This window comes from Poecilia reticulata, chromosome 4, assembly GCF_904066995.2.
Source record: "Poecilia reticulata chromosome 4, P_reticulata-male-v2, whole genome shotgun sequence".
In the NCBI taxonomy this organism is placed as follows: domain Eukaryota; kingdom Metazoa; phylum Chordata; class Actinopteri; order Cyprinodontiformes; family Poeciliidae; genus Poecilia; species Poecilia reticulata.
This window is the reverse complement of record NC_088833.1, coordinates 32,254,650-33,408,082: the sequence shown is the minus strand read 5'-3', so window position 1 is coordinate 33,408,082 and position 1,153,433 is coordinate 32,254,650. Positions and strand designations below refer to the sequence as shown.

At 39.7% G+C, this 1,153,433-nt stretch overlaps 20 protein-coding genes and 11 long non-coding RNA genes across 70 annotated transcripts in view; 14 read left to right on the top strand and 17 right to left on the bottom strand.

Annotated features, from left to right (window-relative positions):
• pde6d (phosphodiesterase 6D, cGMP-specific, rod, delta) overlaps positions 1 to 56,616 on the bottom strand; it is a 58,785-nt gene extending 2,169 nt beyond the window's left edge. Inside the window, exons 1-5 of one of the 4 annotated variants that reach the window (XM_008408162.3) lie at positions 56,297 to 56,602; positions 28,506 to 28,594; positions 27,249 to 27,374; positions 12,944 to 13,049; positions 9,804 to 11,315 (exon numbers count right to left, since the gene is read on the bottom strand). In XM_008408162.3, coding sequence (XP_008406384.1) covers positions 11,234 to 11,315; positions 12,944 to 13,049; positions 27,249 to 27,374; positions 28,506 to 28,594; positions 56,297 to 56,346 — 453 coding nt within the window. In that variant the 5' untranslated portion in view covers positions 56,347 to 56,602 and the 3' untranslated portion in view covers positions 9,804 to 11,233. Of the gene's footprint in view, positions 1 to 406; positions 1,599 to 9,803; positions 11,316 to 12,943; positions 13,050 to 20,972; positions 21,014 to 27,248; positions 27,375 to 28,505; positions 28,595 to 29,871; positions 30,368 to 56,296 lie in introns of those variants that run through there. The other 3 variants (XM_008408163.3, XR_014087405.1, XM_081606693.1) reach the window with 3 other exon arrangements.
• Positions 56,617 to 57,831: 1,215 nt separating this feature from the next.
• rpl36 (ribosomal protein L36) lies at positions 57,832 to 60,928 on the bottom strand. The gene is made up of 4 exons (XM_008408160.2): positions 60,776 to 60,928; positions 60,007 to 60,101; positions 59,755 to 59,889; positions 57,832 to 57,951 (listed from the first exon to the last, which is right to left on the bottom strand). Exons 2-4 carry the CDS (start codon positions 60,097 to 60,099, stop codon positions 57,862 to 57,864), a joined length of 318 nt encoding a protein of 105 aa, XP_008406382.1. The 5' UTR covers positions 60,100 to 60,101; positions 60,776 to 60,928; the 3' UTR covers positions 57,832 to 57,861.
• A 5,228-nt stretch (positions 60,929 to 66,156) lies between these two features.
• lmnb2 (lamin B2) lies at positions 66,157 to 78,955 on the top strand. Its single transcript, XM_008408161.3, has 13 exons — positions 66,157 to 66,564; positions 67,347 to 67,483; positions 68,708 to 68,864; positions 70,202 to 70,327; positions 71,442 to 71,540; positions 72,320 to 72,391; positions 72,465 to 72,590; positions 72,996 to 73,216; positions 74,498 to 74,735; positions 74,809 to 74,916; positions 75,782 to 75,901; positions 76,007 to 76,087; positions 76,505 to 78,955. Exons 1-13 carry the CDS (start codon positions 66,346 to 66,348, stop codon positions 76,538 to 76,540), a joined length of 1,740 nt encoding a protein of 579 aa, XP_008406383.1. The 5' UTR covers positions 66,157 to 66,345; the 3' UTR covers positions 76,541 to 78,955.
• A 2,788-nt stretch (positions 78,956 to 81,743) lies between these two features.
• On the top strand, positions 81,744 to 90,792 carry commd2 (COMM domain containing 2). Its single transcript, XM_008408159.3, has 6 exons — positions 81,744 to 81,902; positions 83,150 to 83,227; positions 84,707 to 84,789; positions 89,038 to 89,112; positions 89,209 to 89,307; positions 90,567 to 90,792. The coding sequence occupies exons 1-6, from the start codon at positions 81,836 to 81,838 to the stop codon at positions 90,774 to 90,776; spliced, it is 612 nt and encodes a 203-aa protein (XP_008406381.1). The 5' UTR covers positions 81,744 to 81,835; the 3' UTR covers positions 90,777 to 90,792.
• A 1,689-nt stretch (positions 90,793 to 92,481) lies between these two features.
• On the bottom strand, positions 92,482 to 95,977 carry ndufa11 (NADH:ubiquinone oxidoreductase subunit A11). The gene is made up of 4 exons (XM_008408158.3): positions 95,805 to 95,977; positions 95,020 to 95,112; positions 93,990 to 94,112; positions 92,482 to 92,659 (listed from the first exon to the last, which is right to left on the bottom strand). Exons 1-4 carry the CDS (start codon positions 95,881 to 95,883, stop codon positions 92,547 to 92,549), a joined length of 408 nt encoding a protein of 135 aa, XP_008406380.2. The 5' UTR covers positions 95,884 to 95,977; the 3' UTR covers positions 92,482 to 92,546.
• A 6,912-nt stretch (positions 95,978 to 102,889) lies between these two features.
• Positions 102,890 to 107,323, bottom strand: LOC145551532 (uncharacterized). Its single transcript, XR_014087403.1, has 3 exons — positions 107,127 to 107,323; positions 106,963 to 107,010; positions 102,890 to 104,389 (listed from the first exon to the last, which is right to left on the bottom strand). It is a non-coding gene; the product is annotated as an uncharacterized LOC145551532 (long non-coding RNA).
• Positions 107,324 to 108,624: 1,301 nt separating this feature from the next.
• mrpl55 (mitochondrial ribosomal protein L55) lies at positions 108,625 to 113,407 on the bottom strand. Its single transcript, XM_008408157.3, has 3 exons — positions 113,211 to 113,407; positions 112,859 to 113,078; positions 108,625 to 109,252 (listed from the first exon to the last, which is right to left on the bottom strand). The coding sequence occupies exons 1-3, from the start codon at positions 113,261 to 113,263 to the stop codon at positions 109,103 to 109,105; spliced, it is 423 nt and encodes a 140-aa protein (XP_008406379.1). The 5' UTR covers positions 113,264 to 113,407; the 3' UTR covers positions 108,625 to 109,102.
• Positions 113,408 to 125,274: 11,867 nt separating this feature from the next.
• On the top strand, positions 125,275 to 140,323 carry ctns (cystinosin, lysosomal cystine transporter). Its single transcript, XM_008408155.2, has 11 exons — positions 125,275 to 125,385; positions 128,777 to 128,864; positions 130,485 to 130,563; positions 132,582 to 132,672; positions 133,125 to 133,228; positions 133,646 to 133,783; positions 134,660 to 134,759; positions 135,169 to 135,288; positions 135,404 to 135,574; positions 135,679 to 135,796; positions 138,260 to 140,323. Exons 2-11 carry the CDS (start codon positions 128,795 to 128,797, stop codon positions 138,406 to 138,408), a joined length of 1,140 nt encoding a protein of 379 aa, XP_008406377.1. The 5' UTR covers positions 125,275 to 125,385; positions 128,777 to 128,794; the 3' UTR covers positions 138,409 to 140,323.
• Positions 140,324 to 142,780: 2,457 nt separating this feature from the next.
• On the bottom strand, positions 142,781 to 192,776 carry trappc8 (trafficking protein particle complex subunit 8). Its single transcript, XM_008408154.3, has 29 exons — positions 192,453 to 192,776; positions 191,151 to 191,357; positions 189,656 to 189,745; positions 189,186 to 189,360; positions 185,126 to 185,279; positions 184,344 to 184,437; positions 181,210 to 181,475; positions 180,846 to 180,961; positions 180,604 to 180,754; positions 176,324 to 176,424; positions 176,028 to 176,133; positions 175,794 to 175,925; positions 175,267 to 175,491; positions 169,138 to 169,243; positions 168,373 to 168,567; positions 163,131 to 163,300; positions 162,948 to 163,013; positions 159,818 to 159,923; positions 159,522 to 159,679; positions 158,425 to 158,858; positions 157,776 to 157,932; positions 157,590 to 157,686; positions 155,758 to 155,826; positions 155,627 to 155,682; positions 154,056 to 154,250; positions 153,716 to 153,817; positions 153,400 to 153,539; positions 147,475 to 147,564; positions 142,781 to 144,052 (listed from the first exon to the last, which is right to left on the bottom strand). The coding sequence occupies exons 1-29, from the start codon at positions 192,607 to 192,609 to the stop codon at positions 143,803 to 143,805; spliced, it is 4,365 nt and encodes a 1,454-aa protein (XP_008406376.2). The 5' UTR covers positions 192,610 to 192,776; the 3' UTR covers positions 142,781 to 143,802.
• Positions 192,157 to 193,472, top strand: LOC145551531 (uncharacterized). Its single transcript, XR_014087402.1, has 3 exons — positions 192,157 to 192,334; positions 193,107 to 193,193; positions 193,323 to 193,472. It is a non-coding gene; the product is annotated as an uncharacterized LOC145551531 (long non-coding RNA).
• A 539-nt stretch (positions 193,473 to 194,011) lies between these two features.
• Positions 194,012 to 282,883, top strand: slc5a9 (solute carrier family 5 member 9). Of its 4 annotated transcripts, XM_008408151.3 has the most exons (14): positions 194,021 to 195,920; positions 197,478 to 197,596; positions 233,606 to 233,677; positions 234,639 to 234,743; positions 236,979 to 237,143; positions 237,240 to 237,345; positions 250,185 to 250,265; positions 250,462 to 250,667; positions 264,778 to 264,913; positions 265,185 to 265,292; positions 277,008 to 277,158; positions 277,613 to 277,781; positions 280,016 to 280,231; positions 281,813 to 282,883. In XM_008408151.3, the coding sequence occupies exons 1-14, from the start codon at positions 195,899 to 195,901 to the stop codon at positions 282,119 to 282,121; spliced, it is 1,965 nt and encodes a 654-aa protein (XP_008406373.1). In that variant the 5' UTR covers positions 194,021 to 195,898; the 3' UTR covers positions 282,122 to 282,883. The 4 variants fall into 4 exon arrangements, with proteins under 4 accessions (XP_017159818.1, XP_017159817.1, XP_008406374.1 ...); XM_017304329.2 differs by lacking the exons at positions 280,016 to 280,231; positions 281,813 to 282,883 and adding an exon at positions 279,882 to 280,009 and having other exon boundaries at positions 194,012 to 195,920; XM_017304328.2 differs by lacking the exon at positions 280,016 to 280,231 and having other exon boundaries at positions 194,015 to 195,920.
• A 189-nt stretch (positions 282,884 to 283,072) lies between these two features.
• LOC103464198 (desmoglein-2.1-like) lies at positions 283,073 to 301,362 on the bottom strand. Its single transcript, XM_008408149.3, has 14 exons — positions 301,143 to 301,362; positions 299,469 to 299,594; positions 297,965 to 298,120; positions 297,049 to 297,187; positions 296,185 to 296,354; positions 295,664 to 295,798; positions 294,147 to 294,332; positions 293,335 to 293,999; positions 292,423 to 292,565; positions 288,110 to 288,331; positions 287,138 to 287,377; positions 285,980 to 286,113; positions 285,345 to 285,668; positions 283,073 to 285,241 (listed from the first exon to the last, which is right to left on the bottom strand). The coding sequence occupies exons 1-14, from the start codon at positions 301,197 to 301,199 to the stop codon at positions 284,000 to 284,002; spliced, it is 3,939 nt and encodes a 1,312-aa protein (XP_008406371.2). The 5' UTR covers positions 301,200 to 301,362; the 3' UTR covers positions 283,073 to 283,999.
• A 17,877-nt stretch (positions 301,363 to 319,239) lies between these two features.
• LOC103464197 (desmoglein-2.1-like) lies at positions 319,240 to 351,137 on the bottom strand. 2 transcript variants are annotated; one of them, XM_008408147.3, is made up of 14 exons: positions 350,950 to 351,137; positions 347,990 to 348,106; positions 341,502 to 341,657; positions 340,232 to 340,376; positions 339,885 to 340,039; positions 339,062 to 339,196; positions 338,466 to 338,648; positions 337,135 to 337,598; positions 336,900 to 337,042; positions 333,369 to 333,590; positions 329,689 to 329,931; positions 328,633 to 328,757; positions 328,182 to 328,454; positions 319,240 to 321,269 (listed from the first exon to the last, which is right to left on the bottom strand). In XM_008408147.3, exons 1-14 carry the CDS (start codon positions 350,992 to 350,994, stop codon positions 320,208 to 320,210), a joined length of 3,468 nt encoding a protein of 1,155 aa, XP_008406369.2. In that variant the 5' UTR covers positions 350,995 to 351,137; the 3' UTR covers positions 319,240 to 320,207. The 2 variants fall into 2 exon arrangements, with proteins under 2 accessions (XP_008406369.2, XP_081462812.1); XM_081606686.1 differs by lacking the exon at positions 319,240 to 321,269 and adding an exon at positions 321,339 to 325,505 and having other exon boundaries at positions 350,950 to 351,128.
• Positions 351,138 to 369,678: 18,541 nt separating this feature from the next.
• Positions 369,679 to 373,238, top strand: LOC145551530 (uncharacterized). The gene is made up of 2 exons (XR_014087400.1): positions 369,679 to 371,705; positions 371,779 to 373,238. It is a non-coding gene; the product is annotated as an uncharacterized LOC145551530 (long non-coding RNA).
• A 4,322-nt stretch (positions 373,239 to 377,560) lies between these two features.
• Positions 377,561 to 469,909, top strand: arhgap39 (Rho GTPase activating protein 39). 3 transcript variants are annotated; one of them, XM_081606688.1, is made up of 11 exons: positions 377,561 to 377,707; positions 400,219 to 400,635; positions 445,654 to 446,926; positions 448,236 to 448,400; positions 452,905 to 453,090; positions 457,223 to 457,436; positions 458,617 to 458,690; positions 458,912 to 459,111; positions 460,937 to 461,028; positions 461,917 to 462,086; positions 465,694 to 469,909. In XM_081606688.1, the coding sequence occupies exons 2-11, from the start codon at positions 400,262 to 400,264 to the stop codon at positions 465,886 to 465,888; spliced, it is 2,943 nt and encodes a 980-aa protein (XP_081462814.1). In that variant the 5' UTR covers positions 377,561 to 377,707; positions 400,219 to 400,261; the 3' UTR covers positions 465,889 to 469,909. The 3 variants fall into 3 exon arrangements, with proteins under 3 accessions (XP_081462814.1, XP_081462813.1, XP_081462815.1); XM_081606687.1 differs by lacking the exon at positions 377,561 to 377,707 and adding an exon at positions 378,039 to 378,196; XM_081606689.1 differs by lacking the exons at positions 377,561 to 377,707; positions 400,219 to 400,635 and adding an exon at positions 427,603 to 427,791.
• On the bottom strand, positions 469,869 to 479,285 carry lrrc41 (leucine rich repeat containing 41). 3 transcript variants are annotated; one of them, XM_008408145.3, is made up of 10 exons: positions 479,145 to 479,285; positions 478,688 to 478,774; positions 475,441 to 475,499; positions 474,568 to 475,348; positions 473,087 to 473,323; positions 472,710 to 472,874; positions 471,666 to 471,764; positions 471,410 to 471,535; positions 471,100 to 471,172; positions 469,869 to 470,467 (listed from the first exon to the last, which is right to left on the bottom strand). In XM_008408145.3, the coding sequence occupies exons 1-10, from the start codon at positions 479,251 to 479,253 to the stop codon at positions 470,248 to 470,250; spliced, it is 1,956 nt and encodes a 651-aa protein (XP_008406367.2). In that variant the 5' UTR covers positions 479,254 to 479,285; the 3' UTR covers positions 469,869 to 470,247. The 3 variants fall into 3 exon arrangements, with proteins under 3 accessions (XP_008406367.2, XP_081462816.1, XP_081462817.1); XM_081606690.1 differs by having other exon boundaries at positions 478,688 to 478,821; positions 479,145 to 479,283; XM_081606691.1 differs by lacking the exons at positions 475,441 to 475,499; positions 478,688 to 478,774; positions 479,145 to 479,285 and having other exon boundaries at positions 474,942 to 475,091.
• A 5,125-nt stretch (positions 479,286 to 484,410) lies between these two features.
• rad54l (RAD54 like) lies at positions 484,411 to 506,604 on the bottom strand. Of its 2 annotated transcripts, XM_008408143.3 has the most exons (18): positions 506,384 to 506,603; positions 506,225 to 506,308; positions 505,294 to 505,401; positions 505,164 to 505,224; positions 504,941 to 505,076; positions 504,709 to 504,778; positions 502,213 to 502,501; positions 501,751 to 501,875; positions 501,518 to 501,668; positions 501,320 to 501,446; positions 501,173 to 501,247; positions 498,878 to 499,008; positions 498,500 to 498,610; positions 495,194 to 495,317; positions 495,041 to 495,119; positions 494,783 to 494,962; positions 494,443 to 494,606; positions 484,411 to 485,036 (listed from the first exon to the last, which is right to left on the bottom strand). In XM_008408143.3, exons 1-18 carry the CDS (start codon positions 506,384 to 506,386, stop codon positions 484,835 to 484,837), a joined length of 2,220 nt encoding a protein of 739 aa, XP_008406365.1. In that variant the 5' UTR covers positions 506,387 to 506,603; the 3' UTR covers positions 484,411 to 484,834. The 2 variants fall into 2 exon arrangements, with proteins under 2 accessions (XP_008406365.1, XP_008406366.1); XM_008408144.3 differs by lacking the exon at positions 484,411 to 485,036 and having other exon boundaries at positions 494,495 to 494,606; positions 494,754 to 494,962; positions 506,384 to 506,604.
• Positions 506,605 to 521,600: 14,996 nt separating this feature from the next.
• On the top strand, positions 521,601 to 522,274 carry LOC108166222 (uncharacterized). The gene is made up of 3 exons (XR_014087134.1): positions 521,601 to 521,832; positions 521,908 to 522,113; positions 522,186 to 522,274. It is a non-coding gene; the product is annotated as an uncharacterized LOC108166222 (long non-coding RNA).
• A 5,481-nt stretch (positions 522,275 to 527,755) lies between these two features.
• On the bottom strand, positions 527,756 to 553,138 carry kdm4aa (lysine (K)-specific demethylase 4A, genome duplicate a). Its single transcript, XM_008408139.3, has 22 exons — positions 552,986 to 553,138; positions 551,608 to 551,770; positions 548,804 to 548,979; positions 548,591 to 548,705; positions 548,298 to 548,491; positions 547,560 to 547,609; positions 544,640 to 544,743; positions 544,003 to 544,140; positions 542,057 to 542,283; positions 539,322 to 539,473; positions 538,206 to 538,558; positions 537,724 to 537,823; positions 536,921 to 537,105; positions 535,954 to 536,158; positions 535,739 to 535,815; positions 534,687 to 534,742; positions 533,007 to 533,115; positions 532,125 to 532,313; positions 531,825 to 531,995; positions 531,465 to 531,584; positions 530,698 to 530,790; positions 527,756 to 530,594 (listed from the first exon to the last, which is right to left on the bottom strand). The coding sequence occupies exons 2-22, from the start codon at positions 551,743 to 551,745 to the stop codon at positions 530,454 to 530,456; spliced, it is 3,093 nt and encodes a 1,030-aa protein (XP_008406361.2). The 5' UTR covers positions 551,746 to 551,770; positions 552,986 to 553,138; the 3' UTR covers positions 527,756 to 530,453.
• A 14,258-nt stretch (positions 553,139 to 567,396) lies between these two features.
• LOC103464192 (epidermal growth factor receptor substrate 15-like 1) lies at positions 567,397 to 769,762 on the top strand. 13 transcript variants are annotated; one of them, XM_008408132.3, is made up of 26 exons: positions 567,397 to 567,510; positions 569,694 to 569,735; positions 570,172 to 570,261; positions 571,787 to 571,834; positions 572,067 to 572,162; positions 580,418 to 580,486; positions 590,675 to 590,800; positions 593,187 to 593,246; positions 593,899 to 594,141; positions 609,691 to 609,848; positions 619,749 to 619,905; positions 644,227 to 644,289; positions 655,894 to 655,979; positions 672,200 to 672,272; positions 672,433 to 672,594; positions 685,199 to 685,396; positions 688,089 to 688,268; positions 707,054 to 707,159; positions 707,371 to 707,421; positions 708,438 to 708,574; positions 708,697 to 708,760; positions 719,401 to 719,546; positions 734,233 to 734,326; positions 735,264 to 735,425; positions 752,952 to 752,968; positions 761,921 to 769,762. In XM_008408132.3, exons 1-26 carry the CDS (start codon positions 567,409 to 567,411, stop codon positions 762,065 to 762,067), a joined length of 2,877 nt encoding a protein of 958 aa, XP_008406354.2. In that variant the 5' UTR covers positions 567,397 to 567,408; the 3' UTR covers positions 762,068 to 769,762. The 13 variants fall into 13 exon arrangements, 11 of the variants coding, with proteins under 11 accessions (XP_008406354.2, XP_008406355.2, XP_008406352.2 ...); XM_008408133.3 differs by having other exon boundaries at positions 735,264 to 735,472; XM_008408130.3 differs by lacking the exon at positions 752,952 to 752,968 and having other exon boundaries at positions 735,264 to 735,472.
• On the top strand, positions 649,197 to 650,988 carry LOC145551528 (uncharacterized). Its single transcript, XR_014087397.1, has 3 exons — positions 649,197 to 649,804; positions 650,300 to 650,413; positions 650,508 to 650,988. It is a non-coding gene; the product is annotated as an uncharacterized LOC145551528 (long non-coding RNA).
• On the bottom strand, positions 746,338 to 776,166 carry LOC145551529 (uncharacterized). Its single transcript, XR_014087398.1, has 2 exons — positions 775,940 to 776,166; positions 746,338 to 747,067 (listed from the first exon to the last, which is right to left on the bottom strand). It is a non-coding gene; the product is annotated as an uncharacterized LOC145551529 (long non-coding RNA).
• On the top strand, positions 776,163 to 779,820 carry ddx10 (DEAD (Asp-Glu-Ala-Asp) box polypeptide 10). Its single transcript, XM_008408128.3, has 2 exons — positions 776,163 to 777,587; positions 778,438 to 779,820. Exons 1-2 carry the CDS (start codon positions 776,238 to 776,240, stop codon positions 779,539 to 779,541), a joined length of 2,454 nt encoding a protein of 817 aa, XP_008406350.2. The 5' UTR covers positions 776,163 to 776,237; the 3' UTR covers positions 779,542 to 779,820.
• Positions 779,821 to 781,013: 1,193 nt separating this feature from the next.
• Positions 781,014 to 946,613, top strand: szt2 (SZT2 subunit of KICSTOR complex). Of its 11 annotated transcripts, none has more exons than XM_081606674.1 (74): positions 781,014 to 781,360; positions 786,546 to 786,671; positions 790,303 to 790,476; positions 791,571 to 791,741; positions 792,075 to 792,197; positions 797,787 to 797,946; positions 800,822 to 800,928; positions 803,781 to 803,991; positions 807,226 to 807,396; positions 807,481 to 807,712; positions 808,653 to 808,782; positions 815,269 to 815,414; positions 818,578 to 818,730; positions 818,881 to 818,995; positions 825,598 to 825,803; positions 825,925 to 826,116; positions 826,510 to 826,588; positions 826,689 to 826,777; positions 826,926 to 827,094; positions 827,246 to 827,363; positions 827,856 to 827,969; positions 828,169 to 828,372; positions 828,545 to 828,624; positions 831,736 to 831,874; positions 831,989 to 832,312; positions 832,443 to 832,650; positions 834,773 to 834,900; positions 838,527 to 838,773; positions 840,173 to 840,326; positions 844,868 to 844,960; positions 846,189 to 846,267; positions 847,055 to 847,342; positions 848,721 to 848,856; positions 849,200 to 849,316; positions 849,457 to 849,526; positions 849,712 to 849,897; positions 850,762 to 850,971; positions 853,035 to 853,278; positions 854,835 to 854,909; positions 857,557 to 857,695; positions 858,622 to 858,754; positions 858,978 to 859,098; positions 859,272 to 859,424; positions 867,352 to 867,454; positions 868,254 to 868,368; positions 873,173 to 873,260; positions 874,797 to 874,915; positions 875,049 to 875,213; positions 876,795 to 876,879; positions 884,164 to 884,343; positions 894,010 to 894,201; positions 894,525 to 894,724; positions 894,889 to 895,055; positions 896,787 to 896,884; positions 897,027 to 897,159; positions 899,237 to 899,364; positions 900,579 to 900,626; positions 901,243 to 901,364; positions 901,706 to 901,891; positions 914,180 to 914,435; positions 914,526 to 914,605; positions 915,223 to 915,345; positions 921,152 to 921,354; positions 921,518 to 921,614; positions 922,192 to 922,272; positions 922,536 to 922,610; positions 933,119 to 933,184; positions 938,217 to 938,430; positions 939,290 to 939,467; positions 939,572 to 939,694; positions 942,418 to 942,934; positions 944,053 to 944,163; positions 945,622 to 945,690; positions 945,789 to 946,613. In XM_081606674.1, the coding sequence occupies exons 1-74, from the start codon at positions 781,337 to 781,339 to the stop codon at positions 945,930 to 945,932; spliced, it is 11,004 nt and encodes a 3,667-aa protein (XP_081462800.1). In that variant the 5' UTR covers positions 781,014 to 781,336; the 3' UTR covers positions 945,933 to 946,613. The 11 variants fall into 11 exon arrangements, with proteins under 11 accessions (XP_081462800.1, XP_081462803.1, XP_081462796.1 ...); XM_081606677.1 differs by having other exon boundaries at positions 825,880 to 826,116; positions 831,989 to 832,189; XM_081606670.1 differs by having other exon boundaries at positions 825,880 to 826,116; positions 840,176 to 840,326.
• Positions 849,554 to 851,624, bottom strand: LOC145551527 (uncharacterized). Its single transcript, XR_014087396.1, has 2 exons — positions 851,420 to 851,624; positions 849,554 to 849,879 (listed from the first exon to the last, which is right to left on the bottom strand). It is a non-coding gene; the product is annotated as an uncharacterized LOC145551527 (long non-coding RNA).
• Positions 943,033 to 967,200, bottom strand: hyi (hydroxypyruvate isomerase). Of its 2 annotated transcripts, none has more exons than XM_081606685.1 (8): positions 966,824 to 967,200; positions 961,346 to 961,457; positions 957,799 to 957,913; positions 956,685 to 956,763; positions 956,163 to 956,212; positions 956,003 to 956,072; positions 950,795 to 950,929; positions 943,033 to 944,780 (listed from the first exon to the last, which is right to left on the bottom strand). In XM_081606685.1, the coding sequence occupies exons 1-8, from the start codon at positions 967,020 to 967,022 to the stop codon at positions 944,731 to 944,733; spliced, it is 810 nt and encodes a 269-aa protein (XP_081462811.1). In that variant the 5' UTR covers positions 967,023 to 967,200; the 3' UTR covers positions 943,033 to 944,730. The 2 variants fall into 2 exon arrangements, with proteins under 2 accessions (XP_081462811.1, XP_081462810.1); XM_081606684.1 differs by lacking the exon at positions 943,033 to 944,780 and adding an exon at positions 950,572 to 950,724.
• Positions 967,201 to 976,131: 8,931 nt separating this feature from the next.
• Positions 976,132 to 1,139,787, top strand: ptprfa (protein tyrosine phosphatase receptor type Fa). Its single transcript, XM_081606667.1, has 34 exons — positions 976,132 to 976,586; positions 987,819 to 987,979; positions 990,053 to 990,198; positions 991,301 to 991,442; positions 998,743 to 998,931; positions 1,009,444 to 1,009,461; positions 1,022,065 to 1,022,175; positions 1,031,248 to 1,031,259; positions 1,032,967 to 1,033,236; positions 1,046,150 to 1,046,731; positions 1,051,048 to 1,051,184; positions 1,052,439 to 1,052,583; positions 1,059,451 to 1,059,644; positions 1,067,076 to 1,067,193; positions 1,071,613 to 1,072,194; positions 1,072,789 to 1,072,886; positions 1,074,186 to 1,074,439; positions 1,075,411 to 1,075,492; positions 1,076,723 to 1,076,926; positions 1,077,135 to 1,077,298; positions 1,078,500 to 1,078,511; positions 1,089,475 to 1,089,584; positions 1,098,135 to 1,098,232; positions 1,101,120 to 1,101,243; positions 1,101,409 to 1,101,584; positions 1,102,476 to 1,102,589; positions 1,103,538 to 1,103,692; positions 1,112,175 to 1,112,460; positions 1,114,551 to 1,114,738; positions 1,127,278 to 1,127,404; positions 1,127,642 to 1,127,767; positions 1,128,445 to 1,128,599; positions 1,130,914 to 1,131,049; positions 1,133,213 to 1,139,787. Exons 2-34 carry the CDS (start codon positions 987,892 to 987,894, stop codon positions 1,133,291 to 1,133,293), a joined length of 5,424 nt encoding a protein of 1,807 aa, XP_081462793.1. The 5' UTR covers positions 976,132 to 976,586; positions 987,819 to 987,891; the 3' UTR covers positions 1,133,294 to 1,139,787.
• LOC145551523 (uncharacterized) lies at positions 1,049,288 to 1,058,401 on the bottom strand. Its single transcript, XR_014087393.1, has 3 exons — positions 1,057,207 to 1,058,401; positions 1,056,126 to 1,057,133; positions 1,049,288 to 1,050,188 (listed from the first exon to the last, which is right to left on the bottom strand). It is a non-coding gene; the product is annotated as an uncharacterized LOC145551523 (long non-coding RNA).
• Positions 1,061,326 to 1,064,256, bottom strand: LOC145551522 (uncharacterized). Of its 3 annotated transcripts, none has more exons than XR_014087388.1 (4): positions 1,063,005 to 1,064,256; positions 1,062,793 to 1,062,880; positions 1,062,632 to 1,062,684; positions 1,061,326 to 1,062,273 (listed from the first exon to the last, which is right to left on the bottom strand). It is a non-coding gene; the product is annotated as an uncharacterized LOC145551522 (long non-coding RNA). The 3 variants fall into 3 exon arrangements; XR_014087389.1 differs by having other exon boundaries at positions 1,062,793 to 1,063,259; positions 1,063,442 to 1,064,256; XR_014087387.1 differs by having other exon boundaries at positions 1,062,793 to 1,064,256.
• Positions 1,103,699 to 1,109,468, bottom strand: LOC108166252 (uncharacterized). Of its 3 annotated transcripts, none has more exons than XR_014087391.1 (4): positions 1,108,015 to 1,109,468; positions 1,107,803 to 1,107,890; positions 1,107,642 to 1,107,694; positions 1,103,699 to 1,107,279 (listed from the first exon to the last, which is right to left on the bottom strand). It is a non-coding gene; the product is annotated as an uncharacterized LOC108166252 (long non-coding RNA). The 3 variants fall into 3 exon arrangements; XR_014087392.1 differs by having other exon boundaries at positions 1,107,642 to 1,107,890; positions 1,108,015 to 1,108,269; positions 1,108,452 to 1,109,468; XR_014087390.1 differs by having other exon boundaries at positions 1,107,642 to 1,107,890.
• A 366-nt stretch (positions 1,139,788 to 1,140,153) lies between the features above and the next one.
• LOC145551524 (uncharacterized) lies at positions 1,140,154 to 1,143,662 on the top strand. Its single transcript, XR_014087394.1, has 2 exons — positions 1,140,154 to 1,142,955; positions 1,143,072 to 1,143,662. It is a non-coding gene; the product is annotated as an uncharacterized LOC145551524 (long non-coding RNA).
• Positions 1,143,663 to 1,153,433: the final 9,771 nt, after the last annotated feature.

Below are 1,153,433 nucleotides of genomic sequence, written 5' to 3'. Positions count from 1 at the left end.
CCCATCAGATACCGTTCCCCTTGCAGCACCAGGCTCCGTCCACCTGTCACGTGAATGTTTGCGCTAGGACTTCGCCGTCCTACACGGACTTTTGTGCACCATTTTTTACCTGTTAGAGTCTAAAATTTACAGGGTTTTTCTGTGCGCGCAATGACTCTCAGTCACTCGCCACTTTTACATCACTAGAAAGAGGAATAAAAGAAATTAATAAATAGATAAAAAAGTAAAGATAAAACCAGGGGTGAAAGTAGTTTTAAATTCTTGGGGGTACTATGACAAAAAAATAAATAAATAAAATAAAAAAAAAATATATATATATATATATATATATATATATATATATCACAGCAAAGGTAAAGAAAGGTAAAACAATCCGAACAGGTGATCAACTCAAAACCACTCGTACCCTTTTGCTTTCTCTCTCTCTCTGTCACACCCGTTGCCATGGCAACCTCCGGCGCTCCACAAACTGACCTGAGATTATGTTAGAAATATAACATTCAATCCGTTACGATATTAGGTTTGTCACATGACATCATTGTTAGTTTTAATGTATTCAATTCAGAATATTCAGCATTACTTTGTTAACTCATTCGAATAGTTGACCCATTTGTGAATTTTGATTTAACCTCTTTTATATTTAGCTGAAGCCCAAAACTGAAACATTTCTCAATAGATTATATTAACTCACAATTTGTAGATTAGATTATTTCCATGCATCTCCCCGTTTCTGTATTGAAACACTTAGTGTTTCGGTACAGAAACTCCTAAGAAACCCACTCAAATCATTTAGCCCAAATTTTCTTTCATTGCTAAGTATAACAGTTGGATTTAATTTAAACATGGTGTTTACACCTCAGTGAAAGAATTGAATATTTGATTGACAATATGTGCAGCAAACCCATAATTTGGTTCAGTAATTTTACGTAGAATAAAGTGTCGTAGGATTTAAAATGGAGTCCAAATAAACCTAAATCATTACTTAAATAGGAGTCCTTATATTTATAGCCACTGTAATTTGACCCAACTAGACTATCCTCTCTTGTATTTTAAATGTGGTTGGTTATGCTTTTGTAAATCAGGAAATTAACTATTTTTACCGTACTTTTATCCTTTTTCAATTGTTGTCATGCTGGAGGAGAAAAACACATTAGCCAAATGTTGGACAATCAGAGTTATAATCATTCAGGCAAACAAAATATTTCTGTAACCTGCAGAGAGTTCTAACACCCTCCTGCATCGGGCCTTCACTTGTACCGTTAAACTTATCCTGGTGATCAGATAGCAGAGGTCAGAATGCCAAGGCAGTAGACCATGAATGTGCTGTAACTAAACTAAGGTGAGAAAAAGTGGCATCACACAATTCGAAAATTCAAGAAAAACCATTAAAAACTAACAAGTTTTGTTGGCAGCCATTTTTTCTGCACAGCGGGACTGAATGCTGCCCTGAACAGCTTCTGATGGGGCAAATGGAACATCACATGTAAAGTCAGGCTGAGACTCAGAGGCGGTCCTGCTTGTCTGTTGCCATGGTTGGTCCTGGGTTCTTCGCCTCTGGTCATGTGGCCTGGGCTCCAGGACCTGGGGTTCCACTCAGTCTACAGGTTGGAGACAAAATTCAGAAAATTTTTTAACATTTTGTCTGAATTGTTCTCCATGTCCCCTTTGGGGCTCCGTAGAATTTAAAGTACTTTTAACCAAAATGTTCTCAATGATAACAATTACATCCAACTGTAACTTTATACAATTAAAATTAGAGGTGATGCAGGAAACTCGATCTGAAAATAAACATGGCATAGATATTGATTGAAGTTATTAAATTTTAAATGACCAATTGTTAATTTAGTAAGAGCTTCTATATAACTCTGTATTTCAGTCATGCAGGAAGGAACAGTATAAGAGCTCAGTGAATAACTTACAACGTACCAATGTCAAATGACTAAATTCATAATTAACCGTATCTTTAAACCGACTAGGAATTAGAGTTTATTTCTTCTTCACCCCCTGTTGATACAATTTAAAAATTTGAAAGCGATTTTGCATTTACTTTTCTCCAAAACTAAAATTTTACAGGGTGTGTTGCAAGTTTTCCAAATCATCCATCTAGAATTGAAAGACTATCAGACGTTTTAAATGTAAAGTTTTATCAGAAATGTTTTATCTTTATTAGGTTTTATCAGAAATGTTTTATGTTTATCATTTATCATTTCCCTCTTTTGTTTTCGTATGTATATAGAAAATAAACATTTCTGACAACATTTTTAATATCAGAAATATTTTTCAGAGACTCTTTTTCTGTACATTTTCTTTAAATGTCCAACTGAAACTGTACTGCAAAGGCCAAAGGTTTTATTATTTTAAGGAGTTCAGATCAGAATTTGGATTGCTTTCCTAAAAGGCCATGTCAATGTTTATTTTGAACTGACAAAAGAAAAATTGATCACATTTTTCTTTTGTGGCAGAGGAGCAAAAAATGTAGACAAAGATTATGCAGTACTGTAAGATGTCATTACGTTTCAAATCAAATGTTCTGTTGGACTTGAATTTATGTATCAATTCAATCAAAATTTAAAGCACACAAGTGTTGTGAGCCAGTTGTTGTCCAATCAGTTTGTTTTTACATAATCAATTACTATATCAATTTTAAGTTTATCATGTCCAATTTGTGCCTTTCTACCAAGACACACATGTGTCTTGGTAGAAAGCAGCAATTAGTTCAGTTAGTAAGTTAGTTAGTTATTAGAAAATAAAAACAACAATAATATTAATAAAAATGAAAATAAAATAAAACATGTCAAACTCAATGAAAACAGTCTCGTAATAAATGCTCTCTGGTTTTAAACCAAAGCTGAAATGTGATTACTCCTTTTAGAACATATTATTTCCCATTTTGACGTAAGGTAACCGAATTATCTAGATTTAGAATCATTAATTGTCTTTGAGACAAGAATATTTTGTAATCAATGTAATTGAATCTGGAGCTGTTTCATAATCACCCTTTGAATCAAACACATACTCATATTTATTTACCAATTCTGTTCCCTCTTTAGACATTTTAAGGTGACCAAGTTTCAAATGAAAAGAAATCCTGTTTTTGATAAGAGATATTGATTAGTCCATGATAAAGTTAAAGTCAGCTATGAACCTCAATTTTTCAAATTTCATTAAGTTTAAATTTAAACCCGTCTACAGCTTAGCCGAATTTCAAAATCTTCAACACATCAGATGTCACTGTATTTTGTTTATAATTTTTCCTGTTATGTAATTTCATTCATCCTTCAAACAGTTAATTTTATTACATGTGAAAATAGTGAATTGGGCCGGATTAGTTTAGTTTCAATCAGTTTTCCCTTAGTGTCATTTATTCCTTCCAGCCAGTATTTCCCCGAGGGTTGTCTGTTTAACAGGTCGCCTCCTTTCTTCTGCACCAGTTATTCTATCCCTTTTTTTCCCTTCTTTCTCCCTTATTTTGATATTCATCATGCTTTGCCAAATAAGTTATTAATGCTTCTATTTGCTCACTGAGCGTAATCCATGTCCTGGTGTCCCACTTTGGATCGTATTTTTCCTTTTCAAGTTCACCCGCCATCTGTTTAGGCTCAAAATTTAGACTCAGAAATCACCTCTTCTCTATTTTTTTTTTTTTATTTTTTTTTGCAGTTTTGCTCACACGGCGGCGAAGAAATCAAACACAGCAGAAAATCAAACCCAGCAGACAAAATCAAAAACCTCCCACAGATTATAATTTCCCAATGTTGGCCATGGTTTTAAAACACATTGCAATAAACAGAAAAGAGTACATTTAAACGCATAATGTCTGCTTCAGCGGCAGAAGCTTACACACACACACAGCTGACAGATACATAGAAATGGATCCACGATTTTCAGCTCCTATTTTTGTCCTCTTTTAACTCTTATTATTTCACTTATTACTCTACAGGGGATCAGATCGAGATCAACCTTATCTCATTCTTCATCTCTTGTTTTTTTTTTCCTGTGGTGGACCCTCTCAACACTTTTGTGTTTCTTGAGTAAGTCTCAGATTGGCTAACGTGTTCTTTTCCGAGGGCAGTACTCCCCGAGGATAAAACCGACAAAATAGCCTTAACCTTCCCCGCGTCTGGCAGAAGGGGGGGACAGCCAGCTCCCACTGCAAGCCAATCAACCTTTTATTTTGACTCTTAACAACTTAACGTTTATATTTTAACTCTTAACTTTACTCCTGTGAACCACTTGAAAACATTTAGACAGACCAGTCAGAAGCAGTACGAACAACAACTTAGACAACTCAGTGACAAGCAGATAAACCTGGTAAACAGTACAGACAACGGCTGATAACTGAAATTTATACAGACCTGAGAAACAGTACAATGGTGTATATTAAGGAATAAGTGTCCTTAACTTTCATGTGGGCCCCACACCAGAGTACTGTTCCCGAAAGTCTGCACCTGAACGGCCAGTCCAATCTCCGCTCATGTCAACACAAAACCATCCTCTGCTACCAACTGTTGGGAATGGAAATCCCGATCGATGAATCATAATTTGTATCGACACATGGAGCATAAAATCAGCCAAGAAAAGCATTAAGACTTTACTTATTTTATTCACTTTCAGCGCCGAAAGGAGATGCTTTTACCATCACATTCGAGAAGAGTTTCTAAAAAAGTCTGTGCAGCGTCTGAGGAGAAGGAGGGCAGCTGATTATATGGACTGAAGACACTCCCTGAAATCACACCATGTCTCTGTGGCCTGGGAAAACGTTTTTTTCATGAGAAATGGATCTTGGTGTCCAACAGAATCAAACATGTAACTCTTTACTATGGGCCCTTTGTCTAACAGCATGTGACTCTTTCTCGAATATGGAGGAATAAATGGTCGGACATCATAACTCATATACCCCACAAACACTTTGTCTGGCAGACTTTCCTCTTCAAATTTTAACATGATAGAAAAACTATCACTTCTCTCTCCATTTTTATTTCTTTTCAATCGCTTGGCTTCAACTACTTTTCCTCCTGAAACATTTGATTTGATCTCATCAACTGGCACATCAGGTGGAATACCCGAAATAACTTGGCGTACATACTTCTTGTCATCCAAAATTCTCCCTCTCACATTCTCACCAAGGACTCTTTTTATATTCAGTGCCCTTTTTGTTTAACATCATTACAAATAATCAATAAAGATCCGTCTCTTAATACCTTAACAAATTTCACCATTCCAACCAGTGAATTGATTTTTTTAGTAAGTTTTACTGGATTCCACTTACCAAGTGACACACCCTCTTTGACAAACTTCTATTCTAAATTCCGTCACTGTAACCGTTTCTCCTTCAGCCTCGGAAACAGATGATTCTATTTGTTGTCTTGATTTTTTCCGTTTATGCTTAGATTTTTGAGCATGCCATATTTTTTCATTTTCCACGCCATCACCACCCTCTTCCATTTCTGCAAAATCACTTCCTAACACATCATTTCCCTCTAACATCCTTCTAACCATTCACAGCCTGGTCGTGCCTCACTGCCCGACCTCCCCTGATTAACAGGCTTCTGCAGCACTTGATGGTCATGCAATAATTTGAATCAGCTGTTCTGGAATAGAGGCACTTCTAAAACATGCAGAGCAGGGGGGCAGTGAGGACCAGGGTTGAGAAACACTGCCTTACTTGGTCCAAAACCAGACTGGTGCCAGCTCTCGAGGAACCTCAACAGGAGCATTTTCTTCACTCCTGCCAGCAGAAAATGACATCATGGAGGTTACTGAAACTAGAAGGCAGCTCCTGTCCTGGATCTAGCCCAGGGGTGGGTAACTCCAGGCCTCGCGGGCCGGTCTCCTGCAACTTTTAGATGTGTCTCAACTTCAACACACCTGAGTCAAATAATGAGGTCGTTACCAAGACTCTGTCTGGAGAACTTGACTGCATTTAGGAGGTGATTCAGCTGTTGGATTCAAATGTGTTCAGCCATTGAGGACCAGGATTGCCCACCCCTGAAGCCTGTCACTGAGTTCCTCATATGGACTTTGGAACTGCAGTGGAATACAATACATAGCTGGTTCTGGTCTTTACTCCAGATGCATAATGGTAAAGTATAGTGATGGGTCCAGCAACACCGACGCATCAAGCCCATAGACCAGAGGTCCCCAAACTTTTTCCTGTGAGGGCCACATAACTTTTCCCTTCTCTGGTGGGGTCCGGAGTCAGTTTGTAACAGAAAAGTGTGACGATTGCTGGACTGCCTAAATGTAAAAATATATTGTTTTCCAGAAAGCACAATCAAATAACATTCTCTGGGTTTTTCACAGAACAAGTCAGGAAATAAATAATAACACTATTAATGAAATAAATAATAACCAAATAACCCTCTCTGGGTTCTTCACAGAAAAAAAATCCAGGAAGAATTATAGTCCGCATTTTCCGAACTATGAGCCGCACTGGACTATAAACCACAACCCCAAATTTTTTATTTTTTTTATTTTTTTAACCAATAAACATACACATAAAAGCCGCAGATATCTCTGCCGCTCCAGGTTTTCCACAACGATGCAGCAGCTGCAGAGGGGGGCGGACACCCAAAATTTGAGTAATAACAGGTCAATTGAATATCACATTTATTAGGTTGAAAAAGAAAAAGTTGCCAAAATTAGATTTAAAAGAACTGATTACGGTAGTTTCCGAACGGTAACGGTAACAGTAAAAGTGCTGATCCTTCGTGTTGCTACTAGCATGTGCTAAATCAGTGGTCCACCTTTTTATTACCGCGGACCGGTCAAGACTTGGAAATTTTGTTGCGGCCCGGGAGGGAGAGGGGGAAGCGGAGGGGGAATGAACAGTCAGATAAGGCTTCTATGTTGGTGTTCCCACTAAATGCTGAATATGCCCCATTTGGGTCGTCTTGGCCCTTTTATCGTAGCCTGTGGAGTTTTCCCTGACTGGGAACGAGAATACAACCTGCTGAATGTGACTGGTAGCCAATCAGAAAGCGCGGTGACGTAAGAACAGAGGGGAATCCTAAACAGCTGACATATGAGCGACGGAGAGTCCGGTGGATATCGGAGATGATATGTGGAAATGTTTATCTGAAGGTCATTATTATGTTTATTCAGTTAAAAATGTTAACTATAAAAAAACATTCACCTCCAAATCATAGTGCAGCAAAGCGGCTGCTCGTCGTCTTTTATCCACCGCCTTTTCTTTGTGTTACTTCTTTTATCTCTAAAATGACTCCACAAACTATCACTATTGCTTCTACATCGTCATCCGTGTTTGGTTGTTCTAAATTCCCGCTATGTTGGGGGGTTTACTTGATTATCCTCTGGAATCGGGATGTTCGTGACTAGAATCGGTTCGTGTTGCTCCTGCCTTGGACACACAAACCGATCGAACCTGTTGGACTTTTATCAGCTCTGTGGTCACAGAGGTTTGGAGAATCGGGCGATAATTCTTAAATCTTTCCGTCTACACCAGACTTGGGCAGCTCTCTGACTCTGGTCGCTATGGTAACGTTTATCCCTTCAAAATAACAGAAGCACCACAAAAATGAACATTTTACTTTCGTGAAAATTTTAACTCACTTTAATGACTAACGGAGCCCTGAGCTTGTTTCTCTGCAACGAGACGGTCCCATCGGGGACTGATGAGAGACAATGACACCCGAAGTGTTGCTTATATCCACAGCCTGCTTGGTCTCTATGTGGTGAAACAGCTTGAAACTTCATTGCCTCATTAGCAGCCGGTCGCCGCATGTCACGCAGAGCGGCTTGTAATGTGGGACTCACCTACCGGTCCGGGATAAATCCATTCTCCTGTCTCTTCTCTGGGCCTTTTCCGCTTTGCAAAGAAACTTTTCAAAGACATCTGATTTGTTTCTTACTCATTTTGCTGCTTGTGGGCTCAGTGTTGGCGCGCAAGTAACCAGACATCCAATGATTCACTTGCTAAAGAGCCCCCTGGTGGTTGAAGAAAAATCCACATATAAACGGCTTATAGTCCGGAAAATACGGTAAATGAAAAAAAAAATCTGAATGCTCTCTGGTATTGTTCAGGGGGCCGGACCAAATGTGGAGGCGGGCCGGATCCGGGCCGCGGGCCGTAGTTTGGGGACCCCTGCCATAGACCAACACCCGTGTCGGTGCGCGGTATTGGTTTCAGCAAGTCATGTGACCAATACAGGAACTGTTTCGAAATGACACTGGATGCCAAACTGTGTTTATAAGGAAGCGAATCTGTCAAAAGCATTTGCCAAATAAATTCTTGATCTTTTACATTGTCATCTATGGAGCAGCTTCAAAGGAAATGTTTCCTAAGTGGGACCATTTTGATCCTATATTGGAAAATAAATTTGTTTTCATTTTTGTCATTTCATCTGGTTCTTGTCAGTTTCTACTTAATCTATCTGAACCCAAATTCAGCTGAAACTGACTTTTAGTTTACTTTTATAGTATGTTCTGCAGGTTAAGTGTCGCATATGTTTGACTAAACTGTCTTATTTAAATAAATCCACCTTTTCGATGCTGAGGCATTATGAGGCCAGGCATGAGAATGAAGTCTCAGATTCACCTAGATAAACTCGGATATGCAGCCATTCTACAAATTACTCAGTTGCTTTTTATAAATTATTTCATATACAGTGAACCCTCGCTGTAACGCGGTTCACTTTTCACGGTTTCGCTGCTTCGCAGATTTTTTTGTGCAGTTTTTTTCCCCACAGTGTTCTTAGTCCTAATTGACCATATGATTGTTAAAAACAGTCTCCGCGCTACCTGAGTGCCAATAACGTTACGGTGTTTAATACAGATTGGTCATTCAGGAGATGGAAACTGAAACTATCAATGTCTGCTGGAAAAAAAAAAAAACTGGCCAGAGGCAGAACAAAACCCGACCGGAGGCTCGTTTGATGAGATCCGTTGGTCTTCCGTAGATACAGCTGTGAATCTGGCGGGGCAGGTTGGAGGAGAAGCTTTAATGACATGACTCCGGATCACATTAATGCCCGATAGATGCACACGCACATCCGCTGACCTGAAAACAGGTTTTGATCTTTGGTTTCAATGTAGAGTATTTAATTATGCTGTGTAATAACTGTAAAAAAATAAAGGTAACTACTTCACGGATTTCGCCTCACGGGTTATTTTCGTAACGCAACCCCTAAGAAAAACAAGGGTTCTCTGTAAATGTAATGTTTACTTAATTTTTTTCTATACCAGAAGTTTTGTCAAAAAAGCTTAACAGGCTTAATTTCAAAAAGTTTTAAAAACTTTTTTAAAAATAAAAATATGTGGGAAAACAGTCCATGCATTCTCATTCCAAACACATTAACTTAAATTTTTACTTTATGGTACATGTTCACATTCTTTATTGACTCTATATCAAATATATTTTAATTGTAACTGAAGATATGACATAATACAACATATAAAATTCAATAAAATACAAAGACTTAAATCTTATTGTATAGACTTGGTCATCAAATCACTATAAATTTTGGTAAGTAAAAACATTGCAAGTAGAATTGGAAGGTGGATCGGACCCAAAATTAGAATTCAGCTATGCCAGAACTTTTTTGAGTCAATGTTCTTTTTTCAGGCCATTACTGCTCCTCTGTCTCAGGACAGCAAACTGGCTGATCTGAGAAACAGCCAGTTTGCAACTTCTCATTAGAAACCTGAGACATAAGAATTCGGTTTGACTGTCTGAAGGGAGGAACTGGTCAGATTATCAGTTTCCTTTTTATAGGTTTAATAGGCTCTACTGGCCTTTATTTGAGAGAGGTCAGACAGTAAAGTGGGTAATGAGAAAGAGGGGAGACAATTTAAAACATTTAATTCAGAGAACAACACAGTAAGGAACAAACACACAAATTATGTTATTACAACATTGTATGACTTTAATTGATAAATCCTGTCATATTAAAACACATGGCTATTTTATACAGCTCTTCCAAAAGCTAAGAAAAACAAAAACACAGTGAATTGATTCAATATCCAAATCTAGCCAGAATGTAGAGAGTCGGGCTGCAGACAGGACATTAACAGCTGGTACCATCTGATGAAAGAAGACATAGCTAGATACAAAAACAAGCCGATGAATTATCTACATCTGACAAATTAAGAAGTTTAACCTCTGAATCAAGCTGATCTTTGACATTAAAGCAAAGGGGCAAAATAACTGCAAAAAAACTACTGGTTTGCTGGTGGACGTCACAAACTACCTTCCAAGAACATCTCAACAGTATGTAAGGTTAACTCGAGACAGTCCAGATAATTCAGTGCTTTGTATGTTTGACTGTGTTACAAGCTGATTCTCTGAAACCTACAACTATTGTAGTGTATAAGTGCTATCAGAAGTGTGCCTCCCCTCCAGAAGCAGCCCAGAGACGGGCGTCCTCTTCAGAACAAACCCTGACCCGGGACCAGTCCCCTGCATGTTCTCCAGACAGTTTCGATGCTCAGATCAGGACTGCTGTCTCTCCATCTGTCAGTCTCCATTGGCGCCTCAGAGATTTGGTGTACACACAGGGGAGAAGGTGGGTAGTGACACAGATTCCCCCTTCAGTAGTGGACAAACAGGTGCTAAGTAAGCAGTGACTGATTTATCACAAGAGTGAGTTTGGTGAACAAAGCCCAGCAGGTACAGAGCCACTAGTTCTAATCAATACAACATGGAAACATAAGAGCTGTTGCCCTCTTCTGGAGGTAATGGAGGACAGCTTTAAGAAAAATGAGAATGTGTGTCTTATACCGAGTTGTGTAGTACATTGTGTATGTGTGTGTGTTTAGAATGTAATCCAAGAACTGAACTCATCTTGGCCTTGCCTTCATAGTTTAGGCTAATTTTAATGGAATGGATGTCAGCTTTGAACTAGAACTAGAAAATATTTGGAACATTTTCTATGACTTTCTCTTCAACATAAAGGCAGATGTCTGCCACTGTGTTCCTGAGTAAATGCTCATTTTTATTCATAGCTTGACCTGAATTAGTGGTCCTGCAGATCAAGCAAAGGATTAGAATCAGGGATTTCTTTTTCTTCCTAATTTCTCTTCTCCAAAAAGAAAATGGAACACAACACAAAGTTCACTTAAGTGATGGCGGCAGCACAGAGGGCTCAGCCTAAACATGCTGATCCATGACTGTATAACAGGTGATGGCCGCAGACTGTAGCTAACTTCCATGGTTTATTTCTAGATCTTGGCAGGACATCAGCAGGTTGGAAGGTCAGAGTTCAAGGCTCAGATGTCAGATGTAGAAAAGCCGAACCCTGGAAGTACTCACATGAAGATCATTGTCGTAGAATTTTGTCTCTATGATCACATTACCACTGAAACACAAGACATCAAAGTGTAAATGAGATCTGTCTGCTCAAAGAAAATCAAAGCTTTATTTGCACAGCAGCGAGCTGACTAATAACTTGGTTCTCCTGGTTTCAGATCCAACCACTGTTGGTACAGATCTCCATGCAGGTGTGGCAGTGCGCCAGGTTTCATGGACCTCCTTGTTATTAAAAATCTCTTCTAACCCATTTTAATTAAACAATTCAAAAATCTTTAGCATGAAGGCAATGTTTTGAGTCCTGGTGCTGTCTCCGTCTCAGACATGATGGACTCAAGACCACACCTGCAACATCCTTGGCTTTTAATGTAGCTTGCCAGGCGTGAATGTTGCTCACGCCTGGCAACATTCACGCCTGAATGTTGCCAGGCGTGAGAGTCCTGGCAACATTCAAATGCAACTGATAACCTGACCCCCATGTACTGAGGATAAAAAAGTGAGAGGGAGGAGAGAATATGAGAAAAAACATTTTTCCTTCTGTGTAGAACAATGAAAGAAAGAACCGCAGGTGGAGTTAAGTCCTCCACCTGTTGCCTCCACTAGCTCTGCCTGCAGCTAATGCTAAGTCGGCTAACGTTTAGCTGGATGTCTACATTCTGCAGAGTTTTCCGTTTTGTCTCTTTAACTTGTTACCAGCTCTGCAGATTTATTGGCCAGGTAGTTTACATAAATGTTTGGCTTCATCTATATGTTGTGGCAAAGCAGGTTTGTGAAAAAATTTGGCCCCAGTTAGTCTGGAGTCCTGTTATAGATCTTAATCTGCCTCTCTTCTTACTCTGATAGAGGGTAAATCTGGACTTGTCAGATCACATGACCTTTTGACATTGGTCTAGAGTCCAATCTTAAGGTTTCCATGAAGAATGAAGATTTTTTTCTCCAGATAGCCTCACCTATTAGTGGTTTTCTTATGGCTGTTCATCACAATCTCTTGAGTTCCCTTCACATTGTACATGTAGAAATGCTCTTACTTTAACTATCAAACATTGAACTTTATTCTACTGTTGTTCTTTGATTTGATGCCATCAAGCATTTAAAAGTCATCACCGGTTGCGGTTCCGGTTTCAAGATATTTTTCAGACCACATTTCTTCTTCATAAACGATGTTTCCTCACTATCCTTCCTGTCTTTAATCGTACGTTGGACGGTTCTGAACCCAAGTTTATTTGTTTCTGCATCTCCTTAAATGTTTCCTCTGCTTGATGCCAGTGATTCCTTCTTAAACAGACAAACATCCTTTCCATAACCACAGGATGAATCCTTCTACATGGTTGTTTAAGAAATGAGAAGCTAATGTTCGATTAAATAACTTACTGCAGTTGGAAGACAGTTTTCTGTGCAGTAATTATCCAATAGTAGGCTCTTAACTATTTGCTCAATTGAATTCAAGTGGTGACTTTTTTTGGCCAGGTAGGGTATCTTAGTGTAAATTGGAGAGAGATGAAAAGAGAAACAGATTTAAATAAAAAGGAAAGATGTAATTCTGTCTCCAAAGCAAAAAACAAATACCATAATCATTTACATAGTAGTAAAATTCAAAAGGCATAAACACAACATGATGTTATTCAAAATGAGTGATGTCTGAACTGAAACAGAAAGGAGAGAAGGCAGCTGTCTTACGTTAAGACATTGGCTGGCATCATCTGGGACTCAGGAGCTGCTTCTATCAGAGACTGCCATGTGTTGGTGGAGTTTGGGATGACGAAACCAAATTCAAAGAACCATTCTGCACACAGAGAGAAAATCCCACAGAGCTCCATCATCCCTTCATTAACAGTAACAATCCCACAGATTACAGCAGTCATTAACAGTGTTAATGCTCCATAAAGCCTGTTCTTGCATCTACTGGAAACCAGCAACATAACATGTTGTGATGTGGATACCATGGCGGCCCCAGGGCCCTCCTGGAACATCACTCCCAGCAGCGAGTCCCTGTGGACCAGCTTCCAACACGCAGACACGGCCAGCTAATTTCAGTTCACTCAGCCTCCTCCAGCCTTCCTTTAGTCACCTCATGCTTCTGGAGTTCTTTCCCCTGGATTACACCAGGCTGCTTCATTTACTATTACATGTGGTAGCAGTTGCATACATTTGCTTATATTTTGCAGTTAACATTTCTGGGTATAAATGGCAGCTATAATGCAAAAGCCCACTGAACAGAAATTACTAACTGGGTGTTTGTACTTTCTAAAACTGAGTCTCCCTGGAAAGCCGTCAGGATTTGGTGGAGCAGCACTAGCCAAAACCATCTGTGATCCAGTATGAAACGGTATCACAGCACTTTTGAATTATAATAATCAGAATACCTGGATTTTTTTCGTTGTTTTAAAAGGTTTACGTCAACCTGCTTTTCCCCATCGATACGCTTCCCGACTGCCCCACACCATATGGGATAAAAAAAAAGAAAAAAGAAAAAAAAAACTCTGAAACAGGAGAACCTGGACGTAAAACGAAGCAACAAACTAGATGTGAATCAGTATCAGAGAATCTGGCCATGAACAGTGAAAAATCAATACAAGTATCAAATCTGGTGAAACACATGACGATTAAGCGGTGCAGCAGGTGAATGACATGATAAGCAGGGGTGAAAGTAGGCGGGTACGGTATTGCGTACCCCTAAAAGATTTAGCGGGTGTACGCAGTACCTGCAAGAGAGGGGAGCGGCTGTCTGTTGTAAAAAAAAAATCAATGGGTGCATGTGCAGCCACTAATCAGCCGAGACTGATTAGTTTTTCAAGAACAATTTAAAACACAACTTAATCAGTTAATAAATAGCTTTTTATCCCCATTTCATAATATTTCTGAACTGTTTGTGCTTTACTAGAGCAGGGGTGCAATACGTCAATCTCAGCCTCTGACTCCTTCTCAAAACATTCGTAACTAAGAACAAAAAAAAAATCAACAAGGTGTTCATATTAATGACCCAACAAAAATAATAATCTCAGTAATTATTGTTTCTACAAGGTGTTGCGCAAATCTGTGCGTTTCGGTTCCAGTACCAAAATAACGAGCGGAGCAGGAGTTTAAAATTAACTAATCAACCACCGCTGTGTTCAGGGGAGTACTTATTAATCATTGCAAACTAAATATCAAGCCTGAAAACCTAATAGCGTAACGGACTGAATGTTATGGCTTGCGCAGGCGGTTGCCAGGGCAACGGGTGTGCTTAAATGAAAAAAAGAGACGGAGAATAAAAAGGTGCAAGTGGTTTTGAGTTGATCACCTGTTCGGGTTGTTTTACCTTTGTTTACCTTTGTTGTGGCTCATCACAGCCGCCACAGTTTCTGAATGACAAACTTGGATTAATTATCTCATTCTTTGAGTATACGTCATTCACAATAAACACGGTAAATATGTTTAAGAATTTAACAAACAAATGGCTTCTACCGCGATAACTATGTGAAATTAAATTAATTGTCTAATATAAAAAAAAAAATTGTTTGAGCATTTCGCTGGAGATAGGTAGCAGCACCCTTCCCGACCCCACTAGGGACAAGGGTGTATAGAAAATGGATGGGAGGAGAGTCTGAGAGGCTTTTCCTGTATCAAACTACTTTTTTGCCTCTTATTTAGTGGAAATATTGATGTTGATGAGATTTTCTCCAAAATGATAACCTTTTTCAATCTTTATAGCTCCACTGTTAAAAATGAGGCTCTAACATTCACAAATGACATTGAAATAAAATCAAGTCCAACATCTGGTTTGAGGTGATTCCTCTGGAACCTGTTGGAGGAAAAATATCCCAACTTCAGAAGATGTGCATTAACCTAACAGAGCTCTGTGGTTCCTCCTATCAGTATGAGAATCAGGGTGAGGAGGCGCCATGTTAGGAAGAGAAGTGGAAGCTGCAGGATCTTCAGAACAAACAGGTCATGATGCTGGGCTACTGATTATCCCTCTGTCTCAACACAGGATCACTAGAACCAGTTTGAAGCTAAAATGAATGGTTATATGCCAGACATGGAAAACCGGGATGCACTCGATGCCATGATGTCCAGGATTTAGGTTTCATGGCATCTCAAAGTGTCAACATTGCAGTCAGTGGACAGGGAAATACAGCTCCATTCTGTAACAATGCAAGAGCTACCCATCTTTTATCGCTTCGCAAAAAATTTCATCAGCACAGAAACTCTAAAGCACACAAAGAAGCAATTGTGTGTGTATACAGTGGGGCAAAAAAGTATTTAGTCAGCCACCAATTGTGCAAGTTCTCCCTCTTAAAAAGATGATAGAGGCCTGTAATTTTCATCATAGATGTACCTCAACTATGAGACAAAAGGAGAAAAAAAATCCAAAAAATCCCATTTTCTGGTTTTTAAAGAATTTATTTGCAAAATATGGTGGAAAATAAGTATTTGGTCAATAACAAAAGTTCATCTCAATACTTTGCTATATACCCTTTGTTGGCAATGACGGAGATCAAACGTTTTCTGTAAGTCTTCACAAGGTTCTCACACACTGTTGGTGGTATTTTGGCCCATTCCTCCATGCAGATCTTCTCTAGAGCTGTGATGTTCTGGGGCTGTCGCTGGACAACACAGACTTTCAACTCCCTCCACAGATTTTCTATGGGGTTGACATCTGGAGACTGGCTAGGCCACTCCAGGACCTTGAAATGCTTATTACGAAGCCACTCCTTCGTTACCCGGGTGGTGTGTTTGGGATCATCGTCCTGCTGAAAGACCCAGCCACGTTTCACCTTCAATGCCCTTGTTGATGGAAGGAGGTTTTCACTCAAAATGTGACGATACATGGCCCCATTCATTCTTTCCTTTACACGGATCAGTCGTCCTGGTCCCTTGGCAGAAAAACAGCCCTAAAGCATGATGTTTCCACCCCCATGCTTCACCGTAGGCATGGTGTTCTTTGGATGCAACTCAGCATTCATTCTCCTCCAAACACGACGAGTAGAGTTTTGACCAAAAAGTTCTACTTTGGTTTCATATGACCATATGATATTCTCCCAGTCATCTTCTGGATCATCCAAATGCTCTCTAGCAAACTTGAGACGGGCCTTGACATGTACTGTCTTAAGCAGGGGGAACGTCTGGCACTGCAGGTTTTGAGTCCCTGGCGGCGTAGTGTGTTACTGATGGTAGCCTTTGTTACTTTGGTCCCAGCTCTCTGCAGGTCATTCACTAGGTTCCCCCGTGTGGTTCTGGATTTTTGCTCACCGTTCTTGTGATCATTTTGACCCCACGGGGTGTGATCTTGCGTGGAGCCCCAGATCGAGGAAGATTATCAGTGGTCTTGTAAGTGATCCATTTTCTAATAATTGATCCCACAGTTGATTTCTTTACACCAAGCTGTTTACCTATTGCAGATTCAGTATTCCCAGCTAGGTGCAGGTTTATAATTTTGTTTCGGGTGTCCTTTGACAGCTCTCTAGTTTTGACCATGGTGGAGTTTAGAGTGTGACTGTTTGAGGTTGTGGACAGGTGTGTTTTATACTGATAACGAGTTCAAATAGGTGCCATTAATACAGGTAACAAGTGGAAGACAGAGGAGCCTCTTACAGAAGAAGTTACACGGCTGTGAGAGCCTGAAATCTTGCTTGTTTGTAGCTGACCAAATACTTATTTTCCACCATATATTGCCAATAAATTCTTTAAAAATCAGAAAATGTGATTTTCTGGATTTTTTTCTCCTTTTGTCTCATAGTTGAGGTATATATCTATGATGAAAATTACAGGCCTCTATCATCTTTTTAAGTGAGAGAACTTGCACAATTGGTGGCTGACTAAATACTTTTTTGCCCCACTGTATATATATATATATATATATATATATATATATATATATATATATATATTGGCTAAAAGCAACCTATAAAACATTTTCTATTTTTTCCTCCCAGAATCAAACTTCATAGCTATTTCACAACCATCAAGAACTTTAAGGTGACTCATTAATTGAATGTCCACAACATCTTTTAGATTTTCTTAATGCTAATTATTTTATTAGTAAGGCAATTTTGCAAGGATCAGTACAGCTTAATTGAGTAGCAGAAATAATCAAATAAGTAAAATCAATAATCTAGCCCATCTTTCCCTAATGCTGACACTGAGAACTAAAAGAGGGAAACTTTGAGAGAGACGGACAGAGTTTGGCATTTTGAACCCCAGAACTGGCCTGATGATGAAGAAGGTGTTGCAGCGGCAGGAGGTTCCCAGTACAGGAAGAGTACTGACTTAGAGCGGCAGGTCTCGGGCCTCAGGGTGACTTCCTCATGCGTGTAGCGGTCCTCAGCTTCCTGTCTTGCAGCTCTGTAGCTCCGTTCTCCTCGTCTCACGATCTTCCTGGTCCCACGGAAGGAACACACCAGTTCTTCCTCTTTGCCTTTGTTCTTTGCCTTTGTCTTTATCTTCATCTTTGCCTTGGTCTTTGTCTTTGGGGGTCTAAACCCAGCTGATGTGAGAAGTGCGATTTGAAACCACATGTTGCGGGGCTAATGGGTTGGTCCCCATGTGCAGAACAGTCTCCGGCTCTGTGGCCCCGGCTCTTCTTCAGCTGCAGAGTTCTTTGTCCATCTCCATCTTGGCTCCAAGCTGCCTGAAGGATCCAACCAAAGGTTCCTCTTTTGCACCCACCTTATAAAGGGTTTATCCACCTTTTGGTGCGTTTGCATTGGCTAGCTTTGTTGCTGTGCCTGTTTCATTGGCTGACTACTTGGACAGAGGATCTCATATCCATCACCTTGGAGACCTCATGACCTGATGTCTGTTCTAATGTCCCCAAGTTGCTCAACAGTCCTCCTACCCCTGTTTCCTGCCCAACCTTTTCTTAGGCAAGTTGAAGTTTAGCAATAAGGCCTTGGTCACCTCCGCTCTCCTATCAGTTCTTCCGATCCCCTGACCTTTCACCTACCATCTACCTCCAACACAACATCAGTGACCTTTAATTACAGTTACAACATTTTACACCTTTTCGAGTTCAATGTCAAAATCACATTTATAACCTTTCAGTTTCTCTGATTTATCATTCATTTATAATGTTATAATAACCACAACTTATTAGTTACTCTTATTATAATCATAATGTGAGTTATTACAGACACTTCTGATAAGAAACCAAGAATAATCCATTATTCTAATTATCTGATACCATGTTACAGTTACTTGTTTCACCTTTAAGTACTTCCACAAGTGTAAGAGTAAGTGTAAATATTCCTATAATCAAACCAACATCAACCACTGGTTAAACCAATATTAATTATTGGCATAATGACAAGTCATTATTATTAATGTAAGTATTTTACTCTAGGTTTTATCCAATTACACAAAATGTTTTGATTTTATTCTTTAAAAACCTTTAATGCTTTAAAATAAGGAATGGTCTGAACTATTTTTATACTGATGCAAGATAGAAACTTCCTCTTTATTAAGGAAACCAGCTCTTCCTGTTTCATGACTCTCTTTCTGCCTGACTATGATCTTTTATGATTAAATAGAAAAATGTAGAATTAAAGCAAAGTTTGCAGGACACAATAACAACACACACAACCAGATTAATTTTATTACCGTCTGACTCTACAGTTGGGTCTTGATGTCACCTGTGTAATTAATTTTAAGGTAATTTTATTTATTGTTACTATTAAACTCAAATCTCCAGCATGGAGAAGTGGGATGAGCTCGACTTTTCCCGACAACACAATCTCATAATTGGGGAAGATGTGAACTGTGTGCTATCATCCCTTGATCGTAGTACAGTGGGAAGGATCTCTCTCTCTCTCTAAATTTGCCCAGTCAATTAATTCATTTCTTAACACTTACGGAGTGGTTGACGTGTGGCGTTTTCGAAATCCGACCCTAAAATGGTATTCGTTCTTCTCCCCTGTTCTTAAGAGCTATTCGCGGATTGACTATTTTCTCCTCGATAAACGGATTTTACTTTTAGTGAGAGAATATGATTATGGAGCGATAGTCATTTCTGACCAGTCCGCTCGTATTATGAGCGGACTATGGAACGTTCGTAAGGAACGTTACGACCAATTGCGTAACGTTCTTGTTACGCAATTGGTCTATTGTCCTTGGTGTTTTATCTGAAAAAGACTTCGTCGATATGCTTGCTTCCGAAATAACATTTTTTATTGATGTTAATCAGACTCCTGGGATGCCACTCAGCGCTGTTTGGGAGTCATTAAAGGCTTTCCTGAGAGGCCAAATAATTTCTTACTGTGCAAATAAAAAGAAGAAAGGCATCGAACGGCTAAAATTGCTAACACCAGAGTAACATCATTGCTAAGATCAGATTCTACAATTAGACAGGGAATGCTGCCACACTTTTACACAAGATTCACTTAAGAAACGTATATTACTCCAAACAGAGTTTAACATCTTATGTACCCAACAGGCCGAATATTTAATATCCAAATCTAGGTATGGCTACTTTGAGCATGGTGAGAGGGCTGGACGCCTTCTTGCACAGCAGCTACAACAGCGCTCAGCTAAACAGAATATCCCAGCAATAAATGATGAGCATGGTGTAGACTGTTGTGAGAATGCAGGAATTAGTCAATGTTTCAGCAAATGTTACCAATCTCTGTATAAGTATGAAGCATCACTTAACCCAACTGAATTGGATGACTTTTTAAAAGATACTGTATTAAAGTACCTTCACTAAGTTCTGACCTATCTAACGAGTTGGAAAGAGATTTTTCTTCAGCTGAGATAAACTCTGCAATTAAAAACATGCAAAATGGAAAATCTCCAGGACCAGATGGTTTCCCGGCAGAATTCTTTAAGAAATTTTCGGATTTACTTTCTCCACTGTTATCAGTTTTTGAGGAATCCCTGGCCACACAATTATTGCCGCTGTCTATACATCAGGCGGTAATTTGGTTGCTTTTAAAGAAGGATAAAGACCCCTGGAACTGCAGTTCATATCGCCCAATATCACTTTTAAACACTGATGTAAAAATTCTTACCAAGATGTTGGCAAAACGAGTCGAACAGATTATCCCCACAATTGTCTCACCTGACCAGACTGGTCTTATTAAAAATCGTCAATCCTTCTTTAATATCAGGTGGCTGTTTAATGTGTTGTATACTTCTGCTCCGCCCGGTCACAATTGTAATGAGATTTTAATCTCGCTGGACGCTGAGAAACCGTTTGACCGGGTGGAGTGGAACTATCTCTTTAAGACCTTGGAGATGTTTAATTTTGGTCCTAAATTTGTTTCATGGGTGAAGCTGATATATACCTTGCCAATGGCAGCAGTACGTACTAACAGTAATCTATCCAGTTATTTTTAATTGAAACGTGGTACGAGGCAGGGGTGCCCACTCTCGCCACTCTTATTCGCAATTGCGATTGGACCACTCGCAGTGGCTTTGCGGAACAGCCCAGAAATTAAAGGCATCAATCGGTTTGATGCCTTTAAACAAAGTTTCCTTATACGCTGATGATACACTTCTTTATATTTCAGATCCCTTGCCTAGTATTCCCGAGTTACTTATTTTACTTCAAAAGTTTGAAAACATAACCTTCAAAAAAGTGAATTGATGCCTGTGACCCCAATTGAAGAGCAGCATATGGGTCCAGTTCCTTTCAAAATTAGCTCTGCCAAATTTAAATACCTTGGTATTTGGATTACTCACAGTCACAAAGATCTCTATACAGCAAACTATCTGCCTCTCCTGGTGAACCTTAGGAAGGACATCGCTACATGGGCATCCCTGCCTCTATCCCTGTGAGAAAGAGTCAACGTGATCAAAATGGCAATACTGACCAAATTACTTTATCTATTTCAGAGCGTGCCAGTGTTCCTCAACAGGACTTTCTTTACAAATTTAAATAGTGAGTTGTCGTCATTTATTTGGAATAAAAAGCACCCACAAATAGGCAGTAAGATGCTACAGCTACCCCATGGTCTTGGTGGCTTGTCACTCCCCAACTTCTTATATTACTACTTTGAGGCTAACATTAGAACCTTACTGTACTGGTTGAGAGAGGACAATCCTGTTCCTACTTGGGTGACTTCAGAGAGGAATTCAGTTACGGCTAATAATAATAATCAATTTAATTTATAACGCACTTTTCATTAATAAAAATCTCAAAGTGCTGCACGGTGCAGCTAAAAACAAATAAAATCAGCAATCAAAAACAATTAAAAAAAAAGACAGTCATTTAAGAGTGGAGTAGGCTTGTCTAAAAAGAAAGGTTTTAAAATCGGACAATAATTGCGGGGCTCTCAAATAGTCCGGAAGAGAGTTCCATAGACGAGGAGCAGCCACAGCAAATGCTCGATCACCCATAGTCCTTAGTCTTGATCGAGGAAGGTGTAGAAGATTACAGGCTCGTGATCGTAAGGATCTATTAGTTGAATGTGAAATAAGGAGGTCATTCAAGTAATCCAGTGAGGTTGCATATAGACTAGCGGTTCTCAACATGGGCGGTACCGCCCCCCATGGGGCGTTCAGAAGACGGCAGGGGGCGCTGGCGGACATTTTTACCAAAGGAGGGCGCTGGGATGCCTTTGGGGGGGCGTTTGGTCGAAGGTAAAGTTTACACCTTAAATGCACAACAATACCAGTTTAGACTTTGAGCAACTTGGTAAAACTGTATTGTGTAACATTAAACCATGCTTGGCTGGAACTGTATCGATGGCAGCTCTTCTATTCAGTGTTTGCTAGCTTTTGTTAGCTTCTTGGCTCAGCTCCGTTCTCCTGCTACTGGTAGCTAAAATCACGATACCCTCACTGTATATCCCTCTGAAAAATGAACCCATTTAAATAAAGAAATCAAGAAATCCCTCCATGGGTGATACCACAATAGAGGACGTTCATTTTATAGCATTAACACCGGAGCTGTTAATGCTGTCCGGTATGAAACGGGGGTGATAGAACAACACAGCACTTTTAAATTTCAATAATCAGAATGCAGAAATTGTTTCAGTTGTTTTAAAAGGTTTATGTCAGTCTGCCTTCTCCCCATCGATACGCTTCCTGACCGCCCTGCACCATACGCGGTAAAAAAACAAACAAAAAAAAAACGACGCACACATTGCGCAAAACTCTGAAACAGGCAGTTCCATAAAACGGAACGACGAACTTGATGTGAATTATGGCATAAAAACAGAGAATCCGACGCTGAACAGTGAAAAAATCAACACATGATGTGAAACACATGACGATTAGGAGGCGCAGCAGGTGATGAGTGAAGATTACTGATGGTCAATAAATGATCAAATAAATGTAGCAACAGGAAAGAAACTAAAGTGGACATAGCAATAAACCAAGAGAGGATAATACTAATCAAATGAAACTAAATGGAAATGAATGAAGAACAAAATGCAAGAATAAACCAAGAAACTAAAGTAAATACAGAGGAATAAACTAGTATGGCAAGACCTTTCGAGTTATTAATTAATACAGAAACTGTATGGCAAGAATAAACAGACACTATTTCCAGATAAAAGGTAAAATAATATTGTTGAAATGTCATGGGTTTGTTGAGACCATATCTAATACTGAGAATAAATATATCTTACAGACCATAATAGTAAAGAACTGATCACTTATTTATGTTTTTAATTAGATTTGATATATTTCTTCAATATTATTTTTCATGTCAGTGTTAATGTCATGAGGCTTTTGACTCCATGACACTTTCAATTTGACTCATTAGGATTTGAATAAGAACCAGATTTGTTCTTTGGATTTCTGTCCAGTAAAACTATTAATCTATAATCAATAGACAGGTCTATATAAAGATATAATCCATGTTTCTGTACCATATTTGTATGACATTAAAGGATCTGAAACTTTTGTTTTTTCCACTGAAAGCTGGAAGAAACAGCTGTCAGTGTTTCCAGCTTTACACAGTAAATGCCATGTGGGTGAAGTTTTATGGATGATACTCTGATGTCCCATTCTCCTGAAGGCAGCACAGAGCTGCACCACCAGAAACCGACAGAAACACTGAATAGAAGAAGAGTTATGATTAATGTAGTTACAGTTCTGTCCATGTTTTAATGTTGCAGAGCTCAGTCGTTTGCAAATAGTTAAAAGTTTAAACTGGCATGTTGTACATCTTTTATCTAGTCATTTTGTGGAATATTTAACAACTAGAAAATGGCACAAAATAATATTTTTTCCACTCTGATTGGCTGCTGTTAGACCTACCAATTTTAACTTGAATGTTCATTGCATTTTTCGTAGATGCCTGTATTATTTTTATATTATATGCATTATTTTTGATGATTAATACAGAAACAAGCATAAACCCCTTTTAAAACAGCGGGGGAAAAAAGAGGTGCGGGTTGGAGCCCGCACCTCAGAAAAAAGAGGTGCGGGCTCCAACCCGCACCTCTTTTTTCTCCCTAGCGCTTGAACCCAGGTTGGGATTCAAATCCCAATTGTTGTTTATGTTCCATAAGCAACTCTAAACAGGTGGGTTTTAAGTCGAGATTTAAAGGCACGCTGTGTTTAATCTATTTTACAGTTTTCTGGAAGTTTGTTCCAAATTTGTGGTGCATAGAAGCTGAATGCTACTTCTCCGCTTTTGGTTCTGGTTCTGGGGATGCAGAGCAGACCAGAACCAGAAGACCTGAGGGGTCTAGACGGTTGGTACAGCAACAACAGATCTTTAATGTATTGTGGTGCTAAACCGTTCAGTGATTTATAAACTAACAACAGTATTTTAAAGTCTATTCTCTGAGCTACAGGCAGCCAGTGTAGGGACTTTAAAACTGGTGTTATGTGCTCTAAGTTACTGGTTTTAATGAGAACGTGAGCAGCAGCTTCTGGATCAGCTGCAGCTGTTTGATTGGTTCATTAGTCAGACCTGTGAAGACGCTGTTGCAATAATCAATGCGATTAAAGATAAACGCATGGACGAGTTTCTCTAGATCGCGCTGAGATATAAGTTCTCTAATCCTGGAAATGGGTTTCAGGCCTGATCGCTGGTTTTCAGTTGTAATAACTGAAGCTGTGCATTGACTCTAGTTTGTTCCTCTTTAGGTCCAAAGATAATAACTTCATTTTTGTTTTTGTTCAGGTGGAGAAAGTTTTGGCACATCCACACATTGATCTGTTCTAAGCATCTATTCAGTGATTGGATGGGTTCAGAGTCACCTGGTGACATCGTGATGTAGAGCTGTGTATCATCTGCATAGTTATGGTAGCTGATCTTATTTCCTGTTATAATCTGAGCCAGTTTGAGCATATAACTATTGAATAAGAGGGCTCCTAGGATTTAACCTTGGGGTACCCCAAATGTGACCTTTGACCTCTCGGATGAGAAGTTTCCGAATGAAACAAAGAAATTCCTGTTCTTTATGTAAGATTCAAACCAGTTGAGCACTGGACCGGAGAGTCCAACCCAACTCTCCAGTCTATTGAGTAAAATGTCATGGTCAACTGTGTAAAAAGCTGCACTGAGGTCCAACAGAACCAGCACTGTGGTTCTCCCATAGTCTGTAAGAAAGCTTCCTCACATGTTTTAGTGCTGAGTGATAGTTACGTAGTCTTTCTTTATAGATTTCATAATAAACGTAAAGTTGAGTTTTACGCCATTTCCGTTTGGCCCTACGGCAGAATTGTCTTGCAGATTGAACTGTTTGTGCATTTCTCCATGGAGATTTCTTTCTACCAGACCCAACCTTCACTTTAATGGGGACAATGTAATCAATGATATCAGAAATGTTAGACTGAAAAACATTTACCAACTTATCGTCGTCATTACAGCTTAAGGGCAAGGAAGAAGAGTAGATTTGATTAAATGTTTCTGCCGTGTTTTCTGTGAGAGAACGTTTTGTAATAGTAGCTTTTAATCCAAGTGGGTTAACGGATAAAGAACTTTCAAAGATAACAGCAAAGTGATCCGACAGGGCGACATCAGTTACAGAGAAACTAAAGTAAGTACAGAGGAATAAACTGGTATGGCAAGACCTTTCGAGCAATAATTAATACAGTGGACTGTATGGCAAGAATAAACAGATACTGTTTTCAGACAAAAGATAATATTGTTGAAGTGCCATGAGTTTGTTGAGACCACATCTAGTACTAAGAAGAAATATATTTACAGACGATAACAGTAAGGACCTTATTGTTATCATTATTTATGTTTTTGATTAGAGTTGATATATTTATTTTTTCAATATTATTTTTCATGTCAGTGTTAATGTCATGAGCCTGTTAAATGACTCCATGACACTTTCAATTTGACTCTTTAGGATTTGATTAAGAACCAGATTTGTTCTTTGTAATTTCTGTCCAGTAAAACTATTAATCTATAAATCAATGGACAGGTCTATATAAAGATATAATCCATGTTTCTGTACCATATTTGTATGACATTAAAGGATCTGAAACTTTTGTTTTTTCCACTGAAAGCTGGAAGAAACAGCTGTCAGTGTTTCCAGCTTTACACAGTAAATGTCATGTTGGTGAAATTTTATGAATGATACTCTGATGTCCCATTTTCCTGAAGGCAGCACAGAGCTGGACCACCAGAAACTCAGAAATACTGAAGAGAAGAAGAGTTACGATTGAAATAATTGCAGCTCTATCCATGTTTTAATGTTGCAGAGCTCAGTCTTTGTGCAAATAGTTCAAAGTTTAAACTGGCATGTTGTTCATCTTTTATCTGGTCATTTTGTGGAATATTTAACAACTAACATCAGAAAATGGCACAGAACAAGAATATTTTTTCCACTCTGATTGGCTGCTGTTAGGCCTACCAATTTTAAATTGAATGTTCATTGCATTTTTAGTAGACCTCTGTAAAAAATAATTTCTATTCACATTGCTTTTTTGTTTTCTGGGAAATTATTTTTAATGATAAATAAAAAATATCATTAATAGATATTATCATTAATGATTAATGATATTAATATCATTAATCATTATCATTAATATCATCAATATCTATTAATGATATTTTATTAATATCATTAACCCTTGTAGGCCAAGGTCTAAATGGCCATTCCAGGGCGCAGTCTTTCTCTTCTTGGTGCGTCAGAGCTCGTTACGAAGCCGTGCAGCGATCGCTAGCAAAACTACTACTAACACTACACACACCACAAACTCTAAATAACATACTTACTGAATAAAAAACCTATCGAAACACTCTTAGTAAAATCCACAGCATCAATTCTCCCTAGTCTCTTGCCGTATCCAAATCCCCCCCCCCCTTGTTTGTCCCCACGTGTCTCCGTTCTACCTAGCAACAGACCGTCAACACATTTTCATTGGTTGTGTCGAAATGTGGTTCAGTTAGACCCCCACACAGTAAGGCGGAAATGATCGATCATATTCCTGGCTTTATTTTCAAGTAAATAACCACAAAACCAATATAAAAACACCACTTTTATAAAGTTTGAAGTCCGTACTGTCCACCAGAGGTGAAATGAACACTCGGTGTGCCGTCTGTGTTATTACGAAGCCTTATAAATGCGTCACGTGCTTGCCCGCTCCACAGCGGGCTTCGTCCCGGTAGGATTAATAAAATATTAATGATATTAATCATGTTGATGTTTATCAAACATCAACATTGATGTTGATGTTTGATAAACATCAATAAATTGATAAACAACAATTGATAAACAACATGTTTATCAAAACAAGATAAACATGGGGCTGGCCCAAAAAAGGTTGAGAAACACTGCTTAAACACTTTGAGCTCAAAAACAAGGATTCTGACCCCAGCAATCGTAATATTTTTACATTTCACAAGAAACATTTTATTCCCATTATTTCAAGATTATCACAAATAAACATTTAAAACATTAAACTAATATTAATTACATAAAATAAGCTAAAAGGGCAGAGCTCCACAGAATGAGTAATTTTCCAATTTAATTTAGGCTTTAATTCCACATACTGCCATTGTCTGTGTTGAAACATGAATATGTAACTTATTAGGGTCTGTATGAAATAAGTGGGGCATACTGCTGTCTCCGGCAGCACCATCACTGCTTACCTTCTAGACACTGTCCTTTGAAGAAAACCTTTTGCTCCAACCGAAACTTCTCCAGCTGCTCAGTGGAAGAGAAGTTCAGCTCTCTGGAAACAGCTTTACATTTCAGGATCTTCTTTGGGACGCGAGCTAAAAAATTTTAATAATTTGTTAAAAATAAAATAACCACTATAATCTAAAGACATTTAAGAAGCAATCCTAAGACTGACTATCTGGTCAAGATGGAGGGACAAGCACAATGGTAACCTGAAACCAGAAGCAGTTTGTTTACGTACCACGTGGAAGAAAGTTAGTGGGGCTGGTTTTGAATTAATTCAGAATTCATCATGAATAATTTCTGTAAACAAGTTATTAAAAATTACATAAAAATGATATGTGCATTACCAACAGGTCTGCACAACAAATCACAAGGACCAGGTTCAACAGACTGTTGTTAAAAATGAAAATTTGTTTTCAATCAACCTACCTGGTAAAATTAAAGGATAAATAAAATAAAAGGTCTAAAGATCTGAGTTCTGCTACACATTTTAGAGCTTCAGAGACATTTAAGAAAACAAAAACTAACCCACAGGGACCAGACCATAGGAGGACAAGGTGTCATGATTTGCTGCTGTGTGTGCCTACACTCAGAACAAAGCATTACAGTTCAAAAAAATAGATTGAACTAAATCAGAAAAATTAAGAAGAAATTTTGGGTTATAATGGAGGTGTATTCAAAATTTAAATTGATGTCTTCCTGAGACATTTAAACTTGACTTCTGTTTGGTGTATCAGGTATACCTAACTACTCATGAGCTCCTGAAGACCTGTTAAAAATGACCTTCCAGTTTATTTTAGCTCTCAAGGATTGGAATAGAACACAATTACTCTGAAGTTTTCGGAAGCTGATTTGACTGATTTTTAGTATTACATTAGTTCCATCCCCCATACCACAGCCCACTCGAAATAATTAGTTGCGGACTAATTATTTCGTCTGCAACTAATTATTCCAGGGTAACCCCTGAATAGAGTTAGCTCCTGTTCAGGGTAGCCCCACCTCTTGCCTGTTGACAGGCATCAGCGACCTCACTAGAGATATGCGTGTAAGATGACCGACTGACCGATCAAATTTTAAGACACAAAATAACTTTGTCTTTAGAGGGTCCCATGTGTTTTTGAATGTCGTCCCAAACTCATTGACTGAGGCCACCTGATAATCATATTTCTGAGCCTAGCAATCAAACTTGTGCATTTAATAAAATAAGTACTGAGTGAACATACCTTCATGTTCTACCCCTGGTACAGATAGATCCTCTGTTCCTTGCCACAGCACCTTCCCCGTCTCTGCATCGCGGAGATTCATCCAGTTTCTATTGAGAAAACGTTAAGCAACAAAAGCCTAAAACAACAAGCATCCAAAACTCTTAGAAACCAACTCTGCTTTCACAGTGAATTCTCTGGCTTGGAGTTCAAATGACAGATTGGCAAAGGATTCCACATTCCAAACATCCACCACTGGCCTATTCCAAGTAACTCAGCTAATCAACCAGGCTCAGTCACAGGGTTAAGTAATAATGAGTCCATGATGAGAGGATGTTCCTACCAACTACCAACTACTAGTTCTTACCAAAATAAAAGTTTTTTCTTCTCCATGTCTTGATTGGTAGATTTCAGAATCTCTCATTAATGAGCTCTGCCCTCTCATTTGTTTATCACATAGCATCTCCAGCCTGCCCTTTACCAGCTTTTACAGGCTTATTTCTCTCCTTATTGTTTTTGTTTCCATATTTTAATTCTGGCAAATACTCAAAATGTTCTCCAACTGTTCCTGCTTCAGCAAAGACAGTCTGGAATGTTGAGAGGAAACATGCTACCTCACTGATAGAAATCCTGTTTCATTTTTCACCAAGGTCTTTGTACTGATTATGGGAGAGGCTGACCACTGCTCAAAGCTTCCCAAAGGTTCTGAACGAGGCTCAGGTCTGAACTCTGTGTGGAAATGCTTCTTCATCCTCCACAAACCACTAGTGAATACAGTGAATATTCTATATACTAAATGTTCTGTCGCATGTTTCATCTATTGATATTGATCGTGTGTCTATTGTGATATATACCGTTACTGATTTATCGTCCAGCCTACTTCATTTGCTCTGAAAGATGGTAAATCTGGACTCGGATTCCATGACCTTCTTTTGTTGCTTCTGTTGCTCATAAAATATAGTAGTTTGCTTATCTGTAATATCAGTCCTGTACACTGATATTGAGGCTACGTTGGTTCTGTCGGGTGAGAGAGACCTGAACATGAGGTAGTATGTTGCTGCAACAACTTCTACCTACAAAGCAAAGTGCTCTGTTTAGGCTCACATTTCTGTCTCAAGGTTTCATCATTTATTTGCTAAATTGATTTTCTTCAGCTACTTCTTACATTTATAAGAATTTATTCTTTTTACTTGTATAAACCAATCAATTACTTGCGCTTGTACAATTTAAATAATTTCTCACATTCACTTGTCTACAATTCTGTATTTTAAAATCTGATTTGAATCATGTTTCATTAGTTAGGGTTAAGACTATGCTGGGGTTGCCATGGTAATGTACATTTCTGTGTGTGCTGATGTGTACTATATGCAGTGTTGGTTTTACTAACCAAGCCAAACATCCACCAAAACACCTAAGGGGAGCTGAAAGGACAAGAAGGAACTGAGAGCAGCAGCCATGTTCTTTATCATCCTGGAGTTGACACCAGGCCCCTGTAATGATTACACAGATATATGGAAAATGAATGAATTCATGTTTTGTTATCAACCAAAGTTGGAAGAAGGGGAATAAAACTAATTGTACAACATATCTCTTATTATTGGTTAAGTTGTGTGAGATCAAATATTATGAAGCTTTTCTTTCCATCATTTTAGCCGCTTTCGCACTGCACGGAATGGTACAGAACGGAACGGAATGGTTCCAGCCCCGTGAGTTCTCATTACACTGAGGGCGCCATCGAAGCGGAACCGGACGTTATTTTTTTTGTAACTAAACAATGGTTTCAATGTAGCGGCCGGTGTCCGCGTTTCCCCATCAGATACGGTTCCCCCTGCGTCTTCTTGCCGCTCCGCCCACGCGGCAAAATATGGCCATCAGATAGGGTTCCCCCACTGTATAACAAGGGGAACGGTATCTGATGGGTAATATTGAGCATGAAAATGCATTCCCTATATATATATATATATATATATATATATACAAATAATTATAATTATAATATGTGACATATATGTATTTATCATTACTATTATTTTTTATTATTATTGTTATTAGTATTATCACTATTTGTTTCCCGCAAAACGTGAAGAAAGTGACAACTTTGCCGAAACATGTTGTTTGAGCTTTCACGGTGTCCGTAGTTCCCTACGCGTAACGCGGATTGACGTAACACCGGCTGTACTCGTTCATCAGCGAGTAAGCGGAATGTAAGAGCCATATGAATAAAATGAATGATTATTGAGGTGACGGGAGCGCATGCCTTTGACACTTGGGTGGTGGGTGTGTCGAGGTGGGCGTGGCTGTCACTGAAGGTATGAATGGGAGCCATACTGCCGTATTATGTTTGAGAAAGTGGGTGCACCGGGTGGTCATAATTTCTGTTGACCGTGTTTAATGCCGTTTATTGTTGGCACTATTGGATGGTTTGGCCTGGTCAGTCAGTGCAAGATCTGAAGTAAGACAATCAAAGTGAAATAAATAGTTGATTGCAACAACAAAGAAGCGGCTTGGACTTATTTGAAGCACGCGTCGGACAGTTTAGAATTCCCCGAGTTATCCCAGTGCGGCCCTCAAACATCTTTAGCTTTGCCGCACAATTATCGTCAACAGAAAATGACAATCGAATGAGCGGCTCATTGGATAGGCAAGTCTGGATTCGCTTATGCTTGGAACAGTTTGGAAGCGGCTATGGCGCATCGAGCGCATCGCAGCGTCATCAGTTAATTGAATGAGATTCCTTCACTGCAGCTCAATCAAGTCCGCTGGAACTGAGGTATGGAAACACAAACACGCACACTGACTCGCTTTGTCTGAAGAGGAATTGTTAAGGACAAACAACGGAAAATGGAGTCAGCTGGATCTAAATCAAGCTCGGTTGTAAGCGGTAAAGAAGAAAAAAGACGATCAAAATTAACTGTTAAAGCATTACAAAATAAAATTGAGAAGCTTCAAAAGGATCTCAAAGCAAAAGTTCATAAAATTAAAGGAGAGATAAACATTATTAAAGAGCTTATGAAAAATGAAGGGAATCTCAAGAGTGTTCAGTCTCATTGTGACGATTTAAAATTATCGCTTGAAAATGCAAATCAGCTGTATGAGTCTTTTATTCCTCTGTTTCCTACTGAAGAACAAGAAAGACAAAACACTTGGTTTTCAAGCTTGTGTAAATTCTGAATTTATACAAGAAGTTGAAAAATGGCTTTTAGATGCAGAGCAACTGAACAATGAAGCTCAAATAGGTGAAGAAGCTGATTTAAATCAGGCTCAAATGTCCAGAGCTGAACCCTGTGTGAATAAAGAGCTTAATGCACCTTTTGTTTCTCAGCATTCAGAGTGTGAAGAAAATGCTGATGTTCAGGATGATGTCAAGCCAAGTGATAGTGTTTCTAATGTTGACAGCAGAAGGTCTAGAGGATGTCGTTCATCAAGAACTAAGTCCTCTCTGTCTCCTACATCTTCAGCTCGTGTTAAAGCAGAAGCAGACATGGCTGCATTAAAGGCACGACACAAGTTGAAACAAAAACATGCTTTAGAGGAGCAGGAGGAACAACTAAGAAAAAAGAAAGAAGAACTGGATTTGGAGATTGAAATTGCAGCTTCAATGGCTAAAGTTAAAGTGTTGCAGGGCTCTGTCTGTTCTCAAGTAAGCAGTGCTGCTCAGATTAGGTCTGATGGCATGAATTCATATTTTGAGCGTGAAAATAAAAGATCTCAAATATTGAATGTTGATGCAGAGACATTTGTACCTACAGCAGCTGAAACTGAATGTCATGATAAAGCTCCAACCTTTCAGTCCTATTCTTATTTGGGAGCACGACCTAAAGAAACAAAAGTTAAACAAAATCCAGACACATTGACTGACCAGGTGAAGACAAAAACAACACAAGTTGAAGTTCCAACAGACCAAATGTTTCATCAGCCACAGCCACAATCATCACATCAGAAACATTCATTGTCAGTTGAATGTGTTGGAAAGACAGAATGAAATTACAAGCTTGCTTGTAAATCAACAATCTTTATTCTTTCTGCCAAAACGGGACATACCAATATTCGATGGTGATCCACTCCAGTTTAAAACATTCATGACAGCGTTTGAACACAGCATTGAAACAAAAGCTCACAGTGCCAAAGACTGTCTATACTTTCTGGAGCAGTTCACTAGAGGTCAGCCTCGTGACCTAGTGAGAAGCTGTGTTCATATGCCTAATGATTCTGGATATGCTAAAACTAAATCTTTGCTTCAAGAACATTTTGGTTGTTCATTGAAGATCATTGCTGCATACATGAATAAAGTTTTATCATGGCCTGCTTTGCAAGCAGAAGATGTAAAGGCTTTACAAGCATTCAGCCTTCTGCTCAGGGAATGCTGTAATGTGATGGAAAACAATGGATGTATGCATGAGTTGGATGTTCCTACCAATATGCAAACAATTATCAAAAAAATGCCTTTTAAACTGCGAGACAGGTGGAGAAATGATGTGTGTGATTTACAGGAGAAGTTCAAAAGAAGAGCCACCTTCAGTGACATTGTTCGGTTTGTAGAAAGGCAAGTGAAGATTGCCAGTGATCCACTTTTTGGTGATATCCAAGATTCTACATCTAGACCAAAGAAGGATGTTGGAATTTATAAATCACAACAGCGATTAAAGATAAATGGAAGTAGTTTTGCTACTGTTGTTGGAGACATGCAGAAGAAAACCGACTCTGAAGTAAAGAAAGGAAGAGAGACGACTGTCATAAAGAGTTGTTTATTTTGTGGAGCTGGACATTCCTTGGACACATGCCCTCTATTGGAAAGGAGGTCACATGGGGAGAAGTTGACATTTCTGAAAGAAAATGGGGTGTGCTTTGGCTGTTTATGCACTGGGCACATCAGCAAAGACTGTAAAAGGCGACATCACTGTAAAGTGTGTGGCTTAAGACATCCCACTATGCTTCATGTATTCTCCAAAGAAAAGGAAATTGCTCCAGTCCATAAGAAGGAAGTGGAGACAACAAGTGGAAGTGCCTTCATCTCTGCTCAGTCCAGTGGTCTAACTGGGGCCGGTGAGCATAGCTGTACTCTCTCTATTTTTACCAGTCAGAGTGAAGTCTACAAAGAGCCAGAAGACAATAATAACATATGCTTTTTTAGACCCTGGAAGCTCTGCATCTTTCTGTACTGAAGAATTGATGAACAGATTAAATGTTACTGGGAGACATACAAGCATCCTTCTGCGAACAATGGGTCAAGAGAAGGTGGTTGGAAGCAACATTGTGTCAGATCTGGAGATTGCTGGGCTAAATGAAGACATCTTTTGTGAATTACCTGACGTATTCACACAGAGAAGCATGCCTGTTCATTATAGCAACATTCCACACCAAGAAGACCTCGAAAGATGGCCACATCTGAAAAATTTGAAGATTATCGAAATCAATTCAGGAGTTGATTTGCTCATTGGGACCAATGTGCCTAGAGCGCTGGAGCCATGGGATGTTATCCGAAGTCAAAATGGAGGCCCCTACGCAGTCAAGACGATCCTTGGATGGACAGTGAATGTCCATTCACTGTCCATCCAAGGATCGTCTTGATCCTTGGATCCTTAGAGGAGACTATGAAGTCGACACAAGAGAGCTACAACCAACTGTTACTGTAAACAGGATTTCTGTGTCAAAACTTGAGGACTTGTGGCAACAACAAATGAAGGTTGATTTTCCTGAATGTTCTCAAGATGAACAACCTGGATGGTCCAGAGAAGATAATCAGTTCATGGAGCTGGTTACAGAATCAGTTAAGTTGAAAGATGGACATTACACCATCGCTTTACCTCTGAGACACAAAGATCTGAAAATGCCCAACAATAAGAAAGTGGCTGAACAGCGTGTGTTGAATCTCAGAAGGAAGTTTACCAAAAACCATCAATTCCATTCTGACTATACTAACTTCATGAATGACATAATTTCCAAGGGCTACGCAGAGAGAGTCTCAGTTGAAAATCTTGAACGGTGTGATGGGAGGGTTTGGTATATACCACACCATGGAGTATATCATCCTCATAAGAAGAAGATAAGAGTCGTGTTTGACTGTGGTGCAACATTTGGAGGAAAATCTTTAAACACTCAACTCTTACAAGGTCCAAACCTCACCAGTTTATTGGTTGGTGTCATCACTAGATTCAGAAAAGAACATGTTGTCATCACAGCGGACATTGTGGCCATGCTTTATCAGGTCCGAGTACCACCATCTGACTCTGATCTGTTGAGATTTCTCTGGTGGCCAAATGGAGAGTTCATACTCTCCATTCCAGCATCTGGTGGAATACCGAATGGTTGCACACCTTTTTGGAGCTACATCATCTCCAAACTGTGCATGTTTTGCACTGAGAAGGTGTGCAGAGGACAATCAACAACTGTTTACACCAAATGTCATAAATGCTGTGCTTCACAACTTTTATGTGGATGACTGTTTGGTTTCTGTAAGCACAGAAGAGGAAGCTAAGTCATTATACCAAGGACTCCGTGCTTTGTGTAAGAAAGGCGGATTTCAACTTCTCAAATGGATAAGTAACCGACGCAGTGTTCTTACTGCAATACCACAGCATGAAAAGTCAATTGAGGTGAAGAACCTGGATATGGATAATGATGATCTACCAATGGAACGTGTGTTGGGTGTACAGTGGTGTGTACAATCAGACCTGCTGAAATTCAAGATCATCCTCAAAGACAGACCTCTGACAAGACGAGGAGTCTTGTCCATCGTAAGTTCCATCTACGATCCTCTTGGATTTCTGGCTCCAGTTGTTTTGGTCGCAAAAGGGATTCTGCAAGATCTAAGCAGAAGACACGTTGGCTGGGATGATCCCTTGCCACATGATGCTTCCCAGAAGTGGAAAAACTGGCTGGAAGAACTTCATCAGCTTGAACGGTTTGGAGTTAGCAGATGTCTGAAACCACAGGACTTTGGACAAGCCACAAGTTTGCAGCTTCATCATTTTAGTGATGCAAGCGAGAATGGATATGGAACTGTGAGCTACCTGTTGCAGTGTAATGCTGATGGACAAGTGCATTGTGCATTTATAATGGGTAAAGCCCGTGTAGCTCCACTGAAATCCACCACCATCCCTCGCATGGAGTTGACTGCTGCAGTGGTTGTCAGCCGTATGGATAAGCTGTTGAGGAAGGAGTTAAGGATGGAACTGCAAGACTCAGTATTTTGGACTGATAGTACTTCAGTTTTGAAGTACCTCAAGAATGAAAGATTGAGGTTTAAGACCTTTGTGACAAATAGAGTTGGAGAGATACTCAGTTTGTCAAATCCCTCACAGTGGAGGTACATTGCTACCAGTATTAATCCAGCAGATTTGGCATCCAGAGGAACAAGTGTGAAGTCTTTTTTGAAGGCTGATACCTGGGTGTCTGGACCAAAGTTTCTTCATGACCCTGAAAGGAAATGGCCTGCAAATCCTGAGGACGTAAGTCATTTTGCTCTGGAGGATCCAGAAGATCCAGAGGTCAAGACATTGGTTTCCGTTAATGTGACATGCACCAATGAACAAGTGGACCCAATTATGAAATTCATTCATTCATTTTCTTCTTGGGCCAAACTGAAAACAATGGTAGGGTGGCTACTCAGGTTTAAACAATTGCTGTCCAAACTAGCTCAAAAGAGAGCACAACTAAAGTTGGATTTTGCCGACTCTGATCTTGATGACGTTACACTTCAAGAAAGGCTGAAGAAAGAAATGAATGTGTACAAGAAAAAGGTTGCATTGGGAGCCTTATCAGTGGAGGAGTTTGGAAAGGCTGAGAGTGCCATCATCTGCTATTGTCAAAGAAAGCGATATCCAGAGGAAATGATGAGTTTACAGAAACATGAATGTGTGAAGAAAACAAGCCAGCTCTATAAGCTTGATCCGGTTCTTGAGGGTGGTGTACTAAGAGTTGGTGGAAGGCTAAGCAAAGCAGCTATGCCTGCTGAAGATAAATATCCAGCCATATTGGCTAAAGACCTTTACATCTCTGAAATCCTACTGCGCCACATACATCATCAGACAGGCCATGGTGGACGCAATCATATGCTTGCTGAACTGCGTCAAAGGTATTGGATCCCTGGTGCCAGTGTTGCAATTAGGAAGATCCTATCTAAATGCATGACATGTCGACAACTCCATGCTGCACCAGGAAGTCAAAGGATGGCAGACCTTCCACAGGAACGAGTGTATCCAGACAAACCCCCATTTACTTGTGTGGGTGTGAATTGTTTTGGTCCCTTTGAAATAAAACGTGGCAGAAGCCTGTTAAAACGACATGGAGTCATCTTTACCTGCATGGCAATAAGAGCAGTTCACCTGGAGATGCTGTCGTCACTGGATACTGATTCCTTCATCAATGGTCTCCGAAGATTTATTGCCAGACGTGGTCAAGTGCTGGAGCTACGTTCAGACAATGGAACCAACTTTGTGGGAGCTGAACGAGAGTTAAGAGAAGAAATTGAAAGATGGAATCAAACTCTCATCAGTAACACTCTCCTTCAGAAAGGAATAAAATGGTCTTTCAATCCCCCTACTGGTTCACACCATGGAGGTGCATGGGAAAGCCTTATTAAATCTGTCCGGAAAGTGTTAAATTCTGTTCTGAGAACACAGAGTCTTGATGAAGAAAGTCTTCACACGGTTTTCTGCGAAGTTGAGACCATCATAAACAGTCGACCTATAATCAAAGCCTCTACTGATGCCCACGACCTGGAAGCACCAACTCCAAATCATCTTCTTCTGTTAAAGACCATGCCTTCATTGCCACCAGGAGTGTTTTCCAAGAATGATATCTACGCTCGGCGAAGATGGAGACAAGTGCAATATATGGCGGATCTCTTCTGGAAGCGTTGGTTAAAGGAATACTTACCTCAACTATAAGAGCGTCAGAAATGGCAAAGGACAAGACGGAACTTTCTTCCAGGAGACGTCGTTCTCATCGTGGATGACTCTGCTCCACGCAACTCTTGGTTAATGGGTAGAGTTGTGAAAATTGTTCCTGACAAAGGAGGACTGGTGCGGTCAGTTCGCATCAAGACAAAGACAAACTACCTGGAAAGACCCATTACCAAGTTGTGCCTGCTTCAGGAGGCGGAGACAACATGAACATTTTAACAACTCTTTTCTTTGCTTTCTCATTACTAGTGACTTCCTTTTCTCTAGTTGATTGCTTATTCTTAAAGACAGATTTAGATAAATTAATATTGAACAATTTATGATTATTTGTTTTTTAGGATTGTCTCTTACATGTTAACATTTCAGATAATTATTTTGTAATAATTAGGGGCCGGAATGTAAGAGCCATATGAATAAAATGAATGATTATTGAGGTGACGGGAGCGCATGCCTTTGACACTTGGGTGGTGGGTGTGTCGAGGTGGGCGTGGCTGTCACTGAAGGTATGAATGGGAGCCATACTGGCGTGCTGGCTTATTATGTTTGAGGAAGTGGGTGCACCGGGTGGTCATAATTTCTGTTGACCGTGTTTAATGCCGTTTATTGTTGGCACTATTGGATGGTTTGGCCTGGTCAGTCAGTGTAAGATCTGAAGTAAGACAATCAAAGTGAAATAAATAGTTGATTGCAACAACAAAGAAGCGGCTTGGACTTATTTGAAGCACGCGTCGGACAGTTTAGAATTCCCCGAGTTATCCTAGTGCGGCCCTCAAACATCCTTAGCTTTGCCGCACAATTACGGAGGAAAAAAAATACCTCATCATTAGACCAGGTGATTGCACTATATTGAGACGAATCCATTGCTAATTGCTAAAACCATTGCTAAAACTAATAATAAACATATTGAAAAGAGCACTCTTTACAAAATAAAATACAGTTTAGTGAGAGCCAGCTGTCAAAGGAAAATCAACATCTGACTCTATAACAACCAGCAACCAATCAGCTGCTGGTTCTAAGCAGAACCGCTTGGCCGGCCCGATTGGAACCACAGCTCTTGTGGTTCCATGGGGCCGGGTGGAACCGGTGTTACGTCAATCCGCGTTTCCCCATCAGATACGGTTCCCCCTGCGTCTTCTTGCCGCTCCGCCCCGCCCACGCGGCAAAATACACGCGTGCTCGTGGTGAGCACTGAGAAAGCACGTGCATAGGGAACTACGGACACCGTGAAAGCTCAAACAACATGTTTCGGCAAAGTTGTCACTTTCTTCACGTTTTAGCGGGAAACTAATAATAATAACAATAATAACAATAACAACAAAAATACTAGTAATAATAATAATAGTGATGATAAATACATAAATGTCACATAGATATTATAATTATCATAAATGTATTTATACATATATATATTTATGAAATAAAAACAGGGCAATGTATTTTAATGCTCGATATTACCCATGAAATACCGTTCCCCTTGTTTTACAGTGGGGGAACCCTATTTGATGCCCATATTTCACCCATCAGATACTGTTCCCCTTGTTTTACAGTGGGGGAACGGTATTTGATGGTCATATTTCACCCATCAGATACCGTTCCCCCTATGTTAAAATCACCCATCAGATACCGTTCCCCTTGTTTTACAGTGGGGGAACGGTATCTGATGGGTGAAATATGGCCATCAGATTTGGTTTCCCCACTTTTAAACAAGGGGAACGGTATCTGATGGGCGAAATATGGCCATCAGATTTGGTTCCCCCACTTTTTAACAAGGGGAACGGTATCTGATGGGCGAAATATGGCCATCAGATAGGGTTCCCCCACTGTAAAATAAGGGGAACGGTATCTGATGTGCGAAATATGGCCATCAGATACCGTTCCCCCCTGTAAAACAAGGGGAACGGTCTCTGATGGGTAATATTGAGCATTAAAATGCATTGCCCTGTTTATATATATATATATATATATATATATATATATATATATATAGTCACATATATTATTACTATAATATATGTGACATATATGTATTTATCATTACTATTATTTTTCATTATTATTGTTATTAGTATTATTACTATTTGTTTCCCGCAAAAACGTGACGAAAGTGACAACTTTTCCGAAACATGTTTGAGCTTTCACGGTGTCCGTAGTTCCCTACGCGCGTGCTTTCTCAGTGCTCATCACAAACACGCGCGTATTTTGCCGCGGGGCGGAGCGGTAAGGAGACGCAGGGGGAACCGTATCTGATCGGGAAACGCGGATTGACTTAACACCGGTCGCAAGTTGTAATGCGAACACGCTTGGAACCGTTCCGTACCGTTTCGTGCAGTGCGAAAGTTGATATGCTAGGCTAACAATAGTAATTTGTTAGCTGGCTAACATTCCGTCGCCTTTCTGTTTTGGAAATAGAACGTATTTAGGCTCTAATCTTAATCAGATGTTTATAGTATAGACTGGGGTTGCCACCCGTCATGTAAAATGCGTGATCGTATTAAACCCTCCTCACTTACGCTAGTTTCACAAACCGCTAAGTAGCGACATTTCCTGTAGCCACAAGTCCAAAGACAGTTTATGCCAAACACCCGCTACTCCATCACGTCCTGAGAAGTTAAACTCCTGCTACGATCAAGACATGAGGAGGAAGACGCTGTTTTAGATAGATATAGATATTAATGTTTCATTGGAGAAATGTGATGAGCTATCCATCTATATTAGCTCATTGACTTCACATTTCTCCAATGTTGATTAGAAGATTAAGTTTCTTATACTTTGTTTTCCTGCGGTTGTAGACTTGGCAGTAGAAAATTAATAACATAGGAATAACAACTTTATATCCCTTTTAACAGGTTACACTTGATTCTGCTGTGGAAACAAAGTGCATGAAGTTTGTGCTCAGCTGGGAAAACCCTGTGGATCACATGTTGGGACTTCTGCTTCAAACTGCTCACTACAGTATATTATTGTCTCTGTCATCCACCAGTTCACTGCAGACTGACACCAGTTCACTGCAGACTGACACCAGTTCACTGCAGACTGGCACCCGCCAAGGACCCAACATGGATGTCTTAAGTTGTAAACCCTGAGTACATGTTGAAATAAAATTGATATGTCTTTTGTAACTACATTTTCTCTATCAATGACTTACATTATTAATTGTGGTAATTATGTTTGTGTAATGTAGTAACCATGTACAGTGTTTAATATAATTATTAAATAGATGTTTTAAAGAAACAGCCACAAACCTTTGTTCCACAATGGCAGCTTTAATTTTAGCATTTCCTCTCCTCCACATACTTTGTTGCCAGATGTGTACAATTTACAAAAAATAAGCAATTTAAATGTAAAAGTTGCATATATGTAGATTACTCAAGAGAAGTTATTAACAATAGTTTTTTTTACATAACTCTACACATCAATTCATTTATTAATAGATACATATAGATATTAATTACAGAATAGATACACAAATATTTCATTTCTAACAGCTGCTAGCAGTAGTGAGTGTTCATCCAAGAAGTGTGACTTGCAGGAGCAGAGAGGCTCTGTACTGGTTTGTCCTTTTAAATCAAGAGGCCCATGATACTTTGACTAGGCAGCAGATGTCCCACAGCTGATTGACTGAACCTGCCATGGACAGAGGAACAAGACCATCCCAGATATGGTAGGTTGTTAGGTCGGCTACTGTTGAGAAAGATGGACAACAAAACAAATGGAGAAATTATGAATCACATCAGAATATGGAAATTATTTGGCAGATGGTGCTTAAATCAATACTTAAAATGCTTTTCTAAATAACAGTGTTGGAAGACATAAGTGATTTTAGTGAAACTTTTAACCACACTGAAAGGCAGCGGTGTATGTGTATGTTTCTTAACTGGCTAAAGCTGCTGCTAGCTGGTTTACTCTCCGATCGGAGGCTGGTTTCTTTAAATACAGTTGGAGAATGGTAAATTGACAATGACTGATGAAGGCTAACATGTAAGTACTGTTGTATTACAGTTAATACAGAAAGTGAACCTTTTAACGTTACAACACTGACAGAGCGGTGTACATATTTTCCCAACTGTGGCTAAAGCTGCTGCTAGCTGGTTTACTATCCGATCGGAGGCTGTTTATTTTACACATAGAGAATGGTGAATTGACAATGAGTAATAACAGCTATCTAACTGTTATTATTAACCTTACCTTTTATTATATTCTTAAGATAATGAGTATCCATGATTTTTTTCAGTCAGGTTTCCAGAGGCAAAATCACACCGGAAGTAAAGATACACCGCTTCGAGCCATAACGGAAGTTGTGTGACGTCGCTGTGAAAAGGGTCTATTGCAGGGGTCCCCAAACCTTTTCCTGTGAGGGCCACATAACTTCTTCCTTCTCTGGTGGGGGGCCGGAGTCATTTTGTAACAGAAAAAGTGAAACAGAAAAAGACGATTGCAGGAGTGCCTAAATGTAAAAAATATGTCGTTTTCCAGAAAGCACAATCAAATGACCCTCTCTCTCTTTTTTCACAGAAAAAAATCCAGGATTATAGTCTGTATTTTTCGAACTATGAGCCGCACAGGACTATAAGCCACAACCCCAAAGTTTTTTTTGTTTTTTAAACCAGTAAACATACACATATAAGCCTCAGATATCTCTGCCGTTCTAAGTTTTCCACAACGATGCAGCAGCTGCAGAGGGGGGCGGACACGCAAAATTTGAGTCATAACAGGTCAATTGAATATCACATTTATTGTTAAGTTGTAAGTAGCATACTGCGCATGTGTGAGATGTAAGGTAGTGGGAGGGGGAACTAGAGCAGGGGGTTCTGGGGATTTCGGTTGTGTGAGGAGGGGGGATAACAGTGGATGGCGACCATTAAAGTGTACATGCTAACGTCAGTAGTGTGAGTGATGATTCAACAGTGGTAGCAGAGGATGGCCGCTGCTGGAAATTACAAAGTTCCCCCACCGCTCGACGAGAAGACGTCTTACGAAAGTTGGAAAAATGAAATTGAAATCTGGAGACTTGTTACCGACTTGGACAAAAAGAAGCAGGCCCTAGCGGTTACCCTGTCGCTATCGGGAAGAGCGAGAGAAAGCGCACTGGAAATCGCTGCGGAAAACCTCAACGACGACACAGGAATGAGTGTTCTTTTAAACAAGCTGGACTCAGTGTTTTTAAAAGAAGAAAAGGATCGGCAGTACGAAGCTTACACGGACTTTGATCGGATCGGCAGACGTGGCGACACGTCCATGATGGATTACATTATCGAATTTGAACGACGGTACAACAAGTTACGTAAGTTCAAAATGGAACTACCGGATGCAGTGTTAGCATTCAAGCTGTTAGACACCGCGGGGCTAAACGTTAAAGACAAACAGCTGGCTCTTACCGCCTGTTCTACAGTATCTTTTGATAACATGAAATCGGCTTTGAAAAGAATCTTCGGCGATAATGTCTATCCTCCACAAGAGGGCGACTCGGCCTTTTTCACCAAATATACAGGCAAGCGTGAACGGCGTTCAAACTCAGAGCAAAGCCCAAGAACGGCTGCAGGGACTAATCCACTCGACAAATACGGGAGAAGAACTGAATGTGCAATATGTCGGAGCACTTATCACTGGGCAAAAGACTGCCCCAATAAAAGAGAACATGTGAAGCTAACAAATGTTGAGGGATCAGAAGATGACGTTGAAGAATGTAATATTACGCTGTTTTCAAACGAATCCCCATCTGACACACAGATCTTCATGGTAGAAGCTTTGGCATCTGCTGTGATTGACACTGCCTGTACAAGAACTGTGTGTGGTGAAAAATGGCTTGCAGATTATGTAAGTGGGCTGCATCAAAGAGAATTGATAAAGATTAAAGATGAAAAGAGTGCAAGACCTTTCCGTTTTGGGGACGGAAAACTGGTGCTATCCACAAGAAAGGTGACTATTCCTGCAACAATAGGAGAAACTAAATGCAAAATTGAGACAGAAGTAGTTCCAGCAGATATACCGATGCTTTTGAGCAAAACATCACTGAAGAGAGCAAGTGCTGTTTTGGACATTGCTCAAGATAAAGCAATGATGTTTGACCAACCTGTAAAACTTGAACTGACATCTTCTGGACATTATTGTGTAAACTTAAGAAAGGAAAGGATCAATAATGAAAGCCAGTTTAAACAAAATGAGACACAAAATGATGAAGATGAAATTCTCATTGTGACAGAAAACATGACAACAAAAGAAAAAAAAACAGTACTGCTAAAGCTACATAAACAATTTGGACATGCCTCAGTTGACTGACTACAAAAGCTCTTGTCTTGCTCAGGCAACACTGATGATGAAAGCATTACAATCCTGAAGGAAATTGTAAAAAACTGTGACGTATGCATCCGGTACAGTAGAGCAAAACCTAAACCTGCAGTGGGTTTACCCATGGCTTCAACGTATAATGAAACTGTAGCTGTGGACCTACATGAGCTTGAGCCAGGATTGTGGTATCTACATGCTATCGACCATTTTACAAGATTCAGTGCAGGGAGCATTATCACCACAAAAAGGCCCAGAGAGATAGTGAAACACTTTATTCACTGCTGGATAAGTGTTCATGGCCCACCACACAGATTATTCACTGACAATGGAGGTGAATTTAACAATGAAGAAATAAGAGACATGGCTGAACATTTTAACATCGAGGTTAAAACTACTGCTGGATACAGTCCATGGAGCAACGGCCTACTGGAAAGACACAATCAGATTCTCACTGAAATGCTACTCAAGGTAAAGAGAGACAACAGATGTGACTGGAAAATGGCCCTGGACTGGGCTTTGATGGCAAAAAACAGCATGCACAATGTACATGGCTACAGTCCTTATCAACTTGTTTTTGGTCAAAACCCAAACCTGCCATCAGTTCTGATTGATAGACCTCCAGCGTTGGAAACTGATGTCAATACATGGATGGGTCATCACACTGCAACACTGCATGGCATGAGAAAAGCCTTTGCTGAGGCTGAATGTTCTGAGAGGATCCGAAGAGCCCTGCGAAAACAGCTGAGACCCACAGATGACAAATATGAAACAGGAGACAAAGTCTATTATAAACGTACAGACTGTCAGGAGTGGAAAGGGCCAGGTGTGGTTATTGGCCAAGATGGTGTAGTAATATTCGTCAGGCATGGTGGAACATATGTCAGAGTACACCAGTCTAAGCTGAGAAAAATGAATGAGACACAAGAGAAACTAGAAGAAAGTGAAAACAAAAATCCATTTAAAACGGATGACCACCTTTCAAAGACACCAGTATTTGATGAAGAACATGATTTTGAAAGCGAACATGAGATGGCACCAACAAGCAATGAATCACTTGATGTTACAGAAAACAGTGAATCCTCCTGTGATCCAGTACAACCTGAAGAGGGCGGTCTCCCAATGACACACACAACTGTAAGTGAAGGAATAAAACTAAAAGCTGGACGAGGAATTAAATACACAGACAAAGAAACAGGTCAAAAATATGCTGGAAAAATAACAAGCCGGGCAGGAAAAGCCAGTGGGAAACTCAAAAACTGGTACAACTTAGAATATACTGAGCCAGAGGAAATTGCTGGATCCACAGGGTCAATTGATGTGGGACAAGTAAGCAACCTCGAAGTGGTTGAAAATGTCAAGACCAATACTGACAACAGAGATGAAATATTAGTAGTGAACGAGGATATTTTCTCACACGCTAAACATACTGAACTTGAGAACTGGAAAAGAAACAATGTGTTTGTGGAGGAAAAAGATGAAGGTCAGAAATGCATATCAACGAGGTGGGTGTGCACACTCAAGAAAACACAAGTAGACATAGTACCCAAAGCTAGACTGGTTGCAAGAGGCTTTGAAGAAATTAACATTCAAGAACTTCCTAAGGATTCACCCACTTGTTCCTCTGAATCACTAAAGATGGTCATAGCTGTTATATGCCAAAATAAATGGAAGCTGAACTCTATGGACATCAAAGCAGCCTTTTTGCAAGGTAAAGATTTAACACGGCATGTGTATCTTCGTCCACCTCAAGAGGCAGAGAGCGAAGGAATCGTATGGAAGTTAAACAAATGTGTCTATGGCTTGGCAGATGCTTCCTTGTTCTGGTACAACAAGGTGAAAGAAACCATGCAGAAGCTGGGAGGAACTGTGTCAAAAGTTGATCCAGCTGTCTTCTACTGGCAAGATGATTTCTGTAAGGTGACAGGAGTTCTTGCATGCCATGTAGATGACTTTGTATGGGGTGGTTCAGACACGTTTTCTTCAGCTATTATTCCCAAACTGAAAACTGCTTTTCAAGTTGGACGAGAAGAACATAACAGCTTCAACTACATTGGAATGGAGATTCATTCTCTACAGAATGAAATCAGAGTACAACAGCGTGCATACATTAAAAACCTACAGCCCATTACTATGGATCCCATCAGAGCACCACAGCGGGAGGCTCCATTAACAGACACAGAAATGGACATGTTAAAATCCAAGATTGGACAGATTCTGTGGGTAGCAAGACAGAGCAGACCTGACATCATGTGTGACATATCCATCTTGGCGTCAAACACAAAACATGCTACGATTCAAACATTACACTGTGCAAACAAACTGATCAGAAAACTTAAATCTGAGGAAGTTACCCTCAGATTCCAATGCTTAGGAGACATCAAATACCACAAGCTAGTGGTGTTCAGCGATTCCTCAATGGGAAACCTCTCAGATGGAGGGACACAAGGAGGACATCTTGTCATGCTGATGGGAGAAGATGGAAAATTTTCACCCATATGCTGGCAATCCAGACGGATTAGGAGAGTGGTACGAAGCACGTTAGCTGGAGAGACTTTAGCACTAGCAGATGGGATTGATAATGCCGTCTTTCTCACTACACTCTATTCAGAGCTCATGGTTGGTGATGGCACACGCAACATCCTACCCATTACCTGTGTAACAGACAACCATTCCCTCCTTGATGCTGTCAAATCTACAAAATGCGTAACTGAAAAGAGACTTCGGCTTGAGATCAGCAGTATCAAAGAACTTGTGGGTTCTGGGACAATTCAGGAAATCATATGGACACCTACCAAAGACCAACTTGCTAACTGCTTAACAAAAGTGGGGGCGTCTGCCCTTGGACTTCTGAGAGCCCTAAGTGAAGGGAAATGGCAACTTAAAGATTAAAACAAACAAGCAAAAACACTACTGTTCCTTACATAAGTTAAGTTCAAGTAAATGGAGCTAAAATAAGTAAAGTTAAAATGCTACTACCGAATGTTATTTTAGCTTGTTATGTGTTCTTTAAAGAAAGAGGAGAGATTGTTAAGTTGTAAGTAGCATACTGCGCATGTGTGAGATGTAAGGTAGTGGGAGGGGGAACTAGAGCAGGGGGTTCTGGGGATTTCGGTTGTGTGAGGAGGGGGGATAACAGTGGATGGCGATCATTAAAGTGTACATGCTAACGTCAGTAGTGTGAGTGATGATTCAACATTTATTACGGTTGAAAAAGAAAAAGTTGCCAAGATCAGATTTAACAAAACTTATTACGGTAGTTTCCGAACGATAACTAACAGTAAAAGTGCTGATCCTTCGTGTTGCTACTAGCATGTGCTAAATCAGTGGTCCCAACCTGTTTATTACCGCGGACCGGTCAAGACTTGGACTTTTTGTTGCGGCCCGGGAGGGAGAGGGGGAGTCGGAGGGGGGATGAACAGTCAGATAAGGCTTCTACATGTTGGTGTTCCCACTAAATGCTGAATATGCCCTATTTGGGTCGTCTTGGCCCTTTTATCGCAGCCTGTGGGGTTTTCTCTGACCGGGAACTACAATACAACCTGCTGAATGTGACAGGTAGCCAATCAAAAAGAGCGGTGACGTAAGAACAGAGGGGAATCCTAAACAGCTGACATATCGCGCAACTGAGAGTCCGGTGGATATCGGAGATCAAATGTTGAAATGTTTATTATTAAAACTAAAAGGTCATTATTATGTTTATTCAGTTAAAAATGTTAACTATAAAAAAACATTCACCTCCAAATCATAGTGCAGCCAATAGAGCGGCTGCTCCCGTCGTCTTTCTTCCACCGCCTTTTCTTTTTATTACGTCTTTTATCTAGTAAAATGACTCCACAAACCATAACTACTACTTCTACATCGTCATCCGTGTTTGGTTATTCTAAATTCCCGCTATGTTGGGGGGTTTTACTGGATTATCCTCTGGAATCGGGATGTTCGTGACTGGAATCGGTTTGTGCCGTGTGGCTGAACACGAACCGATCAAACCTGTTGTACTTTTATCAGCTCTGTGGTCACAGAGGTTTGGAGAATCGGCCGAAGCTCTACTCCTCTCCTCTTGACCACTGCCCAAACGCTCTGACTCTGGTCGCTATGGTAACGTTTATATATCCCATTGAAATAAGATACAGAAGCGCCACAAAAACGAACATTTTACTTTTGTGAAAATTTTAACTCACGATAATGACTAACGGGAGCACTGAGTTTGTTTCTCTGCAACCAGACGGTCCCATCAGGGACTGATGAGAGACAATGACACCCGAGCTGTGTTGCTTGAGCCCAGCCTGCTTGGTCTCTACGTGGCAAAGCAGCTTGAAGCTTCATTGCCTCATTAGCAGCCGGTCGCCGCATGTTACGGTTTGTAATGTGGGACTCACCTACCGGTCCGGGACAAATCCATTCTCCTGTCTCTTCTCTGGGCCTTTTCCCCTTTGCAAAGAAACTTTCCAAAGACATCTGATCTGTTTCTTACTCATTTTGCTGTTTGTGGGTTCAGTGTTGGCGCGCAAGTAACCAGGCTTCCAATGATTAATTTCTTGCTAAAGAGCCCCCTGGTGGTTGAAGAAAAATACGCATATAAACGGCTTGTAGTCCGCAAAATACGGTATATGAAAAAAAATCTAAATGCTCTCTGGTATTGTTCAGGGGGCCGGACCAAATGTGGAGGCGGGCCGGATCCGGCCCGCGGGCCGTGGTTTGGGGACCCCTGGTCTATTGCCTCTCGCACAGTAAGATAAGGCGGCTAACTGGAGCTAAACGTAGCGAACCTTCCAGATTACAGAACAGTTTTTGGTGAATAAAAAAAAAACATTTTTTGGTGAATAGAGTGGAGTAGACTTGCTACTTGTCAGATGACGGAAAATGTTGAAGTATCGTTTCTGCTTCAGCTCGGAGTCGCGGTTTAAGCAGAAAGGTAATGAAATACAACAGACACTGACAGGCCTCTGCGTCTTTCTCTGAAGAACTACAGAGCGGGAGGAGACAGCCAGGTGAGGAGAAACTGTTCTTATCTATCGATTCAGTGTTTTTATCATACAGACGTTAGGCTGTTGTTGATGTGCTATTAACTAGCTGCTAGCTAACGACTTTGCTAGCCATCCATCCATCCATTTTCTTCCGCTTATCCGGGGTCGGGTCGCGGGGGCAGCAGCTTCAGAAGGGAGGCCCAGACTTCCCTCTCCCCAGCCACTTCTTCCAGCTCCTCCGGGGGAATCCCAAGGCGTTCCCAGGCCAGCCGAGAGACGTAATCCCTCCAGCGTGTCCTGGGTCTTCCCCGAGGCCTCCTCCCGGTGGGACGTGCCCGGAACACCTCACCAGGGAGGCGTCCAGGAGGCATCCTTACCAGATGCCCGAGCCACCTCAACTGGCTCCTCTCGACGTGGAGGAGCAGCGGCTCTACTCTGAGTCCCTCCCGGATGACCGAGCTTCTCACCCTATCTCTAAGGGAGAGCCCAGCCACCCTGCGGAGGAAACTCATTTCGGCCGCTTGTACCCGTGATCTCGTTCTTTCGGTCATGACCCAAAGCTCATGACCATAGATGAGGGTGGGAACGTAGATTGACCGGTAAATCGAGAGCTTCGCTTTTTGGCTCAGCTCTCTCTTCACCACGACGGGCCGGTACAGCGCCCGCTTCACAGTAGACGCTGCCCCAATCCGCCTTTCGATCTCCCGTTCCCTTCTTCCCTCATTCGTGAACAAGATCCCCAGATACTTAAACTCCTCCACTTGAGGCAGGACGACCCCCCTGACCCGGAGAAGGTACTCTACCCTTTTCCGGCTCAAGACCATGGCATCGGATTTGGAGGCACTGAGCCTCATCCCGGCCACTTCACACTCGGCTGCGAACCGCTCCAGTGAGAGCTGCAGATCACGTTCCGATGAAGCCAACAGGACCACATCATCCGCAAAAAGCAGAGATGCGATCCTAAGGCCACCAAAACGGATCCCCTCAACACCTCGGCTGCGCCTAGAAATTCTGTCCATAAAAGTAATGAACAGAATCGGTGACAAAGGGCAGCCTTGGCGGAGTCCAACTCTCACCGGAAACGAGCCCGACTTACTGCCGGCAATGCGGACCAGACTCTGACACCGGTCATACAGGGACCTGACAGCCCGTATCAAAGGGCCCGGTACCCCATACTCCCGGAGTACCCCCGAGAGGGCCCCCCGAGGGACACGGTCGAACGCCTTCTCCAAGTCCACAAAACACATGTAGATTGGTTGGGCGAACTCCCATGCACCCTCCAGGACCCCGCTGAGGGTGTAGAGCTGGTCCAGTGTTCCACGACCAGGACGAAAACCACACTGCTCTTCCTGAATCCGAGGTTCGACTATCCGATGGACCCTCCTCTCCAGGACCCCTGAATAGACCTTACCAGGGAGGCTTAAGAGTGTGATCCCCCTGTAATTGGAGCACACCCTCCGGTCCCCCTTTTTAAACAGGGGGACCACCACCCCAGTCTGCCAGTCCAGGGGAACTGCCCCCGATGTCCATGCGATATTGCAGAGCCAACACAACCCCGCAACATCCAGAGCCTTAAGGAACTCCGGGCGGATCTCATCCACCCCCGAGGCCCTGCCACCGAGGAGCTTTTTGACCACCTCGGCGACCTCGTCCCCAGAGATTGGAGAGCCCAGCCCAGAGTCCCCATGCTCAGCTTCCTCAACAGAAGGCATGTTGGTGGGATTGAGGAGGTCTTTGAAGTATTCCGCCCACCGGCCCACAACGTCCCGAGTTGAGGTCAGCAGCGCACCATCCCCACTATAAACAGTGTTGGTGCTGCACTGCTTCCCCCTCCTGAGACGCCGGATGGTGGACCAGAATCGCCTCGAAGCCGTACGGAAGTCTGTCTCCATGGCCTCTCCAAACTCATCCCACGCCCGAGTTTTTGCCTCAGCGACAACCCGAGCCGCATGCCGTTTCGCCCGCCGGTACCCATCAGCTGCTTCTGGAGTACCACAGGCCAAAAAGGCCCGGTAGGACTCCTTCTTCAGCTTGACAGCATCCCTCACCGAAGGTGTCCACCAACGGGTTCGAGGGTTGCCGCCGCGACAGGCACCAACGACCTTGCAGACGCAGCTCCGATAGGCCGCCTCGGCAATGGAGGTACGGAACATGGTCCACTCAGACTCAATGTCCCCCACCTCCCCCGGAACGTGTTCGAAGTTCTGCCGGAGATGAGAGTTGAAGCTCCGTCTCACAGGGGACTCCGCCAGACGTTCCCAGCAGACCCTCACTACACGTTTGGGCCTGCCCGGTCTGACCGGCTTCCTCCCCCACCACCGGAGCCAACTCGTCACCAGGTAGTGGTCAGTGGACAGCTCCGCACCTCTCTTCACCCGAGTGTCCAAGACATACGGCCGCAAATCCGACACGATGACAAAGTCAATCATCGAACTGCGGCCTAGGGCGTCCTGGTGCCAAGTGCACATATGGACGCCCTTATGCCTGAACATGGTGTTCGTGATGGACAATCCGTGACGAGCACAGAAGTCCAACAACAGAACACCGCTTGGGTTCAGATCGGGGGGGCCGTTCCTCCCAACCACGCCTCTCCAGGTCTCGCTGTCATTGCCCACGTGAGCGTTGAAGTCTCCCAGTAGAACAAGGGAGTCCCCAGGAGGGGCACTCTCCAGTACCCCCTCTAAGGACTCCAAGAAGGGTGGGTAATCTTAACTGCCGTTTGGCCCGTAAGCACAAACAGTCAGAACCCGTCCCCCCACCCGTAGGCGGAGGGAGGCCACCCTCTCGTTCACCGGGGTGAACCCCAACGTACAGGCGCCCAAATGGGGGGCAACAAGTATGCCCACTCCAGCCCGGCGCCTCTCACCGTGGGCAACTCCAGAGTGGAAGTACGTCCAGCCCCTCTCAAGGAGACTGGTTCCAGAACCAGAGCCATGCGTCGAGGTGAGGCCGACTATTTCTAGCCGGAACCTCTCAGCCTCGCACACTAGCTCCGGCTCCTTCCCCACCAGAGAGGTGACGTTCCACGTCCCGAGAGCCAGCTTCTGCAGCCGAGGATCAGACCGCCAGGGTCCCCTCCCTTGGCTGCCGCCCATAGCACAATGCACCCGACCCCTTTGGCCCCTCGGACAGGTGGTGAGCCCATCGGAAGGGGGACCCACGTCTCCTCTTCGGGCTGAGCCCGGCCGGGCTCCGTGGGTAAAAGCCCAGCCACCAGGCGCTCGCCATCGTGCCCCACCTCCAGGCCTAGCTCCAGAGTGGGGCCCCGGTGACCCGCGTCCGGGCGAGGGAAAACGCAGTCCAAAGTTCGTATTCATCATAGGGGTCTTCGGGCTGCACTTTGTCTGGTTCCTCACCTAGGACCCGTCTGCCTTGGGTGACCCTACCAGGGGCATAAAGCCCCAGACAGCATAGCTCCTAGGATCATTGGGACACTCAAACCCCTCCACCACGATAAGGTGGCAGCCCAAAGATTAAGTTATCTTGCTAGCAAGCAAGATAACTTAAAAGCTTCTTCCCTGTATCATTAATGATAGCAGTCATTCTTCAGTATTGCTTATGCAATAGGGGCGCATACCCTGTCCAAAACCGATCATCTACATAATGGATATATGTCTTCTAATTTCCTTTGCTGCAAAATGTTGAACGTTGTATCGTTTCTGCTCGAGCAAGGAGTAGCGTTTTAAGCACAGAGGTATTAATTCTAGAGGAATTTATTCTAGCGTTAGGTAAATGTATCTTTAGGTAAATGTACCTCTAAGCAGATGGGACAATAGCACTTAAATAAAAGTCCAACAAGGACATTCATTTAGAATTAAAAATAACTCACCCTGAACTACCATGATAGATATAATGAATGTAATAAAAGTGTCATTAATGAAGGGGAAAAAAATTCAATCCAGACTTTAAATTTAGGGTCTGGTACACAGAGTATGAAGTAAACAAAAAGTTTTGTTTAAAAAACATTTTTAAATTAACTCATTTTTGTCTTGTGAACTTAAAAAGTTATTTGTCAAACAAACTTTTATTTGCACACCTCAGAAATCTTTTGTTGTGATTTTAGGCCCTGCCCACAAAGTCATGTGAGAATCACAAGCAAAACTTTGAGTCAAACAAAAACTTAGAATAGCAAGAAAATATTTCTGACATGAGCAAATAAGTTTGTTTTGCAAATTATTTTTTCACTTCATGAGACAAAAATGTGTGATTTTAATTTTAAAACAATTTTTTTTAAGCAAAACTCAGTAGGCTTTTCTCATGGTGACATGCGTTAATTAAATTTTTGCTTTTGTTTTTTTTTTCTATTTTCTGCAGTTCCACATTAAGGTTTGATGCAGCTCTGCTTTCCTGAATGGACCGTCTTCATCTCCACTGCGAGTGTAGCAAACAGGCAGCTCTTTTTTTTATAGATTATAGCACACTAAAGTCTTGCATTGTGCCCTTGTTTATATTTTTAATAGTGTAATTCTGTAAAGACAAAATATGTCTGGTCCAGCTCTGATTTACATAACTTGCTAAATTGCTGGTTTGAATGTTGCAATACTTTCCTATAACAAAATAGACCCGCAGAAAGAAATTACTAATAAAATATCTTACATATGTATAGTTGTAAGGAAATTTTCCTTCGCTTTGATTGTATATCTCACAATTTTGTAATTTATCATTGTTTCTTAAACTCTGAAAGCTGAGAGGCTTTGTTAATATTCTGTCCTAAAATGCAGTTAGATGTGCCCTTTTTTTTAGCACCTGCCCCTTTAGTGGTCTCTGCACGGCCCTGGTCCAACACTTCAGGATGATTGGTTGATCTGTGCCCAGAGCAGCCCCCTCTGTCAGTCAATCATCACTGGGGTTAGGCACCAGTCCGTCCCTGAGCTGGGACAATAACACGGTCTAGAGAAGGGCTCTCAAACACCAGTTCTAAAAAAGTCTCCTGCAACTTTTAGTTGTCCCTCTGCTTCAGCACACCTGCCTCCAACATCAGCTCATGAGCAGAGCTCTGTAGAGCTGGACTACATGCTGGCTGGTGCAGTCCAGTGTTGCCTTACCACCGCCATCTGTGAATCAACACCAAAGAAAAACACAAAATGTAGTTCTGATACGTCTATGGAGACTTTAGATTATGAAGAATCGTTCTTGGTTTATCTGAGGCTATTTTCCAGTCTCCCTGCTTCCTCTCCAGTAGCTGTTGCAGGTGTCTTACAGATATATCAGGAGTTACACATGAAATCTAATGAGCTCCTTGGACTCCATCCAAAATTGACACTGAAAAAACTGCAGTTCAATTGTTCTGCAGGCTTTGATTCCACCACTACTATCATCTCATCTTTTATGCTGCCTGCATATGAGCCATATCTTTCAGAATAAGATATGGCTAATATCTTATTCTGAAATAGTAAGATATTTATTATCTTATTATAAATGTCTAGCAGTAGTGCTTAGCAGCACTACTGATGCTGCGATCAGTAGTGTTTAGACAGCTGCAGGTCAGCCACATGTGGATCTGACAAGTTGAAAAGCTACTACCAGCAAAGCAAATCTGGCTTCAGCAGCATGTTATTCAGGTTGGGTTATCTGAGCCATCACTGCAGTAGGGCTGTATGAATAAATCGATTCAGCGATATATATCGATATTTTACGCCCTCGGAAAGTATCGATTTTTCATCCGCGAGTATCGATCCGTTAAACCATAGGGGTCCATAGCCTATTAGCTCTTTTAAGGTCTAGTTTGTTAAGGGAGTAGCAGCAAGAAACCGCCTCCCTCAGTCTCACTTTCAACTTGAGCTTAAAGTGCACATTATAAACTACACACCAGTTTTTAAATTGTGTTAATAGTTAATTAGTAAACCATATTTTTCCGAATGTCAGAGAAATGTCAAAAGCGCCGCCATTTCCCGGCTTTTCCGATTATGTGAGAGGGAATGAGCTTCCAAACATACAAAACGAAACATTAGATTCCTGTGTTTTTGGAAATGCAAAATCTTCAATAAATAGATGGGCTGTATTTTGTTGCTGAGAAACGAAGTAAAGTTGCGCAAGTAACCGTGAAAGAGAAGCGGAACGGAGAAGCGGAAAGGAGTAGCGGCGCGAACGGAGCAGCTGCAAAAGCAGTGAGATCGCGAAATTAATGCAAATTTCGACTGGTAGCATTCACTTCGTAATTAGTTTTTAGCTTAGCGGTTTCTGTTCTGTATATAAAGGATTACCTGAAGAATGAACATGGGTTGATAACATCCGCAGCGGCGCTGTGTTTTGAGCAGGAAGAGGAAGAGGAAAAACCCGCAGCCGGAATCCGCGGCGCAGTGAGGATTTCCATGATAACAATGGCTGATCGATCATTCTTATTAGCAACAGACAAAGAGTATCAGAGACTGAGAGAACGATGAGATCCTGGCAGTCTGAGAGGCAGCTACTCAGATCCAAGCAGGGGAATAGCGGCGCTGCGTAGCTGCAGGGAGTCGATCACTATGGGGAGGCGGAGCCACTACTTGAGCCAGTGGCGCAACTACACATTATTCAGGTGGATGCGAAAACATAAATCCCCCCCACAGGAAGGTACGTCAGGTCAGGGCTAAGGACCCAAGGACCTCAAGTCTATAGTACATAAAATGTCACTAAAATCACTCTGTCCTTCTAAAATCTTTCAGAAAATCGTAAAAATGCACTGAATCGTATCGAATTGTATCGCTCAACAAATATCGTGATACATATCGTATCGTGACCAGAATATTGTATATGGTATCGTGAAATTATTATATCGCTACACCCCCGCACTGCAGTCATGCTGCTACTGGTTGTAAGCTGCTGAAATGGAATTAAAGGGAGAGCACCAGCAAATATAAACATCAATTATCCATCATTTTATTTTTATTCAGAGAACAAAAATAGATATATAAACTGCATGTCTATTACCCGAATATGACCAAGTATTTTCCCCAGAAATTAGCTAAGGACTGTCCATTTGATATTCTACATCTCACAGTAAATCAAATTCATCGTTACAAAAACATTTTAAACTACCACTTCAACAGTATAGTAGTTGTGCACATTATTGTGCAGTAGTTGATGAGCAAGTACCTCATCAACAAGTCTCAGAATTTACATCCATCAGCCCTAACATGCTGAAATCTACCTATCAGAGCTTCCGTGTTCTCTGCGCACTAACAGCAGACTCTACTCCTATTCAAATTTTCCGGATTAGAATTGGGATCGACACCTAATCTGTATCTGAAAGCCCAGAGAAAAAGCTGCTCGTCTACGGGTCATTCATTATGAATATGAGCGCTTTATGCAGAGCATCTTTATTTACCCAAAGTCTAAAAAATAAAATAAAATAAAAACTCCCTCAACTAAGAGACAGACATTTCAGGCAGATTTCACCACAACACTTGACAGAACGGTACATTTCACGCTTCAGAGGCACATGAACTCAGAAGTTCAGACAAACTGCTAGTTCTGCAGATCTGCCTTCAATGTGGATCTAATACTCGAACTGTTGCTGCCACTTCGGGCTCATGCAACCCCAACAACAAGGCCACCAGAGGCAGCCCCACATCCTGCCGACAGGCCATCACTTCCAGAGTTGTGAGCTGAGCCGCAGCAGCTCAGCTACCTGCTAGCTTACTGCATCCTGAGCCTTACATCACAGCTGATAAAAGGATACAATTTAAAACCTTTGAGTATCTCCTTGGCCCGGTCTTCGTCCGAAGACATTTCGGGAGTGGTTCCTCTTAGCGTTTCACGGGTTCTCCAGAATTTGCTAAAAAAAAAAACACAACAAAAATCTAAACAGCCGTCAACTTTAGCCCAGCTAACTAAATCTCGTCCTGGAATAGAGGAACCAACAGGCCCAAACAATGAACCATGAACAGTTGGACTACAGGATAAATCCGATTCCACTAATGGAATTAGCTAAACACGCTCTGAGCGGACAGACAGTAGCCTCAGCCAATTTGCAAGCTATAGCAGCGTGAACGAGCCAATCACAGACAGCATGTCACAGGTGGGCGGGACGAAATAGATTAACGGGTCATCAGGCTCGACGTCACGACGACGCTGCATTCCTTGGAAACAGAGCATTTGAACTTTAAAATCAGGGTGACTGCATTTTGGGTGGATTTAAAATGTTTCAATCACCAGCCTTTCTATCTGAATTCACAGAAACCTCAGTTTTCAGACTGAAACAATAAATTTACATAAATTATATTCCCAATTCCTTTGGACATGAAATTCAACACACTAATGAAGCAGAAATTCAAACTATTTAGCATCAATGTACAGCAGGTGTCCAAACCTTTTGTCAAATGGGCCAAAATTGTCAACTGAAAAATACTTGAGGGCTAAAATTAAACTAAAATCAAGCCACCCAATGGAGACACCTGAAATACATAAAACTTCAGAAAATTAAGGTCCTGCTGGAACAGGAGGACCTGCTAAATCAGTATAGCAGCAGAAATGGTGGGGGAAGAGCAGCAAAGAACCTGATTAATAAAAAATATAGTGTCTCAACATAAAACAGGATTACTTTCATATTGTAAAAAACGTTAGGTCCGTGAAGAGGGCATGTTTAACCCAATGCCAAAACAATGAGCTGAAACAACACTGCAGTAACACTGGAAACCGGTCATTGATAAAGGGTGGAGCATACTTGAGGACAATATTTTATTTTACGACGCCAAATCTTTTCATTGTCAGTTGAATTGACGGAGTCACCGTTTTTGCTCCATGCACCTGTGTCACATTGACTGAATCCAATTCCATTAAAAAGAAAAAAAGTTTGACACTGCAACAAGACCGTCAGGCTTCAATTACATGATCAATAATTATCATCCCAGCTCCAACCCACCTGAATCAAATGGTCAGATTTCCTCACAATGCTAACCGGGCCTGATAGTTCCAGAACCGACTGAGCACTGCTGGTTTAAATCATTAGGTGCAGCTCCACCATCTGGATGCAACATTTTTTCTTTGCCAACCCGTTTGAGCAGTTTGGAAGACTGCTGCCCTCAAACTTCATGAAGATGGAAGATTAAGACAATGTTACACCAAAATACTTGACAGCTAAAACATTTCTTAGAAACCTTCTGAATTCCTTGACAGAACATTAAAGCTCATCACCTGGACAGCAACCTTTACACAGTGGTTTGATCCAGATCACAGATCCTTCCACCGTTAAAAGACAAAAAACAGAACCAGGAGTTTGTACTGAACAAGCTTTTATTAGGAGAGTTACTCTTTCTTGGCAGCAGCCTTCCTCATGGCTGCCAGGACGTTGCTCAACTCTTCTCTCTTCCTCTTGGCCCGGATGTGTGTGCCAATCTAAAAATCAAGAGATAATGTTTATTATATTTGCTACATGAAAAACAACATTCTCAATTACAATTTCTTTGTTTTAGGTTAGGATCAAAACATTCTGATTTCTGATCCAAGTCTAAATTGTTTTAAAAAATGATTCTATGGCCAAAGAGAAGATTACAATTCTTGTCATTTTATGAAAAGCCACAATTTATAATGCCTTTGATACGTTCATTCACATCTCATTAACTGGAGGAATAAGTTGGGATGCTTCTTAACAGGCAAGACACCCCAGACACACAGCTTCATATCTGTTGAAAATTAATAAGTGGTTCATTATTAACCATAAGTTAATAATTAACTTATGGTTAATTAATTAATAAGTTAATTAACCATAATTAACTTATGCTACCTTCTTGCTTCTTGGGTTCCCTTTCAAGATATCTGAGGTGTCATGTTCATCTGCATGTTTCAACCAATCTTATCAACCAATCTTTATTTGCACAGTATTATTGCACACTGAAGAGTAACCAATTAAAATAGGCAAAATGGTGAAATAAAAACAATGACAGAATAAAATAAGCAGTAAAAGTAGCAGCCAGCACACTGCTCAGGTCTGATGGGTTATGTGTCTCAGTGATGGAGATTCTGGGGTCAACAATACCAATAAGGCTCAGAGGAAAAGCTAAAGGCCTCCTGAAGATGCTACAGTGCATCCCCAAAGTATTCACAGCACTTCACTTTTTCCATTTTGTTATGCTAAAGCTTTATTCCAAATTGTATTAACATCTTTCCTTCAAATTCTACAGAAATGCTGCGTTTCCACTGGTAAGTTGCACTCTAGCCGGTTAATGTGCGGCTCGGTTCTACCCCAAAGACACTGTACACTCTGTAAGAACTGAGTGATGTTTAGGAAAGAATGAACACTGATCACCATCACAACTAAAACATACACACACTACGACCAGGAAACTGAAGGCTCTAAGGCAGGCAAAACTGCTTGAAAACAAAATGTAAACAGTTTCATTTCTCTAATCAAATTTTCTTCATGCATATTTGAAATAGTTTATAAAAAGAAAAGTAATGAAAATGCACTTCCCCCCAGATACTACAGTCTTGTGCATTACCAACAGTGAAAGAGATTGACAATAGATTTTTCAAAGATATACATCTTTTCGCAAAACAAAGATAGTAATGTAAAGGACATCTTATGACAGAGACCTGGCAACCCTTCATAATAATAGCCTAAACTAGTTAGATCACCATGGTAACTTCTAAGCATATAACTATTACTCAATATGTTCCACAAGTGTTACAGCTTCATTATATCTCAGTAAATGAAGTAAAGTCTGACTCCATTTTCACTGAAGTCAGACTCCAGTGAAAATCAATTTCTTCCATAACGCTTACAGGTGGTCCAATAAACACACACCTGGCTCATCAGAGAAGAGTAGACTGCTACAACAGCTGGGAATGTACATGAGCAGATGTGCAAAAATAAAATGCTCTTTATGTGATGTCAGACATGGCCTTAAGATCCAGTGATGCCACAGTAGTGAATCTACATTGTTGGCTGAATTTCAAACCAAAATTAAGATAAACAACACTGATAACTAAATGATAAAAATGGTCTAAACACTATTGGCAGGAAATCAAGAGTGCCCTTACTGTTATCTAAATGGACGGCACGTAAAATGCTGAATTGGAACATTTGTAATATTGACGAAGAAGTGTTTTTTAGGAATATAAGTGACAAAAATGAAAAAAAAAATAAAAAATAAAAAAAGACAAAAATATTGCTGTCACGTCTGAAGCAGCCCTTCTCACCCTCTTCTTGATGAACTTCAGAGCTCTCTTGTCCTTGGACACCTTCAGCAGCTCCATCGCTCGCCTCTCATACGGAGCAAAGCCACACACTTCACGGATCATGTCCCGAATAAACTTGCTGTGTTTGGTCAAACGCTGCAAAGTAACACACAACTGTCAAATTCAAACTAAATCAAGAGCACATTTGTGGAAAAGTATAGCTTTTAAAAATTCAACATGGCCTGCTCTGTATGCAGAGAAGCTGATACTTACCCCGCGTCTGCGGCTGTGTTTTGGAGCAGTAACATTTTTGGTTACTGGATGACCTTTGTTGAGGCCAACAGCCATGGGATAACGAATAGCCATGTCTGCAAAAGACCACATGGAAACATCAGAATAAAACACTTAACAATGACGGCCAGCAACAACGCTAAACATGAGCCAAATATAGTCGAGCAGCAAAACTGTGGTTTCTAAAGAAAAATAACCGAGTCAGTTTTGATGCACCAAGTAATAAAATTGCTTCAATCACTATATCTCTATTTTAGAAGTTAGATTTGTGACATTCTCTACTTCATGTACTGCCTGCCTCTTATCACCTCAGCATCCGTAATGAACTAGATAGCAGTAGAAACACGCTACTGGGCCTGTGTTTATTATCTCATGCAGCGCACAAAGTCAAAGTTCCTAACACGCGTCGACATTAAGTTAATTCAACTGGTTTCCAGAACACCAAAGAGTCATGGTTTCCGACTAGCCTTTTCACTCGACACCTATTCATCTGAGTTTAATTTGAAGTTCAAACTTCAAATCATTCTGAGAGATCCCTCTGTTAAGAGACTTGCTGTCCCGGTATGCTAGCCAAGCGCTACCAAATATGGTAAAAGCTAACGCTTCCTGAAATATTACTGTACAATATTACTCAGAAATAAATAAGAGAGTTCATGGTTGTGTTTGAGAAAAAACGGATAAACGAAAAAGGGAAGGATGGCAAAGATTTCAATAAGATTTTAGCCACTACTCGGGCATTACTGTAACTTACCTGCTGTCTAGAATGGCGCTCAAACCGGAAGGACCGTCGTTGGGAAAAGGCGGGGCATAAGCGAACTTCTTCTTCTTCTTCTAGTTGAATTTTAATGGCGGTTGGCAAGAAACTTTAGGTAAGCATTACCGCCACCAACTGGTAAGGAGTGTGGACCACATGGGAAATGTGACCCGCTGTCTGATGTTTTCCTATCAGAAATAATGACTTATTTAGTCCAGTATGTCCGATTCTAAACCGTGAAATAATTATCTCTTCTCTCCTTATTATTTCTGTTCTTCTCATTTGACCAATATTCTTTTGAATTTTATATAACCATCTTCCTTTCTTTTCTTCTTCCCATAACTTTTGCCACCTCACTCTTGTTTTTTGTTTAATTATACCCTTTATTTCTGTTATACTAAAACTAACATTAATATCTATCCTCACCCGATTAGTACTCTCTTTGGCCATTCTGTCTGCCATTTCATTCTCCTTAATCCCGTGATGTGCTGGAACCCAAACAAAATTTACTGTTAGCCCCATCATATTGATTCTGTAAAGTGTTTGTTGTATTTCAATTAATATATCTGGTCTACTATCTGATTTATTATTTTGCAAACTGAATAACAAAGAACTAGAATCTGAGCAAATAATTGATTTTAATGGTCTTACCTCTTCCACCCATTGAACTGCTAAAAGCAAAGCAAGCATTTCTCCTGTAGACACCGCGACTCCATCACTGATCCTTTTTCCTACTTTAATTTGAAACCGTGGCACAATAAATGCTATCCCTACCTTATTAACTGTATTTTTTGATGCATCTGTGTAGATTTGTATATAGTTATAATATTCATTTAAGTATTCTTGTATTATATATCTATTCATATTGTTAAATTTATCTTTGTTGTTCTTTTCTAAAAAAGAAAAATCAACCTCAGCATCAGGAAGTATCCAAGGTGGAACCGCAGATAATGGAACTGCCTGACATATATATCTAACTAATTTAAATTAATTTCATTAACTTTAGAGTTTATTATCCATCCAAAGCTCTTTAATTGTTTTTTTTTCCTTTTCCCAGCCATGTTAAAGTACTTCTAATGTTGGATGATCATTTCTTTGTCCCTGTAAATTTGACCAATAATTTAAGGATAATTGATCCCTTCTAAGTTTAAGAGGCATTTCTCCCATTTCAACCTGTAAAGCTGCTGTTGAAGATGTTTTAAAAGCACCGGTACATAATCTTAAAGCTGATGTTGAATAATATTTAACTTATGGAGGTTTGAATCTGCTACTGAATTATAAACTATACATCCATAATCCAAGACTGACCTAATTAACCCAGTGTAAATTGATTTTAATGATTTTCTATCAGCTCCCCACTCTGTTCCAACTAAACACCTCATTATATTTAATACTTTCCTACATGTATCAATTATTTTCTTAATATATCATTCTTTCATTAAACCACATTCCAAGAAATTTAAATTGTTTAAATCTTTCTAAATCCTGTCCATATAATTTTAATTTAGGTTTTCCATAAACTCTTTTCCTTGTAAAAAACATTATTTTAGTTTTCTCTACATAAAGTTTAAAACCCCATTTATACAACCATTTTTCTACAGCTAAAATTGCTCCCTGAAGCTTTTTAACAATAAATTCTAAATTTCTTCCTCTTTTCCATATTGCTCCATCATCAGCAAAAAGTGAAAATCCCATTCCACCTCTACTTCTTTAAACATATCATTAACTACCACTGAAAACAATAACGGACTTACTATACTACCCTGTGGTGTCCCATTTTCTATATTCATACTCTCAGAATAATCCTTCCCTATCCTCACTTGTATTTGTCTTCCTTCTAGAAATTTTTGATCCATCTAAACATATGACCATTTATACCTATTCTTCTAATTTTAATTAATAACCCTTCCCTCCACATCATATCATATGCTCGCTCAATATCAAAAAATATTGCCACAACACTCTTTGTTCACTTGAGCCTTTCTAATTTCATGCTCTAAACATAAAACTGGATCCATTGTACTTCTCCCTCTCCTGAAACCACTCTGATAAGACGATATAAGTCCCTTCTTTTCTATATAATATATTAATCTTTCATTTATCATTCTCTCCATTATCTTACATAAGTTGGATGTTAACGCTATCGGCCGATAATTTTCTGGTTTGGATTCATCTTTCCCTGGTTTTCGGATTGGAATAATCACTGCTTCCTTCCAACTTTTTGGTAGTTCCCCATCCTCCCATATCCTGTTATACATTTCTAATAAAATATTTTAGAAGACTCACTTAAATTACTAACCATAACATAACAAATTTGATCTTTTCCTGGAGCTGATAGCTTAAATTTTTGAGTGCCCTATTTAGTTCATTTATTGTAAAAGACATATTCAATGGATCATTTGTATCTTCCATTTGTTGCAATAAATTCTTGTTCTCCAATATTGTCTTTTGCCTTCCCTTTTTCCTTCTCCACTAATATTTTCAGAACTATGGATTTTAACAAAAGTATTTACTAACATTTTTGCCTTTTCTCTGTCAGTAACTGCTGTTATGTCTCCATCATTTAGTATTGGATATCCACTCACTCTCTTAATCCCATTCATCCTTTTAATTGTTGCCCAGACCTTAGAAATATCTGTCTCTTTCCCTATTGAATTACAAAAACTCCTCCAATAATCTTTTTTTGCATTTTTAATAACCCTTCTTACATTTGCTTGCAATTTCTTGTATTCATTCAGATTCTGAAAATTATGATTCTTTTTAATAATTTGAATGCTTTATTTAGTTTCTTTATAACTTTAGTACATTCTGATGTCCACCAACATTCTGTCTCTTCCCGCCTTCCTTCCTTACAGCCTGATCAGCTGCTTCAAAGATAGCATTACATATAGAAGAATTGAAATCATCAATGCTACTGTTCATGTCTACTTTTAACATTTTTATTTTACTACTTTTCCTAAATTTTCCCCAGTCTGCGGACCTAAAAGACCACTTCTTTATCCCTTTTATACATACCTCTCTATATTTAACTTTACTTCAGTCCTAATAGGATAATGATCACTCCTATAGTTGTTTTATTTAAAACTTGCCACAAACAAACACTGCTAAAATTTGAAACTAATGTTAAATCAATTGCTGACTCTGTGTTATCTCTAAAATTAATTCTGGTCCCACTTCCATCATTTAAACATACCAAATTTTTAACATCCATTATTTCTTCTATTATATCCCCATTTTGATCATTATGATGACTCCACAAGAGCTGTGCCCATTAAAGTCCCCACACCAAATAACTTTACCCTCTAGAAATACCCCAATTTCCTCCATTAAATCTAATGATAGTCTTTTACATGGATTATAAAAGTTGATTATTTTAAATCGTCCATTTACTGTCCAAATTTCAATAACAATATTCTAACTCTCTTCCTTTAGCTAATAATCTAAACTGAATTCCTTGTTTAATAAATATACCTCCTCCTCCAGATCCCTCTCTGTCTCTTCTAATGCTTTCATATCCTTTTATACAAAATCAAGATTTGGTTAAGCCATGTTTCTTGAATACATATAATATAGATCATCTTTCCAATCTCTAAATAAATCCTTTAAACTCCTGTCCATTTGCAATAAGGCCCATTGTAAGATGATCAGTTTTTATCTTCCTGACCTCTGACCTTTCCTTCTGCCCTAACCTCGTATTTATGTGTTCCCAAGATATGTCCTTAATACTAAAAAACTCTCTGCCCCTTTCACAATTATTTAGATTTTTTCTGTTTTGTGCTTAACTTGATCTGTACAATTAATTACATATGCAATGAACAACAGAATCTTTTTAACTGTTAACCCAGTTTCAGTTCCACTCTGTCTCTGTTCTGTTGTTGGATTCGGTTGAACTTTCCTTATAACTTCCTTAGGTTTCATTCCTTTAACAGCTTCAGCATAATATTATTAGTAGCTTTGACTTGTTCGATTTCCATTGCTTTCCTTCTGACTTCACATCCTCCATAAGTCACCCTATGTTGCCCTCCACAATTACAACACTTATCCTTCCCATTTTTACATTCATCATAATTATGCTCTCCTCCACACTTTGGACATCTTTGTTTCTCCTACATGCCGCTGCAATGTGTCCATATCTCTGACATTTATAACACCTGAGAGGAGGAGGGATATATGGCCTACGGGAAAGCACATACAGCCTACTCTTACCCTTCAGGAAGAACTTGTGTTTGAAACTCCAACATTACTGAGAGACTTCCACTCTTTCACCTTCAACTGTTCTCATCAATCTTTTGATTTTACTAACTTCACCTCCATTAATACTGTGTCTGAGTTTTTCTAGATCTTTCCCACTGGGTTACCTCTGAACACCCCTCTTACTACTTTATACTCTTCCAAAATCTTTTCCTCAATAATCAGTTTTTTACAAATTCTGTGGGCGCTCATCACCTTGTTTTTCTGTTCTTCGTTCCTCACTGTGATCAACAGATTCCCATCTCTCAGAGTCTTAGCAAGTGTCAGTTCTCCAAACTTCTTTTTAATTCTCTTGATAGAGCTAGCGGACTAAGATGTATTCCTTCATCCTTTCCTAAACTTTATGATCAACTTAGTTTCCTGCCCAACAATCTTGCAAACTGCGTTATTTTCATCTTAACTATTTTCTTCTAGACTCCGTTTGCTACTTTGTGTCTCCAACAACCTTTCTTCTTTTCTACTTCGTTCTCTTCCTGATCCTCTAGTACCACGTACTGGAGTCCAGTCACCAAAATCCATTTCATCATCTCCCTCATCCTCAACTTGAGTCGCCATAGCAGTTCAGTCACAAACCAGTTTATGCCAACCGCCAAGATCAGCTATCTTTGTGTCAATTCTGCTCTGTCAACTCCGCGAGCTTCTGGCGTTCCGTAGTCTCCGTCGACGCCCCTTTTTTCGCATAAGCGGGCTCCCGTAGAAAAGCACTATTATTAGCGCCCCCAGTGGCTTGGAAGTACTATAGGATATCGGCGAGTTTCAAAAACCGTAAAAATATGTTTTTCTATACAAACAATTAGAAGAACGTGTTATTTCTATGGAGGAACAAAACTACACATATTCCCACAGACAATAAAGCAATGTTGTAATTTAAATCTCACATTTAGAAGAGTTGGGAAAGCTTCTGTTTTATACTTGCTATATATGTGGAAATAGAAATATGTTGTATTACAACTCTTTAAATCTATTACATATTGAGATTCTGAGAGAAACAGGGATTCCACCTGCAGTGAACACATAGTTCAATAAACAGAAAAATGATTTATTTTTATATAGATAGTTTTGGCGCCTCATTTTTTTCTCCCATCATACCTTGTAAAACCGGAAACGCCCTCTGCTTTTGGCGGGGTGTCAGCCATCTTGGAATCCCATCACCGTGTGGAGCGAGGTTTACCTGTTTCACGCTGCTGCAACTCATTGATTGCTTTTTTTTGGTTCATCGGGAAAAACCGTTGCTCAGATTCCAACTGAAACCAGCAGACAACGCTCGGTTTTCTGTTTTTTAACTTCGTAGTGAAGCAAACTCAGGATTGATCGTCATGGCGACTGTTCGCGTTACTCCAAGCCGAGAAACTGGTCGGCCAGCGGCCTCCACGCCTCTATCCCCCACCAGGATATCCCGCCTACAGGAGAAACAAGACCTGCAGCATCTCAACGACCGGTTGGCCGTTTACATCGACCGTGTCCGGTCGCTGGAGCTGGAGAACGACCGATTGATGGTCAAGGTGTCTGAGAAGGAGGAGGTTACTACCAGAGAGGTGGGTGTTAAGAAGCTCCCGCTTCCCGCGGCTTTGCTTTGACACAACAGCTGAATGAGAAGCAAAGAGGCGCTGTTCAGTGTGTAACTGTCGGTTAGAGAGGAGCGTGGGCTGGATCTTTGTGGTGTTATTGGTCCTCAAACAGAACTTTTGGTCATTTTTCCCTGTTGCTGCTCCTGTTTTCACCAGGAGACCGAGTGAGCTTGGTGTTTTATCAATGAGAGCCAGCCTGCCGCACTCTGACAAGGATTTAACAAACTTCAACAAATCTAGTAACAAGTAATGCTGTAAAAACTAAACTAGATTGAGGAAGTGTTTGTTTACTTTCAGTTATCATGGATACATTGGTTTGCTATTTGCAAACATATCTCTTATAATGATCAGCAGACTGGTCCTTGATGAACAGGTTGCATAGTTGTGCTATTAATGGTGGACACAGTGGGTCCTTTGCTCCCTGCCAGGCTGCCTGTAGAAGTGCCTGAGCTAAAAGGAGAGACCTGCTGGTGTCCTCCAGAGAGGATGAAGAGTTTCCTGGGAGGATGGATGGACTCATGGTCAGCTGACTCCAGCATGCACCACAGAAAGCTGGCCGTAGTTCGGTCGGTCGGAAAATTTCAAATAATGTTTCACATTCATGTTTAGAATTTCTCTACGAAAACATGAAAGTGTTATTAGGAGTTATTGATTAGACATAACTCCCATTTTACCTTATCTCCTACTTTCCATTCCTGGTAGATTTGCCTGACAGAGATGCTTCATTGCTGCTGTTTTCCGTTTTTTAGGTAACAGGCTTGAAGGCTCTGTATGAGGCAGAGCTGGCTGATGCTCGGCGGGTTCTGGATGAAACGGCTAAAGACAGAGCCAGGCTTCAGATCGACCTGGGGAAGGTCCAGGCTGACCTGGATGAAGCCACTCGGAGGCAAGTGAAGACCTGCTGCAGCTTCCTAAGGGAAGACGCGCAGTAACACTGGGGAATAATGTGATGATTGTATGGCTTGTGATAAAGACTTATCTGAAGAGTGTTGATGTCTTTCTGCTCTGGTATATTCCAAACATAGAGTCCATGCAGTTTATCTAGCAACTCTTCTCTGTCCCAACAACCTGGTAGAACTGGAAAAGTTCCATCTGCTGTTTGAGAGATCCAGTTGCCCTATAAACATTTTCTGTTGTATTAAACAGTGAGCAGCACCAAAAACACATACAGCTGCAAAAATTTAACATTTGCTGTCCCTCATATTAGAAGTGAAAATTCATCATGGTGCAATATTTCAAGCCTTTATTTCTTGTAATTTTGATGCCTGTGGCTTACAGAATGAAAAATGTAATTAATTTGTTTATATTAGAGCTACAGCTATTGACTATTGTAATAGTTTATTCTGATGAGTCAATTAGTCAGATAAATAACTGGCTGCCGTTTCGGTAGATTTTTTTTATTTAACTACTTTACGATGCTAAAAATACTTGCAAATGCAAGTATTTTTAGCAACAAATAATTTTATTCCTAATTTTAATGAGATGATAAACAATTTATTTCCTAAACTACAATAACAGCATTCCTTCTAACATCAACATGTGGAAAAAACTCAGCTCTTTCTGCTGGACTGAACATAATACAGCTGACATGGGGATTATTTTTTTGGATTAACTCAACTGGACAGGAAAAATTACCTAGTGAGAGATTATATTTATTCATTCAGGTATTTTACAAAATTGGAACCAGATGAAGCTAAAATTGCTACTTGAGGAGTTCTGGGTCTAACATTAACAGACGATGTTTTTATTCCAACTAAAAATGTACATTTTTTTATAGCTTTGGCTGACTAGCTTGGGTTGTTTCAGCACATTATCATTTTTGAGTCTGTATACTCCATTTAACTAATTACTAAATCAGGCAATAATTAACTAAATACTAATGTGCTGACTTTATACATAAACTAGGGCGTCAGCCGATGTATATGTGTATATGTATGCATGAATACATAGACTATGCTCTATCTTTCATGAACTCAGAGCCTGTTGCATGCATGGTGACACTTTGTGCAGCTCTGTTTGAGTTGATGATTGTGAACATTTGAGCATTCTGAGTGAAGGTCTGTGTGAGCAGAGGAAGTTATCTTTGACTCCTTTTTTTTTTTTTGCTCAGTTCCAAAAAGAAGGACAACGATCTTGCTGCGGCGCTGTCCAGGGCCAACGGGCTGGAAGGGCAGCTGAATAAGAGTGAAGCAACTCTTGCCACAACTTTAAGTCAGAACGCTGCACTCATTTCAGAACTTGCTGACATAAAGAACCAGCTGGTGAAGGTAGGTGTGGGTCTCTGCTAATAAAAGCTATGGAGTAAAATTAGAGAGTGGTGAGCTGATTGACAGCGGGGGCCCAAAGCCTTCAGGTGGGGTCTGGTCTGGTAGATGCTCACTCTCTCTAGCCTCCTTGGAATGGCCACTCTCCTCGTTTCAGTGGAACATTCCTGGACTTCAGTCATCAACTTGCTCAGAGGATCTAAGAGCTTATGTCATCTACATTGTTCTGTGAGATTTCAACATGGCCATATTGACAAATGCTTGAGCCAGAACTTTAATGTTCAGTAATTATGATTTTAAATAACTTTTTTTTTTTATTACAATCTCCCTTCATTCTGAGTACAATATATATTTTTTAAAAAAGACAAGTCTACTGAGTTTTTTTCTGTGTTATTGGGGTCGCATTGAAAATGAATTGTGTGTATAAAGTTGAAAAACTCTGATAAATGTTTGCAGTTCCATCTCCAGATTGACCACCAGGGGTGTGTGTCTGAGTCAGTTGGTTTTATCTGCCTGAACCAGAGCTGAGACCATTTGTAACCAACAGGAAAAGTCAATGCTGGTAGCCAACATTCAACCCAAAGGGAGCAGCATTGAGATGGTTTTAGACTAAATAATTAAGAAGGACAATGGCGCAGTTGGTAGAGCTGTTGCCTTGCAGCAAGAAGGTCCTGGGTTCGATTCCCGGCCCAGGGTCTTTCTGCATGGAGTTTGCATCTTCTCCCTGTGCATGGTGGGTTTTCTTCCTCCCACAGTCAGGTTAATTGGCCTCTTCAAATTCTCCCCATTTGTCCATGGTTGTGTGTCCTGTGTGTCTCTGTGTTGCCCTGCGACAGACTGGCGACCTGTCCAGGGTGACCCCGCCTCTCACCCGAAACGTTCACTGGAGATGGGCTCCAGTATCGCTACCGACCCCGCTAGGGACAAGGGTGTTAGAAAATGGATGGATGGATTTAAGAAGGAAACAATTTAGAAACAAAAGATAGAACCAATTGGCATAGTTTATCTGTAAAAAAAAGTCTGATTTAGGCTAATTCCCTTTTAAAACAGTAAACAACCAGCCAGTCAAACTGCATGAATGAGGTCAGAAAACATCTAACTTCATCCTGTGTATTACCATGGTTATCCAGTCCACACTATGTCATAGTCATAGAACATCAGTCATCTAGTGTAAGCTAGCTAGAACTAAATCTTTCTTCTGTTTTTCCTACCAGACCAACCCCCATCTGGTCTCACTAGAACTTAATGAATCACCAACACTCTTGTCTTTGGCCCTCTACTGTTGGACAACAGTTTTTTTGTACTTTTCATCTATAAAATTGCTGAATGTTGTTGTGCAGGCTGAAGACAGCCATGCTGTGGCCAAGCGGCAGCTGGAGGCAGAGACCCTGATGCGTGTGGACCTGGAGAATCGCTGTCAGTCGCTCAGTGAGGAGCTGGAGTTCAGAAAAAACATGTTTGAAGAGGCAAGTGTGAGCGATACTAGTGCATGTTTTCATCTTACGTAAACCATGTTTGTTTTCAACAAGTGAAAGCAACAAACAAAGTTTAGGTACAGAAAGCAGAATGAACTAGATTTTCTGCATCATTGACAGAATCTAGAGATGAAGACTTGTTTCAAACATCTAACAGGATCTAGATAAGAACTGTTATTTGGTTAGACCTGTCACAATAAACAATAAATCAATTAAATGCATGATGAATTGAAACAAGCTTAATAATTTCCATTTTCTTAATTTATTGTTTTCTCTTTTTTCTCTTTCTACTAAAAACTGGATTACAATGTCTTCAGTCTGGTACTTTGGTCTCAACTAGCTGATTTTGTTGTGTTTTTTAAGGGCAATTTTAAAAAGACTTCATAATTCATTTTATTTGTTGCTTTGCTTATTTATTTTGGACATTAAACGCCCCTTCCAGTTCCAGAATCTAAAGTTTATTGATCTTTGAGAATGTGTTTGTCCTTTATTATGCCATTACCATTATATTACTTGAAAATGGTCTTAAAACAATGCTGTCGTTTATTTACCACAACTGTGTTAGATTATCTAATAGCAGCGGTAACTAATCTTCCAAAATAAACATCAAGCCTCTGTGTATAATGTATCCAACACCCAGAGTGAGGAAAAAAGGTTTGTTTGAGTCATTCTTTAAAGGATTTTCTGCGTTATTTTTCCCTTTGCTTTGGCGCAGTGCACTAAATTAATAATACCTGCATGTCCAGGTTTCATTTGGTCAACAGAATTGTTCTGTTCACCGCAGCAGCGCGGCTATAGATGGCAAATAAGTCTTTTTGCTCTTGAGCGTTGTGCGCATGAGCAACATTTCCTGGTGTAAACATGCAGGGAGATCATAGAAAAATTCAGTTTAAAGGGTTCCAGATTTTATAATAGTTAATTTATCTTGTCAAAAATCAGTGTAAAAATAAGAAGCGAACTGTAGAAGTGGATGGAACCTGCTTACAGCAGACCCACAGCTCCTGACAACATGATGACTGTGGATTCATGCTCCAACATTGCAGTCATACTGTAAAATGAAATGAATTCCCCAGAATCAGGCGTCTGAAAGTGTGTGTCCCTTCAGGAGATGCGTGAGAGCCGCCACCGCCAGGAGCAGAGGATCGTGGAGGTGGACTCTGGAGTCAGGCAGGACTACGAGTTCAAACTGGCGCAGGCTCTGCAGGTAAGCACTTGAAACAGAGAGGAACAAGACATTTAGGGAAGAACTGGAGTGAACAACATTTTAGAACTATTTCCATGTTCTGTCACATAAATCTTCTTCCGTGACTCCTGCAGATTTTCTCGTTCTTACTAAACAATTTTATATCAATAAAGTATAAAGAATAGACTTTATTGATATACTTTATCAGTAAAGTATATTCTATTCTATTGTAAACGGTCAGAGCTTATGACGGCTGTGTCTGAGGATAGCAGCAGAAGCTCTTGGAGGGGAACTGTGTGGCAGACATTTCCTTCCTTAGACATTTTTCAGTTGCCATGGAAGCGACCTTATAAGCAACCACTGGTGTTAACCCCTTCTAGAGGTTTGAACCTGGAGCTTACAAGGTGGTGATGGTGACATTTTTGAGAAAGAAAAACAGCTTTGCAGCAATCCTGTGTTCAAACAGTGAGCAGCTCAGCTCTGGTAAAACCTGAGAGAGGGAACATGATGAGGAGCGATGATGTGCTCCGTGGACTCAGTGAGGTCGTTTGATTGGTTGTTTATACCACTGCTTAATTTTCCCATTAATGCTGGACCTCTTTTACTCCATAATGACTCTCCAACTGAGCTGCTGGTTAAATGCTGAAGTGTTGCGATTAGCTGCAGGTCTGAGCAGACTGTTGGAACAGAACGCTGAGCTGACTCCCAACTAATACAACAGTGTAGAATAAGGAGTTTGGGAGTGAAATGTGTTAACACGTGCAGAACCTCAAGGCAGCGTGTTTGTGTGATTTGTCTAGGACCTGAGGAAGCAGCATGACGAACAGATTTGTCTCTATAAGGAGGAGCTGGAGCAAACCTTTAAAGCAAAGGTAACGTAGCAGTCAGGGTTCAGCCTGCTCAGTAGAGTCCTGAGCCACAGTGTTGGTGTTGGTTTGCTTCCAGCTGGATAATGCCAAGATGTCGTCAGAGATCAACGACAAGGCCATGGGCGCGGCCCGCGAGGAGCTGCAGGAATCCCGAACCCGAATGGAGAGCCTGGGCTACCAGCTGGCCGCACTGCAGAAACAGGTATGCTTCACCTCCACACACAGCGTTTCCCCAAGGAGCAGTGGGACACCACAACGTAGTATGTGTCAAAAAAATCGTCCCCTAACCCTGACCTTCCATTGACTTCCATTAATTTCTACTGCCTACACCTTACCCTTACCCTAGCCCTCACCATTACATACCTAATCCTAACCAAAATTAAATTCACACCTTAGTCCTAAATCTAACCCTTGGCCCAAAAACGGCATTTCCCCTTGTGGGGACCAGGCTTCGGTCCCCACAAGTTGCAGTGGGTCCCCAAAACGTAGTATGTGTCAGAAAAATGGTCCCCACAAGGTATTAGAAACAAACAAACACACATCGCAACAGGCCAGAGATGGGTTCTCCTCCCAGACTGCAGTGTTGAGGAGCCAGCTGTGCTTGCAGGTGTCGGCCTCAGAGGACCGCATCAGAGAGCTGGAGGACATCCTGTCTGCAGAGCGCGACAAGCACCGGCGCGCCGTGGAGGCCAAGGAGCAGGAGATGACCGAGCTGAGAGAGAGGATGAACGCTCAGCTCAGTGAATACCAGGAGCTGCTGGACGTCAAGCTGGCTCTGGACATGGAGATCAACGCATACAGGAAGCTGCTGGAGGGAGAAGAGCACAGGTACTCTAACACACAACATCTGCAGGAAAAGATTATTCCACCAGGGAGGAACAAATGGCTTCTATCTGAATATTTGGCCTGAAGGGAGTGAGAGGCTGCAGCAGCTCACCACTGCTTCATGCTGGAAGAGCTCACTTCCTGTTTGGCTCACCAGAAACCCATTTGATCTTCCTCTGCAAAGGTCTGGCAGTTCAGCCAGTTAAATTTCTCTCTGCCCACCCCACCCTGGTCCTTGTTACTGTTCATGGCTGCACATGCTCAGTTAACTACAGTCACCCCAGTGTTGTCAACTTAGGGATTTTTAGCTGTATTTAAATTACCGTATTTTCCGCACTATGAGGCGCACCAGATTATAAGGCGCACCTTCAATGAATGGCCTATTTTAAAACTTTTTTCATATATAAGGCGCATAGAATAGACGCTACAGTAGAGGCTGGAGTTACGTTATACATCCACTAGATGGAGCTGCACTAAAGTGAATGTCAACAAAGCAGTCCGACTCTGGTTGGCGAGGAGAGTCTTCCGCGACTGGGCTGGGCAAACCCCAGCCCAGTCGCACCCCGGCACAGCATGTTCGTGAAGAACATGGTGCTAAATGACCTGCAGACGACCTGATTCTAGACGGTCGGTAGGTAGATAGGTCAGTCAAACTTTATTAACAAACCAGCGTTCTGACAACTATCCCAGCATGCACCGCACGCTTCTTCTTCTACGGGCGAAAATGAAGTCGGCGGCTGCTTACCATAGTTGCTAGACCTGTTGTGGCTCAATATTGGTCCATATATAAGGCGCACAGGATTAGAAGGCGCACTGTCAGCTTTTGAGGAAATTGAAGGTTTTTAGGTGCGCCTTATAGTGCGGAAAATACGGTATTGAGCTTGTTTTAATTTATCCTGCGATTAATTGATTTATTGCGGCAGGCCCAGCCCCACCCAGCTCTGTCTGAGCAGTTCTCACGTGGTGTTTGTGGATTTCATGGAGCTGAATAACTGAACTCAAGTGTTTACTGGAAGAGACTAAGACATTCCCCGTGTGACCTCTGACCTCTGGGTTTTGGTGGTCCTGTGGGAGTTCTGCTCAGATGCCTCTTCTGAAGCTCACTGTGGTTGGCTCTGAAAGCTGCAGAGCCAACCACATGTTCTCTGGTGGTCATCAGAGTCAGCAGAAGGACATATTAGAATTGAAAATTAACAACTTTTATGACGATAGGTGGTTTAATTGGTGGCAAATGTTTTGGTCTGTTGTGATAATTAAATAATAAACCAACATGCTTTTGTTCAGACTGAAACTGTCCCCAACCCCATCGGCCCAAGTGACGGTTTCCAGGATATCGGGCTCGTCCTCTTCCCGTTCCTCCAAGAGGAAGCGAGGCGAGGTGGAGGCAGCCGACCTGTCAGAGCTGGCCAAGGGAGACGAGCAGCTGCTGGTGTCTGAGGAGGCCACAGCCAGCGGCGCCATCACCATATCACCCACTGACATGGATGGAAACGCCGTCACACTCAACAACCAGAGTGAACAGGTGGGTTCCTGATGCAGGGTAGACCCACTGGGGTCAATGGTTATTGGCTTCATTGACGCCTGGTGTGTTGCAGGACCAGCCTCTGGGCAACTGGAGGCTGAAGAGGCAGGTTGATGATGGAGAGGAGGTCGTCTACAAGTTTTCCCCAAAGTTTGTTCTGAAGGCTGGCCAGTCTGTCACGGTGAGCTGAGCTGAACACGCTCAGTTAGGAAGACAAAATGTTTCACTGTCTGTCTGCTGTAGGCTGAGGAAACTAGTAAACACAGAAGATCCAAACTAACCATTTACAACTCCTAGTTTAAGGAAAAACTCAGATTCATAAACCACATGAACAAATGTTCTCACAGGCCTGTCACCATATCGCATTCTGCTGGACCATAAATTGTCTGAGAAGTTGTTGCAATAAATAATAATACAGTTTTGAGACTATTTTCAAGTAATAAATGGCATAATAATGCAACAACACATTCTCAAAGATCAATAAACTTTAAATCCTGATAAACATTTCACACTGGAACTGGAAGACGTGCTAAATATCCTAAATAAATTAATAAAACAACAGAGTAGACAAATAAAATGAATTATGTGTCTCTGTAAACAAAATTGTCCTTCAAAAGATCGGCTAGTTGAGACCAAAACACCAGACTGAAGAATTTTATCATCCAGATTTTGGTAGAAAGAGAGAAACCATCATGCAAATGGAAATGATTGAGTTTGTTTTAATTTATTATGTGATTAATTGAATTGTTGCAACAGGGCTATGTACCCATAATACAATATTCTGCTATATTACATGGATTCAGCAATTTCTGCATAATTATAGGAGCATGGGAAGGAGAAACAGGTTTTGTTTGGTTTTGAATATGAAATAAACATGGAGTTGACCATCTGTCTCTGAAATCCCATTAAAACAGCCACTAAATATGAAGCATAGTGATTAACTAAGCATGTCTGTCTGCAGCCAGCAGTGGCTTTACTGTTTAAAGTTAAACACAACCCACCCAAGTAAACCATAATAGTGGACACGTTGGTGGTTCTGCCCACAGGTCTGGTCTGCTGATGCTGGTGTGGCTCACAGCCCACCCACTGACCTGCTGTGGAAGAGCCAAGCTTCCTGGGGAACAGGAAGTGTCATCATCACCTCTCTGACCAATGTGGATGGCGAGGTAAAGATGTCCGACCCACCTCATGATTTCCATTTACTGCCTAAAGTGTGCTGGCTGTGTGTCGATGACAAACCAAAGTGTTTCATTGTTGTGTTGACTGAGCAGGAGGTCGCCCGCCGCAACGTCACCAAGACTCAGGTGGAGGTTGAGAACGGAGATGGGACTGAAGAGGAAATGGCTCAGAAGGTGATTATGTAACATGCTAGCCCAGAGGTAGGCAATCCTAGCCCTGGAGGGCCGGTCTCCTGCAACCTTTAGATGTGCCTCAACTTCAACACACCTGAGTCAAATAATGAGGTCATTAGCAGGACTCTGGAGTCTGACTGCACTTAGGAGGCGTTTCAGCTGTTGGATTCAAGTGTGTTGGACTAGGGAGACGACTAAGAGTTGCAGGACACCGGCCCTCCAGGACCAGGATTGCCCACCCCTGTGCTAGCCTAAACGTGTTGCATGCAGGGCCTGGTAACCTTGGCTCTGCAGTGTGACCTGTTTCATTATTAATTTTTTGTTGTAGATTTTTTGTTCACTATTTTTTCATCTTTTCTGACTTAATATTTCTCTTCTGTTTTCAATAAATGGACATCTTTGTGTTTTCCTCAACAGGTCAAAGTGTCATCTAGAGAGTGTGCCATAATGTGAAGTCCTCTGGTTATATTAAAGCCTTGGAGCTTCTTAATTCTTTACTCACTTTTTTTATATGTTTTTTTTTTTTATTGAAAGACACTCAGATGTTGTTCATCATCTGATAATGTTTTTGTTGATCCAAGAAATCCTCCTCCATATAGAAATGAGGCTTCTCTTCCCCAGAATAGAACCAGTAAAACCAGTGGATCCAGAAGCAGTGTTCCAGTTGAACATCCCCTCATTAATATCAGATTTAGACCTAAATGAGTGAACATATTATTTTTAATTATTCTTTTTTGATCCTCTACAACTGACAGGAGGTCAAAACCTAAAAGACGAGCTCAGCTCAGCGTTTTTCCTTTGAAAACGACACTTCCTTTCATCTCTTAAATATTGTTATATTACCAGTTTGCTTAGACACAAACACTTTTTAGACTTGCATAAGTTAGAAGGAGGACAGATGGAATAATGCTGTTTGCAGGGATTTGTCAGCTTAACATTCCCCTGCCATCAGTCCTCACTACATCCCTCTTATCTTTATTCTGTTACTTTTTCTGTCATTTATTCCAATTAGAAATCAGTTCATTAGATGATCACCAAATTCAACATTTCTGTATGGAAATGCTTTTCAAGGTTTAGAATCTTGATATTAAAGAATGTATACCAATTCCAGCTGTTGATAGATATAGATTTCTGCCTAAGGACAAACACCTGGCGTAGATTTGGTCTCATTTAAACTTTGTGTTGGTTTGAAATGAAAATGTCTAGAATGTATTTGCTGCCATCGACTGGTTTGTAGTGAGAGAAATGTATCCAGTGTGTGTTTATTTGGCAACAAAGGAGCATGTGAAACACTAGGAGGAATGTTTGCTAGCTGTCAGTACAGGAACACGCAAATGTTTTTTGTTTTTATTTTTATTTTTTAACAATTTTTAAAAATTATTTTTCTAAAATCAGCTTTTTTGCCAAGTTCTTAAGAGCACATGGGATGAAAGCAAGTACATATTTTAAAACTCATATTTTCAGAATAAAATTACTCGCAGCCATACATCTCAGTAGGAACATCAGCCGCCTGGTGAAGGGGGAGCTATTTGTTGGGTCTCTGTTTTTAGCTCCATAGCAACCGGACAGTAAAAGTCTGACCTGTTGCCTCCTCTACCTCACATCAGCTCTCCCCTTTATTTCCAGTTTGTGTGCACCTTCAGGCCAGTTTAAGTCACTAACCATGATCATGTGTAAGCCTTCTAACATGCAGCTCAGTGTGCTGTTGAACTGGGAGCAATGGGACTGCATTTCCACTGTAAATTCTCTGAACTTTGGGCTCACAGTAAGAGGCAGCCATGTTGGCCTCATGACACTAAGAGCATTTAGGAATGCCTTTGTCTTCAAAGCCAACATTATCTTAGCTTTGGGTGTTTTTGGATAGCCTCCAGAAACATCTGCTGACACTAGGTTTGTCTTAAGGAAGACAAAGCTAGCATCAGCTGTCACACATCATCATCCCACCCTGGTTGGCCAGACACTTTTATTCTAAGCTACAAAACATCACAATCTCTGGAGTTTACCTAGTGGAGAAGGCCGCATGAATGTGAGTTATTGCCTGTTTGTTTGTTTCCTGCCACTGACCAGGGATGACTAACATGTCTTCCTGGTGTCCTCTCCACCTTACGCTATGTCAGAGGTTGATTGACTTTCAGAATAAATCACTTAAATTAAAAGGTCTTAGCATCAGTGAAGAGCTGTTTGAAACAGTCAAAGGGACGTTTTTCTTAGAGAAGAGAATCATGTTGGTCTACATTTCCTCTCCCAGTTGCTTGGTGTCAGATACCAAAGCAGCAGCTGGCATTAAACCCGGTCAGCTCCAGTCCACAACCATCATAGATCCCTGGACAGGAAGCTCCTATGATGCAGTGATTAAAGTGATCATCATTCATACTGGTTACTGTAGTAAGTGAGAAATGTTTGATTTGGTTTGAGGTATCTTAGTAACTGACTTGTGTTTGAATGCTGTGCTTTATAATGTTAGTTTGATTTTTCCTTTTTATTTTAAGTTTGTGATTTTGTAATAATTGTGTTGATATGATAATTGAATTGGGAGTTTTGTAGTGAAATGTTTGTAGATTGTTGATTCTGAAGCAGAACCTGAACATGTAGCCACAGAGATATGAACATTAGCCTGATCTGAGAACGGCAGCTTATCAGCAGAGCACCACCACCTGGCTGCTGCACGTGCTACGGTCTCTGGTAGAGAAGTTCAAACTGACTGTTTCACATTAAACAATTAGATTTTATGGAGAAAGTTTCAAGTCTCAAATTTTAAGAGGCACATTTGCCTTTCATGTGAGATATGACATGACTAAACACCAATTCTTTTATCCATAATGACCTGGTAACCTACTTTTTTACATACAATAAAGATTTTACATTTAATTTATGTAATTGTTTTTTATTATATATATATATATATATATATAAGGTTTCATAAAGTACTGGCAGGTTTTAGTCTAGATCAGTGATGAGAGTACTGTACAATTCTCAACATGTTTGATTATTACATATGTTCCCCTTTCATTTTTAAAACACTTCATTGAAATACATTTTAATTAGCAACTTTAATGAAAATTACAAAGTTTTTTTTTTTTTTTTTTTACGTTACTGTGCACAGTTAGGCAAGTCTTGTTTTTAATTATTCTTTTAAGTACAGTACTCAGTTAATCTATTAATAAACCTCAAAGAGTAAGAATATATATGCACAATTATGCAACTAAACAAAAAACAGTTTTCCATCGAACTTTGACATGACCAGTCCTCCGACTGGTCAGAATTGAACAGTTCTTCACTGGAAGTCTCCCGCTGAAGAACTGTCCACAAGTTCTTAACTGGGTTCAGGTCAACTGAGGTCAGAAGTTTTTCATTTTTAAGTCCTTTTCCAGCCAGCCATTCAGAGGAGGACTTGAATGCATGTGATAATGTGTTGTCCTCCACAAAAATCTTTTTTTTTTCTTTTTTTTTTTAAAGACAGACTTCATCCTGAACCACTGGGTGAAGAAAATATCTTTTAAAAACTTCCAGTAGTTTCTGGAGTTGAGTTTGAGTCCATCTTCAACATGCCACCAGACATGGTGGCATGTTGACCATGTCTGGTTGACATGCCAGACCATGAACTGTTTGATCTGTTCATTATGATCAAACAGTTCATTATGTTTGATCATAATGATCAAACAGTTCCACTTTAGTTTCACTAGAGCAGTGTTTTTCAACCACTGTTCCGCGGCACACTAGTGTGCCGTGAGTGATCGTCAGGTGTGCCGTGGAAATTATTCAATTTCACTACGGTACCGTATTTTCCGGACTATAAGCTGCTACTTTTTTTCTAAGCTTTGAACCATGCGAATTGCAGCCCGGTTCAGCTTTTCTGTGGATTTTTCTTCAACCACCAGGGGGCTCTCTAGCAGGAGGTGAATTATTAGAAGTCAAAATTGTAAATCAAAGAAGAAAGCGCTAATTTAGAACAACCACATGGTAGCAGCAGGCACGACGGAGAAATGTTTTCAAACTCATATCATGCAGCTTTTAAGTTGAGGGCTGTCGATCTGGCACTACAGGAGGGAAATAGAGCCGCTGCACTTAAGCTCGGTGTGAACGAAACCATGGTTCGGCTTTGGAGACGGAGGGCTGCGTAATTAATATATGCAGCAGATTTATTAGGACTCCGCCCTCTGCTGGGTCCTTATGGAAAACCGAGAGCAGCTTCCAGTTTTTTTTTTTGTGTTTTTTTTTTTTAATTGAAGGTGCTAGTATGTTTGGCTCTATAGTCCGGAAAATACGATAATTGGTTTTAAAAGATTTTTTGAAAATTAATTATCTGCAAATAATGCCATCTTTGAGTGACTGCTGTAGTAGTGACTAGTGGCGTAATAATTTTCTTACCACTAGATGGCAGTAGGTACAGAGCATTTTACATTAAAACGAGAATTAATGATGCATGAATGTTACAGGTAGCGGTGAGAGCATTGAATCTAGAAAGACTGATGACAGTGATGGAAAAGACAGTGAAGCTCAGCAGTAGTTGGAAAGAACATGAGTCCATTTCCCACAACATATCTGTGAAGTGAGCTTCTCAAGCCTGGCTACTATAAAAACTAAAACCAGAGAGAGCCTGAGAGCTGTAGAGGAAGAGCTTTGTCTTTCTTCAATTTCTGCCAGGAAATCAGTTGTTTTCATCCAAACATGCACAGGTTTCACTCTAGGAGGCTAAAATATACAGATATTGACATTTTGTACATGCAACTCTTCATATTGTAACAGTGAAGTGAAATGTTTCCCAAATATTATTGCTTCTTTCAGAATAAGAAGAATAATTTTCTGATCAAATTTTGTGAAATAAATGCTTAATTTTGGTATAAAGTAAAGATTTCATGGACCTGATGAGCTACAATATGGCCTCCTTCACAATAACATCATGAGGTAGTTTGGCATTTCGTCAACTCCATCAGTTTTTGTGACTTTCAGTGAAATTGTTGACAAATCTCACTTAAATGTGCAAATAATTCATTTTAATGTATTTTTACATAAATTGCATTACTTCACATGTATCAAGTATTTCGTTTTACTCACTAGTTTGTCACCACCTTCAGTTCTGTGTCAACTCCGTCAGATGGACTTTTTGTTGTTTTTTGTTTTAAATATTTCTTTTGTTTCTTGAGAAGCATTTGTCTGTAAAAATGAGTAAAAATATCACTAATGGGGCATTTTAAAAATAATTTTATATTTATTTTGTGATGACAAAGTTCTGGGTCAGGTCGATTAAAAATGTAATGTTTAAAAAAAATGTTGCAACTTGGAGCCTGCACTTTAGCATCTTTGCATTTCCAAAACATTGTCATAATTGCATACATAAGGTTGATAAATATATATATTTTTTAATTTGGAAAATGAAAACCCATTTTGTCAATATTCTCAAGAATCACTGGAATCTGTACAGAAAGTGAAACATAATGTTTAACTGCAGGAAAGAGCAGAATTAATGAGTCTTGAACAAAATAAACACCATAAGACCTTTTCAATCTCTAAAGAAAGAAATCATTTGATTACAAGATTATCGTTATTGGATGGAAACTTGGTTAGTTAAAATAATTTTGTTGGGTTTTCAAGCTTGCTCGTCCAGATTCATATTCTTATCAGTAGGTGGCGGAAATCCTCCAAATTGATGTTGGGCAACCGTCATTACAAAAGAAGAAGAAAAAAAGACTGTTGCCGTGGCTCGCGGGGCTCAAGATGTTGTGGCTGTGTTGAGGGCTGGTGTTCAGAATGCTGTTGGTTTTATCTGAGGATCATAAGGAACATCTGAGCTTCCTCACCAAGGCTGATGGTTCCGGTAAGAACAGTCTGCGGCTGCGCACTGCTGCGTGTTTAAGGTGAAGTCCAGAGCTGGTGGTCTGGTCTTCGGAGCAAAAACCGAATAATAGTTGGTCTTCAGCTACAGAGGCCTAGTAGGTGGATTTTCATTGGCTGTGTAGCTGCCAACATTACATCAAACCAATCAATACTTTCTGGTTTGAAAGTTTGGCCCCAGTAAAAAAACGTCCTGCTGTGGATGGTGTCACATGACATCAGAGTCAGCAGCTGATCCAGCCTCGATTCTCACAAATCAAACACCAACAGCCTGAGAGATTACTACCGTTTTCTAAAGCTTCTGACATGTTCTTAAACTTCAGTAAATGTGAATTAATGGCTATCCATTACCACCTGCTAGTGATAGGTACAACTGTTAAAGACAACATCAAATATTTAAGAACGAATATATATAAACTTTGATTAAAGTGCCCACTCAAAGAAACCCATCTGTCTAAAATTGAATTACTTACCCTGTATGCTCTCTTAATATTCCTCAAAAGATTATTATTCAACCAAAAATAATTGTAACTAACTGGAGAAATAAGCATATTTATATTTGGAAAGATTATGTACAAAATCATTGGTGTAAGGCAGTCCAACACAACTGACTTTGACTGCTGCTTTAAAACCGAGATGGCTACAAAACTTTTTTAACCAGTGTAAAAACTTTTGGCACACTATTCCTTTTAAAATAGTTTTCAGGTTGGATGGCATTGATGTTTTTATGTAATTAAACTACCTGTTAAATTATGTAAGTTCCATAAAGATGTTCTCCATTATTGGAAGGTAACATTATATACTGGTCAAATAGAAATCCTACCACTTCATCCCCAAAATATGTCTGGATTTATGATGAATGCTGTAATCTTATTTTGGTTCATTCATATATCTTTGTCATTCAACATAAAATCAGATATGCTTTGCAGAACAAAATTATGATGAATATTAGGTCAGAATCACATGAAAGGATTGGGGCCACTGAAAAATAATAATTAAAAAAATCCTAACCCTCTTCCATGGAATCAGAAACTACCTGGATAAACCACAAAAGAACATAAAAAGAATGAAAGATTGTATAGATTAAAGTAGAACATGAACCACATCAAAAAACAGGAGGCAATAAGTGCAAACTTTGCAATCTGTGCAAGAGGTAGATAAGAAAAATGTGCAAAACAATCAAGAACATTCAACACATATTGACACGATTTCCTTGTTTGTCCCTTTCAGTGGTTGAAGAGTTTGGTCGCCTTGCACTCGAGTTTTTGAGGAAAGGAACCAACCCAAAGATCTATGAGGGGGCAGCCAGTAAGACTCCAGCCTTTTTTTTTTGTGGCATGTCTTCATCAGAATGTCTTCATCTGCAGCACTTTCAGTGTGATCTATTTTAGATTATTTAGCAAATTGTAATATTTATTAGGGGTGTCCTGATCCAATATTGATGTCAGGTATCGGATCGTTATCAGCCAAAAACCATGTATTGGGTTATATCAGGGGTGTCAAACTCCAGTCCTGAAGGGCCGCTGTCCTGCAGTTTTTAGATGTGCCACAGGTACAAAACACCTGAATCAAATGGCTTAATTACCTCCTCAGTTCTCCAGAGCCTTGCTAATGACCTAATTATTCTATTCAGGTGTGGTGCAGCAGAGGCACTTCTAAAAGTTGCAGGACACCGGCCCTCGAGGACTGGAGTTTGACACCCCTGGGTTATATCAACCTTCATCTAAAATTTCTGATGTTAACAGCTTGCTGTCAGATGCATGTAGTCTGACAAGCAGTGCTTGTATCCTGCATGCAGAGCTTTTGGTTAGTAATAAATGGGTCTGTTTTCATATCTATTGTTGTTGATTATTGCTTTGTTTGAGTAATATCGCATTCTATAATACAAAATACAGAAGCATGTATGATTAGTGCCAATATATAGGGTCAGAGCTATTGTAAGTGGAAATAATGTTTATATAGAATAGAAATGCATTACCGTCTAAAAAGATAACCAGACCAAACGGAAAAATCAGTTTTCTACTGATGATTTCATTCATTAGGAAGAAAATGACCAAACTAACCTGACAACCTTTTCTGGTACAAATAATTGGTGCATCATGAATGAACTTTTAGAAAGAAGAGTTCAGTTTTACGAGCCTCATTATTACCCGATCTGTAGATGTAGTAAATAATTTCAGTAAAACCTTTGACTACTGACAGATTTATAAAGGAAAACAAAGCAACACATAATCTAAAGGGCAGAAGAGAGTCTGGGAAGGTTGATAATGTAACCGGCTGGCATCAAAGCAGAGAAAGCAGGAAGCAGCCCAGGCTGCTGCTGGAAGTAGTTCCTGCTGAGGGTGAAATAGCTGCTTATTAGGTTTAGGGGGTAATTACTTTTTCCCAGAGGGCCGGGGTGGCTTGGAGCTGGTCTTAACTTTTCAGTGAATGGAGAAAAAAAAAAGTATTTTATATTTACTGTGGGGATCTTTAGTCAATATTAACATTTGGTTGATGATCTGAAACATTTAAGTGGGACAAAAAAAAACCCAGAATAAATCTGTGTGTGTTCATACTGTACCACACACAGTATGCGTACCATGTTTTTACATCCTTCTGGGGACCTTTTTCTGTCTACATTGTGAGGTTGTGGGGACAAATCCTGCTCCCCATGAGGGGAAAAGCTGTGTTTGGTTTAGGTGTTAGGTTTAGGACTAAGATGGGAATTGATATCTCAGATCAGAACCTGATGGTGGTTCCACCTCCAGCCATGAGGAAAAGCTGACAGAAGCTCTCTACCTGCAGGGAAGCTGTGTGTTCCTGTTGGGATGGTGCAGCATGGAGTGGAAGGCCTGATGTTCCTGATGACAGAGAGCTCTAAGCATATGGTGAGAATTACACACCCTGATCATTCAAGTGGCAGCTACCTGACGCTATCCACATCAATCTCCATTTCTCTGGGAGGAGAATAAAAATGAAAAAAATCACATTTCTCCAGGGGAAGCTTCTCTTCACTGTCAAATCCAAACAAATATTTCAACATCTTCTTGCTTATTTGGCACCTTATCGTAAACATTGCAGAGTTCCGTATTTTCCCCTCACAGTGCTTCACTCTCATATCGCAGTATGAAGTACTGGTGGTTCCAGGGGGTTTTAGAATTGGAAACCAGCTCCAGCTCCCAGTTTTGTCTCGGTTGCTGTTAACTGTGCGTTCTTTTGGTTTCCTTCAGTATAATGCCTTCTTCAATGTTCTTGTGTTTGTCTGTCTGCTGATTGTGGGAGATGCTCTGGTTCTGCCTCCAATTATAGTTACCCAGTGAACACGAAGAGTGAGTACACCATGGAGGAGAAATCCATGGACGCATACAATCAATGTTTAAAGAGATTTGTAAAGGACGTACAAACTCTTTATATGAACAAGATTCTGGTGACTGGCAGAGTAATAACGTACACATAGGCTGCATGTCCATCTTAGTTGCAGATAAAAGCTACATTAGCTAAGCATTGGTTTTTGTTTTTTTGTTTTGTTTTTTTTTTTACATATTTTTCATTTTTACATACATTAATGTAACAGATTAAGTATCCACGATCCTTTACCTGCACAAAATCGGCACATTATAGCTAAGCTAACTTTGCTAGCTCCGCAATAAGCTACAGTAAATATGACTGATATTTACCTTAGTATTACTCCCCATGTGGGTAGAGTTCTCAAAAATTGTGATAAAGTAATAGTTGCAATGTACTTATATTGATTAATAGTCAGATAAGAACAAGGCAAGAGCTTGTTTATTGTTGTCTTAGCAACTGCCTGCCAAGATGGCTGTCAATAACAAAGTTCACAGAAGTGTGACGTCACAGTAACTGTAGGTAGGCCTGTCGCAATAAACGATAAATCAATTAATCGCACGATAAATTAAACCTGTCGACCTCATTTTAATTATCGGCTTTATCGTCTTCCTGCCTTTTTCTTTCTGTTGACAACAATGAATGAAAAAAGGCTCAACTCCGGTGCTCTGTGTAGTAATTTGTAGATCATTAATTGAGAACTCTAACAACAGCTTATCTTTAGCTGGCAGGCATCCTTTTTTTCTTTGCCGCAGTGCCCACCTCTGGTACGGAACGCCCAAAGGACCAAAACACACCACATTCTGCACTGTCCCTCCCTTCCTCATTTCCTTAGTGTAATGCCCAGCGCACATTACACGAGTTGTCTGCCCATTTTCAAAACCTGACAGACCACACATTAGCCGACAGAAATCCTAGGTATAACGGTTCGATCGGGTTCAATCGTGCCGCGTGGTGTCCAGCCACATGGGCACAAAATAATGGCTACAAGTCCAGTTAACTAATTTTAAAATCAGGCATTAATCAATGCTTTACTAGAATCTACCTGTGATGCATGTGGCTAGAGTCAGCGTAAAGTCCTGACTGAATGAAAATCATTATAACCTATTTATGTCACGTTAACGAGGAACAGCTGAAAAGTTACCGGGTTCATCAACTGTGGTAGTAATTTGGCTCCAACTCCTCCTCTTGTCATTTCTATATTCTTTGCAGAAAATGTTGAATAAATATTAATGTTGTTTCCACATATCATCTCCAATGTCAGCTGGATTTCGGGTCGCGCCGTGTCAGCTGTTTGGGATTCCCCTCCATAATTACCCCTCAGAAAGCACGGAGGAGAATCCGCGCTTTCTGATTGGCTACCTGTCACATTCAGCGTTAAGCTTCCAGTTGGGGAAAACCCCTGATTTAGATCGTAGCGGCCACGACGATTTACCGTAACACACCACACACTACAGGATGATCGATTACGAAATCACCAGCGGCAATCTTAGATCAGCCAACGATCTAAGATTATTGTAAGGGGAAAACGGGGGCAAAAAATGGTGTAGTATGAAATACTGCATTAGGTAGTCAGATGTGCCCATCTTCTCTATTTAAATCTAGTGATTACTGAAAGGCAATATAGTATACAGACTTCATAATCTGCACTCTGTTGAATGCAGTATTTATTTCCACTTTGGCTTTATGTTGCTTAGTTTGTATTCAAGTACGATTTTTGTTAATTGAGACTGAGAATCCATTTTATTTTTGTTTTTGGTTGTTTTGTTTATTTAGTTTATCAGTTCCAGTGTTATGTGTTCTTTTGAAAGTAAAGTGTATCTATATCTATGGCAGGAAATAGCATGCATTGTTAGTCATTTCCATTAAATCAGTGTCAAAAGGTCTTGGAAACAATATTATCGTTTATCGCAATAATTTTTTAGACAATCGCTCAGCAAAATTTATCGTGACAGGCCTAACTGTAGGGTTGCACCTATTTTCTTAATTTTGGGAAATTGTGATTGGCCAATACTTGCATGTGAAGCTGATCTTATCCACAGATCCGATGTACCTCAGCAAAGGTTTAAAAATCACCCACTGTCCTCTTCTGCTTTTCTGTGACAGAGGTTTGATTGACAGACTGGCCCATCAGGTCACATCTGAATGTTTGCAGTTAACAATAGTCACCCACATTTACCGACTCAGTCATTTTCTGACTATATTTGGTGACATTCAGGGGGGAAAGTAGGCGGGTACGGCAGGGTACCACGTACCCCTAAAAGATTTAGCGGAGGTACGCAGTACCTGCAAGAGAGGGGAGCGGCTGTCTGCTGTAAAAAATCAACGGGTTTGCTGTGCAGCCGTGAGTTCAGCCACTAATCAGCCGTGACTTTCAAGAACAATCTAAAACACGACTTAATCAGTTAATAAATAGCTTTTTTCCCATTTCATATTGTTTCTGAACTGTTCGTGCTTTGCTAGTTCAGAAAGCAAAGCACAAACAGGTTTGTGACATATAGTCACAAACCTCGTTCTTTGTGACTAAACGTCATTTACAACAAACATCAAACACAGTAAATATGTTTCATTAAGTATTTAACAAACAAATGGCTTCTACCGTGATAATTATGTTTAATTAAATTAATTGTCTAATATAAAAAAAATAGTTTGGTGCTGTCGGGCTCAGAGTCTGAGAGGCTTTTCCTTTATCAAACTTTTTTTTTCCTCTTTAGTGGAAATATTGATGTTGATGAGATTTTCTCTAAAATGATGACCTTTTTCAACCTTTATAGCTCCACTGTTGAAAATGAGGCTCTAACATTCACAAATGACAGTGAAATAAAATCCAGTCCAACATCTGGTTTGAGGTGATTCCTCTGGAACCTGTTGGAGGAAAAACATCCCAACTTCAGAAGATGAGCTTTAACCTAACAGAGCTCTGTGGTTCATCCTGTCAGTATGAGAGTCAGGGTGAGGAGGCGCCATGTTAGGAAGAGAAGTGGAAGCTGCAGGATCTTCAGAACAAACAGGTCATGATGCTGGGCTACTGATTATCCCTCTGTCTGGAACAGGATCAATAGAACCAGTTTAAAAGCTAAAATAAATGGTTATATGCCAGACATGGAAAACTGGGTGTTTTCCATGTCTAAATTCTGAACATGATGTTCAGAATTTAGATCTCATGGCGTCTCTAGGTGTCAACATTGCAGCCAGTGGACTGAAGGAGGAAATACAGCTTTATTTTGTAGCAATTCAAGCTTTTATGGCTTCACAAAAAAAATCAATTCTTAAAAAAAATCAAGTAAAAATCAAGTACTAAATTCTTAGTACCCCCAAGAATTTAAAACTACTTTCACCCCTGGTGACATTTCACACAAAGAAAATTGGCATCGGCCAAAATCAGAATGGGCAGGCCAGGCTTTTTAAAATCTGCAATCACCCGGAAAACTGCAATCCTTGCATCCCTAGAAAATTCTACTGCAGTAGCCACCCTTCAATCCAAAGAGGGCAGTACTGAGACAGTTTTGGGCCAGATAATTCAGAACTAAAGTTTACACAAAACTCTTAACAATTGACATAGAAACATAAAGATGGCTCTCTTAAGAATTAATTTATACTGTTTATCATCAAAAAAGTTGATTTGGGCTTTAATTACACTTTAAGCACAAGAAGAGATAAAGCACATTTAAAAAATCACTTTCTTTGTTAGTAATTTTTTTTCACTTCATCTGCAGTTTATAAATCAGCATATTAGCACCGCCTAAAAGGCGGAGCCACAGTTTCCAACCTGTTTTTCTGTGCAAGTCCAGATCTCTGAAGTGGACTTCATGGACTCAGTGCTGGCTCTGGGCTTTGGTGAAGAGCTTATCCAGAGCCTGCTGCAGGTGACGTTCAAACATTAACATTCAGATTTTATATACCTGAAGATCATATGTGTACCTGTCAGTTCAGTATGCTGAGGTGGCCTCTCTATGTTCCAGCTGTATGTGCAACACAAACACCAGATCCGCAGCATCCTGAGCCAGCTGCTCTGTAACCAGCCAGCCTACCACAACCTGGAATGGAGACTGGATGTCCAGGTTAGAGGAGTCATGTCTGCTGCTCTGTCCTGTTCCATCTCTGAAACATCTGAGCTCAAAGTAAAGAGTGGCACACACTCCCAGCTGAAGGGGGCAGGGTGGTCCTCACTCAGGGAACACATTTGTGGTTGTCTTTTGTTCAATGAGTAATATTAATTTCTGTTCATCTATAAAGGAAATGTCTTCTTTTAAATGGATAAATAAAAAAATACATGAGTAATGGAATTTTATTTATTTGGATTGATTTCAGACATTCATCCTGTAGAGCAGGGGTGTCCAAAGTGGGTCCTCGAGGGCCGGCATCCTACACATTTTAATTCTCTCCCTGGTGGTAGTAATCTTTTCAGCATGCCAGTGTTCCTCTTAGGCCTCTAATGAGCCATCATTTGATCCAGGTGCACTAAACCAGGGAGAGAACTAAAACATGCAGGATGCCGGCCCTCGAGGACCCACTTTGGACACCCCTGCTGTAGAGTGTAGACTCACCTGTAGAGGTGACAAACTCCAGTCCTGGAGGGCCACTGCCCTGCAACTTTTAGATGTACCTCTGCTGCACCACACTTGTAGAATAATCAGGTCATTAAGGCTCTGGAGAACTTGTCTACAGAAGGAGGAGGTAATTAAGCCATTTCATTCCAGTGTTTTGTACCTGTGGCACATCTAAAAACTGCAGGACAGCGGCTGTTGAGGACTGGAGTTTGACACCCCGGCTGTAGACTCGTGTAGGAATAAACATGTTAGAGACAGACTCAGTGATATGAGGCCGAGACTCAGGCAGCGGTCTCAAACGCCTAGTGGGCTGGTGGTGCTGCAGCTTTTAAACATCTCTCTGGTTCACCCGGTTCCACCAGCAGCTCTGTAGAGCTGCACTACATGCTTTAACTAAACACAGTTTCAGGACTCTGGAACTGTAGGGACACAGTTTAATACCACTGCTTTACCATTGTACTAGTGGCCTTTAGGGCTAGCTTGCAGCAGAAAACGTTTAATTTGTGACATACTAAAATGTTTCATATCAAACTTGTTAATGTTGCATGAAGACAACATAATACAAAGTGTTTTTTAAATGACTGAATTCATTAAAAGAAAAATGGCGATTAAAATGTTTGAGAAAAAGCAAAAGAAGAAATCTACAATTGTGTTAGTTGGATGTTTTTGTAATCGAGATGATATTTGTTATGAATTGGTTCAACATAGGTGAACTGAATGTATTCATATTGTATCAATCAATTTTTCTCCTGCTTTTGATTTCCTGCCAGTTGGCGAGTCGTTCAGTTCGTCATCAGATGGTTCCCATGGTGACCATTCGCCTTCTCCTGACTAGGAGTTCTGATGTTGGCAGCACCCAGAGCTGCATGGATCTCCAGACAGACCCCAGCAGTCTCCTGCACATGATCTCCACTCTGGAGGCCGCCTTAGCTGCAGTGAAGACCAGTGATGCTCGGCGGATTTTACGAAATATTAAATGACTCCTCCAGAACGCTTTCTCTGTGTGTGCTTGTGAGTATGTGTCATCTTCTTATACGTTTGTGGTCATGTAAAAAAAATGACATGCAGATAAATAATTTCAACTTTTTTCACCTTAAATGTGACCTCTACAACACACTTGATAAACAAATGTAAATCTTTCAGGACAGGTGAAAGATTAAACAAATGAGATGATGTGATTGCATAAGTGTGCACATTCTTCTGTAACTGGAGATGTGGCTATGTTCAGATTTAACCAATTACATTCAAACTCATAACTGGGGTCAAAACACATCTTCAGCTATTCTAGTTCGCTTTTCCTGACATTTTATGGCCACTTCTTCCAGCACAAGCCATGATCCACAGAGAGCTTCCGAAGAATCAGTCAGGTGAAGGCTACAAAAGAATTTCCAAGGAATTAAATAATACAGTGAAGACTATCATCATCAAGTGGAGAAAATGGGGCACAACAGTGACATTACAAAGAACAGGATGTTCGCCCAAAATTGATAAGAGGAGAAGAAAACTGGTCAGAGATCTTGGCAAGAGACCAACAGCAACACTCAGGAGCTGCAGGAGTTTCTCTAAGTGCTGGCTGTGTACTACATGTGACAACAATCTCTAGTCTTCTTCATATGCCTGGGCTATGGGGTGGGGTGACCAAAAGGGAGCCTCATCTGACAAAAACATCCAAGCTCGGCTTTATTTTGTGAAAAGACATCTGAAATCTCCCAAACGCATGTGGGGAAATGTCTTATGGTCTGATGAAACCGAGGTTGAACTTTCTGGAGATGATTCAAAAACGTAACACTGCTCATCACCAAAAGAACCCCATACTTGCAGTGAAGGATGGTGGTGGCAGAATCATGCTTTGGGGCTGTTTTTTTTAGGGTGGAGGGAATTATGAACAGTTCCAAATACCAGTCAGTGTTGGTACAAAACCTTTGGCTTTCTGATATAAATATGAAGACAAAGTTCAGCTTTCAGCACAATAATGGCCCAAAGAACATATAAATCCAGAAAAGAATGGCTTCACTGAAATAAGATGGAGGCTTTGGGATGACCCAGTCATTCCAAAGCCTGAATGACTGGGCCTGGCACTGATTCAGGTCAGTGCCAGACCTGAATCCCATCCGGGTGATCTGAAGAGTTTTGAGCGCAGGCAGTGCAACTTGTGAGATTTGGAGCCGTTTTGCAAAGAGTAGGCAAATGTTGCCACATTAAAATGTGCCACACTGATCCTACCAAAAAAAGACTGAGTGCTGTAATAAAAGTCAAAGGTGCTGCAACAAAGTATTAGTTTAAGGATGAGCATATTTGTGCAACCAGGTTATTTTAAGTTATTTTTACCCTTTAAAGTTTTCAGTTTGTTTTTCAATTAAATTGCACAGGTTATAGGTGAAATTAAAAATGGAAAAAGTTGTGAAATTATTTTTTTTGACATCATGAAAACCTGGCATTTCAGCCAGGAGTGTGTAGACCTTTTATATCCACCAAAAGATTTTATATATACAAATAAAACCAGTGAACCAGCCTGTGTTTACTGGTTTTAATGGGAGTGCCAATCCTGCTTCGGGTCATTTCAGGAATTGTCCACACGTAGTTGGGTCTTTATATCCACTGTGTGTATAAACACAGTGGACATAAAACAGCTCATATTTAATCATGTTCTCTACATTTGTACAGTTAAAATAAAACCACCTTCAGTTTACTTTCACAAGCATTTTATTACATGAAGTCTTTTTACAATATTTAATGTTAAAGTCTCCATCCTACAGTTTGGGTGGTCCAGTGAGCCTCCATCCTTCCATTTTGCCAGCTTTAGTAAAAAAGGCCAGTGTTCCCAGAGCCAGGCAGCCTGTCGTACCAGTCATAGCATTGTGGGCTGTGGAGAAGTAGAGACCACCGAGTCATTCATCAACCAATCACATTTCATCCTGACGTCAGACAGCTGAGAAACACAGGAGGTTCACCACAAAGTTGGAAATCCTAAACAAATCCACCTTTTGGTTATGCTCCATTAAAACCAATCAAAATAAGACATGATCAAACATGAAGATTTGATATGAAACAATTTTTTTTTTCCACACTGATTGGGCAAAGCTGAATAAAAAGCTGTTTAGTCTTTATTGGTAGGAATTTGACCAGCACAGAAGCAAAGAGTGAAAATAGAGAAAAAAAGAACTAGAGAGCTCAACATTCTGATTAAAGATCTCGTTTGAGTTTTACTGTGAACCCTGACATCACTGTCGTCTGCAGGATGATTGAAATTGTACTAATCCCAGCAGCGTCAGACTTCAATATTTTACATGACCTAAAAGATCTTTAAACCTTTTTTATTACCTTTTTTCTTTGTTTTCAGAAGAGAAACCCCCAACTGCTGCCTCTAAACAACTGAGTTCTGAGCCAAGTGTTTAATTCTAGTTTTCTCATACATGTAGTGAGTTCCCTGCAGTGTTCCAGTGTTCAGCATGTGTTCACCGCTTTTAGTGGAGTGCCATTCTTGCTTCAGGTCATTTCAGGCCTTGTCCACATGTAGTTGGGTCTTTATAAAACAAAGACATTTGTCTTTGTCACATCGTTTACAATAATAGTATCATGCACACAGGAGAGTTTTCATCTCTCTTCCGCACCAATCAGCCCCAAGCATTGTTTTAAAAATGTCAAATCTATAGGGGGCAGTATAGCGCAAAGCTAATGGTAGCCAATCAGATTGCTTCAAAACAACAAAGACTTCCTGTTAGGAATTAAACATTGTGTCAGGATGTTAATTTATGAGGACACATATATAGGCTGAACTACTTTTATATTCATAAAAGAATATAAAGCTAATAAAAATCATGACAAAATAAGTGGATATAAAGCAGACTGTTATGCTTTGGAGCCTAAATCTCCATATTCCCATGTACACATGCAAAAACAGAGTTTTCCCAAAATTCCACTTTGTTCAGAGTTTTTGTAAATAATCATTTTAGGTCCAATTAAACTGAGTTTTCATGTTGATGAAGGTAAGGTAGGTAAGGTAATTTTATCTATACAGCACATTTGCAGCAACAAGGCAGTTCAAAGTGCTTCATATTCCCGTTCTGGGTATAGTGAAAGCTCAAAGCGTATAAAAATGTATTTGTTTTCCCAGATATACAGCTACACCTGTTGGAAGTTGAGTCCTAACAGAGCTTTGGTGACTGAAATTACAGCTAGCAGCCATTACTTACTCCTGGCTCCCAGGAAGATGCCCGAGACGCAGCCGCCAACAAAATAATTCAGTGGGTCATCAGGAGCCTCTCGGGCCTGAGCGGTGAGACATGTTGTCATTCCGAAGATGGCTCCCATAGTGGCTGGAAAATGCAAAACTGCCAATATTAATGTTCAATATTACATATCAAGATGATGTATAGACTTCTCAGTGAGCAAAGAACTTTCTGAGATCTGTGACAATGTTGAGGTCAGTGCTTAAAACCTCATCTGAAGCACTGAAGTCTGCATGTTCATGACCAACAGAACATGGGTTCTAGATCTACTGGTGACAGATGTCTAGTAATGCGTTATCAATCATAACAGCAATATTAATACCAGATACCTATATCGGCCCACTTCAGATCAGAATTGACGTCTGAAGTGACTAACTGAAGTCCGTGATTCTTCAAAACAAAGTTTCAAAGTCCTGCTACTGGTTTGATTTTAAAAGATAAGTATTCCCTTACTTGTGAAACCGATACCAAAGCATAACTTCATAAGAGATTGTGATTTTTTAAAAATTATTTTTCAGGGAAGAGTTCTCAAAAATGTATACTTTATTCTCCTAATATAAGACTATTTTGGAATCAAAACTCTATTCTCGTATTGTTCTGACTTTATTCTGGCAATATTACAAATTCATTCTTGTAATATGACCTTATTCTTCTATTATTATCATTTTATTCTGTAACATTACACCTTTATTCTGAAAATGAAAAAATGTATATTGTTAACCTTACCCTAACACAAGTAAACCATTATGTTGAGCATTAATGGTCATCCAGCTAATATAATCCAACCTTTTCTCTTAATTCAAGCAGAAAGCAGGAACATACTGAGTGATATTCTGACAAGCCTCTTAAAGGAAGCAGGAACACCATGCCTGCTATCACCGTGACTGATAACCGCCAAAACAGCAGAAACAGAAATATTTACAACACATGCTATTCACAACGATCTGAATAGTTATGTCCTATTTTTTGAATATGCATATTTTAATTAGCTTACCCATTGTGACTGTTGCACTGGCAGCCCTCTGCACTGCTTCCAATGCAGTATCAGGCTGGAATGCCACTATGTGATAGGCTGAGCCGATCAGACCTGAAAAACACAATTATAGGTTCATTTAGAACAAGAAGCGCGTCCTGCAGCCTGGACCCAGCTGGATCTCCAGAACACATGAAGGAAATAACCAGGTCATCAGCAGGACTCTGCAAAACGTGACCTCACGCTGATGAGGTTATTCAGACAGCTGATCAGGAGTGTTGGGCCAGGGACTCCTCTGCAGCACACCAGCCTGGAAGACTGGAGCTCAACACCCCAGTCCTGAACCAGCTACTGACGTTGTTAAGCAGCAGGTTTCTACTTCCTGTCAGCCACTGGCTGCAAATAAGCGTCAGGAAGTACAGCACGACATGGTGGACGCAAACTGGACAGTTACAATTTCAACTGTCGTTTGGAAATGAGGACTCGAACACCGACATCCATTCCTGAGTTCTGTTCGGAGAACATTTCCAAACCCAGCACTGACCCCGGAGCTCCAGCGGATCACTGACCCCGGAGCTCTGGACATCCCGCTGGATCTCTGTAGTTCTGAAACACTCAGTAATGGATTTATGCTGAGGAACCATCACCCAGGTTTTAGATAAAAAAAAACTTTATTAAACAGATTTCCTGAATCCAGCGACCCTGATTCATTTAAGCCCATTAGCTTAGCTTAGCTAGCTGCTAAAGCGCTGTGTTTCCCGTAGCGGCCCCCGGCCCCAGAGCACCGTCTGCGGCCTGATACCTACCCAGAGCTGTGCCCAGTTTGGTGGCGATCCATGTCTTCTCCACGCAGTCTGTCCCCTCTGGAACATCCCAGTAACCCATCACGATCCGTGGTGGTGCAAGGTCAACACCGAAACTCTGTCTCGTATGTCTTCGGCCAGTGGTAGAAACTGTACTGCCCCCTACAGGTGTGAATAAAAATCCGTCCATCGTCTGGTCCGCAATCTGCGGCACCGGAGCCGGAAGTGGATCTCCGGATCTTTCATAATAGCTCAATAACTTTAGATTAAATGGTGAAGAATAATTTAACGTTTTAGATATAAAATTCATCTATGTCTTAGCAGTTTTGTGAGTTTTTAAATTGTCGTAATTTAATTTAATTTAATTACAGAATGACACTGACTAAAAAAATATTTCCCAGTTTGTGCTAAGAAAGCAGCAGGAAAAAATCGAGTTGAGTTGCTGCTTTCTTAGCACAAACTGGGAAATATTTTTCTTGGATGCAAATCTCAACTGTCACTGAAATAGTCACTGCCTATATCTCCTTCTGTGTTGACTCTATTATACATCAAAAGACAGTAAAGGGGTATCAAAACAACAAACGACATATAACAAAGGAAATATGTGAGTGCATTGCCAGGAAAAAATCTGCCTTCGCAGGGGACAAGGCTGGTGTTAGAGCAGCACATAAGGATCTCTATCTGCTGCTGCAGCATAAGGAGCAGGTGGAACGTGAGCTGTCTGACTCAAACACTAAGGGAATGTGGGACTCTATCCAAGTCATGACCAGGGGCTTGCAGCCAGGGGCTTCCAAACAGATCTGGCTGCACTAAATGAGAGAGAAAAAGCAAACGACTTAAACTGTTTTTATTTACGGTTTGAAACTTATGATTCTAAGGAGTGTTGGCAAATATTAGAGGATGTAAATTGTGGAGTTAAGAACAGAATTGTAATTGATTTACAGTCAGTAACTACCCAGATAGCACACAATGTTAAATCAACGTTGAATTATAGTTAGAATTGTTGATTTTTGGTTGAAGTCTATTTAAATCTTTTTATTTGTTTTAGACATGTAATAACAACAGTTAAACAAAAACAAAATAACAGGTGCTAACATCACATATTTAGTAAAAAGGGAGGAGGAGAAGAGGAAGGGAAGAAGGGGGAGGGGGGGGTGAAAGGACTACGTACTCATGAAGACCGTCTCAAAATACAAAAGAAATGGCTGCCAGGTAACGTTGTATTGTTGAATGGAGTCGTTGACTGTATGTTTCAGATGCTCAAGCTTCAGATGGAACATTACATCCTCCATCCATTGCCTATGAGACGGAGGAGCGGTTCTCTTCCAGTTAAATAGTATTAAGCGTCTGGCAAGTAATGTGGCGAAAGCTATGGCATTGGCCTGCTGCGTTGTTACTGGTGTTGCCGGAGGGACAACCCCAAATAGAGCAGTTAGAGCACTTCGATCAATATTCCTCTTACATACAAATGTAAACGTGTTAAAGATTGACTCCCAAAAGGGGAAGAGCCTGGGGCAAAGCCAGAACATATGACTGAGATCAGCAGGGCTGTGTCCACACCTAGCACAAGATGACTCTACATCGAGATACATTTTAGATAGTTTATTAGGGGACAAGTATAGTCTGTGCAATACCTTAAACTGTAGCAGGTTATGTCTAATGCAAATTGAAGAAGAGTGGATTCTAGAAATTGCGGCCTGCCAGTCTGCATCAGTAAATGATTCCCCTAACTCTTCTTCCCATGATTCTTTCAGATGTCTAAGTGATGGGGATGCAGCACTCAGAATTATGCCATATATAGCTGATACTAAGCTCTTATCTGTCAGATTCATATCCAAACATTCATCAATCCATGTTGTTTGAGGCAACGTTAATGAGAAATTAGCTTTCACATAACTACGTACTTGGAGATACCTGAAGAAGTCAGCCTGAGGTACACCAAAGTCCCTTTTTAGCTGTTCAAAAGAAATAAATTGGTCTCTTTCAAAGAGGTCCTTTATGCAAGTTATGCCTCTTTCATGCCACTTCTGAAAGGATGGGTCTATCAAGGATGGGATGAACTGAACATTGCATCGCACAGGAGATGCAGTTAATGCATTTCTACTTTGAAAATGAGTCCTAAATTGGGACCATATTTTTAGAGAGCCCCCAACAACAGGATTGTTTGTCCGATGACATTTACTCAATGGTAAAGGGCTACATATTAATGAGCCAAGCAAAACTGGATTGCTGGAATGTTGTTCCAGGTGGACCCAAACTGGAGATTCGGCATCTGACTGATCCTTAAACCAGTACAAAAACTTATGGATATTGGTTGCCCAGTAATAGTAAAGAAAATTAGGTAGGGATAGTCCACCATCCTCCCTCTGTCTCTCCAGATATTCCTTTCTAATTCGTGGGATGTTTTTATTCCAGATAAACACAGATATATGTTTGTTTAATTCTTTGAAGAACTTCTTAGGAATAAAGACTGGTATGGTTTGAAACAGGTATAAGAACCTTGGCATGATAGTCATCTTGATTGAGTTTATTCTTCCTACAAGAGACAGAGGGAGTTTTGACCATTTCTCCATATCCAATCTAGCCTTATTCAATGCCTTAGTGAAATTTTTGTTAAACAAGCAATTGTAGTCATATGTTACACAGACACCCAAATAATCAAAATTATCTTTACTGACTGTAAAGGGGAAACTATGGAAGGTCATTTGACGCGCTTTTTCGTTGATTGGGAATAAAACACTTTTGGATAGGTTCAATCTATAACCAGATACCTGCCCAAATTTTTCAATTAGATTTAGAGTAATAGGTATTGTGATACTGGGTCTAGACAGAAAAAGGAGGAGGTCATCAGCATAGAGGGATAATTTGTTAACGTGCCCACCTCTCTGCACACCAGCTAAATTAGCAGAGTCTCTTATCATGGTTGCCAGAGGTTCAATAGCAATATCAAATAAAAGGGGGCTAAGGGGGCATCCTTGTCGAGTACCACGTGAAAGAGGAAAGAAACTAGACGTGACCTTATTTGTTCGTACTGACGCCTGTGGGGCTGTGTACAAAATGGTGATCCAAGTGCAGAAAACTGGGCCGAATCCAAATTTTTTGAGTGTAGTAAACAAAAAATTATATTCAATTCTATCAAATGCCTTTTGGGCGTCAAGGGATATTACTACTTCAGGTTCAACATTATGGCGCTGATAGATTACATTAAAGAGTCGTCGCAAATTACTGGATATCTGCCTGCCCCTTAAAAACCCTGTCTGGTCTGGGTGAATAAGTTTGGGAAGAACATCCTCTAGTCTGCCAGCAAGGACCTTTGCCAAAATCTTATAATCACAACTTTTTGGTTGAAGTCAACAAACAACCATCCACCTCTAGCCAAGTAACCGATGTTGAAACTATGTCATCGAATCAATGTTGTTTTGTCGTTGAAATCTAATGACTGAAATGCAGATGTCTGATCAACATCTGATCAATGTTGAATCAATGTCAGCTGTTTTGCCGCACACCTTTCCCTCCCCTCCTCATCAGAGCTCTGGGTGAGAGCATTTTATTACTGAGCTGGGGTTATCACATTTTTAATAACACTGTAGAGGATAGTGAGTGGTCATTTCTTTCTGTACATTTTTTTACTTGAAATAAAAATTCTTACTGACTGTTTGTGTGTGATATATTGACACAAAAACATCTACAACTTACTACAAGCAGTGAAGCGGTCCACCCCTACCATTTATGAGTGGGATGGCCCAAACACGCTGTTGGGTTGTTTGCAAAAGATGTTAATTCAATGTTGAATTATGATCACAAAATTTATGATTGAGGTCAATGACAGAAGCTGGAGCAACCATCAAACAACCATTCAATTCTAGCCAATTAACTAACGTTGAAAATGTGTCATTGAATCAATGTTGATTTATTGTCGATATCCATTGATTGAAATGCCAAAATCGAATCCAGTGTGTTTCAGCACTGGTCCTCCAAGCCCTACAAGTTTTAGGCATTTCCCTAATTCAGCACACATGATTTTAATTGATGTCTGATTTACAGGGTTTTGCTGAACTGAAAACACACAGGTCAGTTTGCCTTGAGGACAAGGTTTGGGGAAGAACTTGTGATCTAAATGTTCAATCAATGTAAGCTGTTTTTCACACACCCCTTCCCCCCAGCTGTTGAACCTGCAACAGCTGCGTCAAGGACTAAGGCCCCCATATGTGGGTTGTGCTTAACCAACCCCTGCGCCACCACAGCACACCCCATTTTAGGTGAGGGTTAATCACGTTTTAACTTAAGCACTATGTGTTGACAACATTGAGTTGTGATTCTGTTCTGTACTCAGATTACACATGATGGCAATTCAACATTGAATTAACATCTTTTGCCAACAAGCCAACAGCGAAGCAGCTGTGTGTTTGGGACATCTCACTCATGTAAATAGCAGGGGTGGACCACTCCACTCCTAGTAGTACGTTGTAGATGTTTTTGTGTCAATATATCACAAACAGTCAGTAGGAATTTTTATGAACAAGTAAGAAAATGTACAGAAATGAATCATCACCCAGTATCCTTTATAGTGGTTCATTTAAAATGTGAAAACCCCCACTCACTAATAAGATGCTCTGACCCAGAGCTCTGATGAGGAGGAGAAGAGGCGAAGGTGTGCAGCAAAACAGCTGACATTGATTCAACATTGATCAGACGTTGATCAGACATCGGCATTTAATTCATTAGATTTCAACCACAAAATAACATTGATTCAATGACACAGTTTCAACATTGGTTACTTGACTAGAGCTGGATGGTTGTTTGATGGTTGATCCACCATCAGTTGTCGACCTCAACCAAAAATCAATCATTCTGACTATAATTCAACGTTGATTTACCATTGTGTGCAATCTGTGCAGTTTGTTGCACCCCTCATCACCTCATCTCCCCCTACTCCCTCCCAAAACTCCCCACACCCACCCGCTCCTTCCAACCTTCCCCCCTTTTCCCCCTCTCATCCCTTCTTCCCTCGCCCCGTCCTTGAGCTCTGGGTCAGAACTTTTTATGACTAGGTGGGGGTTAATCATGTTTCAAATTAAGCACTACATGTTGAGAACAGTGGGTTGTGATTCCTTTATGTACATTTTCTTACTTGTCTGTAAATATTATTACTGACTGTGCATAATGTGTTGACACAAAAACATCTACAAGTCTCTACTAGGAGTTGAACAGTCTGACTCTCCTTTTTTACACTAGTGGTTTGTCCCAACCAAACAGCCATTTTGCTGCTGGCTTGCTTGCAACCAGCTTCTGAATTGAATTCTCATCTGAGCAGTTTTATGGTAAGTTTTTCACTATTACTTTGATCTTAAATGTGTTTATTGAAAAATAAGGGCATCGTTTTGTGCCCATAGTAATCCTGGTTATTTTAGGGCAAAACATATTTTTAAAAACTGACGTCATGTCTCATTTTGTATTATTTTCATCCTACCCACCACTCCAGGCCTAAGTATGAAATCCTGTGAGATTTGAGTTTTTAAAATAGGGCGGGGCCTATTGTTTGGGCTGGGAGAGCATGTGGTGGACAAGGAAGTGTAAGTCTGGCTGCTCCAGGTGGGCTTTAAATTGTTGTGATAGTAATCACTTGTTTTTCATTTGTCATAATGATGTGCTTAGATGTGTCGATGTTCCAGAACAACTGAGTTATATATTTGCATGACCGTCTGCAGCCATCAAGAAATGCAGAAGGTTGTTAATCATCCACAGATTGAATCCAGGTGAGGCAGAAAGGAAACACTTAAAACATGTAAGGCAGGTGAAACACTGAACTAAACCTGCTAATGACTGATTCAGTCTGTTGATTCTTGGGTTGGTAACTGGTTAAACTGAACTGGTCTATTCCCAGATAGCACAGAATGATAGAAACAACTAGTGATGGGTAAATGAGGCGTTTCGACTCATAGCAACACTGTATTGACCTGCTGGACATTAAAAATTCCTACAGGCAACGTAGTGATTTGATGACTATACAATAAGATTTAAGTCTTTGTATTTTATTGAATTTTATATGTTGTATTATGTCATATCTTCAGTTACAATTAAAATATATTTGATATAGAGTCAATAAAGAATTCATCGGCTTGTTTTTGTATCTAGCTATGTCTTCTTTCATCAGATGGTACCAGCTGTTAATGTCCTGTCTGCAGCCCGACTCTCTACATTCTGGCTAGATTTGGATATTGAATCAATTCACTGTGTTTTTGTTTTTCTTAGCTTTTGGAAGAGCTGTATAAAATAGCCATGTGTTTTAATATGACAGGATTTATCAATTAAAGTCATACAATGTTGTAATAACATAATTTGTGTGTTTGTTCCTTACTGTGTTGTTCTCTGAATTAAATGTTGTTTTAAATTGTCTCCCCTCTTTCTCATTACCCACTTTACTGTCTGACCTCTCTCAAATAAAGGCCAGTAGAGCCTATTAAACCTATAAAAAGGAAACTGATAATCTGACCAGTTCCTCCCTTCAGACAGTCAAACCGAATTCTTATGTCTCAGGTTTCTAATGAGAAGTTGCAAACTGGCTGTTTCTCAGATCAGCCAGTTTGCTGTCCTGAGACAGAGGAGCAGTAATGGCCTGAAAAAAGAACATTGACTCAAAAAAGTTCTGGCATAGCTGAATTCTAATTTTGGGTCCGATCCACCTTCCAATTCTACTTGCAATGTTTCTACTTACCAAAATTTATAGTGATTTGATGACCAAGTCTATACAATAAGATTTAAGTCTTTGTATTTTATTGAATTTTATATTATGTATTATGTCATATCTTCAGTTACAATTAAAATATATTTGATATAGAGTCAATAAAGAATGTGAACATGTACCATAAAGTAAAAATTTAAGTTAATGTGTTTGGAATGAGAATGCATGGACTGTTTTCCCACATATTTTTATTTTTAAAAAAGTTTTTAAAACTTTTTGAAATTAAGCCTGTTAAGCTTTTTTGACAAAACTTCTGGTATAGAAAAAAATTAAGTAAACATTACATTTACAGAGAACCCTTGTTTTTCTTAGGGGTTGCGTTACGAAAATAACCCGTGAGGCGAAATCCGTGAAGTAGTTACCTTTATTTTTTTACAGTTATTACACAGCATAATTAAATACTCTACATTGAAACCAAAGATCAAAACCTGTTTTCAGGTCAGCGGATGTGCGTGTGCATCTATCGGGCATTAATGTGATCCGGAGTCATGTCATTAAAGCTTCTCCTCCAACCTGCCCCGCCAGATTCACAGCTGTATCTACGGAAGACCAACGGATCTCATCAAACGAGCCTCCGGTCGGGTTTTGTTCTGCCTCTGGCCAGTTTTTTTTTTTTTCCAGCAGACATTGATAGTTTCAGTTTCCATCTCCTGAATGACCAATCTGTATTAAACACCGTAACGTTATTGGCACTCAGGTAGCGCGGAGACTGTTTTTAACAATCATATGGTCAATTAGGACTAAGAACACTGTGGGGAAAAAAACTGCACAAAAAAATCTGCGAAGCAGCGAAACCGTGAAAAGTGAACCGCGTTACAGCGAGGGTTCACTGTATATGAAATAATTTATAAAAAGCAACTGAGTAATTTGTAGAATGGCTGCATATCCGAGTTTATCTAGGTGAATCTGAGACTTCATTCTCATGCCTGGCCTCATAATGCCTCAGCATCGAAAAGGTGGATTTATTTAAATAAGACAGTTTAGTCAAACATATGCGACACTTAACCTGCAGAACATACTATAAAAGTAAACTAAAAGTCAGTTTCAGCTGAATTTGGGTTCAGACAGATTAAGTAGAAACTGACAAGAACCAGATGAAATGACAAAAATGAAAACAAATTTATTTTCCAATATAGGATCAAAATGGTCCCACTTAGGAAACGTTTCCTTTGAAGCTGCTCCATAGATGACAATGTAAAAGATCAAGAATTTATTTGGCAAATGCTTTTGACAGATTCGCTTCCTTATAAACACAGTTTGGCATCCAGTGTCATTTCGAAACAGTTCCTGTATTGGTCACATGACTTACATGCATATTTCTGTTGATTTTACATTGAATCAGTTGGGCATCAACATTGATTCAACCTTCATCTGAATGTGGATCTACATGCAGATTTGGGTTGATTTCATATTGAATGAAAGCTAAGGATTTATGGACTTTTTTAGGCCTGATAGGTCTATATAACATACCACTAAAAGTTTCTTCACTCGTGTTAAACACTATATTATTGGCTGATCATGGGTAAACTGTGTACAAAAGTTTAAAAATGACAACATAGGTTTGATATAACATTTTATTTAAGAAGAGAGGGACAGATCTTTAAACATATTTGACTCCTTTTTGACTGTCAGAACAGTTTGTTGTCCACAGAAGAACAGAGTCCATGAGGTTAAGCTTTGTACTGTATGAACCAGGGAAACGGTACAAGTTGTGGTAACCCCAGTTAGACTCTGGTTGGCATCACTTTGATTCCTTACGATGTCTTCGATGTGTAATGAAGCCACTTCTTGACAGTTTTACTGCAGTCCTCAAGAGTCAGCGTTCGGTCAAACTGCAGAGCAACGGCTGAAAAACACAAAAATAAAAGTGAGGAAGGTGCCGGTTAGAAATATGATAAACATTTGAAAAGTTCTGAAAGACATTGAAAGATTAAACGGTGTACTGGTTATAGGTCTGAGAACAAATACAAACCATATAGTTCCCCATGTACACTCACTGTTAAATTAATATTCATCTTATTTGTTCATGGATACAAATGTTTAAGAAAGGATAGAGTAGTGGGGCGAGGAGGGGGAGTATTAATTTACATAAAAGACTCCTTTAACATCAATGAGATAGTCATAGACGAGCATATATCAATAGAATCTATATGTTTAAATGTTTGTCTTTCACCTCGTATGAATTTTAACATTGTGGTGGTGTATAACCCACCATCAAGTTGTAGCACAACTTTTTATCATAACTTAAAGGAATTGTTATCAGGATTTAAAAACAACAGTGAAGTAATCATTTTGGGAGATTTTAATATAAACTGGATGGACAATAAATTGAAAAAAACACTGGGAGAACTGACAGCAAAATTTGATTTTCACCAGTTAATTCAAGGTCCCTCTCGTATCACTAAAAACAGTCAAACTTTGATAGATTTAATTTTTTCTAATAAACCTGATCGAATCATAAAATCCTATAACTTGGTGTGCGGCTTATCTGACCACAATATTACTCTCATTGCCAGAAAATTGTCTCAAAATCGCTTTGTTACTCGCCATAATACTCAAGGTTAAAAAGGTTAAACTATCACTTGACAAGGGACAAATTACTGGTGCAGTTTTTCTTGACTTGAAAAAGGCCTTTGATACAGTGAACCACAATTTACTAATTTCTAGGCTTTCATCATTTAATTTCTCAGAACAATCATTGCTTTGGTTTAAATCATATTTGGAAGATCGTGAACAATGTGTTGTCATTAATAACAGCAAATCTGTCTTCTGCAAAATTGCTACAGGGATTCCGCAAGGAACCATCTTAGGTCCGGTCCTTTTTAGTTTGTATGTTAATAGTCTTCCTGACATTTGTCCTGACGTCAATTTGCAAATGTATGCTGATGACACCATTGTTTATACATCGGACAAAAGCGGTACTGTTGTCAGTGAAAAACTTCAGAGCAGTCTGCAGAGATTATCGACATGGCTAAAGGACTCTTGCTTAACTCTAAATACAAACAAAACAAAGTGCATTTGCTTTTCAATTAGAAAAACCACATCACAGTATTTGAATATTCAGATCAATGGGGACCCTATTGAACAAGTATCACAAGAAAAATATTTAGGAATCATTCTAGATGCTCAGTTAACTTTCAAGAGCCATGTCGATAAAATCTGCAAAACTGTTAGATCAAATATAAATTGCTTTAAAATTATTAGACATTGTTTAACACTTCACTGTTCAGAGATGTTTATGAACTCACTGATCCTCTCACATTTTGCCTATGGAGCTACTGTCTGGTCTCAAACTAATCAAACTACTCTCAAACCTCTAGCAAGTCTTTATAATCGGGCCTTAAAGGTTTTATATCAAAAGCCAATTAGATTCCATCATTGTCGCATTTTGGCTAAATTTGGAATTTTGGATTTTACAAATTTCCTAAATTATAACGTTTTAAAACTGATTTTTAAGTGTTTAAATGGACTAGCACCCATGCCATTAAGCGATTGCATACAGACATTGCAGGGCAATAGCAGATCTACCAGAGCAGCCTTGGAGGGAAATTGTAAGGTTCCCTTTCGAAGAACCACTTTTGCTCAAAGTGCTCTGTCTGTGAGAGGATCTGCAGCTTGGAACTCACTCCCTGTTCACTTAAAGTCTGTAACCAGTTTTAGTATGTTCAAAAATCAAACAAAACTCTGGTTATGCCAAACACAGACCTGTACTCATTCTTAATTTTTAATTTTTTTTTACACCTCTCTGAATATATTATGTTGTGTTGTTTCAAATGATTTCACTTCAATTTTTAGAGATATTATTTTTAGGAAAAAAAAGCCTATCTAGGGACAAGTGCTGCGAATTAGCTGTTGCTATTGCACCATAATGCTAACATGGGACTGCTGTTTCATTCAGTTTGTCTATGTAAATGTGTGTCTGTCCCTATCAAATAAACTTTGAAAAAAAAAAAAAAAAAAATATTTATCTTATGAGCTACAACTACATTTACCTATGAAGCTGCAGTCTAGTGTAGGATTTATGATGCTGCACTCATGTTAAAATGAGGGAATAAAGGCTGTTTATCCAAAAACTTAAAGATAAAATTCAGGGAGGATCAGGGTTTATTTAACACACCAGAGACAGAATAATAGAGCAAAAGATGATTTATACTGTAGTTGGAAAAATTTATAATTTATACAGAATAAACTTCCATCAGCTGGTTTAATCTTCAATCAACTACAAATATTTCCAAATAAGTTTATTAAATTCATTACAAAATGTCCACGTGCTGATAAAGACCCCACACCAGTAATAATAGACCAGTTCAGTTTAACCAGTTACCAACCCAAGAATCAACAGACTGAATTAGTCATTAGCAGGTTTAGTTCAGTGTTTCACCTGCCTTACATGTTTTAAGTGTTTCCTTTCTGCCTCACCTGGATTCAATCTGTGGATGATTAACAACCTTCTGCATTTCTTGATGGCTGCAGACGGTCATGCAAATATATAACTCAGTTGTTCTGGAACATCGACACATCTAAGCACATCATTATGACAAATGAAAAACAAGTGATTACTATCACAACAATTTAAAGCCCACCTGGAGCAGCCAGACTTACACTTCCTTGTCCACCACATGCTCTCCCATAGTGATGGACCATCTGAATCCAGGCTTCGAGGCTTGTACCGAGTAAAAAGGGGGCGTGTCCGATGAAGCCCTGCTTCGAGACTTGTGTCGTCTTGCTGAAAACCACGTGACTGGCAACAAACGAGGCCTCGCTTTGCCTGGGTCACGTGACTGCTTCATTTTGCGTGTCGGTTTTCAAAATAAAAGCACTATGAGCCGTGCTGCATCATGGGTTGTCCTTTTGGTCTCGCATCAGAGGATATTTGTCTTCAGTAGCCAAAATAAAATGAGCATTAACCGACATGTTTGATGTGTTTTGATCATCAAATATCCTCTGATGCGAGACCAATGTTACTGGTTTTATCAATTGTAGATTATGTTGTTTTTTTATAATTATATTTTTGTGATTTTGTGAAGACTGCAGATCCCTGATCTATACCTTCTAATGTTTTTGTGTGAGGAGACACAACAATCATGCAAGAATTCCCTGAACCCAGATACCCTGGTTCATTGCCAATATTAGGAAACTAATTCACCTAATATACTTGTTTTAGACTGCAGGAGGAAGCCAGAGTACCCAGAGAGAACCCATGTTTCAATCTCCACACAGGAAGACCCCAGACCAGAATGTCAGAGCAGTTCCCCCTGCAGAAAGGCAACAAGGTAAACAACTGCTCCACCATTCTGCTGAAGATTGAACTCTAAAATCTTGGTTTGAGCCCAAAAAAAGCTTTATTTTCTATATACATACACACTGATTGAGCTGTTGTGTCAGAACAGTGATTGGTTTTGTCTGACATCACTCAAGCTGCAATTCAACCAACCTCAACTAATAACCCAACATGTCCCACTAATCATCAGCACCTTTTCAGTGTCCTGATCCTAGTGTCCTAGAATCAGGACACTAGGTGGTAGTAGTTCTGCCAATTAGCAGAAATATTTTGATTTTTTATGCAGCGTTTGAAAAAGTATTAAGTCAGAATCCGTTTTTAATCCTGATGTGTTTTATGACCCAGACTGATGTTATGGATAGTGAGGGAAAGATTCCTGATGTTGAACATCTTTATCCAAAATGGAGATTCTTAATGGTACTTTCCAGGAAATTAAGCTTTTTTCATATTCTATGAAAAAGCAGAAATGGGTTCTCTCTGGGCACTATTAAAAGCTCTGCAGCACAATGGAGAAACAAACCACTTCCTGCTTTCTTTTTAATAATGCCACTGCACATTAAACCCACCCATTGATATAAGACCTGAATCAAAATAAGAATGTTTTACACTCGGAATCAACAGCCCTGAAATACAACCGTCACTTTTATTGCATAATTCATGTTTTTAGCAGCAGTCAACTGTGTAAATAGCTCCATCTTGTGTCCTGGCAAAGTTAATTGTAGTGCATTACATAAGTGACAGGACAGATCTATAATAACTAGCTACAATAACTATTAGAATTAATGAGTTCCAACACTTCATTTCCCTTTGGGATCAGTACAGGGTTTTTTTATTTAAATTGAATACAGTAAGGATTTAGTCCTTTAATCAGCTCATACATGTGGAACATTTCATCACAAGGTTTTGACTTAATTTTATAGATATTAAATGAAATGATAGTGGTATGTAATGTATTTATCATCATGTAGTATAAAACTGGTTGATGTGATGTCTGAAGGAGGATCTATAGCTACTACAGTGACTCCTGGAGCTGGAAATGTTGGAATGCTACCACCAGCATGGCTCAGTACAACCTGCTGCTATGGTAACCTGATGATCACCAGCATGCCAGAGAATATCAAACAGATCAGCTTTACATGTTCCAGATAGATGCCACACACTGCCATCCGAATCAGGACACTAGGTGGTAGTAGTTCTGCCAAATACTGCCACAACATAAACACATCGTTTTTACAGTTCTAACTATTTAGTCTAATTTTACATCAGTGAATACAGGAGTCATTTCTTTTTCCACAAGTGGCTGTAGCTGTCCACCTTAAAGTCATCTTCATACAGATCTACTGTCTGTGTTTTGGTCTTCTTCACTTCCCTCCTCTTCTGGCGAGAGCGGCGCTCCTCTTCAGACAGAGTCGACAGGTTTACAGGCATCTGCCAAAACACACAAACTGCACCATTTAGCTTTACTGTCTAAACTTAACTGATTCATATGATCTGGTTAGATCGAGATGCCCTACATTGTCATATACATTTTTGACCTTGTTTAGGTTCTCCAAGGCCGTTTACTTCTATTTTTCTCCATAGGCACACACCTGTGTGAACCAGCTCCAGTCTGATGTGGTGGTTAAAACATCCAAACAGAATGAGAACTAGTGATCTGCTAGTTCTCATTCTAGCAGATCACTGCTAGTGTACTTTCGAGAAAGCACACTTCTCGAAAGTGTGCTCTCTCTTTCTCGAAAGCAAAGTGTGTGACACACACACTTTGCTTTCTCGAACTCAAAGTCAGCACTGATGTCCACCAGGACATTTCATTTTCATGTTTCCTTCTACTGACAAGCTTTATGATGTTGCTAAATGTCATATATACTTGTGCCTAACAGCAGGGCTGGGTACATAGCAGCTCCTCATTTAAGTATTAAACAGTCTTTATTATTTGTGGTGCCTGGTGGCTCAATGGACCAGCATATCTTCCCTTTTTTCTCTGTCAAGCTACTGATGAACACCAGCAATACAAAATATGAAGCAAAAACTTGTTTTTGTTGATCTTGCATTATATTCACATTATCTAGTTTTGCTAAGAAGCTTAATCTTGTACTTTTAGTTAACTGCAAGCTAATTAAAGCTTCACAGTACAGGTTGTGTAGCAACTATGATTGCAGTTTTCTGGTCTATCACCGATCTCTAAAAAGCTTGACCTACAGATTCTGATTTTGGCCGATATAGATTTTTTTTGCTTGAAAAGTCGATAAATTGGCACCAGTGGAGTGACTGTTAACCACAGACGTGACCCGGTGGGCAGGCCCATCAGTCCTCTCACAGCAGATATACACAGGATAGTGACTCATTTTAAGACCAATCTCGCAAAAGTAACTAAATCAGGACCAGTTTATTCCTCCTGGTAGCAACCATTTGTGAAATACTGTAACGAAGTCCTTGAACAGTATATTTGCCAGTCAGAGAGCATGCATTCACTCTGCATGTTGAACATAAATTTAGATGGATCTTCACTGCTCCCAATGCCTGGTCTGCTAAAGATCAGTGTGGTGGGGATATTATGACTGTAAGGAAAAGGAGTGAGGAAAATGTTGGTTATTCATAAGAAATATTTTATTTTCAATATTGAATAAAAATATTGTAATTTCACTTTTTCCAGAAGGCATAGCAATCTAATTATTAATTTTATTGATATGGGTTTCTCATTTTGAAATCAATATATTTACTTTTTGGTGACAGTTTACAGAAATGCACCTTTATTTCCTTAATTCATAGAAATAAAGAGATTTACAGTGCTAAGGAAATAGGGTGAGCATCTCATAGTAGAATTTTTTTACTGGCACAAGGATGCTAACATTTAGAGCAATGTTTCCGTTTCTCAATACCAGTCCTCAGGGACCACTGCCCTGAAAATTTTAGATGTCTCTTTTTGAGAACACCAGACTGAAATGACTGCATGACATCAATAGAACTGCAAAAGAGGACCTCACTTTTTCAGAAAAAAAGGGAGAAAATAACTTAGAAGAAAACTTTGATTTCTGTAATAAATGTTCCATAACAGGTGAAACTTCCTGAAGGACTGGTGTGGACATGTCCCCACCAACTTTGGCCTGACAGGGACAGTCCCCACCAATATTTCATCCACCTTTTCTTCCGTATGTGCCTTCATCTATTTGCAGATAGTAACTCGGCAGCAGCTTCACGCTGTATTCAAAGCATTGCCAGCCAGTTAATGCTTCTTAAAATTTGTAAAACGCAAGTCCCCTCATCACCACATTCCCTTCTGCTATTGCTTTACATCGAGTCAGAAACATCGGTGGTTGGGAAAATGACACACACAATCAAGCAAAGAATCTGAAAAAGGTATTGATATTGTCAACACTACAATAGCAAGTTAAGATCCCAGGGGATCACATTTCACAGGTCAGTAAAAAGCTTTAATTAAAAAGTAAAGAAAGTGGACAGTTGCAATATAATGCTAGCTTAACTTTTATCACCTTAACATGTGCTCTTGCTGCACAGTTTGGAGTATTTTGGTTCTATTAAACAAGGCAACCCACACAGGTTTTCTGACAGATAATGAGAAGAGCAGGTATTTAAGTTAATCAACTACCGCTAGTGTTCAGGGCATCACTTCCTAATGATTGCAAAATGGAAATTCAAAAACATAAATCTGCAACAGACAGAATGTTTTGTTTGCTGTTTTTACAAACTTTTTTGGGTGGGAAATGCTTTTGTGGGGTTTCAGTATTAAATCCTGATGCACTTGCTCTGCGTTCCAGGCGCTGTTTATTGGCTGCCGTGGCAACGAGTCTGTTGAGCTGACAGATTGAGAAAAAAATAATAGTCACCCTTTTTTTTTATTTTCCCCTAGACAAATTGCATCGTTTGTTCGTAGAACGTGACAATATTCAGAGCAATCATCAAATAGGATGAAATATTTTGTAACGTATATAGGAGCCAAAGTTTGTTAAACTTTAAAACATGACTGTGACAGCAACAATTAGTAAAATTTAATTATTGGCCAATATAAAAGAGAAATTAGCTTTTTTCTCTCTTGTATCTTTACAGAATTGGCAGAAACCAAACTATTTATAGATTTATATGCAGAAATAATATGTATTTTTACACAGCTCAAAGCTGAGATGCTGATGTTTGGATAGAATCCAGTAATATCGATGGTCACTCTACTCTCCAACTGCCCCAACCAGACCCAAAAACGTTTTTGCGTCTTTATTATTTGCTATATTAAAGACACGTCATATCTCATCTGCTAAGTGTAAGTCAGCAGGGAAAAGATTTTGCCAACCAGCTGTGGAGTCAGAATCACATAATTGAAAAAGAAGTTTGCATTGACAGCCATTCATTTGGTTTACACAGAAGTTACTTATTCTACTTTTGAAATGTTTAATAACATTTTGATTGTTACAGAATCTCATGTTGTTGATGGTTTTAGTACTTGATAAAATCAGACAATAAAAGGCAACTATGTGATAATTCTTTACAAAAAATATTACTCAATTGTGAAACTGTTTTCAACTGTATTTGCAATCAGAAAATACAATCCGATTCCATAAATCAAAATATGACTGAAAAGTTCCTTTGTCATCACCAAGTGAAAGACATTATATTGATTAATTAGATTACTTCCGTTTTAACATATTTATATTTTGTAGTACGTTTAATACCTGCTAAAAGTTCATTTTCGAAAGATACTATTAATAGGACAAGCCTGATCAGGATGTATGTCCTAATATTTATCGAGTAAGAATGTATGGCATTCCCATTTAAGTTCTGGCATTATTCTTAGCACTAAAGAAGAAAAGGCCTTCCAATAACTGTGGGAGAATCAGCGACCTCCCCTTCTACCCGCCGCCTCCTTGTCCTCACCAACTGGCAACACAAAGTTTCATAATGATCCTGAATTCAAAAATATAAACTGCTAATAATACTGAAGAAAATAAAGAACCCTACAGTTCTCCATGCTGTGCAGAAACGTTGGGAAGGACCATGAACAGAAAGCCCCAGCCGGTCACTCACCAGGAGAAGCCGCCTGGGCTCCTGGTATCTGATGCTAACAGTGGAGCCGTCCGGGCGGACCAGGAGCACCGGGTACTGCCGCTCATACTTCTGCCGCCCGCAGCGGACCAACGACGTCCGGTTGGAGCTCAGCTGAGCTCCGTGACTGTGGAGGAAGGAAGTCGGGACAGCTGGGGACACTGGCTGGGAACCTGCGAGTGATATGCAAGGAAATATACAGCTACGCACACACGCGCATACGTGTATGAACACAAGACAGACAGACAGAGACACACATATCAAAAAAATGAGGCGCGCTGTCGAACCGAGCTAACACGACGACATGTTATTTGGAACCAACTGAAACGCTTACCGTTTCACCGAGCTGTGAAGACAGTAAAGCTTCTTCGGGAGCAGCTGGGCCATTACAGACTGGCTGGATGGAAACCCGCGAACCTGAGGTCACACAAGGACTAATGCTTTTCTTATACCCGCTAGAGGGTCATACCGCCACCTACCTCATCGGAGGGTGTAGGACAAAACGCTAAATCATAGCAAGATCAGCTACTGTTTTATATTTCTTTAACACTAACATCTGTAGCAATAATTCTTTCCATGTCCCATCCCTTGCACACCGCTCTCACAAAGATCTTAAAAGTTTCTTAAGTGGTATGGGGTTCCATTTGTATCAAAAATAAGTAGAAGTCATATGTGTAGATATGCCGTTGGTCTATGTTGCATGTAGATGTTGCATATGTCTACATTGCATATGTGTTCGCTGCACATGTCTATGTTGCATATGCGTTCGCTGCATATGTGGTTCATGTCGTTGGTCCGTGTTGCTATTGCCTGTTCTCGTCGCCATTAAAAAGTCTTGAAGTAGGTCATGCATGATCAAATAGTTTATTAGATATTACAAAAATGTTGGTCTTTCAATATCAGTGGTTTCAATAAAATTGTTTTCAAAATGTTAAGATTTCTACCTCGTATTTTCTTTAGGCATTAGTCAGGGCAGCTAACGAGGTGGAGGGGTCCTGGACCACTGAAGGGGGCGCTATTTCCCATAGATCCGCGGCCTTCCGATTTAATTTTTTTTTTAAATCTGCGATATATCTTCATTTCATTTTAAGAATGATTTATTTTCATAATGTAATTATATTAGTTGTGTTACCACCCCACGCCTCTAGAGGCAGTAAAAGGCCCAAAAAGATGCGACTAAGGAGCAGATTTAGAAGTACCCCAAAAACTACAGAATTTGTTTAAAACTGTGAGCTGAGCTGAAGTAAATAAAAGAGAGAAGTTCAAATACCTGCCGACAGTGAAAATTATTCTTAAAAATAAAGATATACAGATTTAAAAAGAAATTTAGCGCCCCCTTCAGTGGTCCAGGACCCCTCGACCTCATTAGTTGCCCTGATTAATGCCTAAAGAAAATACGAGGTAGAAATCTTAACATTTTGAAAACAATTCTATTGGACCCAGTGATATTGAAACATCAACATTTTTTTAATATCTAATAAACTATTTGATCAGACATGACCTACTTCAAGACTTTTTAATAGCGAAGAGAACAGGCAATAGCAACACGGACCAACGACAAGAACCAACGACATGAACCACATATGACTTCCGGGGAAGATGGCGAACCGGGCAGGCAGCTTCCTTTAAACCCTGATGCACTAATCCCGATTTGATAATTAAGACTTCTGTTTTTAAGCACTGAAAGATTACTAGACTTGCCTATACATTTTATCTATTTTCAGTCCATCTTTCTTAACCAACTTTCTAACAACAAAATATATAAAACGAGAAAAAACTGATACGATGGCTAAGCTAGCGGTAGCCTCCAAGAAGTGCTTTCCAGTTGCTGACCACGAGTACGCTATGGAGACTTCAATGCCAACAACCAAAAGGAAAAATCCCCCGACGCCTATCAAAACACCGACACCACCCAGCAAGGTAACTGTGTCTCCAAACGAGGAAGTCAATAACTCGATTGTGGAAGCCATTAACAAGCTAACAGACAAAATCGATAACTTCGGCGTGCAGCTACGTGATAACATGATGATGGTAGCTAACATCTCTAAGCTAGCCGAAATGAACGCAGCTGATATAAAAGACTGCAAAACGAAGCTATCTGGACTGGAAAAAGAGGTTCCTGTGCTTATCAAAGGAAATGCGGAGATGACGGAAAGATTGTTGGAACTAGAACGTTATAAACGCCGTTGGAATCTAAAAATCCAAGGCTTCAAAGAATAGAGCAATGAAGATACCCACAAAGAAGTCCTCGACTTCTTAGCCAAGATTGCGCCACACTGGGCCTGGTCAATTAACAACGTAGTGGACATCGCGCATCGTCTGGGGAAAAAAGAAGACGGAAGACATCGCCAAACACTAATTCAATTCAACATGAGACACTTCCGGGATGCCTTCTGGAAACTCACCAAAGATTCCAAGACGTGCAAGGAGATGGGCATCCACTTCCAGCAAGATTTCTGCAAACTGGATCGGGAGGCAAGAGCTGCAGTCTGGCCCAAAATGGACCAAGCCAGGAACGAGGGAAAACATGTCTACTACCGAGGGCACGTCGGCTACATCGGCGGAGTTCGGGTTTTCCCTGACTGACTGAAGGTCCAGTTATAGTCAGTGGTGGAGAAAGTACTCAAAAAATGTACTTAAGTACAAATACACAGACAAAAATGTACTTAAGTAAAAGTCAAAGTACCACATTAACATTTTACTTAAGTAAAAGTAAAAAAGTACTGGCTTTTAAAAATACTTAAGTATTAAAAGTAAAAGTACTTGCTGAATGCATTGCCTAATCACTATCATTAAGTGAACCGATCGTATTTAATTTTTATACATTATAAATGTGCCATTTTAATGAACAATGCCACAGATAAAGCATGTTTTTATTGAGTTTATTCTGTAACATAGTTTAGACTTAGATATGTGATTCTATGCATCATAATTTCAGGGATGGAAACATCTCGTCTCCTGTCCTAACATAACATGAACTTCACTTTTTTTGCCACACATTTATTTTGAAAGAAATCCAACTGGCAGAGGAGGACATGGAACCAAGGAGCCTCGTAGCAGAGTTGTAGTCTGGACCACTGAACCCAAGACCAAATCAAAACCAGCACCCCGTGCTACATGACAATAAAATTAAGTGCACCTATCAAAACTGCTTCTCAAATTGATCTGAAAGATTCACTTTCCCATAAAAACACCTAGATATTAAATACTTAGAGCTGAAATAAATTTAACCAGTGACAATTCAAACTCTTCTTCATTCTGTTTTGCTTTCATCTCTGTGCCACAATACACAGAGGTCTCCTGCCATCCCTAAAAAATAACACCCTGGGCGGTTGCCCATATTGCCAATGTCAGAAATAATAATTGTCTGCACCATTAAACATAGTAATTAACAACGCTCAACTATCAACACTGTCCAAGGCCCAATAAGCAAGAAGTAACCAAGCAGGAGGAGCACCGTGACTGTTCTCATCCTCCCTCCTGCTGCAACGTCTGCCACCATGACAGGTGATGAAAACAAAGAGCAATGAGCATGCTCTGCGTTCTTACGTTGTTTTATTTATTCGCCAATTAAATATAAAGATATTTTAATGAAATAAAATAGCTACTGCAGTGTACGCAGAGCATTACAAGAACAAAGAACGGCTCTCAGTGAGGCTTCAGCACTATAGGACTTGGTCAAGATCCGTCCAGAAGAATCGGATCGTCCATGAATGTCATATTACTATATTGCACTTTGGTCACAGCGTTGTCCCATATATGCAACACCTCAGTCAACACCTCCACACAGTAATTCAGTGCATGAGTGACAACTTTTTTTCATGGCAGATGCAACATGTGTTTCAGTCAATACAGCTAGCTTTGCTAGCAACACGTCCACAGATCTTACCTTTCTTTAAGCTTTCCTTCCAAGTGACGTTAAAAATTGGAGGAAGTCCCACCGTCTCTGAAAGCGAAGCGCTGCTGATTTTACATGTCGCCATATCTTATGATTTATGCAGCGCTTTTATGTTACTGACGCTCAGAGGAAACCACTGCGCATGTCTTGGAGGTCCGCGTGCGAGTAAAGGTGGAGGCGATGGGTGACAGACGTAAGTCACGTTATTGCTTGGATTTTACGGCGCCACCTTAAGTCCCTGAACTTCACATTTTAACGGAAAAAACCCCACAATGCGACTTGGATGTAACGAGTAACGCGACACTTTTGTAGAAATGTAGTGAAGTAGAAAGTACAGATACTTACTGTAAAATGTAGTGGAGTAATAGTAGAAAGTATCTATTATTAAATCTACTTAAGTAAAGTACAGATACACGAAAATTGTACTTAAGTACAGTAACGAAGTACTTGTACTTCGTCACTTCCCACCACTGGTTATAGTGTCTAGTAATCACACACTATTGCATGAGAACACAAGGTGCTAGATTATAAGTCAAGGAAAGTTGTATTCCTTTACTTCCAAAATTGATTTTAATTAAATAGGCCAAATTAATAAATAAGGCTATTTAATAAGGCAATGTTAAATTTTCACAGGATTGTTAAATTTTTTGATACATTCTAATCGTGTTATTTGGTTAGAGGTCAGTAACTTTGTTCTGAATTCAGTTTAAGGGAATTAGTGTTTTCCTGAACAGTAGAAGTTCAGTCCCCTTCTCCTTTTTGCTGGTGCTTCCCTTTTATGTCTGTGTTTCTTTCTAACTTTAGCTGCGTTTCTTTAAATGCTAGGGGTTTAAGAGATGGTATTAAGAGAAAATCAATATTTATTTTTTGTAAAAATACAAAAGCTAACTGCATATTTTTTACAAGAAATGCACTCTATAGAGGCAGATGAGAGCTTCTGGTCTAATCAATGGGGGGTGGTACTAATAAATCTGCTGGTGTTGCTATACTATTTCATAATTTTCAGAATAAGATAAAAACTCATAGGAAAGACAACCAGGGCCACTGGATTATTTGTGTCCTCAAAATGGAATCTAGTTTTCTGATTCTCTGTAACGTCTATGGTTACAACAATGTTGCTCAGAATAAATCCTTAAATCCCGTATCGACTTCTGGCTAATCTCAGACAGTCTGATGCAAAATAGTGTAAATACTGGAATTTCACCAGCACCTTTATCTGATCACTGCCTGGTACAACTCAATATCACAACTCATTTGAAAAAATATCATAACAAAGGTTACTGGGAGTTTAACTCAACCCTGCTTAATGTCGAAAAGTTTAATAACGAAATTCTGGAGCATCTCAGTTTAATTTGTAATGATAAAAATCTGAAATCTTACACGGAAAAACGGGAGTTCTTTAAATTTAAAGTCCGCCAAATCTCACTCAAACACAGCAAATTAATGACTTTCCAAAATAAGAAAAAGGAATTAGAAATCATTCAAGAACTTAGTCTCATCTGCTCTAAACCGTTTTTTAATGATGATGACAAACAGCGTAAAAAATTCTACAGTCTGATTTAGATGATTTTTATATCAAAAAAGCCAAAGGAGCATATTTGAGGTCCCGAGCTAAGTGGATTGAGGATAGTGAGAAGAGTACTGCATATTTCTGTAGACTAGAAAAAATTAGACAAGAAAGAAATGCAATAAAATGCTTGCAAATTAATAATGAGGCATGCACAGACTCCACATTAATATCTAAAGAAATGTTTACCTTTTATAGCAACTTATATTCTTCCGCATATAATAACTCAATGGCAGAAACATTTGTTCATTCTATCAAACATTTGAGTCCCAAAATTGATGACAGTTATAAGCAGATTTGTGAGGCAGACATCACCATAGAGGAACTGGATAAAGCTCTGGGTGTTTTAAGGCTGTGATGGCTTAACTAGTCATTTTGATAAACATTTTTGGGTTTACATCAGAACCCTTGTGTTTGGGATGCTTACTGAATTGTTAGAAAATGGCTGTTTAACTCACACTATTAAACAAGGTGTCATCACGCTAATTCCTAAACCCGGAAAAGATCCGACTCTTCTTGATCATTTAAGACCTATAACACTATTAAATAATGATTACAAACTCCTGACACACATTTTTGCCAACAGGTTAAAATCAGGCATATCACAAATGATCTCTGACACTCAATCTGGGTTAATAAAAGGGCGCTCTATTCATAATAACATTCGCCTTATTTTGGACTTAATTGATTACAACCACTTAATTGAAAATGAAGGCTTTGTATTATTTTTAGATTTTTATAAAGCCTTTGATATGATAGAACATGAATTTTCAAAGCTTTAGATTTATTTGGGTTTGGAAATAAATGTATTAATGTAATTAAAACATTTTACAAAGAAACAAACAGTTCAGTGTGTCTTTCACATGGGACCTCACAAAGATTTACAGTAGCATCAACAAAGGTATAAAACAAGGTTGTCCAATCTCCCCTTTGCTGTTTATTGCTGCTGCAGAAATGCTTTCCATTTCAATTAAAAACGCTCAGTTTGGTAAATTAACGGTGTTAGGCAAAAAGTTTTCTATTAGTCAGCTGGCTGATGACACAACCATCTTCTTAAATAACCTAAATTAAATTTAAACAAATGTGAAATTTTACCTCTAAAAGACTGTCCTTTATCTACTGCTTTTAACATTCCTGTAAAATCTAATGTCAAATATCTGGGTGTGCATATTAATAAAAATAAATCTGATTGAGAAAATTTGAATATTTGGGAGAAACTTCAAAAATGTAAAACTCATTTAAATAAATGGACACACCGAGATTTATCTGTTCTGGGAAGAATATTTCTCACCAAAATGGAAAGTATTTCCAGACTTATTAGGAATTCCCAATTCAGCAATCAAATCTATCAATAGGATGAATTTTGACTTTATATGAAAACAGAAAACTCATTATATCAGAAAAGGTAATTTAGTCAAGCAGTTTAAAGATGGAGGACTGCAAGCCATAGAATTTGACAGCATGAACGGCACTTTAACAATAAACTGGCTTCGGTCTTTTTTAAAAAATCAAAATGATTTATGGTTCCATATTCCAAGTAAAATATTCTCTAATCTGGGCGGAGTTAGTTTTCTTCTTAGATGTGACTTTGACATAAAAAAAATTGCCTGTTAAACTTTTCTTCTTCCACCAGCAGGTTTTATTATATTGGAAATTAATCTATAAACATAACTACAGCCCACACAATACTCCTTTGTGGAATTGCCGTTACATAAAAGTTAATAATAAATCAGTCTTTGCACATAATTGGCTAGAACAAGGTGTTTGGTCTGTGATGCATTTATTAAATAATGGAGGGATTATGTCTTTTGAAGACTTCAGTGTTAAATATAACTTGCAAATAAATAAAAGTGAATTTCAAAAAATTATTAGAGCTATTCCCCCAAATATTTTATGCACAGCTAAATCTTTTTACGAGATCCCTGATTACAGAACCCCTGAGCTACCTGGACTTCTGATTAATGGGCTCAGTGTCACAGATAGTAAACTAAAAAATTCAAAAATTAGGGAATGCTTTACTAGTACTTTATTTCCCTTTATATCAAATCCAAATTTTATATCACATTTCTTTTCAAAGGTTCAAAGGAAAAATAATTAGAACAAATGATTTAAATCTTCCCGTTCCTCCAAAAGCCAAGGAAGTCCACTTCAAAATGTTTCCAGGTGTTTATCCCTCTAAGGAGTTCCTTAGACGCCGATTTGCTATTGATGATAACACTTGTTTACTTTGTGACGGTGATATTGAATCGACTGAACATCTTTTCTATGAATGTGTGTTTTGTAAAGCTTTGTGGGATGATGTGCACTACTGGCTTTTCCCTAAAATTCCTAACTTACCTGAATTTTCTACGAAATACATTGTTTTTGGAATTATGAGAAAAGAAAAGACTTTTGAAAGGCTACTAAATGTAATCATTATTATGGGCAAGTTTTTCATTCACAAATGTCGTTTTCTTAAAGCCAAACCTTCTTTCCCCACTTTTCACAAGGAGCTCTGCCACCTCTTCTCATCTCTAAAATTCATGGACAAACATCAAGATGCAGAACTGGATGATATGATAAACGATCTGGAACTGTTGGAAAACCCCTAGTGGCTTTTTTTTTTGTTCTTTTGCTTTACTCCTTTGTTTCTTTTGTCTGTATGGAAGCAGCCTGGGTCGGCTTCTTCAGGTTCTTTAGATTTGTTTACATCTAATGCTGATACAATGTTTGTTGCATATGATAATAAAAAAAACAAAAAAAAAAAACACATTTGCAGCGTACGCATATGCGACATAGACATATGCAACATCTACATGCAACATAGACCAACGACACATCTACACATATGACTTCTACTTATTTTTGATACAAATGGAACCCCATAGTAAGGCAGCATGGATAAGATAGTTATGTTATGGTCTTCATTCTTCAGTGGAATGCAAGAAGTTTAATATCAAATGGACAGGAATTACAGCATTTTATTGATAAATTAGAAGAAGCTCCAGATGTTATTTAGGTTATTTGTATACAAGAAACTTGGTTAAAACCCCAATTAGATTTTAGAATCTTAAATTATTCTATTAGATTTGATTGGATTGAAGGTAATGGTGGGGGATATGCCTTTTTCATTAGGGAGGGGTTGCCATTTAGAGTAGTTAAAAGAGGAAAAAACGAGTTTTTAATTGTGGAGATTTGGATAAATGCAGATTCATTTATTATAATAAATTATTACAATCCATGTGAGCTGGATAAATTAAAAGAAATTCAGGGACAAAATAGAAATAAAGTTATTTGGTGTGCAGATTTTAATGCCTATAACAGTTTATGGGGAGGGCAGGGAACTGATACAAATGGAGCTGTAATAGAACAACTCTTGGAAGATAATCAATTAGTGTGTATGAATGATGGAAGAGGAACGAGAATAGATGTGCATACAGGAAAATATTCAGCTGTAAATTTAACTCTGGTGTCTAGAGATTTAGTTGGATTATGTGAGTGGGAAATAGAACAAGAAACAACAGTAGGTAGTGATCATTTCAACAAATTTTGTAAAATCCTTATTTCTAAAGAGAAGGAGGTGGTAGAAAGGCAGGAAAGATGGTTATTTGGTAAGGCACAATGGAATACATTAAAAATATATATGTGAGAAATACATGGATGAAGTCAATTTAAATCTAGACATAGAAAGTATAGAGGGAAAGATTATAGAAGTTATATTGAAAGCAGCAAAAATAACAATTCCTGTAAGTAAAGGTCAGAACAAAAAGACACAAGAGTGTAGTGAAGAAATAAGGAAAATAAATAAGCTTTTAGAATATTGAAAACACATTTTAAAAATTTAATTGAATATATAACAAGTCAAGCAGAAGCAAGGAAAGTTATTAAAAAGGCAAAGAAAACAAAATGGAGAGATTTTTGTGATTCAATAGGCAGAACAACTCCTATAGCTATTGTATGGGGAATGATTAAGAAAATGAGGGTAAATAGACATGAGAGAACAAACCCAATTCTAAAACATGAAAAATGAACAGCAGTAACAAATGAAGAGGAAGTAGAAGTAATGGGAAGAACATTTGCAAAGATCCATAGTTCAGATAATTTATCAGAACTGGGGAAATTTAGGAGGGAACAGACAAGAAGGGCAAATGATTTTACTTTAGAAGGTGAAACAACTCCATAGATGTTTATTTTTCTATGCAAGAAATGAAGAAAGCAATATTTAGATCAAAATTAACAGCACCAGGGAAAGATCAGATATGCTATATTATGTTAAAACACTTAGGAAATAAAGCTGAAGAAAAACTTTAAGTTTATAAAACAAGATCTGGGAAGAAGGAAGATTACTTTCCAATTGGAAGGAAGCAATTATTGTGCCAATTATTAAACCTGGAAAGGATCCAACAAACCCTTCAAGTTATAGAGCAATTACACTTACTTCATGTTTAGGAAAGATTATGGAAAGAATGATCACTGATAAGATTACATATTTTGTAGAAAGTAAAGGACTTTTGTCTTTATGTCAAAGTGGATTAAGAAAAGGAAGGAGTATAATGGATCCAGTTGTGTGTTTGGAATCAGATATTAGAAAAGCTCAAATTAATAGGGAAATTGTGGTAGCAGTATTTTTTGATATTGAGAAAGCATATGCCATGGTATGGAAGAATGGGTTGATTATAAAATTATATAAAATGGGTATTACAGGAAGGGCTTATAGTTAGATTAAAGATTTTTTGTTGAATAGAGTTATACAGGTACAGATGGGAGCAACAAGATCCAATAAATATAAAATTGATAATGGAACTCCACAGAGAAGTATTATCAGTCTTTTATTATTTTCAATCATGATTAATGATGTTTTAAAAGATGTAGATCAGGATGTCATGCAGTCATTATTTGCTGATGATGGAGCCTTGTGGAGAAAATGGAAAAATGTAATATTAGTGTATGAGAAAATGCAAAATGCTATTAAATCTGTTGAAAATCAGGCCTATAACAGGGGAGTTAAATTTTCAGTAAGTAAAACAAAGACTGTTGGATTCAGTAAGAAGAAAATTGATTTAAAAATGTATGGGGGAAAAAATAGAAAAAGTAAGTAAATTTTGTTTTTCTAAGAATCATATTTGATTCCAAGCTCTTATGGGGTGATCATATAAAGTATATTGAAGGGAAATGTAAAAAAGTTATAAATACAATGATGTGTTTAACAGGATTAGATTGGGCCACAAATAAAATTTATTTTAAAAAGATTTATATTGCCTTGATCAGATCAGTTTTGGATTATGGATGTGTAGTTTATAGGCAGGCTGCGAAAACATTGATTAGTAAATTAGAAGTAATTCAGAATCAAGCTTTGAGATTATGCTGTGCAGCTTTGAAGACATCTCCATCTTTGGCAGTGCAGGTGGAAATGGGGGAGATTCCTTAATTTGCTTTTAAGACAATAGCAAATTATGTTGAAGTATTGGGTGAGTTTTCAGGGGCATAAGGAGGAGAACAATCCAGCAGAAAGAATATTGAGACCTTGCTGGGAGAGTGGAAAAGCTTAAATAGTCTGTTTAGCATGGGCAGCAGATAAATCTGCTAGGGAAATGGGTATACAGGGAAAAAGAGAGTGCTGCGGTGCCTTATCCAATTACACCATTTTGGTTGTTTCCATATGCAAACATTGACTTAGAAGTTTATAAAGAAATACAGGTTAATAAAGATGATAATTGGGTAAATTTTGTAAATGACAGAATTAATGTATAAATCTTTTACAATTATATATACAGATGGTTCAAAAGATTTTGTTTAAAATAAAAAAGAATTTGCTTATGCTATTCCAGAACTAGGTTTATGAAACAAAGAATACAGGATCTGCCCATTTATCAGTAATAACAATTTTTTTGGGAAGAAACAAAGAAAATAGAGTGGAAATGTTAGCAATACTGATGAGCTTACAGTGGGTAGAAGTTCTAATATGTTCAGATTCATTATCATCACTAATGTCTATTTTAAATGTCTCATCTGAAAGTCATATGGAGTTGGTTTAACCTCCAGACTACCAGTAGTTCATTTTTGTCCTCTGTAGAGGATATTTCTAAACTTGAATATCTCCCACCCCCTGCATTCTACTGAATTAATCCTTTTGGTATCTGGAGAGGACATCTAGGGCTTTTCAATGATACCACATGTGAAGAGGTGGGACTTTTGTACGTACCTTTTTCTAATTCATAAAAATGGCATTTATCAGTAATAACACATTTTTTGGGAAGAGACAAAGTAAGTGCATAAAACTTTTTATTACCTTACAAAGACTGTGGGATTAAAAAAAGAAATGGTGATTGGACAATATTTTTTTCCCTGGTAGTCAGGAGGATATGATATTTATGAAATTATATTTAGAATGACACAAGCTCAAATAAAGATTAGGTTTATGTGGATACCTGCTCATAAAGAGAAGGGAATGATATGGCAGATAATTTAGCTAAGGTGTCTTTAAAACAAAGTAGAATGATGAAAATAGCATATGGTAAATCTGAAATAAAATCAATTATTAAGAGCAAATTAAATCTGAATGGCAACAATTTTGGGAGGAAGGAACTAAAGGTTGTAATTTATTTCATAAAAGAAAGTGGGTAATATGGAAATAATTGGAGAAAATTGAAAAGAGCAAGAAGTAATGACAGTATTGTGGCTTGGACATACTGGATTAAATAAAACTTTACATTTGATAGGTAAACATCCAACAGTGTGGTAGGGATATGGAAACATAGAACATGTAATAATTCATTGTGAAAAATATACAGTAAGTAGAGAGAAGTTAAAACAAGAAATTAGAAAATATGATATAGAGACATTAAAACTTAATAAGATATTAATTAAACATAAAGTAAATAAAGCAGTTATTAATTTTTTGAAGGAAACAGGATTTTATATAAGAATTTAGCTTAAAGTGAGGCACTCTGGTCCACACTCCAGCACAGCAGATGGCGATAATACATCTTAACGTTAGATGTCACCCGCCAGTAAAAATGAGAAAGAAGAAGCAGTCAGCTGATGTGCAGGTGACAGACAGACCAGGTAAAGCTGCTGCTTTCCAGCCCTCTAACCTTATTCTGTCTTTGTTTTAAACATTCTCTTTCCTGTTCGTTCTCTCTCAGTTTAGATCCTTTTACAGACAGAAACAATCTGAAAACTAAAACGACAGGCTGACAATCATGTGAGCTGATGGTTGTTCACAGCTTTCGCAGGGATTTATGAATCATGCTTTAAACTGCTCTGATAACCGAAAAACACAAACCGAAGACTTGAAGCGAAACTCCTGTTTATGGAGAAAATGTTTTGTTGCTGCAACGCAGCGAAGATCGTCTGCTGGGCGTTTGAGGAAAGAACCCAGTAGATCTGTTCCTCTGCATGGCTGCTTCCGCAAGGGGACTGTTGGAATATTTAAACGACCCATTTATTATGTCTGCACATACAGGAGCCGTTTTTGCAGTTGAATAATGTTATTTATCATTGATTTTTTATAATTATACCAGCAAACTTTATCTCCATCAAAATCTAGGAAGCGCGCTACTGGGTCAGATCACCTGCTCCAGTCTGATTACTATTCAATAACAATTGGATTATTATTATTATTTTTTTTATGTAATACTTACTTGTGAATTCAAACTCATATTAAAATGTGCCAATATAAAGAAACCGACCAATTACAGACAATCAAATCAAATCAAATCAAATTTTATTTGTATAGCACATTTCAGCAGCAAGGCATTTCAAAGTGCTTTACATAATTAAAATAAAAACAGAAATAAACAGTGAGAAAGAGAGAAATTTAAAAAATAAATAAAAATAAAAAAACAAACTCCCGTTGTCCTTTGCGGAATTTAACTAACTATAGAGGACTCCGCCGTCCTTTAGCAGGGGACGCCGCCGTCCCACACAGAATTTAACTAACTTAGAGTTAGGGGAGTCTGCCCTCCCGCGGACTTTAACTGGTTCCATTCCATTTCCATTCCACTTTAATTTTCATCGTTTTCCACCCTCATTTTTCACTTTCTTTCCCATACATAAAAGAAAGAAGAAAAAAAATTAAAAACATTAAAGACATAAAAACATGGAAGACATCAAAACCCGCACTCTAACCCTAATTTAGCCATAAGCAACTCTAAACAGGTGGGTTTTAAGTTGAGATTTAAAGGCACCCAGTGTTTCACTGTTTTACAGTTTTCTGGAAGTTTGTTCCAAATCTGTGGTGCGTAGAAACTGAATGCTGCTTCTCCTCGTCTGGTTCTGGTTCTGGGGATGCAGAGCAGAACCAGAACCAGAAGATCTGAGGGGTCTAGATGGTTGGTACAGCAATAACAGATCTTTAAGGTATTGTGGTGCTAAACCGTTCAGAGATTTATAAACTAACATCAGTATTTTAAAGTCTATTCTCTGAGCTACAGGCAGCCAGTGTAGGGACTTTAAAATTGGTGTTATGTCTCTATCTTCCTGGTTTTAGTGAGAACCCGAGCAGCAGCTTCTGGATCAGCTGCAGCTGTTTGATTGATTTATTAGTCAGACCTGTGAAGACGCTGTTGCAGTAATCAATGCGGCTAAAGATAAACTCATGGATGAGTTTCTCTAGATCGTGCTGAGACATAAGTCCTCTAATCCTAGAGATGTTCTTCAGGTGATAGAAGGCCGACTTTGTGACTGTCTTAATGTGGCTCTGAAGGTTCAGGTCAGAGTCCATCACTACTCCCAGGTTTCAGGCTGATCGCTGGTTTTCAGTTGTAATAACTGAAGCTGTGCATTGATTCTAGTTCACTCCTCTTTAGGTCCAAAGATAATAACTTCAGTTTTGTTTCTATTCAGCTTTAGAAAGTTTTGGCACATCCACACATTTATCTGTTCTAAGCATCTATTCAGTGATTGGATGGGTTCAGAGTCACCTGGTGACATCGTGATGTAGAGCTGTGTATCATCCGCATAATTGTGGTAGCTAATCCTATGTCCTGTTATAATCTTTGCCAGTGGGAGCATATAAATATTGAAAAGAAGGGGTCCTAGGATTGAACCTTGGGGTACCCCACATGTGACCTTTGACCTCTCTGATGAGAAGTTTCCAATTGAAACAAAGAAATCCCTGTTCTTTATGTAAGATTCAAACCAGTTGAGCACTGGACCGGAGAGTCCGACCCAACTCTCCAGTCGATTCAGTAAAATGTCATGGTCAACAGTGTCGAAAGCTGCACTGAGGTCCAACAGAACCAGCACTGTGGTTCTCCCACAGTCTGTATTTATATGGATGTCATTGAACACTTTTACAAGGGCCGACTCCGTGCTGTGGTGAGCACGAAAACCAGACTGGAAGGAGTCAAAGCAGTTTGTTATTGTTAGGAAGTTATTTAATTGCTTAAAAACAGCTTTTTCAATAATTTTGCTGATGAATGGGAGGTTGGAGATCGGCCTGTAATTCTGCAGTAGGGATTTGTCTAGATTGTTCTTTTTTATAAGTGGTTTGATAACTGCTGTTTTCAAAGCCTGGGGGAGAACACCTGAAGAGAGCAATAAATTGACTATTTGGATCAGATCATTAGCAACAACAGGCAGGACTTTCTTAAAGAAATGTGTGGGTAGGACATCCAGACGGCAGGAACTGGAGCTTAATTGACTTATAATTTCTTCTAGGGTTTTATAATTTAGTAGTAGAAATTGGGTCATTTTTCCTGCATTTGTTTTGTTTGGGCACAGCATTGGAACTGTCTTTGGAGTGGATGAGCAGATTAATCCTCTGATCTTTTGAATTTTCTCTGAAAAGAAACTAGAAAACTTGTTGCAGGCGGCAATAGATTGAAGTTCAGGTGGTAACGTCATTGGAGGATTTGTGAGCCTGTCAACAGTGGCAAATAAAGCTCAAGCATTGTTAATGTTTTTGTTTATGACATCTGCAAAGAAAGCTTCTCTCGCATGTTTCAGTGTTGTGTGATAGTTACGTAGTCTTTCCTTGTAGATGTCATAATAAACGTGCAGTTGACCTTTACGCCATTTCCAATGCGGACTGTACAGTAGAATCTGACTGACTAAACCAGTGGTGCCCAAAGTTGGTCCCCCACATTTGATCATGACCAAACTGTGACAGTTAGACGTGATCAGAAGCAGCCTAGTACTGATTCGTGTCTGTTCACTAAATCCCCCTAAAACCAATGAGACAAACAAAGAGGAAACATCCGTCTGGTTGGTTGGGGTCTAACATGCAGTAAGTTGAATGAGCCCAAGTATCCCATGGGCCGTGTAGTGGTGTATAAATGTGTGTGCAGCTGTTGTGTAGAAGCCCAATAAACATTTAGTCCATTTCCCATTCTTCAGACCTTTCTCCACTAGAGATAAGTAGTTCCACTTTGTGTGTATCTCACCTGAAAAGCCTTTCAAGTCCTTTCTTCCTCCACCATGTTTACCTCCAGTCTCTACTGTTTGCTGTCAGTTTCAGGTTGCTGTCTCCATGGCAGCAATGGCCATTCTACATCTGTTGAAGAAGTGGTTACTTGTTGAGTTGCTGATCAACATCTCTGGTGAGTGCTATTGTCTTGGCTGCTTTTAGTGTCTGCCATCACAGACACTGGTGGTGATGCAGAGAGCACCCTATGACATCATCTGTCATTTTTGACCAAATATTCACCAGAAGAAAATTTGGGCTATAACCAGCAGCATGAAGTCATTCAGAAAGACATGCTCACCGACTTTGACCAACAAAATGAAATCCACTTGATTGTTTAATTTTTTTGAGCTTTTCTTGTAGATTAATTATTTTTCTTTAAAGTAAAAACAGAAGAAACACAATTAGGCAGAAAAACTGCATCTCAATAAAAATAGAAAGATTGAGGAGTGCCTCAGATTGCTTTAGGATAGCTTTGGGTTGTTTCCCTGCCAGACCCAGCCAAAGCTCTGTTTAAAGGTCTAAATGCAGGTGGTTTCCCTGGTTACCACCAATAACAGATGGAAGGAGTCTGGTGCAAGAGGCAGAATATACTACCATCAATTGGAAATCTTATGGTTTTTCTTTTCTTTGTTTTTTACACAATTTTCCTCAAATATCAACAGCCTAAAGAATAAAATGTGTCTATCCTCTTTTATGCAAAAGTTTTGTGGTTTTAGAAATATTTAATAAAAATGATAAGTTCTCATTTTTTAAAATGTCAGGTGAGCTTTTCATCTCTAAAGGAGTTTTATTTAGTTGGACTGGGGGTAAAATGGCTCCTCTGGATGTGAAGGTCTGAGGAAAGTCAGGTTTTGCAGCTGTCAGTCCTTGTGGACAGACATGTGCGACAGTAGGCAGTCACTCACATTGTTTTGATGATGGCAGCAATCCCTCATACTGAACATGCATGCAGTGGCAGCAGAGAGGAAAACTCCCCTTTAACAGAGAGAAACCTCCAGCAGGACCAGAACCAGAAAATGGCTGAGTGTGAGCAGCCATCTTCCACGATGACTGGAGCTGAGAAGACCGAGGAGAGACACAAACAAACAGAAGAACTGATCCAGTGGTACTGTGTTAGAGAAAAGTAAAAGGCTAATGGCAGTGGTGTGGTGTCTCGTTTCATTTTCATGTCTAGATGAAACATGTCCTCCCGGATGAAATCTGTATTCACGGCACTGTGGAGCAGAAATGCTTGGACACAAGAATTTAGAACAGACCTTCATAAGCTTGGGATTATTCCAAAGTTTGGAGGACATTATGTCTGTGAAATGAAGTAACAAAGATGACCTTTTATAAAATATTTCATGATAAAAAGATGTAACATTTTTCTCAATGAAGAAATTCATTCATGTCTTAAGTTGTGACATTGACATGCCTTGGCAAAGAGACAGTGTTACTACAGCTCGAGTTGATGTGGAACAGCACTTATGAAAACAATGAAAAATCATGTCCTATTGGCAGACTGTTGAAATAATCCATTCAGACATGTTTGCAGCCATCTCCTCACTGGCACTGCAGACTGGAAATTTTTCCAAATATTCCTGGAGACATGTTTGATTTCCTGCTGGTTAAATTAACATGTCATTGATTCCTTGCTGACATTGTCAACCTGTTAAGAATTTCAGAAAATCACCGACTGAGGCTGTAACATAGCAGAAAATTCTTCAGATTGTGGAAAATTTTCATCTGTTCCTGGACATTTTTTCTCCTCTAGAGTCCGCTGTGTGTCTGAATGCACCAGATGCTGTTACAATTGAGCAAAGCTCTTCAGCTGTTGTCACCATTTCTTCCAGGTAATCGCAGACACACTGAAGTGAACAAAGCGCTGATTCAACAGAAGAACGTAGCTGTGTGATGATTTCATTCATTAAAGAGAAAAAGCTATCGGAGCCCATGGGACCGGCCTGTCCCACCGTCTCCAGAGAAACGAACAGTCGATTGACTGTTCGTTTCTCTGGAGACGGTTGTTGAGACAAAAGTTTGTACAGACGTTTTGTTTGTATAATTACTTCTTGCCATTGGGAATAAAGTAATTGCCCTTTCCCTTGATAAATCATGAATGAACTTTTAGAAAGATGAGTTCAGTTTTACGGGCCTGATAATTACCTGATCTGTAGATGTAGTAAATAATTTCAATAAAACCTTTGACTACTGACAGATTTATAAAGGAAAACAAAGCAACACGTAATCTAAAGGGCAGAAGAGAGTCTGGAAAGGCTTCCAAAGCCATTTCTCTGAGTTTGGGACCAAAGTGAACCAAAGTGAGAACCATTATCCACAGCTGGAGGAAACATGAACCTTCCCCGGCGAAGCCACTTCACCAAAGCTTTTCCAAGAGCTGATCCACGATTTTACTAGGAGAGAAAGATCTAGAGCACCTGTACCCCAATGTTAGATAGAAGCATTGGGGGAAATGCTGCTGGCCCAAAAGAACCCAGAAACTTAATGATCCTTAAGAGTGTCAGGTACATATTGTGTGGATAAAAGCATGTCACACCTTTATGTGTGTGTCATGTTACGTCTGAGCTAAAACTGACAGTGTTTCAGAAACAACATCAACAATAACATGGTGGTGGCAGTATCATGCTCTAGGCCTGATAGCTGATGGAACCCTGAAGTTTGCTCTCTAGCAGAACATTTTATAGGAGAACGTTCAGCCATCAGTACCTGACATGAAGCCCAATCACACTTTGGTTCTGCAGCAGGACAAGGATCCAAAGCACCTCTGAATGACTAAATGAGGTTTTGGAGTGGCCTATTCAAAGTCAAGATATAATTCCACTTCAGATACTGTAGTCTGACCTGAAACACTAAGTTCATACTGGAAAGGCGTTCAACAGGCTGAAAGAAAGAGACTGGGTCAGAGTTCCTCAATGGCTCTGATTGGCTGTTAGCCCAGGCTGCTGCTGGAAGTAGTTACTGCTGAGGGTGAAATAGCTGCTTATTAGGTTTAGGGGGTAATTACTTTTTCCCAGAGGGCCGGGGTGGCTTGGAGGTGGTCTTAACTTTTCAATGAATGAAAAAAAAACAACAGTTTTTTTATATTTACTCTGGGGATCTTTGGTCCGTAGTAACATTTGGTTGATGATCTGAAACATTTAAAGCAGAAGTATGTTACTTTTACAAACATTTGTAAAAGCTACATGCTGCATACAGTTTGAACAAACTGCATTTGTTCAAACTGACAGTATAGTATGAAACAGATAATCTGTGAAAAGATGGAGTTCCTCCACTTTCTCCCTGAGATATTTTTACCATCGGCAGAAACTCACCATTCCCGATCAAAAACAGCCAATCACAAGCAGGAGGAGGGTCTTAGCGCTACCACTAATGCTCATGTACGCAATGCTGAATGTGTTGATGGAGGAGAAACAACTTACTATTCCACGAAAACAGTTTGTCCGCCATCATCGGTGGCCATGCTAACTAGCCTTAGCATTCATGGCTGACTCTGTTGTGATAAACCAGCTGTAAAGTAGCACAGGGAAAAAGGGAGGGTGTGAGCAGTACTAAGCCCGTCCTCCTGGCTCTGATTGGTTGTTTCTGACAGAGTGGTGTTTTTATACAGATGACAACAGGTCCACAGAGGAAGGCAGAGGAGCTTATCTTTCTTAGGTAATCTGTCGTATATTACAATATGTAAGAAACATTTTTAAAATAAAAGTTACCATAGATAATCCAGCTTTAAATGGAGCAAAAACGGAAAACCAGCATTAATCTGAGGAGGGGGCACATACGTTTTCACTGTTCTGTATTTCTGCATCATATAGCTGAAGTGTGACTGTTTAATTCATGTTGTATATTTCCTCAGTTCTGCTGTCAATCAGTCTACAGTGATTCACCTGAATGTAACCTTCAGCTCCCAAGAGAACTACTCATCAATAATCACGCTGCCTGAACAGGTGATATTCAAAAGCAAACATGATGCAAGGTTATGTTGAATGGAACCAATCAGGAGCTTAGAAGAGAAACTGCATCCATGTGATGTTCCATCGTTCAGCTGGAGGTTCTTTTATTTTCATCTGTGAACTTTAAGATCAACAAACAAAAAGAAAGATGTATGTTGTTATGGTAACCGTTCAAGTAACTCACTGAGAGTTACCGACTCTTACAGTGACTTGTTTCATAAATGCTCATTTCAAGGATTTTCTTCATGAAGAAAATGTTGCATTTGCTAGTTTATTAGAACATTCTTCAAAAACAGAATCTTTCTATTTATTTATTTCCCACAAATTCTGCAAATAGCTGATCTTGCTCATTGCTTTTCTCCAAAGATTCTGTCTGTCTGTGGCTGAATTTGAAGAGTTTGGAGCTTTTTGTCCAACAATCCTCATTATTTCTCATGTTCATTCAGGTGTTGCTTCCAGAGAAAGCTACCTCAGCCAATTTCACTGTCGTAACACATGATGTTGGTCAGGTGACTGCACACCTGTTCAGCAACAACACACACCTGGACAGGTGGGTACAGAACCAACATGCTGTAATGTTTAGGAGATCGTGACCTTGACCCTGACCCTGCTCAGTAATGACTCCTCCTCGCCTTGCTTCGTATCACACAGCGTTCCGATCCTAAATGCCGCGCTGAACTGAAGGAATGTGGGTTAAGTTGGGTTTGACCACTTTAGGGAAGTGTCTGAGTGTGTGTTAGTAATGGAGTGTTGAAGTGAGAATGTTTGTTTTTAACCTTGTATTTTCTAATACACTGAATGTTTCTGTGAACATTCAAGTTCACCACTTATTTGCTCTGAGGATGATGTCAGCTAGCTAGACCTGCAGAGAGATTTAAAGACATTACAGACTAATCATTTAGTTTCCATTTGATAAGTAATTATATGCTGTTTTATCTGTAATCTGTCTTTGTTTCCTTCTGTCCAGTCTGTCGTCCAGGATCCGCTTCATAGTGATCCATAGCAGTGTGCTGTCAGTGGTGGCTCAGGTGATAGGATGGATTTACTTCGTGGCCTGGTCAGTGTCTTTCTATCCACAAGCCTGGGAAAACTGGAGGAGGAAAAGGTAGTTCTTGTGTCTCATCAGCATTTCTAGTTAGTTAGGAATTTTGTGCCTTGTTCAGTTTTGGTTGGTTTCCTCCTTTACATTACTTTAAAAGTCCATGTTTTAAAACATTTCTGCTGTTTGAGCAGGGTTTGTTATGAGATTATTATTATTATTATAGCTATTATTTCTACACTAGCAGTATTAGTATTGATATTTTATGTGAAAACACTGTTAGGTCATGGGCTCTTTTTATCTCAGCTCAACAATTCTGTCATATGTTGGTAATGTGTTAGTAATGTGACTCCCATGATGCAGTGCCCAGCTTTTTGCTGACCACAGCTTGTTCCTTCAGAACAATGGACTGTTTTGAACAATGCCATATTAAAAAGATATTAAGTCAGTTGCTCTGAACATTGTACAGGCTTTATCCTGACAACCAAATGAAACCTATCATCTAATACAAATATGGCTCCAAAGATTAGAGGATTTGAAAAAGGTTTAATGTCTCTGACTCATCGTCACAAATATTTCCCTTTTATGTGGAAGAAATCTACAGAATATACGGGTTGCCTTTTCTGAGATCTTTATCATAATCTCATTTTAGAGCTGAAATTTATTCAAGAGCAGGTAAGATTATAAAGCTGCTGTCCAGCAGATATGAGTTCAATCTGGAATGAAAAAGTTTGAGGCTGCAGCTGGAATATTTCTGTTTTAAATCATAACAAAACTGTCTTGGAAAAAGAGGTCAAATAATTTTCTAATACTCATAATAAGGCCATAAGGTCAAGATGCATTCTTTACATGGTCCAATCAGGTCTCATTTCTGAAGTCATGTTGTGACGTCTCCATGTAGACAAAGTGAAATGGATTCAGTTGCTTTCTGTTTCTCTTCAGTGTTGTAGGTCTCAACTTCGACTTCCTGGCTCTCAATCTAACGGGCTTCATTGCTTACAGTGTCTTCAACATCGGCCTCTTCTGGATACCCTACATAAAGGTAACTTGATTTCCAAGATAGCTTCATTGTTCAGACATGTGATTGTGACTACTGAAGCAGGAGGGAGAGGTGGAAATAACACATACAGCTGCGTTAAAGCTCGTCTGGGGGCCTTCTGTGAACAACCTGACCATTAATCCTCCCTCCATGGTTCCTGTTAAACCCTCTACTTCTTTAGGTTGTTCCACAGAACTTTCTGGGTCTATTATTATTATTATTATTATTATTATTATTGTTATTGTTGTTATTGTTGTTGTTAACAGTTGCTGAACAGAAGGCATTTGTATCATTACTGAGCCATTTCAGGTCACCTCTCTCATAACCAGCAGAAAGCCAGACGTCTGGACAGAATGGGACAGAATGGGAAAGCATGTCAGTGCTTAATGTTCAGCTGTGTGTTTCTCTATAGGAGGAGTTCCTTCAGAAGAATCCCAATGGGATAAATCCTGTCAATGCCAATGACGTCTTCTTCAGTCTGCATGCTCTGCTGTTCTGTGTGATCTACGTCAGCCAGGCTGCTCTCTATGAGGTACACCACTACAGAGTGGGACGTTCTGTCCAGCCGGCGATAAAACAGACATTAAGGACACATTTCTGAGACACCGTGTCCTCCTTAAGACTTTACAGTGTTCTGTCTTTTCCAGAGGGGGGGTCAGAGGGTGTCATGGACTGCTAGGATTCTGTTGCTGATTGGTTGGACCTTTGCTTTGATCAGCCTATTTGTTGCTGTGGCCCACAAAATTACCTGGTTGGAGTACCTCTACTACTTCTCCTATATTAAACTAGCAGTTACTCTGATCAAATATGTACCACAGGTAAGCTAACAGAGGACAACAACAGAATATAGTCAAAGTGTTCTGTAATTTGCCTTATTATCAACTTCTTTGTAAATCGATATTCTATTTCTGCCTGCTTCCAGGCCTATATGAACTACAGGAGACAAAGCACTGAGGGCTGGAGCATCGGCAACGTCCTGCTGGACTTCACTGGTGGAGTCTTCAGTATCCTACAGATGATCATTCAGTCTTACAACAATGGTAGATCTGCTTTTGTTGTTGGATTCCTTCTTATAATTATTCTTCTATGAGTGGTTATGAACATCAGGTGAACATTTTCATCAGCTCAGCCTGTGTACCTTCATGGCTTTGAGAAGAAACTGGTAGATTCTAAACACATAAAACAGAATGTCTCACAGGGAAAATTGATTGGAAAAATGAGCCTGAATGAAGTATGAAGAGTGGAGAAAAGAATTGATACTCAAACAGTGATTAGAGAAGTAAATGAACCTGCCAGGTAGTATGTTGAGGACAAAGGTGCAATTAATCAATAACAATATGTAAATAATTTTCCTGCGGCGTCGAATAGAGGAGTCTTGAATCTTGATATATATTGGAATAGATACCTTATCAGTAGAAAATTTGTCTGATAGAATGTTCAATAATTTCACTGAACTCTGATCCAGAACTACACAGCATTCTGGGGAATGTAGTTGGAGGAAAAGCTTTAGCTCCTCTCACAGCTAGCCAGGCAAGGTGGGTAGCATCAACTACCTCATTAACTGCTGCCTTTGATACAGTAGACAACAACATTTTAATATCGCGATTACACAACGTTGTAGGTATTGATGGCACTGTTCTTAAATGGTTCCAGTCTTACCTGGAGGAGAAACAATTTCAGTGAAAATTAGTCACTCTGAATCATCTGCTGCTTCAATGCCTTATGGTGTCCCACAGGGCTCAAATCTGGGCCCACTGCTTTTCTCTCTGTATTTACTGCCTTTGGGTTCTATTCTTAGGAAACATGGGATTTCATTTCATTGTTATGCTGATGATTGTCACATTTATTTGCCCCTGAAGCAGAAGGATGTACATTCTATCAAACATCTCCTGGCATGTCTAGGTGATATTAAAGCTTGGTTGGCCTTGAACTTTTTAAATTTTAATGAAAGGAAAACAGAGTTGATGGTGTTTGAACCCAGTGGCTCCTGTGAGTCCTCCTCTGTTGACCTTGGACCCTTGGAGGTTTATTTTAAACCCGTTTTTACAGATCTTGGTTTTAAGCTGGACAGTGATTTTAAGTTGGACAGCCAAATCCGAGCCGTGGTTAAGTCCAGCTTTTATCATTTAAGGCGATTGGCGTCAGTGAAATATTTTCTTTTCAGACAACATTTTGAAATGGTGATCCACGCTTTTATTTCAACTCGATTGGATTACTGCAACTCACTTTATCTGGGAGTCAGTCAGTCGCTGCTCTCACGTCTGCAGCTGGTTCAGATGCTGCTGCACCACTTTTGACAGGAACTCAGAAGAAAGAGGGAACATGTGACCCCTGTCCTGACCTCACTTCACTGTCTGACTGTATATTTTAGGATTCATTTTAAAATTCTTATGTTTGTTTTTAAATCACTGCATAATCTTGCCCCGGCTTACCTCTCTGAGCTTCTTCATCCCTACGTACCCTATCGGTCACTCAGGTCCAGCTGCTCTTGGAGGTACCGAGATCCAGAAGGAAGCTCAGAGGGGTCAGGGCTTCTCTGTCATGGGCCCTAAGTTATGGAACGACTTGCCTTTGCAGGTCAGAGAGGCCCCTTCACTGTCCACTTTTAAAGCTCGTCTTAAACCCATCTATTCTACTTGGCTTTCAACACCAGTGGGATCTAGTTTTAAATTGTTTGTTTTTGTTTTTAAGAGTTTTTATTTTTTTATTGTTATGTTGTGTTTTAATGTACAGCACTTTGTATCAGCTGTGGTTGTTTTAAAGTGCTTTATAAATAAAATTGGTATGGTATGGTACTTTCTTTGGTTACCTAGCAACCTGTTGAGTAACTTATGCAGCAGTTTCAGGTTTCACCATTGTGTCTCATAACTCCTTAAAAATAAAATAAAATGATAAAAAAAAAAACAGCTGTGTGGAGAAAACAGCAGGATTTGGAGTTTCCTCCAGTTTCCAGCTGAAGGAAACTGAATAAAACAGGGAAGGTCATGCCACCAGTTTGACAGTATTTCAGATATTTAAAACAAAAACTAATAATGATTGATATTGCCTGATATCAAAGCCTTCTGTTGTAAGATGTTTTTCAGCCATATTGTCCAACTCTAATCAATATGTTGCAAAGGGAAAATGAAATCAAACTTACAACCAGCAGATTTATCCAATATTGTTCTCTTGCACTGCAAAGAGTGAAAAATTCAAATTGCTCATAACCTGGGAAAGTAATGCACTTTGAAAGGATGAATGGAAGCAGAAGGCAGCAGGCTGTGCAGCACCTCAGAGGAATCTGACTGGTGATTGGTCTCAGTAGAACTGAGGACTAACAGGATAGCTGAAGCTTCTCAAACTAGCTTTATAATGAGAAGCACTTCATGCTACCTGCTCAATGAACTTTATTTTACAGTTGTTCTGCTCTAGTAGAGTACTATGCGCCGCCTTTTTCTAAATGTTTGTAAATCCATCTGGAGCAGCACATTGTCATGCTTTCTGTTGTGTTTATCTCTCCTCAGATGAGTGGAAGCTGGTGTTTGGTGACCCCACCAAGTTCGGTCTGGGTCTGTTTTCTGTGGCGTTTGACATCGTCTTCATGACTCAGCACTATTGTCTCTACAAACAGCCAGCACAGTATGAAGCCATTCCAGAGCAGCAGGTCGACTGATCCGAACACTTTGCTACAACCAAAGGGAAGCCACAAAGAAAGGGATTCAATCGAAGCTAAATGTTAGTTCTGTTGTTGCCTTCAGGCTTCCAGCAGGAAGTTCAGTTTATCTCGTCTCAGATTTGGCTCATCAGAGATCCATAGAACCTCTTCTGAACAGCCTCAGGGAACTCTCTTCTTTTATATGTACACCTGCATAATGCTATATAGATAGTTCTTTTATTCAACACTCTGCCTCAGTCTGTAATTTGGATATGTAATTAATAGTATGCTCCGACTCTTTTTTATTTTCTCATGCTTTTTCATTAAACGAAGTGGGGAAAAGGTGTGTACTTACTGCTTTTCACAGTAGAAACCACAAGTTCATTGGAAACATGGAAAAACTTTTTCAATGTTTGGATCCTCAGACTTTTGAAAATCCATCAAGACGTGCAGAATCTTTGTCATTAAATGACCCCCGTCTCTTCTCCAAGTCGGCTGTGACAGAGTTGAGAGCGTCGGGTAGAGGCTGGAACGGGGGTCGGCGTGAAGTCTTTGAGCTTCCCTCGGTCCCGGGGTGTGGTCCTCTGCTGGTCTTTAGCCTGCTTCCTCTTGTTGGCTCCTCTTCTGCGCCGCGGACGAGGAACCCCGTTCCTCCCCTGTGCTCCAGTTTTTAAGCCCTCTCAACCCAGGGCGGTCTACGGGGCAGGGCTGCGATACTTTAGAACCTTCCCACTGCGTCTCACTGTCTGTGGAAAGTCCCTACCTTCCCCAACTCTCTTATGACTCATTCATACCTCGTTACCACATCCACGGTGCTTCCCTTGTTTTCCGTTGACCATCTGTTTCTGATTCTGCCGCGCCCTCGCTCAGGAATGACTCATTCCTCAATGTTTCTCCTAAGTAATTTTTGTCTTACAAAACATAATCAATGTTTTACTTTGTCGACATTTTACTTCAGTATGTTTCTTCCTCACTCATTATCTTTAATCTTTAATAATCAATTATTATTATACAACAATCAAGTTGTTCAAACCTCAATTTCCATAATGTATTATAACATTCAGCTGATTAAAAGTACAGAACATATATTTTTGATTATACATTACAGACATTCCTTCATTGACATGTGTATTATTATTTTAAACTTGTTACAAACCATAATCATCATTAAATCATTATACAAGGTTTACTGTTATTTCTCAGGCCTTTATTCCGTTTTCTGCGTGTACCTGGACAGATCTCACATGCTTATACCAGGTTTCATGACACAAGGCAAGTAAGAAATAACTACAAAAAAATATTCTCTATTTATTTAAGAACCCCAAAGGGGAATATAAAAAACATCTCAAAGTTTCTGTGTATCTATTTAGCCTATGGAGTACTCTAACACTTTGAATACTCTGATATTTGGACTTTTTGAGGTTATAAACATATACAGTTTAATGTACAGAAATGTGTTGATGTGTTAGAAGCATATTATGTTGCCTAATTAAAGGAGGGTGGAAAGAGAAGCCAACATATTTGTAGAGGCATAAATGTATCTTTATGCTGCATGTGCATGCAGATATCAGGGTATGTGTAATTATATGTATATATGTGTAGACATGTATATGAATTTACATGTGTATTTTTAAACCTTTATTTTACCAAGATAAAAATCCATTGAGATTAAAAAAATTTTTTCAAGGCCAACAAAGTGCGGTATGTGGGCTTATAACTATATGTATGTCCATTAATATGTGTATTTATTTTAGCTGAACAATGGGCAGAGGGATAAGCTTTGCACTCCATTTTGAACATGCCAGCTATCTTCTTTGGTTGCAGTGAATAGTTATTGTGCCTCCTTATTTGATATTGTGAAATGTATGTTATGTTATAATAAGTGGGAAGCTAGGTACCAGTAGTTTTGAAATAAAATTTTAAACAATCACAATGATCATCCTTAAATATTCTTTCAAGCAAACGCATCAAAGTTGAAGGAAAATTTAAGAATCCAAATACAATGGATGGATGCTTTCTCACTTCTGTTTAGGTGGAATCTGTAGTTTCTGCTGATTTGTTTTACCCAAGCTCAGAGGTGCTCTGCTGGATTGAGCTCTGGTGACTGTGGAGTCATTAGAGCACAATGAACTCCATGTTGGAGATGAGCTGAACTTTGTGACATGGAAGCAGCGTGTCCATGTTCAGATGGGATGGAAACGGCCAGCAATTTTACTAAAGTAGTCTGTGTTGTTGAAACAATACTCAGTTGACACCATTTTCTCCTCACCATGACGTCACCAGCAGCCTGGGATACTGATGGAACACAGGATGGATCTATGCCATTAAGTTCTGATCATGATTCAGGGACCAGGCAACATCTCCCCAAGGTTTCTGTTCAGTTTTAGTGAGTCTTTGTGACATGTAGTTTCAGTTTCCTGCTCCGAGTGGAATGACACCAGGATGGCGTCTTCTGCTGCTGTAGTGCTCATTCAGAACTTCACATTAACCTTCACCTTGTCTAGATACCACAATGCATTGAGTTGCTGTCAAGCAATTGGTTGATTCATAATCTGTTGTGACAATCAGCCAAACTTCTAAACTTAAAACTTCTGATGAGTGTATAAATATTTCTGGTATGCACAAACTTCTCAAAATGAAGAATGGCTTTGTTCCTTCATTTAAAAAAAGTGTCAAAAAATTATTTAAATCAATTAGTGGAAAAATCTTTGGTATGACAACAATCAAACCCTTCTAGCTGCTGAGCAGCCTTTGGCATGTTTCCACTGGTTTCTCAATGTTTGGTGCCGAGCTCAAAGTCTTTAGAGATGGAAGAACTCTGTGTTTGGTTCCCACATATTCTCTGATTAGTCACAGCTCTGGCTTGAAAACTTTGAAATGTCATCAATATCTACTTCTAGTCAGAAGAAACATGTAAAAAAAAAAACTGACCACAGAGGTATGAATAATGATGGACTTTATTATTCTACAGCCGGGGTGTCAAACTCCAGTCCTCAACAGCCGCTGTCCTGCAGTTTTTAGATGTGCCACAGGTACAAAACACTGGAATGAAATTACTTAATTACCTCCTAGTGTAAATAAGTTCTCCAGAGCCTTGTTAATGACCTAATTATTCTGTTCAGGTGTGGGGCATCATAGGCAGATTTAAAAGTTTCAGGACAGTGGCCCTCCAGGAATGGAGTTTGACACATGTGTTCTAGAGAATAAAGTGCAATAATTAATCCTTTGTAATTATTGTCATTAATTTGGTTTAAACTGCCACAGAACTTAGATGGTCTACGTAGACCACTACTGCCTGTTCCTGGAGATTGTACACAGATCAAAGACCATACTGGAAGCCCTCTTCTGCACCTAGCAGTCAGTTATGCCTTAAATTATTTGAATTCTAAATGTGTATGCTTTACCTGATACTATGTTTAAATTAATCACCATTTCAATTTGATTGAGGTCTGCGTCTTTCTGTCCCTGCTATGCTGAAACAATTGACTTTCAGTGTACTGCATACCCTAACCCAGGGGTGTCAAACTCTAGTCCTGAAGGGCCGCTGTCCTGCAGTTTTTAGATGTGCCACAGGTACAAAACACCTGAATCAAATTGCTTAATTACCTCCTTCTTGTGTAGGTAAGTTCTCCAGAGCCTTGCTAATGACCTAATTATTCTATTCAGGTGTGGTGAAGCATAGGCACATCTAAAAGTTGCAGGACACCGGCCCTCGAGGACTGGAGTTTGACACCCCTGCCCTAACCCTAACCCCATACTGCATGGGGAGATTCACCAAAACAACCTTCCCTTATGCTGTTAACTGCACCGCAGATGAAGCGCGGTCTGAAACCAGGAGCTGCACAGACAGAAAGATGAAGCTGCCCTCTGAAGAAATCAAAGATAACTCAGAGAATTTTTGCAAAAATATTCCAACCTCAAGAGAGGTGAGGTACTGTGTGATACTGAACCAGGTGGGATCGTTTTTATTATTGTGAGTCATGGTCTAAAAAGCAGTCCAGTGGGATTTGACCGGGCCAGATTTTTGGACAGCTTTCAGTGGAGGCTTTTCCACACAGGGTTTTGGGAAAAGCTCCAAGCGCTTGACACAGTTAAATATGGTGTGAAACATCCATCCATCTTCTTCCGCTTGTCTGGGGTCGGGTCGTGGGGTAAGCAGCCTAAGTAGGGAGGCCCAGACTTCCCTCTCCCCAGCCACTTGTTCCAGCTCCTCCGGGGGAACCCCAAGGCGTTCCCAGGCCAGCTGAGAAGGAGCAGCGGCTCTACTCTGAGTCCCTCCCGGATGACCCTCACTCTATCTCTCTAATGGAGATGGGGTGAGAAAACTCATTTCGGCCACTTTTATCCGTGACCTCATTCTTTCGGTCATGACCATTGATGAGGGTAAGAATGTAGATCGACGTTGGTTCTTTATTCTAGCCAACACAGTCAGTAACAGATACTGGTTATTTACTATAAGGCATTTGGTGACATATCAGCTCAGTAGCTAAGGAATGTTGAGGAACTGATCGCTCAATGACAACAATTGGTGTCAGATTAATAGGACTGTTTATTTGTGAGAAATATGAGTGATTCGTGAATTAATTATATGCCAGACTGATTGAAAATATGGCCAATAAACACTACAAAAAATGTCATAGTGGGTATTAAAGCATTACTTCATGTCTTAAAGTAAACAATTATTCCTTTGATAAATAATTCTTTACTCTGAATATACCAGGGAAAATAGTCTTTTGCCAACATCATTATCTTTATTTTAACATCCAATTTGCTATTAGAAATAAATAATTTCCACATGAGATGTTAAGTCTATAGGAGGGAAATCTGCACTGTGAGGAAAAATGTCTGATGCACATTCAAGGAAGTGATCACTTTTTTGAAGATCCCAGAATGGCAGCAGGACAGCTCTTCAGTATTCAGACAAACTGCCAACATTAAGCTAGGAAATGAGTCTCACTCTGTTCAGGAATTAAGCAGAGGAGTGAAGTGGACTCACTCCAAGTTCAGACAGGCACCATTAGCCCACAGGCTAATGGTGCAGCGGTCACTTCGGCCTGACGGGACCGATCTAAACGGACAATTTTTTATTGAGTCTAAATCAGAATATACTTCAGCAGTTTCATGTTCAAGTTGACATGACTTCCACCCCTGGCTTTCTGTTAGCAAGCAAAGAAAAGTGCAAGTTAGAGTCTCTCAGGTCAGGGTTAACCTAACCCTGACCCTGACAGTGAGGGAGGATGAGGAGTCTGGGGCACAGAAGGGGAGGGGTGGCTTTATGTGTGTCAGGAAGTCAACCAGTGAAGCATCCACTGATGAAACAAAGATTCATACGTTCACCATCAGTCACCAGTATTTCTGTCAGAGAGTCAAAGCTGTGTCTTTGTGGTGAGTCAGTAGCATCCCACTGTCCCCTCAGGATAAGAGAGGACAGGCGTTGTTGATGATGATGAGAGCAGGACTGGCTGTTTGCTGACTTGATTCACACAGTGTGCTGTGTTCAGCTGGCTTAGCAAAAACCAGTGGAGTGTTCAGGTTGTAGACACCAGCGCGAAAGAAGCAGGCCTGCAGAGTGAGGCGCACCACCTCCTGGCACCCCAACTGCAGCTTGTACTGCGTCTGACCCACCCAAGCAAACGAGGAATGGACCTCCAGAGACTCGGAGCTGGAAACCACACAGAATGACAGGAAGTGAAATCATTATGATCCCTGAAAATGAGCCATGATGAACTAGCTTCCCTAGTTCATCATGGCTGTAGACATCTTTACAGTCACACACCAGTCTTTAAATGTTAGCATACAATAGTGTAGATCAGTGTTTCTCAACCTTTTTCAGCCCAGGGCCCCCCAGCCTTTATCCAGGTCCCTCTCTGCCCCCCAACAAAGAATTTGCAGGCTACTTTGCCTGACTATTATTTTATCATTAATATTACTATCACTATTGTAGATGTTTTAATTGTTATACTTGTTTCTGTATTTATCATCAAAAATAATTTCCCAGAGAACAAAAAAGTCATGGGAATAGAAATTATTTTCACAGGCGTCTACGAAAAATTTAATGAACATTCAAGTTAAAATTGGTAGGTCTAACAGCAGCCAATCAGAGTGGAAAAAATATTCTTATTTTGTGCCATTTTCTAGTTAAATATTCCACAAAATGACCAGATAAAAGATGAACAACATGCCAGTTTAAACTGTGAACTACTTGCAAAACGACTGAGCTCTGGAACATTAAAACATGGACAGAACTGTAACTACATTAATCATAGTTGTTCTTCTATTCAGTGTTTCTGTGAGTTTCTGGTGGTGCAGCTCTGTGCTGCCTTCAGGAGAATGGGACATCAGAGTATCATCCATAAAACTTCACCCACATGGCATTTATTGTGCAAACCAGAGTTTTCAGTGGAAAAACAAAAGTTCCAGGTCCTTTTAATGCCAAACAAATATGAGACAGAAACATGGATTATATCTTTATATAGACCTGTCTATTGATTATAGATTAATAGTTTTACTGGACAGAAATTACAAAGAACAAATCTGGTTCTTATTCAAATCCTAATGAGTCAAATTGAAAGTGTCATGGAGTCATCAGCCTCATGACATTAACACTGACATGAAAAATAATATTGAAGAAATTAATATATCAAATCTAGTTAAAAACATAAATAAGTGATCAGTTCTAAACTGTTATGGTCTGTAAGATATATTTATTCTCAGTATTAGATATGGTCTCAACAAACCCATGACATTTCAACAATATTATTTTACCTTTTATCTGGAAATAGTGTGTTTATTCTTGCCATACAGTCTCTGTATTAATTATTGCTCTAAAGGTCTTGCCATACTAGTTTATTCCTCTGTATTTACTTTAGTTTCTCAGTTTATTCTTGCATTTTGTTCTTCATTCATTTCCATTTAGTTTCATTTGATTAGTATTATCCTATTGCTATGTGCACTTTAGATTCTGTCCTGTTGCTTCATTTATTTTATCGTTTATTGACACTTCATCAGTAATCTTCACTCATCACCTGCTGTGCCGCCTAATCGTCATGTGTTTCACATCATGTGTTGATTTTTTCACTGTTTAGCGTCGGAATTATGTGAATTATGCCATAATTCACATCTAGTTCGTCGCTCCGTTTATGTCCCGCTTCTCCTGTTTCAGAGTTTTGTGCAATGTCCGCGTCTTTTTTTTTTAACCCCTAAGGTGCAGGGCGGTCGGGAAGAGTATCGATGGGGAAAAGGCAGACTGACATAAACCTTTTAAAACAACTGAAACAATTTCTGCATTCTGATTATTGAAATTTAAAAGTGCTGTGTTGTTCTATCACCCCGTTTCATACCGGACCACTTACAGCACCGTGTTAACGCTATAAAATGAAGGCTCTCTATCGTGGTATCACCCATGGAGGGATTTCTTTATTTAAATGGGTTCATTTTTCAGAGGGATACAGTGAGGGTATCGTGATTTTAGCTACCAGTAGCAGAAGAACGGAGCTGCGCCAAGAAGCTAACAGACACTGAATAGAAGAAGAGCTGCCATCGATACAGTTGCAGCCAAGCATGTTTTAATGTTACACAATACAGTTTTACCAAGTTTCTCAAAGTCTAAACTGGTATTGTTGTGCATTTAAGGTGTAAAAACTTTACCTTTGACCAAGAAGGTAAAGTTTTTACACCTTAAATGCACAACAATACCAGTTGTGTTTGGTCACGCCCCCCAAAGGCATCCCAGGCCCCCATTTTGTAAAAATGTTCGCCAGCGCCCCCTGTCGTCCTCTGTACGCCCCCTGGGGGGCGGTACCACCCACGTTGAGAACCGCTAGTGTAGTGTGACTAATGTAATTGCCTTAATTTCTTTTTACTACAATCCCTTTGGAAAATTGTAGTATGACAGTCTGATGATGAGGATGCAAAGTGCCGTTTAAAACATTCTTCATTTGATTCAAAATATTTTATGGAATTTTACATATAGTTTTGACCTTTTGCCCATTAACTGACAATGAAAAGAAATAAAGTCATACAAGAAAAGCAATAAGATACAACGTTATAATTGAGGCTGCAAGGAGCATTTGTGGCTCTTGCAGATCAGCGCCGCTCCGGCCCAGCGGCGGCCAGAGCAGCTGCTGTACCACCACCCTGTCAGCATCGTTGACACTCTTGCATTGCTCCCGCACCAGTACCACTATGTGGTGCATTTGGCAAATCTTCCAAATTGCCTTCAGTTAATTTCAGTACAAGTCCCACAATACATCTTAAAAGTTTTGTTGAAGGCTGGCCTTCCAGACAGTTGTTATTGTCATTTCCCGTTTTGTGGCAAAAGTTCGGTGAGGACTTCCTGTAGTCTTAGGAACACATCATGGTTGGTTAGCAATGCTTATTGGTTTTAATTGTACATCATATACAAGAAGGTCAAGCGATTCCATAATCTTCAGTGTTTTCTCTCAGTGGCCAGGGTTTTAGTGACATCATCATTAATGTTGTCCACACAGGTGCTTCCTGTTGATGCACAAAAAGTCTGGTGCAGATTGGATGATTTGTCCTGGAGATATAACTGTTCCAATAACGTAACAGTTATATCTCCAGGACAATAACCAGTTTCAAAGTCAGGATCCTGGAGTCATCAGAAGTAGGACGGCCTGTTTCTTCCCACCCAAGTCATTTTAAATGTACCCACCACAGGGTTTTTAAGACCTAACAGGAAATGACCGTTCTTTATTGGTCACATTTAATGACCAATAAAGAATGGTCATTTTTTTACTGGTCATAAAAATAATGGATTTACATTATTTAAATCCATTATTTTTAATGGATTTAAAAATAATGGATTTAAATATTTTTAAATATTTATAAAATATTCTATAAGCAGATCCTTGAAATGCATAATACCACATTAGTGCCATCACTGAGAACCTGGATCTATTGTAAATCTCATTGTCTATAGAGTGAAAACATGTGAATGGAAATACAGTCTATTAAAAGATTGTGAGCATTATTCACTTTTTAAAATCTTGCCATTATTTTGAACACAATTTTATATTCCAGTTGAACCTGATTCAAGCTGGTTTTTATGTGTTGGAAACATACCTGCTGCTTCTGTGTCGCAGGTCAATGATGACATCAATCTGAACCAAGGAGCAGTTGGACAGAGTCAGAGTTACTGGGACTAAGCAAAGGCTAAGGGCAGAAAGAGACAAACAAACACTTTTACACAACACTACAATAATACAGTTGTATCTGGAAAGTAATAGTGGTGCTGCTTTGATCTGATTAACACCCGAGTGTGGTTAAACAACTCAAATGTCTCTCGGTCGTCTCATCATACTGAAGCCTCAGTTTCCCATCTAGCTGTTTTCTGTCCATTCACCAATAAGAGTGGCCAAAACATGATGAGTAAAAACTCCATATATGACCTGCTTAAAATAAAAATGTTGGTTTAACAACTAAAAGCTGTGGGTACAGTAATCTTTATGTTTATTCTAACGCATATCACAGCGTAAAACAATTAAATTAAGCATGTGGTTATGGCATAAGCAAGACACATGCAGTTTTGCTCTAAACGTAACTAGAGGTTTCTGAAACATTGTATCCAGAAATTGTGTTTTTGACCTTCGGCCAGTGACACACGACGCATTACCTCCCGCACAGTCTGTGAGACAAGGTAGTCAATTGCGGAGCTCTATGTGGAGGTGACGGCCTGTCTAAAGAAAGACGACAGAATCAAAGAGGATCTGATGGAAGCAGCAAAAGGCCCGTCTTCCTCCGCTGGCCAAGCTTCTCTCACTTCCGCATGCCGGTATGGTCAGCATCTTTCCGGATTTCCCCCTCTACGCCCGTCTCGGGCTGTCAGGACGCTCCTCAGATGCAAGAGATTTCTTGATGATTTCAAGTAGCGTCTTCCCCCTTTCTCTCGCCCGACTGGGATTTCTCCATCTCCCGCTCCCTCTCTGGCAAGCGGACACGTGATCCCACTGTTTCAACCCGCACCGCCTTTCTTCGCCTCAGCTCCTTCACCAGTGCCACGCTATGGATCAGCAATGCCTACGGTTTCCCTCTCCTGCATGGCCACTGTCAGTCCGCTCAGCAACACCTCTGGTTTTCCCTCACTACGCCCGTTTCAGGCCACCAGGGTAAGACGTAGCATTCTCATGTCTCATTCAAGTCTCGCAATACTTCATAACGCATAACGCAGACACCTGTCATTAGTTTATCCCCTCCCGAACACGTTGACCGTATATTCATGCGCCACTCGAGTTCTAATGTCTACGGACTTTTACCCAAACATCGACTAAGTTAAATTATCGTCACTTTTTTCTCCGAGGCGCCTTTAAACATAACATTAGTTCAGTAGGTGACCGCTGTTGCATAAGAGCCGCAAGGCGTATGTTAGAATCCAGACAGTCATGGAGGGATATCTAATGCATAAATAGCAGACGCACGTGCATTCAACTGCAGAGAGCAGCGCAGCCCATCTTTAACAGGTCGTTTGGTCACCGCAGTTATCTATCTACTTCACATTAGTTATTTCTCGCAAGTCAACGCACCTGAGCTATATTATAACTCATGCTACCCAGGCCCGGCAGCAAGGGCGGACATCTGGGTGCATTACCGGCTTCAGTTAATCGTGTCCCGGCTGTCTGCAAGCCCCGTGTTTTATCTACATGGCCAATTCTTTGATAGTCCTGCACCGACTTGGCACCGGAATTTCCCCCACTTCCCTTATCGTGTCGTCTGCAACCTCGTTCCGCAATTAAAACAGTTTTATGTGCCGTTAACGCATCGTAATCTATTTTTCAAACCGCCTACAAACGCAACGTGAGCCCGGAGACGTTCACACCATTGCTTGTTAACAAGACGCCCGTGGCTACTGTCATTGTGTATGTTCAGCTACATGGATTCATTCTGCCTGTTGAAGATTCTAGGTTGTAATATATTTTTGGAAAATCTCTGGCTCTATCTTCTGCTCACGGATCCCAGGTTCTCCCGGCGGGCCGAAGTGAAACCACACAGAAAACGATCGTAGACGTCACAGAATTATTGACTTTAATCCAAAAGAAAACATGAAATTACACCCGAAACTGCAGAACAGAGACGTGCATTAATTTACCTGAGACAAATGGAAAGAAGGAAGAAGAAGGCAAATATGCGCTTAGACGTCTTTGGAGAATTGCAAGAGCCAATCCGAGTAGTTACTCCCGTGTACAAGGTTTTATAGTAAAGGCGTATTCTAGTCTTCTATTTCTTCAAATAAGGCGTATCCTTGCTCATCCATCCAGGAGCTGTCTCTGACCCTCTTTAAAGTTAGTCACTCCCTGCACTTTGTTTTCAAGATCAAGCACCAATTGTCACTTTTATCTTAAAGCGGAAGCAGAACCTCTCCTCTACTGGCCAGGATTCCTGCTGTTTCATGGCTTTTCACAGTTCGTGTGAAGCTGGAACTTCTGATGGTTTCCCACACAAAGGGCAGTTCAAAAGATCTTAGCAAACAATCTGCTGGTAACATAAAGGTTAATAGGATAAGTTATTAATCTGACAACTATAATTCGGCTTTCCAATAAAGACATGGCAAGTTTTAAAACTAGCATATTTTAAATTTATTTCTTATCATGACCTAAACAACCGATTCAATCAGTTAATCTCGTCTGGAGCAGGGGTTCGCGTCTCGGCTAGCCTTCACATATCAGCGGCTTGAGGCATGAATTATCATTTACCTAATTGTGGACTTTTGCCCCGTTGCGACGGCGATACGTGCAGTAGAGTGGCTTGCCAACGTAACATGAAGTTGGCTAATAATTCCTCTTTGGTTCGGTTGAGCCCGTCCAGCGCTTTTTCCAATTATAATCAGCCTTAAATTCCTATTGATGAGGGTATTTCTCCAATCATTGTTCCATAAAAAAAATAAATAAAAAAATTGCTCAGTGTCCATTTACTACTTATCAAAAGCAACCTTAAATAGAAACTGGTTTAGTCTCAATGTAAAACATGTTTTTAGCATCCGATTTATAGGAACTTTTTCCAGACACACAATGTATAGTGGTGTTTCATATTTCATTCCGGTAGCACAGCACAGTACAGAACAATCCAGAGGATTTAAATGGCCTGGCAGTCACTATTCCAGCAGGTGATCAACAAGTGATTCTTTTCGTAGCTTAAGCTTTAGATTTTTCTTAGTCGTTTCAACTTCAGGATATTCCCGGTCTACTTGCTTCACCGCTATCAACCGATCTATCCCATATTCAGATGTGTTCAGTTCAAGTCCCATTGGTCGCTTCTCAGTTCTTTTCTCAAGATCTCCCGAAATCAGCAGATTATTTCCCAGGCCGTCCTGCCACTTTCAGGTTACGCAGTTAGTTCTCTTGCTTACCCTGGTCCCACACTCAAATGTGCTCATTCCAGTCTCACTTCTAGGCCAATAGACATTAGACACTTACCAGTCATTCTCGTGGGTCTGTCACTACGGCAATCAGCACTTGCAGGTATCCTAAAGCTCACAGCCCCATCTAGAGTCTGAACTCCCAACCCCACTGCCGGGTCCAGTGGAGTTCAATCACATGGCACGTCTCAACACGTCAAAGCTTTTCGACGAGTCTAAGATGGCATTTCCTTTCCATTTCCCATTTTAAATTCAGCCCGTCGGGCATGGCCCTTTTTGGGGGGGATCTCCTATAGTTGGTTCAGCTTCACCTTCTACAGCTCAAGTTTCCAGCTTTTACAAAATTGTTCCCTGGCCGTAACCTGTTTCCTGAGTGGCTATCTCCGCAAGCAATCCCAAATTGTCGCTCTCATCAGTCGTGTGTTACCATAAAGCTGAACCTTCATCACTCCGTTTCATGTCATCAACCGACTTTAATCTTATCTCTGCTCGTTTCACCCCTGATCATTTTGACTCTATTGTTGATGAGCCGTCTCTCTCCACCTCTGCTCAGTTCAGTTCAGCTATTAGATGGAATCGCTCATTTTATGTTTAATCTCAGGTCTTGCTCTGTAATTTTATTTTCCATATGTCCCGTTTCTTTTATCCTCATTTCGAATCTTAGTTTCTCTTTATGCTCATCCATAGCTTTAGTTTATGTTCAACCCGTCTCCGAGCACTCCCTCGACGTTATGTCAGCACTCCTGTCTTTTTCAGTATTCTCTTCATATGATTATGTATCTCTTCCCTGTGTCCATAGCTCACTCTGTGCCAGACGAGCACTCCGCATTTCGCTGGTGGTGGTTGGTCTACCTTGTCCAAAGTGTAAACTTATCACGTGATTGTCCCTTCTGTGTCCTCCCATGCTGCTAGCTACAGGTTCGTTTCTGTTATTACTCACTCGCATCCTCCAAAGATTGAACCAGCAAGTCTACTTCTAGCTTCTTTGTCCCTCAACCAATCAGCTCTATTGCCAACCTTTCGGTTTCCCTGAAGCGATCTCAGTAACCCATCAGCTGGCCCTTTAGCAGTCTGACTCCATGCCATCCCAGTAACCCTGCATGTCTCTGCCCCAACAGCTGTCCCACGTCCCAGCGTCATTCAGCCCCTGCAGCTGGCTCACGTCCCAGTGTCGCTCAGCCCCAGCAGCTGGCCCACGTCCCAGCGTCATTCAGCCCCTGCAGCTGGCTCACGTCCCAGTGTCGCTCAGCCCCAGCAGCTGGCCCACGTCCCAGCGTCGCTCAGCCCCTGCAGCTGGCTCACGTCCCAGCGTCGCTCAGCCCCTGCAGCTGGCCTACGTCCCAGCGTCGCTCAGCCCCAGCAGCTGGCTCACGTCCCAGCGTCGCTCAGCCCCAGCAGCTGGCTCACGTCCCAGCGTCGCTCAGCCCCAGCAGCTGGCTCACGTCCCAGCGTCGCTCAGCCCCTGCAGCTGGCCTACGTCCCAGCGTCGCTCAGCCCCTGCAGCTGGCCTACGTCCCAGCGTCGCTCAGCCCCAGCAGCTGGCCCATGTCCCAGCGTCGCTCAGCCCCTTCAGCTCGCCCATGTCCCAACGTTGCCTGCCCCTCCAGCCAGCCCATGTCCTAGCCTCTCTTTGTTGGTCCATGTCTCAGTGTTTTTCCTTTCCCACATACTTTTCAGTGTGGCTCCCTTACCGTGGGCACCTATCCTACAGCCTTTCACCAGATATATTTGTGTCCCCTAGCTTCCCAACTCCTGCCTGGCTCTGTGCCTTCAACTATCCTTCACTCTCTTGCCCGGTATTATTTCGGCTCTTTCCTTAGCAGGCCTTCATTCGCCAGATGAGCATCATAACATGAAAACCCCTCTATCAATCAAATTTGATTCCTTCTATCAGCTTCTCATCTTCTAGTTTTCTGCACTCCTTCGGCCTACAACCCGTACTTTTCTTTTCTCCACGCATCATCAAGTCGGCATACAAGTTTTAGGTCTCACCTTTCCTCGGGCCTCGGCCCCGGCCTCAGCCCTTTTTTTGGGGGGAGAGCATCCCTAATCAGTTATCGGGATGTTCATCGAGTTCACATCAAATCTCAGCTCAAATTAGCTGCCGGGGTCCGAGCGCCAAAGAACTGTTATTCATTCCTGTCATTTAAATCTTTTAATTGTTCTCTTTTGTCCGTCTGAGTCTCTCCAGATTGAACTATAAAATCTGAAACGTAGTCCATAAGGTCATTCTACTAAATTTATTTATTCAGTCAACAGTAACTACTATGACTTCCTCAACAAGTACGCAACAGTATTTGTTTGGCAGAAAGCAGGAACGCCAAGGCTGGTTAGGGCTTTGTTCAATAACATCTACCAAACAAAAAACATCCCTTTACAATCTAGACTCATAGAAAGGTTGTTTTATGTTCACACAAAATAGCAGCAATGTGTGGAATTATTATATTATTATTAATTATGTGTGGAATTATAACATTAACCTGAAATACTCTAAAGAACAAGAAATATTCACCTACATGCATATAAAAAAACCTCAAAATTAAATGATGGGCCCTAGTAATTGTAGGAGGTCTGTTTCTCTCAATTTCTGCAATCTAATACTGTGGTATTGTAATGCCTGGTTACTACAGCTGTCTTACCTTTCTTTGACAAAATGATGAGTAAAGGTTTCAGGGTAGCAGAGGTTTGTTCTGATTAGCTGGGACAGCTCTGGGTAAGGCAGAATAACTGGAGGAGGCAACTCCGACTTAAACCTGAGGAGCATCATCTCCTGGGTTTCCTGGAGACACAAAAACAAAAGGACAAATGCTTGGCAAAACAGCATCCATTAAATGAGTGAGTGTGTAACATAAGGTGTGAGGTAAAACACCACACACAAAGTCAATGAAACAGAATAGCTCTGATGTCTGGTAGCATCCACTGAGCTGTGGACAAGCAGGAGGATTGAGGTCGTACCTCTTTGGGAATCAGAGAACTGGCTTCTTTGCCGAATGTCTGCAGGGCCACATGAAGCTGGCCTTCTAAGATCAACTGTTTGTTGTCCTCAACAACGTAAGCCTGGTCACATAAAACACATTCAACTCGAGCACAAATCATCAACCTCTACCTTTTATTGATTAAGATTACAAATACAACTAAATCCTACAACACTGCAAAGTGGGACAATGTGGCAGATTCAATACAGGAACCAAGATGTAAACATCTAGAATTCATTTATATGATGTTTAAAAAAAAAGAGCTGCTGATGAGAGTAAAATATCACAAAACACTTATTCATATCATCAAATACACATACCTTCCAGATAACGATTATGTTTAGGTCTAGCTCATTACACTTCTTGGCGATATTTGTAATGTCAGAGGCTGTGTTGTCACTGTGGCCAGAGCCCTGACTTCTGCTGTTCCTGGGAGCTGAATTCACTTGTTCTAACACCGAGCTCTGACGGCAACTGAAGAAGAAATCTCCACATGGTGTAGAGGAACTCATGATCTGCACACAGAAAGTTCAGAGTAGGAGAGACGTCTGTCTGCAGGTGCCCCAAACTGTTCTTGTTGCATTAAAGAGTTTGGTGATGTGTCAGTTCACTGACGTGGACTATGAGTCGCTGCCAGGTGCAGCCACTCCTAACCACTACCGAGCTTAATACAACATTAAAGCACGCTTCATGGGAAATATCTCTTTGGTTATCTAGAATATTCATTCATATGATTTTAAAAATAAAAACAGAAAAGAATAATCTTCTGGAAGCTAGTTACTTTGTCATCAGGATCATTCAAAAGTTTGACTGAATGAGGAAATGAGGAACATATTAAAAATGATTTCAAATTCAAAATCTGCTATTAAAGTCTGGACCATCATATAACTTAAATTAAAACCCTGTAGCTGTGCTCCACACAGTGAAAGAGAAAAAGAAACTGGAAATCCAACTGGAGGTAAAGTTACAAGCCCTGAAAGATGAATTTCTTCCAATCTGTTAGCTCTGGTCAGTTACAGTATTTCCTGTTACAATTACTGTAAATGTGTTCATGTTTACTTGGCAGACCAGATAGCTAATGCAAAGTTATGCACAATAAAGATTACAGCAGTCAGAATATTTATTTTTGTCCCTTTACATATTTTAAGACTAGTTTGTGTAGAATAGCTTGAGGCTCCATATCTTCCTCTCTGTCTGTACATTTCTCTCTCCACTAGAACAGCTTTGTGAACTCTTCGTTGCTTTGGCGACCAAATCATACTGTGATTGGGGTGGGAGTGTGGAGTCATTCACCCATACTGCAAGGACAATTTGAAAGAAAAATAGTAGAGAAAAAATTTATGCAACTTTAAAATTTGGCCATTCCTGCACCAGCAGATCTATTTTGAAAACAATATTCTTGACTGGAACTTGACAGTGTGAGGGCTCAGGTCTGGACTGGCGACAACAGACCCAGTTTTCCCACATTGGTGGTCCTGGGTATTCCCAACTTCATCATTATTAGCCATTTTTGATGTTTTCAAAAATAAAGGAGGAAGACATTAGAAAATCCTTCCACTGTCAGCTTTACCAGCAATTATTTGAAACAAAAATATGAAAGACACTATTTGTGTTAGTTTTGGTCACATTAAATAATGTCAGTTTTTGTGTTGTTCTTTGTCTGAACTGTTGTGCTTAAAGGATGAAAGTTTCTGATCTGTGGCTATTCTCCCACCAACTTATCCAGCCAAATAAGGAGCCTTTGTTTACCACATTTTCCTCTCCTTAAGGCCAGTAAGTTGATATTTTCAGTCTGTAACACAGTATCATTATACTGTCACATAACCGTCCTGGGTTCATACATACAAGATTCTGAGTCTACATCAAAAATAAAGCAGTGAATTAATCTTACCCGTTCATTTCCAAGACTCAGGTCTGCAAACGTGTATTCTTTTACACCATCAGAACCTAAGAACAAAGTTAAATCTGTGCTTTCAAAAAAGAACATTCAAGATGGCTTGTGTAATTGAGAAGGAAAAATACCTTCATGGGGTTTGCATCTCATGGCTTTAAAACAAAGCTTAGCTCTTTCTCGACTGCCGAGTCTGCAATCTGGAGAGAGAAATTGAAAGCAGTGAAAAGCAATCGTCCATCCATCCATCCATCCATCCATTTTCTTCCGCTTATCCGGGGTCGGGTCGCAGAGGCAGCAGCTTCAGAAGGGAGGCCCAGACTTCCCTCTCTCCAGCCACTTCTTCCAGCTCCTCCGGTGGAACCCCAAGGCATTCCCAGGCCAGCCGAGAGACATAGTCCCTCCAGCGTGTCCTGGTTCTTCCCCGAGGCCTCCTCCCGGTGGGACGTGCCCGGAACACCTCACCAGGGAGGCGTCCAGGAGGCATCCTGACCAGATGCCCGAGCCTCAACTGGCTCCTCTCGACGTGGAGGAGCAGCGGCTCTACTCTGAGTCCCTCCCGGATGACCGAGCTTCTCTCTCTAAGGGAGAGCCCAGCCACCCTGCGGAGGAAACCCATTTCGGCCGCTTGTATCCGTGATCTTGTTCTTTCGGTCATGACCCAAAGCTCATGACCATGGATGAGGGTGGGAACGTAGATCGACCGGTAAATCGAGAGCTTCGCTTTTTGACTCGGTTCTCTCTTCACCACGACGGACCGGTACAGTGCCCGCTTCACGGCAGACGCTGCCCCAATCCGCCTGTCGATCTCCCGCTCCCATCTTCCCTCATTCGTGAACAAGATCCCCAGATACTTAAACTCCTCCACTTGAGGCAGGACGACCCCCCTGACCCGGAGAAGGCACTCTACCCTTTTCCAGCTTAAAAGCAATTGATCAAGTTTATTTGTGTAGCACGTTTCATCAACAAGGCAGTTCAAAGTGCTTTACATCATAAAAACATCACATATTTTGATGAGTGCCATCATCAAAAAATTAATACACATCATATATGTTGGTCAATGTTCCATTTATTATGGTTCAAAAGCAACTCAAAACAAAAGGCTTTTTGGCCTTGATTTAAAGGCACACATTGTTTCCTGTAGAGGTAAGTATTACAGAGGTTCTAAAGACGCCTCTGACTGAATACATGGCATGGTGATCTGATGAAGAGGAAGGTCACAGTTTTCCATTCATCTTATGAAACAACTAGGCCTGACATAAAAAGCAATAAATTATAAATTAAAAACAGTAGCAACTGATTAGCTGCCCTATGATTTCATAGAACAGCCAGTATTTAAAAAAAATAAAATAAAAAAAATACTGAAAACATTCAACACCCAGTACACAGTACTATGTTTATACTTCTTTTTTCACAAAGTTCCTAATTAGCAGTATTGGCTGTTTTCCTTTCTGAGCCTAATGATTAATATATTTTGAAGAGAAAGTTTATTTGTCTATTTAAAATATCTTTCAGTTATAGTGCTAAATGTTCTTTAGAAATTAGTTAATCTTGGAGAAGGTGTACTTGCATTATTATGCCATTTTTTTGCTATTAATTAACAATGGTCTCACAATGACAATATTACAATTCATCACAATATTTTCTGGGACAATTAATTGCCCAGCAAAATGTGTTATCATGACAGACCTAGAAACAACTTTCTTTTAACAGAAACTAGGAGACCATTCAACCGTCCATCATTCCTGGTGTGTTCACTATTATGTTTGTGGCTGGAAAAAAGCCCATGATCCATGCAATAAGAAGTATTGTGTTTATAATAATTTGAATTAAGCTGTAAAATCTTTGTAGAACCGTTATGTACTAAAAAGTATGCAGAAAAAAATGACAATGATAAAAAAAAAAAAAAAAAAGAAAATAGAACATTTTAAAAAGGTGATGGTCCCTTTTAAAATGGACTTACCATAATTGTTGCATGGATTAATATACTTGTGGAGGCGCCAGTGCTGACTACTGCTAGACACCTGGACAATGTGGAACTCACGGACGCCACTTTCACTCTGGAACAATTGAAAGAAATTTAAACCAAGTTTCTCAACATAATGTCAGAACAAAGAAACTTCATAAGTCAAAGTGTGGTTCATCTTACTGCATTTACGTTCTCCACATCAATAAAAACAAGAGTTGCCCCGCTGCCTTTGTCATCTAGAGAGTGATGCGGGGAAGCACTGCTGCGGCAGGCGGAGGCCTGGACACTCAGAGACCGACTCGCGCAGATAAACACCGTGTGACGCAACACCCGGTGACTTCATGAGGAGGAAATGACAGACTGTTAAATTCAGTTTGAATACCTCAGTCTTTCCACTGTGTGCCAAGCATTTAGCATAATGTCTTGGGAAGCTAAAATTTTTCTGATCAGTTTATAAGGTAAGGTGGGGACAGGCCATATTTCCATCAGTACTTGAGTTTCTGGGTGTACACATTATTTTTGTTGAACATAGACAATTTTTCGGAATTACTATTCCACATATTTTATCCAATCAATAAAACCTGCCAAAAACACTTTCAGCAGAGCTAATTTTAAGATAAATGCAGGCCCAGATGCAGCATTCTACAGAACACTGTCTGTTTTGTTCATGATGTCAATGTGAACAGTTCAGTGTTCTTTACAGACTCATTTAATTTATCCTAAGATAAATAAAATACCACCATTAAAATACTCTTGTCACAATTACATTAAAGTAACAATACACTCAGGATAAATTTTGAGTATATTAATCCTCAAAATTATCTTTCACCTGATTTTGAGTCCTTTCTCTGTGTTTTCATAGTAGAACAGGAAGTTGATTTCGTGAACTCCTTCCTGGTCAGGTCCTCGGAGCCAGAGGGGTAGCTGAACCGACTGTCCTGGCTGCAGGGTGCTGCCATGTATTGGGATCTCTGTCACCCCAGAGGGCTGACTGCCTGCAGGAGCAGAAACCAGCGTCTCAGAGGACATGGGGCCTGGCTGGAGGGGGGTAGGAAAAGTCACATAGGCTGAGCAGTTCTCTGCGGAGCCTGGGCTGGGAGGTGTGAAGGGTGCTGTGCTCTGGCTGCCAAACGTGAAGAAATCAGGGTGCGTGGACGCCACCCGAAGGCCACACAGAGCAACTGCACTAACATTACAGAACTCCACATAGGCTTTCCTGATCTCGCCGCACAGCAGGGCAGTGGGAAACTGCAGGAAGAAAACCTGCGGGGACACACACACATTAAGATTGTTTTGTACTATTCAGCAGTTTGCAGTGATTTTAAACAAATATATAAATTATAGTACATTCAAACTACTTGACAAAACATAAATCCACAGAGATATACTGTACGTTTAAAACAGATTCTTAGATTACATCATTTTCTTTTCTTTCGAGAGAAATCTATCTCATTCCCTTCCAGCAACCAACTCCTCAGCTGAAGAAAAATTATTGTACATCTAAATCTGACAAGAGTAACAATCATTCTAGACTCATAAAAAATGAAGTACTACAAAAAATCTTTTTCAAGTTGAGCATTACAAACACAAGCAACTTAATTACAAAAAGAAAAAAAGGAATAGAAAAGCCCAAACAATGGACTAAAATACCATATTAAAGGAATCCATTCAACCTAAGCCTGTTTAATTCAAGTCCTAGACAACCTCCACCAAACATGGTTATTTTTATCTATGCAGGCCTGTTTGGTGTGTGTTTGTTCCAAAATGAATCTATAATCTCAATAATAAGCCAAAGGCAAGATAGATGTTCAGTCACAAGCTTCACATAAGGATGATTAATTCAAAAAGTAAAGCCAATGAACTATTTTAACTTTAAGTTCACCCGACCATGCTAGGCATAGAGGAAGACATGAGAGTGTCAGTTACCTCCATTAGGGGCATAGGTGGGGTAATGATGGGCTCCAAACGTCGATCCGTACCATATCGAACTTGCATCTTGTCTTCTTTTGTCAGGTTAAGCCGCGGGCCCTGGATCTTCAGGTCCTGTCTACCACGAATGATCATGGACTCTAACGTCTGCTGCCCTGATGCAGAAGAAAGTCCACACACGTTTTTGGCAGTATAATGTAATTATTCGACATCAGATCATTATCATGTCTAGTCTGTTCCAGAATACATTACTGTGTCAATCAACCAACGAGTGGAAATATGTGGAAACATACCTTCAGTGTTTGAAGAGGCTTCCCCAAGGTGAGATGAAGTCAAGTTGTAGATCACTCCAACAATGTTCAGTTGACCAGTTCTGTGCGGCAGCAGCTTCAGTCGAGCCTGACAGGACCAAATTGTTTACAATACAAAACAAAAACTATGTGCAACATAAACAATAGAAGTCGGTCCTCACCGATCTATGCTGTCTGAACAGAGCAGGTTAGACTGGTGCACTGCAATGAGCTACTAATTGAATCACAGTAATCCTTATCATCAATCATAACCTAACTACAAAATATTTACATGCAACACACAGGCAATAAATAAGAAAAACAAAAAAAAAACTGTAGCATCTTTCTTGGCTTTTCCTCAAACTTGTGTAGAAAAGTCATCTTTTTTGATCACCAAGGCTGATATAATAATTAGTTTTGCTCTGATATTTTCAGTAATTATGTTGAGCTGGCATGGTTGTCAGTTGTGAGTTAGCTTTCTAGTTCAGTAGTAGGTTTCAGTCAGCAGCAGACATGGAGACATTGGAGGAAACCTGGGCCTATGAGAGGCCCCAGGGGCCAAGTGAAAGAGAGTTTGTAAGTTTTGGCCCATGTGGCCTCTCATATGGGCTCATAAAGAGAGGCACTGCAGTAGACGGAGTTGATCTGTTGCTTGCATGTAGATGGAGAGGTTCTGGGATATCTGTCATTGTCTTAGTCTTCTTCACTTCCATCACCGATCGCATGTGAACTAAAGTGCAACACAGCACTACTGGTTACCAGTGGTATTGCTCAGTTTGGACACGCATCTATAGTTAGCCGAGTAACTTGCAAGACATAAACCCAGAAAACAGATAGTGTAACATAACCACAATGTTTGTTTTCTTTTGAATAAATACATTTAAAGGTAAATGTATGAAACTTTTTTAGGACAGTTTCAGTTACTTGATTGTTGAGTCATCCAAGGTTTTCCACTGTTTAAAACTGATTTTTTGGCAGCATCATGCTGGTTCTGGGTGTGGTTGTGATGGGCAAATAAAAAAGGGGCATGTGCTTCGGTGCGCAGCGGCGCAACCGCAGAAAGACGCACCATCACATCTGTGCAGCAGGAGGACTGTCTTTATGGATTTTGAAAACAAGCAAAAGATGAAAGAAAAGACATGGCAGCCAGAGTTTGCCACGGATTGTGACTTTCGAAACATATTTGGAGCTTTGTACACAGGAAATGGTACCTGGTGCAAGAAGACGCTAACAAGGGGGAAGAAAAAAATTCTGGAATTCATTTTCTTTTTGATAGATTTTTAGTCGCACCACTATTTTTTCAAATTTTTGGGGGGTCAGGGGTGGGGATTTTACCGTTTTGGATTTTCCATTTTGGATTGGTACTTTGGATTAGAACTGGGGAATATTCTCAGGAAAGTGTTTTTTTTTAGGATATGGGACTCTATCGTGAATATTATTCTGATTAAAACTAATTGAATGTTTGGGGCATTTCTTTTTTGCACCGACATAATACCGAGTTATTTAAATATAACTTTATAATATTTTTGAGGGATTTTGGTTACTAATCTCTTATTCATCAGAATTACTATTATTTCGTATTATTATGGACTTTTGAATAAATTTATTGCTAAAAAACAATAAATTCCATATTAAGTGTATTTAACAGTAAACAGACAGGAAATAGGGAGGAGGAAGAAGGGGAGGACATGCCACACAGCAACCCAACTTCTGCAGATATAACATCTAGCATACTTGGGACTTAACTCTCTAAGGGATTTGGAGAAAACTTATGAAAGAGAGGTTACACTCCAGCACATTTGGTCCCATGATTTTCAATCACACTGTGTTCAGTGATATAAACACTCTTTTGTGGCAGAACACTTCAGTCTGTCCTTTGTCCAGAGATCAGACACTCGCACGTGCTCGGTGTCAAAACAGCTGGATTTCAGTTTGAGAGTTGATATTTTGAAATGTCAAAGATCTGATGATTATTTTAATATGTCTAATAAGATCTTGATAACTACATACAGAAGTGGTGCATTGCACAACCCTAACATGAATGTTTCCAGAGGTTGATGGTAGCTCATAAAATCAGCACCAGGAGTGCTTTAAGATTAGGCCCGTCACAATATCAAATTTTGCTGAGGATTAATTGTCTAAAAAATTATTGCGATAAACAATAATATTGTTTCAAGACCTTTTGACACTGATTTAATGGAAATGACATAATAATGCATGCTATTTTCTGCCATCGATATAGATACACTTTATTTTCAAAAGAACACATAACACTGGAACTGATAAACTAAATAAACAAAACAACCAAAAACAAAAATAAAATGGATTCTCAGTCTCCATTAACAAAAATCGTACTTGAATAAAAACTAAACAAGATAAAGCCAAAGTGGAAATAAATACTGCATTCAACCAAAAGAGTGCAGATTATGAAGTCTGTATACTATATTGCCTTTCAGTAATCACTAGATTTAAATAGAGAAGATGGGCACATCTGACTACCTAATGCAGTAGTTCATACTACACCATTTTTTGCCCCTATTTTCTTCTTATGACAATCTTAGATCGTTGGCCGATCTAAGATTGTCACTGGTGATTTCGTAACCGATCATCCTGTAGTGTGTGATGTGCTACGGTAAATCATTGTGGCCGCTCCGATCTAAATCAGGGGTTTTCCCCGACTGGGAGCTTAACGCTGAATGTGACAGGTAACCAATCAGAAAGCGCGGATTCTCCTCCGCTCTGAGGGGAAATTGAGGGGAATTCTAAACAGCGCAACACGAAGTCCAGCGGACATTGGAGATGATATGTGGAAACAACATTAATGTTTATTTAACATTTTGTGCAAAGAATATAGAAATGACAAGGAGAGGAGTTGGAGCCAAATTGCTACCACAGTTGATAAACCCAGTAGGTTTTCAGCTGTTCTTCAAGGAAATGGGGAAGGGAGGGTCAGCGGAGAGCACTGGAGTTGAGCCTTTTTTCATTGTCATCAAGAGAAATAAAAAAAGGTAGGAAGAGACGATAAGCCGATAATTAAAATGAGGTCGGTTTAATTTATCGTGCAATTAATTGATTTATCGTTTATCGCGACAGGCCTATTCAAGATTAAATGTTTGATCCCACAGTTACTCACATTTTTGGTTTCTTCTGATCCCAGGTAGAACTCTTTGATGATCTCTGTTGTGACAATTTCTTCTTTCTGTGACAATAGCAACATGAAACATATTGAAGGGATAATGGAAAGTTTCAATGATGGATCTAAACACCAGTCTGAAAAAATGTAGATAGTTGAGCTGGGTTTGGTCAGAATGCTCACCTCGCCTGCTGAAGTGTCTTCATTAGTCATCATTTCTTCAGCTATCTGCTCACTCGATTCCTTTCCCCCTAAGGGTGTGCCAGTAGAAAACCTCCATAGGAGAGAGAGGTTGGACAAAAGCAAAGAAACCTTCAAAGGGTTTCTGAATGTGACCTCCACAATTATTGGTTCTGTTGAGGAAAACAGAGTACAGGTACAATTCATATTACATAAGACACTGACAGTCTAATCATCAAAGACCAATTTTTTGTTCTTGGAAGGGTTTTTTTTTAAGAGAATGAAGCACTTTGAGGATTATCTTTATCTGCTCTCCATGTCCAGCATGAATTTAGCAGTTTGAAAACAAGTTTATTACCTTAGCATAGGCCACTGAGGTGGGTAAAAAGTGAACAGGTGTGAATGGGAGCATCCACTACATCAGAACTTATTCTGCAAATGTTTTCCCAACTCCCTTTTCGAGCACTAAGTCCCTCAGAAAAGCCAAAAACCATCTCAAGAGAGCATGAAAACATTTTTGTGAAATTTAAGAAGTTATTTCAAATTTTGACAAATCCATGAACAATTTTTAATGTGTTCCATCTATTGAGGGTGTTCTCAAACTAGTTTACTCTAGAACAGTGTTTCTCAATTCTGGTCACCAGGGACCCCTGTTCTGAAGGTTTTCAACTCAGTCCAATTCAAAAATCCTTCATAGACCATAAGAGAAATTAAATGTTGCTGTAACTTTTATTAATTCAAAATACTCCTGTTATTGTAGGTCGTGATGGCTGTGGGCAGAACGTATCCACTGTAGTGGTCTCTATTACAACGAATTTGAAGAAGCCTCTGACTAAAGACACCATTGAGAGTTATAGTAAGGGTTGTCCTGCAATCATTTGAATCAGGTGTTCTGGAACAGAGACACATCTAAAATATACAGGGCAGAATGGCAGGGTTGTTCTAGAACAGCTTGCGATGGACTGGCGACCTGTCCAGGATGATCCTGCTTCTCGCCTGTTGACCGCTGGAGATAGGGAGCAGCACCCCTCACAAAACTCCACTAGGGATAAGCCTGTATGATAATGATAATAGATGGACGAATGAATGTTCTAGATCAGTGTTTCTCAACCTTTTTCAGCCCAGGGCCCCCCCAGCCTTTACCCAGGTCCCTCTCTGCCCCCTACCAAAGAATTTGCAGGCTACTTTGCACTGACTATTATTTTATCATTAATATTACTATCACTATTGTAGATGTTTTGATTTTTATGCTTGTTTCTGTATTTATCATCAAAAATAATTTCCCAGAGAACAAAAAAGTCATGGGAATAGAAATTATTTTCACAGGCGTCTATGAAAAATGCAATGAACATTCAAGTTAAAATTGGTAGGTCTAACAGCAGCCAATCAGAGTGGATAAAATATTCTTATTTTGTGCCATTTTCTAGTTGTTAAATATTCCACAAAATGAGCAGATAAAAGATGTTCAACATGCCAGTTTAAACTGATCTATTTGCAAAACGACTGAGCTCTGCAACATTAAAACATGGACAGAACTGTAACTACATTAATCATAACTCTTCTTCTCTTCAGTGTTTGTCAGTTTCTGGTGGTGCAGCTCTGTGCTGCCTTCAGGAGAATGGGACATCAGAGCATCATCCATAAAACTTCACCCACATGGCATTTATTGTGCAAACCAGAGCTTTCAGTGGAAAAACAAAAGTTCCAGGCCTTTCTAATGTCAAACAAATATGAGACAGAAACATGGATTATATCTTTATATAGACCTGTCTATTGATTTATAGATTAATAGTTTTACTGGACAGAAATTACAAAGAACAAATCTGGTTCTTATTCAAATCCTAATGAGTCAAATTGAAAGTGTCATGGAGTCATCAGCCTCATGACATTAACACTGATGTGAAAAATAATATTGAAGAAATAAATATATCAAATCTAATTAAAAACATAAATAAGTGATCAGTTCTTTACTGTTATGGTCTGTAAGATATATTTATTCTCAGTATTAGATATGGTCTCAACAAACCCATGACATTTCAACAATATTATTTTGCCTTTTATTTGGAAATAGTGTCTGTTTATTCTTGCCATACAGTCCTCTGTATTAATTATTGCTCGAAAGGTCTTGCCATACCAGTTTATTCCTCTGTATTTATTTTAGTTTCTTAAGTTTATTCTTGCATTTTGTTCTTCATTCATTTCCATTTAGTTTCATTTGATTAGTATTATCCTCTCTTGGTTTATTGCTATGTAGGGGTTGAACGACTATGTATTTTTTAAGGTCGACTACATCATGATAATAGTCGAGTCGATGTCGACTAGTCGCTGTGACGTCATAGTGACGTAAGCGCAAAAAAACTTCACAACTACTTGGAGGCTTTATCAGCTATTTTTACTGCAAATATTGACACCCCCTCCCCTTCTCCCGCTTTTACTAAGTCTATTATAGAGAATTAAAAGCAATAAACAGATCATTCTTCGTGAGCAGCGGAGAAAAGTTCGTTGCAAAAAGTCGGTTCTGACTTTTTTTTTTTTCCCAAACACGAGCTGATGCTGATGATCTCTGGATAGTTACTCGTATAGGAGTCAAATTATCACACTGACCACAATGGTGCTTTTGGAACATCACGAACCAAACGTATTATGAACGGATCCCGTTTGGTTACTGTTAAATTCAACGAAGTTTAAATTTAACGTTGAATTCCTGCTGCTCCTCCGCCCGATGCGCAGCAGGAAGCTCTGCTGACTCAGCAACTCTCTGAACCGACATGCAGACGGCTGCAGAGATCGCCTCTATGAGACCCTCAGGATGAAGCTTGGACTTAGTTTCCAGATGTAGTCAAACCATCTCTTTATAAGAGCGTAAAGCTGCCAGGTTAGAAGCTTCAGTACGCAGGGTGACGCTGATCAGTTGGGGGTAGTTGAGGGATAAAAAAACCTGACTCTATAAGCGGGGCGCTGCTCTAACCACCGCGCCGTGCAACGCCCCTATGCTGTAATTTAGTTTCTCTTTGTTAAATTATTTACATTTTTATACAATTTGAACTTTCTGACGAACTCACCTAGTCCACCTTCTTTCATTTCCTTGGAAAAATCTGTTTTGTCGTGTGATTGCGACTAGTCCACTGGCCCAGAAAAAAGTCATTGCAGAGAAAAGAATCGACTAGTCGACTAGTTGGTGCAACCCCTATTGCTATGTCCACTTTAGTTTCTTTCCTGTTGCTAGATTTATTTTATCCTTTATTGACCACCAGTAATTTTTCATCATCACCTGCTGCTCCGTCTAATCGTGATGTGTTTCACATCATGTGTTGATTTTTCACTGTTTAGCGTCGGATTCTCTGTTTTTATGCCAGAATTCACATCTAGTTCGTTGCTCCATTTCATGTCCCGCTTCTCCTGTTTCGGAGTTTTGTACAATGTGCGCGTCAGTTTTTTGTTTTTTTACCGCGTATGGTGCAGGGCGGTCGGGAAGCATATCGATGGGGAAAAGGCAGACTGACATCAACCTTTTAAAACAACGGGAACAATTTCTGCTTTCTGATTATTGAAATTTAAAAGTACTGTGTTGTTCTATCACCCCCGTTTCATACCGGACCCCTTACAGCACCGTGTTAACTCTATAAAATGAACTCTCTCTATCGTGGTATCACCCATGGAGGGATTTCTTTATTTCTTTATTTAATGAGTTCATTTTTCAGAGGGATACAGTGAGGGTATCGTGATTTTAGCTACCAGTAGCAGAAGAATAGAGCTGCGCCAAGAAGCTAACAAACACTGAATAGAAGAAGAGCTGCCATCGATACAGTTGCAGCCAAGCATGTTTTAATGTTACACAATACAGTTTTACCAAGTTGTTCAAAGTCTAAACTGGTATTGTTGTGCATTTAAGGTGTAAAAACGTTTCCTTCGACCAAACGCCCCCCAAAGGCATCCCAGCGCCCCCCTTTTGTAAAAATGTCCGCCAGCGCCTCCTGCCGTCCTCTGAACGCCCCCTGGGGGGCGGTACCGCCCACGTTGAGAACCGCTATTCTAGAACATGGGTGGCCAGGTTCAGTCCTCGAGAGTTGACAACCTGCAACCTTTAGATACCTTCTCCAGCACACCTGGATCAAATGAATGACACATTACCTGGCCTCTGCAGAGCTGAATTACTGCAATTGAGGGAATTCAGCCTTTTGACTGAGGTGTAGAGAAATAAAGCATCTAAAAGTTGCAGGATGCTTGCTCTTGAGGACTGCTCCAGGGCACCTTTGGTCTACGGTGTTGGAAAGAAGGCTAAGACTGGCCTTGAGTAGGAGCAGTGTAGCATTTGTCCAGGATATTGGTCAGGGCACCAGTCCTGGAAGATTAGGTGTACGGTCCAAATTTGTTTTGCAGAAGTCTATGATTGTGTTCAGGAGGCATTGTGTGAGGAGGGATGAAAGTGGATTCCTCCAAGTCTGAAGGCATAGTTCTACCTCAGAAAAAAGTGGACTCCCTTCAGGTCAGGAGTCAATCCATGCCACAGATGGACTAGTTCAAGTGTCTTGGTGTATATTCTTTAAGTTGTAGTAGGTTAGAGAAGGAGTAGAATAAACACCCTAGCCTGTCTGCTGTAATGCGGACTACAGTGAAGAAAGAGCTGAACCAAATAAAGGTTAAGTTACTGGCCCCTATATGTTCAAACTCTCACCTATGGTCATGAGATAATGGCTTAATGAATTAGATGCTACATATTAGTGGCTGTATGGGGTTCCTTCAAAGAGAGGTCTTAGCAACAGGGAGAGCTCTCTGCTTGACGCAGAGTTGCTGATCCTTCACAGTGAAAGGAGTCAATCGGGGAGGTTCAGAATCATGGTGTTCTTGGCTTGTTCTACTGAAGAGTCTGGGGCAGACCCAGAGCATGTGTTCCTTCTGGTCTATGAATACTTTTGAGAACATAAGCTGGAGACCTCCACTAGGGAAATAGATTTTTGGGTTGATCTCATCATGGATAACGGAGAACTGGAGGGAGTAAAATGGTTGACGGAGTTCCACACACAGAAGACTTAAACCTCTGCACAACATGACAAACATTTGTCAGTGTTAAAGAAAGGGCTGCAACATAACCAAATACAATGACGCGGTGTTTTTTACTTCACTGGAGAATTATTCTTAATGGAGCAATATTATTTCCCCTAACAAAATAAATAAAGCTTTATATTGAGTAAAAAAATTAAAACAAGCAATAGCAATATTTAGACCTAGTCACATTAACTCTTACCCTCAATCACAGCCAGCGGGTGATGGAGGTTGTCCGTCTGACTGTTCAGACAGCACTGAGTAGTTTGGAAGTTACTTGGAAGAATCCCTCGATTGGCAGATGCTGCAAGCTGCTCCTCAAGTTGGCACCACAGGACTGACAAATCCTGGTCATACTCCTGATCCAAGGAAACGTGAGTAGCTGCCTGCTTATCCCCTTCAAAAAATATTTGGAATTAATCATTTGTTGTGTTAAATACAATAATAAAATTCATAATTAAGATTAAATCTTAAATTATTGATGCATGTGAAAAGGAAGCTAAAGCTGTTAGATCATTCCAATTCCAGCATAGAGAATTATATTTCCAAACTGACAGAATGTCATGGAAATATTCTTTGTAGAATAAGGAAGGTTTTGGAACATCACAGACCACACTGACACTTCAGCTTTACAAACCTGTCAGAGCCTTCAGCATCTTACAATCATAAAAACAAGTCTGAAACCATCTGGAACTCACACCTCTAATAGACAAATACAAGATGACATCAGTCTTAGCTTCTTTATCAAACAAATGTTCTAGAACATTATTTTTAATAAAACGTAATGCATTACTGTGTAGTTCCTTCGTAGAGCATTAGTGCACAAAATTCTGGTGTACAGGAGAGAAATGTGCAGCTTTCATAGTACGGTACACATACCTGAATAATCAACAAATGAACTGATAGAACACCCGACTAAAAAAACAAGATTGCTGGCTGATGTTTTAAAAAGCTGCCAGAGGGTTACCTTTTGCAAGGCGGCGTTCATGTCCAAAGTAAACTCTGGTAGCAGAGCTATGGATGTGAGGCAGCGGCAGCTGGGGGAGGCAGCTTTCGTTTTCTCCAAGAACACTCTTAAGCAAAAAAAAAAAAAAAAAATGTAAATCAATTCATCATTAAACTACAATGATACGATGACATCATGACTTTTGTAGGATTATAGGATTAAACTCGTTACTCTGATAAAGATGCTATACAGGTCCTTCTCAAAAAATTAGAATATTGTGATAAAGTTAATTATTTTCCATAATTTAATGATAAAAATTAAACTGTCATATATTTTAGATTCATTGCACACCAACTGAAATATTTCAGGTATTTTGTTTTAATACTGATGATTTTGGCATACAGCTCATGAAAACCCAAAATCCCTGTCTCAGAAAATTTGCATATCATGAAAAGGTTCTCTGAACGAGCATTTAACCTAAACACCTGCAAAAGATTCCTGAGGCTTTTAAAAACTCCCAGCCTGGTTCATTACTCAAAACTGCAATCATGGGTCAGACTGCTGACCTGACTGCTGTCCAGAAGGTCATCATTGACACCCTCAAGCAAGAGGGTAAGACACAGAAAGAAATTTCTGAACGAATAGGCTGTTCCCAGAGTGCTGAATCAAGGCACCTCAGTGGGAAGGAAAAAGTGTGGCAGAAAACGCTGCACAACGAGAAGAGGTGACCGGACCCTGAGGAAGATTGTGGAGAAGGACTGATTCCAGACCTTGGGGGACCTGAGGAAGCAGTGGACTGAGTCTGGAGTAGAAATATCCAGAGTCACCGTGCACAGGCGTGTGCAGGAAATGGGCTATTGGTGCTGCATTCCCCAGGTCAAAGGTCAAGCCACTTTTGAACCAGAAACAACAGCAGAAGCGTCTGACCTGGGCTACAGAGAAGCAGCACTGGACTGTTGTTCAGTGATCCAAGGTACTTTTTTCGGATGAAAGCAAATTTTGCATGTCATTCGGAAATCAAGGTGCCAGAGTCTGGAGGAAGACTGGGGAGAAGAAAATGCCAAAATGCCAGAAGTCCAGTGTCAAGTACCCACAGTCAGTGATGGTCTGGGGAGCCATGTCAGCTGCTGGTGTTGGTCCACTGTGTTTTTTCAAGGGCAGGTCAATGCAGCAGCTATCAGAAGATTTTGGAGCACTTCATGCTTCCATCTGCTGAAAAGCTTTATGGAGATGAAGATTTCATTTTTCAGCACAACCTGGCACCTGCTCACAGTGCCAAAACCACTGGTATTACTGACCATGGTGTTACTGTGCTCAGTTGGCCTGCCAACTCTCCTGACCTGAACCCCATAGAGAATCTGTGGGATATTGTGAAGAGAAAGTTGAGAGACCAAGACCCAAAACTCTGGATGAGCTTAAGGCTATCGAAGCATCCTGGCCTCCATAACACCTCAGCAGAGCCACAGGCTGATTGCCTCCATGCCGCATTGAAGGCTGCAAAAGGATTCCTGACCAAGTATTGAGTGCATAACTGAACATAATTATTTGAAGGTTGACTTTTTTGGTATTAAAAAAAAACACATTTCTTTTATTGGTCGGATGAAATATGCACATTTTTTGAGATAGGGATTTTGGGTTTTCATGAGCTGTATGCCAAAATCATCAGTATTAAAACAATAAAATACCTGAAATATTTCAGTTGGTGTGCAATGAATCTAAAATATATGACAGTTTAATTTTTATTATTACATTGTGGAAAATAATGAACTATGCTAATGCTAATATGCAAATTTTTTGAAAATTTTTTTGATCACAGCAACCTCCCTGAACAAGCCCCGGTAACCATCACTGTGGCAGATGTCCAAGAAAGAGTCTCAGGTATGAAAAACTGGACCAGGACCTGACACGATCCATGCCTACTGGCTGAAGAAACTCACTGCTCTCCATGAGCGACTGGCAACTCAACTATTCCTGTCACGATAACAAATTTTGATGAGCTATTGTCTAAAAAATTATTGTGATAAACGATAACATTGTTTCAAGACCTTTTGACACTGATTTAATGGAAATGACTAATAATGCATGCGATTTCATGCCATAGATAGATACGCTTTATTTTCAAAAGAACACATAACACTGGAACTGATAAACTAAATAAATAAAACGAAAAACAAAAATAAAATGGATTCTCAGTCTCAATCTTAAAAAAAGTTACAAATCTTAGATCGTTGGCCGATCTAAGATGGTGGTGTTGTTGAAGATGGTTTCGTAACCAATCATCCTGCAGTGTATGGTGTGTTAAGGTAGATTGTCGTGGCCGCTCCGATCTAAAATCAGGGGTTTTCCCCGACTGGGAGCTTAACGCTGAATGTGACAGGTAGCCAATCAGAAAGCGCAGATTCTCCTCCGTGCTTTCTGAGGGGAAATTACGGTTGGAATCCCAAACAGCTGACACGGCGCAACCCAAGTCCAGCGGACATCGGAGATGATATGTGGAAACAACATTAATGTTTATTCAACATTTCGTGCAAAGAATATAGAAATGACAAGGGGAGGAGTTGGAGCCAAATCGCTACCGCAGTTGATGAACCCGGTAACTTTTCAGCTGTTCCTCGTTAACGTGACATAAATAGGTTATAATGATTTTCATTCAGTCAGGACTTTACGCTGACTCTAGCCACATGCATCACAGGTAGATTCTAGTAAAGCATTGATTGATGCCTGATTTTAAAATTTGTTAACTGGACTTGTAGCCATTATTTTGTGCCCATGTGGCTGGACACCACACGCCACGACGAACCTGATCGAACCGTTATACCTAGGATTTCTGACGGCTAATGTGTGGTCTGTCAGGTCTTGAAAATGGGCCGACAGTCGGCCGACAACTCGTGTCGTGTGCGCTGGACATTAGACTAAGGAAATGAGGAAGGGAGGGTCAGTGGAGAGCACCGGAGTTGAGCCTTTTTTCATTCAGTGTCAGCAACAGAAAGAATAAAAGGCAGGAAGAGACAATAAAGCCGATCATTAAAATGAGGTCAATAGGTTTAATTTATCGTGCAATTAATTGATTTATCGTTTATCGCGACAGGCCTAAACTCAACTGAACCAGCTGCTACAAAATGGGACTCACCCTTAATGGTTAACTGAAGGGCGCACAATCCTGATCCAGAAGAATCCCTCAAAGGGTTCAGTCCAATCCAACTATTGGCCACTAACCTGTCTCTCTACAACATGGAAGCTCATGTCAGGCATCATAGCGGCTAAGATAAGTGGGCACATGGATAAATACATGAGGACGGCACAGAAGGGCATAGGCATAAATAGCAGAGGAGCCAAACACCAACTCCTTGTACACCACACAGTCGCCCGAGACTGCAAAACCCGACACACTTGGATTGATTACAAGAAAGCCTATGACTCAATGCCACACACTTGGATCGTTGAATGCTTAAGAGATGTACAACATCAATAGGACTCCAAGAGCCTTCATTGCAAACTTGATGGGCCGTGGAAAACCACCCTTGAAGCCAACTGCAAACCACTTGCACAAGTATCCATCAAATGTGGCATATACCAAGGAGATGCTCTGTCCCCACTGCTGTTCTGCATAGGCCTGAACCTCCTCAGCCAAATCATCAACAAGACTGGCTACGGATACCGACTCAAGAATGGGGCCACAATCAGTCAACTCCTCTACATGGATGACATCAAGCTGTACGCCAAGAGCGAGCGAGACATCCACTCATTGATCTACACCACCAGGATCTACAGCACTGACATTGGGATGTCATTTGGACTAGAGAAGTGTGGTCGGATGGTTACAAAGAGAGGGAAGGTCGTTCACACAGAAGGGGTCTCACTCCCAGAAGGAACAATAGCAGACATAGAGCACAGTTACAAGTACCTGGGAATACCACAAGCAAATGGCAACCTCGATGAGGTCACAAGGAAAGGAGCCACAGCCAAATGCCTCCAACGAATAAGGCAAGTCCTGAGAAGCTAGCTCAATGGCAAGAACAAGATCCGTGCAATAAACAGCTATGCCTTGATACCCTGCAGGAATAATTAGATGGCCAATGGAAGAGATAAAGACCACGGATGTTAAGACTCGGAAGCTACTAACCATGCATGGAGGGTTCCACCCCAAATCCAGCACCCTGAGACTGTGCATGAGCCGTAAAGAAGGAGGCAGAGGACTAGTGAGTGGCACATAACAGCAGGGTGCAAGATGCTGGCAGGGAAAGCATACATGGAACGACATAACCAAGTGGCGGGCATAGTGTACAGGAACATCTGTGCAGAATATGGACTGGAAGCCCTGAGATCAAAGTGGGGAACACCCCCAAAGGTGGTGGAGAATGATTGAGCTAAGATCCTGTGGGACTTCCAGATCCAGTCAGACAAAATGGTAATGGCGAACCAACCGGACAATGACCGGTGGATTAACAACAGAGGAAAGCCATTGTGGTGGATGTAGCAATACCAAGTGACTACAACATCAGGAAAAAGGAGCAGGAGAAACTGGAGAAATACCAGGGCCTCAGGGAGGAACTGGAAAAGACCTGGAAGGTGAAGACCACAGTGGTGTCTGTGGTCATCGGGGCCCTCGGGGCAGTCACCCCCAAACTGGAGCAGTGGCTAAAACAGATCCCAGGAACAACATCAGACATCTCAGTCCAGAAATGTGCAGTACTAGGCACAGCCAAGATACTGCGCAGAACCCTCAAGCTCCCAGGCCTCTGGTAGAGGACCCGAGCTCAGAGGATGAAACACGGAGGGTGAGAAGGGAATGTTTTCAATTTTTATTATATACATTATATTATGTCTATGATATTAACTGGAGCGGCGATGTAAGAACAATGGGACGCATTGAGGGGAGCAGAGCTACAGGTTTGTTGAGCGTTGTTTTTTATTTTCTTCACTTTATTTCTGTACAAAACTCACTTAACCTTAATGTTAGCCGATTACCACCAGGCCAGGAGAGATGGCAGATTGTGTGTAAAATAAACGGCGGATCTGGTGAGTGTTTGTTTTTTGATGTAGCGGTTAGCGTAGCAATATCCTTGTTTGTGTAGGATTGCAATGAAATCCCAGACGCCCATACTGGTTTGAATACTGAAGTGTTTTAAATATTTATTAAATGTTGTTCAATTTTCTTACATTGCATGTTGAGTAGTTTATATGGTACATAATTGACTTCTTCATGGATGTTTGAATTGATATCAAACCTGATTTATTGAACATGATTTAGAATTGATAGTGCAGAGTGCGCTAATTGAATTTGTGTACACATTAGAATAATTGAATTGCATTTAAATGTTTGTATACTGGTCCCGTTTTATTATGCAGGCCAGGTGATGGCGAGCTAAGTGTCCAGGCCTAGAGCCATAGAAAAGGATTGCACTTGTGTGTGTGAAGATTTCCGCTCTCCTGCCAAGTTGGTAGGAGGCTCCTTGTAGCCTGTGAACACTTTCGTCCCACTCTGATCCTTGACTTCCCATCTCAGATCTATACTGCACCAAGCACTTCACCCAAGACCAGCCTGTTTGGGATTCATCTACCCCAGCTTGGGGTGAACGGACTGAAGGGTGTGGGTCTAGTTTTTCTGTTTTTATTTTAATTATGTAAAGCACTTTGAAATGCCTTGCTGCTGAAATGTGCTATACAAATAAAATTTGATTGATTGATTGATTGATTAATGGTGGGATTAATTAGTTTTGGTTGTTGTTCATTTATTTTGTTTGTTTTTTCCTCTTATTGCACTACATTTTTTTTCCAAGGATAACATCAGCCGAGTCTTCCGTAAAACAGCTGACAGATGACAACTGTACTTCTAATTTTCATTATATCCTTTTAATGTCTAAACAAAAATCACCAACTTTAAATTCAGTTTAATGGAGTATATTGTGCATTTTTCTTTTACGTTACCTTAATTTACATTTAATCTTTATCTATTTGGACTCATTTACTTCACACCGATACTGAATAAATTTGCTAGCCAAAAAAATTACTACTCTTAATTTCAATTTGATTCAAGAACAAATTACAAAAATGAAGGCATTTGTAGAAACCTCTTTAAAAATGTTTTTAAAGTGTTGTTCACATCTATGAATAAGGTTCGGAAAAACAGAAGATTCTTTTTAATCTTACCTTGACAACGTAGAGGTATTCTCTTAGAAAGGCAGCCTGCTGTGTGGCTGTCTGTCGGCTATCATTAATTAGAATCTGCCTGAAGGCCTGTAAAGCGTTCTCTGGTTGCCCCAATGTAAAGGACTGACGGCCAATTGTAAAGTTGATATGATCCTCTGCCAAAGACCAGCCTCTGTCCTTGTAGACCTGCATGGCTTGACTGTAACAGCGCAGTGCGTGCCTCCTCTACATGAAGAAATAAAGTGAGGGAGAGAGAAAAGAGTACAGTAGAAATATTGTCACATTTTTCTCTTCTTTATAAAGTTGCTACTGTAACCAAATTTATATGGACCATTTCTCTTGGTACTGAGAGAAACGTTACCTGAAGATATTAACTGTAGACTATAGAAGAATGCTTTAATATGCAGATAGTTATGAAAAAAATGTTCAGAACAGAATAATTTCTGATTGGATTCCTGAACAGTTTTTTAATAAGCATCTACATATTAATGTCCAGTGTTAATCAAGGTCAGGTGTATCAGGGGTACCTGTCCTGCTTTGCTGAAGCGATGACCAGCCAGGATCATATGGAAAGCAAACTTGCGCACCATAGGGTTACGCATGTTAATGAAGCAATGGGCTGCCTGCTCCAACAGCAGAGCGCTGCGAAGGTCAGAGTCCTACAAACACAAACAGCAGATTCACAGAAGAGCTCAGTGAGCTGCAGGTCTGAAGAACTTCAACTGGAACAACAGATATACAAGTAAGGAATGATTTTTCACCTCACTGGTCATCTTAATAAGAAGAGTTGCAGCCTCAGAGTATTTTGCTTGACTTTTCAGTATCTCGGCGCTGAGTAATGCGCAGCGTTCAGCCAGCATCATGTTTCTGTGGAGGAGATGAAGAAAATATGCAGCCACAAAGGTAATCAAGGAGTATTTACTGTTAGTTATTCTTTATTTGACAAAAAGTTTTATGGTCAAACTACCGGTATGTGATATTTAACATTTAATATCAGGATAAGCTCCCATGTAGCAGCTTATGACATGTGATGATGTAAGGAGGCTGAGGATCATACTTGCAAACATCTCTGTATGTCTGGATTGCTGTGTCCATATAGTGGCTTGGATATGGTCTCGAGGCTCCGCCCTGCAGAAAGGCGGACACTGCAGCCATTTCCTAGAAAACAACTCATAATTATCAGACCTAAAGCTGCACAACTATGAAGAAAAAAAAATCTGTCAATTAATTTGGTTAATATTTAAAATATTTTTGCATGACTAATCACTAAGCTAATGAAATAAACCTTTGGCGTTATTTCATTAAAAGATTAAGAGAAACATTAGTATAGAATTTTAAAAGATTGACTTGTGCTGATTAAGTATAGGAAAAACAACTAAATGGAGCAGTGAAGTAGTTACTTGTTTAAAGTAGAACCAGAACTTTAATTTGTTAATTTTGATTAATTAACTGTATAGACTTTAACATGTTAAAAATTGTAAGCTGAAGAATCTCTTCTTTTAACTCCATACAGAGGGATTTCTGGCACGACTGCAAATCTGACACACAAGCAATGAATGACAAGGCCGCTTCTCTCAGCTCAATGGGGGTTCATTTCTACTTCAAACCCAATGTGATGGGATGCTGGAAAAGGCTATTGTGTTCAAGCTGAGCAAAAAGGAACCCATCAGTGAAGCTACAAGCCTGAAATAGGATCTCAATGCTAAACATGTTCCAGCAGCAGAGACATCCCCAACGTTTAATATCAGCATCTACAGTCCATATTTCTAAAAGATTTTCTTTTATCTTTTTAAAAGACACTTTTTTTACCCTACTGGCCTTTATTTGACAGTGCATAGACGGGATTGTGAGAGAGGATGAAGACGTGCTAAAGGTCAAGGGCAAGGGACTCGAACCTGTGACATCCACGTGGAGGAAAAAGGCCTCCATAGGGTAAAGCTTTAACCCTGCACCTCCGTCACGCCCATAACGGAGGATTTTCTTAAAGAGGTTTCATGAATGACACACTGGAAAGCTGAACGGGTAGACCAGTACTTGGCTTCAATCTGATGGTTGAAGAACTTCCATCCATCCATTTTCTTCCGCTTATCCAGGGTCGGTTCGCGGGGGCAGCAGCTTCAGAAGGGAGGCCCAGACTTCCCTCTCCCCAGCCACTTGTTCCAGCTCCTCCGGGGGAACCCCGAGGCGTTCCCAGGCCAGCTGAGAGACATAGTCCCTCCAGCGTGTCCTGGGTCTTCCCCGAGGCCTCCTACCAGTGGGACGTGCCCGGAACACCTCATCAGGAAGGCGTCCAGGAGGCATCCTGAGCAGATGCCCAAGCCACCTCAACTGGCTCCTCTTGACATGGAGAACAGCAGCTCTACTCCGAGTCCCTCCCAGATGACCGAGCTTCTCGGCCACGAACCGCTCCAGCGAGAGCTGCAGATCATGACCTGATGAAGCCAATATTACCACATCATCTGCAAAAAGCAGAGATGCGTTCCTAAGGCCATCAAAACGGATCCCCTCAACACCTCGGCTGCGCCTAGAAATTCTGTCCATAAAAGTAATGAACAGAATCGGTGACAAAGGGCAGCCTTGGCGGAGTCCAACTCTCACTGGAAACGAGCCCGACTTACTGCCGGCAATGCGGACCAGACTCTGACACCGGTCATACAGGGACCTGACAGCCCGTATCAAAGGGCCCGGTACCCCATACTCCCGGAGAACCCTCCACAAGGCCTCCCGAGGGACACGGTCGAACGCCTTCTCCAAGTCCACAAAACACATGTAAACTGGTTGGGCGAACTCCCATGCACCCTCCAGGACCCTGCTGAGGGTGTAGAGCTGGTCCAGTGTTCCACGACCAGGACAAAAACCACACTGCTCTTCCTGAATCCGAGGTTCGACTATTCGACGGACCCTCCTCTCCAGGACCTCTGAATAGACCTTACCAGGGAGGCTTAAGAGTGTGACCCCCCTGTAATTGGAGCACACTCTCCGGTCCCCCTTTTTGAACAGGGGGACCACCACCCCAGTCTGCCAATCCAGGGGAACTGCCCCCGATGTCCATGCGATATTGCAGAGTCGCGTGAGCCAACACAACCCTACAACATCCAGAGCCTTAAGGAACTCTGGGCGGATCTCATCCACCCCCGGGGTCCTGCCACCGAGGAGCTTTTTGACCACCTCGGCGACCTCGTCCCCAGAGATTGGAGAGCCCAACCCAGAGTCCCCAGGCTCAGCTTCCTCAACAGAAGGCATGTTGGTGGGATTGAGGAGGTCTTTGAAGTATTCTGCCCACCAGCCCACAACGTCCCAAGTTGAGGTCAGCAGCACACCATCCCCACTATAAACAGTGTTGGTGCTGCACTGCTTCCCCCTCCTGAGACGCCGGATGTGAACCAGAATCGCCTCGAAGCCGTGCGGAAGTCTTTCTCCATGGCCTCTCCAAACTCCTCCCACGCACGAGTTTTTGCCTCAGCGACCACCCGAGCTGCATGCCACTTCGCCCGCCGGTACCCATCAGCTGCTTCTGGAGTACCACAGGCCAAAAAGGCCCGATAGGACTCCTTCAGCTTGACAGCATCCCTCATCAAAGGTGTCCACCAACGGGTTTGAGGGTTGCCGCCGCGACAGGCACCAACAACCTTGCGGCCGCAGCTCCGATAAGCCGCCTCGGCAATGGAGGTGTGGAACATGGTCCACTCATACTCAATGTCCCCAACCTCCCTCGGAACATGTTCGAAGTTCTGCAGGAGATTGGAGTTAAAGCTCCATCTCACAGGGGACTCCGCCAGATGTTCCCAGCAGACCCTCACTACACGTTTGGGCCTGCCAGGTCTGACCGGCTTCCTCCCCCACCACCGGAGCCAACTCACCACCAGGTAGTGGTCAGTGGACAGCTCCGCACCTCTCTTCACCCGAGTGTCCAAGACATACGGCCACAGATCCGATGAAACGATGACAAAATCGATCATCGAACTGCGGCCTAGAGTGTCTTGGTGCCAAGTGCACATATGGACGACCTTATGCCTGAACATGGTGTTCGTGATGGACAATCCGTGACGAGCACAGTAGTACAACAACAGAACACAACTCAAGCTCAGATCGGGGGCGCCGTTCCTCCCAACCATGCCCCTCCAGGTCTCACTGTCATTGCCCATGTGAGCGCTGAAGTCCCCCAGTAGAACAAGGGAGTCCCCAGGAGGGGCACTCTCCAGTACCCCCTCTAAGGACTCCAAGAAGGGTGGGTAATCTGAACTGCTGTTCGGCCCATAAGCACAGACAAAAGTCAGAACCCGTCCCCCCACCCATAGGCGGAGGGAGGCCACCCTCTCGTTCACCAGGGTAAACTCCAACGTACAGGCGCCAAGATGGGGGGCAACAAGTATGCCCACTCCTGCCCGGCGCCTCTCACTGTGGGCAACTCCAGAGTGGAAGTACGTCCAGCCCCTCTCAAAGAGACTGGTTCCAGAACCAGAGCCATGCGTCGAGGTGAGGCCAACTATTTCTAGCCGGAACCTCTCTGTCTTGTACACTAGCTCCGGTTCCTTCCCCACCTGAGAGGTGACATTCCACGTCCCAAGAGCCAGCTCCTGCAGCCGAGGATCAGACCGCCGGGGTCCCCTCCCTCGGCTGCCGCCCGTAACACAAGGCACCCGACCCCTTTGGCCCCATCTGACAGGTGGTGAGCCCATTGGAAGGGGGACCCACGTCTCCTCTTCGGGCTGAACCTGGCTGGGCTCCGTGGGTAAAAGCTCGGCCACCAGGTGCTCACCATCATGCCCCACCTCCAGGCCTGGCTCCAGAGTGGGGCCCCGGTGACCCGCGTCCGGGCAAGGGAATGCCAGATCCAAAGGTATATTCCATCATAAGGGTCTTAAGGCTGCGCTTTGTCTGGTTCCTCACCTAGGACCTGTCTGCCTTGGGTGACCCTACCAGGGGTATATAAAGCCCCAGACAGCATAGCTGAAGAACTTGAATAAGATTAAAACAATAAATATCTTTGTTTTTGAGTTCATTCACCTATTTATTCTATCATTCAGAAGCAAAGATTTTAAATCAGAGGTGTTGCTTATTTTGTCTGGATAGTTTTTGTTTAAATTTTAATTCAAATTCAAAATTCAAAAATACTTTATTAATCCCAAAGGGAAATTAAATGTAATTAAAACGCAATCCTTTGCAATTAATTAATTACAGACCCTGCAATTAACTTTTAGAAATTTGAATCAAGTCCCACAACTAGCTTAAAGTATTAAGCACAGAGTGAAACATGGAAAGCGTCACACTGATCTGGGATGACGAACTGTGCTCGAATATGCAACCTGTCCAGACTGACATGAGAGGTGGCCTTACCAGAGCCCCTGCAGCGTACAACATAGCCTGGTCTGACAGAAAATCCTTCTTGGCAGTGTGGTAACAACTATAGGCCAGTTCATAGTGCTGAACCAGGAAGCAGAGGTCAGCCATCTTTCTGATCTGCAGCTCAGGAGCTTCAGGGGGGTATCTGGTATCAGAAAGAAAGCATCAGGACTAGTTTAGTACACAATGCTGGCCTCCCGTGGTGAATGGTGATAAAGTAGAGGAAGGGAGCTTACTGAAGGCCATAAGTGCTCTTTGGTTCATTAATACTCTTCTCTGGAACTTTACCTCCACCAAAAAACTTCTTGGTGGCCGTGAACAAAGACCGGCTCAGTCCTTTCCTAGAAACGAGCTAAGAACATAGAGTGAGGGTAAGAGCTGCTACAATGATGAAGGACAATTCAGAAGAAAAAAAGATAACATAAAAAATGTAGCATTTGTAATAATTATATTTTACACTGCAGATGAGGACTGACCCCTAATTTTAATTTAAGAAATTCAAGATTTATAGCAATAATGAAAAGTATAACCTTCACAGAGTGAAATTTTCCTAATGTGAAATTTCCTAACATTTTCCTCAACCCAACCCCAAAGGTTTACCTGGTCATTTAGTTGTCTGATGTTTTTTTCTATATGCGGCAGCAAGCCTCTGAAAGTGAATTCTTGGATAAACTGTCTGATGCGGTCATGGTCATTGAGGGTGAGACAGGTGCCATGGTTCCCTGGAGCTGCAGCCAGGCTGTCTGTGTCTCCTGTGCTTTTCTTCCCATCAGTGTCGACAGGGCTGAGTGTTAGGAGGCTGGTTGTGCAGCTGTCTGTGTCCAGTTGAAGGGGGTGGGTATCCAAGCAACCGGATCCTCCAGCTCCTTCATGGGTACAAAGATACAGGTTCACATTTTAATCTGCTTATTTTGCACCACCTTGCCAGAAGCTCTCCAGTGCCTTTATCATGCAGCTATAAAGAGGCCATACATTAGCAGTTGTCATATTGGGTCTTTCTGTTACAGCGGCTCCAGTGCCGTAGAGTTACCATGGCGCTCCATGCTGCCTCCGCAAATGTTGCTCTGCTTACCCAGCCTAGTGGGAATCCACACAGACTTGAATACTCCCCTTTGAACACAGAGTCCTATGTTACATCGCCGCCATCTTGAATGTGGCCTTGGAGTGATCGAAGGTTGTTAATACATGTGCTGCATGAACTTGTTTCAACTGTTTCCCACTGCTCTAACCTCACACATTATGAAGTTTATGGAGAAGCTGGTTCTGGTACATCTGAGGACTCAGGCAGATGTAGCCCAGGACTCTCTGCAATTCGCATACCAGCTCCACTTAGGAGTGGATGACGCAATTATACACCTTGTGCAGAGGGTCTATTCCTCCCTTGACAGACTTGACACCATTGTCAGCATCCTTTTCTTCGACTTTTCATCAGCCTTCAACACCAACCAGCCAGGATAACTACTTGAGAAGAATATCTAACAGAGCTCCCCAGGGAACTGTGCCATCTTTCTTTTTAATCACTACACTGCGGACTTTAAGTACTGTTCCAAACTGTGCCATCTGCAAAAGGCTGATGACATGGGTATCCTGGGGTGTGTGGAAGGGGGACAGGAGGTGGCGTACAGGACTTTGGTGGACAATTTGTGACGTGTGCGGAAAGAACTAACTCCTGATTAATGTAAACAAGACCAAGAAAATGGTTGCCAGTTTCTGCAACAAGAAAACACATTTGCTTCCAATCTCCATCTCAGGGTAGATGCGGAGCAGGTTTAATCCTGCAAGCGCCTTGGTGTTACACTAGACTGGAAAACCCTGGAATGCTCTACAAAAAGCCCATGAGCAGACTATTTTCTACAGAAGCTCAGGCCATTTAACACCTGCAGAAGGAAGCTATTCATGTTCCATCGGTGGCTAGTTCCATCTTCAATGCAGTGGTGTGCTGGGGTGCTGCAATGAAGGTGAAAGACTTAGAGTCTAAGTCTTAGACTGACAAGAAAAGCTGAGTCAGTTGTGAGGATCAAGCTGGCTCCACTGGAAGAAGATCTGAGCTATCAAGGATAATGCCTTTCATCCTCTATACAGCCTGGTGAACAGCGTGAGGAGCAGACATAACTAAGATTACTGCAGCCCAGATGTGCTAAAGAACACTACAGCAAGTCTTTTCTGCCCGAGGCTATCAAACATTATAACGCATACATCGTGTCTAGCACTGTGCGTTTTAAATGTTAAATATATATTTAACAATATACTGAGCGATATGCGTGTGCCCTTAAAACTATAAATACTCAATGTTATTTATTGTTGTATGTTTATTTTTTATTTTTTTGTTATTATTTTTAAATCTCAAACAAAATCCATCTCTCCTTTGGGGATTAGTAAAGTATAAAATTTTACAGTACAAACTGGCATTACCTTTCACAGGTATGAATGAAAAAGAACATATATATATATATGTTATTTTTCATTCATACCTTATACAAGTGTATTGTCCATAATTATATAAGTTTTGCCTTTAGCCTACTCTCAGTTTGACCAACAGACTGAACTCTGCCTATGTTGCAAGTATAATATAAATAAATCTGTATTGTAATGTACAACTGAAATACAAATTTAGACAAAATTCAGACTTAACTATAATACTGTCCCTTTTTTCAGATTTCCTTATAATTTCAGTGAATGTTCATGCGTGTGTTTTACACACATCATGATCCAGCCAGTTTCAGTTCATCTTCTGCCATCTGATTTTGGAATGTTGACAAAAAATGACTTATTCTGAGTTGGTTACCGTTTTATCCCCCAGCATGGATTATAATGTAAAAACATATTTTTCATTACTTTTACTTTGGCGACTCATCATTATTTTTTCAACATGCCTAAGTAGTCAGTTTAATAATATTGCAGTAAGCACATTTAAAATACAATGCAACACCTGGGATGGAATAAATACACAGATACATTTTAAAGTATTTACTAACTAAATTACTTTGCATTGCAATAATTTTATAGGCACACTTTATACCTAAAACAATAGTTTTCAATTAGTTTTCTTAAGAAATGTTTCTTTTAAGTTAAGTCTTTTCTTTCACTTATGTATTTTTAAAATAAAATCAGAATATCAAGACAGTTTATTTAATTAAATAAAAATTATTTAGCCTGTTAGAATTTGTTTTTTTCACACATTGTCTATTCTTTCCATAGCAGAGTTGACATATCATACTCAAATATTGTTTCACCGAAAAAAAGGAAGAAAAATACAAAGCTAATATTTGACAATGACTGACTTATCAAAGTTTATTGTCTTCACAATAAAATACATAAACATTAAAAGCAAAGTAAGTTTTTTTCCCTTCATATCTTGAAATGGTAAATGCACATTGAATTATGGAGTTAACATTTTTCTGGCTTGTATTTGAATAACATTTTGAAAATGTCTGATTTTTTTAAACTATGGGCTACATTATCTTGATTTGATATAAAATGCTTCCAAATTACTTTGACGTTTATTACTGTAACACGACAAAGTGAAAATGTATAAGGGTAATGCATTATTTTTTGTCACTGAATTGAATTCAGTGCGTACCACAGTCAGAAGGACACAAGGAAAAACTCGAGTTTTAAAGCAGAAAGCCGGAAAAAAGGGGAAATTTTGAAAAAACAAATCTAATTTCAAAACCTTTGAGCAAAGAAAGCAATGAAGAACATCTGTGAAAGAACCAGGTGTGAATTGAACTGACCTTTTTCTGTTGAGTCACCTGAATCAGCCTCAGGTGCAACACCACCGTCCTGAGCAGAAGCCACATTAGCAGCCGGTGCAAGTTGCAACACCTCCTGTAAAACGCATCACAAGATAAATTTACACAAAATATCTGGCAACCCAGTACAAATTAATCCTTTCCCCAGAGAATCCAGGGAGAGGTTGTCTGGGGAGAACCTCATTAAGTGGCAGTCCAGCAGGGCGCCTTTGAGTAAAAAAACCTGCAAAAATGTCAAACTCTTCTGTCAAAAATTACAATTTATTTTGAAGATTTGAAACATCTAAGTTTGATAGTAGGCTTGTTCAAGTTTAACTGCTAGGTCTGAGACAATAGCGTGCTCATCAATACACAAATTTATTTCTGAGCGATGTTTCAAGGAATTTGTGACCAAGATCACCTATGTTGAGGAAAAAAAAACCCTGTGTGTGTACATAGTTTAATAACTTGTAGATTATGATATGATCTGTGTTTACTACATCTGCTGTCCTCTATGGTCACACAAGTTAACGTTAACGTTTTTAAACGTTAACTTGTGAGAATTCTCTCTGTGTTTGCGGCTTATTCTGTGGTATGAATCACATCCCATCCTAAGTAGACACTCTACGGATGAAAATGCTGAATTAGATAGTTTAGGAGGAACATAATCCAACACAGCTATTAGGTGACCAATGCAAACCTGAGCCAAACGCCTTCCCTTCGACAGGTTTGTGCTGCAGTGTGGGTTGAAGTAGAGTAAGCAAATTAAGCAACAGGCTGCTAACCTGGTTCCGCAGATTTTGCTTGTGCAGGTACTGACTCCAGGGGTCTGGGATCTGCTCCTCCTCCTCAGGTGAAGAGGCGCGAGAGTTGATCTTTAACAAATAACATCCCTGAGGTCCATACCTTTGCTTCATATCTTCATAAACCATTTCAGCCCTGAAATAAAATGAAACAGCTAAACATCCAGTCTCTAAGTTATACATCATAAGTGATGTTCAGAAGTAAGAATTACCAAATCAGTTTCAACATGGAAAAAACTTTCCAGCAGGAAACTTTTCCATTGTTGGATGCAAGTGCCATACAAACATGGATTATCATTTGTTGCATTAATCATGTAAGGTAATTTTATTTATATAGCACATTTTCAGCATCAAGGGAATTCAAAGTGCTTTACATGAGTTAGAAGAAAATACAACAAAACAACAAACCAAAGAGGAAAAAAAAAGTATAACGCCATGTTTAACAATAAGTAGTCCATGATTTATAAGATAGAGGTTTCTCTAGATTATTGTTCTGATAATGTTGATCTAAGGCAGGGGTGCCCAAACTTTTTGAGACCAAGATCTACTTTTTCTCTCACCAGCCGCCTGAGATCTACCTCATGACACAAAGACATAAAAATAGCAAATTAAACTCTACTGACTTATTTTATATGTGAATATACATCAGTTATAGCAGAAATAATAAAGTGACAGAAAACATAATCCAGTTTCTTCCTCAGTGAGATTCTGACACTGGGAGCAACCTGACGCCAGCAGGTATCAGTCAGTCATGGTGGATCTGAAATTTGATTTTTCTCAATATGAGAAACTACAGACTGACAGGAGGAACCAAAGAGCTCAGTAAGGGTAAAGGCAAATCTTCTGAAGTCGGGATATAATTAATTTAATTTCACATAATTATCGTGGTAGAATTTGTTAAAACTTAATTAGATATATTTGCCCTATTTGATGTTTGTTGTGACGTATGCTCACAAACGAACGAGGTCGTTAGTCCAAGTTTGTCATTTATTGAACGTTCAGAAACTACAGCAGGTGTAATGAGCCACAGCAATCCGAAAAGACGATCAGCTCAAAACCACTACTACCCTCTTTATCTCTCCCCCCCCCACTTCTCTCTCTCTCCCTCTCTCATTTTTTGTCGTTTAAGCACACCTGTTGCCGTGGAAACCACCTGCACTTAAGCCGAGCAAAGATTATATTAAAAACACAACATTCAGTTCGTTACGATATCAGGTTTCCAGGCTTGATATTTATTTCTCGATTATTAATAAGCCTCTCATGAACACAGCGGTGGTTAAATAGCTAATTTAAACTCCTGCTCTGCTCTCAGTCGGTCTTTGAGTTGCTTTTTTTTTCTTCATTTTTTTTGTTAATGGAACCGAAACGCACTGAATTGAACAACACCTTGTTGAAACAATAATTACTGAGATTATTCATTTTAACATGTTTCGTTGACTTTTTATAATTATTCTTTTTTTAATGAAGCTACAAACGTTTAGGATCTTAGTAAATATTTTTGATAAGCCTGCAGAGGAGGAAGTGCTGGCCTCAGCGTCCTGGCGGCGTTCAGTTTGTCACCTGCTGCCGAAATCAACTCAAAACCTTTCCGTGATCGATCGACGTATTGAGCACCCTGATCTAAGGCAATGAGTAGTTTCTCTAGAGAAGCTAGTAGGAGTTTCTCTGGGTTCTAAGTTTGTTCTAATTCGTTAATATATAAACCAGATCAGGGGTCATCAACCTTTTTGAGACTGGGAGCTACTTCACGGGTACAGAGTAACACGAAGGGCTACTTGTTAGATAAAAACATAAATTTTCGTGACTCAACCTTTATAACAACAATACATATATGTATATATGATTACATGCAGTTTACTAAAAATAGTTATCAGTAATGTTTTACCATGGCAGATACGGTTAATTGCTATTATGTGATCAGAAGTTCTTAGTTCAGAGTTTAAGTTTGATTCCCTTTTGGAGCTTTTCTGTGTGATTCTCAATTGCCCCCAAGTGACTGACAGTCACTGACTGTTATCTTTGTGTCAAGATGTTTTGACACAAAAAACGATTTTGTCAAAACATCTTGAAAGCAGCGCACATCAGTGTGAGTTTGTGGGGGTGGGCACACAAAACGCTAAATCTTATTGGTCTGTTTACTTTTGTTAATTTGGTGGCTTGGTGCTTTTTCTGTAGCTAAAAATGAATGAGCTCCTCCGTTGTTCTAAGATCCCGCCTGAGCTTTTTACCGTGTGCGGTTCTGACGGGTCGCCGGTTTATTAGCCTTTGTGTGGTTTCGCGAACTGAAAAGCTGACGGGTCACTCGTCGAAAAAAAGAAGTTAGACAGATCGGAGAGTAGCACAAAACTATCACTGCACCTGACCTGCAAGAGCACAACCAAAACCAGCACAAAGCTAAACCACAAAAGCAGTGGTCTTTTTTTTTTTTTTTTAATAATAAAGACATGAAAGCGAAGCCTACCCTGTGATCCACAGAAAGACACAATGTTGATTCCCAGGTTCAGGTGGTGTCAGACGTCCAGAGGAGAAGAAGGTGATGGAACATTGTTTGCTTAATTTCTACTCTTTTGGGGAACGTTTTGACTGGATTAAATTGTTTAAGCCGCAGTCTGAGACGTTCAGTAGGAGTGGCAGATGTCAGCCATCCGGACCCGCCAGAACCACGCACATGGTAAAAAGTTCAGCCGGGATCCAAACGACCGCTGTTAGAACTACGAGTGGGATCAAACTCTGCTCATTCATTTTTAGCTTACAGAAAAAGCACCAAGTGGCCAAATAAACAAAAGTAAACTGACCAATAACATTAGGCATTAGTTTGTTTGCTGTGGGTCCAGCCGTACAGCTGCAGGCGCTGCTGCCTACTGATAATATCCTACAGGCATCTGTGCATAATTCTGAACTTTAACCCCAGAAAAGCAGCAAATTATTTTAAACGATTTTATAATTCCCTTAAAAAAAACAATTCTAAAAATAAACAAAAGTTATTATTTCAAGGTAAAAACATTGAATTGAATTTTTTTTTTTTGCCAGTGCTCCCTAATGACAATGGCTATTTTTAGAACTTGCTCTGCGGGTGACTGACAAGATCCCCTCAGGTGGCAAGGGGCCCGCGAGCACCGTGTTGATGACCCCTGAACTAGACGCTCCTGTACTCCATAATCTATAAGCCAGAAGGAGTTTCTCTGGATAATGATAAGCTAAATATTGGTCTAAAGTAATAAAAGTTTTGGTTCTCCATGTTTGATTTCATAAAGTAGGTGGTCCTAAATGTTGATCTAAGATAGTGTGTACCGTATTTTCCGCAATATAAGGCGCACCGGATTATAAAGCGCATAGAATAGACGCTACAGTAGAGGCTGGAGTTACGTTATGCATCCACTAGATGGAGCTGCACTAAAGAGAATGTCAACAAAACAGTCCGACTCCGGTCGGTGAGGAGAGCCTTCCGCGACTGGGCCGGGGCGTGGCCGGACGATGGTCACCTTTCTCCGTTCGCGCACAGCTTGTTGGTGGAGAACGTGGTGCTAAATGACCTGATTCTAGACGGTCGGTAGGTAGATAGGTCAGTCAAACTTTATTAACAAACCAGCGATCTGACAACTATCCCAGCATGCACCGCACGCTTCTTCTTCTACGAGCAAAAATGAAGTCGGCGGCTGCTTACCATAGTTGCTAGACCTGTTGCGGCTCAATATTGGCCCATATATAAGGCGCACCAGATTATAAGGCGCACTGTCAGCTTTTGAGGAAATTGAAGGTTTTTAGGTGCGCCTTATAGTGCGGAAAATACGGTAGTTTTTCTAGATTAGTTTCTCTGGATTTCAAGTTTGTTTTAATTCCTTTTCTGGGTTGCAAGATAAGTACGCCATAATTTATATGCTAGAAGGAGTTTCTCTGTATAATCTAAAAAGTATAATATACGAGAGGAAAAGACATGAGGGAAGTATGTACATGTAGCAACATTCAGATAATACATGTTTACATAAATGCGTTTTCATCACAATACCAAACTCTTTCTGAGTCAGCTGTAATTAAATAGTACCTTTGTTCATCTCCCTCGTTCATGTCATGCAGCAACACATAATACTTGAGTGTGTTGGGGATAAACCACTTTGGGTTAGTGTATTCTCCACTGTGCTGAATCTTGTGCTGCTCCTGGGAAAGCTTGAGGAACTGCTCCACCGGAACAGCCTCAGTGGATGACACCACCAGCAAGCCTGGAGTTTGTCAAGGACATAAAACATTGGTTTGTTTTACAAATTTATACCTTACTTTTTCCTTTCCCCTGTTATCAATATGTTTTTATAATTGCTTTTTTTAAAACAAATAACTCTACTGTTGTTCTTGCTATCCGTAGATCATTAGGAATCAATGAGATTTCACCCTGTGGCCCACACTAGTGGAACAAACATGGGAAATCAGAAAGTGATTTAATTGGTGAATAATATTAGAGCTGGAAAACTATGACAACACAGACATGGACAGGTACAAAGTGTTAAGCAGAAAGGATACAGGCCAGGTAGTGATTCAGGAACTCATGGTCAGAGGCAGGCATGGACTGCAGGAAGTTTTCTCTGTAGGCTTCAAACCAGGGTGTTGTAACTAAACCACAAACAGTTTTAGGAAAAACAAAAAAAGAAAACACAAATCATCCAGTAGCCAGACTTCAGCATAATATTTTTTTATTTATTGTAACAAAACATCAGGGGCCTCATGTATAAAAGAGTGTGCAGTTTTCACATCAAAACTCGGCATATGGACAAATTTAGAGAAGTGTGTCGCACAAAAAAATCCGGATGCATAAAGCCGTGTGCACGCTCGTAGCTGCGCACCTTTCTTTTATAAATCCCAATTTGCGGGGAATAGAGTGAAGATGCCGGTCCGATATGTTGCCACCCATAAATAAATATGTAAATTAGTATAAATATCTGAAAGTCTAACACCACAAAAAGTAATAACCATGGCAACGTCCTTGTTTCTGGCAGTATAAGTATTTATAATAATAATAGTTATATATTTCATTTAAAAAGTGCTTTCAGGGCACATAAGGTCACGTCACAAAAATAAAAATAATACATTTTTATTTGCCTGTTCAAACAGGCATTTGAACTTACTGTTCAAATGCCTGTTTCAGCAGTAGAGCGTTCAGCCGGGATTTAAAGACAGACAGCGTGTCAGAAAGTCCTTTGAGTGGGAATGTGGACATTTATTCTAAATAGTGGAATCATGTGCATAAGTTGTACATTTACAGAGTAGAGATGCTTTCTGTCCTTAAAGGTGCATTCACAAAGTGGACCTGGCTCAACTGAAGGATGACTGCAGCTGGACCGGTACCACACGGCTCCTTCTTTAAGTTTTGCTCAGAGCTCCAGGATGATCCGTCTGGAGCTCTGGGTTAGATGATCAGTCTAACCCAGATGATGATGATAAGCCATCATCAACATTTCCCAGCAGATCAATATGATCTCTGATCAATCGCTCCATCTGAATCCTTCCATTGGTGATGTTCTCCATCAGAGCCAAAGCGCTCCTCAATTACGCGGCTCACCTTTGCGCAGCTACTTACATATGTGTGATTGTCTATACACCTTGATCACCTTAAAAAATAATCAAACCTGAACTTTTTAGAGGTAATCTGCTGATCAAACTCAGTTTTCTTTTTTTAGTGAGAATGAAATATTGATGCTTTATAGTTTGATATTGTTCAAAGAAAAAGTTTGCGTGGCTGTCACATTCTTTTCATGACAGGGGAAAAAGTGTGATATATTTACTCAAACTCTGATGCAGATAAAATTTTTATACATGCTGATTTGTTCATAAAATATGGCGCCGCACATTTTTTGTGCGTACACTGCTTTATACATGAGGCCCCTGGATGTAGATAATGAGGAAGAGCTTAGATATAGACTGTTGCGGTCATCTGAAAGATTTGTGTATTTTTAGAATATTTAAATAATCAGGTAACCTGACAACTCCAAAAAGACTAACCAGTATATCTTGAACTTACCATTTAAGTTTAAATGATAGTCTCCTGTCCTCATAGCAGCGGCCTGTGCAGCCTCCTGTGGCTGACAGGAAAACACCACTTCACTGAGAAGACGGTTCTGGGAGGGTCCGAGGGAAGCAGATGGACTGGGACTGGTCACCACATTGCTGACACAGATCCGTAAGTTCTTCACAGTCTGGAGCTGGTTGTTTGGATCCCGGATGTGACCTGAAGAAGAGAACACTTCATTCTGATCTGCCAAGATCATGAGTCACTGCTGCCGATTCCCTCGGCTTCTTTAAGTGACTTGAGGCTCCAGCTAAAACTCAACCACAGTAAGTTGGTTCATTCTTTCTTTCACAGCTCTTATCTTGACACAGCTTCAACAATATTGAACTGTGGAAGCCCATTGCTCCCCCAGGTGGCCTAAACTGGAACTAGGCATGGGATGAGCCCCAGGGTTCTGGAGGCCTATATAACATTAGCCTGACAGACAGTTCCAGCACTTACACACATAACCTGCCTATTCCAGCACATAAAAGAGTACAATAAATTTACAAAAATTGCAGGTTTATGACTAGATGAAAACAAGTTATAACTGCTGTAAAGAACAGATGACGGATATTCTGACAAAGCATAACTGAAGCCACACAGAATCATTTTAAATTCAAAATGTTTCCAGAAGATATTTAATGGATCGCACACATTTTCAACAACAGACTTTGATTTGCTGAACCCCATTTTAAATGTCTGATGCCATCAGACTGACCAGACAGCTGATTTAATGTCACAATGCAGTACCTGCAGAGACAGTAAACTGATTGCAAAGTGCAGCTTGAGGAATTCAGATAAATATTTAGTATTCTTCATAGTGGTTAACCTGGTAACTGGCCGTAGCAGCAAGTAATTCGCATTGATTTTCACGTTTTACTGACAAAACCCCATTACTATAGAATTTCAGGTCATTCTCAGAACTAACTGCTAATTTAACCAAAAGGTTTGTTATAAACACATTTATCAGCTGGAATCTAATAAAATCAGTTCCATACGCACAGTGCTGTGGACTCCCTTTTAGTGAACACGCTATTATACAGCACATGTGCAGCGTTGGTGTTAGTCCTACTACCATAGTGAGCGTCATTACAGATCAAAAAAGTGCAAACAGCAGACCCTCCTGCCTGTCTGACTCGGGCTTCGTTAATCAGGTAAGCTAGTGCAGTGTTAGCGTACAGCTACCGTTGCTAGCATCGTGTTACGTTTTGGAAACAATTTTCCACTAAAGCAGCTTGTGTAACAGTTAAGAAGAGGATTTCAGACTCATACCTTCGGATGTCAATCGACAGAATGGCCTCAACAGCTCTACAAAATTTAGGTTGTTCTTTCGAGTGACTCTTTCCGCTTCACCGCTACATAACACGGCTATCATGGGGACAAACGAATCCTGAATGAATTCCTGTACGGAGAGAACACACTGAGCCATGTCGTACTAGAATAACAAGCAACCTTTTTTTTTTTTTTTTTTACAAACTAAACCGGTGGTTCGATTAAAAACAGCCTATCTAAACGCTTCGAATATCTGGTGAAAACTAGCAGGCGGCGGCCATATTGTCGCGAACCCTCTTCCTGTGTAGTCCTGAGGCTGTCAGGTGACTGCAGTTATATATATTTTTTTTAAAGAAACTTTATTTAGAAGAGCGACAAGAGTACAAGCAACGAATAGAAGCACGGACGGGCAGACAGATAACCTGAAAAGTGATTTATTAAGACAGTATCTAAATTAGAATTTAGTTCAGACTTCTCCTAAACCACACCATAACTTCATTTAGTTTTGATGACTGGATAAGACTTAATAGAGCAGCTGAGTTAGCTCTTGACGGGTTGCACAGACAGGAAAAAACAACAGATACATTAAATAACAAAGTTGCTGTCATGTACGTGAAGCATTGCCCTGATCCAGAGTTGTCTTACGCCCTTTAGTGCAAACCCATGATCTCTGTCTGTCTCTCTGTATCTGACCTGTCCACTTCTAATAGACAGACAGGAGGACAGCTACAATGAAGGAAGGTCAGAGAGAGTGTCTGTTCACTAAATCTGTCCTTTTCATCTTGTCTGTCTTTAACTGACATAAATGCAGTTTAATGTGCTGTTTATATCATGAATTAAAACACGTTTTTTTCCCCCTTTATCTTCTAGCAACCCTTTGATTTCTGGAGAAGTTCAGGACTGAGACCAACTCAGAACTCATCCGTGTTGGTTTTGTTTGGCTGTTCACTAAGTCTTAAACTTGCCCATATGTTTAAGATGTACTGTTAGGGTTCCAATAAAGTTTTGAAAATTATGTAATTTGACATTGCTGGATACCTTCCTTCCTTCAAAGGAAGAAAACGACAGACATTTAGAATTTTGACTTCAGGTTTTACATGAAAAGCTGGTAAAACATTGTTTTTATGACTTTGACATGCAGTTTGCATGGAAACTTTGACGTTTGGGGACTTTTGATTTAGTACACATTATTTAATTCCTTGTATTCAATGTAATATTACCATGAGGGTAAATGTATCAGTTATATTATTAGATCAGAGTATTTTTCACTTTGGTTGCAATACATTGACTTCTATGTAGCAAGCAAATATTGCTGTTGCAAAATACTATATTTTGTTTTGCTTCCGTTTTTCAGATTTAAATTGAGAATAAAATAAAGCGATTTTAAAATATGTATATTTTTTTAATTAGAAAAATAAGCAAAGTATGCAGTTTTATGAACTGTAAAATAACTTTTTATAATTCTACTACAGGACTATAGTAATTTTATTATGATAAAAATATGATGAAATTATAGCAGCCATGTTATATAATTACTGCGCTATTTTAAAGAAATTACACTAACACTAATCAAATTACAGTAAGATAGTAATAAAAATTACAGTTAACCTGCATTAACAGGTTTACAGTAAACTTATAATATTACAGGTTTACTGCAATAAAATTATAGTAAAATTGTAATAGAATTACAGTAAAACTAATAAAATTACAGTAACCCTTCAATAAAATCACAGTAAAACTTTAATAGAATTACAGTAAGGCTACTGTAAAAAAGTATAGATTACTGTAAAGTTATTGTAATTTCTTTACTGTAAAAATTAAAGTAATTGGCTGGTAACCCTGCTGCCAGTAAGTTACTGTAAATTCTACAGCGACTTTTTTTTTTTACAGTGCATGGACCATTGCCGCAGCAGGTCACAACAAAGTTTGGCCATCTAGTTTGCAGTGAAAAGGTTGATACAATGTCTACACAAGACTAGTTGATGAAAGATCTGTTTACACATTTTCCAAACCTTTTCTGACTGAAGTCAGCTTGTTATGCTCTGTGTTTTGTTGATTTGTTAATTTATTACATTTTAGTTCATTAGTATTTTTATTTTTCTTCCTTCTGAGCCTGTGTTGCACTTTTTGTGGAGTCTTATGGGATGTATAAGGACACCCTGTTACCAGTCGCTGGATTAAGGGATACATTCTGTTCTCATCCTGCCTCATCCTTATTGGATACTCTCATAAGTTGGTCTTAGTAGTTTTGGCCCCAAAATTTGAAGATGCAATGATGTCAACCCAGTTGTCCTATGTAGTTGTAGCTCAATGTTGATGCAATTCAGTGAGGGTAAGAGTCAAAAATGCACTTCGTTAAATTACAACTTTACACCACTATTATTTATTTATTTATCTATCTATCTATCCATCTATTTATTTATTTAAAAATAAATAGATATTTTAGTTCAAGTTTTCTGTTCTACTTGTGTACTTAACTTCCTCTCCCTCACATTGTCGTTAAGCTTTGTGAGGGTAAGTTACATTGTAAAAAGTTGCTAATATTTTGTTACGTCTTTTACAAATATTTCCTCTTTTAAAATAAACCGGATTCTAGATTGCTTAGTAAATGTTCTTAAATGTTACTATAATACTCTATTTATTATTTTTTAATGGTTGTTTTCTTACAGCCATAGAAGACAACTACACAAAACCAGAAGACATCCGATTTGTGTCTTTCTTTACTGTCTTCTACAAGTATGTGTAACATTTTAAATGTGTTGATATTCAGACACAAACGTTCTAGCTGTTTGTTTTAGTATATTTGTTTGTCCACTAGGTGGGTGGTACTGTTGTACTAAAAAGGCCAGTAATATTATTTTCTGTTTTTTGTGGGGGGACAAAGATTTCTTCTAAGATTTTATTTGGGGATATACATTTTTATATTTTCATTTATTTATGTATTTGTTTGTTATTATATCAGACATAAGAAGATAACACTTCTTATTTCTTATTAATGTGAACATTGCTGTTAAGCTTTGTGAAGCCTTAGAAGACAAAACCAGAAGACATCTGATTTGTGTCTTTCTTTATTATCTTCTACAGATTAAGCAACGTTTTTTGTTCTCAATGAATGAAAGCATAATTTGAAAACCATTCTATTTATTCAGGATATCCAATGTTAACATTAGGTTAATGATCTAAAATTAATATACTGTTTGCCAAACATTTTTTAGTTGCCACTAATATTCAGAAAACATCTGCTGTGTGAAAGACACATTGTTAGATATCTTTGGGCTAATGGGTAACTTGTGACTTTTGACTCTCTCAATAAAAGCAAATTAATCATTGACTAGCTACACATAGTTGCATTTTACCAAGTTTGTCAGTTGAACAAAGCAAGTTTTTACTCAGACAGAAGCAGTGATACAACAAAAAAAGGATCTACATCTACTGGAAACCTCAACATGGCAGCCAGTACAGCTACAGGTCTGAACATTTGTTTTTCCAATTGTATTATTATTATTATTATTATTATTATTATTATTATTATTATTATTATTATTATTATTATTATTATTATTATTACACAGCAATCCTAAACAATGGACCAGAACTCTTTAACTGCACTGGATTTGTATGAACATTTTCATGTGTTTCATTACACACTGCAGTAATTGTTCAGGGAGGGTTACTCTGGTGGAAAATGTGTATACTATAGTATACAATAGCATATTTTAAATATACTGTATTTTTCTGAAGTACATTTTTAGTATGCTATGAAGTGGGTATATTTATTAAGATTACACGAGAAGTGTAAAATAAATACATTCTTAACAACATGCTTGTAATACTCTTTAAAAATTTCTTTTTGGTACAATTTCTAAAAGTATATTTTTTCTACAATATACTTTAAATTCTACTGAAATATATTACTAAAATTATACTTTGGATAATCATTTTAAAAATACACTTTGCATGTACTTGTACAAATGTATATTTTAAATGCACATTTAAAAAATATATTACAAATATATACAAATAATACTTTTCTGAAGTTGTACTTTTGGTAAAATAGGTTTTGTGTATATTTTAGTAAACCTTAATAAATCTAAAAATAAAAACATTTCAATAATATTTGCAAGTACTTTGTAAATATTGTGTAATAATTAGACTCCAATTATATTTCAATTAAACACTTTTGCATAGAGTACATGGTACTCTACGCTATGCTAAAGCAGGGGTCACCAACACGGTGCTCGTGGGCACCTGGTAGCCTGAGGGGACCTTGTCAGTCACCCGCAGAGCAAGTTCCAGAAATAGCCCTTGTCTTTAGGGAGCACTGGCAAAAAAAAAATTCAATTAAATGTTTTTACCTTGAAATAACATTTGTTGATTTTTAGAATACACCCCCCCCCCCCCTTTTTTTTTTTAAAGTGAATTATAATAACGTTTAAAATAAATAGCTTTATGTACCCTGGTGAAAAATTTATATACTAAGTATGTTACATTTTTAATATACTTGAGCATACTTTAAGTCAGACTAATCATAAGTATACTTCAAGTTCACTTAGGATTAGTTAACTTAAAGTGTGACATTTTGGAACAACTAATTTTGTGCTTAGTGTACTTTAATAGTATTTGAATTGTATTAAAGCACAATTTAAAGTGTACTAAGTGTACTTCAACATACATTTTTGGACAACTTCAGTTGCATGACATGTTCGCATACACCTCAGAAAGTATTTAGTTGTGGGGCCCTGCACTGAGTGACTTGGCAACAGTTCACCTCACATAAGAAGCAATGTCCCTCTGTAGATGCAGCAAAATGAAGCTGAAATCAAAGCAACATTGAGAAGAATTTGCCTTTGGGGGGCCAAAGAATGTGTAACAGTTCTAACTACTTTAAAAGCTATACTAGAGAAGCAGAACCCAGGAGAATAAACAAGCTGTTCTCTTAAGCTTATTTTTTATAATTTATCAATATTTTAGTTATAACAAGGTATTACAACGTAAAGTTATTTTTGTTTTTCTTTTAATATACAGCCTGGAATTCCATTGGATTTACCACAGATGCTCCCCCAAGCCACAGTCTCAGTGTGGATGCTGCAGACATTGCTGTTGTTGTCATTTACTTTATTATAGTCATGGTGATTGGAATATGGGTAAGATGAGCCACAGAACATTTACACACCTAAATTTAGTTTTTTTGTTGTTGTTGTTTTGTTTTTTGTGTGTGTCATTCTGGCATTGTAATGATTTTAATGGTTTTGTTGTTGAGATAACTTTGAGACTTTAAAATCGTCTTCCAGTTTCCACATAAAAACTAATTCTTTTGTCTTAAGAAACAAAAGCAATTGTGCTGGCAAGTGTTCAGGTTTAAGTCTGCTTAGTTCTATAACATATGGTTCAAACACATGTTTATGATATAAACTAAAGTGAGTTAGTATTCAGATACTAAAACAAATCCCAAATTTATTGAATGTACTGATACACATAGTATGCCAGTACATTATTTCTATGTGCTTAGCTGTGTATCCACTCCTGACACTTTTGTTCCAGTTTAAATGGAACAGAGTCAGTCTGGACCTTTTGTGCAGATGTGAATACACTCAAACAAACCATGGTGCTGACCAACAACTGGACTGAAACTCACTTTTTGAGGTGATGTTGGTCTGCTTTCAAACAAATTCTCATCTGCACACAGAGCTCACAGCGCAAAATCTGGATTGAGTGAGCTATTCTTAGCATTCAAAATGCACTTCCAAACTTATTTTTTTCTGGGTCTGTGTTGTCTCATGCCCCCGTCATTTATAGGAGCACTGATTATGCATTGCTTCTATAAATGACGTGAAATAGGGTTAGGGTATTAATTAGGGCATTGGGGTAAAGCAAACCACAGTGGATCAAAAGAGTCTTCTGGCCTGAAGACATCCTAAGTGAGGGATAAGATTTGGTATTGATATCATTTGGTATCAATATAAAATGCCAAATTATATTGATAGTGATTTTGGGTCTAAACTGAGCTGTTGTAATAATTCATGGCTTGTATAATGTTGGAGGGATCAACATTTCCACTGATCTTTCAAGGGAAAAACCAGCAGACATTTACATTCGTATCAGTCCAAGTGTTCTGTATAGCATGCTGGCCATGGAAAAGACTTTGAACCTTTGAAGACAAATATTCAAGGAAAGTATAAACTGCAAACAATAAATCTCAATTTGTAACCATTAAAACAAGAGAAAAATCACAGAATTAATAATTCAAAGTAGGTTAAAAAGTTTCTATCTAAGGAAACCAAGCAGATTGCATCGAGTCATTGATTCGCAGCATTCACTCCTCCTGGACTAGCATGTAGTTCTTCTGTTGTATCATTGACTTTACAGCAGTGGTTCTTAACCTTTTTTGAGGTACCGAAACCACCAGTTTCATACGCGCATTCACTGAACCCTTCTGTAGTGGTAAATAAAATATGATCCCCCCCCCCAAATTCAAGACATAGGGATGACCCAACTAGTGTCTAGTTGGATCACCCCATGATCACCAAGTCTTCTTAAAAGGTAGAGTCTCTGAGAACAGTTCTTCAAAATATAGTCAGTGTTTTCAGCAAAGTTGAGCTGACTGTCCAGGAACGACCCAAGGTATTTAAAATTTGCCACAGTGTCATCAGGTTGGTCGTTGAGAGAAACTGGAACCACTTTAAGGTCTTGTTTAGATCATTTAATTAGCTCTACATTCTTAAGAGAATTAAAAATTAATAATAAATAATAAAGACTTTGCGGTATTCTGATTTAGTAGTGTAATTAGTTGTGTTACCACCCCAACGCCACTAGAGGCAGTACCAACCCCAGATTTAGAAGTACACCGAAAGCTACAAAATGGGGTATATGCCACGGACTTCCGTTTTAGCACTTCCGCATTTTTTTGCCACATAGAATGGTTCCGGTGCACAGGCAACAGTATGTTAACAATGACTCCTCAGTGGACTATTAATGATGCTTATATAATTATTCAGACGTCCTGAAACGCTCCAACAATAACAAAGGATTTAAGCTGGATGTGTCAAAACTTCACAATAACTTCGAAGGTAAGTTAATAAATCGTTTGTATTCATCATAATGCCTCATAGATCTGACGTAGCTAACAGGGACAAGCTTACAAAGACGCTATGTAAATGTTAAGTGTTTTGATTATGTGTTCTGTGTGCAATCTACATATCTATCTATCTATCTATCTATCTATCTATCTATCTATCTATCTATCTATCTATCTATCTATCTATCTATCTATCTATCTATCTATCTATCTATCTATCTATCTATCTATCTATCTATCTATCTATCTATCTATCTATCTATCTATATAAACATATATAGATCTATATTGTGCCCAATCTATCAGTCGAAGCTGAAGTTAGTTTCCGAATGTAGCATCTAATTCGGAAAATAGCTAAAGTGCGATTACACTTAATTTTTCACTATTTTGAGCTTTTTTAATGTGTTGTACTTTAAAAACTACACCTAGACATTTCAAACCTAACTAGATTATTCTGTACTAACAGCAGAAAAAATAAAACATTTGTGAAACCTTCTAATTGATTTGTGAAATTTGTAAAATGTCAATAATAGATTCTAGAACGCATTAGATATGAATTATTAATTTGGCATTATTTGTTATTTTAACTTTCCGTTTTCTTTCTTTTTAAAAAATCTTTATTATAGTTGGAGTTGGACAGTTCTGTTTGATGGCTTCCTGGAAGGAGAGATTGGCTGATTGTCAACAACCTCTCCTGCTATTAAAGTTTTTGCTTTTCTTTAAATAGAAATTTAAATAGAAACTGAAATTCTATCAGTTGCTCTTTTTCCATTTTGTATACAGTATTTGCTTATACAGTATTTTTTTTATTTTTACCTTAATGCTTACCTGGTCAGTTGAGGTGGAAATGTACATCCTCTTGATTAGTGACAAATGTCAGAACCACAAGGACTGAGCTGGTAACATCAGATCAATCTGAATCTTTATTTCTCATTAAAACGACTTCTTGTAATTTTAAGACATTGTTATAAAATTGAATCTTTATTCTGCTGTAATGACTGCATTCTTGCAAATAACATTTCTTGTATCCTGGCCGTAATGCTCCTTTATACAACTCACAGAACAGATGATTGAAATAAAGGCACTTTTTGAAAGTATTTTTTGTGATTTTATTATAGAAATTGAGGACGGGAGGAATCGATTAAAATCAAATATGGTATGAAAAAAACTCTTGTAAATCATATCATTCAGCCTTATTCAGTATATTAAATTATATATTTTACCGTATTTTATAAATACGGTAAAATTCTGGCAACCAAAACTGCCAGTATTTTACCGTATTTCCCAAATATAGTAAAATACCGTATTTCCTAAAATATGTTAAATAAAAAATTAAAATGTGGTTTTGCCATAGTAAATACAGTCATACTGCCTGAGGCATAGTATCTACATAAGTGAAAAACACGGCCAGACTGTGTGATATATTGACATTTTATTGTAAATCCTCCCCCCCAAAAACCTTATGGTGAATTACTGGTCACTGTTCTTACCAGAATTGTTCCATAAAAAGTATAGTACAACACACAAGGAAGTGTAACTTGTCAGCATTTCTATACAGAAAGTTATAAAGAAAATAAATTCAAATTAAACAAAAATACAGATTATGAATAATCCACTTAAAGAAAGAATTTCTATTTAAAAATTTAGTTAAAAAAAAACAATTCTATTTTCTTTCCAGTTTCCTCATGGTATTACTGAGAGCTGGGAAAACAAAACAAACAAAAAAAAACAGCATGTGTCCACATAAGAGATAACCTATTGTAGGAGAAAAACCGGTGATAAAAGGATTCTTGTTCTGAGTTGAGAGTCACAAGTCACTGAGTTCAGACTTTGCTCAGGATGGTTGTAGTCTTCCCAGTCACAGGTTGAAATTGAGACTCACATGTTGTCAGTTGGGTGTTTCCTCTCTGCTGGAAAACAAACAAAGCAAAAGTTAGAAAGATGCACTACATGAACATCATATAAATGTACCATTCGCTTAAATGTTTGTTTCACCTTTGTTGACTTGCATATGGAGACTTCAACCAGGCGGTGTGATCATTTCTGACTGAAAATTCAATAGTTCTTAAACCTTTGTTTGTTGACGACAGGTGTGATCCTCTCTGCAACCTGACAAAATACACAAACAAAAAACATAATTAAAAGCAAATATAACTGTTTTAGGCAATTTATGAAATAGATACTCACAATTTATCTGCGTCTTAAGTTGTCTTCAAACATTTATGTAAGTTACAATTCCTGCAAGCTAGCAGAAACAAAGCTGTAAATGTGTACATTTTTCATACAGGCAAACAAATACAGTGGGGAGAACAAGTATTTGACACACTGCTGATTTTTCAGGTTTTCCCACTTGCAAAGCTTGTAGAAGACTGTAATTTTTATCATAGGTACTCTTCAACTGTGAGTGATGGAATCTAAAACAAAAATCCAGAAAAATACAATGTATGATTTTTAAATAATTAATTTCCATTTTATTGTGTGAAATAAATATTTGATCATCTATCAACCAGTAAGAATTTTGGCTCTCACAGACATGTTAGTTCTTCTTTAAGAAGCCCTCCTGTTCTCCACTCATTACCTGTATTAACTGCACCTGTTATAACTCGTTACCTGTATCAAAGACACCTGTCCACACACTCAATCAATCAGACTCCAGCATCTTCACAATGCCCAAGACCAGAGAGCTGTAAGGACATCAATTTTATAATTGTAGACCTGCACAAGGCTGGGATGGGCTACAGGACAATAGGCAAGCAGCTTGGTGAGAAGGCAACAACAGTTGGTGCAATTATTAGAAATGGAAGAAATGCAAAATAACGGAAAATCTCCCTCGGTCTGGGGCGCCATGCAAGATCTCACCTCGTGGAGCATCATTGATCTTGAGGAAGGTGAGGAATGAGCCCAGAACTACACGGCAGGACCTGGTCAATGACCTGAATAGAGCTGGGACCACAGTCTCAAAGAAAACAATCAGTAACACTCTATGCCGTCAAGGATTAAAATCCTGCAGTGCACGCAAGGTGCCCTTCCTCAAGCCAATGCATGTCAAAGACTGTCTGATGTTTGTAAATGACCATCTGAATGATCCAGAGGAGGAATGGGAGAAGGTCATGTGGTCTGATGAGACAAAAATATAACTTTTTGGTTTAAACTCCACTCGTCATGTTTGGAGGAAGAAGAATGATGAGTACAACCCCAAGAACACCATCCCAACCATGAAGCATGGCGGTGGAAACATCATTCTTTGGGGATGCTTTTCAGCAAAGGGGACAGGACGACTGCACCATGTTGTGGGAAGGATGGATGGGGCCATGTATTGTGAGATTTTTGCCAACAACCTCCTTCCCTCAGTAAGGGCACTGAAGATGGGTCGTGGCCGGGTCTTCCAGCATGATAACGACCCAAAACACACAGCCAGGGCAACTAAAGAGTGGGTCCGTAGGAAACATCTTAAGGTCCTGGAGTGGCCTAGCCAGTCTCCAGACCTGAATCCAATAGAAAATCTTTGGAGGGAGCTTAAAGTCTGAGTGACCCAGCAACAGCCCCGAAACCTGAAGGCTCTGGAGGAGATCTGTATGGAGGAGTGGGCCAAAATCCCTGCTGCAGTGTGTCAAACCTGGTCAAGAACTACAGGAAACGTCTGATCTCTGTAATTGCAAACAAAGGTTTCTGTACCAAATATTAAGTTTCTTTTGTCTGGTGTATCAAATACTTATTTCACACAATAAAATGGAAATTAATTATTTAAAAATCATACATTGTATTTTTCTGGATTTTTGTTTTAGATTCCATCACTCACAGTTGAAGAGTACCTATGATAAAAATTACAGTCTTCTACAAGCTTTGCAAGTAGGAAAACCTGAAAAATCAACAGTGTATCAAATACTTGTTCTCCCTACTGTAGATACTTCTGAGACAATGTATGCTGTTAGTTTTTCTCAGTCACTTTTGGTGCATTTCTCAAGTCATTGTTGGCATTTACAAAATAGTAAGCACATTTCTCAAAACAATTTGTAGAAACAGCAAAAATAGTATTTGTTTGCTTGAAAAATCCTTAGTTCAGCTCTCAAAGTTCTGTCGGTTAACATATCAGTGACTCAAAATATAGTCAGTGGTGGGAAGTGACGAAGTACAAGTACTTCGTTACTGTACTTAAGTACAATTTTCGTGTATCTGTACTTTACTTAAATAGATTTAATAATGGATACTTTCTACTTTTACTCCACTACATTTTACAGTAAGTATCTGTACTTTCTACTTCACTACATTTCTACAAGTGTCGCGTTACTCGTTACATCCAAGTCACACTGAGCTTTTTGTCCGTTAAAATGTGAAGTTCAGAGACTAAACGTGGCGCCGTAAAATCCAAGCAATAACGTGACTTGGTGTCTGTTGTCACCCATCGGCTCCACCTTTACTCGCACGCCGAGCCTCAGACATGCACAGTGGTTTCCTCTGAGTGGGAGGAGATGTCTGTCTAATCCTCAGTTATATAATAGCGCTGCATAAATCGATGTTTTTTTTGTGTCACGTAGCGCGGGGTGCTGGTCTTGGGTAGGTGGTCATAATGACACTGCTACTGGCTCCTTGGTTGCATGTCCTCTCCCACCCACCTTCTTTCCATCCCCTTTCTGTTGGATTTCTTTAAAAATAAAAGCCACTAGTGGCAAAAAAAGGTGAAGTTCATGTTATGTTTGAATAGGAGACAAGATGTTTCCATCCTTGAAATTATGATGCATAGAATCACATATCTAAGTCTAAACTATGTTACAGAGTAAACATAATAAAAACATGTTTTATCTGTGGCATTGTTCATTAAAATGGCACATTTTTAATGTATTAACATTGAATACAATCGGTACACTTAATGATATTAGCGATTAGGTAATCCATTCAGCAAGTACTTTTACTTTTAATACTTAAGTATTTTTAAAAGCCAGTACTTTTTTACTTTTACTTAAGTACAAATGTTAATGTGGTACTTTGACTTTTACTTAAGTACAAATGTTAATGTGGTAGTTTTACTTTTGAGTACATTTTTGTCTGTGTATTTGTACTTCTACTTAAGTAAATTTTTTGAGTACTTTCTCCACCACTGGTTATAGTTTCTCTATGTACAGATAAGACAGTCACATGGATTAGTCATGGGAAGAGACTACAAAATTCACATTTATGCTTTTGCTGTAATTTATTGATGGACCATGCCATGGTGATTCAGAAAGAAAAAGACAGAAATGCAGAGAACAAAAAAAAATAGAAAAGGAACCACAGGACAATCTCCTCATGGAAAACTGTGCAGTGCTGTAGAAATTACATTACATTTTAATTTCCATCGTCAGGTTGACAAAGGTTTCTGAGTGGGGTTAAGGAATGAACAGTAGGGTGGGAGGACATCCATCAGCATCATGTTGTGAGTTGCAGCCATATCCTGATGTTGGACTGATGGAAACTGGCAGATGTCCTCAGCCTCTTCTGACTCTTCTTCTGCTTCCCTCCCAACTATTTCCTCCTCAGCCTCACTCTTCTTCTCTCTGGCTGTTCACTCTGTCCAGATACTTGTTCATCAGTTCTCAGAAATATAACATTGTGTTGTGTTCTGGCTATATAGACCATATTGTTGCCAACTGATGGTTCACAAGATGCACCTTCAATCTGTTTCAGAAAACTGGTCGATCGTTGGTTGAGCTAATGGTTGGTTGATGTTAGCAGAATCGCTTTTCGGCGCAGCATTCAACGTGACATCATGAGACTCAAACAGTTTTGCTTTCGTGTTGTTCCCCCTTGTTTGAAGGACACACCCTTTATTATACACGAGTGTGTTCAATTAGACAGGTCATGTGATGTGACACACAATAATCCAATAATGAAAAAAAAACAACAAATGAGAGCGCAAAAACATTCATAATGTCAACACCCCCACTCGCTCACATTTGGGTAACTTCCTGACCCTTAACATTTCAACCTAAATACATTCATGATACACCAAACATAAACACTTCATACTTCTTTAACTTAGTCTTTGTTGCTGGTTTCGTTAATACATCTACAACCATTTCATTAGTTGGACAGTACTCTAGAGAGACTTTTCCTTCTTTTACAACTGATCTGACAAAATGATATTTAATATCAATATGTTTACATCTTTGTCTATACACTGGATTTTTGGCTAAGGATATGGTACCCTGATTGTCCTCATAAATCTTAGCTAAGTAATCCATGCCATCCATGTTGAACAACAGTTGTTTCAAGTATAAGCATTCCTGTACAGTAGCAGCTAGTGCCATGTACTCTGCTTCACATGTAGATAGAGCTACTGTAGGCTGTCTTTTAGTCTTCCATGAGACTAACGGACCGTCTTTATTTAGACTCATACAGTAACCTGTTGTACTTCTTCGATCTGATGCGTCACCTGCCCAATCTGCATCACTGTATGCATGTATAAGGTTATCACAGGCACCCCTTTTAAAACATAGTTCTTTATCTTGTGTGCATTTTAGATACCTGAAAACATGCTTTACAGTATTCCACTGCTCTGTGGTTGGGTTTGCAAAGTACTGTGCCAGTTTACTTATTACATAGCTTAAATCTGGTCTTGTACATGTTGACAAATAGATTAAGCTTCCTACTACCTCTCTGTATTTTCTGGCATCACTCATTATTTCAGCATTATCAGCATAGTTAAGTTTCTGCTCACAAGGGGTAGTTCACGGCTTACAGTTCTGCATGTCAAACTTTTCCAGTATTTTCCTCACATACTTCGATTGTGACATTTTAATACTGTCAGCATCTTTCTCAAAATCAATGCCAAGAAAATGTGTCAACTTTCCTAAGTCCTTCATCCTAAATTTGGATGCAAGTTTCTCTTTTACATCTCTAAGGATATTCGTATCACTGGCAGCAATAATCAAATCATCGACCCATATAATGATAAACACAGTTTCAGTATCAGTAATCTTTGTGTAAACACAATGATCAGCAGGGTTTTGAACAAATTTGTTTTCACATAGGTAGTCATGCAGCATTTTGTTCCAGTTTCTGCCTGACTGTTTAAGTCCATAAAGAGATTTTTGCAGTTTATACACCAGTCTTTCTTTTTCTTGGGATTCCTTCTTGTAGCCCTCTGGTTGTTCAATATAAAGTTCACATTCAATTGGGGCATGTAAATATGCCGTCTTTACATCCATCTGGTGAACAAACATGTTCTCCTGTGCCACCTTTTGCATCAGCACTCTGATGCTCATGCTAGCAGTTGGTGAGAAGGTTTCATCATAGTTCACACCTTTCTTTTGACTGAATCCTCTAGCAACATATCTAGCCTTGTATTTGTCTGATCCATCACTGTTCCTTTTGATTGCATACACCCATTTACCCCCCACTACAGCTTTACCCTCAGGTAAGTTGGTCAGGGAAAAAGTAACATTGTCCTTTAATGACTGCATTTCCTCATCCATGGCTGTAACCCACTCTTTTGCATTCACAGATGTTACAGCTTCTTTGAAGGTTTGAGGTACTCCACTTATCAGTCTGTAACAATAATCAATGTTACCCATCTGCTCTTCATCAATGCTACATACATAGTCATCTAAATAACCAGGTTTCTTTCTCTCTCTGACAGGGTATCGCCTCTCAGGTTCTTCACGTGTTGTTGTTTGACTGGTACTCGCTATTGGTTCTTCTTTTGTCCTCAGTTTATGGTCAGAAACATTTACTGGAAACGGGGTAAATGTAGCGAGTTTTGCACTAAACGTATCGTCGTCTGGAGGAGGAGGGGGGGGGGGGGGGGGGGGGGGGGCGAGCGTATGTTTCTACGCTCCTTCGTGAGGGGGCGCCGATTTATGTTTTCGCATCCACCTGAATAATGTGTAGTTGCGCCCCTGCCCATGACACTTCAACAATATTATTTTACCTTTTATCTGGAAATAGTGTCTGTTTATTTTTGCCATACAGTCTCTGTATTTTAGTTTTAGTTTATTCTTGCATTTTGTTCTTCATTCATTTCCATTTAGTTTCCTTTGATTAGTATTATCCCCTCTTGGTTTATTGCTATGTCCACTTTAGTTTCTTTCCTGTTGCTAGATTTATTTTATCATTTATTGACCATCAATAATCTTCACTCATCACCTGCTGCACCTCCTAATCATCATGTGTTTCACATCATGTGTTGATTTTTCACTGTTCAGCGTCGGATTCTCTGTTTTTATGCCATAATTCACATCTAGTTCGTCGCTCCGTTTTGCCCGCTTCTCATGTTTCAGAATTTTGCACAATGTGCCCAGCGGTTTTTTTTTTTATCCCCTAATGTGCAGGGCGGTAGGGAAACGTATCGATGCGGAAAATGCAGACCAACATAAACCTTTTAAAACAACGGAAACAATTTCTGCATTCTGATTATTGAAATTTAAAAGTGCTGTGTTGTTCTATCACCCCGTTTCATACCGGACCACTTACAGCTCCGTGTTAACGCTATAAAATGAAGGCTCTCTATCGTGGTATCACCCATGGAGGGATTTCTTTATTTATTTATTTAAATGGGTTCATTTTTCAGAGGGATACAAAGTGAGGGCATCGTGATTTTAGTAATTACATGTTTGATTTTCTGTTGTCCTTCCATGGAAGCGGGCAGCTTTCAAACGGAAATAAAACACGTTTTAATATAAATTGTTGCTATGACATGATCACAGAACTGCCAAAACATATGTAGCCTACATAAATACCAGACAAAGTGAATCACAGCAGCGTCATCAGCTGGTGTAACGCTGAACTGATGCGGAGCGGAGCTGCGCCATGAAGCTACAAACACTGAATAATAGAAGAAGAAGAAGAGCTGCCATCGATACAGTTAGGCATGATTTAATGTTACACAAGACACTCTGGAGGAGAGGAAGTCTGGCTCAGCCCCGTCCAGGATGACTGCAGTGTCAGGGTAGCCAACAAAGTCTGCAGGTAGATTTTTGCATTACTGGTTTTAAGTAAACCAGTACTTAAAACCTGGTTTTAAGTACTGGTTTAACCAAGTACTGTAAAAAAAAAAAAAAAAGTTAGTCCACGTTGTGATGATCCAGCAGACTGATGGACGCCGTCAGCTGGTCCAGGTGCTTGGATCCAATGGAAAGGTAATCGGCACATGGCTCAGAAACACATCACGAGGTGTTACAATGCAAACCTGAACAATTAAAAACAAACCAAAAACTAATAAGTGTCCATATTTAGCTGCACAACGTAATCAAAACTAATAAATCCTCAGCTCTTTTTGAGAGTTTCGCTTGAAAATAAATTGACAATATCTCAGGAAATTAAATGTTTAAGTGAAATAGTTCTGGTATCACAAAGAAACTGCAAAACATGTTTCAGACACTGAAGTTACTGAGTAAAAGTGAACTAAAATACTACTTAGAAAATGCATGTTAAAATCTGAATACTCTTTTGAAAGTGTGCAGCTGAAATTAATTTAAACTACTAGCAGGCAAAGCACAATGTTTGCCTAATATCTGCACAAACAGTAATACAAAAAATGATGCATATGAGAGGCATTAGTTGATAAAAGTCGAGGCAAACATAAATTTACCATTTTAAAAACAAAAAGCAGCGGGAGAATGTAACTTCATAACCTCATTTTCTAAGCAGAATCTCAAGAGGGGAAAAAAGAGAAATTACGTTGTGTAACACAAGAACAGATTATAGCAGCCAAGTGGAAAAAATACCTCAACGTGGATTATAATTATGAAACAGCAAAGGTAGATATTATATTTTCGGGATTCGGGAAATACGTGATTTGCATAATTTGTTCTGTGGGTTTTTATGTGGGTCGATGCCACTTAAACGGCTGTAAAGCGAAGGTTTTGGACCTTAATCCTACCGGGACGAAGCCCGCTGTGGAGCGGGCAAGCACGTGACACATTTATAAGGCTTCGTAATAACACAGACGGCACACCGAGTGTTCATTTCACCTCTGGTGGACAGTACGGACTTCAAACTTTATAAAAGTGGTGTTTTTATATTGGTTTTGTGGTTATTTACTTGAAAATAAAGCCAGGAATATGATCGATCATTTCCGCCTTACTGTGTGGGGGTCTAACTGAACCACATTTCGACACAACCAATGAAAATGTGTTGACGGTCTGTTGCTAGGTAGAACGGAGACACGTGGGGACAAACGAGGGGAGGGGGGGGATTTGGATACGGCAAGAGACTAGGGAGAATTGATGCTGTGGATTTTACTAAGAGTGTTTCAATAGGTTTTTTATTCAGTAAGTATGTTATTTAGAGTTTGTGGTGTGTGTAGTGTTAGTAGTAGTTTTGCTAGCGATCGCTGCACGGCTTCGTAACGAGCTCTGACGCACCGAGAAGAGAAAGACTGCGCCCTGGAATGGCCATTTAGACCTTGGCCTACAAGGGTTAAGCTAACCAACTACTTGTGTGGTTTGGATCGGGCTGAAGCGTTGCTGCTCTCGGCTGTTCTTAAATTACCTGCTCGGTATCGGAGGGGCTCGTCGCTCCGACTGCACGTTAAATGTATTTTATATAATTGTCACATAAAAAAACCTAAGGAGTTGCCTAAAAATAATTTCATACTCCGTATAACACAAACCCATACATCAACACACACGTATTGACTTACCTTGTGCCAAATCGCTGCCTCTGTTCTCAGCCTGTTCCTGTAGCAGTGGATTTCCTCCTGCATTATTTTCCTCCAACAAATTATTCCACTGAACGAAACACGTACAGCTCACTTTTAACCTCCGTCTTCCCATTTCTGACTCTGGATCTTCAATATCCTCAAGCTTTGAAATAGCAGGCAGCTACAAACCGGGTGTTAGCTTTAGTGGCTTATAGGGTTCCATTTGTATCAAAAATAAGTAGAAGTCACATGTGTAGATGTGTCGTTGGTCTATGTTGCATGTAGATGTTGCATATGTCTATGTCGCATATGCGTTCGCTGCATATGTGTTTGCTGCATATGTAGATGTTGCATATGTCTACGTTGCATACAGTGGCGGAGCCAGACTTTTAAAGTTGGAGGGGCCAAGGGGGGGCCAGGACTACCTCTGGGGGGGCAAAATTTTAAATGTGTGTGCAAACACACACATACACATATATATACATATATATATATATATATAGAGAGATATAGATATAATTTTTTTTTTAAATAACCAAACTGAATATTTGGTTATTTTTTAAGCCCTTCTGTCATTTGACAGGTTCTAATTAGGTTCTAATTCTAGGCAACTAAAATCAATCAATAAAAAGATCCTTTCTGAATATCATCTCATGGACACTGAACTAAATGCGTCTTTCTCACCGGGAGCTGACAGCGTGTTGAAGAGTTATGGACACCTTGGTTAGGAAACTCATTGCAAACCTTTAGTTGAAACGGCGCCTTTAACTCCAGTCTCCAGTACAGAACAGAGAAAACTAAAGAGAATGCAACGTAGAGCTAACCATTTACAGTCTAAACAGAGGAGCCGGCAGTTTACTTTGAGGAAATAAATTAAGATCCATGCGCAGCGCACTGCACAACCAATGCGGCCGCGGCTCCGCCGCTAAGAATTAGACGCAACTCGCCCAGCAGTTTTAACAAATGGAGGTGAAGATGTTACCCTCCACACCCAGAAGGAGAGCGATGCTCAGAAGGAGCGCGGCAGATGTGACATCTGTCTGTTTTGGAGAAGCGAAACCATGCAAAAATAAATAAATAAAATAAATCCTGGCAAAAACGCACGCCCAAACTGCGGACAGGGTTAAAAAAAAAAAAAAGGAAAAATCTCGCAGAGTTCAATTGTTCGGTTTGGTTCAGACAGATCCAACTGTTGATAAACCAGCACAGGTTTCACTGCAGATGCGACCAGGAAGAATTTGAGAAGCTGAGCGTTCAGACCCCAGCGGGTGAAGAGATGTAATTTAAGTGAAGTCGCTTAATTTCATTTGTTATAAGGTATTGGAGCCACAGTCAGTGGTTTGTGTCACTACGGGGAAAAAGTTAAATGCATTTATCTGCTTTATGTGTGATGGGATCTGGATTCAATTAGACAGGTAATTTGACAGGTAAAAGTAGTTCTGGTCGGACCAGAATTATTTGCCTGACGGAGGCTCAGGCTTCTCATGAGTTTACATTTAATGAGTTTGCAGCACACAGAGAAAAACTAAAGATTTAGAAAAACTTGTGATCAAGTTGTGTTGATCTACTTATTGTAGTTTAAGTAGAGGAATAACAGCTGACTGTTGAGGGAGAAAAGAAATTAAAGTGCAGATTCGTTAGACGGAAACAAGCGCAGTGCGCTGGGCAATAAATGCGCATAAATGGTCCCCCGTTACGCTCCAATTAATCACACATGAGATGACAAACGCCAAATATACAATATATAGTTACTGCTTACGTTAATGGTGTTTTAAAAACAAAACCAGTAAAAACGTAACTGAGTTAATATGTCAGATTCCCTCCTCGCCCTCATCTTCTGTCCAGACTGTGATCAAGCACAGCTGACCACTTGGTGCTCAGACAGTTTCAACTTTACGCACAGAGAACATCGCGGAGCTCATTATTAATCATACTAAGAACAATATCTGTCAGAGAATCATCTCTGATCTGGACGCTTTAACGAACCAGAGACTTTGGAGAGTCCAGCAGCTGATCCGCTTCTGCTGGGTTTTTCTCCCGCCGAGAGAAGTGAGTGCGGAATCAGGAAATGACCAGAGTTCTGCCGTCTTCTAATCACGTAATTTCGTGAAATGTTACAGCCCCCCGATGCCCTTCTGGCTCCGCCCCTGGTTGCATTTGCGTTCGCTGCTCATGTCTTATGTTGCACATGTCTATGTTGCATATGTGTTCGCTGCATATGTGGTTCATGTCGTTGGCCTTGTTGTTGGTCCGTGTTGCTATTGCCTGTTCTCTTCGCCATCAAAATGTCTTGAAGTAGATCATGTATGATCAAATAGTTTATTAGATATTACAAAAATGTTAGTCTTTCAATATCAGTGGTTTCAATAAAATTGTTTTCAAAATGTTAAGATTTCTACCTCGTATTTTCTTTAGGCATTAGTCAGGGCAACTAACGAGGTCGAGGGGTCCTGGCCCAGTAAAGGGGGCGCTAAATTTCTTTTTAAATCTGTATATCTTTATTTTTAAGAAGAATTTTCACTGTCAGCATGTATTTGAACTTCTTTCTTTTATTTACTTCAGCTCAGCTCACAGTTTTAAACAAATCCTGTAGTTTTTGGGGTACTTCTAAATCTGCTCCTTAGTCGCATCTTTTTGGGCCTTTTACTGCCTCTAGAGGCGTGGGGTGGTAACACAACTAATATAATTACATTACTAAATCAAAATGCCACAAAGTCTTTATTATTAATTCTGGCATTAGGATAATAATAATAATGTGTCTGTGCAAATTAAAATTCCTTGGAATCTTCTTTAAAACCCCAGATATATTTTCAGCGAGTACCGTTATCTGTACAGCCAAAATGAATAAAAACTAAATTGAGCAAAACATATTCCTCCTCAAGTCAACAATTCACTTATTCTATGGAAAACTGTGATGTCCCTAAAACGGTGGGTTTTATTTAGCAAATTACTTGAAATAAATACGGTTTTCACACCTTTATTGACACATGAGTCGAACTTTTTTTTCAGTCCGTGTCTGTTGTAAACGTTCTCCGCAAATGGTTTGAAATTCTCTGCTTAGTCTTTTGATACCATAATAGCTTAAAAGCATTACAACAGAGACCCATTATGTAGAATATTTTATATCATGCTTAACTTTCTAGTCAGTTAATGTAGGAGGGAATGCATTTTAATTTATGAGCCTGAAAATATTTGCATCCGTTTTGTTGATATGAAACCTATAGCATTAGCTCAGAAAACAAGTGTCATTACGTAGAAAAGGTGAAATCCTTTCAGCTCTTTATTACCCCCTGTTGTGACTTTTTTACACTTATATGTTGTTCAGTATGATAAGTGACTGATTTACAATTATATGTTAAGCATAAATTACATGATTATTATTAATTGAATTGAACATGATTGTATATAATTACAAGGATGAAGTGAAATATATTTAAGTGCAAGACATGATTTATTTGAATAGAAGAAGTCTTTTATTTTGAAGAATGCTTAAGTGTCTGGTTCTGTTTTGTCACTATCTTGCTTTGTTGATATTTTGGTTGTCTTGGTTACGAACAGCTGTTGCCGTTATCAGCTGTCGCCGTTTTCTCTCTTCAATAAAGAACTGAACAGAAAGGTTCAGTAAAAGACATACGAGCCTCCGTTTTGTTTGAAGAAGCTTCACTCCGTAACATTTTGGTGCCGAAACCCGGGAATAAGGACTTTTTTGATTTTTCTGAACGAAGTGAAGCTAAGGTTCAGTTTAGCAGCCAACATGACGGAAGGACTGGAGCGGTTAAAGAGGAAACGGTCGACCATCCGAACAGCAACGACGAAGCTGTTAACCCGACTAGAGGAGGAGGTGGGCAAAGAGAATCCAGATATTGATAAACTGCGTGAGTTCCTGGCAGTTTTATCTTCTAAGGAGGAAAATTTATTGGATTTGGACAAGATCATAGAAGATGAAACGTCTACTGAAGACTTGGACACTGAGATAACGAACTCACAGGATTACACGGACCGGATTCTCATTTGGAAGGTTCGCACCACCAACATTATTAGATTGCAGGAGACGCCCTGAGAGCGCGCGCGAGTGACGTAAACCGCGGCTTATTTTCATCACAATCCAAACAGACGGTTAAACTGCCCAAACTAACGATAACCAAGTATGATGGAGAAATAAGCCAATGGCAGGAATTCTGGTCACAGTATGAATCAGCTATTCACAGAAATGATGGACTATGTAAAACGGACAAGTTCACTTACCTGAGATCCTACCTGACTGGAGCAGCTGCTCGGACTATTGCAGGACTGACAATGACAGATGTCAACTACGACGCTGCAATAGAATTACTCCAAAATCGTTTTGGGAGGAAGGATATTGTGATAAGTGCTCATATGTCCAAATTACTGAACTTGACACCTGTGAGAAGATCCTCTGATGTTGCAGCTTTGAGGCAGTTATATGATGAATGTGAAATCCAGATACGTAGCTTGGAGTCTCTTGAAGTGCAAAGTGATACTTACGGCTGTCTGCTATGTCCAGTGTTGCTACAGCTTATTCCAGAAGACATAGCACTTGCTTATACGCGGCAACAAAACTCAACCAATGAATGGAAAGTCCCAGAATTGATTCAGTTTCTGCAAAATGAAGTGCAAAGCAGAGAACGAGCGCTTCAGCTTACCAGACCAAGCCACACATGGAAGAGCCCGAGCCCACAACACAAGCATGTGGGTAAGCCATTCTATGTCTGTGAACAACCTAGAAAGTGGAGCGTCCCATCAGCGACTGCTTTGCACACAGCCAGCGTCGTGCCGCGAACCTGTGTGTTTTGTGACAGTAATGACCATAAACCAGAGAACTGTCCTGACTTCACAATAAGTGCACGCAGGGAGAAGCTGAAAAGGCTTGGACGGTGTTTTGTGTGCCTGGGTCCAAAACATATTGCGAAATACTGCAGAGTGAAGAATTTGTGCAGGCAGTGCAATCGAAAACACCACTTGTCAGTTTGTGAACAATCTGCAGCTAAACCAGAAGTCGACAGTACCAGCAATAGTGGAAATGCAGAGGCTGTGTTGTCTTCGTTGACCAGCTCAGTCAAAGTGAAGACAAATACCCAGAAAACAGTATTGCTCCAAACGGTTAAGGCATGGGCTGTAGGACCAAAAGAGAGAAAAATAATTTGCTGTCTGGTAGATGGAGGCAGCCAGCGCAGTTTTGTTCACAGAACCATTGTCCGAGCCCTAGGACTGCCAGTTGTGAGGCAAGAGACACTAAACCTCCATGTTTTTGGTTCCACCTCTCCTGTAACAGAGAAACGCAACATAGTGAGAGTTCAACTTGAAAATGTGTGGAACACTGAACGGAAAATCGAAATAGAGGCTGTAGAGACCCCTGAGGTGTGCACTGCTGTAATAAAGGTACCAAGTGAGCCCATTCAAGCAGAGATTAAGAAAAGAGGGCTGCAGCTTGGAGACTTCCCACTAGAGGGTGCTAATGAACAGGAGTTGCAGGTGTTAATTGGAGCAGATTACTACTGGCAGGCAGTTACTGGAAAGGTCCAAAGGGTTACAGATTCATTAGTGGCAGTTGAAACCCTTTTTGGATGGGCTTTACAGGGACCAGTGACGACCTCCAGTGTTACAGACACCACATGTATGCACATTAGTTTGACTGAAGACACCCAGCTGTCTAAGCAGTTGCATGCATTCTGGGAGGTGGAGTCCCTGGGTATTGTAAATAAACAGTCAGAAAATCCAGAGGATTCAGAAATTATGCAACATTTTGAACAAACAACAACATTTGAAAACGGAAGGTACCAAGTTGAGTTACCCTGGCAATGTGACAAAGACCTCCTTCCAGACAACTTCAGGGTAGCAAAGAAACGCTTTGAGAATCTAACAAGAAGGCTGAAGACTGATTCAAATTTATTTGCCAGATACAACGATGTAATAGAGGACTATCTTCAAAATGGTATCTGTGAAGAGGTTGCAGATAGAAAACCAGAAATGAATCAACAGACTGTGAAATATTACATGCCCCATCATGCTGTAGTAAGAGAAGAAAAGGCCACAACCAAACTTAGAGTGGTATTTGATGCATCCTCACATGAGACAAACAGTCCATCACTCAACGACTGTCTGCACACTGGACCTAACCTGAATCCAAACCTGCTAGATGTGCTCATAAAGTTCAGATTGCACAAGATAGCATTTACTGCTGATATAACTAAGGCTTTTCTTCAAATTTCACTCGCAGAAAAGGACAGAGACGCTGTCAGGTTCTTGTGGATGCACGGACCTTTAACTAAGGACTGTAAAAATGAGGTGTGTGGCCTGAGGATGAAAAGAGTTGTTTTTGGAGTGACTCCCAGCCCATTCCTGCTTGCCGCCACCATCAGAAAACACCTCAAACAATTTGAAAGAGAACAGCCAAGAGCAGTACAGGCTCTCAGAGACTCTATGTATGTAGATGACTTTATTTCAAGCTCACCTACTGTGCAGGATGCTCTTCACATGACAACTGCAGCAAAGGACATTCTCTCTCGGGCAGGCATGATCCTCTGCAAATGGGTTACTAACTCAACTAATCTGAGAGCCATGTGGAAAGAGAATGAAGTAGAGCTCACTGGTGATACAGGGTCCAGTGGAAATGTACTTAAGGTACTTGAACTGGTTTGGAGACCGGAAAACGATGAATTTGTGTTTGATCAAAAGGGGCTAATGGACATTTTGAAAGACAGAGAAAATACAAAGAGAAGTGTACTACAAACATCAGCCCGTATATTCGACCCTATTGGGTTTCTTACTCCTTTTACAGTCAGAGTAAAGTGCCTTTTCCAAGAGATGTGGGAAAGGGGGCTCAGCTGGGATGAACCTTTACCTACTGACTTGGCAAAGAAGTGGGAGCAGTGGTGTGTGGAGTTACCACTGTTACACCTGGTGTCCATTCCCAGATGGTACCACACTGAGATAAACAAAGAGTCACACACTGTAAAGTTACATATCTACTGTGATGCAAGTGAAAAGGCTTACGGTGCTGTGGCATATCTTCAAGGACAAAACAACCTAGGAGAGATTATTACCAGTTTTGTGGCCTCCAAGTCACGAGTAGCACCATTAAAAAAAATGACATTACCTCGCTTGGAGCTCATGGGTGCACTTATTGGAGCAAGATTAGGATACAGCCTCCTTAAGCCACTGAACATGGAGAAAAACCAGCTCAACATGTGGACGGACTCTATGATTACGCTTCACTGGATCCGCAACTCATCACGACGATGGAAACCATTTGTGAGCAACAGAGTGGCAGAAATACAAGGGATCACAAATCCAGAACTGTGGTCCCACTGTGCTGGCAAAATGAATCCTGCCGACCTGCTTACGCGGGGTCACAATGCTCAGAGCCTTATTTAGAGCCAGCTGTGGTGGAAGGGACCCACTTCACTGTCTACAGATGAGAAGGAACTGAACATTTGTAGTGACTATGTAGCAGATGAAGTGAATGCAGAGCTGAGGTCTGGGTATGAGACAGTTGTGCAGCTCACTGGAACTGAGCAAACTGAACCTCTGTTAAACTTAGAAAGGTACAGCAAGCTTAAGACCATGTTAAGAATCACTGCATGGGTAAAGCGGTTTCTTACTAACACAAGATCTTGTCTGAAGGTTCAGGGAGAGTTAAGTACAGAAGAACTTAGTGCTGCTGAAATGTACTGGATTAAGTCTACACAAGAGAATTGTTTTAGTTCTGAAATAGTGCAGCTAAGGTCAAAGCAAAATGTGAAGGTAGATTCTAAAATCAAAGATTTGAAACCGTTCTTAGATGAAAATGGTCTACTAAGTGTGGGGGGAAGACTGCATAATTCAGATCTTAGTTTCAGAGAACAACATCCTTGGATACTACCGACAAATCACAAGTATTCTGAACTATTAGTTCAGTCATGTCACGAAAGAGTGATGCATTCTGGTGTAGGAGACACATTAACTCAAGTTAGAGAACAATATTGGATTTTGAGAGGCAGACAGCTTGTAAGACACATTGTTTCAAAATGTTACATTTGCAAAAAACTAAAAGTTAAGGCAGCACAACAGATCACTGCTCCCTTACCTCGAGACAGAGTAATAGAATCACCTCCTTTTGAAGTTACTGGTGTAGATTTTGCTGGACCCTTATATGTTAAAACTAAGGACGGGTCTGTAAAATCATATATAGCACTGTTTACATGTGCAGTACATTTAGAGTTGGTCTCAGATCAGACTACAGAGAATTTCTTATTGGCCTTAAAGAGATTCATCGCAAGACGAGGTCTATGTAGGGTCATTTACTCCGACAATGCTAGAACATTCAAAAGGGCGGACAAAGATTTAAAAGAGTTGTGGCAAAATATCCAAGGATCGACACTCACAGAGTTTTTCACTGACAAGGGAATCACATGGAAGTTTATTGCTGAGCGAGCAGCTTGGTGGGGGGGATTCTGGGAAAGGCTTGTGAGATCTGTAAAAACATGCTTAAGAAAGGTACTAGGGAAAGCATCCTTGAGCTTTGAGGAGCTCACGACTGTTCTTACTGAGGTTGAGGCAGTGTTGAACTCTAGGCCTCTGTCCTATGTAACTAGTGATGCATTGGAACCCCAGCCACTTACCCCATCTCATTTCCTAGTTGGTAAACACTTAACTTCCTTGCCACCAAAGATTAATCCTTCACCTCACCTAAATCAGGTACTCACTGCAAACTGTGAACAGCTAGGTAGAAGGTGGAAATACCAACAGAAACTTTTGATAGGCTTTTGCAAACGCTGGCGCAGAGATTATTTGATGGACTTGAAATCAGCCCACAGGGTGAACAGTCCTACTCCAACACTACTTAAAGTAGGAGATGTAGTTCTCTTGGGAGAGGACAATACACACAGACAGACATGGAAAATGGGTAGAATCGTAGAGGTCTTTCCAGGCAGGGATGGTCTCATACGTTCATGCAATGTTCGTACTTCGACTGGGGCTTGTTACACAGGCCTATTCAGTTATTGTATCCTTTAGAGGTATTTTAAATGAAAGGTAAATCTTATACAAATGAACAGTTGTTCATCGGGCGGGAGGATGTTGTGACTTTTTTACACTTATATGTTGTTCAGTATGATAAGTGACTGATTTACAATTATATGTTAAGCATAAATTACATGATTATTATTAATTGAATTGAACATGATTGTATATAATTACAAGGATGAAGTGAAATATATTTAAGTGCAAGACATGATTTATTTGAATAGAAGAAGTCTTTTATTTTGAAGAATGCTTAAGTATCTGGTTCTGTTTTGTCACTATCTTGCTTTGTTGATATTTTGGTTGTCTTGGTTACGAACAGCTGTTGCCGTTATCAGCTGTCGCCGTTTTCTCTCTTCAATAAAGAACTGAACAGAAAGGTTCAGTAAAAGACATACGAGCCTCCGTTTTGTTTGAAGAAGCTTCACTCCGTAACACCCCCAATTAGCACAGGGATGCATGTTTTGGCAATATGGATTTCCAGGCTGCCAAAATATGCATTCCCCATCTATTCTCCTCAAATATTATTATAGTGATATAAAACTTATACCAGCAGTTCATGGAACTATTCAGGTTATGTAGAAAAAGTTATTTCAGTCTTAACTCTTTATTTCTCAAAGTTAGCACAGGGATGCATTTTTGGGCAATATGGAATGGGGTTATAATTCAAGCTAAACGGAAGGTTAAAGAAAAATGCACTGGCTGTCGTACGTTGTCAGCAATTCTCCGATCCTACTGGAAGCAACCAACCAGGAAAGTGTCAATATCATAATTAATGAAGAACAGACTGTTGTGGAAACAGCTAACAGCGCCTAGAACTAACAAAATCTTATAAATTGGTAAGTAAGTAAAAAAATCGTAATACGAAAGGAAAGACGTTGAATTTAGTGGATAATATGTATAAAGTGTATACAAAAAATTATATACAAGAAAACGATTAGAAACATCATGGAAGAAACTTATATACATATATACCCACACAAACGCACACACACACACATATATATATATATATATATATATATATATATATATATATATATATATATATATATATATATATATACATATATATACATTAAAAAAAATAAAAAATTATATGACTATGACTCAATGCCACACACATGGATCATTGAATGCTTAGAGATGACCACAGTGGTGCCTGTGGTCATTGGTGCCCTCGGGACAGTCACCCCCAAACTAGAGCAGTGGCTAAAACAGATCCCAGGAACAACATCAGACATCTCAGTCCAGAAATGTGCAGTTCTAGGCACATGCAAGATACTGCGCAGAACCCTCAAGTTCCCAGGCCTCTGGTAGAGGACCCTCAGAGGATGAAAGAAACCACTCGCGGAGGGTGAGAAGGAATTTTTTTTTATATATATATATATATAATACACACACCTATAGATACAATCAAAGACACACACACTCTCTCTCTCACACACAGTTGCTTATGGTCCTAGAATTATTTTTACCTCCTTACATGTCAGGAACATGATGCCGCCTTCTCAAAAAATGAGCTACCAAACAAATATTGATGATTAAGAATAAGCTTTATACACTGATATAACCCCAATATCAGCGTATACCTGTGCTATCTTGGAGAAATAAAGAGTTAAGAGAGAAATTACTTTTTCTACATAACCAGAATAGTTCCATGAACTGCTGGTATAAGTTTTAAATCACTATAATAATATTTGAGGAGAATAGAGGGGAGATGCATGGTTTAGCAGGCTGGAAATCCATATTGCCCAAAAAATGCATCCCTGTGCTAATTTGAAGAATTAAAGAGTTTGAGTGAAATAACTTTTTCTACATAATCAGAGTAGTTCCAAGAACTGCTGGTATAAGTTTTAAATCACTATAATAATATTTGAGGAGAATAGAGGGGAGATGCATATTTTGGCTGGCTGGAAATCCATATTGCCCAAAAAATGCATCCCTGTGCTAACTTTGAGAAATAGAGTTAAGAGTGAAATAGCTTTTTCTACATAATCAGAGGAGTTCCAAGAACTGCTGGTATAAGTTTTATATCAATAGGATAATATTTGAGGAGAATAGAGAGGGGATGCATATTTTGACAGGCTGGAAATCCATATTGCCCAAAAAGGCATCCCTGCGCTAATTGGGGGAAATAAAGAGTTAAGAGTGAAATAACTTTTTCTACCTAACCAGAATAGTTCCATAAACTGCTGGTACAAGTTTTAAATCACTAGGATAATGTTTGAGGAGAATAGAGAGAGGATGCATATTGTGGCAGGCTGGAAATCCATATTGCCAAAACATGCATCCCTGTGCTAATTGGGGGTAAAAAAGAGCTGAAAGGATTTCACCTTTTCTTCGTAATGACACTTGTTTTCTGAGCTAATGCTATAAGTTTCATATCAACAAAACGGATGCAAATATTTTCAGGCTCATAAATTAAAATGCATTCCCTCCTACATTAACTTACTAGAAAGTTAAGCATGATATAAAATGTTCTACATAATGGGTCTCTGTTGTAATGCTTTTAAGCTATTATGGTATCAAAAGACTAAGCAGAGAATTTCAAACCATTTGCGGAGAACGTTTACAACAGACACGGACTAAAAAAAAGTTCGACTCATGTGTCAATAAAGGTGTAAAAAACGTATTTATTTCAAGTAATGTGCGAAATAAAACCCACCGTTTAAGGGATTACATGGAAACGTGATAATGTTACAAATATCTTTAAAATTTCCTCTTCGGTCATATTTCAGTCCGTTTTCTCGTGAATATGCGAGAGCTTAGAGCGATGCGCACTCCCGCGACAGGGGATGCAAATTTGGGCAGGCATGCGTTTCTGGGCATAACACCGGCGGATCTGACCATTTTCACGGCGCTTCTGATCGATTTCTCAGTAAAAACTACTCATATAATCATGTCAATGTGGTAACTTTCAGTTTAATCGGCAGCTATCAAAATAAAAATACATACATAAATATAACGAGGTGTTGTGTGGAGGTCTTTTTGCGCTGTTTTGTGTCATTTTAAACTTTGGGAAATAAAAAGCAACTGTTTCCAAATTCTCAAAAATTATGTGTGACGGCATACTAGACATTTCCTTAATCCAGTAATCTGTCATATTTTTCATTAGAACGGGATTTACCAAAAAGTTTACACTCTGATCTTTTCAGGAAGTCCTTATTTTTGTGCCCTGCTATCGACCTGCTTCCCTCCTCCTTTATCAGAAATGAAAAATTATAAATGCACACTACGTGTTGGAAACCTGTGTTTGTTGACTGACTTTTATTTCAGTCTTACGAGACAAAAGCTGAAAAAAGATTGATTCTCTTCGCGTTTAAAATGACACAAAACAGCGTAAAATGACCTTCACTCAAGACCTCGTTTATTTATGTATGTATTTTTATTTTGATAGCTGCTGATTAAATTGAAAATTACAACATTGACATGATTATATGAGTAGTCTTAATTGAGAAATCGATCAGAAGCGCCGTGAAAATGGTCAGATCCGCCGTATCCACCTCTATAGCTGCAATGTGCGCCCCCGACACAGGGGGAACAGATTTTCACAGGGGAACAGAATTTCTCACAACACCGGAACCAATCTATGTGGCATAAATTCAAACGGAAATACGTCACCACCTCTCGTGGCATATTTAGCAAAAACTGTGAGCTTTTCTGAAGTAATTAAAGACACAAGTTCAAATCCCTGCTGAGAGTAGAACTCCTTCAATCAGTGCTCCTGATTGAAGGAGTTCTGATTGAAGCACTGATTGGCTAAGCCAGTGTTTTTCAACCACTGTGCCGCGGCACACTAGTGTACCGTGAGTGATCGTCAGGTGTGCCGTGGAAATTATCCAATTTCACCTACCGTATTTTCCGGACTATATATCTGCTACTTCTTTCCTACACTTTGAACAATGCTGCTTTTCTGTGGATTTTTCTTCAACCACCAGGGGGCTCTGTAGCAGGAAGTGAATCATTGGAAGTCAAAATTGGAAATCAAAGAAGAACGCGCTAATTTTCATTTAGAACAAGCACATGCTAGCAGCAGCCACCATAGACATAATATAAGGATAGACACCTCATGGACCGCTCTCGTCTATTGTCACGACGAGATTTAGGGCGGCCATCTTGGAGCGGTCCACCACTCCACTCATCGTTATGTGTTTAGCAACCAAAATGACGTATCAGCGCATTTAATCAATCATAACACATTTTTTTTTAATTTTTTTTTTACTGGAAACCATATTCAAACATCTATTAAAGCTACATTTATAAACAATTGTATTAAGTATTGTAGTAAGTATGTTTTTACTACATAGTTCAGTATATTTAAATATGCTTAGTGGTTATAACAAAAGAATAGGAATGGAATATTCTGATATTGATGTATGATGAGCATATTAAAAAGCACACAGCCGTTCAAAATTTATTTAATAAATTATTTAGTAATATCAATACATATTTATATAACTATACAAACACAAATAAATAATGATTAATAATGGCACAAATAAATAATGATTAATACTGAATAAAATATATTGGATTCATGTATGTATGTATGTATGTATGTATGTATGTATGTATGTATGTATGTATGTATGTATGTATGTATGTATGTATGTATGTATATGTGTTTTTCAGCCGATGAGTTCTAGCTTCAGAGAGATTCAGCAGCTGAGATTGAGTCCAAAATCCGATGTGAGATTCATCCATGCTGCAGTGAATCTGTCTCTCTTTATAGATCTCTCTCTCTTCTTCCTCACATCGTGTCTTTATGAAACATTCAAAACAAAAACGGAAGATTTGGGATGTATCTTACTAGTGAAAGAATTGCATATAAATAATAGTCTTTACCACCTGTGTAAACTTTGCTGGTGAATGTTATAACACATAATATAAGTTTTATAATATGTGTTATATTGTTTCATTTCTAATAGACTGACACAAGAGCCTATAAGTCAATGTTAGAGAATAATTAACTTTTTTAGATTTACGGAATCTCGGTTAGCCTTCATAGCGGGGCTGAACCCTGTGTTACACCAAGCACTATAGCTAATATTAGCTGGTATCTCGCCGGTGGATATAAATACAGTAAAGTAATAGGAGTATACAGGAGTATACAGCTCCAAGATGGCCGCCGTATTTCCTGCGCCGGAGCAGCCAATACTCTTATATTATGTCTACGGCAGCCATGACGGATAAATGTTTTCAAACTCATATGATGCAGCTTCTAAGTTGAGGAGTATCGATCTGGTAGTACAGGAGGGAAATAGAGCCGCTGCATGTAAACTCGGCATGAACAAAACCGGATTTGGAGACGGAGAACTGCGTCCTTAATATATCCAGCAGTTATTAGGACGCAGCCCTCTGCTGCCCTCTGCTGGGTCCTTATGGGAAACCTAGAGCGGCAGAGATACCAGCGGCATGTAGCCCGGTGCAGCTGATATATGCAAGTTCAAAAAATTTGAAGGTATGGTTGATAGTATGGTGCGCTCATAGTCCAGAAAATACAGTAATTGGTCTTAAAAGATTTCTTGAAAACGAATTAATTATCTGCAAATAATGCCATCTTTGAGTGTCTTTGCTGTAGTAGTGACTAGCGGCGAATTCATGTAATTTTATTACCACTAGATGGCAGTAGGTACAGAACATTTTACATTAAAACAAAGAGAATTAGTGGTGCATGAATGTTACTACATTCATGCATCACATACGACAGTGTTTTGGCACTTTTCAGGTGTATTTTTGAAGTGGACATGTTAAGTGCAATTTGACATAAGAAGTGTAAAATATGATAAAAATAATTTTTTGTGTTTATTTGATTCCTATTCAAGACACTGATAAGAATGACTATATATGTAATATAGGCAGCTACAAAGTATCTTTGTTTACGTTTTTGGTTGGTGGTGTGCCTCGGGATTTTTTCAATTAAAATAATGTACCTTGGCTCAAAAAAGGTTGAAAAACACTGGGCTAAGCAATGTAATGTGATCCTCTGCAGCAAGTGATGGCAAAGCGGGGCGCGTGATTATGACTTTACACAAGTGTGTCCAGGGGTACGACTCATCGTACCCCTGGGGTTCGATCGCACCCAAGTTAAGAACCACTGTTTTACAGCAATCCAAATATCAGTGGGGTGAGGGAAATCTACAGTAAAATGTTATTCTTAAGTTAATTTAAAATACCTGAAGTTATGTGTCACAGGTTCGAGTCCCGGCCTGTTGACCTTAGCTGCATTTCTTCTGCTATGGAGAGTAAATAGTCTCAAAATACTAATGCGTGTGCAACACTGGATTTATAATACATGTAAGAGTCCTTGTGTGTAACTTTAAGAAGTTGTATCTGTGAAACATGATTTGTAAACTGCACAGTAAAAAATGCTGTGTTATTTTCATAACCCAATTTCTGGGTGGAAGCTGTTGGGTCATACGTTGGGTTAGTTTGACCAAATATTGGGTCAAAATTTATAACTCAAGAGTTGGGTCAGAAATTTACCGGAAGTCTACAGCCCGAACACTTCTGTTGGGTGAGGGGTTGGGTAGATTGACCCATCGGTTGGGCAGCCTTAAGTGACCCAATTCCAATTTTGTTGACATAATGCAATCTGTATCTGATCTTTTCATAAAAGTCTGAACAACACATGTTGGATTTTTTGCGAATGCGACCCAGGATATCTGATACGTATCCGATTTAAAGGGATCCACGATTAGTTATAAAAATAGACCTTATTTGGGAAATATTTATTTTAGATGTCAAAACAATACAATAATAACGCTGTACATTATTTAGTTTTTATAAATTTCAATAAAATATTTTCACAGGAATGTCATGTTGTTCACACACTGCAATGCATTCTGGGTAAATGACATGTAACGGTCCAACGTTATTAAGCCTTTTCAATTTGAACCGGAGCACATTGAAATCAATCGGAATGTAGAAATCACAAGAGGTGATGAAGATGAGGAGGACCAAACAGAAGAAGAGGACAGAGTTGGCTGTAGGAGCTGGTGTTTGCTGCTGCTGCTACCTTCAGCTTCAGAAATGAAACAATGAATGACAATGGAAAAAAAAGAAGGGAAAAACAGCTGGTCTTAGTAGATGAGAGCTTTCCCATCTCCTCTGGGCGTATCACAAACAGCAATTTTTTAGGTAATAGGAAAACTGCAACATATTTAGGCCAACATGTTCAACTAATCCTGGACTTAACGTCCAGGTCTCATTCATCTGACCTGAATGTCAGTGATACGCGACAACTGTCACTATACTGTCCTGATATGCCCAAAATCCCCCCATGGCGGACTGTAATAAGTACCGAGTTGTTTATGTGATTGCTCTGGTCAGATATCCATCCATCCATTTTCTTCCGCTTATCCGGGGTCGGGTCGGGTCGCGGGGGCAGCAGCTTCAGAAGGGAGGCCCAGACTTCCCTCTCCCCAGCCACTTCTTCCAGCTCCTCCGGGGGAACCCCAAGGCGTTCCCAGGCCAGCCGAGAGACATAGTCCCTCCAGCGTGTCCTGGATCTTCCCCGAGGCCTCCTCCCAGTGGGACGTGCCTGGAACACCTCACCAGGAAGGCGTCCAGGAGGCATCCTGACCAGATGCCCGAGCCACCTCAACTGGCTCCTCTCGACGTGGAGGACTACTCTGAGTCCCTTCCGGATGACCGAGCTTCTCACCCTATCTCTAAGGGAGAACCCAGCAACCCTGCGGAGGAAACCCATTTCGGCCGCTTGCATCCGTGATCTCGTTCTTTTGGTCATGACCCAAAGCTCATGACCATAGATGAGGGTGGGAACGTAGATCGACCGGTAAATCCAGAGCTTTGCTTTTTGACTCAACTCTCTCTTCACCACAACGGACCGGTACAAGCGCCTGCTTCACGGCAGACGCTGCCCCAATCCGCCTGTCGATCTCCCGCTCACTTCTTCCCTCATTCGTGAACAAGATCCCCAGATACTTAAACTCCTCCACTTGAGGCAGGACGACCCCCCTGACCCGGAGAAGGCACTCTACCCTTTTCCGGCTCAAGACCATGGCCTCGGATTTGGAGGCACTGAGCCTCATCCCGGCCGCTTCACACTCGGCCGCAAACTGCTCCAGTGAGAGCTGCAGATCACGATCTGATGAAGCCAACAGGACCACATCATCCACAAAAAGCAGAGATGCGATCCTAAGGCCACCAAAACGGATCCCCTCAACAACTCGGCTGCGCCTAGAAATTCTGTCCATGAAGGTAATGAACAGAATCGGTGACAAAGGGCAGCCTTGGCGGAGTCCAACTCTCACTGGAAACGAGCCCGACTTACTGCCGGCAATGCGGACCAGACTCTGACACCGGTTATACAGGGACCTGACAGCCCGTATCAAAGGGCCCGGTACCCCATACTCCCAGAGAACCTCCCACAGGGCCCCCCCGAGGGACACGGTCGAATGCCTTCTTCAAGTCCACAAAACACATGTAGACTGGTTGGGCGAACTCTCATGCACCCTCCAGGACCCTGCAGAGGGTGTGGAGCTGGTCCAGTGTTCCACGACCAGGACAAAACCACACTGCTCTTCCTGAATCAGAGGTTCGACCATCTGACGGATCCTCCTCTCCAGGACCCCTGAATAGACCTTACCAGGGAGGCTTAAGTGTGTGACCCCCCTGTAATTGGAGCACACTCTCCGGTCCCCCTTTTTAAACAGGGTGACCACCACCCCAGTCTGCCAATCCAGGGGAACTGCCCCCGATGTCCATGCGATATTGCAGAGTCGCGTGAGCCAACACAACCCTACAACATCCAGAGCCTTATGGAACTCCGGGCGGATCTCATCCACCCCCGGGGCCCTGCCACCGAGGAGCTTTTTGACCACCTCGGCGACCTCGTCCCCAGAGACTGGAGAGCCCAAACCCAGAGTCCCCTTGCTCAGCTTCCTCAACAGAAAGCATGTTGGTGGGATTGAGGAGGTCTTCGAAGTATTCCGCCCACCGGCCCACAAAGTCCCGAGCTGAGGTCAGCAGCACACCATCCCCACTATAAACAGTGTTGGTGCTGCACTGCTTTCCCTTCCTGAGACACCGGATGTGGACCAGAATCGCCTCGAAGCCGTACGCAAGTCTTTCTCCATGGCCTCTCCAAACTCCTTTCTACGCCCGAGTTTTTGCCTCAGCAACCACCCGAGCCGCATGCCGCTTCGCCCGCCGGTACCCATCAGCTGCTTCTGGAGTCCCACAGGCCAAAAAGGCCCAATAGGACTCCTTCTTCAGCTTGACAGTATCCCTCACCGAAGGTGTCCACCAACGGGTTCAAGGGTTGCCACCGCGACAAGCACCAACAACCTTGATGCCGCAGCTCCAATAAGCAGCCTCGGCAATGGAGGCACGGAACATGGTCCACTCAGTTCCGTTCCTCAAAACCATGCCCCTCCAGGTCTCACTGTCATTGCCCACGTGAGCGTTGAAGTCCACCAGTAGAACAAGGGAGTCCCCAGGAGGGGCACTCTCTAAAGACTCCAAAAGGGTGGGTAATCTGAACTGTTGTTCGGCCCGTAAGCACAGACAACAGTCAGAACCCGTCCCCCCACCCGTAGATGGAGGGAGGCTACCCTCTCGTTCACCGGGGTAAACCCCAACGTACAGGCGCCGAAATGGGGGGCAACAAGTATGCCCACTCCTGCCTGGTGCCTCTCACCGTGGGCAACTCCAGAGTGGAAGTACGTCCAGCCCCTCTCAAGGAGACTGATTCCAGAACCAGAGCCATGCGTCGAGGTGAGGCCAACTATTTTTAGCCGGAACCTCTCAGCCTCGCACACTAGCTCTGGTTCCTTCCCCACCAGAGAGGTGACGTTCCACGCCCCAAGAGCCAGCTTCTGCAGCCGAGGATCAGACCGCCAGGGTCCCCTTCCTCGACTGCCGCCCGTAACACATAGCACACGACCCCTTTGGCCCCTCCGACAGGTGGTGAGCCCATTGGAAGGGGGACCCACGTCTCCTCTTCGGGCTGAGCCCGGCCGGGCTCCGTGGGTAAAAGCCCGGCCACCAGGCGCTCGCCATTGTGCCCCACCTCCAGGCCTGACTCCAGAGTGGGGCCGCGGTGACCCGCGTCTGGGCGAGGGAATGCTAGATCCAAGGTTGTGGTGCATCATAAGGGGTCTTCGCGCTGCGATTTGTCTGGTTCCTCACCTAGGACCTGTCTGCCTTGGGTGACCCTACCAGGGGCATAAAGCCCCAGACAGCATAGCTCCTAGGATCATTGGGACACTCAAACCCCTCCACCACGATAAGGTGGCCCGAGGAAAGATAATAACTCTCTGGTCAGATAATAACTTCAAAATCGTAAGATACGTTGCTCCACCATTAGCATCCACGCTTACTTCCGCAAACACTGAGAGCTACTTTTTTATGGCAGTTGGCAAAACACTGAGAATGCTCTCTATGTGTGACATTATTGCGCCTTCTACTGCATATGCGGGAAATTTTCAGGTTGTTTGCAGTTCACGTTGCAGACCGCATACTGTTGTTGCACAACACGGCCCCCCCTTCTCTCTCTATCTACTTCCCCTTCTGAGAGGAGGGAGACGTTGCAGCCAGCTCTCCATCTAACAGGTGAATTGAGTTTCTTAAATCTGATGGGATTTACCCTGTCCAGAACTGAAGTAAACTCTGTTTAAGATGGCGTCGAGAAAGACTAACCTGGTTTCTAACGACCTCCCCCTCCAGATGTCCCACCCTTTTTCACCCTGTGAATTAGCCAGATTGAGCAGCCTGCAATCAACTAGCTTCACAGAGCACACCTGTTAACGGTCACTCTTTCTCTTTATTACAACTTGCACTTGTTACTGAACCAGGTTGGTTTTAGTGACTCGTGCGAGTCCCAAGGGTGTTGTTTTAGTTTTGGCTAAAAGCAACCTATAAAACATTTTCTACTTTTTCCTCCCAGAATCAAACTTCATAGCTATTTCACAACCATCAAAGAACTTTAAGGTGACTCATTAATTGAACATCCTTTAGATTTTCTTAATGCTAATTATTTTATTAGTAAGGCAATTTTGCAAGGGTCAGTACAGCTTAATACAGTAGCAGAAATAATCAAATAAGTAAAATCCATAATCTAGCCTATCTTTCCCTAATGCTGACACTGAGAACTAAAAAAGGGAAACTTTGAGAGAGACGGACAGAGTTTGGCATTTTGAACCCCAGAACTGGCCTGATGATGAAGAAGGTGTTGCAGCGGCAGGAGGTTCCCAGTACAGGAAGAGTACTGACTTAGAGCGGCAGGTCTCTGGCCTCAGGGTGACTTCCTCATGCGCGTAGTGGTCCTCAGCTTCCTGTCTTGCAGCTCTGTAGCTCCCTTCTCCTCGTCTCACGATCTTCCTGGTCCCACGGAAGGAACACACCAGTTCTTCCTCTTTGCCTTTGTTCTTTGCCTTTGTCTTTATCTTCATCTTTGCCTTGGTCTTTGTCTTTGGGGGTCTAAACCCAGCTGTTGAGAGAAGTGCGATTTGAAGCCACATGTTGCTGGGCTAACGGGTTGGTCCCCATGTGCAGAACAGTCTTCGGCTCTGTGGCCCCGGCTCTTCTTCAGCTGCAGAGCTCTTTGTCCATCTCCATCTTGGCTCCAAGCTGCCTGAAGGATCCAACCAAAGATTCCTCTTTTGCACCCACCTTATAAAGCAGGCGTGTCAAGCTCCAGGCCTCGAGGGCCGGTGTCCTGCATCTTTTAGATGTGCCTCTGCTGCACCACACCTGAATAGAAAAATTAGGTCATTAGCAAGGCTCTGGAGAACGTATCTACTCAAAGAAGATGTAATTAAGTCATTTCATTCCAGTGTTTTGTACCTGTGGCACATCTAAACACTGCAGGACAGCGGCCCTTGAGGACTGGAGTTTGACACCCCTGTTATAAAGGGTTTATCCACCTTTTGGTGCATTTGCATTGGCTAGCTTTGTTGCTGTGCCTGTCTCATTGGCCCACTGCTTGGACAGATGATCTCATATTCATCACCTTGGAGACATTATGACCTGATCTCTGTTCCAATGATCCCCAAGTTGCTCAATAGTCCTTCTACGTCTGTTGCTTGCCCAACCTTTTCTTAGGAAAGTTGAAATTTACCAATAAGGCCTTGGTCACTCCGCTCTCCTATCAGTTCCTCCGTTCCCCTGACCTTTCACCTACCATCTACCTCCAACACAACATCAGTGACCTTTAATTACAGTTTCACATTTTACACTATTTCAATTTCAATGTCAAAATCACATTTATAACCTTTTAATTTCTCTGGTTTACCTTTCATTTATAATACTATAACCATTACTTATTAGTTACTCTTATTATAATCATAATGTGAGTTATTACAGACACTTCTGAACAGAAACCAATAATAATCAATTATATACCATGTTACAGTTACTTGTTTCATCTGTAAGTACTTCCACAAGTGTAAGAGTAAGTTTAAATATTCTTATAATCAAACCAATATTAATTATTGGCCCAATTATAAGTTATTATTAATTTAAGTATTTTACTCTGGGTTTTATCCAATTACTCAAAATGTTTAGATTTTATTCTTTAAACCTTTAATGCTTTAAAATAAGGAATGGTCTGAACTATTTTTATACTGATGCAAGCTGGAAACTTCCTCTTTATTCAGGAAACCAGCTCTTCCTGTTTCATGACTCTCTTTCTGCCTGACTATGATTTTTTATGATTAAATAGAAAAAAGTAGAATTAAAGCAAAGTTTGCAGGACACAATAACAACACACACAACCAGATTAATTTTATTACCGTCTGACTCTGATGTACACAGGTGACATCAAGGTGACATCTTGATGTCACCTGTGTAATTATTTTTAAGGAAACTTTATTTATTGTTACTATTAAACTAAAATCTGCAGCATGGGGAAGTGGGGTGAGCTCGACTTTTCTTGACAATACAAGTTGCATATATTTGGAGATATGAAGGGCAACGGCATAAAAAAAATCTGATTTGACAAAAAAAATCGGAATTGGGTCACTTCAGGCTGCAGTGTGAACGTAGCCTGTTTTCTCTTCATATTTCCCCTCTCTCACAACCCACTTTCCTCTCTGACCACTCTCAAATAAAGGCCACGAGAGTTGGAAAAATGTATTACTAGGCCTGTTGCGATAAATGATAAATCAATTAATCGCACGATAAATTAAACCTATCGACCTCATTTTAATTATCAGCCTTATCGTCTCTTCCTGCCTTTTTTTCTTTCTATTGATGACACTGAATGAAACAAGTCTCAGCTCCGGTGCTTTCCACTGACCCTCCCTTCCTCGTTTTCTTAGTGTAATGTCCAGCGCAAATTACATGCGTTGTCGGCCCATTTTCAAAACCTGAGAGACACCTTAGCCGACAGAAATCCTAGGTATAACGGTTTGATCGGGTTTGTCGTGCCATGTAGTGTCCTGCCACCTGGGCCTAAATAATGGCTACAAGTCCAGTTAACTAATTTTAAAATCAGGCATCAATCAATGCTTTACTAGAATCTACCTGTGATGCATGTGGCTTGAGTCAGAGTAAAGTCCTGACTGAATGAAAATCATTGTAACCTATTTATGTCACGTTAACGAAGAACAGCTGAAAAGTTACCGGGTTTATCAACTGAGGTAGCAATTTGGCTCCAACTCCTCCTTGTCATTTCTATATTCTTTGCAGGAAATGTTGAATAAATATTAATGTTGTTTCCACATATCATCTCCAATGTTCTCTGGATTTCGGGTCGCGCCGTGTCAGCTGTTTGGGATTTCCCTCCATAATTTCTCCTCAGAAAGCACGGAGGAGAATCCGCGCTTTCTGATTGGCTACCTGTCACATTCAGCTTTAAGCTCCCAGTCGGGGAAAAAACCCTGATTTAGATTGGAGCGGCCACGATGATATAAATCACACTACAGGATGATCGGTTACGAAATCACCAGCGACAATCTTAGATCAGCCAACGATCTAAGATTTTCGTAAAGGGAAAACAGGGGCAAAAAATTGTGTAGTATGAAATACTGCATTAGGTAGTCAGATGTGCCCATCTTCTCTATTTAAATCTAGTGATTACTGAAAGGCAATATAGTATACAGACTTCATAATCTGCACTCTTTTGGTGGAATGCAGTATTTATTTCCACTTTGGCTTTATGTTGTTTACTTTTTATTCAAGTACGATTTTTGTTAATGGAGACTGAGAATCCATTTTATTTTTGGTTGTTTTGTTTGTTTAGTTTATCAGTTCCAGTGTTATGTGTTCTTTTGAAAATAAAGTGTATCTATCTATGGCAGGAAATCGCATGCATTATTACATCATTTCCATTAAATCAATGTCAAAAGGTCTTGAAACAATATTATCGTTTATTGCAATAATTCTTTAGACAATTAATCGTCCAGCAAAATTTGTTACTGTGACAGGCCTATGTATTACTGATCTAATGTATATCTTTTTGTTCAACAGTCATCAGTGCGAGCTAATCGGACCACGGTGGGGGGATATTTTTTGGCTGGTCGTTCCATGACCTGGTGGCCAGTAAGTACAAACATTTTTATGCAGAGATAGTAAATGTTTCCTCCTGGCTTGCTCATATTGTAAAAAAGTTGAAAACATGGACGTTTCTATTTTCCTCTTCTATTAAATACAACTATTATTTTCACACTTCCTACTACTTCCATACAAACTTAGTGCATTTTGCTTCAGGCTTCTGTGGAACCTCTGGAGATGATGGTACAAAAGGTTTTTATATAAAATCTATGGACAAATGGACAACTCTAACCATCCCCTTCATAAGACTGTCTTAAGAAAACAAAGTGTCTTCAGTCAGAGGCTTTTACAAATGTGCTGTACGTTCTGTATTACTACATAAGGATCACATAAGGATCAGTGATCCCACAGCAGGAAGGATACATCTTCAATAATCGCCATCTTCAATAACTCTTTAAGACGCTTGAAGAATCTTGAATAAATCTTAATTACAACAATTGATTTACGTCTGGGATCAATAAAATATATTTGAATTTAAAAAACAGAAATCACAGACAACACTGCCTACAAAATGCAGATTTGCTCTTTTATTAACAGCACATAATCTAAACATTTATCAATCAATTTTTTTGTATAGCACCTTTCAGTAACAAGACAGTTCAAGGTAGTTTACATAATTAAAAACACAAAAATACTAAGTTATAGAACACACAGTCAACAATTGAAGCATTACATTTTGTCAAGTGTCAGCGTTACACATCAGAATATTAATTAAAGTTTCATTGATTATGTTTGAAAAGACGTTTGAAACATAATCAATGAATAATCTAAAGGTTTTTCCAGGTTCTACTTAAAAGCCTCCATGCACAATCAACTGTGACATTGATTGTGCATGGAGAATATATCCACCAATAAAAAACAATCCACCTGATTAGACTGGCAACCAATATATTCAATTAAGCTAATTAAAATGTTCTTGTTCCTCTTTATTATATAATTTTACTAACAGATTGGAGCCTCCCTGATGTCAAGTAATGTTGGCAGCGGTTTGTTCATTGGACTTGCAGGAACAGGAGCAGCTGGAGGCATTGCTGTGGGAGGATTTGAATGGAATGTAAGTGTCATGAAATGCGGTGACGATGTGGTGAGGTAGACGCAGCGGACCCTGGTTTAGGAAATTAAATTACAATTTTAATGATAATTCAGAAACACAAGGTCCAAAAACGGATATATATATATATATATATATATATATATATATATATATATATATATATATATATATAAATGAATGAACCATCAAAGCTGAACAAGGCAGCAACTGACCTGAGAGAGAGAATTGTGGCCCGAATGAACACCAGGCAACCCCGGCGCCAATTACAACGCTTGAGTGAAGTACCATCAGAAAGTCTCATTGAAGATGTGAATGCAGCATTGAGAACTATCCCTACAAATGCCATAACAGAAACCAAAGAGCTGATATACAACTAAGCATCAGTTAGTTGTATATAGCCAAGCATCCTTGAGATGCTTGGCTATAAGAGCAACCATGAGACCCAATATCCACCATGGAAAAGACGGTTAGAGGTTAAAATCAAGATAACTAGGAGGGAAGTGAGCCAACTGTCAGAACTCCAAAGGGGTGCTATGAAAAGATCAGTACCTAAGAAGTACAGCCAGATACCCATACCTGAAGCACTCGAAACTGCCAAAGGCTCCAAGCCTTGGCCAGCCTAAAGAGAAGAGCCTAAAGAGACACACAAGAGAGAATGAATCCAGGAGGATTAACCGGCTCTTCTCCACCCAACCAGCTAAAGTGTACTCCCAATGGCAGGGTAATAACAACAGAGCAGACCCACCAAGGCTGGAGACTGAACAATACTGGAAAGGCATATGGGAAAGGGAGGCGTCCCACAATAGCAATGCACAGTGGCTAACCTCTCTACGAGAGGACCACAGCAACCTCCCTGAACAAGCCCCAGTAACCATCACTGTGGCAGATGTCCAAGAAAGAGCCTCAGGTATGAAAAACTGGACCAGGACCAGGACCTGACATGATCCATGCCTACTGGTTGAAGAAACTCACTGCCCTCTTTGAGTGACTGGTAACTCAACTGAACCAGCTGCTACAAAATGCGAGTCACCCTGAATGGTTAACTGAAGGGCGGACAATCCTGATCCAGAAGGATCCCTCAAAGGGTTCAGTCCCATCCAACTATCGGCCAATAACCTGTCTCTCTACAACATGGAAGCTCATGTCAGGCATCACAGCAGCTAAGATAAGTGGGCACATGGATAAATACATGAGCACGGCACAGAAGGGCATAGGCATAAATAGCAGAGGAGCCAAACACCAACTCCTCGTAAACCGCACAGTCGCACGAGACTGCAAAACCTGACACACCAACCTGTGCACGGCTTGGATTGATTACAAGAAAGCCTATGACTCAATGCCACACACTTGGATCATTGAATGCTTAGAGATGTACAACATCAATAGGACCCTAAGAGCCTTCAATTGCAAACTCGATGTATGGAAAACCACCCTTGAAGCCAACTGCAAACCACTTGCACAAGTGTCCATCAAATGTGGCATATACCAAGGAGATGCTCTGTCCCCACTGCTGTTCTGCATAGGCCTGAACCCGCTCAGCCAAATCAACAAGACTGGCTACGGATACCGACTCAAGAATGGGGCCACCATCAGTCACCTCCTCTACATGAATGACATCAAGCTGTACGCCAAGAGCGAGCGAGACATCGACTCACTGATCCACACCACCAGGATCTACACCACTGACATTGGGATGTCATTCGGACTAGAGAAGTGTGGTCGGATGGTTACAAAGAGAGGGAAGGTCGTCCACACAGAAGGGGTCTCACTCCCAGGAGGAACAATAGCAGACATAGAGCACAGCTACAAGTACCTGGGAATACCACAAGCAATTGGCAACCTTGATGAGGTCACAAGGAGCCACAGCCAAATACCTCCAACGAATAAGGCAAGTCCTGAGAAGCTAGCTCAATGGCAAGAACAAGATGCGTGCAATAAACAGCTATGCCTTACTAGTAATCAGATACCCTGCAGGAATAATTAGCTGGCCAATGGAAGAGATGAAGACCACAGATGTTAAGACTCTGAAGCTACTAACCATGCACAGAGGGTTCCAGAGTTCTACAAGCTGCACAAGTTGTCCATGTTTATGTCTTCATAAATATAGCCATCTGATTGGTTTAAAATTACACAATACGTCATGTTTGGTATAATTTATCTTTTATCTTTGGTATTGATTTGAGTTCATTGAATGCAGTAGTGATTAAACATATCAAAATGATATTATCTTAATAGGCAGCATGGGTTCTGGTGGCTCTGGGTTGGATCTTTATCCCTGTCTACATCTCTGCTGGTGTGGTGACCATGCCTGAATACCTGGCCTTCCGTTTTGGAGGCCGTAGGATCCGCATATACATGTCTGTTTTATCCCTGATTCTCTACATCTTCACAAAAATATCAGTAAGACATCCATTTACTTTACAGATGCTTACATGGCTGATCTTTTGTCAGAGGTTACAGTGCTGTAGTGTCTTTGATCATATGTGTGTTTGTCAGACAGATATGTTTTCAGGGGCGCTGTTCATCCAAGTGTCACTGGGCTGGAATCTCTATCTGTCTACAGCCATATTGTTGTTGGTTACAGCTGCTTACACTGTGGCAGGTACACACACACACACACACACGCACACGCACACACACACGAGCGCACACACACACACACACACACACACGCACACACACACATCAATTTCAAGTCCTGTATGTCATGATATTGGTTAGTGAAAAGTAGTGATGGGCCAGATGACATCGAAACCTCGACACATGTGCTGAGCAAACAAGATGAAACCGTGTCGGTGCGCGTATCACTTTAAGGAAAAACACGTGACCGATACAGTTCCCGCGTCATTTGGATGTGACCGCGCCAAATTGTATTGATGGAGAAACGGCGTCAATACATTTGTGGGTTTTGTTGGATGGAGATACTTTGTGTTCTTTGCTTTGCGTTGGTTTTGGGCTCATATTTGACTACCAGCATGGATCAACAGAGGAAGTTTTCTCCCGCGCAAGATCATTTTGATCTTATAATTTAAAATAATTATTCCGTTTTCATTTCACTTTTCATCATTTTTCTTTCGGATTATTCAAATTCCTTTCCATGGGATATTTGAGTTAGTTTACATGGATTAACTTTTATTTAGATTGTAGGTGAAAATTGTAGGATTTGCTCCCAAGATTCGTCTTACTGTAACCAGAGCACTTCCACAATGCTGAGGCATCAACGTGCCCAGCATGAGGGGGATGAACTGGTTGACATTCCCTTTATTGAATTTGCCTGCAATGACTTTCTAAATCCAGCAGATGTCACTAAGTGACAAAGCAACACAGTCTCAGCACAGTGTGGACACAGTTTGGGAAATGTGCCACACACCCATTGAGGCCTCATCTGCCCATCACTAGTGAAAAGTTTGACCCCCAAGTAGTAGAGTTTATAGATTTAATGGAAAAATGATGAAAATAAGAACAAAACCAAATCCAAAAACATCCCACCAAGAATCACAAGGGAACACAGAAAATCACAAAGGACTGACAGAAGTAGATGTGAAAATCTGATGAATAATGGGAGAAAATGAGGCTTAAATACTGGAAGGTAGAAAGCTAGACAAAACCAGGGCTAATGAGCTAATTGATTGCAGGTGAGAGTGGTGAGCAGGAGTCAGGCTGAGGGGCAGGACGAAGGTGGCACAGGAAACTACATAGCTGTGACGTGCTGTGAGGTTGATGGCTAGTGAGGGACTGACAATCAAAATCATAAGACCCACTACATGCTATTGTTTACATACTCAAATTTTTCGCATGCGGACAACATTAAACGGCAAAAGACTATACTTTCACATACCATCCATAGCCGCACTGCCATGGTAGAATAATTCAGTTAACTCAATGAAACTTATAAATATAGATGTAGCAGACCCCCCACCCCAAATGAAGGATTTTGGCTTTACTGATGAACAGTGAGGTTATTGGGAATAAACCCTGAGTTTCACCATAAGAGCTGTTCAAACACACACAAAAAAAGGCAGTGTAAGCTACAAACCAAGCTCTAAAACAGTAAAGTTTGAAAACTAAAAATAACGTTCACCATTACCAATATCAACTGATTCAAAACTATACCGTATTTGATTACAATAAAGCAAAAATCACAATTCCAATTGATCAATATTAGAAATATCCTATTTACAAAATAAACATACCTTGTGCCTCTGTCAAAGGGGCCGCTAATAACAAGATACATTTTATAACAGTGTCGCAGCTTATCTTCCGTTCCTTCGATTGCCAAGCTGCCGCTGCACAGCATAAACAGAGAAAGTTCTCCTGTCAAAATAAAAGCATTAAATTTAAAACCCAGAAGTCAACTAACAAAATAAAGACAACCCCCCCAAAAAAAGAACACAAAAAATAAGGAGCTTAACCTGAGGTTATTTACAATAGATATTATTAATTTAGTGCTATGCTTTACAACAAAGGGAAAACCCGTTGAAGTACAACTCAAAACCACTTCTTTCTCGCTCAAGCTATACATAGACTCGTTGTGTGTAGCTTCACTTATTTACTGTAGGGCTAGCTCGCCGTCTCTTATCCTGCAGATGCTGAGACACAAGACCAATGTCTGGGGTCATAAGCGCCCCCTGCCATGAGGCAAGAGAACTTGACTTCCTCACCCCTAGTCTGTTCTCTGCCATTTATGATCACTGTGTGTATAACACAAATCACGTTATACACACAGTTGGTGACAACAAACACGTTATAGATAAGCTAAATGATGGAAAATCAGTTTATATATTAAATATTTTTTAACCACTGTATTGGCGACATACAGACAAGAAGAACATGCTCTGAGTGGCAGCCAGCGCAGTTAGCGAGAGGTTGTGCAATCCAAGGTGAGGCTCAGCTCACTGCTGCCTCACCAGCTTTGCTACTGAGCATTTGAATGAGAAATTGTGAAAATTCAGCGATTTTGAAGAAAAAATAATCAAAATTGGTAAAGCTAAATGAAAAATAAATACTTTATAGTACAAAACACAGGGTGAACATAGCAATATAAATTATCATATAATTCTTCCATGATGTCAGGTGAGGCTCTGCCTCAGCCTCCTTCCCTGACCGCCCATCACTGCTATATAGATATACAGGGGAGCACAATAGAGTGAGGGAGCCAACATAAGGGAGCTGAAAATAATTCTAACACTAAAAGAAAACATAATAAAGTAGAAGACAAAGACGAGGGGAACTGCAAAAGAACCAAACAAAATAGAAACAAGGTTGATCTAAAAATAATAACTAAGGAACACAGAGCTAGAGCAACTAGAGCAGGGTTATCCTCGAGGACCCAAAGTTGGTCCTCGAGGGCTGGCATCCTGCATGTTTTAGTTCTCTCCATGGTGGTATAACAACCTTCTCAGCATGTGAGCTCTTAGGCCTCTAACGAGCCATCATTTGATCGAGGTGCATTACACCAGGGAGAGAACTAAAACATGCAAGATGCTGGCCCTCGAGGACCGACTTTGGACACCCCTGAACTAGAGGGGACTAAACAAAGAAATAACCTAACTAGAGTAATTAAAGAAATAGATTCAGACATAATAGAAGAACTAAACCCAAAAGCAGTGGTGGCCAAGGTGGGTCCTGAAGGCCCGGTGTTCTGACTATCTGTCATATCCATAAATCCAAATTTGGTCAGGATATTTTGTACCTATAGCCGGTATGAAACGGGGTGATAGAACAACACAGCACTTTTAAATTTCAATAATCAGAATGCAGAAATTGTTTCCATTGTTTTAAAAGGTTTATGTCAGTCTGCCTTTTCCCCATCGATACGCTTCCCGACCGCCCTGCACCTTAGAGGTTAAAAAAGACGATCACATTGCGCAAAACTCTGAAACTGGAGAAGCAGGACATAAAATGGAGCGACAAACTAGATGTGAATTATGGCATAAAAACAGAGAATCCGACGCTGAACAGTGAAAAATTAACACATGATGTGAAACACATGACGATTAGACGGAGCAGCAGGTGATGATGAAAAATTACTGATGATGACCGTCAATAAACGATAAAATAAATGTAGCAACAGGAAAGAAACTAAAGTGAACATAGCAATAAACCAAGAGAGGATAATACTAATCAAATGAAACTAAATGGAAATGAATGAAGAACAAAATGCAAGAATAAACTAAGAAACTAAAGTAAATACAGAGGAATAAACTGGTATGGCAAGACCTTTAGAGCAATAATTAATACAGGGACTGTATGGCAAGAATAAACAGACACTATTTCCAGATAAAAGGTAAAATAATATTGCTGAAATGTCATGGGTTTGTTGAGACCATATCTAATACTGAGAATAAATATATCTTAAAGACCATAACAGTAAAGAACTGATCACTTATTTGTTTATGATTTGATATATTTATTCAATATTATTTTCCCTTTCAGTGTTAATGTCATGAGGCTTTTGACTCCATGACACTTTCAATTTGACTCATTAGGATTTGAATAAGAACCAGGTTTGTTCTTTGTAATTTCTGTCCAGTAAAACTATTAATCTATAATAATCTATAATCAATAGACATTATAAAGATATAATCCATGTTTCTATCTCATATTTGTATGGCATTAAAAGGAACTTTTGTTTTTCCACTGAAAGCTCTGGTTTGCACAATAAATGCCATGTGGGTGAAGTTTTATGGATGATGCTCTGATGTCCCATTCTCCTGAAGGCAGCACAGAGCTGCACCACCAGAAACTGACAAACACTGAATAGAAGAAGAGTTATGATTAATGTAGTTACAGTTCTATCCATGTTTTAATGTTGCAGAGCTCAGTCGTTTTGGAAATAGATCAAAGTTTAAACTGATATTGTTGTACATCTTTTATCTGGTCATTTTGTGAAATATTTAACTAGAATATGGCAAAGAAGAATATTTTTTCCACTCTGATTGGCTGCTGTTAGTCCTACCAATTTTAACTTGAATGTTCATTGCATTTTTTGTAGACACCTGTATTATTTTTATATTATTATATGTATTATTATTTTGATGATAAATACAGAAACAAGCATAAAAATCAAAACATCTATGTGACGGTCCGATCAGTAAAACAAAAGGACAACGGCATATATAAAAAAATATTTTCTATTTATTTTTTCCAAAGAATATCTTAACAAAAAGGTTGAACAACAAATCTAAAAAAATATAACAAAATGGGCCCAAAAGAAATCAACTAAGGCAACATAACTCAAGATAACAAACCAAAAGACTGACCTAACAATGAACACGGGAATTTATACAAACAGGCTAGCCTACACAAACAAGGAGGGGTAGGGAAGGAGACAAAGACAAATAATGTATAAACATAAATGACTAATTCAAAGTAAAACATTTTAACTTTATCACAACTATAAAAACTAAAATAACCTAATACCAAAAAGGTTTTAGCAATTATGCTATTAGTGGAGAGAGGCAAATTGTTTCACATCAAGTCCCCTGCTTCCAGCAGCCTGATGGATTGTTCCACTTCCTGGTTTTCTTTTCAGCCAACCACCTTCTGCCAGCCAGTCCTTAAATTCAGCAAAACAAATTATTAATGATCTTAAATAAACATAAGGTGTTTACTAAATGTGTGCACCCAAATTAGTAAACAACCTAATTCAATAACCACCACCAAAGAAAAAGTGAAATTCTAAATATATTATATGAAAACATTTAAATAAATACTAACACTGAGGAAAAGGTGGAGGAACCTCCACAATCTACAATAGTGATAGTAATATTAATGATAAAATAATGGTCAGTGCAAAGTAGCCTGCAAATTCTTTGGTGGGGGCGGTGAGGGACCTGGATAAAGGCTGGGGGGGCGCTGGGCCAAAAAAGGTGGAGAAACAGTTTTAGTTCTTTCCCTGGTGGTAGGCCTTCTGGATTTTCAGTTGAAGCAGGAGATAATAACTAAAGGACGACCAACACAGCAGCTGAAAGTTTTGCTTCGAGACAGTTTGATGATTCTCAAATGGAGTAGAAAAGACATGCCGGGGATAGACTTGGCTTTGGATGAACGGATATTTTTGTGCAGAATTAGGGGTGCATGGATTTCATTGATAAGTAAAGGTAAGACAGCAATGAGATGTTTTTATTTATTTTTTTATGAAATGTGCATTTTGTGGGCTAGAGTTAATGTCTAAATAATTCAGTAAAGTAGAAGCGGTAGCTAATCTGCCACACAATTATTAATAAAACATTAAGCCTGAAACATACTACAACAACAGACTAAATGTTTTGTTCTGTGTGCAAAATTCTTGACCGGCGTGCGGCTTCCTTCTGGTCCTCACCTGCTGACCAGCTTTCTCCCAGTTTAGGCTGTGTTTCCACTCCGGATAAGCTACCCGCTATTTAGCTTTTGACTTGTTTTATCTGGATCCACTGTTAATGGGTTTTCTGTTTCAGGCAACTGATTGTTTGGAACTGCAGTGCTTTGGACGCTCTGCTGTCTTGTCTTGTCTTGCCGGCCGCTCTCAACTAAACTTGTTGCGGATTGGGCCGGCTGTGTGGGCGGGGCGTTACTCCTCTGGCCATATGGCTCCCCATGGACCAGAGGAGCCATGCAGGTTTCTGCAGACGTTTCTGCAGACCTGTGGGTCTGCGTTTCATTGGCTAATGCCCATTTTACGTCACAGCGCAGCTATCACGTGGGTTACCGGCTCACAAACTCATGCTAATGTACATTGTGGACTACCAGACCGACAGAAAGTTTTTGCATCAGGACTCGAAAACTCCGTCAGTGGGGTATCTGTACAGGCGATGTCAGGTATCCTGATCGTGTTTGTGGAACTAAAATTCACAGATTTCCAAAATCTGAAACGGAAAGCCTTGCTTGGATTAAAGCTTGTGCACGACCGCATTTGCAGCTCAACCGTCATAGGATCAATAAGAACAAAGGATTGTCTGCTGGCATAAGTATTATTGCTTTGCTTTCTTTGCGTTTAGTGAATGAAAAAAATAAAGTCAATAATAAACATATCCATTATGAAAACCTTTTATAGCCAAGTACAGTATAATGGCAGTACCGATACAACTTCTACATCCTGAAGCCTGTCTGTTACAGCTTTACGTTAGCAGAACAGATCAATATGCAATGTGTACCGTATCTGACATACATTAAAGATTTTATTTCACCTGAAAAGGCTTTTTACTAAACTGTAATCGTGTTAGCCACGCTAGCACCGAGTACCACTGAAACATTTGCAAACAAAAGAAATCAGTCATTTCAAAAGTAACCCTCTAAACCATGAATGCCCGACTTACCTTACAAGAACAGTAGGCATCAGTGATCTTGTCCACAGCTATATTTATGCTGAGTGTGTGAGGATCTGCTGTTTTCCTCATCGATCGGTAGCATTTAGCTGTGACTCGCACAATGTTAGAGGCATCCTGTGGCTCAAACACCTTGATGTCGTCCAAAAAAGATGACATGAACTTGTTGGTTCCTCTGTCCATTGTCGTGGCTGATATTTTTTGAAAATCCGGCAGAAATCCAACACTAATCGATTCAGAAATACTCTGTAGAGAGTCAGTTGAAACAAAATATGCCATGTTTAGACATAGAAACTAAGTCCCGCGACGCTTTGTTTGTGAGCAATGCAGTTACGTGGGACGGTCAAGGGGCGTGTCTGGGCGGAACTTGGTAAGGTCCATCGAAGGGCATTTGGAAGCGGATGACAACGATTTGTTCCTTTGTTTTGTGATTGAAGTTACTAATTTGTTCTTTTTTGTTTTTGATTTACTAATTTCTTTTGCATGTTTGGAATAATTGATCTCGTCTGTCCTTTTTCCTTTTGTGTTCCATTTGTTCCAGGGACCGTGTAGTAGGCCTGAAGCCTCGTTTTTAAAAAAGAAGAAATGTTTTAAAGAATTGTTAAATAAAATATTGTGCACTGCTAAATTTGTGTTCGGGTGCATCTTGTTACTTTTAAAGATCTCCACCTGCTGGTCACAATAGCACCAAATTAATACCTACATTTATAAGTTTCACTGAGTTAATGCAGTTATGGATGACATGTAAAAGATTAGTCTTTTTGTCCCCCAGCGTTGTATGCATGCGCGAAATTTCCGTACGTCCAATCATAGGCGTAGGAAGCGGGGGGAACATGTCCACCCCAATATTGGAGAGAGTCACATTCGTCCCCCCCAATAATTTCACTGCAGTTGCGAAGAATTTTAAAATCTTCCACTCGCATGCTTTTATTTTGAAGGCGCACAACAGCGCATTCAGCGGAGCGCTTCCTGCCCCCTCTGAACAGCTCAGAGTAAAGGCAGCAGCAGACGGAGTCAGAAACTCCATTTTAATGAAGTCAACGATCTGTCAGGACGTTTGCCATGAATATCGCTCGGTTATAACACCTTGTTGTCAGTTTACTTTTATATATAGAACTAAATCTTTTTGGTTAAGCCGTTTTAATTCTGGGATAGTCACATGCTCAAAATTTTACTGTTGTTTAAAAGTTAGCTAGTCTAGTCAATGATTTATAATGAGACTGAAACATCAGCAAAATTAGCCTTTTCATTATTTAAAGTGAGCAACACCTGATCATACTCGACTACTTAACATGTATTTATATTATATTATTAAATATTTAGGAGAACAGCAGTGCTAGAATGATGATGAAGAAAGGTGAAGAAGCTCTGTTGAGGTATTCATTTAGTTTATTGAAATATGTATTAACCGTTTTTAATTTTTAAATAAACTATTTTATTATGAGAGGAGCAGGTCAGGGAAGACATATGAGACCCAGGTGCAGTTTCAGATTGTGAAGATATAAAAATTATATTAATTTCAATAAAACCAGAAAGGAGAACAGGTGGAGACTGATGTCAGGTTGATTTATTTCAACATTTCAATATTTTTTTCCATTATTTCCACACTATAAGGGTAATGGTTAGGAGACAATAAGAAAAGTGCTTGAGGAGAGGTTTAAAAATAAATTAGTGAAAATGTTTGCTACACAGTAAATAGAGTTGAGATGTATAATAATGTATACACCTGAAAATTAAGTTTAAATTCTCATTCTGTATGATAAAAGCATACTTTTTATCTTTAGTTCACATTCTGACACTGTACATTACTGTAGTGTCTGTTGTAAATCCATGAATCCATGCAGGAACATCAGGCTGCAGAGAGTTAGAGGGAGACAGAGACAGAAACACATAACTAGATATTTTGGTTAAATATTTGAGGCTGAAAATGACAGGGAAAATAAAACATTTAGTCTTTTTGCTTCTGTTATTTTTGGCTCATGTTTGGTAAGTTACTGAATGCAGAGCTGGAAAGTGAGACTGAGTTAACAGTGAGGAGCTAAGGTGTTTGTTAGACGTGAAAAGTATAATTTTTATTTATTTTGTAGATCAAACTGTTGCACTGATGTAGAGAGTTCTTAAAGAAGAACGAAACTTGTTTTTTAGATTTTATTTTTGTTGGTCATACTGTTGTATTGAGTTTAAAACGGTCAAGTCCTGTTTTATGAGCCGTTTTCTACTTTGGTTTTAGAAAGAGATAGAACCAATTCAATTACCAGTCAATTTATATCAATGCATTTTGACCAATAAGATATATCAGAATCTGGTCGCCTGTGTGTGCTACCAGAGTATGTAGCTTGCTAGTTGCTAGAGGCAAATTCTAAAGTGAGTGTTCATCCTGGAATGACGGTCATTATACTATGCATAACTTTAATCTGATTATTGGATTGTAAATAGTAACATGTTAAAATACTTGTTACTGAAACAAGGGTCAGATTAGAGTAACGCATTACTGATGTGTTGATGGCATAATAGTTTATGACATTTCTGCTCAAGCTATTTACTGATCTGTCAGGTTTCCGATATGCGTCCCCCCAATGACACTCGTTCCTACGCCCTTGCGTCCAATAACATGCATGGTGTCTAGGTCATAAGTCAGTGCCCCACCAGCGATGAACCTCACCTCACGTCACTGATTTCAAATATCAAATTCTTTGAGTGACATATTAGAGTAAATTTTTTAAAGTTTAATTTCTGCCCATTGGTGCATGAGTTAGTAATGTAATTCAATGCCAACAAATAAACCTACCATTCTCTGACTGGATGTTGATTGCAAAGCTTGGTCATAAACATTAGCCTGCAATATTGACAAAAAGCAAAAACAATACAACAGTTTAATAATTTAAAATAGAAATTAATATTGTTAGAGATAAAATTAAGATTATTATTTATGAAACCAACGTGAGTTTGTTTATATATTTACTGCACTGTATATAACTGAACAATTATAATGAATAAGCAAACTTACCACCAACTAGCAGCCTTCGTCCCTTCGGGCTCCTTTGTGACCCACATTTAATTTTCATCGGTTGTTGTCCAGTTGTGTTGTCGTCTAACTAGGAGTAGGACGTCACCAGCTTGAATTTACCAAAATTACTAACTATTATCAAGACCCTCTCTACTTTTAATTCAATATTATGAGTGTAAAAATGGCGAATTGGAACAGCGTCTGTTGTCCTATCATAGACATAATATATATATATATATATGATCTTACACCATACATCTGAAAATGGATTGGGTAAAGACAGCTTCCGTGTTTTTGTTTAAAAAATTTGAAAACAACACATATTTGGAGAGATGTAAAACTGAAGATACCTGCTACATTTATTGTTAAGCCAAATATTGTTTTTGTTGTAGCACCTCTGTCCCTAAAGTGTCAATGTTTGATATTTTGAGGCATGAACACATTAGTTACTTTGTTTTATAACATTACATCAGGATTATCTTTTTTTATTCTTTGCCATTTTAACAAAAGTAGTAAAATATTAAGACACCTAAAAAGGCATACTTTACTAGCCTAAAGCAGTGGTTCTTAACCTGGGTTCGATCAAACCCCAGGGGTTCGGCGGAGCCTCTGCCGCGGAGGTAAAGACACACTTGCGTAAAGTCGTGATGACGCCCCGCTTTGCCATCACTTGCTGCAGAGAATCACGTCACATTGCTTAGCCAATCAGTGCTGCGGAGGAGCACTGATTGAAGGAGTTCGACATTCAGCATGGATTTGAACTTGTGTCTTTAATTACTTCAGCAAAGCTCAGTTTTTACCAAATTATGTAGCTTTCGGTGTACTTCTAAATCTGCTCCTTAATCGCATCTTTTCGGGGTTGGTACTGCCTCTAGTGGCAGTAGCAAGTGGTAACACTAGTGGCGTGGGGGTGGCAACACAACTAATTACATTACTAAATCAGAATACCGCAAAGTCTTTATTATTAATTTTTCATTCTCTTAAAAACGTAGAGCTAATTAAATGATCTAAACAAGACCTTAAAGTGGTTCCAGTTTCTCTCGATGGCCAACCTGTTGAAACTGTGGCAAATTTTAAATACCTTGGGTCGTTCGTGGACAGTCAGCTCTACTTTGCTGAAAACACTGACTATATTTTGAAGAACTGTTCTCAGAGACTCTACCTTTTAAGACTTGGTGATCTTGGGTAACCCCAACTAGAGCCTGGTTGGAGGAAAAAAAATCATACTTTATTTATCACTACAGAAGTGTTCAGTAAATGCGCATATGAAACTGGTAGGCTTGGTACCTCAAAAAAGGTTAAGAACCACTGGCCTATATACACTGAGATGTAATTTAAAACATAATGAAATAAATAATTTAAAGTAAACATTAAGTGAATTTAAAAAAATTCTATTTTGAGCATATATATTTTAAAATATACACAAAATATCTTTGACAGATATTTTAAATATACACCTGAGCAAGTGTATATTTACACTTGAGCAAATACATATTTTGTTCACTTAAAGTATACTTTAATATATTTCTTAAAAGTGTATTTTGGTTTAAGTGTGTTTAAAGTTTTAATTGCGAAATTGGTACAAGCATACTTCATATATATTTATAGGTAGTACATTTAATACTTATGTGACCTTGGGTACAGCTTTAGATCCTCTTTTTACCAGATCACAGATAAGTTTGTAAAAATGGACAGAGGCACTGCTGCAGATTACAAACAGTTTATTGAATTCACAAACGTTTCATTAACAAAAATAGTCACGATTTTTTTATTATACGAAGTGACCACTCTAAAAGTGGGAGTCTATGCTGGCCCTGGGATCCTTAAAGCCGAAAAATAATTAAAACCCATTTAGAAAAATTAGACTGTTTGGGGGAGGAATAATAAGAAAATGCAAATACAACTAAATGCGCCCAAGCATTCCCCAACAAAAGCACAATCACATAAAAATCCCTGGTGAATAGAGCAAAGAAAAGAAAAACTCCCCTTCCACTAGTCGCAATCTAAATAAAACAGCTTAGGACCCAGGGGCAGCATAGGTCCCAGTTTAAAACAAGCCAGAAGGCTACAATAGAAAGTCCCTTTCCCTAAACAAAACCAAAACAAGAAAAGTTGTTTTAATCAACAATAACCATCTAAAAATTGAAACAAATCAAAAACTGAAACAGTAGAGGGCCAACCTACACACAAAAGAAATCAAGTTAGACAAGAACATTAACCAGCCAGATAAATCATAAGAAAGAGCCCTTACCTTCTCTAAAGTGAACCCAGTAAACGGCGTCTTGACGTCACTCTCTAAAGCGCGTTTCCTATAACAATAAGTGGTGGAATCAGACAAATTCTAAACTCACTTCACAATCAATGTTAAACATACCTTTGCATGAGTCATCAGCCTGCATCTGATCTCCTCAACGATCTACCGGCTTTTAAATGTAAATGCCGATTACCTGTCTTCCTAACAAGCCAGCTGCTCTCTGTCACAACGTCTTCCATATATGGACAAGAGGAAGAGGGCGCAGCAGCACACATTCGGGGAGACAATATGCCCCAGCTACACTTAGTATATTTAAAAAGTACTTTCACAAATGTAAGTATGTTTGAAATATACTAAAGTATACTTTTTTTTACTAGGGTAGACATACACTCAGACCAATAGGAATAACTGAACCTAGAATAACAAAATAACTAATAAACATAACTACAAACACTATGGGGGACGGAAATAAGGAGAACAATACAAATCTAACCAAAATAAGTTACCTCAAATAATGAAACTAGAATAACCCTGAAATGAAAAACTAAAATGAAACTGAAATGCCCAAAAAACCAAATCCCAAACCCAAAACCCAGAGTCCTGACACTGTAGTTCAGTTTAGTGAATTACAATTCAATCTAATTGGAGTCTGACAAGTCATGTTCTAATCTTTACCAATACTTGTTTGGGAAAATCAACAAATGACTTGATCCAAATGTAAGTATTCGTCAACCTAAAGTCAACTCAACATAGTTTTTATTTACTGATGATGGGGACCCAACTGCAATTGCTTTTATAAGGTTGCATAATGATTAAATTATTTTCACAAAACGTATTATTCAGTGCGATACAAACTCAAATCTGTATATCTGTAGGTGGTTTGGCAGCGGTCATCTACACTGATGCACTCCAGACTTTGATCATGGTTGGCGGAGCCCTTTCGTTGATGTTTATGGGTAAGACGGACACTGCTGCCTCTCACTACATGCTGTTTTTTAAATAATGGTTATAGTGCAAAATAATACATGCAAAAGATGAGCTCATTTAGCAGATGTCTTATGTGAAGACATGGTAATTTTTATAGAGTACTGTGCAGTATGTGATTCAGAAAAGTTATTGTCTTTGTATGGCTTTGGTATCTATATTTTTTAGCTTTCATTAAGGTGGGCTGGTATGAGGGCCTTGTGGATCGCTACATGTCAAGCATTCCCACAGTGACGGTTGAAAACACGACCTGCCATATTCCTCGTCCTGATGCGTTCCACATGTTCAGAGATCCTGTGTCAGGAGATTTACCTTGGCCAGGGTTAATCTTTGGCCTTACTGTGTTGGCTACATGGGTCTGGTGTACTGATCAGGTAACATCATCACATCCCTACACAGCTGAAGTTCATAGAGATGTCTTGCTAAGGGACCCTTTTACGAGTACCAGGTGTCATAGTGTGTAGATGGTTGTTGTAGGACCCAAACGCAGGAGACAGAGGCGTCCAGTGAATTAGAAGATTTAATAAAAGAACATGGAGAAACAAACTTACAAAAATCCAAGGGAGCCACAGCAAAAACCCATGGAAAGAAAAGTAGCGGGGGGAACACAATAACATGAGACAGAACTAGAAAGTGACAGAAGACATAAAGATCTGGTGAGTAATGGCTGAAAATGAGAAGCTTAAATACTGAGGAGATTTAATGCTGAACAAAAAAATAGGGCTGTAGTGATACAATAATCTCACAATACACAATATTCTGCTCACGACACAATATATATTACAATATTCAGCAAACGATACAATTCAAAACACTTTTGCGATTTTCTGAAAGATTTTATAGGGACAGAGTGATTTTGGTGACATTTTGTGACTTACAGACTTGGATTGAATTAATTTAACTGAAAACTGATTAAAAGCACCAACTACACAATACCTGACTCTGGTTGGACATGGACACTGACTTAAAAGTCGACAGCTGGACAAAATGAATCAAAGAAGTGGTGAGAAAACATGTTTTTAATTGAAACAGTACAAACTGTAGCTTACATGCATTTGTAAAGTAAATAAAGTGCACCAAGTACCCTGCTGTAAATAGTTTAATACCTTTTTAACCTTCACTTAACATCTGAAGGAATCACTCTAAGCACTTGGTAAGCAAACAGTAATATGGCTTCTCTAAAACAGTCTATAATTCAAGTAATGAAGAACATTTAACTTCAAATGCACCCATCTTAGCAGAGCAGCTTAAGGCCTGTAGCTAGACCCTGACTAATAAGTGAACTCTAAACAAAGTCTACTCTGCAGACCAAGTGAGCTACATTCTCCTCAGATTTTTGTTTAGAAATAGAATCTGATGGACGTGCTCTGGGAGAAGTGCACTTCTCTGCGCAGTGATGAAATCTCCAGCGGTGGAGAAGACTCTGGGGATACACTGGTGCCAGGGATGCAGAGGTACCTTTTGCTAAAAGGTGTGACAGGAGTGGATACTCATATTGGTGCTCCTTCCACCAAACCAGTGGATCCTCTTTTACTTCCAAGAGATCTGCCTCCCTTTAGCGGGTCCTCTGCTCTTTAGCCTGATCCTCTTGTCTTGGGTCGTGCTGCACCACGATATTCGCAGCCATTACACTGCCCGCACTTCTTCCGTGTAAATCAAGTATCTACTAGGCGGATAACTTGGCAGAAATGCTCTACAGTGACACTAGTGGCTGGATGACCTAATCACTCTCCCGGCGATGCAAGCAGTGAGTGTGCAGGGTGACAGTTGGAGGTTACGATACATGCGGATGAATATCGATATTTTTTAAGAAAAAAATATTGATATATATCGCAAAATCGATATTACACAGACCTACAAAAGAACTAGGCTGATGAACCATCTGATTGCAGGTGCAAGTAGAGGAAGGAGGAGGCAGACCGGGGAGAGAAAGTGACAAGGAGTAGAGAGAGTACTGTAGCGTCCCGGTTGAAAGGATGGTCTCTCAAACTGATGGTTCACGTTTCTTTATTCAACAGCCTTTGTACATGAACACTACAAAATATAAGAGCTACAAAATATACAAATAAAATACCATTAGTAACTCTTAGTGGTTACCTTAACCTATGAATTCTTTACATTATGTGCTATAACTATGTTTACAATACATGTATTCATTTAACTCTAACATTCCTGTATTATAAAATAAAATAAAACGTATTTCAACTGTTTCAACTGTTCAACGGTTAACCAAATATTAACACCATCTAATGGCAAAACATCACCACACCAGTGGTGGAGAAAGTACTCAAAAAACTTACTTAAGTAAAAGTACAGATACACAGACAAAAATGTACTTAAGTAAAAGTCAAAGTACCACATTAACATTTTACTTAAGTAAAAGTAAAAAAGTACTGGTTTTTAAAAATACTTAAGTATTAAAAGTAAAAGTACTTGCTGAATGAATTGCCTAATTACTAATATCATTAAGTGAACCAATCGTATTTAATTTTAATATATCAGAAATGTGCCATTTTAATGAACAATGCCACAGATAAAGCCTGTTTTTATTGAGTTTATTCTGTAATATAGTTTAGACTTAGATATGTGATTCTATGCATCATAATTTCAGGGATGGAAACATCTCGTCTCCTGTCCTAACATAACATGAACTTCACTTTTTTTGCCACACATTTATTTTGAAAGAATCCAACTGGCAGAGGAGGACATGGAACCAAGGAGCCACGTAGCAGAGTTGTAGTCTAGACCACAGAACCCAAGACCAAATCAAAACCAGCACCCCGTGCTACATGACAATAAAATTAAGTGCACCTATCAAAATTGCTTCTCAAATTGATCTGAAAGATTCACTTTCCCATAAAAACACCTAGATATTAAATACTTAGAGCTGAAATAAATTTAACCAGTGACAATTCAAACTCTTCTTCATTCTGTTTTGCTTTCATCTCTGTGCCACAATACACAGAGGTCTCCTGCCATCCCTAAAGAAATAACGCCCTGTGCGGTTGCCCATATTGCCAATGTCAGAAATAATAATTGTCTGCACCATTAAACATAGCAATTAACAACGCTCAACTATCAACACTGCTTAAGGCTCAATAAGCAAGAAGTAACCAAGCAGGAGGAGCACCGTGACTGTTCTCATCCTCCCTCCTGCTCCAAAGTCTGCCACCATGACAGGTGACGAAAACAAAGAGCAATGAGCATGCTCTGTGTTCCTACGTTCTTGTTTTATTTATTCGCCAATTAAATATAAAGATATTTTAATGAAATAAAATAGCTTTATAGCTACTGCAGTGTACGCAGAGCATTACAAGAACAAAGAACGGCTCTCAGTGAGGCTTCAGCACTATAGGACTTGGTCAAGATCCGTCCAGAAGAATCGGATCGTCCATGAATGTCATATTACTATATTGCACTTTGGTCACAGCGTTGTCCCATATATGCAACACCTCAGTCAACACCTCCACACAGTAATTCAGCGCATGAGTGACAACTTTTTTTCATGGCAGATGCAACATGTGTTTCAGTCAATACAGCTAGCTTTGCTAGCATCACGTCCACAGATCTTACCTTTCTTTAAGCTTTCCTTCCAAGTGACGCTAAAAATTGGACGAAGTCCCACCGTCTGTGAAAGCGAAGCGCTGCTGATTTTACATGTCACCATATCTTATGATTTATGCAGCTATTATATTACTCCCGCTCAGAGGAAACCACTGCGCATGTCTGGAGCTCCGCTTGCGAGTAAAGGTGGAGCCGATGGGTGACAACAGACACCAAGTCACGTTATTGCTGGGATTTTACGGCGCCACCTTAAATCCCTAAGCTTCACATTTTAACGGAAAAAAGAGCAACGCGACTTGGATGTAACGAGTAACGCGACAGTTTGTAGAAATGTAGTGAAGTAGAAAGTACAGATACTTACTGTAAAATGTAGTGGAGTAAAAGTAGAAAGTATCCATTATTAAATCTACTTAAGTAAAGTACAGATACACGAAAATTGTACTTAAGTACAGTAACGAAGTACTTGTACTTCGTTACTTCCCACCACTGCACCACACCCAATACATACAAACTCATCAAAACACTCACTTTGTTCCTTCATCAACCAAGCGCTAACTAATTGATTGTCTAGACTAGCGGTTCTCAACGTGGGCGGTACCGCCCCCCAGGGGGCGTTCAGAGGACGGCAGGGGGCGCTGGCGGACATTTTTACAAAAGGGGGGCGCTGGGATGCCTTTGGGGGGCGTTTACTCGAAGGTAAACTTTACACCTTAAATGCACAACAATACCAGTTTAGACTTTGAGCAACTTGGTAAAACTGTATTGTGTAACATTAAATCATGCTTGGCTGCAACTGTATCGATGGCAGCTCTTCTTCTATTCAGTGGTTTTAGCTTCATGGCGCAGCTCCGCTCCGCATCAGTTCAGCGTTACACCGGCTGATGACGCTGCTGTGATTCACTTTGTCTGGTATTTATGTAGGCTACGTTTTGGCAGTTCTGTGATCATGTCATAGCAACAATTTATATTAAAAATTTTTTTATTTCCGTTTGAAAGCTGCCCGCTTCCATGGAAGGACAACAGAAAATCGCTCTTATAAACATGTAATTACTAAAATCACGACTTTGTATCCCTCTGAAAAATGAACCCATTTAAATAAAGAAATCCCTCCATGGGTGATACCTCGATAGAGAGCCTTCATTTTATAGCGTTAACACGGTGCTGTAAGTGGTCCGGTATGAAACGGTTTTGATAGAACAACGGTACCACAGCATTTTTAATTTCAATAATCAGAATACCGAAATTGTTTCCGTTGTTTTAAAAGGTTTATGTCAGACTGCCTTTCCCCCCATCGATGTTTCCCGACCGCCCTGCACCTTAGGGAGTTAAAAATAATAATTAAAAAAACGCCGCGCACATTGCGCAAAACTCTGAAACATGAGAAGCGGGCAAAACGGAGCGACGAACTAGATGTGAATTATGGCATAAAAACAGAGAATCCGACGCTGAACAGTGAAAAATCAACACATGATGTGAAACACATGACGATTAGGAGGTGCAGCAGGTGATGAATGAATATTACTGGTGGTCAATAAACGATCAAACAAATCCAGCAACAGGAAAGAAACTAAAGTGGACATAGCAATAAACCGAGAGGATAATACTAATCAAAGGAAACTAAATGGAAATGAATGAAGATCAAAATGCAAGAATAAACTAAGAAACTAAAGTAAATAAACTGGTATGGCAAGACCTTTCGAGCAATAATTAATACAGAGGACTGTATGGCAAGAATAAACAGACACTATTTCCAGATAAAAGGGGCGAAACTACACATTATTTATGTGGATGCGAAAACATAAATCGCCCCCCCCCCCTCCTCCAGACGACGATATGTTTAGGGCAAAACTCGCTACATTTACCCCGTTATGTGCGCGAGGTGAAGGAGCGTAAGGCGCTGAAGTGTACGGGAAACATAATCGGTGCGCCGATTCAAAACATCTACAATAATGATAGTAACATTAATAATAAAATAATTGTCAGTGCAAGTAGCCTACAGATTCTTTGGTGGGGGGCGGTGAGGGACCTGGATAAAGGCTAGGGGGGCGCTGGCCCGAAAAAGGTTGAGAAACACTGATCTAGACCTTAATTTGACTACTCCTTAATTATCTCCTTTTCACTGCGACCCGTGCGCTCTCTCTGCACGATGTCCGAGCAGTCAATTGTCAGTTATTGTCTGCAGTTTTGTGTCAGTCATTTAGCAACCTTGCCCTTTAAAGCCCTTTCAAAATAAGAGCATCGGCCACAAAACAACAAATACTTCTTAGTTAGATGAGGAAACAAAAAATAAAAATAATAGTCATTTACACTCCCACCAAATCATTAGAGCTTAAATTAACAAATGGAGTGACAATTATTTCCTAAAGAAGAAATAACCTGTAATCTTTAACCTTTATTAAAACACACAAAAAAACACAGTACAAAGGAAAGAATGCAACTTAAACTATAGAGTATAGTTAAACAGTCTCTAATAGTAGAACCAGTTTCTGCACTGGGCGTTCCACTATAGAAACTTTACTGGAACATTGTCCTTTCTCTCTCTTCCGTTCTCCAAAACGAATCTTCACATTTCATACAAGTCCGTCCTTATCAGTTACTGTGCTTATCACACGTGCTAATCTCCATTCATTACGAGGTAAGTCGTCCATCTTCTCCATGACAACATCTCGGACCTTTCAAGTTTCTTCTTGGAGTGTGCCATTTCTGCCTTGTTGCGATGTTGGATAGATACTCCTTTTTCCAACGTGACCAAAACTGCTCTGCTAGATATTGCACCCGCCGCCACCTTTTCCATGCAAGACGGAAGACGGAAGTCTTCCGTCTTCTTTGATGAATTTACCTGGAGTAGGCAAGGTTGCCCATGACTTCATAGTGAGCAGGTGATTTGGAGTCAATGGATCGGGACTGTTTGGGTCACTGAGGTTATCCACTGTAAGAGGTCTGCTGTTCACAATCAACATCGCTTCATAAAAGAATGTTCTTAAAGTTCCTGCCTGAAGAAAGTGAAACTCTTGAGCGTAGAATATTTCGAACAGTTCTGATTTGTCTTTCCCATACGCTTGAATGAGGAGTGTGCATTTTGAAGTCACTGCTTTTCGGCTAGAAATGTGGTAATGCAGTTAGTCTAGTTGTTTTAAAGCTTTCTGCAGTTCATTTTTAGCTCCAACGAAGTTGCTTCCTTGATCACACCTTATCTCGCTGACTGATCCTCTTATGGCTATAAAACAACGGAGCGCGTTGATAAACGCGTCTGTAGTCAAGTCGTCTAGCATTTCTATATGTATCGCTCTGCAACATAGACAAGTAAGAAGAAGTCCATAACGTTTATGCACCTTTCGAGTTTTGGTTATAAAAGGACCAAAACAAACCATTCCACAGAATGTGAAGGGTGGTGATGGCTCTAAACGTGTTGTTGGTAGATCAGACATTTTCTGTTGTTCTATTCCTCTTCTGAGTCTACAACACTTTACACATTGGTGTATAAACTTTGCTTCGACTTTGTTGATGCCTGGAATCCAAATTCCATTTGATCTGATCTCATTAATTGTCAGTCCTTTCCCTTGATGTTGCACTTTATCATGGAAATGAGCAATTAGCAGTTGAGTGACATGGTAACCTTTTGGAACTATTATTGAATGTTTCAGTGAGGAAGAGAAAGAAGCATCCTTTAACCTTCCTCCCACCTTAAGGAGTCCATCACTACCAAGAAAAATGTCCATTTGAAACAGTTTGTTTTTATGAGGAAGAGCCTTTTCATGTTTCAGCATCCTTATCTCCTCTGCGTATTCTTTTACTTGTACGTCCTTCAGAATAACGCTTTTAGCGTTTTGCCTTTCTTGTACTGTGCTATGACTTGTTGTTTTATCTCCTTTGGCACAACGAATCAGTCTAGCAATGGCTTGGGTGGCTTTGTACCAAGAAAACTTTAACTTGTCTGCCAAACTCTTTTTTTCTGTTTTGAAGGTGCTCAGTGCTTGTGTCTTTTTAACTTCTGGATCTCCGAGTGGCAAATTTACGTCTATCTTTGCAGATGGAGGAATTTCTTTGTCCCACAGAAGCTGTGGCCCTTTGAAACAGTCAGATAAAATGAGCTCACTTGCACTTGAGCCTCGTGAGGCAATATCTGCTGGGTTTTGTTCAGAGGAGACATATCTCCACTGCTGGGGTGTGCTGTTGAGCCTTATCCTTTGAACTCGATTTGAAACAAAGGTATGAAAACGGCGTGCCTCATTATTGATGTAGCCTAAAACTACTTTAGAGTCTGTCCAGACATATTCATCATTCTGTGTCAATCCAAGCTCATCCTTTAATACGTTGCTGGCAGTAATGGAGATCACAGCGGCTGTCAGTTCGAGTCTTGGTATTGTTGTTACTTTAATAGGAGCAACTTTGGTCTTTGCTGTAACCAAAACACAATGCACCTTAGCATCTTTGTTTGTACATCTTAAATATGAACACTGACCATAACCATATGAACTGGCATCAGAAAAATGATGCATCTCTGCTTTTACCATTTGGCCAAAGTCTTTAGAAATGTAACAGCGTGGTATTGTTATTTTCTCCAAGTTCCTTAAGTCATCCTTCCATTTCTTCCACATTGGCCTTAGTTCATTGGGAAGGGGATTGTCCCAGCTTGTACCTTGTTTGCATGTCTCTTGAAGTACTCTTTTACCTGTGAGCACAAAGGGGGAGATGAATCCTAACGGGTCGTACAAAGATGCAACTATAGATAGAATGCCACGCCTTGTATCAGGTTGGTTGTTGGGGCTAAAGCGAAACCGTAAAGTGTCAATGTGCCAGTGAATACTTAGCACTCTTTCAAGTTTAGAGTCATTAAACGCTAGGTCACATGCTTGCTGTGGAGAGGAACAGCAAGCCTGATAGTGCCTCTCCACAGTGCCTCTGATGGTGGAATGCTTTCTAACACTGTTTTGTCATTACTTACAAACTTGTGTAGTCTGAGGCCACCTGAAGCACAAAGTGTCTGAGTTTCCTGGATGAGCTTAATAGCTTCCTTGATGCTTGTAGTACTCGTTACCCCGTCATCCACATAGAAATCTTTCATTATGAACTTAGATGCAAACTGGGTCTTGTTTTCATTTGTAAGATGTTTTAGTTCATAATTTGCACATCCTGGTGAAGATGTGGCTCCGAAGAGATGCACCTTCATTCTAAACTCTTGGGGATCAGTGTTTGAGTTGCCATTTTTCTACCATAAAAATCTTAAATAGTCTCTATCTGCTTCGTGCACATAAAATTGATAGAACATTTTTTCAATGTCGTATAGTAATGCAACTTGATGTCGTTGGAATCTCATTAGAACACCAATTAGATTGTTCACCAAATCTGGGCCTAACATCAAATGAGACTATTACCTTTGTATTTTGATGAGGCGTCAAAGACTACTCCGAGTTTGTCTGGTTTTTGAGGATGATGTATTCCGTGATGAGGAATATACCACTTTTCTCCTTCTTTTGCTTCATTGTGAACTTCCTCTGCCTCACCATTCTCTATGACTTTGTTCATAAACTTTACATATTGTTCTTTGTATCTTTGGTCTTTTGACAGTTTGTTTTTGAGGCTTTGAAGTAATACAGTGGCCATTTTTTATTGTCTGGTAACTGAGGTCTTTCCTTAAATGGAAGTGGCATTTCATAATGTCCTTCATAGTTTTTATAAATGCCTTGCTCTAGTGTATTCAGAAAGAGAATGTCATCTTGAGACACTGATTTGTTATCCTTGTTATCATCCTTAAAGTCAGACTCGAGAACCTTGAGTGCGTCAGCGGGAGTCATTAAAGCAGTGGTTCTTAACTTTTTTGAGGTACCAAACCCCCCAGTTGCATATGCGCATTCACCGAACCCTTCTTATTCCAATCCCCCCACTCCCCGACACACAAAATACTTTGTGGTATTCTGATTTAGTAATGTAATTATATTAGCTGTGTAACCACCCCCACACCACTAGAGGCAGTTGCAACCCCGAAAAGATGCGACTAAGGAGCAGATTTAGAAGTACACCGACAGCTACAGAATTTGGTAAAAACGGTGAATTTTGCTGAAGTAATTATAGACACAAGTTCAAATCCATGCTGAGAGTCGAACTCCTTCAATCAGGGCTCCTCCGCAGCTCTGATTGGCTAAACAATGTAACGTGATCCTCTGCAGCAAGTGACGGCAAAGCGGGGCGTCATCACGACTTTACACAAGTGTGTCTTTACCTCCGCGGCAGAAGCTCCGCCGAACCCCTGAGACCGACTCACCGAACCCCTGGGGTTCGATCGAACCCAGGTTAAGAGATGATGTGGGCCCTGTGACACTCCAACCCAATGCTGTGCGGACTGCATAGGGTTCACCTTCTTCTCCTAAGATGACCTGCCTTGGAGCTAATGCCTTGGAACAGTTGTAGCCAATTAACAGCTTCACATTCTAGCTGTGGGGGATCTCATTCACTATTACCTTGAGATGACCCCATTGCCTTGCCGTTTCACAGGAAGGAATGTGAGAGCGATTAACTGGCATACAGTCTTTAGTGTAAGCAGTCGGAGTTCAATTATGTCTGAAGAGTTGTATCCTCTCACCTTGAGACCTGAGACACGCTCGCTTGGCACAACTGCATCCTTACCAAGCATTGTAGTAAGTTTTTACCTTATGGGGGTTGCCTTAGCTTTGAGATCATTAGACACATTGCGGTCAATGAACACTGTATCCCTTTGGGTGTCCAAGAGTGCATAAACAAGTCTTTACCTGGTTGTTGCTCTGAAGAAACCCATACTGGTACGATAATGGAGGTGCTTATACATTGTTCATTGGTTCTTGCATTGAGAAACAGGGTTGTTGCAGTCTGTTCCGTGCTCATTTGAAATTGGCTTCTCTGTGATTTGTCGCTGTCATAGTTAAAGTCGTGCAGACAGGGTGTTTTTTCTTGCATATTTCACATACATGTCTAACGACATGTTTGAATGAAATAAGCAAATGCTCTAAATCCTATTGAGTCATTTGTTTGCATCTTTGGCCATTTTGCTAGTCTTTCCCTGTACGCTTTCTGTACAATAAACGGATGTCCATACCTTTGGTTGAGGCGTTCCCACGCATCCTGATAGGCATCACTGTCGTTTCTGTAGAAGATGCCATCAAGTGTTGGTCGAGCTGAACCCCCTACATATTTCCTTAAGTAGTGTAGCTTGTCTGCACTACTTAATGTATGTTCTTTTTATCAATGAGTGCAGCGAATGAAGCTTTCCACTCGATGAACTCTATTGGATCGCCTGTGAACGTGGAGGGCTCGGGCATTGGCAGTCTGTTCATGGCGACACTGTCCTGTAATGCTTGGGCTAAATAAAGTACATCTGCTTGAGGAAGTGAGGTGGACACAATATTGCTGTTAGGGACCTGAATGGGAGCAGAAATTATGGAAGCCTTCTGAGCTGCTCTGGTACAGTCAACGTGAACACTGCTCTCACTCCATCTCCTGGTCATAGGTTATTAATCTAGCTTGTGCAGCCTTTAACTCATTTTCAGCCTTTAATCTCTCTAACTCACGTTTTTGAGATTCTAACTCATTTCTCTTTTTCTTCTAATAACACTTCATACTCTGCCTCCTTGGCCGCTAACTCTGCTGCAGCCTCTGCTCTCTTTATAGGTACTACTGACCTTGTAGAGTTTGAATTACTGGCAGTTGAGCGTTTGAGTGTGTGATGGAAGAACTGTAAATGGATCGAGCATAATCTGGATCAAGAAGTTCACGTAGACGTGCCTTCACTTTCCCACTGTCATAGTCATATATGCCTCAGAGGCTTTCATATGCAACTGATAATGTCATTGGTGACTGCTTCGCATGCATCTATAAGTCGCCTTGTGTCACTGCAGGGAGTAATGATTTCCCTTATTTCTGTGTATAACTTTATGACATTATCTCTTTCCTTTTCTAAGATGTCCATGAGTGAAGCAATTTGACTGTTATGTCTCCTTTCAATTGTTCTCTTGTTGTATGTACTTTCCTTTTCCATTGATCATAAACTTTGAGAAGACGTTTCTTTTTTGTGGGCTTCCTCCTCCTGATATGCTCGCATTTTTTCTGTAGGCCTCCTTTGACGAACAGAGATTTGAGCCTCCTCTTCTTCATTGACCTGTAGGTCCTTGGTGTACTTTATTTCCTGTTCAGATGCTTCCATGCTTGATGCTGAAAGTGGATTGAACTTCTTAGCTCAGGGTGAAGCTCTTCTCAGCTTGGGTCAGGCCCTTACTGTAGCGTCCCGGTTGAAAGGATGGCATCTCAAACTGATGGTTCACGTTTCTTTATTCAACAGCCTTTGTACATGAACACAGAGCTACAAAATATACAAATAAAATACCATTAGTAACACTTAGTGGTTCTAAACTTTTACCTTAACCTATGAATTCTGTACCTTATGTCAGGGGTGTCCAAAGTCGGTCCTCGAGGGCCGGCATCCTGCATGTTTTAGTTCTCTCTCTGGTTTTTCACACCTGGATCAAATAATGGCTCGTTAGAAGCCCTAAGAGGAATATTGACAAGCTGAAAAGGTTGTTACTACCACCAGGGAGAGAACTAAAATGTGCAGGATGCCAGCCCTCGAGGACCGACTTTGGACACCCCTGCCTTATGTGCTATAATTATGTTTACAATACATGTATTCATTTAACTCTAACATCCCTGTATTATAAAATAAAACATATTTCAACTGTTTAACGGTTAACCAAATATTACCATCTAATGGCAAAACATCACCACACCCAATCCACTCATCAAAACACTCACCTTGTTCCCTCAGCCAAGCGCCAACTAGTTTATTGTCTAGACCAGTGGTCCCCAAACTTTTTCCTGTGAGGGCCACATAACTATTCCCTTCTCTGGTGGGGGGCCAGAGTCAGTTTGTAACAGAAAAAGTGTTACACGTTTATCACCTGCGCTGCCTGAAATTGTTGGGGGGGGGGGAGGCGGGCCGGATCACTGGTCTAGACCTCAATTTGACTTAATTATCTCCTTTTCACTGCGACCCGTGCGCTCTCTCTGCACGATGTCCGAGCAGTCAATTGTCAGTTATTGTCTGCAGTTTTGTCAGTCACTTAGCAACCTTGCCCTTAAAAGATAAAAGCATCGGCCGCTAAACAGCAAATACCTCTTAGTATTCTTTTGTTTCCTCATCTAATAGTCATTTGCAAGTACATAAGGGATCAGAAAATTAATCCAACACTGAAGATTTTTCAATTTCAGCTTTTGTTTCCCAATTTAAATAGGAAACATAACTAGAATCACCAAGAACTACAGTGAAAACAAGGTAGAACCATTAAGAAAAAAACAAAACAAAGACAAAATCCAAAACTAAACCCCAGATCCTAACAGGTGGAAGCTAAATCTGATTTCTCAAAAGTCCCAACTTATGAGTAATTTCCCACCCACAGTTACAGTCACCTCATTCATCACTTGAAACCTAGTATCTGGCCAAGCTTCCATTAACAAGCTGCCAAACACCCTCACTCTGTTCTTTTACTGCTCTTTTAAAAAAAAAGATAAACCCACCTTATAATATATCTGACCAATCTTGAAAACCAAACTTAACTTTTTATTTTTATTTTTTTACCTTAATTGACCCAACTGAAAAGAGATGCACAAGAAGTTTGAAAAGAGAAGGCATCTTAATAGTTGGCTCACTGTTCCACATTGTAATTTCATTAATACAGCTGTAACAATTGTGACAAAGCTTTCCATAAAAAATTGAGTTCCTAACTCACCTGATGTCTGAACTACTTTTTTTCAGCTTCTGTCTGGTAAGCAATGACTAGAAAAATAACTAAAATACCATTACAACAGCTTAGTGTGGCACCACAAGGGTATAAATTTTGATACTCGGCCCTTTAAAGCAGGAGACGTCAACAACGCCACCTTGGAAATTGCACCTAAGGAAATAGATCACCAGTAAGGCACTTAAGGTTAATTACCAATGAAAAGACTTTATTCCACAAAATAATGCACTTTATTGTTGGTGGTTTTAAAAGACAAAATTTTCAGGAACCACAATGGGAAAGGAACAGTACGGAGGCTTACCAGCAGGGGGAGGAGAGTCCAAATGTGGGGAACTGGTATTTAAAACAAATGAATAAATCCAAATAAATCACCCCAAACACCTGTGAACAGACAATCGTGAAGAAACCCCAACAACTGTCACTTGCACAGCACACAGGTCCAGGCAAATACAGGCATGAAGAAAACAGGTGAGAGAGTCTCCCTTTACACTAGACACCCATTAGGAGGTAATTAGGGGCCAGGTGTCCTCAATCTTGGGGCAGGCTTTATCCTGCTACATTCACATTAATGAAGTGAACTAGATCAGAGACTACAATCTGACATCAACAAAGGGTGAGGCAGCTGTTCCGTGCAAGTAAGAAGGTTTTTGACAATTTTTGAGAAAAATCTACAGTAAATTCCCAGTTATGTAACATGTGGCGATTTGGTGATTTTACATCAATTTTCACTCAAGAAACTGGAGGGACTGATTGATACAATTTGGCAGTAAACAGATAAAAACTGCATTGACTTGATTGATAATATAATATTTAAGCACACTTAAGAGTTTAGTCTAGAATCTAATCTAGAGGGCCATATAAAAAGCTTGGCCTGCAAAGAGGAAATACATTATAAACACAGTGTTTAAACTAAGGTGAGAAAAAAATCAGAACTGTGTGAAGTATCGACTGTCTAAACTCTAAAAGGCTGCTTTTTATTACGTAGAAAAGGCAACAATAGAATTACTAAGAGATTAAAAAGTTTAAAACCTGGACACGAAAATAAGTAATCAGAAGATAAATGAAGTAAGGAAATAAAAATCAGAAGTTTAATGATTGTTTAATGGTGAAAAAAATATGATTCTAACTTTATGCTGATGCATGTTTGAATGTGTAGGTCATTGTTCAGAGGTCACTGTCAGCCAAGTCCTTGTCTCATGCCAAAGGAGGCAGCGTTTTGGGAGGGTACCTAAAACTGCTGCCCATGTTCTTCATTGTGATGCCTGGCATGATAAGCCGAGCACTCTTCCCAGGTAATTCTGTCTGCTTCTCTGTGCTAAACTTTTATGTCATTTTCTTCTTCTGGTTAATAAGACTTGGCATTGGACAGTTAGTTTTAGACATGAATGTGCTATAAGTAGTTTTAGACATGATTGTGTTGAAAGTAGTTACTCAAAGATGAAATTTAATTCCATCAGTGGAAATGAAAGTTAATTTAGTTAAGTTGGAAAAAATATACCCATAACAATTTATTTATTTATTGTTCATGCAAATATCACTATATTTCCTCTTCTCTGTTGGTAGATGAGGTTGGATGTGTGGATCCAGCACTGTGTCAGAGAATATGTGGAGCATCCGTTGGCTGCTCTAATATTGCTTACCCCAAACTAGTAGTAGAATTAATGCCTATTGGTGAGTCACAGAGAAACACATGCACCTCAGATACTGTCTATGGGTGCGTTCACACTGCAGCCTGAAGTGACCCAATTCCGATTTTTTTTTAAGTAATGCGACCTGTATCCGATCTTTTCATGGCAGTGTGAACAGCACAGGTCGGATTCTATTTAGAATGCGACCCATATCCGATACGTATCCGATTCACATGCGACCTAACTTCCAGGACAAACGTCACTATTGTGAGCGCAGGAAGAAACAAAACAACCATGGCAACCCTGGTATCCATGACAACCATGGCGGACAATAATGCGGAAGGCAGTCAGTGGAGAGAAAGCGAGGTATCTGACCTAATAAATATATGGGGGGATAGGTCTATCCAGTCCAAACTGGAGGGATCTTATCGGAACCGGGCGGTTTTTACTAGCATTTCGCAAGAAATGACCGTGCGTGGGTATAGACGTTCCTGGCTCCAATGCCAAAGAAAAATGAAGAGCCTCCGTAAAAAATATAAGGAGGCTAAAGACTCAAACAAACGAAGCAGCAGTGGACGTGTCACTTGTCCATTTTACAACGAGTTGGACCGCATTTTAGGAGACAAGCCCAGCGTTCAACCTTCGGACCTGCTGGACAGTTGCTGTGCCGGAGAGGAGCAGGAGGAGATGAGCCCAAGTCCTGCAGCTAATACAGCTGGTCCAGCTAGCAGCGCTAGCGCCGATTCAGGTGAGATATTTACAGAGGACTCATTAAAAAAATTCAGTTTTGGAAATTTTATTTACCCCGGGCTTTATCCTTTGGAATGTTTCTGTCTGAAGCAGCCGGGTATTAACTCACAGAAAAAAATTGTTACAAACTTTCTTCTTCAAGTTACAACTTTACAACTTACGCTATTTATTTTTTAAAAACAGTGATGCAACACGCAGCTCAGATTCTGTAAAACTTCTGTGCCTGAATAAAGACTAGGCAGAATGTCTTAAACAATCACATTAATAAGACAAATAAGATATATTAAAGAAATGAATAAAAGATTGTTTTATCCATAGCCTGTAATAATTTAAATACTTCTAGGGTGTAACATATATTCATTTTTTACATATCATGTGTATTTACATATTATGTTTATAAAGGTGATGGGACACTTGCCTCTACCTCAGAGGAAAGTTCTTCAACAAGTGAAGATACAGCCTTTAAAGCGGTACATCTTCCACATCCACTGGCTGTAAGATACCATTTATTTTGTCCAATTATAAACAAACCTTCTACTAACTAAACTGAGGAAGTATTTTGTTAAGGGTGCTTAAAATTTATTTGGTATTACCATAAATATAGTTTGAATTGATTGCAGTTTTAAAGTTTTTCTAACTATAATACAAAAGGATAACATGTAATGGTTTATCTGATCTTTCTCTTAATACAGCTACTTCTGCCACGAATAGAAAAAGAAAATCCAAGCTGGAGGCTACTCTTGAGGTTTTTGCTGACAAGATCAGTACTGCCCTCAAAAGTGAAGATGCCGATCTTTTGTTGAAGATGCAAGCAGCTCAGCATGAGCATGAATTTAAAATGTTCACTATGTTATCACAGTTCTTGGAGAGATCAAACCACCCTCCACAGCAACCATTTTACCACCCTCACAGCCTTACAGCCCAGGACAGCATCCTGCTCACCGTTTCCTATAACTTCTGCTCCATCTCCCACCATTGCTGTGTCCTATCTTCAAGACTTAAGTTCACCACTGCCCTTCAACAATGCTCATCCACATGCTCAAAATCTCCCTCAGCCCTTTTTCCAGACACCAGCTGATATGCGAGCTTATTCTCCACCCTTTCAGTTTCAAGATGAGGATGAAATTTAAACCAACTTGAAGTATTTTTGAACAGTACTAACATTTGTTTTGAAGCAGGCACTTTTACTGAATGTTACTCAGTTGCAATGCAATTTTGAGATGAGAAATATTTGTAAAATATTTTTGTTCTAATGATTTTAAAAATATGTATGATTTTTATTTTTAAAGGTGGTTCAGAATTTATACTCAGAGGCACAGGTTTTTCTTCTATTAAAAAGAAATAAGATTATTGAAAATTTAATTTTATTTAACAACGATGTGGTTACATGTAAAACACCATAAATAAAAATATAACATGTTAAAACACTTGAACAACATAAATACAGCTATTAATTCAACGCTGCCTACTAAAACATTCAGTGAGGGCTTCTCTGACTCCTGCAGGTTGTATATCGGGTAAAGAACCTCCTTCTGCTAATCTTTCGAAGGGAAGGACAGGTGCAGATTCTAGGTAGGCCTCACTGTGCAATTCACAAATATGATGAAGTGAGCAACATGCACTGATGACAGTGTTGACGGCCGAGATCTCCACATCAAGCCGTTTGCTTAGACATCTCCATCGACTCTTAAGTTTGCCAAATGCACATTCTACAACCATCCTTGCTCTGCTGTGGCGCTCATTGAAGTAGCGTTGATCTGTTGTTAAAGTTCCGGTATCTGCATGTCCTTTCACCAACCATCTTCGAAGGAGGTAGGCTGGGTCACCTAGCAGCATTATTGGCACTCGAACACCCATTATCTCTTCAGTATTCTAAAATTTTACAGTAAACAAAAATAAAAAAAAATGGAAAAAAATCAAAATTTTCTATCACTATAACCAACTTCTATTACTAACACAATACCAAATACTTACTGGTGGAAAAAGATCCCCTTTCTCTGCCAGTGCATAAACGTGTGAATTTTTGAGGACCCTGGCATCATGAACGCTTCCTGGTCATCCACTATAAATGTTGGTAAAGCTGTTGGAAGACATTTTTTAGTTTATAAACTAAATATTTTTTAAATGAGCAAATATCAATATTTATTACCAAATAATATTGGTAATAATATTATTACCAATATTATTACCATGAATGACTGTCATTCTACAGTCATTCCCTGTAGAATGACTGAGTGCCATCCCTTGCGGTTGAAATAATCACCGGGATTCTTCTCGGGAGCAACTATGGGGATATGGGTGCCATCGATCGCTCCTCCGCACTGCGGGAATCCCCATCTCTCTCTGAAACCTGCGATCACCTCCTGCAGAGCAGCTCCGTGGGGCATTTTAATGTAGTCTGGCACGAGTACATGACGAACTGCTTTGCAGAATTCGTGGACTATGGAACAGACAGTGGACCTCGCAATACCAAAGAGGTTACTTATAGTGCGATAGCACGCACCTGTTGCAAGCCAATACAGTCCCACGGCAACCCTTTTTCCCACTGGTATGGGTTGCCGAAGATGTGTGGCTGCACGCGAGTGTCAAAGAGAGACGCTCACATATGTACATAAATGTTTCTCTTGACACTCTAAAATTTTGGATGAAATTGATGTCATCAAAGCCAATTACTTCTGTTTCCCACCACTCCTGACTTTGAGCCCACACATTGCGCTGAACCGATGTAGCTGCCATTGCCCCACAAAATGCCATGGCCAAAATCCTGGCTCTTTCTTTTCGATCTTCGTAAGAGGAGAATGTTATTAAGATGCCTGCGGTTGGACAACAACTGGAAGATCGCTAAATATGTTCCATTTCCATCCATTTCCATGTTTTATGTTTGTCTCAGGTCGACCTTACGACAGATGCACTCAGGTTCAACGTATTTATTCTAACAAGAGAGGAAATCAAGTTGGTCACTTCACCAGCTTCTGCCCCTTCACATTAAATAAAATACATGGTTCCGGATGAGCAGTTAAAATTTGTAAAATTTTAAATACACATTATAGGTTAAAAAATACAAAACATCGCAATATTTGTCCATTACACCCGGTATATAAATACATTTGCTTAAAATACATTTTATAACTACAATACGTATATATACATCACAGATCTGACCATAATACATACCGCAGTAAAAGCGCAGTAAAAGACGGCAACAGAAAAAGGGGACGAGGTGTCACTTGGTTGCTATGGTTACGACAAACGGTCAACGGCAGTATAACATAATTAATGACCAGAGAAACAACTTTTTGACTAAACAAAGTGAATTTGAAGAATGAATAAAAAATTTTTCGATTCACTTCACATCACAGATGTAGTCATTGCGCCCTCTACTGCGCATGCGGCACACTTTCAGGTCATTTGCCCGTTCACACTGCAGAATGCACAGGTCGCATTTACTGGCAGTGTGAACGGCCCTGGCAAAAAAATCGGAATTGGCAAAAAATCGGAATTGGGTCACTTCAGGCTGCAGTGTGTATGACTTCAATATGTCACTTAGTAACAGAAAACTTAATTTTATCAAATGCTTTTGCTTTTAACAATTAAGAGTATAAAAAGTCAAACAGCTAGAGAATCTGTGTATGACTGTCAAGAGGAGGATGTGAAACACCAAATCAAACAATGTAGATGACCTAATGAATACTATTGAAGCCACCTGGGCTTCTATTACACCTCAGCAGAACAACTGGCTCATTGTGGATAGGACTGACTCCATGCCATGCCGCATGTTGCCAAGCTAATCCATTTAATACCAAGTTTTTCCCAGACATGAAAATATTCTGGTCAGATGTAACTAGTTGTCATTTGAACTAACCAATAGTAAATACTTAAAAAATGTGGAAAATATTGGTGTGTTTTATGCCACTAATCACCATTGTGACCGGTGGCATAATATGTGGTGCTCTCACTAAGATGAGCTAAAAGTGCTTTTTGTTAAATAATAAAGATAATATGTAAATATTGTTTCTTTGTTTGAATAAACCTTGGCAAAGCATTATTTTAGAGTAGCGGTTCTCAACGTGGGCAGTACCGCCCCCCAGGGGGCGTTCAGAGGACGGCAGGGGGCGCTGGCAGAAATTTTTACAAAAGCGGGGCGCTGGGATTCCTTTGGGGGGCGTTTGGTTGAAGGTAAACTTTACATCTTAAATGCACCAGTTTAGACTTTGAGCAACTTGCTAAAACTATTTCATAACATTAAAGCATGCATGGCTGCAACTGTATGGATGGTAGCTCTGGGGGGCGGTGAGGGACCTGGACAAAAGCTACAGTGTTTGTAGCTTTTTGGCGCAGCTCCGTTCTCCTGCTACTGGTAGCTTCACCGCTTCAGTTCAGCGTTAAACCGGCTGATGACGGTGCTGTGATTCACTTCTGGTGTCGGATTTTGAAATATTTTATGTTTTATTGAGGATTTTTGTAAATATGTTTTGGCAGTTCTGTGATCATGTCAAAGCAGCAACTTATATTAAAAAGTGTTTTATTTCCATTTGAAGGCTGCCCGCTTCCATGGAAGGACAACAGAAAATCGCTCTTATAAACATGTAATTACTAAAATCACGACTTTGTATCCCTCTGAAAAATGAACCCATTTAAATAAAGAAATCCCTCCAGGGGTGATACCACGATGGAGAGCGTTCATTTTATAGCGTTAACACCGGAGCTGTAAGTGGTCCGGTATGAAACGGGTGAGATAGAACAACACAGCACTTTTACATTTCAATAATCAGAATACAGAAATTGTTTCCGTTGTTTTAAGTTTTAAAAGGTTTATGTCAGTCTGCCTTTTCCCCATCGATACGCTTCCTGAACGCTGCGCACCATAAGGGGTATAAAAAAAAAAAGACGCGCACATTGCGCAAAACACTGAAACGGGAGAAGTGGGACATAAAACGGAGCGACGAACTAGATGTGAATTATGGCATAAAAACAGAGAATCCGACGCTGAACAGTGAAAATCAACACATGATGTGAAACACATGATGATTAGGCGGCGCAGCAGGTGATGAGTGAAGATTATTGATGAAGTGTCAATAAACGATAAAATAAATCTAGCAACAGGAAAGAAACTAAAGTGGACATGGTAATAAACCAAGAGAGGATAATACTAATCAAAGGAAACTAAATGGAAATGAATGAAGAACAAAATGCAAGAATAAACTAAAGTAAATGCAGAGGAATAAACTGGTATGGCAAGACCTTTCGAGCAATAATTAATACAGAGGACTGTATGGCAAGAATAAACAGACACTATTTCCAGATAAAAGGTAAAATAATATTGTTGAAGTGCCATGGGTTTGTTGAGACCATATCTGTAAGATAAATATATCTTACAGATGTATTGATTTGATTAAGAACCAGATTTGTTCTTTGTAATTTCTGTCCAGTAAAACTATTAATCTATAATCAATAGACAGGTCTATATAAAGATATAATCCATGTTTCTGTCTCATAATTGTTTGGCATTAAAAGGACCTGGAACTTTAGTTTTTCCACTGAAAGCTCTGGTTTGAACAATAAATGCCATGTGGGTGAAGTTTTATGGATGATACTCTGATGTCCCATTCTCCTGAAGGCAGCACAGAGCTGCACCACCAGAAACCCACAGAAACACTGAAGAGAAGAACAACTATGATTAATGTAGTTACAGTTCTGTCCATGTTTTAATGTTCCAGAGCTCAGTCGTTTGGCAAATAGTTCAAAGTTTAAACTGGCATGTTGTTCATCTTTTATCTAGTCATTTTGTGGAATATTTAACTAGAAAATGGCACAAAATAAGAATATTTTTTCCACTCTGATTGGCTGCTGTTAGACCTACCAATTTTAACTTGAATGTTCATTGCATTTTTTGTAAACGCCTGTGAAAATAATTTCTATTCCCATGACTTTTTTGTTCTCTGGGAAATTATTTTTGATGATAAATACAGAAACAAGCATAAAAATCAAAACATCTACAATAGTGATAGTAATATTAATGATAAAATAATGGTCAGTGCAAAGTAGCCTACAAATTCTTTGGTGGGGGGCGGAGAGGGACCTGGGTAAAGGCTGGGGGGCGCTGGGCTGAAAAAGGTTGAGAAACACTGATTTAGAGCAACATTGATGATGCAGGACTATGAGGAGAGCGTGAAAGTTCCTACTGAACTGAACCTGCATGATGAGGTTAGCGCTGGTTCGTTAACCACTAGCTCCGGTCAACCAGGAACACATACTTTGCAGGGAAGATAGAGCCACATGCTGGGCTACGTGTTGAGACGTAAATGCCGCATATAATTCTTTGTTCCCAAAGTGGTTCACATAGAGCTGCGCAACCAGAGCTAACACAGCAGGGTTTAAACTCTTACCTTGAGTTCTCCAAAGAATCATAATTACATGCAGTAAGTTGATATAAATATCCATGAAGGTCAGCCTGTGTCCAGTTAAAGAGGCGTGCCATCCCGCTGAGGTAAAGTGAAGTAAAGCAGCAGCAGCGCGCAAGGCAAGTGCAGAGGCACCAGCTAACTGTGTGATTGGTCTGCGCACTGCTGGCTTTAAATGCATAAACTGTAAACCTATCTATCATAAACATATTATTTAGGAATAAATCTTCTTGGCTAGTGAAATGCTCAGAGCAACGGAGCACTTGCAATCCGGCTTTAAAAAAATGGAAAAAAATGATTTATTTTCCTAATTGGTAAATATAAACAACAAACAAGCAACTCTTAGCCTGGCGGAGGGGCTAGTAAAGCATGGCCGGCCGCCAGGCTTATAATACACTGGGGGAAACCCTGAACTTATCTGTCTTGTTCAGTGGTGGTTGGGTTTCAGCCTTCCTTATCTTGGCCATGTCTCTGAGATCTGAACATCTTGTACTTCTGGAACTCTAGGTAGGTTGCAGTTCTGGAATATGACAGCACTGTTCCGGGAAGCTTCACGTTTGGTTCTTCTTAAATCTTTGGCAATTAATTTATGTAGTTTTTTTTCTCAACACATTCCTTGCAACCTTGTTGACTATTTGCAGCAAAACATTTGGTTCTGTGATCACGTCTCAATATCTTAGCAATTTCAAGAGGATTGTGTCCCTCTGAAAGACTTTTTTACAATTTTGGACTTTTCAGAGTCACTTAAATTTCTTTTTTGGCCCATTTTGCCTGATTAAAAGAAGCTACCTACGTAATAATTTTACACACCTTGAAAAAGGGTGTTGATCTCCTTAGGCCCCACCCTCTCTCATTAAACAAATACACATCAGCTGATATGTTTATCTTCAATAAGCATTCAAGTTTATACAGCTTGGAGTTCGAAAATGTGTAAATATGAATACTATGTGGCATAAAAACGATATGGTCAAAATTATACATATTTATATATATATACAACTTACTACACACACACACACACCCTTGCATACTGAGGAAGAAAATCAATCATTTGGCTGAGGTGTGTTGGACAAAGAATTGTACTATGAAATGGCACTTTGTGCCTTGAATATGCCATGGGTCTATTTATCTGGGTCTATTTCTGAACATAGTTCTTTGTTTAGTCCGTCTTTATTGTGTTTTCACAAAAAATCATACAAAAATCCGTTTACTGTTTGCAGAGAAGTAAATAATTTTTTCTAGTAATCCCCAATTATGAGATGCGTAAAACAGAAATCTTTACCTCGAAATGTAGGTCATGTTGCACTAGCTGAACGGGCTCATATACAGTATCTGTGAACTCCAAAGTGGAAAATGGGCTCAAGCTCATTTCAAGAATGCATAGTAAGTGATGGAGTCCTAGTAACAATCATGGTTCCACAGCAGTGACGTGCGGTGAGGTTCAATGCATGTGAGGCACTGACATTATAGACAACATGCATGTTATTGGACGTACGGAAATTTTGTGCAGGCATACAACGCTGGGGGGCAAAAAGACTAATCTTTTACATGTCATCTATAGCCACGTTAACTCAGTGAAACTTAGAAATGTAGGTATTAATTTTGTGATATGATCCACAGCAAAGACGTATCCGCCAAGCTACAAGCAGACTCGTTGCCATAGCAGCTGACAACAATGCCACTTCATGTTTTAGGATTTAACACCAAAAAAACTAGATTAGCTACTGCATCTACTTTACTGAATTACTTAGACATACAAACTGTAGCCCACAAAACGCATATTTCATTAAAAAACTAAACAAAAACATCTTATTGCTGTCTTACCTTTACGTATCAATGAAATCCATGCACCACAAATTTTTCTGCACAAAAATATCCGTTCATCCAAAGCCAAGTCTATTCTCAGCATGTCTTTTCTACGGTGGCCGACAGGTGCAAATGTGCAGCAACAAAGAAAACATGCAAACAAAAAAGACGCAAACAAATGAAATCCAGCAAACAAGAGATGACGCAAACAAAAAGCAAATCAAATGCAGAAAACAAAGAAGCAAACAATGAAGCAAACAAAAAAAGAGACGCAAACAATAAGCAAATGAAGCAAACAAAAAGAGATGCAAATGAAATTCGGCAAACAATAAAAAGAGACGCAAATGAAGAAACAAGAAGCAAATGAAGCTAACAAAAAAAAGATCCAAACAAAAGTCCCTCCTGCTTTGCTCAACCAAAACAGCAGAAGATGCCTCATATTGAATAAATAAATAAATAAATTACTTTAGTGAACCAAAAATATTTACAGCTATTACCAGACTTAATATCTGTGTTTCACCTCTACTCATAGGGGGAAACTATTGGGAGTTTTTAAAACGATTTGCCGGGAGACATGGGTTCTCTCTCGGTGTACCAAACCTGGGGCGCCCGGCCAGCTAACAGCTGGCGAAGGGAGCTGGCTGTTAATGCAGCGGGAGCAGACATCTCCGAAAACGTCGGAGCAATATTGTAATTAAGTGATTTACTGTTGAACTGAGCAGATATTTCAGATCTATACATCTACATTCTCGACTAAAAACTTTGTAAAATATCATTTTGTGTAACATGCTAATCACCCGGATTAGCATGACGGTCAGAAAGCTAAACAAATAACCCGCAAAATTATTTAAGTCTTCGAGCTCCGATGTAAGACGCTGGTTCTGCTCTTGCTGTTGAACCGCTGCTCCGCGCTACAGGTAGTAATATTTCACAGACGGAGCGCCGCTTCTGCCACTTCTGCTCTACCTGGTAGTGATTCTCACACCGAACATCTGTTTGAAGCTGCAGCATCTAACCTAAAAAATTTAATTTTACATACGTATTAAAACGTTCGCTGTCCTAACATGAGACAGATAATATCTGAAAAAATGACCGATCTCCTGCCTGTTCTGCATAATTATTCCGCTCAGTCAGAAACAGCCAATCAGAACTAGCAGTAATCAGCTAACAATCAGCTGCTGTTTCTTATCGCTCCTCTGCACACAATACACACAGTTGGAGACAAAAAAAAACATTGTACATTATAGACATAGGATAGATTATGGAAATTCAGTCCATATATTAAATGTTTTTTAGCCATTTTATTGCCGGATTACAGACAGGACAAACATGCTCCCATAGAACGGCAGCCAGTGCAGTTAGCGAGAGGTTGTGCAATCCCAGGTGAGGCTCAGCTCGCTGCTGCCTCAACGGCTTCGCTTCTGAGCATTTGAATGGGAAAATGCGAAAATCCAGCTATTTTGAAGAAAAAAATCATCAGAATTGGTTAAGCTAAGTAAAAATTAGGTACTTTATAGTACAAACCACAGAGTGAAAATAGCAATTGTTATTGCGCAACACCTCCCTCCCCTTCTCTCTCACTCTACTTCCCCTTCTCAGAGGAGGGAGATGTGCAGCCAGCTCTCCATCTAACGGGTAATTTGAGTTTTCTAAATCTGATGGGATTTTACCCTGTCCAGAACTGAAGTAAACTCTGTTTAAGCTGGCATCGAGAAAGACTAGCCTGGTTTCTAACGACCTCCCCCTCCAGATGTTCCACCTTCTTCACCCTGTGAATTAGCCAGATTGAGCAGCCTGCAACCAGCTAGCTTCACAGAGCACACCTGTTAACGGTCGCTCTTTCTCTTTATTACAACATGCACTTGTTACTGAACAGGTTGGTTTTAGTGACTCGGGCGAGTCCCAAGGGTGTTGTTTTAGTTTTGGCTAAAAGCAACCTATAAAACATTTCTACTTTTTCCTCCCAGAATCAAACTTCATAGCTATTTCACAACCATCAAAGAACTTTAAGGTGACTCATTAATTGAATGTCCACAACATCTTTTAGATTTTCTTAAATGCTAATTATTTTATTAGTATTTTACTCTGGGTTTTATCCAATTACTCAAAATGTTTAGATTTTATTCTTTAAAAACCTTTAATGCTTTAAAATAAGGAATGGTCTGAACTATTTTTAGCCTGATGCAAGATAGAAACTTCCCCTTTTCTTCAGAAAACCAGCTCTTCCTGTTTCATGACTCTCTTTCTGCCTGACTTTGATTTTTTATGATTAAATAGAAAAAAGTAGAATTAAAGCAAAGTTTGCAGGACACAATAACAACACACACAACCAGATTAATTTTATTACCGTCTGACTCTATTGTTGGGTCTTGATGTCACCTGTGTAATTAATTTTAAGGTAATTTTATTTATTATTACTATTAAACTAAAATCTCCAGCATGGGGAAGTGGGATGAGCTCGACTTTTCTCGACACAATATAAATGATTTTATTATTATTATTTTTCGATGATGACAGGTGAGGCGCTGCCTCACCTGCCTCCCCTGACAGCACGTCACTGTTCCACAGTGCCGTGCTGTGGAACAGCACATGCTGAAATCTACCACAGGCCTGTGGTAGATTTCAGCATGTTGGTGTTTTCAACCTTCTTAGACAGTGTTATTTATTAGTCAAAGGCTTTATTGTTTTTCATTATGTATTTTAAGAAATTGTAATGTAAATTTTGATGTGTGTTATATATGTGTGCTTCTCAATTCATTTTTAAATAGTTCATCTTGACAATGAAAATGTTTTTTTTACAGGTTTACGTGGTCTGATGCTGGCTGTAATTTTGGCTGCCCTGATGTCATCTCTGACATCAATTTTTAATAGCAGCTCCACTATATTTACTCTGGATCTCTACCACAAAGCAAGACCAAGAGCTTCAGAGATGGAGCTTATGATTGTTGGAAGGTAGGGATGAAAATTACACCTCAAATCCAGAAAGTAAATTTGGACAAAAAAGATATGAAACGTCAGTGTCTAAACTATCTTTCTATCAGAAAACAAATTTTCTCCCTACATTCAATACTTTTGTGCTGCACAAATACTGTACTCACAGTGCTAAATGTTTACTTATGCACCCCATGTCAGTGACATGTTGAATTGCATGATGAGGTGTATGTTGATATAGGATCAGGAGTTATGGGAAATAACATACTGGTTATTATTAATTTATTTTACATTCTTCTATAGGCTTTTACTGATATAGTTTAAATATATCTATAATAATCAGTACAACTAAAAGAAGTCAAATTATTATTATCTGTCTGGTGCCCAGGAAGATCTTAGGCATGCTGGATGACACTTTACTCTCATTTTGACTTCAACCGAAATGCCACAATAACAACATTATGTGTATGCTCAGGGTTTTCGTCCTCGTCTTGATGTGTGTTAGTCTGTTGTGGATTCCAGTTGTCCAGACAGCCAACAGTGGACAGCTTTTTGAGTACATCCAATCTGTGACCAGCTTTCTAGCCCCACCAATTACTGCTGTCTTCATAATGGCAATCTTCTGGCCTCGTGCCAATGAGCAGGTATGTCTCAGACAGATGTTCACATCAAACAAATAATCATAAACGGCACTGAAATGATGTTACCTCAGGAATGTCCAGTCCAGTTCCCATTTACCGATGCTTTGCATGATTCCAGAGTGATTCTTTTGTAAATCCCTTTTGTAAATTCAACTGATTGCAGTTCAGCAAACGCCTGTCAGTCATCGTTTGAAATCAGCTGGACTGAAGCAAAGAAATACCTAAAACATGCAGGGCAGTGTTCCCTGAGGACCAGGGTTGGAAAACACTGGTCTAACTCATCTAACCCCACACCAAACCTTTAATAGTGTTATCCTTGCAGGATCCTCCTCTTGTCCTGGAAGGGTTGCAGATGGGGCCTGGTGCCACAATCTCCAGCAGTCATGGGGTTTACTTTGGATAGGTTGCCAATCTATACAGCAGGCACGTGTAGAAGGGGGGGAATGGAGAGGATATGAGTCCCTGAGCCTTTGAAGCCTCAAGTACCTTTTTTTGAGTCTTCTTTTTTTCCAAGTTATTCAGTTTTTATTTGATTTTTTTATCTGGAGGGACACAAACAGGCCTTGTGTTTGTGTCAAAAATAGTATTTAGCTAACAATAACAATTTAGCAAAATAAATGAATCTGGCTGCCCTTGGTCTAATAATGACTTTGAGGATTCTCAGTGCCTCTGCCTCCATGCTGTTAACACACCAGGCCCATGGTAAAGAGGAGGATGACAAAACTGCACCCTCAAACTATGAAATTATGGGCAAGAATATATATAGATTGATCCTAAAAGTAAGACCTAATAAAGAGTGAAAAGGTATTTTGCAAAAATTATCCAGTAAATCAAGCCATTTTTACCACTCCTCTCTATTAATTCATTTGGAGTATAAATATCTAAATTGACAGCTGTTGTAAGTAATGATAATGTAATCCACAACCGCTCTTCTTTTTACCAATACTTAAGTAAAATTATTATTCCCACGTATTCGACCATTTACCACGCAGCACTTTGTTTACTGTCTCATCTAAACACGTTCTAACACGAATATCCACATCAATTTCATTAATACTATCTTCTAAATGTCCAATTCGACTATTAACTCCCCACAAACATAGATGCCAACCATTTTAACCAGAAGATTATTATATAATCTATTTGGAGAAGACCAGTTAAATCCTTCCGGAGGAAGATAAGATAAAATCAAAGCTAAAGAGTATTTTGTCTTTACATGCTTTAACTGAATGCAAACAATACCTGTGAGGATTTGAGTTTTCTGTGTTTATTTTTGGTTTCTTTGTCCAGTGAGTCTCCCTGTTGTCCTGTCTTCCCCCTTGATTGTTCCCAGCTGTGTCTCGTTCCCTGTGATTACCTCCTGTGTATTTAAGTCCACCTGTTGTCCTTGTCTCTTGTCTGTTGTTTGTATCTTGTCAGTCATCTTAGTAGAACTGTCAAGTCCTGAGTCGACTAGCTCGTGTTTATTCAGTGCTGTTTCTGTTGCTACTGGTGCTGAGCCCTAGCCTTCCGCTCTGCCGTGCTGCCAGCCTCCTGAATTGTGTACGAGCTGATATTCTTCATCAAATCTTCATTTATCTTCTACAACCTGGGTCTGCCTGCGTTGTCCCTCATTATCATCCACCCACACGTCATGATGATACCATCAATACATTTATCAACAGAAAAAACATGACATTGCAACATGTCATGCTGGTGGGCTTGGAGTTTTTAACTCCAAGCCCACCAGAAGCTTTCTTGGCTCTAATTGGCATCTACATGCTTCCTCAGTATTAACTGAGTTCGTTTCAGTCCACCCATTTACATTCCAATGTACAAGAGTATATTGAACATAACTTACAGGCTGAGCTGGAGAACTTCAAACCTCATCTGACTGACGATTCCATGTTGTTACCAACGGCACCAGTTCAACCATCAGCTCCATTGCCAGCTCTTGTTCGGCTCTCACCCATTCCAGACTGTCCTCGGTCATTTTGTTGCTTTGTGACTCTGCCGTTTCCGGAAATGTAGAACTGATGGCCACAGGGTAGCTGATCCAGTAGCGTTTTAAAGTTCAGTGTGCGTCTTAGCTGAAACATATTTGTATTTACCCTTCCCTCTAAGCAACCGTTTCTTCAACTATCCAAGTACAATATTTAAGGAGGACAGAGGAGCAAAATGTAAATACATTTCCAATTCAGTAGCAATTTTTGTATTGGTATCTAATGTATTTGTTAATCTGCACATTTGTTTCCTAGGGGGCATTTTGGGGTCTGATGACAGGCCTGGTGATGGGACTGGTCCGCATGATTCTGGAGTTCTCCTATACAGCACCTTCCTGTGGTCAGCCTGATCATCGGCCCTCTGTTTTAACTGATGTCCATTACCTTTACTTTGCTCTCATCCTACTGGCTCTTACATGCCTAGTAATTGTTGCTGTCAGCTTGTTGACTGCTCCAATGCCAAAAGAAAGTGTAAGATGCATTCATTAATTTTATTTTTAGATGTGAAAACTGAATATACAAACAAACAACATTAAACATGTCCAGTGACTTTCAATGTTCTTCTGGGTGACCGGTGCTTGTCTCCAACAGTTAGCGGCAGAGAGTTGGAACTGAAATGTCCCCAGTTGATGACAGGGAGATGTGCAGGACAAACAGTCATGAGCGCACACACCATCATCAGACAGAATAAGCCACTGGCTCAAATGACCCCTGGTCAAATTGCTCAACTTATCCCAAACCTGCCATTTGAACTTTATGTCCACAGCTAAAATAGTGTTTATGAACTCATGTTGTAGCTCATACATAGCACAATTGATATATAAAACAAATTTTTAAAATATTATAATCTAAACACAATTCTTGCGAAACTCAACACTAAACTTTCTTTCAAGACTGAAAGAGTTTTTAAGAAATAAAAGTCTAACCACTTTATCCATGAGGTTCTTTCCTTCACAAGCTTCATTAAAAGATGCCTTCTTCTTTTAATTATTTGGAAACTGTAAAAACATGCTCAATGTTGGAAACAAGGGATGGCTCAACTTACTACGTACCTCCTACATCTCAGTTAATCCTAGTTACCAAAAAGTGCATTAAGCTCAGTTTAATACTCAAATTAATTTCAAAAGTTTCTATCGAAGATCATCTGCATTGTTGGTCGTGGTCTCTCTCATCTTTCTCTTGACAATACTGCATAGATTCTCTACGGGGTTCAGCTCAGACCAGTCTGCTGGCCAGTAAAGCACTCTTAACACCAGGGTTGTTCAATCAGCTTTTGATGCCTTTGGCAGTTGGGCCGGTACCAAGACCTGATGAAAAATTAAATCAGCATCTCCATAAAGCTTGTCAGAAGAGCGAATCATGAAAATGTCCCAGCAGTCGGCTGTATTGCCTGTGGACTTTAAAAAACACCATGAACCAACACCAGCAGATGACATGGCACCTCAAATCAAGGCCACAGGTTCAGGAGGTGGGACCCACAACTGGATGCTCCAACCATTAAATTGTGGACATTAGTATTTTTTTCAAAATGGGACCTGTTTATGTGGTAAAATATAAGCCATTTTTCTTTCAGACTCAACTTCTGACTTTGAGTTTATTGTGCCATTCCAGTAAAGGATAAAATACTGCAGACAAATAGAGGAAAATACACAGTTTCAGTCTGTCCCTATTCACTGGCTCAAGCAGACTGATGTTCATATTTTGGGAACAATACTTGTAGAATGAAATCTTCCAAAAATGTTCATGTAAAAATATATAGAAGTTGCTAGTGTTGTAATCTCAATAATAGAGAAGTGTGGAAAAACATGCCACACTATTTGCTTAAGAACAAGGTCTGACTGATAACTAGATTATGTACCAAAAAGTCTCTTCTATTTGTTGAAGTTAAGGTATTATTGGTTGGATCAATCCCCTCCTAAACATGAATAACATTGTCCTAAATATCTCAAACTTCTTAATTGATGTTTTAATTTATTACAAGCATTAAAACAGAAACCTGCTCTCTATGTCTTTGGTTCAGCTCATTTCTCACTGTGCACCTTTCCTGTGCAGCTCCACAGACTAACCTGGTGGTCCAGATTTAATCTTGAGCCTCGCATCGACCTCACAACTCCTCAAAGGGCACCTGATCCAGAGAACTCTGTTGGCTCTGAGACTGAACAGTCTCAACCACCTACATGGAAAAGAGTTACTATGTGGCTCTGTGGCCTGAGTGGTCCAAGCTCACAATCTGCACCACCAAACACGCAAAGCAATGATCTGAACTTCCTGCATGAGAAACCTGTTTGGAGGAAAGTCTGCAATTATAACGCTGTGCTGCTTCTGGCTTTTAATGTGTTTCTCTGGGGATACTTCGCATAAAGTTGTGCTTAGAACTTGTAGCATTTTTCTCAGTATCTGTGGAGGAGTGCTCTCATGTAAAGACACACTGTAAGGTGGAACTAAAATTATTGCCTTATGTCAGCAAACTAATATGTGAATGTGATGTTTCAGTATTCAAACACTTGATGAAAAGCTGAAATGCATGATTAATAAATTCAATGTATACAGACATTATGAATAAAATCAATTCTATAGATGTATAATGACAGTATAATTTACATGCTCATCAGAAGTGGTACTGCTCATTTTTGGTTTGAAAGTTCACCTTGAAAATAATTAATAAATTGTGAGACCAAATCAAATTCTCCTTCTCTGTCTGCCATTGTGGGCATAATATAAAAATCAATTTGCAAGTATTAATGTGTGCAGAGCAGATTGCTCAGGACTTCAGATGTCATTGTGGACCTTCTAGCCAATAGTCTAGGAGATTTGGGCAGCTGATTGATTAAAAAAGACTGTTCCATTGCCATGTAGTTTAATTAATGTAGTCTTACTTTACTTGATTTAGAAAACGTGAGCATATTGGATTACTCCTGTCAACACATAGACATCTAATTTGATGAAACAGACATGTATGGAAATTTTTGCAGCCAAGAGAAACATTACAAGCAAAGAGAATAGACTATTGGAATAGTTGTATTTTTTTATTGGTCTGGAGTAATATTCTAATTCTAAATGCCATGTTTTTAGAAGCTGTAAGCACAAACTCATAATGAACAAGAATAAAGGCTTTCAAACACCCATCTGTGTGTAATTCATCTATATAATCTGTTTCAATTAAAGTTCCTGAAATAAATGGATATTGCAAAATTATCCCAATTTATTGAATGGGACTGTATTGTTCCAGAAATTTCACATAAAAGGTCGGTTTTTTGTTGTTGTATTTTTAAGATACTATTTTATTTGTATGTAAAATGAGATAAAACAGAATCAAAAGTAATTGTTTATTGGGAAAAAACTATAGTTGTGACAAACATTTCATACACCACTCTGTCTCATGTTAATTTCCAATGAGCCTAATTTAACGCAAATAAACGTCAGACAGCATAGGACAGTGCACACTACAGCTAAGATTTGTCATCTGCAGAAAATAGCATTAAGAAACATGAAGCAGGTCCAAGTCCACATAATAATAGATCAGTAAAATTTAAATTCCAAACAGGGTACAAATCACCACCTGGACCAGTACTGCTGTACTTGCTTTAGTCAGATTATGTGCTTGCCCAGTGATTTCAGGTGACTGCCATAATTCTGAGAATTTTTTTCACAGATGGTTCTTCTATCTGTGAAAAAGAACTATCTTTTTCTTCGGGCAAAAGCCAAGAAGACCCTGCTCCAAATTCATTTGGCCATGGTCAAGATGAAAATGGTTTGAAGCACTCAAAGGAAGAACACAGACTCCACAGCTTAAATAGCCCATCTCCTTGATTGAGAGAAACAAAAAGTACACCATGCACATACCTGATAGTTTAAATTTAAATATTTAAACTATTAGAGTGCTGCTTGACAGTGAGAGTGTAAAGCAGGTCTTCAGTTTAAATGCTTGAATCAATTCTGAAGACAGAACCTTAATGATCAAAAATCTATTTTCTATGTTAAGAACATAAACATTACTACAGTTCTAGACTGCCACCACCATTCTGGGGCCAGATTTTTCTTGTAGATTAATTTAATAAATTTGCAATATGTACAAACTGAAATTGCAACATGTAAAAAAATATAATGAAAATATAAATGCATTCTAAATATATTTCTGATGCTTTTTGTTTAGAAGCTTTTTAGCAGCAATTTTAAACATGATTATCTCTTGAAGATTCTTCTTTTTAATTATTTCTTTATCTGCATTTGCAGTCTCTCTTATAAGGATAAAAAAATAATGGTATAGTTTTGAACTTCTATTGACAGTTCTTGCCTATATGATAGGATACAAGAGGAAGGATTTGCTTGGTTAAGCTGACAGCTTCTTTGGAAAATGTTAAAATTTAATTCATCAACTCTTACTTTACACAACCAAATCCACATTGTTTGCTGCTTAGTGAGAAATTTCAAAATACTGAAAGACCCAAAGCTTATCCCCCCTTTCACAATAACACCACCACCACCATTAGCCTTCTTAACAAAAAAATTACAAAATGAACAAATAAACACTTTCTCCTGGGCTGCCAAGTCTAAAACCCCCTGAGGGGGAGCAGCCTTTTTTACCAGGATAGCATCTCCAGGCAAAATACCTTGAGGTGAACCTGGGCCCCACTCCTGTACCTCTTCCTTGAGTAACACGTAATTTCCACCAAGATTTTGCCCATATAATGTAGAGCTTTCCAAAGAACCCTGGGAGAAAGTTGGACTAGGCAGCAACACAGTGGTTTGGAGTGAACCTGTGGGGCTAACAGGACTTATAGGACTTCTAGGGCCCTCAGTGTCCTGGATAACAAGCCCTGAAAGGGAGCTTTGAGTTCTTCCATAAACCAATCCAGATGTACTCTTTGGATCATTGATAACATAGAGGCCTGGAAACGTGTTTGCATGGGTTCCATCCTCCAGCACAAATGTGTTCTGTACATTTGGTTGAACTATGTAATGCATTGGTTGTAGTACAGGGCTAGCAGTGTAGTAAACTGGTGGCTGCTGTAATACAACTGTCTGAGCTGGGTAAGAAAGTTTAGCAGAATGACTAATGTTAGTACTACTGGAGTGAGGGAGAGGTGTGGTTGTCGACTGTTTGGTTGTTGACTCTTTGGTTGGTGTACTGACATGAGATTGAACAAACTTTGCAGATGATACTATCTTTTCAGCTTTAACATCAACATGCTTTGCCTGAATTTCATGGTTAAATTTAGGTTTAAAGACGGGCTCAGTGATATCAGTGGTGGTTTTGACAGATCCTGATGCCTTTTGTATCACCATTGTTTTTGATGTTATTGTAGGAGGCGAACAGATCTCAGCAAGTGTCCTGAACTTTGGTCCAAGGTCAGTGAGAAAGTTCAGGTCATTGTCAGGTTCTAAGATGCTGCAGCTCCCCACCGAACCAGCAGAGGAGCCCTGGCCCTCAAAGTCATATTCCAAAAGGATGTCTTCAGATGGCACTGTAATTGTAGATTTCTGTTTGGGGAAGAGAAACAAAACAAGGATTACTGACAATGTTCTCAAGTAAGTGTGTTTATTCAAGAGATCTAATGAGATCAAAATATAGTCACTAAGTTACCTGGGAGAAGTAATCATTGAGAAAAACATCAGGAAGGGCTATGTCTTCAAAGCAACCTATTTGATGAACGCTTTGTGTTTTTCGGCTGAATGAGTCAATTTCATTGCTTGGATTGTAAAACTCAGTTGAATCCCTATAGTCTATGTCAGCGTTCACCATCTTTGTGGAGGTCGGCTGAAATATTTGGTCCGATTCATAGCAGGTTTCAGTCTTAAGTGTTTCTGTGAATGCTGCTGAAGTACCAGTATTGAAATTTGGTCCTGGTGCTGCCTCAGTTTTTTGTTGGGTACTGTACATGACAGGCACCAAATGAACAGGAACATCCTAGAGAAATAAAACAACTCATGAACATACAAGATATTTTAACAAACTTTGAAAAGTTGAATATCGTGACCACCAGTGTGCGGACCACAGTTTGAGAAAGACTGCTCTAAAAAATGAGAACAGATATACTATATATTTTGGCAGATGTCCATAATATACAGTATTTAACCACAGGAGAATTACAAGAGTTAATGTTACCAAACATTTGCATATCTTGTTTGTACAAGTCACTGCCTCACAGTAGGAAATTACAAGTACTGGTACATGTATCACTTGACATGGAAAGAGGATTAGTAATGATTCCAACAGACCTTATCCTCTCCTATGCATTCAGTTTGATAGTTTATTAGGTGCTCTTTAGTGTCAAATGGCAGATCACTAAACTGGTCTGAGAAGATGGTGTTTGCCCCTCCACACTGACAAAACACCAGCAGCAGAGGGATCACTGCAAAGAGAAGAAAAAGATTGTGATAAATGTAAAACCTTTATTGATAACCCATAGAAGAATGAAAATCAACAGAAGTATACTCAACAATCCCCATTTGGTTCGATTTTGTGTGAAAAACTAAAGCTTTGAGTGGCACCGGTACAGTAATGGAGCGGCCCACCAGGGAATTCTCCGGTAGCCCAGTGTGCCAGTCCACCCCGGTGGGGGTCTGAGCCTCTCTACTTAGCTGCTGCCCCAATGACCTGATCCCTGATCAAATGGAAGATTTTGGATTGATAATGAATATTTTTAGTCATATAACACGTTTTTGTGTTGAACCTGCAATGACAGAGTTGTGCTATTTTTTTTTTTTTTGTAAAAACACTCAGCGTCTAATAAATAGACATGACTTATGTCATGAAAGTTAAACAGGTATAATTCCGGCTTTATACTAATCTTTCATGCTACTGAAGAGACAGGAGCTAAATGGCTTTTGGAGGATTTCTTCATTCAGCAAGTTCCAGGATTGAGCCTGTTTTCAATTCTGAGCTATAAGAGCCTAGGCATTCGTTACTGATTTTGTGTCTATGTGTGCAGAAAGAGTTCAGAAAAATAACTTACCGTAACTAATATTATGAAATTTCAACCCCAACACAACAAAATGAGAATGAATAAATAAGTTAAACAGCATTGGTAGCTTCAACATCAAGTCTCTTTAAAAAAATATTGATTTTGACTAGTTTAATTTTTATACCAGATATGCGTCCATCACTTTTTTAAGACAGTTTTAGAAATCCTAACCTTGACTTCTGATAATGATTGAGGTTGATACTCTAAACTCAATCATCAAGGTCAAACCCACGGTTTCCAGAAAAAGCCATTTCCAGCTGGCTTTTTAGTGTTTTTATTAATAAGCTATTGCTTTGACGCCTTGTAAATCAGTCTGTTCTTTATTTTGCAAAAATATTAATTTATTTGCTGTATCCCTGTTGCCCTTGTATTTGTTCATGTAATTTTAGTGTTAGTATTGAACCAAACTTACACATCAATAAGAACATAGCTGTTACGACTGGACCAATGGCACGTCTAGAAAAGTCAGATGAACGGGCGTCTCCCCTAGATGCCTTTAATCTGCAGTCTTCTTTTCCCACACAAGTGCAGACATCCACAGTAAACACCTGTTCCTCTTCGCAGGACAGACCCTGAGCATCTTTCACCTCTACTTGCAGTTCATATCTGCCAGGCCACAGTGCTTTGGCTGAATGAAGAGCAGCTGTTGTATCTGGAGACAAGAATGTCAAACACACAATTTGTTTTCTTCCTCGAACTTCTACCAAGATGGATCACAAAGTCATCTCATCTCATTTCACCTAAAACAGTAACCTACTTGGTAAGAGAGGCTTTCAAATTATATTCTGGATCAGGACATGTTGGTATGTATGACAAGCTATGCTATAAGAAAATATATGTTAGTGTTGGTATTTATTCCATTTAAGTTTTTTGCTACTATTCATTAAGTTAATAGCATCAGGTGTGTATTTTTGGCCAAAATTTTTTTATGTATGGTACATTTATGCAGCCGCCTCAGCTTTTATTTCTGATGCAGTTATATATTCTAATGTGGTGACAATTGTTAATTAGGGTCATCTGAATGAATTGCAAGACTACTGGAACAAAAAAGTATATGTGTATATAAAACTTCTGGCAAATATTTAGGTTAGTTTTGCAAAAAGCAGAAATGAACTCTGTGCAACCGTTGAGTTGACCATGATTTATAATGTTTTTCAAAATATTCAAGAGTTAACGCAGCAGTATGTAACTTTTTATTTTAAAAAATGTTAAAACTCACTATATTGTGACAGTATGAGAAATATGAGATATCTTCAAAAATATCAAGCTCCTCCACTGAAAAACTGTGTACTATATGTTTTATGTCTGCATGCATTTCCTTGATGATTTGACACACATTTTTTGTTGATGTTATTTTCTAAACGTATTTATTTTGTTTACTTACCATTGATGACTTCTATTTCCCAGTTGCCTCGAGTACCTTCTGGTATAATTTGAAAAGTGAATGGAGCAGCATTTGGACTGACATCTTCATCAAATGCACTAACATACACAGTCTTCTCATCAGAGCATAGACTGTTGTAAGTAGTGGTCAAAGTGGGACAGTGGTCATTGGAGTCAGTGACTTGAATGGCTATTGTTCCAGTGGCTGTCTTTGCTGGCATGTCTGTGGATTACAAGAAGTTTGTGTAATATTACAAAGAAGAACTGATCACTGTTCAGGACTTGCTTTCAGGACAACATTTTGTACACAATGTGCCACTTTATAACATCTCAACATATGATGAACAAAGCAAATGGCATCAGTAATATTATAGAGAACTGACTGCTGCCCATCGACACAAGCAAGATCTGGGACTTCAATGGACCTCTGCAACATAAGTGCCAATGTAGTTTCAAGACACTTTTTTAAAATTTGCATGAAATGAAAGAAAGTTCCACTTAAAGGAAATTTATTTTTTTTATGTATTTTTTTACCAAGTAGATGCACTCACAAGAAATGACAAAGGACTTTAAGAGGACACATTAAGAGGAAAATAATATTAGTTGATTTAGGAATACAGATCCTTATCCCCTTCCAGTAGCGGCACAGACAACTCATAGAGTTCAGTTAAAAACACAGAACAACAAAATGAACAGGCACAAGCATTTTGTTTTTGCTCTTTTTGTGACGCTGAAATGTTTAAAGAGGTTCAAACAGAATTTTATATCAGACAAGATGAAGAGTAAATACAAACTTGTCGTTCATGTCTCTCACTTATTGTATCATGAACCCTGACCTTAGCTGTGGCACGTAAGACCTATAGAGGCACACAGGGAGTGGTAAAGGAGTGAAAAGTGATGACGATTCTAGGGGTCCTGACCAGCAGGGGGCCCTCCACAATTTAATTATTTATATTCTGTTCATAAACATAAAATAAAAAAAATTGGGGTCCTGTGAAATACAAAATTAATCATATTGTATTTTCAAAGATTGTTTTTAGCAGTAAAAATTTAATGTTGCCCTTCCCAGATCAAAAAACACACATCCGTTTTGCCCTGAACCCTCTATCTGTAAAATGGTTCGTTCCTGCTTGGAGCGCTTAACAGTGACGTATGGAGCTACTGTTAGTAGAAGCTGCAGCTGAATGCAACTGTGACTGTGGCTGTTACTATGCTGCTAAGAAAAGTTATAACATCAGGTTTTCAAAAACAAAATGGAGAGAGGAAGAGAGAGAAAAAGGCAAGAGTGTTAATTTATAACCCAGTTTTTCTCCAAGAGAGGTGGGTAGACTGTGTGAGACTATCAACCATTTAGCATAATTAGCTTAGCTACAGACTACTGTTTGCCTCATTTTCACTAGCATTTAATGAATTAAGGAAAACAATTACCAACATTTTCATATATTTAACTTGTTCCCTGTGCCTTTTACCACTTAACAGATGAGTGAGTGAGCAGCAGCTCTAACCCACGTCCCTCCTGACCTGTTCTCTCCTGAGTGAAATTAAAGCTGCAGTATGTCACTTTTATATAAAAAAAATTTTTTCACATATTTTGTTAAAACTGTCATTATGTTGTGACAGTATGGTATGAGAGGTAATCTGTGAAAAATCTATTTCCTCTGCTTTCTCCCAGTGCTAGAGACAACCAGTCAGAGGCAGGAGAGTTTTAGTGCTGTCAATCACAATCTCATGTGGTGCTGCTCATCCTTCCTCCCCCTCGATTTGTGCTGTGCTGCAGCTAGCATAGCACAGAGTTGTGCAGATTCAAACTGTGAATGCTCAGTTTAGTTAGCATAGATACCAATGACGGCAGATTAACGGTTTCTTGTAATGATAAGTTGTTTCTCCACTATTAGCACATTTAGCAGTGAGTGAATGAGGCTAATTGACAGTGCTAAGAGCGTCCTACTAGTTCTGATTGGTTGTTTTGGTCAGAACGGTGCATTACTTTAACCAGTAATAGTAATTCAGGAAGGAGATGGAGGAGATTGTTTTTAGATTATCTGTCTCATAACAAACTGCTACAACAGCTTTAACAAATATGCAGAAAACATATTTTTTATTAAAGTTATGTACTGCAGCTTGAATAAAATGCAACTCCATAGCATTTTTAGAAGTCTGGATCGATTAATGTGTATTTTGCACGTTGCTTTTGACTGTTGCTCATAGGGAGACATTTCAGTATCTAAAACTAATAGAAAAAATGTAAGCAACCTACTTGCATCCTGGATGTGGACTGTTGGATGTTAAATTCATGAGCAGTAAATATTGTGCTAATTATCAGTATTGAACCAAAGAAAGCAAGGCAGATGCAGCCTTTAAAATCTTATACTCTTCCATCCACTCAACCCCCCCACTCCTATCACAGCATTCATTGTTGTTGTTTTTTTCATTCACCCATACCATTCTTTTGTTAATTATAAAGTTTTAAATGGGTTAGCCCCCCCTTATCTTCGGGACCCTTTAAATTTCCGGTCTGTGTCCAGAACTTTAAGATCTAATAATCAGTTATTACTTGCTGTTCCTCGGACTCGACTTAAGAGGAAAGGAGATCAAGCTTTTTCTGTTGCTGCTCCTGTTTTATGGAATAACTTACCTTTCCAGATTAGATCTGCCCACAGCCTGGATCATTTTAAATCGCTTCTTAAAACTCATTTTTACTCTTTGGCATTTAATTGATGTATTGTTTTGTGCTCCGTTTTGTTATTTGTGTTCTCATTCTTGTACAGCACTTTGGTGCAGTTTTATACCTCTTTTAAAGTGCTATATAAATAAATTTGACATTGACATACCGCTTCCCGCGCCCTCCCGCAATGGCACTCCCTACAGTTTGGGAACCTCTGAGTTAATATATGATTCCTTTCGTGTTAATTCCAGTGAATTGGTCAAAAGGTTTCTCAATTGTACATAATTTTGTTGACTAAATTGTCAGTAGATTTAGTCAACTAAAATTTTATGATTAGGGGTGCAGTTTTCTGGCCAATCGCAGATTTCCTATCTTTTTAAAAGATTAACCTGCCATTTCTGATTTTAGCCGATACCATTTTTTTTATCTAAAATGTTGCGCAATATAATAAGAAAGTTGAGCTGACAACAGTTGGGCAACTATTGTTAATTGTAAGCGTGCAGACATAACTTGGTGGGCTGGTCTCTCTCACCGGAGAGAAAAAGAGGACAGTGGTTGATTCTTAGACTTTTGCCAAGCTAGATTAGATCGGCTTCACATGTAAAAATCGGGCGATCTCCGATCTCCCAAAATTAGGGAAATCAGCTGGCCAATAAATCGGTTCACCCTATGTATTATAATTAGTTGACTAAAACTAGACTAAGACTAAAACAATTCTGATGACTACGACTTAAACTAAATAAAAATTTGCTGTCAAAATTAACTCTGTAAAATACGCTAATGAAGACATGCTACTGGAGTGGAGGATACCATCAAGGACCAGACACAATCACATTTTTCAACACCTTCAAAGAGCTGCTTGTAGTAAACAAAGACTAAGAACAGATCTAATATGTTTGAGATAATAACTGTCACAGAGACTAATTGTTTTGGTAGTACAGGCATAATGGAACGAGTTGTCAGGATATGCTCCTGAGCATATCCATATGTCAGGAACATATTAAATGCCTAACTGGAGCGGCATTTGATATGATGCAGTTTGATGCATTATGGCGCTGCAAAAACAAACAAATAACTGCTGTGTGACTACAAGGCAGTTGCCATGGGCTGATCCACCGTCCCACTAATGCACCGTGCAACCGAGGAACATATCCATAAACTTTATCAGCGCAGATAGAGTTTATGTATGTGGACCAACGCCTCTGAACGCACACACCACAAATAACTCTTTGTTCACAGAGATATATTGTCCTCACTGCACAGCACGCACAACGCACACCTCTGAAAGCATAACTGTACATTATAGTTGCAGTTTGCACAAGCAGAGCAAGTGGTCCGGTGACTTTTAAACTTGACTTTGTTTAGCCTGGCAGGGGAAGAGATCAAGTAAAGCCTGGCGGCCCACCAGGCTTTACTTGACCCTGGGGGAAACCCTGGAATTGTTATAAATTTATACAAGGCATGGTTGGTTAATCCAAATGTTATGCAGGCTTAATTTTCTTAATAAATGAAACCATAATTACAAAACTGATTGCTTTTGCAAGAAACAAAATGAAGGAAATCTCTAAGGGAGGAGATTATTTCCAAAACACTATGTCAGGTAAATGTATCATAAAGATGTATACGGTCATTTTGATAATAATATTTACCTTTTGATATTGCCAAAATTTTGGCAATATAGGTACCATTCACTAAGAAGGGTGACTCTCTGTCTGGTTGTTTGTTGAGTTTAATTTCCGCTGTCTCTTCATCAACAGTAAACCAGTTGTCTGGATCATAAGCTTTGGCATAGCTGTAAGAAAATGAACAAACAAGAAAATGAACACAGTTTTTTCAACAAGGTTGCTTCTTGATTAGAAAACCATAGTTTGGAATAATAGTGAGATAATGTTTTCACTTTCTGCCAAGGTATAATTGAGTTTCTGTGATACATTAAAACAGCTGCACTTCCAAACTTAGCTTGTTTGAGTCGAGCCAATTTCATGAGAAGTGACCTTGAGGCTTTACTGAATCCCATGAATATGTTAACATGATTAAGTTTTGCACTGGAAGCCATACCGTTTTGTAATAAAAACATAAGACTGTAGATCTAAACTTTAAACAGTCAGTCTGAAGTTTCAAAGGTTGTAGAAATTCCTTCAGTTGTTTCCAGTTACTATCAAAATACTAAGCTCAGATATTTTATTCTAACAGTCCTTCTTCTGTCACAAGCTACACAGGCGTAGAAGTTATAATCAGATATATCTAAGGGTTAACAAGATAATAGGCTGGTTTTACTGATTACTTTACAGTTGAGTAAAACAAGAATGAATGTACAAATATTTAAAATATATGTTTGTTAAAGGTTGTTTACTACAAGGTTCTGACTGACATCACACTTTGCCTCTCAACTGCTTACACAGTCAGTAATGTTTGAAAGCAGGAAATCTGTCCTGCCATTAATTACAATCAGTTCTTGGTTGAACTCTTATGTGCTGTGTTTGCTTGTTAAAATCAATGTACATGACATCAGTTTTGAATGGTAGTATTACGTGATGGTGGCTGTGGATAAATTGACTAACCTTACGTCATCAGCTACTTTTCCAGTATCTGGATCAACTGCTGGGAACGAAGTAATCACACCATCTGTTGGTGCCTCATTTGGATCCTCAGATACAGGTACTTTCTTGGTGTCAGGTCTAAATGCTGGACCCTCTGGCACATTATTTACAGCTATTTTTATAGGATAGCTTTTTCCTGGTGCTTTTGGCTTAGGCTTGGATCCTGGTCCTTGCCCTGGCTTAAGACCTGGCTTAATGCCTGGCTTAAGCCCCACACCAACTCCAGGTCCAACAGCAGGCTTAAGTCCAACTCCAGGCCCAGCTCCTCCCTGTGGCTTAAGTCCTGCATCCAGACCTGCATCCAGTCCTGCATCCAGTCCTGCATCCAGTCCTGCATCCAGTCCTGCATCCAGTCCTGCATCTAGTCCTGCATCTAGTCCTGCATCTACCCCCAGATCAGCATCCAAGCCCACATCTAGCCCCAGGTCTATTCCTAAATCCACACCAGCTCCAGCTCCAGCTCCGGCTCCGGCTCCGGCTCCAGCAGCTGCTCCAGCAGCCAAAGGACCCCCCTCTCCAACCTGAACACCCACATCCATATTTATTGGGCCACCTTCTACAAAAGGAGCTACATTTTCAATGATAAGACCCAGCTCAAGATTCTGTACATCTTCAAAATCCACTGGCTAATTGGTGCAGATGTTGGAGAAAGTAGGTTTTAGAAAAAGTGAGCAAAAAAGAAACGAGAGGAACAAATATGTATGAGACCAGTTCAAAAACATCACATACTTACTACACTAATTAAAATCCTGACATTGGTAGAGAAAAAATACCTTGATCAGCTTTAGGATGCCCTCGTTGGTTTCTTTGTCTGTTTCAATGGAAAACAGGTTATCCTCATTTCCTTGGGCAATGGTAAATACAGTCAGCCAGTTGTTTGTGTGTTGAAGGTCTTTGTCCAAAGCTTTGATTCTCATCACAACTACATCAGCAACATTTTCATCCACAGAGCCGGCGTACTGCCAAACAACCAGTACTTTGTTATAAAGAATTTTAGTTGAATCTGTTACGGACAACAAATTAATTCTACTCTATTTATAAAACACATTTAAAACAAACAGGATTGACCAAATAAGGCACAACAAATCCCAATGAACTAACAAACCATTAAAATAATTTACAAAACATAATAAAAAAGATTAATATAAATATGGAACATAAGATGCCAGCGATATTAGATACAAATAGATACATTTCTTTAAAAGCTAGATCTATGAACTCCGATCAGGAGTTTTACTGCCGTTTCCGATACTGATCACCCATGATCATGACAAAGTTGTGATCAAATACCATCTTGCCTGTAATGGGAAACACTCTTAAAGTTTTCACCTGATTAGTTTCCATGGAGGCTAATGCTAACTGCTAGTCAGAGTAAGGCCAATATTAATGGAGAGCTGCCATCTTAAAGTGGCTCCAATTTCAAATCTGATTTCACGTGAATGCTGTTTTGTAAATCTTCAAACTGATCACAGTGATGAAGGCCGATCACCGATACTGATCACATGAATTACCTGTAAATTTTTTGATTTAGGTATAAATGTCCAGGTTTTAAGTGTCTACGTATGTTAGTTTTCAAAGTAGAACAGATTTAAGACACCCAAGGTAGTGAAAATTAGGTGGAATCAACCTTTAGTGATTTCCTAAATCGGAAGCTGCAATCGGAAGCCAACTTCAGCTTTGTTCCAGACAGGCAGTTAGGAATGCTGCCACAGCCAGAGGATCGGCCTGACGCTTCCTTCTGTGCAGACTAATTCTGTTTAGAATCCTACTCAGAGTGTGGACACTATTAATGGTTTCATCCACAATGTGTTGTAGCATCAGTATGTCTTCATGTTTTAGAAAAAGAATGAAGGAAAACTTGACCAACTCTTCTTAGGAGTTGGGCAATAACCGTCTTCCTGCACTACAAGTATACTACTGCCACCTTCTGGATCTACAGAATCATCTTGTTTATGCAATATAATTGTCACGTTTATATATTATCACATTGGTAATTATCACACTATAATGTGACTTCAGTACACTTCCATAGTAAAATAACATTTAGAGGAGGATGGGTTCATATTAGCTGGTTAATTAGCCTGAGATGGTTAATTCATCTCACCAGAGGCACAATATCAGGCTGTTTATTAGAACTAAATACTGTTGTGATTGTTTAACACACTTTTTTGGGTATATGAAATAGGTTATACTTCATACTAAAACATAAATAAGAGTTGTATCTTTCTTGTTGCACAAAATCAACAATTGATTTTATTTGGTTGGGCTTAATTTCAAAAATATTTGTTACCTCTGATTTTTCTAGAGTGGGGATGTTGTCATTGATATCCGTGACTTTGATTTCCACAGTTCCTGTCCCTGTTTTCCCTGACGGTGCACCTCCCATATCAGTTCCTTTAACAATAAGCTTGTAGGAGTCATGTGTCTGTCAGAAAAAAACACAACATTAAATGCATGACCACAAGAAAAAAGCTGAAAATCAGAAAAGGTCAACTGTTGGGCTATCTGGTGGTGGGAAAGCTTAAAGCAAAAAATAAAAGTTTATGTAGTTTTTATTTGAAACATTTACAGACCATAAACATTTTCTTATTATTTGTCATAATAAAGTAACATTTAATGACCAAAATGTTTCTAAAAGGTTTATGATGTAGATCACAAAGACTGATCATGACTTGGAGTTAGCATAAGTGTTGCTTTACACATTTACATGTTAGGAATACAGTTATAGATGTTTTCAAATTATGTTGTTTTAAAACATAAAACTGAAGCAAGGGTACAATTATGTTTTGCAAAGTGAAAAGTAAGTATTACCTCTCTGTCCAGGGTGGACTCTTTAACAAATAATTTTCCTGTCTTTTTGTCTATAGAGAACATGTGACCTTTGCCAGCTGGTTCTTGACTGATAATGGTGTAGACGATCTCTGAATTTATTGTTCCAGCCTGATCATCATCCTTACCTTCGATTTGCATAACAAATGTTTCTGCAGAGTCACAAATGCACAACAGATTACATGATATAAAATGAGCATTTTTGGGTGAAGGTAGGAGCAGGGAAGCAAAGATAAACCAAGCAGAAGTTAGTAGATACTGTAGACGACCAGCAAAGAGTATTCAAAAGTTAATAACAGGGACCAATCAGAGAGCACACTGAAATATTTTTTAGTAAAGCAAACATATTGGCCCTAGGGAGTTGGTTTCTACCTAAACTATGAGTTATACAAACAAGCTTCCAATTTAACAAATAAAACACTTATTTTACAAGAGTTTAATTTAATTTTGTTATTCAGCATAATTCTTTAACTATAAAAGATTTATTTTATTGCTTTGGTAGAGCTGATTTATTTTCTACTCTGTTTTTTGGCTGACATGAGTAGCCCTTTTTAGACAGGAAAGAGGGTAGAGAAGTTAGGAATATATATATATATATATATATATATATATATATATATATATATATATATATATGTGTGTGTGTGTGTGTATGAACGCCCTGCGTCAGACTGAGGTGCAGCGTTCGCTGAAAATAGGCATCAGCACCCCTCCTGACCCCACTAGGGATAAAGAAAATGGATGGATGGTTTTATATGACCTAGTTGTACATCTGGAGATGGATAACTTGGTCAGTTGTCCCTCTGCTGAGTAAGCAGAAGAACTGACATTAGAGGAAATAATTACCTTCTTTGCTTGCCTCTGTGACATTGCCTTTGTGGAGAACAAAATAAGGAGGATTATCATTTTCATCCAGTACAGTAACAGTCAGGGGAATATTTTCCTCAGCTGAATCTCCATCCTTGAATTTAGCAATGCCTGTTAGCTGCAGGAACCAGAAGACAGGACAGAATTAGATCTTGTGCTTCTGGCCCTGCAAAACAGAACTTAAGAATTAGTGTTTTCTGTTAAATGTATGATTTCAGGATCTTCTTTCTCTTTATCTTTTTTATAGTATTTTATATTATTCCATTTGCAAGTTTTAAAATTCAACACACCTGCACATGTGCATTTTTAAAAATGTCATCCTATTCAGTTTCAAATCCCTTGTAAGTTATTTCTATTCTAATAACTGCACATGATTTTTTTGTGTGTTATATCTTGTGCAGTATAGTACACTGCTCAAAAAAATAAAGGGAACACTTAAACAACACAATATAACTCCAAGTAAATCAAACTTCTGTGAAATCAAACTGTCCACTTAGGAAGCAACACTGATTGACCACAGGGACCCTCGTCGGGTCAATCAGTGTTGCTTCCTAAGTGGACAGTTTGATTTCACAGAAATTTGATTTACTTGGAGTTATATTGTGTTGTTTAAGGGTTCCCTTTATTTTTTTTGAGCAGTATATTATTTATATTATTGTTATTGTTCTTAATAAAATAATACATTTTTGTCTGATGCTGCTGACAAAGACTGTTTCTATTCTATTCTGTTGTATTAGGCACATGCCTCTCTCTGACCTGGAATTCTAATAGTAACCATTATTATCATCATTCCTATTCTTAGTTGTATCAGTAGTGAAAAAAACTGAACATGTTTCCAGTGTTTCAGTTGGACTAATTTGGTGCTTCAAAGACCTCATAGACAATAAGGACCTACATTGTATGAAGGATATTTTTCCCTGTCCAGAATATCAGTTACTCGTATAAATCCTGTGTTGTGATCCACCACAAACAGATTGAAAGGGGGTTTGTCAGCTCCTGCTCCTGTCAGGGAGTATTCCACCTTCCGCTGTTTATCTTTGTCAGAGCGAATCTGAAATCAAAACAGACAACATATAAGGATCTGAGTCAGTGGTATTCAGTGAATGGGGGAATTTTACTGTCATAAGTCAAGAGCACACATTTTAAGCCTGAGAGAACTTCATGTCATTTTTCTCAAAACTTGCAACGCTTGTACTCAAAACTTCTTGTACGCAAATCTCTCTGCTGGCTTGCGGCCTCTTTTCTGCTCTCTTGAAAAAAGTACCAGTGCCTGGCAACCTCTTAGCCAATAGAATGAAAGTGTTATACTGGGTGAGTTTGTTTCCTTCTAGTGGGTGTGCCTGTGTGGGTACTATCAATTGTAGCAATCTGCACCACCCACTGGTGCATTGTGTTATGTTAAGTTTACTTCACCACAGAATAATTTTTTCAGTGTACAGTCTTGCCACGTTACCCATTGAAAGTCAGTTGGTTAGAAAGCTAGAATTGCACAGAGAAAAATTAATCCTGGTGCAGATTTTATAATGCCCTTTATAACTTTAGCTCTCAAAGGGCATTATATATGTTATATTTGTCATGATTTGCGAGGTTGAGTGGTGAGAGAAACGCCGATGAGCCCAGGTTGACATACTAGAAGATGATTTAATGACGAACACCGAGTACAAACTCAAAGATCTACCAGTGATCTTTACTACCGCATTGGGAACAGGCAGACAACGTAGCATGGATGAACAACGAGGACCCGACAACAGACAAAGACAACAGATGGGTTTAAATACACAAGGAGGGTAATCAGGGAATGAGAAACACCTGGGAACAAACAGGGCATCACAGAGACTGACAGGGGAACAGGACACAGAAAAAATCCAAGAAACAAATACACAGAACCCAACAGAGGTCAAAAATATTTGTTCAAGATGCAAGACATTGTAATATTTTTCAGAAAATAAATTGTTTAAGTACTAAGACTTTCTTTTTAAGTTAATTCATACAACAAAAAATCTTTATTGTGTTTCACTTGGTATTACAAAACTCCAACTACTACCCAAAAGCCATCAGAGTTCCCAAGTACCAACACACCAGCAGTGATTTGAAGTACACTAATTAAAATATTCTGTTCTATCTACTTAAAAAATACATTAATGCTTAAGGTTCAGAACATATTCAGGTCTTGCATGCTTCTTCCAGGTACTGCTAAAAATAGGTTTTGAAAATAAGAGAAACCTTTTGCCACCCAGTGCAAGACTATTATAAAATGGTTGGAGGTTGGGGGAGGGGGATTTGTTTTATGATTAAAAACATCAAGATTCTCAATTTCTAAAGCTTTTTCTGACATGTTTCCTTTTGGTTTCTCTCACCACCATGAGTTAGTAGTATGATGTTGAATAATAGAAAAGGACCTTTGCAATGTATTCCAGATGGGTGTAGTTATGGTTCTCCTTCAGCTTGGCAGGAGGAAGGATCCATTCTCTTTTTGCTCTTTTCAGTGTTTTTAACCCCTTCTCTTTTGCATCAGCACTGATCATCTGAAACCAGAAAACAGATTATTGGGATTAGAATACAATTATCGCAATTGAAAAAGTTTGGCTTAGATTTAAACTTGAAACTTGGTAACATTCAGAGAGAAAGCAGAATGATCTCGCTTTTATCATTAAAATAGTTAATTTTAATTGTTACTAACAGAAAAATACATTTTTTTAACATTTTCTCCTCATTGAATATTACATTACTATTATTATAATTCACTGCTGTTATGTAAAATTCCATCCAACAGGCTACACTCATACAGGGAGAACTCTGATATGAAGATGTGAGATGTTCTGACCTTTCAATGCACAAGGGTTAACATTAAAGGTACCGTAACTTATAAGCTATAACCTTTTTTCACATACTAAATTAAGCATTTTTATAGAGTTTTAACAACAACATAACTATTGTCATGAACCTAATCTGAAAACAGTCTTAATGTTGCCAGTGATTCTCCTGCTTGAGTAACAGTGTCACACTTTTATTGTGTCACACACACACTCTTTTTAAAACGTATAAAGACCATGTTTAAAGGAAAATTAATCTTTTATTTTCTCATTCCTGCTGAAGACCAGCTCACTGGCTTGAGGAATTATTGGAATTTGTCATTATAAGCAAAAAAGAAGCAAAGATAAAGTTAGAAACATAATCATTCACTTATAACAAAAATAACATCTCTTTTTATTGAATGTTTTTTATTTATTTTACTGGCATCAAAATATGGGCAATGCTACATTTATCAACTTTTTCTTCAGGAAGGATAAAAACATTGACAGCTTATCAGTCCACCAGGGAGTGAACTGAGTGAGACAAAGACAGCCAGTTGTGGCCTCACCAACACATAAGACAGTTTACAGTTGCAACTTTTTAAACTGCAAGAGGAAGCAACTGGTTCCTGGATCATGGTTTGTTGAAAGCTGTGGTTTAAGCTGTTTCTAATAATTCAGATGGAAACTTGCACCTAACATTTCTTGATTACCTCAACATCTGAAAAATAAATCAGATTTATTAAGATAAGTTTTAAGGCCTTTACTTAAACTTAGATCAAGAACAACACTGTCTATGTAATGTGCTTGTAGTATAATAGACTTCTTTTTACTGTATTTGCATGATCACTACCATAGACATCCTATCCACCATTTTGTCCTGAAGTTCACGTTTCACAGCCATTTTGTGCAACACAGCCACTATTTAAGATCTTGAATGTATCACATCCTGCACATTGACTTCCTACATATCATAGCGGTAAGATCAAAGGACAACGTTGCCTTTTTCCATTTACTAAAGTCTTTTAATTTTTGTATATTTGTATTTAATTATAGAAAACATAAACAAGAGGAATAGTTGTTCATAAATTGCACCATTTAAATAGGTTTAAATACCCCAACAAAGGAAAATACCATCCCCAATGTTTGACAGGTCGAGTTAAATGTGGGATGCATGAATCTAGTCAGCTGAAAAATCAATTTATGATTTGTAACAGACAATCTGCAGCAAGTCATACTTTCTCTAACTAAAAATATTAAATGACTGGATTATTTACTCACCAAGAACAACACCATGAAGAGTATCAGCTTCACTTCTGGAGAAGACAGTGCAGCCATGAGCACAGTTGAGTCACAGAGTACTAAACCATCCTTTCACAGCAGCCTAAAAAATGGCTGCTAAGCCCGTGTTCTTCTTTAAAAGCTATCACTTTTACCCCGTCCCGTCACAACCTGCACACTAGTTGGGCAAACCGGTTTCACTCCCATGATTCAGTTGTCCTGTGATCTTTTAACTGTCGTATCGCTGGATGTTTCTAAAAGGTGTGTCTGTTGTAAACTTTAAAAAAGTACGGGTATGCCCTGAGGGTTGAACACCTGGCAAGTTTAAAACCGCTGAAGCATAAAAGGGCAGAAAAACAGTGCGTAATCTGAAAAGTCCTCCATGTTCTGGTTCCTGATTTTAGTTGTTTTTAGAGTCAACAGCATAGCTGGACTGACTGTTGAGTCATTTATGTATAAAAAGCAAAAATAAGAAGGAAAATCTTGAACTAATGCCCAACCACATTGCCTCGCTGTGCAAATCTCCATTTGATAGTTTTCCTCAATTGCTTTGGTGCATTTCTCAGAACTAAATTTACATTTTCAAAACTTCTGATTCAATCTTTAAATCATTGTGTCTCTTGTCCACATCAAAAAAATCAGTTTCTCATTCCTTTGAAGTTGCTTATGTACAGTGTTTATTTACATGAGCAATATGTACAGCTATGTTTCATTGTTGCTAAAAAGGTTTTATTTTGACATTTTTATTTTAAAAGGTACTATTAATCTGGCAAACCTCATCAGGACGTAAATCCTAATTTATTGAATAAGACTGTATGGCATTCACATTTAAGTTTTGGCTTTATTCTTGGCACAAAAAAAGGCCTTCCAATCGCATAACTGTGGATACACCAGAAAATACACCCCATACTGTGAAATGTCATTTGGAATGGATTGAGCCAAGGAGACAAGAAGATAACAATAATAAAGTGACAACATCAAAAAGAATGCAACATAATATATAAATATATCCATCCATTATCATACATGCTTATCCCTGGTGAGGTCATGAGGGGTACTGCTCCCTATCTCCAGCAGTCAACGGACAATAGGTTCACCCTGACAGACTGCCAGTCCATCGCAAGGCAACACAGAGACAGTCAGGACAAATAACCAGGCACAGACACACACACACACACGCACACACACACACACACACACACGCACACACACCTACACACACACACACACACACACACACACACACACACACACACACACACACACACACACACACACACACGCGCACACACACACACACACACACACACACACACACACACACACACACCTAAGCAGCTTTAGAGGGATACAGGTCCTTCTCAAAAAATTAGCATATTGTGATAAAGTTTATTATTTTCCATAATGTAATGATAAAAATTAAACTGTCATATATTTTAGATTCATTGCACACCAACTGAAATATTTCAGGTCTTTTATTGTTTTAATACTGATGATTTTGGCATACAGCTCATGAGCTGTATGCCAAAAAAAAAAACAAAATCCCTGTCTCAAAAAATTAGCATATCATGAAAAGGTTCTCTGAACGAGTAATTCACCTCATCTGAATCAACAAAGTAACTCTAAACACCTGCAAAAGATTCCTGAGGCTTTTAAAAACTCCCAGCCTGGTTCATTACTCAAAACTGCAATCATGGGTCAGACTGCTGTCCTGACTGCTGTCCAGAAGGTCATCATTGACACCCTCAAGCAAGAGGGTAAGACACAGAAAGAAATTTCTGAACGAATAGGCTGTTCCCAGAGTGCTGAATCAAGGCACCTCAGTGGGAAGAAAAAAGTGTGGCAGAAAACGCTGCACAACGAGAAGAGGTGACCGGACCCTGAGGAAGATTGTGGAGAAGGACCGATTCCAGACCTTGGGGGACCTGAGGAAGCAGTGGACTGAGTCTGGAGTAGAAACATTTAGAGTCACCGTGCACAGGCGTGTGCAGGAAATGGGCTATTGGTGCTGCATTCCCCAGGTCAAAGGTCAAGCCACTTTTGAACCAGAAACAACAGCAGAAGCGCCTGACCTGGGCTACAGAGAAGCAGCACTGGACTGTTGCTCAGTGATCCAAGGTACTTTTTTCGGATGAAAGCAAATTTTGCATGTCATTCGGAAATCAAGGTGCCAGAGTCTGGAGGAAGACTGGGGAGAAGGAAATGCCAAAATGCCAGAAGTCCAGTGTCAAGTACCCACAGTCAGTGATGGTCTGGGGAGCCATGTCAGCTGCTGGTGTTGGTCCACTGTGTTTTATCAAGGGCAGGTCAATGCAGCAGCTATCAGGAGATTTTGGAGCATTTCATGCTTCCATCTGCTGAAAAGCTTTATGGAGATGAAGATTTAATTTTCAGCACAACCTGGCACCTGCTCACAGTGCTAAAACCACTGGTATTACTGACCATGGTGTTACTGTGCTCGGTTGGCCTGCCAACTCTCCTGACCTGAACCCCATAGAGAATCTGTGGGATATTGTGAAGAGAAAGTTGAGAGACCAAGACCCAAAACTCTGGATGAGCTTAAGGCTATCGAAGCATCCTGGCCTCCATAACACCTCAGCAGAGCCACAGGCTGATTGCGTCCATGCCGCATTGAAGGCTGCAAAAGGATTCCTGACCAAGTATTGAGTGCATAACTGAACATAATTATTTGTAGGTTGACTTTTTTGGCATTAAAACACATTTATTTTATTGGTCGGATGAAATACGCAAATTTTTTGAGACAGGGATTTTGGGTTTTCATGAGCTGTATGCCAAAATCATCAGTATTAAAACAATAAAATACCTGAAATATTTCAGTTAGTGTGCAATGAATCTAAAATATATGACAGTTTAATTTTTATCATTACATTATGGAAAATAATGAACTTTATCACGATATGCAAATTTTTTGAGAAGGACCTGTACATTAAGCTGACAATCATGTTTTTGAACTGTGGGAGGAAACCAGAGTACCCGGAGAGAACCCACACATGCACAGAGAGAATATGAAAACTCCATGCAGAAAGACCCTTGGCACCTTCTTACTACAAAGTAGCAGTGCAACCCAAGCTCAAATTTTAGCTTGGGCTTACCGGGGTTGCAGCCCAGGGCCCCGGTGTTTTAGGGGCCCCGAAAGATGCTTTGTGTTTCTGTGAATGAATACGGTCAGAATGCCTTAATTATGTCACTGACAAATCACAACTGCAGAATTACAGGCCGATCTCTAACCTCCCATTCATCTGCAAAATTATTGAAAAAGCAGTTTTTAAACAATTAAATAACTTCCTAACAATAATGAATCGCTTTGACTCCTTCCAGTCTGGTTTCCGGTCTCACCACAGCACAGAGACGGCCCTTGTAAGTGTTCAATGACATCCATATAAATACAGACTGTGGGAGAACTACAGTGCTTGTTCTGTTGGACCTCAGTGCAGCTTTCGACACTGTTGACCACGACATTTTACTGAATCGACTGGAGAGTTGGGTCGGACTCTCCGGTCCAGTGCTCAACTGGTTTGAATCTTACATAAAGAACAGGGATTTCTTTGTTTCGATCGGAAACTTCTCATCAGAGAGGTCAAAGGTCACATGTGGGGTACCCCAAGGTTCAATCCTAGGACCCCTCTTATTCAATATTTATATACTCCCACTCAGGGCCGTGCAGAGGCCACTAAAGGGGCAGGTGCTCAACAAAAAAAAGGGCACATCTAACCGCATTCTAGGACAGAATATTAGCAAACAGCTTTCAGAGTTTAATAAACAATGATAAATTACAAAAATGTGAGATATACAAACAAAGCTAACGAACATCTCCATATAGAGCATAACACTATGCTCTAGTAAGATATTTTATTAGTAATTTCTTTCTGCATTTTGTTATAGGAAAGTATTGCAATATTCAAACCCGCAATTTAGCAAGATATGTAAATCAGAGCTGGACCACCAGACATATTTTGTCTTTACAGAATTACACTATTAAAAATATAAACAAGGGCACAATGCAAGACTTTAGTGTGCTATAATCTATAAAAAAAGAGCTGCCTGTTTGCTGCAGTGGAGATGAAGACGGTCCATTCAGGAAAGCAGAGCTGCATCAAACTTTAATGTGGAACTGCAGAAAATAGAAAAAAAACAAAAGCAAATATTTAATGGTTAATGCATGTCACCACGAGAAAAGCCTAAGTTTTGCTTAAAAAAAACTTTTTAAAAATTTAAAATCACACATTTTTGACTCATTAAGTTAACTTTCTTTTTTCCAAAACAAGCTTATTTGTGCATGTCAGAAATATTTTCTTAATATTCTAAGTTTTTGTTTGACTCAAAGTTTTGCTTGTGATTCTCACATGATGTCGTGGGCAGGGCCTAAAATCACAACAAAAGATTTCTGAGGTGTGCAAATAAATGTTTATGTTTAGTAAAAATTAGTTCATTAAAAAGAAAAATCTTTCAAACAAAACTTTTGTTTAAGGAATCATTACAAAAGTTTTGATTACAATTTTATTTTACTTAACTGAGGTTAGTTTTATTTTTTTTTCCCATTGAATAATTGGGAAACAAAATTAACTTCATACTCTGTGAACCAGACCCTAAACTTAAAGTCTGGGTTGAGTTTTTTCCCCCTTCATTAATGACAAACTTTTATTACATACCCTGAATTACCATGATAGATATAATGTAAGTTATTTTTAATCCTAAATGAATATCCTTGTTGGACTTTTATTTAAGTGTTATTTTCCTTCAAGATACATTTACCTAATGCCAGAATAAATGAAATGTACATTATGCAGCAAAGGAAATTAGAAGATTGGACATTATCCATTATGGAGATGATCAGTTTTGGACGGACGATGTGCCTCATATTGCATAATAAATACTAAAGAATGACTGATATCATTAACGGTAAGAAGCTTTTAGTTATCTTGCTGCGTCATGCGTCACGGGCAAAAAGTCAAAGGTAACAAGGTGACTGGCTTATTATGTTATACAAAAAAGCAAAGAATTTTTACACATGTTTTTATGTGTCAGAAGAGGGCTTAGGAAATAATAATACCAAAAAATAAAATAAAATAAAATAAAAATTGACCAAAAGGGCACTTGGGGCAAGGAGCAAAAAGGGCAGGTGCTCAAGCACCCCCAGCTCCCCCCTCTGCACGTGCCTGCTCCCTCTAGCTCAGGTTATAACAGGAAATAAGATCAGCTACCATAACTATGCGGATGATACACAGCTCTACATCACGATGTCACCAGGTGACTCTGAACCCATCCAATCACTGAATAGATGCTTAGAACAGATCAATGTGTGGATGTACCAAAACTTTCTCCAGCTGAACAGAAACAAAACTGAAGTTATTATCTTTGGACCTAAAGAGGAACGAACTAGAGTTATAGATATAGAGTATAGAGCACAGCTTCAGTTATTACAACTGAAAACCAGCGATCAGCCTGAAACCTGGGAGTAGTGATGGACTCTGACCTGAACCTTCAGAGCCACATTAAGACAGTCACAAAGTCGGCCTTCTATCACCTGAAGAACATCTCCAGGATTAGAGGACTTATGTCTCAGCACCATCTAGAGAAACTCATCCATGCGTTTATCTTTAGCCGCATTGATTACTGCAACAGCGTCTTCACAGGTCTGACTAATGAATCAATCAAACAGCTGCAGCTGATCCAGAAGCTGCTGCTCACGTTCTCATTAAACCAGGAAGATAGAGACATAACACCAGTTTTAAAGTCCCTACACTGGCTGCCTGTAGCTCAGAGGATAGACTTTAAAATACTGTTAGTTTATAAATCGCTAAACGGCTTAGCACCACAATATATTAAAGATCTGTTGTTGCTATACCAACCGTCTAGATCAGGGGTGGGCAACTCCAGGCCTCGAGGGCCGGTCTCCTGCAACTTTTAGATGCGTCTCTACTTCAACACACCTGAGTCAAATAATAAGATCGTTAGCAGCACTCTGAAGAACTTGACTGCATTTAGGAGGTGATTCAGCTGTTGGATTCAAGTGTGTTGGACCAGGGACACATCTAAAAGTTGCAGGACACCGGCACTCAAGGACCAGGATTGCCCACCCCTGGTCTAAACCCTTCAGGTTTTCTGGTTCTGGTTCTGCTCTGCATCCCCAGAACCAGAATCAAATGAGGAGAAGCAGCATTCAGCTTCTATCCACCATAAATTGGAGTCCCCCCCATTGTTTGAAAAGGGGTGCGGGTTGGAGTTACCGGAATATTTTCTGTATTTGACCGGTTATTTTCTTAAATGACAGGAAAAATTAAAGCCTGTCGGTCATTTGACAGGTTATAATTAATACCCTTAACTGGTGCACATGCGAGGACATGATAGACTTTACGTGAAGAGTTCATCGCAGAGGCAACTAAAATCAATCAATAAAAGATCCTTTCTGAATATCATCTCATGGACTCTGAACTTTCTGACCGGGAGCTGACAGCGTGTTGAAGAATTATGGACAGGACGCTTTGGAGCGTCTGGTTAGGATCCCCATTCAAAAACTTTGGTAGAAATGGCGCGTTTAGTTTTAGTCTCCATTACATGCAGAACATAGAAAACTAAAGAGAATGCAATGTTGAATCCATTTATAGTCTCAACAGAGGAGCCAGCACTTTATCTTGAGGAAATAAATAAAGGTGCACAAGTTAATTACCAATGTGGACGCGGCTCCACTGCTGCAAAGAATTAAACTTAACTCATCCTGCGGTTTTAACAAATGGAGCTGAAGACGTTACCCTCCCACGTCTAGAAGGAGAGTGGCACTCAGAAGCGCGGCAGACATAACATCTGTCTGTTTTGGGGAAGGGAAACCACGCAAAAAAAAAAAAATCCTCGTAAAGGGCCTGGCACCCCATACTCCCGGAGAACCCTCCAAAGTATTCCTCGAGTGACTCGGTCGAATGCCTTCTCCAAGTCCACAAAGCACATGTAGACCGGTTGGGCAAACTCCCATGCACCCTCCAGGACCCTGCTGAGGGTGTAGAGCGGCCCAGTGTTCCATGACCAGCACGAAAACCACACTGCTTCTCCTGAATCAGAGGTTCGACTATCCAACGGACCCTTCCTCTCCAAGACCCCTGATTAGACCTTGCAAGGGATGTTGGTGCTGTACTGCTTCCCCCTCCTGAGACGCCAGATGGTGGACCATCCGGCATCTCAGCAAGTATGGAAGTATGGCCTCGAAGCCATGTGGAAGTCTTTCTCCATGGCCTCTCCAAACTCCTCCCATACCCGAGTTTTTGCCTCAGCAACTACCCGAGCCGCATGCTGCATGGACCGCCGGTACCCATCAGCTGCCTCAGGGGTCCCACAGTCCAAGAAGGTCTGACGGGACTCCTTCTTCAGCTTGACAGCATCCCTCACCAAAGGTGTCCACCAACGGGTTCAAGGGTTGCCGCCACGACTGGCACCGACAACCTTGCGGCCACAGCTACGATAAGCCACCTCAACTATGGAGGTACAGAACATGGTTCACTCAGACTCAATGTCTCCAACCTCCCCTGGAAGATGTTCAAAGTTCTGCCGGAGATGGGAGTTAAAGCTTCGTCTCACAGAAGACTCCGCCAGACGTTCCCAGCAGACCCTCACTACACGTTTGGGCCTGCCAGGTCTGACTGGCACCTCCCCCACCAACAGAGCCAACTCACCACCAGGTAGTGGTCAGTGGACAGCTGCGCATCTCTCTTCACCAGAGCATCCAAGACATGTGGCCGCAGATCCAACGAAATGACAACAGATCATCAAGCTGCGACCTAGGGTGTCCTGGTGCCAAGTGCACATATGGACACCCTTATGCCTGAACATGGTGTTCGTTATGGACAATCCATGACGAGCACAGAAGTTCAACAACAGAGCACCATTCAAGTTCAGATTGGGAGGGCCATTCCTCCCAACCACGCCCTTCCAGGTCTCACTTTCATTGCCCACGTGAGCATTGAATTCCCCCAGTAGAACAAGGGAGTCCCCAGGAGGGGCACTCTCCAGTCCCCCTCAAAGGACTCCAAAAAGGGTGGGTAATCCAAACTGCTGTTTGGCACGTAAACACAAACAACAATCAGAACCCGTCCCCCCACCAGTAAGCGAAGGGAGGCTACCCTCTCGTTCTCCGGGGTAAGCCCCAATGTGCAGGCACCGAGATGGGGGGGGCAACAAATATGCCCACTCCTGCCTGGCGCCTCTCACCATGGGCAACACCAGAGTGGAAGTATGTCCAGCCCCTCCCAAGGACACTGGTTCCAGAACCAGAGCCATGCGTTGAGGTGAGACCGATTGTTTCTAGCCGGAACCTCTCAACCTCACACACCAGCTCCAGCTCCTTCCCCACCAGATAGGTGACATTCCGCGTCCCAAGAGCCAATTTCTGCAACCGAGGATCAGACCGCCGGGGGCCCAGTGACCCGAGTCAAGGGAACGCTACGTCCAACGTTGTTTTTCATCATTAGGAGTCTTCAGGCTGCACTTTGTCTGGTTCCTCACCTAGAACCTGTCTGCCTTGGGTGACCCTAAAAGGGGTATGAAGCCCCAGACAGCATAGGTCCTAGGATCACTGGGACACTCAAACCCCTTCACCACGATAAGGTGGCAGCCCATGGAGAGTACACCACTATGTACATCTATATACTAGTGATGGGCCAGATGACACTGAAACCTCGGTACATGCGCCAAGCAAACAAGATGAAACCGTGTCGGTGCGCGTATCACTTTAAGGAAAACCACGTGACCGATACAGTTCCTGTGTTGTTGGATGTGACCGTGCCAAATTGTATTGATGAGGGAGAAACTGTGTCAACACGTTTGTGGGTTTGTTGGATATAGATACTTTGTGTTCCCTGCTTTGTGTTAGTTCTTGGTCGTGTTTGACTATCGGCATAGATCAACAGAGGAAGAGGAAGTTTTCTCCCGTGTGGGATCATTTTGATCTTATAAAGGAAAATAATTATTCTGTTCTCATTTCACTTTTGATCATTTTTCTTTCGGATTATTCAAATTCCTTTCCATGGGATATTTGAGTTAGTTTACATGGATTAACTTTTATTTATATTGTAGGATTTGCTCCCAAGATTTGTCTTACTGTAACCACAGCACTTCCACAATGCTGAGGCATCAACGCGTAGACCCCTCATTGGCTGCTCCGGCGCAGGAAATACTTGGAGCGGTCGTCCCTCCTACTTTGCTCAACCAAAACAGCAGAAGATGCCTCAGCACTGAGGGATATTGTTGTTCTGATCGATGGACTACTGATGTGAGGCTCCACAGACAACATTTCACAAGTAAGATGGACATATTATTGTGTATTTATTGTGATTAGAATATTACTTTACTGTATTTATGTCCATCGGCGAGATACCAGCTAATATTAGCTACAGTGCTCGGTGTAATACGGGTTCAGCCGCTATGAAGGCTAACCGAGATTCTGTAAATCTAAAAAAATTAATTATTCTCTAACATTGGCTTAGATTATCTGACACAAGAGCCTATATTAGAAATGAAACAATGTAACACATATTATAAAACGTATATTATGTGTTATAACATTCACCAGCAAAGTTTACACAGGTGGTAAAGACTATTATTTATATGTAATTCTTTCACTCTGTCAAAAGTAAGATACATCCCAAATCTTCTGTTTTTGTTTTGAAGGTTTCCTAAAGACACGATGTGAGGAAGAAGAGGGAGAATCTATAAAGAGAGACAGATTCAATGCAGCATGGATGAATCTCACATCGGATTTTGGACTCCATCTCAGCTGCTGAATCTCTCTGAAGCTAGAACTCGTCGGCTGAAAAACATATCTATATGTATGTTTGTATATACATACATACATACATATAGATATGTATCCAATATATATTATTCAGTATTTATCATTATTTGTGTCATTATTAATCATCTGTTTGTATAGTTATATAAATATGTATTGATATTACTAAATAATTTATTAAATAAATTATAAACGGCTGTGTGCTTTTTAATATGCTCATCATACATCAATATCAGAATATTCCATTCCTATTCTATTGTTATAACCACTAAGCATATTTAAATATGCTCAACTATGTATTAAAAACACTTAAAAAAATACAATTGTTTATAAATGTAGCTTTAATAGATGTTTGAATATGGTTTCCAGTAACAAAAAAGCGTTTTATGATCGATGGACTGGTTAACACTCCCTTTATTGAATTTGCTTGCAATAACTTTCTAAATCCAAGGAGGTTTCACTGTAAGTGACAAAACAACACAGTCTCAGCACAGTGTGGACACAGTTTGGGATCTCTCTCTCTCTCTCCCTCCAGGAAAAACTGGAGATATAAATATAGTAATATATAGATATAGCTCTACATATATCTGTAACAACCATGTCATGTTAAACATGGTATGGCTGTTGGTGCCAGACAGGCTGCACTGAGTACGTTAGAAACTGCTGATCTACTGGGATTTTTATGCACAACCATCTCTAGGGTTTATAGAGAATGGGCTGAAAAAGAGAAAATATCCAGTGAGCGGCAGTTCTGTGGTCGCAAATGCCTAGTTGATGCCAGAGATCAGAGGAGAATGGCCAGACTGGTTTGAGGTGATAGAACAGCAACACTAACTCAAATAACCACTTGATACAACTGAGATATGCAGAAGAGCATCTCTGAACGCACAACATGCCAGACCTTGAGGCGGATGGGCTACAGCAGCAGAAGACCACACCGGGTGCCACTCCTGTCATTTAAGAACAGGAAACTGAGGCTACAATTCACACAGGCTCACCAAAACTGGACAATAGAAGATTGGAAAACATCGTCTCCGGAAACATTCGGATTGTAGGGTCAGAATATGGTGTCAACAACATGAAAGCATGAATCCATCCTGCCTTCTATCAGTGGCTCAGGCTGCTGGTGGTGCAATGGTGTGGAGGATATTTTCCTGGCACACTTTGGGTCCATTAGTACCAATTGAGCATCGTGTCAATGCCACAGCCTACCTGAGTATTGTTGCTGACCATGTCCATCCCTTTATGACCACAGTGTACCATCTTCGTTATCCAGCAGGATAACGCACCATGTCATAAAGCGTGAATCGTCTCAGACTGGTTTCTTGAACACAACAATGAGTTCACTGAACTCCAATGGCCTCCATAGTCACCAGATCTCAATCCAATAGAGCATCTTTGGGTTGTGGTGGAACGAGAGATTCACATCATGGATGTGCAGCCGACAAATCTGGAGCAACTGTGTGATGCTATCATGTCAATATGGATCAGACTCTCTGAGGAATGTTTCCAGTACCTTGTTGAATCTATGCCATGAAGGATTAAGGCAGTTCTAGAGGCACAAGGGGGTCTGACCCGGTTCTAAGGTGTATGTGACTTTAAATATACTGTATATATTCACTACTGCTTTATCCATTTTCCATGTGCCTATTTTTTCTTTTTTTATTTGGGAAAGATATGCTGGGTTGGGTTATGTTTGATGCCAGACTTGATTTCTATATGTTCTTGTGAGTTAAAATATGCAGGATTCACTTGTCATTTAAATGAAATATTTATAAACTATAATTTTTAAGAATAACTGAAGAACAGGCATGGGACTGTGAGTGCATCTCAGGTAGCTCTCAAAAGTTTAACATACTTCCAAAATTGTAAGGAAAGATTTATAAATGACTCATTAAGTGTGTTTGGCGTGGGGTGCAGATGACAGTTTTATGAATTACAGGTTTTCACTTTGAGAAAACATGAAAGAAATCATGCTACAAACTTTCTTGCAGAGCTTCTTGTCTAGTTGGGACAAGTAGCCTATCTCAGTAAAACAAACAGCTAACTTAATCCTCAATCTTAAACTGGTGACTTAAATTATGTAAATTATATAAAAAGGACAATTATATGTGTTTGTGTATGATTTGCTAAATAACATTACCCAAATTGAGAATATGTCACAACAGTTTATTTTTCCTATAATGTTGTGTGTTTCAATCTCCTTACAGAGTCACATGGTAATGTAACTTTTTTTTAATCCCTTTACAGCAGTGGAGATTGTCCTTGTCCTAGAAAAATAGTTAATCTGCAAACCTTCTTGTTTTATCCTTGTTAGTGGAAAGAGGATAGGATGTGGGGCGTCAGTGAGATTGAAATTTTTAGTCTGACATGATCCTTAAAACACCAAGCCTTTTTAGACAGGCTTCCACATGTCTGTTCATTGGATCATTTATTTTCTTGACCGAGCCCAAGTTTTGATTGACTCCAATAATAATCACTCTGAAGAATATCAAAATAGCATATTAATTAACAGGAGCCATTTCAGTTTTGCTTCAGGGCAAGTAAACAAAACAAGTGAGCACATGATTTATGGCTGTGGAGCTCAAAACCATGTGAAGCTCATTTTTATGTGATACCTTCCAAACAGATCAGTCTACAGAGAAAACTTATTCAGGAAGTGTGTGCCGCAGTTCACAAAACATTGAGTAAAATTCCAATAGGGAGTTCAATAACATTTTTAGCCAAATACATCATGTCTTTTGATTATAACTGTCATGGTATGTTGAATGATGTGGACCCAAATGCAGCAGGGAAAGGCGTAGGTTCTGAGATGATGTATTCAATAATAATAAAATGAAGCCAAATTACAACAATTACAAAGTCCAGGGGAATAAAAATCAAACAACAAACCAAACTGGCCACAAGTAGAATAACAAGAAAACAATGGAGAATGATGAGATGAACCAGCGAGTTGTGACTGAGAAAAAGGAGCTTAAATACTGGGAGGTGGAGACAATAACAGACCAGGGCTGATGAGCTAATTGATTGCAGGTGTTAGTAGTTGGAGCAGCAGCCAGGCTGGAGGGGAGGAGAGAGTGTGGCACAGGAAAGCTGGGAAGATTTACAGGGGGAACACAGGAGAGTGAGGATGAGAACAAAGGAAATCATCTTGACTCCTAGAGTAACAACAATAAGCATAACTAGAAAACACTATGCGGGGCTGAAATAAAGGAAAACAAGAACAAGACAGATCTAACCAAAATAAGTGACAACTAATAAAACTAGAATGGCCAAGAAGGGTTAAACAAAAGAGTACTAGAACCTAACTGATAAAACTAAAACAGGAACAGAAAATCACAGAAATAAACAAAACCCAAGCCAAGAGTCCTGACAATTATCTAGCTTACTTTACAACTTTGTTGATAATAAACATACTGAATATGCTGGTCACTAAAGACTCTTTCCTGTTATCTCTGGTCCATTCATTAGCAATCTATTTTAGAAGATTAAAAGATGTTCAAATTTTAAAGCTCAGAACAGGTCTAAACACTTGTGTTTTAGTTGTAAAATGCAATGATCAACTGAATCAAACACCATCTTTTTAACCTGTAGCTTCACTTTGTTTTCAAAAACCCTTATTTGCACTTTTCTCAAAGATTGTTAGCCCCTTCCAATGCTAAATAGGCTGGTATGGAGAAAAGAAACTGGGATTATGTATTTTTGCTGTGTACGAAGTGGAAGCTCATAGAAGCTCTTGGAGTCATGCAGAAAAACTGGAGGTTTGGGATCTGTTTCAAGAGACCTCCTGAAGCAAACCCAACTGGTTTCCAACCTGCATCAGCTTGCCTCTGGAGCAGAACAGCTATTATTACACATGAGGATGACTCACCTGACATCCATGTTTCTGCATTAGGATTTTACAGGGGAGCCCTGAGGTGTCATCAGTTCTTTTTTGATAATAGTAAAGGCTTGCTGCTCTTACTGTCCCGCAACCACAGATAAGACATCCTCGGATCTCTTAAGGGTCATGTTTTCTCCACACGAGAAAGTAGACCCTTCCCAAGCAATTTACTTACCCCAGTTTTTCCTTTTTTTCTGGGTTCCTCCATGCATAAAGCACAATTCAGTCCAGTGTATTTACAAAATAAACAAATTAATTTATCACTTTATTAAGACAAAAGAATATCACATAAACACCTTATTAGGATTTGCACTAATGTCCAATACTTGAATGATCTGCACTGTTCCTGTTCTTTGAGTACTCTCACATGAGAGAGGCTGAATTAGTGTTAATCCAGCCTCTGGATGTCTTACAGTCCTTTCCTCAGTCTTTCGTCATTTTTTCCCGTGACCTCCCCTAGATGAGCTGGAGGAAACATAGTCCCAGTCCCAGAACACCTCACCAGGGAGGCGTCCAGGAGGCATCCAACCAGATGCCTCAGCCACCTCAACTGGCTCCTCTCGACGTGAAGGAGTAGTCAATCCCAGATGACCGAGCTTCTCAACCTATTTGGGAGAACCCAGCTGGAGTAAATTCATTTCAGCCGCTTGTATCCATGACCTCATTCTTTCTGTGATGACCATAGATGAGGGTAGGAACATAAATCGAGAGCTTTGCTTCTTTTTTTTTTTTTACCATGCCAGACCGGTACCGCTCCCACTTCACTCAAGACGCAGCGTCAATCTGTCTGTCGACCTCCATTTGTTAAAAAGGTCATTATGTAGTACGGTATGAGGGATAATCTGTGAGGAAAAAAATGAATTGCTCTGCCTTTTTCCAGTGCTATCTAGAAACAACCAATCAGAGGCAGGAGGTGGATCTTAGCGCTGTCAATCACAACCTCATGTGCAGCCACTCATCCTCTTTTCCTTTTGCGGTGGGCTATGCTACAGCTAGCAAAGCCTGTTGTGAATGCTCAATCTAATTAGCATAGTTACCAATGATGACAGATAAACAGTTTTCCTGTAACAATAAGTTGTTTCTCTGCCATTAGCAGAATTGACTGGCAGCACTAAGACCCTCCTCTTGGCTCTGATTGGTTGTTCTTGGTCAGAGAGGTTCATTACTTCAGACTGCAAGAGGAGTTCAGGGAGGAGGTGGAGGAGATCCCTTTTATCACAGATTGTCTGTCTCAACAAACTGGTGACAGTTTTAACAAATATGGGAAAAAAATTTTTTAAATGAGAATGATATACCAAAATGCAAATACACAGCATTTTTTTTAGAAGTCTGGATAGCTTTATCTATATTTTGCACGTTGCCTGTGACCGTTACTGTTGGGGAGAGACCTTTCAGTAAAAAAAATAAAATTAAAAACCTACCTATTTGCATACTGTATGCAGACTGTTGCATGTAAAATTGACTAGCTTTAAATATTGTGCTAATATTCATATTGGACCAAAGAAAAGGTAGTTGCAACCTTTAAAATAATTTGACACTTTTGATGGGTCGTAACAGCAGCTGCGCAGGGAGGGCCAAATTTTATTTTTTTGTCATGGGACCTAAAATCCCGATGGGACCCGATTGTGAATTTTGATTTTGGCCCATTCTCCCCAATTTTTCAGTTCCATCCATCTATTATTTAACATGCTTATCCTTCTGGGTTGCGAGAAGTGCTAGTGCTTATTTCCAGCAGTCAGTAGACAAGAGGCAAGTTTCACCCTGGACAGTGACTGTTGTGATCTGTGTTTTCTGTGTATTTATTTTGAGGTTTTTCTGTGTTTATTAGTCTGTTCCCCTGTGAGTCTCTGGCTTCCCTGGTAATTGTTCCCAGCTGTGTCTCGTTTCTTTGATTACCCTCCCAGTGTATTTAGTCCCATCTGTTGTCTTTGTCTGTTGTCGGATCCTCGTCGTCTTGCTGCCCGTTGTTCTGTCAGTGGAATTAGTCATTAAATCATCATTATCTTCATCATCGTCTTCATCCTGGTCTGCCTGCGTTTTCTCTCACCTCACTCGACCCCAAATCATGACAGTAGGGACGTGTGATGCGGACCAAGTTTAGACGGTGAAGCAATTGGCGGTGTTTCGGAGCTGTCCCGTTGGCGGAGTTCTGTGGCGGAGCTCTGCTGTGGGGATCGCGGCTGGTGATCCTCCCGCCCGGAGTGGGACCCCGCCATCACCGCTGCCCTGAGCCTCTGGAGGCCCAGGCCCCTGGGCCAAGCCGTCACAGCTGCCCTGAGCCGCCTGAGGTCCCGGCTCCTGGGCCAAGCCTGCAGCTGCCTCCGGTCCCCTCACCGAGGCGACGCCAGTTCGCCGTGCTTGCTGCTGGTGAGCAGCCTTCCGAGTTTCCTGTGGCTCTGCCTTCCGAGTTTCCTGTGGCTCTGCCTTCCGAGTTTCCTGTGGCTCTGCCTTCCGAGTTTCCTGTGGCTCTGCCTCCCAGTGCTCTGTCCGAGCTTCCGCCTTCAGCCGGCTCACCAGCCGGCCCATCAGAGCCTGCAGCCGGCCCGCCAGCGCCTCCACGACTCATCTTCCTGCGGCAGCGGCGTCCGCTGGACCCGCCTCCTCGACTCCGCTTCCTGTGGTGGCGGCGACCACCAGACTGTTTATGACAGGGTCGGCCTTGCACCGTTTTTGTGTTTCCTTTGGACTGAGTTACTGTTTTTTGTTGGACTCTTGCCCTCCTTCCGTTGCCCCTCCACCCACTCCGGTTGGGTTGTTTTTTGTTTTTCCTGGACTCTAGCCCCCCCGTCCAGCACCCCTCCGCCCACCCTTGTTGTGTTTGGACTTTTTTGTTTGGGTATCTGGTAGCTGCCCTTGAGGGGTGGGGGGGGGTACTGTTGTGATCTGTATTTATTTTGAGGTTTTTCTGTGTTTTAGTCTGTTCCCCTGTGAGTCTCTGTCTTCCCTGTTGATTGTTCCCAGCTGTGTCTCGTTTCTTTGATTACCCTCCCAGTGTATTTAGTCCCACCTGTTGTCGGATCCTTGTTGTTACGTCTTGCTGCCCTGTGTATTTAGTCATTAAATCATCATCCTCATCCTGGGTCTGCCTGCGTCCTACCTCACCAACCACTCCACAAATCATGACAGTAGGCAGCGGTGACAGCGGGGCCCCACTTCAGGATGGGGGATCGCCACAGCAGAGCTCCGCCACATAACTCCTCCAAGGGGACTGTTTCGAACCACCGCCAAGGGCTCCACCGTCTACTCCTGGTCTGCATCGTACGTCCCTCACCGTGTCTGTGGTCGGATCCTACTGTCATGATTTGTGGGGTGGGTGTTGAGGTAGGACGCAGGCAGACCCAGCATGAGGATGATGATGATAATTTAATGACTAAATACACAGGACAGAACGGGCAGCAAGACATAACACGACGAGGATCCGACAAAGACAACAGGTGAGACTAAATACACTGGGAGGGTAATCAAAGAAACAAGACACAGCTGGGAACAATTAACAGGGAAGACAGAGACTCACAGGGGAACAGACTAATAAACACAGAAAAACCTCAAAATAAATGTAAGAAAGCACAGATCACAACAGCGACACCAATTAATGTATGTTTTTGGACTGTGGGAGGAAGCTGAAGTATCAGAAGAAAACCAATCAACGCACACTGAGAACAGTCCGCCGGTCAGGACTTGAGCCCAGGACTTACTTGCTGCAAGGCAACAGTGCACTAACTCACAATATATGATTTTAAGGCACTTTACCATAATAGTCAACAAATATATGAAATTTCTTCATCCATTTAATCCATTTTTCCAGTATTTGGCCCTAAAATTGAACTTTAACAGTAACTTGAAACTGACTGATGTTGTAACAGTTTCTTACGTGTTTTTTTTTTTGGTGCCGCTTGTTCTCTTCTGATTACCATCATCACTTACTGAAAATAACACTCAGACTCTCAAATGACCATATTAGCTTTCTTTTCTTCAGACACCATGTTGGATTACTAAGGTTTGCGTGAATCATCTTGTTGGAGATAATGTACACAAGCACACAGTATCACAAAGTTCAGCGAGTCCTCTTTATTTGACTTCCCCACTCACTGTACCACAGATCTGCTTTATTTCTGCCCTATATCAACACAGTTTTCATTTTAAAGCAAGATTCATGCATTCACTGACGGTAACTTTTTCTGCTCTTGGAATTCTCTTCCACACCAATTTTCTCTGTGTGAAGGTTAAATAACTGCACTTGCACTCAGTTTTCCTCCAGATGATATCTAGAGTGAAGATGAGCAGCACAAAAGTAAAAATCCAGTTTATCCACACTCAAGACATATGAAGACGCCTCTCAGTTGTACCTTCCAGAAAAAACTCTGTGTTTTGTGGCCGAGAAAAAAATAGTATAGAATAGGTCAAGGAAAGAAACAAAATTGAACAGTAAAATATCTTTATTATCAAACTTGTTCTTTTGCTGCATCCTATGTTTACAGACATGACAAGCTTATATTTCTTTATTTGAAGTCTCAACATTAATAAACACATAACCATAAAAGGAACACCCCTAATTCCAGCATTTAGACTGTTTAATAAGAAAAAGAATTTAACCAACTAACGAATGGTACTAAATGGTTCTAAACATAAAACATAAATCTGAAACCAGAAAAAATTTTCAGTGTTCTTAATAACAAAAATCCATATTAAAGACCTATTTGGTACCCCATCTGAGTGAGCGAGTGTGAGTGTATGAGTGAGAGTGTAAGACAAGAGTTATCTAATCCCCGGACCAGTCTTGAGGTACAGAAACACAGCATGGATATTTGTAGACAGATAAGATGTCCCAGACAGCATTAAGCTAACAAACAAAAACACAAGCCAGTAATTGCAGCAAATGAATATAATGTATTATATTGGGATAAACCAGATGGGATCGGCGTTTTGTCTTTCAGCATCATGCAAAAGAGAATTTCCATCACTGTTACTGTTAGCTATGCAATAATGGTGCAAGATTTAAAATACAAAGGTTTATCGTTGATTTTGATTTTATAGATGTAAAGGTTTACAGGTATTGTATCACCTTGAATGAGGCCTTACTAATACAGGTACCTCTATTGGTTCCATTTAATTTAGGTCAAGAGAAGTCAAGTGCAATGGTAGAACCTTCTAATGATTTATTTTAACTACAACTGCATAGTAATTTAGATAGTGAAAATTTAGAGGCTATGCCAGGACAAAGATTATGGTATTTTATCTAAATTTAAAGGAAATAGATTCAAATACTAACTGCAGTACAGCTTTTGACCTTAACATATGCCTTACATGCTTACATGAGTTCCCATCACCATAGACCATACCCTTGTCTGTTGACCACCTTACAGGCATTATATCGTAGTTCTCCTGACTACTGTACAATAGTTTTATGAATAGTACGGGTTGTACAGAGCGTGTTGGAAGAGGTGCGACTCTTAGAGCTGCTGGACTCCCCAGCACTGAGGTCATGAACTTTTTGAACCCCAGAGACTTCAGTTGATTGGAAGACACCTCTTCCATCCTGAAGCTGCTGCCCTATGCTGCTTGACTCCCCATTCTTCAGCATTGTCTGACATCCTGACAGCTCATTTAGCATTGTTCCACCTTGAATGAGGCTAGCTTCATTCCCACTTAATACTTTCAATGTTCCTACGGGGACCTGGCCTTCAACAACCATCACATTTTGGGCGCCAGAGAAGTTTCCTGCGTGGACCATGTTGCCAGTGGTTCCTTTCATCCCATTGCTGTCCACCAGAACTGCTCCAAGGCTCTGGGGTTGGGCACTAGGCATCATTGTTTGGCCTTGAACAATAACTCCCTGGGATGAGCCAAAGTCAGTGCCGTTAACCATTACCATGTGCTGAAGGTTAGGGCCAGATGTTTCTGCTAGTATCATGGCATTCTGAAGTGGCTGCTGAACAACATATTGTATGGGCTGCAGCATGGGTGCAGTGGCGAAATAGACAGGTTGCTGTTGGTTTACAACTAGCATCTGGTTCTGTGACTTTTCTGTTTGCACTGAGGTCATCCCTTCCCTCACTGTGGCCTTGCTCTCCCTTATTTTAGCCTGTTCAGTTGTTTTACTAGTTTTACTGATTAAAGTCTGCTCAGTGGTGGACTTAGCTGGCTGCACTCTGGATGGCAAGAACATCTCTTGGCTTGTCACCAACTTTGGTACTGACACTTGAATGTTATTTACAGAAGGATGAGGTAGAGGAGTGTCCACCTGTGTTGTCTCCGTTTGGACTATTTTACCTCCACATATCTCAGCAAGTGTTTTAAAGCTTGGTCCAAGATTATCGAGGAACTCCAGGTCATAGTCTTGTTGCAAATTGCTGCAGCAGCCAACGGAGCCAGCAGAGGAGCCAGTGCCTTCATAGTCAAACACCAACATGTGATCTTTTTGCACAATCTTCTCATCTCCACCGGTAAGCTGTAGGAAATTAAGAGTTTATTTGTTTTCACATTCACATTAAATGTGAAAAACAAACCCTCTAGTGAGAGAGAGAGAGAGAGAGAGAGATGCTTGGAGGATGGAACTGTAATGGAAATTGTGTATAGGTAGCATGGTTTAAAAAAAAACATGTCAATGCAGATTTTACCAGCATTAAAAGAATGAGAAGTATTCAAATAATTTTAATTTAAAAAGTGAAGAGAAACTCCAGGAATTCTGCATTGAAAGGTCTAATGATCCCAGCCTACACCCCCTTGCGTAACTACTTTATAATTGTCACTTAATCAGTGCCTTTACGCTTTGGACAAATAAAAAGACAACACTGCTAAAAGCTATCTTAATAGTTACTCTGATTAGAAGATCCTCCTGATCTAAAACTGCAACACTGTTAAGAGGAATTTAGTATTCCCAGTGTTGGGTACCAGGTTGTGGGGTTAGTTTTGTTTTCCTTTTCAGCATCATCAACCATCCAGAAGAGGGCGCCAGTGGTTCGGATTTTGTCAGGAGGGGTGCTGACAGGTTCAACAGGACGCAACTGATTGATATCATCATCTGCCAGGAGGAGTATATGAGCAGCGGGCATCCAGCACTTCTCTACCAGAATGTTGCCTTTAGTGGTACATCAGCCCCCTGAGTTACTATTCAGAATAGTTTCAAGGTTTCTTCGTGTTGTTTTTTGACCAGTCTCTTGTCGCTCTTTTTCAGGACGCCTACAAGTGTCTCTGGGGAAGTTTCTCCAAGTCAACTACCCTTGGATTACCCTTTTTTGAGACTCTGTGAGTTTTTCCCCATGGGAAGCCTGAGTTTCTCAACCACCTCTTCTGTGAATTATCTTCCATCCAGTCTTTAGCTGGGAGCCCGCTCCGCTCCGCTGTTCCTCGGTGCCTCCACTCTGATCTACCTGTCCGCCCTCCGTCCGTCGTCGGCCTTCCAACACCCTTCCAACACCCTTCCAACGCCCTTCCAACGCCCTTCCAACGCCCTTCCAACACCCTTCCAACGCCCTTCCAACGCCCTCTTCTCTAACTCCGTTACTTGGTACCCACTCCCCTCCACAGATCCTAAGCCTTCTACTACTAGTAAGCACTAAACAATATTCCAGGAGTTTTGTCATTTCCCACCGTCATTCAACTCACCGTTTCCCTTCTTACTTGCAGCCGCCCCGGAGTTCCTGGACAGTGTCATTCTTTCAGTAGTTCTGTCAAATCGCTTATACATATTGTATATAAACTATTGCATTTACTCTTCCTCTCCGTGTTGTTCCTGCATGTGGGCTCAAAATATAAAACCCACCATGACAGAACACTCTGCCCAGACCGAGAACCCAGCAGAAACAATCCGGAGAGCCCTTTAGCAACAACAGGACTCAATTCAGAAACATGAGTCAGCTCTTCTAGAACTGGGTAACCGACAGAATGAAACAAACTGCCAATTAGCTGAACTAACCAGTTTTCTCCGTGATCGTTTCCAACAGCCTTCTGCAGCCTCGTCAACCCAAGAACCAGCAGCATAGACAGCACCGCCTCCGGCTCCCACCTCTCAAGCTCCGATCCAGTCCACCTCTTCCGACTGTTCACTGCCTAGTCCGCCCAGGTTTGATGGAGACCCCTGAAGGTTCAGGGGATTCCTAATGCAATGCAATATCCAATTTAATTACTCTCCCCATAGATTTGTCCATTACTCTTTAAAGATTTCATATATAATTGCACATCTCTCTGATCGAGCTCTGGACTGGGCAGAAGTAAAATTCTCCTCTTCCACACAGTACAACTGCACCTTTGATGAATTTTTATCTGAGTTCAAACAAGCATTCAACCAAGACGTGGATAAAGCTCTGTCTTCTTGCGATCTATTAAAGTTGAAACAGGGGCAATGAACCGTAGCCGAATTTTCTGTTGACTTCCGTATTCAAGCTGCAGCCTCAGGGTGGAACAGTACAGCCCTTAAGAGTGTATATGTAAATGTGTTAAATGACTTAATCAAAGATAAACTAGCTACCCTAGATGAGCCGGTTTCTCTGGAGGATTTGTTCAAATTATTGATTCGGTTGGATAACAGAATTCGATACCGAGCAAAGGAAAGAAGTTGTAGAAATCTTCCATCTCGGTTGTCATCTGTCTCCAGTCGTGTTTTCTCTGCTGAGTTTATCTGAACCAGAACCGATGCAAATTGGTCATACTCGGTTAACCCCGGAAGAAAGACAGCGCAGACTGCGGGCTAAGCTTTGTCTTTACTGCGGGGAAGCCGGACACTTGATCGCTCAATGATCCACAATGTCAAAAGCCCAGGTCCGCCAGTAACAGCGAGGGAACTCGCGGACCATCAGGTTGTTACAGACTCACGTCGCCTGCTAGTTCCTGCCTCTCTCCTGGTTAAGAACCAGTCCATTACTTTGTCGGCCTTAATAGATTCCGGTTGTGAACGTAATTTGACAGATGCCAGTTTTTGTCTGCAGATGGGCATTGAAACCGTCCCTCTTCTCTCTCCTCTTCGCGTTTCCACTCTCGACGGCAAGACGCTGCTTCTTACTACACACCAGACTAAGAGCCTACAACTCACAGTCTCAGGTAATCACACAGAGTCCGCTTCATTTTATGTTTTTCCTTCGGCATTGGTTCTAGGGTTTGAGTGGCTCCAAATACACAATCCTAATATAAACTGTTCCGACAGATGCATTGAATCTTGGTCTCTCAACTGCCATTCCTCCTGCCTACGTTCCGCCGTTCCGTCTAACCAGTCACCGGCAGGTCGCCATGAAGCAGACCCTCCTGACCTTTCCACCGTACCTGTAGAATACCACGATTTGGCTCAAGTCTTTAGCAAAACTAAAGCTCTGTCTTTGCCCCCTCACAGGCCATACGATTGTGCCATAGACCTACTACCAGGAGCCCCCTTGCCCAATAGTCGTCGTTATAACATATCCAAACCAGAAAGAGAAACCATGGAACAATACATACAAGAGTCAGTCACTGCAGGGCTAATTCGACCCTCGTCATCCCTTTAGGGGCAGACTTCTTTTTTGTTGGAAAGAAAGATGGCTCTCTAAGGCCATGTATCAACTATAGAGGTCTGAACCAAATTACCATTAAAAATAAGTATCCACTGCCACTCTTATCCTCAGCTTTCGAACCAGTCCATGGAGCCACTGTGTTTACGAAGCTTGATTTAAGAAACGCCTATCACCTACTTCGCATCAGAGAGGGAGACGAGTGGAAGACGGCCTTCAAGACCCTTATGAGTCAGTTTGAGTATTTGGTTATGCCTTTCGGGTTAACTAATGCCCCGGCCTATTTCCAGGCACTGGTGAATGACGTTTTAAGGGATTTTTTGAACGTTTTTGTCTTTGTCTACCTTGACGATATCCTGATTTATTCTAAGAATCTGCCCGAACACAAGAAACATGTCCGCCTGGTCCTTCAGCGCCTCCTCGAGAATAACTTATTTGTGAAAGCCGAGAAATGTGAATTCCACCAACCTTCGGTCACCTTTCTGGGCTACATTCTCGAGGGTGGACAGGTAAGACCCACTGAGGAGAAGATCAAGGTGGTTTTGGAATAGCCGACCCCTGAGACCAGAAAACAACTACAAAGGTTTCTAGGTTTTGCTAACTTTTACCGACATTTCATACGCAATTACAGCCAGACTGCTCAGCCTTTAACTGCTTTGACCTCCACCAAAACCCCGTACCGTTGGTCTCCGGAAGCTGAGGCAGCTTTCAGCAGATTTAAAGCACTTTTCGCTAATGCTCCTGTCCTCATCCAGCCAGATCCCACTAAACAATTTATTGTAGAAGTGGACGCCTCAGACTCGGGTGTGGGAGCTGTGCTTTCTCAACTCTCTGACCAAGATCATAAAACCCATCCTTGTGCCTTCTTTTCCCGCAGACTTTCCCCAGCAGAGAGAAACTACAACGTCGGGGACCGTGAGCTGCTTGCCATAAAGCTTGCGCTGGAGGAATGGAGACATTGGCTGGAGGGACTGGAACATCCAGCTGTCGTATGGACAGACCGTAAGAATTTCTGCAGTCCGCTAGGAGGTTAAACCCTCGTCAATCCCGGTGGTCTCTATTCTTTTCTCGTTTCAATATGTCCATCTCCTTTCATCCGGGCTCCAAGTATATTAAGCCAGATGCGTTATCTAGATTATACTCACCTGATGACTCTGATAAACTCCCAGCACCCATCCTTCCCCCAGCTGTTCTGTGGCTGTGGTGACCTGGGAGATTGAGGACATGGTTAAACAAGCACAGCAATCTGAGCCAGATCCGGGTACAGATCCGGATCTATGTTCCCTCTGCAATGCGAGCTCGTGTAATTGCTTGGCTACATTCCTCTAAATTTTTGGCCCACCCCGGCATTAGTAGAACCATAGCCTTAGCTTCTCGTGATTTTTGGTGGCCGTCTCTTCACAAGGATGTGAAGGAGTTTGTTCTTGCATGTTCCGTTTGTGCCCGTTGTAAACCCACCCATCAGTCTCCAGCTGGTCTGCTGCAACCGTTGCCCACACCTAAACAGCCTTGGTCCCACATAGCAGTGGATTTTGTCACCGGCCTCCCTTCCTCTAAGGGGATGACCACTATCCTTACTATTATTGATCGGTTTTCTAAGGCATGCCATTTGGTTCCTCTGAGACAATTGGCATCAGCTTTCCAAACTGCTCAGCTCTTGGTCAAGCATGTGTTCCGCTTGCATGGTATTCCCCGTGAAATCCTGTCAGACCGAGGTCCACAATTCTCTGAGCAAATGTGGAGACATTTCTGTTCAGCGTTGGGGGCCAAGGCTTCGCTTACATCTGGTTATCACCCACAATCGAACGGCCAGGTCGAGCGCATGAACCAAGAGATGGAGGCCACTCTCAGGTGTCTCACCGCATCCAACCCCGCCGACTGGAGCTGTTACCTACCCTGGGTAGATTATGCCCACAATTCTCACACTTCCACTGCTACTGGTCTGACCCCTTTTGAGACCCTCTAGGCTACCAACCTCCTCTGTTTCCGGCTGATGAGGCGAACATTGCAGTCACGTCGGTCCAACACCATGTCCGTCAGTGCAAGGCCATCGGGGCCAAGACTGTCGCTGCCCTTAATCGCACAGCAGAGCAAAATCGTCGCTGGGCCGATTGCAAGAGGAGGGCTGCGCCTACCTACGAACCAGGTCAGAAGGTTTAGCTCTCCACTAAGGACATCCCATTAAAATCTGTCTCCAGGAAGCCGGCCCCCGTTTCATTGGACCGTATGTTATTGAGAAGGTCATTGGTCCGTCTGCTGTCCGCCTGCGCCTGTCGGCTTCCCTCCGTGTTCATCCTACCTTCCACATTTCCCAAGTCAAGCCAGTTCGCACCAGCCCGTTGTGCCCACCTGAGGAACCTCCCCCCAGACCCACCACGAGATTGACAGCCACCCTGTGTATACTGTCCGCCGGATTGTGGATTCTCGCCGGCGTGGGTGGGGTTGGCAATATTTAGTAGACTGGGAGGGCTACAGCCCTGAGGACCGGCTTTGGGTGCCCAGTTCTTTTATTTTAGATCCCTCCCTTATCACTGATTTTTGTTCCTCCCAATCTTCTGGTTCTTCTGGACCGCCGGGTGGCGGTCATTGAGGGGGGTGGTACTGTTGGGTACCAGGTTATGGGTTTAGTTTTGTTTTCCTTTTCAGCATCATCAACCATCCAGAAGAGGGCGCCAGTGGTTCGGATTTTGTCAGGAGGGGCGCTGACAGGTTCAACAGGATGCAACTGATTGATATCATCATCTGCCAGGAGGAGTATATGAGCAGCGGGCATTCAGCACTTCTCTGCCAGAATGTTGCCTTTAGTGGTACATCAGCCCCCTGAGTTACTATTCAGAATAGTTTCAAGGTTTCTTCGTGTTGTTTTTTGACCAGTCTCTTGTCGCTCTTTTTCAGGACGCCTACAAGTGTCTCTGGGGAAGTTTCTCCAAGTCAACTACCCTTGGATTACCCTTTTTGAGACTGTGAGTTTTTCCCCATGGGAAGCCTGAGTTTCTCAACCACCTCTTCTGTGAATTATCTTCCATCCAGTCTTTAGCTGGGAGCCCGCTCCGCTCCGCTGTTCCTCGGTGCCTCCACTCTGATCTACCTGTCCGTCCTCCGTCCGTCGTCGGCCTTCCAACACCCTTCCAACACCCTTCCAACACCCTTCCAACGCCCTTCCAACGCCCTCTTCTCTAACTCCGTTACTTGGTACCCACTCCCCTCCACAGATCCTAAGCCTTCTACTACTAGTAAGCACTAAACAATATTCCAGTAGTTTTGTCATTTCCCACCGTCATTCAACTCACCGTTTCCCTTCTTACTTGCAGCCACCCCGGAGTTCCTGGACACTGTCATCCTTTCAGTAGTTCTGTCAAATCGCTTATACATATTGTATATAAACTATTGCATTTACTCTTCCTCTCCGTGTTGTTCCTGCATGTGGGCTCAAAATATAAAACCCACCATGACACCCAGGTCTAATGACACTCAGTTTACCTTACTTTTATGTATTGACTAAAGGATGTATTAAGGAATAAAAAAAAATATACTTGAATATATACTTGACATGGTATCAAATCACTAAGCTCACCCTGATTATTATAACAAATGTTGTTTTTGACGCCATCATATAGGCGTCAAAATGCACTCAACAGTAAGGCCTGTGATGCAGAGTTTGTTCACAAATGCCCTCTGGTTAATTCTGTTTTCAACTAATAAAAGTACTGAACTTTATGTACGGTGCAATGTACAAAACATAGAGAAAAGATGATGGGAAAAATTAGTATTGCAAGAGTAGCAAATGTTGGACCATGAACAGGAAGGATTGCAGATATTTGCCTTTACATTAGTCCTGCTGAAATGCAAATGATTTAATATTTCTGTGAACATTGATTTCTCACCTTGTTGTAGTATCCTCTCAGGAAGCTGTCTGGCAACAACATGTCATTGAAACATTCAGTTGCAGCTCCTCCTCTTGACTGTCCACCTTCAGACTCAAAGTGAGAGCCACTTTTCTCCCAATGAGACATCCCTAACACTTTGTCTCTGTAGTCACTTGAAGCACCTTGGTAAATGGAAGCAACAGACTGCTCCATTCCAAAACCTGGACTTTGTGCCATTTGCGAAACGTCCCAGTCAGATTTTTGACTTTGAAGAGTTTTGTAAACATTTTCCTATAAAGGGTCAAAATGCATTTTTTTTTAGCACAAAATCTTTATATATTTTTGTCACATTAGGTCAGAAGCTCAATATAAAACTTTCCAATAAATGTCTTTTGGAAGCAAACCAATACTAGGTACAAGTGTGCTGCTTTCAAACGTCAAGTCAAGCTTGTAAACATGTTTGTCTCACCGATAGTTGTCCTTGGCCCTCAGTGTCGTATTTAATGAGACGTTGTTTTGTTTCAAAAGGGATCTTAGCAAACATGTCACTAGTCGGATTCCCACACTCGACCAGCATTATGAAACAGGGAATGACTGAAAGACAAAAATATATAATTCAATTTAGAGTCTACCAACAGTATGCTCATGTCCCTGACTTCAGCATCTCTCTGCCAGGCTTTCCTACAATACAAGCAGACAGCGATTAAAAGAGGAGCAGCTGTCAACAACAGATGATGTAACCCAGGACATGTTACTGTGAAGTGTAGCCTCAGCAGTGCACATATCCAACAGTTAACATTAAGTTTTCCTCTATCTTACTTAAGAGGGTTCACCAGTGTTATTTTTCCAAATATATACATTCTTACATCAGCTGTTGCTGACACTGCAGGTAATGTCATCAGATCAGCTAGTTCTAAACTGTTTCAACAGTTTGCCAAATGCTCTAGTCTACCTGATAATACACAATGTAGGATTTGCTTTATTCCAATGATCATGAATACCAGGCTGAAAAGCAGAGGAGACCAGGCATTCGCCATCATTGCTCCTACTTACCCTTCAACATTATATCTGCACATAGTCTAGAACACTTCAAATCACTCCTTAAAACCAATTTCTATTCTTTGGCATTTACATGAGGCCTGACATTGTAATTTACTTGTTCTGTCTGTTTTAATTTGTGTTATTATTCGTATGTGTTGTTATCTGTGGTTTTATGAACACTACACAGCATTTTCATAGCAGTTTCTAAAGTTCATTATAAATAAACTGACACTGACATTGAATAGAATTATTTTTATAATTTCATTTGTTTGTTTTCTCAGTCATGTTTTCATTTTCATGCCTTGTCTTTTTGAAGCACCATGGGATTTTTATGTGAGAAAGGGGCTACATAAAAAACTTCACTTCATGAAGTTTCTTCAGCTCAGAGCTAATTAGAGCTAAGCAGTGTGAGTTCTCTCTGATCATCTCACGGCCAAAGCTTGTCATCAATCCTTCGATGACATAAGTACTGAGTTACACTCACGTAGTACAGCCAAAACTCCCAGAAAAACAAGTCCAATGCCTGCAGGTCCTAATGCTGTTTTTGGGTGAAGCCGTTTCATAGCTCCTTTGAATGAACAGTCATCTATTTCCATACAGTCACAGAAAAAGACTGTCAGTTTTTGTGGTTTTGGACAGGTGAGTTTCTGTTGGTCTTCCACCACAAGCATCATATCGCTGAGGGAATACCGCACATCATCAGATGTCGTCAGAAGTACTGCAGTATCTGTCAAATACAACATATTTCACATGCATCATTAAAACCTTCACATTCCAATTTTATGAAATTTAGGCAAAGAGCCTAACAGACATATGCATTTGAAGAACATTTAGTTAATGAGGGAATATATTTCTGACACACAAAGTCAAATTTCAAACATCGTTTTAAATACAATTTATGTCTTCCCATTTGCCAAAGTTCAGCAGCAGTCAGTTACACATGTTAAATGCGCAGCTTTTTAAGCATAGTTTTGTAAAATAACTTAGAAGGTAATTAAGTCTGTTTTAATTGAGTTAACAAGGAACCTCTCAAGGGAAAAGTGGGACTAAAAAGGATCATTTGCAGTGATGCATCTGAGAGTCTCCAAACCCATTTAGAGAGAAAAAGTCCAGAAGGATGTCGACAAAAATATGTTGGGGAATTGAGCTTATGTCTCAGTAACAGAAAGTCTGTAAAGTTGAACCCAAATGATTAATACCTCTGGCTAATATAGGTTAGCATTTGTTCTTTCAAAACAGATGTTTGTTTCTGATTGCAAATGAAACAGGAGCTCTTAATAAATAATACAACTCAGTTTTAAAAAAAGCCTTTCATAATCAATGGAAAAAATCTTTATCACCACTACAGCAATCAAATCGTTAAACTATTAAATCCTTACTATTACTTACTATTAAATTATTAATTCCTTACTTTAACTATTAAAAATAAAGCACACAGTGATTGTCATGATCAGTGTTTCTGTGTGTTTATTTTTAAGGCTTTTCTGTGTTCAGTTTCTGTCCAGAGTCTCTGTTGTCTCTGTGTCTTCCCCGTTGATTGATTCCCAGGTGTGTCTAGTTACCCGATTACCCTCCCTGTGTATTTAAACCCACCTGTTGTCTTTGTCTCTTGTCGGGTCCTTGTCTATGATAGTTCGTCTGCTGACACAGTTGAACTGGTAAGTCCTGTGTCGGCATTTGCTCATCGTGTCAGTCTTTGAATTCAGTTGCTACCGGTGCTGAGCCTCTGTGTTTTCGCTCTGCCGTGCTGCCTGAAGATCTGGACTGTTTGAGTCACTTTCATTAAATTCATCATCATCTTCATCAATACCTGGGTCTCTGTGTTCATTCTCACCACCACAAACCACAACTTATGTCAGAAGGACCCGACCAGACTACGGTCAGGAACGCCTTTTACCATCATGGACCCAGCAGACCAGCGGCTGTTGATTGGGACTGTCCAGCGTCAGTCAGATGCTGGTCTGGTTGGATGGCTGGATTTCTCGTTTCCACCTCCCGGTTCTGGAGGTTTTGCGCCAAGAGGTGGAATGGGAGTTTCGGTCGGCGTCAGCGGTTCTGAAGGGAGAACCACTGCCCCCAAGACCAACCAGCTTCCTTTTCCTAGCATCCAACTCACCCCCATCTTCCTCTACGCCAGCTCCGGTTCCGTCAGCTCCAGTTTCCCCGGATCGTGTCACCACACCCAGCTCGTCTCCAGTCGCTAGAGTCCCCATGGCAATGTGGTTCCAGGTGGCCAGGCTAGCCCCGGAACGCCAAGCGGCGCGGATGGTGGCATGGCATGGCCTGTCCCGGTGGGTGGATTTCAGCCTCCAGAGTTCCCCGTGTCCGCCGCTGACGAGCAGCCTCCAGAGTTCCTCGTGTCTGCTGGCGACGAGCAGCCTCCAGAGTTCCCCGTGTCCGCTGCCGACGAGCAGCCTCCCGAGTTCCCCGTGTCCGCTGCCGACGAGCAGCCTCCCGAGTTCCCCGTGTCCGCTGCCGACGAGCAGCCTCCCGAGTTCCCCGTGTCCGCTGCCGACGAGCAGCCTCCCGAGTTCCCCGTGTCCGCTGCCGACGAGCAGCCTCCCGAGTTCCCCGTGTCCGCTGCCGACGAGCAGCCTCCCGAGTTCCCCGTGTCCGCTGCCGACGAGCAGCCTCCCGAGTTCCCCGTGTCCGCTGCCGACGAGCAGCCTCCAGAGTTCCCCGTGTCCGCTGCCGGCGAGCAGCCGCCCGAGTTCCCCGTGTCCGCTGCCGACGAGCAGCCTCCCGAGTTCCCCGTGTCCGCTGCCGACGAGCAGCCTCCCGAGTTCCCCGTGTCCGCTGCCGACGAGCAGCCGCCCGAGTTCCCCGTGTCCGCTGCCGACGAGCAGCCTCCCGAGTTCCCCGTGTCCGCTGCCGACGAGCAGCCGCCCGAGTTCCCCGTGTCCGCTGCCGACGAGCAGCCACCCGCTCCGTCTGAGCGTCTCTGTGCTCTGTCCGAGCGTCCAGCCAGCCGGCCCCTCTACCAGCCTTCCAGGGCCTCCAGCTGGCCCCACGGGCCCGAGCGCCTGTTGCGGTGGTGATGCTGGACCCACCTCCACGTCTCCGCTTCCTGCGGCGACGCCCGCCGGACCCCCCACGAGGGGTTCGCCTCCTTCGCCAGCAACGCCCGCCGGACCTCTTTCGAGGGGTCTGCCTCCTGGTTCTCCGTCTACTATGGTAGTTTTTTGTTCTGGACTCTGGCGCTCCTTCCGTCGCCCCTCCACCCACCCTTGTTGGATTTGGACAGTTTTGTTTTTGGGCATCTGGTAACTGGTAGCTGCCCTTGAGACTCCTCTTAGTCTCTGTTGTCTCTGTGTCTTCCCCGTTGATTGATTCCCAGGTGTGTCTAGTTACCCGATTACCCTCCCTGTGTATTTAAACCCACCTGTTGTCTTTGTCTCTTGTCGGGTCCTTGTCTATGATAGTTCGTCTGCTGACACAGTTGAACTGGTAAGTCCTGTGTCGGCATTTGCTCATCGTGTCAGTCTTTGAATTCAGTTGTTACCGGTGCTGAGCCTCTGTGTTTTCGCTCTGCCGTGCTGCCTGAAGATCTGGACTGTTTGAGTCACTTTCATTAAATTCATCATCATCTTCATCAATACCTGGGTCTCTGTTTTCATTCTCACCACCACAAACCACAACTTATGACAGTGATGAGCTTTGAGTTTGGAAGGCCTCCTTGCCATGACCCTAACAGATTTGTTATCAGACACATCTGTCTGATATTTGAGTGATTATTTGTCTGTAATCGTGAAAACACACATATATGATATGTGTGTTTAGACAAAAGTCTGGGCACAAAGGTGGTGAAAGGATTGGGAACTACTGCTTGGAACTTACTGTGAACACACTGGCTACATTATACACCACCTGCAGCCTTTTCTCTTTAGTATTTATCATCTACGTCATAATATATGAAATTAAGTTACTTTGTTTTCAACAATGCCAACATGTAATCCCTACAGTCTTTTTTTTTTTTGTCAAACCCTAATCCTACTATTGACAGTTGAGAAGAAGTCACTCATGAAAAACATCATTTCTATGTTATGTTTTATGAAAGTCCTGTCATGGGGAACATAAATTTATAAAACCATAAAGTGATTTTTATTTATATTTGCACGATTAAAATTTTCTTCACAAATTATATAGCTTCATGTATTATCTTACCATTGTAAGGCCTAATTTTCCAATCTACTGATGTGCTCCCAGGGTAAATGGAAAACTTAAAAGGTGGGCCATTAGGAAATGCATCTTCATCTTTGGCATTAACAATGATCCTCTTGTTGGATTTGCACACAGGTATAAAGTTACTGGTCAGCGTGGGGCAGTGGTCATTGAGATCCTCCACCTGGATGGCTACCGTACCAGTCGCTGTTTTACTTGGCATCCCTGTAATGATGAAGCAAAAACATTTAACCATTAAAAGTATTAGTTTGTCCCTTTTTCTCAGTAACACAATTAAGGAGAGAGTCTTTGTCCTTTAAATAATGTCATATTTCTCCACATTAAAGCAAAATTTCCAATGTGTTTATTTATTGGCATTATAGTGTTTCCTGGTGCTGTTTTTTATTTTATTTATATAGTTTTTTTTTAGAAAAGTAAATGGAGTCTGAAGAACAAGACACAATGTTAGAATCTTTAGTTAGTAAAATAGGACCACAACATGTATAGTTTTTTTTTTACTTATTTACCTTTATTTATCTTAATCACACACACAAATGATACTGTCAGTTATAAATGTAGCAATTAGGAATGTTTGAAGATTTCATCATTTACTTTTTTGCTGATTATGTGGATCTTGCAAAAAACAAAAACACATTACATGTTAAATTTAGGGCTGCAAAGTGGCACAGTATGTAGCACTGTTGCCTTGCAGTAAGAAGGTTCTGGGTTCAATTCTCAGCCTGGGGTCTTTCTGCATGGAGTTTGCATCTCTTGCAAGCGTGGGTTTTCTCTGGGTACTCCGGTTTCCTCCCACAGTCCAAAAACATGACTGTCAGGTTAATTGGTTTCTCTAAATTCTCCCTAGGTGTGAGTGAATGTGTGCATGGTTGTGTGTCCTGTTTGTCTCTGTGTTACCCTGCAACAAACTGGCAGGGTGACCCCGCCTCTCACCTGGAACATTAGCTGGAGATAGGCACCAGCACCCCTCCTTACCCCGCTAGGGACAAGGGTGTATGGAAAATGGATGGATGTTACATTTATTTTTCAACAAAATCAGCAGTAGAAGGTAGGAATGAAAGAGATCATTAGCTGACCTAGAGCTGAACCATTAGGTCTAAAATAAAAAGTGTTTACGAAATACTAAACTAAAACAATGACAGTAGAGAGGAATCCTCCTGCATCAGCTCTTCTGTTCATTTTGTGTTTCTCCTCTGTCTTCTCAAAGCTCCAGTCGGTTGTGGCAGATGGCGGCTCACTGAACCAGGTTCTGGTTCTGGTTCTGCAGGAGGTTTCATCCTGTTAAAGCAGAGTTTTTCTTCTCCACTGTGGCTACATGTACACTCGATATGAGGGATTGCTGGGAAGTTAATGACACAATGCAAAACTATTCTCTACTATAAAACTACTAACCCAGGGTTCAGACGAGGAAGCAGAGTTGTAGTTTGACACACCTTTCTGCAGCTGTCTATTATTGTCTGTTATTGTCTATTATTATTATTATTATTATTATTATTATTATTGTCTATTATTGCTGTCTATTATTGCAGCTGTCCATTAGTACCTCACTGAGTGTGTAAACATGTCATTTAACAACAACCTTTTTTTCGTTTATAATTTACTAAGCGAATTATAAAAATAATATAAAAGTAACTAAATGTGGATGCCTCTCTTTAAAACCCTTATGAATTAATATCTTATTTGGGATCTTTTATCTTGTCTCATAAACCTGGCTGCAGCAGGTTTATCAGACAACTGAGTCAACTCTTTTCTGCTATTGGAATTTTAATTTTTTTTCCCTAAATACTCTGGTGGAGGTTTGTTGGTCATTTACCTTCCTACACAATTCCATTCAATCTTAATCTCACTTCAGTGGTCCGACTGGACCATCTCCTGTTCAAGTGGATTACTCTGGTATATTTTCTACCAGGCTAAACATAGAACAGAAAGAGAAGTTGTGAACAATGATATCGATTTTCTGCACTGTTTAAGAATTGTAGTCTGCCTGTAGTTTTCATGCTGCCGAAAACTGAATTAACATCGTCAGCCGTTTCTTTCGGATCGGCTCTTCTCTCTTTGCAAGTCAAGGATGGTTGTTCACAGTGCAGGCAATTTCCAATAAGCTTCTTAGCGTTGAACTGGCACAATACATACGTCATGGACAAATGTTAGTAACAAGATAAAACTGAAAACTTCAACAGAGTCCACGCCTCCAGGAATCAACCGTTTCTCAACGTCCAGTAAAGAAAAGCATGGAACAAGAGTCTGGTTTTTTACCAGCCTAGGTGGAGGCAGAAATGATTTTGCAAATGGTAAAACAAAAACTAGAGTGACTCTGAGGGTGTTTACACAGCTACAGCTGGTTTACTTTAGTCTATTTCTGTTGAATAATTTTTTAACTGAAATGAGTTTGGTGTGTTCCTGCCAGTCTTGCCCAGGTCTCTATTGAAAAATAGATTTTTAATCTCAGTAAGACTTATCTGGTTAAATAAAGGTTAATACATACATATTAACTTGTAACTTGTTCTGGTGATTCAGTTTCTTTCAACACAGATAAAAGTCTAAATTAACCAAAACCTCACAACAAAATCTCATAAACAAAACTATTTGGTTCAAGTTTGCAGAGTACACCTGGTAGATATGTCAGATTGAAGTCGGATCACATTCACATCATAAAAGAGTCACTTGGAGTTTGTTCTGCAGCATACTGAGCCCATCTCTTCCAAACGGTCTTGTTGCTCTGGTTTCACACACTACAGTGATTTGCTGTGTTCGTATTTACACATGTAAACCAAAACAAGAGGAGAAATAAACTAGAATTCATTTTAATTTGACTGAACAGCTCAGGCGTGAAAACACTATAATAGAACTGCTACCATAGAAAGATGGAAAGGATCCTTACTTCTTTCCATGAACTTGAATAAGACATAATGCTGCAATAAACTTCCATCCATCCATCCATTTCCATACACTGGGGTCAGGAGCGGTGCTGGTGTCTATCTCCAGCTAACGTTTCGGGCGAGAGGCGGGGTCACCCTGGACAGGTCGCCAGTCTGTCGCAGAGCAACACAGAGACAGACAGGACAAACAACCATACACACACACACACACACACACACACTCACTCACACAGTCCAAAAACCTGACAGTCATGTTTTTGGACTGTGGGAGGAAGCCAGAGTACCTGACAAAAACCCACCGTGCACAGGGAGAACATGCAAGCTCCATGCAGAGAGACCCCGGGCCGGGAATCGAACCCAGGACCTTCTTGCTGCCAGGCAACAGCTCTACCAACTGCACCACTGTGCAGCCCTCAATTAACTTCACCATGACAGTGAAGTTATGGTTAATTTAGACAGATAAAAGTCTAAATTTTATAATAATTATTTAATCTAATTATTAAATACTAGATATTTAATAATTAGATATTTTTCTCATCTCAATTTAAAGGAGCAAGGGAACAGGTATATTCTGGAATTCCAACTTAGTTCTTTAATTGTGTCCCAATATGATAAACCTTAAGTAATAAAACAGTACCTTCAGTGATGCAAAGTATTTCAGCCATGTACACCCCATTGACCAGGAATGGGGACTCCCTGTCAGGCATCTTGTTCAGTTTGATGTCAGCTGTCTTGGGGTCAATGCTGAGCCAGTTCTGAGGGTCTGAGCCTTTTAAATATCTATGCATCATAAACAGAGAAAAATTTGAGTCCAATTAAAACTGAAGCTGTAATTTCAAATTTATAAGCTTTGTGTTTGTTTATACACTGACTTGACATCCTCTGCTGGTTTCCCAGTATCTTTATCGATTGCAGGATAACTGGCAATCACTTTATTCACGTTGATGGGCGTTCCCTCCTTGATGGGGATAGGTTTGACTTTGGGTTCAAAATGTGGTCCTTCTGGTTGGTTTTTTACATTGATTTTTATTGGATAGGTTTTAAATTTGCTACCCGAGGCACCACCAGCCCCGCTAGCACCACCAGCCCCGCTAGCACCACTGGCACCACTGGCACCACTGGCACCACTGGCACCACTGGCACCACTGCCACTGGACCCACTGGCACCGCTGGACCCACTGGCACCGCTGGACCCACCGGCACCACCGGAACCACCGGCTCCTCCTCCAAAACCTATATTAGCTCCACCAGCTGAACCAGACCCATCAACCAGTGGAGCCTTGTTCCGCACTGCTAGCCCTAGATTCATGTCTTTTACATCCTCAAAGTCAACAGGCTGAAAAAGGAACAGAAAAATAGAAACTTAGTTAAATCACTATTTATAGTGTGTGATTCACTGCATGCGTGGACAAACTATATTTTTCTTGTCAGTTGAGACTATACAGTTATGATTCTTTAAAATCTATGTGTATTAGCATTTGTGTAAGAAATTAAGCTTCTGTTCAACAGAGTCACTCAATAAAAACAGTATTTTCTTTTGCAAGCACAGTTACTGTAATCTGATCAGTGACTGACCGGCTTTAATGAACTGGATATAGACATGTGACATGCAGAATAAGGCTTCTTTTGGTAGCTACATTTAGATAAATGATGTTTCAGCATGACATGTTTGTCAAATGCATCAGAGTGTGTGCTATAAATGGTGACATGTTGCAGTGACTCTGGAATTTGTGTTTGTCTTGGAAAGGGATTCATATTCGTGAATGAAGCATTATTATGGGCATTTTTAGTTATGCCCAAAATTATTTATACAACTAGCAAATTTGGGTAAAATATGATTTTCATTCAACAAATAAGTTTGTCCTTGACAGGAAATGAGACCATAATCCAAAAACAATGTAAATAGAATATCAATATAGATATTGACATTTAATGAAAAAAGTATCTTAAAAAAAGTTTATATAAGCCTATAAAAGGTGGCTAATAAGGCAATAAAATATTTAATAGCTCTCCAAGCCTTTAGCTCCCTCCAGGTTCTCTATTAGCTTTATGTCTCTGGCTGGGTTACTCCAGAACACTAAAGTTCTTTCCATTCACAAAAAACATCCCAGTCAAATAAAAAATAAAAAAAACTTTTAATTCCTCGGGGTTATGAATAATTTTGGCCTTAACCATCTATCCTCTGGGTGAAAACATGTGATACCTTTTCAAGAAACAGGATACCCTCGTTGGTAACAGGATCAGTTTTTATGCTGAAATATCCATCTTCATTGCCTTGGACAATTTCAAAAACAGCTTCCCAGTTGTCCCCATCACTGTCCAGATCAGATGCTTTGATCCTCATCACCTCAACACCAGATGTGTTCTCTTCAATTTCTCCTTCATACTGTTAAAAAACAGTAAAACATGTTTTCCTCCAGTAATATTTATACAGTAATCCAGTAATATTGATTTAAACAGAACATTTTTCATCAGAAATTTTTTGACTTGAATATGTGACCAGAAAATGTTGGCTTAGATTTTCAGTTCTTGTCACGCTTGATAACAAATAACTGTCCTATAATATCATCATCATGTTTAGGTGTTGCTGTCCCAACAACTAATAGGAAGAAGGTGGTCAGAGTCACACTGACTGTAAGAAGCCTGACACTAAAGAAGGAAATATTTTGTTACTGAAGCACATAGAGGCAGTAACATCAATACTGCTGTCCAGTCCACAACAACAACATCTGAAAACCTCAATAGCAACATGTTCTAACTGCTCCAATATAAATGATAAAAACTGAATGAAATATTTACTGCTTCTTTTTCCAAAGTTGGGGGATTATCATTCACATCCCGAATGTTGATAGTGACAGTGGCTGTTGCAATGTGTCCCCCTGGTGCACCGTACATATCTTGACCAGTCACTGTCAGCAGGACTGTTTTTTCTTCCTGAAAGAAAAATATGAGTTATTGTTACACTAACAAATCAAAGGTGAGTTTATTTTTATAGCACCATGTATGCACATGGCAATCCAAAGTGCTATTTAAAAAAAAATCCAAATTTAATCATATATCATCAAGCCAACAGCTGGTCAGTGAGACACTTTGATCAAATGGTTTTGTAAACAAACTGTTTTCAGTTCAATGGTACCGACAGTTTCTGCACATCTCAGGCTTTAGAGGAAGTTGGCTCTAGATGTGAGGAGCATAGAAACTAAACACTGCCTTACTTTGTTTAGTTCTGGTCCTTACTAAGTAAGTAGGTCTCTACAAAGTCAAATGGGACACAAGTAAAAAAAAACTTTTGTGACATGTGAAGTCATTCACAAATTAAACAAATCTGATGTGAAAATGTATGGAATTAGCTGCAGAAAGCTGTCCAACAGCACCAGAGGCGATGCCAGACCTTCTGAAACTGATCCCTGGTCAATGCCAACTCCCATGTGAGCAGCAATCAGGGAAATGTTTACCTGTATCAAAGCAGCTGTTCTGGTAATAACCATAAAGTCTTAGATTTTGAAACAAATAAAAAGTCTGCTAAAAGTCTTTTATGTTTACCACACACACAAACATACACACCTCAATGTGAAATATCAAAATAACAAGAAACAAACGCAGCTGTTGGTGGAGTTCATACTTCTCTGTCCAAGACATTGTTGACATAGATTGTGCCATCTTTGTTCATGGTGAACAAATCACGAGGTTCCTGCCCTATGATGTAGTAGGCAATCTTAGCATGTAGCGTTGTGTTATCATCTTTATCAGTGGCGCTAATTGTGATAACTGAAGTCCCTGTAAAAACAGTTTTAAATGAAACCAAAGTGAAAAAAATGGTTACTTTTGATAATATTTTGTACAAAAGTTGACCATAATAAATGGCTTTAGTGTAATAATAATAATACATTTAAAATGTTGATTGATAATTTTTCCATTTCCAATGTGCATTTTTATTGTTTTATAAGTTTTTATATGTACCATACTGACCTTTAGGACTAAGCTCGTCCACCTCAGCTGTCAGCACCGATGACTCAAATGTCGGAGCGTTGTCGTTCTCATCTACGACCTTAATTTGCAGGTCAATTTTCGCCTCTGCTTCAGTGCCATTTGGGAATTTAGCAAAACCAGCGAGCTAAAACAGATGAATCAGAGTCTTGTTGTCTTTGTTATACTTAGAAAACGGAGATATTCAGAGTTGAAATCAATTCCTTGTTCCAGAACTTCCACGTTCACAAATGAGAGGAAACAAAACTAACAAACTAAAGAAGTTAGTAATGTGTGTGTTCAGCAGAGGGTGCACAAGATTTAGTTGATTTCCTTGCAGATGTACATGTCCAGGGAGCAGTGCTGTCTCACAGAAGCAGCTGTGGGAGTGGTGGTGGTGAACACAGCTCCTTCACTTTTTATGTGTCAAAACCCTTTGAGCACTGACAACTGAACTGTTTCAATAGACAAGCTGATGCATTAAAATTCTCCCTCAAAACTTTAAATAGAGACAGTTTTCTATTTATGGTCAAATCTCTTGGCTGAAACTTTTAAGCAGATAAGGTGAACATGTGTAAATTTAGGCTGTGCTGTGGTGGCCCAGGGGTTAAACACAATCCACATATGGAGACCTCAGTCCTTGATATGGCCGTCGCTGGTTCAATTCCCGGCCTGATGACCTTTGTCTTCCCCTTCTCTCATTACCCACTTTCCTATCAACTAACTATCAAATAAAGGCCACTAGAGCTGATAAAACCTTTAAAGAAAAAAATGTGTAAATTTACAGCCCACTAGAACATCTCTAAAGAAACAAGTATGGAAAGGTGTCGCTTTTTATTCATCTATTTTCTTTTACTGTCATGTTAGAAAACATTCCTAAATTGATCCTCTCAAATGGGACACAATATGAAAAAATGAAAGCTGAAAAGTGATAATCTTCATGATTTTTCTGTATATTGTTGCAGAAGCTCAGAAACATCTCAGCAATCATGCTCTGTCAGACGCTTCTTCAGATCGACTATAATTCTAAGCCCTCAGGTCATTCAAGCCCCAAACGCAATCTCAGTATAAAATACAAATTTTAATTATAACACGGATCATGTGCCATCTATGTTATGTGGGAATACCAGTGCATGTAATGAGGGTAAATAGTTCAGCTAAAGCTGAGCCAGATTGGAGCCTTATTATCTCTTATTGTACTGTATCTGGAAATCATGCAAGTTTTTTTGTTCACATTTCACACAGATTATTTCAATTACAGCTGAAAACTTACTTTGTATAGGGGAATCTCCTCCCTGTCAAGCTTCCTGGTCACTCGAACATTTCCATTAAGAGGGTCAACCACGAACACATGAAAAGGATGCTGGTTTGCTCCGACACCCTCTAAGGAGTAAATAACATTTGTTCCAATCTGTTGGTCTGATCGGATCTGAAATAGAAGCAGATTCAATGATTTCACTGCGCTGAAAAGCAGAACAAATGGCTCTGCATGTTAACAGCAGGAGCAAACCTGACCTAGTATCTACCCTTTTACCCAGCTCAGTCATTGACTGATTTGCATCAGGAGTGATATTGTGTTCACTTGATGGCTGTACCCAGGGGTGAAAGTAGTTTTAAATTCTTGGAGGTACGATGACAAAAGTATATATATATATAAAACCGCTTCTCTGTGTGCTTTGGAGTTTCTGTGCTGATTAAGTTTTTGCGAAGCAATAAAAGCTGGGTAGCTGGTAGTACTTTATTTGAAGGGGTGTGCATAAGACTGACATGACACTGTCATAAACATGACATAACACCTGTCATGAACATAAAGAAGTCTTTATGAATGTTTATGACAGTTGTCATGAAGTGTCATTCGGTAAATAATGACACTTTTAATGCAAAGTTGCTCTAAAAGTTGTATTAAAAGTCTATTAAAAGTGCCAACTTTGCATTATTTTGTAAATAATGACAATTTAAAGCAATTTTAAGCATTGTTACAGAATGGAGCTGTATTTCCTTCAGTCCACTGGCTGCAATGTTGACACCTTGAGATGCCATGAGAGCTAAATCCTGGACATCATGGCATGGAGTGCATCCCAGTTTTCCATGTCTGGCATATAACCATTCATTTTAGCTTCAAACTGGTTCTAGTGATCCTGTGTTGAGACAGAGGGATAATCAGTAGCCCAGCATCATGACCTGTTTGTTCTGAAGATCCTGCAGCTTCTCTTCCTAACATGGCGCCTCCTCACCCTGACTCTCACACTGACAGGAGGAACCACAGAGCTCTGTTAGGTTAAAGCTCATCTTCTGAAGTTGGGATGTTTTCCTCCAACAGGTTCCAGAGGAATCACCTCAAACCAGATGTTGGACTGGATTTTATTTCACTGTCATTTGTGAATGTTAGAGCCTCATTTTCTACAGTGGAGCTATAAAGGTTGAAAAAGGTTATTATTTTAGAGAAAATCTCATCAACATCAATATTTCCACTAAATAAGAAGCAACAAAGTTAGTTTGATAGAAGAAAAGCCTCTCAGACTCTGAGCTCAAAGCAAGATTCCAGAGAGCATCAAACAATTTTTTTTAAAATTAGACAATTTAACTTCACATAATTATCGCGGTAGAAGCCATTTGGCCATTTGTTTGCTAAATACTTAATGAAACATATTTACCGTGTTTGATGTTTGTTGTAAATGACGTATAGTCACAGACGTACAAGATAATTAGTCCAAGTTTGTCGTTTATTGAATGTTCAGAAACTACAGCGGCTGTGATGAGCCACAACAAAGATAAAACAAACCGAACAGGTGATCAACTCAAAACCACTTCTACCTTTTTACTCTCTCTCTCTCTCTCTCTCTCTCTCTCTCTCTCTGTTATTTAAGGACACCTGTTGCCGTGGCAACCGCCTGTACTCCTCGAGTCGAGCAGAGATTACTTTAAAAACATAACATTCAGTCCGTTACAATATTAGGTTTTCAGGCTTGATATTTATTTTGCGATGATTAATAAGTACTCCCCTGAACACAGTGGTGGTTGATGAGTTAATTTTAACCTTCTGCTCTGCTAGTCATTTTGGTAATGGAACCGAAACGCCAAGGGCGTAGATCCCAACAGGAAAATTTCTTAAGACCAATTTTGTGGGGGTCGGCAAAGTTACAGTGAAATGTAACATAAAATGTGGTTTAAAATGTTTTTAAACCACATTCAAGCAGCAGGACCAAAAATGACTAGTAATGCACATCAAACGTGTTTTTCTAAGTAAGCAAACAGTTGAGAAGTAAAAACTAAAATTCAAATGTTGCTTTGTTGTTTTGTTCAGTCTGACTGATCTATTCTCTGCTACACCTTTACAAAATGTTAATGTTCTAAATAAAAAAGCTTCAATGAATAACTGCTCTTAATAAAATTCCTCATAAACATTGATTTATTGTAATGGCTCCCAATACAAGTTATGGGCTATTTAAATCATAACTTCAGTTACAGCTCTTCATTTGCTTTATTTTTAAGCCTTTTTTAGTTTTGTCATGTCCTGGGTAAATAAGCAGGGTGAATGAATATCTAGGAAGTATCATAATTTAAACGTAAGACTAAAAGTACCAGAGTTTATATAGAAAAATATTCAGATTTTATTTTGTGGTTTTAAAGGCTCTACATTGAAGGCAGTGAGAAATTAAGGCAGCTTTCTGTTTTTTTCTATCTGTTCTCTCTTCTATTCTCGGCTCCCACACAGAGCTGTCGGCCACTCCTCAGCCCCTCCCTCACATTTCAAACTCTTCTAATTAACTAAAACTTAAAGAGTTAAATATAAATGAGATGTTTACTACCTTTGACAAAAAAGCTTAAGTCTATGAAAGCAGTGTAGCAGTTTTGCTAATGAGGCAGCTTATCAAGATTCAGCCAAAGTAATAAAATAACAAACTGCAGTCTGATTTTTATTGTGAATGTGTTTCTTCTTATTGAGCAGTGAATGTAAATAAAAGGTGTTACATATCTTTTGCTTTAAGTATTTACTTACTGGAGTGTTTTTGTTTGTGCTGCACAGCCACAGCTAACAGCTAACAGCTAACTCCTCACCTTAGGTTTAAAGTGAGGAGTTACTCTGACCAGCCTGTGCCTCTTGCAGCGCTGCTGTTGCTCCTATACACTTTGGACTGAACCATTGTTCCGATAATGGTAGGGGGGACCTAAAAATTTATTCATTTTTTTTCTTAGATAAATGGCAGATTTATTTAATTCTGTGTTTCTTTTGCCTTTTCATATTGATATTATTTAAATGCAAACGTTTCTTGAATTTTTTTTTTGGGGGGGGGACAAGTCTAGACTTTTCCAAGATTGGGGGGTCCTGGCAAAAACGCATAACCGAATCGCGCACAGGGTTAAAAAAAAAATTAAAATCTCTCAGAGTTTAATTGTTCGGTTTGGTTCAGGCAGATCCAACTGCCCGATGAATTAGCGCATATTTCTCTGCAGATGCGACCAGGAAGAATTTGTGAGTCTGTGCGTTCAGACCACAGCAGGTGAAGTGCTGGTAATTTAAGTGAAGTCGCTTAATTTCTTTTGTTATAAGGTATTGGAGCCACAGTCAGTGGTTTGTGTCACTACGGAGAAGAAGTTAGATGCATTTATCTGCTTTATGTGTGATGGGATCTGGATTCAATTAGGTGAATGTTAACTAAACCGCATAAAATTGTGGCTAAATAGTCTACATTAATATGTTTTGACAGGTAAAAGTAGTTCTGGTCGGACCAGAATTATTTGCCTAACGGAGGCTCGGGCTTCTAATGAGTTTACATTTAATGAGTTTGCAGCACACAGAGAAAAACTAAAGAGAATGTGATCTACTTATTGTAGTTTAAGTAGAGGAATAACAGCTGACTGTTGAGAGAGGAAAGAAATTAAAGTGCAGATTTGTTAGACAGAAACAAGCGCAGAGCGCTGGGCAATTAATGCGCATAAATGCTCCACGGTTACGCTCAAATTAATCATACGAGATGACAAACGCCAAATATACAATATATAGTTACTGCTTACGTTAATGGTGTTTTAAAAACAAAACCAGTAAAAACTTAACTGAGTTAATATGTCAGATTCCCTCCTCACCCTCATCTTGATAAGAACAGAGAGCAGTTCGCTGGTTTCTGTCCAGACTGTGATCAGCTGACCACTTGGTGCTCAGACAGTTTCAACTTTACGCACAGAGAACATCGTGGAGCTCATTATTAATCATACTAAGAACAATATCTGTCAGAGAATCATCTCTGATCTGGACGCTTTAACGGACCAGAGACTTTGGAGAGTCCAGCAGCTGATCCGCTTCTGCAGGGTTTTTCTCCCGCTGAGGGATCAGGAAACAATCAGAGTTCTGCCGTCTTCTAATCACATAATTTCGTGAAATGTTACCTGATTTAAAAAACGATCTCGCAGAGAAATACTAAATGTTTAGTTTTAATGACTACAAATTGGAAATAAAATGATTTTTTTCTTTGATGGACAATGAAAAAAACTCTAGCGCCACCTCTGCTCCAAACTAGAACATTGTCGGCCCTCTTCGGTTTTTTCTCTTTTCTTTTTTTTTGTGGAAGATCAGTAAATAACTTATTGGTGTTTTACCATCACCACCAGGTATGAAGTGCTTTAGCCTTTGAGTTGCACCACAACGCAGCAACTGAAACATCCAGGAGAAGAATATCAGCTTGTTGTTATGAGTACAAGTATAAAGGAGGCTGGTATTGCGCCTGATATCAATCTATTTATATATGTCATCTTATATAAAGTTATATAAAGTTATTTACTTATATAAAGTTTTATACATTTTCTTTTTATATACAGTACAGACCAAAAGTTTGGACACGCCTTTTCATTCAAAGAGTTTTCTTCATTTTCATGACTATGAAAATTGTAGATTCACACTGAAGGCATCAAAACTATGAATTAACACATGTGGAATTATATACTTAACAAAAATGTGTGAAACAACTGAAAACATGTCTTATATTCTAGGTTCTTCAAAGTAACCACCTTTAGCTTTGATTACTGCTTCACACACTCTTAGCATTATCTTGATGAGCTTCAAGAGGTCGTCACCTGAAATGGTCTTCCAATGGAGTTCCCAGAGATACTTAGCACTTGTTGGCCCTTTTGCCTTCACTGTGCGGTCCAGCTCACCCCAAACCATCTCGATTGGGTTCAGGTCCGGTGACTGTGGAGGCCAGGTCATCTGGCGCAGCACCCCATCACTCTCCTTCTTGGTCAAATAGCCGTTACACAGCCTGCAGGTGTGTTTGGGGTCATTGTCCTGTTGAAAAATAAATTATGGTCCAACTAAACGCAAACCGGATGGAATAGCATGACCCTGTAAGATGCTGTGGTAGCCATGCTGGTTCAGTATGCCTTCAATTTTGAATAAATCCCCAACAGTGTCACCAGCAAAGCACACCCACACCATCACACCTCCTCCTCCATGCTTCACGGTGGGAACCAGGCATGTAGAGTCAATCCCTTCACATTTTCTACGTCGCACAAAGACACGGTGGTTGGAACCAAAGATCTCAAATTTGGACTCATCAGACCAAAGCACAGATTTCCACTGGTCTAATGTCCATTCCTTGTGTTCTTTAGCCCAAACAAATCTCTTCTGCTTGTTGCCTGTCCTTAGCAGTGGTTTCCTAGCAGCTATTCTACCATGAAGGCCTGATTCACACAGTCTCCTCTTAACAGTTGATGCAGAGATGTGTCTGCTGCTAGAACTCTGTGTGGCATTGACCAGGTCTCTAATCTGAGCTGCTGTTAACCTGCGATTTCTGAGGCTGGTGACTCGGAAGAACTTATCCTCCGCAGCAGAGGTGACTCTTGGTCTTCCTTTCCTGGGGCGGTTCTCATGTGAGCCAGTTTCTTTGTAGCACTTGGGGACACTTTCAAAGTTTCCCAATTTTTCGGACTGACTGATCTTCATTTCTTAAAGTAATGATGGCCACTCATTTTTCTTTACTGAGCTGCTTTTGTCTTGCCATGATACAAATTCTAACACTCTATTCAGTAGGACTATCAGCTGTGTGTCCACATGACTTCTGCACAACAGAAGTCCCAACCCCATTTATAAGGCAAGAAATCCCACTTATTAACCTGACAGGGCACAACCTGTGAAGTGAAAACCATTTCAGGTGATGACCTCTTGAAACGCATCAAGAGAATGCAGAGTGTGTGCAAAGCAGTAATCACAGCAAAAGGTTGCTACTTTGAAGAAACTAGAAAATAAGGTGTGTTTTCAGTTGTTTTACTCTTTTTTGTGTAGTACATATTTCCACGTGTTAATTTATAGTTTTGATGCCTTCAGTGTGAATCTACAATGTCAATAGTCATGAAAATAAAGGAAACGCATTGAATGAGTAGGTGAGTCCAAACTTTTGGTCTGTACTGTATACATTATTGTTTTTCTTCTTTAGACATCAGGTTGGCTTAGAATGATTCCAAATAATATACAGGAATGACCTGGTGCTGTTACATGTCAATCATCGGGGGGGAGCACTGAGGGGGCCAATCAGATGACAGTGGGGGACTGGCCCCCCCAGCCCCCCATCTGGCTCCGCCACTGGCTGTACCTGCTGAAAATAGACCACTGTCCACTCAGCAGCAGTGCTTGTTCTGTCTTTACAGACAAAACATTCATTTTAACTTGAACAAAAAAACAAAAGCAACATAAATCAATCTAATTTACCTGTGATTCTCTCATGATACACCAAAATGTCTGAATCAGTGAGGTATGTTTGAGTCTCTCACCTTGGCAATAAATTCCTTTTGAGTGTAGTCTTGATTTTCCGTCAAAGGTACTGGAGGGAGAACCCACTCCCTTTTATAACGCAACAGATGAGTTCTTACCACAACAATAGCCTGAATCTGTGAACACAAGAAAAATCCAGCAATTAATTATTTCCAACAATATAAAGTTATGGGTTTTTAGCTTTTTCCTGTTTCTTTAGACCTTGTTTTTCTTTTTGTTTTTTTGCTTATACAGTACTGACAGCTCAGAATGATACTGCCTGGACTTGTTGGTGCACTTCACCAGGAAAAAAATATGCAAATAACAGCAGGTATGCAAGTTTGCTGGGAGAAATGATGGTTAGAAAGTCAATGGCTTCTGAGGGAAAGGATCTACAGTAGCGATCCTTACACTCGTAGGATGTTGCAGTCTGTCACTGAAGAAGATCTCCAGTTCAGCAACAGCTTCATGCATGGGGTGGGAGACATTGTCCACCAATAATGTTATTTTCCACTAAAGTTCTTCTATGTTATGTATAAGCATTTTGAGTTGCCTTTGGCTGGAAGGTGCTATGTAAAGGTTTTTGCCTTCCTTGTTTACCATCACCTGCACTGGGTTGTATCCTAGCATGGAACTGGCCTTTCTGATGAGTTTTTTTTTAACTGCTTCCTCTTGGCTGTAGATAACATGTTTTTGCTGCTGCAACATGCTACACTGTAGTAGACGACTGAAGCCACCATAGAGCCAAAGAAGGTCCTCAGCAGCACCCCCTGCGGGCAAAAAAGACCTCAGCCTTCTCAGCAGGTAGTCTTCTCTGACCCTAGGCAGGGCGTCTGCGCAAGATTTTAAATAAAGGTTCTTGCATACTGAATGAAATTTTTCGGCCAGGATGTCAACTTGACTTTATGATTCTCATCAACAAGTGGTTATGATTCATGTTGATTAGCTAATAGAAGCAAAGCTGAGACTGGAACAATGACAATGGAAATAGCTGAGAAAGGCTGACATCTTTCTCACTGAAAGATACACAAGGATTTGGTTAGAATAAACCATCCCTGCTGTCAATTCAAAATACTACAAGCCCTAAACTGACTCTTGGTTTTTGTGAATATTAATATTGTCTGACTCAGACACATTGTTTCTATTATTTATTTCATTCTGTAATAAAGCATTTATTGTAGCTATAGCAGCCATGCTGCCCAATGGGTAAAATCAGTTAAATTAAACTGAACTGAATTCTATTCAGTTTGCTTATAGCACAGCATGTTATTTCCACACATTTCATAGAACAGCCCTAATTCCAATTCAGTTGTACATACAATATTAGATTACAATAAATCCTAACAGTCATGGTTGTTAGGAAAGCTCTCAACTCTCCTTGCTTGGTTCTGGTCCAATGCAGCAGGCAAACATTCTACTGCACACTTCTGTTGTTTGGCATTTTTTTAGCTACATGGAAAATAAAATGAGATGTTCAAGCTCGTTGATAATTATTTCCTCCTGCTCTGAACTCGTAATAATTGTTCTTCTATACTATGGTTACTGTGTTTACTATACTGTTATAATCCACACAAATGACACAGCACCACGATGTATACTGCAGTGGGAGGTGTCTTGTGGACTTTGAAGGGTCTGTGCAAAAACAAACATTTGTGGTCAATTTGACCTACCATGCTGGGCACTTGGGTCCCCTTTTAGAGACACTTGTTAAATTTTAATTTACTGACTTGGCTTGGAATCTCTGTATGACTGGACTGAACTGACTCTTTTTGTAAAGTGCCTTGTGCTGTGAATTAGCACTATAAAATAAAATGAATTGAGTCTAACTAAACTGTAGAAAACAAAATGCTAGTTGGTGAAATTTCGAGTCACCATTTTTTAATTTTATTTTGCTAGTCAACTAACTGGTGTAATGTCATTACAAGAGCTTGCCATAGAAGCCAGGTCTGGTTGTCTCATCATGACACAATGGAAACGCAGCATTGTTGACAGTAGAACCAGACAGTTGAAGCCGGAAAGAAACATGAAAAAGAAAATATTTAGAAGGTTCCAGGACTATTTTGTTATACTGTGGGAACATGATCATACATTCTAATATGAAAAACATAGCTTGGGATACGAACTTTTTACATTACAACTACGTTTTTGCTTTTGATTTGGCATCATCAAAGTTTATGTTCTGCAATTAATCTATTTTTCTGAGACCAAAATTACAAATAACAACACATTTTTATTTATTATAGGATGTTGCTTAAAGGCAATGCAACAGATAGAAACATTTAATTAAATGCAGTCCACTTGCAGTTACAGAACATGGCCTGATCCTGAAAATAATGTCTCTCACACTTCAGGGAGCTTGAACCTAAGACGGAGTATTAGTCATAGTAAGACAATAAAAACATAACATTTCGAGATCAAAGTCATGAAATTACGAAAATAAACACGTGCAATAATATTACAAGAATATAAAGCAATAATATTACAAGAACGAAGTCATAATATTGTATGTGAATACAAACTAAATTAAAACACACTTTGGGGTTCCCAAAGTGTGTTTTATTTAGTTTTTATACTAAATAAAACTACTGTATTCTGGTCATATTATCACTGTTCAGATAATTGCAACTTCATTCTCTTAATGTTGACTTTCGAAAAATGACTTTATTCCCATGTTATTACGAATTTATTCTCATTTCATTTTATTCATTAATCTATTTTTATGGCCTCAATACTTCGTAAAGTGAAGATAATAATGAACCCATCGTTCTGTAAATCAGCTCATCAGATTTTAGGACCGTCAGCAGTTTTTTGGGTTTCTTCGATCAGTTTGTTCAGCACGTCAGAGCGCGGAGTGACGTTGACGCAGACCCACGCCCTTTGCGCGCGATGAAAATTAAAGTCGCAGGTTTCTACCTGAGAGAAACAGGGTTTTTGATTTTACAAGGTATCTATAAAATACACATAATACATCTGAACTCACCCCAAACAAAAATAACACCAACGATGACCGGGACAGTCGAATCATGATAACTGGAAGAAGTCCAATGGTTCCAGTGAGCCCAGAGTCCGCTCGCGCTTGTTGTTCGTCTGGTCGGATCAGGTTAAGGAAGGACACTTTAACTGGAAGGGCGATTTCACACCGTGCCAAAAGGTTTCCACGCCCCTACTCAAGCTAAGGTAGGTGTGGAGCTTCCTGATCCTGGCGTGAGAAAACAACAAACATACCATTTCATGAGTTCTCCAGAAGTCTGCTAATTGCAGATTCCCAGACAGACAGGCTCACACAGAACTTCAACAGCCTGGGGCCAAAACTGGGATATTAGAGAGAATGAGTCACCTTAGCAACAATAACTTTGGTTTCAACTTTCCAACATTTCTTTTTCAGTTACTTTATTGTAAATGGAGGCATCTATCTATCTATCTATCTATCTATCTATCTATCTATCTATCTATCTATCTATCTATCTATCTATCTATCTATCTATCTATCTATCTATCTATCTATCTATCTATCTATCTATCTATCTATCTATCTATCTATCTATCTATCTATCTATCTATCTTTTCTGTTGCTGCAGTAATATGCTGCAGTAAAAGCAAAAGCAACAGAAGAGCAAAAATATAGTTAGTTTCTTGAAGCTGTGATGAACTGGGTGACTGTAATAGGAGCACATTGACAAACACAGGCCCATATTAGGAAACATGTTAGGTCCCTGGACTGCAGCCAGTCTTGGTGGTCTAGGTAATCATCAGTGGGTTTGAATGTGGTAGGTTCAATACGTCCCCTGGCCAATAGCCCCACGTTGTTCCCAAATAATAGACTATAACTTCATCATTTTAAAATACTTGAGTATTGTTTATACTCAAAAAATTATCAAAATGTTAATACTACAGAACCTTAAACAGTAAGACATGAAACCATATAATTTACATTACTAACATATAGCTTTGCCAAATTTCTTCAATTTACTCAGGCGTTGTCTTCTTCTAATTTGAGATCAGGTCACTGGGATAACAGTTCCAGGAGTTAGATCCAGACAACCCTCTCCCAGCAACACACTGGGAAATCCCAGACCAGAAAGGATAAGTTATCTCTGGAGCGAGCTCTGGTCCTGGTTCTGTGTCTCCCCCAATGGAATATTCCAGGAAAACTCCCAAAGGGAGACCCTCACTGGAGGCATCCTCATGAAATAACTGACCTACAACTGAGTCCTTTTATTAAGACCAAGCAGCAGTTACACATAAGGTTCCTTCAGATGATAAACTATAGGTCTTGATAAAGGCCTATAGTTCTTTCTCAAGTCCAGAGGGCCTCAAAGTGCTTCATAATACCCGTCCACCCACATGTTCACATACTGATGATGGTGAGCTACTGGATAGTAGCAGCAGCTGCCCTGAGGCAGTTTGACAACAGGGCCAAGGCTTGTATGCCCTGACACCACCAGACAAAGCAGGGGTTCCAACCCCCGGTTATAGGACAGACTCATACCACATAAGGGATTAATGTATGAGAAGGAGAATTTTTAATAATTTTATGGATTTAATAAGGCAATGGGAGAGAAGTTAAAATAGGACAAATATGATTTCCCTTTTTAATTTTCATCAGAACTCTTGCTATCTATCTATTTTAGCTGCATCCTTTTATTTGTATTTTGTGGATTTCCTGATAGCAAAGAATTACAGTAGTCCAGTATTGCTGTAACAAATTCATAGACTAGTGTTTCAGCATCTCTCCTGGACAGGATATTTTTAAGTTTATCAATATTTTGGAGATGAACAAAAGCAAATCCTAGAAATTAGCAAAATATATGAGTTAAATGACATGGCAGAGTCAAAAATAACACAGTGATTCTTTACTTTATTATTGGAGGCCAATTTAATGCCATCCAGATCAAGTGACTGACTGAAGAAGATTCTTTTTCAGAGGTTCTGGTCCAAAAACAACTTATGTCCATATTTTAATGTCCTGAAGACCTGTAATCTGAGTGTCATCAGCATAACAGTGAGAATTTATCCCATGCTGTCTGATGATGTTTACAATTTACAATTGGAAGCATATATATAAATATATATATATAAAGAGAATTTGTCCTGTGGTACTCTACAAGTAACTCTGGAGTGTGAAGAAGATATGTTGTTTACATGAACAAACTGGACAGATAGGATTTAAACCAGCCTAGTCCTGTTCCCTTGGTCCCTACATGTTCAAGCTGTTCTAAGAGAACATTGTGATCAACTATGTCAAAAGCAGCACTGAGATCTACAAAACCAGATCAGACAAAAGTCAATTTGCTGAGGCCAAGAGAATATCATTTGTAACTTCCAGCAGTGTCGTTCCAGTGCTATGCTGAGCTCTGAAAGCTGACTGAAACTCTTCAAACAGCTCATTAATATTTAAATCCTCACATACTTGATTAGAAACTATTTTCTCAATAATTTTAGATAGGAAATTAAGATTAGATACAAGTCTGTAATTAATTAAGTAATCTTGATTGAGAGAAACTTCAAAAGATTATGGTATATGCCCATGTACTCCAGACAATGGAGGCAGTAATCAAAAGAATAACTTCTTTAAATAATTTAGCTTGACCTGGAGGACCCAACATGCATGTTGAAGGTTTGGAAGGAAGAAGGAATATTTTTGACAACTTAGAAAACAGTTCAAGCTCATATCAGGTTCTATACTGACATTCAATGCTGCATCACTTACTGATGAGACCAAAGAATGAGGGAAAGAGGGAAAAATAGAGAAGGAAATCAATAGACGGATTGGTGCTGTATCTGCAGAGAGAGCTGAGTCAAAATGTAGCAGCCAATCTGACCATACAGAAGGCTACATTCCTACCCCCATCTATGGTCAACATTCTCATTTATTTTCTAAATTTAGACAGGAAGTAATGTGGGTCAGTCCACTTTCTATAAGTGCAGGGGCCTGGAGAAGGACCAGCAGGCATTTGGGTTTGGGATCGATGGTTTTTAAGAGTGGTAGCATGAGAACAAATAAAGGTTTGATGTCTGTAATTGTTTGGTGAAAGAGGAAAATAAATCACCAAGAACAATCAATAAGTTTGGACATTGAACCTTGTTTTGCCTGTCTCTAGAATCATGACCCCAGTGCCTTAGTAGCGGCTTGGTGGAACTTTTATTGGATGTTTGGCTTTGCGAACAGTCAGAAGTGGTTCTGTTTGGTTCTTCACCTGTTTATCAGCTTTATTGTACCTTTATTGTGGCGCCACTGAAGCCGCTGCAATTCCTAAAACAAGCGACAAAAACTGAGCTAATACCCTGAGTTCTAAAAACATGGTGATATTTATAACAGTTGTCAAACTACGGTTCCTACAGCATATTAAAAATAAAACAATTGACCAATATAAGTAGATATTCGCCCTTTCTTGTATCTTGACAGAACTAACAGAAACTAAACTGTTTATAGATTTATATCATGGAGAATTGATCAAACATCAGTTTTCTAATCTTTATTTTAAGTCGTATTTAATAGATATATCTAATAACAAATGATGGCGCTACTAATATTTTTGTGACAGATTCTCCTTGTCCTGTATTGGGATAAAATGGTTTTCTGGACACAATGAATCACATAGCGACCAGCTGTCCAGTCCAGTAATACCAATTAGCAGGAGAATGAAAGACGTAAAAATAATTAACTATACTACATTAAGAAATTGTATTTAAGCCTCGGTGCTACATGAAGCTCATTTTGAAACAATGCAAGTTAAAAACAATATTTAGTGTATATATAGATATATATACATTACACTGCCACCTCTGAAAGAATCCCTGCCCCCCTGTGACAGCCGACCCTACTGTCACACATACCTGAATGGTAACTGTTTGTTTTGTTCATCCTTAACATTAATTTAGACATTAATTAGTGAATAGTTTAGATTTTTATTTTTGAAAATTATTTTCATTAGCTTGACTTTTTAGTTGACTATTTGAAGTGCACACATTTAGTTAACTTTGTCAGTTCTTTATATTTTTGTTAAAAGCAACAAATTAATTTATTAGTTTTGAGTTACCAGTTTTCTTTGGAGCTGCTGGAGGGTCACAGAAGAGCTCCAGCTAATTGACATCCATATATGGCTGGCAAACCTCCTCAGTGGGCCGTTCCATTTGTTTGCCAGGGGACAGGAAATTTGGTTTTCTTTCATTTAATTTGACCAGTTCTTTAATGTTTCTTCTATTTGGTAGTTTCAGTCTAACGTTTGTTTAATTTAAAGATTTGGTGTTGTATCGATTAGTATTTGTTTAAGTTTTTGTATGTTTAATTAACCCTTGTGTGTCAGCTGTGGTCTGATCAGCCACTATTTAAGTTCCCCTCCTGTCTTGTTTGTTAGGTCAGTTTTGTGCTTGAGTTCTTTGTGTTACTATCCGAGTTGGAGTTTGTTATGTTGACCTCAGTTTTTGGGCCCAGTTCTTCATTGTTTAATTATTTTTGAACTTTTTTGTAATAAATTATGATTATTTTTAGATTCCATTCAGCGTCTCTCTGGCTGGTTTATGCAAGAACCCTCACACGCCCTCTTGCCACCCCATATTTTTCTAGATCCGCCCCTGAACCCTTCTATTTTACTTGGCTTTCAACTCCAGCGGGATCTAGTTTTAAATTGTATGTTTGTTTGTTTTTAATCTAAGTTTTAATTTTTTTTATCTTTCTTATGCTGTGTCTTAATGTACAGCACTTTGTATCAGCTGTGGTTGTTTTAAAATGCGTTATAAATAAAGTTGGTATGGTATTTTAGTTCGGGCTGCACAGTGGCGCAGTTGGTAGAGCTGTTGCCTTGCAGCAAGAAGGTTCTGGGTTCGATTCCCGGCCTGGGGTCTTTCTGCATGGAGTTTGCATGTTCTCCCTGTGCGTTGCGTGGGTTTTCTCCAGGTATTCCAGTTTCCTCCCACAGTCCAAAAACATGACTGTCAGGTTAATTGGCCTCTCCAAATTGCCCCTAGGTGTGAGTGTGTGTGTGCATGGTTGTGTCCTGTGTGTCTCTGTGTTGCCCTGCGACAGACTGGCGACCTGTCCAGGGTGACCCCGCCTCTCACCCGAAACGTTAGCTGGAGATGGGCACCAGCACCCCTCCCGACCCCACTGAGGGAAAAAGGGTGCAAGAAAATGGATGGTATTTTAGTTCATCTTTCTCTTAACCTTTTTCCTGCCATCTACCTCCAGTTACAGTTACACCTTTTACATCATTTCAAGTTCAATGTCAAAATCACATCTATAACCTCTCTAGATTCTCTGATTTAGCATTAATTTATAATATTGTGACCATAAATTAGTTACCATTCTTAAAATTATAATGTGAGTTATTACAGGTGTTCTTCTGAACAGAAAACAAGAATCATCCATTATTCTAATTATTTGATACCAAAGTTACAGTTGTTTCATCTTACAACTAAAACAATAGTAATATAAGTATATGTCTTATCCAATTACTCAAAATGTTTAGACTTCAATCTTTAAAACTTTTATGCATTAAAATAAGGAATAGTCTCAACTACTTTTATAAATCTGCAAGCTGGAAACTTACTTCCTCTTTTGTCAGGAAGCCTGCTGTTCCTGTTTCATGGCTTGGCAACACTCTTTCTGCCTGACTATGATTTCTTATGAGATAGAATTAAAAGTAAGGCTTGCATGAGACAAAACATAAACATACAACCTCACTGATTTTATTGAAGTTTGATTTTACTCTTGGGTCTAGATGATACTTTGTGTGATTAATTTTAAAGGTAACTTCAAGTATTGTTAGTATTAAACTAAAATCTCCAGCATGGGAATAATGGAATGATCTCTGGTTACCTTCACACTTTCCAGACGTTTTGCATTGGTGGACAGAGCCAGAATGTGTGGAGGTGGTCATCAGTTGTGTTGGCACAGTTAACACAACAAATACTGTACTGCTGAGCTTTGACAAGACCGGCTGTCAATGCTAATCCTGCGCAGTGTCACACCCTGAGAAGAGATGGTGTTTAACCAGTGCTACAGAAAAGTCCAAACCACTGCCACACACAATGTTTTGTACACACCTGTTCCCAACTATGACTCACTTTCCAGATAAATGCTTTTCATTAGAAAATAGTTTCACTGAACATGTCGACTCGGCTTCCACTTCATTAGGTCTGCTCAATCAGAGCTAATGATAAGAAATAAAATTTTGTTGTCATAGTTACTGAAAAAGTTTTCTTTTACCTGACCACACTGAGGTAATACATATTTAACATAAACAAAGATATCTATTACTGAGATTTGACTAAAGAAACAGAATAGTCAGATTTAATTTTACTTAGTTGAATTGTAAGAATATCTTTCATTGTAAAAACTACTTGAACATCCATTTGCTTCCTTTATTAAGTTTTTATTTTAGAATCACTGAAAAAGCACCAAGTGCTGAAGTGACTGGCCCCTTCCACAGTTCCAGCTGCAGTGAAGTTTCAGTTAAATACAGTCTATCAGATTTGTTCTAATAATGAAAAGTCATTTGAAAATTCTTCAGATTATTCTCAAATTCACTGTGCTTAAAAAAACAGAAGTTCTCCTTTGAACATGAAAAATACACTTATAGAAATAGCCTCAAAACAAATAAAGTAAAAGGACTACTTCCTACACTAATAAAGAGGGTTAGAACAAAAAGAGAACAGTTCTTTCTAATGCTGTTCCTGTGCTCGTGGTCAATTCAAAATAGAGAACAAGTACAGATGCAAACCCTATTACAACACCATCATCACCTTGTAACAGATTAGTGGGACCTGGCCATAACCTGTAGAGCATTAAGTTTTCTTAGTAGTGTTTGCTGTTCAAAAAAAGTATTTCTAAGATTTCAAATATTTAAAGTTACTTGTACTTGTATAGTGCTTTATCTTGTCCAGATGACTCCAGAGTGCTTTTACTCTACATTCAGTCAGTCAAACCCATTCACATGCTGATGGTGGTATAATGCAACATTATAGCCACAGCTGTGGGTCACAATGTGAGGCTGCCAATCTTTAAAGTTACTTGTACTTGTATAGTGCTTTATCTTGTCCAGATGACCACCAGGTCCTCTGCCCCAACATCTGGACAGAGCAGGGGGTTGAACAGGCAAACCACCAGTTAAAGGACAAACTCCTACCTCCTGAGTCACTGTCGCCTTTCAAAATGTAAAGCCGGTACTCACACATGGGTCGCATTTGGTATGATAAACATTTTGTATGGTAAATATCAGTTTAACTGCAGTCAAGTATTGGTACAAGCAAATCAAGACATAAAATGTTTTGGGGGCTGACACACTGTGACTATAAAACACATGTTTCATGATGTTGGATACTAGCTTCAAGCAGCCAGGTCTCACTGAGGACTCTACAAATAAAAGTGTTTCAGAAGGGTCAAATGATCTAACATTGAAGAGTGTGAAGGATAAACATGACAATTGAGAGTCTCTGGTATGACATAGTGTACAGGTCCTTCTCAAAAAATTAGCATATTGTGATAAAGTTCATTATTTTCCACAATGTAATGATAAAAATGTAACTGTCATATATTTTAGATTCATTGCACACCAACTGAAATATTTCAGGTCTTTTATTGTTTTAATACTGATGACTTTTGGCATACAGCTCATGAAAACCCAAAATCCATCTAAAAAAATTAGCATATTACATCCGACCAATAAAAGAAATGCGTTTTAATGCCAAAAAAGTCAACCTTCAAATAATTATGTTCAGTTATGCACTCAATACTTGGTCAGAAATCCTTTTGCAGCCTTCAATGCGGCATGGAGGCAATCAGCCTGTGGCTCTGCTGAGGTGTTATGGAGGCCAGGATGCTTCGATAGCCTTAAGCTCATCCAGAGTTTTGGGTCTTGCATCTCTCAACTTTCTCTTCACAATATCCCACAGATTCTCTATGGGGTTCAGGTCAGGAGAGTTGGCAGGCCAACCGAGCACAGTAACACCATGGTCAGTAATACCAGTGGTTTTAGCACTGTGAGCAGGTGCCAGGTTGTGCTGAAAAATGAAATCTTCATCTCCATAAAGCTTTTCAGCAGATGGAAGCATGAAGTGCTCCAAAATCTCCTGATAGCTGCTGCATTGACCTGCCCTTGATAAAACACAGTGGACCAACACCAGCAGCTGACATGGCTCCCCAGACCATCACTGACTGTGGGTACTTGACACTGGACTTCTGGCATTTTGGCATTTCCTTCTCCCCAGTCTTCCTCCAGACTCTGGCACCTTGATTTCCGAATGACATGCAAAATTTGCTTTCATCCGAAAAAAGTACTTTGGATCACTGAGCAACAGTCCAGTGCTGCTTCTCTGTAGCCCAGGTCAGGAGCTTCTGCTGTTGTTTCTGGTTCAACAGTGGCTTGACCTTTGACCTGGGGAATGTGGCACCTGTAGCCCATTTCCTGCACACGCCTGTGCACGGTGACTCTGGATGTTTCTACTCCAGACTCAGTCCACTGCTTCCTCAGGTCCCCCAAGGTCTGGAATCGGTCCTTCTCCACAATCTTCCTCAGGGTCCGGTCACCTCTTCTCGTTGTGCAGCGTTTTCTGCCACACTTTTTCCTTCCCACTGAGGTGCCTTGATTCAGCACTCTGGGAACAGCCTATTCGTTCAGAAATTTCTTTCTGTGTCTTACCCTCTTGCTTGAGGGTGTCAATGATGACCTTCTGGACAGCAGTCAGGTCAGCAGTCTGACCCTTGATTGCGGTTTTGAGTAATGAACCAGGCTGGGAGTTTTTAAAAGCCTCAGGAATCTTTTGCAGGTGTTTAGATTTATTTCATTGATTCAGATGATCAGGTTAATTACTCGTTCAGAGAACCTTTTCATGATATGCTAATTTTTTTAGATGTATTTTGGGTTTTCATGAGCTGTATGCCAAAATCATCAGTATTAAAACAATAAAAGACCTGAAATATTTCAGTTGGTGTGCAATGAATCTAAAATATATGACAGTTTAATTTTTATCATTACATTATGGAAAATAATGAACTTTATCACAATATGCTAATTTTTTTAGAAGGACTTGTATACGGACAGTATTCAGACCCCTTTAAATTTTTCACTGTTTGTTTCATTGTCGCCATTTGCTAAAATCACAAGTTCATATTATTACTCACGAATGTACACTCAGCATCTAATCTTGACAGATAAAAGAAAAACTGAAATATCACATCGCCATAACTATTTAGACCCTTTGCTGTGACACTCATATTTAACTTGAGATTCTTCTCCTTCATTGGAGTCCAGCTGTGTTTAATTAAACTGTTTGGACTTGATTAGGAAAGGTGTTTTTCAGGGTTGGTTGCATGGACGGTTGGCGGGAGCGGAAGGCAATAAGCTATAAGAATAAGAATTAGAATGTGTTAATATATAGGCGGTAGGATTTGTTACAAGGTCCCAGAATTTCAGTATATTTGATTTTAAAAATAACAGGTTTGTGTGTTCCCAATATCCCACTTTATGTAGTATTCGGATTGATTTTTTTTTTTGTATGACGTATAACGGCTGTAATTTTGTTTTGTATGCATTCCCTCAAACTTCCACACAATATGTTAAATGTGGTACAATGAGTGAATTATACAAAATAAACAAAGATTTGTAGTCCAGAGCAAATCTAATTCCCCTCAGAACAGCAACACACTTGGCTAGTTTAGATTTTACTTGACAGATCTGTGGTTTCCAGTTAAATTTATCATCTAACATGACACCCAAAAATTATATTTATGAATTAGAAATAATCCCAGATATATGTACAGAAAACATGGTTAAAACATCAGCTAGATTTTAAGATTCCTGGGGATATAGCATATAAAGACAGGATAGAAATCATGGTAGGGGAGGTGGATGTGCCACTTTAATTAACTGGCTTATAAGATAAACCCAATGAATAAAGAATTAGAATTAGTGATTACTTTCCAGTGAGTACAATAATTAATGACAGTATAAACAGGCAAGAAGATTTCATATTAACAAGATGGTGCTTTAACAAACATAACTGGCAAAAATGTAAAATAAACTGTGAGAAAACCAGTTATATGGTAACATTAAAAGGCAACGTTGAAGAATGTACAAGTCAGATAACAGAACATATTTAAATGCTGCAAATTCTAGTATAGCAAATAAAAGTAAAAGGTATGAAAAAAGTAGTTCCTTGGTGGAATGAAGATTGTAGTAGAGCAATTAATGAATGTAAGAAGGCATTTAAGGCTGCACAGTGACTGCACAGTGACTGCACAGTGGCGCAGTTGGTAGAGCTGTTGCCTTACAGCAAGAAGGTTCTGGGTTTGATTCCCAGCCCCGGTCTTTCTGCATGGAGTTTGCATGTTCTCACTGTGTTCTCCATGTTCTCTGGGTACTCCGGTTTCCTCCCACAGTCCAAAAACATGACTGTCAGGTTAATTGGCCTCTCCAAATTGCCCCTAGGTGTGCGTGTGTGTGTGTGTGTGTGCATGGTTGTTTGTCCTGTGTGTCTCTGTGTTGCCCTGCGACAGACTGGCGACCTGACCAGGTGAACCCCACCTCTCGCTTGGAACGTTAGCTGGAGAGGCACCAGCAACCCTCCTGACCCCACTGAGGGACAAGGGTGTAAGAAAATGGATGGATGGATATCTTGCATATATATGTATAGTTGTATGCTCAATATAGAAATTTTCCTTAGTTTTGATTGTATATCTCACAATTTTGTAATTTATCATTGTTTATTAAACTCTGAAAGCTGAGAGGCTTTGTTAATATTCTGTCCTAGAATGCGGTTAGATGTGCCCTTTTTTTTTGAGCACCTGCCCCTTTAGTGGTCTCTGCACGGCCCTGGCTATTTGCATTAAAGGGGAGAATCTCATGGTCTGGTCACCATCCTCCTCTGACCTTAAACCTATTGAGAACCTTTGGAGTATCCTCAAGCAGAAGATCTGAGGGTGGGATGCAGTTCATATCAAAGAGCAGCTCTGGGAAGGTATTATGACACCCTGCAAATACATTCAAGAAGAAACTCCACAAACTCACAAGTTCAATGGATGCAAGAATTGTGCAGGTGATATCAAATAATGGGTCCTATGTTAACATGTAACTTAGTCTGTTATGATGTTTTTGATTGAAAAAGCTTTTGATTTTAGTAAATGTGACTGCTGAACTTTTGAAGAACGACCGTTTGCAGTTCTGAGTTTTTTATTTTTGAAAAAAATAGCTTTCTCATTGGAAGGTTTGTTCAGTAAAATTTGATGTATACTGTAATAGTTCTTGACTTGAAAATTACACTGACCATCATTGTCATTGACCATTTAGAAAAATCTGAAAAAATATCATTTGCATGATCATTTGGAACACATTGTATGTGAACGCACACAACATTGCTCATTCTCAAAAATACAAACCCCTCTCTTCAGATACAATAATCTTTATGAATTCAACCATTTCAGACTTCTCTATTAATTAGAATAAATCCAAAACATTTTCTGTCTCAAGTATTTATCTCAGTTAAACCATCCCATTACAGTTGGGAACATCTTGTACTTGGGCGTTGATATTTCCAACAGGTTCAATGAGCTGACACAATTAAAATTAGGTGTCAAATCAGTAGAGGACACTCACAAAGTGAATGTCTCTGTCCCTCCTATAAGAAAAATCTATTTTCTATGTCTCCACATAAACCACCACAAATTTTCTTCAAAAGCTTAGATTCTTAAAAAAAAAAAGAACATTTAAACCTCTACATACTGCATAAGCTTAAAAACTTTACAAAAGGCTTAAGGTTTGGATCAACCAGACTTATAAATATCACCAGGCAAACAGGTTGGTGCTCCAGGCGGCAGTGCACATAAAAAAAAAAAGTGCCAGAATGTTATCATATTTCTATGTTTAGCAAAATAATCACCTGGTGAATCCTTAAAATTAAGTTTGAGCCAGCAATTCAATTCAGTTTAATTCAGATTATTTATATGATGCCAATTCACAAAAGATGTTATCTCAAGTCACTTTACAAAACATAATTTAAATTCAAGTCATTCATTCCAATTGATCCTAGTTATCAACAATATAAAAAGCTAAATTAATTATTCAAAGTAGATTAAAAGGTTTCTGTCTGAGGAAACCCAGCAGATTGCATCGAGCCACTGACTGGAAGCATTCACTCCTGCTCCACAAGCACATAGCAACAATTGCTTGCTCCAAATTATTGCTGCCATAGGTTTCAGCTACTGGAGGACAAACTGACTAGTTTTTCTCACTTTCTTCTTCTACTACTCTCCAGTTTCCATTATTTTCTGTTAGTTTAGCTGTTAACTTTTTGTTTTCTCTCAGTTATCTTTCTTACACAGAGGCTACATCTGGTCTGGCATTCTGTTTGACTGATTCCTTCTTTGGAGGAGGGCATCAACTGAGATAATGCAACAATGCATCAGCAGATTGTTTTCCGTCTCTTGCTATTAACTTTTTACTTTCATGAACATAATAATCCTACATCAGTTCATCTGTATCTTCTTGTGCATTCTGCTCTGTCTTCTCAAACCCCGTCGGTGGTGGCAAATGGCCACTTATCCTGAGCCAGGTTCTGGGTTTCTGGGTTTTCTTCCTGTTAAATTTCTCCACTGTCACTACACGCATGCTCGGTATGAGGAATTACTGTAAAGTCAATGGATTTCTAAAAGACAAAATGAAATATCTGGGCTTATTTGAGTCCACCACAACCTCAAAGTTTTCCATTACAGAGTGTCGCTGCAAACATCAGGTAGAGTTGATTACAGCTGCTACATGTTCACGGCCCACCCACACTCTGCCCACGCTCCCTTAAGTACGCCCATTTTAATGGAGACACTTACCACTGGGGTAAAACAGAACTTCACATTAAGCGATTATAGTGCAACTTGCCAGTGGAGAAGCATCTTAAGTGCTCATAATCAATCTTCTCTATCGTATGTCTCAAACAGGAGATTCACAGTAATTAAAAAATAGGTGGCCCAGATTTTCATAATGATTCGGTTTTATGTCACTTTCTACTTGAAATATTACATAGAAAATATAAATGAATAAAGACAGCTTAATGAACCTCTGAGCAGAAACAAAAAGACTGTGTTGCTCATTGCTAACTTGTATATGTTTAACGGATGAGTGATTCTTAGTTAACCACTGGATATTTTACATGATAGAAGAACATAACATAAGTTATTCTAGAGTTAATGTGTGACTTAAATTAGCTCCCTCTGATGTGGAATCAGCCCAGTTACAGATTTGGATTTTATGTAGAGACCTTTAGTCAGGAACAAAGGAAACTGTGGTGGACACTTTGGTATAACCAAACAACAGCAATAATATAGTTATGTTCTGTGTTGTTGCCACACTTTATCTGCTTGGTTTCCATTGATAGAAAACATTTTAAGCTAATTTGAATAATAAACTGATTTCAACCAATCAATGTCAGGAAAAAAGTCCTAGCCTCAGTGTGAATGAGAAAAGAGAAATCCAAACTTCTGACTAAATTGATTACATTTTTGTGACATCAGTTCACTTCTGTTAATATTTCTCATCCAAAAAAAAGGTTATAGGATTGTATTAATTAAATGTTGCAAACTTGGATTTCTGTAAATTGAATAATAAACACTTACAAGCTTAAGTGCATGTAAATTGAATATTGCATCTTCACTGTGTAAAATTCTCCATCTCTTTTCTGTCTTGATGGAATCTCTCCTCCTGCTCATCACTCATTGATCCAGATACTCAGGAAACCGATAGATATGTGAGAACAAGATATTAATTTTGATGTTCATGTTGCATCCATAGTTTAGAAAGTTGACCTGATTGAGCAAAACCAATGTGATTTTTGAATTCAGCTCATCAAAAGCCTGGAAGGATACTTGGCTTTTTCAGTTCAGTTTCAACTAAGCTGTTTTTAGTTTAAAATAGTTTTTCAACTAAGACAATTGAAAAACCCCAGACATTTTTTTTAGCTGTTGACCAGTGTTATATGCATATATCAGTTTATCACTATTCTGCAATTTGGAGGTGACTTATGTCCAGCTCCAACCCTTCACTGTTGGACACTTCCTCCCAGGAAATGTTGGATTCATTGTTGCTTCCTGAACAAATAAATATTGTTGCAGTCCCTCTTCTTCATCACTCCATCTAACTTCTTCCTCCAAAACTCCAGATGCACTGTTCAAATCAATCTATCCATCCATTTTCTGTACACCCTTGTTCCTAGTGAGGTTGGGAGAAGTACTGGTGCCCATCTCCAGTGAACGTACACCCTGGACAAGTCGCCAGTCCATCGCAGGCATTGTTCACTGAAATTTCTCACAACTTCCTCTTTTTGTATATTCAGCCTTAATTGTTTACGATTTGACTTACTCTGATTATGTCACAAGATGGCAGTGGCATTTGACCCAGAGCAAAACAGGGTCAAATGCCTGAAAACAGCAACACTTATAGTATTCTGTGAGAAATACCTTTTATTAAAAGCTTTTGTGCACACAGAAGCAAAGCACAGTAGTTCATCTTTACAAATCATGTAAAGATGATACTTTAACAAACATGTAAAAACCTTTTTACATACTGCAGCTTTAAGGACCTATTCATTTGTTTTAAATTGTTTTATTTTTTTTTCATTTTTTATGTCTGAACTTAAAGCTATAGTATGTAACTGTTGCAAAAAATATATTTTTCTACGTATTTTTTGAAACTGTCACTATAAGACAGATAATCTGAAAAAAATTAGCTCCTCTAGCTTCTTCCAGTGCTAACTAGAAACAACCAATCCGAGCTAGGAGGAGGGTCTTAGTGCTGTTAATCTAGTGGTGCTACTCATCCCCCCTCTTCCACCCGCCTAACATTCTGCTTCCTGCAGCTAGCACAGCCTGTCATGAAAGCTCAAGCTAGTTAGAATGGCTACCAATAAACAGCTTTACTGTAACCGTAAGGTGTTTCTCTGCCATTAGCACATCTAGCAGCAAGTACCTGAGATTTATTGACAACACTAAGACCTTCTTCCTGACATTGATTGGTTGATTAAGACCGGGAGGCAGTGGCAGTTTCTGATATGGGTAACATGGGCAACCGGACTGGGCGGCACCTTAGAAGGGGGGTGGTGGCATTAGCAGTGCCTAATGCAAACATTAGACCCTGCTGACATTACACGCATGACATGGAGACAGTCCCTTATTTATTCTGATTTTTTTAGAGGTTTTATTTTTCCCGTCTTTTTTCCTCTTCTAATATCTGGAGCTATGCTGATGTTAAAATCTTTTTATACCTTCTTTGTAGGCAAAAAAGCTACATCTAGCAACTTTTTCTTGAAAATTCCCACTTCCCTGCCAACAATTACAAAAATCTGTGGTGAAAAACAATTTAGGTTCCATGACTGCTGATGGAAATTTGAAAAGGAAGTTATCAAACTCACTTAATGGAGGGAATATCCCAACAGACTAAGATAGGTTTTCAGGTAAATGTTAAAGAAATGCGGAAACTTCAGTGGAGACAGGCATGAACAAGACAGAACTCTTTGTGTTTACAGGCAGTTATGTGTTTGTGTTTTTTGTGTGTGCGTGTGTGGGATTTGTGGCAACCTGTTTTACCAGAGTAGCTAACAAAAGCAGATCGGCAGGGTGTGGCACTCTCTCTCTCCACAGAACAGGTGTGTGTGTGTGTGAGTCATAGCAGGAAGTTAGATCATATATTTCCCATGCCAGCGACACTAGAATAAAAACATGTTTTTTATCCCACAAGGGGATAAAAAGCATGTTTTATTCCTGCAACAGCAGCAAAAGATATAAAGGTTTGCACAAAATATTGTGTTAAAAACAATATTTATACAATATGTGTTGCATAAATATATTGTATATTTATAATAATTAATGATAACACACTGTTCAAGACAGTCATTAGAAATTAACAGAAATTCAGAATAGGAATATCGGACTCATGATCCAAGGAATGTGCGACTGAGTTGAATTGCTTTTTCTAATGTGCATCTGTATTGAACACTGAAAAAAATGCTATTTACAATATATTATATAACTATTGTTGTGGTGCTGGTCTCATGGACACTTTGTGGGACAGCAGTATTAGTTGGAGAGAAAATGTGCTCCTACTTTTGAAATCAATGACAACAATAAACGGTTTAGTGCTTCATACTCTGTGATTACTGTTCAATCTTAACACTTCAATGTTATTTTTCCAAAAATGAAAAGAAGACAAAATAAAACTTCCATCTGTTGCAGCGTACTTTCACGACACATGTAGCATGGTTTCACCTTTCTGAGAGCAAGAATGTACGGTTTCCTCCAGCCTAATACTGAAAAGAAATAACTTTTGTTTTATATGCTAAAAATGCAAGGTTAGAGATCAACATTCGACAAAAACTATTCCTGAGACATGGTGGTTGTTATGGACACATAGTCATAGTCCTGTCACAATAACAAATTTTGCTGGACGATTAATTGCCTAATAAATTATTGCAATAAACGATAATATTGTTTCAAGACCTTTTGACACTGATTTAATGGAAATGACTAATAATGCATGCAATTTCCTGCCATAGATAGATACACTTTATTTTCAAAAGAACACATAACACTGGAACTGATAAATTAAATCAGTTCCAGTGTTAATGGATTCTCAGTCTCCATTAACAAAAAACGTACTTGAATAAAAACTAAACAACATAAAGCCAAAGTGGAAATAAATACTGCATTCAACCAAAAGAGTGCAGATTATGAAGTCTGTATACTATATTGCCCTTCAGTAGAAGGGCAATAGAGAAGATGGGCACATCTGACTACCTAATGCAGTATTTCATACTACATCATTTTCCCCTTAAGATAATCTTAGATTGTTGGCCGATCTAAGATTGTCGCTGGTGATTTCGTAATCGATCATCCTGTAGTGTGTGATGTGCTACGGTAAATCATTGTGGCCGCTCCGATCTAAATCAGGGGTTTTCCCCGACTGGGAGCTTAAAGCTGAATGTGACAGGTAGCCAATCAGAAAGCGCGGATTCTCCTCCGTGCTTTCTGAGGGGAAATTACGGAGGGGAATCCCAAACAGCTGACACGGCGCAACACGAAGTCCAGCGGACATTGGAGATGATATGTGGAAACAACATTAATATTTATTCAATATTTCGTGCAAAGAATATAGAAATGACAAGAGGAGGAGTTGGAGCCAAATTGCTACCTCAGTTGATAAACCTGGTAACTTTTCAGCTGTTCTTCGTTAACGTGGCATAAATAGGTTACAATGATTTTCATTCAGTCAGGACTTTACGCTGAGCCACATGCATCACAGGTAGATTCTAGTAAAGCATTGATTAATGCCTGATTTTAAAATTACAAGTCCAGTTAGCTGGACTTGTAGCCATTATTTTATCCATTAATAATGGATGCAGCTTGCATCCATTATTGTTGCACTACTGCCATTTATTGGATCCTAATATCTATACCTCAAATTCTCATAATGATCCCAGTATTATTTAAAAAGACAAAAAATCTTCTTTTTCCCCTCAATGCTATTTAACTGATCAACAACATTCTCAAATTTCAATTCCCTATTAAAACTTATTTCCGTTTTAATGGCGCTTTCTTCTTTTATTTCCAATTTTGACTTCTAATGATTCACTTCCTGCTAAAGGGCCCCATGGTGGTTGAAGAAAATTCCACATATAAGCCGCACTGGGCTATAAGCTGCATGGTTCAAAGCTTAGGAAAAAAGTAGCGGCTTATGGTCCAGAAAATACGGTATATGAAAAAAAATCTAAATGCTCTCTGGTATTGTTCAGTTTGGGTACCACTGCTGTAAAGCCTCTTTCTCAAAATTCTTAATTCATCTCTTGAAAGTATATATCTGTCATTGAACATGTCATTGACACAAATACACACCGACACAATTGTTGGGATCCCTTGGTTAATGAAAGAAAAACCCACAGTGGTCACAGAAATAACTTGAATCTGACAAAGGTGATAAAAAATAATTCTATGAAAATAAATGAAAGCGACACATTGCTTTTCAAACATGCTTTAACAATTATGTAAAAAAATAAACTCATGAAACAGGCCTAGACACCAATGATGGTACACTTAACTTAATATTTTGTTGCACGACCTTTCAAGGAAATCACTGCAATCAAACGATTCCTACAACTGTCGATGAGACTTCTGCACCTCTAAGCAGGTATTTTGGCCCACTCCTCATGAGCAAACTGCTCCAGTTGTCTCAGATTTGAAGCCTTTTCCAGATGTCATGTTTCAGCTCTTTCCAATGATGCTCAGTCGGATTCAGGTAAGGGTTCATAGAAGGTCTCTTTAGAACAATCCATGGATGTTAAATATCTGAGTAATATGTGCAACTGTAGTCATCAAGCTGCTTGGAGATGGTCTTATAAAATGTACCTTTATTGTGCTTGTCTATAATTTTCTTTCTAATCTCCTGAGACAACTCTTTCCTTTGCTTTTGCTGGTCCATGTTGAGTGTGATACACACCATGTCACCAAACAGCAGAGTGACTACCTGTAGCTCTATATATAGGCCCGTTGATTACAAGAATGTAATCAAGTGGATACACCATCATTTAACATGTCCCTTTATTTGATCACATTATCATCATTTTTGTCCAGGGCTGTTTCATGAGTTAATTTTTTAACTTAATTCTGTTGAAGCATGTTTGAAAAGCAATGTCTGACTGTCATTTATTTATTTTCATAGAATTTTTATTCATTGTCTTACCATTTCCATGTTATGGAAATGGTAAGACATATTATGACAACTTGCTCAAGCGTGTTACATGTTAAGTGTCAAGACTTTGGGTTTTGGGTTGGGATTTTGTTTTTTTCTGTTTAATCAGTTGTTTTCTAGTTCACTTTAGTTTAGCATTTTATGTTTGCTCTACTTCCATTATCTGATGTTACTCATTTGGTTAAATTTGTCTTGTTCTTGTTTTCCTTATTTCAGTCCCTTGTAGTGTTTCTAGTTATGTTTAATTCTTAGTTTTTTTCATTACTCTAGGTCTAGTTATTATTTAGTGTCAGAGTCTTCCTTAGTGTTTCTAGTCAAGTTTATTTTTTTGTCTGGTATTTCTTAGTCATTCTAGTTTGAGTACTCTGTCTTCTTTATCAGTTCAGTTTTGTTTCTCCTTATGTACTTGTCTCGTTAATTTATTATGTTTCTTTAGTGTTAGAATTATTCTCTCTGGCTCTGTTCATTACTTGAGGTTTATTCATTACTGACTAGTGACATCTGCTGCTGAAACTGTAACAGCCTTGTCACTCAGATAATGCTTCAAAAATTTGTAAATGCAATATTGTCACCAAGATTTTGTCAAGCTCGTGTTTAGTAACAGGAGAGTCAATTAAATCTTATTTAACTGTAATCTTTTTTGCTTCTTATAATAATATGTAGCCAAACTAACCCTGGTATACATAGGCTGTCAGTGGTGTTTCCTTCTGTCGTAGATGGATTTGACTATAAAGACATTTACTGTTTTAGTGTTTGGGAGTGCCGTGCTTATTGGTACAGACAGTATTCTTTGTTTTGACTTGCTTCCTAAAAAACTAAAATTCTTCAATTTAGCAGATGTCCAGTTGGCTCTGATCCCTGATATTTAACTACACACTACACACCGAATTTTAAGTCTGTTTCTGCTGCACACGACTGATATATCTTTGCTGATCAAATTACAAATAAGAGTGATAACCAGAATCAGAACTCAGTTGAGGGCCTTTTAAAAATTGATCCAAACTGAATAACCAACGCCACAGTCCTAGAAATATCATGTTTTCATTTGACTAAAATATGAATATATTGTATTTTGCTTAATTCTCATGTCAGACCATATGTCAACCCATCTCAAATCTGATTCTGCTAGAGCAGGGGTGTCCAAACTTTTTGCAAAGGGGGCCAGATTTGGTGCGTTAAAAATGTAGGGGGGCCGACCTTGGCGGACATTCTTTACATAGAACAGCAATATATTTAAACAAATTTCAGCAAGCCATTCTGTGTTTCACATTTGCTTTTTTATTTTAATTTCAGTGATGTTAAGCATGTCTTTTGGTTCATTTGAAACATGCATGTCTTATGCAATTGAATAATCACTTAACTTCACTTTTTTAACACTAACTTTTTTCTAATGGTTAAACAGAAGTAATTGTACTCTTGAGTGCAAATTACATTTGAAACATAAACAAATATCTCTCCATGGCAGTTCAATATTTACTGAATTTTTAAATAAAATAGAAATGAGCAAGTAATAGTCAACAAGTGCAGGGCTCATTTGAAATTAGTAACTATAAATGGTGATTACATTTTTAAAAGTTTATTATTCTGGAGTGAAAACTGAAAACTTGTCTGAATTTATGACAGATTTTGATCTTAAAAAACAACATTTATTCAGAGACTTATTGTAAATGACAAATGACTTGTCTGCATTAATGTGACGGTGATACTGAGATCTGGACTGCAGCACATAGGCCAGGTCTGGCGCAAAGGCAGTGATATTGATGCACAAGATGTCTCGTAAGTGAGAGTCCGTTAGCCGTGTCCTCACACGGCTCTTATTTAAGTTCATAACCGAGAATGTTGTTGTCCTCCGTCCCTGCGCCACCGCCAGCTACCACCAGAGGGGGTTTCCCCAGCTCCCTTCTGACGCCCCACCCCGCGGGTGTGTCACCACGCACCTGCAGGTCATCCGATCATCACCAGGAGCTTAAGAGGAGCCGCCTAACAACACTTCCTCGCCAGAGTGTTGACCTTCGCGGTAACAGAGATCAGTAAGAAAGCCTTATATTGTTAATCCTGCGTGTTCTAACGCCTCCATCTCCTCACCCCAGGTTCGATCAAGTCTGAGAGCCGGATCGAGTCCAGGACCAACCAAGCCCGTCAGCTGGATCCGGGTTTCCCCGACGAGCACCATCGAGTCGGTCTCTCTCTCCCTCAGCTCCCCGGACTGACATCATTCTGGCTCCTGCCCCCCAGCCCCGACGTTTCTGCCCAGCCTCCAGTTCATAGTTTTCCCTCGCTCGAGTTCCCCTGGATTTGTTTGTAAATAAACCCTTGATCTTCAGTTTTCTCCTGAGTGTTTTGCTGCATGTGGGTTCGGAGTATTTCTAAAAACATGACAGAGAATGTCTTCTCACACAAATACGTCAACCCAAACAAGCTTAGCATTTTCTTACCAAATGCTCGAATCTCTCGAAACCTGTTCTTATCCAGCTGTCGGTAAAAGTTGGCGAGAGAAAGCTGCTGGTGCCGACCGCGGCTCTCTGCGTCCCACTGCAGCTCAATGAGCTCCAGCTGCAAAGGGTCTGGAACATCATCTGTGTCCACGGAGAAAGGTGATGGAAAAAGATCGATCTCCTTCTCAATAGCTGCAAAATCCCAAAAGCGTTGTTTAAACTCTTCAGCCAGAGATGAAATATCTGATACTTAACGCCTCGTTAGCGCACTGACATTGCTCTGTGGGAATCTGGTCATGATTTCTTGCAGTGCTGAAAAATGTGCAGTATTGGGTTGGGTTGGGTCGGCGACAGGTGTCTCTCAAACAGTTGCAGCTTGGTTCCAAAGGCTTTGATGTGCGAATATAGTTAGTTTATGACTGTGTCTGGTCCCTGGAGACTGGTGTTCAGGACATTAAGGTGCTTTGTAATATCAGCTAGAAACCCCAAATCAGCCAGCCTAACTGATAGGTTTTTGGCTGACAGGTTGTCCTTTATCAGCCAAAAACTCAATGATTTCTTGCCTAAGAGAGTAGAAGCGTGACAATGCAGAACCCCGACTGAGCCTCACGTCAGTGTGATAGACAACATCTCCATATTCCGCATGAATCTCGCTTAGAAACTGTTGGAACTGACGGTGGCATAGCGCTCTGGAGCGGATATAGTTAATAGCCTTTCTCACCGGTTCCATAACATGTTCGTATTGGAGATGTTTAGCACACAGAACTGCTGATGAATGATACAATGGAGTTTTACAGCTTTACCCCCTTCTTCACTTACTTTGTTTCTTATTAGTGTTGCTAATCCACTTCGTTCACCAGTCATGGATGGTGCGCCGTCTGTAATAATCCCAGAAATTTTATTCCACGGTAGTTTCATGTCATCCGCAAACAGAAGAGAATAAATTTGTTCATCTCGTTTGGTTTTTCAGGCTCTTGAGGTCAAGAGCCTGTAATGTTCAGTAATGTTCATTTCGTTGCCCACTCCTCTCAAAAAAATAAGTAACTGAGCAGTGTCAGAGGCGTCTGTGCTTTCGTCGCCAGCTACCAAAATAAAGTCAAACTCCTTTCCTCTGACTCCCAATTGTCTTGATGTCTGATGACACTTCTTCAACCCTGTGTGCCACAGTGTTACGTGCCAGGCAGACTTTGGCAAACTCTTGCTGCTTCTCAGGACAGATTTTCTTCACCATAGTCATCACACCGTCTTTGATAAATTCACCCTCGGTGAAAGGTCAACGCGGCTACTTCGTAACTAGCCTCTGTAGCTTCTCATTTGACTCGGGCTCTTGCAAAATGTCGCTGCTGTGAGATTAAACTAGCTTCAAGTTGCTTCAGTTTCTCGCTGCGTTCCTACAAAAAATATACTCCTGCAATATTACTTTTCCGGTTTCACTGTTTTTAAAGGAACAGTAAAACACTTTAATAAAACACTTTACAGATGAATGATGAAGTACTTGGTTTGCTTTTAAAGTGACAGTAGCTGTGTTTCCATTATAAATACATGCAAAAATTTGTTGCTATTCTATTAATATAAAAAAACACAACTTGGAGTGTTTCCATTAAATAAGAAATGCAATTAAAATCTCACATGAATAAGTTTGTTCACGCAATAATCAGGGGTGAAAGTAGTTTTAAATTCTTGGGGGTACTATGACAAAAGTAGATATATAAATTTTTGCAAAGCAATAAAAGCTGGGTAGCTGGTAGTACTTTATTTGAAGGGGTGTGCATAAGACTGACATGACACTGTCATAAACATGACATAACACCTGTCATGAACATAAAGAAGTCTTTATGAATGTCTGACAGTTGTCATATAGTGTCATTTGGTAAATAATGACACTTTTAATGCAAAGTTGCTCTAAAAGTTGTATTAAAAGTCCATTAAAAGTGCACACTTTGCATGATTTTGTAAATAATGACAATTTAAAGCATATTTAAGCATTGTTACAGAATGGAGCTGTATTTCCCTCAGACAACTGACTGAAAAAGGTTATCATTTTGGAGAAAATCTCATCAACATCAATATTTTCACTAAATAAGAAGCAAAAAATTTGTTTGATAGAAGAAAAACCTCACAGACTCTGAGCTCAAAGCAAGATTCCAGAGAGCCTCAAACAATTTTTTTAAAATTAGACAATTAATTTAACTTTCTATAATTATTATGATAGAAGCCATTTGTTTACTAAATACTTAATGAAACATATTTACTGTGTTGTTTGTTGTGAATGACGTATAGTCACAGACAAACAAGATAATTACCGTATTTTCCGCACTAAAAACCTTCATTTTTCTCAAAAGCCGACAGTGCGCCTTATAATCCGGTGCGCCTTATATATGGACCAATATTGAGCCACAACAGGTCTAGCAACTATGATAAGCAGCCGCCGACTTCACTTTCGCCCGTAGAAGAAGAAGCGCGCGGTGCATGCTGGGATAGTTGTCAGAACGCTGGTTTGTAATCTATTAATAAAGTTTGACTAACCTATCTACCTACCGACCGTGTAGAATCCGGTCGTCTGCAGGTCATTTAGCACCACGTTCTCCATCGTCCGGCCACGCCCCAGACCAGTCGCGGAAGGTTCTCCTCTCCGACCGGAGTCGGACTGTCTTGTTGACATTCACTTTAGTGCAGCTCCATCTAGTGGATGTATAACGTAACTCCAGCCTCTACTGTAGTGTCTATTCTATGCACCTTATATATGAAAAAAGTTTTAAAATAGGCCATTCATTGAAGGTGCGCCTTATAATCTGGTGCGCCTTATAGTGCGGAAAATACGGTAGTCCAAGTTTGTCGTTTAATGAACGTTCAGGAACTACAGCGGCTGTGATGAGCCACAGCAAAGGTAAAACAAACCTAACAGGTGATCAACTCAAAACCACTCTTACCTTTTTACTCTCTCTCTCTCTTTGTTATTTAAGGACACCTGTTGTTGTGGCAACCACCTGCACTCCTCGAGTCAAGCAGAGATTACTTTTAAAACATAACATTTAGTCCGTTACAATATTAGGTTTTCAGGCTTGATATTTATTTTGTGATGATTAATAAGCGCTATATATATATATATATATATATATATATATATATATATATATATATAAGAGCTGTTGCCTTGCAGCAAGAAGGTTCTGGGTTCGATTTCCGGCCTGGGGTCTTTCTGCATGGAGTTTGCATGTTCTCCCTGTGCATGGTGGGTTTTCTCCGGGTACTCCGGTTTCCTCCCACAGTCCAAAAACATGACTGTCAGGTTAATTGGCCTCTCCAAATTGCCCCTAGGTGTGAGTGTGTGTGTGCATGGTTGTGTGTCCTGTGTGTCTCTGTGTTGCCCTGCGACAGACTGGCGACCTGTCCAGGGTGTACCCCGCCTCTCGCCCGAAACGTTGGCTGGAGATGGGCACCAGCACCCCTCCCGACCCCACTGAGGGAAAAAGGGTGCAAGAAAATGGATGGATGGATGGATATATATATATATATATATATATATATATATATATATATATATATATATATATATACTTTTGTCATAGTACCCCCAAGAGTTTAAAACTACTTTCCATACCCGCCTACTTTTACCCCTGGTCTTTTCTAAGATCCCAGTAAAGTCACACCGTGTCATGCTGAGACTACAGTTCTGGCAACAATTATGGTCACCAATAAATGATTTGAATGGTTTATTTGGGATGAAGAACAGGACTAAGAAATTGCACATAGTTAAGTAATGGTCTAGATCCACATAGGAGAAAAAGGAAGGTGATTATTTTTGATATTTGAGAAGTGAATTGTTTGATTTTCAGATGGTAAATCTGTTTTGAGAAGATGGAGCTCCAGCAGTAGGTCAGTTTATCCACAGAGGCAGTGATTGGCTGGGAGGAGGTGAGCAGTTTGGTTGGTGGTTATATGTCTATTTATTTTCGAGATGACAAGACATTTGGCCACATCACCGCAAAAATGGTTCACCATATTCAAACTTTACCTTTTTCCAATTCTATCTTGATCCAGATTATTTTTCAGTGGGAGTCTAAAACAGACAGATATCCAAGACTTGCTGCTTCTCATCAGCATTCTTGCAGGTATTCGCAATGAATGCAGAAACTGCCAATCAAACAAGTGGAGATAAACAGATTCAGTGTTGAATTGATGCTGCAGAAACAGAAACTGTTAAATAATTACATTTAATTTATAATCTACATTGGCTATTGTGTTTCCATGTTAATGATTTAATCACGTATTTCATAAATTGTCAATGAAGTAAATCATTTAAACATATAATTAAACATACATTTATTTCGTGTTACATTTAATTATGTAAGTGTGCATTCATTTATTTAATTTTGTCCTTTTCAACTCTCCATGTAAAGTCGCACAACGCAACCGTAATTTTACTTTATTTTCAGGCACCCTGCTTCTCTATTTGAACCATGCAGTGGTTGATGTTTGCTACTGATAAAACCATCTAGCTTGGACAGATGTTAACTGCTAACCTATTCCAGGGGCCACATAAATGAAGTAGAGGCAGGTGGTGGACATAGAGAAGAGAAATATGACGACCAAAAATGATCGGTTGGAGATTCGCAGCAGGCTCTTTAAATTAAATATTTTGGCTTCAGCTTGCTTCTCTTTCACAGATCTTAACTGGAAAAAGCATGTCTGGGCTATTTCCATCAAGTGAACATAGCTGCAGAAAGCACAACATCCAAACAATGCCAGAACAGAGATCCATCCACCGACTGCTGCCGGACGAGCCTTCCATGGCTGCAGTATTTCCAGCAAAGTTTAAGATCAGTGTTTGCAGAGGCAGGTCAGCTTCTCCGTCCTCACTGAGGCTGGACAAAGCGATGTTTCCAAACGGAATCATTAGGAAAGCAGACTCCCCATGGATCCACTCCAGGAAGCATGATCTCAAGAAGAGGCCGGAAAAATAAGGTAGTCTAAAGACTATTCATATTAAATTCTGTCCGCTGTCTGCTCGTAATGCTGAAACTGTTTGTGGGAGATGTAAACCCTCCCCTCTCACAGTGGTCTCCATGGGAACCAGTTAGTCTGAATAGATGTAAACCCCCACCCTTCGCCCCGTAATCACTGCTTCTAACCATTTCTAACTTTATTTAAAACACCAAAATCATCTGTAGTTCTTTTGTTAAATTTAACATGGAGAGAGTCCAGTAATTAAATGAGAAAGTTAATAGATATGAAAATTTTAATAAATAATATAAAGAAGTTATCTATTTCTGTTGTGTGCTCAGATATCTGCAGTTCACCTACCAGCCCAAGCTTGGAGTTGAGGAGGATGCCATCATCTTCCTGCTGGACCAGACAGTGAGCACTGTGAGAATTATGTTTTTTGACTTTCCGAGTGCACACATACACGCGCGCGCACACACACACACACACACACACACACACACACACACACACACACACACACACACACACACACACACACACACACACACACACAAAACACACACACAGACAAATAGATAACCAGCAGTCGGAGGACTGTAGCCCTCGTATATGATGCACTTGCTCTACCACTGAACAGGTAAAATGGTCACCAGATCAATTTAATTACTACCTTTAGTATTTTTTAATTTTCTGTAGTAATTTTTAATTACTACAATTACAAATTTTTAAATTACTACAGGTAGATGCTGTAGTAATATCCCACCATATCCAGATGGGATATTACTACATAATAACATAAGTTTGACCGAACAATTTTACTGCTTATATTCACGTTAAAAGGGTAAAATCTGAATATTTTTATAGGTTAACCGAATATACAAAGATAAAAATACAAAGAAGTTAAATCTCATATGACAGACTAGTGTCATGTCTATGAAAATTGGTCATTAGAGAAGCTCTTACTTTGAAAGTAACCAATGAATGTTGCGTAGTTACCGCCGTTGCCTTGACACCGTCTAGGAGAAGTGATTCCGTGACTGCGGCTACCGCAATTTCAGCAACATGGAGGGTGTTTTGTTCATTCTTGCTGAGGAATTTTAGGAGGCGGTGGGAAAATGGCAGAGAGGTGAGTGTGTCCACGCGCGTGCAGATCAAAGGGAAAATCGCGAGCCTGGGCAGCACGACGCCGCGGTTCGCTGCAGTCTCCGAGCACCCTGACTATCTTCTTGATTGAATCTCCAAGCCAACGCTTTCCGTCGTGAATTAAGAAAAACGACCGTATGTTTTAATTCGGCCCGCTTCGCTGCTTCAGACTGCGTGGCTGCTGTTGGTTTGGGCTTTTATACAGTGGGATGGCGGGGTATTGATGCCGAGGCACCTGTCGGTACGAGCCCTGCTTGCTTCTCTAACCTGATGCTAGCAGCGACTGAACCGAGCCTCTGGCTCCTCCAGGGCTGAAGCGAGGAGGACCATTATTCTGGTCCTCCTCACAGCATCCCTCGTCCTCATGATGGAGGGAGGCGCCTCCCATGGAGGAGCGCAGGGTGTTAGGCAGCTGCCTGAAACTGCTCTGTGGGTGTCTGGATACTGCCTGTCAATCTTCTGAACATACAGAAGCAGGGCGTTTTTGTTTTTACTGAAGTCACGTCATCATAACATGTGGAAAATTGGAATCACCGGGATTGATGCAGCATCATGAAGAAATGTTGTAAAGTTAACCATTATGCTCCGAGGGTGCAGACCGGTGACAAACGGATTACCATGGGGCATGTATGTTTGTCATGTTGAACATCATGGACACCTCAGAGTAGGGGGTGGCTCAGATCTGTGTCTCATCATTAGACAATGACTGTTTCCTCAGTGCACAAGATCACAGTTCTCTGTTAAGAATCCATGGCTTGTAAATGACTGCTTCCTTATGGAAATCACTGCTGCAGGTGTGCTGTGTGGGCTGTGGACTATTATTCAAATGCAAGTATGTTTGTCAGAGAGCTCAGCAGTAAGTCCCATTCTTGATTCGCTCATATTTCCCTGTGAATCATCACTCTCAGGTGCAGTGCAACATTTACCGGAGAGCCAGTCAAATGTCAGAAGGATCTTCTGACATTTATGTAACTTTGTTGTGAAACATGTATAGTCTTAGCAATTTACTGACACACAATTTAACTTTCCTTTTGTACAAGTTAATATTACATTTGGTGGTTTGAGCAGAAATTGCTTTGATGGTGACAAATCACCAATGGAACAAAGTGCATTAATGTTAAAAACAAAACAAAAAAACACTATATGATCACATGATAAAGAGAGAATTCTGATGGATGCTGGTAGAGACTGTTGCATGCAGCTGTCATACACATACTCATAACTGTGCTGTTATCATAGCAGATTAAAGTGACCCTGACCATCAGTCCTGTCTCTGGCCTGATTTGAATTACAATTCATCGTCCTGGTGAATATGGCAACATGCATGGGTTACACACGCAGGGTTGGAGGGTGCGGGGGCTGGGGGAGTTTGCACCATGTGCCTATTTCCAGCAGAGAGCTGGAAATAGGCACCTGGTGCCTATTTCCAGCTCTCTAGCTGTGATGGACTGGCCACCTTGGACAGGTGGCCAGTCCATCACAGGCAGGTCAAAGATACAGTTCTATTCTATAAAACTTTATGTGTGCTCTGATGAGGCTTGTTAATCATATTAAAGATTCCATTCACATAAAACAACCTCAGCACGGATCGTAGTCAAGCATCACGCTGGTTTTATATTCATTTTGATATTATTTTTCCAGTTACACGATGCACCAACCCATACCAAATGCTTTGTCCACTTAGTCAGCCAGAGTTAATGTGCACTGCCACACGGAGATGTGAAAAACTCATCCCATCTCAACAGAGACAAAATGAAAGAGCTACTAAAGTCACATTAGCAGCAAAAAATTAAATATCTTGTTTGTTGCGCATCTCTGCGCGCAGTGCAGCAGATTTAACTCATCATGCAGGGCTGGTCCAATGCTGTATGAGGCCTTGAGAAGAATTTGACTTAGTTCACACTGCAGCCTGAAGTGACCCAATTCCGATTTTTTGGCAATTCCGATTTTTTTGCTTGGGCTGTTCACACTGCGAGTAAATGCAACCTATCTTTAGCTTATTTTATCAGAAACTGTAGACTACTCACTATTTAGAAATGGAATTAGATACTTAGCAACCCTTTTATTAACAGTTTATCAATTGCTGTAGAAATTTGGCTCCAACTCCTCCCCTTGTCATTTCTATATTCTTTGCACGAAATGTTAAATAAATATTAATGTTTCCACATATCATCTCCAATGTCCGCTGGACTTTGTGTTGCGCCATGTCAGCTGTTTGGGATTCCCCTCTGTAATTTCCCCTCAGAAAGCACGGAGGAGAATCCGCGCCTTCTGATTGGCTACCTGCCACATTCAGCTTTAAGCTCCCAGTCGGGGAAAACCCCTGATTTAGATCAGAGCGGCCACGACGATCTAAATCACACTACAGGATGATCGGTTACAAAATCACCAGCGACAATCTTAGATCGGCCAACGTTCTAAGATTGTCTTAAGGGGAAAATGGTGTAGTATGAAATACTGCATTAGGTAGTCAGATGTGCCCATCTTCTCTATTTAAATCTAGTGATTACTGAAGGCAATATAGTATACAGACTTCATAATCTGCACTCTTTTGGTTGAATGCAGTATTTATTTCCACTTTGGCTTTATCTTGTTTACTTTTTATTCAAGTACTTTTTTGTTAATGGAGACTGAGAATCCATTTTATTTTTGGTTGTTTATTTAGTTTATCACTTAGTGTTATGTGTTCTTTTTAAAATACAGTGTATCTATCTATGGCAGGAAATAGCGTGCATTAATAGTCATTTCCATTAAATCAGTGTCAAAAGGTATTGAAACAATATTACCGTTTATTGCAATAATTCTTTAGACAATTAATCGCTCAGCAAAATTTGCTATCGTGACAGGTCTACCCACAACTGTCGTCCCAGGTTTAACACCAACCACATCATGAAATATGCAGACGACACAACAACTGTGGGATTAATTCAGGACAACAATGAAGTGAACTACAGAAAAGAGGTACAACATCTTGTGGACTGGTGCAGAATAAACAACCTGCACCTGAATGTCGACAAGACAAAGGAGATCATTGTCGACTTCAGAAGGTCTCGACCCAACCACGCACCTGTCCTCACTACCGACAAAGCAATGGAGATTGTCAGCAGCACTAAGTTCCTGGGGGTTCACATTACAGACAACCTCAGCTGGACAACTCACATCACTTCACTGGTGAAAAAGGCACAGCAGCGCCTGCACTTTCTGAGACGAATTGAGAAGGCGTTTGAGAGCCTGCCTACCAGCAGTATCTCCAGCTGGTCTGGGAGCTGCAAGGCCTCAGACTGGAAGTCTCTACCGAAGTGAAGACAGCAGAGAGGATCATTGGAACTCCACTCCTCAATATCCAGAACATTTCACACATTGATTAGCCAGAGCAAACAAGATCCTCTCTGACTACACCCATCCTCTCCATGGTCTGTTCATCCGGTTGGCCTCTGGCAAGAGAATTCACAGCATCCATTGCAGAACAGCCAGACTCAGAAATAGTTGTCTCCCACTGGCCATCAGATTGTTCAACAATCCCATCACTAAAATTGTCTGAGACTGCTTGAAAATACTAAGTTATATATATTTAGCAATAAATGACTATTCGTTTATTATGTAATTATAGGCACACTTGTGTTTCTGTGTGTGCTCCGGTGGCCAAGCATTTCATTGCCAATTGTACTTATGTTTCTTTATACAATGACAATAAAATAAGTAAGTTTGTTAGAGAAATCCATTTTCAAACTTTTCTGTAGGTATGATATTGTCCTTTTATAAGTCTTGGACTGACTTATAACATTAGCTGCAATATTTGAACAATAAAATCTCAACTTTAATGTATGAGTGTTTGGAAGCTGTTTCCTTAGTAGTGAATTATGATGCATAACTTACTATGAAGTTATGCAGAGGAAAGAGGAAACTAGGCTCCTAAACCGGGTCATCTGAAACCAATAAATCAACTAATTATGGTCAATTAATCTTACTGTTGCTGCCCCAGATCTTTTTGCCAACCTGTTCAGTAATTTAGTACAATAAGGTTTGATACAGTAATTTGGGAATTGCTGTATCAATGGCCCTCAGTGATACTCAGTAGTTGTTGCATCAGTGTCAGAGCATGGAGCATGTGATTCTGCACAGGTGTAATAGAAGCCCAAGGTTGCTATGACAACTGCCTTTAGGGGTGCGTTCACACTGCAGCCTGAAGTGACCCAATTCCGATTTTCTTTTTTACGTAATGCGACCTATATTCAATCTTTTCATGGCAGTGTGAACAGCATAAGTCGGATTTTTTTTCAAATGTGACCCATATCCGATACGTATCCGATTCATGCGAACTGTGCAAGTGTCCCGCATGCACAGTAGAGGGCACAGTATTGCGCCCTCTACTGTGCATGCGGGACACTTTCAGGTCGTTTGCCCATTCACACTGCAGAACACATACAGGTTGCATTTACTGGCAGTGTGAACGGCCCCGGCAAAAAAATTTGGAATTGCCAAAAAAATCGGAATTGGGTCACTTCAGGCTGCTGTGTGAAATCAAAATAAGGGATGACGCGCCCACCATGGCGTGTCGTCCTACTCTCATGGGGTAGGATGTCCGCTGCAGTGATAGACAATATTTTATGGGAGTGTTTTTTGTCTAAAGTGATTCATAGAGCAATCGTTCATGCATAGGTCGGTAGAGTACCCCAAAACTGTATTCCAATCACAGTAGTATACTTTAAATACGTTTAATTAAGCAAGTGTAAAAAGTATTTGGTAAACCACTGAGTAACTGATCATAACACCTGATTTAATATTCAAAATGTGTCCTCAGACAACTAAAAGTATAAAAGTTATGTGAACATTCTGATATTTTACAGAGTATTACCAAAATATTTATAAATTAGTTAGATTTGGAGGCTGGTTCTAGACCAGATTTACCACAGGGGCCAGGGTAGTCAGTGCTTCTCCATGGCAACACTTGAAAAAGAATGAAACAAACAAAAAAAAACAGAGCAATATTTCATCATTTGATATAATAAGTGAGCCAAAGACCCACTTGTGTCTCCAGAGATTCAGGTTGCAAATCTCTGGCAGATAGAAAGCGTGATCCTATACAGCAGCTAAAAGTGCAGCACTATAATTTTTAATTCATTGTTGAAGTAAAATTGTGAAGGTTAAAAAATCCACCACTGAGTATTAACATAAGACATTTATTTATTATAACTTATTTGGTTCGCCGCTGGCCCCCATCTAGAACCACCCATGGCTACAGGTCTGGGTTTGGTGCATTAATGACCACTGAAAAATTAATTCATAAAATATATAAACATTTCAAAATAAAACAAACAGAAACCTTACCCTAACAAACCTTTTAAAGTAGGAAGTATTTATGCATTTACTGTTGATCTAATGTATGATTTGTTCTTTAAATGATCATTTGTATTATTTTTGGCTGATATTATTAAACATTAAATAAGCAAATAATCAAACCAAGATAGTCTACTAAAAGCACAATAAGAAACTTAATCAAAATGTTACCATATCAGGGTCTGCTATGTTCCTCTCCTGATTCTGTCTGGTATTGCACTGGCGGATGATGGACACATTTTTTTTTTTTAATTGCCTGTGTTCATCCTCACTAACATTATTCGGCCTGGGATTTGCGTCTTTCTTCTCACGTCTGTATCTTTACGAGAGGTATTGCTTCTAAGGACGGTGGAGAATCGGGTCGAGGATGTTTTAAAAAGACGCGGGTTGACATTTGCTCACCATGGCTGCGTGGTGTCCGTCTCTAGGTAACCGTGACAACAGCGTTGGTCCGTAGCGTTCTGGGGTCCTTTAGCTCCCGCAACGAGAATTTAGCTGACCTTAATATTTCCTGTGTTTTATTTTGGTCATTATTGTTACCCTTAGTGTTGATATGTGTGTGATAGGCGTGACTATCAGACATTTATAGAAATACGGAACAAATCATGTCCTGTATTGGTTCAGTACGGGACGCAACATTTAACAACCAAATACAGGACGATTCCATATTTTAAGGGACGGGTGACAACCCTAACTCTAGGTAATCTGCATTGTTAAATCTGGTGTCCCATATTCCTCTGGACAATACTCTATAGATGAGGGGTGCTTAATCTAGTTCACATGTGCCCACCCCAGCGTTTTATAGGCCCATGATTGACTTAAAATAGGTTTTGAGCACGAATTGACTACAAGCTACATCTCCCATAATGCATTCCAAATGTTACCAGCCAACATTACGGCTTTTGGCCACTGGAGAGCAGCAGAGTCACCTCAAGCTGCATATTGATTTTCCCAGCGAATAAAACTGAGAAACTCTACACCCAGCTCTACACCAGCTCTACACCCTCAGCAGGGTCCTGGAGGGTGCATGGGAGTTTGCCCAACCAGTCTACATGTGTTTTGTGGACTTGGAGAAGGCGTTCGACCGTGGCCCTAGGGGGGCCTTGTGGGGGTTCTCCTGGAGTATGGGGTACCGGGCCCTTTGATACGGGCTGTCAGGTCCCTGTATGACTGGTCAGAGTCTGGTCCGCATTGCCGGCATTAAGTTGGGCTCGTTTCTGGTGAGAGTTGGACTCCGCCAAGGCTGCCCTTTGTCACTGATTCTGTTCATTACGTTCATGGACAGAATTTCTAGGCGAAGCCGAGGTGTTGAGGGGATCCGTTTTGGTGGCCTTAGGATTGCATCTCTGCTTTTTGCGGATGATGTGGTGCTGTTGGCTTCATTAGATCGCGATCTGCAGCTCTCGCTGGTGCGGTTCGCAGCCGAGTGTGAAGCGGCCGGGATGAGGCTCAGTGCCTCCAAATCCGAGGCCATGGTCTTGAGCCGGAAAAGGGTAGAGTGCAAGGGTAGAGTGCCTTCTCCGGGTCAGGGGGGTCGTCCTGCCTCAAGTGGAGGAGTTTAAGTATCTGGGGATCTTGTTCACCAATGAGGGAAGAAGGGAGCTGGAGATCGACAGGCAGATAGGGGCAGCGTCTGCCGTGAAACGGGCACTGTACCGGTCCATCGTGGTGAAAAGAGAGCTGAGTCAAAAAGCGAAGCTCTCGATTTACCGGTTGATCTACGTTCCTACCCTCATCTATGGTCATGAGCTTTGGGTCATGACCGAAAGAACGAGATCACGGGTACAAGCGGCCGAAATGGGTTTCCTCCGCAGGGTGGCTGGGCTCTCCCTTAGAGAGAGAAGCTCGGTCATCCTAGAGCAGGGGTCCTCAAACTTTTTCCTTTGAGGGCCACATGACTTTTTCCTTCTCTGGTGGGGTCCGGAGTCAGTTTGTAACAGAAAAAGTGTGACGATTGCAGGAGTGCCTAAATGTAAAAATATATTGTTTTCCAGAAAGCACAATCAAATAACCCTCTCTGGGTTCTTCACAGAAAAAAATCCCAAAATTTGAGTCATAACAGGTCAATTGAATATCACATTTATTATGGTTAAAAAAGAAAAAGTTGCCCAGTTTAGATTTAACTGAACTAATTACGGTAGTTTCCGAACGGTAACTGTAACAGTAAAAGTTCTGATCCTTCGTGTCTGTTACTAGCATGTGCTAAATCAGTGGTCCCAACCTTTTTATTACCACGGACCGGTCAAGACTTGGAAATTTTGTTGCGGCCCGGGAGAGAGGGGCGGGGGGGTTGAACAGTCAGATAAGGCTTCTGCATGTTGGTGTTCCCACTAAATCCTGAATATACCCAATTTGGGTTGTCTTGGAGTTTTTTATCTCAACCTGTGGGGTTTTCCCTGACTGGGAACGAGAATACGACCTGCTGAATGTGACTGGTAGCCAATCACAAAGCGCAGTGACGTAAGAACAGAGGGGAATCCCAAACAGCTGACATATGAGCAACTGAGAGTCCGGTGGATATCGGAGATGATAGTGGAAATGTTTATTATTAAATTTAAAGGTCATTGTTATGTTTATTCAGTTAAAAATGTTAACTATAAAAAAACATATTCACCTCCAAATCATAGTGCAGCCAATAGAGCGGCTGCTCCCGTCGTCTTTCTTCCACCGCCTTTTCTTTTTATTACGTCTTTTATCTAGTAAAATGACTCCACAAACCATAACTACTACTTCTACATCGTCATCCGTGTTTGCTTATTCTAAATTCCCGCTATGTTGGGGGGTTTTACTGGATTATCCTCTGGAATCGGGATGTTCGTGACTGGAATCGGTTTGTGCCGTGTGGCTGAACACGAACCGATCAAACCTGTTGTACTTATATCAGCTCTGTGGTCACAGAGGTTTGGAGAATCGGCCGACAATTCTTAAATGTTGCCATCTAAACCAGACTTAAGACTCAAAAGCTCTACTCCTCTCCTCTTGACCACTGCCCAAACGCTCTCACTCTGGTCGCTATGGTAACGTTTATATATCCCCTCAAAATAATATACAGATGCGCCACAAAAACGAACATTTTACTTTCGTGAAAATTTTAACTCACAATAATGACTAACGGAGCCCTGAGCTTGTTTTTCTGCAACGAGACGGTCCCATCTGGGACTGATGAGAGACAATGACACCCGAAGTGTTGCTTATATCCACAGCCTGCTTGGTCTCTATGTGGTGAAACAGCTTGAAGCTTCATTGCCTCATTAGCAGCCGGTCGCCGCATGTCACGCAGAGCGGTTTGTAATGTGGGACTCACCTACCGGTCCGGGACAAATCCATTCTCCTGTCTCTTCTCTGGGCCTTTTCCCCTTTGCAAAGAAACTTTCCAAAGACATCTGATCTGTTTCTTACTCATTTTGCTGCTTGTGGGCTCAATGTTGGCGCGCAAGTAACCAGACTTCCAATTATTCACTTCCTGCTAAAGAGCCCCCTGGTGGTTGAAGAAAAATCTACATATAAACGGCTTGTAGTCCCGAAAATACGATATATGAAAAAAAAATCTAAATGCTCTCTGGTATTGTTCAGGGGGCCGGACCAAATGTGGAGGCGGGCCGAATCCGGCCCGCGGGCCGTAGTTTGGGGACCCCTGTCCTAGAGGGACTCAGAGTAGAGCCGCTGCTCCTCCATGTCGAGAGGAGCCAGTTGAGGTGACTTGGGCATCTGGTAAGGATGCCTCCTGGACGCCTCCTTGGTGAGGTGTTCCGGGCACGTCCCACCGGGAGGAGGCCTCGGGGAAGACCCAGGACACGCTGGAGGGATTACGTCTCTCGGCTGGCCTGGGAACGCCTTGGGATTTCCCCAGTGGAGCTGGAAGAAGTGGCTGGGGAGAGGGAAGTTTGGGCCTCCCTTCTGAAGCTGCTGCGCCCGCGACCCGACCCCGGATAAGCGGAAGAAAATGGATGGATGGATGGATGGATGGATGGATGGATGGATGGATGGATGGATGGATGGATGGATGGATGGATGGATGGATGGATGGATGGATGGATGGATGGATGGATGGATGGAACTGAAACATAAGGTTGCACTAGACTAGCGGTTCTCAACGTGGGCGGTACCGCCCCCCAGGGGGCGTTCAGAGGACGGCAGGGGGCGCTGGCAGACATTTTTACAAAAGGGGGGCGCTGGGATGCCTTTGGGGGGTGTTTACTCGAAGGTAAACTTTACACCTTAAATGCACAACAATACCAGTTTAGACTTTGAGCAACTTGGTAAAACTGTCTTGTGAAACATTAAATCATGCTTGGCTGCAACTGTATCGATGGCAGCTCTTCTTCTATTCAGTGTTTGTAGCTTCTGTTAGCTTCTTGGCGCAGCTCCGTTCTCCTGCTACTGGTAGCTAAAATCACGATACCCTCACTGTATCCCTCTGAAAAATGAACCCATTTAAATAAATAAAAGAAATCCCTCCATGGGTGATACCACGATAGAGAGCGTTCATTTTATAGCGTTAACACGGTGCTGTAAGTGGTCCGGTATGAAACGGGGTGATAGAACAACACAGCACTTTTAAATTTCAATAATCAGAATGCAGAAATTGTTTCCGTTGTTTTAAAAGGTTTATGTCAGTCTGCCTTTTCCCCATCGATACTCTTCCCGACCGCCCTGCACGTTAGGGGTTAAAAAAAAAGACGCGCACATTGCGCAAAACTCTGAAACTGGAGAAGCGGGACATAAACGGAGCGACGAACTAGATGTGAATTATGGCATAAAAACAGAGAATCCGACGCTGAACAGTGAAAAATTAACACATGATGTGAAACACATGACGATTAGGAGGTGCAGCAGGTGATGAGTGAAGATTATTCGTCTTATATTATTTGTCTTATAATGGATAAATGATCAAATAAATGTAGCAACAGGAAAGAAACTAAAGTGGACATAGCAATAAACCAGGAGAGGATAATACTAATCAAAGGAAACTAAATGAAAATGAATGAAGAACAAAATGCAAGAATAAACTTAGAAACTAAAGTAAATACAGAGGAATAAACTGGTATGGCAAGACCTTTAGAGCAATAATTAATACAGAGACTGTATGGCAAGAATAAACAGACACTATTTCCACATAAAAGGTAAAATAATATTGTTGAAGTGTCATGGGTTTGTTGAGACCATATCTAATACTGAGAATAAATATATCTTACAGACCATAACGGTAAAGAACTGATCACTTATTTATGTTTTTAACTAGATTTGATATATTAATTTCTTCAATATTATTTTTCATGTCAGTGTTAATGTCATGAGGCTGATGACTCCATGACGCTTTCAATTTGACTCATTAGGATTTGAATAAGAACCAGATTTGTTCTTTGTAATTTCTGTCCAGTAAAACTATTAATCTATAAATCTATAGTCAGGTCTATATAAAGATATAATCCATGTTTCTGTCTCATATTTGTATGTCATTAAAAGGACCTGGAACTTTAGTTTTTCCACTGAAAGCTCTGGTTTGCACAATAAATGCCATGTGGGTGAAATTTTATGGATGATACTCTGATGTCCCATTCTCCTGAAGGCAGCACAGAGCTGCACCACCAGAAACTGACAAACACTGAAGAGAAGAAGAGCTATGATTAATGTAGTTACAGTTCTGTCCATGTTTTAATGTTGCAGAGCTCAGTCGCTTTGCAAATAGTTCAAAGTTTAAACTGGCATGTTGTTCATCTTTTATCTGGTCATTTTGTGGAATATTTAACAACTAGAAAATGGCACAAAATAGGAATATTTATCCACTCTGATTGGCTGCTGTTAGACCTACCAATTTTAACTTGAATGTTCATTGCATTTTTCTTAGATGCCTGTATTATTTTTATATTATTATATGTATTATTTTTGATGATAAATACAGAAACAAGCATAAAAATCAAAACATCTACAATAGTGATAGTAATATTAATGATAAAATAATAGTCAGTGCAAAGTAGCCTGCAAATTCTTTGCTGGGGGGCGGAGAGGGACCTGGATAAAGGCTGGGGGGGCGCTGGGCTGAAAAAGGTTGAGAAACACTGGTCTAGACTTTTTTGTTATCCGTCATCTTGACCGACAAACATAAAAAATCGGTCATGTACTATTTGTATCCATGAAATTACAATCATATTAATATCGACTATTTAGTCGCATTTTATGCGGTTTAGTTAATATTCACAGTGAATCCAGATCCCATCGCAAATTAAGCAGTTAAATGTATCTACATTTTTCTCCGTTGTGACAAAAAACACTGACTGTGGCCCCCATAACTTATAAATTAAATTAAGCGACTTCACTTAAATTAGCATCACTTCACCCGTTGGGATCTGAACGCACTTCCTCCTTCCTGGTCCCCATCTGCAGAAAAATCTGCGCTAATTCATCAGTCAGTTGGATCTGTCTCATCCAAACAGATCAATTGAACTCTGAGTGTTTTACCCTTTGCGCGGTCCAGTGTGCGCTTTGACCAGGATTTTTGTTTTGTTTTGTTTTGTTTTGTTTTGCGTGGCTTTGCTTCTCCGAAAGGGACAGATGTTACGTCTGCAGCCTCCTCCAGAACGCCGCTCTCCTGGGTAACGTGCACCAAGGCTCCGTTTGTTAAAACCGCTGGATGAGTTGCTCCCAGCGGTTTTTAATTCTTCGCAGCAGTTTAGCCGCGTCCGCAGGGGTTGAGCAGCGGACTGCGCATGTTACAGTCTAAATAACTTCTGCATGGTCATTTATTTCCTCAAGATAAACTGCCGGCTCCTCAAATGGATTAACACAATGTTGCATTCTCTTTAGTTTTCCTTGGTCTGTAATGGAGACTTGAATTTAACGCTCCATTTCAACCAAAGGTTTTGAATGCGCTTCCTAACCAGACGCTCCAAAGCGTCCTGTCTATATCTCTTCAACACGCTGTCAGCTCCCGGTCAGAAAGAGGGATCAGCTTTGCATTCAAGGACAGGCAAACATCACCTACTTGTTTTGTTGTTATGTGAAATACATGTTGGTTGTGTAATAAAAAGAAAAAAATTTGTGAATTAAGTTGAGAGTTAACATCAAAACTTGTTTTTATTATTTGTTGCTTACCTTTAAACACTGATTTAAATATTGTAATTTTTAAACTGAGCAGTAATTTTACATCCATGCTAACTCAAATGTAATATTTAAAACTTCAATACATAAAATCAGTTATTTAACAATATGAGGTGTTGTTTAATTTATTTTAATTTATGTATTTTCATACATTAATGCTAGGGCTGCCCAAGTCTAGTTTTCCAGAGCTACAATCTGCAACTTTAGATGCGTTCCTTCTGTAACCCACCTGGACCATAGACTCATTATAAGCCTCTACAGAACTGAGTTGCTGTTAATGAGGGAAGTCAACCTTTTGTCTGGGGTGTGTTTTAGCAGGGATGCATCTAAAAGTTGCAGTCTGGAGGACTGAACCTGGGCACTTCTGATTTGTACCATCAATGTGGCCCATTGAGGGTGGCCAATGTGCTGAAGTGGCCCTCGGTCAAATTGAGTTTGACACCCCTGATCTAGTTCTAGAGAGCTACCATAATGCAACTTTTAGACGCTTTACTGCTCCAACTCCTGAGTCAAAATTCTGAATTCCCTCAACAGCAATAACTCAAAAATTTGCGTCATAGCAACCATATACGATCTGGTTCAACAGCCAAACATTTATGCTAGCGTCTTTGTTTTTCTGTGAAGCTGAGTTTTAACTTTACAGTACACCTAGGCCTGTCGCAATAAACGATAAATCAATTAATCACACAATAAATTAAACCTTTCAACCTCATTTTAATTATCAGATTTATCGTCTCTTCCTGCCTTTTTTTCTTTCTGTTGATGACACTGAATGAAAAAAGCATAGACATAATATAAGTAGACCCCGCATTGGCTGCTCGGGCGCAGGAAATACGGCGGCCATCTTGGAGAGGTCGTCCCTCCTACTTTGCTTAATCAAAACAGCAGAAGATGCCTCAGCACTGAGGATATTGTTGTTCTGATCGATGGACTATTGATGTGAGGCTCCACAGACAACATTTCACAAGTAAGATGGACATATTATTGTGTATTTATTGTGATTAGAATATTACGTTACTGTATTTGATACCAGCTAATATTAGCTATAGTGCTTCGTGTAACAAAGGGTTCAGCCCCGCTATGAAGGATAACAGATTCCGTAAATCTAAAAAAATTAATTATTCTCTAACATTGACTTAGATTATCTGACACAAGAGCCTATATTAGAAATGAAACTATATATAACACATATTATAAAACTTATATTATGTGTTACAACATTCACCAGCAAAGTTTACACAGGTGGTAAAGACTTTCACTAGTAAGATGCATCCCAAATCTTACGTTTTTGTTTTGAAAGTTTCATAAAGACACGATGTGAGGAAGAAGAGGAATCTATAAAGAGAGACGAATTCACTGCAGCACGGATGAATCTCACATCAGATTTTGGACTCGATCTCAGCTGCTGAGTCTCTGAAGATAGAACTCGTCGGCTGGATATATATATATATATATATATATATATATATATATATATATATATATATATATATATATATATATATATATATACAGTGGCGCAACTACACATTATTCAGGTGGATGCAAAAACATAGATCGGCGCATCTTCGAGTGTCTGCTGTAGTAGTAGCAGCGGCGTAATCATGTAATGTTCTCACCACTAGATGGCAGTAGGTACAGAGCATTTTACATTAAAACAAGAGAATTAGTGATGCACGAATGTTACAGGTAGCGGTGAGAGCACTGAATCTAGCAATACTGTGATGACAGTGACGGAAAAGACAGAGAAGCTCAGCAGTAGTTGGGTTGGAAAGAACATGAGTCCATTTCCTACAACATGTCTGTGTGAAGTGAGCTTCTGAAGCCTGGCTACTATAAAAACTAAAACCAGAGAGAGACAGAGATGTTGAGGAAGAACTTTGTCTTTCTTCAATTTCTGCCAGGAAATCAGCTGTTTTCATCCAAACATGCACAGGTTTCACACCAGGTGGGTAAAATATACAGATATTGACATTTTGTACATGCAACTCTTCATATTGTAACAGTGAATATGAAGTGAAATCTTTCCCAAATATTATTGCTTCTTTCAGAATAAGAATTATTTTCTGTATTCTGGCTATAAGATGCTTGTGGATTAGTTTGTAAAACACTGACGTTTTCTACAACTTCTTTAAATTTAACACCACAGTGTTGTGGCTGTTCAGGTGTATTTTTGAAGTGGATATGTTAAGTGCAATTTGAAATAAGAAATGTAAAATGTGATAAAAATACATTTTTGTGTTTATTTGATTCCTATTCAAGAGACTTTGATAAGAATGACTATATATAGACTATATATTAGACTATATACCCTACAGAGTATCTTTATTTTAGTTGGTGGTGTGCCTCGGAATTTTTTCAATTAAAACAGTGTACCTTGACTCAAAAATGGTTGAAAAACACTGCTCTAACGCACTGAGTGAATGGGGAAGTTTGCGTGTTGCGGCGGAAAATTGAAGCAGGTCAAAATGCATCAACACAACGAAGCTAATACGACATAAAAACAATGCCATACTTGACGGAGTTTGGCTACATCGAGGCTCACTGCAGTAAAAAGACATACGGAGGATCAGATAGCAGGTAAAGCAGCGCACAGCTACAAACACTCACCCGGATTAGCATGACGGTCAGAAAGCTAAACAAATAACCCGCAAAATTATTTAAGTCTTCGAGCTGCGATGTAAGACGCTGGTTCTGCTCTCGCTGTTGAACCGCTGCTACGCACTACAGCAGCGGTTCAACTGCTGTTGAACAGTTGCTGTAGCGGTTGCCGTCTGCTCTACCAGACGGTGGAGCAGACCGTCTGGTAGAGCAGACAGTCTGCTCCACCGTCTGCTCTACCAGGTGGAGCAGACGGAGCGCCGCTTCTGCTCCACCTGGTAGTGACTCTCACACCGAACCTCTGCTTAAAGCTGCAGCATCTAACCTAAAAAAAATTAATTTTACATACGTATTAAAACTTTCGCTGTCCTAACATGAGACAGATAATCTCTAAAAAAATAATCAATCTCCTCCCTGCTCTCCGCTCAGTCAGAAACAGCCACTCAGAACTAGCAGTAATCAGCTAGCTGCCATGCTATCAGGAAGTTTTCATTCAGTAACTCAGGATTGTTTATTGTAATGGATCCTGTATTTGCCTTTGAATGTTAAGTTTTATACTTGAATTTTTTGGGCAATGTTGAGAGGTTTTATTTTGGCTCTTTGCATTATTTAGCCTCTTCAGAGCCTCCATATGTTATCAGTCTGTTAAAGATAGTATTACTGATAGAAGTACAATTTGCACAATGCCTGTTTTGTTTAATTTTCTTCTTGGAAAAAGTTATTAAAAACAAATTTTTGTCTAAATTAAGGTGAATTCATGGTTTCTTTTTCCACATAATGTAACCGGTAGTGTTTATGATAAAAAAAATAATAATATTGATTATGTGATCGGTATCAGTGATCGGCCCTCATGGGTGATTGGTATCGGTATCGGCAGGAAAAAACCTGATCTGAGTTTTGCTTGGAGTCCTGTGTTTTTATCCTCTGAACGTTTCTCACTGTGCTTGTGCCGAAGTGGCAAATACGTTAGTTCGGTGGAAAACGGTAGTTCTCAGCACTTCCTTATAATATCCTAAAATTATTTATAGACATATTGTGCATTTTTGAATGGTAAAGGAGACCAAGTGGTCTGAAAAGGACCACTGGGTGGCGGAATGGTTCGATGGCCGGAAAAATAGCCAGGCAAACCCAGAAGCAAGACGGAGCGTCCCGGTGGTCTGTCCTCTGAAGTCAGTAGGAGCTAAACCTGCAGGCTTTGCTCTCCGATTATAATGAGACATGGAGTAATTATAAATGATTTCGGGTTACGTTTTATATGTCTGGTATTTTGATACTCTGCCCTCCTCATATGTTTCTGTTAGCGGGAGCTAATGTTTATGTGAGCTATGCTACGTTAGCTGTTGGGAGCTGAGTCCGTGGATTTTTATTGTCTCACTCTACACAGTTGGAGTCTTTAATCCATAAAAATTATCTGTGTGGTTCTTACAGTTTCTGTTTTGCCCAAAAGGTTCCAATCACACATCTTCCAGAATCTTCAGATTAAACTGTTTATGTCTGGACCCCATTTCAGTGACCCTTAAACAAATATATACCTCGTCTGCAAACCAGGGCAAACCTGCTGCTCCTGTTCGTCTTCATTTCAATATAGATGGTAAAATGTATTCAGATGGTTTAGATTTTCACAAGCAGTAAATGTCTTTCTCAATTGACACAATTGACAGGTAATAAACACATACTTAAGATAAATACTTATGCATTTATTTAAGGCACCACTGCAAAAATAGCCTTCACAGCAAAACATTTAATGCATACATATTTGATCAACATAAGAAAAAAAAAATTCTACATACATTGTGATGATTCAAGTAATTGTCAGGTTCAGTAATGTTCTGTCACAGTCAGGTTTGTCAGTGCATCAACTGTTCAGGATTATCAACATAATTTTTTCCAACACTAACTTTTCTCTGTGTGTACTTCATCAACATGTATAGGCGTAGGAGAAGGTTTATTTTATTTTTAAGTTTTACAAATCCAGTATTACAAACGCACAGATATTTTTACACACACACAAATCTTTATACGCACGCACAAATTATTTTACACGCACAAATCTTTTTACACACGCACAGATATTTTGAGACTATTTTCACTCCATATAGATCAGCCAACGATCTAAGATTATCGTAAGGAGAAAATAGGGGCACAAAATGATGTAGTATGAACTACTGCATTAGGTAGTCAGATGTGCCCATCTTCTCTATTTAAATCTAGTGATTACTGAAAGGCAATATAGTATACAGACTTCATAATCTGCACTCTGTTGGTTGAATGCAGTATTTATTTCCACTTTGGCTTTATGTTGTTTAGTTTTTATTCAAGTACGTTTTTTGTTAATGGAGACTGAGAATCCATTTTATTTTTGGTTGTTTAGTTTATCAGTTCCAGTGTTATGTGTTCTTTTGAAAATAGAGTGTATCTATCTATGGCAGGAAATCGCATGCATTGTTAGTCATTTCCATTAAATCAGTGTCAAAAGGTCTTGAAACAATATTATCGTTTATCGCAATAATTTTTTAGACAATTAATCGTCCAGCAAAATTTGCTATCTTGACAGACCTAAGTACACGTCTTGATTCTCGTGGTTTTCCCTCGTAATTTAAAACAGTGTGCTTGATGTTTGATGAGAATAATTAAAACTTCTCAATGTTTGATAATGTCTAGAAAAATGTTTTTACATCGGGCTATTTGGCAATACATCAGTGAGTAGTTAGTTGGCAATGTGTTGTTTGCTGCTGAGCATGATGTGGCTGAAGCAAACATTATTTTACATACAAGTTATGAGAAGCCTCTCCAGGAGCACTGCTAAAATTATTTGACATCACAAAATCAGCCCAGTACCGGTCCACAGTCTTAGACGAGAAAGACTCACCTGGTATAAATGTAATTTTTAGCTACTGGAATTACACCTAAGAGAAATTAATTCAATCAAAGTATTGATTGCAGTTTTCTGGCTGATCGTCAATTGGCGATCTTTAAACAGCCTTACCTGACGATTCAGATTTTGGTTGATATCATTTCTTTTCTTAGATATGTCACTAAATATAGCAAGAAAGGTACTTAGCTGATAACAGTGGGGTGACTATTGTTAATGCAAATGTGCAGACATAAACTGGTGGCCAATTTGCCAGTCAAACCTCTCTCACGGAAGAGCAGAAGAGGACAGTGGCTGATTTACTTTTAAACCTTTGCTAAGGTAAATAAGACCAGGGATAAGATTGACTTCATATGTAAGTATCAGCCAATCATCAATCTCTCAAAATTCTGAAAATTGGTGCAGATACATCTGGCCAATAAATGTATGATATATGATTCATGCATATAGGATATAATGTAAACAGGGCTGTAACAGAGATGCAATAAGTTTATAGGAGGTGTGCAAATAACCTAATCATCTGACTGTTATCTGCAGAAATCCACATTATTAACAGAAATAGAGGGCCCCAAAACAAACTTTCACTTAGTTCCACACGGAGGCTTGTGTAAATCAGGGTTAATCAGCTGACTATCTTTCTGTGTTGGAACGGGTCCCCAGCAGTGGCTCATACTGTTGCTGTCCAGGGAGTTGACTGACACAAAAAATTTGGGATGTTTGTCCCCCTCTTGGCATTTATGAACGAATTTAAGCAAAACAAAAAAACATACTTGCTAAAAAATTAAACAATGTTTGTAACACTATAAAATTTTTACTAAGTTCATCCAAGGTTGAGACTATGGTGCGGGACAACCACCCTAAAAATAAAGCCAGGGCTCAGATAGTTAAAACAAACATTCTTATGTTAGAATGGCCCAAAGTCCAGATCTAAACCCAAGAATCTGTGAATCTGTTCACAAACACTCTCACTCTCAATCTAATCTGACTGAGCTGTAGCTGTTTTGCAAAGAAGAATGAGCAAAACTTTCTGTCACTAGATGTTCCGGTGAACTGCTAGGTAACCACTTCCCCTCTGTCTCCCCTGCACCTTTCTGCAGCTCCTTTCTGCCTGTCGGTGAGGAGAACCAGGTGGACTCAATCTTCAATCTCCTAGCAATCAGAGTGCAGCTACTTTTGGTGTGACTGACTTGTCAGTCCTGGTTTTGAGAGCATGAGATGCAAACAGTGCTGGAGCATTTAAGCTCAGAACTGTGTGAAAGTTTCAACAAGCTGTGAAAGACAGCCGGTTTTTCACCTATGGGCTATTGAGATTTGAGCTACGTGGACCATCATGAAAAATAAAGATGAGTCAATGAAATTAAAGTCTCTGAGTGAAATCCAGTTCAAAGATCACAGTGGAAACAATCCCTTTCAAGTGGGGATCACACAGTAAACCAAACCGGAAGAAAACTTGACACTAGATGTGCAAAGATAATGGAGACAAACCCTAAAGACTAAGCTAATGGTGTTCCCACAAAGTTTTGACTAAAGGGGGCTGAACACTGCTGCACACTGCACTTGTCGGTTTTTTATTTGTGAAAATCTAATGATTCATGTATATATTTATTGCAGAACATTTTATTCACTTCCTTCTGAGCTCTGCCTAGGTGTGTTTACACCAGCCCTGATTTGTCCACTTTAATAAAACTTTAGTTTGTTTGTCTAGAAAGTCTGATTCATTTGGGGAAGTGTTCATTTTCAAATCAAACTCAAACAAAAACAAACTATGCTCCACCTACAAACCTAGGTCTTGATTCAGTTGAAGTGAACTCTGGTGGGGTTCAAATACATATGTGAACGCCAAGCCTGTTGGAGACCACTCCAAAAGCAAGAAGTGGACTACAGCACAAGGCATTCTGGATAAATACAACCAAAACAAAAGCACTAGTGGGAGAAATGGCTTGTGGTGTTTCTATAACCACTAAAATCTTATGCCATTCTGTTTTGTTTGCATTTTGCGAAGAAGAAAATGGCATTTAGTGTTTTCTTCAGAGATTTTTGTGTTGTTCAGTAGTTCTTGGTACAGAGCCCCACAGACGAGGAGATGAACAGGCTTTTCAAAGGGTTTGGTTGGTTTACAGTGCAATGTGAAAGAGAACTGCAGCAGCTGAAAATATAACAAAACTGGCAATTTTGTTCCCCAGGCCTTGGTCTCTGCTCTTCAGTTTTTCTGACATTATCTTTTATTTTTATGTTGTGATTATTGTGAAGCACTTTGGTCAGCTGAGGCTGTTGTAAATTTTGCTATAAATAATTTAACTTTGACTTGACTTTTACTGTTTAGAGTTTTGATTTTTGTCTTTACTTGGACATAACTTGGCATGAAGCTTTATTTACATGAAGCGTGTTGTAAAGGAGGATGTGGAAATCATTATGTGCTTCTTAAACCAGCCGTGTGCAGCTCAGAGAAGAATGCAAACTGGCCGAACTCTACATTTATTCCATGTAAGGCTGTTCAATGGTTCAACAGACCACAAAAGGAACACTCAATACAAAGACATGGATGCCTGAGAAAAAAGTTAATTTCTGTAACCACAATGTATTTAAGTACTCTTAGCATGCATTAACACCAGCCCTGTTTAGTCCACTTTAATTGAACTCTAGTTTTTGTCTAGAAAATCCAGTTTGTTTGGGAAGGTGTGAATACAAAATCGCTGATGCAGACCAGAAAAGTGAACTCTGGTCCACCCACAGACCTAGGTTCTTGGTTCAATTTAAGTGAACCCTTGCAGTGTTTGAATGGACATGTGGATGCAGGCAGTGTCCACTAAGTGCCTTCTTAAGATGTTTTTGTGTAGTTTTCTTCAGTAGTTCTTGGTGCAGCTCCCCCAAAGGTGAGGAGGTGAACAGGTTTGTTTGACAATGGAGTGTGAAAGCAAACTGCAGCAGCTGAAAGCGTATAATGTTGCAATTTTGGTCATCAGTTGAACTGAATCTACCAGACTACCAAGTGTTAAATCACCCTTACAGTGTCTTGGTAAAGGGAACACTTGTGAGATTTGTTAAGATGGCTGAACGTCAGTATATTTGTTAGTGAAGATGGTACATAGCACAAATAAAAATATTCAGGTTTGCCTTATAAAAAAAACTTATAGGTTGATTATTCCTTTGAGGATGATTCTTGAGAACAAACTACAAAAGTAAGACAAATTTTGTAACTTAAATTTGTGGTAGAGATTTATGTTCGGGCTGCACAGTGGCGCAGTTGGTAGAGCTGTTGCCTTGCAGCAAGAAGGTTCTGGGTTCGATTCCCGGTCTTTCTGCATGGAGTCTCCATGTTCTCCCTGTGCATGGTGGGTTTTCTCCAGGTACTCCGGTTTCCTCCCACAGTCCAAAAACATGACTGTCAGATTAATTGGCCTCTCTAAAATTCTCCCTAGGTGTGAGTGTGTGTGTGCATGGTTGTGTGTCCTGTGTGTCTCTGTGTTGCCCTGCGACAGACTGGCGACCTGTCCAGGGTGACCCCGCCTCTCGCCCGGAAAGTTAGCTGGAGATGGGCACCAGCAAACCTCCCGACCCCACTGAGGGACAAGGGTGAAAGAAAATGGATGGATGGATGGATTTATGTTGTTCTCTGGCTTATGTCCTCCTAAAACTTTGGTGTAAAGCCTAATGACACGTGGTTGGAATCCATGGAGTCAAAGCTTTTACTTGATCAGTGTTTTATGTTTACAAAATTGAGAAGATTTATGAAGATTGATGTGTAATTATTAATTTATCATTCATTCATGTATGTTGTGTTCATGGGAGCCATGTCAATTTGATAACCAATTGAATGTGATGTGAACATCACTGTTTTGCCTGGTGATTAGTGTATTGTTTTGCTTCTGATTGTCCTCAAATGAAAAACTTGAAGGTTGAAAGGGTTCTGTGCAAAATGTTAGAGTTTTTTCATTTGGAAGCAAGTTTTTGATAAAGCTCTGAAATCAAATTTATTTAAGGTTCAAATGGCAGCAATATTAAAAAAAGTCTTGTTTCCTGAACTAAATTCTGTTTTAGATGGAGATGACACTCTTGTTTTATCTGCTAAGAATTCCTTGTGAACTCTCCTTCTGCAGGTTGGAGTGGGTGGAGATCATTGAACCCCGCACCAGGGAGCGCATGTATGCCAACCTACTGACAGGCGAGTGTGTGTGGGACCCCCCGCAGGGAGTTTGCATCAAGCGGACTGGTGAAAATCAGTGGTGGGAACTATTTGACCCCAACACTTCTCGCTTCTACTACTACAATGCCTCCACCCAGCGAACAGTGTGGCACAGGCCTCAAGGATGTGACATCATCCCGTTAGCCAAGCTTCAGACCCTGAAGCAGCACACAGATGCCATTAATCCCCGCTCTACTGCTGGGGGAGAAGGGAGAGGATCTGCGGACAACAGCCCAGGACGTAACAGCGGGGTCAGTCGAGAAGGAAGCACTTCCTCCTCCCTGGACCAGGAGTTTTGTGAAAAGCAGAGCAGCAAAGATGAGGTAGAGAGGTAAGGCTATGTGTTTGGAACTCTGCTAAATAAGAAACTACACGACATCTGTAACTCGGAGGAGCCCATCTCCCCCGTTTCTCTGTAAGACTGTGCTCGTCTCATTCTTCTTCCTGGTTTTCCTCATAGACTCAAACAGAGCATCCGGCTGCTGTCCTTCAGTGCTCTGGGTTCTGCTTCTTATACTATTATATTGGCATTTTAAAGCCATGCAGCAGAGTGTTGGTAACATCATTCATAGAGCCAACATCGACTTCTTGAATCATTTGGGTCAAATTTAGACTTGTACTTATTTTACTGTCATTGCACAAAGACACAATAGTAATATTGGCAAACTTTTTTTTACACAGCACATTTGTCTCTGTCACACAAACACTCTCAAACAGTCCCATAATGCACCTTTTCTTGTTTATAATAAAGAAACCAATGTGCAAATTCACAGTTATGGGGCTGCAGAGTTTTGTCTGGGACACTTGTGCATGCTGCTGATCAGGTTAACAATCAGATCACATAACAGAGTGATTTCTTATGTGATCTGATTTTTTCAACGTTATGTGCATTCTTCTCAGTGCTTTGCACGTAAGTCTTACTCTCTTATTCAGAACTTTTGAATTCTTTTGCATTTTCGGCCCCTTTAATACCTCCAAGGCCTGAAGATCACATTTACCAACAGTCTTGCCATTGAGCACTGCCTCCACAGTAAGAAATGCTAAATCAGATCCACCTGATGTAAATAAATGAACTTCCATCACTGAAGGAGTATATGTCAGCTGCAATTCTCAAGAAGCAATACCTAGGATCAGGGGCGCCGCCAGGAATCTTGGACCCCCTGACAAAAAATTTGTTTGCCCCCCCGCAGACTGTTAGAATTTTTTGAGTCTATTTGACCCATAAAAAGCGTCACAATTTTAAAGGCTGCATCTTCCTTGCTTTCTTTGGTTCAATACTGATAATTAGCACAATATTTACTGCTCATGAATTTAACATCTAACATTCCACACCCAGTATGCAAGTAGGTTGCTTAAATTTTTTCTATTAGCTTTAGACAGGGGTAAAAGTAGTTTTAAATTCTTGGAGGTACTATGACAAAAAAATAAATAAAATAAAATTATATATATATATATATATATATATATATATATATATATGTGTGTGTAGCTTCTTTGTGTGCTTTGGAGTTTCTGTGCTGAATAATTTTTTTGTGAAGCAATAAAAGCTGGTAGCTCTTGAATTGCTACAAAATAAAACTGTATCTCCTTCAGTCCACTGGCTGCAATGTTGACACCTTGAGATGCCATGAGACCTAAATTCTGAACATCATGGCATGGAGTGCATCCCAGTTTTCCATGTCTGGCATATAACCATTCATTTTAGCTTCAAACTGGTTCTAGTGATCATGTGTCCAGACAGAGGGATAATCAGTAGCCCAGCATCATGACCTGTTTGTTCTGAAGATCCTGCAGCTTCCACTTCTCTTCCTAACATGGCACCTCCTCACCCTGATTCTCATACTGATAGGACGAACCACAGAGCTCTGTTAGGTTAAAGCACATCTTTTGAAGTTGGGATGTTTTTCCTCCAACAGGTTCCAGAGGAACATTCAGATGTTGGACTAGATTTTATCTCAATGTCATTTGTGAATGTTAGCTTCTCATTTTCAACAGTGAAGCTATAAAGGTTGAAAAAGGTTATTTTTTTGGAGAAAATCTCATCAACATCAATATTTCCACTAAATAAGAGGCAAAAAATAAATGAATAAATTGTTTGATAAAGGAAAAGTCTCTCAGACTCTGAGCCCGACAGCACCAAACTATTTTTTTATATTGAACAATTAATTTAATTTCACATAATTATTGCGGTAGAAGCCATTTGTTTGTTAAATACTTAATGAAACATACTTACCGTGTTTGATGTTTGTTGTGAATGACGTATGCTCAAAAAGAACGAGGTAATTAGTCCAAGTTTGTTGTTTATTGTACGTTCAGAAATTACAGCGGCTGTAAAGCGCCACAGCAAAGGTAAACAAAGGTAATGCAACCTGAACAGGTGATCAACTCTAAATCAGTGGCACCTTTTTACTCTCCGTCTCTCTCTGTCATTAGCACACCCGTTGCCATGGCAACCGCCTGCGCTTCTCGAGCTGAGCACATTAAAAACATTCAGTCCGTTACGACATCAGGTTTTCAGGCTTGATATTTATTTTGCGATCATTAATAAGCGCTCCCCGAACACATTGGTGGTTGATTCAATGTCCAACAGTCCTGCCATTGAGCACTGCCTCCACAGTAAAAAATGCTAAATCTGATCCACCTGATGTAAATAAATGAACTTCCATCACTGAAGGAGTATATGTCAGCTGCAATTCTCAAGAAGCAATACCTAGGCAAATCTAGTGATTGCCTTTCAGTAATCACTAGATTTAAATAGAGAAGATGGGCGCATCCGACTACCTGATGCAGTATTTCATACTACACGATTTTTTGCCCCTATTTTCCCCTTAAGACAATCTTAGATCGGCCACGATCTAAAATTGTCGCTGGTGATTTCGTAATCGATCATCCTGTAGTGTGATTTAGATCGTCGTGGCCGCTCCGATCTAAATCAGGGGTTTTCCCTGACTGGGAGCTTAACGCTGAATATGACAGGTAGCCAATCAGAAAGCGTGGATTCTCCTCCTGCTTTCTGAGGGGAAATTATGGAGTGGAATCCCAAACAGCTGACATGGCGCAACACAAAGTCCAGCGGACATTGGAGATGATATTTGGAAACAACATTAATATTTATTCAACATTTCGTGCAAAGAATATAGAAATGACAAGAGGAGGAGTTGGAGCCAAATTGCTACCTCAGTTGATAAACCTGGTAACTTTTCAGCTGTTCTTCGTTAACGTGGCATAAATAGGTTACAATGATTTTCATTCAGTCAGAACTTTACGCTGAGCCACATGCATCACAGGTAGATTATAGTAAAGCATTGATTAATGCCTGATTTTAAAATTACACCACACGGCACGATCGAACCCGATCGAACCGTCATAACTAGGATTTCTGTCGGCTAATGTGTCTCAGGGTTTGAAAATGGGCCGACAATCGACCGACAACTTGTGTAGTGTACGCTGGACATTACACTAAGGAAATAGGAAGGGAGGGTCAGTGGAGAGCACCGGAGTTGAGCCTTTTTTCCATAGACAATATAAGGATAGACGCCTCATGGCCGCTCTCGCCTATTGTCGCTGAAGAGATTTAGGGCGGCCATCTTGGAGCGGTCCACCACTCCACTCAGCGTTATGTGTTTAGCAGCACAATGACGTATCAGCGCATTTAATCGATCATAAAACGCTTTTTTGTTTCTGGAAACCATATTCAAACATCTATCAAAGCTACATTTATAAACAATTGTATTATCTAAGTATGTTTTTAATACATAGTTCAGCATATTTAAATATGCTTAGTGGCTATAAAGAAGAAATGGAATATTCTGATATTGATGTATGATGAGCATATTAAAAAAGCACACAGCCGTTCATAATTTATTTACTAAATTATTTAGTAATAATACATATTTATATAACTATACAAACACAAATAAATAATGATGAATACTGAATAATACATATTGGATACATGTTTATATGTAATTTATATATATATTTTTTTTTTTTAATTTTTTTTTTTCAGCCGACGAGTTCTATCTTCAGAGATTCAGCAGCTGAGATTGAGTCCAAAATCCGATGTGAGATTCATCCATGCTGCAGTGAATCGTCTCTCTTTATAGATTCTCCCTCTTCTTCCTCATATCGCGTCTTTAGGAAACTTTCAAAACAAAAACGTAAGATTTGGGATGTATCTTACTAATGAAAGAATTACATATAAATAATAGTCTTTATCACCTGTGTAAACTTTGCTGGTGAATGTTATAACACATAATATAAGTTTTATAATATGTGTTACATTGTTTTATTTCTAATATAGGCTCTTGTGTCAGATAATCACATTTTTTTAGATTCCTTCATAGCGGCTGAACCCGTATTACACCAAGCACTGTAGCTAATATTAGCTGGTATCTCGCCAGTGGACATAATTACAGTAAAGTAATATTCTAATCACAATAAATACACAATAATATGTCCATCTTACTTGTGAAATGTTGTCTGTGGAGCCTCACATCAGTAGTCCATCGATCAGAACAACAATATCCCTCAGTGCTGAGGCATCTTCTGCTGTTTTGATTGAGCAAAGTAGGAAGGACGACCGCTCCAAGATGGCCGCCGTATTTCCTGCGCCGGAGCAGCCAATGCGGGGTCTGCTCTTATATTATGTCTATGCTTTTTTCATTCAGTAACATCAACAGAAAGAAAAAAAGGCAGGAAGAGACGATAAATCCGATAATTAAAATGAGGTCGATAGGTTTAATTTATCGTGCGATTGATTTATCGTTTATCGCGACAGGCCTAGGTGCAACTACACATAAAGGAATCCAGACTTCTAAAAATGCTATTTAGTTGAATCCGTGTATGGTTCGTTCTTTGGTTTTTTCGTTTCAAAATAAAATTGGAAAAACAAAACAATCATGTGTTGTTTTGTTTTTTCGATTTTAAAACGAAATTAGAAAAATGGCAATTGCAAAAATAAAAAATAAAACGAGCTGTCAATTTAACTTTTCATTATTTCATTGTTGACAATCGGTCTGACCCGGATGTTCTCTCCGTCCGGCTTACACAGGGGCCATATCACACATACACATTATGCTCTGCCCCGCACACTTTAGGCTGGTCCGAATTCAAAGACTCCTTCAAATGCATCCTTCAAATGCGTCCTTCTTTTCCCCAGATTTGAAGGATGGGTCTGGTGCATAGACATTAATACATAGACGCCTCATAGAGCTCTGAGTCGTACGTAACAGCGTCCGCCATCTTCTATGTGGCAGCAGGGCGATCGGAGCTCCTTAAGTCCTGTGCTGTGCTGTGTGGACTTGTTTCAACCGTTTTACGAAACAAACTGGATTCATTGGCATTACATTTCACAGGTAAGGATGAAAGATCAGACTTTGCAGCCAGAAATTCGCTTCTAAACAACCAAGAAATATTTCCTATGTATCTAAATTGGCCCAAAATAACTGCTAATTGTTAGCGTAGCAGCTAACGTTTTCATACTGTTATCTAATGAGAGAGAGCTGATGAAAAACCGCTGTTAGAGGAGAGGTTCATTAAAAACCAGGGGATTTAGTGAGGAAAGGTCAGTCAGGATCAGAGCTGGAGCTGCTGGTCTTCAGTCTGTTTCCAGCTCAGCTTCACCATGTCGGTATTTAGCTATAAAGATGCTACGAGTCAGAGCCCAACATGCTGAATATTTCTTTTTCTGAATGTGAAGGAAATTTGGATAATTTCTTTTATTCTTGGCTTTAGCCTGTGAACCAGGACGTCTCAGAAGTCATTGAGTTCTCCCAGTGTGACCAGCAGACTGAAGCCTGTGACCAGTGTTCCCAGTATAATAAATAAATGTTTTATTCTTTCATTTTTTGTGTATTTTTAAATATCTCAATTTGAAGTATTAAGTGTATTAATACAGCTTATGTAACGAAATAAAAATAATTTACTCTGATTATTTTCACTCTGCTGTTAATAGCAAAGTTGACAAACTGTAATAAATATTTTTTCTCTGGAAAAAAGTAAGAAAAATATGTAGTTTAATGTTTGACAATGACTGATTTATAAATCAAAAGTCATTTCTCAATCCATCCATCCATTTTCTTACACCCTTGTCCCCTAATGGGGTCAGGAGCGGTGCTGGTGCCCATCTCCAGCTAACGTTCCGGGTGAGAAGCGGGTTCACCCTGGACAGGTTGCCAGTCTGTCGCAGGGCAACACAGAGACACACAGGACAAACAACCATGCACACTCAGAGAATTTAGACCAATTAACGTGACAATTATGTTTTTGGACTGTGGGAGGAAACCGGAGTACCCGGAGAAAACCCATGCATGCACAGGGAGAACATGCAAACTCCATGCAGGAAGACCGGGGCTGGGAATTGAACCCAGAGCCTTGCAAGGAAACAGCTCTACCAACTGTGCCACTGTGCAGCCCCATTTCTCAATCATGTATAAAAATAAATGCAAGAAAATAATTTGTTTCTTGTCTTGAAACGTGTACATTAAATTATGGAATTATGTAAATATGTTCTTTAATTAAACACAGTAAAAGTGTGTCTGTTCATCAATGTCAATATAAAAATTATCAGAATAATTTCTATCAAATAAAACATTGTGCTCTTTATTCAGAAATGCCCCAAAACAATTAAACAATCCCATCAAAAGTTAGAAACTGTCTTTAGTCATTTCTTTGATTGCCAAATATATTAATGCGTGTGAGAAAATGTGTCAATGACAGGTATTAACTTAAAATACTTTGTAGAACGGCACTTTGTGAAGTTCGGTCCATTTACTTGTATTACCTTACTGGCACATATTCAACATTCAATATGGCGGACGCTGTTACGTATCGCAGCAACGGGCCGACCCGCTCCATGAGGCGTCTAGGTATGAATGTCCGGTGTATCCTTCACGGCCCACGAGATCCCATAATTCATTGCGGGTTCCAACTGGGCGTTCAGGCAGAGCGTCAATGGCGGTGAATAGCGACAATTTTTTTTAGCTATATAACACTTTAAATGACACAACGTGATTTGGTACAATGTTTTCAGGCGAGAATGTAAGTGTGTAAATCTCAAATATCTGTTCGGTTCATCAATACATCACCTAATTGCAATATTGCTCTGACATTTTCGGACCTGTCTGATGCCGCTGCGTTAACAGCCAGCTCCCCGCCAGCTGTCAGCTGGCCGGGCGTTCCAGGTTTGGTACACGCAAATTGTTATAAAATCTCCCGCTAGCTTTCCCCATGAGTGGGAGTTAAACACCGATATTATTCAGATAGGTCTGGTTGAAAATTGTTTGGTTTATAAAGTATTTCAAATCAGAGCACATCGGTTTGATTAAAGTTAAGCCTTCAAACATAATAGGCTTATTTAACCGTAATGTCCTATTTGCCATGTGGAGAGTATTATATTTATAAATGAATAATTTGCTTATATGTATTCCTTGTAGAAAAGTGCAGTACACATTTGAACATTTTAGAATCAAACTAAGAGATTTACTTTTTACTATGGAACATCATTTACTGTAAAAGGTGAAGAATAATATAGAAATCAGTAATACTTGACTGAAAAACAAACTTCGGCTCCGTTGTTTTTTTTTTTTTTTTTTTCTTCTCTCCTCTCTGCTTCACGCTGTCACGGTTGCTTGGCAACATGAGTTACGTTGAGGTTGGGGCGGGGACAGTTGGTGGAGGCTAGAATACAGCAGATATTTTTCTTCCGGCCTTCGAAGGATGCAGACCCTGAATTCGGACACAGCTTTTGTTTCTACACCCTATGGAGGACCAAAATTGACATAATAAATAAAATAATAAATATTTTTCCGACATATATAAATAAACGAATAAATATATAGATAAAATAACTATATATCCAACATAATAAGAAATAAAAGAATCAATATAAAAATAAAAGTAGAAATATATAAATGAAAAAAATCAATATAAAAATAAAAGAAATATATAAATAAAATAATACAAATAAAAGTAGAAATATATAAAAGAATAAATACACTGCTCAAAAAAATAAAGGGAACACTTTAACATTTAAGTGAACACTTAAGTGTTCCCTTTATTTTTTTGAGCAGTATATATATTTTGATAAGAAATCAAAGCATAAATATATACTTTGCTTTGATTTTTTTTGCTTCTCCCTTTTCCATTTGCTGTATTTCTGAATTCATTTCTGTATTTATTTCTATATTATTTGCTCGATGTATACTGCTCAAAAAAATAAAGGGAACACTTAAACAACACAATATAACTCCAAGTAAATCAAACTTCTGTGAAATCAAACTGTCCACTTAGGAAGCAACACTGATTGACCCGACGAGGGTCCCTGTGGTCAATCAGTGTTGCTTCCTAAGTGGACAGTTTGATTTCACAGAAGTTTGATTTACTTGGAGTTATATTGTGTTGTTTAAGTGTTCCCTTTATTTTTGAGCAGTGTATTTCTGCTTGCTGTATTTCCGTTTGCTGTATTTATTTCTGTATTGTTTTCTCGCTGTATTTTTGCTGCATCGTTATGTTAATGAGGTGGGCTGCCTTCTATGTCCAGCTCTTCTACTATTGGTCAATAAACAGGAAAGAGAACGATCCGTGTGCAGATCGATTGTGAATGCCTGCGCTGTGGTCCTCTTCGGAGAGGCTTATAGACCCTTTTCACAAGACGTCAAACAACATCCTAACATCCACTATCTATACATAATCTAAACGGGACAAATTCCTCGCTGATTGATACCAGTTTGACAACGAAGGTACGTGTTTTTTTTTGTTTTTTTTTTATAGGGTTAGGGTTAGGTTTTATATATATATATTTTTTCTAGCTGTTAGTTGATATGCTAGGACAGCAATAGTAATTTGTTAGCTGGCTAACATTCCGTCGCCTTTCTGTTTTGGAAATAGAACGTATTTAGGCTCTAATCTTAATCAGATGTTTATAGTATAGACGGGTTGCCACCCGTCATGTAAAATGCGTGATCGTATTAAACCCTCCTCACTTACGCTAGTTTCACCAACCGCTAAGTAGCGACATGCGACATTACCTGAAGCCACAAGTCCAAAACTTGACAGTTAAGCCAAACACCCGCTGCTCCACCACGTCCTGAGAAGTTAAACTCTTAATACGATAAAGACATGAGGAGGAAGACGCTGTTTTAGATAGATATAGATAGATAGAAAGATAGATATTAACTTTTCATTGGAGAAATGTGATTCTCTCTCTCTCTCTCTCTCTCTCTCTCTCTCTCTCTCTCTCTATATATATATATATATATATATATATATATATATATATATATATATTAGTTCATTAACTTCACATTTCTCCAATGAATATTTATCAAATGTTATGATTAGAAGATTAAGTTTCTTATACTTTGTTTTCCTGCGGTTGTAGACTTGGCAGTAGAAAATTAATAACATAGGAATAACAACTTTATATCCCTTTTAACAGGTTACACTTGATTCTGCTGTGGAAACAAAGTGCATGAAGTTTGTGCTCAGCTGGGAAAACCCTGTGGATCACATGTTGGGACTTCTGCTTCAAACTGCTCACTACAGTATATTATTGTCTCTGTCATCCACCAGTTCACTGCAGACTGGCACCAGTTCACTGCAGACTGGCACCAGTTCACTGCAGACTGGCACCAGTTCACTGCAGACTGGCACCAGTTCACTGCAGACTGGCACCAGTTCACTGCAGACTGGCACCAGTTCACTGCAGACTGACACCAGTTCACTGCAGACTGACACCAGTTCACTGCAGACTGGCACCAGTTCACTGCAGACTGGCACCAGTTCACTGCAGACTGGCACCAGTTCACTGCAGACTGGCACCAGTTCACTGCAGACTGGCACCAGTTCACTGCAGACTGGCACCAGTTCACTGCAGACTGACACCAGTTCACTGCAGACTGGCACCAGTTCACTGCAGACTGACACCAGTTCACTGCAGACTGGCACCAGTTCACTGCAGACTGGCACCAGTTCACTGCAGACTGACACCAGTTCACTGCAGACTGGCACCAGTTCACTGCAGACTGACACCAGTTCACTGCAGACTGACACCAGTTCACTGCAGACTGGCACCAGTTCACTGCAGACTGACACCAGTTCACTGCAGACTGGCACCAGTTCACTGCAGACTGACACCAGTTCACTGCAGACTGGCACCAGTTCACTGCAGACTGGCACCAGTTCACTGCAGACTGGCACCCGCCAAGGACCCAACATGGATGTCTTAAGTTGTAAACCCTGAGTACATGTTGAAATAAAATTGATATGTCTTTTGTAACTACATTTTCTCTATCAATGACTTAAATTATTAACTGTCGTAATTATGTTTGTGTAATGTAGTAACCATGCAGTGTTTAATATAATTATTAAATAGATGTTTTAAAGAAACAGCCACAAACCTTTGTTCCACAATGGCAGCTTTAATTTTAGCATTTCCTCTCCTCCACATACTTTGTTGCCAGATATGTAAAATTTACAAAAAGAAGCAATTTAAATGTAAAAGTTGCATATATGTAGATTACTCAAGAGAAGTTATTTACAATAGTTTTTACAGAACTCTACACATCAATTCATTTATTAATAGATACATATATATATATTAATTACAGAATAGATACACAAAGATTTCATTTCTAACAGCTGCTAGCAGTAGTGAGTGTTCATCCAAGAAGTGTGACTTGCAGGAGCAGAGAGGCTCTGTACTGGTTTGTCCTTTTAAATCAAGAGGCCCATGATACTTTGACTAGGCAGCAGATGTCCCACAGCTGATTGACTGAATCTGCCATGGACAGAGGAACAAGACCATCCCAGATATGGTAGGTTGTTAGGTCGGCTACTGTTGAGAAAGATGGACAACAAAACAAATGGAGAAATTATGAATCACATCAGAATATGGAAATTATTTGGCAGATGGTGCTTAAATCAATACTTAAAATGCTTTTCTAAATAACAGTGTTGGAAGACATAAGTGATTTTAGTGAAATCACTTATGTACACATACATCACTGAAAGGCAGCGGTGTATGTGTATGTTTCTTAACTGTGGCTAAAGCTGCTGCTAGCTGGTTTACTCTCCGATCGGAGGCTGTTGTTGTCCTCCGTCCCTGCGCCACCGCCAGCTACCACCAGAGGGGGTTTCCCCAGCTCCCTTCTGACGCCCCACCCCGCGGGTGTGTCACCACGCACCTGCAGGTCATCCGATCATCACCAGGAGCTTAAGAGGAGCCGCCTAACAACACTTCCTCGCCAGAGTGTTGACCTTCGCGGTAACAGAGATCAGTAAGAAAGCCTTATATTGTTAATCCTGCGTGTTCTAACGCCTCCATCTCACCACCCCAGGTTCGATCAAGTCTGAGAGCCGGATCGAGTCCAGGACCAACCAAGCCCGTCAGCTGGATCCGGGTTTCCCCGACGAGCACCATCGAGTCGGTCTCTCTCTCCCTCAGCTCCCCGGACTGACATCATTCTGGCTCCTGCCCCCCAGCCCCGACGTTTCTGCCCAGCCTCCAGTTCATAGTTTTCCCTCGCTCGAGTTCCCCTGGATTTGTTTGTAAATAAACCCTTGATCTTCAGTTTTCTCCTGAGTGTTTTGCTGCATGTGGGTTCGGAGTATTTCTAAAAACATGACAGAGGCTGTTTATTATATACACTGTCAGAGAATGGTGGATTGACAATGAGTAATAACAGCTATCTAACACTTAAATGCTGTTAGTAACCTTACCTGTTATTGTATCTTTAAGATAAGGGGTATTTGTGAATTTTTCAGTCAGGTTTCCCGAGGACTGTTGAACTGAGGCCGAAAGCGCCAAGTAGGAAGGCATTCACAATCGATCTGCACACGGATCGTTCTCTTTCCTGTTTATTGACCAATAGAGAGCTGGACATAGAAGGCAGCCCACCTCATTAACATAACGATGAAGCGAGAAAACAATACAGAAATAAATACAGCAAACGGAAAAACAGCAAGCAGAAATACAACGAGCAAATAATACAGAGATAAATACAGAAATAAATTCAGAAATAAATACAGCAAATGGAAATACAGCAAACGGAAAAGGGAGAAGCAAAAAAATCAAAGCAAAGTATATATTTATGCTTTTATTTCTTATCAAAATATATATTTATTCTTTTATTTATATATTTCTACTTTTATTTTTATATTTATTCTTTTATTTATATATTTATTATTTTATTTATTATTATGTCAGTTTTGGTCCTCCATACCACTCGTCCAAAGCGGCATGTAATTAATTTGATCATGATACTTTCACACAGATAGCCAACCTCTCTGTCACTAGGGGACCCAAATTTGGGTCCTCAGCGCCGCAACAAGATAAATTAAAAACACATGTAATACATTTATTAATATAGGCATATTGCATATCCACGTAAAGGGAAAAAGCTCCTCTAAATGAAAGAAACAATATTTTCTACCTCAACCACACCCAGACTGAACACTAAGCAGATTCATAGAAAGAAACGCAATTAGACACTAACGAGGCACACCCGGTAAAAGACGCAACAATAAAAGAGCAAGGAGGCCCGATATACAAAAACTATCTATCAGAGTAAAGCCGAAGCTCTGCGGTTTCCAACAATACCAGAGTCACCACGCTACGTGCAAAACTCACTGAACCAGCAGCTAAAGAAGAAAAACAGAAATGGCTAATTTCACGAAGCTAAAAGCAAAAATCCAGTCCTACCTTTGCTGTTTCGTGGTCATAATCCATATTAGAGTAAATATTTCCACTTGGTCCAATAATCCATTTTTCCTGAGTACATCTCACATGGTTTTGGCATTTCCGTGTTTTACGTACATACACAAACTGTGAGTCAAACTTGGTCAATTTACGTCACAGGCCTTTTTCCCACTGTAATAGGTGAATGACTTTAGTTTCCGTATTAATGTCAATGCCCTCAGATTCTATTGGCTCTGACGGTTCGAACGGCATGTCAATCGTCAAAATTGACCAATGGGTTCCCGAAAAACTGCCCTGCGTAGTTTTGAAAGCCTGAATGGAGAACTGGATGATTTTACGCAGAGCGCATTGTTATTGTAATGTAATTCTGAGATATATTAGTTTTTCCTGTAATCATATCATTTTGACAACTTAGTCTTGCTATTTGCATTTTCATTGTTGTATAATTCTATTTGAAGTGTTATTGTGAGTTAATCTGTTCCATTTTCAGTCTATTACAATTTGTCTATTTTTTTCTCTTTTTATGAATGAATGCAATGTGGATTTTTCAAAAGAACCCCCAAAAACAATTATTAGATGTAATTACTTATTTATGATAAATAATAATTTATTATATGAAAAGAATAAATGATTGAAATAGAACCTACAGAAATAAAAACTAAGAAAGTTCAAATGATTGACTTTTTTTTCATGAAACCTGCCACAGTAAAAGGTCAGATTGTGTACTGTTGTTTTCTACTTTTTTTGGCTTTCACTGCATGTTTTGAAAGGAACATTCATAGATTGAAGTTTTTTTTTTTTAGGCGGAAATTAATTTTTTTCCTAATTTCTGCTGTTCATCATATTAATTCACTTTCCTCAGTAACAGGCAGGGTGGTTTTTAGAGCTGTAACATGTTCTCTAGGGTCTTGCCTTTGTTTTGATACCAAAACAATTAAAATAAACTCCGTAGTTCTTGAGATACATTCAATTCATTTTGGGCATGTTATTTTCAGCCATATTGCTCAAAAACAGGTCATGTGCCGAAGAGGCTCCGACTTTGTTGCATTAGCTGCTAAATGCAGCTTCCCATTCAGTAAAGATCTAAAGGGCTAGTCCGTCCAATTTTTTTTTTTTTACCAACCTTTAATCTGCTCTGGTTTAAAAAGACGCTCAAACCGCGACTAGAACATTCTGCCAGTCATTCAAACCCTTTAGTTTAAGTTTTTCCTTTCTGAATAGTATTAGCATACCAATTATAATCCGGTATGTCATGAACAAGCATGTGAAAAAGGTTATCCAAAATATACAATATCTTGGATAAATATTGCATATTTATCCAAATGCCTCCTGGACGCCTCCCTGGTGAGGTGTTCCGGGCACGTCCCACCGGGAGGAGGCCTCGGGGAAGACCCAGGACACGCTGGAGGGACTATGTCTCTCGGCTGGCCTGGGAACACCTAGGGATTCCCCCGGAGGAGCTGGAAGAAGTGGCTGGAGAGAGGGAAGTCTGGGCCTCCCTTCTGAAGCTGCTGCCCCCGCGACCCGACCCCGGATAAGAGGAAGAAAATGGATGGATGAATAGATGGATATTGTATATACAAAAAAATGTATATACAATATACTAAAATATAGATAGTAGTATCTATTTCAGGTAAATACCTGGAAATAGATACCAGAAGGAAATGTTTGAAATAATTTGCCAGATTATTAAAAGCTTAATTAAATAAATGTTTGCCTACGGAAGAGGATTTGGGAAAGAAAAAAAAGGTCATCATTTTGTCTTTAATCTCAGAATTCAAACTTCAATCTAAAAAAAAACAAAACAAATTAATCTTGTACATCAGTAGGTGTTAGAAAAATGTTACAAGCCCCTTATCCTCTTCTGTGGTTTAACACCACACAATATCTTTTCACATTTTTATAAGTGATGTATGACTGTCCAATTAGAAATGAAAACCTCTGTCCCCTTAATGAGACTATTTATCCATCCATCCATTTTCTTCCGCTTATCCGGGGTCGGGTCGTGGGGGTAGCAGCTTCAGAAGGGAGGCCCAGACTTCCCTCTCCCCAGCCACTTCTTCCAGGGGAATCCCTAGGTGTTCCCAGGCCAGCCGAGAGACATCGTCCCTCCAGCGTGTCCTATTTATTATAACTTATTAGACTCAACTGACTAAACATAATGAACAACTTTTGAGTTGATACTTTTCATTATTTCTTAGCACTGGATTTATAAGCAGGGCTGCACAGTGGTGCAGTTGGTAGAGCTTTGCCTTGCAGCAAGAAGGTTCTGGGTTAGATTCCCGGCCCCGGTCTTTCTGCCTGGAGTTTGCATGTTCTCCCTGTGCATGGTGGGTTTTCTCCGGGTACTCCGGTTTCCTCCCATAGTCCAAAAACATGACTGTCAAGTTAATTGGTCTCTCTAAATTCCCCCTAGGTGTGAGTGTGTGTACATGGTTGTGTGTCTCTGTGTTGCCCTGCGACAGACTGGCGACCTGTCCAGGGTGACCCCGCCTCTCGCCCGGAACATTGGCTGGAGATGGGCACCAGCACCCCTCCCGACCCCACTGAGGGACAAGGGTGTAAGAAAATGAATGGATTTATAAGCAAGAAACATTAAAAGAAACAAATATTTAATTTGTATCAACCTTTATGTAATCAGAGCTTTAAACTCAAATCTTACAAAATAAACTGAAGACAAAATCTTATCATAAAATGTTTATTATAATAAAATACAAGCAGATATTCAGCCAATGTTTGGAGAATCATGAAAAAATATTCCTATAATTTATGTATATAAAAGATGAGGAGACAGTGAAGAAGACAATGTCAGGAGGAGGAAGAGGATCACTGGGAGATTCTGGGAAGCTGCATCCAAACCTGAAGCTGAGGCCTCTCCTCCTGTATGAAACAATAAAAAATAAATATAAAAAAAATTCACACTGCACATAAGAAGCCAATAAAAAGGGAAGAATATATTTCACACACACAAATAATATGAATTTACAAACTACAAGAAGATCAGAGGAAGGGAATATTAGTAACTAGTATTGGAAGAGAACAATGTGTCAATGTTTAGAAGATACTAACATCTTCAGAAGTATTGAACTCTGCAGAGAGGAATATTATATTTTGACACACGTATCAAACAGTATATATGCAAACACATTAAACTCTTCATGTTACACTTTGAGACGCTACGATCTGATATCAAGCAGCAGAATAGACAAGGTGACTTGCCGAGATCAGACCTTGGTTAGCGGAGTAAACGCCTCCACCTGCCCGCTGAGCCTGGAGCCGCCTGGAGCCGCCTGGAGCCGCCTGGCCCTGTTAGCGGAGCTATGCTGCTCCGAAAACTCCGGAGTATATTTCAAACTGTACATAACTAAGTGCGTAAATTAAGCTATAATAGCTACTTTCTAGCCTAAAAACATCTTAAAACAACTTTTTGTGACACATTAATAGTGTACTTACTGTTTGTCGCTACTGGAGGCGCAGTGCAATGGAAGCCATCTTGCTGGTCCAGAGACGAGACGGGTATGGCTGCAGTGGAAAGCCACTCCCCGGTGCTCTGGCCTTTCAAAAAAAAAAAACTTAACTAAAAACTCAGGCTAACCATTTTTCTCGGAGACCAGATCTCTGGTATTATTTGTTTCTCACAGGAGCTTTACTTAAACTGACTTGCGGCTGGCAGGAAATACTACAGTAAATAGCCTGAAACGAACAAGCTTGTCTCCCTGCAGAATCCGTGTATAGTTCGTTCTTTGGTTTTTTTGTTTCAAAATAAAATTAGAAAAACCAAACAAGCATGTGTTCTATTTTGTTTTTTCGTTTTTAAAACAAAATTAGAAAAATGGCAATTGCAAAAATAAAGAAAATGAGCTGTCAATTTCGGTTTTCATTATTTCATTTTTGGCAAGCGGTCTGACCCGGAAGTTCTCTCTGTCCGGCTGACGCAGGGACGAAATCACACACATTATGCAGGCTGCAGGGACACAAGCTTGTTCATTTCAGGCTATTTACTGTAGTATTTTCTGCCAGCCGCAAGTCAGTTTAAGTAAAGCTCCTGTGAGAAACAAATAATACCGGACATCTGGTCACCGAGAAAAATGGTTAGCCTGAGGTTTTAGTTAAGTTTTTTATTTTGAAAGGCCAGAGCACCGGGGAGTGGCTTTCCACTGCAGCCATACCCGTCTCGTCTCTGGACCAGCAAGATGGCTTCCATTGCACTGCGCCTCCAGCAGCGACAAACAGTAAGTACACTATTAGCCTCTTACCCACGAAGGGGGTATAAATAAATTTCCGCCTGACAAAAACACACAATAGTAAATCACTCATAGCCTCACAGCTATTAGATTTAATAAGAAACTTTTGGTACCTCTGTAAAGGTAAGATGTCATAGAATGGTTTTCTGGTGTCAGCACCATTGTAGCTTTGACCATGCCTGAAATATTAGGGACAAAATACAAAATATTTTGCATTTTTTTTAACCTCGCCAAAATTTTCTTTGAAATAAACATTGAAAACACTACCAAAATATTATTTGTAGCACAAAAAAGTAGTACAGACTTTTAAATCTAAATGTTGTGTAAAAGTATACCAAATTTGGACTCAATCAGATGAATCATATTTATTTTAGAATGGTATTAGTGAGAAATTTCTTAGGCGGAGAGGCCATTTTGGCACATTTATCCAAAATGTCACCAAACTGTGCCAAATGTGTTTTTTACATCAATACTGGGGGTTTGTTCAAATTAAATAGCTTATTACCATCTAATGACACTTTCTACATATAATATAACCATTGGTCATGACATTTACCCCATTTATATGCAAAATGTACCATTGTGCACAGTGTAATATGTATAATAATGATGATGTGAAAGCTCTTTCTTTGACTCCAAATAGAAAACTTTTATTGAAACAAGATAAAACAGTCAAAAATACTTTTTGAATAATTTAAAAGAGCAAATAAACAATTTTGAAAATCCACCACCACCATCACCACCAAAAAAATGGACATCTTACCTCAAAGAAGGTGAAGAATCATGAGAGGTGGGGGAGGTGGGGGGAGGTTCAGCGTCACCCGAGCTTGATGGTTCGGCTTCCACTCGACTATAAATAAAAATAAAGTATTTGAAGAATTAGAGGTTTATTACAAAGTAATGAACCAAAGTAAACATGAAATCCTTACTAGTAAAATAAAACATATTTTAGTAAAACATAAATAAAAATAACCACATGGTTTTACTTCCTGCCGTTATTACAAGCATATAATCACTGAAATAAATAAATAAATAAATAGAACCAAAACATCAAATATTTTGTGTGAAATTGCGGCGGAAAACTTACACATCACCGAGATCAAGTCTGTCTGCTGTGTCCGGCTCTTCCTCTTCCTCCTCGTCCGAATCCCACCAGCTATCAGAAGAGTCTTCCAGCTCAACATCGCTCCGAAATAGTTCTTCCAGCGCCTCCAAATCGGACATTTTCCTCCGCGCCATTGAGATAATTTTTCCAAGATTTAGCTCCACTCGTAGCAAATTGAAAAACCGTTGTTGTTCAAAAGCCTTCAAAAGCCTCTAAATTGTCCAGTTTCTGCTGCTATGATCGATTTATCATAAATAAATCAAAACTGAACTCACGGAACCGAGATAACTCCACGTGCTCAGACTCCCATACCACGCCTGCTAACGCACGGAGAGCGCACGAATTACGCATTCATTTAGATCGGGTTCCGGAAAATACATCATGATTTTGCATAGCCGACATCTTGTGCCATACTCTGAGAGTCTTTCCACTGTCTCGTGAAGCCACAAAATGGCCGTGATGATCAGCTGATCGGGGGTTTTCCGGGCAGTTGCGTCATCGCCCGAGGACCTTTAAATCTCATCAGCTGTTTTTAAATAGCTCTAAAATCTTAACATTTTGGGCAAAACCTTTATGCGGAATAGTTTTTGAAAGATTAAAGCCTCTTTTAGCGGATAAGAAAAAAAAAATTTTAAAGGCACGTGGAGCCTTTGTTTACAGAGCGAGTCGAGGTCACGTGGCAGCTGGACCCACCGGTGGGTCCGTAGGGCTTAACAGGTTTGTCACAAAAAGTTGTTTTAAGATGTTTTTAGACTAGAAAGTAGCCCTTATAGCTTAATTTACGGTTTGAAATATACTCCAGCGTTTTCGGAGCAGCGTAGCTCCGCTAACGGGGCCAGGAGGCTCCAGGCGGCTCCAGGAGGCTCCAGGCGGCTCCAGGCGGCTCCAGGCTCAGCGGCCGGGTGGAGTGTGTTTACCCCGCTAACCAAGGTCTGGACAAGTCACCTTGTCTATTCTGCTGCTTGATATTTGATCGTAGCTTCTCAAAGTGTGACATGAAGAGTTTAATGTGTTTGCATATATACTATCTGATACGTGTGTCAAAATATAATATTCCTCTCTGCAGAGTTCGATACTTCTGAAGATGTTAGTATCTCCTAATCATTGACATCATCTGATACTAGTTACTAATATTCCCTTCCTCTGATCTTTTTGTAGTTTGTAAATTCATATTATTTATGTGTGTGAAATATATTCTTCCCTTTGATTGGCTTCTTATGTGCAGTGTGAATTTTTTTTATATTTATTTTTTATTGTTTCATACAGGCGGCTCTTAGGAGGAGAGGCCTCAGCTCCAGGTTTGGATGCAGCTTCCCAGAATCTCCCAGTGATCCTCTTCCTCCTCCTGACATTGTCTTCTTCACTGTCTCCTCATCTTTTATATACATAAATTATAGGAATATTTTTTCATGATTCCCCAAACATTGGCTGAATATCTGCGTATGTTATTGTAATAAATAAATTTATGAAAATGTTTTGTCTGTTTATTTTGTAAGATTTGAGTTCAAAGCTCTGATTACATAAAGGTTGATACAAATTAAATATTTGTTTCTTTTAATGTTTCTTGCTTATAAATCCAGAGCTAAGAAATAATGAAAAGTATCAACTCAAAAGTTGTTCATTATGTTTAGTCAGTTGAGTCTAATAAGTTATAATAAATAGGACACGCTGGAGGGACGATGTCTCTCTGCTGGCCTTTGATTCTCCCGGAGGAGCTGGAAGAAGAGGCTGGGGAGGGAAGTCTGGGCTCACGACCCGACAAGCGGATAAGCGGAAGAAAATGGATGGATGGATAAATAGTCTCATAAAGGGCACAGAGGTTTTCATTTCTAATTGGACAGTAATATGCATCTTATAAAAATGTGAAAAGATATTGTGAGGTGTTAAACCACAGAAGAGAAGAAGACTATATCATTTTTCTAACACCTACTGATGTACAAGATTTGATTTTTTTTTAGACTGAAGTCTGAATTCTGAGATTAAAGACAGAATGATGACCTTTTTTCTTTCCCAAATCTTCTTCCATAGGCAAACATTTATTTAGTTAAGCTTTTAATAATCTGGCAAATTATTTCAAACATTTCCTACCTGGTATAAATCTATTTCTATGCGGGACAGAGCATAGTGTGTATGTGTGATACAGCCCCTGTGTAAACCGGACAGAGAGAACTTCCGGGTCAGACCGATTGTCAACAATGAAATAATGTAAAGCTAAATTGGCAGCTCATTTTCTTTCTTCTTTTTGCAATTGCCGTTTTTCTAATTTTGTTTTAAAAACAAAAAATCAAAAACCACATGCTTGTTTTGTTTTTGCAATTTTATTTTGAAACGAAAAAACCAAAGAACGAACCATACACGAATTTAGTTGCATTTTATTCAAACTGCAGTACATAACTTTAATAAAAAATATGTTTTGTGCATATTTGTTAAAGCTGTTGTAGCAGTTTGTTATGAGACAGATAATCTGAAAACAATCAATCTCCTCCATCTCCTTCCTGAATTACTATTACTGGTTAAAGTAATGCACCGTTCTGACCAAAACAACCAATCAGAACTAGTAGGACGCTCTTAGCACTGTCAATTAGCCTCATTCACTCACTGCTAAATGTGCTAATAGTGGAGAAACAGCTTATCATTACAAGAAACCGTTAATCTGCCGTCATTGGTAGCTATGCTAACTAAACTGAGCATTCACAGTTTGAATCTGCACAACTCTGTGCTATGCTAGCAGCAGCACAGCACAAATCGAGGGGGAGGAAGGATGAGCAGCACCACATGAGATTGTGATTGACAGCACTAAAACTCTCCTGCCTCTGACTGGTTATTTCTAGCACTGGGAGAAAGCAGAGGAAATAGATTTTTCACAGATTACCTCTCATACCATACTGTCACAACATAATAATGGTTTTAACAAATATGTGGAAAAAAATATATTTATATAAAAGTGACATACTGCAGCTTTAATTTCACTGAGGAGAGAACAGGTCAGGAGGGACGTGGGTTAGAGCTGCTGCTCACTCACTCATCTGTTAAGTGGTAAAAGGTACAAGGGACAAGTTAAATATATCAATATGTTGGTATTATTTTTCCTTAATTCATTAAATGCTAGTGGAGTGGAGGCAAACAGTAGTTTGTAGCTGCGCTAAACTATGCTAAATGGTTGATAATCTCACACAGTCTACCCACCTCTCATGGAGAAAAACTGGGTTATAAATTAACACTCTTGCCTTTTTCTCTCTCTCTCTCACTCTCTTTTTTTTGAAAACCTGATTTTATAACTTTTCTTAGCAGCATAGTAACTGCCGCAATCGTTCGTGTCTTCCACTGTCTGCTGCTAACAGCGTCACTCTAAAGCGCTCCAAGCAGGAACGAACCATTTAACACAGATAGAGGGTTCAGGGCTAATATGGACGTGTGTTTTTTGATCTGGGAGTGGAAACATTACATTTTTACTGCTAAAAACAATCTTTGAAAATACAATATGATTAATTTTGTAATTGACAGGACCCCAATTTTTTATTTTTATTTCTATGAACAAAAAATAAATAATTAAATTGTGGAGGGCCCCCTGTTGGTCAGGACCCTAGAATTGTCATCAATCCCCCCCCGCTAAGGATTAATGATTTTTGATATTTTCATAAGTGACACAAGCTGAAGCTGAACTCTTTTCACTTAACATTAGAACAGTTCCACTTCCTTGAAAATGTTTCCCTCCCCAGTGTGTTATTGTCTTCCTCAGCATCCTGTTAGCTCTATCCTTTGCCCTCAGTAGCTAATTTGTATGTCCTGTCAGCTGCCGCTGTGTGCAGTTACTGGTGGGTATTAGTTACTGGGGTCACATTGTCCTGTAAATGGCTTTTCCACAAGTAATACATTAAACACAAGATGGAAGCACAAGCCAATTCAAGTCTATCATCTTATTTTATTTTTTTACTGAGAGGACCAGGATAGACAATTACAGAGTTTGTCCTCAGCTCAAGGAGAACTACACATACTGCATAACGACCTAATCCTGACCACAGAAACAAAGTGACACAACCTGAGTCCAGCCCTGCATAGACAGTTGGGCCAGATTACACCTGGAGCATTTACCAAAGCTCCAGGCATAATCTTTCAATATTCCCCCGACCCATCCACAACATTCTGATCTCGGGCTCTACAGCATAGTAAACAAGATAGACTAGAATGTAATAGAATTCAACCTTATTGTCACTGCACATGTCACAAGTACAAAGCAATGAATTGCAGTTTACATCCATCCAGAAGTGCTTAACAAGAAAATAAAAATGTATTACAAATGTACATTGAAGTTTTTTCTTTTAAAAAAAATATGCTAAAAACGTACATACAGGCCATGAGTGTACAGACTTTAAACAGGAGTAGATTATCAATATAGTATATGCAGGTAAATAAAAGTGCAGGTAAATAAGCCCATGTGTTGTTGGGTATATGAGAATACAGCCATTGTTGTTATTTAGACATCAGGAATTCAGGAGTGTGACACCGGAAAGAAACTTTTCCGGTACCTGGTCGCCCTAGTCTGTAGGCTCCTGTATCCTATAAGATACAGGAGCCTCCCAGAGGACAGAAAGGTGAAGAGTCTGTGTGCTGGGTAACTGGAGTCTTTCATGATTTTCCCAGCCCTGTTTAAACATCACTTCCTGTAGATTTTCTTTATGGCAGGAAGTGGTGCTCCGGTGATGCGCTGGGTGGTTGTCATCACCCTCTGCAGCACCTTCTGGTCCAAGGCAGAGCAGCTTTCAAATAACAAACTGTGATTCAGTTGGTCAGGATGCTTTAATGCATCGACAGGTTTGCAGTCATGGGTGAGTAGGGAATAGAGGAAAGGAATCATCACACAGACATGTGGTACCCCGATGTTTATGGTGATGGTAGATGAGCAGTGCTTATCCAGCCAGACATGTTGGGGTCGACTAGTGAGGAAGTCCCGTAACCAGTTGCACATGAGGGGACTGATTCCATAGTCTACGAGTTTTGTGAAGAGTTTCAAGAGAATAACTGTGTTGAATGCTGAACTTAAATCTATGGACAGTATCCTATCGAAGGCGTTTTTATTGCCTAAATGTGAGAGAACATAGTGCAGTGCATCCTCTGTGCTCCTGTGGTGGTACGTAAATTGATAGGGGTCCAGGGTTGGGGGCAGACAAGATTTGAGGGGTGCCAAGGCAACCCGCTCGAAGCACTTTATGAAAATGGGGTTGAGGGCTACTGGGCGGTAATCATTATGGGTTGGAGTTTTTGGGTATCAGGACGATGGATGTGTTTTTGAAGCAGGTTGGTACCACAGCACGGGCCAAGGACTGATTGAATATGTCCGTCAACACTTCTGCCAGCTCCCCAGAAAATGCTCTGAGAACACGATCAGGGATGCCATCAGGGCCCGCAGCCTTAGGACTTTAATCCTGCTCAATGCCATTCCTATATCGGCGGGCAAGAAGGTCAGTCATTGGTGGTCTGGAGAAACATCTTTCTTGTTTACAAGTCCTTGTCCATCAGTCCAAGTCATACATCAGTGGTTGGAGTTGGAGAAGTATTCTTCTACCTTCCCTTGTATTGTTGTTTGACCTTTTTAATGCTCAGCCCGGGCTGTACTGTGGGCCTGTGTATCCCCCGACTTGAAAGCAATGTTGCAGGCCTTCAACAGGAGATGGACATTCCGATTCATCCAAGGCTTCTGGTTAGGGTACATGCTGATCCGTTTCTGGGTGGTGACACTGTCAATGGTGGTGGAGATATAGTCCATTACAGATGAGGTGTACTGTTCCACGTCTGTGTGAGTGAACATTTTTCAATCTGTGTTTTTGAACCAGCCTTGAAGCACAGCATCTGTCCCCTCTGGCTACACCTTTATTGTCCTCACAGTGGGTTTCACACATTGAATAAGTGGTGAATAACGTCGTGTGAGGAAAGGTCTGACTGTATAATGTTGGGGAGTGGGGTTGTTTTGTATGCTCCAGCCCAGAGGTGCTCAAGTCCAGTCCTTGAGAGCTACCATCCTGCAGATGCATCCCTGCTCCAACACACCTGAATCAAATGAATGGCTCGTTACCAGTCCTGTTCATGTAACTAATAAAGGCTAGGCGCCTGACTACGGCCAAGTCCATAATAGGCAGTTAAAAAGGTTCGGCAGAGGAGCCTGGGTGTGAATAAAACACCATCAGACAGGAAGTAAGTTTAAGTAATTGTATTGAAATTCATATATTTGCATATATTTAGGAAGGGATTTAATAATAATAATAATTGTTGGAGCTATTTATTCTTTATTTTCTTTATCCATTTGAATTTTGTTAGCTTATTCTTAAATTTATATATTTTGTATTATTTACAGAACTTATTTGTAGGTCAATAATCGTTAATTTTATTTATTTTTTGTTTTATTATTTTTCTTATTTATTTTCTAAGCAAACAGGAAGTGAGATGGGTTGGTCCGCTTTCTATAAGTGTAGGGGCCTGGTGAAGGACCAGCAGGCATTTGGGTTTGGGGCCTATGGTTTTTACCATAGCAAGAGAGGTAGCAGAGAGAACAAAGAGAAGTTTGAACTCTGTAATTGTTTTGCAAAAATGTGAAAATAAATAATCAAGAACAATCTACAAGTTTGGACATTGCACCTTCTTTTGCCTGCGTTGAGAAACTTGACCCCAGTGCCTTAGTGGCTTAATGGAACTTTGGATGTTTGGTTTGACAATCGCCACTACAATAATAATAATATTTTTTTCCTATTAGTATAAGCAATAAACACAACAGAAAAACAACAACAACAAAATAAACCCCAATGACACCCAAGACAAGCTCTCGATTTACCGGTCGATCTACGTTCCCACCCTCATCTATGGTCATGAGCTTTGGGTCATGACCGAAAGAACGAGATCACGGGTACAAGCGGCTGAAATGAGTTTCCTCCGCAGGGTGGCTGTGCTCTCCCTTAGAGATAGGGTGAGAAGCTCGGTCATCCGGGAGGGACTCAGAGTAGAGCCGCTGCTCCTCCACGTCGAGAGGAGCCAGTTGAGGTGGCTCGGGCATCTGATCAGGATGCCTCCTGGACGCCTCCCTGGTGAGGTGTTCCGGGCACGTCCCACCGGGAGGAGGCCTCGGGGAAGACCCAGGACACGCTGGAGGGACTATGTCTCTCGGCTGGCCTGGGAACGCCTTGGGATTCCCCCGGAGGAGCTGGAAGAAGTGGCTGGGGAGAGGGAAGTCTGGGCCTCCCTTCTGAAGCTGCTGCCCCCGCGACCCGACCCCGGATAAGCGGAAGAAAATGGATGGATGGATGGATGGACCCCGCATTGGCTGCTCCGGCGCAGGAAATACGGCGGCCATCTTGGAGCGGTCGTCCCTCATACTTTGCTCAATCAAAACAGCAGAAGATGCCTCAGCACTGAGGGATATTGTTGTTCTGATCGATGGACTATTGATGTGAGGCTCCACAGACAACATTTCACAAGTAAGATGGACATATTATTGTGTATATATTGTGATTAGAATATTAATAATGTATCAAATAATGTATTTGATACCAGCTAATATTAGCTACAGTGCTTGGTGTAATACGGGTTCAGCCGCTATGAAGGCTAACTGAGATTCCGTGAATCTAAAAAAAATTATTATTCTCTAACATTGACTTAGATTATCTGACAGAAGAGCCTATATTAGAAATGAAACAATATAACACATATTATAAAACTTATATTATGTGTTATAACATTCACCAGTAAAGTTTACACAGGTGGTAAAGACTATTATTTATATGTAATTCTTTCATTAGTAAGATACATCCTAAATCTTCCGTTTTTGTTTTGAAAGTTTCCTAAAGACACAATATGAGGAAGAAGAGGGAGAATCTATAAAGAGAGACGATTCACTGCAGCATGGATGAATCTCACATCGGATTTTGGACTCAATCTCAGCTGATAGAACTCGTCGGCTGAAAAGCACACACACACACTATATATATATATATATATATATATATATATATATATATATATATATATATATATATATATATATATATATATATAAACATGTATCCAATATATATTATTCAGTATTAATCATTATTTATTTGTGCCATTATTAATTATTATTTAATTGTGCATGTATCGTTATATAAATATGTATTAATGTTACTAAATAATTTATTAAATAAATTATGAACGGCTGTGTGCTTTTTAATATGCTCATCATACATCAATATCAGAATATTCCATTCCTATTCTATTGTTATAGCCACTAAGCATATTTAAATATGCTGAACTATGTATTAAAAACATACTTAAATAATACATCCATCCATTTTCTTGCACCCTTGTCCCTCAGTGGGGTCGGGAGGGTTGCTGGTGCCTATCCCCGGCTGGCGTGCCGGGTGGGAGGTGGGGTTCACCCTGGGCAGGTCGCCAGTCTATCGCAGGGACACACAGGACTAACAACCATGCACACACACACTCACACCTAGGGGCAATTTGGAAAAGCCAATTAACCTGACAGTCATGTTTTTGGACCGTGGGAGGAAACCGGAGTACCCGGAGAAAACCCACGCATGCACAAGGAGAACATGCAAACTCCATGCAGAAAGACCCCAGGCCTGGAATTGAACCCAGAACCTTCTTGCTGCAAGGCAACAGCTCTACCAACTGTGCCACTGTGCAGCCCCTTAAATAATACAATTGTTTATAAATGTAGCTTTGATAGATGTTTGAATATGGTTTCCAGTAACAAAAAAGCGTTTTATGATCGATTAAATGCGCTGATACGTCATTGTGCTGCTAAACACATAACGCTGAGTAGAGTGGTGGACCGCTCCAAGATGGCCGCCCTAAATCTCGTCAGCGGCAATAGGCGAGAGCGGCCATGAGGCGTCTATTCTTATATTATGTCTATGGTGGGGCCAACATAAGTTATGATGGTCAGACCTCCTGTTTAAAAAGAAGCCAAAGTTTGTCACCTAATACATATAAGGTATGTGTCTTATTAACTTTACATTTTCTTTGAGAGAATAACATTGACTATGTTCTTTCTTTTTAATGTTAGCTATGAGCAATTCAAGGCAATCCTACCTTGCTGTAAGTTAATGTTAGCTAAAGTTATTAAGTCCTTAATATTAAACATATTTTAAAGACAAGCAAATAGGTTTTTTTCCCTCCAATTTTAATGTAGCAAATTAAAAGCTAATATGTTAGTCAAAGTTATCCTTTATGTGCATTATTTAGCAACTTGGCTGACGACACAGTGCTTGTGTTCTTTGCTTTGGCAACTTTAGCCACATGAAGACTCATGTTAGGCTAAGGACACATGGTGACAAAGTTGGTTAATGAAGACATGCTACGAGTGTGGAGGATGATAATGAGGACCAGCCACCAGAAAAATCCCTGTTTGACCAAAGAGAAAGAAGCAGCTGAAATATTCCCCAAGAAAATTAGGTAAGTCATTTTTGTGTTACCATTTTCTCCAGGTGAAGTGGGGTGGGATGGGCCAGGAAGGTGAGGAAGGGGGAACAGGAATCAACATTCACCAGCTAAGTTAATAAGTTACGTTTTAGACAACTAAAAACTGGTGTTAAATCAATTTGTTTTTTAATAAACTTCTTGCAAACATCAATAACCCAGAGTATCTGGTTGGAAATAATTTAGAATGTTCATTAAGTAAAAAGATACACTCTGGTGCCTAAAAGTATACATTAAATGGTGCAATCTGAATAACAACAGTGGCAGTCTGTCTGAACTTCTGCCAGACAAATATTTGATCAGAATAAATTTGCTCAGCTCTAATTATTATGCTACTTGTATTAAGAAATAATTGTATTGCACTTTATAACAACCAGTCATGTTAACTAGACATTTGTCTGGCAGTCTACCATTCTGACAGTGTGCAGCAAAGGACAAATTTGGAATGGTATTTAAATAAATGCTGAATTATGATGACATTGTTTTTTGGTTTTGGTCTTTTTTTTAAGTTACCACAATGAATTGAGTCATCACTGACTATGAGAATGTCCAGAAGAGATTCACCAAGTTTGAATTCATGAAAAGGCTTTCAACATGATTAACTACTGCAAGAACAGCTATAATTTCTGAGCATTTCTGGACACCTTCAATGAGCTGCTGCCAGGAAATGAAGACAAGAAGAAGATCTCCTGTTTTCAGAGCATTTCAGGAAGGCTATAATGAAGGAGATGGCTGACACAATCAAAGCAAAAACTTTTACTGTTGAAAGAACCTATTTTCTTAAGTTAGAGAATAAGTAATTCTGTTTTAGTTTTTCAATCAGTATTTCAGAGTAACAACATATTGATCAGATGTTATACCCTCTGTTTGAAGAACAAGTTATCTTGTTTTATTTCAATGTACAAAGGGTTTGTTCTACAGCTATGATGGTAGTTATAAGTAGTCCAGTGTTTTTCACTTCACTTAAGGTAAGTATCAGTGGCTCTGTTAGCATAGCATTTGACACTGTAATAACACTTAATGACATCTTTATAATTGTTGCTACTAGTTTCACTTTACTTGAGGTAAGAGTTAATATTAATGACACTGTAATAACACTTAATGACATATTCATAACTGGTGCTACCTGTTCCACTTTACTTGATGTAAAAGAAATTGTTAATGACTGTTACTGTTATTAAATCATTTGACAGTGTAATACAGTTTAATGAAATCTTTATTGTTGGTTGTACTTGTTTCCCTTTATTTCAGGTAGTGGGAATATTAATTGCTGTTTTGTTAAAACGTTTGATAGTGTAATAACAATTAAATCATTATGACTACTATTATGACATATGATGTCAAGTTGTCATAACAAAGACATTTTTGTCTAGATTAATGTCAAGTTGTCATAACAAAGGCATTTTGAATAATGTCAACTTTGTATTAAAAGTGTCATGATTTACCGGATGACACTGTAGGACAGTGGTCCCCAAACTACGGCCCGCGGGCCAGATCCGGCCCGCCTCCACACTTGGTCCGGCCCCCTGAACAATACCAGAGAGCATTTAGATTTTTTTTTTATATACCGTATTTTCCGGACTATAAGCCGCTTTTTTTTTTCCTAAGCTTTGAACCATGTGGCTTATTCTTATTCTGGTTGATTTTTCTTCAACCACCAGGGGGCTCTTTAGCAGGAAGTGAATCATTAAAAGTCAAAATTGGAAATAAAAGAAGAAAGTGCCCATTAAAACAGAATTATGTTTTAATAGGGAATTGAAATTTGAGAGTGTTGTTGATCAGTTAAATAGCATTGAGGGGAAAAAAGATTTTTCGGTTTTAAATAATACTGGGATCATTATGAGAATTTGAGGTATAGATATTAGGATCCAATAGATGGCAGTAGTGCAACAATAATGGATGCAAGCTGCCATTGAAATCTAAAGAAGATAAAGAAAGCGCCCATTTTTATTTAGCACATGCTAGTAGCAGACACGGGCTGCACAGTGGCACAGTTGGTAGAGCTGTTGCCTTGCAGCAAGAAGGTTCTGGGTTCAATTCCCGGCCCCGGTCTTTCTGCATGGAGTTTGCATGTTCTCCTTGTGCATGCGTGGGTTTTCTCCGGGTACTCCGGTTTCCTCCCACAATCCAAAAACATGACTGTCAGATTAATTGGCAACTCCAAATTGCCCCTAGGTGTGAATGTGTGTGTGCATGGTTGTGTGTCCTGTTTGTCTCTGTGTTGCCCTGCGACAGACTGGCGACCTGTACAGGGTGAACCCCGCCTCTCGCCTGAAACGTTAGCTGGAGATGGGCACCAGCAAACCTCCCAACCCCACTAAGGGACAAGGGTGCAAGAAAATGGATGGATGGATGGGTGGATAGTAACAGACATCAGGATCAGCACTTTTACTGTTACAGTTACCATTCGGAAACTACCGTAATCAGTTCAGTTAAATCTAGACTTGGCAACTTTTTTTTCCACCGTAATAAATGTGATATTCAATTAACCTGTTATGACAAATATTGGGTGTCCGCCCCCCTCTGCTGCTGTTGCATCATTGTGGAAAACCTGGAGCGGCAGAGATATCTGCAGTTTATATGTGTATGTTTACTGTTTTTTTTTTTTTTTACTTTGGGGTTGTGGCTGCCCTGCGACAGACTGGCGACCTGTCCAGGGTGAAACCCGCCTCTCGCCCGGAACGTTAGCTGGAGATAGGCACCAGCAACCCTCCCGACCCCACTGAGGGATAAGGGTGTTAAGAAAATGGATGGATGGATGGGGTTGCGGCTTATAGTCCGGAAAATACGGAATTTATTTCATAAATAGTGTTATTTCCTGGATTTTTTCTGCAAAGAACCCAGAGAGGGTCATTTAATTGTGCTTTCTGGAAAACAATAAATTTTTACATTTAGGCAGTCCTGCAATCGTCACACTTTTTCTGTTACAAACTGACTCCGGACCCCACCAGAGAAGGGAAAAGTTATGTGGTCCTCACAGGGAAAAGTTTGGGGACCTCTGCTTTATGACAACAGTCATTAATATTCATGAAGACTTACCCTATGTCTCATAGGATTGAAGCTATGTCTCATGTAATAAAACATATTATATTCTTGCTGAGTCCTTGTCAGGGCTTGAAGTTCATCCATCTTGTTAGCTAACAATCTCTCGTTGCCCATTACGATGGATGGTAGAGATGGTTTGAATTTCCTCCTCTCTCTCCTCTTTGCTCCTGCTCTGCATCCATGATGCCTCCTTTTCAACTCCTCTGGAATTTCTGGCTTCAGCTGTGATATAATTTCAGCTTTTCTAATGTTTATGACCTGCTCCCTGTTGCAAACAACGCTGTTGCTATGATTACGTTTCATAACAAAATAACAAAAATATGAAAAATATTGCCAAAAGTCATTCTAACTTCACAGTATTCAAAACAAGGAGTTGTCAAATAAGCTATTTTCCTCCAAAAAGGCAAGAATGAAAGTTTGACAAAGAAAAATGTTGGTAACACTTTATTTGAAGGGGTGTGCATAAGACTGACATGACACTGTCATAAACATGACATAACACCTGTCATGAATATAGAGTGACACTTAATGACACTTCATGCAGTGCAAAGTTAATGCAAAGTTGCTCTAAAAGTTGTATTGAAAGTCCATTAGAAATGCCAACTTTGCATTAAGTTGTCATTATTTACAAAATCATGAAAAGTTGGCACTTTTAATGGACTTTTAATGCAACTTTTAGAGCAACTTTGAATTAAAAGTGCCATTTACTGAATGACACTTCATGACAACAGTCATAAACATTCATAAAGACTTCTTTATGTTCATGACAGGTGTTATGTGATGTTTATGACAGTGTCATGTCAGTCTTATGCACACCCCTTCAAATAAAGTGTTACCAAAATTTTCAATGAAAGTACAGAGCTACTCCAATGTGCTGCCACCCTGAAAGGCTCATTTCTGCAGTTTATTTTTGTGGTAAAATGTTGAAATAAAATGGACATGGTTAGAGGAGAAAAACAAGAAACAATAAGAAAAAAACAAAAGTTGATAGCAAAGCTCAGTGAAACCTAATCCTGCCCTAGTTTTTTTCTCTTTCACTCTAAATGTGGCCATAATAACATGTGCAACTACACAGACCCTCACACAGTGCCACTATTGAGGCCTAGACAAGAGGATTTGCCTGTGAGAGCATTTAGAATTGCAGGATGGATAAAGAAGCAATCAATTTCACACTTCTCTTTTTCACCCTGTTCATCCGCTGTTCCCCTTCCTGAGTGACCCTCCTACCCTATAGGGGTGTTGGAGAAGTGGAGCAGACAGACCCATTTATAGAGAAGGTCTGATGAATAGGCCTGTCACGATAACAAATTTTGCTGGATGATTAATTGCCTAATAAATTATTGTGATAAACGATAATATTGTTTCAAGACCTTTTGACACTGATTTAATGGAAATGACTAATAATGCATGCAATTTCCTGCCAAAGATAGATACACTTTATTTTAAAAAGAACACATAGCACTAAGTGATAAACTAAATAAACAACCAAAAATAAAATGGATTCTCAGTCTCCATTAACAAAAATCGTACTTGAATAAAAACTAAACAACATAAAGTCAAAGTGGAAATAAATACTGCATTCAACCAAAAGAGTGCAGATTATGAAGTCTGTATACTATATTGCCCTTCAGTAATCACTAGATTTAAATAGAGAAAACGGGCACATCTGACTACCTGATGCAGTATTTCATACTACACGATTTTTTGCCCCCATTTTCCCCTTAAGATAATCTTAGATTGTTGGCCGATCTAAGATTGTCGCTAGTGATTTTGTAACCGATCATCCTGTAGTGTGATTTAGATCGTCGTGGCCGCTCCAATCTAAATCAGGGGTTTTCCCCGACTGGGAGCTTAAAGCTGAATGTGACAGGTAGCCAATCAGAAAGCGCGGATTCTCCTCCGTGCTTTCTGAGGGGAAATTACGGAGGGGAATCCCAAACAGCTGACATGGCGCAACACAAAGTCCAGCGGACATTGGAGATGATTTGTGGAAACAACATTAATATTTATTCAACATTTCGTGCAAAGAATATAGAAATGACAAGGGGAGGAGTTGGAGCCAAATTGCTACCTCAGTTGATAAACCTGGTAACTTTTCAGCTGTTCTTCGTTAACGTGGCATAAATAGGTTACAATGATTTTCATTCAGTCAGAACTTTACGCTGAGCCACATGCATCACAGGTAGATTATAGTAAAGCATTGATTAATGCCTGATTTTAAAATTACACCACACGGCACGATCGAACCCGATCGAACCGTCATAACTAGGATTTCTGTCGGCTAATGTGTCTCTCAGGGTTTGAAAATGGGCCGACAATCGACCGACAACTTGTGTAGTGTACGCTGGACATTACACTAAGGAAATAGGAAGGGAGGGTCAGTGGAGAGCACCGGAGTTGAGCCTTTTTTCCATAGACAATATAAGGATAGACGCCTCATGGCCGCTCTCGCCCATTGTCGCTGAAGAGATTTAGGGCGGCCATCTTGGAGCGGTCCACCACTCCACTCAGCGTTATGTGTTTAGCAGCACAATGACGTATCAGCGCATTTAATCGATCATAAAACGCTTTTTTGTTTCTGGAAACCATATTCAAACATCTATCAAAGCTACATTTATAAACAATTGTATTATCTAAGTATGTTTTTAATACATAGTTCAGCATATTTAAATATGCTTAGTGGCTATAACAATAGAATAGGAATGGAATATTCTGATATTGATGTATGATGAGCATATTAAAAAAGCACACAGCCGTTCATAATTTATTTACTAAATTATTTTGTAATATCAATAGCCTACATATTTTTATAACTATACAAACACAAGTAAATAATGATTAATACTGAATAATATATATTGGATACATGTTTATATATATATATGTATATGTAACCCTGTCTGTGTGAGATGAGTCCTCGCTGTTCCCTGGACTCTACGTTGTGTGTTCTTAAAGGTTTTTGTCGGAAGGAAACGAGACAGGAATCTGACACACACGGCGGTTGAAATCGTGGTTGGGACCGTTTATTCGGACCACCCAACAGAGCAGTGGCTTCGCCTTTAGAATTCAGAGCAAATACTGTCAACATGTTTCATTAACGCAGTTATATTTGATTTACAGATACAGCATATATAAAAAAAGAAGAAAAAAACAAAATGATACAAAACTAACTACTTGAACATTAAAAGTAACATTTGGCTACATTGAGGAGCTGGCGGTCAGTATTGCCTACCTTTAGAATTCAGAGCAAATACTGACCGTTGTACCACCAGCACACAGTAACGAACGCCAAGTATGGCGTTCTTCAAAGGACACACTTTACAAAGTTCCACAACCCAAAGAGCAGATCCAACACTTTGGTGACATGCGCCACCACATTCTAGCACTGTCCTATATATATATCCACTGGCTGCAATGTCGACACCTTGAGATGCCATGAGACCTAAATCCTGAACATCATGGCATGGAGTCATCTCAGTTTTCCATGTCTGGCATATAACCATTCATTTTATCTTTTAAACTGGTTTTATTGATCATGTGTCCAGACAGAGGGATAATCAGTAGCCCAGCATCATGACCTGTTTGTTCTGAAGATCCTGCAGCTTCTCTTCCTAACATGGCGCCTCCTCACCCTGACTCTCACACTGACAGGAAGAACCACAGAGCTCTGTTAGGTTAAAGCTCATCTTCTGAAGTTGGGATGTTTTTCCTCCAACAGGTTCCAGAGGAATCACCTCAAACCAGATGTTGAACTGGATTTTATTTCACTGTCATTTGTGAATTTTAGAGCCTTATTTTCAACAGTGGAGCTATAAAGGTTGAAAAAGATTATTATTTTGGAGAAAGTCTCATCAACATCAATATTTCCACTAAATAAGAAGCCAAAAAAATTGTTTGATAAAGGAAAAGCCTCTCAGACTCTGAGCCCGACAGCACCAAACTATTTTTTTATATTAGACAATTAATTTAATTTCACACAATTATCGCGGTAGAAGCCATTGTTTGTTAAATACTCAATGAAACATATTTACCGTGTTTGATGTTTGTTGTGATTGACGTTTAGTCACAAAGGTAATTAGTCCAAGTTTTGTTGTTTATTGAATGTTCAGAAACTACAGCGGCTGTGATGCGCCAATACCAAGGTAAAACAACCTGAACAGACGATCAGTTGTAAACCACTCGCACATTTTTACTCTCCGTCTCTCTCTGTCAATTAAGCACACCCGTTGCCGTGGCAACCTCCTGCGTTCCACAAGCCGACCAGAGATTAGGTTAAAAACATAACATTTAGTCCGTTACGATATTAGGTTTGCAGGCTTGATATTTATTTTGCGATCATTAATAAGCTCCCTGAACACAGTGGTGGTTGATGAGTTAATTTTAAGCTCTTGCTCTGTTATTTTGGTAATGGAACCAAAACGCACAGAATTGCGCAACACCTTGTTGAAACAATAATCACTGAGATTATAATTGTTGTTGGGTCATTAATTTGAACATGCTTTATTTATTTTTTTGTTGCTCTTTAATAAAGTTATGGACGTTTGGATAAGGAGTCAGAGGAGGACGTGCTGCTCTCAGCGTCCTGGCGGCGTTCAGTTTGTACTAATGCCTTCCGCGATCGACATATTGCAGCCCTGCTAGCAAGTTCAGAACAGTTCAAAAACAATATGAAATGGAGAAAAAAGTTATTTATTAACTCATTAAGTCGTGTTTTAGATTGTTCTTGAAAATCGAATCAGTCACGGCTGATTAGTGAGCGCAGTCACTGCTGCACAGTGAAACCACTGATTTTTTTTACAGCAGACAGCCGCTCCCCTCTCTTGCAGGTACTGCGTACCCCCGCTAAATCTTTTAGGGGTACGCGGTACCCTGCGTACCCCCTTACTTTCGCCCCTCTATATAATATATATATAGAGAGAGCTGAGTCAAAAAGCGAAGCTCTCGATTTACCGGTCGATCTACGTTCCCACCCTCATCTATGGTCATGAGCTTTGGGTCATGACCAAAAGAACGAGATCACGGATACAAGCGGCTGAAATGAGTTTCCTCCGCAGGGTGGCTGTGCTCTCCCTTAGAGATAGGGTGAGAAGCTCGTTCATCCAGGAGGGACTCAGAGTAGAGCCGCTGCTCCTCCACGTCGAGAGGAGCCAGTTGAGGTGGCTCGGGCATCTGGTCAGGATGCCTCCTGGACGCCTTCCTGGTGAGGTGTTCCGGGCACGTCCCACTGGGAGGAGGCCTCGGGGAAGACCCAGGACACGCTGGAGGGATTACGTCTCTCGGCTGGCCTGGGAACGCCTTGGGATTCCCCCGGAGGAGCTGGAAGAAGTGGCTGGGGAGAGGGAAGTCTGGGCCTCCCTTCTGAAGCTGCTGCCCCCGCGACCTGAAAATGGATGAATGGATGGTTGTATATATATATATATATATATATATATTTTTTTTTTTTTTCAGCCGACGAGTTCTATCTTCAGAGATTCAGCAGCTGAGATCGAGTCCAAAATCCGATGTGAGATTCATCCATGCTGCAGTGAATCGTCTCTCTTTATAGATTCTCCCTCTTCTTCCTCATATTGTGTCTTTAGGAAACTTTCAAAACAAAAACGGAAGATTTGGGATGTATCTTACTAATGAAAGAATTACATATAAATAATAGTCTTTACCACCTGTGTAAACTTTACCGGTGAATGTTATAACACATAATATAAGTTTTATAATATGTGTTATATTGTTTCATTTCTAATATAGGCTCTTCTGTCAGATAATCTAAGTCAATGTTAGAGAATAATTATTTTTTTAGATTTACAGAATCTCAGTTATCCTTCATAGCGGCTGAACCCTGTATTACACCAAGCACTGTAGCTAATATTAGCTGGTATCTCGCCGGTGGACATAAATACATTAAAGTAATATTCTAATCACAATATATGAACAATAATATGTCCATCTTACTTGTGAAATGTTGTCTGTGGAGCTTCACATCAATAGTCCATCGATCAGAACAACAATATCCCTCAGTGCTGAGGCATCTTGTCAACCAGCCATTACAGTGACATTACAATGTTTGGAGTGATGACTACCAATATGGTGGGGATTCTCTGTTTGTAGGTCAGCACACTTTGTTCTTCTCATGGCTGGACCTTAAAATCTCTACAGTGGGCAAGATAGCATTTCATAGAAGCTTTAGCACATCCCTAAGTATTTAACAAGTTACAGGTTTGTTGTGTCACTGCTGCAGAAAAGGGGGCTTTACTGACTTTTTAATGTCACAGTGTCAGTTGAAGCACTGGCACAGCCAGCTTCCATCCTATTGCAACCAGCAAGACAACTCCCTGGTGTGCTTTGTATCATTGTTCTGTTGTGTAACCCAAATTAACTTAACCTTAAGGTCAGAAAGTAATGTCCCAGACCATAATTCATAATTCTATCAAGTCATCCAATTCCTGAAGCAGTGAATAGACTCCAAACATTCCTTAGCAATATGAATATAGACAGTATTTTGCAGCCTTACGAAAATAGCAAGAGGATCTTGGGTCCCCACCACTCTGGTTAATTTTGGCCCAGTTTCCACATGCCTGTTTTCAGGTGTCACATTCATCCACACTTTTGTATCCAGAGTATAAAGCACAGTCCTTGGGACTCCAGAGGAAAGGGTGGGACCAGGTTTAAAGCGCTAATGCAGAAAATCCTGCCCCGGCCTTGCAGTGCAAATGGGCTGATAGAGAATGGACTTAACTTGGACTTAACTTTTTAACCAGTTTTCCTCAAGGATTTAGTAGAGGCAGAATTGTTAGCAAGTCTACTTAGAAGCTCCATTGAAGGTCTACACTGTAGAAATTGAGAACACATTAGAACTCCTTTCCTTTTAAGAGGGGAGGACATTTTTTGAAAAGGATCTTGGTAAATCACACTGGAAACACATGGTCACATTATCTGCTGCTATAAATTTATGCAGTGGTTAAAATTTTGATTCTAACTTCTGTGTTCTTGCAGTTTTACAGAATATGTTTTTGCCCTTGGTTTGCTTAACCCTTGTATTTGCAAATGGGGTCCAACTGACCCCACACCCGTATTACTTGTATCATTTGCCTCAGTTCTCGCACACACAAGGGTTAATATCCGTGTTGTGTTCAAGACCACCTAACCCGAGACCGAGACAAGACCAAGACTTTTAGGGTCCGAGACCAAGTCAAGACCAAGACCAGCGGCCCGCACTAACTGACTCGACAAAATGAGAAATATGATCAAAATTGCTTCTCAAATTGATCTGAAAGATCCATATTCCCATAAAACACCTAGATATTAAATACTTAATAAATCTAACCAATATTAAAAACAGAACAAACTTTGTTCTGCTTTGCTTCTATCTCTGTGCTACAATCCGTGGCAGTCTCGTGCCATCCCTAAAAATATAACGCCCTGGGCGCCCTAATTGCTCATGTCAGAAACCACCACTGTCTGCACCATTAAATATAGCAGTTGAGGCAATGCCATGAGGGTAGTCTGACACTATGGCAGACATTACAGCTGCCACTTTGAACGAAAACAATCAAAGAGCAATCTGCATGCTCTTTCGTTCTTGTGTACGCAGAGCATTACAAGAACAAAGAACGGTATTCTGTCAGGTCAGCATACCCTGTCAGATCGTCATACGCTTAGCACAAACTCACGGCTATATCTGTCAGACACGTCATTACCATAGGATTTTATTTAATCAGCAATAGAATCATGATGTAGATCATCATACACTTTGTTATTAACAGTTGTATGGCATCCTGACTTAGCGGTTAAGTAGGTTATGAGTTTTACACGGTGTGTGTTGTAGTTGACTGCAGCTGCAGCCAGACCATGCTTTAAATCAGAGGTTCCCAAACTGTGGGGCACGCCCACTAGAGGGGGTGCCGTGCCATTGCAGCGGGGGGCGAGGGAAGCCGTCTGGATGAAAAAAAAACAAACATGAACGCTGTATGCACTCGGTTTTTACCTTAGAATGGCCAACTCTCTGTTATTCCTCTGTCAATTTGATACAGTAGGGGCTTCTGCACTTCCCATATCTGTGTCCTCTGTGACTTTTATCAGCAGTTAAAACTGTTTAATCCGTTGTTAACATATCGTAACCTTTTTTTCCGAGCCGCATTTAAACGCAACATGAGCGCTACAACGCTTGCGCTGGGTTTACACCTGTGGGGCAGTGAAGGAGACCTGCTGCTGCTGGGCGGAGCTACGCAGGTGTTAGAATCATGGCAGCAAACCAGCAAAACGCAAACAACTTTTCACAGTTCTGAGATGAGTAAAGCTGTTGGATGCAGGTAAAGTTAGCTAAAAGATGACTAGCTAATATCCATACAGCACCTTAAACTTAAAAAGTAGCTTGTAGGCTACTGGTGTTGTTGTCTATGTTCAGCTACAATTCATTTTGCCCCCAAAAAAGTTGATTCCCCCCCTTGTTCGTCTGGAGCCGGGGCTGAGTAGAACAGGGAGTCTCTAAGAATCCCCCTCCCCCACCCCCACATGTCGTTTAACCAAACAGCTATTTGTAAGCCATAGAAATAGTTTGGAAACCACTGGGGGGCCCAGAAGAAAAAGTTTGGGAACCACTGCTTTAAATACACTTTGAAACCACGACATCGCATGTACATCTATATAGTTATCATTGAAAACAATTTAATGACTTATTTTTGTCATAACTTATTGCGTATGGTGAACTGACAACTCCTTTGACTGTCGGACTTCTTAATGCGCATGCAGACATGGTGCATGTATGGTATTCTGACAGCGTATGGTAATCTGATAGAACAACGGCTCTCAGTGACACTCCAGTCCTATCTCATAAGTAAAGAGCCGTTCAGAAAAATCGGACTGTTCCTGAATGTCACGTCACTATATTGCAGACTTTTGGTCACAGTGTTGTCCCATATATGCGACAAGTCAGTCAACACCTCCGCACAATAATTCAGGCAGTGAGTGACTTTTTTTTTCATCACAATGCTTAGGTGTCTCTGTACAGCTAGCTTTGCTAGCATCATATCAACGGAGCTTACCTTCTTTGAGCTTCTTTTCTAAGTTAGACGTTGTCCCCACCGTCTGTGAAAGCGAAGTGCTGCTGAGGTAACTGTGGCCATCGGATTTCTTATGATTTATGCAGTGCTATTCTATTACTGACGATTAGACAGACACCTTCTGCCGCTCCCGATGGTTACTAGCAAACCGCTCAGAAGGGAGTAGACTGCTGAAACGAGGACGCCAGAAGCTCGCGGAGTTGACAGAGCAGAATTGACACAAAGATAGCTGATCTTGGCGGTTGGCATAAACTGGTTTGTGACTGGACTGCTATGGCGACTCAAGTTGAGGATGAGGGAGATGATGAAATGGATTTTGGTGACTGGACTCCAGTACGTGGTACTAGAGGATCAGGAAGAGAACGAAGTAGAAAAGAAGAAAGGTTGTTGGAGACACAAAGTAGCAAACGGAGTCTAGAAGAAAATAGTTAAGATGAAAATAACGCAGTTTGCAAGATTGTTGGGCAGGAAACTAAGTTGATCATAAAGTTTAGGAAAGAGGATGAAGGAATACATCTTAGTCCGCTAGCTCTATCAAGAGAATTAAAAAAGAAGTTTGGAGAACTGACACTTGCTAAGACTCTGAGAGATGGGAATCTGTTGATCACAGTGAGGAACGAAGAACAGAAAAACAAGGTGATGAGCGCCCACAGTATTTGTAAAAAACTGATTACTGAGGTAAAGATTTTGGGAGAGGATAAAGTAGTAAGAGGGGTGATCACAGGTATCCCAGTGGGAAAGATCTAGAAAAACTCAGACACAGTATTAATGGAGGTGAAGTTAGTAAAATCAAAAGATTGATGAGAACAGTTGAAGGTGAAAGAGTGGGAAGTCTCTCAGTAATGTTGGAGTTTCAAACACAAGTTCTTCCTGACAGGGTAAGAGTAGGCTGTATGTGCTTTCCCGTAAGGCCATATATCCCTCCTCCTCTCAGGTGTTATAAATGTCAGAGATATGGACACATTGCAGCGGCATGTAGGGGAAAACAAAGATGTCCAAAGTGTGGAGGAGAGCATAATTATGATGAATGTAAAAATGGGAAGGATAAGTGTTGTAATTGTGGAGGGCAACATAGGGTGACTTATGGAGGATGTGAAGTCAGAAGGAAAGCAATGGAAATCGAACAAGTAAAAGCTACTAATAATATAAGTTATGCTGAAGCTGTTAAAGGAATGAAACCTAAGGAAGTTATAAGGAAAGTTCAACCGAATCCAACAACAGAACAGAGACAGAGTGGAACTGAAACTGGGTTAACAGTTAAAAAGATTCTGTTGTTCATTGCATATGTAATTAATTGTACAGATCAAGTTAAGCACAAAACAGAAAAAAATCTAAATAATTGTGAAAGGGGCAGAGAGGTTTTTTAGTATTAAGGACATATCTTGGGAACACATAAATACGAGGTTAGGGGCAGAAGGAAAGGTCAGAGGTCAGGAAGATAAAAACTGATCATCTTACAATGGGCCTTATTGCAAATGGACAGGAGTTTAAAGGATTTATTAGAGATTGGAAAGATGATCTAGATATTATATGTATTCAAGAAACATGGCTTAAGCCAAATCTTGATTTTGTTATAAAAGGATATGAAAGCATTAGAAGAGACAGAGAGGGAGGATCTGGAGGAGGGTGTATAACATTTATTAAACAAGGAATTCAGTTTAGATTATTAGCTAAAGGAAGAGAGTTAGAATATATTGTTATTGAAATTTGGACAGTAAACGGACGATTTAAAATAATCAACTTTTATAATCCATGTAAAAGACTATCATTAGATTTAATGGAGGAAATTGGGGTATTTCTAGAGGGTAAAGTTATTTGGTGTGGGGACTTTAATGGGCATAGCTCTTTGTGGAGTCATCATAATGATCAAAATGGGGATATAATAGAAGAAATAATGGATGTTAAAAATTTGGTATGTTTAAATGATTGAAGTGGGACCAGAATTAATTTTAGAGATAACACAGAGTCAGCAATTGATTTAACATTAGTTTCAAATTCTTTAGCAGGTGTTTGTTTATGGCAAGTTTTAATTAAAACAACTATAGGACGTGATCATTATCCTATTAGGACTGAAGTAAAGTTAAATATAGAGAGGTATAGTATAAAAGGGATAAAGAAGTGGTGTTTTAGGTCCGCAGGCTGGGGAAAATTTAGAAAAAGTAGTGAAATAAAAATGTTAAAAGTAGACATGAACAGTAGTATTGATGATTTAAATTCTTCTATATGTAATGCTATCTTTGAAGCAGCTGATCAGGCTATAAGGAAGGAAGGCGGGAAGAGACAGAAGGTTGGTGGACATCAGAATGTACTAAAGTTACAAAGAAACAAAATAAAGCATTCAAATTATTAAAAAGAAATCATAATTTTCAGAATCTGAATGAATACAAGAAATTGCAAGCAAATGTAAGAAGGGTTATTAAAAATGCAAAAAGAGATTATTGGAGGAGTTTTTGTAATTCAATAGGGAAAGAAACAGATATTTCTAAGGTCTGGGCAACAATTAAAAGGATGAATGGGATTAAGAGAGTGAGTGGATATCCAATACTAAATGATGGAGACATAACAGCAGTTACTGACAGAGAAAAGGCAAAAATGTTAGTAAATACTTTTGTTAAAATCCATAGTTCTGAAAATATTAGTGAAGAAGGAAAAGAAGGAAGGCAAAAGACAATATTGGAGAACAAGAATTTATTGCAACAAATGGAAGATACAAATGATCCATTGAATATGTCTTTTACAATAAATGAACTAAATAGGGCACTCAAAAAATTTAAGCTATCAGCTCCAGGAAAAGATCAAATTTGTTATGTTATGGTTAGTAATTTAAGTAAGTCTTCTAAAAGTAATTTATTAGAAATGTATAACAGGATATGGGAGGATGGGGAACTACCAAAAAGTTGGAAGGAAGCAGTGATTATTCCAATCCGAAAACCAGGGAAAGATTAATCCAAACCAGACAATTATCGGCCGATAGCGTTAACATCCAACTTATGTAAAATAATGGAGAGAATGATAAATGAAAGATTAATATATTATATAGAAAAGAAGGGACTTATATAGTCTTATCAGAGTGGTTTCAGGAGAGGGAGAAGTACAATGGATCCAGTTTTATGTTTAGAGCATGAAATTAGAAAGGCTCAAGTGAACAAAGAGTGTTGTGGCAATATTTTTTGATATTGAGCGAGCATATGATATGATGTGGAGGGAAGGGTTATTAATTAAAATTAGAAGAATAGGTATAAATGGTCATATGTTTAGATGGATCAAAAATTTCCTAGAAGGAAGACAAATACAAGTGAGGATAGGGAAGGATTATTCTGAGAGTATGAATATAGAAAATGGGACACCACAGGGTAGTATAGTAAGTCCGTTATTGTTTTCAGTGGTAGTTAATGATATGTTTAAATAAGTAGAAGGTGGAATGGGATTTTCACTTTTTGCTGATGATGGAGCAATATGGAAAAGAGGAAGAAATTTAGAATTTATTGTTAAAAAGCTTCAGGGAGCAATTTTAGCTGTAGAAAAATGGTTGTATAAATGGGGTTTTAAACTTTCTGTAGAGAAAACTAAAATAATGGTTTTTACAAGGAAAAGAGTTTATGGAAAAACTAAATTAAAATTATATGGACAGGATTTAGAAAGAGTTAAACAATTTAAGTTTCTTGGAATGTGGTTTAATGAAAGAATGATATGGGGAGTGCATATTAAGAAAATAATTGATAAATGTAGGAAAGTATTAAATATAATGAGGTGTTTAGTTGGAACGGAGTGGGGAGCTGATAGAAAATCATTAAAATCAATTTACACTGGGTTAATTAGGTCAGTCTTGGATTATGGATGTATAGTTTATAATTCAGTAGCAGATTCAAACCTCCATAAATTGAATATTATTCAACATCAAGCTTTAAGATTATGTACTGGTGCTTTTAAAACATCTTCAACAGCAGCTTTACAGGTTGAAATGGGAGAAATGCCTCTTAAACTTAGAAGGGATCAATTATCCTTAAATTATTGGTCAAATCTACAGGGACAAAAAAAATGATCATCCAACATTAGAAGTACTTTAACATGGCTGGGAAAAGGAAAAAAAAACAATTAAAGAGCTTTGGATGGATAATAAACTCTAAAGTTAATGAAATTAATTTAAATTAGTTAGATATATATGTCAGGCAGTTCCATTATCTACAGTTCCACCTTGGATACTTCCTGATGCTGAGGTTGATTTTTCTTTTTTAGAAAAGAACAACAAAGATAAATTTAACAATATGAATAGATATATAATACAAGAATACTTAAATGAATATTATAACTATATACAAATCTACACAGATGCATCAAAAAATACAGTTAATAAGGTAGGGAGGGATAGCATTTATTGTGCCACAGTTTCAAATTAAAGTAGGAAAAAGGATTAGTGATGGAGTCTCGGTGTATACAGGAGAAATGCTTGCTTTGCTTTTAGCAGTTCAATGGGTGGAAGAGGTAAGACCATTAAAATCAATTATTTGCTCAGATTCTAGTTCTTCGTTATTCAGTTTGCAAAATAATAAATCAGATAGTAGACCAGATATATTAATTGAAATACAACAAACACTTTACAGAATCAATATGATGGGGCTAACAGTAAATTTTGTTTGGGTTCCAGCACATCACGGGATTAAGGAGAATGAAATGGCAGACAGAATGGCCAAAGAGAGTACTAATCGGGTGAGGATAGATATTAATGTTAGTTTTAGTATAACAGAAATAAAGGGTATAATTAAACAAAAAACAAGAGTGAGGTGGCAAAAGTTATGGGAAGAAGAAAAGAAAGGAAGATGGTTATATAAAATTCAAAAGAATATTGGTCAAATGAGAAGAACAGAAATAATAAGGAGAGAAGAGATAATTATTTCACGGTTTAGAATCGGACATACTGGACTAAATAAGTCATTATTTCTGATAGGAAAACATCAGACAGGGAAATGTGACTGCGGGGAAGATGAGACAGTGGAACATGCTATTTTGAGCTGTAGGAATTATTTGATGCAAAGAAATAAATTAATTAGAAACCTTAGTAGTATGAAAATGAAATTTGATATTGTTGATTTATTACAAAAAGATTCAGGAAGTAGAGGATATGAGGCCTTATTTTATTTTCTTAAACAGTGTAAGTTGTTTAATAGGATATAGTTTTTTTTTTTTTTTTGTTTGTTTGTTTTTTTTGTCATGTGGTCCACACTCCTTACCAGTTGGTGGCGGTAATGCTTACCTAAAGTTTCTTGCCAACCGCCATTAAATTTCAACTAGAAGAAGAAGAAGAACCTTCTGCCGCTGAGAGGAAACCACTGCGCATGTTTCAGAGCGCCGCGTGCGAGTGAAAGGTGGGGAGGGAGAGGTGGAGTAACAGAAACACGTTATTGCTTGGATTTTAATTGGTACATTTTGCATCCAGTGAAAACAAAGATGTTAACAAATAAACTGGACAGTATGCTGTACGTTTAGGGATATTTTCACAGTTGCGGTCTCGACTGGTCTTGAAATAAAATGCCGAGTCCTCAGTGCCCGAGTCCGAGACGAGACTGAGACCATCAAAAAATGGTCTCGAGACCAAGACCGATTTTGAGTACTACAACACTGGTTAATATTACTCATCCTTTTACTTAGACTGATTATTGTAAAAGGCTTTATAAATACTGACATTAGGACTTTCTTGAACTTAATTGTAATGTATAACTGCTTTTTTCCCATATCTATTCAGGACTTCTTTCCGCTGGAATACTGGTACAAAGGAGCGGATGCTCATCAAGGTGACAGACAGGGAGCCCAGCTTTTTGACTCATCAAGGAAATGGCTACTCACTCTGTGAATCCCCATCCCCTGGAGGAGGTAACACCTTTCGAAATCGCCATTCATCTGGAGGAAACCCCCCCTCAGAACCAAATGGCTCACCTGTTCTCTACTCTGACCGTCGTCAGTCTCCATATCTGAAACGGGCCGAGCTGGGCAGCAGTGGAACCCACCGCCGCCCCTCCACTGAGTCCCAACCTCCATCACCCCGCTACGCCTTTGAGCCCCCCCTGTATGAGGAACCTCCATCTGATTTTAAGCCACCACCCATCTATGAAGAGCCACCTATTGACATGAACCTCTCAGACTCATCTTCCCGTTATGGTACAAACAAATCACCATCCCGGAAGTCTCCAGCTCCCTTCTACCACTCCCCCAAGCAGAGCCAATCGTCCTATGGTCAACTGGTTCTGACGAGGCAAAAATGTCCAGAAAAAGCTCAGAGCCTGGAGTACAGTCCTGTAGGAAAGGAATATGTCAAGCAGCTGGTGTACGTGGAACAGTCATCTTCCAGTCCACGCTTCAAGACTGCTGACCGTCTACAGCGTTATGGTACTAATGGAGGCTTTGGTGGATCATTTGGAGGGTCCTATACTCTGCAGCATAGCCAGTCTCTGATTAGAGATCCCCGCCAACTTTTGGACTATCGTGGAGAGGGAGGAGAAGGATCTCAAAGGTTTATCTTTGAAGACTCCATTTCCTGGACATCTAGTCAGACTCACTCACTGTCCTCCTCCTCTACAGCTGGACCTGGTGGTTTCTCCCCAAGTGGCAATCGTAAACGCAAGAGCCGCAAGCCATCCCTCCCCCAGGAGCTGGGACGCTGCGGGAAAGAGGAGCTCCCAGGCACAGGATCAGAGGTCATGCTGGCCCAGGCCAGGCTGGCATGGGAAGCCCAGCAGGTCATGAGACAGAGGAGCAGTTGGGACTCTGGTCAGGGAGGAGGAGTAACCCACTGCAGTGGCTCCAAAGACGGATATGAAAGCGATGGAGCAGTACCTCTGCCACTACCAGGACCTGTGGTAAGGGCGTTCAGTGAGGATGAGGCACTAGCCCAGGGCGATGGTCACCACTGGAAACGCAGTACCTTTGACCGTTTGGGGTTCTCTCAGGCACTGCTGGAGAAAAGCCTCTCTGTCCAGACCAACCTGGCTTCCCCTGAACCATACCTGCACCCTTCCCAGGTACAGCTGCTTTCACTGTTAGGAGAATGGAGAAATACTACTGTTGATTTTTTTTTTTTTTTTTTCCGTTAGCTCAAAAACTGTAGGACACGTATAACATTCTGATGAACCTTCGTGTTTTTTATTTGGTGGAACATTGTTGATTTTAAAAGACTTGCAGTGGAAACAAACAAGTAGTTAATTATACCTAAAGACTCTTGGTCAACTACAACTCTGAAGCAGGAAGAAGTAGGTTAATATTAGGTTAGAGGAAGTATTTTAGAGTTTTTTTCTCCATTTTGAAAGCATGTTGAGCTTCATGAGCTTCAAGCCATCAGTGTTATCATGTTAGTAGAAGAAAACTTTTTGGTCTCTTTCACAAACTGGTCTCGGTTGAAAGTTATAAAAAAAAAATTAGCAATAATTTCATTTCAGTTAAAGCTTTTTGGCTTGATACTTATTTATGATGAGGACCCAAGATAAGTTATCAGTTATTGCTTTTAATGACATAAGTTTTATACACTTCTCAAATTTTAGAGAGCAATGTTCACCACCAATGCTCATAGTTGGTGCAGAAACTGGATGCCTTCATCACATCTCATATTCTTCTTTATTCACTGTTATTTTCTGCTTTGAATTCAGGTTGAGGGTATTGACTGTTTCCACTTCAGAAACCTTTCCACTAAGGGGATAGATTTTGGGGAAGTGTCTGTCCCCCCTGTGTTTCGTCACAGAATCCAGGGCCAGATCAGAAGAAGTGGGTGGAAATCTACCCAGAAAACAGTCCTGGAAGGGAGTTAGGACTCTTTAGACGGATCCTGGAGTTAAAGATTCATAATATCAAACATTTCTCATTGGTCTCACAGTAAATAACACTATTTTACAGAGTTTTGATAATATGAGCTAACTTTTGTGAAAATATTTAATTAAAAAAGAGCTGACTTCCAATTTCATTGCTTCCTTACCTCCGCAGAGAGAAACAAATGCTGCCAACATGGCCTTTTTTAAAAGATTATAAGTGGTAAAGTAATAAATATTTTCATTGTTTCTGTTCTGTGGTCCAGATTAAAGTGATCATATCTGCCCAGAATTGTTTATTGTTTACTGTTTATAGTGCTGTAGGGATATTGTAGTTATTGTATCTGCTCCTTTAATTTCCTATCACTTTTTGTCGAACATTATTAGACTCCTGTCTTCTGTTTTGCATTAGAATATGTGTATTTACACTAAAGTTGTCTTTGTCTAGTAAACAAGCCTTCTGCCACATCTCTTATTTTGCTGCAGCACCTCTGTATTAACGGTCTATGTCTTTGTCTTTTGTTCCCAACAGTCGGAGGATCTTGGAGCCTGTGCCCAGTTTGAAGCCAGTCGAAATGCCAGGAATATGATGCCAAGTGCAAGCTGTGGCATATTCACAGAATTTAGCTTGAGAAAGCCCTCCTCAGAGACTGACATTGAAAACTGGGCATCCAAGCATTTCAACAAACACACACAGGTACTACTGTCATACTGTCACATACTGTCATAAAAGAAACCAAACTCCTGAATTTGTGTTCTGGTAGTAATTCTAACATTTTGCTTGTCAGTCTTCTTGGCCCACTGCATGTTTTTTTCTTTAGAGTTCAGATATCTGCATGTGTCGTGGACAGGTTATCAGGAAACAGTCATCAATGATTACATATACATGGCAATATGTCTATGAAATACAAACTAAACCAGTTTACAGCACAGATTTTATGTGGATAGAGTGCAACCAATTCAAATTTTACTGTTCTTGTACCAGAATGAAAAATATCATTGTGCTGTAAGGATGGTAAGGTGTTTGATAAGTGCATGGGCCCAAAATGGAAGTCAGATAATGATGCATGTTTGCATGTAAGTGATCTACACCACATGCCTATGAGATGTAATGGCCTCTACTGATACACTATTTGACTGACTTATAGAAAAGTAAATGAATAGGGTCTTAATTATTTAATGGCTCCTCCTCTTGGTGCATAAATACATGGGATCTCTGGTATTTTCAATGGTTAGGGACCAGGATCACTGTTGCCCACAAATAGCACAACTGAGCAAATGCTTTTGATCAATGACTCCAAAGCAAAGGAGTTATATCTTCTCTTAAGGTGCCTCTTCCCCCTATTCAAGTGCCTTGTCCATCAACTGCACTGCTTCAGGCACTTCTTCATGGGTTTCAGCCAATCAATGCTAACAAAAATGACTGTCACTTCTGGATTGGCTGCATTGCAATAGCCACTAGTGTGTCAAGTAGCATTGCACCTTTAATTTCCAAAGTGATTACTCCGCTGTACTCCAAAGTAATCAGGTTTCCACAGATTCGGTGTTCTAACTATCTGTGCTTCCCATCAATCCGACCTGCCTTGTGGTACTGAACACGCGCACATCGATGCTACGTCACATACTGCTTACTCAGCAGATTTCTTATCAATACATCCTACCTGTGGAAGTTTTGTTTCATCTTTTTATTTTGCCAAAGATTATGGTAAGCTTTATTCAATTTATTTTATAGCTAGTTTCATTAAGCTGCTACATTTCTTCATGGTTTAAGTTTATATGACAGGCAGCTTGTAGCCATACTTTTAAATGGCTTTAGTTTGCCGTCTTTAATGTTGTTACTATACTGTATACTGTAAACAAGGAAGTCATTGTTTTGCTTCAACCATGTGAATCAGGACAAAATAGATTGTTTTTGTGGGTTATTTTGTCCCTACACTTTAAAATATTTTAGTTTAATGACCCATTTCTTTTATTAAACCATGCTAAATAGAGCATGTTGGTAAGGATATTAAGTCGGATTGAAGCTGATTGATCCCGGCAAAGTAAATCCAATGGTTTTAAAGTATAATCATGTAAATACACATACAAATCAAGACATAAATAAGGAGTTTGGATTTTTTTTTAGGTATATCTTTAAGGTTAGCATTGGATGAGGTACTAGTAGAACATAGTGGTTCTGGATGCTGAGCCATTTAAAGTGGTAGAAGATAAAGGATTGCATATGCCAGCAAGTGGGTCTTCTCTAAAGCTGGAGAAGTAGTGAGCCAGAAGAGAAGCAGACTGAAGCCAAAAATAGTGGAAATAATTCTTTATATATATATATATATATATATATATATATATATATATATATATATATATATATATATAAATCTTTGAATGTTAAACAAAACCTCTTCTTAATCACTACATGCACGTGCATAGGGGTGGCAGAGAGAGGAAAGTCCCTGCCTCTTATCTCTGATGCCCCAAGTCCTCTTGTTTGAGTTTCTTTTTTTTTTCCAAGTTCTTTTTTTAATCAATGCGTCAGGAGGGCTGCTTATGCCCCTTGACAATAGTAGTTAGCTAATTATTACAATTTATCTAAATAAATTAGTCTGGCTGCCCTTGGTCTAATTGATTCTCAGTGCCTGTGCCACCATGTTGTTAAGACATTGGATAAGGAGGAGAGGGGAGGGGGTGGGGGGGGGGACTGTGCCCTCTATCAGATTATGGACAAGAATATTTTTTTCAACGTACACTGGTTTGATGTTGACGTTAGAAAAACCATTTCCATTTATTTTTCGTAATTGTCCTTGTAGCGGGAAAACACAGAAATGTTTCGGCTGCAGAGAAAACTTCTTACTTTAATTTTATCAGGCTGCCCCAGTGCTGGACTAAATGCCCGGTTCACTTCCGGCAGCCTGGGTCGGTCCCACCACTGTGGTCAGAATCAGATATCCTGATATAGAGAAACGGTACCGCGACTGTCACCTCAAAGCCCTGGTACCACCTGCTCACTGTTCGCTCTGCTTCACCTTAACGGTACTACCAGGAGGGTTTGCTATTACTGCAACCCAGAAAAGGAATTAGAACAAACTTAGAATCCAGAAAAAAATCTTCCAGAACAGGAACATTTAGTTTTTATTATTACTTATGTAACCAATGTATACTAGTAGTGTTCTTTACTAATAACCTAGTCTTATACAGTCGGTTAACCTTGATATGTTCTGCGTTGTGTTCAGTTGAAGAAGGGAGTCCGACCACTGGAGCTGCTGGTTGATCTTTAATGCAGAGACCTTCACAAATAGAAATACAAAAAGCCCTTTAACATGCAGCTCTTCCATGCACAGGAGTCGGAATTCCCCTAGCAGATAAGCACATGGAGAAACCCTGTGACTAACTAATAACAATATCTGCATTTACAAAAAATGTTCTGAACTTGTCAAAAGAAATGTATGTATTAAAACAAAAAATTTCACAGCTGCATGTACTTTCAATTATTTTATAAATTTAATAAAACATGAACTTAACCAAGAGCAAAGAAATGTTCCTGCCTCTTCTGCCAACTGAGAGTAGTACAGTACTGATGTCATAAGACACTCTCTTAAAGTGACAGTACAGGTACTAGTGTTTAACAAAATAAATAAAATAATACAATTCTTAAAATATAACAAAAAAATAGGATTCTTCAGTGTTAATCAGGATTTGGTGAAATCTCAAACATTATAAAAATAAAAAATAAAGGCACATTTTCTAAACTTGTTACACTTAGAAACTGCAGAGTACTCATTACTTTTGCCAATTTAGAACATACTTAGAAAGTCCAGAGATTACTTACTTATACTTACCTAACAACCCAGAACAGGGATTAAAACTTGGAATCCAGAAAAACAAAACAACCTTAGCAACTACTTTTTAGACTCCTATTCTTATAAACCAGAAAATGAATTAGACCAGAGGATACTTACTTATACTTATCTAGCAACCCTCAATAGGAGTATCTAGTTTATTTACTTTGAATCAACATTATTAGATTATTTTTCTTCTTTTGCTCTTTCCTTTGGTTTGTCATTTTGTTTGTATTTCCTTCTAATTCATGTAAAGCACTTTGTATTGCCTTGTTGCTGAAAATGTGCTATATAAATAAAATTACCTTTACCTTTGCTATGGTCTGTTTAACAGCTACAGTAACAGATCAACACAGCCCTCCAGCTCTGTCACCAGCAGAAACAGCAACTTTATACCTATTGGGGAAACACACAACACATTGTTCCCACATGATGACAATGATATAGTGTTATCACAATAATCAATAAATCAATTAATCGCATGATGAATTAAAACAAACTCAGTAATTTCCATTGGCCTGATTTATCATTTATCTCTTTTTTTCTCTCTTTCTACCAAAACTGGATATGATAAAAGTCTTCAGTTATTATTTTGGTTCCAACTAGCCCTTTTTTGGAAGTGTTTACAAACACTTCAAAATTAATCTTATTTATTGTTTTATTTATTTATTTTGGATATTTAAAATGGTTTCCAGTTCCAGTTTTAAATGTTCATTACAAGTTAAAGTTTACTGATCTTTGAGAATGTGTTCTTGCGTTACCATTAAATTACTTAAAAATGGTCTCAAAACAATATTATTGTTTATTGTAATAACTTCTGGAACAATTTATCGTCCAGCAGAATTTGCTATTGTAACAGGCCTAATGATCCTTTTAAATATTAGATTCTTGGTTAAAATGGGTTGTTGCTAAGTTGTTGTACGGTGTTATAAGAGCTTGTTCAATGTGCCCCTTTCTAAAGTGGAGCCCCATCCCCTATAAAGGTCTCTGTACGGCCCTGGTCACATTATAGCAGATCCTATGCCAGAGCAGGGACTGAAAAAGCAGATACTGTGCTGGAACAAATTCTAGTGGAAATGCTCTCAAAGCAGGCTGAGTAGAGTGGAACCGGGTCCATTAGAGCCAGTGGGAAACGGGCATTAGAGTACACCCATGTACACAAAACTGTGTCAGAAATGTTGTTGTTTACACACATTTTACACTCTAGTTTACATGTAGCCTAAGCAGTGTATTGTGCAAGATCTTTTCATAGGATTTTCTCTTGTAAAAGAAAATCATAGTGAAGTCCATTGTTATTATTGACTTTGTACTGTAACATGCTGTGTAATAGAATAGACTGATTCATGTCTGTTCACTGTCTTCCTACTGTAGGGTTTATTTCGGAGAAAAGTTTCCATTGCCAACATGCTAGCTTGGAGCAGTGAGCCCATAAAGAAGCCAATGATTGTGACTACAGACCGAGGCGTAAAGAAGGAGGCTGTGGACATCTTTAAGCTCATACAGACTTTTATGGGAGACCGTCGCTCCAAAGCGGACCCTCTTTCACTGGCTCTGGAGGTCTGTATACAGTTTGCATCTCTGCTCTGTCCTATCTCAGGAGTTTAGAGAGCTAAGACATGAAACTCAGCTGTTTCTATCCTTACTGGTTTATTCCTATTCCTACTTCAATTTGAGGGGCCTTTAGTTTTCCATGATGTATTTGGCATCGTATAAAACACCCTGTTGTAGTTTTGGAAAAGGTTTCAAATGTAAATAACATAGTTATGAAAATCCACTATGTTTCTCAATTGTTATACATTGCTAAAAATTGACTAAAATGACTCAAACATTTGTGGGCAAGCACAGTAAATCTCAAACTTGATCTGGTAGTAAAATCTGCACTGTATGTATAGTGTTGGCATAGTTACCTTGAAAATGTAACTTTAATCAGACTACTTGAAAAAGTAACTTAATTACTTTACTGATTACTTGATTTGGAAAGTAACCAAGCTAGATTACAAGTTACTTTATTAATTACTTTCAGCAGCTGCTGATAACAACCCTCCACTACCTCAATATAAAAATTAAATTGAGCTATGCCAATAATTACTTTATTGTAAGTGCATAACGATAAAATCAACAATGTATTTCCTGACATATAAAGTTGAACCAAAAACTAATTTAGGAAAAAAATACATATTAAAAATAAACAAAAAAACAGTCTTTCTTAATGACATTAAACATAAATACTTAGACATAGACAGATTTTATTGTCATTCAATAGTATATTTAAAATTGTACATATTAAAAGAAATATTGTTGCAAGGCGCAATAATAATAACACTTTGACGGGTTGTGCAAAAGACTGACATGATACTGTTATTAACATGACATAACACATGTTATGATGAAGGAGTCTTTATGAATGTCTATGACTGTTATCATGAAGTCATTCAGTAAATAATGACACTCATGCACACAGAACTGTGTCAGAATTTTGTGCAAAGCTGCTTTAAAAGTTGCATTAAAAGTGCTGACTTTGCATTATTTTGTAAATAATGACACTTATTGGGACTTTTAATGGACTTTTAAGGCAACTTTTAGAGCAACTTTGCATTAAAAGTGTCATTTACCAAATGACAACAGATTCATGACAACAGTCATAGACATTCACAAAGACTCCTTGATTATAACATGTATTATGTCATGTTAATGACAGTGTCATGTCAGTCTTATGCACAACCTGTCAAATAAAGTGATACCAAATAAATAAATAATAAAAGTATCAATATAAATATATACAATGAAAGAGTGGTAGTTTAGCATCCTTATGACACGAGGGATGAAGCTGTTGTGGAATCTGGTTGTTCTGCATTTGAAGCTGCTGAATCTTTTCCCAGAGGGCAGCAGGGAGAACAAACCATGTTGAGGGTAGAAGGGTTTTTTGTCATCGGCCAAGCCCTGGACAGACAGCAACTACCATCAGTGTCAAAGATGGAAGGAATCTCAGTCCTGATCATTCTCTCAGCTGTCCTCTCCACTGTCTGGTTTGCTCACCAGGTGCTCAAACAAACAGACTCAACAAAATTGTTTTTAAAATAAGTCTTTCTTGACTGCATTAAACATAAATATATATTTGTATCAAAAAATAAAAGTACTTCTTGAGTTCAGTATCATAAACAATTACTTACTTCATATAAAAAATTGTATGTTTCTTGACTTCATTAAACTTATAATTCTTATTCTTTTTTTACAAAAAAAAAGTATTTCACTTTGTTAAACATAAATGCTTTTTTGCATACTCATCTATCAGGCAGCTTGGTATTTACAGTAGTGGGGATTTGGTTTATTATGGCAAGAAATGAAAGCGAGCATTTCTTCTACTACACAATGTCCGACTGACTTTTTTAACTCTCCATCACTTACTGGTTTTTCACTGAAGTTTAACTTTTGTTGTTTGGGTAGCAGGGGACCTACAGTGCAAGAAAAAATTAATTGCTCTTTTGGGCACCCTTAGTAGGTCACGCAGGTTTTTGACACTGTTGACCACAACATTTTACTGAATCGACTGGAGAGTTGGGTCGGACTCTCCGGTCCAGTGCTCAACTGGTTTGAATCTTACATAAAGAACAGGGATTTCTTTGTTTCAATCAGAAACTTCTCATCAGAGAGGTCAAAGGTCACATGTGGGGAACCCTATGGTTCAATCCTAGGACCCCTCTTATTCAATATTTATATGAATAAATATTCATATAAATATTAATATATTTATAAATATGAATATATGTATACATATTTAAATATGAATATATAAATATTCATATTTAAATATTTATATATTCATATTTAAATATTTCAATATTTATAACAGCCAGTGGGGTTCCTGTTACAACCCCACTGGCTCAGGTTATAACAGGAAATAAGATCAGCTACCATAACTATGCGGATGATACACAGCTCTACATCACGATGTCACCAGGTGACTCTGAACCCATCCAATCACTGAATAGATTTTTAGAACAGATCAATGTGTGGATGTGCCAAAACTTTCTCCAGCTAAACAGAAACAAAACTGAAGTTATTATCTTTGGACCTAAAGAGGAGTGAACTAGAATCAATGCACAGCTTCAGTTATTACAACTGAAAACCAGCGATCAGCCTGAAACCTGGGAGTAGTGATGGACTCTGACCTGAACCTTCAGAGCCACATTAAGACAGTCACAAAGTCGGCCTTCTATCACCTGAAGAACATCTCCAGGATTAGAGGACTTATGTCTCAGCACGATCTAGAGAAACTCATCCATGAGTTTATCTTTAGCCACATTGATTATTGCAACAGCGTCTTCACAGGTCTGACTAATAAATCAATCAAACAGCTGCAGCTGATCCAGAAGCTGCTGCTCGGGTTCTCACTAAAACCAGGAAGATAGAGACATAACACCAGTTTTAAAGTCCCTACACTGGCTGCCTGTAGCTCAGAGAATAGACTTTAAAATACTGTTAGTTTATAAATCACTGAACGGTTTAGCACCACAATACATTAAAGATCTGTTATTACTGTACCAACCATCTAGACCCCTCAGGTCTTCTGGTTCTGGTTCTGCTCTGCATCCCCAGAACCAGAACCAGAACCAAACAAGGAGAAGCAGCATTCAGCTTCTATGCACCACAAATTTGGAACAAACTTCCAGAAAACTGTAAAACAGCTGAAACACAGAGAGCCTTTGAATCTCGACTTGAAAACCACCTGTTTAGAGTTGTATTTGAAACATAATCAATTACGAATTTAATGATGGTACTTGACTAAATGTAATGTTTTGATTGTTGATTCTATGTTGCATGACTGTGTGTTTTTGTGTGTGTTATGATGTAAAGTTCTTTGAAATGCCTTGCTGCTGAAATGTGTTATACAAATAAAATTTGATTGATTGATTAATTGTTTAAAATGCATGCTAGTTTCTTTTTATTTTATTTATTTTTTTTGCTGCATTTACTATCACAAGATGCATAGAGGAAATAAGATTAAATTAATTGATAAAATTATAAAAAACAATAGTAATTGGATATAGTGATTTGGATAAGTAAGTTTAATCTGATTACTGGATTTGAAATAGCAGCATATGAGATTACTCGTTACTGCAAAAAGTTATCTGATTAGAGACTTACTGACGTCACTGGTTAGTGCTCCTTAAATTGTTTTGGAGAGAGAGAATTTTAAACACAGAATTGTGGTCAAGTGAAAGAGAACATGTTTATGGCTAACTATTTCAAATAGACATACAAATCTACAGCATGTTAAAATAGACTTTTTCTTTTTCTTTTTTTAAGAACTTACTTGAAGAGCACAGTTGCCCAAATGTCTTTTTAGGGTACATGGCTCTCAAGCAAAACATGGAGTCTTCTTTGACTGGAAGCTATATTGTTAGACATGTATGTCACATATGTCACATGGACCACCAGTGTTTGCAATCAAATAAACACATTGGACTGTCAAACATTAGCAATTTAATATTGTCTGATGAAAAACTTAACTTACTGGACTGATGTCACACCAAAGTCTGCCGCAGTTGTGTCGGTCTTTGAGAAGAGTCTAGGTAGCAATTCTGGAAGTTACACCCACAATAAGTCTTTCAGCACCACTGCTAGGAATAAGGTGAATAAAGATAAGAGCCTGTCTTTAACCAGACAGCTTCCTGGCTTTCTCTTTCAGGTGGTGGTGCGGGGGTGGAGTAACCAGGGTCTCCGTGATGAGCTCTACATCCAGCTGTGCCGTCAAACTACAGAGAACTTCCGGTATGATAGCCTGGAGCGTGGTTGGGAGCTGATGGCCATCTGCTTAGCTTTCTTTCCTCCCACTCCCCGTTTCCACACCTACCTGGAGGGTTATATCTACAGACACATGGACCCAGTTAATGACACCAAAGGTAAATGAGTGGGCATAGACATTAAGCACCACATTTCATGAACCCTCTCAGTGTACTTAGATTTTTACATGCTCATTTTGTTCATAGCAGGATATTTCTCCAGCCTCAGATTTAAATTGTTCCATATTTAATTGTCATGACTGGTCAGGAGATGGCTTCACTTTGTTTCATTTTATTTTCTTTTTTTTTTTTTAACAGGTTTCTTAAACAAAAGAAAACAAGTTATTAGTAAGACAAGAGAAAACATGTGCATGCATAACCAAGAATGAAATAATCACCTTGCCACTACTTTTCTGTTGAAATGGAGTAGGAAGAAATGAACACCTATTTAATCCTACCTCTTATCTCAATTTAATGAAATATATTGCTCATTGACTCAATAATGATCAAAAATGTGTTATTAAAACCATGTTATGGTAGTCATAATGATAGTAATAATTGGAATTAACAACCGGACATACAGCATCAGAATAATTACAAACTCTTTGCCAATGTACACCCTATAAATTCTTCATAATGTGTGTTGTATAACAAAGAAAAAACCCAGAAAAAACAATGACAATAGTCATAGTAAAATAATAATAATCTACTAATAATGGTAATAGTATTATGCATTTCAAACTATGAACCTGATTTATTGAAGTTGACTTTGTAGAAAGTCACACTGACAAACACTTCTAGTTAACTTCTAGTTTAAACTTTTAGGCTTAACTGCCTGTTAAGCAGTCAGCCTTCTGTAGTGTTGCTGGGCTCCCAAAGTACTTGTGTTTCGCTTTAACATCAAAATTAGAACCAACAATTTTTGTTTAAACCTTTATTTTAGGTAACATGTTTAAGATCTTGTTCTCATTTACAAATATGTCTTGTGTTGCATATCAGGTCCCAGGAGACAAACTGAGCAGTCAGAGTCGAGCTGGTTTGGACATGTTCTGAGAGGAGATAAGACCTGATATGCAACACAGGACTTATATCCAAATGAGGACTGATCTTTTCTCGTCAGTTAAATGGGAAAAACAAGACACTGAGGTCTGTGTTGTTGCCACACTAGTGTGACTGTAGCTCCTGAATTAATGACAAGAATGAGAAAAGAAGAAAATCTGTTTATGTTGAAAGAATCCATCAACCTGGACTCAAACAGGGACAATTTTAATTGCTGAAACTTTGTCTTTTTGTTTTCAAGGAGTTGCCATTAGCAGCTACGCCAAATACTGCTACAGGAAACTGATGAAAGCTGCTTTGACTGGAGCCAAAAAGGTAAGAATTAACCACAGATCCAAAACGACTGAGCTGGTGAAACCTGCAGGACAAAAAACCCCAGAAGATGCAATAGTTTGTAATATTATGACAATTCACAAACTCAATCTGTCTAATGCATTGGAGTACTGTACTATGGCATATGGCCATCGGGTTTGGTTAGCCCTGTGTTAAGACAGTCCCTGTGTGTTCCACAAATGTTTCTGTGTGCGTCTCATCAGGGGCTCCAGAAACCCTCTCTTGAGGAAATCCAGCATGCCAGGAATGCCATATTTAGTCCATCCATGTTTGGCTCTTCATTAGAGGAAGTAATGGTGCTTCAGAAGGAGCGATATCCAGACCGCCAGCTGCCCTGGGTCCAGACCCGTCTCTCTGAAGAGGTTCTGGGTCTCAATGGAGACCAAACAGAGGGCATTTTCAGGTGAGGGACACATAGAAGGAAGCAAAATGAGTTCAAATAAGAAAAGTGGCCGAAGCTGGATTATGGAAGAGTTAGATGGGTTAAGTGGTGTTTCAGTTAGCTATAAGTCATATGACAAGAACTCTGGTTCTTGAAATATATACGGGTTCTTTTTGATTTGGTTACATCATCATACTGTATCTTCTCTGGTTGTGCTAAACCGTGAGTCAAACAGTCACTGGGACTGACTACTATATATTCCATTGAGGGACAGTAACTTTAACATTACATACACCTTTCTGAACAGGCGAGGGCGCACTTTCTCCATCTATAATCAGAAACCATTCCTCCCTCCCGGGCCCCCATGGGCACCCATCCGGGCCCAGGCCGGGGGGCACCCCCCCACTGCCCCCCCCGTAAATCCGCGCCTGGTGCATGCTAACCATTCCAACATTTACCAAAGCACCCTTTTGTCTTTATCAGTCAAAGTTAGCTTGCTAATGTAAGGTAAGGTAATTTTATTTATATAGCACATTTTCAGCAACAAGGCATTTCAAAGTGTTTTACATTAATTAAAAACAAAATAACAAACCAAAGGAAAGAGTAAAAGAAGAAAAAGCTAATAATGTTGATCTAAAGTATATAAGCTAGATACTCCCATCCAGGGTTGCTAGTTAAGTAAAAGTAAGTATCTGATCTTATTCCTTTTTGGGGTTGGAAGAATATGAGTCTAAAAAGTAGTTGCTAAGGTCGTTTTTCTGGATTCTAAATTTCCTCTAGACCCTGCTCTGGGTTGTTAGTTAAGCGTGTCCTCTGGACTTCTCGGTTGCTAGATAATTATAAGTATGTATTCTCAGAGGGGTGCTGTGGTGGCTCAGGGGTTCAGCACAACCCACATATGGAAGCCTTAGTCCTCGACACAGCCGTTGCAGGTTCAATTCCTGGCCTGCAACATGTCTTCCCCCTTCTCTCATTATCCACTTTCCTGTCAATTTGCTATCAAATAAAGGCCACTAGAGTGGATGAAGCCTTAAAAAAATAAATATTATCTGGACTTTCTAAGTATGCTCTAAATTTGTAAAAGTAATGTGTTCTCTGCAGTTTCTAAGTAATAATAAAAACTAAATGTTCCTGTTCTGGAAAAAAAAATTCTGGATTCTAAGTTTTTCTAATTCCTTTTCTGGGTTGCAGTAAATCAGATATCCACAAGCTCAAAACAGCAGAAATCTTTTTATAATGAATAAATCCAGGGTGCGCAAAGTCTTGTCATCAAGAAGACTGGTCACAGGTCTTCAATTGCATTGAGAGACCATAATTTGTACATCTGGACGATGTGCAAAGAAAGGCTCCAAAAGTAGAGAAAAAGACAGCACAAAAACAGAGCAGGCATGGGCAGGGAGGAGAGCAGAGGAAAAAAGCGCCCGCCTTCACTGAAAGCAAGAGGGAGAAAAGTGATTCTTTGGCTGATAGGGGCAATTTGGAGAGGCCAATTAACCTGACAGTCATGTTTTGGACTGTGGGAGGAAACCGGAGTACCCGGAGAAAACCCACACATGCACATGGAGACTCCATGCAGAAAGACCAGGGCCAGGAATCAAACCCAGAACCTTCTTGCTGCAAGGCAACAGCTCTACCAACTGCGCCACTGTGCAGCCCCTTCACACTTTCCATTTAGCCTATTAAAAATCAGTGTTAATCAGTGTATTTATTTTTGCACTGAATAACACTAACTGATTCACAGTTAGTGTTTTTTTTCCCAGACTTTAGGCAACTGAAGTACATACCTGTACTGTATTGGTCTGATTTTATTATCTCTACTTAATTGCACCCTGCCTTTGATCTCTAGGGTCCCAGGGGACATAGATGAAGTTAATGCTCTAAAGCTGCAAGTTGATCAATGGAAAATTCCCACAGGACTGGAAGATCCACACATCCCAGGTGAACAGGATACTATGTTTTTATAATGTTTCTGTCATAGAGATAAAAATTCTTCCATGTATTTTTGTAACAGCTCAGCAACATGCATCTAGCGGCAAAATTAAGTCCAACTCACTTTCAGATCCAATTACAGTTTTAATCCTAAACAATGCTTAGAAACATCCGTTGATTAGAACTGATGTTACTAAACATGGATGCAGGGACTTTGCATCAAGCTCTTGTCCTGAGCAAGTCAGTGGTGACAGTGACAAGGTTTGTTTTCCCTTTTAACATAGAGAAACCTCAAGCAAAATATGTGAGGATTTAAACAGACAGGATGCAGACAGAAAAAACTTGTGCAAAGAAGCTGTTTTAGTGATAATTTTGACTCTGGTAGTTTTTGTTTTTTGTGAAATAATTCAGTTTCTGTGCAAAATAAAGCATCTAAAATAAAACTATGATGTTTGGAAAAGCTGTATTAAAAACACTTATCTGTTTAACAGCACTTGGGGAATTTTTGAACAGTACTTTAAATTTAAGGGGAGTGAGGAGTAATATTTTTGACCTCAACTATAACTCCATACATTTCTCTCACTCTAACCCATTTTTATGGGTTACTTATGAACTATGTTATAGTTTCTATGTCACAGTTCATAAGTAAAATAGACTAAGAGATGATGTGTCGTGAATTGGATTTGTTCTGCTCAACACTTGAAAGGGGCCAGTCACTTGGTGACTTTGTATCACCTGTATAGTTACAGTAACTTGTCTTGTTTATTAGCCTGAGTCAGTGGAGCATGTAGATTCTAAGGAGGAGGGACTGAAAGATGGATCTGGGGATCTGAAGATCATCAGGGTGCTGTTTAAGTGTTTTAACCTGTTGCTCTGTATTGTCGGGTTCAATCCCAGCTTCTTTGTTGAAACTCTGGTACCGGGAACTGGAAGAGCCGCTGATCCCTCACGAGTTCTATGAGGAGTGTATCAGTAGCTATGACAACCCAGAGGCTGCTGTCAATGTGGTTTTGGGCCTGCCACACATCAACAAGCTGGTACTCTGCTACCTCATTCGCTTCCTACAGGTAACACACTCACAGTGCCATGAAGATGTGCTGTTGTATCACCTGATCATTGTCTGATTCACTTGGAGCTGGAATATTTTAACCATTTCACACTGAGACAATTAATGAACAACTGATTCCTTTTACTTTTACTCATATACAGTATGAAGTAGCGCATGTTAATAAATTTATCCCAGCTATACTTGTGTAAGGGAGTTCATGTCTTCCTCTTGAAAAACATTTTTGCAATGTCACATGTATGTTCAGTATAACCTGTTATCAAAAAACTTATGTCCAACATGTCTAGAACAATCCTATTTCCCCAGGAGTCAGGGCTGGTTTTCTCCCAAAAAAATTCTGCAACATTTTTTTTTCTTTTTTAAAGGCAAACAAACATGCTGAAACTCCCTGCACCTCAGCAGATTAAAGGGATCCATGACTAATTGTAACAGACTATTTGAAAAATATTTATTTTATATGTGAAAACAATAGTACTGTAGGTTGTTTGGTTTTTTATGCATTTTAATAAAATATTGTCACACGAATGTTGCCATGTTGTTCACATCGCAATGAATTCTGGGTAAATGATGTCTATAGGTCCAACTGCCTGACTCCTCCAGCCAAAACAGTGATGAGTAACGTTATTAAGCCTTTTCAATTTGAACCGGAGCGCATTGAAATCGATCAGAGTGTAGAAATCACAAGAGGTGATGAAGATGAGGAGGACCAAACAGAAGAAGAGGACAGAGTTGGCTGTAGGAGCTGGTGTTTGCTGCTGCTGCTACCTTCAGCTTCAGAAATGAAACGATGAATGACACATACCTCTGGTCAGACTGTATTATCCGTTAAGTACTTCTATAGTTCTGTGTCTGGTCTGTTAACAGCTATTTAGGGTCCGGTTGAATTGGTGGTTTCAGTAGTAGCTCCGTTTGTATTTCAAAGAGCGTCCAGCTCTGCTTGGCAGCATTGCATTTACTTTTAGCTTGTGAAGCTAATGATCATGTGTTAGAGCCTTTGTCAGTTTTACTTGTACAAATGACTCAAAGTCTTCTGGAGAGGAATGTTGAGGGCACAAATTAGGGCCTTCAGAAGTTGTGTTGGACTCCAGCTCCCCCACTGCTCTCTCTTTTTTTCATGTGGGATATTATCCAGATTCACTTCACTGTTTTTTGTTGTTTTTTTTTTTTATTTTTTTTTTATATATATATATATATATATATATATATATATATATATATATATATATATATATATATATATATATATATATATATATATATATATATATATATATATATATATATATATATATATAGGGCTGCACAGTGGCGCAGTTGGTAGAGCTGTTGCCTTGCAGCAAGAAGGTTCTGGGTTCGATTCCCGGCCTGGGGTCTTTCTGCATGGAGTTTGCATGTTCTCCCTGTGCATGGTGGGTTTTCTCCAGGTACTCTGGTTTCCTCCCACAGTCCAAAAAACATCACTGTCAGGTTAATTGGCCTCTCCAAATCGTCCCTAGGTGTGAGTGTGTGTGTGCATGGTTGTGTGTCCTGTGTGTCTCTGTGTTGCCCTGCGACAGACTGGCGACCTGTCCAGGGTGACCCCGCCTCTCGCCCGAAACGTTGGCTGGAGATGGGCACCAGCACCCCTCCCGACCCCACTGAGGGAAAAAGGGTGCAAGAAAATGGATGGATGGATATATATATATATTTTACAGCCAACAGTGACACAGTGTGGCATTATCTAAAATGACACCAGTCAACAACAGCTAAGGTAAAGTTAGCCTTCCCGTGTTTACTTTGTAGATTCAAGAACAGAATGGACCAAACCACATCATTAACCAATCAGGTGGAAAAATGGTGATCTCAGTGGATGAAAAATATAACAAAAGACATTTTTGAAGGACGGTAATTATGAGTTTGGGTGTATCACAAACAGCATTTTTTAAATAGTTTTATTTTTATTGTTATTTTTAGAGTACAATCAAGAAAAAAGTTTGAACAATACACAGACACTATAAGAAACAGAAAAAACAAAACAACCGAAAACAAACCGCACACTAGGGGGGGACTCTTAATTAAATAACACATACCACAAGGGGACCCTTTATATTCAAAATGAATGATGTCCATGATTTGTCCATTTTTACCATTTGTTCTGACATTGCTCTTTCTGTTAAAATCTACATCTCAAATAATGAGTTTACAGTCTGTATCTATTCCTTTGTAGCAGTTGGCACCATTTCCTGGTGTTTACCTTGTCAGCTGCCATCAGCAGAATTTTCACCTTAAGCTTAACAAGTAGCTTGTTTGCTACCGATGTTGTTGTCTATGTTCAGCTACATACATTCATTTTGCCCCCAAAAAAGTCGATTTCCCCCCGCCCTCCACCCCGCTCACACGCGTCGTTCAACCAGACAGTGTATGTTGTTCCAGAACTCTGTAATTCTGGTACAAAGCCAGAAAATATAAATGTGGTTAACATTAAATGCTCCACAATCTTTCCAACATAATTGAACTCTAGATTTGAATTTACTGGTAATTTTGGGGATTTAACAAAAAATCTGATTATATTTTTCCAACAATGTTTTCTCTTTGTTCTATTAGAGGTTATTGTAATTTGGGTCTTCCAGATATTCAGCCAGTTGTCTTCTGTTAGTACAAGTCCCAATTCCCATTTCCATTTTGTTTTAATATCCAATGTATTTGTGCCTCTATTTTATAACACATATTATAGAGTAAGGATACTGTTCTGTGTTTTTTACTCTTATGGGTTTCAATCAGTATTTTGACCATCACATTTTCATTGAGGTCTATTTTATGTTATAAAAGTCCCTTAATTGTAGGTAAGTAAAATGATCTTGAGTTCTTAGAGCAAACTCTGGTTGTAGTTCCTGGAAACCTGTAAAGTTCCCATCTTTAAGGACTACACATAATGCTGTTAAAACTTTTTCTAGCCATTGATTAAATTGTAGGTCTTGAATGACATATTTATTATAAGCTGATATCAGACACTCTAATTTGCATTTTCAGGTTATATATTACCATTGAGAAACAAATAACAGTATTAACATGCTTAAGTGTATTCTTGATAGTTTCAGTATTTCCAATGATACTTCTCAATTTTCTTCCATGCACTCTTTGTTCTAGATTTTTCCATTTTGCTTCATAATTTTTGGCACTTATATTTATTATAGGAAAATTACACATATTTTGACCAACGTGTTCAACTAATCCTGGGTAATTTTAAACAAGTCTTCATTATGAACATTAGGTAGGAAGGGACAGCAGCGCTTTGGTGGCTTTAGCAGGTATGAAAGAAGTGCTGAGCTAACTGGCTTGCTATAGCAGCTAGGTTTTCATGCTTACAATCTTATAATTACAATCTTATAATTAACTTTCATGCATAGAGGTCACTACAGTGGACAGCTATCTATAAGTCATTTTCTTGTGTTTCTTGTGGATTTTTATGTTATAAATGCACACAGACCACTGAAGTTGACCCTAATGCATCATAAAATACACTATCAACTATTGGCCATCAGCTACAGAAGAAGTTATAGTACCTTGGCTGTAAAATGTATCTTTTGGTCAAAAACCACAAATGACAGGAAATTGTGTTTTCTGTTTAGGTTTTTGCCCAACCTGCCAATGTAGCCATTACCAAGATGGATGTGAACAACTTGGCCATGGTCATGGCTCCTAACTGTCTACGTTGCCAGTCAGATGACCCCAGGGTGATCTTTGAGAACACCCGTAAAGAGATGTCCTTCATTCGGGTGCTCATCCAGCAACTAGACACCAGCTTCATGGATGGGATCTTATAGCGCCCCCTACAGCTGTTCAGTGACATACAGCCTCTCCTGTGCTCCCTTTAACCTGCTCCCTGCTCCCTCCCACAGCACAGGGACACCATACATTCAAATCGTTGCTGTTGGTGAATACTTGGCAAGTTCATGTTTACTTTGACGACAAAACCTGCCTTGATTTGAGTTTGGCTGCTTTACATTTTGAGTTATATCAGCTGTTTCTATTTCTGTGAATTTGGTCCAGCTGTAATATTGCATATACACCACCAATGTTTGGTTGGAGTTTGCTGAACATAACAGTACTGTGTGTGCCTTCACATCCATTACTACACTATACACATTCAGCTTGAAGATTTCTGCAGGGATCTCATCATTACATGAATTTCTCTTTCACATCTGCAGACCTCTGGTTAATTGTAAGTTTTGTATGAAGTTATTTTCACTTTCTGTTGCCTGGCTTAAATAGACATTCACTGTCAATTGCACACTTCCATACAAGTCTGCAGTAATGCCATTTGATCAAGAGGAGTGTTCTTCAGTGAAATGAAAGAATTAGTGCATGTTTATCAGACATTCCACTAATGGATCACACTTCATGGGAGAAACAGCTTCATCAACATGGTTTTCTCTGTTTTTGTCATCATTATGACTCCCACTAAACTTAATAGGAGCTAAGTACTCTGTAATGGAATACATTTCTTCATTTGTGATCTTGCCTGAAGATGAACAGAAAATCAGGTAAAACCATGGTTTCATACCTGTAGACACAGAGGAACATCATGCTGAAGAAGATGGAGCCCCGTTTTGATTACAGGGCGATGATGTTTACTCTACTCTGGATTTGGAGAATTTTCATAATGATCCAAGGTTTATGAAGACAGGCTGTTCTCTCTCTGCAGTTTTGCTGTTTAGGGGCAGCTTGAGTTCAATTCCTTTAAATGGCACAAAGTGATTCAAAAGCTTGATTCCAGCAGGTATGGATGCTCCACACTCACCGGCCACTTTATTAGGTACACCTGTCCAACTGCTCATTAACGCAATTGTTGAATCACTTGGCAGCAACTCAATGCATTTAGGCATGTAGACAGCAGCAGAAGACCACACCGGGTGCCACTCCTGTCATCTAAGAACAGGAAACTGAGGCTACAATTCACACAGGCTCACCAAAACTGGACAATAGAAGAATGGAAAACATCGTCTCCAGAAACAGTCGGATTGTAGGGTCAGAATATGGTGTCAACAACATGAAAGCATGAATCCATCCTGCCTTCTATCAGTGGCTCAGGCTGCTGGTGGTGCAATGGTGTGGAGGATATTTTCCTGGCACACTTTGGGTCCATTAGTAGCAATTGAGCAGTGTGTCAACGCCACAGCCTACCTGAGTATTGTTGCTGACCATGTCCATCCCTTTATGACCACAGTGTACCATCTTCGTTATCCAGCAGGATAACGCACCATGTCATAAAGCGTGAATCGTCTGACTGGTTTCTTGAACACAACAATGAGTTCACTGAACTCCAATGGCCTCCATAGTCACCAGATCTCAATCCATCTTTGGGTTGTGGTGGAACGAGAGATTCACATCATGGATGTGCAGCCGACAAATCTGGAGCAACTGTGTGATGCTATCATGTCAATATGGATCAGACTCTGAGGAATGTTTCCAGTACCTTGTTGAATCTATGCCATGAAAGCGTTATGGTAGTTCTGAAGTTAAAAGGGGTCCAACCCGGTACTAGCAAGGTGTAATTAATAAAGTGGCCGGTGAGTGTATAATAACGTCTTTGTTCTGTAACATTTGCACAAGTATCAGGTTTGCCGTGAGTTTAATTTCAAGAGTTTTTTTAATACTTGAATTGCTCCTCTCCCCAGACCAAGTTGCTGGTTGTGACTGACCAGCAGGACCAAGCAAAGAGCTCTGATCTGCCTAAAGCTGAGCAGCTTTAGTTTTGTCCTTCTGATTCAGTTAATAATTGTTGTTACTAAGCAGACCAGTAAATATGCCCTCAAATTTAGCAGAGCTATCATCATCAGTGAGACTTGCTGGATCAAAAGCAGCATTGTTGGTGCCCTAGGTTTTTCTGCACGTTTTATAATAGACGGACAACGTTTGAATTGACTGTGTCTGTGATTTTCCCCCAAACTGCTCACTGAAGTCTTTCACTTCATCTGTGCAGTGCTGATCAAGTGCTAATGGCTTTCACTTTGACTCCATAACACATGGTTCTAGGATGCAAGTTGCTCTCAGAGCCTTGTGTTCTGCAGAATGGGGTTATCAGAATGAAATCTTCACATCTATTGACTCTGCTAAAATGAACTTTGACTATCGATCAGCTCCCCAGAAGCTGTGAACTACAGATCCATGGAGGATTTATATCACTGCCAGTAAACCCCTCCTTGAATGCTATTGGCTACTTTGGGAATTGAGTACTTTGGAAGCAGGAACTGAGACACCAGAGCCCAAAGAGAATCCGTCTAACATTTCCACTCAGCCCAGACAGGCCTTTCAGCTCACTAGTGATTAATCAGTGTGTGCATGTGTTCATTTGTCTTTGCTTAGAAGACATCTAGTACTTCCATTCAGTCTTTGCGTAAACAATGGTGTATTTGTTTGAAATATTTTCTATATTTAACAGTTTGTTTTTAACCGATTCTTTTATAAATAATTTATTTATATTTATTTCACATTTTTCTAATGCCTTTGACATGCTGTATTGTAGACTTAAGTGTGTATGTTGGGTATTGTGTGTGTGTGTAGGACTGTGTAATTCTCAACATGCAGGGTGCATACACATTACCATCGTTGGCCGACTGTGAGCAAACAGAACAGCTGATGACTTTATGATCAGGCATATGATGAAAGTTATATTTATCCCTTTATTTAAAGTGAGTCCCTGAAGACAGAAAACAGTGTGCATTGTACTAGCCTAAGTAGTTTCTCAATTATAAAAATCCAGTTGTCTATAATTTGCTATATATAATCTTCCTTATATCAAGTTAACACTAAAGTTAATGTAAAAAATGTGAAAACTGGTTGCATGCCGTTTAAGGATTCGCATTGCATAAAATGCTGCATTAACTTTCTTGTTGAAGGGGAGAATTTTAACGGCCACCTGAAACGAAAGGCCAGATGGGCGCAGCCATATTCACCCCTTAAGATTATTACTTCTGTTACCAGGTTTGTGTTTGACACACAGCTTATCATTCAGATACACACTTTATATGTGAATCCATAATGTGTAGGCTGCAACAGATGCCCCATCTCTGCTAAATGTAAATGCTCCTCACATTGATTGAGGACTAGAAGAACCAATCTAAATCCATGATATGTCAGCGGTCCAGTAGTAAGTAGATATCCACACTGAACAGTTTTGGATAAAACCTTCCTTTGGGTTTGTGCTGTGGACATTTCAGATGTTCTCCATGTCAATGACACCCACATGACCAGAGGCGACACTGCAGTGTTTTCTGTATCACACTGTCTCACTACTTCAAACAAGTCAGTCAGCTTGATTTATGTTTGGTCCATCAGGCTCCAATGTAGTTTGTTATATTGCTAAACAATTTTGGAATATTTTTATTGGTTTGGTAAGCCTGTGTTCTATGAAGACATTTTGCCTGTGGGAGCTTCAGAGATGGCTGAGCTATTGTGATGTGGCAGTGTGAATGTTTGGTGTTTTTTTTAATGCGACAGATTAAACAACCGATTAGCATGTTCATAGGGTCACTCTTGTCCTAAGCTGAAATTTATTACAATGTGACAAAGAAAACAAGGTAAAATCATAATTAAAGCGATCTTTAAACAAACTTAAAAAAAATACAGCAGTCTTAATCTATGTTTTGGATCCTTTTTTCCTACTTAGTTTGTACTTACGATGAATTGGTAGTTGTGTCAATGCTTATTGTCTAACATGGCCATACCACCTTATTGTCAGTCTCCCAGTTGTACGTTAATGTCCACTGTCACACACAAGCACACACCTTATCAGAGACATCTCTGGAGGTGTAATGTTTAATAAACATTCAAACGACAAACTGACATGGAATCATCTTTTTTCCTCCTTCAGCATTTGGATGCAAGAAAACAAATGAAATGATAGAAAATCATCCGCTGTTTATGGCTACTTTGGGTTCACAGGGGAACTGGTTCCCCTCTCCCATGGTAAACGAGGGACAGGTTACACTACTAGTCTCTCTGCTGTCAAAGACAAATCAAACTAATTTCAAAGAATTTCCACAAGGTGTTTCCATTTTGTGTGTATAGTTTCAGGTCAGAGCCATCCAAAGCTTTAGATCATGGAAATGGGTTGGCATCAGTTTTACATTGCTACATAATTAATCACTTTGTTGTCAACATTTCATCCTCCAGATTTTCTTTTACATATTGCTGATGTGGTCCACCATTGTGTCTGTGGATTTCCATCCCTCAACCAGTAAAAAGCTGGAGGGTTGAAGCCTCTTCAGTGCTGAGTTCCATGTCTCAGGGTCTCTGTCTCCTGGGTTCTTCCTCAGGTCAAGGGTCAGTCTGTGTGGAGGGGGATGAATCATCAGTCTCTTAGCAAACTCCAGCAGATCAGCAGGCTGAATGAAATTGGACCTGTTTAACAAAGAGAGACATAAGGCAGAAATACAGAACCAGTTGAAGGTTAATCATTGTCTGGTTCAATGTATCCAGACAATGTCTGGTGGCTTTTGAAAAAAAAGAAAAAACTCAAAACAAATTTAGAATTTATTGACTATAACATTTTAAATCTTAAATATAATCATGAACAACTTTTTAGAGCATATGGCAGTGGGTGTATTAAGACTTAGGGGAACATGGAACCATGAATGCACCTTGGTTTGGGTTTTAGCTAGTTTAATTTAATATTTTAGAAATCTTTTCAAAGTTGAAGTGATTTAAATTTAAAATGTACATGAATTTTGAAGAATAAGTTGATTAATCTTGCTTAAGTTAAATCTGTCTGGAGTAGATGTTCAGTATGTTAGCAGGTCATTTCGTCTCCTTTATGATAGTTTTTGATGACAGCTTTCAATCGCTTATCAAATGTTGCTTACTCCCTGCCACAGGAAGAGCAGAACTCTCTTCTTCTCATTATGCTAAAAACATACTACCAACACATAAGTGAAACAGAATGTTGTAAAACGTTTAAGATAGAGGTGACAAAGAGAGTAAAATCCACCAACTTTAAAAGAAGAAAAATAAACAGGTCCGTTTGAGGTTCTCACCTGATGTCTAGTTGCTTCAGTGAGCTCTGTGACTGGCCTGAGAACAGTTCTGCCAGCACACACACATTATTAGCTGTTGGCACAAAAAGGAAAAATGGATCATTCAGTCGCAAGTTCAATAGCAACAATTAGCTCAATTAATAAATGCTGCTACTATTTCATGTCAATATTTTCAAAATCATTCTTTTGTTTCCTTCTTTAACTTTTAGATAAGAACATATTTGGCAGTGGTGAAAATAATTTCTGAAAATGTCATAAGTACAAGCCGGAACTACATCCTACTTATAAAAAAATCATGAAGATTGCTTACCGAGCCGATTCTGTGCCAGACTCAGAGAGTGAAGTGAAGGCATCTTCAACGCAGCCACCAGCTCTACAAGACTTTTTTCTGGGTTGATGCACATCTCCAGAAGACGACAGTCGTTGAAGCTCAGCTCTGAGTGAACGACAAGCAGCAGTTGGGTTTCTCTGGATGGGATTCAGATCTGATTGACTGAGACAAGCAGAAACTCCTCAGCAGACACTGAATGATGGAAGCCATTACACCTGTTTTCTCCTCGACTTACCTTCCAACATGCAGCCCCTCAGCAGTTTCAGGATGTCAGGCAGACAGTCACACAATTTTATATCCTCAAACGTCAGAGCCTTTAAACTGTGATTGAATTCTGAAAGGTGAACACAAATGATATCAGAACAAACAGCGCTTTATTAGCATTACAGCAATCAAACCATTAAAATTGCCAGCAGGTTTTTGCACCTTCTCTGGTACTTTGATCATATATGATGAGCTCTATGTCTTTGACACTGCAGGGCCTCCTTTTAGTTCCCTGAACAGATCCGTCTGGCTGGGTCAGTCCAAAACGTTGACATTACTCTAGAGAAACGTGGCTATGATTAAAAGATTACTTTAAACTTAATTCTAAATTTGGTCTTAACTGTACAAAAAAACAGGAGGGTGCAGTAAACATACATAAAAGGATTTATAAACAATCAATGGAAAAACAAGATTTCACACTGATAATAAAGACAACTGATGTTTTGTTGTTTTCTGGCTGATATTGAATATTGTTGACCTGGCAAGATGGGAGCAAGTCAATCAACCCAAACTTGCTTAAAAAGGAGCTAAATAATGATAACTTACGAAACCAATGAGATTATACCATGAGGACGTGAGTGAAGATCTTTCAGAAACAACTAACTCCACATCTTGGCACATTTGCCACTGAAGCCATCAGATCTGTATCAAACCTGATGCTCTATTCAAATGAAAGTCAAACTCTTCACATAATAAGGTTCTCCTCCTCAACTTCTGTGGCAGTCCAAACAATCTTTAGATTATCAATCGTTATCTTAGACTAATAATGTTACATAATATTATGTTACATTTTATTTGTGTCATATTTATACGGATCATTGTATGCATGTTCACTATCCCGCCGGTTTCTGTTGAGGATGGGTAGGGTGTGGGTCTTCAGAACTTTTCAATAAAAATAAAGCTCCACAAACCATGACAAATGTCCTAATCAGTGATATGCAACCAGCTTCTTTCCATTTCCAACCCCAATCAAGTGCAACATGCAGAGCATCTCCAGTAAGTGAAGTGTCTTTACCTGAGAGCGTGTTGAGGAGCTGGCTCTGACTGCAGCCAGTGGGTAGTCTCATCCCTGCTATGTGAAGAGAGGAGAGATGTGGGCTCCGTCTAAGCACTGAAGTCAAAAAGTGTAGATCTGTTTGGAGCTGGATTATTTTCATGGTTAACTTCTCCAGAGGAAGTTCTGCAGAAAACAAGTTGGGAAGAACCGAGATTAGGCTCATCCCTAAATAAATGACTAAACTGGAAAAGGTTCTACTTTTTAGCTAAAAGGTCTATTAAGTATTTTTAGGTGTCATTTAGTATCAAGCAAGAACCACTGCTCCACATGTGCATGAAATTTAAAGCATTAGGAGTCTCCTGCTCCACATTCAGCAGGAGCTGTGCTTACTGCACCTGATGTGTCGGGCTCAGCAGTCCCCGCGTGGTCCAGATTAAATTGCGGTCCCCATATTGCTGTCTGAAACTCGACACATAGGGACGTCAGTCTGGGCCTTGCATTCAGTAGGGTCTTCATGAGTCCAACATGAGGCAGGAGCCCAATGCTGAGATGGACGAGGCTGCTGCAGCCGCTGTCAGAAAGCTGCTGCAGCGCTCCAGCAAACTCCAACACGTCCAACTCCCTGAAGATGGCTGCACAGCACAAACATTCACCACTGTTTGTTCTCTGGTGGAGAGGCAGGATAAAGATTCTCATTTCCATCAAAGGTCACAGGTTAAATATAATTTACTTTAGCTTGAAACATCTAAAGATTTTTGAGTTTTTATTCAATAAAGGAATCCTCAATGTAAAGTAAAAAACACCACTTTGGTTTAAGTAGGTCTCTGTCACAAGGGAGCACTGTTTCCATCAAGGTGGTTATTTGGTTTCATGGTCAAGTAGTTCATATCAGAAGAGTGAAATCATCATCTGCCACTAAAGGGATGAGGAGGGAATCATTTCTTTCCCTTTAAATGCTTGTTTGATTTTCTGGAAGAGAACCAAACTGATTTAAGGACAGTAAACATCACATGAAATGCTGGGAAACGCACAACACTTTCCATACAGTCATTATTAGTTAACAATGAAGCAAGGCTGGAAAAGAGGTGTGAGAGATACATGAAGTACATCCCATGATTCAACAGGCTGTAAAACCCCTGAACTCATCAGCCCTCCACAGTGATGTTACAACCAATGACGGTGAGGGACGGACGTTACTCTTCTGTGGTGGCCCCAGGGCCCAATACGCCCTGGGCAGGTCGCCGGTCCTTCACAGGTCAACAACGCACAATTGAGCAATTTACCTAAAGTTGTGTGTTTGGACTGTGGGAGGAAGCTGGAAACCCAGAGAAGACCCATCAGTGCTACCAACAAACTGCATGCAGAAACACCAGGATTCAAACCCAGAATCTTCTTGCTACAAGGCAACAGAACCACCAACCATCTGACAATGTAGCTGCACGTTTCCTGCAGTGTTCTTTAAGAGAAGACACTTCCTCCTGAACACCAACTGAGCCAATCCACACTCGTTCAGTATGTTTCCAGTTGTCCTACAAAGCAAACTGGTTTGTTCTGAGCACATCTGACATTTATTTGAATTTCCTATATGGACATATTGGCAAAACAACCCAGTTGAGGTAACCGTCATAGACGTTTTCAACTAATGAAAGCAAACTGCCCAGCTGAATTGTGGAAATAGCAACAATGGAACCAGTTTGTCACACAGCTTCTCTCTTTCGGTTGTTTTTCTTTAGGAAATAATGAGAGAGTTAAATATGATGCGTTTGTACACCTCAAACAGAACAGGAAGAAATATTTTGCCTTTAAATTGTTTCTGTGAATTTAGCACAAACAGCAGAAGGTTTTGTAATAGCCCCAGCTATATTGGTAAACTTACATTTGCTGTGAAGACTTAAAGACTGAAGGCAGAAAAATGTAGGCAAGGAAAAACCCAGGACCTTGAGAGAATCAGGACCACAGGTTCTGATCTCCAAATGGGTAATCTGTCCAAATGTGCATGCTCCTGCTGAACGACCATCACAAGGACTGAAAGTATGACAGAGAACCTGAGGGTCCAAAGTAAAGTTCGGTACACCACATGGGTCCTCCTCCTTCTCCACAGACTCGGAAGATAACTTGACTCGTTTGCAGGGAATGACATCATCACTCTTGCCTGAAGCTGTGGATTCAACATCTAGACTGGAGCTGGCTGGTGACGTTTGTAAAACATGAGGGAAGGAAAACAGTTTTTTCAGCTCCATGTCGACGTACTGTGACCCACGTCCATGCAGGAGCCATGCAAGGTCCAGGGCAGAATCTATACCAACAACGAGGTTTGTAGTGATCCCATGGTCCAGCAGGCGATGCAGGACGTACAGCACAGCTTGTGTTTTCCTCACTGTTAACAATAAGTGACTGACATGAATACTTCTTATATGCTTTTCTAACAGCACTAGAAGAGGTTGCTGATTGGTAGTTAAAGCTTGCAGAGCCTGATGCATAGAAGGAATGAGTATAAAATGATGAATACTTTTGGCTGCAGAACTCAAGAATGAATTGGATTTTAAATTTGTGCTGTTTTTTAACACATAGTTGCTGCTCAGTCCGTAGAATACACTTGTAAAAAGCCTCAACATGACTTCATGCTTAGCTTCCGCTTCTGTCCTGAAGTCCAATGCCTGAAAAGTAGCAAAAGACAGGAAGTGCATGTGTGAGATCCACATTTACACATATACGACATTGAAACTTTGCAAGAGGGTGGAACTCTTACACGGCTCAGACCAATCAGGTCCCGGAGGATTTCAACCCATCCAGAATATGTGGATAACCCTGAAATAGGAAACATATCATCAGTTTAAATGTGAGAATGAACAATATCATAATATTTATAACATAATAGTAATTAGACATAGTTTGATAAGGGGAAGCTAAGCGATAATGTTACTTTTGCTTTTCAAACTATTTTTTCGAGGTTGGATCTATGAGAGCAGAAATATGTTGTTTTATGTTTCAGTCTATGACTGAAGACAACCATGGCAACGTACTGCTCAGAGCCGCCCAGGCCTCCATGGGGCCCTAAGCAAAATGTGGTTTTGGGGCCCTCTGTTTCTGCTAAACGTGGACTGCAGCAGTCAGATGATTAGATTAGGGCTTTTGTAAACAAATATTTTAGTAACTGAGTATTCTATCAATTATTCAAGTGATTAGATAAAAAAATTGATCAAATAAAATATTGGTAAATCTAACATAACACAGGTGTTAGTATTGCATATCAACATCAGTACAATTTTTCACATTTGAGCTAACAATAACTTTTCTGTAGTTCAGAAAAATAACCTGCAACAATAGTAGCTCACTCTCCAAGTTAACCAGAGGAAAATTTATACAAAAATCTGAAATTATATTCAATTTAAGAGGCAGGCTCACCAATACGCTTATAAAAATGTCTATACTTTTAATTTATGTATTCATCTTCAGTCAGTTTAATAGATGAACTCTCACCTTGCCCAGACATTTATAGTTTTTGTCTCTATGTAAGTAACGGAATGCAACACCTGCCTGTCCACTTTGAGAGACATAATCTAAAAAATTAAACCCGGAAATCACAATGTATGATTTTTTAAATCATTTATTTGTGTTACTGTTGAAAATAACTATTTGAACACCTGTGAAAATCATTGTTAATATTTAGCCTTTGTACTGTACTAAATAGCCTTTGCAAACAATTGACCTCTGTTTGCAATGACAGAGGTCAATTGTTTAAGTTTTTCACCAGGTTTGCACTGCAGCAGGGATTCTGGCCCATTCCTCCACACATTTCTTCTCTATATCAGCCAGGTTTCTGGGTTGTCGCTGAGAAACACAAAGTTTGAGCTCATCCAAAAATTTTCTATCGGGTTTAGGTCTGAAGACGGGCTACGCCACTCCCAAAACTTTGATATGCTTCTTACAGAGCCACTCCTTGGTTATCTTGGCTGTGTGTCATTGTCATGTTGGAAGACACAGACATGACCCATCTTCAATGCCCTAACGGAGGGCAAGGAGGTTGTTCCCCAAATTCAACAACAAAACGTTACTATGCTGCTAAGAAAAGTTAAAATCAGGTTTTCCAAAAAACAGAAAGGCAGAGAGAAAAAGGCAAGAGTGTTAATTTATAACCCAGTTTTTCTCCAAGAGAGGTGGGTAGACTGTGTGAGATTATCAACCATTTAGCATAATTAGCTTAGCTACAGACTACTGTTTGCCTCATTTTCACTAGCATTTAATGAATTAAGAAAAATATTACCAATATATTCATATATTTCACTTTTCCCTTGTACCTTTTACCACTTAACAGATGAGTGAGTGAGCAGCAGCTCTAACCCACGTCCCTCCTGACCTGTTCTCTCCTGAGTGAAATTAAAGCTGCAGTATGTCACTTTTATATAAATATATTTTTTTCCACATATTTTGTTAAAACCGTCATTATGTTGTGACAGTATGGTATGACAGGTAATCTGTGAAAAATCTATTTCCTCTGCTTTCTCCCAGTGCTAGAAATAACCAGTCAGAGGCAGGAGAGTTTTAGTGCTGTCAATTACAATCTCATGTGGTGCTGCTCATCCTTCCTCCTCCTCGATTTGTGCTGCAGCTAGCATAGCACAGAGTTGTGCAGATTCAAACTGTGAATGCTCAGTTTACTTGGCATAGATACCAATGACGGCAGATTAACGGTTTCTTGTAAAGATAAGTTGTTTCTCCACTATTAGCACATTTAGCAGTGAGTGAATGAGGCTAATTGACAGTGCTAAGAGCGTCCTACTAGTTCTGATTGGTTGTTTTGGTCAGAACGGTGCATTACTTTAACCAGTAATAGTAATTCAGGAAGGAGATGGAGGAGATTGATTGTTTTCAGATTATCTGTCTCATAACAAACTGCTACAACAGCTTTAACAAATATGCAGAAAACATATTTTTTATTAAAGTTATGTACTGCAGCTTGAATAAAATGCAGCTGCTAGCATTTTTAGAAGTCTGGATCGATTAATGTGTATTATTCACGTTGCTTTTGACTGTTGCTCATAGGGAGACATTTCAGTATCTAAAACTAATAGAAAAAATGTAAGCAACCTACTTGCATCCTGGGTGTGGACTGTTGGATGTTAAATTCATGAGCAGTAAATATTGTGCTAATTATCAGTATTGAACCAAAGAAAGCAAGGCAGATGCAGCCTTTAAAATTGTGACGCTTTTTATGGGTCAAATAGACTCAAAAAATTGTAACAGCAGCTGAACAGGGGGCCCAAACAAATTTATTGTCAGGGGGCCCAAGATTCCTGGTGGCGCCCCTGGCTGTGACGCTAATTTTCTATAAGCAGCTTCACAAATCTTTTTGATAAACATTACATTACTAAGATACCTGCAAACATACCTTGATCTTGGCTTTTTTTCCTCTTCTTCCTCTTTATTTTTGTTGTCGTGGAATAATAAGTCTTATTTTATGGCATTGTTTAGCTAACTTATCTTCCACTGGTTCTTTGGACATTTGGATGCACACTGCACATTGAAGAGAGCTCATACTACCGGTGAAACGTGACCTGCTGCGGCCACCAGAGTGCCCCAAGAACATTTTTTCTTTTCACCCACAGAAACAATGATTTCTACATGATCAAATATATTTAAAAAAAATCACAACTTTACAATGAAATTGTATGTTTGTTAGTATAATTGCATAGAAATTATTACTTAAAAGAAATCAGTTTCACTTTGGGGAGTTCTGGGGCCACTTAGTTTGCTTATGCCTTGGGCCGATTCTGAGTAAGTTGCTTTATTGGTAGATATTGCCTCTGACTTTGCTTTTATTTTCAGAGAAAGTACTTCTAGTCCGGTGCTTCTTGGGTTCTTTTCCTGCCCTTTGTTTGATTGTGGCAGATGTTATGTATTGTGATCAATATTGGTAGTTTTCTCCTCAGACTTCTCTTGCGGTAGATAATGAATACTGAACAAGAACTACAGACAAACAGAGACAGAGTCCATACCTCTCTTATTGAGGGCTGGCTGGACTTCATCCAGTTGACATGCTGTCAGATGAGGCAGTAGATCCTTAAGCAGCGGCGCTGGGAGGTCTAGGATTTAATACACATCACATCAGATCACTCTATAGGACTGAGGGCTGAAACATAAATTATGAATACAGTTAAAACCAGAAATCTACATATAGCGAATACAACTCCTCCAACATGGCGGTTTGCTGTGTGAGCTATAGTCACAATCTAAATTTTTATTCTGAAAATCAGACACGATTCCTCTTCTTTTTACAAGTAGAGTGAAAGTTTCTCAAATTACAAACCATTTTCTAAATAACAGCTCATAAGTTTAGAATAATGACCTAAACTGATGCTAACTTTTTGGAAGATGTAACTCAGCTACAGTTAGCATCATGTCCAGCAGTTTAGGTCATTATTCTAAACTCAGCTTAGTAGCTCTTAGTCTTACCAAGAACAGCTTCGATTCCCAACGCGGTAAAATGTGTTCTGACGGCCTGAAAACATTGTTTTTGTAAACTGATATCTGCTGACTTTCTCAGCTTTATCTTTCCTTCCATCGATAATGATTAATGATTAACGCCTAACACCCCCGGCCTCCATCACAGTACTGTCTAACAGGCCTCTTCTTCTGCTGTAGAAAGAGAGAAAGGTGCGTCAGTGGCTCGTTCTTACGACATAATAAAGAGTGGCCCATGCATTGGCTGCTGGGGCGCAGGAAATACGGCGGCCATCTTGGAGCGGTCGTCCCTCCTACTTTGTTCAACCAAAACAGCAGAAGATGCCTCAGCACTGAGGGATATTGTTGTTCTGATCGATGGACTATTGATGTGAGGCTCCACAGACAACATTTCACAAGTAAGATGGACATTTATATTGTGTATATATTGTGATTAGAATATTAATAATGTATCAAATAATGTATTTGATACCAGCTAATATTAGCTACAGTGCTTGGTGTAATACGGGGTTCAGCCGCTATGAAGGATAACTGAGATTCCGTAAATCTAAAAAAATGTATTATTCTCTAACATTGACTTAGATTATCTGACACAAGAGCCTATATAACCTGGTTGTAATTCTCTTTTGTTATAATTACACAAAATGTCTTTTTTTATTATTTGTCTTACTTATCTTACTGAAACACCTGTCATTGTTTTAACCGTGTTAAAGATCTGAAGCCTCTCCCTTTTATTTCTTCTTCTGTGGTATTGTCTTTAAATTGTTGGCGCCCCTTAGCCACTCGTTTTATTTTTCCATCTAAATTCATTCAGGTTATTTTTATATCTATTAAGTACATTCTTGTTATATACTTTTGTTTTGTGTAGGACTTGGAGCGGGCAGCCTTTAACACGGTTGTTTTGTCTGTATTCTCGTCAGAAATAAACCGAGAATCATCCGTTTGAAAGAAACTGTCACATTCACTCAAAAACCAGCACAACGCAGAAAAGGATCCGGTTACACCTATATTAGAAATGACACAATGTAACATATATTATAAAACTTATGTGTCACATTCACCAGCGAAGTTTACACAGGTGGTAAAGACTATTATTTATATGTAATTCTTTCACTATGTCAAAAGTAAGATACATCCCAAATCTTCTGTTTTTGTTTTGAAGGTTTCCTAAAGACACGATGTGAGGAAGAAGAGAGATATATTTATAAAGAGAGACGATTCACTGCAGCATGGATGAATCTCACATCGGATTTTGGACTCAATCTCAGCTGCTGAATCTCTGAAGGTAGAACTCGTCGTCTGAAAAACATATATATATATATATATATATATATACACACATACATATATAGACATGTATCCAATACATATTATTCAGTATTAATCATTATTTATTTTTGTTTGTAGTTATATAAATATGTATTATTACTAAATAATTTATTAAATAAATTATGAACGGCTGTGTGCTTTTTTAATATGCTCATCATACATCAATATCAGAATATTCCATTCCTATTCTATTGTTATAGCCACTAAGCATATTTAAATATGCTGAACTATGTATTAAAAACATACTTTAAAAATACAATAGTTTATAAATGTAGCTTTGATAGATGTTTGAATATGGTTTCCAGTAACAAAAAAGCGTGTTATGATCGATTAAATGCGCTGATACGTCATTGTGCTGCTAAACACATAAGGCTGAGTGGAGTGGTGGACCGCTCCAAGATGGCCGCCCTAAATCTCTTCAGCGACAATGGGCGAGAGCGGTCCATGAGGGTCTATTCTTATATTATGTCTATGGCCTCATACCTTATTTGGAAATGGGACCATTGCACTCTGGAAGTGAAGGGGTGGGGGAACTATTTCCTGTGTTATCAGCGATCTCCCGTTTTTATTTTCTTTTTAAATCTGCAATATATCTTCACCTTTAGGAAGGAGTTCCATTCTCAGCATGTATTTAAACTTGTCTCTCAGCGCAGCTCACAGTTAAATTCTGTAGTTTTCTTTGTACTTCTAAATCTGCTCCTTAGTCGCATATTTTCGGGTCTACTACTGCCTCTAGTGGCGTGGGGGTGGTACACAACTAATATAATTACACCACTAAATGAGAATAGCAGTTTATTTTCTTAACGAGCTCATTTTGCTTGTTAGCAAAAGTTTTAAAAACAGGCATTCAATTTAGATTGTTACCTAAATTGAATGCCTGTTTTTAAAAATGTTACACATCCCCTCCCCGAACCTCACTTCTGTCTCTACGTACTACATATGTCCTTAAAAAACCAAATCTAAAGTTGGTTTGAGCCAAGTTTCCTGAATACATATTACATCTGGTTTTTTGTTTACATTTTTAATGAGTCTTTTAGATTCTTATCCATTTGTAATTAAACTTTGAGCATTCCAATATAAAATAATCAATGTCTTATTTCCTGATTTTTCTGTTTCCCCATCTCCACCCAGTCCTTCAATGTTTCCATGAAATGTCTTTTATACCTAAGAATTTCTCTGATCTTTTAACTATTATCTTAATTTTGTCTGTTTTGTACTTAATCAGTAAAGTACATATAGGCAATGAACAACACTCCACTGCAATTGCAGGTTGTTTTCACTTCTGGCTCCAGATGGGATGTTGAGTTTTGTTAAAAGTCTACCTCCCTTCTTGTTCCTCCAGTCTGTCCTTGAACTCTGATTCAGCATAACTGATGTTAACTGTCTTCACTTCAGTGGCCTTCTTTCAAACTTCACACCTCCCAAAGGTTGCTCTATGCTGTCCCCCACATTTACATTTATCTTGAACATTGTCACCACACTCTTGTATGACCAACCCCACATCTTTACACTGCTGCAATGTGTCCATATCTTTGACACTTGAAACACCAGAATGGGGAAAGGATGCAGGGCCTAACTGGAAATCTTATGAACCCATCTTAACCCTCTCTGGAAGTACATTTTCTTGAAATTCTATCAGTACAGATGTACTTTCAACTTTTACCATATTTTGTTTTCAATAATCTTTTTATATCGGATTCATCTCCACACCCTGAATGCTTTTTTTTTTTTTTTTTAGCTTTTCTTGGTCTTCATTTACAGGTATCATCACTCCTCTTATTACATTCTACTCTCCGAAAATCCTTTCCCGTTTTTCTACAGATACAGTGGCGGTTTCTGATGTGGGCGACATGGGCAACCGCCCAGGGGGGCATTTGGTAGGGGATGGCATGAATGACCGCCACCCTCCCCTTCCTTCTGACTCCCCCTTCCCCCTGCACCTTCCCTCCTCTCCCTCGGTTGTCAAATAAGGTCAGGTTAGGGGTCAACCAAACACTCAACGTTCCCTCAACATGTAGTTACTGTCCGGATGTTAGAGAAAGAGTCATAATATTCATAAAGTTTTTTTTTACGTTAAAACGTAATAAAACGCCGCTCTCGGCAGTGTGTTTAACTTGTCCTTCTCAGTGGGTCAGGTTTGCCCTGTGAATCGTCTTGAAGGCATGCCAGGGGTTAAACTGATCAGACTGGTTTCTCCCACACATGCAGAAGTTTGCCAAGTTATGTTATGTGTTTTATTCAGTGTGAAAAGTAATTGCAAAGAAATTAAGTGTCCTTGGGCTGCCACCTTATCGTGGTGGAGGGGTTTGAGTGTCCCAATGATCCTAGGAGCTATGCTGTCTGGGGCTTTATGCCCCTGGTAGGGTCACCCAAGGCAGACAGGTCCTAGGTGAGGAACCAGACAAAGTGCAGTCCGAAGACCCCTTATGATGAACACAAACTTTGGACTTCGTTTTCCCTCGCCCGGACGCGGGTCACCGGGGCCCCACTCTGGAGCCAGGCCTGGAGGTGGGGCACGATGGCGAGCGCCTGGTGGCCGGGCCCACGGAGCCCGGCCGGGCTCAGCCCGAAGAGGAGACGTGGGTCCCACTTCCGATGGGCTCACCACCTCTCCGAGGGGCCAAAGGGGTCGGGTGCATTGTGCTATGGGCGGCAGCCGAGGGAGGGGACCCTGGCGGTCTGATCCTCGGCTGCAGGAGCTGGCTCTTGGGACGTGGAATGTCACCTCTCTGGTGGGGAGGGAACCGTAGCTAGTGTGCGAGGCTGAGAGGTTCCGGCTAGAAATAGTCGGCCTCACCTCGACACATGGCTCTGGTTCTGGAACCAGTCTCCTTGAGAGGGGCTGGACGTACTTCCACTCTGGAGTTGCCCACGGTGAGAGGCGCCGGGCTGGAGTGGGCATACTTGTTGCCCCCCATTTGGGCGCCTGTACGTTGGGGTTCACCCCGGTGAACGAGAGGGTAGCCTCCCTCCGCCTACGGGTGGGGGGACGGGTTCTGACTGTTTGTGCTTACGGGCCAAACGGCAGTTCAGATTACCCACCCTTCTTGGAGTCCTTAGAGGGGGTACTGGAGAGTGCCCCTCTTGGGGACTCCCTTATTCTACTGGGGGACTTCAACGCTCACGTGGGCAATGACAGTGAGACCTGGAGAGGCGTGGTTGGGAGGAACGCCCCCCCCCCCGATCTGAACCCAAGTGGTGTTCTGTTGTTGGACTTCTGTGCTCGTCATGGATTGTCCATCACGAACACCATGTTCAGGCATAAGGGCGTCCATATGTGCACTTGGCACCAGGACGCCCTAGGCCGCAGTTCGATGATTGACTTTGTCATGGTCTCATCGGACATTCGGGTGAAGAGAGGTGCGGAGCTGTCCACTGACCACTACCTGGTGATGAGTTGGCTCCGGTGGTGGGGGAGGAAGCCGGTCAGAACTGGCAGGCCCAAACGTGTAGTGAGGGTCTGCTAGGAACGTCTGGCGGAGTCCCCTGTGAGATGGAGCTTCAACTCTCTCTCCGGCAGAACTTCGAACATGTTCCGGGGGAGGTGTGGGATATTGAGTCTGAGTGGACCATGTTCCGTACCTCCATTGCCGAGGCGGCCTATCAGAGCTGCGGCCGCAAGGTTGTTGGTGCCTGTCGTGGCGGCAACCCTCGAACCCGTTGGTGGACACCTTCGGTGAGGGATGCTGTCAAGCTGAAGAAGGAGTCCTATCGGGCTGTTTTGGCCTGTGGGACTCCAGAAGCAGCTGATGGGTACCGGCGGGCAAAACGGCATGCGGCTCGGGTTGTCGCTGAGGCAAAAGTTTAATTAACATCGAGTACAGTCAGAGTTTACTGTAATTTACTCTACATTAGCATAGTAATCTGATGTCTTATATTTTCAATAAAGAATTGAATATATAACTCAAGAGAATGTGGTACAAGATACTACAGATTTGAATGTTATAAGTTTATTGGAAGACACTGGAATGTCTGGACATTTTAAAGCACACCTTTCAGTAATTACAGACGGCAGTATAGGAATTGGAGCTCCTAAGAAAAATGTTTGCATAAAATAAGTTTTTGCTAAATAAAGAAACGAAAACTGGATGACACCAATGCACCAACACCCACCTGAACCTTATTTCACCAGCGTTTACCACATAGCAGTGCAATCTCTACACATTAGAGACATGCCTGCCACAGCTACATTTGTGGAGGTTAATGACCTTCCAACATGTCTTCCACTGTAAATATGGCTGCATATGTGATCCTGTTTTATTAAACACAAGAGGGAACAGTAGAAGTCAAAAAGTAAATCCAAATAAATAAGTATCTACAGAAAATTTAAAACATTTAGTTCAATTCCCGTTTCATATAACACCCTTCTGATCCTCATGAGAGCGTTGATGAAAGACAAAGGAGACAGCACTGTCCCAGGAGGCTTTCAGCACTTGGTCCCTCAGTCCCTTCTTGTCAAAGCAGTGGTTCCACTGGGAAAGGTCACTGGTACAGTCAGCACCTTCTGGAGGCAGTCGGACCTCTCTGCCATTTACACAGCGACAGCAGTGAAACCTAACATCACCACAAAGGAAGACAATCCATTAGATTCAAATTCTGACAGGAGGACAGAAAGAAATTTTGTAGAACAAAATAAAAATCCCAGCAGGTATTGGGAGTGTCAAAGGATTCATCTCTCAGTTCTTGGCTAAAGATAACATATTCAGCTGGTAGCTGCAGTGAGTGGAGTAGAAGGACCACATTAACCAAATATTTTCCGTATTTGACCGCTTTTCTTTTTGTCTGTTTTTTTTTTTTTTACACTGCACATCCCAGTCCGCTAGGGGGCAGTAATAGCACATTACAATTTTTTGTTAACCGCCAATAAAACCAAAGGGAGAAGAAGAAGAAGTTGCCGGTCACACGGATCACAATCAGGTTCTGACAGACATTGTTGAGTACATTTGAAAAAAATGTTAAGGCAGCTTAGCGTATGAAGTTTCTTTAAAAAGCCCAATAACTATCGTGTTGATAAAAAAAGAGGGAGTGATGCAGTGGGAGATGATGGATAAACAAGTAATCCGCCCTACACTGAGCCAGGGTTTCCCCCAGTGTATTATTAACCTGGCAGCCCGCCATGCTTTACTAGCCCCGCCGCCAGGCAAAGCGTTGCTTGTTTACAAAATAAATAAATAAATAAAAAATAAATATATATATTTTTTTAAACCTGGCTGCAAGCGTCTCTTTTGCTCTTAGCATTTCACTAGCAGAGCAGATTTATTCCTAAAAGATAGGTTTATAGTTTATGCATTTAAACCAGACAGCGCGCGGACCAATCACACAGCTGGCGCCTCTGCGCTTTGCCTCAGCGGGATCGCGCGCGCCTCCTTTCACTCAAACTGGACACAGGCTGAACTGTGTGGATAAACCTACTGTGAGGAATTATGATCCTTTGGAGAACTCTAGGTAAGAGTTTAAAACCCGCCGCGTTAGCTCTGGTTGGTTACGTAGCTCAAAGTGAACCGCAGGAATAACTTGTAGCGAATTCAGAGGTCGCGTTGTGGAGTGGTGAGAATGATTCATCTTTATGAACGAACAATTATATGGGGCGTTTACGTCAACACGCTGCCCAGCTTGTGGCTCTTTGTCTGTCTTCCCTGTAAAGTTTATGTCTGTGGTCCCGGTTGGCCGGAAAGTTTGTGGATAACGAGCAGCACTAACCTCATCATGCAGGTTCAGCCCGGTGAGGAGCTTTTGTGCTCTCCTCAGAGTCACGCATCACGCTGATTTTCTATTATTTCATTATTATTTTTAGTATTACTTTTCCGGTTACACGATGCATCAAACCATATAAAATGCATTGTCTACTTAGACTTAATGCGCGTGGAGATCTGAGAAACTCGTCCCATAAACTCGACCAACCAGAATAGTTTCTGTGACTCTTATTAAAAACCTCAACAGACACGAAATGAAAGAGCTACTGAAGCCACATTAGCAGCATTGAATTAAATCTCCCATTTGTTGCTCATCTCTGCGTAGTGCAGCAGATTACCTCATCATGCAGGGCCGGTCCAAGGCTGCATGGGGCCTCGAGCAGAATATGACATAGGGGCCCCTCTTGCTGCTAAAACATCAGCACCTCTGACAGCTTCTGTGTTAGATTTAGTGAAATATGGCTGTTACAAAGGCCCGAGTGGACATTAAGATTGGGCCAGGTGTTGGTTGATTTGGTCTGGAAGGGGGAGGTGCGCCACCCAGTGGTGAGTTCTCCATGGCACTTTCAGCAACTGCAGAAAAACCGTGTCTCTGAGCGTGGAGGCGTGCAGCTGGTGCCGACGGTTTCGGTTGGGATGAACGTGCGTTCCTGACTTCTTGTGTTTTGTTGTTAAATGTGTTAAGGTAGTTATTTAGTAGTTCCGCCTGTGCGGTATGATGACGTTGTGTTCGTCGGGCCGTTGTTAGCATGCTGCACATTGTTAGCTTCTCACCTGCGAGTATATGTTGCATAGTATTTCAAGTATTTTGGCTTATTACTGTTCGTGTGCTCTTGTTAGTATCCGTACATATTGATGTGCCTGTTTATTGTGACTCTTAAGCTACTTCACGTGGGTAAACTTCTTTAGCTATCAGTCGTAGCATTTGATGAACATGTGGTCAGTTTGTGGCCAGCAGGTGTCACTGCTGCCACTTGTACTGGATAAATGTGCAAGATGAATTAATGTGGGCTTATTTGTGTTACGATCTAGACCACATCTCCAGGATTGATAATCTCAATAAATAAGTGTTACATTTATGTATCTGTGGTCTGTTTTAAAATATTAGCGTTTATGGGGCCCCTGAAGCTCTGGGGGCCTGATGGAGCCGCTGACTTCATTTGGATTAAGGAGAAGTGCAAATTTGTTGTTTTTAGACTAGTTGTGGATTTAAATAGCATTTCACTGGAGATGTTTTCCCGTAACATATAATTACACAGTAATACTTTTACATTTCCTGTCAACTTAATATCTTTTAATACAAAAACACGGTGGACCGCCGGTGGACCGCCTCGACGCCCCGACCACCGGGCTTAGTAAGTTTTCTGGGGGGAACCCTGCTGAGCGATCAACTGGCAGCAGGGAGGACTGGCGGGAATACAGAGTTCAGTCAGAGCAGATGTTCTCTTTGAGGAAGGAGCAGGTTACCCCAGTGTTTTATAAGTCTGGCGGGCCGCAAGGCTTTAGAGAGATTCGTAGTGCAATAGGATCTAGGCCTGTCACGATAACATATTTTGCTGAGCGATTGTCTAAAGAATTATTGCGATAAACGATAATATTGTTTCAAGACCTTATCAGTCATGGAAATGACTAATAATGCATGCAATTTCCTGCCATAGATAGATACGCTTTATTTTCAAAAGAACACGTTACACTGAAACTGATAAACTAAATAAACAAAACAACCAAAAATAAAATGGATTCTCAGTCTCCATTAACAAAAACGTACTTGAATAAAAACTAAGCAACATAAACAGGAGGAACCACAGAGCTCTGTTAGGTTAAAGCTCATCTTCTGAAGTTGGGATGTTTTTCCTCCAACAGGATCCAGAAGAATCACCTCAAACCAGATGTTGGACTGGATTTTATTTCACTGTCATTTGTGAATGTTAGAGCCTCATTTTCTACAGTGGAGCTATAAAGGTTGAAAAAAGTTATTATTTTAGAGAAAGTCTCATCAACATCAATATTTCCACTAAATAAGAAGCAAAAACAGTGTTTGATAAAGGAAAAGCCTCTCAGACTCTGAGTCCGACAGCACCAAGCTATTTTTTTAATATTAGACAATTAATTTCACATAATTATCGCGGTAGAAGCCATTTGTTTGTTAAACACTTAATGATGTATACTCACAAAGAACGAGATAATTAGTCCAAGTTTGTCTTTATTGAATGTTCAGAAACTACAGCGGCTGTAAAGCGCCATGAGAAAGTCATTTAAGCACACCCGTTGCCATGGCAACCTCCTGCGCTCCCCAAGCCGAGATTAGTTAAAAACATAACATTCAGTCCGATACGATATTAGGTTTGCAGGCTTGATATTTATTTTGCGATGATTAATAAGCTCCCTGAACACAGTGGTGGTTGATGAGTTCATTTTAACTCCTGCTCTGCTCGTTATTTTGGTAATAGAACCGAAACGCACAGAATTGCGCAACACCTTGTTGAAACAATAATCACTGAGATTATTATTATTGTAGTTGGGTCATTAATTTGAACACGTTTTGTTGATTTTGTTGTTGTTCTTTCATAAAGTTACGAACGTTTTAAGTGAGCCAGAGGACGTGCTGGTCTCATCGGCGTTCAGTTTGTCACCTAATGCCGAGATCGACTCAAAACCGTACGCGATCGTCGTGTTGCTCCGCTGCTCTAGCAAAGCACGAACAGTTCAGAAACGATATGAAATGGGGAAAAAGTTATTTATTAACTGATTAAGTGGTGTTTTAGATTGTTCTTAAAAAACTAATCAGTCACAGCTGATTAGTGGGTGAACTCACAGCTGCACAGTGAACCCGTTGATTTTATACAGCAGGTACTGCGTACCCCCATTAAATCTTTTACTTTCACCCCTGGTGTCATCAACAGAAAGAAAAAAGGCAGGAAGAGACGATAAAGCCGATAATTAAAATGAGGTCGATAGGTTTAAGTTATCGTGCGATTAATTGATTTATCGTTTATCTCGACAGGCCTAGTAGGATCTAGCTCATCATGCAGGGCCGGTCCAAGGTTGTATGAGGCCTTGAATTTGATTTAGAGGCACCTCTTGCTGAGAAGTACATCAGCACCACTAACAGCATTTTACCATGGATTTAGTGGAATCTGGGGGAGGGGGTCAAGTTTAGTTGGCAGAGCAGTCAAATACTGTATAATTGTAGTTTACTGAGATGTATTTGTGAACAGCTAAAACTCAAAGATTAAACTGAGAGCATCAGATTGTATCTATGGTAACAAAATAATCAATATTATTCTTTGAACTTTTACAAAGTAAACTTGCCAGCTCCTTAAAATCTTAAATGTTAAACAATTTTCTCTTAGTTCATTAATGCCTTGGGCCGGTTGTAAACATGATCAGTATTACATCATGTTTTATATCCACTCACTGATGACTTAGTTTGGATTGAAAAGAAGTGCAAATAATAGATATTTATTTTAATTGTATTTTTTAATTTCTTGTTTTTAAGATACAATCATTGTGGGCTTATGTATTGTCAGCAGTGTCTTCCAGTAACATAATTACTCAGTAATATTTTACATTTCCTGTCAACTTAACATCTTTTAATACAAAAACACGGTGGACTGCCTCGGTGCCAGGCTTACCAAGCTTTCTGGGGGAAACCCTGCTATGGCTTGTGTTGTTGGACTTGGGAATGATGCAGCAAATGTGATGGTGGGCTGCAAGGCCAGAGTTGCACAGCTGCTGTGCCAGAATGACTGCCCCTTTCTTGTAAACATTCACTGTGGTGCGCACAGGACTGTGCTTGCTGCTCATGATACCTTGTCAAGAAAACCCGAGATCATCCCATTATTCCCGTGCTGGAGATTTTAGTTTAACAGTAACAATACATGAAGTTACCTTTAAAATTAACTACACAAAGTAACATCTAGACCCAGCAATAGACTCACACATCAATAAAATCAGTCAGGTTGTGTTCGTCGTGTTTTGTCTCCTGCAAACTTTGCTTTAATTCTATTTCTTTTTTCTATATAATCATAAGAAATCATAGTCAGGCAGAAAGAGTGTTGCCAAGCCATGAAACAGGAACAGCAGGCTTCCTGACAAAAGAGGAAGTAAGTTTCCAGCTTGCAGATTTATAAAAGTAGTTGAGACTATTCCTTATTTTAATGCATAAAAGTTTTAAAGAATGAAGTCTAAACATTTTGAGTAATTGGATAAGACCCAGAGTAAAATAATTACATTTATATTGGTTTACTTATAAGAATACTTACACATGTGGAAATACTTACAAGTAAAACAAGTAACTTTAACTTTGGTATCAAATAATTAGAATGGATTATTCTTGGTTTCTTTTCAGAAATGTCTGTAATAACTCACATTATGGTTATAATAAGAGTAACTAATAAGTTATGGTTATCATAATATTATAAATGAATGCTAAATCAAAGAAACTAAAACGGTTATAAATGTGATTTTGACATTGAACGTGAAAAGGTGTAAAATGTTGTAACTGTAATTAAAGATTACTGATGTTGTATTGGAGGTAGATGGTAGGTGAAAGGTCAGGGGAAAGAGGAACTAACAAGAGAGCAGAGATGACCAAGGTCTTATTTGGTAACAAATTGAACAACTTAAACTTTTAAAGAAAAGGTTGTGCAGGCAACAGACGTAGGATGACCTTCGAGCAACCCTGGGACATTATCACAGACATCAGGTCATAATGTCTCTATGGATAACCCCCCTGCTGAATTCTGGCAACCCAACAGGGGCGACCCCGGTGGTTTCAGGGGGTTAGTAATGTCTAGAGGCCACCTTCCTCTAGTCGAGACGGTGCGGATCCCACTCCATTGAGCGCATTGCTGCCTCGTGCAGGTGACGTGGGGGACTTGGAACGGTAGTCCCTGTCGACGAGAGACGGTAAACTCCTCGAAATGGGTCACCCAGCACACCGTGTTCTACGGTTGTGACAAACACTGGGACCTAGTGGGGCAAGGTGCGCGGGTGCCCCACTGGGCGTCACCGGCAGGGACTGACCCTGGAGCGACTAGCGCTGCTAGGGCGGTGCCCAGACCAACGCTAGGAATCTCTTACATACAAGTTATGTGAGGGGAAGGCCGCCCGAGCCCTTGGGAGAGCACTTGGCACTCCCAAGTGAGGAGCGCGGAAACGGCGGAGCCACTAGGACCCCCTTAACCTAATGGATCTGAGATCATTTATCCAAGCAGTCAGCCAATTAAACAAGCACAGCAACAGTGCCAGCCAAGGCAAACATGTCTGTAGGGTGATAGACCCTATAAAAAGTGAATGCAAAAGAGGAATCTTTGGTTGGGTCCTCCAGGCAGCTGTGAGCCAAGATGGAGATGGACAAAGAACTCTGCAGCTGAAGAAGAGCCGGGGCCACAGAGCCAAAGGCTGTCCTGAGCATGGGGACCAACCAGCCACCTTCAAATGTGGCTTCAAATTGCGCTTCTCTCATCAGCTGGGTTCAAACCCCCAAAAACAAAGATGAAGACAAAGAACAAAGGCAAAGAAGAAGGACTGGTGCATTCCTTCCATGAGACCAGCTCGCTTACATCACAACGGACCAGAAAGATCTCGAAACAAGGTGAATATTGCTCAAGGGTGGCAAGGCAAGAAGCTGAGAACCGCCATGTGCACAAGAAAATCACCCTAAGACCAGAGACCTGCTGATCTAAGTCAGTACTGTTCCTGCCAGCACCCAAGGCCTGTGTGACCTCACCATCCATGCAGAGACAAAACCGCATCAGACCTGCAGGTCCGCCTGCCTTTGTCAATCAGTGCTGTGAGCCTCCTCCTGATGGAACACCTTCTTCATCATCAGGCTAGTTCTGGGGTCCCGAAATGCCATACTGGGTCTGCTCTCTCAAAGGTTCCCTTTTTAGTTCTCAGTGTCAGCATAAGTGAAAGATAGGCTAGATTATTGATTTTACTTATTTGATCATTTCTGCTAAAATGTAAAGAAAATGGTTGTAAAATAGCTATGATGTTTGATTCTGGAGAGGAAAAGGTGGAAAATGTTTGATAGGTTGCTTTTAGCCCAAAACTATATGTAAAACAACATCTTTGGGACTCGCCCGAGTCACTAAAACCAACCTGGTTCAGTAACAAGTGCACGTTGTAATAAAAGAGAAAGAGCAACAGCTAACAGGTGTGCCCTGTGAATCTAGTTGGCAGCAGGCTGCTCAGTCTGGCTAATTCACAGGGGGAAGAAGGGTGGGACATCTGGATGGAGGTCGTCAGAAACGATACCAGCTTAAACAGAGTTTACCACAGATCTGGACAGAGTAAACCCCAGCAGATTTAGGAAACTCAATTCACCAGTTAGATGGAGAGCTGCTCGCACATCTCACACTCAGAAGGAGAAATAGATAGAGAAGGAGATGGAGAGGGAGGGTGCAGCAACAACACCCTCAACAGCTCAAATTAGTGCATATATCACTACTGTTAACATACATACATACTTCAAGAATTCTCCAATACTAACGCGCAGATCAAATGAACTTCAAAAAGAAATGGGGGAACATGACCTGCTGAGCCTAAACAACCATCGGCTACATGCTGGCTGTTGCTGGAGAGGGCAGTGAAAGGCATACAAATATATGGCTCTGATGTCAGAGTTGGGAGAGGAGGAAGATGGGAAAATCTGCCCGGTAGCTAAGGGCATCAGAAAGTGTCTTCAAACATACATGTTCCCTGCTCTAACTCACTTGCTGACTGACGTTTTAGCTGTGGTGGACCGCATGAACCTCATCTTCCAAACAGAAGACGTGAACATCTCCTCCATCTCACCTGTTGTGAGCATGACTGTGGCCAGTCTGGAAGACTGAATGAATGGACCAGGTGAGGTGGAGAAAAAATTTAACAAGGCTTCACAAGATGGCAAGTTCTGTGGCATCACACTTACTCATGGAGACGTGCAGACATTTGCAGCTTTATGCATGGAATACATCAAAGAGGTGTCTAATTCAATCAAAAAAAGATTCCCATCTGAGCATCAACTCAGATCTAGACACCGTGCTGAATGCATCTCATTATCCAGGAGCTGAGAGCGAGTTGAAGAAATATGGACAGGAGTCTTTGAGACGCGTCTGTCACCACTACGGTGCAACTGAAGCACTGGTAATCAGGATTTCCTCCTGCTAAAGCGACTGCTTGAGGGATTTGAAAACCCCTCATTCAGAAAGTCTTGCTGATTTCTGATCAATTCAACTGGAGAAATATTTGACCTTAAAACTTTGGCAGAAGTGTCAGTTATTCCAGTCTCCAGTGTCACAGACGAGCGCAGATTTAGTCTTCAGAATAACAACAAGACAGACATGAAAAGTTGTCTGTCCAGAGAAAAACTGCAAAATCTCAGGACAATAGCCACAGCAGCAACCCCTTGATACATGTGACTATGACCAAGCTGGTGGACCAGTTTAGGTCCTTGCGGACCAGAAGGAAGGTGTGAGACAGAAGGTCAACTGTTCATATTTTAGGTGCTTCATTTAAATCAGTTGTTAATGCATCGTCATTGGGACCAGTTTTGTTACAGCAGAAAGAAAAGCTACATGTTCAGCTGGTTGATGTAGATTCTATAGTCAGCTTTTCCTGAACTATTATTAATTAAAATTAATGAAAAAAAATCTATTGAATGTTAAATAATTATTTTAAAAACTAAATTTTTTTTAACCATGTTCGTCAAAACGACGGCCATCACAGGATGCCTTGTAGACAGAGGTCACACACACATCACCTCCTGTCATGTGGTGCTGGTAAAACGTGTGCTAGGAAAGACTTTGTGTGCCCCATTTCACTTGTGAAAAAGAAGAAAGCAGCTCTCTAAAGCAGGGTTGCCCAGGTCTATCCAAGATGCCCAGCACATCTGAATCAAACAAACTGCTTATTACCTGCCCCTGCAGAGGTGACTGACCCTGATGAGGGAATTCAGCCATTTGATTCAGGTGTGTTGGAGCAGTATTGGTAGCTCTCAAGAACTGGACATGGGCACCACTTCTAGAGGGCTGCTTTCTGAAGCATCTGCCTGGAAGAAACTCGTTTTCTTTACAACTTATCACCTCTGTTTTACACGTGATCAGCTTCCAAACATGTGGTTAAAGACATGTCCAAACAAAACCATGGTTGTTGTAACATAAAGCTTCAACTGAAATACACCATGTTGGCTGGGAAAACTTTTCTCTTCTCCTAATTTGTAATTTGGCAGCATTTGCTGATAACCAACAGATAAACTATTCAACATGATTTCTCCTTACTTGTCATGTGTGTCACTGACAGTTTCTTCATTGAGTGTGAAGAGTTCTCTAAGTTGGCCTAGAGAAAAGTGACGCTCCACATCCTGCTCCTCATCCACCACACAGCTGCTCAGGGCTTTTTTATGGGCTTGTCTCTGCAGGATCTTCTCCTCAATGGTTCCAGTCTGTCAGAAAACACACACATATCAAACATCTCCACAACATCTACGTTTTGCCACGTTTATGACAGCTCATTAACTTGCCACACTGGAGAGTTAGATTACAAGAGGAAAAATAGAGCACTTAAATAAAAATGTCATAGTAAGAGTTACTGTTAATATAGTTAGAGTGCATGTCTGACAGAGATCAGTCTGTAGATGTAACAGGTCTTCTTCTGGCCATCTCTCCACACACGGGCCATTGCCTGCTCATCATTGGCTGGATTCCAGTCTGGATCAAACATTACCAAGCGATTGGCACCAATCAGATTGAGGCCACATCCACCCGCCTTGCTGCTCAGCATGAAAATAAATTCAGGGTTCTGTCAAACACAAAGAACATAGTGTTCATGGTTGCTTCACAGCTTTAACTGTTATCCAAAACTGTCTTTCAAGCTCACTTGTGGACTGTTGAATTTTTCCACGATCTTAGCCCTTTTCTTGATAGACATTGTGCCATCCAGTCTAACATAGAGGTACCTGAAAAAGCCGCAAAGCAACACTGAAACCCATTTAATCAGATCCAGCTGCCAAACATTTGGTCTTTTAATCACCTTCTAAATCTGCACAACTTTTCAAAGAGGTCCAGTGTTTGAGTATAGTTGGAAACCAGCACCACTTTGTCACCAGTTGTGGATCTCGTCACAGCCAAAATGTAGTCGAGAGTCACCATTTTACCTGGAACAGAAGACAGGGTGAGTAAAACAAGGTCAAACCATACATGGTGAAAAAACTGAGAAGTTTCCAAAACTGTGTTTATGTTTTCAGTCAGAGGTCACTAAAAGATTTTTAAGACTATTACTGTTGTTGAGTAGTGATGTAACAACTCTAAAAGAATCACTATGCCACCCCCAAAACGTTTACACGAAGGCCGATGGGTCCATGAGGACGCCTGTGTCCTCAGTTAAGGGGTTAATGCTTTCTGACAAGTTAACCTCTCAAACGAGTGGAAGGAGGAGGTTCTTTCATTTAATTTTTCTTTAGGAATATACACTATATTACCAAAAGTATTTGTACACCCATCCAAATTATCGGAATCAGGTATTCCAATTAGGCCTTTCACAATAAATTTTGCCGAGTGATTGTCTCAGAAATTATTGCGATAAACAATAATATTGTTTGAATACATTTTAAACTGATGTAATGGTAATGACATAATAATGCAAGAACACTTAACACTGGGAACTGGTAAACAAAACAAACAAAAAAACCATTAGCAACAATAAAATGGACTCAGTCTCTGTTAACAAAATAAATGCACTTGAATAAAAACTAAAAACATAAAACCAAAGTGGAAATAAAAAGTACATTCAACCAAAAGAGAACAGACTATGAAGTCTGTATACCATATTACCCTTCAATAATCATTAGATTTAGATAGAGAAGACAGGTGCTTAGGAAACGAGGAAGGGAGGGTCAGTGCAGAGCACCGGAGTTGAGCCTTTTTTTATCCAGTGTCATCAACAGAAAGAGAAAAATCAAGGAAGTGACGATAAAGCCAATAAATTAAAATGAGGTCGATCATTTTCATTTATCATGCGATTAATTGATTTATTGTTTATCAAGACAGGCCTAGTTCTAATCCCTTTCATGGCTACAGGTATATAAAATGAAGCACTAAAAACAGGCATGCAGACTGTTTCTACAAACATTTGTGAAACTATGGGTCGCTCTCAGGAGCTCAGTGAATTCCAGCGTGGAACTGTGATAGGTTGCCACCTGTGCAACAAATCCAGTCGTTGAATTTCCTTGCTCCTAAATATTCCAGTTTCAACTGTCAGCTGGGTTTTCTAAGAAAACAGAATGTTTGGTAACGACTCAGCCATGAAGTGGTAGGCCACATAAACTAACAGAGCGGGGTCAGCATAGTGCAAAGAGGTCAACAACTGCAGAGCCAGTCACTACTGACCTCCAAACTTCATGTGGCCTTCAGATTAGCTCAGGAACAGTGCAAGGAGAGCTTCATGGAATGGGTTTCCATGGTGGAGCAGCTGCATCCAAACCATATATCACCAAGTGAAGCAAAGCATTGGATGCAGTGGTGTAAAGCTGCCACCACTGGACTTTAGAGTGGTGGAGGCGTGTTCTCTGGAGTGACAAATTACGCTTCTCCATCTGCCAATCTGAGTCTGAGTTTGGCGATTGCCAGAAGAACGGTTCTTGTCTGACAGCAGTGTACCAAGTGTAAAGTTTGGTGGAAGGTTGATTATGGGGTAAGGTTGTTTTTCAGGAGCTGGGCTTAGCCCCTTAGTTCCAGTGAAAGGAACTCTGAATGCTTCAGCATACCAAGACATTTTGGACAATTCCACGCTCCCAACTTTGTGGGAACAGTTTGGATCTGACCCTTTGCTCTTCCACCATGACTGTGCACCAGAACACAAAGCAAGATCCATAAAGTCTGGTGTGGATGAACTTGACTGGCCTGCACAGATTCCTGTCCTCAACCAAATAGAACAACTTTGGGATGAATTAGAGCAGAGACTGAGAGCCAGGCCTTCTTGTCCAACATCAGTACATGACCTCACAAATGCACTTCTGGAAGAATGGTCAAAAATCCCCATAAAATCTCCTAAACCTTGTGGACAGCATTCCCAGAAGAGTTGACAGCATTCCCAGAAGAGTTGAAGCTGTTCTAGCCGCAAAGGGTGGACCAACGTCATATTGAACCATATGGATTAGGGATGGGATGTCACTTAAACTCATATGTGAGTCAAGGCAGGTGAGTGAATACTTTTGGCGATATAGTGTAACATTGCAGATATTGACTTCATCTTTAGCCACGTTAGCCAAGCTATCCCACAAGGTCCCCCTTTAACTATGAAGCTAACATCTGCCAGCAGTGGATCAGTTTTGGCTTCAGATCAGGCTCAGAGCACAGATAATGGACATGCACACAAAGTAACCAGAGAAAATCATTTTGTTTAAATACAGGAACTTAGTTATTAACTAAGTTCATCATTGGCTTAGTTATTAACTAACTAAGTTCATCATTGGCTTAGTTATTAACTAACTAAGTTTATCATTGGCTTAGTTATTAACTAACTAAGTTTATCATTGGCTTAGTTATTAACTAACTAAGTTTCTGTTCAGAAAGGAACTTGGCATTTGTAACTAAATTAGCTGCCATTCTTCACTGGAACTAAATTAGATCCATTGTTGATGTTGTTTAGATGTTGCTTCAGTATTGCTTTTTGATCACCTTGTAATTTGTTCAAGCAAATGAAACAATTTTCTATTTTTGGTGCTCAGTACCATCATGTTTCTTCATGTTTAGCCTTTGTAGCTTCATAGCATGTTACGTTTGGAGAATAAGGATACAGCAATATGAAAATTTGGGCCAATATCAATATCAATATCCAATATTAGTACTGCTGTTACAACCAATATATATTATATACAACATTTTTGACACTATAAAAGTGACCACACTGCCTTCATTGCTTCTCTGTTTCTGTGAAACACCATATAATCCAAAACCGCAATCTGACCTGTCATCTGACCAAACAAATACCACATGACCAACCTTCTCTCCTCCGGAAACAAGATGGAAATAAACATGGGTTGTTACTATTGGCCCAGTTTTACTCATTGGACCGATGTTAGAAAATGATTAACATTGGTCAATACCACTGCTGATGCTGATATATATTGTGCATCCCTACTGGGGATGCACAATATCCCCAGTAGGGATATTGATCCCTTTGGGATCAATAAAGTATTTTTGAATTGAATTGACATTACTATACAATGGTTGAACAGCAGAGCCAGATGAACAAGCTTTTCCTGTATAAAGAGCAGATCAAGTCATGACGACTCATCATTCAACATGCCTTCAGTAGTCCACTGAAATGTTTTCTTACCAGACAGCTGAGGTTCAAGTGCTTTAGTGGAGTAACCAGCAGGAAACAGATCGAGAGCGCCCTCAAAGCCCTCCTCTTCTTCAACACACTTGTCATAAATGAGAGCTGGATCTGGTACAGGATCAGGACAGTGATCAGTGTGTTTAGTATGCAAACAACTACAGCTGCAATGAAATTGCTTACATCATTGTCTATAACTTGTATATTATAAGTGCAATATTTAGGCTGTATAATAAGTCACATAATGACATATTAGCAGTAAAATTCGAATTTATAATGCCGACTGGTAAAAAGTTAGCATCTGAAGCTGTGTTTCAGTTGTGTTTAAAACAAACTAAGTGGAACTTGTTTTCTGACAGGCCACACTGCTGCACTTACGGTTACACAGCTTCTTGAGAGATGTGATAGAAGACAGTGAGGAGACATTGATTCTGCCTTCCTGCAATGTCTCTGTGGGTTTGGCCTGCTTCAGAAAGCGCTTGTACAGTTCTATCTGCAAAGGAGTTAGTCTGTACAACAGAGGAATCAGGGTTCCGCTTAGCATTGTATAAAGAAAATCATCATAGAGCAAGGGATATCACAAACATAACGGCTAAGCCCAAAATTATTCATACACATGGTAGATTTAGCAGATTAAATATTTTTTAATCTGACCTAAAGCAATACTAATGTATTAGAGAGGCCCAGTCAAAATCCAGGCTTACATGTCTTGGTGAATCTGTGGAGGGCACTAAAGATTATGGTGATGGAAAGGAGGACTTCAAACCTCAAAGGTTTGAAATCCATGCCAATAGATAAATCATAAAAATACCAGAGGAAACATGATTAACAAAGATGTTAATGTTGTATTCTTTATTTTAAGTGTTTTATATACAGGTCCTTCTAAAAAAATTTGCATATCATGAAAAGGTTCTCTGAATAAGTAATTAACCTGATCATCTGAATCAACAAAGTAACTCTAAACACCTGCAAAAGATTCCTGAGGCTTTTAAAAACGCCCAGCCTGGTTCATTACTCAAAACTGCAATCAAGGGTCAGACTGCTGACCTGACTGCTGTCCAGAAGGTCATCATTGACACCCTCAAGCAAGAGGGTAAGACACAGAAAGAAATTTCTGAACGAATAGGCTGTTCCCAGAGTGCTGAATCAAGGCACCTCAGTGGGAAGGAAAAAGTGTGGCAGAAAACGCTGCACAACGAGAAGAGGTGACCGGACCCTGAGGAAGATTGTGGAGAAGGACCGATTCTAGACCTTGGGGGACCTGAGGAAGCAGTGGACTGAGTCTGGAGTAGAAACATCCAAGCCACTTTTGAACCAGAAACAACAGCAGAAGCTCCTGACCTGGGCTAGAGAGAAGCAGCACTGGACTGTTGCTCAGTGATCCAAAGTACTTTTTTCGGATGAAAGCAAATTTTGCATGTCATTCGGAAATCAAGGTGCCAGAGTCTGGAGGAAGACTGGGGAGAAGGAAATGTCAAAATGCCAGAAGTCCAGTGTCAAGTACCCACAGTCAGTGATGGTCTGGGGAGCCATGTCAGCTGCTGGTGTTGGTCCACTGTGTTTTATCAAGGGCAGGTCAATGCAGCAGCTATCAGGAGATTTTGGAGCATTTCATGCTTCCATCCACTGAAAAGCTTTATGGAGATGAAGATTTCATTTTTCAGCACAACCTGGCACCTGCTCACAGTGCTAAAACCACTGGTATTACTGACCATGGTGTTACTGTGCTCAACTGGCCTGCCAACTCTCCTGACCTGAACCCCATAGAGAATCTGTGGGATATTGTGAAGAGAAAGTTGAGAGACCAAGACCCAAAACTCTGGATGAGCTTAAGGCTATCGAAGCATCCTGGCCTCCATAACACCTCAGCAGAGCCACAGGCTGATTGCCTCCATGCCGCATTGAAGGCTGCAAAAGGATTTCTGACCAAGTATTGAGTGCATAACTGAACATAATTATTTGAAGGTTGACTTTTTTGGCATTAAAACACATTTCTTTTATTGGTCGGATGTAATATGCTAATTTTTTTAGATGGATTTTGGGTTTTCATGAGCTGTATGCCAAAAATCATCAGTATTAAAACAATAAAATACCTGAAATATTTCAGTTGGTGTGCAATGAATCTAAAATATATGACAGTTTAATTTTTATCATTACATTATGGAAAATACTTAACTTTATCACAATATGCTATTTTTTTGAGAAGGACCTGATATCCAAGAATGTTTTGTAGGAGACAGAGATGACAATTTTCCAGAGAGAAATTGTTCTTTCAATCCATCTGTATTGTAAAAGAAGCCTGTCTCAATTCCTATCACAAACACTCACTGGTTAAATAAATACATGCCAGGTGTGTGAATAGTGTCGGGTTTGGGAACATTAAAATAAAATCAAATTATTTTTTAAAAAAAGCTGAGATAATAAATATGATGAAACAATTGTTGGCCTTCAGGGGAAGAATTTAAAAGACCCAAGTTGGCTTTTGGGCTCAGGGTCAATAGGTCAAGTAGTAGCACTAACACTCAGTGCTGTCTGCCATTACAAACAGAAGAAAATCTACAATTAAAGTGTAATATCCTGATAAGCCACGAACTTACAAGCCAAAATTATTTTAAATACCCAATGACAAATAACTGACTTCCAGTTAGACAGAAATGAAACAAGTCAACTTACTTGCAGCACACAACTTGCTCAATTTTCACAGGAAGATACTTTGACAGGATATCCGATGTTCTCCTAATCAAACACCTGTTGAAGCAGCACATGCTCAATCTTGGAGAGGAAAACAGAACTAAAGAACACCAAGGCTATGGAGTTCACCTGTTGACGATGCTGATGAGTTCCTTGAGTTTTTTTTCTCCTTCCTCTCTATCTCTGTTACTGGCGTCTGCATCCCGACCCTTCAGAATGGGAAGCTCGAATCGCTTCTTAAACTCCTGGGCAGTACCTGCCATTACAAAGATGCATATGGGAAATAAGTTTGTTGTGTTCAGATGTTCTGTAGGTGATGCAGCTTACCAAGGATTCCAGCATTTACAAAATGGACCAGACTGAAATACTCCAGCAGGTCATTCTGGATTGGAGTGCCTGATATCAGCACTCTCCGCTGGGCGTTCATAGCATGCAGAGCCTGGTAAGTCTGGTTGTCAGCATTCTTCAGTCGATGCCCCTAAGAACAGAGAGGAAAAATGTAACACTTGGCTTTCAGAATTCATCTTTATCTCTGGGTTGAAGTGTATAATGCACAACACCTCATCACAGATCACAAGTCCAACTTTGCCCCTGTGTAGGACGTCAGCATGAAGTCGAAATGTCTCATAAGAAATTATCAGGATGGGTGTTGCTACTTTCAAACCATGTTGGGACATGAAGTTCACTAGAGAAAACAGAAAAGATGCTGAAGTGAAGCACAAGTTAGCTCATACCAGTGTTTGCAGAAATGAACAGCAACATGATTAAAGGGTAAACTTTACGATAATAAACAATTATTCAAAATAACCACTTGTAGCTTTTCCTTGACACACTTGTGACGGATAATGTTTCCGTGAATATTCAAAATGAGAGAAATAAAACAGAAACCATCAGGTTTCTTATTTACATACATTCATACAAACACACCAGTTTTCTTCATGCTTACAGTGCTGGCTTAAGAATTACATTGTCTTCATAAGGTTTACTGCAGTTTCTTAGTGACACTAGAAAACATGACCTACCTAGTTGCTTATCAATATCCTCCTTTGAGCCCCCATCGATTGCCACTGGTGAAATACGACCTCCAAGCCACTTTCCTACTTCATTATACCAGTTCCGAACCAGACTAGATGGTGAAACCACAATTGCCTTGTTTATCTCTGGCTTGGCATTAAGGCTCTGGCGTAGCAAGGTCCACATGAGAGTGATACACTGCAAAGTCTTTCCCAGGCCCATCTCATCAGCCATGATGCAGCCGTAGGATCCAGGGATGCGTCTGCCAGTCACACAGTCCCAAAGGAACTTCACTCCCTAAACATGTCAAAGAAAGACATCATTTATATGACTCAGGGAAATGCTATTAATAAGATATATTTTATCTTTATGGTAATTTCCAACAACTCATTGTTTTGGTCAGATTTTAATCAAGATGAACTACTTCTGCAACTACTGCCATAATTTAATTCAATTAAGTGAATTTGCATGTTGCCAAGTAACAACAAATATCTCAAGGCACTCAGATCATGTAGATAAATTAAAAGTCAATAATGTGCTCTCAGTAATAATACTGAACTCAGGTTCAGTTTATTATGGCAACTGATAAAAAAAGTTTTCCATCCAAGAAAACCCAGTAGATTGCATCAACTCATTGACTCGCAGGATTCATTCGCCCTGGATGAGCATGTAGTGACAGTGAACAGTAGACCGCAACAAGTCTTTAACTTTATAGCAATTCCTCACACTGCATGAAGTGATAGTATGAGGAATTGCTATAACAAGAAGAACGACCATCTTCTGAGTGACTGAGGGTTTGAGGAGACACACAAAAACACAGAAGCACTGACCAAGGATTACTATCTACGTTAGCGGTTGTCAACGTGGGCGGTACCGCCCCCCAGGGGGCGTTCAGAGGACAGCAGGGGGCGCTGGCGGACATTTTTACAAAAGGGGGGCGCTGGGATGCCTTTGGGGGGCGTTTGGTCGAAGGTAAACTTTACACCTTAAATCCACAACAATACCAGTTTAGACTCTGAGCAACTTGGTAAAACTGTATTGTGTAACATTAAATTATGCTTGGCTGCAACTGTATCGATGGCAGCTCTTCTTCTTCTTCTTCTTCTATTATTCAGTGTTTGTAGCTTCATGGCGCAGCTCCGCTCCGCATCAGTTCAGCGTTACACCAGCTGATGACGCTGCTGTGATTCACTTTGTCTGGTATTTATGTAGGCTACATATGTTTTGGCAGTTCTGTGATCATGTCAAAGCAGCAATTTATATTAAAAAGTGTTTTATTTCCGTTTGAAAGCTGCCCGCTTCCATGGAAGGACAACAGAAAATCAAACATGTAATTACTAAAATCACGATACCCTCACTGTATCCCTCTGAAAAATGAACCCATTTAAATAAATAAAAGAAATCCCTCCATGGGTGATACCACGATAGAGAGCCTTCATTTTATAGCGTTAACACGGTGCTGTAAGTGGTCCGGTATGAAACGGGGTGATAGAACAACACAGCACTTTTAAATTTCAATAATCAGAATGCAGAAATTGTTTCCGTTGTTTTAAAAGGTTTATGTCAGTCTGCCTTTTCCCCATCGATACGCTTCCCGACCGCCCTGCACCTTAGGGGTTAAAAAAAAAAAAAAAAAAAAAAAAAAAGCCGCGCAAAACTCTGAAACATGAGAAGCGGGCAAAACGGAGCGACGAACTAGATGTGAATTATGGCATAAAAACAGAGAATCCGACGCTGAACAGTGAAAAATCAACACATGATGTGAAACACATGACGATTATTGATCGTTTATATGATCAATAAACAATCATATAAATGTAGCAACAGGAAAGAAACTAAAGTGGACATAGCAATAACCCGACAGAGGATAATATGAATCAAATGAAACTGAATGGAAATGAATGAAGAACAAAATGCAAGAATAAACTAAGAAACTAAAGTAAATACGGAGGAATAAACTGGTATGGCAAGACCTTTAGAGCAATAATTAATACAGAGACTGTATGGCAAGAATAAACAGACACTATTTCCACATAAAAGGTAAAATAATATTGTTGAAATGTCATGGGCAGGAGCTCAACTACACATTATTCAGGTGGATGCGAAAACATAAATCGCCCACCCCCAGCCCCCCCCCCACTCCTCCTCCTCCAGACGACGATACGTTTAGGGCAAAACTCGCTACATTTACCCCGTTATGTGCGCGAGGTGAAGGAGCGTAAGGCGCTGAAGTGTACGGGAAACATAATCGGTGCGCCGATTCAAAACATCTACAATAATGATAGTAACATTAATAATAAAATAATTGTCAGTGCAAAGTAGCCTACAAATTCTTTGGTGGGGGGCGGTGAGGGACCTGGATAAAGGCTGGGGGGGCGCTGGCCCGAAAAAGGTTGAGAAACACTGATCTACGTCAAGGCTTAGACATACTTCATGTGGATTGCCAGAATCTGTTCTCATTGACGTAGATGTGACAAAAATTACATCATTTTGTTTGAAATTACCTCTCTCTGATGGGGTCTGAGAACGTTTCCCAATACTGGATCCACAACAACATGAACTGGAAGCTTTTCCCTGAAAAAAAACAAGTCATTTTGTTTATTCTGTCAGTTGCAGTTTGGCAGTAGTTGGTTCCCACTGTGCATGAATACATCCATCAGATCTGTATTATTTTTGGGCTTTTCTTGTCAAGCTGCATTTCAGCAGAAAGAGGAATTCAATGTGTCTGGAACTTACTTGTCAGCTTTGATCAGATCATGAGCGCTCAGAGTCGGCGGCTCATAAAGAACCAAAGCATCTTCTGCAAATGGATCATGGAGCGATTTCCTTACTCCTGTATGCTTTAGGCCAAGTGCTTTGCTGCCTAGTGAACCTGTCAGCAATTTCAAAAGGAAACAGACGGTTAAGTCATTCTCCATCACTGGACATAAAGAGAAGTCGCAAAGCTGGTTAAACTCACCTGTGTAATTGGGAATAGGAATTTTAAAAGGCTTGGAGAGAATGCTTCGGATAAATGACTCCTGCAGACAAGACTTTTAGTAAGAGAGGGAAATGTTTACAGGGATGTTGGGATTTTCAACCATGCTTACATGTCTGTCAGCTTCCATGCTTCCAGGCCACTTGTTAAGTTGTGTCAGAGGCTCCCTGTAGGGAGAAATGTGACTCTCCCTCATCCCATCCACTTTCCTTCTCTTCTCCTAAAAAGAGAAATTCATACAATCAGTAACACTTTTTATCAGCTCCACAAGCCTATGTTTAGTGTTGTATGAAACCAAACACCAAGCAACAGGAGTTTATGCAGAACTCAGTCATCAGTGCAGCTTTGAATTCAAATTCAAAAAGTACTTTATTGATCCCGCAGGGAAATTAAATGTTATTGAATGTTAAATCAAATTCTTCAAAGTGTTAAAAAAAGGGGAAAGGCCCAGCCTGGCCAGGAAAAAAAAGAGCACAAGAAAGAAACATATCTTATCTATCCATTCTCTAAACCCCTTGTGGAGGGCTGGGAACAATATGCAGAGGTCAGTGTTTAAATTATGAGCTGGACTGGACGCAGTGATGCAGCCAAATAGACTGCTGGAATTGTAATCGCAGAAAACACATTGTCAGTGAAAATGTAAGACTTTTTAGGACTGTCCTGGCTTTAGACATCTGTCATGATGGAGTGTTTTAGAGATCCACTGGGTTCACAGTGAAGGAAGGTGATGTTTAAATACAAATCAGTTTCTGATTCACATCTATTTAACTGCTCTGAAACAATTCAAATCAAAAACACTTAGCCTGGTCGCACCTAAATCGAATTAAACTGATTTCTACGGGAATTCACTGAAATACACTTTCATATCTGATGCATTTTTAAAGCTTGAATACACAAGTTGACCTTGCCTTTTATATTTACCATTTTGTTTTTGTAAAAAAAGTGTTTTTGATGTCGAACCATGATTGATTCACGCTCTTACATGTCCCTTTACTAAAGTGAAGGTGATGAGGTGATGAGTGACCATTCAGAGCTGAGCTTACGGTGTTTCCTGTGAGCCCCCGGTCACCGCAGGCCTGTCCGGCTGGTTTGCGCTTAGCCAGCTGACTGGGCGCCAGGCTCCTCCTCTGCCACAGACAAACAGAAACGACACTTCGTTACACACTGAATAACGCAGTAAGAAAAACCTTTAACCTGCTTACCATGTTTGGTGTTTCCTCTAAGTGAATGTTTGAAACCTTACATGATCGTCGTGTTCAGCTTAAACGCAGCGCTTCCACTGAGATGTTAATGTAAACCCTTTAAAGCAAAAAACCCTACAGTTTACGCCAACAATAAGTTTCCTATATCAAAACTCGCGCGAAATGTTGGACACGCAACCAGTACGGTGAGCGTGATGGCTCAAGCTTTTTCAAATTGATGTTTTACTGCCACCTAAAGGTCAGGAGGGAAATAATTTTTAACGATTTTTTTAATATTATAAAAACAGTCAAATCTTACAAGCATACATACTTCTTATTCTTGAGTGACTAGCAGTCAAAGAATATACTAAGAGAAGAAAAGAAAAAAAGGGGTTACAGAATGACATAAAAGCCATATAACACAGTAGGTGCTTAATATTAGAAAATAAAATGAGCATAAAGCATAATAAACTGAACAGTTTGAATTATTGTACTATGTCTAGATTGTTAAATGGATAAATGTCAAAAACCAAACGGAGCAGAGCAGCATCTTTGTCCCAATCATTTTCACAGAGTTGAACAGAACCTTAACCCCAACATCGAACGTTGGGAGTAATTTTCCAAAATGTATATTTGTGTAGGTAATATTTGGCCATAATGATCAGGTTATTAATTATAAATTCCAAATTTGTGTCCAAAGTATAAATACCAAATTTAATATTGTCGTAAGTTAAAGTTGGAATATTTAAATTGTTGGTCAGCAACCAATTATGAAGATCCTCCCAAAATTTAGATTCATAAGTACAAGAAAAGAATAAATGTTGCGAAGTTTCTACATCAGATGGGCAAAAGGTACAATCATTTGCCACAATATCAAATTTTAGTCTTAAGTATTCTTTACATAGATAAATATTATTTAATATTTCAAAATTTACTTATTTTGCTTTGAGGGGTCAAGGGAATTTTTAATAGCTGTATCTAATTTTTTTTACATACAACAAAAAAATTCTTTAAGTATATTTCTTCTTTTCAAGGGGGAAGGGAAAGTCCTTTGGATGATGATTGTTCTTAAAGATTTATTTTGCAATTTTTGTCTGTAAAAATGTGGCCCTGGATAAACAGTGGGTAAACCTGTGGTATTGAGGCTGTATAAAATAATGAAGCTTGTGTTAATCAAATCCTGAGGGAGACATTTAATTACAGCTTGAAATACTATTTTACTGCATTTAAAATTTTATTTATGCAGGTATTTTTCAAAGTCCAGAATTTTCCCTCTGTCATCCATGAGACGTTGACCTACCTTGTTCAAAGAATTGATAAAACTAAAAATCTCCTTGAGCTACAGCTTCAGTTTAAGATGACAGACGTTGTCTTAAGCAGAGGGCAAATCATGGCCTTGCACTCTCCCAACATTTAAGCAATCATATTCTTGATCAAATATTCCGTTCCTTATTGAAAAGCGTGCATACATTACTTAAGAACATTTTCTTGATTTTATAGATCTAAATAATTCACTCAAAGTGAATTGTAAATATCTAACAAAACCATCTCTATATGGAATATTTTATACATGACATCTTAAGTTTAAGTTTAATGGAGTCAATTTCCTCCTTCGCTGTAACTATAAAGTTTAAAAAGTACCAGGGACTTTGAGTTTCACAAATGTGTTCTAAAAAGCAGAATATTGTTTTTGTTGCTGTAACTTCTTAAATATGTGAACTGTTTAGATATAATGCTGTTGATGAAGATAAATTCTTGTGAACAGTATCTGACACTACTGCTGGTAAAGCTTGATTTTTAATGCTTTTGTTTCAATAAGATATTGTTTTTTTTACTTTCAGTTTTTTTTTCTACTGGCTGGAAAAACGTGGCCCTAATTCACTATTGAAAGATTTGGACATTTCATCAGAAAGGTTTGATAAATAACTAAATTCGATGTGTCTCCTTTAACTGGTTACACAGGATTATATCACAAGGAAATTTTGGGAAGAATGGAACAACTTTATAATTCATAATATTGAGACAAGTTTCACCAAGGCCTGAGTTAGCATATAATTTTTGGCTTTCATGGAATTATAAACAAAAAAATTGCAATTAATATTTTTTGCAATTCGCCTCTCGCCCGGAACGTTAGCTGGAGATAGGCGCCAGCACCCCTCATGACCCCACTGAGGGACAAGAGTGTAAGAAAATGGATGGAAAAGGGAGAAGTAATAAAATCAAAACAAAGTATATATTTATTCTTTTATTTATATATTTATTCTTTTATTTTTATATTGATTCTTTTATTTATTAATATGTTGGATAAATATTTATTCTTTTATTTATTATTATGTCCGTTTTGGTCCTCCATACACTGCTTCCTCAGGTCCCCCAAGGTCTGGAATCGGTCCTTCTCCACAATCTTCCTCAGGGTCCGGTCACCTCTTCTCGTTGTGCAGCGTTTTCTGCCACACTTTTTCCTTCCCACTGAGGTGCCTTGATTCAGCACTCTGGGAACAGCCTATTCGTTCAGAAATTTCTTTCTGTCTTACCCTCTTGCTTGAGGGTGTCAATGATGACCTTCTGGACAGCAGTCAGGTCAGCAGTCTGACCCTTGATTGCAGTTTTGAGTAATGAACCAGGCTGGGAGTTTTTAAAAGCCTCAGGAATCTTTTGCAGGTGTTTAGATTTACTTCATTGATTCAGATGATCAGGTTAATTACTCGTTCAGAGAACCTTTTCATGATATGCTAATTTTTTAGATGGATTTTGGGTTTTCATGAGCTGTATGCCAAAATCATCAGTATTAAAACAATAAAAGACCTGAAATATTTAAGTTGGTGTGCAATGAATTTAAAATATGACAGTTTAATTTTTATCATTACATTATGGAAAATAATTAACTTTATCACAATATGCTAATTTTTTGAGGACCTATATATATATATATATATATATATATATATATATATATATATATATATATATATATATATATATATATTAGTTCATTAACTTCACATTTCTCCAATGAATATTTATCAAATGTTATGATTAGAAGATTAAGTTTCTTATACTTTGTTTTCCTGCGGTTGTAGACTTGGCAGTAGAAAATTAATAACATAGGAATAACAACTTTATATCCCTTTTAACAGGTTACACTTGATTCTGCTGTGGAAACAAAGTGCATGAAGTTTGTGCTCAGCTGGGAAAACCCTGTGGATCACATGTTGGGACTTCTGCTTCAAACTGCTCACTACAGTATATTATTGTCTCTGTCATCCACCAGTTCACTGCAGACTGGCACCAGTTCACTGCAGACTGACACCAGTTCACTGCAGACTGACACCAGTTCACTGCAGACTGGCACCAGTTCACTGCAGACTGACACCAGTTCACTGCAGACTGGCACCAGTTCACTGCAGACTGACACCAGTTCACTGCAGACTGGCACCAGTTCACTGCAGACTGGCACCAGTTCACTGCAGACTGGCACCAGTTCACTGCAGACTGGCACCAGTTCACTGCAGACTGACACCAGTTCACTGCAGACTGGCACCAGTTCACTGCAGACTGACACCAGTTCACTGCAGACTGACACCAGTTCACTGCAGACTGACACCAGTTCACTGCAGACTGGCACCAGTTCACTGCAGACTGGCACCAGTTCACTGCAGACTGGCACCAGTTCACTGCAGACTGGCACCAGTTCACTGCAGACTGGCACCAGTTCACTGCAGACTGGCACCAGTTCACTGCAGACTGACACCAGTTCACTGCAGACTGACACCAGTTCACTGCAGACTGACACCAGTTCACTGCAGACTGGCACCAGTTCACTGCAGACTGGCACCCGCCAAGGACCCAACATGGATGTCTTCTTAAGTTGTAAACCCTGAGTACATGTTGAAATAAAATTGATATGTCTTTTGTAACTACATTTTCTCTATCAATGACTTAAATTATTACCTGTGGTAATTATGTACATGTACAGTGTTTAATATAATTATTAAATAATGTTTTAAAGAAACAGCCACAAACCTTTGTTCCACAATGGCAGCTTTAATTTTAGCATTTCCTCTCCTCCACATACTTTGTTGCCAGATATGTAAAATTTACAAAAAGAAGCAATTTAAATGTAAAAGTTGCATATATGTAGATTACTCAAGAGAAGCTATTTACAATAGTTTTTACAGAACTCTACACATCAATTCATTTATTAATAGATACATATATATATATATTAATTACAGAATAGATACACAAAGATTTCATTTCTAACAGCTGCTAGCAGTAGTGAGTGTTCATCCAAGAAGTGTGACTTGCAGGAGCAGAGAGGCTCTGTACTGGTTTGTCCTTTTAAATCAAGAGGCCCATGATACTTTGACTAGGCAGCAGATGTCCCACAGCTGATTGACTGAACCTGCCATGGACAGAGGAACAAGACCATCCCAGATATGGTAGGTTGTTAGGTCGGCTACTGTTGAGAAAGATGGACAACAAAACAAATGGAGAAATTATGAATCACATCAGAATATGGAAATTATTTGGCAGATGGTGCTTAAATCAATACTTAAAATGCTTTTCTAAACAACAGTGTTGGAAGATGTAAGTAATTTTAGTGAAACTTTTAACCACACTGAAAGGCAGCGGTGTATGTGTATGTTTCCTAACTGTGGCTAAAGCTGCTGCTAGCTGGTTTACTCTCCGATCGGAGGCTGTTTATTATATACACAGTCAGAGAATGGTGGATTGACAATGAGTAATAACAGCTATCTAACACTTAAATGCTGTTAGTAACTTTACCTGTTATTGTATCTTTAAGATAATGAGCATTTGTGAATTTTTCAGTCAGGTTTCCCGAGGACTGTTGAACTGAGGCCGAAAGCGCCAAGTAGGAAGGCATTCACAATCGATCTGCACACGGATCGTTCTCTTTCCTGTTTATTGACCAATAGAGAGCTGGACATAGAAGGCAGCCCACCTCATTAACATAACGATGAAGCGAGAAAACAATACAAAAATAAATACAGAAAACAATACAGAAATATTTACGGCAAACGGAAAAGGGTTCTCCCTTTTCCGTTTCCCACTGAGGTGCCTTGATTCAGCACTCTGGGAACAGCCTATTCGTTCAGAAATGTCTTTCTGTCTTACCCTCTTGCTTGCGGGTGTCAATGATGACCTTCTGGTCAGTTTTGATCTGGCAAACGGAAAAGGGTTCTCCCTTTTCCCGTTAGTAATAAAATCAAAACAAAGTATATATTTATTCTTTTATTTATATATTTATTCTTTTATTTATTATTATGTCAGTTTTGGTCCTCCATAAACATGCTTTATTTGTGGCATTGTTCATTAAAATGGCACATTTCTAATGTATTAAAATTAAATACGATCGATATACTTAATGATATTAGCGATTAGGTAATCCATTCAGCAAGTACTTTTACTTTTATTACTCAAGTATTTTTAAAAGCCAGTACTTTTTTACTTTTACTTAAGTACAAATGTTAATGTGGTAGTTTTACTTTTACTTGAGTAAATTTTTGTCTGTGTGTTTGTACTTCTACTTAAGTAACTTTTTTGAGGACTTTCTCCACCACTGTTGTCTACACACAGGTCATCTAGTTCTTTCCTGTGGGAGCGATTTCTCTCAAGGCTGGAGGGAACAATCAGTTATCTTGCAGCAGTGGTACTTGGTGTCAAAAGTTTTCAACACAGTAGTCAAGACAGCAGTAAAATGTCCAACACTTCTAAATTAAAATCACAATAATCTATAATATAAGACTGCTAAGGTAAGATCAATAATCTAAAGTAATATTATAAATGTAAGAATGATAACACAAAAATCCTAACATTCTCCCTCCTCTTTATCATTTTACATGTGTGTAACTATTAAAAGAAAAGAAAAAGAACAAAGGAAAAAGGAAACAGACAATATAATGCATAAAGGAAAAATATGAGATATAAAAGAAACAGCAGAAAACCAAATGCAGTTGTTTTTCTTTTTTGTTATTAACACTATTTGTTTTCATATTCTCAGTGTAGGAATCATTCAGCAAATGGTTTAATCTATTTAGTGATTACAAAACATTGTCATATAATCCACTTTTCAGTGCGTCTTGATACATGTGGAACAAGTGGTCCTCATGTGTGTCAAAGGTTGGTCTGACCAGCTGACAGCTGATCACAGCTGATCTTTACCATCATGCCTTGGAGGCATGGAATGATGCAACTTGTGAACAGGCAAAAAAGGAATCAGAATACTCAGAATAGGTGTTCAAATCTTCAACAGTAGGTTCCACCAGATTCCGGAAGTGAGCCAGGAAAGAAAGTCAAAAGGATGTGATCCATGTGTTCCAATTTCCACGTAATGTTTAAGTTTCTCCAACTCGTGTAGAGCGTCAGAAATAGTTCCACCAGTTTCTGCTTCGTCAGGAACAAACATTCAGCACGTTGAGCCAATGATTTTGCAAACTCCTCCCTGAGAGGCTGTGAGAAAGTCCAGTACAACACGGTTTAGCGGAACCATGTTTCTCAGTTGAGTCAGCTCTCTCATGGTGTGTCGAGAAAAGTCGAGCTCATCCCACTTCCCCATGCTGGAGATTTTAGTTTAATAGTAATAATAAATAAAATTACCTTAAAATTAATTACACAGTGACATCAAGACCCAACAGTAGAGTCAGACGGTAATAAAATGAATCTGGTTGTGTTTGTTGTTATTGTGTCCTGCAAACTTTGCTTTAATTCTACTTTTTTCTATTTAATCATAAAAAATCAAAGTCAGGCAGAAAGAAAGTCATGAAACAGGAAAAGCTGGTTTCCTGAAGAAAAGAGGAAGTTTCTATCTTGCATCAGGCTAAAAATAATTCAGACCATTCCTTATTTTAAAGCATTAAAGGTTTTTAAAGAATAAAATCTAAACGTTTTGAGAGATTGGATAAAACCCAGAGTAAAATACTTAAAATAATGACTTATAATTATGACAATAATTAATATTGGTTTAACCAGTGGTTGATGTTGATTTGATTATAAGAATATTTACACTTACTCTTACACTTGTGGAAGTACTTAAAGGTAAAACAAGAAACTGTAACATGATATCAGATAATTAGAATAATGGATTATTCTTGGTTTCTTGTCAGAAATGTCTGTAAGAACTCACATTATGATTATAATAAGAGTAACTAATACGTTATGGTTATTATAACATTATAAATGAATGTTGAATCAGATAAACTAAAAGGTTATAAATGTGATTTTGACATTGAACTTGAAAAGGTGTAAAATGTTGTAACTGTAATTAAAGGTCACTGATGTTGTGTTGAAGGTAGATGGTAGGTGAAAGGTCAGGGGGAAAGGGGAACTGATAGGATAGCGGAGGTGACCAAGGCCTTATTGCTAAACTTCAAGAAAAGGTTGGGCAGGAAACAGAGGTAGGAGGAACTGTTGAGCAACTTGGGGACATTAGAACAGAGATCCGGTCATGAGGTCTCCAGGGTGATGGATATGAGATCATCTGTCCAAGCAGTCAGCCAATGAAACAGGCACAGCAACAAAGCTAGCCAATGCAAACGCACCAAAAGGTGGATAAACCCTTTATAAGGTGGGTGCAACAGAGGAATCTTTGGTTGGATCCTTCAGGCAGCTTGGAGCCAAGATGGAGATGGACAAAGAACTCTGCAGCTGAAGAAGAGCCGGGGCCACAGAGCCGGAGACTGTTCTGCACATGGGGACCAACCCATTAGCCCAGCAACATGTGGCTTCAAATCGCACTTCTCTCAACAGCTGGGTTTAGACCCCCAAAGACAAAGACCAAGGCAAAGATGAAGATAAAGACAAAGATAAAGACAAAGGCAAAGAGGAAGAACTGGTGTGTTCCTTCCGTGGGACCAGGAAGATCGTGAGACGAGGAGAAGGGAGCTACAGAGCTGCAAGACAGGAAGCTGAGGACCGCTACAAGCATGAGGAAGTCACCCTGAGGCCAGAGACCTGCCGCTCTAAGTTAGTACTCTTCCTGTACTGGGAACCTCCTGCTGCTGCAACACCTTCTTCATCATCAGGCCAGTTCTGGGGTTCAAAATGCCAAACTCTGTCCGTCTCTCTCAAAGTTTCCCTTTTTTAGTTCTCAGTGTCAGCATTAGGGAAAGATGGGCTAGATTATTGATTTTACTTATTTGATTATTTCTGCTACTGAATTAAGCTGTACTGACTCTTGCAAAATTGCCTTACTAATAAAATAATTAGCATTAAGAAAATCTAAAAGATGTTGTGGACATTCAATTAATGAGTCACCTTAAAGTTCTTTGATGGTTGTGAAATAGCTATGAAGTTTGATTCTGGGAGGAAAAAGTAGAAAATGTTTTATAGGTTGCTTTTAGCCAAAACTAAAACAACACCCTTGGGACTCGCACGAGTCACTAAAACCAACCTGGTTCAGTAACAAGTGCATGTTGTAATAAAGAGAAAGAGCGACCGTTAACAGGTGTGCTCTGTGAAACTAGTTGATTGCAGGCTGCTCAATCTGGCTAATTCACAGGGTGAAGAAGGTGGAACATCTGGAGGGTGGTTGGTTATTATGGAGCAGATTGATTTGATATTGGAATATGGATTGAAGTGCACTATGAATTGTTTTGATCTGGCGCCTGGAGTTTCTTTTTTCTCTTTCGTTTTTTATCTAGTAGCTGAACTACGACGTCGTCTGTGGCTGTTTCTGTGTTTTGTACATTTCTCTGTGTTTGTTCCGATTTTACTTCCCTCACTGCTGTGGATTGTGGTGTTTTGAGTCTGAATGCCTCCAGCTGTCTCTGTGTTTGTGTGTGTGCTTGGCTGCGGGTCGCTTCATTTCTGTATCCACAGAAGCGGGGTTCCACTGTCTATTTGTTTCTGTGTATACTAATTTTTGTCTGTTGTATGTTGTATGACTCCACCACGTGCTGATGTCTGTCTGTCTGTCTGTCTGTCTGTCTGTCTGTCTGTCTGTCTGTCTGTCTGTCTGTCTGTCTGTCTGTGTCTGCGTTGTGTTGAGGGTGTGCAGAAGAGATTTGTGTTTTGTTATGTGTTTGTTTGTCTTGTGGTTGTTGTGTTGATGGATGGTGAATGAGAATATGTTATGTATTATTATCAAATGGTTTTGCTGGATGTTATGTTGATACATTTCTGTTAACACATGGCCTGTTGGAGCACATGGCTTCTGTGGGACATAGATTTCTTGTCTCTTTTGTTTCGATCTTGTTTCTCAGCGGGGGGACTGAGTGACCATTCCATTTGCATTTTGGGAGTTCTTAAGTTGTTCTATTAACACTGACATTTGCAGCTCACTTTTTCAGGATTTTTGGATTTTGATATGAATTTTTTTTTAAATTGTGTTTTTTGTGGAATTGAAAAAGTACAAAATAACAGATTTACAAATGTTTCTTCTTTCTCACCAATTAGATATTACACCATCTCAAACACGTCTGGCTTCAGTTCTGGGCCGGAGCAGTGGGAGGATATCATTGCTTATTTTCTATAATCATGTACCCTTTACAATCACGTCACTTTCTAGGTTTTCTGACACTGGATCCTCACTGATCAGAACAAGGAAGCAGAAACGAGAAAAATATGGATAATGTTTGTTTACTTTGTTTACTTTACGGTGTTTTCCAAACTGTTAATGTAGGACATAATGAAACACTAATGAATGAATTTGTTTCTTGTAGGAGGATCTCCACACACAGTCAATACATTTTGTGTGGACATGGATGGCAATTTGATTTCAGACAAGAAACTTGGACGATTACAGAATTCTTGATTTGTGCTTTTCATGTTACATGACAACTTGAACAGTTTATAGGAGATTCCAACAGGGGGTCTGGTTATTGGGTAGCCGTTTCTTAACACTTGTCTATCATAAAACAAGGTTGGATGAATAAACTGGAGTTTTTATAACAGGTTCACTCAAACCAAAACAATATTAGAACTGTTGAATAATTATGTTTCTTTCAGGCATGGCGTTATGAAAATTGTGTTTAGGACTTTCAACAAGACAATTTTTGGTTTCAAACTCTGGGGAAATATGTGTTTGGTAAATGGAATCAGTACAAATTGGGAAGTTCTAACTTCTAAAAAAAGTTCTAAAAAAAAAAAACAATCTTCACACATCTCCCATTTTACACTGATAATTCAGAAACATTACATTAATGCTAAAATTACATACGGGTGAAATTGTTAATAAAGTTGCATTTACTGTATAAGTTTGGATAACATAGATAAATGATTGTAAAATGATTATTAACAAATATCTTTATTTCACGTGTTGGAGTGTGACAAAAACTTACAGGTGAACATGAGAATCTTTCAGTTGCTGTGGTACAATTCAACTATTTCATGTGTTTACCTACTGTTTCTGGGGAGTTAGAAGGAATATTTGTTACATTACGAGTCAACTACTGGGAATAGTGTCGTGTTCCTGTTTTCACGAGTGTTGGGGGAGAATCACACCTCAGTTGTTCGGTCAGCTTGATCTGGGGTACATCCTGCATTTTCTTACAATAGGGTGTGGAAGTGTCTGCTTGAGTGTGACTGAACAAACCAGACCGACTTCGTGATCTAAACCAGAAATCATGAAACAGCATCAGATAGACTCAAAATTTCTCTAGACTTACTACAAAACATACGAAGTCCTGTTTTCAAAAGACAACTTATGAATCAAACCAGATTTGAAACATCCTACCAAAGTTCAAAGTTCGTCAAAATGTACTTTAATGTGGGAGGATAAATATAAAGGAAACGGAGCAATCAGAAGTCAGACCTGGATTAAAGTAGATGGAATTTATTAAAACAATCTTTAAGCCATTGGGGGAGGGAGGGGGGGTCAGGGAAGCCGTCTGGATGAAAAAAAACAACAAAAAAACATGAACGCTGTATGCGCTGGGCTTTTACCTTAGAATGGCCAACTCTGTTATTAGTCTATCAATTTGATACAGTAGGGGCTTCCACACTTCCCATATCTATGTCCTCTGTCACTTTTATCGCAGTTAAAAGTGTTTAATCCATTGCTAACATGTGGTAACCTGTTTTTTCGAGCCACCTATAAACGCAACATGAGCGCTACGACGCTCGCGCTGGGTTTCCACTTGTGCGGCAGTGAAGGAGACCTGCTGCTGCTGCTGGGCGGAGCTACGCAGGTGTTAGAATCATGGCAGCAAACCAGCAAAACGCAAAGAACTTTTCACAATTTTTCCCCCAAACTAACCGACTAAAGTTTGGGAACCACTGCTTTAAGCACAGATGAAGCTAGAGACAGCCTCATCCAACACACAAATCACAGTTAGACTCAGCACTCGAACTGCATGATGAGAACGAGATGAAAGTTGTTTTTTGTCCTGCCACATAATACAAATAGCAGCATCTAGACTAGCGGTTCTCAACGTGGGCGGTACCGCCCCCCAGGGGGCGTTCAGAGGACGGCAGGGGGCGCTGGCGGACATTTTTACAAAAGGGGGCGCTGGGATGCCTTTGGGGGGCGTTTAGTCGAAGGTAAACTTTACACCTTAAATGCACAACAATACCAGTTTAGACTTTGAGCAACTTGGTAAAACTGTATTGTGTAACATTAAATCATGCTTGGCTGCAACTGTATCGATGGCAGCTCTTCTTCTATTCAGTGTTTGTTAGCTTCTGTTAGCTTCTTGGCGCAGCTCCGTTCTCCTGCTACTGGTAGCTAAAATCACGATACCCTCACTGTAACCCTCTGAAAAATGAACCCATTTAAATAAAGAAATCCCTCCATGGGTGATACCACGATAGAGAGCCTTCATTTTATAGCGTTAACACGGTGCTGTAAGTGGTCCGGTATGAAACGGGGTGATAGAACAACATAGCACTTTTAAATTTCAATAATCAGAATGCAGAAATTGTTTCAGTTGTTTTAAAAGGTTTATGTCAGTCTGCCTTTTCCCCATCGATACGCTTCCCGACCGCCCTGCACCTTTAGAGCAATAATTAATACAGAGACTGTATGGCAAGAATAAACAGACACTATTTCCACATAAAAGGTAAAATAATATTGTTGAAATGTCATGGGTTTGTTGAGACCATATCTAATACTGAGAATAAATATATCTTACAGACCATAACAGTAAAGAACTGATCACTTATTTATGTTTTTAATTAAATTTGATATATTAATTTCTTCAATATTATTTTTCATGTCAGTGTTAATGTCATGAGGCTGATGACTCCATGACACTTTCAATTTGACTCATTAGGATTTGATTAAGAACCAGATTTGTTCTTTGTAATTTCTGTCCAGTAAAACTATTAATCTATAATCAATAGACAGGTCTATATAAAGATATAATCCATGTTTCTGTCTCATATTTGTTTGGCATTAAAAGGACCTGGAACTTTTATTTTTCCACTGAAAGCTCTGGTTTGCACAATAAATGCCATGTGGGTGAAGTTTTATGGATGATACTCTGATGTCCCATTCTCCTGAAGGCAGCACAGAGCTGCACCACCAGAAACTGACAAACACTGAAGAGAAGAAGAGTTATGATTAATGTAGTTACAGTTCTGTCCATGTTTTAATGTTGCAGAGCTCAGTCGTTTTGCAAATAGTTCAAAGTTTAAACTGGCATGTTGAACATCTTTTATCTGGTCATTTTGTGGAATATTTAACAACTAGAAAATGGCAAAGAACAAGAATATTTTTTCCACTCTGATTGGCTGCTGTTAGACCTACAGATTTTAACTTGAATGTTTGTTACATTTTTCATAGACGCCTGTGAAAATAATTTCTATTTCCATGACTTTTTTATTCTCTAGGAAATTATTTTTGATGATAAATACAGAAACAAGTATAAAAATCAAAACATCTACAATAGTGATAGTAATATTAATGATATAATAATAGTCAGTGCAAAGTAGCCTACAAATTCTTTGTTGGGGGCGGAGAGGGACCTGGATAAAGGCTGGGGGGCGCTGGGCTGAAAAAGGTTGAGAAACACTGGTCTAGTCAAAAGGAGTATTAATCAATACTAATTAGTTCTAATCTTTCAGTTTACAATGAATGATGTAACTGTTTTTCCACAAAAAAGCAAAAGCAAAAATCTTAAGTGTCTAACAAGAAATTTAAGTTCTAAAAGTGATGGGTCAAGATGACGTTCTTAATTAAAGTCTGTTTAACAAATAAAGAAACTCGTTTTTGCAGTGTGCCTATACAGAAATCAAATGGATGCATTTTGGAAGCAAAAGAAAATCACTACAAAATGATTTGATAACCAATTAGGCTTTAGCAGCAAAAACTAGGTTAATTAGTTATGCTTTGTTTTTGTTTTCCATTGAAAAGGAAGACAAAACAGGGAGAGACATTATAACAGTAAAACTTTAAATCTAAAATGATTGATATTCAAAATAGAATTCTAGACTACTGATTTGGAAAAATGGTCCTAACCAGATGCCTTTAATCAACCTAAAACACACAATGAAAATATTGAATAAGTTGAGTGCAAAGAAATTTAAATCACAAAAAGGCTCACCTATTGGGCCATCTCAACCTGTGTGAGTATGTTTGCTATTTCTCCACTATGGATGGAAAATCAGGCCAGATCTATCAATAGGAACAGAAATGGAAAACTCTGCAAATAGAACTAGATGTAAAAGATAATTTAGAAAATAATTGTTGGATGGGACAAAAGTTCCTCCTTTAGAAACTCAAAAAAACAAAAACCTTTCACCTTCCAGGCCTCCAGGTGTCTAAAGCAACCTGCCTTATAACAACAGCTTCTGTTAAGTCTGACGGCCACCTGCTGATCATTGCACAAACATTATTAGTCTCATCAGAAATGAGATTAAACATTTCAATCAACAGAAATTAAGAACCAAAACAACCAAGCACAGCAGTGACATATCAGGCTGCATTGTTTGTGGTGATCCAAAGCATAGGAAGAAACTGTATTTCTGCAGATGGTTTAGGATCAATCTAAAGCCATCAGAGAAGAGAGATATAGTTCAGCAACTCGGTGCCTGCAAGAGATGCCTTGAAATCCATAATGGTGATTACTGTAAGAAAACTGATTACCTGTGGAAGAACCCAGAGTGTAAGGACCAATACCACTTTCTTCTCTGCTTACTCGCTAGACCACAGTCCCAAAGAACACCTAAATCTAGTTCAGAGAAAGCAGAGAGCAAAAGACATACTGAAGCCCAAGAAGAGTTTCTTTCCAAACTCCCACCTGAGCTGGCTCAGCAATGTAAAGATGCCTTTTGCAATGTTGTGTCAAGAGCGCACAACTCCACTTTTACCAACACAGGCCTTCTAGACGAGAATGGCTTAAATGAGTTTCCAGTTATCCTGATGATTCTTAATGTCACAGCCAATGATGGACAAAGAATTGGAACCCTCATTGACCTGGCATCAGACACAAACTACATTACACATAAAGCTGCAAGTAAGTTGAATCTTAGAAGTGAAGATGTAACGCTTGTGGTCCATGGTGTTGGAGGGATGCAGGTGTCTGTTGAAACGAAGCGCTATCTCCTTAAGATACGTGTCAATACTCCAAGAGGGACCCTCAAATCGCATCAACTGATCTGCTATGGGCTTGACAGGATTGCAGAAGAAGTTCATAGACATGTCCCTGCCACAAAGGATTTTTCCAGATGTCTCCTTGAAAGACCTTACAAGAACTAAAGAGATACAGCTCCTGATTAGCCACAAAGAAGGTCAAAACTTGTACCTCAAAAAGTTCGCTCTGTCGGGGACCTGGTGTTATGGGATGGACCACTTGGCAAAACGATTGGAGGCACACATCCGGACCTCTTTGAAGAAGTTACCTTAATGGCTCATACATCAGAGACACACTTTGCAAGATCAATGAGGACTTCAGCAGTTAAGTACAGTGAACTCACCTGCAAATCTTCAGTTTCCTATCAGTCTCCCAAGCATCCTTTCATCCAATCCAATGCAGCCACTACCAGAAAAGACTTTCTGAAGTGGTGGGAATGGGAAAGCATCGGAGTAGCCTGCGTGCCAAAATGTGGAGGATGTCGCTGCGGGAATTGCCAACCCGGAGGAAAGGAAATGTCTTTGGCTGAGGAAAAAGAGATGGAGACGGTGAGAAATGGCTTGACATATGTCAATGGTGACCATCACACTCCTGAACCACACTGGCACGCCAAATATCCATGGACAGAAGATTTGGCTTCTCTCCCTAACAATAGGAAAGCAATAGAAGCTACATTCCTCAGGACGGAAAAACAGTTGGCAAAGGACCCAGAGTGGAGATTGGCCTATGCTTCACAAATCCATGAAATGGTTGATCGCAAAGCTGCTGTTGGTATCCGGAAGTTTGTCAGTTTTCTTTTCCACTAGAGGGAGCCTGTGACCTTCCTCCTGAGGGCGTGGGCCGGCGCCTGCACACCTGTTCCCCATCTAACCATTTGGAGGCGTATAAGTGGAGGAGGATGCGGACACTTCTCTGCCAGAGTGTTAGCCAGTAATGGTACAGGCTTACCTCGAGCTACGTCTGCCTCGATCTGATCGCTGATTCTGACCCATCTTGTCTCTGCCTTCGCAGCTGCCCTGGTCCTGAATTATCAGGTCAACAACCAGTCCTTGAGACGGAACCCTCACCACCCAGGGGCTTACTTGTCCGTCCTCCGCCGCCGCCTCCGACCTGTCTGTCCTCTGCTGCCGCCGCTGACCTCAGCCTTCAACCTGAAACCCCTGACCAGCCTCCGATTCTCTAGGTCCTCCCCCGGTCCCAAAACTCTCCCCAAGCAGGTACAGTCACCAACCTCCACCCAAACAGCAAGATTTCCTGGATCCCGACTAACCATCTCTGTCCCCCCCTAGTTGCCTCGAGACCTGCCAGACGAACCTTGGATTAGATTTCACATTTGTTCGCATTCACTGTAAATAAATCACATCATTGCATTTCCTGTCTTTGGAGTGTTCTCTGCATGTGGGTTAGGAAACTCGACACCACCATGACAGCTGCAGTGAAACTGTCCAAAGAAGTACTACAAAGCTGGACTGGGCCAGTGTGGTGTATAAGTCATCTGATTGCACTAAATCCACATTCCATATCTACTCCAGTGAGGCTAGTGTGGAACATCATCCAGAAGTACAGAGGTCTGAGTTTGAATGACATGTTGATTAAAGGTCCTGATGTCTTAAATCCGATCAGAGCTGTCCTTCTGAGGTTCCGAGCTGGTGTCTTTGCTGTCCTTGGTGACATCCAAAAAATGTACAACTCTGTGTGGTTAGAAGAGAAAGAGGTTCATCTGCACAGGTTTCTGTGGCGTGACGGTGAGGATGCTGAAATAGAAGAATTTGCCATAACAAGGGTCAATATCGGAGATAAACCTGCTGGCTGTATAGCACAAGTTGCCATGCGGGAGACTGCCAGCTTACCCTCATTCACACAATTCAAAGAGGAGAAACGTGTGCTGGAAGAAGACGTCTACGTCGATGACATCTTGACATCTCACAACAACCTTGACCACCTGAAACTCCTCACATCCAACATCGAGCAGATCCTTAAAGCTGGAGGATTTTTCATGAAGCCCTGGGTCTACTCTAGTCAAGGTGGGAGGGAGGAGTCAAGAGAAGTTAACATGGAGTTAAAGACCATGATCTTGCCTAACCAGCTCACTAAAAACGATAACAAAGCCCTCGGTCTGGGTTACTCCGTTGAAGATGACAAGCTGCATGTCATGGTTGCAGTGAACTTTTCCAAGAGGAAGAAGAAAATTTGCCTTGGTCAGGACCTGCTAAGAGAAGAAGTAAAAGGACAAACCCCAAATCCTCTTACCAGAAGAGAACTGTTAAGTCAAGTCTCTGCTCTCTATGAACCACTTGGTCTTGTGACTCCTGCAAAGCAGAAGGGAGCTATTCTGGTTCGAAGGGCTTTTCAAGAAGCAAAGCTAATGTATTGCACAAAAGACACCTGGGATGCAGCTCTGTCCAAAGAACTCAGAGAGGATGCCATAAAGCTGCTAGAAGAATATGCTGACCTGAGCCAACTCAGATTCATCAGATCCCTGACACCACCAGACCCATATGCAGGTCCAATTGGGATCACATTTTCTGACGGCAGTGAGCATGCATATGGTGCTGTGTTGTACCTACGTTGGGAATGCACTGATGGTGTAAGTGTGAGGTTGGTTGAGTCTAAGGCCAAGCTGACTCCTCTCAACCGCAATGGTGACCCCGTGAAAGCGGAGATATGCGGAGCAGTCTTTGCAGCCCGGCTAAAGACCCATTTCCAGAAACATTGCCGAATCAAAGTTGAGAAGTGGCTCCATCTCGTTGACAGCCAAACTGTCTTGAGTGCAATACAGCGAGAGAGTTATGGATATCAGACCTTCTTCGCCAACCGGGTTGGAGAGATCCAGAGCAGCACTAATGTCCAAGACTGGTGGTGTATTCCAGGATCAGCAAATATTGCAGATATTATCACCAGAGGGGCAAGTCCTGCTTGCTTAACCGAAGACTCAGAGTGGCAGTTGGGTCCAAGTTTCCTTCAACTTCCTGAAAGTGAGTGCCCAAAGAAATCTGCAAATGATGTTGCTGTGCAAGCAAGAGACAATGTTATAAAAATACAGAAGAAAACATTTGTTGCTGTACTTACCCGAAGTCAACTGAAAGAACAAAATCCAATTAGAGTCCAGAAGATCATCTCTAGGAGGTTGCCTACAGCTGCAGTAGTCCAGCAACTAGTGGACGTGAGGCACTTCAGCAGTTTGAGAAAACTGATATGAGTAGTTGCATGGATTTGGAGAGCAGCAAAAAAGTTCCTGCATGTCAAGGTCACAGATAAAGAAAAGTGGGAGGTGGTCCCTTTATCTGGTGTCATTACAGTTGGCGAAAGAGAAGATGTGTTCAGAGACCAATGCCTGGCAGCACAAGGTGTACAATTTTCAACTACAACGACTGATAGACTGGTTGTCTACAAAGATGGAACAAGTGGGCTCTTGATGTGTGGCGGCAGAGTTCAGACTTTTAAGGAGGACCACAGAGCCGTTCCTCTGTTGCCCTTCCAATCTTGGATCTCCACCCTTCTAGCCCGAGCAGCACACAGTGAAGGACATGATGGAGTGGCAGGAACTTTGCTGCGTATGCGGAAGAAAGCATGGGTCATCAGAGGATGAGTCATTGTCAGAAAAGTTGTTGATGAGTGTGCAGTGTGCAAAAAGGTGAGAGAGAAAACCCGTCAGCAAATAATGGGGGATCTGCCTGAAGAAAGGTCTAGTCCAAGTGCACCATTTCAGTTCATATCTGTTGATTTGTTTGGTCCTTACCAAGTGAAAGATGACGTCAAGAAAAGAGTGAGCATGAAAGTTTGGGGTGTGTTGTTCTGCTGTATGTCAAGTAGAGCCATTCATGTTGAACTGGCAAACACATTATCTACAGAGAGCTTCATACTTGCCTACCAAAGGTTTACGTCCATCAGAGGTCATCCCCAGAAGGTGTGGTCTGACCCAGGTACGAACTTTATTTGGGCAAAACCCATTCTGCAAGAAATGTATACTTACCTGAGACAGCAAGACAAATTCTCACTTGAAGAGTATGCTGCAAAAAATGGGACTCACTCAAAAAATGTGATCTTCCCAGGTAAAATCTTGCAAGATCGAGTGGGAGGTGTTGCGCAGATCTGCACATTAGTTCAGATGTGGGTGCATGAATAGACATTTGTGTGTGCACGCACACACACACATCAGTGTGCCACTCTGCAGCACTTCTCAGCAGGTGAAAGAAATCTGACCCAATCAGCAGCACCCTCAACTCAGGTAATATAAGGAATTCACAAACCACTTTACTGGTTTTGCAACAGAGCTGAGGAAGGCAAACACAGTCTCCAAAGCAGCATTTCATGGGAAAGGACTTATAAGGACTACCGGTAAGCCACTAACTGGGCTCGATTGAATGTAATTTCACTGTAGTTTCACATTTGAGAAAAGGAATGCATAATTTATTGAAGTAAAAGTTTGCACTGCTAGTTTTTATAGTTTGGTTCCTCTAAATGTATGTTAAGATATCTAATGTAAAAAACTTATGTCCTAAGAAAAAGAAAAAGAAAGGTAATTCTAAAATGTTTGGATTTGTTTGATTCAAATTCAATCAGGCATGGAATTTAATAATTTAATATTTGAATTTATGGTTAAAATAGTAAAAGAAATGCATGTTTAAGGTTAAAAATTGAATTACATCCAGACATCCAGACAGCAGGAACCAGAGCTTAATTGACTTATAATTTCTTCTAGGGTTTTATAATTAAGTAGTTGAATTTGGGTCATTTTTCCTGCAGTTGTTTTGTTTGGGCCCAGCATTGGAACTGTCTTTGGAGTGGATGTGCAAATTAATTCTCTGATCTTTTGAATTTTCTCTAAAAAGAAACTTGAAAACTTGTTGCAGGCGGCAATAGATTGAAGTTCAGGTGGTAACGTCATAGGAGGGTTTGTGAGCCTGTCAACAGTAGCAAATAAAGCTCGAGCATTGTTAAAGGTTTTGTTTATGACATCTGCAAAGAAAGCCTCTCTTGCATGTTTTAGTGTTGTGTGATAGTTACGTAGTCTGTCTTTATAGATGTCATAATAAATGTGCAGTTGACCTTTACACCATTTCCGTTCGGCCCTGCGGCAGAGTTGTTTTGCAGATTGAACAGTTTGTGCATTTCTCCATGGAGATTTCTTCCTACCAGACACAACCTTCACTTTAGTGGAGGCAATGTAATCAATATCTGAAAGTTTGCACTGAAAATCATCCACCAACTTATCTACGTCACTATAACTTAAGAGTGAGGAAGAGGAGTAGATTTGATTAAATGTTTCTGCTGTGTTTTCTGTGAAAGTACGTTTTGTGACAGTAGCTGTTTGTCCAAGTGGGTTAACGGATAAAGAACTGACAAAGGAAACAGCAAAATGATTCGACAGGCGACATCAGTTACAGAGACATTGTAAATATTCACACCCTTACTGATAACCAGGTCCAATGTGTGTCCCTGAGTGTGTGTTGCTTGTTTGACATGTTGTGTTAAACCAAAACTCTCTAATATATTACAGAGCTTTTTAGCCCCTCGGTCTTGGGGGTTGTCAACATGAATGTTGAAATCACCGACAATTATCAAACAATCGTAATCAATACATATGAGAGATAGAAGCTCATTCAAGTCCGCAAAGAAATTTTCCACCTATGTTGGTGTTTTGTATAGAGTTAGTGTCAAAGTTCGTTTGTGGCCTTTTACCTCGATTCCAAGATATTCAAAAGACATAAAATTACCCAGAGAGATTTTACTACAGTTCATGGTATTCTTAAATATTGAAGCCACGCCTCCTCCTTTTTTGTGTTTTCTATTCTCACTTAAAAAATTGTACGTAGGAGGCGTTGATTCAATTAGTACGATTGCTTCATTATTGTCATTCAGCCATGTTTCTGTCAGACATAAAACATCAATATTATGCTCAGTGATGAAATCATTAATTAATAGAGCTTTAGCACAGAGAGATCTGGTATTTAAAAGTGCCAGTTTAAGTGAATTGGAGGCTGAAAGCTCTTCAGTCTGAGGTTCCTTTAGACAGTGGATCAGTCTGAGGTTTGAATTAAGACCGCTGCCTTTTGTATTTCTGTTTTTTGTAACTTTTCTTGTAGTGATCCGGACAGGTATTGTCCTGCTATGCAATGTCAGGGGGCCAGACACATTCTGGAGGAAGACGGGTGTAACGATAATATCTGGACCCCGGTCTCAGACCTCAGAAACGCAGAGTTCTGGATCCTCAGGGAGGTCAGAGGCAGGTGGCTTAGATGAAGTGAGGTCTGCTATGTTAGCGCTAAGGAGAGTTGTGCCGAGGCGAACCTGTTGATCCATACTATCCTGCTGGGAGGAGAAAGAGTCCGTCCGTCTTTCTCTCTGACCTGAATTCTCCACCAGCATTTTCAGGCGGCTCAGGTGCAGCCCGACTCTCTTTAGTGATTCACTTCCTGAGAAACTCTGATCTTGTGAGTGTAGGAGCAGAGAGGGATGGGGGAAGGAGGAGGGGAACCAGTCATTCTGTTCAGTCGATGTTTTATCAGTTTGTATTGGAATAGTTTGTTCTTGATATGCGGAGGGCTCCATCCAAGTCAGCCTGTTCTTCTGAAGCGATGGTCACATTGTGAATGGTGAATGTAACTGTATAGGTTCCATTTGTATGGCAGTGTATGGCTTGTAACATTTGATCATTTTTTGGCATTAAAACCTGCTTCATATATAACCAAATCTCATTGTTTCTCAAGGTAATTTACACTTTGGGGTTCTGGTCGGGTCCTGAAACTGGTAAACAGACCTGATGGAGCACAGAGACAAAAATGTATGAAATCCAACAATGGAAGGTTCTTTAGTTTTGACATAATAATTAACCCTCCATGAAACAAAGAGAACTGAATTAATGAACTGAGAGTACATTTCTTTAATTAAACAAATGTTACAAAATGTCTTCATAACAATATGAAAAGTAACTGCTCTCCCTGCTGGCTCAATAAGATTTTACAATAGACTACATGACATTTACATTACACAGGCTTCTGTGAAAAAATACACTGAACGTTTTACAAACAGGACAGTAAAATATAATACAAGATCAGTGTACAACTTAGTCTAAAGAAAAAATGAAATGATCCCTACATGGCCAATGACCAGCTAGAAAACCTGCTTGATAATCTGACGGCCATCTTGTTCCCCAAAGCAATGAGATCAAAGAGTTGGGTGGAGCCGGACACGAACAAGCCAGCAAAACTTTTAGAAATGTACAACAAACGCCATCTTTTTCTGTATAAACTAACAGTAGCACCTTGATGTTCAAATGCCCCACAAACTGGACTCAGCAGTCCAGTGCACAGAGTAAGAGAGTAGGACAGGCAGGCAATAAAAACACATGAAAATCAGCAGAGACTTATTTAAATGCAGCTTTATACTGCAGAATTCAAATAATTGAACAAACTCAACAGAATTACTGTTTATGAAGCAGACGCTAGTTTCTCAGCACACCATAATGAGCAATAAAGAGTGATACAGTTCACCCAAGGAGGGAATGTAGTTAATAAAACAGGATATTAGGGATCAAATGGCTGTGCTACCTTTAAAGAGTTTAACCTGTTACTCCACAGCATCCAACAGAACAGTTTTTCTGCATTGTACATGCCTAAAGAAATGATTGTTGCAACACTTACATGAAACCTAAAAACTTGAATCAAAATCCAAGAAAAATATCCCAGAGATTTTAAAATATCTTTTTTCATTGCTGGTTATATTTTTATTATTATTATTTTAATAAAGCCTTACTTCATTTATCCAGAAGAGTCCCTATATGTTTCTTAATTCTGAAATATGTTGATACATTTTAAAATGTGATAGATACCATGAAAATATTTCTATCACAAAACTGAAGATGTGAGAGTGTTAAGATTAAGACAACTCATAAATATTACAAGTGGAAGTTTCCAAACCATTTGGAACAAATAAAAAATGTTTTAAGCTCCTGGTCTGCAGTCAGTGTAAAGCCAGTCTTCTCCATAACCGTTTTAAAGCAGCTGTCCTCGTTCTGTTTTCAAAGGATAATAAGCTATAGGTCAGAGGTTTTCAAACCTCCTCCTGCATGGTGCTTCCCTGCGTACATGTATAAATGCCTGATTAACAAACTGGACAGTAGCTGAAGGGGAAATGCAACTACGTGTGTTGGAGTAAATACTCATGTAAAATATGGACAGTGGGTCATGAGGACCAGGACTGAAAATCAAAGAACTGGAAGAAAGTCTTTGAAAGGAAGTTTTTAGTTTGTTTTTTTACGATAAAGATTTCCACAATCCTGTAGAACTTTCAATATACAGGCAGTCTGGTGTAATGAAGGCCAAGTCATTAGTGGGTAATGGCCTCCTCCTCTGGAGGCAGACAGACAAGTCCACTAAGCTTCGCCCATCAAGCAGAGGCTAGTAAATGGAGAATGAGCGTCATCTGTATAATTGATAAATGTCATATTAGTTTTGAAATCTTTAAAGATTTTAAAAGATTTGAAATCTTTTATTAAATCTATGAAATAAAAAAACTTTTATATTGTTTTTTATTGTTTATGTTTAGAAAAAAAAAAAACACTAGTGGCCAGATATTTGGGATCTGGATTTTTAAATCCACCTCTATAGAGAGGAGGTTTCTAGTTCACATGTCCAACTGTCCATGGCCAAAACACTGAAGTCAGGAGTGTCTACTGATCTCTGGGTGTTGGTGTGAATTCATTTTGAGTAGCTAATGTGGCAGAGTGTGGGATTCTGGCCAGCAACTCCAGAAGCTTCAGAGGTTCCTGGTAAATATCCAATTATTTCTTCAAAGGTCTGAACCTCACTGATTGTCACACACTAGACATGAAAAAAGAAAGTTTGCTTAGAATGACAGGATTTCAGTCCGATTATTTCAAGGTTTAACCGTTTTTGCAGTTACACATACTGTTCACAAGTCATTGGACAGAAATGACTTTTTAAATGTTAAAAATGTTGAGGGATTCAGCTCTCCTCTGTTTTCTACCATTTTCAACAGAATAAAAACTAAAGGGCTGAATGTGAAGTAGAGGTTTAGAATAATATTTGGGGTATCTTTGTGTTCCCCTCTCTGAAACCTTTTAATAGCCACTAAAAGCAAAAGCTGAAATAAATTAGGAACAAGTTGATTTTGGATGGAAAATGCTCAGTTGGGGCCAGTTTAATGAAGCTTTGTTTTTTTTCAGACTATATCAGCACAACCACTGATTTTACATTCCAGCACTAACCCAGTTTTCAAACATCTTACTTTATTCAGTGCTATTTGTAATGTATCCTTGAAGTAATGCTAGAAAACCTAGCAGTGTTAATGGGCCTGTGGCCCATTGACATTACTGTAAGGAGTCCTCTGCAAAAATGTCATCAGAACAAAACATTTTTTGACCTCACAGTCCAGCAAAGAGAACAAAGTGTGGAACAGGCAGCAGTCCATGCAGATCCTGAAGAAGACAGCTGCTGCTACATTGCCTGAAACTAGCTGCAAAGTTAAGGTGCATTAAAACACTTCAGTCCAACAGTGCTGCTGGTGTGTAAGACGGGCTGACCAGGTGTGAGGGTCTACTCCATAATGGCTCTGTAAATCACAGGCTCGATGTAGTCGCCCCTGTACCGGGAGTTGATCACTCTTTGTCTCTTAGATTCTTGGATGATCTCATTGTCTTCAAAAATTCCATCAAACCTCATATCTGATGCCTTAGACTGCCAAGACAATAATAATGGTTACATGGACTATGTAATAACAGCATTGTGTAATTATATGCTACAACATTGGTTTGTTAAATAAAGGTGAATTTGAACCCACCAGTCTGGATTTGACTCTCTTGGGAAGTTCTTCGTCCAGAGTGTAGACATCATCTCTCTTGGCTGTTAGCTGTGAGCCATCTTCAAATTCCACCTGCGGTTTGGAACAACGGCACATATTAATATCTATTTTTCACAATTGTGACATTTTTATTTCATTTTATTTATGATAAATTATCACAAACTGCAAATAATGATTTAGTTAATCAACCAAAATCTCATATATGGCTAATAATAATCAAAGATGATTTTTTCGTTACCACAAAACACTCCAAATTAATAATTTCAGCATCCACTGGACCTTAACTATAATGCTATAATAAAAGTTCGTGTCAATGTGACATTTGGCAATTATTCATCTGAATGAAAAAGTTCTTCTTTGGGGTTCCTCAAGGCTCAGTTTTCAAACTAATTTTGTTCAATATCAGTATACTCTATCAATCTCATATTACTTTGGATCCCTGTTTTCAAAAAGATAGATTTTAAAATCTTATTGGTCTTTAAGCCACTGAATGGAATCAAATCGTAATAATTTCAGAGAGATATGTTAAATTTAAACCATGTAGATTTCTCAGGTGATCAGTTTTGTTTACTCAGTGTTCCAAAAAATAAGTCTAAATCTAAAAACAAAAGTAGTAATTACTTTCGGTGTCCCTTACATATGGAATCATCTCCCTAAATAGATAATTATGAAGTTCTTACTAGTAAGAGCATAAAGTCTAAAATTATTTTGACACAAATTGCACAAAGAAAGAGAAAAATACTTACCAAGTACATTTGAATAATATGAGCTGCCACAAACTTGGCCCCGTAGACCAGCCCATCTGTCCAGCGCACCTGAACCGCTTCACCCTGCGGTGGGGGGCCAAGCTGAGCACAGTCTTGATTCTGCACAAAGAAACACACACACAAACTGATCAGTCACCTTTAACACGTTCAAGTGACCTCTACAGCATACCTTTAGCTTTTATAAAGAAGCTACATTTAGGCTAATCCAAAAAACTGTTCTGTCTAGTTTCTAGTTTCTAAAGCTCAAGACAATCTTGATGACTAAAATGAACAATGCCTTTTACATTTCTGCTTACTATACTAGATGTTTTTACTGCAAATAAGACAAATAAAACATACCACAATGTCCTCCGGGAAGAGGTTATCACTGAAGGAGCCGTCATCAAAGTTGACTTCATAAAAGGTCTCTTTTGAGAGCTGAACTACATCACACTGATAGTAACGGCCATTCTTGTGCTTACAGATGACTTTCTGACCCACAGTAAGCTCATGCATTGCTGCCTTATTGCGCTGCAGCAGAAAAAGCCACAAATAGCAATATTAATGCATAATCATACAGAGAAGGATCCATTCTAAACTATAAATAGATAAAAACTAAACTCATGTTGAAGAGAGAAAAGATCCTGTGCAGCAGTTTACCTCAATCTGAGCAGGACCTTTGTGCCGACAGCAGGTCACATGGACCACAAAGGGCCAATCATCTGGCTGCATCAGTACCCCAGCAGCCTGGGCGCAGGTAGGGTGGTATGCAGTGGGACAGCGGCCATGAGAGCACTGCACACAGCAGCCAGATGCCTTTTTCACGCGTTTCTTGCAGTAGTAACATTTCTGTGAAATGGAAACACAGCAGCCTGGGCTCAGCAAGCCGTTAAAAATAGCTAAAGAATAGGAAATATCCCGTCTTGTTCCCGTTGTCAAATGTTTGACTTTACTGAGTCACAGAGCTGTAAACATGTCTGAATGACACATCTTCTCTACTAAAGCTCACAGTTTTTTCACACCTGTTAGCTTGGGGGGTTAGTGTACCATTAGAAGGGTGGGGGTGGGGGGAGCCGGGCGGCCAGACGGACAGCGTATTGCAAGAAGGAGTGGGAGGTCTGACTGAACGCTAACCCTCCCAGCCCCCAGATATGCCATTTTATCTATATAATTATAAGTAATTTCCACTATCAGTAATGTGTCTGCCAGAGGATTCCTCTGGTCATTATCTTTCATTAGAGCCTCATTGATGACTGTATGTTGAAGCACTGAGGAGTTAGTCATTTAAAGTTTGTATATCAGATGTTGTCCAAGCGTGCCATTTGTAGTCTCCATTTGGAGAGTCCAAATTAGCTTGTCATCTTCATAAAGAGACCAAGCTTTTGCATGCACTCCAAATTCTTCAAGAACAGCAGCTGATTTAATTTGGGTATACCTTTTTAGGTGTTTTTGGTGATTTTGGGGGTGAGGGTTAAGGGGTTATTACAAAGTTGTTCCCTTTACTTAATACTTGCAGTTTCTGGTGACACCATGTAAACTCACCAGTTTAAATCTCTGTAGAGGGATTCCACTCAGATCCACAGGACTTCTTTCAGCAATGTTGACAAAGCGTGCCTCCATTACTGCCACAGCACACAGCACATGTACCCACCTAAAAAACACACAACACTTTGTGATGTTATTTATTCCAGCTGGTGCATTTACCAGTTGGAATAACTGGTAAATGCATTATGCATTTTCCAGGCACATAGTGGCTTGATTGCGCTATAAAATTGTACTATGTTACCTTCAGTTGTTAGAAAATGAAATTGGGCCTCTGTCTCTTTAAGAAGCTCCTACTTTTTCTGACACACTGTCTCAGCATGTAATCCATTAAGCCATTTACAACAATTCTTAGAAGAGTTGGACTGCCAAGTAATTCCTATGATCAGCAGACACACAGTTCCACCAAGTGTTTGCTAATTTGCTGCTGTCGCTAGTCTGGGGGAGCTGAGTGGGGGATTGGCTGGGAGGGGTGGCCAGGAGTGAGAAGTTCAGCTGGACAATGTAGGTCCAAGTAGGAGCTTCGTGGAAAAAGGAGGAGCTATGTTGTAGCAAGTGTTTAAGCACCCCGGAATGGCTTGAAAGGGGAGATTCAAGGTCCCTCAAAAACACCAGACAGAATCAAAGCAACATTGCAGGTATTTTTTTAATGAGTGTAAAACATTGCAACATGATACAAATTGTCAAAAAAGTTAATTTTACACACTACACCCTATTTCTAAAGCTCACCAGTGGCTAGGTCAGGTGTGGATAAGATTTGGCCTGAGATGCTGAAGGCTTTGGGTCTGTCAAGGTCAACATTACTTTTCAATGTTACACAGAAGAACAGGACAACTCTATTAGAGTGGCAAACTGAGTTGTTGGACCCAATCTTTCAGAAAGAGGACCAGAGGGTTTGTCCCACGTATGGACAGATTGCTCTTCTTAGCCGGACAGTGCTGCACAAGAGGATTATAATCATCACGAGCCCCACTGACCGCCTCCTGTCCGATTGACAGGAGGCTCCGACTGATTGTCAAACCTCACATCCAAGAGGAGCAAAGTGGCTTTTGTGCCACAAAGTTCTGGTTCTGTGGAACCAGAACTTTGTGGGGTTACGAGTGGGGAGTATGGAGTATTTGAGTGATTTAATGGCTATCCAATCCCATGTCCAAAGTAAGAGCTATGTCTGCACTCTCAACACAAAGTCAATACTTTTTACCTTCTTGAGGTGGTGCAGGTTTCTGATCCAGATGGATCTTGGCAGCCGTTTTAGAGCTTTCAGTGACCCTGGGGAAGACTCCAGACTATGTTTTACATACAGCTTGGGTACATCTCACCATACACAGGTCATATGTGAAACATTGGTGTAAAAGTCCTCCCAGGGCTTTGAAGACAAAACTGTGGTGGTAGAATATCTTCACATCCAACCCATGAAAATCCCAACTTGAAATAATTTGGTCATATTTGTTGTTTTGCCTGGTCCAGACTTTGTATTCCAACTCACTGTAGCTTTAGGTGCTAAAACTCTACTCATTTAGCCTCTGGCATAGATTAGGTGAAGTTAGCTAAATGTTTGTATTTACATGTTCTGGTTTATTTCCTCATGTTGTGCCTCCCCTGAAGAATTCTGGCGCCCCCAAGGGGAGACACGCCCCACACTTTGAAAAGCACTGTGTTCTAGATAACCCTGGAACTTACTTGTCATTGGTGGTTTTATGTAGGGCTCCACCTCTTAGCAAACACAAGCAGCAACTCTGCAAAAAGAACAAGTCTCATAAAAGGGTCCAGTCAAAAAATGTCACTTTTGGTTGGAAGCAGTAAGCTTATTCTTTCTCTGCGGGCATCATTTTTAAGAAGACGTTCTAGATCTGAAAACTTTGAGGTATTATTTACTCAGAGAAATGTTCAGATGGTACAGAAAGGGTCTACTAATATATTATCTTGATAATCTTGATGTGAGATAAAACAATCTAAATTTCTTTGTGCATTTAAAAGAAATTTGAAAACCATTATGATGAGGCAATATGGCGCTTTTTGTGTTGTGTATTTTTTGTGTGTATTTTTTTGTTGAAATATGTCTGCAGTAGTATTCTGTGCTGACTAATTTTGTTTTTATGTGAATAACTGAGATCTTAGAGGTTTATATTTTTCTCATCCTTTTCATTCATGACTTCTTTTAGGGGTTACATGAACTATTCATATTTATTATTGAGTGAATAAAATAAAGAACAAAATGAAATAAAATTATATTGTTCAAAAACTAAAACTTTTTATTCAGACTGTACATATACAGCGCTTCATTTTACAGATTTCTTCCGTTTGTGTTTTATCACTTAGATAATTAAGATAAAATAAAATTAGGTATAAGATAAAACATTTTTAAAAATCTATGATGATTTCTTTAATAAAGGGAAAAAATTATCCAAATCTAACTGTTAAAAAGCATTTGCTTTCAGGCCCCTTCATGTTGTCAGACAGATTCTATTTACTGTAATGAAAAAAAAATCATCATTAAAAACAGATTTTTGTATTAATACAGTGTATCTTTGTCTGATGTTAAAATTTGTTTGGTGACCTAAAATGTTTAAGCGTAACAAAAGGCATAAACTTAAAGAAATCAATACTTTTTTGTAGCACAAAAAAACAAAGAATCCAAGAGGCATTCCCATGCTGAATTTATTTATGCGTTATAACACCTCTCACAAGGTTACTCTATGGAAGAACCAACTGTAACTAATTTTAATACCAACCTCATTCATAGCATTGGCCGTACATCGTGCACATTTCCACTCGGTGCTCACACTGACTGGGTTCACACCGTAGCAGCCTAAAGGATGCACACACAAACACACAGGAAAGTAGAGCTTATACAGCATCTATAGCTGAATCATTTAAGAGTTTAGAGCATGTAGAGCTATAAAACAAAGTTATTTTGTGTAGATGTAAAGCGTGCTGGTTTACTGACTGGTGTGAACCCAAACACTGCACTGTGAGCAGCTGATGAGAAGGCTGGTTCCATCTTCCTCTAAATAATGTGCAACAGGTTGTTCTTCACTTTCTGTGTCTTCTTCTGTGGTGATGGTGAAGCACATTTCTGGGATAAGAGGCTTGGTCTGCATCCTCCCACCAGCACCAGCGACATGACTGTCCACGCTGCTGGCACACTCTGCCTGTGGGCAGACACAGAAAGGAAGGAAAGACAGCCGTTTCTCTTTCCGACTTCTGACTGCTTCAATTGGAGAAAAGTTTCCCGATTTCAAAACTGTGGCTGAAGTGGCGCTTGTAATTCTAGCCTACAGTGCAGTAGCAAAGTGCGGATTCATCCTCCAGATAAACCTCAAAACCATGACACATTTGATTCTCTACTCAGCTTGTTGAATATTAAACCAAATGGAAATTAAATACAATTGAATGACATCATTATAATTTAAAAAATGGATAAAAATAGATTGTGATTTTTTTGACCACATCTGTCAAAATGTAGAACAATGAAAAAGTCTAGCACAATATCTGCCTGCTAAGCTGCCAGGTAAGCTACCAATTCAAGTAGCCATGTCACAGGAACTGTTCTGAAAATAGAAAAGCATTTATGATACACATTTGTGTATGTTACTGGTATGCATTACTTTAAAAGTAAAAAAAACAAAAAAAAAAACTGTGTAAATCTCTCATTTCAACATAGACCCTGCAGACAAGCGTCTGCACTTGTGCAGTAGGTGCAGATTATATTCAGGTACAGTCAATAGTCTGAAAATTACAATATTTCATATCCCCAGAATGAAAACATTTCAAAAGAAATGTCTTAATGCAGTTATTGCCATGCTGAGAGCAATCAGAAAAATAAAGCCTGTCAATCTTATTTTGGTTTGGAGAGAAAAAGAAATGGAACACAACACCTGAACAGCGTCCAGGTCTCTGATTGAGAGGAATACCTGTTGATATGTTTGGAAGAGCATACAGATGGAGCAGTATGGAGGCTTAGAGCCCATGCGTTGGTTGTACTCCCTTTCTTTCTTCAGATTGGGAGGGCTGCTCTGCCACAAATGGGTCAGAGGTTTGGCCCAGTTGTCCCCTTCGATTGTACCTGCCTCCACTGGGGGAAGCTCCTCCAAAGCATCTACGGCAGAAAAACAAATGCATTCATTAAGTTTCAATATACATGTTGTAATGGATAGTGAGCCATTTAACATAAATTGTCTAAATTATTTAAAATTGTAGACTATTTATTGTAAATTATTTAAAGTGAAATTTCTAAATTAAGAATGTTGCAGATTGTTTATGGATGTTTGTCTGTTTTGATTAGCACTGTTGGTGGTAAGTATTTTTGTTTTGTTTAATTGTATTTGCACTTTGTAAAGTTTGGGGTTCCTTTGTATGTACCTCACGGGCTGCTGTAGCTAATGAGGGCAGGCCCTATAGAAGCTGGCAGAATCATTGTACCAATGAAAGATTTGAACAAATTGTCAAAAGATTTGTTTGGCACAAATCAATGCTTGTTGCTCCCCAGTGAAAGCAGCAAGGTACGCTTTATTTTGTTGTTTGTGTTGTAAGTTTATGTTTTGTATTCTAATGTTTGTATATGTTTTAGTTTTCATGGTGACTGATGATCCACATCAAAGAAAATAAACAAAACCTTGAAAATCACCCGTGGAGACTGCGCAAACTAATTCAAGTGCTGGAGATCAGCTACACGTGAACAAGAAAGATTAAAGTAAAACTTCATGTCAGGACAGACCTTTTTCACTGCTGTTGTTATCTGTAAAGTGTGGAGGGCGTGGCAGCTGGTCCCCATTACCTTCCAGCTCTGCATTAGGAGGCAACACTTCTGCCACCTGCTGGAGGGACAGAGAACACCAGCAGAATTAGAACCGAAAGTCACATGTTCAGCTAACAGGTAAACAGTATCAGCATGTATGTTCCAGAAGATCACAGAAAAGAAATGTTTAAAACTGTCCAAAATGATAATCATCAGATTTAGAGGGTATGAATTTTGCACATCTTAAAAAACATGTTAACTTGTGTTTGGTCACGTCTCAATACACGCAATACCAACTGAGTATTTTAACGACAAATATTGCTGCTACATGTTGTTGATGTAGAAGTATATTAAGATAATACATTTATCAGAAACTACGGCACTACAACAGGTTAAAATACTTCAATTATCTGGATTGAGGTAGAATGACAGATGCCAACACCACTCAGTTCTCTGCTCACATGTTTGCTGTCTTCTCTTTTATCACTGCGTACGGCCTGTTCTTCCTCCTGCACCAGGATTTCTTCTCCATAGTCTCCTTTAGCATAGCTATGAACATGCAGGACGTCAGCAGGGCTGAGTGTTCTCTGAAACAGCTTCTGCACAGGGATGTTACTGGTTTCCACCCGAGGCTCCACACTGGCCTCTGCATTTCCTTCTACTGGCAGAAGAGGACTCATGTCTGCAGCCCGTCCACCGTTCTTGTCCTTTCTTGCAGAATTTTGTCTGCTTGAAGTTTTCTTGTTGTCTTTACAACTCCATTTAGGTGGTGGTTTCATGTGCTTCTCCAACTGACGTTCTGACTTGGGTTGTGCTGTTTTGAAAAGGAAACACTTTATTACAACTCTGTACACTGATTTAGTTAACTAATTTCCAAATTATAAGTTAATGATAAAAGTGCAGTCCAGAATACACATACATGACATATTTTGATTCATTGTCTCTAGAAATAACTTCAACATCCATCCATCCATCCATCCATCCATCCATCCATCCATCTTCTTTACACCCTTGTCCCTAAGTGGGGTTGGGAGGGTTACATCAAGAACAAAAATTTAAAAAATGCTCATCCTTCACTGGGATTTTATGTGGCAGCTCAGCACATAGTAAATAGTAAATGACTTGCACTTGTATAGCATTTTATCAAGTCCAGAGGAACCCAAAGTGCTTTACACTACATTCAGTCATTCACACACTAATGGTGGTAGATGATGCACCAGCTAGAGCTGGTCTGGCTCTGAAGCCTGTGGTTATCATGGGGAAAATGGGAAGAACATTTAGGGAAGTAACTCTTGAACTACTTTTGAGGCGTCTTGGACAAGAATGCTAAACTTGAATGAATTAAACTTCAGAGAATGTATTACTATAAAGCACTAGTATAGCAGGATAGCATGCAAATATTTTTATATCACCCAGTGCTGTCAATATTTCTACTCTACATATTAGAATGAATGTAGGATCCAAACAATGTGGAAGTTTTTTCTTTTGATTTTATCTAAGAATATGACAAGAGGCTAGACTTAAAGGCAAACAAGTAGCAGAAAGGCAAGAGTAAATTCAAGAGTTTGGCACCTTACCTGAGGCAGCTGGGACTTTGTTGGGAGAACTCTTCAGTGATAGCTTGGGTCTCTCAGGCTCTACCGCCTCCTTGACTCTTACGTCACAATTGTCTTCTTCAGAGGTCTGGACAGGTTCAAGCGGACGCTTTTTCCCATTTTGAGGATCTGAGCTGAATCATTTAAAAATGTTAAGGACAGTTTTTAATTTCACAAAAGGTTTAAGATAATGCCAGCTGATTCAAAAACAATATTCAGAGATTTTTACAAAGTGTCTAGGGGTTGACAAACTTATTTATTCATTTATTTAGCTCTGGTGGCCTTTATTCAAGTGGCTCGGGCATCTGGTCAGGATGCCTCCTGGACGCCTCCCTGATGAGGTTTTCCAGGCACGTCCCACCGGGAGGAGGCCTCGGGGAAGACCCAGGACACGCTGGAGGGACTATGTCTCTCAGCTGGCGTGGGAACGCCTTGGGATTCCCCCGGAGGAGCTGGAAGAAGTGGCTGGGGAGAGGGAAGTCTGGGCCTCCCTATTTAGGCTTCTACCCCACGACCCAACCCCGGACAAGAGCAAGAGAAAGAGAGACGGGATGTCAAAAGGAAAAATCCATTTTGTGTAATACAGCATGACTCCACCAGTGTCCATGTCATATGTGTGAAGGTACCAACAATACAGAGGGAAAAAAAAGCGATCGGAGCTCCTTAAGTCCTGTGCTGTGCTGTGTGTTTCAACCGTTTTACGAAACAAACTGGATTCATTGGCATTACATTTCACAGGTAAGGATGAAAGATCAGACTTTGCAGCCAGAAATTCGCTTCTAAACAACCAAGAAATATTTCCTATGTATCTAAATTGGCCCAAAATAACTGCTAATTGTTAGCGTAGCAGCTAACGTTTTCATACTGTTATCTAATGAGAGAGAGCTGATGAAAAACCGCTGTTAGAGGAGAGGTTCATTAAAAACCAGAGGATTTAGTGAGGAAAGGTCAGTCAGGATCAGAGCTGGAGCTGCTGGTCTTCAGTCTGTTTCCAGCTCAGCTTCACCATGTCGGTATTTAGCTATAAAGATGCTACGAGTCAGAGCCCAACATGCTGAATATTTCTTTTTCTGAATGTGAAGGAAATTTGGATAATTTCTTTTATTCTTGGCTTTAGCCTGTGAACCAGGACGTCTCAGAAGTCATTGAGTTCTCCCAGTGTGACCAGCAGACTGAAGCCTGTGACCAGTGTTCCCAGTATAATAAATAAATGTTTTATTCTTTCATTTTTTGTGTATTTTTAAATATCTCAATTTGAAGTATTAAGTGTATTAATACAGCTTATGTAACGAAATAAAAATAATTTACTCTGATTATTTTCACTCTGCTGTTAATAGCAAAGTTGACAAACTGTAATAAATATTTTTTCTCTGGAAAAAAGTAAGAAAAATATGTAGTTTAATGTTTGACAATGACTGATTTATAAATCAAAAGTCATTTCTCAATCCATCCATCCATTTTCTTACACCCTTGTCCCCTAATGGGGTTGGGAGGGTTGCTGGTGCCCATCTCCAGCTAACGTTCCGGGTGAGAAGCGGGTTCACCCTGGACAGGTTGCCAGTCTGTCGCAGGGCAACACAGAGACACACAGGACAAACAACCATGCACACTCAGAGAATTTAGACCAATTAACGTGACAATTATGTTTTTGGACTGTGGGAGGAAACCGGAGTACCCGGAGAAAACCCATGCATGCACAGGGAGAACATGCAAACTCCATGCAGGAAGACCGGGGCTGGGAATTGAACCCAGAGCCTTGCAAGGAAACAGCTCTACCAACTGTGCCACTGTGCAGCCCCATTTCTCAATCATGTATAAAAATAAATGCAAGAAAATAATTTGTTTCTTGTCTTGAAACGTGTACATTAAATTATGGAATTATGTAAATATGTTCTTTAATTAAACACAGTAAAAGTGTGTCTGTTCATCAATGTCAATATAAAAATTATCAGAATAATTTCTATCAAATAAAACATTGTGCTCTTTATTCAGAAATGCCCCAAAACAATTAAACAATCCCATCAAAAGTTAGAAACTGTCTTTAGTCATTTCTTTGATTGCCAAATATATTAATGCGTGTGAGAAAATGTGTCAATGACAGGTATTAACTTAAAATACTTTGTAGAACGGCACTTTGTGAAGTTCGGTCCATTTACTTGTATTACCTTACTGGCACATATTCAACATTCAATATGGCGGACGCTGTTACGTAATCCAGCATTCTTGTTGTGCGTGCATGAATACATTTGGACTTATAAGCTAGAGTTTTGGCAAATAGGTCAGCAGTTACACAAAAGATGTGTTTTTGCTGTCCACTAGAATACCTGAAGGCAATTTATAATTTTTTTGTTTTTTTACATTTTGCGTCCCTTAAAACACCGTTGTCATGTGGATGCAGGGCACAAACAATGAAAAACTTTCCCATTTCAGAAAAATGTGTCCCCATGTGGACAGGTACTTAGAACCTGTTTAAACCTGACATTAACATCCATTTTGAATGATTTGAACATAGGTTCATCCTTTTGACATACAAGTGGAGGCAGTGTGCAAAAGTGGCTCATTGTTTTCTAATATGCCCAGATACGTCATTTTTTTACTTTTGAAAAAGATCAACTTTTTCATATTTCATAACAACTAGGAAAGACTTGTTAACATTCCCATCTGTAATAAAATAGTCACAGAATAGTGAAGAGAGAGAGAATAGAATAAATCAAGACCTTTTGTCCTGTGCAGGAGAAGTTGGCTCGTCAGACGATGCTTCACTGGAAATCTTACAGGGATTGGTCTTTTCTTTTTTCAGAAACTCAGCAGCCTCTGGAGTTGGTTTCAAGTGGTCAATGGGAGTGTCATCTTTCCCTGCTTTCCACAGTTTGTAACGGTCAGGCTGAAACTTTTGCACAAATGCATCCATAGATATCTTCACCATATCTTGACGGCAAGAACACTGCAGAAAACATGAAACATTTCGTAGCTTCAACAGCTAAAACAAGGCAGTTGAGGTCTCTGTTAGATGTAGAGTGTGTTCTCACCAATGTGAGACTGTGAAGACAAGACGGGCTCTTGTTAGAGTTAGTGCTTTAGTAATAGGTTTAGAGTAGTTTGTATTGCTGAAATTGGTCATTTTGATCTTGAAATTAAATCTTTTCCAAGTTTCCACACTCGTATATAATTTTGTGGTGCAGGGCTGTTTGCCTTGCCACCTTGGTGGCCAAGGGTGTGGGTTTGGGATATGGGCACAAATTCCACTCACAAATTTATTTGGAGTTGAGTTTTGTAATCTTGTAGCATGAAATGGCTGATAATTTTATTTTTGTGCAATCATAGATAAGAACCTTTGTGTGTGAAAAATATTGAAAAAAAATAATTACACAAGTTAAACATTTTTAAGGTCTTTTTACAAACACAAAGCAAAAATCTACATATAAAACTCTCAATTTCCATCGCTTGTGTGCGAGTTTTAACCTCCAAGTACAAATTGTGATCAGGGTTGTGTCTCTTTCAGTTGACTGGTCAATGACAAATGTAACAATACATTCAAATTACAGATGGGCTTAGCTGTTGTGGGATCTGATAGGCCAATTCAGACATCCGACTTCATCCTCAAACCGCTTTGATTGGATAATCCTTTTTTTTTTTTTTTTTGCTCCAAATGTCCGGTTTTACTTCTATAGTGGTTTTACGAAAGCTTTGAAGTTAGTTATGTGACAGACAGTCTCTCTGTGATTTACTAGGACCAGCAAAGGCTTTCCCATTAACATTGATTTTTCAACTGACTCATGCAACATGGTAACATAACTGGGATCTAAACTTAAAAAACCAAATAGGTTTAGGTATTTGAGTTTATTCATGTGGAAACTGTGAAAGCAAATTTGGAGGACTGTATCAAAGTAAGTCATTTGGACTAAAAGCAATGTTGGACATACACAACTTCTACTACATGAGTACCTTAGATTCTGTATAAAGTATTAACAAGGAGGAGAAACGCTGGCTGTGCTTTAACTAATTCTCATTAAGTGGTCATGGAAAAGCAGATGCTGTGTGACAATCCAATCTGTTATCAGTAACATGCAAAACATGCGAAAAAATCCATTTCATGTAATACAGCACGGCTCCACCAGTGTCCATGCCATATGTGTGAATTTACCAGCAATATAGAGGTTGACATTGGAAATATAAAAGCAACCATAAAGACAATATAGCCTCTGTTATAATAACAAACTTTGTGAAACTACATTTGCATGACTTCCTCAGCATAGGCTTCTTAGACACACTGTATGTTTGGTGGACTGAACTGTCCATAGCCCCGACACACTATTAAGCAGCAAATAAAAAAAAAAAACACACATTAATGAGCTTTATCAGATCTAAGGTGCTTGTTAAAAGATGGCTTGTGCGAACAAAGGTACATTCACCTCTAACTGAGGTTTTCTAGTATGTCAGTTAAAGGCTCAGATGAATAAATGTATAATTTAAATCCTATTGTATAAGATTAATAAACAATATTTATGACACCTGGTTAACTTGTCTTTTACTAGTCCTTTTGGTATGATCTTTTCATTTACTCCTTTGCATCTCTAGGTGGTGCCACGACCTCAATACTTGCAAGTTAGACATTTCACTTTGACCTGCTTTACTTGTGTGGAAGAGACTGTAGATAACATACCAATTTAGCTTGTTTTCCATAATCAATCCATCGCTGTGTAGCAAAGTTGGTGGACTCAGCACAATTGAAACCATGGTTGAAACCAGCATGATAAGCAAATGGAAAAGTCACAATGAACTGCCCAGCTTCCTGAGTGACCTAACATAACAGAAAAAAAGAGAAGATGCATACTTTTTATATTCCACCTGACTTTTCCTATGTAGTCACTAAAACATGATTATTACTCTTCAGTCAGAGGCTTCGTTGTAACCGAAACTGCAGAGACCACAGTCATCAGCATCGACAATAACTCTTTAATTAAGCAAGTTATAAGACTATTTAATTTACCATTGGGATCAATCAAGTATTTTTGAATTGAATCCCACATGATTTGTACTTGACTCACCCTGCAGCTACAACAACCGACAAGATGGAGCTGAAAGACGTTAATCAAAAGCTAAAAGCAGAAGATACTGCTTACTTAAATGGTGGTTTAAAAACGAAAGCAGTAAAATCTTATTTAAAATAACATAAGCCACGCTTAATGTCAGCCACACCCCTTTTATTCAGCAAGCTGAAAGTTTATGACTTGTGAACAAACATGTTATCATCTCTGTGGAGATGAAAACATGGATTACCTTCTCATAATGTGGATTACCTTCTCATATGGTATACCATATTTTTTGAGGATTGAGGGTGAAATTAAAGTCATCTTGTGTCGCAAAAAGGCTTCACAGCTCTGAGCATTCCCAGGAAAGAAACCTGGAAGAGAAAGAAAAAACTCAGATATTTCAATAAAGCTAAAGCTAAACATTTGAATGCTTGTGTTTGAAGGGGAACTTCCTCAGGTGAAATATGCTGTGCTGCTGAAGCTAAGGCAGTGATTTTTTTTTTATATACGTAAAGCCATGCTTGTTGACTTCTATAGTTTTCAAATACTGTGATATTGCATCTACACTGACAGACAGCAGTGCCCATTACAATTCATCTGCTCATACTAGATGATCCTATTTTATTTCCTTAAATTAAACATCACACACAGACAGATTTCATCGGCTATCAAGATGTCTGAACATCCAACCCTTACCTGCTACATACCAGATATTGGTTCAGTCACCTCATTAATGCTGCTGCTGACATCATCAGACCCAGAGAAAAAACACCACAATAAATTCATCTCTTGTTTGCACTGTAACATCATCTAAAACCATCTAAAACACTGCATGACTTTCCCAGTCACCACAGATTGTCAAATCATTAACAGCTAGATTTGTTGAGGGATAGCAAGCTCCTGGATCCATCAGGCCAAATAAACACACCTGAATGGATTAAACTCATGAGGTGAGAGTGATGAGCTCATTGAGATCTACAATTTATTTTCAAGAGAGACATGGCAAGATAGCAATACCATTTACAAAAATTGACATAACCAGATAAATAGATTCATTTAGTTTTAAAGTCATCTACTTCTGTATCACAATTGATCAACCTCCTCTCTTTCGTCTCGAGGCAAATTTACGCTTCAGCTCCTGCCGTCTTCTTCATCAAGCAGCAGTCCAGCTTTACCAAACCCGTTAGTAAAAACCAATATATTAGCTGCATTGCAGTGTTCAAAGCGTCTGAAAAAAATAGCGGCTCGAAGTTCAAAAATTATGTTAAAGTTTACACTGAATTGTTAAAATAAAATCTTAGGATCTTTGATGAGTAAGCAAACATTCCATTTAAAAATATGATTTAATATGGTAACTGGGGCACTGAAACGTTAGGACAATTCTAAGGGCCCCTGACTGACAGGGGGCCCTCCACCAATTTTTTTTCTTTCATAGAAATTTGAAAAAAATTGGGGCCCTGTCAATTACAAAATTAATCATATTGTGTTTTCTAAAATAGTTTTTAGCAGTAAAAATCAAATGTTGCCACTCCCAGTTCAAAACTGTCATTATGTTGTGACAGTATGGTTATGAGAGATGATCTGTGAAAAAATTATTTCCTCTGCCTTCTCCCAGTGCTAGAAACAACCAGTCAGAGGCAGGAGGCGGGTTTTAGCGCTGTCAATCACAATCTCATGTGGCTGCTCAGCCGCTCTGTGCTAAGCTGCAACTAGCATAGCCTGTTGTGAATGCTCAGTTTAGTTAGCATAGCCACTAATGACGGCAGATAAACTGTTTTCCTGTAACGATAAGTTGTTTCTCCACCATTAGCGCATTTAGCAGAGTGAATGAGGTTGATTGACAACACCAAGACCCTCCTTCTGGTTCTGATTGGCTGTTTGTGGTCGGAACGTTGCATTACTTTAGCCAGCAGTAGCAGCTCAGGGAGGAGGTGGAGGGGATTGATCTTTTCACAGATTATCTGTCTCATAGCAAACTATTACGACATGGTGACAACTTTAACAAATATGGAGAAAACATTTTTTTATTAAGGTTACATACTGCAGCTTCAATAAAATGCAACGACAGCATTTTTTGAGAACTCTGGATTGTTTTATATACATTTTGCACATTGTCTGTGACTGTTGCAAGTGGGGAGAGACATTTCAGTATCTAAAACTAATAGAAACAATTTAAGCAACCTACTTGCATACTGTATGCGGACCGTTTCATGTAAAATTCATGAGCAGTAAATATTGTGCTTGTATCAGGGTTGGACCAAAGAAAGAGTCACAGTTTTAAAAGCCTTTAAAATTGTGACTTTTTTGGATGAGTCAGATAGACTCAAGAAATTGTAAGAGCAGCTGTGAAGGGCAGGGGGGGCAATTTAATTTTTTGTCATGGGGCCCAAGATTCCTGGCTGCACCCCTGTATGGTAATGTCAGTTCTTTCACTTAAAGCCCAACTAAAAGATTTTATTTTCTAAAGTACACATTTTTGTTCTGTAAAATGGTTTTTACCTTTATGTTCAATCTGATATACAGTATGTGGTTTATTTCATTAGTTTCTGTATTTCAGTTTCACATTTTCAAGTGTGTCCACTCTATAAATGTAATTAGTTAGTTAATAGTTTGTATTGTCTATTGTTTTGTGTTTCTATTCAGAATGATGCATAATATATTTACAAATAAAGTGGGAAAAAAAAAAGCTGACATTGTGTCTCAGCTCTCCTTTTCATTGGCTGTCAGCAACACACTACCCGAATGCTTCCAGATCAGACTCCAAAAACTGAACCATGTTTTGTTGACTGATACAGAGGTCAGGTCAGGTCAGGTCAGGTCAGGTCAGGTCAGGTCAGGTCAGGTCAGGTCAGGTCAGGTCAGGTCAGGTCAGGTCAGGTCAGTTTCCATTATGCACTTGCAGACTTTCACAACTAACAATCAGTGGTAAAATCATGTAGCGTGCCTCTAATGGTCAGATGAAAATTTTTCCCCCGTTATAATTAAAATTTTGAAAAATATGCCTGTTGGTATTTTTATAAGAAAAACTAAAACTAGATCTGCAGCAACCAGATCAGTCGCAGTAGAATCATTCATTCACCATTCATAGACCTTCCACCATAGTGCAACATGAAGTTGCACTATGGTGGAAGGTCATGCGATGAAAAAGCCTGAAGGATGAAATCAAATATGCAGACTTTCTTCTTACCTTTAGCAAGCCGCTCCAGTCTTCTGCCATGCTCTGGTGGGACAACATACCTGCAAATTAACAAAACTGAGACAGTTATTCAAAGTATGATTAGTATGATTTTGGACAGCAAAGTAAAAATCTGTGGAAAGCAAATGACTAATATGACTGGTTGCTAAACACATTCTTTCAAATAAGAATAAAAAAATCCCATAAAATTTCATAAACTAGTTAGTGAGAAGTAAAAACATTCAATACATTGTTCAAGAGCAAATATATCTAGTGTGGATGTGCAGATGTACTCAATGTCAGTTTTACAGTCACATTCTTTAACAAATTAAAGTGGAAGAGACAGTAGCATCAAGTCTATTTCATAATGGATGACAGACATTGTGCAAACACATAATGTTGTTCTAATTTAGCGCAATAATAAACTTCCATGAAACATTCAGGGAATGAATGTATGATCAATTGGAAGCATACATGGATTCCAATTGACAATTAGGATCAAATGGAATCCATGTATGATTTTTTTTCAAACTTTTTATACAAATTTTTCATTGCAAGTCACATCAAACACATCATACATATAACACATTTTCCAAACTGCATATATAACTTCACAGATTGTGCTCAAGAAGAGGCTTTGAATCCATGTATGATTGATTTGACTTTTTTTTGTAAAGTGCCTTGAGATGACAGTTGTTAGCTGCATTCATGAAACAAATTGAATGTTGTAAGGTAAGCCTTCTTATTTACCATGACTTGGGTTGGCCATAGTGCAGGTAGCAAATGCTGTAAAGATTCATGTCCTCTGTGTGCCAAGGAAAGGCACTCTTCCACATCCCAAAATAAAGGCATGGGGTGGTAACTCCTTTTATCTTCACTGCACTCTCACTCTCCACAGTGTCCAGGATTGTGTTAAGATGGGCCATGTTCCATTCAGACACATGCTGCAACAGAATTATTCATAGTGAGCAACAAAAATGCATGACTCATAAAAAACAAACAAAAAAACAAGGCTCAGCGTGTTTTTTCTAGGCCCCACTCACTGGATCAAACAGTGTTCCACTGACATCAGCTCCATACAGTGGGGGGTTAAAGGTCAGGTTCTTCCAAAACTTCCTTTCCAGTTCATCAAAATCAACATATCTGGGACTACAAAACCTAAGGTTCACATATTTGGAGATCATCAGTAACACCAAAATGAATCTAATAATCACAGTGTTAAAAGTAAATAAAAGTAAACTACGATGCAAACAGACTTAGCCAAATTGGAGGTCTTCTGAAACTCAAGGACAGTCATTGGTTTCTTCTGGATGTTGTACTGCGTGAACAATCCAGACTGGCCAGTGACCACCTGCTGTATCGGAGCAGGAATCAGCAGATCATCTATGTCATCATATGTATTTCTTGGTTTCCAGCCTTTAGGTGGAATGATCTGCAAGTAAAGCAATCAGAGATGATACACTACAAAGAGTAACACAGATATAACTTTTTACAATGTACTAAATCAGTGTTTCTCAACCTTTTTCAGCCCAGCGCCCCCCCAGCCTTTATCCAGGTCCCTCTCCGCCCCCCAACAAAGAATTTGCAGGCTACTTTGCACTGACTATTATTTTATCATTAATATTACTATCACTATTGTAGATGTTTTGATTTTTATGCTTGTTTCTGTATTTATCATCAAAAATAATTTCCCAGAGAACAAAAAAGTCATGGGAATAGAAATTATTTTCACAGGCGTCTATGAACAATGCAATGAACATTCAAGTTAAAATTGGTAACAGCAGCCAATCAGAGTGGATAAATATTCCTATTTTGTGCCATTTTCTAGTTGTTAAATATTCCACAAAATGACCAGATAAAAGATGAACATGCCAGTTTAAACTTTGAACTATTTGCCAAACGACTGAGCTCTGCAACATTAAAACATGGATAGAACTGTAACTACATTAATCATAACTCTTCTTCTCTTCAGTGTTTCTGTGGGTTTCTGGTGGTGCAGCTCTGTGCTGCCTTCAGGAGAATGGGACATCAGAGTATCATCCATAAAACTTCACCCACATGGCATTTATTGTGCAAACCAGAGCTTTCAGTGGAAAAACAAAAGTTCCAGGTCCTTTTAATGTCAAACAAATATGAGACAGAAACATGGATTATATCTTTATATAGACCTGTCTATTGATTATAGATTAATAGTTTTACTGGACAGAAATTACAAAGAACAAATCTGGTTCTTATTCAAATCCTAATGAGTCAAACTGAAAGTGTCATGGAGTCATCAGCCTCATGACATTAACACTGATGTGAAAAATAATATTGAAGAAATAAATATATCAAATCTAATTAAAAACATAAATAAGTGATAAGTTCTTTACTGTTATGGTCTGTAAGATATATTTATTCTCAGTACTAGATGTGGTCTCAACAAACCCATGACACTTCAACAATATTATTTTACCTTTTATGTGGAAATAGTGTCTGTTTATTCTTGCCATACAGTCTCTGTATTAATTATTGCTCTAAAGGTCTTGCCATACCAGTTTATTCCTCTGTATTTACTTTAGTTTCTTAGTTTATTCTTGCATTTTGTTCTTCATTCATTTCCATTTAGTTTCCTTTGATTAGTATTATCCTCTCCTGGTTTATTGCTATGTCCACTTTAGTTTCTTTCCTGTTGCTAGATTTATTTGATCATTTATCCATTATAAGACAAATAATATAATCCGAATAATCTTCACTCATCACCTGCTGTGCCGCCTAATCGTCATGTGTTTCACATCATGTGTTGATTTTTTCACTGTTTAGCGTCGGATTCTGACGCTGAATCCGACGCTGTGTCCGATGTGAATTATGCCATAATTCACATCTAGTTCGTCGCTCCATTTATGTCCCGCTTCTCCCGTTTCAGAGTTTTGTGCAATGTGCGCGTCTTTTTTTTTAACCCCTAACGTGCCGGGCGGTCGTGAAGCGTATCGATGGGGAAAAGGCAGACTGACATAAACCTTTTAAAACAACTGAAACAATTTCTGCATTCTGATTATTGAAATTTAAAAGTGCTGTGTTGTTCTATCACCCCGTTTCATACCGGACCACTTACAGCACCGTGTTAACGCTATAAAATGAAGGCTCTCTATCGTGGTATCACCCATGGAGGGATTTCTTTATTTAAATGGGTTCATTTTTCAGAGGGATACAGTGAGGGTATCGTGATTTTAGCTACCAGTAGCAGGAGAACGGAGCTGCGCCAAGAAGCTAACAGAAGCTACAAACACTGAATAGAAGAAGAGCTGCCATCAATACAGTTGCAGCCAAGCATGGTTTAATGTTACACAATACAGTTTTACCAAGTTGCTCAAAGTCTAAACTGGTATTGTTGTGCATTTAAGGTGTAAAGTTTACCTTCGACCAAACGCCCCCCAAAGGCATCCCAGCGCCCCCCTTTTGTAAAAATGTCCGCCAGCGCCCCCTGCTGTCCTCTGAACGCCCCCTGGGGGGCGGTACCGCCCACGTTGAGAACCGCTAGTCTAGATGCTGCTAGGAAGATTTAGATCCAAGATTGTGTTACATTGCTTTGTATAATTATATCAACAAACATTTCAAGATAAATTTCCGATTCTGCTTGAAAAGTTTTTAATCCTTTAATACTCATGAGATTACATGAAAACTGTATGTACTGATCTAATGGAAGATTTTTTTCGGCCAAATGAAAACCATGTAAATCAGACTAATGAGTCGTCTGCCAGGTGTAGATACAGCTACTGAGAAGTATTTTGCCTCCGCTGAGTACTAAAAAACACTTTGATTAAGTCCTTAACGACATCATCAAGTTCAAAGGTCTCAGTCTTGAGCTACACAAAGTTGATCTGTTCAGAGGTGACTCAATCAAGTTCTTATTCTTTCTATGTTGCTCTTCTCATAAAAAGTACACAGATTATTTCCTCATAAAATGTTACATTAGCAAAATTATACATTCAACACCATGACACACAACAAACGTTGAAATTCCATGTCACACTGAACCATAAAAACAAAAAGATCCATATTAATAAAATGATCTTCTTACTTTGACAATTCCAGCTCTGTGAGCTCCTTGTGACTCCATGAAGGCAACATACCGAACAAAGTCCTTGAACTCTTCTTTGGAGGGGGTGAACGTCATTACGCTGAAATTAGGAGTTTGGTCTGGAGTGTCTGTAGTCATCTTGGCATTCCATGTAACACATGTACTGTTAATGGAAAATGCAGACACACTGAGCTGTTGACTGGTTGCACAAATTATAGATCTCCATCCACTCTTTTTAAAAGATCTACTCAAAAACACTTTCCATTTCCAATTTGTGTGACCCTCAATGCTCTGCTACTTTCTGGGGTTCAAAATATATTTGTAGATTTTATATGATCAAACAAAATAAGCAGTGCAGGTGCATTAATGAATAGGAAAAAAAATATTAATTCTTCTCAGGACATGTGTAACCAAAACTGAAAAATTATTTGAAAGTGCAAGAGCAGGGTAAGGAAAAAAACAAAATTCATCTATAAGATGTACACAGGAAGAGTGATCTGTTAATGAAATGCATTCTTCGCCTGATCGGCAGCAACTGTGAGCACCTAAAGGCATAAACTTTCTGCTCTGAAACCTTCAAGTATGTATCAAAAGCACAGACTGATGCAATAGCTTAAGCTCAGTCAGAGAAAGGTCACACAGTCATATGGATTCCACCACTCTAAAGGGGTTAAGATTGCTCTCTGGAGGGAAAACACTCAACTTCCAATCCTGATCAGTGGAAATGTCCAAGCAATGGGAGCACACCTATCATAGAAAAAAGGAGAGAGGATACCATCTCTGATCATTTTATATTCCACAGTATCTTGGACAGTAAATCGTTTTAGTGTATCACTATAGTTACAGCAGGACAGTGAATCCTGCTGTGACTGCAGCGACTAATCCTGAGTCTGAGAGGCTCAGAAGTAAATAACTGTTGCCGGTTTGATTCACAATAAAGACACATCTTCAGATTTTCCAATGCTATTATGCCATTACAAACAAAGGTTATCTAATAATAATAGTAATAACATTTGCAGCCAGACAAGTAATAACTACTGAATAATGTGGAAAGGATATGCTCTCGAACCGCAGTACTAGGGAATGTCTCAGCTAAGTGGATGGATGGCCATCTGTTCCTTACTGCTGCCCACTGACGCGCTAATCAAGAAATAGCTTTAACTGCGTAAATTTTCCACATGATCACAGCTGTAAACATCTGCGCTGTCAGTGATGTAGTGAAGGAGTTCAGTGTACGGGGATCTGACAGCTTCCTCCACTTTCAGCTAAACAAGTAGCAAACATGGCTCGTTTGCTGACGCTCACTTTCTTCTTCGTAAAACTCAAAGTAAACTCTGTCTTTCAATCAGTAAGTGTGTTTTCCAGTGACAGGCGTTACCTTACACACGCTGAGGTGGAGAGAAGAAGATTTATCCTCAAAGCGCGAGAGACGGAGTGCAAACAGATCAGATTATTTCGGTTACCACAGACAGTCCTCCATTATTCCCGTGACGCATGCTCAGTGAGTGTTTGTTTACATCGCACTCAAAAGGGAGGCTTTTCCTTAGTTCTTTCAGCCAATCAAACGCATCGTATTGGTAGACCAATCATCATTCAGTTAACATTGACATATTGTTATTGGGCCTGCCATAAGACAAGGGTTAAGGCAAGGCAAGGACGACACCTATTATTCACTTCAAAATAACTGCGGCTTCATTTCATCTGCTGTTTGAACCGCTGTGTGCCCGCCCACAATGTATATTTACCAAAACATGCGGCTCGGCATCCGGGCTATTACTTCTATAGACCTTTGGAGCTGACGTCACAGCGTATGACGTTTACGTCGCTTGGCGCCATGTTTGCGGCCCACAAACCAAAACAAACTATTCAGAACACCGGTGTTTTCATTGTATTACCGACCGCAGCGAAGTTGTTTTCAAGTTGGATATTAGATATTCACCCTCCGCGGAGTGAGGAACGTTCAGCTCCAGGTTGATCCGATTTATGAACACTAATTTCGGCCAGCTGTTCTCTACCGATGGCTGCTGAAGCGCTCGGAGGTTCACTTAGGGACCGTCAATTTCCGAACACTCCTGTAGATAAATGCTTTGTCTTGTGACCAACTGATACAAAAAAGTGGTCATTCATGCTATTAAACGAGGCTACTATCCGCTATAAAATGTTTAAGTCATATTCAATATTTTAAATAATATTCAATGTTTTCTTCAATAGCTTCCAAATCGTGTGCCCCATGAACTCAAAATCTGTGTGAAATTGTTCTACTAGATTGTATAAATGAGGCACACTCATCTTTATTACATTTGAACACTTTATATATATATATATTTAGTTATTTCTTTAGTATTTTTCTTCAATAGCTTCTAGGTCATGTGACCTATTAACTCAAAATCTGTGAAATTATTCTACTAAACTATATAGATGGGTCATATTTTTATTCCATTTTGACCCCTTTTTTATTTTTTAACCAAATTTATATTAAAATTTTTTTATTTTTTAAAGTTCATAAAATATATTACCTCACATGATAAAAACATTTGTAACCTGTAATGTTCAATTATATAAAATTCTAGGACTGGATCTATTTCATTACATGTTTACTTACCTGAAATACGTTAAATATAACAAATATTTATTAAAGTGTGATCTGTTTCATAAAATTTAAAGATGGGCTCTTTCATCTGGTTTGTGTCATGATGTGGCGGTGGACACAAACGCAGCAGGCAGTAGATGTACTTTATGAAGATGTTATTTTTAATGAACTAAACTAACTAAATCCAAAATCCAGGGAAAACAAGGAAATCCTAAACACCATGAAACAGGAGACACGAGGGATAACAGCGGTAACGTGAAGATCTAAACCAGTGTTTCTCAACACTGGTCCTCACGTCCCCCTTCCCTGGGGAAAAGGCAGACTGACATAAACCTTTTAAAACAACGGAAACAATTTCTGCATTCTGATTATTGAAATTTAAAAGTGCTGTGTTGTTCTATCACCCCGTTTCATACCGGACCACTTACAGCACCGTGTTAACGCTATAAAATGAACGCTATGAAATACAGTTTTAGCAAGTTGCTCAGTCTAAACTTGTATTGTTGTGATTGTAAGGTGTAAAGTTTACCTTCGCCCCCTTTTGTAAAACTTTCCACCAGCTTTCCGTCTTGTCCCCTTTCCTCTAGCCATGCCCAGCGCCACTTGTTTTTAATTCCTTTCTCAAGTAAACGTGTTTCTTCACCGGGTGAGACAAACTCCATCTTCTTTCATATCGCATTTGATTTAACCGCTGAACCGAACGCATGCGCTTCTTTTCTACAAACCGTTTTACAGTCATTGGTCAAGAATACGGGAGCTAGAATTCTGATTGGCAGACATCTTTGTAGACGGAGCTCTTTAAGCCTGGAGACTAGTTTGGTTGAGGCGGACCGTTCGGTCAAAAGCCGGAAATCCGGCCCCCGGCCGGAGCTCTTTAAGCCCTGTTAGTGTGAATGCCTAAAGCAGTGATTGGCTTTTGTGAGACTTGTTTTGTCATAGCAACCCTAAAGGCTTTAGATTGTCTGAATCATACAAAATATTTCTTATGTTCTCCTTATGCAGATTATGTGATTAAAATGTAAGCTTGTAAATGAAATTTTTAAACTAAGCAATACTGCTGCACTGGCTGTCCTCGTAGGGTCAGTAAAAAAGAAACAAAAAAAACTTTCCGATCAAATTGTTTTATTTTCTCGCATCCTGTTGAAGTTACTCTTTTCCTGTGTGCTCTATGCTTTTTTCAGCCTATTTTCTATTTTTTGATTCAGCTTTCAGGATATTTGTTAGATTGATGTAGTTCACAGAGCGCTCTGATTTATTTGTTTATGATTAAACAAACTGTTTGTGGAGATTAAACTTTTAGCCACCTCTGCCCACCTTTTCAAAGACAAACTCAAACAGATTTTGTAATTGGTATACCACTTTCTCTCTTGCTCTTGATGAAGGCGGACGCTTTTTCCTCTGCTCCCTCCCTGCTCATGCCTCCCCTGTTTTTGTCCTATCGCCTTTCTTTGCACATCATCCAAATCTACAAATTATGGATCTGGTCAACTGATCTCTCAATGCAATTGATCAAATTTTCGACGAGAAGTCTGGGCACAGGAGCCCTCTTGTCCTATAGGGACACACCCGATGGGATTCACCCTGGATTTATTCATGATAACAGGATTTCTGCTGTTTGGAGCTTATGGATTTCTGGCTTATCGACAAATTTGTGACGGACTTAGCGAACACTCAGACTGTTGGTGTGGACAGAGACGACTCTAAAACTCACAAACGAGTTGGAATCTATCTTGGAGAAGTTGCTAGTTTCGGTTCAATGGAACGACCAAACCAATTTGGATGTTTGGGAACTGAGATGTATCGGAGAGACTTTAGGCAAGATTGAAATTTATAATCTTCCTGATCTAAGACATTCTGTTTCTGAATTGGCTTTCCCCATGTGGCCTTGGAAGGGCTGCATATTCCTAATCTCCTTGAAAATATGTAAACACAACGTTCTTCCCTCCTCACCCCCTCCTGTATCCATGGATTTGCAAAGTTGAACGCTCCTAAGGATATTCCTGGATAAACAACACCTTTATTGGACTCTGCCAGAGTCTCAGTAACATGGCTTCATGGCCCTTTGACGTCACCTCCTTCACTCATGTCTTTGTTTTGCCATTTGTTTTGTCTGAATGTTGCCATTTGCCCTAATGTGTCCTTTCCTCTTTTTTGTTTTAGGTGGAGTTCTCCCTATTTAACCCAGAAAAGGATTATTTTAGTTTATTAGTAATATCAGAAATTGTGGAGTGCGCACTATTTAGATCAATATTATACAGATTAGAAATGGAGTCAGAATTAGAATTAGAATAACTATGAACTTGGAATCCAGAAATACTTAACAGGAACAGTCAGTGCTTAGTTTACATTACTTTTAATCCAGAAAAGAAATTAGATCACTCTTTAGATTATTTTATCAGAAACTGTAGAGTTTCACTATTTAGAAATGGAATTAGATACTTAGCAACCCTGAACAGGAGCACTTAGTTTAGAACAACATTAGATTAGTTTTCTTTCTTCTTTTTTCCTTTGGTTTGTTATTTTGTTTGTATTTCTTTTTAACTCATGTAAAGCACTTTGAATTGCCTTGTTGCTGAAAATGTGCTATATAAATAAAATTACCTTACCTTACCTTATCTTACCTGGGGCAGCCCATCCTGGCATTCCAGAATGGACTGTATAGGGACGTCCAATAAAGAAAGCTCTATATCCTTCCATTTAGCCTCATAGGTTGGGTTACACCAGCACACCAGAGGTCTAATATGGGCAGACAAGTAATAATCCACCAGGCAAGGCAGACCCATACCTCCCCGATGCCCAGGCAGCTAAAGGGTCGAGTATACTCTTGGCCTTTTATTGCTCCATATAAATCTTGAAAAATGTTAATCCCACTCCCTAAATTGTTTTGCTGGAACCTCTACTGGGAGTCCTGCAAGTATGTATAATAGTCTTGGAAGAACATTTATCTTTATTGTTCAGATTCTGCTGCCGAGGTCAAGGGGAAGCAGGCTCCATCTGTACAGGTCCTCATATATTTTCTTATTTATTGGTTTGTAATTAACCTCATATAATTATTTGTAATTGATGCCAATTGAATCGATAACTATTTATTAATTGTTTTTGAAGAAACAAAATGGAAGGTCAAAATTTTAGTTTTTTGTATGTTGAGTTTATAACCTGAGAGTTGTGATCTGTGTTTCTCTGTGTAGTTATTTTCAGATTTTCTGTGTTTAGTCCTGTTTCCCTGTGAGTCTCTGTCCTGTTCTCCCTGTTGATTGATCCCAGCTGTGTCTAGTTTCCTGATTACCCTCCCTGTGTATTTAAGTCCACCTGTGTCCATTTGTCTCTGGTCGGGTTCTTGTCTAATGTCAGTTATTGTCTACTGCGTGCTTGCCGGTTGAACTGTATAGTCCTGTTAGCTTAGCTCTCGTTATTCAGTCTTCAGTATCTTCAGTTGCTACCAGTAATTAGCTGTATGCTAACCTCTCTGCCGTGCTGCCTGTCATCCTAGACTGAGCTTTTGTTCATAAATAAATCACCATTTTCATCTACATCTTGGGTCTACCTGCAACTCTCCTCTCCACCGCAAACCCCACTTCTTGACAGAAGGACCCAACCAGTAACAGTGAGGAACGCAATCTAGATCATTATGGACCCAGCGGACCGTCGTTACCTGTTGAAGGAGATGAGGAAATGGCCAAGCCGTATGCCCCGTTCAGCTGGCTCAACGCCGCCACAGGTATGGCGATCCAGCTGGAAAGTTGGATCCCGCTCCTTCCTCGGCTGGGCTTGGTACATTTTTACAAGGAGGTAGAGCTGGAACTGAAAACAGTAAAGGCGGTGCTGGCTGCAAGACCAAAGCCAGCCCCACCTGCTCCAGCTACTGCCACCGCCTGCCGTCTCCAGCCGCCACAGCCTGGCCGCCAGAGCCTGCCGCTGTTGCGGCGTCCTCGCCTCCAGAGTTTCCTGTGCCCGCTGCCGTGGAGCAGCCTCCCAGTGCTTCCTGTGCCCGCTGCCGTGGAGCAGCCTCCCAGAGTTTCCTGTGCCCGCTGCCGTGGAGCAGCCTCCCAGTGCTTCCTGTGCCCGCTGCCGTGGAGCAGCCTCCCAGAGTTTCCTTTGCCCGCTGCCGTGGAGCAGCCTCCCAGAGTTTCCTGTGCCCGCTGCCGTGGAGCAGCCTCCCAGAGTTTCCTTTGCCCGCTGCCGTGGAGCAGCCTCCCAGAGTTTCCTGTGCCCGCTGCCGTGGAGCAGCCTCCCAGAGTTTCCTTTGCCCGCTGCCGTGGAGCAGCCTCCCAGAGTTTCCTGTGCCCGCTGCCGTGGAGCAGCCTCCCAGAGTTTCCTGTGCCCGCTGCCGTGGAGCAGCCTCCCAGAGTTTCCTGTGCCCGCTGCCGTGGAGCAGCCTCCCAGAGTTTCCTGTGCCCGCTGCCGTGGAGCAGCCTCCCAGAGTTCCGTCCAAGCGCCAGTCCCACGTGCCGGCCCCACGTGCCTGTTGCGGCGGCGCCCGCGGACCCGCCTCCTCAACTCCGTTTCCTGCCCTGGCGACGCCTGCCGGACTTCCCTCGATGGTGCTCTAGGGGTCTGCCTCCTGGTTCTCCGCCCACTCTGATGGGTAGTTTTTTGTTCTGGACTCTAGCCCTCCTTCCGTCGCCCCTCCGCCCACCCTGATGGGTTGTTTTTGGGGGGGCGTCTGGTAGCCGCCCTTAACGGGGAGGTACTGTTATGATCTGTGTTTCTCTGTGTAGTTATTTTGAGATTTTCTGTTAAGTCCTTGTAATGTCTTAAAGAACAGAGGAGGTTCGGACCATTTTCCGTATCTCTTTATTGTAGTGCTAAACCGAAGTAACCACAGAGTGAGGGCTTGCACGTCTCACCATACAGGACTGTACCAACTCGGGTAAACCGTGGGGGGTAAATACACCACAGTCCTGTTTCCCTGTGAGTCTCGGTCCTGTCCTCCCTGTTTGATCCCAGCTGTGTCTAGTTTCCTGATTACCCTCCCTGTGTATTTAAGTCCACCTGTGTCCATTTGTCTCTGGTCGGGTTCTCGTCTACTGTCGTCTTGTCAGTTATTGTCTACTGCATTCTTGCCAGTTGAACTGTATAGTCCTGTTAGCTTAGCTCTCGTTATTCAGTCTTCAGTGTCTTCAGTTGCTACTGGTAATTGGCTGTATGCTAACCTCTCTGCCGTGCTGCCTGTCATCCTAGACTGAGCTTTTGTTCATAAATAAATCATTTTCATCTACATCCTGGGTCTACCTGCAACTCTCCTCTCCACCACAAACCCCACTTCTTGACAGTCTGCCATACATTTCCAGGATGTTCAAAAGCAATGGAATACCTGATTCAGGGTTTTTAATTGCTATTAAATCATCTGCATACAAGCATATATTGTTTGCCACATTCCCTCTTGTCACCTCCTCCAACCCAGACTCCTCTCTAATAACCTGAGCCAGTGGTTTGATATAAAGATTAAAGAGTTGTGGGCTTAATGGGCAGCTCTGCCTACATCTTCATTATAACGTTATTTCATTTGAAAGGCTTCCATTCATTTTAATTCTTACTTTTGGCGAGGAATACATAGTTTTTATACACTGAATAAATCTATCACAGAACCCAAATCTCTCCATTACTTGAAACAAAAACTCTCACCCTACAGTATCATTGGCCTTCTCGGCATCTAAGCTGAGAGGGACTGCACTTGATTTTTCTTTAATTATTTGATCTTTAATAATATGAACAGCCCTTCTTATACTATTATGCGTTTGTCTATTACCAATGAAACTTGCCTGGTCCTCATCTATCAGGGAAGGCAAAAGGGTACTTGATCTTTTAGCTAATATTGCAGCATATAGTTTGTATAGTCTATTTTTAATACACTAATTGGTCTAGACTAGCGGTTCTCAACGTGGGCAGAACCGCCCCCCAGGGGGCGTTCAGAGGACGGCAGGGGGCGCTGGTGGACATTTTTACAAAAGGGGGGCGCTGGGATGCCTTTGGGGGGCGTTTGGTCGAAGGTAAACTTTACACCTTAAATGCACAACAATACCAGTTTAGACTTTGAGCAACTTGGTAAAACTGTATTGTGTAACATTAAACCATGCTTGGCTGCAACTGTATTGATGGCAGCTCTTCTTCTATTCAGTGTTTGTAGCTTCTGTTAGCTTCTTGGCGCAGCTCCGTTCTCCTGCTACTGGTAGCTAAAATCACGATACCCTCACTGTATCCCTCTGAAAAATGAACCCATTTAAATAAAGAAATCCCTCCATGGGTGATACCACGATAGAGAGCCTTCATTTTATAGCGTTAACACGGTGCTGTAAGTGGTCCGGTATGAAACGGGGTGATAGAACAACACAGCACTTTTAAATTTCAATAATCAGAATGCAGAAATTGTTTCCGTTGTTTTAAAAGGTTTATGTCAGTCTGCCTTTTCCCCATCGATACGCTTCCCGACCGCCCTGCACCTTAGGGGTTAAAAAAAAAAGACGCGCACATTGCGCAAACTCTGAAACCGGAGAAGCGGGACATAAATGGAGCGACGAACTAGATGTGAATTATGACATAAAAACAGAGAATCCGACGCTGAACAGTGAAAAAATCAACACATGATGTGAAACACATGACGATTAGGAGGTGCAGCAGGTGATGAGTGAAGATTATTCGGATTATATTATTTGTCTTATAATGGATAAATGATAAAATAAATCTAGCAACAGGAAAGAAACTAAAGTGGACATAGCAATAAACCAGGAGAGGATAATACTAATCAAAGGAAACTAAATGGAAATGAATGAAGAACAAAATGCAAGAATAAACTAAGAAACTAAAGTAAATACAGAGGAATAAACTGGTATGGCAAGACCAAGAGAGCAATAATTAATACAGAGACTGTATGACAAGAATAAACAGACACTATTTCCAGATATTTTTTCACTGTTTAGCGTCGGATTCTCTGTTATTATGCCATAATTCACATCTAGTTCGTCGCTCCGTTTTATGTCCCGCTTCTCCCGTTTCAGAGTTTTGTGCAATGTGCGCGTCTTTTTTTTTTTAACCCCTAAGGTGCAGGGCGGTCGGGAAACGTATCGATGGGGAAAAGGCAGACTGACATAAACCTTTTAAAACAACGGAAACAATTTCTGCATTCTGATTATTGAAATTTAAAAGTGCTGTGTTGTTCTATCACCCCGTTTCATACCGGACCACTTACAGCACCGTGTTAACGCTATAAAATGAAGGCTCTCTATCGTGGTATCACCCATGGAGGGATTTCTTTATTTATTTAAATGGGTTCATTTTTCAGAGGGATACAAAGTGAGGGTATCGTGATTTTAGCTACCAGTAGCAGGAGAACGGAGCTGCGCCAAGAAGCTAACAGAAGCTACAAACACTGAATAGAAGAAGAGCTGCCATCGATACAGTTGCAGCCAAGCATGGTTTAATGTTACACAAGACAGTTTTACCAAGTTGCTCAAAGTCTAAACTGGTGTTGTGCATTTAAGGTGTAAAGTTTACCTTCGACCAAACGCCCCCCAAAGGCATCCCAGCGCCCCCTGCCGTCCTCTGAACGCCCCCTAGGGGGCGGTTCTGCCCACGTTGAGAACCGCTATTCTAGTATGTATGTTATGCCTAGTTGAGTAAAAAGTTAATTCATGATCATGTGTATGGAAATATCTCCATATATCTGAGTCCCAATTCTTTCAAGATTTTTTTTCAATTGTTTTTCCAAGTGAGTCCTTCTTTGCTCTCGGCTAGTTGTATCCATTTTTGGGTTTAGGAAATTAAAATCACCTGCACATGTGCCACTTGCTTCTGTGGTCACAAGGATAAATACCTTCTTAAAGAAATCCATGATACTACCAGGGGGGGCATAAACATTAGTGACCTATTCGTCTTTCCAGCTTCCCCTTCAACAACACAAATCTGCCTTCTTTATCTTTAAGTTCTATCTTTATGTCAAACTTGATTTCAGAATGGCTACCCCTCTTTTTTTCCATATCTGTGAGAAACAAAATATATTTTTCTATGACCCATTTTCTTTTTTTTCTCATGTTCTTCATTTAACAAATGTGTTTCCTGCAAGAAACCAATGCGAACCTGCTCTCATTTAGACTTTGAAATGATCTTGCTTCTTCTAATGGGATTTTTTATACCATTCACATTCAAAGAATGTATATTATATATCATAATATACAGAATGTGAATGTTATACCATTCACATTCAAAGTCATTCACATGTTATATATACATATTATTGTCAAGCGGTGGGGTTGAGGTGGTGGTGAGGAGTGACTCAGAGACCCAGGTTGTACCCTCCCTAGAGGGTAGTCTAATCAGTTTCAGTCTGTTTATGTATGACTGGAGATTTTGTGCAAAATTTTGTTCCCCTGTGAAAATCTGTTCCCCCTGTGTCGGGAGCGCGCACTGCAGCTAGAGAGGATCCATTCATTTTCACTGCGCTTCTGATTGATTTCTCAGTAAAACAGCTCATATAATCATGTCAAGGTTGTAATATTCAGTTTAATCGGCAGCTTAACAAAATTGTAAAATAAATAAACGAGGTCTTGCTACACTGTTTAGTGTTTTTAATGGCCAAGATAATTAGTCTTTTCCCTACTTTTGTCACTTAAACTTGACAAAACAAAAGTCGGCAACCCAGGGGCATCATATAGGGGGGAAAGGTTAGAACAATTCCAAGGGCCCTTAACCAACAGGGTGCCCCCACAAATTTTTATATATTTTATTTTTTTTACAGAAATAGAAAAAAAATCAAGGCCCTGTCAATTACTGTTACTGTGATTTTTTAAAATTGTTTTTAGCAGTAAAAATTAAATGTTACATGGGTTTGCCCATGTAGGGCCATGGCGTACATGGGCCTACATGGCCCATGTACGCCATGTACGTGGTGGGCCCACATGGGTTTGTCCATTTAGGACAAGAAGACAAATAATAAAAATTATTAAATATATAGAACACAGCCACATTCAAATAGCAAACGAAGCCAATAAGAAAGTGCTTCTACAACGACGTAGGATCATTAGAGTAACACATACCTGCACATATTTGACAACATGGTCCACAGTTTGACATGAGCTGTTTTGGCATTTTTCTTGGATGTTGGAAGGAGAACATGAACCAACAGAAGAATGCCTGTTTTTTCCAGCCTGGAAGGAAAAACAAGAAATATAGCAGAAAAATAAATATTTTAAAAAGAAGTGTGAGCAAAAACTGGGTTATAAATGAACACTCTTGCCTTTTTCTCTCTCTTCCGCTCTCCATTTTGTTTTTGAAAATCTGATGTTATAACTTTTCTTAGCAGCATAGTAACAGCCACAGTCACAGTTGCATTCAGCTGCAGCTTCTACTAACAGTAGCTCCATACGTCACTGTTAAGCGCTCCAAGCAGGAACGAACCATTTTACAGATAGAGGGTTCAGGGCAAAACGGATGTGTGTTTTTTGATCTGGGAAGGGCAACATTAAATTTTTACTGCTAAAAACAATCTTTGAAAATACAATATGATTAATTTTGTATTTGACAATACCCCACATTTTTTTATTTTATGTCTATGAACAAAATATAAATAATTAAATTGTGGAGGGCCCCCTGCTGGTCAGGACCCCAGGAATCGTCATCACTTTTCACCCAATTTTTCTCCAAGAGAGGTGGGTAGACTGTGTGAGATTATCAACCATTTAGCATAATTAGCTTAGCTACAGACTACTGTTTGCCTAATTTTCACTAGCATTTAATGAATTAAGGAAAAAATTACCAATATATTCATGTATTTAACTTTTCCCTTGTACCTTTTACCACTTAACAGATGAGTGAGTGAGCAGCAGCTCTAACCCACGTCCCTCCTGACCTGTTCTCTACTGAGTGAAATTAAAGCTGCAGTATGTCACTTTTATATACATTTTTTTTCACATATTTTGTTAAAACCGTCATTATGTTGTGACAGTATGGTATGAGAGGTAATCTGTGAAAAATCTATTTCCTCTGCTTTCTCCCAGTGCTAGAGACAACCAGTCAGAGGCAGGAGAGTTTTAGTGCTGTCAATCACAATCTCATGTGGTGCTGCTCATCCTTCCTCCTCCTCGATTTGTGCTGCAGCTAGCATAGCACAGAGTTGTGCAGATTCAAACTGTGAATGCTCAGTTTACTTGGCATAGATACCAATGACGGCAGATTAACGGTTTCTTGTAATGATAAGTTGTTTCTCCACTATTAGCACATTATGCAGTGAGTGAATGAGGCTAATTGACAGTGCTAAGAGCGTCCTACTAGTTCTGATTGGTTGTTTTGGTCAGAACGGTGCATTACTTTAACCAGTAATAGTAATTCAGGAAGGAGATGGAGGAGATTGATTGTTTTCAGATTATCTGTCTCATAACAAACTGCTACAACAGCTTTAACAAATATGCAGAAAACATATTTTTTATTAAAGTTATGTACTGCAGCTTTAATACAATGCAACTACCAGTGGTGGAGAAAGTACTCAAAAAATTTACTTAAGTAAAAGTACAAATACACAGTCAAAAATGTACTCAAGTAAAAGTCAAAGTACCACATTAACATTTTACTTAAGTAAAAGTAAAAAAGTACTGGCTTTTAAAAATTCTTAAGTATTAAAAGTAAAAGTACTTGCTGAATATACATAACCTAATCGCTAATAGGTTAGCGATTAGTGTGCCGATCGTATTTAATTTTAATACATCAGAAATGTGCCGTTGTAATAAACAATGCCACAGATTAAACATGTTCTTATTGTGTTTATTCTCTAACAGTTTAGACTTAGATATGCGATTCTATGAATCATAATTTCAGGGATGGAAACATCTTGTCTCCTGTCCTAACATAGCATGAACTTTATTAGTGGCATTTATTTAGAAAGAAATCCAACTGAAAGGGGATGTAAAGAAGGTGCGGGTGGGGTGGAGGACATGCAACTAAGGAGCCATGTAGCAGAGTTGTAGTCAAGACCACCGAACCCGAGACCAAGACCAGCGCCCCGCGCTAAATGACACAATAAAATTAAGCTTACCAATCAAAATTGGTTCTCTGATTGATCTGAAAGATCCACATTCCCATAAGAACACCTAGATATTAAATACTTAGAGCTGACCAGTAACAATTAAAACTCATTTCATTCCGTTTTGCTTTCATCGCTGAGCTACAATCCGCAGAGGTCTCCTGGCATCCCTATAAAATTAACGCCCTGGGCGGTTGCCCATATTGCTCATGTCAGAAACCTCAACTGCCTGTACCATTAAACCATGAAACATAGCAATTAACGATAAACAACGTTCAACTATGAACACTGTCCAATGGCGCAACAAGCAAGAAGTAACCAAGCAGAAGGAGCATCGTGACTGTTCTCATCCTCCCTCCTGCTGCAACGTTTGCCACCATGACAGGAGACGAAATCAATCAATGAGCAATGAGCATGCTCTGCATTCATACATTCAACTTTTACTTATTCCGCGAATAAATAAATGTGTGTATGTACACACACACACACACATATATATATAATATATATATATATATATATATATATATATATATATATATATATATATATACTGCAGTATACACAATAACAAAGAACGGCTCTCAGTGAGGCTTCAGTCCCATCAATCTTAGTAAATATCCGTCCAGAAGAATCGGATCGTTCCTGAATGTCATATTACTATATTGCACTTTGGTCACAGCGTTGTCCCATATTTGCGACACCTCAGTCAAAACCTCCACACAGTAATTCAGTGCACGAGTGACAACTTTTTTTCATCGCAGATGCAACATGTGTTTCAGTCAATACAGCTAGCTTTGCTAGCAACACGTCCACAGATCTTACCTTTCTTTAAGCTTTCCTTCCAAGTGACGCTAAAAGTTGGACGAAGTCCCACCGTCTGTGAAAGCGAAGCGCTGCTGATTTTACATGTCGCCATATCTATGATTTATGCAGCTATTATATTACTGACGATCAGACATCTCAGAGGAAACCACTGCGCATGTCTGGAGCTCCGCATGCAAGTAAAGGTGGAGGCGATGGGTGACAACAGACACTAAGTCACGTTATTGCTTGGATTTTACGGCGCCGCCTTAAATCCCTGAACTTCACATTTTAACGGACAAAAAACTCAACGGGACTTGGATGTAACGAGTAACGCGACAGTTTTGTAGAAATGTAGTGAAGTAGAAAGTACAGATACTTACTGTAAAATGTAGTGGAGTAAAAGTAGAAAGTATCCATTATTAAATCTACTTAAGTAAAGTACAGATACACGAAAATTGTACTTAAGTACAGTAACGAAGTATTTGTACTTCGTTACTTCCCACCACTGGCAACTACATAGCATTTTTAGAAGTCTGGATTGCTTTATGTGTATTTTACACGTTGCTTTTGACTGTTGCTCATAGGGAGACATTTCAGTATCTAAAACTAATAGAAAAAATGTAAGTAACCTACTTGCATCCTGGATGTGGACTGTTGGATGTTAAATTCATGAGCAGTAAATATTGTGCTAATTATCAGTATTGAACCAAAGAAAGCAAGGCAGATGCAGCCTTTAAAATTGTGATGCTTTTTATGGGTCAAATAGACTCAAAAAATTGTAACAGCAGCTGAACAGGGGGCCCAAACAAATTTATTGTCAGGGGGCCCAAGATTCCTGGCGGCGCCCCTGTTAGTGTAGATTAAGCATATCCTATCATTTCAGGTGCACAGTGACATTTGATGAAGACGGCCATACAACGTATTAATGCGCAAAGAAGAGTTTGCAGTTATCTGTGTAGATGTCTGTTTAATTTAATTTCAATAAAAAGTTGTTTCCCCAGTTCGATACTGTTTCATTCTTACAAATACCTCTGTATTTAAAATATTTTTAAAAGGTAGACTATTTTAATATAAATTATAGTGCATAGAACTACGGTAGCTTTTCATTTTAAACAGATAGGATATTCTGATGAAGGAGGTGATATTTTTCTGTTTTTGTCGTGTATATAAATTGTTCCAATGATATGCTAAGCATAAAAGTTTCGGTCTCGTAACTCAAAGAATGTTATCCGATGATAATAATTAACAACACAACCCGCTCTAGTTTTCATTTTGAAAATATGACCGAAGTTTTAGACATTTAGCACCGACAGATAAATGATACGATAGGAAAATCTGACGAAGTAGTACAGATAGTCAGAACATTCTGGATTTAATGCTCTACTCAGGGATTTTAATGATGATGAAAGAAAGCAGACTGGTTCCAGCAGGAGGCGTGTCGCTGGGCGATGTCACAGAAGTAGCAGGGAAGATGGCAACTCTCGCATCTCTCACCCAGGTAACGACGCTGCAATTCCCCCGATCATCTGCCTCAACAGAAAGCACTACATAGCGGTAGAGTCAGACGGTGTCGTCCATCAATAAATATTAGCATAAGTGGAGTTTACAGAAAATACGACGCGGCTTTCTTATAATGCAGATAGATAGTGGAACTAGGCCTGTTCCTTGAGCGTTTGTTGGCGGATTAATTAGCATCCAGTAGGTTCTACTGTTCATGTATATACAACATAGTGTTTTTCAAAAAAGATGATAGCTGCTCATGTAAGAAAAAGTGTCACCATAGACACCAATCCTGTCCCAAGCTTAAGGGCTAACACAGTTGTACTGCTGACTCCTAAAGCTAGCGTTGCTCAGATGCTAGGTTGGTTAAAAGGATGGCGTAACATACCAGGAAGGGTTAAATGTGATACTGATGAGAGTTGAATCTGTGCTGTACATGATGCTTCGCTTCATATCTATTATGCTGACGCAGCTTAAAAATATGTATTAACAGTGGTAGGATTGAACTATTGTATCATCTTGATAGTGTGAATAGTTGCGTTGCAGCTGCACTTTCTGCCTATATAAACAAAGAAACAAACGTGTGAAAAGAAAAATGTGGAATATAGACACATAATCCATGTACATGGACATCATATCTGAACCAAATAATGTAGTTTGAATACTAAATTAAGAATGTCCAAGTCAAGTTATTTTGAATTGAGTTTGCACTTGTGATACTATTACAGTAAATTAGCATAAACCGTATGTCCTCCAAATGATGAGTAAATAACGCCTGTAAGTGATGCCAAAGATGACAAAAAGTCTTTGATTCCTAAGCTGCAATGATTAGTGACGCCAGCTACTGAAAATTGCACGTAAAATTATTTTATATATACCAGTACATATGTTGATTGATCTTATGATCGACTTAATGATTAATGGATTAGCCTTTTTCTTAAAAACGTACATTTTCTTTTGCATCAAGAAGGGCAACCATCTTTCCTTAACATAAAGAGCTATTTTTTTATAACATGGTTTTCTTACATTATTAAACTTAATTTATAAAATTTAACAAAACAGGAACCTCTTATGTTGCTAAATTGAAAAAGAAAAGATGAAAGAAATAGAATATGTGACACACTTAATTCTTTATGAACAGAGATATTCACACAGAAATATTGTCTGCTTTTGTAGGAATGTACTTAATGTACTTCCCTCCATGAAGTACATTAAGTGACAACAGCCCTCAAAATCAACCTTGTTTAGCATCATGTTTCTTTTCTGTCATGTTGCAATTTTTCTGCCAAATGCTTTCCGCTTTTCTGTCATTACATCCTCACCTGTGTAGCACATCAGTAAGTTTTGGTAGAGAAGTCGACTCTGGTCTGTCATGCCTCTTGACTGCATGAACGTTATTAAAGTGATAACAAGAAACTTGTTGAGTGTTCATACGTCAAAATTAGAAGTGCACCGATTTATCGACCAGCCAATTTATCAGTGCCAATTTCCTTAATTTTGGGAGATCTGTGAAGCAGATCTTATCTAGCTTGGCAAAGGTCTAAGAATCAACCACTGTCCTCTTTTTCTCTCCGGTGAGAAAGGTTTAACTGACATACCGGCACACCAAGTTATGTCTGCACGCTTAAAATTAACAATAGTTACCCCACTGTTGTCAACTCAATAAATTTCCTGACCAAAACATTTGGTTAACATTTCAGACCAAAAAAATTGGTAGCGGTTAAAATCAGAATTGGCACGTTAAGCTTTTTAAAAGATTGGTAATCGGCGATCGGCTAGAAAACTGCAATTGACGCACCCCCAGTCAAAATGCATCCCATTTTGCATCTCACACCGTTTGGAACTTTTTTCCTTTCCATTCTGGGGTCCCTCCACCATCTTAGTTTCTCTATAAACTGGCTCCGTGGCCAAACTGCAACACTAAAAAAGGTCTAAGTGGACATTATTAATCGATTCAAATTAATTTTAATCTAATAAACCATTAATCAACAACCATAATTTTATTAACTGTTTGAATTGCTAATATATATATATATATATATATATATATATATATATATATATATATATATATATATATATATGTGTCTGTATGTCTGCGTGTGTGTATGTATGCATAGTATTAGCCTATTCAGCTTTAACATCATAAATGTTATTAATTGTCAAAACATCTTGCTATAGGTGGTGAGCGGGAATCCTGTTTATGAGAACTTCTACAGACAGGTAAGATGATGACCTCTCTAATGTGACTATCTAACCTTTTTACTACTTCTGAGAAATAAAAGAACATAGCTTATGGTGTGTTCACAACAAATAGGTTATGCGTGTCAAAAACGCAGCTGATCCTTTAAGCGTCTGCACTTTGATGCAGACACTTGACATTTTGCTCTACACTTAGCGTTTCATGCGTCAGGCGCATCTGGTTCAAAGTCTATGTGGAGACGCATCAGATGCGTCAAAATCACCCATTTGTTGGACGAACTTGACATGTCAAACGCTCAAAATGCTTCAAGTCAAGTCGCGCTAGATTCTAGAAATGGGCCATTATCCCTCAACATGCCTCCACATAGGCTTTCACTGTAAACCAGACGCGCAAAACGTGTTTGGTGTGAATGCACCATTACATGACTGACTAAAATTTCTGTGGATATTTTTTAAGGTGGATCCTGAAAACACTGGCAAAGTAGGACCAACAGAAGCAGCGCTTTTTCTCAAAAAGTCTGGACTACCTGACAGTACATTGGGGAAGGTAAGCCTTGTTATGCTGTAGCAGCAGTTAAGGGGAACAAACATCAGAAGCACAGCAGTGAAATGAACACATATTCATAAGAGCCTTTAACAAACATCAGACACGTAAAGCTGAATCTGCTGAGACAGAGCAGCTTACCGGACTCCCTCCCAGAACAGTTTTATGTCCGAAGAGTTCTGTATGTTCTGTCACTGTATGCTGTGCCTCGGAGTTTCAGCTGCTGCCCGTACACTGCTGGTGTAGGTTGTTGTATACAAAAATATAGGAGTGCATTTTACATACAGTTGGGAGAATAAATATTTGACATACAGCTGATTTTGCAAATGTTCTTAGAATTCTATATTTTTTATCACTTCAACTGTGAGTGACAGAATCTAAAACAAAAATCCAGAAAATCACATTGTGTCATTTTTAAAATTACATAATTGCATTTTATTTCATGACAGCAGAAAACCAACTTATATTTGGAACACAAATATTTGTTGCAATTGCAGATATCAGGCATTTCTTTTAGTTCTTGACCAACTTTGCACACAAGGCAGCAAGGATTTTGAACGACTCCTCCAATCAGATCTTCTCCACATCCTTCTGATTTTGGGGCTATCACTGGGCAATATGGATTTTCAGCTCCCTCCAAAGATTGTTTATTGGGTTCAGGTCTGGAGACTAGCTAAACCACTGCAGAACATTGAGAGGTTTTTTGCGGAGCTACTCATTAGTGCTTCAGCTGGTTGTTAGACGTCCCAAAAGTAAAAGTTCAAAAGTCACAAAGCGTCATATGCTCGAATGCATCGCCCATCGCCATTTATTGAACTGACAAATATTGTTTGGGTAATATGCAAGATTTTCTCAATCTTAGAAGACTACCCTCCTCATCAACGAGACTGTCTGCACCCCCAGGAAGATCACAGCATGTCGTGAATGAAGGTGTTCACAGTTAATGTTATTCAATCTAAATAAAGTGACGACAGGTTCTTTACAATTTCTCATGTTATTGAAATAAAATTGTAACTTTACCTGTCTAAGGTACTTTGAGTAAGGATTGTGTTCCCGGTAGATTAGTTTGTGGACAGTAAGGCCAGAGAGTATGCAATGCCATTCAAGAACCTGCCATACTGCCTTCATCTTCCGAAGCTCATCTGTGAACCAGGGTGCTGAGCGGGTGAAGGTGACTGTTCTGGTTTTTACAGGAGCATGATTGTCTTGGAGGCTAAGCAGATGGTTGTTGTAGTAATATACAGCTTCATCTGGTGATGAACGTCCAATGCTCAAAGTTCTGTGTTGATTTTGTTTAGATTTCTAAAACCGATATTAAGCTTAGGCTTGCATAGACTGCATAATGATGTTGACGCCATGGAAATGACATTGTGGTCAAAGAGTCCTAAGTCATATATACACATATAAAATGTCGCAAGGGGTGTGGTAAAGAGGACACTTTTCCACCTCCCCCTCAGGACAGAGAGGCAGTGAAGTAATAACCAATTCAGTTAATTTCTTATTTTATTTTATATGTTTTGTCTTACAGATTTGGGATTTGGCTGATCCTGAGGGAAAAGGCTATTTGGACAAACAGGTGAGGAAGTATATTTATTTTTTTCATTAATAAAGATAAATTACTATCAAACATCTTAATATGAAAATATGAAGTGGTATAAAGCAAAAATAAATGTTCATCTTTTTTTCCCAACTCTATCTAACATGTATTTCTTATTCAAATACACATTTTAGTAAGAAATGTGCAATTTGTTTTTCTTTTGGCAATATCATTTTTAGGTTGTGTCTGATACTATTTTTTTCTAATTCAGGGATTTTATGTTGCTCTCCGTCTGGTGGCCTGTGCGCAGAGTGGTCAGGAAGTCAGTGTTTCTAGCATCAACCAAACACTCCCTCCTCCACAGTTTGTGAGTGAAATTATCTTTATAGCACATTATTTTTTATTCTTTTGTTATGACTGAGCCTTCAGCCTTGTTTGGATTGGAAGTTTTAGATGTTAAGAAATGTAATGGTCTTCCACAAGGTTTAAAAGGAAATAAATGAGAAAAAATACCTGACACATCAACCCACCTCTTCATGAAAAGACAGGGTAACATCTACAGAAACAACCCTGTTTTAGTTCACTAATAAAAAGTTATTTATTAAAGCTCAAGATGTGTCAGCACAACCAATTATTGTCTTAAAACTAATGTAGTCAATTAATTACAAAATTTAATCAGATTAACCACCCCATGCACTGTGATTAATCATGATTAATCACTATGCCTAACTTTGTAAGCTTGAAATGTAAATATTGTCACAGTTATGGGTTCTTGCTGAAGTGGTGCCCTGGGGTAAGCCCCTTTTAAGCAGGTAATGTATTCTCCCAGCAGTCAACAGGAACTTAGAGAAACTTACTTCACCACACGCTGGGCAGCGTGTTGAGATGTAAACGCTGGACATAATTCTTTGTTTACAAAGATAAATCATTCTCACCGCTCCCTCAACGCGCACCTCTGAAAGCGCAACTACAAGTTATTCCTGCAGTTCACATTGAGCTGCGCAACCAGAGCTAATGCGGTGAATTTTAAACGCTTACCCTTGATGTAGAGTTTCCAAAGAATCATAATTCCTCAGATGGGGTTGATGTAAATATCCATACAAGTCAGCCTGTGTCCAGTTTGAGTGAAAGGAGGCGCGCACGATCCGTGCTGTGGTAAACTTCAGAGATCAAGCAGAGATTTGGAATAAATCTGCTCCGCCAGTGAAATGCTCAGAGCAACAGAGATGCTTACGATACGGTTTTTAAAGAAAAAAGAAAAAAAAAGTATTTATTATTATTATTATTTTCCGGAAAAAAAAACAAGCAACGCTAAGCCTGGCGGGGGGAACTAATAAAGCATGGCAGGCCGCCAAGCTTTTAGTACACGGAGGAAACCCTGAGTTTCAATCTTATGTAACATACAGGTTGAAGCATTACAAGTCACCATATTATCAATATTGTCATCACCATCTTTTCTGAATGGGCGGGTCTTTACTGATGTCATAAATCTACCACACCAATATGTGCAGCAATGGTCCTTGATGATGTAAAAAAAAGTTCTGGAGCAGATGGGATGATGTAGCAATTAGATACAACTATTGGAATAATGTAGGAGCCAAGCTTGAGAAAAATTCCAATATAATACTATCGGTGTCTTTAGTGCAGTGTTTCTCAACCTTTTTCAGCCCAGCGCCCCCCAGCCTTTATCCAGGTCCCTCTCCGCCCCCCACCAAGGATTTGTAGGCTACTTTGCACTGAATATTATTTTATCATTAATATTACCATCACTATTGTAGATGTTTTGATTTTTATAATTGTTTCTGTATTTATCATCAAAAATAATTTCCCAGAGAACAAAAAAGTCATGGGAATAGAAATTATTTTCACAGGCGTCTATGAAAAATGCAATAAACATTCAAGTTAAAATTGGTAACAGCAGCCAATCAGAGTGGAAAAAATATTCTTGTTCTGTGCTGTAAATCTTGCACAAAAGGAGCAGATAAAAGATGTTCAACATGTCAGTTTAAACTTTAAACATTGCAAAACGACTGAGCTCTGCAACATTAAAACATGGACAGAACTGTAACTACATTAATCATAACTCTTCTTCTCTTCAGTGTTTGTCAGTTTCTGGTGGTGCAGCTCTGTGCTGCATTCAGGAGAATGGGACATCAGAGCATCATCCATAAAACTTCACCCACATGGCATTTATTGTGCAAACCAGAGCTTTCAGTGGAAAAACAAAAGTTCCAGGTCCTTTTAATGCCAAACAAATATGAGACAGAAACATGGATTATATCTTTATATAGACCTGTCTATTGATTTATAGATTAATAGTTTTACTGGACAGAAATCACAAAGAACAAACCTGGTTCTTAATCAAATCCTAATGAGTCAAATTGAAAGTGTCATGGAGTCATCAGCCTCATGACATTAACACTGACATGAAAAATAATATTGAAGAAATTAATATATCAAATCTAATTAAAAACATAAATAAGTGATCAGTTCTTTACTGTTATGGTCTGTAAGATATATTTATTCTCAGTACTAGATATGGTCTCAACAAACCCATGACACTTCAACAATATTATTTTACCTTTTATCTGTAAATAGTGTCTGTTTATTCTTGCCATACAGTCCTCTGTATTAATTATTGCTCTAAAGGTCTTGCCATACCAGTTTATTCCTCTGTATTTATTTTAGTTTCTTAGTTTATTCTTGCATTTTGTTCTTCATTCATTTCCGTTTAGTTTCCTTTGATTAATATTATCCTCTCCTGGTTTATTGCTATGTCCACTTTAGTTTCTTTACTGTTGCTAGATTTATTTTATCGTTTATTAACCATCAGTAATCTTCACTCATCACCTGCTGCGCCGCCTAATGGTTTCACATCATGTGTTGATTTTTTTCATTGTTCAGTGTCGGATTCTCTGTTTTTATGCCATAATTCACATCTAGTTCGTCGCTCCGTTTTATATCCCGCGTCTCCTGCTTCAGAGTTTTGCGCAATGTGCGCCTCATTTTTTTTTTTTTTTTAAGCCCCTAAGGTGCAGGGCGGGAAACGTATCAATGGGGAAAAGGCAGACCGACATAAACCTTTTTAAACAACGGAAAATATTTTGGCATTCTGATTATTGAAATTTAAAAGTGCTGTGTTGTTCTATCACCCCCGTTTCATACCGGACCACTTACAGCATCGTGTTAACGCTATAAAATGAAGGCTCTCTATTGTGGTATCACCCATGGAGGGATTTCTTTATTTATTTAAATGGGTTTTCAGTCTAAACTGGTATTGTTGTGGATTTAGGGTGTAAAGTTTACCTTCGACCAAACGCCCCCCAAAGACATCTCAGTGCCTCCCTTTTGTAAAAATTTCTGACAGTGCCCCCTGCCGTCCTCTGAACGCCCCCTGGGGGGCGGTACCGCCCATGTTGAGAACCGCTACTTTAAATCTTAACCAAGGTCAGTTTGGTGCAAATCGGATGATGCGTGTGTGATCTAGGTTGCCTATGGTTTAGGCCCACATGGTTCAGCCACCAGCCAATGTTCATAGGATTCATCATCATGTTATTTTATGTCACTTGGCACAGGTTTGAACCCATACAAATAAAAAATAAAATTAAGACAACCACAGAAAAGAACTGGTAACTTCCTGTTTAAAATGGGAGGAGCTAAGGTGATGTCACCAATGCACCATGTGAATGTGATGAGGGCTGGTATGTAATGAGACATAAAAAGTCTGATTCATCTCTAACCTTGTGTGTGGTTGTTATTGCACCTTGATGTTTCATGTGTGGTGTCTGTTTCTCAAAACCTGTAGGAGGAGTTCAATCAGATACAACATCTATAAAAAACACAAAATGGTTGCTTTGATCCAAAATGGCTGACTTCCTGATTGGTTTGGACCATGTCTCCAAGAGACATTTTTGTAGTTCTTGACAAGATACACATGTGTACCAAGTTTCAAAATCATGTGTTAAAGCATGGCTTGGGGTTGATTAGTTTTCTTATTCCTCTAATGTTGGCACTGCAAAGGAATTAGGTCATCCCCACCAGACATTGTTGTAGATTCCTGTTGGGGAGCAGATAAGGATCGATCCCAGTGAGTTTGTTGCAGCTAGGTTGAAATCTTTAGAGCCAAACAGCATCATCACGCCGTCACACTCACCTTTTACACTGAAACCGGTCAGTGGTGGAAACCAAGATACACCAGCTTGTCTTCTTTCTGGACATAGTTTCACGTTGATTAGGTGAAGGGGGGAAGATAGAGACCACTCAGTGGGCGTGGCTTAAATGATGCCATCATTTGATCATTAGGTATTGTAGAGAACCCAATGCTGATCAATCACTGAAAGTTTGGTGTCTCAGTGAATTTTTGTGTAGTAGAGATAACAGTTTTGTCTTGCATGGCAAGATGTCAAACTTTGAGGGCTGGTCATGCCCCTTCAGCATGCACTCGCTGATTTCATATTTTTGATCTGGCTATGTCTTATGAACAAACTGACCAAGTTTGAACCTGGTCGATCAAAATCCCTAGAAAGAGCTTGATGCGGAGATTGTAAGCGGCCAAAATGGGGTCAAAATCGGAACTTCAATCCAAAATGGTCGACTTCCTGTTTGGTATAGACCATGACTGTAGAAGACTTTTCTGTAAGTCTTAGGATGTTGTACAACTGTGCCAAGTTTCATGTCTTTACGATAAAGTAAGGTCAATGCAAAGGGTATTTTGAAAGTTGCCAGAGGGAGTAGTTTATGTTGCGATTTTTGCAACAACCTTAAAATAGAAAATTTGAAGGTCGACAAGCGACAAGTTTGGTGAGTTTTTGAATATGTTAAGGTCTCAAATTGCAATATGAATAAGACACAAAATGATTACAATAGGCCTTTACAATGCTTACGCTGCTCAGGCCCATTAAACTGCGTGGTTACAACAGACCTTCCCTTCGCTGCTCGGGTCTAATAATAAGAAGAAACAGTGCGATTGCAATAAGCCTTCGCAATGCTTTGCTGCTCGGGCCTAATTAATGGAAGCCTTTTGAGGCATATTACATTTAAATGAGAATGTAGGCAGGGCTGCTCTTGAAGCCTACTACTTTAATCTTTTTATTGAGCCACTTTCTCAGGTTATTGGAGACGAGAATGGTTTGGGCGGGGGGGCGGTGATAATGGGGTATGTGGAAAATAAAATATACTTATATGAGGATGATGTATTGGTAACAATAAAAAATCCTATATCTGGTATTCCTTCGCTTACGGACATCCTGCAAACCTACAAAAACTAAAATTCGGACCTTTTTTGTCCTTCAAAACAATTAATGAATAGTTAGTTATCAATTCAATTGGCATCAATCACAAATGGGGTGTTTGGGTGTTTTATTAGCAAATCTTGCTCATTTATATGGGATTAGTTACTACAGAGCCCTCTAAGCAACATGGGGAAAAATGTTTCTTTTGCGTTCCCTCACAATATGCTTACTGCAATATTTGCTGGTCTACTTTGTATACGGTCACAAATGTCAATTTAAAATTTCAAATATACACGTATAAAGAACCTTAGTGAAAACGTGTTTATTCCTAAACCTTTGGTGCAAGAAACTGATTGAAAATTTACTGCAGCAATTTACTCGCTGCAGATTTATGTCTGTTTGTGTAAGGCTGAGATGGAACTACACATGAAAACATCGCTTTCCCATTCAGACGACCAACACAAAGAAGAAACAATCAAAACTGTAAGATGACTTTAATATCCTGTGATAATAACTCAGAAAAAGTCCAAATAGTTTGGATGTATTTTTTTCTTTCTTTCCTACGTATGGAAAGTTTTTGTTTATATCGTAGGTTTGTGGTGCATTTCTATCCTACAGTAAAAGATATAAAACTTCAGGTAGTTCACAATGAGATTTTAAGATACACAGAAAAACCTTACAAAAACCTTATATAATAGCAGAAAGTACTATGGGCACTGTAAGAAAAGGTTATAGTATTCAATTATGCCGCATGAACTGATTAGTACATTATTGTGAGAGAATGCAAAACCTATTGCGAGGTAGCAGCACAAAAGTTTTGTGAACAAACGCAAAAGAAAAACAAAATTCCCCATGTCCTCTAGAGGGCTCTATAAATTACAAATAGAAAAATATGGCTGGAGAAAATGAAGAGATCACTTAAACTTACCAGTTTCTCTGATTTTACTTTTTATAGTATTATGTTTTAAAACGAACATTGTCCTTTTATTCAGTGAATTTCTGACATGACTCCAAAATTCCAAGCAAAAAATTTTGCATTCATTTGCAGAAAATGAGAAATGGTCAAAATAATAAAAAAGATGCAGTGCTTTCAGACCTCAAATAATGCAAACAAAACAAGTTCATATTAATTTATAAACAGTAATACTAATATTTTAAACCATTAAGATTTCAGAAATCAATATTTGGTGGAATAAGCATGAGGTTTTCAATGGAGCTCAGTGAAGTGGTCTCTTAAGTTTTTCCAGAGCTGTATATGAGGATCTGGACAGGTGGCGCCTGCTTCCTCTTGACCTCGGCAGTAGAATCTGAACAATAAATATAAATGTTCTCCTAAGACAGTGATGCATTTTTGAAACATTCCCAGTCGAGGTCCTTGTAGCTGCCTGCGGTTCAGGGAGGTATGAGTCTGCCTTGGCTGGAGGCAGGGGCACTGCCAGGAATCTTGGGCCCCCTGACAAAAGATTAGATTGGGCCCCCTGTTCAGCTGCTGTTACAATTTTTTGAGTCTATTTGACCAATAAAAAGCATCACAATTTTAAAGGCTGCATCTGCCTTGCTTTTTTGGTTCAATGCTGATAATTAGCACAATATTTACTTCTCATGAATTTAACATCCAACAGTCCACATCCAGGATGCAAGTAGGTTACTTACATTTTTTCTATTAGTTTTAGATACTGAAATGTCTCCCCATGAGCAACAGTCAAAAGCAACGTGAATAATACACATTAATCGATCCAGACTTCTAAAAATGCTATGTAGTTGCATGTTATTCAAACTGCAGTACATAACTTTAATAAAAAATATGTTTTGTGCATATTTGTTAAAGCTGTTGTAGCAGTTTGTTATGAGACAGATAATCTGAAAACAATCAATCTCCTCCATCTCCTTCCTGAATTACTATTACTGGTTAAAGTAATGCACCGTTCTGACCAAAACAACCAATCAGAACTAGTAGGACGCTCTTAGCACTGTCAATTAGCCTCATTCACTCACTGCTAAATGTGCTAATAGTGGAGAAACAACTTATCATTACAAGAAACCGTTAATCTGCCGTCATTGGTAGCTATGCTAACTAAACTGAGCATTCACAGTTTGAATCTGCACAACTCTGTGCTATGCTAGCTGCAGCACAGCACAAATCGAGGAGGAGGAAAGATGAGCAGCACCACATGAGATTGTGATTGACAGCACTAAAACTCTCCTGCCTCTGACTGGTTGTCTCTAGCACTGGGAGAAAGCAGAGGAAATAGATTTTTCACAGATTACCTGTCATACCATACTGTCACAACATAATGACGGTTTTAACAAATATGTGGAAAAAAAAAAATTTATATAAAAGTGACATACTGCAGCTTTAATTTCACTCAGTAGAGAACAGGTCAGGAGGGACGTGGGTTAGAGCTGCTGACTGACTGACTCATCTTAGTTTTAAGTGGTAAAAGGTACAAGGGAAAAGTTAAACATATGAATATGTTGGTAATTTTTTCCCTTAATTCATTAAATGCTAGTGGAGTGGAGGCAAACGGTAGTTTGTAGCTGCGCTAAACTATGCTAAATGGTTGATAATCTCACAGTCTACTCACCTCTCATGGAGAAAAACTGGGTTATAAATTAACACTCTTGCCTTTTTCTCTCTCTTCCGCTCTCCATTTTGTTTTTGAAAACCTGATGTTATAACTTTTCTTAGCAGCATAGTAACAGCCACAGTCACAGTTGCATTCAGCTGCAGCTTCTACTAACAGTAGCTCCATACGTCACTGTTAAGCGCTCCAAGCAGGAACGAACCATTTTACAGATAGAGGGTTCAGGGCAAAACGGATGTGTGTTTTTTGATCTGGGAAGGGCAACATTAAATTTTTACTGCTAAAAACAATCTTTGAAAATACAATATGATTCATTTTGTATTTGACTGTACCCCGCATTTTTTTATTTTATGTCTATGAACAAAATATAAATAATTAAATTGTGGAGGGCCCCCTGCTGGTCAGGACCCCTAGAATCGTCATCACTTTTCCCCTCTATACCGAGCCCCTGCCTGGAGGATTATTACTTGTTTGCCCCACATAGACCTCTAGTGTATTGGTATAACCAATCTTGAGGCTAAGTGGACTTCCCTATACAGCCTGTTAGGATGTCCAGGCAGCCCAGGAGAAGGCATCTAAACAGTAAAGTGTTTATAAATCATAATGGTGAACAATGGGATTGTCTGTTGCCCTCATGTTTGTTAGTTCGTTTACACATAAAAATAAATGAAAATTGCATACCAAGGAATGTGGAAATGAGTAGTATTTTTTGTTGTTGTAAAATCTGAATGTGTATTTGTGCATTAACAACAAAGACTATTTACAATATATGCAAAGTCTGTTGACATGTGTTTGTCTGATTCCAGAAGGATACCTGCAGCCCCTCTTTGAGCAGCACAGCCGCTTTGTCTTGTGAATTGCTGTGGGCTGTTAAGGTATGTAAAGACAGCAACATAGTCGCGTTAACGGAATATTTGATTTTTTTTTCATTTTAAACAATGGAAAAATTCAAAGCCTGTCTGTCATTTTGACAGGTTATAATTCACACCCTTGACTGGTGCACATGGGTAGACATTATAGACTTTTTTATAACTTTTTTTTTTATATCATCTCATGGACACTGAACTAAATGCATCTTCCGTTAGTCGTTATCGTGAGTTAAAACGTTCACGAAAGTAAAATGTTCGTTTTTGTGATGCATCTGTATCTTATTTTGAAGGGATATGTAAACGTTACCATGGCGACCAGAGTCAGAGAGCGTTTGGGCAGTGGGTGAGAGGAGATGAGTAGAGCTTGTGAGTCTTAAGTCACAAGCTCTTGACTTGAAAGATTTAAGAATGTCGGCCAATTCTCCAAACCTCTATTACCACAGAGCTGATAAAAGTACAACAGGTTCGATCGGTTTGTGTGTCCAAGGCAGGAGCAACACGAACCGATTCCAGTCACGAACATCGCGATTCCAAAGGATAATCCAGTAAACCCCCCAACATCCATCCATCCATCCATTTTCTTCCGCTTACCCGAGGTCGGGTCGCGGGGGCAGCAGCTTCAGAAGGGAGGCCCAGACTTCCCTCTCCCCAGCCACTTCTTCCAGCTCCTCCGGGGGAATCCCAAGGCGTTCCCAGGCCAGCCGAGAGACGTAATCCCTCCAGCGTGTCCTGGGTCTTCCCCGAGGCCTCCTCCCGGTGGGACATGCCCGGAACACCTCACCAGGGAGGCGTCCAGGAGGCATTCTTACCAGATGCCCGAGCCACCTCAACTGGCTCCTCTCGACGTGGAGGAGCAGCGGCTCTACTCTGAGTCCCTCCCGGATGACCGAGCTTCTCACCCTATCTCTAAGGGAGAGCCCAGCCACCCTGCGGAGGAAACCCATTTCAGCCGCTTGTACCCGTGATCTCGTTCTTTCGGTCATGACCCAAAGCTCATGACCATAGATGAGGATGGGAACGTAGATCGACCGGTAAATCGAGAGCTTCGCTTTTTGGCTCAGCTCTCTCTCTTCACCACGACGGACCGGTACAGCGCCCGCTTCACAGTAGACGGTGCCCCAATCCGCCTGTCGATCTCCCGCTCCCTTCTTCCCTCATTCATGAACAAGATCCCCAGATACTTAAACTCCTCCACTTGAGGCAGGACGACCCCCCTGACCCGGAGAAGGCACTCTACCCTTTTCCGGCTCAAGACCATGGCCTCGGATTTGGAGGCACTGAGCCTCATCCCGGCCGCTTCACACTCGGCTGCGAACCGCTCCAGCGAGAACTGCAGATCCCGTTCCGATGAAGCCAACAGGACCACATCATCCGCAAAAAGCAGAGATGCGATCCTAAGGCCACCAAAACGGATCCCCTCAACACCTCGGCTGCGCCTAGAAATTCTGTCCATAAAAGTAATGAACAGAATCGGTGACAAAGGGCAGCCTTGGCGGAGTCCAACTCTCACCGGAAACGAGCCCAACTTACTGCCGGCAATGCGGCCCAGACTCTGACACCGGTCATACAGGGACCTGACAGCCCGTATCAAAGGGCCCGGTACCCCATACTCCCGGAGTTCCTCCCACAGGGCCCCACGAGGGACACGGTCGAACGCCTTCTCCAAGTCCACAAAACACATGTAGACTGGTTGGGCGAACTGCCATGCACCCTCCAGGACCCTGCTGAGGGTGTAGAGCTGGTCCAGTGTTCCACGACCAGGACGAAAACCACACTGCTCTTCCTGAATCCGAGGTTCGACTATCCAACGGACCCTCCTCTCCAGGACCCCTGAATAGACCTTACCAGGGAGGCTTAAGAGTGTGATCCCCCTGTAATTGGAGCACACCTTCCGGTCCCCCTTTTTAAACAGGGGGACCACCACCCCAGTCTGCCAGTCCAGGGGAACTGCCCCCGATGTCCATGCAATATTGCAGAGTCGCGTAAGCCAACACAACCCCGCAACATCCAGAGCCTTAAGGAACTCCGGGCGGATCTCATCCACCCCCGGGGCCCTGCCACCGAGGAGCTTTTTGACCACCTCGGCGACCTCGTCCCCAGTGATGGGAGAGCCCAACCCAGAGTCCCCATGCTCAGTTTCCTCAACAGAAGGCATGTTGGTGGAATTTAGGAGGTCTTCGAAGTATTCCGCCCACCGGCCAACAACGTCCCGAGTTGAGGTCAGCAGCGCACCATCCCCACTATAAACAGTGTTGGTGCTGCACTGCTTCCCTCTCCTGAGACGCCGGATGGTGGACCAGAATTGCCTCGAAGCCATATGGAAGTCTGTCTCCATGGCCTCTCCAAACTCCTCCCACGCCCGAGTTTTTGCCTCAGCGACAACCCGAGCTGCATGCCGTTTCGCCCGCCGGTACCCATCAGCTGCTTCTGGAGTCTCACAGGCCAAAAAGGCCCGGTAGGACTCCTTCTTCAGCTTGACAGCATCCCTCACCGAAGGTGTCCACCAACGGGTTCGAGGGTTGCCGCTTCGACAGGCACCAACAACCTTGCAGCCGCAGCCCCGATAGGCCGCCTCGGCAATGGAGGTACGGAACATGGTCCACTCAGACTCAATGTCCCCCACCTCCCCCAGAACGTGTTCGAAGTTCTGCCGGAGATGAGAGTTGAAGCTCCGTCTCACAGGGGACTCCGCCAGACGTTCCCAGCAGACCCTCACTACACGTTTGGGCCTGCCAGGTCTGACCGGCTTCCTCCCCCACCACCGGAGCCAACTCGTCACCAGGTAGTGATCAGTGGACAGCTCCGCACCTCTCTTCACCCGAGTGTCCAAGACATACGGCCGCAAATCCGATGAGACGATGACCAAGTCAATCATCGAACTGCGGCCTAGGGCGTCCTGGTGCCAAGTGCACATATGGACGCCCTTATGCCTGAACATGGTGTTCGTGATGGACAATCCGTGACGAGCACAGAAGTCCAACAACAGAACACCGCTCGGGTTCAGATCGGGGGCGCCGTTCCTCCCAACCACGCCTCTCCAGGTCTCACTGTCATTGCCCACGTGAGCGTTGAAGTCTCCCAGTAGAACAAGGGAGTCCCCAGGAGGACTCCAAGAAGGGTGGGTAATCTGAACTGCCGTTTGGCCCGTAAGCACAAACAACAGTCAGAACCCGTCCCCCCACCCGTAGGCGGAGGGAGGCTACCCTCTCGTTCACCGGGGTGAACCCCAACGTACAGGTGCACAAATGGGGGGCAACAAGTATGCCCACTCCAGCCCGGCGCCTCTCACCGTGGGCAACTCCAGAGTGGAAGTACCTCCAGCCCTTCTCAAGGAGACTGGTTCCAGAACCAGAGCCATGTGTCAAGGTGAGGCCGACTATTTCTAGCCGGAACCTCTCAGCCTCGCACACTAGCTCCGGCTCCTTCCCCAACAGAGAGGTGACGTTCCACGTCCCAAGAGCCAGCTTCTGCAGCCGAGGATCAGACCGCCAGGGTCCCCTCCCTTGGCTGCCGCCCATAGCACAATGCACCCGACCCCTTTGGCCCCTCGGACAGGTGGTGAGCCCATCGGAAGGGGGATGGGCTCACCCCCCCAACATAGCATACAGGAATTTAGAATAACCAAACACGGATGACGATGTAGAAGCAATAGTGATAGTTTGTGGAGTCATTTTAAGAGATAAAAGACGTAACAAAAACAAAAGGCGGTGGATAAAAGATGGCGGAAGCAGCCGCTCTATTTGCTGCACTATGATTTGGAGGTGAATATGTTTTTTCATAGTTAACATTTTTAACTGAATAAACATAAACATATATAATGATGACCTTTTCATATAATAATAAACATTTCCACATATCATCTCCGATATCCACCGGACTCTCAGTTGCGCGATATGTCAACTGTTTGGGATTCCCCTCTGTTCTTATGTCACCGCACTTTCTGATTGGCTACCTGTCACATTCAGCAGGTTTCATTCTCGTTCCCAATCAGGGAAAACCACACAGGCTGCGATAAAAGGGCCAAGACAACCCAAATAGGGCATATTCAGGATTTAGTGGGAACACCAACATGTAGAAACCTTATCTGACGGTTCACGAACTCCCCCCCCCCCCTCACGCAACAAAATTTCCAAGTATTGACCTGTCCGCGGTAATAAAAAGGTTGGGGACCACTACTATAGATCCTGGTGGTATGGATCAGTGAGTCGATATAAAAAAAATAAAAAAATCCCTTCTCACCCTCCGCGGGTGGTCTGTTTCATCCTCTGAGCTCGGGTCCTCTACCAGAGGCCTGGGAGCTTGAGGGTTCCTCCAGTATCTTGGCTGTGCCTAGAACTGCACATTTCTGGACTGAGATGTCTGATGTTGTTCCTGGAATCTGTTTTAGCCACTGCTCCAGTTTGGGGGCGACTGCCCCGAGAACCCCGATGACCACAGGCACCACTGTGGTCTTCACCTTCCAGGTCTTTTCCAGTTCCTCCCTGAGGCCCTGGTATTTCTCCAATTTCTCATGCTCCTTTTTCCTGATGTTGTAGTCACTGGGTATTGCTACATCCACCACAATGGCTTTCCTCTGTTCTTTATCCACCACCACAATGTCCGGTTGGTTCGCCATTACCATCTTGTCTGTCTGGATCTGGAAGTCCCACAGGATCTTAGCTCGGTCATTCTCCACCACTTTTGGGGGTGTTCCCCACTTTGATCTCAGTGCTTTCAGTCCATATTCTGCACAGATGTTCCTGTACACTATGCCCACCACTTGGTTATGTCGTTCCATGTACGCTTTCCCTGCCAGCATCTTGCACCCTGCTGTTATGTGCTGGACTGTCTCAGGGGCCTCCTTGCACAACCTTCACCTTGGGTCTTGTCTGGTGTGGTAGATCTGAGGCTCTATTGCTCTGGTGTTTAGGGCCTGTTCCTGGGCGGCCAGGTTGAGTGCCTCTGTGCTGTCCTTGAGTCCAGCTTTTTCCTTACGGCTCATGTACAGTCTCAGGGTGCTGGATTTGGGGTGGAACCCTCCATGCATGGTTAGTAGCTTCCTAGTCTTAACATCCGTGCCCTTCATCTCTTCCATTGGCCAGCTAATTATTCCGGCAGGGTATCTGATTACTGGTAAGGCATAGCTGTTTATTGCACAGATCTTGTTCTTGCCATTGAGCTGGCTTCTCAGGACTTGCCTTATTCGTTGGAGGTATTTGGCTGTGGCTCCTTTCCTTGTGACCTCATCGAGGTTGCCATTTGCTTGTGGTATTCCCAGGTACTTGTAGCTGTGCTCTATGTCTGCTCTTGTTCCTTCTGGGACTGAGACCCCTTCTGTGTGGGCGACCTTCCCTCTCTTTGTAACCATCCGACCACACTTCTCTAGTCCGAATGACATCCCAATGTCAGTGCTGTAGAACCTGGTGGTGTGGATCAGTGAGTCGATGTCTCGCTCGCTCTTAGCGTACAGCTTGATGTCATCCATGTAGAGGAGGTGACTGATCGTAGCCCCATTCTTGAGTCGGTATCCGTAGCCAGTCTTGTTGATGATTTGGCTGAGCGGGTTCAGGCCTATGCAGAACAGCAGTGGGGACAGAGCATCTCCTTGGTATATGCCACATTTGATGGACACTTGTGCAAGTGGTTTGCAGTTGGCTTCAAGGGTGGTTTTCCACAGCCCCATCGAGTTTGCAATGAAGGCTCTTAGAGTCCTATTGATGTTGTACATCTCTAAGCATTCAGTGATCCAAGTGTGTGGCATTGAGTCATAGGCTTTCTTGTAATCAATCCAAGCGGTACACAGGTTAGTGTGTCGGGTTTTGCAGTCTCGGGCGACTGTGTGGTCTACAAGGAGTTGGTGTTTGGCTCCTCTGCTATTTATGCCTATGCCCTTCTGTGCCTTGCTCATGTATTTATCCATGTGCCCGCTTATCTTAGCCGCTATGATGCCTGACATGAGCTTCCATGTTGTAGAGAGACAGGTTATTGGCCGATAGTTGGATGGGACTGAACCCTTCGAGGGTTCCTTCTGTATCAGGATTGTGCGCCCTTCAGTTAACCATTCAGGGTGAGTCCCATTTTGTAGCAGCTGGTTCAGTTGAGCTGCCAGTCGCTCATGGAGGGCAGTGAGTTTCTTAAGCCAGTAGGCATGGATCATGTCCGGTCCTGGTGCTGTCCAGTTTTTCATACCCGAGACTCTGTCTTGGACATCTGCCACAGTGATGGTTACCGGGGCTTGTTCAGGGAGGTTGCTGTGGTCCTCTCGTAGAGAGGTTAGCCACTGTGCATTGCTGTTGTGGGATGCCTCCCTTTCCCATATGCCTTTCCAGTATTGTTCAGTCTCCAGCCTGGGTGGGTCTGCTCTGTTGTTATTACCCTGCCATTGAGAGTACACTTTAGCTGGTTGGGTAGAGAAGAGCCGGTTAATCCTCCTGGCTTCATTCTCTCTCGTGTATCTCTTTAGGCGGCTGGTCAAGACTTGGAGCCTTTGTTTGGCAGTTTCGAGTGCTTCAGGTTTGGGCATCTGGCTGTACTTCTTGGGTACTGATCTTTTCATTGCACCCCTTTGGAGCTCTGACACTTGGCTCACTTCCCTCCTTGTTATCTTGATCTTAGCCTCTAACCGTCTTTTCCATGGTGGATATTGGGTCTCATGGTTGCTCTTATAACCAAGCATCTCAAGGATCACTGATGCTGAGTTGTATATCAGCTCATTGGTTTCTGTTATGGTGTTGGTAGGGATCGTTCTCAATGCTGCATTCACATCTTCAATGAGACTTTCTGATGGTACTTCACTCAGCCGTTGTAATTGGCGTCGGGGTCGTCTGGTGTTCATTCGGGCCATGATTCTCTCTCTCAGGTCAGTTGCTGCCTCGTTCAGCTCAGATGGTTCGTTCATTACTGGGGCTACATACCCAGTCTCTGGGCGGGGAGTTGTAGTTGACTCCCTTCTGACCTGGCATCCTGGCTCCTTCCCCTTGCCGTAGCACTTGTGTCGTACCTCGTCAATCTCAAGTTGTGACAGCAGTTGCCGTTTGCGGATGTTGGAACACTGAGTTACTAGTTGTTTGGCAGTTAGTGTTGACTGGGGATGTTGAGCTAACCATTCCTCCCACAGTCTTTGCATGTAGCCCCTCTGACTAGGATTACTTGAGTAGTAGCATTCCAACAGATCCATGTTTTCACCTCTTGCCCATTTCCGTCTTGTTCCAGTAGCCCACTTTTCATCAGGGTGCTCTGGTTCCTCAGCACCTGACGCAGACCTTGTTTGACCGGGCGACGTCTGAGCCGGCATGTCGTGCTTATTTGTGTCTCTCATGGTATGAGGTAGGCTATATAGCTCCAAGGGTCTTGCCTAAGGACCCACACTGACAGCTCAATGTCACCGTTGTAACTTTTTTGATTATATATATATATATATATATATATATATATATATATATATATATATATATATATATATATATATATATATATATATATTATAAAAAATAAAAAAAAAAATTTTATTTTTATATATATATTTATTTATATATATATATATATATATATATATGGGTCTCGCTAGATTTTTTCTTTGTCCGTCATTTGACAACAAAAAAGTCTAGCGTGACCTCTGTATATGTATCAGAGGTTGCACTAGACTTTTTGCTGTCTGTCATTTTGACAGACAGCAAAGAATAAAAAAAAGTAAAAAAAAAAAAAAAAATCTTTCATGTTCTATTTTCCATCCATTTTCTAACACCCTTGTCCCTAGCGGGGTTGGGAGGGTTGCTGGTGCCCATCTCCAGCTAACGTTCCAGGCGAGAGGCGGGGTCACCCTGGACAGGTCGTCAGTCTATTGCAGGGCAACACAGAGACACACAGGACAAACAGCCACACACACACACACACACACACACACTCACACCTAGGGAGAATTTAGAGAGATCAATTAACGTGACAATGATGTTTTTGGACTTTGGGAGGAAACCGGAGTACCCGGAGAAAACCCACGCATGCACAGGGAGAACATGCAAACTCCATGCAGGAAGACCGGGGCCGGGAATCGAACGCAGAATTTTCTTGCTGCAAGGCAACAGCTCTACCAACTGTGCCACTGTGTGTGTGTTCTATTTTTACCCCTCAAATTATAATCAGATTGACATAGGCTATTCAGCCACATTTTTTATGGGGTTCAGTTAATATTCCCCTAGTTGAACCACGAATCCATATCCCATCACACATAAATTAGATGAACCCTTCTAAATTTTTCTCAGCAGTGACAAAAACCACTGACTATGGCCCCAATAACTTATAAATGAAATTAAACAAGTCCATTTAGATTATGAGCACATCAGCTGCTGGGATCTGAATGCACAGTGCCTCACAAATTACTCCTGGTCCCCATCTGCGCCATTGTTCACCCCGATCAATTGAATTCTGCGAGCCCTATGTGCTGACCAGGCACGCGCATTTAAGAGGATTTTTTTTTCTGTGGTTTCGCTTCCTCAAATCGGACAGATGTTACATCTGCTGTGATCCTCTGGGACTTTGCGCTAAGACCATGGGAGGGTAACATCTTCCAGCTCTGTTTGTTAAAAACGGTGGGTGAGTTATATAGTTTAAATCTTTGCAGCGGTGGAGCCGTAACTGCATTAATTGCAGAGTGCACTATGCATGTTACGGTCTAATTAACTTCTGCACCTTTATTTATTTCCTAAAGATAAACTGCTGGCTCCTCTGTTTAGATTATAAACAGATTAGCATAACATTGCATTCTCTTTATTTTTCTATGTTCTGTATGTACTGGAGTCTGGAATTAAACGTGCTATTTCAACCACAGTTTGGAATGGGCTTCCAAAGCTTCCAAAGCTCTTCAACATAACTCTTCAACACGCTGTCAGCTCCCGGTCAGAAAGACCCATTTAGTTCAGTATCCATGAGATGATAATCAAAAAAGATTGATTTTAGTTACCTCTGTGATGTACTCTGTGCATAAAGTCTATAATGCCTGCCCACGTGCACCAGTCAAGGTTGTGAATTATAAAATGAGGACGAGCTTAAAATTTTTTCGTCATTAAAAAAAAAGGTCAAATATTTCATTTATATATATGTACATATATATATATATATATTTTGCTAGGTTGCAAATGACGTAGTACCGCCGTGACCCAATGCACATGGAGGGCAGGAAGTGAATGCAGCCCATTATTTCTGTTGATCCAGCATCAGAATGTCTACAGTCTGTGTCCTGTACGGTTGTTCCAACCGTTCTAATAGAGAGAAAGATAAACATCATTTTTGTGTTTCGATGGTAGTTTATCACAAGGGAGTTAATTTAAAAAAACTTACTGAGAAAAGTGGATCAATAATCTACAGCTAAAAACAGAAGGTGTGAAAACTAACAATGCCAGAGTTTGCAGCGCCTGGTTTCTAACAGGTAACGATCACATCGTTTAAATTGTATTCTCAGATATTTTATTGGACAGTTACTCAGAAAGACAAGCATTCATATGTAAGGTAAGATATATTTTTATGCCCTACCGTGGTTGTCCCGAGAGTGCTAATGTTGCTAGCAGCTAGCTCAATGCCGAGTCACGGACAGAAAATATGATTTTTCAGTGGGACTTTCATGCAAAAAAAAAAGAGCTAAATAAATTAAATATAACCTACCCACCTACAGTCACCGTGAGCTGTTACTATTCCTAACATGCTTCATGTCTGGACACGAACATGGGGTTTCTATATATCATGGTTGACCTACATTGGACCTGAATCCAGCATCCTACAGTAACTCAACATTAACGTACAACTGCAGCATGAATTTGGGTTTACAGAAGCTAGATAAATGATTTGCCAGGAGATCCAAGCTGATAGAAATAACATGGGTTAGTTTGTTGTTAGTGATAGCATGTTATCATAGACTAATTACTTAATAAAATAGCACAACTAGCTACTCACCCAGCAGAAAGAAGTCAACAGTCATTTAATGCTTCTTTTGATCCTAAATGCTTGACCCAACCTGAAACTAAATGACTGTATTTAGTTTCAGGTATTATACGACAAGCAGGTGTCTGGCACGTTGTTTTATATGAGGTCTTTTTATTTATTGTTTATTTATTATATGTATATCACAAATATATGTGATATACATATATTTGTATATCACTTCCTGATATACAAATATATGTAACCAGTTGATTATCTGAAATGTGGTGTTCTTACCCCTTTTAGCCTGAGGAGAAGAATAAATTTGACGGGATTTTTGAAAGTCTGGCGCCTGTCAACGGCCTTCTGTCAGGAGAGAAGGTCAGACCAGTCCTCATCAATTCCAAACTACCTCTAGATGTCCTTGGCAAGGTATATATGGCAATTCTGAATAGCTTTAGTTCTAATCTATTTTGAGTGTCCATTCTATGCAAAGACATGTTTAAAAGTCACAATCAAGGTGGAAGCCCATCCCTCGGAGCGTGGAAGCAGCAGCTTAAAGACTCTTCATACTTCATCGGAAGCATCAAAATTGACTCTCGTTGATATAACGATGGGACAAAAATTGTGTCGTCATGTTCACAGAGTGGCTTTGTCCTCTCCATCTTGACATAAGTCTGTCAAGAGGGGAAGTCGAGATGTGTTGTTGGAATTGTATATATTACTTAGGTTTTTAGCTTCTGTCTTTTTTCCAACAAGGCCTAGCTTCTGTCTTGTGAGTCTTTGTCACGGAGCTGTCTATGATCCCTGATCTTTAGTTGACTGATGGAGAGAAACAGAGGCTAAAAACTTGATTTTGGTAAAACCACAAGCAGCATTTCCACTGAAAAGTATACGTAATTGTCATTTTATGTTACTTTAACAAAAAGTCTCACACTGTGACCCTAATTGTGATGGACTGAATTGAAAACAGGAGGAGTCGCGAAATATTAGAAAATATATATATCTTTTTTTTATTTTAGCACAAAACATATGAGGAAAAAATATCTGAGCTCATAAGAGGTCAAAGAAACAAAACTGAACTCAGGCAAACATGCAAACAAACTGGCTGCACAAACAACTGACCTAACAAAGAAATGAGACTCAGGGGTATATATATTGGCTGATCAGACCATGAAGACACAATAGGGGTAAATAAACATAATACAATCACTAACAAAAAATTACAGTACAACTATGTTTGGCCAAACGAAACATCCAAATTAAAGAAAGAAATATATTGTGCAAAAAAGAGTTACCGACTTAAGAATGTGGCCATGGCCATCACACTAACCTTGTGTTAGTGGTTTCCCAGCTAAGTATTGAAAGCATTTGTCTTTAATGTATTAATGACATTAAAGGCTAAAAATAAAAATTACCTTATTTTGCTGTATATGTACAGCAAAATAAAAAAGTAATTAGTCAGCCAAGAATTGTGCAAGTTTTCTCAGTTAAAAAGTAATCGACATCATAGATATGCCTCAACTATGAGAGACAAAATGAGAAAACATATCTAGAAAATCACATTTTCTGAATTTTTAAAGAATTTATTTGAAAATTATGGTGGAAAATAAATACTTCATCTCAATACTTTGTTATATGTCCTTTGATGGCAATCACAGTGTCATGTTCATTGGGAGTCGTTTAATTCACATGCAGAATAACACAGCAGACACCAGAAAGATAATGCAAATATCCTTTATGGTAACACTTTATTTGAAGGGATGTGCATAAGACTGACATGACACTGTCATAAACATGACATAACACCTGTCATGAACATGAAGGAGTCTATATGAATGTCTATGACAGTTATCATAAAGTGTCATTCAGTAAATAATGACACTTTTAATGCAAAGTTGGCACTTTTAATTAACTTTCAAGGCAACTTTTAAAGCAACTTTGCATTAAAAGTGTCGTTATTTACCGAATGACACTTTATGACAACTGTCATAAAGATTCCTTCATAATCATGACAGATGAAACAAAAACGGGAGCACAATAACAACGAGACAAGATGCAGGAGCCAGAGTTCATATTCACATTCTTATAGTCAATTCAGTTCATTTAAAATGACCCTGAGCAATAATCTGTGTAAACATTTCTACATTTGCTGCACACCAAACAAGAGAAAAGACTCAGTGCTGCCTGTTCCACATTATTGGTGTTATTCCATGTTTATGACAGTGTCATGTCAGTCTTATGCACAGCTGTGTGAAGCTGACACCCCACCCAAGTCAAAAAATCCAGCAAATGGTCTGAATGGTTAGTGACCCCGTTAGTGCAGGTTTGTGTCGTTAAAATTTTCGTTTGTGCAGCTTTGGTTTCTGAGATATTAAAAATTATTTTTTAGGTCATCCAGAGTTCACCATCACCCCATCTTGCTCCAAAACAAACCAAAGTGGTCTACTTCGTTAGTGCTCCGTTTGTGTTGTTAAAATTTTCGTTTGTGCGGTCTTCGTTTTTGAGATATTAAAAGTTATAATTTTGGCCGATGATGTCACCGTCCCACCATCTTGCTCCAAAACAAACCAAAGTGAGCTACTTCCAAGTCCCAAGTCCCTCTCCACTTCAGCTGTAGAATCATTGACAGTTCCTGGTTTCTCGGCTGGCTATTGGGACTGCTCCTCGCATCTTCCATCTGCCTCCAAAGAATTCTCCGTCAAGCTCACACTGGAACTTGGATTATCTCAAGAACCTCCTGCAAAGAGATCACAACCCTCTTGTGTTTTAATCCTGGACCTCACTGACTCTCCTTCTGTTTATTTCACATCATTAGGTTTGGGATTTGAGTGACATTGATAAAGATGGCCATCTGGACAAGGACGAGTTTGCAGTGGTGAGTTTTATTGATGGCCTTGTTAACTTGCAAACAGTAATTATGATGGAAACTCAAGGGTAGTAGGAGTTTGTCCCTCAGTCAGTGAGTTGCTAGTTCGATTTATGTTCTCCTGCCGTTGTGTCCTTGGTCAAAACACTTCACGCACCTGGCCTTTCTGGGGGTCAGAATGGCACAAAATAGCTTCTGTCAGACTGTGACAGGGCAGCTGTGGTTACTATTAAGTAGCGTGCCATCATCAGTGTGTGAATGTGCCCTTTGAGATTTTTTTGATATGAAAAGGACATTATAAATAAAATCGATAAGTTTCATGTTTCTTCAGAACTTTTAGAAGGGGGAAACGGCGGAGTGAGTAAAAATGGCCAGTATGTCCTCCAGCATTCATATCTGTGACACAATGACTACAGAGCCAGTTCAGGATAACCCAAGCTACTCTAACAATAAGCTTTATCAAAAAGTATCAAAGTGTTTAATCCCAGTTAAGGTAGTCAGAGTGTCTATGGTCTTATATACAGACATTTTGACAGCCCAAAATGGTTTTTTGATACTTGTGCCTATGTGTAAATTTGACGCATTTTCTGATGTCTGTGGAGCATTTGCTGTTTCAGAAAAGCTCTTTATGCAACTATTAAAGCAGATTATGTTCTTTCAGGCCATGCACCTTGTGTATCGGGCCTTAGAGAAGGAGCCGATTCCAGCGCTTCTCCCGTCTGCCCTCATCCCTCCATCAAAGAGGAAGAAGAGCCTCTGCTCAGTGCCAGGTCCTGTTCCTGGACTACCAGCCAGCCCCCCACCACTAAAAGACTCACTACATTCCACACCCTCCCATGGCAGCATGACATCACTCAACAGCACCGGCAGCCTGTCACCCAAACACACTCTCAAGTCAGGACCGGTAATAAACTCTCTCACACTAATGTACTACTGCTAGGCACCATAGCAAGTAAATGTACATCAAGTTTTGTGACATACTTGACTGAACAAAGAGAAACAAAAACTTTTGTGCATTATATAGAAGACCATGCTGTGTTGCATTATATCTTTCAGTGAAGATTGTAAACAAGAGCAGCAGGCAGAACTAAATTAAGCCCATTACAGAATAAAAGCAAGCAGATGGTATTTTATTTATTACTCTACATTTTTTAAAATGCAAATTGAAGACTCTGTCTTTAAAAGGTGGTTTACAAAAAATCCAACTATGCCTCCATCATGCTATTGAAATCGGTCAGTTTTTCTGTTGTATAAAGCTATGCAGCCTTAAGTAAAAAATGCCACTGAGTTGTTTGTGGAATTACAGTGATCCCTCGCTATAACACGGTTCACCTTTCGCGGTCTCGCTGCTTCGCGGATTTTTTTGTGCAAGTTTTTTCACATTGCATTGTGTTCTGCTTCCTGATTGGCTAAAATATACGTAATACAGATTAGCCATTCAGGAGATGAAAACTGAAACTTTGAATGCCTGCTGAAAAAAACTGTGGCCGGAGGCTCTGTCGTAGATACAGTTGTGAATCTCGCAAAGCAGCTTGGAGGAGAAGCTTTAATGACATGACTCCGGATCACATTAATGAAGTGATTGATGCACACGCACATCTGCTCATCTGAAAACAGGTTTTGCTCTTTGGTTTTAATGTAGAGTATTTAATTATGCTGTGTAATAGTTGTAAAAAAATAAAGGTAACTACTTCACGGATTTCACTTATTGTGGGTTATTTTCGGAACGCAACCCCCCCCAAAAAACGAGGGATCACTGTACATTGCCTGGAACTACCGTGGTCAAACTTCCAAAAATGAACTACAACAAACCATCTGTCAAATGGATCAGAAAGTGCAATTAAGAATGCTAAATGTAATGTAAAATAAATAATAACCAGAAATACTGTAATTTGCAGTATTTCTTCAAACACTGCAAATTACAGAAACAAAAATCCTCTTCTGCACCATGATATAAAAAACATCCACCCATTTCTATAAATTGTATTTATTTATTGTATTCGTGATTAAATAATTTTAAATGAAATAAAAATAACAATAGCTGTTGATATGTGAGCAGAGCATTATGCCATAAAGGATCAAGGCAGTTCTGAAGGCAAAAGGGGATCCAACCCAGTACTAGCAAGATGAACCTAATAAAGCGGCTGGTGAGTGTATTACTGGCATAATAATCAACTCTAGCTGCGCAACCTTTGTTGATTTTTCAAAGTAAAGTAAAATTTTATGTTTCATGACATTTAAATTCATCTCAATTTTCCACTTGTGTGACAATATTCTGGGTTCAATCTGGGTTTTGCACAACATTTTGGGAGGCACAACATAACAAAAGAACAAACAAATACAAAATTACTTAAAACATCCTGTGAAACAAATAAAGCAAAACTAACTTTATCTAAGCACAAAGAATAAGTGAATATTGAAGTGACAAAATCAACTAATTAAAATAAACTTGAAACAAAATCTCCCCCCTTCAGTCTTAAAAAAACACAACAAATGGTATGTTCCAGGTTTCCTCCAGGTGGTCTGTAGTTGCAGCACCTCAAACAAAACAAGTGTGAGTTAACCATTCAGACAAATATTAACTAAAGTGTGCACCCATTAGAAAATATATGTCTAAATAAAATTACTAACTTAAGCGTGCTATAAACTGTAACTAATATAAAGAAAAATAAATACTAACACAATGTGGTGGTTGTAGGAGCATCCACCACATGCTGAAAAAATACAATTTAAAAAACAAAAATCAATGTTTTGGTGCAGGATATTCGTAGAATTTGTTCAACATATTCATAGGAGTTGAACACTAGTAATCCAACCCAATATACTAGCAATTATGTCTTCCATTTATGAGTGATTGCTTTTTTACTAGCAATTAGCATTATATTGAACATGTATGTTTTATAGAATCCCTTAACACAGTTTTGTCGTTTGCCCAAGAACGTAGTCTGAAAGTTTAGAGCAAAGTTGGTCCCAATAACAGTCTCCACACTTTGCTTATCTCCCAGTAAGAAAACAGCTGAGGACAGATCCATAAAATGTGAAAATGACCAGATTGTTTCGAACCACATAACCTCCAGCATGATCTATCTGGATTTCTGCTCTTCTGAACTGGTGTTTTGAAGAAGCATGTAAGAGTCTTCCAAGCAAATTTCCTATATGTTAGAGATGATGTACATTTCCAACTAGGCCTGCCGTGATAAACGATAAATCAATTAATTGCAAGATAAATTCAACATATCGACCTCATTTTAATTATCAGCTTTATCGTCTCTTCCTGCCTTTTTTTTTTCTTTCTGTTGATGACACTGACTGAAAAAAGGCTCAGCTCCGGTGCTCTCCACTGACCTTCCCTTCCTCATTCCTTAGTCTAATGTCCAGCTCACATTACACGAGTTGTCAGCCCATTTTCAAACCCTGAGACACACATTTACCAATAGAAATCCTAGGTATAACGGTTTGATCGGGTTTGTCGTGCCGTGTGGTGTCCAGCCACATGGGCACAAAATAATGGCTACAAGTCCAGTTAACTAATTTTAAAATCAGGCACTAATCAATGCTTTACTAGAATCTACCTATGATGCATGTGGCTAGAGTCAGAGTAAAGTCCTGACTGAATGAAAATCATTTATCTATTTATGCCACGTTAACGAAGAACAGCTGAAAAGTTACCAGGTTTATCAACTGAGGTAGCAATTTGGCTCCAACTCCTCTCCTTGTCGTTTCTATATTCTTTGCACAAAATGTTAAATAAATATTAATGTTGTTTCCTCATATCGTCTCCAATGCCCTCTGGATTTTGGGTTGTGCCGTTTCAGCTGTTTGGGATTCCCCTCAGTAATTTCCCCTCAGAGCGGAGGAGAATCCGCGCTTTCTGATTGGCTACCTGCCACATTCAGTTTTAAGCTCCCAGTCGGGGAAAACCACTGATTTAGATCGGAGCGGCCACAATGATTTACCGTAGCACATCACACACTACAGGATGATCGATTACGAAATCACTAGCGACAATCTTAGATCGGCCAACAATCTAAGATTATCTTAAGGGGAAAATGGGGGCAAAAAATCGTGTAGTGTGAAATACTGCATTAGGTAGTCAGATGTGCCCATCTTCTCCATTTAAATCTAGTGATTACTGAAAGGCAATATAGTATACAGACTTCATAATCTGCACTCTTTTGGTTGAATGCAGTATTTATTTCCACTTCGGCTTTATGTTGTTTAGTTTTTATTCAAGTACGATTTTTGTTAATGGAGACTGAGAATCCATTAACACTGGAACTGATTTAATTTATCAGTTCCAGTGTTATGTGTTCTTTTGAAAATAAAGTGTATCTATCTATGGCAGGAAATCGCATGCATTATTAGTCATTTCCATTAAATCGGTATCAAAAGGTCTTGAAACAATATTATCGTTTATCGCAATAATTTTTTAGACAATCGCTCAGCAAAATGTGTTACCGTAACGGGCCTAGTTCCAACAGTTATTCAAAATGTCTTTCCAATCTTCAATGTGAATTTGGCGGCTCCCTTGTAGCTCATTATAAATTTTGGATGTTAATTTATTAACAGAGGTTGATTGATATGATTTTAGAAAGATATTTAATATACCAACAAATGTCCTGGCTGGTTCATCTTAGTTTTTCTAAATAGTGCTGGATTTGTAAATAACGAAAACGATCTCTGTTATCAAGACCATACTTTTGCTTAATGTCTTGAAAGGTCCTCAGGCAACCTTTATGATATAAATCATTATATTTTACCAAGCCCTTTTCAATCCATTTTTTAAAGGTATCATGTGTCTTATTTGGGATAAAGTCTTGATCATATGCTATCCATCTAATTGGTAAACAGGACTCTTTGTTTTCTTTTACTAATTTTGACCAGGTCTTAAGTGCTGTTTCTGAACATGGATTGAGACTTAATAAGGTCTTTTATTAAGTCTATATTTCCAATTGCTGCTTGCAAAGGGACACCATTGTTTGTACATTCAATCTCTTTTCATTTCGCTTGTGTAGGAAGAGTCACACATCTCTACCAGTGGGTTTATTTGTGCTGCTTTGTAATAGTTACTCATGCTTGGGAGTGAAAGGCCTCCTTTACTTTTACTCAGTTGTAAAGTTTAAAATCTAGTCCTTGGCTGTTTCCCTTGCCAAGTAAATCTTGAAATCAGTTTGTCAATTTCTTGGAAAATAGATTTGGCTGTTTCTGCTGGTAGTGTCTGAAAAAGTATAGTAGTTTTGGCAACATCATTTTGATAGCTTCTACTCTTTGCATGAGGCAATAATAATAGGGCATATTATAATAGGGCAATAGGCTTCATCATTTTTTTATTTTAGTCATTAATGTGTCATAATTTGCTGAGACAATATTCATTGGATCTTTAGGAATGGTCACTCCCAAGTATAAAATTGAATCCATGTCCCAATTTATTTTGAAGTTTTCATTGTCAGTATTGTCGGGTGAATATTTGAATGTCAAGACCTGAGATTTGTGGGAGTTCAGTTTGTAACCTGAAAATTGCCAGGTAGATTGATATATCATCCTCAAATGGCGCTAATTTTTGTTTATTATGATTTATCTTTATGCCATGTATTTTGGTGTTTTGCCTACTCCATTGTGCTAAAGGTTCAATAAATATGGCGAATAATAATGGGGATATGGAACATCCTTGTCTGCACCCTTGCTCAATTTTTATTTCTTCTGATAGTCCCCCATTAATCCGAATCTTACCTGTAGGCTTATTGTACAGTTCCTGAATTATCTTTATAAATTTATTGGAAAAGTTTAATTAGGACAAGACTCTGAATAAGAATAAAAAGTGTTCTACAGTGTTGAACGCTTTTTGTGCATCTAGGCCCAGTATAATTGCTTGTTCATCTGTCTTCTTAATGTGGTTGATCACGTTTAGGTTCTTCTAATATCGTCTCTGGTTCGTCTGTTCTTTATGAACCCTGTCGGGTCTAAATTTATTATATCTAGGAGGATATGCAGGGTTTCTAGTAATGTTTATTTCTTAATTTGATCACCATGGGTTCAGTTATTCTTCCATGTCTGAGTCTGTATCTTTCTTTAGTAATTCTAGTTGGGTTATTTCTTTGTTTAGATCTTCTAGTTTCTCTAGCTCTGGGTTCCTTAGTTCTTATTGTTAGATCAGCCTTGTTTCTATTTAGTTATGGTTTCCCTGATATCTTTCTCTCCTAGTTCATCAGGTTTTCTTGTCTTTTGTATTTTCAATCCCATGTTTCCTCCCATTTGTGTTCCCAGCAGATCTCCTTAGTTTCCCTGTTCCACCTTCTCCCCAGCCCTCAGCAGCTCCTGTGCCAAATTACTCGTTCCTGCTGTCACTCTTCTCATTTAGGCCATTAAGCTGCTGAAGCTCCTCTTTTTCAGTCACAACTCACCAGTCCAGCTTGTTATCCTGCTCACCACGTTGCCAGTTGTTACCGTTGTTATCCCTCGTGTCTCCTGTTTCATGGTGTTTAGGATTTCCTTATTTTCCCTGGATTTTGGATTTAGTTAGTTTAGTTAATTAAAAATAACATCTTCATAAAGTACGTTTACTGCCTGCTGCGTTTGTGTCCACCGCCACATCATGACACAAACCAGATGAAAGAGCCCATCTTTAAACATATAACGTGTAATTAAACAATAAAGGTGACAAATTTTATGAAATAGATCACACTTTAATAAATATTTCTTGTATTTAATATATTTCAGGTAAGTGAACATGTAATGAAATAGATCCTGTTCTAGAATTTTATGTAATTCAACATTACGGGTAACTAATGTGATGATCATCTGAGGTAATACATTTTATGAACAATTAAAAAAATATTTTTTTTTAAATATAATTTTAGTTAAAAAATAAAAAAAGGGGTCAAAATGGAATAAAAATATGCCTAATCTATATAGTTTAGTAGAATAATTTCACACGGATTTTGAATTAATAGCTGACATGACCTAGAAACTATTGAAGAAAAATACTAAATTTTGACTACAGAAATTGCTAAAATAAATAAATTAATTAATTAATTAAAAAAAAAAAAAAAATATATATATATATATATATATATATATATATATATATATATATATATATATATATATATATATATAGTGTTCAAATGTAATAAAGATGAGTGTGCCTCATCTATACAGTCTAGTAGAACAATTTCACACAGATTTTGAGGTAATGGGGGACACGATTTGGAAGCTATTGAAGAAAACATTTAATGTTAAAATGATTGAATATGGCTTAAAATTTTAATAGAGGATAGTGTGCCTCATGTAATAGCATTAATTACCACTTTTTTGAATCAGTTGGTCACAAGACAGGGCATTTATTTACAGGAGTGTTTGGTTCGGAAAATGGACGGTTCCTATGTGAACCTCCGAACGCTTGAGGAGGGACTAGTAAAGAACAGCTGGCCGAAATTAGCGTTCATAAATCGTATCAACCTTGAGCTGAATGCTCCTTACTCCACGGAGCGCAGGATATCCAGTATCCAACTTGAAAACAACTTCACTGCGGTCGGCAACACAACGAAAACACCGGTGTTCTGAATAGTTTGTTTTGGTCTGTGGACCTCAAAGATGGCGCCGAGCGACATAAACGTCATACGCTGTGACGTCAGCTCCAAAGCTCTATACCAGTGTTTCTCAACCTTTTTCAGCCCAGCGCCCCCCCAGCCTTTATCCAGGTCCCTCTCCGCCCCCCACCAAAGAATTTGTAGACTACTTTGCACTGACTATTATTTTATCATTAATATTACTATCACTATTGTAGATGTTTTGATTTTTATGCTTGTTTCTGTATTTATCATCAAAAATAATTTCCCAGAGAACAAAAAAGTCATGGGAATAGAAATTATTTTCACAGGTGTCTATGAAAAATGTAACAAACATTCAAGTTAAACTTTGTAGGCCTAACAGCAGCCAATCAGAGTGGAAAAAATATTCTTATTTTGTGCCATTTTCTAGTTAAATATTCCACAAAATGACCAGATAAAAGATGAACATGCCAGTTTAAACTTTGAACTATTTGCAAAATGACTGAGCTCTGCAACATTAAAACATGGATAGAACTGTAACTACATTAATCATAGCTCTTCTTCTCTTCAGTGTTTCTGGTGGTGCAGCTCTGTGCTGCCTTCAGGAGAATGGGACATGAGAGCATCATCCATAAAACTTCACCCACATGGCATTTATTGTGCAAACCAGAGTTTTCAGTGGAAAAACAAAAGTTCCAGATCCTTACACAGTGAGGGTATCGTGATTTTAGCTGCCAGTAGCAGAAGAACAGAGCTGCGCCAAGAAGCTAACAGAAGCTAACAAACACTGAATAAAAGAAGAGCTGCCATCGATACAGTTGCAGCCAAGCATGGTGTAATGTTACATAAACCAAGTTGCTCAAAGTCTAAACTGGTATTGTTGTGCATTTAAGGTGTAAAGTTTACCTTCGACCAAACGCCCCCCAAAGGCATCCCAGCGCCCCCCTTTTGTAAAAATGTCCGCCAGCGCCCCCTGCCGTCCTCTGAACGCCCCCTGGGGGGCGGTACCGCCCACGTTGAGAACCGCTACTCTATACCTTTATAGGCAACTTTTTCAGTTATTGGTTCTCTAATTTTGTAAATAGTTCTTTCCTCCTGTTTCTTTAGTCTTTATGCAAACATTTTGTATGACTTTGGGCTTGTTTCATAGTAACTCTGTCTAAAGAATAAAAGTTTCTTCTGTATACTGGACTGTAATTCTTGATTAATTTCATCTCTTGTTTGTTTTATTTTTTGTAAAGGTTTTAGATCTACTTTGTGTTTATTTATTTTCTTTCCCTCTATTCAGCCAGTTCATGTTCCAAATTATACAATTTTTTTTAGAAGGGACAATTGTGCAATTATTTTTCCTCTCAAGACAGCTTTACAGACGTCCCATAATATTACAGGGGAGACTTCTCCATTGTCGTTGTCCTGAATATATGTCTGAATTTCTTGCCTTAACTCTTCTTTAATTTTGCCTTTGAGTATGCTAGAGTTAAGTCTCTATAGAAACGGGGTTTTTGTTTTGTTAACATTTACTTTTATATGAAGAGGACAATGATCCAAGAGATCCATTAGCCCAATATGACATTTTTCTACCCGGCCTAAATCCTTGTTATACATAAAAAAGTAATCTATTCTTGAATATGAGTGGTGAGCTGCTGAGTAGAATGTATAGTCCCTCTTTCTGGGGTCGAGTTCACGCCAAATGTCACTCATCCCCAACTCTTTGATCATCTTCCTGATCTTCCTACCTGTGCTGCATTTAACTCTGGGTTGTTTAGAGGAATCTTTAGAAGGATTTAGTCTTACATTAAAGTCTCTGCCACAGACTACTATGCCATGTGATTTCCCTCGAGTCTGCCTACCACTACCATCTTTGTCTTAATATTCACGGATCATCTCAAATGTGACCCTTTGGGATATTAAGGTTTCCACCCCCCTTCTACAACCTGATTTATATGATGCACCAAATACCCGATAAAAAGCCCAATCTTTTAAGTTTACTATGCTCTACCTCTGAGAGATGAGTTTCCTGGAGGTATACTACCTCTGTCTTTTCTTTTTTCATTTTTCCTAATATTTTGGCCCTTTTTATTGGGTTTAGAACTCCTGTTACATTATAGATTGTATATCGCTGAATATTCAGAACAAGTAAAATAAGTGACATCCTGAAGCTACTCAAACAAAGAACGACTGTGAACAATCCAAACATTTTAGCTTTGTAAATCAAGCTAACACATGTCAATTTAAAGACTCCCTTTCCACTGGTCTTATTAACCACCTTAATGGTGTTAGTTTGTGAGCAATTTTGAGGGAAAACCAGTGCAACTCCATGGTTGCGAAGGGCCCTCTGGTGGCGTTACCTGGTTATAGTGTTCCATTTTCTAGGAGGTGCGGCCCCCAACTCCAAATAACATCACAAGAGAAGTAGCAATAATAAAAACAAAGCCAAACAAAAAAAAAACGGTATATATTTGATCCATCTGCTCCTATGGTTGTGCTTGTTCTCTTCTAAGCTCGTCCAGTTTCTTCTTATCCCTCCTGTGTTCCATTCTATGGGTGATCCTTGTCTGTCCTTCCTGACTTGGTCCATATTGTGTTCTTGATCTTGTCAACCCACGTAGTAGATGGCTGGATAACAGTGATTTGGAAGCCTCTGTTCACCATGTATTTTGTTGCTTCAGCTGCAGAGTTGTGGACTCATATGTTGTTCTTGTAGAATATCCTCAGCTTGGCTGGGAATGGGGTCTGGAATTTGATCTTCTTTTCTCTGAGGACCCGCTTCACTTCAAGGTACTTGAGTCGCCGTTTTAACCCTTGTGCGTGCGAGGACTGAGGCAAACGTAGAGGACTGTGGCAAATGATACAAGTTTTACGTATGTGGGGTCGGTTGGACCCCATTTGTAGTCACAAGGGTTAACACATCTGGAGCATAATCATGATCCACTATGACTTTTTTCTCTGCCAGCATGAAGCCTTTCTGTTGCCAGGCCCATTTTAGTATTTCATCTTTGACCGTAGATGTGGCGAACTTAACTATTATTGAACGTGGGGGAGGCTTCAGGGGGGGCTTCAGGCTTTATTTGGAGCTCTGGGTCCCAGACCGCTCTCTGGTCTCTGGTTGACATCACTCAACTCAGGTTGAGTGATGTCGGAATGTCCAATTTTTCTCGGAGTAGATCAATGAAGGCTGATAGATAGTGATCTCTCTTCGGAGCCCTCCGCAATGTCGTGGAGCCTTAAGTTTTCCCGTCTCGATCTCCCCTCGAGCTCCACCATCTTGACCTTGAACTCGTCCTGAACTTTACTTAGCTTCATAGCCACCTCTTTGAACTCCTGAATCCTGTTCTCCGCTTCCAAGATGCGTGTTTCTGCTTCATCCAGTCTTCTGTTTATGTTCTTCATATCCTCTTTAACCTCTCGGAACCCCTCACCATTTTCTCAACGTGATTCTCTTATCTCTTGGAGAATAGTCTATAGAATAATCTCCTTAGTTTTCATGTGCCACCTTCTCCCTGCCCCTCAGCCAGCTCCTGTCCCAACTACTCACACCTGCAATCACTCTTCTCATCTAGCCAGGCCATTGTTCCAATTATTACCTCCCAGTACTTAAGCTCCTCTTTTTCAGCCACAACTGGCCATACCGTCTTGTTACCCTGCTTATTTCGACGCTCGTCATTTCCCGTGTTCCTTAGAATCTCTTTGAGTTTCAGTTTTGGATTTACTTAGGTTTGTTTTTGTGTTTCCCTTGGATGTTAATTTTTTGTAAGTTGGACTCTGATTTTGTTAATTAAATTTTCTAAACTGCACCACCTGCTGCTTTTGGGTCCACCACACCACATCATGACACCTCTAGATATGAAGAGCACATTTTTCTCTCAGATTTCCTTGTGTTCTGCTTCAAAGTACACAGTTCTGAATTAAACCAATGAGCCAACCTCCTATGGATAATTATCTTTTTTAAGGGGGTTAAATTGTCTGATTTCACACACGAGAAAGTAAGACTATAGAATATCAACTTGAGAAGGACTAGAGATTAAATTGCTCCCTCCATTTGTGTTTCTCAGAGATTCAGAGGAATGCATTCTTTAAAAGTTTTAACAGCAATGTCTGATACAGATCTTCTATAATGAAATTGTCTCAGGTTTGGAAAACTCAACTAAAATAAACTCAAAGATTATTTTAAAGATAATCAAACAGCAGGGTTATGAGAAACTTGTTATTTCTTCACACTCAATGTGTCCATCATTGTGACTGCGCTGCGGTCATAGAGATTAGAATGAAATAATGGGTTAATGTTGTCAGTCGAAAACATTAACTTAAAACACATTTTACCCAAAGCATTTAGAGCATGGAATAAAGTTTATTCCTTTTACAAAACTTAAACAGTAAATGTAAAAGATGGATAAATATCTGCGTTCGACCTCATCAACAGCCAGACCCCGCATGGGCGGGCATTACAGAGTCAGCCGTTCCCCACCTAGGCCGGGAGCTGTTTTTACCTCAGAGTGGCCAACTTTCTATTATTTCTGTCTTGATTTGATGCAGTAGGTGCACTCGCATATACTGTACCCTGCATGTTTTTCAACTGTTGCAACTGTTTAATCCAAATGTAACATGAACCCTCAGATGCTCGCTCCGGTTTTACACCCATGCAGCAGCGATGGAGTCATGCTGCTGTGCAGAGCTGTTCAGGTGTTCATGGCAGCAAAACCAGCAAAAGGCATAGAACTTTGTAAGTTTTTCCCCAAAACCAACTGTTGATAGTTCAGTAATGCTGTTGGTCACAGGTAATGATAGCTAAATGATCACTAGCTAATGCCAATATATCATGTTAAACTTGTTAACAAGAATAGGCTATCGATTGTGTTTATCTATGTTCAAAAGTGGCTAGTACTGCTTACACTTACGTAACTTTTTGGGAAAAGGATACTTATAAGAGTAGTTTTACTGCACTGTACATTTTTCTCTTACTTGAGTAATATTATTATTGCAACTCCTACTTGAGTAGATTGAATTTGTATTTAAAGAAATAGATATCAGACATTGGAAAGATTAGATTCTGAGATTTCTGCAACATGTGAGGTAATGTTTATGCAAAGTTGAGCATAATTCATCAACATTTTATACATGTCACTGTTTACATCCTTATTGTTTTTTTTTTATAATAATCATGGCTATTTTATTTGAAATGTTGCATAAAGGTTTTTTCATATTTATATACATATTGGCGTCTAGTAAAGTTCCATCCATCCATTGAATTCTTGCACCCTTGTCCCTCAATGGGGTCGGAAGGTTTGCTGGTGCCCATCTCCAGCTAACGTTCCGGGTGAGAGGCGGGGTACACCCTGGACAGGTCGCCAGTCTGTCACAGGGCAACACAGAGACACACAGGACACACAACCATGCACACACACACTCACATCTAGGGACAATTTGGAGAGGCCAATTAACCTGACAGTCATGTTTTTGGACTGTGGGAGGAAACCGGAGAAAACCCACCATGCACAGGGAGAACATGCAAACTCCATGCAGAAAGACCCCCGGCCGGGACTTGAACCCAGAACCTTCTTGCTGCAAGGCAACAGCTCTACCAACTGCGCCACTGTGCAGCCCGTTTAGTAAAGTTGTGTTAAATAATTTTTCTGTGCTATATTAAACAAACTAAAATGAATTTCATCAACCACTGTGACCAGAAAACCATCACACATAAAACATAAAAAGAATTACACTCTCTCTTACAATTCCTTTACTGGCTAGTATGAAAAACAATATTTTTTTTGGTAAAAGCAATTTAGCACTGCTCAGACCTTTGGGCTTTAATGCAAATTTATCTGTGCTTTCCCACCAATAACTTCACAAACCTGATGTATGACTTTTTCCAAAATATTTAGATTATCTCCTTTGCAATAATGTTGGCTAATGAGGTAAAAGTTCCTCACCAAATGTCTCAGGTAAGGCAATGAGCTTCACTATATAAAGGTGTGTAAGAGCTTTTCTCTACATCCTCATGGGGCAGAGTGATCTTGCCATGGCATCATGCCAACTGAGTCTAAGATAGATATTAAAAGCTTCAATAGACTGTCTCAACATGAACTCTAAAGTACACCACTATAGCTGTGTGAAACTGTCACCCCACCCATGTCAAAAAATCCAGCAAATAGTCTGAATGGTTAGTGCTCCGTTTGTGCCGTTAAAATTTTGTTTGTGCAGCTTTGGTTTCTGAGATATTAAAAATGATTTTTTAGGTCATCCAGAGTTCACCATCCCCCCATCTTGTTCCAAAACAAACCAAAGTGGTCTACTTCGTTAGTGCTCCGTTTGTGCAGGTTTGTGCCGTTAAAATTTTTGTTTGTGCGGCTTTGGTTTCTGAGATATTAAAAGTTATAATTATGGCCGATGAATTTAATTCAGAAGATGTGCCCTTTATGCATATGCTTAAGTGTTCATAATTCAATATAAATGTAAAGGCTGCAAAACAGTGCCTCTATATGTTTCAATAGGTTTAAAAAGTCTGGACTTCAAATATAAGTTGTGAATTTAAATAAATGCTTATGTAAGCTAGCCATGCATACATCCTCTCTGCTTTTATGGGGATGGATTGCATTGAGTCAATATTTTATGTGAAACCTGAGCATTAATTTACTTACCTTGTTCAAAAATGAAAATCAGAAGGTTGGAAAAATTCCAAAAATGACTTATTCAAAACGATTTCTTTGAGACTGCTAGAATAATTTTAACGAGAGGCTGAAATTACACTTGCTCTGCACCAAAACCCGATTGAGTGAACTTTGTTGAACCAGTGACGCACTTCCGGTTTACTCTGCAAAAACTTTGCTCAAGCAACTAGCATATTAGCTATGGATTTTTTTTAATTATTATTTTTACCCGTTTGCTGCATAATCAGCAGAAAGTAAGTCAACAATGTGAATATAATTGTTCAGACCACCTCAGAAACCAGAGCTCAGTTGAACAGGTTATACACATTACGTTAGGGTCACGGCTGCATGTGGGGGGCTTGGGGGGATGGTGAACTCTGGATGACCTAAAATATAATTTTTAATATCTCAGAAACCAAAGCTGCACAAACAAAATTTTAACAGCACAAACCTGTACAAACGGAGCACTAACCATTCAGACCATTTCCTGAATTTTTTGACGTGGGTGGGGTGTCAGCTTCACACATCTCACCACTATAATTATCTTATCAGTATTTGCTACTAAATAAAATTGAAAAGCCAAATCTGAGATATGATCTAAAAACGTGGAATAAGTGCCTGGTCAAAGATATAAAATGACACACAACAAAAGTGGTTTTAGTGATTTTCAACTAGGATCAACATACCCGGCTTTTTGGTTATTCACACACTTTTGCTTTTGCCCAATAAGTTGAAAGTTTGAGGTAAACTCTTGGCTCATCAACATTGTCAACACATCACTTTTAATTTAATTGTTTAAGTATTGTTAATATCTTCCAATAAGACATCGTTACCTAGTCAAATTTCCTGCTAGCTTTAATATTTTTTTAACATCAAAATACGGGATGGACTGCTCAAGCACCCCTCCTACCGGGCTTTACAGGTAGAAAAATGTAAACTTTCAAAAATGTATCTTTTGAACAGGTGCTTGAAGGTAACCAAATCTTCTGTATCATTTCATTTCAAAGAGCCATAAGCTCCATCTCTAATTGACAGTCAATGCTGGTGGGTGAGGTTGTAAAGAAATGTAAATAAACAGATTTTGATAATACCTCTATGTTGTTCTTCATGGGAACAATTGTTCTGAAACTTTGAAAGCTGTTTTCTTGCTGATCTTTTTTTTAATTGTGGGTGGAGGGAAGTGGTATTCCTAATTCAAACCTATATAGCCTTGTGTGAAAAGTGATTGCCTCCTAAACCATATAACTTTTGTTGCCACCTTCTGCAGCAAAAACTACAGTCAAGCATTTTGCACTAACTTGCAATGAGCATTATGGAGGAATTTTGGGATACGCATCTTTGCAGAATTGTTGTAATTCAGCATGAACATCTCAGTAGTACTCAGGTCAAGACTTTGAGTAGGCTTCTCCAAAGTCTTAATTTTGTATTTCTTCACAAACAAAATTCTGAAGAAATTCATAATTTTGAATTTCTGGTGTGTTTTGGATCATTGTCCTGCCAGTTTGTTTCAGCTTGAGGTCACAAACAAATTGCTGGATATTCTCCTTCAGCATTTTTTGGTATCAGAATTTATGGTTCCATTCATAACAGCATTCTAGGTCCTGAAGTTGCAATAACAATTGTCTTAAATTACTTTGGACGTTCAACTGAAAGATCCTGCTGATAAACATTTTCAACATTTCCATTTATTTCTGAAGATATTTACTCAGTTATGCAAAACATGAACAGGTGCCATTAAGTTTGAGCAGAGCTGTACCTGGCATGTTAACTTGATTATTTAATGCATGTTTAAGATATCTTTTAATCAGCTGTGCAAAACACCTGCGTGGACCAGGCTCCACCTTCAAGGCACATCTCCTCCTTGGAGCTGGATCATTACAACAGATCATTATAAGAGCTACTTTTAGCGAAATGCTTTTAAAATTGTTGTTAAAGGGTTCACAGAGGAGCACTGTTGTGATGACTTCCTATAGGTGGGGTTTCAAAAGATTAGCATTTTTATAACAAGTAAAGGGAACAATTATTTTCCAGGCAAATGGTGCCAGGAAAATATATAATAATGCCCCTTCAGGTTATTTTATTTGTAATACTATTTGAAATACTAGACTTTTCTAAATAAAATGGAAGAACACTGTTGTGAACTTTAGTTATTGTTTTGTTCTGTATGTGCAACCTCAAAACAGGGTATTAGACTAAATGACAATTAGAAGTTCACAAGATCACAAAATATGAAGTCATATGCATGTTTTCATGTTTTAGCATTCACTGAACTGGGTGGTGCCATTGTCAGAACGTGGTCGCTATGATGACATCTTTCTGAAGACGGACGCAGATCTGGATGGCTTTGTCAGTGGACAGGAAGTAAAGGATATCTTCATTCAATCTGGACTGTCTCAGAACATCCTTGCACATATATGGTAAGGATGGGTGGTCGCTATTGTGTGTTTGAAAAATGTACGTTTTCAAGTTAGCAGTACTAACTGTTAGTAGTACTAACTGTGTTTACTATAGTTACAAGTCTTTATAGGTACTCTGTTGACTTTTGTAGTTTGGATTTTAATGCTGCTTAATAATTTATAATGTCTAATTTACAGAGATTGGGACTGCAAAATTTGAACTAAATAATCTGGATCTTGTTTTATTACCTTTTCAATAAAAGTGCAGCTTTTCACCAATTACTATGAAGTGAAAAGATACCCCTGGGAGAACCCTACTTACATTGTTTTGTCTTTGTTTCAGATGCATTTCAGATGCAATCATATTTTACATTAAGCCAAGATTTTATAGTAGAATATTGTGATGTTTATGTCAGAGTTGGCTAGCTTTTCTGGATATTTAGGTCAATTTGATGAAAGTACAGTTTCAAGAAAACGTATATTGAAAATGTTTTAACATGTAAGAAATCTTTCCAAGTACAAGTTCATCACTTATTTAAATGGTTTCATATACACTCCTGATCAAAATCTTAAGACCAGTCAAAAAATTGCAAGAATTTGCATTTTGCACTATTGGATCTTAAGAAGGTTCTAAGTAGAGCTTCACAATGTTAAAGGAAATAATCAGTGCAAGAGACAAGAACTTTTGAGCAGGGAATTTTCTGAAAACTGCAATTACACTCAAACATGATTTTTTTCAGCTGATCAAAAGTTTAAGACCATAGTGTTTAAAAGCCAAAAGCTGTGCAAAAATCTGGATTCCATGTCATTTTCTGTCGAGTCTTTACACTGTTAAGACCTCCTGATGGCAGAAGCAAAAAAGCTCACTGACTTTGAACGTGGTAGGATTGTTGAGCTGCATAAGCAAAGCCTCACAATGTGCCATCGCTGCTGAGGTTGGACGCAGTAAGACAGTCATTTTGCATTTTTTAAATGATCCTGAGGGTTATGGAACAAAAAGGTCAAGTGGTAGACCCAAAAAAATGTCACCAGCTCTGAGCCGCAGGATCCGATTGGCTGTCCGTCAAGACACAGAACGATCCTCTACCCAAATGAAGGCCATTACTGGTGCTGACTGCAGCCCAATAACCATCAGACGAGAGAAGGGCTTCAGAAACAAAAAACGTCTTCAAAGGCCACGTCTTCTTCAACGCCACAAAATTGCCCGTTTGGACTTTGCACCAAACATGGGACATTGAAAGGTGGAAGAAAGTTGTCTTCTCTGATGAGAAAAAATGTAACCTTGATGGTCCTGATGCTTCCAACGTTACTGGCATGACAAGGAGATCCCACCTGAGATGTTTTCTACACGGCACAGTGGTGGGGGCGCCATCATGATTTGGGGTGCGTTTTCCTTCAATGAAACAGCTTCAGGTTGTGCAGGGCGTCAAACAGCAGCTGGCTATGTGGAGATGTTGCAGCGGCCATCCCTCATGACTGAGGGCCCTCGTCTGTGTGGTAATGACTGGGTTTTTCAACAGGACAATGCTGCAGTTCACAATGCCCGCCTGACAAAGGAGTTCTTCCAAGAGAATAACATCACTCTTTTGGACCATCCTGCATGTTCCCCAGATCTAAACCCAATTGAGAACATTTGGGGATGGATGGCAAGGGAAGTTTACAAAAATGGACATCAGTTCCAGACAGTGGACGCCCTTCGTGAAGCATCTTCAACGTTCCCACTAGCCTCCTGGAAACACTGGCATCAAGCCTAAACCATTGTTTGAAGTCATCAACAAGATGGTGGAGCTACTCTTTAATGAGTCCCTTTTTTTGACTTTGATTTCTGTTTTGGGGGGTTTTCAGGTTTTTTTGAGCTATGGTCTTAAACTTTTGATCAGCTGAAAAAATCATGTTTGAGTGTAAATGCAGTTTTTAATTAATTCCCTGCTCAAAAGTTTTTGTCTCTTACGCTGATTTCTTCTTTTAACATTGTGAAGCTCTACTTAGAACCTTCTTAAGATCCATTAGTGCAAGATGCAAATTATTTTTTAACTGGTCTTAAGATTTTGATCAGGAGTGTATACAAATGCATAGACATAATAAAGAATATTGCCTCATGGACGGGTCTTGCCTTTTGTTGCTGGTGAGACGTAGGGCCGCCATCTTGGAGCGGTTGACCGCTTCCTTCCAATATATATAATATTGTATTTCTAACGATAGGCTCTTGTGTCAGATAATCTAAATCAATGTTAGGGAATAATTAAAACTTTTTAAGATTTACAAATCACGTTTAGCCTTGGGGCTGAACCCCGGTATTACACCAAGCACTCTAGCTAATATGTCTGGCATTTCACTGATGGACATACATGCAGTATAGTAATATTCTATTCTCAAAATATTTACAATATGTCCATTTTACATGTGAAAAGTTATTCCCTCAGCCCTCATGTCAATAGTCCATTGATTTGAACAAACATGCCCCGTCTTCTGCTGTTTTGGTTTAGCCAAGTAGGACGAATGACCAATTGAAGATGGCCGCCGTATTTCCTACGCCCGAGAAGCCAATGCTTGGTCTATTCTTTTATTATGTCTATGTATAAATGGATCAGATAGACTTATAGGATCAAAAGGACCAAGATTGAAAATGTAACTTGCATTGTGCCATCACACATCAAGCATATGAACAATAAAATTAAATAATTGCACTGAAATTATGAGCTTTTCATCTGCTGTGACCTGAACATATGTAGTCTCACAACTTTGTCCTGAACTGTATGGACCTTTCCAACCAATTGCGTAAAAATGTTGGTTTTGATGTTGATCTGGAGGATGATTCTGCACTCTACACTGGAGACTGGAATTACAAGTGCCTCCTTTGCCAAAGTTTTGAAATCAGGGATAGACTCTGCAATTGAACTGATCATAAATTGGTAAGAATTTCTGAATTAAGGGGTTTTCTTATGTTCCATGCCACAGCAGCAGTTCAGCTCAGAGATGATACTTAGATATTTTTTAATGACGTAGTTAAGGGGTAAAGCTTGGGTAATTCTTTTTCTTGGCTTTGTTGCTGACAAGTGTGTACAGGAGGGGCAGAATGGGACATAGAGGAAGCGTTCCGCTGTATCTTTGGGGAGATGGCTTCGGCAGGAATTTGTTTGATATGATGATTCTCACCCACTTTCAAGGTAGCACTTTGCTCAATGCAAACACAATCAGGGCTCGAGTATAATAGGTCCGGGTCGAAGGGAGGAAGGCTGGGTCCTGCAGTACAAAAAGGTGGATTCCAAATACCATTTACCAATGCAAAAGACAAGACATAATTTTGACCTTGTTAATGCAATAACCTTGCAGTTTCCACATTAACAAATGATTTGAAAATTTGGGGCAGTAAAATCAAGCTTCTGTCGCTATTCACCAAATTGTTCAAAATAAATGGTAAATAAATGTTAAGTGGCTTGTTCTTGTATATCGCTTAATCAGGTCAATAGGTTCACAACATACTTTATACTACCTTGAGTCATTTCCCCAATCATTCACCCATTCATACACACATTCAAACACTGATGGTGGCAAGCTCCTGGATAGTAGCCACAGCTGCCCTGCACAGTCTGACAGAGGTCAGGTTGCTATGCAACAGCACCATCAGGCCCTCCGACCACCACCAGCAGGCAAATGTGGTTGAAGTGTTTTGTCCAAGGACACAATGACAGAAGCTGACAGAGTGGGATTCAAACCCATCAAGCTCATCAATTCTGGGACGAACTCCTACCATTGCAGTAGCTCCTCGCCACCTTTGATGTTTGCTATCAAGCAATTTATTTCATGTGCAAAGCATTGAAAATAACTTCAGAAAAGAATTGTTTGTATATATGTGTAATATATTTTAAAAAATATACATTTGTACAAATAGATGCAAAGTGTATTTTTAAAATGATTGTCCAAAGTATAATTTTAGAAACATATTTAATTAGAATTTAAAGAATATTTTAGAAAAATACACATTAAAAAGGATACCAAAATAAATCCATCCATCCATTTTCTTGCACCCTTTTTCCCTCAGTGGGGTCGGGAGGGTTGCTGGTGCCCATCTCCAGCCAACGTTTCGGGCGAGAGGCACAGGACACACAACCATGCACACACACACTCATACCTAGGGGCAATTTGGAGAGGCCAATTAACCTGACAGTCATGTTTTTGGACTGTGGGAGGAAACCGGAGTACCTGGAGAAAACCCACCATGCACAGGGAGAACATGCAAACTCCATGCAGAAAGACCCCAGGCCGGGAATCGAACCCAGAACCTTCTTGCTGCAAGGCAACAGCTCTACCAACTGCACCACTGTGCAGCCCTTACCAAAATAAATGTTTAAGCATATTAGAAGCATGTTTTTAAAAATGTATTTATTTTACACTTTTAATATAATAAGTATACCCACTTGATAACATACTAAAAATGTACATCAGAAAAATTTAAAATATACTTAAATATCCTATTTTTTCACCAGGGCTCTCCAATTTAGCTGTGCCACAGTAAGAGGAAGTCTTTGACTTGTGGAGTTGTGGAATTTTAAGGTCCACATGACATTACAGTGTGTCTTTCCTGAAACTCCTCCTTCTACTGCTAGAGCTAGAGTTAAGAGTTTATTGTTGAATTACCATGCTAACCTCCTGTAAACTTGACATGGCCTCTACTTGAATTGCACCTTAGCAAGATCAGAGGAACCTAAAGTGCACATTATATCCAGTCATTCACCCATTCACACACACATTCACACACTGTATTCAGTCTTTTCCGGGACCTGTGACCACTTTCTCGCTCTTCTCTTTACAGGTCTCTGAACAAGGAGTTTATATTCTGAGCAGGGAAAACAAAGTTGTGACTTGATTTCCCCAGTGGAGGTCTTGCTTTGTAGAGATGTAAAGAGATATACTAACTGGTAGAGCAGCTGACAAACTATTGAAATGTTGGCAGCATAGCATCTCTGCTATAAGGCATGATTAAAATCACCAGATATTGCTACAAACGCCTTAGGGTGTTCTGTCTGTTGCTCAGTAACAATAGAACTGATGGCTTCACATGTATTGTCAGCCATAGCTGAGGGAGGAATGTATGTAATTGTTAAAATAACACTGGTAAATATTATGTTTGAAATTAACAGCCAAGAGTTCAATGTCTGGACTGTAGAGACAACACTTTATGGTATTGTCCTGGAGGACACCATCTGTTGTTGATGAGCACTGCTGATCCACCTCCTGTTAATCTGTTTATTAAACATGTTTAATAGACATATTTAACAAATCTTTGCTCATATAATCAGGAAGCCCAGCAGAGAGACGTTGGAATTGGAGGTATGATCCTGCAGCGATGTCTATGTAAAACAGATACTACTGCATTCCCAAAACCCTGGCTGGGTCATTGTCAGGGCTTAAAGTTTATCCAATTTGTTAGCCATCAGTCTCACATTGCCCAATATGATTGATGGAAGGGGAAGTTTGAATTTCTTCCCTCTCTATCCTCTTTGCTCCTGCTCTGCATCCACGCCCCTCTTTTTGACTCCCTCTGGGATTTGTGGCTTCAGTTGTATTTCAGCACTTTTGTCCCAAGGATCATCACTCTTCCCAACACAGTCATTGTTGATCTAGGACAACCTGATGTTCTAATCCTAACTATGAACTCTTACTACACTGCTTCACATTCACATAATTAACATATATTGATACATGCAGTTCCTGGTGGGGGTTGCTGGTTAATAAGCTTTTTTGTGGTTTCATGAACTGAAGAGCTCATGACGGGTTGGACAACCCTGTTGGACAACCATGACATCTGCCATGCTCTTCCTCTTCAGTGCGCTAAGAGCGTGGGTTAAATCTAGTCAGAATGTTTGCCAAAAGTATAAATTAAGCAAACATTGTTGCCATCTGAATCTGTGAACCTCCATCCTCCTCCTTCCATGGATCAAATAAGAAATAAAAAAATAGGTCTGCTGTTTCAGTGGGCCATGCGCATGTGGCCTGTATTAGTAGATTAAGTTTGTGTGTGTTTTGTTGGAGAGGTGGTTGTGCTCTTGCAGGTCAGGTGCAGTGATAGTTTTGTGTGTACCCTCTGATAATATCCTGCAGATAATATCCTGTTTTTTTAAAAGAAAGAAACGTTTTGCAGTATTTCAACTAATGCGTATAATAAATTCTAACCATCACTGCTAGAGTGAAACAAAAACTGTTATATTTTTGCTTCTTTCTGGAGATTAATTTCAAGATCTGAGTTTTAATTATGTTAACTAAGGGCTCTTAACATATGCTTTAATTTGGTTGTTTCTGGATTAATCCAGCGATACAGGATACTGTGAAATAAATTGAAAAGACTCATTGACCTGGATTGGGATTTCAAAAATGTCCTCTTATTATATACCTTCCATGCTCTCTTGCAGATGTTTTCTGTCCAACAAGTTACCCGAGTCACAGCAGAGCTACTTCTCTTCCTGGTTCCAGGAGAACAGCTTGTCCAGCCTAGATTTATTTTCAGCTCATCAGAAAATATTCCAGTGCAGCTGTGAAGATTCCTCCAGGCATGTTTTGTACCTGTCCTCTAAGTAAAGGTTTTAAAATGTATGTTAAGCAAAACAATGGCAAAACAACACAGATAGATTAAAAAGGTTCTCCAAGGTGCATCTCTACACTTCTTTGTAATTAATTAGGCCCGAGCAGCTAAGCTACGAAGGCCTATTGAAATTATGCTGTTTATTGGCTTTGTACCTGTATAGGACATTACCAAGTCCAGCGGACCCCAAAGCACTTCATACTACAGTCATTAACACACATTCATGCACACACTCACACCCTGATGGTGCCAAGCTAACGGCTAGTAGCCACAGGTGCCCCGGGGCAGTCTGATATGACAGTGAGGCTGTCATGCACTGGCGCCACCGGGCCCTCTGACCTCCACCAGCAGACAACGAGGGTGAAGTGTTTTGCCCACGGACACGACAGAGGTGGGTGGAGTGGGCATCGAACCAGTGACCTGATTGCAGGGTGAACTCCTGCCACCATCTCCACCTTTGCCGCAATGAAAAGGTGATGTGGCTCGATAGAGAAAAGCTGCACTGTTACTGAAGAACAGTACAGTAAAGTCCCGATACTTTAATACATATTTTACACTCCCAATCTTTTTACACTACCATGCATAGGTTATTAAACTCTGGGTTTTCAAAATCTAAAGTACAGCTGTTGACACACAAAAACAATTGTCACAAATCTGAGATTTTTCTAGCAAAACAGAATCAAAGATGTTTGCTCTGCTTCCTTAAAATAATACTGACTATAATAAATAGTATTTTTCCAGGATACCCAAGCAAGTTGTGCCAATTAATGTTACCCCAACTTGCATTTTTACCTTAATTCTACAATTCTAAACTTCTCATAATTAGCAGAATGATGTTCTGCTGGTTTTTGTTTATCTGTTCAGTTCTACGAACCTACCTCAGCTTGTTGCTTCTAATTATTATTCTGCCATATTATGTGCCTTTTATGGAAACCTAAACATATTCAAAAACTCACCATACTTCACCAAAAATTTTCCTCCACAAGTCATTTTTGGATTTCAGTTAAATTCTCCTTGGTTTTGGGGTCTTTACAGGGCCACATAAACTGAGCAAGGCCTACTGTACTTCAAGAGATCTGAAATTCGGTACATAGGTAGATCCCCGCCCCGAAAGTCTTTGTTCACTTAATCTTAAGCCTGTGAGTATCTGAAAAAGAGATATAAAAATTGTATAACTTTTAATCTTAATACCTGCATTTGATTTGTTTATATTTTGAGCTTATCGGCTTTATCTTTAATGCAGCCACAAAGGGGGCCATTTTGTGTCTTTTGTGGCGGTCCCAAGCCCGGATAAATGGGGCTTCATCTTTGGTCAGTATGTAGTTGAGGGAAGGGGATTAAAATTGATCAAAATTTTGTTTTGACATACGACAAAGCAGATGAAACCCGCCATGATCGATCCCAATCCAGCCCCTCACAGGAATGCAGTGCAATATTTGGTGGGCGTGGCCTAATTCTTCCACAGCACCCCCTAGAATTTTTTTAAAAAAACAGCCCCAATCTATGCTTTGACTGACGTGCATGAAATTACACGTGTAACTTGTCAGGTCCTACAAAAAAGTCTCTTGTATTGATGGTCCAAACCCAACAGGCAGTCAGCTAGTTCGGATCTCAGTGAACTACTGCTACAACCTTTTTACCTGCAGACTTCCCAATTACTCATCACAGTCTTGAACTTCTAATGACCGAAAGTTATCAAAAGCTTTTTGCAGTATCACACCATGTGGGTATGGTCAAGCCTCAAAATCTGACCATTTGACATGTATCCTCTGGGGTAAAATAATTTCAACACAAACTTTCTGGGTCAAATGGTGACATCACCTTAGCCCAGGGATGGGCAACTCCAGGCCTCGAGGGCCGGTCTCCTGCAACTTTTAGATGTACCTCAACTTCAACACACCTGAGTCAAATAATGAGGTCATTAGCAGGACTCAGGAGAACTTGACTGCACTTAGGAGGCGATTCAGCTGTTGGATCCAGGTGTGTTGGACCAGGGAGACATTAAGAGTTGCAGGACACCAGCCCTCCAGGACCAAGGTTGCCCACCCCTGCCTTAGCCCCATCCCCTTATAACAGAAAATCACTTATTTTACCTTTGGTCATCTTCCTTTTACTCTGATTCATGTAGATTTCAACCTGTTAGATGAAAGAACATTATGATGCTACATCCTTCCCTCGACTTTTGTCTTGTGGGTGTTGAAGCAGCAGAATAGCAAATTCCAATCTTTTGCTGTTTGAACTATCCGATTTCCACCAAACTGTATGTGAATGACCTTTGTTCTGTTTTGTTTTTTTGTTTAGTTTTTAGGTTTTTTTGGCTCTAGTGGCCTTTGCAGTTATCCCTCATTTTACGCGGGTTATTATCGCGAAAATAACCCGCGATACGTGTAATCCGCGAAGAAGTTACCTTTACTTTTTTACAACTATTACAGAGCATAATGAAATACTCTACATTGAAACCAAAGAACAGCGAATGTGCGTGTGCATCAATCACAGCATTAATGTGATCCGGAGTCATGTTATTAAAGCGTCTCCTCCAACCTGCCCCGCCAGATTTTTTACGTATATTTTAGCCAATCAGGATGCAGAACACAATGCACTGTGAAAAAACCTGCACAAAAAAAAAACGTGAAGCGAGGGATCTCTGTAGTTCACAGTGCTAGGACAGGAAAGTAGGTAATGAGAAAGTGAGGACATGCGGCAAAGGTCACCTGGATGGGAATCTAATCTGCGACGGCCACATAGAGGACTAAGGCCTCCTTATGTGGGTTGTACTTAACCCCTGCACCACCACCGTACCCTGGATGACCTTTGTTGACCTCTAAAGAGGAAAGCAGGATTACATTGGAATAGCCCTTGACTATTCCAAAACTAAATTGGATGCAACATCTGATCTGCAACAGATTTTTTAAATTTGTCATCAGGGGGTACTGACCCACGTTGGTGTAATAGTACAGGACATCACTGGAACTCCCCGCCCACCCCCACCCCCCATTGATATCCTCCTGCTTCTCCCTGTGTATAAGATTGAAATTGTATCTATTAACCCTTGATAACCACACATGACATGTTGAAAAGTCTACAAAAAGTAGAAATAGAAAGTAAATTAAAGTGCTCTCTTGTTTTTAGCATTTTTGTAACAGTATTGGAATGAATGTTAAAACATTATTACACTTTTTTTTACATAGCTTTATATTCTGACAAACTTTCACAATGACACAAATTGCACCTGAAGTAACTAGAATCACTCAGGTGATTCTTGTCATTTTCTGTTGGAATGCACAGCAATTCTGAGTAAAGTAAATGTAATTTTGTTAGCTATGTATTCTTCTGCTCTGCAGGTCTTTGGCAGATACAAGACAGACAGGCAAACTGAACAGGGAGCAGTTTGCCCTTGCGATGCACCTCATCCATCAGAAAGTAGGCAAGGGCATTGACCCACCCCAAGTCCTCACTGTTGACATGATACCTCCGTCAGAGAGAGGAACTCCCATACCTGTAAGTAAATCACACATTTTTTTCATCTGATTCTATTTTAACTAAATTTATTTTTAAAAATCTACTTTAAAATGGGCGGGCCATTTTTAGCACCAAATATTGTAAACATCAATTTCAACAAGAGTATTAAAAGATTTGTTAAATATTTTCAGGATTTAACAGTCAAATGGAAACCATTCATACTGCATACTATTTGCATACATATATCAGAGGTCATCCTAGACTTTTTTGTTGTCCGTCAATTTGACTGAAGTTTGACTCTACTGTTGGGTCTAGATGTTACTTGTGTGATTAATTTTAAAGGTAACTATTTATTGTTACTATTAAACTAAAATCTCCAGCATGGGGAAGTGGGGTGATCTCGGGTTTTCTTGACAACAGACAATCCAGATCTTATCACATATCACGCAGATAACATATCATTTCTCTGCAGTAATGAAAACCACTGACAGAACAATGAAATGAATCAACTCCACTAAAGTTATGAGCTCTTCACCTGTTGGGGTCTGAACATGTAGCCTCACAACTTCCTCCCGAAGCTAAAGCAGAAATCCGGAATAAAGTTTAGATTTTACCCCCCAAAAAATCCAACCTGACCCGGACCGAGTCCATAGACAATATGTCTGAGCCCGATCCAACCCAACTGATTAATTTTAATTGGAGAGTTGAGCTTGAAATAAATCTGACATATTATTTTAATTAAGATTTTACTACTTTTGTTTTTAGAGCACCATTTGAATAAGCAGCTCAACTTCTCCCAGTTTTTGTTAAACATCTTCCAGCTCCCTTTTGTTTTTTGCTCAAACGCAGCATAAGTCAAGTTCAAATCTGATTGATTGAAAGGATTTTGTCTCCACAGCTTTAGAAGAGCAAGGTGGAGCTGTGTGTGCGCATTTACTTTATGCAGCACTCTGCACATAGTACAGTCTAATTAACTCATTACTTTATTGTTTTTAACAAAGTCTACTCACCCATTTAAATAATAAAACACAATTCAGCATTCTCCTTACTTTTCTCTGTTCTGTATAAACTCTAGGTTTCCGCCATTGAAATGCATTTTTTAACCAAACGCCATCAAAGCGTCCTGCCCATAACTCTTATGTCCCGCTGTCAGCTTTGAGTCCGCAAGACGCATTTAGTTCTGTGTCCATGTCAGAGATGATAGTCAGAAGGGATTTTTTTATTGATTGATTTAGTTACCTTCGCAATGTACTCTCTGCGAAAAATGTAAAGTGTCCCGCACATCTCCACCAATAGTCAGGGGTGTGAATTGTAATCGGTCAAAATGACAGACAAGCCTCTGTTGATTTAAAAAAAAAGAAATACTGGTCAAATACGGAAAATATTGCGTTACATATGTAATTGCGTTTTTTCACAATTACTTTTAAAACTACAGCATCCTCAAATAAATTAAGAAAATCCACGCATTTAGTTAAGAATTTTTGAACAAATGAGCACAACTGAACAAGTTTAGAAATATAAATTAACTTAATTTCTATCATGTTTGCTGACCCCAAAATGTGGTGGCAAACAAACTCCTTCTCTTCCTCTTGGATTGAAACATGTATGACTGCAGTCTCGTGTGTCAAGATACTCATCTCATGGTGCGTGTGATGGAGACCAGGGGTTCCATCCCTAATATTATGTTGTTTAGTTTATTTACAGATCAGATTCTTTTTGTTTTCAGTTCTTTATTTCAGTTACATTGACATTTAGTTAAACATTCTTTCAGGCCATCCTTCCTGTACAGGGAGATTGTGGGTAAAATGTCAGTTTGTTTCTCATTTCTTTTGGTTTAATTTGAGTTTGCCAATTGTTTAAGTACTTACACCCAGTAAAGACTGGGTGTGTCTCCTCAGCAGGGTGGAGCAGCAAAGGGAGACAAAATGCTCCAGGTGCTGTTAAAAAGCTTCTGAAGCATACCATTACCATTAAGAGGGGTAATGCTCTGAGGAGTTGTATTTAGTTACATTTATTCTTTGATTGACCTTAGAATAGTTTAGTTCTAATGATTTGCATGCATGTACATATGTGTTGGTACCATTTATTGTTTTGTATTAGTGTTACGACCAGTCTAGGGGGGGCCAGGTCGCAACATGAAGGATCCATCCTCCTCTGATCTCAACAACCGACACACACAAAGTTGAACAGTTGACAATGATTATTTATTTTAAAATGATGTAGTTTTGATAAAGGTGTTGCAAATGGAGTACTTGGCTTCAGAGTGAGCTATCGCTGAAAACAACAAACAAAAGGAAACTATCTAAATAGTAACAGAAGCTTACCTAATCAAAAGTAAATAAACCAAAGGACAAAAACTTATCTTCCTAACTAAGAAAAACATGAGAAAACTGAGAAACATAAACGGCAGCTCACCCCTACACTCCAGAACTCTAACACAGATAAACAAAGGAAAGGGGGTGGCTGGTGGAGATGAGTAGAGGATGGAACACAGGAAGTCCGCGTCAGCAGCTTTTATGTCCGTCACCTCCGGAAAGCAACCAATGGGACATCTCCGTCGTCTTCTTAGAACCAATCAGGGACGGGCACCTGCAGACTCATCATTTATAAATAACTTTATGCCGTCAGTCGTAACTAAACACACCCCCAAGTGTTTAACTTGCAGATTAAGTACAAAAAGGGTAAGGATAATGTACTAGCTGATGCTTTGTCTAGAATTTTTTAGTTTTCTCATTTGAATTAAAGTCTTGCAGAAGCAGAGATCAGCGCATCAGTCGATGATTGGAGTTGCGCATTTGGGAGACAAAAACCAGCGGGTTATGATCAGTAAATACTTGTACAGGTTCCGCACTAGAACCAAGATAAACTTCGAAGTTCTGTAATGCAAATAATGAAGCAAGAACTTCTTTTTCAATTGTGCTGATGTTTGTTAAACTTTTTTGAAAAGTAGCAGACAGGATGGTCTATGCCTTGGTCATCTTCTTGCAGACGAACAGCTCCGGCGCCAGACAAACTGGCATCAACTTCAAGTTTAAAGGGACGTTCAAAATTTGCCGCAGCCAGCACTGGTGCACTGCACAACAATGCTTTGGCAGACTCAAACGCAACCTGACAAGATGAAGACCAAACAAAATTTTTTAAGGGACTAACAAGTACAGTGAGCGGGCTACACAGTGGCGCAGTTGGTAGAGCTGTTGCCTTGCAGCAAGAAGGTTCTGCGTTCAATTCCCGGCCCCGGTCTTTCTGCATGGAGTTTGCATGTTCTCCCTGTGCATGGTGGGTTTTCTCTGGATACTCCGGTTTCCTCCCACAGTCCAAAAACATGACTGTCAAGTTAATTGGCCTCTCCGAATTGCCCCTAGGTGTGAGTGTGTGTGTGTGCATGGTTGTGTGTCTCTGTGTTGCCCTGCGACAGACTGGCGACCTGTCCAGAGTGACCCTGCCTCTCGCCCGGTACGCTAGCTGGAGAGGCACCAGCAACCCTCCTGACCCCACTGAGGGAAAAGGGTGTCAGAAAATGGATGGATGGGATGGAAGTACAGTGAGCGGACTAACTACAGCTGATAAGTTTTTACAAAACCCGTGATAGAAACCACACATTCCCAAAAATCGACGCAAATCTTTTTTTGTTTGTGGGACAGGAAAATCAATTATTGCCTGCACTTTAGCAGCAATAGGACGCACTTGTCCTTGACCAACCTGTTTTCCTAAGTAGGTGATAGTGGCTTTACCAAACTCGCATTTAGAAAGATTTAATGTGAGAGAAGCATCACGAAAACGATTGAACACTTCTGAAAGAGTTTCCAGATGTTCTGACCAAGTAGCGGAATAAATTACTACATCATCCAAATATGCTTCACAATTTTTCACTCCAAATAACACCTTTTGCATTAAACGTTGGAATGTAGCGGGTGCATTACGCAGCCCGAAAGGCATAACGGTATATTGCAGGAAATAATCGGGAGTCACAAAAGCAGAAATTTCAGAAGCCCTGGGTGTTAATGGGACTTGCCAATAACCTTTTAACAGGTCCAATTTGGTAACAAATTTGGCGGAGCCAACACGATCAATGCAGTCCTCCATTCTCAGAAGCGGAAAAGAATCGGCATTGGTGACAGCATTAACCTTTCTGTACTCGGTGCAAAATCGAGATGTGTTATCTTGTTTCGGGACCAGAATACAGGGCGAACTCCACGCGCTGTTACTGGGCACCGCTAAACCATGTTCAACCAGGTAAGCCACTTCTTGTTGCATTAAAACACGCTTCGTTGGATTTATTCTATAAGCATGTTGTTTGATTGGTTTCTCTTCCACTCCATCAATATCATGGAAAGGCACGGATGTTTGCTGTGGATGATCTGAGAAAAGCAACACATTAGTTTCAATCAGATCAACAACATCTTTTCGGGCAGATTGTGACAAATGAGATAGGAAAGATTCCAGGTTTCCCAACACTTCTGAGTTCCTCAAACGAGCCATAGGCATACAACCGCTGTTCTCCCTCAAATCGTCATCGGCCAGATGATAGAGTGGGGTTGAAGAGCAGATAGAAATGGGGCTACAAAAGAGATTTTATCGACAACGCCTTCTCTGGAAACATAGCGTTTAAGCATGTTAATATGACAAACCCTCATTTTTCGTTTTCGATCAGGAGTCTTAATCACATAGTTCGTCTCATTTATTTTTCTGTCCACTTCATATGGTCCAAAAATTGTGCATGAAGACTAGATCCACTTATAGGAAGCAACACCAAAACCTTTTCACCAGGAATAAAATTTCTGATCACAGATTTTTTATCATAACGAGCTTTCATTTTACTCTGGGCCTTAGCCAGGTTTTCTTGGGCCAGCTGACATGCATGAAAGAGACGCTCTCTAAAACTGCTAACATAATCAAGAACATTATGCTCAGTTTGATGCGACTCTGACAACCATTTCTCTTTAACGAGTTTGAGTGGACCGCGAACAGTGTGTCCAAATACCAAATCTGCCGGACTGAATCCAAGGGATTCCTGAATGGTTTCTCTAACTGCAAATAGCAGAAGTGGAAGACCCTCATCCCAACTTTTACTAGATTCAAGGCAGTATTTGCGCAACATAGTTTTTAGGGTTTGATGAAATCTCTCGAGCGCACCCTGGGACTGTGGGTGATAGGGGCTGGAGGTTTGATGTTGAATTTTCAGTTCATTCATAACCTGCGCAAACACTTTTGACATAAAATTTGTCCCTTGATCCGTTTGAACAACTTTAGGTAAACCAAAAGTTGAAAAAAAAATTGTGAGGGCTTTCACAATGTTCTTCGTCTTTAACGTGTGTAATGGAATTGCCTCCGGAAAACGAGTGGCAGCACACATTATAGTTAAGATGTACTCATACCCCGACTTGGTTTTTGGCAAAGGGCCGACACAGTCCAATAAAACTTGTTCAAATGGGTCGCCTAGCGCTAGAATGGGATGAAGCTGCGCTGGAGAAATTGGTTTATTTGTCTTTCCCACCAATTAACATGTCTGACATGATCTACAATAATTCACTACGTCAGACTTTTAACCAGGCCAAAAAAAATTTGGCAACACCTGGTGATAAGTTTTTTTAACACCACAATGTCCAGCCAAGTTGGCCTCATGTGCAAGACTCACAATCTGAAGTCTGTAATCTTGTGGCACAACCACCTGATTTATTGGATGCAGATCACCTGAATCTGGGGACCAAGATCTCATCAGAACACCGTTTTCAACAAAATAGGTCACCTGGGCTTTAGATCCACTCTTATCTACAACAGAAAAGCAAGAAATCAATGACGGATCATTCTGCTGCGCTTTGATCAATATCTCCTTAGTAATATTTAAACTTAAAGTTATGTCTGCAAGAATAAGTTCAGAAACGTCACAGTTTGACACTTTTACAGAGTAATTCGCATCAAGACCATTTTCATCAAGTGTAGCCATAAATGAAGGAAACTCCTTCAATTGGTAATCGCGGACGCACGGCTACTTTAACGTGTCCCGAAACTAAGGGTGAACAAAAATGCACCATATGCAGAGGGGCTTTGGTGACGCTCATTTTTATTCCCCACACAAGAATATCTGAACCACAAGATGTTTGCGTAGATAAAGGCAGCACAGATTCTAACAAAAAAGAGTGATAAGCACCTGTATCCCTAAGGATTGTGATTGGAACTTTATCCTTTTCCTCACCCGTCAAAGAAACAAAACCTTGCGAAATAAATGGCAAAAACTGCAGATCAACATCAACTTTAGGTTTTTGTTGAATGTCACCGCTTACATTTGGCTGGGAAGCGGACTTTATTAATCCTACACCCGCAGGAGTTTTTATACTCTTAGCTTCTTTTTCCTTGAAGACGGGGCACACAGCAATTAAATGTCCAGGTGCGTGACAGTAAAAGCAATCACGATTGTTAGCTTTTAAGTTAACTGATGGTACATTTCGACTCATTGATGTTGATGCATTTTCTCGTTCGGATAAATTTTCCTGAAACGAATTCTGTAAAAAAAACATATTTTTGTGAGTCAAAATAAATTCGTCAGCCAAAAGTGCTGCTTTTGTTAAAGATGATGCTTTCTGTTCATTTAGATAGTCACAATCCGTTCAGGCAGATACTTTTTAAACTCTTCCAACAAAATAAGTGATTTTAAATCATCAATAGTTTTAACTTTACACGAACAACATCATTTATCAAACAAAACATTCTTCTCTCGCGCAAACTCAACGAACGTCTGATTAGCAATTTTATTAAGATTTCTAAATTTTTGACGATATGCTTCCGGGACAAGTTCATAAGCTTGCAACACAGTTTTCTTAAGAATCTCATAATCTAAACTCTGCTCAATAGACAAGCTCTAGCACACTTCTTGAGCCTTTCCAACAAGTTTACACTGCACCAAAAGGGACCAGAATTCCTTTGGCCAGCTCAAAGCAGCGGCTATGCGCTCAAATGCGCCCCTCCGGAAAACAATCAGGGACGGGCATCTGCAGACTTATCATCTATAATTAACTTTACGCCATCAGTCGTAACAGTTAGATTTGTGTAAATGTTTATTTCTTTCGGTTTATCACCTGGTAAGAGTGTTGGAATTGCCCAAAGTATAAAAGCTAGCTTCTTTGGCTCACTGTGAAAATGGGTGTCGGTGTAAATGTGACCTGCAGGTCCAAATAAATCTACCTCGACTGCATTGCCTCCTTCCTGAACGCAGAGCCTCCACGCAGTGACAGTGCACATCTGGTGTACTTAAGCCACACACCCTTGTGAGCTTACTTTTTAAAATAAAAACTCACATCACATATCATAATCTTTCACCTGAAGAGGTCCATCTGACAGAAGTTACTAAACAATCTTGCTGTTTGCAAACCTCATTGTCTGTTTCACTTCTTGTTACAGATTGGAGTCACATGACTCCATACAGTACACACAGCTCTAAGAGGACATACTACTTATCAATTGCTGGGTTTCAGACACGAGACCCAGATGACATGCAAAATTCAGATGGGGGTCATAAAGTTGATTTCTCTGGTTCAAAACACGGCGAAATGGATCACAGCAAGTAAACTAATGCCCTAAATGGGCTGTCACAGACGATGTGTATATTTAGGATATAATCCATATTTTCGCAGTAAAAAATATACCTATCATATAATCTTGAGGATTTACCCGGTGTCAACCATTTAGAAAAGAAGCATAGTAGCATAGTAACAAAAGAAGCATAGTAACAAGCAGTGTTGTAGTACTCGAGATCGGTCTTGGTCTCGAGACTATTTTTTGATGGTCTCGGTCTCGTCTCGGACTCTACCGCATTTGGTCTCAGTCTTGTCTCGGGCACTTAGGACTCGGCATTTTATTTCAAGACCAGTCGAGACCGCAACTGTGAAAATATCACTAAACGTACAGCATACTGTCCAGTTTATTTGTTAACATCTTTGTTTTCAGTGGAGGCAAAACACACTGATTATTATACGCGTTTTTGTTACTCCCCCCCCACCTTTCACTCGCACGCGGTGCTCCAGGACATGCGCAGTGGTTTCCTCTCAGCGGCAGAAGATGTCTGTGTAATATTCAGTAATAGAATAGCACTGCATAAATCATAAGAAATTCGATGGCCACAGTTAACTCAGCATCGCTTCGCTTTCAGACGGTGGGGACAACGTCTAACTTTTTTCGTCACTTAGAAAAGTAGCTCAAAGAAAGGTAAGCTACGTTGATATGATGCTAGCAAAGCTAGCTGTTCAGAGACACATAAGCATTTGTGATGAAAAAAAGTCACTCACTGCACTGAATCATTGTGCGGAGGTGTTGTCGCATATATGGGACAACGCTGTGTCCAAAAGCCTGCAATATAGTGATGTGACTTTCAGAAACAGTCCGATTCTTCTGCACAGCTCTTTACTTATGAGATAGGACTGGAGTGTCACTGAGAGCCGTTCTATCAGATTACCATACGCTGTCAGAATAGCACACATGCACTGAGTATCATGCCTGCATGCGCATTAAGACGTCCGACAGTCAGAGGAGTTGTCAGTTCACTATACGCAACAAGTTATGACGAAAATACGTCATTAAGTTGTTTTCAATTATAACTATATAGATGTACATGCGTTGTTGTGGTTTCAAAGCGTATTTAAAGCAAGGTCTGGCTGCAGCTGGAGTCAGCTACAACACATGCCCATGTAAAACTCATTAACCCACTTAACCGCTATGTCAGGATGCCATACAACTGTTAATAAAAAAGTGTATGATGATCTACATCATGATTCTATGTTGCTGATTAAATGAAATCTTATGGTAATGACGTGTCTGAGAAATATAGCCGGGAGTTTGTGCTAAGCGTAAGACAATCTGACCTGACGGAACACCTGTTCTTTGTTCTTGTAATGCTCTGCGTACACTGCAGTAGCTATCATTATTTTATTTAATTATGTACGTTGATAATTTTTTAATTAACAAATAACTAAAACACAAGAACGAAAGAGCATGCAGAGAATGCACATTGCTCTTTGATTGTTTCGTTCAAAGTGGCAGCTGTAATGTGTGCCATGGTGTCAGACTGCCTGGCTTTATGTAGTGGGAGAGAGAGAGAGAACAGTCACGATGAGCTTCTTGTGCTTGGTTACTTCTTGCTTGTTGCTCCTTGGTCAGTGTTCATAGTTGAGCGTTATTTACTGTCAGGGCATTGCCTCAATTGCTATGTTTAATGATGCAGACAGTGGTGGTTTCTGACATGAGCAATATGGGCAAACGGCCAGGGCGTTATCTTTTTAGGGATGGCACGAGACCGCCACGGATTGTAGCACAGAGATGGAATATTTAATATTGGTAAAATGTATTAAGTATTTAATATCTAGGTGTTTTTATGGGAATATGGATCTTTCAGATCAATTTGAGAAACAATTTTGATCATATTTTACATTTTATTGTGTCATGTAGCGCGGGCTGCTGGTCTTGGTGTTGACTCGGTCTCGACTTCACTGGGTCTTGGTGTTGACTTGGGTTAGGTGGTCTTGACCACAACACTGGTAACAAGGCTGTTGACTTGTTACTGCCCGGGTGAATATTGAGTTGTGCTGTTTTAAGTAGTCTATGTCAACAATGGTATCGCTAGCGCAAACAACAAGCTAACCCATGTTATTACTAAGTGCTTGATTCTATTTAGAAATAATTTATTTAGATTTTGTAAACAGACAATGACTGCCTTTGATTTTAGCTGTCAAGATGTCAAAATAATGCACTAAATAAATAAATAATAATAATAAATAGAAAATTCCTGCAGAAATTTACCAAAGTGTGCCTGTCGGTTTGAACCAAACATTTTAGCTATAGTTTGCACAGCTGGACTGCTCTTTACACCTGAAATGAATCGGAGAATAAACGAACAATACTAATAAACGTTACATGGCTCATCAACAATGTCCAACAACTGATGCTCTAGCCAAATCCATCACCATATTTCTATGGGGGATCTGATTCACTGCAACAGTACAACGACTGAACCCAATGTTCAATGAGTTTCAGTCCGAGACTGACGACTTATAAGCTTCGTACATGTGTTTCTCACTCGCGGTCCGAAATGAAAAAAAAAAATATAAAGACAGTCGATAATTGTTTATTTCTCGAAATTTTTCAACCTTCATACTAAGGATTTTAATTCACACTGAAAAATTAATAGAAATAATTTAATGTAAGCAAAATATGAATAGTCACAGGAAATATCTATTCTTCCCACAATGCATTGTGAGACCTGTCCCTGCGCCTGTTTATGAGACTACTCACTGCCTCTCTCTGGGACCCGTTGTCTGACTCTCTGTCAGACAGGATGCTGGAGACAAAGTTTCTATATTTGTGAGACACCTAGCGTTGGTCTCAAGGACCCTGACAAAAAACCATGAGCCCTAGCAAAATTTTGAAAATTATATCTTCTATTATCTTCTAATCTAATATTATAACTAACTCAAGGGAAAAAGATAATAAAAGCTAATATCACTTACCTGAGACGATTGAGGCTTTTATTTTGAAATTGAAATTAAGCTTCATTTGAAATTGCAACACTAATCCCGGGTGTAACAGTGGTTTTATTAAACCAGTTATCCAATGGCCAAAAGAGCAATTACATGATGTAAAAATTGTCAAAGCTTTTATTTTGAAATTTTCAGTAAGCTTCATTTGAAATGGCGACACTAATCCCATGTGTAATAGTAATTTGGTTAAATCAGTTATATAATGCTCAAAACACAAGTAGTTCTCAATACCAGCCAAGTCCTCCTCTCTAGTAACAGACAGTTCTGCCATGTTGTAGTTCTGACATTCTGCTCAGGCCTCTCTTTTAACTGAGTCTTGGCCATAGATAGAACTACAGTTATGACTTGTTTGTAGTCCTAAGCAGCTGCTCTGCTCTGTGTTCTGTTGCCACGGTAATTAAACCCCTGCCAAGTGCAGCTGTGAGTGACAGACAGTTCCGCCATGTTGTAGTTCTGACATTCTGCTCAACCCCCTGTTAATAACTGAGTGTTCAGACATAGTTGGAACTACAATGATGGCAGCTCATTCCTAAGCATACAATCCTAAGCAGCTCCTCTGCTCTCTGTTCTGTTGTCACGGTAATTAATGCCCTGCACCTGTTGGCGACACAGAGGGTGAGAATTCTCTGTTTAAGCCAGCCTGTTTCTCGCAAAAAAAGCATTTTGAACAACTCCTTCCCATTCAGGAACCGTGATATGTATTCAAAAACCGTTTGAAGCGTATGAGAAGGCTATTTGTCGTCTCCGATATTCTCGCGATTCATATCTCTACCTCGCTCACAGTATTAACAGCGATGAGAGAAAGATGATGTGTGCTGAGGTCTGACATTTTTCAGAAATATATGGAAAAACATGGGTCTGAGCGTGAGTTAGTCCTGTCGCACCACATCGGTCGGAAACACCTGGACAGAAAACTGTAAGCCCTAGGGACATTTTGAAAACATTTTACTGGAGCAGGCATGCATATCTATGTCCTGACCGACTTTGAGGCCAATTGCGCGATATTTGTGGCCGTGAGGGCGAGTTAGAAATTATTTTGGGGTCAGAAATCCACTCTCTCCCACACTCTAGCGGAGCGGCCCTCGCACTCTAACTTTTCAAAATATTGAATACTTTGGGTCGCTTGGAGACAAAATGTGGAGAAACCGTAATTCGTATCAACGTACCATCTTTACTTTAGAGGAGATCACGGACGTATCTACAAACTTGAATTTGAATGGTATTTCTACGTCAAATCATGATGACACAGAAATTCTTCAAAAATAGTTGTTTTGTTTCGTCGCCTCGCTCCATTGACTTGAATGGGGTTTTGGGGGTCTTTTTTCGCAATTTACGTTGCCATGGTAACTCCGAATCCCACCAGGAGTAATAGCTCCCCACACGGCATTGAGCCACATGTTTTGATACCACACATTTGTTGGGGTGCACGCAGCGGTACAAGCCGCATTAAGGGTGACGTAAGAAAAATAAATAAATAAAGAGACATTCTATTAGGTGTAGAACAATAGGTGCCTGCCATGCAATGCATGGCAAAATGCTCTCCCTATGCAGCGCTATGGCAGGCCCCAATAATAATAATAATAATAATAATAATGCTCTTTTAATGCTCTTATGGCTACTGGGCATAAACTTTAATACTCCTGTATCTGTAGCCAGATGGCAGCCGTTGGAACAAATTGTGTGCAGGGTGTGAGGAGTCTTTTAAAATGTTCCTGACTTTCCTGAGGCAACGTAACCTGTGGCGTTCAAGAAATGTCAGAGAGCAGCTGATGGTCTTCTGGGCAGATTTTACAGCAGCACAGACAGTGGCGGGGCCAGGGGGGCCAGTGCCCCCCCCTGACATTTGATTGGCCCCCCCTGATGATTGACATATAACGGCACCAGGTTATTCCTGTACATTATTTGGAATCATTCTAAGTCAACCTAATATCTAAAAAAGAAAAACAATAAATATATGAAAAGAACATTTATAAAACTTTATATAAATCCATGTGATGACATAATTAAATAGATTTTTATCAGGCGCGATACCAGCCTCCTTTATACTCATAAAAACAAGCTGATATTCTTTTCCTGGGTGTTTCAGTTGTGCTGCGTTGTGGTGCAACTCAAAGGCTAAAGCACTTCATACCTGGTGGTGATGGTAAAACACCAATAAGTTATTTATTGATCCTCCGCAAAAAAGAGAAAAAACCGAAGAGGGCCGACAATGTTCTAGTTTGGAGCAGAGGTGGCGCTAGAGTTTTTTTGTTGTCCGTCAAAGAAAAAAATCATTTTATTTCCAATTTGTAGTCATCAAGCGAAACATTTAGTATTTCTCTGCGAGATCGTTTTTTAAATCAGGTAACATTTCACGAAATTATGTGATTAGAAGACGGCAGAACTCTGATTGTTTCCTGATCCCTCAGCGGGAGAAAAACCCAGCAGAAGCGGATCAGCTGCTGGACGCTCCAAAGCCTCTGGTCCGTTAAAGCGTCCAGATCAGAGATGATTCTCTGACAGATATTGTTCTTAGTATGATTAATAATGAGCTTCACGATGTTCTCTGTGCGTAAAGTTGAAACTGTCTGAGCACCAAGTGGTCAGCTGATCACAGTCTGGACAGAAACCAGCGAACTGCTCTCTGTTCTTATCAAGACGAGGGTGAAGAGGGAATCTGACATATTAACTCAGTTAAGTTTTTACTGGTTTTGTTTTTAAAACACCATTAATGTAAGCAGTAACTATATATTGTATATTTGGCGTTTGTCATCATGTGTGATTAATTTGAGCGTAACGGTGGAGCATTTATGCGCATTAATTGCCCAGCGCTCTGCGCTTGTTTCTGCCTAACGAATTTGTACTTTAATTTATTTCCTCTCTCAACAGTCAGCTGTTATTCCTCTACTTAAACTACAGTAAGTAGATCACATTCTCTTTAGGTTTTCTCTGTGTGCTGCAAACTCATTAAATGTAAACTCATTAGAACCCTGAGCCTCCGTCAGGCAAATAATTCTGGTCCGACCCGAAATATTGTTACTTGTCAAATGACCTGTCAAACCAGAGCTTCCTAACCAAGGTGTCCATAACTCTTCAACACGCTGTCAGCTCCCGGTCAGAAAGACACATTTAGTTCAGTGTCTATGAGATGATATTCAGAAAGGATCTTTTATTTGATTGATTTTAGTTTCCTCTGTGATGAACTCTTTGCATAAAGTCTATCATGTCTCTATGCGCCAGTCAAAGGTGTTAATTATAACATGTCAAATGACAGAAGGGCTTAAAAAATAACCAAATATTCAGTTGTTATTTTAAAATATATATATATAATATAATATATATAATATATAATATGTCACACACACATTAAAATTGCCCCCAAGTAGCCTGCCCCCTTGCCCCCAACTAAAACTGCTCGCCACTGAGAACAGAGTCTCCCTTGCTACGTGCACGAGAACACACACAAGACAATACAAATGATACTTCAGTAGATCATGAAAGGACACCAACATTTTGAGAATATGTTCTCCTGAGAACTCCAAAAATAGAGTTTCTGCTGGTCTCTTCCAGTTCTGCTGTTATATCCAGCCAGGTACCAGATACGAACTCCAGAAACCCGTTTCCTGGAGTTCCTGCCCACAAGATCCATGACCACAACATTAGTGTAATTCCTTACTTGTCCTAAAATCCATTAGGTCCTTGGTCTTGACCGTGTTAAGGATGAAGTTGTCTGGGCACCATGCTGTGAATCACTCCACAGCATGGTGGATGAATCTCCCTATACGCAGACTCATCACCCCCTGAGATGAGACCCACTGCTGTCGTCTGTAAATTTAACAAGGGTGGTACTTTGATGGACTGAATCACAATCGTGTGTGTACAGCGTGAACAGCAGAGGGCTGAGCACACAGCCCTGGGGGGAGCCAGTGCTGATAGCTGTAGAGGTATGGACACCCACTTTGACTCTTTGTTTGCGATTCATCAGGGTGTCCTTAATTCACCAACAGGTGGTGGAAGAGAGGATTTCCAGGTCTGACAGTTTGCACTCCAGTCTGTCAGGGAGGATGGTATTGAATGCAGAGATGAAATCAATGAGGAGGATGTGTAACTCTTCCAGTACTCCAGGTGGGAAAAGACAGCATGCAGGACAGTGGCAAGATCATCCCAGTCGACCTGTTAGCTCTACAGGCAACCTGGTGTGCATCAAAGGTGCAAGGAATAACGTCAAGATGTGACTCTGAACAAGTCTTTCAAAACATTTCATCGCCAACGGGGTCAGAGCCACTGGTTGGTAGTCGTTCAGGCAAGTGATGGGTGATTTTTCTAGGAATGGGAACAATGATGGAGGATTTCAGGCAGGATGGGACTCTGACCTGAGACAGGGACCAATTAAAGATCTTCATAAAGAAGACGGAGCCAAAAAGCTACTAATGAGCAAGGAACACGAAGAGGCAATGTCCAATATTATTATTTAAACGCTGCAAATACCAATGCATTGGTTTTAATGTGTGCACACACACAAAATGGCCAACAATGGTGTAGCGCTACACATGCCTCATTGGGCGCCGGTTGTTTCATTCCGTGATCCAATTCACAATGACCTGCAAAGATCCGTGGTACTCCAGCTTGCCTCCCTATCTGCCACGATCCAGGCCTCCTCGATCACTGACTGGTTGCCACTGCGTCCATCTGATCCTTTGTTGCTGCAGTCCGCAGCCTGATGCTTTAGCTCTGTAGCACTAGTCGAGCTCGTAAGACACTTTGACAGCCCTTAGTAGCTCAAACTGTCTCAGTCTGCCATGCCCAGGGGGGTACGCTCAGGTACTGCGTACCCCTAAAAGATTTAGCGGGGGTACGCAGTACCTGCAAGAGAGGGGAGCGGCTGTTTGCTGTAAAAAAATCAATGGGTTCACTGTGCAGCAGCGAGTTTACCCACTAATCAGCCGTGACTGATTAGCTTTTCAAGAACAGTCTAAAACACGATTTAATTAATAAGTAGCTTTTTCCCCCATTTCATATGGTTTCTGAACTCTTAGTGCTTTAAACCAGTGGTCCCCAACCTTTTTATTATCACGGACCGGTCAAGACTTGGAAATTTTGCTGCGGCCCGAGGGGCGGGGGGTGAGCTGTCAGATAAGGTTTCTGCATGTTGGTGTTCCCACTAAATCCTGAATATGCCCTATTTGGGTCGTCTTGGCCCTTTTATCGCAGCCTGTGTGGTTTTCCCTGACTGGGAACGAGAATGAAACCTGTTGAATGTGACAGGTAGCCAATCAGAATGTGCGGTGACGTAAGAACAGAGGGGAATCCCAAACAGCTGACATATCGCGCAACTGAGAGTCCGGTGGATATCAGAGATGATATGTGGAAATGTTTATTATTATATGTAAAGGTCATTATTATGTGTTTGTTTCTTACCGTTTCTTACTCATTTTGCTGTTTGTGAGCCCAGCGTTGGTGCGCAAGTAACCAAGAGAATCCGGTTAAAGGATTTTCAAAATAAAAGATCCTCCAGACTCAAATAATACATAAAACGGAAATGTTTAATTATTTCTTGCGTGGCCCGGTACCATTTGGTCCACGGACCGGGGGTTGGGGATCACTGCTTTATACGTCAATAGTGGAAGGTTTTGAGTCGATCTCGGCATTAGGTGACAAACTGAACGCCGCCCAGGAGGCTGAGACCAGCATGTCCTCCTCTGATTGGCTTATCAAAACGTTCGTAACTTTATTAAAGAACAACAAAAATCAACAAAACACGTTCAAATTAATGTCCCAACAATAATAATAATCTCAGTAATTATTGTTTCAACAAGGTATTGTGCAATTCTGTGCGTTTTGCTTCAATTACCAAAATAACAGAGCAGGAGTTAAAAATTAACTCATCAACTACCACTGTTTTCAGGGGAGTACTTATTAATCATCGCAAAATAAATATCAAGCCTGCAAACCTAATATCGTAACGGACTGAATGTTATGTTTTTAACGTAATCTCTGCTCGGCTTGTAGAGCGCAGGAGGTTGCCAGGGCAACGGGTGTGCTTAAATGACAAAGAGAGACGGAGAGTAAAAAGGTAGGAGTGGTTTAGAGTTGATCACCTGTTCAGGTTGTTTTACCTTTGTTTACCTTTGTTGTGGCGCTTTACAGCCGCCGTAGTTTCTGAACGTTCAATAAACGATAAACGTGGACTAATTATCTCGTTCTGTGGGAGTATACGTCATTCACAACAAACATCAAACACGGTAAATATTTTACATTAAGTATTTAACAAACAAATGGCTTCTACTGCCATAATTATGTCAAATTAAATTAATTATCCAATATAAAAAATAGTTTGGTGCTGTCGGGCTCAGAGTCTGAGAGGTTTTTTCTTTATCAAACTTTTTTTTTTGCCTCTTATTTAGTGGAATATTGATGTTGATGAGATTTCCTCCAAAATAATAACTTTTTTCAACCTTTATAGCTCCACTGTTGAAAATGAGGCTCTAACATTCACAAATGACAGTGAAATAAAATCCAGTCCAACATCTGGTTTGAGGTGATTCCTCTGGAACCTGTTGGAGGACATATATCCCAACTTCAGAAGATGAGCTTTAACCTAACAGAGCTCTGTGGTTCCTCCTGTCAGTATGAGAGTCAGGGTGAGGAGGCGCCATGTTAGGAAGAGAAGTGGAAGCTGCAGGATCTTCAGAACAAACAGGTCATGATGCTGGGCTACTGATTATCCCTCTGTCTGAACACTGGATCAATAGAATTAGTTTAAAAGATAAAATGAATGGTTATATACCAGACATGGAAAACTGGGATGCACTCCATGCCATGATGTTCAGAATTTAGGTCTCATGGCATCTCAAGCTGTCAACATTGCAGCCAGTGGACTCTGGGAGGAAATACAGCTTTATTTTTATAACAATTGAAGAGCTAACCAGCTTTTATCGCTTCGCAAAAATTTAATCAGCACAGAAACTCCAAAGCACACAAAGAAGCTAAAAAAAAAATCCCTTCTCACCCTCCGCAAATGGTTTCTTTCATCCTCTGAGCTCAGGTCCTCTACCAGAGGTCTGGGAGCTTGAGGGTTCCTCCAGTATCTTGGCTGTGCCTAGAACTGCACATTTCTGGACTGAGATGTCTGATGTTGTTCCTGGGATCTGTTTTAGCCACTGCTCCAGTTTGGGGGTGACTGCCCCGAGGGCCCCAATGACCACAGGCACCACTGTGGTCTTCACCTTCCAGGTGTTTTCCAGTTCCTCTCTGAGGTCCTGGTATTTCTCCAGTTTCTGATGCTCCTTTTTCCTGATGTTGTAATCACTTGGTATTGCTACATCCACCACAACAGCTTTCCTCTGTTCTTTATCCACCACCACAATGTCCGGTTGGTTCGCCATTACCATCCTGTCTGTCTGGATCTGGAAGTCCCACAGGATCTTTGCTCAGTCGTTTTCCACCACCTTTGGGGGTGTTTCCCACTTTGATCTCGGGGCTTCCAGTCCATATTCTGCACAGATGTTCCTGTACACTATGCCCGCCACTTGGTTATGTCGTTCCATGTATGCTTTTCCTGCCAGCATCTTTCACCCTGCTGTTATGTGCTGGACTGTCTCAGGGGCCTTCTTGCACCACCTACACCTTGGGTCTTGTCTGGTGTGGTAGATCTGAGCCTCTATTGCTCTGGTGTTTAGGGCCTGTTCCTGGGCGGCCAGGATGAGAGCCTCTGTGCTGTCCTTGAGTCCAGCTTTCTCCAGCCATTGGTAGGTTTTCCTGACATCAGCCACTTCAGTTATTTGTCGGTGGTACATCCCATGTAGGGGCTTGTCCTCCCATGACGGTACCTCCAGCACCTTGTCTTCTGTTCCCCATTGCCTGAGACATTCGCTGAACACATCATCCTTTGAGGCTTTGTCCTTTATGTATTTATGGATCTTGGATGTTTCATCCTGGACAGTGGCTCTCACACTCAATAGTCCTCTGTCACCGTCCTTACGGCTTGTATACAGTCTCAGGGTGCTGGATTTGGGGTGGAACCCTCCATGCATGGTTAGTAGCTTCAGAGTCTTAACATCCGTGGTCTTTATCTCCTCCTTTGGCCAGCTAATTATTCCGGCAGGGTATCTGATTACTGGTAAGGCATAGCTGTTTATTGCACAGATCTTGTTCTTGCCATTGAGCTGGCTTCTCAGGACTTGCCTTATTCGTTGGAGGTATTTGGCTGTGGCTCCTTTCCTTGTGACCTCATCGAGGTTGCCATTTGCTTGTGGTATTCCCAGGTACTTGTAGCTGTCCTCAATGTCTGCTATTGTTCCTCCTGGGAGTGAGACCCCTTCTGTGTGGACGACCTTCCCTCTCTTTGTAACCATCCGACCACACTTGTCTAGTCCGAATGACATCCCAATGTCAGTGCTGTAGATCCTGGTGGTGTGGATCAGTGAGTCAATGTCTCGCTCGCTCTTGGCGTACAGCTTGATGTCATCCATGTAGAGGAGGTGACTGATCGTGGCCCCATTCTTGAGTCGGTATCCGTAGCCAGTCTTGTTGATGATTTGGCTGAGCGGGTTCAGGCCTATGCAGAACAGCAGTGGGGACAGAGCATCTCCTTGGTATATGCCACATTTGATGGACACTTGTGCAAGTATGTATATATATATATATACATAGTATATATTTATTTATTTATTTTTGTCATAGTACCCCCAAGAATTTAAAACTCCTTGGCCATGCCCCAATAGCACTCCAAGATGTCTTCATCACAAAGTCCAAAAAGGGCAGGTTTTTGACAGTACTAGCCAGTTAACACTGCACTAGTTAAGTGTTCATCCCTTGCTGCTTTGTTATGACTCGCTGAGCGGTTAATGTTGCACTTGTTGTACTATGTGAGAGGTTCCCAAACTGTGGGGCGCGCACCCTAGAGGGGGCGCCATGCCATTGCAGGGGGGGCGCGGGAAGCGGTATGGATGAATGAAAAAAACCCAACAACGATGTACACTGTATGTGCTGGGGTTTTACCTTAGAATGACCAACTTTCTATTATTCCTATGTCAATTTGATACAGTAGGGGCTTCTGCACTTATCTGTGTCCTCTGTCACTGCTTTCAGCAGTTAAAACTGTATAAGCCGTTGTTAACATGTGGTAACCTGTTTTTCCGAGCTGCGTTTTAAACACAACATGAGCGCTACGACGCTCGCTGGGTTTACACCTGTGTGGCAGCGACGGAGACTTGCTGCTGCTGCACTCAGGCATGTGTTAGAATCATGGCAGCAAAAACGCAAAGAACTTTTTACAGTTTTTCCTCCAAACTAACTGACTGAGTTGAGTAAGGCTGTTGGATGCAGCAGTGACGTGCGGTGAGATTCATAGCTGGTGAGGCACTGACTTAATCATAATCAGATATACAAATCTAGACCCCATGCAAGTGATTGTTTACAGAAAATGTTGCATGCGGTCAATGCTAGAGGGCAAAAAGGCTATTCCTTTACATGCCATCCATAGCCGCGCTGCCGGCCGCTGTAGAATAATTCCGTTAATGCAGTCAAACTTGGACGTAGATATTATTAATTTCGTACTGTGCTCCACAGCAAAGGGAAAAATCGTTAACTCAAAACCACGTCTCTCTCGCTCTCTGTATCAGCGCAGCTACAAGCAGACTCGTTGCCATAGCAACTGACAACAACGCCACAAAAAATAAACACTCAGATTTTCCACACAAAGAGCAGAACATTCAGTCTGTTGCAGTAGTATGGTTTTAGGCTTTGTCACTTTGACCGGGAGAAAAAGTTAGGGAACCACTCTTTTAAACTTTGCCTTTAATAACAAAGTAAAACATAAAGTTACCTAATTTTTAAAGTGCAATCAGTAATACTTTTATAACAAATTTATATCAGTAATGATTTCTTGGTTAAAGTCAAGTTGTCATAAATACATTTTCAATAATGTCAACTTTGTATTAAAAGTGTCATAATTTACCGAATGACGCTTTATGACAACAATCATAAATATTCATGAAGACTTATTCATGTTCATGACGTGTTATGTCATGTTTATGACGGTGTTATGTCAGCCTTATTCACCCCCTTCAAATAAAGTGTTACAAAAAATTCTCAGGAAACCCAGCAAGATGCATGGAATCACTGACTTGCCCCTTTTGCTCCTTGCCCCCAAGTGCCCTTTTGGTCAATTATTTCTTATTGTTTAGTATTAATTTCTAAGCCCTCTTCTGACACATAATAACATCCATCCATCTTCTTGCACCCTTGTCCCTTAATGGGGTCGGGAGGGGTGCTGGTGCTGGTCACCCTGGACAGGTCGCCAGTCTGTCGCAGGGCAACACAGAGACACACAGGACAAAAAACCATGCACACACACTCTCACACCTAGGGGCAATTTGGAAAGGCCAATTAACCTGACAGTCATGTTTTTGGACTGTGGAAGGAAACCGGAGTACCTGGAGAAAACCCACGCTTGCACAGGGAGAACATGCAAACTCCATGCAGAAAGACCGGGGCCGGGAATCGAACCTAGAACCTTCGTGCTGCAAGGCAACAGCTCTACCAACTGCGCCACTGTGCAGCCCCACATAATAATATGTACTAAAATTATTATTTTGTACAACATAATAAGCCCTCCGGTCACCTTGTTACCTTTGACCTTTGGCCCGTGACGCATGACACGATTGCGCACAGTGCAATAAAGCGGCTAACTGGAGCTCAACGTAGCGAACGTTCCAGATTACGGAACAGTTTTTGGTGAATTATAAAAAAAAAACGTTTTTGGTGAATAAAGTGGAGTAGATTTGCTGCTTGTCAGATTATGGAAAATGTTGAAATATCGTTTCTGCTTCAGCTCGGAGTCGTGGTTTAAGCAGAGAGGTAATGAAATACAACAGACACTGACAGGCTTCTGTGTCTGCCTTTCTCTGAAGAACTACTGAGCGGGAGGAGACAGCCAGGTGAGGAGAAACTGTTCTTATCTATCGATTCAGTATTTTTATCATACAGACTCCTTGCTGTTGTTGTTGTGCTATTAGCTAACTGCTAGCTAACAACTTTGTTAGCAAAGCTAGATAACTAAAAAGCTTCTTCCGTGTGTACGAGGCACATCGCCTGTCCAAAACTTATCATCTCCATAATGGATATATGTCCGATCTTCTAATTTCCTTTGCTGCATAATGTACATTTCATTTATTCTAGTGTTAGGTAAATGTATCTTGAAGGAGAATAGTACTTAAATAAAAGTCCAACAAGGATATTCATTTAGAATTAAAAACTCACCCTGAATTACCATGATAGACATAAAGTGTGTAATTAATGAAGGGGAAAAAACTCAACCCAGACTTTAAGTTTAGGGTCTGGTTCACAGAGTATGAAGTTAAATTTGTCTCCCAATTATTCAATGGGGGAAAAAACTACTTTAGTTAAGTAAAATAAAATTGTAATCAAAACTTTTGGAATTGTAATGATTTCTTTTTTAAAAAACAAATCGTTTTGCTTAAAAAACTTTTTTATTAAATAACTAATTTTTGTCTTGTGAACATAAAAAGTTATTTTTCAAACATAAACATTTATTTGCACACATCATAAATCTTTTGTTGTGATTTTAGGCCCTGCCCACGACATCATGTGAGAATCACAAGCAAAACTTTGAGTCACAAACAAAACCTTAGAATATTAAGAAAAGATTTATGACATGCACAAATAAGTTTGTTTTGCAAAAAAAAAATTCACTTCATGAGACGAATGTGATTTAAATGTTTAAAAAAGTTTTTTAAGCAAAACTCTGTAGGCCTTTCTCATGGTGGCAAACATTAACAATTAAATATTTGCTTTTGTTTTTTTCTATTTTCTGCAGTTCCACCTTAAAGTTTGACGCAGCTCTGCTTTCCTGAATGGACCGTCTTCATCTCCACTGCAGCAAACAGGCAGCTCTTTGTTTTATAGATTACTGTACACTAAAAGGTTGCATTGTGCTCTTGTTTATATTTTTAATAGTGTAATTATGTAAAGACAAAATATGTCTGGTGGTCCAGCTCTGATTTACATATCTTGCTAAATTGCGGGTTTGAATATTGCAATACTTTCCTATAACAAAATAGACCTGCAGGAAGAAATTACTAATAAAATATCTTACATATGTATAGTTGTATGCTCTATGTAGAGATTCTCCTTAGCTTTGATTGTATATCTCACAATTTTGTAATTTATCATTGTTTATTAAACTTTGAAAGTTGAGAGGCTTTGTTAATATTCTGTCCTAAAATACGGTTGGATGTGCCCTTTTTATTTATTTTTTGAGCACCTGCCCCTTTAGTGGTCTCTGCACGGCCCTGCCAAGTAGCTTTGCTGGGAAAGCAAATTTTAAAAAAAAATCCCGTTTTTTTTTTTTGGCCATCTTTCAAAAATTTCTGTAAAAATAAAAATTGTACAATCTCACTGACCCTGAATATAACACTAAGTGGGATAGTTAACTGAGTAAGACATAAAATAATGAGCTCATTATTTTGTGTTTAGTGATTCTGACCAGCTTGATTCACACAACATGTTTTTATCAATATTGAGATGGAAAATTGGCTGTAGATTTAACCCACTTGGCCTGACAGATATTTATTTTACCATCACATCCAAATTCAAAACCACTCCACTTTATATGCAATGATTTTGATTTTTTTCATGTGGTTTATTTGTTAAAACAGACCAAATACAGTGACTGTCCCAAAGAAATTTTGTGTTTAGAATATCTGGCCCATATTTACGGAGGACTGAAACTAACATGCTTAGAAATAAAAGCAGAAAAATAAATGCACCAGACCTTCCTGAGTTTACTTGTGATAACTTCATATATACTTACTTTTTTTTATTGAATATCAAGTTTAACAGAACTGCGCAAAAAGAGGTCCTATTTAAAAATGTTTTTTATACTTTGTGTTCAGCTGCACATGTTCTATCATTTGAGATAAATACAGATTTTAAAAAGAACAAATGGTCTATTATTTGAATTTTATGTATAATTGCAAATTATTAAAAAATAAATAAAATAAAAACGACTCGAAATGACTTGAAATTAAAGGTTAAAGGTTCAGGCAAAAGTTGACTTGACTCCACTTTTGCCTGACTTGACTTGACTTGAGGACAGAGACTTGAGACTTGCAACACAGTGACTTAGTCACACCTCTGGATCCTGCAACCCAAAGGCTGCACGAAGATCCATGATGGTCTGCGGCGGCAGTTTGCCAACATAAAAACACATTGGAATATATTATGAATTAATTCTGACATTTTTAAATTATTTGCAACACCCTGACTAACATTAGCTCATGTATATTCGGCACCATTACAAGTTTTATCTTAGTTTAAAAATCATCGTTGGCTTACCTGAACCGTCTGAGCCCCCTGCTTTCCTCCCGCTGCAGGGCGGAGATCAGCGCCTCCTCACCACATCGCAGCTTTCCTCCCACTGTCACATTTTCTTGAAGTCTCAGAAAAATGTAATCAGGCTATAAAAATTAGCTCAGCTCTCTCTTCTTCTTTTGTATCAGAAAAACAACAACTCGCGTTATGTCGCATGTAACGAAGCACAGCTCAGAGCCTGGAGGCGGGGCGCTACACCCCCCGCCACCAGGAGGCGGTACCCTGCTACAGAGCCGAGAAGGGCCGATGGAAACGCGGTCACTCCGAAACAGAGCCGAGCCAGGCCGGGCCGGGCCGAGCATTTCTCATAGACATGGGAGATAAATTTCTAATAAGGATGTCTTCTAGAAAGAATGTCTTTGGGGCAATAACATTTTTATGTAAAAAGTGAAACTCATTGTTTTTGTTTAGTATTTCGGTAATAATGTCTTTTTCTCTCTCTCCCTCTCTGTTTTGGCTCCAGACAATGTCCGGATATATGACTCCAGTAGGATCAGAGATTTTTGCTTTGTCAGAAATGAGAAGGGTGAGTTTTGTTTGTTTGGCTCTCTCCTGTATTTTTTGCTTCTTTGTTTCATAACTATGTATACACTTAAGCACAAACTTATTTCTGCCTTGGAAGTGGAAGGTTTAGATTCAAAATTACTTCAAGCAAGGATTACTTTTAAAAATGTTATATAAGTATACATTTTGTTAGAAAAATGGTAAAAAAAAAAAAAAAAAGAAATGAAAAAGTATACCCTTTGCAGTAATTAATATAACTGGCATTATAGCAGTTTCCTTAAACTTTCCAAACACAGTTTGGAATACAGAACAGTTAAAGGGATCCTGCCTCGTGTCTTCATTAACATCTGCTGCACCTCATCCTCGTCTCTGGTCCTGAGCTGAATCCTGGCCTGAGTGGTGTTCTGGCCGACACTCCAGGTTGAGAGCAGTGACAAACCTGAACAGTGCCTAGCAGTCCGTTAACTTTAGAGCAAACTCACTTACATTAATGGTCCTTCGAGCCGGATTCACTGCCTTACCCTAGTAAAGATGGATGAAAATCGGGACTTCAGAAGTGGTGCACGTCCTAAACGCCAGATTCGTCTCCCACAACGTTATGAAGATTATGAGCTCGATTTCAATGGTCTCAACTCCTACCAACACAGAGTGGAGAGAGGAAGGATGACTACACAGGAGGGACTGGCCGAGAAGACCCCCCTCACTTCGCCATATGCTTCCCCAACAGCCGCTGAGGCATCGGTTCTCAGCGAACCTATCACACATTATGCAGGAGGGAGTCTGCTACGGATCAAAGAGGAGCAGTTAGCCCAATCGCTAGTCCCTGAGGGAAGGCCGGCAAGGTTATGGAGACATCCTACCCCCCACAGTACCTTACCTCCCGCCTCAAATGAAGCTATAACTCTAAGGTCAGAGTTAGAAGAGCTCCAGCAGGAAAGGTTCTTTCTTCAGCAGTCACAGCAGCGTATTTCAGCAGACCTGGCACATTTAAGAGCTATACAGACTGACATGTTGCAGATAATGAATGTTGCTCATGAAGCTCAGCAGGAACAGCTTAAAAAGGAGCAGCATGCGTCCAGCATACTGACCCACCTGTCAATAATGAGGATGAGGAGTGGCCACCGCCACCACCACCGGCTTGGATGACTGAGGATGAGGAGGACAAAATGGATGAGTGCCTGGACAAAATGATGAGTGAGCTTCAGATTTTGAAAGGTGAGGCTTTGCTAACCAAACGCAGGCAGTCATCAGCCCAACCAGCAACACAACTGGCCTCAGGTTATCAACCGACAAAGAACAACTGTCAAATTAGCAGTCAGGTTCCTCCAGTAAAGAGACTACACTATGCATCAATACATCCTTCAGCTACTTCCACTCCAAGATTTAGCTCCACAACCAACAACAGGCTCATGAGCATTCAGGCTGCTCCCCCTCAGCAACCAATGCAGCAAGCACCTATTCCACAGGCTCCTAGTGCCACCCAAACAACCTCTCCGAATCCTGTGCCACCTTATCAGAGTTTCAGCTCAGATACATCCTATCATGGGCCTCGTCCAACCATCCCTAATCTATTTCACAGAGATCCTGGTGAGTTTGCACATCTGAAGATGGCTTTGGAGAACTTACTTCCACCTGACAGTCCAGAGCTCTTCAAATATCAAGTTTTAGTTGATCATCTAAAGTTGGAGGATGCCAGATTGGTAGCCGAAGCCTACCTTCACTCTCCAACCCCATTCACAGATACCATGATGGCCTTAAATGAGAAGTTTGGGCAGCCTCACCAATTGGCCCTGAGGAGGATTGCCACTGTGATGGACTCACCTGACATCCGGCGTGGGGATGTTGTCGCCTTTGAGAAATTTTCTCTCCAGATCCAGTCACTGGTTGGCATGCTGAAGATTCAGGTGGATGCGAAAACATAAATCGGCGCCTCCCCTCCCCTTCCCCAAGGAAGGTAAGGCGAGCTGAAGTGTATGCGAAGACATAATCGGCGCGCCGCCCCCTCCAGATGGGGTTTTGACGCCCCCTTTGGTGCTGCGCCCCTATGCGTTGCATGCGCTGCATACCCACTTTTTCCGCAGCTGGTCTTTGCTGTAGTAGTGACTAGCAGCGTAATCATGTAATTTTATTACCACTAGATGGCAGTAGGTACAGAGCATTTTACATTAAAACAAGAGAATTAGTGAACCGTGTTGTGGCACTGTTCAGGTGTATTTTTGAAGTGGACATGTTAAGTGCAATTTGAAATAAATGCAAAATATGATCAATTTATTTTTGTGTTTATTTTATTCCTTTTCAAGACACTTTGATAAGAATGACTATATATGTAATATAGGCGGCTACAGAGTGTCTTTGTTTATATTTTTGGTTGGTGGTGAACCTTGTGATTTTTTCAATTAAAACAATGTACCTTGGCTCAAAAAAGGTTGAAAAACACTGCCCTACAAGACGCAATGGTCAAATTTTGACATCACTTAAGCCACGCTCTCTGAGAACAGGAAGTGTCATGTTTTACTGTGAACGGTGACTATCTGACCCCTTTGACCTAATGAACATGAAACTGTGTCCAGAGACAGAAGACATGTTAGTGTACAGGTGATTCCAACCCCAGCTGGTTTCAATGCAGCAGGTGGGGGTGGTGGCGTGGCGAAGTGACCTGTAACGCTGTTGCCATACATTTGGCTCTGAATTCCACAATTTTGAGTCCAGCTGCACCAAACTCACTAGGATGGATCCTTATCCAACCCCGGACAGGAATCCATTGCAATATTTGGTGGGCGTGGCCTAATGTCTCAACAGCACCCCCTAGCATATATTAAATGATCAGCCCCAAGCCATGCTTTAACCTAGAATTATGAAACTTGATACACATGTGTATCTTGTCAGGATGTACAAAAGTCTCTTTGAGCCATGGTCCAAAACCAACAGGAAGTCAGCCATTTTGGATCAAGTCCTCTATTTCCTCCTTTTTATAGACTTCAGATCTGATCGAACTCCTCCTACAGCTTTTGAGATACAGACTTCAAACTCACTCGGCCCACTCTTGAGACATTAAAGGTGAAAAGTTATCAAAAGAGTTCTCGTACATCAAAGCATGTGGGCATGGTTAAGTGTCAAACTTTGACTATTTGCCATGAAACATGAAGGTGCAGTAACTTCTACAGGCCAGGTCAAAGCTGAATCAGACCTTCCATGTCTCATTATAAACCAGCCCTGATTACATTCACATGGTCAATTGATGACATCACCTTAGCCCCGCCCCCCTCCAGCAGAAAGCTACCCGTTTTTTCTGCTGGATGTCTTATGACTCTATGATTCAAATGGGTTCAATCCTGTGCCAACTGACATAAAATGACATGATGATGAACTGTCAATGCTGGCTGAACTGTGTGGGCGTGGCTAAATAGCGAATTGCAATGCTCGTCATATGCCTATGATCGTTTCTAAATCACATATGCATCCACCGATTTGCACCACACATTTTATGATTGATTCTGGTGAACCTCTAAAAAGCTCAATAGCATTAAATTGTAATTTGACTCGACTGTGCCCCCTAGGTTAATCAAACAGCTTTATCTCCTCGCTACATGGCCCTATCTGCACCAGATTTTTTGTGCATCGTTAAGGAGTGCTGCCGACTGTATCAATGCGTATCGCCTGGCGGAGGGGTGGTGGCGGCGATGCCGGAACCCCCGCAGTGGCCAATAGGCCAGAGTGGCGCTGAGCTGCGAGGGCCATTCGAGGCTGCTTGTAGCTTTAATTAGGCCCGAGCAGCTAAGCGCTGCGAAGGCCTATTGTAATTGTACACTGCAAAAACTGAAATCTTAGTAAGATTAAATATCTTAAATTAAGGAGATTTTTCTTGTTTTCTTTCTGACAAGATAATTTTTCTCACCAAGAGGGATTTATGTTAGAATATTTTTCTTATTTTAAGTGTTTTTGTACTTAATTATCTCAGTAAGATATAAAAGCTTAATATTAAGAAAATATTACTTATTATGAGTAAATATGTGCTAGAATCTAGAATATCAATATTTACCAATCAAACTTCAAGTCTAGAACTTATTTTATATAAGTAAAAATTTCTTATTTCAAGCACATAAAGCGAAATCACATACTTAATGAAATGTCTTCAGATAATTAAAACAGACTATGTCCAAATGGAATCCTTTGTGTTATTGACAATGAAAAATAAAAACCCCTATGAACTTATACTCTTGTATAAGTTGGCAGAGTGTACTGGAAATTATAATTTAATATTTAAACGGTTGACATTTAACACAACAATTTCAGAGACAATATCAGTTTATATATCAAGATAATTCTTGGCATGTTTCCATCTGCTAAGGACCTTCTTAATCTGATCTTCTTGATGCAAGATGTGGGACCTCTTACTGACATGTCATGAAATTTTTATTGATGTGTGATTTGAAATGGCTGGTATTCCACACAATGAGATTAGAATCAACAATATTGATTAGCTCAATGTCATGATAAATATTTTAACTTTTGGTTTATATTTCAAATTCTTTATAAATTATTAATATTAGTTTGAACAATATTTTATTGTTCAAACTAACAATAACAAGTAGTCCTTGTTTGATTTAATTATGACATCATACAATCCAAATGGGAAAGCGCCCAAAATGGCAGTGAGATAGTATTAATGTTCGATACAACAGATTTTCTTTCCGATCCGATACCGAGTAAAATTTAAGCTGGTATTGGCAATACAGATCCCATACTTTGTGCAAAGACAGTTAATTTGTTTCTTAATTAAATAAAAAATAAATGTAATCCATATCTTGGCTTCATAAAAAGAACACAATGTACTCTAATGCACTCATTTTAAACTCAGAAGTACATTGAGCAATCTCGTTTACTATAAACTATTTTAATTCAGCTGAAATATACAAACATGTGAAATCGAGTTGCAAACTAAAAAAAAGAAAATTAGTAAAGTAATAACCCTACTAAATACATCCTTGTTTAATTATTAAAACTACTATAAAATGACAGCTGAAATAGCTCCATGTCACTTTTTTTTATAATCTGTCAACATGTCCATTTCTGAGTGAGTGAGCGTCAGCAGCACGCTGCGCTTGGGCATTACGTCCTTACACATTACATACTTACCAAGCGGAAGAAAAAGTAGTTCCCATTAACAACGTTTCATTTAGGCAAGATCTCAATAATTTAGTTACTTTTTAACGTACTCTAGTTAATCTACATTATCTCAAATTACTAAAGTGTTGAAAGTATTGATCCTTGGATCTGACAATAGATTTTAAAGAATTAAGTTCTGGTATCGGAAGAATCGATATTTCAGTATCAATCCGCACATCACTAACGGCAACGCCAGAGATCATTTAACTGCCCTGATTAACGGTTGATTCAGTTGTAACAGCCTAACTAAGCTTTTATCTACTGTACTTTTATAAGATTTTCTTTTGGCAAATTCTCTAATCTCGGTTGGACATGAATGACGATGGAGGACTTTTTTACGTGTATAGACCCTACAGCTGCTGTACTCAGAGGTAAGTTTAAAGTTGTCTGTCTTTCTAAGATAAGCTAACTGAAGCTAGTTAGCATGTCGTGAAATGCCAATTTTCATCCGCGGTTAAAGAGCCGCTCTTGTAAATATGAGCTTTGAACAGTTATTAACCACAAAAGCTGTGGCTTAAAAATAATATCGGCACGAGTTCTTGGTAGCTTCCATTTTTTAACATAGCTAAGGTGGCTTCTCATTCGTAGCTTCTGATTCGGGAAATGGTTAAAGGGCAATTCCACCTAGTATTTCACTAACTGAGGGTGTTTGATGTGCTGTAATTTAAAAACTTAAATGCAATGAGTCTAAAAGCCTAGGTTAGATATTCCACACTGTTACCAGAATATTTTAAACACTATTTTTGATGGGTGAATTTAAGTAGTCCTTGTTTGATTAAATTAAAATAACTTTCTTGTCATCTTGAATTCATGTAATATTGTAATGGAGCACATGAACTAAAATAAGACTTGTTTTATTTTTCAAGTAAACCAAACTGTTGCCATGGTGAAGCCTATGCCAGACACATCGTCAATCACTATTGCACCATCTACAAGAAACTTTGGGAATTGCAAGTGACGGCATCCTTCACATTCTTGAGGTAAGAAATTTATGATACTGATTCATCATTACACTGATTAGTCCCTAAAACGTGGTTTGTTTTGTGATTGTTTTTCTGTCTGTGCTCCAATTAGCAGATGACCCAACAACTTAAAACAAGACCACTTTTCAGCTCTGTGGTGATCGTGAAACCAACTTTGTACTGGCCATTGGAACCATGCCTGCCCTGATCTTCTGAAAGGAGGACATCACAGCTACTACACCTTTCAGCATCCGTGTGTGGGGCCACTCCTCTCTGTGCTGCTGACAGACGTCTTGAGAACGCTGTCCGTAACTGAGGCAAGACTTCCACATATAAAAGGCTATGGCTGATAGGAAGAAGTTCATTGCGGAGGAAGCTCCTATTGTTGACACCTAATCCCAAGATTTTTTTTTGCTTTGGACAATTTGGTTTGCTTGACTCTTAGTGCGGCAGATGTGTCAGATCGTCATTGTTCTGTCATTTTACAGGATTGTTTCAGAATCAGATGCCCATCCAGACTTTAAATTCTGACCAGTAGTCATGTTTTATTGTGTTTATGTGAAACTTAAATGTAATAAAGATGTTAAAAGTAATTGAACTTATGTCTTCATTTCAGCAAGCCAATAACATCTCTTGTTCCAGTATTCACAGGATAAATTTTTGGATTTTTGTCTTAGCATAAGAACCTTGAGTAAAGCTGTGACAAAATATATATTTTAATCCTATGCAACAATAAAAATAAACTAGTTTTAGGTATATCACTGCAAAAAGTCCCTTTCAAAAACAAGAAAAAAAAAAGTACAAAAATAGGGTATAATTTTCTTAAAATAAGAAAAATTATCTGCCAACAGAACAAGAAAATTTATCTTGTCAAGATTTTCCAAAACAAGAAAAAATATCTAACCAAGATAAACCTACAAATATCTTAAAATTAGTGTATTTGTACTTAAAACAAGCCAATTTTACTAATACAAATAGCATATATGAGAATTATTTTCTTAATACATAGAACATTTTCCTTAAAATAAGAAAATTTTACGCTATTTCAAGAAATTCAGTGTCAATTAACATTTTCTTTACTTGAGATAATTTTTCTTAAAATAAGATAATATATCTTACTCGTATAAGTAAAATTGGCTTGTTTTAAGTACAAATACACTAATTTTAAGATATTGTAGGTTTATCTTGGTTAGATATTTTTTCTTGTTTTAGAAAATCTTGACAAGATAAATTTTCTTGTTCTGTTGGCAGATAATTTTTCTTATTTTAAGAAAATTATACCCTATTTTTGTACTTTTTTTTCTTGTTTTTGAAAGGGGACTTTTTGCAGTGTACTGTTATTATTCTTATGCTACCGTCAAATGAATTGGCTTTTTGGGGGCTTTATCATATTCAAAAACTCACCAAACTTGGCGGGCGCATAGAGCCCGAGGAAAATTAACGTATTTTAAGGTCGTCGCAAAAATCGCATAAGAAACGGCTCAAGGGCGCCACCTAGCAACTTTCAAAAGACCCTTTCCTATTCACTTTACTTTATTGTAGAGACTTGAAATTCGGTACACTTGTAGAGCTCCCCAAGACACTCAGAATTTACAATTAATGTCATAGTGCAAGTATGACAGGAAGTCGGCCATTTTTGATTGAATTCCGATTTTGACACCATTTTGGCCGTTTACAGACGTCGTATTTGATCAAACTCCTCCTAGGGATTTTGATCGATCGGCTTCAAACTCGGGTCAGATCGTTCATAAGGCATGGCCGATTCAAAGTTATCAAAATGGTGAGTTTTCGTGCATGCTGAAGGGGTCATACCAGGGGTCAAAGTTCACCTATTCGCCATGAAACAGGAAACTGTTATAACTCTTACACAAAAGCTGACAGAGGCACCAAACTTATAGTGATTGATCATCATCGGGTCCCCTAGAATAATCAATAGTCAAATGATGACATCACGTAGGCCACGCCCCCTGAGACAGGAAGTGTTATGTTTTACTCTGAACGGTCTCTATCTGACCCCTTTGACCTAATCAACATGAAACTGTGTCCACAGACCAAAAACATTTTGGTGTGTTATGGATTCCAACCCTGTTTGTTTTCGATGGAGTAGGTGAGCGTCGCAGCGTGGCGAAGTGACCTTTAACGCCGTGTCCATACGTTTGGCTCTAGATTCCACAATGTTGAGCCCAGCTGCACCAAACTTGACATGAGTGATCCTGGTTGGATCCCCTACGATCATATGTCGTCATAGTCTGACGTCATCAAAGCCCCGCCACCTCAGAACAGGAAGTGCTTTTTTTTCATTGGAATGCTGCATCTCTGGCTCTTTTGACCTAATCAAGATGATTCTGTGTTGGATGACAGATGGCAAGTTGGTCTCACTTGCTTTAAACGCTAAGAGTTTCCAGTAGAGGGTGTGGCCGTGGCAGCGCGTGAATCAGAGGTCACGCCACCGCCATACGTTTGGCTCTAGATTCCACGTTTCATCCCAGTTGCACCAAACTCACTAGGATGCATCCTTATCCGAAAAGGGATCCATAACAATCATTGATGGGCGTGGCCTAATATCTCTAAAGCGCCCCCTAGAATTTTTTAAATGATCAGCCCCAAGCCATGCTTTAACCTAGAAATATGAAACTTGGTGCACATGTGTAACTTGTCAGGACCTACAAAAAAGTCTCTTGGAGCCATGGTCAAAACCCAACAGGAAGTCCGCCATTTTGGATAAAATTCCGCCATTTCCTGTTTTTCATAGATGTCGTATTTGATCGAACTCCTCCTACAGCGTTTGAGATACAGACTTCAAACTTAGTCAGCAGAGAGTTCAGACATTAAAGGTCTAAAGTTATCACAGGAATTTTTGTATGTCAAAGCATGTGGGCGTGGCTAAGTTCCAAACTTTGACTATTCGCCATAAAACATCAAAGTGACAACTTCCACATACTGCATCTGACTTCCTATGTCTCACTACTGACCAACCCTCATTACATTCTCATAGTCAGATGATGACGTCACAGCAGCCCCGCCCACTTCCGACAGGAAGTCACCTGTTTTTTCTACTGTATGTCTTACTTTTACTGAGTAATACATATGGAAGTAATCTTTTACCACCTGATGATGAACTCTGATGATGAACTCTGACACGTGGGGGCGTGGCCAACTGACTGTCTCTCGCCATATGCATAGAATTGTCTCTGAATCACACACGCATCTTCCGATTGGCACCAAACTGGATACGTATGACCTTTGTTCAACGCTAAAGAGCCCAACAGGATTGAATTGCAATTTGATTCCACTGCGCCCCCTAGGTCATTCCATCAGCTATAACTCCTCTCTACATTGACCGATCTGCACCAAATTTGTGGTGTGTCGCCAGGGAACCATGCCAAACTCATCGGTGCGTACTGCCTGGTGGACGCGCGCCTAAACTGCGCGAGAGCGTACGCGGTGGCAGGCGGGCGGCGGTGCTGGATCCCCCGCGGTGGCTATAGGCCGGAGCGGCGCTTGGCTGTGAGGGCCGTTTGTTCTTGTTGTTGTTGTTTTTATTTTTCCGTCACTTCGCGGGACTGTTTGGGGGCTTTAACATATTCAAAAACTCACCAAACTCACCCAAAATTGTCCCCTGACGAAAATTTTCGGATTCTGTTGGAATCCGAAGTGGGGGTGGCCAGACGTACATTTGTTATGTAGGTAGATCTCCCCAAACCAAGAAAAAAAGTATCTTGGAGGTACCCCTTAAAATGCTCAGGGAGGCGGCCATTTTGGGTCAAAGGTCAAATTTTGGCCATTTTTCCATTTTACTCACGTCGAACTTTAACAAACTCCTCCTAGGGACTTTGACCTATCGGCTTCATTTTTGGTCAGGATGCAGTTAAGGGGTGTGGCATTAAAAGTTATCAAAATGGTGAGTTTTCATACATGTTTAGGGGGCGTTCCGGGGCGCTGAAGTTGGCGTACTCGCCACAGAAAACCAACCGCTACAACTTTCACATAGAAAGGTCAATTGGCACTAAACTTGGTATGAGGGATCCTGGTTGGATGCCTGACGATCCATGTCATCATAGTCTGACTTCACCTAAGCCCCGCCCCCTCAGTACAAAAAGTGACGTTTTTTAACTGGGAAAGATCCAATTCTGGCTCTCCTGACCTAATCAACATGATCTTGTGTGCGATGACTAATAACAAATTGCTCTCATTTGCTTTAAAGCATTAAGAGGGTGTGGCCAAGCCTCAAATCTGGCCATTCACCATAAAACAGAAAGGCTGGGGGAACTGCGCCAAAGCGTCAACGGTGGCGAGAGAGTGGTGGTGCAGGAACCCCCGCGGTGGCAAATAGGCCGGAGCGGCGCTTGGCTTCGAGGGCCTCCACCGCCGCTTGCAGCTTTAATTTATTTTATGTTTATAAAGTCATATTTAAGTGTGGGTTACACATATTTCCAGGTGATGTGTCAGACATCCAGAAGAGGAGGAGGTGAAGCGACAATGTCTGCTTAGTTTCTACTCTTTTTGGCATTTTGACTAGATTTGACTGTTTAAAAGTCAGCTTTTTTTATATTTAGCTAGCTTTACTGCAGAATCACATTTAGCATACAGAAGGAGCAGCAAGCCTCCAAATAAACAAAAAAAAACAAAAAACTAACCAATAACGTGTAAATTATTTTCCGGGTTATTTCTGTCATGATTATTCGGGTGAGTGTTGGGAATGGTGCGTTGCACTACTTGCTGTCTGACCGCTCTGGATATCTTTTTTCTGCATTGACTCTCAATATAGCTGTAAAGTGCTTGTTTTTTAAATGTCATATTAAATTGGTTGTGTTCATGCATTTTGACGTGCTTCACCCAGAGGTATTTTTCTGTCGCAATATGCAAACTTCTCATCACTCTCAGAGCGTTAAAGTTCCACACGGCATTGCTTAGGATTTGCTGCCAAGCGCTTGCTCAGTGTCAAGGAAAAGCAGGCTGCAAAGTATGAGGTGATCAGTTTTTGTGATCGGCAACAAAAGACAGTCATCTGCAGTTACTGATCACACACTTTTTCACGGAAATCAGCCGATTATTATCGGTAGCCAGTCGATTGGCACACCATTAGTAATTGGCCAAGTTCTCCAGAGATGCACAAAGAGATGCATCTTGGGCTAGGGCAAGAAAAAACAATATTGAGGATGGCTAGCTATGTTTTAGGAAATTGCTCACATTGCTTGAAATGGCAGGGCAACGTGTTGCACCTTCAAAGTAAAAGGACTCAAGTTGAAGATTTAAAAATCTAATTTTCTTTGCAAATGTGGTGAAATTCATTGGTGGGACAAATGCGGTTCCTACCCCTATGTGACCAACTATTGATAAAAAAAATATGTACTGCTTGTTTCCTGCTGTATTAATATTCATTCTTTATCTCTGTTTCTGTCCCTTAGTCCCTATATTAATCATCTGGTTTTATTTTATGATCAAAATTCACTTTCCAAAGCTTCTTACCCCTTTCTTTTATTTTTCTGTGTTGACAGGACAGCTCTAGTTCAGTGGGTTCTGGGGAGTTCAGTGGCATCAAGGAGCTCGATGATATTAGTCAGGAAATAGCCCAGCTGCACAGGTAAGTGGTACTATTAATACAATGATAATAACTTCAAATCCAAATTATACCTAAAGTCAGTTTTGATTCTTTATTTCCCATTCCTTTTCTAATCGGTATGGAGCTTATGTTTTTTACTTCATGGTTCAGATGTGCATTTCCTAATTTAATTAGCAAATCCTGTGCTAGTAGGCCCTTATTAATAGCAGTATTTATGACTTAGTTAGCTGTGACAACATTATCAGTCACTATCAATTTACCATTCTCAATTGTGTATAAAAGAGACAGCCTCCAACTGGAAAGTAAGCCAGCCTGCAGCAGCTTTAGCCACAGGTAGCTAAAATATACACCACTTCCTGTTAGTGCTGTAATGTTTAGGTTCTCTTTCTATATTAATGCAAAATCATTGACATCTTCCAACAGTTGTTTAGAATACCATTTTAAATATTGACATAAGTGCTATGTGCCAGATATTTTGCATATTCTGATATGATTCATAATTTCTCCTTTTGTTTTGTTGTCCATCTTTCTCAAAAGTAGCCTACCCAAGTTACCATATCTAGGATGGTCTTATTCTTCTGTGCATTGTAGGTTCAGTCACAGGGCAAAACAAACATTTTAACGGCACAAACCTGCACTAACAGAGCACTAAAAACGTTCCCCACTCTGGTTTGTTTTGGAGCAACATGGGGGGATTGTGACCTCTGGATGATCTAAAAAATTATTTCTAATATCTCAGAAACTAAAGCAGCACAAAAGAACATTTTAATGGCACAAACATGCACTAGTGAAGTACTAACCACTCAGGCTGTTTGCTGCAATTTTTCAGGTGGTTGGGGTGTCAGGTTCACTCACCTCACTGAGCTCTCTCCTTCAACTGTGTTTGGGGAAACATTTCATTAACATTAATGACTTCTATCTTACTCACAATTTTGTAGCTACCAGCAGAAGGGTGGTTGTAAAAATTATTTATATTCTTTACTGAAGTTGCCACCTTTCAGAAATTGAAATACAGGATGCGCACCACAGCCTGAGTTTGGCTTCTCAGAACGTGGTGGAGTAGCGGATGTGTGATGTTTTTCTCTAGACAACTGAAACTGCAGGACGCTCCAGCAGCACAGGGAAACATTTAACTGCCAAATTAAAAAACATTCTGTATTTTACGTGACTGGTGGCAACCCCCTACAAGAATCTGACCAAGATTAGAGCCTAAAAACTGACTCGATTTATCAATCATGAATGATTTACTAATATCTAGCTCAATATAACTTAATGCCGCTTTGATCTACACTGTTGCGATATCACTCATCTGACACAATTGCCACTGTTGTACATCTTAAGAAATACAATGTATACATGTTTTTTTTTATTTCCCGTCATGTCATGTCTGACTATTGTTTTAACAATTACAGGCCTTATTTTTTCAGGTTCACTTGGAGCTAGAAATTCTTGAATTCTCCTTTAGAACTTATGTTAAATTGTATTAAGATCATTAAATGGAACATTTTTATATTATAATCAGTCAATTGATAGGTTAGTGTCAATCCCTCAGTCGATACCCTGTGGAGATGGTATGGAGGATTGCAGATCTATGGAAATTGGCAGATTTTATTAAGAGAACATTTTAAAAAATGTATGCTTTGGAATGAAATTTTGTTTCAAAACTAAGGATGTCACAATCAGGATTTGTTAAGTCTCTGTCCAATACTTTATCAAAATTTATATGCTTCTGTTTGTCATGAAGCTGAGGTGAGGTGATGAGAGAGAACGCAGATGGAGCCCAGGGTGAAGATAAATGATGAAGAATATTTAATGATGGGAAGCTCACAACAGTCCAGGAACTGGCAGCACGGCAGGAACGGAGGCTAAGCTCATACCGGTAGCAATCATAGAAGCTAGAACTAGAGCTAACGTCGACTCAGGACTAACAGATCAACTGAGTAGACTGACTAGCAGACAACAACAAACAACATACAACAAGGATCTGACAAGAGACAGAGACAACAAGTGGACTTAAATACACAGGGAGTAATCAGGGGAACTAGACACACCTGGGAAACAATTAGGGAGCAGACAGGACAACACAGAGACTCACAGGGAACAGGATCACAATAAACACAGAAAAAACCCAAAAATAAACACAGAAAACTCAAATCCTAACACTGTTAACTGTTTGCATATAGAACTGGAGGTTTGCAAGGAGAAAACATATTCTTGATTAGAAAAACATGAAGGTAATTAATTATTATTAATTAATGTTTTTTTATAAATAATCATTCATTATTTATTCAATGGTTTCCATGGAACACAACGACTCTCAGCTCACTTAACAGCCGGACAAGTTACTGGTTTTGCTGAAAATAGAACATCAAAGTCATATTGACATAATGAGTGACTTCCTCTGGACTCTTTCCACCTGGAGAGAAGATATCAAAATCACTAGGATCTCCATGGATTATGGTTGGGCTCAGAAAGAAATGCAGATGTTGTGAATGTTAACAGAAAAAAGAAAGCTGGGCAGGTCTGCAAGCGAGGCTGAGTAAATAAACTTATAAACCACCACTCCCCAGACTACACCTCAAGACTGCTAAATCCATCATCAGCATGCATGAAGAGGGGTTGCTTCTGTCTACAAATATGTCGTTGGTGACTGTTGCAGAATTTATGTCACACAAGAATAAGACTGTACCATCTCCTCTCTACTTCATGGAGCCTGTGTGAAGGGTTCACACCATCAACACAAGAAAGTACTGCAGAAGTTCATCAGAGCAACCAAAAAGATCGTGGGCTGCCAAATGTGCCCTCAAATCCAGGAAATCTTCAGCTCTCGATGCCTCTCCAGAGACTAGACCAGGAGTGCTCAAGTCCAGTCCTCTGGAGCTACCATCCTACAACTTTCAGATGCATCCCTGCTCCAACACACCTGAATCAAATGAATGGCTCATTACCAGGCCTTCTCAGAGCTGATCCTGGTCCGTTGGAGTAAGGACGCTTCTAAAAGTTGCAGGATGGTAGCTCTCAAGGACTGGACTTGAGCACCCCTGGTCTAGAGCATCCTTAAAGTGAGCCGGGAAAAGATGAACATGTTGGCCTAAATATGTTGTAATTTTCCAATTAGCTAAAAAATGACTGTGATACGCCAAAATTCATAATTACTTAAAAAATGCATATATTTTGTTATATTTTTCACTCATGGAGGTCGCAATGTTTTCAACCGATGGGTTGACATACTGGCATCTACAGAGTAAACACAGGAAGGCTAGTTGTTTTTCATATTGCGTTTGACTGGTATAATTTTAGATAATGTCTCACTGTGTCACTACAGTGATCCCTCGTTTTTCACGGGGGTTGCATTCTGAAAATAACCCGCGATAAGTGAAATCCGTGAAGTTACCTTTTAGTTTTTACAATTATTATACAGCATAATTAAATACTCTACATTGAAACCAAAGAACAAAACCTGTTTTCAGGTCAGCGGATGTGCGTGTTCATCAATCGGGCCTTAATGTGATATGGAGTCGTGTCATTAAAGCGTCTCCTCAAACCTGCTTTGCGAGATTCACAGCTGTATCTACGGCAGACCAACGGATCTCATCAAATGAGCCTTCGGTCGGTTTTGCGCTGCCTCTGGTCACAGTTTTTTCCAGCAGGCATTCAAAGTTTCAGTTTCCATCTCCTGAATGGCCAACCTGCATTACTTGTATTTAAATACCGTAATGTTATTGGCACAGAGGTAGAGAAGGAGCTCGGAGACTGTTTAGCCAATCAGGATGCAGAACAAAATGTACTGTGAAAAAACTGCACAAAAAAATCCGCGAAGCAGCAAGACCGCGAAAGGTGAACCGCATTATAGCGAGGGTTCAATGTATTGGCTGTAATAAAAAAAAAAAGAAAAGAAAAAAGTAAGGTGAATTTGGATAATTTCCCACATCGAAAAAATAAGAGCACAGTGCGAGAACTGGAGCAGAGCGTAACTGCTGACGGACCTAATCAGTGCTCTAAATATTTCTCTCCAGAAGACTTCGTCATTTGTACAAGCAAAACTGGCAAAGTCTCTAACAGGTGATAGTTACCTTAATGACTAAAAAATAAATGCTATGCGCTGTGCTGAGACATGCAGAGCTGGAAGCTCTTTGAAATGCTAACAGAGCTATACTGCCTCTGGTTCTGAAACCACTGATCCATCTGGACCAAGGCCAGACCCTAAACAGCACAGCTGTTGCCAAACCGGACACTTCGTTACAGACGCTGGGTGAAACATCTAAGACAGTGTTTCTCAACCTTTTTCAGCCCAGCGCCCCCCTAGCCTTTATCCAGGTCCCTCTCCGCCCCCCACCAAGGATTTGTAGGCTACTTTGCACTGAATATTATTTTATCATTAATATTACTATCACTATTGTAGATGTTTTGATTTTTATGCTTGTTTCTGTATTTATCATCAAAAATAATTTCCCAGAGAACAAAAAAGTCATGGGAATAGAAATTATTTTCACAGGCGTCTATGAAAAATGCAACGAACATTCAAGTTAAAATTGGTAACAGCAGCCAATCAGAGTGGAAAAAAATTCTTGTTCTTTGCCATTTTCTAGTTGTTAAATATTCCACAAAATGACCAGATAAAAGATGAACAACATGCCAGTTTAAACTTTGAACTGTTTGCAAAGCGACTGAGCTCTGCAACATTAAAACATGGATAGAACTGTAACTACATTAATCATAACTCTTCTTCTCTTCAGTGTTTGTCAGTTTCTGGTGGTGCAGCTCTGTGCTGCCTTCAGGAGAATGGGACATCAGAGTATCATCCATAAAATTTCACCCACATGGCATTTATTGTGCAAACAAGAGCTTTCAGTGGAAAAACTAAAGTTCCAGGTCCTTTTAATGCCAAACAAATATGAGACAGAAACATGGATTATATCTTTATATAGACCTGACTATAGATTTATAGATTAATAGTTTTACTGGACAGAAATTGCAAAGAACAAATCTGGTTCTTATTCAAATCCTAATGAGTCAAACTGAAAGTGTCATGGAGTCATCAGCCTCATGACATTAACACTGACATGAAAAATAATATTGAAGAAATAAATATATCAAATCTAATTAAAAACATAAATAAGTGATCAGTTCTAAACTGTTATGGTCTGTAAGATATATTTATTCTCAGTACTAGATGTGGTCTCAACAAACCCATGACACTTCAACAATATTATTTTACCTTTTATGTGGAAATAGTGTCTGTTTATTCTTGCCATACAGTCTCTGTATTAATTATTGCTCTAAAGGTCTTGCCATACCAGTTTATTCCTCTGTATTTACTTTAGTTTCTTAGTTTATTCTTGCATTTTGTTCTTCATTCATATGCATTTAGTTTCCTTTGATTAGTTTTATCCTCTCTTGGTTTATTGTTATATCCACTTTTGTTTCTTCCTGTTGCTAGATTTATTTTATCGTTTATTGATGCTCACCATCAGTAATCTTCACTCATCACCTGCTGTGCCGCCTAATCGTCATGTGTTGATTTTTCACTGTTCAGCGTCGGATTCTCTGTTTTTATGCCATAATTCACATCTAGTTCATCGCTCTAAACCCCCTAAGGTGCAGGGAGGTCGGGAAACGTATCGATGGGGAAAAGGCAGACCGACAAACTTTTTAAAACAACGGAAACAATTTCGGTATTATGATTATTGAAATGTAAAAGTGCTGTGGTTCCGTTGTTCTATCTCACCCGTTTCATACCAGACCACTTACAGCACCGTGTTAACGCTATAAAATGAATGCTCTCTATCGTGGTATCACCCGTGGTATCTTTATTTAAATTGTTTCATTTTTCAGAGGGATACAAAGTGAGAGTATCGTAATTTTAGTAATTACATGTAATAAGAGCGATTCTCGGCTGTCCTTCCATGGAAGCGGGCAGCAACCAAACGGAAATAAAACACTTTTCAATATAAGTTGCTGCTTTGACATGATCACAGAACTGCCAAAATATAAAATACCAGACAAAGTGAATCACAGCGACGTCGTCAGCCGGTGTAACATTGAACTGATGCGGTGAAGCTACCAGTAGCAGGAGAACGGAGCTGCGCTGATACAGAGAGCGAGAGAGACGTGGTTTTGAGTTTGTAACAGTCGTAATTGTGTAGTATCTCTTTAAGACATTCTAGTATCTCAGATGACGTCATGTATGCATCACTGTTTCTTTTTAGAGAACGTCTGAGAGTTGGATACTGTAACAGTCATTACAAATTGTTACAATACCTGGACTGAGACGGACATATAACTCTCTTACGTTGGTGACGTTACGGGTTGCTTTGAACTCTGCTTATTTCATGTGTGAACGTGTAGCAGCTGTTCAACCGGGCTTGTAAGGTTGGTGAAGAGCGTTTTATTAAAGGACAACACTGTGGAATTCTCAGTACCAGTGAAGTTGTGAGTTTCTAACCGTCCAGTCGAATCTACCGCCTCCTCTCCTCCCTTAAACACAACCTGAAGCGTTACAAATGGTGCCCGAACAATTTCTCTTGGACCTCAGAATGCAGTATTTTCTACCAGCTATTATTTGAAACGTGGAAGAAGTACTTTACAGTATAGTGGACGTCCGCCGCCATACCTCGTGTGAACAAACCGACCTAGGCCAGGCGCGGACTTCGGAGTTTTCCAACGGCACCGACTGCAATCCATTAGGTGTAACCTGGTTGACCATTGGATTTATGGGCAAGTCAGTCTATCAACGATTTGTGATAGTGCAGGACCTCTCATCCCCCTTAGTTCTTGGAATGGACTTTATGACTCGCACTTCACTAACAATTCATGTCCCAACCAGAACAGTAATTGTGGATGACAATTCCCCATTTCTGGATGAACTCTGTGAAAATGACTTTGTGGAGGCTGATCTTGAGTGTGGAATGATGACTCTACAGAACACTCCACAGCTCTCACTTAAGGAAAAAGTTGAAGAAGCTAACTTGAATCCTGAGGAAAAAAATGGACTGTTAAAGTTGATAACTACAGTGATCTGTTTGATGGTCATCTAGGTCACACTTCTCTGACAGAACATGTCATTGTCACTGGGGATGCAAAGCCAGTTAACCCTATCGCACCTCCCCAGCTAAAAAGCAAATCATTGAAGAGCAAATACAAAAGATGTTAAAGGATGACATCATTGAACCTGCGTCTGGACCATGGGCGGCTCCTGTGGTCATTGTGACCAAACCACTCCGTGAACCACGGTTTTGTGTTGACTTCCGGGGTTTGAATCAGCTGACTGTGAAAGACTCTTACCCACTACCACGAGTGGATGAGTCATTGGACTTTTTATCAAGAGGAAAGTTCCTGACAACATTAGATCTTGCTCGAGGTTACTGGCAGGTCCCCATTGGCGAACAGGCTAAACCTAAGACTGCTTTCATCACGCATTGTGGCCTGTTTCACTTCAAGGTCCTTCCTTTTGGTCTATGTAATGCTCCTGCGACCTTTCAGCGCTGGCCTGATTTATAAGTCGTGTGCAGTGTATCTGGATGATATTGTTGTCGCATCACCAACTTTTGAGCAGCATCTACTTGACCTAGAGGAGGTCCTTGACAGGCTTAAATTTGCTGGCCTCTCATTGAAACTGAGCAAATGTCAATTCTGCCTTTCGGAACTCACCTTCCTTGGCTACCGTGTCACACCATCTGGCATTCATCCTGACCCTGACAAGGTGAGAGCTGTGACTGAGTTTAAAGTGCCAACCACGACAAAGCGGGTGCGACAGTTTCTTGGCTTAACAGGCTACTACCGCCGCTTTGTACAAGATTATGCAAGTCATGCAGAGCCACTCTTCACCCTCACTAAAAAGGACGGGCCGTTCAACTGGACCGACGAGTGCAAAGCAGCTGTCGACTTTCTAAAACATTCCATAACTTCGGCACCAGTGCTAAAATTCCCAGATTTTACGTGTCCGTTCTTCATCCACACTGATGCATGTGATGCTGGACTTGGAGCAGCATTAATGCAGAGGGATGAGAACGGCAAAGATGTAGCTGTGGCTTTTGCTAGCCGTTCACTGCATAGGTCAGAAAAATCCTATTCAACTCCAGAAAAAGAATGTCTGGCTGTTATCTGGGCATTGGAACATTTCCGTCCTTATGTCGAAGGTTTACATGTGACTATTTACACTGACCACAGCAGCCTCAAGTGGTTGATGTCTCGACCAAATCCCTCTGGTAGGCTTGCTAGGTGGTCTCTTCGCCTTCAAGACTTTGACTTCAGCATCATCCACAAACCGGGAGAACATAATAAGGTGCCTGATGCCCTTTCACGTAATCCCCTCCCAGATGTGGACACACCCATAGATCTTCTTCCTCCCTATGCCGTGATTGGAAGCATGGATCTTCGTGCTCTGCCCGCTGTAATTGTGTCGGACCGTCCTCATGTTCGTCAGTTGCAACTGGAGGACCCAGTCACAGCCAACTTACTCTGCCAACTTGAAAATGACCAACAGAGTGAGGAGGATAACCAAGATCTGCAAAAGTTCATTGTACAAGATGGACTCTTATATTTCATTGATGAAAAAACAAAGTGCGGTCTTCACCCACTCAAGCAGATTAAACTTTTTGCTCCAACTGCAGTCCGTAGTTATCTGCTCGAGTATTATCATGACCATCCTACAGCTGGACATCTGGGTGTTGCAAAAACTCTGGCACGCTTGCGTCTCAGGTTCTTCTGGCCAAACATGAACTCTGATGTAAAGAAATATGTGGTGTCATGTCGTTCGTGCCAAGTCACTAAACCGACTCAAAGAAAACCAGCAGCCCTCATGGTCCCAATCCAACCACAGAGACCATGGGAGTACACGGGTGTGGACTACATCGGCCCACTCCACCGCACACAAATGGGAAATGCATATATCCTTGTTTTTGTGGACTATTTCTCCAAATGGATTGAAGTGAGTGCTGTCAGGGAAGCAACTGCTCGAGTTGCTGCTAATAAGTTCATCAACGACATATTTGCCCGACATGGTTTCCCAAAATACCTTATTTCAGACAGAGGAACACCTTTCATCAGCAACCTGTTTGAACATGTGTCAACACTTGGAACTGAGCACAGATTGACAACTGCTTACCATCCTCAAACTAATGCAACTGAACGTGTAAATCGCACGTTGAAAACAGCCATTCGAGCATATATTGAGGACAAACACACTTCTTGGGACAAATATCTTACCCAGATTTGTTTCGCACTGCATACGGCACCTCATGAAAGTACAAACCTGAGTCCCACAATGATGCTCTATGGACGAGAGTTAGACACTCCCTTGGACCTCATCACTCAGCCGTCGTGGGAAGGAATGGACGACCCTGAGACTTCTTACCCAGATCACCCGAGAGCCTCGATTCAAGATGCTCATGACCATGCTTGTACAGTTCTCACAGAAAGTCATAGAAGGCGAAAGCATTACTATGATCTAAGACGACGCCCAATCTCTTTTAAAGTCGGAGATCTGGTCAGAGCAAAATACACCCAAAGTCGGATGCATTATCTAACTTTTCAGCAAAACTGGCGCCTCTCTACATGGGTCCCTACCGTGTCTACAAATAGATGTCCGACGTGAACTATTGTCTAACCAAGGTGGACACTGGAGAGAAAGCTGGAGTTTTTCATGTTGCAAACCTTCAACCATTCTACACCTGGGCTACAGCTTCATCTAACAAACACTCAAAGCAAACCACTTCTGCAGATTTGGTTTCCATTTCACCAGACAACAGTTTTTCCCCGGCTCTTTTGGACCCAGAGCCTGACTATGATGTCGACGCTGATATCGTCTCTGATGACGTCTCTGATGACGTCTCTGATGATGTCTCTGATGACGTCCCAGTCAAAACTGATTGGGAATATGCGGATCCTGTTCCAGCCTTTTTGGACCACGACCCTGTCCAAGACACTGACACTGCTTTGGAGACGGCTCTTAACAGTTTTCCCCCTGCGGACGATGGGTGTGCTGCTGGTGTCTCTTATAATTTTAGACCGAGACGTGTTCCGAGGGTCACCACTGACTGGTCAGTCAATAGATGGACCAACCCTTTTCATACCTCCAGGTTTAACCTGAAGTGACCTTGTTTGAACTTTGTTTTGCTAGTTTCAGTAGTGTTCTGTGACTGTCACTTACGTTTTGTTCGGGTCATGTTCAAACGTTTAACACGTTATGCTAAGGGTTCTAGCATTTTCAAAAGACAAAAAAAAGGAATTCCACTTTTGTAATCGTCCTGCCTGCCTTATTTTTTTGTTTTTACAGTACTCGTAAAAGTAGATATTGCCGTTGTTGAAAACTGCCATGTATGTCGGCTTTTCAATATTATGCTGTATATTCCCGGTTTACTTTTAACAACTTATCCATGTATGGAGGTTTGTTAAGTATTGACTGTGCCTTTTCTGTTTTCGGCTGAGGGCAGCCTATTCTGACCTGGGGGGAATATGTAACAGTCGTAATTGTGTAGTATCTCTTTAAGACATTCTAGTATCTCAGATGACGTCATGTATGCGTCGCTGTTTCTTTTTAGAGAACGTCTGAGAAACCTGCTACAGTTGGATACTGTAACAGTCGTTACAAATTGTTACAATACCTGGACTGAGACGGACATATAACTCTCTTACGTTGGTGACGTTACGGGTTGCTTTGAACTCTGCTTATTTCATGTGTGAATGTGTAGCAGCCGTTCAACAGGGTTTGTAAGGTTGGTGAAGAGCGTTTTATTAAAGGACAACACTGTGGAATTCTCAGTACCAGTGTAGTTGTGAGTTTCTAACCGTCCAGTCGAGTCTACCGCCTCCTCTCCTCCCTTAAACACAACCTGAAGCGTTACAAGTTGTTTAACGATTTTTCCCTTTGCTGTGGAGCACAGTACGAAATTAATAATATCTACGTCCAAGAAAGTACTCAAAAAATGTACTTAAGTATAAGTACAAATACACAGTCAAAAATGTACTCAAGTAAAAGTCAAAGTACCACATTAACGTTTTACTTAAGTAAAAGTCAAAAAGTACTGGCTTTTAAAAATACTTAAGTATTAAAAGTAAAAGTACTTGCTGAATGCATTACCTAATCGCTAATATCATTAAGTGTGCCGATCGTATTTAATTTCAATACATCAGAAATGTGCCATTTTAATTAACACTACCACAGATTAAACATGTTCTTATTGTGTTTATTCTCTGTAACAGTTTAGTCTTAGATATGCGATTCTATGAATCATAATTTCAGGGATGGAAACATCTCGTCTCCTGTCCTAACATAACATGAACTTCATTAGTCACATTTATTTAGAAAGAAATCTAACTGAAAGGGGATGTAAAGAAGGTGCGGGTGGGGTGGAGGACATGCAACCAAGGAGCCATGTAGCAGAGTTGTAGTCAAGACCACCGAACCCGAGACCAGCGCCCCGCGCTAAATGACACAATAACATTAAGTTTACCTATCAAAATTGGTTTTCAGATTGATCTGAAAGATCCACATTCCCATAAAAATACCTAGATATTAAATACTTAGAGCTGAAATATATTTAACCAGTATCAATTAAAACTCACTTCATTCTGTTTTGCTTTCATCGCTGTGCTACAATCCACAGAGGTCTCCTGCTATTCCTAGAAAAATAACGCCCTGGGCGGTTGCCCATATTGCCCATGTCAGAAACCACAACTGAAACATCGCAATTAACGGTAAATAACGTTCAACTATGAACACTGTCCAACGGCGCAACAAGTAACCAAGCAGAAGGAGTATTGTGACTGTTTTCATCCTCCCTCCCACTGCGATTTGCCACCATGATAGAAGACGAAATCAATCAATGAGCATGCTCTGTGTTCATACATTCAACTTTTACTTATTCAGAGATTAAATAAATGTGTGTATATATATATATAAATGTATATTACTGCTCAAAAAAATAAAGGGAACACTTAAACAACACAATATAACTCCAAGTAAATCAAACTTCTGTGAAATCAAACTGTCCACTTAGGAAGCAACACTTATTGACCACAGGGACCCTCGTCGGGTCAATCAGCTGCCCGCTTCCATGGAAGGACAACCGAAAATTGCTCTTGTAAACATGTAATTACTAAAATCACGATGCCCTGACATTGTATCCCTCTGAAAAATGAACCCATTTAAATGAAGAAATCCCTCCATGGGTGATACCACGATAGAGAGCCTTCATTTTATAGCATTAACACGGAGCTGTAAGTGGTCCGACATGAAACGGGTTAAATTGAACAACGGTACCACAGCACTTTTAAATTTCAATAATCAGAACACCGGAATTGTTTCCGTTGTTTTAAAAGGTTTATGTCAGTCTGCCTTTTCACCATCGATATGTTTCCCGACCGCCCTGCACCTTAGGGGTAAAAAAAAAGACGCGCACATTGCAGCAAAACTCAGAAACAGGTATTAAGAGAGGAAAAGTTATTCTAAAAATTTAAAAACCTTTTGACTATATCCTCTCTATATAGTCTCTATGCCCGGATTCAGAAAATGCTGTGCGCAAGGACTGAGATCACACAGAGATGACAGCGTCACAATAATCAGCATTTATTCAAGACAGATGCATACTATCACCAGAAAAGCACATCACAAAGCATCAGAAACCTCAGAGCACAAACAACACATGAATTTACCTGAGAAAAACAAAAAAGACAAACAGATAGCAAAGACGTCTTTGGAGAATTGCAAGCGCAAATCTGATTTGTTACTCTGTGTGGAAAGTTTTATCTCCCTTTCTTTAATTTATTCAAATAAGGCGTATCTTTGCTCATCCAACCAGGACCTGTCTCTGACCCTCTCTCTAAATCTATTTGCTCCCATTGTCTAAGGAGAGCTTCTCTGAACTCCTGCTGGTTTATGGCTTTCACAGATCAGTGTGAAGAGCTAGAACTTCCTACTGATTGTTTCCCAGACAGACAAAGGGCAGATCAGAGATCTTGGCAAACAATCTGCCTTAACTACAGGTAAAATAAAGGTCAATAGGCCAGAATAAGTTATAAATTTTAAAACTATAGTTAGGCTATTTCAATCAAGTCATGTTAAATTTCAAAACTAGCTTATTTTAAATATATTTTCTTCGCATCAACGTCTTCAACCAGTGAAGGCGGTAAAGACACCCGAGCTATTGTCTCTCAGAGAAACCATAAAACATCCGCCGACATCTATTGTTTGGACTCCCGGAGGAGTCGTTACCGCGTTGAAGTGTAGGCCTTAAAAAAAAAATAATAGAAAAGACAACAACCAATCATCGGATTGCTCTTTACAACTCTGTGACTCACGTCAGATTTTTTGAAACCCTGTCTCCCGCAGTGGGAGTGGATTGCAAGTGAAAGTAGCCTCCTTTCTCCATGTGTTGCAAATGTTTACACCGAGGGAGGCAATTGAGGAGCAAGAGATTAAAAATGTGGTTGAGTCACTTCCCCTTTTTCTCATAAGCGTGGCTTGTGGTGAGTAATTTTGTCAATGACTGTTAACGAAAAAAGAAAAAAAGAGCAATCTCAAGAGTGAGATCAGTCTGTCTCTCAATTCATAAATGAATATGAGTTTTACTTTGTGTTTTTTTTTTTCTCACACGACTGTTTGTATTGACGCTAAAGTTGTGTCCAGGTTCATTGAAAACTTGATAACCTGATGAAGACTTGATGATGTTCACTGAGATTCAAGTGACTGAAAAATCCAATCTAGCAGCAGGAAATCAGTTCCTAATCAAAGATCAATTAACTCTCTGGGTTCAATCACTCAAGAAATGAACAAACTTTTAATATTATTCAATCTGGAATGATTCAACGTGGTTCAATAAAGTTTTTCAAATTCTCCTTTCAATTTTTATTTTTTTAACTCTACAAAATTGAACTTCTGTAGGGCTTAAAGAGCTCTGGCCGAGGGCCGGATTTCCGGCTTTTGACCAAACGGTCCGCCTCAACCAAACTAGTCTCCGGGTTTAAAGAGCCCTCTCTACAAAGATGTCTGCCAATCAGAATTCTAGCTCCCGTGTTCTTGACCAATGACTGTAAAACAGTTTGTAGAAAAGAAGCGCATGCGTTCGGTTTGGCGGTTAAATCAAATGCGATATGAAAGAAGATGGAGTTTGTCTCACCCAGTAAAGAAACACGTTTACTTGAGAAAGGAATTAAAAACAAGTGGCGCTGGGCATGGCTAGAGGAAAGGGGACAAGACGGAAAGCTGGCGGAAAGTTTTACAACAAGGGGCGCTGCAATTCTTTTGGGGCACGTTTGGTCGAAGGTAAACTTTACACCTTATAATCACAACAATGCCAGTTTAGACTTGAGCAACTTGCTAAAACTGTATTTCGTAGCGTTCATTTTATAACGTTAACACGGTGCTGTAAGTGGTCCGGTATGAAACGGGGTGATAGAACAACACAGCACTTTTAAATTTCAATAATCAGAATGCAGAAATTGTTTCCGTTGTTTTGAAAGGTTTATGTCAGTCTGCCTTTTCTCCATCGACACAGTTCCCGACCGCCCTGCACCTTAGCGGTTAAAAAAACAAACAAACAAAAAAAAAAAAAACCGAGCCACACATTGCGCAAAACTCTGAAACAGGAGAAGCGGGACATATAACGGAGCGACGAACTAGATGTGAATTATGGCATAAAAACAGAGAATCTGACGCTGAACAGTGAAAAATCAACACATGATGTGAAACACATGACGATTAGGAGGTGCAGCAGGTGATGAGTGAAGATTACTGATGGTCAATAAACAATAAAATAAATCTAGCAACAGTAAAGAAACTAAAGTGAACATAGCAATAAACCGAGAGAGGAAAATACGAATCAAATGAAACTAAATGGAAATGAATGAAGAACAAAATGCAAGAAAAAACTAGGAAACTAAAGTAAATACAGAGGAATAAACTGGTATGGCAAGACCTTTAGAGCAATAATTAATACAGAGACTGTATGACAAGAATAAACAGACACTATTTCCAGATAAAAGGTAAAATAATATTGTTGAAGTGTCATGGGCAGGGGCGCAACTACACATTATTCAGGTGGATGCGAAAACATAAATCGCACCCCCCCCCCACGAAGGAGTGTAGAAACATACGCTCCCCCCCAACTCCCCTCCTCCAGACGCCGATACGTTTAGGGCAAAACTCGCTACATTTACCCCGTTATGTGCGCGAGGTGAAGGAGCGTAAGGCGCTGAAGTGTACGGGAAACATAATCGGTGTGCCGATTCAAAACATCTACAATAATGATAGTAACATTAATAATAAAATAATTGTCAGTGCAAAGTAGCTTACATATTCTTTGGTGGGGGGCGGTGAGGGACCCTGATAAAGGCTAGGGGGCTGCTAGCCCGAAAAAGGTTGAGAAACACTGGATTAAACAGACATCTTCTCCCGCTCAGAGGAAACCACTGCGCATGTCTGGAGCTCCGCGTGCGAGTAAAGGTGGAGGCGATGGGTGACAACAGACACTAAGTCACGTTATTGCTTGGATTTTACGGCGCCACTTTAAGTCCCTGAACTTCACATTTTAACGGAAATAATGTTGTGTTTAAAAGGCAGCTCGGAAAAACAGGTTACCACATGTTAACAACGGCTTATACAGTTTTAACTGCTGAAAGCAGTGACAGAGGACACAGATAAGTGCAGAAGCCCCTACTGTATCAAATTGACATAGGAATAACAGAAAGTTGGTCATTCTAAGGTAAAACCCCAGCACATACAGTGTTCATCGTTGTTGTTGTTTTTCATTCATCCATACCGCTTCCCGTGCCCCTACCCCCACCCCCACCCCTGCAATGGCATGGCGCGCCCCACAGTTTGGGAACCTCTGGTATAGCATATTATGACAGTCATGATACTGTCATCATACAGCAGCAGTATCATCAGTCAGAGACTTCTTCAGATTTCTTTCACTACTGACTGCTACTGGGGATCCTTCTGCCCCCAGCACTGCCATAAACAACAGCTCTTAGTAAACTGGATGATATGAGTTACTACAGCATTTAATTTCCCTTTGGGTCAAATTAGATATTTTTGAATTGAACTGAAATTAGTTGATATTCTTTTGATACACCAGCTTATTAATCTAGTATGCAACCTATGCCCTCCAAATGAGCTAAAAAAAATTGCATCTAGTCCTTTATGCATGTAATAATTGGTGTTTTATTTGTTAATTTTTGTATCATTACTATGCTGATTTATTTACACGTGGCAAAGTAATTTTATTGTGTTTGTGTCTCAGGGAGAAGTACACTCTGGAGCAGGATATTAGGGAGATGGAAGAAACTATCAGACAAAAAAGTGCTGCGGTGCAGGTGAGGACATTTTCACAGTGTTCTACATTTCTAATATTTTAAAAATGATTTGGCTACTATAATATGAAAAGCTATGAAGTCTTGGATACATTGACATGTAAAGGTTGCAGAGGCTGTGACTGGTTTATATCATTTTTTGTTGTAACTAATGATTTATCAGGAGATGCAGAATGACATGGACAGAGAGACAACCAATCTGCAGGAACTGGAGGTGCAGAAGCAAGATGCTCAGGACCGTTTGGAGGAGATGGAACAGCAGAAGCATAAATTGGAAGATATGTTGAATGAAGTACACCAGAAGTGCAAGGAAGAATCTCAATTGGTGAGGAGAGAAGAACAAATTTGCAAATGTGATTTTACAGTTAAGATATGAACATGTACTGCATAATAATAATATTTTCATTTGCTACATATCAAAAATATACAGTAACATTTGCCTGGAGGGCATTAACAAGGATGGGCAATTAATTTTCAAAAGGAAGCAACATGAGAAATTTGAATTTGAATCACCTGTAGGCATCTTTACTTACTAATTTAATGCCCTTAAATGTGCATTTAAAGGGGCATTTAAATACAAATGTATGTATCACATAGTGCCATTGTATAGCACAATCAAGTTATTATAAAATTACTATATATAAACATTTTGACGTTGAAATTTAACACTTTGAAATTGGGCCTCTGTTTCTCTAAAAATACCTGCCATTTTGGAAACTCTGCCTTCAGACATCACTGTATAAAAGGCTCAGACATTTTCTGAATTTTTTTTTTTGGAATATTTGTTTAAAGTTTATTTTGGAAAGAGACATAAGCCTGAGCTTAGTGCTGCGTTGCCACTCCTGAAGGTAATTTACTACTTCAAGGTCAGTTCGTAGCATGAGTGTTAAGTTGATGGCTAAAAGCAAGTTATCGCTTTATGTTCTGCTTGTTTATTATAGATTCAGTCTGTAATGTGTGTAAACTATGTGGCAATGGGTACGTGATGTTTGCAGTACTTCCTAGGTGCTTGGAACCTGGTTGGGCTTGTTCAGCCTTCGTAGGTTTAACTTAAATCCATGACGACATTTCGGCTGCATCTTTAATTGCTTTCTATTTAGTTAAAGCGGCAGATATGCGTCATAATTGACATGATGCCACATGCTGACATAATGCAATCCTCCCCCAATTATTCCAGGGCATTTGTCAGCAACTGACCAATCGGCGTTACAAGTACACACCCCTTTTTTAGAGGAATTGACCTCCGACAATATCAAGTGTCTTTCATAGAAAACATGCTGCGGTCAGGGAGATTTTGAGGAAAATAATAGATAATTATGCTCCAAGTTGTCAGTGGGAAATATTCAATCCTGACAGCCGTTACCCAGAACTTGTAGAGGGTGGAATACAATTTATTACATTTCCAAAACCAAAAAGGAGTCTGGAATAATCCAAGAAATGGATCATGGCTTGCAGCCCACCTCATGTGTATGAAACCGATGGACAGGAACTACCCCGTTATTCAGCATGAAGGTAACCAGTAGTAAACCTCCCATTTTTTGTCATAACGACACTTACTGATAGTCACATCAAGCCCAATAGCAGTTAATTAGGCAAATAACTAAACACAAGCAAACAAAGAAAATTATACTTGGGTATCCCCTTAGTATCCCCTTTGTCATGAATGCTGCTTTAACCTAAACAATGTAATATATTATGTGGAAGTAATCTGGCTAACGGCTCAAAGCTCTGTGCTAACGACTCACGATTGATGGTTAAGCGTCAAATAAACACAACTCAGTCTGATTAAAACAACAATGCTAAACATCTAATCATTTCCAGATTAATAAATGAAGGTACTGATGGTGGATTTTATGCGTGTAGATTCCAACAGTAGCTCTATGGCAGCATGAAAACAGACTTTAGTAACTGCTGTATTTACATTTAAAAACTGTTTTATGCTACTTTTTATTTCTAAGCATTTTCCTGAAGGCAGATTTTCACAAGCCGGTATTATTTGAGTCATTAATCACCCATTTTATATGTGCAAAATGCGTGGGACACAGTGTTCACACTCACATCCAACCAGATGTTGTGTCCCTCATCATTTTTCTTCTTGGACTTCATCATTTATTTCTCCATTGTTTCCTGCTAACAACCTTACAGAATTGATGTAGGACTAGTTATAGAATTTTCTTGCCCGCCATCTTTGCCTCAGTCTTAGAACCTTGGTAAGGCAAAAATGACTCAATAAATGTCTCGGGTAATGCATTGAGGTCCTTTACCTCTGCCATAACAGTTTGTTTGTTGGGGTTCGTTCTATTTCCACAAGGGGGCGGAGCCGGCGTCATCCCAAATAGCACAAATATGAGTCAAACAACATTGAAACAATGTCAGGCAGAAACATTGAATCTACGTTGAAGCCTGGCATTGAAACGGAATTGAAAGTGGTCAGTGACTTACATGTTGAATCAACGTTAAGGTTTCAACCATAACTGACACTATATCAATGTTGATTCAACAATTATCGGACTGTGGATCTGCATGCAGGTTTGAGTTGATTTTATATTGAATCAATGTTAGGAAACAGTGTTGATTCAACCATCATCTGAATATGAATCAACATGCATATTTGGGTTGATTTTATATTGAATGAAGGCTATGGAATCAATGTTGATTCATGTACATTTTTTTGGTCTGATAGGTCTACATCATAACATACCATTAAAAGTTTCTTCACTGGTGTTAAACACAATTTTATTGGCAGATGATGGGTATCATGGTATCATGGTATCATCAACATATATTGGTATATGTCATTCAAAATGATCTTACATTAACATATTTCCAAAAGTGTGTGTACAAAAGGTTAAGATGATAACATGGAATTAATGAATTAATGAATGTGCAAAACTGCCCACAGTCATGTTTTATCAAAGGAATATCATTTGAAATGTACATATTATCCCTAATAGACACTTTACCAGAAATCTTAAACCATATGTGAATCTTTTGCTTTTGTTATTTTAATCAAATTCAATCAAATAGTCCTCATTTAACAAGAAGTAACCCGCTATACTAAAGGCTTGTAAAATATTAATAGTGTGAAAAGTTAATGATATGTGTTAAATTAAGATCCTTTGCAATATATTCCATTCATAAAATTAAAGACAACCCTATTTTGCCTCAAACCAAAAACTGTAAATTATGATTATAAGAGATGTTTAGGCATTATTACCTTGAATCAATAATTACACATAGAACTAGATTTTTAGTTTTATTTTATTAATCTGTTTAACCCGCTTTAAGCAGTTCCATAATTGCTCATTTGTAAACTCCCAATTTAGACCAATTTGAATCCTCGTATTTTTCTTCTCATTTTAAAACCTCATATAATGATTAGCCTGTTTTATTTTTTTACAAGAATAAAGTTAACCCTAACAATTTTAACCTTTGAAAAAGTGGTTCTTCTGAAACCCGTCTATAAAATATTTATTTAACTGAATTACCCTCTTTTGTAGTGTTTATCATATTTATCAATGTTTTTGGCAGTTTTGGGGAGAAATTTGATACAACTAGATTTATTAAATTATATAATGTTCAGGTTAGACCTTTCTGCATGACTTGGTTAAACAAATTATTTTGAATTATAGCCAGAGAGAAGCAGTAATCAAACAATTTATTCCCTGTTTTAAACAACTCTATTTTGTAGAAATCTATTTGACACATGACATCATTAATTTTAATGTATTCAATTCAGAATATTCAGTATTACTTTAGAAACTCATTAGAATAATTAAAACATTTGTGAATTTTGATTTAACCTCTTTTATATTTTGCTGAAGCCCAAAACTGAAACATTTCTCAATAGATTATATTAACTCACAATTTGTAGATTAGATTCATTCCATGCATCTCCCCGTTTCTGTATTGAAACACTTAGTGTTTCGGTACAGAAACTCCTAAGAAACCCACTCAAATCATTTAGCCCCAATTTTCTTTCATTGCTAACTATAACAGTTGGATTTAATTTAAACATGGTGTTTACACCTCAGTGAAATAATTGAATAGTTGATTGAAAATATGTTCAGTAAACCCATAATTTGGTTCAGTAATTTTCTGAAGAGTAGATTTTCCTAAGATTTGAAATGGATTGAAATAAACTTAAATCAAAACTTGAGATACTAGTCCTCATATTTGTAGCCACTGTAATTTGACCCAACTAGACTATCCTCTTTTGTGTTTGAAATGTGGTTGGTTATGCTTTTGTAAATCAGGAAATTAACTATTTTTACCGTACTTTTATCCTTTTTCAATTGTTGTCATGCTGGAGGAGAAAAACACATTAGCCAGATGTTGGACAATCAGAGTTATAATCATTCAGGCAAACAAAATGTTTCTGTAACCTGCAGAGAGTTCTAACACCCTGCTGGATCGGGCCTTCACTTGTACCGTTAAACTTATCCTGGGGGTCAGATAGCAGAGGTCAGAATGCCAAGGCAGTAGACCATGAATGTGCTTCGAGCAGAAGCCGTTGGTCTTTTCTGCCATAGGAGACCCTCAGAAATGATGCCTGGGTCTCGTCCTTTAGCCAGGTGTTTCCTCAGAGATCAGATCCTGTGAGCTGCAATCCGTCCTCATGTGACAACAGGAAAAATCAATCCAACCTCACTGACCGCTGTAGAAGCTGTAAGAATCGTCCACTAGGTCTTTGCTCTCAAACAGCAGTCCAGCAGAAGATGGTACAATTCATATGTGTAGAAAGTGCAAATGTCCAAGTCAGCGCGGCTAAGAACAGGAGAGGCCTTTTATCCTCACTTCCTCGCACGGCCCTGAGCCCGCAAACCCCGGCCCCCACGGTCCCCTTCAGACCTGTTATTACGCAATAGTCAGCCACACCCCTACCTCTTCTCAGACTCCTGCTGACTGACTACTGACCAGCTCTTTGTCTAACGAGTCCGTGAAGCCTCTACCTCCTGAGTATTACCACAGCTGAGTTTATAGAGGGTATTCTGTTTAAGCTGGACACGAGAAAGATGCGTCTAGACTCTAACTACCTTCAGATCCTGAGATTATGACCTTTTACAGTTAATGGGTCAGACATCCAAATAGCCCGTGGTAGCCCGACTCCAGAAACCACCCCAGTTAACGGTAGCTCTTTCTCTATCAATAATGTGCACTTGTTACAGTCTAGATCATTTTAGAGACTCGGCACGAGTCCCAAGGTCATTATTTATCATAACTAAAGAAACGTCTGAAGCCCCCAATTCACTAGGATCATGAACATTGATTTTATGTTAACCAGAAGAATTGTTATCCCTATGACTTAATTAATTTAACTGTCCACAACATCAAGTAGACTTTAATATTTTAGCAAGCTTTAGCAGGGGAAATGACATACAGCTACTTCAATCAAAAACCAAAAGATCAAAATATAAAAGAATTTTAGAAAACACACTTCCCTCTAGTCCCTATACTGTGTCACTAAACCTTAAGAGAGGCTTTGGGATGCGGTTCCACTCTTTCTCAGATGCTGAGTTGATCTTGGCAGCAGAAAACTCTAAATTCCATGGCCAGGGACCCATCTTGCCATAGCAGAGTCATTTTTTAGAACAAATCCAAAGTTGAACTGGTGAATGTTCTTCATGAGCTCAGTTCTTTATCCATAGGTGATCTTTGTCTATCCCCCATGTCTACTGCAACATCGTTGAGATGTTTCTTGGGTTGAGAGTTAGGCAGACGTCGAATCAGAACCCCGGGTTGTGGATAAACGGATCTTGTTCCTTCCTACAGCAGCGCGAAGTCTTCACCTTCCTGTGGTTTCAAAGTATCGCCCCAGTCTTGATCCTGCATCATCTTATGGTCTTGCCTCGATCGCTGCTGGAACAAAGAACCCCGTTCTTCTCCTGCCTCTACCTTTTATACTCTCCGTATTCTAGCCTTGTGCGCCTCTGTGACTTACACAACCATCTACTTCTGCATCTTGGTTGGGCTTACACAATCTCCCATTGGACCATTACATCAGCCACTTTGGCTAACTTCCTCTTTCAACATCTGGGGCTTTCGCTTATTTCACAATCCCACTCCCTGGTTTTTCCATTCTCTCATCTTTTCTTCTCACACAGCCTCTCACATTGTTACACAGTATTAAGACATCTCATCTAACTTCATTTATGATTTCTTACATATTTCATTACATTGATTGGTGGTACATTATTAAAATGAGGATTACACTATTTTTAATCATCTCAAATCATGATACTGAGTTTCTTGTTTCTTCTGGGTTTCTATCACAACACAGATTATATAAGTTTCATTACAATAAAGGTTATATAAGTTTCAATCAGCATTAAATCATGATTCAAGATTACTTGTTGCCTCTGGGCTTCTATGATCTGTTTTCTGTGTGTCCTGGAAAGATCTCAATCAGTTCCAACCAGGTTTCACGACAGACCACAGGAAGCAGCACTGCTAGAGTAAAACACAAAGTAAATTAAGAAAATAGAAGTGTATGCCACCTTTTGCTCACATAATTATAAATTAACTGTCTTTTCTGTAGCTTGTGATGTAGATGAAGAGTTGCCTCTTTTTTTTGTTTTTTTGTTGTTCCAGCCAGGCTCAGGGTCACTGGAGTGGCTCAGATAACGTCCACTGCCTCAGTCCCTGAGCTCCAAAGAGAAGATAAAATAGAAATGTGTTAAGATGATTCACCCTCAGATGTTTCAGAATTAACCGATTGTGGAATCAACACCTCTCAAAAATTAAACTCTAAGAAATTATTAAAATGTAAACAAAATTGAGGATTTCCAGCTTCATACACTTTTCATCAATTGGTCATTCAAATGCATATGTAAAATAATTAATTAAATAGTGTCCAATTTTACACAAAAGCATCCTTGTGATAATGCCACGCTTTAAGACAACCAGTTAAATTTCCTTAATAATTTAGGTCAAAAAGAAAACTGTAATCAAATATTCTTTATTCCATTAATGAAAATATTACCATTATCCTGATATTTTTCAAAATGAGATGCATGGAAATTCATCAATCCGCAAATAAACATGGCATAGATATTGATTGAAGCTATTACATTTTAAATTACCAATTTTAATTTAGTAAGAACTTCTATATAACTCTGTATTTCAGTCATGCAGGAAGGAAAAGTATAAGAGCTCATTAAATAAACTCAATTCACCAATGTCAAATGAATAAATTCTAAAGTCTTGATTAACAAATTCATAATTAACCGTATCTATAAACCGACTAGGAATTATGGTCTATTTCTTCTTCACCCCCTGTTTATAAAATTAAAAAATTTGAAAGCAATTTTACATTTACTTTTCTCCAAAACTAAAATTTTACAGGGTGTGTTGCAAGTTTTCCAAATCATCCATCTAGAATTGAAAGACTATCAGACGTTTTAAATGTAAAGTTTTATCAGAAATGTTTTATCTTTATTAGGTTTTATCAGAAATGTTTTATGTTTATCATTTATCATTTCCCTCTTTTGTTTTCGTATGTATATAGAAAATAAACATTTCTGACAACATTTTTAATATCAGAAATATTTTTCAGAGACTCTTTTTCTGTACATTTTCTTTAAATGTCCAACTGAAACTGTACTGCAAAGGCCAAAGGTTTTATTATTTTAAGGAGTTCAGATCAGAATTTGGATTGCTTTCGTAAAAGGCCATGTCAATGTTTATTTTGAACTGACAAAAGAAAAATTGATCACATTTTTCTTTTGTGGCAGAGGAGCAAAAAATGTAGACAAAGATTATGCAGTACTGTAAGATGTCATTACGTTTCAAATCAAATGTTCTGTTGGACTTGAATTTATGTATCAATTCAATCAAAATTTAAAGCACACAAGTGTTGTGAGCCAGTTGTTGTCCAATCAGTTTGTTTTTACATAATCAATTACTATATCAATTTTAAGTTTATCATGTCCAATTTGTGCCTTTCTACCAAGACACACATGTGTCTTGGTAGAAAGCAGCAATTAGTTCAGTTAGTAAGTTAGTTAGTTATTAGAAAATAAAAACAACAATAATATTAATAAAAATGAAAATAAAATAAAACATGTCAAACTCAATGAAAACAGTCTCGTAATAAATGCTCTCTGGTTTTAAACCAAAGCTGAAATGTGATTACTCCTTTTCAAACATATTATTTCCCATTTTGACGTAAGGTAACCGAATTATCTAGATTTAGAATCATTAATTGTCTTTGAGACAAGAATATTTTGTAATCAATGTAATTGAATCTGGAGCTGTTTCATAATCACCCTTTGAATCAAACACATACTCATATTTATTTACCAATTCTGTTCCCTCTTTAGACATTTTAAGGTGACCAAGTTTCAAATGAAAAGAAATCCTGTTTTTGATAAGAGAAAAATATTGATTAGTCCATGATAAAGTTCAAGTCAGCTATGAACCTCAATTTTTCAAATTTCATTAAGTTTAAATTTAAACCCGTCTACAGCTTAGCCGAATTTCAAAAACTTCAACACATCAGATGTCACTGTATTTTGTTTATAATTTTTCCTGTTATGTAATTTCATTCATCCTTCAAACAGTTAATTTTATTACATGTGAAAATAGTGAATTGGGCCGGATTAGTTTCAATCAGTTTTCCCTCAGCAGGGTCCTGGAGGGTGCATGGCAGTTCGCCCAACCAGTCTACATGTGTTTTGTGGACTTGGAGAAGGCGTTCAACCGTGTCCCTCGTGGGCCCCTCTGGGGGGTTCTCCAGGAGAATGGAGTACCGGTCCCTTTGATACGGGCTGTCAGGTCCCTGTATGACCGGTGTCAGAGTCTGGTCCGCATTGCCGGCAGTAAGTCGGGCTCGTTTCCGGTGAGAGTTGGACTCCGCCAAGGCTGCCCTTTGTCACCGATTCTGTTCATTACGTTCATGGACAGAATTTCTAGGCGCAGCCGAGGTGTTGAGGGGATCCGTTTTGGTGGCCTTAGGATCACATCTCTGCTTTTTGCAGATGATGTGGTCCTGTTGGCTTCATCAGATCATGATCTGCAGTTCTCACTGGAGCGGTTCGCAGCCGAGTGTGAAGCGGCCGGGATGAGGCTCAGTGCCTCCAAATCCGAGGCCATGGTCTAGAGCCGGAAAAGGGTAGAGTGTCTTCTCCGGGTCAGGGGGGTCGTCCTGCCTCAAGTGGAGGAGTTTAAGTATCTGGGGATCTTGTTCACCAATGAGGGAAGAAGGGAGCGGGAGATCGACAGGCGGATTGGGGCAGCGTCTGCCGTGAAGCGGGCGCTGTACCGGTCCGTCGTGGTGAAGAGAGAGCTGAGTCAAAAAGCGAAGGTCTCGATTTACCGGTCGATCTACGTTCCCACCCTCATCCATGGTCATGAGCTTTGGGTCATGACCGAAAGAACGAGATCACGGGTACAAGCGGCCGAAATGGGTTTCCTCCGCAGGGTGGCTGGGCTCTCCCTTAGAGAGAGAAGCTCGGTCATCCGGGAGGAACTCAGAGTAGAGCCGCTGCTCCTCCACGTCGAGAGGAGCCAGTTGAGGTGGCTCAGGCATCTGATCAGGATGCCTCCTGGACGCCTCCTTGGTGAGGTGTTCCGGGCACGTCCCACCGGGAGGAGGCCTCGGGGAAGACCCAGGACACGCTGGAGGGACTATGTCTCTCGGCTGGCCTGGGAACGCCTTGGGATTCCCCCGGAGGAGCTGGAAGAAGTGGCTGGGGAGAGGGAAGTCTGGACCTCCCTTCTGAAGCTGCTGCCCCCGCGACCCGACCCCGGATAAGCGGAAGAAAATGGATGGATGGAGAATGTGCTTTTTGCTGTATGTGTGATCAAAACTGCGTTATTATGCAGTATTCATAAATAAATAATAACTGAGAATGAGAGTAATTGAGGGCAGACAGATAAGCTAACCAGTTATCTACTGAAGTCTTGTCCAGTCTAACCCAGTTGATTCTAAACCAATGACTCAAATCTGATTTTCCACCTATTTTTGTTCTCTTAAACTAGCACTCAGAAAAAGTCAGACCCCTTTACAGGGACCCAGGCCCCCCAATGAATGATCATTTTTTACCTCTGGACGTGTTGGCTCTCTCAGGGTATCCTGGCTTCCTCCCACTGTCCAAAAGCCTGCCAGATTGATTGGCTACTTTAAAATTTCCATTTGGTGTGAGTGTGCGCATGCATGGTTATGCGTCTCTGTGTTGTAAAATAAATATTTAACAAATGTAAGAACTACTTTTGTTGTAAACCCATCACTGAATGTATATATCCTCTAATTTGCTTAATTTATGGCAATAATATATTGTTAGGTAACAGTAACTAAATTACTGATATTTTATTACATTTGTTATTATTATTGTCATTATCATTAATAATAATACTTTCATTGTACACAACATATGAGAAAAATACTTCCAGTATAAAACATACACTCTGCAAACACTTACATTCATGTTGACAACCCCCAAGACCGAGGGGCTAAAAAGCTCTGTAATATATTAGAGAGTTTTGGTTTAACACAACATGTCAAACAAGCAACACACACACAGGGACACACACTGGACCTGGTTATCAGTAAGGGTGTGAATATTTACAATGTCTCTGTAACTGATGTCGCCTGTCGAATCATTTTGCTGTTTCCTTTGTCAGTTCTTTATCCGTTAACCCACTTGGACAAACAGCTACTGTCACAAAACGTACTTTCACAGAAAACACAGCAGAAACATTTAATCAAATCTACTCTTCTTCCTCACTCTTAAGTTATAGTGTCATAGATAAGTTGGTGGATGATTTTCAGTGCAAACTTTCAGATATCATTGATTACATTGCCCCATTAAAGTGAAGGTTGTGTCTGGTAGGAAGAAATCTCCATGGAGAAATGCACTAGTAGTTCAATCTGCAAGACAACTCTGCCGTAGGGCCGAACGGAAATGGTGTAAAGGTCAACTGCACGTTTATTATGACATCTACAAGGAAAGACTACGTAACTATCACACAACACTAAAACATGCCAGAGAGGCTTTCTTTGCAGATGTCATAAACAAAACCTTTAACAATGCTCGAGCTTTATTTGCTACTGTTGACAGGCTCACAAACCCTCCTATGACGTTACCACCTGAACTTCAATCTATTGCCGCCTGCAACAAGTTTTCAAGTTTCTTTTTAGAGAAAATTCAAAAGATCAGAGGATTAATTTGCACATCCACTCCAAAGACAGTACTAATGCTGGGCCCAAACAAAACAACTGCAGGAAAAATGACCCAAATTCAACTACTTAATTATAAAACCCTAGAAGAAATTATAAGTCAATTAAGCTCTGGTTCCTGCTGTCTGGATGTCCTACCCACACATTTCTTTAAGAAAGTCCTGCCTGTTGTTGCTAATGATCTGATCCAAATAGTAACTCATCGCTCTCATCAGGTGTTTTTTTCCCCCAGGCTTTGAAAACAGCAACTATCAAACCACTGATAAAAAAGAACAATCTGGACAAATCACTACTGCAGAATTACAGGCCGACCTCTGACCTCTGACCTCCCATTCATCAGCAAAATTATTGAAAAAGTTGTTTTTAAACAATTAAATAACTTCCTAACAATAATGAATCACTTTGACTCCTTCCAGTCTGGTTTTCGTGCTCACCACAGCACAGAGACGGCCTAGTCAAAGTGTTCAATGACATCCATATAAATACAGACTGTGGGAGAACCACAGTGCTGGTTCTGTTGGACTTCAGTGCAGCATTTGACACTGTTGACCACAACATTTTACTGAATCGACTGGAGAGTTGGGTCGGACTCTCCGGTCCAGTGCTCAACTGGTTTGAATCTTACATAAAGAACAGGAATTTCTTTGTTTCAATCGGAAACTTCTCATCAGAGAGGTCAAAGGTCACATGTTGGGTACCCTAAGGTTCAATCCTAGGACCCCTTCTTTTCAATATTTATATGCTCCCACTGGCTCAGGTTACAACAGGAAATAAGATCAGCTACCATAACTATGCGGATGATACACAGCTCTACATCACAATGTCACCAGGTGACTCTGAACCCATCCAATCACTGAATAGATTTTTAGAACAGATCAATGTGTGGATGTGCCAAAACTTTCTCCAGCTGAATAGAAACAAAACTGAAGTTATTATCTTTGGACCTAAAGAGGAGTGAACTAGAATCAATGCACAGCTTCAGTTATTACAACTGAAAACCAGCGATCAGCCTGAAACCTGGGAGTAGTGATTAACTCTGACCTGAACCTTCAGAGCCACATTAAGACAGTCACAAAGTCGGCCTTCTATCACCTGAAGAACATCTCCAGGATTAGAGGACTCATGACTCAGCGCGATCTAGAGAAACTCATCCAGGCGTTTATCTTTAGCCGCATTGATTACTGCAACAGCGTCTTCACAGGTCTGACTAATGAATCAATCAAACAGCTGCAGCTGATCCAGAAGCTGCTGCTCGGGTTCTCACTAAAACCAGGTCTTCTAGTTCTGGTTCTGCTCTGCATCCCCAGAACCAGAACCAGAACCAAACAAGGAGAAGCAGCATTCAGCTTCTATGCACCACAAATTTGGAACAAACTTCCAGAAAACTGTAAAACAGCTGAAACACAGAGAGCCTTTGAATCTCGACTTGAAAACCACCTGTTTAGAGTTGCTTATGGCTAAATTAGGGTTAGAGTGCAGGTTTTGATGTCTTCCATGTCTTTATGTCTTTAATGTTTTTAATTTCTTCTTCTTTCTTTTTGACGTTTTAATGATGTAATGTTTTTTGTTTTTTATTTTTTATTTTTTAATCTCTCTCTTTCTCACTGATTATTTTTGTTTTTATTTTAATTATGTAAAGCACTTTGAAATGCCTTGCTGCTGAAATGTGCTATACAAATAACATTTGATTGATTTGATTGATTATGTAATTTCTTATGAATAAGCAATTATGAATTTCTTTTTGCTATAGATCTCAACTCTTCAGAGACAGATCCACTCTCAGGAGTCAGATTTGCAAAATCAGGAGGAAGAGCTTAGCCGAGCAAAGGCTGACTTGGACCATCTACACCAGGAGGAGAGACAACTGGAACAGAGCCTGGTTACTGGCAAGATTCAACTGGAAACCATCATCATTTCACTGAAGTCAACTCAGGACGAAATCAACCAAGTAGGAGTCATTCTCTGTTTTCTGTTTTGATTAATTATTTTTATTGTTACTAAAATAGAAAATATTGAAAACATTTTTACCATAGAGACGTGTTAAACTAAGGTGTGTCCTCTCATTAGCATTACAGGTATCTTCAAGCTGAAAATCAGCTAGTTTGACTGAGTCAGCATAGTGACGCTACATTAAGCACAGTGACATAATGTCACTGTGCTTTTTGGCGTTTAAAAATAACAACACAAAACAGTTTAAGAACACCTCCACACAAGACCTCATTTATTTATTTTACAATTTTGTTATTGATTCTTTTTTAAACAGCAGCTGATTAAACTGAATGTTACAACCTTTACATGATTATATGAGTTGTTTTACCAAGAAATTGATCAGAAGCGCCGTGAAAATGTTCAGATCCGCCAGATCTGCCTCTCTGACTGCAATTCGCGCTCCTGGCACAGGGGGAAAAAATTTTCACAGGGGAACAGAATTTCGCACAAGACCGGTCTTGTGCGAAATTCTGTTCCCCTGTGAAAACTGACCATTTTCACGGTGCTTCTGATCGATTTCTTGGAAAAACAACTCATATAATCATGTAAAGGTTGTTTAATCGGCAGCTAACACAATTCTAAAGTAAATAAATAAACAAGGTCTTGTGTGAAGGTCTTCTTACACTGTTTTGTGTTGTTATTTTAAACGCCAAGAGAATCAGTATTTTTCCAACTTTTGTCACTCAAGCCTGACAAAAGTCAGTCACCAAACACGGGTTTCCAAGACGTTGTAAGTATTTATAATTTTTCATTCCTGATATAAGTGATATAAGAAGCTGGCTGATAGCAGGTCACCAAAAATTAAGACTTCCTGAAAAGAAGTCTTAATTTTCAGGAATTAGACTTTTGTAGGCCTTTTTTGTAGGCCTTTTTTTGTAAGTCAAAAAAGGCCTACAAAAAGCCTTTTTTGTAGGCCTTTTTTTGTAAGTCAAAAAGGCCTACAAAAAGGCTTTTTGTAGGCCTTTTTTTGTAAGTCAAAAAAGGCCTACAAAAGCCTTTTTTGTAGGCCTTTTTTTGTAAGTCAAAAAAGGCCTACAAAAAGCCTTTTTTGTAGGCTTTCTGGTAAATCCCATTCTAATGTCAAATCTGACAGATTACTGGATTAAGGAAATTTCTAGTTTACCACATGCTATCACATGTATCAATATTTGAGAATTTGGAAACAATTGCTCTTTATTTCCCAGATTTATGGGGAGAGGAGAGAATAGATATTTCATCTGCCTGAAATAATCTGTTCCCCCCATAACATGGGAACAAATTAATTTACCAACAAGACTTGCTGATAAATTAATTTGTTCTCAAGTTATATGGGGGGAATGAATTATTTCGGGGAGATAAAATATATGGGTCTCCCTCATAACTCTGGCAAAAATTGAGCAAATGTTTTCAAACTTGCAGTATTTTTTGTTAATGAAGAGAGGAATAAACACAGTTAAAGACTTGGTAGTAAATTAATTTATTCCCATGTTATGAAGGGGAACAGACTTTTTTATCCAGCTAAAATATTTGGTTCCCCCCTCATAACTTTGTCAAATGAAGAGCAAAGTTTTCAAACTTACAAGATTTATTGTTAATGATGAAGGGAATAAACACAGTTAAAGACTTGCTGGTAAATTAATTTGTTCCTGTGAAATGGAGAGGAAACAGATTATTTCAGGCAGCTAAAATATTTGGTTTTCTCCCTAATAACTCTGGGAAAAAAATGAGCTGATGTTATAAAAATCACAGGATGTGTTGTTGATGATGAGAGGAATAAACACAATTGCAGAGTTTGTGAAAAAATAATTAACTAGAAATTTCTCTTATCCAGTAATCTGTCATATTTAACGTTAGAAGGGTATTTTCCAGAAAGCCTATTCTCATCTTTTCAGGAAGTCTAATCTGCGTGCCCTGCTACCAGCCAGCTTCCCTCCTATTATATTAGCAATGAAAAATTATAAATACATACAATGTGTTGGAAAACTGTGTGTGGTGACTTTTTTGTCAGGCTTGAGTGACAAAAGTAGGAACAAGACCGATTCTTTTGGACATCAAAAACAACACAGAACAGTGTAAGAAGACCTCCACACAAGTGGAGGTCTTCTTCTTATTTATTTATTTATTTTACAAATTTCTTATTGCTTCTTTTTTAAACAAACGCTGCCCATTAAACTGAAAGTTTACAACCTTGACATGGTTATACGAGTTGTTTTACCGAGCAATCGATCAGCAGCGCAGTAAAATGAACGAATCCGTCTCTCTGGCTGCAATGAACGCTCGAGAGTCCAGACCTTCAGAGGCCTCCACTAAAGCCTGAATTGTAACAGCAACCATAGCTCTATTACAATTTTCAGTTTCTAAAGGTCCCAAAAATTGAAAAAAAATCACTGTGAACATAATGCATTCCTGGGTGATAAAAAATAATTTTATTGCATAGATGAGTTTTATTGTTTTGGTTATAAAAAAATTAAGAAGATCATTAAAAAGAAATGCTACTCTTATTCTTTTGTATTTTTCTTGAGCTACTTAAATTTTCACATCTAGTAATTTATGGATGCATGAACACCTGAAAACATTTACTCTTCTTGGCTGCACAAAGAAAGCCATTCAGAAAACATGGGTGTGAAAGAGACGGAAGGTTTTGTATCAATATATGTTTTTGTATTCTGCAGGCTCGCGGGAAGTTATCCCAGATTCAGGACTGTCAGCAGGAGATGTCTAAAGGAATAGAGCAGTTCAGCAGCACCTTAAATGGTACCAATGGAGGCAGTATGACAAACCTGGCCGACATGAGCGAAGGCATCAATGACAAAGAGAGCGGAGGCTTTTCAGCTGCAGAGAAGGGAAGACAGGTCAGGAAATGTATACATTCCATTGTAGACCCTATTTTAATAAAATTATGTATTACAAAAATTTAGGATGTAATAATTTCTGACTAGGATTCCTTATTCCAGTGGTTTCCAAACATTTCTGGACCCCCCTATGGATTACAAATAGCTGTCTAGTTGAACGACTTGTGCAAGCGGGGCGGGGGGAATCGACTTTTTTGGGGGGCAAAATGAATGTACGTAGCTGAACATAGACAACATCAGTAGCCTACAGGCTACTTGTTAAGCTTAAGGTGATGTTTTGATATTGGCTAGTCATCTTTTAGCTAACTTTACCTTCATCCATCAGCATTACTCAGCGGTCTGTTAGTTTGGGGGAAAAACTGTGAAAAGTTCTTTGCGTTTTGCTGGTTTGCTGCCATGATTCTAACACACACCTGTGCAGCTCCAGCAGCAGCAGCAGGTCTCCTTCACTGCCGCACAGGTTACCACATGTTAACAACAGATTAAACAGTTTTAACTGCTGATAAAAGTGACAGAGGACATAGATATGGGAAGTGCAGAAGCCCCTACTGTATCAAATTGACATAGGAATAACAGAGAGTTGGCCATTGTAAGGTAAAAACTCAGCGCATACAGTGTTCAGGTTTGGTTTTTTTTCATCCAGACAGCTTCCCGCGCCCCCCCCTGCAATGGCACGGCGCCACCCCAGGGGGCGCGCCCCACAGTTTGGGAACCTCTGCCTTATTCTTTCATTCCTTTTTATCAGGTCTTTAACTCATGTGTTTTTAAATGTTTGAAAAAAATTTATTTCTTTTTTTCCTCACTGCAGAAAGGTTTTTCATAGTTATACTTTTTTCATTCATCCATATTTCTCTGTACTGACAGAAATATGGCTGTTGAAAATTGTTAAAATATTTTTTAAAGACTTGCAGGAACTTAGGGTATTTCTTAATGTAATGTTGTGAAATGGATAACATAAATACACTGGTATAGTTTTGTTCCATGGCTTGTCTATTGTATTCCAGGATTGAAGGATGTTTTTATTGTCATACCTGTTCACTTTTGCTTGTTAGTGGTATGAAATTTGGACTCAGGTCCCACTTTAAGAAACCTAATAAATAAATACAACTAAATAGGTCTGTACTCCGGTTGCCTCCTACAGTCCAAAAACATCACTGTCAGGTTAATTGGCCTCTCCAAATTGCCCCTAGGTGTGAGTGTGTGTGTGCATGGTTGTGTGTCCTGTGTGTCTCTGTGTTACCCTGCGACAGACTGGCGACCTGTCCAGGGTGACCCCGCCTATTGCCCGGAATGTTAGCTGGAGATGGGCACCAGCACCCCTCCCTACCCCACTAAGGGACAAGGGTGTCAAGAAAATGGATGGATGGATGAAAATAGGTCTGCACAGGAACACAGTTGATAGCATAGTTGTCTTGCAGCAAGAAGGTCCTGGGTTTGAATCCCAGCCAAGAGTCTTTGTGCATGGAGTTTGCATGTTCTCCATGTGTCTACATGGATTCTCTCTGGGTACTCCTGCTCTGGCTTCCTCCCACAGTCCAAAACATGATTGCCAGGTGCATTGATCTCACTACATTTAGGTTGGTGATTGACTCTTTGAGGAGAATGGTGTGAGTGTGTGTGCATGATTGTCTTTTCATTCTCTGTGTTTCCCTCTGATGAACTGGTGACCAGGGTGTACTCTGCCTCTTGCCCGTTGACCAGCAACCCTCACAAACCCACCAGGGATAAATGTGTCAGATAATGGATGGATGGATATAAATAAATAATAGAGAACAGATATAAAGTATAACATATATATTTGTACATGTAGTACAAATATATAATCTATGTACCTTTTATGACCAGGTGCTGGTCATAAAAGTAGAATATCATGAAAAAGTTGATTTATGTAAGCAATTCCAGTCAAAAAGTGAAACTTGTTTTTTTTAATTAATTACACACAGACTGATATATTTCAATAGTTTATTTCTTGTAATGTTGATGATTATAACTCACAACTAAAGAGTTATAGTCATTAATAATCACAAGTCTAGCCCAGTGTTTCTCAACCTTTTTCAGCCCAGCGCCCCCCCAGCCTTTATCCAGGTCCCTCTCTGCCCCCCAACAAAGAATTTGTAGGCTACTTTGCACTGACTATTATTTTATCATTAATATTACTATCACTATTGTAGATGTTTTGATTTTTATGCTTGTTTCTGTATTTATCATCAAAAATTATTTCCTAGAGAATAAAAAAGTCATGGGAATAGAAATTATTTTCACAGGCGTCTATGAAAAATGCAACAAACATTCAAGTTAAAATCTGTAGGTCTAACAGCAGCCAATCAGAGTGGAAAAAATATTCTTGTTCTTTGCCATTTTCTAGTTGTTAAATATTCCACAAAATGACCAGATAAAAGATGAACAACATGCCAGTTTAAACTTTGAACTATTTGCAAAACGACTGAGCTCTGCAACATTAAAACATGGATAGAACTGTAACTACATTAATCATAGCTCTTCTTCTCTTCAGTGTTTGTCAGTTTCTGGTGGTGCAGCTCTGTGCTGCCTTCAGGAGAATGGGACATCAGAGCATCATCCATAAAACTTCACCCTCATGGCATTTATTGTGCAAACCAGAGCTTTCAGTGGAAAAACAAAAGTTCCAGGTCCTTTTAATGCCAAACAAATATGAGACAGAAACATGGATTATATCTTTATATAGACCTGTCTATTGATTATAGATTAATAGTTTTACTGGACAGAAATTACAAAGAACAAACCTGGTTCTTAATCAAATCCTAATGAGTCAAATTGAAAGTGTCATGGAGTCATCAGCCTCATGACATTAACACTGACATGAAAAATAATATTGAAGAAATTAATATATCAAATCTAATTAAAAACATAAATAAGTGATCAGTTCTTTACTGTTATGGTCAGTAAGATATATTTATTCTCAGTACTAGATATGGTCTCAACAAACCCATGACACTTCAACAATATTATTTTACCTTTTATGTGGAAATAGTGTCTGTTTATTCTTGCCATACAGTCTCTGTATTAATTATTGCTCTAAAGGTCTTGCCATACCAGTTTATTCCTCTGTATTTACTTTAGTTTCTTAGTTTATTCTTGCATTTTGTTCTTCATTCATTTTCATTTAGTTTCCTTTGATTAGTTTTATCCTCTCTTGGTTTATTGCTATGTCCACTTTAGTTTCTTTCCTGTTGCTACATTTATTTTATCATTTATCCATTATAAGACAAATAATATAAGACGAATAATCTTCACTCATCACCTGCTGTGCCGCCTAATCGTCATGTGTTTCACATCATGTGTTGATTTTTTCACTGTTCAGCGTCGGATTCTCTGTTTTTATGCCATAATTCACATCTAGTTCGTCGCTCCGTTTTATGTCCCGCTTCTCCAGTTTCAGAGTTTTGCGCAATGTGCGCGTCTTTTTTTTTAACCCCTAACGTGCAGGGCGGTCGGGAAGCGTATCGATGGGGAAAAGGCAGACTGACATAAACCTTTTAAAACAACGGAAACAATTTCTGCATTCTGATTATTGAAATTTAAAAGTGCTGTGTTGTTCTATCACCCCGTTTCATACCGGACCACTTACAGCACCGTGTTAACGCTATAAAATGAAGGCTCTCTATCGTGGTATCACCCATGGAGGGATTTCTTTATTTATTTAAATGGGTTCATTTTTCAGAGGGATACAGTGAGGGTATCGTGATTTTAGCTACCAGTAGCAGCAGAACGGAGCTGCGCCAAGAAGCTAACAGAAGCTAACAAACACTGAATAGAAGAAGAGCTGCCATTGATACAGTTGCAGCCAAGCATGGTTTAATGTTACACAATACAGTTTTACCAAGTTGCTGGTATTGTTGTGCATTTAAGGTGTAAAAACTTCACCTTCGACCAAACGCCCCCCAAAGGCATCCCAGGCCCCCCTTTTGTAAAAATGTCCGCCAGCGCCCCCTGCCGTCCTCTGAACGCCCCCTGGGGGGCGGTTCTGCCCACATTGAGAACCGCTAGTCTAGACCCAACAGTAGAATCAAACTTCAAATTGAGGTTATGTTTTTATGTTTTCTGTCATGTAAGCTTTGCTTTTATTCTATTTCTATTTTGTATTTAATTATAAGAAATTATAGTCAGGTAGAGAGAATGCTGCAAAGCAATAAAAAAGGAACAGCAGGCTTCCTGAAAAAGGAGGAAGTAATTTTCCAGTATTGGAGTTAATTCATGTTTGTCTTTGTGCACCTTCCAGGTTCGTTAATCAGTTTCAGGACCCGACCAGAACCCCTCAGTGTAAATTACCTTGAGAAATAATGAGATTTGGTTAAATATAATACAGGCTTTAATGCCAAAAAAAATCATCAAATTTGTACATAGATGTCATACAGATGGAACAGATACAGAGTTACATTCAACGTCCAGCGCAGAGCCACACTTAGCAAGATTGTAGCGTGAGTTTGGCTTTTAATTATTTTCTGCAATATGTACCCTCCCTACACGGTAGTCTAATCAGTTTCAGTCTGTTTATGTATTGCTGGTGGCAGTCACACATAAATATGATTATGTAAGCTGCAACGTGTGTGTGTGTGTGTGTGTGTGTGTATGTGTGTGTGTAAGCAGATAAAAGAGACTAAAAGAGATAGAGGAAAAGACAGAATCCATAACACCAGCCTGCAGAAAGTTTTAAAGAATGAAGTCTGAAGACTTTGAGTAATTGAGTAAGACCCAATGCAAGATACTTGTATTGATATTGTTTTAATGCTAAAACTAGCTATGTGATTTTGACAATGAGCTTTGTTGTTGCGCAATAGTTAGCCACACCTGCTTCCTCACTTACTGACTACTGACCAGTTCTCCAACTAACGGGTCCGGAATGTCTTCAACTTCTGAGTATTACTCCAGCTAAGTATATAGAGAACAATCTGTTTAAGCTGGTGTCGGGAGAGATGCGTCCAGATTCCGACTACCTCCTATCCAGAAGCTATGACCTTTTTCAGTTAAAGAAACGGTCAGTTGAGTAGCCCTGCAACTGCATAGTTTCAGAAACAGCTTCTGTTAACGGTAGCTCTCTCTCTTTCAACAACTTGCACTTGTTACAATCTGGATCAATTTTAGAGACTTGGCGTGAGTCCCAAGGTCATTATTTTATAGACACCAAAGAAACGTCCAAAGCGCCCTAATTTCTAGAATCATGACCATTGATTTTACTTTAATCAGAAGAAGTAACTCATAAATTTACTCAATTAATTTAACTGTCCACAACCTCGATCAGACTTTAATATTTTATTAGCAAGCTTTAGCAGGGGAAAATTGAAATACAGTTTCTATTAATAATGGAATTATAATTGAAAAATAAGAGATTAATAATGATACCCAACTTCCCTATCTTATCTTTCTGTACTGTCATTGGACTAAATATCTGAGGCTTTGGGATGCAATTCCACTCATACCCAGATGTTGAAAAAGCAGAAAGCTTTGATATCCTTGGTTAGAGTCCTGTCCTGGTGTGGCAAGATCCTTTTTAGAACAGAACAAAGTAGAACTACTGACTGTCCTCCAGGGACTCAGTTCCTTATCACTCCGTGATCTCAGTCCAAGTCTGCTGTAGCATGGTTGTGATCCTTGGGTTGAAAGTAGGACAGCGGTTTAATCAGAAACCAGGAGTGTGGGCTGATGGACCTCGTTCCTTTCTGAGCAGTACGAAGTCTTCAACTCCCCGGGGTTTCAGGGTGCAGTCCTCTGTTGATTCTGCATCCTCATGTGGCTGTCGACTTGAGCACTGAGGAACAAAGAACACCTGGTTCCACTTTCCCATAATCTTTATACTCCCTGGCTTTTCTATTTTAAGAGTGGGCGGTTATCTGTATCATCCGTTTCAGTAGAAAACAGGGATGGATGCCTGCGTCATCAGACTCCATGACAACCGTTGACTGGTATCATCCGATTCCATAGAAAACAGGAGTGGATACCTGTGTCATCAGACTCTGTGGCAACAGTTTACCGCTTTACACCCTTTCCTGTTTATCCCGCAGCCTCTCACTCCTCCACCCATGAGCTCATGACATGGATCTAAAATCATCTACTCAAGCAGATGGCCAATGAAAAAGCATGGCAACAGTGCTACCCAATGCAAACACGTTCACAGGGTGGAAACCCCTATAAAAACTGATGCAAAAGGGAACCTTTTTTGTTTCCTCTAGGCAGCTTCGAGCCAAGATCGAGATGGACAAAGAACTCTGCAGCTGAAGAAGAGCCGGAGCCACAGATGGACTGAAGCCTGAGAAAGGGATTCAACCTCTCAGCCCTGCAACCTGTGGCACCAAATTGCAGTTCTCTCATCATCTGGGTTCAGACCCCAAAGACAAAGGACAAAGGCAAAAAAGAGGAACTGCAGTCCTAAATTGCTACTATTCTTGCCAGCACCAAGACCTGTGTAACCTCAGCACTGAGGCGAAAGCTCATCAGACCTGCAGGGACACCTGCCTTCATTGATCAGTTTCTTCCTCCTACTGGAACGCATTTTTTATCATCTGAGATTCGAAATTCCATACTCCGACTATCAAAATTTCCTTTTAGTTCTCAGTGTCAGCGTTGGGGAAAGATAGATAAGGTGATTTGTTTTTTCTACTGCCCTGCGCGAGCAAGGCTGCATGTTAGTTGTTTTCCTGTGCTGCGTGAATGTGCTAAGTTTATTCTTGTGTGGACTATTTTTGAGCCTGATCTGCCAATGCAAGTCAGCATTAACAGATGTGTGTATTCGCGGGATGAACTATTGGCGCTTATGAACAATGCCGTGGCTGGTCTTCGCCATCCTATTCCACCAGAGCTAAGGCAGAAGTACCAGGGCTGCAGAGCTGGCTGTAAACACAAGGCTAGGCTAAAAGCTAGATCAAGGACTCGACAGCGTCTAAAGCCACCAATTCCCTCACTTGTGATGGGGAATGTGAATACCCTATCTAATAAGATGGACGAACTGACAGCACTGGTTGGGAGCCAACAGTGCTACAGGGAAAGTAGTCTGCTTATCTTCTCGGAGTCGTGGCCAACTAGCCACGTGCCAGATGTTAATGTGGATCTGCCTGGTTTCAGCACTGTGAGAGCGGACCGGGATCTTAACGCCAGCGGGAATAGTAAGGGCAGAGGCCTAATTCTGTACGCGCACAAAAAATGGTGCCATCCAAACCACTTGACTGTAAAAACTGTATTATGCAGTGCTAACGTGGAGCTACTAACAGTTAGCATCAGACCTTATTGCATATCACGTGAGTTTTCACACATCATAGCTGAGTGTGTCTACATTCCGCCAAGAGCAAGCGCAGATGCAGCTTGTGATTCTATTTGTAATGTTACCGTAACACTGCAAACCCAGTATCCAGAGGCTTTTATCATCATCTGCGGTGATTTTATTCACGTCAATTTAGACATTACCCTCACTACTTTTTACCAGGTTGTAGACTGTCCCACAAGGAGAAATAGAACAATTGATTTGTTGTACGTATGTAAACACCAAGGATGCCTACTCAGCTGCCACTCTTCCTCCTCTTGGTAAATCGGACCATAACCTTGTACATCTGCAGCCTACAAATACCCCGCTAGTGAAAAGACAAGAAGTCAAAATGGTACAAGTCAGGAAGTGGTCCGATGAGGCAGAGGACGCTCTTAAAGACTGTCTTGCGATCACTGACTAGTGTTGTAGTGGGGTCTCATGGGGAGGACATTGAGGGGGCTGTGGAGTGTATGACTGACTATTTGAACTTTTGCATCGACATGGTTGCCCCTGTCAAAACAGTTAAATGTTTTTCCAACAATAAACCTTGGGTCACCAGTGAAGTAAAGGCTATCCTGAACAGAAAAAAGAGAGCGTTAAGGAACAAAAACCGTGAAGAGATGAGGAGGATACAAAGGAAACTTAAACTCTGCCTGAAGGAGGTTAAAGAGATGTGTAGGGGGAAGCTGGAAAATAATTTTACTGAGAACAACATGCGAAAGGTGTGGAATAGTATGAAGACAATAACAGGTTGTAGTAGTAAGAGTGACACTGCAGCGGATGGGGATCCTGAGAGAGCCAACAAACGTAACACTTTTTTTAATCGGTTCAGCTCCCCCATGCCACCTCCACTTTTTTGCAATTCTCCTCCAGCCCTCCTACCCATCATTCTTCCACCTCTACCTCTCCCCCTTCTGCCTTTATTTCTTACTCACCTTCGCTATTTGCTCTCACCACTCATCCTCCTTCTTTTACCGCTGACCGGGTACGGACTGAGCTAAGACGACTCCATCCTAGTAAGGCTGCAGGTGTGTCCGAGGGTTCTAAAGACCTGTTCTGTGGAATTAGGAGAACCTCTACAGCATGTCTTTAACCTGAGTCTGCGACTGAGGCAGAGAGCAGAGTATCCATGGCTATAGGAGTGAGTGGGGAATCCGAAAAACAGGCGTGGGTCAGGATCCAGATGGGCAACCAGCAACAGTCTGCAAGACTAAAGGGCAAAACCAGGGAACAAGGGTGAGGTCACAACAATGAGGACGAGATGAGAGTGCTGGAAAACTACTAGTTGAAAGCGTTTGATAGTCTGGCAGCGTGAGTGACTGAGAGAGGCTTACTCTCCCTCTTGCTCTCGATGAAAGCGGACACTTTTTTCCTCTGCTCCCTCCCTGCCCATGCCTGCCCTGCTTGCTCTGTTTTTGTCCTGTCTTTTTCTATATTTTTGGAGCCTTTCTTTGCACATCATCCAAATCTACAAATTATGGATCTGGTCAACTGATCTCTCAATGCAATTGATCAAATTTTCCACGAGAAGTCTGGGCACAGGAGCCCTCTTGTCCTATAGGGACACACCCGATGGGATTCACCCTGGATTTATTCATGATAACAGGATTTCTGCTGTTTGGAGCTTATGGATTTCTGGCTTATCGACAAATTTGTGACTGACTTAGCGAACACTCAGACTGTTGGTGTGGACAGAGACGAGGACTCTAAAACTCACAAACGAGTTGGAATCTATCTTGGAGAAGTTGCTAGTTTCGGTTCAATGGAACGACCAAACCAATTTGGATGTTTGGGAACTGAGATGTATCGGAGAGACTTTAGGCAAGATTGAAATTTATAATCTTCCTGATCTAAGACATTCTGTTTCTGAATTGGCTTTCCCCATGTGGCCTTGGAAGGGCTGCATATTCCTAATCTCCTTGAAAATATGTAAACACAACGTTCTTCCCTCCTCACCCCCTCCTGTATCCATGGATTTGCAAAGTTGAACGCTCCTAAGGATATTCCTGGATAAACAACACCTTTATTGGACTCTGCCAGAGTCTCAGTAACATGGCTTCATGGCCCTTTGACGTCACCTCCTTCACTCATGTCTTTGTTTTGCCATTTGTTTTGTCTGAATGTTGCCATTTGCCCTAATGTGTCCTTTCCTCTTTTTTGTTTTAGGTGGAGTTCTCCCTATTTAACCCAGAAAAGGATTATTTTAGTTTATTAGTAATATCAGAAATTGTGGAGTGCGCACTATTTAGATCAATATTATACAGATTAGAAATGGAGTCAGAATTAGAATTAGAATAACTATGAACTTGGAATCCAGAAATACTTAACAGGAACAGTCAGTGCTTAGTTTACATTACTTTTAATCCAGAAAAGAAATTAGATCACTCTTTAGATTATTTTATCAGAAACTGTAGAGTTTCACTATTTAGAAATGGAATTAGATACTTAGCAACCCTGAACAGGAGCACTTAGTTTAGAACAACATTAGATTAGTTTTCTTTCTTCTTTTTTCCTTTGGTTTGTTATTTTGTTTGTATTTCTTTTTAACTCATGTAAAGCACTTTGAATTGCCTTGTTGCTGAAAATGTGCTATATAAATAAAATTACCTTACCTTACCTTACCTTATCTTACGAAGGGAAACAGTCAGGGAGGTGCAAGGAATAATGAAAATGAGGAATACGACATTGTTTGGTTCAAAGCAGAAGAAACAGAGCACCATGTGAACATCACAAGCATAGCAAGTTAAGGCTCAAGACCAGCATGCAACCATGATAATCCATTTGTCCATTTTTTTTCTACCATACCGTTCCCTTCACCTTTCTCTTTGAATGTGCTTGGACACAGAGCTCTTAGTTCATTACTTTTAGAGATTGTGGAGTGCTCATTATATCATAACATAAATATTGTAGCTCAATTAAGCCACTTTCATAAACTGTGGAGTATTTATTACACCAACATTTAGCTTTATACTTTTAATATCGGAGAAAAGACCTAGAGAAACTCATGTTAGTTTACAAAACTAGAAGAAACTTAGAAAGTATCATCTACTTAACAACCCTGAATAAGAATCAGGGTTGTTAACATTTAGCTTTATATTGTACAAATCTAGAATCCAACCCAAACAGCTGAAACCAACATTTAGTTTTATATTTACTAATAGAATCAAACATGGAGAACTAACATCTAGTTTTCAGATATTGAACAAAATCCAGAGAAACCCCTACTAGCTTACACATTTTGAACTACTTTTTCTTATTAAACATGGGGAACCAAGTTTTACACTTTTACCCAGAATAACTGGAAACCCCTATTAGTTATACATAGGTCTGTCATGATGACAAATTTTGCTGGGCAACTAATTGTCCCAGAAATTATTGTGATAAATGATAATATTGTCATTTTGAGATCATTGTTAACCAATAGCATAAAAATTGTCACCTAACAATGCAAATACACCCTCTCAAAGATCAACAAGCTAATTCCGAAAGAAGATTTAGCACTGGAACTGGAGGACCTTTTAAATATAAAAAATGGGAAGGGAGTTAGGAGGGAAGGGTTGATTGCATTAGGCACTGTTCACATTCAGATCCTACAGTTGATGCCACCAGGAAGGAGCCTCCCCATAAGATGGTGCCCACGGTGGTTGCCCATGTCTCACATACCACTGCACATCCTTCTATTTTTATTTTCTTTATTTTGTATGCGTGTTAGCTTACTGTCTAAGAACAAATGCAGTTCAGTTTCATCATTTACATTTAAACAATAAAATATTAAAATCATGAAAAAAGCATCGGGTTTGACGCTTCTTGGTCAATGAATGTAGTCGGACTTCAGTGTATTTAGGTGAGTGTTGATGCTTTGCAGTTTGTTATTGTCCACAGAAAAAGTTTGTGTGGCTGCTGCATATTTTCACGCCAGGGAAAAAGTATGCGTATATTTGCAAACTTTTACTCAAAGTTCATCTTTATAGATGCCGACTTGTGCGTAAAATATGGCTGCACGTTTTTTGTGCGTACGCCGCTATATGCATGAGGCCACAGGAGCCTGGCAGGTAACTGTGGTAATGGTCATACAGTGACAGGAGACAGCGCCGCTCTTTTTCCATTCATTTCTATAGAGTTTGCGCGGTGAGGTGACAGTCGTTTGCACTTATCCTGACGAACGAACAGTGTAATTCTTTCATGTGAAATTTCTAGCTAGCACATGCAGATGTGAACACGTGGGCTAGTGACACTACACAAGAAAGTTGAAAATTGTTCAACTTTCTTGTGTAGAAAGTTGACAGATGTTTTCACTAAGTGGAGGAAAACTGAGGCTTTTAACTTCCTGTGTGTTACCAAGGAAACGAGAGGGGAGGAGTAACTCGAGGCACCAGAGTTAAGCTTTTTGTCATCCAGTGTCTTTGGTAGACAGAGATACAGAGAGAGAGAGAGACACGACGAAAATGTTAAAAAAGCAATATTATTACCCTCATTTTATTATCAAGCTCATTTTAATTTATTGTGTGATTAATTGATTTATTGTTTATCTCGACAGGACTAGTTATATCTTGCTAATCTTACCAACCATGGAAAACCAACATCTCATTTTGTCAGAACAAGAATTCAGAGAAACCAATACTAGCTTATAAATTATGGACTACTTATTCTTATTAAGCATGGGGAACCAATATGCTGTTTTATACTTTTATTTTGTTTGGTTTTTTGTTGTGTTTGTATTTCCTTTTAATTCATGTAAAGCACTTTGAACTGCCTTGTTGCTGAAGATGTGCTACATAAATAAAATAACCTTACCACTGTGCACAGCCAGGCTCTTTTGACTTTTTGTGTCTTGCCCTGTTGTGTAAGGTGTCAAAGGTCATCTTTTGGACAAGTGTGAAGTCAGCAGTCGTCTCTAGGGTTGTGTAGCCTACAAAACTGCACTGACAATTTAACCACTGAGAGACAATTTAAAAGCATTTACAGGTGTTTTGAGTGAATTGGTTAATTAGTGTGTGTAAAAGGGTCTTCAATATTGAACCTTTTTCACAATATTCTAATTTTCTGAGATACTGAATTTGGAATTTTCATTAGTTGTCATAAATATTCATTAACACTATAAGAAATAAAAATGTGAAATATATCAGTCCGTATGTAATGAATGAATAGGGAGACCGGGTATGGTTGTAACACTTTTTGCTCCAGCACCTTTAACTCACAGAATTTTTGTGCTAGAGTTTTTAAACCTTTATGCAAAATACCCACATTTGTTTACTACAAACTACACCTGCTGGGATAAGTTGTAACAATAAGACAAAAGAAGCAAAAACAGAGGCCACACCATGTGATATGTTTCAAAAAGAGGTTTACTGAATTAAAAGAACAATACAAGAACAATCTCTCTGTGACTGTCCATAACTCAAATAAACTTGTGTGTGCATGTGTCTAAATTATTCTACTAGAACAAACTTCCTTAACATGTATAATGTATGCTTAATGAACACTGAACAAACATGTAGGTCTAACAAAAACCAATGTCAATGTGTGCGCGTGTGTGTGTGTGTGTGTGTGTGTGTGTGTGTGTGTGTGTGCGTGTGTGTGTGTGTGTGTGTGTGTGTGTGTGGGGGGGTGTGCGTGTGCGTGTGTGTGTGTGTGTGTGTGTTTGTGTCTATGTGTGTGTATCTTTAATCAGAGTCACAGTGGTGACAAATGATTGATGGTAGCCCAGGAGTGCAGGCTTGGTGGGCCCAGAGACTGCATAGGGTACATTTTACCCACACTACCTGTGGCTTTGAGTTGCCTAATGGCTCCATACACACAACACAAAATTATTCATCGTCTAAGGTCTCAGAATCCTCAGCATTGGCTTTTAACATTTTCTTGGCAGGCTTTCTCTTCTTCCTCTTTTGCTTGCCTTTATTCTTTGCAAAGAAACTCTTCCTTACATTTTTGCTTCCTCTTCTCTGTTCTTCTTCCATCAGTGCTTGTTTCATTGGTGTGTCAGTGAGTATTTTAGATTTCCTTTTCTTCCTGATCCTGCCAGTTGTTTTCCTTGGCCCTTCTTTTGGAAATGGCCGCATAGCCAAAGGATTGAATGCCTGACCAGGAGACACCCCCGAGGTGCTTGGCTCTTCTGGAGCACAGGACATGGTCACATCATTAACTGCAGAGGAGCCAGAAGTGGTAGTCTCCAGGTGAGTTGGTGGAGACTGTGGCTGGAAAGCTTCAGATGTCAGTGATGTACCTGGGTCAGGACGGTCAGTGACTCCTCAAAAATGTCAGGATTGAAGGGTCAAATACCTGTGGATTGGAAACCGGCTTCAATGTTTTTTGGTGTTGCAGCTGCAGGCAGAGCAGTCTTCACAATACTTGGAATATCACATATCGTCATCATCTTGGCAGGATTCATCTTCATCCAGGCATCACTTGCGGCGTTCACCATTTTCTTAAATGGGCCGTAGACACTGCGATCCAGTGGCTGAAGTTTATGGTTACAGAGGGGGGTGGGAGGTAAGTAGCCTTATTGACAGGCTAGGGTTCCGCTTCATAAATAATGTGAACCAGTCAGGCCCTGCCATCTGCTTCTCATCCCATGTTTGTGGGTGTTTGATGTTATATGTTACTGCCAGTTGATATGCAAACTTTCTGACATAAAAGAAAGAGGAATAGAAAATCAGAGTACATAGACACAAAAGTTTTTCAATTTGTCTAACACCTACGCTGGTATTCAATTCTTCTCGTCTCCAGTGACTAACTGGAGATGCTTACCTCATGTGGAGTCGGTCCATAATACAGGTCTGCTGCCTGAGTCAAATAGTCAACCAACTCTTCCTCCTGCACCTCAGAGAAGACTTTGTTGCTGCTCCTATAACTTACACTGGGAAGATCACCGGACCCCTTTTCTCTCAGCTTCTGCAGTGATTTGCAGTATCTGCTCAGTGTTACATGACAGATCCCATGCGCCTTCGTAACTGATCTGACTGACTTGCTCTACTTTGTGACCTCATCAGATGCCTTTCTTAAAACATCTGCAGGCACACCTCTATCAGTCTTTCGTTTCCACTGCCTAGGCATTCTGTAAAATTATTAAAATCAAAATGTTCTTAGTTGTATGTAAGGGGATGGTTGTAACACTTTTTAAAGATGTGTTACAATCCACCCCAACCCTGTCAGCCATGTTTAGGTAGCTGTAGTAGCATAGCGGTTTGATATTAACAAGGAAAAATGCACCACATTTTACCTGAGAAATTACACTTTCATCTAATGTAAGTCATATGGTTTTATCTGCAACAGTATAAGTACTAAACAAAATATAGTCATGGTCAAAAAATTTACTTTCTTACCTCAAAATCCATTTTTTCTCCTTAGTATCTGCATGTGCCCTTTTCCAGCCTTGACAATCTCAATATGGGATTGAGGAGGAAGCGGGTAAACACTGAAATGATCATGTGACTCCTATCTTATCCCTGTTTGGTGGAACTGGTGGTGTTACAACTCTCCCTATGTCACAACCATACCCGGTCTCCCTATAATATACAAATTTCACTTTTTGAATGGTATTACTGATTTAAATAAACTTTTTCATGATATTAAAATTTTATGACCAGCACCTGTAAATGAATAAAGTTAAAAAGTGAGATCAAACTGAGTTAAGTGCGTCAATTTGATGGCTGCAGGGTAGAAGCTGTTTCCTAGTTTTGCTCTGGATGCTCCTTAGCTGTCTGTCAGGAGAGATGCTGAAACAGTCTGTGTGCAGGATGGGTGGTGATAGGGATTTTTTGGTATTATCATTTTGTTGTTACTTTAGTTCATATTTCAGTCTAATGTTCGCCAGTTTAAAGTGTTCTCTTCTTTAAACTGTATGTGTGAACTGACCTAGAAGTCACAGCTGCCTGTTATCTTCATGTGAAACAGTTTGACCGAGATTTGAACCGGGCTCAGATCATGGGACAGATGTTAAATTGTTTTACGACCTTTGCTGTGTTTAGGTAAAATGTTTTACGACCTCAGCTGTTTCCTCTGCTGTCTTATCTTGCCTTTCCTCCCTCTTTGAAGTTTGATAATAAAAGACAAGCTGTATCCAAAGATTGGCAGAACGCTCTGTGAACAGCTCTGAGAAGCAGTTGACAGAGTCTTCTCCTTTTGCAGAAGCTTTGTCATAAAATTCATATACGTTGTCTGTGGTTCTTTTATGTAGGTTCTAGGAAAATACCTATCAGGTGGAGTTCTTCATGATGCGGAGTAGTGGGAAGGCTTCTCCCCACAGCTTTAACCACTCTCTGCAGACTCATCCACTCAGCAGCAGTGTAGATGCCGTGCAACATAGTGATGCCGGTGCAGAGAATACTTTCCACCACACAGCGATAGAAGCTCCCAGGGCCGTGCAGAGCCCACTAAAGGGGCAGGTGCTCAAAAAAAAGGGCACATCTAACTTCATTCTAGGACAGAATATTAACAAAGCCTCTCAGCTTTCAGAGTTTAATAAACAATGATGAATTACAAAAATGTGAGATATACAAACAAACCTAAGGAGAATCTCTACATAGAGCATACAACTATACATATGTAAGATATTTTATTAGTAATTTCTTCCTGCAGATCTATTTTGTTATAGGAAAGTATTGCAATATTCAAACCAGCAATTTAGCAAGATATGTAAATCAGAGCTGGACCACCAGACATATTTTGTCTTTACAGAATTACACTATTAAAAATATAAATAAGGGCACAATGCAACCTTTTAGTGACTGTAATCTATAAAAAGAGCTGCCTGTTTGCTGCAGTGGAGATGAAGACGGTCCATTCAGGAAAGCAGAGCTGCATCAAACTTTATGGTGGAACTGCAGAAAATAGAAAAAAACAAAAGCAAATATTTAATGGTTAATGCATGTCACCATGAGAAAATCCTACTGAGTTTTGCTTAAAAAAAACTTTTTTAAACATTTAAATCCCATTTGTCTCATGAAGTGAATTTTTTTTGCAAAACAAACTTATTTGCACTTGGCAGAAATCTTTTCTTAATATTCAAAGTTTTTGTTTGACTCAAAGTTTTGCTTGTGATTCTCACATGATGTCGTGGGCAGGGCCTAAAATCACAACAAAAGATTTCTGATGTGTGTAAATAAAAGTTTATGTTTGAAAAATAACTTTAAGTTCACAAGACAAAAATTAGTTATTTAATTAAAAAGTTTTTTTAACCAAAACGATTTGTTTTTTAAAAAGAGAGAAATTATTACAATTCCAAAAGTTTTGATTACAATTTTATTTTACTAAACTGAGGTTAGTTTTTTCCCCCATTGAATAATTGGGAGACAAATTTAACTTCATACTCTGTGAACCAGACCCTAAACTTAAAGTCTGGGTTGAGTTTTTTCCCCTTCATTAATTACACACTTTATATCCATCATGGTAATTCAGGGTGAGTTTTTAATTCTAAATGAATATCTTTGTTTAAGTACTTTTATTTAAGTACTATTCTCCTTCAAGATACATTTACCTAACGCCAGAATAAATGAAATGTACATTATGCAGCAAAGGAAATTAGAAGATCGGACATATATCCATTATGGAGATGATCGGTTTTGGACGGGTGATGTGCCCTTATTGCATAAGTGATACTGAAGAATGACTGATATCGTTAACGGTAAGAAGCTTTTAGTTATCTAGCTTTGCTAGCAAAGTCGCTAGCTAGCAGCTAGCTAATAGCACAACAACAACAGCCTAATGTCTATATGATAAAAATAGTGAATCGATAGATAAGAACAGTTTCTCCTCACCTGGCTGTCTCCTCCCGCTCAGTGGTTCTTCAGAGAAAGGCAGACGCAGAGGCCTGTCAGTGTCTGTTGTATTTCATTACCTCTCTGCTTAAACCGCGACTCCGAGCTGAAGCAGAAACGATACTTCAACGTTTTCCGTCATCTGACAAGTAGCAAGTCTACTCCACTTTATTCATCACAAATGGTTTTTAAATTCACCAAAAGCCGCTTTATCACACTGCGCGAGAGGCAACTGCGTTATGCGTCACGGGCAAAAGGTCAAAGGTAACAAGGTGACCGGAGGGCTTATTATGTTGTACAAAAAAATAATAAAAATAATTTTAGTACATGTTATGTGTCAGAAGAGGGCTTAGAAAATAATAATATAAAAAAAATAAAATAAAATAAAAATAAAAATGGACCAAAAGGTGCAATTTTCGGCAAGGAGCAAAAAGGGCAGGTGCTCAAGCACCCCCAGCCCTCCCCTCTGCACGTGCCTGGAAGCTCCCCAGGACTGACCTCCCAAGAACCTGACAAGTTTGTCAAGCTAAAGGCATCTTACAAAGATTCTTGCTCGTAAAAAAAAAAAAAAGGTCCTATTATGTTCATTCAAAAATTCTCACCATTGTTCTGTGAAGGCTGGTTTATCTCTTTTCTCAAATTGAGCGAAGCATTTGATCTACTAAAGTCAAATTAGTTTAGATCCAAAACCTTGTTGAGAAAAATTTAACTGCTTTCCAAACTGTCCAAATGGCTGAGTAGTGTCTAATACTTTTGCATTGCAATTTGTGAATCAACAATTTACTTCCACCTTGTACAAAGTAATAAATGATATCAGGATATCAGAAGACAATGTGAGGCAGATCTGGGTGAAGTGATAAGTTATGAGCACTTGATGACAAGAAGAGCCATTTTACTCTTTTGAAAGCCACAATCCCCATCCAGTTTTACCAAATGAATAACAGACATGATGTATTTACTGAAACTAGAAAATATTAGATATACACTAAAAGGAATCACATGACAATTCTCTGTAATGTGAAGCCCATTTCTGAATTATTTTAGAATTATTTTAGGACATTCTATATACACCCGGATGGGGGAAGCAAATAAGAGGAGTAATATTTTTTAATCTTCCTACCAGGAGAAAATTGCACTAACAACATAACCACAGCATCACAGGGTTACTTAAACTCTGCCATCAATTAAGGTGTTTTTCTGTAGAGAGAAGAGAAAGTTACAGTTCTGGTGGAATAACATAATTTCTGAAACTGAAAATGTAATGATAATAGTATATGTATTATAGTTGTGATTAGAACATATGTCTTCCTCTTCACCAGCAAAGTTACTTAAATGTGTTTGGGTACGGTAAGTGTTAGGGTAGCTCAGGTTTAGTTTGATATTAGTGACTTCCAGGTTTTTACAAGTAAAATAGTAACAATTAGCTAAAACTTTAAAGTCATGTATAAAGGAATGGATGGGAACTAATCATGAAAAAGCTGTGATACAAGGTCAAAATAAATTGACATATCGTTAAATCATATTAATAGAAGTTAATTGGCTTGTTTATTGGCTTGAATATAGCATGCCAAAATAACATATCCGTTGTTTCTTGAAAAATCTGTCTCTCAGATATAAATGAAAAAAATAAAATGAGTTTAATCAAGAGCTGATGGCATAACCACATTGTAAGCCAGCCATACCACATGTTTAGTAAAGTTAAAGAACTTTGGTGTTTATGCCTCTGGTCATTTACACAATCTTTTCTCATGTCACAGGAAGATATATTCAAAGTTAAGCCATCAGTGTTCTACAATCAGCCTCAAGACCTTCAGTCGGACCTGTTCAACTCTGAAGACCCATTTAAAACAGACCCATTCAAAGGTTGGTGCACCCTTCACTTTTTCCCTCTCCCTCTTTGTATTATCTTGTCTTATACAGAAGGCAGCTTCCCTGCACTAATTTCTTTTACTGTCCCATTTCTTAAATTTTCTTATTTCCATACAGAATTTTGACCTTTTTTTTGCCAACAGATTTTATTCTTCCCTTCTTGTCTTATTGTTTTATTTTACTGTGCACGTTTTTTCTATTTTAGGTGACCCATTTGAAAGTGACCCATTTGGAAAGGCACCATCTACATCGACAGGTACTTTTGGACAACTTTTATTTTAGAAACTAATCAAGTCAGATAACTTCAGTGCAGTCATTATTGTCCGTCTGAAAAAACTTTGCATGGATTATGCTTGATTAGATCTGAACCAAAATTTTTTGGCTTTAAATGATGTTGAGCTGCCTCCCACTCTGAAATTCTAGTAACCACCAGGAAACCTGCAGTCTTTATTATTGGAGGCTAATCTAATGCCACGCCGATTAAGTGATTGATTAAGCAGGCTCTTTTTTAGAAGTTCAGGTCCAAAAACAATTTCAGTCTTGTTAGAATTTAAAAGGAGAAAGTTTAGTGTCATCCAGACTTTAATGCCCTCAAAGAGATGCTTTTAATCTACCCAGTGGATTGAATTCATCAGCTTCTATGAATAGACATAGCTGAATCCAAACATGATTGATGATTTCCTAGCTAAACTTCACAGCAGACCAACAATCTGGAAATCATTTTTTTAAACAAAAAAAGAGAAAGCTTGGAACAAGAACTTAAAGCTTGGTAATAAGTTCATTTTCACAGAATCAGTTGTTTGTATTAAGCTCACAAAAGTGATGACAGTCCTTTGCAGTATGTCTATTCTCATTTTAGTCAGAAGATCCTCATAATTGCACTTAGCTGTACTGGTTACATCTCTGGGGATTAGAACACCAAGGTATTGCAGTGTGGTTTTGTCCAAACCACACTGCACAAGATATTGAAAAAGTTCTTGTTGAATAGTCAACCTAGTGCAATCTTGCCACAGTTCATGTTGTTGTCGATACAGTGTGCCTAAATACATGTGTGTGGCTGACCTTAGAAGAAACGCTGTTAACAATGACATTTATTTCACTAACTGTGGATATCCTGTCTGCTATGGTGACAATGGAAATAACACTGAATAGTTTTTTTGTGAGCCTAAGTTTTGGGGTGCATAGACATGGCATCAGCATTGGGATGTTCTTTACCTTTTTTGGTAATGCCTGAATAATGCATAATTAAATGTTACAATATTTTGCCTTTAGATCCCTTTGAAGGAGACCCATTTAAAGAAGCAGATCCATTCAAGGCTTCATCAGAAGATTTTTTTAAGAAGACTACAAAGATGGATCATTTTTCCACAACAGATCCTTTTTGTAAAAGTGCCACTTTACCCACCAAGGTATTTGGAATGTTAGAAGTACTACACAGAAAACCATGACTTGTGTTAAAAATACTTCCTTAACGACTTAATTTATTCAGAATCGTACTGTGTTTATATTGACAGTTTTTTTTTGTCTGCAGCAAACAAGTCACTTTGCAGGAAGTGACCCATTTTCTACCAATCACCAGAAACCCAGAGGATCAGGTACAATTAATCATTAAATGTTTTCTTTGCACCTTATTTGCACCTAAATATTGTGTACACTAGTTTCTTCTTTCTCCGTCAGATTAGAGTATTGCTCTAGATTTTGGATGATGACTGTTCTGAGTGTTGCATTAAGACATACTGTCTTGGTTTTATTCAAACGTTCATTGTGGTGTTTGTTAAAGCAAAATTTGCCACCAAGCATGGCAAACCTGACACTCCTTGTTCATCTTTGCAGTTAATGCAGATTAATATCATATTACGTATTACATTACGTAATATTGATGTGTTTTTTTAGATTATTCATTGTCCTGATGTGTGTAGGAGTGGACCCAACCGCAGCAGGCAGTACACGTAATTAATGTGGATATTTTTTTTCCCAAAATATTTTTATTGAGATTTTCCACTTTGGAAATACAATCATGTAACTATCTGAACATGTTTTTCTTTGTGGTTATTACATGATGATAATTATTCTTTCTCAACTCTGAGAAATGAAAACAAAGAAAGAAAAAAAAAGAGACATGGGAGAGAAAAAAAACAAAACAAGAAACAGCTTCTCAAAAACAGGGGTATTCAAACAGATTACAAACTGGTTACATTTAAATGTACACATCTATACAGCATGGCCCACTGCAGGATCTGGCAAATCAAGACTCAAACAGTCCCTTTCACAAGTCTAAGTTCTTAATAAAATTACTGTATTTTCCGCACTATAAGGCACCTAAAAACCTTCAATTTCCTCAAAAGCCGACAGTGCGCCTTATAATCCGGTGCGCCTTATATATGGACCAATATTGAGCCACAATAGGTCTAGCAACTATGGTAAGCAGCCGCCGACTTCTTTTTCCTCCGTAGAAGAAGAAGCGTGCGGTGCATGCTGGGATAGTTGTCAGAATGCTGGTTTGTTAATAAGGTTTGAGAATACATTTAAAGCCAGGGGGGGCGGAGGGGCAGGGGAAGCGAGACAGAGTGTTATTACGCAATAGTCAGCCACACCCCTACCTCCTCTCAGACTCCTACTGACTGACTACTGACCAGCTCTCCGTCTAACGAGTCTGAAAAGCCCCTAACTCCTGAGTATTACCACAGATGAGTACATAGAGGGTATTCTGTTTAAGCTGGAAGCGAGAAAGATGCGTCTAGACTCTAACTACCTTCAGATCCTGAGATTATGACCTTTCACAGTTAATGGATCAGACATCCAAATAGCCCGTGGTAGCCCGACTCCAGAAACCACCCCAGTTAACGGTAGCTCTTTCTCTATCAATAATGTGCACTTGTTACAGTCTAGATTAGCGGTTCTCAAAGTGGGCGGTACCGCCCCCCAGGAGGCGTGCAGAGGACGGCAGGGGGCGCTGGCGGACATTTTTACAAAAGGGGGGCGCTGGGATGCCTTTGGGGGGCGTTTGGTCGAAGGAAAACTTTACACCTTAAATCCACAACAACACCAGTTTAGAGTTTGAGCAACTTGGTAAAACTGTATTGTGTAACATTAAATCATGCTTGGCTGAAACTGTATTGATGGCAGCTCTTCTTCTATTCAGTGTTTGTTAGCTTCTGTTAGCTTCTTGGCGCAGCTCCGTTCTCCTGCTACTGGTAGCTAAAATCACGATACCCTCACTGTATCCCTCTGAAAAATGAACCCATTTAAATAAAGAAATCCCTCCATGGGTGATACCACGATAGAGAGCGTTCATTTTATAGCGTTAACACGGTGCTGTAAGTGGTCCGGTATGAAACGGGGTGATAGAACAACACAGCACTTTTAAATTTCAATAATCAGAATGCAGAAATTGTTTCCGTTGTTTTAAAAGGTTTATGTCAGTCTGCCTTTTCCCCATCGATACGCAAAACTCTGAAACAGGAGAAGCGGGACATAAAACGGAGCGACGAACTAGATGTGAATTATGACATAAAAACAGAGAATCCGACGCTGAACAGTGAAAAAATCAACACATGATGTGAAACACATGATGATTAGGAGGCGCAGCAGGTGATGAGTGAAGATTATTCGTCTTATATTATTTGTCTTATAATGGATAAATGATAAAATAAATGTAGCAACAGGAAAGAAACTAAAGTGGACATAGCAATAAACCAAGAGAGGATAAAACTAATCAAATGAAACTAAATGGAAATGAATGAAGAACAAAATGCAAGAATAAACTATGAAACTAAAGTAAATACAGAGTAATAAACTGGTATGGCAAGACCTTTAGAGCAATAATTAATACAGAGACTGTATGGCAAGAAACAGACACTATTTCCACATAAAAGGTAAAATAATATTGTTGAAATGTCATGGGTTTGTTGAGACCATATCTAATACTGAGAATAAATATATCTTACAGACCATAACAGTAAAGAACTGATCACTTATTTATGTTTTTAATTAGATTTGATATATTTATTTCTTCAATATAGGATTTGATTAAGAACCAGATTTGTTCTTTGTAATTTCTGTCCAGTAAAACTATTAATCTATAATCAATAGACAGGTCTATATAAAGATATAATCCATGTTTCTGTCTCATATTTGTTTGACATTAAAAGGACCTGGAACTTTTGTTTTTCCACTGAAAGCTCTGGTTTGCACAATAAATGCCATGTGGGTGAAATTTTATGGATGATACTCTGATGTCCCATTCTCCTGAAGGCAGCACAGAGCTGCACCACCAGAAACACTGAAGAGAAGAAGAGCTATGATTAATGTAGTTACAGTTCTATCCATGTTTTAATGTTGCAGAGCTCAGTCGTTTGGCAAATAGTTCAAAGTTTAAACTGGCATGTTGTTCATCTTTTATCTGGTCATTTTGTGGAATATTTAACAACTAGAATGGCACAGAATAAGAATATTTTTTCCACTCTGATTGGCTGCTGTTACCAATTTTAACTTGAATGTTCGTTGCATTTTTCTTAGACGCCTGTGAAAATAATTTCTATTCCCATGACTTTTTTATTCTCTGGGAAATTATTTTTGATGATCAATACAGAAACAAGCATAAAAATCAAAACATCTACAATAGTGATAGTAATATTAATGATAAAATAATGTTCAGTGCAAAGTAGCCTACAAATTCTTTGGTGGGGGGCAGAGAGGGACCTGGATAAAGGCTGGGGGGGCGCTGGGCTGAAAAAGGTTGAGAAACACTGGTATAGATAATTTTAGAGACTCTGCCCGAGTCTCTAAAATTCAGACGTTTCCGAGTCCCAGAAACGTCTGAAGCCCCCAATTCACTAGGATCATGAACATTGATTTTATATTAACCAGAAGAATTGTTATCCCTATGACTTAATTAATTTAACTGTCCACAGCATCAATTAGACATTAATATTTTATTAGCAAGCTTTAGCAGGGGAAATGACATACAGCTACTTCAATCAAAAATCAAAAGATTAAAACATAAAGGAATTTTATAAACACACTTCCCTCTAGTCCCTATACTGTGTCACTAAACCTTAAGAGAGGCTTTGGGATGCGGTTCCACTCTCTCAGATGCTGAGTTGATCTTGGCAGCAGAAAACTCTAAATTCCATGGCCAGGGACCCATCTTGCCATAGCAGAGTCATTTTTTAGAATAAATCCAAAGTTGAATTGGTGAATGTTCTTCATGAGCTCAGTTCTTTATCCATAGGTGATCTTTGTCTATCCCCCATGTCTACTGCAACATCGTTGAGATGTTTCTTGGGTTGAGAGTTAGGCAGACGTCGAATCAGAACCCCGGGTTGTGGATAAACGGATCTTGTTCCTTCCTACAGCAGTGCGAAGTCTTCACCTTCCCATGGTTTCAAAGTAGAGCCCCAATCTTGATTCTGCATCTTCTTGTGGTCTTGACTCGAATGCTGCTGGAACGAAGAACCCCGTTCTTCTCTCGCCTGCGCTTTTTATACTCTCGGTATTTCAGTCGTGTGTGCATCTGCGACTTACACAATTATCTACTTCTGCATCTTGGTTGTGCATGCACTGGCTGCTTACACAATCTCCCATTGTACCATTTCCTTTGACGTCAACTGCCTTGGTTAACCGTTATCTTCTTCCCTACTCAGTTCCTGAACTTCCTCTTTTACTCTTGCTGCAGCTCCTATCTGAGCTTAACATCTGGTGCTTTTGCTTATTTTACAATCCCATTTCCTGTTTCTTCTGTACTCACAGTTCTTACTCTCATGCAACTTCTGGGTTTGCGACACAGTATTAAGACATCTCATCTAACTTGAATAAAACTATTCATTTATGATTTCTTACATTTTCTCCTTAAATCAAGTTCACATTATTCATGTCATTGATTAGTGGTACATTATCTAAATAAGGATTACACAAGTTTTAATCACATCAAATCATAATACTGAATCATTTGTTTCTTCTGGATTTCTATTGCAATAAAGATTATATAAATTTTAATTAACATTAAATCATAATTCAAGGTTACTTGTTGCCTCTGGGCTTCTATGATCTGTGTTCTGTGTGTTCTGGAAAGATCTCAATCAGTCCCAACCAGGTTTCACGACAAGAGACTGCGGCGGCAGCGTGTCGGTTGGTCTGTGTTACCCAGAAAGCAGTTGGGCACAATATCGCAACACCAACACCGTGAGTGTTGGCGTTGCGACACTCACGGTGTGACACTCACGGTGTGAGTGTCGGTTGCGACACTCACAGTGTGACACTCACGGTGTGAGTGTCGCAACTCGGTCCCAGAGTATATAAAGTACTCGGGGACCACTTCATTACAAATGTGGATGTGTAGTAATAGAGTATGGTACAAATTGGCAACCCAAACTGAAGCGTCTATTCTATGTGCCTTATAATCCGGTGCGCCTTATAGTGCAGAAAATACGGTAATGAAAGGCCCCCAAATTCTCTCAAAAAGATTCTGTTTGGATTTCCTAATATATATTATTCTTTCTAGTGGCAAATTAGATGCCATCTGCTTTAACCACTGCATGGCACTAGGTCTGCTGACATTTTTCCAAGCCAAAGCAATACATTTATGAGCTTATGTCTATAAAATTACATTCTAATTTACTAAAGTTATGCTTCTCAGGGTATAAAGCCAACAGGAACAATTTAGGATCCAGTGAAATTTGCTTTAGGAGAATTTTTTTCTATTATATCTTTCACCTCTGTCCAAAATGCACTGATTTGTCTGCATTCCCACATACAATGTATAGTATTAGGCCCCGTTTACACGACAACGATTTCGGGGGAAAACGGAAGAGTTTTGTTGCGTTTGTAGTGTGCATTTACACGAAACCACCGAATGTTTTCTCTAACAACGGCACAGATTGAAAACGGGTTCCAGACCAGCTCATGCATAGTATGACGCAAAACATAGCTGCTTCCTACAATCCACAGAAGAAGAAGAAACTACTCACAATGCTGGTGTTACTGTTTCCCCATCAGATTCGGTTCCCTCAGCGTCTCTTCACCGCTCCGCACCGCCCAGGTGGCAAAATACAGGCTGCTTGTTCAGCGCTCTTACCTAGAGAACTACGGACCAGGACCAGCCCGGCTCCAGACGAGTTTAACAGGGGGGGCATCGACTTATTTTGGGGGACAAAATGAGTCTACGTAGCTGAACATAGACAACAACACCAGCAGCCTACAGGCTACTTGTTAACAAGCTTAACGTGCTGTATTGATATTAGCTAGTCATCTTTTAGCTATCATCACCTGCACCCAACAGCTTTACTCAACTCAGTCGGTTAGTTCGGGGAAAAAACTGTGCGAAGTTATTTACGTTTTGCTGGTTTGCTGCCATGATTCTAACACACACCTGCGCAGCAGCAGCAGGTCTCCTTCCTGCCTCAGAGGTGTAAACCCAGCGCGAGCGTCTCAGCTTTCATGTTGTATTTGAAGGCGGCTCGGAAAAACAGGTTACGACTTGTTGGCAACGGATTAAACGGTTTTAACTGCTGAAAAAGGAAACAGAGGACACGGATATGGGAAGTCCAAGGTAAAAACAATAAACAGCTTCCAGTCCGGGGCCGCTACAGACACCGTGAAAGCTCAAAATTATCCCACTTTTTCCAACTGCATGCGCCCTAATCAGACGCACACAATGCGTGTTTTCTCACGCAAATCCACATGCCTTCAAGTACAACTTTTTTTAAAAAAAAACATGCGCACTTTCAAAGTTTCAAAGAACCTAGCACCAACTAGGCGCAGCGAGAGCATTACACGTTTTCGATGTGCACCGTTACTGTGTAAACACAGATCGTAATTAGAACGTTATCGTGTAAACGATCCAACAAAAACGGAACAAAAGTGCAGTTTTTGTTGGATCGTTGTCGCGTAAACGCCAGAGTCCCTTTAGAATTACACTTTATGCAAAGATCTGTGATGTAGTTGTTGTATTTATTTAAATGCGCAGACATAACATAAACTTGCATCAGCCATTTAAATTGTAGAATTCTAAGATGGCTGTTTATGGACATTGTGTGAGTTCTAATGCAAGCCCTTTCCCAATCCTGTTCACTGATATTTGATGATAGGTCCAAATTCAGTTTATAAGCTTATTTTTTGAATTCTCCAATGAATTAGAGATCAGCATATTGTAAAAGTCTGAAATTATGCTCTTTCATGATCTATTCCTAGTCATGTTAAGTAATGTATTACTGTAATTTCTTTTAACAAGCTGAAGGAATTTAAAATAATGCTTTTTATCTAGCTTGAATTTGGTTTGTAGCTCTCCAAATGACAAAAACACATCAGAATTTGATGAGTAAAGGTCGCCAATACTTTTTAAGCCTTGCGATGCCCAAAGTTTAAATGTTCCATCTGCCCTACCTGGAGCAAACAGCTGATTACCCCATATTGGACTAAACTAGGACCTGCCGTTTGGCTCCACGAGGTATTTTCTAACATCTAGCCAGATTTTAATCATGTTTTTCAGAATGGGATTTGTAGTATATACCTGTAACTTCTTTAAAGTGTCAGAGTATATGAATAATCGAAGAGTCAAACTTAAATTATGGGACTCCATTTCTACCCAGTGAAGATTATCTTTATCTGCAAAATAGAACATGATAGTTTTTAGTTGTGTGGCCCAATAGTAAAGTTTAAAGTTGGGGCATTTTAACCCCCCTCTATCAAATGGTAAATACAGCAAAGAGAGGCGTAGCCTTGACCTTCCATTGTTCCACATAAAGAATAAAATAGTTTTTTCAGCCAAGTGAATAATTCAGGAGGAGGCGGCAGGGTCCTGCTTTGAAAGAGGTATAATAGCTTCGGTAGTATTCTAATTTTCAGGATATTAACTCTTCCCAATATGGAAATAGGCAGGGATGTCCAGTTGCTAATTGAGGCAGTTATTGTTTTCATTAGGTGTTCGTAATTGGATTTGACCACCTGCTGTAGTACTGGGAAAATCTGAACACCCAAATATTCAAAATGTTCCACTACTTTAAATAGCTTAACTTCTCTGATGTTATTAGTCCATTCATCTACATTTAATACCAGGATAGAAGATTTTGCATTATTTACTTTGTAACCTGATATTCTCCCAAATTCCTGGATCACTTCCATCACCACCGGAATTGACTTTTTTTAGATCTGTTAGAAATAAAATAACATCATCAGCGAATAGAGAGATTTTGTGCTCTGTGGGGTCCATTGTTATCCCAGAGATTCGTGGATGTAGGCGAATAGCTGATGCCAATGGCTCAATTGCCAGAGTGAATAGTAAAGGAGAGAGAGGGCATCCCTGATGACAACCCTTCCTGATTTGAATCGCCCTTGAAAATATTTTGTTTGAAACTATTTCTGCAGTTGGATTATTATATAATATTTTAACCCATTTAATAAAGTTACTTCCACAATTTAACCTTTCCAATATGTTAAAAAGATAGGGCCACTCGACCCTATCAAAAGCCTTCTCCTCGTCCAATGAGAGAAGAGCTGTATCATTATCGTTCTTTTTAAACCAAATAATATTCAGGACCCTTCGAATATTGTGGTATCCTTGCCACCCGACTATAAACCCATTTTGATCCTTATTTATTATGCCTGGTAGAATTCTTTGCTACCATATTGCCAGTAGTTTACAGATGATTTTGAGATCAGAGTTGAGTAAACTGATGGGTCTCAGGTTTTCACACTTATTTGGGGGCTTACCCAGTTTTGGCAGCAGAATAATTAGAGCCTGATTCAAAGAGGGAGGCAGGGTGCCATTTTTAAATGACTCCATAAACATATCTAGAAGGGGAGAGAACAATTTATCCTTAAATTTCTTATAAAGGTCGATGGGGATTCCATCAGGTCCTGCTTGTTTACCTGATCTCATTCCATCAATGGCCCGTTCTAATTCCTCTTTATTTATTTCTATATTTAAGTCTACTCTACAATCATCTGCAATGACAGGGATATGTAGCCCACTCAAAACTTATCTGATTCCACTTGGTCTAAGTTTCCTTGAGTATCATATAATTTCTAATAATAATCTTTAAAAGCATTATTAATATTCTTGGATCTATTAGAGTTTTATCCTGTGTTTCAATTGATGTGATCGATGTTGTTCCTTCAAGCTTTTTAATCTGCCAAGCTAGAAGTTTTCCAGCTTTGTCCCCCTGTTCGTAAAAGTTTAAGAGGCTGGATGCTGCTCTGAAACTGGACATTTTGACTTATTCTGCTCTGAGGATCAACAGTTGTTTTTTCAACTCGGTATAATTTTTTTTGAAAAACCCTCTCTTGAATGTCCTTTATTTTATTTTCTATAAGCTGCCTTTTAGTCTTGGCTTACTTGGACTTTTTGCCTGTATAGCTAATAATATGACATCTAATAAATGATTTAAAGGCATCCATCTGGTGCATGCTGTTGTTTGATTTGTGTTCAACTGAAAGAACTCATCGATTTGTAGCCCAATATATTTAACAAAATCCTCATCCTGCAGCCATTTATGCTGAAAGCGCCATCTAGGGGGGTCTCTGGTGAGGTTTTCATCACAGTAGCTCAGACAACATGACGCGTGATCTGAGATCACTATGCTATCATACATACAGTTTTGAATTTTGGATATTAGTTCTGATAAAATTAAAAAATAATCTATTTGGGAGTAGGTCTGATATGTTGCTGAACAACATGAGTAGGCTCTGGTTTGTTGATGAAGTTCCCTAAAGATGTCTACCAGTCTAAGAACTTTCATAAACATCTATATAGTTGTTCTACAGTTACTATGTGTCAGATCTGACCCAGTGGATTTATCCATTTCTGGAATAAGGGTACAATTAAAATCCCCTGCGATCACAAAGCGCCCCTGCAGTGATGAAAGTAAGAGGAACAAGTCCTAAAAAACCCTGAGTCATTTGTGTTAGGACCGTAGACATTAACCAGGTAAATTTTTTCCATTACCAAGGAGCCCTGGACTATCAAATATCTACCCTTCTTATTATTTATAACATTTTTTACAAGAAGTGGGACAGATTCATGAACAAGAGTCATAACTCCTCTTGCTCTAGAAGAAAATGCTGAAGTGAACACACTACCCCGCCACCTCCTCCTGACCCGCCCCTCATCGTCTTCCATAAGATGTCTCCTGTAGAAATACTATTCTAGAAGTTTAAAGTTGGGGCATTTTAACCCCCCTCTATCAAATGGTAAATACAGCAAAGAGAGGCGTAGCCTTGACCTTCCATTGTTCCACATAAAGAATAAAATAGTTTTTTCAGCCAAGTGAAAGAATCCAAATCATGCAGTCTATTAATGACTTGTTTGACCTTCTTTAAACGTTGTAGGCCCCTGCAGTTCCATGTAATCATTTTAAGATTTAAAGCTTTTGACATGTAAGACTAACCAGATTACCAGAAATTGAGAAAAAAAACACAAAGTTTACCTCATAAGAACATGAACATCTGAGAAGCTTAAACACCAGAACAAAACTTACAACATATAACCTGAACTCCCACACCACATCCGACCTCCGAGGGTCTCCCTCCCCCCTCCATACACCTCACGCTATCGCGTTTGACCGACCCACATGCAGTGAGGAGCAGTCTAACCACTCAATAACGAAAACAAAAGTTTTTACTACCGCTGCTGTTCACTATATATAACATTTTAACCTTCCACATGTTTGCACACGGGTTTGAACTTATTAAAAGCAGTATTACTACTTTCTACAAGGTTTAAAAGTGTGGGGGTTTTTTTAGAAGTTTTTTTTTTGTTTAAGGTTTTATTGGCCTTTATTTGATAGTAAATTGACTGAAAAGTTGGTAATGAGAGATGGGGAAAGATATGCGGCAAAGGTCGCCAGGCCGCGAATCGAGCCTGTGATGACAGCATCGAGGACCTTAGTCCTCCATACACGGGTTGTGCTTAACCCCTGCGCCCCCACAGCACACCCTTTTTTGAGAAGTTTTAACCATTCTTCCAGCACAACCTTCTTCAGGTCCGACACTAATGTACGATAAGTAGTTCTAGTTGACAAACCTGCGCTATATTTACACTCAAAGATGTGTTGTCAGGTCAAGATCAGGGCTCAAGGTCATATGAAACTGACTCATTCATGTCTTAATAGGTCTTGCTTTGTGCATGGTAATGTTGGAACAGAAAGGCACCATCTCCAAACTGTTCTCACAAATCTTGAAGCAAAAATCTTCAGATATCTTTAGGAGTTTATTTCACTGGTTACCATGTTATTTTCAGATCTGTTCTCAACACTGGACCCCTTTGGGAGTAGTACGTTCAACAGCGCCACTAACAGCTGCACTGGCTTTGCAGACTTCAGCCACATGTCAAAAGCCAGAGACCCCTTTGAAGGAAGGGCCAACTGGCTTCCAGATTATCAGAAGGTATTGTACTCATGTGAATGTTTCATCTTTATTACTTTATGCAGATTTCTATATGGCTCAGAATGAATACACTAATTTGAAATTGTCGCCATTTTTAGTAAACCATGAACAAGTAGGACCAAACTGTTAATATTGTTGGTTAAAAAGGAAATTGAGATGGTTTAACCTGAAGTCACTTATAAAATTTATATAGGGCTGTTAATCAATAGAAATATTTAATTGTCCGCAGTTGACTCACAATTAATTACAAATAAACTGAAGGTTTTTAAAAATTTAGTAACACTTTATTTGACGGGGTGTGAATAAGACTGACATGACATGAATATTTATGACTGTTGTCATAGAGTGTCATTCGGAAAAAACTTTTAATACAAAGTTGACATTCGAAATGTCTTTATTATGACAACTTGACATTAACCAAGAAATCGTGATCTGTCATAAATTTGTTATAAAACCGATTAAACTTTAAAAATTATATAGCTTTATCTGGTAATATTATATTGCTCTGCCATTTTGTTTAGTCTTAAATTTCTAATTGATCTGAAGGTTTACAGCAAGATGTCTACAAAGCACTTATGAATTTAGCATTTGAAACATTAAGGCTGTTTTAAGTAGTGCAAAACACCATCTCCACCAGTGAGAGGCAGCAGTGCATGAACAGCCGTGCAGTGTGTGGGTGAAGAAGAAATCTTCCATAATGGTCAGACCTCCTGTTTAAAAAGAAGTCGAAGTTTGTCACCCAATACATATGAGGTATGTGTCTTATTAACTTTACATTTTCTTTGAGAGAATAACATTGACTATGCTATTTCTTTGTAATGTTAGCTATGAGCAATTCAAGGCAATCCTACCTTGCTGTAAGTTAATGTTAGCTAAAGTTATTAAACTCCATTACTGTATGGTTAGTCCTTAATATTAAGCATATTTTAAAGGCAGGAAAATAGGTTTTTTCCCTTCAATTTTAATCCAACAAATTAAAAGCTAATATGTTAGTCAAAGTTATCCTTTATGTGCATTATTTAGCAACTTGGCCCCTGCCGTTGCTAAATAATGTGACATGGTGCTTGTGTTCTTTGCTTTGGCAACTTTAGCTACATGAAGACCCATTTTAGCCTAAGGCAGTGTTTCTCAATTCCAGTACTCACGTCCCCCTGCCCTGCATGTTTTAGGTGTTTCCCTTCTGCCACACACCTGGATCGAATCTGTGGAGGATTAACAGGCTTCTGCAGTACTTGATAGTCATGCAATCATTTGAATCAGCTGTTCTGGAATAGAGGCACATATAAAACATGCAGAGCAGGTGTGCCTGAGGACTGGAATTGAGAAGCACTGGCCTAAGGACACATGATGGGGGGGTCAAAGTTGGCTAATGAAGACATACTACAGGTGTGGAGGATGATAATGAGGACGAGAGAAAGAAGTCCCCGTTTGACCAAAGAGAAAGAAGCAGATGAAATATTCCCCAAGAAAATTAGATAAGTCATTTTTGTGTTACTATTTTCTCCAGGTGAAGAGGGGTGTGAGGAGACATGTTAGTGGGGAAGCAGTAATCAACATACACCAGCTAAGTTTGTCATGATTTATGGTTGTGGTGTTGAGGAAAGACGCAGGTAGGCCCAGGTAGACATGATGAAAAATTATGATTTAATGATAAATCCAAGAAACAGTCCAACAAAGCAGCATGAGGGAAAAGACAACTGACTTCTGACATGAGACACGATGGACCCGACAAGAGACAAAGGCAACAGGTGGGTTTAAATACACAAGGAGGGTAATCAGAAACTCACAGGGGAACAGAACTAAATAACCACAGAAAAGCCTCAAACTAAATATACAGAAAACTGATCACCACAAAGTTAACAAGTTACGTTTTAGACAACTAATTGTTGTCAAATGCAAATCTGGTGTTTAATCTATCTATTTATTTAAAACTTCTTAAGCCATAAGCCAGAGTATCTGGTTGGAAATAATTTGGAATGCTCATTAAGTGAAAAGATACTCTCATGTGCCTAAAACTATACATTAAATGATGTAATCTGAATAACAGGCCAATAATTTGATTTCTGCCAAATAAATATTTGATCAGAATAATTTTGTTCAGCTCTAGTGATTATGCTACTTGTATTAAGAAATAATAGTATTGCACTTTATAACAACCAGTCATGTTAACTAGACATTTGTGTACCATTCTGACGGTGTGCAGCAAGAGACATTTTTGGAATGGTGTTTGCATAAATGCTGAATTAAGATAACATTACATTTTTGGTTTATTTGTTTTTGTTCCTTTTCTGAAGTGACCACAATGAATTGAGTCATCACCCACTATGAGAATGTCCAGAAGAGATTCACCAAGTTTGAATTCATGAAAAGGCTTTCAACATGATTAACTATTGCACGAACAGCTATAATTTCTGAGCATTTCTGGACACCTTCAATGAGCTGCTGCCAGGAAATGAAGACAAGAAGATGATCTCCTGTTTTCAGAGCATTTCAGGAAGGCTATAATGAAGGAGATGGCTGACACAATCAAAGCAAAAAATTTTACTGTTGAAAGAACCTATTTTCTTAAGTTAAAGGATAATAATTCTGTTTTAGTTTTTTAAATCATTATTTCAGAGTTACAATATACTGACCAGAAGTTAACCCCTTTGTTTGAAGAACAAGTTTTTTGTTTTATTCCATTGTACAAAGGGTTTGTTCTACAGCTATGATGGTAGTTATAAGTAGTCCAGTGTGTTTCACTTCAATTGAGGTAAGAATTAACATTAATGACGGTTAGCATAGTATTTGACACTGTAATAACACTAAATGACATCTTTATAACTGTTGCTACTTGTTTCACTTTACTTGAGGTAAGAGTTAATATTAAATACTCTGTTAGCATAGCATTTGACACTGTAATAACACTTAATGACATCTTCATAACTGGAGCTACTTGTTCCACTTGATATAAGAGGAATTATTAATGACTGTTATTAAATCATTTGACAGTGTAATAAAGTTTAATGGAATCTTTATTGTTGGTACTTGTTCTGCTTTATTTCAGGTAGGGGGAAATATTAATTACTGTTTTGTTAATGCTTTTGACAGTGTATTAACACATCATGACATATTTATGACTTATGATGATTCTTGGTTAATGTCAAGTTGTCATAACAGACATTTTTGTCTAGGTCAGCAACCCGCGGCTCTAGAGCCGCATGCGGCTCTTTAGCGCGGCCTTAGTGGCTCTCTGGAGCTTTTTCAAAAATGTTTGAAAATGGAAAAAGATGGGGGTGGGAAATATATATTTTTGTTTTAATATGGTTTCTGTAGGACAGATATGACAGTCATTCTTAACGTTTTCCAATGCTATAAAAATGTGCAGAATAAATGTAAAATTTCAACATTTCCTACAACAAAGATTTGCATCATAGCCTGTGACACGTTTCTTGCAGCTGGGCGGGGTGCGAGGCAGGGGGCTGTTGTAAACAAAACAAGTACACCTCACTGCAGCAAACAAAGGGGCGGGGATGGACCACTGTCAGTCTTATACCTTATTTGGAAATGGGACCATTGCAATCCGGAAGTGAAATGGGCGCTATTTCCTATACTGTCGTTTTTATTTTCTTTTGAAATCTGATATATTTTCACCTTTAGGAAGGAGTTTCACTCTCAGAATGTATTTGAACTTCTCTCTTTTATTTACTTTAGCGCAACTCACAGTTTTTAGCAAATTCTGTAGCTTTCAGTGTACTTCTAAATCTGCTCCTTAGTCGCATCTTTTCAGGCTTGCAACTCCCTCTAGTGGCGTGGGGGTGGTAACACAACTAATATAATTGCATTACTAAATCAGAATACCACATCTTTATTATTTACTATTAATTCTGGTATTACTTTTTTCATTAAGGATGTAGAGCTAAGTAAATGACAATACCATCCATCCATCCATTTTCTTCCGCTTATCCGGGGTCAGGTCGCGGGGGCAGCAGCTTCAGAAGGGAGGCCCAGACTTCCCTCTCCCCAGCCACTTCTTCCAGCTCCTCCGGAGGAATCCCACGGCGTTCCCAGGCCAGCCGAGAGACATAGTACATCCAGCGTGTCCTGGGTCTTCCCCGAGGCCTCCTCCTGGTGGGACATGCCCGGAACACCTCACCAGGGAGGCGTCCAGGAGGCATCCTGACCAGATGCCCGAGCCTCAACTGGCTCCTTTCGACTTGGAGGAGCAGCGGCTCTACTCTGAGTCCCTCCCGGATGACCGAGCTTCTCTCTCTAAGGGAGAGCCCAGCCACCCTGCGGAGGAAACCCATTTCGGCCGCTTGTACCCGTGATCTCGTACTTTCGGTCATGACCCAAAGCTCATGACCATAGATGAGGGTGACAATACTTTCATACATTATAAATAATATCTACATATCTCCATCAATTATAGGAGGAACAAAAGAAATGACATGAAAAACAACATGATCAACTATAATAAAAATACCATTTGCAATACGTAAGAAATTTAATTGAGCAAAATTCAATAACAAACAAATGAATTAGGTACAGAAGAATAACAACCCAGGTTGTTATTAAGCAAAAAAAAATTTTTTTTTTTGTTTTTACAATGCCATGTATATTATTGAGAGACTTTTTGTTGTAGAGTCTTGTATATAGAAAAAAATAAGAAGCTATTTAATCTATCAACAAGAAAATTTTCCTTTGACTCTAAAACAATAAATCATATTCATGAATCACATTATTACACGTGTTAAGTTTTAACATTTTAACTCAACAACCTCACGTTGGGTAACCCCAAGGTCTTCTTCAAAGGTAGCGTCTCTGAGAACAGTTCATAAAAATATAGTCGGTGTTTTCAGCAAAGTTGAGCTGATTGTTCAGGAATTACTCGAGGTATTTAAAATTTGCCACAGTTTCAACAGGTTGGCCATCAAGTGAAACTGTAATCACTTTCAGTTCTTGTTTATCTCATTTAATTAGTTCTACTTCCTTAAAAATAAAAAGGCATGTTCTTTTGTGAGGGAATTTATCTTTTACTGTTCCAGTAATGCCAGAATTAATAATAAATAAAGACTTTGTGGTATTCTGATTTAGTAATGCATATAGATTAGTCGTGTCACGCCACTAGAGGCAATAGCAGGCCCGAAAAGATGCGACTTCAGCAGATTTAGAAGTACACCGAATGCTACAGACTAGAATTTTCTAAAAACTGTGAGCTGCCTGGAAGTAAATAAAAGAAAAAAGTTCAGATACATTCTGAGAGTGAAACTCCTTCTTAAAGGTGAAAATATATCACAGATTTCAAAAGAAAATAAAAACGGAAGTATAGGAAATAAAGCCCCCTTCACTTGCGGATTGCAATGGTCCCATTTCCAAATAAGGTATGAGACTGACAGTGGTTCGTCCCCGCCGCTTTCTGTTTGCTGCAGCGAGGTCCTTCTCAAACAAACCGACGGGTGTGGTGGGCCATGGAGAGCTGAGGAAAGATTCAACAATTCTTGGACCAAATCATTTGCATTCATTGCCAATGCAGAAAGGATTACCTGAATGTTTGCTCTGTAGCGAGTAGTTGTCAAATAACAAAAAGAGTACCGTACTTTCCGGACTATAGAGCGCACTGTAAGTAAAAAAAAATAAAAATCTGGAAACTTACATATATAAGCCATACTGGGCTATAAGCTGCGTGGTTCAAAGCGTGGGGGAAAAGTAGTCCGAAAAATATGGAAAGACCTTTCCAGAGAAGGCACTACATTAGCTGCCGCGTCAAGATTAAAGTTGCATCTTACATGCTCGATGTTGAGAAGCTGTCCAGTGATGTCCGTAAACAGAAGTCACATTAAACGGGTAAGAACACAAACCTGCCATAGGCACATATATTTAGTAACAAAGTGGTTGTTTTTATAAATTGATTAGTGATTTTTGGCAGTATATAAAAAAGAGGATGCTGCTACCATTGCACTGACTTGCTTGTGGGGTTGCCACCCATCCTGTAAACTATGGAATCGTCCCGTATTTGGCTGTTAAATGTTGCGTCCCGTACTGTACTGTACTGAACTGATACGGGACACGATTTGTTCCGTATTCTATAAATGTCCTATAGACACGCCTATCACACACATATCAACACTCACGCTATGGACCTTACCACAGGGGCCGCGTTTCATTGCCTAATGCCCATTTTACGTCACAGCGCAGCTACCACGTGCGTGACCGTATCACAAACACAAGCTACAGTTGTAAATACATGCATTGTGGACTAACAGACCGACAGAAAGTTTTTGCGTCAGGACTCGAAAAAGAATGGTTCTCCACTGTCAGTGGGGTATCTGCACAGGCGATGTCAGGTATCCTGATCGTATTTGTGGAACTAAAATTCACAGATTTCCAAAATCTGAAACGGAAAGTCTTGCTCGGATCAAAGCTTGTGCACGACCGCATTTGCAGCTCAACCGTCTTTAGCAGCTCAACCGTCATAGGATCGTCTCGTATTTGGCTGTTAAATGTTGCGTCCCGTACTGAATCGTCCCGTAAGGAGTGTCTGCTGGTGTAAGTATTATTGCTTTGCTTTCTTTGTGTTTAGTGAATGACAAAAAAAAGTCAATAATAAACACATCCATTATAAAAACCTTTTAGCTAAGTACGGCATAATGGCAGTACCGATACAACTTCTACACCTTGAAGCCTGTCTGTTAAACAGTCTTACGTTAGGTGAACAGATCAATATGCGATGTGTACCGTATCTGACATACATTAAAGATTTTATTTTACCTTAAAAGGCTTTTTACTAAACTGTAATTGTGTTAGCCACGCTAGCACCGAGTAGTGTATAAGGCCTAGACATACTCAAACATTTGCCAACAGAAATCAGATTCAAAAGTAACCCTCAAAACCATGAATGCCCGACTTACCCAGCCTTGCAAGAACAATAGGCATCAGTGATCTTGTCCACAGCTATATTTATGCTGAGTGTGTGAGGATCTGCTGTTTTCCTCATCGACCGGTAGCATTTAGCTGCGATGCGCATAATGTTGGAGGGATCGCGTGGCTCAAACACCTTGATGTCGTCCAAAAAAGATGACATGAACTTGTTGGTTCCCCTGTCCATTGTTGTGGCTGATATTTTTTTGAAAATCCGGCAGAAATGCTACACTAATCAACTCAGAAATACTCTGCAGAGAGTCAGTCGAAATGAAAGACGCCATGTTTACACATAGAAACTAAGCACCGCGAGGATTTGTTTGTGAGACATGCAGCCACATGGGACTTTCGAGGGGCGTTTCTGGGCGGAGCTTGGTAAGGTCCATTGCGCCCTCTAGTGCACATGCGGGACACTTTCTGGCCCGTTCACACTGCAGAAAGCATACAGGTCGCATTTACTGGCAGTGTGAACGGCCCCGGCAAAAAATTCAGAATTGCCAAAATATTGGAATTGGGTCACTTCAGGCTGCAGTGTGAACGCACCTAGACATGAATACTGGACGCCTCACTGAGCGCTGACTCCTACGTTACGTCACCGCCATCTTCTATCTGGCAGCAGAGCAATCGGAGCTCCTGAAGTCCTGTGCTGTGTGGACTTGTTTCAACCGTTTTACAAAACAGACTGGATTCATTGGCATTACATTTCACAGGTAAGGATGAAAGATCAGAATCACTTGACTTTGCAGTCAGAAATTCGCTTCTAAACAACCGAGAAATATTTCCTATGTAGCTAAATTAGCGTAGCAGCTAACGTTTTCATACTATTTTTTAGTGAGAGAGCTGATGAAAAACTGCTGTTAGAGGGGAAGTTCATTAAAGACCAGGGGAAAGATCAGTCAGGATCAGAGCTGGAGCTGCTGTTCTTCAGTCTCTGTTTCCCAGCTCAGCTTCACCATGCCAGTATTTAGCTATGAAGATGCTGCGAGTCAGAGCCGAACATGCTGAAAACGTCTATTTTTCTGAAGGTGGAAGAAACATATGTATTTTATATTTTACTTTTGGATAATTTCAGCAAGTAGTTCTAATTGCCAGCTCAGCCCTCCTCTGTAATTGAGTTCTGACCTTCTGCTCTGACCTCTGTATTAAAGTGTTCCACCATGGTTAGAACTACAGAGTCTTTGTAGTCCAAACCAGCAGCTCTGCCTTTCTCTGTATTCTGTTGCTATAGTGATTAACCCTCTGCTAACTGTCATGTGAGTGTGAGACAGAGGTGGAGAAAGATTTCTATCTTTATGAGACACCCAGTCAGTTTTGATGAAAAAAGCAGTCCAAACAACTGCCTCCAGTTCAGGATCCGTAAGGCTGATCCAAAAACCGTTTGAAGCGTATAAGAGGGCTATTTGTCGTCTCCAATAGTCCCGCGATTCATATCTGTAGGTCACTCGCAGAAATAGCAGCGATGAGAGAAAGATGGTGTGCGCTAAGGTCTGAAATTTTTCAGAAAAGTCTGAAAATGAATGGCTGAGTGCCTGTGGTTACCCTATTACATGATTTTGCTCTGACGCACCTTGACAGAAAACCGTCAGTCCTAGAGAAATTTTGAAAACATTTTATGGAAGCAGGCATGCGTATCAATGTCATGATTGACTTTCATATCAATAGAGCATTTTTTGTAGGCATGAGGGCGATTTCAAAATTGTTTTGGGGGTCAAAAATCCACTAATTTTCTCACTCTAAAAAACTCTGCCGAACTCTAAGGTTTGGCAGTTGGAAATTTCACTCGTTTTTTGCTTTTTACATCGCCATTGGAGCTCCAATCCCCAATAAAAATAATAGTTCCCTTCTTGGCATCAAGCCGCACGTTTTGATACCACTTTTGTGGGTGGGTACGCAGCAGTACAAGCCGCATTAACGGTAATGGAAGAAAAATAAAGAAACTAGAAAATTCCTGCTGAAATTTTACGGGGCATGCCGAAATGTGCCCGTCGGTTTGAATCCAGCATTCTGATGCTTAAAATAATCATTAATGATAAGCTCAGCTAAATTGTAGTCAATCCCCTGTGGAGAGGCAGAAGTGTGTTGACTAAGCTGTACTTGTACCATTCATTATGTTAAAATTAATGCATAAGCTAAAATTTGCTAAAATGCTAATGTTAGCCTAAATGCTGGCAGTAGCATGTGAAGCAACACGACCATGTTGTTTTAATTTTACTTGCTCCATTCAGAATACTAAACATGTCTAATTAGAAAATTAGCTAATAGCTAACTTTAGGTAAAAGGCTAGTGCTAATTCACTGCCTTGTGCACCAGTCAAGGGCAGTGAAATACTAATGTTTGTGCTAATGTTTTTTTCCTGAGAAAAAAAAACAAGGCTAATATTATTGCACCGCCTATGGCGGTGCACTAACGTGAGAGGAATATGCAGAATTTTATTTTGAAACTTTCAGTAAGCTTCATTTTAACTATCTCACCAATTCAATGTGTTACAGTAGTTTGTTTAAACCAGTCACATAAAGCCCAAAAGAGCAATTACCTGATGTGAAAAATGTTAAGGCTTTTATTTTGAAATTTTCAGTAAGCTTCATTACTGTTACACATTGGATTACTGGCCACGTTAATCCAATGTGTAACAGTCCAGCTATATAATGCACAAAACAGGAAGTAGTTCTAAATGGCAGCTTAGCCCTAATGTGTAGTATCTGAGAGTTCCGCCATGTTGTAGTTCTGACCTTCAGTCGTAGTTCTAAAGAGCAGCTCAACTATCATGTGAGTGAGACATACAGGTACAGATTGAATTCTAACTGTTTGAAGCAGTTAGTTTTTCTGAACAAAGAAGTCCAAACAGCTCCTTTCTGTTCAGGATCCGCAAGAGTGATCCGAAAACCGTTTGAAGCATATAAGAGGGCAATTTCTTGTCTACGATAGTACTGCAATTTATATCTGTAGCTTTCTCTGCATTAACCTGAGAGAAAAACATAATAAAGGCCTGAGAGAAATATACAGGCTTTTATTTTGAAATTTTCAGTAAGCTTAATTTTAAATGGGCATACTAATCCAATGTGTAACAGTGGTTGAGTTAAACCAGTTATATAAGGCCCAGAAAATTCTGCCGTCTGTAGTTATAACATTCTGTTCACCCTCCTTCTGTAGTAACTCAGAGTTCCACCATTATGTAGTTCTGACCTTCTGCTCTGCCCCCTGTATTAAAGTGTTCCGCCATGTTTAGAACTACAGAGTCTTTGTAGTCCAAACCAGCAGCTCTGCTTTTCTCTGTATTCTGTTGCTATAGTGATTAAGTCTCTGCCAACTGTCGTGTGTGTGTGTGTGTGTGTGTGTGTGTGTGTGTGTGTGTGTGTGTGTGTGTGTGTGTGTGTGTGTGTGTGTGTGTGTGTGAGTGACACAGAAAGGTGGAGAAGGATTTCTATCTTCATGAGAGTTTTGTGGAGAGGCAGATGCATGTTGACTAAGCTGTACTTGTACCATTCATTATGTTAAAATTAATGCATAACCTAAAATTAGCCAATATGCTAATGTTGGCGGGAAGGCTCTCTGTAGCATGTGGGGCATCACTGGCATGTTGTCTGTCATTGACTTTCTCCATTTAGTATACTAAACATCGCTAAGAAGTACGAAAATTAGCTAATAGGTTATTTTAGGTAAACGGTTCATGCTAAGTCAGGGGCAGTGAAATGCTAATGTTTGTGCTAATGTTAATAGCACAAGGCAGCAAGGCAATTCATTTTTCTATCCTGAGAAAAAACCCATAAAAAAAGCTAAATATTGTTGCACCGCCTATGCACTGATGTAAGAGGAATAGGCAGGCTCTTATTTTGAAAGTTTTAGTAAGCTTTATTTTAATGACCATACTAGTTCAATGTGTAACTGTGGTTTGCTTCGTAAGTCAGTCACTGCTCTCCCTATGCATTGCTATGGCATGCCCCTAATAAAGAGACATTCTATTGGGTGTAGAACCAGGGGTGAAAGTAAGCACATAAATCAGCTTATTAGGAATTGTTTTTTCCAAATTCGGAACATTTCAAAACTTCGTGAAATGGTGACTTATGGTGAGCTTGAGATGATTATTCATCCATTTGTCTCATCTAGACTGGATTATTGTAACAGTCTGTTTACATGTCTTAATAAGAGGGAGTTAATGCGTCTGCAGGTAGTACAAAACTCTGCTGCACGCCTGCTCACCTGCACCCACAGGAGGGAACATATTACTCCCATCCTCAAAAGCTTGCACTGGCTGCCTGTATCTTACAGGATGCACTATAAAATCCTGGTACTGACTTTTAGAGCTCTTCATGGACAGACGCCAGACTACATTAAGAACCTCATACAGCCTTATGTTTCAACTAGGAGCCTCAGGTCGTCGAATCTGAACTTGTTGATGGTTCCTCTGACCTTTTTTAAGACTCGTGGAGACAGATCTTTTAAAGCTGTGGCGCCCCGCCTATGGAATGAGCTACCTTGCACCATTCGATCTCTACATTGCATAGACACTTTCAGGAAACAACTTAAGACCCACTTTTTTAATCTTGCTTTTTAGTGTACTACTGTGTTTTATTGTTTGTATGTTGTTTTTAATTTGTTTTATTTTTTATACTTTGTGCAGCACTTTGTGATCCTGGTCTGTGAAAAGTGCTATAGAAATAAAGCTTACTTACTTACTTACTTACTTAAGGGGGTACGGCCAGGGTACCGCGTACCCCTAAAAGATTTAGCGGGGGTACGCAGTACCTGCAAGAGAGGGGAGCGGCTGTCTGCTGTAAAAAAAAAATCAACGGGTTCACTGTGCAGCTGTGAGTTCATCCACTAATCAGCCGTGACTGATTAGTTTTTCAAGAACAATCTAAAACACGACTTAATCAGTTAATAAATAGCTTTTTTCTCATTTCATATTGTTTCTGAACTGTTCGTGCTTTGTAGAGCAGGGCGCAATACGTCGATCGCGGAAGGTTTTGAGTTGATCTCGACATTAGATGACAAAGTAAACGCCGCCAGGACGCTGAGAGCAGCACGTCCTCATCTGTCACCTTATCAAAACGTTCGTAACTTTATTAAAGAACAATAACAAAAAAATTCAACAAAACGTGTTCAAATTAATGACCCAACAACAATAATAATAATCTCAGTAATTGTTGTTTCAACAAGATGTTGCGCAATTTTGTGCGTTTTGGTTCCATTACCAAAATAACAGAGCAGAGCAGGAGTTAAAATGAACTCATCAACCACCACTGTGTTCAGGGAGCTTATTAATGATCGCAAAATAAATATCAAGCCTGCAAACCTAATATTGTAACGGACTGAATGTAATGTTTTTAACGTAATTTCTGGTCGGCCTGTGGAGCGCAGGAGGTTGCCATGGCAACGGGTGTGCTTAAATGACAGAGATGGAGAGTAAAAAGGTGTGGGTGGTGTCATGATGGGTTTAACGGATCTTACCCACATGCAAGAACACCATAGGAGACGGAGTATGAAAAAAGAGAGGTTTATTTTACAGATGCAAACAGAAAGTGAAGCTGGTCCGGGAACTGCTCGGCTGCTCTCGGGGTACTGAGAAAACAAGGGGAGTGTGGTGAGTTCAAGTGCTGGGAAATGGGAGTTTGAGAATGTGTAATGGGTGAACTTACTGGCTCTGTGCGTTCAAACGGCTTGGAGGGGGAGTGGTAGGTTCAGGGGTCTCTGCGTGAGGCGTGGTGGGTTGGAAAGTGGCGTTGGAGGGCGGACAGGAGGTTTTGTCTCTGAAGGCGGCGGATAGTAGGGGGGAACGGCCGGTCGGAAACTTCTGAGAGGTTATGGAGTTACGGAAACTGATGAGTCTTGTTTGTCAGGCATATAGGGGAGGCTACCCAAGGCGTCGTGGCTGGGTAACTGGTACAGCAGGCAACCAGATCAGGGCGGATCCTGTGGAGAGCAAAAAAAGGTTTACAATGAAAAAACGATGCGGGAATCACTGGCAGATCTTTGAGGCAAAACAAAGCTTGGAGCAACAACTCTGAGGGGCTGGAGGTACCATCAACGGTTGACACTCTGGCGTCGAAGTACCGGCGTTCCACCCCTCTTATGCTGCCGTCAATTAGGTAATCCGCCACAGATGTGAGGATGACGTCATCCAGGAACCCACAGCCCGCCACCTCTCAGACTCCATCTGGTGGGGAGACAACTCAGCAACCCAAAGCTAAGAAAAGACCCCCAGAACCTAACAGGTGGTTTAGAGTTGATCACCTGTTCAGGTTGTTTTACCTTTGTTTTCCTTTGTCTTGGTGCATCACAGTCGCTGTAGTTTCTGAACGTTCAATAAACGACAAACTTGGACTAATTACCTCGTTCTTTGAGTATACATCATTTACAACAAACATCAAACACGGTAAATACTTTTCATTAAGTATTTAACAAACAAATGGCTTCTACCGCGATAATTATGTGAAATTAAATTAATTGTCTAATATAAAAAAATTGTTTGGTGTTTTGAGCTCAGAATCTAAGAGGCTTTTCCTTTATATTAAGCTTTTTTTGCCTCTTATTTAGTGGAAATGTTGATGTTGATGAGATTTTCTCCAAAATTATAACCTTTTTCAACCTTTATAGCTCCACTGTTGAAAATGAGGCTCTAACATTCACAAATGATATTGAAATAAAATCCAGTTCAACATCTGGTTTGAGGTGATTCCTCTGGAACCTGTTGGAGGAAAAATATCCCAACTTCAGAAGATGAGCTTTAACCTAACAGAGCTCTGTGGTTCCTCCTGTCAGTATGAGAGTCAGGGTGAGGAGGCGCCATGTTAGGAAGAGAAGCTGCAGGATCTTCAGAACAAACAGGTCATGATGCTGGGCTACTGATTATCCCTCTGTCTGGACACATGATCAATATAACCAGTTTAAAGGATAAAATGAATGGTTATATGCCAGACATGGAAAACTGAGATGACTCCATGCCATGATGTTCAGAATTTAGGTCTCATGGCATCTCAAGGTGTCAACATTGCAGCCAGTGGACTGAAGGAGATACAGCTTTATTTTGTAGCAATTCAAGAGCTACCAGCTTTTATTGCTTCGCAAAAAAATTTATCAGCACAGAAGCAGCATTCAGCTTCTATGCACCACAAATCTGGAACAAACTTCCAGAAAACTGTAAAAAAGCTGAAACACAGAGAGCCTTTAAATCTCAACTACAAAACCACCTGTTTACAGTTGTATTTGAAACGTAATCAATTACGAATTTAACAATGACACTTGACTAAATGTAATGTTTCAATTGTCGATTCTATGTTGCCTGATTTTTGTTTTTTTGTGTTTTTATGATGTAAAAACACTCCAGTTTTTGCAAGTCACTTTGAAATGCCTGGCTGCTGAAATGTGCTATACAAATAAAACTTGATTGATTGATTGATCGATCGATCCAACCAACCAACCAACCAACCACCCACTGATCAGACCCAAAATGCTGGTGCGTTGAGGAACTGAGCTCTGTTCCACCTGGGACAATTATGTTGTAACTAAAAAGGTGTTTTTTTTAACAACTCTGTGGTGCCTGTTAACTCCATAGTCCACTCAACTGCACTGCCATCAAAGTAATTAATACATTTTACCATGTCATTTTTAAAAATAATGTAAATAAGAATTACGTCATGCTTGATTATATATTTATGGGTAAAAAAAATACAAACAATAATAAGCTCAATATGTTGTCTAACAGGTGTCCTGAATCCAGTGATTTTTTTCAGGATTAATATTGCTAAAGAAAAAATCTGTTGATTTCTACAATATTTTTCTGTTCTAGCCAGTGCTTGCAGATGACCCTTTCACCAGGAAAACAGACATGCCAGCTCTGCCACCTAAAAGAAGTATACCACCAAGGCCCAGACCACCCAGCGGTGAGTGGCTCATGACACGGTCAACTATAAGCTTTTCCAAAAAAGTCCAGTTTTTAAAAGTCCCTATTACCTCATAGAATTTATCCAACCAAACAAAAACATATCACATAATTTTAAAAATGGGAGCAACTAACTTTTATCATCTAAATACAGCACTTGTCTGTTAGCTTTACTCACTTCATCCTTTTCTCAGCCATGGGTTACCTTGCTTTGTATTAAAATTGATTCTTAGAAAGAAGATACTTCAGTTATTAAGATTCCATTGAAATCAACCATTAAGTAAATTGCCAAGAACTCAAAGAGAGACGTTTAACTGTAGAAAGCTTCAAGGTGTCAAAGAGAATCTTATACTCAAAACCTGAAAACAAAACCTGAAAGAGTATTCTGGCAAGGAGTCGGGTGAAGGACTGTCAAGAAATGGGCAAAGCTTGAAGACAGACTGACAATTTGCAACTCACATTTGTCCTTTGTCTCCTCATTATCAATGAAACAATGCCAGAGCTTTTAAACAGAGACAGAAAGTACAACTTTAAACCACTCAGAAGCCCCATGGGAACCCAGGACAGACCAATCTCTATCCAAGGAATTTAGACAGTTGTGTTTCATTGTTTATTTTATTTTGGAAACTTTTGAAAATTGTATTATTGAGCTAAAGTATATTTCCAAAACATTTGACAAAAATCCTTTTTTTAATTTGCCTTGAAACATTTGTTTTGAATTATGATATATGAATGAACTGAATCGAATCAACTAAACATATTTGCATTTTAGTCAGATGTTAAGAGAGTTTTAACTTGTTTACACTTACAGTACATTTTGTAACCTTGTGTGGTTTTAGTTTTTCTATCATTATTTATGGGATATTTATTTGTTTTCCAAGAAAATGCATCTGTCTTTATTATCCATCTATTCATTTAACTGTGTCTTTTGTCTCCAGGTACAACAACGCCAGTAAGCTTGATTGCCACACCAGATCCTTCCAAACCATGTGACCCTTTCCAGCCTTTTGGTGCTGATGTCATAGACCATTTCCAGGCAAAAAAAGGTCTAGGTGACCCGTTCAGTGGAAAAGATCCCTTCATCCCATCATCAGCATCAAGTAATGCTCCTAAAGAATCTACCTCCGGTTTTACAGATGTCAGTTCCGTAAGTTGAGACTTGGTGATACTGTTCAACCATCAAAGCTTGCAGAGATATCCAACATGTATGTATTTGTTGATATCATGAAGACAAGTCAAATCGGCAGAAAAAATATTTAATGAGACTATAACCCATAGGCTGAAAATGTTATTGTCCATGTTACATAAAAATTGCACATAAAGAGGGACACTAGGTGTTCCTGTCTTATATTTTTATTCTTTTAAGCACATGCTTTGACCTACAGACTATAAAGACATCTAAGTAGTAAAACTAAATGCAAGAAGAAAAGTGGACAATTTCTCCCAAGTGATTTGACAAAATATACATTTCATCCACACATGCACATGGCTTGTTGCACATATGAAAAGCATCATCAGCATCTGTTGTTCAGTATAGCAGCTCTGTCACTGGCCAAACACCATCACTGCAGCATTCAGTAATGAGACTCTGTGCTCCTTGCTCACTGATTCAAATGATCTAGTTTTAAAAGTTGACAAAGTTTGATACCAAGATATTGGGAATCCTAACTATCACAGACATGGGTGAGCATGATTTATAAACTTTTCTTCTCTCACTCTGTGACAAATATCATTCCAAATATGGAAAGATATGATACAGGAGTAATGTCTGCTCCCTGTGATTGCTCATTCTAAGCTCTAAAAGACTTTGTCTCTCTTTTGGTGGGAGTGTTTCCCCACCATTCCAAACGTTTTATCTGTTGATGGTCATCAGATAAAATTGACACTTTATCAAAAGACTTGCATAGTTTGCAGGCACATGACTGCTGACCATGTGTCAGAAGAGGGTACATTTCATGGTGAGATTGTGGTTCTTCATTATTTTGGAAGTTTTGCTGCATAGAACAGCCTATTAGCAGCCCTGGCAGCTTATTCTGATACTATTTTGTTGCCCATGTACACTTGTTTTGGTCATCAGAAAATTTGGCTGGCATAGCTCCAATGAATTTATTACAATGCTTTTGGCAGCTCAGTAGCCAAATAATTATGAATGCAATAAAAAGACTCTCATAAAGCACTTTAAGCAAAACAATAATTGAAACTATGCTATTCCTCCGGTCCCTACACAGAGATTGTTGTACAGGCAGCAATTCAAATATTAAATGTATTTGTCATGCTGTCAAAGAGCCCTGACATAGTATTAAGGGATGAAAAGGGGGATGACAGAGAAGCCGCCATCAACAGAATTTGCAATGTAATACTAGACTTAGGAAGATGGATGCTAGGAAGTGGCCACAGGAAGCGGAAGAGGCTTTCCAGGGTTGTTTTGAAGCAACCGATTGGACTACTCTCTGCCAGCCACATGGAAATGATATCAGTGCCATGACTGAGTGTGTGACTGACTATATACACTCACCGGCCAGATCTTCAACTATAAATCAAGACAATATATAACTATTATATATATATATAAAAATTCCCTTCTCACCCTCCGCGGGTGGTCTGTTTCATCCTCTGAGCTCGGGTCCTCTACCAGAGGCCTGGGAGCTTGAGGTTCTCCTCCAGTATCTTGGCTGTGCCTAGAACTGCACATTTCTGGACTGAGATGTCTGATGTTGTTCCTGGGATCTGTTTGAGCCACTGCTCCAGTTTGGGGTGACTGCCCCGAGGCCCCGATGACCACAGGCACCACGTGGTCTTCACCTTCCAGGTCTTTTCCAGTTCCTCCTGAGGCCCTGGTATTTCTCCAGTTTCTCCTGCTCCTTTTCCTGATGTTGTAATCACTTGGTATTGCTACATCCAGCACAACGGCTTTCCTCTGTTCTTATCCACCACCACAATGTCCGGTTGGTTCGCCATTACCATCTGTCTTCTGGATCTGGAAGTCCCACAGATCTTAGCTCGGTCATTCTCCACCACCTCTGAGGTGTTCCCACTTTGATCTCAGGCTTCCAGTCCATATTCTGCACAGATTCCTGTACACTATACCCGCCACTTGGTTATGTCGTTCCATTACGCTTCCCTGCCAGCATCTTGCACCCTGCTGTTATGTGCGGACTGTCTCAGGGCCTCTTGCACCACCTACACCTGGGTCTGTCTGGTGTGGTAGATCTGAGCCTCATGCTCTGGTGTTAGGCCTGTTCCTGGGCGGCCAGGATCAGAGCCCTGTGCTGCCTTGAGTCCAGCTTCTCCAGCCATTGGTAGGTTTCCTGACATCAGCCACTTCAGTTATTTGTTGTGGTACATCCCATGTAGGGGCTTGTCTCCCATGAGGTACTTCCAGCACCTTGTCTCTGTTCCCCATTGCCTGAGACATTCGCTGAGCACATCGTCCGTTGGGCTTTGTCCTTGATGTATTATGGATCTTGGATGTTCATCCTGACAGTGGCTCTCACACTCCTAGTCCCTGCCCTCCTTTACGGCTCGTGTACAGTCTCAGGTCTGGATTGGGTGGAACCTCCATGCATGGTTAGTACTTCCTAGTTAACATCCGTGGCCTTCATCTCTTCCATTGGCCAGCTAATTATTCCGGCAGGGTATTGATTACTGGTAAGGCATAGCTGTTATTGCACGGATCTTGTTCTTGCCATTGAGCTGGCTTCTCAGGACTTGCCTTATCGTTGGAGGTATTGGCTGTGGCTCCTTTCCTGTGACCTCATCGAGGTTGCCATTTGCTTGTGGTATCCAGTACTTGTAGCTGTCCTCAATGTCTGCTATTGTCCTTCGGGGTGAGACCCTTCTGGTGGCGACCTTCCCTCTTTGTAACCATCCGACCACACTTCTCTAGTCCGAATGACATCCCAATGTCAGTGCTGTAGAACCTGGTGGTGTGGATCAGTGAGTCGATGTCTCGCCGCTCTTAGCGTACAGCTTGATGTCATCCATGTAGAGGAGGTGACGATCGTGCCCATTCTGAGTCGGTATCATAGCCAGTTTGTTGATGATTTGGCTGAGAGGGTTCAGGCCTATGCAGAACAGCAGTGGAGACAGAGCATCTCCTTGGTATATGCCACATTTGATGGACACTTGGCAAGTGGTTTGCAGTTGGCTCAAGGTGGTTTTCCACAGCCCCATCGAGTTTGCAATGAAGCTCTTAGAGTCCTGTTGGTACATCTCTAAGCATTCAATGATCCAAGTGTGTGGCATTGAGTCATAGGCTTTCTTGTAATCAATCCAAGCGGTACACAGGTTGGTGTTCGGGTTTTGCAGTCTCGGGCGACTGTGTGGTCTACAAGGAGTTGTGTTTGGCTCCTCTGCTATTTATGCCTATGCCCTTCTGTGCCTTGCTCAGTATGTATCCATGTGCCCGCTTATCTTAGCCGCTATGATGCCTGACATGAGCTTCCATGTTGTAGAGAGACAGGTTATTGGCCGATAGTTGGATGGACTGAACCCTTCGAGGGTTCCTTCTGTATCAGATTGTGCGCCTTCAGTTAACCATTCAGAGTGAGTCCCATTTTGTAGCAGCTGTTCAGTTGAGCTGCCAGTCGCTCATGGAGGGCAGTGAGTTCTTAAGCCAGTAGCATGGACATGTCAGGTCCTGGTGCTGTCCAGTTTTCATACCCGAGACTCTGTCTGGACATCTGCCACAGTGATGGTTACCGGGGCTTGTTCAGGAGGTTGCTGTGGTCCTCTCGTAGAGAGTTAGCCACTGTGCATTGCTGTTGTGGATGCCTCCCTTTCCCAAATGCCTTTCCAGTATGTTCAGTCTCCAGCCTGGGTGGGTCTGCTCTGTTGTTATTACCCTGCCATTGAGAGTACACTTTAGCTGTTGGGTGCGAAGAGCTGGTTAATCCTCCTGGCTTCATTCCCTCGTGTATCTCTTAGGCGGCTGGCAAGACTGGAGCCTTTGTTTGGCATTTCGAGTGCTTCAGGTTTGGCATCTGCTGTACTTCTTGGGTACTACTTTCATGCACCCCTTTGGAGCTCTGACAGTTGGCTCACTCCCTCCTGTTATCTGATCTTAGCCTCTAACCGTCTTTTCCATGTGGATATTGGGTCCATGTGCTCTTATAACCACATCTCAAGGATCACTGATGCTGAGTTATATCACTCATTGGTTCTGTTATGGTTGGTAGGGATCGTTCCAATGCGCATCACATCTTCAATGAACTTTCTGATGGTACTTCACTCACCTTGTAATGGCGTCGGGTCGTCTGGTGTCATTCGGGCCATGATTTCTCTCAGTCAGTTGCGCCTCGTTAAGCCAGATGGTTCTCATACTGGGCTACATACCCAGTCTCTGGCGGGAGTTTAGGACTCCCTTCTGACCTGGCACCTGGCTCCTTCCCCTTGCCGTAGCACTTGTGTCGTACCTCGCAATCTCAATTTACAAGCATTGCCGTTGCGGATGTTGGAACACTGATTACTAGTTTGGCAGTTAGTGTTGACTGGGATTGAGCTAACCATCCTCCCACAGTCTTTGCATGTACCCTCGACTAGATTACTGAGTAGTACATTCCAACAGATCCAGTTTCACCTCTGCCCATTTCCGTCTTGTTCCATAGCCCATTTCATCAGGTGCCTGTCCTCAGCACCTGACGCAACCTTGTTGGCCGGGCGACGTCTGAGCCGGCATGTCGTGCTTATTGTGTCTCATGTAATGAGTAGCTATTACTCCAAGGTCTGCCTAAGACCCACACTGACAGCTCAATGTCACCGTTGTAACTTTTTGCCCCAGCCCCAGCCTGGCCTATATATATATATATATATATATATATATTTCCTGATATCAGGAAATCCTACCAATGGCTGGAAAAAGCTGGACTCAAGGACAGCACAGAGGCTCTCATCCTGGCTGCACAGGAACAGGCCCTAAACACCAGAGCAATAGAGGCTCAGATCTACCACACCAGACAAGACCCAAGGTGTAGGTTGTGCAAGGAGGCCCCTGAGACAGTCCAGCACATAACAGCAGGGTGCAAGATGCTGGCAGGGAAAGCATACATGGAACGACATAACCAAGTGGCGGGCATAGTGTACAGGAACATCTGTGCAGAATATGGACTGGAAGCCCTGAGATCAAAGTGGGGAACACCCTCAGAGGTGGTGGAGAATGATTGAGCTAAGATCCTGTGGGACTTCCAGATCCAGACAGACAAAATGTTAATGGAGAACCAACCGGACATTGTGGTGGTGGATAAACAACAGAGGAAACCCGTTGTGGTGGATGTAGCAATACCAAGTGACTACAACATCAGGAAAAAGGAGCAGGAGAAACTGGAGAAATACCAGGGCCTCAGAGAGGAACTGGAAAAGGCCTGGAAGGTTAAGACCACAGTGGTGCCTGTGGTCATCGGGGCCCTCGGGGCAGTCACCCCCAAACTGGAGCAGTGGCTAAAACAGATCCCAGGAACAACATCAGACATCTCAGTCCAGAAATGTGCAGTTCTAGGCACAGCCAAGATACTGGAGTAACCCTCAAGCTCCCAGACCTCCGGTAGAGGACCTGAGCTCAGAGGATGAAAGAGAGAGAGAGACAGAGAGAGAGAGTCAAAGAGACAGAAAGAGAGAGAGAGACCATCCGCGGCGTGTGAGAAGGAAATTTTATACATATATCTAGCAGCACACAGTTGCTCCAGATTTGTCGGCTGCACATCCATGATGTGAATCTCTCGTTCCACCACAACCCAAAGATGGATTGAGATCTGGTGACTATGGAGGCCATTGGAGTTCAGTGAACTCATTGTTGTGTTCAAGAAACCAGTCTGAGACGATTCACGCTTTATGACATGGTGCGTTATCCTGCTGGATAACGAAGATGGTACACTGTGGTCATAAAGGGATGGACATGGTCAGCAACAATACTCAGGTAGGCTGTGGCGTTGACACACTGCTCAATTGGTACTAATGGACCCAAAGTGTGCCAGGAAAATATCCTCCACACCATTGCACCACCAGCAGCGTGAGCCACTGATAGAAGGCAGGATGGATTCATGCTTTCATGTTGTTGACACCATATTCTGACCCTACAATCCGACTGTCGCAGCAGAAATCGAGACTCATCAGACCAGACCATGTTTTCCAATCTTCTATTGTCCAGTTTTGGTGAGCCTGTGTGAATTGTAGCTTAAAGTCAATACTAGAGACAGTAAGGAGAAGCACAGGAAAAAGCTGGATAATAAACTGCAGAGGAATTTGTGAAGAAGATTACAGGCTTCAAGCAAAAGGAGGATCAGATGTATGCTTTCAATAGCTTCAGGAACAAGCTAATCATCATCCTCTCCTGTCCTCAGTCATACAGACATCCTACTTTCCTCTAACCCACTGCTTTCTTGTCAAACCTTAGATGTCCTCAGTCATGGACTCTTCTGTTTTCACAACTTTGTCTTCAACCAAATCAGGGGATGCTGCTTTTCCCTTTACCTCTGCCTTCCACTTTTCTGTATCTAGAATTCAAGTGAAGAGGCAGCTGGAGAGAAGTACCGCAACAAGACTGCAGGTCCAGATGGTGTCAGCCTCGAGGTCCTGAAGGCCTGTGGAATACTGCAACATATCTTCAATATTAGCCTGACCTATGAGAAGGTTCCACTGTTGTGAAAGACTATAGTACAGTACCGAAGAAACTCACCCATCAGTCATCAATAACTATAGACCTGTTGCCCTGACATTCCACATCGTGAATGTCCTGGAGAGACTTCTGTTGGCCCATCTGAATAAGCAGACAAGCACATATCAAGACCCCCTGGAGTTTCTTGTTGCCGTGGAGTTGAAGATGCCTGCTTAATAAACCCACTGTCATCTCGACAAAGCAGGTAGTACTGTGAGGATCGTGTTTTTTTTATTTCCCTAGAGCATTTAACACAATTCAGTCTGAATCTCCAAAAGACTCAGGTGGAGGCCTCAGCAAATGCCTGGATCTATGACTACCTCAGCAACAAACCAGTTTGTGAGACTGAAGGACTGTGTGTCTTGTCTAACCAGGTGGTCAGCAACACAGCAGCACCACATGTGACTGTATTCTCACCCTTCCTTTTCACTATGTACACTTCAAACTTCCAGCACAAGTCCGACTTCTGTCATCTACAGAAATACTCAGATGACTCTGCATTTCTCAGGTGTATCAGAGATGGACAAGGTGCTGAAAACAAAGAGCTGGTGGACTCTTTGTGTCATGGTGTGTCAAATCAGATAATGTATCTGGAAGAAATATCTGTTGGACTTAACTAGAGGGCACTGTGGAGTCAAATTCCAATATAAAATTTTTTTGAGCACTACAGATGATGCGTGTGATTTAGAGCCCTGCAAATGGCAAGGGATTTGAATTTGCCATTCTACCACACATCATGTTCTTTGTCTCCAGATAAAAATCTCTCAAAAAGTAGAAGGAAGACAACAAGTGGCAAAATAGATTAATTCCTTTTGGAAGGGGGTGGGGCTAAGGCTATGTTATATACTGGCCATGTGAATGTAATGAGTGATGGTCTTTTATGACACAGAAAGTGTGATTCAACTGGGAGCATTAGTTTGGAAGTTATTCCACACTAATATTTTGTAGCCAATAGTTATATTTCGAACTCTTGCCACACCCACATGCTTGGATGCAGCCAAATTAAAGTAATTATGAAGTCTGCATGTCAAAAGTTGTTGGAATTTGCTCAAGATACGTGTGTAAAAAACAAAATGGTGACTTTCATCCAAAATGACCGAAAAGTGTTCCTTTTGGGTTTGGACCATGGCTCCAAGGGACTTTTTTAATAGATCCTGACAAGCTTCACATGTGTACCAAGTTCTATGATTGTAGGTAAAAGAAAGAATTGGGGCTGATTTTTTTTTTTTTTTTTTTTTTGAAGATTTCAGGGGCATTGTGGAAGAATTAGACCTCGCCCACCAAATATTGGACTGGATTCCTGCTGGCGGATGGATTACCATCGATCAGTGATTTTGGTGCAGCTTGTCTGGAATCAGTAGAATTTAGAGTCAAACAAATGGCAACAGTGTGATATCTGACTTTGCCGCTCTACCACAGCCACACCTTCCACGAAAATCTCTTTGTGCTTTAAAGTAAGTGACAGCAACATGTTATCTGTCTTCTGACATGGGGTCATCTTGATTAGGCCAAGTGGTTCAGAGATGGAGCTTTCAAATAAAATAAAAAAACAGACTTCCTGTTCTGAAGGGTTTGACCTTTGTATTTCAAAGTTATAGCATTGCAGTTGCTTTGGTGTGTACATCAAGTTCATGGCTTGGCCACACACCCTAAAACTGCTAAATAAAGTCAAGATTTTGAGAACTTTTACTCACCCATCCCTCAATTGTATACTGATGAAGATGAAGCTGATAGCTCAAAATCTTTGGGAGAAGTTTGTTAAAGTTTGAGGTGTGTAAATGTAAATTTTGAAGCAAAAACGACCCATTGGGGTAATGAATGTTGGTCAGTCTTTGGCAGCTGGGGTGCAATGGAATTTGTCAAAACCCACCAGAAGCATCCAGACTGGAGAAAATCTTGGCTCTGGCCAGCTGAGGTGTTATGTCATCTAATGTAAATAAAATGTAGCATTCATGCGTCACGCCCTTGTTCAATCGTTTTAAATCTACACACACCCTGACTTCATCTTTGTTGCGCTTTGGAGCAGGTACCATTGGGGCACACCAATCTGTGGGTTCGGTAACCTCCTCAATGATCCCAAGATTTAGCATGCACTTTAGTTCTTTCTCCACTTTTGGAAGGAGGGGAAAAGGGACTCAGCATGATGTATTGACGCTGTATGGAATTACCTCTTCCATCAGCTCAATTTTAACAGGCGCACAGTTCAGTAGTCCTATTTCTCCGAACAAGTCACTGGATAACAAATAGTCACCACTGATAGCATTGATCCGTTTGACCAGTCCCATTTGCTCTGCCACTAATAGGTTACTGACAAACTGTCCTTTAATAACTGTAATCCAGTACTGGTATCTCTGACCGTTGTGTGTGGTGGTAGCGAGGAACGTACCCACATATCTGACCTTTCCACCTGGACTCTACACTGTTGATCTGGACTTATGTAAAATTGCCATAGATAATTTTGCCAATAATCTATGGCAAAATTTTGGATTTTGCCATAGATTATTGAAAGTTGTGTCTGTCATGACTGTGGTATCAGCACCAGTGTCAATTTTAAAATTCATGGGGCTGCCATTCACCAGCAGCTCAATGTTCCAGTCAGTGTTTGAATCCAACTCCTCATTGATATTTGACTTTGCTGTTGCTCTAAGGAACAGTTCACCAATAAAAAACGAATCCTCATCTGAATCTGTAACAGCTTCGGCTCTGAGTTGTTTTAACATTTTAGTTTTACACACAGCCTCAAAATGTCCCGTTTTGTTACACTTTCTGCATCTTTTATTTCAGGCTGAACAGTTTTCTTTTTTCTCATGCGTCCTATTGCATCTCTGACAATTCTCTGTTCTCGCGTATTTCTGCTCTTGTTTCTGCCATGGTTTCTCATAGCTCCTCTTTGAGATGCTAAACTGTTTCTGTCTCACCTCATTCACTGTAGTTTCCACGCGCTCTGCACTTTGCTGCTTCACTTGTTCACTCTGACGTGCAAGCTGGATGGCTCTCTCCAGAGTCAGGTCCGCTTCTAGTTGGAAGTTTTTGAGAAATCTTCTTATTCATTATTCCGATAATGATCCAGTCGTGAATCTGCTCATCTTTCCCCGCACCGAACTTGCAGTGCTGCGCGAGCTCATATAGACTCCTCACGAAAGCTTCAACCATCTCACTGGCCCTCCAGCTCCTTTTGTGAAAACAGGCGCGGTCATGGATAACGTTTCTTTTTGAAACAAAGTATTTGTCAAATTTCTGCATCACTAGAGCGAACTCGTACTCTGGATGTGGCATATCCTCTGTTGAGGCAGAAAACACAAAAGAGCCGTAAATAGGTGCAGCATCTCTCCCCATAGAGTACAGGAGCAAATTTACCTGCACCTCGCTGCTCTCTCTGTTAAGTTTCAACGCGACTCTGAAGCGGGAGAATCTCTTCCGCCACATTGGCCACTCCTCAGGATGCGTAAAATCAAATGGTTCTGGAGGTCCAAATTTTGCCATTGTGCTCTCTTTGTAGGCGTTTAATTCCTTAATTCTGACACCATGTCATAGTATGAGGGAAGTCACGAGAGGTAATCGTCAGTTGAAAAGCCATACTTCTTTATTTGGCTACAGCATAAGGCAGTCTTTCTCAAACTGTGGTCCACTGGTGGTCCATGAGGTGCTGCATGTAAACCAACGTTTATTTGCTGTGATAGAGCTCAATGCACCTGTCGCAACAGCTAGTTTACCAAAGGAGTGTGTTAAAAAATAATGTTGGAAAACTGGCTTAAAACCAAGTCACTGAAAAGAAAGTCTGCAGATGCTGGTGGAAAGAAAATAACTCCAGGACTACTTATGATCAGAGGAAGCTAAGTGAGAGCTGCTGCTAAGTGTTGATGTTGTTCATGAGTGATTGGATTTTTATGCGGTGAGCAGTAGGACTTGACTCAGTTAATGAGAACTGTTCTTTGTTATTTTTATTAGTTTGTTTGTCTTTGATGCTCTGCTTACACATCTACAACTATTGTTATTTTTATTTATAAAAATCATTACATTAAATTAATTAAATACAATTGCTAGAAATGGGTTAATTACTTTTATACTTAATGGTGCTGAAAATGATTTTTTTGTTTCTGTTAAAGCAACTCAAGTCTATTTTTCTGTAACTGTGCTTCTAAATCACAAATAGCCCTAAATGTTATTAATGCACATAACACTTGGTAGTAACGAACAATTTCTTTCATTTCTATGTGTTTGACATGATTGGAAAGCTTAGACTCCACACATCAGAATCATGAATAACTCAAAACACAAGTTCATGGATTGTTGTGGCCAGTCACATTTACCAAACAGCACCACCCTTCTCAGTAGGATGATAAAAGAAAACAACAATACGTGAGTTAAGAGATTAATATTTTCATTTCAGGTTGCATTATATATAAAGATGTGGGGGCAACTTCAGGTTAGGTGGTCCTCAGCCTGAAAAAGTTTGAGAAACATTGGCATAAGGTAACAACATGAACTCTTTCTTATTTGAACTAGTTTCTCTGTATAGTTTGCTAGTGCTCCCCTAATGGTCATGAAACCAAACTACCGTTACTCCAGATGTACAATAGAAACTAATCTCACAACAGCCACTAAAGCCAAAAAACCTTTAAAAAAATTCTCACAAATTATGGAGGTAAAAAATATAAGAACATTGGAGAAATGTTCCATGTGCAATGAGTTGACAAATGGAGGGATTTTTTGAGTGAACACTGTAATTTCCAGACTATTAGTCATAAGCCACAAACAAGTATGGCTTAACATAATATTTATACAGAAATGTATATTTTAATGAAATACGTACTAGTAGCATATAAATGCATATCGTAAATGTTTTTTCCTAACTATTGTTGGAACATGGCTGCTTAAAGCAAAAGGAAAAATAATTGATTGCGCTCCTCGTCTAACTCCTGCACACTGAAACCACCAAAGTCGTCGTCTTTAGTGTCAGAGTTAAACAGCCTCACACACACTTCCTTAGTCTCTCTTTCGTTGTCTCTCTCAGCATCACTTTTGTTTTGAGGTAAATTTGCTCTTGGACTTCTGCTGTCCTCTTAATCTCACAGCTGTCCAGCCTTTTGAAACCTGTTGGTAAAAAGCAGTGTATTAGCTCTATCACAGCAAAGAATCAAGGCATGTAAAAAAGTATTGGCTTATAGTTAAAAAATAACAGCATTAAGAAACTGGAGCTTGGGTAGGACCCAAACTTAATTGATATATACAGCAATTGTTAAAAATGAAGACACATCTTCCCACAGGTTCATGATGAGACAGATCAAAGACGAGTCAGCAGTCTCGTCTTTGAAAGTCAACCAAACTTTAATAAAATGCAAAAGATGTCTTTCAGAAATCAGACAGAAAAAATGCATAGATTCAGTCAGATCTGACTGTTTCGCAGCGTAAGGTGTGGCTTAAATCTATGTAACTGTGGGTAATAGATTCAAACCGCTTTTGGAATATTACCGCACCGTCTGCTTGCATAACTAATGATTGTTGGTTACTTTTAACAGTTTTGGTTTTAGAAGTCATACTTCCTAAAAAGGAGTTGTTATTTCTGAGATTCTGCAACTCCAGGTGCAAAACCTGGACTCACACTATCTCTGATTTGTTCTAGCTGACCAGTGCAAGAATGTGCAAACATAACATTCCAGAGCAGCAGAGCTGTGATATCAGCTGTGATATCAATGATAATGATATCATTTTGATTTGTCATAATGATTTCATGATATCATTATGACAAATCATACTGAGTTAATTAACATATTGTAATAAAAGAATAAGTGTCATCGCATATTGTAATAAAATACAAAATACAATCCTACACAATCCCACACATTGCTCACGACCCTGCAGGCTGGCAGCCAAACAGCATTGTGGATGAAATAAGCTATTTTTGTTTTAGGGTTTAGGAAGTTGCTTTTTATAGATGTTATCATTTGTAATACATTAGAAGTTTTGAGAAATGTAAACCAAAACAGTACTACAACAAATACTACAAATAAAAATGCATGCAAGCTTTTGCACACACCAAAGTATTTTAGGGAAGTTTACATTTCAGATATTAAATGGGATGTTTTTTTCTTGCTTCTTAATATTACTGACTGTAGAATTCTCTAACACAAGACACGGCAGTATCACCACTCAACTGTCAACCTTTTGTTTGACCCTGCATGAACTTGCTGTGTGTGTATGTGGAATCACACATACACACGTGTGCGTGTTCGTTTGCGTGTGTATATGTGTGTCTGTACTTAGTAATCAGTGTGCTTCTTTGTTCTTTTTTTAACACACTTTTAAGTTCTTGCAATAGAGCTTCCAGCACGCATCAAACCTCTACGGCTGAAAATCTTGCCCCTGAGCGTTTTTTTATTTAATGTAATAGGGACGTTTCTTGACACTCAAGGACACTACAAAACACACAACAAAATGTTAATAAAATCACCTTTTATAGAGGGTGACAACTTTACAGAGTAGAAAACTGTTTATTCATTAACATTACTTATTTCAAATAGAAGCATACATCTACATGATAATATTATATTTATGTAATGTAAAAAAATATTGAACAAAGGTTAAAGTAAAATTACCGCAGCAAATTAGCTTAGCATAGAGTTGGATCCTTTGGACTAATTGTCATTATGTCATATTCATTACATCGAAAAAACATATCTCCAAAATTCCTCATTTTACACAATAGGAATTTGCAATATATATCGTATACAGTAGAAATGATAGAAATTTGAAATAGAACTCTGCAGTCTACCGGGTAACTGAGGTAATGCTTGTTGATGATGTAATGGCTGACATCAAGACAGAACAAGCGGGTAGCAGCATGGTTTGACAGTGCTAGGCAAGAGCTTGTTAAAAAGGCAAAAACATTAATTATATGAACCTGGATCGGGAATGCTTGGTCAGACCAGGAGCACATCAAGGATTGGTGCAACCCCCGCCAGGATCCACACAAGGTAAAGACCAATGGACTCTGCTTTTTAACCCTCCTGCTGTCTTAGCAATGCTCAGGAGGAGAAAGGCAGATGTCAACGTCAGACAGCGGGGAAGCACCAATGAGACAAAGTGACGGACTGACGGTCTTTCCAAAACCACAAGCATAATACAAAAAACCTCGTAGAAGCGCATAGTATAAAAAACAGTAAACAAAACCTTGGGATTTAAATTTAAGTTCAGTTCAGAAATGACACCACCTCTTAAACACCAAACATGTTACTCGTCAAAAATGACCAGGGGCGCGGTATAGGGGGGAAAAGTTATGACAATTCTAAGGGCCCTTGATGACAGGGGGCCCTCCACAAAAAAATAAAATAAAATTTACAGAAATTTAAAAAAAAATCAGGGCCCTGTCAGTTACTGTTGTCCATCCATCCATCCATTTTCTTGCACCGTTTTTCCCTCAGTGGGGTCGGGAGGGTTGCTGGTGCCCATCTCCAGCCAACGTTTCGGGCGAGAGGCGGGGTACACCCTGGACAGGTCGCCAGTCTGTCGCAGGGCAACACAGAGACACACAGGACACACAACCATGCACACACACACTCACGCCTAGGGGCAATTTGGAGAGGCCAAATAACCTGACAGTCATGTTTTTGGACTGTGGGAGGAAACCGGAGTACCCGGAGAAAACCCACCATGCACAGGGAGAACATGCAAACTCCATGCAGAAAGACCCCAGGCCGGGAATCGAACCCAGAACCTTCTTGCTGCAAGGCAACAGCTCTACCAACTGCGCCACTGTGCAGCCCAGTTACTGTTGTGTTTTTAAAAATTGTTTTTAGCAGTAAAGATTAAATGTTACCCCTCCCAGACCAAAAAGCACACATCTATATTTACACTGGACATATATATATATATATATATATATATATATATATATATATATACTGTCAAATGCATTTTATGCCATATTACATATCCCTATTACCCAATCACTTTTGTGTTTTATCTTCCATTTGGTTGTTCAATTGAAGCTGTGAAAGTTATATAAGCCATCTTTTTAAACAATTTTGCACAAACCCTTGATAGTAATTTGGGATATTTCTTATACATGTTTTATAAGAATTAATTCTGAGGTCCTTATGTGTTAAGACTCAAAAATAATTTTGGCACTTATGCAAGACCAATCGTTTAATTGTTGTTGTTGACTGTTTTCTTCTGCAATTTAAATCCCTTAGGTATGAGAGACAACTTTAATTGTTTTTTAGTGCTTATGTGCTAAATAATAAATGTAAATATGTATTTCTTTGCCAGTTACTGGCAGCAATTAACCATCTTTTTTGGAAGCAAGGAGGACTGGATATTATTTTGCTGTCCTTTATTAAACCATTTTAGTTAAACAGCATTCTTGTAATTTAACACTGGCACCAAAGAAAAAAAAATTGTAAGAGCACATTTTTATCGTTACTTATTTAAATAGATTCCACATATCACCCATTCTGTGTGAGCATGACACAGCTCACACCCCTGTGTAAGTAAAGATAAGAAAAAATGTCTTTGAATTAATACATTTCAATCAATATGTTATTTGTGGTGACACTTTTGGATCGGTGTCATATTAGACATGCTTTATTAATTTTTCTATTTACAGATGACATTCTCCCTGATTATTGTTTAAATAGATTATTTCTACTTAAAGGGGTCATTGATTGTTGTGTTTCCACTTAGTTTAATTTTCATAGCACCACTTGTAGTTGCTAACACTGTAGGTAGCAGTAGTTTAGTTAGTGGTTTATTAGTTGTAGTTTTGAAAATCTCTTGTTTAAAGCAAGTGGAGTTGCTTTCAGAACAGGGGCGGATCTAGCGGGGTGGCAGGGGTGGCAACTGCCACCCCAAACGAGAGCCTCGCCACCCCTGTTGCCACCCCAGTTAGCGACAATGAATTCAATAAATAGTTATGGCAAATCGGGCATTAAGCGCATGAAACTCTTTTTTCCCCGACAACATTGAATGCAACACAATGTAACCTGAACCTACTGCTAAGTAGCGGGAAGTGCGAGGAGGACAGAGCGCGAGCGCGCATTGATGATGTTATTTACTGGACTGGACATGACGTGATTTTGTAAGTGTGCGCCATTGCTGTCCATTGAGTCAGGAATATCGGTGGTCAGGGAAAATACTACATCACGCAAAGATCAGAACAATGTTTAGTAGTTATTCAACCATAGATAATGGTAATAAGGGCTTCAGATTTACAGGTGAGGAAACGTTTTAATTTAAAGAAAACATTGAACAAGTGAGCGTGGGTCAGTATACTAGCCTAACTGTTGTTAGTCTGCTACTGACTTTGATAACTTAGCATGTGCTGCGCAGTTCGGTGTGTTTTGGTTCCGTTAGCATTAAACAACCCGCCCACCACGTCATCCGTAGAGCAGCCGTTTAAATCAGCTAATCAACCGCCGCTGTGCTCAGGTGAAAACTTATTAATAATCACAATATAGACATTAAGCCTGACAGCATAATGTAACAGACTGGATGTTCTGTTTTAGTGTTTTTGCTACTTTTTTGTGTGGGAAATGTTTGTTTTTTGGTGTTGATTCCTCTGATCGGTAATCTCTGCTCTGTGTGCTCGTTGAGCTGTTGTCTGTCGGTTGCCATGGCAACGGGTCCGCGTAAAGCGACACAGAGCGAGAAAAGGCAGAATAAAAGTTGTTGGAGCTATTTTTTCTTTCTTTCATTATCCATTTGAATTTTGTTACTTTATTCTTAAATTTCAATTTTTTTTATTATTTACAGAGTTTATTTGTAGGTTGATAATTGTTGATTTAATTTATTTTTTTGTTTTCTTATTTTATTTATTTTCTAAATTTAGACAGGAAGTAATGTGCGTCAGTCCACTTTCTATAAGTGCAGGGGCCTGGAGAAGGACCAGCAGGCATTTGGGTTTGGGATCGATGGTTTTTAAGAGTGGTAGCATAAGAACAAATAAAGGTTTGATGTCTGTAATTGTTTGGTGAAAGAGGAAAATAAATCACCAAGAACAATCAATAAGTTTGGACATTGAACCTTGTTTTGCCTGTCTCTAGAATCATGACCCCAGTGCCTTAGTAGCGGCTTGGTGGAACTTTTATTGGATGTTTGGCTTTGCGAACAGTCAGAAGTGGTTCTGTTTGGTTCTTCACCTGTTTATCAGCTTTATTGTACCTTTATTGTGGCGCCACTGAAGCCGCTGCAATTCCTAAAACAAGCGACAAAAACTGAGCTAATACCCTGTGTTCTAAAAACATGGTGATATTTATAACAGTTGTCAAACTACGGTTCCTACAGCATATTTAAAATAAAACAATTGACCAATATAAGTAGATATTCGCCCTTTCTTGTATCTTGACAGAACTAACAGAAACTAAACTGTTTATAGATTTATATCATGGAGAATTGATCAAACATCAGTTTTCTAATCTTTATTTTAAGTCGTATTTAATAGATATATCTAATAACAAATGATGGCGCTACTAATATTTTTGTGACAGATTCTCCTTGTCCTGTATTGGGATAAAATGGTTTTCTGGACACAATGAATCACATAGCGACCAGCTGTCCAGTCCAGTAATACCAATTAGCAAGAGTATGAAAGACGTAAAAATAATTAACTATACTACATTAAGAAATTGTATTTAAGCCTCGGTGCTACATGAAGCTCATTTTGAAACAATGCAAGTTAAAAACAATACGAAATATTATAATACGAAATATTATATATATATATATATATATATATATATATATATATATATATATATATATATATATATATATACTGCCACCCTCTTGCCACCCCATAAATATTTTTCTAGATCCGCCCCTGTTTCAGAATGAAACTCATTTTCAGATAGCATTTAAAAGATGTTGATTTCTATTCCCTTTTCATGTCTTTGTGTGTCACTGAGAAATGTAAATAGTTAAATCTGGTAACTTGACTGATGATTAGGTTTTAACTTGTATGTGTTCTTTGCGCCTCTAACAGGACCGGATAAAGTCAAGGTAAGAAATTGAGCACACAGAGGGATTCACATAAAACTAGGTTTTAATTAGAATTGCTTTTTTATTATTTAATTATATATCAGATGCATGATACACAAAGAGCAGGAAGAAAAATAAGCAAAAAAATTAGCATTGAGGATATTTAGAAAAAAAAATCAATCGGATAACTTTTACAAAATAAACGAAGAGTATTCCATTTTAACATGGAACCGGCTGCAGTTAGCAGTTGTTTTTCATTGTTTAGTTTTGTATAACATTTATAAGGTTTTGTAAAACCTTCAAAAAACTATACAGCACTGTTCTTACAATGCAGCTCTCTAATTTATGGAAGTTAGGAAATGTGGAATTTAAAGCTGTTTTTTCGTTAGAATAAAAAGTATGGTCACTTACATTCTGGTCTTCTGATCTAGTACTTGGTTTCAACCATTTCTTGTTCACAGAAAAATAATTTTAATTCATTTCAATTTATTTACATTGTGTCAATTTCCAACACGCATCATACCTCTAAACTGTACCTATTCTTTTATTATGCTAATTTTTATAAGCATATCGTCTGTGAACTTTTAATATATTAACAGTTTGTACAATTCTGACAATATATTGGCATTGTACTCCTGAAAAATGTGAATTGTAATTTTTTTCAATAAGAAACTGTTGTAATTGATTCTTCTGAGTTCTGTTAGCCTGGTGTGTACTGTAGTGTGTATGAAGCATGTAATGTACAAAGTGGCAAAGCAGAATAATAAAAGACATTGATAAGTAGTCAAAATGTGTACGTCATTAGCAATAATAGTAAATCAGATGTTTACCTGGAGCATACTGTGATCACACTACTAATATTTTAAATATATAAAGTTTATATATTTAAAAGACATTCTAAATATATTTTAAATGTAATTTGTTCACAAAAATGATACACTTAATATATACACTAATCATCAAGCATGTTTATGTTACATAAAATCAGGGGTGAAAGTAGTTTTAAATTCTTGGGGGTACGATGACAAAAATAAATAAAATAAAAAAAATACATATATATATCAGGGTTTCCTCCTGTGTATTATAAGCCTGGCGGCCCGTCATTCTTAACTAGCCCCGCCGCCAGGCTAAGCGTTGCTGGTTTACATTTCTAGAGAGAAAAATAAAATCCTTTTTTTTTTTTTTTGTTTAAAGCTGGGCTGCAAGCGTCTCTTTTCCTCTTAGCACTTCACTAGCAGAGCAGATTTATTCCTAAAGGATAGGTTTATAATAGATAGGTTTATAGTTTATGCATTTATACCCGACAGCGCGCGGACTAATCACACAGCTGCCTCGCGCGCTGCCGCTGCTTTACCTCAGCGCGGATCGCGCGCGCCTCCTTTCACCCAAACTGGACCCAGACTGACCTGTACGGATATTTACGTCAACTTACTGTGAGGAATTATGATCCTTTGGAGAACTCTAGGTAAGAGTTTAAAACCCGCTGCGTTAGGTCTGGTTGCGCAGCTCAATGTGAACGGCAGGAATAACTAGGGAACAGATTTTATCAAGCGGTTGTCAAAAAAGAGCAAATGTTTTCAAACTTGCAGGATTTCTTGTTGATCATAAGGGGAATGAACACAGTAAAAGACTTGCAGGTAAATTAATTTGTTTCCATTTTAAGGGGGGGAACAGATTTTATCAGGTGGTTAAAATATTTTGTTCCCCCATCCTAACTTTGGCAAAAAAAAAGAGCAAATGTTATGAAAATCACAGGAATTATTGTTGATGATAAGAGTGAATGAACACAGTAAAAGACTTGCAGGTAAATTAATTTGTTTCCATTTTATAGAGGGTGAACACATTATTTCAGGCAGCTGAAATATCCATTCTCTCCTCTTCTCCAATAACTTTGGAAAATAAAAAGCACTTGTTTCCAAATTCTCAATAATATTATGTGTGATAGCATACTAGACATTTCCTTAATCCAGTAATGTCATATTTTACATTAGAACGGGTTTTACCAAAAAGTTTACACTCTGATCTTTTCAGGAAGTCTTTATTTTTGTGCCCTGCTATCAGCCAGCTTCCCTCCTCCTCCTTTATCAGATATGAACAATTATAAATGCACACAACGTGTTGGAAACCTGTGTTTGTTGACTGACTTTTATTTGTCAGGCTTACGAGACAAAAGCTGAAAAAAAGATTGATTCACTTCACGTTAAAAATAACACAAAACAGCGTAAAAAGACCTCCACACAAGACCTTGTTTATTTATGCATGTACTTTGATTTTGATAGCTGCCGATTAAACTGAAAGTTACAACATTGACATGATTATATGAGTAGTTTTTACCGAAAAATTGATCAGAAGCGCCGTGAAAATGGTCAGATCCGCCGGATCCACTTCTCTGGCTGCAATGCACGCCCCCGACACAGGGGGGCAGATTTTCTCACAAGGTTCGCCAGAGCGTTAGTGGATAACGAGCAGCGCTAACCTCATCATGCAGGTTCAGCCCGGTGAGGAGCTTTTGTGCTCTCCTCGAAGTCACGCATCACGCTGATTTTATATTATTTCATTAGTATTTTTATTATTATTTTTCCGGTTACACGATGCATCAAACCATATCAAATGCGATGTCTACCCGCACGGAGATCTGAGAAACTCGACCAACCAAAATAGTTTCTGTGATGCTTTTTAAAAACCTCAACAGACACGAAATGAAAGAGCTACTGAAGCCACATTATCAGCATTGAATTAAATCTCCCATTTGTTGCTCATCTCTGCGTAGTGCAGCAGATTACAGGGCCGGTCCAAGGCTGTAAGAGGCCTGGAGCAGAATCTGACTTAGGGGCCCCTTTTGTTGCTAAAATCATCAGCATCTCTAACGGCTTCTGTGTTAGATTTAGTGGCAGAAGGGAGTAGTTTAATTGGTCAGCATAAAAAGCAATAAGTTATAATCGCAGTTTACTAATTTGTATTTGTAAATTCAAAAATTAAACTCACAGCATCAGATTGTTGCTATGGTATCAAAACAATCTAACTATGAATATTGTTATTTGAAGTTTTACAAAGTAAACTTGCCAGCTCCTTAAAATCTTGTATTTAAATGTTAAACAATTTAAAATAATTTAATTTATGTATGCCTAAACAATTGAATCAAATTTAACAGCATTGATAATCTCAATAAACAAGTATCTGTGGTCTATTTTAAAATATTAGCGTTTATGGGGCCCCTGAAGTCCTGGGGGCCTGATGGAGCCGCTGACTTAACTTGGATTAAACAGAAGTGAAAATTTGATGTTTTTAGACTAGTTATGGGTTTAAATAGCATTTCACTGGAGATGTTTTCCCTTAACATATAATTACACAGTAATACTTTTACATTTCCTGTCAACTTAACATCTTTTAATACAAAAACACAGTGGACCGCCCTGACCACCAGGCTTAGCAAGTTTTCTGGGGGAAAACCTGTATATATACTGCTTCTTTGTGTGCTTTGGAGTTTCTGTGCTGATTAATTTTTTTGCGAAGCAATAAAAGCTGGTAGCTCTTGAATTGCTACAAAATAAAGTTGTATTTCTTTCAGTCCACTGGCTGCAATGTTGACATCTTGAGATGCCATGAGACCTAAATCCTGAACATAATGGCATGGAGTCATCTCAGTTTTCCATGTCTGGCATATAACCATTCATTTTATCTTTTAAACTGGTTATATTGATCATGTGTTCAGACAGAGGGATAATCAGTAGCCCAGCATCATGACCTGTTTGTTCTGAAGATCCTGCAGCTTCCACTTCTCTTCCTAACATGGCGCCTCCTCACCCTGACTCTCATACTGACAGGAGGAACCACAGAGCTCTGTTAGGTTAAAGCTCATCTTCTGAAGTTGGGATGTTTTTCCTCCAACAGGTTCCAGAGGAATCACCTCAAACCAGATGTTGGACTTTATTTTATTTCAGTGTCATTTGTGAATGTTAGCTTCTCATTTTCAACAGTGGAGCTATAAAGATTGAAAAAGGTTATTATTTTGGAGAAAATCTCATCAACATCAATATTTCCACTAAATAAGAGGCAAAAACAAAATTGTTTGATAAAGGAAAAGTCTCTTAGTACGAAGCCCTCCAGGGGACATGGGGAATTTTTTTTCTTTTGCGTCCCCTCGCAAAAGGTTTTGCGTTCCCTTGCAATAATGCCGCATGATCAGTTCATGCGGCATTATTGAATAATGTAAGCCTTTTTACGGTGTCTGCCGTACTTTCTGCTTTAATGCATGCTTATAAGGTTTTTCCATGGATTATTGAGTTATTATCACGGGGTAATCAGTCATCTGATTGTGTCTATTGTGTTCGTCTGAATGGTTTAAAGAGCTGCTTTCTGTGCCTTTCTATCTGAGCCATAACAGACATAAACATGCAGTAAATAAATCGATTTTCAATCAGTTTTTTGCACCAAAGAGTTAATAATAATAAACACGTTTTCACTGAGGCTCTGTAAGAGCCATATGAATGAAATAAGTAATTATTGATATGATAGGAGCACGTGGCTTTGACACCTGGTGGTGGGCGTGTCGATGTGGGCGAGACGTCATCAAGTATGAAGGGGAAGGTGACTGGCTGCTGGCTCTGTGTATGAGGAAGCGGGTGAAGTGGGGTGATCAGTCCTTGCAAAGTTTGGAGCATGATAATAAAAATTTAATAAATTGATAATTGTGACAGAACAAAGAAGAGGTTTGGAGTTGATTGACACACGGACAGATGAGATTCCCCACGTTAACCCAGTGCTGCCCTCTACCACCATTAGTTTGCTGTGTTTTATAATAATAAAACGTGATTATTATTATTATTAACGCTTTGGTGCAAAAAACTGATTGAAAATCGATTCATTTACTGCATGTTGATGTCTGTTAAGGCTCAGATGGAACGACACAGAAAGCAGGTCTTTAAACCATTCAGACGAACACAACAGACACAATCAGATGACTGATTACCCCGTGATAATAACTCAATAATCCATGGAAAAACCTTTTAAGCTTGTATTAAAGCAGAAAGTATGGCGGTCACCGTAAACATGGCTTACAGTATTCAATTATGCCACATGAACTGATCAGTAGATTATTGTGAGCAAATGCAAAACCTTTAATGAGGGAACGCATAAGTTTTGCGAGGGGACGCAAAAGAAAAAAAATCCTCATGTCCCCTGGAGGGCTCCGTATCTTAGACTCTGAGCCCGACAGCACCAAACTATTTTTTATATTAGACAATTAATTTAATTACACATAATTATCGCGGTAGAAGACATTTGTTTGTTAAATACTTAATGTAAAATATTTACCGTGTTTGATGTTTGTTGTGAATGACGTATACTCCCACAGAACGAGATAATTAGTCCAAGTTTATCGTTTATTGAACGTTCAGAAACTACGGCGGCTGTAAAGCGCCACAACAAAGGTAAACAAAGGTAAAACAACCTGAACAGGTGATCAACTCTAAACCACTCCTACCTTTTTACTCTCCGTCTCTCTTTGTCATTTAAGCACACCCGTTGCCCTGGCAACCTCCTGCGCTCTACAAGCCGAGCAGAGATTACGTTAAAAACATAACATTCAGTCCGTTATGATATTAGGTTTGCAGGCTTGATATTTATTTTGCGATGATTAATAAGTACTCCCCTGAAAACAGTGGTAGTTGATGAGTTAATTTTTAACTCCTGCTCTGCAGTGATGGGAACTGTACTTAAGTACAGTTTTCGTGTATCTGTACTTTACTTAAGTAGATTTAATAATGGATACTTTCTACTTTTACTCCACTACATTTTACAGTAAGTATCTGTACTTTCTACTTCACTACATTTCTACATAACTATCTCGTTACTCGTTACATCCAAGTCGCGTTGAGCTTTTTTCCGTTAAAATGTGAAGTTCAGGGATTTAAGGTGGCGCCGTAAAATCCAAGCAATAACGTGACTTAGTGTCTGTTGTCACCCATCGCCTCCACCTTTACTTGTACGCGGATTGTTTTGGGTTGGGTCATTAATTTGAACGTGTTTTGTTGAATTTTTTGCTGTTGTTTAATAAAGTTACGAACATTTTGATAAGCCAGTCAGAGGAGGACGGGCTGGTCGCAGCGTCCTGGCGGCGTTCAGTTTGTCACCTAATGCCGAGATCGACTCAAAACCTTCCGCGATCCATGTGTTATTGGACTCCTTCTCTAGTAAAGAGTTCAGAAACAATATGAAATTTGATAAAAGTTATTTATTAACTGATTAAGTCGTGTTTTAGAATGTTCTTGTAAAACTAATCAGTCACGGCTGCACAGTGAACCCATTGATTTTTTTACAGCAGACAGGCGCTCCCCTCTCTTGCAGGTACTGCGTACCCCCCTCTAGTCCGTACGGTCGGGTGCTGCGTACCCACGACTGTACCCCCCTATTTTCACCCCTGCATAAAATGCCATATACTTAAAGATACAAAGTATAACTTTAGTTGTTCCAAAAAAGCATGTGATAGTAAACTTGGTACACTTCAAATTGTGATTTTCTACAACTTAATTAGTTAAAATACATTAAGCACCAAATTAGTTGTTCCAAAATAACATGCTTCAAGTTAAATAATCCTTAACAAATTTGAAGTATACTGATAATTTGTCTGGCTTCAAGTATGCTAACATTTTTATATACCGTACTTAGTCTATTTATTTCTCACAATAGCAACACTCTGCCATGACCAACTGGGGGTTTAAGTTGACAGAGCAGATGCTAAGAAAACAAACTGATCTAGGAATAAGGATCACTTCTCTTTTAGCTATCTTTTTAGATAAAGTAATTTTAGTTCAACAGAATTCCTGTAATTTAATAAGAATGCTGTTGAATTCCATACATTCTGTGTTTAAGAACACTTAAAAGTTAGTAACAGGAGCAGTAGTATCTCACCCCAGGAAAGTGTCAGCTGAACAGATGCAGCAACAATGAAAAGGAAACATACTGAGAGAAAATATGAAATAACTTCTAACTTTATGGTAAAAATGTAACTGAAAGTGGTCTGTGTTTTTCCCTGGCTGTCTAATAATAGGTGGTCTCAGAATAATCTAACCCTTTCTAGCTCAATCAAAAAAGAAAAGTTTTTACCCTGGTCTTAACAGCAGACAACATGTCTGCCTCACAGACTAAAGCTGGAAGCTGGCTCCACTGATGGCTAGAAGATCTGCCTCCAATTCTACTTTTTGAAATTCTAGGAACCAGAAATAAACCTTTAATCAGAGAGAAAAGTTCTCTGTTAGAAACATGTGGAACAATCAGATGTCCTATGCATGGTGGAGTTTGATTATTAAGGGGTTTTTTATGTGAAAAGGGTCAGTGAAATAGAAATATGATCTCGCTTCATAATTGTAATTTTGCTGTAGCATTTTAGATCAACTGAATGTTTTTACCTACATTTTGTGGACTTTCTGACAGCAAAGTATTAGAGGAGCATTGAAATAACAAATGCATAGACTAGTTTTTTAGTGTGACTCCTGGACAGGATAAATCTCATTTTGGTAATATTCCAGAGGTGAAAGAATTAAATTTTAGAAACCTGTTTATAATGGAATTTAAACTATATACCCTAGTCAAAAATAACACAGAGGTTCTTTAATTTATTAGTGGAGTCTAATTTAATGCCATCCAGATTAAGTGATTGGCAAAGGAGTTTCATTTTCAAAATGCTTCTCCAAAGACAAGAACTTCTGTCTTGTTAGAATATAAAAGCAGAAAATTTTGAATAATCAAGGTTTTTATGTCTGCAAGACATCTGTAATATACCTAATTGATTGGATTCATCAAGACTTATGGACAAATAAAGTTGAGTATCATAAGCATAACAGTAAAAATGTATCCCATACTGTTTGATGATTTTACCGATTGGAAGCATATAAACTGAGAACTTTGACCAAACACTGAACCTTGTGTTCCTCTACAAGAAGCCCCTTAATTGAAACTGGAATCTGTCAATTAAAGGGAAACAACTATGTTGTGTTTCCTGGATCACTGCAAGTCTGTCTAAGATCCACTATATCAAGAAGCATCACTGAGAAGAAAAGAACAGAAATAAATTCACTATATGAGGCCATGTGAATATCATTAGTGACTTTCATCAGTGCTGTCAGGCAGCAATGTACCGTAATGTCTGCTTTTGCACAAATTAATGTTCTTATTTTAGACTATGGTGGCTGAAAAGAAATTTGCACTAAATCTCACAAACTGAACACATTATCAGATTATCATTGAGCAAATTCTCTGGTAAATTATTTTTCTATTCAGTTGGAATTTGTCTTTATGAGATTTGGGTTTTTTAGGTTACTTTTTTATCTGTTTGTGTGTAGAGAGTGTAAGGTCACACTTTATTTGACGCGTTGTAAATAATACTGTCATAAACATGACATAACATCTGTCATGAACATGAAGTCTTCATGAATATTTATGACTGTTGTCATGAAGTGTCATTCGGTAAATTCTGACACTTTTAATACAAAGTTGACATTATTCAAAATGTCTTTGTTATGACAACTTGACTTTAACCAAGAAATTATGATCTGACATAAATGTGTTATAAAAGTATTACTGATTAAACTTTTAAAAATATGGAGCTTTATGTTATTAAAGCTAAAGTCTAATCAGTAATACTTTTATAACAAATTTATGTCAGATCATGATTTCTTGGTTGGCAGTCATGCTTTCATGCCTCTGCTTCATAGTTTTACATCTGGAGTTTTTAGAGATGTAGCTATTACTATGTAATATAGTATGCTATTTAATGTATTATTATTATTATTATTATTATTATTATTAACTAGTTATTTTATAAAGCAGCTGATTTACAAATTTTTATTTAAACTTGCAATAATACAAGCATTATTACAAGTTAGATACTTAGGAATTTAAAAACACTTTTACTTGTTAAAATAACTGGAACTTGACCAGTACCTGCCTTAAAAAGATTTATCTCTCTTTCTCCAGTTTGGGAATGAAGCTCAGCAACTTGAATGGGCCAAGCGAGAGAGTGAGCGGGCAGAGCGAGATCGACTGAAAAGGCTCAGACAACAGGAACAGGAGGACCTGGAGCTGGCCATCGCCCTTAGCAAGGCAGAGATGTCTAATGCATGACATCTAAATCCAACATGCATCTAACTCACATGACATTATAATATGAACACATCTACACACACACAACCTTGCACCACCATACTTAACATATAGCTGCAAAACTTGTTTGGATGCATGACAAAAAAAGTGATTTAATATACGACATGAGGAAGAGGAACTTTTGTATACACTGTGTATTACCCCTTTAGTTCTGGATATCAAGACTGATATATTAACTAAATCAAGCAGACAAAACAATTTACCAGGATTTGAGTCTATAGCAGCTCTTTTTTTTGGTACATTCACAATGTGGAAAAACAGCTTGTCAGTTCACCTGGCATTGAGCAACAAAGAAGCTAACAGATGTAGATTCATGTCATAGTGACCAACTGAAGTGGAGAGTGTTTTCTCTTCTAATATTTCATAGAATTTGGTATTTAGTATTTGTGCATAATGCCACAAAAATCATTTAACAAAGAAATGATCAGGTTTAAGAAAATTAGATGATCACCAATAGCAATCAGTAAGACATAACTAAGAGGTAAGATATCAAGATTTTAAGGACTCTAAAATCTTTATTTGATGTACAGAAATGAGTTAGATATTCATTTTTTCACTCTGTTTTTAGAATGCTTTCAAAATAGTTTGATATTCCTCTTTGTGCCACACAAAATTAGTATAGAAGGTCAAGCAAGACAGAATTGTTCAGAAATTCCAAAGTACCAGAGCTCTCTAGAGACACAAACAGTTGAAATCAGTTATTTCCATACAGCTGAGGAGGACTCCAGAGCACAAACCAGTCAGGTTGGGTTTGTGCCCAGGCCCAATCTCAATCCCGGCCTCAGGCCCAACTCAGGTTGGGCTTGTGCCTTGCAGTCCTCCAAAGCTCCAAAATTTGTGAGAGGACACTATAAGTAGGCAAGGAAAGTTTTACCCTAGGACACAATGACTGAGAAGGACAGAGCAGGGGTCACTCCTGTGTTGTCCCTCCCACAGGTTATTAGGCAAACTCATACATTCTGGGCCAACGCTAGTAGAATCTGTTTTGTTAGTATGACAAGAATGAGGCAGGAAGTGAAGTTAACTTGTACTTTACTTCACATCACAACTTCCACATACAAATTGGTTGATATGCTACACATCAAGATAACTGTACACAACATCTCCACCTTTTTGAGGAACAGAAAAGGAAATAATCCATCATCAGTTGAGATCAGAGATTTGCCCAAAGCTTTAAACTTTTGGGCTGATGTTTGAGAAGTCACTTTAATAATTCCGCATCATATTGTTCCCTCACGCTGTTATTTTTTGGGATGTGCCCGAGCTCAGCCCATCTTTCACATCTTTGTGACTAGAAGATGCTAAACTAAACAGTCACAGTATTTTTTTTGACTTGCATTTAGTCGAGTATCGAGAAATGTAAAGTTAAACACAGAGCTGGCACTATTTTGGGATGCTGTTCTCAGGCGTACAAGAGAATGCAGCAATGGCAAAACACTTGGACACAGTTGGATCAGAGAACAGAACATGTCTCAAAAAAGAAGGTATTTGTCCCAGAGTTCATTTGTAAAAATATATTTTCACCTTTGGTGTAGAACTTGTGAAGATACCAGCATCTTCACAAGGTTTTTGCTTTTATCCTGTGGTTGCAACACATGTTCATCTGTGGGACACAGAACCTCCTATGATGGTCGGGATATTTCGATGCTGGACTTGCATTTAATATTTGCTTAGAGAAAAATTTCACTTTCAGGCACCTAGAAATAAGTGATGGATAAACCAGACATAGTGGGGTCCAGAATTCTCATATTGTATATCTTGAAGAATGTTTTTAGATTTTATCCTAATGCTACACGAGTAGCATTACTTGGGTTGATCAGTAGTATGATGTGCTTGAAGTGATGCTGATATCCACAAGGTGATGGGCAGACTAACAGTGTAGTGTCAAGTTTTTTTCTGTCAGAACTTCTGACTCTGAAAAAGTAGTAAAAAAAAAACTTTTTTGAGAAATTTTTTCTTTACTCTGGTGTTTAGCAAATAAAAATAATTTTGGTTTAAAAAAAAGGACTGTTTAGTCTGATTTAATAACATAAATTAAAAGGGGGAACTTGTTTAGCATCTTTTTGAATGTAAATATCTGGTTTCAACTGTATATGGACTCCAGCTTGGCTGCATCTTGCAACCCTCCCAGAACAAACTGGGACATCAAAGCTGTAAACATTTGTCAGCTCAGTCATTTCCTTCACCCACAGCCAACCTCCTGAACCCCAGTCACCATCCCTGAGGATGACTCTCATCGCTGCAAAGGATATCTTGGTTTCTATACTGAACATTATTCATGTGACCCACAAAAAATGTTCCACGAGGGACGTTCCTCCAGCCTGGAGCTTTGCCCTTCACACTCCTAAGTATTGCATTCCAGAGTGGACGGTGTGTTCTTTGGCAGTATTTGGTTTTTTGTTCTTGTTTCTCTGAGTAAACAAAGTGTGCAAACCTCAACAAGTTCTACCCTTTCATCAGAGTTGTGACTTTTCTGCAGGAACTTGTATTAGTTTGCTTACATGCTGTATAACCTGCTGCATTGAAATGACTACAACACATAGTCCAGAGACTGGAAATTCCATCTGAGGTGTTTTCAGATTGTTTTGGTGATGCCGTGTAATATGAGGAAAACATATGCAACAGTATGGTGGATGTTGCAATATTGATGTGATTTGCAGTGAAAATACAAATAAGTAAACAGTATTACCACTTTTGGTTCATAGTAGTACTAGACCCCAAATAATGGGTCCATTCAGTCTGGTCTGATTCTGGGAAAGAAAAAAACAATCAATTTCAAGGTTTGGAAAAGTTTTGGTTTCCAGTTTCTTCTGAGTGTTAGCATTGGAATGTATCATGAATTACCTCCCAACTCTTAACCTTTTAAATCATTACCTGCTGCATGCAACAAATGTTGCAAATTACATTACAGGAGTAGGGAGTCTGAAAGCATGGTTATTCAAACATGAGCTAGAATTCAACCAGTTCCTCACAGTACATGTGATATATAATGTTCAGATCTACTAGGTAGAGGTAGGTATTGGGGATGGTAGATAAAAATGCTATGGTTCCATGGTATGTACAAAAATGTAAAATAGAAGTGTGTAACATGATCTTAAAACAGACGCAGCAATTATCTCTGCTTAGATGTCGTTCAGCTATAATGTCATTTTTTGACAAAATAAGCACTCTCTGGATTTAGTTTTTTTATACTGCTGAGCTTATGTTCCCACAATACTGACAGTTTTAATTTATCTCAAAAACTAACTTATTGCAGTAAAGAATATGAATTTAAATCATTTTGGTGAGACATGAAGAGACCAAAGACACCTAGAAGAGTTCAGGTGTCTTTCCTGGGTTGATCAGTCTATAAGTGAACAGCAACCTCAGAAGAAGGTTTTATTACTTACTTTACAATATCTTTGTTTATTATTTAGCCATATATTTATCCCATGATGATACCAATACATGATTTGAATTTTTTGCTTTTATTAATTATTTATTGAAATTCAATAAAACCAGATTTACAGTGAGTATTCCGACCCCTTTAAATTTTTCACTCTGTTTAATTGTAGTCATTTTTCATACTATTTTTCATGAATGTACAAATAATAATGGGAATTATTTTTTTCCCATTTTTACAGAAAAAAAAAACAAAACAAAAATGTAGAATTTTTTGCAACTTTCTTAAAGAAAAACTGAAGTATCACACAGTCACAAATATTCAGACCCTTTGCTCAGTATTTAGTAGAAGCACCATTTTGAGCCATGAGTCTTCTAGGAATGATGCAACAAGCTTTTGACGCCTGGATTTGGGGATCCTCTGCCATTCTTCCTCCAGATCCTCTCCAGCTCCCTCCAATTGGATGGTGAATGTTGGTGGAGCCACTTTCAGGTCTCTCCAGAGATGCTTAATTAGATTTAGGTCAGGGCTCCGGCTGGGACAGTCAAAACTGGTCTCAGAGTTGTTCTGAAGCCACTCCTTTGTTAATTTAGCTTTATTTTAGTCATTATCTTGTTGGAAGGTGAACCTTTGGCCAAGTCTGAGGTCCTTATCAATCTGGAAGAGGTTTTCTTTCAGGATATCCCTGTACTTGGTCATATTCATCTTTCCTTCAATTGTAACCAGTTGTCCTGTCCCTGCAGCTGAAAAGCATCCCATAGCATGATGCTGCCACCATGTTTCACTGTTTGGATTGTATTGGGCAGGTGATGAGCAGTGCCTTATTGTCTCCACACATACCGCTTAGAATTAATGCCAAAAAGTTCAATCTTTCTCTCATCAGACCAGAGTCTTATTTCTCAAAGTCTGTGAGTCTTTCATGTGTTTTTTGGCAAACACTATGACAGTTTTTGATATGTCTTGTTGACACTGAGGAGAGGCTTCTGTTGGACCACTCTGCCATAAAGCCCGGCTGCTGGAGGGCTGCAGTGATGGTTGACTTTGTGGAACTTTCTCCCATCTCTCTACTGCATCTCTGGAGCTCAGCCACAGTGATCTCTGGCTTCTTCTTTGCCTCTCTCACTAAGGCTCTTCTCCAGTGATTACTTAGTTTATCTGGACGGCCAAATTTAGGAAGAGTTCTGCTCATCCCAAGCTTCTTCCATCTAAGCATTGTGGAGGCCTCTGTGCTCTTAGGAAGTTTAGGAACAAGGCATAGAAATGCGCCTTGCAGAGCTCGCTGGCAGTTCCTTCCATGTCATGATTCTCATTTGCTCTGACCTGCACTGTGAGCTGTGAGGTCTTACAGGTGTGTGACTTTCCTAATCAAGTCCAAACAGTTTAATTAAACACAGCTGGACTCCAATGAAGGGGAAGAATCTCATGTTGGATCGGAATAAATGGACAGCATGTGAGTTAAACATGAGTGTCTGACTACTTATGTGATATTTCAGTTTTTCTTTTTTGATAAATTCGCAAAAATATTTGGATTTCTATCTTTTATCTGTCAAAGATAAAAGATAGAAATCTTTTATCTTTGACAGATAAAAGATTTCTATCTTTTATCTAGATAGAAATCTAGATAAAAGATTTCTATCTAGTTGATATTATTATGAGAAATAATATCAACTCTTTGATTTTAGCAAATGGCTGCAAAGGAACAGAGGAAAAAAGGGGTCTGAATTCTTTCCATCACCATAGTGTAGCACTTTTCAACCCTCAAAGGCTCACAAAGAAGTTTTTAATATTTGTGAAAAAAGATACTTTAAACCTCTAAGCCTAGAAAATTGAAGTAAAAGGACTAATATAATAGAATGAGTGATTTTCCACATTTTTGTCCTCAAAGTCATCAGGTGTGACACAAAGCTGATGTATTGTAACCAGATTCTCAAATGGTAAAAATAGTTAGCTATACGTTTGTATATTTGCATAGCCATATTGTCTTTTGTGGTTAATTTCAATTTTTGTTGTATTTTGTTTTAAATTATGCTGCTTGCCAGCTGAGCTAACTTATTGACCAGCAGTAAACTAAAGTGTATTTTGTACTTGAATGCTAAGTGTTTGCATTTTTCTTGTCCTTGCTGATTGTGCTGTCTGAGTCCAATGTGCACCTGTAAGCAGTTTACAGGAGGAGTGTCGTTTTGTCCAATACTGACTGGTGTGTTTGAATTTTCGGAAGGATCGCATCGCATCGCATCGCATCGCATCGCATCGCATCGCATCGTCACCTTGAGAACATCATTGAGTCTTTACTGAAACATTCTGCTACGTAAAAACATCAATTGGATTTTGCAGATTGTGTATCATTTGAGCTCAAGTTTTTCTCATGGTCATGAACTGGTAAGACAAAAGGATAAAATAAAGGTAAAAATTAACTTATGCATACCACTTATTAAAACTGTGAACTTGCACCTTCAAATTGTTGGAGTTTCAAACCAAAAACTGAAATTAATGTTATGTTGTATTGTTGGTCATAGTTACTAATTACTAATAAACAGAAACAAAAAGAGACTAATAATAACTATCAAACATTTAAGCAGATAACATATTTTGCTGTATGGCATATGCAGAAATTGTTGAAGAAATTAAATGTTACTGAACATTTTAAATGTCTATAAGATGCTTTGCCAAGTTTGCAGTGCTGCCTGGTTATTTTTCATTACTGTGTAGCACAGCTTCCATAATGAACTCTTCTTTAGTTTTTCTTGTTTATCTGCTGCTTATGCAAAATGCCACCAAACAACATGCTTTTTACCTTTGTACCAGAGAATGTCATAAAGGTTCTTGGACATACTTGCCTTATTACAGGGAGTTTTACATTTTCGACTCCAGCTCACTGTTACAAATGGCAGCCATTATTCTTAAAGTGACGGCTGCAAGGTGATGGGCTGAGTCTGTCTGCAGTGTTATTGTGTGAAAGGTAGCTTTCTTACTTGGGTAGCTTGCTAAGACGAGTACAGCTTAGTTTATAGTATGATGTGAATAAGTGTCTTTAAAAAAAAATCATTATTTTTAAATATATAAAATAATTGAACAATCATTAAATATTGATTATTTTTGACAACCCTATGAGTATCTATACATTTACCTTTGCCTTCTGTTGTTGTTCAGCCCATTTCCTACAAACTATTTATTTGTGTGACCTCAGATCTGCTTTCTTGTAAAAATCCAATATTATCTTTCTATTTTGCTTAAGTTGCATATTTGTTTGTTGAAATTAATTTGTCTGTGTGGTAAAATACATCAATGTTTGTGTTGTCTGAGAATAAGTTTTCTTGATAGAAAAACAAAATGCTAAACAGTTCTTCCTGGTAACTCCTATCTTTAAAAACACAGAAAAAGGCACTCAGATTGATCATTTTGACTTGATATATTGTCTCCATTGCAACACAACAGAGAACAGTAGTTTGATATAATGCTGCTGTTTTTTAGTTTTCTTGTAGATTTTTTTTGACCAGCCTGCTTTGGGAAAAAATGTTAGGGTTAAAGTAAAAATTCCAGTATTCTCAATTTTTTCCAGCTATTATGCCATCAATTATTGTCAGTACCTTTAAAGATTAGTACCCTCTATGTACTATCATTCTACAATTCTATCATAGCTGTGCCGCTCCTTCCTTTGTTCCTAAATTGTTTTATCATCCCAAACCAGTTTGCTGTTCATGGTTTTATATTTATGTGTGTGTGTGTGTGTGTGTGTGTGTGTGTGTGTGTGTGTGTGTGTGTGTGTGTGTGTGTGTGTGTGTACATTCAGCTGTTTTGCTTTCTTCAAATTCTTGCAGAACCTTCACACCATAACAATGACTTTTGGAATCTACTAAAACTTTGCTACACTTAAATATCCACACATTCACCAAAATTACAATCAGATGACAAAGAAAAAAAAACGGTTTTATTTCAAATTCTTTAAATTATGTTTAAAGTGTAATGCACACATTTGTATCCTCTGAAGGAGACTTGATGATTTTTGATTTATTCTTTCAAAAATGTTCTTTACAATGAGGATAAAAAAGTTTTTTTTAAAGATGCATTCTATGTTGGCCTGGAGGTTTAGTTTAGATATGTGTGTGTCATTGCTGTGTTGTCAACCATTAACAGCAGCAGCTCTAATGAACTTCTGAATCTATAACTTTGAAGATTGGCTGAAGGTAAATGGTTAGGACAGTTAGGTTTACTTTGAACACTGATAATTATTTTTCCTTTGTACAAAATAGAATAAATGTTTAAGTTAAAGGAAATTAGAATGTTGTTTAATTTGTGCTGTATTTTGTATTTTAACAGGTTTGAAGTATTGAAGATTTGTTTAAATTCTAAAATGTAAAAATTCCATCCAAAATTATCTATTTTTTCATACAAATAAATACAAAACAATTACAAATTTAAGAACAAATTTAAGAGCAATTTGTGTTACTATCTCTCTTCCACAAGCATTTTTGCCTAAATATTCTCTACTTTGTTTAATAAAATGTCAGTAGGTGCAAATATGAGCAGATTTTTGTTGATATTCTGCTAATTTTGAAAAACACAGTTTTGCAATTGCTGTATTTCCATGAATTAAGAAATGAATTTAAAATCCTGTGAATACACAGTAAAAATGCCAGTGTTGAATTAACACCCAAAAGTGTGTATATGAGTCCAGTCAGCTGGTGTTAAAGTTACACTTTTGAAAGTGTCATCAGCGTCGTCTTCATGCGCTGGAGTGACCAGCCCTTATGGTTGGCAGCGTTTTGGTGAAACTGTGTGAAAGAGAAAATATTTAAATGGATTAAAGACTTTTTAACAGATAGGAAAATTCAAGTTAGAATTGGTGAAGTAATCTCAGGAAAATATATAGTAGAAAATGGAAGTCCATTACTGTTTTCAATTATGATTTTGCAGATGATAGAGCAGTTTGGAAAAGAGGGGAAAATGTTGCTTTATAAAGAAATTACAAGAGGTTATTATTGAAATAGAGAATTGGGTGTTGCAATAGGGATTTAAGTTATGATATTTACTGACGAAAAATAAACAGGGAAATAAAACTAAAATTCTATAACCAAGAATTAGAGCAAGTAAAGTGTATAATTTTTTAGGATTATGGTTTGATGACAAATTCAAATGGAATATACATATTCAAAAAGTTGTTGATAAATGTAAGAAAATCTTCAATATTTTGAGATGTTTGGCTGGCAGTGACTGGAGCAGACAGACAATCACTGAAACAGATTTACACAGGATGATGAGACCTAACACACACTTTGGTTTCATTTATGGCTCAGGAGCTAAAACACACCTGGTTAAATTAGACATTATTCATCATCAGGCACTAAGATTTAAAACCACATCAACAGCAGCATTAAAAATAGAAATGGGAGAAATGCCGTTAGATTTAAGAAGAACAAAATTAGAAATAAATTATTGGTTAAATTTACAAGGCAATAAATTTGATCATTCAACTTGGGAAACTTTAAATCCATGTTGGGAAAAAGAAATGAGTTTCAGATGGATAATTGAAAATAAAATAATTAAAAATTAATATTTTAGAAATTAGTCAAACACCAATATCAATTATAACTCTGTGGATTCTACAAGTAGTAAATAATAATAATAATAATAATAATAATAATAATAATAATAATACATTTTATTTGTAGGCGCCTTTCTGGTCACCCAAGGTCACCTTGACATAAAAACAAGCAAGTTATAAAATACATACCGGTAATAAAAAACATAAAAACACAAACAGGATTTATAAGACAGTACAAAGATAATTAAAGGTTGTATGCTAGTTCAAACTAATGGGTTTTGAGTTTGGACTTAAAATATTGGAGAGACTCGATGTTCCGGAGGTCAGGTGGGAGTGAGTTCCAGAGTTTGAGAGCAGAGCGGCTGAATGCTCTGCTCTCCATAGTGACAAGACGAGCAGGAGGGACGGTGAGACGGACAGAAGAAGAGGACCTGAGGGACGGGTGGGTGTAGCAATGTGAAGGAGGTCCGAGAGATATGAAGGTGTGAGGTTGTGAATTACTTTAAAAGTTAGAAGAAGTATTTTATAGTTGATGCGATATGTGATTGGAAGCCAATGGAGCTGTTGTAAAATAGGTGTGATATGATGAATTAAAGGGGTCTGTGTAATGATACGAGCAGCTGAATTTTTAACCGATTGTAATTTATGCAGAGTTTTCTGTGGCAGACCAAAAAGTAGAGAATTACAATAGTCTAAACGAGATGTGACCAAACTGGACCAGAACAGCAGTGGAGTGCGGAGTGAGAGAAGGACGGAGACTGAGAATATTTCGGAGATGAAAATAAGCTGACCGAGTGATATTATTGACCTGGGAGGCAAAAGAGAGGATGCTATCGAGGATGACCCCCAGACTCTTAACCTGAGGGGAGGGAAAGATGGAGGAGTTATCAACTGAAATGGAGAAATTATCAAGTTTACTTAGTATTGAATTAGTACCTATTAAGAGAAGTTCAGTTTTACTGGAATTTAATTTGAGGAAGTTAAGAGTAAACCATTTTTTTATTTCAAGAAGACAGTCAGTGAGGGAGGAAAATGGAAGCATGGAATTAGGTTTGGTTGAAACATAGAGTTGGGTGTCATCCGCGTAGCAGTGAAACTGGATGTTATGTTTGCGAAAAATATTACCAAGGGGGAGAAGGTAAATGATAAACAACAAGGGTCCCAGGACAGAGCCCTGGGGAACACCTGAGGAGACGGGAACTGGGCGAGAGGAACAAACTGATAGCGGCTGAAGAGATATGAACAAAACCAGCTGAGAGGTGTATTTACAATGCCAAGAGAGGATAATCTGTCAATAAGGATGTTATGTGAAATTGTATCAAAAGCCGCAGTCAGATCAAGGAGAAGGAGCATCGATAATAAACCAGAGTCAGCAGCAAGAAGGAGATCATTTGTAATTTTAAGAAGAGCTGTTTCTGTACTGTGGAGTGGACGGAAGCCAGATTGGAATTGTTCATATAAATTATTGCTGGAAAGATGAGAATGGAGTTGAGCAGCAACTGTCTTTTCTAGAATTTTTTAAATAAAAGGAAGATTTGAGATAGGACGAAAATTATTGAGTTCATTGGGATCTAAACCAAGTTTCTTAAGTATTGAGGTTATTGCTGCAGTTTTGAGAGCCAAGGGAACAACAGCAGTAGTAAAGGAAGAATGTATAATGTTAGTGATGAGAGGGGACAGAGAGGGGAGGGTCACTTTAACAAGAACAGTGGGAAGAGGATCTAAATGACAGGTTGAAGATTTAGATTTTTGAATTAATTTGGTGACATCAACAGAGAGAAGGCTGAAGACCGAGAATGAATTGGTAGGAACAACTGAAACTGGGACAGGTGATGTTAAGGCGAGACTGGGAATAAGTTCCTGATGGATCATTTCTATCTTAGAAGTAAAAAATGATACCAAAGTGTTACAAAAATCAGAGGTATACAGGTGGGGAGGAAGGGAATCTAGTGGTTTGGTAATGTTTGCAAGTACAGAAAATAAAGTTTTGGAGTTATCCTTGTTAGAATTGATTGAAGTGGAGTAATATGTTGATTTGGCTGAAGAAATTGCATCCATTTATAAAAGAATGTGACTGGAATACATGTCTGTGAACAGTGAGACCAGTTTTTCGGTACAGTCTTTCAAGGCGACGTCTTTTTGTTTTTAACTGTCGAAGAGTGGAATTAAACCAAGGTGCAGTATGAGTAAAAGAAACAGATCTGGTAATGGTTATTACCATGATTATTATTGACATATCTACTACAGTTATAGTAGATATGTCAATAATGGAAAAGAAACAAGACAAATCTTAGCCTCCATCATTTCTAACACCCTTGTTCCTTAGTTGGGTGAGGAGGGGTGCTGGTGTCTACCTCCAGCTAACGTTACGGGCGAGAGACGGGGTCACCATGGACAGGTCGCCAGTCTGTCTCAGAGATAAATCTTACATCTTAGATAATTATTTATTATATCTAAACAATTATCAATATATTTAACTCTATACAGATGCATCAAAAATAACTGGTAAAATAGGAATAGCTTTTGTACTAGAATAAAATAAAAAAATAGGAAAACAAATTACGGATGGATTACCAGTATAGACAGCAGAGTTGTTGGCAATATTGTTAGCTTTACAATGATAGAAGACATGAAACCATTAAAAACATTCATTTGTTCAGATTCAAGCTCTGCATTATTAAGTTTAAAATATAATCATTCAGGTAGTAGGACGGACATTTTATAAGAAATATTTCTACATTAATCAGAATACAAAATATTGGTTTATAGTTATACTTGTGTGGGCACCAGCACATGTTTGAGTAGAAGGAAATGAGAGGGCAGATAAAATAGAGGGCAATTCAAAATCCTTTTAGTGTTAGTTAAAACAACTAAATGTAAGCGAAAGAGTATTGTTAAACAAAAACTGATTAAATAATTGCAAAAAAGGTTGGATGAAGAAAAAACAGGAAGAAGGTTTTATAAAATTCAAAAGATAATAGGAGACAGAAGAAATGGAAGAAATAGAAAGGAGGAAAGAGTGATAAGATTGAGATTTGGACAAACAAATCGATGTTTTCGCATCCACCTGAATAATGTGTAGTTGCGCCACTGTCTGTGCTGATTCATTTTTTTGCAAAGCGATAAAAGCTGGTAGCTCTTGAATTGCTACAAAATAAAGCTGTATTTCCTCCTTCAGTCCACTGGCTGCAATGTTGACACCTTGAGATGCCATGAAACCTAAATTCTGAACATCATGGCATGGAGTCATCTCAGTTTTCCATGTCTGGCATATAACCATTCATTTTAGCTTTTAAACTGGTTCTAGTGATCATGTGTCCAGACAGAGGGATAATCAGTAGCCCAGCATTATGACCTGTTTGTTCTGAAGATCCTGCAGCTTCCACTTCTCTTCCTAACATGGCGCCTCCTCACCCTGACTCTCACACTGACAGGAGGAACCACAGAGCTCTGTTAGGTTAAAGCTCATCTTCTGAAGTTGGGATATTTTTCCTCCAACAGGTTCCAGAGGAATCACCTCAAACCAGATGTTGAACTGGATTTTCTTTCACTATCATTTGTGAATGTTAGAGCCTCATTTTCAACAGTGGAGCTATAAAGGTTGAAAAAAGTTATCATTTTGGAGAAAATCTCATCAACATCAATATTTCCACTAAATAAGAGGCAAAAGAAAGTTTGATAAAGGAAAAGCCTCTCAGAATCTGAGCCCGACAGCACCAAACTATTTTTTATATTAGACAATTAATTTAATTTCACATAATTATCACGGTAGAAGCCATTGTTTGTTAAATACTTAATGTAAAATATTTAACGTGTTTGATATTTGTTGTAAATGACGTATGCTCCCACAGAACGAGGTAATTAGTCCAAGTTTGTTGTTTATTGAACGTTCAGAAACTACAGCGACTGTGATGCACCACATCAAATGTAAACAACCTGAACAGGTGATCAACTCTAAACCACTCCTACCTTTTTACTCTCCGTCTCTCTTTGTCATTTAAGCACACCCGTTGCCCTGGCAACCTCCTGCGCTCTACAAGCCGAGCAGAGTTTACGTTAAAAATATAACATTCAGTCCGTTATGATATTAGGTTTGCAGGCTTGATATTTATTTTGCGATGATTATTAATAAGCTCCCTGAACACAGTGGTGGTTGATTAGTTAATTTTAACTCCTGCTCTGCTCGTTATTTTGGTAATAGAACCGAAACGCACAGAATTGCGCAACACCTTGTTGAAACAATAATCACTGAGATTATTATTATTGTTGTTGGGTCATTAATTTGAACACGTTTTGTTGATTTTTGTTGTTGTTGTACTTTAATAAAGTTATGAATGTTTTGATAATGCAGTCAGAGGACGTGCTGGTCTCAGCGTCCTGGCCGTGTCGATCCACAATCCAGCGATCGTCGTGTTGCTCCGCTGCTCTAGCAAAGCACGAACAGTTCAGAAACGATATGAAATGGGGAAAAAGTTATTTATTAACTGATTAAGTGGTGTTTTAGATTGTTCTTAAAAAACTAATCAGTCACAGCTGATTAGTGGGTGAACTCACAGCTGCACAGTGAACCCGTTGATTTTATACAGCAGGTACTGCGTACCCCCATTAAATCTTTTAGGGGTACGCAGTACCCTGCCGTTCCCCCTTACTTTCACCCCTGGTTATAACACATAATTTAAGTTTTATAATATATGTTACATTGTTTCATTTCTAATATAGGCTCTTGTGTCAGATAATTTAAGTCAATGTTAGAGAATAATTATTTTTTTTAGATTTACGGAATCTCAGTTAGCCTTCATAGCGGCTGAACCCGTATTACACCAAACACTGTAGCTAATATTAGCTGGTATCAAATACAGTAAAGTAATATTCTAATCACAATAAATACACAATAATATGTCCATCTTACTTGTGAAATGTTGTCTGTGGAGCCTCACATCAATAGTCCATCGATCAGAACAACAATATCCCTCAGTGCTGAGGCATCTTCTGCTGTTTTGGTTGAACAAAGTAGGAGGGACGACCGCTCCAAGATGGCCGCCGTATTTCCTGCGCCGGAGCAGCCAATGCGGGGTCTGCTCTTATATTATGTCTATGCTTTACTACGTCGCGAGATAATTACGTCATGCAGTACGCGACACTAATCCATGTTCATCACGCTGTGTGTGGAGTCTCGTGTCAGTGTGACATTGTGCTTACTCTGAACGATGAAAGAAAAAAACAAGAGTTCCGGTAGAAAGAAACCAAAAACCGCTCAGACAAGAGGGAGCGCTGATCCAGTAAAATGCTTCGAGAAGTGGAAGAACAAGTACATGAAGGGGAGAGACCGTGTGAAACAAAGGAGAATGCAGAGGAAGAAACCCGAGTGGCAACTAGAAAGGGAATACATCAAAAGTCTGGTGAGCAGATATGGTGACATCAACACGATGGACGTTTGTAAGTTTTCGGACTTTCCAATCTCGAAGAAGACCCTGTTGGGTCTACAGGAGGCTCAGTATCGCCAGCCCACAGAAATCCAGAGACAGACGATCGGCTTCGCTCTGCGTGGTAGAGATGTCCTTGGTGCTGCGAAGACTGGTTCCGGAAAAACTTTAGCCTTCCTCGTTCCGGTGCTTGAGTGTCTGTATCGTCATCAGTGGAGCTCAGTGGACGGCCTCGGTGTCCTCATCATATCACCAACCAGAGAACTCGCCTATCAAACCTTCGAAGTTCTCCGCAAAGTAGGCAAAAATCACGAGTTTTCCGCGGGGCTCGTCATCGGGGGTAAAGACCTGAGGAGCGAGTCAGAGCGGATATCCCGCACCAACATTGTGATATGCACCCCGGGGCGCCTGCTGCAGCACATGGACGAGACGGCCTCCTTCCATGCTAGCAGTTTGCACATGCTTGTCCTCGACGAGGCGGACCGCATCCTGGACATGGGCTTTGCAGACACGCTCAATGCCATAGTGGAGAATCTGCCCAAGTCACGACAGACCCTGCTGTTTTCCGCCACACAGACCAGGAGTGTGAAAGATCTGGCCCGTCTTAGTCTCAAGGATCCAGAGTTTGTGTGGGTTCATGAGAAAGCCAAGTTCAGCACGCCGGCCACCTTGGAGCAGAGCTACGTGGTGTGTGAGTTGCACCACAAAGTGAACATGCTCCATTCCTTTATTAGAAGCCACCTGAAGAAGAAGATTATTGTGTTCTTTGCCTGCTGCAAAGAGGTTCAGTATCTGTTTCGAGCCTTCTGTCGTCTAAGACCTGGGATTCCCATCCTGGCGCTGCATGGCAAGCAGCAGCAAATGAAGAGGGTGGAGGTCTACAACAGTTTTGTCAAGAAGCAGAGTGCTGTCCTCTTTGCCACAGATATTGCTGCTAGAGGCCTGGACTTCCCTGCTGTCAATTGGGTGCTGCAGTTTGACTGTCCAGAGGATGCAGACACCTACATCCACAGGGTAGGCCGCACAGCGAGGTACAAGGAGGGTGGAGAAGCTCTGCTGCTCCTTCTGCCCTCTGAAGAGAGAGCCATGCTGGCCCAGCTGCAGGAGAAGAAGGTTCCCATCAATCAGATCCAAGTGAGACACCCTGCATCCACACACAGTCTGACTCACAGTCAACAGTTTACATTCGACATCAATCCTTTGCTGTTGATGTTAAAAGGTTCCCATGAAGACGACTTCAGCCACACTGAGCATTTCTGGCTGAAGTCGTAATCGAGGGTGAGAACCTAAGTCGAGTCCATGCTTAGAAATAAACCAAGTTGAAGGAGACAATATCATTTCCAATAAGTAAAATGGTTAGCTGTTCTCTAAGGAGCTTGTTAATAGCAACCAAAAAGTGTTTAGTTTCTCTGCAATGTGTTTGGGGTGTATGGGTATTTTTTATTTAAAGGGTAAAACATTTATTTCAAAAGATTAAAATATTCCTCATTGTTTTTTTAATATTTAATTCAAACCTGGTAGCTTGGGAATAGTTTAATTTCAACATGAATTTTTGTCAAATTTATGTTGAGATGAATTTGACAAATTGACATTTTTAGAGTTCCTTTGTAAAAGAGCCCAAATATAAATATAATGTATTTTTTAAAATACCATTTTACCAAATGTTTTTGCCACCTATGTTTTCTTCACACTAGTGTAGTAGGCTGTAACCGAGTCTGGTTTTTAAAGTTAAGCTGGGTTGGGTACCAAATACAACACTGACACTTTTATATTAAACATTTTTATTTTAATCCATTAAACTGCAGGCTCTTTAACAGTGTTTTCATCATTTATACACTGTATTCAGGCAGTACAATTGCTTAAAATTAAAATGCATCATTTTTCTTTCTTCACATTTAATTTTCTTGAAGCTGTGAATTAGAGGTATGAAAATGTTTATTTCATATTCATACCCACAACTCAATTGAATCTGTGTTGATTTCAGGTGAATCCAGAAAAAGTGCACTGTGTGCAGCAGAAGCTGGAGGCCTTCCTGGCCCAGGAGACGGAGCAGAAAGAACGAGCCCAGAGGTGCTTTGTTTCCTACCTGCGCTCAGTCTATCTAATGAAAAACAAACAAGTCTTTGACGTCTTTGAGCTGCCGATTAGGCAGTATGCTCTCTCGCTGGGCCTTGCTGTTTGCCCTAGGGTGCGCTTCCTCAGTAAAGCCCATGCACAGAAAGCAGAGAATGAGGATGAGGAGCAGTCTGATGAAGAGGAAGAACTCCAGAGCTTTAGAGTTCAGCTGAGTAAGAAAGTGCCCTGTGAAGTTGTTGAACACGACACAGAAGAAAATGTGGACGAGTCCTCAAAAGCACTTCATGGTGACATTAGTGAAGATGAAGATGATCTTCGAGACTTGGAACTGCTGACTGTCAAAAGAAAGGATGTCTTTGAGCTGTTGGGGCACCCAGAGTGTGTGGAGGACACTTCCCAAGGCCCAAATAACACCAGAAAAGAAACTAAGTTCAAAAAGACCAAAAAGCTCTTAAAGAGAAACTTCCAAATCAATACCAAAACTACTTTTAATGAAGAAGGAGAAGCTATGCAGCTTTGGCCCCCAGTGCAGCAAACGGTAACTGCTGAGGATGAGGAAGACGATGTTTTAGGCATCAATGTGGCAAAGGCCAGAGACAGGCTTAGACGTGAAGACCAGGAGTTTGACAAGCAAGAGTACAGACGCAAGGTCCAAGCTGAGCACAGAAATAAGAGGCTCAAGGCCAAAGAGGCCAGGAGGGAAGCAAGTAAGCGGCAACGAAGGTCAGATGAGGAAAATGTAGCATATTTGGCCTGTCACAGCGGGGGGGACTTTGACTCCAGCTTCTTGCCAGACCCCGATCAGTTGCACTCATCAGAAGAAGAGGAAGAGGGTTATGCTAAAAAACAACACAGCTGCAGCGAGGAGCCTGACGAGAAAGAAAGGAAAGGAAAGCAGCTGAATGATGAGCATACTGGCCTGGACACTGGCCTGGACACTGGCCTGGACACTGGCCTTTCACTGGCTGACGACGAGGAGCTGGTTTTACATCTGCTGCGTGGACCAAAGTAGAGACTGCCAGGGACTGAAATTGAAACTGATTGAAAACACACCGACTGAATTCAGTTCTGGGTTCAAACATTGTCTGAAAGTATCAAATTAAGGGCCAGATCAATGTCTGTTTCTGTTTCTGTTGGACCTTTGGTTAAGGTGTTCAAACTACAGATCATCAGGCTTGCAAGTTTGTCTGATCTATGTCTGGGTCATGAAAAGGTCACCTACAGATTATGTTTATACATTATTTTTCCTCATATATATGCCATATAATAAAGGAACAAATCGGGTCCAGAATTCCTGGTTTTTCCATTTATTCTTGATTCCTGACTATTGCTGGTTGTTGAGTGCTGGTTTTGCTGTTTAAAATCAATAAATCTAGATATGACATTACTACTGAGTTTGTGATTAAATATCTTCAGTGTAATTTTCCCACCTCTGCTGCTATGGACATTAGTCAAGAAACTACCAGTGTGGCTGTTTTTAGTTCAGTTTTCAAGTTATAAGTCACACCAGCCTACGTTGTCAGCTATGTTACTCTGGCCTGTAGCAGAGATGACTTCATGTGTTGACTGTTCAAATTTAGTTTGACGACTTCTTCAAGTTTAGGAGGGAATGATAAACTAGAACTTTAGGGTACAGAACTCCAGTTTATGCCTGGATGACTGCTAGTCTAAAAATACACTGCTTCTTTTGATCAATGGTAAGAACAGCAGAGGTTAAATCTGCTTACAAATTGGGAAATTAAAAGTTCCAATTTGTGTGTTTAGCTAATCTGAGTTGAGGCATATAAACTGTCAGATATTAGGCTATTTTTGCATTGCATTTGTGGAATGTGCTCAGATATACAGTCTCCACTTTCTCTGAAAATAAATCTAAGTTAAATTTACAAAGCGCTTTTCACAGGCACAAAGTATTCCATAAATAACAAGACTATATCACACATTGTATAAAAACTAACAAGACCCTGGGAGAACAAATCTTTCAGCTGCTTTTCTAGCGAACAGCAATGGGCTTAAAATAAGCAGAAAAACTAAAAAATCAAGCAAAGAAGATGGTTTACCATTGCTTTTAAAATACGTGGTGACAGTGTTGTGGCAAAGTCACGAGGTTGTAAAGATATTATATTTGAAGCTATCGAGAATACTTAAAGACAACAAAGTACATTTTATATGTATGTGCAGAGTGCTTGAGCCAGCTTGTATGCGGCCTGTTGCGGTTATTCCTGCTCATTTACATTTCATTTTTGTTAGACTTGTAATAAGTCGTTTTTTTGTAAATGCTTCAATATTCAATGAAAAAAAATCGTTAGATTTTTAATCATATTCCATCGTTTATTTTAACGGGCTGCGTGCTTCACTTGTAATGCGTCACCTTTCGTTTCCTCGTCTTGTTTTTCTTTTATAATTGTTTCTACCGGAAAAAAAAAGCCGGCCACACTTCCGGATCACGTGTTATTCGGTAGAGTGGTGAACGTTGCATTTCAGAACAAAAATACTGAACGCACAGACTACATGACATGTTACATTTCAGGGGTCCATTTTAGTTCGATTCTAACAAAGTTATCGGGTTATAGGCCAAAATCTGCATTTCCATTGACATTACATTTAGAGGATGTTAACTGAAGGCATTGACTGCCTCTAATGACCACGACGTTTTATTTTGAACCCCACAGCCGGAAGTCATTTTCGAGGACACGATGCCAGTTGCAAGCGAGCTCTGACACTGAGATGCAGCAGATACACAAGTATTTGGACTAATTGTTCTTAACTGGATTTGGGGACATCATTGATGTCTACATGTACCAACAAACATGGCAGAGAGAAAGGACAATGAGGTAACATTCGTCACTGACTTAATTTGGAAAAACGGGGTCCATTTCCCCAGAACTTGAAGAACTTATGTTCTTTTCTAAATCATGAACAGAGCTAAAGATTTTTCGGCTGTGACATCCAGAGGAAGAAGCTTTGGTACAAAGGCTCAGTAGTTAAGAGGAGTTGGATAAAAAGCACGGGAATGTTTTAGTACTGCTTTCAATCAGGCGTCCACCATGCCTCGCCATATGAACAAAGATATTTCCTGCTCTATGAAAAATTCTGATTTTTAACCGTCAATAGCTCGTTATTTTATGTCAAATCTTCCTTTCATGAATCTGCGTTCAGACCATTGTTTACTCGACTCATATGTGTACCTCTGAAACTGACGGATTTTTGTGTTATACCAAACTCCACCTATTTTCGTGACATGTGATGGCAGGACTCCACTGAAAAAACTAAACAAAAAACTCAAACTCAAGCAAATTTGGAGAAATGCTGTAGAAGCCTGAATGCATAAGTCTACGCTGTTCTTACTTGCCATTATTCCTAGAGAACTGCAGACTTGACCTTTATAGGATTATCTTGACGTATGCTAATTTGACATCTTTCAGATAAAGCAATAGTTTGCTGACATGGTGCAAATGAACTAAATGTTCTAACTTTTCAAAGCTTTAATTCTGGGGAAAAGCACCACAAAAAATATGGACCAATAGTGGGCCAGTATTGGGTCATTGCTGTTGGTTAGTTTTACTATTTTATAGCACAATCCAGTAACTGCTACTTTTGGTTGTCATAAGTACTGTATTTATAAAATATGACTTATAAAAAATTGACTTCATAATTTAACACAGGTCTTCAAAATGGACGTCTGTCTCTTTAAGGAAGACCTGTACTCCATCTTCAGGAAGTCATCACAACATTGCTCCTCTATTAAACCCATAGCAATGTATTTAACAGTGTTGTATAATGAGCTTATATGCATAATTCCACCAGGTGTTTGCTAATTTAAGTTGCTAATCTGAAGGAGTTGAGTGGGGCAGTCGTGTGGGAGGGTCTGCTTTGTGAGACAGAAGCTCAGAAACTGAGGAGGAGCTTTGTCTCAAAGGTGGCACTCAGTCCCACCAATTGTTTTACAAACTCAAATGTTTGGCATGGGAGATTAAGGGATTTGTCATACATGCATGAAACACTCCAAGTATGTTTTTGATGGGGGAATAATATTAGAACATGACGTAAATCTCCTAAAAGTCGATTTTTACATTGTAGTGAATCTTTAAGGAAAGTGGGAGGTTAGATTTAGAAAATCCAACATGGCTGCCCAGTCCCTAGAAAGCAGGGTCTGGGCAGCCATGTTGTGGCTAGACTGGTCTTACCTGCAGGCCTGTCTAGCCACTGTTTGTTCAAATGTCTCTGGATGATGTAAGTGCATGAGATTTATAGCGGAAGGCTAATATCAGGATGTTTAGCTAATAGCGGTTTGCCTGGACACTGACTGAGCAAAACACCAGCGCTTTAATCAAACTCTAGCTCATTTGTCTGGAAAGTTTTGTTTGGTTGGGGAGGTGTGAATGTGCAGTTGAACTTTGATTTTAACCAATAAAATGGACTCTGGTTTGCCTAAAAACCTAGGTCTCGGTTTGGATGAAGGAACTCTGGTGCAGACGCAAGCAGACCAGAGACGACTTCAAAATCAGGAAGTGCAGGGCATTCTGGGTTAACACAACCTAAACAAATATAAGGGTTTATCACTAGAGGGAGAAATTGCTGTAGCCTTTTGACAAAAATAAAGGAGAAAGCCTACTACTGCTAAACTCTGAAGCTATACCATTTTTTTTATTTTTTACGTTTTGTGAAGAACAAAGATGCACTTGTATCGTTTTCTGACGTTTTCATATCGTTTCTTTCAGTAGTTCTTGGTGCAGTGCCATGACAGGCAAGGTGAACAGATTTTTCAAATTATTTGGATGATTTGATTTGGTGCAGCTTCAACTGAACATGTCTCAAATGTTGCAATTTTGGTCTCTAATCAAAGATCAAACAGAGACCTTTGGGGGGCCATAGCTGACATTGAAAGAAAAGTAAAACGGAAATATCCATATTTTTGAGGTTGTTACAATAATATGTTATAAGTACATGTCAATTGCTGAGTTGCAGACATGTAACCTGGATGAAATTCAGATGGGGGTCATGAAGTGGATTACTTTGGTTCAAAACAAAGCAAAATGGATTACAGCAAGTATGCTAATGCCCAAATGGGCTGTCACAGACAAGGTATCTCGAAAAAATATGCGTATATCTAGGATGTGGCCCATATTGTCTCGGTAGAATTGTCATGTAATCTTGAGGATTTTACCCGACATAATATCTAGTGCTGCAGACCTGATATTGTATGAAGAACCAGATGACAGCTTCTGTAAACCCAAATTTATGCTGGAGTTAACTTTGAGTCATTCTGCTTTTCTACAATGTAGGTCAACCATTTGCAGCAATCTCCAGAAACCCCATTAAAACCATGGTTCGTGGCCAGAGAGAATGAAGAAATAGTCACAGCTCAGGTTAACGATAGTGACCCAGAGTTGGGAATCTACATCACCTGCTGCTCTTAGACAACCTAAAAAAATAGTAAAGTAAGATGTAAAATGTTTAGTGCTGTTGTTAGCAGCACTAACCTAGCTGCTAACAACATTAGCACTCAAACCTTTTCTGAGGACAACAAAGCTAGGGAGTAAAAATAATACCTTATATGAATGCTTGTCTTTACCATACCATACCATACCATACCATACCATACCATACCATACCATACCATACCATACCATACCATACCATACCATACCATACCATACCATACCATACCAACTTTATTTATAAAGCACTTTAAAACAACCACAGCTGATACAAAGTGCTGTACATTAAAACTTTCTACCTCTCTAGCTCTCGGTGAAGGTGGATGCTTTTCCCTCTGCTCCTCTCCCTACTCATTCTCGTCCTGCTTGCTCTTGTGTTGCTTTTTTGAAGCCTTTCTTTGTACACCCTCCAAATCTACAAATTATGGATCTGGTCAGCCAGTCTCGCAATGCAATTGATTAAAATTTCCTCAACGAGAAGACTGGGCACAGGAGAGCTCTCTTGTCCTGCGGGGACACATCCAGCAGGATACACCCTGGATTTATTCATGATAACAGGATTTCTGCTGTTTGGAGCTGGTGGATGTCTGGCTTATCGACAAATTTGTGACAGACTTGGCCGAACTAGCGAACACTCAGGCTGTTGGTGTGGACAGAGACACAAGTTGGATGTGAGTCTTGCAGCCCAGCTGAGGACTCAAAAACTCACTAAAGGGGTGGAATCGATCTTGGAGAAGTTGCTTACTTTGGTTCAGTGAAACGACCACAATTTGAATAATTGGGATGAACTATAAGAGATTTACCGGTTAAAGACTCTAGGACAGACAGAAATTTTACGTCTGCCCGATCTAAAGAGAATTTGTTATTCTGAATCTGGCTCTCTGTGGCCTTCTGGCTATCTCAAATCTCCTGGAGTTTATGTAAACCAGGGGTGCCCAAAGTCGGTCCTTCAGGGCCGGCATCCTGCATGTTTTAGTTCTCCCCCTGGTGGTAGTAACAACCTGTTCACTATGTCAATGTTCTTCTTAGGCCTCTAATGAGCCATCATTTGAACCAGGTGTGTTAAACCAGGAAGAGAACTAAAACATGCAGGATGCCGGCCCTCGAGGACCCACTTTGGGCACCACTGATGTAAACAAACTGCTCCTTCCCATCTCCTCACCCCTCCCGAAGTCACCCTGGAATCTTATGGCTGAACTCTCAAAGACTCAGTCTTGATTATTCCACATTTATCAGAGACTTTATTTGGGAGAACGGGCTGAGAGAGAAATGGGCTGATCTGCAAATACGGAGTGTGTGCGTTGCATACACACACTCCCTGACCTCAATGTTGCCAACATGTTTTTGTCTTGCTATATGTGCCATATCATACCTAATGTTGTCTTCTCATCCTATTTATCGATTACTTTTTAGATTATTACTTGTTAGAAACTGTGGAGAACTCACTTTTAATCCAGAAAAGGAATTAGAACAAACTTGGACTCTAGAGACTCTAGTTTACTAGTCACTCTTTAGCTTATTGTTTATAATCTGTAGAGTACTCACTATTTAGACCAATATTATGCTTCTTAGATTACTTTTTCGATTATTATGCAGAGAGACCCTTGTTACTGCAACCCAGGAACAAACTTAGAATCCAGAAAAAAATCTTCCAGAACAGGAACATTTAGTTTTTTTATTACTTAGAAACTGCAGAGTACTCATTACTTTTACAAATTTAGAACATACTTAGAAAGTCCAGAGATTACTTACTTATACTTATCTAGCAACCCTCAATAGGAGTATCTAGTTTATTTACTTTGGATCAACATTCTATTCCTTTTTGTCTTTTACTCTTTCCTTTATTTTGTTTGTATTTCCTTTTAATTTCTATAAAGCACTTTGAAATGCCTTGTTGCTGAAGATGTGTTATATCAATAAAATTACCTTACCTTCTCAATAACTGTCCAATAAAATATTTGAAAATACAATTTAAACAATATGATCGTTACCTGTTAGAAACCGGGCGCTGCAAACTCTGGCATTGTTAGTTTCCGCACCTTCTGTTTTTAGCTGTAGATCATTGATCCACTTTTCTTGTCTTTGTTCAGTAAATTTTTTCAAAATTAACTTCCTTGTGACCAACTACCTTTGGAAAACAAAAATAACATTTCTCTTTCTGTCTATTTGAACAGTTGAACAACTGTACACGACACCATCGTCAGGCATTTTGATGTTGGATTAACATAAATAAATGGGCTGCGTTTACTTCCTGACCCCCATCTGCATTGCGTGACGTCGGTACTACGTCATCTGCAACCTAGCAATGTGAAGAATTAACAAATTGTTGTTACTATAGATGGACGGCTGCTGTGTGATTGGTGGAGGAGTTCTGACACACATCGTCAGTGAAAAGTAACATTTTTTTCCTACAAATTTAGCCTGTAACTTAGACATGGACGGAAACTGAAAAGATTGAGAACATAGATTGTACCAGAGAGCCATTTAAGTTTTTGTTGGTGTTAGTAAAAGCCCTTCTTTTATTGACTTGCAATTGGCTTACATGTAACATCATGTACTTTGTGCTTCCCATTACGAGGTGGAGGAGGCAGACCAGATCTTCCTGCTCATGAAGGAGGACTATCGGATATCCAGGAATGTGCGTCTAGCATGGTTTCTCAGGAATTTGAATCAGATCATCTGGCCAGCCTCTACATCTGAATTGGTAAGTTAGTTCAGCTTCACAAATGGGTCATGTTTTGTGCCCGAGTTTCTTCCTAATCTATTTTCACATGTTTTCTGTGCCTGTGTGATAAAATTGCATGCAGGATGGGTGCAATCTGCTGGGCCAATCACACAGTAAAAAATTCTGACAATCCCAAGAAACTTTCTCGAGATCCTAAATTATTTTCTCGAGAAACTTTTTTGATGAAAGATACTGAAGGTAGTGGAAAAAATAGGTGTTTCCGTTGTTTTAAAAGGTTTATGTCAGTCTGCCTTTTCCCCATCGATACGCTTCCTTACCGCCCTGCACCTTAGGGGTAAAGAAAAACAAAAACAAACAAAAAAAAACGACGCTGGGCTGAAAAAGGTTGAGAAACACTGATTTAGTTGATAATGTTGCATGTTCTAAATTACTTGCAAAAACATTGAAAGGATTCTTATTTAATGTTGAGGGATTTTTGCCTGTAAGGCAAACCTTTAGGGCATTTTGTTTTGAGTTGAAATGTACTGAAGTCTTATTTAAGTTTGAGTGTTTAGCTTGCTAATTTTATTGTTAGAAGCAATTGTTGCACTATTCAAAGACACTTTTTATTAAACTGTGGCAATAGCAATGATATAGTTAATTTCTATCATAACTATAAGTTTCAGGCTCAGGATTTTTTTTTTTTTACTTTAAGCCCTGTATCCTAATCTGGGACATCTCTAGACCATAGGTGTCAAACTCCAGTCCTCAACAGCTGGTGTCCTGCAGATTTTAGATGTGTCAGAACAGGTACAAAACACTGGAATGAAATGGCTTAATTATCTCCTTCTTGTGTAGATAAATTCTCCAGAGCCTTGCTAGTAACCTAATTACCCTATTTAGATGTGGTGCAGCAGGGGCACATCTAGGCCTGTCGCGATAAACGATAAATCAATTAATCAGACAATAAATGAAACCCATCGACCTCATTTTAATTATCTTCTTTGTCGTCTCTTCCGGCCTTTTTTCTTTCTGTTGATGACACTGAATGAAAAAAGGCTCAGCTCCGGTGCTCTCCACTGACCTTCCCTTCCTCATTTCCTTAGTCTAATGTCCAGCGCACATTACACGAGTTGTCGGCCCATTTTCAAACCCTGAGACACACATTTACCGATAGAAATCCTAGTTATGACGGTTCGATCGGGTTCGTCGTGCCGTGTGGTGTCCAGCCACATGGGCACAAAATAATGGCTACAAGTCCAGTTAACTAATTTTAAAATCAGGCATTAATCAATGCTTTACTAGAATCTACCTGTGATGCATGTGGCTCAGAGTAAAGTTCTGACTGAATGAAAATCATTGTAACCTATTTATGTCACGTTAACGAAGAACAGCTGAAAAGTTACCAGGTTTATCAACTGAGGTAGCAATTTGGCTTCAACTCCTCCTCTTGTCATTTCTATATTCTTTGCACGAAATGTTGAATAAATATTAATGTTGTTTCCACATATCATCTCCAATGTCCGCTGGACTTTGTGTTGCGCCATGTCAGCTGTTTGGGATTCCCCTCCGTAATTTCCCCTCAGAAAGCACGGAGGAGAATCCGCGCTTTCTGATTGGCTACCTGTCACATTCAGCGTTAAACTCCCAGTCGGGGAAAACCCCTGATTTAGATCGGAGCGGCCACGACGATCTGCCGTAACACACCACACACTGCAGGATGATCGATTACAAAATCACCAGAGACAATCTTAGATCGGCCAACGTTTTAAGATTATCGTAAGGAGAAAATAGGGGCAAAAAATCGTGTAGTGTGAAATACTGCATTAGGTAGTCAGATGTGCCCGTTTTCTCTATTTAAATCTAGTGATTACTGAAAGGCAATATAGTATACAGACTTCATAATCTGCAGTCTTTTGGTTGAATGCAGTATTTATTTCCACTTCGGCTTTATGTTGTTTAGTTTTTATTCAAGTACGATTTTTGTTAATGGAGACTGAGAATCCATTTTATTTTTGTTTTTGGTTGTTTTGTTTATTTAGTTCATCAGTTCCAGTGTTATGTGTTCTTTTGAAAATAAAGTGTATCTATCTATCCATTAAATCAGTGTCAAAAGGTCTTGAAACAATATTATCGTTTATCGCAATAATTTATTAGGCAATTAATCGTCCAGCAAAATGTGTTATCGTGACAGGCCTAGGCACATCTAAAAGTTGCAGGACATGTGGCCCTTGAGGACTGGAGTTTGACACCCCTGCTTTAGACCGTAACAAACATGGTGAATCGTCCTATGTGTCTTGTTTAGACTTCACCACCATCACCGTCTTTACTGTATAAACAGCATTTTTACTCAAAAAGGAACGAACGATTTTTCATTAAGCTTCTAGGAATCTCGAGAAAATAAGTCGGGATAGCTTTTTGTTTTTTTTTCTCCATGTCCTCTTACCTACTCTGTACATTTCTGCTAATTGGACTTGGTTATTGTAGTATTATGACTGTATTCTTGTATTTGAAAATAAAAATCTCTTAGCTTGGCCATGAAACTGTCATACTTGCTTTAGTGACGTCTGCTCCCATTTTTTTTCTGCTATCAAACTTCTCCATCTTTCCTCTATGATGGTAGATATATGTAACTTCCGCTCCGTTTGTATTTTTTTCTCCGCTCATTTTTCCAACGGCACTGTGTAGCTACTTCTACCGGCTTGAACAGGCAGCCTGTTGACTCGTTTGAACACTGCTGCCACCTAGTGACCGGAGGCTGTTTATCAGTTAAGCATGAATACAGACAATTATAAAGTACTGCTTCTTGCGCCCCCCGACACCTCGCCATGCGGGCAGTGGCGCAACTACACAATATTCAGGTGGATGCGAAAACATAGATCGGCACCCCCCCACCCCAGGGAAGGAACGTCAGGGTGAAGGAGCGACGCTCACTCGACCCACCCCCCACCCCCATTTACCTCGTTATGTGCACGAGGTGAAGGAGCGGAAGGCGCGTGATGAAGTGTATGGGAAAACATCATCGGCGCGCCGCCCCCTCCAGACGGGGTTTTGGCGCCCCCACTGGTGCTGCGCCCCTATGCGTTGCATACCCTGCATACCCACTTTTTGAGCCACTGCCTGTAAGTAGCAGCTTATACTTCAAAACGAGCCTTTGTGTTAACATATGAGGAATTCATATGTTACAGTTACTTTCCCTCAATGGAATATATACTAGTCAGTCCTAGTGACCGTTTCACTAACGGCTTTTGCCCATGTGCTTTCTGGGCAAAAATCAATCAAGAAACATCCTCATGTTGGTGACACTTTAAAGTAGGTATGTCCCCTGCCTGAGATGGTTATTAATGGGCATGCTTGGATGCTCTGCGCAATGCAATTATAGGCCTAGCTTTAAATGTCACTCTTGTTCACCAAGGTTGACTCATGAAAGTTGACTGTATTGAATGTCATAAAACTTTTGTTGGTACTTTACATTTCCTAGGTGAGTCTGCTCATTGATGTTCTATCTTTGCTGTGCCATTTCCTCATTGTTGTGAAATTTTTGTTCCATTCATGATCAAATCTCTTGTGATGCACTTGCACCAAGATTGATTTTAACAAATGCCTCCCATTATTCTCATAATATTGGAAACTATATCTCAATGGTGTTTGATGGATTTTTGTTTAACAGCAAAACTCTGAAAATGAGTTGGATTTGGCTGCTGTCCAACCGAAGGGATGGCAGCCAGATTCCATCCCAACTACAGCCCCCTGTGTTTTGATGCCATCCACCCGGGCAACCTTTCTGGCCCGCAGGTATCGCTTCATCATTGAACTGGACCTCAGCCCTTCCACAGGGATTGTGGTAAGAGTTTTAATCAGAAGTTAACAGACACACATCTATAAATGTTGTGTATGTCAAATTTCAGGATTGATCTTTTCTAAATTTGGAATGACTATACGTAATGGCTAGGGCTGGGTATTTGTTGTTTGTTTTCCTTGAGAACCTCACGATTCAATTTGATATTGCTTTAAATACTTTGATATTGAATTTAATTTATTTAAATTGGACAGTGCTTATTAATGAACGTACGATAATGTCATAAATGCACCAAATTTAGCAAGATGAAAATTTCCATCCATTCTCCTATAAAAGAAACATACAAATTCTACACATAAAAATAAAGAATACAGTAAAAAATACATATGTTCTATATCCTCCTGACTACCAGTAGTTCATTTTTGTCCTCTGTAGAGGATATTTCTAAACTTGAATATCTCCCACCCCCTGCATTCTACTTAATTAATTCATTTCAGAGGACATCTAGGGCTTTTCAATGATACCACATGTGAAGGGGTGGAACTTTTGTACGTAGCTTTTTCTAATTCATAAAAATGGTGTTTATCAGTAATAACCCATTTTATGGGAAGAGACAAAGTAAGTGCATAAAACCTTTTGTTACCTTACAAAGACTGGGATTTAAAAAAAAATGGTGATTGGACAATATTTCTTTCCTGGTAGTCAGGAGGTTAAGGGGATAGGAAAACTTATTTTAAGGTTCCTTAAAATAGGAATCTATGTATCGCACCTTGAATAGCCATGGTGTTATACATTACTTAAATAACATGTACATTAATATTTAAATTAAACTTAATTCACCTTTTCCAATTGTTGTTTTTGTTGTGTCTTGGTGCATTACTGTACAGTGACCTTGAGTGTCTTGAAATCCAATTTTTCATTATTATTTTTATTAATCATTGATGCCTCATAAGGTTATCCTCTGTTTAAACTTTTGTTGCATAAAAAAGTTCTAAAAGTATATAGAATTAAAAATATCTTAAGCATTTCATTTTGCACACTGCCCCAACTCAATATCGAGACTTGGCTTGTCTGATTTGCTGAACACATAGTTGTTGTCATAATGCACTATTTGATGTGTCCTGGTTTGTACTCTGCAGGATGACAGCACAGGAGAGATGATCTTTGATGAAGTGTTTCATGCATTGTCTAAGTGCCTGGCTGGACTGGCTCAACCATTTAAAGTTCCTGGAACAGATCAGCTTTTCAAGCCCAAGATCTTCATCACCATTTTGGTTTATTCATCAATAATTGGTCTTTCTTCTCACCAGGTTATATTTATCCTGTATTTCATCCACTTAACTAAAGCAAGTTTTCTTTTTAATGATATGAGAGAGATGGTGTGTTTGTATTTGTGTGTGTCAAAGTCAGTTAAAGTGTGGGAGTGAATATATAGGTAACCATATTGTAAAATCTATGTATTGTCTTAGTTGGCTTGAATGGAACTGCAGTTAAATTCAACATGTACTGTTCAGTTTTGTGGTTTTTTTGGTACCCAATATTGATGTTGGGGCAGACTGTTCATACCATTCTAATTTGTAGAACGGTATGAACATCTACAGCTGATGGAGCAATTCCTTGCTGAGTGTTGATTTCCCTTGCAGGTTTTGGTACAGGGATGCCAGCTTGATAACGCAAACCTGAATGAGTTCCTACATCAGATCTATCAACAGCTCAGATCTCTGGAGAGCAACACAGCAGAAGTCCTGCATCAGCAGCAACAACAGGTATGCCCTATAAGCTGTGTTGCACATAGTGTTATTGATGTTATAAAAGCTTGACACCCCATCACTGCATACTGTGAAATCCAACATGTTCACCACGTCAAGTGTATCAGAGATGGTCAAGAAACAGAGTACAGAGACCTGGATGACCGCTTGGTGGCATGGTGTGGAAATAATCATCTTGTCTTGAATATTAGCATAACAAATAAAATGATTATAGATTTCAAGAGAAACGGGGTTAAATCAAACACTATTTCCATCATGGGAGAAGATTTGAGAAACGGAAATACTTCAGAGTTCACCTGGATAACAGACTAAGTTGGAGTTGCAACAGTAACAGTATATGACTGGACAGAGCAGACTTTGCTTTTTGAGGACGTTTTGGTCCTTCATTCTTTGCAGCAAGAAACTGTATAGTAGTGATGGGTAGATGAGGCGTCATGTATGGTTTCGACACATAGCAAAACTGTCGATACTGTCACTCAATACTGACACCTGCTGGACATTAACATTTCCTACAGGCAACGTAGTGATTTGATGACCAAGTCTATACAATAAGATTTAAGTGTTATGTATTTTATTGAATATTATACATTGTATTATGTCATATCTTCAGTTAAATTTAAAATATATTTGATATACAGTCAATAGAAAATATGAACATGTACCATAAAGTGAAAAATTAAGTGAATGTGTTTGGAATGAGGATGCATGGACTGTTTTTTCCCACATATTTTTATAAAAAAAAAGTTTTTACAACATTTTGAAATTTAGCCTTTTACGCTTTTTTGACAAAACTTCTGCTGTAGAAAAACATGAAGTAAGCACTACATTTACAGCGAACCCTTGTGTTTCTTAGGGGTTGCGTTCCGAAAATAACCCGTGTGTTTGGGCCTGTTAGACCTGTCACGATAACATATTTTGCTGAGCAATTAATTGTCTAAAAAATTATTGCAATAAACGATAATATTGTTTCAAGACTTTTTGACACTGATTTAATGGAAATGACTAATAATGCATGCGATTTCCTGCCATAGATAGATACACTTTATTTTCAAAAGAACACATAACACTAAGTGATAAACTAAATAAACAAAACAACCAAAAACAAAAATAAAATGGATTCTCAGTCTCCATTAACAAAAAACATACTTGAATAAAAACTAAACAACATAAAGCCTAAGTGGAAATAAATACTGCATTCAACCAACAGAGTGCAGATTATGAAGTCTGTGTACTATATTGCCTTCAGTAATCACTAGATTTAAATAGAGAAGATGGGCACATCTGACTACCTAATGCAGTAGTTCATACTACACGATTTAATTTTTTTATTTAACATTTTCTGCAAAGAATATAGAAATGACAAGAGGAGGAGTTGGAGCCAAATTGCTACCGCAGTTGATAAACCTGGTAACTTTTCAGCTGTTCTTCGTTAACGTGACATAAATAGATAAATGATTTTCATTCAGTCAGGACTTTACACTGAGCCACATGCATCACAGGTAGATTCTAGTAAAGCATTGATTAATGCCTGATTTTAAAACTGGTTAACTGGACTTGTAGCCATTATTTTGTGCCCAGGTGGCTGGACACCACACGGCATGACGAACCCGATCAAACCGTTATACCTAAGATTTCTGTCTGCTAATTCTGTCGGCTATTTCCCCATTGCACTGATACATATAAAGCAAGTGGGATTCTACAAACTAAACCTAAACACTGTTACATCAGCAGCGACAGAAATGTAAAAAAAAAAATGGAGGAAGATGCTCATTTTGCTGCTGAAAAGGAACTATTTTGAGTTTCGGTCACCAATTCCGTTTATTATAAGCAGCTTTGGGCTTGTTTTCTTCTTTCTAAAGTTGCTTGCAAATTTAATGAGTCGTGGGTTGCCCTTTTTGGGCTTGGAAATAAACAGACATGAACCCCAGAATTTGTCTGACATCCAGTTAGTTTTAGTCAGACTTTCCCTGTCAATCATTTCCCGGATGATCCGTCCCGCTGTGTCTTTGTTAATATCAAGTTCATATATGTGCTGTAAATAGAAGTCCTCACTTATATTTACTCCAGTTTTCTGGAGTGCGTTGCGCTTCAGAAAACTGCAAACATCAATACTAATTTGAACAGCGCAACAAACGTGAAAACAGCCATGAATGAACGAGTCCGTAAAGTTGCCCAACTAAACGCCATCATAATTATTAATATTAAGATAAGTGTCACAAATCTGTGCAGCCATCTGAGCTGTGGAGCCGCAGGTGGAGCACTGCGCTGTGTCAGCACATACAGGGCCGTAACGCAAAACCTGGAGGCTGGGGCAGGGAGGGGTGTGGGGTCTGAAATCCTATTTATAGTTGTCCAGACAGTGGAACACACAAAAACACACACAAATTACTAACATTTTTTTGTACTGTTGTAAACGGCACAAAATGGTAAACAATGTTAAACAATCTCCCCTGCAGTTCAACCTTGTAAGTGGAGACAAATTGTTGATGTTACCATTATTATTATTATTATTATTATTATTATTATATAAATAACTTGCTATTAAGAATTAGCAAAGCTCAATGTAAGTTTCACAGGTGGTGGAGCGTTGTTGTCAGCAGCTGATGAAAGTAACTAAAACATTACTTTTAATGTAACTTAGTTACTTTCACTCCTAGAGGAAGAAATAATTGTTTTTAATCAACTGAGTTGCTCTCTCCCGTCCTTACTGATAACTTTGCTTGTGAATTATTTTTAAAGTCACAATTTTTATGGTTTTATTCACATTATCGACATCATAACTGGATTACTTCAAACCTAAAGACCAGGAGATTTTCTCACTTTTATTTTTACCTCACTTTTCTTCACCTCCAAGAAGAACTAGGGCAAAATGCCCCCGTCCGACCCCAAGGACATTAGCAATATTCTACAACAACTTCAGTTTTTAGAAACAAAGATTCAACGGCTGGAGGTGAACTTTGAGATCAACGCTACCTGTGGATATGAAACATCTCTTCCTCAAACCAGCGGAGAGGTCGTACACCCCGCACCAAGCAGCTCACCCTGGATCGCTCAGGGCGCCAAGCCAAAACAAAAGTCTCACACTGCAGATCCCATGAGACGACTAACGGGGAGAACCCCTCACCTGGATGAATCAGCGTGGCCGGCTCTGAGCAGAAACCCACCTTCAACTTCAACATTTACTCCATTGGGTATTTTGGTTAAATATCTATATAAAAAAGCCTACAACAAATAACTTTAGGAACAGAAGAGCGATTGAACTCCAAAACAGGGTTAAGTCAGGCTGGTAAAGTCAATCAGCTATTAAATCACATTACTTGAATGTTTTTTTTTGTAATTATTGTAAGCAAACCTCCTCCTGTGATGCAATGCTCAGAGTCGCTGTTCCTCATATCTGCACTCTGTGAGCTTCTCCCTCGTGCGTTGTCCTGCAACGGTGTTGTTGATCCATTTCCATGGTAACGGCGCATCCAGCCTCTCCTGGACCACTTTTAGCCTGTTCTCTTTTACTACCCAGCTCAAGCTGAAGCCTCTGGTTATGTCCTACGTTGCTTCGTCCGCGGTCTGTAGATCCACACAGAGACCCAGAAGATTCTTAAGTTGGTGTACGGGATGTGGAATCTGACACCTTTCTATTTCAAAGCTGCCTTTAATGGGCCATGTGCTTGAAGTTTTTCTATGACATCGGTAGCATAATCGTTGTCAAAATAAAGGTGTTTGCCTTCCATCTCCACTTTCTATTCCCTGGCTTTCCTCAGAACCACTTCTTTCATACTGAATTGCAAAAAATTCACAATTATGGACAATACTGGAGGTGGCCTGGGTGCCAGAGCTCAGTGTGCTCACTGAATTTGGAGTTCACTTCCGTCTGGCAGCTTCAGCTGCTTGGTTAGCAGATCGACGACAAAATCAGTAACCGATCTACCTTATTTTCCCTCAGGAACTCTGTAAATATGAAGATTGTTTCTCCGGCTTTGACTCAACAAATTGCTTTGTTCCTTTCTAATGTCTCAAGTAGCTTCATTTCCAAGCACACAGCTTCAAGGTCAGCTGTTCAGGTCTGCTGTGAAAAAATTTTAGGATGCCTAGAGGGGCATGACCAGGGGTGAAAGTAGGCGATTTAGCGGGGGTACGCAGTACCTGGAAGAGAGGGGAGCGGCTGTCTGCTGTAAAGAATCAGTGGGTTCACTGTGCAGCTGTGAGTGATTAGTTTTTCAAGAGCAATCTACAACCTGACTTAATCATTTAATAGATTTTTTTCCCATTTCATATTGTTTCTGAACTGTTTGTGCTTTACTAGAGCAGCGGTGCAAAATGTTAATCTCGGCAGTAGGTGACAAGCTGAACCCCACCAGGACGCTGAGAGCAGCACGTCCTCCTCTGACTCCTTATCAAAACGTTCATAACAAAAATCAACAAAACACGTTCAAATTAATGACCCAACAATAATAATAATCTCAGTAAATATTTTTTCTACAAGCTGTTGCACATATCTGTGCGTTTTGGTTGATGAGTTTAAAATGAACTCATCAACCACCACTGTGTTCAGGGAAGTACTTAGTAATCATTGCAAAATAAATATCAAGCCTGCAAACCTAATATCGTAACGGACTGAATGTTTTTAACTTAATCTCTGGTCGGCTTGGAGAGGCAGGAGGTTGCCATGGCAACGGGTGTGCTTAAATGACGAGAGAGACAGAGTAAAAAGGTGCGAGTGGTTTAGAGTTGATCACCTGTTCAGGTTGTTTTACCTTTGTTGTGGCTCATCACAGCCGCTGTAGTTTCTGAACGTTCAAAAAAACGACAAACTTGGACTAATTATCTCGTTCTTTGTGAGAATATATAATTTACAACAAACATCAAACACTGTAAATACATACATTCATTAAATATTTAAAAAACAAATGGCTTCTACTGCGATAATTATGTGAAATTAATTGACTAATATTTAATTAGAATAGTTTGGGCATCTCGCTTGTCTGAGAGGCTTTTCCTCTATCAAACTATTACTTATTAACTTCAGAAGATGAGCTTTAACCTAACAGAGCTCTGTGGTTCCTCCTGTCAGTGTGAGAGTCAGGGTGAGGAGGCGCCATGTTAGGAAGAGAAGTGGAAGCTGCAGGATCTTCAGAACAAACAGGTCATAATGCTGGGCTACTGATTATCCCTCTGTCTGAACACAGGATCAATAAAACCAGTTTAAAAGATAAAATGAATGGTTATATGCCAGACATTGGAAAACTGGGATGCACTCCATGCCATGATGTTCAGAATTTAGGTCTCATGGCATCTCAAGGTGTCAACATTGCAGCCAGTGGACTGAAGGAGGAAATACAGCTTTATTTTGTAACAATTCAAGAGCTACCAGCTTTTATTGCTTTGCAAAAATGTAATCGGTACAGAAGCTCCATAGCACACAAAGAATTAATTGTAAATGTTGTCACACTTTTGTCATAGGGCCCCCAAGAATTTAAAACTACTTTCACCCCTGAGTATGACAGAAAACAAATGAGAAACACTGCATTAGTTCAAATATTTTTCATTATGTAAGACTTGATTGTAAGAAATATCATTGTTTATTGATAGTTTGTGGAACCAGGACAAAGCTTAAATCACCATAACAACTTGGAAGACCAGCCGCATAAGAAGCAGGGAATGTCCATGGTGTCTGCTGATATGGGTCTTGTCAGCATGGTACGCCAGGGAATCCTCGCCCTTCAGCTTCTGCCCTCAAATTCCAGTGCAGGTAGGTTTGAATTAAGAATGCATAATCAGAAATCCTATCTTTTCTTTATTCTTCTCCTACTGAGCTGATGAGTTTTCTTAAAAAGAGCAAAACATCTGTTCAACATTTAAAAACCCACTGTGATTAAATTATAGAATATCATCATAACTATGCACAGTAAAAATAAAGTAGTTAATCCAACTTAATTTAATTGTTTCAATTGGTAACAAGTAGTTCAATTAAGTTCATACAACTTAATTTATTAAGTTTAACCAACTCAAGTTACCGTATGTCTATCCACTTATAGTTTACATCAAACAACGAAGGAAACAAATAAATTATCTCTTTTTATTACGGTTTTTGGCTCCAGAGGCATTTATTGAGACTAGTTACAGGAAAGTGGGTAATGACAGAGAGGGAGACGGGCAGCAAAGATCATTAGGTTGGAACTGAACTTATGACGACTGCGCGGAGGACCAAGGGCTCCTTATGCGGGTGGTGCTCTACTGCTGCACCACCACTGCACCCTGCTTGGTCCAGGATTTGCCCCTGGTGAAGTTTGCATCATGACATCAGACTTAGGATACGAACGCAGCATTGAACTTAATTGTTTCAAATACACTTTTGAGAGTGCACTCTAAAAAGTGTTGTCTAAAAATACACCTTTTGGAGAATACTCTCAAGAGTGTATTTGAAACAGTTAAGTTCAATGCTGCGTTCCTATCCTAAGTCTGATGTCATGATGCAAACTTCACCAGGGGCAAATCCTGTACCTGCTGTGGTGGTGCAGGAGTAGAGTACCACCCACATAAAGAAGCCTCAGTCCATCGGCGGCTGTCCCAGGTTAAATTCCAGCCTGATGACCTTTGCTGTGTCTTCACCCTCTTATTTATTAAGTTAAATCAACTTAATAAATTAAGTTTAATCAACTTAAACTAAATAACATTGAAGCATACATTTAATATGATTTAAATTCAATTTGTATTTTAAGTATAATGTAAGTGAAAACATAATTTTAGATATTTTAGTTTGGAACAACTTAAAAGTTTGAGTTGACTTTCTGTAGAATTTAGTCAGAGATTTTAATTATTAAAAAAATAAATGATTTGAGTTACGAGTGGCTTAAATTTGTCATGTTAAACACACTTAATGAATTAAGTTATAAAAACTTGGTACATTGAATTGGATAAACTTAATGAATTGAGTTGGATGATCATAATATATTGAGTTCTAGAAACAATAAATTGAGTTGGTCAGACATAGGATACGAAACTGGCATTGAACGCAACTGTTTCAAGTTAAGTCAAAGTAAAACATTTCTTTTACTTAATTTCAATTAGTTAGATTTGTAACTTTTAAGTTAATTGAACACAAAAAAGTACGTTGTCATCACTAAATCAAATGAATTAAGTGAGATTAATGTAAATATGTCCATAAAATGAACTACATCTAAGAACTCTTTTTAAAGTGTGAAGTGCCTAGATTTCTTTGTGGGTTTTACTAGAACTGTTAAATTGATTTCAGGTTGTTGGTTATCCTCAGTGACAAACAGAAGTTGACTCTGCTGTAGAGCTAGCCGATGAATAGCATTATAACTTGGTGTGCACCGATTTATCGGAAAGTGGATTTATCGGCGATGATTTCCTTAATCATCAGGAGCTTGGTGATTGACTGATACTTGCATGTGAAGCTGATCTTATCCACCAATCTTTTCTACCTCAGCAAACGTCTAAAAATCAACCACCATCCTCTTTTGCTCTTCTGTTAAAGGTTTGACTGATAAAAACTACTTTCTTCCTAAACTTTGAACCATGCGGCTTATAGCCCAGTGTGGCTTAAATGTGGAATTTTCTTCAGCCACCAGGGGGCTCTTTAGCAGGAAGTGAATCATTGGAAGTCAAAATTGGAAATAAAAGAAGAAAGCGTCATTAAAACGGAATTAATTTTAATAGGGAATAGAAACTTGAGAATGTTGTTGATCAGTTAAATAGCATTGAGGGGAAAATATTTTTCGTTTTTTTAACTAATACTGGGATCATTATGAGAATTTGAGGTATAGATATTAGGATCCAATAAATAGCAGTAGTGCAACAATAATGGATGCAAGCTGCCATTGAAATCCGAAGAAGAAGAAAGCGCCCATTTTTATTTAGCACATGCTAGTAGCAACACGAAGGATCAGCACTTTTACTGTTACAGTTACCGTTTGGAAACTACCGTAATCAGTTCAGTTAAATCTAAACTTGGCAACTTTTTGTTTTTCAACCGTAATAAATGTGATATTCAATTGACCTGTTATGACTCAGATTTTTTGGTGTCCGCCCCCCTCTGCTGCTGCTGCATCGTTGTGGAAAACCTGGAGCGGCAGAGATATCTGCAGTTTATATGTGTATGTTTATTGGTTTAAAAAAAAAAAACTTTGGGGTTGTGGTTTATAGCCCAGTGCGGCTCATAGTTTGGTAAATACGGACTATAATCCTTCCTGGATTTTTTCTGCAAAGAACCCAGAGAGGGTCATTTGATTGTGCTTTCTGGAAAACAATACATTTTTACATTTAGGCACTCCTGCAATCGTCACACTTTTTCTGTTAGAAACTGACTCCGACCCCCAGCAGAGAAGGAAAAAGTTATGTGGTCCTCACAGGAAAAAGTTTGGGGACCACTGCTATAAGACATTCACACTGTTGCGTTCCCGTTTATCATTATTCTTTATTATGTGAATGCTGCACAGGCACTTACACTCAAGTTTAATGAGGATTTTTCATGTGTCACTGGTTATTTCATAGAGACCATTATTCAGCAATTAATTATAAACTGATTATTTGCTTACATCCCTATTTTGCATCAACCTCTCACATACAGCACATCATGATAGAATTTGTCTTGTGTGTTTTAGGCATCATCATAATCACTGATGGGGTGACAAGTGTTCCTGATGTGGCTGTGTGTGAAACATTGCTGAACCAGCTCAGAAGTGGAACCATTGCTTGTTCCTTTGTACAGGTATCTTTATGTAAATGTTTTAAAACTTGCTTTCTGTGTATTTAAATTGTCATAGATATATGTAGATCAGTGTTTCTCAACCTTTTTTGTGCCAGCGCCCCCCCAGCCTTTATCCAGGTCCCTCACCGCCCCCACCAAGGATTTGTAGGCTACTTTGCACTGACTATTATTTTATCATTAATATTACTATCACTATTGTAGATGTTTTGATTGTTATGCTTGTTTCTGTATTTATCATCAAAAATAATTTCAGCCAATCAGAGTGGAAAAAATATTCTTGTTCTTTCCAATTTTCTAGTTGTTAAATATTCCACAAAATGACCAGATAAAAGATGTTCAACATGCCAGTTTAAACTTTGAACTATTTGCAAAACGACTGAGCTCTGCAACATTAAAACATGGATAGAACTGTAACTACATTAATCATAACTCTTCTTCTCTTCAGTGTTTGTCAGTTTCTGGTGGTGCAGCTCTGTGCTGCCTTCAGGAGAATGGGACATCAGAGTATCATCCATAAAATTTCACCCACATGGCATTTATTGTGCAAACCAGAGCTTTCAGTGGGAAACAAAAGTCCCAAGTCCTTTTAATGCCAAACAAATATGAGACCGAAACATGGATTATATCTTTATATAGACCTGTCTATTGATTATAGATTAATAGTTTTACTGGACAGAAATTACAAAGAACAAACCTGGTTCTTAATCAAATCCTAATGAGTCAAATTGAAAGTGTCATGGAGTCATCAGCCTCATGACATTAACACTGACATGAAAAATAATATTGAAGAAATTAATATATCAAATCTAACCAAAACATAAGTTCCTTATTGTTATCGCCTGTATAATATATTTCTTCTCAGTACTAGATATGGTCTCAGCAAACCCATGGCACTTCGACAATATCATTTTACCTTTTATCTGGAAATAGTGTCTGTTTATTCTTGCCACTATTAATTCTTGCTCAAAAGGTCTTGCCATACAAGTTTATTCCTCTGTATTTAGTTTCTTGCATTTTGTTCTTCATTCATTTCCATTTAGTTTCATTTGATTAGTTTTATCCTCTCTTGGTTTATTGCTATGTCCACTTTAGTTTCTTTCCTGTTGCTACATTTATTTTATCATTTATTGACCATCAGTAATCTTCACTCATCACCTGCTGCTCCGTCTAATCATCATGTTTCACATCATGTGTTGATTTTTCACTGTTCAGCGTCGGATTCTCTGTTTTTATGTCATAATTCACATCTAGTTCGTCGCTCCATTTTATGTCCCGCTTCTCCTGTTTCAGAGTTTTACACAATGTGCACGTCTTTTTCGTTTTTTTCTTTGTTTTTTTTCTTAACCCCCTAAGGTGCGAGGCGTATCGATGGAGAAAAGGCAGACTGACATAAACCTTTTAAAACAATGGAAACAATTTCTGCATTCTGAATATTGAAATTTAAAAGTGCTGTGTTGTTCTATCACCCCGTTTCATACCGGACCACTTACAGCACCGTGTTAACGTTATAAAATGAAGGCTCTCTATCGTGGTATCACCCATGGAGGGATTTCTTTATTTATTTAAATGGGTTCATTTTTCAGAGGGATGCTAAAGTCAGGGTATCGTGATTTTAGTAATTGCATGTCTATAAGAGCGATTTTCTGTTATCCTTCCATGGAAGCATGCAGCCTTCAAACGGAAATAAAACACTTTTTAATATAAGTTGCTGCTTTGATATGATCACAGCACTACCAAAACATATGTACAAAAATACCACACAAAGTGAATAACAGCAATGTCATCAGCCGGTGTAACGCTGAACTGATGCGGTGAAGCTACCAGTAGCAGGAGAACGGAGCTGCGCCAAGAAGCTAACAGAAGCTAACAAACACTGAATAGAAGAAGAGCTGCCATCGATACAGTTGCAGCCAAGCATGGTTTAATGTTACACAATACAGTTTTACCAAGTTGCTCAAAGTCTAAACTGGTATTGTTGTGCATTTAAGGTGTAAAGTTGTAAAGTAAGGTGTAAAACGACCCCCCAAAGGCATCCCAGCACCCCCCTTTTGTAAAAATGTCTGCCAGCGCCCCCTGCCGTCCTCTGAACGCCCCCTGGGGGGCGGTACTGCCCACGTTGAGAACCGCTAATGTAGAACATATATCACTGTGTATGTATGACATACACAGTAAATGCAAAATTGTATTTAATTGAAAATAATAAGTTGACTTTAATCACTTTTCATCAAAATACTCACTTTCAGTATGCTACTTAGAATTTGTGGTTGAAAATTCTCTCCAACTCTCTCTGTTTAAGCTGGATTAATTTAGGAAAAGTACGTTTTTGATAACTGAGTTTTTTTCTGAGTTGGAAAGTGCTTTGACTTAATAGTGAATGCAAGAGGAAGGACTCAGTCAAGAAAATGAGTTCATTTAAGTTGCATGAACTTAATTTTTTTTGTTAGTTGTAGTACTTGATTTAGTACTGCTTAGTTAAAATAAATTAGGTTTACTTACTAATCTTAAATTTACTTTTCTTAATTTTCTTGAGTTTGCATATTTTTTGAAGTAAGGTGAAGTCAAATGAGATTTTACTGTGTACCCACAGGACATAGACTCTCAACCTACAGAAAATACAGTCTCCTGTAGGTTTTAGGTTTTGATTGACTCAAGTGACGTCAATCACTCAAGTGATTGAATGGTTGAATGAATGGTTGAATAAAGGTATTTTTTTATTTCTACATCTGCCAGGAGTATGGAATACTTTTGAGCTTAGCTGCAAATTAATAATACAGTTTTTGTTTCTACTTTTAAAAGTGATCATGTAGCAGCATTTTAATAATTCCTTTTAACTTGTGTTTGTACCTTTCTAGGTTGGCGGTTCATACTCATATGACTGCAGTTTTGGCTACATCCCAAACGTAGAACTGATGAAGTTCATATCTTTGGCCACCGTTGGGTCCTATTTGCCCAGTTGCCCTGAAGTTGACCAAAACAGCCAAGAAATGAATGCCTACCACAGGGCCTTCCTAACCTACACTTTCCTCAAGACCCCAGAGTCCATGAACTCTGAGTACTTCTGTGGTGAGATAATTAAACTTCTATGATGGCCACACTATCGGAGGCCAGATGTTTTGCATCTTTTGTGTGTGATCAAGCTGACAGGAGCAGCAAGAGCATTTTCTGCTTTTGCTATATCTATGTCCATGATTCTTAATGTTGCAAAGATTGAAGCTTTAAGGTTGTCCTCAATGCAATTTTTCTGTAACTATGAAGGCTGATTTGTTTATCATCTAATTAATAAAAATCCAGATTGTGATTTATCCAAAAATCATCAGAAAATTATGTAGTGCCTGTTTACAACTAACCTTGTCTCAAGGCACTTTACAAAAGGAAAACGTTAAATTTATATACAGAAATATATCGACAATTTAATCCAATCATATAGATTTTGTGCAACTGGGATTGCATTATTGTTTGGCTTATATAATTCATTTTTAATAAGATTATTAAGAGAGCGCCAGCTTGTTTGGCAAAAATATAAGCAATTGGGACACCATTCCAGAGAATCTGCAATCATTAGCCAAACAAGTCAGTCACTCATAAAGAAGTAAATTCAACTGGACAGCAAACATTATACACATATCCCAGAATGAGTACACAGCAACTTTTTTCTTACTTCTGACAATTAGATTAACCTTACAGTCAAAATAGATGTTTGATATCAGGAAGATTTTTCCAATGACAGCTAATCACAGATCTCTCAAGCTTATAAAGGAGTTGTAATGTCAGCAAGATGGCTTCCAACACCAATAATGCTACAAAATGCAGTCCGATCAGTCTGCTTCAGGAAATGGGATTATCATTCCCTCCTTAGCTTTCAAGAATGGGTACAGGTAACCGTCTTTGGAGCTCTAATTGGTTAGATTTGGCATATGAACTTTAGGATATCTGAAGCCATTCTAACTATAAGCTTTACAAATAAATAAATAAAAAATAAATAAATAAATATATAGTAATGGTCTTGCTAATGTAACTTGTAACCATCAGCCAAACTCCTTTTACACGAGTCAGGATTAACATCTTCCTTTATTGTCATGCAGAATGGAGTGAAACTGCCAAAACACAAATAACTCAGAATGAGCTCAAAGCAGCAAACAGAAGTGATAACATTCAGTTTCATACATTAGAAGTATAACAACTGATACAATAGCTAGCTCAGAATGCTATGAGCTGCAAGCCATTATGTAGAGAAGACAGATGAAGCACCTGTCTTCTGTGTTAGAAGTGTCGCAGGCCTGCTCGTTAGCAATGATGTAAAACATACTCAAATCGCCCGCAGGTATTTACAAACTAATTAAACATAAATTCAATAAGCAAATTATTTCTCATATGTTATAACATATCGTTTTGATGTAGCAACTTACAGGCTTTGCGTCGAAGAACTCATAGCTGGAATGCGGCATTCATAAAAGACTAGTGTTCATCTGGTCTGCTAGCAAACAACTGTACTGGCTAAATAACGTAAAAGTAAACGCAGTTCCCCAAACGTCCAACAGATGGCAGCAATACGCCATGCAAAATAAAACACCCACAGTTCACAAGACATATATACATTTCTGCAGTTTGTTGTGGGACAACAGTTCAATACGTTGAACCGGATGAAGGAGATTATTTGGCATTTTGGAGAACTATATTTCCAGAAGTAGAGGACTATAAGTAAATTGGTGTTAATTTGCACACTGGGCTGGAGATGCAATTGTTAATCTGGGCAAACTGGACAGAGGTTTTCAAAGAACCTTAGGAAGTTCAACAATAGGTCAGGCTATGAGTAACTACATCATATCTGATGACAACTGTAAATTAACCTATTAATTCAGATCCAATTACCAAGTGATTTTCATAAAATAATACCCAAAAAGTTCTTATTTTTTGTTACTATCCATCAATACCTGCCTGATGAGGCTAAAGTATTAAAAAGACAATAGATGAGGGAAAATCCATCACAGGTGTTTTTGAACAGCAAGGCACTACACAAATACATAATAATAAGCACTTTACTGGAATATGAGTTTATTAGCAAAACAGTTAAACGTTTCAGTTAAAGTAAAAGATGAAATGACCAGAAAGTTAGAGTAAAAATATACAAATAAGAATAGAACCAGTAACTTATAAAACAATGTAATGATATCCCAGTTCAGTTTGAACAGTGAATTCTGAAAACCAGGTTTATTTAAGAAGAATTTACTGTAGAGATGATTCCGAAATAGTTTTCAAATCAGATTGGGTTGCATGAAAATATGTTGTGGATTACTCAGACAGCAACACCAAAATATTTAAGAATAAAACACGAATTAACTCTGAATGATGAGCAGTAATATCACCGTTCACTATGAATATGTAAAGCCCTTGTCATCGTTATTGGCACCCCTTCATGTTTTGCATAACTGAGTGAATATCTTCAGAAATAAATGGAAATGTTCAAAATGTTTATTAGCAGGATCTTTCAGTTGGACGTCCAAAGTAATTTAAGACAATTGTTATTTCAACATAGATATTCTAATTCCAAAGGACAAAACAGAAAACCAGTATGTGCACTAATATTGACACTTCTCCTTAATATGTGGTTGCACAGCCTTTGGCAGCAACGACAAGCCTCCAAACGTTTCTTATATTCATCTGTAAGCTTCTTCCACTTCTCAGGTGGTACTTTTATGGTACAGTGTTTGCTGTTTTCTATCAAAACAGCAAATTAAAGCTATCTGCATTACAATGTTGTTTCACTTGATGAATTTGCTTCAGTTAATATTCTGAACTTAAACTTTGTGGGTGCCAGTAACTGTGAGCAGGTATGCTGAAGGTTCAAGATAGGCTTTGAAAAATTGAGACCAAATTAGCTCTAAAATTAAGATTTGTTTAAGACTAAATTAAGAACAATTAGTTTGTGTTCAAACTTATTGTTTGAACACAAACAGTTCACAGTTGCATTGTGAACTGTTTTGCAGTTCACAATGCAAAACAGAAGTGCAGACAAAATTTTGAGAAAGTTTACTTGTGTAACTTTTTTCAGAAAAAGCAGTCAAGTGAAATGCTATTGAACTGTTTTTATTGGTAGTTCTTTTTAAATCACACTATTTATACAAATAGAAAGAATAAAAAAAATGAAAAAAATAAATAAAATGTAAATAAAGAGTGAAAAATATATATATTTTTGGTGTGCAAATGAGCTGACAATGCATGTCATCCTGCACTGACACTAGTTTGTAGGGTTCCTTATTACTGATGATAAGTAAACCCACAAAATTGTTGATGTTGTAGTTTCCCAGGACAAACTGTTCAATGAGCACCTAGTGTCAGCCAGTGGTAATCCAGCCCTGGTCATGCGGAGGAAAAAGCACACAGAGAAAGAAGTCCATGCACATTTAATAAGTGTGGTTTCAGTGCGACTGAGAGAAGGCTACACCATCAGAGACATCAGCCTCACCAAAGGTAAAGGTCTCTTTTCAGTAGTGACATTTAAAAGACTTGAGTTCTCACCAACATGTTCAGAGTATATCCTGTTGTTTCCTGTAGGAGGGACCCAACTGGAAGTGAAGTTGGCTTTGCTGTGGAAACATAACATGCATATTGAGTACCTAGCAGCTGCCACTTGGCCTTTGGACTCGTCCAACAGAAGCACTAAGGTGGAGGTGACAATGGAAGGCTGCTATGACATCCTGCATGATATCAGCTGCACACAGCGGAAGCCCATCACCAGTCCATACCGCACTTCTGTCATCCGGCGCTTCTGGAACACACTTCAGAGGTAATGTTTCCACTCAGACATTACATGGCAATGTTTCTCAAACTTTTTCAGGCTGAGGACCACCTAACCTGAAGTTGCCCCCACATCTTTATATATAATGCAACCTGAAATTAAAATATTAATCTCTTAACTCACGTATTGTTGTTTTCTTTTATCATCCTAATGAGAAGGGTGGTGCTGTTTGGTAAATGTGACTGGCCACAACAATCCATGAACTTGTGTGTTTTGAGTTATTCACTGATTCTGATAGTGTGGAGTCTAAGCTTTCCAATCATGTCAAACACATAGAAATGAAAGAAATTGTTCGTTACTACCAAGTGTTATGTGCATTAATAACATTTAGGGCTATTTGTGATTTAGATGCACAGTTACAGAAAAATAGACTTTTTAACAGAAACCATTTTCTGTTTTTCTGCACCATTAAAATAATTAACCCATTTCTATCATTTGTATTTATTTATTGTATTTTTATTTAGTTGAATATTTTTTGATTAAACAAAAAGTAACAATTGCTGTTGACCTGAAAGCAGAGCATTCAGATCAACACTAAAACTTTGCTGGCTGTTCTGACTAACTGGAGCGATTCCTACCGCAGGAAGGAATCCAGTCGCTAGTTAATGACACATCAACACTCTCAGCAGCTATGACTGAGCTTCCTCTGATCTTATAATATTCCTGAAGTTGTTTTCTTTCCACTTGTATCTGCAGCTTTTCTTGTCAGTAATCTGGTTTTAAGCCAGTTTTCAGTCATTTTCTTTGATACGATCCTTTGGTAAGCTAGCTATAGTGTCGCACATTGAGCTCATAAATGGCTGTTTACATGCAGTGCCTCGTGGACCACTTAGGGGTGCCCGCGGACCACAGTTTGAGAAAGACTGCACTAACAGGTGTTCTTTTTGAAATGGGTGAAATGTATTTCATTGACATGTGTCTTTCCCAGCATCAACCAAACTGATCAGATGTTGGTGCATCTGCAGTCATTCAATTCAATCCCCGAGAACTACAGGATTCCAGAGAGCACCAAAAACGGAGTCCCTTTATTCTACATCCCTCCTGGCTCTACAACTCCGGTACAGTGGAATACACTTCCCAGGACACTCCATCCTGCATGTTTTTTATGTTTCAAAATGTGTTTACATTGATGAGTTGGTTACATTCACTTTAAATTTCTGCTGAATTTGATGACAAGTTGCTAAGGCAGGTGGACCCCAGGTAATACCACAGAGAAAATTTTACCAGTATGTTAGAGACTGTATTGGTCTAACACATGTCTTTAATGGCAATCCACCTGACCAAACTGTTTATGCCAATTTAGGAGATTATGAACATAAAATGTGTGTTTTGTAAAATCCTATGGTTCACTGGATTAAAAAAAAGGCTTGTTAAAGGATTCCTTCCACTAAAAATCTACTTTGAGATGATAATTAGGTGGCTATACACACATGGACAAAGTTTTTGATACCCCTGTTGATGACCAAAAATAAGTCACTGAAATAACTTGAAACTGACAAAATTAATAAAAATAACAATGTACAGCAAATTAACCAATGGAAATCAGACTGCTTTTGAAATGTGTTTTAACAGAAACATTTTTAAAAATATATTAATGCGGGGTGCTGTGGTGGCACAGGGGCAAAGCACAACCCTGTGCCTTAGTTCTCGTGCCGGTGCCACATATCTTCCCTCTCCCTCATTACTGTCAAACTACTTTTGGGGGATCCGGACCTGCCAAATCTTGGAAAAGTCTAGAATTGCCCCCCCCACCTTCCAAAAATGATCATGAAAGAAACCTTTGTATTTAAACAATATCAAAATGAAAAGATGAAAAAAACAAAGAACGAAGTAAATCCGCCATTCTTCAAAGAAAAACATATGAATGAATTTGTAGGTCCACTTCCGCCATTGTTAGAACAAGTGTGGGAAGAGCAACATCAGCACTGAGAGCCGCTGAAGTGAGGGGCTAGCTGTTAGCTGTTAGCTGTTAGCTGTTAGCTGTGGCTCTGCAGCATAAACAATAAACCCTCCACTAAGTAAATACTTAAAGCAAAAGACATGTAAACCTTTTATGTACTTTCAATGCTCGATAGGAAGAAACACATTAACAATAAAAATCAGACTGTAGTTCATTATTTTATTACTTTGGCTGAATCTTGATAAATTGCCTCATTATGCCTTGAAAATCAAAACTAGCAAAATTGCTACATTGCTTTCATAGACTTAAACTTTTTTGTCAAAAGTAGCAAATATCTCAATTATACTTAGCTCTTTAACTCTTACGTTAATGAAAAGAGTAACTGGACTAAGCACTACAACTAGCCGACAGCTCAGTGTGTGTGACCAGAGACCTAGAGAAAAACAGAAATGTATGCTTTTATTTCTTACCATCTTCAACATAGATCCTCTAAAACCACACACACAAAAAATCTGGTTATTTTTCTATAAAAAATAATGATGTAATGTGTTACTGACATAACTGCACATAACTTTCATTGAGAGCCACTACAATAAATCAATATTTATGAAGGATTTTATCAAGTGGAGTTACACATTACAACTTGTTTTTATTTATATCCTTACATTTTTGTAAAGGTTTACCAGAGATTATTTCTGTGCCACTGAACCAAGCTCATATCTAAGCATTTAAATTTTAGTTAGACTTTTATAGGTCTCAATTAGTTTGCGTACTGAGAAAAACATGTTTGAGCATTACCACTTACTAGTCATTTTTGGTCTTGCAGCTTGAACACATTAAAACCACATTTTACGTTACATTTCACTGTAACTTTGCCAAACCCCCCACAATTGCTTTTAAAAAAATAATGAAATTGGATTTCCTCTGGTGCATATAGACTGATATATTTCAAATGTTTACTTCTTTTAATGTTGATGTTTACAACTGACAATATTGGAGAATTGAAAGGTGGCTAAACTCTCAAATATATAAGTAAAGGAAACGTACGGAGACAATTCTTTCTGCAAGGCCAAGGTGAGCTCGGAGATTTATTACACATCCACGGATTTGTCTTACAGTTTCATCAGTACAAAACCAAATTCCCAAATAATCTCCCCGTGTCAGGTCAGTTTCACCCAACGAGGTGCCAAAAATCCTTTTGCAAAAACAACTCCATAAATAGTATTTCTGCTCTTACAACAACTAATGAAAATCCCAAAATCTGTATCTCAGAAACTTTAATATTTTGAAAAGGTTCAGTAATGAAGACACCTGGTGCCACACACTAATCAGCTAATTAATTCAAAACACTTGCAAAGGCCTATAAATGGTCCCTGAGTCTAGTTCTGTAAGCTACACAATCATGGGGAAGACTGCTGACTTGACAGATGACCAAAAGATGATCTTTGACACCTTGTACAAGAGAGCAAGTCACAAAAGGTCTTGGCTGATTGTCCACACAGCTCTGTGGACAAACACATTAAGAGAGGTGAAGTGAAGGAAAAGATGTGGTAGGAAAAAAAAGTGTACAAGAAATAGGAAGCAATAGGAATACCTTCATCCTGAGAATTATGAAACAAAACCCATTCAAAAATGTATGGGAGATTCACAAAGAGTGGACTGCAGCTGGAGTCGGTGCTTCAAGAACCACCACACACAGATATATGCAAGACATGGGTTTCAGCTGTCGCATTCTTGAAAATGAGACGGCATCAGAAGTGTCTCACCTGGGCTGAAGAGGAAAAGGGCTGGACTGCTGCTGAGTGATCCAAAGTTATGTTCTCTGATGAAAGTACATTTTACATTTCCTTTGGAAATCAAGGTCTCAGAGTCTGGAGGAAGAGAGAACAGGCACAGAATTGCTTGAGGTCAAGTATAAAGTTTCCACAGTCAGTGATGGGTTGGGTGTCATGTCATCTTCTGGTGTCGGTCCACTGTGTTTTCTGAGGTTTAAGGTCAACGCAGCCATCTACCTGGGAGCTTTAGAGCACTTCATGCTTCCTGCTGTAGATGCACATATTTTTAAAAATATTTTTCTAACGTAGAACTTTCTTGTTTCTTGAGTGAACTGGAGTGGTTTCGCCTTGAGGGGTCATGAGGCCAAAATACCTGTGGACAGGTGGAGAAGTCTCATTGACAGTTAATTTGTTTGATTGGAGTGATTGTTCCAAACGGAACAACACACAGAGCGAGAAAAAGCAGGATAAAAGTAGTTTTGTCTGGTTTTGTTCTTCACCTGCTTTTTAGCTTGTTGCAGCACACCTCAGCCGCTGCAATTCATAAAAGTTAAACAAGCGACAAAAACCAATTCCCTCGGTTCATAAAACATGGTGATATTTATAACAGTCATCAAACTACGGCTCCTACAACATATTTAAAATAAAACTATTGACCAATTTAAGAAAAATTAGCCTTTTCTTGCATCTTGACAGAATGAACAGAAACCAAACTGTTTATACATTTGTATCAGGGAGAATTTATGTATCAAACATCAGTTTTCTCAGCTTTATTTTCAATCGTATTTAATAGATATATCTGATAATAAATGATGGTGCTACTAATATTTTTGTGACAGATTTCTGCTCATCCTGCATCGAGATAGAATGGTTTTCTGGACATAACTCACTGCATCACCTTGCGACTAATAGACGCTGCCCAATCCAGTAATACATATCAATTAGCAGCATGACGTAAAAATAATTAACTATACAACATTAAGAAATTACCATATTTTCCGCACTATAAGGCGCACCTAAAAACCTTCAATTTCCTCAAAAGCCGACAGTGCGCCTTATAATCCGGTGCGCCTTATATATGGACCAATATTGAGCCACAACAGGTCTAGCAACTATGGTAAGCAGCCGCCGACTTCATTTTCCCCCGTAGAAGAAGAAGCGTGCGGTGCATGCTGGGATAGTTGTCAGATCGCTGGTTTGTTAATAAAGTTTGACTGGCCTATCTACCTACCGACCGTCTATAATCAGGTCGTCTGCAGGTCATTTAGCACCACGTTCTCCACCAACATGCTGTGCGCGAACGGAGAAAGGTGACCATCGTCCGGCCACGCCCCGGCCCAGTCGCGGGAGGCTCTCCTCACCGACCGGAGTCGGACTGTTTTGTTGACATTCTCTTTAGTGCAGCTCCATCTAGTGGATGCATAACGTAACTCCAGCCTCTACTGTAGTGTCTATTCTATGCGCCTTATAATGCAGTGCGCCTTATATATGAAAAAAGTTAAAAATAGGCCATTCATTGAAGGTGTGCCTTATAATCCGGTGTGCCTTATAGTGTGGAAAATATGGTATATTTAATCCTCAGTGCCACAAGATGCTAATTTTGAAACAATGCAAGTTAAAAACAAGATTTTGCAACAAGTAAATTAAGTCCAATATCGGTCACTGGGTATAAACTGATCTTTAGTCTGTTTATCCTTGCTTTAATACTTCTGTATCTGTAGCCAGATGGCAGATGTTGGAGCAAATTGTATCACTCCACAGCATAGTGGATGAATCTCCCTATAGGCAGACTCACCACCCCCTGAGATGAGACCCACTGCTGTCGTCTGCAAATTTAACAAGGGTGGTACTTTGATGGATTGAAACACAATCGTGTGTGTACAGCGTGAACAGCAGAGGGCTGAGCACACAGCCCTGGGGGGAGCCAGTGCTGATAGCTGTAGAGGTATGGACACCCACTTTGACTCTTTGTTTGCGATTCATCAGGGTGTCCTTAATTCACCAACAGGTGGTGGAAGAGAGGATTTCCAGGTCTGACAGTTTGCACTCCAGTCTGTCAGGGAGGATGGTATTGAATGCAGAGATGAAATCAATGAGGAGGATGTGTAACTCTTCCAGTACTCCAGGTGGGAAAAGACAGCATGCAGGACAGTGGCAAGATCATCCCAGTCGACCTGTTAGCTCTACAGGCAACCTGGTGTGCATCAAAGGTGCAAGGAATAACGTCAAGATGTGACTCTGAACAAGTCTTTCAAAACATTTCATCGCCAACGGGGTCAGAGCCACTGGTTGGTAGTCGTTCAGGCAAGTGATGGGTGATTTTTCTAGGAATGGGAACAATGATGGAGGATTTCAGGCAGGATGGGACTCTGACCTGAGACAGGGACCAATTAAAGATCTTCGTAAAGATCCCAGCCAGCTGTTCTGCACAGTTCCTCTGCACACATTCAGGAACACCATCAGGTCCCGCTGCCTTTCTGGGGTTGACAGACTAGTGAGTGTCTCCCCTCACATTCCACCACCTTGAAAATAGAGGCGCTTAATTGCACTACTGCATTTGGAACAGCTGCCACTGGAGGCTCTGACTTGAAACAAGTGAAGAAGTGGTTCAGCTTCTCTGCAAGCGAGATGTCACCTCCGGCTGCTCTGTGGCTGATCCTGTAGTTGATAATGTGCTGAATTCCCAACCAAACCTGCCTGCTGTTGTTATTGTCCAGGTGCTCCTCAATCCTCTATTTGTAGTTCTTACAAGAAGAGCAACGCTGTCTTTAGGTTGCTCTGTGCCAAGCCTTAGAGGGCCTTGTCCCCACACTTGAAAGTAGCTTGCCTTGCTCTAAGCAGCCACCGGACTTTGAGTCATCCATGCCTTTTTGTTTGGGAGGAGCCAATAAAATTTTTTCACTGTGACATTGTCAGTGCAGGTCTTGATGAAACACAGAACACTGTCAGTGAATAATTCCAGGTCTGTTACTCAACATACTAGCGATGACTCATGTGCTACTGGCAGCAATTAAGTTAACTTTACCATTTTGGCAAATTTTAGCTTATAAACAAATGTTTGCACACTGACTGGAGTAATTTTATGTTGGTTAACATGGTAGTGATAATCTTCATCCTTCTGGTAGTATCAACATGCTAGTCACTCATTATGACTAGCATGTCATGATAATGTTAGGTTTATAGCTAGTTTTTACTATAAGGCTAACATTACCCTTTTGGCTAAAATGAGAATTTTAGCTGATTTTAAAAATGTATTGGTGATGTTTAGCATACTGAATGTAGTAAGTCAATGACATGCTGTTGATACCACACATGCTACAGACAGCATCTAGCTAACCTTAACATTTTAGCTAATTTTAGCTTATACACTTATGTCTACATACTGAATGGTGTTGGTCCATCTTATTCAACATAATAATAATACTCCACATGCTATTGACTACATTTTACTTCACCTTAGCATTGTTGCTAATTTGCAACATCAGAGCAGAACGTTGGGCTTCAATGAGCCCGCACACTGTGCAGGCCCCTTTTTTCAGAAATTTTGTAGTTACCTAGTTCAGTAGATTTTTATGTCTTCTGCCAGTTTAAAGTAATTTCAGTGACCATTGGCAGCTTTGAGGTCATAAAGAGAGGGGTACCAATAATTTTGTCCACACGTGTATAATGGCTGAATTCCAGAGTTTGTTTTTTTTTCAATCTGTTGTTTTTGTATAACATTGATTAAAGGTTGCCAGACCTATGTTCTGGCCCCCAGGTGAAAAGTGCTAAGAGCCAATTCACATTACCAATCTGGTTATGTAGTAGCAAAAACAGCCTCTCTTCTCTGTGTTAATCTGTTTTAACTAAATTATGTCCTCCTCCTTCAGGTTTTGTCTTTGCAGCACAGTGGATCCAAAGACCCATCTCAGTCCCAGTTTGCATCATACTGGAAACCCATCCTCTCTATGGACACAAACTTTTGGCAACGATGGTTACACATGCACCGGATTGCTATTATCCTTGAACATGACTTGTGAGGAACCCATCTTTTTATCTTTATATTCAAATCATTTAAAATAATTTGGATTTATAAAGGTTCGTGTGGCTATAATTAGGATAATTATGGTAATACTTTTTATTTACTGTAACTGTGGGGGGGTGGAGTATATGTTTCACATACAGCATGTGAGGGAATTTCAGGGGTAGGGAACAGAGTGACTAAAAGCACTGCTGGATATAAAACACAAATCAGTGCAAATCGAACTTGCTGATGCATTGTCAATGGGGTGAAGATGGATAATACAAAGATGGAACCATAAGACAGACCTGGTGTAACAGGAAGGGCATCTGACCTGAAGGAGTTCGGTTGAATGAACAGAGTAGCCAGAGAGATGCGAGGGCAATCAGTCAAGAGCAGCATGTTTTATAACAAAGGAAGATGACCTTTGAGAAGGATGGTGTAGGGAGCTACACTGCTCAAAAAAAAATAAAGGGAACACTTAACACAATAATAACACCAAGTAAATCACACTTCTGTGAAATCAAACTGTCCACTTAGGAAGCAACACTGATTGACAATCAGTTTCTCCTGCTGTTGTGCAAATGGAATAGACAACAGATGGACATTATTGGCAATTAGCAAGACACACTCAATAAAGGAGTGGTTCTGCAGGTGGGGACCACAGACCACTTCTCAGTACCTATGCTGTCTGGCTGATGTTTTGGTCAGTTTTGAATGTTGGTGGTGCTTTCACACTCGTGGTAGCATGAGACGGACTCTACAACCCACACAAGTGGCTCAGGTAGTGCAGCTCATCCAGGATGGCACATCAATGCGAGCTGTGGCAAGAAGGTTTGCTGTGTCTGTCAGCGTAGTGTCCAGAGGCTGGAGGCGCTACCAGGAGACAGGCCAGTACACCAGGAGACGTGGAGGAGGCCGTAGGAGGGCAACAACCCAGCAGCAGGACCGCTACACCTCCGCCTTTGTGCAAGAAGGAACAGGAGGAGCCCTGCAAAATGACCTCCAGCAGGCCACAAATGTGCATGTGTCTGCACAAACGGTTAGAAACCGACTCCATGAGGATGGTATGAGGGCCTGACGTCCACAGATGGGGGTTGTGCTCACAGCCCAACACCGTGCAGGACGCTTGGCATTTGCCAGAGAACACCAGGATTGGCAAATTCGCCACTGGCGCCTTGTGCTCTTCACAGATGAAAGCAGGTTCACACTGAGCACATGTGACAGACGTGACAGAGTCTGAAGACGCCATGGAGAGCGGTCTGCTGCCTGCAACATCCTTCAGCATGACCGGTTTGGCAGTGGGTCAGTAATGGTGTGGAGTGGCATTTCTTTGGAGGGCCGCACAGCCCTCCATGTGCTCACCAGAGGTAGCCTGACTGCCATTAGGTACCGAGATGAGATCCTCAGACCCCTTGTGAGACCATATGCTGGTGCGGTTGGCCCTGGGTTCCTCCTAATGCAGGACAATGCTAGACCTCATGTGGCTGGAGTGTGTCAGCAGTTCCTGCAAGATGAAGGCATTGAAGCTATGGACTGGCCCGCCCGTTCCCCAGACCTGAATGCAATTGAGCACATCTGGGACATCATGTCTCGCTCCATCCACCAACGTCACGTTGCACCACAGACTGTCCAGGAGTTGGCGGATGCTTTAGTCCAGGTCTGGGAGGAGATCCCTCAGGAGACCATCCACCACCTCATCAGGAGCATGTCCAGGCGTTGTAGGGAGGTCATACAGGCACGTGGAGGCCACACACAATACTGAGCCTCATTTTGACTTGTTTTAAGGACATTACATTAAAGTTGGATCAGCCTGTAGTGTGTTTTTTCACCTTAATTTTGTGTGTGGCTCCAAATCCAGGCCTCTATTGGTTAATAAATTTGATTTCCATTGATGATTTTTGTGTGATTTTGTTGTCAGCCCATTCAACTTTGTGCAGAATAAAGTATTCAATGAGAATATTTCATTCATTCAGATCTAGGATGAGTTATTTGAGTGTTCCCTTTATTTTTTTGAGCAGTGTATATCAACAGTTGCTCTCAGCTCAAGGAAGATAGAAAGTTTGAGTAAACTGGAATTCGCTGCCATTAGGAAGTCATGGCAGTTCCCTTCCTTATGGAAGTCATTAGTATTTTCAATTGAGCAGTTATGCACTGTAGGATGGCCAATAGAGAGCTTAAAATGGTTCAAAGAGGAGATATTCAGTAAAATACAAGTGGAATTATTTGATACCTTCTTATCATATTCTGGAAATAAAGACATTTGAAGAGGGAAGACGTTTATTTGTAGTTGTTGGATAGGTCAACTAGAGTTGTTTTTGTTCTTTGTTTTTTTTGTTCTTTGTTAAAAACATTTTTGCTAGAGATGTTTTTAAGGCTGCTGTGGCTTTTATGTAACAGTAAATGGACAGTAAATAAGGAAGAGAGAGAAGAGAAAGACATGCAGCAAAAGGCCTTCAGTCTTGGAGATTCCCTTGGGCTTTTCACTGAGTTACTTTCTTCTAAGTTTAGATAAACCAGTGATCTAAGACTTGCTCAGGGTGTGGGCTCAGGTCAGGAAACAATTTATTCTTTGGTATTTCTCATGTTGGAGCCCTAAGTTATCTAACCACTTACACCCATCTTTCATGTGAGGCCGTTTGTAATATGCAGTCAGTATTCTCATTTTCCTTTAGTGCTATATAGATAAATTGAATTGAGCTGGGATGGCAGAAACATCTGCTAAAGTTCAAATTGTGTTGCATTTGCCTGAAGCATTGCATAATGATTTTAAAAAAAATTCCCCTCAAATATCAACTATCTGTAATCTTCCTAAATAACAATAACTGTTAAGAGGTTTTAGTTATTCTGTGTTCGGTTTAAAACAATCTATTGCAGTGACCACTTTTTATTTTATTCTCTTGAAAACATACCAAACTGGGATTTTTCTGTACTGTTGAGATTTACCTAAGGAAAAAAAATCACATATGCTCAGAAAAGTTTTAATGTTTAGTATGATTAGAAGCAGAGAGAAACTAATTCTCATCCATGTGCACACCTATTGGAACTCCCTAGTGGAACATTTTATAGGTAACACTTTGAAATTTATTCTTACCTTTTTTGTCTTTGGTATAATTTTGCAATAGTTATCTGTACTTAACCTGATCAGTCAGATTGTGGGTTAATGTTGTCCCTCCAGGCCTGTTCCCAAACACCTGCACACAGCTGGAAACAATGGCCGCTATAGCACCATCCAGTGTCGCATCTCACACTCTGCTCTCACATCCTTGCTGAGGGACTGCAGTAGCTTTGTATTGGTGGAAGGTTACTCATATGTCAAACTGATATACAGGTAAAAAAAAAAAAAAAAAGTTTATCACTGTTTGCGACCATTGCTCTTTCTGTGCTCTTCAAAAAAACCCATATACACATTCTTGATTCTTTTGGAGAACATAATACTGAAACGCTTTTTCTTTTCTTTTTTTTTACTTTGACTCCACAGTTCATCGGATCAAATTCCCACATCCTTTTATCTTGTCCGTCTGATCTCTAAGACACCCTGCATGGTTCTGCGCCTGGGCTTTCCCATTGGGACACCAGCTAACATTAGAAACAAGGTACTTTAGCATTTTGAAAATAAACAATCATCCCATAATTTCTTGTGGGATGCAGGAGAACCTGTTATGATTAGATTTATTGTCATTTCACAGTTATGCCAGTTATTTTAGCATGCCTCTTTTACCAGTACAACTAGTAACAATGGTATGCATTATTTAGGTGGAATTACAGCAGAGAATAATAGCTTTAAAAAGAAACAAGTTATGCAACATCCAGACCTGTTACAACCAGGGGTGAAAGTAGTTTTAAATTCTTGGGGGTACTATGACAAAAAAATAAATAAATTAATAAAAAAACCCACATTAATTCAAAATTCTCCAGAGGTATTGTAGATGGTGATGGCTGATCTCAGGAAGAGGTTAGTCAGGATTGTCCATAATTTTCTTGATTTTATGTGAAATCTTTCTTTGTGCCATCATCTTCAGAAGTTTCACAGTAGTCCCCAGAACAGAACCAGCCTTCTTTATCAAGTTGTTGAGCCTTTTTAGATCCCTGACTCTGATGCTCCTGCCCCAACAGATAACGGCAGAAGAGATTATACAAGCTTGTTTGCTTGAGTAAGATGCAAACAAGCTTACACTCAGTGATGGCATAGTTACTTTGAAGAAGTAACTTTCATCAGATTACTGATTACTCCTTGAAAAAGTAACTTAGATTACTGATTACTCTTCCTTGATTTAGAAAGTAACTACGTTACATTAAAAGTAACTTTTTTAGTTACTTTTAGCAGCTGCTGATACCAACGCTTCACCACCTGTGAAACTTACATTGAGCTTTGCCAAAACTTAATTGCAAGTTATTTTATAATAGTAACATCAAAAATGTATTTCCACTTGTAAGAAGTAGAGATTGTTTAATAATTAGAACAGTACAAAAAATGTTAGTAATTTGTGTGTGTTTTTGTGTGTTCCACTGTCTGGACAACTATAAATAGGATTTCAGACCCCACACCCCTCCCTGCCCCAGCCTCCAGGTTTTGCGTTACGGCCCTGTATGTGCTGACACAGCGCAGTGCTCCACCTGCGGCTCCACAGCTCAGATGGCTGCACAGATTTGTGACACTTATCTTAATATTAATAATTATGATGGCGTTTAGTTGGGCAACTTTACGAACACGTTCATTCACAGCTGTTTTCACGTTTGTTGCGCTGTTCAAATTAGTCTTGATGTTTGCAGTTTTCTGAAGCGCAATCCGAAGCTCGACGTCATTCACAGGTAATACATTAACTTGAAATTAACAAAGACGCAGCGGGACGGACCATCCGGGAAATGATGGACTAAAACTAACTGGATGTCAGACTAATTCTGGTGTTTATGTCTGCTTATTTGCAAGCCTGAATTCGCAACTTGCAACTCATTAAATCTGCGAGCGACTTTAGAAAAAAATCAAGCCCAAAGCTGCTAATAATAATCAGACTTGGCGAGCGAAACTCAAAATAGTTCCTGTTTTTCCAGCAACAAAATGCGCATCTCCCTCCATTGTCTATGTAGAAACGGTGGTCACTAAATTACAAAAAAAAAAATAGTAATGCAAAGTGATCTCGATAAGTAACTGTAGTCTGACTACTGGATTTGAAATAGCAATGCGTTAGATTACTCGTTTCTGAAAAAAAGTTGTCCATCGTCAGAATCTTAGTAACGTGTTACTGACATCACTGCTTACATGTTATGACTGGACCTCAAAACGGGCCCTCCACAGGGCTTCAAGGCTTCAAACAGTCCTGTAGAGCTTCTTTGACTTCCTGTGATGACTTTCTTAGATATTTTCCTGACAGGCAAAAATCTCTGGACAATAGGTTCATAATTCAGAGTAGAGAATAACAAGACTGTGATCTGATTTCCCCAGAGGAGGTCTTGGTTTGAAGACGTATGAATCCTTGGTATTTGTATAAAACAAATCCAATGTCTTTTCTTTGCTGGTAGAGCAGCTGACAAACTGTCAGTTCTGCTAGAACTGAATCATTCTCAGAGTCTGCAGAGCTTTCAAATAATTATTTTAGGTTAGTACCCAGATAGCACAGAATGATTGAAACAAAATTGAATCAATGCTAGGCAGAGACATTGAATCAACATTGAAAGTGGTTGGTGACTTGTATGTTGAGTCAACATTAGGGTTTCAACCATAACTATCAACATTGATTCAACCATCATCTGAATGTGGATCTACATGCAGATTTGGGTTGATTTCATATTGAATGAAAGCTAAGGATTTATGGACATTTTTAGGCCTGATAGGTCTATATAACATACCACTAAAAGTTTCTTCACTCGTTTTAAACACTATATTATTGGCTGATCATGGGTAAACTGTGTACAAAAGTTTAAAAATAACAACATAGGTTTGATATAACATTTTATTTAAGAAGAGAGGGACAGATCTTTAAACATATTTGACTCCTTTTTGACTGTCAGAACAGTTTGTTGTCCACAAAAGAACAGAGTCCATGAGGTTAAGCTTTGTACTGTATGAACCAGGGAAACGGTACAAGTTGTGGTAACCCCAGTTAGACTCTGGTTGGCATCACTTTGATTCCTTACGATGTCTTCGATGTGTAATGAAGCCACTTCTTGACAGTTTTACTGCAGTCCTCAAGAGTCAGCGTTCGGTCAAACTGCAGAGCAACAGCTGAAAAACACAAAAATAAAAGTGAGGAAGGTGCCGGTTAGAAATATGATAAACATTTGAAAAGTTCTGAAAGACATTGAAAGATTAAACAGTGTACTGGTTACAGATCTGAGAACAAATACAAACCATATAGTTCCCCATGTACACTCACTGTTAAATTAATATTCATCTTATTTGTTCATTAATATTTATCTTATGAGCTACAACTACATTTACCTATGAAGCTGCAGTCTAGTGTAGGATTTATGATGCTGCACTCATGTTAAAATGAGAGAATAAAGGCTGTTTATCCAAAAACTTAAAGATAAAATTCAGGGAGGATCAGGGTTTATTTAACACACCAGAGACAGAATAATAGAGCAAAAGATGATTTATACTGTAGTTGGAAAAATTTATAATTTATACAGAATAAACTTCCATCAGCTGGTTTAATCTTCAATCAACTACACAGCAAATCCAGGAGGCCCAGATTAACTCCGTCAGATTTGATTTCAGCACTTTTAAAGTGTCTATATGGGTCCACACCAGAAAGTGTTCATTTAGAATAGAATAGAATATAAATACTTTATTCATCCCAGACAGGAAATTACTGTGCAGTTGCAGCATACACATACACACAGATCAAGTTACCAATAATAATAATAAAAAAATGCTATAAAATGTAGAATGTAAGATTCTGTACAATATGAACAGTGAATATTAATAATCTATACAATAGTGCTTTGTGAACAATCTGTACAAGACAAATCTGTACAATGGTGACTTAACGTTTATTATACAAAGTGATGGCCTGTGGCAGGAAGGATTTCCTGTATCTGTCCCTACGACAACGGAGCTGAAGCAGTCTGTGTGAGAAAGTGCTCCGCTGTCTGTCCACTGTGTGGTGGAGAGGGTGAAGCTTGTTGACCATGATGGACAACAGCTTCTTCATTGTCCTCCTCTCCACCACATTTTCCAGGGTCTCCAGTTTCAGTCCAAGTACAGAGCCAGCTTTCCTGATGACTCTTTTTGGAGAGTTAGTACCTTAACCCTTATAAAGTGTCAGATATCAAATCTGCTGGAGTTAATAATTTAACACTTACTAACACTAATCCAGTGTTAGATCTTAATATTAACTCTCACAGAGTACTTCTTTAACTTCTTAAGAGTTATTTGTAATTAATATTAAATAGGTAGTTTATTGTTTTGAACTTTTAAAAATTCTTTGGAAAATAAACATTTAATAAAGAGGCAATGATTTTCTCAAATGCATTTATTTCAAAATGTGCACTATAATTACAAAACATATTACAATGTGGAATAATGTGCATGTTTCACATGTCACTTTCATTCACATATTGCTTTTTAAAAGGTCTGACATATCAGCTGTGCGATACAAAATGCAGTATGCTTAATACATTTTTCTTCATTGCCATATGCATGGAATTGTTCAAAGTTCAAGGTGGAGAAAGTAAAGCCTCTATCAATGCATGCAGTTCATGTAATATGATAGAGTACATTTTCTTTTAACAGGTAGATTACCAGCTATGTACAGTACATAACAGACCAACCTGATATTCAGATCCATCATTTCTTATCCTGTTTCTGTTGATAAGAGTCAGTTCCTCTCTGACTCCACCAGAGAGATGTCCACTCACTAACAGATTGTCTTCAGCTAAAAGCCCAGGGTCTTTCTGTATAGAGTTTCTCTCAGGGTATTCCAGTTTCCTCCCACAGTCTAAAAACATGACCGTTGGGTTGGTCTCTCTAAATTCTCCCTAGTTGTGTGTGGGCATGATTGTTTATCCTGTCTGTCTCTGTGTTGCCCTGCAATGAACTGACAACCTGTCCAGGGTGAACACGCCTCTCTCCCACTGACCGCTGGAGATGGGCACCAGCACCCCTCACGACGCCACTAGGGATAAGTGTGTAAGACAATGGATGGATGGATGGACGGATGGATGGATGGATGGATGGATGGACTTTATCACTGCTGTTTTAAAGTAGCTACATTTTTGAAGCAAGATGGAACATGGTGAACATAGGATGATTTCTTATGATTTTGTTGCGTTTGTATTTATTATTTTTCATGTTTTTCATTTATTCAAAGCAGTATATTGTGCAGTGAAAAACCTCATGGAATGTTTATCTTTTTGTATGCAAAAGTAAAATAATTTCGGTGATTCATCCTGTTTGTTTGTCTCCCTCCCAGCCCTTGTCTTCATTTCCAGTTCCAAATGGAGGCCATGGCATTTGGAACTGGAAATGCCACCTATTTCTAGATAATAAAAAAACGGACCCTGCCTTCCTGTCCTAACCCCTAGAGCATTGCAGATAAGGATTCATATCCTCTACAGGTGTCTGGACGCCCTCTTTTGAGGCCTTTCTACCTCCAAATTATGATGCCACAAGCTTAGCTCTCCTTTCTTTAGGCAGTTTGATCCATTATTCTTTGCAGTTCCTCTCCATCTCCAGAAGGGTGATTGGGAGACATCTCTGCATCCATTTTCAGACCTGTCCAGAGATGTTCCTGTCCAAGGTGTACCTCGCCTCTCACCCATTGACCGCTGGAGATGGACACCAGCATCTCTTCCGAGCCCAATAGTGACAAGGGTGTATGATAAAGGATAGATGAATGGATGTTTTGGAGCAGGTTTTCATCCTGGATGTTTCAGTATATTGCTGCATTCATCTTTCCCTCTATCTTGTCTGCCAGTTCATAATGTTGCAAGATATTGTCATAGCATGATACTGCCACCACAATTCTTCCCTATTAATCTGGTTATGAGCTGTGCCTGGTTTCCTCCAAACATGATGTCTGACATTCACTCCAAAGAGTTCAACCTTGTCTCATCAGACCAGAGAATCTCTTGGTTGGACAGTCCTACAGGTTTCTCTGGTAAGCTGGTGAGCTGGATGGCAAATGAGTATATGTGTGTAGAATTTTAAGGAAAGAGATTAAGTTAATACAATTTGGAATAAAGCTGTAACATAGTAAAATGTGGAAAAAGTGAAGCACTGGTGAATAATTTCTGAATCCAGTTTAAGCCCAGCTCTATGCAGCACCATGTTAAACCTCTTTTAAAGTGATGACCTGGAAATAGAGGTACTGTAACTCTTTAGCCTTCTTTCAGGTTGGAGGCTGTATATTTTTTTCCACTTGTGTGTAATTTTTTGGCGGTGGTTTTATTTTATTTTTTTTGCTGGGGTTTTCTCTCTACACTACATGGGTGGGAACAAGCACACCTACAGTACTATAAGTGAAAGCGGCCAAAGTCTAAGCAAAAGTATTAAATATCTTCTGAAAGCCTGGACAACTACAGGTCAAGATCACTTCATCAAGAATATAATTTTGCTGATTTTCAATGTTAAAATGACTTAGTTTTTCACTGGCAAGGTACAAATAAAAATAGATGTGGATCAACATGTCACCTTTTTAGATCCTGTTTTGTCATTACTTTATTTTTTTTGTCCATCTTTGTTAATTGGGACCATTTTTACACATGTTCTCACAGTGTGTATTTATTTACCCATCTGTTTTACACCTTTTATATTAATTTTTTTCCAGTGGGTTTTTATTTGCACCAAGTAAACCTAAAGTTTTTAATTAGCAGCTTTTGTCCCAATAAACAAGTCAGACAAACTGAAGTTGCATGGATTTGGTAATATACATTATGGATTTCCACAGCATATTTCCTCTAACAAATCCTATGTGCCAGGTGATTTGGTTGTATTATGTTGGTTGTTTTGTGTAGGACTTGGCTCCAAACACAAAAAGTTTACTCTTTGTCGTAATCTTACCCCCTGTGCTTCACCTGTCTTTATTTAATTTCCTTTAATTCTATGTGTTCTCAACAATTGTTACATGTCAAAACACAATAATATTAATCAGAACACTTAGTTAGATCAATATGTGCTGTACAAACAGACTCAACTGTCACAATGATCTAATAGCTCATTACTCATAGCTCTTTTTTTTTTTTTTTCCTTTATCAGATTGTGGATGAGCTGCGAGAGCAAATCCTGAAGCTTCGTTTCCCTCACCGTGTTCAGAACAAAGAAGCAACACCGAAGGCCAAGAGGAAGACAGTGGGCCATGTGTCTCCATCTAAATCTCCCCTGGTTCCCGTGGCCAAGCCTGCTCTGTCAGATAGACCCTGTGTGGTGGTCCTCAGTAAGCCTCTTGAGAAGTTGCTGATAAGGTTAGTATGGGTCATTTAAGACTTACTCTTTTTCATCGGAGAATCTGATTTTACTATAAAAAGAACTTCTTTACAGGTATGAGAAACTGCCTGAGGACTTCAGGACTCCCTTTATTTTCAGCATGGAGAATTTCCCAGTGCCCTTCAACAGCACTGTGCCCCTCAGCATGGCAGCCAACCGAACAGCCTCATCAACCCTGGCCTCGCTATCACGTTATTTCTTACACCGGCGGTGGGTGTGGGGAGTACAGAGCAGCCATGGACCTGCTGTGACCATGCAGGCTATCGCTCACATCCTGTCGATGCTCTCTGAGTAAGTTTTCAGTCTTAGGAAATTTTGACATTTTAGTTACTTTTATAAAGTAAATTATAAACGCCAAACTTGTTAGAAAATGTTAATGTTTTGAGGCCATTGGCTTAGAATGCAGTTTGATAACAGAGGGACATTTGTCAACTAGCAATGAATAAAGGTCCACTTTCAATCCACTAGGCATTACAGGCCAAAACACTGGAATTAAAGGAGTAAATGCAGTGGTCACATTATTTTATATACATAATAGAGTAACTACATATTTAATTAAATATTTGGAAAATATGCATATAAGTTTAAAACCAAACAAGCTAAACCTAAATAAAATTCTGCACATCATCTCTCACTTTACTGGTGGTTCCCTGGATATGAAAATCTTTTTTAACATCCTTGTAGGATTCGCCTATCGGAAGGTTTTCACTTTGCCTCTAGTGGGGAGGGCATCATAAACATGGTGATTGAGCTGCCAATGAAGGTAAAAAACAAGAGCTGAAAGCTATGTCATGATTAGTTTGTAATATGTGATATTCATGTGTGATTTGTAACCTGATGCCTGTTCTTTTTGTTATCATCAGATCATGTCAGGCAACAGAGAGCAGGAGAGTCACTCTTGTATTGTTCAGTACATTCTGTTTCCACCTCACTCAACCTTTAGCAAGGACAGGTATGACAGCCACTGATGTTCTACAGAATCCTTTCGGTTGTGTTTTGGTTAAGGTGGACCAGCAGTGTGACTTTGATATTGGTCCATGTCATCAGAGGAGCCTTTCCTTGTAAAACATATGAGTTGTTTCCCACCTATTGCACTCTAGCTTTTCTACAGATGATGACAATGACACAGAGGTGGAAGCTGTGGACATGGACACAGAGCTTAACCTGGTGACAGAATGTTGGGTAGAACCACAGAGTGGCTCGGTGATGAACTGCATGGATCAGCATCGACATTTCCAGGGCCTCATATACCAAGACATTCCACAAGCCGTGTGTATTACCTATGCAACAGCATTTGAATAGACTGATTAAATCTTTGTGTGCATATAGTTGGTTGTTGTTTTTTTTAATTGTCAGCATGCAAGATGCCAGCATGCTTTGTTCAAAAAAGTTTTTTAAAATTTTAAAATTTTTTTTATAGATTTTCCCAAGGGATCTGGCATGCATGTCCACCATGATGACATTTGAGTATTTAAATCAGCTGTGTCAAAATAAGGACCAGACCTGCTCTCTCCCCACTGCAAACAAAGTAGTCCAAGGTAACAAAGGAGCACCTTACAATAAGACTAACTGTACTTAACGCACCATAGAGATTTTTGCCCCTTAGCTGACATTTTACCACCACTTTCACAATTTCATACTAAAAATCTATCTAGTTCCATTAACTTATATTGTTTTCAGAGTAAGTGCTGTTAACCACTTATTATTGGGGCAACTGGCTCTGTGGGTAGAGTCGTCGTCTTGTGATCGGAAGGTTGTAGGTTCAATTTCAGGTTCCTCCTGCCATGTGTCGATGTGCCCCTGGAGACAAAGAGAGCCTACCAATCTGTGTATCGGCGTATAAATGTGTGAGCGTTTGTGAGTGTGACTCTAGTGTAAAGCACTTTGAGTGGTCAAAATGACTGGACAAGCGCTACATAAGTTCAGTCCATTTACCATTTAAGCCTAGTTGTGCTGAGTGAGTTTCTTTTTGTATTGCTAATGTGTGAAGGCTTTTGTGCATTGATCAATGAATGTGCTGTTCTTTACAGGAGATGGAACATTATCTGAGGACAGCATCCAAATGGTTCCCTTCCAGTTTGATCTTATCCAACTTCTTCCAAGTTGTCAGCAGGTTGAACTCTTCTTCTTCACATTCAATACAGGTACTGTATCTATTTATCTTTCTTTCCTCTGTGCTTAGAATTGACATGATATAAATTCCTGTGTATACATGCATTCCATATTTGTTTTATTATTATTACTCCTTCATTTATACAGAAAAATTTCTTGAGACTCATTAATTTGCAAGAGAGACCCGTTACATACATCACCAACTGTTTTCTTTGAAATTTTTCTGCTCAGGTGTAGCGAATGAAGATCTTATTCATAGCACCTCCAGTCCTCCCAATGAGTTCCTTCTCAGCCTCTTCCACACCAGCCTGGAGCAGGAACTCAGTGACAGAGAGGTCCCGTTAGCTGCAGCTGACTGTTCTGCCTTTGTGAATCACATTTTAGAGCGAGAGAGAGATGATCATATCCCTCCTTTCTCTTTGTCTCTTATTAAAGGTTTGTCTGTGTTTCCCAAGCCTAGCTGATATCTGTCAATGTGTAAATGTTATACTTTACTCTTCCTTTGAGAAAACAATGAACATTATGTTATTTCCTGTTTTATCAGATTCAATATGAATTACACAGACTTCTTATCTATCTAATTGTATCTGTTCTGTTTGTGCTTCAGAAGAATGCATTAAACCTACAGAGAGAAAAGACACCATTGCTGGCAGCAAGGAGGTCTTGGGATCTACAAGCACTTTACAGGTATGTAATCTCATGCATTCATATCCATATTCAGTCAGGTTTACCTGGAGGGTATTTTAGCTTCTCTATTCTGTCGAATACTAAGGCCAAGTTCTTTTAACTTTAAGACTCTATGCATTTGGCAAAACCTGATATTTTACACCTTGCCAATATTTATTAACTGAACCAAATTGTAATGTGTATAAAGATCTCTGTTTTACCTTATATTTCCATGTCTTAATTTATACACAAGTCTTTAAAATTTCACAAAGCACTTTTCTCAGGTTTGGGTGTTGACTAGGTCATTGCAGGATAATTTGTTTTGAGGCATTCAGTTGCATAAAGTAAGTATTTGACAGATGGTATATTTAACTGTAGAATACTTCATTATCTCAAGAATGTTTATCTTGAGATAACGCTTTCAATTGAAAGCTTATGTTCAAAAAACATATTTACATCAGACTCTATCAAAAACAGGAGAAAATGTATTGGTAGTTGACTTTGACAGCATTGCCTTTCAGTTGCACCATATACAATTTTCACAGATACTTCCTATCGAGGAATAATGCACAAAAATAACAAGTTGTAATATACATTTTTAAGGACCAATAGAAAATGTGATGCTGTCAAAGGAGAATTCAGTTAACAGTTGACAGTTTTTGATGCTGGACTCATTGAAGGCTGCTCATTCTTATAATTGTAGACGCTTTAAGGACAGAATAAGTTTCTTTTATACACTTCTTCAGTGATATAGTGTAATATATCCTGTGGTTTTGGTATAATAATTTATTCATTATTTTAAAACCTAATAAGTACAAAACAATTGTTATGCTATCTTTATGAAGAAATTTAATGGTTTAATGGGATAGGCTTATATTTTAAGTTCCTGAGATTTTTACCATGATTGTTTTGTCATGTTAGAAATTGCGTCCTTTGTTCATGTTTTTCAGATCAAGATTTGATCAAAAAAATGTTCTGGTATCTACCAGTCTCAACGACTATATGAATTCTTCAAGTGTAAAAAACATGCAAAAAAGATACATGTCTTCTATCTTAGATTCCACACGCCTCAGTTAGCATGTTCAGTCTTAAAGTCCATGACAATTCACATAGAGTACAATTGAGCAAGAATGGCGTGATTGGAAAGGTATCTCAGAGAACCTTTTTCCCTAAGACTAGCGTTACTCAACGGGGCGTTCAGAGGACGCAGGGGGCACTGACAGAAATATTTACAAAAGGGTGCGCTGCAATTCCTTGTTCAAAAGTAATCTTTTCCCCTCATATGCACAACAATACCAGTTTAGACTTTGATCTACTTGCTAAAAACTGAGTGTGTAACATTAAAACATGCTGCAACTGTATCAATGGCAGCTGCTCTTCTCTTCAGTGTTTCTGTTGGTGTCTTGGCGCAGCTCCGCCCTCCTGATACTGGTAGCTTCACCGCATCAGTTCAGCGTTACACTGGCTAACGGCCCTGCTGTGATCCACTTGTCAGGTTATAGGTGTCTGGTTTTCAAATATTTTATGTCTTAAAATATTTGAACAGACATTATTTTCAGATAAGAGGTAATATAATATTATTGAAATGCCATGGGTTTGATGAGAACACAAACTTAGTTATGTTTTTAGATTGTATTTTATATATTTATTTCTTCAATATTATTTTTCATGTCAGTGTTAATGTCATGAGGCTGATGACTCCATGACACTTTCAATTTGACTCATTAGGATTTGAATAAGAACCAGATTTGTTCTTTGTAATTTCTATCCAGTAAAAATAGACAGATTTTTTGAAAAATATCATCCATGTTTCTGTCTCATATTTGTTTGGCATTAAAAGGACCTGGAACTTTTGTTTTTCCACTGAAAGCTCTGGTTTGCACAATAAATGCCATGAGGGTGAAGTTTTATGGATGATATGTCCCATTCTCCTGAAGGCAGCACAGAGCTGCACCACCAGAAACTGACAGAAACACCTAAGAGAAGACAAGTTATGATTGATATGGTTACAGTTCTATCCATGTTTTAATGTTGCAGAGCTCAGTCTTTTTTCAAATAGTTCAAAGTTTAAACTGGCATGTTGAACATCTTTCATTTGGCCATTTTGCAATATTTAACAACTAACATCAGAAAATGGCTCAAAACAAATTTTTTCTACTCTGATTGGCTGTTGATGAGCCTATCAGTTATAAGTTGAATGAATGCCCATTGCATTTTTCTTAGAAACCTTTAAAAATGATATCTGTTCACATGGCTTTTTTGTTCTTTGGAAACCAATAATTCATTAATGTGTTTCTCTTTTAAGGATTTTTAAGGACAAATACAGAAACAATAAAAATCAAGATGGCAACAATAATGATAATAATATTAATCATAAAATAATATTCGGTGGATAATGGATAGGGGGACACTGGCCCTAAAAAGGTTGAAAAACACTGCCTTTGACAAATAATTATGGCAGCATAATTGTTCAGAAACCCAACATTTCTGAACAATGTAATTTGGACAGATAAGTCCAACGTATGGATGTTTTGACTGTAATGCACATTAGGAGAAAGCCCAATAGAGCATAGTAAATTGTCTCAAACCATCTGTAAAGCACAGCGGTGAAGGGGTGATCATTTGTTTTACAGCTTCAGGATCTGGGTGAATTTACAGACTTTACATAGCACAGACTGGTAGGGACATTGGGTTAAGTTGCGTCAAGTGCCTTGCCCACATCAACATGTGCCTGAAGGAAGTTGGATTCAAACACAATTTTTTTGAAAGGCAATTTACTCTACCCACTGAGCCACAATGTCCTAGGGACCTCAGCACACCATAAAGTCTGTGTATTAAAGTTATTTTAAAATTAGATGGTGTACCATAGAAGTTTGTCTAAAATCGAATGGTCAGTATAACAGAGAACCCAAACACAGCAGTAGATCTGAATGACTTGAGAAGGAAAATAATATTCCTAGAATCAAAGAGGGTGGGTGTAGTTTCTTTTTATATTTTATATTACTAATACGTTCATCCCTGGGTGAACGTATTAGTAAAGGGAAACTTTGTTACTGTTGTAACTAGTCTTTAATGGAATACTGTAGGACCAACATGTACTCTTGCAATAGTGTAATAAACATGGATTTTCAGAGTTTCAGTAATGCAGACCTTGTTGATGAGGAACCTCTGCTGTTAGAAAGAAGCTCATTCGTACCACAGTGGAGGTGCTATGCCAAGTACGTTAACTCCCAGCAGCTCCTCCTCACATTTCTTCCTGCCACCTTTGCAGGTACATTATACTTTATTTTTGTGTATTGAGACAGAAAACACCTACATTTTCACTTTAAATTTGGGATTAGATGTGTGGATGAGGCATAATCTGCATATTATATCTACTTGTCAGACGTTCTTATGTTGATGGCATCAACATTGGAGACTGAGCCTAGAAGCACTGTCAGTATGCAAGAGGATGATACCTTGACTCCCAGCAATAAATCTCAGGCTGACTCCCTGTCAGGTTCCACCAGTGGCCCTGATAAGTCAGAGTCTGGCTACAGCCTGGTCTCTAAGCTGCACAGGAGCTCCAGCTGTGGCAACTTCTCAGGCAAGTCGTCTCTCCTTACATCTCCATCTGAGAGCCACACTGGGCCTATGGACTTGCTGCATGTGGAATCTGAGAGTTTAGACAGTAGACTATCCGAAACAGATACTGGGACACCATGCTCAGGTTGGTATTTTGATCAAGCTAGTGGTTGTGATAACATTGCTGTAGATTAATTCAAAATGAGCAAATTGAAGGAATAACCAATGTCTTAACACACTAGAACATGACCATAATAGTACTTAAACTGTTCTAGATCCTGGAGGAAAAGAAGGAGTCCAGTTTTCTGAACCACAGAAGGAGGATTTTCGCATCAGTTTCAGCAGGCAGGTTTCCCAACAGAGCACTAGTGACAGCAGTCATTTAAGGTGTCCAGTTTATGTCTACAACTGCTCACTGGAACACCTGAAAGAGCAACTAATACACCCCAACTCAAATTGCCAACCTAAGGACATCTTTTTCAGGTAAGGAACTTACTTATTATAGGACTATTCATCATATAGCAGAGATCAAACTGAATCAGCTCATATCTGAAATGAATTTAGTTACTATAAATACTACAAATTCACACACCACTTGCAGTGCTATTAATTGGGTAAAGAGTAGTTTAATCTGTAATGCTAAACTGGCTTGGAATCAACTTTGATGTACTTTTTACTGGTTAAAGTTAAGCACAGTCACTAACGGATTTGGGTTTCCATACTTCTGACTCCAGTTAACCACTGGAGTCAGAAGTATGGAAAGGACGTACCAGAAAATCAGAACTGGACAAAACAGCAGTGAAAGATTGTTGGCTGATCTCATCCGTTTTTTTTTTTGCTTATCTGGAGTCGGGTCTGGGGGTAGCAGTCCAAGTAAGGAGGCCCAGACTTCCCTCTTCCCAGCAACTTGGGCCAGCTCCTCCGGGGGAATCCCTATGCATTTCTAGGCCAGCTGAGAAATTTAGTGCCTCCAGTGTGTCCTGGGTCTTCCTCTGGGAGAATACCCAGAGGAATGTGCATGGAACACCTCAACAAGAAGCCGTCCTAACCAGATACCCTAGCCACCTCAACTGGCTCCTCTTGACGTGAAGGAGCAGCAGCTCCACCCTGAGTTCCTCCCAGATGACCGAGCTTCTCACCCTATCTCTAAGGGAGAACCCAGACACCCTACGGAGAAATCTCATTTTGGCCACTTGTATCCGTGATCTCGTTCTTTCAGTCATAACCCAAAGCTCATGTGCATAGATGAGAGTAGGAGCGTTGAGCGACCGGTAAATTCTTTGTTTTTTGACTCGGCTCTCTCTCTTCACCATGACAGACCGGTACTGCGCCCGCTTCACTGCAGACGATGCGCCAAACCACCTGTCAATATCCCACTCCATTTTTCCTCATTTGTGAACAAGATCTTGAGATATTTAAACTACTCCACAGGGAGGAAGTCCACTTGGGGCAGGACATCCTCCCTGACTCGGAGAAGGCACTCTACCCTTTTCTGGCTCAAGACAATGGCTTTGGCTTTGGAGGCACTAATTCTGGATGCTTCACACTCTGCTACGAACCGCTCCACAGAAAGCTGTAGACACGATGTGATAAATTAAGTAGGACCACATCGTCTGCAAAAAGCAGAGATGCGTCTGAACCTAAACCGATCCCCCTCAACACCTAGGCTGCGCCTAGAATTATTTTCCATGAAAGTAATAAACAGAATCTGAGAAAAAAGGGCAGTCTTTACGTTTCTGGTGTGAGTCCAACTCACACCAGAAACGAGCCCAATTCACTGCTGGCAATGCGGACCAGACTCTGACACTGGTCACACAGGGACCTAGTAGCCCATATCAAAGGGCCCGGTACCCCATACTCTCAGAGCACCCCCTACAGGACTCTCTGAGGGACACGGTTGAACTCCTTCTCCAAGTACGCAAAACACATGTGAACTGGTTGGACAAACTCCCACAAACCCTCCAGAACCCTCCAGGGTGTAAAGCTGGTCCAGTGTTTCACGGCCAGGGCAAAAACCACACTGCTCTTGCTGAATCCAAGGTTTGCCTATCCGACAGACTGTCCAACGATGGTTTCCTTTTTTGAATAGAGGGACCACCACCCTGGTCTGCCAATTCAGGGGATTTGCCCCCGATGTCCATGCAATATTGCAGAGCTGTGTCAACCAACACAGCCCTACAATATTCCTTAAAGTTCCTGGTCCCAGAACCTTAAAGAACTCTGGGCGGATCTCATCCACCGCAAGGTCTTTCCACTTTGGGGTTGAAAGACCCGAAGGTCTTTCGGGGTGGACCTTGGGGTGGAAAAGGTCCTTGGGGTGGAAAAGGTGGAAAGACCTTGGGGTGGAAAGACCCCAAGCTTTTTAACCACCTCAGTGCCTGTTCTGATTTGTCTTATCTGACAATGACATATCAGCAACATGTCTACCCACTCCACAATTCATTCAGAAAGAGGAATTCCAGATGAAGGAATTCAAGTGCACTTTGTAGATGGTAGTCTTTCCCTTGCAGGCTTTTTTTTCTGTTGTAATGTTTTTTCCATGCAATGTTGGGTGACTGTTTTCTTGGTTCTACCCTTAAAGCTTTTTGTTTTTCTCCTTTTGCAGGTCATTATCTCAAGACCGCAACAGTCCATCCCCCTGGACAGACCTCCTGTCTCAGCCTTACAAACATAAAGAGCTTGCTAATTACTGCAGCCTGCTCCAAGAACATTACCACCAGAGTTATGTTAAAGGTGACTTGACTTTAAATTAGGAATCCTCAACTCCAGATCACAAGGGCCTGTGTCCTGCAGGTTTTAGATGTGTTTCTGTTTCAACACTCCTGTGTCAAATAATCAGGTCATTAGCAGGACTCTGGCGAAATTGGCCTGGTCCCAACACTTGCACTTCCACCCTTGTGTCCTTCAAATGTATGTTCATGTTGAAGGGTTTAGGTACATGATGCGTCCCAAATCTCCATATCCGGCCTTTGCCCTACCCCTTTTGGATCCTATATCTGCACTTCTGCTAAGCCTGCATCCAGCGGACTTTGTCAAAGTGTATTACGCACAATTCAGGCAGAATTATGGCAGTGTTTTTGTCTTTATTTAAAATTCAAAGAAAAGGTGCACATCAGTAACAAGAATGTTTGATAAAAGAAGAAATAAATACGACAAAATAAGAAATAAAGATGAATAGTCACAAACTAACTGTGAGGAAAGTAAAACAGAAAATTTTACAAATGCAAGAAGAAACCTGCAAGCAGCACTTTTGGCCCTTGCAGCTCAGCTCCACTCTGGCCTACCTGTGACCGTAGCTGTAGCACTGGAAACCCTGGAATGGAATTTGCCATTTAGCCACGACATGCTCTAGCCATCGGCCAGAAGGATTTAGTCTCATGTTCAAACAGTTAAGAATTGTAACAGAAAGACGACCAGCAGAAAAACAGGTGACTTTCTTTTCATAGGGTGTGGGGCCAAGGTGTTTTCACCAGTTGACTAAGTGAATGTGATGAGTGCTTGTTGATTATGACAGACATAACGTTTCAGACAGTTGGACGCTTATGTGTGGAAGTTATTCCACTTTGATGTCTTATGGCGAACGCTCAGACTTTAGGTTTGACCACGCCCACATTATTTTATGTAGGAAAACAATTTTGCTAACTGTTGACCTTCAATACCTCAAAACTCTGCTGAGTGATTCTGAAGTCGGTATGTGAAAAGCTGTAGGAGTTTACTCAGATACAGTGTATTTAAAAAAGACAAAATGGTGGTTTTGAACGAAAATAGCTGACTTCCTGTTGGCTTTGGAACTTTTGTAAGCCCTGTCAAATGTACCAAATTGTATGATTGTTAAAGCATGGCTTGGAGCTGATTTTTAAAATAACATTTCTAGGAGGCGCTAGAAACCTTTTACTAGCAAATTTGGACTGCATCCAATATTTGAATGCAGTCAAGTATTGGACTGCAATTTGATTGATCATAATGAGTTTGATGGAGCTCAGCTGAAATATGTGTAATTTGGCACTAAATGTTTGTCAACGCCGTCACCTCTAACTTTGTTTTCCACCGAAAACTCTTTGGACTTTAAAGCAAGTCAGACCAATTTGTCATCCGTCTCCTGACACAAAATCTTCTTGATTTGCTCAAGGGGGTCTGGAGATGGAGCTTTCCAAGAAAAAAGGTGACTTCTAGTTCTGAGGGGCCGGGGCTTAGATGATGTCAGCATATGACATATGATATGATTGTTGGGCATCCCAGCTGGATCACTCATACCAAGTTTGGTGCAACTTGGCCATTGTATGTGAAAGTTAGTGTTTTGTTTTGCTTTGGCATGTATGCCAAGTTCAGCGTCTGGCCGCAGCACTTAAAAATGCTCAAAACTCACCACTTTGATTATTTTTAATGCCCCTATTGCCTTTGTATTGACCAAATATAAAGCCAATAGCTCAGAATCCCTAGGAGGAGTTCGCTAAAGTTTGAGGTGTGTAAACTTAAAAAATGGCCAAAATTTGCTCTCTGACCCAAAATAGTCACCCCTCTAAAATGTGCCCTAAAATTAATGCACATGTTAGGGCCCCAGATTTGCAATTTCTGGTGGAATAGAATAATAAAAAGAATAAGAACTTCTTAAGATACAATATGCAATGTTAATTATACAATTAATATGTTGGTATAAATGTGGGGCTTTTGTAATATTGCAATGTTTAATAAGCACTTTCCTAAGTAAAATTTAAAAATTATGCTTTAAATGGAGGTAATTTTCTTGAAGAAAGCAGCATTGTGAATAAAAATGTAGCTAGAGAATTGAATTAATATAATTTTAGCTCTTCGTCACCTCTTAGAAGACCAAATTTTATTACATTTTTAAGTTAAAAATTGAATAATTTCTTGTACAAAATTCAGTTATGAAAATCTTTCTAAAAATATTAACAGTGCAATTGAAAAAAGGTATGTTTTCTCAAAATATCAGTCACAAAACACACAAGAATTGATATTTATTTTAAATTTCTTTTGCAGAAAGTCGTAGGGAAAACGTCATACGTCACGAAATTTCTTACATTTTTTGTGGGTGTGGAATCAAAAGAGATTTAGTTATTTTCATGATTTTTAAACAAATACAGACAGATGTTTTCTTCTCAGGGTGAAGAAGAAGAAAATTGACATCAGAGATCAGAGATTTCTTGTCACGTGTTCTATAAAACCTTTCTAAGGTTCTTTTAAGAAGCACATTTTAGTTCCATTAGTCTTTCTTTTTCACAATGGGCCTTTTTTTCTATTTTATGTGTGCCATATGCTTGTCTTTAACTTGATCTTTAGAACATTAGCTCCACTTTATACCAAACTAACTTTTAGCTGCATAAACGTTAGTATGTAATCATATATTTAATTAGCTGAATTGCAGACGGAATTTCATTTAAGTCTGTTAAATTGAACGTTGGTAAATTTTAATGTGTATTTTTTGACATCATCGTACAATAAAAAGTTGCCATCTTGGAAATATGGCAATGTTCACAAACTGTGTCTGTAGCAAAAAAAACAAAAAAAAATCACTTTTCAAATGTAAAGTACTAAATGTTTGAATACATCAAATTTTGCTATGTATTCAACACGTCAGAACAAAATGCGTATGAACAGCCAAATATCTCCAGCAATGACTTTGGAAAGCTGAAATATCTTTTTGTACATTTAAAATCCATTTTTTGTTGTAGTTGTACTTTTTAGCAGCACAAATGCCTAAACAAAAACCAGCCCCACCATTTTGGATGTCGAAGTTATGACACAAGGGCGTTCTGTCCCAATTCTCAAATTTTTGAACGCTTTTAACCTGAACACTCAAACGCCTTTGCTCACTTTGTCTGAGTGCACACTACATAGACGGGCATGGGATGTTGCAATTACCTTCTAAATATTTAATTGAGGTCTGTTGAACTAGAGACGCATCTAAGAGTTCCACGACACCGACTCTTGAGGCCTGGATTTGAGGATCCCTGCTTTAAATGCTTAGCTGCTCAGCTCTAGGTTGGGCACCAGACTGTTTTCCTGAACCTTTTCACCCTGAATACATTCTGAGGAACGTACATTTATTTATTACCTTCTCAGTTGATCAAATAACGTCTGGTGCTTATGGTCGATTAAGCAAATCTCCAAAGTACTGCCTGTGGGAGTTTTTCTATTTCCATTAGGTATTGATAGATCCAGAATGGCACAAAAAGGCAATACAATCAGAATAATAAAGCAATAATCTTACATGTGTACATAGCTGCTGCAGTTTGTCATACTCAAAAAATTTGTCCAAATATATAGCAGACTATATATAATTGGAGTGTATTCCCATGACATCTACCACGTCATCATAGCTTGATGCCTTTGTGTCTCAGGTGTGTTCCGTAGCCTGCAACAATCCTACAGCATAAGCTCCCAGGACATCCTCATGGCAATGGATTACTGTGAAGAGTCGCTGCAGGAGATCGACGTCACAGCTTTCCTAAAAACTCTCTGTGGTCACATGCGGGTTTTTAGGGAGAGTGGCAAAGCCCAGAGACTGGGAGGAGGTCTAAAACTTTTAAGAAGACCTGCCACCTTTTGTGTTGGAGAGGTTCAGGAGGAGCGAGCAGAAACATGCAGGTGAGTTCAACCAGTATGAAATTATAAAGAAAATAAATGACAAATGTTTTTGAGACGTCACTAACATTTTAAACATTATCTTTCTTGTTACATATTAAAAGAACAAAAACTAGCGTGTGTGGATTGTAAACTGTCAGCTATGTTCAATCTAATAAGAAACTCAAAGGTTTAATTTAGCTCAGATTTACAAAAGTAATACAAGAAAAATTAGATTGAAGTTGATCTGTCTGTATAAGTGCACAGAACCAAAACAAAAGTGGCTGATTAACACAAACACCTCATAATTTGCAAACTTAATTTTTTTTGCTGGAGGACTGATATATTCCTAACAGAGCACTTGACTCTCAGACTGCAGGCTTACTGCTGGTTTCTAGAATTCCAAACATTAGAATGAGAGCCAGATTTGTAAGTTACCAGACACTTCTCCAGTGCAATCAGCTTCCAGTTTTAGTCTGAGTTAGACACCCTGTCTACTTTTAAGACTAGACTTAAAACTTCTCTTTTGAAAAGTTTTTTAAGTTAGACTGGCTTAGGTGATCCCGAGCTATTTCTGTAGTTATGCTGACACAGGCCCAGAAACTTTTCGCTAGAAACTTTTTCACATTTTCTAGGATCCACCAGTAAACCTGCAGTCTGAGAGCGAAGACATTTATGGAGCTCCATTTTGCTCCATGTCCTTTATGTCCAAGCAACTTGTATGTTTCTTTTATCCTCAAACCTTTTAAAACACCTTATTGGGGCAGCTGTCTGTGCCTTGGCTCTTCTTCCACCTCTTGCTTCATCACACTGTGTATTGAAAGCTCCCAACATTTCAAAAGAGTTCATTTATGACGCTGTAAACTATTCCAAGGTTCCCAGGACCTTTGAACAGAAGCAGGCCAACAATGTCATAAAGTCTCCACCTCAATTAAAAGTGACCATGTGTTGCTCTTCCACCAATTTATTATCTAATTTACAGAAAAGACATCTTGGAGGATTTCATTTGACTGAAGTAAGATCGTGTCTCATGGACCCTAAAACTCTCTATTGGCTGATGTTTTTTACAGCGAGTCTTGGAGATGAAGTCCCTCACCATTTTGGTCACTGAACGTAGTAGATGTATAAACTTTTCTTCTGCCCTCTTTGCCATGTCATAAATACACCCCAGGGATCCAAGACTTTGGGACTTGGTAATCAAAAGTTACTACATACTACATAAGTCAAACAAACTAGAAAAATACCTTTGTTGCATTTTTTTATAGGAACTGTGGGTGAAAATAAGAGAAGCAGGCTTAATTGGGGTTAGGGTTAGGTTTGAAGGATTTCCTAACATGGGATTTTTCCTTAACTCAATGCTATATTCAATGCGAGGTTATGCTACTATAATAAAATATTGATTTCTATACTCTTTTATCATCAGTAGGCCTGAAATGGAGGATAGTTGTGAAGCTGAATCTAAAGGGAAGGCTTCTCAGTGGATCCTGGATGAGTCCAAAATACCGGCATTCCCTCTGACCCTGCTACGAACACAACCCGATTGTGAAGTATACCCAGATTTGCACAAAATCATTCAGGTATATATTAAAATTTAAGACAACTGATTGATATTTTTTAATTAGACTTTCTTTCAGTCAGAACTTTTTAAAAAAAATTTTATGTCCTTGGGTTTTAGTTATTTTTGTGCATCTGAAATAAAGCTATATGGGGGATTTTTCTGACATAACTTCTGGCAGTAAAACTTGCAGAGAGGTTTGCGAGTGGAGAGTTAGTCCGTGCAGAGAGAAGTTTTGCGTGGGAGGAGAAAATCTGAGCATGAACACAAAGATTTGAGAGCACAGAGAATATTTGAAAGAGAGCAGAAGTTTTGAGTGCAAGTAATTACACATTTGGAGTAAAATCCCTCCATAGAGCTGTCATGATTAGAAATTCAAAAAAGAAGTATGGTAATGATAACTTATTGACATGTTTTCACTGAAACCTTATTATTTTGAATAGAAAATGATAGCCTTACTTGTCATCCTTGAAATCTCCAGATACTATGTTTAATCTCATTTTACAGAGCCATTTCCTCTTCTATATTGTGAATAATCCACAGTACACAGCATCCTTGAGATTGTGAATTGTTAGTTCAGCAAGGCTTAAATGTAGTTATAATTTATATAAATGAACTGGTAATGGTGAAAACAAAAGCTTGGCAGGAAGTTAAAATGTTTTTCAGAAATTAAGTTAAAAGTCTGATGTATCAAAATGACAACACAGCATTATAATTACTGTTTAAACAGAATGACCTTCTGAAGCAGAGGCTATGATACATATTGTTATTAATGTTTGATGTTCAGTCACAAAGACCATATGAAAATACACTATTTTACCAAGAGCATTTATATTTATGTCTTTACAGAACTACTTACATTACTTCATGAACTTGCATGAAATGTAATTTTTAATCTGCATCATGTTGATCTGCCTTTTGTAATTATTAGAGCTTTAACTTTTCAGGAATGTGTTTTAGATCCATGTATGGGTTGCATGCTTTATTATGTCACTGTGGCATCCCATCAACCAACAGCTTTTAAAGTTGTTTCTTAGCACGTAAGTTAATCTTCACGAGATCTTGCTTGGAGCCCCAGACTGAAGGAGCTTGAGAATCATTTTGTGTTTCTTCCCTTTTCTTATAATTGTGGCAACAGTTGGTCTCACAAAGCTGTTTGCTAGTTGTCCTGTAGCTAGTGACAGCACATCTGCAGCCAGGCTTCAAAGTGTGAATCGAGTAAAATGGACAGTATGTCCGATGAAGCCCCACTTTGATGCTTGTGTCGTCTTGCTGAGAACCACATGACTAACATTACATTAGACTCGTCACTGCTTCGTTTTGCATGTCGGTTTTCTAAACAAAAGTGAAATGAACCGTGGTTACTCGTGTGCGTGTGTGTGTGCGTGTGTGTGTGTGTGTGTGTGCGCGCGCGCGCGTGTGTGTTTTTAGGTAGTTTGGTGGCACATCAGCAGACAGTAGCATATGAGAAGAATATTTTTGATTAGCAGTGCCTAAAATGCAGCCAACAAAAGACGAACCTCTCCTGTCTGACAGGATCAGAAGCAGAAGTTCCAGAAAGAGATCATTTCGAAGAATTCTTGTTTTTCAGAAAGTCACAAGCACCACATGCCAAAGACTAAATCAAAATCTAAATCTGTTGTCAAATCAGCCCATGACATAAAAGAAAGCTCAACCACAACCTACATACTAGTAGGATTAATTAGGCTCAAATCATTTTAAGAACTAAATAATTGAGTAGGTCCAATAGACCCTAATATTAAGTGGGTTTCACAAAACTTTCTTGTGACATTGCATACTGTTGTTCTAATATTTTGAAGCATAATTTATTTAAGTGACAAGACTGTCACAGTTTCAGTGCAACAGCAGATGTCACTATAGAGCAATGAATAAATCAGAGTAGGGACCGTTTGGGCAAAGTAATAGGCTGGAAAGCCTCTTTGCTACTTGGTGTTTCATTGGGTCATCACTACCTTTGGCCTGCAGTTCTGTCTTTGCTGTCTTTAGACAGCTCTTTAGTCTTGCCCTTGGTGGAATGGTTGAAGTAATGCAGGGGTGTCCAAAGTGGGTCCTGGAGGGCCGGCACCCTGCATGTTTTAGTTCTCTCCCTGGTTTAGTGCACCTGGGTCAAATGATGGCTCCTTAGAGGCCTGAGGAGAACATTGACTTGCTGAGGAGGTTGTTGCTGCCACTAGGGAGAGAATAAAACATGCAGGATGCCGGCCCTCCAGGATCGACTTTGGACACCCCTGGAGTAATGAGTTCAAAGTAAGTGCAAGTAATCCAGGTAATGAATGGAGAATATAAAGGCTTTCATAAGATAAACTAACAGATCTTTGATAGGCAGAATTCTAGCTTCTTTAATCATTGAATTAAATAATAAAACAATTATTTAATTCAATGAAATGCAAATGAATCATTTAAATGTCATACAATGTACTTTTCTGATTTTTTTTAAAGTAGTTTTTTTCTTATAGTTATATATAGTTGAAGTGTACCTATGATGAAAATTAAAAACCTCTCCATTCTTTGAAGGTGGGAAAACTTATTTTCTACACTATAGCTGTGATTTTGTGGTTCTGATGGTACTATCAGATTTTTAAAAAATGTCCATTCTTTTCTGTAACAGCTCTGTGGAATCAGCCCAGACTTGCTAGTATTTTGGATTATCTTAAGCCTGTACAAAGAGCTCGAATGGAATAGCAACAACCAAATCTATATAATCCTGATTGTTCCAACTGCCATTTGTTGGAAAAATCTGCCAACAAATGACAGTTTGTTGGCAGATTTGGGATCATCACAGCTCTGTTAGTCAAAGCCAGTGTTGATTTGCTCATTGTCCGTTCGTACAGGTACAAGTGAAAAACATCACTGCAAATTTACTCATTTGCTGCTGTACATCACAGCCAGGGATATTTGAAAGCGTAATAATAACTGCTCATTGCCACAAGCACATGTTCTTGAAGAAGTTGCAAATTTGCTGTTCTGCTGATTTAAGGCTTCTGACGGCTGTCACAAGCATTTGATTTGTCAAGTTACAATTAGGGGCTGTCAGTGTTAACATGACAACCCCTGATAAAACCCGGTAATATCACATAATGCAGACTACACAAACTACCCAGGTTGACCAAAAAGCTCTCTCCAGCTGACCGTTGCCTAGGTCACAGCACCGTGTTATGAACTCGACACACATGGACTGCTGAGTGACAGAGAATGACAGCAACACAACTTTCAACATTCTTGTGTTGCGTCTGTAGCCCACTGGTGTACATCTCTCTGTACCGGCTTGAAATTTCACATGCACAAATGATGCCGGTCGCTCGGCTACAGGAGGACAAGTGGCTGTTGCCTCATCACACAAGTTCTGTAGGGAATGAGTGAAGAGCGACATTTCTCAATTAGCGTTTAAAACAAAATGAGTGTAATATTCATTTGACAATGAATAAGCCTGGAAAACTGAGAATCTTCAGACATTTTTGATTTGAGACAAGAAAATGTTTTTTTTAAATGTTCTTACAGTGGCGGTTTTTCATATGAGCTATATGAGCAACTGCCCATGTAGCCACCCATCAGAAAGGGATGGGGCTCACAAGAACTAGAAAGTAAAACATATCCTGTCAGTTGTATCCTGAACAATTTTACTACTAATTGTATGCATGTGTAATGGAGTAAGTTTCCTACAGTTGCCACTGAGTACTGTCCGTCTACATTACCTGCTTTATGCTAGAAAAGAAAAAAAGAAATCAAACAATTGCTTGCATTTTAATTAGTTGGAGTGCAGCAGGAGGGGCTTGTACAACTGCATAAATATTTATATTTCAAGCTTAGAAAGCTAGGTACAGCGTCAGAGAGGGATTCATTTGATAAAATCTTTGAATTGATTGACAGCACTAGTTACAATGCAGTATCATCTCTGATGAGGAGCACAGAACATTTTCTTGTTTTGTTTTTTTCTGGGTTTTCCTGCTGCTGAGGGATCTTCAGGATGACGCTCTTATGAGTTATGTTAGCTGATAAAACGAGTCATTTGTCATAATTAAGATCTTTATCTACTTGACTCAGTTCCAATGAGCTTCCAAGAATTTCAAAATAAATTTCACCTAAATAAAAATGAATTCTTTAGATACCTCCAAGTCAAAAGCTTTATGTCAACCAAGCAATTTTGGGGAAAAAACATAATTAAATCAAAAATATGCGAGATAAAACAAGAGAGTGCATAAATATTCAGCCCATTTAATGTGACTGACCTTAATCAACAGAGGCCCAGCCAGCAGAGCTAGTGCTATAGTCTCACCATGTCTGGGATGGACATCACCTGAGTGTCTCACTTATTCAAAATTAAATTTCAAATTTTAAATTGTCATAATTTTGAAGAAATCAGTTTTCACTTTGAAATTGTAGGGGTTTCTTTGTCAAATAGTCTAATTTTGTTAATTATGACTGATTTGTAAAAGCAGTAGAAATGGTGGTGTACTTTTACAGACACTGTACTGTACCTTAAGTTTTGCAATGTGTAAGGAAGAATCAAATGTCATCCAGATTTAAAGATAATCTTTTTAACAGGACAAGTTCCTGATGATCCTGTCGCAGTATTTTAAAAGTGTACCATCAAACCCATACTACTACTTCTATTTTCCTCCATCATCCAAGAAAGAGGTAAGTTTTCTTTTTCATGTCATCATTGAAAAATGTAGTCTTGTAAACAGTGAAACAAGAAACTAAACATACTGTTGAAACCAGATATTTACATACATCTAATAAAATGATGCGTCCATATTTTTTTCTTACTGCCTGAAGTTAAATCAGACCAAATGAGTTTTGCTTTAGCTTAATTAGAATGACTAAAGTTATTATTTTATTAATGATTTTAAAATTATATTAGCTAAATACCAGATATCTTGGCGAGAGCCGTTTTTAGAGATTTATTTGTATTATTTCTTTGGATTCAAAAGTTTATATACATTTGGTCAATATCAGGGATAACCGTCTTAAAATATATGACTTGGATCAAACCTTTCCAGTTTCCTTCCACGATCTTCTGATAGGTTAACTGGCACATTTGAATTAATTGTAGTCAGGCCTGTATTTTAAAGCAACACTAAAGTCCACTACTTTCTTCTTTGACACGAAAAGAAATGAACCAAGATATCAGGAAGAGAATTGTGCAGCTGCTTAAGTCTGGTTCATCCTTGGGAACAATTTACCAATGCCTGAAGGTCCTGCATTCATATGTTCAAACAATTTTAGATATGATGGGAATTTCCAACCGTCATACCTCTCAGTCCAATCTGTGTAGATTGAGCCCATAACAAAAGCCAGAAGCCGAGTGTAGATGTTAGCTGAAGCTGGTAAGGCAGTGTAGTTACTCAGTGAAACAGTCCTGTTCAGACATGGGTGAGGAAAAAATATTTTCTTCAAAAGAAACATAAAAAACCAAATTGCAGTTTGCAAATGCACACAGGAACAAACATGTCCTGTGCTCTGATGAAACTATAGTTGAACCGTTTGGCCATAATGACAATTGATACATTTGGAGGAAAAACAGGGATGGTTGTTACCATCCTTACTGTGAAGTATGGGAGTCACAGCACCATTGGCTACAGATTGGTCTTCCAAATGGACCATAACCCTAAGCATACAGTCAATCTCCTTCTAAACTGGCTAAAGGACAACTGAAGCCACTTTCAGTTGGTCATCACAGGCCTGATGTCAGGCCATCACAAATATCTGGTTTCAACTGTGTTAGATATTATGAATAGAGTTTAGGTAGATGAGTAAAACCAATATTTATTAGCAGTTTTATTTGAAATAAAATAAACAAATCCAATTGAGACTCCACTGGATCCAAGAAGTTGACCATTTTCATTGTGAATTCTATACCCAGGTGGAGTCTGAGGATGATGAGACTGAAAGAAGACTTAATGAAGAGCTAGTTTCAGAGACAGAGCCTACAAGTGAAGATGGTGAGCATTCCTTAGGACAGTTCTTTCTAACCCTGGTCCTGAAGGAACAACAACTGCCCTGCATGCGTTAGTAGTTTCCCTGTTTTAATACACACCTGATTTAGCTGATTGCAAATGAAATGTCCTGGGCTGAAGCACAGTTCAAGGAATTATGGCGATGTGTTTAGTTTAAAAAGCAGCAAAGCAGTCCCAGATCATCACACTTCAACCACCATGCTTGACTGTTGGTGAGATATATTCTCATAGTAAAATACTACTTTGCTACCAGATGTAACAGGACAGACACCTTCTTAAAACTTCCTTTGTGATCTATTCACTGCATAAAATACCTCCCTAAAGATTAGGAAATCATCAGTGTTTTTTTAGTTTGCCTTTGGGATCTTTTGGATTAGTAGTGGTTTTGCAATTGAATCCCATTTTTGTTCTGCTTGAGTTTTTTAAAATGCCTTCATGTTAGGACATTTCATTGTTGCTTTTAAAAATATTTGAGCCTTTTTCATGCAGACAGGCAGGTTCTATTTAGCTGTTCTTGATTCCATGGGGATGGCAGTAATTAGACGTTGACATGATTTGTCAAATTAAACTCTACCTTCATAAGCATATGTTCATTCATGATTTAACAGGGATTCAGGTTGGTTTTCAAAACTTCATTTTGTATTTACTCTGGTCATCTTCATCTAATGCTAACATTTCTTTCTTGATCTTAAACATTGATCAAGGAACATCAAATGCTGTGGAAGAAACTGTTACTTTTCCAGAGTACTATCTGAATATTCTTTTGCTCCAGAGAATGTGTCGGGTTGTTGTCTGATGGAGAGTGACACAGACCTGGTGGTTGAGTATGAGGACCATGTAGGCACCAGCTCACAGGAAGAGGGTGAAGAATGCTCCCAATCCGACTCCAATACTGTCAACCAGGACCAAGACTCCTTCAGCATCCTGGATGGAGAGTCTCTCCTAGAGGCCGAGGGGCCGCAGCTGGACATGCCACCACTGTTTCTTCACTTCACTTGTTCTGTCAACATGAACAGCAGCCATGGTTCTATGCCTATTCAGACTCTTCCCACATGCCTTGGTGAGCATAGATCTGCTATCACAGTCTATTGATATGGGAAATGAGTGATTAGACTTAAGTTTTTAAAAGACAAAAATGAGAGTAAGAGAATACACCAACTTTTTTGCATTATTACTATTAGAATTATTTCTTATTAGGTGAATATGTAACAAGACACGAACATATTACAGTTATTAACTTTAGCAAAATTAAATAAAAAATGTTGTCCACCTCAATAAGAGCAGTATTGCATGTTCATTGAATATAGGGTGAACTTATATTTACAACACACTCAGCTTCTAATTTTAGTACTGTCAAGGTTGGGGGTTTTTATCACAGGAAAGAAAAAACTTTTATTGTCTGTTGTTAAGTCTGTTGAAATATAAGTCTATTGTTTTAGACTATTTACTTTTTTTTCTACCAGGACATTATGTGGTTGAAGCTTTTAGAGTCATAGTTTTTTTATAAACGGAATAACAATATAAACAGCCCATGTCAAATATAAGAGTTTTATGAACATTTGGGTTACGCAATATATAGAGAAACTAAAAATATTTTCAGTAATTATTGATCTTCATATCGACTTTGATAACATCGTGGTGTGGCCATTTGTAGCGGATTGACAGTCCTTTGAACACGATAGGGGTCAGGTGGAGGAATTAGATTTTTGACCAAGTTGGCTTCTCGTAGGCGGTTACAGACAGTCTGAGGTGGGATGCGTCTGTTGTGCAGACCGATAGTGTCATCAGCTGCGTGTGTCACTGGCCTTAGCCGATCCCGCAGATGGACGAGCCGGATGTGGTGATCTTGTGCTGGAGTGGTCACACATGGCTGACAAGGATGAGGTTGATTTGTAGTAGTGCCAGTCTGTTGGGACATTGAGCCGTGCGGCTACTGCTCTGGTGGAAATCCCTGCAACCAACATGCCAATGGCACGCTCCCATTGGCATGGGAGCTGATGTTTGTGCCTCAGATGCACAAACATCTGAGGCATTATAACTTGTGGCAAAATGTGACATTTTGGGATCTCCTTTTATTCTCCACAGTCCAATGATTGTCCAGCTGTTGCTCATTTTGTTTGATCATCCACTGGACATGCCCCACCATGCTCCGAGTAGAACTCACTGAGTAATGGTCACTGACAGCAAGTTGGGTTAAAAATTATACACAAATCAAGAGAAATATTACTTTTGTACAATAAAATGTCAGCAAATGCTCATTTACAGTTAACTACACATGGCAACAATATTTGACATGGGGCATTTATATTTTTGTTCAGTATATTTAACCCAGACCTGACTGTCGGTATTTCAGTTTTTTAAGATGATAGTACTCAGCTGGGAAGTTTAAAATGTTGCTGCTTTTCTTACACTTCTCAACTTGAATGCTGTGCTTTCAGGTGAAATGATCTCCTGTCTGGATAACGTGGAGACATTACAGTCTGTTGATCTGACTGAGCTTTCAGTAACTCTGGATGTGTTTGTGCTGACTCTGCCCCTGGAAATTGAATTTATGGCTGATTACCATCATAACAGGTCAGTGGAAGAGAGCAAAGCCTGGATTTTTCAAGAGCTAGGAAACATTTATTACCCATGAAAGCTGTCATATTTTTTTAGAGCTACTTTCTTTCTATTGTGTGTGTGTGTGTGTGTATATATATATATATATATATATATATATATATATATATATATATATAAGAAACAATCACTATGACTTCAACATAAAAATATGTTTGTTCAGAAGGATTTGAAAGAGGAAATGGACTGTTCCCCCAACATTTTCTGTATTCAGTTAAACTCAATTCAAGAATTATTTATCTATCCCAAAGGGTGATTAAATGTTTCTGTAACTCATTTTCAATAATAATGAATTCAGGTACACCTCAGAGAGCAGTGTTTCCCTGAATCGTTCACCAGGACAGCCTTCTTCCTATCGCTCTGATGAGGAGTTGATGATGGTGTTCGACAATCTCAGGGGAACTGATGATGAAAGGTTCTTTTTTTTTTTGTGACACAATATAACATTGCTTCTATATAATTCTGACTTATTCAGAATCTCTTCTATGTATCTGATATATATATATATATATATATATATATATATATATATTTTTTTTTTTTTTTTCCACTTAGGGTCTCTGGCGATCCCTTATCCAAATGTCCTCTTCCTCACAAATTAGCAATTCTGGCCACACTTGATGAGGTGAGCTCTGTTAAAACAAACATTAAATGCTGTGGAAGAACATAGTTGTTTATTCAATTGTTTATTTTGTTATTTTGAATGTTAGTTCCATGAATGTGTCCAGGCATGAATCTTTTCCTATGTCCTCTGTACAGAGTACATGTATATATAGAGTACAGCATTTTTCTGTTCCCCATGTGTTTCAGATCCGCTGGCTGCTGGAGGATGAGATTGTTTCTGCTCTGTGTCACTCTCGGGTCATCAACTCAGCCACACTGCTGAAAGTCGCAGAGCATGTTTTACGCTCCAGCGGACGACCGCACTGCCACTGTGAAGATGTTCCGCTTCAGTTTGTCTTCGGACCTGAGCAGTCACTGGAAAAATTCAAAGAGGCAAGACCATACAAAGAATCTTAGTTAATAGGATTAATATTTCTGAAAATGCTCCTGTTAGCCTCTCCTAGTGCTTTCTGTGTTTTTCAATGTCAGTCTTAATAGCCATATGCTCTGCATGTGAAAAAGCCACAGGTGCTGCTTTTGGCCATAGTTTCTATTCAGCAACAGAATGAATAAAAGCAATTCTTCAATGCTTTACCAGAAATATAAGAAGCAACTTCTGTTTGTTTCTTCTGTTTTGTGTGCGAGACCTTTTCACACACACACACACACACACACACACACACACACACACACACACACACACACACACGCATACACACATACACACACCTCTTTTTCCACACTGAAAACATACATAATAGATAAATAATGCGATTGGTGTTACACGTCCTTGTTTTCTTGAAAAAGCCATCTGCTCATATTGGTTAATATTTCTTGTGCAGATATTTGTCCTCAATGAGTTTCTTGTATCTTGTAATAAATAGTATTGCAAAGGACAGCTTGTAAATTATACAAGCAATCAAACAGTAGGCTTCCATGGTTGGTAATAATATCAAACGTAAGACCCTCACTTTAGCCATGTAAATTAATTAATTAACAATTCAACATCCCGCCAAAGCACAGATTGATGTAAGTTCTACTTATAGTGGTACGTTATTCTCTTTTTGTTAAAGAATAGTCCAATTTTTCTTCAATACAAGAACGAACTATTTCAGTACAGTTGTAGTATGTCATAGCAGAAGTGAATATACATTTTCTTTCATGAAGAATTAACATTGTTTTTCTGCTGGACCTTGCAGTGGGAAATGAATGCGTACAGAAAGATAATGTCTGATGGGATGTTCTCTGATTGTGCAGGAGTTCTGCAGATTGTCATTCTCTGGCTACATTTTGAATGTAGTGCAGGACAACTTCTACTACATGTCCCTGAGTAGAAATCACCCACAGAGGATCCAGGCCACAAAGAGGTTATCTGAGACAACCACAACCTCACCACAAGACAACCATAGAGCTCACATAGAACCTATGATGTTGGAGAGTGAACTGGAGTCTGGAAACAACAAAGAGGTCAGATACTTCATTTCTTTTCATTAAGGAATTCTCATCACTGTTTGACAAACCGTTGTATATATATATATATATATGTATATATATATATATATATATATATATATATATATATATATATATATATATATCTTTTGCGTAAACAATTAAATTAGATTGAAAAACAAAGTCTTTAATATGATGCTTAAAATCCACTTTCTTAAGGTTGGGGTCAGGTTTTAAATTTTTAGGCTTTTAGTTTTATGAGTCATGGAAGTTTTCAGACAGTTGAAATCTATCCCATATTCAATCAATCAAATCAATCAAATCTTATTTGTATAGCACATTTCAGCAGCAAGGCATTTCAAGGTGCTTTACATAATTAAAGAAAAAATAAAAGCAGCATGTGACATTGAATAAACAGTAAGAAAGAGATTTTGGAAAAAATAAAAAAAAGATTAAAACATACTTTTGTTACGGAATTTAAGCGCCTGTCGTCACCGGACTCCGCCGTCCGTTTAACACGGGTTTTATCCAGGTATTATCCAGGTATTATCCAGGTATTATCCAGGTATTATCCAGGTATTATCCAGGTATTATCCAGGTATTATCCAGGCACCGTGGCCTAACAGGAATGTCTCCCACCTTGCAGCACCAGGCTCCGTCCACCTGTCACGTGAATTTTTGCGCTAGGACTTCGCCGTCCTACATGGATTTTTGTGCACCATTTTTTACCTTAGAGTCTAAAATTTACAGGGTTTTTCTGTGCGCGCAATGACCCTCAGTCACTCGCCACTTTTACATCACTAGAAAGAGGAATAAAAGAAATTAATAAATAGATAAAAGTAAAGATAAAAGCATTTTTAAAAAATAATGCAGAAAATATTATCGAAAGACTCACAATCAGATGTTTAGTCAAAATGGTGTCATGTAATTATTTATTCTGACTTGATATGAAATATTTACTTCATATCGTTTAATAGCAGTTCTGTTAACTTCAAGATGCTTACCCATCTGTGGATCAGGGTTATGTGGAAGATCAGTCATTTCAATTCAGTTTATTTATATGACGACCAATTTACAACAAATGTCATCTCAACGCATTTTTCAAAAAAATCATATTGATTCAATCACACATGCATTCCAAATGATTCTAGTTATTGGACTGTACAGCATGCTCAATTAATTAGTCAAAATACAGTAAAACATTTCTGTGTAAGGCGGTGGTTCTTAATGACTTTCTCTCGAGCCCCATTAGAAACAACAAATGTTTTCACCCTCTGCCCAAAGTGAAACACTATTCCGAATGTGATATTTAATAACTTATCTATACTGACCGCTGACTCCAAATTCAATGACAAAAATATCAAAACAGCTGAAATAAGTGGTAGTTGTTCATGTCATTGTTTTTAGTCTCAAAACAGTTTCCAAGTTTAATTTACAGTCAGTAACATTTAGTCAAGACTGCTCAGTCTGCAGGATTCTCAACAGAAAAAAAGTGCACATGATCAACTGGGATATATATTTTTTTACTAACAGTAAAACTTTTTAAAATTTGTAAAAAATTATTTGTCAACTGCTTCAGCTTGTTTTTCAATATGTGTAGTTTTTGAACAAAAATTTTGTGCAAAATTTGAAACAATATTTATATTCCAGCTTTTCAGAGGAGATAAAAAGTGCTTAACATTTTGCATTCACAGTAAATATGCTTCATCTGTTTACTGGTGAAGTTTTTCGTAATATTGAGGGTTTGTAAAGTTATCGTTGGTATTGGTTTTACAATACCCACTAATTGAGAGCTACTGATCTAAGGGAACCCAGCAGATTGCAGTCCAGTTTTATAAAAGTCTAGTTAATTTATTTTCTGAAAAAACTCACTCTTCCATACAAGAATTTACTAATAACTTGTAGCATCTCGAAGAACCACCAGTAACAACAGTTGGTCTTAATTATTTAGAGCTTTATATATGAGAAGAAGAATCTTATGTTCAACAATTTGTTTGTAAAACTTCAGACCTGGAGACTTGGATTAAATACATTTATGTGATAAAGACAAATATTTCACTATCTCCATCCATCTCCAGAGTGAAGACAGGAAGACCTTCAATCTTCACACAGATGCTTATGGGGACACAACTGCAGCCGAAGCCGGAGAAACGGTCCAAGCCAAGAAGTTAGACTCTGAAGATATTTCTAGTACAGTGAGGGACCAGAGTCAGCCTAGTCCTCCCCAGCCCGATTCCTGCAATCCTGAGTCCAGTTCTCCTCCAAAAACAGCCTCCAGTGTCAGCCTGTCTGATTCTGCTCCGTCAGCCTCTCTGTCTCATAGTGAGTCTGACTGACACATTTCACACGTTTTGCTTTTTTTTTAACAGCTTTTAAATAACATCAAGAACCTCTTAAAATTCAGCCATGAAAGTTGGAACATTGAACCTTGTTTTTCTCTTACCCTTGTCTATGCATTTCTGCTCTCCCACTTCAAACAGATCACCCAGAAACGTGCTACGAGAAATACTAAGATTGAAATCCCAAAACAAACATGACAGAGTGGTGGTGCTGTTAGCAGCACTCCACCTGCTGCTAACAGCACCAAAACAAAAATAGTCTACATTGTGTGGAAAAGTTTTTAAGTCAACTTTCCTTAGTATCAACTTCTAAACCAAAGAGCTTAAATAAACTTGATCTGTTGGAACTCAGGTACAGTACGTTTACTGATTTGAAAATATGGGGCTGTCAGATCCCTGTATGACTGGTCAGAGTCTGGTCCGCATTGCCGGCAGTAAGTCGGGCTCGTTTCCGGTGAGAGTTGGACTCCGCCAAGGCTGCCCTTTGTCACCGATTCTGTTCATTACTTTCATGGACAGAATTTCTAGGCGCAGCCGAGGTGTTGAGGGGATCCGTTTTGATGGCCTTAGGATCGCATCTCTGCTTTTTATAGATGATGTGGTCCTGTTGGCTTCATCAGATCGTGATCTGCAGTTCTCACTGGAGCGGTTCGCAGCCGAGTGTGAAGCGGCCGGGATGAGGCTCAGTGCCTCCAAATCCGAGGCCATGGTCTTGAGCCGGAAAAGGGTAGAGTGCCTTCTCCGGGTCAGGGGGGTCGTCCTGCCTCAAGTGGAGGAGTTTAAGTATCTGGGGATCTTGTTCACGAATGAGGGAAGAAGGGAGCTGGAGATCGACAGGCGGATTGGGGCAGCGTCTGCCGTGAAGCGAGCGCTGTACCGGTCCGTCGTGGTGAAGAGAGCTGAGCCAAAAAGCGAAGCTCTCGATTTACCGGTCGATCTACGTTCCCACCCTCATCTATGGTCATGAGCTTTGGGTCATGACCGAAAGAACGAGATCACGGGTACAAGCGGCCGAAATGGGTTTCCTCCGCAGGGTGGCTGGGCTCTCCCTTAGAGATAGGGTGAGAAGCTCGGTCATCCAGGAGGGACTCAGAGTAGAGCCGCTGCTCCTCCACATCGAGAGGAGCCAGTTGAGGTGGTTCGGGCATCTGGTCAGGATGCCTCCTGGACGCCTCCCTGGTGAGGTGTTCCGGGCACGTCCCACCGGGAGGAGGCCTCGGGGAAGACCCAGGACACCCTGGAGGGACTATGTCTCTCGGCTGGCCTGGGAACGCCTTGGGATCCCTCTGGAGGAGCTGGAAGAAGTGGCTGGGGAGAGGGAAGTCTGGGCCTCCCTTCTGAAGCTGCTGCCCACACGACCCGACCCCGGATAAGCGGAAGAAAATGGATGGATGGAAAATATGGAGCTTTTGAATTTTGACTGTCTGGTCAAGCTGAAAATTGTCTGTTTTATTTCAGAGTTTGGCATAAATAGCCATCTATCAAGCTCTTCCCTTTGACATTGACAGAAAAGTAAAATGGATCAAATCTTGTTCTCAGGTTGCAGCAGACTAAAGCCAAGTCGTGTCCAGAGTGTTGTCTCCAGCCAGGGCAGTCTGGACTCAGACATGCAGGGTATGCTCCTACCGCAGCTGAGTTCTGCTTGATACAATATTATTTGAGTTTTGGATTTAGTGTGTTGCTGATGGCTAACTGATTGTTTTATATTTTTAACTATTTATTTTAACTATTTATTGATGGCAAGTCAATATTATGGCTCCAAATAACAATCTTTTTTTTTTTTGTTTACGCTTGCTTCTAAAAGAAACAAGTACAGCCCACATAAAAATACATCATATACCCAAGGGCGCACTACAGATTTCTTGTTTGCTTCTCTGTTGATCTTAAACGTCTCATAACATCAAACTCATTTTAATATCATATTTTTGTCTGACCACAGCAAAAGTAGAAACAGTTTTCTCAGCGGTGTTTTGAGTTATTTGAAAATTCTAAAAGCATGGATCCCAAGATTTCCAATGCTGTCAAACACATGGAAATGAAAAAAGGAATGAAGATGTGGCCTTTTGAACACTGGGTTCTAAAATTCAGATACAACTGCTTTCAAAGTTTTCCCAAAAGCTGCTCTGCAACCTTTGATTGTTAAGAGAGGCTTTTTATTTATAATACTGTACATTAGCGGGAAAAGGAATAGCATGTGAGGATTTGATTCCTGGTGTAAACAGCATCATAAGTGTTCAAGCACTCTCAGGACACCAGTGGTGGAGAAAGTACTCAAAAAATTTACTTAAGTAATAGTACAAATACATGGACAAAAATGTACTCAAGTAAAAGTAAAACTACCACATTAACATTTTACTAAAGTAAAAGTCAAAAAGTACTGGCTTTTAAAAATACTTAAGTATTAAAAGTAAAAGTACTTGCTGAATGGATTACCTAATCGCTAATATCATTAAGTATACCGATTGTATTTAATTTTAATACATTAGAAATGTGACATTTTAATGAACAATGCCACAGATAAAACATGTTTTTATTGTGTTTACTCTGTAACATAGTTTAGACTTAGATATGTGATTCTATGCATCATAATGTCAGGGATGGAAATTGAGTGGCAAAAATTTCACCTTTTTTTTGCCACTAGTGGCTTATATTTTTAAAGAAATCCAACAGAAAGGGTGGGAAGGGGAGGACATGGAACCAAGGAGCCACGTAGCAGAGTTGTAGTCTAGACCACCGAACCCAAGACCAAGACCAGCACCTCATGCTACATGACACAATAACAATAAGTTTTACGTATCAAAATTGCTTCTCAAATTGATCTGATAGATCCACATTTCCATAAAAGTACCCAGATATTAAATACTTAGAGCTGAAATAAATGTAACTAGTATCAATTCAAACTCTTCTTCATTCTGTTTTGCTTTCATCTCTGTGCCACAATCCACAGAGGTCTCCTGCCATCCCTAAAAAAAACACCCTGGGCGGTTGCCCATATTGCCAATGTCAGAAACCACAACTGTTTGCACCATTAAACATAGCAATTAATGGTAAACAACGCTCAACTATGAACACTGTCCAAGGCGCAACACACAAGAAGTAACCAAGCAGAAAGAGGTGACTGTTCTCACCCTCCCTCCTGCAGTCTGCCACCATGACATGTGACGAAAACAAAGGGCAATGAGCATGCTCTGTGTTCTTATGTTCATGATTTATTTATTCGCCAATTATTTATATATATATATATATATATATATATATATATATATATATATATATATATATAATGAAATAAAATAATAGCTACTGCAGCGTACGCAGAGCATTACAAGGACACAGAACGGCTTTCAGTGAGGCTTCAGTCCTATCAACCTTAGTGAAAGATCCGTCCAGAAGTATTGGATCGTTCCTGAATGTCATAGTACTATATTGCACTTTGGTCACAGCGTTGTCCCATATTTGCGACACCTCAGTCAACACCTCCACACAGTAATTCAGCGCATGAGTGACAACTTTTTTTCATCAGATGCAACATGTGTCTCTGTACAGCTAGCTTTGCTAGCATCACGTCCACAGATCTTACTTTTCTTTAAGCTTTCCTTCCAAGTGACGCTAAAAGTTGGACCAAGTCCCACCGTCTGTGAAAGCGAAGCGCTGCTGATTTTACATGTCGCCATATCAATTTATGCAGCGCTATTATATTACTGACGATTAGACAGACATCTTCTCCCGCTCAGAGGAAACCACTGCGCATGTCTGGAGCTCCGCATGCGAGTAAAGGTGGAGGCGATGGGTGACAACAGACACTAAGTCACGTTATTGCTCGGATTTTACGGCGCCACCTTAAATCCCTGAACTTCACATTTTAACGGAAAAAAAGCGCAACGCGACTTGGATGTAACGAGTAACGCGACAGTTTTGTAGAAATGTAGTGAAGTAGAAAGTACAGATACTTACTGTAAAATGTAGTGGAGTAAAAGTAGAAAGTCCCCATTATTAAATCTACTTAAGTAAAGTACAGATACACAAAAATTGTACTTAAGTACAGTAACGAAGTACCTGTACTTCGTTACTTCCCACCACTGCAGGACACAATGTTGAAAGAGCAAAGAAAACCAAAGTTAACCAGAAAACTCAGTTCCAAGGCCAGAAAGTCTTTCAATTTCATCATCCTCAGAAGATGCCCACGGTTATTGTATGTATTTAAGGGATTCTGTTTGAAATGGAATCAATGTCACTGTTTTGTTTTTGTGTTCTAATGAAGGTTATGATGGTGGCAGCAGTGACTCTGAGTCTGAGAGTCCTGTCCCTGATGATCAGGAGGGTCAGTCACCGTCAATGCCAGACTTCTGGCTCATTGTTAACATCCATCAGGACAGAGTGAAGGTGTACTCTCATGCCAGGTCAGAATAACTGTCAATCATTATCTGTAGCTTCTTTGTGTACATTTTTTCATTTAGTTACCTGATCTCAGATCCTGATACCAGGTTTGCCCCAGAAAACTAGCTAATCCCAGTGGTGGCGGCGCTAGGGGAGTCCACCAGAGGCAAAACCGTGTTTTTATGTTAAAACATGTCAAAAGTTGTCAGCACATATGAAAATATGACTAGGTCACTATTTGTTATTGGAAGACATTATATTATACATTATATTATACTTTGTCACCGGTATTGAAACCAACTGTAGCCTTAAAAACAGAAAAACTCAAAAAATGCAATTAAAATAATTTGTTATTCTGGGTATGCCAGTTAAATCCTAATGAAATAATTAGCCAATTGATCTAAGAACCAACTTTGGTCACACTTAAAAGTAAAATAAATGCATATTGCATCAAGTGGACTATGACAAGTATTTGTATGCTTAGCTAAATGTTCTGAAGGTACAAAATTCAGGTATTTATTGTAAGTTTTCTCATGTCTTCCTAAATCCTCATGCGTAGTGCAATGTTTTGATTTGCTGGTTGGGATTGCTTATTTATCCAATAAATGCACTGCTATCACTGTTATCATAAAACTATTCAAAGTAAATAAACAAATGGAGCATGTGTATCCACTGGGGGAATCACTGCTGGTGGTTCTCTAAGAGGAAAATTGGAAAAATGTGAGGGCTTTTTAAATGTTTTTTACTTCAGTCAACAAAATGTGATTCATATTTTCCTCTTCTAAAGATGGTGTTTCTCTGTCATTGTCTATGTTCGTAATGGAATTTAAGCATATATCTTTGTTGTGGAGAAAACAAAATGTTGCTTTTTATTTGGGATATTGGACAGTTTGCTATAGATATTTGAAGCTATGACTTTCTTTGAATTAATTAGATTTTTTTTTCCCAGATCCTTGAGTGAAGAAAAAGACATTGATGTGGAACAGCTAGAAAGGAAAGTCGAACACGAGCTTCCTGAATTCTTAGAAATGCATCAAACTGTGGTCCGGAGGATTGGTGAAGTTTGCAGGATTGTAAATCAGGTGGCTTTAGTTGTTACATCTTTACACTATTTTGGATTAGGATTTGTTGCATGTCATTTTATCTTTTTGATCAAATTCCACCATCCTGAGTATGCACAGAGTAGCAGATAACAGTCCAGAAAAACACGCCTGGAAGTTGTCATTCAGTTATGAAAATTCCTTGAATGCTTTAAGCAGATTGGTTTAATAGAATCCTACTTTTATTGTTTTTGGTATGTTTAAGCGCATGCTGCTCCAGGACCTGCATGATAGCCATGTATGTAACACACTGTTGGTGGCAGAAAGTGAGGAGGATATCTGGAAGAATGACTCTCTCTTCAGGCAAAGGCAGAACACCACTGATGGTGAGTTGGTAGATAACATTTGTTTTTTCAGCCCTTACAGTTTCATTTGTGGCTCATTTAAAATATGATGGTTGGGATGTTTCTCTGACTTGACAAACTTATGTAAATCCCCTTGCAGTCATATGAAAACTAAAGTATATGTATTTTGTGTATATTTTGTTCAAACCACTCAGACTACAACACAGAGGAGAGCTACCAGGCCAGAGATTACTTGGCAGCCACCATGCAATTTATCCCTGGGCATTTTGCATGCGACATTGTGTGGAGTACAGTTATCCACATCCATCCACGCCTTAAGATGGGACCCAACATGGGGGTGTCCAGGGGTGAGTTGGAGATCTCTGTATATTCTAAAGTGAACAAAATTGTGAGGAACATGTATATGTTACAGTTTTACAGTTAGGTTGACATACACAAATGAATGGCATTTTCATTTTAGAGATGAAAGTTATACATGTAAATACAGTTCTATGAATACCAGAGGATGGTGCTGAAGGCACCAAATGTTCCCTTTGTGTATTCACCATTCAAGTAATAATATCATTAGAAACACACTTGTGACGCATCGGATGGTGTGAATATTTCCAATGTTTCTGTAACTGATGTCACTCTGTCGGACCACTTCGCTGTTATCTTTAACAGTTCTTTATCCGTTAACACACTTGGACAAAAAGCAAAACGTTCTATCACAGAAAACACAGCAAAAACATTTAATCAAATCTAATCTTCTTCCTCACTCTAAGTTATAGTGTCATAGATAAGTTGGTAAATGATTTTCAGTGCAAACTTTCAGATATCATTGATTACATTGCCCCCATTAAAGTGAAAGTTGTGTCTGGTAGGAAGAAATCTCCATAGAGAAATGCACAAGTAGTTCAATCTGCAAGACAACTCTGCCGTAGGGCCAAACGGAAATGGCGCAAAACTCAACTGCACATTTATTATGACATCTATAAAGACAGACTACGTAACTATCACACAACACTAAAACATGCCAGAGAGGCTTTCTTTGCAGATGTCATAAACAAAACCTTTAACAATGCTCGAGCTTTATTTGCTACTGTTGACAGGCTCACAAACCCTCCTATGACGTTACCACCTGAACTTCAATCTATTGCCGCCTGCAACAAGTTTTCAAGTTTCTTTTTAGAGAAAATTCAAAAGATCAGAGAATTAATTTGCACATCCACTCCAAAGACAGTACTAATGCTGTGCCCAAACAAAACAAATGCAGGAAAAATGACCCAAATTCAACTACTTAATTATAAAACCCTAGAAGAAATTATAAGTCAATTAAGCTCTGGTTCCTGATGTCTGGATGTCCTACCCACACATTTCTTTAAGAAAGTCTTGCCTGTCGTTGCTACTGATCTGATCCAAATAGTAACTCATCGCTCTCATCAGGTGTTCTCCCCCAGGCTTTGAAAACAGCAACTATCAAACCACTGATAAAAAAGAACAATCTGGACAAATCACTACTGCAGAATTACAGGCCGACCTCTGACCTCTGACCTCCCATTCATCAGCAAAATTATTGAAATAGCTGTTTATAAACAATTAAATAACTTCCTAACAATAATGAATCACTTTGACTCCTTCCAGTCTGGTTTTTGTGCTCACCACAGCACAGAGACGGCCTAGTCAAAGTGTTCAATGATATCCACATAAATACGGAGGTCAAAGGTCACATGTGGGGTACCCCAAGGTTCAGTCCTAGGACCCCTTCTTTTCAATATTTTATATGCTCCCACTGGCTCAGGTTATAACAAGAAATAAGATCAGCTACCATAACTATGTGGATGAAACACAGCTCTACATCACGATGTCACCAGGTGACTCTGAACCCATCCAATCACTGAATAGATGCTTAGAACAGATCAATGTGTGGATGTGCCAAAACTTTCTCCAGCTGAAAGGAAATAAAACTGAAGTTATTATCTTTGGACCTAAAGAGGAGTGAACTAGAATCAATGCACAGCTTCAGTTATTACAACTGAAAACCAGCGATCAGCCTGAAACCTGGGAGTAGTGATGGACTCTGACCTGAACCTTCAGAGCCACATTAAGACAGTCACAAAGTCGGCCTTCTATCACCTGAAGAACATCTCCAGGATTAGAGGACTGATGTCTCAGCACCATCTAGAGAAACTCATCCATGCGTTTATCTTTAGCCACATTGATTATTGCAACAGCGTCTTCACAGGTCTGACTAATAAATCAAACAGCTGCAGCTGATCCAGAAGCTGCTGCTGCTGTTCTGACTAAAACCAGGAAGATTGAGACATAACACCAGTTTTAAAGTCCCTACACTGGCTGCCTGTAGCTCAGAGAATAGACTTTAAAATACTGTTATAAATCACTGAACGGGTTAGCATCACAATACATTAAAGATCTGTTGTTGCTGTACCAACCGTCTAGACCCCTCAGATCTTCTAGTTCTGGTTCTGCTCTGCATCCCCAGAACCAGAACCAGACGAGGAGAAGCAGCATTCAGTTTCTACGCACCACAGATTTGGAACAAACCTCCAGAAAACTGTAAAACAGCTGAAACACTGGGTGCTTTTAAATCTCAACTTAAAACCCACCTGTTTAGAGTTGCCTAAGGCTAAATTAGGGTTAGAGTGCAGGTTTTGATGTTTTTAATGTTTTTATCTTTATTTTTATCTATTTATTCATTTCTTTTTATTCCTCTTTTTCTGTGTTTAGTTTTTAATGATGTACAGCCCACCCCCGGAGAGGCACGGGCACTGTCCCCTACTAGTAGCCCTATTTGGGTTAGAGTCCCTTGAGTAAAACGTGGGTTAGAGTCCCAGTTGACGGCGTTTCAATTAAAAACCTAGAGGTTGGAGTCCTTGTCAAACGGTGTTTTTGACTAAAGTCTCAGAGGGTTAGAGTCCCAGTTAAACGGCGTTTAACTAAAGTCCTAGAGGTTGGAGGCCTTGTCACATGGCGTTAGGGACAGGGTTGCGGGTGTCGTCCCCCCTGGCTGAAAAGGAGTGCGGGTTTGAATGTTTTTATCTTTTTAAATATTTTTTTCTCAAAATCTCTTTCTCTTTCTTACTGTTTATTCACTGTCACATGCTTTTTTCTTTTAATTATGTAAAGCACTTTGAAATGCCTTGCTGCTGAAATGTGCTATATAAATAAAATTTGATAGGTTGATTGATTACTCAGAACATATATAGCCTTTGCCATCTAAGGCTCTGTTTCTACAGAATCTCTGGCTTCCTGCAGCTTTGGTTGCAGGAAGATGACATCCACATTCAAATGGGGGAAATACTAGGATCCTAGGTTAGGGTCTCCATACACCTTAGGGTTAGGGTGCTATTGAGATTCTACCAGAGGGTCTCCATAGCACAAGAACAGCTGATCTAAGCATCTTATAGTGGCAATGTATGCCTCTAGTGTGTTCACTGGGCACAATAACTCACTAATCCCAGCCACTCCTGACGTAGGTTGAAACCATGCTAATCTCAATGGATTGTTACAATGTCTTTTCATAAATCCTCTCGGTGCAGTGTTTTGATTTGCTGGTTGAGACTTCTGATTTATCCAAGCAAAAGCAGTATTTGCAAAGAATACTCAGATTGGATGAAAATTACCTTTGGGCATAAACTGTGTCAAGTTGAAAGAGCAGAGATGGCCGTTGTATGTTTTGAGTAAACGCACAACCCACACATTCTTTGTTTACTGCTCGCTCAACACTTTTACAGATTCTCATTGAATGTTGTGACGCTTTTATTTTCATGCCTACCTTGGTGCAGTTCCATTCTGATCCATTCTATCATACAGCAGCACACTGCGCCACGATGGACACATTTTTTAGTTTTTTTAAATGCCTGTATTCATCCTCACTAACATGTTCAGCCTTTGATTTGTGTCTTCTCTCTCATGTCTGTATCTTTATGAGAGATTTTGGTTCTAAAGACGGTGATGTATCAGGCTGAGGACATTTTAAAAAGATGCTGCGTAGTGTCCGTCTCTAGGCAACTACAACAGCGTCAGTCCATAGCGTTCTTTGGGGACCTTTTTACATTCTGACACAACAATTTAGCTGACCGTAATATTTCCTGTGTTTTATTTTGGTCATTATTGTTATAATTAGTGTTGATATGTGTGTAATAGGCGTGTCTATCTGACATTTATAGAAATATGGAACAAATCGCATCTCATATCAGTTCAATACGGGACGCAACATTTAACAGCCAAATACGGGACAATCCATATTTTAAGGGATGGGTGGCAACCCTAAGTGTACAAGATTCTATAGCAGTGGTCCCCAAACTTTTTCCTGTGGGGGCCACATAACTTTTCCCTTCTCCGCTGGGGTCCGGAGTCAGTTTGTAACAGAAAAAGTGTGACGATTGCAGGAGTGCCTAAATGTAAAAATGTATTGTTTTCCAGAAAGCACAATCAAATAACTCTCTCTGGGTTCTTCACAGAACAAAAGTCAGGAAATAAATAATAACACTATTAATGGAATAAGTAATAACCAAATAAACCTCTCTGGGTTCTTCACAGAAAAAAATCCAGGAAGGATTATAATCCGTATTTTCCTAATTATGAGCCACACTGGACTATAAACCACAACCCCAAAGTTTTTTTTTAAACCAATAAACATACACATATAAACTGCAGATATCTCTGCCGCTCCAGGTTTTCCACAGCGATGCAGCAGCAGCAGAGGGGGGCGGACACCAAAAAATCTGAGTCATAACAGGTCAATTGAATATCACATTTATTACGTTGAAAAAGAAAAGTTGCCAAGTTTAGATTTAACTGAACTGATTACGGTAGTTTCCGAACGGTAACTGTAACAGTAAAAGTGCTGATCCTTCGTGTTGCTACTAGCATGTGCTAAATGAAAATGGGCGCTTTCTTCTTCTTCTTCTTTAGATTTCAACAGCAGCTTGCATCCATTATTGTTGCACTACTGCCATCTACTGGATCCATATTATCTATACCTCAAATTCTCATAATGATCCCAGTATTATTTAAAAAACTGTTAAATAGCATTTCCCATTCTCATATTTAACATATTAAAACCTAATTCCATTTTAATGGCCACTTTCTTTTATTTCCAATGATTCACTCTGTAATGGTCTCACTATGATGTACCAAAACTAACCATCAGCCAAACTCCTTTCACAGGAGTCAGGATTAATTAGTTCTTCCTTTATTTCCATGTAGAATGGAGTGAAACTGTCAAAACACAAACAACTCAGGATGAGCTCAGAGCAGCTTACAGAAGTGTTTTACATTCAGATACATACATTAGAAGTACAACTGATACAGCAGCTACCTCAGAATGCTATGAGCTGCAATGCCACATAATGACCTGAGAAATCTTAGCAGCCTGCTGGTTAGCAATGACATAGCACATAATCAAATCGCCCGCAGGTATTTCCAAAACTAATTCAATAAACAAGTTACTTATTTTATAATATGTTAACATAAAGGCTCATTTTGAAGTATAAGCTGCTACTTATAGGCATTGCTTTGAAGAACTCGACCTGGAATGCTGCGTTCATAATAGACATGTGTGTTCATCTCCTCTACCGCTAGCAAACAACCACATTGATTAAATAACATAAAAGTCAAGCAGTTCCCTAAAAGTCCAACAGATGGCAGCAATGCACCATGCAAAACAAAACACCCACAGTTTACAGGACACACTTCCTGCTAAAGAGCCCCCTGGTGGTTGAAGAAAAATCCACATATAAACCGGAAAAAAATATTTTAAAAAAATCTGAATTCTCCCTGGTATTGTTCAGGGGGCCGGACCAAATGTGGAGGCGGGCCGGATCCGGCCCGCGGGCCGTAGTTTGGGGACCCCTGTTCTAAAGCTATGAGTTTCTCTTCCCCATATTCCATTATGTGGGATATGACTACCCCTTCACCATAGGGAGATGCATCACATTCTAGGTGAAATGGTTTTGTTGCATCGTAGTGTACCACAACCTTGCTTTGTAGCAGCAGTATTTTTTTAAAGGTCTCTTCACATTCAGACATCCACTTCCACGGATTCTGTTTCTTTAGTAAAGTGTATCTAGGTTGTAACAGCATGGTCAGATGTCTCATGAACAGATGCTCCTCTCTGGAGCCTGCTGTGATAAGGATGTCGTCCAACAAGCATGTCACGTGAACTAGTCTTTGTAGGATCTAGTCCATGCCACAGGGACTTGTGACCTTATAGTCCCTGCAGATCTTAATGGACTTATCAGCTTTTGGAACAACAATGAGTGAAGCTCACTCACTCCGGTCTGTTTTGAATACAATGCCCATTGCTCCTAGGCTGTCTAGCTTTTTTTCTACTGGTGTTCTGAGGGCATAAAGTACTGGTCTCACCTTCTTAAAGATGGGCTCACTCTTTGATTTCACCCTAATGGTGGCTGTATATTCTCCCTCATGGTGCTGGGCCCCTCCTCAAACACTGCCTTATGTTTTTTTCCAACACGGCCTCCACCTTAACATAAGCTGCATTTTGAGCCCCCCTCACTGAGAATATTTCTCTCCAGTTCATCTTGAATGTATCTAGACTGTATTCTTTTTACAACCACAACACAAAGCTTTGCTATTTGTTGTTTATATATGGCATTCACCATTACTTCTCACAGAGTGGGAATTCTTTTGTTGGTAAAAGTGAACATTACGTTTCTGCAGTGGTAGATGAGACAGAAACTTTTGATATATTATCTCTAACATCAGTATTGCCTGGGCGCCTATGTCCAGCAATATTTTCACCTTTTTGCCTTCTATTTCAATTGCAATGTGACTGCCACGTTGTTTGCTGGCAGTGTACACTGTACACACCCCCAGCTCATCATTGTCATCTTCATCACTTTTAGTGTCTTCCTGTACATATTGTGTCTTTTTATTTCTACATGCCAAAGCTATGTCTCCAAGTTTTGAACAGAAATGGTATTTTTCATTTTTCAATTTACACGTCTGTGCAGTGTGCTTACCCTCACACGGTAGTGGGGTTGGCTCCTGGCATTTGTCTGGCATCATTTTTCTGTGAGATATAAAAACCATTCTGCTAATTAATTGCTGCTGATTTAAATCTCCATTGTTTTCTTTATTTTCCCCTGATGCAATATATTTACATTTCCAGCTTCTTTGAACTTTCCAGAAAATTCTTGTGCATTACTTGAGGCAGTTTCCATCACTACTCCAGTCTCACAGGCTTCTTGAAATGTCAGATCTTTTTTGGATAAAAGTCTGTTTTGCACATCCTCACTCTTCAGGTCACTAACGAAGTGGTCATGGAGAGCCTTGTTAAGATGTCCACTGAACTCAATGTGTTGTGTGTTGTTTTAAAGACAAAACATAGTCTGCCATTGACTAACCCTAATTTTGGTTCATTTTTTGAAAACGGAATCTCTCCACACTTGTGATGGGTTTTGGCTTCTAGTGATCACTTACATAGTTACTGGTAAATGAATGCGATTGGTTTATCAGGGCTCAGCAAGTTTTTAAAAAGTGTGTATGTGTCTGCTCCTATTACAGAAAGGAAAACACTGAGCTATCGTTCATCTGGCACATTATTTGCAATCATCCATAGCTTCAATTTTTTCAAGCAAGATTCAAAGTCATGTTGTCTCTCTCTGTACTCTAGTATTTCTCCAATTTGGAATTTTGCCATGGCTACGCATAGTCCCATCCACTTTTCACTTTTTGTTAGCCTCTTCCTGATGAGAGCTACAAGTTCTGGGATTTACTTTTCTCACTCTGTTTCTTTCAGAGATGGTCTTACAATACAGTCATCCCATCCTCATTGCCACTGTAATATATTCACATTCTTTTCTAATACTTTACAGTCGAGTTGGCAGCCTTATAATGCACTGGGAAAAGCGTATTTTGATTGCATATGTGAAAGCCAAGCTGACTGGATACCGAACTACAGCACAGGGCATTCTGGGTAAATACAACCAAAACAAATTCACTTGTCTACTGCCAGAGGGAGAAATGGCTTGTAGTCTATTGTCAGATCCTTCAATATGCTCGGTAACACGTGACCTAGCATATTCCGAAGAAAAAATGTAGGTAGCCCTATGGGTAGATGGTGGCACTGCATTAGAAATAAACATGTTGCTGTGATCATTTAGAATTCCACTTCCTGCATCAGAAATGTTACCTGAAGGTTGTAACTATTTTCTCACAAAATTTGTTCTTTGGTTTTCACTACATTGTCAGAATTCATGTTTTTTGTTTTTCAAGCTCTAAACACATCTCTCTGTTCCTCTTTTACAGCTATCCAGGCCCTTCGCTCTGTGCTGAACTCCTTCTCTGTAGTTAATAGAAAAAACATGTTTGTCTACCAGGAGCGCACAACTAAATCAGTCTTCTATCTCAGGTGAATTTTGTGGTTTTACAGTATTTCCCACTGCATTTTTTTGTGTCGCCTTGGCTTGCAAGGCACATCTTAGATGTAAATGTTATTTTTGTTTACCTGTTAAGAGGAGATCACTGTGTAGGATGACTGAAGGACGACTGTCTCGACATGTCAGCCAGCTGCAGCTGCACTGGCACTATTAAAGCGGTTTTCTTCGTTAACACTGGGGCCAGTTCTGTTCAGAGCTCCAAGATGATTACTTTGGGCCTTCAGATTACTTTGGGCAATCTGAAGGCTAATAAACCGATCATCATTAATAAGTCACAGCAGACCACTGTGGTCTACCTTTGAATCCATTGACAATATCCTCCAGCAGAGCCAAAGCTGACATCACAGCTTTGGCTCTGCAGTGAGCCAAAGCTGTACGTACAAGTATATGTATATACTTGTACGTTAAAAAGTTTGCAAACTGGGATTATTGACTTCTTTTAAAAAGGATAGAATGTAAGAACTAAAATGTACTCCAACCCCTACCCAGTTCCAAAGAAGTCTCTTATGGTGACCACTTCTAATATAAATGAATTAGAGATTTAAAACTCTCTAACTACAGTTGAACCCCTTTTGTGTGGCTCAGGCACAACTCCTCTAGTGCCTGAGCACAAAATGTCTCTTTGGTGTCAAAGAGATGGAGGCATGTTTACATTTAGGGAGTAATGTCTTTGAGAAAACCAAAAAAGAATATTCACTCCATATGGTTCTGGAGTATCTCTTAGCTTCCTCATGATGAAAACTTATATTTGGCTTGTGTTTTTCTCCATAGACTCTGTGAAACCTCACTAAAAGGCAAGTACTCAGACCTGGATGGAAACCTTCATCCAACTCGCTCAATGGGGCTCATTAGAAGTCAAGAGCCTTTATATCCTGAAGACATAACGGTAAGAAAACATATAGTACTTTAGTATCTTTATTATGACATTTTCAAAGTTGCTAATTTTGGTTTTGCATACTGTTATGGTCTGGCTCTTAAACCATAACAAATGAAAGGGAAACAACGCATGGGATAACTTAAAAGGGAATTTATTTAACAAACATCATAACTGATTGGGGGAGAAAGGGGAGAGAGTGGCAGGGAGACAGAAAGAATGAACTGCTTAGTCAGAGAAAAGTGGTGCATCTCAAGGTGACTCTGACGTCATTTGGAGACACTGGCCAGCTGCCTCCACTTCCAATCAGCACCTGTCCAAAACATGGATGCTAGAGACCCAGAGGAAAAGGCCTTGGGCCGTAACAATACTGTTTTTATCTAAGTCATAACACAGATATTCTTATATCTAAAGATTTATTCAGGAGGAATCTAATTCAAATATCTTTCACAATGTTTCTTAAAAAAACAACATTATGAAAAATATTTTTTGGGAACAAAAGAGTGCGTCTCGGTTTACCCTGCGACAGACTGGTGACCCGTCCAGGGTGTACCCCGCCTCTCGTCCAAAACAATCGCTGGATAGGCACCAGCACCACTCCTGACCCTGCGAGGGACAAGGGTGTTAGGAAATGAATGGTTGTGTCCAGATGCGCCACCAGGAATCTTGGGCCCCCTGACAATAAATTTGTTTGGGCCCCCTGTTCAGCTGCTGTTACAATTTTTTGAGTCTATTTGACCCATAAAAAGCGTCACAATTTTAAAGGCTGCATCTGCCTTGCTTTCTTTGGTTCAATACTGATAATTAGCACAATATTTACTGCTCATGAATTTAACATCCAACAGTCCACATCCAGGATGCAAGTAGGTTGCTTAAATTTTTTCTATTAGTTTTAGATACTGAAATGTCTCCCTATGAGCAACAGTCAAAAGCAACGTGTAAAATACACATTAATCGATCCAGACTTCTAAAAATGCTAGCAGCTGCATTTTATTCAAGCTGCAGTACATAACTTTAATAAAAAATATGTTTTCTCCATATTTGTTAAAGCTGTTGTAGCAGTTTGTTATGAGACAGATAATCTGAAAACAATCAATCTCCTCCATCTCCTTCCTGAATTACTATTACTGGTTAAAGTAATGCACCGTTCTGACCGGAACACCTCACCAGGGAGGCGTCCAGGAGGCATCCTGACCAGATGCCCGAACCACCTCAACTGGCTCCTCTCGATGTGGAGGAGCAGCGGCTCTACTCTGAGTCCCTCCCGGATGACCGAGCTTCTCACCCTATCTCTAAGGGAGAGCCCAGCCACCCTGCGGAGGAAACCCATTTCGGCCGCTTGTACCCGTGATCTCATTCTTTCGGTCATGATCCAAAGCTCATGACCATAGATGAGGGTGGGAACGTAGATCGACCGGTAAATCGAGAGCTTCGCTTTTTGGCTCAGCTCTCTTCACCACGACGGACCGGTACAGCGCCCGCTTCATGGCAGACGCTGCACCAATCCGCCTGTCAATCTCCCGCTCCCTTCTTCCCTCATTCGTGAACAAGATCCCCAGATACTTAAACTCCTCCACTTGAGGCAGGACGACCCCCCTGACCCGGAGAAGGCACTCTACCCTTTTCCGGCTCAAGACCATGGCCTCGGATTTGGAGGCACTGAGCCTCATCCCGGCCGCTTCACACTCGGCTGCGAACCGCTCCAGTGAGAACTGCAGATCACGATCTGATGAAGCCAACAGGACCACATCATCTATAAAAAGCAGAGATGCGATCCTAAGGCCATCAAAACGGATCCCCTCAACACCTCGGCTGCGCCTAGAAATTCTGTCCATAAAAGTAATGAACAGAATCGGTGACAAAGGGCAGCCTTGGCGGAGTCCAACTCTCACCGGAAACGAGCCCGACTTACTGCCGGCAATGCAGACCAGACTCTGACCAGTCATCAAAGGGCCTAGTACCCCATACCCCATACTTCCGGAGTACCCCCCACACGACCCCCCAAGGGACACGGTCGAACGCCTTCTCCAAGTCCACAAAACACATGTAGACTGGTTGGGCCAACTCCCATGCACCCTCCAGGACCCTGCTGAGGCTGTAGAGCTGGTCCAGTGTTTAACGACAAGGTCGAAAAGCACACTGCTCTTCCTGAATCCGAGGTTCGACTATCTGATGAACCCTCCTTTCCAGGACCCCTGAATAGACCTTACCAGGGAGGGTTAAAACTTTCTCCGGCTGAACAGAAACAAAACTGAAGTTATTATTTTTGTCCCTAAAGAGGAACGATCTAGAGCAGCGGTCCCCAACCTTTTTATTATCACGAACCGGTCAAGACTTGGACATTTTTGCTGCGGCCCGTGGGTGTGGGTGGCTGAACACCAGATAAGGCCTCTGCCTTATCTGGTGTTCCCGCTAAAGCCTGAATATGCCCAATTTGGCACACATTGACACAGTGGCGCAGTTGGTAGAGCTGTTGCCTTGCAGCAAGAAGGTTCTGGGTTCGATTCCCAGCCCCGGTCTTTCTGCATGGAGTTTGCATGTTCTCCCTGTGCATGGTGGGTTTTCTCCAGGTACTCCGGTTTCCTCCCACAGTCCTAAAACATGACTGTCAGGTTAATTGGTCTGTCTAAATTCTCCCTAGGTGTGAGTGTGTGTGCATGGTTGTGTGTCCTGTCTGTCTCTGTGTTGCCCTGCGACAGACTGGCGACCTGTCCAGGGTGACCCCACCTCTCACCCGGAACGTTAGCTTGAGATAGACACCAGCAAACCTCCCGACCCCATTAGGGGACAAGGTGTAAATAAAATGGATGGATGTCACTTAAACTCATAAGCGAGTCAAGGCAGGTGAGCAAATACTTTTGGCAAGTATTGTATGTACACAAAACTTTTAAATACTTTGTATAAGTTTTCATAACTAAATTAGGAAATGGATTGATGGATTGGTTGTCTTGGCCCTTTTATCATAGCCTGTGTGGTTTTCCCTGACTGGGAACGAGAATGAAACCTCTGAATGTGACAGGTAGCCAATCAGAAAGTGCGGTGACATAAGAACAGAGGGGAATCCCAAACAGCTGACATATCGCGCAACTGAGAGTCCGGTGGATATCGGAGATATGTGGAAATCTTTATTATTATATGTAAAGGTTATTATTATATGTTTGTGTTTATTCAGTTAAAATATTAACTATAAAAAAACATATTGACCTCCAAATCATAGTGCAGCAAATAGAGCGGCTGCTCCCATCGTCTTTTATCCACCGCCTTTTTTTTATTTCGTCTTTTATCTCTTAAAATGACTCCACAAACTATCACTATTGCTTCTACATCGTCATCCGTGTTTGGTTATTCTAAATTCTCATATGGTATGTTGGAGCTTTTACTGGATTATCCTCTGGAATCGGGATGCTCGTGAGTGGTGTGTTGTTCCTGCGTTGTGGCTGAACACGAACCGATTGAACCTGTTGGACTTTTATCAGCTCTGTGGTCACAGAGGTTTGGAGAATCGGCCGACATTCTTAAATCTTTCCATCTAAACCAGACTTAAAACTCATCTCCTCTCAACCACTGCCCAAACTCTCTCTGACTCTGGTCGCTATGGTAACTTTTACATATCCCTTCAAAATAAGATAGTTGCGCCACAGAAGTGAACATTTTACTTTCGTGAACATTTTAACTCACGATAACAACTAACAGGAGCCCTGAGCTTGTTTCTCTGCAACAAGACGGTCCCATCAGGGACTGATGAGAGACAATGACACCCGAAGTGTTGCTTATATCCACAGCCTGCTTGGTCTCTATGTGGTGAAGCAGCTTGAAACTTCATTGCCTCATTAGCAGCCGGTCGCCGCATGTTATGCAGAGCGGCTTGTAATGTGGGACTCACCTACCGGTCTGGGATAAATCCATTCTCCTGTCTCTTCTCTGGGCCTTTTCCTCTTTGCAGAGAAACTTTCCAAAGACATCTGATCTGTTTCTTACTCAGTTTTGCTGCTTGTGGGCTCAATGTTGGCGTGCAAGTAATGAGAGAATCTGGTTAAAGGATTTTCAAAATAAAAGATCCTCCAGATTCAAATAATACATAAAACAGAAATATTTAATTATTTCTTGCGCGGCCCAGTGCCAATTGGTCCACGGACCGGTACCGGTCCACGGACCGGGGGTTGGGGACCACTGGTATATTGTCAATGCACAGCTTCAGTTATTACAACTAAAAACCAGCAATCAGGCCCAAAACCTGGGAGTAGTGATGGACTCTGACCTGAACCTTCAGAGCCACAACGGCTTAGCACCACAATACATTAAAGATCTGCTGTCGTCATAACAACCTTCCAGACCCCTCCAGTTTTCTGGAGAGAAGCAGCATTCAGCGTCTATGCACCATAAATCTGGAACAAACTTCTAGAAAACTGTAAAACAGCTGAAACACTGAGTGTCTTTAAATCTCAACTAAAAACCCAGCTGTTTAGAGTTGTATTTGAAACGTAATCAATTACAAATTTAATGATGGCACTTGACTAAATGTACCGTTTTGATAGTTGATTCCATGTTGCATGACTTTGTGTTTTTGTGTTATGATGTAAAGCTTTTTGAAATGCCTTGGTGCTGAAATGTGCTATGCAAATAAAATTTGATTGATTTGATTTGGAAAGTAGTGAAGACATTTTTTGCCATTGTAAAGAAAAAACTGTGTGGAAATGGAAATTAACTCGCTATAGAACCACAATTAAATACATTTCCTGAAATGATCCTTGTTCTTGTGCTTTTTTAAAATCACACTTGAGTAAGGCAGTCTTCTATTTGTTGCATCTTCTTTTAGGGCTCCAGATCTTCTTTGGAAGGCTCTCGACCAGTAGGACAAGTGGACAAACACATCCTGCTTCTGGTGCATGGAGTGGGAAATGCAGGTATAATGTTGTAAATGATAAGGTCAGGATTTCCCCCAGTAAACTTGCTAAGCCCTGTGGTCAGGGTGCCGAGGTGGTCCACCATGTGTTTGTATTAAAAGATGTTAGGTCGACAGAATGAAAAAATATTACTGGGTAATTATATGTTACAGAAAAACATCGCCAGTGAAATGCTGTTTAAACCCACAACTTGTCTTAAAAGCAACAAATAAAAAAAATGCAATTAAATTGAATATCAATTATTTGCACTTCTGTTTAATCCAAATTAAGTTAGGGGATAGTGGGCCACTAAAGCCCCCTTCAGGGCTTCAGGGGCCCATAAATGCTAATATTTTAACACAGCCTACATTTGTTTATTGAGATTATCAATGCTGCTAAATTTGATTTAATGGTTTCAGCATAAATTAAAAGATTTTAAATTGTTTAACAATTAAATGTAAGATTTTAAGGAGCTGGAAAGTTTACTTTATAAAAGTTCAAAGGGCAATCTTCATGATTAGATTGTTTTGTTACCGCCTTTACAATCTGATGCTATCAGTTTAATCTTTGAGTTTGAGTTCTGTTTGTTCACAAATACAACTTATTGCTTTTTAGGTTGGCCAATTAAACTACTCCACCTCTCCCAGATTTCACTAAATCTAACACTGAAGCTGTTAGAGGTGCTGATGTTTTTAGCAGGAAGAGGGGCCCCCAAGTCAAATTCTTCTCCAGGCTTCATAAAGCCTTGGACCGGCCCTGCATGATGAGTTAAATCTGCTGCACTGTGCAGAGATGAGCAACAAACAATTTAATTTGATGCTGCTAATGTGGCTTTGGTAGTTGTTCCATTTTGTGTCTGTTGAGTTTTTAATAAGCGCCACAACTTTAAGGGAGTTTTCAGATCTCCACATGGCCGCACTCATTAACTCTGGCTGACTTAGTAGACAAAGCATTTGATATGGTTTGATGCATCGTGTAACCAGAAAAATACTAAAAATAATAATGAAATAATATTAAACCAGCGTGATGCATGACTACGAGGCGAACGCAAAAGCTGTGGGTACAGTGGGTTTAAAACTCTTACCTTTAGTGTTCTCCAAAGAAACATAATTCCTCACAGGGGTTTGATGTAAATATCCACACAGATCAGCCTGTTTGAAGTTTGAAGGGAGTGAAGGGAGGTGCGTGCGATGTGCGCTGAGGTAAACTTCAGCGCTGTTCGCTCTCCTGGCTTTAAATTAATCTTCTATAAACCTATCTTTTAGGAATAAATCTGCTCCGCCACAGAAACGCTCAGAGCAACAGAGACACCTGCAATCTGGCTTTACAACAAAAAAACAATTTTTTTTATGACTTAGCCTAGTGGCGGGCCTAGTAAAGCATGGCGGGCCGCCAGGCTTATGATACACTAAGGGAAACCCTGTAAGGTAGAGATTGTGTAAAAGATTCCATTGTTTCATCAGACAACTGTTGGAGCCACTTATCAACTGTGAGGTCTCTAGGTTTATATGGATGTATGTTTTCAATTGTAATTCATTTTTTTTATCTCTTGTGTAGGTCCAGAAATCACAGATGAACTGGTCAAGGTGCTTCGGAAGCGCCTGGATGAAACCACCTTGGACATCATAACAGTTATGCTTGTTAGAAACTGCAAGCTAACTCCTGCTGATGTGGAGGTAGTCTGCCTTTTCTGTGTCCTAGTATTTCTATTACACAAAAAAACATTTAACATTATTTTAAATGCAATGTCTGTTTTGCACAGAGGCAATCAAAAAATTAATTCAATATTTCCAAATATTGTCTGATTAGTTTATCCAGCCATCAGGATCTCCTCCCACTGGAATCATGACCTTCAATCTTCCAACATATTGTCTTCCCTGGCTGCCCACACTGGCTCACTACCTCAGACAGAACCTGCTTATCTTCCTGCATATACCCAAGTACACTGACAGCATTACTGTACACCATTTCAAGGTACACTGCACCATGTAAAATTGTGTGCCCTAACTCCTCTCCTATTTTCTGGACTGTCCATAACAGAAAGAACAAAGAGCATGAAGCTTAGAGGATTAGTAAGGACAGGCAATATGGCTCTTCAATGCAAAAAAGTGAATCCTCAAGATGAATAAAGAGGTTATCTTGCAGCACTGCAGATCTTTATAACAAGTCGTACTTTTCAAAATATAATGAAGTGGGCAAAAAAAGGAAATTGTTATAAAACGTTAGTGTAAATGACAAATCCCTGTCTTAAAAATAATTTAATCTACACTCACTGGCCACTCTATTAGGTACACCTGCACAACTCTTGAATCAGCCAATCACTTGGCAGCAACTCAATGCATTTAGGCATGTAGACATGGTCAAGACCATCTGCTGCAGTTCAAACTGAGCATCAGAATTCAGAAGAAAGGTGATTTAAGTGACTTTGAACGTGGCATGCTTGTTGGTACCAGACAGGCTGCACTGAGTACATCAGAAACTGCTGACCTATTGGGATTTTCCAGCACAACCATCTCTAGGGTTTATAGAGAATGGGCTGAAAAAGAGAAAATATCCAGTGAGCGGCAGTTCTGTGGTCGCAAATGCCTTGTTGATGCCAGAGGTCAGAGGAGAATGGCCAGACTGGTTTGAGGTGATAGAACAGCAACAGTAACTCAAATAACCACTTGATACAACTGAGATATGCAGAAGAGCATCTCTGAACGCACAACATGCCAGACCTTGAGGCGGATGGGCTACAGCAGCAGAAGACCACACCGGGTGCCACTCCTGTCATCTAAGAACAGGAAACTGAGGCTACAATTCACACAGGCTCACCAAAACTGGACAATAGAAGAATGGAAAACATCGTCTCCAGAAACAGTCGGATTGTAGGGTCAGAATATGGTGTCAACAACATGAAAGCATGAATCCATCCTGCCTTCTATCAGTGGCTCACGCTGCTGGTGGTGCAATGATGTAGAGGATATTTTCCTGGCACACTTTGGGTCCATTAGTACCAATTGAGCATCGTGTCAACGCCACAGCCTACCTGAGTATTGTTGCTGACCATGTCCATCCCTTTATGACCACAGTGTACCATCTTCGTTATCCAGCAGGATAACGCACCATGTCATAAAGCGTGAATCGTCTCAGACTGGTTTCTTGAACACAACAATGAGTTCACTGAACTCCAATGGCCTCCATAGTCACCAGATCTCAATCCAATAGAGCATCTTTGGGTTGTGGTGGAACGAGAGATTCACATCATGGATGTGCAGCCGACAAATCTGGAGCAACTGTGTGATGCTATCATGTCAATATGGATCAGACTCTGAGGAATGTTTCCAGTACCTTGTTGAATCTATGCCATGAAGGATTAAGGCAGCTCTTGGGGTACCTAATAAAGTGGCCCGTGAGTGTATGTAGTTGTACTTGGAGTCTGTTTTGGGATTGAGCAATTAACTCAGAAATCTGAGTACATGCATACATGTTTATAAGCTTTCACTGCGTTGGAAAGACATTTTTTGGGTGAAGCTTGAAGGTTGTAATTTTTTTACTTTTTCCTGTTTTCAGCATTACTTTCATTTGAGCACTGACTTGGCTGACTCTGATATCTACCTCTACAATAAGCCTGGAGGCCAGGGAACAGGAGGCAAAGGTAACAACATTCTAAGTCTTAACCTCTTACACCCTAAGGGGTATAAATAAATTTCCGCCTGACAAAAACACACAAAAGTAAATCACTTATAGCCTCACAGCTATTAGATTTAATAAGAAACTTTTGGTACCTCTGTAAAGGTAAGATGTCATAGAATGGTTTTCTGGTGTCAGCACCATTGTAGCTTTGACCCTGCCTGAAATATTAGGGACAAAATATAAAATATTTTGCATTTTTTTTAACCTCGCCAAAATTTTCTTTGAAATAAACATTGAAAACACTACCAAAATAGTATTTGTAACACAAAAAAGTAGTACAGACTTTTAAATCTAAATGTTGTGTAAAAGTATACCAAATTTGGACTCAATCAGATGAATCATATTTATTTTAGAATGGTATTAGTGAGAAATTTCTTAGGCGGAGAGGCCATTTTAGCACATTTATCCAAAATGTCACCAAACTGTGCCAAATGTGTTTTTTACATCAATACTGGGGGTTTGTTAAAATTAAATAGCTTATTACCATCTAATGACACTTTCTACATATAATATAACCATTGGTCATGACATTTACCCCATTTATATGCAAAATGTACCATTATGCACAGTGTAATATGTATAATAATGATGATGTGAAAGCTCTTTCTTTGACTCCAAATAGAAAACTTTTATTGAAACAAGATAAAACAGTCAAAAATACTTTTTGAATAATTTAAAAGAGCAAATAAACAATTTTGAAAATCCACCACCACCATCACCACCAAAAAATGGACATCTTACCTCAAAGAAGGTGAAGAATCATGAGAGGTGGGGGAGGTGGGGGGAGGTTCAGCGTCACCTGAGCTTGATGGTTCGGCTTCCACTCGACTATAAATAAAAATAAAGTATTTGAAGAATTAGAGGTTTATTACAAAGTAATGAACCAAAGTAAACATGAAATCCTTACTAGTAAAATAAAACATATTTTAGTAAAACATAAGTAAACAAATAACCACATGGTTTTACTTCCCGCCGTTATTACAAGCATATAATCACTGAAATTAATAAATAAATAGAACCAAAACATCAAATATTTTGTGTGAAATTGCGGGGGGAAACTTACACATCACCGAGATCAAGTCTGTCAGCTGTGTCCTGCTCTTCCTCTTCCTCCTCGTCCGAATCCCACCAGCTATCAGAAGAGCTAGCTCCACTCGTAGCAAATCGAAAAACCGTTGTTGTTCAAAAGCCTTCAAAAGCCTCTAAATCGTCAAGTTTCTGCTGCTATGATCGATTTATCATAAAAAAATCAAAACTGAACTCACGGAACCGAGATAACTCCACGTGCTCAGACTCCCGTATACCACGCCTGCTTACGCACCGAGAGCGCCCCGAGAGCGCATAAATTACGCACACATTTAGATCGGGTTCCGAAAAATACGTCATGATTTTGCATAGCCGACATCTTGTGCCATACTCTGAGAGTCTTTCCACTCTCACGTGAAGCCATAAAATGGCCGTGATGATCAGCTGATCGGGTGTTTTCCGGGCAGTTGCGTCATCGCCCGAGGACCTTTAAATCTCATCAGCTGTTTTTAAATAGCTCTAAAATCTTAACATTTTGGGCAAAACCTTTATGCGGAATAGTTTTTGAAAGATTAAAGCCTCTTTTAGCGGATAATAAAAAAAAAAAATTTAAAGGCACACGGAGCCTTTGTTTACAGAGCGAGTCGAGGTCACATGGCAGCTGGAACCCTCGGAGGGTCCGTCGGGCTTAACTTAACGTACAGTATCATCATGAATGTAGTTTTTGTCTTTCAGGGTAGAGTCTAACAAAACTTTGGATAATACAGATAGTAAAAATTTTAATAAATAAACAAACAAATAAATAAATAATAAAAAATAAATAAAAATAAAAAACTGTGGTCTAAGAGCATTTACCAGAAGAAACATTAACACAGTGGTGTTAATAATATGGTTGGTTAGTATGTGGGGTCTCATTTTATATTTAAGAACTGCAAATAGCAGCAGACCATATCCAGCCTGCTTTTTGCTTAGGGATGGTGGGGCCAGATGGCATTTTTGAGATGTGTAATGGGAACAAAGCATGTGGGACACATGCTCTTGAGTGAACTCCAGTGAACATAATTATTTGACTTTTTTCTTCTGCCGTTAATGTCAGACAAGTGTGGTACATACAATCTTGCTGTTCACTGGAATATGAAATTCCATCAGTTGGATGAAATAAGTCTCTGCTGGGTTGTTTCCCCCATAGACATAATATAAGAATAGACCCTCATGGCCGCTCTCGCCTATTGTCGCTGAAGAGATTTAGGGCGGCCATCTTGGAGCGGTCCACCACTCCACTCAGCGTTACGTGTTTAGCAGCACAATGACGTATCAGCGCATTTAATCGATCATAACACGCTTTTTTGTTACTGGAAACCATATTCAAACATCTATCAAAGCTACATTTATAAACTATTGTATTTTTAAAGTATGTTTTTAATACATAGTTCAGCATATTTAAATATGCTTAGTGGCTATAACAATAGAATAGGAATGGAATATTCTGATATTGATGTATGATGAGCATATTAAAAAGCACACACCCGTTCATAATTATTTAATAAATTATTTAGTAAATAATACATATTTATATAAATATACAAACACAAATAATGATTAATAATGACACAAATAAATAATGATTAATACTGAATAATATATATTGGATACATGTTTAAATGCATGTATATACAAGTGATGGGTAAATGAGGCGTTTCGACTCATAGCAACACTGTATTGATTCTGTGTCACTCAATACTGACACCTGCTGGACATTAAAAATTCCTACAGGCAACGTCGTGATTTGATCAAGTCTGTACAATAAGATTTAAGTCTTTGTATTTCATTGAATATTATATGTTGTATTTCATGTCATATCTTCAGTTACAATTAAAATATATTTGATATACAGTCAATAAAGAATGTGAACATGAACCATAAAGTGAAAATTTAAGTGAATGTGTTTGGAATGAGGATGCATGGACTGTTTTTTCCCACACATTTTTATTTAAAAAAGTTTTTACAACCTTTTGAAATTAAGCCTGTTAAACTTTTTTGACAAAACGTCTGCTGTAGAAAAAAATTAAGTAAACTCTACATTTACAGCGAACCCTTGTGTTTCTTAGGGGAAAATAATCTGTGATATGCGAAATCCGTGAAGTAGTTACCTTTATTTTTTTACAGTTATTACACAGCATAAATAAATACTCTACATTGAAACCAAAGATCAAAACCTGTTTTCAGGTCAGCGGATGTGCATGTGCATCAATCGGGCATTAATGTGATCCAGAGTCATGTCATTAAAGCTTCTCCTCCAACCTGCCCCGCCAGATTCACAGCTGTATCTACGGAAGACCAACGGATCTCATCAAACGAGCCTCCGGTCGGGTTTTGTTCTGCCTCTGGCCAGTTTTTTTTTTTCCAGCAGACATTGATAGTTTCAGTTTCCATCTCCTGAATGACCAATCTGTATTAAACACCGTAACGTTATTGGCACTCAGGTAGCGCGGAGACTGTTTTTAACAATCATATGGTCAATTAGGACTAAGAACACTGTGGGGAAAAAAACTGCACAAAAAAATCTGCGAAGCAGCGAAACCGTGAAAAGTGAACCGCGTTACAGCGAGGGTTCACTGTATATGAAATAATTTATAAAAAGCAACTGAGTAATTTGTAGAATGGCTGCATATCCGAGTTTATCTAGGTGAATCTGAGACTTCATTCTCATGCCTGGCCTCATAATGCCTCAGCATCGAAAAGGTGGATTTATTTAAATAAGACAGTTTAGTCAAACATATGCGACACTTAACCTGCAGAACATACTATAAAAGTAAACTAAAAGTCAGTTTCAGCTGAATTTGGGTTCAGATAGATTAAGTAGAAACTGACAAGAACCAGATGAAATGACAAAAATGAAAACAAATTTATTTTCCAATATAGGATCAAAATGGTCCCACTTAGGAAACATTTCCTTTGAAGCTGCTCCATAGATGACAATGTAAAAGATCAAGAATTTGTTTGGCAAATGCTTTTGACAGATTCGCTTCCTTATAAACACAGTTTGGCATCCAGTGTCATTTCGAAACAGTTCCTGTATTGGTCACGTGACTTGCTGAAACCAATACGCGCACCGACACGGGTGTTGGTCTGTGGGCTTGATGCATGCGCCAGCGCGTCGGTGTTGGTGGACCCATCACTAGTATATAAATACATACATATATATATATAGGTATATGTTTTCCAGACGATGAGTTCTATCTTCAGAGATTCAGCAGCTGAGATCGAGTCCAAAATCCGATGTGAGATTCATCCATGCTGCAGTGAATCGTCTCTCTTTATAGATTCTCCCTCTTCTTCCTCACATTGTGTCTTTATGAAACCTTCAAAACAAAAATGGAAGATTTGGGATGTATCTTACTTTTGACAGAGTGAAAGAATTACATATAAATAATAGTCTTTATCACCTGTGTAAACTTTGCTGGTGAATGTTATAACTAGGGGTGTAGTGAATAATTTCACGATACGATATACGATATTCTGGTCACGATGCAATATGTATCACAATATTTTTTGAGCGATACAATTCGATACGATTTAGTGCATTTTTACGATTTTCTGAAAGATTTTAGAAGGACAGAGGGATTTTAGTGACATTTTGTGTTCCATAGACTTGAATTTAGTTACTGAAAACTGATTAAAAGCACCAACTACACAATACCTGACTCTGATTGGACAGTCTAACAGTCTGCAGCTGGACAAAATGAATCAAAGATGCAGTGAGAGAATTAGTTTCTGTCATTTAATTCATGTGGATTTGACATAAAACTCAAAAGTTTAAACGGTAATCCAGGAGCAGAGTGGGGAGATTATCACCTCTGTAGTCTCTCAATATGCAAATGATTGCACTTATGTTTTTTCTTTTGGACACTGTGGCTGCATTTTGGAGTAAAAATGCAGCCACAAATGCAGTCTTTTGGACTATGGGGAAAAAGGCTTTTCTACCTTGGCTCCCGAAGTTAGCCGTGGCTGTAAGCTGTTTACTACTAACTGCTAAAGTCGTGGCTCCGTCTCACCCCGTAGTGATCGACTCCCTGTAGCTACGCAGCGCCGCTATTACCCTGCTTGGATCTGAGTAGCTGCCTCTCAGACTGCCAGGATCTCATCGTTCGATCTCATTCCCTCTCACATAACCGGAAAAGCTGGGGAATGGCGGCGCTTTTGACATTTCTCTGACAATGGAAAAATATGGTTTACTAATTTTAGCATAACTCGGGTTATACTTGGCCTATTAACACAATTTAAAAACTGGTGTGTAGTTTATAATGTGCACTTTAAGCTCAAGGTGAAAGTGAGACTGAGGGAGGCGGAGTCTTGCTGCTGCGCCGTAACAAACTAGACGTTATAAAGAGCTAGAAGGCTATGGACCCCTATGGTTTGACGGATCGATACTCGCGGATGAAAAATCGATACTTTCCGAGGGCGGAAAATATCGATATATATCTCCGAATCGATGTATTTATACAGCCCTAGTTATAACACATAATATAAATTTTATAAAATGTGTTGTTTCATTTCTAATGTAGGCTCTCATGTCAGATAATCTAAGTCAATGTTGGAGAATAATACATTTTTTTAGATTTACGGAATCTCAGTTATCCTTCATAGCGGCTGAACCCTTTGTTACACCAAGCACTGTAGCTAATATTAGCTGGTATCTCGCCGGTGGACATAAATACAGTAAAGTAATATTCTAATCACAAAATATACACAATAATATGTCCATCATACTTGTGAAATGTTGTCTGTGGAGCCTCACATCAATAGTCCATCGATCAGAACAACAATATCCCTCAGTGCTGAGGCATCTTCTGCTGTTTTGATTGAGCAAAGTAGGAGGGACGACCGCTCCAAGATGGCCGCCGTATTTGCTGCGCCGGAGCAGCCAATGCGGGGTCTGCTCTTATAATAAGTCTATGGTTTCCCCACCCTTATGAAAATTAAATAGTCTAAGTATATAAAATGTTAGCATACTTGAAGCCAGATTAATAATCAGTTTACTTTAAGTTTGTTAAGGATTATTTAACATGAAGCGTGTTATTGTGGAACAACTAATTTTGTGCTTAATGTATTTTAATTGTAATTAAATTGTAGAAAATCACAATTTGAAGTGTGCTAAGTTTACTATCAGACGCTTTTTGGAACAACTAAAAGTATACTTTTTATACTTAAAGTGTAAAGATTTTTATGTAATATAAATGTGCTTAATTAGTATATCTTAAGTTGACCATTTTTATGAATGAATTACATTTAAAATATATTTAGAATGTCTTCAAAATATATAAGCATTATCCACTCTGGCTACTTTTTTAGATACACCTGTAAAACTGCTCATTTACACAAATGTTGAATCAGCCAATCACATGGCAGCAACTCCACGCATTTAGGCATGTAGACATGGTCAAGACGATCTGCTGCAGTTCCAACTGAGCATCAGAATTCAGAAGAAAGGTGACTTTAAGCGTGGCATGCTTGTTGGTGCCAGATGGGCTGCATTGAGTATTTCAGAAACTGCTGATCTACTGGGATTTTCACGCACAATTATCTCTATGGTTTATAGAGATGGTTGTGAAAACTAATCCACAAAGCCAGGGATGTCATTGGAGTGGAGCTAGACTCTGTCAGAGAGAAGGATCCCTGTCCAAGATGCAGGTCATCTTTCACAACAAATTTCATCTACTTCATGACATGGTGCCTGGATAGAGAAGCACCTTCATCCAGAGACTCGTTTTACCAAAGTGAACCACAGAGCAACACAGAAAATTATTTCTGCCTGCAGCCATTCAACTTTACCATAGCCAACTATGAGTAACTTAAATCTACTTTTCTCTGCACTCATTTATAGGCTGTTTATACATCAACATATATGCATGCATATTTATTTATTTATATTCAGTCATATTGAATTACTTGCATCACTCTTATATATATATTTAATAAATGTGAACTCTTATGGTTATATTTGCATTATTAATATTTAACATATTGGGTGGAGTAGCCTGTCAACTAATAAGCAATTTCCCCTTGGGGATCAATATAGTACATTTTATTCTATTCTTATACTATTCCATAAACAATCCAATTCTATTCCTGAAATATGTTTTTATAGTTGATTGTCCATACATTATACATTTTTATTAATAAAGGAATTAATAATGCCATTTTTTGTCTTGTCTTTCAGGCATTGCCTGCATTGCTCTTTCATTTGTAGATGCTCAAGGTTGCCCCTTTAGGGTTGCAGCTCATGACTGTTCTTCTATTCTAAAATATGAGCCCTGCTCCATCCCTCTTCACCCAGAACATTTTGAGGAGCTGACAACTGTGATTAAAGCGGAAGCCATCAACATAAACCAAACTTCAGGTAATAGACACACAGATTGGCTTATGTTTGGGTAGAGCTCTGGGACGTCGTTTCCCCCAAAACTTTATTTGGTTTTTAACAAATTGTACAGTCTTTTTTTTATTTTTATTCCCTTCTCACCCTCCGCGGGTGATCTCTCTCTCTCTCTCTCTCTCTCTCTCTTTCATCCTCTGAGCTCGGGTCCTCTACCAGAGGCCTGAGAGCTTGAGGGTTACTCCAGTATCTTGGCTGTGCCTAGAACTGCACATTTCTGGACTGAGATGTCTGATGTTGTTCCTGGAATCTGTTTTAGCCACTGCTCCAGTTTGGGGGTGACTGCCCCGAGGGCCCCGATGACCACAGGCACCACTGTGGTCTTCACCTTCCAGGCCTTTTCCAGTTCCTCCCTGAGGCCCTGGTACTTCTCCAGTTTCTCCTGCTCCTTTTTCCTGATGTTGTAGTCACTTGGTATTACTACATCCACCACAACGGCTTTCCTCTGTTGTTTATCCACCACCACAATGTCCGGTTGGTTCTCCATTACCATCTTGTCTGTCTGGATCTGGAAGTCCCACAGGATCTTAGCTCGGTCATTCTCCACCACCTCTGAGGGTGTTCCCCACTTTGATCTCAGGGCTTCCAGTCCATATTCTGCACAGATGTTTCTGTACACTATGCCCGCCACTTGGTTATGTCGTTCCATGTACGCTTTCCCTGCCAGCATCTTGCACCCTGCTGTTATGTGCTGGACTGTCTCAGGGGCCTCCTTGCACCACCTACACCTTGGGTCTTGTCTGGTGTGGTAGATCTGAGCCTCTATTGCTCTGGTGTTTAGGGCCTGTTCCTGTGCAGCCAGGATGAGAGCCTCTGTGCTGTCCTTGAGTCCAGCTTTTTCCAGCCATTGGTAGGATTTCCTGATATCAGCCACTTCAGTTATTTGTCGGTGGTACATCCCATGTAGGGGCTTGTCCTCCCATGACGGTACCTCCAGCACCTCATCCTCTGTTCCCCATTGTCTGAGACATTCGCTGAACACATCATCTGTTGAAGCTTTGTCCTTGATGTATTTATGGATCTTGGATGTTTCATCCTGGACAGTGGTTCTCACACTCACTAGTCCTCTGCCTCCTTCCTTACGGCTTGTGTTCAGTCTCAGGGTGCTGGATTTGGGGTGGAACCCTCCATGCATGGTTAGTAGCTTCAGAGTCTTAACATCCGTGGTCTTTATCTCCTCCTTTGGCCAGCTAATTATTCCTGCAGGGTATCTGATTACTGGTAAGGCATAGCTGTTTATTGCACGGATCTTGTTCTTGCCATTGAGCTGGCTTCTCAGGACTTGCCTTATTCGTTGGAGGTATTTGACTGTTTATATTGTTTATATATATATATATATATATATATATATATATATATATATATATATATATATATAAATAAGATAATGAAAGCTACTATTGTAACTACAGTTCTATGAATCCCGGATGACTGCCACAGGCGGTCATTCAAGCACTGAATGATCATTCTTGCGCATGTGCAGGTTGAGATCTAATGACAACAAAGTCACTTGTGACCTGCCGGGGACCCACGTGACTCTATATGGTCACGCACAATCCCTCAACCTTCTCGTAAGAAGCAAGGATTCCAAGGGACCAAGCTCTCTGGTGTTCATCCGGGATTCATAGAACTGTAGTTATTGTAGTAACTTTCGTTCTGTTTCATCCCTACTGACCACCAGAGGCGGTGCTTTAAGCACTGGATGACGTATGCCAACAAGGTCACAAGGAATCTGCAACATCCAAGGGACAACCACTACATCTTGCCCAGATGTAGTGGGTTACCATCACCTAATGTGATGGTAAGGTATGCTGCTCCAGAATTCCTTGAAGGGGATGGGGCACAGCCACATTCATCCTGTAAAACCGAGCAAAGGTACTAGGTGATATCCAGGAGGCTGCACGGCATATAACGTCCAACAGCACCCCAGTCATGGCACCAAACGAGATTGACTGCCCCTCATAGAGTGGCACTTCACTCCCGCCAGCAGTGGCCGGTCCTGCAAGGCATAAGCCTTGGTGATCAAATCCGCAACCCAGCTGCTTAGAAAGTGCCTGATATTTCCGTGAGCCGACGAAGCAAACAAAAAGGCTATTTGTCTTTTGGAAAGATGCCATGACATTGATATATGCCTCAAGAGCACGAACAGGCTACAGTGGTTCAAAGGAGCCTCCGGAGTCAAACTGGGCAAGATGAAGCGGCTCGGTACTGCATGCTGCCAATGACACCTTCGGAATAAATGCCACATCAGGCCACAGTGAAACACCTGAGCCATCAGGATTCCACCGGCAGCAGCGCTCAGCTATCAGGGCTCAGCAAAGCGTGTGTGCAATTACCCCAGAGGCTTTGTGAAAACCATCGCCAAAAGGAACACTGTCTTAAGTGAGACTCTCCCAGTCGGTCCCTTCTATTTGCCAAGGGCTCAAAAGGGAGGGACCAAAAAGTCTCAAGTACCAGGGAAAGGTCCCATGCCGGTGCCACCAGGTAGTTGGGTGGGTGCAAATGCCTAGCACCTCTCAAAAACGGTACAGGTGGGCTGAATGGTTGCCCACCAAACAACCATTCAGCCCAACATGCCAACAGGAAATAGCAGCCACATACACTTTCAAGGTAGATGGAGACCATCCCTAATCCTGTAATGCCTGCAGGAAAGTCAGTATGTCAGTCTGAACACTGCACTGGGTCCTGCCCTTTATCACAGCACCAGGTTGCATAGTCAGCTCATGTGGACGGCGCCCATGATTTAGCCATTGTACATCCTACAATGGCTAATGCATGGGCATTAGCCATTGTAGGATGGCCCCTCCAGTCCTACAATATCCTATAATGTCTACTGCACAAACTGAGCTTGTGCAGTAGAGGAAAAACTAAGTCCTCGCTGGCCAGAAGGGGGCTACCAACAGAACCCTGTGCCCTTCCTGACAAACCCTCAGGAAAGTCTGAAAAAGTACACTGAATGGTGGAAAGGCATTAAGGAGGGTCCGGAGCTAGTTGTGTGCTAGCGCATTGTGACCCAGAGGGCTGGTGTCGTCCAAGGAGAACCAAAGGGGATAGTGAACTGCATCCCTTGAGGCAAAGAGGTCCATGTTCGCCTTGCCAAAGACCTTTCAGATGCACTCCACCACTTCTGTATGAAGTTCCACTCTCCTGGAAGCGGCTTCTGATGGGACAGAAAATCTGCTAGTATGTTCTGTGGCTGTGGGATGTAGGCTGCCCTGAGACTGGCCGAGTATGGAGCTGTCCAGATCCAAAGCTATTGAGTCAAGCACAGCATTTTCCTTGACCTGTAACCCCCACCCCCGGTGGTGGATGTGAAAAACCACAGTGGTGTTGTCTGACCTCACCATCACATGCTTGCCCTGCAAGTGCAGAAGAAAGCTCTGAAGAGCCAGAAGCACAGCCCTTAATTCCAGGATATTGATGTGTTCCCTGCTCTGCCGCTGGGACCATATTCCCTGTGCCATTTGACCCTGCCAGGATGCATCCGTAAGTACAACCTTCTGTCAACATGAAAAGGAACAGAGCAGGACCTCTGTTGTCATGAACAACCTCATGCTCCACTGAGACAGAGACTGAAGACACTGAGGCCCCACTCAAAATCTTCTGAGACGATGAGTGTTTCGTGTGGGGTCCAGATTCAAACTGTTCAACCACATCTGGAGGGGCTGCTATGACAGCAGTTCCAAGGGCCCTGAACTGGAAGTGCCTCCCTTGAAAAGCAAAATAAAGAAACTGCCAATGAGGCGCAGAGATTGGAACATGAAAATAAGCTTCCCTGAGGTCTATGGACCAATCGCTCGGGGAATGTGCCTGCAACACTTCCTTGGTGGTCAGCATACAAAAAGTACACATTCAGGCCCCTCAGGTCCAAGACTGGACATACACCCCTGGTGTTCTTCGGAACCAGAAAATACAGGGAATTAAAGTCCTCTGGGTCCAGCAGGGGGTCCACAGGCACTATAGCTCCCTGGACCAGCAACATGCAGATTTCTTGGTTCAGTGCCCATGCCTTCACTGGGTTGCAGATACACACATAAGCAACCAGCTTCACACAACCACACACCTGTACTCAACACACCTGAGTGCGAGAAGAACAAAAGGGATTGAGTGCCGTGTGTCATGTTCCACACCGAGAACACCGGCAGGTCACAGGTGACTTTGTTGTCATTAGCACTCGACCATCACATGTACAAGAATGATCATTCAGTGCTTGAAGCACCACCTCTAGTCAGCAGGGATGAAATGGAACCACCACATTTTCAAATGACACATGTCAGTGTTGCCATTTCCATCGAGTTAATTATGTACATATGCAACAAGGAAAGAGAAACAAGAAGGAAAATAGAGGGCACCTCCAGGAAAAAAGAAAATATATGTAAATATGAATAAATAAGGAGATAAAAAAAGTAAACAAATACTAAACGTAGCTAATATGCTATAGAGGGAAAGTTAGTTTGTCTTGAAAGCAGTTGTAGTGGATTCCAAATAACACATGTCTCAAACTCCTAGCAATGATGGTCATAAAAGCCAGAGCACTTCCCTGAGATGGAGTCAAGGGGGGGCCTTCCAGAAAAAAAACTCAAGCAAAGCACTCGGGATTCGGGTCAATTTTCCTCCCAACCACATTCAACGTAGCAGAAAAAAAATCTCCATCCAAAAGGTATTGAGTCGGATGCACAGCCAAAACCTTTTGATGATATTTTCAGGGCACTGTTGGAATCTGGGTCATGCTGAAGAGTCATAACTATACATTTTAGAGAGATAGGATTTGGTATTATACACACTATGCACCAGTTTGCACTGAGTAAGACAGTGCCTAGCGTAAATTGAGGACTTGCTTATCGCGCCAAAATACATGACAAGAGCTCATCTGATAAGTTCCCCCCAATATCCTGCTCCCAAAGACTCCTAACCAAGTTTAAAGATCTCAAACGCATAGAGGCGATTAAATTATACAGAATCGAAATGGAGCCTTTTAGCCTGGTAGTGAACAAAAGCAGGACGTCCAGATCAGTCTACCTGCAGATGGGGGAAAGTGGGGAAATTACTGCGAATGAAGCTTCAAATTTGTAGATAAATAAAAAAGTGATGCAATGGAAGAGCAAATCTATCTGATAGTTGTGCAAAACTGGCTAAGACATTATCAATGAATAAGTTCTTAAAGGTCTGTGTGCCAATATTAAACCAAGTCATAAAGGTTTTGTCCACAAGGAAGGGAATAAAGATATGATTTACTGCAAAAGGTGTATGAGGACATAAAGCCTGTAGGCCAAATTGATGCTCTAATTCACATATGTCAAAGTCAAGGCCCGCGGGCCACATCCGGCCCGCAAATCAATTATCTATGGCCCCCTGAATGATATTTAATTACTATGAGAACCGGCCCGCAAGCCAGAGCCGCCCGCTCGTGTTTTGCCTGCAAACACTACATTTCCCATAATGCAACGGTAGCCCGCGAAGTGACTACAGCGCGCCCAAACGGCTTCATTATTCATCAGCTCAGAGCCTCACCCCGAACATTGATGAACTTGTACAAAAGATGAGACACCTCCAAGTATCAGGCTCAGCCTCAGATAAGTGAGCATCACAGAGCAGTAACGTATTTTCAGTTTATAAGTTTCAGTTAAATTTTTACATTTGTTTCTACAAAACGTGATTTTTCTTTGAATGAAGTATTGTTTTGTCTGTGTGCCATATATTTTGTATTTTATTTTATTTTATTTATTTTTCAGTTGAATGGATTCAGGTAAAATTGCAGATAAGAGCCATGAGAAAGAATACAACTGATTTGATTTATTTTTTTACTTTACTATTTGAAAGCAGTGATCGGTAGGATCATAGAGCAGCACAGTAATGCATTTTCAGTTTATAATGCATGCACTTTGATTTATGCATTTATCTTGATATTAAGAAACATATTTTGTTTTTAAAAACAATTAAATTTGTTGCTGTTTGCCTCTTGAAAAATGTTTTCCCTTGAAGTTACTGACAGAGTCATAACAAAATATTGCTTTATTCATTTAATCGTTAAATAATATACACTGTGTTAGGTCTTGGTTCAATAGGCTATGTGCAATCATTTCAATATGTTTTAATAAACATTAAACCAGTCCGGCCCTCGGCTTGTAGCAAATTTGTTTTTTTGGCCCTCTGTGTATTTGACTTTGACATCCCTGCTCTAATTGTATCCAGATCTTAAGAGAAGTTTTATATATTTTATTTTTTGTATATGCAATGGTGGAAGATTGAATTGGTGAATATAGCAGTTCCATAAGAGACACAAGTTTTACAGAATTTGTCTCCATAACTAGCCAGTCGTTGGGAGAGGGGGCTCCACAATTAAGCCAGGCTTTAAAATCTCTAATAGCCCAATAGTAGTACCTGAAATTGGGTAATTGGCCATCCACTCAAGTGATTTAAGTCCTTGTAAGTATTGCCCAGACAGCCTCGGAGTCTTCCCTTTCCAAAGAAAGTCAGAATAAGACCATCTAACTGCTTAAAGAAGGAATTAGTAAGGATGATTGGAACACATTGAAATAAATATAAAAAACGCGGAAGAACATTCATTTTGAAGCAGTTAATGCAGGCTACCAAAGACGAGACAAGCAAGGACCAATGCTCAAAATCTTCTTTCAGTTTCAATAGCAAGGGAAAAAGGTTGGCCTTAAAAAGGTCTTCAATTTTATATGTAAGTTTAATTCCAAGATATGTAGAGCTATTAGACCTTTTAAAGGGGAAGGTATGCAGGAGAAGGGATTTGGTTGTTAAACTGATGGGAAACAGTTTAGGTAGTTAGTTCACTCTTACCTAAATTTAGCTCGTATCCAGATAACTGGCCAAAGTTTGAGAGCAAACGCAGAACAATAGAAATAGATGTTTGGAGGTCGGAAACATACTGAAGTAAATCGTCAGCATAAAGTGAGACTTTAGCTTCAAGACCATATCTTTGTATGCCTACAATGTTTGGGTTAGAACGGAGTGCAGTAGCAAGCAATTCAATGGGAATCACGAGTAGAAGAGGACTCAATGGACATCTCTGTCTCTGAGCGATAAAGGGAGGAATATTTTGATTGAGTGTTGTTGGTCATGACTGACGCCTGTGAATTAGAGTAAAGCAGTTTTATCCATGAAAAAAGTGTCACCCGAAACCAAATTTTTTAACATAAAATAAATATTTCCACTCAACTTGGTGAAATGCCTTTTCACCATCAAGAGAGATCAAGGCTTCCTGAGTACTTGTAGATGGTGAGTTGTAAATCATTTTTAAAAGTCGCCTAATGTTAAAGAAGGAGTGTCTATTTTGGATAAATCCAATCTGGTTGGGTGAATTACAGCAGGTAGGACCGCTTCAAGACTCATAGCAAGAACTTTGGACAGCAGTTTCAAATCTACATTTAAAAGGCTTTTGAGGTGGTAGGATGAACAGGAAAGAGGATCTTTATCTTTTTTCACAAGAAGGGAGATGGTGGCCTGACCAAAAGTCTGGGGCAAAATCCCCAAAGCAAAGGCTTCATTGCACACATTTAATAATAAGGGTGACAGTTTATCCCAAAATCTTTTGTAGAACTTTGAGGCATACCTACCAGGGGAGAGACTGCATTTGCTGCATTAAGTTCCAATGGCGTTATGGGTTTCCCCAGGTTAGTACAGTGAGCTGTTCAATCGTAGGAATATCCAAATTAGCAAAGAAATTGTCAAGTTCTGCAACTAAGGGTGTAAATTCAAATAAATAAATACTTTATAAAATTTCTAAAAAGTGAGGTTGATTTGAAGTGGGTCCATTGTCATGGTTGTGTCTGTTTGAACTTAAGGAACTTGCCTTGAGGCCGATGTCTGTTGAAGTTGATGTGCCAGTAATTTGCTGGCTTTATCACAGTGTTAAAAAAATTGTGCACTCGATTGTAGCATGGCTTCTGTAGTATAGTGGGTCATGAGTATATCAAATTCAAACTGCAATAATGTGTTCTTTATAAATATTTGGGGAACTAAAGGTTGCATACATATTACCAAGCTGTGAGATTTTCTGCCTAAGTTTAAACAATTTTTCATTTCTTAATTTTTTCTCATAACGAATATAAGAGATTATTTCTCCTCCTGACAAAAACTTTCAGTGATTCCCAGAATAAAGCAGCAGAGACCCGTGGGGTTTTATTGCCGTATTTTCCGCACTATAAGGTGCACCTAAAAACCTTCAATTTCCTCAAAAGCCGACAGTGCGCCTTATAATCCGGTGCGCCTTATATATGGACCAATATTGAGCCACAACAGGTCTAGCAACTATGATAAGCAGCCGCCGACTTCACTTTCGCCCGTAGAAGAAGAAGCGCGCGGTGCATGCTGGGATAGTTGTCAGAACGCTGGTTTGTAATCTATTAATAAAGTTTGACTAACCTATCTACCTACCGACCGTGTAGAATCCGGTCGTCTGCAGGTCATTTAGCACCACGTTCTCCATCGTCCGGCCACGCCCCAGACCAGTCGCGGAAGGCTCTCCTCTCCGACCGGAGTCGGACTGTCTTGTTGACATTCCCTTTATTGCAGCTCCATCTAGTGGATGCATAACGCAACTCCAGCCTCTACTGTAGTGTCTATTCTATGCACCTTATATATGAAAAAAGTTTTAAAATAGGCCATTTATTGAAGGTGTGCCTTGTAATCTGGTGCGCCTTATAGTGCGGAAAATACGGTAATAGACAAAAAGAAATCTATCTGTTTTGAAATATAGTTTGTGAAGCTGTTCACTGAGAAAAGATGTGTGTTTAGACACCATCAAGGGCGTTCAGACAAGTTTTTTTTAGTTTAATGTCCTTTAGAAGCAGAGCATGATCAGAAATAGTTATAGCATTATATCTACAACGTAATAATAATGACAGCAGTCTATTGTCGATTAGAAAAAGATCAATACAAGTAAATGTGTAATGCACAATTCAATCAAAGGATTAAGAAAATGCCATGTGTCTGACACTGCAAACTCCTGCAAAAAGGATTGAATAGTTTTGGCTGCTGGAGAGGGTTTGACTGATTTAGAAAAGGAACAATCTAATTTGGGGTCTAGCCAGCAGTTAAAGTTCCCAAAGTTAAAGAGGTTAACATCTTACAGAGTAGCTTTGGTGTGTTTTCACTGTGTACTACCCTGAAGAAGAAGAATAAAACAGGATTTAGCAATAACAACCGAAGCGCTGCCATTACCATCCAGATTGCGTCTGAGGCAAACAGGAGAGTCCGCCCCAAAACCAACCCGGAAGCAACTGCCCCCAAACAAAGGTTCCGCTTCGCAACTACTGCTCCTATCCCAACCTCAGGAAAGTAGTAAATGCTGGCAGATTAATATGCCGAAATGCAAATAAAACATAATTTGTTCATTTTTGTAAAATAAAAATAGAACAAATATTATGAAAATATTTCAAAATTATAAAACAACCAAAATAATGTGGTGACATTTTTAGCTGCACCACACAGAGCAAGAATCTAACTTGGCAACAGATCCACTGAATCGGGTTCGAATGACACGCAGAAAGCCACAGGCCGCTTTAAACTTTCTTCTGGAATTTTATACTTAGGTTTATAATACTCAAATGTTTTGCTTTTTTTATTTGAAAGTCAGTTACCATATTTCTGTTTGATCTCTCTCAGCAGCCCAACTAAACGTGCGCTTTGATATTTGGGAACAAGGGAACATCAGCCCCTTACAGCTGAGTGATAAACTGCAAGGGGCGCTGCGCCATGCACTCTGTGATGCCATCATGGAACTGAGAGTCTTGCGAAATCCTCTTTGTCTTGGTGTCACAGCGAGCTCAGACAGAGGTCAGAGAGAAGGAACTAAAGGTAACACTATCTTGAAAAATATTAGTTAACATTTTTTTAATGCCTACCATAAAACTTTAATCCTGCAAACTTTTCTGCAGTGTATTACAAGTATTATGTAAAACCATCACAAATCCTGAGATTCCCTCTGACTTTTTAAAGAGGCATCACAAATTAATATAATACCTTTGCATTTTACAGCTTGCAGAAAGGAATAAACGTTGCTTGCCAGTTTTATCATGGAAAAAAACTTGTTTAGAGTGGACTGATTTATTGATTTCTAGTATTAGCAAATGTTCACAAACTTTTGTTTGACTTTGTATTATTGTGAAATCTGTTTTCAGGACAAGACACATCTCTGTCTGAGGTGAAAGAAAAGAAGGACAGCCCCAGGCAACGTAGTGGCTCACGGATCTTTAAAAGCGGCCCTTCTCCAATCACCTTAATCCATTCAGCAGGTGTCAACCCGGTGATGGGGACCAGCACACCAGAATCTACTACTCCTACTAATAAAAGCTCACGCCGGAGCTTTTGGGATATTCTGGTCAGTTTGTCAAACATCAAAGACTTTTATTACAGAGCTGTTCTTTCAATAATTACATGGCTTCTTCAATATAAACTTATTTAATTAGTACTTTTGTGTTTGAAAGTACTATACTAATTTGTATAGTCTATCTGTAAACAGACCTAATCTTTTTCTTACATAAGAGTAAACCCGACTCAGCAGAGCTTGGGAGCCCCAAGACAACTGATGACATTGTTCAAGAAAAGGGAGAAGAGGGCAGAGCAGCACGGCGAAGACACAAGACGGAGAACGTAAAGCAGCAGTGGAGTCAGGAGAGAGCTGTGGCTGTGGAGCTTGAGCAAGCTCAAAGGTGGTGTGGCTGAAACTTCTGATAAGGTCTTCATCATGTCATATTTTAGGCTCCAGCCTTTAGGGCCCACAAAGTAAAGCTTCTGCAAAACAAGGTTTCATCTAGAGACAGTTAAACCACGATGTGACAGTTCTGTCTTTAGTTCCACAGCACAAAAGCTAATTAATAGCGGTTTCAAAATACTTCTAAAATTAGCTCTGTGCTGTGCCAACTGGATATCTGGTGGTGGGATATGAAGGTACTTTTGGTGCAAAGGTATTTGTGTCATGTAACTGAGAAGTTGAAGTTGCAGAGAAAGATCCTATCGGAGTTTTGTAAATGTAATTTTTTTTTCAATATTTCACAAATGCAAAATAGCAAGCTTCACTTTTTCAAATTCTTAAATACAAGACACAAATTTATGCTTTAAAAAAAATCTTACACTTACATTTCACCCAAATGATCCAAAACAACAAAGCAACAATACTTTGTTGTTTTTAAAACAAGTCAGCAGAAAAAAAAAATCATTGTTGCTCCCTGAACAATATGGCTCAAATAAATTGGGTTGCAGTCCTTTATTAGAACCAGCTCCTTCTTCTTCATCACTCTATCTACAAAACCACAGATGAATCACTCAAATCTTTGCTGAAATTTGTCACAGTTGTTAACGTTTTGATTTTCCCTTATTATTTAGCTAAATGGCAGCGGCTCAGTTACTAAAGATGAAAATTCAGACACTTCAGTGCCGTGGTATTATAACAGTCAGAAAAATATTCATCATTAAAAGCTTTTGTGCACACAGAATGAAAAGTTGTATCGTGTCACAGACTCTTTCAGCTGTGGTAAATAAACTATTGTAATTCTTAGTTACTTTGGAAACAGGTAATACAGTTTAAATCAAATGTTTACTTAATGTAAACATTTCTGTAATATAAATAGTTTAGTTTAAATTGTTCAAATTCTAAAGTTTCCATTAATTTGCCAGTCATGGTATTTTGTTGAATTCTGTTTTACTCTATGACCTGACTAAGTTGTTTTGGGAGTTATTTTACAAACTTCTCACTAGTAGCATGTTAAAGGTTTTGCCTTAAAATTTATCCACAAATCAAAAGTTTACAAAGCCGCGTGACATCATCATGTGGGCTTTCCCAGATTATTTATAGACATATTGGTCTTAGTATATTTAAACTAAGACTTTGAAATAATAAAACAGATTTAATGTCAGACAGTGAGGAAAGAAAATCTTTGTTTTATTAAAAACGGTATACGTCATTACTTGGTCCAATTGGAATAGCCACTTCTGGTTGAATGTGGCTTCCAGTAATCAGCACATGAGCTTGAATCATGTGTAAGAAGTAGGTCTGTTAAGTTCAATGCATTAATCCTGTGTTAATTCACATTATTTTAATGCCATTAATTTTTTTAAATGCACAATAAATTACACAAGTTTCTGTATATTTTGAATGTTCTCTATGCTGAAGCTGAATATAATTTCCTTCTCTGTTCCAGCTGTTTATCTCTGGGGTAAATATCCTGTTTCTTACTGAAGTGATCTCTGAAAACAGCTCCACTCTCCCTCCTACATGGCGCTGCGGCGCTCAGAGCATAGGAAGATCCCTGAAATTATTTTACTGTTGTTGACCCAACAGAAACCTTGTTTAATGAGGTTCAACATTTTCATTGTGTGACTGGCCTTGTGGAAACCTTGAAAATATTTTTTCAAATAAGCGAGGTCTTGTTATGTTTGTTTAGGAGGCAGGTGTCTCAGTTGGAAGAGGGAGATGCAGGCACTTTACACCCTGTCTACCAAGATACTTGCCAGTCTTGGATCACGTTTATGGCCAGACTTGGTGAGTTTCTGTCTGTGTGCTAGCACCAAATCAAAAGAGATTTCAGAAATGTATGTGACAATGACAGTTTTTCTGTTCAATGACCTATCATAGCTCTTCCTGTTTCTCTTTTTAAAAATGCATGACAACTGCTGGTGAAAAGGCTGCCCCTCCATCCAACATTGCACGGCTGAAATTGCATCCAACTTCCTGCTGCCTTCCATTTTGACAGAAGTCATCAATTTGGTCAGTTCTTTGGCCAGTGACACAACAGTGAAATCATTTGAAAGGATGAGGTCAGTAGTTTCCTCCAAATTGTTGCATTCTGAATCAGCTATTTCTCATTAGCATACTACTAATGGGATTTGGTGCTGTGGTTTTAAAAGTAGTTTTTGTCATAGTGTTTTGATTGCTAGAGCTGGGAAGTTTAACACCTTTTGATTAGAAGTTTAAGCTAAAAAAAATAACCTTAAGCAGAATTGTAAGCCTACCTACCTGGCCCGATGAGGTGACTTTGCTCCAGAGCACCATGAGCTGCTTGAAGAAGGATTTGGTGGAACTGAAAGAAAAATACAAGTATATGGAAGGACAAATGAAGAGGTGGAATATCAGAGTCCTCGATGTCCCTGAAACACATTACTTAACTACTAGCCCAGTTGCCCCAGCTTGAGAGAAACTGTGATTGACCACTCACACTGGAATTGGGCAAAAGGGAAAATGAGTGTCAGGTCATGGGTCATGAATGTTAAGCTTCCATCAGGAGTGTGTGGAGATACTGCGCCATGCGTGCAGCCATACCCCTCTTCACTTCAATGGAGAACAGATCAGCATTTTCCCAGTTCCACTACGAGCAAAGCCAGAACCAGAGCTGCATTTACAGAGATCTTTGAATTCCTCCACTCTCGCTACGGATTACAATTCCCAGCTCTGCTTTGTATTAATCTTAGAGTGGTGGGTAAGGAATTTGCGGATTCTGGCAAAGCCATGAATTATATGCTGAAGATCCTCTTAACTTCTGATGACAGTAAATAACTTTAAAATGAATATGCAAAGACAATGAAAATATGATAAAACACGCTTTTTGGGAAATGGTTGGGCCAAGTTTTTCCAGAACCTCTTTTGGATCTAATGTGTCTTTCTGTTATGTCCAAACCAGGTGTAACTACCAAATTCGATTATGTTTTTTTTCCGGCTAGGTGAATCTCATTAAGTGAAATAAAGTCTGAATTAAAACTCATCAATGTTGATTGTCTGAGCTCCTAGTTGATTTAAGTCCATCCATTTATATTCCAGTGTGGAAGAGTGTATGGAGTATAACTTAAAGGCTAAGCTGGAGAACTTCCCACCTCAGACAACAGTGACGACTCTCTGTTGTCACCGTCAGCTCTTCCACAGACCTCATCACCTCCAGACTACCCTTGGTCACTTTGCTATTTCCCGTGATGCAAAACTAATAGATAAGGAGCATTTAATTCAATAAAGTTTTAAAGTTTAGCTCAATAAACCATTCAGTATGCCTCTTTGTCAAGCGAATGTGAGCATGTTCATACTTAACATTGCTTCTAAGAAGCTGTTTATTCCGTATAAAGCTAATATTTACCTGGACAGAATCGAATTCCAGTTTGATCACACTGGGGCGTCTTCCTCTATCCTTGATCCTCTTAACTGCAAGAACACTGCCACTGCCTCGAAGCAACTCCTATTATAGTCTCACTGTGAGGAGCTCATTCACCAGGGCTGGAATACCTTCCCCCTAGGAACAGAGTAACCTGGGGATAATCACGACCAGATCAGGTTCAGATCTGGTACTGGCCTTCTCACAAGCCCAGTCCAGTATAGCCTCCATTTGTTCAATTCTTCTTATCACAATACTTACCTCTGGGTCCATGTTTTCCTGAAGTTGTTTTGCTCTCTGCAAAAATTCAGCCTTTAGACACTCCTTGTTCTTGTTAACCATATTTTGCAAAGAATCACACTTAGAGTTCAGCTGCTCCTCAAATGTGATTTTTAGTACATCAATTTTTGGAGTTTAACAGCCTAAATTCACACGGTGCACTGCCTGAATGTCAATCAGCATCCTTATAGTCCTTCTGCCTTGTGAATAAAAGGAAATGTTGGCTAATGACAGACAACATTTCACAAGACTTCTATGCTAAATGCTTTTCTTACTCTTTTGAGGGATTAGTACAAATACAAACCTTTTCTTTTATTTTCAATAAAGTGTTAATTTCTTGAATATGTCTAAATTACATCTGAGATGATAAAACATTACAAAAATAATTTTACATTATGTTCTGCAGTATTTTATTTTACATGTCACTCAGTTTCAGATGCCACATAAATGTTTGTCTCTGTATTTCAACCTTTTTACAGCTGCCCCAGCGGAGATGTGTTTTTTCCATTCCCTCTTGTCCAGCACCGCAGCCACTCTCCTGACGCTAAAAGAAGCTTCATTCTCATTGGGCGAAATTTCTACCAGTGGCACTGCTGCACAGAGCAAGGTACCCACCTGCTGGAATTTATCAGTGTAAAAAACAGACATCTTGTGTGACACATGGAGCTGCCAGCCGCCTGAGCCTGCGAGGTTTATCACAGGCACTACTTGAACAACTTAACTTTCACTTCAATTCAATAGCCATTTGCTGTCTGATGCAGATGATGCATCACAGATTTTTGACATTATAGCAGGCATCTTCAAATCCAGACCTCAAGGTCCAGGATTTTAGATGTACCCTTAGTTCAACATACCTTCACCAATGATCTCCTCAGTTCACTTCAGTTCAGCTTATTTATATAGAGCCAGTTCACAACAATGTTGTCTCAAGGCACTTTACAAAAAATTATTTAAATTCATTTATATATATGTGCACTATAATTGATCCCAGTTATGAAACAGTACAGTATGCTGGATTAGGTATTGAAAGTAGGTAAGAAAATGGAGTAGCTCCATTAAACCACTGACCTGCAGCATTCACTCCTCCTGGACAAGCACATAATGACAATTGCTTGTGTTGTGACTATACAGCAATTCCTCATACAAATCATGCATGAGGTGACAGTGGAGAGGAAAAACTCCCATTCAACAGGGAGAAACCTCCAGCAGATCCTGGCTCAGTACAAGTGGCCATTTGCCACAACCAACTGGGAATTTGAGAAGGGAGAGCAGAATGCATGTAGGATTATTTTAGATGTTCATGAAATGAAAAAGTTAAGAGCAGGAGAGGCAAAACGATTGGTTGATAGGGAGAATTGTCTCAACCAATCCACTCCTCCAAGAAGGAATCACAGCTTCTTAGCTTTCCTGGTCTAACGGAAAAAAAATAAAATAAAATAAACTCTTTTGATTTCATGTAATAATACTGTGTGGAAAAAATGTGTTGCCATAATGAAAATGCCAGACCAAAAAGAAAGTTGTTACCACATTTCCTAAGGAGCTGAGTCTTGTAAATTTCTGCGTAAATTGAAATCAATTTCTTTCTGAAGTATATTGTTGTTTTAGCCTCCTGTGTGGTGTGAAAGTGCAAAGCCATGTTTGGTGCCAAAGCTTTTGAATATCCTGTACTTGCTCCTGCTCTCTGATGCTGTTTCTCTGTCAATGCCAGCAGTCTAACACTCGTGTGTTAATTTGCAAACATTTGCTTCCATCATTATATGTTGAGCTGTGTTTCACTGTCCACCCTGCCTTGCTGTTTGTACCACCTCTGTTTGGCTGCAGAAGACAGTTCAGATGAGGAAAGCTCCCCAGGGCTAAATAGGTTCACACGTAAGTTTGGCTCTTAGCTTAGCAATAACAATAATACTGGTCATTTATTTTTATTTTATTTTATTTTTTTTCTTTAATAAATGTTACAACATATAATCTCAGAATTCAACAAGAAATGAGCTGTCTTCAAATGAACCTTTTTGCTTGAGGCATGAAATATATATATATAATACACACACACATATGGTGCCTTGCAAAAGTATTTGGCCCCCTTGAACTGTTCAACCTTTTGCCGCTTTTTTTGCAGTTTTTTATTTGTTAAAATTGTTTAAAATATCCAAGACATTTTGTTCCACCTCACAATTGTGTCCCACTTATTGTTGATTCTTCACAAAATAATAAAAATTTTAGATCTTTATGTTTGAAGCCTGAAAAGTGGCTAAAGGTTGAAAAGTTCAAAGGGGCCAAATACTTTCACAAGGCACTGTGTATATATACATATATAAAATTCACATTATTGCTGTAATTTGACTGTAGCATCTGTTGACTATCGTTGACAATATAAGAATAAGAATATAAAACACTTATTTGAGAGCCCCTATCAGAGGATTGTAATATGTTACTTGAAATGTTTTTGCTGTCCTATTTTTCCATATTTTCTCTTTTGACTCACCAGCTCACAAGGGCTTCCAACGGTTTGAGGCTCTGGAGCAGAGCGATCTGATGACTCCTGGCCATCCTGAAGCAGGACAAGCTCCCCGACAGAGATTCCTATTCATCAGCATCGCAGAGAAAAAGGTCATCATTTATGTGAAACCATAATTATGTGACTGCTGCAGGGGCCAAATAAAGAAAACACATTTAGGAACTTAAAAGCTATTGTTTATTTCAGTATTGTGACATTAACTTAATGTGGTAATGTTATGAATATGGATGAGATGTTTGCGTTTTCCCCACTCATAACTAAAGTACCAGCTATGCAATGTAGCAACAGTTGTCATTAGATTGTCTAAACACACACAGAGTTTCTCAACATTCAGTTCTTGGGCCACAGAAGGTCAATATCTGCAGACACAGAAACAATGAGAAACAATGTTCTGTAGTGGAAATGCAAAATGTCTGTTCTCAACGTTTTGTAGGTGACTCTGTACAGTTATAACTGGTCTGTGGACCTGGGTGCATCTCTGAACCGTGACCTGGTTCGCCTTGTGAAATGGCAGAATGCGAGGGCTCATGTTGTTCACTGCCTGTTCAGCCAAAAGATGGGCCTCTTCCATCACTATTGCTTCTCTGATCCACCTCTTCAGGAACTGGACTCCAAGCTGGTATGTTAAACTCAACAATGAAATTAGTGAAGTGATCTAATCACGTTGACTGTTATTGATATAACATTATTACAGCAATTATTACTAATTTAAGATAAAATGTAATCATATTATGGGAAAATGAGATATTAAGAAGTGTGATAGACTTATTCCACTCCCTAACAAAAACACAGATTGTGAAAATGTCCTCATTTTCACAATCATTTTAAACATTCGCACTCTGTTTACTTTTGATCTGACAACTTTATAAATTACTTCAGATAAAAAGATTATTCCAGAAAAGGCATTAATCTTTGATATAATGCTGTTGTTCATCACAAAAGGACCTGTCCTAGTAGCATTCATCCAAGCTACAGTAAATACCTTGTTCTGCCTTCACTAAATGGAAATGCAGCTAAACTCGGTCAGCTAAATTCTGCCTTGATATCATGACTCTGAGGAAAGTTGTTTTTTTGTCCACAGCCTTATTGACAGTAATGAAGTGTGAAACTAAGACACAAAAATGATATATTACTTATTAAGCTTTTTTTCTATAAGCATGTACACATACGCTTAATGTAAATAAATGAAATAATATTCCACATGATTTAGCTTCTTGTTCTTAGTTTACTGTTTTGCACAAACTAAAAGCCTATAATATGTAATGATTTTCAATATATATAAGCACTAACTAACTAATGTATTTCAGTAGCTTGGTCTAATAATGAATTAACAAAAGTAGTACAAAACTTGCAATAAATATTCATAAATACTTGAAAGATCCTTATTTTTGTGAAAATAAGGATCTTCCCTCTGACCACAGTGGTCAGAGGGAAGATGTATGCAGGCAGCCCTGGATTGACTGGACAACAGGTGAAATCTGACTCTCAGCCTGACTTTCTGGTTCAAGTCACATGACACATAGTTGGGCTGTATCTCTTAAAGGGACAGACACCACACATAGATACACTCAACAGCATATGGCTGGTTTTATATTTTCACCTTTCACCTTCCTGTGACAAATGTTTTGTCACAGGAATTCTATATATTAAAAAGGTGAGTTGATACATTTTGGACAACACTCCGTGTGTTTGCCTTCATGAAAATCTCCAGTCGCCCTCTACTTTTATCAAATCTTCCAACTTTGTGAAGTGGCCGTGGATTTTCCTCCCTTACTTCAAAGTAAATTTGGGGATCATAAAGTAATGTTTCAGAATGGTAATTCATCTTCTGACAGAGTAAAAGGGTTATAATTTTAGCTCAGGAAAGACATACTGATCAAGAGAAAAGGAATCGATTAATAATTAACTGGTGCATACATGCTCTAAATATGGCTATTTGCTGAAAGAACAACACATTTAGGTCAGTAATTAAACCAAAACTGTACAAAAAATATACACATTTTGCATTTTAGATGAAAAACCTTATTTGTCTGTAAATACGTTCTACCCAGAACTCCGAAGTGGCAATTTTGCTTCACTCAGTTCAAATTCTGTCAAAAAAATGAATACCCTATTAAGCACCTTTTGCTTTGCATTTTATAATCCAAGACACAATCAACAGATTAGTTGTCAGTATTTGTTTTAGCTAGAGACGCATCCTTTGCTACAAATGATCAAGCATTCACTAAAGAAATGCATTTTTTTTCTCATTTTAGACGATGTTTATTTTCTTATTTCAAAGAGGAATTTTTTTTTAAATTTTTTTAGAATTTCTAAAATTCTGTAACAAGCTTAAGTGGTTAAATGAAAAATCTGCAGAATGTGCCAGTTTTTTATTTGTCAGAATAATCAATAGAATCAATAGCTACAACTAATAATTAATAAATTGTTAGTTGCAGCCCTAGTTTAAAGGTTTTCAACATTGTGATATTTAAAAAGCTCCCTAAAACCCAGAGCTCATCATTATAGCGTTGTTTCAGCAGCATATGAGATGGATGTGTGGAGGAGAACGGAATGTTAGTTCAGCTGAAAGTAGCATGGAAGGGCAGTATCTGTCATGATGGGGTTGAGGTGTGGACCCAAAAGTAGCAGGCGAGCGACGTGGTGGAGTTTCGTTTAAAGATTTAATGAAAAACAAATACAGAATCAAACTTACAAAAATATGAGTCCAGGGAAGCAAAATCCAAAAATAAAGCCAAACTAAAGACGTGGGAAGAGATGAAGAAGGTGACGAGACGGACTGGCGAGTTGTTACTGAGATGGAGGAGCATAAATACTGGGAGGTAGTAAATGGAGCGATTGACCTAACTAGATGAGATGAGGGATTACAGGTGACAGCAGTTGGCAAGGAAGCTAAGAAGAACTGCTGGGGAAAACAAAAGGGAGGAAACATCCATCCATCCATTTTCTGTACACCATTGTCCCTAGTGGGTCAGGAGGGTTGCTGGTGCATCTCCAGCTAACGTTTCGGGCGAGAGGCAGAGTTGCCCTTGACAGGTCACCAGTCTGTTGCAGGGCAAGGAAGGAAGCAGGGAGCTGAAAATACTTCTAATACTAAAGAAACACTAATGAACTAGAAGAGAAAAAGACATGAGGGAAAAACAGAAACAAACCTAAACAGAAACAAGGCTGATAAAAACAATAAGAACTAGAAACATAGAGAAAGAATAACTAGAAGATCTAAACAAAGAAATAACCTAACTAGAATCACTAAAGAAAGATGGACATAGATTCAGACCAAAAGGCTACCTAAACCTAAAGTAACAAAATAAGAAAAAAAAACTAGAAACACTACAGGAGTGAGCTAGAAAGACTTGTGAAATAACCCAACTAGAATTACTGAGGAAGGTATACATAGACTCAGACTTATAAGAATAACTGAACCTAGGGTAGCAAAATATCTATTAGAAGCACTACCAGGGAACTGAAAGGAAAGCGAGAACCAAGGCAATACTAACCAAAAATAATTTACATCAAAATAATAAAACTAAAATTGACCATAAAGGGCTAACGTAACATGAACTGAAACATGATGGAAAAATAACCAAATCCAAAATCCCTGAGTCCTGAAAGCATCGGCTCTTTAAAAGTGGAATAAGGCAGGTTTCATCATGCAGCTGTAGTATCCTGAGGAGCATTCATAGGTTGACCTTTAAATGTGATTGTTAGTACCTGTTTCACTACCAGTAAAAAACCTATATTGTTTTTCCCAACAATAAATGCTGGGAAATTGTACATATTTGGCTCAAACTTCATCTATCTTAGTTATCATGAAAAAAAATCTAATTTGTAACATTTGAGCTGCAGTGTGAGTCGGTTTAGTGTAAAATAATTTGATTGTTGTACAGCAGACCAAAGATGAAGATTACAAAAGTCACATTTTTGATAGCGTAATGAACATGAAATGAATGTCCTCTTAGCCTCCCGCTAGCAAAACAAACTCAAAAAAGTTAAAGTTTCCCTCCAGTAGTTTTACTCTTCAGTACGTCATTACTGGTGACTGTAGATGGAAGACAAAATTAGAGCAGCAGAACATTTGCCTGAACAGAGCTGCATCTGTCAAGCTTGTGATGTAAAGCAGAGGAAGCACCAGTGCACAGTTTGTCACCACGGCCTGTGGCCATTGTGCACTCAGCTCTGTCATATTCAGTTATCTGTGCTTGAGTTGCTCCACATGAACAATGTGCTCAAGCATTCCCTTTAGAATCAACCCCACATAACGGTGGTGCCAGGCTGTCCGTGGCTTTACTATGTGCAGGATGATACTTGGTACCAAATAATTGCAAATGCATATTTATATCATTAACTGTGCTCCCTTGAAAAAGTTTATGTACTCCTATAACTTTCCCTCTGATTGCTAGCTGTTTGCATTGTTCTTTAACAAACTTTGTCAAAAAAGTTTGCATCTAGGCCTGTCGCGATAAACGATAAATCAATTAATCAGACAATAAATGAAACCCATCGACCTCATTTTAATTATCTTCTTTGTCGTCTCTTCCGGCCTTTTTTCTTTCTGTTGATGACACTGAATGAAAAAAGGCTCAGCTCCGGTGCTCTCCACTGACCTTCCCTTCCTCATTTCCTTAGTCTAATGTCCAGCTCACATTACACGAGTTGTCGGCCCATTTTCAAACCCTGAGACACACATTTACCGATAGAAATCCTAGTTATGACGGTTCGATCGGGTTCGTCGTGCCGTGTGGTGTCCAGCCACATGGGCACAAAATAATGGCTACAAGTCCAGTTAACTAATTTTAAAATCAGGCATCAATCAATGCTTTACTAGAATCTACCTGTGATGCATGTGGCTCAGCGTAAAGTCCTGACTGAATGAAAATCATTTATCTATTTATGTCACGTTAACGAAGAACAGCTGAAAAGTTACCAGGTTTATCAACTGAGGTAGCAATTTGGCTCTAACTCCTCCTCTTGTCATTTCTATATTCTTTGCACGAAATGTTGAATAAATATTAATGTTGTTTCCACATATCATCTCCAATGTCCGCTGGACTTTGTGTTGCGCCGTGTCAGCTGTTTGGGATTCCACTCCGTAATTTCCCCTCAGAAAGCATGGAGGAGAATCCGCGCTTTCTGATTGGCTACCTGTCACATTCAGCGTTAAACTCCCAGTCGGGGAAAACCCCTGATTTAGATCGGAGCGGCCACGACGATCTGCCGTAACACACCACACACTGCAGGATGATCGATTACGAAATCACCAGAGACAATCTTAGATCGGCCAACGTTTTAAGATTGTCGTAAGGAGAAAATGGGGGCAAAAAATCGTGTAGTGTGAAATACTGCATTAGGTAGTCAGATGTGCCCGTTTTCTCTATTTAAATCTAGTGATTACTGAAAGACAATATACATACAGACTTCATAATCTGCAGTCTTTTGGTTGAATGCAGTATTTATTTCCACTTTGACTTTGTTGTTTAGTTTTTATTCAAGTACGTTTTTTGTTAATGGAGACTGAGAATCCATTTTATTTTTGTTTTTGGTTGTTTTGTTTATTTAGTTAATCAGTTCCAGTGTTATGTGTTCTTTTGAAAATAAAGTGTATATATCAGGAAATTGCATGCATTATTAGTCATTTCCATTAAATCAGTGTCAAAAGGTCTTGAAACAATATTATCGTTTATCGCAATAATTTTTTAGACAATTAATCGTCCAGAAAAATTTGTTATCGTGACAGGCCTATTTGCACCATAAACATTTGATTGTAATTCTCAATTTAACACTGTCAACATGATGGCTGTCCTCTTATTAAATTCTGCTGTGTTAAGGAAGAAATATTTATGTGATTAAATTTAGGCTCGACTTCTTCCTCTGATCCTGGGTTCTCTCGCGGCCGCGTGTTGGGACAGAAGCATAACATTGACGTCACAGAATTACAGAATTTAATCCAATCAGAAGAAAATATAAGATAGTACAGGAAACTGGAGAAACACAGATACAAACATTGTTACCTGAGACAAGAAGACAGAGAAAATATCAAGGACGTCCTTGGAGAAAGAGCTGGTGCAGAAGTAAAACTAAAATCAGCTTTTTCTGAATTGTTTCCCTTGTGCACAAACTTTTATACCTGTAGGCGTGTTTTCCTCTTAATGTATTCAAATAAGGCGTATCTCTACTTGACCAACTGGAAGCTATTTTTTGAGTGTCTGAGAAACATAGAACTTCCCTTTTTATTATCGGGATCAAAGACATCCTGCTCCTTTGTGTTAAATAAAATAAATAGAATGGTTTCCAGACCTCCCATGATTCAAGAGCCATCTGGGCCAAGAGAAACAGATGAATGAATCTCACAGGTAGCTGTGAAATTCTGGTTTCTCTTCTGCTCTGCCAGGAACAAACCTTTAATTCTGTATTTATTTTAATTCAATGAAAAGTTCTCCAGAAACCCAATTTGTTCTTCTGCACTCAGCATCTCCAAAGTTTAGTCCTGATATCAAATCAAAGCAATAGATAATATTAACAGAAAATAATGAAGTACAATTCCTGTTTTTAATTAGGAATTAGAAACAAATAAGAATTAAGACATTCATTCACCATAAACCTCAGTATTTTCTAATACTAAACAAAACATTTTCATTTGATTCTAATATAGTCAGAAATAATACAACTTCAAATACATTCATCATTGACTAAGTTAATTCTGAACTAGATAATAAAATTTTCAATCAAAGCATGTTATTAATAACTAAGAAAAATGTCTTACAAATTAAATGTTAGTGATTTAAAACATTTTATGTTATATTCAGTTTTTCACCATGTCAGATGTTAGTTTTGGAAGACTTCTCATCCTGGTTACGTGAACCGACCAAAGTTCCCCTTCTCAGAGTAATTCAAGTGATGCTGTCCTCCACCTTCCTGCATATGTTAATTTATGACCTCCTGTCTTTAATGATAAGACCCCAGGGGTCTGAGCAGAAACTCTCCTGCAGATCTATTTCAATACTTACCCAGCAATAGTTTTAGTTTCAAATCACTAACAGAAACCTGTTCAAAATTAAGAAATTTGTTCTAAAAGGTTTAAACTGTGTTAAACACTAAAAATAGTCATTTTCCTCAACAGCTGCAAAACATTTAGTGCAACACAAAGTAAATCAAAATCTAAAAAGTTTAGAATTTTAGCTTTAAATGAGTTGATTATCGTGGTTGGCCCTATTAATTTCTGAATTATTTATTTTTTTGCTTCAAAACAGCATAACATTAATTAATATGTCACAATGTTTGACATTGTCTAGCAAAATGTTTTTACATCAGGCTACATGGCTACTGCATTAATATATCAATGACCTACTCTAAGCTGCAGTTGTTTGCTGCTGAGCATGGTAATGTATGTGGCAAAAACAAACATTATTTTTTACATCAACTTATAAGTTATGGTAAACTTCTCCAGGAGCACTGCTGAATTGATTTAAACGCTGGGTGCTGTGGTGGCCAGGGGTTGGGCCCGACCTACGGGGGGAGGACTTGGTCCTCGATGCGGCTGTCGCTGGTTCAGATCCCGGCCTGGTGACCTTTGCTGCTTGTCTCTCTCATTACTACTTTCCTGTCCTAACACTTTCAAATAAAGGCCACTAGAGCCAAAACTTGGAAAAAAATTTATATATATTGACAGCACAAAATCAGCCCAGTACAGGTCCACGTTCTCCGATGAGAAAGACTCGCCTAGTATAAATTAAATACTAGGTGAGACCAGGAATAGGTGGTTTTCTGACCGATTGCCGTATACAGATCTTTAAATAAACTGATCTGCCGATTTTTATTTTGGCCAATACCAATGTCATTTGTCAGAAATGTTGCAAAGTATAGTGAGAAAGTTGACAATAGACTATTGTTAACTGCAAATGTTCAGACATAACCAGGTGGGCCAGTCAAGCCTCTCTCGTGGAAGAGCAGAAGAGGACAGTGGATAATATATATAGTAAAATTTAGGTTGGGGGGGAAAAATAAATAAATAAAAAAAGATAAATTTGTAATTACATACATGGTGCCAAAATGTCCAAAATGGCACATTTGGAATGTTTTCCTGGAATTTTATCAACCAATTCCTTTTTAAAATGTCTGTGCTTAATTTTTTTGGAATGAAATTTGGTCCAGTAAGTGGTCAGAGGTTCTGGGTTTCCAATGGATGCTTTTAAGGAAAATCCACATTACGTAATGCATTTTATTAGAATTTTTTATTTTTTATTTTGTATTTTTTTCACTGTGTGCCATAAGCATTTGCTGTTACTCAGTAATACAAATATTGATTTTTAGACCTCTAGAGTATTCTCTGGAATGTTACCTTTATTCTGATACCTGAACCAGTCAAATACATCTTGTAGTTCCTGAGATACATGGAATTCATTTTGGGGGAGTCATTTTCGAGAACTGTCTAAGAATTCTACAAAAAAGACGATTGGTTAGCTGGAGGTAAGACCCATACACATTAAATGCAAGTCGATTAAATAAAGAGAGAAAATGGCCCGATCATCGGATATTAATAGCAAATATTAATGCAAGTTGTTCATGGTAAGATCATCAGCTTTGTCGAGTACCTCTAAATAAGACAAAAATATGCATAGTGAGCAAAAAGGGTACCGGAATAAGGTAAACCTAAAAGGTAAGTTTTTATTTAAAAAACCAAACACAGAATTCATATAAGACAAATAAAATACAATAATTTCTTCACAATTTGAAGGAAAATGAAGATGTAGTTGCATTCATCAATACTGGTGATAAACTAAGCCTTCAAAAATAAAAAATACAGCTGGTTTATAGCGGGATGCTGTGTGAGGTACAGACGCTGTGCTAAAAACAAAACCTCCAACAACAGCAGACACTGGAAATCTTTGTGTGTGAGATGAAAGGTAATCTGTGCTGGCTGTGAGTTGTAAATTATTTTATTAGCCTAACTGTAAATAGTTTCAATAGTTAGAATAATGTATTCTTGCCTGCGTTCTGAACGCGACTTGCGCAGTAGAAGTAGAGTGGCTGCTTACGCATCGTGACATCAACTGATGATCCCTCTGTAGGATATAACGTAAACAACACAATAAGTTTATAGCTGGTGTGCAAATGATATAATTGTCTGACTGCTGCTTGCAGCAATCCACATTATTAGCAGAAATTGAGGAATCACTTGGGGGCCCCTATAGGGGCATGTAAATATATGTATGCATATATACATACACACACACACACACACACACACACACACACACACACACAGGCAATGCACATATTGTATTGCCGCTGGGAAACTGGTGGTTCTTTTCTCTTAAATCCACAAGTTAATATTTATATTTGTAGGTATTTTTATTTTTTTTAACATTTTTTTATTTTGACATACATTGACATAACAGGTCATATTCCCACCCATTCCTTACCTGCACAAAATTGGTACATCATTAAACAACAGTTGCACAGTCAAGCCAACATGACAAATTTATTTATTGCCTCCAGGGTTTCATGCTTTTTTTAAAAGCTTCAAAATCTGGTACATTTTTCCTATCCTAGTCTCGGACGTGTAGATAACCGAAAATACTTGACAGGGGAAGATTATATTCAGAACATTGTGAGCAAAAGAAGCAAAAGTTTCACTTATATATAAGTCACCTATCACACTATTCTCCACATACGCAAGACAGCATCGCTGAGACCTGGATTTTCACAAACAGGAGTATCAAAATAAACTTCCGGAGCTTTTAAAAAATGTTGTATCTGCTTCCAGATTCTGATAGTATTGCCAATGACAAAATTATTAGTATAAAGTAATTTACTGACTTTAATGGGACTGTTAAGGAGGGCAGTCTGGGATGTATTACAACAATTCAGACGTTCCAAAGATAACCAGGCAGGACAGGACCCATCAGATGAGACTGGGCCCTTCTTCCACCACGCCAGGATAAATGGGAAGCCCAGTAATATTGTTTGAAATCTGGTACGGAGAACCCACCCTACATCCCCAGTTCACACAAGTGTTTTTTGGAGAATCTGACACTTTCATAGCCCCAAATAAAGGGAATAATAGTAGAATTTAATTGTCTGAAGTAGGATACAATGACGTAATCGTGGTAACGCAACCATTTTAATGGCATTGATCCTACCAGACATGGATAGTGGGAGATTTCCTCCAGAAATCAATATTCTGCTTAAGTTGTAGAATTTTGCTCTGCCAGTTCAGTTTTTTTGTTACCACCATGCCCAAATATGTCAAGGAATCATAAGCTATCTTAAATGGTGTGGACCTCAAATACACCGGATCAGCCCTTGTAGTAAGGGGCATTAGTTCACTCTTGTCTCAATTAATAGAGAAACCTGAGAAGCTGCCAAAATTGTTGATCGTTGTCAAAAGAGGAGACAGTGATGCCTGTGGGTTAGAGACATAGAAGTATATTGTCAGCATACAGCAAAACATGATGCTTACGACTCAACATTTTGACAGGAGATATTAGGGGATTTTGCCTAATGCTGGCAGCCAGAGGTTCAATAATGAACGAGAAGAGAAATGAGGAGAGGGAGCAGTTCTGACTTGTCACCCGATGAATAGCAAATTGACAGGAGATGCTCTGATTAGTAATGACAGAAGCAGTTTGGTGCAAATAAATTATTTCAATCCATTTTGTAAACAGGGGTCCAAAACCACATTTTTTGAGAACATACATCATATAAGGCCATTCTATTTGATCAAATGCACATCTGAATGATTTGAATATAATATATTGAAAAGACAATGCAGATTAAAAAACATATGCCCAACTGGCATCAAGCCAGTCTGATCTGGGAGGATGATTATGTATGATTTGAGTCTATTGTCTAAAACTTTCCCAAGGATTTTAGTTTCTCAAGGCAACGATGAAATTGGGTGATAACTTCTGGATTTCGGGCAGGTTTAGGAATGAACGAAATATTGGCTGTGTATAAAGTGAGAGGCAGTCTTGACTCTTGCTTACTTAACATACGCAAAAGTAGAATTGATAATTTGAGACTGAATACTTTAAAGAACTCGACACTGAAGATGTCATGACCAGACGCTTTGTTGTTGGGAAGGGTAGAGGTAACAGATTCAATTTCCTGTAAAGTTATGCTGGCTTCCAATGCTTCCACCGAATCTGATGGTAGTCTCGGCAGAATCAAAATTTCAAAAAATCGTTCCATATTTTCAATGTCCAATTTCCCCTGTGACTGATAAACATTAGCATAAATGCCTGCTAAGCAGTCGTTTATTTTATCTGGATCTGTGAGTAAAGTCCCGTCTGCAAGCTTAATACAATGTGCAGCTCTAGAGGCCTGTATTGTTTAAGTTGCCAGGCTAATAGCTTATGGGGTTTGTCACCAAACTCATACTGATTTGTACCAGTAATTTAGAAACATTTCTTGACATATTAGAATTAAATTCATATCATAGAGCTGTTAATTTATTTAATGTATCTGGACACTGCTTTAATTTATGAGTTATGTAAGCTAGTCAGTGGGTCATCCGTCATCTAACCTCATCTTGGATTCTCTGCTTTTTGCTGCCTGAAACAAAATTATACATACCTTTATAACAGCCTTCATTGCTTCCCAGAGCATTGAATCCCCCTTGTCATTAGAGCTCAGGAATTACTTCATTTCATTTGAAATATAAGAGCAAAATTCCTTATCTTTCAACAGTGTTATTTAAACGCCAGTTCCACTAATGCTTTTTATAATTCAATTTAAGATTCAGCGACACAGGAGGGTAATCTGATATGTAAATATTATGATGTTTGCAGCTTGACACAGATGCTTGCAATCCAGAATCCAACAAAAAGTAATCCATCCTAGAGTAGGACTTATGTACTGCGGAAAAGTATAAATAATCTCTCCCAGTAGGATATAACAGTCTCCAAATGTCAACCAAGTTGTGGGATTGTAATACATTTTTAAGGGACTCATCACTCTCAAATAAATTAGACTCGGAGCATTCTCTATCTAAGACTGGGTCCAGGGTTAGGTTTAAGTCCCCTCCAATAATTATATTAGGGCCAACCCAATCCAGCACTACATTAAAAACATTTTCAGGGTTTCCCCCAGAAAGCCTGCTAAGCCTGGTGGTCAGGTCCCTGAGACGGTCCACTGGCGATCCAACAGGTTTTTGTATTATAAGATGTTAAGTTGACAGGAAATGTAAAAAATATTACTGGGTAATTATATGTTACAGGAAAACATAGCTTATCACTGGACTGAACCAGCATGATGAGGTTAGCGCTGGTTCGTTAACCACTAACCTTCCGGCCAACCAGGAACACAGACATAAACTTTATCAGCGCAGAGCAGACAGAGCCAGGCGCTGGGCAGCGTGTTGAGATACAAAAGCTGCACATAATTCTTTGTTCACAAATATAAATCATTCTCACTGCTCCCTCAATGCATAGCTCCGAAAGCGCGACTACAAGTTATTTCTGCAGTTCACATGGAGCTGCGCAACCCGAGCTAACTCTAGCGTGGGTTTTATACTCTTACCTTGGTCAAAAACTCTGGAAAGAAACATAATTCCTCACAGGGGTTGATGTAAATATCCATACAGGTCAGTCTGTGTCCAGTTTCAAAGAAAGGAGGCGCACGCGATCTGCGCTGAGGTAAACTACAGAAATCAAGCAGCGGCAGCACTCATCTGGCTTTAAATCCATAAAAAGATTATTTAGGGTGAAATAATGATGAAGTTGAGTCGGAGCTACTCCATATTGAGACCTAGGCCACGACCCCATTTGTAGGTAAATGATGAACAGGTTTCTTTGACTCTGTCTTTATCATTTCACAAATGTTTCTTAGAGGCTTCAAATTTTTATAGAGCACAGAAATTTTGATCGTTTAGTTCAGATTAGTCTTATGTTCAAACAATGTCTTCCAGGATCCTAACCCATTCCTTAGCCCTTCAATGGAGCCTGATGCCTTGCTTCGTAGTGCAGTTGCCCCTTTGCCCAGCAAGGAGCAGGGGAGACTAGGAGGTTCAGGCCGAAGTCTTGCTCCACTCCATTTCCCCTCTGAGCTACTTCCCTTCGATGAGGCTCTGAGGGATGTCTGCACCATCCGACCCTTGACAGAAGGAGATGTAGTGGTTCGACATAGTAACCAGCTTTTGGAGATGAAGACAGCTGAGCGCAGAGGTAATCTTAGCACTAACTATTAGAATATCTTGGGCTTCTAGTGCTATTTCGTCTATGAATCGGGTCATATTTTTGTGTATTCCTTGGCAGAAATGGAGAAGCAGATGAAGATTGAAAACTTGTTTGTCACTTGGCAGCAGAGATCAGCACAGTCTAACATGCCCATATCTGTAAGTATCCCAGTTGTGATCAGGAACCATTTGTCACAACATAATTAATTTTAATTTGGTTATAACCTAGTTCAGAAATGTATAGTTGTTCTGATCATGTTTGTGGCCCATCTGAGAGAGAAGTGTTGGCTGCAGTATTTAAGTAGCCAAGATTTTTCTCCTTCCTTTTCTGAACCTCCCAAAAAAAGAAGCACCTGGCAGCCCTTTTTCTTGCTTTAACGTGAATGAAGTTTTACTTTCCTTATAAAGGCTGGTGTCTGACACCGTAACACTTGAAGAGATAACTTCTAAAATGATCCTGATTTCTGTTTGGCACAAACATAGGCACTTCCTAAAGAAGTCTGCAGTCTAACTTGGCTCAGTGATTTACAGTAGACTCTACTGCCAGAAGTTGTGCTAAAATTGTATCACATACATTTAGTCACATTCTCAAAGGTATTGACTACGGCATGACCATCAGGCATATATCTGATTATATGTTCTTGTTCTGTCTTTTATGAATTACATCAATGAACCTTGTTAGACTGGTTTTTATCTTTGAAGTTCATGAAATTGCAATGGATCCCATTCTTTTCAAATCTTCCAATAATATTTTGCTGCAATAACTGTCCCTACAGGGAACAGATTTGGAGACTCTGAAGCAGTCATCAAGGCTTGTCCACTACTGTGCCACCCCACTTCTCTTTGACCCCGGCTTCCGTAAGCAAATTCAAGAGGAACCAACTCAGACTATTGTAAAGGCATGTATTCTATGTAAAGATTTTCTAAAACATGTATTGTTAAGAGAACCATCTGGTCAAAACAAAAATCATATCTTTTGCCAAAAAACAAGTTTCAAGTTGTTTAAACTATGTATTTCATGCACTGTTTATTTAAGAAACATCACCGTTTTTCTAACTGACATAAATGAAACTAAATGTTTCTTGTTTTACATCAGTTTGAGCTACTGAAAAAAATTCTAAAAAATCTTGTTTAAAGTTTAAAAATCAAGTAATGAGGACATCTGGCCCATTTCCTAACCTCCTACCAATTCCGATTTTTTTGTCAAATAGAATTTTTTTGCCGTGTCGTTCACACTTCCAAATATATGTGACTTGTATGTGTTCTCCAATGTGAACTGCAAACAACCTGAAAATGTCCCGCATATGCAGTAGAAGGCGCAATAATGTCACACATAGAGAGCATTCTCAGTGTTTTGCCAACTGCCATAAAAAAGTAGCGCTCAGTGTTTGCGGAAGGAAGCGTGGATGCTAATGGTGGAGCAACGTATCTTACGATTTTGAAGTTATTATCTGACCAGAGAAATCACATAAACAACTTGGTACTTATTACAGTCCACCATGGTTGTTTTTCTTCCCGCTTGGGCATGTCGGGACACAGAATAGTGACATTTGTTAAGTATCAATGACGTAAGTCGGTTGGATGCAACCTGGACGTTAAGTCACATTTGAATCTGATACGTATCTGGTATCCTAGTGGCCTGGGTCGCATTCGAAAAGAATCCAACCTTTGTTGTGCAGACTGTAAAAGATCAGATGCAGGTCGCAATATGTCAAAAAAATCGGAATTGAGTCACTTCAGGCTGCATTGTGTATTCAACCTTTATAGAATAGGCTCAAATTGCACAAATGCTTCACAAGTTAGGTCCTGTTTACATGATAATGATCCAACAAATATAGATTTTTTGGTAGCACTTTATTTGAAGGGATGTGCATAGGACTGACATGACACTGTCATAAACATGACATAACACCTGTCATGAACATAAAGAAGTCTTTATGAATGTCTATGACTGTTGTCATGAAGTATCATTTGGTTAATAATGTCACTTTTAATGCAAAGTTGCTCTAAAAGTTGCATTGAAAGTCCATTGAAAGTGCCAACTTTGCATGATTTTGTAAATAATGACAATTTAATGCAAAGTTGGCATTTTAATGGACTTTCAATGCTATTTTTAAAGCAACTTTGCATTAAAAGTGTCATTATTTACTGAATGACACTTCATGATAACTGTCATAGACATTCATAAAGACTTCTTTATGTTCATGACAGGTGTTATGTGATGTTTATGACAGTGTCATGTCAGTCCTATGCACACCCCATCAAATCAGTGTTACCGATTTATTTTTTATTTTTTTCCATTTCTATTAACACATTTACATGAAGACGTTCTAATTACAATCTTTGTTCACACAGTAACTGTACACATCAAAAAGGTGTAATGCCCTCGCCACGCCACCAGTTGGTGCTAGGTTCATAGAAACCAAGTGCGGATTCATAAAAAAAACATGTGTGTGTCTGATGAGAGTGCATTTGCAAGAAAGTGAAGGAGTGGGACATCTTCGCCGAAACACATTCTTTGAGCTTTCACTGTGTCTGTAGTTTTCTAGATAAGAGCGCTAAACAAGCATGAGCGTATTTTGCTGCCTGGGTGGTGTGGAGCGGTGAGGAGATGCTGGGGGGAATCGTACCTGATTGGGAAACATCAGTCGTTGTAACACCAGCATTGTCTGTAGTTTCTTCTTCTGTGGATTGTAGGAATCAGTTATATTTAGCGTCATACTATGCATGAGCTGGGGATTCCCTGACAGAAAAGATCCATGTATTCTGCTTACAAGACAACGGACACCGGAACGTTTTAGAACCATTTCACTCTAAAACCTGTTCTCAAACTGTGCCGTCATCAGAGAAAACATTCGCTATTTTCACGTAAATGTACTTCCATTTTCTCCAGAAATTGTTGTTGTGTAAACAGGGCCTTAAATGCAAACAAGTATAAGTAAAATAGAATTACAATTACAGTTAGAATAATTGTAATTCCTTAATTAGAATTGCTAAAGCGCAACAAAATTTAAAAATAGCAATTCTCGAATGCAGTGCAAATAAATAAACAAGTATATTTTAATAAATATTTTACAAATATATAGTAGAAACAAACAGAAACAGCAGAGATGTAAAGAAAATGATGATCAGGGTTTGGGTGAATTTGCAGTGTTCATAGTAACAACAGCTCTTGCGTAGAAACTTTTGTTTCTTTTTGTCTGTCTGTTCTTGTCTTTATTGCCCTAAAAAGCCTAAATAAGGGTAAGAATTTGAAGAGGTGGAGGTCAGGTTGTAAGGGGCCCATGATAACGCTGCAGAGGCAGCAGGTCCTGTAGATCTCCTCCAGAGATGGAAGAGGGCAGCCAATCAGTCTCTGGGTGGTGTTAATATCCCTCTGGAGCTGCTGCTGCTTGTCACAGTGCAGCTGTTGGACTGCAACCACGTTGCTCAACAGCAACTCCACAGATCAGGGATAGAAGGACACCAAGAGCTCAGTTCTCAGGTTATTCTTACTGAGAATCCTCAGTCTCTGCTCTGCCCTCTTCAGGACTGAAGTGGAGTTAGCATTCCAAGTTTGATCTTCACTGATGAAGATGCCCAGGAACCTGACATATGGCACCATCTCCACCCTGTTCCCATTTATAATAACGGGTCGAATGTCTGTTTTACATCTCATAAAGTCGGCAGTCAGTTCCTTTCACTTGGAGGTGTTCAAATGGAGGTTGTCGCGGTGTACCAGACAGGGTTCTGTAGGCAAGCTGGGGGGTTGAGTGTGGGTGGCAGGCATGAAATGATGTGACTCCGGACCAGGAATTTTACCGTCCTGGCAGAAGACTCAAAGCACTTCATGATGATGCAGGTTAGTTCCACTGATCATTAGTCATTGAGACTGCTAATGATGTGACTTTTTGGCATGAGGGATGATGGTGAAGGGCTTTAAGCATGGTGGAACAGAGCACTGGGTGGGGAACGGATTAAAGATACTGGTAAGAACCCCAGAACCAGTGGCGGAGCTAGACTTTTAAAGTTGGGGGGGCAAAAGGGGGGCCAGGACTACCTCTGGGGGTGCAAAATTTTAAATGTGTGTGTGTATATATATATAATTTTAAAAAATAACCAAACTGAATATTTGGTTATTTTTTAAGCCCCTCTGTCATTTGACATGTTATAATTAACACCTTTGACTGGCGCATAGAGACATGATAGACTTTATGCAAAGAGTTCATCACAGAGGAAACTAAAATCAATCAAATAAAAGATCCTTTCTGAATATCATCTCATAGACACTGAACTAAATGCGTCTTTCTGACCGGGAGCTGACAGCGTGTTGAAGAGTTATGGACACCTTGGTTAGGAAGCTCTGGTTGGACAGGTCATTTGACAAGTAACAATATTTCGGGTCGGACCAGAACTATTTGCCTGATGGTGGTTCAGGGTTCTAATGAGTTTACATTTAATGAGTTTGCAGCACACAGAGAAAACCTAAAGAGAATGTTATGATCTACTTATTGTAGTTTAAGTAGAGGAATAACAGCTGACTGTTGAGAGAGGAAATAAATTAAAGTACAAATTTGTTAGGCAGAAACAAGCGCAGAGCGCTGGGCAATTAATGCGCATAAATGCTCCACCGTTACGCTCAAATTAATCACACATGAGATGACAAACGCCAAATATACAATATATAGTTACTGCTTACATTAATGGTGTTTTAAAAACAAAACCAGTAAAAACTTAACTGAGTTAATATGTCAGATTCCCTCTTCACCCTCGTCTTGATAAGAACAGAGAGCAGTTCGCTGGTTTCTGTCCAGACTGTGATCAGCTGACCACTTGGTGCTCAGACAGTTTCAACTTTACGCACAGAGAACATCGTGAAGCTCATTATTAATCATACTAAGAACAATATCTGTCAGAGAATCATCTCTGATCTGGACGCTTTAACGGACCAGAGACTTTGGAGTGTCCAGCAGCTGATCCGCTTCTGCTGGTTTTTCTCCCGCTGAGGGATCAGGAAACGATCAGAGTTCTGCCGTCTTCTAATCACATAATTTCGTGAAATGTTACCTGATTTAAAAAACGATCTCGCAGAGAAATACTAAATGTTTCGCTTGATGACTACAAATTGGAAATAAAATGATTTTTTTCTTTGACGGACAACAAAAAAACTCTAGCGCCACCTCTGCTCCAAACTAGAACATTGTCGGCCCTCTTTGGTTTTTTCTCTTTTTTGCGGAGGATCAATAAATAACTTATTGGTGTTTTACCATCACCACCAGGTATGAAGTGCTTTAGCCTTTGAGTTGCACCACAACGCAGCACAACTGAAACACCCAGGAAAAGAATATCAGCTTGTTTTTATGAGTATAAAGGAGGCTGGTATCGCGCCTGATAAAAATCTATTTAATTATGTCATCACATGGATTTATATAAAGTTTTATAAATTTTCTTTTCATATATTTATTGTTTTTCTTTTTTAGATATTAGGTTGACTTAGAATGATTCCAAATAATGTACAGGAATAACCTGGTGCCGTTATATGTCAATCATCAGGGGGGGCCAATCAAATGTCAGGGGGGGCACTGGCCCCCCCGAGCCCTCCTCTGGCTCCCCCACTGCCCAGAACACACGTTCTTTGTAATATCAAGGTTGCAAATTTACTTTGAGAACAGAAGAAATAATTGAGAAGTAACTAGATTAAAAAAAAGTTATATAATCTCTATAAATGGTTAGAGATCATTTTCATGGATTGAAAATACTTTCTTAAATTGTGCTGAAGTGTGACACTCAAAATACAAGGACAGGGCTACCAACAGCTAAAGTAGCATAGCTCACCTAGACATTATTAGACATTACTAGAATCAGAAAACAAATCATGCAGGTTTAATACTATTTATTTCTGAGGAAAGACCGCAGGGATGCTCTGTCTTGCCTCTTGGTTTGACTACCTGTTTTTCCCTGCCAATGAAAATGTCCACCACTTAGTGGTCATTTTAAAAACATCTGTACAGCGTAATATCTCTATAAACAATTTTGGAGTATTGAAATGGAGTGCTGAGGTATTCCATTTCCCACACAAATAATGTCTTTGCCACTTCGACACAAGTACAGTGACAAACGTTCAGAGGATAAAAACACTAGACTCTGAGCAAAAATCTGATGACCCAGCTTTCCACCAGCACTGAAACAAACGCAGCACTTACACACTAATCAGAGGCTGTTGGACGTCTGAAATCAGTCTCAAACTCTCATCCACTTGTAAACTGATTTGTGCATAAATGCAGTTTTGTCTGTGTGTATCAGGCAACTCCTGCGTACTTATTTAACAATTTGAGGGTAAAGTTAAAGAATCTGTATTTCACTATTTATTTGTGGAAATTGTAGCTGTGTGTGTACTTTTTATATCCGTACATTCTTAACATTTGTGTGTGCATTTGACCATGTATTTCCAAGTATTCAAAGTTGTGTACAAAATGTTTTTTTACAGTTTATAAATCATGTTTCACTCATACAACTATCCAATGTTACACACAAACAGGCTTACACTAATTACAAGTCCAGTATTACATACACACCATTTTCTCACCATAGTTCTGGCACTTGAAACTTTTAAGTGCCAGAACTTGTTGCAGTTTTTCTTTTGTGTTCAGAAGTTCTGCAGCAATAATGGCTATTATTTTTTACCAAAGTCTGTGGACCCCATTTATTTTATCAACATATTTCCAGAAAAGGCATCGCTCCAGTGACTCCACATCGTCAGGTCGAGACCGAAGCTACAGCACTGATTCAGCCGACATGCTTCCAAGCCGAATAAAAGAGGAGCCATGGCTGCTTGAGATTTCTAACAACTTCCTTCAGCAGTACATCCAGTACCTGCAGAGCATGGGCTTCATTCTAGTCCAGGTCCGGCCTCCATCCCCCGCTCGCAGGTGTGTGATTGCAAGAATAGGTTCTTCTAGGTTCCCCTTTTAATGGCTTCTGGCAACCTTTGACCAACTAATCTTATTGGTTAAAAAGCATCGCCCACTTTCAATGTAAACACAGGTTTCCAACCTTTGTGCTCTGCCCACTAATCTCTCATCTCTCTGAAAGTATTGCCAGAGCCCGTGCTGCCATGCTGAGCTCCGTGTCGTTGGAAGGAAGGATGTCCTTTTCTTATGTCAAGCAGAAGAGTGAAGACAACCCTAAGGTTAATTGGCAAATGCAAAACTTGTTTGTAAACAAACACATACATTGGAAACTAACTTAGAAATTAAGGTTTATTCCTGTGTGCTGCTGCAATCTCACTAACAACTGCCAATTTTTTTGAAGTTCCTCAAAAATATACTATCTCTTTATATGGTGAGATAAAAAAGCTTTTCCTTTCGATATATGGAAAATTATGCCACAAAACGACATACACAGAATATTAAAAAAGTTCATTGGGGAGAGAAAAGGCCTTTAAATAACTTTTCCAGGATCACATGGAATTGAACCCACAGCTTTCTGCACGATGATGGCAACAGTTCTAAGAGTTCATCCCACAATCGGCCGCCTCCTTAGTTGTGTTTTATGAAGAAGACACTTCACCTGCTTTGCCTGCTGGTGGTGGTAGTAAAGTAAATGCTGGTGACTTATGATACACTGGGGAAATTTAAGAGACAGGTAATTGATGTATTAACACCAGGGTACTTTAAAAAGTCAACAATTCTGAATTAAGCACATGCATATCATGGAAATATATTCTGGTAGAGAATGTAAGACTGTTTCCGGAATCTAATTTGCAGACTTCAGGATCTGGCACGACTTCCTATCACCTCCAGAGAGCGCTGCCGGGTGGGATCGTGTTGATGGAACTGGCTTTTCAGGTGAGTCATTGATTATCAGTCCTTTTTGTTTAATAATTTAATAATTCAGTCATTAGAATAGAAATATTGTCTCACAAAGCTAAAATTTGCAAAACAATACAGCGTTGCATAATCAATTTAACTATAATCTTTAAGCATTTTTCATGTTGCAGACTTCTAGATGAGTTCAGTATCCACCTGAATGTTCTCCCTGTACTGGGACTCTATTCTCCATTCAAACATTTTGCTAATCACAACCTTGTGCTATACTGTTATTCTCCCAGGGGTGTTACTTTTGTGTAAAACAGTATGCACTGGAGTGTTCCCGCATCCCCATGGGCCAAACAGTCAACTCCCAGGTAAATATCACTTCTCACCACATAGCAGAAAGCAGTCATTCCCAGCCTGTTTTACGGTGGCCGACAGGTGCAAACGCGCAGCAACAGAGAAAAGATGCAAACAAAAAACTATTGCAGCAAACAAAAGAGACACAAAGAAAAAAGACTACAACCACAAATAAAATGCAGCAAACAAAAAGAGAGATGCAACCAAAAAGTGCTGAAAACAGAAGTGCTCCAGACCACTAGGGGGAGTCTGACAAAAAACAGCTGTGTCCAAATTTAGGGTCTGCATCCTTTAAAGCGGGTGTTCAGAAAAGCAGCAATGGCGACAAAATAAGTTTTGCTGTATTACACTTAAAATTACACAAAATGATTTTTACAAAGTCTTTAGGCGAGAATGTAGATGTATAGATCTGAAATATCTGCTCGGTTCATTAATAAATCATCTAATTCCAATATTGCTCCGACGTTTTCGGAGATGTCTGCTCATCCAGCTCCCCTCGCCTGCTGTCAGCTCCAGGTTCGGTACACCGAGAGAGAACGCACGTCTCCCGGCAAATCGTTATAAAAACTCCCGCTAGTTTTCCCCTATGAGTGGATGTGGAACACAGATATTAAGTCAGGTAGTAGTAACATCTTTTGGTTCACTAAAGTATTTAATTTATTCTTGAGCAAATGGGTTTGACTGATTAAAGTTAAGCCTTCAAACATAATAGTTTTATTTAACTGTAATGTCTTACTACCTGAGATCTGGAGAGTATTTGAAAATGAATAATATATTTTAGAATCAGACAGATTCCGTTTTTACTATGGAACAACCTTTATTACAAAAGGTGAAGAATAATACAGAAACTAAAAAATTCCTGCAGAAATTTTACGGGGCATGTCAAAGTGTGCCCGTCGGTTGGAATCCAGCGTTCTGATGCTTAAAATAATCATTAATGATAAGCTCAGCTAAATTGTAGTCAATAACCTGTGGAGAGGCAGAAGCATGTTGAATAAGCTGTACTTGTACCATTCATTATGTTAAAATTAATGCATATGCTAAAATTAGCCAATATGCTAATGTTAGCCTAAATGCTGGCAGTAGCATGTGAAGCAACACGACCATGTGGTTTTAATTTTACTTGCTCCATTCAGTATACTAAACATGTCTAATTAGAAAATTAGCTACTAGCTAACTTTAGGTAAAAGGCTAGTGCTAATGCACTGCCTTGCAGCAAGGCAGTGCATTAGTGGCTGTAGTCTTTTTTGTTTGCATCATTTCTCTGTTGCTGCGCGTTTGCACCTGTCGGCCACCGTACTGTTTTACTGGAACTGCATTCTCATTACAAATGTGCACAAATCTTTGCTTACATTCTACTAATGTCAAAAAAACACAGCTTTGCAATTACAGTGTTTCCATTAAATAAGAAATTAAATAAAAATCATTTTAAAGACTTATTGTTTACACGATAAGTCATTATAAATTATGGCAGCGATGGATGTAAACAGTTACATGAGATATATTCATAATTCAGCCACGGTGCTGAATTATCAGTCATCAGCATCTTATTCAGGCATTGGAGCAACAAGTCCCTTATGTTTGAGAGCGGCTATGCATGCGGCCTTTTGGGGAAATAGTAGTTGCCGATTTTACGTAAGAGCTGAGGATGAAACATGTTTGAATTACAAACAACTTTTCATGAACTGTGCGATTCTGTGAGAATTCTGGTGGAGCCAGATGTCCAAAAAAAACTAAAACACACCATCAAGCCTCCCTCCAGGTCCCTGTATTTTCAGGCAGTTTGTTTTTTCGTTTGAAATGAAAAAAGACTTGTTTTTTAATTTTTCATGTATTAAACCAAATTCAAAAATTGGTTAACGAGTCGTTATCCAATTTTTGATTTAGTGCATAAAATGAAAATGGAAAAAAACAGATAACGAGCGCTCAATTTCAATTTTCATGATTTCATTTTTAACAAGTGGTCTGACCCGGAAGTTCTCTCTGTGCCGCACGTTATATAGAGACCTGTTTTTGTACACTCGTCCAAAGCAATTAATTTGATCATGATCATACAGAAAACCTTAAACTCTGAATTTGTTTTGTATGCAAAGCTAAAGTTGGCATCTGAATGTAGCTTCCGATTCAGTAAATGGCTAAAAGACTAGTCCACCCAATGTTTTGCTGTCTTGAGTCTTTAATCTGCTCTAGTTTAAAACCTAGAACATTCTGACAGTCATTCTGACTTTAATCTCAGAATTCAAACTTTAATCTAAAAAAATTATCTTGCACATCAGTTGGTTAAAAAAATGTTATATAACCCTCCTCCGTGGTTTAACACCTCATAATTTGTCACACTTTTATAAGTGAAGTATGACAGTTCAATATGAAATGAAAACCTTTGTCCCCTTTATGACATTATATGCTTATAACTTATTAGACTAAACTGACTAAACACAATGAACAACTTTTGAGTTGATTCTTTCCATTATTTCTTTGCTCTGGATGTACAAGCAAGAAAATTTAAAATAATTATTTCATATTTAATTTGTATCAAGCTATATGTAGCCAGAGCTTCAACTGGGTGATTTATTTACAATACTTACTATATACTTACCAAGATTATTTTCTGTTATTATTATCAGATTGTAAGCTCAAATCTTACAAAATAAATGGAGACAAAATGTTTTTATAAAAATGTACTTATTACAATAACATACAAGCTGATATTTAGCCAATGTTTGGGGAATCATGAAAAAATATTCCTACAATTGATCTATATATAAAAGATGAGGAGACAGGAGGAGGAAGAGGATCTCTGGGAGATTCTGGGAACCTGGAGCTGAGGCCTCTCCTCCTGACCAGCTGCCTGCCTGAAACAATGAAAAATAAATCATTTTAAAAAAAAGTTCACACTGCACATAAGAAGCCAATTGAAGGAAAGTGTAAAAAACCTGATTAGCATGAGATTTTATGAAATTGATACTTTTCCATTTGCAAATTTATTTTCAGAATTTCAATTTGCACTATTGGTATAGTTAATGGAAACACTTTGTGAGCCCCTTTCTTCCTCTGTCAAACAGCTGTGGCCTCCACCACTGTGTGCACACATACAGCAACTAATACTAAAGAACATTAAACCCTTTTAGCGATACATATGCGAATCTTTGTTTTTAAAATGACAGAAGTTGCTCTTTTTCTAACTTTGTTCCGTGTTTCACGATGGAATCACTTTAGGATGGCCAACTATGGAAGCTCCAATGACATCACTTCTGTTTTATCACAAAAATTTCTTACAATAAAAATGTTCTGTCCATTCATCCCAGGGTTCCCCCAGCGTATTGTACACAAATAGAGCTCAAACTCAAAGATTAAACTCAGCATCAGATTGTTGCTATGGTAACAAAACAATCTAACTATGAAGATTGTTCTTTGAACTTTTACAAAGTAAACTTACCAGCTCCTTAAAATCTTAAGTTTAAATTTTAAGCAACTTAAAATAATTTTTTGTATGCTGAAACATTAAGTCAATTTTAACAGCATTGACATTTTTAGTGAACAAAAGTACAAATGTATCTGTGGTTTGTGTTAAAATATTAGCATTGTGGGCCCTGGGGGGCCTTCTGGAGCTGCTGACTTAATTTGGATTAAACAGAAGTACAAATGATTGATATTCATTTTATTTTTATTTTTATTTATTTATTTTTTTTGATTTGTTGTTTTATGACTCGACAGTTGTGGTTTTAAATGACATTTCACTGGCAATGTCTTCTTGTAACATATAACTATGTACATATATATTTGCATTTCCTGTCTATTTAAAATCTTTTGATACAAAAACACGGTGGACCGCCTCGGCACCCCGACGACTTGGCTTAGCAAGTTTTCTGGGGGAAACCCTGCATCCTTTATCTTATACACTTATCCCTACAGGACTGGTGAGGGCTGATCAAATTTTTGATTCATTGTTTTCTCGATAATATTCAGTTAATGCACTGGGATGCCTTTGGGGGGCGTTTGGTCGAAGGTAAACTTTGCACCTTAAATCCACAACACCAGTTTAGACTTTGAGCAACTTGGTAAAACTGTCTTGTGTAACATTAAACCATGCTTGGCTGCAACTGTATCGATGGCAGCTCTTCTTCTATTCAGTGTTTGTAGCTTCTTGGCGCAGCTCCGCTCCTGCTACTGGTAGCTTCACCACGCTAACACAGCTCACCAACAGTTCAGTGTTACACCGGCTGATGGCGCTGCTGTGATTCACTTGTCTGGAGTCTGATTTTAAAATATTTAATGTTTTATTGAGGATTTTTGTACATATGTTTTGGTAGTGCTGTGATCATGTCAAAGCAGCAACTTATATTAAAAAGTGTTTTATTTCCGTTTGAAGGCTGCATGCTTCCATGGAAGGATAACAGAAAATCGCTCTTATAAACATGTAGTTACTAAAATCACGATACCCTGACTTAGTATCCCTCTGAAAAATGAACCCATTTAAATAAAGAAATCCCTCCATGGGTGATACCACGATAGAGAGCCTTCATTTTATAGCGTTAACACGGTGCTGTAAGTGGTCCGGTATGAAACGGGGTGATAGAACAACACAGCACTTTTAAATTTCAATATTCAGAATGCAGAAATTGTTTCAGTTGTTTTAAAAGGTTTATGTCAGTCTGCCTTTTCCCCATCAATACGCTTCCCGACCGCCCTGCACCTTAGGGGTTAAAAAAAAAAAAAAAAAAACGACGCGCGCAAAACTCTGAAACAGGAGAAGCGGGACATAAAACGGAGCGACGAACTAGATGTGAATTATGGCATAAAAACAGAGAATCTGACGCTGAACAGTGAAAAATCAACACATGATGTGAAACACATGACGATTAGGAGGCGCAGCAGGTGATGAGTGAAGATTACTGATGGTCAATAAACGATAAAATAAATGTAGCAACAGGAAAGAAACTAAAGTGGACATAGCAATAAACCAAGAGAGGATAAAACTAATCAAATGAAACTAAATGAAAATGAATGAAGAACAAAATGCAAGAATAAACTAAGAAACTAAAGTAAATACAGAGGAATAAACTGGTATGGCAAGACCTTTAGAGCAATAATTAATACAGAGACTGTATGGCAAGAATAAACAGACACTGTTTCCACATAAAAGGTAAAATAATATTGTTGAAGTGTCATGGGTTTGTTGAGACCACATCTAGTACTGAGAATAAATATATCTTACTGACCATAACAGTAAAGAACTGATCACTTATTTATGTTTTAATTAGATTTGATATATTAATTTCTTCAATATTATTTTTCATGTCAGTGTTAATGTCATGAGGCTGATGACTCCATGACACTTTCAATTTGACTCATTAGGATTTGAATAAGAACCAGATTTGTTCTTTGTAATTTCTGTCCAGTAAAACTATTAATCTATAATCAATAGACAGGTCTATATAAAGATATAATCCATGTTTCTGTCTCATATTTGTTTGACATTAAAAGGACCTGGAACTTTTGTTTTTCCACTGAAAGCTCTGGTTTGAACAATAAATGCCATGTGGGTGAAGTTTTATGGATGATACTCTGATGTCCCATTCTCCTGAAGGCAGCACAGAGCTGCACCACCAGAAACTGACAAACACTGAAGAGAAGAAGAGTTATGATTAATGTAGTTACAGTTCTATCCATGTTTTAATGTTGCAGAGCTCAGTCGCTTTGCAAATAGATCAGTTTAAACTGGCATGTTGAACATCTTTTATCTGGTCATTTTGTGGAATATTTAACAACTAGAAAATGGCACAAAATAGGAATATTTATCCACTCTGATTGGCTGCTGATTGGCTGAAATTATTTTTGATGATAAATACAGAAACAAGCATAAAAATCAAAACATCTACAATAGTGATAGTAATATTAATGATAAAATAATAGTCAGTGCAACGTAGCCTGCAAATTGTTTGTTGGGGGGCGGAGAGGGACCTGGATAAAGGCTGGGGGGGCGCTGGGCTGAAAAAGGTTGAGAAACACTGATCTAGAATAAACGTCCACATTCCCACTCAAAGGACTTTCTGACATGTCTGTCTTTAAATCCCGGCTGAACGCTCTACTGTTCAAACAGGCATTTGAACAATCTCTTAATTAATTAATACATTTTTTAATTTGGATTATTTTTTTCTTTTAAATGTATTTTTGTGAGGTGACCTGAAAGCACCTTATGAATAAAATAATAATAATTATTATAAATACTTATACTGCCACAAACTAGGACGTTGCCATGGTTATTGCTTCTTGTGGTGTCAGACTTCTGGGTATTTATACTAATTTACATATTTATTTATGGGTGGCGACAGATCGGATCAGCATCTGCACTCTATTCCCCGCAAATTGGGATTTATAAAGGAAAGGTGCGCAGCTACGAGCGAAGGCACAGCTTTTTTTTTTAACCCCTAAGGTGCAGGGCGGTCGGGAAGCGTATCGATGGGGAAAAGGCAGACTGACATAAACCTTTTAAAACAACGGAAACAATTTCTGCATTCTGATTATTGAAATTTAAAAGTGCTGTGTTGTTCTATCACCCCGTTTCATACCGGACCACTTACAGCACCGTGTTAACGCTATAAAATGAAGGCTCTCTATCGTGGTATCACCCATGGAGGGATTTCTTTATTTAAATGGGTTCATTTTTCAGAGGGATACAGTGAGGGTATCGTGATTTTAGCTACCAGTAGCAGGAGAACGGAGCTGCGCCAAGAAGCTAACAGAAGCTACAAACACTGAATAGAAGAAGAGCTGCCATCAATACAGTTGCAGCCAAGCATAATTTAATGTTACACAATACAGTTTTACCAAGTTGCTCAAAGTCTAAACTGGTGTTGTTGTGGATTTAAGGTGTAAAGTTTACCTTCGACCAAACGCCCCCCAAAGGCATCCCAGGCCCCCCTTTTGTAAAAATGTCTGCCAGCGCCCCCTGCCGTCCTCTGAACGCCCCCTGGGGGGCGGTTCTGCCCACATTGAGAACCGCTAGTCTAAATAGTGGAATCATGTGCATAAGTTGTACATTTACAGAGTAGAGATGCTTTCTGTCCTTAAAGGTGCATTCACAAAGTGGACCTGGCTCAACTGAAGGATGACTGCAGCTGGACCGGTACCACACGGCTCCTTCTTTAAGTTTTGCTCAGAGCTCCAGGATGATCCGTCTGGAGCTCTGGGTTAGATGATCAGTCTAACCCAGATGATGATGATAAGCCATCATCAACATTTCCCAGCAGATCAATATGATCTCTGATCAATCGCTCCATCTGAATCCTTCCATTGGTGATGTTCTCCATCAGAGCCAAAGCGCTCCTCAATTACGCGGCTCACCTTTGCGCAGCTACTTACATATGTGTGATTGTCTATACACCTTGATCACCTTAAAAATAATCAAACCTGAACTTTTTAGAGTTAATCTGCTGATCAAACTCAGTTTTCTTTTTTTAGTGAGAATGAAATGACCCCATGGATGCATGAAATCTATGGGGTCATTTCATTCTTGCTAACCAACCGGCTCGCAGTGTTACATCTTTATGAGACAAAAACTGAGTAAAAGTATTATTTATATTCAAGTGAGGTTTTCACATCCTTCCATTTTCATTTTCTTTATTTTGTATGCATGTTAGCTTACTGTCTGAGGACAAATGTGGTTCAGTTTCCTCGTTTACGTTTAAACAGTAAAATATTAAAATCATGAAAAAGACATCAGTTTTGAAACTTCTTTGTTTCTTTGTTGGTTTGAAATCTGACTCCACTCAGTTATTTAGAAAGATTTCAGTGTATTTAGGTGAGTTTTGATGCTTTGTAGTTTATTGTTCAAAGAAAACGTTTGCGTGGCTGCTGCACATTTTCTGGGGAGAAAGTGTGCGTGTATATTACTCAAACTTTGGTGCAAAGTTTATTTTTATACATGTCGACATGTGCGTATAATATGGCCGCACATTTTTTGTGGAGTACACATGCTTTATACATGAGGCCACTGGTCTTGTAATCAAGACGTGAGGATGTGAGTGTGAATGGGTGAATGACTGAATGTACTCCAAAGAGCTTTGGGATCCTCTGGACTTGATAAAGCTTGATAAGGCAATTCACTTGGGACTGGTGGTCTCAGGGGAAAAGAGTAAACCTGTCTGGTCTGAGTGACCTTGTGAACAAACTGACATTTGTCCTGTTTTTGGCAGAGGCTCCGTGTTTCTGATTTACAGTGCAGAAATGGCTCATGTGAACAGTTTTAATCCAGACTTATTTTGTAGAGATGGTTATGCAGTGACAAGATTCTGTGATTATCAAAGTTGGGACAGCAATGCATCTTTTTCTAAGTCATTCATTAATTATTGACAATCTGCTATAGCTCTAATTTCCACATCAAGCTGTCAGTAGTGGTGCACTTGAAAACACATTGACTTTGAGATTTCTAATTTTGGTTAATGAATCATCAAAATTTCTAACCTACTGCTTGGCAACATCAAGAGCTCCTGTGTGAATGACCATATTTTCAACTGTTGGATGTTCATTCATAATTGTCAGTGTTTTCTCAGACATATCAGACACCATGTGATGGGGAAAGTACTTTGATTGGTTTCCAAATACAAAACAGTTTAATCCTTTTCAGTGCCCCATCACTGGCAGTCAGTAACTTTTGGGCATTTTCTTGCTCCTGAGCGACTTTAGGAGGAAACTGTTTAGATGTTGCATCACACTTCTACTTGGTGCTTAAAGTTGAGATTTCCCTCCTAGATTCTTGTTGAAGTTCTTATCATGGCTGCTGCATCCTGCTGTTTCTGTCTCCTTGGTGCCGGTGTTGAAGAGACGTTTCTCGCTCTTAAATATTTTGAATCAATAATGAGGCCGTCTCATTTTCATATCCAGCATTTGTTTCCACATTTACTTCAAGTCGATGAATCATTGCGTTTAGAATATAAATGTAACTACAAAAGCTGAGTATCTAAAACAACTTTCAAATGGAAAAACTATCAAAGGATCAAAAGGCAAAACTTTTGATCCTTTGATGGGATCAAAAGGGTCCTTGAGGACCAGAGCCCTGCTTCTTCTAGATGTGTCTCTTGTCCAACAGATTTGAATATAATGCTGAAGCTGCCTCACTAGGATGCATGTATGCAGGAGTCAAGCCGATATCTAGCATTGGAGTCAAGTGTGCTGAAGCAGAGAGACAGTTAAAAGGCAGGATACCGAGCCTCAAGGTCTGCATTTGAGACCGCTGCTATAAAATGAAGTCATTGATCAGTTTCAGCTCAAGGCCCTGAAACTGCTTATGCAGGACGCTTTATCAAAAAGATTTGTAGAGCTGCTAATAGAAAACTAGCTTGAAAGGGCTGTGACTTTGAATGATCCAGTTCAACAACCAAACCTTTATACTAGCGTCTTTGTATTTGTTGTGTAAAACTGAGTTTAACTTTAAATGAGTTGATTCTCATGATTGGCTCTATTTATTTCTGAGATTTTTTTGGCTTCAAAAAGGGGTGTTTGATAACAATTAAAACTTCTCAACCTTTAAACATTGTTTAGCTAAAGGTTTTTACATTAGGCTACATGGCTACTACATTGGCATAAGCTACTCAAAGTTGTAGTTGGTGATATGTTGTTTGCTGCTGAGCCTGATGTGGCTAAAACGAGCATCATTTTGACAAATGCGTCATGAGAAGCCTCTCCAGAAACACTGCTAAAATTATTTTAAGGCACAAAATCAGCCCAGGACTGGTCCTCATTGTCAGGTGAGAAACAATTACCTAGTATAAATGTAATTTTTAGCTATTGGAATTATGCCTAAGATAAATTAATTTAATCAAAGTATGTTGAGAATATGAATATGTGTATGTTTTCCATCTTAAGTGCATACTAAACAGCACAGTCAGAGATGTTATGAGTTTATAGCAGGTATGCAAATGATCTAATCATCTGACTATGATTGCAGTAATCCACATTATTGGCAAAAACAGAGGGCCTCAAAACCACATTTTGCTTAGGGCCCCATGGTGGCTTGGCTGGTTCTGATCTATTTAGCTAAATAAAATTGTGGCCTTTCTGTATTTCTCAGCTTTTTTCTGCCTTTTCACTCTTCTGATGTAGTTTTCTTGCTGATACATTGTTTCTAACCAACGAGGTGAATGGGTTGTGGCAAATCAACTTTTATATGCAGTCAACAGCTGCAGACCTGCAAACTTCCTGTTACCTTCAGATTAACTTCAAGAACAGTATGTATACAGCATCATACTTGTCTTTTCCAAAGACAAGCATCTGCATCCAAACCATACCTTACTATGTGTAATGCAAAGATAGTGGAGTAAACCACACTGCTATGGGGCTCTAGAGCAGGGAGATGGGTTTTCTGTAGTGATGGATCCAGTTGACAAGTTTGGGTTCAGCAGTTGCCAGGAGAACAGTAACCTCACCTTCAATGTGTCTTTGAAACGTCATCAGTCCTCCTCTTCATTCATCTGTCTGTATCTTCATGTGTGCCAAATCCCACCTCATCTCATCTCTCCATCAGGGCACCCACCTCACCAAACTTCGTTGCAAGCCGTTTCCAGATGCCTCACCAATATGTGACTGTGCGGTATGTTCCTGCTACTCTTAAGAAGGGGTGTCTCACTACAATCAGGCTTCACCCCTGTTCGCCAATCTGCTTGCTACCATCAGTCTTGATCTCTTTCTTTGCAAATCTACTGTCTGTCTCTTTATATCTACAAATGGATTAATTTGAGTGTTTTGCCCAGCCGATGTCGGTGACAGTAACCATGATTTTGTAGATAAGCAAGTGTAATAAATACTTTCAATAACTAGGGAAAGCGAAGTCCTAAAATCTCAAAAAAGAAATGTATTGAAATGTGAGCCAGATCTTTGTGATTTCATATTCTTGCTTGACTTTTGACAGGCTTCTGCCTCCATGCTTGTTGGTTTGGCTGTCGGGTGTTTCAGCTAATTGTCTGCATTCTTTCCAAGTCTGTCTCTTTCCTGTAAAAACATAAACAAAAAAAAAACACTTTTTATACTTTCCTTACATCTTTGTCAGGTTGGAGTCTGATCAAAGGCTTTGGGACAAGTGACCAGAGCTACTTTCTGCTAAGAATCTCTTTATTTTTATTTTTTGGCTTCAGGGGTCATTCTGCTGTTGCCCTAAAAGCGAGCATACCTTGGGACTGTTCCACATCTTGTTTAAATGCTTTTTTCCATGTGATAATGGGTTTGATTTGAAGCTTTTATGTGACTTTTGATGAGTTTTTTATAGTAACCTTTTAATAAGGTTGGAGCCTGATATGATTTTAAGTCCTACAAATGAATTGATGAGAAGTAGAACCAAAGATCAATTTATTTTCACAAGTTTGGCTATAGAAAAGGCATCAACACATCATCACAAATTTGAGTCCCAGTTGTCACAACCTGCTTTCATGTCTGATAACTGTCAAATAAAGGCCATTCAAGCCATCAAGCTTAGAAATAAATACATCAAAAACTCCCAATGTCTTTAGATACATTCAGCATATTTAGTTTATTTGGATCCTCCTAGATGATATTTGTTAAGTCTTAAAATCAAATATGTGGAGCTCCCCAGGATTCCCTGTCAGCTTATTGAAGGTTCACCTCTGCATGACATTTGAAACCATTTTTTCAGCAATAAACATTATAGGTATATTTATGTGTCTTCATGTTGTGATTAAAATATATGTCTGACATTTCTGAAATCTCTGTTGTAAGGTCTTTGTTTACAGGTAGAAGGTATGTAACCTTGTTTATGCTTGCCTACAATTAATGATTAATGTTTTTATTCTGTTTTGATCATCTTGCTTTCTATCTTTTCCTTCTCCTGCAATGATTACAGCTTCTCTTTATTATGATTGCTAATATACTTCCACTGTGCACAGCTGACAGGACATGGTCTGTTGCTCCTAATTTAGTTATGAAAACTTATACAAAGTATTTAAAAGTTTTGTGTACATACAATACTTGCCAAAAGTATTTGCTCACCTGCCTTGTCTTGTTTATGAGTTTAAGTGACATCCAGTGGATGTGGGGTCAGGAGCGGTGCTGGTGCCCGTCTCCAGATAACGTTCCAGGCGAGAGGTGGGGTCACCCTGGACAGGTCGCCAGTCTGTTGCAGGGCAACACAGAGAAACACAGGACAAACAACCATGCACACACAACCATGCACACACACACACACACACACACACACTCTCACACCTAGGGACAATTTGGAAAGGCCAATTAACCTGACAGTCATGTTTTTGGACTGTGGGAGGAAACCAGAGTACCCAGAGAAAACCCACCATGCACGGGGAGAACATGGAGACTCCATGCAGAAAGACCGGGAATCGAACCCAGAACCTTCTTGCTGCAAGGCAACAGCTCTACCAACTGCACCACTGTGCAGCCCGTTTAAGTGACATCCCATGTCACTTTAAACATGGGATGTCATATGGCCATATGAACCATATGGTTCAATATGACGTTGGTCCACCCTTTGCGGCTAGAACAGCTTCAACTCTTCTGGGAATGCTGTCCACAGGGTTTAGGAGATTTTATGGGGATTTTTGACCATTCTTCCAGAAGTGCATTTGTGAGGTCATGTACTGATATTGGACAAGAAGGCCTGGCTCTCAGTCTCTGCTCTAATTCATCCCAAAGGTGTTCTATTTGGTTGAGGACAGGAATCTGTGCAGGCCAGTCAAGTTCATCCACACCAGACTTTATGGATCTTGCTTTGTGTTCTGGTGCACAGTCATGGTGGAAGAGCAAAGGGTCAGATCCAAACTGTTCCCACAAAGTTGGGAGCGTGGAATTGTCCAAAATGTCTTGGTATGCTGAAGCATTCAGAGTTCCTTTCACTGGAACTAAGGGGCTAAGCCCAGCTCCTGAAAAACAACCTTACCCCATAATCAACCTTCCACCAAACTTTACACTTGGTACACTGCTGTCAGACAAGAACCGTTCTTCTGGCAATCGCCAAACTCAGACTCATCCATCAGATTGGCAGATGGAGAAGCGTAATTTGTCACTCCAGAGAACACGCCTCCACCACTCTAAAGTGGTGGCAGCTTTACACCACTGCATCCAATGCTTTGCTTCACTTGGTGATATATGGTTTGGATGCAGCTGCTCCACCATGGAAACCCATTCCATGAAGCTCTCCTTGCACTGTTCCTGAGCTAATCTGAAGGCCACATGAAGTTTGGAGGTCAGTAGTGACTGGCTCTGCAGTTGTTGACCTCTTTGCACTATGCTGACCCCGCTCTGTTAGTTTATGTGGCCTACCACTTCATGGCTGAGTCGTTACCAAACATTCTGTTTTCTTAGAAAACCCAGCTGACAGTTGAAACTGGAATATTTAGGAGCAAGGAAATTCAACGACTGGATTTGTTGCACAGGTGGCAACCTATCACAGTTCCACGCTGGAATTCACTGAGCTCCTGAGAGCGACCCATAGTTTCACAAATGTTTGTAGAAACAGTCTGCATGCCTGTTTTTAGTGCTTCATTTTATATACCTGTAGCCATGAAAGGGGTCGGATCATCTGATTCTGATCATTTGGATAGGTGAACAAATGCTTTTGGCAATACAGTATCTGTCAATAGAATAGCCAATTTTACTCAAGCAAGAGTATCTGCTTCAGTAAAAGCTACTGAAAGATATAGACTATGGAAAGACTATATATTTCCATAGTCTGCTAGACTATGGAGGAATTGGAGTTCAAGCCTAACAAGTTTTCAGAAGAAAGACATTTAAAAGTCCTTCTGTCAAACTGAAAATGTGTGCTCTCGAATTACGGCAGAAAGATTTCCCCACAGTAGACTAAGGAATACCAATTTTAGTATGATGCCTGATCTATTTTTTAGAAATGATGTACATGCATAAAAATAGAAAATACTGTGTGAATTCTAGGACTTTTGAATAGTTTAGTTAATTTGCATGGTTAAAATACAGATCAACAAGCTGAAGAAAAAAAACACTGCAAGAAGAGGCAAAAGCTGTGAAAAATATTCAATATCTTTTAAAGGAATCAAATGGCACAACAAACGTATATTTCCAAATCTCAATTTTAATTAACATACAACTTTTGAAACCAGTACCTACAATAAATGTAAATATATTCTTTAACAGTGCAAGCTGCCTGTACTAACATTATATGTGTACTGCAAATTCACTTGCCATCCAAATGCAGCAGAAGGCTCAACAGATAGACAAAGTAGGTTGTGTGAATATAAAAAATCTAACTTTACCACAAACCAGGACTGTGTGGCACAGACACATGCAGAGGGGGTTTGGTCCCCTGCCCCTTTTATGATTGATGCCTCAAGTGCTCTTTGTTTTTTTCTTCCCTCAGTAATTTTTATTTATTTATTTTTTATTTTTTTTATCTGTGCATCAGGAGGCATGCCTGTACAGCACAATAATGAAATTTAGCTAACAATAGCAATTTAGCAAAATAAATGAATCCGGCTGTCCTTGATCAAATGACTGAACTGGTTCTTAAGACACAGCAGGGAAGGAACTGCACCATCTAACTATCAAATTATAGGCAAGAATATATATCTTTTCAATATAGACGTGTTTGTGAATAAAGGTTCTAATGAAATCCTAAATGTACAATTGAATGTTTTAATTTATCTCTGCTAAAACCATTAAATCAAATTGAATAGCATTGTTATTCTCAATAAACAAATGCTAAAGTTTTGCATCTATGATTCATGTTACATTCAAGCATTTATTGGGGACCCTGGAGATCTGGGGTCCTAAGCAGGTGCTGAGGTTTTTTTTGCCTTGTGCCAGTTTTGTAACATAGACTATATTTGCTTTGCAATTTTCCCACATGATGAGAGTGACGTAGAGTCATCCGATTAAATGTTAGATTCTTGATTAATGTGGGTTTCTGCCATGTTGTCTGGCGTTTTAGAATCTTGTTCCCCTTGTAACTTTCCTGCCCCTTCAATGGTCTCTGCATGACCATGGTGTGGTACATTTTTGGTTGAAATGTTCTTATTCTTCCTTCAGTGAAATAACTAGAAGTTGAAAGTTTAGCCAAAACATGTACAAATACATGCATACAACATAGCAAATTGCAATCTTCCAGCACCCGCTGGAAGATTGTCCGCTTACATCTAACCACTAGTTAAAAATTAGTTTATTTTAATAGTTTCTTTTACACAGGGAAGTTGACTGCCCAGCCCCAGCCTGCAGGTACAGTAGGTGTATCCCTTTTTTCTGTCTCTGTGGAGTTCTGGCTGCAAGAAGCATATGGGACGCCTGATGTTACCTGTGATAGACTGCAGGTGTTTCTCATGATTCATGGTAAAACTCCTGAGCTGCAGCATTAGTGGCAAGTTTTGATCCTATCTTGTAATGCAGGAGGATACCTTAGAGGTTAAAAACATAATTAGACAAGGTAGAGTCAATATTCTGTGCAACTGAAAAGGCAACTTGTTGCTTATAATTTGGTGATCATTCATAGTTCATCGCACTTTGACAACCTAATGTCAGTATCAAAATCCCATTTGATATTGGAGTGGAAGTACCTTATTTAGCAGGAAGAATGCTGCAAGTCTTTCTGTGGCCTCCTTCGTCTTACAGCTCTCTTCACCCTTCTGTTGTAGCTGTCCATGCTCTTCACTGAGGAGTGTGATAAGGTGCGGGACCTGATGCACATCCACTCCTTCAGCTATGACTTTCACCTGCGTGTGGCTCACCAGTACTTGGTTGGATGCCACATGACACTTCGCCAGGGCTACCAGCTTACGGACTTTCTTGATGACTTCATCTGCCATTACCCAGATATTCCCAAGTTTGGCCGCAATCACATCTTTCAAGGTGATGCATTTCTTCCTGCTACTAATACAGATTCACCGTAAATAGTAGTGCTTTCAGAAAAAATAAATTGCTTCATCTTTCAATTATCTACACCAAATTCCACGTAATTTTGATGTGGAATTTTGTGAAGTTCATTATTTAAGGTAAAAGTGAAGAAGGAAAGCTATTGTTCCAAAGGACGATTTTATAGTGGACTTAGATGAGATCGTTAAAAATCATATGTGAGAATTTTTTGATGAGACACTATTTCAGTTTTATTTGTCAAAAATATTCTTTGAGTAATAAATCTACCTACAGCTGTTGGTCCCGATCCAACAAATAACAAAGAAATTAAAAGCAAAGACTCAAAAGTAATAATTTCAATTTGTTTTTCATCATTTTGCAAACATTGTTGAAACTTAATTATTATCTACAGAACTCATATTTCCGTCACAATAAAAAGAAAATTGCAAATATAATGGTGCAATAATAGTCCATGTATAGTAGATGTCAGGAAACGCCATACACTGATCATTTTCTTCACACTTTCAACTTCAGGACAGGCAGTGGCTAGAACACAGAAAAGTTCATAATAGCCACAGTAAAGTGACTGACGTGAGCCATTTGATTTCTGACTGAATCTACAGTTCTGTCAGAATGACACTGAAATCTAAAATATGAATGACTTCTTTTAATATCTAATAGCCATAACAATTGGAAAAGTTCCTAAAAAAATGTTATTATTTAAACCCTCCCATTCTCTCAAGTCACTGAACCTTTTTGGAGGTAGTGAATATGTTTGCTTCATGTTACATTCCCCAAACGTTAAGGCTTTGATTAAAATGAAACGACGTACATTTCTTTTTATATTTCTATAAAGGAAGCTTTTCAGTCTCCACTGGGATAATAACAGCTCACCAGCTCTACAACTATATCACTGACCACACCAGCACTTACGGCATGAAGCCTCTCCGCATGTCAAAGACTGCAGTTGCTACTGACAACAAAAAAGGGATGGCTGACCTCCATGAATATGCACTGGTGGCTCTGTGGAACAGGTCAAAACACATCCCAGTAAACCCTCAATAAACCAGCTCGGTTTATGTTTGACCAGTTTTAATGAAACATTCCGTCTGTTCTTGTGGTTTTGCTTCCCATGCAGTTCCGGCTCCTACAAGGACCTGGAGGGCCTCCACCACCATGATGATTTTGACGTGTCTCTGGTGGTGTGCCACAATGCTGTTCCATTTGAGGAGCAGTCAGATGGGGAGAGGCATTTGCTAAGGTAATAATGAACAATAGATATGTTATTACGAGAGGAACATTTTTAAAGCTTATTAACTCTTTTTAAAACCCTTTGACTCGTTATATCCTCTCTTATGCCCGGATTCAGAAAATGCTGTGCGCAAAGAATGAGATCACACAGAGATAACAGGGTCACAATAATCAGCATTTATTCAAGACAGATGCAGACTATCACCAGAAAAGCACATCACAAAACATCAGAACACAAACAACACATGAATTTACCTGAGAGAGGGAAAAAGACAAAAGATGGAAATCACAAAAAACAAAGACGTCTTTGGAGAATTGCAAAAGCAAATCTAGTTTGTTCCTCACGTGCACAAACTTTTATACTAAAGGCGTATTCTTGTCTTTAATTTATTCAAATAAGGCGTATCTTTGCTCATCCAACCAGCAGCTGTCTCTGACCCGCTTTAAAGTCAAAAACTCCCTACAATTTGTTTTCGAGATCAAACACCAGTTGTCACCATTATCTAAACACAGTGGAAGCAGAGCTTCTCCTCCACTGGCCTGAACTCAGGATGTTTTACGGCTTTTCACAGATCAGTGTGAAGCTGGAACTTCTCCTGATTGTTTTCCATACAGACAAAGGGAGAATCAAAAGATCTTAGCAAACAATCTGCTGTGACTACAGGTAACATAAAGATTAGTCCAAAAACTATAATTAGGCTATTTCAATCGAGACATGTTGCTAAGTTTTGAAACCAGCATATTTTAAATTTATTTTCTTAACAATGTATATATGTATATATATGTATATATATATATATATATATATATATATATATATATATATATATATATATATATATATATATATATATATATATATATATATATATATATATATATGTGTGTGTGTGTGTGTGCTATCCACACACACAGAGGTCACGCTAGACTTTTTTGTTATCAGTCATTTCGACCAACATTAAAAAAATCAGTCATGTTCTATTTTTACCCATCAAATTATAATTACATTAACATAGGCTATTTAGCTGCATTTGTTTTGCGGTTTACCTAATTGAATCCAGATCCCGTCACACATAAAGCAGGTAAATGCATCTAACTTTTTCTCCGTAGTGACACAAACCATTGACTGTGGCCCCAATAACTTATATTATATTAAATTAAATTAAACGGCTTCACTTAAATTACAAGCACATCAGCTGCTGGGATCTGAACACAGTGTCTCAAATTCCTCCTGGTCGCATCGGCAGAGAAATCTGTGCTAATTCATCAGTCAGTTGGATCTGTCTGATCAAACCGATCAATTGAACTCTGCGATTTCTTAACCCTGTGCGTGGTCCGGTGTGCGCCTTTACGAGGATTTTTTTTTTGCGTCGTTTCACTTCAGACAGATGTCCATGTCCATTTCTGCCACGCTTCTGAGCACCGCTCTCCTTCTGGGCGCGGCAGGGTAATGTCTTCCAGCTCCATGTGTTAGAACTGCAGGGTGAATTAAGCTTAATTCTTCACAGCGGCGGAGACGTGTACATATTGGTTGTGCAGTGCACTGCGCTTGTTACCGTCTAATTAATTTCTGCACATTTATTTATTTCCTAAAGATAAACTGTCGGCTCCCCTGTTTAGATTATAAATAGATCAGCACAACATTGCATGCTCTTTAGTTTTCTCTGTTTTTAATGGAGACTGAAATTAAACGCACCATTTCAACCAAAGTTTGGTTGAAATGGAGCGTCTGGTTAGGACGCTTTGGAGCGTCTGGTTAGGACGCTTTGGAGCGTCTGGTTAGGACGCTTTGGAGCGTCTGGTTAGGACGCTTTGGAGCGTCTGGTTAGGACGCTTTGGAGCGTCTGGTTAGGACGCTTTGGAGCGTCTGGTTAGGACGCTTTGGAGCGTCCTAACCAGACGCTCCAAAGCGTCCGGTCCATAACTCTTCAACATGCTGTCAGCTCCCGGTCAGAAAGATGCATTTAGTTCAGTGTCCATGAGATGATATTAAAAAAAATTTTTAATTAATTTTAGCTGCTTCTGCGATGAACTCTTTGCATAAAATTATATATATATATATATATATATATATATATATATATATATATATATATATATATATATAGAGAGAGAGAGAGAGAGAGAGAGAGAGAGAGAGACTCTTGCACATTTTACTTTTTAGTTTTTATTCATAAAAAGGATTTTGAATCACGTATAATTTTCTTTAAAATTCACAATTGTATATTGGTCTTTCCAATAAAATATATTCATGTTTCTGGTTGTAATGTGTCAAAAATAAGCAAATGATCAAGGGGAGTATGAATACTTTTGCAAGCCACTATGATATTATAGCCATGATTTCTGATGTATATTATGATGAGTTCTGTTATGTATCATTATATATATTGGTTATCTGTTCCTGTAGGTCCATAATTAGGACCTATTCTGTAATAGGTCCATAAACTAACAAACACATCTATGTTGAAATATCTAAAGATGGTATGAATTTCTTATTTTTGCTCTCTGCTGGTTAACTGTTTTAAACTACTCGCTATAAACAATATTAGGGGTGTCTGGCTGGTTTTTTGTAACTGTCAAAGTAGCCTTCATGTCAATGCCAAGGTTGGACTGAATGATAGAATTTTAATACCTAGTCATAATGTTATGGTTGAATGGTGTATAACATATAAAATTTTAAGGATTTTAACCTTCTGTTGCAATAACCTGTCCTTTATATGTTTTTCTGTTCAGGTTGCGATTCTATGTAATCATGACGAGTCAAAGGGAGCTCTTCCCCCATCTCACCGCTGATATGCGCCGCTTCAAGAAGCTCCCTCAGATTTACCGTGATCCAAATGAGCAGGGTAGTCGGCTCCCCCGCGATCGAGCAGAGAGCACCGGGTCAAGTGGAGATGGCCATGATCTGTGGGAGGAAAGGTCATCTGAAGCTGCCACTATCTCAGCCCCTAGTGATGGCAATGAATTTTATCCTCTGACAGGGGCTGGGCCAGGGAGTCAGGGGCTGGTCTACAGCTCCCCTCTATTCCCTTTGCTCAACAATGAGGTGGCTCTGGCTCGCAAACAGATCCAAGCCAGTGTGGAGCAGGCCATGGGTCACTGCCGCCGGGATAACCTGTGGAGGAGGCTGTTCCATGGAGATCATGTGTCCCTGGACAAATTAAAGCTGGCCAAGCTGTCATTCACAGAACTGGAGGAGCTGCTGCAGGCAGTTCAGAGCCATTCAGTGGGGGACATTGACCCACAGCTGGTAAGAATATTTACTCTAAACAAAGTAATGTTAAGAAAAAGAGAAATCCAGTCAGACTAAATCTCATAAACTAAAGAGACAACGTGTCAAGCAACAGGTCCATTTGGTGAAATTTAATAGACATTTAGAATGCAACATGATTAGCAGCTGTTTCCTTGCAATAAAATTCCCTGCCACCTTGTTAAGTATGTAGTTATCTTATACTTCCACTATTGTTGTTTATAAAATCAGTGCTTTGTTTGGTTTACTGGTTCTAATAAAGCATAGGGTTGAGGAGATTGGAATAAAAAAGATATGCATGTTTTTCAAGTTTCTTTCCCCAAGACTAGTGAGTCAAAAGATTTTGTGAGGGACTGTGGAGGCTGTAGAGTATGAACAGGGTCATAGGAACTGCTGATTTCACCATTGTATGCACAAAATCATCCCGAACATTGTGTGACAAGAAAAGAATCATGGAATTACAAGTAATGTGAAGGGCTTTTGCAGAAGAAATCAATGCAACACAAAACTTCCTTTCCAGTTACATTATTTTATAAGTCTGTGTTGCACTCAGACTCTTTTTTGGGAGGAATCAGCTCAAGAAATCAGAAAGCAGAGTTAAAATCAACCATCCAATTTATAAAAGCAAAAATATGTAATAAGAATATATAGAGAGAACAGAGAAATAATCTGCCGTTACAGCATTGGACCACAGCTATGTATGAGTCCTCAAGGGTCAACACAGAAATGACCTCAAACAACCATGTCCAGTTCCTTTTTACTCCTACATTAGATACACCCTAAAGAGGTCATTGCCTTAACATTATGTGTATGAGTGTGTGCATAGATAAAAACAAGAACTTTCAAAATAAAAACATTGTATGAATAAAAAAGCAGTCTCATTAAAATATCAAAAACTTAAGAAAGTAAAAACATAAACATGCAAACAGAATCCTATAAAATCTCTCTTTATTACCATCCTCCTTACTCTTTTACCTTTTTTTTAACTATCTTTTAAGAAGATTTATTAAAATAACTTCAAAGCCTTCTGACATGAATTAGGACACTCAGTCAGAATGATCTAAAATATCACACACATCATGTCACATGGTTGATAAGAGACTGTTGTGTCACTGCAGGATTATTTCCTAACCATGAGTCCAGCATGGTACCAAAGTCTGATTAAGGTTCTACTCAGTCGATTCCCTCAGAGCTGCAGACACTTTGACGATAATGGCATCCAGTATCTGGTGAGTATAATTAACACAATGTTGAGAGATGTTTTTTTAACTTTACTTTTTACTTGTCAGCTGAAATGTAATTATTCCTCATTTTACAAACTATAACTTTCTTTAAAATTGGCCCAACATTAAGCATAAACTTAATTCAGTTTTATTTGTATAATGCCAATTCACAACAAATGTCATTTCAAAGCACTTTGCAAAAATCATATCAGTTCAGTCATACATACATTCCCATTGATCCTAGTAGAGTATGCTCAATTAATTTTCAAAGTAGTTTAAAAAGTTTCTCTCTAAAGAAACCCAGCATGTTGCATTGAGTCATTGATCTGCAGCATTCACTCCTCCTGGATGAGCATGTAGTGAAAGTCACTTGTGACATTGACTTTACAAAAATGCCTCATACCAAGAATGCATGTAGTGACAGTAGAGAGGAAAAAATCCTTTTTAACAGGAAGAAACCTCCAGCAGAACCAGAACCGGGCTCAGTACAAGTGGCCATCTGACACAACTGACTGGGGTTTTGAGAAGAGAGAGCAGAATGCATGAGAAGAAACAAGTAACTTGATGGCAGCATCATCTCTGCTGATGAAAGAATCCCACCAAACGAAACGCCAGACCAGCTTCTAGGAGGAGAAAAACAATGGAGAGAAAACAAAAAATACAGTTAAAATAACAGCAAATAATGCAAATTGGTGAGTACTAGAAGAAGAAAGTGAGGAAAATTGGTCCATTTATACTCCAGTAGCTTGTGGCAGCATAACTACAGAAATAGTTGAGGATAAACTAAGCCAGTCAGTTAAAGTACCACCCTTGTTAAATTTGTGGACGATACAACTGTAGTAGGTCTCACCTCATGATTGGATGAGTCTGCCTACAGGAGCAGGGTGGAGCGACTGACGGCCTGCACAGTGGACCACACTGGTCCTGGTACAGCCAAGACCAAGGAGCTTATGGTGGATTTTAGAAGTAAAAAAGGTGAAGGTGTCAGCCTTCCATTTCTTGGAGGCCACATTATCATGAATAACCTGGCCTGGGTAAACACAGCTAATGTGACAAAGAAGGCTCAGCAGAGATTCTTTTTTTCCTGAGAGACCTCGAGAATTAACATTTGGCAAAAACTATTTGTGTCCTTCTATCGATGATCTATTGAAAGTAGAGAAAGATTCTCTGGAGAGTCATCCTCTGACATAAGACTTTAGTCTTATGTCATGGTTATGTGCGATGGTTTTCTGTGAATGAATGTTTGTAAGGAGAGGCACCCAATTTTGTTATAGTCCATGTATTTTTATTACATGTTTTATAATGACAATTATTTTTTAAAGATACATATTATTAATGATTTTAGGCATTGTGCCACAACAACCATGTAAGTCATTTATGTAAATGGTGTAAAAAGATGAGGTTGAAGTGTTTGAGTATAGATTGTCTAGCTAATTTAGATCCATGTCTGTTATCTTTTTAAAGGCCGTCCTTAACCAGAAGTTCACAGATTGTTTTGTTTTGGTTTTTCTGGACACCCAAGCAGGAAAAACGGTAAGTTATTAAACGAATTAGACTGTTTTACTGATCATTTTTATGCTCAAAATTGATTCATGTGGAGTGTTTTCTTTGTAATTGCCTTTATCCCACAGAGCTTAAAGGTTGTATTTCGGGAACCACTGCCGTCCCAGCATCAGGCCAGCAGCAGTCCACCTCCTCAGCTGGTGTCTATGTACCACCATCTGGAATCTGTCATCAACACTGCCTGCTATAACCTCTGGACAGGACTATTATAAAACTGACAGCAAAATTCATGTGCATAAGTACTTTATGACATCATTCATATATTCTATTACGCCTAGAAATGTTAGGAAATATCAGAGAAATGTGTGTACCTAAAGTCCTACTGCCATATTGGTGCCATGAAGTGCCTTCATCTGTTTTTCTTCTTCTGTTCTCCTAAATGTGTAGAGGGCAGAATCGATTGGTTTTGCATAATTAAACCTGATGTAATTAGTAGGTTTACAAAGCTCTAATCAGTGAGGTAAGAAAATATCAGTATTAGCTTCAGTGACAGGTCGAGTTATCAGTGATTTTTCTGTAGTCTGTGAGAAGGAATAAGTGTGACCTGGTACTCATCTTTCAGTTTCAAGGCTAAGATGAAGCTGGCCATAAGTAAGAAGGCTACCTGACACACTGACCAGTGGGAAAGCAAACAGACCCCAGGATGACATTCTCTGCTCTGCCTGAGTCTATAAACATGTACTGTTGTCACATTTGTCATGAGAACCTCACTGTAATCTAAGACTGTACTAACTCATTCATGTATATTGTGTATATGTGCAACACATTATACAGAATTGTAAAAAGGTGAATTTAGCAAGACAGTGAAGTAAGTTTTATCTGAACTGGGGAACATTCTGTAGTTGGTTATTATTAATTGTTCAAAATAAAATAAAAGATTTAGCTTCTAAAAATGCTTTATTTTTTTTATACACAAGATGAGATTAACAAGCATGTGCAGGCACCTACCAATGGATACTTGGGTTGATGAAGCATGACATCTTCACAAAAGTTGATTTATAGGAACATCTTCAGTAGACGTCAGGGTCACAGTGTTTTGGCCGTTTCACTGGCCAGTGAAGGGTGATCAGCTCTTTATCCACAGCCACTGACTCCTTTTCTCATTAGACGCTGACATAGCTCTGGTAGCTCCCAGCCTCCAGTTGCCAAGTCTTTTTGAAACTTGGTGGTAGGCATTGCTGCAAATCCTCAGCACCAAACCTCCACAGGGTGGATTCAGGCTGTTGAACCTCTGCTGCAAACTCAGTATAACAGGTATTTACGTATCCAGAGTCCTTCCAGGTGACCGAGAGTTCAATAAGAAAATGTTGTTAGAATTCTAGAAACCTCATAAGGTGGCATCAAAATTGAGGGGAATCAGAACTCGCATCAATATTTGGCTTATGTAATGATTAATAATTATTAATTTATTATTGATGAAATTAACATTACAATTCGTTAGTTTAATGGGGACACCAACTCTGTCAGAAGAAACTACACAAAAAATTACCACTTCCATGCTTATTTCTAATCAAGTCTGAGAATTTATTAACAAAATAGCCCAACTTTACAAAATATTCTGTGTAACACTTTGGTATGCAATCTAGCTATTAGTGAAAAGACAACAAGGATGTATATGTATATATATATATATCTGTTGTACTTGCAGAACCACAAATGCAGCATAAAGTGTTGTAAAACAAGAGTTCTCTCCTCTGGCGAAGGACGAGGAAGATCATAGAAACGGGGCAATGGAACTTGGTTTCTCACTAACCAAGTTCTTTATCTTTGTTCTCGGGGTTTAAGCCACACCTTATGAGGGAGGCCAAATCTGTGTGCACAGCCTTGGGAGATCTGGCAGCAAATCCCTTACAGCAGTGGTCCCCAACCTTTTTATTATCACGGACAGGTCAAGACTTGGAAATTTTGCTGCGGCCCGGCGGGGTGGGGGGTTGTGAACCGTCAGATAAGGTTTCTGCATGTTGGTGTTCCCACTAAATCCTGAATATGCCCTATTTGGGTCGTCTTGGCCCTTTTATCATAGCCTGTGTGGTTTTCCCTGACTGGGAACGAGAATGAAACCTCTGAATGTGACAGGTAGCCAATCAGAAAGTGCGGTGACATAAGAACAGAGGGGAATCCCAAACAGTTGACATATCGCGCAACTGAGAGTCCGGTGGATATCGGAGATATGTGGAAATGTTTATTATTATATGTAAAGGTTATTATATGTTTGTGTTTATTCAGTTAAAATATTAACTATAAAAAAACATATTGACCTCCAAATCATAGTGCAGCAAATAGAGCGGCTGCTCCCATCGTCTTTTATCCACCGCCTTTTTTTTATTTCGTCTTTTATCTCTTAAAATGACTCCACAAACTATCACTATTGCTTCTACATCGTCATCCGTGTTTGGTTATTCTAAATTCTCATATGGTATGTTGGAGCTTTTACTGGATTATCCTCTGGAATCGGGATGCTCGTGAGTGGTGTGTTGTTCCTGCGTTGTGGCTGAACACGAACCGATTGAACCTGTTGGACTTTTATCAGCTCTGTGGTCACAGGTCTGGTTTAGATGGAAAGATTTAAGAATGTCGGCCGATTCTCCAAACCTCTAAGACTCACAAGCTCTACTCATCTCCTCTCACCCACTGCCCAAACACTCTGGTTGCTATGGTAACGTTTACATGTCCCTTCAAAATAAGATACAAATGCACCACAAAAACGAACATTTTACTTTCGTGAACATTTTAACTCACGATAACAACTAACAGGAGCCCTGAGCTTGTTTCTCTGCAACAAGACGGTCCCATCTGGGACTGATGAGAGACAATGACACCCGAAGTGTTGCTTATATCCACAGCCTGCTTGGTCTCTATGTGGTGAAACAGCTTGAAGCTTCATTGCACATTAGCAGCCGGTCGCCGCATGTCACGCAGAGCGGCTTGTAATGTGGGACTCACCTACCGGTCCGGGATAAATCCATTCTCCTGTCTCTTCTCTGGGCCTTTTCCCCTTTGCAAAGAAACTTTCCAAAGACATCTGATCTGTTTCTTACTCATTTTGCTGCTTGTGGGCTCAATGTTGGCGTGCAAGTAATGAGAGAATCCGGTTCAAGGATTTTCAAAATAAAAGATCCTCCAGACTCAAATAATACATAAAACGGAAATATTGAATTATTTCTTGGGCGGCCCGGTGCCAATTGGTCCACGGACCGGGGGTTGGGGACCACTGGTTAAACTGGCAAACCTAAAAAGCAATCAATTATAACTGCAGTTTACTCATTTGTATTTGTGAACAAATGGAGATGAAACTCAAAGATTAAACTCACAGCATCAGATTGTAGCTGTGGTAACAAAACAGTCCGACTATGAATATTGTTCTTTGAACTTCTACAAAGTAAACTTGGCAGCTCCTTAAAATATTACATATAAATGTTTAGTAATTTCAAGTCTTTTAATGTATATATGCTGAAACCATTATGTCAAATTTAGCAGCAATGATGATCTCAATAAACAAACGCTACATTTATATATCTGTGGTCAATGTTAAAATATTAGCACTTATGGGGCCCCTGAAGCTCTGGGGGGCCTGATGGAGCCGCTGACTTAATTTGGATTTAACAGAAGTGGACATAATTGATATTCATTTTAATTGTATTTTTTGATTAATTGTTTTTAGACTAGTTGTGGGTTTAGCAGTTCACTGACAATGTTTTCCCATAACATACCCAGTGATATTTTTACATTTATTGTCTACTTAACATCTTTTAATACAAAAACACGGTGGACCGCCAGTGGACCGCCTCGGCCCCCTGACCACCGGGCTTAGCAAGTTTTCTGGGGGAAACCCTGAAGTTACAATACTTTTATGCTTTAATTTTGTGCTTTTCAATTATTTTATACATGGAATTGTCTTACCGTTTATGATCACTAGAAAAACGGACATAAAATGGGAATAAAAAAAAAACACCATAAATGACAATTGTTATTTCCTTCAGGTCCCTCAGGGTTCATGGACCTGAAGGATGATGGTTTCTTCAGCCATCATTATTACATCAGTAACATTAGCATCAATGTTTGGTTGACCAATTGAGTTGCTGGCGTTTCTGTGCTTCATCACAGAAACATTTCTTCCACTTATCTTTTTTAAAACCTGCTTGTCAGAGTCTCCATCAAGCAGATCAGGATTTTAGGCAGAATAATGACCAAGATATAAAATAAACATTCCAGGGTTGATTACATCCCCAAATTTGTCCGAATTGATTGTTTACACTCAAGTGTGAATCTTTTATTTTAAAAAAACAAACAATTTTTACAGTCAAAATAAAACCCAAGTATTATCTTGATATGTAGTAAAAATATAAATGATCATATATTCACTAGATCTGTAGCAAAATGTAGAATGTGATACAAGTCATCTTCATGTTGCAGGAGTTTGGACCTCCACTGCACTGGAAGGCTCTCCTTCAGTGGTTTTCATAAAGAACACTTCAAAGCTGTGGTATGTAATTTAGAAAAATATGTTTTTTTGTTGCTCAAACTGTTACAGTATCATGACAGTTTGAGACAGGTAATCTGGTGATCATAGTCTGAAAAGATTGAGCACCTCCACCATTCCCATTTGCAGAAAAGCACAGCTCTTTGTCAAAAACAACCAATCAGAGCCACTAGTAGTCTTATCGTTGTCAATCAAGCTCATGTATAACAAATGAGTAATAACAAAGTAATAACATCCATTATCATACACACTTATCCCTAGTGGGGTCACGAGGTGCGCTGGTGCACATCTCCAGCAGTCAACGGGTGAGAGGCGGGTTCACCGCGCAAATTAAATGCAAGACTATAAGTATATATATATATATGTATATATATATATATATATATATATATATACACACATAATTTTCTGAAGTTACAAACTACAGCTTTAAGGAAAATTATAAGGCCACTGGACTTTCAGAAAAGTTCAAGAATATTGGGCCCAGTATTGTTGGATCCACCCCAGACTCTCTTCTGTGGAGTCTGCAGGTAACAGAAACGATTATCAGTTGACATCCTTGAATTACATCAACAATACTTAAAAAAGACTTACCAAGTGGCTTGTATTCACAGCCAATGTATCCTTGATAGCCAAGCTTTTCCAGTGTGTTTAACAGGTATCTGTAACACAACTCTCCATTGCTGTCAGGTTCATTCCTGCCTGGAACCTGTGCAATCTGAACATGGCCTGAGTAACAAGACATTTGTTTTTAGATCACTGCCTACTATGCATCTCATGCATAGTACACAATGTGAAATCACAATGTGATACAATTTTTATTTTATTTTTTTACCTGGTTCCACATCATGTTTAAATCAAATTTTAAAGAACAGGCAAGCAAATGAATCAACTGATCCTTTTGCACTCAGCATATTTTCTTTCACTTCCTCCATTATCTTCCTCTCTTCTTCCTCCCTGGACTTTATAATTTGACATTTCTTATTCAAAATCTCCGTAATTCTTTCTGTCCACTTCAAAATTATCTCAGCATTTCTTTTTTAACTTCATCTCCAAACTACTTAACCTGGCCCATCCTTGTCATACAATCAGGAAAATCCAAGCACATGATCTGAGTGTTTTAAAAATAAAACACCTAGATCTATAGAGCATAGAGATAGTCTAGTCTATTTAATTTTTCTCAGTCATTAGTACAAATTGAGACATTTACTGTTTTGCAAATGTCATCATTTTTTGTGAAATGCACCAAACAGCCACACACTATGGATTACCTACAAAATGTAGTTAATGTAGAGAATAAAATCATTAACTTCTGGCTCGTTATATTTTCTTGTGCTCCCGGATTCAATGATTCCATACGTGGAAACAAAAGCCACAGAGATGACAGTCAACGCTCCATGTCATCCATTTTCAGAGTTTATTCTAACATTTAAAGTATAACATGACATCAACAACACAGACACTTCAAACAAAAACAGACATTCATTTACCTGAGACAAATAGAAAAGAAGAAGAAAGAAAGAAAGAAAGAAAAACAAAGACGTCTGGAGAATTGCAAAAGCAAATCTAGTTTGTTCCTCACGTGCACAAACTTTTATACTAAAGGCGTATTCTTGTCTTTAATTTATTCAAATAAGGCGTATCTTTGCTCATCCAACCAGCAGCTGTCTCTGACCCGCTTTAAAGTCAAAAACTCCCTACAATTTGTTTTCGAGATCAAACACCAGTTGTCACCATTATCTAAACACAGTGGAAGCAGAGCTTCTCCTCCACTGGCCTGAACTCAGGATGTTTTACGGCTTTTCACAGATCAGTGTGAAGCTGATTGTTTTCCATACAGACAAAGGGAGAATCAAAAGATCTTAGCAAACAATCTGCTGTGACTACAGGTAACATAAAGGTCAATAGAGCAGAATAAGTTATTAATCCGAAAACTATAATTAAGCTATTTCAATCAAGACATGTTAACTAGGAGAGATTACAAATTAGATTGTGTTTTACAGATATTGTATAAAACACAATTTTATAGATAAGAAACTAATTAGACTTTTTTTTAAAACAGAATTTAAAACCAAAAGAACATTGTCAAGTATTACGGCTTCCTCCTTTCTATGAAATCAGATGGAGGCAGAGGGAAGTGGAAACCAGCTAACCAAGCCTATTCCCTTGTCATTTGTCAATCGAGACAAATGACAGGGGGTCATGGCTGTGAGGTTAAACTCACAGCCATGACCCCCACAGCCATGTTATATTTAATATAAACATCCTACAAATGAGATGCCTACTGGACCATGGAGGCAATTTAGAACCAAATGTTCTTATTTTAAAACAATGTTAATTTTATATAATATTGTACATGTGGTTAAGTTTTAAAACTCTCAGTCTCTCAAAAAATATCTGAATCAATGAACATGTCAGTGCCTCAGAACGACAAATCCTTGTTTCAGTGTAAGACAGTCAAATTGATTAGTCATGTTGTCCATTTAACAGTATACTCTGGAGGAATGTTCTGATGTAAACTATAGCTTAAGTCAGTGGTTCCCAAACTATTTCTGGGCCCCCCCTATGGCTTACAAATAGCTGTCTGGTTGAACGATGTGTGTGAGCGAAGGGGGTAGGGGGTGGATTCTTAGAGACTCCCTGTTCTACTCAGCCCCGGCTCCAGACGAACAAGGGGGGGAATCAACTTTTTTGGGGGCAAAATGAATTGTAGCTGAAAATAGATAACAACACCTACAAGCTACTTGTTAAAAGCTTAAGGTGATGTATTGATATTAGCTAGTCATCCTTTAGCTAGCATTACCTGCATCCAACAGCTTTACTCAACTCAGTCGGTTAGTTTGGGGGAAAAATTGTGAAAAGTTTTTTGCGTTTTGCTGGTTTGCTGCTATGATTCTAACACCTGCGTAGCTCCGCCCAGCAGCAGCAGCAGGTCTCCTTCACTGCCCCACAGGTGTAAAACCAGCGCGAGCGTCGTAGCGCTCATGTTGCGTTTAAATGCGGCTAAGAAAAATAGGTTACCACGTTAACAACGGATTAAACAGTTTTAACTGCTGATAAAAGTGACAGAGGATATGGGAAGTGTGGAAACCCCTACTGTATCAAATTGACATAGAAATAGAGAGTTGGCCATTATAAGGTAAAAACCTCTGGCTTAAGCATTGACTGAGAAAAACTGTTGGTCTTATGAGGTTAGAATTAGATGGTAGTAAAACTTTATATAAATCTGTAACAAAAAGTACCTAAAAATCATGAATTATGTAAAAGAACACAAAACAAAACACGGTTTTGACACAGCTAGAGGCTGTGTCAAAACAGTCAACAGTCAAAATGTTTAATTTTGCAAATCCAGTACACTGTATCTGCAGTGCATAACCAAAGATTAGTAGGTGCATTGCTGCTTAATAACAAACTGAATGTTTCCCCAGATAATGGGTGGTTTTTTTTAGAATATGCACACAGCTCTCTAATTTCACAGCAAATGATTTTTCTTCAGAAGCTGTTCTGTTGAGGTTTTTTCTCTTCAAAACTTCTTCAAACAAGATCTTTTTATTTCCCACAATAGTACATTCTGTCTCTTCATAATCATTTGTTATCAATTTATGGAGACAGTCCCACTTTTATTGAAAATAAATTGAATCAGTAACAAATGTTGCCGATAGTAAGCAAAGTCTTCAACTTGCTTACAGTGTACATTACACACTAGAGTCGTGTTCAGATGTCAGTGGAAAATGAAAACTATACTCTTAAACTTACATACAGTGGGGCAAAAAAAGTATTTATTCAGCCACCAATTGTGCAAGTTCTCCCACTTAAAAAGATGAGAGGCCTGTAATTTTCATCATAGATGTACCTCAACTATGAGAGACAAAAGGAGAAAAAAAAAATCCAGAAAATCACATTTTCTGATTTTTAAAGAATTTATTGGCAATATATGGTGGAAAATAAGTATTTGGTCAGCTACAAACAAGCAAGATTTCAGGCTCTCACAGCCGTGTAACTTGTTCTGTAAGAGGCTCCTCTGTCCTCCACTTGTTACCTGTATTAATGGCACCTATTTGAACTCGTTATCAGTATAAAACACACCTGGTCACAACCTCAAACAGTCACACTCTAAACTCCACCATGGTCAAAACTAGAGAGCTGTCAAAGGACACCCGAAACAAAATGATAAACCTGCACCTAGCTGGGAATACTGAATCTGCAATAGGTAAACAGCTTGGTGTAAAGAAATCAACTGTGGGATCAATTATTAGAAAATGGAACAAGACCACTGATAATCTCCCTCGATCTGGGGCTCCACGCAAGATCACACCCCGTGGGGTCAAAATGATCACAAGAACGGTGAGCAAAAATCCAGAACCACACGGGGGAACCTAGTGAATGACCTGCAGAGAGCTGGGACCAAAGTAACAAAGGCTACCATCAGTAACACACTACGCCGCCAGGGACTCAAACCTGCAGTGCCAGACGTTCCCCCTGCTTAAGACAGTACATGTCAAGGCCCGTCTCAAGTTTGCTAGAGAGCATTTGGATGATCCAGAAGATGACTGGGAGAATATCATATGGTCAGATGAAACCAAAGTAGAACTTTTTGGTCAAAACTCTACTCGTCGTGTTTGGAGGAGAATGAATGCTGAGTTGCATCCAAAGAACACCATGCCTACGGTGAAGCATGGGGGTGGAAACATCATGCTTTAGGGCTGTTTTTCTGCCAAGGGACCAGGACGACTGATCCGTGTAAAGGAAAGAATGAATGGGGCCATGTATCGTCACATTTTGAGTGAAAACCTCCTTCCATCAACAAGGGCATTGAAGGTGAAACGTGGCTGGGTCTTTCAGCAGGACGATGATCCCAAACACACCACCCGGGTAACGAAGGAGTGGCTTTGTAAGAAGCATTTCAAGGTCCTGAGTGGCCTAGCCAGTCTCCAGATGTCAACCCCATAGAAAATCTGTGGAGGGAGTTGAAAGTCCGTGTTGTCCAGCGACAGCCCCAGAACATCACAGCTCTAGAGAAGATCTGCATGGAGGAATGGGCCAAAATACCAGCAACAGTGTGTGAGAACCTTGTGAAGACTTACAGAAAACGTTTGATCTCTGTCATTGCCAACAAAAAGTATATAGCAAAGTATTGAGATGAACTTTTGTTATTGACCAAATACTTATTTTCCACCATATATTGCAAATAAATTCTTTAAAAATCAGAAAATGTGATTTTCTGGATTTTTTTTCTCCTTTTGTCTCTCATAGTTGAGGTACATCTATGATGAAAATTACAGGCCTCTCTCATCTTTTTAAGTGGGAGAACTTGCACAATTGGTGGCTGACTAAATACTTTTTTGCCCCACTGTAGGTGTCAAGAATGTAACCATTTGACACATTTTTGAAGCATTAATGTGCATCCTGGGGAAGGCCCCGTTTTATTTAGTGTTGTATTGTTTTTGAGTTTTAAATTCTAGTTCTGTTGGTTCTACCAATACTAGGAAAGTTTAAAATGTGTCGGGTAACGCTTCAGAAAACAGACTGAGTATTGGATCATAAAACGTGTATTTAGACATTTGGCTCGTTTTAAATCAAACTCGTTTAAAACTCGTTCTAATTCTGCAAACGTCTTCAGGACAGTCCCAACAAGAAACTCAACTTCACTTTTTTATCCAGGTTTAGGAATGACTGGAATGCACTTCAGTATTTCAACATAAATCAATGAATTCTAGTGCACATTTTAACACTGAACCAGAATAAGCTTTATTTGTGTATGTTGTGCCACCATACATATCATAGTTTATTCTTTCAACTTACCTATTATGGAAAAATATTTGTGCATGTTTTTTGTCAGATTTCCATCCATTATTTGCCAGTGAAATATGTCCTGCAACAGTGGATGCAACTAGTGAGTAAATTGATGACTTTTTGATTTATATTCTTTCCCTAAGTTGAGACACATTTTCAAAGTACCTACCATCTGTAGCTGGATGTTAGGCTTGCCAACCTTCTCCAGTATTGCTGCAGCTGCAAAACATCCAACAGAACCAAAAATTATGCTCCATATATGGTTCTGCTTCAGGCTGAGTTCTAACAAATATACAATATAATAAAAAACATGAACAGATCATAAAAAGTTCCAACTAATCTGGTATTCCTGAATTAACAAAAAGCCACTTAAAATAATAAAACATCTAACTTAGTAATCACAATTATTTGGAAAATTATTCAGTGTTTTTCATAATGAAATGAGGAGGATAACACAACGTAGAAAAGCATACATTAGCTGCTTCTGTATTTCTTTGAAGAAATGACACCACTTCTGTCATTATTTCTAATATTTTTTCTTCTGCTTTCACACTGTCTCTAAATGTGCCATATACTCACAATTTTACTCAAAAGACCTGTTGTTCAAGATGAGGTGAAAAGTTGCTTTTGAAGTGTAGTCTGTCAACCACCTGAATCAGTGACTGCTGTTCTTGGAGGCAGCCAGTCTTACCTTGATGAGGGGAGTCCAGAAAGTAGCGAGGGTCTGTAATTCTTGTGTTAATTGGCTCAATTAATCCTGTGATTCCTTCCTGTTGGGAACATTCTGATTAAGACAATAAAAACCATCAAAATGAACTAAATGCATCTTTCTGACCAGGAGCTGACAGCATGATGAAGAGTTATGGACCGGACGCTTTGGAGCGTCTGGTTAGGAAGCCCATTCCAAACTTTGGTTGAAATGGTGCGTTTAATTTCAGCCTCAATTAAAAACAGGGAAAACTAAAAAGCATGCAATGTTGTGTTAATCCAGTTATAGTCTAAACAGAGGAGCCAACAGTTTATCTTTAGGAAATAAATAAAAGGGCCGAAGTTAAATGTGCAGTCCGCTGCACAACCAACTCGAACGCGGCTCCACTGCTGCGAAGAATTAAACTTAACTCACCCTGCGTTTTCAACATTACCCTCTCACGAGGGGAAGAGGAGCGGCGCTCAGGATGAGCCGCTCCGTGGAAGCAAAACCACACAAAAAAATCCTCGTAAAAGCGCACACCGGACTGCGCTTGCAGAGTTCAATTGATCGGTTTGATCAGACAGATCCAACTGACTGATGAATTAGCGCAGATTTCTCTGCAGATGCGACCAGGAGGAATTTGAGACACTGTGTTCAGATCCCAGCAGGTGAATTGATGGTAATTTAAGTGAAGCCGTTTAATTTAATTTATTATAAGTTATTGGGTCAGTGGTTTGTGTCACTACGGAGAAAAAGTTAGATGCATTTATCTACTTTATGTGTGACGGGATCTGGATTCACGGTTCAACTAGGTGAATATATATATCCATTTTCTAACACCTTTGTCCCTAGCGGGGTCAGGAGCGGTGCTGATGCCCATCTCCAGCTAACGTTCCAGGTGAGAGGCGGGTTCACCCTGGACAGGTCGCCAGTCTGTTGCAGGGCAACACAGAGAAACACAGGACAAACAACCATGCACACTCACACACCTAGGGGCAATTTGGAGAGGGAGGAAACCAGAGAACCTGAAGAAAACCCACATATGCACAGGGAGAACATGCAAACTCCATGCAGAAAGACCCCCCCACCTTGCTACCAAACAGAATAACCTGACCTTGGCCAAGATACCAGCTGCATAGTTTAGGTTCTGCACAAAGACATCCTCCATTTCTCTTGCAATCGCTGCTCTGTGAGCATCCACTGGAATCCTTCCTGCCATTAGGTGAATTCTGTCAAGAGATCAGAGTTTTCGTCAGTGCAATAAACCAGGAAACTTGTAAAATAATGCTCAGCCCCTCAGTTAAGACACTGGGTTAAATAATATTTCTTTTTTAATTAATATGATCTATAAAACAGGAAGAAAAGAGATGGCCATTAGAGAGGATTATATCACATGTGGAAAACCTAATGTTTGACACATGTGCAAAGAGAAATCCTACAACATCTTAAAAAATGATGTCAACCTTTGTACTGTGGCCTCACACTATAAAGGTTGTGTGACGCCACAGTACTTTTGTTTACATTTTGTGGAGGAGATTACACTGCTTTTGTAAAATAATTTAGAAATAATGCAACATAGTACAACAAAATCCAGTATAATGACAGCCACCACAGGGTTACACACATAGAGACAATACCTTAAAATAATACAGTAAGAGAGCACATTTTAATGGGTTTCGTATTGGTGAAATTTCAATGGTTTTAATATATCGTAGGACCTCATTTTCATAAATGGAGACAAGTGGTTTTTGATTAGTTTAACAGCATTTGTAAATATCCCATTTGGCTAAGTATTGGATAAGATATAAGATTAGTGACATAAAATTGTTTTTTTAGCTGGGTAGTCAATGAAGCCAAGTAATGTATTTTCAAAGCAAAGGGACAGATCTGGTTCAATAAAAGTAGAAATCAAAATGCAAATATTTTTCCAAAATTAAGTAGAGACCAAAATAAAAAAACCATCTATCAGGTTACCTACACGAAAAGTAGGGCTGTGTAATAATATCGATTTTGCCATATATGTCGATATTTTCTTTCCTAGAAAAAAAAAAATCGATATTCATCCGCAAGTATCGTAACATCCAGCTGTCACCTTGCTCACTCACTGCTTGCTTCGCCGGGAGAATGATTAGGTCATCAGGCTTAGAGTGATTCCTTTAGATGTTATGTGTCAAGGTTAAAAAAAGGTATTATTTACAAATGCATGTAAGCTACAGTTTGTACTGTTTCAATTAAAAGAAACATGTTTTCTCATCACTACTTTGATTCATTTTGTCCAGCTGTCGACTTTAAGTCAGTGTCCATGTCCAACCAGAGCCAGGTGTTGTGTAGTTGGTGCTTTTAATCAGTTTTCAGTTAAATAAATTCAATCTACTCTATAACAGTCACAAAATGTCACCAAAATCACTCTGTCCCTCTAAAATCTTTCAGAAAATCGCAAAAGTGTATTGAATTGTATCGTTTGCTGAATATCATAATATATATCGTATCGTGAGCAGAATATCGTGTATCGTATCATGAGATTATTGTATCACTACAGCACTAACGAAAAGAGCGATGTATATTTATACTTTTGTTAAAACTTTGTAAAAAGATTTTGGACGAGTAGAATGTGTGAATTATTTTAAATGATATGTCATATTTAATGAGTAAAAATTAAAGTCCAAATCCTTTTCAAGTCAAAGTTATCACTAAATATGTTCCAATGAGATGCCACTTATGGAGTGACACAAGTTTCTGAAATAATTAGAGTTACAATGGTTACGTGTTGAGAAATAAATTTGACAACTTTCTAGTTTGGTAGAATCAAAAGGTAACAGTGTTGGATTCTGTCCTGGTGTACATTTAAGTAAAATAAATCCTCCATCCATAATAACATTACCTTACCTTTAGATGTAATCAGGACTACAGCTTGTCTTAGGATCCACTGGCTGATTACTTAATCAGGATTTACTGAAGTGCAAAAAATATTAAATTGTATTTTTTTGTATTTGCCTTTTTTAAATAATAAACACTGTTGAACACATGTCCACTTCTGTTAAACACCATCAACAGTGTTGATGGTGTTTAAGTATCGTCAATAATATATTCCAATAACATAATTAACTAGTATCTTTTAAAATTTCCTGTCAACTTTTAACATTTTTTAGCACAATTCAGTGGACAGTGGTGTACTGCCCTAGCGCCCCACCACCGAGCTTATAACCCTTTCTGTATTATTCACAAAAACTCCTGTTCACCGATTTGCCACTGAAAGCCATCATGAGAACTCAAGTCCAAGGGGACAAAAAACTGAAGATGAGAATTCAGGGTTTCCCCCAGAAAACTTGCTAAGCCCGGTGGTCAGGGGGCCGAGGCGGTCCACTGGCGGTCCACCGTGTTTTTGTATTAAAAGATGTTAAGTAGACAATAAATGTAAAAATATCACTGGGTAATTATATGTTATGGGAAAACATTGTCAGTGAACTGCTAAACCCACAACTAGTCTAAAAATCAAAAAATACAATTAAAATGAATATCAATTATGTCCACTTCTGTTAAATCCAAATTAAGTCAGCGGCTCCATCAGGCCCCCCAGAGCTTCAGGGGCCCCATAAGTGCTAATATTTTAACATTGACCACAGATATATAAATGTAGCATTTGTTTATTGAGATCATCATTGCTGCTAAATTTGACATAATGGTTTCAGCATATATACATTAAAAGACTTGAAATTATTTAACATTTATATGTAATATTTTAAGGAGCTGCCAAGTTTACTTTGTAGAAGTTCAAAGAACAATATTCATAGTCGGACTGTTTTGTTACCACAGCTACAATCTGATGCTGTGAGTTTAATCTTTGAGTTTCATCTCCATTTGTTCACAAATACAAATTAGTAAACTGCAGTTATAATTGATTGCTTTTTAGGTTTGCCAGTTTAACTACTCCCCCTGAGAGAGATGCTGATGTTTTTAGCAACAAAAGTCGCTACAATTACCTCGTTATGTGCGCGAGGTGAAGGAGCGTGAGGCGCGCTGAAGTGTATGGGAAAACATAATCGGCGTGTCGCCCCCTCCAGACGGGGTTTTGGCGCCCCCTCTGGTGCTGCGCCCCTATGCGTTGCATACGCTGCATACCCACTTTTTGCGGCACTGAGTTGGAGTGAAAGGAGGAGCGTGGGATCCGCGCTGAGGTTAACTTTAGACATCCAGCTGCTGCAGCGCGCGAGGCAACGCGCAGAGGCCCAGCGGTGTGACTGGTCCGGCTTTAAATGCATAAACTATAAACTTATCTTCTATAAACATATCTTTTAGGAATAAATCTGCTCTGATAGTGAAACTCTCAGAGCAACAGAAACACTTGCAATCCGGCTTAAAAAGGCGATTTTTTTTTTCCCTAAAAAAAACAAAAACAAGAAAGGCCTGGCGGTGGCGCTAGTAAAGCAAGCAGGCCGCCAGGCCTATAATACACTGGGGGAAACCCTGGAATTGACGGAATTGGGAGGCACACCCAGCACTGCAAACACAAAAGGAAATCTCCATCAAAATTGATTTCATTACTTTTGTAACTGTCAATAGGTTGACATTGACAAATATTTATAAAATTTAAAATACTTTTATTATGTCAGTTGCTTCCTATGGGGAGTGTCGTTTTCAGGAAGAGTGTTCTCTGCTCTGACCTCTTGCAGTTCAAAGCTTTTGCATACTTCAGAGTAAGATCCAGCCCTTTTCTAAACTCCAGCTCTCTCCCTGGAACTGCTCCCAAACCGAGGTCACCTGCCTTGATGTCCCCTGCAACACAACTATGGTTATATAGTTCTGTTTATATAGAGCCACCAATCACAACAAATGTTGTCTTAAAGCATTTGTCATAAAAGAACAATCAAATAAACATAACATCAGCAGTGTCTCTGCTGCCTCTGCCATTTTATGGGGTTCCATTTGTGTCAAAAATAAGTAGAAGTCATATGTGTAGATGTCGTTGGTCTATGTCGTTATGTGTCGTTGGTCTATGTTGCATGTAGAAGATGCATATGTAGATGTTGCATATGTCTATGTTGCACATGCGTTCACTGCATATGTGGTTCATGTCGTTGGTCCGTGTTGCTATTGCCTGTTCTCTTCGCCATTAAAAAGTCTTGAGGTAGGTCATGTATGATCAAATTGTTTATTAGATATTAAAAAAATGTTGGTCTTTCAATATCAGTGGTTTCAATAAAATTGTTTTCACAATGTTAGGATTTCTACCTCGTATTTTCTTCAGGCATTATTCAGGGCAGCTAACGAGGTCGAGGGGTCCTGGACCACTGAAGGGGGCGCTAAATTTCTTTTTAAATCTGTATATCTTTATTTTTAAGAATAATTTTCACTGTCGGCAGGTATTTGAACTTCTCTTTTATTTACTTCAGCTCAGCTCACAGTTTTAAACAAATCCTGTAGTTTTTGGGGTACTTCTAAATCTGCTCCTTAGTCGCATCTTTTTGGGCCTTTTACTGCCTCTAGTGGCCTGGGATGGTAACACAACTAATATAATTACATTACTAAATCAAAATGCTACAAAGTATTTATTACTAATTCTGGCAGTATGATAATTTTTATTATTATAATAATAATAATAATAATAATAATAATAATAATAATAATAATAATTAATAATGTGCCTGTGCAAATTACAAACCGGATTCCAAAAGAGTTGGCATACTAAACAAATTGTGAATAAAAACTGAATGCAATGATGTGTAGGTGCCAACATCTAATATTTTAGTCACAATTGAACACAAATCACAGATTAAAACTTTAAACTGAGAGAATATATAATTTTAAGGGAAAAATATATTGTTTCAAAATTTCATGACATCAACAAATCCCAAAAAAGTTAGGACAAGGCCATTTTTACCACTGTGTGGCATCTCCCCTTCTTACATCACTCAACAGACGTCTGGGGACAGAGGAGACCAATTTCTCAAGTTTAGAAATAGGAATGCTCTCCATTCATGTCTAATACAGGCCTCTAACTGTTCAATTGTCTTGGGCCTTCTTTGTCACACCTTCCTCTTTATGATGCGCCAAATGTTCTCTATAGGTGAAAGATCTGGACTGCAGGCTGGACATTTCAGCACCCGGATCCTTCTCCTACGTAGCCATGATGTTGTGATTGCTGCAGAATGTGGTCTGGCATTATGTTGTTGAAAAATGCAGGATCTTCCCGGAAAGAGACGATGACGTCTAGATGGGAGCATATTGTTCTAGAACCTGAACATAGTTATCTGCATTAATCGAGCCTTTCCAGACATGCAAGCTGCCCAGATCACCAGCACTCATGCAACCCCAGCGTTGATAACAACTTGGGTTATCCTGGTCCTCTCTGGCACGGATGACATGGCATCCCAGTGTCCATAAAGAACTTCAAATCGTCACTCATCTGACCACAGAACAGTCGTCCATTTTGCCTCAGTCCATTTTAAATGACTCCTGGTCCAGTGCAAACAGCTGAGCTTAGACATGGCTTCCTCTTTGACCTGTAGAGTTTCAGCTGGCAGCGGCAGATGGCCCGGTGGATTGTGTTAACTGGCGATGCTTTCTGAAAGTATTCCTGAGCCCATGTTGTCATTTCCTTGACAGTGGCATTCCTGTTTGAGGTGCAGTGACGTTTAAGGGCCCAGAGATCACGAGCATCAGTAGAGTTTTATGGCCTTGACCCTTACGCACAGCGATTGTTCCAGATTCTCGGAATCTGCTGATGATGTTCTGCTCGGTTGATGATGATAACTTAAAAGTCTTTGCTATTTTACACTGGGTAACACCATTCTGGTATTGCTGCACTATCTTTTTGCCCAACAATGGTGGAATAGGTGATCCTCTTACCATCTCAGCTTCAAAGAGATACTGACCCTCTAAGAAGCTCTTTTTATACCCAATCATGTTGCCAATTGACCTAATTAGTGTTAATTCGTCTTCCAGCTGTGTGTTATATGTTCAATTTTCTTTTTCCAGCCACTTATTGCTACTTGTCCCAACTTTTTGGGATTTGAAGACACTGTGAAATTTTGAATCAACATATTTTTCCTTTAAAATTTTACATTTACTCAGATTAAACTTTTGATCTGCCATCTATGTTCTATTACAAATAAAATATTGACATTTGCCATCTCCACATCATTGCATTCAGTTTTTATTCACAATTTGTTTCGTGTCCCAACTTTTTTAGAATCCGGTTTGTAATTTGCACAGGCACATTATTATTATTATTATTATTATTATTATTATTATTATTATTATTATTATTATCCAATGCCAGAATTAATAATAAATAATAAAGACAGTGAGTGGCATTTTGTAATTATATTAGTTGTGTTACCATCCCAGGCCACTAGAGGCAGTAAAAGGCCCAAAAAGATGTGACTAAGGAGCAGATTTAGAAGTACCCCGAAAACTACAGAATTTGTTTAAAACTGTGAGCTGTGCTGAAGAAAAAAAGAGAAAGAAGTTCAAAAACATACTGAGGGTGAAAATCATTCTTAAAATGAAATAAAGATATATCGCAGATTTAAAAAAAAAATTTAAATCAGAAGGCCGCGGATCTATGGGAAATAGCGCAACCTTCAGTGGTCCAGAACCACTCCACCTCGTTAGCTGCCCTGACTAATGCCTAAAGAAAATACGAGGTAGAAATCTTAACATTTTGAAAACAATTTTATTGAAACCACTGATATTGAAAGACCAACATTTTTTTAATATCTAATAAACAATTTGATCAGACATGACCTACCTCAAGACTTTTTAATGGCGAAGAGAACAGGCAATAGCAACACGGACCAACGACATGAACCACATACAGTATCCATCCATCCATTTTCTTCCACTTATCCGGAGTCGGGTCGCGGGGGCAGCAGCTTCAGAAGGGAGGCCCAGACTTCCCTCTCCCCAGCCACTTCTTCCAGCTCCTCCAGAGGGATCCCAAGGCGTTCCCAGGCCAGCCGAGAGACATAGTCCCTCCAGGGTGTCCTGGGTCTTCCCCGAGGCCTCCTCCCAGTGGGACGTGCCCGGAACACCTCACCAGGGAGGCGTCCAGGAGGCATCCTGACCAGATGCCCGAGCCTCAACTGGCTCCTCTTGACGTGGAGGAGCAGCGGCTCTACTCTGAGTCCCTCCCGGATGACCGAGCTTCTCTCTCTAAGGGAGAGCCCAGCCACCCTGCGGAGGAAACCCATTTCGGCCGCTTGTATCCGTGATCTCGTTCTTTCGGTCATGACCCAAAGCTCATGACCATAGATGAGGGTGGGAACGTAGATCGACCGGTAAATCGAGAGCTTCGCTTTTTGGCTCAGCTCTTCACCACGACGGACCGGTACAGCGCTCGCTTCACGGCAGACGCTGCCCCAATCCGCCTGTCGATCTCCCGCTCCCTTCTTCCCTCATTCGTGAACAAGATCCCCAGATACTTAAACTCCTCCACTTGAGGCAAGACGACCCCCCTGACCCGGAGAAGGCACTCTACCCTTTTCCGGCTCAAGACCATGGCCTCGGATTTGGAGGCACTGAGCCTCATCCCGGCCGCTTCACACTCGGCTGCGAACCGCTCCAGTGAGAACTGCAGATCACGATCTGATGAAGCCAACAGGACCACATCATCTATAAAAAGCAGAGATGCGATCCTAAGGCCACCAAAACGGATCCCCTCAATTTCTAGGCGCGGATCCCCTGCGCCTAGAAATTCTGTCCATAAAAGTAATGAACAGAATCGGTGACAAAGGGCAGCCTTGGCGGAGTCCAACTCTCACCGGAAACGAGCCCGACTTACTGCCAGCAATGCGGACCAGACTCTGACACCGGTCATACAGGGATCTGACAGCCCGTATCAAAGGGCCTAGTACCCCATACTTCCGGAGTACCCCCCACATGACCCCCCAAGGGACACGGTCGAATGCCTTCTCCAAGTCCACAAAACACATGTAGACTGGTTGGGTGAACTGCCATGCACCCTCCAGGACCCTGCTGAGGGTGTAGAGCTGGTCCAGTGTTCCATGACCAGGACGAAAACCACACTGCTCTTCCTGAATCCGAGGTTCGACTATCCAACGGACCCTCCTCTCCAGGACCCCTGAATAGACCTTACCAGGGAGGCTTAAGAGTGTGATCCCCCTGTAATTGGAGCACACCCTCCGGTCCCCCTTTTTGAACAGGGGGACCACCACCCCAGTCTGCCAATCCAGGGGAACTGCCCCCGATGTCCATGCAATATTGCAGAGTCGTGTGAGCCAACACAACCCTACAGCATCCAGAACCTTAAGGAACTCCGGGCGGATCTCATCCACCCCTGGGGCCCTGCCACCGAGGAGCTTTTTGACCACCTCGGCGACCTCGTCCCCAGTGATGGGAGAGCCCAACCCAGAGTCCCCATGCTCAGTTTCCTCAACAGAAGGCATGTTGGTGGGATTTAGGAGGTCTTCGAAGTATTCCGCCCACCGGCCAACAACGTCCCGAGTTGAGGTCAGCAGCGCACCATCCCCACTATAAACAGTGTTGGTGCTGCACTGCTTCCCCCTCCTGAGACGCCGGATGGTGGACCAGAATCGCCTCGAAGCCATATGGAAGTCTGTCTCCATGGCCTCTCCAAACTCCTCCCACGCCCGAGTTTTTGCCTCAGCGACAACCCGAGCCGTATGCCGCTTTGCCCGCCGGTACCTATCAGCTGCTTCTGGAGTCTCACAGGCCAAAAAGGCCCGGTAGGACTCCTTCTTCAGCTTGACAGCATCCCTCACCGAAGGTGTCCACCAACGGGTTCGAGGGTTGCCGCCAGACGTTCCCAGCAGACCCTCACTACACGTTTGGGCCTGCCAGGTCTGACCGGCTTCCTCCCCCACCACCGAAGCCAACTCGTCACCAGGTCACTACCTGGTGACGAGTCAGTGGACAGCTCCGCACCTCTCTTCACCCGAGTGTCCAAGACATACGCAGTGAACGCATATGTAACATAGACATATGCAACATAGACGCAGCAAACACATGCAGCGAATGCATATGCAACGTAGACATATGCAATATCTACATATGCAACATAAACCAACGACATCTACACATATGACTTCTACTTATTTTTGACACAAATGGAACCCCAAACCATTTATCTGGATGCTTTAGCCATGCCTGTGCAGTACCTGGTGGGGTGTTGATAAGGACGACTTCCATTCTAGTTGCCTCCTTGGCTTTCTGGAGCTCCGACAGGTCCGAATCGTAAAGCCAAGCTGCTTCCACAGCTTGAAACCCGGCAGAAGCAGCCGCGTATATTCTCTTGCTGAAGTCTGGATGCTCAGTAAACAGCCAGGAAATATTCGCACAAAACTTTAACGCAGCCATGTTGTTAACCAGTTTGAGTCAATGACCCTGTGGTCAGGCAGCCTGACTACTCTACCACATTGGCGAAACGTCAGCGTCCGAGTCGTACGTTAACGTTATCGCCCATAGAGTAGACCCTGCATTGACTGCTCCGGCGCAGGAAATACGGCGGCCATCTTGGAGCGGTCGTCCCTCCCATAGAAATAATTTAAGAATAGACGCCTCATGGCCGCTCTCGCCCATTGTCGCTGACGAGATTTAGGGCGGCCATCTTGGAGCGGTCCACCACTCCACTCAGCGTTATGTGTTTAGCAGCACAATGACGTGTCAGCGCATTTAATCGATCATAAAACGCTTTTTTGTTACTGGAAACCATATTCATATCGGGTTCCATTTGTATATATATATATATATATATATATATATATATATATATATATATATATATATAAAAAGTAGAAGTCATATGTGTAGATTTTTTTTTTATTTTATTTTTTTATTATTATTATATAAACATACAATCAGCTCCATAAAGGTACCATAATGTATACATTATAAGATCAGAGAACAAAATGTCAACAGAGCCAGACCACTGGGAAATGAAACAAATAAAAAAAAGAATGAAGACAAAAATGATACAAAAGAAAATGAAAAATACAACAGGGCAGTAGATTATAGTATGAAACGTTTAAAAAAATTGGACAACTTAAAAGCATTTACAAGACATAAGGGGGTCTAGTACCGTTATCTGCACAGCCAAAATAAATAAAACCTAGAAAACTCATGTGCTCTTTACATAAATTGAGCAAGTCAACAATTCACTTATTCTATTAAAAACTGTGATGTTGAGTATATTTTGTCGTCATCTCTCATTATAGACCACAATAACAACAACTTTTATGAAGAACATGTTTTATATTGTGAACACAATCTGATTAACAAACATAATTGTAACATACTGTCATAAAGACCTTTGTTCAAGAAAAAAGTGCCAAAAATGCTGTTTTAAGTTAACAAAAAAGTACAGACAAGAAAAACGTTTTACAATCTGATAAACTATAACATAGTTTTAACATATTTTCAAAAACGTTATTCCTACATTGAACTTACTAATGCTAAAAGCAAAACAAAACAACAACAACAAAATGTAAACAAAACCAAAAGTTGGTGATTGAATAATTCCAGACTCCATATACTCCTGAAACTCTTCAAATGTTTCATGAATTGGAAGTCTCATGACAACACTGCATGTGTTGGCCTCAGGATAGCGCCGGCGGGATCCATTTTTAAGTGGGGCATGAAGAAACTCAATCTGAGGCCTCTCGGGGAAGCCCAAAGTTTGTATATATTAAATAGTAATCTTGCGCATTACAAACATACATACCGCCTACTTCAATAAGCCAGTCCCTCCAAAACATTAGTGTCAGATTTTCAGCGCGTCGGGCATTGCTGCCAAGTGGGGAGAAGACGGTGTCAAAAAGACTCATCATGTTCTGGACGGTGAGCTGGTTGTGTCCAGAGACAAAGATGGGGCGAAGGATCTCAGGATGGGTCCTCATTGCCTCTACCACCTTCAGGTAATCCAGTCCCTCTAAGAGCCTGTCAGAGAAGAGTACAGCAAAAAAAGAACAAATTGTATAATGCCATTTGTTACAACTCTGACCAGCCGAAGGGCAATAAACAACAACCAAAATTAAGTTAATTAACAATTTTTATTGTTAAACAAATAAGAGGGTTTCCCTTTAACTTTATCCATTTGTTATCAATCCGATACTGTTCAACCCGAATTTAAACACCATTTCAGGCAGACAACCCCGGATAAACTGCTACAATGTTCACTGCAAACTGAATATATGATCATGCAATACAAACTCATTATCACAATTGACAGGATCGGGTCTCAGATATTAAAGATCAACAGTGACATGATATGTAAGCATTCAGGAAGTGACCCAAAGACAGTAAGTAAGTGTCTTGTTCCTAAAGGCTCCATTTTTTTGACGTATCTTTGTGTCACTGGTAATTAAGGATTTGTCATTAAGGAAGCATCTCACTCTTCTAGTGGAGAAAGTACCATCCACACAGAAGTTTATGCAGGAGGTCACACACTCAATCATGGTACTGATCGGTCATCTAAATGTGACTGGCAGTGTAGTCCAATCTGTATACTGAAGAGAACCCTGTAGGTCTTCTGTGATTTCCTGTGACTATTTCCTAAAAGTCCTTTTAATGGCAGATAGTTTCTGAACAAGGGGTTTATATTCTGATGTCATGGGTTGTGATGTCATTTACACATATCAGGTCTTTGAGACAAATTCAATGTCTTGTTCTCTCAGCTGACAACCAGTGAAACATTGTTGGTGTTGAAGAGAGTGAAGCATGATTAAAATGATCAGACACTGCCACAAAAAACTGGGGTGTTGTGTCTGGATCTTGGATAAGTGTAACTGTTTGCATCACATGCATTGTCAGCAACAGCTGAGGATATAATGTAAACATCTACCAAAAGTTTACACCGGTAAACTCTTGGCAAATCATTTTTAAAAACGATCCAATATTTTGTTAACAGTGGACCTTGGGTCTTGTCTGGTGTGGTAGATCTGAGCCTCTATTGCTCTGGTGACATCAGCCACTTCAGTTATTTGTCGGTGGTACATCCCATGTAGGGGCTTGTCCTCCCATGATGGTAACTCCAGCACCTCATCCTCTGTTCCCCATTGTCTGAGACATTCGCTGAACACATTGTCTGTTGTGGCTTTGTCCTTGATGTATTTATGGATCTTGGATGTTTCATCCTGGACAGTGGCTCTCACACTCACTAGTCCTCTGCCTCCTTCCTTACGGCTTGTATACAGTCTCAGGGTGCTGGATTTGGGGTGGAACCCTCCATGCATGGTTAGTAGCTTCAGAGTCTTAACATCCGTGGCCTTCATCTCCTCCTTTGGCCAGCTAATTATTCCTGCAGGGTATATATATATATATATATATATATATATATATATATATATATATATATATATATATATATATATAGTACTCCTGATCAAACCTGATCAGCTGAAAATATCATGTTGGATTGTAAATGCATTTTCACGACATTTCCTGCTCAAAAGTTCTTGTCTCTTGCACTGATTTCTACAACTAAAAAGTACAAGAAGAAGACGACAACTGGTGCTGCTTCAAAATGGCGACGTGGTAATTTTATATATTTATTTATTCATTTATTTAATCGTATACTGGGATGACATATAAAAACTTAAATTATGCAGTAATGGATATCTGAAGAGCAAAGTTAAGCTTTAGTTGAGATCGACTAAGTACCGTCACTTGGGTGGAGTGTGAGAGTGGTTGGGTAAATCGACGCTTTTTTTATTGACTACAAAAATGACAAGGACAAACTCACAACATGTCAAAAACATAAACAAAATCACTGCTCCTACTGTAACCTTCATAACAAGATTACAAATCAATCTTGTTATGAAGGCTCAAGAAAAGACTGAAATTATCAAAGAAGAATTAATAAATATAAATAACAAAAAGGAGAAAATATCATAATGAAATAGTTAAATTAATAAGAAACATGTTATTGGGCTAATAATTAAAAATCTTCCATTAACTCACAATTTTAATGCGTTTGAATTCTTCATTTTTTTAAGACATCTTTTAATAAGACTTTTTAGAGCAGTGAATGAGAGGGAGCATTTTGTATATAAACATTTATGGATATAATATTTGGTTTAAATAATCAGAACATTAACTAAAAATTCCATATTTTTTTATGGATAATCCAAAATGAATGTTTTGTAAGGAAAAAAAATCTACATTTATTGTTTTAGAAGACAGAAAGTTACAAAGTTGATCCCATAAGTCTGATACTTCTTTACATTCATAAAACAAGTGATAAGATAATTCCAATTGAGTTGTACAAAGAACAAATTTCTCAACATTAAGCTTAAATCTCTCAAGAACTCATTTGAAGGCTCTGTGGTATTTATTATTTTAAAATGTATTTTTTTATATTTAGGAGGAATTGGAAATTTGTAATAATTTGTACTAATTTTGACTACCATACATTTATCAACTATTTGTAAGAGAACTTTGCTTTTTGTTCTTCCTGGTGCATGTAATGTATTGAGTACTGGTTCTCTATTTTCTCTAATGTATCTCCAATGTACTCATATGAATGCTGTTATTGCAAAACCGATTGAGTGAACACAGGGAAATCTACAAAACAGATTAAAAATGCAACATTAGATTTCACTTTAGAGCGTTTATGAAGTATAGCTGAAATGATTCCTGAAATGATTAGAGTATCTAGATTTTAAAAATGTTGGGGGGCAAATTGTCTGCCTCAAGCATTGTTAAATTTACCATTTAGCTCACCATGTTCCAGTCGGGGGACCTTAACTTTAAAAAAGAAAGTTATGCTACTAATTTGTATGCATCTCTATATGTGAATGTAATATTCTTTAATTAAATGTAATCACAGTTTGATTTAACAGTCGTTGTCAAGGGGTCTTCAATATTCAGGGGTTTTTCTTCTCTTGTTGTATGCAATTGATAATCAATGTTAAAATTCAAATGTGTTTGAAAGTACAAAAGTCCATTTTTGGTTTTATTTGTATTCCAGGTTGACAATTGATCAGATATGACACAGTATGAGATAAATATTCTATTACTTGCTTTTAATAAGTTGTTTATACTTTTAATACCACTTTTTAAAAAATCATTCTTCATTGCTGTGATACTTGATTTATGTGGAATGATAAAAAATAAAGAATAACAATGCTAATGTCACCTAAAAGAAAGTGAAAATTGACAATAGTTTAACATAAAATTTTATTCAGCTTCTTTAGATTTAATTTCGCATTAATAATTTTTGCTGTATTTCTCATCTTAGTTCTGATGACGACCAGCGCAGCCATCAACTGATGCACTATTTATACACTCAGTGCCAACGACTGTCGGATCATTTTGAGGCTAATGCATCACAATTTGACTTGGATTTTCTTGAACAACGCTATGAAGAGATCTACAGACTGGAGTCTTCATTAACATTGATGACATTTTGGAAAGTATACAGAGAGTGCTGTGCTTAGTGGGTGAAAAAAATAACCACACAGGTGGATTTAATCCTCCATTGATCGTATCTGGGGGAAGAGGACGGCCATCTTGGGATATTTCGGAAGAGTAACTGAAGTTCCTTTTAGAGTACAATTTCACTGTTCGTGAAATAGGAGAACTGCTACAGCACTGTACGAAGAAGAATGACTGAGAGCAATCTCTCTGTGAGAATGAGCTACAGCAACATTAGTGATGAGGATCTGCAAAAACTTGTCCAGAATTTTATTCTGGAGTGTCCAGACTCTGGAATAAAAACGGTTTTGGGGTATCTAAATAGTGTAGGAATAAGGTAAGTGTTTTAATGAATGTGTGAATGATTGCATACCCATATTTTCCAATGAAGGTGTATTAAATAAACATTTAAATGTCTTTTGTAGAGTGCAGAGATCCAGAGTTATGGAAACCATGAGGGTGGTGGATCCTGTGGGCACCATCTGTCTGACTTGGTATTAATGTAATACATAGCAGAGTTTACTCTGTACCATCACCACTTGCACTTTGGCACATTGACGGAAATCACAATTTGATACGGTAAGCTCTTCATGGAAAATGTAACTATATTTTTCATGACAGTTTTACATATCTTTCAATATAAAGGTGGAGAATTGTGATTCATGGTGGCGTACAGTCGAAAGATAATGTTCCTCACTGCCAGCAATAACAACCACAGTTCTAAAAGCCTTCATTACTGCTGTGCAAAAGTTTGGCTTGCCAATCAGAGTAAGAAGCGACAAAGGAGGAGAAAATGTAGAAGTTGCTCGTTATATGCTGCAACATCCAGAAAGAGGAGCAGGTCATTTTCTTTAGTATTATGCCAGTTTTATTTACGTTGTAACATTAAACCTGATTATGCATTCTTCTGTCTCTTCATAGAAAGAAGAAGTTTTATAACAGGACGCAGTGTCCATAATCAAAGAATTGAGAGGATGTGGAGAGATGTTTGGTGTGTTGTCACTGTGAACTACCGCTATGCGCTGCAATATCTGTCTGATACTGCAGATTTTAATCTGGATAACGAAGTGGATTTGTCTTGCATTCATTTAGAGCTATTTTCTGTGGCTTGGCATTCACTGTCCACAGAACAAGGCAGATCACCACAACAATTGTGGATTAGGGGTCAATTACTAGCAAACACTTCTATACCTGACCCTTCATGTGAGCAGGTTTGGATTCTTATTCTTCATGTATTTAATGTGTTGCTCCCATTAAATTTCATTATTAATGTTGTTGTCTTTTACAGATTGATGATGATCTTTATGGGGTTGACTGGGATGGGCCAACCCCACTCAACAGAGAAGACACTGGTAGTTCCAGACACACCAGAGGATGTCAGAACACAGGTGCACATTCTCCTTCAGGAAAGAATTGACCCTCTGAGGGACAGTGATCGTTTTGGAATGGACATTTGATTGGAGGCTTTACAGTTGGCACGTCACACACTCCCACATTTGTTTTAACTTTGTTTATGTCTTGTTATTTATTTTCCCTTTTTACTAACAACATGGAACAATAACATTGGGTTGCAGTGTTTTACTTGTGCCAGTTTTTAAAATATTTGGAGATTGGCCAATCACCAGTCTTGGATTGTGTATCTCAGCAACAGAGAGACCAGATAGATATATTTTACTGGCAATACTGCCAGTAAAATATACTTTTTTTTCTTGAACAAAGGTCTTTATGAAAGAAGTATTTTAAAACTATGTTATAGTTCATCAGATTGTAAAAAGTTTTTCTTGTCTGTACTTTTTTGTTAACTTAAAACAGCATTTTTGGCACTTTTTTCTTGAACAAAGGTCTTTATGACAGTATGTTACAATTATGTTTGTTAATCAGATTGTGTTCACAATATAAAACATGTTCTTCATAAAAGTTGTTGTTATTGTGGTCTATAATGAGAGATGACGACAAAATATACTCAACATCACAGTTTTTAATAGAATAAGTGAATTGTTGACTTGAGGAGGAATATGTTTGCTCAATTTATGTAAAGAGCACATGAGTTTTCTAGGTTTTATTTATTTTGGCTGTGCAGATAACGGACCAGCTGAAAATATATCTGGGGTTTTAAAGAAGATTCCATGGAATTTTGATTTGCACAGGCACATTATTATTATTATTATTATTATTATTATTATTATTATTATTATTATTATTATTATTATTATAAAAATTATCATACTGCCAGAATTAGTAATAAATACTTTGTAGCATTTTGATTTAGTAATGTAATTATATTAGTTGTGTTACCATCCCAGGCCACTAGAGGCAGTAAAAGGCCCAAAAAGATGCGACTAAGGAGCAGATTTAGAAGTACCCCAAAAACTACAGGATTTGTTTAAAACTGTGAGCTGAGCTGAAGTAAATAAAAGAGAGAAGTTCAAATACATGCCGACAGTGAAAATTATTCTTAAAAATAAAGATATACAGATTTAAAAAGAAATTTAGCGCCCCCTTCAGTGGTCCAGGACCCCTCGACCTCGTTAGCTGCCCTGAATAATGCCTGAAGAAAATACGAGGTAGAAATCCTAACATTTTGAAAACAATTTTATTGAAACCACTGATATTGAAAGACCAACATTTTTTTAATATCTAATAAACAATTTGATCATACATGACCTACCTCAAGACTTTTTAATGGCGAAGAGAACAGGCAATAGCAACACGGACCAACGACAGTAACCACATATGCAGTGAACGCATGTGCAACATAGACATATGCAACGTAGACATGTGCATCATCTACATGCAACATAGACCAACGACACATCTACACATATGACTTCTAGTTATTTTTGATACAAATCCCCATATATTCAAACATCTATCAAAGCTACATTTATAAACAATTGTATTATTTAAGTATGTTTTTAATACATAGTTCAGCATATTTAAATATGCTTAGTGGCTATAACAATAGAATAGGAATAAAATATTCTGATATTGATGTATGATGAGCATATTAAAAAGCACACAGCTGTTCATAATGTATTTAATACATTCTTTAGTAATATCAATACATATTTATATAACTATACAAACACAAATAAATAATGATGAATACAGAATAATATATATTGGATGCATATATATATATATATATATATATATATATATATATATATATTTATTTATTTATTTTTTTTCAGTCGACGAGTTCTATCTTCAGAGATTCAGCAGCTGAGATTAAGTCCAAAATCCGATGTGAGATTCATCCGTGCTGCAGTGAATCGTCTCTCTTTATAGATTCTCCCTCTTCTTCCTCACATTGTGTCTTATGTTTTTGCATCCACCTAAATAATGTGTAGTTGCCCCACTGCATGCAACGGATAATGGACCGAAATGCACAGAATTGCGCAACACCTGACCCAACAACAATAAGAATTATTGTTGTTGGGTCATTAATTTGAACACGTTTTGTTGATTTTTTTGTTGTTCTTTCATAAAGTTACGAACGTTTTAAGTGAGCCAGAGGACGTGCTGGTCTCATCGGCGTTCAGTTTGTCACCTAATGCCGAGATCGACTCAAAACCTTCCGCGATCGTCGTGTTGCTCCGCTGCTCTAGCAAAGCACGAACAGTTCAGAAACGATATGAAATGGGGAAAAAGTTATTTATTAACTGATTAAGTGGTGTTTTAGATTGTTCTTAAAAAACTAATCAGTCACAGCTGATTAGTGGGTGAACTCACGGCTGCACAGTGAACCCGTTGATTTTATACAGCAGGTACTGCGTACCCCCATTAAATCTTTTAGGGGTACGCAGTACCCTGCCGTTCCCCCTTACTTTCACCCCTGGTTATAACACATAATATAAGTTTTATATGTTATATTGTTTAATTTCTAATGTAGGCTCTTGTGTCAGATAATCTAAATCAATGTTAGAGAATAATTATTTTTTTAGATTTACGGAATCTCAGTTAGCCTTCATAGCGGCTGAACCCTTTGTTACACCAAGCACTGTAGCTAATATGGTACATGGACATAAACACAGTAAAGTAATATTCTAATCACAAAATATACACAATAATATGTCCATCTTACTTGTGAGATGTTGTTTGTGGAGCCTCACTTGTAACCGGATCTGTGTGTAAATGCAGTTTTGTGTGGTGATTTGTGTACTTTTTCAACATTTATAGGCGTAGGAGCTTTATTTTATTTGTAAGGTTTACAAATCCAGTATTACACACGCACAGATATTTTTACACACGCACAGATATTTTGAGACTATTTTCACTCCATAAAAAGACACCGGCGACGAGAAAGAGGGAGCATTTAGGAAAGACCAGCAGACGCTCATCTGCTCCTCCGCCTAGACCAGGATTTGCCTCACGCAGTGCGTTTCCATCTGCGTCCGAGTTTATTTCAAATTATTAGAGCAAACTTTACCGATCTGAAAGAATTCTGAGGAAATTCCAGCTCTACCTTTTCCTCTTTTGAAAACGGCCAGAGAAAGCTGAAATATGGTGAGTCAAACGCTTTTGTTACACTGTAACAATAGTCAGAAGTGTAATTTGTTAGAGTAGCGCACCGAAGAATTTACACGCCGCGTGTGAGAGAGATTTAGAAATCTGAGCAGCATGAAGGCGCAAAATAAACAGAACTATGGATATGGCTAAAGGACAATTCTCTAAGGTTAACTTTATGTAAGACACTTCATACAAAATAGTGCAATTAAAATATCAGATTTATCCAGAGGAGGGTAGAGTACCCAAAAATTGTACTCACGTGATAAGCAATACTTCAATATTCAATATAAGTAAAAAGTAGCCATCCCAGAAATTACTCAAGTATAAAAAGTATTCTGGAAAAATGTTACATATGTACTGAATAATTTATCATAACATCAGGTTTAATGTTTAAAATTATGGGCAAATTTTAGTATTTTATAGACTAAAATTAAAATAATTGATTTATTTAAAAAAGAAGAATTTCTTGAAATAGAAGACCTACTAAACTAATATTTACTGTAGGATAATTTATACTGTATGTATATGTTAGAAAAGGGTAAAACATATCCTCATTATTGGGTATGTTTTCAAATGCAACTGAGCAACGTTACTCAAAACAAATTCAAGTTAAAGTAAATGTTCAGGTTTTGTAAACAACTTTAAGGGCAAATTAGACAAACTGTAATTGCAGCAATGCACGTAAATTTAACTAATTGGTTTTCACCCCATATACAGAATATATTTATTTTTTCACATTGTGAAGTGTTTCTACTTTCTGCATTATCCATACAGGGACCCTATAGTATAGTAAAATATTAATATTTCAATTTGTTTTGGTTCGCACAATGAGTCAATGACGATTTTCATCATAGTACCAAAAAGAATTTAAAATTTTGTATATATATATATATATATATATATATATATATATATATATATTTATATATATATATATATACTCCTGATCAAAATCTTAAGACCAGTCAAAAAATTGCAAGAATTTGCATTTTGCACTATTGGAACTTAAAAAGGTTCTAAGTAGACCTTCACAATGTTAAAGGAAAAAATCAGTGCAAGAGACAAGAACTTTTGAGCAGGGAATTTTCTGAAAACTGCAATTACACTCAAAACATGATTTTTTCAGCTGATCAAAAGTTTAAGACCATAGTGTTTAAAAGCCAAAAGCTGTGCAAAAATCTGGATTCCATGTCATTTTCTGTCGAGTCTTTACACTGTTAAGACCTCCTGATGGCAGAAGCAAAAAAGCTCACTGACTTTGAACGTGGTAGGATTGTTGAGCTGCATAAGCAAAGCCTCACAATGTGCCATCGCTGCTGAGGTTGGATGCAGTAAGACAGACATTTTGCATTTTTTAAATGATCCTGAGGGTTATGGAACAAAAAAGTCAAGTGGTAGACCCAAAAAAATGTCACCAGCTCTGAGCCGCAGGATCCGATTGGCTGTCCGTCAAGACACAGAACGATCCTCTACCCAAATGAAGGCCATTACTGGTGCTGACTTCAGCCCAATAACCATCAGACGAGAGAAGGGCTTCAGAAAAAAAAAACGTCTTCAAAGGCCACGTCTTCTTCAGCGCCACAAAATTGCCCGTTTGGACTTTGCACCAAACATGGGACATTGAAAGGTGGAAGAAAGTTGTCTTCTCTGATGAGAAAAAATGTAACCTTGATGGTCCTGATGCTTCCAACGTTACTGGCATGACAAGGAGATCCCACCTGAGATGTTTTCTACACGGCACAGTGGTGGGGGCGCCATCATGATTTGGGGTGCGTTTTCCTTCAATGGAACAGCTTCAGGTTGTGCAGGGGCGTCAAACAGCAGCTGGCTATGTGGAGATGTTGCAGCGGGCATCCCTCATGACTGAGGGCCCTCGTCTGTGTGGTAATGATTGGGTTTTTCAACAGGACAATGCTGCAGTTCACAATGCCCGCCTGACAAAGGAGTTCTTCCAAGAGAATAACATCACTCTTTTGGACCGTCCTGCATGTTCCCCAGATCTAAACCCAATTGAGAACATTTGGGGATGGATGGCAAGGGAAGTTTACAAAAATGGACATCAGTTCCAGACAGTGGACGCCCTTCGTGAAGCATCTTCAACGTTCCCACTAGCCTCCTGGAAACACTGGCATCAAGCCTAAACCATTGTTTGAAGTCATCAACAAGATGGTGGAGCTACTCTTTAATGAGTCCCTTTTTTTGACTTTGATTTCTGTTTTGGGGGGTTTTTAGGTTTTTTTGAGCTATGGTCTTAAACTTTTGATCAGCTGAAAAAATCATGTTAGAGTGTAAATGCAGTTTTTAATAAATTCCCTGCTCAAAAGTTTTTGTCTCTTACGCTGATTTCTTCTTTTAACATTGTGAAGCTCTACTTAGAACTTTCTTAAGATTCATTAGTGCAAAATGCAAATTCTTGCAGTTTTTTAACTGGTCTTAAGATTTTGATCAGGATATATAGGGATGAAAGAAGTTTAATCCTTCTTAGTTGAGCTGCATTTAAAAGAAAACCAGTCACATGCAGAAAATATTCCATTAATGCAACCCTTCGTATGTATATTTGTACATCACAATATTTTAAAGCCTATATTAACACTAAACATGTAATCACATGTTTGGTGTTTATTGTTTCTGTACAGTTAATGAATAAAGAGTGCACAGTCATGGTACTAGCCATGTTATTGTCAGAGGGTGACATATTCTGCGATGAGAAGTTTGGCTGCTGAATTGATGGCAACATGGTTCAGGTTCCAAGAGGATGTATCCCACTGAGGCTGACACAGGCTGTAGCCCTGGCAATCTGCTACTCTCCTTGTGACTGGAAGGAGGGATGGGGCAACATCATAAACATCACTGTTGTAGTAAAATATCATTCCAAGGAATATATATATATATATATATATATATATATATATATATATATATATATATTTTTTTTTTTTTAATTATTTTTTTTAAATCAAGTACTACCACTACATGAGACCTGCACAGTCCCTCGCAGGCACTCCTTATTCTACACCTCGGTCTCTTTATTGGTGCCTGCCACATGGTGGACACATATTTTTCTACACCCAAGGTGTAGAAAAGGTGTCTATTTATTTTTCTTCTGTCACTGTTAATGCCCGAACCACTGCATACACTCAAAACATACATCAAAATGAAGGGAGCTATTACTTCTGTTGGTGTTTTGAATTATAATGGCGACGTAATAGGCAAAAAACTGTCGAAAAATCCCATTCAAGTCAAGAAATCAGATCTTGAAAAATCCCCCAAATCCACTTTTGTTGAGGTTTGCTGTGTCATCGTGGTTTTACCTAGAAACACCATTCAACTTTCAGCTATTAGATCCGGATATGGTCTGTTCAGAATTTCATCAAACAGAATGAATGAAATTAGTGCTGTACTTATGTGATATGGGATGAACTATTTGTTTTTACTTTTATCTCCCATTTTAACAAATATCCATCTAATCCTGAGGCCTTATTGTTTGACAATTTGTTTAGAGCTTTTTCATATTCTGTGGATGTGAGTGGGGTATCAAAAACTAGGATCAGCCTCGAAAAAAAGACGGTGGAAATGCTCGGAAAGCGAGTTGAGTAGAGCCAAGCCAGGCCGGTGGAAAAGGGGCGTTATGATGTCTGACCGTTCCTTTGTTAATGATGGAAGTGTGATATTATTGAGAAAATGATCAATTTCTTTGAAGTCATTTTCCTTATTCCTCTTAAGTCATGATAGAATTGTCTGAAGGTGTTATTTATGATTTGTGGGTATTTATGATTTGGTAATGCTTCCTGTGGAGTCTTGAATTGTTGTGATGAGGGTATTTTCCATTTTATGTTTAAGTTAATTAGCTAAATATTAGCCAGATTTATCATTATGTTCATAATGGTTATATTGTAGTTTTTGTAGAATAACTTGTGTATTTTTACTAATAATGTTATCAAATTCATTTTTAGTGCCTCTAATTTTCTTCAATTTTGTGCTATTGGGGTAGTTGCATTTAAATTGTGTAATTGTTTTAGTTTGTCTTCCAGGTAATTTTCTAAGTTTTGTTCACTTTTCTTTTTGAATGAGGAGTATGAAATTATTTTCCTTCTTTCACTGTTTTGGCTCTTTCCCAGATGAGAGATAGAGAGGTGATCGGATATGATAATTGGATGAAAGGTTGGGTTGGTAAAAATCTGTTATGGAAGAGTTACTGGTAAGAAAATAATCAATTCTTGAAAATGATTTATGGATGGAGGAGAAATAAGAAGGGTTTTTTATGAATACGGCGACAAAGCTGGTCATTTATTGGCACATCAGTTACGGCGTCAGGTCAATTCTCGTATAATATCTAGTATTCAAAATGTATTCAAATAGTATTCAAATTACAACCGACCCCACCGAAATTAATGACACATTTAAATTATGTTATTCTTCTTTGTATTTGTTATAATTTCCCACAGACAATAATAAAATGGAAGAATTTCTCCAAAGTCTTTCCGTTCCTACTATTGATATGGATACTGCCAGGAGCATGGTTTCTTCACTCAGCCTTGTGGAAGTAATAAATTCAATAAAACTGCTGGAATCAAACAAAGCCCCTGCCCGTGATGGGTTTCCCATCGAATTTCATAAAAAGTTTATAGAAAAATTGGCACCATTATTGTTGGCTATGTTTAATGAATCTTTAGAACGCAAGACTTTACCTCCAATATTAACACAGGCTGCTATAGTTTCACTTAACACAAAGGACAAGGACCCAACTTCATGTAAAACTGCATTTAACGTTAAATGCAGACGTAAAACTGCTAGCCAAGTTGGTTGTTTCTCATTTGGAGAAAGTCCTCCCCCCTTTGGTTATATCTGAAGAGCAAAATGGCTTTGTCTAGGGGTGTCAATTATTCTTTAATATGCACACCCTTTTGAATGTAATCTATTCAAAGCTTCTTCTGATATACCTGAAAACATTATTTTCCTCAATGATGAAAAGGCATTTGACAAGGTGGAGTGGAAATACTTGTTTGTGGCTGTGAAGAAGTTCGTATTCGGAGATGCATTTGTTTCTTGCATTCGTTTCCTCTATGCATCTCCCAAAGCCAGTGTCCATACTAATGATATATATTCAGATTATTTCTCTTTTGGGCGTGGAACACGTCAAGGCTGCCCGTTGTCGCCTTTGCTTTTCATCATTGCAATTGAGCATTTGACTATCGCATTACATGCATCCCCCTCATACAGAGGGATTTTTCGAAATGGGGCAGAATATAAATTGTCCTTATATGCAGATGACCTGTTGCTACATGTATCTAAACATGCTACTTCTGTCCCTACTGTCTTGCATATCTTAAATAATTTCAGCTCCTTTTCAGGCTACAAAAAAGGTGAATGCTTTCCTATAAACACTACTGCTTGTGGTCTTCAACATTCTGACTTTCCATTCAAACTCAGCCTCACAGTATTTAAATATCTTGGTATAAATGTGACACGTTCTTTATCTGGCCTTGCTTCTGCTAACTTTTCACCTCTAATTACGAGAATAGCATCCGATTTCCAGAGTTGGCGTAATCTTTGTCACATTGAGGTGAGGGTGGATGGGGAGGACCCAGGTTGTGGTGTGAAAAAGGATGATTTAATCAAAGTTCTCACTGGATTAACAGAAATCCAGGGAGCACAGGCGAACTAAGAGGCAAGGAACTCAACACTGGTAGCACTAGAATGAGGCAATGACAACAAAAAGGCAGCAATGACAAGGACCTCGGGGAACAAGAGACACAGGTAGGTATAAATACACAAGGAAGGTAATCAGGGGAAACAAGGGACAGCTGGGAACAATCAAGGAGCAGATGGGACGACACAGGAACTAAATAAGCACACAGAAAACCAAATCCTCACAAAAAACAACCCAACCAGGGTGGGCGGAGGGGCACCGGATGGGGGGCCAGAGTCCAGGGAGAACACAAGGAAACAAAACAAACTCAGCCCTAAACAAATCAGCACGGTCAGGATGGGGCCTGCCGTGAACTGTGCGGTGGGCAATGGCAACACAGGAGGTGGACTCCTCGAGGAAGGAACAGCGAATGGCCCGGAACCTGGCTGGACCCACAAGGAGGCGAGCTGGAAGCTTGGGGAGGCTAGGCTCTGGTGGCTCAGGGTGAGGACGGGGAGGAGCACTGGGAGACTCGGTGGTAGGCTCAGATGGAGCACTTTGTGGCTCGGACAAGGAAACAATGGACAGCTGGGAACAATGGTCCGTGTGTTTTCAGGCAGTTTGTTTTTTCGTTTGAAATGAAAAATTTACCTCCATGGGCTGCCACGTGGTGGAGGGATTTGAGTGTCCCAGTGATCCCAGGAGCTTTTCTGTCTGGGGTTTCATGCCCCTGGTAGGTTCACCCAAGGCAGACAGGTCCTGGGTGAGGAACCAGACTAAGTGCAGTCCGAAGATATAAATAACATTGGATTCAGTGTTCCCTTGCCCAGACGCGGGTCACGTTGGCGAGCACCTGGTGGCTAGGATTTTACCCATGGAGCCCAGCTGGGCTTAGCCTGAAGAGGAAACATGGGTCCTCCTTCCAATAGGAGGGGCCAAGGGGGTCGGGTGCAGTGTGTGATGGGTGGTGGCTGGTAGTCCTATCCTCGGCTGCAGAAGCTGGCTCTTGGGATGTGGAATGTCACCTCTCTGGTGGGGAAGGAGCTGGAGCTGGTGTGTGAGGCTGAGAGGTTCCGGCTAGAAATAGTCAGTCTCACCTTGACGCAAGGCTCTGGTTCTGGAAGCAGTCTCCTTCAGAGGGGCTGGACATACTTTCACTCTGGAATTGCTCAAGGTGAGAGGCACTGGGAAGGAGCGGGCATACTTATTGCCCCCCATCTCGGCACCTGTACGTTGGGGTTTATCCCAGTGAAAGAGAGGGTAGCCTCCCTCCACCTACGAGTGGAGGGACTTCAGATTATTCACTCTTTTGGAGTCCTTGGAGGAGGTACTGGAGAGTGCCCCTCCTGGGGTCTCGCTTGTTCTGCTGGGGAAATTCAACACTCACATGGGCAATGACCTGGAGGGGCGTGGTTGGAATGGCCTCCACGATCTGAACTCAAGTGGTGTTCTGTAGCGGTCTCTTGGATTGAACAGCCAGACGCAGGGAGTTTCAAACGGGTGCAATTTAATCTCAACCTTTCTTTCCATTGACACAGTGAAAACTGTAGTATAAAACAAGAATACAGAACCGTTGGACATACTCAGCTCTTGTATAAAATCAACATATCAATATTCAGTTATACACAAAAAGAATATGTTATGTCCTTTAACTCGTCAATATACAGTTTTGTTTATAAACCCCGACATTATACTGTTTCTTAAATAAACATTTCTTATTACAAATCACAATTACATATATTTACACCTCATTCTGCTTTCCGAGGCTGCTATTTTAAAGATTTTCTCCGGGTTTCTTTATCATCTAACGTCTCATCTTGCAGGGTGTTGCTAGGTAACCACAGAATAAACAAAGAAGAAATCTACCGTTGTTTAAAATGAACGCATAAATTAACCACTAGGAGTCACTGTTGGACCAATGAACAAGAAAAATTTTCCAATTTAGCTGTTATTTACATGTTCTGTTGTTGGACTTCTGTGCTTGTCACGGATTGTCCATAACGAATACCATGTTCAGGCACGGTGGGGGACATTGAGTCTGAGTGAACCATGTTCCGTGCCTTCATTGTCAAGGTGGCTTATCGTACCTGTGGCCGCAAGGTTGTTGGTGCCTGTCGTGGCAATCACCCTCAAACCCGTTGGTGGACACCTTCGGTGAGGGATGCTGTCAGGCTGAAGAAGGAGTCCTATCGGACCTTTTGGCTGATGGGTACTGATGGTCGAAGCGGCATGTGGCTCGAGTGGTTGCCGAGGCAAAAACTTGGGTGTGGGAGGAGTTTGGAGAGGCCATGGAGAAAGACTTCCATATGGCTTTGAGGCGATTCTGGTCCATCATCCGGCATCTCAGGAGGGGTAAGGAGTGCAGCACCAACACTGTTTATAGTGGGGATGGTGTCCTGCTGACTTCGACTCGGGACGTTGTGGTTGGCAGAATACTTCAAAGACCTCGTCAATCCCACCAACATGAGGAAACTGAGCCTGGGGACTCTGGGTCGGGCTCTCCAATCTTTGGGAATGAGGTCGCCGACTTGGTTAAAAAGATCCTTGCTGGCAGGGCCCCAGGGGTGGATGAGATCCGGCCCGAGTTCCTTAAGGCTCTGGTTGTGTTGGCTGACGCCACTCTGCATTATTGCATGAACCTCTGGGGCAGTTCCCCTGGATTGGCAGACTGGGTTGGTGGTCCCCTTGTTCAAAAAGGGGGACTGGACAGTGTGTTCCAATTACCGTGGGGTCACACTCTTAAGCCTCCCTGGCAAGGTCTTTTCAGGGGTCCTGGAGAGGAGGGTCTGTCGGATAGTCGAGCCTCATATTCAGGAAGAGCAGTGTGGTTTTCGTCCTGGTCGTTAAACACTGGACCAGCTCTACACCCTCAGCAGGGTCCTGGAGGGTGCATGGGAGTTCGCCCAACCAGTCTACATGTGTTTTGTGGACTTGGAGAAGGCGTTCGACCGTGTACCTCAGGGGGGTACTCCGGGAGTATGGGGTACCGGGCCCTTTGATACGGGCTTTCAGGTCCCTGTATGACTGGTCAGAGTCTGGTCTGCATTGCCAGCAGTAAGTCCGGCTCATTTTTGGTGAGAGTTGGACTCCACCAAGGCTGCCCTTTGTCACTAATTCTGTTCATTACTTTCATGGACAGAATATCTAGACGCAGCCGAGGTGTTGAGGGGATCCGTTTTTGGTGGCCTTAGGATCGCATCCCTGCTTTTTGCAGATGATGTGGTCCTGTTGGCTTCATCAGGTTGTGATCTGCAGCTCTCGCTGGAGAGGGAGATCGACAGGCAGATTGGCGCAGCATCTGCCATGAAGCAGGCACTGTACCGGTTCATCGTGGTGAAAAGAGAGCTCAGCCAAAAAGCGAAGCTCTCGATTTCTCCGTCATCCGGGAGGGACTCAGAGTAGAGCCACTGCTCCTTCTCGTCGAGAGGAGCCAGTTGAGGTGGCTTGGGCCTCTGGTCAGGATGCCTCCTGACCTGGTGAGGTGTTCCGGGCACGTCCCACTGGGAGGAGGCCTCGGGGAAGATCCAGAACATGCTGGAGGGACTATGTTTCACGGCTGGCCTGGGAACACCTTGGGATTCCCCCGGAAGAGCTGGAAGAAGTGGCTGGGGAGAGGGAGGTCTGGGCCTCCCTTCTTAACCCTTGTATGTAGAAATGGGGTCCAACAGACCCCACACACTTAAAACTTGTATCATTTGCCATAGTTCTCAACGTTTGCGCATGCACAAGGGTTAAGCTGCTACCCCCGCAACCCGACCCCGGATAAGTGGAAGAAAATGGGTGGATGGATGGATGGTTGAAAAATGAAAAAGTGAAAATAAACTAGTTTTTTTGTTTATTAAACCAAAATTGGAAATCAGGAAACAAAACGGTCCGTGCATTTTCAGGCAGTTCGTTTTTTTGTTTGAAATGAAAAATGAGAAAACAGAAATAGATTCGTCTATAAATCCAGAAACAATAAATAATGGAAAGAATCAACTCAAAAGTTGTTCATTATGTTTAGTCAGTTGAGTCTAATAAGTTATAAGTAAATAGTCTCATGAAGGGGACAAAGGTTTTCATTTCTAATTGGACAGTCATACTTCACTTATAAAAATGTGAAAAACTATTGTGTGGTGTTAAACCACAGAAGAAGATGAGGGGCCTGTAACATTTTTCTAACACCGACTGTTGTGCAAGATTTTTTTTTAGATTAAAGTCAGAATGATGACTTGTTTTCTTTCCCAAATCCTGTTCCGTAGGCAAACATTTATTTAGTTAAGCTTTTAATAATCTAATTGGCACATTATTTCAAACATTTTCTACCTGGTAGAAATACATACATTTTTATATTTTGGATGACATTTTCTGCATGCTTGTTCATAACATACCGGATAATTGGTATGCTAATGCTATTTAGAAAGGAAAAACTTAAACAGCTACAGGATTTGAATGACGGCGTTGGACAGAATAGTAGCGGTTGAGCATCCAATAATGGTAGACATTTATACATAATTCAAAAGAATGGGGGGGGGGGATAATAATTATATGAATGGAAGGCGGAAAGGAGAAGTAGTCATATCTTGACTTAGAATTGGTCATACTGGACTTAATAGTTCTCTTTTTCAAATAGGGAAACATGAAACTGGCACTTGTAATTATTGTAATGAGACGGAAACAGTGGAACATGTCTTAGAATGTAATAAGTATTCAGAGGAACATCAGCATTTAAAGTCAATACTAAATAGAGAGAAAATAGGGTTTTCTATGATCAATCTTTTAGGAAATAAATCAAATTATGTTATAAATCAATTAATTAGATTTTTAAAAAATACTGGGTTATTTAATCATATTTAAAGTAAGTATGTATGTATGTATCTATGTGTACCTGTGCATACATACACATACATAAATATATATATACATTTCCACACTGTGAAAAAAGGTAATTTTTTTAACTGAATGTTTAAATAGAAATTGTTTCATTAAGTGAATTATTCATAGTCTGTATTTTTGTTTAATTTGGACTTATTGTTTTTAATTTTCAATATTGAAATGCTGACAAACTATATTGCTTTGTGTGTTGTACTGTAATTGTGTTGGTAAAATTCTACCAGTAATTTACCATAAAGCTGATTTTTACAATAAAATGTCATAATGTTTCATACAGATCTGCCTTGTTTTTCACTTTTGTAGACTAATGTTTATGTTGTTTGTGTTGTTTTTATAGTAAGCTGCCATAAAAAGTTTACAGTTCTGAAGTGTTGAAGTGATATTATACCAAAATATTATACCATAATGCCTCAGACCATATTTACCACGGTAAAACCACATCTGTCGGTATTTTAGGAAATACGTTAAAATATTGGCAGCTGTGGTTGCCAGAATTTTACCATATTTTACTGGCAGCCACAGTTGCCAGCATTTCGTTGTATTAGCTAAAGTATGGTAAAATACAAACATGTTATTCTAAACTACTTTGTTTTGCTTACAGCAGAATTTATGCGCTGTCAAAATGATTGTTTTGGCAAGACTAACTTAAGATTCCTCACAGTCAGTGTTGTCTTTTGTCCACAGCTTGTTGAAACTGTATGAATGACTAAGCTCTAATGTATATATAGGTGTTCTGTCGTGACTGCATGAGAGAATAAGGGCAGGATCAGGACCTACAGAGGGAATACCAACTGTCAGGACATGGATCTTAGAGGGATGTCACCCTTCCACAAGGTGTTTCTACATTTCTTGCTGCTCACTAAGTTCCTTCTGCCTTCTGGCACATTGAGTAAGTATTAAACATTATATATATTTATATGTTTAAAGTTAGTCTGTTATCAGAATCAGCTTTTAGATTTTGAATTCTAGAATTTCACGGCTCAAGGTGAAAGCCTATTGGAGTACCTCTGTGCGTTCATTGAGATTTTTCAAACTTTCATTCCTGTCTTTTTGTAAGAAAATAGCTTTTTTGGACAACTGTTCCTTCTTATTTGGATACTGTGTAGTTGGACATATTTTGGGCAATATTTTTCATATGTTTGCTATTTTGTTATGGTGCTTATCCATAGCAACAGGGCGGTTTATAACAGGGGGCAGCTAATAAATATCGAAAAAGTTGAAGTAACACCACAGCTGAAGCCAGAAATCCTTTCCTTTTCAAATCCTGAAGAGTTGAGAAGGAGGCATCGTGGATGCAGAGCAAGAGCTCTTTTCAACTCTCTTTTCTCTCTCTCCTCGTTTCAAAGGAGAGAGAGAAGGAGGAAATTCAAACCATCTCTACCATCCATCATAATGGGCGTTGTGAGATCATTAGCTAACAAGATGGATGAACTTCAAGCCCTGACAAGGACTTAGTAATGGCTCACATTACTGAGCTATGTCTCAGTAATGTGCTTTACTTTACTGAGACATAGCTTCAGGATTGTATCCCAAACTTCATTGCCTCTCTGCCAGACTTCCTAACTACATGAGCAGACAGAGATATAGGAAAAAAAACCCTTTCATGTTTCAATTAGATTGAGTGAATATCTTCAGAAATAAATGGAAATGTTCAAAATGTTTATTAGCAGGATCTTTCAGTTGGACGTCCAAAGTAATTCAAGACAATTGTTATTTCAACATAGATATTCTAATTCCAAAGGACAAAACAGAAAACCAGTATGTGCACTAATATTGACACTTCTCCTTAATATGTGGTTGCACAGCCTTTGGCAGCAACGACAAGCCTCCAAACGTTTCTTATATTCATCTGTAAGCTTCTTCCACTTCTCAGGTGGTACTTTCTCCCACACTTCTTTTACAATATGCTCAATCTGTTGAACATTTGCAGGGTTCCTTTCTCCAATGGCAGATTCAGCTCCACCCAAAGATTTTCAATTGGATTGAGATCAGGACTCATTGCTGGCCATTTTAAAACAGTCCATTTTTTCCCTTTCAACCACGCCTATGTACTTTTGGAGGTGTGCTTTGGGTTGTTATCTTGCTGGAGGACCCAGGATCTTCACCTCAAACCAAGTTTCCTTACACTGGGCAAGACATTTCGCTCAAGAATTGCTTGATAATCTTCTGATATCATGATGCCTGTGATACGGTCAAGGCCTCCAGTACCAGATGCCGCAAAGCAGCCACACAGTATTACGGATCCTTCACCAAGCTTGACTGTTACTACTGCTGTTCTTTAAAAGCTTCATTGCGCCGTCTGTAAACATACTGTTTGCGTGCATCACCAAAAAGCTCCACTTTAGTTTCATCTGTCCATAAATCATTGTCCCAGAAGGCTTGAGGTTTGTCCAGGTTCTCTTGCAAAGTTCAAGCATTCTTTTTTATGTCTAAAAAAGAATGCTTGAACTGTTTTCTTGGGCTCCGCCCATAAAGCGGATGTTTAGTGTGCGGCTCCAGATTGGTCTTCAGGTCTTTAGATGTTTGACGTGGTGTTTTTTCCACCATTCGCACCAACTGTTGAAGACTTCTGTCATCAATTCTTCTCTTCCCCCCACATCCAGGGAGATTCTTGACCATTCCATGCCTGGAAAACTGCTTAATAACTTTATACATAGAAACAAAATATATTTTTAAATCATAAATTCTAATGCATTCTAGTATCATTGTTTTTGAACACTGAATTGTGTCTTTTAGTTTTTTAATTGATAGCAACTTCTATCTTTTTGTGTTTGAAGAGATGCGAGTATGAAAAAAACTTTTTCAGAGATCAAGTTGCTTTTCTTTCAAAATATTTTTAGCATGTCTGTGCGAACCCTGACATAGATAGATGCATCTATCTAAATACAAATATCTTTATCTACTTCTATCTCCTGATCCACATTTCTTGTTCTCATTGTGATGATGTTTGTCTTTCATGTAGGTATACCCAATTTCATCAAGTCCCCAGATGATCAGACAGGGATCTATGGAGGTGTTGCTTCATTCATTTGTCAGGCTACAGGTGACCCTAAACCTCTTATTACCTGGATGAAAAAAGGGAAGAAAGTCAACTCTCCGCGCTTCGAGGTATGACATGCTTGGTTAACCGAGACTGACTAAACATTTTTGATAAGGATAAAAAATACAAGATGCTTTGGTCTAAAGAAGGCATTTTTTCACATATACTTATGTGAAAAAATTATATACTTACATATACTTTCACATATACATAGCCATTTCAATAGATTCACCTTACTAATACCAAGTTGGATCCTGTTTTGCTATAAAGACTGGTTTAATACTTAGTGGCATAGATTACGCAAAGTGTTAGAACATTCCTCAGTCCACTTCAAAATGATGACATCACACAATTGTTGGTTGCACATTCATGATGGAAATGTCCTATCATATCTGAAAAATGCACTATGTGTCGTGATGGATTTAAGATGCTTAACCCACATGCAGAACACCACACAGGAGAGTATGAGTATAGTAAATGAGTTTTATTGCAAATAGACAAAAAATTAACAGGTTAAAGATCTGGTCCTTGGAATGGGTTCACAGGCGTCACAAGGGGAACTCGAGCCAGGTCCGGTTTCACAGGTAACACCTGAGGAGAAGAGAGGCCACAAAGAAGGATTGCTCGAAGATCGCTGGGAAGCTATACACAGAAAACTCAGGGATTTCTCAGAGGGGCTCAGAGGTACCATCAGGTGCTAACACTCAGGCGCCGAAGTACTGGCAGTCTGCTTCTCTTAAGCTCCAGGCAACGAGGTAATTGAACACCGGTGTGAAGATGACGTCATGGAAGGCGTCCTCCAACAAACCGCCTCAAGGACTCCATCTGGTGGTAAAGAAAAACCCCAACCAGCAGCGACAAAGAAAACAAAACCACCCCAGATTCTAACACTATGACAATGAGATATAATGACCTCGGAGGCCAGTAGGATCAGGATCTTTGATCTTTGTACCTGTCATTCAAATGCTTTTTAATTGAGAATCAAAAATCAGAAGACAACTCATCAGATCTATGCACCTTGGGTTGCGAAAAACTTTTGGATGTCTGGATTAAGGGATTGCAAAGCCAGGGTTTTGTATACATTTCCTATCAGTGTCAAAAATCTTTAGTAGGTTGATTGAAATAAAGTGAGTCAAAAATCTCACAGTGATCCATTTTTGCTCTGGTCAGGTCAAAGAGTTTGATGACAAGTCAGGCTCAGTGCTGCGTATTCAGCCGTTGAGAACCAACCGTGATGAAGCCATCTATGAATGCACAGCCACCAACAGTGCTGGAGAGATCTCTGCACCTGCCAAGCTTATTGTCTTAGAGGGTAAGATCTGTTGCTGGCTATTCTTTCATATGAGTAATACCATATTGTGTATATATGTATATATATACAATTGTAAATTTAAAAATGTACAAATTGAAGGAAATTTTGTTACAAAGCTCCAATAATAAATAAGTAATTATAAAAGTATTCATGTAAATATATCCTTATGACATGAGGGATGAAGCTGTTGTGGAATCTGGTTGTTCTGCATTTGAGGCTGCTGAATCTTTTCCCAGAGGGCAGCAGGGAGAACAAACCATGTTGAGGGTGTCACCAGGAAAAGAAATCACTCTCGTTTTCTTGGCATTGCAAACGTGGCTGATCCCATTTACTGTCTCATCTCCAACAATAAGCACTCTTGGCATACCTTTCGTTTTCCCTGTGGTCACTTTGTCCTTCGGAGCTTTGTGCGGTGGATGCGTTGGTTTAGCCTCATTGTTGATGTTTGAAGGTGGGTTTTCACTCAGAGGCTCAAGCTGAAGTGCAGAAAATCTGTTTTTCAGTGGGATTCCCACAGAGTCAGAATGTTTTGAGGCTTGGGCTGGTCGCTTTGTCCTTGGGAGCGGGATCGGTGGAGCCGTTTTGGTTCTAGCTGCTTGTTTATTTTTCTTTGGTGGAGCAGGTGTTGAAGTTGAAGGTGGGTTTCGGCTCAGAGCCGGCCACACTGATTGATACCACCTCTCCATTGATTAGAGGAAGAGTTGTTTCATTTCCACGGGTAGCATTTATCTCAAAGTTCACCTCCAGCCGTTTTTGTTTCTAAAAACTGAAGTTGTTGTAGAATACTGCTAATGCCCTTGAGGTCGGACGGGGGCATTTTGCCCTAATTCAACTTGGAAGTGAAGAAAAGTGAGGTAAAAATAAAAGTAGGAAAGTTCCACAGTCCTAAGGTTTGAAGTAATCCAGTTATGATGTCGATAATGTAAATATAAATATAACTATAACGCTAATGCACACTGCTGAAGAGTTGCTTACTATTCGTCTCCTCTGTGGGTCGATGTAAAACTATTAGAGATGACAACCTACAGTGTGAGACGAAACAATAGTGGCAAACTTCAACATGTTTCTTGATCATGTTTTTGTACCTGCTGCATCGAGAAAAAAGAAGAAAGGAGGTTGAAAGGTCAATGCTAATAGCATATTCACAGCTAGCCAAGATGACTGAAGACATGAATTAAGTTGGGCTCCCCCTGCACATCTGCTGTTACACTTTTTTGAGTCTATTTGACCCATAAAAGGCGTCAAATTTGGACCAAAGAAAGCAGCTAGCTGCCTTGCTTTTTTTTTGGCCAAAGGCTGATACTAGGACAATATTCACCATGTTGTGACAGTTTATTATGAGACAGATAATCTGTGAAAAAAAATCAATCTCCTACACCTCTTCCCTGAACTACAATGTTCTGGCCAAAAACAACCAATCAGAACCAGGAGGCGGGTCTTAGTGTTGTTAATCAACCTCATTCACTGCTGTGCTAATGGAGGAGAAACAACTTATCGTTTCAGGAAAACTTTATCTGCCATCATTGGTAGCTATGCTAACTAGACTGAACATTCACATTTCAGAACATTTATGCTATACTGTAGCTAGAATAGCTCAGCGAGCCCGCCAACATGCTGACGGAGGAGGCAGACGAGAATCTGCTGTTCGAGTGAAGCTCCCCCCCTCTTACCCCTGCAGCCCGACTTTCATCATGCTATTTATTCTGTGACTCTCTGGCTGTGTTTATGTCTTCTCAGACAAGTGATGAAAGTATTTTTTCGTCACTTGAAAAAATACTTTCACCATACTTTCAGCTAGCACAGAGCTGCTGTAGCTAGTTCTGTTCTAGCTGCAGCATAGCACAGAGCAAGGAGGAGGAAGGATGAGCAGCCACATGAGATTATAATTAGCTAAAACCTGCCTCCTGCTTCTGATTGATTGTTTCCAGATAGCACTGGGAGAAAGCAGAGGAAATACATTTTTCATACATTATCTCTCGTGCCATACTTTCGCAACATAATGACAGTTTTAACAAATATGTAAAAAAAAAAAAAATTATAAAAGTGACATACTGCAGCTTTAATTTCACTTAGGAGAGGATGGGTCAAGAGGGACATGGCAACAGATATCTGTAATTTAAGGTAAAACTGTGTGGACTGGCTGAAGTCCAGACAGGAGACTGTTTTTATTATCATTTTATAAAGATTGGTTGAATTTCTGTCAGTGACAAATATATTGTTTTTGTTGTCTAATTGTAAAAAGAGCAAAGACATAGAAGTCCCTGTAGACTCAATGGAATGATGCTAACTAACTTGTGATCTAACACAGTGTTGCTCAGTTTTTTCACTGGGACAGGGGTGAGGGGATAGAGGGGTTTAGAGCTGCTGCTGACTGACTCACCTGTTAAGTGTAGGAAAAGGTACAGGGACAAGTTAAATATATGAATATGTTGGAAATGTTTTTTTTCCTCTTAATTCATTAAATGCTAGTGAAACTAGTGACACTTGAATAATAGAGATATTCAGACATGAGGTGGGTGTAAATTTCCTTTACTTTCCGTTTTCTGAAAATACAAACATCCATAGCAGCTTCAGAAGGGAGGCCCAGACTTCCCTCTCCCCAGCCACTTCTTCCAGCTCCTCCGGGGGAACCCCAAGGCGTTCCCAGGCCAGCCGAGAGACATCGTCCCTCCAGCGTGTCCTGGGTCTTTCCCGAGGCCTCCTCCCAGTGGGACGTGCCCGGAACACCTCAAGAGGGAGGCGTCCAGGAGGCATCCTGACCAGATGCCCGAGCCACCTCAACTGGCTCCTCTCGACGTGGAGGAGCAGCGGCTCTACTCTGAGTCCCTCCTGGATGACCGAGCTTCTCTCTCTAAGGGAGAGCCCAGCCACCCTGCGGAGGAAACCCATTTCAGCCGCTTGTATCCGTGTTCTTGTTCTTTCAGTCATGACCCAAAGCTCATGACCATAGATGAGGGAGGGAACGTAGATCGACCGGTAAATTGAGAGCTTCTCTTTTTGACTCAGCTCTCTCTTCACCACGATGGACCGGTACAGCGCCCGCTTCACAGTAGACGCTGCCCCAATCCACCTGTCGATCTCCCGCTCCCTTCTTCATCAGATTGTGATCTGCAGCTCTCGCTGGAACGGTTCGCGGGCGCTTCACACTCAGCTGCGATGAGGCTCAGTGCCTCCAAATCCGAGGCCATGGTCTTGAGCCGGAAAAGGGTAGAGTGTCTTCTCTGGGTCAGGGGGGTCGTCCTGCCTCAAGTGGAGGAATTTAAGTATCTGGGGATCTTGTTCACGAATGAGGGAAGAAGGGAGCGGGAGATCGACAGGCGGATTGGGGCAGCGTCTACTGTGAAGCGGGCGCTGTACCGGTCCATGGTGGTGAAGAGAGAGCTGAGTCAAAAAGAGAAGCTCTCAATTTACCGGTCGATCTACGTTCCCACCCTCATCTATGGTCATGAGCTTTGGGTCATGACCGAAAGAACAAGATCACGGATACAAGCAGCTGAAATGGGTTTCCTCCGCAGGGTGGCTGGGCTCTCCCTTAGAGAGAGAAGCTCGGTCATCCGGGAGGGACTCAGAGTAGAGCCGCTGCTCCTCCACGTCGAGAGGAGCCAGTTGAGGCTCGGGCATCTGGTCAGGATGCCTCCTGGACGCCTCCCTGGTGAGGTGTTCCGGGCACGTCCCACTGGGAGGAGGCCTCGGGAAAGACCCAGGACACGCTGGAGGGACTATGTCTCTCGGCTGGCCTGGGAACGCCTTGGGGTTCCCCCGGAGGAGCTGGAAGAAGTCGCTGGGGAGAGGGAAGTCTGGACCTCCCTTTTGAAGCTGCTATGGATGTTGTTTGTATTTTCAGAAAACGGAAAGTAAAGGAAACATGAACTGCTGTTTTAAGTTTTATATCACTATAATAATATTTGAGTAGAATAGAGAGGGGATGCATATTGTGGCAGGCTGGAAATCCATATTGCCAAAAAATGCATCCCTGTGCTAATTGGGGGAAATAAAGAGCTGAAAGGATTTTACCTTTTCTACGTAATGACACTTGTTCTCTGAGCTAATGCTATAAGTTTCATATCAACAAGACGGATGCAAATATTTTCAGGCTCATAAATTAAAATGCATTCCCTCCTACATTAACAGACTAGAAAGTTAAGCATGATATGAAATGTTCTACATAATGGGTCTCTGTTGTAATGCTTTTAAGCTATTATGGTATCAAAAGACTAAGCAGAGAATTTCAAACCATTTATGGAGAACGTTTACAACAGATACGGACTGAAAAAAAAGTTAGACTCATATGCGTCAATAAAGGTGTAAAAACCGTATTTATTTCAAGTAATTTGCGAAATGAAACCCACCGTTTTAGGTATTACATGGCTAAGAAACGTGATAATGTTACAAATATCTTTACAATTTCCTCTTTGGTCATATTTCAGTCCGTTTTCTCATCAATATGCGAGAGCTTAGAGCGATGCGGTCTCCCGCGACAGGGGATGCAATTTTGGGCAGGCATGCGTTTCTGGGCAGTCAGAGGTCTTGAGCGGGCAATGGAACTGATGCGGAGGGCTGCGTCAAAGCCAGAGAGCTGATGGGCCTGCGAGGCATGGTTGGATCTCCTGCATAGAATAAGGTTAAATGGTTGAACGCTCCACCACCAGTCATTTGCTGTGACCATTACCTGCTGACAAGGAGCGTTGAGCTTGGAGTATTGCCGGGAGATCAGGTCTGATATATGAGGACACGGCAGAAGACGACCAGCGGCCGAGTTGGAGAAGGGTAGCAGAGGGGATGCCCTGGACGGCAGCCAATGTGACCGCTCCTATTCTAAAAGAGTGACCGGAGAAGTGGCTGGGGGGAAAACCGCCTAGAGCTAAAACTTGTCTGAGGTGGCGAACAAACCAGGATGCGGTCATCGATGATCCTTCGGGATTGATAAAACAGCTGTTTTGAAGTTTTAAGCTTGTGCCTTTTTGCACGCAAATTTAAACATGAAGAGGAAGGGGCAGAACGGGCCGTCGATGCGAGCAATAGAGATAGTGCATGGGCCTTTAGCCTTGGAGTGGTTAAGAAAAAGCTGGTAATGATCGGAAAAGAATTTAAGGTCAGAGATGGACAGATCTCTGGATGGGTCGAAGGCGCCGGTCTTAGATGTGAACTCGCTAATTCTTAGGAAACTATAGAAAGCTAAGAGGAAGGAGAATGAAAGTCGTTGAGGAGGTGAAGAACCGTGGGCACCCTGGAGACATTAAGGAGGATCCAGCACAAAGCCTCCTAGAGCTTATTTAACAAGCTGGGTCTCACCGCAAAATAAAGGGAACGGTTCCACTGAGCTCCGAGCAAATGCCAATTGGAGGGACTGACTGGCATGACTTTAAAGGCATCGGTAATGTCGGCTTTTGCCAGCCATGCGCCGTGTCCTGCAGTTTTAATGAGAAAAATAACGTGATGAGGGAAGGGGGTTTAGGAATAAGGCTGTTAATGCTGGGAGATGGGCCGTGGTGGGGAGCCGAAAGGTTGAGAATGAGATGCTTCTTTCCAGAGTATTAGCGCGTAGCGACGCCCAGCGGGCTGATTCGGAACGTGGAAAAAGGGGGAGAGCTAAAAGGGCCGATCATGTAACCGTGAGATATTTCTCTGTGGAGCAAACATGACGGCATCCGGCTCACTGCGCGCGGACTGCAGGTTCGGGCAGATGAGCAAAGTAGTGGGATGGGACTGCACGCCGATGCGGAAACCTTGAGAGAGACCTGTAATTAGAAAATTCAAAAAAGAGGGCTCGGGATGCAATTGGAGGAGGCGGGCTAGTTCTGGAACGACAATAGAGGTAGAAAGGAAGCGGGAAAGGAGAGACTGAGTCAGCGACGTCCTTTTCTAGTAGAGACGCGGCGAGGACAGGTGGATTTGGGGTGCGATTTGTAGCCGACTGCTGGATTTGTAGCCGACTGCTGAGCAGGTGAGGCATGTTGGAGCTTGGGTGAGCATGACGAGCAGGTCCGTGTCGAAGACCGACCAGTTTAGACAGACGCCCGACTGGGACAGAACTGTTGCAGTCTTGGAGGCGAAAGCTTTGTGATACTGATAAAACAGAGAGCCGCCGTACTTAAGGTTAAGGTCGGCTCTGAGGGCTAGGTAGGCGTCTAGCTCGATTTGTCTGTCAGGGAAGGCAGAGCACAGAACGTCACGGTAGACGCGGAAGGTAGCGAGGAACTCTCCAATAGAGAGATCCTTGGAAAGGCATGGATCGCTGGACTTGAAGACGGTGGTAAAGCTGGCTGTGGAGGCAACGCGCTGGTTGACCTCAGGAGATGAGAGGATCAATGAAACCAGGTTGACGTACTGGCCCTGGAGCGGAGTTTCGGGGAGACGTGCGCGTGCATGGGTATGTAGGACTCGCCTGCGCGGGAAAGGAGAAATGGAGGGAGACGTCGAGCGAGCAAAGGCAAATAAACACGATTAGAGCAAGGAGATGCATTGGGGCGGACGCTGGAGAGAGTAAATGGAGCCTGAAGAAACCGGGCGTCCGGTTGAGCGGCAGAAGCAGCTGAGGCTTGAGTTGTTGCGGCTGCGGCGAACCCCTGCAGTTGAGCGGAGAAAGCTGAAGGGCTTGGCTTTGTTGGCATTTTTTAAGGAACTCCTGCGTGGTGATTGGCTGCGTTTGGGTGCTCGTTGCGAGGTGGTTGGCTGGAGTGGCTCTGCCCACGCGTGGGCGTGGTAATAGAAGAGGCTGACGAGTTGATTGGAGTCTTCTCAGCTTGGATTTCCGCTTTTAAGCTTCCATTTTATTAATGTGGTTTACCAGTTTCTATAACCTGACTTCCAATCCATGAAGAAAAACCATGCAAAGCAAAAATACACCAGAAACAGACCTGCAGCCAACGGACGGTTCTAGGGGGGCTCCACAGGGGTACTGAAGAAAGTGTACTAAATAAATGTGGTGATTTAACTTTCACAATTTTAATTTTACAATGAATTAAAAGTTCTAAGCTACCTCTAGAACGAATCCAAAATGGCAAAATCCTCCCCCAACAACAGAAACTGTCCATAAGTCTGATATATTTATCTTTATGGATAACCCTTTTAACAACGAACACTGCCATAAAATATTGTCTTATCACTGCAGCGGCTGTCCCACCCCAAGAGAGTAGGACGACACATGGGTGTCCCTTATTGTAATTTCTGAAATTAGCTCTATATATAATCTCTTCCCCCGCCCCTGCTTGCAATGCACTAGTATGCACTGTTACCATACTGCTAAAAGAATGATGGTTTAGGTGATAGAACCTGTGTCATCTGTTTGTTTTTCTGACAGAGGACCAGATACCTGCTGGTTTCCCCAACATAGACATGGGACCCCAGCTGAAGGTTGTGGAGCGAACAAATACAGCTACGATGCTGTGTGCAGCCAGTGGAAACCCAGACCCTGAGATTTTCTGGTTTAAAGATATGTTGCCTGTGGACATCAGCAGCAGTAATGGGAGGATAAAACAGCTGCGGTCAGGTGAAGCAGTCTTTTCAACTTATTCATGCACATTTTCAAATTGTAATTTATCAAAAAGGGGATTTAGCTGCAGCTTAGATAAGTGCTTAGTGATTTTAAAATGCTCTGTGGTTAGACTTACCTTTCTCACAACACAGCTGATGGTAATATAGAGGAGACAGAACGATTACAACACCAGATTTAATTAAAGTCTACGGAATTATTTGATGTGAGCATCAGCATGTAAAATTCAGCTTGACTTTAAGCAGAACTCACAATTTCATCAAGGGGTTTCTTTCTCAGGCATGAGGTAATTATGTTACACAAATTTATTTAATAAGAAAATGAATATTCAACCACTTAATATGTATTTTTTTATTTTTAGCAACAATAGATTTATTAAAAAACATAATACAAAGAAATAATTATAGTTATTCTGATAAATAGCAGATCAGTTGCCAATATCCCTCAAGATTAATATAGTTATATTTAAATCACTCAAATGATGTCAGCACAAAAAATAAATACATTTCCCAAAATTTCAGCTTGTTTTAATAATTGATTCCCATATCCTAAAGAAAAAAAGAAAACAAACAAAGTCCTGAAAATATTCCCCAAAGTTCAAAGTCCCAATCCAAAATTAAAAATCCAAAACGGCAAAATCCTCCCCCAACAACAGAAACTGTCCATAAGTCTGATATATTTATCTTTTAATTTATTTAGTTTAGTCAAAAGAAAACAAACATAGTGGTTATGTTACAACCCCCCCCCCCCCCCACCCCCACCCTGGCCCTCCTCCCTCCAACTGGAGGCAAGGGAGACTGAACTCCAAAATAAGGGTTTAAGTTGACCACATCTGTTCTGTGTTCCTTTGTGCTGAAGTTGATAGTTGACTCGGCCTAACTGTTTTCTCACTGTAGCTGGTGCTGACCAGGTACCGGCAGTCAATATTTTTTCTTTTGATTTTTAGTACTCTAAATGCATTTTTCTATTAAGTGTATTACCAGGAAAGAGCAGAAAAGATTTCAGTCCATTATGTCTAACGGTTTTTGAGATTTTGAGGGGTAGGTGTACCTTGCCACAAACACACCTTTAAATAGAAAAATATGGGGTTTTTGAAAGCCAGTTAGTCAAAAAATGAAATCAATTTGACACTTATTTGTAATGACATTCTATAAACATATATATAAATCATATTTCAAAACAAGAACAGTAAGAAAAACTTACTTTTAAAAGAAGATTCTTTAAAACATTTAATTTTGAATAATAAAACAAATTTCAATATTGATCCTAAAGCAGACATGGCATGTTTGGGACACCATATTGAAAAATATATGTTGAAACCAAGCCCCAAAACCCATTTTGCCCAGCCTGCTGTGTGGCCTTAACAAGCTCTATTTTTTTGTAGGGGTCTGGGAAATAAACATTAGGCCACAAAAATGCTTCCAAAGATAATTTGACCGATGGAAAAGATATTTGAAAATAAACAAAATTGAATATTTTCCAACCACTCTCCAAATTTGTCATTTTCATCCGATTTCAATAAAAGGCATACGTTTTTGGCCATCTTCAATCGTTTCCTTGTTGCTGTTTTTATTTTATTTTTTTTAAATCTAATTTTAGATCATTTTTGACAAAATAAACATTTCATTGAAACTTCCTTCCTAGATGTTATTTAGGCTGCTGCATCAGATAAAAACATTTTTTTGTGGCTGTCTTTAGTAGCTTTTTTGATATTGCTGGCAGAAAATAGATTTTTTTAAATGGAAATTTCCCTACTACCATCCATCTGAAATAGTGCCAAAGAAAGTACAATATTTCACAAAAAGTGTCCAGAATTTATTATTGTAGTATAGATATGGTCACTTCAGCATGCCACCCCCCACACGATGATGCCGTGGGGTTGCCCACGTCGCCCATATCAGAAACTGCCACTGAGCACATGATACACATGCGCAACATGTGCGTGCTGCACAAATCGCACAAAACCAGCACAAACGTCATGATCAGCCAGCTGGATGATCCGTCTGCTTTTCAGTCCGCAAAGCCCCCCAAAATTTGTTAAACCGGCGACCCAACTACACTGTAAAAAGCTCAGGAGAAGTTCACTCGACCCCTACAGGAGGGTTAAAACTCCAGTTATTAATTTTTATTTAGCTTTCACTATGTAGTGACATTTAGCCGACTCGGGGTCCGTTTGTGTGTTGATATGCATGGGCCGTCACATACACTGAGTCTACAGACTTGGTACCAATATAATATTCAAGTTCACAAATTAATCTTTATTTTGATACCCATTTTGTGGGGCTTATTTTTATAATTCCTTTGCTATTTGTACGATCTTTTCAGAGCTTTTGAGCTTTATGATTTACCAAAAAAACAAAAAAAAATATTTTATATCCTCTTGAGAACCGGTCCATACACTTATGTCCATTATAATGAACATTTTGTTGAATCTTATTTTTTGTTCCTACTTTGAGTTACCCTTTCTAAGCCCTACAGGTTTCCAGGGATGTGTCATGTGATAGGTTTACATACCGGGAAGCCCCTTTTTTTCCTAAATCAAAATGGCCTACCTGCCAGAAATCACATTTTATGGAAAGAGGGCAGATGAGTCAAATTTTTTTTTCTTTTGCTTTTTTTTATTATAATATTTATATTCTTGTTGATTAAATACCAATAATAATTTTTTGACCAGTGAAAACAATTTAATAATTTCTGTTTAGAAATAACAGACCTTTTCTGAATGTCAATTGTAGTGGACGTCAGGACCATTTCAGTGTATTTAATGACTCCACATTGTTGTAGGAGAAAGACGTGAAACAGGATTCTCCACAAGATAGTAGAGGGAGATTCAGATCTGTAGTTGCCAGATAAAGATGAGGTTAAGTATCAGCCTCTGGTGGGGAACTTTATCAGATCCCGGACAATCTGATGAAGAGACAGACTCATGGTGCATTCTCACCAAACACTTTACGTATGTCAAAAACGCATTTGACACTTCAAATTTGACACGTGAGCCCTTTTTTACGTTCATACCAAGAGCATTTGGAGCATCAGGTGCATCTGGTTTACATTCACAGTCTATGTGGAATGTCAAAAATGGTCTAAATGGTTCAAATCATGCCACACTAGATGCTCGGAACGCTCCTCCACAGCCCTCAATGCGCCTCCACATACACTTTGAATGTAAACCAGATGTGCCTGATGTTTGAAACATGTTTGGTGTGAACGCACCATCAGAGCCAGAGAGAGAGCAGGAAAGTTGCCGTGCTAGGTGGGCCAGGATTAAGTTGTTTGTTTGCCTAGAGCCAGGCATTTGTGCTGGGGTTGTCCATTTCTTGGTTCTGGTCGACATTCAATGAAAGCTCAACATTTGGTCATACATTGGTCATAAAGATCCAAATATTGGATCTTTATGACCAACATTTGATCATGGACACAATTTTTTTTCTTCGTTTGACCATCAACTGCAAATATCGTAGATCACAGATCTTTCTCACTAATGGTGGAGGCCATTAATAAACCACAGGTTTATCGTCAAACCACTTTGTGACAGTCAGCTAAGATGCTCCCTTCTGTTCACAGTGGCTTTGGTATTCTTTGGTTCATCATAATGGTTCCAGTTGCTGGAAGACCCTTTGAGAAGTTTGCAAAACTTATTCCTCATCATTTTACTGCTAATCACTGGCACTTTTGATTTTTTTAGTCCAGAAGATTTTGACTCTGGGAAAGGCAAGATAGGCCATGTGTGCTTATATTCTGAAGAAAGTCCTTGTTCATGTGTGTAATTTTATACTTCTATCATGTTTGAAATAAATAAAAAGTAAACAATTAAGTAAAAATAAATTAAGTCTTCATTTCTTGGGCAATAGAGTTTAGCGACACCCCTGCAGCTTGCAGCCATTTTTGTTTTTTATTTCAAGTAACAAGCAATAGACTGCAACCAGAAATGGATAACTTCTAGTTATTAAATGTATTTTTCAAATTTGACCTCTTGTTGGGTTAATGTGATTCATTAATCAATAATCTGTACATTTTCCATTTTTTTGAATTACATCATAATTTAGACTCAAATTGTCCTGATGTCCACGACAATGGACATGCTGTGAAATTTAAATAAAATAAACAAAAAAATACTAAGGTGTTCCTTTTGAGCTAAATGGGTAGGAAATCACATAAATACAGAAATTTGAAGACAGTTCTTTTCTTCAGTTCTCAGGAGGATCTACATTTGTTGTAAATTTGGAGGATGTGCAAAGAAATGCTCCAAAAACATAGAAAAAAATAGGACAAAAACAGAGCAAGCAGGGCAGGCATGGGCAGGGAGGGAGCAGAAGAAAAAAGCATCCTCCTTCACCGAGAGCAACCTCCCCTTCTCGAGCAATCATTTTCCACTGATTATGTCAGGATACATCCTGTCACGCACCTCTATGGGAACATGAAGGAGGGAGGATGCAGGGCCTCATTGAACAACAGATACAGAGTCAGCTGGCCTTGTGGCATTTCATTTAGGTTGTCCCCTTGCTGGGCCTTTTTCTTTGGCTTTGTGCCCCGCAAAAACCCGCAAAATTATTTAAGTCTTCGAGCTGCGATGTAAGACGCTGGTTCTGCTCTCGCTGTTGAACCGCTGCTCCGCGCTACAGGTAGTAATATTTCACAGACGGAGCGCCACTTCTGCTCCACCTGGTAGTGACTCTCACACCGAACCTCTGTTTAAAGCTGCAGCATCTAACCTAAAAAAATACATTTTACATACGTATTAAAACTTTCGCTGTCCTAACATGAGACAGATCATCTCTAAAAAAAATAATCGATCTCCTCCCTGCTCTGCATAATTACAGAAACAGCCACTCAGAACTAGCAGTAATCAGCTAGCCGCCATGCTATCAGGAAGTTTTCATTCAGTAACTCTGGATTGTTTATTGTAATGGATCCTGTATTTGCCTTTGAATGTTAAGTTTTATACTTGAATTTTTTTGGCAATGTTGAGAGGTTTTATTTTGGCTCTTTGCATTATTTAGCCTCTTCAGAGCCTCCATATGTTATCAGTCTGTTAAAGATAATATTATTGATAGAAGTACAATTTGCAGAATGCCTGTTTTGTTTAGTTTTCTTCTTGGAAAAAGTTATTAAAAACAAGTTTTTGTCTAAATTAAGGTGAATTCATGGTTCCTTTTCCACATAATATAACCAGTAGTGCTTATGATTAAAAAAACATAATAATGTGATCGGTATCGGCGATCGTCCCTCAGGGGGTGATCGGTATCGGCAGAAAAAAAACCTGATCGGCACATCCCTAGTATCAACAGTTGAAGATGAGCATTCTGAGTTATGGGAACTAGTACAAAGTTTGAAAGGAATTAATAAAATGTTGGAAGATAAAGTGATAGACATGGAGACAACATTCCGGCTACATGATTTCAGGCTGGTGGGATTGCCAGAGGTTGCTAAAGGACCAGAACCCTGCTCCTTTCTAGAGCAGTGGATACCGGAGGCATTCGAGGTGGTCCCTCTGCAGAGCCCTATAGTGATGGAGGGAGTGCATCGGGTCGGACCATAAAGAGGAGGCGGAGCCCCGCCGATAGCCTGAATTATGAAGTTCCTGAACTACAAGTAGATGGTGGTTATAGAAGCAGCAAAAACGAGGAAGGACATCCTCTACAAAGACTTTCAGGTGCAGTTCTACAATGATCTTGCCACTGAAGTCCATAAGCAGCGGAGAGGTTATGTCGCAGTGCGGCAACAGCTCCAAAAGATGGGTCGCAAACACGGCATATTACACCTCCCTAAACTTCTAATAACTCAGAGATCAAACGCATACACTTGCACAACCCCATGGATGTGCAAGTGTAACAGTGTTTAGGTTTAGGTTGTAGAATCCCACTTGCTTTATATGTATCAGTGCAATGGAGGAATAGCGCCCCCTCTCTGTGTGGCTGGTTATATTTTCCTGTACTCAGTGCCAGTCTGTGAAAGCTGCACGACAATGTGCTGAGTGAAACTGAGCAGTTGCACTGATTTGAACCCCGATATGTTCTCATTCAGGAAATAAACTGCAGATCAACCAGAAACTCCTCGTCTTCATTCAAAAACTACACAACGCAGAGTCGAGGGGTTATTGGGCCGGCCGGTACAGTGGAGTGAAGCAGAACCCAGTTACACAAGCAATTATAAACAAGATTAAAGGGTAACCAATAAGTGTTCAAAAGCTAGATAATACTGAATGTTTACTTTAGATCAGTGGTCCCCAATCTTTTTACCACCACGGACCAGTCAAGGCTTGGCAATCTTACTTTGGGCTGGGGGTTGGGGGGTAACTGATCCTCCTGTACTGCGACTGGTTCAGTCGGTAGAACGCTGGGACCACTCCAATCTAAGATCGAGCATATCAACATTGTTTTGGTCAGACTATCACAGCCTGTGGAGATTTCCCCAGATTTAAGACTCATAAGCTCTACTCCTCTCCTCTGTTCTCCACCACTGCCATAATGCTCTCTGACTCTGGTTGCTATGGTAACGTTTACATATCGCTTCAAAATAAGATATAGATGTGCCACAAAAACTTACATTTTACCTTCATGAAAATTTTAACTCAATAACGACTAATCTTGCAGCAGAGCTTGTTTCTCTGCTGCAAGATGGTCCCATCTGCGAGTGATGGGAGACAATAACATCCGAGGTGTGTTGCTTAAGCACAGGGTGCTTGGTCTCTATGTGGCGAAGCAGTTACTTCATTGCCTCATTATCGTGCCGGTCACCGCATGTAATGCTGCATAATCAGTCGAGAAATGGCCGCAGCTACCTTTCTCCAGACCGTAATGTGGAGAATCTCCCCACTGAGCTAGAACCGAACCGAATCACACATTAACCTGTTATAGAGATCAACTAGCCACTGGAATGTATCTGCCCTTTCGGAGCTCGGGTAGCTATGGTGCTGTTTGTGGCTGTACTTTAATAATCAGACCAAGTTTAATTTGTGGCAGCAACAGGTGTGTCTTGAACATGCTCTCAAAGAAAAAGCAGTAGTTTTCATCGCCTACCAACAGATAAGGAAACAAAAAGAATTTGGCTAAAAACTCTGAACTTGAAGAGAGAACTCAAAATGCTTTATTTGTGCTCATTTCATTATGAATAGAAAGGGAGGAAAACCTGCATCTGCATCCGAAGTAACTGAGTCAGTGAAGTAGCTAACTTTGCTAGTGCGGGTTATTTCCAGCCATTTCTTCAAGTTGCCATCCCTCCCCTCAATAGCTTTAGGTAGCGGTAAACAATATTGCCAAGTTGTGATAGCTGGAATTTCCACATATTTTATTGCCTAAAACCTCTGTGGAAAGCCGGTTAGCAAGTTGCTAACATGTGAACAACTGACAGTTCCGGTTCGCAGTGGAAGTCATGCCCATAAATCAAGCAAAGCCTCATGGGGGCTAGGAATAAGGTGGATATGGCACCCTGTGCGCAGCTCACACCTGCACATCGCCAGTTGTTCAAGGTGAGGCTAGCGGTGTGCAGCTGAGTGAACCTGACACCCCACCCACGTCAATAAATCCAGCAAATAGCCTTAGTGGTTAGTGCTCCATTTGTGCAGGTTTGTGTCGTTAAAATTTTCGTTTGTGCAGCTTTGATTTCTGAGATATTAAAAATAATTTTTTAGGTCATTCAGATTATTTCTAACTTTGTTTCTGATTTTATCTAATTGACCACAATGGATTCTTTGCACGTCAGCTTCCGCGTTCGGGGAAAAGCGGCTTGGTCGTTTCCAATCTACTGAAAATGACATTTTACACTAGGCAGGGGTTGCCCAAGGTAACAAGTAATGATGTACATCAATCCATAGCTCCAACAAGTAAGCTGGAGAAAGGTTTTAAGTTGCACGCCTCGTTATATATTCACTGATACGAAGGTGAGTTTTACTTTCTAGAATTAACAGAAGTTTGCCCATCAATGATTTCTGAAAAGGTTTGCAAACTGGAAACACATCTTAACTTTATGATGTGGTGTAAAAAAAATTAGCTGTCAAACACTCTAAAAAGTGTATTTGGGCTACAATTCATCTTATGGACTTATTTACATTAATTTCACTTCATTCTTTTGCTTTTGCTATGACAACTTACTTTTTTGTGTTCATTTAACTCAAATCTTACAAATCTTTAACCTAAAGGAACTTTTCACTTTGACTTTACTTAAAACAATTGAGTTCAATGCCAGTTTCATATCCTATGTCTCAACAACTCAATTTAGTATGATGACCCAACTCAATTAGCTAAGTTTTTACTTCATAAGGGGGTTTAACATGACAAATTTAAGTCACTCTTACTCAAATCATTTATTTTCTTCTAATAAACATTTAAAATCTCTGACTTAATTCTACAGAAAGTCAACTCAAACTTAAGTAGTTCCAAACTAAATTTTAATACTCTTTTTACAGTGTCCTCTAAATACACAAATATTTTCCTTAAATGACCATACTTTGACTTTACTTAAAATAATTAAGTTCAATACCATATTTGTATCCCACGTCTGACACCATGACTCAAGCTGACCAGGGAAAGATTCCCTGGTCAGCGACTGTGGCTCTGTGGGTAGAGTAGTCGTCTTGTGATCGGAAGGCTGTAGGTTAGATTTCAGCTTCTTCCTGCCACATGTCAATGTGCCCCCTGGGCAAGGCCTACCGATCTGTGCATTAAATAAATGTGACTCTGGTGCAAAGCGCTTTGAGTGGTCAAAATTACTATATAAGTTCATTTACCATTTTTGAAGTAAACTAAATGATTTGAGTAAGACTGACTTAAATCTGTTATCTTAAACATACTTAATAAATTTGTTAAAAATAAATTAAATTGAGTTGGATGATTAGAATATATTAAATTGGTTCAGTTGGATAAACTTAACTGAATTGCTTGTTACCTATAGAAGCAATTCAATTAAGCTAGTTTAACTATTTTCTTTTTAGAATGAAGAGGAATGGAAGGTGTCAGTCTTGAAACTGTTGCTGTGTCCTTTATAAAATCCCCAGGGACCACACAGTTTCCAGTGATCCCCCTCTGTTGTCTTTCAGAGGTTATTAGATAATTTATCTATCTAATAATCTCTGGTTCTGATCAAATAAAGGAAGGCAGGTTGGTTATCCAGATTTTACACACATGTAAACACCAACCCTCATATAAGGGCATATAAGTTACACATCCCTTACTCAACTACACACATGTAAAATAGACATTTTTCAAAACATATCTACACTATGCATCCCAATTTTGGCAGTGGTGGCACAGGGGCAAAGCACAATCCACATTGTCCTTGGTATGGACGTCATAGGTTTGAGTCCCAGCCTGGTGATCTTTGCCGCATGTCTTCCCCTTTTCATTACCTTCTTTTCTGTCTAACAACTCCAAATAAAGACCACAAGAGCCAATAAAAACCTTGGAAAAAAAAAAAAGAAAAACGAAAAGCACACGCTGCTTCTCAAACTGACCAGAAAAGAACATACTGCAGCTTACATGCAATGTTACCGAGATGAACAATTTGTGAAAACTGTCTGTCCTGTGAGGTAGATCAGTTTGAGACAAAGTTTTTAAAATATTTAGCAATTTCTAAAACTAACTTAATTTTATACACAAGAAAAAGTTAATTCTGTAGAGATTTAATGGAAACAAGAATAAATTATTTAATAATGGAAATTTTAAAATCCAAACTCCAAAGTACAATTTAAATCCAGATAGGAACCCAAAAAAAACAGTCAGTCATGGAAGATTGACAACAATAGAAACTAAAGGTGAGCAAAATTTAAAAGAACAAAACATAACCTCCGGAATATTTATACTCAAGGAATAATGATCTAAAAAAAGATATACAATTTTTTTTTGTTTCATTCACTAAGAATAGCATAGTACAATGAGGCAACAGAAATTCAGAAACAGTGACTGGAGAAAGGGAAGTAAATACCACAAAGTGAAACACCAGCAAAGGCAAAAAATAATCTATTGAGAGAATCATTAATTTAAGAATCCTGATCTTTCATAAACGCAAAACCAATATAGATAATGTGCTATAGCATATTATTTGTATTATCATGTAATATTAGTAACATATGTTATATTATTATGTAATATGCTGTAGCATATTATCTATATGTATCTTGATTATATATTTCTTGCACTGAGCAATATGTGCTCAGTACATGAGCACACATGTATTGAACATGTCATATGCTCATTGTTATTTATTATTGTTGTTATGTGCAATGCTGGGACAAACTAAATTTACCCCCTTTAGGGGATCAATAAAGTATTATTCTATCTATAGATATTATTAAAACTGCACTGCATCCACTGCTAATGTTTACAGTCGTTCTTAAAAATTATTAGATGTAAAACAACATAAATCTTATATTTCTTCTTTAATGATTTTTTAATAATTAGACTTGCAGACTTTGCTTACCTGCCACTCTTGTATTTTTCTCTCCCCCCTGCTTTTTGTTTTCTTTTAATGCTAATGTTGATTCTTTATCTTATTTACATTCAAATTACGTCACAGGTGGTACACCAATAAGAGGTAAGAATACCAGGTAAAGAAAAATCTGTTTACTCTCCCCTTCCTTTACCTTTATCCTCTTCAATTCAGATAATCCTCATTATCTCATTTCTGCCCTCATTCTTCATTCTGTCCTCATTTTAACACTTTCTCTGCCTTCAGCAGACACATCCTTTCCACTAGACTAAAGGAGGAAGTATGGAAATAAATACCATTAACATAAATGTTAACAGAGTCCTAACAATAACAGCTAACCATATTTTAAAATCACTGTGATTTGATAAATCATGTAAAATAACTGATATTAAACTGTGTATTTTTATTATACTTATTCTCTCAGGTTGTGGTCACAAATAGTGACTACAAATGTAAAGTGTAAAATATTAAAAACAAAACCAGTTGTCTTTTTTTTCTTTACATCTACCGGCAATGTTGTGTTTGACTTTTCCCATTTTTAGACTATAAAGAAGTCTTTACTTAATATTTTCATTCACTGTTATGTACAGGGATAACATTTTCAAAGATATGATTGAACTCAGTGTTTATTTATCTCAGTACTTGTTTATCATAGTACACAGTAGATATTAAAACAAGTCTTTCCTTAATTCACTAACGAATAAAAAAATAAACTCTCAACAACAAAAAATAAATAAAACATGTCAACTGCATAGACTATATAAGTTCACAATTAGCAGAAATGGCTAATTCCCAGTTGGAAGTGCCAAGCTGCATGTGGTATGTGTGGGTTAAAGTTTGTAATGACACTGACCTGAGAAAGGGCTAAGTGTATGTCTGTGGTATATACTGCTGGTACATGCCAATAGTTACCATTGATTAGTTCTTCCCACTTTTTCTTTATAGTTACCTGCTTTTTCTAGATGTTCTTTGAAGCATTTTTGCATTTTATTTAGAAATGTTAGTTTTAGCTAATCATGCCTTATTTAATTTTTGTGCCTCATGATAAATGAAATATTCATTATTATATCTGCATATAACATTTGTCATGTGTATTCTCACAAAGTTTTTTAGTGTTCACACTGCACATCAATTGGTAATGTAGATATTGTACATTGTACAAACAGCAAAAGTTTTGCCCTAAAAAAGGTTGCAGGTAAAATCAACATTTCTCTGTCCAGTTGTGTTGACTTTGATAGTTTTATGAAAACAATTGCATCTCAGTGATGGACACTGAAATCAATGTAAGATTGATTTCAGTGTCCATATATACATAAATGTATAAATTAAGTCACATTATTAAGACCTCAAAATGCTAAAATTATCTTCCTGCGTAATGTAGAGAAACTGGTGAATGTAATTGTATCGTCTAACTGAATGATTGTATTGACATCCTAGTTCAGTGTACAGTCAGCTCAGTTTGCAGATGGTTTTAAAAAGGCTTTTATTTTTATTGTGATTTTATTTTTGTCAATTTTAGATTTGTTGCTCTTTCAGTTGAAACTCCCAGACAGTTTTACTGTATTGCAAAAATGTTTATTAATCTTAATCTTGTTAATCTCGTGTTATGTCAGTTCAAGTTAACTTCAAATCAAAATCAAGTCAAACTTATTTAGAAACATTTACTGCAACAAATGTAGACTCAGGGTGATAATTCAAAATAAAATAAAAAACCACAAACCCAAGCGTGTCATGTCATATCTGCTTTATGAAATAATCACACATAAGTAAAAACGGATCCCATGTCTGTTTGGTTGTACATATAGTTTTCAAAGCTTAAGATGATACCTAGCTTTCTATTTGTTTTATTTCTTGATAATTGGTTCTAAAGTTTAAAGAGTCTGTGACACCATAAAACCAAGACATAATTTAAAAATGATAAACTACTGTGTTGTCATTCTCCATACATCTGGGTGAAATAAAATTTCTCAAACTGTGGTCCCCTGACCACTGATAGTCAACGACCGTTTACTTGCCATGACTTGAGCTCAAACTGCGACATTTACTGTTAGCTTACCAAATGACTATGTTTAAAAATGATAATGGAAAATGGCTTAAGACTACGTCCTAAGCAAACTGTCTTAAATCCCAAGCTAAAGATGCCAGTGGAAAGAAAACATTGCCAAGACTTCTTATATGACCATGTCTACAGGAATATTTTTCAGTTTCTCAAGGTGACTTGAACTTTTTTTTTTTTAACATACCACAGATTTAAGTATGCCTGGGCTGGGGCAGCAGTTCTGTACACCACTTTTATTTCAGGTTTTCACTTTAAAACCTGAAATAAAATAATTATTTGCTTTCTTCATGCTGAAAGAATTTTTTTTAAAGCAACTTATGTAAATTTTCATTTAATTATGCCTCTAAATTACAAATGGTCCTAAATGTTATTTGTTGTGTTTTAATGTATGCATTAATAGTAGAAAATAGTAAAAAAAACAATAGTAGAAAATAACTTCTTTTTTGATTTCCATGTGGAAATCCTATAATCCCCTCAAGCGCCTTGAGTTGTTTTGTCGTGGCACATTTATAAAACAGCACCACTCTTCTCATTAGGCTGAACAAAGAAGACAACAATAAGTGAGTTAAAAGACTAATGTTTTAATTTCAGTTCCATCATTCGTGAACAAGATCCCCAGATCCTCCTACATTTGAGGCAGGACGACCCCCCTGACCCGGAGAAGGCACTCTACCCTTTTCCGACTCAAGGCCATGGCCTCGGATTTAGAGGCACTGAGCCTCATCCCGGCCGCGAACCGCTCCAACGAGAGCTGCAGATCACGACCTGATGAAGAAAATAGGACCACATCATCCGCAAAAAGCAGAGATGCGATCCTAAGGCCACCAAAACGGATCCCCTCAACACCTCGGCTGCGCCTAGAAATTCTGTCCATAAAAGTAATGAACAGAATCGGTGACAAAGGGCAGCCTTGGCGGAGTCCAACTCTCACCGGAAACGAGCCCAACTTACTGCCGGCAATGCGGACCAGACTCTGACACTGGTCATACAGGGACCTGACAGCCTGTATCAAAGGGCCCGGTACCCCATACTCCCGGAGTACCCCCCACAAGGCCCCCTAGGGACACGGTCAAACATCTTCTCCAAGTCCACAAAACACATGTAGACTGGTTGGGCCAACTCCCATGCACCCTCCAGGACCCTGCTGAGGGTGTAGAGCTGGTCCAGTGTTTAACGACCAGGACGAAAAGCACACTGCTCTTTGGTGCCCCCTCAATTGGCACCAAACTTGGCATGAGTGATCCTGGTTGGATCCCCTACGATTCTATGTCTGACGCCATCTAAGCCACGCCCTCTCAGAACAGGAAGTACTTTTTTTTTCTTGGAAAGCTCCATCTCTGGCTCGCTCAACCTAATCAAGATTATTCTGTGTTGGATGACAGATAAGTTGGTCTCACTTGCTTTAAAGCGCCAAGAGTTTTCAACGGAGGGTGTGGCAATGGCGGCATGGCAAAGTGACCTGTAACGCCGTATCCATATGTTTGGCTCTAGATTACATATGTTTGATCCTAGTTGCACCAAACTCACTAGGATGCATCCTTATTCATCCCCAAACAGGAATCCATAACAGTCGTTGATAGGCGTGGCCTAATTTCTCTACAGCGCCCCCTAGAATTTTTTAAATAATCAGCCCCAAGCCATGCTTTAACCTAGAAATATGAAACTTGGTACACATGTGTATCTTGTCAGGACCTACAAAAACCTCTCTTGGAGCCATGGTCAAAACCCAACAGGAAGTTGGCCATTTTGGATTAAAATCCACCATTTTCTTTCTTTCATAGAAGCATCTGATCGAACTCCTCCTACAGTGTTTGAGATACAGACTTCAAACTCAGTCAGCAGAGAGTTGAGACTTTAAAGGTCAAAAGTTATCACAGGAATTTTTGTACATCTAAGCAGGTGGGTGTGGCTAAGTGCCAAACTTTGACTTCGCCATGAAACATCAAGATGCGATAACTTCCACATACGTAGAAGGTCACAGCTGCATAAGACCTCCTATGTCTTACTACAGACAACCCCTCATCACATTCACAGGGTCAATTGATGACATCACCTTAGCCCCGCCCACTTCCGACAGAAAGTCACCTGTTTTCTCTACTGTATGTCTTACTTTTACTGTGTTATTCATATGGAATTAATCATCTGCCAAACTGACATAAAATGACCTGATGATGAACTCTGTCAATGCTGGCTGACCTATGGGGGCGTGGCCAAATGGCAGTCCCTCGCCATATGCATACAATTGTCTCTAACTCACACATGCACCTTCCGATTGGCACCAAACTAGAAACGTATGACCTTTGCTCATCTTCAAGAAAGCCCAACAGCATTGAATTGTAAATCGACTCCAGTGCGCCCCCTAGGTCATTCCATCACTACATCGGTATCTCCTCACTACATCGGTCGATCTGCACCAAATTTTTGGTTTGTCGTCAGGGAACCATGCTGAACTGATTGGTGCGCATGGCCTGGCGGACGCACGCTTACACTGCTCGAGAGCGTGCATAGTGGCAGGTGGGAGGCGGTGCTGGATCCCCCGCGGTGGCTATAGGCTGAGCGGCATGTAATGTCCTGTTTTGCAGTGCCGGGGGGCGAGACACATTCTGGAGGAAGACGAGTGTAAAGATATCTGGATCCCGGTCTCAGACCCCAGAGATGCATAGTGCTGGATCCTCAGAGGCTTAGATGAAGTGAATTCTGCTACGTGAGTGCTGAGGAGTGATGTGCCGAGGCGAATCTGTTGATTCATTCCATCCGTAAATTTGAGAAACTCTGGTCCAGAAGACATTTCTTCATAGGTATCTTGTGAATGCAGTGAATGAGTGTAGGAGCAGAGAGGGAGGGGGAAGGAGGAGGGGAACCAGTCGCTCTGTCCCCAGTTGTTGTTTCATCAGCTTGTTTTGGAATAGTTTGCTCCTGATACACAGAGGCTTCCATCCTAGTCAGACATCCTTGAGCCTGTTCTTCTGAAGTGATGATCACATTGTTGTCCTTGTTGATAAAATGAAAAAGGTTTGCAGTTAGCAGCTTTATCCCATGTGTATTAAGATTGTAGATCCAGAGGTTATTGATGAAGGTCACTGAGCTGGCAGAGCAGGTTTTAATCAGCCATTTGTTTATCATGTCCAGCCTGGAATGGTTTTCGTCTCCCCATTGAGGCGATGTAATTGGACCACTGAGAAATAATTTCATTTTTAATTTTCCCATAGTGTTCCAAAGAATATTGAAGTCCTTTTTCAGAATCTCAGACTTTTGCTTTGCCAGATTGTTGGCTCCAACATGCACAACTAGTGTCAATATTTGGCTGATCAGTGGTTAGAGAGAGCACTTTGTGAGTTACATCAGATACGTCTCCAGGACAAGAAATCACTGTCGTTTTTTGGGGATTGCAAACATGGTGATTCCATTTACTGCCTCATCTCCATCACAATAAGAAACTGAATCAATCATGAAATGTTCTGTACCATATCAACCTCAGGAGATGATTGAAGGATGAAGAGAGGTGGTTATCTGGTTCTTCTAGGTCACGAACTGAAGCTTTTCAGTTCGTGAAACCAACATGGTGCCCGCGGACACCGGTCGCCCGAGGGGACCTCGTTAGTCACCTGTGAGCAAGTTCTAAAAATATCAATTGTCATTAGGGAGCACTGCCAAAGCAAATTATTCAATTAAATGTTTTTACCTTGAAATAATAACATTTGTTTATTTTTAGAATTTTTTTTAAGTGAATTATAAAACATTTAAAATAATTTGCTGTATGTATAAAACTCTTTTCTAGGGTTAAATTTCAGAATTATGCACAGACGCCTGTAGGATATTATCAGAGGGCAGCACCACCTGCAGCTGTACGGCTGTATGCACTCTGCGTACCTTGAGATTTTCCTTTAAAAAAGAAAATAACTTCTGGAATTTTTATTATCTAACCTTCTTTACTATTAGCAAAATTGGGGAGAAAAAAACCCACTCTTGTGTCAAAACATCTTGTACGTAACGAGTCTGTTGGGGTGGGCAACAGACACATTGTTGTCCTTGTTGATAAAATGACAACAAGAACAATAAAAGTCACAGTTTACTTTTATTTGGCGGCTTGGCGCTTTTCTGTAAGCTAAAAATGAATGAGCGGCATTTGATCCCACTAGTTTTAACAGCGGTCGTTTGGATCCTGGCTGAGCTTTTTACCATGTGCGCGGTTCTGGCGGGTCATCTGCTGCTCCTACTGAACGTCTCAGACTGCAGGTTAAAGATTCTAATCTAGTCAAAACGTTCCCCAAAAGAGTAGAAATTAAGCAAACAATGTTCCATCACATCTCCTCCTCTGGACGTCTGACACCACTTGAACCTGGGAATCAACATCCCCGTCTTTCCATGGATCACAAGGTAGGCTTCGCTTTCATGTCTCTATTATTTAGGATTGTTTGTAAAAAAAAAAATAAAAAAAAAAGTCAGCTGTTTTTGTGGTTTAGGTTTGTGCTGGTCAGGTGCAGTGATAGTTTTGTGTTACTCTCTGATCTGTCTAACTTCTTTTCTTCGGCATCTGCTGGTGTCAGACAGGTGACCCGTGAGCTTTTCAGTTCGTGAAACCACAAAAAGGCTAATAAACTGGCGACCCCGTCAGAACTGCGCACGCTAAAAAGCTCAGGCGGGATCTTAGAACAATGTGCAGAGTTCATTCATTTTTAGCTCACAGAAAAAGCGCCAAATTAACAAAACTAAACTAACCAATAAGATTTAGCCTTTTGTGTTCCCACCCCACTCACACTGATGTGCGCTACGTACAAGATGTTTTGACATAAAATATCTTCTTTTCTCCACAATGTTGTTAATAGTAAAGAGGGTTAGACAATAAAACATATGTAACAGAGTTACAAATGTACTTTTTTTAAAATGATAATTTCTAATTCATTTTATATTAAGAATTTGCAAATTTTATCTTATTTAGTTATTGTTATAATGTTTTTGCCTGCGGGGGTCGCCTTTCTGCACTCTGCCTTGTTTGTGTCTCCTGGGCTTCCGTAGCTTGGTCCAGCCCTCATAGCATCTCCACTTCCCCCTTTTCCCTCACAGCGTTGTTCCGCGCTGCTGTGGATAAATCAGGAAAGTTCACTGCTGCGATATATGTTTTCTGTACGGATGTTGTTTATGTTAAAGTTTTACCATATGATGTTTATTGTTGTTTGTTAATGTGTTATTTTGCAATTTTTACCATCATAGTGGGTTCTTAGAACCAGTTTTATTATAATGTTCTTTCTTTTATTTTGGCGCGAACAACCGGTGCTAATCCAGCTCAGTTCGGTTGAACATTGTTTTTATTTTCACATTTAGGCTGGAGTGCAAGGAGATTTGAAGATGAGGTTGATTTATTGTTTTACTCTTCTCCTCCAGAATAAAGGATTTAATCGAAACATGATTGACTACTGGAGACTCATTAATACCGACCGTTACACATACAATAACTATTTTCTTTTTTTATTTAAAAGAAAATCTCAAGGTACTCACAGTGCGTAGAGCCGTCCAAGCTGCAGCTGCTGCAATAATCCATACTGTCAAGTCACTTATGCTGACTGCTCTAGCTCCTTCCAGCCAAAACAGTAACATCATTAACATCATTAAGCTTTTTCAGTTTGAACCAAAGCGTGTTTAAATTGATGGGAATGTAGACATTATGAGCAGTAATGAAGATGAGGAAAACAAACCGAGGAAGAGGACAGAAATGGCTATAGGAATTGTTTGCTGCTGCTGCTACCTCCAGCTACATAAATGAAACGAGTGACATGTTTGATCCGGTAAGTGTGTAACTGCTCTGCTACCAGTTGTTCAGGGTCTGGCCTTGGTCCTGTCAAGATAGGTGGCATTTCAAAGAGCTTCTGTCTCAGCACAACAGCAAGCATTTATTTTTAGCTCCGTAAAAGGTAACGATCACTTGTTAGAGCCTTTGACAGTTTTGCTCATACAAATGACTCATAGTCTTCTGGAAAGAAATGTTGTGGACACAAATGTAGGTTCTTCGGAAGTTGTGTTGGGTTCCGGTTCTCTCCCACTGCGCTCTTCTTTTTTTTCATGTGGAACGCGAACCAGATTCACCTCAACGTTTTTATTTTGTTTTGTTATGAAGCCTAGGCGTAAATTCTAACTGAAGGATTCTCCAGCCTCACCTACTTAATGCAATCACCGCATCATGTGCTGTCAGCCTATCAGCATCGGACCATGCCCTGTCTTCACCAATCACCGATCAAGCTCCTGTTTATAACAACCTTCAGCCATGCTCAATCACCCCCTCTCCACCTCCAGGGTCTTGGCTCTCCATGCCTCCAACCTTCAGCCATGGTGGCACCCGCTCTCAAAAGTATCAACAGTACCCGCATCATCAGCTTTTCTCACTTCCGCACAGCCACTATTAGACCACTCATCAGCACCTTGGGCTGTTGGGGTAAGAAATGAATGTCTCACATGTCTCATTCATTTTTTGCAATGCTAGGAAATGCAGGAACTTTTCATTAATCTATCCCCTCCCCGAACATGTAGGCCCTATTCGCATGCACTACTTCGTCTGTGCTTCAAACTCTTCAGGACTTTTAACTGAATGAATGAATAAATTAATTAGTAAATAGTAGCATCCCTCCCTTGCCTCAGTTGCGAAGGCGAGATGCGCAGTAGAGTGGCTGCTGAAAGAAGTTGGTTAATAATCCCTCCATGGCACATCTCAGTTCAAGTGCTTTCACCAATTGTTAAACAAGCCATAAATTCTTGTTTGCCAAGGGCCATTATCCAATCATTGTTTCACATCAAATTTTGTTCTGTGTTCTATTCACTACTAATCAAAGGCAACCTTAAATAGAGCCTCAATTTAAAAGAATGTGTCTCGGTGTTTGACTTATAGGAATTTTCCCAGATTCATAATGCATAGTGGCTGATTGTTGCTTCATGTTTCATTCAGGATGTGCAGAACAGAGCAAGCCAGAAGACAAGATCGTCCAAAATCCGCATACTATTATTTCCCAGGCCATCCTATCACTGCTAGGTTGATGCAGCCTCTAGCTTACCAGGTTCCACGCTCAAACGCGTTTGTTCCAGTCTCGCTTCTGGGCCAATTGTCATTAGGCACCTACCATCATTCTTGCAGGTTTGTCACCAACAAACAATCAGCACTCGTAAGCTGTCCTGCACACGGCCCCATCTGGAGGAACTGAATCTCCAACATCATTGCCTGGGTCCAAGCAAAGTTCATTGGCACGTCACGTTTTAACAAGTTCAAAAGCTTTACATAATTAAAAAAAAACAATTTAATCCTCAAATGCCAAAATTACAATAATCTAACTCATCGAGTTTTATTACTGCCCCATATGCTCAACTCTATATGGGGATGGAGCCAGCACCACCTAATGGCTGGGAATCTAGGATGGCATCTCCTCTCTAATTATCCCATTCTAATTCAGCCTGTTCTTTTTGGGAGAATCTCCAGCGTAGCTTGAAGCCTAACCTTCATTTCAACAGCTTGAGCCCTCAGCATTTTACGAAATCTGCCATAACCTGTTTATTGAGGGGTCATTTCTGCAAGCAGTCATCATCGTCGCTCTCCACAATAAGCCATCGTGTTCGAACCATAAAGCCAAACCTCTACCAATCTGTCTCATGTCATCAATTGGCATCAATCAATTTTATTATCTTTGCTCGTTATAGCCCTGGTCATTTTAATACCCTTGCTGATGAGCTGTCTCTGATTTCAGATCTTCTGCTACCCTCTCTGAGCCTTTGTTCAGTCCAGTCCAGCTATTATACAAAATCACCCACTTCAAATCTCAATCACGTTTTGCACTGTAATTTTATTTCCTATATTTTTCCAGTTTTTCATCTTCTCTAGTACCTGTCTGTTATCTACCAGCATCGCATTGTTTCACGTCATTGCAGCATTCCCAAAAGCTGGTCTTAATCTACCAGCTTCGCATCACTTTGCATCCCAAAGTTCCCAATAGAACGCTGCAACGATAGCCTTCTTCTACTAGCTTCACATCATTTCGCATTGTCACAGCTGGCCTCCATCTACCAGCTTTGCATCATTTCGCATCATCAGTGTGTCCCCATTAGCTGGCCTTCATCTACCAGCTTTGCGTCATTTCGCATAATCGCCATGTCGCCAATAGCTGACCTTCATGTCAGTTTGAATCATTTTGCAGCATCATGATGTCCCCAAAAGCTGGCCTTCATCAACCAGAATCGCATCATTTCAGGTCACCTCAGTCATCATCCGGTCAGTGGGTCTCTCTGTTTTCAATCACCACCATCCTCTCTCTAACACCACATTATGATCCCTAACTATCCGAAACACTTCAGATTCCTAAGGTTCTGTTCGTAGGTCCTGCTTTAGTTTAGTCCCTTCTCTCACCCCCTTTCACCACCTCTCGGCATCGGTCTCGGCTCTCACTTTTGGGGGAAGACAACCCAATGTCACATCATTTCGGACCCCGGAAGTGCCAGGGTCCGAGCTCCAAAGAACTTTAATTTATTCATGTCAATAAACCCTTTTATTGTTTTATTGTTGTTTCTCTCCGTCTGAGTCTCTCCAGATTGAAATGAAGTCTAGGTGTAAATTCGAACTGGAAGACTCTCCATCCATACCTGAATCATCCAATCACCGTGTCAGCCTATCAGCATCGGACCATGCCCTGTCTTCGCCAATCACCTATCATTTTCCTGTTTATAAGGACCTTTAGCCGTGGCGGCACCCACTCTCCAGCCATGCTCAACCGACCTCCACCCCATCTCTCTCCATGGTCTTGGCTCTCCATGCCTACAGCCTTCTAGGACCTCCACTGAGTGGGCTAGGGGGGAAGACATCCCTAATCTGCATTGGAAATGCTCATCCAAGCTTATTGCATTTCGCAACACATTGTCTTCCGCTGGGATCCGAGAGCCAAAGAACTTGAATTAATTCATATCAATAAACAATTTTAATTATCGTTTCTCTCCGTCTGAGTCTCTCCACATTTAATTGTCTCATTACCGCCAGTAATAAAGCTGGCAGTAATAAAACATTGTGACAATGTGTTACAATGGAGTGACACATTGTGGCATTATCTAAAATTACACCAGTAAAACATGATAAACAACAACTCAGGTAAAGTTAGCCTTCCTGTGTTTACTCTATAGATTTCAGTTCAGAATGCACTAAACTCATCAACCTAGCAGGTTTAGAAATGGCGACCTTCATCAGTGAAAAATATAACAAAAGATTTACATTTTTGAAGTTATGAAGTTTTGGTGTATCACACAGTGGCGCAACTACACATTATTCAGGTGGATGCGAAAACATAAATGCCCCCCCCCCCCCTGAAGGAAGGTACGTCAGGCCAGGGCTAAGGACCTGAGGCCCTTCCCCTCCCCCGTACCCCCGGCGGGGCGACAATACGTTGTACAACGAGGTGAAGGAGCGTAAGGCGCGCTGAAGTGTATGGGTAAACATCATCGGCACGCCGCCCCCTCCAGACGGGGTTTTGGCGCCCCCTCTGGTGCTGCGCCCCTATGCGTTGCATACGCTGCATACCCACTTTTTGCGCCACTGGTATCACAAACAGCATTTATTTTAGTTAAATTACAACATGTCTAGGTCAACATGTTGACCTAGATATGACCTAGATAATCCTGGAACTCTTTAAGGCTGTGAGCTGTTGTCTTGTTAGCTTTTTTTACAGAATTGTCTGTGAACCCTGAACCCTTGTGGAATTTAACCATACCTAAATACATACTGGAGGGTTTCTAAGCTGGCTGGGAGCGACTTGGGATTTCCTCAAATAAGTGGAAAAAATATATAACATATTAGACAATGTTTTAATTGAGCCCGAAGAAGACCCAACATAATTATTTTATTTTTGGTGTTACAGACGCCGCTCCCCACCAGCTCCTGTTCAATGCTAATAATAGTGTTCTAAAAACAATGGAAGCTATGCAACTCACCTTGAGAAACGTAGTCCTTTAGATAAGAATTCCTCCTGCAATAAAATATAAATATAAATTGTAAAACTGGTGTTTTCTTGTCTGGTGTCTTTTATGGTGGATGTTGTCATCTCCAAAGCATCTTTTGTTGTAAGTAAGCCATGTGCTTACTTACAACATGAAACATATCGTCCAAAACCAAAGTAAAAGCATGTGAATAGCTAATACATCCCGGTATAATAATCAACTCTTGGTTTTCCCTTGCAACCATTGAAACAGGCTGAACAGGCAGGAGCCGGTGTTATGCTGGGTGTTAGTTTTTCAAAATAAAGTCAAATTTGACATTTCAATTAATTTCAAATTCTGGTTACGGCTAACATAAGTGCGCAAATATCGGGTATACTATATATGTGTACATCATATGCTTTACATTGCTGTGGCGATGTTCACCACACTTCAGCAGAGCACATAGCATAATTAGATTGAACAGATCAGCTCTTATGGATCAGGCCCGTTGTCACCTAAACTCAATCTGGAATTTTTGACAATTTCAGGAGGATACAAATATTAATATCGGTGCTGCTCTAAAATGTATGATAATTTATGCATAGTTTCAAAGTTTTGTCAGTGACACTTCAAACTTTAAAGTCTTTGTATTTATGTGCATGTATATCAGTATGTAATGTAGATCTGAATTATAATATATTTGCTTCTCTTCTCAGGAGCACTTCAGATTGAAAACAGTGATGAGTCTGACCAGGGCAAGTATGAATGTGTAGCTGTGAACAGCGCTGGCACTCGCTTTTCTAGTCCTGCCAACCTTTATGTTCGAGGTAAGATTTCAGACTGAATTACCCATTCTCACTGCAATTCACATTACTAGTTCTGGTAGAGCAGAAGTGGTATCTGCTCTGGTTTCTCAACTCAGTGCTCAGTGGAAACAAGTTCTGGTACAGAAACATAAATGATATTTTTATATACCTCTGTGTCTACTGATCAATAGATTTATAGATTTATTGGACAGAAATCGCAAAGAATACACTAACTAAAATCCACGAGACAATTTTAACATGTCATGAAGCCACTTTTATTAACACCATGCCTCATGCTGTTAAATGGACATGAAACATAACATAAAAAAGTAAACATAAAAGTAAAAGATCCTTAAAAACAAAGTAGTGACAAGACAAACAAAATGGGCAGTGTTATGGTTTCCTTTTGGAAAATATATTTTTTCTCAACATTAGACCTGTTGAGAAAAAGTGCAAGCCCTTTGCACTTTAGCAATATTATCTTACTTTTGACCTGCGTGGAGGACTTGCAGAGACAGAATGTTTGAGCCTTCACAGTTTCCATAGTCATCCTGAAGCAGAAAGCTCCAGTCATGGGCCAGAAGTGAGCTTCCAATAAGCATGCATGTTTTTGCAGCATGTTTTTGCTACAAGCTCATTGGAAGATGTAGGAGGAACACATATTGATAGTATTGCAGACTGACATAACATCTGTAAAAGTCCAGGTAAACGACGCACGCTGGAAAAAATTCCAGGTAAGCTGTGGTGTTAAATTTACAAAAAGCTGTATGCCAGAACACTTAAAGCACTGAATATGCTTTAATTATGCCTGCATATTTTTGCTGACTGGACAGAACTGTAGAGGGAACACATATCGATGGGGAAATGCAGACGGATGTAACACCTTTAAAAGTCCCAATAAGCAACATATGCTGGAAAAAAATCCAGATACATAGTGGTATTAAATTTCCAGTAGTGGCTGCAATCTGCCGTTGCACACCAGAACACTTAAAGCACTGAGTATGCTTTAATTTAGAGTGGAAAGGACATAAGTTGGTACAATGTCAGTTTTACACTTTGAACATTGTACAATTTTTTGCACTATATTTGTGTTGAAGTTTATTTTATAATTTCACATAACCTTACAATTTCCCTTCATAGTATCTCTGCTAGAACTTGTTGGGATCTGTGTTTTCAGGGTGTTCATTTCTAGGTTTTTCTGTTTATTTAGATCTGTGTCCCTGTGAGTCTCTGTGTCGTCCGGTCTCTTCTTCCCTTGATTGTTTCCCAGGTGTGTCTTGTTCCTTTATTAAACTCCCTGTGTATTTACACCCACCTGTGTCTTTTGTTCCTCGTCGGGTCTACAGGTCCTTCTCAAAAAATTAGCATATTGTGATAAAGTTAATTATTTTCCATAATGTAATGATAAAAATTAAACTCATATATTTTAGATTCATTGCACACCAACTGAAATATTTAATTTCTTTTATTGTTTTAATACTGATAATTTTGCACAGAGCTCATGAAAACTGTTAATTTTAATCAGAAGAAGAATTTAAATCTTTTGACTCGTTTCATTCTCTCTTCTGCCCGGATTCCTTGATGTCGTCACCGTATCAGCTGAACCATAAAGACAAAGACAAACGTTTTCCCAAGTCCAAACATAACATTTATTAGATGAAACTGATAAAACTTAATAAAATCAGACCAGCATCCAATTCAATATTTACCTCAATCCACAGACATCCACACACCAAGACAAGCTCACGGGGAACCATTTCACCGACACACAGTTCCCCAGACACAGCATCTCGGGTAACCCTGAAGCGATCTGAAGTTAATGTTCTGGGTCCTGTACTTTTAAAGGGAGGACATGTTTCCCTTCTCTGCTGTATTCAAATTAGGGGAGTATCCTTAGCTAGATCACTTTAATCTAGTTGACTATGTTCCAGTAAAAACCTGTTTTTTAAGATCAAAGAAGTGTTATTTTCTTTTGAATGAAGACAGATGTTTTTATGAGCTCTACTCTGTTGGCAGGACCAGATTGTTTTAAACCAGCTGTAAAGTGGTCAAAAGGTTAAACTCACACACAGCCACGACACCCTGTGAATGCCTGCTCAGTCCACGGAGAGACTAGCTGTGTTTAAATGTCTAGATCAGTGTTTCTCAACCTTTTTCAGCCCAGCGCCCCCCCAGCCTTTATCCAGGTCCCTCTCCGCCCCCCACCAAGGATTTAGGCTACTTTGCACTGACTATTATTTTATCATTAATATTACTATCACTATTGTAGATGTTTTGAGTTTTATGCTTGTTTCTGTATTTATCATCAAGATAATTTCCCAGAGAACAAAAAAGTCATGGGAATAGAAATTATTTTCACAGGCGTCTATGAAAAATGCAACGAACATTCAAGTTAAAATTGGTAACAGCAGCCAATCAGAGTGGAAGAAATATTCCTATTTTGTGCCATTTTCTAGTTGTTAAATATTCCACAAAATGACCAGATAAAAGATGTTCAACATGCCAGTTTAAACTTTGAACTATTTGCAAAATAGCTCTGCAACATTAAAACATGGATAGAACTGAAACTACATTAATCATAACTCTTCTTCTCTTCAGTGTTTGTCAGTTTCTGGTGGTGCAGCTCTGTGCTGCCTTCAGGAGAATGGGACATCAGAGTATCATCCATAAAACTTCACCCACATGGCATTTATTGTGAAAACCAGAGTTTTCAGTGGAAAAACAAAAGTTCCAGGTCCTTTTAATGCCAAACAAATATGAGACAGAAACATAGATTATATCTTTATATAGATCTGTCTATTGATTATAGATTAATAGTTTTACTGGACAGAAATTACAAAGAACAAATCTGGTTCTTAATCAAATCCTAATGAGTCAAATTGAAAGTGTCATGGAGTCATCAGCCTCATGACATTAACACTGACATGAAAAATAATATTGAAGAAATAAATATATCAAATCTAATTAAAAACATAAATAAGTGATAAAGACCATAACAGTAAATAACTTATGTTGAGATGTGGTCTCAACAATATTATTTTAACTTTTATGTGGAAATAGTGTCTGTTTATTCTTGCAATGCAGTCCTCTGTATTATTGCTCTAAAGGTCTTGCCATACCAGTTTATTCCTCTGTATTTACTTTAGTTTCTTAGTTTATTCTTGCATTTTGTTCTTCATTCATTTCCATTTAGTTTCATTTGATTAGTTTTATCCTCTCTTGGTTTATTGTTATGTCCACTTTAGTTTCTTTCCTGTTGCTACATTTATTTTATCGTTTATTGACCATCAGTAATCTTCACTCATCACCTGCTGTGCCTCCTAATCGTCATGTGTTTCACATCATGTGTTGATTTTTTCACTGTTCAGCGTTGGATTCTCTGTTTTTATGCCATAATTCACATCTAGTTCGTCGCTCCGTTTTATGTCCCGCTTCTCCTGTTTCAGAGTTTTGCGCTATGTGCATTGCTTCTTTTTTTTTTCTTTTTTTTTTTAACCCCTAAGGTGCAGGGCGGTCGGGAAGCGTATCGATGGGGAAAAGGCAGACTGACATAAACCTTTTAAAACAACGGAAACAATTTCTGCATTCTGATTATTGAAATTTAAAAGTGCTGTGTTGTTCTATCACCCCGTTTCATACCGGACCACTTACAGCACCGTGTTAACGCTATAAAATGAAGGCTCTCTATCGTGGTATCACCCATGGAGGGATTTCTTGATTTAAATGGGTTCATTTTTCAGAGGGATACAGTGAGGGTATCGTGATTTTAGCTACCAGTATCAGGAGAACGGAGCTGCGCCAAGAAGCTAACAGAAGCTACAAACACTGAATAGAAGAAGAGCTGCCATCAATACAGTTGCAGCCAAGCATGGTTTAATGTTACACAATACAGTTTTACCAAGTTGCTCAAAGTCTAAACTGGTGTTGTTGTGGATTTAAGGTGTAAAGTTTACCTTCGACCAAACGCCCCCCAAAGGCATCCCAGCGCCCCCCTTTTGTAAAAATGTCCGCCAGCGCCCCCTGCTGTCCTCTGAACGCCCCCTGGGGGGCGGTACCGCCCACTTTGAGAACCGCTATTATAGAGAACTACAAGCTAAGTTATTTTAATTCAACTTAGTGTAATATGTTTCAATAGAAATATCCTACTTAAGAGATTACGCTAATTGAACCATGGATTGTAGTGAATTTTCTTATTTAAAACACCATTCATTTGATCTAATATTGAATGTATGGTTACGTTTTTACAACTAGCATATTTTAAATTTATTTTTTTAACAAAACATAACTCCCAGCCTGGTTCATTACTCAAAACCGCAAGACTGCCGACCTGACTGCTGTCCAGAAGGTCATCATTGACGCCCTCAAGCAAGAGGGTAAGACACAGAAATACATTTCTGAACCAATAGGCTGTTCCCAGAGTGCTGAATCAAGGCACCTCAGTGGGAAGGAAAAAGTGTGGCAGAAAACGCTGCACAACGAGAAGAGGTGACCGGACCCTGAGGAAGATTGTGGAGAAGGACCGATTCTAGACCTTGGGGGACCTGAGGAAGCAGTGGACTGAGTCTGGAGTAGAAACATCCAAAGCCACCGTGCACAGGCGTGTGCAGGAAATGGGCTACAGGTGCTGCATTCCCCAGGTCAAAGGTCAAGCCACTTTTGAACCAGAAACAACAGCAGAAGCGCCTGACCTGGGCTACAGAGAAGCAGCACTGGACTGTTGCTCAGTGGTCCAAAGTACTTTTTTCGGATGAAAGCAAATTTTGCATGTCATTCGGAAATCAAGGTGCCAGAGTCTGGAGGAAGACTGGAGAGTGAAGTTGTCTTGAGTGTAGCAATATAAACAGAGTGGAAAGTCTATTAAGTATTCATCATGAATACTTAATAGACCTTAACCCTAACCATTAATAAAAACAAACGGTAAACACATGGTGCATGAAAAACCTATTGTACAGTTTAAAAGCCACAGACTGAAAGTTAAAAACTAAGGATTGGGACAGAACCTGAGTGGAACAATCAAGAGATTCTTGATTTAGAATCAAATTATTGCTGGTATTGGTATTTTTTCTTTTTCGCTGTTGTAACCATTAAACAATCTCCCCTTCAGTTACAGTAGGTGGAGATACATTGTTGATGTTAGCATTATAAAGTAACTTGCAATTAAGTAAGTATTGGCAAAGCTCAATGTAATTTTTATACAAAAGAGGTGGCAGAGGGTTGTTGTCAGCAGTTGCTGAAAAAGTAATTAGTTACTTTCAAGTGATCAGTAATCCAAGTTACTTTTTCAAAGTAACTATGCCACACTGGCTGAAAAAGCTTAGGTATTGGGGGACAAAAGTGCAGACAATTGGAATCAGCTGAAGTTACACAGACCTTACACAAAAGGTACAATCATAGGGTTATCATAAGCAAGAAACTGAGCAAATCAGAACACAGAATCCAGAAATGAACAAAGAAAAGCCAGGAATTTAAATATCAGATGAAGCAGGTGAGTGACATGACTCATTTTTTTGTATTCCTTTGAATTCATGTAAAGCACTTTAAATTACCTTGTTGTGCTATATAATGTGCTATATAAATAAAATCACATTACTTTACTTGTGACAAAACCTGATGAGCAAGAAGTAAAAGAAACTGACATTTTATTCTAGTTTAAGTTTTTTCATAGTCTAACACCAAAAGAAACTATTCAGGAAGGGGAATGGCAGAATAATTTATGAAAACAGACCTTCCAGAAAAAAAACGAATATTGCAAAAACTATACATCATAACAAAAACCACAAACTAAAACCCAAACACCCAAGAATCATGACACCTTAGCCCAGGGGTGTCAAACTCCAGTCCTCAAGGGCCACAGTCCTACAGTTTGTAGATGTGCCACAGGTACAAAACACTGAAATGAAATTGCTTGATTACCTCCTTGTGTAGATAAGCTCTCCAGAGCCTTGCTAATGACCTAATTAGCAGGTCATTAGCAGGTATATTCAGGTGTGGTGCATCTAAAAGTTGCAGGGCAGTGGCCCTCCAGGATTGGAGTTTGATACCAGACTATGAGCTTTATTAAAAATCAAGGTTTTAAATCTAGTCTTAAAAATAGACAGGGTGCCTACCACACAGACTAAAACTGAGAGACAGAAGGGGAGATTGATAACTGAAGAATCTGCCTCCCATTCTACTTTTTAGGAACCACAAAAACCTGCAGCCTGAGAGCAAAGCACTCTGTTAGGAACACATTGAGTTCATGATAGTGGGATGTAGACCTTTTTACCTACCCCAGGAATTCACAACCGTTATTTTTGCTGTCTACAACCAGCCCAGTGCCAACATTAACCAAACACTGAGTACTCTTTACCTTACCATCAGTGACAGACAATCCATATACCCGGAAGAATGTTTTTTTTGTTACTGGAGATTTTAACCAGGCTAACATAAAGACTGTTCTTCCTAATTTCCATCAACATGTGGATTTTCCAACCAGAGGGGAAAACACACTAGATTTGGTCTACACCAATATCAATTAAAGCTCCGCAGAGCCTCAAGCGGCCCTTGCAGCCAAGCGCCGCTCCGGCCTATAGCCACCGTGGGAGATCCAGCACTGCCGCCCGCCTGCCACCGCGTACGCTCTCGCGCAGTTTAAGCGCGTGTTCGCCAGGGCATACGCACCACTGAGCTCGGCATGGTTCCCTGGTGACCCACCACAAATTTGGTGCAGATCCGTCAATGTAGAGCGGAGATATTGCTGATGAAATGACCTGGAGTCAAATTACAATTCAATCCCGTTGGGCTCTTTAGCAGTGAACAAAGGTCATATGTATCTAGTTTGGTGCCAATCGGGAGGCGCGTGTGTGATTTAGAGACAATCGTGTGCATATGGCCAGGGACTGCCATTTGGCCACGCCCCCACGGGTCAGCCAGCATTGACAGAGTTCATCAGAGGTCATTTTATGTCAGGTTGGAGGAGGATTAATTCCATATGAATAACACAGTACAAGTAAGACATACAGTAGATAAAACAGGTGACTTCCTGTCGGAAGTGGGCGGGGCTAAGGTGATGTCATCATCTGACCATGAGAATGTGATGAGGGTTGGTCAGAATCAGCAAGTAGTGATAGACAATGAAGTGCTTAAATACTGGGAGGTTGAGTGATGGACTGAAGACCAATTTCTTTCTAGGAAAAAGAAAAAAAGAAATTGAGGCCTGAACTGTCTGTGGGTCCCACTATTGTCCTTTATTCCCCATACCCTTTTTATATTTTTTTATTTTCAGCCATGTTCTAATCTGACAGATACAAAAACAGTTCTACAGCAGTCTTTTTCAACACAAAGGATTACAGAAAACTTGCTAAGGCCAGTGGTCGGGGCGCCGAGGCGGTCCATCAACCAGGAAAAGTTAAAAAATTACTGGGTAACTAAATGTTACTGGAAAACATCACCAGTGAAACACTATTGAAACCCACAACTAATCTCAAAAACAACAAATCAAAAAATACAATGAATACCAATCATTTGCATTTCTGTTTAATAAAAATTAAGTCAGTGGCTCCTTAAGCCCCTCCCCCACCCAGTCTGGGATTCAGGGGCCAATAAATGCTAATATTTTAACAAAGACCACAGATACATAAATGTAACATTTGTTTATTGAGATTATCAATGCTGCCAAATCTGATTTAATGGTTTCAGCATACATACAATAAAAATGTTAAATTGTTTAACATGTAAATTGTTTAATATGTAAAATCTTACATATAAATATATATTATAACTTATTGCTTTTTAGGTTGGTCATTGAAACTGGTACGACTTTCTAAATCTCCACGCAGCCACACACATTAACTCTGGCTGACTAAGTGGACAAAGCATTTGATATGGTTTGATGCATCGTGTAACCAGAAAAATAATACTAAAGCCGCTTTCACGGTACGGAACGGTTCCAGCCCTGTTGTGTTCGCATTACACTGAGGTCGCCATCGGACGTAACTTTTCTTTGTAACTAAACAATGGTTTCGATGTAGCGGCTGGCTGTACTCGTTCATCAGAGAGTAGGCGGAGGAAAAAAAACCTCATCATTAGACCAGGTGATTGCACTATATTGAGACGAATCCACTGCTAATTAAAACTAACAATAAACATATTGAAAAGAGCACTCTTTATAAAATGAAATACAGTTTAGTGAGAGGCAGCTGTCAACGGAAAATCAACGTCTAACTCTATATAACAACCAGCGGCCAATCAGCTGCTGGTTCTAAGCAGAACCGCTTGGCCGGCCCGATTGGAACCACAGCTCTTGTGGCTCCATGGGGCCGGGTGGAACCGGTTGCAAGTTGTAATGCGAACACGCTCGGAACCGTTCCGTTCCGTACCCTTCCGTGCAGTGCGAAAGCGCCTTAAAAATAATAAATTAATATAAAACCAGCATGATGAGGTTAGCGCTGGTTCGTTAACCACTAACCTTCTGGCCAACCAGGAACACAGACATAAACTTCATCAGCGCAGACAGAGCCAGGCGCTGGGCAGCGTGTTGAGATGGAAAAGCCGCATAAAATTCTTTGTTCACAAATATAAATCATTCTCACTCGTACCTCTGAAAGCAACTTCTATAAACATATCTTTTAGGAATAAATTTGTTCCGCAAGTGAAACGCTCAGAGCAACAGAGACGCTTGCAATCCAAAAAAACAAACAAAAAAACAAACTGGTTATTTAAAAAAAATTTTTTTTCCTAAAAACATAAAGAAAGCCTTAGGCTGGCGGTGGGGCTAGTAAAGCATGGGGGGCCGCCATGGGGGAAACCCTGGATGACAGAACAAACTCAGAACTTTCTATCTTGCAACTTCTCAACTGAATGCTTCATATCAAGTTTCATCTTGGTGGTGTGTAATATAAATAACATTTAATAAATGTGGCTTTTCATTGCATTTTCAGAAAGAAAATCTTATGTGCAAATTCTGCTTGTTCTTTTTCATTATACTTTGAAAAAGCATATTTTTGCCTCTTTACTGTGTTTTTCCTTGTCTTCCCCTTTTCTCTTTTCTATTCCAATTTTGCACAAACCCCATCATCACTGTACTCCTTCTAAACTACTTTGCAAACTGCTCAGATCAGCGAGAAGGTTGGTTATTTTTCACTCCTTGCCCTCCTAAATTCAATCCCTGGCAGACTGGAGCCGTGCTGTGCCAGCATCTTGCTAGGCGCCCCAGGCCCGTCCCAGCCACTTACCCAGCACTTTAATCTACTCTATAACTAACTTATGCCCACTTTCTTTGACCTACTCCTAGAGCCTGTTGTTGCCTTTTGTTACCTTGTAATGTTATGTGAAAAAGAATTATTTTTGTAGCTTTTCTATGCAGTGTTTGTGAAATTAGCCTCTTTAAAAACAATTTCCATATGAACCTATTCTCAACTGAATGCTTCATATCAAGTGTTGACACATTAATTATTAATGAGTCAACCACCTTGTGTTGCTCATTTTTTATAACAGTCCTTTGCGAATACGAATGTCTGATCAACTGATTGAATGATTAAATAATTAATTGAAGGACTGACTTTAAAAGAATGCCAATGTTACATAGGCAAGAGGCAATGCAAAAGTTAAAGTGCAAAATGACACATTTCTATTTGTTAATTATACTGGAAAATGAGACCATGTATAATAATCTCAAGAATAACAGAAAAAAGTCTATTTGCTGGGAGCAGTGATGGTTTTAACAGCTGCCGCCAGAAAAATGTGCTCTCCAGTGATACAACTAAGTCATACTAAGTCATGAAATGAGAGATATTTCTATTAATTCTACAATTCTCTTTTGTCTCCTGTATAGCTCAGCTTTGAACCAGAGCTAATGTGTGCTGTGCTGTGCTAAAGCTCCCAGCAGCTGTTAAACTCTACACCATCACTGCTCCCAGCAAACTCAATAACATCCTGCACAGTTATTTGCATAGTTTTACTAATTTAAATAACATATCTCCATTGTTGTTGCACAAATTTTATTGTCACTTATTTTAAATAGTCCGTTTTAAAATGCTCAGTTCCATTAATTATATATTTTGTAAATTTTTTAAGCTACCAATTCATTGTCAGTAAACATATACACAGGCTAGGAAATTGCCTTGATATAGTGGTGCAAAAATAAATACACAAAAAAATTGAAATATGAATATGAAAAAAAAAATATACATGGAAATCTGAAAAACTCTTCCCATAAAGTGTGGGCAACAAAGCAGTTTATGTGGCACTTATAGAAACTCTATAACAGTCTACAAGAGTGTTTCTATTTTGAAGTATGTTGAAATTAAGTTTCTGAGATCTCGTCATCTAACATTTCAGATGTTGCCATTCTGTTTATACTGTGTTTGTCTGAACATCCAGGCAACTGGAATATTAATTAACAAATTTGACATCATTTGTGATCATTTGTGCTACTGAGCAAAGCCTTTTCCATGAAGCTCCTCCTTGGCGCTTCAGTTTCTAAGCTGAGCTTCCACTTTAAGAAGCAGTCCTCTCCCTGACTTTGCCATTCAACTCTTACAAACTAGCCAGCAGCAATTAGCAAACATCTGGAGGAACTTTGTGTCTGCTGAGCCCGCCAGGCTGCTGGGGAAGACTTGGCAACTGCGCAGGAAGAAATAGTTGGCCATCAGGATTGAAGCTAAACTGCTTGTGAGGCAACATACAAGCAGTATGTCGCCTCACTCGTTAATATTCATTCATGTTTATTAACCACAACCAGTTGTATTGTGCTCAGGTTGTGCACAATACAACCTGAGCACCTACACTTAGCCATGTCCCAGAATCATGTCTTCTCATTCCTTCTGTCCACAGTCCGGCGTGTGCCTCCTCGTTTCTCCATCCCACCCACTAATTGTGAGGTGATGCCTGCTGGCAGTGTCAACCTGACATGTGTGGCAGTGGGTTCTCCAATGCCTTTGGTCAAGTGGATGAGTGATGAAGTGGAGCTGACCCAGGAGGATGAGCTACCCCTTGGCCGTAATATCCTGCAGCTTACCAATATTAAACAATCTGCTAACTATACCTGTGTTGCCATCTCAACTTTGGGTATGATTGAGACCACAGCTCAAGTCTTTGTCAAAGGTATGGAACTATATAGTTGTGTTAACTACATAGTTTGTGATGTTTAATCCAAGAAATCACATCCAAAGTTAGTTAACAAAAAAGCTAGTGCTGCAGTGCAACAATCCCTTTAAGTCAGGGGTCTGACCCTGACTGACAGTATTGATGTCAATACTGTCCTCAAAAGTAGGGGCCTCTTCAATATCAGACTAGCATTAAGAAGGAAAGATAAGATGAAGACTCCAACAACATTATGTTGTTGGAGTCTTCAATGTAAATTGTTAGTAAAAAAGGGCGGGGAAGTGGAAGGGTCTGGGACTTTTGAGACTCCTTTAAAGTCCTATGTGTATGTTATCGGCACTAGGTACTTTTAATGTATATAATTAAAACGTAGTAGCTACCTTATTTTTAGCACTTAGTTGACTTCACAATCCCTTAAAGTCAACTAGTTAAAATCTCATTGTGTTTAGTTACTGTAGTGCAGTGTGGTATGAAATCCTGAAGAAAAGTGATGTCTATGATGTCCTGCTGGTATCAGGACCTCACCTGGTTTATAAGCTATATATTTTATTCACATATATAACACATGTCTTGATATGTGCTATATATGTGGCTATATGTGAATATAATATATTCACATATGTTATAGGGTTTCCCCCAGAAAACTTGCTAAGCCTGGCAGTCGGAACATTGAGGTGGTTTGTATTAAAAGATTTTAAGTTGACAGGAAATGTAAAAATATTACTGTTACGAGAAGACATCGCCAGTGAAACGCTGTTTAAACCCACAATTAAAAGCAACTAATCAAAAATACAATTAAAATGAATATCGCTTTGCACTTCTGTTTAATCCAAATCAAGTCAGTGGCTCAATAAGGTCCCCCAGCCCTTCCGGGCCCCATAAATACTAATAATTTAACACAGATCACAGGTACATAAATGTAATATTTATTTGTTAGAATTATAAATGCTGCTGAATTTGAGTTAATGGTTTCAGCATAGTTAAATTAAACGTTTTAAATTGTTTAACATTTAAAGGTAAGATTTTAAGGAGCTGGAGAGTTCACTTTGTAAAAGTTCAAACAATATTCATAGTTAGATTGTTTTGTTATCATAGCTACAATCTGATGCTGAGCTTAATCATTGAGTTTGAGATCTGTTTGTTCACAAATACAAATTAGTAAACTGCAATTATTGTCATGAATTGAGTTTTTCTGTGTGTTTATTTCTGGGTTTTGTTTCCTGTGAGTGTCTGTGCTGTCCTGTCTTCCTCCTTGATTGTTCCCAGCTGTTCCTCTGATTACTCCCTGTGTATTTAAGTCCACCTGTTGTCTTTGTCTCTTGACGGGTCCTTGTCTAACGTTTGTCGTATTGTCTATTCTCGTCTGTATTATGTAAGTCGTCTTAGTAGAATTATCAAGTCCTGAGTCAGTGAGCTTGCATTTATTCAGTACTGTTTCTGTTGCTACGGGTGCTGAGCCCCGGACAATACATGGACTGAATATGGCAACATGGCAGAGCCTTCTGCTCTGCAATGCTGCCAGTCTCCCGAACTGTGTCATCCATCCATCCATCCATTTTCTTCCGCTTATCCGGGGTCGGGTCACGGGGGCAGCAGCTTCAGAAGGGAGGCCCAGACTTCCCTCTCCCCAGCCACTTCTTCCAGCTCCTCCAGGGGAACCCCAAGGCGTTCCCAAGCCAGCCGAGAGACATAGTCCCGGAACACCTCACCAGGGAGGCGTCCAGGAGGCATCCTGATCAGATGCCCGAGCCACCTCAACTGGCTCCTCTCGACGTGGAGTAGCAGCGGCTCTACTCTGAGTCCCTCCTGGATGACCTATCTCTAAGAGAGAACCCAGCCACCCTGCGGAGGAAACCCATTTCGGCCGCTTATACCCGTGATCTCGTTCTTTCGGTCATGACCCAAAGCTCATGACCATAGATGAGGGTGGGAACGTAGATCGACCGGTAAATCGAGAGCTTTGCTTTTTGGCTCAGCTCTCTCTTCACCACGACGGACCGGTACAACGCCCGCTTCACGGCAGACGCTGCCCCAATCCGCCTGTCGATCTCCCGCTCCCTTGTAACGCTTCAGGTTGTGTTTAAGGGAGGAGAGGAGGCGGTAGACTCGACTGGACGGTTAGAAACTCACAACTACACTGGTACTGAGAATTCCACAGTGTTGTCCTTTAATAAAACGCTCTTCACCAACCTTACAAGCCCGGTTGAACGGCTGCTACACGTTCACACATGAAATAAGCAGAGTTCAAAGCAACCCGTAACGTCACTAACATAAGAGAGTTATATGTCCGTCTCAGTCCAGGTATTGTAACAATTTGTAACGACTGTTACAATATCCAACTGTAGCAGGTTTCTCAGACGTTCTCTAAAAAGAAACAGCGACGCATACATGACGTCATCTGAGATACTAGAATGTCTTAAAGAGATACTACACAATTACGACTGTTACATATTCCCCCCAGGTCAGAATAGGCTGCCCTCAGCCGAACACAGCAAAGGCACAGTCAATACTTAACAAACCTCCATACATGGATAAGTTGTTAAAAGTAAACCGGGAATATACAGCATAATATTGAAAAGCCGACATACATGGCAGTTTTCAACAACGGCATTATCTACTTTGACGAGTACTGTAAAAACAAAAAAATAAGGCAGGCAGGACGATTACAAAAGTGAAATTCCTTTTTTTTGTCTTTTGAAAATGCTAGAACCCTTAGCATAACGTGTTAAACGTTTGAACATGACCCGAACAAAACGTAAGTGACAGTCACAGAACACTACTGAAACTAGCAAAACAAAGTTCAAACAAGGTCACTTCAGGTTAAACCTGGAGGTATGAAAAGGGTTGGTCCATCTATTGACTGACCAGTCAGTGGTGACCCTCGGAACACGTCTCGGTCTAAAATTATAAGAGACACCAGCAGCACACCCATCGTCCGCAGGGGGAAAACTGTTAAGAGCCGTCTCCAAAGCAGTGTCAGTGTCTTGGACAGGGTCGTGGTCCAAAAAGGCTGGAACAGGATCCGCATATTCCCAATCAGTTTTGACTGGGACGTCATCAGAGACGTCATCAGAGACGTCATCAGAGACGATATCAGCGTCGACATCATAGTCAGGCTCTGGGTCCAAAAGAGCCGGGGAAAAACTGTTGTCTGGTGAAATGGAAACCAAATCTGCAGAAGTGGTTTGCTTTGAGTGTTTGTTAGATGAAGCTGTAGCCCAGGTGTAGAATGGTTGAAGGTTTGCAACATGAAAAACTCCAGCTTTCTCTCCAGTGTCCACCTTGGTTAGACAATAGTTCACGTCGGACATCTTTTTGTAGACACGGTAGGGACCCATGTAGAGAGGCGCCAGTTTTGCTGAAAAGTTAGATGATGCATCCGACTTTGGGTGTGATTTTGCTCTGACCAGATCTCCGACTTTAAAAGAGATTGGGCGTCGTCTTAGATCATAGTAATGCTTTCGCCTTCTATGACTTTCTGTGAGAACTGTACGAGCATGGTCATGAGCATCTTGAATCGAGGCTCTCAGGTGATCTGGGTAAGAAGTCTCAGGGTCGTCCATTCCTTCCCACGACGGCTGAGTGATGAGGTCCAAGGGAGTGTCTAACTCTCGTCCATAGAGCATCATTGCGGGACTCAGGTTTGTACTTTCATGAGGTGCCGTATGCAGCGCGAAACAAACCTGGGGAAGATATTTGTCCCAAGAAGTGTGTTTGTCCTCAATATATGCTCAAATGGCTGTTTTCAACGTGCGATTTACACATTCAGTTGCATTAGTTTGAGGATGGTAGGCAGTTGTCATTCTGTGCTCAGTTCCAAGTGTTGACACAACATGTTCAAACAGGTTGCTGATGAAAGGTGTTCCTCTGTCTGAAATAAGGTATTTTGGGGAACCATGTCGGGCAAATATGTCGTTGATGAACTTATTGGCAGCAACTCGAGCAGTTGCTTCCCTGACAGCACTCACTTCAATCCATTTGGAGAAATAGTCCACAAAAACAAGGATATATGCATTTCCCATTTGTGTGCGGTGGAGTGGGCCGATGTAGTCCACACCCGTGTACTCCCATGGTCTCTGTGGTTGGATTGGGACCATGAGGGCTGCTGGTTTTCTTTGAGTCGGTTTAGTGACTTGGCACGAACGATATGACACCACATATTTCTTTACATCAGAGTTCATGTTTGGCCAGAAGAACCTGAGACGCAAGCGTGCCAGAGTTTTTGCAACACCCAGATGTCCAGCTGTAGGATGGTCATGATAATACTTGAGCAGATAACTACGGAGTGCGGTTAGAGCTAAAAGTTTAATCTGCTTGAGTGGGTGAAGACCGCACTTTGTTTTCGGATCAATGAAATATAAGAGTCCATCTTGTACAATGAACTTTTGGAGATCTTGGTTATCCTCCTCACTCTGTTGGCCATTTTCAAGTTGGCAGAGTAAGTTGGCTGTGACTGGGTCCTCCAGTTGCAACTGACGATCATGAGGACGGTCCGACACAATTACAGCGGGCAGAGCACGAAGATCCATGCTTCCAATCACGGCATAGGGAGGAAGAAGATCCATGGGTGTGTCCACATCTGGGAGGGGATTACGTGAAAGGGCATCAGGCACCTTATTACGTTCTCCCGGTTTGTGGATGATGCTGAAGTCAAAGTCTTGAAGGCGTAGAGACCATCTGGCAAGCCTACCAGAGGGATTTGGTCGAGACATCAACCACTTGAGGCTGCTGTGGTCAGTGTAAATAGTCACATGTAAACCTTCGACATAAGGACGGAAATGTTCCAATGCCCAGATAAGAGCCAGACATTCTTTTTCTGGAGTTGAATAGGGTTTTTCTGACCTATGCAGTGAACGGCTAGCAAAAGCCACAGCTACATCTTTGCCGTTCTCATCCCTCTGCATTAATGCTGCTCCAAGTCCAGCATCACATGCATCAGTGTGGATGAAGAACGGACACGTAAAATCCAGGAATTTTAGCACTGGTGCCGAAGTTATGGAATGTTTTAGAAAGTCGACAGCTGCTTTGCACTCGTTGGTCCAGTTGAACGGCCCGTCCTTTTTAGTGAGGGTGAAGAGTGGCTCTGCATGACTTGCATAATCTTGTACAAAGCGGCGGTAGTAGCCTGTTAAGCCAAGAAACTGTCGCATCCGCTTTGTCGTGGTTGGCACTTTAAACTCAGTCACAGCTCTCACCTTGTCAGGGTCAGGATGAATGCCAGATGGTGTGACACGGTAGCCAAGGAAGGTGAGTTCCAAAAGGCAGAATTGACATTTGCTCAGTTTCAATGAGAGGCCAGCAGATTTAAGCCTGTCAAGGACCTCCTCTAGGTCAAGTAGATGCTGCTCAAAAGTTGGTGATGCGACAACAATATCATCCAGATACACTGCACACGACTTATAAATCAGGCCAGCTAGAACATTGTTCATAAGTCGCTGAAAGGTCGCAGGAGCATTACATAGACCAAAAGGAAGGACCTTGAAGTGAAACAGGCCACAATACGTGATGAAAACAGTCTTAGGTTTAGCCTGTTCGCCAATGGGGACCTGCCAGTAACCTCGAGCAAGATCTAATGTTGTCAGGAACTTTCCTCTTGATAAAAAGTCCAATGACTCATCCACTCGTGGTAGTGGGTAAGAGTCTTTCACAGTCAGCTGATTCAAGCCCCGGAAGTCAACACAAAACCGTGGTTCACGGAGTGGTTTGGTCACAATGACCACAGGAGCCGCCCATGGTCCAGACGCAGGTTCAATGATGTCTTCCTTTAACATCTTTTGTACTTGCTCTTCAATGATTTGCTTTTTAGCTGGGGAGGTGCGATAGGGTTAACTGGCTTTGCATCCCCAGTGACAATGACATGTTCTGTCAGAGAAGTGTGACCTAGATGACCATCAAACAGATCACTGTAGTTATCTATCAACTTTAACAGTCCATTTTTTTCCTCAGGATTCAAGTTAGCTTCTTCAACTTTTTCCTTAAGTGAGAGCTGTGGAGTGTTCTGTAGAGTCATCATTCCACACTCAAGATCAGCCTCCACAAAGTCATTTTCACAGGGTTCATCCAGAAATGGGGAATTGTCATCCACAATTACTGTTCTGGTTGGGACATGAATTGTTAGTGAAGTGCGAGTCATAAAGTCCATTCCAAGAACTAAGGGGGATGAGAGGTCCTGCACTATCACAAATCGTTGATAGACTGACTTGCCCATAAATCCAATGGTCAACCAGGTTACACCTAACGGATTGCAGTCGGTGCCGTTGGCCAGTCTTATGGGTGGGGAATGCCACTGATTCTTTAACGACATATTTTGGGTCTTTTCGGGTATCAGGTCTGCGTTTACTGCTGAAAGCGACGCACCTGTGTCAAGTGTGGCCTCCAGAGCTGTTCCTTTAAAGTTCACTCTAACTCTGAAAGGGGTATTCCAAGATGATTGTGAAGCTCCATCTTCAACGTGATTGAGCATAGGTGGTGAACTTGGAACTGACACAGGCAATGAGGGCGGAGTTACTGACTGGGAGGAGGGTTGGCCCTGTGAAAAACTCTCCCCCCTCTGAAGTTTTCCTGCTTTCTACTCACTATTTGTGTTTCTCTCATCATGTTGGCACTTTCTGGTTCTGCAGGTGCAGTTTGGGGATGCTCTCTAGCAGGTCTTGCAGACTGTCGAGTTCCCTGATACTCAGTGGAACAGTTTGGGCATGTGCGGGATGTAACACCAGGCATGGAACATCTAAAACAGTAGAGACCACCATCATTTTTATTTTTCATCTGGACCCTTGATGGCTGTGACAGGCTGGTGCCGAGAACAGAATGGAGCTCATGGGCACGCAGCACCAAGTCCTTACTGACCTGACAGATGTTCCATACAGTGCCACTCTGTACTTCTCTACTGCATGTTTACAGATAAGGTCAATCTGCTCCTGCTCAGGTGGAGGGTTCCTCAGTCTTTTGAACTCACTGACCATATGGGCCACAAATGTAGGGAGAGGTTCTTCGGGGTGCTGGAAACTGTCTAGGACACCCCTCATAATATTCTCCTGGTTGTCAGCAGGTAAGAACACAGTTCTGAAAAGTCCACAAAATTCAGCCCACATACAGACATGAGAGCTGAGAACATTAAACCACTTCCTTGATGCCTTAGCTAGAAAATGTGGTAGTTCTCTGAGAATCTGTGTGTCTGTTAAGTCTAAATAAGTCTTGTAAGCATTGACAGACTGCAGCCATTCCTCTGGGTGAAGACCACCATCATTAGTGAACACAGGGGGCTCCAATTTTGTTTGGTGCAACGCGGCAGCGAGCACTCTGGTAGTATTAATTAACTCCAGCTTGTGCTAGGATGAATTCAGTTCTGTCTTTTCTTTTTATTTATTTATTTATTTTTCCAAGTACTCACGGCTTCAGTTCGTATTTTCTCTGATGGACTTACAGGCTCGCAGCCCTGATCCGGTACAGAGTTGAGTCCAGTAAGAAATTTCCGAAGGGAGTGTTCAGAAAAAGAAAAAAAAAAGGTCTGCCGCGCGCTTAGCCGATGAGGGGTTTTCCACTTCGCTTCGCCGTGCACACAGGCACATTCAGAAATTATAAAGCAAAATCCATCTCACGTCTAGGCGGTGCAGTTGTTCCAAGTCGTCACGGTAAAGGGTTTAAACCTGGGGCCGTGTTATATTCCAAAAACGCAGTTGAAGATTCCGCTCGTTGCCGTTGAAAAACTCAGAAGTCCGCGCCTGGCCTAGGTCCGTTCGTTCCCATGACTTATGGCGGCGGACGTCCACTATACTGTAAAGTACTTCCACGTTTCAAATATTAGCTGGTAGAAAATACTGCATTCTGAGGTCCAAGAGAAATTGTTCGGGCACCATTTGTAACGCTTCAGGTTGTGTTTAAGGGAGGAGAGGAGGCGGTAGACTCGATTGGACGGTTAGGAACTCACAACTACACTGGTACTGAGAATTCCACAGTGTTGTCCTTTAATAAAACGCTCTTCACCAACCTTACAAGCCCTGTTGAACGGCTGCTACACATTCACACATGAAATAAGCAGAGTTCAAAGCAACCCGTAACGTCACCAACGTAAGAGAGTTATATGTCCGTCTCAGTCCAGGTATTGTAACAATTTGTAACGACTGTTACAATATCCAACTGTAGCAGGTTTCTCAGACGTTCTCTAAAAAGAAACAGCGATGCATACATGACGTCATCTGAGAAACTAGAATGTCTTAAAGAGATACTACACAATTACGACTGTTACACCCTTCTTCCCTCATTCGTGAACAAGATCCCCAGATACTTAAACTCCTCCACTTGAGGCAGTACGACGCCCCTGACCTGGAGAAGGCACTCTACCCTTTTCCGGCTCAAGACCATGACCTCGGATTTGGAGGCACTGAGCCTCATCCTGGCCGCTTCACACTCGGCTGCGAACCGCTCCAGTGAGAGCTGCAGATCACAATCTGATGAAGCCAACAGGACCACATCATCCGCAAAAAGCAGAGATGCGATCCTAAGGCCACCAAAACGGATCCCCTCAACACCTCGGCTGTGCCTAGAAATTCTGTCCATAAAAGTAATGAACAGAATCGGTGACAAAGGGCAGCCTTGGCAGAGTCCAACTCTCACCGGAAACGAGCCCGACTTACTGCCGGCAATGCGGACCAGACTCTGACACCGGTCATACAGGGACCTGACAACCCGTATCAAAGGGCCCGGTACCCCATACTCCCGGAGTACCCCCCACAGGGCCTCCCGAGGGACACGGTCGAACACCTTCTCCAAGTCCACAAAACACATGTAGACTGGTTGGGCGAACTCCCATGCACCCTCCAGGACCCTGCTGAGGGTGTAGAGCTGGTCCAGTGTTCCACGACCAGGACGAAAACCACACTGCTCTTCCTGAATCCGAGGTTCGACTAACCGACAGACCCCTCCAGGACCCCTGAATAGACCTTACCAGGGAGGCTTAAGAGTGTGACCCCCCTGTAATTGGAGCACACCGTCTGATCCCCCTTTTTAAACAGGGGGACCACCACCGCAGTCTGCCAATCCAGGGGAACTGCCCCCGATGTCCATGCGATATTGCAGTCGTGTGAGCCAACACAACCCTGCAACATCCAGAGCCTTAAGGAACTCCGGGCGGATCTCATCCACCCCCGGGGCCCTGCCACCGAGGAGCTTTTTGGCCACCTCAGCGACCTCGTCCCCAGAGATTGGAGAGCCCAACCCAGAGTCCCCAGACTCAGCTTCCTCAACAGAAGGCATGTTGGTGGGATTGAGGAGGACTTCGAAGTATTCTGCCCATCGGCCCACAACGTCCCGAGTTGAGGTCAGCAGCACACCATCCCCACTATAAACAGTATTGGTGCTGCACTGCTTCCCCCTCCTGAGACGCCGGATGGTGGACCAGAATCGCCTCGAAGCCATATGGAAGTCTGTCTCCATGGCCTCTCCAAACTCCTCCCATGCCCGAGTTTTTGCCTCAGTGACAACTCGAGCCACATGCCGCTTTGCCCACCGGTACCCATCAGCTGCTTCTGGAGTCCCACAGGCCAAAACAGCCCGATAGGACTCCTTCTTCAGCTTGACAGCATCCCTCACCAAAGGTGTCCACCAATGGGTTCGAGGGTTGCTGTCGCGACAGGCCCCAACAACCTTGTGGCCGCAGCTCCGATAGGCCGCCTCGGCAATGGTGGTATGGAACATGGTCCACTCAGACTCAATGTCCCCCACATCCCCCAGAACGTGTTCGAAGTTCTGCCGGAGATGGGAGTTGAAGCTCCGTCTCACAGGGGACTCCCCCAGACGTTCTCAGCAGACCCTCACTACACGTTTGGGCCTGCCAGGTCTGACCAGCTTCCTCCCCCACCACCGGAGCCAACTCGCCACCAGGTAGTGGTCAGTGGACAGCTCCGCACCTCTCTTCACCCGAGTGTCCAAGACATACGGCCGCAAATCCGAAGAGACGATGACAAAGTCAATCATCGAACTAAGGACACCCTTATGCTTGAACATGGTGTTCGTGATGGACAATCCGTGACGAGCACAGAAGTCCAACAACAGAACACCACTCGAGTTCAGATCGGGTAGGCCGTTCCTCCCAACCACTGTCTCACTGTCATTGCCCACGTGAGCGTTGAAGTCCCACAGTAGAACAAGGGAGTCCCCAGGAGGGACACTCTCCAGTACCCCCTCTAAGGACTCCAAGAAGGGTGGGTTATCCAAACTGCTGTTTTGCCCGTAAGCACAAACAAGAGTCAGAATCCGTCCCCCCACCCGTAGGCGGAGGGAGGCTACCCTCTCATTCAACAGGGTGAACCCCAATGTACAGGCGCCCAGATGGGGGGCAACAAGTATGCCCACTCCAGCCCGGCGCCTCTCACCATGGGCAACTCCAGAGTTGAAGTACGTCCAGCCCCTCTCAAGGAGACTGGTTCCAGAACCAGAGCCATGTGTCGAGGTGAGGCCGACTATTGCTATCCGGAACCTCTCACACACTAGCTCCGGTTCCTTCCCCACCAGAGAGGTGACGTTCCACGTCCCAAGAGCCAGCTTCTGCAGCCGAGGATCAGACCGCCAGGTTCCCCTCCCTCGGCTGCCGCCCATAGCACAGTGCACCCAACCCCTTTTGCCCCTCCGACAGGTGGTGAGCACATCGGAAGGGGGACCCACGTCTCTTCTTTGGGCTGAGCCCGGCCGGGCTCCGTGGGTAAAAGCCCAGCCACCAGGCGCTCGCCATCGTGCCCCACACCAGGCCTGGCTCCAGAGTGGGGCCCCAGTGACCCACGTCCGGGCGAGGGAAAACGAAGTCCAAAGTTTGTGTTCATCATAGGGGTCTTCAAGCTGCGCTTTGTCTGGTTCCTCACCTAGGACCTGTCTGCCTTGGGTGACCCTACCAGGGGCATAAAGCCCCAGACAGCATAACTCCTAGGATCATTGGGACACTCAAATCCCTCCACCACGATAAGGTGGTAGCCCAAGGAGAGGCCCGAACTGTGTACGAGTTGTATTTCATCATTAAATATTAATTTATTTTCTACCACCTGGGTTTGCCTGTGTTATCCTCACCACCATCCACCCACACTTCACGACAATTATAATGTATTGCTTTTGATGTTGGCCAATTAAACTATTTCCACTGTCCCAGATTTCACTAAATCTAACGCATAAGCTGTTAGTGGTGCTGATGTTTTTAGGTCACACTAAAGCAGCAGTGAAGGAGACCTGCTGCTGCTGTGCAGAGCTGCTCAGGTGTGGGTTAGAATCATGATGGCAAACCAGAAAAAAAAACGCAAAGAACTTTGCATAGTTGTTCCCCCAAACTAACCGACTTAGTTGAGTAATACTGTTGGATGCAGGTAATGTTAGCCAAAAGATGACTAGCAATACCAGTATAGCACCTTAAGCGTGTTAACAAGTAGCCAGTGGTCCCAAACCCCCCAGCTGTGAACTGGTACCGGTCCGTAGACCAATTGGTACCGGGCAGCACAAAAAAATAATTAAATATTTCCACACTCAGCAACATGAGTAAGAAACAGATCAGGTGTCTTTGGAAAGTTTATTTGTGAAGAGGAAAAGGCCCAGAGAAGAGATAGGAGAATGGATTTATTCCGGACCGGTAGGCGAGTCCCACATTCCAAGCCCGCTCCAAGCCCGCATGATATGCGGCGACTGGCTCGCTAATGAGGCAAGGAAGCTTAAACTACTTCGAGACATAGAGACCAAGCACACTGAGCATGGGTGTCATTGTCTCTCATCACTCCTTGATGAGACCGTCTTGTAGCAGAGAAACAATGCACAGGGCTCCCATTGATTTGTCGTTATTGTGAAATAATATTTTCTTGAAAGTAAAATTTTCGTTTTTGCTTCGCATCTGTATCTTATTTTGAAGGGACGTGTAAATGACCAGAGTCAGGGAGATGAGAGGAGAGGAGTAGAGCTTGTGAATCTTAGGTATGGTTTACACGGCACAATTTTGAATTGCCAATTTTCCGAACCTCTGTGACACATGAGCCAATAAAAGTAAAACAGGTTTGATCGGTTCTTGTGTCCAGCAACATGGCAGGAGTCACACACCACACATGAACCGATTCAAATAATGTTGTGTTTTACTAGTCACAAATATAAATGCCCCCCTAAAATAAGCCCCCGTTAAACTCGTCTGGAGCCAAGGCTGACGCTGACGTGTTGAGATGTAAATAATTGTTTGTTCACAATTATGTGAACAAACAATTATGTTTGTGAATTATGTTTGTGAACAAGCATCATTGTTCACAAAGATAAATCATTTTCACTACTCCCTCAATGTGCACCTATGAAACCGTGACTACAAATTATTCCTGTGGTTCACAGAGCTGCACAACCAGAGCCAACGCGGTTCGTTTTAAACTCCTACCTTGAAAGTTCTCCAAAGACCATAATTCCTCACAGAGAATTGATGCAAATATCCGTACAGGTCACCCTGTGTCCAGTTTGAGTGAAAGGAGGCGCGCGATGAGGTAAACTTAAGAGATAAAGCAGAGGCACCAGATGTGTGATTGGCCTGCTCTGCTGGCTTTAAATGCGTAAACTATAAACCTATCTTTTATCAATAAATGTGCTCCGCGATTGAAACTGTCAGAACAGCAGAGACTTTAAGATTAAAAAAAATAAATTAAGTGATATGTATTTTTTCTTATAATACACTGGGGGAAACCCTGTATGTTATTCACATATATAGCATATATATGTTATGCGATGTTATTCACATCATTCACATCCTGTACACCTCTTGCTTTGCAAACTGTATGGTTAAAAAGTTTAATTATTAGCATAATATTTAGTAATATAAGCTAAAAGACTTCCAATACAATTAAGCAGTTGGGTTTATGTGAGAACAGAAATCATTTTTTGTCTTGCTAAACCTCCTGTCTTAATTTTCTGACAGCTCTTCCGAAGATGCCCATCTTTCTGCAGGTGGTAGAGACCACAGCCACCAGTGTTACTTTAACATGGAAGTCTGGGAACGCCGAGCCTGTGTCCTACTATTTGGTTCAGTACCGTTCTAAAACTTCTGGCAATGATTTTCAGGAGATAGATGGTGTAGCCTCAACTCGCTACAGCATTGGCGGTCTTAGCCCCTTCTCTGAATATGAATTCCGTGTCCTGGCCTCTAATAGTGTTGGGCGTGGGCCTCCAAGCAGTATTGTGGAAATTCGTACAGGTGAGCAGGCACCATCATCACCACCGCTTCATGTACGGGCACGATTATTGAGCTCCACCACCATACTGGTGGAGTGGGAATTTCCTGAGGAGCCAAATGGTCAACTGCAAGGTTATCGGATCTTCTACAGTTCTGAGCCCACTAATCCACTCAGCACCTGGCAGATACATAACACCAATGACAGCAAGTTCACGTCCATCTCAGAACTCACGCCTAACATCACTTACAGCCTAAGGATGCTTGGCTTCACATCTATGGGAGATGGGCCACTGTCTGATGTTCTGCAGTTAAAAACCCAGCAAGGAGGTGAGGGTCCCCCACAGTAACTATTGTTTTTTTTACTTCCCTTTCCCGCTATTATTATTATTTTCCCATAAATATCCTGGATTGGGCTGCCTGCTCTTACATTAGTTGGTATACAATTCCCTTCCTTTGCTCTTATCTTAGTCCCCTGGTCCGATTACATTACTCTATGCTTGCACCCCCTTCCCCTGCTCTTACAATTTCATGTGTCTTGTCTTTCAGTCCTGTCTCCCCCCATGGATGTGCTTTCAATGCTGCAAAACATGTGCAGCAACAGGCAATTCAAGGTGCTTTACAGCAAGCATATAAAGCACCTTGCTCATGAGGCAACAAAGAACAAACATGACATTTTCTCAAACGTCATCAAAATAATCAACAATCATAAAATATTTCAAATAAGACCAAGCTTAATGTTCCAGTTATTAATCAAAATCCACTTTTTGAGATTTATATTATCACTCATCAAAAACATACTCGGTGGGCAAGCAAGCTCCCACTTGTCATAATTTGGGGTAGTTCAGTGTTTCTCAACCTTTTTCGGCCCAGCGCCCCCCCAGCCTTTATCCAGGTCCCTCTCTGCCCCCCACCAAAGAATTTGCAGGCTATTTTGCACTGACCATTATTTTATCATTAATATAACTATCACTATTGTAGATGTTTTGATTTTTATGCTTGTTTCTGTATTTATCATCAAAAATAATTTCCCAGAGAACAAAAAAGTCATGGGAATAGAAATTATTTTCACAGGCGTCTATGAAAAATGCAACAAACATTCAAGTTAAAATCTGTAGGTCTAACAGCAGCCAATCAGAGTGGAAAAAATATTCTTATTTTGTGCCATTTTCTAGTTGTTAAATATTCCACAAAATGACCAGATAAAAGATGTTCAACATGCCAGTTTAAACTGATCTATTTGCAAAACGACTGAGCTCTGCAACATTAAAACATGGATAGAACTGTAACTACATTAATCATAACTCTTCTTCTCTTCAGTGTTTGTCAGTTTCTGGTGGTGCAGCTCTGTGCTGCCTTCAGGAGAATGGGACATCAGAGTATCATCCATAAAACTTCACCCACATGGCATTTATTGTGCAAACCAGAGCTTTCAGTGGAAAAATAAAAGTTCCAGATCCTTTTAATGCCAAACAAATATGAGACAGAAACATGGATTACATCTTTATATAGACCTGTCTATTGATTATAGATTAATAGTTTTACTGGACAGAAATTAAAAAACAAATCTGGTTCTTATTCAAATCCTAATGAGTCAAATTGAAAGTGTCATGGAGTCATCAGCCTCATGACATTAACACTGACATGAAAAATAATACTGAAGAAATTAATATATCAAATCTAATTAAAAACATAAATAAGTGATCAGTTCTTTACCGTTATGGTCTGTAAGATATATTTATTCTCAGTACTAGATATGTTCTTAAACCCATGACATTTCAACAATATTATTTTACTTTTTATCTGGAAATAGTGTCGGTTTATTCTTGCCATACAGTCTCTGTATTAATTATTGCTCGAAAGGTCTTGCCATACCAGTTTATTCCTCTGTAAATACAGAGGAATAGTTTATTCTTGGATTTTGTTCTTCATTCATTTACATTTAGTTTCCTTTGATTAGTATTATCCTCTCTTGGTTTATTGTTATGTCCACTTTAGTTTCTTTCCTGTTGCTACATTTATTTGATCATTTATCCATTATAAGACGAATAATATAAGACGAATAATCTTCACTCATCACCTGCTGTGCCGCCTAATCGTCATGTGTTTCACATCATGTGTTGATTTTTTCACTGTTCAGCGTCAGATTCTCTGTTTTTATGCCATAATTCACATCTAGTTCGTCGCTCCGTTTTATGTCCCGCTTCTCCTGTTTCAGACTTTTGTGCAATGTGCATTGCTTCTTTTGTTTTTCTTTTTTTTTTAACCCCTAAGGTGCAGGGCGGTCGGGAAGCGTATTGATGGGGAAAAGGCAGACTGACATAAACCTTTTAAAACAACTGAAACAATTTCTGCATTCTGATTATTGAAATTTAAAAGTGCTGTGTTGTTCTATCACCCCGTTTCATACCGGACCACTTACAGCACCGTGTTAACGCTATAAAATGAAGGCTCTCTATCGTGGTATCAGCCATGGAGGGATTTCTTGATTTAAATGGGTTCATTTTTCAGAGGGATACAGTGAGGGTATCGTGATTTTAGCTACCAGTAGCAGGAGAACGGAGCTGCGCCAAGAAGCTAACAGAAGCTACAAACACTGAATAGAAGAAGAGCTGCCATCGATACAGTTGCAGCCAAGCATGGTTTAATGTTACACAATACAGTTTTACCAAGTTGCTCAAAGTCTAAACTGGTGTTGTTGTGCATTTAAGGTGTAAAGTTTACCTTCGACCAAACGCCCCCCAAAGGCATCCCAGCGCCCCCCTTTTGTAAAAATGTCCGCCAGCGCCCCTGCCATCCTCTGAACGCCCCCTGGGGGGCGGTACCGCACACGTTGAGAACCGCTAGGCTAGCAGGAGCCTCTTTAAGTAAGAGGTCCTAAGATGAAACCTTTTAGCAGGGGTGAACCAAAGAAATTCTAATGTTCTAATGTTTCTCAAACTTTTTCAGGGCAAGGACTACTGGTAACACTTTATTTGACGGGGTGTGCATAAGACTGACATGATACTGTCATAAACATGACATAACAGCTGTGTCCAAATTCTGGGTCGACGTCCTTCGAAGGACCCAGTCTAAGTAGACCGTAAATAAACGACGACCGGAAGAGAAAAGCTGTGAATTTGTGTAGGTCTAGCCTTCACCAATTGTCCTCACCCCCACTCCAGTGAAACTTATGTTGCCTAGCAACCCTGATTGCGTGAAGGAAAGAGCAGAGAAGAAAAAAAAACAATGGAGCCGAAGTTTTTAAGTCATATATTAATCTTGATTTCTGTTTCATTTTAAATCTGTTAGTTTGATTCTAAAATGTTCAAACATGTATTGCCCATGTATTGTTTGAACATGTAGGAATAAAGGAATAAATATTAGCAAATTATTTATTTCCAAATATAATACTCTCCAGATTTCAGGTAAGCCATTACAGTAAAATAAAACTAGTATGTCTGAAGGCTTAACTTTAATCAATCAAACCGATTTAATAAATTAAATACTGTAGTAAACCAAACATTTTATAACTAGATATTACCTATCTGAATAATATCGGTGTTTAACTTCCACTCATTGGGGAAAGCGTTTTGGTGAACTGACTAGATATTTGAGACTTACACATTTACATTCTCGTCTAAAAATGTTGTACAAAATCACGTTGTGTCATTTAAAGTGTAATATAATAAAATAATTTGTCGCTCTTTACCGTCATTGCTGCTTCGTCTGCATGCCCGGTTTGAACCCGCAATGAATTATGGGACATGGTGAGCCGTGAAGGATACACCGGACCCATCCTTCAAATCTGGGGAAAAGAAAGAAACATTTGGAGGTCACATTTGAAAAAGTCTTTGAATTCAGACAGGGCTTGTCGCCACACTATGATGTAATCTGCCTACAAATCCGTCCTTCGGAGGATGCAGACCCTGAATTGGGACACAGTCATGAACATGAAGGGGTATAATAAATGTCTAGATTGTTGTCATGAAGTGTCATGACAACAGTCATATTGTGCATTACAAAATAATGCACAGTCAGCACTTTTAATGCACCTTTTAGAGCAATTTTGCATTAAGAGTGTCATTATTTACCGAATGACAACAGATTCATAACAGTCAGACATTCATAAAGACTCCTTCATGTTCATGACGTGTTATGTCATGTTTATGACAGTGTCATGTCAGTCTCATGCACACCCCATCAATTAAAGTGTTACTAGACCACTTAACCTGAAATTCTCCCCACGTTGAATTTAACTGAGCTATGATTGTTTACATTTATTTAGATAACGGAACTGATTTTGGGTGTAGTTGCATAGACCACATCAAAAAGCACAAACTTTTTATGATCTTATCAGTATTTACCATCACTAAGTTAGATAAAAATATCTGTTACTCCTCAAACATCAAAGGAAAGTTTAATCTGGGAGTTGTCACAAAGTTAGAGAAGAAATGGAAAAAAAGTAGAGATGATTGCTTTTAACTTAAAAGAGTTGTCATTGTGTACAACTCTTTTAAGTTGTACACTAATTATTCTTAGTTCATTTTTCCATATACTTGGTAATCATTCAGTTGTAATTCTTTATTAAAATAACCTTTTTTCTAACCGGCTGATATAAAGGGCTGTCATCTATTGTCTTCTGGTTGTTATGTTCATGCTTTCAGTTCCACTCAAGCCATCTGGTTTTGAGGCCGAGGCAGAACTGGACACCCGGATAATGCTGTATTGGCTTTGGCCTGTCCAAGACCACATCATCAGTTATGAACTAAGTTACTGGGAGGCCAACAGCCCCACAAACAAGGTAAATTTACCCAGAAATGAAATGCTGTATTTCAATGCAAAGGTTTCCATGTGTTTGGATTCAAGTAAAACATACACTATTGTGCCAAAATTATTTTCTCACCCACCCAAATGATCAGAATCACTTGATTTGCTTGATTGAATGAGGTGATTCAATCACTTCCATGGCCACAGGTGTATAAAATGGCCATGCAGACTGTTTCTATAAACATTTGTGAAACTATGGGTCTCTCTCGGGAGCTCAGTGAATTCCAGTGTGGAACTGTGATAGGTTGCCACCTGTGCAACAAATCTAGTCATATTTCCTCAGCCCTAAATATTCCAATGTCAACTGTCAGCTGATTTATAAGAAAATGGAAGAGTTTGGGGAACAACAGCCACAAAGTGGTAGGCCACATAACTGAGGGAGTGAGGTCAGTGGATGCTGAATCACATAGTACAAAGACGTCGCCAACTACTGACCTCCAAACTTCATGTGGCCTTCAGATTAGCTCAGGAACAGTGCAAGGAGAGCTTCATGGAATGGGTTTCCATGGTGGAGCAGCTGCATCCAAACCATATATCACCAAGTGAAGCAAAGCATTGGATGCAGTGGTGTAAAGCTGCCACCACTTTAGAGTGGTGGAGGCGTGTTCTCTGGAGTGACAAATTACGCTTCTCCATCTGCCAATCTGAGTCTGAGTTTGGCGATTGCCAGAAGAACGGTTCTTGTCTGACAGCAGTGTACCAAGTGTAAAGTTTGGTGGAACCAGGATTATGGTGTAAGGTTGTTTTTCAATAGCTGTGCTTAGCCTTAGTTCCAGTGAAAGGACCTCGGAATGCTTCTCTTTGTAACATCACAGCCATGGAAGTCTGTTTAGCCTGGTTACCTGCACTGCATGACCATCAATAAGGAGGGTGATGTTCTGGACAGAGGATCAGTCATTTTGGACCAGTGATGAGTAATTCTATTTTGTTGCTGTTGAGCTTTAGAAAGTTAGTGTGACTGAGTTTGATGTCAGTCAGACAGTTGCTACTTGTGGAAGGAAGGACTAAGGTGATGTATTTGGTGGAGACACGTCACAATGTTGGGTGGATAATGTGTTCATGGCGTAACATATAGAGAATGAAGAGCAGGGGACCATACATCATAATTATTTTAAAAGCTAAATTTTTTAGAGGTGTAAATTATTTTGGTCTCATAACTGACAGTCTACTTTTTCCTGAGATTTAAATAATAGTCTGTGAATTCTAGTTAAATTTTTTCTCTTCACAGCATCATGTCTCTCTCAGTGCAGCAGGCTCGTTTGCCGTTGATGGTCTGAAGCCAGATACGCTGTACTTGTTTTCCATAGCAGCACGCTCTGAAAGAGGCTTCGGAGTTTTCACTCAACCTATTCAGGCCAGGACAACCAAATCCAGTAAGTTTGGTTTATATAACTTTCATATCTACTCAGTCAATAAGAATTAAAGTGATCATAACCTACCATATTTGCTTATAAGTGGTGCCTAAATAATATTTAAAAAGTTATTGTATGTGCCAGTTTTTAGTCACAAAATGTTATATTTTCTCCTACTTTTCTTCAACAAAAATGAGATGCAAAAACTTGCACAGATTTTGTTTTTAAACTGTTAAAAATGTCCTATCTGCTGCACCTGTGACTGCTGCTCTGTGGGAAAAGTTTTTAACAAGTTGTTAAAAAGGACATGAAGTTTTTTTGAGCCAAACACCTGGCAGTTCATAACCAGTTAAAGTTGTAAGCAGCGTTGGAAGCCCTCGCAGCGCAGCGCAGCGCAGCGCAGCGCAGGCCTCATAATTTATGCCTCCATACAAACAGCAATGCCACCCGCTTGCTGTCATCAACGCTCTCGTGCAGTTCATGCACCGGTCTACTAGGCCAGGGGTTCTTAACGTTTTTGACCTCGGGGCCCAATTTTTCCAATCCAAAGTGGCCCATTTATATATTAACCACCTACTGGTTTACCAAACGGACCTGAACTTTGATTTTTTTTCAACATAAAAGTCAAATCCATGTATACCAACCAAAGACAAAATCAAATATATTTTTTGCTTTACAATCCCAAAGGTTTATTTATCATTGTTATGCAAACCTGCACATAAAACAGCATCCTGAACAAGCCAGCAATTCATGGAATGGATCAAACTGCAACAAGAGTAAAATTAACTAATATTAGGCCACGGAGTATTAGAGCCACTGCACTTAGAAAAAAAGTATATTTCTGCCAAAAAACTTGAGATGACTCTAAGAAATGTAATAGAGAAAACACAGACATTCCTGAGTTAGAAAAGTTGAAAAAAAATTGACTTTTGAAACTTGGAAATATACTTTTTATTATTATTATTTCCGAGAGTAATCTAAAACATTTCTGGGTTTTTTTCAGTAAAATATTTGACTTGAAGTTCATACATTTCGCTGTTTTTTCTAGAAAATTTCAGAGATATTTGCCAGAAATGTAATCCTTTTTACAGTGGCTTAAGATAAAAAAAACCTGAGGAAAATGTGGTAATTGGTTCAATTAAGATATATGTTGACATTTCAGGTGAATGGTCAGATTTCGAGGGATTGCCATGCCCACAAGCCTTGATGTATGGAAAAGGTTTTGATAACTTTTGGCCTTCAATGTCTCAAAAATCTGCATAATGATTTTGAAGTCTGTGCCTCCAAAGTTTTAGGTGTTCAGTTTGTCACCTTCTGCTGAGGCCGATTCAAAGTTGGTTGCTAGAGATTTTTCTGTAAATCTCAGGGAGTTGTAGAACTGGACCAAATTTTATGCCTCAACAATAAAGTAAGGTTACTTTGAATGGTACTTAGTGGTACTGGTGCAAAGGCTACTTTAAATGTTGCTGGGTGGCGCTGTTAAGCCGGGGGGTGGAGGGCTTTTGCAATTTTTGTGATGACCTGAAAATATGTAATTTTGACACAGGCCTGATGCGTCCACCAAGCAGTGAGTTTTCAGTTACAAATATTTAGGCCTCCAAAAAGCCAATTAATTTGGTAGAAAGCTTCACTGCTTGGGACTTCACATAAATGGTATGATTACAGAAGGCCTTCGAAGTGCTGTTGCTGCGAAGGCCTCGAGCCTAATGATAAAGCATCAATATATTTACCAGTGGAAACATGCTATAAGCTGGTTGACCATTTTAAGAAAGGCTTGACTGCTTTAGTGCTAAGCTAAATCTGTGCCAGGTGTATAACTATTTTGTGGTCATTTGTTGTCTATCTGCTGTAGCCTTCTGGAGCTCTATGCTAGACTTGCAAGTACTTCTACCCTGGTGAAATATATATATATACTAAGTATGTTAAATTTTAGCATATTTGAAGCCAGACTCCTCCGTATACTTGAAGTATGCTATTTTGGTACTATTTATATAGCACATTTTCAGCAACATGGAAATACAAAGTTCTTTTTCAGGAATTAAAAGGGGAAATACAAACAAAATAACAAACCAAAAGGAAAGAGCAAAAGAAGAGAAAAATAATCTAATGTTGATCTAAGTATCTAAACTAGGTGCTCCTGTTCAGTGTTGCTAAGTATCCTCTGGTCTAATTCCATGGGTTGGAAGAACAGGAGTCTAAAAAGTAGTCTAGATCCAAAAGTTTCCTCTGTGCTTCTGGTCTCTGTATCTAAATAGTGAGTACTCTCCAGTTTCTGACAAAATAAGCTAAAGTGTGACTAATCTAATTCCTTTTCTGGGTTAAAACTGAGTACTCCATAGTTTCTAAATAACTGATAATAATCTAAAGCTAAACAGCCAAATTCTAAGTTTGTTCTACGTCCTTTTCTGGGTTAAAAATGAGTAGTCACAGTTTCTAGCAAGTAGTAGTATAAAAAGTAACTAAGTGACTGCTCCTGTATTTCTGGATTCTAAATTCTTTGTAATTCTAATTCTAATTCCTTTTCTGATCTGTAGCAGTACGAGTCTTTCTGCATAAAAGTTATCTAGGAAGCATAAAGTAAGCACAACCCATGTATGGAGGCCTTGACGTGGCCGTCGCAGGTTCGATTCCCGGCCTGGTGACGTTTGGCGCATATCTTTCCCCATCTCTCGTTACCAACTATCAAATAAAGGCCACTAGAGCCAATAAAAAAAGTCTTTGTTATGACAACTTGACATTAACCAAAAAATCATGATCTGACATAAATTTGTTATAAAAGTATTACCGATTAAACTTTAAAAATTAGCTTTATGTGGTAATATTATTTTGCTCTGCCATGTTGTTTAGTCTTAAATTTCTTAATTTAATTGATCCTAAAGTTTTACAGCAAGATGTCTACAAAACACTTATGAACTTGGCATTTGAAACATTATTTAAGGCTGTTTTAAGTAGTGCAATACACCATCTCCACCAGTTAGAGGCAGCAGTGCACAAACAGGCGTGCAGTGTGTGGGTGAAGAAGAAATCTTCCATATTGTGGGGCCAACCTAACAAGTTATAATGGCCAGGCGTTCTGTTTAAAAAGAAGCCGAAGTATGAAAAACACTAGTATTTTTCAACCTTTTTTGAGCCAAGGTACATTGTTTTAATTTAAAAAATCATGAGGCACACCACCAACCAAAAATGGAAACAAAGATACTCTGTAGCCGCCTATATTACATATATAGTCATTCTTATCAAAGTATCTTGAATAGGAATCAAATGAACCCAAAAATGTATTTTTTATCACATTTTACATTTCTTATTCCAAATTGCACTTAACATATCCAGTTCAAAAATACACCTGAACAGCCACAACACTGTGGTGTTAAATTTAAAGACGTTGTAGAAAACTTCAAAGTGTTTTACAAACTAATCAAACAAGCATCTTATAGCCGGAATACAGAAAATAATTTGTATTCTGAAAGAAGCAATAATATTTGGGAAACATTTCACTTTATATTCACTGTTACAATATGAAGAGTTGCATGTACAAAATGTCAATATCTGTATAGTTAACCCACCTGTGCATGTTTGGATGAAAACAGCTGATTTCCTGGCAGACACTCGACGAAGATGGCATTATTTATTTTCAAAAAGTCTTTTAAAACCAATTACCGTATTTTTTGGACTATACAGCGCACCATACTAGCACCCTCAATTAAAAAAAACAACAAAAAAAACTGGAAGCTCCTCTCGGTTTTTCATAAGGACCCAGCAGAGTGCTGCGTCCTAATAAACCTGCTGGACGCAGCACTCCGTCTCCAAAGCCGAACCATGGTTTCGTTCACACCGAGCTTAAATGCAGCGGCTCTATTTCCCTCCTGTAGTGGCAGATCGACAGCCCTCAACTTAAAAGCTGCATGATATGAGTTTGAAAACATTTCTCCGTCATGCCTGCTGCTAGCATGTGGTTGTTCTAAATGGAAATTTAGCGCGTTCTTCTTTGATTTATAATTTTGACTTCTAATGATTCACTTCCTGCTAGAGAGCCCCCTGGTGGTTGAAGAAAAATCCACAGAAAAGCTGAACCGGGCTACAACCCGCATGGTTCAAAGCTTAGGAAAAAAGTAGCAGCTTATAGTCCGGAAAATACGGTACCGTAGGTGAAATTGAATAATTTCCACGGCACACCTGACGATCACTCACGGCACACGCGGAACAGTGGTTGAAAAACACTGACCTAATACATACATGAGGTATGTGTCTTATTAACTTTACATTTTCTTTGAGAGAATAACATTGATTATGTTCTCTTTCTGTCATGGTTTTAGAAGTACACTGAACCCACATGCAGCAAAACACTCAGGAGAAAGCTCGAGATCAAAGGTTTATTAACAAACAGATCCGGGGGACTGTGGACCGGAGGCAGAGCAGAAATGTCAGGGCTGAGGAGCAGGAACCAGAATGATGCCAGTTCGGGGAGCTGAGGGAGAGAGGGACCAGCCCGAGGGTGCTCGTCGGAGAAATCCGGGTCGAGCTGACGGATGGATAGGTCTCGGATTCGATCCGGCTCTCGGACTCGGTTCAACCTGGAGTGAGGAGATGGATTCGTTAGAGCACGCAGAATTAACAATACAAGGCCTTCTTACTAGTTTCTGTTACCGCGGATATCAACACTCTGGCGAGGAAGTGTTGTCAGGTGGCTCCTCTTAAGCTCCTGGTGATGATCTGATGATCGGCAGGTGCGTGGTGACACACCCGTGGGGTGGGGCATCGGAAGGGAGCTGGGGAAAACCCCCTCTGGTGGTAGCTGGCGGTGGCGCAGGGACGGAGGACAACAACACTTTCTTTGTAATGAACATAGTCAATTGTTCATTACAATTCTATAGCAATTCAAACCAATCCTACCTTGATGTAAGTTAATGTTAGCTAAAGTTATTAAACTCCATTACTGTATGGTTAGCCCTTAATATTAAATATATTTTAAAGACAAGCAAATAGGTTTTTTTCCCCTCCAATTTTAATGTAGCAAATTAAAAGCTAATATGTTGTTCAAAGTTATCCTTTATGTGCATTATTTAGCAACTTGGCTGATGTGACACAGTGCTTGTGTTCTTTGCTTTGGCAACTTTAGCTACATGAAGCTAAAGGCATGTTAGCCTACGGCAGAGGCTCCCAAACTGTGTAGTGCGCCCCCTGGGGGTGGGGGGGCTTGCCATTGCAGGGGGGGCGCGGGAAGCCGTCTAGATGAAGAAAAAAACCTGAACGCTGTATGCGCTGGGTTTTTACCTTACAATGGTCAACTCTGTTATTCCTGTCAATTTAATACAGTAGGGGCTTCCACACGTCCCATATCTATGTCTTCTCTCACTTTTATCAGCAGTTAATACTGTTTAATTCGTTGTTAACATGTGGTAACCTGTTTTTCCGAGCCGCCTTTAAATGCAACATGAGCGCTATGACGCTCGCGCTGTGCGCGAAGGAGACCTGCTGCTGCTGGAGCTGCACAGGTGTGTTAGAATCATGGCATCAAACCAGCAAAACGCAAAGAACTTTTCACAGTTTTTCCCCGAAACCAACAGACTGTTGAGTAAAGCTGTTGGATGCAGGTAAAGTTAGCTAAAAGATGACTAGCTAGCTAATATCAATACATCACCTTAAGCTTAACAAGTAGCTTGTAGGCATTCATTTTGCCCCGCAAAAAAGTCGTCACCGACTATGAGATTGTCCAGAAGAGATTCACCAAGTTTGAATTCATGAAAAGGCTTTCAACATGATTAACTACTGCACGAACAGCTGTAATTTCGGAGCATTTCTGGACACCTTCAATGAGCTGCTGCCAGGAAATGAAGACAAGAAGAAGATCTCCTGTTTTCAGAGCATTTCAGGAAGGCTATAATGAAGGAGGAGATGGCTGACACAATCAAAGCAAAAACTTTTACTGTTGAAAGAACCTATTTTCTTAAGTTAGAGAATAAGTAATTCTGTTTTAGTTTTTCAATCAGTATTTCAGAGTAACAACATATTGATCAGATGTTATACCCTCTGTTTGAAGAACAAGTTATCTTGTTTTATTTCAATGTACAAAGGGTTTGTTCTACAGCTATGATGGTAGTTATAATTAGTCCAGTGTTTTTCACTTCACTTAAGGTAAGTATCAGTGGCTCTGTTAGCATAGCATTTGACACTGTAATAACACTAAATGACATCTTTATAATTGTTGCTACTAGTTTCACTTTACTTAAGGTAAGAGTTAATATTAATGACACTGTAATGACACTTAATGACATTCATAACTAGTGCTACTTGTTCCACTTGATGTAAAATAAATTGTTATTGACTCTTATTAAATCATTTGACAGTGTAATAAGGCTTAATGACATTTTTATTGTTGGTCCTACTTGTTTCGCTGTATTTGAGGTAGTGGGAATATTAATTGCTGTTTTGTTAAGTCTTTTGATAGTGTAATAATTAAATTATTATGACTACTTTTATGACATATGATTCTTGGTTAATGTCAAGTTGTCATAACAAAGACATTTTGAATAATGTCAATTTTGTATTAAAAGTGTCATGATTTACTGAATGACACTTTGACAGTCATAAATATTCATGAAAACTTGTGTTCATGACAGGTGTTATGTTTAAGACAGTCTCATGTCAGTCTTATTCACACCCCTTCAAATAAAGTGTTACCTTTGAGTAAGAGGGCTCTCTTACTCAAACTAATCCTGCTCAATCTACCTTTTTCATATGTGATAAGATTAACTGTATTAAACACTAAGAATATTAAATTTTTCTCAACATCGCCCAGTCATTATCAACTATGACTGGGCCATATTTGATCAAATTTAATTTGATGTGAATTAGAAAGAACTAAAGCAATTTCTTTTGATGCATTTTCAGTGCTTGGACCTCCTCCCAGAAAGGTGGTGATAGAAACCCTTAATTCCACTACTATCAAGATGTCTTGGAAGGCCCCATTGTCAGTGAAGCAGTATGGGCAGATTCAAGGTTACCATGTTCTCTGTTCCAAGTTAAAGAATGGAGAACCCCATGGTCAGCCTGTCGTCAGTGACATTTCAAACCCTAAAGCTCAGGTAATTTAGCCTTTTTTCAAATTCATTTTAGTTTGCTGTAACATAAAATTGATTTCATGAATATAAATGTTTGTGTCTTATCTCAACACTTTAAAAGTTCATATTGAAATAAAGCTATTATAGCAGTTGAGCACATATGCTTTGTCATATGGTAGTGAGGTGGTGAGAAGAAACGCAGATGAGCCCAGGTTGACATATTTAGAAGATGATTTAATGATGAATTCAGTTAACAAAATCCAAACAGTGACAGCACAAGGAAAGTGGAGACTAAGGCTCACAGACGCAATGACATCTAACATGACACGGAAATGTGGTTAGACGAGGACCCAACAAGGAACATAGACAACAGGTGGAACTAAATACACAGGGAGGGTAATCACAGGAACGAGACACAGCTGGGATCAATCAGGACAGGATAGCACAGAGACTCACAGGGGAACAAAACACAGAAAAACCTCAAAAGAAACACACAGAAAATGCAGATCACCACACTTGTACTGCTTTTGAGGACGGAATGTACATATTTTAGAAGTTTGCTGCTTTTAGGTATTGTGCTCTTACCTAAAATTGTGTAAGAATGTAGGAATTGTGATCAATGCTGTAGAACAGGGGTGTCCAAAGCCGGTCCTGGAGGGCCGGCATCCTGCATGTTTTAGTTCTCTCCCTGGTTTTACACACCTGCATCAAATGATGGCTCATTAGAAGGTTTAAGGAGAACATTGACTTACTGAGGAGGTTATTACTACCACTAGGGAGAGAACTAAAACATGCAGGATGCCGGCCCTTGAGGACCAACTTTGGACACCCCTGCTGTAGAATTTACAATACAGATCATAACTTAAATGGAAAAAAAAAGTATTTTTGTCAGACTGAGCCAGATTTTGCTGGAAGTTTCTTCTTGTTAAAGGGGAGTTTTCCTTTCTGCTGTTGCTGCATGCATAGTGAGTGAGGAATTCCTTCAAAGTTCATTACAAAATGCAGTCAGCTGTGCTTGTTTGATTGATTCAGGCTAACCACAACTTATTCAAATAGCCGAGTTTCCTTAGAAAGCTTTTTCTCAATTGCAGCAACAACAAAAAAACACAACCAAATTTAGTTTAAATTTAGTTGTATTGTAACTAGATTCAGCATGGAATGTAGTTTACTGTGAATCTGGCTTTTTATGTAAATTGCATGTTTTGTAAAGTACCTAGACTTTACAAAATTTCACTTGTTGAAATGAAATTGAATCGGATTGAATTTGATTGGCAGCTAAACGGTGAGAGGCGCCGGGCAGGAGTGGGCATATTTGTTGCCCCCATCTTGGCGCCTGTATGCAACAGGGACCATCTTTTATGGTTGGTGCATGGTGTTTGGAGTGTGCTCCAGGGCGCCACCTTTTGGTTTGTATGTGCTGTATGGGCTGCCTGGCATATTCCGGTGGGTGCAGTTGCTTCAACTGAGCTGGACTCAGAAGGAGCTTGTAGTGAATTGTTATGTTGGTGTTCATAATTCAAAGAATGAGGAAGTGGGAAGTGGAAGGCAAGAAAACAGGGGGGAGAAAACGGAATGTAGAATGATGGTCGGGTGGAAAAGAGGGTGAGGAGGGGGGAGAGAAGGGGGAAGGAAAGGCTAGGTGTAGATTTGGAAAACGGGTGAGGTTAGGGTAAGGATAAGGATTTGGCACAGGAGGAAAAGTGGGATTTTTGACCCTGTATTCTGACGCAAACGCAGCTAGTCAGCGACAGATATCGACAGCAATCGACAGTCTACATTTTCACTCACGGGAGTCAAAATCTGTCAATTGTGGAATCCTTGGAGGGGGGGAGTGGCGGTGCGGGGGAGCGGGCGGGAAGTGTTAACGACTCTACTTAGCATACGAATAGCCTAGCACAGGGGTGCTCAAAGGTCCGGTCCTCGAGAGCTACCATCCTGCAACTTTTAGAAATATCCTTACTCCAACAGACCGGGACCAGCTCTAAACAGGCCTGGTAACGAGCCTTTCATTTGATCCAGGTGTGTTGGAGCAGGGAAGCATCTGAAAGTTGCAGGACGGTAGCTCTTGAGGACTGGACTTGAGCACCCCTGGCCTAGCATATGCAAAGGCGCTTCAACAGACCCACGTGGATTCTCAGTCATTGGATGAAAAACAATGACATCACAGTTCATCATTGACATGTGATTGGTTGGTTGATGTGTGCCCATTGGATAGCACTTGTCTTTATAAATAAACCCTGCCCCAATCATTAACATTTTTAATGCTGTATTTTAAAAAATCTATATAAAAAATAAATGCTGTATTAAAATCATTTCATATTGCTTATATGCAACATGTTCATATATGAGCAACATAAAAGAGACAGAAGTTTTTTTTTCCTTTTTTTCTTTATTTCATTTTATTTTTTTACTGTTTGCACACAAAATAAGACATAAATGCTTGTCAATTTTTGGACCATCTGGCAGTGTTTTTTTGTCCAAACATGAACATTATGCTGTGTTCAGGACAGGCCCAACATCTCTCCTGTAGCGTAGACCTGACGTCTCTTCCTGTCTTGTAGTCCTGATGTCACTGAGCTCCTGGTTCGAGGAATTTGGGGTCCATCCTGACTTCACCTCATAGCTGCCAATACTCTCTGCCTTCCTCCATCAGCTGATAACACAGAACAGACAATCATTATGAGCTACAGGCATCTTTTAGTCATTATGAAACTACAGTGAAATTGTTAGGCAACTTCCAGCTTAGTATGCTCACATAAGACATTAAAACAAACAAACAAACAAACAAAAAAGCACATTAATACATTCTTACAAAAAATAAAAACTTTAATAAAAAAGAGAAAACACTTGGAAACAATAGGAAGAAAAAAATAATTAAAAACAGTTGGTAATAATTAGGAAAACATAATTCAACAAACTCTGAGGCAGATAATTTGCTTTGATGGATTTTAATAAATCACAGTACTTTAATCATTCAAGGAATTGTGACATCTCTAGATTAGTAATATTACCTGCTTCTTTCTTTAGCTACATCTGGATGACTGGCAGTAGAGCCTTGATGCAGCTGGAAAACATTTTTGTGCATTGTCAATACATAGCATAATTACATTATGTACATAAACAATATTGAAGCATAAAATATCATCAACATTCTAAAATAGTAGATACTCACACACAGTTGCATCTCTGTCCTCATCACGGACATCAGAACGTTCCTGAAGAGTCTGATTGACACAAATGTGACTCTCATTCTGTGGACTCTGGAAATAAATGTAAAATTTAAAAAATACTGTAGCAGAAATACATAAGTAAATAAGTTAAAATTATTCTCAACCAGCCATTCTACAGTCGGGAATCAATGCAGTGACTGTACATAATACATACAGGCTTCATGACTCCGTCCTCCATCCGCCATTTTGTAGATCTTTACTGCGTTCCACACTCTGCCTTGCTGTACTGCGTTATAACAAAATAAATAAAATAACCGGAAGATCAGTTTTCCTTACAAATATGCGAGTGTTCACTATTCACTAAATGTGAAATCATAACTTACTGAATTTCTCTTGGTCCTGGTGGACTCAGAGCTCCTCGGCACCGTGGTCTGAGGTCTGGCTGGTTCTGCTTGGCCATTTTTCAGGTCTGAAAAAAATAAAAGATGCAAGTATTTTTAAGAGTTCAGAACATCACATGTAATAGAGATTACAATACGAAATCTCACCCTACACTTGTTTCGGCATTAAGAAAACGACAGACCGCTTTCTGTAAGAAACAAACAAAGCAACTGGCCTCGCTGCACCTGCGATTAATAAAAGCTTTCTTACCGTGAGTTCGGTCTTGTTGGACCGCCGCGGTGTCATCTGTTGTTTTCTGCCGCAACATTGCTTAATATCAAAACGATACTGAAAAGGTAAATCCGTGAAATGGGACTTTTCCACCATTTCACACAACGCACGGGTATTTTCGTTCATGTTGGGTGTAGCAGTAGCAACCTTTAGCATGGGTGCAAATCTTCGTCTGGAGTTTAATGGCGGCTCCTTGACCAACTATGAAACCGCATTACTGCCACCAACTGGACTAGAGTGTTAAATGAAAGTTGACAGAAAAAAATACATTCTAAAAGTTATTTTTTTCAAATGTTACGTGACCAGTGGTGGAGAAAGTACTCAAAAAATTTACTTAAGTAAAAGTACAAATACACAGTCAAAAATGTACTTAAGTAAAAGTGAAAGTACCACATTAACATTTTACTTAAGTAAAAGTAAAAAAGTACTGGCTTTTAAAAATACTCCAAGTATTAAAAGTAAAAGTACTCGCTGAATGCATTACCTAATCACTAATATCATTAAGTGTGCCGATCGTATTTAATTTTAATACATCAGAAATGTGCCATTTTAATGAACACTACCACAGATTAAACATGTTCTTATTGTGTTTATTCTCTGTAACAGTTTAGACTTAGATATGTGATTCTATGAATCATAATTTCAGGGATGGAAACATCTTGTCTCCTGTCCTAACATAGCATGAACTTTATTAGTCACATTTATTTAGAAAGAAATCCAACTGAAAGGGGATGTAAAGAAGGTGAGGGCGGGGTGGAGGACATGCAACCAAGGAGCCATGTAGCAGAGTTGTAGTCAAGACCACCGAACCCAAGACCAGCGATCCGTGCTAAATGACACAATAACATTAAGTTTACCTATCAAAATTGGTTTTCAGATTGATCTGAAAGATCCACATTCCCATAAAAATACCTAGATATTAAATACTTAGAGCTGAAATATATTTAACCAGTATCAATTAAAACTCACTTCATTCTGTTTTGTTTTCATCGCTGTGCTACAATCCACAGAGGTCTCCTGCCATCCCTAGAAAAATAACGCCCTGGGCGGTTGCCCATATTGCATATGTCAGAAACCACAACTGAAACATCGTCTCAGTACAGCTAGCTTTGCTAGCACAGATCTTACTTTTCTTTAAGCTTTCCTTCCAAGTGACGCTAAAAGTTGGACCAAGTCCCACCGTCTGTGAAAGCGAAGCGCTGCTGATTTTACATGTCGCCATATCTATGATTTATGCAGTGCTATTATATTACTGACGATCAGACAGACATCTCCTCCCGCTCAGAGGAAACCACTGCGCATGTCTGGAGCTCCGCGTGCGAGTAAAGGTGGAGCCGATGGGTGACAACAGACACTAAGTCACGTTATTGCTCGGATTTTACGGCGCCACCTTAAGTCCCTGAACTTCACATTTTAACGGAAGAAAAGAGCAACGCGACTTGGATGTAACGAGTAACGACAGTTTTGTAGAAATGTAGTGAAGTAGAAAGTACAGATACTTACTGTAAAATGTAGTGGAGTAAAAGTAGAAAGTATCCATTATTAAATCTACTTAAGTAAAGTACAGATACACGAAAACTGTACTTAAGTACAGTAACGAAGTATTTGTACTTCGTTACTTCCCACCACTGTACGTGACAGTATATTTTATTTTTATTATAATTAATTGCTCAAATATTTTTAGATGTATATATGTTTATTTACTCAATTCTACTTTGAGCTGTCTCCTTTTTAGTTTATACAGAATATGATTCATAATCCGTGAGTTATATTTAATGCTTAACTAACAAAACTTAAAAAAAAAGAATACAAATGTTTATACTCTATCAGAAGGTATCACATACTTTCAACTATTTTGTTCTTCTATTTAAACTTGAGAGTTAAGCAACTGAATACTGATTAATCTTCTGTAGTTTCTTATGTCCTGTATTGTGATGTGGAATGACCACTACCACTCCAGTATAGCATGACTCTGGGTCTTTAAAGCAATCAGTGAACATTAACATTAACTTGAATATTATTCACAAAAATACTTTATGTACAATGAACCACTCTGGAACATGTTTTATTATTATTATTTTTGATTAAGTTGTGCAGTTCCTCCCATCACAAGATAAATCTTCAGATAGGAGGAATGTCAAAGTAAGATCACGTTTCACAAAAGTCTATTGTATGTAATCATGCATATTCTTCTTTTATATCATCAATTCAACCAAATCTAAGTTGTTCAGTGCTCCTAACATACATGTAATATATATTTTAATAGATAAGATAGATTGTTTTAATATTCTTTCTCCAAAAATACTTCTTTATGGTGAACAGAAGGTAAAAAGGGTTAGCTACAAAATGAATAAGAGTCAAAAGGCGGTGCTCAACAGTTGACTTGAATTTGCATGGCACTCAGCAACTTCATTTAAATACAAAAACCTCTGCTAGGCACAAGGGGAGGGAGATGATAAGTGAACACGGACACACAGCGTTTTTGACCATTTTTGGCAGTGTTCGACTCTGACAGAGACCTCTTGCCGAAAGCCCTCAATCTCCATGCGCACGGCAGAACAAGGTGTCAATAGTTGTCGAAGATCCCATTTTTCGTCCTGTGTGGTGAAGGGTTAGGAAGGGGGTAAGGGGTGAGGAGAGGGGAGAGAATGGGGGAGGAAAGGTTAGGTTTAGGCGAGAAAAAGGGGGGGACGTTGAACGAGAGAATAGCCTCCCTCCGCCTATGGTTGGGGGGACGGGTTCTGACTGTTGTCTGTGCTTATGGGCCGAACAGCAGTTCAGATTACCAACCCTTCTTGGAGTTCTTAGAGGGGGTACTGGAAAGTGCCCCTCCTGGGGACTCCCTTGTTCTACTTGGGGACTTCAACGCAAATGTGGGTTAGGGTTGTTCAGTTGGGTCGTCCTGCCTCAAGTGGAGGAGTTTAAGTATCTGGGGATCTTGTTCACGAATGAGAGAAAAAGGGAGCGGGAGAACGACAAGGGGATTGGGGCTGCGGCCTGAGTCAAAAAAGCGAAGCTCTCGATTTACCGGTCGATCTACGTTCCCACCCTCATCTACGGTCATGAGGTTTGGGTCATGACCGAAAGAACGAGATCACAGATACAAGTGGCTGAAATGGGTTTCCTCTGCAGGGTGGCTGGGCTCTCCCTTAGAGATAGGGTGAGAAGCTCGGTCATCCGGGAGGGACTCAGAGTAGAGCCGCTGCTCCTCCACGTCGAGAGGAGCCAGTTGAGGTGGCTCGGGCATCTGGTCAGGATGCCTCCTGGACGCCTCCCTGGTGAGGTGTTCCGGGCACGTCCCACCGGGAGGAGGCCTCGGGGAAGACCCAGGACACGCTGGAGGGACTATGTCTCTCGGCTGGCCTGGGAACGCCTTGGGATCCCTCTGGAGGAGCTGGAAGAAGTGGCTGGGGAGAGGGAAGTCTGGGCCTCCCTTCTGAAGCTGCTGCCCCCACGACCCGACTCCGGATAAGCGGAAGAAAATGGATGGATGGATGGATGGATGGATGGATGGATGGATGGATGGATGGATGGCAGCTAAATTCGGTTTGTCATTTGCTTTTATCTGTGGGCACTTTTGTCTTCAATTTCTTGCACTGTTTCTTTTGTTCAGGAAGCCTTTGTATCTGGTCTGCTCCCTGAGACAACATACTCGATAACTCTGGTGGCCTACACTGCCAAGGGAGATGGAGCTCCTAGCAAGGCCACTGTGGTTTCTACAAATGGTGCTGGTGTGTGTGCTTATTGCATTTTTCTATTTTTATATATGTATGGAGGTATTTATCTAAATATGGTTAGTTTTTTTATTGCTCCCTAAACTTTTTTTTTTTTTTTTTGACAAAGGTCTTTGTTTGTATCATATTGCTACTGTCCCTAAACTCTGTTCTGAAGGAGGTAAAGTTTAATAAGGATTTTCATGCACCATATTCAACCACATTTTGTTGGAACAGTAACCCAGAGCATTTTCTTATGGAGATAAAACAATTTCATAATTCACAAATGCACAAGATCTACAGTGAAAAAAAACTGGTTGAAACTCAATTTATTCACTGCATGTTTATGTTCGGGTAAGGTTGAGATGGAACTGCACATGAAAACATCTCTTTAAACTAGAGATGCGCCGATCAGGTTTTTTCCTGCCGATACCGATCACCCATGAGGGCTGATCACCGATACCGATCACATAATTATTATTATTATTATTTTTAATCATAAACACTACCGGTTACATTATGTGGGAAAAAAACCCATAAATTCACCTTAATTTAGACAAAACTTGTTTTTAATAACTTTTTCCAAGAAGAAAACTAAACAAAACAGGCCTTCTGCTAATTGTACTGCTATCGGTAATACTATCTTTAACAGACTGATAACATATGGAGGCTTTGAAGAGGCTAAATAATGCAAAGAGCCAAAATAAAACCTCTCAACATTGCCAAAAAAATTCAAGTATAAAACTTAACATTCAAAGGCAAATACAGGATCCATTACAATAAACAATCCTGAGTTACTGAATGAAAACTTCCTGATAGCATGGCAGCTAACTGATTACTGCTAGTTCTGAGTGGCTGTTTCTGTAATTATGCAGAACAGGGAGGAGATCGATTATTTTTTAGAGATGATCTGTCTCATGTTAGGACAGCAAAAGTTTTAATACGTATGTAAAATGTATTTTTTTAGGTTAGATGCTGCAGCTTTAAACAGAGGTTTGGTGTGAGAGTCACTACCAGGTGGAGCAGAAGTGGCGCTCCGTCTGTGAAATATTACTACCTGTAGCGCGTAGCAACGGTTCAACAGCGAGAGCAGAACCAGCGTCTTACATCGCAGCTCCAAGACTTAAATAATTTTCCAGGTTATTTGTTTAGCTTTCTGACCGTCATGCTAATCCGGGTGAGTTTTTGTAGCTGTGCGCTGGTTTACCTATCTGATCCTCCATATGTCTTTTTTACTGCAGTGAGCCTTGATGTAGCCAAACTCCGTCAAGTATGGCATTGTTTTGATGTCGTATTAGCTTCGTTGTGTTGATGCATTTTGACCTGCTTCAATTTTCCGCCGCAACACGCAAACTTCCCCATTCACTCAGTGCGTTATAGTTCCACATCGCTTAGGATTTGTTGCTGCGCGTTTGCGCAGTGAAGGAAAGAGGAGACCAACTGCACAGGCAGGCTGAGAAATGAGATGCAGGTGATCGGTATCGGCAACAAGAGCCAATGATCGCCGATCACGTACTTTTTCACGAAAATCGGCCCGATTATGATCGGTGACCGATCGATTGGCACACGTCTACTTTAAACCATTCAGAGTACCAACACAAAAAAGACACAATCAAAACCGTCAGATTCGTGAATCTCATCCTGTGCATTTGTGGATCTTGTGCATTTGTGAATTATGAGACTGCTTTAACTCCATATTTTCTTGGCTAGGTTAAGTGGTAGTTCAACCTAGCTATTGCTTAGCTAAATTCACTGTATGATTTCTGATGACTGGAATGACTGATTTTGATATAGGACAGGTAAGTGGTAGTGAGTAATGAGTTTGCACGATAATGATAATGACTGACCTCCAGTTGGTACTGTGGAATAGGGTGAACAAACTGGTAGGTTGAGGTCAGTAAAAAAAAGCACAGAAAACAAGAGGGTAGATCTCATAAGACAGATGAGCTTCCCAAGCAAGTATTGTAGAGATGAATTGAAGCAAAAAATTAGCTGGGATCAAGAAGATGCTTTTGCTGAATGACTGGATAACTATTATTCAATAGAAATAAAACTAGGACTTACTAGCCACAACTGTAGAGTTTCTTATATTTAAAGATGACCATGGAGGAAATGTAACAGAAAATTGTTGCTGATTGAATCAGAAATTGGATATATATTTATATTTGTTCTTTAAAAAAATGGTAGTAACGGTTAGAATCTAACTTTATGTGGTGGTACAGAGTCAGACTGTCTTGAAATAACACATGCGCCAACATTTGCCTTAGCGTTGACCTTAAACTGAAACAGAACATTGTATCAGCTTGAAGTGTTGTCTTAGTGATTTTTCAGACCCCTCCAGAAACTTTTTTTTCTCAAAAAACCAACTGGTAACAAATCTTGCAACTTTCTTTGATTTATCGGCGACTTAGGTGACCAAACGTGAATGCACCGAGCAGTTTCAAACTTGGTCAGTACTGACTCACTGTATCTACTGACTGAGTAGTGAGAGCTTTCTTGAACCCCTCCCACCTCTGCACTTGCAAGCAGCCAGTCTGACAGCAGGCAGGTTATGCAGCACCACGTAAAGCAGAGAAGAGATCCACACCATTCTGTTTCCACTGCTCCATTGCAGTGGATCAATGGAATCAATGTAGAGGCATTGTAATCTAGACACATTGATTCCATTGCTATATGGAAACGTTGCAATGAGGAAATATTGATTGGGTAGGAGATTTAAGATTTTTCTATTTCATGGCAAAATGTCAAACTTTCAGGTCTGGCCACGCCCCCTCAGCATGCTCAAAAATGCTTTTTATCCCACATTGCCCTATGAGAAAACTGACCAAGTTTGAAACGGATCAATCAAAATATCCAGGAGGAGATCAATCAAATGTAGAGTGCTCCCAAAGTATATGTATTTTTTTTACTATTCACCATCAGGTATTACATGTTTTATGGGAAAATACATATATTATTATTGCCAAAAGTATTTGATAACTCCTCCAAATTATCAGAATCAGGTGTTCCAATCACTTTCATGGCCACAGCTGTATAAAATTAAGCACCTAGGCAGACTGTTTTTATAAACATTTGTAAAGAATGAGTTGCTCTCATGTGCTCAGAGAATTCCAGATGCCACCTGTGCAACAAATCCAGTCGTGAAATTTCCTCGCTCCTAAATATTCCACGGTCAACTGTATTATAAGAAAACAGAATGTTTGGTAGCGACAGCCACTCAGCCATGAAGTGGTAGGCCACATAAACTAACAGAGCGGGGTCAGCATAGTGCAAAGAGGTCAACAACTGCAGAGCCAGTCACTACTGACCTCCAAACTTCATGTGGCCTTCAGATTAGCTCAGGAACAGTACAAGGAGAGCTTCATGGAATGGGTTTCCATGGTGGAGCAGCTGCATCCAAACCATATATCACCAAGTGAAGCAAAGCATTGGATGCAGTGGTGTAAAGCTGCCACCACTGGACTTTAGAGTGGTGGAGGCGCAAAGGTGAGCCGCGTAATTGAGGAGCGCTTTGGCTCTGATGGAGAACATCACCAATGGAAGGATTCAGATGGAGCGATTGATCAGAGATCATATTGATCTGCTGGGAAATGTTGATGATAGTTTATTAGAGTTTAGATTAATCCAGACTGATCATCCTGGAGCTCTGAGCAAAACTTAAGGAGCCGTGTGGTACCGGTCCAGCTGCAGTCATCCTTCAGTCAAGCCAGGTCCACTTTGTGAATGCACCTTTAAGGACAGAAAGCATCTCTACTCTATAAATGTACAACTTATGCACATGATTCCACTATTTAGAATAAACGTCCACATTCCCACTCAAAGGACTTTCTGACACGCTGTCTGTCTTTAAATCCCGGCTGAACGCTCTACTGTTCAAACAGGCATTTGAACAATCTCTTAATTAATTTATTTATTTATTTGTATTTTTCTTCTTTAAAATTTATTATTTTTGTGAGATGACCTGAAAGTACCTTTTAAATAAAATATTATTATAAATACTCATACTGCAACAAACAAATGTTAATTTACATAGTTTTTTCTGGGTGGTGACAGGGCCGACCAGCAGCTACTCTATTCCCCGCAAATTAGGATTTATAAAGGAAAGGTGTGGAGCCATGTGTGTATGCACGGCTTTATACATCTGGATTTTTTTTGTATGCCGCACTTTTCAAAATTTTTCCATATGCCAAGTTTCAGTGTGAAAACTGCGCACTCTTTTATGCATGAGGCCCTTGGTCTCTTTGGGGTGAATTAGAGCAGAGACTGACAGCCAGGCCTTCACTTAAGTTCATATGTGAGTCAAAGCAGGTGAGCGAATACTTTAGGCAATATAGTGCATGTACAGATATTTAACCATACATATTAAACAAACATGTTTGTTCAATATGTGTTTGTTGAACTTCTTTTATATGTGTATATAAATAATCTCTGTTGCAGTGCCTGGAAAGCCCAGTATGATGATCAGTACAATGATGGGGAATACTGCTATGATCCAATGGCAACCTCCTAAGGAAATGATGGGAGAGCATTTAGGCTACCAACTGCAGTACAAGAGAGCAGATGAGAATACTTTTAACGTCAAACATTTCAGGAAGACAGATGATCATTTTACACTTACCCACCTCCTTAAAGGGGCTACTTACATTTTCAAACTGTCTGCTAAAAACCAAGCAGGCACTGGTGAAGAATATATAAAGGAGATGAGCACCCCTGAAGACATGCCCAGTAGCTACCCCCAGAATCTGAGAGTGGCAGGCCTCACCTCCACTTCAACTGTACTGGTTTGGGAACCTCCTCCTCTGTCTGAGAGGAATGGAAATATTATAGATTATGTAGTGGTATATAGGGATATTAATAGCAAGCACAACAATACCAACAGTACCACAGAGACACGAATGACTATCCTGGACTTGCAGCCTGACACAACTTATGACATCAGAGTCCAAGCTTTCACCAACAAAGGAGGAGGACCTTTCAGCCCCAGCATTCAAAGCAGAACCACGTCATCATCTGTGCCAGGTGAGCTTCAGAAGCTATCATTTTGCTTTCTGTGTAACTCATGAAGAGAGAGTCTGAATAAAAAAAAACCCCAAACAGATAAAAAAGACTGTTGACCTCATTAGTGATGTCCCCCTCAAGCTGCCGCCCTGGGCTTTTGCCCATGTCGCCCATATCAGAAACCATCACTAAATATAAATGGCATTAAAGTAAATTGATGAAGAAACAACTCACATTTGCTTGCACACATATTCACATCACATTAATATCACTATGCAATTTGATGTATAATTTTGATGGGCTGGTGACTCCATCAGCCCTTCAATTAACAGCTTCCTCAAATATTAATAGTCTTTTTATATTAATATAAAAAGTATTAATCATTTTATAGAATAACATAAATTCAAACTTTAAGCTCCATGTCTTCAGTTTTTCAATTTCTGTCAGAATCACTATATGTCGAACTCAAACATAATCAGAAGTGAAAGTTGAAGGTCCTTATTGCTCAGTGTCCTGAATCTGATATTCTAATAATGATTACACACACTTTTAACCTGACAACATTGTCATCATTGTGGTGCAACATGTTTGAAAATGACTCTTATCTTTCCTCAGTGTTTGTCAAAAACTTTGGCGTGAAGGCTGTGATGAAAACATCTGTCCTTTTGTCCTGGGAAGTACCAGAAACAAACAAATATCAAGTTCAACTCAAGGTAAGATCAACAAGTTTAATTTGATACAAAAACATCATAATCATTTATCAGTAAATGGGATTAGTTTCTATTGCTAAACATGCGCATCCAAAGATAGCCAGTCCTTCCTTAAAATATTGCGTATGTTTATTATGCATTATGTGATTAATAGGCATCATATTTCAATCTGGAGAGACTCAGACAGAGAAAGTGATTAAAGAAAGTTTAATGACAAATAAACATTAAAGTCCTTTGGCGTTCAGGCCCCGGCCGGGGATGTTGAGCTGGAACTTCGATAAGCTGGGTGTGGTGTGGTGGTGCAAAGGTTAAGCACAACCCACATATATATATATATCCATTATGGAGATGATCGGTTTTGGACGGGCGATGTGCCCCTATTGCATAAGCAATAATAAAGAATTACTGATGTCATTAAAGATACAGAGGAGAAGCTTTTTTGTTATCTTGTTTTGCTAGCAAAGTCGCTAGCTAGCAGTTAGCTAATATCACAACAACAACAACAGCCTAATGTCTGTATGATAAAAATAGTGAATCGATAGATAAGAACAGTTTTTCCTCACCTGGTTGTCTCCTCCCGCTCAGTAGTTCTTCAGAGAAAGACGCAAAGGCCTGTCAGTGTCTGTTGTATTTCATTACCTCTCTGCTTAAACCGCGACTCCGAGCTGAAGCAGAGATGATACTTCAACGATTTCCGTCAACTGACAAGTAGCAAGTCTACTCCACTTTATTCACCAAAAACTGTTCTGTAATCTGGAACGTTCGCTACGTTGAGCTCCGCAGTTAGCCGCCTTATCTCACTGCGCGAGAGGCAACTGCGTCATGCGTCACGGGCAAAAGGTCAAAGGTAACAAGGTGATCGGAGAGCTTATTATGTTGTACAAAAAAAAAAATAAGAAGAATAATTTTAGTTCATATTATGTGTCAGAAGAGGGCTTAGAAAATAATAATACAAAAAAATATAAATAAGTAGAAATTGACCAAAAGGGCACTTGGGGGCAAGGAGCAAAAAGGGCAGGTGCTCAAGCACCCCCAGCCCCCCCCTCTGCACGTGCCTGAAGAGGAGTAATGTGATGACTGCCTGATGATGGAGTTTCAGAAAGCAGGAGCTTTTAAAGAGACAGAGGTCTACCTAATTTCAAGGTATTACATTAGAAAATAAAAATTCTAGCAAGTTTATTTGATATATAATTTTAATGAGAATCAAAGTTAACTGAAGTTAACATGTTTTAAAATTACAAGTTTTATGCATTTTTGAGCTGGAAGCGATTAAAATTGTAATAGTAATAATCCGTCTTTCAGATTCTGTACAACAACCAAAAGGTGGAAATTCAAGGTGACCTGAAGAAGAAGCTGATCACACGGCTACAACCAGATACATATTATTCTTTTGTGCTGATGAGCTATGGGAATGGAGCAGGTGACCTCCAGCAACAGGTTTCTGTTCGAACCGCTCCAGACCTGCTATCAGTGAAACCAACTCGATATCAGCCCAGTGTGGATGAAGACTGGGTGACTATTGTTATGCCTGAGGTCCCAGCTGAAGCCCATGTAAGGTCTGTACTCTTTTTGTGGAAAACGTGCTGAAAAATACAGACTTATTTAGTTTTAAAAATAACTAAATAATCACCAGTGGGTGCTACCCACTGGGAAATTTGGTTGAGGTTCCATCATGCTTTGGGGCTGTGTGGCCAATGCCGGCACTGGGAGTCTTGTTAAAGTTGAAGGTCACATGGATTCCTCTCAATATCAACAGATTCTTGAGAATAATGTTCAAGAATCTGTTACGAAGTTGAAGTTATGCCGGAGATGGGTATTTCAGCAAGACAATGATCCAAAGCACCTCTCCAGATCTACTCAGGCATTCATGCAGAGGAACAATTACAATGTTCTGGATGGCCATCCAGTCCGCAGACCTGAATGTCATTGAACATCTGTGGGATGATTTGAAGCGGGCTGTCCATGCTCTGCGACCATCAAACTTAACTGAACTGAAGTTGTTTTGCAAAGAGGAATGGTCAAAAATACCTTCATCCAGGATCCAGGATCTCATAAGAAGCTACAGGAAGCGACTAGAGGCTGTTATTTTTGCTAAAGGAGGATTTACTAAATATTTATGTCACTTTTCTGTTGAGGCGCCCATACTTTTGCACCTGTCAAATTTTGTGTTAATGCGTATACACATTAGTTATTAGATATATCAAACTGAAATAGCTGTTGCAAACACCCAAATATTTAGAGCTAAAAATGAATACGATTAATAGGGGTGCCCAAACTTTTTCATATGACTGTATTTCCAGTGGTGATTAGAAAAAAGGTGGGGCACCCACCTTTTTTTACTGGATAGATTGTCAGCCACTCACAGTTTTTGTGTACAAATTTGCCCAAAAATATATATCTTGAATTTTTTTTTCTTTTTAATTAGCTCATAGATTATTAAAAGATGTAACTTTTGTTTTAAAAATTCTCAGTTTGTTTTTTCTGCAGCATTTGTACACACAAATGCTGCAATTTGTGTCTATTGCAGGTGGTTCTACATAGTTGTAGTCCCTGAGACCGTTGTTTCTTTGGAGAGCTGGAAAAACCCTGAAGACATAGACATATGTGAGGTCAGTGAATATCTCCTTATGTTTTTTTAATCTAAAATATTACTCAAACTTTAAAAAAAAAGTATGTGTGCCTATTACCAAAGAAACTCAAGTTTAAGGAACAAACTTAAGTTTGAGCCATTAATAACTAAGATAAGAGTTATTAATGAATAACTTTTATCTTAGAGGTTTTGGACGCTGGAGTACCTTTCACTAAAAATTTTGATATTTTGTACATTTTTTATGATGCGTCACCTTAGCAACAAGATGGTTTACAACAAGCTGTTTAACATCGCAAAAGCTAAAATTATGCCATAACTGAAGCTAAAAATCCAAAAGCAGTTGAAAACGAGGCATTGATGATGCATGCAGAAGCAAAGAGGAGAGAGAAGTTCAACTTTATCTCCATCTCTAGCAGAATTTGTAGTTAGGTCAGTGGTCAGTTTACTGGACTGTAACTCCAGCTAACACATTCCAACGGCAGTTTCAGCTTCAATTTACCAACATTTAAGGTAGAACTTAAATGCAACATTCTGTTCCCATTCTTTTAGTTATTCCCATAAGTTCCTACAATACTACAATACAACACACAGTCAAGAGTCGCCACAAAGACAAAATCAGTGCAGATGAAGGCCCTGGGGAAAAGGGGCCTGATACCTCTGGCATGGAGCTCTTTATGGGATAGTTGACTAGCTGCAACACATTTCACCTGTGGCAGCCAGGTAGAGCTGAAACATAGAGAACTCTTTCATGAAGAGAGCCTCTAGAAGTCACTGACCTTAGCAAGGTGTTTTTGTTTGTCAAAACAAATAACATTATGAAATGAACTTTAAAAAACATCTGAAAATCAGTGTTCATTATCAATAAGAACTGACACAAAGAAAATATCCAGTCCATTTAGAAAATGCTGACTACAACTGTTCAATTATTAAAAAGAATTATCAGATTTCTATAGACTACTAATAATTCTGTTCATGCTAACCAAGGGCAATAATAACTTTGCCTTATAACATTATTGCAACCACCTGATTTCAATGCCAATCTGTGATCTTTTATTGGTTTACATTTGAGATAGAATCTGTGCTTTGAAAACTCGACGAGCAAAATGGTTAAGCTAACATTAACCAGCTTTACTAGCTGTGAGTCATTATGTTTGTATGGAGTAATCTAAGCTTGTTACAAGCATTTTTCAATTAATTATATTTGGTAATCATGTCTCCACAAATTCAGAGTGTTTTGTCCCACTGGCAGATCCTGGAGGCTGATGCTGACAACACAGGTCAGACACAGAGTCAGGATTTTCTACAGCCCTTCATTGTTGCTAAGATGGCTGTTCTGCCAGAGATCTTCATGCTTGCCGATGAAAAGAAATACAATGGCTTTTATAACAGGCCTCTTCCTATCCTGCAACAGTTCCGTTGCTTTGTTCTGGCAGACCTAAAAGATCTTGAATCTGTAAGTACCCTTTGTGTGTTTTAAAAGACATGAAACTTTTAAAACATGCCTCTTTTCAAAAAGTAATAAAGTTTCTAATATTGTATTAGAAACTTTCAAATCACTACATGATGCAATTGCTTTCACTACTGTATTGTGTTCTTCCTGTATGGACTTTGTTTGCAAAAGTAAATGTAAACATACCTTTTATGCTTTATATTCTCTGAAGCAGAGGACGTTTGTTGCCAGTCCATTTTCTGACACATTCGTGGTGAATGTCAGTGAAGTCACAAGGCAAGCTCAGGAGGACCCAGAGATGTTGTGGGTGGTTGGTCCAGTGCTGGCTGTCATTATCATTATTGTCACAGTGATTGCAATTTTACTCCTTAAAAGGTGCGTGTACTTTGGAGATTCATCAAAGTACACTTTGGTGTGTGTGTTTGATTTTAACAAATCGCTTGTAAATAAATCACTGATCACTGTGCCAAGATAGCAGCAAATCCTACAGACACTTCATAACCACATTTGATTGTGAATTATTTCAGTCGCCAAACTTCTTGAGGCATTATTAGATTTTTTCTTAAATGAAAAATTGTTTGGACTATGGTTTATATGACAAATAACCAAATGACCTCTTGTTGGCTGTGCCCCAAATTTGTAGTCTCTAAATACGCAACACATCTAAATTCATGCAGAATGTGGAACTTGTCATGATCCGTGTTTCTATGTGTTTATTTTTGAGTTTCTGTGTGATCCTGTTCCCCGTTAGTCCCGTCTCTGCGTCTTTCCCCGTTGATTGTCTCCCAGGTGTGTCTCGTTCCGTGATTGCCCGGTGTGTATTCAGTCTCACCTGTTGTCTGTGTTCTTCGTCGGGTCCTTGTCTATTGATGTCGTCTGTCTCCGTGGCTGCCAGTTTTCCTCGTGCCGTTTCCCGCTGTTCCTTGTTGGAGTTTCATCATTAAACTATTATTTTCACTACATCCTGGGTCAAGCTGCGTCCACTTCCTCACCACAACCTACCAGCTCATGACAGAACTAAGTGTGCAAAAGAACCTTCTGCAGCACAACTTTAAAAATTGACACCAAATAAAACAGAGAAAATCCAGCTATCCCTTACTTATTTTCCCATCAGCTTTGTATTCCCAGGTATACTATGTTTTTAGATGTTTTTATATGAGCAATAGTGTATGGATTTATAAAAAGAATAATCAATTCAAAGATTACCAAATAGCTCCTTGTTTCATTCATTCAGTCTGAAATTAGGTATGCTAATTGCACACATTGAAACACGTTTGTGTTAAATTACACTAACTTGACGTATATTTGGTTCCTAAAACTGTTCTTTATTACAATTACCACAAAAATGTAGAGATGTTTTGAGCCAGGACAAAGACATTTAACCCTTAATGCTGTTGCCTCTTGTGTTTTGTATAAACTGATGCATTGCTGAATCTATTTTTCTTTCCATACAATGTTTTCAAAAATGGAAAGAACTTGGCTATTGGAAACTATGATTAACAGTTTCTGGTTACTCTTGTGATTTTAACAATATTTTTTTCTTTCCTTTTTCAATGTCTGCTGTCTGTGGATGCAGTAAACAGGAAAGGTTAGTGTCTTTTTTAAATCTTAGTGTCATACTTCTGATCTTTTGTTTTGAGTTAATTTGTTTTCTGATTCAGATTTTAGGTTGGATGATGAGAAATTACTTTTTATTTCAGTGTACCTTGCTTGTTGCTGGCTTTTTTGATGTGTTTTTTAATTGTTTTCTCCAGAACCTTGTGTTTTTTCATTGTAAGATATAGAGAAAACATTTTATATAGACTAATATCTAGTGAGTCATATCACATACAGAACACAACATGACCATTGCCTGTGCTCACTATTACACCTCCTGGTTGAGAACGTACCATCTAACAGGAAAAACAATCACAAACACTTTAATACAGTATTTTTCTATAGTACAAATTGAATCCAAACTTCTAATGGCAATACTTATCCAATTTTCAATAGGCATGCAGTTCAACAATGTTGATGTAAATGAGTTGGTTCACATAGCTGGGATGTTTGAAATTACAGTTTGGGCGTGATTGCTTTCTGCCTTTCTTTGATTTCTTCAGTGGATATTAATAATGAACTAGAACTACAAGCAGTTATAATAGGTTCCTTGCCTAACCCAGCAGGTTTCCCCCCCAGCGTCCTTTATTTATGTTCACTGTTAGCTACACTGTGTCTTGCATCACTTCCTTCAAACAGGTATTGAAGATTTAATGCAAAAAAGTATGAAACTGAAACGAGGCAAATACTTAAAGTAATACTTGAAAAGTTAAATACTTAGTATAAAAACATACAGGAGCGAATAAACGATATGCTTCAGTTAATCTTCAATTTTCCTGTATCTTTAGACAAATTCAGACATGTTGTTGGTTGGCTCCATTATGTGGCAAGATAGAATTACTAAACTATGGTGGGAATATGTTACTGTACAAGAAAAAAAGAATCAACAAACAAGAAAACACTGTTAACAAATGTACTGAACCCCCCCCATAATAAGTCATTATAATGATACATGCAGGTTGCACCCCTTCTATCCAATTTTTGGCCTACAAAACAGTTTATTTAGATATGATGGAAACCCTGACAAATAAAGTATAATCATTAACAAAATCTTCATCATGCTTCATATGGGCCAGGTAGTTGAATTTGGCTCCACCATGTGGTTAAAAAGAATTACTGCACTATAGTGTTCTCTACAAATAAAAAATAAAAAAAATCTATAAACCAGGAAACACTAACCAATGTATCAAAAAACAACAACAACCCTGTAAGTCATTATATTATGATACACTCCTGATCAAAATCTTAAGACCAGTTAAAAAACTGCAAGAATTTGCATTTTGCACTATTGAATCTTAAGAAAGTTCTAAGTAGAGCTTCACAATGTTAAAAGAAGAAATCAGTGTAAGAGACAAAAACTTTTGAGCAGGGAATTAATTAAAAACTGCATTTACACTCTAACATGATTTTTTCAGCTGATCAAAAGTTTAAGACCATAGCTCAAAAAAAACTAAAAACCCCCCAAAACAGAAATCAAAGTCAAAAAAAGGGACTCATTAAAGAGTAGCTCCACCATCTTGTTGATGACTTCAAACAATGGTTTAGGCTTGATGCCAGTGTTTCCAGGAGGCTAGTGGGAACGTTGAAGATGCTTCACGAAGGGCGTCCACTGTCTGGAACTGATGTCCATTTTTGTAAACTTCCCTTGCCATCCATCCCCAAATGTTCTCAATTGGGTTTAGATCTGGGGAACATGCAGGATGGTCCAAAAGAGTGATGTTATTCTCTTGGAAGAACTCCTTTGTCAGGCGGGCATTGTGAACTGCAGCATTGTGAACTGCAGCATTGTCCTGTTGAAAAACCCAGTCATTACCACACAGACGAGGGCCCTCAGTCATGAGGGATGCCCGCTGCAACATCTCCACATAGCCAGCTGCTGTTTGATGCCCCTGCACAACCTGAAGCTGTTCCATTGAAGGAAAACGCACCCCAAATCATGATGGCGCCCCCACCACTGTGCCGTGTAGAAAACATCTCAGGTGGGATCTCCTTGTCATGCCAGGAACGTTGGAAGCATCAGGACCATCAAGGTTACATTTTTTCTCATCAGAGAAGACAACTTTCTTCCACCTTTCAATGTCCCATGTTTGAGCAAAGTCCAAACGGGCAATTTTGTGGCGTTGAAGAAGACGTGGCCTTTGAAGACGTTTTTTGTTTCTGAAGCCCTTCTCTCGTCTGATGGTTATTGGGCTGAAGTCAGCACCAGTAATGGCCTTCATTTGGGTAGAGGATCGTTCTGTGTCTTGACGGACAGCCAATCGGATCCTGCGGCTCAGAGCTGGTGACATTTTTTTGGGTCTACCACTTGACTTTTTTGTTCCATAACCCTCAGGATCATTTAAAAAATGCAAAATGACTGTCTTACTGCATCCAACCTCAGCAGCGATGGCACATTGTGAGGCTTTGCTTATGCAGCTCAACAATCCTACCACGTTCAAAGTCAGTGAGCTTTTTTGCTTCTGCCATCAGGAGGTCCTGACACTGTAAAGACTTGACAGAAAATGAGATGGAATCCAGATTTTTGCACAGCTTTTGGCTTTTAAACACTATGGTCTTAAACTTTTGATCAGCTGAAAAAAATCATGTTTGAGTGTAATTGCAGTTTTCAGAAAATTCCCTGCTCAAAAGTTCTTCTCTCTTGCACTGATTTTTTCCTTTAACATTGTGAAGCTCTACTTAGAACCTTTTTAAGTTCCAATAGTGCAAAATGCAAATTCTTGCAATTTTTTGACTGGTCTTAAGATTTTGATCGGGAGGGTACATGCAGGCAGCAGTGCATGTGTCCAAATCATACCATGGCCTAAGAAACGGCGTATGTGGCCAAATAGGATGACTAAAGTTGTTAAATGAACTAAAGATGTGGTTATTTTGAGTAGAAAGCTGCAGGCATCCAGTCAAAGATGAGGCATCAATTGTCTTTTGTAGTTCAATATGTTTTGCTCAATTTCCAATTCCTCAGTTCTGTCAAGTACACAAACAAGGTTTCCCACAGAAAACTTGCTAAGCCCGGTGTTTGGGGCGCTCGGTAGTCATTCATTCAGCGGCCCGATATATTTTTGAGTTAAAAAACGTTTAACGTTTACAGGAAATTTGAAAATATCACTTGATAGTTATATGTAATTGGAAGATTAATGTCTGAACACCAACACGAAATGAGCCATCAAATGATGGCTCATTAGAACAGTGTTTTTCAACCACTGTTCCGCGGCACACTAGTGTGCCGTGAGTGATCGTCAGGTGTGCCGTGGAAATTATTCAATTTCACTACGGTACCGTATTTTCCGGACTAAAAGCTGCTACTTTTTTCCTTAACTTTGAACCATGCGGATTGTAGCCCGCTGTGGCTTTTCTGCGGATTTTTCTTCAACCACCAGGGGGCTCTCTAGCAGGAAGTGAATCATTAGAAGTCCAAATTGTAAATCAAAGAAGAACGGCTAATTTTCATTTAGAACAAGCACATGCTAGCAGCAGGCACGACGGAGAAATGTTTTCAAACTCATATGATGCAGCTTTTAAGTTGAGGGTTGTCGATCTGGCACTACAGGAGGGAAATAGAGCCGCTGCATTTAAGTTAGGTGTGAACGAAACCATGGTTTGACTTTGGAGACGGAGTGCTGCGTCCAGCACATTTATTAGGACGAGGCATTCTGCTGGGTCCTAATGGAAAACCGAGAGCAGCTTCCAGTTTTTATTTTATTTTATTTTATTTTTTTTTAATTGAGGGTGCTAGTATGGTGCGCTCTATAGTCCGAAAAATACGGTAATTGGTTTTAAAAGATTTTTTGAAAATGAGTTATCTGCAAATAATGCCATCTTCGAGTATCTGCTGTAGTAGTAGCAGCGGCGTAATCATGTAATTTTCTCACCACTAGATGGCAGTAGGTATAGAGCGTTTTACATTAAAACTAGAATTAGTGATCCACGAATGTTACAGGTAGCGGTGAGAGCACTGAATCTAGAAAGACTGTGATGACAGTGATGGAAAAGACAGTGAAGCTCAGCAGTAGTTGGAAAGAGCATGAGTTCATTTCCCACAACATGTCTGTGTGAAGTGAGCTTCTCAAGCCTGGTTACTATAAAAACTAAAACCAGAGAGAGACTGAGAGCTGTGGAGGAAGAACTTTGTCTTTCTTCAATTTCTGCCAGGAAATCAGCTGTTTTCATCCAAACATGCACAGGTTTCACACCAGGTGGGTAAAGTATACAGATATTGACATTTTGTACATGCAACTCTTCATATTGTAACAGTGAATATGAAGTGAAATGTTTCCCAAATATTATTGCTTCTTTCAGAATAAGAATTATTTTCTGTATTCTGGCTATAAGATGCTTGTGGATTAGTTTGTAAAACACTTTGAAGTTTTCTACAACTTCTTTAAATTTAACACCACAGTGTTGTGGCTGTTCAGGTGTATTTTTGAAGTGGACATGTTAAGTGCAATTTGAAATAAGAAATGTAAAATGTGATAATACATTTTTGTGTTTATTTGATTCCTATTCAAGAGACTTTGATAAGAATGACTATATATAGGCGGCTACAGAGTATCTTTATTTCCATTTTTAGTTAGTGGTGTGCCTCGGGATTTTTTCAATTAAAACAGTGTACCTTGACTCAAAAATGGTTGAAAAACACTGCATTAGAAGACCTAAGAAGAACATCGACTTGCTGAGGACGTTGTTACTACCACCATGGACAGAACTAAAACATGCAGGATGCCGGCCTTCCAGGACCCACTTTGGGTACCACTGGTATAATCATTATCAAAATCTGTATTACATAGTCATTAATCTTCTTCCATCAGCTTAGAAACAGCTCAAACCATTAATAAGCAGCAAACTAAATTAGACAATTTAGTATGTTAGATAAGGTAGAGCCTTAACAGCTGCATAAACAATATTCATGTCTCCATAAATCTATCATTAGGTTCTCCCCACATTTGTTATGTAAACATTCAACATCTTGTAAAGAATTATTTAAATACAATAGAACTTGATCATTAGTAATTTTAAACTACAAATAATAAACACTTTAATGTTATTTAATTACAGACAGTCAAACACACACAAAGCTTTCCTGAGCAGCTTTAAACCACCTGAAACTACTAAAAAGTCAATTTTACTTCCTGACAATCCTGCTGCAATAAATTTCTGTCCTATTGTGCTACTCTGGAAAGTCTCAGATTAGGGTTTTAATCAGCTGTTGTTGATTATGATTGGCAGGTGGGCCAGCCAATGATGATCCAGATCAGCCTCAAAGCCAAAAAGGCAAACTTCTAGTTTCTTCCAAATTAAACCTATGACAATACTCACTTTACAACATCTTTCAATCGTGTAGAATTGAGATACGTAGTCATATTGGAAATCAAAGCCATTAAAGTCAATGTATTGGTTTAGCTTGTGAGAAAAGCATAACGCTTAGTTGACCATATAAATAGACTTCCTGGTGGATTTCTTCCTCTTTCTCATTTCCATTAAAGAAACTGCAAAGCTGCAGGACTGCAGCTTTGCAGTCTTGCAGGACTTTAGGGTTAGGGTTATATATGGGACTCACCCTGAATGGTTAACTGAAGGGCGGACAATCCTGATCCAGAAGGAACCCTCAAAGGGTTCAATCCCATCTAACTACCAGCCAATAACCTGTCTCTCTGCAACATGGAAGCTCATGTCAAGCATCATAGCAGCTAAGATAAGCGGGCACATGGATAAATACATGAGCACGGCACAGAAGGGCATAGGCATAAATAGCAGAGGAGCCAAACACCAACTCCCGGTAGACCACACAGTCACCCAAGACTGCACAACCCGGCACACCAACCTGTGCACGGTTTGGATTGATTACAAGAAAGCCTATGACTCAATGCCACACACTTGGATCATTGAATGCTTAGAGATGTACAACATCAACAGGACTCTAAGAGCCTTCATTGCAAACTCGATGGGGCTGTAGAAAACCACCCTTGAAGCCAACTGCAAACCACTTACACAAGTGTCCATCAAATCTGGCGATGCAAGGAGATGCTCTGTCCCCACTGCTGTTCTGCATAGGCCTGAACCCCATCAGCCAAATCATCAACAAGACTGGCTACGGATACCGACTCAAGAATGGGGCTACGATCAGTCACCTCCTCTACATGGATGACATCAAGCTGTACGCTAAGAGCGAGCGAGACATCGACTCACTGATCCACACCACCAGGATCTACAGCACTGACATTGGAATGTCATTCGGACTAGACAAGTGTGGTCGGATGGTTACAAAGAGAGGGAAGGTCGTCCACACAGAAGGAGTCTCACTCCCAGAAGGAACAATAGCAGAAATTGAGGAGAGTTACAAGTACCTGGGAATACCACAAGCAAATGGCAACCTTGATGAGGTCACAAGGAGCCACAGCCAAATACCTCCAACGAATAAGGCAAGTCCTGAGAAGCCAGCTCAATGGCAAGAACAAGATCCGTGCAATAAACAGCTATGCCTTACCAGTAATCAGATACCCTGCAGGAATAATTAGCTGGCCAATGGAGGAGGTAAAGACCACGGATGTTAAGACTCTGAAGCTACTAACCATGCATGGAGGATTCCACCCCAAATCCAGCACCCTGAGACTGTACACAAGCCGTAAGGAAGGAGGCAGAGGACTAGTGAGTGTGAGAGCCACTGTCCAGGATGAAACATCCAAGATCCATAAATACATCAAGGACAAAGCCACAACAGACAATGTGTTCAGCGAATGTCTCAGAAAATGGGGAACAGAGGATGAGGTGCTGGAGTTACCATCATGGGAGGACAAGCCCCTACATGGGATGTACCACCGACAAATAACTGAAGTGGCTGATATCAGGAAATCCTACCAATGGCTGGAGAAAGCTGGACTCAAGGACAGCACAGAGGCTCTCATCCTGGCTGCACAGGAACAGGCCCTAAACACCAGAGCAATAGAGGCTCAGATCTACCACACCAGACAAGACCCAAGGTGTAGGTGGTGCACCTACCTAGCTGTGGGACTTCCAGATCCAGACGGACAAAATGTTAATGGCGAACCAACTGGACATTGTGGTGGTGGATAAAGAACAGAGGAAAGCCGTTGTGGTGGATGCAGCAATACCAAGTGACTACAACATCAGGAAAAAGGAGCAGGAGAAACTGGAGAAATACCAGGGCCTCAGGGAGGAACTGGAAAAGGCCTGGAAGGTTAAGACCACAGTGGTGCCTGTGGTCATTGGGGCCCTCGGGGCAGTCACCCCCAAACTGGAGCAGTGGCTAAAACAGATCCCAGGAACAACATCAGACATCTCAGTCCAGAAATGTGCAGTTCTAGACACAGCCAAGATACTGGAGGAACCCTCAAGCTCTCAGGCCTCTGGTAGAGGACCCGAGCTCAGAGAATGAAACAAACCACCCACGGAGGGTGAGAAGGGAATTTTATATATATATATATATATATATATATATATATAGTCCTTCTCAAAAAATTAGCATATTGTGATAAAGTTAATTATTTTTAAATAAAAAATTTAACTGTCATATTTTAGATTCATTGCACACCAACTGAAATATTTCATGTCTTTTATTGTTTTAATACTGATGATTTTGGCATACAGCTCATAAAAACTCAAAATCCCTGTCTCAAAAAATGAGCATATCATGAAAAGATTCTCTGAACGAGTAATTCACCTCATCATCTGAATCAACAAAGTAACTCTAAACACCTGCAAAAGATTCCTGAGGCTTTTAAAAACTCCCAGCCTGGTTCATTACTCAAAACCGCAATCATGGGTCAGACTGCTGACCTGACTGCTGTCCAGAAGGCCATCATTGACGCCCTCAATGGGTATCAATGATGGGTTAGTTCGTTGTTAGCGATAGCATCGTTGCCATAGATTAATTACTTAAAATAGCACAACTCACTGCTCACCTGGCATAAACAAGTGACAGACATTTAATGTTTCTTTGGATCCCAAATTCTTGACCCAACCTGAAACTAAATGATGAGATTCTTCAGGCTTTTGAAAACTTTCTTCTAGCTCATTGTCGCATAATATGAATTCTGCCTCACCAGATAGTTATGTGGACCACCTTGATGTCGGGTAAATCCTCAAGATTATAAGAGAAGTCTTTTTAACCGAGATAATACTGATCATATCCTAAATATATACATATTTTTTCGAGATGCCTCATCTGTTTCAGCCTATTTAGGGCATTAGCTACTCATTGGGATCCATTTTGCTTTGTTTTGAACTGGGGAAACCCCTTTCCGGCCCTCCATTTGAATTTTAGGAAACTGCATAGGGCCACCCCTAAGTGGCCTGGAGGTGTAGAATTACATTAATTTAAGATATAGGGAAAAAGTCCTCATTTTGAATTTGTGGTGGTTAGTCAGACATGTAAATGTCATGTACATTTGGATTAAATTGTTTAAAGTTTATAGAAGTTGATCTAAATACAAAAGAGAATCATGTGGCCAAGTAAGATGACTACATTATGGTGTCAGTTTCCCTCTCCCTTAACATCTTTTTAAATTTTCATAGAACTATTGAAAATGCCCCTACAATGTGTTAGTTTGAGATAAAAATCTGAAAACACCAAATAACGAAACTTGCGACTCATTTTTAATGTTTTTGTCATGAATTGGTTGTTGGTTTGAGGATGAGACACACGCGGTGGACCCAGGTTGCAGAGTAAATGATGGTTTAATGAAGAACACCAAACAAAGAGTACAAAAATCCAGGCAGCACAGGTGAGTAAAGTCAAGGAGCTCAGACACTGGTAGCAACTGGGAACAATACACAAATGGAACAAAGGCAGGGTGATGACATGACAAGGACCCAACAGGCAAACACAGGTGGGAATAAATGCATAGAGGAGTAATCAGTGTAACGAGGGACAGCTGGAGACAATTAAAGGCAAAACATGACAACACAGAGACTCAATTTTCTAGGAACACACACAGAAAAACAAATCCTAATAGCACCTACCAACCCCTCCCTCGCAACTCTCCTCTTCACAGTGCGGCTCCTAGACTCCCTTAGAAAGTCCAAAATGAAAACCAACCCAATGAGGGTGGGCAGAGTGGCTCTGGACAGAGGGCAAGAGTCCAAAAGAAAACACAAAGAGAAACAAAACGGTCACCGCGTGGATTGCCGCAAACTGTCTGGTGGAAAGCAACGAAGGAGGCAGACCCTTCGGAGAGGAAATTACATTTTTGAAAAGTTGAAAAACATTTTCCCACCATAATGTAGAAATTCTATTCGCCAAATGCACATTATCTGGACATGTTAAAATTGACAGAAACTGCTTTATTTTAGATTAATGTGTGTTTAGATTAATTAAGCACTTAAGGTCCAGGTACTTGATTGTATCTCACCTAAAAAAATCATTTTGAAGTTTATATATATATATATATATATATATAACCAAACATAATCCAGGCCTGCATCCCCAGGCCAGTTGGGACCACAGCTTTGCAGCTTTTTTACTTGAAAGTACAAAGAGGAAGAAATCCAATAGAAAGTCATCTTTGCCGGTCAAGGGAAAGCCTCTCACCCGAAACGTTGGCTGAAGGCACCAGCACCCCTCCCAATCCCAGTAGGGACAAATGTGTACATAAAATGGATGGATGGAAAGAAGGCATGACTCTTTAAGCACAATCAAAAGCCATCCACTCCTTTCTACCCATTTCACTGCCAGTATAAGTAAATAATCTGATTCATATAACACTTAAGTGTGAAAACTGTCATGAGCTCAACAAGTTTTGACATGCATTTTAGTCAGTGTAGTTAAGCTTGGTCTGACTTTATCCACTTGGAAATCCAAGTTGAAATAAACCATTTAACTTCTTTATATTGGTACCCAGGTTAGGCCATCATATCTATATAAACTGTTTAGCTGATCATATTGAATAAACAGTACATTACATGGATACAGTAGCTTCATTGATAGTTGGAATTATTTGTAGATGAAGTCAGATAATGCCCAACTATACTGAAAATAAAAGATCTGAAATGATGTTCAGCTTATGACAATCACAATCATTGTAATGTCTTATAATCTTTTACAACTAAGAAACACTCATATTGGCAGTTAATTAAACTTCAAAAATACTTTATTGATCCCAAAGGAATTGTAAATAAATTAAAACATCTGGTTTCAAGCAGGACTTGAACCTGCACTCTCAGGTTGCTAAGTGAGTTGCCCTATTCAGTGAGCTATTTCTGTCCTTCCACTAAACCATTAAACTTTATTGTGAAGGTACAAGAAGGAGTTGATGTTTTCTTTTTTTCTTTTGTTATGTTTTATTAATTGAAAATTATCATTGTTTGAATTTGTTTATTTTGGAAAAAGGGGCAGATATTAATAAGAATTTTATTCTTCTTCTGCTACCTTTCATTTTATTTGTGTTTTGTATATTCTTTTTTGTATGAATAGCATCTGTTTTGTTTTAAATGAAATGAATAAATTCTATTAAAAAAAAAAAAAAAAAAAAAGGTGTGTTTTTGAGCTACACTCAAAAGTCTACATGAAAGCCATTAAAGTTTATTGAAATTTGTTAAAACATATTTTGAGGAGAAATTAAGAACATTTTGACTGAAATCTGACACATTGTAAGCTATTGCTCTTTACTTTTGTCGGCAGTGAAATCAAATTCTAAATGAATTTATTCATTCCAAAGGGACATAAAACAAACTCAGAGATCCATGCCTTGCTTTGGCCGTCCACTTGCTTCCGCGGGCTCCGAATCCTAATAATACACCCACCTCTCTCAAGGGCTTCAGGGAGTGCAACTGCCTTCTGCCGTAGGAAGCAGGACTAGTTCAACGTAACTTTGTAGGTTCTGTTTGAAATTTCCAGTATTAGGATTGTCTTATTACTTGTCACCATAGTTCAGTAATTTTGGAACATTAACAGGTTCTGGAGTGGGTTCTCATTTTTAAACAAGTCATGTGTATCTGTTCTCCAGGAAACACACATCTTCAGCCATGGATGAACACATATTAGAGAGAAAAGATTCCCTCATGACCTGCATCACTGAGCCTGTGGAGATGAGAAGACTAAAATGCCAGATATTAGGTATGGACATATACAAATACATTTTCTCAAATTATTTTGAATCTTATACTTTTGCAAAGTTTATGGCACAATATATAAAAGTGGAAATGTCCCAGCAAGAGAAAAATGTTTTATTTACACTGTTTTTATAGATTAAATGCTGCAGTTTTTCCTCAAGAGACAAACTTCTAAATGTTAAAGCTTTCCAACATTTAGACGTTTTGTAGATAGAACTGAATAGTAATATACATTGTCTAAAAAGGCATACGACTTCATTGCTGACTTTTATTAAATCTGATTAAACATTTCTGTTTTTTTCTGGTTAGAATTAGAATTACTTCAATTTGCCCATTGCATAAATGATCACAGATTAATTTACAGTGGTGCATAAACCCTAAAATCATTACGCCTTTAAACAACTTGGGAAAGACCATGTGATAGCATGACATTGTAAGCTTCTGATAGCTTAATTCAAAACATATGTATACCTACTGATATAATGGCAACTCCTCAAACAATTCATTATGTGACATAATTATAAAATAAAATAAATGAGGCCCGATATCTTGAAGAGAAATGTGGACCTCCACAGTTGTGTTCATTCTTCAGAACAATCTCTAGATAAGTTTAAGTGCCACATTTATTGGTTCAAATAATTATATGCAAGTATAAAAAGCATAAATCAGTATCAGAAGTACTTTCATGATCCCCAACAAATTGCTTATTTGCTGAAGGTACTCCATCTAAGGTGTTGAATATTAGCAAATACAAATATAAAATAAAATGTTGTATAAAATTTATAGAAAAACATGCATTTTGTATATTTTATTACATTGTGTTGCATTCATTGTGTGACAGTACCACAATGCAAAGTTTAATATAATGAAAATATAAAATAAATAAAGACAAGTATGCACTTGGAAATATGAGAATTTGTAAATAGAACTAAAAATGAGTTTAAAGTAGCTTAAACTTAGATACCCAGCATTGGGCATTGTAAAGTTATGAAATGGCTTTGCAAGATTCATAGAGAATATATCTAGCTGGATTATTGAAGATTTGCCTGGATTCTAACAGCTTAAGTCAGAACGCCTCACCTGCTTAATTTCATGGAATGCTAAAGAATTAGCAGCCTGAGTTGAATAGTTGCCACAGAATACGTTCATTAAATGGCTGCTCTTCTCATTTCACAACTTCAACCTAGAACAGATCCAGGTTTACTTTAGTGACTTTGACAATTACCATTATTTTACAATGTGTGGGCTAAAAGCAACATATAAAAACCTCTTACTTTTCGAGAATTATCCACTGTAGCTATTTTACAACTATTGAAGAACATTATAGTGACACATTAATTGAATGTCCACAACTTCTTAATAATTTTCTATGCTTTTTAGTAATATGCTTTGCAAGATTCACTAACAGCTTAATTCAGCTGCAACAATCAGGTGCTAAAAATAAATCAAAGGAATATATGGTAAGACCAACTTTAATCTTACACACCTTCTCCTAAAGAGTGTTAGGAAAAAATGGAGGCTTTGGGAGATGGAAGATTGTTTGCAAACCTTGAGTCAATCGATTGGATAAAAGCCTAAAGGACTCTTGGGCATGGAGCAAATCGCAGACAATGTTCTTTTTCCTTTCAGCTGATGGATGTCCTCTTGTTGGAAACATTCTTTGTCTTTGCCTTTGGGGTCTGAACCCAGATGATAAGAGAAGTCCAATTTGGTGCCACAGCTTGGTTGCGGGTGGAGGAGTTGAATCACTTTTGCAGGACAGTGTTTGGCCCATCTGGGACTCTGACTCTGCTTCAGCTGCAGAGTTCTTTGTCCATTTTAATCTTGGCTCAAATCTGCCTGGAGGATCCAACCAAAGGTTTCTCTTTGCATTTGGCTTTTATAGCGGTTGACTATGACTATGACAATCAGTTCAATCTGGAGAGACTCAGACGGACAAAAGGGAACAATTGAAAGATTTAATGACAGGAATGAATAACAGTTTTTTGGCGCTCGGACCCCGGCTTCTAATTTGAGCTGAGATTTGATGTGAACTCGATGAACATCCCGATAACTGATTAGGGATGCTCTCCCCCCAAAAAAAGGGCAGAGGCCCGAGGAAAGGTGAGACCTAAAACTTGTATGCCGACTTAAGGATGCGTGGAGAAAAGAAAAGTACGGGTTGTAGGCCGAAGGAGTGCAGAAAACTAGAAGGTGAGAAGCTGATATGAGGAATCAAATTTGATTGATAGAGGGGTTTTCATGATATGATGCTCATCCGGAGAATGAAGGCCTGCTAAGGAAAGAGCCGAAATAATACCGGGCAAGAGAGTGAAGGATAGTTGAAGGCGTGGAGCCAGGCAGGAGATGGGGAGCTAGGGAACACAAATACATCTGGAGAAAGGCTGTAGAATAGGTGCCTACGGTAAGGGAGCCACACTGAAAAGTATGAGGGAAAGGAAAACTACTGAGACATGGACCAACAAAGAGAGAAAGGCTAGGACACGGGCTGGCTGGAGGGGCAGGCAACGCTGGGACATGGGCGAGCTGCAGGGGCTGAGCGACGCTGGGACATGGGCCAGCTGCAGGGTCAGAGGATAAGCTGAATAACAGGAGTTCACAATGGAGAGAGAGGAAGAGATAAGAGAGGGAGAGAGAGACCCACAAATAGTCTCTGGCCGAATTTAACCTAAGAAGCACTTTGGCGCCATCATGTGGCCAGCTAAATCTCTACACAATGGCGGCAACTGGCAGCGCATGCCCTTAATTACTCTATCTGCCGCGACAACTCAATGAAAAGCAGTAACAGATGCGGCTGAAATGCACATATAACTGAATCTAGAATAAACAACTAGAACTTACTTTCTGTCATTAACTTAACACTCGGAGCATCATTTCTCAGGGCTACACCGGGAATGCGGTCTCACGGTTGGAAAATTCAACGAACTGACCCGGAAGTATATTAGGTTGCCCTCATGAGCGCTAGCTCAGTACTAACTCGGGCTTATGTCACTTCCTAGAATAACCTCTAAACCAATATTACAAAATAAAATACAGAAAAAATCAGAGCCTTTTATACACATCCATTATTCTAATTATCTGAAACCAAAGTTATAGATGTTCATTTTTACAAGAGAAAGCAATGTTAATACAAGTCTTTTGGACTGGGTCTATTTCACCTATTTTTTTATAAATTTATAGGCTGGAGACTTAACTCAGAACCTGTAACAGGTTGTGTTACCTATAACAGTGGCACCCAACCTTTTTATCACCGTGGACCAGTCAAGGCTTGGCAATTTTACTGCGGCCCGCGGGGTGGTTTCACATGACACAATTTCAAATTTTTTGCCCCAATTGTCCCCTTATGACAATCTTGGAGCCTTCCAAGTTCTAAGATTATCGCTGTTACAATCGTTGCTGATCATCCTGCAGTGTGTGGTGTGTTGCGTAGAACGTCAGACCGCTCGGATCTAAAATTGCATATATTCAACATCTTAGATTGTCTCTTGGCCTTTTAATCGCAGCATGTTGGGTTTTCCCTGACTGGGAGCGAGAACGCTGCCTGTTGAATGTATCAGGTAGCCAGTCAGAGAGTTTGGTGACGGAATCAAAAAGGTGAATCCCAAACAGCTTACATGGCGCAATCGAGAGCCTGGTTTAGCGCATTGTGTAGCGCATAGAGCAACTGCTCCTGCAGTCTTTTATCCGTCTTCTTTTTGTTACGTCTTTTATCGCTAAAATGAGTCCACGAACCATCTCTATTGCTTCTACATCGTTGGACATGTTTGTTAAATTCATGTATGGTATGTTTTACAGGATTTTCTTCTGGAATTATAGAGGAATTCAAAGGTGCTAAACTCATGAATTAAGAGACGATACACAAAACTCCATTCTCTCCGGCTCACTGACAACCAGGAAGACATTTAATGCACATCTGCGGAATCACATATTACATTTTCATCATCTCATTTTCATCGTCTCAGACTCCAAAATGTCTTGTCTTCTTCTTCTGGCTTCGAGCATTTATACCGTTTTCAGTCTGCTATTGTGTATTGGAAACCATCTGACCAATGGCATTCTGAATCTTGCTTCTGGCTCTGTTTTACATTGAGTGTGTGTTGTAAGTTCCGAGAATTCTGGGCCGACCTCGTGGAAGTTAAATCTGCTATTCAGAGGGCCATTAGTCAGATTGTTAGTTCTTATCTGTCCAAACAGAGACTCAGGCCGAGTCCCTTGGCTGCCAGGAATGTCTCGTACAACACCTTATTTGGTGTTGAACCAGCACAACATAACACATTCCTTTTCAGTAAAACATATCTTAATGTGAATTAACACAACTTTTAACTATTAACATAATTATATTCCTCAACAGAATCCGGATGTTCATGAGTGAAATCGGTTTGTGTATGACTCCTGCCGTGTGGCTAGACACACGACCCGATTGAACCTGTTGTAATTTTATCAGCTCTGTGGTCACAGAAGTTCGGAAAATTGACAGACAATTCTTAAATTACGCTGTGTAGTGTTAAGAAAATAAATTTAGAATATGCTAGTTTTAAAACTTCTTTTCCATCTTCTTTTCCATAGTTTTTAAAACTTCTTTTCCATCTGTCTCAGGTAAATTAATCTCTGTTGTTCTGCAGTTTCTGTTGTAATTTCATACGTTGTCTTCCATTGGATTAAACTCTGAAATTCTGTGACGTCTATACTCATTGTTGTTTTCTGTGTGGTTTCACTTCGGCCCGCCAGGAGAACCTGGGATCCGTAAGGAGATAGAGCCAGAGATTTCACAAAATTTATTATAACCTAAAATCTTCAACAGTAGCCAGACTTAAGACACACAAGCTCTACTCATCTCCTCTCGACCACTGCCCTAACGCTCTCTGGCTCTGGTCACTATGGTAATATAATAAGACACAGATACGCCACAGAAATTAACATGTTACTTTCATAAAAATTTTAACTCACGATAACAACAAAGCAATGGGTGCCCTGAGTTTGTTTCTCTGCTACAAGACTCCATCTGGGAAACAGTGACACCCGAAGTGTTGCTTAAATGCACAGGGTGCTTGGTCTTGAAGTATCAAAGCAGTTTTTAAGCTTCATTGCCTGATTAGCAGCCGGTCGCCGCATATCATGCAGAGCGGCTTGTAATGTGGGACTCGCCTACCGGTCCGGGATAAATCCATTCTCCTGTTCTTCTCTGGGCCTTTTCCCCTTTGCAAAGAAACTTTCCAAAGACATCTGATCTGTTTCTTACTCAGTTTTGCTGCTTGTGGGCTCAGTGTTGGCTCACAAGACGTAACCGAGAGAATACAGTTAAAGGATTTTTTAAAATAAAATATTCTCCAGACTAAGACAATACATAAAACTGAAATATTTAATTATTTCTTGTGCGGCTTGGTACCAATTGGTCCACGGACGGTCCGTGGACCGGGGTTGGGGACAACTGACCTATAACACAACCTCAGTGACCTTTGATTGTAGTTGCACATTATTTCTGATTATAGATGCAAACATGATTACTACTTTGATTAAAATTACTAATAAGAAATGCTGCTTACCTGTCATTTTACACTGTAGTTCAGTCACAAAATTTCTTAACTTCACGTAATATGTTATTTCAACAGACCAATTTTTAAATACTCTTTAAATCTGGACTTCCCATGGGAGGGAGCCCAAACACCACCTTACTTGACAGTGCCACCCCTGCTCCTCCTTCTTTCTGTCCTTTAAACACTGTTGACCAAGAACACTGATGTGTGTACAGAAACAAAACGAATAAACCAGAGCTGCCAGAGGAGGCAGAAGCGGTTAAGGGACAGCAGTTATGGTAAATTTGGCTTCACTGCACTATCATTATTATGACAGACGTTGATAATGAGAGGAAACAGATTTTATGTTGAAATCAGTTTCCTCTCAGTTTCCAGTGGTACCATGACTGAATAGCTGCTAAAGCTGCATATAAGTGTATCACCCCACTGGTCTGTCCGCTAATAACTGGGACAAGAACTTAAACTGACTGGTGGGGTGGCTATTTGGTTTTGTTAATTTCTGGTAGATACCACGCAGGTTTAACTATGTTGAATCAATACTTGTCTAATTATATCAACCAGTAATGGTACCTGTACCTTCGATGTAACATAAATAACTCCAGACAACCAGTTAACAAAATAGTTTCTTTTAATACAAACTTGAAAAATAAAATTCGTAGCTCCAAATGAGGCTACACAATACCCAGAATTACCAAAAACTTACATATGGAGCAATGCCATTAATTCCCAATGTTAAATGTTTCCTAAAATAAAGCTGTTCTGGCATTTTTTCTTTTCACCCCCTTGCGTTTTACTCACTTTAACTTTTTGTTTAAGAAAAACTTTAACTTGTTTTTCTATAACCAGAATTGGACTGTTGTCACTAGCAGAACTCCATACATTTAGCAAAAATGTACAGTTCTAAACTAACTGTTTAGAACTTTGCTAGTTTAGAACTTTGTTACAGTTCTAAACTAACTGTTTAGAACTGTACTACTGTACAGTAGTACAGTAGAACTGTACTACTGTACTGTAGTACTGTACTACTCTCTCTCACACACAGGCCGGTATTGCTCAAAGTTTTGGTTTCAGGCCTGTTGACCCTATGGTGCAATGCTGCTACGAAAATTCTCTTCTCCCCCTTTGAACAATAAAACCGACTCAGACCTGCTCGCTCAGCCGACATCTTCTCTGCCACATGAGTTGCAGAACCACTCCTCAGTCATGCTGGGGCCAGTGTTGTCATGTTGACACATTCATCTCAGATCAGCCGCAGTTTGTCTCCATGTTTTTCAATCCTAAACACACAGTGTTTAGGATACCGAATCCATAGCACAAGTTTCTCACTTATGTTTGATATACATAAGACCAACCTTGTAAATATTTTATAAATATTAAAGGGCCTTAAGTGCATGGTTTTTAACCATGCTTTAGCAGCTAGATCAGCTGTTTTAAGTTTGTATGCAGCTTTAGCAGCTCTTCAGTAATGGTACCTGTAGTGGCTATTTGTCCAAAACTCAAATCCAAAAATCAAAACACTTAAGACTTAAAAGTGATCAAGGTCAAGGTGAGTTCAACTCAGGCACTTGATGCACCATGGGTTTGTGGCTTACGCAGTTTAATAAATACCAAAAGTCAAAAATGCAGTTCTTTGTTGCTTTATTCCATAGTCAGGCAAACAAGTTACAGGATTCTGCCAATTCTCCTGCTCTGATACCTGCCCCTGTTCTCTGAGTGGTAGACTGACTGAAGTGACTGGTAGACTGAGGACTGATGACTGGTAAACATCCATATGACCACCCATGTGCATAATGAGCTACTACGTATTTATACTGTGAAACACCCATGGCCCAAAGTGAAATTAACTAATTAAGTGAATTACTAGCCAAAAGCTTATTCTAAATAACTAAAATTAAACAAAAATTCTAATTATAAATCAACTAGAACATTGTCATGTTTAGTTCTAATCTTTGAACCCACATGCAAGAACACAATCAGGAGATGCGCATGTCAAAACAACAATATTGTTTATTGCAAGGGGAAAGGGAGTGAGTGCGGAGCAGGAGTCAGGATTGGATCCACCAGGACAGTCACCGTTAACGAGAAGTAAAGGTGAGGTACTGAAAAACAAAAAGTAACAGATCTTATGGCGGAGGCTTACTTTAGAGCAGAGCGAGTTACTTGTCCGGAAGCGGTGAGGAGAACCAAGGAGCCTTGGGAGGACGGACAGGTAAGATTGCTATGTCACGAAGGAATCCACAGAGAACAAAGAACCAGGAAAGGAGTTCTCGAGGAAGGCAACCGATTGGTAATACCAATGGCGTCGTGAGGAAGCAGACAGGGGGTTCGCAGGAGTTAGCATAAACTCCGTTCTTGAGAACCGCTGGAGAACCTCAGTCAAAACCAGGTTAAACAAACACTCAGGCAACGACGTGTCAGCTCGCTGCTTATTAAATATCCACAGTATCAGTCATCTTAATGCGCCACAGGTGTGTCTCCAGGTTCTCCCATGCGCTGCTCCAGGGGCTCTGCTCACAAGCGGCATCTGGTGGGGGAATGTGGAAGCAGCAGGCTTCCCAAAACACAAGAAAACAGAAACCAAAACCAAAACAATACAGAATCCAACCTGAGAAAAATAAGCAAATAAAAATGAACTAATCTAAATTCCAAGATTTAACAGAAAATAGAGAAGTAACTCCTACAATGGTAGGAGTTACTTCCTACCATGGAAGTAACTCCATGGTAGGAAGTACTTCCTAGTGTGCAGTCATAAGTATCATGACTGCACACTTGCCCATAGATAAAAAAAATTGACAAAAGTAGGGAAACATGCCCACCCAAGTGCCAAACTAGCCCACTGGGAAATGTCCCAGTGTGACATTTTCATAAATACAATATTAAGATGAAGTGATCACTCTGTTTAAATTTTAATACCTTTTGGCTAAAGTTACTGTTCAAGAAAATGTTTTTCGTATCGGCGCCTTCAACATATAATTTTTTACATTCACTCTCACTGAGACTAGTAATCTCTGTCTTTTCAGGGATGAGGGACTTTCCTCCCATATCTGTTTGTGACTTGGCAGACCATATAGAGAGACACAAGGCTAATGACAGTCTACTCTTTTCACAGGAATTTCAGGTACATTTCTGTTACCTAAATGATGTTTTATATGCACGTACACACACATATTGCATTTCTTTCCATCTTCACAAGGACTTTGTGAAGATGGAAATTAATGACTTCCATTAATATTTTTGTTAATTTCTATAGACTAATCTTGACCATTACCCCTAACTCTAAGGGAGAGTCCAGACACCCTACGGAGAAAACCCATTTTGGCCGCTTGTATCCGGGTCCTCGTTCTTTTGGTCATTAACCAAAGCTCATGACCATAGATGAGGGTGGGAACGTAGATCGACCGGTAAATCAAGAGCTTCGCCTTTTGACTCAGCTCTCTCTTCACCATGATGGACCGGTACTGCGCCCGCTTCACAGCAGACGCTGCACCAATCCGCCTGTCGATCTCCCGCGCCCTTCTTCCCTCATTCGTGAACAAGATTCCCAGATACTTTAACTCCTCCACTTGAGGCAGGGCGACCCCCCTGACCCGGAGAAGGCACTCTACCCTTTTCTGGCTCAAGACCATGGCCTCGGATTTGGAGGCGCTGAGCCTCATCCCGGCCGCTTCACACTCAGCCGCGAACCGCTCCAGCGAGAGCTGCAGATCACAATCTGATGAAGCCAACAGGACCACATCATCCGCAAAAAGCAGAGATGCGATCCTAAGGCCACCAAAACGGATCCCCTCAACACCTCGGCTGCGCCTAGAAATTCTGTCCATGAAAGTAATGAACAGAATCGGTGACAAAGGGCAGCCTTGGCGGAGTCCAACTCTCACCGGAAACGAGCCCAACTTAATGGCGGCAATGCGGACCAGACTCTGTCCAGTCATACAGGGACCTGACAGCCCGTATCAAAGGGCCCGGTACCCCATCTCAGGGCTCCCTGAGGGACATGGTCCACCACCCCAATCTGCCAATCCAGGGGAACTGCCCCCCGATGTCCATGCAATATTGCAGAGTCACGTCAGCCAACACAACCCTACAGCATCCAGAACCTTAAGAAACTCTGGGTGAATCTCATCCACCCCCGGGGCCAGAAAATTATTGGATAGCAATAAAAATACTAAGGCAAAATGGAACATTTTAAATAGCGTTATCAGGAAAACTTCTAATAGTAACAATTACCCACAGCATTTTATAGATAATGACCAGAATATTACCAGTATAAAGAGTGTTGTAAATAAATTGAATATTTATTTTGTGAATATAGGACCCGCACTTAGCAGAAAAAACACCTGTGATAAAACAGCAACTTATTAATATTATTTTGAGAGTAATGCAAGTTACCCTAACCCCATACAAGAGAAATAAATCTGTCATGATCGGTGGTGGTGAATGGTGAGATAGATGCAGGCTGGCCCAGGATGTCATAAGGAAGTAGGTTTAATGATGAATAATCCACAAATGAACAGAAACTAACTCAGGTTGCACAGGGAGCAACGGGGAAGACAGCGCGTGCAGCAAAACAGACAGCCGTAACAGAGACGCATATACAACGAGGACCCGACGAAGGACAGAGACAACAAGTGGGGTAAAATACACAGTGAAGGTAATCAGGGAATGAGACACAGTTGGGAACAATCAATAGGAAAGACAGAGACTCACAGGGGAACAGAACTAAATAAACACAGAAAAACATCAAAAATAACTACCCAGAAAACACAGCTCGTCACAAAATCTGACACCAGTCATACAGGGACCTGACAGCCCGTATCAAAGGGCCCGGTACCCCATACTTCCGGAGGAGTATGGGGTACCGGGCAATATTGCCAGGTTTTACTCCACAGTCAGTGGAGTAAAACATCCACTGACTGTGATGATCTCAACATGAAAACAGAGGGTAATTGAGGGCATGTCTAAATCATGATATCTTAATTGAAAAATTAGAACATTATGAAACTTGGGGAGTAGATTTGAACTGGATGAGAAGTTATTTAAAAAGCAGAAAACGATTTATGAAGATGGGAGATACTGAATCTGATTGTCTTGAGATTATGTCTCCAGTACCTCAAGCAGTGGAAGCAGTTTTATTTAACTTTTATATAAACATAAGCAAAGTGTCTAATGAATTAAAATGTGTGCTATTTGCTGACGACACAAACATTCTAGTCTCTGGTGAAAACTTACAACTTCTTTCCATAATTGGCTCAGAAATCAGTAAATTAAAGAAATGGTTTGACAATAATAAATGATCACTAAATTTGGACAAGATTAAAATCATGGTTTTTGGAAACTGTTACCAAAAAGCTCACATTCAAGATCAGAGTATCCCCTTTGACTCTACAAAGGGTATACATTAATATGTTTTTTGTACAATAATTAATGACAAAATTAGTTATAAATCTCATATTAAACATTTAAAGAATAAACTTTGTAGAAACATCAGTTCTGGCTAAAGCTAGACATATTCTGAATAACAAATCACTTCATATTCTGGTGTGGGGAATTAATTACAAAAGTTCTTTACAACCACTGAGTATCCTACTCCTACAGAAACGAGCCTTTAGAATAATGTCAATTTTTATGAGCCCACAAACCTATTATTCTTAAAATGTAGAATTATTAAATTTGAAGATCTGGTGGAATTTAAAATTGGTCAAATTATGTTTATGGCATCAAAGAAACTGCCATTTTAGCACACAGAGAGGATATAGCTTAAGGGGTTACTCAAACTTAAGGATTTGTAGTACATGCACAACATGAAAGAGCTTTTGTATGTCAATTCATGGTGTAATATTACAGAACAAGTTAAATGAGGAGTTAATGCAAAGTAAAAATTTAATACAATTTAAGAGGAAATACAAGGATGTCATTTTCACAAGATATAGAAATATGGGTGAGAGTTAGCACAAATGATCTAAACATGTTTACATGTGAAAGTATTCCCTTTCTTTGTGCTTCAGACTATTGATCCAGGACAGCAGCTGACCTGGGAGCATTCTAATCTTGAGATCAACAGATCTAAGAACCGCTATGCAAATGTTATTGCTTATGACCACTCCAGGGTCGTCCTCACACTGGTGAATGGTAAGCAACATGGTTTTAAATTGTAAAGCTTCAAGATATTAAAGTGTAAATATCTGCTTTCAACTGCAATACAGTGATAGAAATTGAAAGCAAGTCTTTAACAAAGTCAAAATAAAATGTTAAACTTGCTTCTTACAATGTGGTCCTTCCTATTTTCTCTTCCAGGAATTCCAGGGAGCAGCTACATTAATGCCAACTATATAGATGGCTATAGGAAACAGAATGCTTATATCGCCACACAAGGGCCACTGCCAGAGACAATTTGCGATTTCTGGAGGATGGTGTGGGAGCAGAGGAGCTGCACAATTGTTATGATGACCCGTTTGGAGGAGAAGTCAAGGGTGAGCTTCTTGTGTTTTGATTTTAAGCAGAACAGTAACGTACCTACATGCAGTTCTTTGACTTTTAAAACCCAAAGTACAGCATGTTCTTTGTGTTTTTCCTTTTTGCTTGTTTTTTTCCCTCTTGTGTTCAGCATGTTATCAGTTATCCACAGGAAAACTCAGTGCTTTTTGCCTGAATAAGTAGAACACATACAAGAGTTATTACATAGCCTTTATTAATTTTTAACAATATTTCTCATTGTGTAATGTGTTTTGTGCAAAGCTCCAGACTCTGGTCAGAATTAAGCATTGGCGTTTGAATAGACAATTTACTGTAGTGAAATGGGAGAAAAGGCAGGGAGCTGCATCTACATTTTAGTGGTACACTAAAGACTACAGAGTGATTGTAGTCTGAGTTTAAAATGAAGACTAACTTGGCAAAAATACCTGCTACTTTACAGTTCTCCATGGAATTGGCCTTATCGCCTGTGGTCACTCTAATGACCAACAGATCCTTTTACCTACACATTTAAATACTTTATTAGAAGTATTGTATTTAAAATGTATAGAATAAGGAGTAGCTATTATCCAAATGATCCTTTTAAGACCTGAGACTCGGGCTACTTTTTTCTGCATAGCTATCTTCTGCCTTTCCAGTTGGCACACCTGGAAAGGCTTGCCAGGTGCGTTGCCTCTCAACGCACTGACGTTGAGAGGCAACCCCTCTCAGTTGTTGTCTTTAGCTTAACAACAACTGACTTAAATGCACTGCAAGCAACACAGTACAAATACTTCTGCTTCTTCTTTTTATATAGATGTTTTGTGGTTTGCTATTGACCTTCTAAATGACAATTGTTGATAAGACAAAATGTGTGCTTGCTTTTCATTGTCCTCTGTATGCGGGTTAAGTGTGACCAATACTGGCCTAGTCGTGGTACAGAGACATATGGAACAATTCAAGTGACCATACTGGAAACTTTGGAACTTGCAACTTATGTCACACGAATATTCAGCCTTTACAAGGTAAACGCATTTTATGTATTTTAAGTTTGAATATTTTGTAGTCTTTTCTTGACAAGGACTTCCAAAAGTCATTTTCAATAAAAGACTAATTAAAAATAAAAATGATTGGATATGCTTAAAGAATATTCAATTTGGTTTATTTATATAGCACTAATTCACTAGTGTCATCTCAAGGCACCTTAAAAGAAAGTAATTTTAATTCAATAACATGTACATTCCAATTGATCCTAATTATCAAACAGTACACTGTTTGATAATTAGGATTATCAAACCCTAAACCCTAATTATCAAACCCTAAGATAGTTAACTCAGCTTAATGTATTAAGCTGTTAATTATTCCAATTAGTTAGAAAATTGTTTGATCTAAGGAAAATAATTGATTTGCAGTATTCACTGCACAGTTCCTGCACTGTTGTTCCAGTGAGTTCCTAATGACAATAGGCTCAGACCTATTGTCATTAGGCCGGAGCAGCAGAAAAGCCGAAAAGGGTCCTGTGATTAAGACCATTTTCAACCAAATCAGTATGTCTTGATTACTAAACAGAATAACCTGGGTTTGCAACAAATTATCACTAAAACCCATTATGCTGTTACTGTAGAGCACAGGTGTCAAACTCCAGTCCTGGAGGGCCACTGCCCTGCAACCTTTAGATGTGCCTCTGCTGCACCACCTGAATAGAATAATTAGGTCATTAGCAAGGCTCTGGAGAACTTATCTACACAAGAAGGAGGTAATTAAGCCATTTCATTCCAGTGTTTTGTAGCTGTGGCACATCTAAAAACTGCAGGACAGCGGCCCTTGAGGACTGGAGTTTGACACCCCTGCTGTAGAGTATATTGTACATTTCTATAAACTTCATGTGTGCAATATTCAATAAATGTAGACTCTACAAGCTAAGTCTCCTTTTTAACTTGACATCAAAAGCGAATATCTCTGTGCTGTAACAGAATGAATCATGTGAGAAACGAGAAGTGCAACAGTTGCAGTTTCTGTCCTGGCCCGATCATGGAGTGCCTGAGCATCCTACCACAGCACTAGCCTTTCTTCGTAGAGCTAGGACATATAATTCACCAGATGCTGGTCCTATGGTGGTTCATTGCAGGTAAACACATTTTTTCTTCATCAGTGAAGTTTTGAACACTAATTCTTGTTGAAATATCTGAATTTCCTCAATTTCTCTTGTTCTTTGTAACCTGTTCCATGTTCTGTATTAGTTTGTGTTTCCAATCACAAATGACTCATGTGAGCCTGACTATAAGTCAGTGTGACCCAGGGCAGCCAATCGCTACGACGTAGCTAGGACGATAACTACAGTGCAGGGCATTCTGGTCAATCTATTAGTCTTTGCTTTTAGGGTTAATGGAAGTGTTGTTGGTTGTCATGGCAACAGGTCATGACAACCAACAGGTACTTACAGAGCTTATATCTCTCTTGATATATATATCAAAGGAGAATACATATTTTACATATCAAAATATCAGCAATTTTCTCACCTTTACTTTAAGCAATATTTATGGAAACCGGGTAAGAAATAAGGGTGCTACGATCATTTTGTGACAGATTACGGCTCATTCCGAATTGAAGCAGTACAGTTTGGAGGACATGACTAGCTGGGTAGTAATGATGCATGTAGGAGCATCACTAGAATTAGTGGCCAATAGGCGATATCCAAATTAATTATGTTTATCAATGTAGAAATTCTACAACTGCTAAAATCTGACACTGCTCCGTTTTTGTTTACATTTTTTGAAGGAAGTTACGCTGGTCTTCTTCAGAGATTTTGTGTCAATTCCTTCAGTAGTTCCGGAGGATTTCTCCCAGAAAACTTGCTAAACCTGGTGGTCAGGGCGCCAAGGCAGTCCACCGTGTTTTTGTAGAGAGAAAATATAAAAATATTATTGGGTAACTACTTGTTACGGGAAAACATCGCCAATGAAATGTTATTTAAACCCACAATTAGTCTTACAAACAACTAATCAAAAAATACAATTAAAATTATTATCAATTCTGTTTAATCCAAATTAAGTCAATGGCTCTATAAGGTCCCCCTGTCATGATCCGTGTTTCTATGTGTTTATTTTCTAGTTTCTGTGTGATCCTGTTCCCTGTTAGTCCTGTCTCTGCGTCTTTCCCCGTTGATTGTCTCCCAGGTGTTTCTCGTTCCCTTGATTGCCCCGTGTGTATTTAGTCTCCCCTGTTGTCTGTGTTCTTCGTCGGGTCCTCGTCTATTGATGTCACCTTTCTCCGTGCTGCCAGTTTTTCTCGTGCTGTTTCCCCGTTGTTCCTTGTTGTAAGATCTTTGTCATTAAATTCATCGTTTTCCATCATAACCTGGGCCTAGCGTCATCTCCTCACCGTTATCAACCACCCCTCCTGACACCCCCAGGGATTCAGGGCCCCATAAATAGTAATATTTTAACACTAACTACAGATACATAAATGTAACATTTGTTTATTACAATTATCAATGCTGCAGAATTTGAACTTTAATGTTTTCAGCATAGCTAATACATTTTAAAGTGTTTAACATTTAAACGTAAGATTTTAAGGAGCTGGAAAGTTCACTTTGTGAAAGTTCAAAGAGCAATCTTCATGGTTAGATTAACATGGTTTTGTTACCATAGCAACAATCTGATTCTATGAGTTTAATCTTTGAGTTTGAACTGTTTGTGCACAACTACAAATTAATAAACTATGATTATCACTTATTGCTTTTTAGGTTGGCCAATTAAACTACTCCACCATTTCACTAAATCTAACACAGAAGCTGGTAGAGGTGCTGATGATTTTAGCAGAAAGAGGGGCCCCAAAGTCAAATTCTTCTCAAGGCCTCATACAGCCTTGGACCGGCGCTGCATGATGAGTTAAATCTGCTGCACTGCGCAGAGATGAGCAACAAACGGGAGATTTAATTCAATGCTGCTAATGTAGTTTTAGTAGCTGTTCCATTTCGTGTCTGTTGCGTTTTTAACAGACAGAAACTATTTTGTTGGCTCAAGTTTATGGGAGAAGTTTTTCAGATGTCCGCACGCATTAAATCTGGCTGACTAAGTAGACAAAGCATTTGGTATGGCTTGAATCACGTAATTGAAAAAATAAATAAATAAATAATAAAACCAGCATGATGCGTGACTACAGGGTATAAAGGCTATAAATGCATAAACTATAAACCTATCACAAGACGAAAAGTGGGATTTTTGACCCTGTATTCTGACTCGAACGCAGCTCGTGAGCGACAGATACCGACAGCAATCGACAGTCTGCATTTTCAGTGTCTCACGACTCACAGGAGTCGAAATCTGTCGATTGCGGAATCCCAGGAGGGGGGAGTGGAGGTGCGGGGGGGCCTTGCATATGCTAGGCATACGAATAGCCTAGCATATGCAAAGGCGCTTCAGCAGACCCATGTGGATTCTCAGTCATTGGATGAAAACCAATGACATCACAATTCATCATTGACATGTGATTTGTTGGCCCATTGGATAGCACTTATGTCTTTATAAATAAACCCCGCCCCAATCATTAATATATTAATGCTGTATTTTTAAAAAAATCTATATAAAACATAAATGCTTTTTAAAATATATTCATTTGATATTGCTTATATGCAAGATGTTCATATATGAGGAACATAAAAGAAGCACAGAAGTTATTTTTTCTTTATTTCATTTAATTTTTTTACTGTATGCACACAAAATAAGACATAAATTCTTGTCCATTTCTGGACCATCTGGCAGTAATAATGTGTAGTTGCGCCATTAGGCTAATGCAGTATTTCATACTACACCATTTTTTGCCGCTATTTTCCCCTTACGACAATCTTAGATCGTTGGCCGATCTAATCGATCATCCTGCAGTGTGTGGTGTGTTACGGCAGATCGTCGTGGCCGCTCCGATCTAAATCAGGGGTTTTCCCCGACTGGGAGTTTAAAGCTGAATGTGACAGGTAGCCAATCAGAAAGCGCGGATTCTCCTCCTCCGCTCTCTGAGGGGAAATTACGGAGTGGAATCCCAAACAGCTGACATGCCGCAACACGAAGTCCAGCGGACATTGGAGATGATATGTGGAAACAACATTAATATTTATTCAACATTTCGTGCAAAGAATATAGAAATGACAAGGAGGAGTTGGAGCCAAATTGCTACCTCAGTTGATAAACCTGGTAACTTTTCAGCTGTTCTTCGTTAACGTGACATAAATAGATAAATGATTTTCATTCAGTCAGGACTTTACTCTGAGCCACATGCATCACAGGTAGATTCTAGTAAAGCATTGATTGATGCCTGATTTTAAAATTAGTTAACTGGACTTGTAGCCATTATTTTGTGCCCATGTGGCTGGACACCACACGGCACGACGAACCCGATCGAACCGTCATAACTAGGATTTCTATCGGTAAATGTGTGTCTCAGGGTTTGAAAATGGGCCGACAACTCGTGTAGTGTACGCTGGACATTAGACTAAGGAAATGAGGAAGGGAAGGTCAGTGGAGAGCACCGGAGCTGAGCCTTTTTTCATTCAGTGTCATCAACAGAAAGAAAAAAGGCCGGAAGAGACGATAAAGAAGATAATTAAAATGAGGTCGATGGGTTTCATTTATTGTCTGATTAATTGATTTATCATTTATCGCAACAGGCCTACCTGACACCGCCTCATAGCTGCCAATACTCTCTGCCTTCCTCCATCAGCTGATAACACAGAACAGACAATCATTATGAGCTACAGGCATCTTTTAGTCATTATGAAACTACAGTGAAATTGTTAGGCAACTTCCAGCTTAGTATGCTCACATAAGACATTAAAACAAACAAACAAACAAACAAAAAAGCACATTAATACATTCTTACAAAAAATAAAAACTTTAATAAAAAAGAGAAAACACTTGGAAACAATAGGAAGAAAAAAATAATTAAAAACAGTTGGTAATAATTAGGAAAACATAATTCAACAAACTCTGAGGCAGATAATTTGCTTTGATGGATTTTAATAAATCACAGTACTTTAATCATTCAAGGAATTGTGACATCTCTAGATTAGTAATAAATATTACCTGCTTCTTTCTTTAGCTACATCTGGATGACTGGCAGTAGAGCCTTGATGCAGCTGGAAAACATTTTTGTGCATTGTCAATACATAGCATAATTACATTATGTACATAAACAATATTGAAGCATAAAATATCATCAACATTCTAAAATAGTAGATACTCACACACAGTTGCATCTCTGTCCTCATCACGGACATCAGAACGTTCCTGAAGAGTCTGATTGACACAAATGTGACTCTCATTCTGTGGACTCTGGAAATAAATGTAAAATTAAAAAAATACTGTAGCAGAAATACATAAGTAAATAAGTTAAAATTATTCTCAACCAGCCATTCTACAGTCGGGAATCAATGCAGTGACTGTACATAATACATACAGGCTTCATGACTCCGTCCTCCATCCGCCATTTTGTAGATCTTTACTGCGTTCCACACTCTGCCTTGCTGTACTGCGTTATAACAAAATAAATAAAATAACCGGAAGATCAGTTTTCCTTACAAATATGCGAGTGTTCACTATTCACTAAATGTGAAATCATAACTTACTGAATTTCTCTTGGTCCTGGTGGACTCAGAGCTCCTCGGCACCGTGGTCTGAGGTCTGGCTGGTTCTGCTTGGCCATTTTTCAGGTCTGAAAAAAATAAAAGATGCAAGTATTTTTAAGAGTTCAGAACATCACATGTAATAGAGATTACAATACGAAATCTCACCCTACACTTGTTTCGGCATTAAGAAAACGACAGACCGCTTTCTGTAAGAAACAAACAAAGCAACTGGCCTCGCTGCACCTGCGATTAATAAAAGCTTTCTTACCGTGAGTTCGGTCTTGTTGGACCGCCGCGGTGTCATCTGTTGTTTTCTGCCGCAACATTGCTTAATATCAAAACGATACTGAAAAGGTAAATCCGTGAAATGGGACTTTTCCACCATTTCACACAACGCACGGGTATTTTCGTTCATGTTTAGTAGTAGCTAAATCCATCAAATCACCGGTGCAAATCTTCGTCTGGAGTTTAATGGCGGCTCCTTGACCAACTATGAAACCGCATTACTGCCACCAACTGGACTGGAGTGTTAAATGAAAGTTGACAGAGCTAAGTGTGTTCAGTGCTGGATGGTGAATGTCACATTAAATTTGGTCCAATTGTGTGACTTTGTAACATTAGAACATTTTCAGCATTAATGCCTGTTTTATACTTAAATCTCATTATTTCTCAATTAATAACACTGAAAGGTTTTGGCCAGGTCCTGGGTCTAGTAAACAGGTGAACAGAAGGTAAAATGGGTTAGCTACAACAGGAATAAGAGTCAAAAGGCGGTGCTCAACAGTTGATTTGCATTTACATGGCTCTCAGCAACTTCATTTAAATACAAAAACCTCTCCTAGGCCCAAGGGGAGGGGGGTGATAGGGGAACACGGACACACATCGTTTTTGACCATTCACGGCAGTGCTCTACAATTGTCTTCTCTGACAAAAACCTCTTGCCAATAGCCCTCAATCTCCATGCTCACGGCAGAACTAGGTGTCAATAGCTGTCAAAAATCCCACTTGAGCTGTCTGTCAGCTTCTATAACTGAACAATACCTACAGACGTCTCAAAATGTGTCAAACTGTTGACACATTTTGAGACAATAGAGAAGCAATAGAGATGCTTCCAATCCGGCTTTAAGACTTGGAAAAAAAATAAAAAATTAGGCGATATATATATATATATATTATATTACACTAACCCCCTAACCCTACATATGCTTAGAGATGTACAACATCAACAGGACTCTAAGAGCCTTCATTGCAAACTCGATGGGGCTGTGGAAAACCACCCTTGAAGCCAACTGCAAACCACTTACACAAGTGTCCATCAAATCTGGCGATGCAAGGAGATGCTCTGTCCCCACTGCTGTTCTGCATAGGCCGGAACCCCCTCAGCCAAATCATCAACAAGACTGGCTACGGATACCGACTCAAGAATGGGGCCACGATCAGTCACCTCCTCTACATGGATGACATCAAGCTGTACGCCAAGAGCGAGCGAGACATCGACTCACTGATCCACACCACCAGGATCTACAGCGCTGACATTGGGATGTCATTCGGACTAGACAAGTGTGGTGGATGGTTACAAAGAGAGGGAAGGTCGTCCACACAGAAGGAGTCTCACTCCCAGAAGGAATAATAGCAGACATTGAGGAGAGTTACAAGTACCTGGGAATACCACAAGCAAATGGCAACCTTGATGAGGTCACAAGGAGCCACAGCCAAATACCTCCAACGAATAAGGCAAGTCCTGAGAAGCCAGCTCAATGGCAAGAACAAGATCTGTGCAATAAACAGCTATGCCTTACCAGTAATCAGATACCCTGCCGGAATAATTAGCTGGCCAAAGGAGGAGATAAAGACCACGGATGTTAAGACTCTGAAGCTACTAACCATGCATGGAGGGTTCCACCCCAAATCCAGCACCCTGAGACTGAACACGAGCCGTAAGGTAGGAGGCAGAGGACTAGTGAGTGTGAGAGCCACTGTCCAGGATGAAACATCCAAGATCCATAAATACATCAAGGACAAAGCCACAACAGACAATGTGTTCAGCGAATGTCTCAGAAAATGGGGAACAGAGGATGAGGTGCTGGAGTTACCATCATGGGAGGACAAGCCCCTACATGGGATGTACCACCGACAAATAACTGAAGTGGCTGATGTCAGGAAATCCTACCAATGGCTGGAAAAAGCTGGACTCAAGGACAGCACAGAGGCTCTCATCCTGGCTGCACAGGAACAGGCCCTAAACACCAGAGCAATAGAGGCTCAGATCTACCACACCAGACAAGACCCAAGGTGTAGGTGGTGCAAGAAGGCCCCTGAGACAGTCCAGCACATAACAGCAGGGTGCAAGATGCTGGCAGGGAAAGCGTACATGGAACGACATAACCAAGTGGCGGGCATAGTGTACAGAAACATCTGTGCAGAATATGGACTGGAAGCCCTGAGATCAAAGTGGGGAACACCCTCAGAGGTGGTGGAGAATGATTGAGCTAAGATCCTGTGGGACTTCCAGATCCAGACAGACAAGATGGTAATGGCGAACCAACTGGACACTGTGGTGGTGGATAAAGAACAGAGGAAAGCCGTTGTGGTGGATGTAGCAATACCAAGTGATTACAACATCAGGAAAAAGGAGCAGGAGAAACTGGAGAAATACCAGGGCCTCAGGGAGGAACTGGAAAAGGCCTGGAAGGTTAAGACCACAGTGGTGCCTGTGGTCATCGGGGCCCTCGGGGCAGTCGCCCCCAAACTGGAGCAGTGGCTAAAACAGATTCCAGGAACAACATCAGACATCTCAGTCCAGAAATGTGCAGTTCTAGGCACATGCAAGATACTGGAGGAGAACCTCAAGCTCTCAGGCCTCTGGTAGAGGACCCGAGCTCAGAGGATGAAAGAGAGAGAGAGACAGAGACCACCCGCGGAGGGTGAGAAGGGAATTATATATTTATAAAAATATATATAAATTCCCTTCTCACCCTATATATATATATATGAGGTGTAGTGATACAATAGTCTCACGATACGATATATGATATGTGTCACAATATTTGGCAAACGGTATAATTCAATACGATTTAATGCATTTTTACAATTTTCTGAAACATTTTAGAAGGACAGAGGGATTTTAGTGACATTTTGTGTTCCATAGGCTTGAATTTAATTAACTGAAACCTGATTAAAAGCACCACACAATACCTGACTCTGATTGGACAGTCTGCAGCTGGACAAAATGAATCAAAGATGCAGTGAGAGAATTAGTTTCTGTCATTTAATTCATGTGGATTTGACATAAAACTCAAAGTTTCAACAGTGATCCAGGAGCTGAGTGAGGAGATTATCAGCCTCTGTAGACACTCAATATATGCAAATGTTTTCTTCTGGACATACTGTGGCTGCAGTTTGGAGTAAAAAAAAGTCTTCTGGACTAAAGGGAAAAGGCTTTTCTACCTTGGCTCCCGGAGTTAGCCTTGGCTGTAAACTGTTTACTACTTGCTGCTGTGGTAGTGGCTCTGCCTCACCCCTTAGTGATCAATTCCTTGCAGCTGCGCAGCGCCGCCATTCCCCTGCTTGGATCTCTGAGTATCTGCTTCTCAGACTGCCAGGATCTCATCGTACTCTCAGTCTATGATACTCTTTGACAGTTGCTAATAAGAATGGTCAATCAGTAAGTAGTGTTTTGTTATTCTTGACTGAATTAGAATTTCCCTCACAGATCCACAACTTTTCCATTAGGAAATAGGCATACACGTGTTGTACAATTGAGGTGAGACATAAGTAATTTTAGCAACTGGTCAAATATAGAAGATGCTTTTTGTATCCTAATGGAAACCTTAGATTTACATTAGGATGTAAATTAAATGTTTGCTAAATAATCTGCTAATCATATACACAATGTTAAAATGTCACATTTTCCCTCAGGGGATTTCTATTGTGGTCAAGTATCATACAGTGTCATTTTCTCTCTTTTTTTTCTGTTTTTGTATGCCAACAGTGCTGGTGTTGGGCGCACAGGCTGCTTTATTGCTATTGATGCTATGCTCGAGAGGATGAAGTACGAAAAGTCTGTTGACATATATGGTTATGTGACATGCATGCGAGCTCAGAGAAACTACATGGTACAAACAGAGGATCAGTACATATTTGTACATGAAGCACTTCTGGAAGCTGCAACATGTGGCAAAACAGAAGTCCCGGTCCGCAGTCTGTACACTCATCTCCAGAAACTCATTCAAATTGTTCCCGGAGAGAATGTTACTGCCATGGAACAAGAGTTTAAGGTTAGTTCATTTTGCTTTATGATGCTTAAAAAACATTATAATAAGGTACTTTCAAAAATTAAATGTACAATGTCTTAATGTTTTAACGCCATTTCAAATACTATTCAATTCAATTTAGTTCAGCTTATTTATATAGCACCAATTCATAAATTTAATCTGAATCCACTTTACAAAAAGTACAAATTTTCCATTTGAACCTAAACAGTAAAGTATGCTCAATTAATTACTCAAAGTGAGAGAAAACAAGAGAGAAAGAAAGCGACTAAGCAGAAAACTTGGAAGACAAAGAATAACTGGACATAAGGAACATAATTAAACTAGGACAACTAAGAATGGATTTAACATAAATGAAGCAGAAACAAGGCTGATAGGCAAATAATGAACACAGAATAATAATCAAACAAACCCCAAACAACTCAAGACCCTGACAGTATTTTGTGAACTTCCTGATAGTAAAGAATTACAAAAGGCCATCCTCGAAGTAATAAATGCATGGACTAGTTTTTCAGCATCACTCCTGGACAGAATATTTCTAATTTTGAGTGAGATGAAAGAAGGACATTTTAGAAATGTTTAATATGAGATTTAAATGACATGTCCTTTTCAAGAATAACAGAGATTCTTTACTGTATTATCGGAGGCCAGTTCAGTGCCATCCAGATCATGGATGGCACTGAGCTGCCATCCAGATTCTTTTTCAGAAATTGTGGTCCAAAAACAACTTATGTCTTCTCGTAATTTAAAAGAAAAAAGTTAATTCATCCAGATTTTGATGTCCTCAAGACATGCTGTCTGATGATTATTTCAATTAGTAAAGAGAGAGGAGTGTGAAGATGATTTATGGTTCACATGAACAAACTGGAATCTGTTGGACAGACAGGATTTAAACCAGCCTAGGGCTGTTCCCCTGGTACTTACATGTTCTAGCCATTCTAAGAGAATATTGTGGTCAACTGTGTCAAAAGCAGCAAAATCAGATATCTACCAGCAGAGACGGTCCTAGCCTGTTTGGCATTACTCATCAAACAGGTCATTACCGCGTAAGTGCTCACATTCTTGATTATCAAATATTATCTCGAAAACTTTAGATAAGAAAGGAACATTAGCTATGGATCTAGAATTAAAAAAGGCATCTTAATTGAGAGAAAGTTTCTTAAGTAAAGGTTTGATTACCTTAAAAGCTTGTAGAACAGGTCTATGCATTAAGGGTAGATTAATTATATCTAAAATATGGGCAGTAATAAAAAACCCACTTTTTCAAATAATTTAGTTGGGAGAGGGTCCAACATGCAAGTTGAATGTTTGGAAGAAGTAATATGTGGCAATTTGTTAGTTATTTCAGAAACAGAATGTTTATTTTAATTACCCTGATAAACAAATTGCAGGACATTATGGGAATGCCTTGTAATTTATACTATATAACTACAAATTAATTAGTGGACTTTAAATGAAAGAGTTATCAAAAGATTAAAAGTGCATAAGCTTATTGCAAAAATAAATATAGAAACATTCCATTCTGTGATGGACCAAGCAGTCAAAGGAAAGCCAGGCAAAGGTTTAAATTAAAAAAAGAATTATTTAACCCAAAACAAAAATGTGGGTAAATAATGAAAAATGACTAAACCTAACTGAAGCTAACACAGAAAAATCCCATTCCCCCCCTCTTGATGAGTAGTGGCATGAACCAATTTGCAATCTCAGCAGGCTTGCTCCACCCCTTCTCTACCTCTTTGTTCTCCTGAAGGACTGGAGCAGCCGGCATCGAGGTAACTCAAAAAAACAAAGGTGAAATCAACCAAAACATAACAGTGTAAACTAAAATATAGTGTCATGATGTGCTGCCTTTCAAACAAAACCCAGTTATTCTGTAAATTAAATCCTAGACTTAAAGAAACCCAAATATAAATGTGATGAGACTGAAAGAACAATTGTGTGTGGTGTGATTGGATGTTACCACATTTGTGTGGCTGTAACTGCAACCATCACACATTCTCTGTTCTGTAAAGAGCAGAGGCAGGTAGTGGCAGTTGAAAGGTTTCACGTTTGAGAAGCTACAGTGTCTAACCCTTTAATTCCTTCTGTTTCTCTAGAAACTGACTTTGAATGGAAGTCTTAAAACATCCACTCAGAGATGCATCAGCTCCAACCTACCATGGAACGCATTCAAGAACCGTCTGGCAAACACTATGCCTTTCGAATCTAACCGTGTCTGTCTGCAGCCAATCAAAGGCATAGAGGGCTCTGATTACATTAATGCCAGTTTCATTGATGGATACAGGTGAGTCCACATAAACCAAAATGTTTTTTGCTCATTTTGGTGAGCAAAAAACATTGCAATGAGCAAAGGGATCATTCCTGGTAGCTAATGCTAAACACATAGTCCAACAGGTGGGTTCCATTATGCAACACATGTCTGTACATGTTTTGAAGTTTATATGCTCGCATAATATAAATCCAGGTAGCAAAATATGAGTGAATCAACTTTGAAATATTGTTAGGCAGAAATATTGAATCCATGTTGAAACCTGACACTGAAATATTGAAAGCGGTTGGTGATTTATATGTTGAATCAACGTTAAAGTGTCAACCATAACTGACATTATATCCTTGTTGATTCGACCATAATCTAGCTTTGGACCTACATGCAAATTTTAGTTTATTTTATGTTGACTCAATCTTAGAAATCAATATTGATTCAACTATCATCTACATTTGGATCTACATGCACATTTGTGTTGATTTCATATTGAATCAAAGTTAAGGAATCACTGTTGATTAATGTACAATCAATAGTGATTCCATAACATACCATTAAAAGTTTCTTCAACTGGTGTTAAAGATACAATTTTGTTCAGAGACAATGCTTGTAGTATTATTAATATTCCAAAAATCTGGGTACACAAACGTAAAAATGACAACATGGCTTTAATATTACATTTTATTTAGCCAAACAGGCACAGATCTGTAAACATATTTGACTCCTTTTTGACTAACAGAACAACAGTCTATTCTTCATGGAAAAACAATGAAGTTCCATGAGGTTTAACCTTGTACTGTAGGAACCAGGGAAATAGTATGTGTTACAGTAAGCCAAGTTTGACTTTGGTTGGCATCACTTTGGTTATTTGGGATGCCTCCCACCTGCTCTGGTGCAGGAGTCACTTCTCGACAGTTTCACTGCAGTCCTCGTCAGTCAGCTTTGGGTCAAACTGCTGAGCAGTAGCTGAAAAACATAAAAATAAGAGTGACGAGCAGGCACGTGCAGAGGGGGGGCTAGGGGTGCTTGAGCATCTGCCCCTTTTGCACCATGCTCCCAAGTGCCCTTTTGGTCAATTTTTTTTTTGGCATTATTTTCTAAGCTCTCTTCTGACACGTAATAACATGTACTAAAATTATTTGTTTTTTGTTGGGGTTTTTTCGTACAACATAATAAGCCGGTCACATTGACCTTTTGCCCGTGACGCATGAAGCAGTTGCCTCTTGCGCAGTGAGATAAGGCGGCTAACTGCGGAGCTCAATGTAGCGAACGTTCCAGATTACAGAACAGTTTTTGGTGAATAAAGTGGAGTAGACTTGCTACTTGTCAGATGACAGAAAACGTTGAAGTATCATCTCTGCTTCAGCTCGGAGTCGTGGTTTAAGCAGAGAGGTAATGAAATACAACAGACACTGACAGGCCTCTGCGTCTTTCTCTGAAGAACTACTGAGCGGGAGGAGACAACCAGGTGAGGAAAAACTGTTCTTATCTATCGATTCAGTATTTCTATCATACAGACATTAGGCTGTTGTTGTTGTGCTATTAACTAGCTGCTAGCTAACGACTTTGCTAGCAAAGCAAGATAACTAAAAAGCTTCTTCCCTGTATTGTTAATGATAGCATTCTTCAATATTGCTCATGCAATAGGGGCACATCGCCCCTCCAAATCCGATCATCGCCATAATGGATACATGTCCGATCTTCTAATTTCCTTTGCTGCATAATGCACATGGCATTTATTCTAGCGTTAGGTAAATGTATCTTGAAGGAGAATAACGCTTAAATAAAAGTCCAACAAGGATATTCATTTAGAATTAAAAATAACTCACCCTGAATTACCATGATAGATATAATGTATTGTCGAGAAAAGTCGAGCTCATCCCACTTCCCCATGCTGGAGATTTTAGTTTAATAGTAATAATAAATAAAATTACCTTAAAATTAATTACACAGTGACATCAAGACCCAACAGTAGAGTCAGACGGTAATAAAATGAATCTGGTTGTGTGTGTTGTTATTGTGTCCTGCAAACTTTGCTTTAATTCTACTTTTTTCTATTTAATCATAAAAAATCAAAGTCAGGCAGAAAGAGAGTCATGAAACAGGAAGAGCTGGTTTTCTGAAGAAAAGGGGAAGTTTCTATCTTGCATCAGTATAAAAATAGTTCAGACCATTCCTTATTTTAAAGCATTAAAGGTTTTTAAAGAATAAAATCTAAACATTTTGAGAGATTGGATAAAACCCAGAGTAAAATACTTAAAATAATGACTTATAATTATGCCAATAATTAATATTGGTTTAACCAGTGGTTGATGTTGGTTTGATTATAAGAATATTTACACTTACTCTTACACTTGTGGAAGTACTTAAAGGTAAAACAAGTAACTGTAACATGGTATCAGATAATTAGAATAATGGATTATTCTTGGTTTCTTTTCAGAAGTATCTGTAATAACTCACATTATGATTGTAATAAGAGTAACTAATAAGTTATGGTTATTATAACATTATAAATGAATGTTAAATCAAAAAGGTTATAAATGTGATTTTGACATTGAACTTGAAAAGGTGTAAAATGTTGTAACTGTAATTAAAGGTCACTGATGTTGTGTTGGAGGTAGATGGGAGGTGAAAGGTCAGGGGGAAAGAGGAACTGATAGGAGAGCGGAGGTGACCAAGGCCTTATTGCTAAACTTCAACTTGCCTAAGAAAAGGTTGGGCAGGAAACAGAGGTAGGAGGAACTGTTGAGCAACTTGGGGACATTAGAACAGAGATCCGGTCATAAGGTCTCCAGGGTGATGGATATGAGATCATCTGTCCAAGCAGTCAGCCAATGAGAGGCACAGCAACAAAGCTAGCCAATGCAAACGCACCAAAAGGTGGATAAACCCTTTATAAGGTGGGTGCAAAAGAGGAACCTTTGGTTGGATCCTTCAGGCAGCTTGGAGCCAAGATGGAGATGGACAAAGAACTCTGCAGCTGAAGAAGAGCCGGGGCCACAGAGCCGAAGACTGTTCTGCACATGGGGACCAACCCGTTAGCCCCGCAACATGTGGCTTCAAATCGCACTTCTCTCAACAGCTGGGTTTAGACCCCCAAAGACAAAGACCAAGGCAAAGATGAAGATAAAGACAAAGGCAAAGAGGAAGAACTGGTGTGTTCCTTCCGTGGGACCAGGAAGATCATGAGACGAGGAGAAGGGAGCTACAGAGCTGCATGACAAGAAGCTGAGGACCTCTACACGCATGAGGAAGTCACCCTGAGGCCCGAGACCTGCTGCTCTAAGTCAGTACTCTTCCTGTACTGGGAACCTCCTGCTGCTGCAACACCTTCTTCATCATCAGGCCAGTTCTGGGGTTCAAAATGCCAAACTCTGTCCGTCTCTCTCAAAGTTTCCCTTTTTTAGTTCTCAGTGTCAGCATTAGGGAAAGATAGGCTAGATTATTGATTTTACTTATTTGATTATTTCTGCTACTGAATTAAGCTGTACTGACCCTTGCAAAATTGCCTTACTAATAAAATAATTAGCATTAAGAAAATCTAAAAGATGTTGTGGACATTCAATTAATGAGTCACCTTAAAGTTCTTTGATGGTTGTAAAATAGCTATGAGGTTTGATTCTGGGAGGAAAAAGTAGAAATGTTTTATAGGTTGCTTTTAGCCAAAACTAAAACACCCTTGGGACTCGCACGAGTCACTAAAACCAACCTGGTTCAGTAACAAGTGCATGTTGTAATAAAGAGAAAGAGCGACCGTTAACAGGTGACCTCTGTGAAGCTAGCTGGTTGCAGGCTGCTCAATCTGGCTAATTCACAGGGTGAAGAAGGTGGAACATCTGGAGGGGGAGGTCGTTAGAAACCAGGCTAGTCTTTCTCGATGCCAGCTTAAACAGAGTTTACTCAGTTCTGAACAGGGTAAAATCCCATCAGATTTAGAAAACTCAAATTACCCGTTAGATGGAGAGCTGGCTGCACATCTCCCTCCTCTGAAAAGGGGAAGTAGAGTGAGAGAGAAGGGGAAGGAGGTGTTGCGCAACAACAGTATGTAACAAAAGTGTCATTAATGAAGGGTAAAAAACTCAACTCAGACTTTAAGTTTATGGTCTGGTTCGGAAAGTATGCAGTTAATTTTTTCCACCTAATTATTCAATGAAAAAAAAAACTGACTTCAGTTAAGTAAAATAAAATTTTAATCAAAATCTTTTGGAATTGTAATTATTTATTTTCTTAAATCAAAAAGTTTTGTTTAAAAAACTTTTTTTTAAATTAAATAACTCATTTTTGTCTCGTGAACTTAAAAAGTTATTTGCCAAACAAACTTTTATTTACACCCATCAGAAATCTTTTGTTGTGATTTTAGGCCCTGCCCACGACATCATGTGAGAATCACAAGCAAAACTTTGAGTCACAAACAAAAACTTAGAATATCAAGAAAAGATTTCTGACATGCACAAATAAGTTTGTTTTGCAAAAAAAAAAAATCACTTCATGAGACAAAACTGTGATTTTGTTTTTTAAAGCAAAACTCAGTAGGCTTTTCTCATGGTGACATGCATTAACAATTCAATATTTGCTTCTTTTTTTTTCTGCAGTTCCACGTTAAAGTTTGACGCAGCTCTGCTTTCCTGAATGGATCGTCTTCATCTCCACTGCAGCAAACAGGCAGCTCTGTTTATAGATTACAGTCACTAAAAGGTTGCTTTGTGTATTGTGTATTTAATAGTGTAATTCTGTAAAGACAAAATATGTCTGGTCCAGCTCTGATTTACATATCTTGCTAAATTGCTGGTTTGAATATTGCAATACTTTCCTATAACAAAATAGACCTGCAGGAAGAAATTACTAATACATATGTGTAGTTGTATGCTCTATAAAGAGATTTTTCTTAGCTTTGATTGTACATGTCACAATTTTGTAATTTATCATTGTTTATTAAACTCTGAAAGCTGAGTGGCTTTGTTATATTCTGTCCAAGAAGGCGGTTAGATATGCCCTTTTTTTTTAGCATCTGCCCCTTTAGTTGTCTCCGCATGGCCCTAGACGAAGACAATAAGAAACATTTGAAAAGTTTTGAAACACATTGAAAAATGAAATCATGTAATTTAGCTCTCAGACCTAGTTGTAGGTCTGAAATCAGACACCGAAACCATATAGTACCACTTGTATACTTGCAGTTATATTAATAAGGAGACACTAATGAATATTCATGAACAGAGGCACCTGTAGAATATTATCAGAGGGTACGCACAATACCCTGCACAACCACATTCCCAACACCATATGCGCATTGTGTGCATGTCGCAACAAAACAGCGCACATATACACCACACAAATACTCAGACATACTTGACAAAAACCAGTAGATCTAATCCGTGTTTTTTCTTACAAATTATACTAACTAATAAAGACAGGAAAGCAAAGCCTATCTGTGATCCACAGGTGGAGGATGGAGATTCTCAGGTTCAGGTGGTGTGTCAGACTTCCAGAGGAGAAGGAGGGGAAAAACAATATTTGCTTAATTTCTACCGTTTTTGGCAAAATTTCCACTAGATTTAACTGTTTAACCCTTCTGAAGTCTTGCAACACTCAGGAAGAGCACGGAAGATGTCATGGTCGGCCATCCAAAAAAATAACTGTTAGACTGGTGACTCAGAACCGCACACACGGCAAAAAGCTCAAGTGGCGTTCATTTGACTCCTCTTGGAACTACGGGAGGATTAAAACTCCCACTAATTAATTTTTAGTGAACTTCAGTTGTCACATTTAGAGTACAGAAAGAGCGCCAAACCACCAATAAGCAAAAGTGAGCTGGCCAATAACATTAACATTTAGGACATACATGTGGCACCCCCACAGACATATGTGGGCTACCAACAGGATGTTTTGACACAAAATACCATTTTTGTCTCCACAATTTTGTTAACAGTAAACAGGATTAGATAATAAAAAAAATCTAGTATTTATTTTTCTTACTCAAAGAAAAATCTCAATGTACGCACAGTGTCATGTTTCTGGCCCGTCTGCCTGCCTTGTTTTTCTCCTCAGCACTCACCTCTCCCATCAAGCTCATCTGGTTCACCTGCATGCTGCTGCGCTGGAGCACAATCAGGTTCATGTCTTCCACCTGTTCACCAGCAGTTATAGTCAGTTCTCAGGCAGGGAGACGGTGCCAGATTTTTGAAAGCCTTGGTGTGAGTAGATATCCAGCATTTCCTCCTGACCTGACCACGATCTCGAACATGTCCTTTGTCCCTTGGATTTTCCTGCCCTGTCTAGCCCACGTCGGATTCTTCACTGGCCTCTGTTTTCTGGACTCGACCCTGCTTCTGCCTTTCGACCTCTACTTCCTGCCTTGTCCCTGGATTTGCCTGTCTGATATTGCCTGCATGTGTTGGACCCTTTTCTGTGCCCTGACCACTGTTCTTCGCCTGATATTTTTGCCTTGTCCTGCTATCTTGATCCTGCCTCAACCCCTTGACCTCCAAGTTCGGTCTCTTCCTGGATGTGTCACCTGTTACTAACCACTGTGCTACCTGGACTCCTCATCCTCCACAACACTTTCAGAAGGTTAATGGTTTTTCTTATTCAGCCTTGACCCTCAAGACTACAACCCACTAACCTGCTTCTCCGTCCTCAGAGGTTCCTGTCCCATTGCCGGTGGTTGCCTGTCCCATACCCTGATCCTCAAAGATCCTATTGTTTTTTTTACTTGACTGAAATTTCGGGTCCTCAGTTCTGAGCGTACAGCGTACACACAGTGCGTACAGCTGTACATCTGCAGGTGCTACCGTTCATGAATATTAATGTTAGTTGACATATACAGTATAATCACACATTTACCTATCAAGTATAGGCGCAAAACAATGTAGCTATTTTTCAATAAACAGTTAAGATAAAAGTAATATTGCCAAAGTAACTGAAAAAGTGCTCAGAGTAGAATGAAATTCCTGTGGACAGTCGCAAAGGGGCTGTGTAGTTGGAATATACCACTCATTCAAAAAGGGTGAGGTGGACCACTCCACTGCTTGTGACTTGTAGATGTTTTTGTGTCAACACATTATACACAGTCAGTAATAATATTTACAGATGAATAAGAAAATGTACACAAAGGAATGACAACCCATTGTCCACAACATATGGTGCTTAATGTAAAACATGATAAACACCTACTCAATAATAAAATTATCTCAGCCAGAGCTCAAAGAGGAGAATGAGAGGTGGAATGGATGCAACAAATTGCATATATTATTTCAACATTGATTACAATCCAAACAGAAGCTTATCCGGGGTCGGGTCGTGTGGGCAGCAGCTTCAGAAGGGAGGCCCAAACTTCCCTCTCCCCAGCCACTTGTTCGAGCTTCCCCGGGGGAATCCCAAGGCGTTCCAAGGCCAGCCGAGAAACATAGTCCCTCCAGCGTGTCCTGGGTCTTCCCCGAGGCCTCCTCCCGGTGGGACGTGTCCGGAACTCCTCACCAGGGAGACGTCCAGGAGGCATCCTGACCAGATGCCCGAGCCTCAACTGGCTCCTCTCTGAGGGTAGGAATCTACATTCCTACATTCCTGAATCGAGAGCTTCACTTCTAGACTCAGCTCTCTCTTCATCACAACGGACTGGTACAGCACCCACTTCACTACAGATGCTGCTCCAATCCATCTGGCGATCTCCCGCTCCCTTCTTGATTGATCTTGATTACCAGTGTTTCCCAAACCTGGTCCTTAAGGCACACTGACCTGAATGTTTTTAATGTTCCCCTACTTCAACACACATCATTCAGAAGATTGCAATTCAGCAAAACCCTGTTAATCAGCCACCAATTGAAATCTTGTGTGCTGAAGCAGAGGAATGCCTAAAACTTGCAGTTGCATTGAAAGTCCATTAAAATGCCAACTTTGCATTAAATTGTCATTATTTACAAAATCATGCAAAGTTGGCACTTTCAATGGACTTTCAATGCAACTTTTAGAGCAACGTTGCATTAAAAGTGTCATTATTAACCAAATGATACTTCATGACAACAGTCAGACATTCATAAAGACTTCTTTATGTTCATGACAGGTGTTATGTCATGTTTATGACAGTGTCATGTCAGTCTTATGCACATCCCTTCAAATAAAGTGCTACCCAACATGGATTCAATGACATTTTTTAAACTTTGGTTAATTGGCTAGAATGGGATGATTGTTTGATGGTTGATCCACCATTACTTATTGACTTTAGCCCACTGGTTCTTAACCTGGGTTCGATCGAACCCCAGGGGTTCGATGAGTATGTCTCAGGGGTTCGGCGGAGCCTCTTCTGTGGAGGTAAAGACACACTTGTGTAAAGTCGTGATGACGCACCCTGCTTTGCCATCACTAGCTGCAGAGGATCACGTTACATTGCTTAGCCAATCAGAGGTTCACGTTACATTGCTTAGCCAATCAGAGGATCACGTTACATTGCTTAGCCAATCAGAACTGCGGAGGAGCACTGATTGAAGGAGTTTCACTCTCAGCATAAATTTGAACTTGGCTTTAATTACTTCAGCAAAGCTCACAGTTTTTACCAAATTCTGTAGTTTCGGTGTATTTCTAAATCTGCTCTTTAGTCGCATCTTTTCGGGGTTGCTACTGCCTCTAGTGGTGTGAGGGTGGTAACACAACTAATATAATTACATTACTAAATCAGAATACCGCAAAGTCTTTCTTATTTATTATTAATTTTTAGTTCTCTTAAGAATGTAGAGCTAATTAAATGATCTAAAGACCTTAAAGTGGTTCAGGTTTCTCTCGATGGCCAACCTGTTGAAACTGGCAGATTTTAAATACCTCTGGTTGTTCCTGGACAGTCAGCTCAACTTTGCTGAAAACACTGACTGTATTTTGAAGAACTGTTCTCAGAGACTCTACCTTTTAAGAAGACTTAGTGATCTTGGGGTGACCCAACTAGACTGACTCTAGTTGGGTCACCCCTATATCTTGAATTTTGGGGGAAAAAAATCATATTTTATTTATCACTGCAGAAGGGTTCAGTGAACGCGCATATGAAACTGGTGGGTTCGGTACTTCAAAAAAGGTTAAGAACCACTGCTTTAGCCAAACATCAACCTTTTTGACCATAATTCAACATTCAATTAACGTTTCTCGCTAACTGCTTTAAAAGAAACACAATAAATTTATTGTCCCGCATTGTTTAAATTTCAGTGGAATGACAGCATTTCACTGGAATGCTGTCATTCCAGAAGGTTCACACGAAGTCAGAAGAATGAAATACAGAAAGGGAAGAATTTCAGCATAAATTCTGAGCACTTATTAAAATAGCAAAAGACAACAAGTGGCCAAAACTTGTTTGCACATGAAAAATGTGTTGTGTGCTTCAGGCACATTATGATAATTTTTGTCTTTGTTTTTTTATTTTTTTTTTTATAGACTTGAGTTGAATTACCTTTTGTTGATATATTTTGGAGTTTGGATAATTTCTTATTTTTGGTAATTAATTCGTTTACGTTAATTTGTGGCACTGTTGGTCCGCCTATAAATAGACTGGGTTTCGACATGTTAGGGAGATCCGCCCTTCCACTCACACCACCACCACCGGGGATGTATCTTGATGCGGTGCACGTCCAGCTGATGTCTCCAGCCTTCCATGCGGTATTTCTGCTAGCTCTTGTGTTTGTTTGCTTTTTTGTTGTGATTTTGGCCTGGTTTTGATCTTTCTCTTGAATTAGGTTCTTTTTTGCTTTAGTCCGGTACTAGTAGGGGCTTCGACAGCCCTCTATAGGGTTGGCCCCCTGCTGTACCGTTTTGTTCTGTTTGATCGGCTCACCAGATCCAACTTTCTGTTGATACTTTTGGGGTTTTGTTTTTTCTTTTTTGGGGGGGGGGACATGGGATACTGAGGGCATTTAACTCTTTTTCTTCTCAGAAAATCAGAAGCCACTGAACCAAAAAAAAAAAACAAAGTTCAAGAGAGTTTAAGAATAAAATATTTTGTTGAACCCTCATTCTTGTCTCGTGTCCTCAAGTATGTTGTGTAGGGTGGACGTAACAAAATTATAAATCACTTGTAATTGTTACAGAGCCAACAACAGGCCCACTGATACTACCCAAGTCATCTGCTGTCCATCTATCCATTATCATATACATTTATCCCTATTGGGATCGTGACCGGTACTGGTGCCTATCTCTAGCAGTCAATGGGCAGGGTTCACCCTGGACAGGTCACCAGTGCATCGCAAGGCAACACACACAGAGACAGACAGGACAAACAACAATGCATGCACACACACAACTAGGGAGAATTTAGAAAGACCAATTAACCTAGCAGTCATGTTGTTGGACCTTGGGAAGAAGCCAGAGTACCCACAGAGAACCCATGCATGCACAGGGAGAAGACGCAAACTCCATGCAGAAGTTTGTTTCTTCTCGGCCCAGATACAAACCCAGGACATTCTTGCTGTAAAGTCACAGTGCCTCCAACAGTGCCACTGTGCAGTTCAGTATTGAATGGGTCCATAAAAAATTTTAATAATGTAATCTATTAAAATAAGGGTGGATATAAATATGCAGTATGTAAATGAGTCACTTGGACTACATATACACAATGTTAAAAATGTTATCCAGAAATTCTTTAATGAAACTTTCATAAGATTTTATGGAAATGACTATTAGCATTATATTATTTATTCCTCTCATGACACATTTTTCTTAAGATTAATCAATTAAGATTTTTTTCATTGTTTATTTGCCAGGGACACATACAAGAAAAATTAACCAAAACAATTTTATTCCATTATCACAATGTTTATAGCTAATGCTCATTTGCAACACCTGTCCTAAAGGTGCTTACCTTTAAGAGTTGATTTAAATGAAAAGTGAAGATTAATAGTAAATACAAAAAAATGTAAAACCTCAAGCAGCATTAGGGGGCCCTCACAACTTAGCACCTCGCTAGTCGTGAGGCGACGGTGGGAGCTTCAGCATTGCTCACATGCCATTCCTGTAGGCATCCATTACATGGCGCATTTACTGAATCTTCCAAATCATCCTCAGCCCAGCAGCAAGTTTTCAACATATTTAGGCCAAAAACGGACCTTCCAGACCTTTCAACCTTCCATTTGAATAAATTTTCATTTTTACTGAGACTGTCTATATAGAATATTTAGGGTTCTATCTTTATGTCTATGTCTGAATGTAGATATTTTTGTATAAATGTTTATACAAAAAAATTTATGCAATATTTTACATAAAACAGTTTCAGTGTTGGCCTCCATAGGTCAAACACACCGTTCATACGAAGGAACTACTAGGCAGTTGAATTTTCCTATCTTAACATCATGTCACTCAGACAAGCTGAGTGTGTCCAAGGGTCGTTGATTAAAAAGCAAAGTGCATAGTATAGAGCCTTGTGGGATGCCTTTTTTTATGTTCCAATGTGCAGATATGCCTTGGTGTATTTTAACACCCTACTCTCTACAATGAAGAGTCATTGTTTGATCACTGGAAATGTTTCTTCTCCATTTTTCCTGTTTTTCTTCAGTTCACCACAACTCGAAATTGTGAATAAATGGGTGGGGCACAGACTGAAAACAATGTCAATGTCAAATTTATTTATATAGCACTTTAAAAACAGGTGTAAAACTGCACCAAAGTGCTGTACAGGAACAACAATAACACAAATTGATAAAAGCAGAGTATACAAACAAAAATGAGTTTTCAGAAGCACTTTAAAGTGATCCAGGCTGTTGGCAGATCTAATCTGGAAAGGTAAATTGTTCCATAAAATAGGAGCAACAACAGAGAAAAAGCCTGATCTCCTTACCTCTTAGGTCGAGTCCGAGGAACTATCAGCTGATTGTTTGATTATAGGGTTCTGGACACAGACTGAAATTTTAAAAAGTCCCGAAGATAAAGGGAGGCTAACCCATTTAAAACTTTATAAGTTAATAACAGAATCTTAAAATCTATTCGATAAAAGACAGACAGCCAGTGTAAAGAGGCCAGTGTAGACTTATATGGTCACACTTCCTGGTTCCTGTAAGAAGCTGTTCTGCTGCATTCTGGATCATTTGAAGTCGCTGCATCTGCCTCTACATAATGAATTGCAATAGTCCAAACAAGTTGTAATGAAGGCATGGATGAGTCCTTCAAAGTCCTTAAAACAAAAATAAGATGTAACTTTTGCTAAAATCTGCAGGTGATAAAAACATTAACGACAGAGCTAATTTCTTTATCTAGCTTTAAAGAGCTATCAAAAGTAAAACCAAGATTAACAGCAGAGGTCTGACAAAACCGAGCTAAAGAACCAAGAATCAGATCTGGTCTGAAGTCTGTGACCAAATAATATTACTATAATATTAATAAAACAGACTTAGTCCTTTCAGTCATTCAGTCACCTACAGGTTGAACTGACGGGAACAGTAACAAACGAACTGCATAAAGGTACATCCAGAATAAAGCAAATGTAAAAATACAATTTAAACTGGTTTGTTTGCTGTATAGATCACATTGGTGGTGCAGCTGATCCCAGTTAGAACCAACCAAAGAAAAATAAAATCTCTCTGTTTTTTAAATCTGTGCAGGCACCAAAGAGCATACATTGCTGCTCAGGGACCACTGGCACAAACAACTGAAAACTTTTGGAGAATGTTGTGGGAACACAACTCCACAATTGTAATCATGTTAACCAAACTGCGCGAGATGGGACAGGTAAATCACAACAATCATGTCCATAAGGTAGAAGGGAGAAACATTGTACACTTGCATGATTAAAAAGTGACAAAAGGTCTAGATCTACAAATACAACACTTTCAAGGTGCTAATTCAGGGTAAAATCATCAGTAGTATCTTGTGAAAACAAAATGGCCACATTAACTTCTGTAATGCAAGGGTTTCTTACTCCTCTCATTATTACTAATTTCTGTATTCTTCCTTTTGATTGTGTAGGAAAAGTGCTATCAGTACTGGCCAGTGGTGCGTTCTACTCGATACCAGTACTTGGTTGTTGATCCAGTGGCTGAGTACAACATGCCTCAGTACATACTGAGAGAGTTTAAAGTCACAGACGCCAGAGTAAGCCCTCACCGATATATATTTTTTCTTTGATGAAGCAACAGTGAAGTCACAGAAATCAGAACCGTGTAGTTTGGTTTATAATTCAGTAGTAAGCTAATTTCCGAAGTATAGTTTGACCAATATCCAATTTATTTCTTTGCATTTTGTAGCATTTGTTTAAAATTCACCCAATAATTTTTAAGTGTTTTACATTCTTAAGAATGTACAAATGTAGCACATTTGTTTCAACTATGTTTTTAACACAAACATAGCAATTCCCTGTGTTTAGGAACTGCGGAATGCTTAATGTTGATTTTATGGTTAACTCTAAAGCAATTTTCTAATATGATAGTCAGTGTTGATATTATCATGCATTTTTTTCAGTACAGATCTTATTAAATATTAATTCTAAATAAGTGGTCCTAAAACTGATTTTTGTAGCACTCCTAATGTAGCTTTTTCAAAATATCTGTGTGAGATATCTCACACATTTGTGTTTATCATTTAAGAAAGATTTATTCCGCTTTTTTATCCTCATAAAACATCATTCTGTAATTTGAAAACTGTTCGATATTTAGGAATGTTCCACGACCAATGACAGTGATGAATATATGAAGTTAACACTAACAGTGCTAATGTCACTTAAAGTACAGCTGTTTTCTGTATGCATTTTCATTTTCTTGTGCCTCCATTAGGATGGTCAGTCAAGGACCATCAGGCAGTTTCAATACACTCACTGGCCAGAGCAAGGAGTGCCCAAAACTGGAGAAGACTTCATCAACTTTATTGGTCAAGTCCATAAAACTAAAGAACAGTTTGGACAGGATGGACCGATCACTGTACATTGCAGGTAAAGTGTAAAATGTGTTCTTTGTTGTTCTTATAGTTGAAAACATAACGGTGTAATGCCATAAAGTGATGGTGCACTGGAATTGACATGACACCGGCTCTGGGTTCAGAACCGGTGTCACTGTCACTGTTCCCTTGCGGAAGTAGAGCTGTCTTCCAACAAGCAAGCTGTCATTATGGCAAATGTTAAAATGATTCAGAAGAGGAATAATCAAACAAACTTTTTGACTCGTTTATTTCCTCCCCTGCCCGGATTCATTGAAGTCGTCATTGTATCAGCTGAACCATAAAAAACGGGACAACACGTTTCTCCACGTCCAAAAGCATAAAATTTTATTAAACAAACAACTAATGACACGGACAAAACTCAAATAAAATCACAAACCAGCAATATTTACCTCACAGACAGACATCCGCACACCACGACAAAATATTACAAAGAAACATCTCACCGCTACGGATGTTTCTTCGGAGACCAGGTCACAAAGGAACCTCATGGCGATCTGAAGTTTTTGTTCCGGGTCCCACACTTTAAACGGGAGGGCGTGTTTTCCCTTCGACGCTGTATTGAACTTAGGGGGAGTGTGCTTTAGCGAGTTTTCATTTTAAGAACAAATGAAAACAAAAGAAGTATTATTTTTCATTAAAATAAAGACAGATGTTTTTTATGCCCTGTCTAGAATTTTATCAAGTGATCAAACTCATACACAAGGAAACAAGCGGCGTTCTTAATTAAAGAGAACTACCCTTTTTAAGTTATTTTAATTCAATTTAGTGTATGTTTCACTAGAAATATCCTAGATAAATGATTACTCCAATTGAACCATGAATATAATTTGAAGTGAATTTCCTTATTTGAAACACCATTAATTTTAACTAATTATTGAAGATATGGTTAAGTTTTACAACTAGCTTATTTTAAATATATTTTCTTAACACAAACCAACAATCAATCAATCAAATTTTATTTGTATAGCACATTTCAGCAGCAAGGCATTTCAAAGTGTTTTACATCATTAAACACATAAACACAGAGTCATGCAACATTGAATCAACAATCAAAAACATTAAATTTCCCACAGAGTCGAAGTTCTGCCCTTCAAATCGGCAGAAAAAAAAACAGCGGGGGAGTGGGGACTCCAACCCGCACCCTACCCTACATCATTACAGCTTAAGGGCAAGGAAGAAAAGTAGATTTGATTAAATGTTTCTGCTGTGTTTTCTGTGAAAGAACATTTTGTGACAGTAGCTGTTTGTCCAAGTGGGTTATCGGATAAAGAACTTTCACAGATAACAGGAAGTGATCCGACAGGGCAACATCAGTTACAGACACATTGGAAATATTCACACCCTTACTGATAACCAGGTCTAGTGTGTGACCTCAAGTGTTAAGAAGCAATAAGATTTTCTGTAATGTTGCAATTCTGGTGTGCGTATATATGATCCTATGTCTGTGAAATGTTTGTTATCTTGTGGGTGTGTCCTTTTAGCAGCCATTTTGGCACCCTGATAAGGAGCAGCCCCGCCTCAAACCCAGCTCCTATAAAAGAGCTGGGTTTGAGGCGGGCCTGCTCCTGAGCTGGCTGGAGTTTGATTGGCTGGGGGTAAATTGAGAAGGTGGGGATAACCAGTATATAGGTTGACTGCTGGCTGTAGCAGAGACTGTCTGATGGGAAAACTGTCATTTTGAACTGTGCTATGATGCTGGAGGCCTGCCTAACAAACCAGCTTTGATTATTGTACAGCCAAGTTTGCTGATTTTTCCCCCTTCCTCACCACAGCTCTCAGTGTAACATCGAGTATGTGATGCTTATTTGACATGTTGTGTTAGACCAAAATTCTCTAATATATTAAAGAGCTTTTTTTGCCCTTTTGTCTTGGGGTTTGTCAACATGATTGTTGACAAGCCCCAACATAACCAACATTATAACACAAAGCTTCAAGTCTTCATCAGATACCATATTCTACGCAACCCACACAGCACATACAAACCAAAAGGTGGCGCCCTGGAGCACACCCAAGCACCATACACCTACCATAAAACATAGTCCCTGTTGCCCAAGGTGGTTCTTGATCTCAAGTGAGAGTGCATATCCTTTGAGGTACCTAAAGGGGCTGAGAACCATTTGTGGGAGCCCACAGCCTCAAAGAGTGAATCACCAACCTAAGTTCTGATTTTTTTTTTTCTTGACTTGCTCAATACCAACATATTTGTTGGCTTTCGATAATGTTTCACAAGCAACATTTACCAGGTGGGTGTATCCTCACTATTGCCACTGTGATGATCTTAGTAATATGTAATGTATGTCCATCAGCGCTGGGGTCGGACGGACTGGAGTATTCATCACTTTGAGTATCGTGTTGGAGAGGATGAGGTACGAAGGCGTGGTTGACATCTTTCAGACAGTCAAGATTCTCCAAACTCAAAGGCCAGCCATGGTTCAGACAGAGGTATTGCTTTGTTAATGTCCTGGTGCCATTACCAATTACATGTCAACAATAGTACATATGTTGTGTTATTATCATTTATAAGGAAACTAAGATAACTTCCATTACTTGAAAGGTAATGGAATGTGGGGCAAAATACAGCACATCTGGAAAGCATTCACAGCATTTCAATTTTTTCATGTTGCAGTTTGAAACATGAATAATTTAATACAACTTATCCCAAATTGTATTAAATAATATTTCCTCAAAATTTTACACAGATATAGTAATCATCAGAGTAATGTAGGAAAAAATGCTATTTTTGCAAATTTATTGAAAAAGAAACAAGAAATCACATTTATGTAAGTATTCACACACTTTGATCCACATTTGGCAGCAATTCCAGCTTGAAATCTTTTTGAATATAATGCCACAAGCTTAGCTCACCTATATAGTGTGACCCATTTTTCTGTTCAGTTCTTCTCTAGAGCCATCAGATTGGATGGAGACATCTGTCAGTCATTTTCAGTATTAAAGTATTAAAAACTTTAATACTTCTTTAAAGTATTGGATAATTCTTTATTTTTGGTAATTAATTCGATTACGTTAATTTGTGGTACTGTTGGTCCGTCTATAAATAGAGTGCCAAACATTAAATTGTACTATTGTGCTGCGCAGCTTTGTGCTGCTTCCTGTTAATTTTCAACCAGTGACATACCTTGTTGGGTACAAATAGAAAACAACTCGGTAACATTACCTTTGACATCCTATTTTTACTCAGCTGAACTTAAACATCTATTAAAAAACACCAAAAATCCTTTTCTCAAAAACACAATATCAGTTTGGCACCACTCCCATAAGGGTTTAGATAAGATGTCCTAAATCTCATGTCTGTCACCTATTTGGGGAAACAATAGATTCAAACCAGGAAGAGCAGACAGGATGAATATGGATGAATAAAGGCTTAAATAAAATAGGGGACCTTTGTAGTTAAAGGAGTTTTGATGTCCTTTGAACAACTGGTAAATAAGTACAGCCTGCCCCAAAAGCATTTTTTAAAGTATTTACAGATTAGACGTTTTGTGTGGGCTGCACAGTGGCGCAGTTGGTAGAGCTGTTGCCTTGCAGCAAGAAGGTTCTGGGTTCGATTCCCGGCCCTGGTCTTTCTGCATGGAGTTTGCATGTTCTCCCTGTGCATGCGTGGGTTTTCTCCGGGTACTCCGGTTTCCTCCCACAGTCCAAAAAACATGACTGTCAGGTTAATTGGTCTGTCTAAATTGCCCCTAGGTGTGAGTGTGTGTCCTGTGTATCTCTGTGTTGCGGCAGTCTGGCGACCTGTCCAGGGTGACCCCACCTATCGCCCGGCAGGTTAGCTGGAGATGGGCACCAGCAACCCTCCCGACCCCACTGAGGGACAAGGGTGAAAGAAAATGGATGGATGGATGGAAGTTTTGTGTTTGCCTCACTACTTCTGAACCTCCACTCTCTACCATAGAGAATATAGCCATTCACCATAATCAGAGTAGAGGCCTACTTTCCAAATATAATATTTTACTTTTAGGTTCAAAAGAAAATAGTCTCGCATATTTACAAGCTTGGAAAACTGATCTGCAAACAGAAATCCCTGAGGATGAATGGAATAACTCATGTCTATTTGCACAAATGCAAACTATTAACACAAGGTTTAGACCAGTGGTCCCCAAGCTGGAATTAAAATAGTAGAGAAGCTGGTCCTCGACCAGCCCCAAGCAAAGTGTCTTAATCCTTGGTTTGCTTCCATGACCATAAGATTATGAGTAAACTGATATAAACCTGCTTATTAACCATCTTACAAGTTTGGGAAAATTGAAATATGTTCTATGGATATCTGTTATCCTGGATATCCCGGAGGAGCTGGAAGAAGTTGCTGGGGAGAGGGAAGTCTGGGCTTCCCTTCTGAAGCTGCTGCCCCCGCGACCCGACCCCGGATAATCGGAAGAAAATGGATGGATGGATGGATATCTGTTGTAAAATCGATTTTATTTTTTACAAGCACAGTTGCTCGGTTTCTATTTAGCTCACCTAAAATACTTCAAAATGTTCTGCATCTCTGTGTATATATTTCAATGCCAGTGAATTAATTTTACCCTTTATGTATTGCCCTAGTAATTTCTTTGCTTTTGTTGATCTCTTCATTTTTGTCTGTAGGAGCAGTACCACATGTGCTACAGGGCAGCTTTGGAGTACCTGGGAAGTTTTGATGTCTACGCAATGCAACCTCTCCTTTAAACGCACTCAAGGCAAATAAAGCCAAATTATGTATTTTTGCTTAATAAGGAGTAAGTGAGGGGCCAGTGAGGAGATGACCACTGCAGGAAAACAAGACAATTACTTGTATGTGGACTGGTGGTAGAAATTACACCAATACCTTCCCAAAGACAATCCTGAATCCTCATTTACTCTTCCTACATATACAGAATATATATTTGTTTACAATCATTATTAACCTTCCTGAGATAAAACCTAAAGAAACCCTAAAAGAAACAGTGGATATAGTGCTTGTTTATTTTTAATTGTGCAAGACAAATTACTGGATAAAAGAATGAGACGTTAGTTATTTTGAGGTATGTTGGGATGCATTCAGACCCAGATAGTCAGATAGTCCGGTAGACTAGGTTCGATTGGGGACTAAAATTGCAACATTTATTAAATTTTCAGTACTCTAGTTTGCATTCACTGTATCAAATGACTAAAATTAACTGAAAAAAATATTCCCCCATCACCTGTGGTGGCACTGCACCAAGATCTACTGAAGAAATCGACACAAAACCTCTGAAGAAAATTAGCACAATTTCCTTCTTCACAAAAAGTAAACAAAAACGGAGCAGTGTCAGATTTTAGCAGTTGTAGGATTTCTTTATTCATATACATTACTGGTTTGGACATCACCTGTTAGCCGCTAACGCCAGCGATGCTCCTGCGGGTGCCATTACTACGTGGTGAGTCTGTCCACTAAACCAGGCTGTTCCAATGCAGGATGAGCAAGAATCTGTTGCAAAAATGATCGCAATGCCCTTATTTCTTACCCGATTTCTCTAAACATGGCTTAAATTAAAGCTACAGAAATTCCTGATGTTTGTTAGTATCTTCCCTTGATATAAATCTCTAAACCAGGGGTGTCCAAAGTGGGTCCTCGAGGGCCGGCATCCTGCATGTTTTAGTTCTCTCCCTAGTTTAACGCACCTGGATCACATGATGGCTCATTAGAGGCCTAAGAGGAACATTGATAAGCTGAAGAAGTTGTTACTATCACCAGGGAGATATCTAAAATGTGCAGGATGCCGGCCTTTGAGGACCCACTTTGGACACCCCTGCTCTTAACAGTTTGGTTTCTATCAAGATGCAAGAGAGGATTAAGCAAATTGCTCTTTTATATTGGTGAATAATTACATAATTGCTGCTGTTAATTTTATTAGTTTGTCAAAATGTAATAAACCATGACTCATGTACTTTATATATGGGACAAATGAAATATGATTATTTCATCATATTATTTAATCATCATATGATTTATGATGATTAGATGTGCAAACAAATGAGTTTAGTTCAGCTTTTGTTATTTATTAAAGGTTTTAAAATTACAGCAGCTGCAGAGTGCCACAGCAATTGGGATTTAAACTGATAAACAGTAAAACAACTTTAAACTATTTATATTCTGCTTTTCGGGGGCTGAACAGTGGTGCAGTTGGTAGAGCTGTTGCCTTGCAGCAAGAAGGTTCTGGGTTCAATTCTCAGCCCGGGGTCTTTCTGCATGGAGTTTCCATGTTCTCCCTGTGCATGGTGGGTTTTCTCCGGGTACTCCGGTTTCCTCCCACAGTCCAAAAACATGACTGTCAGGTTAATTGATTTCTCTAAATTCTCCCTAGGTGTGAGTGTGTGTGTGCATGGTTGTTTGTCCTGTCTGTCTCTGTGTTGCCCTGCGACAGACTGGCGACCTGTCCAGGGTGACCCCACCTCTCCCCTGGAACGTTAGCTGGAGATGGGCACCAGCAACCCACCTGACCACACTAAGGGACAAGGGTGTACTGAAAATGGATGGATGGATATTCTGCTTTTCCTTGCTTTCTGTGTCAGCACGCAGACCTGTTGCTACGACAACTGACACAACATCTTCATTAACCCGCAGAGCAAAAAGTAATATATTACCCTGAATGTCCTGCACTCTCACTAACTTCCTGCTTTTGGAACGGCCAAGTTTCATTCAGACAGGTTTTCTACCGTTTTAGAGTTCATTTCAACCGGCCCAAGACCTAGGTTTTTAGGTGGATCAGAGTTTGCTTTTTAAGTCTGTTTTGGAATTCAAATTTGCATTCTGATCTCCCCGCAAAAATCGGACTTTCTAGACAAACGGATTAGAGTCTGATTCAGGACTCTAATCCTGGGTTAGTCTGAATGCACCCTTAGAGTTGGTTTAACCAACAATTTCTTTTCTCTCCTACATTGTTAATGGGTGGTGTATGGATAGTGTCAACCAAAAGCTACAATATAACTGAGCAAGGTCTTTTGTCTATCTGGATTTAGGAATTATTTCAGACATGAAAATTGATGTTAATATTTTGTGGCATTTTTTTGGAATGATGAGATTCAGTCAAACATGGGTCCTCAAAATACAGATAAGTCATTAAAAACAACTACATACTTTTGTACACCAGATCTGTGAAGTAGAGAAATTGTTCCACAAAATGGCACATACTAATTGTACTGAATCAAGACAGAGCAGCACTTGTTCCATGAATAAGTATTTGTTCATGGAACAAGTTGCTAAACAAATCCTTGTTTAGCAATGCAATGGCAACAAATGGAAGGACTGAAGTCTTACAGCCATCCCTGCAAACTCATTTTATTTATCCTATGTATATTGCTTGTAGTAAAGGTAATTTTATTTATATAGCACATTTTCAGCGACAAGGCAATACAAAGTGCTTTACCGGAATTAAAAGGAAATACAAACAAAATAAACCAAATGAAAGAGCAAAATAAGAAAAATAATCTAATTTTATCTAATGTTGATCCAAGTATCTAAACTAGGTGCTCCTGTTCAGTGTTGCTAAGTATCCTCTGGTCTAATTCCATTTCTGGGTTGGAAGAACAGGAGTCTAAAAAGTAGTCTAGATCCAAAAGTTTCCTCTGTGCTTCTGGTCTCTGTATCTAAATAGTGAGTACTCTCCAGTTTCTGACAAAATAAGCTAAAGTGTAACTAATCTAATTCCTTTTCTGGGTTAAAAGTGAGTACTCCATAGTTTATAACCAGTAGATGTATAAAAAGGAACTAAGTAGTGACTGCTCATGTATTTCTGGATTCTAAGTTCATTGTAATTCTAATACTAATTCCTTTTCTGATCTGTAGCAGTACGAGTCTCTCTGCATAAAATTTATCTAAGAAGTATAATGTTGATATAAGTCATGCGTACTCCACATTTTCTAATAAACTAAAATTATCTAAAACAATCCTTTTCTGGGTTAAAAGTGAGTTCTCCACAGTTTCTAACAAAGTTAAATAAAAAATAAATAAAAAAGAGGAAAGTACACATTAGGGGAAATGGCAACATTCAGACAAATCAAAGACATGAGTGTAGGCGATGACAACACAGGGCCACGAAACCACATTGCTCAGCCTCCCAGCAGAAGTCCAATAAAGGTGTTATCAAGGCCTTGGGAGCGCTCAGCTCCACAGCTGCATGGATAACAGGAGGGGATGAGGTGGGAAGGAGCATTATGTTTACATATCTTTGAAGAGATTGGAAATATGCAGCCCTTCCAAGGCAACATGGAGAAAGCCAATTCAGAAACAGAATGTCTTAGGTCGGGTAGATTATAAATTTTGATCTTCCCTAAAGTCTCTCCGATACATCTCAGTTCTCAGTTATCCAAATTAGTTCATTAGGGTAACCCTAACCGAAACTAGCAACTCCTCCAAAATTGATTCCATTCTGCTAGTGAGTTTTAGGGTGCGTTCACACTGCAGCCTGAAGTGACCCAATTCCGATTTTTTTGACATAATGCGATCTGTATCCGATCTTTTCATGGCAGTGTGAACAGCACAGGTCGGATTCTTTTTCGAATGTGACCCATATCCGATACATATCCGATTCAAATGCGACCATAACGTCCTGGCCGCATTCATCCGAACTGAACGTCACTGATTCTCAACAAATCTCACTATTCTGCGTCCTGAGACGCGCAAGTGGGAAGAAAACAACAACCATGATGGACTATATAATGATTAAGTTGTTAATATGCTGCTCCGGCCGGATAACAACTTCAAATGTGCAAGCTAAGCTCCACCGTTAGCCTCCATGTTTACTTCCACAAACACTGAGCACTTCTTTTTATGGCGGTTGGCAGAACACTGAGAACGCTGACGCTTTTGCGCCCTCTACTGCGCATGCGGGACACTTTCAGGTCGTTTGCCCGTTTACACTGCAGAACACATACAGGTCGTATTTACTGGCAGTGTGAACGGCCTGGCAAAAAAAATCGGAATTGAGTCACTTCAGGCTGCAGTGTGAACGCACCCTTAGAGTCCTCAGCTGGGCTGCGAGTCTCAGCAAGACTCACATCCAATGTGTGTCTCTGTCCACACCAACGCTAGTTCGGCCAAGTCCATCACAAATTTGTCGATAAACCAGACATCCACAAACTCCAAACAGCAGAAATCCTGTTATGAATAAATCCAGGGTTTATCTTGCTGGATACTAAAACTAAAATAATCTAAAACAATTTTGAAACGACAACTATTTTGAAATGAGTTTAAATGTTAGTTTTTTCTGTATGATAATTGTTAAGAGGATTCAAGTGTAGAAAGGGCAGTACTATTTTTAAATGTCCATACAACTAAACCTATTCATAACATCCAAATCTGTAGTATCTTGTATCACATTCTCCTTAACAAAGCTTTAATATCAGACTTTGAATATATATTACTGTAAATACTGGACTACAGAGTGCATCCGGACTACAGAGCGCACCTGATTATAAGCCGCACACTCTAATTTTAGAAAGAAAATCAATTTTGTACTTGTATAGGGCGCACCGTGCTATAAACTGCAGATATCTCTGCCGCTCTAGGTTTTCCACAACGACACAGCACTCAGCAGAGGGGGGCGGACACCAAAAATTTGAGTCATAACAGGTCAATTGAATATCACATTTATTACGGTTGAAAAAGAAAAAGTTGCCAGTTTCAGATTTAACTGAACTCAATACGGTAGTTTCCGAACGGTAACTGTAACAGTCAAGAGTGCTGATCCTTCATGTCTGCTTCTAGCATGTGCTAAATGAAAATGGGCGTTTTCTTCTTCTTCTGTTTCTTCTTTAGATTTCAATGGCAGCTTGCATCCATTATTGTTGCACTACTGCCATCTATTGGATCCTAATATCTATGCTTCAAATTCTCATAATGATCCCAGTATTATTTAGAAAATGAAAAATCTTCTTTTTCCCCCCTCAATGCTATTTAACTGATCAACAACATTCTCAAATTTGACTTCCAATGATTTACGTCATGCTAAAGAGCCCCCTGGTGGTTGAAGAAAAATCCACATATAAGCTGCACCAGACTATAAACCGCAGAGTTCAAAGCTTAGGAAAAAAGTAGTGGCTTATAGTCCGGAAAATACGGTAGATAGATTTGATAGACTTGATTTGTTGTCATTGTACAGTAAACTGAAATTAATAGTACAGCTGTTCTGCATTTATAAAAGGTCAAAACAGATACAACTGGTGGAGAAAAAAAGACAGAATAGACGGCAACCAGGAGGCAGGGTCAGGACCAGGCAGGGTTCAGCAACAGGAGGGCACAATCTTCAGAGCAGAGGGAAAAGGCAAAATCAGTGGTCAAAAAACAGGCAGGATCAGAAAACCAGTAGACTACTTGGAACATGGACAAGGCTTGAAAGCTGTGACAGTGGCAACAGACGATCTCGCACTGAGCTGGTGACGAGCAGCTGTTTAAATAGGGAGCAGCACAGAGCAGGTGAGGGTAATGAGTAATCAGCCCACTGAAGGTGGAGCTGAAGGGCTGAAATCATGACATTAACCCTCGAGTTAAAGACTACTCACTGACTGTACTAATGTAAATTACATTAGTCTGAGACTGTAGGCTCATGTCGCCTATCAGAAACTGCCACTGACCCCATCAGACGTAAAACTGAGAAGGTTTCCTTTTTCTGTCTGGTTTTTGACCCCATGCAATCTGTTCAGGAGATGTTAGGCATCTCCTGAGAGAGGAGATGCCTAACATCTGCTCTGTCAAGCAGAGAAGATGTAGTACAGATTAGACAGCACTTCAGATTGCTGTCTAATCTGAATGTGAAACAGCAAATAAGGTTCAACAATCGGAACCTTATTTAGTTCCGATTGTTGAACCGGAACCAACAATCGGAACTAGACCCTCCTTGGGTCACTAGACCCTCCTTGGGTCATTAGACCCAAGGAGGGTCTAGTGACCTCCTTGGGTAGGTCACTAGAGAACATACCCAAGGAGAGCCCAGTAATGGTTGATCAAGCCATGCTGTGTGTCCGAAATAAAAAATAATCCGTTTCATTGTCGTTTCTCATTGCTGAGAAATTAAAAATATTTTTATGAAAAGTAGTTACGAATCATGTTTGAAATTAATGAAATGTTGTATTTCAATGTATAACCTAACAAATGCATAATTATGTCTAATATTTATATTTAAAATATTAAACCAGTCAATAAACTTTAAGATTCAAGACCAGCATACGTTTCTTCAGTGTCCATTTTATGCTTCTCTCAGAAATATTTAACTTTTTATATCTCTCTCATTTAGACAGGCTTTTACTGTTCCAGCAATTTTGATGTATAAACTCGAAAACATTTGTTTTTAATCTTACACAAATAATAATCTTGAATATTAAGAAACTATCTAAATCACCAGAAAAGGTTGAATGTAGAATGCAGTGCTGCGAATCTTCAGATTCTCAATTTTTCACTTCTTTCGCTGAGATAAAGCCGTTTTTGCCCTTTCAGGTGATGTCATGATTCCATACCCACATGCAGAACACTCTCATGGAGTCATATGAAAAAGATAATAAAGTTCGACAATACAATAAATGAGAATGCCATGCTCCTTGGGTAGGTTGATCAAGCCATGCTGTGTGTCCGAGATAAAAATAAGAGTTAAATCGAGTTAAATTGAGATTTGAGTTGTGTATATATGTGCAGGATCATGTGTAAAGTCTCAAACAGGATTATTGAGGAACCACCATTAGACTTTCATTCTCCAAAGATGAATCAGGAATTGAAATCAGATTAATGCAGAATAATTCAAACCTTTATTTCCAAGAGAACACCAAAATCAGGTTTTAAACTGAGTTAAATCCAGCTTTATTCTTCTATCCTTTACTTTTTAGATTTTTAGTGGTCCCAAAATAAGGTTGAATGACTGATTGTAAACGGAGAAGACTTCTCCAGCAGTTCAGCTGTAGGCACATGCGTTCTCTGTGATCAAAATGGCAGCTGTAGTATGTAGTAAAGAAGGAGCCATAATGTACTCCGGGCAAGTCCAGCGGCCATATAGTCCAAATCTAATAGTCTGTTCGGGTTCTTCGCCGATCTCCAGTTCTTTTCAAAGCTCTTTTTAACTAATATAGTCCGAAAGAGGAGCTCATGCTGATTTCAACAGTATAAAATTTGTCAGGGTTTGTATCAAAGGCCAGTAAGCTAGAAGCCGATTTAAAGGCCCAACCTCAAAGTATGCTGAGAAATACATGTTTGTAGTTCAAGTCTGATTTTCTGTTCGATTCTTCGCCGATCCCCAATTCGTTTTAAAGCTCGTTCTGACCCAACTAATTTAAAAGAGAAATTTGTGCTGAATCCAATGGTATAAAGTTTAACAGACTTTGCATCAAAACGATCAAACTAGAAACTAATTTAAAGTCCCAACCGCTAAGCATTATGGGTAAATGAAGCGGACATGTTTGTAGTCCAAATCTGATTGTGTAGTTCCAGCCCTGGGCAGAAGCTCAGAAGTGAAATTAAAAGCTGTAATCAAGCTTCATATCAGGAAAATGAGTTTGCAAACAAAGAATTAGAGCTTGGTGAAAAAGCAGAGTTTTAAAGACAGCACTCAGCCTTCAGAGGAGCATTCAAGTAATGCATTCTGGGTAAAACTCGGACATGTTTGTATTTGATTTTATTGAACCGTTCCAGCGCTTGCAGGGCTGAATCAAGCTTCATGTCAGAAAAACTGAGTTATAAAATAAAAAAATTAAAAATGAAATAAAAGAAAGTAATGAAAAAAGGACTCCACAATCAAAATTCCAATCTTCAGAATAGGAAACAAGCATCCTGTGGAAGCTCAGAGCGGAAACCTAAAGGTGAGCAGGGTGTGTGCATTTGATCTCGGGGTAGCAACGTTTGGTGATGTGTTTAATGTATTTATCTCCTTTAGCTCCACAGACAACGCTCTGAGGCCCAAAAGGTGGAGGCGAAGCTGTGAGGGATAAACAGACATGGGCACTTTTCTCAAGTCTTTTAGGATAACCCTGAATGATGTGCTGCCTCCTAAAAAGATTCCCCCCTGACAAGGAGCCTCTTTGACAAGTGGTAGTTTATTCAGTTTAAGACGAGGCGGGACCACCTGATTGAGTGTGTTTTTTGTTTTTTTTCCCCTCCTCGTACTGACCCTACCTTACCAGGTTCTGATGCAGGGCGTGTTATATTCAGCTCTAACCGCATGCATGTGTAACAGTTATGGGCTATGCAGCCAACTGCGGCAACAAAAGCAGCATCAGAAGATGGTTCTTTAGGGAGCCTGAGGTGTGAATGAAGACACAAAGAAATGTTTTAGTTTTAGTGTATATATATTAGTGATTTGGGGGGGAAAAAACAATTACAAATATACAAAGAGACACAAATTAATTCAAAATAAATCAATTCAATTCTTGTCCTTTTCTTAGCTCGCCATCGGTTTCAAAGAGGATCTGAGGATCTGATCCATCATGAAAAAAAAACCGACATAAAAGGCCAAAAAAAAAACCATTAAGTGTTTTATCAAACAACAATTATGTGCAAACACACATGCAATAAATATCAAATTCAAATGCAATTATTAAATATCTAATAATTCAACTAAACATTTCAGTCAGGTTAAATTAACCATAATTTAAATAAAAAGAATATCAATCATATTTCAAACTAATTAATTTAGGTTAAATTTGAAATCAAAGTACACTTTCAAAATATCAAGAGAAAATAAATCAACTCAAAATACTCAGTGGGGAAAAGGAGGGAAAAAAAGTAAGTTAAATAAATTATATTGCACAATTTCAACTTAAATGTAGCTACATCCTATTTTAATAAATTTTATTACAACAGTGCCAAAGCTTCCACAAAACCAATGATCAGGTTACCTATGTGCAGAGAGTGGGGTGTACTAGACCACAATCAGGGTGACGCCCAGGTAACAAACGCCAGTTCAGTAGATCAAATCAGTGGTTGCAGAGATTTTGATTAATTTGCCAGGATGAATTTTCAGCAAGACGCCAAACAGCCAGCCACAATCACAGTGGAACAGGTGACGTTGTTCAAACTGCGCTGGAGGCGGGGCTTTAAATAAGTTGCAGAGTTTGGGACAAAACAGGACATGGGCCCACAAAAATAAGTCTTGATTAATTGACTAACTGCGAATAACACATGGGTTGTTTCTGTCTCCTGGCCAAATGGAGCAGGTAGAAGCCCATATTGGCCAAGGTGGAGAGCTTCATTGCAAACTTGGAACTGTAACACTGCAGAGGAGGTCCTGGAGATCTGTGCAGCACTATCAACCACACCCCAAAATCCAGCCAGGACTTTATGTTCCACATCCAGGACCAGAGGTGAACGGGACTTACCATTTTGGAGAGCAAGAAGACTGTCAGCAGAAGAGGTGGATGGATATCAAATGCTGGTTCCTGGATCTTGTTTTGGAAACTGACACTTCTGTAAATAAAATTAATTCATAAATAATATTTTTTTTTCTTCCACATGACTCTTTGCGACCAGGACTTTCATCAAGGGGTCCATCACGACTACCATGGAATATTGCTGCCCAGGCTGGGGGCTTGCGGGGTTCCTGAATGCGGGACAAGATGCGTACATTTACTTTTTCAAGTCTGGGGACCAAGGACTTCTGCATAAACTCTCAGGTCCACCTGTGTGACAGTCATCCACAGCTCGCCATGTTTGGCTGACTGATTAACTTTTCTGTCAAAAACTTCAACACCTATCAGTGAAGTTCCCAGGCCTGGCAGACACATTTCTCCTAATAAAAACAAGAGATATCAAACTGGGAGAGGAGATCTACATGGACTAGGGGTGAGGCAGCACTTGTTTAGGGTTGGAAGGCCAGGTGATGATCTTAGCTGGATGGGTGAGGTTTGCTCATCTCCCCCCAAGAGAAATAGTTTAGTCTTATGTTGACAATGTTCTATTCAATAATTTATCAGTTTAAATATTTTTAATTTGACTGTGGTGTTGTATTAAAAATTCAGTGTTTGAAGTTTTAGTATTGTAATTGCTCTTTTGTGTGTACTCCAAAGTTCAGTATGACTTTAAATTGTGTTGTTGCAATTAAAGTTTTTGTTTTGTCTTGTGCTTCTGGGTTGACCAACCATGGTACAGAATGTTTTCCTTTTGCATTTGTTTTAAACTTTGGCTTTGAGCATGTGTAAAATGTTTGGTCAAAGGGCCAAGGCAGCTGACCTTCCTTGCAGTGGAGGACATTTTGTTTGAGTTCAACTCAAAAACAATCTTCGTTGGGCAGCTTGCTGTTCTTTTTATTGCCCACTAGATTGAGGCATTGCCATGTCAGGTGAAATCTGTATCGCTGTGACAGCTATTTTCAACTTTAGCATTGCTTCCTGTTGCATAAAGATGGCCCAAATGAAACACACTGAGGTTTGTGGATTAGAGCTGAGAAAATGAAACATATTGAGAGGTCAGATTCCTTTTGCAAGATATTGTAAATGTCATGTTGGGTTCCAGTTTTTTTACCCAGATAAAGAACACCACCAGGAGAACAGATAATCAGATAAAGTTTATTTTAACAATGATGAGAATGTGAGAATCTGAATCTGGTCCTTGGGAGGGGCTACGGGGTCGTCAGTTTTCTGAAGAGTAGTGAGAGGAAAATGGTGAGGTTGAGGTCATTGAAAAAATTGAATCTTTGAAACAATCAGAAATATCTTACTTGTTTTAGAAGGAGATTTTAACCAAAGAGGAGATACTGTGGGCTCCAGGGTTTGGTCTCTTTGTGGGCATTCTTGAAGTGATTCAGGTTCCAGTGAGTTCTTGATAGAATGGGTTCTTTGTTGGAAATGAGGAGGCCGCATGCGGTGGAGGGCGGACAGGTAAGATCAGGTGGGCAGGAGTGAGCTGACGGACGTCAAGGTGTTGGCAGTCAGCTCCTCATATACTCCAGGATTATTAGCTGATAGATCACAGGTGCTCTGGCTGAGTCAACAGGGATACTCTCCACATGTGCAGCCTCCAGTCGCCCTCTAGTGGATTTAAAAAGGGAAGCAGCAGGCAGACAGAAACTTCTTCCCCACAAAGAAACAAAAAACCCTGGTTCCCAGCATGCTGGAGTAATTATTTTATTTAAAAGTTTAATAGGACAGAATCCAAGACTGTTTCATTTTTATCCAACCAACTTGAAATTTTTCCAAATCTGTTTCTGCTCAACCAGTAAAAGCAACAAACATAAAAACGAAATGCTAATTATTTCTGAAAAACATTTCAACTCCATATGTGATACTTTATTGGAACATCTTTATTGATAACTTTCACTGGAAAAGCATTTGGACTTTACCAAATATATGATAACTAATTAAGTAAAAGTGTCTTATAAAATTATTCACAGAATTTACCCCTCCAAAGTTTTTATACAGTGTTTTAACAACAACATGGATATTATTTGCTCTTTTGTTAAGGAAACACAGAACATGTTTTATTTATTTTGGCCTTTTCTCTGTTAAATTTTTTAAAAGTATTTTCATTCTGATTTCTGCTTCTATTGAACCATATGTCTACATTTGTTTTGAACATGTATTGTTTTGCTTCATTAACTATCCAACAGCTAAAACATTTTTTATATTATTAATCTTATATACTTAGCCAAATGGCACATGCATAAATGCAGTTACACTAATAAAAAATCACTTCTTTCCATTTTTGGCAATGAGGTCAAACAATATATCAAAACTATTGGACATTCCACCAATACTAAAGCTATTAAAATATGCACTTTATGTTCTCTTTAATGTATTTATGTAATACTAGGCTGATGTACTGGCGGTCATTATGTCACACTCTATGCTGTTTTTGTAATATGTATTTTGTATCTCAATCAAGATTATAAACAAACAAAAAAAAACATGCATCCTGGAAGGCGTGCCATGTTCATGCTGGAGGAGAGAGAGGGCGGAGGGGTAAGTGAAAGGGTTTTAAGTTACTCCCCCTGCTGGCAGCCCCATGCATGGCATCATAAAACAACATGGAACTATAATATACAAATACATGGAAATGAAAAATACTTCTACAAATAGATGGGCTGTGATTGGTCTTATAGTGTATTACACTAACATGATTGAATATATATATATCTTGTTTACTTAATATCATGCAGTGTTGTAATATAATAAAATTTGTAATTTGTTATAAAATAAATGTCTTTTTAATCATTAATATTTGTCGGTCTGTTTAATTTGATTAGGTTTTGATCTGGATTGTTTGGAGAGCTCCATTTTCAATGACAGTCCTATGCTGCCATCTAGTGGAGGGTTAGGCATATAGGATGAAACCCACTTGCACATTAGAGCAAATAAAATAAACAAAAAAATGGTGGGGGGACAATCTTGGCACAGAGAATATGTGGAAGGGGCCTCACATACTCTCCAAGTTTGGTCGGTGTGGCTCCTTCCTTTGACACAGCTGCCATTGACCTCCATTCATTTGAGGAATTGCTCACTCAAAACAACTCCAAAATTATAAATGCTCTTTTCACCAAACTTGGTTTTCTATGCTCCGTCCACCCCTCTGCCCACCACATTTGGTGGACCGAGCTAAAGACTCCCATTCATTTTTCTCTCTAGTCAATCTGGCTAGGAATATAGAGCTGGGTTTTAACCCTCAGTGGCCTCTTACTTCAACTTAGCCAGATTTTATTCCATTTTTATTTGTTTTTTAACTGTTTTGGAAATAAATCATACTTTACTTTTAAAATATCATCTCTGAGCCTCTGTTGGATGAAGGGTTTGCTGCTCTGAAGACTAGTCTTTAGTTTTAAGCATCTACTCTTTTAACCATGTTTTATTTGATTTGATTTTTATTCAAACTCAATTTTTAAGACAGAAATCACAGCACAGATTCAAATCTCATCTCTGAGCTTCTGCTATTTGCCAAAAATGTGAGTAAATGCCATTCTGAACATCAGAAATGGCCTTTAAAATATCTGTCAGCATTTCCCAGAATGCATTGCATAGTGGAGCTTAAAATTGTAGCTTGAAGTTCAACTGTTTTTGCTGCAAACCTTAACAAACCATATACTGTTGTTATCAGAATGAGCTCAGCTGTTGAACTGGATGACTTAGAATGAACTTGGAAACATATAGAAAATCAGCACCATGACTCAGAATGGGGTGCATTTTGTTGAACTGCTGCCTGCTGATCATAGAGGACACATCCCATGGTGGCAGCTTTGGGTAAGTTAATGTGGTCATTTACCCTTTTTAAATCACATAATACTGATCATTCTAGAGGTCTTGCGGTATATGATGGCACTAGAATGACCTTACTCATACTGGGGTGCTGAATCCCAGCAGGTGCCTAGAGACCTGGAAGGCAGCAGCTTGCTGTGGCTGGTCCAGGTTCTCTTTCCTTGGGAGGATGGCTGGGTGGTAACTTTGCTATGGCTGCTTTTGTTCATTCCTCTTGGTGGTACTGTAGCATGGGGAGCCTTAACAACATGGTTGAGTTCTGCTGGTGCACAGTTCATGTTGGCTAGCTTGGTGGCAAAGGTGAGTCAGTGCCCCACCAAGCAGACCATTGGCACTCAACCCAGACCAGACCAAAAGAGAATCAACGGAGAACGCTTCTGCTTCCTGGGCATGCTAGTTCCACCTTGCGGTGTTAACGGATGGCGTGTTTTTGAAACCAGGGGCGCGGTACGTATCAGCCTTCCCAGGTTCCGCCTATAGGAACAGCACGTGGGTTATGGTCACCGGAAATAAAACCGCGAGGCATTACCACTTAACGTGGTCCCACAGAGCTGAAACTTCGTGGGGGTGTTCAGTCCGACCCCATGGACCGTATGCCACCGCTTGTTCAATCCAGGCACGCCCCCGTGGGGTCGATCCGGACCCCCCCATTCCTAAAAACGGCACCGGCCCCCCAGCAAGAACCGTAGTAGCTGGAGCTATAAAAATCGGTACGTTTAAAGAGCTAGACGAGATCGCAAAGCCTGCCAAGCCGCTTCGCGATCGGATCAAAATTGCCCTGTCAGCGCCCGTTAACAGCGGGGCAAAATCACATAGGTTTAACTGTACATTTCACAGTTAAACCTATGGAGAAACCCAACATTTTTTACCAGGGTTAGGGTTAGGGTAGGGGAAACAAACTTTAAATTCTGTCGCCGAAGGCGACAGAATTTATGATGCACAGTCCATCACTGCACCCCAGTCCCTCCGAACCCCGGCTCCGGTTTAGATTAAATTATCATTACAAAGGAGAAACAGTTAAAGGAATGAGAGGTTCAAAGATTAGGTTGTTATGATGGGAATTAAAGGTTAGGATGAGGCAATAGGGGTCAAAGAGGTTAGGGTAAGGTTAAATAATTTGGGTAAGGTTAAATAGAAAGCAAGTTCTAGAAATGTAGAATAGTATGCAGTTGGAAAGTCATAATGGGTCAAATTGACATATGAAAATAATAATACCTTTAGGTTGGTAAAAAATATATTAATTAAACTTTTCATTAAGGCCTCTAGGATGTCTAGTATCTAGTTTAGAGATCCAAAGTTTTTCAGCTGTTCGCCGTTGACCCACTGTCCATCTAAGATCAGCTTGTATTACAGTGGCAGAGACAGACTCCCAACCATGAGAAATAAATGTTGAACTAAATGTGTTTGTGTTTTTCTTTTTCTGAGGATATTATATTTGTGTTGAGCAAACCTTACTAGTATAGTGTTTTTAGTTTCTCCTACATATTGCATTCCACATTTCTTACAAGTTATCAGATAAACACAATTTTTCGAGTATGGATTGCCTTCATATTTGGATAAGAATACCTTTTTATTATAGAAACTGCGCAGCCATTTAAGGTGCTGGAAAAACTGTCCTCTCCTTTTGGTTCTGGGTTGAACCAAAGGTGGGATTTTAGCCTTAATTAAGTAATCTCCCAGATTCTTGTTTCTTCTAAAAGCTCCAATAACTCTGTAATCCCTCAACATTTGGGTTTCCTGGACCAGCTTTTGAAAGTTGTCCTTAATGACCTTGGTCAATTTGGTTGCCTGTGGAGAAAACGTGGTAACAAAAGGCAACAGGGGGAGACGTCAATAGGTTTTGTTTTCAAAAACGATTTAAAACATTTTCTTAAAAAAGAGCGACAGTACCCCCTGTTGGCCAAAGCGGAAAATAAGGTTTTGGTGGCTTCTTTAAAATCAGTTTCTTGAGTACAGATTCTGTGGAATCTTAACAGTTGGGATTTAATAAGTCCTGCAAAAGTGTGTTTGGGGTGAAAACTTGTCTTAAATAATAAAGCATGAGTGTCTGTTGGTTTGAAGAAGACTTTTATGTCCAGAATATGATTTTTATGGAAATTTGGACCTTTGAATGTTGTCGTATCTAAAAAGTCAATGGCATTTCTATTAATGTTTGATTTTAATTTTATAGATGCATTATGACTGTTCAAGGTCACCAAGAATTCCTCAAACTCTGTCTCAGAATGCGACCATATTCCCCAAATGTCGTCTAAGAATCTAAAGTAACAACCGGGTTTTTTGGAGCATTTTTCTAGAGCAGAAGTCTCCCATTGGGCCATAAAAATATTTGCGTACGCTGGTGCGAACTTTTTGCCCATGGCCGTACCTTTAATTTGAAGAAAAAATTCCTTGTTGAACTCAAAATCGTTCCTGGTGAGGTTAATTTCTAATAACTGCAAAAGCTCTTTTTCCGGTCTTTTTTTATCTGGAAACTTTCTGAAAATCTGTTTCACCGCTTCTATTCCTTCCTTGATGTCTATGTTTGTATACAGACTGTCAATATCCAATGAAAAAAGGAAAGATTCTTCTGGAACAACCAATTTTTTAACCTTTTCCACAAAATCATACGTGTCCTTAATGTAGCTGTCATGTTTTGTGGATAAGGGGTTCAGAAAATAATCCAAGTATTCTGCTGTGTAGTAAGTTTCACTATCACAGTCAGAAACTATGGGCCGCCCTGGTGGTGTTATGAATGGAACTGACCAGCTGGCAGGATCTTTATGGATTTTTGGAAGCATGTAAAAGAGTCTCGCCCTCGGTTCTTTGGAACCTAATAGATATCTTTTTTGTTTGATATTAATGAATTTCTTTATATATAAATTATTAATTATTTTTTCCACCATTGAAACAGTTTCTAAATAAATTGGTTTTTCTAATTTGGAATAATATTTCTTGTCATTAAGTTGTCTATATCCCTCTTCTAAATATTTATCCCTATCAAATATTACTATCGCACTCCCTTTATCGGCTGGCTTTAAAATAATGTCCTTATTATGGTTAAGTTCTTGTAAAGCTTTAATTTCCTCTGAAGTGAGATTAGATTTTATATTAATTGGATAAAAGTGATTTGAAAAGAATTTCTGATCAGCCTTGATCAGGTTAAGCGTTTGGGGTGGAAGTTGGCCCATAGAGGGCGTCCAATCTGATTTTAGTGTAAATGGCTGAGGCTCTGATTCAGGTTTATCTTTATAATATAATGCTAGTTTTATTCTTCTGTGATATTGTTGCATGTCAAATTCGCCTTGTAGCCTTAATTTTTTACTATACTCTGTAGTTGGAATGAAATTTAGACCTTTATTGAGTAAACTGTATTGCGCATCCGAAAGTGTGAATGAATTGGAAAGATTAACAACACTTTTCATCCCCTCCCGTTGTAACGGGCTTATGGGGATGTTTAGTTTACATAATCACTCCAATGTTTGAGCATGTGAATTGCCGTGGTTCTTGTCCAATGGACATGATCTCTTTCTGTGTTGAACTGGTCATCTGGTAGAACCGGAATGTGGTCCTCCAGGCCTCCAATGAAGTTGTTAAGATGTTGTAACATGCCTTTTTCTCTGTCAGGAAGATGTGTAGAGAAGTTGACCATCGGAATGAAGATTCTTGCTTCCGGGAAGTAGTCCTGGGCTGCCTGCAGCGTTCTTTTCAGTTCCGCCACCGGTGTCCTCTTGTCCCTCTGTGACCTGTTACACAACCCAAAAGAAAGAACAAGCTTCTCCACCGTTACATCAGTCGTGGCCTTATCAAGAATAGTCTCTGCATGACACCATTTTGCCCCTGGGAAACTGTCAATCTGGACATTTTTAGTTGCAAAAGATGGCATTCTCGCCACATTTGAGTCCCCCATAATCAAGTTTTTCTTTTTGATATGGAGACTCCAGTCCTGAAACTTTCTCGGTGTGTTGGCGTGTTTAGTTGGTGTGTAGATCTGTAGTTCAGGTGAAGCAGTGGGCTCTTCTTCTATAGTCTCCACCTGTAGTTGTGTCTGGACACTGGATTTCAGTCTACTGATGTTAATGGGGCTCAATCTGGGGCAGAACGCGCTGGTGGGGGATTTCGGTTTTTCACCGTCATCATGTGTTTGTAGACTTAATTCTTCAGTTAGATCTCTCACTGTCTGCCCCTCATCGATTGTAGATGGTGAAGGGTCAGAGGGTGGATCTTGAAGAGAGGGATCAGAAGAAAGAGGGGGCTCCTCAGAAGGAGCATCTCCCTCCTTGTCCGAATTTCCTCCTTGCTGGTCAGCTGCTCCTCTCCGTCCTGTTTCTCTCCGCTCCGGAGGTTCTTGGTTGGCCTGCTGGTGATCTTCAGAATCCAAGTCTGAATGATAACTCTCTTCCTTGTCACTTTCATCAAAGATGGTTGTCCAATCTGTGTTTTGTTGTTGTTCAGTCATTGTAGCAACCGTTTTGAGAGGTGTGTGGTGATTAGGGGGTGGAGCATGGATCTCAGCTGTAACCAATCTCTGGTTTGTGCGGGTGGTGTGTGATCTTACTGGTCCCTCACGGGGGGGTAGTGGCATTGTCCTCCCTCTGTCAGGTTGATTCCTGTTTGTCTCCCCTCTAGTTGGTTCTCTGCTGTCTGTCACGTCTCTGGCTGGTTCTATCGTTTTCCTTTGCCTGTTTGTAACATGTGAAGATTCACCTCTGATTTGAGTGGTGTGTTCCCGTCCGGTCCTCAGGGCAGGTTCCACAGATGCTCCCTCTGTTGTTCTCAAATCTGCCATCTTTGCCACAATGACCGCTTGTGTTTGGTCCAGCGTCTCTTCTGCGAGTCTGCGACCCAGGTTTCTTTGGGCCCAAGACGTTGCGATTTCAAAAGGAGGGCGCCAGTCATCTGCAGAGAGCTGAGAGAGAATGTGGACTTCTGTCTCCATGTTAACATTGTAATGATCTTGCAAAATGGTAGCCGTGGTTTCGGCCCAATTTTTTGCATTCTGTTCAATTAAAGTCTGTGTGTCCTTATTAGGAAATGCCGGTTTCACAAAAGTGGATAGATTTTGTGTCATTTTTTTCAAAGATGGAGGATGCTCCTTCTGTGAAACATTATTTAGATGATGTATGGATTTAATCAGTCTATAGATGACACGAACCTTTTCCCGGAAGTCTGGGTCATCTGACTGGATCCGATCCGTCTGGGGTCTCATCCGTTGTCTGGGGGGTGGAGGGTTGAAATACCTCCTGTTTCTGTTCGTGTTCCGTACTTCTCTCTCCTCTCGTTCACTCATCCATCTGTCATCTCTGCGCATTCGGGTGCGGGGATAAAAGGGTGCCGCTTCACCCCTGCGATCTCCATCTCTGCGGTCCCCTCTCACCTCCATGCGTCTTCCATACCTGGTAACTGCAGCGTAGGTTTGTCGTCTTTCCAAAGAGGGGTAATCACGTCTGCGGTTTTGCCACCTTTCACCGGATGGATAGTCGTCCCTTCGTCCTAGCCGCCTTCCTTGTGAAGGGTAGTCCCTCCTGGGTCTTTGTCGCACATCAGGAGGGGAAAAGTCGCTCCGGTAGAACCGCTCCGGCCCATAATAGTCATATCTTCGGTCCCTCTCCTGCAAACGGTTCTCTCTGCGACCCCTTCTACTTTGTACTTGTGTCCAACCATCATCATAACCCTCAAAAAAGTTCGGCATGTCTTCTCTTATAGTTGTCATTTAGCTCAAAAACAATCGTGTCATGTGCTAACAGTTAGCTAATTGGCTACATGCTAACATCAAAAACGGAGCTTGAGTTAATTGCTGAAACGCACTTTTAATTTGTATTTCAAAGTACAAAAATAAACAAAAACAAGCCAAGATTGCAACGTTTCGGTTTACAGCGAAACCTTCATCAGGCTGGCTTGTTTAAAGTTGAACAAAGACTTACAGTAAACAGCGTTCTCTAAGCGTCAGGTGTAGTCCAAAATGCGCTGTCACCGCTGCGCTGCAACAAAATGTCCAACAATCTCTGACACTTCCGGTACTTGAACCAATAGAATAAAGTCTTTCACAGGTGTCTGCCACTCATCAAGAACAGAGTTTTGCCATTGGTCGTTCCTTCTTGGTGGTGTGTTCAATACATCCATTTTGTACATTAGGTTACAGTAAACAGTTTAGAATCTTCACACTTTTTTTACAACATTTTTCAGCTTTACATGAACCATCATAATTAGTTTCTTTTTATTCTTTATATACAAACAGTTCAATATACAATATTATATACATGTCTTTTAACCCAAATGTATTTGTCAACAAGCATTTTTCTTCTATGTTCCCATAATTCTCTTATGAATAAATCTTTATTCTCTAAAGAAAACCTTCCTCATTGAATTATGTTTTAATGTTATTATTCCTCACAAGATGTAAACACAAGAGTCCAGGAATTCAGGAGGCAGGTGGGCAGGAGGCACGGGCCGATTAGGGTAAACAAACTTTAAATTCTGTCGCCGAAGGCGACAGAATTTATGATGCACAGTCCATCACTGCACCCCAGTCCCTCCGAACCCCGGCTCCGGTTTAGATTAAATTATCATTACAAAGGAGAAACAGTTAAAGGAATGAGAGGTTCAAAGATTAGGTTGTTATGATGGGAATTAAAGGTTAGGATGAGGCAATAGGGGTCAAAGAGGTTAGGGT

What these genes read in the sequence shown, in the direction of transcription:
- arhgap39 (XM_081606687.1), top strand. An exon ending in ATTTCAACAAACACACACAG is followed by an intron (nt 448,401 to 452,904) that starts GTACTACTGTCA and finishes TTCCTACTGTAG; the next exon opens with GGTTTATTTCGGAGAAAAGT. An exon ending in GGAAGATCCACACATCCCAG is followed by an intron (nt 461,029 to 461,916) that starts GTGAACAGGATA and finishes GTTCAATCCCAG; the next exon opens with CTTCTTTGTTGAAACTCTGG.
- ptprfa (XM_081606667.1), top strand. Translation starts at nt 987,892, where the DNA reads ATGGATCTTAGAGGGATGTCACCCTTCCACAAGGTGTTTCTACATTTC. An exon ending in TCAACTCTCCGCGCTTCGAG is followed by an intron (nt 990,199 to 991,300) that starts GTATGACATGCT and finishes TGCTCTGGTCAG; the next exon opens with GTCAAAGAGTTTGATGACAA. An exon ending in CAAGCTTATTGTCTTAGAGG is followed by an intron (nt 991,443 to 998,742) that starts GTAAGATCTGTT and finishes TTTTTCTGACAG; the next exon opens with AGGACCAGATACCTGCTGGT.
- commd2 (XM_008408159.3), top strand. Translation starts at nt 81,836, where the DNA reads ATGCTGTTGGTTTTATCTGAGGATCATAAGGAACATCTGAGCTTCCTC. An exon ending in CAGAGAGCTCTAAGCATATG is followed by an intron (nt 84,790 to 89,037) that starts GTGAGAATTACA and finishes GTGCAAGTCCAG; the next exon opens with ATCTCTGAAGTGGACTTCAT. An exon ending in TTATCCAGAGCCTGCTGCAG is followed by an intron (nt 89,113 to 89,208) that starts GTGACGTTCAAA and finishes TCTATGTTCCAG; the next exon opens with CTGTATGTGCAACACAAACA.
- trappc8 (XM_008408154.3), bottom strand. Translation starts at nt 192,609, where the DNA reads ATGGCTCAGTGTGTTCTCTCCGTACAGGAATTCATTCAGGATTCGTTT. An exon ending in CCTGAATCACTACCTGGCCT is followed by an intron (nt 189,361 to 189,655) that starts GTATCCTTTCTG and finishes GACAAACTCCAG; the next exon opens with GCTTGCTGGTGGTGTCATCC. An exon ending in GTTCTCTGATTCCCAAAGAG is followed by an intron (nt 153,540 to 153,715) that starts GTACGACCTCAA and finishes TTGTGTCTCCAG; the next exon opens with GAAACCCAGGAGATGATGCT.
- hyi (XM_081606684.1), bottom strand. Translation starts at nt 967,022, where the DNA reads ATGGCTGCGTTAAAGTTTTGTGCGAATATTTCCTGGCTGTTTACTGAG. An exon ending in CAGCTGGTATCTTGGCCAAG is followed by an intron (nt 956,764 to 957,798) that starts GTCAGGTTATTC and finishes TGTTCCCAACAG; the next exon opens with GAAGGAATCACAGGATTAAT. An exon ending in CTGTGAATACAAGCCACTTG is followed by an intron (nt 950,725 to 950,794) that starts GTAAGTCTTTTT and finishes TGTTACCTGCAG; the next exon opens with ACTCCACAGAAGAGAGTCTG.
- rpl36 (XM_008408160.2), bottom strand. Translation starts at nt 60,099, where the DNA reads ATGGCTATTCGTTATCCCATGGCTGTTGGCCTCAACAAAGGTCATCCA. An exon ending in AACACAGCCGCAGACGCGGG is followed by an intron (nt 59,890 to 60,006) that starts GTAAGTATCAGC and finishes GTTACTTTGCAG; the next exon opens with CGTTTGACCAAACACAGCAA. An exon ending in TGAAGTTCATCAAGAAGAGG is followed by an intron (nt 57,952 to 59,754) that starts GTGAGAAGGGCT and finishes CTTGATTTTTAG; the next exon opens with ATTGGCACACACATCCGGGC.
- rad54l (XM_008408143.3), bottom strand. An exon ending in AAAAATTCAACAGTCCACAA is followed by an intron (nt 494,963 to 495,040) that starts GTGAGCTTGAAA and finishes TGTGTTTGACAG; the next exon opens with AACCCTGAATTTATTTTCAT. An exon ending in ACATCTACAGACTGATCTCT is followed by an intron (nt 494,607 to 494,782) that starts GTCAGACATGCA and finishes GTTTTCTGACAG; the next exon opens with ACTGGAACCATTGAGGAGAA.
- LOC103464198 (XM_008408149.3), bottom strand. Translation starts at nt 301,199, where the DNA reads ATGGCTGCACTGTCTTCTCCAGAAGTGAAGCTGATACTCTTCATGGTG. An exon ending in TCTTCATGGTGTTGTTCTTG is followed by an intron (nt 299,595 to 301,142) that starts GTGAGTAAATAA and finishes TTCTGGTTTCAG; the next exon opens with ATGATCAGTGCTGATGCAAA. An exon ending in AATGCATAGGAGAGGATAAG is followed by an intron (nt 285,669 to 285,979) that starts GTCTGTTGGAAT and finishes TTATTTCTCTAG; the next exon opens with GATGTTCCTGTTCATTTGGT.
- ddx10 (XM_008408128.3), top strand. Translation starts at nt 776,238, where the DNA reads ATGAAAGAAAAAAACAAGAGTTCCGGTAGAAAGAAACCAAAAACCGCT. An exon ending in TTCCCATCAATCAGATCCAA is followed by an intron (nt 777,588 to 778,437) that starts GTGAGACACCCT and finishes TGTTGATTTCAG; the next exon opens with GTGAATCCAGAAAAAGTGCA.
- lmnb2 (XM_008408161.3), top strand. Translation starts at nt 66,346, where the DNA reads ATGGCGACTGTTCGCGTTACTCCAAGCCGAGAAACTGGTCGGCCAGCG. An exon ending in TGGCCGCACTGCAGAAACAG is followed by an intron (nt 72,591 to 72,995) that starts GTATGCTTCACC and finishes CTGTGCTTGCAG; the next exon opens with GTGTCGGCCTCAGAGGACCG. An exon ending in TCAACAACCAGAGTGAACAG is followed by an intron (nt 74,736 to 74,808) that starts GTGGGTTCCTGA and finishes GGTGTGTTGCAG; the next exon opens with GACCAGCCTCTGGGCAACTG.
- szt2 (XM_081606669.1), top strand. Translation starts at nt 781,337, where the DNA reads ATGGCAGAGAGAAAGGACAATGAG. An exon ending in CTTGAGAAGTTGCTGATAAG is followed by an intron (nt 825,804 to 825,879) that starts GTTAGTATGGGT and finishes ACTTCTTTACAG; the next exon opens with GTATGAGAAACTGCCTGAGG. An exon ending in TCTTCCTGCCACCTTTGCAG is followed by an intron (nt 831,875 to 831,988) that starts GTACATTATACT and finishes TCTACTTGTCAG; the next exon opens with ACGTTCTTATGTTGATGGCA.
- kdm4aa (XM_008408139.3), bottom strand. Translation starts at nt 551,745, where the DNA reads ATGACTACAGACACTCCAGACCAAACTCCTAATTTCAGCGTAATGACG. An exon ending in TCTTCCAAACATATCAACAG is followed by an intron (nt 536,159 to 536,920) that starts GTATTCCTCTCA and finishes GTCTGCCCACAG; the next exon opens with GCAGAGTGTGCCAGCAGCGT. An exon ending in CTCTACAGAGATTTAAACTG is followed by an intron (nt 532,314 to 533,006) that starts GTGAGTTTACAT and finishes TCCATTTCACAG; the next exon opens with AAATGTTACTACTGCAAGAA.
- LOC103464197 (XM_008408147.3), bottom strand. Translation starts at nt 350,994, where the DNA reads ATGATTCGACTGTCCCGGTCATCGTTGGTGTTATTTTTGTTTGGG. An exon ending in GGGAGTTTTGGCTGTACTAC is followed by an intron (nt 328,758 to 329,688) that starts GTGAGTGTAACT and finishes TTTGTCTTTCAG; the next exon opens with TCATTCCCTGTTTCATAATG. An exon ending in AGGGCCAAGGACAACTATCG is followed by an intron (nt 328,455 to 328,632) that starts GTGAGACAAACA and finishes GACCCTTTATAG; the next exon opens with GAAAATGTTTACAAAACTCT.
- ctns (XM_008408155.2), top strand. Translation starts at nt 128,795, where the DNA reads ATGGCAGCAATGGCCATTCTACATCTGTTGAAGAAGTGGTTACTTGTT. An exon ending in TCTGGATACCCTACATAAAG is followed by an intron (nt 134,760 to 135,168) that starts GTAACTTGATTT and finishes GTTTCTCTATAG; the next exon opens with GAGGAGTTCCTTCAGAAGAA. An exon ending in GCCAGGCTGCTCTCTATGAG is followed by an intron (nt 135,289 to 135,403) that starts GTACACCACTAC and finishes TGTCTTTTCCAG; the next exon opens with AGGGGGGGTCAGAGGGTGTC.
- lrrc41 (XM_008408145.3), bottom strand. Translation starts at nt 479,253, where the DNA reads ATGGAAGGAAAGATAAAGCTGAGAAAGTCAGCAGATATCAGTTTACAA. An exon ending in GCCAGCCCTCAATAAGAGAG is followed by an intron (nt 475,500 to 478,687) that starts GTATGGACTCTG and finishes TTCCTATTTCAG; the next exon opens with GGTTATCCACATATTCTGGA. An exon ending in CTGAAGCAACTAGACATCAG is followed by an intron (nt 470,468 to 471,099) that starts GTGAGAACCTCA and finishes TTTGTTAAACAG; the next exon opens with GTCCAATTTCATTCAGCCTG.
- LOC103464192 (XM_008408130.3), top strand. Translation starts at nt 567,409, where the DNA reads ATGATGATGAAAGAAAGCAGACTGGTTCCAGCAGGAGGCGTGTCGCTG. An exon ending in ATGAGAACTTCTACAGACAG is followed by an intron (nt 569,736 to 570,171) that starts GTAAGATGATGA and finishes ATATTTTTTAAG; the next exon opens with GTGGATCCTGAAAACACTGG. An exon ending in AATTGCTGTGGGCTGTTAAG is followed by an intron (nt 580,487 to 590,674) that starts GTATGTAAAGAC and finishes TACCCCTTTTAG; the next exon opens with CCTGAGGAGAAGAATAAATT.
- slc5a9 (XM_008408151.3), top strand. Translation starts at nt 195,899, where the DNA reads ATGGCAGCCAGTACAGCTACAG. An exon ending in ACATCTTCACAAAAATATCA is followed by an intron (nt 237,144 to 237,239) that starts GTAAGACATCCA and finishes TGTGTTTGTCAG; the next exon opens with ACAGATATGTTTTCAGGGGC. An exon ending in CTCCAATGCCAAAAGAAAGT is followed by an intron (nt 280,232 to 281,812) that starts GTAAGATGCATT and finishes TTTCCTGTGCAG; the next exon opens with CTCCACAGACTAACCTGGTG.
- mrpl55 (XM_008408157.3), bottom strand. Translation starts at nt 113,263, where the DNA reads ATGGCCCAGCTGCTCCCGAAGAAGCTTTACTGTCTTCACAGCTCGGTG. An exon ending in CTTCACAGCTCGGTGAAACG is followed by an intron (nt 113,079 to 113,210) that starts GTAAGCGTTTCA and finishes GTGTGTGCGTAG; the next exon opens with CTGTATATTTCCTTGCATAT. An exon ending in AGCCCAGGCGGCTTCTCCTG is followed by an intron (nt 109,253 to 112,858) that starts GTGAGTGACCGG and finishes GTGTTTTGGCAG; the next exon opens with ATGCCTGTAAACCTGTCGAC.
- ndufa11 (XM_008408158.3), bottom strand. Translation starts at nt 95,883, where the DNA reads ATGGGTTACTGGGATGTTCCAGAGGGGACAGACTGCGTGGAGAAGACA. An exon ending in CAAACTGGGCACAGCTCTGG is followed by an intron (nt 95,113 to 95,804) that starts GTAGGTATCAGG and finishes TGTGTTTTTCAG; the next exon opens with GTCTGATCGGCTCAGCCTAT. An exon ending in CATCTTCCTGGGAGCCAGGA is followed by an intron (nt 92,660 to 93,989) that starts GTAAGTAATGGC and finishes ACTTCTCCACAG; the next exon opens with CCCACAATGCTATGACTGGT.